The sequence below is a fragment of the Podarcis gaigeae genome, assembly GCF_964106915.1.
Source record: "Podarcis gaigeae genome assembly, chromosome: 4".
Classification (NCBI taxonomy): domain Eukaryota; kingdom Metazoa; phylum Chordata; class Lepidosauria; order Squamata; family Lacertidae; genus Podarcis; species Podarcis gaigeae.
The window spans coordinates 80,900,105-81,822,604 of record NC_139677.1 but is presented as its reverse complement, the minus strand read 5'-3'; the positions used below and the strand labels follow the sequence as shown (position 1 = coordinate 81,822,604).

The following is a 922,500-nucleotide window of genomic DNA, read 5'->3' as shown; positions in this document are numbered from 1 at the left end:
TTGGAATCGGGAGCGAAGCCGGCCTGTTGTATTCGTTACGCCCCCTTTTCTGCATCGCGCTCGCCACCCCCAGCGCCTGCACACCCTCTCTCCGCATCGCCTCGGGGCATTGTGAGCTTTTTGACCTGATAAACGCGCTTGGCTGGCATCAAATAGTCCAGCTTTGACCGGTCCCATTTAAATATGTGAATAAGTCATGAAGCCTGACACAGCTTGGTGAACTTGCAAAAGGGCTGCGTCTCTCCAGAGAAGGAGCGGGACGGGGCTGGGGAGTTGGAGGGGGCGGGTAAACAGGCCAACATCAGCCTCAACACGCTCCAGCTACGGTCCTTGGGCGCAGCGGTACAGCATCTGACTTGCAGGCAGAAGGAGGTCCCGTGTTCATATTCCCGCATTTCCAGGTAGGGCTTAGGGAGATCCTGGACAGCTCAGCTGCCAATCAGTTTTGAGGGCCACTTGCCCTTGGTGGGTGGGGCCAGAAGCAAAAATGGGTGCAAATTTTAGCTTTGCACTCAAGTCTGGTTTCTGCACACAGAGACCCCCTCTAACCTCACCTGGACCAGCAAGAGGAATCAGCGTAGCATTGGTTGACGGTGGCCAGGGTGGGTGGCCAGACCATGCAGGGGGGCACACACCGGGTGGTGGGCAGGGTGCTACCCAGCCCTCACTGCTGATGCAACTGGAGCAACTCCACCTCCAAAGCGGGTCTACACTGAGCAGCCTGCCCACCCATGCAGGGGGGAACCTGGCTGTCCAATGGGGCTCTTTGTGGGCGGAGAGGAGCACTGGGCCATGCTGTGCTGGGAGCGTCTGGTTTGCACTCCCTCGAAAATTGTGTGCCCGGGGCACCAGCCTCCATGCTACGCCCCTGAGGGGAACAATCAGAGTTGAAGGACACATTCCAGTCAAGCAGCAGGGACAGTTTGAGGGTAGCATGGCAGGTGCTGTCACACTGGTGCCACAACAATACTGCAGAATGGAGCAAGAGAGGCAGAAGGAAAATTGAGAGCCCAAAGTCCTCCACTGCAGGCAGAAATGCTCAAGGAGGGCATTGGGCAAGGAGATTCAGGGGTGTGGCCTGGAGAGAGGGGTGGGTCTGGTGTCCCAAGGGGGCTAGACAGAGATGCCTTGAGGGCTGCATTTAGCCTTCAGGTGGTGAGGTGCCCCATCCTCCTCTGTTCAGTGCTTCAGAATGGAGGAGTGAGGCCTCAGGACTACCACTACTCAATCGCAGAATGGTTTGCTCCTTTACTTTGGGTTTACAGTGGTACCTCGGGTTACAGACTCCGTTAACCTCGGGTTAAGAACTTTGCTTCAGGATGAGAACAGAAATCATGTGGCGGTGGTGGCGGCGGCGGCAGCAGGAGGCCTCATTAGCTAAAGTGGTGCTTCAGGTTAAGAACAGTTTCAGGTTAAGAATGACCTCCAGAACGAATTAAGTTCTTAACCCGAGGTACCACTGTACTCTCATAGAACAACCCTCTGATGGAGGCCACTGCTTTACTCTCTGCAAGTGATGCACAGATGGGGAACAGAGGGAAAGAGAGTGAAAAATGGCTTGCCCAACAGGGAGACCAGAGTTCAAATCTCTCCTCATTATCAAGTTCATGAGGTGACCTTGGCTCCGAAAACTCTCCCAGTTTAGCCTGCTTTGCCAGACTATTGTGAGGATGAAATGGAATAATTCCCATGACCCTTCGAGAAAAGGATGATACAAATGGATGGCATCATGATTCGTCCACCTCACAGGGCTGTTGTGAGGATAATGTTGGGGAGAGCCAGGTCTACTGATTTGGGAGGGGTGGTAGAATATAAATGCAATACAAAGAATAAATTACTATGCCTATTATAACATATACAGATAATCAGTATAAATGCTTTCAGATATGCTGCTTCTTGAAATTCAATCTTGAATTTGTTGTTGTTCTCCCCACAGCAAAGGTGGAGAACCCACAGCCGATTTCTGCTGGCCCAGAGGAGAAGAAAAAGAGCTCTGATGATGTGCAAAGTGTACATTTGCAGCTCTTTTCTTTTCAGGAATATCAAAGCCAAGAGGGAAATGTCTCAGCAGAAAGGTGGACTTGTGCACCTTTGTTGTTGTTGTGTTTAGTCGTTTAGTCGTGTCCGACTCTTGGTGACCCCATGGACCAGAGCACACCAGGCACTCCTTTCTTCCACTGCCTCCCGCAGTTTGGTCAAACTCATGCTGGTAGCTTCAAGAACACTGTCCAACCATTTTGTCCTCTGTCGTCCCCTTCTCCTTGTGCCCTCCATCTTTCCCAACATCAAGGTCTTTTCCAGGGAGTCTTCTGCATCAATGCATTTTGCAATTGTATGCATGCAACTTTCAGGATGTGCTTGCTTTTGAACTCATAGAATTGTAGAATTGGAAGGGATCCAAATTGTCATCTAGCTCAACGACCTACAATGCAGGAATCTCAGCTAAAGCATCCATGACAGATGACCACCCAATCCCTGCTTAAAAACCTCCAAGGAAGGACAGTCCACAACCTCCTTGATGGAGGCAAGGCTTGTAATCCAGTTGTGCCTTGACATAGTTTGCATCACTTTGCTTGGGAGGGCATCGTTCTTTTTGCCTTTTGCAGTCTGCAGGGCCTTCAGAAATTTCTCCAGACACTCAGACACCCACTGGGATCTGAAATGGAACCCCCATTGCCCAAGGCTATGTGGTACCTCGGGTTAAGTACTTAATTCGTTCTGGAGGTCCGTTCTTAACCTGAAACTGTTCTTAACCTGAAGCACCACTTTAACTAATAGGGCCTCCCGCTGCTGCCGCTCTTCCGGAGCACAATTTCTGTTCTCATCCTGAAGCAAAGTTCTTAACCCGAGGTACTATTTCTGGGTTAGCGGAGTCTGTAACCTGAAGCGTATATAACCTGAAGCGTCTGTAACCCGAGGTACCACTGTACTGTGACCCCATGGCAAGGCCCCATGACTCACCTGGAGACTCATGTCCCTCATAAGAACAATGGCTAAAGGCATAGAAATAGGCAGAATCAAGCTGCCTGCTATGTCTCAGACCTCTTTTCTCCACAAATACTGAGGGTCCCATGGCCTGCTCCAGACACTTGCAGTGTTGGCCTGCCCATAATGCGCAGATCAGAGCACAAATGCAAGCAACTTTCCTGATCCCATTGGGAATAAACACTGGGATGTTAACCTGTTAAAGGCCCATGGAGATGCACGTCGAGCATTTGTTTCGACAGGGCTTGTGCAGGAGAACATCCCATCAAACCTCTTTCCAAATGTTTACTGTGGCTTGGAGAAAGAGGTTGGGATCCAGTGACATCTAGTGGATCCAGCTGGCTTACATCAGGGGTCAGCAACCTTTTTCAGCCGTGGGCTGGTCCACCATTCCTCAGACCATGTTGTGGGCTGGACATTCTAAAGGTGGCGCCTCTGCAAATTTCATATAATTGCATTTCTTAGGGAGGGATGCATAGATAAATAGAAAAGCGGAAATGGAGTTTTGAAGTGTGGCAATATGACATTTGTTAACTTTTAAATATATTTTCAGTTCACCTTTTTCTTTTTGCAATTAAGCGGTATATCGATTTTATGAAATAAATAAATGGATAAATCAGCACCTGACTGAGTGCATGGTGTGAGATGGAGAGTGAGGGAGTTTGTGTGTGTGTGTAATGGAGTATCCTAGTTTGTGTGTGTGTAATGGAGTATCCTAGAAAAAGACATGTTTGACATCCTGAACAGGTGCACTCCACCCTGCAACCTTTTGTTGCAGTGCCCACTTGGTGCCATTTATCATCTATAAGCATTCAGTGTAGTTACCATTATTGATAATCTTGGTGCCTGAATAGTCAGATACCCCACTAGCAGGAACAGCCTTTCTTGCCACCACCTTCTTATTATTAATAAATAATAATAATAATAATAATAATAATTTATATACTTCCCTTCATCACAAGATTTTAGGGCTGTTTACAAGATAAAAATACAAGATAAAAGCACATATAAATAGTTAGGACAATAACCCCCTCCCTGTTGGCATATACCACATTAACATGCTGTTATAACCTGATTATTCACCTCTGGGATTTTATCCGGAGAGATTCCTTCTCAGGCTAGTCTGTTGTGCTGGTTAATGGGTGATTCCATCGAAGTATGTGAGTTTTTATTGAATTACAAACTTTTTAAAAAATTGCTAGAGATGCACATGCTGCTGAAGCCTCAAGTATATTGGTGTGCATTTCACATTGCCCCTCAGCAAAGCTGATATTGGGGCCTTTCCTAGGGCCTTGCTATTTGCTATTACAACAAGCCTAGGAAAGCCAGCTTTCAGCAGAAGCGAGGCAAGAATTCAGAAAGGCTGCTCTAAAAAGTGTGAAGTTATAGCGCCCCCTGCCAGTTTATTGCCGCTATGTCAGGAGAGTGTTTCCTGGGCCTTTTAAAAAACTTCGCCTTATTATGAAGTTACAAAGCAAAACTTGGAGAACTCAGCTTCTAAGAGCGAACCCAAAAAACACCCGTGATTTTTAAAAGAGAATTTTATTTACATCTCTTTTCTGCATCAAAGCTGCAAGACTTGTAAAAATTAATTTTTAAATCCTTATATTTCAGTTCTGAGGCTGTCATTCCAAGTGGCATTTCAGTGGGACTGGTGCTGAGAACATCCTGGTGGGTTGTGGTACGTGGACCAGATCTGCCTGCTTCACAGGCTGTCACCTTGAATGGTGCTCAGAATCCACCACTGGATTTTGCTCTATGCCAAGTCTATCCCTGCTCACCATAGCAGTATAGGGGGACTAGATGCAAAAGAGGACAACAAGGCTCCTAGCTCTATAAGCACTGGGTAGAAGAGAGAAATTCAGCAGGTGTAGCTTGCAGGACAAGTAGCATCTGAACCTGAAACTCTCTTTTATAGGCAGCTGTTAAACGTGAAGAAGTCATGTCTTAGCCCCGGACTTTTTCCTAGGTTTTGGGGTTCCATGGTAGATGGGTTGATGCAAAAAGGGTTTCAAAAATCACTGGCCTATACTCTTGTGAAACCTCTCCAGGTTTCAGCAGCTATGCCTACTAGTCATGATAGCTATGTTCTGCTTCCAGGTAGGCATAGTGTAGTTGTAGTACGTTTCCGAGCACAATTCAAAGTGTTGGTGCTGACCTCTAAAGCCCTAAACGGCCTCGGCCCAGTATACCTGAAGGAGTGTCTCCACCCCCATCGTTCAGCCCAGGCGCTGAGGTCCAGCTCAGAGAGCCCTCTGGTGGTTCCCTCACTGTGAGACGTGAGGTTACAAGAACCAGGCAGAGGGCCTTCTTGGTAGTGGCGCCTGCCCTGTGGAACGCCCTCCCATCAGATGTCAAGGAAATAAACAAGGAAATAAACAACTATCCGGCTTTTAGAAAACATCTGAAGGCAGCCCTGTTTAGGGAAGCTTTTAATGTTTGATGCTTTATCATGTTTTTAATATTCTGTTGGGAGCCACCCAGAGTGGCTGGGGAAACCCAGCCAGATGGGCGTGGATGGTCGATCAAAACTACATTAACATGAAAACAAAAATGTTACATACAGTACTTGATATTGGTGCTGCTTAAGGGGATTTGGGGTGGGTTTGTGCGCTTAGAGAGGCACCGTGCTCAAGGAGACTTGTGGACCAATTGCACTTCCCCTTCCTGTTTTTGTTTCCTTTGAACCTTGTTATATCAAAGCCTAATTAACCTTCTTGCAGGGTGAAGGTGCTGAGGCGGCTAGCTGCCGCTGCTTGGCAAGCAGCTTTTATCAGTAGCCCACTGAATCCAGCATATATCAGGATTTATCAGCCAAGACAGTGTCAGTTTTATAAGTGAAAACCAAAGAGACAATAAATCATGTGGAGCCCAAGCAATGCCATTCCTTTGATAAAAAGTATCGTGAATGCATTCGGCGGGACACAAAGGCTTGCAAACCAGAGTAGAAACGAGGCGGTGCCTGCAGCAAAATGTTGCAGCGCTGGGTCTCCTAGTCAGGGTTCACAGCACATTGAACTGTGGAACTCCCTCTATCAGGAGGCCACCAAATTGGACAGCTTTAAAAGAGGGTTAGAGAAATTCATGGAGGATAAACCGCTCAATGGCTACTTCCAGGCTGTGTTGTAACTCCACAGTTGGAAACGATATATAATGAATTGAAAAGGATGCTTAAAATAACCTTTGTAAAAAAACAAAACCAGAAGCTTTTCTTTTGGGAATTATAGGGACAGAACCACAAACTTGGCTCTCCAGCTGTTTTTGGACTACAATTCCCACCATCTCTGACCACTGGTCCTATTAGCTAGGGTTGATGGGAGTTGTAGTCCAAAAACAGGTGGAAGGCCAAGTTTGGCCACTACTGATCTAAACTGTATAGACATTTATTTATGTATGCGACTACAGTAGCAAGAATGTTACTCACCCCATAATGGAAAGAAGAAGTCCTAGCAAAGGAAGAATGGATACAAAAACTTATGGAATAATGCAGAAATGAGGAAACTTACCAGAAGAAGAAATCAAGATAACAAACTTTTTTATATAAAAGAATGGAAATGGTTTATTTCATATTTGCAGATAAATTTCAAACACATAAAAACATTGGCAGGATTATTGGAATAACCTGCAGTTTCACAAGGGTATATATTTAAAGTAGATAATTAAATGAGCAAATTAAATGAATTTGGATATGCAGAAGATATTAAAAAATAAATTTAAAAACTGCAGAAAGAGGGGGAAGGAAGTCAAACCTTGACATGTTAAAATGATTGTAAAATTCATGAAATGTATGAATTTGAAAAGTATAAATAATTTTAAAAATAAATAAATAAATAAAAATTTAAAAAAACAACAACTCCACAGTTGGAGGCAATATGCTTCTGAAACTGCAGGAGTGGAGTGTTGCTGCACTCAGGTCTTGATCCCAATGAACTTCTGATGGCAAGAGCTCTTTGAATAAGGTAAAGGTAAAGGTACCCCTGCCCGTACGGGCCAGTCTTGACAGACTCTGGGGTTGTGCGCCCATCTCACTCAAGAGGCCAGGGGCCAGCGCTGTCCGGAGACACTTCCGGGTCACGTGGCCAGCGTGACATCGCTGCTCTGGCGAGCCAGAGCCACACACGGAAACGCCGTTTACCTTCCCGCTGGTAAGCGGTCCCTATTTATCTACTTGCACCCGAGGGTGCTTTCGAACTGCTAGGTTGGCAGGCGCTGGGACCGAGCAGTGGGAGCGCACCCCGCCGCAGGGATTCGAACCGCCGACCTTTCGATCGGCAAGTCCTAGGTGCTGAGGCTTTAACCCACAGCGCCACCTCAAAAAATGGGGCACTCTCCTTCACTGGATGTTTTAAAACAGAGTTTGGATGACAATCTGACCCAGATTCTTTAGTTGTGATTTCTGCATTGCAGGAGATTGGACTAGATGGCCTTTGGGAAGCCTTCCAATTCTACATTGATTCTGTGATGGGCATCAAGTTGGCCACTATGAAAACAGGATGTTGAGCTAGATGGGCCACTGGCCTGATCCTGCACGCTCATCTTATGTGCTTATGTTTAATAGTACAGCTAGCTAGACAGGCTTTGGATCACACCAAACATTTGGATGGATGCCCCAAGTCAGGGTTGAGGAATCAAGGATTATGCCAGGCTTTGCCAACGTGGTGCTTTAGGCCACGACTCCCATCAGCCAGCATGGTTGTGCAGCCTGGCACTATGGCGAGTTGTAAGACAATCCATCTGGAGGGCACCAGCTTGGCAAAGGCTGGATTATGGTCTGTTAACTTCCTGCCCATTTGGCATTTTCACTCAGCTGTTTCAGGCCAGCTTTCTGCTTGGGGGTTATCGGAAGAATAAATAAACACTTGCCCCAGACATCTGCTCCCTGTGCATTTAATTGCTGATGTTCAGTTTCTAAAAGGAGTTGATCTGCCTCACTCCACTTTCAGGCCTTGGGTAGCAAATGAAACGTACGTCTTCTCAGTGTTCTTATATTCCAGCTGGCTCCTGAGCTAAATTCACTTGGTAAAACTGATCCGTTTGGATCGGCTGATGTGGCTCTTGCTTTGGACATTTTGAACGGGAGTTTCCCCCGGTTCCCGTGCCTTAGTGATGAACTGGAAACATGGAATGAATTCTCAAGGTGTCATGGGGCAGAATAAAGAGAGACAATATGGTATGGGTGAACCCCGTGTGGTTATCACTCCAGTGCCATTGATCTTGGCTTTGTGAATCACCCCATCTTTAGCACAAAGTCTGGTTCAAAGTATTATGGAGCTTGTATGATTAGCTATTTGGGGTGGGTAGGTGGAAGTACAGTTGTAGCCAATCCCCAGAAGAGCAACCTTACAATATCTAGTTTCTGCCAGGGCATCTATTTTTAGTGCCAAGACTAATCTGAGCTATAGAAGTAACAGGTCTACAGTGCTTTTGTGCGGGTTCAAGGTGCATTTTGCTCTCTGCTGATTTATTAAATGATGCATAAATATTGGGGGCAGGGGGCAGCTTCCAAATTGCACAGTGTCATTTTCAGATACATTTGAGGCCTGACACCTCTTTTTCCAGGAATCAAGCATTGATAATATATGGATGTGAAAATCTTCACAAACTCCACTGGGACTTCCCAGTTTACAGGCTCCAGAGACGTGTTCACTCAGATCACTTTGGCAGCCACAGCAGCCAACTGGGTTCTGCAGCCTCTGTTATCTCTCTGCGTGGCTCACCTCCTGTGTCCATATGAAAGTCTGCTTTATTTGACAAGTGGGACAGGTGTTTACTGTTCACCGTTCTGATGCATCAGGTATCAGAAAATGCTGAATTAAAAGCACGACAAGGTCTGAAGCTAGAACATCTATTTGCTTACATGCTTCAGCAAAAGCTGTCTCATACTTGACACAGTGCCTGTGGCTAATGGATATTTCACAGGCACCTCCTTGGGGCTGATCCAAGCTTGTACTAAGTGGTATAGTCCTCCCATGTGACAGTGGCCATTAAAAATCAGTTTTAGGAAATCACTGGTATGAAAACCAGTGATTTCACATCCAGCCTGATGTTCCATACAAATGACATTCTGTTTAAATTCTGAAGAAATGCCATCTTGCAGAAGGACTGTACCACATTAGGTTTTGCATGCCTCAACTAACGCTCCTTGCCACCAGAATTCCCTGCCTGTTTTTTGCACTGTTCCTCACCTCTGTGAGCACTTCCAAGTGACTTGTTCATTGAGTAAAACCATCCTGATTTTTTTGCAGGGAGATTGTAGTCAGTGCTGTCTATTTAATGAACACGCATTCTGACCTGTTTGTAGGGAAGCTAAATGATGCTGCATGAATACAGTGTTATACCACACTTTCCAATGCATTTCTTACATCACTTTCCTTATCGCAATTTTTTCGATCTTTTGGGGAAGAAGGTTTGTTGTGCAAGACAGCTCGATCACCTGTAATTGTGACATCTGAATATGCCAGTATGTGATTGAATCTTACCCCAAAACAGAGACTGCCTGGAAGTGCCTTGTGTTATAGTCACTCCATTGATCTCCTTGCTGTTACAGAGTGCTAGAAACATGCAACAAGACTGCAAAAACAAAGGTCCCTTTAATCTTTTGGGATTAGCAAGTTTTTCCTTTATCCTTGTATTCACACCTTCCTTCGCAAACACTAAAAGAGTCTGAAGAAGTGTGCATGCACACAAAAGCTCATACCAATAACTAACTTAGTGGGTCTCTAAGGTGCTACCAGAAGGATTTTTTAAATTTTTTAAAAAAATTTGTTTGGACTAAAAGAATCCTTTAAAGAATTCTCAGTAGAACACAACTGAGGACATTGAATCATTCTTTAACCACTAGGAAGAAGAACATTTCTGGATTCACCTGCTCTGCTTTCTGCCTTGTTTCCTTCAAGCACCAAAATACACGGAAAACATGACAAAGGCACCAAACTGTTACCCTGGATGCCTCCCTTTTATTTAAACCTAATGCACCAATCTAGGGAAAGACAGTGATGTTCTTCTATTACTCTGTTAAAAAAAAAGAGGGGGGGGGAAAGTTTACAAGGCACACTAACAGTTTAATGGGACATTACAGCAATCACTTTCAAGCTTGAGGAGCCTAAGTGGATAGATCCCGTTCAAATTGCCAATCCTTTATTTGTTTATCTGACAATCTGGCTCTTTACAGTATTTGTCTGGGTGTATAGTTTTATGTGAAAGCTTTATACGATTGTCCATTTACCAAGAACACTTCTTCCTTAGACTTCCTGGGGCCCGTGAAGCTACATCAGGCTTTGGCCTAGTCCTGCCACTCTTCTGATGGGGCCTCCCATGCTCCCATAGATAAGTCCTCATCCTTCCAGGAGGTTGTGTACTGAAATGACTCAGATTGTAGCTTAAAGGCTCAGAACCTCACCTTGTTCCCAGTGGTACATAGATTGGTCATTTTAGATTCTTAGAGAGGAAGAAGGTTTTTGAGATGATAATATAGTGCTGCAAGGAGGGACACGGGTGGCGCTGTGGTCTAAACCATGGAGCCTCTTGGGCTTGCTCATCAGAAGGTTGGTGGTTCGAATCCCCATGACGGGGTGAGCTCCCGTTGCTCTGTCCCAGCTTCTGCCACTGCTGAAAGCACACTAGTGCAAGTAGATAAATAGTTGCCACTGTGGTGGGAAAGTGTTATAAGAATTTTAAGGTCATATATATGTGTGTGTGTGTGTGTGTGTGTGTGTGTGTATAAAATGTGTGTGTGTGTGTGTATAAAATGTTCATAACTGCATATATAAACCACACATCTGTAACCCCACAGAAAAAGTCCTGAAACCATTTTGTCCCTCCCAAATTGACCTCAAATATTTCTCTGCAAGGTCGAAGGAAAATGAAAAAGTCTCTCCATTGTCTTTTGTTCACAAATCCTGTCTTAAGGGTATGTGTGTGTGTGAATAGGGTGAGCCTGTGACCTGGCTCAGGAACTAAGTATTTATCATTACAAAAGACTGGCCAGGCTCCCCAGGTAATCCATTCAAGTGACCATTAACAATAACCTGCCAGACAGGAAATAAACAACAAACTCAGATTTCTGTGATGTAGGTAAGATGTATCTGGGGGGGGGTGGTCTTGAGCTACACCCCTTCTGTGATGTATGTATGATGTTTCTGGGGGGTGGTCTTGGACTCCAGGGTGGGCAATTTTAAATGTCTATATAAGGGCGGGCACACCTTTGTTCTGGGTCCTCCTCCTGTGTGTGAGGGGAGCACCCTGTTGCAACAGCTTTAATAAAGATCAGGCTTACTAGCTGCTTTGCTTCTCAATATTCTTTGGTTGGCCTCTGTTTTTTCTCCTACCGATAAGGAACCCACTTAAGGACTCTATACGGGCTCTTGGATACCCCATAAGGGAAGAAGGGGAGATTTTGTTTACAACAAAGGTAAATGGTGTTTTTGTGCTCTCTGGCTTCGTCATGGTGTTCCGTTGTGCCAGAAGCGGTTTAGTCATGCTGGCCACATGACCTGGAAAGCTCTCTGTGGACAAACACCAGCTCCCTTGGCCTGAAAGCAAGTTGAGCACTGCAGCCAATATTCACCTTTGACTGGACTTAACCATCCAGGGGTCCTTTACCTTTACCTTTTTATATATGGTGCAGCAAACACCCCAATTTCAGAGTGGTAAGAGACTGCAGGGGTGCCTGTGCACCTTGGAAAGAAGGTCAATAGAGACTGCGGTGTTTTGGGATATATGGTTTTATTTACACACATATACAAGGGGAGCATATGATAGAAGGGCTCACAGCATTATTACTCCTACCAGTCTTGCTTCCCATTGGGTTTCCAGAGGGATCCCCAAAGCCAGAGCTTTGGATCTAGCACAGACCGAGACATGTCTCTGTGTCTCCAGTGTCTGATCCAGCTAAATCTCCCATACAAAAACCACTAACTCTATAGTTCTTCTGCTTGCAAGATGATGTCATGTTCAGCCTGGTGAGTGGGTGGAGAAATGTTAAGGAATGTGATTAAGGGGTTAATTTCATTAGAGAGGAAAGAGCTGATTCATTCTGACTTATTCCTGAGATGCACCTGGGAGTCTCCCTTATCAGTATTACTGAAAGATTAGGCATGTAACTTTGTGTATAAAAGGGCTCAGATAATCGGATGGGTTGTGGGTCATTTGTTGTTATCTAGAAGAAGCGGATCATTGTGGGACTGTGAGGTTACCTGGACACTCAACTGAGAAGAAGCTCATCTGAGCAGTGGCATAGCGTGGGTTGTCAGCACACGGGGCAAGGCAAGTAATTTGCGCCCCCTAACCCGTGGATTTGCGCCCCCTAACCCTAACCCCCAGATGTTGCGCCCGGTGCGGCCGGCACCCCCCACGCTACACCACTGCATCTGAGAAGACGACTCAGAGATTTGCCAGACTCCAGGATTCAGAGAACTCTAAGCCATTGCAAGACTCTGTGCCGATTGTCTTAGATTTAGAACAAGTGTGTTCAGCAAGGACTTTGAAGTACATAAACCCCTCCAGGACACCAGAGGGAGAAAAGCCTTCCGGTGTCTACACAGTGTGTGTGTGTGTTGTTGTTGTTGTTGTTGTTGTTGTTGTTTTCTTCTTCTTCTTCTTCTTCTTCTTCTTCTTCTTCTTCTTCTTTTATTAAAGTTTTCTTGGTTTACACAGGTATGTGCAATGTCTCTTTTTTCAAGTTACATTTTCCATAGGTCAGTTTCATTTGTTGAGACATTAGGGTTACATTAGGAAGAAAAAGGGGAGAAGACGTGGAGGGGGCCATGCTGGGTCGGGGTGGGGTCGGGAGTCGATATTTCTATTTTGCTTAATGTATGTGTGGGTTTTTGTGGCAGCGACGTTTGTGCAGGTTCTCTTTGCTATTATTCGCTTGTGTTCCTTTGGTGGTGAGAGAAATTGTGGTTGGCCTAGGATGCAGTTGCTTGTTTGTGATTGACTGTGTTGAACTTTGTTTTCGTGTGTGAGTGGGGTGAGTGGGTGTTTTTGAATCAGGTTAGCCATATTGATTCATATGCTGTTGGTGGATTCTTGTTGTTGTCTTGTTGGGCTGTGTATGTGATAAAGGGGAGCCATACCAGGGTAAAGGCGTCTTCTTCTGTTTGTCCCCGTGTCAGTTTCAGTTTATCGGTTAATTTTTCTAGTAGGGCTGTTTCCCATACTATTTGGTACCATTGGTCCATGCTTACTATAGTGTGTGTTTTTATGTGTGCCAAGTGGAACAACTCTGCTTCAAACAACAATTGTTTTGTGTTGGTGAGTTTAACAGCTTTCCTGAGGTTTCTGTGGCACACAGACATACAGAGCAAGAGTTATAGATGTCAAAGATAAACACACACACCCCAACAAGAGAAACTTACGCCCTTCTGGAGAGCACCATCCTTTAGTGGCCAACCCTTGGTTATCCAGATGGAGGTAATTAACTTGACAAAGAGCCTAATCTGACCAGTTCAGCAGTTTCTTCTCCTAAAGGCCAACCAATCAGAGTGTTGTAGAGTTGGAAGGGATCCCAAGGGCCATCTAGTCCAACCCCCTGCAATGCAGAAATCATGGCTAAAGAACCCTTGACAGATGGCCATCCATGCTCTAAGATATAATTTGAAGGAGAGTCCTATAAAAATAGGGGACCTGGGTGGCGCTGTGGGTTAAACCACAGAGCCTAGGGCTCGCTGATCAGAAGCTCGGTGGTTCACATCCCTGCAATGGGGTGAGCTCCCGTTGCTCAGTCCCTGCTCCTACCACCCTAGCAGTTCGAAAGCACATCAAAATTTAAGTAGATAAATAGGTACCACTCCAGCGGGAAGGTAAACAGCATTTCCGTGCACTGCTCTGGTTTCACTAGAAGCGCCTTAGTCATGCTGGCCACATGACCTGGAAGCTGTATGCTGGCTCCCGCAGCCAGTAAACTGAGATAAGCGCCACAACCCCAGAGTTGTCCGCGACTGGACCTAATGGTGAGGGGTCCCTTTACCTTTTACCTATAACAATATATTACTTCACTGACTTCAAAGACTTGTAAGCCAGCCCTGCTGCGTTTGGAGACTGTCCTGCTCTGTCTGCTGAGTGGGGCCCTGGGCAACTACCGTACCCCAAAGTCGTACTATGGTGGCGCCATTCCTTTCCTAGTTAGCTTCTTACCCCTGTTAAACAATTCTTTCCTTTTCAGAGCTGCCAGTCCTTCCAATCATCCCACCTCCATTTAAGACCATCCCACGGAGGGTGTGGGGCCTGGTGCAAATCACATGGTTCAGCCCACCACAGCGGCATAGCAGGGTGGGGTGGGGGACACAGGGGTGGTTGCCCCGGGTGCAAAATTTGTTAGGGGCACGGAACTTCAACAGCTGGTGCTGCCTCCAAACAGCTTCCATCACTGGGCTCTGTTGAAAACAGCTTCTCCATGCAAAACAGGAAGTGGCCTCTCCAGACAACAGAACAACTCTTCCTTTCTTATCTCTGCGGCTATGATCTCAGCAGTTCACCAGTCAAGTAGCATGCATGAAAAGGCATATACTAGTATAAGTGTCTGTATAAATGTGTATGTTAGTGAAAATAACCTTAAAATGCATTATATAAGAGGAAATTGCTTTGCAAAAAAACTCCAACAACAATAGGTGGTGCATTCTGGGCAAAATTGCATGTGGTGTTGTTGTATTCATTATCCAGGGTTTCAGACAGGAATTTCTCTCAGCTGTACCTGGAGATGCCAGGGACTGAGCTTGAGACCTTCTAGGTGCAGAGCCTGTGCTCTGGCACTGAGCTATGGCCTTTCCCCTAAATGCAGAGTAACTTTTCACAATCTCCTATACAGTGGTACCTTGGGTTAAGAACTTAATTCGTTCTGGAGGTCCGTTCTTAACCTGAAACTGTTCATGACCTGAAGTACCACTTTAGCTAATGGGGCCGCCCCGCTGCCGGAGCACGATTTCTGTTCTCATCCTGAAGCAAAGTTCTTAACCCAAGGTAATATTTCTCGGTTAGCGGAGTCTGTAACCTGAAGCATATGTAACCTGAAGCGTATGTAACATGAGGTACCACTGTACTCATATGCACACACACAACTGGTTACAGTTTGTAACCCTGTCCAAAACCTATTTCTTTCCATCAGTTACTATAGTTGACTGCTCTGAACTCTCTGGACCCCAGAAGTCCTTTCTCTCTTGCTGCAATCCAATATCCCTCGTGCGCAATACATGTCTGTCATTTTCTTGCCTTTATCTCACCTGCAAAATCGGCAAGACGGCTCTGTTTTCACATGGTTATTGATTATTAACCAGCTTTGTGAATAGTTACATTTCTTCCTGATATACCACTGCAGGGACTTTAGGGGTGGGGAGGGAAGGAAATCAACCACTAGGAAAGTTCTCTTTCTCCTTTATCTTTTCTCCCTCCTACCCTTTGCGAAGTGCAGTCCTTCCCACATTGTCCTGAAGCGAAAGGGGGGAAATGAAACCATAGGAATATTTTTAAGCATTACTGAAACAGAAGCCTGGCTGCAAACACGGCTAATACCAGTATGTTACTAGCTCTTTCGGCCTTAGTGCCAACGCTGTTCTCCTCCAGCCTTGCACTATCATTCAGTCGTGCCTTGATTTATTTCCAGATAAGTCAATATTTATTTACTTCATTTACCTCCCACCTCCAAGGAGCTCAAGGCAGCATGCATGGCTGTCTTCTTCCCTGTTTTATCCTCACAACAGCCCCATGAGGTAGGTTAGGCTGAGAGTCAGTGACTGGCCCAAGGTCACCCAGTGAGTTTCTGGAATGAGCAGGGATTTGAACCCTGAACTCCCAGATCCTAGTCCAACACCCTAATTATTAATTAATTATATTCGTACAACACCCTTCAGACATAGAGCTCAGGGCAATTTACCTTCCCGCCAGAGTGGTACCTATTTATCTACTTGCACTTGGACGTGCTTTCGAACTGCTAGGTTGGCAGGAGCAGGGACCGAGCAACGGGAGCTCACACCATCACGGGGATTCGAACCGCCGACCTTCTGATCGGCAAGCCCTAGGCTCTGTGGTTTAGACCACAGTGCCACCCATGTCCTTGGGCGGTATAGGAAATAAATAAATAAATAAATAAATAAATAAATAAATAAATAAATAAAATGTGCTCGCCTTCAGGTCTGGAATTTCCACAGGGACAGGGATTCTTGTGGTGATCTCTCCTCATAAGCTTAAAAGCTTAGTGGGTAGGCAGGGAAACTTGTTAAGACTTCACAGCTCCTGTAATGAACGTGGGTTCCTTGACTCTTGCTCCTCCTAGACCAAACTAACCCCTGTTAACCCCTTGCCCTAGAAGAGCCCCTGAGCCGCATTTGGCTCTTTCCACGCCACCCAGTCTGTACCATTAAACTGCTTTAACAAAGTATCGTTTCTGTACTTATAAGGAAGGGCGCCCGCAGTCATGTTTTGAGCAGAAGTCAAGAAACTTGGGAAGTCCAAGAAACCAAGAGTTCAGCGCAGTTTTGAAAGATTCTGTCCACCATCTTGATTCAAAATGGTCTCCAGCTGTATCCAAACATAGACAAATACCTGCTCCTGGATGTCAGGAACCATCATGCAAAATTTGGTTATGATGTCTTAGAAAGTGTTGAAACGCACAGCAATTAGTGAGCAGCTTCCCAAAATATATGGTGGATTAAAATGATGTGGGGATTAGTGGATTTACATAATTATTTTTATATGTTGAGTGTTGTACGTGGCTTAGAAATTTTTCTTTGCTATTATAATGGTATAATTAATATTATAAATCATTAACATGTTTAAATAAATACATAAATAAATTGATTGGGGACACGGTTGACATATCTGCCTAAGCTGGTAGAAAGCAAACCTGACCTACTCTGCATCCACTCTTGACAGTCATCACTTCCTGCATCCCATATTGACAGTCATCACTTCCTGTTGCAGTCATCAAGCGACGGATTTGTAAGCTGGCTTTTGGTGGGCTTCTCCCTTGCATTTTTGAAAGCCAGTGTGGTGTAGTGGTTAAGAGTGATAGACTCGTAATCTGGGGAACTGGGTTTGGGTCTCCGCTCCTTCACATGCAGCTGCTGGGTGACGTTGGGCCAGTCACACTTCTCTGAAGTCTCTCAGCCCCACTCACCTCACAGAGTGTTTGTTGTGGGGGAGGAAGGGAAAGGAGAATGTTAGCCACTTTGAAACTCCTTAGGGTAGTGATAAAGTGGGATATCAAATCCAAAATCATCCTCCTCTTCTTCTTGAAATGCTTTGAAAAATCTGTATTCTGAAGAAAGATATAGAGAGAAGAGGCAGCACAAACAGCTGCTGTGAAGTAGCAGCTATTTCTACAACTTCTACAGAAGACTGTGTCATTTTGATTTACCCAGTGCCTGGATACTGGGCTTAAACACACACACACACACTTTTCCTTCCTAACAGCTTCTGTTGCTCTTAGCTGGCTTAACATTCCCTTATCACCTGTTCATACAGGCAGAATTAAAGAGAATTAGCTGTAAATCATATAAAATTCATGTACTTTTAAAGGAAACTGTTTGTTCTACTAAGAAATGCTCATTAGAGAGAGTGGCTTACATCAGGACACCAGCTAATGGTTCTCCATGGAGAGGAATCAATTTGCACTGCTTTTTATTGCCTTCCCTCTGTTTGCCCGGCTTGGCTTGGTGTGATAGTTGTTGTTGCCGCAAATGTGTCACCGTCAGCTCTGGGTGGATTTACCATTCGGAGAGAACAGCTCAAGTGAAAGTGACTTGGGCTTTTATGGAGTAAGCGGTGTTTACAGGAACTTCACTGCCACGATCACCTGTTGTTTACAATGTATAGGGCAGATGTACCACAGCAATTGGGTGCCCTCATAATGGGAAGCCGGCCCTACCATTGGAAACACATGACAAGTGCATTTTGTCCCCAAAGGCTTATTTGGTATTATAAAAAAAGAGGATTTTATGTGGCCATGTTCTCAGTAATGGTAGCAGACTGTCCCAGTCCTGTAGAACTCAGAAGCAAAATGGTTGCCCCACAAATGGTTTATACCAGTAGTTTCCAAGTGTTGTGGGGCTGCTATCCCCTTGGTTCCACAAATGCACTTCCAGTGCCCTCTTCCACCAGGGCTTTGGCTGATTCATATTCTACAGCCTTTTACATGTGTTTTTGGAAAGGGTTTAGGGTATTGTTTTGCTGTTTTGTTTTACTTCTTTACTTGGTTTTATCCTGTATTTTATTCTGTGAACCGCCGTGCTATCTTATGACCAAGGGTGGTATATAAATAAAATAATAAAAACAGAACAGCAGATTGCATGACCAGCTAAGGAAGATAATAACAGAATGAAATTTAAAACACTAAGAAATAATTGCACATTTCATTAAATTCCAATTAAAACTATTTTGTTTAATTAATTCAACAAAAGGGATGAACTTGATCCAGTGACACGAGCATTTCAAAAACTGATAGTCATTTACACCTTCACTGTCTTCCTGTTGCCTTTTAACACCCTGCTAAGTAAGTAAGGGACGCGGGTGGCGCTGTGGGTTAAACCACAGAGCCTAGGACTTGCCGATCAGAAGGTCAGCAGTTCGAATCCCTGCTACAGGGTGAGCTCCCGTTGCTCGGTCCCAGCTCCTGCCAACCTAGCAGTTCGAAAGCATGTCAAAGTACAAGTAGATAAATAGGTACTGCTCCGGTGGGAAGGTAAACGGCGTTTCCGTGCGCTGCTCTGGTTCGCCAGAAGCAGCTTAGTCATGCTGGTCACATAACCCGGAAGCTGTACGCCAGCTCCCTTGGCCAATAAAGCGAGATGAGCACCACAACCCCAGAGTCGGCCACGACTGGACCTAATGGTCAGGGGTCCCTTTACCTTTTAAGTAATCCTACTGCTCTGGGGGGGGGGGGTATGCCCGTTTTGGGAATCACTGTTTTATATTTAATGAGTGACTTTCACCATCATTTAAACCTTCCACTGTGTCAATACAGTAATGTGGGATGTAACATAAGCAGTCAAGTGCATTTCCTGTTTGACTAGAGTGGGCATGCAGGGGAATGTTGAACTTCCTGTTACACTTGGTCTGGACTCTGGAGCATCCTTCCTTTGCATGTGACCAGGTAGGTGGGTGTGACCCTTCCAGACCCTACAATAGGTCCAGTCACGCAGCCACCTTCCTCTTTTGATGCCTTTTCTTCTCTTGGACTGCCCTGCTGGCTCTCAGCCAGCAGCATGTGGGCTGAGTTCCCATATGGGATGAACTCAAACCCTCTTCTATAACTCTAAGCTAAAGCCTACCTTCAGGGATCCAACTGTGAACTGAATGTGAGTAAACTTCTTATTACTTTCAACAGAAGACTGTGGTGGCTTTATTCTTTTAGGAGGGAATCAAAGGGGTCTTTCAAGGAACAATAGAACTTAAGAGATTCTAAAGAATCTGCAACTAGCTGCCTGCTGTGTAAAGAGGGGAATGTACTCTGCTGTATGAATAAACTCACTAGCATGAGTTAGGAAGGATAATATTTAATCACTATATCCTCTCCTGCTACCCACAACATTCCCACAAAGAAAACCAATCCCAAAAACCCAGGCTGGAATTTTCTTGGGGGAATCAGGTGCTGCTAGCACCCAGGGAGCAACACCAACCCTGTTAAGGTAGGAAGCTGTTGCTTCTACTCCTGTTTGATCTCCCAACCTGAGGCAGGAGAACTCATACTGTATTTTAGACATCCCTAAGATCCCAAGGGTCCGTATAGTTAAAGCTATGGTTTTCCCAGTAGTGATATATGAAAAACTGAGAGAAACTGAACTAGACATGTTCATCCATCCCTACTCATGAGACAAGTATCCCAACCATGGGAATATGAGTGATGAGCTCTGGTCTACAAAATAGGCTCAATGGCCTGGTTATTGGTTACATTAAATGGTATCTTAGAGATAATAGTTGGGATTTAGATTTTAGATCATATTTTGGAAAGTCGTTCTCCAAGACTTTCTTTCTCTGTTGATGGAAAACTTAAAGCCAGGATGGGGGGGGGTGTCACTGATGAGCTAAAGAAAAAGCTATAGCATCTATCTCATTCCTGTTAATAGAATGCATTTTCACTGCCCTTACTATAATTGTTTTACTGCCCTTTATGTTTATTTATCCATAAGGGCTGCTGTTAAATGGCTTGGGAGGGCAATTGCCTAATGGCTCGATATTGAATCAAATGCTCAGTGGCCTTTGGATGATATTGAGAGTATGGGAGGCCCAAATAGGTTCTTGAAGGAAGCTTTTGCCCAGTAAAATTGATCTGCTGGGTTTTTCATCCCAAGGATATAGACCTACCTTTAAGGGAAGAACTCAACTTCCTCCTGTTTTCACACTCCGTGAGATAAATTCTGCTGTTTTAAGTTATTTGTTTCCCACAGTGAAAAAGCAGCATACAATTTAAAAAACAACAACACCTAAAATCATATTAGGTTTGTTAGGGGTGCTACAGTTCCTAGGATTATTTGAGGGAAGGCATGGACACGGGTGGCGCTGTGGGTTAAACCACAGAGCCTAGGACTTGCCAATCAGAAGGTCGGCGGTTCGAATCCCCAAGACGGAGTGAGCTTCCGTTGCTCTGTCCCTGCTCCTGCCAACCTAGCAGTTTGAAAGCACGTCAAAGTGCAAGTAGATAAATAGGTACCGCTCCATCAGGAAGGTAAACGGCGTTTCCGTGCACTGCTCTGGTTCGCCAGAAGTGGCTTAGTCATGCTGGCCACATGACCAGCTGTATGCCGGCTCCCTCGGCCAATAAAGCAAGATGAGCGCTGCAACCCCAGAGTTGGTCACGACCGGAACTAATGGTCAGGGGTCCCTTTACCTTTACCTTTATGTGCTGTGAATATGCTTCAAATTTATGGTGCATATGCAACCATAGCCATCATAACTAGTAGCTATGTATAGCTTCATCCTCCATTAATCTCTCCAATCCTATTTTAAAGCCATCCAAGTTGGTGGCCAACTATGGAGCAAATTCCATAGTTTAACTATGGACTGCACAAACACATTTACCTGTCCTGAATCTTCCAACATTCAGTTTCATTGGATGCCCATGAGTTCTAGCATTCTGAGAAAGGGAGAAGAAACTTTTCTCTATCCACTTTCTCTTCTCCATGCTGTGCATAATTTTATAAACTTCTGTCATGTCACCTCCTACATGCCTTTTCTGTAAACTAAGAAGTCCACCATACTGCGTGGCACAGTCTCTTTGATCATTTTGGTTGTCCTTTTCCAACAGTATCTTAAGAATCCCAGGAAGGAGCAAATTTGGTGCAAACTCCTCTCTGAGAGGCAGCACATTCATGTGGCCATAGACCAGGGATCTTCCATGAGCTTGGTTCTCGGCCTGAAAAGCAAGATGAGCACCGCACCCCATAGTCGCCTTTGACTGGACTTAACCATCCAGGGGTCCTATGCAAAAGACTTTCTATGTGGGACAAGAAGCTACAGTTAGAACTGGATATGGAACAACTGATCGGTTCAAAATTGGGAAAGGAGTACGACAAGGCTGTATATTGTCTCCCTGGTTCTTTAACTTATATGCAGAATTCATCATGCGAAAGGCTGGCCTGGATGAATCCCTAGCCGGAATTAAGATTGCCGGAAGAAATATCAACAACCTCAGATATGCAGATGACACAACCTTGATGGCAGAAAGTGAGGAGTAATTAAAGAACCTTTTAATGAGGGTGAACGAGGAGAGCGCAAAATATGGTCTGAAGCTCAACATCAAAAAAACTAAGATCATGGCCACTGGTCCAATCACCTGCTGGCAAATAGAAGGGGAAGAAATTGAGGCAGTGAGAGATTTTACTTTCTTGGGTTCCATGATCACTGCAGATGGTGACAGAAGCCACGAAATTAAAAGACGTCTGCTTCTTGGGATAAAAGCAATGACAAACCTAGACAGCATCTTAAAAAGCAGAGACATCACCTTACCAACAAAGGTCCGTATAGTGAAAGCTATGGTTTCGCAGTAGTGATGTATGGAAGTGAGAGTTGGACCATAAAGAAGGCTGATCGCCGAAGAATTGATGCTTTTGAATTATGGTGTTAGAGGAGATTCTTGAGAGTCCCATGGACTGCAAGAAGATCAAATCTATCACACTGGAAGGACAGATCCTGAAACCGAGGTTCCAGTACTTTGGCCACGTCATGAGAAGAGAGGACTCCCTGGAAAAGACCCTGATGTTGGGAAAGATTGAGGGCACTAGGAGAAGGGGACAACAGAGGACGAGATGGTTGGACAGTGTTCTCGAAGCTACCAGCATGAGTTTGACCAAACTGCGGGAGGCAGTGGAAGACAGGAGTGCCTGGAATGCTCTGGTCCATGGGGTCACGAAGAGTCAGACACGACTAAACGACTAAACAACAACAATAGTAAAGGTAAAGGTAAAGGTACCCCTGCCCGTACGGGCCAGTCTTGCCAGACTCTAGGGTTGTGCACTCATCTCACTCTATGGGCCGGGAGTCAGTGCTGTCCACAGACACTTCCGGGTCACGTGGCCAGCGTGACAAAGCTGCTCTGGTGAGCCAGCACCAGCACAGCACACGGAATGCCGTTTACCTTCCCGCTGGTAAGCGGTCCCTATTTATCTACTTGCACCCGGGGGTGCTTTCAAACTGATAGGTTGGCAGGCACTGGGACCGAAAGACGGGAGCGCACCCCGCCGCGGGGATTTGAACCGCCGACCATGCGATCGGCAAGTCCTAGAGCTGAGGTTTTACCCACAGCGCCACCCACGACTAAACAACTAAACAACAACAATACATATATGCAATTATATTATGGAGCTGGACAGTGTCCTCCAAGCCCCACTGCCGGTATGTTTATAAAGCATGCTTTTGGGCAAGTGAGGTCTTGCTCCTACTATTGACCTCCCAGCCTTCCACCTTGCCAGTCCCAATGGGGATCAGCCTCTACTGGATGACCAGCCCACTGCCAGCCAAACTAGGATAGAACTTTAGGCCACAGCGTTTCAGCAGCATCTGTTCACACCATCGGTAAATGGCAGAAGTGTTGAGTCATCAAGTGATGCGGCATAAGTGTGTGAACTGTGCTTTGAACAGTGGGAGAAGTTAAGGATCATTGGCCAGGTGCAGAATAACAAATAAAAGGGACTGTACGAGAGGAGAGGTGTGGGAGAAGAGCAATCTGCTCATTGTTTTATCTCTCCTGCCCCTATGTGTATTTCCTCCTAGGTTCTTCAGTTTGGCCAAAGTTACTCCCTTCATTTCTCCTCTTCTGAAGGTGCCAGAAGAAACCAGATGCAATTCTGGGTGCCAGAAGAAACCAGATGCAATGTGGGAACCCGTGAAGCAACGAGATGGGTTTAATTTTCGAGGGAAAGCTGCAATTAGGCAAAGAGTGCAAAGTCAATATGAGTAGTGCATGAGCGAGAGCGCGCAAGCGAGCGAGAGACCAGGGAAGGGAAATGATCTTTGTCCTTTGGGCAGCTTTCCGCCCCCTCATAGCCGCGTCGCCAAGTCAACCAGTCCCAGCTGGGAAGGAGCCGATTACTCATCTCCAGGGGTCAACCTCTTTCAGGCTACCAAACTAGCCCTGGGCTAATCAATGGTTCTCAAGCTAGATGCACTACCACATCCATTATACAATGAGCTCATTCACAGATCCTACAACACATGGATGGTGGGGGTGGGGGGGGGGGAGAAGTAACCTATCGGTCAAATCTTTACCCTGTTGTGCATTCTCTCTCTCTCTCTCTCTCTGCCAGGTGGCTTTTTCACCTGAGAAAGAACACACACCTCATAGATACCTGTGCAAAGATATCACCTGGACAGAGAGATTTGTGCACAATAAAGAGTGGTACATTTGTGTGTACTCAGACATAGGCAAGGGTCCATGAGATGGGTCTGAGTAGGAAGAAATATGCCACTATTTCTTGCACATCTCCCTGTCCAGGTTATGATACCTTTACATGTTGATATGTAGCAGCAGTTTACAGTCGATTCACCTTGCACGCCGCATCAGGCTGTCAGAAAGCTCCTTTCCGGTGGTGATGGTGTATATGGGGAAAGGGAAAGTTGGAAAGTTCCCTGTTGTGTTCTGCAGTTCCCCTGAGTGCATTGCACAGAGGAAGCATGCCAGTGCCACCACTGCTATGGGCATGAAAACACAGGTGCAAAACCACTACATATTTTTCAGATGTTACTTTCCCCAGGTACTGTGGCTTTGAGCAAAGCCTTCCTACGCCCTGCATGTAAGGTGAATAATATTTCTAGACTATCCCTTAGAGCAGAGTTCAGATAAGTGGAGTCTACTCTTTTCTTTCCTCTAGTGGGCCACCACCTGGAACCAAATACCAAATAGTGGCTCAAGAGGTGGAAGCAGTTGCCTACTGTGCTCCATGAGCTATGGATATACTGGGATGGCTTACATAACAGAAATACAAATTAATATCTAAGTTGCTGCAGATTGTTGATTCTAAGTGCCTAATTCAGGATGAGTGTACATTTCTGCAGATGCTGTTGTTAAACAACAGGGAATTAGACACTCTTTCTGATCTACTGCAAATCGTTCTGTGATCTACCAGTAGACATGGGCCCTTCTTCTGCCCACCGCTGCTCTAGTAGAGTATGTGCTTTAGGCACATGCCCCTTTAAGAAAAACGCCATCCATGCTTGTACTCAAAGTCACTACAGGGAAATTGAGGGCAAGTTAAGCAAAACAAGGTTGAGAGTGAATTTGAAAATCCTCACCCTGCGCCAGGGGGAATTGAAGGCAGGCAGAGCTGGATGGGTCAGGTGGGGGGTGGGACCCCAGGGACCATGGCTCTTCCCCCTCCCCAAAAGTGTCCTATTCCAAGAACAAGCTCTCATTATTTGTATGGAAGCAGTAAATTAAAGAGGCTGTTTTTTCAAAGCATCCTAATGTGGGGTAAATCAGCCCAAATGGGTTCCTAAAGGAAGCTTCTGCCCAGCAAAATGGACCTGGTGGGTTTTTAATCCCAAGGATATAGGCGTACTTTTACAAGAAGACTCTCAACTTCCATCTATTTTCACACTCAGTGAGACAAATTCTGTTGTTTTGAGTTGTTTGTTTCAAATATTTCTATCCCACAGTGAAAATTTTCCAGACATTAACAAAAAAACACCTAAAATCAGATTAAAATCTGACCTTCATCCTTGCTTTCATAGTTCTTGCATTGTGTTTTTATACTAAAAGCCTGTAGGTAGGGCTCAAATCACCTTTGGGTTGGTATAGTATTATTAGGTACTCTAGTAGTAATAACACTCAGGGCACAATCTAGCCAAAAATTAAGCACATTTAGTATTTTATGAAAGATTTAACCATGTGCTTAACTTTGCCATTGAAATCCACCGGGTTTTAAAATGCCAAATATTGGCTGAATTATCCCCTTATTATGTAAGTACCAGGCTTTTCCTTTGTTTGAATATTCAGAGTGCTGCACAAATAACACCACTGTGATCCTGTAAGCAGCCTGTAAACTAGGCCAGGGTTGTTATGCCCATTTTGCAGTTGCCAGAAAGGAAGCGATGAGGCTGAGAGAAAACATTTCCTTTTCAGGCAGCATACAGCCCAGTCCTATGCACAATACAGAGGTTACCCCCCCTCAGTAACTATGCATATGATTGCAGAGGGGAGACTGAGCCAAGGCAGAAATCTCTACTGAGACACACAAATTGATTTACTATTAAACCAATCATAAAAATAATAAATAACAATGAATAAGAGAGGTTAACCCAAGGGCAACACGTTTTTAGGCTGGAGACTGGACAGCCCGAATGACCACCCTCTTCCAAAATAATATAATAAATGAAATCAATTTTGGATCATTTTACAAACAGATAATTTGCTAGCCTTTAACGTTATCCAAAATGACAGCAAGCTGCTGTATATAGCAGCAACAACAATAAATACGCAAATATTTGTTAAGCATGTAAGCAAGGAATTGGAGGAGAGCTGGGAGCATGAAGAGTTTTAGGAAGTGTTTCTTTTCTGTTTGCACGCTGAGCCTCCTTGCTGCAGGAACTGAGAAAGTTGATAAGCGACTGGTGGCCTTTTCTAATCTCTGGCTGATAGAATTCACCCAGGTCGACAGGTTTCCCAGGTTGGAGGTTTAAAAAATCCAACAATCCTGGACACTTGTTGATTGAGCTTAAACAAACGTGCGGGAAAGCGGGGCCTGGCCACCTGCCCTGTTCTCCACGACGTGGAGGACGGTCCCCCATACCTTTAAGCCCTCCCTCCCCAAACACTCTCCCAGGTGCTTTCTTGACCACACAGCAGGCGAGCTGCTAAAGGCCAGCCCTTCGAAACGGCTCCACTGGACTCTGCCCAGCGCAGTGTGTGGACTCGTCAACTTGCAACGCAAAAGGCGTCCGGGAAGCACTCAGCACAGTGAGGGCGCGCTTTGCAACCGACTTCAACGGGATGTGGTTTGCGCAATAAGCGATTGGCCGTGGCAAGAGACAACGGCCCTTTTTCTTCCACTCATATACCCACGCAAGCCAGGATGGTAGATCCGGATTCGTTTCCATTTGTAACCCGCTCTGGAATTGCATTTGCAATGAAGAGAGGGTGAGAAAGGTTTTTAACATAATTTATATTTAAATAAAAATTAAAAAGTCAGGAAAACATGGAGCCTGGATTTCTGCAATCCAGTCAATTCAATACCACTTACAGTCATCTTCCAGCCAAAGCAGCATAGAGCCACGCTGCACTTTGCGCCCCGGCAACCAGCACAGGAAATTCGTTTTAAACTAGGAAGCAGCAGTAACTTGTTGGGCACAGTGAACGGCCCGCGGATCGGGCGGAGGAGAAAAGGCTCGGCTGCATAACTGATACTCGCGCGCGCGCACCTATATACTCAGGGTTCTTTCTTTCTTTTTTTTAAAAAAAGAGGCAGTTCGTAACTACCTGAAAGGTTCTGGTGCAGTGCTGTCTGGGCAGGACTCTAGGGGCAAAAGTACAGCGCTCCACTCAGCAGAATAAGAAAGTGGCGCCCCCCACAACTGAGCAGAGCTGGCTTGCCACATTTTGAAATTAAAGAATACACCCCAACTAAAGAGCGCCCGCGCTATGAAGACTATGAAATTCAGAAAATAAAACTCATGCCTCCGATCTGAAACATTCCTGTTTCTAATCCAAAATATGGTTTCAGCTATCCAGGAAGAAAAGCTCTTTGTACATGTTCGAGGACACTCTTGGTTCAGTTACTGTTTCCCTTTTTCCGGGGGGCCCGGCTGTTGCTCCAAGCCAGCAGCAATTATAGCACAACCAAGAGGTGAGTGTCTTGCGAATACAGTGAAGTTTATTGGGGAAGGGGACGTTGCTGTTGCTGTTACTACAATTGCTACTATCACCACGTTGCGCGCGCACTCACACACCTCCAGAAAGTGAAACTCCCAGGTTCTAAGCTGAAGCAAGCGCGGGTTCTTATTGGGAAGGCTCCGCCCAATGGGGGCAGCCAGGCGGGCTCACGCGCCTGCCGGAGAGCCAATGGGAAAGCTTCCCGAGAAGTCCTGGTCCTCGGGGCTCATCAGCCGCGGGCGCAGGTGAGTCGCACCTGTCAAAGGCTTCGCAGCGCAGCCCTGGCCTGTGCGCGGCTCGCCCCGGCGGCTCCTCCAGCCATGAACAGCGAGGACCAGTTTTACGCCTCCAGCCAGCTCTTCAAGGAGCCGTGCGCCTTTCAGAGATCCCAGCCGCAGGATTATACCCAGAGCCCCCCCGCGTGCCTGTACATGGGTAGACAGCCCCAACCGCAGCAGCAGCAGCAGCAGCCCCCGTACCCGAGTGTTTTGGGGGCCTTGGAGCAAGGCAGCCCGCCGGACATTTCCCCCTACGAGGTGCCCCCCATCACCGACGACCCAGGCCTTTCACATCTCCATCACCACCAGCACCACCACTCTCAACTGCCTCACTCGCACCAGGAAGCGCTCCCCTTTGCAGATGGGGCGGACTCTGGGGTGCTAGGGGAGCCCAGAGTGCACTTGCCATTCCCCTGGATGAAATCCACCAAATCCCACGCCTGGAAGGGACAGTGGGCTGGCACGGGTAAGACGCCTTCCCCTCTTTTCTCCTGGCCTCTCTCCTTCTCTCTCGATCCATGCTGAAGCAAGACGCGGCGTCTCGGTCGGGTTTATGCTTTCAACGTGGGCACGGCTCTATGCCTGACTGCCAAGTCGAAGAAATGGGCTTCCAGTCTCTCTTGGGCAAGGGTGGGGGCGAAGGATGGTGATAACGGCAACCAGCACCACCTTTGAAATAACTCGATCCCATAAATGCATTCGCAACACAACCCTATAGGGTGGCCAGGCGGGAAAGAAAACCCCATTTGGAGGTTCTTCCAAAGGGGAGCGTGCAAAAGACTGCAGTCACACTTGGTAAGGAGGTGCCGCTGAAATAAAATGTGCGTTTTATTGTGGTTTTTATGTGCCGGAAGCCGCCCAGAGGGGCTGGGGAATTAATAATAATAGCCACTGAAATATACTTAACCAAGCTGGGCGTTCTACATCCCTCCCCAGGGCAGGCAGGAAATATTTCCTCTTCTGGTTGTTAAATCTTCAGAGAGTCTTGGGACACCCTAAGGACTAACAACAAACTTTCACAATAAATCTGTGAGTCTTGAAGGTGCCACAAGAATTTTGGGAGTTACTGCTACACATCAAACATATAAAGCACATGGCTTCCCTCATAGAACCCTGAAAACTCTAGGCTGTTAAGAGTGCTGGGAATTGTAGCTCTGTAGACAAACTACAGTTCCCAGGATTGTGACTGTGTGTGCTTTAAAAACAGTGATTACTCAGCCTTAATGCAGCAATGCTTCTGGATGCTAAAGGTCTTCCATTTCCTGACTGGAGCTGGGGTCACTTTAATGACAACAGACCCAGACTTGGGAATCCAGGGAGAGATTTATATTTGTATAGCATCTAGCAATCTGTATGTGATGATCTCCTCCTCCTCCTCCTCCTCCTCCTCCTCCTCCTCCTCCTCCTCCTTCTTCTTCTTCATGGCCAGCCTTTAAAGAAACCATTAGGCTGAATCCCTGGTTGCACTTTTCTGATGTAATTAGGAAACAACCAAGAAAGGGAGAGAACTAAGACTAAATCCTGTATTATATGTTTACCTGGAAACACATGAGGCAAGGTGAGGCGACCGCCTCAGGCGGCAGGATCCACAGGGCAGCAGGTCCCAATGTCAACCTTTCTTCCTCACTTGTTCCTGATGTAGATCTTCCCTTGCCTCTTCTTCCCTGGTGTGGAAGGAGGTGCCATTTTGGGGTCCAACTCAGGTGCCAAAATGTATTGGGCCAGCCCTGTCCGGGAAACACTTTTGTTAGATTCAAGTGGGCTTCCTTTTGAGCAGGCATGTATATATAGGATTAAATGAATCCCAGATTCAAATAGAGTATCATTAAGATTAAGGCCACTTGTAAAACAACAACAAAGGTGCCCCATTAACCTGGTCCTGCTACAATAGAAAACCTTACTACAGTGTGTGATGCCTTAGAACTACACAGCAGCCTACCAACAATAATTTATTAGGCAATTAATATTGGGGCAAAAAATTATTTCTGTAATGCCATAATCCTACACAGCAAAGAAGGCAAACACTAAATCAGCTGATCAGTTGAGAGTAAGAACTTAAAGCTGACCTTATCTAAACCGATGCTTGGTTTGCTACTGTTTTGAAAACCAACATATTTGGGAGCTAAAAGTTAGATCCAAAGATGCGAATCACTCCCACACTATGACCACTGTGCGTCAAATTCAGCAGTCCGCAAAAGTGTCTCCCCAGACAAAAGTATTCCCCCTTCATGAGACAGTTTCTCGTTTTTGCTCACAGAGCTCCTGGAAAAAGTGGCAAGAATATGTCTTATTATTAAGACATATTATTAAGTCCGTGAAACTTACTTTTGTCTTATTATTAAGACATACTTGGCGGGGGGGTTTGCCTCAATCTTAATCAAGTCCTTACTGGTTCTTGGGAATTGAGGACAGCATTTCAGCAAAATTTAAAATGGATTGGGTTTTTTCTTTTATGTTCCGATTCTCTTGGGGCAGGTGGAGAAATCAGTGATCTTACTCCACTTTAACCCCGCTAAGACAGCCAAGCCACTATGTCTGGATTTAAAGTAGTCTAGTAATCATTTTAGAAAACTTGCTTTGATAAACATTTCTACGTGTTCTCCAAAAAGGAGAGAAAGAGAAAAAAGAAGTGTAAAGGGAAAATTATTTTCCATTTAAATAATTTTGATTCCAAATGCCTTGGTTTCACTGACTTTGGGCAGGTCGGAGATCTTGCATTTTTATGTAGAAGGCGCGTTTCCTGGTCCGGCGTTTGCTCCAGTTATAACATGATCTAAACCAGAGCGTGCCAACTAATTTCCTCCACTTAGCCTAGTTACCTTCACGGGGAGCAAAGAGAATTGGGAGCGATAAATTGCCAGAAACCATTTCCATAAAGATTTGCAAGCGGAACCCTGGAAAGGCAATCCGCGGAACCGTTCAGCTGTTGCCTCTTGACTTAAGCCAAGTGGAAACTGATTCTGCACTCCAGTAGTAATCGAACCCCACTGACGTCCGTGGAACTTTTGCATTAATGCGCTGAGGATTAGACTCTTGTTGGTGGCGAAATTGTTTCCTTCACAGTGTAATCCTCTGCACGTTTAGTCGGAGGTATTAGTCGGGTGCCTATTCCCAGGAAATTGCAAATAGAAATTGCAGTTTAAACCGATTTATTCTCAGTGTCGCCGACAGGACCAAACCGGATTTAGACGGTTTGTTGTGGACTGGGCCTTATACCGAAACCGATGAGAGGGGCTGCCCGCAACTTATGCGTATCGATATGGAATTAAATTCTATTGATTTTTTACAGGGATTGGTATCATTAGCACATTTACTAGGGAGTAAGCTCCGTTGAACACAATGGGCCTTGCTTCCTAGCTGTCAGGCGTAACCTTGCGCTGTTAATTTTGGCGACAAGTCTTAACTGGCTACAGGATCGGGCTCCAGAGCCCCAGCAGGATGGCTCTGCCCAAGGACTCCTGAAGCGCAACTTGCTCTGCTCGAAGTGCGTAGGGCCCGCCTGCCCCGTTGCACCCTAACAAGTGACACTTTCTGGGCACCAGTTCTACGCACGCGTTTGGGAACAGATTCAGCATAGTTTAAAGCTGCAATCCTCTATTCAGTGACTTCCACTGAATCCAGTGGGGCTTATTTCCAATGTCCATGATCGATCTTCATACGGAATGTACTTCCAAAGGCGATTAGAAGAGATTCAGGAGTCACACTCTGAATCTAAACTTATTGACTTGAGAATAAGGCCCAGATATTTCCACGGAACTCTTAACAATAAAATATGGTACAAAATAAATGTCCCCGCTGGAAAGCATGTCAGTATTTTAGTATGATACAAAAAACCCACAAAAACCCTTGCGTCTATATTTAAAGTTTACACATTGGTAGGAATCCAGAAAGGGAGATCTGACAGCGGGAAGACGCCTTCCTTAGACAGCCTATGGATCCAGGTGACCACCCTTCATCTTACCTCAGAGATGCCCTGTCTGCTTTTGAAGGGACTGTACAGATCCCTCCACAGCTTTGAATTGTGTCTAGTTGGGTTATCTTGAGCCGTACGCACACTGAATAAATAATAAATAATATAAATAATAAATAATATATATTCTGGCACCTCGCTCTTAAATTTGGGAAAGAACCCACGGCTTCTAGTGGAAATCACAGGCGTTCTTAGCCTTTTCTCATTAGAAGAGATCCCTGCGCCATTGCCATTAACTACCTACAACCATTGAGGCATGAGCCCTAAGAACCCCCTTACTTTGAAATAAATATAATTTAAATCCATGAGGTCCCCTTCTCCCATTTATATTGCGTTAGGATCTATGTAAACCCCTACAAAGCTGCAGCCCCGTACAATTAGATGGGAATGCCTGTTGACCGGCGTGGGGCCTGCTTCTGAGTTAACGCATCCATAAACTCGTACATTAAATTCGATTGTAACAACAAAAGTGTTGTTTTGAGCCACTATACAAGTTTCCTCTACCTCCATTGTCTGAGGCAATGTGTCTCTGAATGACAGCTGCTGGGAATCGCTCCTGGGGGTTTTGCTCGCGGGCTTTCCATGGACACCTGGTTGGCCAGAGTGAGCCTTTGGCCCGATCCATCAGAGCTCTCCGGATGTTGTTACAGAATTATTGTGTGTCCTTGCTGTTGCCAACCGCCAGGCCTTGTCTACTTCTCAATTCCAGATTTTCAGAGATGCCTGAGGCGGCAGCCCTATACACACTTTCCTAGGAGTAAGCCCCCTTGAGCTCAGCTTATTTCTGAGTAAACCTGCATAGGGTTGTACTATAAGAGTCTTATGACACAAATAGATGTTTTGTAGCGTTCTGTTCTGAGGCTCATTTTGTCAGATGCGCGCGTGTATAATTTTCTCTCACACTCCCCACTTCTCCAAATATATTACGTTTCATACATCTAATGAAATGAACCCTCGTCAGCGAAAGCTTATGCCTCAATAATTCTGTTGTTCCTGAAGGGAACCACAAGCCTCTCTTATTACATCTCATTTTATTTCTACTATTTTTAATTCCACTCTGATTTCACACGGGTTTACAAATTGGAACGATGTCAATATTTACGGATCTATCCGTTTTGTTAGCTTCCAGCTTTTCTCTCTTTCGTTACCCATCCCCCACTTTCGCTGTTTTCCAGCGACATGATCTGGTCAGTGGCCACAAGAGAAAGTCTATTTGTTACCCCTCTTAAGAACTTTATAGGGATCCCCCTGCCCCCATGTCTGCTATCTGGTGGAACAAAGCCCTTAATGCAATATTTGCAGAAAGGCGTGACCTGGAGCGCGCAAGGCGCAGGGCCGATAACATTGTGCAGCCAGACACAGCTTGTTCCCCCAACTGCCCTTCCTTGATCACCACGGCAAAGAAAACTACAACTTCTTGATCCTCCTCCCTCTCTCCCGTTCCCTCTGGAGAAATGAATAGTAGGTTGGGGAAAGATGGTAATTTAGCATGAGCCTAATAAAATAATCCGGAGTCTGAGCCAAGGACGTTCTCCGGAGTTGAAGCCCAAACCTGACCACCTAGGCTTGAGTCAAGGGGTCAAGACTCTTATAGTGCAATCCTATTCATGTTTACACAGAAGTAAGCGTCATTGAGTTCAATGGGGCAGATCTCCAGGTAAGTGCGTACAGATTTGTTGCGTAAGACTGCAATCCAACAGATTCTTCCTCGGGACCAAGTTTCCTCGATTTCAGTAGGATTTACCACCTCTGTAAAATAGATTGAAGACTTTTCAAAGGAGGTTCTGAATTAAGGCTGCAAGCCCATGTTCACTTACTTAGAAGCAAGCGCTCTCTCCATCTAAACAGCGCTGGGAACAAAAAGCTGTCTGTTTTATCTCCCAAACAGTAACACTAACTCGGAGACAATCGGGTGGGCCCGAAGTCCTTAACTTTTCCATTTTAGACACTCCTCATGAAAAGAAAATACGAGATCTTCCCGAGTGCTCCGCGCCCGGTATGCGCGTAATTCTGCAGTTTCTTTAGACGGTATATACTTAATTACACAACCTTATCCTCAAGAGATTCCTAATGGGAAAGAACGATTTGTGATCTACCCTTCCCCACCGGCTAAAAGGCTGGGATGTGTGTGAGGGGATCTAACAGAGTTGTCGCTATATTAGGCTGAATCAGAGGGATGTTTTCTGGCACCAATTGCCCTCGAAATCTATGGAACTCCTACCCGTTTCAAGCATTTGCACGCTGAGTTTTCGCTCCAAATGCCACTGAAAGCAGCGTAGAAAACCTGGGTGCAGACTTAACCATGTCTACTTAGAAGTAAGTCCCATCAAATTCCCAGGTAAGTGGGGCTAGGATTGCAGCCTAAACAGCCTTCAGCTGGGATCAGTCCAGAGCTCGTTCCAACCCCTGCGCATTGCTAAGGCGGTGTGCACAGTCCTGTTTTACTCCGCATGCAGCGCGCTCCCGCCGCTGGTTCAGGAAGCGGTGTGTGTGAACAGTGTTAGCCACAAACCATATCTCTCCTGTTGTTGCTTGGGAAATACTGCGTTTTGATGCATTTTCCTCCAAAGCAGCTTCCATCCAAATAGAGAAAAGGAACGGACTAGTTGTGTTTTAAGCATGTAATGCGTAGTCAGCGTAAGATAATGCGTAATGACACAGACACAGTATTTTTGCTCAGTGAGACGTGCTAGGCGCTAGATGTGCCCTATGCATTTAACGTGGATATAATTTTGTGCGTTGGGGGGGGGGGAACGTGTGTGTACCTATATCTGCCTCTCTCATAATAATATTTTAAAGCAATTATATCTCTCCTTTCCCACCAAGGGCAGGACCCAAAGACGCACATCAGGTGCACATACTGACTTGTCCAAGCCCAAGAAGATTCTGGATAATTCCCCTTTGTAGTGCAGTCCATATCATATCAAAAAGTGCTTTTCCATTTTTCCTCATTTTCAATACATTCGTCACACAGCATGGGGGACTGCTTTTTGGAGGAGAAACGTGAGCTTCAGATCTCCCTTGGGCATGAGAATCTTGCCACATGGTTCTTTGAATCCAACTCAAGGTCTTGAGGGCGGCTAAAAACTAAGATGAAGCAATATAATCCATATGTCTCACAGTAAAGCTGACACACCAACCAGCCTACAAAGTAGATGTTATTTCAAAGTAGGAGGTGTTTCAAGGTATATTTCGTATACAATAGAAATCATTCTTTTTGTTTTCAGTAGTCCTGTTAAAGCTGAAATGAATGTGCCTATGAAAATTCTATCCTGGAATTGTTAACATTGAGTAGACTCTGGGTGTTGACCAAATATAAAATATTTTATATTTGCTCCATTTGGGAATGCAGTAACCATTTCTCATTTGACAACATTTGATGATTTGGCTGCAGTTGAGGTTCACATTTGATGGCTGACAAAGGACACCCATACAAAAAAATAAGGAATTGCCAATAAGCACGAATTCAAAGGCCCAAACATCACATTTCAAACATAAATTTGAATTCTAAAGTTATCTTTTTTCCATTCAAAACCTGAGTGGCAAAACCGGACTCACTGGAAGCCGTTGTTGAATATTCATTTCAGATCCAGCCCAGCTACTTTTTACTGGATTGAAAATTTGCTTCACTTTCACTGGATCTGGAGATACTTTATAAATGAAAGCAAAATGCAAGTTGTATAGTGCAATCCTTTAAAAAAAAACACAAGTCAGAGTTCTGCGCATTTATTAACGACAGAAGTCAACCCATAAAGTGGTGTGAGCAATTCATTAATGCCCTCATCCAAGAACCAAAATACTGATTTTTCAGGTATACACATTCAATTATTCAGACAATGTGGTTAAGACAGGAAATATCTAGGGCTTCCTTCAGACTTAAGGGTGCAGTCCTGATAAGGAAGTCCCACTGAGTTTGATAGGGCCTGCTCACAAATACCGGTAAGTCTGCTTAGCAGACTACAGCCTTTTAAAATCAACTTAGAAAACATCCCAAATTAAAATAATAATGCCTTTTTGCTTTTTTAAAAAAGTAAATTATTTTATTTACAAAAACCACAGATGACAAGCATTTTCCTAGACAAAATATCTCTGATTATACCTCTTCCAAGATGCTCCCTACTGAGATGTATAAGGTGATATGCAACGTTAGTCATACTCAGAACAGACTCATTGCAATCAATGAATGATATGATTGGGTATCATCCATATTGCACATCTAAAAACGCAGTATACCTCCCCCTTCAAAATCTATAAATTCCTCAACCTATGCATCTCTACTCAAAAACAAGGCCAACTGAGTTAAATAAGACTTGTTCTCGGGAAGAGGGGGTTATTGGGTTGTTGTTGTTTTGATGATGTATTTTGTGGTTTTATATTGTGATTTTATCTTGTGAACCACCCTGAGACCTACAAGTATAGAGTGGTATACAAATAATAATAATAATAATAATAATAATAATAATAATAATATCTCAGCGATCCTTCTGAGCAGACATAAACAGAACTGAATGGGTAATTGAGGCAAACATTCTAACCATTGACTGAAATTTATTTCATGCTTCCTAATAAATATTATATAATGATATGTTGACTGCAAATAAAGAGAGTAAATATTATAGGTAAATAAGTGAATGGCATAACAGATTCATTTATGGCTGTTTAGTCACTCACTTATTTACATATAGTATAATTTAGTGTTTGACAATATCCTTTGAAGATCCTGTGCTTCTTGGCTGCAGGACTGTTCAGGTGCTTTCCAACCATCGTACCAGAGTTCCTAAAATCATAACCCCATTTTGGTTTGCTTTCTTTTTCTTTATCTTTTTCTGGACCATGAGTCTGATCCTTGCTTAACTGAAAACATCTTCAAGAAAATAGTGGGACTAATTTCTACCTAAAATATTTAAAATCAAAGGACTAAACTGTTCATAAATCTAAAAGTACCAGAGATTAGTAGATTTAGCATTGTGGTGTGATATTCTTTTAAAAGCCCTAATATATTGCATATGTTGTGATGGCAACTGAGGTGCTAGTTCTGAACTGCAGGTCCTGTATTGAGCTGGGAGTTTAACTAGAGTTACTTAAAGGACAACTCCTAAAGAATCCTGGTTTAAGGGTGGTGGGAATTATAGCTGTGAGAGGCATAAACTTGAGTTCCCAGGATTCTTATTTTTTGGGTCCCAAAGCTATGCGCTTTGAATGAGCTTTAGATGTATGACGTGCATGTGACTAGCCTTCTCTAACCTGGTGCATCTCCAGACATTTTTGGAGAATATCAGAAACTGCTGGGAGTTGTAATCCAAGACATCTGCAGTCCACTAGGCTTGGTAAAGGCTGAACTAGATGACCCCTGATATACTAACTCCATGATTCTGTGATTTCTTGAGCTGATGTGCATATACAAGAAAGGTAACAAAGACGTCAGTAAGTCATAAGACAAAGCTTTCAACAACAACATGTTGAGCACTCCCAAAAGGTATCAAAGTGGGGGAGACATAGTGATTGACAGAAGGGAACTGGGGGCTAAGGAAGAAGTATCCGAGGGTGGGTGGAAGACGTGATTAACCAGCTGCAGCTTTTCCAGCATTTATCTCCACAGCATGAAAAGTTTTACCTTTATCTGTTCAAAGTGGCAGCTTTGTGTGTGTGTGTGTGTGTGTGTGTGTGTGTGTGTGTGTGTGTCTATGTGAGGAATATAACTGTTAAAAGAATACATGCAAAGCTAGGAAGTTGTGCTCAAGCGCATTGCTATCCTCTGTGGTTTTGGAACATTTCAGACCAAGGACCTGCTTCCAGCTTTGCTCAAGCATGATATGTAGGGGAACCCATGGAGATGCACACTTCCCATCCAAAGCAACTTCAATGATGCAATTCATTCATCAACTAAAGCAGGGTATACCAAACTTCTGTCTCCAGCTGTTTTGGACTACAATTCCCATCATCCCTGACCACTGGTCATTCTAGCTAGGGATGATGGGAATTGCAGTCCAAAAACAGCTGGACAACCAAGTTTGGGAAACCCTGAACTAAAGCAATGGAAGGAAAAGCCAGAGGTATGGAGCATTTTCTGGTGCAAACTGAATCAGGTTGGCCGAGTAGCCTCGGAATTAACGCTCGAAATGTTTGAACGATAGTAAACCACGAGCAAGCAAGGGTTCCCCATAAGAAACGCCTAAAATTAAGATTTGCTGCTGATGCATCCTCCTGATGTCAACTACATTATGCGGCAATCTTAAATACATTTACCTCGCAGCAAGCCCCCACTGAACACAGTGGGACTTACTTCGGAGGAAATGTGCATTGAATTGCAGGATTAGCCACCCCAATTGGAGCTGAAATGAAAAAGCTCACAAAAACCCGAGTCTTTTTGAAATTCTGTTTTCAGCTTTCAGGGATATTTGGAGGGAGAATTTAAGTATTTTCCAACAAAATGCTTTTGCAATTTGTATCGCTATGGGCAGTTGGATCAGCAAAAGTTAGTATCGACGTTCCATTGAAATTGATAGACTTTTGGCTGAATTGACGCTTGCTTGAAGGCAATGACGCTTGCCTAAAGAAAGGGGCCAAACGGCATACAGTATTAAAATAATGTATAGAGTTTTCACGTCTGATGACTGGAAGGACCTTTCAAACAGGATATCATTTTCCATTACACGTAGAAGAGAATTACCGTCCTCCTCACTTCGGTTCCACATTGGGTATGGGGTTACCCTGAGAGGATGTGAACAAGCTCATACATGCTTGCCCGCTCTTTCAAGATCAAGTCAAACTGGATTTCTTGCAAATTAGATTGACTATCAGTCCAATCCTGGACACCCTACTCTGGCAGAAAGTCCAATCGATCTTGGGCGGGGAGGGATAGCTTTGCCATGTTGTTTTATCTGTTCTTGGACCTTACAACAATTCAACTACAGATAAGCAAATAGGATGCTAATATACTTAATTTGGATTTTAAAAAAACAAAACACCACTGGTTTTAACAGAATTTGATATCATAGGAAAGAGCCCTGTGATCTTGAGTTCTATGGAGCTTACTTCTGAGTAGCCAGGTTTACGATTGCATGGCAAGCTTGTTTTCTCCAGAAACAACATCCGAGTCCGTCTTCGGTTCTTGCGGATCTTAGAAGGTAAGCGGAATATTCCTACCTATTGTCTCGGAGGCCAAATTTAGAAGCCTAATGTTACCAGAAGCACCGTCCTAGGGCAGGATCTGGCCGAACTGAAGCACTTTTGAAATCTCGTGCATTGTGGGAGGAGATGAGAAGTCGGTTTCTACGAAAGTTAAGCAGGAAATAAATGCCTATTAAATGGATCTTACCCCCACGTAAGCGTAATATTGTGCAGCCTTACGCATGGGCTTAATTTCACTGTTGAGCCGCGCAGCCCGATCCTGGTGGCTCTCATACGCAGATCCTTTGCATGTTTAAGGTAAAGGTAAAGGTACCCCTGCCCGTACGGGCCAGTCTTGACAGACTCTGGGGTTGTGCGCCCATCTCACTCAAGAGGCCAGGGGCCAGCGCTGTCCGGAGACACTTCCAGGTCACGTGGCCAGCGTGACATCACTGCTCTGGCGAGCCAGAGCCGCACACGGAAACGCCGTTTACCTTCCCGCTGGTAAGCGGTCCCTATTTATCTACTTGCACCCGGAGGTGCTTTCGAACTGCTAGGTTGGCAGGCGCTGGGACCGAGCAGCGGGAGCGCACCCCGCCGCAGGGATTCGAACCGCCGACCTTTCGATCGGCATGTCCTAGGCGCTGAGGCTTTAACCCACAGCGCCACCTGCGTCCCTTTGCATGTTTACTCGGAAGTAAATCCCAGCAAGTTCGGTGACGGGCATGCTCTTTAACGCTCCTGTTGGAGTGCAGCCTTATAAGTGCACAACTTTGGCTGAACAGCCTCTATTGAAAGCGATTCCCACAATACGTATAACATTAGGATACTTAGGTGAAGTGGGGGCTTAATCCCAAGTAAGTATGTGCACAAAATCTTAGAATCGTGGGGCCCTATCCTAAGCCAATTGATTGGTATTAAATTATTTTAAAAGTTAAAAAGATTGGGTTTATTATATATCAAGATTCAATAGATCAACAGTCAATCAAATCCAATTTTAGCTGTTTAAAAGATCCCAGAATAGGGAAATCAAAACGTTTCTTGCGAACCACCACCACCACCGTAAGATTGATGAGACTTTTTGCCAGGGTAAAGTGGATTAGATTGGCAACCGAATTATATGCAAGAAATCCAGTTTAATGATAGTAGAATCCCATGAATGCCACTCTCCATCCCCGTCAAGAAAAAGAAATCCAAACAAACAAGTTTTGAGATGATGTTCTATTTCCACGGCTATATAAACAATATCTTAAAATTAATAAACTGCACACCCGAACTGTGAAGCTAAAGAACTAGAGAAATGCTGGGATCAATTAATCCGTTAGAATAAGGACGAAATCAATGTTACTTAGGCTGTAATCCTCACCCAGTTCCAATGTTGGGAAGTGGCTTAAAGTTTATTGATTTGTTTAGGTAACGTAAAAGCTCTGCTAATATTATTAGTTGATATGGGAGAGGAAATTGCGGGTTATTCATAGCTTTTTTTCTGTGTTGCGAAGTAATTTTCCAATATGCCTGAAAAATGGCAACGGGAATGTGTGTGGAATTATCCTATGACAAAACAATGAAAAATTGGGCATTCTTAAACGTCATTGATTTCAATGAACACAAGCTTCCCTTTTTATGTCCCACGAATTTCATTGATAGGAACTTGGGGGGGGGCATAACACTCCAGATTTTCTAAACATAGCAGTAAAAATAGTATTTACTAGCTATTAGAGTTGAAATGTCAAAATCAGAATCCGTTTGTTTTCGCTTATGGTTTTTGCTGCGCGGTATTTATATTGGCTTTATTGTATAGTTATCTGGAAAACTTGTCCTCCTCTGAGAGGTTTGATAAATATAATTAATTAACTGGATGGCTGAATAAATTGACGGTTGGTGATTTCAGTGTGGGTTGCATTAGAAACTGGAAATACCTTCCTTAGCAAGAACCCGCTCCCCAAATCTTGAAAGGACCTAGAAATCTAGCTGCAGCAAAAATTACTCCAGACGTCTGTCAAGTAGGGAAATATTGCATTCGATATTCTGGGTAATGAGAACAGCTAATTCTTGAAGGTCCTCACCTACATCTCACGGGCGCCCCACGAATTTCTTAACAAGACAAAAACACATCTTAGGGAACCGATCTGTTCACGACTTTGGTATTGATTTGGTTTTATTTACTGTGATGATTTTCGGCTGTAATTTTAAAAAGGAGGCGAAGAGTTGACGTTTAGAAAAGTTTAGCCCCCACCCGCCCCCACGAGACAAATTTTCAAGTATATTGAAAGTTACTTTTTAGTAGTACAGCACAGAAGGACGCAAATGTGCGGGCTGCTTAACTCTTAGTTTTAAAAATGGGCCGTTCCAAGTTTGCGTCTCAGTGCGCAATCCTCTGCGCATTTCACCAGGAGTAACGCCTACTACGCTGTTCCGTGGGGATTATCCCAGACATCAGTATTACAGCCCTTGAGTACTTAATTCAATTTTTGCAGCCCCATCAGGTATTTTTCAACTCCTGGGCTAACTTTGCTCGCAAACGACCCCATCTCCAATTTGCTCTATGCGTGTTAGAGACGATTCAGCCAACCTGAATCTTAGTGTACTGATGGGTTGTATTGTGCTGTGGGCAGAATGCAACCAGCCCAAACTGTAGCCAGAGCCCAAGCCGGTGACAGGCAGAGGCAACACTTTCTAGGTTTATCCCCGTTTTAATTCCGGTTGAGTTTTACAAGAGGGATACTGAGACTAAGAAAAAGGAAGCGGACAGGTAGTGCCCCCTGAACCTCTCCAAAGACTGGTTGCAGGTAAGAAGGCAGACAGGTGGGGGCTGGGTTGGGGTTGATGGGGTGATGCCCCACTTGCCCTAATGGACCAGCTGCTGACATTTCCTTTCCACAAAGAATCCTGGGAATTGTAGTTCACCCCTCACGGAGCTACAATTATCAGCGCCCTTAACCAACTATAGTTCGAAGGGGTTTTTGTGTGTGTGATTTAAATGTGCTTTGAATGTACATTGTTGTGGGCCCTTGTGCAAAACGTTTTGGTTCTTTTGGGAGACGGGCTTCTAATTTAGCTTGGATTTCACAGCGGTATCCAATTACATGCCTTCTGACTGGAAATGAAACATTATGATGCGAAGAAGAAACTTAATTCCGTCTCTTCGGAGTGTATATAAATGACAGGTGAATCTTTATGCGTAATATGGCTTGACATGACAAAGTTGCATTAGAATATTCCAATCCAATCCAAAGAACTTTATTGTACTAGCCATTGGCCATGACAAATCTGAATCAAAAATAAATACAAGCAAAAGGAGAGTCCTGCAAGAAATAATGGTCTCTGTTTAGATCTCTGCGTCTCCCTTACAGTTCACTGCTATATTTTCTGCAGTCTTCTTTTTGATCTTTTTGGAACCCAAAGCAAAATGGACAATTTTATGAGTCACTGAAGGGTTTACATCGTTAAGAAGTCATAGGACCGTCTCTGCCGTGGAGAGTATTAGAATATTGCGAGAATTTAATTTTTTCACTTTAATAACTTCCAGCTTTTTCGAAGAATGTTAAGTTTTTCTACTCAAAGGCTGGAGAGAGAAAGGAGAGGACGAATTACACACACACACACACACACACACACACACACACACACACTGTTGCATATTACAAAATTTTCGTGTATGGTAATTTAATAGCATTTGTGGTTTGGTGAGTCCGGGAGACACCACGCTTTCTGAACACCCTAGATGGCCACCTCAGGAAGAAGCTGCCTTCTACTGAGCCAATTCATTGGTCCAGCTAGCTGAGTATTGTCCACACTGACTGGCAGCGACGCTCCAGGGTTCCGGACAGGAGTCTCTCTCTCAACCCTAACATGCAGATACTAGGAACTGAACGTCGGACCTTACGCCTTAGCTACGGCCCTTCCCCAAAGACCAACCATTATATTCCCATTTCTTTCCGGTATAGTTCAAGTTGCTAATCCCTTTCTGGTCTTCCAAATTCAGAATTCTTGCTGGCTCCTTCCTGGTTTTATTCAGTTTCGGTTCAAACGCTGTCGGTCACGTTTGTGCTCGGTGCAGGAGAATTTTAAGGACCGAATGAGTGCTTTAACATAAAACAGAGAGAGAACCCTATCTACAGTTTTACTGAAACAGAAAACGAAACAAACGATATTTTAAATGGCTTTTCTATCGATTTATTTATTCGGGCTTTTAGGTAACATGCCACAGCAAAGCATGACAATTAAAACATTCCCAGACAGGTTAGCATATTGTTACAGAATTAAAATCCGCAACAAAACGCTTTAAACCGACCGAACCGCGAACCATTCCTCTCAAAGGTTGGGTGATGTTGGCGGTGGAATCAAGGTCTTACCTGTCAGCAAAACTCTTATTTAAGAGTCCGGGCAGATTGCATTTGAAGGGGAAGGCAGGTCCATAGCCTGGGGGTCTGGATCAAGGACGACCTCGGGTTCCCAGTAAGGAAGGCAGTTTCAGAAGAGCATCCGCATCAATGCGTAGGCAGGTACATATGAGAAAAGGAGCCTTCTGTTCATTAGATTTATTTCACGCTTCCTTGTTTCTTTCATGCATCTAGACTGAAGTTTTAACGATAGGCTTTATTTAGAGCAGGGTTTCCCAAACTTTTGTCTCCAGCTGTTTTGGGACTACAACTCCCATCATCCCTAGCTTACAGGACCAGTGGTCAAGGATGATGGGAAATGTAGTCCAAAAACAGCTAGAGACGCAAGTTTGGGAAACCCTGATTTAGAGCAAAAACCGTAGCTCAGAGGTAGGAGTGTTTGCTTTGGATGAAGAAGGTCCGAGGTTAGAATCAGGCTCCTGTCTGGAACCCTGGAAATCCTGAATTTTGAGTTGTTGTGTTGGAAGGGGCCACGTAGATCATATAGTCCAAACCCTTGCGATCATGCAGGGATCTCTTTGCCCAACGTGAGGCTCGAACACAGACCCTGAGATTAAGAAGTCTCATGCTCTACCAACTAAGCTATCTAGTCTGACCCCGTGCGGTGCAGGAATCTCAACCAAATCAACACAGATCAGGTTGCTAGACATTTCCTTGCTATCCTAGGAACAGCTGATTTTGGTTTCTTTGGATTTATAAAACAAAGAAAAGCGCCTTCGCGAAGCCACGAGGATTTTAGATCTATCACCTTTTTAACTCTGTTCTGTGCTTGGTTAACAGTGTTTCCCAAACTTGGGTATCCAATTGTTTTAGGACTATAATTCCCACCATCCCTGACCACTGGTCCTGCTAGCTAGGGATGATGGGAGTTGTAGTCCCAAAACAGCTGGAGACCCAAGTTTGGGAAGCCCTGGCTTAGAAGAAAAGTTAGAACCAGGTCGTCGCCTCCTCAAGGTTCTAGTCCTCACGAGCCACCCACGGCAACGCCCTCCTCGCGGTGCCTCCCTCTGGGTCCATTCTCATTGATCTGTTCCTCTTCCTAGGGGGCTCTTTCGTGGTGGAGCAGGAGGAGAATAAGCGCACGAGGACCGCCTACACGCGGGCGCAGCTGCTGGAGCTGGAGAAGGAGTTCCTCTTCAACAAGTACATCTCGCGGCCTCGCCGGGTGGAGCTGGCCGTCCTGCTGAACTTGACCGAGAGGCACATCAAGATCTGGTTCCAGAACCGGCGGATGAAGTGGAAGAAGGAGGAGGACAAGAAGCGAGGCGCCGGCGGAGGAGGGAGCAGCCAGGAGCCGGAGCAAGACTGCGCCGTGTCGTCGGGGGAACTGGCCGGGAAAGAGGAAGAGGAGCGCTCGGCGCCCAGCCTGCTCCCGGTGGAACTGCTCCCCTCCAGCCCCGACGCCTCGCCCAGGCGGCAGCAGGACGCACGGTGAAGGAAGCCCAGGCTCCGGAGCCTGCGGGAAAGCAGATGTGGCAACCTGTCTTGGACGCCTGTCACCGCCGTCCCACAAGATAAGCCCTCAGAGGTCTCTGGTCCTATCTCGTCCGAAGGGACAATCTGGTGCCCTCAAGGTGTCGCTGTGGACTACAACTCCCATCAACTCTAGCCACCCTGATGCCTTTGAGATGTTCTGGACTGTGAGCCCTAAGTCAACTTGATGCCCTCTAGATGTGGACTGCAACTCCCATCACCACTAGCCGGTATCACCAACATTCCCAGCAAAGGGATGATGGGAGTTGTAGTCCACAACATCTCCAGGGGACCTGCTGTACACTGCAGCATCCCTTGGCAGGGGGCAGGCACAAAAAGAAGGGAACTCTCAGGTGTGGGGACCCGGGACCCTCCAGGTGTTGCTACAACTCCCCAAATCCCTGACCATTTGGTCATACTGGCCGGAGCTCTTGGGATCTGGAGTCAAAGGTTCCCTGCCCCATGACCTAAGGAAAGAGGGGAGGGAGGAAAACATGAGTATTTTCCCCTTCAAGTCTTTAGTGTCTTGTTTCTTTTTATTTTTTAAAAAAGCAGTCTCAATTAAGAAGCCTTTTTTTAACGTGCTTGTTTAAAATGTTTTTGAAAATTGGATATTTAAATGATTGTTCTATATTAATAAATATTCAGACACTGGGGGGAAATTATGTAGGTGTAAGTATAAGGTCATCCTTTAGACTCCTTGCATTAGGATGGACTTGGGAATATCATTCCTTGGTAAACAAGGAAGACACGAAACGTGTTTGGTGACTGGAGTGTGGGGCTCACTGGAGGAAAGACGGACGGAAATGTAGTGAATGAGGAGTACACATAGCGAGATATTTTTTTCAGTCCAGCAGCCTGCAATAACTGTTAAGGGATTGCAGCATTAACAGTGTCTGTACATAGAAAGGTGCTTTCAAGTGATTTAGAATGTTGGCCCATCTATATTATTCAAGCAAGCCTTTCTTGGAGATACCCAGGGACTGAACCTGAAATCTTCTGGATGCAACACAGATGCATGAATGCTTAGTTGAGGCCCTTCCTGTGGGAATGTTCAGGGATGCAGGAGAGGATATATTGCTTGATTATAGCCTTTCCAACTTGTGTAAACAAGTACACAATTTAGCAGAGTAACATTCCCCTTTTTAAACTTGCAGCGGATGCGTTTGCTCAGGCTCGCTAAAGCCTCTATAATAACAGTTCTGGTATTTTCCCCTTATTCCCTCATAAAAGATAAGACACAGTCTTCTATAAAAGTATAAAAAGAGTTTACTCATATTCTGTTCACAATCGGATCTCAGAAGGCAGACTTATCTTAGAAAAGTAACATACACCTGGAAACTCATAGTCTCATAAGGAGACTGTCCCTCTGTCCTCTCTCGGCTGGAAGCCAAGAGGGCATCTTTGGCTAAGCAAATGTTGCTTCTTTGATGCATGTAGTAAAAAAAAGAGAGATGTGGCTGCCCTGCCCTGTGCTTTTGTCGTTACCTGCACAGGTGAGGCCACGCCCACCTCTAGTCACATGCAGAGGAAGTCTGTCACAGCCCAGAAGGAAACAGGAAGTTTACCTGCTGGCCGGACAAACATCCCTCCACATGTGTAAACATGTTCGCTCTAGGAATGTTGTACTTGACTGCTCTTGTGTTTCACATCCCACACTTCCTTCCTCATTCAGCAGTAAAATCAGATGCCATAAACAATACTGGATCCTAAGCATGCCTACCTGAAAGGAAATCTCATTGGGTTTACTTTCCTGCGAGTATGTTCAGGCTACAATCCCATGCCCTCTAACCTGGGAGTCAGCTCCACTCAGTACAATAGGAGACACTTCTGAGTAGTGCTGAAAGGTTTCCAAACATATGCATATTTACTAAGGAAAGGAGTTCCCAGTCTGCAATGGGGCTCAGTCCAGTGTGCTTTATAGCTATACAAGCATACATAGGTCTATCTTGTCCCAAACCCTGTGTTCCACAGCAGCTAATAGAAACCTCAGGCAAGCCCACAAACAGGGCATGTATGCATGTATCTAGCTCACTATTGTCTTCTAATAGCAGAGATTATGGCCACAGTCAGATAGGTTACAGAGGATAAGGTAGGTTGGATGTCTCGTTTTATTAGAAAATCAGAATTTTGGGTTTGTTTTCAAGATGTGAATTTATACAGGACAAGACACTTGGAGCATAGTTCAGCCAAAGTTTAAGCATTTTTTCTTGCCTCATTCAATTACAATAATGGGAGAATCAACATATACTTAAGTCTGCAATCCTTTTGCTCACTTACCTAGGACTAAGTCCCGTTGAAGGCAGTGTGGCTTTCTTCTTAGTAGACAGGCATGGGGCTGCATTGATCTTTGAACTCAAGAGGACTAGGGAATCAACTCCATACAGGGGTAAGCCCTCCTGAGGTTCCAGGGGTTTACATTTGAGTAGGCAGGTATCAGATTATACCGCAGGTATAAGATTTTTCATTCCAGTTTATCCCCCAAATATATAAAGTGAAAGCCAACTCAGATCCAAGCCTGGCTTTTACTTCCTTTCATGTGAAACTTGTGCAGAGCAATTTCTACTGATAAGAAGGCAATTTGTATACATTCCCAGAATGGACAGCTGAGACTCTTGAAAACAGGTTACATAGCAATGTGCCTTGTGTGATATCAGATCATTTCTCCATCCAGCTCAATACTGCCTTACAATGAGTGACAGCACCTCTCCAGGGTTTCAGACAAGGGATTGGCTTGGCACTACCTGGTGATACAAGGGATTGATCCTAGGACAAGGTCCTGTTTTGTGCGCAGAGAACTGACTCAGAGAGTGAAAAATTCAGAGAGATCTTTGATCCAACCAGGTGAGAAACACATCAGAAAGAGTTTCCTTGTTACATGGCTGTGAAGTGGCCTTTATCAAGGGCTGGGTGACTGGGCAGTGGTGTAGCTACAGATCAATCATAGCACTGAAATCCAGAAAGCAAAAGACGGTGGAGGCAACTACAGTGGTACCTTGGGTTACATACGCTTCAAGTTACAGACTCCGCTAACCCAGAAATAGTACCTCGGGTTAAGAACTTTGCTTCAGGATGAGAACAGAAATCATGCTCCGGCGACACGACAGCAGCCCCATTAGCTAAAGTGATGCTTCAGGTTAAAAACAGTTTCAGGTTAAGAACGGACCTCCAGAACGAATTAAGTACTTAACCCGAGGTACAAACAGGCCTGGCATCAGTATCTGGGGCTCTCTGGCCATGCCATGACCCACCAATGTTAACATAACAGCAGTTAGCATATGGAGTTTATATGCAACAGCAGAAGTTGAACTTAGTTATGAATCCTTGTTTGGAGCATGCTTTAACCCTGAAAGCAATCTTTGAGTATGAAAATAAGAAAGCTAAGTTTATTATAGGAAACACCTGACTGATAGAAAAGAGCTTCTAGCTAATTAAGCTGAAGATGCAAAGAACCATGCTTGCTCTTTTATCTCTGTGGTGGGTGGGGGTAGAGACAGAAAGGAGATGTCTCCTCACTTGTGGTAGAATGATGAAGAGCAGGAAATGAGGTAAAGACCACTAGTATCAGTCTAACATCTGAAGAAAGGTCAGCACAGGTTAGGTCAGAAAGATGGTCTAGGAAGTTTGGAGGTTCCCTTCTCTCTCTACTATGCAAAACCCCATCAACCTTAATACAAGCTGAGTCACATCCCAACACTTTCACAGGGTTATAGATGCTCGTTTTGTTATTTTTAATTTACATATATTTTGTCCTTTTCTACAAGTAAATGGAGCAGGGCAGCAGGGCAGCAGAAGCAAAGCCCATTTTATTTTTGGAGTTCTGGAGGTGCTCTGATTTAATGAGTTTAAAATGTACAACCACACATTCCCAGGGTATTTCTTTTTAAAGAGGATTGGGAAACTTTCTAGTTTCTTTTTCTTTTGTTTATCAGGAATGCAGGAGCAGTTGTAAAGTATGGAATGATTGGGTAATCCTTCCACATTCTTCTCTTATCTAGCCAACACTTAGGTGTTAGTCCCACGGGAATCCTTGTTCTCAACACAAAGAGAGTTCATTATGGGATGTGGTTTTTGCAGTGCTGACCAAAACTGGTGACAAATCGCCCTTGTTGCCATAAAGAAGCAGAAACCCAGGTTGTGCATTTTCGGGGATCCCACCTCCTTCCTGCCATTATAGTCCATAAAGTAGATAAGGCTGCTGCCATCCTAAACACGCAAACAGTGCAATCCTATACAGTGGTACCGCAGGTTACAGACGCTTCAGGTTACAGACTCCACTAACCCAGAAATAGTACCTCGAGTTAAGAACTTTGCTTCAGGATGAGAACAGAAATCGTGCTCTGGTGGCGCGGCAGCAGCAGGAGGCCCCATTAGCTAAAGTGGTGCTTCAGGTTAAGAACAGTTTCATCTTAAGAACAGACCTCCAGAACGAATTAAGTTCTTAACCCAAGGTACCACTGTATACACGTCTACCCAAAAGTAGGCCACAGTGAATTCCATAGGGCTTTCTCTTAGATAAGTGTGCCTGAAGTCGCAGCCTCACAGGAGAATAAGCCCCACTGAACACAGCCAGTCTTATTTCCTTGAAAACTAACAGAGGATTGCACTGCAAGCCTAACTATCTTCTTATTTAATTTGGTCTTATGGACTTAGTAATGTAAGAGGAATGGTGCAGGTTTCCTAGCTGATGCCTCCAAACTTCAGCCCCTATTTGTTGACAGGGGAAGACAATATTAATTATTATTAATTAAATAATAATAATAATAATAATAATAATAATAATAATAATAATAATAATGCAGTGGGAGAGCACCTGTCTTGCATGCAGAAGGTCCCTACTAATACTAATACTAATAATACTAATACAAATTTTCATGTCACATTGTCAAGTTTCAGAAGAGGAATTGAAGCTGGTAAGCAATAGATTGAATCATAGAATCACAGAATCATGGAATTGTGGAGTTAAAAGGGACCCTAAGGGCCACCTAGCCCAACCCCCTGCAATGCAGGAATCTGAGCTAAAGCATTCATGAGAAACGGCCATTCACAGAAATTCACAGATTGCGATACCTCCATGCTCAGAACTCCTCAGGAGCAAAATCAAATCTGACAGGAGTTCGCTGGGGGAAAGTATATAACTTGCAGCTGAAGACGTTATTATTAATATCTTGGATGGTTTATTTCGATTTTCTGGCGTTGGAATTGGGTTAAAATTGGAAAGAAATACAGTGGAAATGGGAAAATGCACCTCAAAATCTGAATGTTTGGTTATGCCACTGTCAGGATCAGTACAGACATGCAAGTATGTTCATTGCTGGCAGACAACAGCAATCAAATCCCAAGCCCTGAATAGAATTCACCCATTCCTCAGAATGTCAGCATAGCTGGCTGATATGTTCCTGATTGGTCTTCCTTTTCATAGATGCATGGAAAGGTGACAGGTTTGTGTTTCTTACATTTATATACCACCTTTTCTTCTAAGGAGCAAAAGGTGGGGTACATGGCTCTTCTCATGTCATCCGCACAACAACCCTGTGAGGTAGATTAGGCCAAGAGATGGTAACTGGCCCAAGCTCATCCAGTGAGCTTCATGGCTGAGTGGGGATTTCGAACCCTGGTCTCCCAGGTCCAACAGATCCATGGGAGAAGTGACCAAAACAGCATGCCAGGTATGAAATGTTGTCAAAACCACATTTCATGACTGCTACCAACATCCACTCATGAAAGCTGCGTTCATGTTGGCCACCCATTCATATGTTCCAAACAGACAACTTGATCTTTCCATTGATCCTGTTTAGCTGTGCAAGTGCCTAATAATAATAATAATAATAACAATAATAACAATAATAACAATAATAACAATAATAACAATAACAATAATAACAATAATAACAATAATAACAATAATAATAATAATAATAATAATAATAATAATAATAATAATTTATTTGTACCCCGCCCATCTGGCTGGGTCTCCCCAGCCACTCTGGGCAGCTTCCAACAAACATTAAAAATACATTAAAATGTCACACATTAAAAACTTCCTTGAACAGGGCTGCCTTCAGATGTCTTCTAAATGTCAGGTAGTTGTTTATCTCTTTGACATCTGGTGGGAGGGTGTTCCACAGGACGGGTGCCACTACTGAGAAGGCCCTCTGCCTGGTTCTCTGTAGCTTTGCTTCTCACAGTGAGGGAACCGCCAGAAGGCCCTCAGCGCTGGACCTCAGTGTCCGGGCTGAACGACGGGGATGGAGACACTCCTTCAGGTATACTGGGCTGAGGCCATTTAGGGCTTTAAAGGTCAACACCAACACTTTGAATTGTGCTCGGAAACGTACTGGGATTATGTCTCAAACATGTTTGTTGCTGCACCCCACCCACCTAAACTAGTACTTGGGCTGAAGCCTGCAGGCTGTGAGTTCCGGAAACTTCGGAATTCACAGGCAAGGGTGGTGGAAGGAAAACAATAAGCATCAATTTTCCCACTCACCTGGAAGGAGTTTTCTTGTCCGGCTCCCAAGTAAGAGCCAACACTGCCATCTAGTGACCTTTTCACACCGCAGCCAGAATTTGAATCCTCACTTGCCCTTGCCAACAACCTCTCATGAAAACAAGGGTTATGGAATTCAAACACTATTTTACTGTTGGTTGACTTCCCTTTTGCCTTGTCTTCTTTGTGTCCCCACCCACATTCTGGAATATCACTGATGTGTCAAGTACAAAGCAAGAGTTCAGGCATAATTAAGTGATCCGAGACTTGCTTAAGAACATGAGGAGGTCATTGCTGGTTGGGTCATGTCAGTGTTCACCAAGGTAAAGGTAAAAGTAAAGGACCCCTGGTTAAGTCCAGTCAAAGGTGACTATAGGGTGCAGCGCTCATTTCTCTTCAGGCCAAGGGGGCCGGCATTTGTCCACACACAGTTTTCCAGGCCATGTGGCCAGAGCACACGGAAATAGTGTTTACCTTCCTGCCACAGTGGTAACTAATTATCTACTGTCACTGGTGTGCTTTCAAACTGCTAGGTTGGCAGGAGCTGGGACAGGGCAACAGAAGCTCACCCCATTGTGCAGATTCGAGCCACCAACCTTCCGATCAGCAAGCCCAAAAGGCTCAGTGGTTTAGACCACAGCGCCACCCGCTCCCTAAAGATGTCATGGCGGTAACATCCTTTGAAGACTCCCATAAGCCAGCTTGCACTAGGGCAAGGGATCCTCAGGGCTGGGAGTCAAATGTGGGTCTCCCTATCTGATCCCTGGAGCTGTCCTAAGGTCAAGCACCCTAACCAGGCCACATCCCTCACAGGTGTGGTTTGCCACCTCCTCAGGTGCTTTTGCTTAGCTAGAATGTGTTAGCTGTAATCATGCTGCTTCTTTGCCAAGATGGAAAGTCGGATGTATGTGTGTGTTTTCACGTGTAGAAATCTCTGATTTATGTGTGCCTTCTGCACACGACAGGCATGATAGCGTTCTGAAGTGACACGGGCAGGCTGCTCCGAGTAACCCAGCTGCTCCTACTACTTATCTGCTTATTTTCATTTATGAAGCCACTTCCCATTTTTTTAAAAAAATCACAGAGCAATTTAAAAAGAAAACCATCAACAAGAAAAACATATATAGAAATGCTTTGAATTCTAATGCAGATACAAGCAGCGGTTTAAAACAAACAAACAAAGCCTCCTCTTAAAAGGCTTGTTGCGAAAAGAAAGTCTTCAATAGACTTTGAAAAGACAGAGATGACGCCTGTCTGATATGGTCAGGAGGGAGTTCCAGAGAGTAGGTGGCCACCACATTAAAGGCCTCATTCCTACAGCATAGGCCGCAGATCTCCTGATGAGATGGTATCTGCACATGGCCCTCTCCTGCAGTGTGTTTTGTGAGTCAGTCCCAAGGAAGTTCCCCCTGAATTATAATTTTTAAAAAACTACTGAAGGAATCCATTTGAGGTCCACCAACCTTTTAGGCAAATGCTTGTACCCAAGTTAACCCCAGAACTATTGATGGTTGGCTCGTCTTTCGATTCCCCCTGAAAGGCGAGACAGAACTTGAGTAAACTTGGCTCCCCACGTAATAGAGGTGACACTTTGTCCTTGTTTCCCCTGAGAGAAAAACAGAATGCCTATCAATACCTGCAAAGATGGATGGCTCTTCCAATGAAGGGTCAGCAGCTGTTATTATTTTTAAACAATGCATGCGGCTACTGAGGACACATCACATGCCACTCTGAAAAGTGTGCCTGTAAAGTCCAGAACACTAGAAATTAAGACATGTCTCCGATTTTGATAGAGGGATTCAAATAAATGCCCCATTTTCAGACTGCTTTTCTATATAACAGAATTATATGTGCCAAATTCCAGCTTCCTACCTGATGGAGAAGTATTGTAACTATTTTGGGAAGTAGCCTAGAAGCATCTTTTGCAAGCCTATTATTTGCGTGGCAAGTCATCTCCCCCAATGAAATAAAGACACGGACACAATGATGTAAGGTTAATGGGCATAAAAAGGCCACAACTTTATTGATTACGGAAATTGAAGGTATTGGCCTTAGGCATTGGCTCCTATCGACTACCCAGCATGCTGACAGGGAAGGGCTGAACACAACCGCGGGAGTCCTGTTGAAGTACGCCAACTAGGATCCCACGGGCGTCACCGCTCGGGGGCGTGCCGGGGGCCCTACCTCACAAGGCTTCGGACAAGGCCACGCCCCCCGGAGTCCTCTACCGGACTACCCCTTCACATTGGGGGAAGGTGATGGCGCTTCCTTCCCCCCCTCCATTTGTCTAACATTGCCCCATGCCAATGCCTAACCGCCAATACCGAGAAAGTTGTGACCATTGCTACGAGGTAGGCGAAAAAACCAAAAGGCCGGAAGTTGCGCCAACTTGGAAAAATTCCTACCAGGCCCCTTGCGGCGACCAACCGAAGTCCATAGCAACGCCAAGCCTGCCTAATCTAAGGGTGGGTGGGATAGGAAAACCGCTCCTCAGCTGGGCAAGGGGAAAAAGAGGGCGGTCCCCGGGTGTGCCTGGCCTTAAATAGCCCGGGCCACGCCTCCCCCGCCCGCCGATTGGCGGGCTGGGAGCAGTCACGCCCGGGGATTCCCCCAAGTCTCGCGGGGGCAAGGAAGCCCCCGCGGATGTGGGAGGATCCTGCACGCAACACCCTCTCCGCTGGAAGCGGCGGAAAGGGCTTTGCGTGGCAAGTCACCTCCCCCAATGAAATAAAGACACGGACACAATGATGTAAGGTTAATGGGCATAAAAAGGCCACAACTTTATTGATTATGGAAATTGAAGGTATTGGCCTTAGGCATTGGCTCCTATCGACTACCCGGCATGGTGACCGGGAAGGGTTGAACACAACCGCGGGAGTCCTGTTGAAGTACGCCAACCAGGATCCCACGGGCGTCACCGCTCGGGGGCGTGCCGGGGGCCCTACCTCACAAGGCTTCGGACAAGGCCACGCCCCCCGGAGTCCTAAGGGGGAAAAGAGGGCGGTCCCCGGGCGTGCCTGGCCCTAAATAGCCCGGGCCACGCCTCCCCTGCCCGCCGATTGGCGGGCTGGGAGCAGTCACGCCCGGGGATTCCCCCAAGTCTCGCGGGGGCAAGGAAGCCCCCGCGGATGTGGGAGGATCCTGCACGCAACACCCTCTCCGCTGGAAGGGGCGGAAAGGGCTTTACTATGACACTGTTGGAACAACCTATGGAAAATACCCTAGTTCCTTGCCCTCCTCCATAGCCACAAGTATTTTCACTTCTGGAAATACATTTCCGGTAATGAGAATGGATTCAGCATTTTTTAATGCTGAATCCATTAAAAAATGTCTGAGTCCATGTTTAGTTAGGTTTGCACACCAGAAGAAAGAAATAAAATTGCTCTAACAATATGTGTGTCCTGGTATTTTCTAATGCGTCATTCCAAGCTACAAAGCCCTATGTAATCAATGAGAGTCTTTAGGAGAGTTAAGGAGCAATGTCCAATTTCAAGGTAAGTAAACTGTAGAGTTTCCATTGACTTTTTTTTTAAAAAAAAAGCCCAAACATTTGGATTAGGTCTTCCGAGAGTTTTCAGTAACCACCCTCTTAAGAACTCAGAGGTTAATGGAAAGCTGACACTGTACATTTCAGGGCTGGCTGAGGGTTTCTTCAGATCCTGCTTTATATATAAAAATCGCTCTTCATTTTCTGTCTTTAAAATGGGGGAGGGAAATCAATTACTCATCTTGCAGGGCTGATGTAGGAATAATAGAGAGTGGAGATGATAAAGTATTTTAGGGTTTAAGAGTGCCATGTGAATGATCAACAAATAGTAATGCTGGTACTGTAATAACAAAGTGTTGCAGCTTTTCAGGTACACTGAGACAAAGAACATAAATATTTTGCTAAATTTTGTAGAGTAAATCAGTGGCAGAGATCAGCGTTCCACTCATCGTCAGTTCCTGGCATTTCACACTTTCATGACACTAGACGGCGCTAGTTCTAAGCCTCAAATTATAATTCAAAGCGTAATTACTTCAGAGTAAATATTGCAATCAATGGGACTTGCTTTTGAACAAACACGGCAACAACTGGGAAGCAGGCACCACCAATTTGTGCAGGTTTGTGTCCAGGATTTTATTCACAAATAGAATCACGGGTGGGGGTTGAAATGATCTGGCAGCCTTCTCCACCATTCAGCAGGTTGCAACTCTTCTTCAGAAGCAAAAGCAGCAGCTGTTGTTGTTGTTTAGTCGTTTAGTCGTGTCCGACTCTTTGTGACCCCATGGGCCAGAGCATGCCAGGCACTCATGTCTTCCACTGCCTCCCGCAGTTTGGTCAAACTCATGTTCGTAGCTTCGAGAACACTGTCCAACCATCTCGTCCTCTGTCGTCCCCTTCTCCTTGTGCCTTCCATCTTTCCCAACATCAGGGTCTTCTGCAGGGAGTCTTCTCATGAGGTGGCCAAAGTATTGGAGCCTCGGCTTCACGATCTGTCCTTCCAGTGAGCACTCAGGGCTAATTTCCTTAAGAATGGAGAGGTTTGATCTTGCAGTCCATGGGACTCTCAAGAGTCTCCTCCAGCACCATAATTGAAAAGCATCAATTCTTCGGTGATCAGCGTTCTTTATGGTCCAGCTCTCACTTCCATACATCACAACTGGGAAAACCATAGCTTTAACAAAACAGCAGTACTGGCACACAAAAACCTCCATCTTCCCTTTGCAAGTGTCAGACAGAGGCATTTGCTCAAACATAGATCTGCTACATGGCAGAACACAGTGAAACTCATAGGTGGGGCATCAGTCTTGCATGCAGAAGGTCTCAGGCTCAACTCATGGTATCTCCAGGTATGGCTGGGAATGTCTCAAATGCTGGGCAGCCACTGTCTGTCAGACTAGACAGTACTGAGCTAGATGGACTAATGCCCTGGCTTCCTATGTTCCTGCCCCATGCAGGAAACAGCAAGTTGGGGTGCCTCCCTTCGAGTAGATGTACTCTTACAAGCCACTGCCCTGATTCAAGCAACAAGACTACAGTTGCCATGTTCATCATCCTCATACCTGTCCATACATTGCAAGGAACACTTTCTTGGAGAACTGGCTTTCCCACAGCAAAACACTGTACCTCCGAGGCAAGGCCAACTTCACACCATGATGCAGCAATGCAAGAACACAGGGCTCCAGTATTTGTTTTGCAGCAGGAGCCATTATTCATGGTAGACGGCTGGTGGGAGGTGGTTATGTGCCTGGCATATAACCATGGTCACCCAGTGAGCATCATGGTTGATCAGGGATGTCAGCCCAAGACTTTAACCAAAGCTTAGCATGCTTTGCAAGCTCACTATGCTATGACTGTCACCTGATCCTAATAAAAGAAGTGTTATGCTGTATACCTCTATGCTTTGGAATATGGAGTTTGGGTGGGTGTGTATGTGTGAGCTGCTGTTTGGAGTTAACACACAACTCGGAAGCTTAGCTGAATCATTGTTAGAGGAGCACACTTTACCCTGGATATCATAACACCGAGACTGAGTTTAGAAAATAAGAAAGCTAAGTTTATTAAAGGAAGCACATACTTGATAAGAAAGATCCTAGTTCTATCTAAGTTGGTGATACAAGGAACCAGAGAAACACATCAAGATGTCTCCTTTCCCAAGATAAGGATGAAGAACAGGGTTGAAGGAAATGAAGTCAGCAACCCTCAAAGCAGTGCTTTTTTCTGGAGGGGAGTCAAGGGTAAAGGTAAAGGTAAAGGGACCCCTGACTGTTAATGTTCAGTCGTGGACGACTCTGGGGTTGTGGCACTCAACTCGCTTTACTGGCTGAGGGAGCAAACGTTTGTCCACAGACAGTTTTTCTGAGTCATGTGGCCAGCATGACTAAGCCGCTTCTGGCAAAACCAGAGCAGTGCACGGAAATGCCGTTTACCTTCCCGCCGGAGTGGTACCTATTTATCTACTTGCACCTTGATGTGCTTTCAAACTGCTAGGTTGGCAGGAGCAGGGACCGAGCAACGGGAGCTCACCCCGTCGTGGGGATTCGAACCGCTAACCTTCTGATTGGCACAGTGGCGTAGCGTGGGGGGTGCAGGGGGGCCGGCCGCACCGGGCGCAACATCTGGGGGGGGCGCGCTAATCTAGTGGAAGAGACTCAAGTGCTAAAATCCACGGGTTAGGGGGCGCAAATTACTTGCCTTGCCCCGGGTGCTGACAACCCACGCTACGCCACTCGATTGGCAAGCCCTAGGCTCTGTGGTTTAGACGTCAAGGGTACGCAGTACTAACACTTTGCTTTTTCAAATGTTTAAAGTGTGGCACTTACTGTAACAACTTCATGGTGAGTACTGGCACCTTTTCTCTTTTCTTTTTAAAAAAGCACTGCCTCAAAATATCAGCCTAGCCCCTGAGGGAAGGTCAGCCCAGGTTAAAGGACCACCTAGGAAACTTGGAGGTTCCTCTATGTTCGTTCCCCTGCAGACACATCAGCCTCCAGCGCAAGCTGAGTTGCATGTTGGGCAGGCTGGCTTGCAGCTTATGAACCTCAGCTACACTCCAGCCCAATATTGGCTATGCAATTTTGAAATGGCTTCAGTTTGCTTCCCTTTGTAAAAAAGGCTCCAGGACTCCTGCTGGAAATGTAGCTGGAGGAGTTAAGTGGATCGCCTCAGTGTGACCAATATCACAAGTCATATGCACTGCACAGGAAGTGACTTTTGGTGATCCAATCAATGCAACCCAAAAAAACATTGCAATTGTATGGCCCTCGGGAGAGGAGCTCATTGTTCAAAACTAGATCGAATCAAACTAGCTGAAGAGTGAATGCCACCACCTGTCTCTGCAAAAGAAAACACCACCACACGACTCATGCTAAGCACAGGAAATGAGGAACACCACCCCCCTGCTCCAATTAACGTTGGATTTTGCTATGAAGAGTATATATATACAAGAGTATAAAAAACTCCAGACTTCATGGGGTGGGGGGTGGGGGCATGATTCTGGTTACTTTGTTCCGCTATTAAATCACTTGCTGAATCATTTAACCAGTCAGAACTCCTCAGCTTTCCCTTCACTATCTCTGGTTCCCCACTTATTTCAGCTGCTTCAAAGCCCATTTTAATGGCTCTGTGGTTCCCATTTGGCCATTTCTTGCAAACCGCAACAACCTGTAACCACCTGATAACACATGGGACTTCAGAGGTGGGGCAGGTAGAAGTGCAGCGCTTGTGCAGTTGATCCCACCCAGAAGTCCAACCTTGCTTGTTCACTATCTCCCCTGTGGGCCAACTTTGACAGGTAGGCACAACAACCTACTTGTTAGCCACCTGACATAATTAGGACATCAGATAATGGACAGACAGATGGTTCCTCCACATGTCAAAGTAGGCCGGGGGGGGGGGGAGTAAAGATCTGGCCCACCAGGCCAAAAAGGTCCTGACCCCTCTGTATCAGTATTGTCTACAATGCCTGGCAGTGGCTCTCCAGGATTTCAGACAGAAACATTCCCAATTCCGATTTGGAGATCCCAAAAACCTTCTGTATTCAAAGCATGCACTCTGCCACTGCTTTATGATCCCTCCCCATGACTCATATCTTCCAATGTTACAGCAGCTCCCAGCACTGCCATTTATTGCGGAAAGAGGAGGTAATTTTAAATTGGAAATTAGTAAACCTGCCTTATACTGAGTCAGACTACTGGCCCATCTTGCTCAGTATGGCCTGACTAGAAGCAGCTCCCCAGGGTTTCCGGAAGTGGTTTGTCCCAGCCTTAGCTAGAAATACTGGGAACTGTAGCTTGCAACCTTCTGCATGCAAGGCAAATTAGCTACGGCCCTTCTCATCATCATTATCAGCAAGCAAGTATGATGTTGGGTCAACCCAACCTCAGCCTGACACCCATGTATTGGACCGTGCAATAAGCACAATTTTGGACCATGTCTTGGACTGTGCAATAAGCATAGCCCTGCAGATGGGAGAGGAACCGGTGTTTTATAGGCCAAAAACCCACAATATGGACGGAGGAGGGTGGCAGGGGAGTGTCCGATAGCTGTGTGAGAGAGCATCAGAGCCCTCTTCCAAGGGAACAGGAAGCAGAGTGGAGCGCTGCTCTTTAAAGCAAAGCTACCCTGAGCCCATTCTTTTCCAAATTCCAGCCTTCAAACAAAACCAAATGTCCAGAGTAGCCTGGACCAGTGCTTCCCCTTTGAAGTCAGGAGAGGCAAAGGAAAAGGAAGAAGGCCCAGCCCAAAGGCAAGGACCAGAAGAGCTCACAATGGCCTCTGACATCAAAGAGCACCTGGAGGATGACAAAGGAGCCTAGGATGCTCCCAGGGAACGAGGCCCTTGGGTTTTGTATGCTAAGCATGTTTGCTGCTGCCGTGTGTTCCCGCTCCGATTGCCTGACCTTTCCCCCCTTCGATGTTGCTTCCTCCTGCCCTCTTGCAGCCAGGTCTGTTAAGTGATTGGGTCCTTGCTTGTTGTTGAGCCTGCTTTTTTGCATTGGGGTAAAGGAGCTCCGAGAGTGTGCTAATTGTGCCCGATGATATATATATGCTGTGACACTAATTGTTTCCAGTACTAGGGGTCAATAGATTGTAAATGGCCAGCTGGAGGAAGAAGGGCACTTCTGAAGAAGGGGAAGTCACTTCTGTTAATTAAGAAGAATTGAATGGATGGGTCACTTCCATTGCAGATAGGATTAGGAATTATCTGTAATGGATAACCATCCAGAGCAAGATTAAAGGGCAGGGAGGTGAGGCCTTCTTCTGGACACACACAGAGGCAGGGTCTCCCCAAGAACTGTGTGGCTTTGGAAGTGTGAACACCAGTGCTCTATGCATTTGTTGCTGTCAAAGTGCTAATGTGTTACTTAGGAATGTTTTCAGCTCATAAGGAGTGCATTTCATAAAGAGTTCTATCAGCTTTTTCAATGAATCCACATAATGAGGATGCAAATGTATAATCAATCAATTAATCATTTTATTTGCATGACACCTTTTTAAAGTTAAAACCATGCTGAAGGCGGCTTACAACATATTAAAAAAATTGCACAACTACAAACCCTACCAAAGTACTCATAAACAATAAATGTTACAAAGTACACAACCAAAACAAACAATTTCCACATAACATACAAAAAAAAGCAACAGAAAAAAAACCCTAAACAATACCCGGGCCCAATATTTTGCACCTGAGAATATGCCCCACTGAACTCAATAGACCTTACTCCTGAGTAGAAACATACAGGATTTAGCTGTTAGTACCTTGTAACGGGCTCCTTAAAAACATGTTTACCCAGACTTTTCTGCACTGTGATTCGTAATTTTGATTTTTTGCTTTGTACACTGCTCAAGTTTATTTGTGTATATAATTTTGTTCTGTTTTTACTTAGTTCTTTGGAATCTCATTGAATGTTATTGTTTGTACTTTTATTATTCCCTATGTAAACTTCTTGGAGATCTTTATTAGATTAAGTGATACAATATTTCAAAAGTAAATAAAATGCATGGCATTATTATTCTTACATTAAGAACATAATGGATGAGGCCCGTGGCCCATCTAGTAGTCCAGCATCCTGTTCTCACAGTGGCCAACCAGACGGGAAACCAGCAAGCAGGATTCAAGCACAAGAGCACTCTCCCTTCCTGCAGTTTCCAGCAACTGCTATTCAGAAGTATTGCTGCCTCCAAATGTAGAGCATGGCCATCATGGCTAACAGTCATCAACAGCTACAGATAGGTAGCCGTGTTGGTCTGCCATAGTCAAAACAAAAAAAATTCCTTCCAGTAGCACCTTCCAGTGTATCTGAAGAAGTGTGCATGCACACGAAAGCTCATACCAAGAACTAACTTAGTTGGTCTTTAAGGTGCTACTGGAAGGAATTTTTTTTTGTTTTAGTCATCAACAACCCTCTCTGTGAATTTGTCTAATCCTCTTTTAAAGCCATCTAAGTTGGTGGACAGCACTGCCTCCTGTGGCAGAGAGTTCCATAGTTTAACTGTGAACTGCATGAAAAAGTACTTTCTTTCGTCCTGAATCATTCAGGAAGAAAAACTTTTCTCTGCTTTCTCCACACCATCCTTGCATATTTTCATATAAACATTGGTGTTGTCACCTGTCTCTTACACCGAACATCTACAATGTGAGGACTGTTGGCATTCACAAAGGAATGTTATCAGTCCCGCATGTTGTCTTTGAACTGGAAAAACCACCCACTTGTTTTCTCGGGAGCTGCTCATTCCACTTCTTTGGTTCTGTTTGCAAGACTTTTGTATTTGGGTTTCTGGGTGTTCTACAGGAAGAACTAAATGACCAGAAAGGAACCAGGCCTGCTGTGCCTTTAACAGCAATTTACTGCGCAGAAGCCAGGAGAATGAGCTTTTCACAGCTTCAAGACAAATATATTTGCTAATATTTGCACATCAGGCTGCTCTTTTCATGTCAGCCAGAAACTCTCGCTCTTCTATATTTTGGTTTCTTTTCAATTATTATACTGTTTCACTGATTGTGCCTCCTTTTTTAATACTGCTCCTTTATTTCTTTATATTGAGCTTTTGTATACTGCTTAGAAACATGTAATTATTTAAGCTGTTTTGAAACACCTTTAAATAAATAAAAAATATAATTATGTATCCTGGCATGGGGAGAGCCATGGAAATGGGTTAAGTCGGAGGGTGAAAGGGTATTTATTGATGGATGGATGGATGGATGGATGGAGACGAAATGGGCTGGTGGCAGAGGGATTTCAATCTGCTGCAGTATTGCCTACATGCTGATTGTTTTTTTAAAATACTGGTTATTAAAACATGTACTGATAAAAACCGGTATGTACATTTAAAAAAAAAATCAGCAGCTGGATAATTTTGCAGCATGGAGACAAATATTTTCATCTAATGTCTACAGATCAGCCTCTGCAAAAGATACAAGAGGGTAAAAAAAAAAAAGTTGGCAATTCCATGAAAGTTCAGGAGTGAGGCATTTCCTCCTGCTCCTCTTGTAGGAGAAACTACATCCCCATTTGCCTAGTCTGGAATGAATGTGTACAGCTCTGGGGTTATAACTATGAAACAGTGGACAATAAAGCACATTGGTTCCCAGGCGACACAATAAGGCCAGGAATGGAAACAGGGATCTCGGAAACAGAGAAAGCACATACATATACCCCAAATCTGTTAGTACTCAAAATAGCACTAAAGTGACACTATCTAGAGGGGATGGAGAAGTATCATATGAACCCTAGCAACAACTCAAAAGGGAGCTAGCACAAAGAAGCTCTGATTCGTCACAACACCTGCACATTCCTCGTGCGATAAGCAATTTCTGGACAGATGCACAACCTGCCCTTCTCGTATGGCTCTCAATGGATGCCTATTAGGCTGGCTATGTGTCCTCCTTTGCAGAGGACAGTCCTCTCATTTGAAGGGCTTTCCTGTCCATGTCCAGTTAAAATATACTAATCCATAAAACTGGACATCAGAAGCCTTGGAGTTAGCACCTGTTCATGTCTACTTACATTTCAGTCCTTATTCCTGAATTTGTATCTCCCTCTACAAATTAGCATGTGCAAATGATATGCAAACAGGAATCTTTTTATGATGCATCGCCTCCTTTTCTGGCCATGCTTAAGTAGCCACTGTAATAGCTGCCGGTTCAAAACTGAAGTCCCACATGTTCAAAACGCCTAAGCAGGATGATAAAGCCATAATCCTATGCACCTGTCCTTACTCTAGAGTAAGGCCCATTGGACTCACAGCCAGGCATATATTTCTGAGTAAACAGGCTTAGATCATGCCGCACCTGGAGCTTTAATGAAACCGCTTGCTTTCGATCGATCGTTACCAGACCAATCCTATGCGTGTTTACTTAAGAAGGAAGTCCAAAGGAGTCCGGCAGATCTTGTTCCCTGGCTTTAAGTGTACCTCGGGTTGGAGCTTTGCTTCGTAACCCAGTTTGCCTTAAATCACATTACTGATGAACTTCAGGGTCTCTTCCAACTCTATAGTTCTGAGATTCTTAGGCCCTCATCCTGAAAGGCAGGAGGCATCTGGGGAGCTAAAGGGCCTTGGTGTGAGCTCTCCCCCGCCTTGGAAACCCTGAAAGGGTGCTTCACTTTCCCTCTTAAGAATAACAATAACCAGTGCTTTTTGTGAATCTTTGTACTTTTGTCTACTTACTGTATTTATTTTTCCGGATTTGAACTTTAAAAAGGTGATTTTCTTGAGTCAAAATGAGAGTACCCCCAAACATTTTTTTTTGGGGGGGGGAAGCACTGATAATAACCATAACAATAAGCGAGCGACGCTGCTGAGGATTGGAATGAAATCAAGCAGGAAAATTCCAGGTCGAGTTTTTTTGTTTTGTTTTGTTTTGTTGTTGTTTTTTAATTCCAGGTCAAGTTATGTCCCAGAAGCCTTTTCGCGCCCTGGGCCGATTTTGCGCTCTTCGCGGCCTGCTTCCTCCAGAGCGCACTGGCTGCGGTCTTCCAGAAGCTCTTGCGCCGGCGCTTGCTCTCCGGCTGCGGGGCGGAAGCACGGGTGGCCGCGGCCAGGACCGGGGCGCCCTCGAGCTCCGGCTGCGGAGCCTCCTGCCTCGCCCTCCCCCCGCGAGCCCCGCTGCCAGTGGGACAATGCCGACTTTTGCACCTCTAACCACTAAGCAAACAGACCTTGCGCTTCGCTCCACAATCCAAACACGCTTTATTGACCTGCGTTCCATAGCAACGGGGGCACACGAGACTTCCTCCGTCGCCTGCCTGCCTGGCCAGGCTCCGGGTGTGGCTGCGGCGGCTTCCAGAGCTGCCGAGCAGGCCAGCTTCAGCTGCGCCTGCCCTTGGCGCCCTGCACCGCTATTAGGCGGTTATTAATCCCTTTTTAAAGAGGTGCCGGGGCTCCAGCTTGCCTGGGAGAAACAAATGGGGTTTGTTTTTCCATCCTATATTATGGCCTTTCCTCCCCCGCTTCTCCGCCACAGGTCTCTTTCAAAAGGGACAGAAATTCAACAGGTGAAGGTTTGGCCTCTGGTAGTAATGGGGGAAGTTGCACCTGTTGGATTTCAGCATGTCAGGCGGTAGGAGTGGGGAAGATGTTAATCCTATTGCAGTCGTTTGCTGCCAGGACTGGAATGAAACTCAATAGGGAAAACGTGGCACTCTGCACCTGCCTAGAGGCCGCATTTTCTTGCTCCTTTTTACTCCAGTGCTGAACTGGTATAGATTACTTTACTTGGCAGATCATGCATACTGGGCAACTACAGATAACTAGGTTTAAGTCACAAAGCACATCCTCTGCGATACTATGAAAACATATAAAGTGGTGTTTTTTTAATCAGATCAATTTAACCAGAGGTATTTATTTTATTTATGCTATCCATATACCACTTGGTTAACAAAGTTAATTAAGGAGCATGCCAGTTTCTTAATTTGGAAGAACTAGCCATGTGATCTAGAGCCTGGGTTCAAAACCTTGCTGGGCTCGGACCAGTCGTGATCAGTTTAAGACGGCTTCGCAGGATCATTCTGACAGTGGAATGGCACATAACTGCAAGTGGTGAAATCAAGTGCTCCTTTGAGGATGTAGGGGGTACAAATGTGGAAAAATACAAACTGAACTTGAACATAAGCACCCTACTAAATCAGCAGTCCATGTAGGCCAACATTTCCCCCCTTACACTGGCCAACCAGATGACTATAGGAAGCTGACAAGCAGAACTAAGCTCATGTTCGCCAGCATGGAGGTAATATAACCATCACGACTAGTGACCACTGATAGCTTTATCCTCCATTAATTTGTCTAATCCCTGTTTAAAGTCATTCAAGTTGGTGGCTGTGGCAACATCCTGTTAACTAAGCACAGTGTAGAGAAGTACTTTCTTTTCTCCTGAATCTTCCAATGTTCAGCTTCATTGAATTTCCCCGAATTCTAGTGTTATGGGAAAGGGAGAGAAATATCTCTCCATGTTCTCCACAGCATGCATGATTTAGAAACCTGTCATGACCATCCCCCACCTCACATTTTTTCGAAACTAAAAAACCTCGATAACTTTGCCCCTTCAAAGAGTTTTTCCAGCCCCCAGTAATTCTGCTTTCTCTTTTCTTCACTTTTTCTAGCTCTATAATAACGTTTTTGATGTGTGGTGAGTGACCAGAACTATACACAGTATTCTTTTATTTTTATTTTAAAAACAAAAACAAAAAAAACCCCTTGGATATTACCTGGAATTTTGGGGACCAATTTGGTAATCTCATAATCTCCATTTTTAAAAAACAACCTTGTTCCAAATAGATCCAGTGAAATCAGTACAAATTTAGGCTTGGATTCCCTGTGGATGCTTCTCACATGATAACTGTAGCATCGGGTTGTGACTTGCACATGTGAATGAATCAATCATAGATACAATATCCCAGATAATTATTTTCCTGTCACCCAGTGTTGTATAATTTAGGGTTGCCATATTTCGAAAAGTGAAAATCTGGACACAAAAATTGTTGAGCTTCTTTTGCAAAATCTCAAGATACAAAAAAGAAGTAGTTTTGGAGCTATTTTAAAGGAAATTTGTCACTTCCGACATGGATTGCCATACGTCAAGGTTTTCCTGGACATTTTTGACTGCTGAATCCTGGCTATGTCCAGGAAACTCAAGACATATTGCAGCCCCAGTACAGTGGTAACTCGGGTTACAGACGCTTCAGGTTACAGACTCTGCTGACCCAGAAATAGTACCTCAAGTTAAGAACTTTGCTTCAGGATGAGAATAGAAATCGTGCAGCGGCTGCACAGCGGCAGCGGGAGGCCCCATTAGCTAAAGTGGTGCTTCAGGTTAAGAACAGTTTCAGGTTAAGAACGGACCTCTGGAACGAATTAAGTTCTTAACCCGAGGTAAAGGTAAAGGGACCCCTGAGAGTTAAGTCCAGTCACAAACGATTCTGGGATTGCAACACTCATCTCGCTTTATTGGCCAAGGGGGCCGGCGTACAGCTTCCGGGTCATGTGGACAGCATGACTAAGCCACTTCTGGCGAACCAGAGCAGCGCACAGAAACGCCGTTTACCTTCCCGCCGGAGCGGTACCTATTGATCTACTTGCACTTTGACGTGCTTTCAAACTGCTAGGTTGGCAGGAGGTACCACTGTATAATTTAAGCATGCCTCTTACTCCAGGTTGGCCCCCAAATAATTTACAATTTAAATCCATTGCAGGGTACAATATACTTGTTGTACAATTCAATGTAGGAGCCGGGAAGTGAACTTGGGATGTTCTCCATGCAGTGCAGATGCTGTACCGCTAACTGTGGTCCTGAGTGCCTCATATAAGTTTTCTGCAGATGTAAACCTTGTCTTTTCAAAGCATTTGCTGCTTGAGTACCACCTCCTGTCAAAATGGATTTGCTTCTTTCCAGTTTGCAATGCCACAGAGATGCATAAATCTGAAGAGATGGCCTTCAGTGCCAACTTTGCGATCTCTTGTGCAAGCAATTTGTATCAAGCCATTTCTTTGGAGCATTTCAGCTGCTGCTTATCTCAATCTTCCCCCACGAGCTGTCATGTGCTCCTTTTGATATATCTAGAGTACCAGGAAAACAAAGTGAAATATGCTTTAACCCCCTCCCCCCCCCCATTTTATTTCGCCCACTAATATTTATCATTTGCTCAACAACATTGGTAATAAAAAAACAGGAATGACAAGAACAAACAAACAAACAAACAACAACAACAAAAGGCATTCCAGGCCCAGTTCCCTGAGATAGCAGTGTTTCTCATTTGCAAAGAGGAGTGTCAGTTGCGTGGCACCTACCACAAGCGTGGAAACAAAGTGAAGTCAATCATGGGGGTGGGGGAGTGGGAGAATCAAATCTCCTCCCCTCCCCTGTTGCCGCACAATGTGGGTTGATCACAGTACATTTTGTACAAATGCGCAGGAAACCAAAAGCTGGAGTGTGGTGCTGTGTATAGAGGTCCAGGTGGGACACAGAGCCACAGTGTCCCTGTATCGATTTCACCAATGGACCAGTGGCCTTTCCCCACCAGGGGCTGGTGTGCATGTGTGCCTCCCCTTCAACGAAGGAGAGCAGGACGTATCCAGCTACTCAGTCTTTTCTCCCCAGCGGCTGTCACTGTGCAGTGGCTGGCACTAAACCAGGAGCACTCAACACTCCCCCTCCATTGGGGCCGGAGCCGGTTGTCCCTGGCTGCATCGAGGACACTGGGCTCATGGGTTCTGATCCACTGTGCACACCCCCTGGCTGAGACTGTTGCAACTTCTTCTTGTTGATCTTCCTCTCCTTTGCCCGCCTGTTCTGAAACCAGATTTTCACCTGGGGGAAGAGGAAGACAAAATAAGTTCTAGCAACATAGTGCTATAGACCCATGAGAATGGCTCTCCCATTATCCCACTTGAAGATGCTGGAGATTGAACCTTGGAACAAGGCAGATCCTCTACCCCAAAGCTATGGTCCTTCTGCATTACGTGTTTCCTCAATATGTACTAAGAAGGTACTTTATGGACAACAGCTAAGACTGCATTCCTGTACATGCTTACCTGCGAAGGAGGTCCACAAATACAGTGGGACTTACTTCAAGGAAAGATTCAGAGGATTGGGCTGTTTGAGCAAAAAATCTTCCCGTCCTGCAGAAAAGGACAGGGAGTGGAGAATGTGTAGAAAGAGGGTGGGCTCCTCATAAATTCCTGAGAATCTAAGCTCTCCTTTTCAAAGCAGAAAGATAACATGTTTTTCAGGGGGAAGGAGGGAGCCAACAAACTTGTATTGTCATGGAGATGGAACATAATTTCCATATTGTTAAGTTTGCATCTTCTTAGCAAAACTGATAGGATCCTGAATTATTACATTATCTCTTTTTTTCTTCACACCAAAATGTAAAGATTACAGTCTGGCCCAAGTGATACACTTCTGAGCCCCTTTAATTCAGTGGAAGGGTGTTAAAGAGTGCATTCGGACATACCTAAAACACTTTAGTGTCTGCACTCTGGAATCACACTCATCCCAGTTTGAGGCCTACCATAGGCCTAATTAGGTTCCCCAGGCCAGGTCATTTTTGGGCTAGCCACACCCACATTTCTCAGGCATTAAGTCCAAGCAGGCTAAAGGAAGACTGGGCTCAGGAGAAACTGGTTCTGTAGTGTGGAAGAAGGAGCCAGTTACTCACAGAGCACATTGGCTGATGGGTGTGGTCCTACTCCCACCTTCTCCCAGGGCAGTTTTGCAACTTAAAAAAAAAAAAGATTGAGGTTTACAGTCAATATATATGTTTTCCAAAAAAGCACCCAGTGAACTTCTAGTGAAATAAATAACAGGCACTTTTAAAAATAGAAAATGACAGCACATGATCAATCTGAAGCACAACAGAGGGGTAGACATGACGACTAACCCACTGTTAGAGGATTTAGGCCAAGGGCTCCCAGACTGTGATCCGGGGACCATCAGTAATCTGCAAGCTTCATTCAGGCGGTCTGCAGCATGTCTGTGGATTTGTGGTTGAAGATAAGAGATAGCACACTATTTGCATTAAATGCTTACACTGCTTTTAAACTCAATTTTAACTGCTTCTTTTATTTCTTATGTTGTATCACTTTTTCAATTCTGTGGAATAGCATTCCTGTTGAAATACGACAGTTGCTCACTAGGTGCACATTCTGGAAATAATTAAAAACATTTTTGTTCTGAGGTACTTCCCAGCTGGATAAATGAGTCTTTACCATGAGTGTCCACTTATTAGGGCTTTAAGTCTTGTTTTAAATGTTTTGTTATTGTTGTGCCTTTAATTGTTCTTAATTATATGTAAATCACCTTGAGATAATAGTTTAGAAGGACAGTAGTAAATTAATCAAAATGGAGATAACAATAACGACACTAATACTAAATGCATAGATAAGAAATAAAAGAAGCAATAAAAAATACAATTAAAAATCATACAGCATCTAGCCCAGGGCATTACAATTGCTACCACAGTTAGAAAAAAACATTAAGTGGTCCACCAATACCCTCAATAATTTAATTTTTTTTAAAGTAGTCAGTGGGTAAAAATTAATTGTGGGGGGTGTGTGTGATTGGGAGGCTCAATTCACTGGACTGAAAAGTGTACACACCCTTGTTTTTAGATACATATGTACATAAACTTAAGCATGTTCTTAATTTTCCATGGAAATCAAACAAAGTCAAGTCTAATTCACTTGGACTGAATTGTGCTCCATGTTTATAAACTAATGTGTGAGCCTCCAGAGTTAAAATTTCAAGCAAACCAGGGCAATATTATTTCTTTGACTATGACATGTTCTTCAACAACATCTGTTGAAAAGCTAATAAAATATGATGACATTGTTACCAGGTGTTAAAATATAATATCAGAAGCAGAATTCCAAAATCTGTTGCAAGTCAATGCCTATACTTGGCGGGTATCAAAAGCAGAGAGTGTATGTTCAGCACAGGAAATTGCCTATGTCTCTAGATGGCTTCATTCAATGTAAGGGAGGCCCGTGACACACCTCCTTCCCACTTCAAGGGTCAGCCCTGTAGAAAAGAGCCTTGTTATGTGAACACAAGGAGCTGCCTTATTCTCAGTCAGAATTTTGGTCTGTCTGGTTCAGTATTGTCTATATGTTCACCTTTCCCCATAGTGAGGAAGACCTAAGGTGCCCAAAAGTATGTTAGTTGTGGGATGTGATACATAAGTCAAGTTCAACATTCCTTGTTTTCCTAGAGTGGACATGCGAGGGAATGTTTGGTCCAGTCAGTCGAAAACTTCCTGTTTCCTCCTGGTTGGGATATACTTCCTTTTGCATGTGACTAGAGGTGGGCGTGACCTTACTTGTCCAGGTAACCAAAAGGACAAGGCATGCTGCCACTCTCTCTCTCTCTGACTTCTTTCAGTTGTTGGAGCAGCAGCTTTTTAGCTAGAGAAACTGGAACTATCTTCATATGGGATAGATCCACATGTATATACTTTGTAACTAAGTCTGCCTTCAGGGATCCAACTGTGAACTGAATGGGTGAGTAAACTACTTTAATACACTTTACTCAAGATTGTGGAGTGTTTATTCTTTTAAGAGGGATATAAGGGAACTTACCATGAATCTAATATTGAGAGGTTTAAACAAGCCTGCAACCAACTATCTGCTGTGCTTTTAAAAGGGGAATGTAAAACTCTGCTAAATTATAGAACTTGCTAGCACAAGTTAGGAAGAATATTAATAAACAACATATCCTCTTCTGCCTCCCTGAACATTCCCACATTAGTGACCCCAGTTCTAAGTATAAGATCTGTATTGTGTTGTATGGTTACATTTTACATATATATTTTTTCTGCTGGCATTACACATATCATATTTTTTATTTAATTTTTACAGAGGTTTCTGTCCTGTAAGGATTTGCTGACACTTTCTTAGGGCTACCAATGACTGTATCCATCTTCTTGTCAACCAAAGCATTTGGGATATACCGTATTTTTCGCCCTATAGGACGCACTTTTTCCCCTCAAAAAATGAAGGGGAAATGTGTGTGCGTCCTATGGGGCGAATGCAGGCTTTCGCTGAAGCCTGGAGAGCGAGAGGGGTCCGTGCGCACAGACCCCTCTCGCTCTCCAGGCTTCGCGGACCTCTCCGCAAGCGGGGGGAGCGCTCCCGCTGCTTGCGGAGAGGTGCCTGCATGCGGAAGCCTGGGCGCGCTGAGCTCAGCGCGTCCAAGCTTCGCGGACCTCTCCGCAAGCGGGGGGAGTGCTCCCGCCGCTTGCGGAGAGGTGCCTGCATGCGGAAGCCTGGGCGCACTGAGCTCAGCGCGTCCAAGCTTCGCGGACCTCTCCGCAAGCGGGGGGAGCGCTCCCGCCGCTTGCGGAGAGGTGCCTGCATGCGGAAGCCTGGGCGCACTGAGCTCAGAGTGTCCAGGCTTCGCGGACCTCTCCGCAAGCGGGGGGAGCGCTCCCGTCGCTTGCGGAGAGGTGCCTGCATGCAGAAGCCTGGGCGCACTGAGCTCAGCGCGTCCAGGCTTCGCGGACCTCTCCGCAAGCGGGGGGAGCGCTCCCGCCGCTTGCGGAGTGGTGCCTGCATGCAGAAGCCTGGGCGCACTGAGCTCAGAGCGTCCAGGCTTCGCGGACCTCTCCGCAAGCGGGGGGAGCGCTCCCGCCGCTTGCGGAGAGGTGCCTGCATGCAGAAGCCTGGGCGCACTGAGCTCAGCGCGTACAGGCTTCGCGGACCTCTCCGCAACAACTCTCTTGGACTTTGAGAACGAAGGTGTGTGACTTTTGTAATATCCGCAAAGACTGCAGTTAGGGAGGCTGCCTGGGAAGTCTCTTAAGGTGATCGGAATGGAATAAACAAACTCTCCCTCCTGAGCATGTTGATATATACAAAGCAGCCTCATAACCCAATATGTGAACTGGATATATGAGCGCACATGGAGTTGTCATTTCCGGCTTAAATCTAAAACCCTGTCCAGGTGTGCCAAGATTCCATTGACACTAAAGGGATTTAAGCAAGTTCTCAGTGCTGCAGCTAGGTCATTTCAGACTCTGGACTTAAGGGTCAGAATGCCTCATGAGCATAGACAGAGCATACCTTCTCAGCACTGAATAACCACAATAGATTCTCCACACTTCTGTAGGATCACATTCCACATCAGAGGCGCTTTCCCCATCTCCCATCTTGCATGAAATGGGAAATGAAATAGTAAAGGCAGTGATATGGCCCTCATCGCTTTTAGATTGGCCATATTGTGTTGAAACGTTAATCCAATATTTCATATGTTTCTGGAGCCAAGCCCAGTGGCTTCCTTTGGTGAGCCAGTAGCCACTTGTTTCAAAGTAGTGCTGAAGATCCCTTAAAACTAGGGAAGGGGAACCTGTGTCCCTCCAGATATTGATGCCTGGCCAACAGACAACCCCAAGGATTATGTTCAAGAGATAGCGCCTAAAGCCAAAATTGTGTGTAGTCAAAACACATTAGGTTCAAATGCAGGTGGGATTACCAAACAGTTTTTTCCCCAGACACCCACCCCAATTTTAATGTTTTTTGTAGTTTTTTGCCAAGTGCATAAAGCTGAATGTGCACAAGTTAAATGCATGTAAATTGTGAATAATCTGTGTATCACTATTTGAATGAAAAGCAAGTGCAATTCTCAAGCCATGGACCCCAGAAAGGGGGTGGGGTGGGGAAGATGACAAAGGGACTTGCCCTCTTTGTGCATTTACCTACTATATTTATAAAGCTTCATTGCAATAAAGTATCAGTACACTCTGGAGAAAGCCCAACCAGTGAAAATAGAATACTCAAAAGAAAAAGAAAAATGGTTAATACTGCTTAAAATTACAAACTATAATCTCTACACACACACACATACCTCATTTTTATGTTTTGCCCAGAAATCATATCCTCTAAGGAGAAAGTGATGATACCTCTGGGTTTTGTGTAGTGAGTGAGAGTAACACTGCATATCATATGCTGAAAGGCACTTTTATCTTAAACGACTTCTTAAATTCCATAGCCAACATCTGGCATTATAAATAGGTTCTGGGCCAGTCAGGAACCTTGCTTGCAGTTTTGATTAAAGGCAGCCAACATCTGGCATTATAAATAGGTTCTGGGCCAGTCAGGAACCTTGCTTGCAATTTTGATTAAAGGCATCCAATTCTCTCTCTCTCTCTCTCTCTCTCTCTCTCTCTCTCTCTCTGTGTGTGTGTGTGTGTGTGTGTGTGTTTAATCACCTTGGCCTGATCAGGTCTATCAGATATTAGACCTTGGAACCTTTTCATACAAAAGTCTTCAGTGCAGCCCACAACACTTCCAACACACTCTGCATAAAATTGTGAAGCCACACAATGAGTGCTCGCATGGAATGAGTTCTCAGCCACATACCGTACCTGTTTTGGGAGTTGGCTTTTGGGGTGACAGTGCTACGTTGCACAGCAAAGCAAGTCCATGCGTACATAACAACTTTTTTTGGTTATCATGCTGAATGTTTAAAGAACAAATAACCTGCCAGAACTAAAAGGGTAGCGATGCTTTAAAAAGGGGTGGAGGTGCGGAGGACATCTAATTGGAGTGGATTGAACGGCTTGCCATCAAATTCATGGGGAGTTGACACTGTTCACAAAACATTGTGATGTGGTCTCTGCAGGGTGGTCTGCCGACCAAAATGTGACACCAGGACGCTTGCCCTAGATTGCACCATTCTCTTGGAAACGGATACATTCAGGGAAATCCTATGATTACAACTGATCAAAGGAGCAGAAGTGTTGATTTGTTCAAAATCATTTCCTTTGATTTGAGCTGGCTGACTCTGGAGTGAATCTTTGTACAAAATACTGGAAGTGTAGTGAGTTGTTCAAACCCCCATTCAGCCTTGAAACCCAATAATCTCCACCAGTTAGAACCTCATTGGGTCATTATGAGGATAAAAATGGGAGGTGGGAGAGCTTCGTACAAATGGAAGTGAGATGATATAGCCATGTAAATGAATGCCCCTCACTTCCACTGCCACAGAACTTAGCCTCATACCTACCTAACACTTTCAGCACAAGAACTTGAAAGGATGTTTTCAAAGGAGACACATAAACATACCTTTTAACCTGCATTTCTAAATGCATGCATTTCTAAGTTCATGCAGATGAGAAAGCCATTTTAAAATCAATTGCATGCTTTAAATCAGAGGTGGGGAACCTGTGGGCCTTCAGATGCTGAGGGACTGCAACCCTCTCAGCCCCAGTCAGCATGGTTAGTGGTAAGAGATGATGGGAACTAGGACCACCCCTGCCATTAGGCAGAGTGAGGTAGCTGCCTCAGGCAGCAGATTTTAAGTGTCAGGAAAAGGAAGCAAATTGTTAAGTTTATTTACTATGATTTTGCTCTCCAAGAGGCACTTAAGGGATTTCTTTGCTTCAGATGCTAAAATAACTTAGCTGGCCTGGGGTATTGTATGGCTTCATATTTCTGGAGCAAGAAAAAACACTGAGCTAGCCCTGATGAGAGTTGTAGTACAAAAAATTCTGCACTGAATAGTGTTAGGGTTAGCATTACAGGAGGAAGGGGTATAAAGAGCTGCAGTTTGTTGGAAGTTTTGTTCCTCTTCAATCAGGCCTTTAGCCAATTAATATTCTACGGGCTTTTGAATGTGTTTGTGGGAGCGGGGTTTTTTGTTTTGTTTTGTTTTTGTTCTAACTATTTAGTTGTGCTTTTATCTTGTATTTTTATCTTGTAAACTGCCCTGAGATCTTTGGATAAAGATAGTGATAGTAGTAGTAGTAGTATTTTAGCAAATAAGAAGTATAGCACACACAAAAAAATTAAGATACATTTTAAGGTTAGATTTATATCTCCCATATGAAAGTGAAAGCTGTGGTTTACAATTCCCTTGAGCCAAGCAATTTCTCTCGTTCCTTTGCCACTTAGCGTATACGCAATAAGCAGCCATAGCCAACTCCTGGCTTGCTGGCAAGTATACCTATAGAATAAGGCATCTCTAGACATTAGCTGACATACTTTTATTTAAAAAATGAGGCTTTTAAGAGAGCAGGTGGCACAATGAGTCAGTGCATCTGACTATTAAACAGAAGGTTGGTGGTTTGAGCCCACCCAGGGGTGAATTCCTGCATTGCAGAGGGTTGGACTAGATGACCCTTGGGGTCCCTTCCAACTTTACAGTTCTATGATTCATGGGAGGACCTTGGCCTGACTGCTTAATGGATTGTACTGATAGGTCTTTTTTTATGGACTGAAGCTAAAGCACCATGCCAAAGAGGATTTTCTGGGAGGCTGCAGGGGCCTTGGACATCTTACAGAGCAAAGAAATAGCCAAAGTCGCACCTGTCTCTCTGACAATCCCAGATTGGCTGCCAGTTCAGCTTTCCTCCGAATCGTGATGTAGCGGCTGTAGTGAAACTCCTTCTCCAGCTCCAGCCGCTGGTGATCTGTGTAGACCACGCGGTACTTGTCTTTCGTCCTGGTTTTCACTGAGGAGAGAGATGCATGTCCGTTAAAGGAAGTGCGATTACAGCACCATTTCTTTGGCGCATTCTTTGGACGGTATATTTGGAGAACGTTTGGCTTTAGCAAGAAGCTAGCCCCTGTGAAAAATCCCCATTAGTCTCTAGCAACTGAGGCTTCGGTAGACAGTTGACCAAAGCAAAACAAAACAACATTTCAAAATATCCATGCTTGGCATGTTTATGCAGGAGGGATTCCAATAACCCTGGGCCTTTACGGTTTCCAAAACTTAGGTCTTGCTTATTTCCACCCCATCCCCCAAACACAGCAGGTTAGAAGAGATCCCTCTTCTTCCTGCTAGTTTAAATTATAAGCCCTCAAACGTCTGGCTTCAAGAGGAAGTGATTTTCAAACAATGCAGACTTGTAAAAAGGAGGCAGCTGCTGGGTTTATGGCCCCCAAGCCAAACAGACACAAAAACACAACCGTAAAGCAATGCATTGGGGGGGTGCACCTTGATTTGTGCATCTGTATTATTATTTGGCACTCTGTAATTTGGCCTGTTATGACTTCTACAAACTTCCACTTACTAGGAATGGAGTCCCAAAACTTCAGTAGAATTAAAGGGTGGTATTGCACTAAGTGGAGCAGACCCATTAAAATTAATGGAACAAACTTAGTCATTTTCGTTCATTTCAGTGGGCCTACTTTTGAGTAAAACCTAGTGGAGTGCCGCTTCTCCAAGTAAATGTGTTTGGGAGAATAGCTCTCTGATATGCACAACTCAGATAAACAGGCAATTTAAATTTCAGTGGGAAGTATTTAATGCACGGACTTCATTTTTCAGTTTACTTTCAACATGCTTGAGTTTGGCTAGGTCTTGTCTCTGTGGTTCAATCCAGTGGGAGATTCTCCTGCACTCATAAACCCCCTTGAAATGAACTGAAGCTGCAGGCAAGCATAGTTCATCTCATGTGTGCAGTCTCACTAGATCGTTTACGAAGTATCAAAACAAGCCTAGGTAGTGCGGGGTTTTTTTTTTTGTAAAGGCTTGTTAACAGTTTTACCTTTGTCCCCAAACAGATCACTTAATATTGGAGATCAAAGTATCAGTCATTCAAATTGTGCTTAACTTATATCACAATAATAAACATTTTTAGAACCTGGGAATCAAGTCCCAACCGTTTCATCACTTATACAAATATGTATAAACTCAGGCCTCCCCTTTCCCAGGTCTGATGCTCAACTTTCTGTTAAGCAGTGCTCTCTTAAGTCACAACCAAACTAAAGTTTAGCCATTTTAATTCCCATTTATTTCAAAGGCGTGGGTGGGAGAGTTAAATACATGTTTTGCCCTATTTCCAATGAATTCTATTTCACAGAATTGTAGAGTTGGAAGCGACCTTGAGGATCATCTGCAATGCAGGAATATGCAGCTGCCCCGTATGGGGATGGAACCTGCGATCTTTGTGTTATCAGCACCACACTCTCACCAACTGAGCTACTTCATTGCCTTTTTACACAAACCACCACCAGCAAATTGTGTGTCAGTGTGCAATTTATAAAATATATATAATTCATTACTTGGTCAAGAAGTAATGTGCTATACTGTTTATTTTCTCATTAAACTGCATATCACATATATCACATTTCCCCATAAACTATTCCCTCTTTAGACATGGGCTATCTACTAAGATGGACGCAGGTGGCGCTGTGGGTTAAAGCCTCAGCACCTAGGACTTGCCGATCAAAAGGTCGGCGGTTCGAATCCCTGCGGCGGGGTGCGCTCCCGCTGCTCGGTCCCAGCGCCTGCCAACCTAGCAGTTTGAAAGCACCTCCGGGTGCAAGTAGATAAATAGGGACCGCTTACCAGCGGGAAGGTAAACGGCGTTTCCGTGTGCGGCTCTGGCTCGCCAGAGCAGCGATGTCACGCTGGCCACGTGACCCGGAAGTGTCTCCGGACAGCGCTGGCCCCTGGCCTCTTGAGTGAGATGGGCGCACAACCCCAGAGTCTGTCAAGACTGGCCCGTACGGGCAGGGGTACCTTTACCTTTACCTTTATCTACTAAGATAGGAGGATAAAGTTTTGTGGTATTGTGGTTGGAGTCACAGTTAAATTGGATGTGGGGTGGTGGAGGAGGAGTGTACACCTCTAGTAATGGAAATTTGACACACATAAAATCTGCAGACGCTCCAAGGAGGAAACATTTGGATTTCTCACACATCTGATGTATGATGTGTTGTCCTTAGTTTGCAGGTGTATACATGGGTACAGAGGCGAAAGATGTAAACAATGGGGCCAAAGGTCGTGACATGCAAGAGGCATAATAGTCTGCAACATTTCAGTGCAAAGATCAAGTGCCCATAAAGATAAGTACGTTCACAAAATGGTCATTTCCACAAACACACTACAGTACAATAAATCTATTCACATTTTAAGGAGCCACAAGACTGTTGTTGTTGTTTTTCCTGGAAATGACTAACATGATCACCCTTCTGGAAGCGGTGTTGCCCTGCTCTCCACTAGCCTTTGCAAAACAGAGTGGGCAAAGCAAAGGCTGTTTGTTTGTTTGTATTTAAACTGTGAGGCAGCTGCTTCCTGGAAAAGAAAGTAGCTGTCTGGTCCTTGAAGGCAAAGACCTCTGAAACGGAATCCACAAATTAAAACTTCAGATACACGTACTTTGTTATCTATGTGCAGTCAAATACATATCCCCATTAAATATGACTCCTTTTTGGCAGAGGCTGCCTTGCCATGGTTATCTGTGCCCTGGTAACCTTTAGATTAGACTGTGGCAGTTCAATGTAGGTGAGGCTGCCTTTGAAGGTTGTCCAGAAACAATGGAGATGCACGATAACTACCTGGAATCTTTATGGAATGCTTTCCCCATGAAGGCTTGCCAGGCACCCACTTTGTAGCCTTTTTGGTGTGAGGCTAACAGAGCAATCCAAACCAGGTCTACGCAGAGGTTAAGTCCCATTGAATTCAGTGAGGCTTACTCCTGGGTAAGGGGGGCTAGGAGGGGCGCTAGGATTGCAGCCTAAGACATAAATGCTTACCCAGACATTTGAATCTTATGTATGTTTTAAAGGGTTTCCTCTGTTGTGTTTTATATTTCATTGATTGTACACTACCCATCAGTTTCTTAGTAACATGAAGGGTGCTATAAGAATTGTTAAGTGTCGATTAGGAATATACCACACCAGTTCTTGAACAGCTGCACTGGACCCTAGTTCATTTGCAGGGCAGAATTCACAATGCTGGCATTGATGCTTCAAACTCTTCCTGACTTGGCACCAGGACCTTGAAGGACTTCCTGCCACCATACCAACCTGCCAATAGACGAAGGTCATGATCACGGAAGGGTGTTCTGCAGGTGCCTTCATCAAAGGAGATGAAGTGGATGGAACCAGGAAATACAATCTTCTTGGTGGTGGTACTCCACCTTTGAAATCTCTCTCCAAGGAGAGCCTTTTTAAAACTTGGAATTAAGTCACAACAATTTCCTTCCTTGGCACCTATATTTGGCTGTGTGTGTGTGTGTGTTTTAAAAAAAAAGCCCTAAATTTGCGTTGATTATAAATCACTCTCTTTCCTGTTCTATTTTTATTATTATTTTATAGCTGTAGTTATTTGTATTATGCAATTTAGTTTCATGTTGTTTAAACTGTGCCTTTAAAAAAAAAAAATTGAAAGGTGAGATCTGAGCTTATTAGTAATTATGAAGTGATTTATGTGGCTCCACAACAAGCACTCTTGCTTATCAATAAAAGTCCATGTAAAACAACTGACTTCCTTCCAAAAAACATGGAGGCATCAGTGCCATTCCCAGCAAAAGGACTGAATTGATTTAAATATCCAGGCAGGGACTATCTGGCTGGGAGATCAGCTCTTTTCTCCTGCAGTTTCAAGGGATTGGAAAGCTTTGATTTAAACACTGCCACTTGTAAATGAGATAAACCACAAGAAACAATATCCTATGATTCTATAAGGTGGGTTTTACTCAGAAGGCCTTCAAAAGCCCGCTTAGGAAGGAAGCTTAATTTACACCAGTACAGTATTTCTTATTGCAAGTCATGTGCTGAGATGGCAATAGGAACGGGGCAATCCACAAAGTCAATTTTATGACGAATGTAGGAGCTCTACAGTCATTTAAGCCACGGCTTTTTCAAGCAGAGCTATACACAAACACATTTGGGCCAGAGTAAGAAGGAGTGACTTCTACCTAAATTTCAATTTCCCCTCGTTTGAAGGTTTATCTATAGATCTATCTCGTAATAAAACGTAAATGCAAGAACTTGCCAATTCCAGTACTTTTCTACATTTTTTTTCTCCTCCTAAAAGAACCCTGACTGCCCCATTCGCTGGGGAATTTATTCCCAGGATAGCTGGCCAAACCAGGAGAATAAACTGCGCCATGACAATTTCAAATTCACTGCGCTTCCCAAATTCACTGCGCTTCCCAGGCAGCCCTCCAGCGCGTCTGTTTGCGCCTGGCCTTTGGTCTTTTCTCCCGCTTCTCGTTTAACTGGTTCTCTTCTTAAACAGACCCCCACCCGCACCACAAATAAATAGAGAGATCTGAGCTTCTTCTGCCTGCCTGTAGGTGTTTAATGGCCGGCAGGCTGGCTTTGGTGAGGCTAAACAAAAACAAAAGGGGCAGAAAGGCGCGGCCCCTGCAGCCCCCAGACAAAAGCTTCCCCGCCACGAAGACAAGGCTGATCAGAGGGAGCTCCCTGGAGCCGCTCAATGGAGAACACGAGCGCCGACAATGCGCTACAAGGCGATCTTATCAAAGCGAGGAGCCTCCGGAACGCCCCCGAATCGCAGGCGCAGGCGGGTTGCCTGGAACAAATGGGCGGCAGGCGCTTTCATTCTCCCCTCGCGCTCTGCGCGGCGCATTTGAATGGAGACAGGCAGGTCCCTTCCCCTCCCCACTGCGGGAAAGGAAGAAAGGGGTTCGGAAGAGGTTGGGCCCCTTGAATTCAAATGCATCTGGGGGGTGGGAAGCAGGGAGGGGGCTCCTAATAAAACGCAGAAGACCTAGTCTTCCCAGTTTCAGCCAAATTGCCCCCTCCCTTTGAAAATAAAACAAAAAACACAGTAGATGGGGGAAGGGGCGTCCAAAACAGGACAAAGGAAGCGGTCTTCCACTGGGCCAAAAAAACATTGTTGCATCTAGCTCAGTGCTGAGGACACTGGCTGGCAGCAGTTTCAGGCTCTTTCCCAGATGCTGGGGAGAGGAGCTAGAGCGTTCTGCAGGTCCAAGCTCTGCCTCTGGGAGTTTATAATATGACTCTTCTCCAATTGAGGGAGATGCCAAGCCTGGTGGATCAGGCCAATGGATCCATCAGCCTGTTTTCACAGCAGCCATGCAGGTTGGGCCACCTTGTCCCTGAGAGGGGGCAATGACAATAAAGATATTATTATTATTATTATTACACTTCCCCCTAATCTGAGCAAAGTTGGAAAGGGAGAGAAACATATGGCAACCACTTTTCCCAAGCCACAAAAAATGATCTTCTTTTGTCAAATTATTTAAATTAATTTTCAATTACAAAAGTCCAATATACTCCATATTATATCAATACCAGATAGCAATCCAAATACCAATCAATTACACAATTTATGTGGCCTCCCACCTGCTGTACTTCAAGGTCTGATTCCCTTTAATTCTGCCTCCAGACTAATTTTCAAACCAAATACAATCCACTCTTGATAAAATGACATTCTTCTTTAAAACTTTTTAAAACCACAAGCCCATTCAGACTTGGACTTGGGGTCAGGAAATCTGTTCTCCTAAAATGGCAGAAGCATTTCAAGGCAACCCTGAAAGGCACCCTATAAATATAGTTTGGGGTTTTGTTTTGCATTTATAAGCAATAATCATTTCTAAAGGGTCTGAGCATGTGCAATGCACATTTTCCACATTATTGATAACAGCAGCCTGAGCCAGTGGCGTAGCGTGGGTTGTCAGCACCCGGGGCAAGGCAAGTAATTTGCGCCCCCTAACCCATGGATTTGCGCCCCCTAACCCGTGGATTTGCGTGCCCTAACCCTAACCCCCAGATGTTGCGGCCGGTCCCCCCTGCACCCCCCACGCTACGCCACTGGCCTGAGCTATTGTGGTATCTCAGGTCTGATGGGTTTTTTAATAAGATGGAAGACCCAGATCCAAACCACAACTTTACAGAATTGTTGTCCAGGTTAAAATAATGCAATTATGTGACTATGTTGAGTAAAATCAATCAAGGACCAATTAAGGCTTTTAGGGGAATGAACACCTCAGTTCAAAACTGGAACGCAAACCCAGCCACACTATTCTGTGGATGAGGTCACTCATATCAGATATCATACCATATCAGCCTTCACCAACTTGGTGCCCTCCAGATTTTCTGAATTACAACTTCCATCAACCTGGGAATCCAGAAGATTTGTGAGGCAACAGATTTATGAAGTCTGATACACAGTATATTCACACAAACGTCACTGCCTGCAGTGACTTTCCCCAGCGAATCCCAGGATCTCGCTAACTGAGAGAGAGATTCGGAAGACAAATGATTTAAGACAGAATGAACTCGTAGAATTGCCACTTTTTGTTTATTTGTTTGGGTTGCTGTTGTTTTTAACCCCAAGTCCTTACGCTTTTTTAACACCTGGTGAGTGACACCCCAAACATTTAAGAGACCAGCCGTTTCCCGCAAGTGGGGGAAAACTTTGTCTGCTTGGGAGCAGGGCATGAGCAGGGAAGGAAGACAGCCTTTAAGAACTAGGTAGAGCTTAGAGAAGAGAAAATAATGGCCCTGATCCACTGGAAAGTTTCCCTGGATTGTGTCGGAATGAAGACATGTCAGTTAACCATTTGCAAATATTTTGTCAGACTCTCAAGACAGGAGAAAAATAATAGAAGCTTCTTTCTGATTTGACTGCTATGTATTTAAGTGATCTCTCTCTCTCTCTGGGATTTTTAAGAGTGATTGCCAATGTTAGTTATACTCAGAGTAGACCCATTGAAACCAAAGGACTTAAGTAACTTTAGTCCACCAAAACAAAAAAAATCCTTCCAGGAGCATCTTAAAGACCAACTAAGTTAGTTCTTGGTATGAGCTTTCGTGTGCATGCACACTTCTTCAGATACCACCAATTAGTCCACCAATTTCACCCTAACAGTACAATCCATGTCTACTCAAATTAAGTCCTATTGCATTTGATGGGGCTTACTCCCAGGTAAACCTGATAAAAACTGCAGCCTGATGATTTTGCATTGCATTATGTAAAGGTGCATTTAAAGTGTTTAGTATTGTACTAATTAATGTTATTAGTGTGACAGCACTCTCGCCTTTGGGAACTCCCTGCCTATTGACAGCAGACAGGCAGCTTCACTGTACCTTTTTTCAGTGCCTGCTCAAAACATTTTTGTTTAAGCATCCAGGTTTGTTAAATTTTGGCATGTGTTTTAATCTGGTTTTTAGTTTATCACTAAAACATCGTATTTTTTTGAATTTTTAAATAGCTGGTTTTAACTGTTTCCTCGACTTACATTTTTTATTTTTGTAAACCACTTTGTAGTGGGGTTGTTTTGTGTTCTGGTTTTTACAATCAAAATGCATATACGTTTTAGGAAATAAAGAAATGATAGAGATTCTGTGATCACCACGTGGGACCCACATAAATAATAATGCCTCCTAGAGAGGACTGCAGAAAATCAACCACTGGTTTGCTTGGGGTGAAGATACAGGGTGGGCAGGAGAGAGATTTTCCCTGTTGATCTACTGCGGAGAATTTTGCAATCCACCCAAGGGCCTGTTCCCACTCTCAGCTGCTGCAGCCACCAACACTCCCCCCCTTCCCCCACCCAGGAAAGAGAGAGAGAATGAGAGAGGAATGGCAGATTTCAATATTGACTGCGAAAGTTTCTGTTCCACCTCCCTCTCCTTTCTCTTCTTTTCCGGTGAGGGGCGGTCAGGGAAGGGGAAAGGGGGGAACAATAGCAAGGAAGGTGTATATCAAAGCAAGATAGGTTTAAAGCCCCCTCCTCATGACAGATGAGGGTCTGCCAAAGAGAAGGGAGGAACAATATTAGCATCACAAGTAAGGCGAAGGGGGCGCTTGCAGGACCCTCTGGCCCTCTGTGACCTTTTCCTAGGGTATTAGCATCCGAGGTTGCTTCTAAGGTTGCTATTCTAAGGACACTCACTCAAGAGCAGGTCGCGCTGATCTCGGTGGGACTTTCTTCTTAATAAGGATGGTGAAGGGTGTGCTGTAGGATCAGCCTTCCCCAAGCTGGAGCCCTCCAGCTGTTTCGGCCTATCTAACTCTAGCTGAGATGGATGCTTTAGCTGAGATTGCAGGGGGGTTGGACTAGATGACCCTTGGGGTCCCTTCCAGCTCTACTTTTCTATGATTCTAACTCCACTCAACCCCCAGCCCAGCATCTGCTTGTAGAGCCTCAGAATGGCAAAGGCCAGTGCTGGATTTAGGGTGGTTCCTCTAGCCGAGGGGGCGCAAAATAATAAAAATAACCTCTATTTAGATGGGTACCTATGGAGAAGATCCATTTAAAAAGCAGCTGTACCAAAAGGAATTATTGTGAAAACAAGAAATATTTAGGGTATGTGTGACGAGTTTTGTCCTCACTCAAGGCACTATACTATCAGTCGGCTCTTGCAAAGGCTACTGTAGATGCAGGACCTCCTGCTACAGCCATGATTTCTATTTATTATTTCCAATCTACACTTTCATTAAAAGAATATCATGGTGGTATGGAAAGTATAGTAATGAAACCAGCAAAAAGCACCCACGAAACTTTAATAAATACCAACTGGTTAAGAAGAGAACATTCATACTGCAAAGGCCCTTCTAAAACAATGTAGTTTTCAGAGCAGCTCTGAAAGAAGGGAGGAATGGTTTCTGGCAAACTTCCACTGGTGGGGAGTTCCACAGGCCCTGGCTCAATCTGTAGTGAAGGCCAACCCAACCTCAGAGGTGCAGGGAGCCACCAGAAGTGTCCCATCTGAGCATCTCAGATGACTGAGGTGGAGCATAAGGAATCAGATGGTCCCTAAGGTCCTTTGGGTCTGAGTTGTTTAGGGGCTTGTGAATTAACACTAGTACCTCAAATCTGTTTCCCATTCACCCCCATCACTTCTGTCTCCCTCTCTCATGGGGATAATAACACAGGCATATAAAGTCAGCCAGTACTTATATGTGAGTGTTATTAGTCATTCCCACATTGCAAAAAGTGAGTTCATGGCAGAGTTGAGGTGTATGTTGACCAGGTCTCACTAATGTATTGGAATTCAGATTGTTATATTCTGGTCTAACTAGTTGCACTCAAACACACTTTGGGGTGAGATATCTCTTTACAGCAGGATCCTGTGCATATCTACTCAGAAGAAAGCCCCACTGAGTTTGATGTAGGGTTGCAGTCTCCGTTCATCTCAAGGGCATGGTCCAGTCAAAGGGGAACAATTTCTTGGCTCTCAGTGGGAGAGTCAAGCACAACATAGGATCCTGTTTGGTTTCAGTGGGACTTGCTCACATGTAAGGTGTATAAGGCTGCAAGCAGAAGTTTGCAACAAACCAATAGAGGTAACCTACAGGAATTAAAATTAATGGTACTGGCAAGCACTTCCCTAGGTCCCAAAGGAGAAGGGGGGAACTTTCAAATGTTGTTGGACCACAACTCCCATCAGCTCCAGCCAACATAGCCAACATCTGGCAGGCCACAGGTTCCACATCTCTAAATTAGGAGGTGCAAATAGTCAGATCCTAGATACGTTTACTCTGGAGTAAATAACAAGCAATACAACCTTCCAGGGTTTCAGAGAGGATTTTTTCTCTGAACCTTGGGACACTGAACCTGGAGGGCGGGTTGCATACCAAGAAGATGCTACTTCCCATTGTGTTCAAATGTGCTTACTCTGGAGTATGTACAGTCAGAGGCAATGGGAAGCCCACCAAGACACTCCCCCCCCCCAGCTATGCAGAACAGACTATGGAAAGGAGGAGATCTTTCTTGAGGAAAGGAAGCAGATGGATTGCATATCCGTGGCTGGGTGGACAAGCCCTGGTCGCTGCCCTACGGGGCTGCAGAAAAGGCTGCCCAGACGCGAATCAACTCCTCTCTGCACGGATTATTAGCAGCCCAGCGGCGATGGGCATCTAAAGGTATGCACTGCCCAATGAGTCAGAAATCAGTGCACAACCAACCGCGCGCACCGGCCAATGATTTAAGGATGAAGCCCGGTATCAGCTCGATGGGAAAGCGACCTGCAGGAAGGCCAACGCGCGCGGAGGAGCGCAGGGGACCCCCGTTGCCTCTTATTCTTCTCAATCCAGAAAAAGTGCTAGATCAAGCTGATCCCACGGGATCTTCAGATCAGCCTCTTGCGTACAAGAACGATGCCTTTGCCCGTCAGTTAAGAGGTTAGGAAGCCAAGCGGCCGCGCACAAACTGGATCGCACTTTCCTCTGGCGAGGGGCCGGAGAATCAATCTCTTCACTACAAGCTCATGTAGATTTTATACCACAGGGCCCTCCTGATGCTGTTGGACCAGCTCCCATCAGCCCCAGCCAGCATGCCCAATGGTCAGAGATTAGTAGACTTGTAGTGCAATAGTCACAAGTTCCCCATCTCCAAGCTGGGTCCTAAAACAGTTCTCACAAACTTGGGTCTGGCATGTTCATCTGTAGAAAACGAATCTCTGCCGGGAGAAAACTAGCAGTTCAGGAAGAAGACTAGGCAAAAGTTTCCCAGCATGCTACTCAAGGAATCTGTTTTTCACATGGACGATTATTCCCTCATCCAAAATCTGAAGTAGGTACAACCCAGGCAATAGCCCTTGCATCTCAGTGACAACTATAGACTGCTTCTGAATTCATAGTCTAATGTGGATCCGGGTCATTCAGTGTGCGCCCGTGTCTTTGAAGCTGCAAATACCCTGATTTTAAAAACAAACAAACAAACAACCACCGGAAGTTCTCCTGCGCAAGCCTAGTTGAAAATTCAATGGGAGCAGCAGCGCAAAGCCTTGCCAAACTCGGATTCATTTTAACGCGTCTTGCTCAAGAGAACTTTCCAGTCGTTGAAGCTGGTTCCTTGCGAGTGTCCTCACTTCCCAGTTGGTTTTCTCCTGAGACTGAACCTTCGCTAGAATTAGTGAGCTCATCAGAAGAACATTGGAAGCAAATGGACCTACATTCGCAAGTGAAGTGCACTGCAAGAACGTGGAGACTTCCAGGGCCTCTGGGATTATACAACCAGTTTCCATTAAAGCAAATATTTCAGGGTCAAGGCAAAACAAGAATGCATTAGGTTAAAATAAGAGGTTCAATATTGTTCTGACGTTCCGACCCTACATACATTTTATCTTTTCGTGTGACCAATTCTACCACTCTCTAAACTCTCAATATTTTATCCACGGGATTCTGAATGGATGACTGTATCATGGACTTCAAAACACTGCTCATGGAAATTATATAATTCACCAGCTCAGCCCTAGGATAGAAACCGGATCCTACAGGCATTACTCAAGAGTAAACCCTGGGGATTTTCATGAAACTGCCTTCTGTTTCGGATTAGTAGAAGGATTATAGTTTTAAAAACGATTCCAGTCCGGCTGAATTCCAAAACGTGTGCCTCAAGACGGCCCTAAATAATGTGCCTTACGCTTCAATTCTAAACTTAAATTTATCTGCAAGTAGATTACATTACTTGATTTTCAACCGCTCCTCTTGAGTGCTTTCACTGCGGGGCACCGCTTTCCCTTGTCGGAAACGATGTATATGCGAATTTAGTGGTTTTCTTTTAAATATTGACAATAAGGAACAAAGGTTGTTTTTTTTTTAAAAAAAGGAGTTGCATATTTGCTCTTCAATACCACCACCATCACTGCCCCCCATTTCGCAAATACACCAAAATTTCCAAAGCAAGGCTCCCCGACTCTCTGCGGAGCCGCCAAGCGGGAAGTCCCAGAAAACTCCCTGCTTTCTACGGTCGCGCGTCCCCTGCGCAGGGCAGCAGCCAATGCGTCGCTCAGATCCCTGAAACACACACAGTCAGCAGGTCATCCGGCTTCAAATATCACTAGAGAAGCAACGTCAGCCGAGGCCCTCTCCTGCTCCTGGGCTTTGATCCTTGCTCCCGGAAGGGTGTTCTCAGTTGTCTAATTAACGCCAGCAACTTGACGCGTAAAGAACAGAGGTCCACACATCGGCCTCAGCCATCCGTGGCCGGCTCTCTGTTGTTGTTACACACACACACGAGCTAGATTCTCCAGCGACAATCCCCCACGGAAATCCCCACGCCACCATTATGGTACAATCCGAAGCATATTCACTTTGGTTTAACTCCCACTGAATGCAATGGGACTTGCTTCCTATACAGGCTGCAATCCTTCATAGACGTTGCCCACAGCGGGGACTTACTTCCGAGTGAACATGCCTGTGATTTGCGCTATTAAGTGTGTTTATTAGGATTGCAGCTTTTCAGGGGGTTCCCGAGCTTTTAATTTCTGCCTGGGTCATGCCTCCCGCGTTCATCTATGTCCGCCTATAGATTTGGAACACATTCAAGTCTCCGGGGCGCTGCGCCTCGCCATAGTATCCCATCCTCACAAAAACCCAGCGACGAGAGAGGGGAGATAGCTACCTATTCTGCGAAGCTGGATGGAGACACCGGTCCGGGGACCACCGACAACTAAAACCACAGATCTTCCCGCATCAAGTAATCCTGGCCTCACCTACCCTACGATCAAAGTGACGGTAAGGAATGTCATTAGTACAATAGGCGGAGCGCGTAGAGCGCTCGAAAGAACCCTTACAGAAGCCAAATTATGTATATTAGCGACAAAGGAGCATAAGATCTGCCTTATTCAGAGTCAGACCATTGGTCGCATCTAGCTCAGTGCTGTCTACACTGGCTGGCAGAGGCTCTTCAGGGTTTCAGACACGGGACATGCCGGGGATCGAACCCGGGACATTCTGCATGCAAAGCAGGTGATCTCCCACGGAGCTACGGCCCTTTCCCCGAAAGAAAACGTCGGTGGGAAACCCCCCTGCAGATTGGAAAGGCCTTAGGGGGACAGTTCCTGCCAGCCACAAATTTCAGCTCGGCGGCAGTCCTTGGATTTATATATGGGGCTTGACCTCGCCAGGTTGAGAAGCTCCATGAAAGGGAAAGTCCCATTAATTTGCAACGGGACGGATTTCCCAGGAAATGTGTGCGTGTGTCTCGTGTGTTTCGAATGGCAGTTTTAGTGCCCACATGCTTCAGTTTAACTGGCTCGGGCGATAAAGATGCCTGTCTCCAATCAGATCTGTAGTTTTGTACAGTCTGGAAACTCACCAGCCCAACAGGAATGAATCGCGGAGGAAATAGACCAGGATGGAGAGAGTCTGAGAACCTTTCTGGTGACAGCCCGGCTCATCCAGGCTAAATCTGTGAAATAGTTTAAACGGTATTGAAGAAGCGCAGTTGCAGAGGGGATCGTGAACGCGCAATTTCATTTAGAAGGAAGTGCCCCTGCTTCCCACGGGATTTACTTCCATGTAAATCCTGAGCTGGGATCCTGGCACAAATGTAGGGCATATCAATTCAGACGGGGTGGATCTGAGATTCATGCTCCCCTGAAGGGCAAAACACCCGTAGGTTTTAAGAACTGTAGAGAGTCACGAAGTTCAGTTTTGTGGATTGCAGTTCGTGGATTTGCAGCCTGTTAAGTTTATTTGCCGCCGCATTTACACTCAGATCCGAACCAGAGAATGTGCCGGCTCGCTCTTTGTTCTTTTGCCCACTATTAATGAACTACCTTCCCCAATATTTAATGCACAAATCTGGCTCAATCCTGGCCTTGTCAACTCAGGAGTGAAGTCCCGCTGCTTTCACTGGGATTTTCTCAGTGTAAGCCTTTACCTCGGAGCAAATGCCTTTTAAGGGGAGGCAGAGGTATAATAAATTGACAGGGCGAGGTATTCCCAGCACGTAAAGCGCTACTGACGCCAGCGGACTTACTTCCGATAAAGTTTATATGGAATCTGGAGTAGCGCGCGGCTTTCAAATTTAGCAGGAAATAATCTTCGTTTTTAAACTGTCACGGCCTTAGGCTAGCACAAGAAGCCTATTGATGATTGCATTCGTTTTAATGGTTCGGCTTTACGAGGGAACTGGATACTAAAAGCAAGCAGGCGCGCGCAGGACGGCCCAACCCTCCGGCCTCACAGCGCTGGCGATCGGCTCCACCATCCCTGCAAGACCCGCCAACCCTGGATCCAGACCGAATATATGCATATTTCCAAAAGAAGGCTCCGTAGGATGGCTGTCTCGCTTCAATCCGAGAGAGATCCTCACACCAGGCCGTAGGTCCCCGACCAAACACCCCCGCACCGGGCTCAATTTGATCGAGGTGTGCGCGTCACCTTAACCCTTGAAACGAGCAAGACCAGCCGCGATCCTTTCCAGAGTCCTTGCTTTCTTAACTCTTCCCTCTTTCCCCTCCCACGGCAACCGGGCCCCGGCGCTGGTGCAGAGTGCCGAGCCCCACTGAACAACTTCCGCCCGCTGCGCCTGTAGGTGATGAGGTGACCGGGCTTCCTCCAGGCCTGCGCCCCACAGCCCCTTTCTCCGGACACCCAACGAGCCGCCCTTCCCTGCCCCTCCTCCTTCCTTACCGGGTCCCCCTGCCGTGGGTTTCCTGATCCAGTCGCAGGGGTTCCGCCTCTGGCCGCCGGGAGAAAGGTGCTCGGCGCCGGGCGGCGAGTTGAGCGGCTGCATCAGCCCCCCGGAAGCGGGGACTCCGCAGGGGGGCGCCGGCGGTCCCTGCGCAGGGTGGTGGTGGTGCGGGTGCGGGTGGTAGTCCCCGACGGGGCTGTAAGCCAACCCTGCCGCGCCGGAGGGTCCGTGCACGGCGTTGGCAGCAGCCCCAGGGACGCCCCCCTGCCCGTAGCCGTTCCAGTCATCGCGCAAAGGCGCCCCGTAGGCGCCGGGCCAGGGCGATCCCGGGGACTGCGCGTTGTCCAGCCCGATCCCGGCGGGCACATGGTAGGCGCCGTAGTCCGAGTACTGCGGGGCGCCCACGAAGTTCTGCGCCGCCGCCAAGTTGAGCCCCCCGGCGTGGCGCACCGAGCCCGGGTACATGGAGGCGCCGTCTTTCTCCAACAGGTAACTCACGTACATGGTGGCCGGAGGCGAGGGGCTCTCCTCCACATACTGCTGCGAGGGCGCCGGCGATGGGCTCCTGGCCTCCCTTCCCTGGGGGGGAACCCGGTGCGTTGCGAGGTTCGGCGCCCTCCCTGTGGGCGCAGAGGAGCCGAGAGCGCAGCCGACGCGCGGTGGTCAGGGAGCCACCGGCTCCATCGGCCTGCCAGGCTCGCCGCGCTCGGGACGAGGCTCCGCGCTGTATGTTGACAAGGCGCTCTGAGCAATGGCCAGGCCAGGCCAGCACCCAAGGCAGGTGACGTGGAGAGGTAGCGCGAGGGAGGGGAGAGAGGGAGGGAAGGAGGGAGGGAGGGAGGCACCCGGGTAATATAGCTGCTCCAAGCCCCCAAAGAAGATTTGCATTTAAAAAGATAAGGCAGAGGGCAGCGACCTGATCACAGAGACATATTCGGGCCTTTATTGTTTAAGAGCTTCCTTCTCCCATTGCAACCTGGTGCACTTTAACCTCCAATCACAGGTTCAAAGAATGGGAATCCGAAGAACTTGCAAAAGGGAGAGCGGAGCGAAGGGGCGGGTGGGCGATGGGCGAAGGTGGAAGCGCACCGAAGGTCTGGAAAAAGAGCGCCTCCCAAGAATAAAAATAAATGCTGCGCCTCTCTTTGATGTGAGGTCTTGGAAAGGGCCTAAGAAGTTGGCAACGCTGAGAAGTGCCTTCCAAAGGAAGAAAACAGAAGATCTGTGCTGGCCAAAACAGAGAGAGGTTTCCAGGCCCAGTTACGCAGATTTCAGCCTCATCTAAAGGCAGAAAGTTAAAAGCCTAGGAAGTGGGGACGTTAGGCTGGGAAACAGATTGGCCAGACTCTCTCCATAGGTTCGAAACTACTCCCCCCCCCCTTTTAAGTGTTCCCTTAACGTTTTAAAGCCCGTTTACTCATTAATAACCAATTGCCAGGCTAATCCCGGATAAGGAGGCGGCAGGCACAAAACGCCAACGCCGCGTACGACCCCAAAAGAGAATTCAGAATGTCAAGGGATTATCTTAATTTCTTTAGGGTTTTGCCGATTCCCTTATCAAGGTGCGGACCTGAACACATTTAGGAAAGTCCCGGGTTACACTCACGGAAGAAACACACACACATTGAGGCTCCTTACAGACTACACGTTTTTATTTATTTCATTTTATTTGTTGCTTAAAAGTTACCGAGGGCTGGTCCTATATATTTTTCCTGGTACAAAACTATTGAGATTATATTTGACCAGTCCGTTCCATAGGCTTCCCGCCTCTCTGAACCTGCCCATTACTGAGGATCGTGAAAAGAGTGGCTTTTATTTATATATATATATTAAAGCATCCGAATCCAAGGCAAATTTTTAAAGAAGATCAATTGAGTCTCCAGCCAGCTAGATCAAATGGACGAAAAGAAAGAGGCAGAGAATCGATGTTCTTGGGGCGAAAAGGTAGGAGAGTCAATTGCTAGTCAATTTCATACCATTTAAAACCCAAAGCTTTTTACTTTTAAACTAGGCTGATCTGACTGTATATATTTCAGTCCCATTCTATGGAGAGATGGATCTGTTGTTGCTGCTGCTGCTGTTTTACAGAAGTCCCGAAGAATATAATTCTAACAAAGGACCGTCTGTCAATATACAATGAAACCCGAGCAGAAACTGACCTTCTCAAGACACCGGAGAAGGAAAAAGACGAACTTTAAGTCCATCAATTTGCACACACGAAGGGGGGGGGGATGAAGAACGGAGGGTGGTACTTTCAATCTTCCCAATAAGAGAGAAAAATGTGGGTCACTGCGACTCTGGCCTGATTTATTTTGTTAACCCCATGAACTGATCCGGTTTCGGGCAGCTTCTAAGCCCGATCCAGATCGCAGAGCCTCTGCGGTGAAGATAGGACCAGGCCACTTTGATATGAGCATTCTGCCGCGCGTCGCGGCGCAGACACAAGTCGCCCTTTGAAGATGCGGCAGGCGGCCCCCGCTTCCCCCGGCTCCCCCTCTAAATCCCAGCAGATTCACTCATTGTTTTTATGCTTTAACTTTTCACCTTGAGCCGGGGACAATGCAGGGAGGCGCAGAGTATATTTGCATCCCTTTAATACACACAGCAGCCAAATCTTTTGCTCAAACTGCCGGCGGTGGTGGAAACTTTCCTCCGTTCCCATCGCGGGCCGGCGGACAGGAGCGCCAGCCCCTTCGTCTCCTCCTCGACCCCGGCTAGAACAATCGTCTGCGGGGAACCAGCCGCAGCTGAGATCGCGGAGGTGAAGTCGCCTTAGGGGCAGGGAGGCGGCGAAAGCTGTGCAAAGGGCAGAATCCGGCCAAACCAAAGAAGAAGGGGAAAAAAGGAGGTGTTGTATGCATGCTTGCTTAGAAGTGGGCCTCACTGTAACTACAGGATCGCGCTGTTCTTGCGCCGCCACCTTTCGTTGGCTCTCAGCCTCCGAAGCGTATGTCACAAAATAAACCTAATGCATCTCGATCCTATATGATGCGTGTGTTTATTGGGAATTCCCACGGTGATAATTGACGCCCGGGTACATAGGATAGCAGCCTTGCAGCGCAACCTCACGCGTGTTTGCTCGGAAATAAGTTTGCGCACTCAGCTAATTCCCAGGTAGCGAGGTAAAGGATTCCGGCAAATAATCAAGTATCCGCAGTAATAAGTAGACATAGGATCGCGCGGTCAGTCTGGTAAGGTTTTGTATAGATACAGATGCACTCACATATTACACACACAAACATACACAATTACTATTGCTATTTATTAAACTTGCGTACCGCCCTTCCTCTGTAGATCTCATTTCAGCGGGGGGAATACAAGATAAAAGCACAAAATACATAATTAAAACAAGAACAAAACAAACCAGTAACACCCTCCCACCCCACCCCCCACACCATTAAGTTTAGTGGGAAAATGGGATTAACACTGGTGGCACATCCAGACAAAGTTAATCCAAATTAAAGCCTTGAGCCTCTGTGTATGCTTCGAATCGACATTATTTATTAGCAGTAGTAACGCAGCGCCATCGACCCAGATTCATTCACGTTTAAGTCGCACCTCAATGGGCAGAGATGAGCCCAGATATGCCTCCTCGGAAATAAGGAGAATATTTCTGAGTGGGGAGCCACGTGCTTCAGAATCGCAACATTTCTTATTGATCGTTTGTAGTTCTTATAATAGCAGTTTTATTGTGTGTGTTTTTCATGGCGTAGTGAACTGCTCTGAGCTCCGTGCTCCGGCAGAAAGGCAGCTGCTGAAACCTTTAAATCATAAATAAATAATATTGCACGAATAATTTGGAGGTGCAGGGCCACACGCACGCCTTTCGCTTCTCCCCGAAAACCAAGTAGGTGCATGATATACATGCGCACGAAGTGCTGTAACCCGCCTTGGGGCTTTGTGACTAAGGACAGAATTGTAAGTTTCAGAAATGAAATAAAAGAAACAAACGAATATTGAATGAAGATAATAGAAGGCCACAGTCTCCTCTCCTTATTCTTCCTTGAAAGCCAGCAATGTGCAGGGCCGTGTTTGTAGCTTAAGACCCCCCAGCCAAACCATTAAGATTTTTAAAGCTATATTTTAAAAAACTGTGTATGCTCATACTGTATACAGCTACCCATCATTATAGCTGCCTATCTACACGCGCTGCGCTATCACGCGATCAACTTTGCTAACCTCTCAACTGTCTCTCTTTCCTCTGATTCATCAAATGCAGCTAACAAGCTGAAACAAATGCTCAGTTCAATTTCAAAACAAACAAACAAACGAATATTGAATGAAGATAATAGAAGGCCACAGTCTCCTCTCCTTATTCTAGATCACCTCCATTGATTTTTTGCAGAGCTGCTGCGGAATAAATGAATGGAGAGTTGCAAATAGATTTCCTGAATGAAGAGCGCAAACAAGACATTTAATTCATTGGAGGGATCAAGAGCTGCGAATAAGTGGCCCGATATTCTCATGACGGCAGCTAGAACCTCCGAGGAACTCTGGATTTGAATTTCCATTTGTAAAGCGATTTGCTACTTGACGCTCCTCACTTAGGTCTCGGCCCCTGTTTATCTGCCTGAGGTACAGAGAAAAGTCCATCTTGCTTGGCAGAAGGTCCCAGGTTCGTTCTCCGAGGTCTCCAGGTACGGCTGCAAAGGATTTCATGCCGAAACCTTGGAGAGCTGCTGCCAGTTGATGTGGGCAATTCTGGGCTAAATGGACCCATTGTCTGACTTTTAGGGTATAAGGCAAATTCTCTTGTTCCTCGAAGGGATTGCAGCAGCTGGGATGAACTAACACGATTTCAGGGAAGGAAAGTCCAATCCACATTTATTTATTGCATATCATAGAATTGTAGAGTTGGAAGGGACCCCGAGGGTCACTGAGTCCGACCTCCTGCAATGCAGAAATCTTAGCTAAAGTGTACATGACAGATGGCCACCCAATCTCTGCTTAAAAACCTCCAAGGAAGGACAGTCCACAACCTCCCAAGGGAGACCGCTCCACTGTCGAGCAGCTCTTACTGTCAGAAAGTTCTTCCTGGTGTCTATATCCTACCTTTCTCTCCAGGGAGCTCAAGGCGGTGTGCAGCGTTCTCCCCATTTTATTCTCACAACAACCCTGTGAGGTAGGTTGGGCTGAGAGATGGTGACTGAGCCAAGGTCACTCGCTGTGCGTCCTGGCCCAGTGGGGATTTGAATTCTAACCACTGCTCTGCACTGGCTTTCTGCAATCTCCTCTTATTCCCATCCATAAGAGGAGTCGAGTGTTAAGCAGAGATGAGAGACAGGGATTCTGCTTAATAATGGAAATCATGTCGCTGAGCACACCTTGACAGGAGCATCTACACGATGCATGTCTACCAAGTGAAGCTGGTTTATCTTGCATGGCTTCTCTATAAGAAAAATTTACTATTTGCAAAGACACGGAAGGCATATCAAACACTGCCTCTGAAAACGGGTTTAATAAGCATTTGCCTCTTTCTGGGGGAATTCTTGTCCTGTGTGGCCAGGGGTGTGTTGACAGAGCGCGTTCAGCACAGCTCAGAAAACTACATTTCCCAGGGTTCATGGAGCAGAGGAGCGACTACAACAGCTAAAACAGGTCTAACAACAGAGATGGGGAATTTGTTTTTGTTTTTTAAAATATTTTTATTAGGCATTTAGACAAAACATATTAGCTTACAACGTATCATCCTTAATTCCCCCCTCTTTCCCCCCTAAAACAACCCGCCACCGCCCCCGACTTCCCTCAGTTCCAATCTCTGGTTTCTTTGTAGATGCCATTCTTTGCATGTTACAACATTGTATAAATCCTTAATTTATCTGACTAGTTATTATCAAAAAAGAGCTTGTGAGTGTTTATTCAAAGCCTGCCAGGGAGTCCAGTTCACGTTGTTGCTTCTTTAAATACTTCGTAAAAGGTTCCCATTCATCTTTAAAGTCACAGTTATCCTTGACCTGTAATTTATGTGTCAATTTTGCCAGTTCTGCATAGTCCATCAGTTTCTCTTGCCATTGTTCTTTAGTCAGGGGTTTTTTGGGGGTGGGGTGGGGAATTTGTGGCTCTCCCAAGGTTGTTGGACTGCATTCCCTATGAACCCTGACTATTAGCCACACTGACGATGGCTGATGGGAGTTGGAGTCCAACAACCTCTGGAGGGCCACGGGTTCTCTAGCCCTGTGGTACAGAATTATAGAATCTCAGTTGGAAGGGGCCACAAAGACAATCTAGTCCAACCCCCTGCAATGCAGGGTTCTTTTGCCCAATGTGAGGCTCGAACCCATGACCCAGAGATTAAGAGACTTACATTCTTCCGACTGAGCTATCCCAGCATACATATATAAAATGCATATAAGCCAGCAGTGGAAAGATGAGTTCTCGGAGTCCTCAGCTACATGTTCTTAACCACAGGAACTTGCATGGTGCACCGAAACCACTGCTTGGAGGAGCACGCCGTAACCTTGATGGAAACGCACTGAGAGTCTGAGTATGGAAAACCAAAAGGCAAAGTTCATTACAGGAAACACAAGTTAGGCAGAAAAGACCCTGATTCTAGCCAGGGTGGAGATGCAAAATTAATGCATGTGGAAAGTGGGGCAGGGGAGAAGAGATGGAACTGCCAGCTTCTAAATCTTTTTAATGCAGTATTAGTTTGATCTGTAGCAATAAGCAGGAAATAGCTTTACAATCAAAGAGTTGCAAGGAACCTCCAAAGGTCATCCAGCTCAACCCCTCCCACCGATGTAGGAAATTCATTACTATAAGCATCCAGCCTCTACTTAAGAGCCTTCAGAAGGAGAGTCCACCATTATCTGAGCTAACTTTTTCTACCGTGGAACAGCTTCAACGGTCTGGAAGTTCTTCCTGAAGTTTAGTCTAAATTCTTTCCTTTGTAATTTGAACCCTTTGGTTTGGGTCCTACTCTCTGGCGCAACAGAAAAACAAATGTGCTCCTTCATCTCTGCGCAGCCCTTCAAATATTTGAAGTTGGCTATCGTATCGTCTTTTAATCCTCTCTTCTTCTCCAAGCCAAACATAACCCAGCTTCTTCAACCTTTCATCATAGGACTTGGTCTATGGGACCAGATTATTTGAAAGACCGCCTGCCTCAGCAGGAACCTGCCTCAGCCTTGAGGTACATCTCAGGGGCCTTGCATGTGGGCTGCCATCCTGATCTATCATTGAGATCCAGTGTAGTGCAGTGGTTAGAGTGCTGATCTAGGGCCTGGGGGACCAGAGTTCAAATCCCCACTCAGCCATGAAATTCACTAGATGATCTAGGGCCAGTTGCTCTCTCTCAGTCTAATCAACCTCACAGGGTTGTTGTAAGGATAACATGGGGTGGGGGAGAAGTATGAAGGGCACATAGAAGGAAAGACGAGCTACACATGTAATAAATAAATAAGAAAATAAATATATTAGATTGGCAGGAATCAGAGAGCCAGGGCCTTTTCTATAGTGGCCCCGTGCTGGTGGGATTCCCTCCTGGAAACATTGGCTTCATTTACAAACTGCTTTTTATTATGTGGTGTTGTTTTAACTGCTAGTGTTTCAGTGTCTTCATCTTCCGGATTGTGGGATCCGATGAATTATGGTTTCCATGTGGCAAGGTTCGATCCTGAAAGGCACCCTCCTTCACTGTTTTTGCAGGACTGGAAGGTATCCTTGAACTCTGGCTATGCTTCTTGTTTGCCTGGACGGGAGGACAGAGAGGTGTGTGTGGAAACTAGCCTGCTGTACAAAGGTGAAAACATTTACAACCATCGCTCTGCCCACTTTCTCCTTCGACTCCACCCACCCCTGGCATGTGGCTCTTGGAAGGTTACCCAGGAGGAGATGCAGAAAAGCTTGCCTGCTCCCCGGCTGGTCACTGTGACAAACAGAATGCTGCACTACCCAACCTTAGATCTCAAACCAGCAAAGCAATCATACTTCTTGTGCTTAGGACTGGTGCCCTCAGGGCAGGACTTGGGGGCAGGAGTAAAGGGCCCCACTCAAGAGGATGAGCAGCCTCCCACAAGAATATTAAGAGGGCTCCCCAAACACACACAGTAGGATTGAGACCCAGTGTGGTGCAATGGTTAGCATGTTGGACTAGGACCTAGGAGAGCAGGGTTCAAATCCCCACACACCCATGAAGCTCACTGGGTGACCTTGGGCCAGTCACCATCTTTTAGCCTAACCTACCTCACAGGCTTGTTGAGGAGGAAATGGGGAAGAGGAGAACTATGTAAGCCACGTAAGAGATATTTGGAAAATAAAGGTGGTACAGTGGTACCTTGGTTTACAACCACAATCTGTTCCAGAGGTCTGGTTGTAAGCCAAGGTGTGCTTTTGCCAATGGGGCCTCCCCCCCCCCCATTGGTTGTAATCTAAAAAAAGGGACACACACTCCCCGGTTTGAAACGGTTGTATTCCAAAACGGTTGTAATCCAAAGCAGTTGCAAACCAATTTACCACTGTATATAAATTAAAGAAAGAAAGAAAACAAGGATTGACTGGCTACCAGTTGAAGACATTTGCATTATCACCTGTAAGAGGACGCCCGGCCCCGCACAAGAATATTAATAAAGGCCCCCAAATGCAGCAGGATTGAGAGCAAGTGTGGTCCAGTTGTTGGACTAGGAGCTGGGAGACCAGGGTTCAACGCTCCACTCGGCCATGAAGCTCACTGGGCAACCTTGTGGCCAGTCACTCCCCCTCAGCCTAACCTAGTCGCAGGGTTGTTGGGCCGATTAAATGAAGATCTAAATATAAATGCAATAAGCAGTAAGTGTAATGTAAGATTAACGGCATCGCTGGTTCTTAATATTAGATCCACGGAGTTCTTATCTGCCCTAGCCCAAGTCGTGCCTGGAAAAGACATGGCGCCACCATAAATCAGTCAACCCCCAACTTTACTCGCGAGGAATTCCCGTTGCTTTCAGCTCAGGGAGTTTATAGCGTAAATTCTTGGCCCTTGGGAGAAGGAAGAAGTTAGCATGCCTAGGATCTGGCTGTAGCTAAAGTCCGTGGAAGAAATCATCTCACTTTTTTTAAAAACTGCGATAACAGGACTTGATCCTCTGGAATTAGCCAGCCTAGACAGAAAAAAAAATTACAGGAAGGCCCCCGTTTCTCAGCAAAAGCGCCGAGTTATTTTTCCTTGCTGAAAGTGGGAGGGGGGCTTTAGAGCTTTCTTTTAAAGTCCCCCCAATCAACACTTGCCCCCCTCGCCCCCTCTGCCAGGACTAAAGGCTTACAGCACACCCACGAAAGCCGTGTCATGTAATCGGCTCTGCCGATAAGCGCGAACAAAGCAGATCTATTGGTATGTGTGCATTGGATGAAGCAGCAATAAACTGAAAACAAGGCCATTAAACTGACAGAGATCGGGACGCAGCGTATTGAAAGGGGACAACTGCATGCACGCTTTAGAGCAGCTGCACGTGGGGGTCTCCATTCACTTGTATTTAATAATGCTGCTGCTGCTGACGTCACCATCCTCCTTGTGAATCAAAGATAACTTGGGGGAGAGAAAGAGAGAGAATCCTGTGACTGAAGGAGGGGAGAGAAGATTCGCTGTGGACAATCTGGCGTTCAGTCTCTTGCGCGCGTCTAAAACAGAGGGGTTGTTTTCCGACTATGTTTGCACGGGCCTGGTCTGCACGAGGCTCAAACACTGAAACACACACAGTCAAAACCTCTGTCCTAGTATAAAAGCGGAAACAATGAAATGCACTCTGTTCGTGCTCAGTGATACTTTGCTCTTTCTGTGCATACAGATTCCGCCGTTCGCTGAGTTCTGGTTTATCATCTCAGCCCGAATGTGACCCGACGGTCGTCCGCATCCGAGCCGTTTACACGGAATTAGTAGGATGATCAGAAAGCGAAGTGAAAACCACCTTTACCTTCAGGTACAGTATGTAACTTCGGGAAATGGGTGTAAGGAGGAGGGTTTGCTTCGCTCAACCTTTGGAGTGTTTTCTCATTGGTTTCTGCAGGAGCTGGTGACTTCACCTTAGGCCTGGAAACCTGCCTACTCACACTTACCTCAACGGGGCTTTACTTCTAAGGAGGCGTGTAAAGGAACGCACTCTAAGACTACAAGGATAAGCAAATCTCACTCAAATCAAAGTAGTTCCCTCGCCCCAATACATGTTTAGCAGCGTCTACAGTGGTACCTCGGGTTAAGTACTTAATTCGTTCTGGAGGTCCGTTCTTAACCTGAAACTGTTCTTAACCTGAGGTACCACTTTAGCTAATGGGGCCTCCCGCTGCTGCCGCGCCGCCGGAGCACGATTTCTGTTCTCATCCTGAAGCAAAGTTCTTAACCCGAGGTAATATTTCTGGGTTAGCGGAGTCTGTAACCTGAAGCGTATGTAACCTGAAGCATCTGTAACCCAAGGTACCACTGTATTAATTCCATCATCAACAGGCGCTAACTTCCTGCGAACGACTCTGGAACTCCCTTCCACTGGATACTTGTTTGGACGCGGAAGCGTTAAAAGCCCAGATAGGCAAATGGCAAAGAAATGGATGTAGTTCATTCTTCGCCAACCTGGTGCTCTCTAGACTTTTTTTGTTACATGCAGGGAATGTTATCCAAACACATCCGGAGGGGCGAAGGCTGGTGTGCTTTCTAAATTTATATCTGGCTTCTTTACTGCCTTCGTCTAAATCAAGAAAGAGAGGAAGAGCTTTGGTAGAAAACAGTCTGGTTCTGTGCGTGCTTACTCCGGAGCAAAGCCCATTTGAGGGTTAAGTAATGCTAGGTGCGCGCCTGCAGACTTCGGATATACAATGTCACAAGTATACACATCTATCTGCTGAGAATAAATTCCACTGTACTTGGTGAGACTGAGTAAAATGGGCATAGGATTGCTCCGTAAATCTCTCAGAGGAGCTGTCCAGCTTCCGAATAAACAAGCAGAGGATCGAGCTGCGCGCTTGTTTAGGATTGGGCGCCAAACCTATGAGGATTTCGGTTCTGCGCTTCTGTTGACATTCATGGACTGCCTGGCAAATGTTATTTGTGTAGATCGCTGCTGTCGTCGCCACATTTTGTTAACCCTGCTTCTCCACAAAAATTGCGCCCGGTGCGTAAAAATCGAAGGACAACAGCACCGATGAAAGGCACAACGCAGATCAAGGCGCAAATAAACGTCAGCATTTCAATAAAAATGTCAGCATTTGTATACTCGGGCTGAGTGGATTATACTGGGGGAGCGAGTGGAAACACACGCACGCAAGTACCTTTAGAGTCAGGATTCGGTGTGTGTTTGTTGTTTAGTCGTTTAGTCGTGTCCGACTCTTCCTGACCCCACGGACCAGAGCACGCCAGGCACTCCTGTCTTCCACTGGCTCTCGCAGTTTGGTCAAACTCATGCTGGGAGCTTCGAGAACACTGTCCAACCATCTCGTCCTCTGTCGTCCCCTTCTCCTTGTGCCCTCCATCTTTCCCAACATCAGGGTCTTTTCCAGCGAGTCTTCTCTTCTCATGAGGTGGCCAAAGTACTGGAGCCTCAGCTTCACGATCTGTCCTTCCAGAGAGCACTCAGGCCTGATTTCCTTAAGAATGGATAGGTTTGATCTTCTTGCAGTCCATGGGACTCTCAAGTCTCCTCCAGCACCGTAATTCAAAAGCATGTGTGTGTTTAGGTGTGTGTTACTAGGATTGCACCATCTTGATTTTGTTTCTAGTACCCTAACAGCTATAAACAAGTCTCAGGGGGTTTGGTACATAGGTGCCAACCATAGCTGTCAACGTTTCCCCTTTTTAAAGGGAAATTCCCTTATTCCGAATAGGATTCATCGCAAGGAAAGGGAAAAGTTGACAGCTATGGTGCCAACGCCTAGGGGCCGAGGGGTCTTCAGTCCCCCAATAAAATATTTGAGGGGTCCGTTCGTCCCCCCAGTTGATGGACATTGCCATTCAAATAGTGTCCGCGCACCACGTCATGTGATCGATCATTAGATTGTAAAGTTGGAAGGGACCTCAAGGGCCATCTAGTCCAACCCCCTGCACTGGACTCAAACCCACAACCCTGAGATAAAAAGTCTCATGCTCTACCAACTTGCCCCCCTTCCCAATATTTTATTCAGGTTGGCCTCGCTGCTTTGTTGTATACTTTTCGTTGTTCCCAGGGTTGTTGTTGGTTGTTGGGTTTCGTTTCGGTTTTAATCCAGGGAACGCTTTGTTCACAGCGCTACACGTATATCTGGGCCCTCCCTGCCTTTGCAGATGGCGAGAGGACCTTTGGAGCTGCTCAACGCCTGCCGTTGCCTGGGAGCTACTTGGAATTAAAGAGATATATTCCTCCAGGTAGAAGGACAGAGATCCAGTGCCGCAGAGAGAATGTTGATCCAAAATAACGATGATCCACAAGGGGGGTGTGTGTCTGTTACTATGCGCGCGCTATATATTAGGACTCCCAAGCCAGGTGCAATTGTTCCCCCCCCACACACACACACATACACAAAAAAAGGAAATTAGAGTTGCTGTACCACAGGAAAAGGGTACCACAGGAAAAGAGGAAGGGATTGTTTGTTTACATATTTATGAAATGCTTTTATCCAGCCTTGTTTTCCAGGGACGTCAGGACAGCAGGAATGGTTTCAACACACACGGTCACATCATATATTTAAAGCACATGGCTTCCCTCAAAATATACTGGGAACTGTAGTTTACCGACAGAGCTGCCTCCTCAAATATTTTATGGGGGTGGGCTAGGCAAAGACCCCTCGTCCCCTAGGGGTTGGCTCCTATGCCCATAATATATATCTGCAAGTGAGCTGGAAGAAGAGGAGTCATGATCTGGTGCCTATCCAATGGTACAAAGGGAAGCACTTTTAAATCTCTTCGATCACGCGGGAAGAGCTAGGCTTGCGTACTCAGAAGTAAGCCACACTGCTTTCAATGGGGCTTATTCCTAAGTAAGCAGATAGCGGGTTGCAGGTTAATAGCTCAGTCCTGGCCATGTATTGTGAGAAGTAAATCCTATAGACTTCCTTGCAGACACCTCGGGCCTGTCAATGTCTACTCAGAAGTAAATCCAATAGAATTCAGTGGGGTTTACTCCTGGGTAAGTGTTGTCTCTCCCGTCAAAATCAAAGGCGCGTTGTTATTATTATTTATTGAATTTCTATACAGCCCTATACCCGGAGGTCTCAGGGCGGTTCTATTGGCTAGACCGTAGCTTTTACGTCGTCCTTTGACTTTCTTCTTCTGTTCTCGGTTCGTAGTAGCCAAATCAAATACAACGTAGAACAACCTCCACGGAATATTCAGAATATTAGAGGAATACCTAGTCAAGTCGCATTTAACTGAACTGTTTCAGTCTCCAAACAATTGTGGCACTACGATTCAATTATCCTCGTTTTATCTGGGGCTGGCTTCGCTTTCCGGCGAAATTGTAGTACAGTACTAGGGTTTAAGACTAAAGATTACACATTTGTCTCCAAAGGTACCAAAATCGCCTGAAGAAGTCGTCAAGCGTCGCTTTAAATCAATTGTGGAAAGTGAGATTTTTTGCGCTGGGAATAAGATTAACACGGTAGAGGTCAGATCCGTTCCGGAGAGTACCGTAAATTTTGCAAATGCCTTGACCCCGAAGGCTAGTAGCTCTCGCAGTTTCTCGGATGGCTGACTTTCCTGTCTGCTGTGAAGCTGTTAAATGAGGGAAATCTATTCCCTGAGAAGACCTTTCAGGCAGACGCGATCCAAAAGCCTGAAGTCCAATGTTTTTGAATTTTTAGCTGCCTCTCCCTCATCCAGCGCTGGCTGCCAACCGGCCAAAATCGCCTCCTCGAATCCTGTTGATCTCCGCAGGATTCTCGATCCGGCCGAAGGCTGAACTTGCCATCTGTCGTGGATCCTTTAGCTGAGATTCTTGCATTGCAGGGGGTTGCTCTAGACCCTTCCCAGTGGCGTAGCGTGGGGGGTGCAGGGGGGCCGGCAGCAGCGGGCGCAACATCTGGGGGTTAGGGTTAGGGGGCGCAAATCCACGGGTTAGGGGGCGCAAATCCACGGGTTAGGGGGTGCAAATTACTTGCCTTGCCCCGGGTGCTGACAACCCACGCTACGCCACTGACCCTTCCAACTCTACAGTTGGATGATTCTGTGCCACGGAAACCGTTAAGGCTTTACGAGTACACATTTCCTTACTTATTTAAAGCTTTTATAAACCTGCCACCGTTAGGAAATATTGTGACCCCGTGCAAAGGGAAATATAAACAAAATTCGATATGCAAAGTTAAAACAGGCCAAAAGAATAAAATAAAAACCCTCCTTTAAATGCGCGCCCTTCGCCAACATAGTTGGGCCTGTGTAGAGGTACAACATGGATCCGAGTCGTCTGTTTCTTTGCCTGGATTTTGCGTTTTTATCTGCTCTAGTTGGTCGCGGCGAAGCTAGCATGCACGCAAGAAACTTATACCAGGAGGGCAGCTAATATCTGGCTCCTTCCAGATGTTGTGTACTGCAATATCCCAGCCAGTGACACCAATGGCAAAGGTGATGGCCATTGTAACCCAAAACGTCTGGAGCGCACCCCACATTGGCTACCGACGTTTCTACACATTATGTTGCGTTTATGGCACAGGATCGCCCCTCCCTTTCTGCTGAGCACAGGGGTATTTTTATTGTTGAAATGTACACCCCGCTTTTCAATACCAGTTAGCCTTGGGAGAGGAAATATTGCTTATTTATCAAACAGCAGCACAGCGCAACAGCTGAGTACAAGGATAAATCTCTCCAGGAATCAAACTTGCACTTAAAAAAAAAGTAAAATAAAACAAAGCGTTTAACATGAATTCCCCCCCATTTCACTTTCGTACGTTTCTCTCCGCCCCCACCCTCCAAATAAACTGGGGCATCGCATCTGGCAAGGAAAGGTGAAGCTGTTTGGGTTTTTCTTGCCAGAGAAGCGCTGGGCTTGGTGTGGTGGATTGAACAAGTATGATTACCGGTAATTCCGCAAAGGACAGAGAAGCCATTCTACTGTGAAGTGTCTGTGTTATCGGGGTTATATTCGATAAGGTTGGGGTATGCGCCTGTTTCACTTGGTTTCTGGTGGGATTTGTGGCGAGTGAGGGGAAGAGCACGACCCTCTAGGATTATTCTGCGGCTGCTGGAGGTCTTTCCTACGTCCCGAAAGGTTGAGCTTTCAAACGGCACTTGCGCAGGATCCAGCCTCCCGAGGCAAATCTCTCCGTACAGCTTTTTACGCAGCCCGATCCAAGCAAGTTTCCTCGGGAGTAAGCGCTACTAAAGACAAATTGTGTTCAATAAACCAGCATGGCTTTACCGGGAGCTTTTGCTGGCTGAAATTCTGTTCTCGAAATTCCCTTGAATTTCGAAATCCCCATATAGCCTTCCTCAAACTTAAATCATCCTCGGTCATCCTCGGTAGAGGCTGTGTGCTTGCTTGCATTTATATTCCTGCCTCTTTCGCCAAGGAATTCAAGCTGGCACACATGGTTTCCCCTTCTCATTTAATCCCCACAAACAGCTCTGTGAGGTAGGTTAGGCTGAGAGGCAGTGACTCACTGGTCCAAAGTCACCCCGTGAGCTTCATGACCCAGTGGGGATTTGAACCCTCACCTCCCAGGACCTAGTCCTCCACTCTAACCACTGTGCCATACAGGCTGGTTGCAGTCCCTGCAATGAAGACATCTGGGGACACGAGGCTGGAGAAGGCGCAGTCAGTGGGGTGGGAGGTATGGAGTAGAGAGGCGCCTTCTTCATTCCAAAGCAGGCAGCTACCTAGGTACCAAAGGTCTGGACAAAGCAAGGGTGTCACAGAACTCTTCTTCAGGCTTTGCCGCAAGAACAGCTCTGTGTAACTCCCAGCAGCACATGAGAAAGTGCTACCTGAGAGCTGTTTTAGGCGCCCTGCAAATAGAAGGTCAATTAAACTGGGGAATCTGAATTTCTAGAGCTATTTACTGGAACTTCATGGCTACTAATATTAGGCAGGTGCCTTTGCCTCATTGTTTTCGGCAACAGCTAAAAACATTTTTGGTTCGGCAAATGTATTACATGCAATTTTATTACGTTTATCTGTTGTTTATATTTTAATGCATTTTAAGTCCATTTGTTTTTAACATTTATCCGTACGTTTGCTAAATATTTTATATTTTCTCATAGAAACTTCCTAGTTTCCCCCATATAAATCTTGTCAAATAAATAACTATTAAAAAAAACAAAACCCAAAAACTTGCAAATGCCATTGAACCCAGAGAGGTTTACATCTGATGAAATGTGTTTTGGGAACTGTACGAAACCAGTAACTAAATCCCACGTGCAGCCGAATACTATGGAACTTGTAGACCCAATTGACTTCAGCAAGGGTTTACTCTAAAGTAAGTGTGCTCGACATGGCGGCTGTGGAGCCAGATCCTACCCGCACCTGCAGTCTTCCACACATAGGTGCCAACTTCCTGGGGCCCTGGGTGTCCGAGCACCCACAAACACATTCCCCAGGAAGGGGCCGGGCATCCACAAATTTCGGCGCCAGGGGCCATGCCCATGGCCCCGGGCACCCACGGTCAGTCGCGGGGGCAAGCAGGCACTCCTGCTTCCACATATTATAACGAGGCTTGCACACAAGTCTGGCTACGACCCACAATGGCAGGTCGGAGTCTGCAATGCTTCTGAACACCAGTTTCTGGAAACCGCAGGAGGGAAGAAGGCTCCTGTTCTGGCGTCCTGCTCGCGGGTTTCCCCACGGACATCTACTTGACCACTGTGAGAACGGGATATTGGACTAGATCCAGCTGGTTCCTGCTGTATAAATCAATGCGAATAGGGCTTCAGCTGGCGGCTAAGGGCGTGAGCTGCAAGAAGGAAGCTCCCATTTCAACTCTCACCTCCCTCAGGGGATTTAGTAGATGCAAGGCACTCTGACACGCAGCTCCACCCTGCTACGAATTTGTGGGACAGGAGGAATAATGCTGGTCGAACTTGCAGGGCTGTTGCAAGAGGCGAGGCATACCTCTTGGTTTGGGCTCGGTCTCACCCTTGTGTTTCCCTGCCCTTATGGTCTTGATTTATCAGCTACTTTAAAATGAGGCTGCATTTTAACCTTTATTTTAAATTGGGTTTTTCTCCCTCTCTTTTCCCCCTATTATGTTTTTACAGTGGTACTTCGGGTTACACACGCTTCAGGTTACATACTCCGCTAACCCAGAAATAGTGCTTCAGGTTAAGAACTTTGCTTCAGGATAAGAACAGAAATCGGGCTCTGGCGGCACATTAGCTAAGTGGTGCTTCAGGTTAAGAACAGTTTCAGGTTAAGAACAGACCTCCGGAATGAATTAAGTACTTAACCCGAGGTATCACTGTACTGTGATTTTATTGGTGTTAGCCACCCGGAGCCCGGGGCTCTGGCGGGGGTGGTGGGGTATAAATAAAAGTTATTATTATTATGCGGCATGCAGCATGCTCTGAGCCCTTGAAATGGACTTTGCGACCCACTAAATTCCCCCTCTTCCAAATAAGAGACTCTTGCACACACACTCTTATGCCACCCTGGCACTCCACTTTCTGCTTATAGACCTGTTGTCCTCTCACCCAACCCTAGGCAACTTTAGGGGACCAGGGTTCAAATCCCCACTCCGCCATGAAGCTCACTGGGTGACCTTGGGCCAGTCACTCACTGTCAGCCTTGCCTACCTCGCAGGGTTGTTGTGAGCCTGGAATGGAGAGGGAGAGGAACCACGTGGGCCACCTGGAGCCCCTTGGAGGAAAGATCTTCTATAAAGACCATAAATAAAAACAAGCTGAAGATGCCACTTCACTCCTCTGACCTAGTGAATGTCAAAGTCTTTAGTCTAACCTGGGGCTCTTGCTAAATTTTATTCAGCCCCCCACATCAACACGGCTGTATCTCTGGAATTCAAAGTAAGGTCGTGCTTAGGAGGGAGCGGAAGTTATTTGGGGGCAAAATGCATGAACTGAACAGAGCTGTGGATCTTCCTCCCTCCCCACTCTAATTGTGTATCTCCATTGAGGACCAGGCGCTTGCGAACAACAGCAGGAATGTTTATGGCCTTTTGGCTTCCGGAGCCTCCTGGGTTATGGTTGTCGGGACAACATGGGCCTTACCAGTTAATCTAACATGGGGCCAGATCAAGCTTTGCAAATGAACCTAGGCCAATGCAGAGCAGAAACCCAGGAGAGCTGGAGATGATGGGAGCTGCAATATTAATTACACCTGAACACACTTTCGGTAACCACCTTTCTCTTCGCAAAAGCTAAATGGGAGAGAAAGGGAGGAATTGCTCCATTCTGGTTAAATCACCAGCAGAACCACACATTCCTGGGTGGGGGAATCATTTACTCTCTTGCTTGGGCTCTGGTGAGCAATGTCCCAGGGGAGGTTCGCCAGAGTCCTGGCCTGAGCATAAAATGCAATCGGGGTCATCCAGTGAAACTGAATGTTAGGCAGATTCAGAACAGAGAAAAGGCTAAGAATCCCAAGCATGTTCGTATTCCTGTCTCAGCGACGTCTATGCTGGCTTGGTGATATCCACAGAATGGAAGAGATGGCAGGATCCGTAAGGAGGTGCTCTATGGGGAGCTGGCTTCAGGCACCAGGTCCATGGGCAGACCAGCTCTGCTCTACAAAGATGTCTGGAAACAGCTGGAAACTTCAACCCCGCTATGTGGAAATCTCTTACAGATGACTGCAGAGCCTGGAGACAGGCAGACAGGTTGTGCATCCACAGCAGCGGCCAGAGGAGGAATGACCACTGGGAGGAGCACAGAGAGAAGAAACAATCATTTATTTTATTTTATTTTATTTTCAATATTCATAGATTACGTATTTATCCGTCCATATCGCCTCTGATATAAATTATTTATAAAACATGCTCACCGTTTTAAAATTCAGTAAATAAAATCTTGATAGGAAAAGAAAGACAGAGCAGAAAAATAAAATCTAAAAGCAGAATAAAGCCAGCAGCAGATAACAGTATCTGTGTAGTAGATCTGAAGAGTACTTTAAAAAACCCCACGAAGACTGAGAAGCCTGGAGGAACTTTAAGTAAAGCATTCCCAGCATTGAAATCACCATTTTGCAGGTGCCAGGAGAGCCAGGGTGGGGGTTGCATAATCAGAGGGCCAGCACTGAATACACCTTCGCTCTAGTATATGGTTACCAGATTTTTTTCAATGAATCCAAGGACACTTAAAAATATATATATATGTATGCTTTATAATCCGTAATTACAGTGGTACCTCGGGATAAGTACTTCATTCATTCTGGAGGTCTGTTCTTAACCTGAAGCACCACTTTAGCTAATGGGGCCTCCCGCTGCCACCGCACTACTGGAGCACAATTTCTGTTCTCATCCTGAAGCACTATTTCTGGGTTAGCGGATTTTGTAACCTGAAGCGTATGTAACCCGAGGTACCACTGCACATCTATACATCAGCTGTTTTGCTGTCTTGAGAAGTCCTGTGGAGGAAAGAAGCCCGGGGGGTGGATTTGGAAGCAGAGTTTGAGAATATGACTGTGGGATGTTCACAGAATCACAGATTTGGAAAGGACCTCTATGGGGCAACTAGGCCATGCAATGGAGGTATCTCAACTCAAGCAGTCTCAACTTAAAAGAACATAAGGCTTAGAATCATAGAATCATAGAGTTGGAAGAGACCACAAGGGCCATCGAGTCCAACCTCCTGCCAAGCAGGAAACACCATCAGAGCACTCCTGACATATGGTTGTCAAGCCTCTTCTTAAAGACCTCCAAAGAAGGAGACTCCACCACACTCCTTGGCAGCAAATTCCACTGTCGAACAGCTCTTACTGTCAGGAAGTTCTTCCTAATGTTTAGGTGGAATCTTCTTTCTTGTAGTTTGGATCCATTGCTCCGTGTCCGCTTCTCTGGAGCAGCAGAAAACAACCTTTCTCCCTCCTCTATGTGACATCCTTTTATATATTTGAGCATGGCTATCATATCACCCCTTAACCTCCTCTTCTCCAGGCTAAACATGCCCAGCTCCCTTAGCCGTTCCTCATAAGGCATCGTTTCCAGGCCTTTGACCATTTTGGTTGCCCTCCTCTGGACACGTTCCAGTTTGTCAGTGTCCTTCTTGAACTGTGGTGCCCAGAACTGGACACAGTACTCCAGGTGAGGTCTGACCAGTGCAGAATACAGTGGCACTATTACTTCCCTTGATCTAGATGCTATACTCCTATTGATGCAGCCCAGAATTGCATTGGCTTTTTTAGCTGCCGCGTCACACTGTTGGCTCATGTCAAGTTTGTGGTCAACCAAGACTCCTAGATCATTTTCACATGTACTGCTCTCAAGCCTGGTGTCACCCATCTTGTATTTGTGCATCTCATTTTTTTTGCCCAAGTGCAATACTTTACATTTCTCCCTGTTAAAATTCATCTTGTTTATTTTGGCTTCCCTGCTCCATTTTGATTTCTGCAGTTCCCGGTCATTGGGGACATGCTCTCGTTCACGCTTTCTCTCATGCTCAGCTGCCTGGCTCTGCACCAGCTCCGCCACTGTTCCAGTTGGCTGAGGGGATCAAAGTCATCTCACCCCTCCGCACCTTGCCCAGCAGAGAAACTGTACACCTTGCGCCCCTCCTGGACAACTGCGTGCCGCCCACCTGTGACTCCTGAGCCTCCCCTAATCTCCTGCCCCCTTCCTTTTGACAGATTGGGGGAGGCTTGGGAGTCATGGGTGGGCGGTCATTTCCCGGAAGGAGTGCAAGTGCGATTTCACTGCCAGGCAAGGTGCAAAGCCCTTCTTTCGCACTCTTTAACCCCCACCCACCTCTGCCTGTGCAAAAACTATGTTCCCACCCCTCCAGGAGAGCAGGGTGTCACATTTGCCAGGGACATTTAATGAAATCCAGGGACGTTCTGGGGATGGAATTTTTCCGGGGACAGATTGGCAAATCCAGGGACTGTCCCTGGTAACCCTACTCTAGTACAGTGGTACCTCAGGTTACATACACTTCAGGTTACATACGCTTCAGGTTACAGACTCTGCTAACCCAGAAACAGTGCTTCAGGTTAAGAACTTTGCTTCAGGATGAGAACAGAAATCGTACTCCGGTGGCGCAGTGGCAGCAGGAGGCCCCATTAGCTAAAGTGGTGCTTCAGGTTTAGAAAAGTTTCAGGTTAAGTACAAACCTCCGGAACGAATTAAGTACTTAACCTGAGGTACCACTGTAGCCACTTGCCAAAACAGGCCGGAAGCCAGTACAGATGACAAAGTGTGCCTGGTGTTCTACCGCTGCATCAGCCAGTCCCTGCTTGGCTGCCCTATTTTGGGCTAGCTGCAGTTTCCAGATCTTCTTCAAATGTATAGCATTTTTCAGGAATCCCACAGAGCGTGGGTAACTGTTGCAAGGCTATCTGTGTTGAGATAGGATTGTGATTGGCATATCAGCCTAAGCTGATAGAAGGCGCTCTGAGCTACCGAGGCCACCTGTGTGCCTCCAGCACACTACTGGATCCAAGATCTACCCCCCCCCCGCCCCAATTATAAATGTGATCCTTCAGGGAAGGGAAAACTTCTTCAGCCACCTTCCCTTCTGGGTCACCTTCAGGGGGTGGGGGACAACCGTCAGTAGTGGGTGGGGCCTGAGGCAAAGTGTGTGGAACAGCAAATGCCATTTTTAACTTTTGTACAGTAAGTTAGTTTCTATCCGTACTCCTCTCTCGGCTTCATCTTGTCAAAGAAGAAGCATTATGAGAGATCAAGGATGTTTTCCAGGGATGCAAAAACTAACCAGCCAACTGACAAAACCCCAAGGAGGCTGCTAAGGGTTGGTGAGGACATACTAGCCTGCAGAATGTCCCAAGGGCCCAGGAAGGGTACATTTGAGTCCCACTCCTTTAGGGAAAGGGCACCCCACCCTCCAAAACAGGTTGAATATCACTGAGCAGAGCAGACAAACTGCTCACTCGTAATTTCTATGTCTGGTCAGGAGTCTAGTTCAGGGGTCAACAAACATTTTCAGCAGGGGGCGGTCCACTGTCCCTCAGACCTTGTAGGGAGCCGGACTGTAATTTGAAAATAAAAATAAAAATGAATGAATTCCTATGCCCCACAAATAACCCAGAGGTGCATTTTAAATAAAAGGACACATTCTACTCATATAAAAACACGCTGATTCCCGGATCGTCCATGGGCCGGATTGAGAAGGCGATTGGGCCAGATCCAGCCCCCGGGCCTTAGTTTGCCTACCCATGGTCTAGTTCATATATTTATTGAGAACAGCCATTGCCTCACCTGAATTAGAAGGAAAGGAGAGATAGAGCTTTGCATATTGGTGACACCTCACTCTGCACATGCCAGATGACCTCTCCTGTGGATGGTAAAGAACATGTGGATAACACAGAGCCCTCTGGTGCCCCATTGCATAACAGCCAATGGAAAGAGCTGGAATCTCCCAACTTCACCTTATTCACTAATAATCATAACAACAACAACAACAACAACAACAACAACAATTTTATACCCCTGCCCATCTGGCTGGGTTTCCCCAGCCACTCTGGGTGGCTCCCAACAGAATATTAGAAACATGAAAAAAATCAAACATTAAAAACTTCCCTAAACAGGGCTGCCTTCAGATGTCTTCTAAAAGTCAGATAGTTGTTTCTTTCCTTGACATCTGGTGGGAGGGCGTTCCACAGGGCGGACGCCACTACCGAGAGGCCCTCTGTCTGGTTCCCTGTAACCTCACTTCTCACAGTGAGGGAACTGCCACAAGGCCCACGGCGATCGACCTCAGTGTCCGGGCTGAACGATGGGGGTGGAGACGCTCCTTCAGGTATACTGGGCCAAAGGACTAGCCACCCAAGCAGCTGCAGCACTGCTGAGATGTAGTACCTCCAAAAGCAAGCCCAAGCAGCCTATCCAGAAAGATACGAAGGTCCACTTGGAGGTCTAAGAGAAGCAACAGGGCTGCAACTCCCCTGGTTCCTCTCTCAGCAAAGCCCATCCCCAAAGGCCAGCCAAAGCAGTTTCTGCCTGGAAGCAAAACCTGAAGGCTGTCTGGAACAGACCTAGAAAACCGAAGGGTTGCAAGAAGAGCCCTGTGAGATCGGTTCAAAGACCCATTCAGCCCAACCTTCTGTTCTCACACAGTGGCCAACTAAAGGCCTCTGGGAAGCCCCCAAACAGAAACGCTTCATCCGAGAGTGTCTGGAATATAAGGAGGGACATTTCAGCCCAGCAGCACTGTGAGGGAGGGGTGGTAGTCTTTCCCTACCAGGATTCTTGGCTGTCAAAATCGACTCCTTCCTCACAAGCCAGCTTTCCCACCCACTGAAGGAGGAAATATGAAGTCCTGCAGAAGATTCTGGGGGGTACGGACAACAACCCACCTTAAATTTTGCACTGGAGATAAACCCAAGGCTCAATATCTACAATTAGACTTGTCCCTGTTATTTAGCTACTATTTATATACAGCTTTGTGAGAGAGGATGCACTTTCTAGCTTAAGAACTGCACAAAAAACACCTCTCCAGGCAAGCTGAAGATGGCTTCTCCTTTATCGTAGCAAATATTTTTGCCTTCAGGAAGTCTCACTCAGAAGCGCACGGATGAACACGCACACACAAGCGATTGTGAAATCTATGAAGCCTAACCAGGAGAAGAGATAATAAGAGTGACCTATATATGTCTTATTAGAGATGCGGCCAGATCCTTCCTGTTGACAATAGAAATTCCCAATCATACAAGTTCTAATCAAACCAAGAGGAAGAGTGATTGCTATTTTTTTAAGCCTGGTGAGTAATATCCATCAAAGGCTATAGTCCTGATCCTTGTTATCTTGGAGTAAGTCCCATTGAATTCAATGGAACTAATTTTTGAGTAGAAATATTTCAGATGACGTACTTACAATGTAAGTCCATTGTTTTCAGTGGGTCTACTCTGAGCATGACTAATGTTAGATTTCACCCCGTATAGTTTTCAGCCTCAGGAGCAAAATAAAATAAAATTGCATTGAATTAAAAATAGATGCTACTATTGGTGCCCTCAGAGTTTCCTTCTCAAACCCAAACCTATGGACACCTTCACACATGATATACTCACAATCCAAACAAATTGAGTTTCTAAACTCCTCAACTGGTGGGTGGGTGGGGAGTTTGCATCTGAAATAGTTTCCCCTCTGTACCTTGGCCTCCTGACAGGCATACAATTTATGAGTTACACCTTCTTGATCAAATTAGAATCCCTTTTCAATTTCCAGCACTCACAACTATAGCAAAATGTGTTTTCAATTTAATGGAGTTGCAAACAAAGTTATATTGTAAAAACTTAACAACCTTGTGTTAAGAATATAAGTTTGTAGCCCTCAAGTTATTGAATAAAAACACATGAAGTTAGCCTTTGCCTTCTTTTTTTTTTAAAAAAAATAATTTTTTAATGAAAGGTTTTCTTGGTTTACAGAAGTACGTGCCTTGTCTCTTTTTTCAGGTTGTACAGTCTTTCTTACAAATCAGTTACATTTGTTGTGAGACATTAGTGTTGAGTGCAGTATAAGGTTGAGGAAGAAGACGGGGAAGAGGAAAGGTGGGGTGGTGAGGCTTGTATTCTTTTATATAGTGTATGTGTGGGGTTTTGTGTCCACACCAACAGGGTAGATTCTCTTTCTATTTGTTTATTACATTTTCTTGGTAGCGAGAGGTATTGGGGGCAGGGTGTGGTTGGTTGTCTGTGGTTGTCTGCCATGGGGTTTGGTTGCATTTCATGAGGGGGACTTGTTAGGTCAGGTAAACCAGATTGATTTGTATGCTATCGGTAGATTCTTGTTGCTGTCTTGTTGGGCTGTGTATGTGATAAAGGGGAGCCATACTGGGGTCAAGGCAGGCATCAGTTAGCCTTTATCTTCTTGCATGAAATGCAAGATTCTCGGCAAGACTTAAAGTCCTACAGTTGGATATGAAGATGAAATCGCAACAAGGAAATCAGACCACTGGTGTATTTTAAGAACATTTTTGGTCTTTTTAATATCTCAGAATAACTAGGGTTATCCATGCAAGGCAGTCAGACTACCCTTCCTGCTTTTTAAAGGAAAGGTTTTTGTGTTTCTGGCATGCTTTGCTTTTTTTTTTTACGTAATTTATTGGGCACTTTCTGTGCCAACGCCTGCTAAAAACTTTTCCATTCTGCCAAGCCAATGCAGGCAATTAAGAGCGTACCCCCCATGGGTTACTGATCTCTGTCTTTAACTTTTTTGTTTTTAACTTTGTTTTCTTTCTATGGTTTTAATGTATTTTTTGCTGTTATAAGCCGCTTTGATATATTTTTGTGCCAAAGCGGTATATAAATATTTTTATAAGTAAATAAGTAGCAAGACAGAAGAATGACCACAACATGGCCTGGCACACAGAGGAGGGAAGCTGCCTCACTCCCATCTTCCCTGTTCTGCACATTCTAGACATTGGCTTAGATCCTAAGAAAAGTTTACGTCAGGAGATACAGAGAGCAACCGTGTCTCATCCTGCACACTAGTCCACACCAGTCAATGGGACCTCCCCGTTTGCACAGGGAGGATATTGTGAAGGATGCCCTGCTTAGGTATAGGGATGGGGACATTTATTAAGGGAAGGAGGGTATTTGCATCCTAGGCTCCAAGTTACCCTGGCTATTTCATTTTATTTTTTCACCTGCTGATGCCCAGCAATGGCAGCAAGCTCAGGGGAGCTCTCTGGGGCTGCCTTCCCCTCCCTCTCTCCCTTCCTTTCCCACTTCCCTTGGGGGGTTTTGTTTGCAAGTTCTATGTTTGAACCACTCCCTCAATGCCTTTGGTGGCCTAGGAAGAGGAGAAGAAAAGGAGGGAGCTTGTGGGAAGAGCAGCCTGTGGAATTTATGGCTCCCCCTAAGCACAGGCCAGATAAGAAGTTAAAAAGCATCTTGGGCCTTTTCAAGACGGCTGCCCCCAGGGCTTTGATGTAGATTATGTTGCAGAATAAGCCAATACTTTTATCCTGGGGGACGATATTAGGCTTGTTGAAATACACGCCTCTGGGATCGCAGGGCCTGCTCATCCAGGAGGAGAAGCAAATTGGTTATGGAACTGGCACAGTTGGGCATAAATTAGCGAGCGCAACAAACCTACACTAAAAAGAGAGAGAGAGAGAGCATATTTAATTTATTTGGCCCAGAAGAAGGCATATAATTCAGGAGACAGTGAAGGTGTCTCTTAGTACCTTACCTTCCCGCAAATTTTTGGCTTCTGAAGCTGAATTTATTTATTGCCTATATCCCACGTTCTTAATCCAAGGAGCTCGAGACAGCGTACACAGTTCTCTCCCTCCTCATTAAATCTGCACAACAACCCTGTGATGCAGGTTAGGCTGAGAGGCAGGGACTGGCCCAAGGTCACCCAGTGAGCTTCATTGTTGAGTGGGGATTGGAACCCTGGTCTCCCAGGTCCTAGTCCAACACTCTGACCACTATGCCAAACTCGCCTTCAATGTACATATCTGTTTCTTTAACCACAAAAAAATAATCTACTATAAAGCTCATAAATGTCAGTATGACTTGGGGAAAGGGAACCTTCTTCAAACCAAGGTCCACATTCCCTTCTGGACAACTTTCGAGGGGTCACACACTTATTATGGGCGGGGCTAGGGGCAAAAGTGGGTGGAGCAATGTATATGACTCTTATCTTTTTGTCTTTTTTTTTACAACAGGCTATCCTTGCAAAAGTCAGAGGTTTCTCCATAAAGAGGTTTCCATGCCCTCAGTGCAAATTGCCTTCTCCCAGAAAAACGCAGCTCTCCCCAAGCTGAATTTAGCAAGGGAGCAGATGATAAACAAGTTGGATAGCTAACCAACTTGAAGGAGAAACTTATTGGGTGATCATCAGTGTAACAGTTCAACTCCACCCTGTCCTCAGTCTTCTGTCAAAGAGCTTTAACCAAAAAGGAAAAGAGAGAGAGAGAGAGAGAACGAGCAAGCCCCTTCCCCCAGGGTAGATCTCTCCCTCCCAGAAAGAAGTTCCAGGTTGTTTTCTGCAGTTTATGACACCCTCGGCCTAAGCTCATTTCCCAGGAAGTGAAGCCCCCTGGATTTCAATTGAACTTCCTTTGAAGGATGTTCCACACAAAAGGAGAGCTCACAGCTTGACAGCCAAGCCTGATAAACTCCTCAGGCAGCAACTGAGGCCTGGTTTCCAGGATGAAGCAGAGTGAGGTGGTATTACAGGGGTCCCCAAACTTTTCTTGGGCCCAGAGGCACATCTGGAAATCTAAAAAAATACTCATTTCACAGAAGAAAATTTGTTGATGCTCAGAACCAACTCTCCTGCAAGCAACAGGCAAAAAACACCTCCCACTCCCGAAAAAATAAATAAGACACGGGCCAGAAAAACCACCACCACTAGACAACTCTCCCCTCAACAGGCAACACCCCACAAACCAACAACAACAACAAACCACTTATTTATTTTTTTAAAGGAGACAGTCTTGGAGGGACGTGAATGAGACCTTCGGGGACATTATAGCTGTTTCTCACTACCATAATGATACCTTCCCTGCTCTCAGGGAGAATGAGGGTCTGGGAAAGGAGAGCATCGCTCTGAGGATGGGCACCACAGTTACTTTGGAAGGGACCTACTCCTTTGGGGGACAAAGAGCTGTATCATTTTGTGCTGAGGATACTTCAAGGGGTGGAAGGTAGTTAATCAATAAGGACATAGATAGTTGGGTGTGTGGTGGGCATACAGACCACAGGGTGAATTGTCTGCCTGGTACAAAGGTTAAGGATGTTGCCCATCATCTAGATAGCCTGGTAGATGGTGCTGAGGAGCTGTGAGTGGTCATGGTGCACGCTGGCACCAATGACATGGAACAACATAGTCTTGAGGGTCTGGAAACCAAATTTAGGTTGCTAGATAGGTAGAATGGTGAAAGCCTGGACCTCCAATTAAGGTAGCTTTCCCCCCTGAAATGCTACCAGTTCAGCACTCTGGGACAGCTAGACAGGTGCGGCTTGGTAGTCTCAATGCATGGACCAGGCAATAATGTCAGGAGGAGGGGGTTGTAAGGCACTGGGGGCAAGATTTCTGCATTCTGGTGGTACGGGTGACTAATAATTGTGGTTCACGCATGGCTGTAATCTGGAAAATGGTGTGCTGTTCCAAGTCTCCTATGACTTACTGAAACTAGCAGCAGATAGATCCTTTTGAACAGCTAAAGTCTTGGAAAAGTCACAGTCCCTGACCAAGACATAGAGATGTTCATACTGGTTGCAGAGGCATCCACATGTGTATGGGGGGGTATTTGCAGCCACAATCCCCACACTCTTCTGGACATACTGACTGTATACATCAGGGATGGGGGATGTATACAGTCGGTTCATGGGGGATGTATACAGGAATGGGGGATGTATACAGATACAGATCTCCAGTCTCTGTAAACCTCAGTCAGCATAATCAGTGGTCCTTGATTCCCATGGAATGCTATATGATGTACTTTGCTGCATTGCAAGGGGTGGCTAGATGGCCCTTAGGGTCCCTTCCAACTCTAAGGTTCTGTGATTCTTAGAAGACACACATGCAATTGTGCTAAAGGAAACAGTACCTTGCCCAGGTGAATCCAATGCTGTGCTGGGATTTGAACCCAGGTCAAAATCTGTCATGCTGCCCAGCGCAGCACATAACCTCCATTTACTGCTTGGCATTAACTACAGCATCTTAAAAAGCAGAGACATCACCTTGCCAACAAAGGTCCGTATAGTTAAAGCCATGGTTTTCCCGGTAGTAATGTATGGAAGCGAGAGCTGGACCATAAAGAAGGCTGATCGCTGAAGAATTGATGCTTTTGAATTCTGGTGCTGGAGGAGACTCTTGAGAGTTCCATGGACTGCAAGAAAATCAAACACATCCATTCTTAAGGAAATCAGCCCTGAGTGTTCACTGGAAGGACAGATCACGAAGCTGAGGCTCCAATACTTTGGCCACCTCATGAGAAGAGAAGACTGCCTGGAAAAGACGACAGGAGACGACAGAGGACGAGATGGTTGGACAGTGTTCTTGAAGCTGCCAGCATGAGTCTGACCAAACTGTGGGAGGCAGTGGAAGACAGGAGTGCCTGGTGTGCTCTGGTCCATGGGGTCATGAAGAGTCGGACATGACTAAACGACTAAACAACAAACAACAACATTAACTACAGCTTTGTAGTTTCACCAATTCATTTCACCATTTCACATTCAGAAAACATAAGCCAGTGTTTTACTACTAAGTGCTGGGCAATAAGCAGAATGGTAAACATAGGTGGAGTAACTAAACCTGAGCATTGAAATCTGTGGCCAAAAACACAGACACAACTCATTGGGCGAGATCGGACAAGACATGTGCTTTAAATGTGCCTTAAGTGTGCTTTAAATGTATGATGTCAATGTAACACTTATCATAAGGTGCTCCTCTAGAACCTTCAAACTGGTCTCTAAAATGAAGACATTTGTGGATTTTTCATTAGAGCTATTCAGAGCGGGAGAGGTAGCAGAGTCTATGCACAATTTCACCCTCTGTGTAAATCCCTTTCTCCAAATCTCCAGCAAGCTTTTTGAATTTGGAGGAATTTAAAGAGGAGTTTAGGAGCACCTTTTAAAAATAAAACTTAAAAGGATGAGGTTTAAGAAAAACAGGTTTTGCATCCATTCATGTGTTCCTTGGCATCCTGACCGCGGTCTTTAGCAAGAACATAACCAGTCTCCCCACCCTGCTTTTCATGTTCCACCTACTTTTATACAAATAAGGCGTTTTATCCCTTAAGGTATCTGAGGGATCTGCAAGTAAGAGTAACTTCCCCCAAATATGTGCATGTTATGTGAAGCCAAAGATCACACACACACACACACACACACACACACACACACACACTTTTTTCTTTTAGTACAGCTGCTTAATAGCTAATTTTTAAAGTAAATTGCATTTCCTTGGCTCTTGTAGACAGGGCGCCACAAGTAGGCTAATAAAGTTATAGTCTTAGGGTCTTGTATCTTTTAGACCAGCAGTTTCCCAGCTCAGCCACAAAATTCACTGGGTGAACCTTACCTTCCTCACAAGTTGTGGTGAGGATAGCATACATGAGGCCTCCTGAGTTCCTTGGAGGAATTATAACATTCATGACTTTGCCGCAGCCAAAGCTAGGATTTTTTTTTTAAAAAGAAATTAGCATTGCACATGATTTATGTTTTATTTTTTAAAAAATTAAGAGCAGAATACATTCGTTAATTTCAGAATTTTTATTTTATTTTATTTTATTTAGTTAAACAATTTATATTTAGCTTAATTACAATAGCCTCTAAGTAGCTTATAGAGGTATAACAATATCTTTGGAGTTTCTGTGTGTGTGAATATATGGTACATGCTACTTAGAGGTAGTGTGATGTGGCAGTTAGAGTGCAGGATTAGGACCTGCACAGACATCTGTGGGATGTCCTGGGCTGACATATTACATACCACTTGGTATGAGGACTGAAAGAAAATTTCACACACCAAAAGTCAGTTTGGCAAAGTTTCCTGCTGTATCTCTCTGGTGGTAGCATTCGGAGTTGAAAATATTAAAAACAATTGAATCAAGAAAATACAAAAATATGCATTTCTGAAAGCAAATTCTAGTTAGGAGATTCTGCTTCAGAATCTCTCACCAAATTGGTTCTGTTCTCATTGGAAAGCAAACAAGACACGTTTATTTTCGAGCATTCTGCAAATACCCAGCTACAAAAAAATGAGCTTACAGCTCCACCTAGTGTTTGTAATTGGAAAACCAAACGCAAAGTACCCTCGTAGCAGTGGTTTGCTAATTGGACGGCACCTTATCACCAGAGGTGTGATTCAGCCCAGCCTTGATTCTTTAGAGGTGAGTTGTGATTGAGCCTCTGCTGCTGCCCCAACTTGGAGAAGAAGATGGGTTAAAGCAGGGCTGGGGAGCCTGTAGAGGCTAAAATCCCCACCATCCCTAATCATTGGCCATTCCCCATTGGCGATGGGAGAACAGTACTTCTGCATGCACTGCAGAGCAGTTAAACTATGGAACTCACTCCCACAGGAGAAAGGGGTGGCCACAGAGCTGGATGGCTTTACAAGAGACACATTCAGTGAGAGGGCTATCAATAGTTACTAGCCATGATGGCTGCAGTAATGATTCTGAATATCAGTTATTGGAAGCCACATGAACTCTTGTGCTCTGATCTTCCATGCTGGTTGTGATGGCCTGGGACTTGGGCTCAGACTCGGAACCAGAGGAGCCTCAGTCTGCACCGGATCCTTTGCCTCAGGCGGCGTCTGAACCTAGTCTGGAGCCTGATTCTGAAGAGCCCCAGTCTGCACAGGTTCCCCTGCAACAAGCACCAGCTGGGCCGAGTCAGGGGCCTGAGCCTGCCCTGGCTCCAGATGCGGGGATTACCTCGTTGCCTCCAGCTGGGCCATCACTTACAGCTGCTCCACTACCAGTTGGGTCAGGAGAGGCTGAGGCAGCCTCTGGGTCCAGTAACCCAACGACATCTCCAGAGCTGCAGAGACTGAGGTCTGAGAGAAGGAGAGACCTGAGCACTCGCAGGAGGAGTGCTCGCCTTCGGGCGAGACAAGGAAGTGAGTCACCGGGGGATCAGGACCGGCCGTTACCCCAACAAAGATAAAAGGTTGTCAGACCCCACCCCAGGTTGCGGGAGCAACATTGCTGTATGCCAGATCCTGCCTGAGATCCTGCACCTGTCCTTGCCTGGTTTCCTGCCTCGTGTCCTTCCTTGGCCCTGTCGGACTGATTCCTCGCAGAACCCGTGGATTCGGGACCGGACCTGGACTGCATTACTTGGGTTACCCCCAGGCCCAGCACACTGGTTTCCCAAAGGCCACTGTGAGAACAGGATGCTGGAATAGATGCACATTGGCCTGATCCAGCAAGTTCTTCTTATGTTCTTAATGCAGTCAGTCCCCAATCCCTGGGCTAAGGAGACCTATTGAAATGAGGGCATTTGCCATCCCTAGGACCATCTCTGGACTCAGTACATGCACAAGCAAGCCCCAAATGTCCTGATCTCTTCCAGTGAGCTCTGTGGTTTTCCATTCCTCCAAATGTTTTCCCAAAGAAGTGAATTGCACCTAGAAATAACACAGCACACTGGAAAAAAACCTACATCTTTTTTTTTTTTTTGGAAATAATTTTTATTTGATTTTCCAAGTATAAAATAATAATACAACCATACACATCCACATTTACAGATTCCTCCGAATCTCTGGGCTTCCCACCTCCACTCCACGGCTCCTATTATTAGATCTTTTCCCATAATCTATATTTTATATTACTCCATTGTCTCCATTGTACTTGCTATATTACAAGTGTTATTGCAGTCCTGCTAATATTTTCATCTGCTTACAGTGGTCTCCAAGATAAATTATAAAAAATTTCCCATTCTTTGTTGAAGTTGCTGAAATGGCAAAACTGACCGGAAAGCTCAGGAACCATGAAGACCAAAACAACAACAAAAAAAACCTACATCTTTATTTCAAATATATATCAAGTATATATCTGTATCAATATTTCAGCAGACATTTCATTCAGTAGCGGCAAGCATGGCTACCTGATGATTAAACAGCACATTTTAAAGGACATTTATCTATTAAAAACTGGATACTGCCTTTTAACTACAAAGCTACATAATGTCAAAAACAAAAGCAACACATCAAAATAAAATTACTAAGTCAAAATAAGGATTGAAAAATCCTGAAAAGCTTTAAAAGTCAGAGATGGGGAACCAGCAGCCCTCCAGATGTTGCTGGACTACAACTCCCATCATCCTAGCTGTGCTTTAAGGTTTTAAGCAGGGTTCAGCAAACTTTTTCAGCAGGGGCCAGTCCACTGTCCCTCAGACCTTGACAGGGGCCAGACTATATTTTGAAAAAAAGAACAAATTCCTATCCCCCACAAATAAGCCAGAGATGCATTTTAAATAAAACGACACATTCTACTCATGTAAAAACCCGCTAAATCCTGGATAGTCTGCGGCCCGGATTGAGAAGGCGATTGGGCCGGATCCAGCCCCCGGGCCTTAGTTTGCCTACCCATGGTTTTAAGTCTCTGAGAGGATATCCCAGAGGGGCAACAGGCAGGGCTGGCCCAATACATTTTGGCATGTGAGGTGGACCCCAAAATGGTGCTTCTTATCCACCAGGGAAGAAGGAGAAAAGGGAGGTGTACATCAGGAACAAGGGGGGAAGTTTAAGAGCAGGACCTGCTGTCCCTGTGGATTCTGCCGCCTGAGGCGGTGGCCTCAGCTTGCCACATGGGTGGACCAGCCCTGGCAATAGGATACAGGTAATCTCCCTCTCCATGGGTAAAAAGTCCAGGGCCAGAGAGGGAGCCCACCTTCCTCTGCTGGTGCTTTGATGACACAGTTGAGGAAGAAGAGTTTGGATTTGATATCCCGCTTTATCACTACCTGAAGGAGTCTCAAAGCGGCTAACATTCTCCTTTCCCTTCCTCCCCCACAACAAACACTCTGTGAGGTGAGTGGGGCTGAGAGACTTCAGAGAAGTGTGACTGGCCCAAGGTCACGCAGCAGCTGCATGTGGAGGAGCGGAGACGCGAACCCAGTTCACCAGATTACGAGTCCACCGCTCTTAACCATTACACCACACTGGGAGCAGAGCTTGGGACCCACCAGATCCAGAGTCCCCTCGTTCCCCTGGCATGGCCTCAGAATGGGGACGAAACCATGCCAGTGCTGGCTTGGAGAATTTCCCTCTGACAAGAACCAGAATTACCCAGGAGGAAACTGGCAAGCCAGCCCAGCTTCCGCTGTGGTTTGCACAATCTTGGCAGGGCTTAGATATGGCAGCTCCTCTGTCAAGGATTTCCCATTTCCTAAGATGGTATAGTTGTTCTGACCATGTAACCTGGGTGTAAGCAACACCGATGAGAATGAAATTTCATTTTCTCTTATCTTCATCCTGCCAAGCCACACAAAGTCTATGAAGAAAGCCTTCTGGATCACAGGAAATTCTAATGCCCAATGATGGAAATAAGGTGAAGACCTTACAGAGGAAGCCCCTGCTCACAAAAAAGGGGGTGGAGAGCCCATGGCACTCACCCAAAAATCCAAATATGCCTGATATATATCAGACATATGCTGCTTATGATGTGGCGCAGGGGTCTAAATGTCCCGATCCAAGCTTTTTTGAATTATTAGCACAGCTAAGTGTTAAGATAATGCCGCTATACATTCATGTCTGGAGGCTCTGATGACAAAGAACTTCAACTCTCTACATCTGCTCTAAGCACAACCAAACAACAACGGGAATGTTTGACTTCAGTTACATTTGTGAAAGGAAAGAGTTTCATTTCCTAACCACAGCCCCTGGAGGCTGAAGACACACCAGAGAACCCCTGGTTCAAAACTTTGTGAAAAGTGTGCTCTCGCCTTGACCCAGATTCCTGAAAGGGGAGGCAAATTTCATTCCGAAAGCAAAAGTTGGATCATGGAAATGAGCACGAGAAATTCAGGGGCGGGAGCAGCAAATCTGGCCTCTTTAGCGAAGGCAAAAAAACCCTCTCTTTCGATACATTCAGCTTATATGCCTTTTTATAGAAAATAATGCATCCGTCTTATTTCTCCCTTGCAGCATCTGTATCCAGAGTAGGAATGGTAAACTGAAGTGGTTCAGCTTCTCTTATCCCATGTGAACTGGGATATGTGGCTTTGGACTCGATACGTGTTCAGAAATCCCACTCTTCCCCATTGGATATGCCTATAATTTAGGACGGGAACATAAGAGGTAGCAAATAATGAATTGCTATTATTATTATTATTATTAGTAGTAGTAGTAGTAGTAGTAGTAGTAGGAACAGAAGTAGTAGCAGTAATTACAACTCCACAATACTTTCTGGTATGCACGGTGGTTTACAAATCCCATTTAGTTCACTGAGATGTAGGTAAAATAGTACAGGCAGCAAAGAGGAGTTAATCTCATGCCTGAAGAAAATGCTGGTCTCCCCATGAACTTCCTGTGTGGGATTCCAGTTGTGTTTGGCTGAAGAGGGCTGGTGCAAGGATGGCAAACCCTTTTCAGCCTGAGAGCCACATTCCCTCACAGACCACCTTCTGGGGGCCACATACCAGTGGTGCTTGGAGCCAGAGGTAAAAAGTGTGTGGAGCAACAAATGCGACTCTTACCATTGTTCTATAGCAGGCATCCCCAAACTCGGCCCTCCAGCTGTTTTGGGACTACAATTCCCATCATCCCTGACCACTGGTCCTGTTAGCTGGGGATGATGGGAGTCGTAGTCCCAAAACAGCTGGAGGGCCAAATTTGGGGATGCCTGTGTTACGATATTCCATTCCACCTTAACAGATATGTGGAGTTGTTGTATGTCAAATGTCTGTTTACATTCCAGCACAGCTTGCTGGGAACTTCTGTTGTGTGTATAGCTTTTCTTATCCTCTTTGCTTGGACACGAAGGGGAGAAGACATGTTCTTCCCTTTGTCCTGATGCTGAATAAAATGCCTGTAAATACGCTTTACACAGCCTCTATCTGCCCTTCTGTTGCGAAGAGTTTACTTTGCTGGCTTGCATGCTCAGCTTCTGAAGGTTTCTGAGGCTTGAGTCGCAGTTATATGCTGATCCAAGGACCGGAGATCGCCCGGCTGCGGGCCAGTGGGCTGGAGCCAGCTGGGGGCCTGCCAATTGCCCCCATTTCCTTGGACGCATCCCAACAGCCTGTTCTATAGGCTACATTCCCATCACAGAAAAGCCAGCAGTTTCTAGACCAGCGGTTCTCAACCTGTGGGTCCACAGATGTTGTTGGACTACAACTCCCATCATCCCTGAGCTCTGGCCTTGCTAACTAGGGGTGATGGGAGTTGTAGTTCAACAACATCTGGGGACCCACAGGTTGAGAAAGGCTGTTCTAGACCCTCCACAGTGGAAGCAGATCCATGAGGGCCAATGCAACAACCTCAGCCGGCCCTCAGCCAAACCCCACTGGCCTTCCTCACTTGCAAGCAGTTGGTGGGTGAATGGGGCTGTCACTGGCTCAGACTCCACCTGCTGCTGGTCTCTCTGCTTCCCTACCTCCAGTGCCAGCAGATAGCAGCAGTGGAGGACTCTGGGCTCTCACATTTCAGCGGTGCCCTGTGAGACACTAAAATTTGCCCTCCCCTCCTCTCACGCTCCGTTCTACAGCATTGTTGTGGTGCTCCCTGCAGCACGGCACCCAGTGCAGCTGAACTGGTCACGCTACCTCAGAACCACCTCTGACACCAGACACCATACCCTCTCTAAGCAGACAAGCGAGAGGCACAATCATAGGCAGAAACACTCAAAAGTAGGACATTGAGAAGTTGAGTGAGTGAGGTGGAGGCACAGCCAAAGACAGGCCTGGAAGCTAGACGAAGAGGTGAGGTTTCGCACACCTGTGCAGGAGTCTCACATTTCTGCCGTGCTCTCCTGAAAACACTCAATAATATATTTGCCAAAAATGCTGCACACACACACACTCTCTCTCAACAGCTGAGAAGAACGCCAGAATCATGATGACATTCTGGAGATCTCCCTGGGGGAAAACAACAGACGGTTCTTTCTGAAGATTAGAGCGAGCAGCTGGGGACATCATTCACAGTCCCTTGCCATGGGTGCTATTAATAGGTTTAAAACCACCAACCCCTAAAAAAGAAAAAGCAAAAGGGGGAAAAAGAGAAGAAAAATGTTCTTGTTTGCAAATCTTACTTACTGCTCCTTCTGCCTCAGCCAGCTGGCAGGCCAGGAGGGAAAGCAGCTGTGAAAAGGATGGTCTTTTTCTGGAGTCCAGAGCCCAGCAGGAATACAGCATTAAATATCTGCAAAGACAACAACAAAACCAGAGGGGGGGATACGAAATGATTTCCCAAAGCATTTTCCATGGGAAAGTCAGGGATATGAAAGCAACTGGGATATGAATGTGTCCCAAAATACAAGTACGCCTGGGCTTTTAAAAGATCCTAGGATCAAAAGAACGTCACCTGCAGCCCAGACTCAAGGCGCTTCGTTAAGACAACACCCCAAAGCATGAAAACTGTTAAGTTAATGTGCCTGCTTTAACATCTCCACCATGTTATCGATAAGCTTGTTTGGCCATCTCATATACAGTATTTGAGAATCTCGTGGCACCCGTCTGAAGCGATGCTCTCAAGTAGATCTTGCAAACATTTATGTGGCTTCAGTCCCACATCCATTATCCAAAACACTCCGAAACTGGATATGTTGGTTTAAGTTCTAAGCAGCTCTCCACCACAGCTGGGGCCAGGAAAAGGGGGCAATTCACAAGGGGCAATTCAAGAAGGTGAAATGATGTCCACACTGCATTATCAGTGCATGTATACCAACGGTACAAACAGGGAAAGCAGATTGAGAAGTGTTTGTGTGTGTGTCCCAGAATGTGCAAGACAGGTCAGTTTTTTTGACTCCTCTGTTTCCTTAACTTGCATATCCAGCATTTATGCCTACTTAATTGTTTCTAACAGTAGCCAGTATGTGGAACTAGTGAGATGATCATAGATACTGGTAGTCCTGAAGAATAATAAATTAGAAGCACAGGGAAGGTAGGAAGGGTGAAATGTACCATGGCATCCCTAAATTCTGCCTGGGCAGAATCCTGCCCCTCCCCAGCCCTCGGTATTCATACCCCATGCTTACATTTCTTCTGTAGCATAAAACGGACAGTCCATTTTAAAGCCACTTTGAATTAGCTTGTAGAAGTTTGCATCCACTTGTATTCCAGGGTAAGGATTGACACCTAAAACAGAAAGATGGGAGAAGTGAAGAGTAAAAAAGTGGATGTTGAAAAACAGGCTTGCCACACCCTTCTTCACACAATTCACGACTGCATATACACTACATTTAAAGCAAACAGCTCTCCCCCCGCAAATCTTGGGATCTGCGGTTTACCCCTCCTAGAGCTATAATTCCTAATGCCCCAACAAACTATAGTTCCCAGTATTCTTTGGAGGAAAGTCATGTGCTTAAAATTATGGTGTGCAGTATGCAGCCTAATGCACCCACACCATTGAGTTCATTTCTCCATATTTCCACATCAGTTTTGTTATTTAAAAACAACAACGCATAAAGATTAATCGGCATATTAGTGCCAATTTCTCCTAATGTATACATTTTTGTATCCAATTTCCCCTAACACACACATTTTTGGAAAGCATGCTTCACCTAATATAATGTATTCTGTAAGTTATTTTCCTGCACACTTTACCCTAGTAGAGTGATTCCCAAACCTCCCCACTCCCCAAAGACCACTTGAACACTGCTGAGACTTTGCAGGGGGGGGGGGGGACTTAATGATTTTTCTGCCTATTATAACAATTTTAATGCATGGTGCTGGATGCTATACAATTTTTAATTGGAGGTTTATTGCTTTTATTTCATATGTTGTATTTTATTGAATTCCAATTCAGATGGTAATACAATAAGAAATAATGTAAGAAATAAGAGAAGCAATAAAAATACAATTAAAAATCCACATGCACCATTAATACAGTGGATGTTCTATTTCCAGTCTTCAACCACAAATTCACAAATGTGCTGTGGATGGCTTGAATTAAGATTGTGGACCTGAAGGAGCATCTCCACCCCCATCGTTCTGCCCGGACACTGCGGTTCAGCACCGAGGGCCTTCTGGCAGTTCCCTCACTGTGAGAAGCCAAGTTACAGGGAACCAGGCAGAGGGCCTTCTCGGTAGTGGCACCCGCCCTGTGGAATGCCCTCCCACCAGATGTCAAAGAGAAAAACAACTACCAGACTTTTAGAAGACATCTGAAGCCAGCCCTGTTTAGAGAAGTTTTTAATGTTTAACAGACCATTGTATTTTAATATTTTGTTGGAAGCCGCCCAGAGTGGCTGGGGAAACCCAGCCAGATGGGCGGGGTATAAATAAATTATTATTATTATTATTCCAGTTACAGATAGGTAGCCGTGTTGGTCTGCCATAGTCAAAACAAAAAAATTCCTTCCAGTAGCACCTTAAAGACCAACTAAGTCAGTTCTTGGTATGAGCTTTCGTGTGTGTATCTGAAGAAGTGTGCATGCACACGAAAGCTCATACCAAGAACTGACTTAGTTGGTCTTTAAGGTGCTACTGGAAGGAATTTTTGTTGTTGTTGTTGTTGTTGTTGTTATTATTATTATTATTATTATTATTATTATTATTATTATCATCATCATTATCATTATTACCACTGTCTGTGAACCCCCATCTTAGTATATGCATTTCTGAAAACATTACCGGGCTAGAAAAATTCAGAGAATTTTGAAGGATGGCTGTTTTTGCATATTGCTTTGGAAAGTGCCAATGAGGCAAGTCCACATTTAATGCAAACTGAACCAATTTTTTCTGCCACTCCTTGTTTCTGGGCCCTCCTTAATGCTGAAGTAGGCAACTTAATCCAGAACATACCAAGAGAGAATATTTCCCACAGTAAGATTCCGTAAGACCAGACATCACTCTTAATAGTATAAATCCCTTGAAACAAGCTTTCAGGAGACATCCACTTAACAGGTAAACAAGCCTGTAGGAAGAGGAAAGGGGAGGAAATCATTTCTGCACTGAAACTTCCACACATCAGAGGAAAAAGAAGAAGAAATACTGTGCCAAGTCTAGCAATTAGTATGCACGGATTTCATTTTTAGAGGAATATCTGCTTGGGAACAGGGCGGTTGTGGCCTTTGAGGGAGCACATGCAAAGCATAGTGGAACTAGAGTAGGAACTAGGATTTTCACATGATGTTGCAGAAGCAGCTCTTGTTTGTAACACCTAAAAAACAGATAACCAGGGCTGCTTCAACCTTGATCGATTCCCTATATGAAAAGTTTCTCAAGCATGTCTTCCCACTGTAAAATATCTTTGGGTGTGTGTGTGACAATCTACGCTGAGGATTTAGTATTTACTGCAAGGAAGCACTTTCTGTGTGAAGGTGCCCTCAGACAGATGGCTTTATGCAGCCTCCAGGTTCAAAGACCTCATGCTACTGAATATAAGCTGCTGTTGGACAAGGACAGGAGAAGAAGGCTATTGCCTTCATGTCCTGGTTACAGGCTTACTGGAGGCATCTGCAGGAAACAGGAAATGGGATTTATCGGCAGTTAGTCTATTCCAGCAGGGGTCCCTTTCATAAAGAAGTTAGGAAGAAAGCAGATATGTGTGTTCTAGCAAACCCAGCAAGGGAATTTGTACCTACACAGAGGCTTTGGCGCACAGATTGCCATTCTAGATCACAATTTGTGTGTGCAGTTTCAGCCTCCTGAAGTTGAGGGGGGTGAATAAAGAGGTGTTTTTCCTCCCTCTCATAATACCAGAATCTGGGGTCATCTAAGGAAACTGAATGTTGGAAGGTATCCAGAAAAAGAAAAGGAAGTACTGTATTTCTTCACACAGCATATAGGGTGGTTGGGTTTGTTTGTTTGTTTGTTTGTTTGTTTTTGGCAAAATTGTTTTTATTGATTTTCCAAATTTTAACAAATCAACCACAAATTAGAGCAAATTTAATACAATTTTACAAAAAATTGGCTTCCCACACTCTGCTTTCCATATGTCCATAATTTCCTCTTGTTGCTGCATTGTTTTCTAATTCACATTCCATTCCTTACATTTAACCTTATATTGCAATATTTTTGGAGGGATTATTTTTAACTTATAATTCTTAACCATCAGCTTATTCACTTGCCAATTCCTGCATGTACACACAGCACATAGTTAAGCTGTTAAATTCATTGCCACGGGAGGTCATTAGAGTCACCAAGTTAAATGGCTCTGAAGGAGGATAAAGACAAATTCATGGAGAAGAAGGCTAATGAAGGTTACTAGCCATGATGGCTGTGCACTACTCTCCAGTATAAGAACTGGTGTGTTTCTGAATACCAGTTGCACAAGTGGGGAGATTCCTGCTGGGTATCTGGTTGGCTATTGTAAGAACAAGATGCTGGACTAGATGGGCTTTTGACCTGATCTGACAGGGCTATTTTTATATTCTTATGGTTAGTACTAAAGGTAAAGGGACCCCTGGCCATTAGGTCCAGTCGTGGCCGACTCTGGGGTTGCGGTGCTCATCTCGCTTTATTGGCCAAGGGAGCCGGTGTACAGCTTCCGGGCCATATGGCCAGCATGACTAAGCCACTTCTGGCAAACCAGAGCAGCACACGTGTCAGAGCCACCCGTGGTCCCAGCTCACAAGAGACCAAAGTCCAGTCCAAGTTATATACAAAAGGTTTTATTGAAGAACATTGTTGGCATTACATCCAAGCTCCGTGGCTCCGGATCTGTTACTCTTAGATCGTAGAAGTCCCCTCTGAATCCGTCCCGCCTCTGCACCAGTTTAAGAGGCTTGTACTGCTCCACCTTTTCCTCTCCTTCCTTTTCCGCAGGGTCTTCCTGCCCCCCTGTGTTCCCTCCCTCCGGGACTCCCCAGAGGCTGAGTCCTCTGACGCCTGCTCCCCCCTCCTTCGCGCTTTGGGACCAGGCTCCTCCCCAGGACTCTCCTCACTTCCGCGCGCCTCCACATTTGAACTTGGCGCGCGTACGTTGCCTCTGACCTTCCTTTCGACAGTTACGCTGCTCTCGGTGCTACTCTCCACCCCTCCCGGCAGGACGTCTTGCTCCGAACTCTTTCCCCCCTTTGTTTCCTGTTCTGCTCTTTCTGACACACTGATAACTCCACCCCTTTCACTCCGTTCCGACAGAGGAGCCGGTCCCGATCTCCAACTCCCACTGGGGGTTCCCCCTCCGCTCTCCTGCTTCTGACTGCTTCCCCCTCTATCGCCCCTCGGCCTGGCCAGGGGGGATCCCTTTTGGGAATCCTCCGAATCGCTTGACGGACTCTGAGACAACCTCGGGTCGTTGTCGTCCTCCTCCTCATCACCCTGGGACCCTTCCCCCTCGCTCTCTGTCTCTGAAACCCTGACATCCATCCCCCCCTCGAAGCCCCCCCTTCCCCCCTCCCGCCCATCGGGTGCAGGTTGTGGGAGCTGCAGCTCTTCGGAGGTAGATGCAGGATACAGTTTTTGTACTTCCATGTCCTCTGCTTGCAGTTCGGTGTATGAGTGTTCGAATTCGGGTTCTTCACCCAAAGTGTTCTCTTCTCCCTCTTCCATTGGCACTTTGTCTGGTGCTGCCGGCCAAGGTCCCGTCAGCCATTTCCTGCGCCAGTCTTCCTCTGGTTGCTCGTCCCACCAATAAGAGGGTTCTGTGTCCACCCCTGAGCACGATCCCCTGGGCGGGCTTGATTCTGGCGTTCTCTCCTCGGCGGAAGAAAACCCCCGGAAAGTACTGTCTGAAAGTGTGGGCGTAAAGAGCCAGTCATCAAAGTACTCGGCTGGCATGGGTCTATGCGGGAAAAGGGCATGGAACTCGTCTTTTAGAAGAGGTTCGTCTAAAGCGTAGTCCGGCACCCAACTGTTGGCACTGGCTGGAGTACCCTCTCTGGCTAGAAAGTATTCTACCCCCTCTTCCCCCCATCTCGAGTCCAGGATTTCTGTGACCTCGTTGAGAGGTTCGGCCCTAGGCGCTCTCTCCCTCTCCGGTGACTTAATGTGTGGGTCCGGTACTGTTTCAGACTCCTGAAACCTGTGCGGTGCCTTGTAGGGAGTGAGCACCGACCTATGGAAGACCGGGTGCACTCTGGAACCTTCGGGGAGGGCCAGTCGAAAGGCTACAGGGTTGATTCTAGCCTCCACCTGGTACGGCCCTAACTGCCTGTGCCCTAGTTTCTTCTTGGCCAACGACTTGGCTGGCATCGCTTGGGCCGCTAACCACACCCAGTCCCCCACCTGGATGTCCTCCCCCACTCTCCTGTTTTTGTCTGCCTGCACCTTATATGCTTGCTTGGCTAGCTCCAAATGTCTCCGCAGCTCTTCGTGCACCTCCTGCAGCTCCGCTGCAAACTGGTCGGCCTCTTGCGGCACCCCCTCTCCCGGTGCCACGAACCCCGGAAAGGTTCTGGGATGACGACCGTTGTTCGCGAAGAACGGCGTCACCCCCGTGGACGCGTGCTTCGTGTTGTTATAGGCAAACTCTGCCATCGGCAAGTAGTCCACCCAAGCTGCGGGTCGCTGATTGGCGTAACATCTCAGGTACTGCTGCATGATCGCGTTGACCCTCTCAGCTTGGCCGTTGGTCTGTGGATGTCTCGCCGATGTTAGGTTGATCTTGATGTGCAGGATACCTAGAAGCTTCTGCCAAAAATTGGAAACAAACTGGCGCCCCCTGTCGGACAGGATGGACTGTGGCAGCCCATGCACCCTGAACACGTGATCGATGAAGAGTTTGGCAGTCTGTTCCGCCGTCGCCACCTTTGCGCATGGAATGAAGTGCGCCATCTTGGTGAACAGGTCCACTACCACCAGTACCGCCGTCTTCCCTCTGGAGCTGGGCAGGTCAGTAACGAAGTCCAAGGCTACCCTCTCCCACGGTTGCTGTGGTGTTTCCAGCGGTTCCAGCAGCCCTGCTGGCTTCTGGTGTACTGGCTTGGACCTTTGACAAGTGTCACACCTGGCGACGTAATCCGCTACCTCTCCACGCATCCGTGGCCACCAAAAGTCTCTTGCCACCAGTTCTATTGTCTTCTCCTTGCCGAAATGGCCCGCACTGGGGGCGTCGTGCAACTGCTGCAGAACCTTTGCGCGAAGCTCGTCGCTTGGTACGTAGAGGGCACCTTTGCGAGTTAACAGCCCGTCGCGTAGTTGGAACTCTTCGTCTCTCTGCAAACCTCTGCGCAACTCCTCCATCTTGGATTGCGCGAACTGATCTACTTGCAACGCGCGTCGCACCGCGTCCAGGTCTACTGTGATGGCAGCGCACGCCCACGCCTGCGGCGCGAAAATGTGCTTGGCCACTACTGGCGCCGCTTCATCGAGATATTGCGGTTTCCTGGAGAGCGCATCGGCTATAACGTTGGAATCTCCCGGGATGTACTCTATTCGGAAGTCGAAATCCGCGAAGAATTCCGCCCAGCGCATGTGTCTCTGGCTCTGGAGCTTCGCCGTGCGCCAATACTCTAGGTTCTTGTGGTCCGTGCGGACCTGTACTGTGTGCTTGGCTCCTATGAGGAAGTGTCGCCACGCTTTGAAAGCTGCGTGAATGGCTAACAGCTCCCTGTCCCATATGGTGTAGTTTTGCTCCGCCTTGCTGAGCTTTCGGGAGTAAAAGGCACCGGGTCTCCAGTTCCCTTGCGAATCTTCTTGTAGGAGTACGGCTCCAACCGCTCTGTCTGACGCGTCGGTTTCTACTCGCATGGGCCTGCCTGGATTCACATGCAGCAGCTGCTCCTCGGAGGCGAAAAGGCTTTTAAGCTTCCGAAAAGAGCGCTCCGCCTGTTCCGTCCAAACGAACTTCTTCTTCTTGGAACTCAGAGTGTCCGTGATGGCTGCCGTCTCCTTTGCAAAACCTCTGATGAATTTGCGGTAGAAATTGGCGAAACCGACGAATCTCTGGACTTCCTTCCGATTGCGTGGGCTCTTCCAGTCCAACACCGCGCGGACCTTGACGCTGTCCATGGCCAGCCCCTTGTCGGACAGCTTGTAGCCTAGGAAATCCACCTCCGTCACATCAAACTGGCACTTCTCTAACTTGGCGTAGAGCCTGTTTTCCCGTAGTCTCTGCAGGACTTCCTTTACGTCCCTCTCATGGGCCTCTTCCGTTTCCGAAAAGATCAGGATGTCGTCGAGAAAACACACACATTTCTTGTAGAGGAGTCCCGCTAGCACGTGATGCATAAAGGCTTGGAAGACGTGAGATCCATTTTGGAGGCCAAACGGCATAACTCTGTATTCATACGTGCCCAGAGGCGTGAACATGGCCGTCTTCCACTCATCGCCCTCCCGGATGCGTATGAGGTTATACGCTCCACGCAGATCCAATTTGGTGAAGATCTTCCCCTTCCGCACGGTCGCTAGGAGATCATCAATCTTGGGCATGGGGAAGGCCTTGGGTTTGGTCATACTGTTTATGGTCCGATAGTCCACAATGAGTCTTTTTTGGGGCGTGTCCTTCTTCTTCACAAAGAACACAGGACTGCCCCCCACTGCTTTAGATTCCCGGATGAATCCACGCTTCAAATTGTGCTCTATGAACTCTCTGAGTTCTTGCATCTCGTCCTCAGACATGGAATACAGTTTCGCAGTCGGCAGCTGCGCCCCCGGCAACAGGTCGATGGCACAATCATAAGGTCTGTGGGGCGGCAACTGGTCAGCTTCCTTCTCGCAGAAAACCTCCAGGAACCCTTCGTACTTGCTAGGTACTGCCTGCACCATGCCAAGTCGCAGCTGCTGCTCAGCCCCCTCCTCCTGGCAGGACTGGATGCAATTTTGAGCACAGTACGATGAGAAAAGGTGATCTGGCGTTGGTACCACGCTACAGCAGGACTGTGTCTCTCCAGCCAACTCATGCCTAATACTATAGGCGTGTCAGACAGGTGGGTGACATTGAAGCTAATGACTTCTCAGTGATCTCCAATACGCATCACCATGGGAGGTGTCTGTTGCACAACTTGCCCTCCTAGCAATTTCCTGCCATCCACCGTGACTACGTTCAGAGGCGTTGTGGCGGGCAGAAGCGCTATGCGATGCTGCTTGACGAACTGCATCCCCACGAAATCGGCGTTGCTCCCAGAATCGATCGTGATGGGCACTTCTAGGGTGGTCCCATTCGGCAACTGAAGTGTTGCGGTGAGCTGCACCGCTGGCTTGGGTGGCAAAGGGTCTGTGGGTTGCAAAGACGCTGGGGACTGTTCTATAGATTCGCCTGGCTGAGCCCCAGCAATTATGCTTCCAGCCAGGCATTGTCGTTTCCCTGAGGTTCCTCTTCTTGGATCACTTCTGCTGCTACTGTTGCTAAAGCTGCAGTGTGCTTCTGGAGCCTCTGGGGGCACTCTTTCGCCATGTGCAGTGCACTGTCACAGATGTAACACTTCCTGGTCCCTCTAGGAGGCTTCGCCTTTACTGGACCGGAAGCTGGGGCTCTGGCTGTTGCTTGAGCCTTAGCACCACCAATTTCCATCGGCTCCTCCCCCTGCCTCACCAGCGGCGAGGGATGTGCCTGGCCGAAATCCCTGGGGATGAAAGGAGACGTCCTTGCTGGTGCACGCACCTGACGTTCTTCCTCATTGTGCCAAGGACGTCCCTCGTGTCGTATCCCTATCGCAAGAGCCCTCTGCACCACCTCCTCCAGGGTTTGAGGTCTGTCTCCCCTGGCAAGCTCATCCTTTATGGGACCGCTGAGACCCTCCCAGAACAAATCCCTCACAGGTGTGCAGTCTTTTTCCCAGCGTAACGCAGTCAGTAACGCAAAAAATCTGGAATGGTACTGACGCACAGTGGCTTTGCCTTGCCGCAGTCCAAATATTTCCTTGCGCGCAAGATCCAAATCCACGGTTGACTGAAAGCACGCATCCATCGCTTTAATGAATTCATCAGAATCGCGGCGGGCAGGGCCATCTTCACGCCACAAATTGCGCAACCACGCTCTGGCCTCCCCATGCAAATGAGAAATAATAAATCCCACTTTCTCCTCCTCATCTTTAAAATCATGACGAAGCAAGTGCAGTGCATACAAGACGTCTGCTCTGAAACTGGGGTAGTGCTTCAGGTTCCCATCGAAGTGGGTGACTAGACTGCCCCCCCGCCTTCCAAGTCCAATTCCCTCTGATCTGGACCCTGGGAAACCTTCCCTGCTTGCACACTCCCACCTTGTTTGCAGGTCCTGGCAGCGCTTCTCCATTTCGTCATGCTTCTTCTGAGACGCAAGGACTGCAGCGGTGAGTTCGGAAACTGTAGTTTGCAGCGCTGTCAGCTGATCCTCCGCACTCATGGCTGTCACCGTTTGTGAGCTTTGCAAAAAAAAATTTTGCGTTCTTTGGGAGGGGACTTACTGTCAGAGCCACCCGTGGTCCCAGCTCACAAGAGACCAAAGTCCAGTCCAAGTTATATACAAAAGGTTTTATTGAAGAACATTGTTGGCATTACATCCAAGCTCCGTGGCTCCGGATCTGTTACTCTTAGATCGTAGAAGTCCCCTCTGAATCCGTCCCGCCTCTGCACCAGTTTAAGAGGCTTGTACTGCTCCACCTTTTCCTCTCCTTCCTTTTCCGCAGGGTCTTCCTGCCCCCCTGTGTTCCCTCCCTCTGGGACTCCCCAGAGGCTGAGTCCTCTGATGCCTGCTCCCCCCTCCTTCGCGCTTTGGGACCAGGCTCCTCCCCAGGACTCTCCTCACTTCCGCGCGCCTCCACATTTGAACTTGGCGCGCGTACGTTGCCTCTGACCTTCCTTTCGACAGTTACGCTGCTCTCGGTGCTACTCTCCACCCCTCCCGGCAGGACGTCTTGCTCCGAACTCTTTCCCCCCTTTGTTTCCTGTTCTGCTCTTTCTGACACACTGGTAACTCCACCCCTTTCACTCCGTTCCGACAGAGGAGCCGGTCCCGATCTCCAACTCCCACTGGGGGTTCCCCCTCCGCTCTCCTGCTTCTGACTGCTTCCCCCTCTATCGCCCCTCGGCCTGGCCAGGGGGGCTCCCTTTTGGGAATCCTCCGAATCGCTTGACGGACTCTGAGACAACCTCGGGTCGTTGTCGTCCTCCTCCTCATCACCCTGGGACCCTTCCCCCTCGCTCTCTGTCTCTCTGAAACCCTGACAACACGGAAACGCCGTTTACCTTCCCGCCGGAGCGGTACCTATTTATCTACTTGCACTTTGATGTGCTTTCAAACTGCTAGGTTGGCAGGAGCAGGGATCGAGCAATGGGAGCTCACCCCATCGCAGGGATTCAAACCACTTGATCGGCAAGTCCTAGGCTCTGTGGTTTAACCCACAGCGCCACCCGTGTCCCTATGGTTAGTACTACTGCGTTGTTGTTATTATTAGCATAAAGCTATGAAAAGAGTCTGCCAAAAGCATCTACTTACGTTCCCTCGGACAACGTAGTTTGAATCATTCTCTATGTCCCTCGCAAGTCCAAAGTCGCAGATTTTTGCCACTTTCCCGTGAGTGACTAGAATATTCCTGGCAGCGAGATCCCTGTGAACACACTGTCAAGGGAGAATGGTGTGAGTTTGCTTCACGCCCTGTTTCACAACGGCCAAAGAACAACATTTAAGTCCCTGGTTGTTTCCAAGCCAACAGCTTTCGCAGCTGAAATCATATGCCAAAATAGGGACACTTGGAGAGTTTGTAAACATGTGCTTATATTGCTTAATGGTTTGTCTAGCCCTGCCTATGGACTAGGCTGATGGGAGGTAGAATCCGAACCCTGGAGGGCCCTGTCCCAGGTGTAGACCACATTGAACTAGATAGACCAACGGTCTGGCTTCGTGTAAAGGAGCGTTCTCTGCTCCAATGTTCTCATCTGGAGGCCCCTGTTTCCCTGTTCATGGTCTATGTGGTGCTTCCCCTCTCCAGCACTTGAGGGGCACACATCCTCTTTTTTAAAACAACAACAACCAAAAGTGGGTGAGCCTACGAGCAATAAATCTTAGAAAGAAGGAACCGAAAGATAACGCCGATCAGTTCACTGAAAGTTTTATGTGCTGGAGGGAAATTGTACGAAATACTGTAATACCGATAGTCACATTTCACTTGATGGAAGTTCACAAGGTTTGCACAAAGGAAGATTGTTGGCTGACCCTCCAAAAAGATGAGCGATGCACCATTTATCTCCGACATGCTCTTTTGAGAGTGACGCTGTCTGGGCAAGCACATCTGCTGCTGCTACTGGCTCCTCCTGAAGGGCACTATCCCCCTTGTTTGGCATAAGACTTACATACGCAAAAGGAAGAGTATTTTGACCTGATCCCATGTTAAAGGCAGAAATTCATTTCCCATCCCAATGATATATAAACACTGGGCACCAAAATGCAGAACAGAGTTCAAATGGTTCCCATATAGCATTGCATCATTACTGCAGAATCAAAGAGAGTCTTTAATGACTGCCAAATAGATATACTCTAGCAGAACAATTATTTGTTGCTCCCATGTTGGGGGCTACAGTTACTGAGCTACAGGAAGGGCCACACAGCTCAGTAGCAGAACACATACTCTGCATACAAAAGGTCCCAACCCACAGCCAGGGCCGGATTTAGGTTTGATGAGGCCCTAAGTTACTGAAGGTAATGGGACCCTTTATGTGTCCACCTGTCCTTTGTCAACAACAAATTGTTACTGTTTTTTATGTTGAATATATGCTATATGGTAATTTATGGACCTAACAGGTATCTAAAACCAGTGATATTTTAGGCAGCAGGCTAGCAGGCGGGGCCCATTACACAGCAGTTGGTGTAGACAACACTGAGTTAGGCACATTCCAAGCGATTTAAAGTCTGATTAAATCTTGGAAATCCCACCTAAAGTCACCCGTTTTTGCACCCCATAATCCCATAGTCCTTGTCCAGCAAAACCTCTGTGATGGCCAGGAAATGCTTGCTCTTCTTCCCTTCTTTTTGGAATTACTTTGCCCTTGAGGATTTTTGCTCCCCCCATTCTTTGACATGTCTTAGGCAGACAACAGCAGAAGGACAGGTAAACACCTCCATCTTCCTTCTCTCTCATTCCATCAACGTTCCAACTTCCAACACTCCCTCCCCATTTCCCCACAAACACTGGAGCACCATCACACAGCTGTTCTTGGTTCTACTGGCATCTCATCTCCCTGTCTAGACCTCCTGTCCTCCTGTCTCCTTCCAAGACAAGCCTTCAGAAATTCAGTTTACATTTTGCCTTTTGTTTTACCTCATTTAGAAAACCTTCTTTCTTTGGAAGAGCCCTGGCTTTGTCCTTCTCAGTCCCTCTTGGGGAGCTTACTAGGGCATTCTGCTACCTAGACCAAATGTTAGTCACACTGTGTTCTTGTGTATTTGGTAAAACATGCTAGTTTCTGGGCCAGCTCTGCTGAACTGGCAGCAGCGTTCCTTTGGCAGAGAAGAGCCACGGCAGCAGAGAGAAGAGGTTGCTCTCAATTCCCCTCTAGCCATTTGCGTTCCAGAGAGATGCATCATAAGCAACTATGGCAACCTAAAACATTCTGATGCCTGAAGCAAAGGGCAAGAAAGCACCCTTATACCATGTGAAGAAGCTGATTAGACTGGCGATGGGACAGTAACCTCCTGAGGGCAGCTGTCTTCCTTAGAGGACATAAGGCAGGTTTTATCAACAACATGAAACTGTCCTCCAACATCTTGCCAGCGTTCCCTGCTTCACAGCATCTGCCACCTGAGGCAATCATCTCATTCTGCCTAATGTTGGGGCTGGTCCTAGTATTTACACACACACCAGAAAAATGTATTTCTCTCATAAAAGTCCATTTCTAATTAAGTATTTTATTTTTTTGTAGTTCTGAGCTGGAACATCCAGCTGGAGAGGAGAGGAGGTAATAGGATTTGGACCACTGTATGCATTTTTGTTCTCTTTATCATCTGAACAAATTTTCACACATCATGCTTACTGATTTTGATTCCAGAAACTCCATTCCTTTGGCAACTTGATATGCGAAGGAGAGAAGGTCTTCAAAAGTCAGCACATTGAGGTCCTCTTCATCATCTATTCCCCTGTTCACATATTTCATTCCTTCTACAAGTGAAAAACAATGGCAAGAGCTTTATTTCGCTAAGGCTTGAGTTTCTGTCACTAGTATTGTTTGCCAAATGACTACATTACTTCAGACCATTTTTTTAAACAACCCACAATTACAACCCAAAAGGAGACTTTGATTTCTTACCTTCCTCAGCAAGCAGGGCAATTCTGCACAATTTAGAGGCCAAATCTAAGTCTTTTTTTGCAGATGTGCTTCCAAAGTCATCCTTTGGAATATATGTTCCATTTCTTAGTATATATTCATTTCTGGAAAAGATTTTTTTTTTTAAGAAAAAGGGGTTGCTATAGTAAAAATGACATCCATAAGAATGAACACAAATAATCTGACCCTTATGTTTCCCTCCCCTTATGGTTTTGATCTATGGGCTACTATTAAAATGAGGCAGCATTTTAAATTGTATTTTAACCCATATTTTAAATTATTTTTTTCCCCTCCCCCCATTATGTTTTTATTGTAATTTTACTGGTGTTAGCCACCCTGAGCCCGGCTCTGGCCAGGGAGGGCGGGGTATAAATAAAATTTATTATTATTATTATTATTATTATTATTATTATTATTATTATTACTATTATTTCACCCTAGCAACTTGGCCCTGTGAGTTGTTGTCAGGAGATGCGAACGAGGAACAATGCAGATCAGCTACAACCTCCCTGCACTGCCAGGACTGCTGATCAGAAGGCAGAACCACTGGCCCAATGAGTCAGGTGACGCTAGAGAACCAATCAGCTGCTGGTAGTTAATATAAAGCCTCCATAATTGATACTTACCCTCAGTCTAGGTAACCTGTCGTTCAGGGAAATGATCAGATTCTTCCACTGGACTACTATATGCATGAGTCTGCCTGCTGGGCCTGTGCTACCATTAGGCAGAGTGAGGCAGCTGTCTCAGGTGGCTAATGCTATGGGGAAGACCCCATCACCACCACAGAGGTGTATGCTACAACCACCCGGGATGGGCATGTGGGGAACGCCCCCAAGGGAAGCGTGGTGTGGAGAAAGCCCACTGCATCCCCAGTTTGGGCTTGACCCAGGAAAGGAGCTGTAGTGGTCGGGCATGAGAGAGCTGCCTTGGCAGCTTCCTCGCGTGCCACAGCCCCGCCAAGGAGAGCGGGCGGCACTATTCCCTCCCCCTTTGCTTGGCACACAAGGGCCTCTAACGCATCACTTTGCCCAAGCCACAACTGGCTCAGTGCTCCTTACCTTGAGTTTGTGTACTGTGGGAAATTGTGGTAAAAGCTGAAATTGTGCTGTCGGAAGACGTCAGTCAAGGTCTTGTGGAATCTGTCTCGTTTGCTCCGCAAGTAGTTCAAAAGGTCTCCATAGCAACAGTATTCAAAAATCAAGTAAACTGGTCCTGGAAAGTTTTCAAAAAAATAAAAATCTGTTACTCAGATACCAGAGAGCAAACAGTGAAAAAGGAAGCAACTGGGAGCAACAGGAGCTCACCCCATCACGGGGACTGGAACCACCGACCTTACGATCAGCAAGCCCTAGGCTCTGTGGTTTAGACCACAGCGCCACCCTCATTTGGGACATGGGAAGCTGCTTTCTACTAGATCAGACTAAAGGTCTGTATAGCTATCTAGCCCAGTAGTGTCTACTCTGACTGGCAGTGGCTCTCCAGGGTCTCAGACAGAGGGAAGTTTATCCCAACACCTATTGCCTCATCCTCTTAACTGGAGATGCCAGAAACGGAACCTGGAACCTTCTGCAAGCAATGCAGGTGCTCTGCCACTGATCTATGGTCTCCCGAGTTCCATCAAAGACTCAGCAGATCCCCTAAATGTGAATTTTCATTCCATTGGACAGGAGCTACAGGCACAACAGGCCAATGCTAATTCTACATTTGGGTACTCAACCCAGGCAAAAAGAGGTCACATTGGAGGGTCCAGCATAAGTAGATGGCTTTGCCCACTGGCTGTTCAGCTCCTTACCTGATACGGTACAAGCTCCAAGCAGATTCACAATGTTTTCATGACTGCCAATGCGAGTCATCATCTTGAGTTCAGTCATTAGAGCATCTTTTTCGGAAGAGCTGTATTTGTCTGTAAATGCAACAGCACCAGAAGTGTAGTTATATTTGCCTATACTGGGAAGGGCGGTTAGGTCCATGCAATTTAAGGCTTTAGGATCAGCCTCCTCCAACCTTCATGGATTTGGACTACAACTCCCACCACCCATCACCACTGACCATGCTGACTTGAGGACTGATGGGAGCTGTAGTCCAGCAATGCCTGGAAAGCACCAGGATGAGGGAAACTGCTTTAGATTCTCAATGTACAATGCTAAATCCTAAACTTAAGGTCACTGCATAGGTCAACTTTAGCTGTAGCAGCAGAGGCAGTAATTTGGTGTGGTAGTAGATGGAGATCAATCCAATGCATGGAAAGCAGAATGGGATTCCATTTCCTCCAAGAGCTCAGCCGTATGAGTGGTTACTTGAAAGTGAAGTCAATGGGGCCAAGGGAGGCTGGTGCCCCCTGGGAGTGATGGAGAAGAAGACCAGAGCAGCCAACAGGAAATGAAGCCCAAACCAATGGCTGGTGAAGTCAGAGCCAAAGAGGGGCAGAGGCAACCTGAACCTCCTCCCTGATGAGTTCTACAAAGGCAACACTGAGGCTAATGAGGAGTTGACAGCCAGCTAGTAACATCCCCTGGATTGGTTGGAAGTAAGGAGGAGGTGGGGGCTGGCTGGCTGGCTGAGGGCAGATTGTCCTTAGCGAGGCAATGCCCCATTCACCTTAATGGATCAACCTCCATGGAATGGGACTTACTTGCTGTTCATAGGAATAACTATAAGGAACATTTCCCAGGATTGTGATTGAAATGCAGGTTGCGTATGCAGCCATAATGGCCAGCATAGGTCTGAAAAAATACACCCCTGGCTTCTGTGGGACATGAAGTCAGATATCCAGGGACTTTTGCTTGATGTTCCACAAATCAAAGCCCAAACATAATTCACATTTTAATGGTTTCTTTGCTTCAGTGCTGACATCATCCTCAGAATCAACACCATGTTCTGAAAACTACAAGCAATTTAAACTTTGGACTAGGCAGCTCTTCAGGCAAAGGACTCTTTCAAATAAAGGACTGTTCTCTGATACATGACCACCTACTCACAACTGTGACATGGCAGCATCACACATAACAGTCCTACAGCAAAGAGAGGGAAGACATGCCACCAGAAACTTTGGATTGATCTCCCTCAAACAACAAAATGAGTGTGCACAAACTCGTAGGAGAAACATCAGGGTCTGCAGATGTTTTGAAATGCTAATGGCTACCACTGTCAGAGGCATTGTACCTCTAGAATACCAGTTGCAGGGAATCATAAAAGGGGAGAGCGTTGTTGTGCAGGGGTCTTGCTTTTGGTCTTCTCAGATACATCTGGTTGACCACTATGAGAACAGGACTAGATGGGCCTTTGGCTGGATCCAGTCTGGCTCTTCCTATGTTCTTAAGCGTGATGACCTGGGACTTGGGCTCAGACTCGGAACCAGAGGAGTCTCAGTCTGCACCAGATCCTTTGCCTCAGGCATCATCTGAACCTAGTCTGGGGCCTGATTCTGAAGAGTCCCGGTCTGCACAGGTTCCCCTGCAACAAACACCAGCTGGGCCAAGTCAGGGGCCTGAGTCTGCCCTGGCTCCAGGCGCAGGGATTACCTTGTTGCCTTCAGCTGGGCCATCACTTACAGCTGTTCCACTACCGGTTTGGTCAGGGGAGGCTGAGCAGCCCCTGGGCCTAGTGACCCACCGATGTCTCCCGAGCTGCAGAGACTAAGGTCTGAGAGAAGGAGAGACCTGAGTACTCACAGGAGGAGTGCTCGCCTTTGGGTGAAACAGGGAGGTGAGCCACCAGGGGATCAGGACCAGCCGTTACCCCGACAAAGATAAAAAGCTGTTGGACCCCACCCCAGTTTGTGGGAGCAACAATGCTGATTGCCAGATCCTGCCTGAGATCCTGTACCTGTCCTTCCCTGGTTTCCTGCCTCATGTCCTGCCTTGGCCCTGTCGGACTGACTCCTAGTGGAACCTTTGGATTCTGGACTGGACCTGGACTGCGTTTCTTGGGTTACCCCTGGGACCAGCACATTAAGCACAGTTAAGCACTCATGCAAGGGCTCACTACAGGATTGGGCATCTTTCAGAGTCCGACTCAAGTGCTTTTCTCTCTGTGCCACCACAGCAAGTTGTCAGAAGAGGGAGCTGTTTGCCAGGGATCTGCTCCACTTGGGTGTTGCCAATGCAGCTGGGTCAGAAGTAGATCCTGCAGCTTGCTGACTCAGCAGTTGCCAGGCGATGTAAGGCAGGGCAGCAACAGGAGTTTCACTTGACCTTTCTAAATCCCTAGATTCTGTTTCCTCAGCCTGAGCAATTTGTCTGTACAGAGTAGATGGAACTGATGTCAAACCAAGCGACCAAATGACCCTTGTCACCTTGCCTCGCCTCTTCACTGTGTATGGCGGTTGGGTTGGCCTGCTCTGCCTTGATCGTGCTTCCACACAAGCACCCCAGACACCGAATTGAAGATAGGCTCCCCCCCCAAAAAAAAATCAAGAACAGGTTACAGTCTTTATAGCAGCAGTGTGAAACTTGTGGACCTCCACATGAGAGCCAGTGTGGTGTAGTGGTTAGACTGCTAGGCTAGGACTTAGGAGAGCAGAGTTCAAATCCCCACTCAGCCAGAAAACTCACTGGGTGACCTTGGGTCTGTCACAAACTCTTAGCCGACCTTACTGGGTTGCCGTGAGGATAAAATGGAGAGAGGGAGAAATATATATACCAGTATATATGTTGATGTAGTTGATGGGTATGTTTAGGCTAGAAAAGAGGAGACTGAGAGGAGATATGATAACATCTTCAAATATCTCAAGGGCTGTCACATGGAGGAGGGAGCATGCTTGACTTGAACCAATGGCTTCAAGTTACAAGAAAGGAGATTCCAACTAAACACACGGAAAAACTTTCTGATAGTGAGAATTGTCAGACAGTGGAACAAATTCCCTAGCGAGGTTGTGGACTCTGCTTCCTTGGAGGTTTTTAAGCAGAGGTTGGATGGCCACCTGTCATGGATGCTTTAGCTGAGATTCCTGCATTGCAGGGGGTTGGGCTGGATGACCCTTAGGGTCCCTTCCAACACTAAAATTCTACAATTCTGTGACTCCAGCTCCCATCCTCTCCAGCAAACACAGCCAGTAGTCAGTTATAAAGGAGTCCAAGGATATTTGAAGGGCCACAGATTCCTCATCCCTGCATTACAATATACATGGATAGGCTACCTTTTAGCATCTTGACTGCGACCTGGACAGACACTCCCGTTTCACTAATTCCATATGCCGTGGCATTCACCACTTTCCCAAAAGCACCGGAACCAAGTTCTTGCCCTACAAGAAAAAGGGAAATGAACATGTCCTCCTCATCTTGGAATTTGGTGATGCGCTGGCTAATCTTATGATGAGTGCCACCAGACTCACCAAATTCCAGATTTTCTCTGGGAAACTCCCACTTGAGCTCATACTCGACCTCGCTGAAATCCACGTAGATGTATTCGTTAGAGGAAGATCCAACCATCTGTATCATCTGCAGCTGGCTTTTGTACCTCGATTGCTACAGGGAATGGGAAAAGAGGAATAGTGAAAAGGACATTCAAGGTAACAGAGCAAAGTGAAAAAGACAGACATTGGGACCAGCTGTTACCTTTTTGTAGTTTTGGCAAATTAAGACACACAACACAGCAATGACCGAAAAGCAGAATCCAGCAGTTGCATATAATGCAACATTATTGGACAGGGGATGTTCTCCTGCAATTTGAAGAGAGGTGGATTGTTAAGCACTTCATTGTATCGTTAAAGATAAAATGACTTTGCACATGTGATGAAACATGGTCTTATCTACAAAAGCTCATGCCGCAATAGAGATGTTGGTCTTCAGGGTGCCACAGGACTCATTTCTGAAGTTACAAACATTTAATATATTTTTACATACCATGGAATTTAGCATGGAACCCATGCTTTGCATTATAATGTGGCTCCCACAGAGCAAATAGAAGGATGTTGGAGTCATGCATAGAAACAAGCCAATAGCAACATTAAAACAAACCACCACACAATACCCATAAATGAGACAGATTAAAACCTGTCGTGCTTCCTTTTTTGGTAAGCAGAGTATTATTCTTTAGAGGTCAGTGTGTTCCCAGCTGAACAATCATTTATATTTAAATTTAAGAGATCCAGGTTTAAGTGAGTCCCACCCACCACCACTTCCATGGTATCACTGAGAACCCTTGGTCTAACCACTATCTTCTAGCCTCAGTTTCCCACTTGTAAAATGCAAACTGTGACTTGTCTTAGGGTTTACCATGAAGGCATAGCACAATAAGAAGATTGTGGGGAGACACGATACAACTCAGCAATCCAAAGGTGGCGTTCCCATGGTTCCAGCACATCATGGAATCAGAGGCAAAGGACTTGGGTCTTGAAAACTCAACTGAAGTTCAAAGTCAGGTTAGTAAAAATGCATAGTTTGTTCAAAGTTCCATGGGGGCAGATCTCTTTGGGACTCTAAAATCCAGCTGTTGCATATAAGCAATTCTTGCCAATTGCCTGAGAAAGTGCAAACCTCTCCCCTTTTCCACAACATGTCACAGATGTTATTGGGCTATGGTTCCCATTATCCATTCACTATTCTGGCTGAAGCTAATGGGAGCTGCAATTCGAAAACATCTGGAGGGTACCACGTTGGCTATTCCTCCTTACACAGACTGCCAAATCCATCTTTACAGGCACCTCCGTACAATACCTTTTTCAATTAAGCTTGTTTCACAGTCAAAGCCCACCGAATTGTTGGCACAGCACTCTACGTAAAATCTGTCTTCTACTTCCGATAGATCTAAAGTGCTGTTTACAATCTGGAAACCAAAGGTATTTCCATCATATGTGTTGTTTGATATTCCACCTGCGATTTCTGTGCAACTGTGGGGAGAAGAGAGCCATTTACATTTTTCATTGTTTACCCGAGGCAAGGGCATCATCAGATGTGTGTGCTGCATATATCTTAATATTCTTTCAGTAGCGGTGTAGGAATGGAGAAGCTGATCACTTAGCTTTTTTAGCTCACAGATAATTTGTATTTAACAGATGTGTTTAGATAAACATACTACGGGCTGGAACAAGGGTGGGAAACCATATATGACGCCAGGTATAGCACAGGTAAATGGGGAGCTTGGATGAAAGGGATCTTTGCTGGTGCCGCAAACAGAACTTCTTGCAGAATCTTAAACCACACCACAGCATCTCAGCTGCTTTTAAAAATGCAGCCACTAACATCCATGGAAAGGGCCATCAACATCTTTATTTACTTTGTTTTCTTGTCAGGACACTGTCTCCAGACCCAAGATGCCGCAGGCCTGCTCTCAGCGGTGCAAGAAATCTGAGTTGATGTCTTGTACATTTTTAAAACAGGTTTCCCTGCAAAAGATACAGCAAAACAGCACAGAGCACTTTAGAACAATAATTCCTGAACTTCATCAGAGCAAGTCTCCCTATACTTTGAGCCTCCCCATAAATACATGACCTGCAGGACACGGGTGGCGCTGTGGTCTTAACCACCAAGCTTCTTGGGCTTGCCGATCGTAAGGTTGGCAGTTTGAATCTGCACAACGGGGTGAGCTCCCATTGCTCTATCCCAACTTCTGCCAACCTAGCAGTTCAACAGCATACCAGCACAAGTAGATAAATAGGTACCTCTGCAGCAGGAAGGTGAACAGTGTTTCCATGTGCTCTGGCACTCGTCACCGTGTTCTGTGCACCAGAAGCGGTTTAGTCATGCTAACCACATGACCCAGAAAAGCTGTCTGCAGACAAACGCTGGTTCTCAGCCTGAAAGTGGAGATGAACTCCAAAATGGCCACCATGCTCTCATGATAAAAAAAATGGGAAGATTTTGTGTCCCAAATTTTGGCTTCAAAGTGTTGATGGGTATGCAATGTAAGGCTACGGGTGAGGGTATCTCTATCCCTGAGCCAGGCCTCTCTTGGGCTGCATACACAATGTACATTTAAAGCACATGGCTTCCTCTGAAAATCTTGGGAACTGTAGTTGGTTAAGTATTCACATTTTTGCAGAGCAATTTCCCATAACGCAATGCACTTTTTGTTGTTGTTGTTATTTTTCACACTTTAACCTGCATGATGCATTTTTGTACATACTACGTGGTTGGAGAATTGCATTGCAAAATTCAGAGAAAGTGCAAATTTCAGAGGATGCCTGTGTTTTTGCTTTCAGGAAGTGAGAATAAGGTGGGTTTAGCTTTAAATGCAAACTGAATTGCGTTTGTCTCCCAAACTTCGCAAGAAGAAGAACAAACGAGCAACAGTAGCATGGAGGCAAGCATTTCCAATCTGCTCTCTCCCTCCCTCTTTAAACTCACTTTTCACGTAGAGTTTTAATGTCCTGCTCACAGACAAATCGTCATTTTCTGCGTAGAACACATATTCCCCTGGTTTGTCCTTATGGTCACAGAATTTTGAAGAGATGCTGTTTCACAAAGGAAGGAAGGAAGGAAGGAAGAGTCACCCAAGCATGTATCCATATGCATTTGCAATTTAAAAGGTGGTTGTTGTTTTTAAACCAAACCAGGCAGCTATCAAAGAATGAGAACCCAATATAGCATCATGGCCAAGCTACATTGGTGCCCTCTTCCATGAATAGGAATGGTGCCCTCACCTTGAAGGCATTAGTTCTGGAAAGAGGTTCATCAACTCAGTAGCAGACAGCGTGGTAGGGCAGGGACATTTACCTGACCTCCAAGCAGATGAGTCACTGCTGCTTATCAGAAGGAGAAGGAGGGGAGTACAGTGAATATGCACAAGTAGGAGCACTAGATTGGCTCTGTGGTACATTCGCACTGTGCTGCGCTCCCCTCAACATTGTCCTTTCCCCTCTCCTCCCTGTAAGCAGCAACAACTCATCTGCCAGGAGGTCAGGTACAGTAGGTGACTCCACTCCACCATGCCACCAGCTACTGCCTCAGCTAACAGAAGAAATTCCTTTGGAATCAGTGCCCATTCTACTAAGGTTAGGGGTTTTCTAGTCCAGTGAGAACATCCACACAGTACTTCTGGGGCAAAGATAGGGCAGGGGACCCTAGGATCCTCAATATCTTGGTGGAGTCCAGCTCTCACCAGCCCCAGCCAGCATAAGAACATACAAAGAAACAGGGACAGGTCAACGATGAACCCAGTGAAGCTTAAGCTTCAGGGCCTCTAATCCCAGAGAGGCCCCAGAGGTGACTTTAGTCTACATTGATCAAAAATGTTGGGTCTAGTAGACCCAGTTTGCGTTGCCCGACTCAAATTGATTATTTTTTTGTTGTCTATATTTTAACAACCCCAAAGTTTGAGAGTCAGTAGCACAGATGTTGTTAAGATGTGGTTATCTGCCATGGAGGAAGATAACAGTGCATGCACACGAAAGCTCATACCAAGAACTGACTTAGTTGGTCTTTAAGGTGCTACTGGAAGGATTTTTTATTTTTTTTTTACTATGGCAGACCAACACGGCTACCTATCTGTAAGTGGTTACCCTGACCTTGTTGCTGGTTGTGAAGGGGGCCCCTTGATCGTCCAAGCTTCCGGACCCCATAAATGTAGGTCCGCCACTGCAAAGAGCCCTGCAGGATCAGGCCCAAGGCCCACCTGGTCCAGCCTCTTGCTCTTAGAGGGTGGTCCAATGGTCAGGGTTCCAACAACATATAGGGAACTCTGTGTTCCTCATCAACTGCAGTGGCAATGTCACATAATGAAAGCCCTTTGAAATTGCCCTTACCAGATGCCTTTCTCTGCCATGGAGCGAGCTCTGAAAAACTGGTTCTGCAACCTTCCTGCATTGAAGCAAGGGAAAGTTGGCTTTGGAAGGCACCTGCCAGAGATCACCTCCCTATTACAGCCACGATTCCCAGGGAAGAATGGCTGTATACATAATTGTATACCTGCTACTTCAAAAACAGTGTTTAAGCACACAACAGTACCAGAGGAATCTGCTCCTCTCAACTTTGGAAAAGAAATCTGGCTGTGAAAGGGCTGCCTTGGACAGATGGGCAAAAATAAGACTGCAAAGCATCCTTTAGAAAGGCAACATTTTAAAAACATTCTGCACAAATAACATCTATGCGCTCAGTGACAGGGAAACCCCTCCTTCAGCTACTCAGTGTATCCTGCAACAGCATCATTCATTTCTGCAATGGACCAGAAATAAATCTAAGTATGTTACAGACATCCTGGAAAACAACAACAAACAGGGAGAAAAGTCCCTCTGTTGAAGGTGGTGAGTGATGCTCAAGGACCAATGTGCCAGTGTTTATGTTTTCTTATCCGGCAACTTGGGGCACTGCTACAGAACCTCACCCTGCATCATATTTTATAAATAGCTGTTTTGTACTTTACAGAGGAAGAGAAAGAAGGCATATAATACTACTCAGTTTCAGGGCAGAACAGACAGAACCCAAATACAGATAACATGTTAGTTAATTGTATTAAATATTTCAAAAATGGTACTTAACAAATGTTGCCAGTGATTTAGGAACATAGGAAGCTGTCTTATACCTAGTCAGATCACTGCTCCAATTAGCTCAGCACTGTCTACACGAACTGGCAGCAGCTCTGCAAGGAGTCTTTGGGAAACGGATCTCAGTGACTCATGATTTTCATCTTACATAAGACGGCAATATGGGAACCTCCAAATTCCTCTCCCCTCTCACCCACTAGTCTCAAAACTCTCCCACCCGCCCTCTTCCCTTGCAGTTCAAAATAAAAGTGGCCGATTGAAGCAAGCTCCTTTTTAAAAATAGAAAAGTGTGACTGACCGAAGGGAACTTTACCCTCCCCTGTGCCCTGCAGATGTTTCAGACTACAAAACTCCTCATCCCCAGCCAGGATAGGATGGTGGCAGTTGTCGTCCAACATCTGGAGGTTGCGGAAGGCTGACGTGACATATAATTGGGCTCCGATGTAACAAATGGCTAGCACAGTGGTACCTCAGGTTACATACGCTTCAGGTTACATACGCTTCAGGTTACAGACTCCGCTAACCCAGAAATAGTGCTTCAGGTTAAGAACTTTGCTTCAGGATAAGAACAGAAATTGGGCTCTGGCAGTGTGGCGGCAGCAGGAGGCCCCATTAGCTAAAGTGGTGCTTCAGGTTAAGAACGGACCTCTGGAACGAATTACGTACTTAACCTGAGGTACCACTGTATACATAAAAGGGTAATAAAATATAAGGAATCAAGCAGCATTTATACACGAATTTCAGTTTCATGAGACTGATTCAGTGCAGGAGTTTCAGCCAGCCTGCTTGAAAATAAAGGAAGGCTTGCAATAGACATTGATATGTTTTTGGTTTAATTCTGGGGAAGTGAAAGTGAGCGGAGAGATACCTTCTATTTTACAAAGAGGGAACAGAAAAACCAAAGGGCACTAAGAACATTTTCTGGAAAAGCTTAGAGGAAGTTGTAGGTGGATGGGAGTCATTGTGGTGTGGCTTGAAATCAAAAGCCCCAAAAGGGAGTGCTGTGTGGAAATTTACTTTCCATTTGGCTTCAGGCAGAGCAGAGAACTGGAGAGGGAGAGCGACTATTGATCTGCTTGCTTCTCCCCTCCCTTCCTAGCCACTTCTACCTAGGAGGGAAAAGACATAGGTCCTCTTTTATCCATTGGGAAGAACTGCAGTGGGCAACTGAGTAGGGAAATGGCTTCTCTCCCCCATCCCAGAAGATCTGTGCTTGGAGGTCTCAGAAAATTTGCTTTGCATAGATTCAATCCTTGGCATCTCCAGGGAGGGCTAGGAGAAAACCCCCTTCCTGAAACCCTGTAGGGATTTGGCCAATCATTGTAGACCATGGGGTCTCAAACTGTGGTCCGTGAACCACCCATACTTTGTGAGCTTCACTCAGGTGGTCTGTGCTGTGCCTATGGATTTATAATTGAAGATGGGAGACAGTACAACCATCACAGTGAATATCCGTATTGTTCTTTGAATAGTATTTAGGAAGCTACCCTATACTGAATCAGACCATTGGTCCACCGAGCTCAGCACTGTCTGCACCGACTTTCAGCAGCTCTCCAGGGTTTCAGACAGGACCCAACAGGTAGCCCTACCTGGAGATACTGGAGATTGGACCAGGACCTTTCTGCATCCAAAGAAGATGCTCTACCATGGATATACGCACATTAGTCACAGCTTTAGATCCAGTACAGAGCAAGCACAGCCTTTGTTACAAATCTTTAGGTGCCAGGCAAAAGCGTTTCTATATAACGAGACCTTCGGCTGGTTAAAATTCTTTTAAATGTGTTTGTGGGGGGGGGGGGTTATTGATTTGTTTTTGTTTTATTATGTATTTTGTGTTCTCATTTTGTATTTTTATGTTGTGAACTGTCCTGTGATCTTTGGAAGAAGGGTGGTATAAATAATAATAATAATAATAATAATAATAATAATAATAATAATAATAGCGCCTCCTTGTGGTTGCCTCAGAGTAGCAATCAATGGATGTGTGCTCTTGCATGTACACAAAACGGGTCAATTGATTCTTGGGTGGGTGGGATGGGGGTACTAAAGCAAGATATATACAGCTTGAGACTAGAGTAATGAAAAGATCCTCTCATCCCTTATATGGCCAATTGATCACTGCAAGACTGAAGGCCTCCTGCAGACACCATTGATGGTGGTTTATATATGTCCTGAGTTTTCTGCTGCATTGACTCTGAAGAAACGAAGAAATACAATGTGCAACATGAGATGGTGAGCAGAGAATGGGGGGGGACTGCAGTGCATTTTTGTCTAAAACAAGAACCATTAAGGGTCTTTTTCAATCATCTTTTTATCTAACCAGAGATTGTGGCAATACAAAACATGGGAAACAAATACACAGAACGATTCTAAACCTGTTGACTCAGAAGGGTGCAGAAAATAGTGGCTGCAAGTCTTTACACACAACAGAAGCACATTCAAAGAAAGTTAATTACCTGTAAACATCTGTGTAAGTCTGTATACAAGGAAATGACATTTGGGAAGACATCCATATACATCTAATTGATGGATATGCTATTAGTGTGACTTCAAGGCACAACTTTTCCGCCACATCAGCTTCAAAATCTTCCTTTGCGTTGGTGAAATTGATAAAACCCTTATCTGTTGAAAAATATATCAAAATGATGTTGTGATATTTTTATATAAAATGAAAACATTTTCAGAAATAACTTAATACCCTGCATTTCCCTTCCGCAAAGGAGTTGCTCAAAGCAGCTTACAAATTAAAAAAGGAAGCTAAAAGCAACAATAATCCGATCCTCAAAATACAAATTAACGAAGCAAAAAACTCCAGAAAAAAGCCAAAACCCAAAAACTGACAGTAGCTTATCAGCACATGCGGCAGGAATGGAATCAAAAGCTTGTTTTAAAAGGATGGCTTTCAATTACCAACAGAAAAGGAATGAAGAGGAAGATAAACTGAATTATTGGGGCATATGCAGGGCCCCACCAGAGAAGTGACATCTACACCATACATTTAAAGCATATTTAAAGCACCTTACTACCACCAAAGAATACTGGGAACCATAGTTTGTTGTGGGTGCTGGGAATTGTAGCACTGTTGCGGAAACATACACTTCCCAGGGTTCTTTGGGGCAAGCCATGTGCATTATGTGTATGGCATGGATGTGGTAAGAAAAAGCCCTCTCACGTTTTGCCACCAATCTTGCTTCAAATTGAAATGGCACAGGTAAGAGGGGAGCAAAAGGCAATCTCATCAGATGGGCAGATTCACACAAGAGGAGATGGTCCTTCACACAGCCTGACCCTTGACATTGCTTTAAATGTCAAAATTCACCTTTTGGGGGGGGGAGAGGGGAAGGGAGGAGAGGGGAAGAATCTGTCAATTTTCCTTTCTGTCAGTTTCAGTTCTTCACATTTCCTTATCAATTTGTAATTTATTTAATGAATTTCTCCTAACATGCACATTTGCATGCATTTTTGCAAAGCATATCCCACCCCCCCGGGATAATGCATTTGGGTCCGTCATTGTCCAGATTTGGTCCGTCATTGTCCAGAAACATGTATTTCTAGGTACACTTTGCCCCAGTGTATGCATTTTTGTATATATTACTTGGCTAGAGAACTGGATCAGAAGATTTGGAGAAGTGTGATTTTTGAAGGGTGACTGGGTTTTGGTTCTCATTTTGTTTCAGAAAGTGAGAATTGGATAGATTCACCTTTAAATGTGAACTGTATCGAATTCTGCCCCTCCCCCCGCATCCTTAGCCTTGATGCACAATAATTTTCACCCTGAGAAGAAACAAACACTTAATAGGTCGCAAGATAGGTGCTTAATTCCTCAACAGAATATTAATTCAGTGCCAAGCAAGGTAAAGGTAAAGGTACCCCTGCCCGTACGGGCCAGTCTTGACAGACTCTAGGGTTGTGCGCTCATCTCACTCTAGAGGCTGGGAGCCGGCGCCGTCCGCAGACACTTCTGGGTCACGTGGCCAGTGTGACATCGCTGCTCTGGCGAGCCTGCACCAGCACAGCACACGGAACGCCGTTTACCTTCCCGCTGTAAAGCGGTACCTATTTATGTACTTGCACTTTAAAGGTGCTTTCGAACTGCTAGGTGGGCAGGAGCTGGGACCGAAAGATGGGAGCTCACCCCGCCGTGGGGATTCGAACCGCCGACCATACAATCGGCAAGTCCTAGGCTATGTGGTTTTACCCACAGCACCACCCGCGTCCCACTAGTTCCTTCTTAGAGGACTTGAAATCAGACAAGTATTGCTAAGGCACTAAAAGATTCTCAGCCAATCTGGACCAGCAAATATTTATTCACTGATGCTATTTAACTCTCTGCGGCTGAAATTCTTGTCCTGATTTTTAATGCTGGGATTTTTATATGAGTTTTTTAAAAAAATTAATATTGTATTATTTGCACGCTAGCCAGAAAACACTCTTATTGGTTGACATATAAATGCCATTAACACATAAAATAAAAACAAAATATCCTGGACTATACATCATTCTCATGTTGTAAATTCCATCATAGGAAATGCAGTGAAACAGGCATAAAGGGTGTGGAAGCTGCTATGTGTGTATCTGTGCATTTATTTTATAAACCATCTAAGGCTGCAATAGTAACCTCACCCAGCAGTAAGCCCCATTAAATTCAATGGGATGTAGACATAGTTCAACAGGTAGCAGCTTTCTATGTTCCTATGCAAACATTTTCTATGTCAGACGACTTACCTAAAACTGTAACCAAAGCACTCTTATTTGCAGCAAGGTCTTTGGACGAGCAGTTAAAATGTCTGTGACTCTGTGTTTTCATTGGGAAAACAAATGCATATTGCGTCTTAACCCTCTTGGAGTTCAAATTCTTCCTTCCTTCGAGTGACATGCCCTATTTTTTAAAAAAAATAAAAGTTAGTATTTAAGAGATGGTGACATTCATTTGTGGTGTGGAGCTGTGCAAAGCTTCAGAACTACTGAAATCAATAGGAATTTAGCGAGTCACAACTAATGTAGGTCTCATAAGCTTTTCAGCTGAATCAAAAGTCTGGCTCCAACTCAGTATTTTAAAATATATATTACGACATTAATATGGGGCTTCTTTCAGAACCAGAGTTAGGCAAGAGTCTTCAAAATGCCATTAGCAAGCAGGTATTTTGGTAAGAGGCACTGGGAAGTGTTGGAAGTGTGGGAACTCTCCCTGACTGTGGTCCTGAACCTTTGAGACACTTGGAAAGCAGTAAGATTTCTGAACAGCTACACAGGTACAAGAGATACACAGGGGATTTTGAAGTTAGTATTTTTAATATAAGGCTACAGTAAGTGCTGATAGGAAAATGGGTTCCTCTTGGTACCTGAATCAATTGCTTGTTTTCAGAATACCACTTCATTCCAAAGTTATAATCACCAGATATACCACGACATCTTAAAAGCAATAGCTCTCCTGTTTTAAGAAAGAATTCCTGCATAGAGCTTCCTGGTACACTTAGATCTGAAATATAAAAATAATTCCAATAAAATAACAACACCAGCAAATAATAATAATAATAATAATAATAATAATAATAATAATAATAGTTACTACTACTACTACTACTACTATCCCTTTCCACTTACCAAAGTAGTGCTTAGGGTAGCTAACATCATTCAAAATGCAATAAAATGATCAAGCAGCAACAGAGCAGATAATTAAAACAGAGTCAGCTTAGAATGCCAAAATCAATGGAAAACGCACCTGAACAAAATTATCTGGCCCTACTAATTCAAAACACTAATAGAATTTTGAATGAACACAAATGCAACCTCAGAACTAAACACAGCAAGTGTTAGGCACACACCTCCATCAACTAGTTTCCAAATCCCAAAGTCATCCTAAGTGCACACTTACACACACACTTGGATCCAAGCCGAAGGCAAAGTCTCAGGCTGCTTTTGCTGAAGATAAAGGCAGTGGAAAGTTGAACAGGTTCTAGTGCTTTGTCTTGGTCTGGTGTACATGCCTAGTCGGTAGAGCATGAGGCTCTTAATCTCAGGGTTGTGGGTTAGAGCCTCACATTGGGCATTGCAGCCCAGCATTGCAGCGGGTTGGACTTCATGACCCTCAGGGACCCTTCCAACTCTACAGTTCTATGATTCTATGGAAATAAAATCTGCAGTTCCCAGGGAGGGGCAGAAGAAGGTCTTCATGAGAGTATGGAGGACTGGTTGATGATGATATTTTTTTTCAGTCATCAATGTAAATAATACATTATAAGATTCCAGGAATTCCAGGAACCTGGCTTGAGAGCAGTACATGTGAAAAGGATCTAGGAGTCTTGGTTGACCACAAACTTGACATGAGCCAACAGTGTGACGCGGCAGCTAAAAAAGCCAATGCAATTCTGGGCTGCATCAATAGGAGTATAGCATCTAGATCAAGGGAAGTAATAGTGCCACTGTATTCTGCTCTGGTCAGACCTCACCTGGAGTACTGTGTCCAGTTCTGGGCACCACAGTTCAAGAAGGACACTGAAAAACTGGAACGTGTCCAGAGGAGGGCAACCAAAATGGTCAAAGGCCTGGAAACGATGCCTTATGAGGAATGGCTAAGGGAGCTGGGCATGTTTAGCCTGGAGAAGAGGAGGTTAAGGGGTGATATGATAGCCATGTTCAAATATATAAAAGGATGTCACATAGAGGAGGGAGAAAGGTTGTTTTCTGCTGCTCCAGAGAAGCGGACATGGAGCAATGGATCCAAACTACAAGAAAGAAGGTTCCACCTAAATATTGGAAGAACTTCCTGACAGTAAGAGCTGTTCGACAGTGGAATTTGCTGCCAAGGAGTGTGGTGGAGTCTCCTTCTTTGGAGGTCTTTAAGCAGAGGCTTGACAACCATACGTCAGGAGTGCTCTGATGGTGTTTCCTGCTTGGCAGGGGGTTGGACTCGATGGCCCTTGTGGTCTCTTCCAACTCTACGACTCTATGAGGGAGGGAGGGAGGGAGGGAGGGAGGGAGGGAGGGAGGGAGGGAGGAAGGAAGGAAGGAAGGAAGGAAGGAAGCTAACCAATTCTAGAGTGCTTAGTGTCAATACTTAGACTATAAGTGACTTGGAGGAGGAGGAACCATTTTAAATTGTTGCATATATCAGGGCTCCTTTCCCCTCCAACTCATAGTGTCCTGAAGAAGTGTGCCAAAACATTTAAATAAATACAGTGGTACCTCGGGTTAAGAACTTAATTCGTTCTGGAGGTCCATTCTTAACCTGAAACTGTTCTTAACCTGAGGTACCACTTTAGCTAATGGGGCCTCCCACTGCTGCCACACCACCGCCACACGATTTCTGTTCTCATCCTGAAGCAAAGTTCTTAACCCGAGGTACTATTTCTGGGTTAGTGGAGTCTGTAACCTGAAGCGTCTGTAAACTGAAGCATCTGTAACTCGAGGTACTACTGTAAATTCTTTTGCTTGAACACTTTAAATAAAAGAGATCTTGCACATGTTTTATTGGCACAGAACATAAACACAAACCATTCAACAAAAAACATGACATTATTTTCACAGTTCACATAGAAATACAGGCTGGATGCCAGGGACTGAACCAGGGACCTTCCCCGTGCAAAGAATCTTCTTCTCTTCTTGCCCTTCCCCAATTGAAGAGAAACAATGGCAGGCAACACTTTGCACCAGTAAGGCTGCAATTTCACCCTATCAATTGACAGCGTCACGTTTTATGCCCGTCAAAATCTGTGACTGGAATGGAAGTATAAAAGCTGATTTGGGTGGTGCGTTGGCTATGCTTCGCAAAACCAAGAACTGAGAATCTTATGGGAGGTGAGAGATCAAATCGATTTAACAAGAAAGGATCACAGTTATACCACAATGATCCTTAGACTGCCCAAACTTGTACTTGATTATATTTCTGCAGGCATTTTTCTTCCACTGACAAAAGGAGAAACCCTGTGCAGCAGGGATGGCAAACCTGTAGCCTTCTAGATGTTGCTGGTCTGCAGCATCCCACCATTCTTGATCCCTGACCACACTGGATGAGGTTGAGGGGAGTCAGAGTTCAACAGCAGGTTTCCCATCCCTTCTGTTCATAAGGAATTATTGATGGCAAACCCTCCACAAACCTGTCTAATGAAACATTCCCTCTGCTATGCAAGCGTATGGAAGACCACACTGGGTCTTATTAAAGAAGTGGTACTGTTAGCATGAATAAAGGGGCTAAAGAGTCCAAACCCATAAATACATTTGTATCTTTACCTATTGTATAGAGTTCGGTACAGACTTTTCCAAACTCGTTAACTGCACAACACCACACATGTTGTCGAAAGAGCAATTCGTTGTCTCGTAATTTCAGCTGAGTCTGTTGTATTCCATCTATGTCTTCACTTTGGGCAGCCTTAGAACTTCTGCAGCTATAAAACAGAATGACAAAAGGCCACGTGTTCAAAGCCAATAACACTGCTGTCGTTACGACTCAAGAATGACTCAAGGGGACTCCACATACGGGCTCCTGCTGGCCCAAACTGCAAAAGCCTCCTGCGAAATCTGGAGCAGGTCTTTGGCATTTTGGTGCAGAATGAGATTCTAAGAGAAGGGTGGTTCAAAACAGGTTTCTCTATTTTTCTTCGATCTGTATGCTGCTCACATTTTAGAAGTAGTGAGGCACTTGCTAAAACATTGGTTCCTCTCACTACATATACATATTTGATTTCAGAATGGGGTTTTGCGGGGGGGGGGGGAGGAAAGGGGGCAGGAAGCTTGCAACTTCAGTGGCTGGACATGAAATTCTACAGAACAAAAGGAGAATCAGATTACTTTATTTTCCCTTTTATACAGTCTATCAATCGTGCATGTTTGTGGTGCGTATGCAGTCTTATCTCAGTAGGAAGATGTCCATTCTGAATGTAGAGTTGAAAGGAAAAGAAAAGAAACCATGACAGGTTGGTAGCAAAACAGGTGACCTACCTTTCATCAGGGGTCTTGCAAGAAAACCATTCAAAATTTGGTTTAGGATATCCTTCTGATAGGCAGCTTACAGTAACTTCTCGCTGCTTATTTAGTATAAAATGTGGCTTTCTTGGGCTTTCTATTGAAAATAATGCAAGAATTCCTTATCATTTATTTATTCATGGAAGTATTTTACTTTTATTATTTATAGTCAATCCATCTATCAATCAATTGTTCATTTATCAGAGCACTAGCAGCCTTGTACCCAGTGTTGGTCAGGAACTCTAAGAAGTCCCCCCCCCCCCAAAAAAAAACCCAGTGCAGTTTTTATATCAATGGTTGAAATCAATGCAGTTTGGAATGGTTCAGCCCACCATCTTGTTTCAAAATGGCACCTAGTTATATACAAACTTAGAAGGTGATCTCAAGAACCATCATGGAAAATTTGGTCTTGATGCCTTATGATTCAGCCAAAGCAGAACAAACAAACACATTTCACAAGGGAGAGAGAGAGAGAGAGAGAAAGTGCATTGTTTGTCAATATTTACAAAGCTCTATCAACCAAATTCACACGAATAACGTTTCTGCACTGGCTGTATGCTGAGATGCTGAAGTTATTTAGCTGTTTTCACAAAAGGGCTAGACATTTTGTTCATGTAAAGGGTTCTATTTTGTCTCTCTCTACTCAGATCCTCCTCTTCTTCCTCCTCCTCTCCACAGCCAGCAAAGCACCCTTTCCGGCTGCAGGTAGGGGCTCAGACTCAGAGGCAGAGAGGCTGTGCCTCCGCATCTGAGCCCCACACTGAAAAGGGTGCCTCACTCGCTGGCTGCGGAAGGTAGAGGTCAACTGCTTTTCTCTCAGAGGCAGTGCTGCTGTTACCTGCTGGCTTTTCTCATTGACTTTGTGGGTGCCCAGCCCACACAATTTTATTGTTGTGGGTTCCCAAGCACACATGGCCCCCAAGAGTTGGCTCCTATCCATTAACAAACTACCATTCCCAGAATTCTTGGGGGGAAGCCATGGCTATTAAAGTGGTATAAGAGTGTTTTAAATTCATGTTGTCTATGTAACTCCTCTCTCGCATTTTCTACTCCCCTTCTCCAACAAAGAGACAAACATATATTTGTAAAAGGAATTATAGAGAGGATTGTAGTAGCTTCACAGTCCCCTATATTTTTGAACCATTTTCCCTTTAAAAGCTGTTGGAAATTCTGAAGAAAATTTTCACATAAGAGAGATGATGATGATAATGATAATAATAATAATAATAATAATAATAATAATAATAATAATAATAATAATAATAATATATTATTATTATTTATACCCCACCCATCTGACTGGGTCTCCCCAGCCACTCTGGATGGCTTCCAACCAAATATCAAAAATAATACAGTCAGACATTAAATACTTCCCTAAACAGGGCGTCTTTTAAAAGTAAAATAGTTGTTTATTGCCTTGACTATTCCTTACACCTAGTTTCAATCCCACTTCAACCCCACCCTCAGCAAAACAGGGAATTGTCTTCCCTGCATTTCTTTTTAAATATGAAGAGCAAATGTTGATCAATACTCTTAAACTTCCCATCTGCTCAAAGCAGGAAGCTCAGAAGAGTCACAACACATCAGGCTGATACTTAAGGGGGAATAAATAAAAATCCAGCCACCATTGAAAAATGTAATTGACCCTGAGCAGCTCAGAGCTTTTTCCTGAGAGGGGTGATGTACCCTTGCTTGAAATGAGATGAGTGACGTGGGAAAAATAGCACACAATACCAGAACCGAAAGAGGGAGGGGAAGATATTCAAATAAGGAATGGGAAAATCCCTGCAGGGGGAAGAATCCAACATGTTTTGCTGTTTCAAAGTTAGGCATACATCATACATGGACCCGTTCCTGCCCTATCATCCTTCATCAAGTTGTGATCAAGCCATTCCTTTGTCTCCATGTCATACTTACTTTTTATATGAATTGTAAATGTCACCCTGTAATTATCAGTTTTGGTTTTAATGGACAGCGTGTGGTTTCCAGCCTGGGTTTCTCTAATTTTTGGAAACTTCTTTGAAAAAACATGCCTATGCAACAGGGGGAAAGCATCCATTAAAAAAACAAAAACAAAAAAACAACTTCATGTGAAAGTAAAAGGAAGCAGAACAAATTGACAACAAAAACAACACCAAGCAAGCAGGCAGGCAAGCAAAGCCTGTGGTTGGGACCAGACTAAACCATCATACTAATCATTCTGTGGAGAAAGGCCTTAACCAAATTGGAAAAGGGCCATAGCTCAATGGTAGAAAGTCTGCTTTGCATGAGAAGGTCCCAGGTTCAAGGCTTCTTCGGAGGTTTATCAAAGTACTTATTGCACCGGGATCCTTTTAAATTGCCCTGCAACTCAAATATGTGATGGCTGTTGTCTCATCACAAGAGAGACCGTATGTCTAGATTCAGTAACTATTGTTGAATATTGTAAACTGGACGGGCTGATGTGGCAGCTTCGCTCTGAATGTGTGGTTGCAGGTGCCCACCCCACCTGTTGTTTCTGACTTCTAGCAAATAAGTGAAGAGTGCTAAACCGCCCTATCCTAAGAAAGAACCTCTGTCCAGAATGACAGAAGTGAACCTCTTTCAGTGGAATCTAAAGTGAGTGGGTGGCATTCAAATAAATTTTACTCAGAATTGAAATGTTTGAACATGGCTAAACTACATCCCTTCAGTTCAATGGGTATGCCCCGAGTAAAGCTTAGCTCTTTGTATTTAACTGAGGTGAATTTAATTGGTAGGTTTAAAGATTAAATCTGTGTGTCAATGTAGGAACATATAAGTATTTGAGAAAACACTACACTTTGTGTACTTGTGGCTTTTGACCCAGCTATTCCTTCTGCTGAAGAGGCAAGTCACTGCGAATTGCCTCTTCAGTAGTGAGAACAGTTAAGGCAAAAACGACAAGTAAAGTTCTGGCTGCTCATATAATGTTCCCACAGATGCTCAGCACTTTTCTGAACCAGAGCAAATAATAGGAAATTCTATCACAATCGTCACCCAATGTATCTCTTTGCTTACCTGTTCTCCAAATCCAGAGAGGAATTACAGTTATTCTGGTTCTCTTTAAAAAACCAAAGACAGGTGATGTTCTCTGAAATATTTACTATTGCTTTAATTTCAACATTTTCAAGCACACCAACTTCGAAATCTGTTGCTGCTTCATAGATATTCTTGCTGCTTTGATAATACAGGGAACACTTGTGGTCTTCTTGGGTCTGTATTGCATGAGATGGAAAGACGTATTTTACCACACTGGTCTTTTTTAAGATCTCTGCTTTATTTATTTTATTTAAGGATTTATTCACCACTTTCAAACAAATGTTTCCGAAGCAATGTACACCATCACACACAACACACACTGTATATAATGTATACATAGCAGTCTAGAAACTGATCTTAAAAGCATTTAACATAATGTATACATAGCAGTCTAGAAACTGATCTTAAAAGCATTTAACTACAGTGGTACCTCGGGTTAAGTACTTAATTCGTTCCGGAGGTCCGTACTTAACCTGAAACTGTTCTTAACCTGAAGCACCACTTTAGCTAATGGGGCCTCCTGCTGCCGCCGCACCGCCGGAGCCCAATTTCTGTTCTTATCCTGAAGCAAAGTTCTTAACCTGAAGCACTATTTCTGGGTTAGCGGAGTGTGTAACCTGAAGCGTATGTAACCTGAAGCGTATGTAACCCGAGGTACCACTGTATAATATTTCAAATATAGAAGAGTCACTCTTCAGGGAAAGCCCTATTAGAAACATACATTTGGAAAAGAGCCAATTGCTAGGCCTTAGATAAAGTTCATTAAGAAGCTGATTCCATAGAGCTGGTTCTTCAGATACTGATGGGCTCATAGATGCTAAGGATCTCTTGGCTGGCTGGCTGGCTGGCTTATTTATTTATTTATTTATTTATTTATTTATTTATTTGACATTTCATTCCTAGCTCCTACACAGAATGCCTCCCTGAGTTTCACCTGCCTAAGTGTAAAGAACAAACACAGGTGAACATTCTTTTCTGATATCATTAGATATTAAGAGCTATCCACCTAAGTGGGTAAGAGCTAACGACAGAATACACACTTTGCATGCAGGTTGCAGGTTCTGTCCTGGCATTTTCATTTAAAACTGGGATGGGGAACCTGTGGCCCTCCAGATATTGCTGGACGGCAGCTCCCAATATCCTGGACCATTAGGCCATGTTGACTGGGGCTGATGGGAGTTGGGAGTCTAGCAACATATATCCAGATATGTAGACATTAACATGTGTTTTATTCTGTTTTTAGGTTACTGCTAGTCTTACATAGCTTTGAATATTTAAAAGACCTGCTTTGATGTGCCTTTGGTAGTTGCAATGGTTTTATTTTATTTTTGTAAACCATGATGAAGTTTATTATATGAAATGAAATAATGAAATCTGAAGGGCCAGATTCCTCAAACCTAAATTAGAAGAATATTGTATGTTTCTAACACAGCATACATTTAAAACACATTTAAAGTTCAGCTGGCACCAAAAAACTAGTGAAGCAGGTACCCCCTGAGCATCTCTAGGGAAAGAATCCCACAAACTGCAATCTATCTCCCTTCTGAAGTTGGTGGGAAGGGAGCAAGGTCATTGATGGTGGTCTTCACTAACCACACAGGTTCATATCCTTTTTACCTCATGAGAAGGTGAAGATTCCAATGATTCTGACATTATATTGTTTCGCTTGATTAAAAGGCATGCAATCTCTGGTGCACCAAGGCCAATCACAGCCGTGGATACCAGTGTAAGAATCAGAGCTGAAAGTAAAAAAAAGGGAAATGGAGGCCATTGTTATGAGCAGGAAATTGAGGATAATTGTACAAGGACAATACGATCAATAAAAGAACATCACAAAATGCAGAACCGGCAGAAAGCATTAGCCAAAAGCATAAACACAATCCAGCATAAAATTAATTTTAAAAAAGCAACCTTAAAATAGCAAAGGTACAGCTATTAGTTCTGCTAATCCTGTTGCCCTCCATAAATTAGAGGGCTGTCGAATGTCTGGAACAGGGAGCCTTTCCACCTGTCGAGTTCTCAGTACGATTTGGAACCCTGATCTTCCAGGTATCTAAACTGTCCCCTCTTCTAAGGTGAATTGGAACAGCCACTGCCTTATTCTCCTGACTCCCTTAGAAGGTGGTGGGTTCTCCTTCACTGGAGGTTTTAAAACAGAGGTTGGATGGACATCTGCCAGGGATTCTTCAGTTGCAATTCCTGCCTTGAAGGAGGTTGAACCAGATGATCCTTGGGGTCCCTTCCAGCAATTCTACGGTTCTATTATTAATATTTAGGTGCATTTATAGCCTGCCATTTTACAATGAGAATCACGCACACACACACACACTTAAATCAACATAAACAATCTTGTTTAAAAAGCTTAAAAGAGTAAAAGGTGGGGAAAGCGTAAAACAATTCAAGAGGCGGTATTCTGTAAAGGTTCGCTGCCTGTTCCAGTGTAACCTGCAATGGCATTGAGTCGCTGGTACAAGATCAATGCAATATGACCTGACTGGTGTTGTGAACTGCCCTGTGATCTTTGGGTGAAGGGTGGTATACAAATTTAATAAAGGAGGAAGAGGAGGAGGATAGGCTTGAAGGTGGTGTACTGGTTGGACGAGGACCAGGAATACCAGGATTCAACCCTCCACTCAGTCATAAAACTCATTGGGTAACCTTACGCCAGTCACTACCTCTCTGTCTAACCTACCTCACAGGGTTGGTTTGAGTTAAAAGGCGGGGAGCATGTACACCACATTGAACTCCTGAGACTGAAAGGGAGGTATAGATGTAATGAATAAATAGTTAATGTTTCCCAGAAAATGAAAATAAAGTCGGGCCTGTTTTGTACTCAGTTTGAGGTACAGTATATTTATTTACCCGCAGTACACTTACCTGTGGTTTAAAGCCACATCCTAATCCAAAGGATAAAAATGACACATAAGGAACATGGAAAAGTGAAGTAAAAATAAGGAACTAACCGCAGATAAAGTGCTCTGCATTTGGTTTTGACCGACTCAAACGGGCTTACAGTTCTACTTATTCAAACCTAAAGCATTTTTCTTCTAATGTCAGTCTTGCTCAGAGTAGACTGAAATTAATAGACATGACTAATATTCCTATACCATTAAAGCATATCAAAGCAATTTACAACTTTAAAAGGATAAAAACTATACAATAAAAGCATTCTAAAAAATAAAAACAATTTAAAAGCAAGCAAGTTTGTTGTTGTCATTGTCATTTTAAGAATCAACAAACCATTGTAGAAGATGCACTCTTAATTGCCTGCACAGGCCTGGCAGAATTAAAAAAAAAAGTTTTCAGCAGTTGATTAAAAGCTGGCACAGAAAACATTAATTTTGGTCCATTAATGTCACTCTGAGTATGATTTAGGTGACTACAACCCCAATAAAAGCTCATTCAAACAACCTGGACCATTTTAAATACTCTGCATTCTTGTCAGACCTTCTTGAGATAGCTGGGCAAGGCATAAGGACCAAAACTGAAGCAACAACACAACAACTAAATAGTAATCTAATATAATGGAATGCTTTAAGAGCCTATCATTAGGCTAAGTGAGCCGTCTACCTCAGGCAGTGGATGCTAAGCTATCGTAAGTCCAGTAGCTTTTAGTCCTGGGCTGGAGGTCCAAGAGGCACTGCCTTCCTTCTCCACAGCATTAATGCTTTCCTAGTCGGGTACCTTCAAGCTTTGCTGCCCCACCCCCGACTCTCAAGCTGGGAAGTGCCTTTGCTCTGACCCCCTCAACCTTTCTGAGAGGTGGGTGGAAATTCCTTTTTTAAATGAATGCATTCTGCACACAACCACATCTTGCCCATATCCTCGCCCCCTTTTGTGAAACTCAAAAGTTTGTTTCTGCCTTGCTGTGAAACTCAACTCCTTCTGTTCTCATTTATTCATGGCGATATTCTTCCTTTGCATCTGTTTGGAGCAACTTTCCATACAAACTCTGCCTGCCTCTGACATCTTCTCCATGCTTTTAGGCGCCTGCTGTTTATAGTCGCCTCCATTTCCCCTGATGGCCCACCCACCCTGAGGCAAATTATGCCAGAAAACACAATGATGCCCATTGACCTCATGGTCGGTGTTGCAAACGCCATTTCCATTGTACGCCAGAGCTATTGGGCAAAACAGACTCTGTCTCTTTGGAAATGCCCCTTTAGCTGGCAGAAAGCCAGAGGGCAGGGAAGAGTTGTACACAGGAGGAGTGCAAGTGTGGGTGTAGGATTTGTGTGTGGCTGAAGCAGCGCTAGTGTTGGATCTTAGTAGGAGAGAGTGGACTGATTAAAAGAAGAACGGCTGGGGATTAGGAATAATAACACATAATCCAGAGGGAGGAAGGCAGCACAAACACAGAGGAAGGAAAACACAGAAACAGCTCTGTTTTAGCTCTTCAGCTTCCTTTTCCTATCTGTATTTTTTAATTATGATTTAATTATCTATAAAATGATAACAAGCCACCACTGAAATGAAACAAAAGACTTACAATGAAAATTAGATTTTTTATTTTATTTTAAAAAGAGAATTTTCTTGGGGTGGAGGGGGAGTCCCAAGTAGGGTTAGGAGAGAAATTTGATTCAGTTAGCATATAAAACTGGATTTATCCAATCTACACTTTCTGAGTGCTAATTCTGACCTCTTTGAATCAAGCTGCTTTCACAAAATATGCAAAATATGCAGTTCAACCTATAATCAAACTCACTTTGCATGGTTTCATCATGGAATTTGTTGCAGACATGAGAAGTGAAACACAGCAATCCTTCAAAATTTGCACTTATGTGAATTTTGCAATGCTGTTCTCCAACCAAACTATGTTTCCAAATATACATATATATATACATATATATATATATATATACATATATTAGAGGAAAGTATGCATAAATAGGAACGTAAATGTGTACATTAGTCGAAACCGCATAGATAAATGTGTTTATTAGGTAAATGTCTCACTAAGGTGCTAATGTTCATGAGGATTCTTCATACACACAAGCTGCTGAGAAATGTGGAGAACCAAATTGGACACTGGAAAAATGAGAAATTGAGAGAACCAAAACTGACAGATCCTTCCATCCCTAGACCCAAAACAAAACTACTGGGAAGACAGTATCTAAGGCAGGGGTGGGAAACCTGTAGTCCTCCAGGTGTTGGACTTCAACTCCCAGCAGCCCCCACAAGCAGAATCAATGGTCAGGACTGATGGGAGTTGCAGTTCAGCGATGCCTCTGGAGGGCTACCAGTTCCCCAAACCCTGGCTTAAGTTCATGGGAAGACATCTGGTTAGAAATAACAAAAACAAGAAAGCAGAAATCTTAAAAAAGAGAAGATGAACATGAATCAGGGAATCAGGAGAAGAAGTGTGCAGTTGCAAGTAGATGGTATGGAAATGATCGCGGACAAAACAAATAATAGCACTAAGAAGAATGAGATAATGAGAGAAGATGACTCAGGACAGATCCTTGAGGAGCTTCAGATGGAAAGTGGCGGACCACAGGGAGAAGGATTACCACTGACGATAAAGAAAGTAGACAGTAAGGAAGACAAGAAACTAAGAAAGCATGTTGTCAGTCAACACCCAAGAACAGAATGATCAATGGTATTGAAAGATGTCACAGAAAAGGCTACCGGAAAATTGGTTCTGTGATCTACGAATGCACAAAACTACGCCACATTCCCGGCACTGAGTCTCTGTTTCCAGTATGCAGACTACAGGTGTTGTACTGCCCTGGACAGAAATAAGGGCTCATTTGGCAGAAAGATATATACAGCAACAAGTGCATTTTTCAATTTTGGTACGGCACACAATGATCTTTCAAACCGCGATCGCATGTTGGGGTGGAGTTGAGGAGGCAGTGATAAAGTTGCTATGAAGTTATTCTAGCAGCCAGAGGCAAGAATTTTTTTTTTTTAAAAAGGAGGCCCTGCCTTAGGTTATGAAGTGGCTGCAAAGTTTCAAGACTTTGATGCATGATTTCATTATGCCAGTTTTTAATTCTTCCAGTTTCAGGTTATGGATATTCCTTCCCTCGTCTTGCTGTTGTCATGTGACCTGCAACTAAGCCATGGTTTGCTTTAGGATTAAGTCCAAACTTGATCTCCAAACTACTAACAATGAGCAGTAGGAAAGGTTTGCTCTTGGCTGACTGCTTTTGGTTTGTTTATGGGTAGAGCAGTGGGAGCAAGGGGCCGAGTGAAACCTTTTGCTCTGAGCAACCAAATTCTTGCTCGTTTATTCTTAGTCATGGCTTGGCTTAGCATTCTGTGCAAAATGGGCAGCAGAATACAATGAGGAATAGAATCTTGCAAGGGCAAACAGATGTTTATTGTTGCCTCAACAACAGACTGAGAGATTTTCAATTGGCCATAGCTCCTGATCTAATCATATTTCCTATCTTAACTGTCTACTCTGAATGTGGAATAGTGCTGAACATAGCACTGTCCAATCCCTAGATAAATAAATCTAGGTCAAAGGTTATTCTGAAATTGTTAAGTAAGGTACCTGATGGTGATGTTCAAGCAAAAATTACATATTGGTTGTTGGATTCTGACACATTCCTGACAGTTACGAGATTTGTAGTGGCAACCCAAAAGCTGAGGAGAAACATTGTTGAGGCTAATATGGTAAATTGCAATGATTTAGCACCAAAAAACTGAATGCTTTTAAATGTATTAGCCCTCTTAACCATTTGTATTTTAATATATATCTATTGCTTTGTTCTTTTTTAACCTTTCGTAGATTATATTTATGAGAGAGAGAGAGAGAGAGAGAGAGAGAGAGAGAGATATTCTGGTATACACTATTCTTCAATATTGTATCAATGTATAGTATAGTATAGTATAGTATAGTATAGTATAGTATAGTATAGTATAGTACAGTGGTGCCTCGCAAGACGAAAATAATCTGTTCCGCGAGTCTCTTCGTCTAGCGGTTTTTCCGTCTTGCGAAGCAACCCTATTAGTGGCTTAGCGGCTTAGCGGCTATTAAAGGCTTAGCGGCTTAGCGGCTAAAAGGCTATTAGCGGCTTAGAAAAAGGGGGGGAGAACGAAAAAATCGCAAGACTCGCAAGACATTTTCGTCTTGCGAAGCGCATCGGAAAACCCTTTCGTCTAGCAGGTTTTTCGTCTTGTGAGGCATTCGTCTTGCGGGGCACCACTGTATAGTATTATGTGGTTGATATAACTATGATGGTTAAAATAACCACAACAAACAGAATAATGGTGCAATAGACCTCAAATGCATCATGCTAACGCAGAAAAAGAAGCAGGACATAAATAGTTTAAAATCAAACACACAATCTAAGCAGCACAAGTTGCAAGCTTATGAGTTATGAATATGGGAAATGGAAAAACCAGTTTAAGCCCTCTATGCACAGCAAGCCCAATACTTTTGTATATATTATGTGCTAAATTCAATCTGAAGTCTAGACTAAGCAAGCATGGCATTGTAATCATGGAGTGCTTCATACTGCGGAGCTGATGCAATCCCCATGCTAATTCTGACCTCTTTGAATCAAGACGCTTTCACAAAATATGCAAAATATGCTGTTCAACCCATAATCAAACTCGCTTTGCATGGTTTCATCATGGAATTTGCTGCAGACATGACAGTCTGAAGCCTTTGATCATCTCCGCTGAACTTAATGTAGCTCTCCAGGTCGGCATCCAGCTACACTGTTTTGTTACTTCCTCAAATGCAAATGAAACGTTGGAATCCAGTTTTTTAATGAAAGGGTAGAATTTTAACAAAAGCTATCTCATGCTTCCAGAAGGACTTCATGTACAGCATAAAAACTTATTTTTAACCTTCAGTGGCGTAATGCAAGCTTCGTAGGCTCAATCCACTGTGAGGTTTGCACACACATAAATGGGAGTACAGTACTGCCCTTGAGTACTCATTCACTTCAATGGGACTTGTGCAGCAGAACTTTCAACTAGTACTGCACCTTTCATTTGTTTGTTACAAAAATGCATTGAAATACAGTGTCAACTAGCCCTGAACTTTCAAGACACAAACAAAAACTGTTTGCAGACTCGATCTGGATGCCAAGCTCTAGATTGAGATAAGAAAATTACCATTCCCTCCTCTTTTTAAAATATATTTTTTTTAAAACAGTTCATTGTGCATATGAGCACCTCATAATGCTTGCTTACAAAAGACAAATACAGTGTAACCTCGGGTTATGAACTTAATTTGTTCTGGAGGTCCGTTCTTAACCTGAAACTGTTCTTAACCTGAAGCACCACTTTAGCTAATGGGGCCTCCCGTTGCCACCGTACCACCACTGCACGATTTTGTTCTTAACCTGAGGTACTATTTCTGGGTTAGCGGAGTCTGTAACCTGAAGCATCTGTAACCTGAGGTACCACTGTACCAGCACAATTCTCTGAGAAACAATGGGTGGCAATTTGTACGTAGTGTCCAAAACAGTCTATTTTCAATATAGACTGGTATTTAATATAGGAGTGCTAACTGAAATATACTAACTGAAATAATTCTCAATAACCTTCTCAAATTTTGGATTTCCTTGTCACAATACTTCTAATTTGTATTCTTCCCCTATAATTTTATTCTTAGCATTCCAGTTATGAGCACTGCTGGATATAGACACCTCATCTGTGTGTAAGAGAAGAGATAACAGCAATCAATCTGGTAGAGCGACACATTTATTTTATTTATATTCCACCTCTTGTCTTTCAAGAAGCTCTGGGTTGTATACTTGATATTGCCAGCTGGGTCTGCTTCGCTTCAGCAAAAATGGCATAGTTACATTTCTGAAGTATTTATATCCTGTTTTTTTTCAAATGCCTCAACAAGACTTATAAAAATAAACACTAACAATTGTTATTACTTTTTATTAAATTTGTATACTGCTTTTCATCCGTAGATCTCATAGCATAAAAATGCAAAAGAAAAGCATAAAATACATAATAAAAAACAAGAGAAAAACAAAACCAATAACGCCCTCCCCTCTTTAAAAGAGGATAGGATATTTGCTGTAGTTTTTCTTAAAGTAGCCTGCAAAGTTAAATTGAAGTAAAGCAAAATCTGAAAATGCTTTATGTGTGTTTTTAATAAAAAGGTCAGACTTTAATTCTGAAATCTTTGCAAATGTTGATTGTTAAGTTTGAGATCTAATTTTAAATTAATATCCTCTAAGTTTTAAGGCATATGATTTGGTCTTAGTCACCAACAAGCATCCCTGGCTTAGTCACCACTTCTCCAATACATCACCAGAAGAAAGAATCGACTAGGGCTGTATGGCTCCCACCCATCCTGCCTGATGCCTGCCTCTCTTTCCTGCCCAAGCCCTCCACCCCACCACGTCAACAACTCCAGATAGCTCCAGATGGCCTTATCCATGGCCTTACTCCACCCATCTTAGGTAAAGCCTTTGTTGTTGTTTAGCCGTGTCCGACTCTTCATGACCCCATGGACCAGAACATGCCAGGCACTCCTGTCTTCCACTGCCTCCCGCAGTCTCCTCCAGCACCATAATTCAAAGAGTCTCCTCCAGCACCATAATTCAAAAGCATCAATTCTTCGGCGATCAGCCTTCTTTATGGTCCCGCTCTCACTTCCATACATCACTATTGGGAAAACCATAGCTTTAACTGTATGAAGCTTTGTCGGCAAGGTGATGTCTCTGCTTTTTAAGATGCTGTCTAGGTTTGAGGTAAAGCCTTAGATCCCCCAAATCAGCCCAATGCGGCTCGGGCTCTTGCCAAATCTGATGCACAGCCCTAGAAGCTGCCTCTACAGAAAGGAACTACACCTCCTGCATTTATTGCTTGAAGAGGGTGTCCTTCTCTATCTATCGATCAATTCTCCCCAGAGATGGGGGCACATTACAAGTGCCTTACGATATAGCAGCAGGTTTGTCCGGAAGTGCCTAGGCTTGCACCCTGGGGAGGTCACTTTGGTGATGCTAACCAAATGCCAACAACAATTTCAGCAGTACAATACTTGATCTCAGTAGTGCAGATGCACTAAAGCAGGAATGGGAAACTGAATCCAGGTAGCAGGCTGGATCCTAATCTCTCCCACCCCCATGGGCCAAGCTTGGCAGGTGCGCAGAGCTGCTCACCTGTCAATCACCTGATATCAAAATGGTGTCAGGTAATCCATTTCCCTGTTGTCTTTGTCCATGGAGCTGAGGCTCCAATACTTTGGCCACCTCATGAGATGAGAAGACTCCCTGGAAAAGACCCTGATGTTGGGAAAGATTGAGGGCACAAGAAGAAGGGGGCAACAGAGGACAAGATGGTTGGACAGTGTTCTCGAAGCTACGAACATGAGTTTGACCAAACTGCGGGAGGCAGTGGAAGTCAGGAGTGCCTGGCGTGCTCTGGTCCATGGGGTCATGAAGAGTCAGACACAACTAAATGACTAAACAAGAACAACAATCCATTTCCCCAGGCAGATTGTGAGTACCAACAATGAGATGATACACAGTGTTCGCAAACCCTCTTTCGGCACATTACCTGCCCTACATTTGCCATCCTATATGACATCAGGTGGACGGCAGGTTGACGTGGCTTGGCTGAAGTGGCCTCATGGGTCAAAGAGGGAGAACTGATGGACCTAAATAGGCCCATAGGCTGAAGGTTCCCCACCATTGCACTAAAGTGGAAAAGGAATTGTTTTCAGTCAACAGTGTGAACGGTACATAACCGCAGTACTTAATTGCCGAAGTTACCGCTGTTGTTTAAGAGGGAGGTGCAGATGTCCCATAAAATATTAAAATATTTAACCAACATGGGTATAAGCAATGGCATCTTGGTACCCCTGCACAAAGCTTTGAGGATATTAGGTCACTATCCTAGCCAATGATGCTGTGCCATAGCCTACAATACGCTACCAGCCAAGAAAGTGTGTAGGCGGCGGCAGGACACACACAATGGAGAAATGAAAATGCAGCTCTAATAAGGTTCCAACAACAACTGAAGAAATGATACCATTTGTCATTTTAGTCACCTCCGGACTTCCCCTTCGAAAGGAAAGAATCATTTCTGACCTACGACTGACTTGTCCTTCCCATACGTCAAGCTAGAACATTCAAGATGACAACGTAAGAATGGGATGGGACAGAAGCACCTGATTGTTGGACGAGGAGTCTATATCTTCCAATGTTCTGTCTTACAGTGTAATCCTAATCATGTATACTTGGAGGTAAATCCTATTGAATTCAACAGAGCTTACACCTCCATAAACTGGATTGCAGCTATTGAAAAATAACACAGATTTCTTTTTTCTTTTCTTTTTCCCCAAACCCTTTATTATTTTATTCACATAATATACATTCTTTACAACAAACAACTCCAAAATAAACAGACAACTCCAAAATAAAATCATATGTAGCAAAACCATAAGTCTCATGTTTTCATTTACACTGATCTCCTCTCCGATACCTTTCCTTGATATTTCTTGCTGCTTTCTGCTTTCCTTATAGAATCTTTATGAAAATTTAAATCTCTTAAATCCTATAGAAATCTTTAACAATTTCAATTAATCCCTTCACCTCCCTCCCCCGCAGCCCAGCACTTCCCTCCACCCATGTGCGACCTTCTTTACCTGCTATTACATTTGTTATTGTTGCGTTATTCACTTTATTTGTTATTCCATCCTTAATATATTATTATCCTATCTCCTTGCGCCTTTTAAACTTTTGCATATTAATTTTTAATCTCCAGCACCGACTTTTGAAAAAAACACAGTTTTCGGAGGCTATGATGGGGGTAATTAGCCTCCTTAAGCCCCCCAGGATTGTGGGGGGGACGGCCCTTGCCTGCTGTGCCCTATACCACCCCCGAATTTGTAGGGGTGGGGGCACTAGGCACAAAGCCCTCCTGTGGGATTCCGGCACTCCTGGACGCCGTCCCTGATTCGTGCCACTAGTTGCAAGAATCTTCAAAAGTAACAATTTGGACGAGATAAATTGCACACGCTTCAAGGAAAAAGGGGGAGTAAAGACTGCTGACAGAAGAGATCTCTGATAACAAGACAAGAATAAAATATGAGAAGATACGTCAAGATACAGTACGACAAATGACTGAGGGGGGGGGAAACCTGCCTTCCCTTCCCCTCCCTTTTTAATGTGATTTAACAAGAATCCCCTCCCCTAATGAGTCAGAAATTAAGGACTTAAGCTGTGGATTTAAGGCTGTGTGGAGATAAACTTTCGAACCAAAGCAATGTTTCAAGATGAAGCTGGAAAGCTAAGAGTTTTGGAATGACACAGTTAAAAATGCCGTTGCCATTTTGGGAGGCATTGTTGGAGCTCTTGGGTCTGGGAGGAGAAAGAGAGAAATAGAGTTGTTTACATATCGTGAATCAACTCCTCGGTTGGACTTAAGAGCGACAAATGCCAAATTTACGATGGAAAGAACGATGTTATCTACGAAGGAGATATATGGAAACCCTCTGGACTTAGTGGAGGAACGGGAAATCCACACAGGATTATTATACTTATTATTAAGCTTATCGGCTTAAGGAGACTAACAGAAGAGATCGTAAAGGAAAAAGAGAAATTATATGAACAAGATATGATGTGGAAACACCAAGATAAGACTGGATAGAATTATGAACTTTGTCTGGACTGATTGGGACTGAGTTGGACATTAACGCAGTAAGAAGATGATTTGAATCCCCCTTTGGATCTTGAAGTATGGGAATTTATGCGATGTGATTTAATTTGATGTGATTGGCCAGTCAATAAAAATTATTTAAAAAGAAAAGAAAAGAAAAACAACACAGTTTTCAACTGGCAAGTCTCCTTGCATTGCAATGCTAACCAAATTAGAATGAATTCGGAAAGGCTTACTTCCATGTAAATGGGATTCAGGCTGAAGCTTTAGTATGGGAGTGAAGGCTGGATTAGAGCAATGAGTCGCTGCCATCTCCCAACTTTCTGACAGCATTCTCATGGGTTTACAGAACAGAAGGGTGGGTGGGGCATTAGGAGAGTGGAGACTTAACACAACCTCCTGCTCCCAACTTTGCAAAAGCCATTTGCAACTAATGAGGAGGGCTCTAACCCAGAGTGAGCTCCCCCATGGACCACTTAGACAAGTGAGCGTGGCCAGCTACATCACCTGACACCATCACGCCGCCAGATGAGTAATTTTTCCTTTGCAGGTTTCGAACCCTGTCTTAAGAGGAATTCAGTAGGGCTTGAGGTCACCACTGCCCGGACCAGCTGACTTGCCCATGGAAGCACACTTGTCATTTTATGCATCTGTTTCTTAAAACCTTCCTGCTGAAGGGCAATTCAAATTCAAAACACGCTGGGAATCTTGGCTTGAACAAATGAATATTTATACATTCACTATCATAATTTTGTGCAGCATGGGGATTCCCTGTGGTTGTACCCTCTCCAGAGATGCACATGCGCCACAGACTGCTTGCTATATATAAGCATCTCCAGGTGCAGAAATGGCAGGCCAGAGATCACAAAGATAAAAAGTGGATAGTCATTTATGAGGAAGTAATTAATTATTGCTTGGGCACTTAGAAGCAGAGTCATGGGTCCATCCTCTCCATCTCTGCTGAGACACAAGGTTCCCCACAACAGGCTGCATGCACAAGGCTGGGAAATCAGTGGATCTCACCCCTTTCCTCTCCAAAGGCTGTGCGCTACAATGGGTAAATTCTATCTCCAGTGCTGGAGGCAGTATGCTTCTGACTAAATGCCAATAGCTGGGGACCACAAGCAGGTCCTGCTTTCAGGCTTCCCAAGGCAACTGGTTGTCCACTGTGAGAATAGGATGCTGGAGTAGATGGGCCTGATCCAGCACACTCTTCTTACAGTGCCAAAGCAGCTTTGCTCATGTGTAACAGGAGTTATGCATGTATTTATTTATTTTTTTAAAGTATTTTCTAATACTGCAAATACAGTCTTGGTTGTGGGACCCACTTCTTTTGTTGACTCTATGCTGCTCTGTTGTAAATAAATATTGTAAATAAATGAATAGTGCAGAATTCAGCAGCCAGGTTGCTCACCGGAGCAAGACGGTTTGAGCATATTACAGCGATCCTGGTCCAACTTCACTGGTTACCAATTAGTTTCCGGGCCCAATTCAAAGTGCTGGTTTTGGCCTATAAAGCCTTAAATGGCTCAGGACCACAATACCTCAAGGACCGCCTCTTTCCATATGAACCTACGCAGACCTGAGATCATCTTCTGAGGCCCTCCTTTGTGTGTCACCTCCTTGAGAGGTCCAGAGGGTGGCAACATGAGAGCGGGGCCTTCTCTGCAGTGGCTCCCTGTCTAGGGAATGCTCTCCCCAGGGAAGTTCGCCTGGCACCTTCATTATAACAGTTTTAGGTGCCAGGCAAAAACGTTCCTTTTTAACCAGGCCTTTGGTTGATCTTATTGACATCCAACACCCTTTTAGAATGTGGTTCTTTTTGGGGGTGGGGTTATTGGGTTTTTGGTTTTGGTTTGATTTTATACGTTGTGGTCTTGTTTGTGAACCGCCCTGAAACCTCCAGGCATAGGATGGTATATAAATTGAATAAATGAATAAATAATAGAATAAAAAAGATGTGTTATAGTCATAACCAGTTTCTAAATATTGACCACGAAATTCCTAACCTAGCCAAGTATTTGAGTAGCAACGGTTAAAAAAGAAATTTAACATTTAAAATACATTCCATCCATTACAGCTCCAAAAGACCTATCGCCCTAAACAAGACTACTTTGCTTTCCTTCCAACAACATTGCCAGCTTCATAATTAACTACTTATAATAACACCCAGCAGAGAATGACATGCTAATCCTATCTTTTAAAGAATATATTATGGATATTACATCAAAAGTTCCATTATTGCAATATACCTACACAACATATACTACTACCCTTTTAGAATAACACAAGACCTACATCCTAAATATCATACAACGTGGTGGGTGTGCATTTATCAACGGTTCCATGTTATATCGCACTGGGAACGGAAATCCCCGTACTGTATCAAGGAATTATCTCTGTACCGTACCAAGTTAATCTCAATGGGAATTAACTTCATAGAGCCATGTTGTTTGTTTTGCAAAAGTGTGTGTGTTGGTGGTGTTAATAGTCAGGATCCAACTTGTCTCTGCCTCTGGATGTTTTCTAATTTAGCACAGTTGGCAGCTCTTCAATGCCTAAACATGCTCAGGTATGCTTTTGAGAGTGCAATCATTCTGCTGAATGGGACAGGCAAATTCATGAAGCCAGATGTTGAGTTAAAAGGAAAAATAATTATCCACTCAGTCTCAGACATTTCAGTGACAATAACAAGTTATATCTTAAATGAATCTTGTCTTGTTGACCTACCTGGGCGGCTCCCATTTTCCCTCAGTCCATCACACTGAATGTTGCCACCAGTTAGGAAAAGATCTCACTGTGTTGGCCAAGTGAGTATGCATCCACATTCACAGCACACCCACTCACACACCCATGTACATGTGAGAGTACAACACGGTAGTAACCAACGTTTGCATGTGATGCATAGAGCACATGGGCACACAAGACAACAGCTCATTATACCACAATAACTGCAAAACCTGCTTGGTTTTATTGCTGTCTGGCTTTGAAACCTTCAACTTTGACAACATGCCAAGAAGGTGATATTTTTTTACGAAGACTCTTCAGATTGGTAAGCCGAACAGCTGCTGATCCTGTTCTGTTACTCTTGAGCACCTATATTTCAGCAGCACCAGTGTGCTAGATGATGTGCAGCAAGGGTGGGCAGAAGCGAGATCATGAGTGATTTGCAGGAAATCGGCAAACGTTTATAATTCAGGCACTGTAATAATTGCAACGACCAAAAAGTTTCCCCTTCCCCAAATTAAGGCTGTATACACACCATACATTCAAACCACACAACATCCTTTAAAGACTCCTGGGAATTGTGGTTGGTTAAGGGTGCTGGGTAAGCTACAGTTCCCAGAATTTTGCAAGGGGGAGAGAAGCCATTTGCTTTAAATGTACAGTTTGTGCAGAATTTACTTTATCAAATAAAAGTGGTTTGGGGGCTGGGAAAGACAGATGTTGATTTATGTGTGAAAGGGCTTTTGTGTATACTGATAATTTACGTATTTTATGCTGCTTTTTTGTAGCATTACAGTGGTACCTCGGGTTAAGTACTTAATTCATTCCGGAGGTCCATTCTTAACCTGAAACTGTTCTTAACCTGAAGCACCACTTTAGCTAATAGGGCCTCCTGCTGCAGCAGCGCCGCCGGAGCACGATTTCTGTTCTCATCCTGAAGCAAAGTTCTTAACCTGAAGCACTATTTCTGGGTTAGCGGAGTCTGTAACCTGAAGCGTATATAACCTGAAGCATATGTAACCCGAGATACCACTGTAATTAAGTGTTTTAGATTTGTTGTTAGCTGCCCTGAGCTCGGTTTCCTGAACCGGGAAGGGCAGGGTATAAATAAAAAAATATTTATTATTATTATTATTATTATTATTATTATTATTATTATTATAAATGGTCTGAGCATCTGCTCAGAAGCACCCTATTCCTTAATTCCTAGCTTATGTCATTGTTTGGCACCTGGCTCCAGTTGGTGGATGTCAACTTTCTAGCAAAGCAGACAAACGAAGGAGGTGCCATAGGCTAGGTGCACAACCTAGCAATGAGCTCCTTCTCTGAGAATTTGTTTAACCCACATTAGACAAAGCTGTGGCAGGTAAGAGTGGGGAGCAAAAATCCTGACAATGTGTAGATGGGCCAGAAAGGAGATAAGGAGTTAAAATTATTCAAGAAATACTTCTAAAAGAGTTGGAAACAAAGACCCAAAGAGAGGAGAGAAACTGGATTGAGGAAAAATGAAGGGGCCGTTGTTCCAGGTATAGAGAGCAGCCTACCAGAGGAAGACTGAAGTTCTGCATTGCATAAAGAGAGCTCAGAGCTCAGCTTGCAAGATCACTCCCAACTTTGCACATGAACCAAGTACATGCCAGGAAATTGATTGCTGGCTCAGTTGCACATCAGGCAGGTGGCCTGCCTTTTAAGAGAGGGATGGAGAGCTGGTGGTCCTCCAGATATTGTTGGACTCCAAGTCTCATCAGTCCCCAGCCAGCATGGTCAAGGGTTAGGGTTGGTGGAAGTTGAAGTCCCACAGTATCTGGAGGGTCACAGGTTCCCCATCCATCCCTGTTTTTATAGATATCATGGGTGATTGTCTACTCATTTTACTCAGAGTAAAGCCATCAAAACTAATGAACATGACTAAGCTAGGTCCATTCATTCCAATGGGTATAGTCTGAGTAAAAGTGAGTTGAAGACTGCCCCTCTAAAAACAACACAAGAGTGTTTCTGCATCTATCCATTCATTTATCTCTTCTTAATTTTTAAAATGGGGAATGTTAGTGCAAAACTGCTCCAGAGAGTTGACAGGCTTTCCTGATATTATCATGCGAGGCCAGCCAGCCAGCCAGCCAGCAGCACAACCAATGTCTGCTTTAAACTTGCAAAAGTAGTTTGATCTTGGAGCCCGTTAGGGAGATTTGGACTGATAGCAATCTCTCTGGAAAGCACTTTGCGTATTTTCTCCTGAAGGTTAAGGCTGTAGCCGTATGCACATTTACTGGGATGGAAGCACCATTGTATTCTATGAGATTTACTTCCAGGGAAGTATACACAGATCTGGGTTGAATTTTGATTTAGAACATACAATAAGAGGAGCAAAGACCTCAGTGAAATTATGCTCTAGCTGCACTAATTTTGTTGGGTTCTTAAGTTTGGATGAGATTTTGGTTTGTACTACATGCAAAAGAGATGCTGACCACAGTTCCAAGCATACATGGATAGGAATATTGTACACTGTACTCCATGAAATTTTCTCAGTAAAAATACTTTGGGTTGCATTGTGCAAGGAAGCATCAATCAAACCTCAACACTCTTACCAGAGTTCAGCATATGTGACCTTGTGCAAATGTCCTCTCATGAAAATGAACCAAGCAAACTGAGAGTCCCAAGCCCAGTCCTAAAACAGGCTAAAGTAGATCAGAAGATAAGAGTGTAACAGATCATGTTCCAGCTGCTAAGCCCGTAAGAAATCATATATATATATAGGCATGGCAGAGACATCTTGTCAGCCCTGCAGCCAAGTGCATTGGAACAAATGTTGGAGAGAATGGGCTGGATAAACTAGGAGACCGGAGAGTGTCTGCTTTCTCCCTTGTAACAAAAGACATGTGATATTTTAACTCGGCACTAGAGTTCCACTGGAGTCCATTAGAATTTCACATGGGTTTTCCCCCAAACAGTAATAAGGTTAATAGCAATACATATTAGGTCTTACATCACCCTTCAACAACTGTGTACACACCACACGTTTAAAACACATTTCCCGCCCCTTCAAGGAATCATTTAATTATAGTTTACCCCCCACAATTCCCAGCATCCTTAACAAACTATAGTTCCTAGGTTTCTTTGGGGTAAAAGGCAAAGGTAAAGGTACCCTGGACCGTTAGGTCCAGTCGTGGACGACTCTGGGGTTGCGGCGCTCATCTCACTCTATAGGCCGAGGGAGCCGGCGTTTGTCCACAGACAGCTTCTGGATCAGGTGGCCAGCATGACTAAGCCGCTTCTGGAGAACCAGAGCAGAACAAGGGAACGCCGTTTACCTTCCCACCAGAGTGGTACCTATTTATCTACTTGCACTTTGACGTGCTTTTGAACTGCTAGGTGGGCAGGAGCAGGGACCGAACAATGGGAGTTCACCCTGTCTCGGGGATTCGAACCGCTGACCTTCTGATCGGCAAGCCCTAGGCTCAGTGGTTTAGACCACAGTGTCACCTGCGTCCCTTCTTCGTTGGGTTAAGTCATGTGTTTTAAATGTATGGTGTGGATCTGACCTCTGTGGTGGCAGCTTGCATGTGGAACTCCATGCCCTAAGAACTCTGATTACCTCCCAGTTACAATGAATTCAAATTGTAATACAATTAAAGTCAATAAAAGAAATAAAGGAGTGAAAAATACATTTGAGAATCACTATGAATATTTAATGTGAACATGCCATGGACTACCTGAATGAAGCTCAGGGACCACGGTTTGGGAAGCACTGCCATAGATTGAAAAATCATGTTTCTGATAATGCTCCAAGGCTTGGTTTGGGAACCTGTGTCCCTCTTGATGTTGATGGACTACAATGCCCATCCTCCACAATTATTGGTCATGCTGGCTAGGGCTGATGGAAGCTGGAGTCCAACAATATCGGGAGGGGCATAGTTTCCTCATCCTTGATCTAAGGCTTGCAGCTTCCTGAACATGCACTGTTTGCATCACTTGACAACGCAGCCCAAATCTAAGAGCAGAGGTGCATGACCAGTTTGCCTGCACTGAGTGCTGCAGAGGACACCACAACAAGGACTCAGAATGGACTGGAAGAAGTGCTGAATTTCGGCATTGCTGCTGAAATTTGAAAGTCCCAAGTTGACCACTGCTAATAATGAATCACCACTTCCATTCTTCCTTACGAAAACATGGGTCCCATTTTGAGAGTTTCCACTGCAACTGTGCCAAGAGAAGCTTTTCTAGTGGAAGTCATTGCATTACCTCTTTCGTAAGCCTTTACACATCCATTATGTTGGCAAAACCTTTCTTTCTAGTCAGGGAAAACGGAGAGAAGAGAAAGGTATAGGAGCAGCAAGGAGAATGGAGGGGAAAGAGGAAAGGGGAGGAGGACAAGGAGACAGGAGGGAAAGGAAGTAGAAAAAGAGGGAATGGGGGAAAGAAGAGTTCAGAGAGGGAGGGAATGAATGCGGCAGGTGGGAAAGGAGAGAGGGAACATCTGGATGAGAAGAAGAAAGGAGGAAATGGCATTATTTCAGCTAGAATCCAAAGCAAACAGGAGGCCAGAGCATTCATCCTGGTTCCACTGAAGTCAGTGGTTATGCTTACCAAGCAGCTGCAGCTGGCTTCTGCTGGCCCAGGTGCCTGCCTGATGCATGCTCATAGCTGTGGTGTGCTTCTGTTAGAGCTCAGGGTCTGAAACTGCAGCCTGTGTAGCGTAAACCACTTCTTCAAAAAAAGCGGCGGGGGTGGGGGGGGAAGCATGAACCTGAAATAGCTTCTTTTTTTTCAGGAAGAACCCTGAAGAGGCCTCCTCATAGCTATTATAATAACTAAATATGATAGTTATGATACTCCCATAATTGTCAGGTATCTAAGCAGAGCTTTTATATTCAAATGATACATGTCACTGAATTATCAGAATGAGGCAAACTTTTAATAAAAGTCAGGCTTTAGATAGCTCATGGCAACATCAGCGTTTGTTATCATCACCATGTACTGAAGGATTCCATCCGCAGATAAATTTGGGCTCAAGTCCAAAACCCCACTTAAATCAGGACCCTTGAACTGAAACTAACTTTCTCTCATTGACCAAGCACATTTAAATCCAGATATCCTAGTTTAATTGGATGCTGGACAAGGCTGTAAGAGACGAGTGGAGAACTTCCAGAAATTGCTGGACTAAAACATAAGCTGACTATTCACCATGTTGGCTGAAGCCGATGGCGTCCAACAAAAGAGGAGGCCCTCTGGGTAGTTCCACCTCCCTCAGAAGTTTGAGGAACCAGGGGCCAGGAGAGGGCATTCTCTGTGACAGCGCCTGAGTTGATGCGTCTAGCTTCTTCACTATACAGCTGCCAGCAAATGCAGAAGACACACCTCTTTACCCTGGACTTTGATATCTGAGACATGTTTTTTTGGGGTCCACCATATCCCTGTTATTGCAATCTGTTTTAACTGCTTTGAATTTTAAATTGTTGTAACCCTCCTTAGTACCTGCTGGTGAAGCACAAGTAATAAATTTAACCACAACAACATATGGAGAGTAACAGGTCCTTCTTCCCGTAAGGTGTCGGTCGTCAAGTGCTTAGGATGGATTTATTTTACACACCCAAACTCAGCAGTTTTGCTATCTCCATACCACAGATCTGTTAACACAGGAACACACTACAGACACACACACACATATATAAAAGGGTTGCTTACAGCTGCTTCTCATTAATGTGGCATATCTACGTATGCTTCCAGAAATTGCTCATTGACACTTGTGGTTGTATGAGTTATTGTGGATAACTCACAAAGTATTCTGATAAGGGAAATGAAAGTGTGAATCCACCTGAGATGTGATTAATTTCTACAGCCCTATTCTGGAGGGGAAATGGTTTGAGGACCACAACCTTTGATTGCGCTTATCTGCTGAGCAGAAGTCGATAGTGAAAGGCATTTAACATCCAACCAAAGTAGGTTTCTTGTCTTCTTCTTTTTGGCGCGAACAATATTTCCACTGAACATGTTGCTTGAGTGGAAGTAGCACGCCACTCTGTGGTATGCGTGGATAGGTTTTAAAAGCTGTATGGTTTGCAGAAATATTCTCGCTGTGAAAATTTGTAGCCTGTCTAGCACATGAACTTCTCTTTGGACAGAATTACTCCTTGCTAGAGATTGAAGGCCAAATTAGACAAAGTAATTTGCCACATTGTAAGCAATTGTCTGAATGGCTTTTACAAAGTAAACAAGCACGTCCTGCAACAAAATGTTGAGGCGTGGAGTGCTCCTATTCGCTGTTCAGTCAGTCAGTCATGTCTTCCTCTAGGGATATTCCATACGATTTGCCCGCCCACCTGATTTGTCCTCCGTCCCCAGAGTCACACAGCATTCCAGGGTCACTGAGAATGCTCAGTTCTCATTCCGCTTGCCTTAAGGAAACATTTTTATTTTTCTGAAAATTTTTGGGTTTCTCCAAACCTGCTGCTAACTCTCTCTTGTGTGTAGAGATGGTGTCATTTTGGCTAGATGAGGACTACTGCTTGGAGAAGTGAGATTGTTATTGGTGCATATCAGGGATGTGATTGAACAGCACCCGATAACAGTGGCAGTCTGGAAGTGCTCCCCTGCCAGGTACAGATTTGGATTGGATCCCCAATGCCTGATAGTCACCTAGGTGGTCCTAAGTCACAGCCTATCCTAGAGCACTTCAAGACTGTCACTAATTCTGAGTGGGATTCAACCACACCCTGGCAAATTCAGGCTCCATAATTAAAGCTGATCTGTAGCTCTTGCAGAACAAACACGGTTTCCCAAAAGATCAGACTTCTGTGATAAGGAACATGATGGGGAAAAGAACTTGAAACCGTGGGATAGCACTCGTGTGACATGACAGCTAAAGCTAAAGCTACAGCCACAGTGCAAGCCTTCCTGAGAAACCTGGGAACTAGATTTGGTTACGGGTGAGGGGAATTGTAGCTCTGTGAGAGGTAAACTATAGTTTGCAGGATTCTTGGGGGGGGGGGAGAAATGTGTTTTAAAGGCCTGGTGTGGATGTAACCTGATTCTTACCTATCTGCAAATTGGGATGAATGCTCATTACATAGCCACCGTCTAATATCTACAAACAATTCAGGCTGAACGCTCAAGAAACCCTAGTTGTTTACTCCAACTATCCTTATCAACATTTTTGTAGGCACCTTTTCCTTTTCTATGTGTTTGTATTGCCAAATAACCCCAGGGGATGAAACTGTGGAGCTCAAAAGGGCCAAGCAACCAACAAGAAATCTCAATGGCAATTTGAGCAGGCATGTGAAGAGTATAATGGTTTCAACTCAGCTACAGAGCACGTGGGAATCCAGGATCCTCACCCCACTGAAAGGCAAGCAGGAGAGGAAGCAACTTAGGGAGGCACAGCTGTTAAGAGCCGTAACAAGGGCTTAATCAGCTCAACAAGCCATTAAACCAGGCCAGAGGACTATCAGGTGCACAAACTACAGCCTAGTTGAAAGGGTGACAAAAAAAAAGAACCATTTGTGTGATGTCGTAACCAAGTTGCCAAAATGCCAAATAATATACCCACCACTTAACAGATGCCAGAACCTGTGAAAAGATGAGAGGAAAAGAGATGAAGGAAAGTAACTTGGAATTACAATAATGAGGCATAGTTTCATCAGCTATTTGTAATATTCTTATAATCAAGTAATTGATTTAGGCAACTGGCTTGATTGTTGCCATGCCTTTATTTTGATGAACTTATTGAATGGACAATTCATTCCCTTATTATTATGAATGTGTTTATTGTATTGAGATACTGTGGGTTGTTATATTTTTATCAGTTCTATGGAAAAAGGCCCTGAGCATAATATATAAACATTAAATGTGGTATATAAATAAAATCAACACTGATCTCAGTCATACATACCTTGTATTTTTAGGTGTGCACCCAGGATGTTTTAGAGCTTGTAGAATTACTGATATATTATGCAGGTACACTATACAGGAAGTAGCTTCAGGTTTTAAATCCTGGCTATGCCCATGTGGGGATGGAAAGGTGCTTAACCTTTCTGAAAGTGGTTTCCTTACTCCAAATCACACGCACCAAGTGAATTTCTGTATTTTGCAAAATACAACAGTGAAGGTGCTTAATGAGAAATCCTATCTAGCAGCACAATTTACATTAGCAGCAAATAAACTACACCAAATAAACAGGTTAAACATTTTTGTTTTTACCTATAAAGCCATAAACAACGGAGTCAGTATATCTATAGGAAAGGTGTTGTGTTCATTTTGTATTGCTTTTGAACCTACCTACCTTGCTTTTGTCCTGCTTTAAAAACCCATTTGTGTCTTTTATGTTATGTATGTAAATTGTCTTGAGACATTTTATATGAAGGGCGACTCATAAATTAACAAAAATAGTATGTCCACTCACTAAGCTAACTGAATAAGGCCCTCCTGTTACTGATGCTGTGACCTGCAGATATTTATTTAGAACCTTTTAATCAACGGCACTTCCGAAATTCACTCTTCCATGAATTGTGCAATGCAATTCTCCAGCCAGCAAATGTGCTAAAAACATGTATATTCTTGGGTAAAGTGCATGGGCGTAGTCAAGGGGGGAGCAGGGAGGCAGCTGCACCCCCCATCAAGTAAAACAATAGAAATACAGTACTCTACTGACCAATCATGTCGTTTCTGCCCCACCCCACCTAGCAAAAATCCTGACTACACCCTGTGCATCAAAACGCATTTATTACTAAAAATGAAATCTAAGCACATTGCATTAGGGGGAAGTGCTTTGCAAAAGTGTTATGTGTTAGGGGAAATTGCATACAACTCCATTAGGATAAATTCGCATTAAAATGCCAATTAATTGTGAGAACTTTTAACTGCATGTATACACACATACATCACAAACTGATGTGGAGAACAAAGACTGGAAAAATAAGAAAACGAGAGCAACCAAAGTCGACGCATTTGCCCAGCCCTAATTGTGGCTGCTGCAAAACTGGGGCCCCCACGTGCTCACGGATTAAAGTCGGGGTGAGGAACGTGGGGACCCCTAGCTCCCGCCACCACCGGCCGCAGCCAGCACGCCCAACAGTTAGGGAGAAGGAGACCTGGAGCCCGACAACAGCTGGGAGGCCGCCACTTCCCTACCCTCGGACTAAAGCCCAGCTCAGCACGAAGAGCTTGTCCCGAGGGGGCCGAGTGTTTGGCTATCCTGGGTGAAAGAAACGGCAGAGAAGAGCTTCTGCGGACCCTAACGAGAGCACTGCCCGTGAGAAGTCGCAAAAAGCGGGCTTCGAAGGCCGTGAAATGGGAGCAGTGCCGCTTCTGACGGTAGAAACCTCCTCCGCCTCTCTCTCCCCCGCCTCCTCCCTCGCAAGGGCTGGGCCTCCACACGCGCCTCCGCCTGCTCCAGGCCCGGATTACCCAGCGGGCCCTTGTGCGGCGCAGGCGCACCGAGGAGGCAGCTCAGGAAGAGGAAAATGGAATAAACAACCCCGCCGCCGCTGGACCATCAATCAGCCTGGCCGAGGGCCCAGCTTCCCGCGTCCGCCGCGGGCCCATCCCTCGCCTCGGACTCCTCGGCGGGCTCGCCCGACCCACTTGAGAGAAGCGCCCGCGGCCCTCTCCGCGCGCCCTTGCCCGCCTGCGACGCTCCCCCGCCGACGCCGGAACTCGGGGCTGTGACAGCGGCGACCGGACCCGGGCTGCCGCCGCCGCCCGCCCGCCTGCCTCTCCCCCGATGGTGCTGCGGCCGGCAGCGGCGGTGCCTCCGGAGGCGGCCTCGGCCCTGCCCGCGCTGCTGTAGCGGCCGCCATGAACAGCGGCGGGATCCCTTGCTCCTCCCCGGTGGTGGCGGCTGCCGCGGCGGCGGTGGCGGCTGCGGCGGTGGGGCCGCCCCCCGGGCCGGCGGCCGCGGCGGCTCCCGTCGGGGTGAAGCTGAAGTTCTGCCGCTATTACGCGAAGGACAAGACGTGCTTCTACGGCGAGGAGTGCCAGTTCCTGCACGAGGAGCCCGGCGGAGCTTCGGCCGCCTGCCCTGGGCCTCCGCCCCCTGTGGCCCTCGGCGGGCTCCCGCTCGGGCTCCCTCCGGGCCCCGCTGCCCCGGCCGTGGCCGCCTCGCCCGGGCACGTCGGCGGCTACTCCGGGCATGGGGCAGCGGCGCCCGTGGCGGGGCCTAAGAAACCCCCCGAGCTGTTGGGAGGAGGCGCAGGATGCGGCCACGGCGGAGCAGGCGGCGGAGCGGGGCTGGACGGGCCCCGGCTGGCCAGTGAGTGCGGGGCGACGGGGAGCATCGAGGCGGGGAGGGAGGGAGGGACCGGGAAAGGCTCCAGGTGAGTCTCTGACCCCAGGCCCAGGCCCCACGGCCTTCCCGCGGAGGAGCCAGGGCTGGGCGTTAGGAGGGTGGCTCACCGAGGCCGTTTCCCTGCTTCCCCTGAGGGATTGGAAACCTTCGACGTGTGAGGTAAAATGTGTTGAAAACGGGAGAGGGCGAAGCTATATAATGCTGCTCCTTCGCCCACATGGCAGGTAAAGTAAGGGGGTGTCGCGTGAATCTTGATAATGTGCACAAGCATACATAAACACACACAGAGAGAGATTCTTGGAAAAAAGTGACAAAAAGAGGTGTGATAAGATATATATAATGGTAAGGAGATTTGAACTAAGTATGTTGGTGGGGTGTATGATAGAGAGAACGACTTTAAAAATAAAACCAACTGCCTGTTCAGAAAATCCAGACAGGATTGATAGCTTAGTGCAGCATCCATATGCTCGGAATTCACCAAGTGTATCCTGGGTTTGGGTTAGTAATCCTGGTCTGTCAGTCGTCCCCCCCCCCCCACCTCCGCTTCTGTAATGTAGTTTTCTTTGTGCTGCAATGGAGTGGAGTACTGTTTGAGAATATATGTTGTGAGAACTTGACCTGGCTCCCCCGCCACACTCAAAAGCACCACTAGCTCCTTCTGCAAGTGTTCCAGATGTGATGAAACAAACATTGTCGTAACACCTCAAGTTATTTGATGGGAAGATGCTGCTAATCAGTCAGCACTATGTAAAAATGAATCAACAAAGCTTGTTGGGAGATATTTTGAAGTGTGGCTTGACGACTTGTCATGCTCTTCCTGTCAACAAAGCTGTAGGTTTCTCTGCTCGCTTCGTGTCAACTTGTGCTTACAGCTCTAGATTTGATCAAATGTTTTAATGTGAACTCTCAATCACCTGCAGACGGTTAGAAGAAATGAATAAAAGGTAAATAAAAATGTTCTAGTTCAAATTTTCAGAGGAATAAATAAAAACAAGAGTTCTTTAGTACCCATTTTCTCATGCACACATTAAACAAAAAGCAGCTGGTACAAATTTTCCTTTTTGGTAGAATGTTCAAGATGAAACATTCCAAAGGAAAGAATCTCTGCAAATAATTGACCGTCACTAGCAGTGTACCTGTCTAATTCAAGCCGGGTAGACTGCAGGTATGACCTGCAGTTACTTACAATTGCTAGAATGGTTGCTTATTTTTTAAAAGGGTAGTTTTACATGGATGATTTTCCCACCAAAAAGTGGCATCTTGCAGTGGAAGCCCACATAGAACTTAGGTTTTTGAATCACTCCAGTGCTTGTATGATATAGAGCAGGCTTCCTCAGCCTCAGCCCTCCAGATGTTTTTGGCCTACAACTCCCATGATCCCTAGCTAGCAGGACCAGTGGCCAGGGATGATTGGAATTGTAGTCTCAAAACATCTGGAGGGCCGAGGTTGAGGAAGCCTGATCTAGAGAGCTGGTGTAGAGACTGTGCTATGAAGTTCATGGTTTGAGTGTTGCCTTTGCCATTGAACTCACTAGGTGGCCTTAAGCAAGCCACTCTGCCTCAGTTGTCTCACCAGCAATATGTATGGTAATACTGATCTACCTTACAAAATTGTAGTAAGGATAACAACTAAGATAATGCAAGTGATTCATTTTGAACATTTTAAAAATGATGATTTTTCTTGGGTTGCTGGAAATGGGATAGTAGTATGGCTGCTAAACTGACTTTGAACTCCTTTTTTAGGGTTTGAATACTGATTGATTGCTGCCTTGAGGGGATTACAGAATGGGATTGTGTTGTGGAAAATGTAGTAATGTGAATTGCACCATTCATGCATTCTAGTCTGCTGCCCCATTTTATCCCATAGTTACATATTAGATTCTGCTGACTTGTTTGTGTTACTTCATCTAAATAATAAAGTTTCTAGTTTGCAATCATCAGGTGTCTTCATGGTGATACTCTGCAAATTGGATGCAAAAGTGTTTATCTTAATTGGACATAAGCCACACAGTAAGAGAGTTACAATTTAAGAAAAATTAGTTGCATTTTATTGTATTGGTTTTTAGTAAGCTAAAGCCAGAGGTTTCCAATAATCTACAGATCTGCTGTCCTAGAGGAAGTTTGGATGGGGCAGAGGTATCTTTGGTGACCTCCTCCAGCAATTAGTACTCTGTTGCACCCACCCAATGGAGGTAGTCAGTAGAAACCCCTGAAATCTGGTATTAGGGGGGGATGGGCAGGGCTAAGCCAGAGGATCTACTGGATCCTAAGCCAGGCCTGCTGCTGTCATCTGATAGCAATGGGCTTGATCCAAGCTGCTTCACTGTAGCAGCCTAGAAGCTGCACAACAAAGAGGCATTTCCATTTGCACCATTAAGCCATGCTAATGTCAGCCAGGGGTCTGGATTACAGCCTTTGGTAGGCCACATGAGCCTAGAAACAAGAGCGCTTGCCATCTTTTTGCCGGGCATAGATAAAGCACATGGCAGCAATTGGTCATGTGTTGTCCTGCTGCAAACAAGCCTCTGACCACTAAAGAAAAGCTACTGCTTTCTATATGTTATAGCCCATGCCATGTGATTCAAATGCTCTTTACATTTCACATCGGTAATTGTGTGCTTAATTCCTACAAAATTTGCAGCAGCAGTTGTTACTGCATTACACTGTCTTTTCAGAGATGTTAAGTTGTCTTGTGTCATGATAGCTGCATGATATAAAGAGACTTATTTTACAGGACTACTTTCAAGGTGTCAGCAACCCAAAAGAACATCTTTGAAATGTGCCAATCAGTTTTTTGGAACAAAAAAAAAGAAAAAAGCAGTGCTTGAACTTTGGAGCTGAATTAAGAAAATATTAATATTAAACAGTGCTCTGATGCACCTAAAAATAATAGTACAATACCTGGATCTGGAATGAAATTAATTATAGCTTTTTATGTTTATATTAGTCAGTACAATTATTCAACTTAAATGGATGATTTCAGAAGACTCATCTTTGTATTTATAGACCAACACCTATTAAAATAGTTGCCAAGGGAGAAATAACCTGATTTTTTTTTTGCATGCCACCTAAAAAGCAGCAGTTCTGTATCATACCAGTTTGTTTATGATTTAGTGTCTTTAAGGTTAGTTTTAATGTATATAACATTTTTTTAAAATCAACATGGTTAATGCTGAAATAATAAAAGTTTCTGTTGCTCAAGTGCAGACTGGACATTAATATCTGTTTAATGAGGTTCACTGAGACTTAATCTTATGTACCGTAGATTCTGGCGTATAAGAGGACTTTTTAACCCCAGAAAAGAGGTTAAAAAGTTGGGGGTCGTCTTATACGCTGGGTGTGGGCAGCGGGCTCCACTCTGGGAGGAAGCTTTCTCGCGGTGCAGAGCAGAGCCCGCTGCCCGCTGCTGCTGCCCAGTGTATAAGACTGGGCTTATAAGACGAACCCCCAAATTGCAGCTGCTAATTTGGGGGGTCGTCTAATACGCCCAGTCACCTAATAATCTATGGTAGCATGTTTGAAGTAATTTTTTGGAAGGTGTAACATTTGATACTGAGTGCTTTTAATTACCGAAACCAATATGTAATGCTTATATATTAGACTAGATTGGTACAAAGGAAAAACAAGGAAGCAGGACACATTCATTAAAAGTAATTTTAAAATGGACTAATTTTTGTTGCTTTATGAAAACAAGTTTTATCGCAGCTGCAAGGTATTCAATCATTTTGATTATTCTGGTGCAGTTTGAGAATGTACATTATATGTTCAAGATTGCAACCGTATGTGCAGTTACACTGGAGTAAAGTTTGAGTCTTCTGTATAAATGCACATATGATTGTACAGTTTTTGTACTTCTGATAGAGGTACAGTACCTTAGCAAGTATGTGTGACTGTTCAAGTGTGATTACTTTAGTGATTGATGTATAGTTTCTGTATAAGTACAGTATGCTACATATTTGGTCACTTGACCTAAATATAAGAAAATCTTGAATAGTAAGTTGTGAACGGCTCTTGATCTTCAGATGAATGGCAGTATACAAATTTAATAAATAATAATAAATAATACAATGATGAATGAAAAATATGATAATTTAAATTACTCTAAATGCTGTATGATTTATTTAATGGATAGCAATGCTAGTGACTATAGATTGTAGGTACCACTGAGTTTTCAGAGTAGGAGGTCTTATAATTTGAATGTATATGAAGATTTGCATTTAGAGAAAATCAGTATTAATGTAGAGAAATAAATAGAAGCTGCCTCGTTTTGTTGGGGAAATGGGGAGGAGCAGAAGAAGGGATGATAGAATTAAAACTGGTAGGCAGATGGTAGTGTTTTCAGCTGTATTAACTACTAGAGTAGATGAGTAATAATACTTTAGACAGGTTAGTTCAAATTTTTCATGGGGCTGACTAAGATATCTGATTGCAAAAGATAATTGGAGACTTTTAAGGTTTCTGGGAACAGGAGATAATTTAAACTGGCTAGAGAGGTAAATATTGTGTTTTTACTTCAGTACCAGCAAGAGAGAGTGAGCACACCTGTTAAAATACTAGGGCATTGACTGGATAAAGCGCTGCAAGAAGTAGAGTACTTATTACTCATCCTGCATGGATGAGTATTTGGGTCAGTCCAGCTTATGTGTTTCACTTTCTACTAAAATTGGTAAGGAGTTAACAGCCACATCATTTGTACTCATTTATATGCAGTTAATTTAAAGCATCCTATACCTCTCTTTGTACAAATGTGAGAATAATACAGTAAAGTGATCTAACTGCTCTTATGTTTCTGGCATTTTCCAGCTGCAATTCTTGAGAACTACTGTGACCTAGTTGCTGCTAAGTGGGTCTCTCCCCTACCCCCCAACGAACTGAACAGAAGCTTATAGATATGGAACATATCTCCAGTGTATGGTGGAGAATGACTGCTGCAGCACCATATCATTTAGTTTACCTATCCATATAAAAATCAGTTCATAATATATTTATGTGTTATATAGAATCAACTTTATCTGTACAGTAGAACCTCGACTTACCACCGCATCTACTCGCGAACAATTCGACTCGCGACCGCGGCAAACCTGGAAGTAAATACCGGGTTTGCTGTAATTCGTGCATGTGCAGAAGCGGCTTCTGCCATCTGCACATGCACAGAACGGCGCTGCCGCCAAATGCGCACACGCAGAACAGCGCTTCTACCAGCAACCCAAATCGACTCACAAACGGACCTCCGGAATGGATTCCGTACATGAGTAGAGATTCCACTGTATTATATTTGAATCCTCACTGTTAGCTCCCTACAGCAGTGGTTCAGAAACCCCCAACGCCCCAACCACTTAAACATTGCCAAGGGTGGTCTTGTGCTGATTTTTCTGCTTGTTATTTAGCAATTGTAATGTTCTGTGCTAGATGCTGAAGTTGGTGCCTTGGACCACCTGAATGAAGTTTACTGACCATCTGTGTGCCACAATTTAGAAACCCCATACCCTACAGTTAGGGACACGGGTGGTGCTGTGGGTTAAACCACAGAGCCTAGGACTTGCCGATCAGAAGGTCAGCGGTTCGAATCCCCTTGACGGGGTAAGCTCCCGTGGCTCGGTCCCTGCTCCTGCCAACCTAGCACGTCAAAGTGCAAGTAGATAAACAGGTACCGCTCGGGCGGGAAGGTAAACGGCGTTTCCGTGCGCTGCTCTGGTTCGCCAGAAGCGGCTTAGTCATGCTGGCCACATGACCCGGAAGCTGTATGCCGGCTCCCTTGACCAATAAAGCGAGATGAGTGTCGCAACCCCAGAGTCGGTCACGACTGGACCTAATGGTCAGGGGTCCCTTTACCTTTACCTTTTTGCCCTACAGTTATTAAGTAAAGCTGGTGTTGGGAGAGGCTCATGCTGCAGTTTTGTAATACTTCCGAGTACATGTGCATTGGATTGAACACTTTACATCTTTAGATGAATTCCTTGCACTGCCTTGTCTATGTTTTACTGGCGAGTAGGCCTTCCATGGAACTTTGATATAAGCGGGCCAATAATTGCAGTTACAGATATTTAGCCCTGGGGGTTACGTTCCAGGCCCCACGTGCAAAAGGGAAAATCACGTAAATGGGGAGCACCCTCTGAAAAGACTATAAGCACCAGTTTTTTCTTACTGTACAGCTCTCTCCAATCCAATCCTCTGGGGGGAGGCTGGAGGATGTGCAAAAAAGTGGCTGTGGATGTTGTTGCGCTACCCATGCATCAGCTGTTAGGCAGGGAAGCTGAGCAGCCTAAATAAAGCCCCGCCGTGCCTCTGATCTCTTCAGGGCTGCCTCCAGCCTCACTGACATCCTCTTTGGACGTCCTCATGAGCCAAGAGGGCTCTCCAGCTCTTTCTTGGTACTACTCTATTTCCCAGTGCTGTGCGTATAAGCGGTTGCATGCGAGTGATCCTGCATAAGTGTGGGGATGCCTGTATTTCAACTCGTGACACTGCTTGAGAAAGTGGCTTATTTGTATCCCTTTGTGTTCTTTGACTTCAGTATAATTTTATTTAGTGTGAAACCTTCCCAGTAGCCAGGAATGATTTAATTTTGACTTTCAAAGCACTTCTTAAGAGTGTTAAAGAGGAAAAATGAAATATTTCTTCTGTATAGTTGGTGGGTTACTGTGACACAGAACCTGGTTATGGAGTGAGTAAAAATCGGTGATGTAATGGAAGAGCATGCAGCTCTGGTACTCTTCTCAGAACAGGAATAATGATGTCATCTGCTGGAGTGCCAGGGTCATTAAGGGGCGTTCCTTGCTTTGGCAAGTGAAGGAGATTGTAATGGGTCTAGAAATTTTGTGACATTTGTCTGGAGGTAGTTCGAGAATGAGGGAAATAATCATAGGCTGCTTACTACTTTCTTTTTCTTTGATAGGATTCATGCTTCACACCAGTAATTTAAATGGCAATGCTTCTTTGCAAGATAGTCTTCATTTCTAATTAAAAATTAAAGGTTGCATTTCAGCTAGTGGAATATCTTATGTTAAAGTTAAATGGTTTAACATGTTGACTCTATGCAGTTAGAAATAAGCATTGCTGAGTTACATAGTTTACTTTGGTTCCCAGAAAACTAGGTGCGTAATATAATAATGTAGTGGTCAGTGAGCTTTATTCAGATTGCCTGGGGTGTGTAACATAACAGTTAAAAATTCAAGCATCTAGCATGGTGCATTACAGTTGCTAAAATAGGCAGAAAACCCTTAAGTGGTCCTCCAAGACCCTCACCAATTTTCAAGAAGCCTATGTGGGAGTGGAATTTGGGAACCAGTTTAATAACAGCACAACACAGCTGCCTGTGCCCTTTGGACTCTCCTTGGGAGTGCGACTGTGGGGCTAGCCATAATAAGGTCCTGAACTTCAAAATTTTCCCCCACTCTGCTTTCTGAGATGGATGTTCTAGTGGTGAATGCATAGTTGTCTGAGAGACAGAGGAGGATATGAAAAGAAGCAGAAAAGAAGGTGTGTGCATGTACATGTACATACATTATTGTAAAAAAAATAGAAATGAATTCCATCTTACATTTGTCCCAAGACTGAAATAGCTCAAGACCGCTGGCTTAAGGCCAGTTGGTGTGGGCTTTTGACTACCAAAATATGAGAATTCTCAGCATTTGGAGGTTTACTAGCTGTCTTTTAGATAAATTCATTTTCCAGGTTACTGGTTGTATAGGTTGATCTTGTTTAATATATAGCACTTACCACTCTTGCTCATTTAACATTGCCATATGTTACCCATGTTTGAATGGTAAGGACACATAGAGGACTAGCTCAGTGGCTGCCCACAATGATGGAACTGTTTCCCTGGCATTTCACCAAAGCCAATGTATGTAGATTTTTTTAAACAGCAGAATATATTTTCTAGGGGGCTGGAACTAAGCCAATAGGAAGCTACTTAAAATTACTGCCTATTTTGTTTTATGTGTTCAGTTGCCTATCCGTATAAGCATATTAGTTGTCTTGTGCTTTTAGGATTGGGTGACATACACAATCGTTTAGCATTTAGGAGAAAATGTTTCCCTATTGTTTGTCTTTTTTTCAAAAGGCTATAACTGATATATGCCTTATGCTGTTGAAGTGATTTTAATTTAAGGCATCTAAAAGCAATAATTGTCAACTGTCCTCTAACACAGGCTCTGGTTATTTGTAAAATAAGATATATTGAAGAGCTTTGTTTTCACAGTCATATTGGTGGGGCAAAGAACATAAGATGCAGCATTCTTGCTCAATGTAGTGAGTTAGCACAGTGCTGAGGAACACAAATAGTGCTCTTGATACAAACATATGGTTGAGGTTTCTAGCAGAAATAGGTCAGCCGTAAGCTCCACATAACCAACACTGTCCCTGCTAAACTAAAAACAATTTCCTCTAGTTATATATGCCCTCCTATTTATTAATGCAGATTTTGAGCGCAGATTGCAAGTAACAAGATTTTGTTAATTTTTTTCATGCTTGAAAACTGATGTGCTGAAAATTTTAAGTTGTTGTTAAAAACCCCCTGAAAATTGTGTCTGGTGCACTTTCACTAGATTTCACAGCTCTACCCGTTCAGTTTTTTTTTATAAAAAGTGTGATGTAACCTTTCTACAGAACTGAACATTATTTTTTCTCAATCTAGACGGTTACGGACTTCACTTACACTAAAAGTGATGGAGCCAACAATTTCATTAACTAAAGATTCAAGTAGGGCTTCTTAATAAGAACGTAACATCTGTTGTTTAATCCTTCTTTGGGCCTGTTAGGTTGTTCTGCCATCTTTGTCATGAGATTAGAAGTAGGTTATGGGTTCAAATGGTCCTCACCATAACTCCTCCCCCACATCCAGAAACTGGTATATCAACTGGCAGAGCCTATGGGTATTTTAACACATGTTCTCCTTACCCAGGATAATGAATCTTGGTGATGAGTGAGACTGGGATAACACCTGAACAGGCTCTTTGTTTCCTTCTCCTGCTGTTGCCTTTTGCTGTACTATTCCAGAACAAGCTCCATTGTCTCATTTGTCTCCCTTTCTTTCTTTAAAACCTACTTCTTCAACAGCACTTCAGGTACCTTCAGTAGCAGGTATTTCCTGAACATTATCTCTTCCGTACATCCTGCCGTTAGCTCTTTCTCACTTTCATTTGCTGTGCTTAGTAGTTAAAATTAACATTTCTACTTTTTCAATATGTGGTGAAAAGTGCATTTCTACTTGAGACCCTTAAACACATTTCTGACCCTTTACTTAATTTCATCTGTACCACCTGTCACATGGTGCATGGTTTTCCAGCCCTTGTTTCGCTTATTCATTTCTATTGGTCCCTGCGGCATAGGGACAAGTAGCCCTGGAGGCTTCAGGTTTGCACATGTGTTCCCTTCCTTCACCTGGTTAAAGCAATATTGATGCTGAGGGGGGGGGGTGTGTGTGTGAAAGAGGCATATGTTCAGGCTGCACATTTTGCTAAACAAAACGCAGCACAGTGCTACCTGTGCATATAACTATTGTTGTGGTAGGACATTTGTCATTCGTATCCTGCCCAGTACAGGTGCTTTTCACTCCCAAGTTGGTGAGAAATTGCAAAGTAGTCATCCTTATTTAGTGACCTACCACAGCAGCTTCTTCCTGTTTCACAGAAGTGTGTGTGTGTATTTAGGCAGGCAGAAGTAAAAACATTACATTACATTACACATATAAAAGATCACATGGAGATCATTACAAAAAAAATAAGCTTCACAGCACTATTAGGGCCACTTTTTTTAAGGAAAGGGCTGATTCTGAGAAGTAAAACTTTTTTGCGTCTTAAATTTCTGGGGTCAGGGAAGGGTCTGCAAAGCTGATAGTTTTAAATGATTATTCTTTTTCTTAGTTGCAGGCATGGATGGAGGTGCCCTGGCTGAAGCTAGTCTTACAGACTCCTACTTCAGCACCAGTTTCATCGGAGTTAATGGGTTTGGAAGTCCTGCTGAAGCAAAGTATCCTATGATGCAGGTAATATTTCATTTAGTAAGCAGCTAGGTTAAAATGTACCAAGGATTAAAAATATTTCTGCAGCAAATAAGTTTACTTCTAGCAGTTTTCTGCTAATTTTAGATTTCTCTGGATTGCTGTATTTTATTACTTCACATGGAGCAGCAGTAAGTCAACTCTTCCAACCAATCTAGGAATCAACACAGTGTTTCTAGGACCCCAGTGCAGATGTTGAGTTCACAGAATATCTCCCCTTCTATCCCTTACTGCATGTAAGCAGCAATGGCTCCAATAGGAGATCCTATGTGAGTTTCATCATGGAATCTCCTTCATTTAGGAAATGGGAGAAGTACTGTGCCCCGTGAGGGAATTCTCAAGCCAGATATTGGTTTATGATCACTCTATATGCAGAGGGTTGGGAAAGGAGACATAGTAATTGAAAAAGGCCTTGGTAGGTTGGTTACTTTTGGGGCCTTTTTTATTTGTTTCTCAGAGTGCAAATGATGATGCACCACCTGTACGCACATACTTTCCATCTGGTTCAGTCTGGGCTTTTTTTCTGCCCTTGAGCAGATCTGCAAAAGTGCTAGTTCTCTTACTTAGGAGTACTTCCCTCCCACAAAGAAATTGTCTTGTTGTCTGGTGGTACATAGGGATAATAAGTGCTGGACGTTTGACAGCCTGCTGTGTAGTGGTTAGAGATAGCTTTCTGTAAGAATTTTTTGTGTAATCATGTAGGCACCATCTGGTTTGAGTCCTTACAGCTTTGGATAGTTTTGTTTTGTTTTTTGAAGGGAGTTGGCACTTATCTTGGCTCACACTGCTTCTGGCTATACCCATCCATTCTAACATATTGCAAACATTGGAGAGGCAGCAAGAGGTGGAGTGCAAGGGTTTATCCAGATCAACAGTTTTAAATATCAATTTGCTACTTGTATGTGGTAGGGGAAGGCACAGTTCATGTTGCATCTCAGAATCTATCAGTATTCATATTCTTGCTTTTATATGTGTGTGAGCATGTGCATAATCTTGTAAGGAATTAAACAGTGGGGGGCTTGGGTGTGTTTGGTCTGGACTAAAGCCTTTGTTGTCTCATTTTCTGTAGATTTTCCTTTTCATGTATATAACACGCAGACACCCCACACACTCCAACTAAGCATTTATGGCATTGCACCCATCCTTCAAGCAGCTTGTTAAACTTACCTATTTTTTAATAAAAAATATTAAACCTGGCTTTTAGTTCTCCCTGTTCCTATCATAGAATTGTAAAGGGACCCTGAGGATCATCTAGTCTGTCCCACAGGAGTGCAGGCATCTCAACTAAAGCATCCAGGACAGATGGCCATCCAACCTCTGCTTAAAAACCTCTAAGGAAGGAGAGTCTACAAGCTCCCAAGGGAGTCCCTTCCACTGTTGAACAGCTCTTACTGTCTGAAAATTCTTCCTGACGTTTAGTCGGAATCTCCTTTCTTGTAACTTGAATCCATTGGTTCAGATCCTACCCTCCAGAGCAGGAGAAAAGAAGCTTGCTCCATCATCTATATGACAGTCCTTTATATTTGAAGATAGCTATCATATCTCCTCTCAGTCTCCTCTTTTCCAGGCTAAACATACCCAGCTCCCTCAAACATTCTTCATATAAGGCTTGGTTTCCAGACCCTTAATCATCTTGATTGCCCTCCTCTTCACCCTTTCCTGCTTGTCAATATTCTTCTTAAATTGAGGTGCCCAGAATTGGACACAGTATTCTAGGTGTAATCTATTACTTCCCTTGACTTGGACACTATACTTCTGTTGATGCAGCCTAGAATAGCATTAGTTTTCCATCCACGCAAATAAGATCATGTGGGTTTGAAGGTGCACTTGTGCAGTTGTGCATTTCCAGTGTTTATCCCAGAAAATTTGTGAAAAAAACCAAACACATCTCGCAAAAGCATTCAGTTCCAGGGACAGGGTGCACATGTGTACAGGAAATGTGGAAAGACTTGTTAAAGGACAGTGACAGATAAAAATGAAATGAAAAGTTACGACTGCCAGTGCAAACATACCCTAAAGAAGAGGTCATGAAATCCTCTGAAAGGAGAGGTAAATACAGTTGCATTGAGGATTTTGAATAGGGAGTCAGTTCATAAAAAGTACACAGAAGGATATACTGCATCAAGTAAAAACACCATTTTTGGAGTTTGATGTTACAAAACTGGTACCACACTACATCCTGAGGCTAGGCTAAATCATCTTGGATCATCCATTTAACTAAAGCCATATTTCTTCCTCCCATCACATCACTGGTTCCCTCTGCTAATATAAGGAGAAATGTAGGTTGTTAAGTTGCTGACACAAAGATTCCCAATATGACTTTGGTTTATCCAGATAGCTTTTTGCCTTGTTATTCAGACAGATTTGTCCTTTAGCAGCAGAGACTCGCAGCTTTTTAACAGACCTGTGATAAAGTCTCTAGGGTGTACTATGTCACTAGCTCTGACGTTGGTTCATAGATCTACCCAGTAACATCAGTGAGGTTGCAGATTCACCATTGGTCTGATTTCTGAGACAAATTTATGCTGATTGGCTAATTACTTCATGCTTTCTTGCTTGTTGCTACTTGGTGGATCTGCTTTGCATTAAGGTTGCATCAGGGCAAATGTTTTGTGTTTTGTGTAATTTTGTTCTTAATTTCATGTTTCTGTGCAGACTGAATTTTCAGAATTTTGTTCTCTAAAATATTTGTTCACTCTCTACCTAGATTGTTTACCCTGTATGGTTAAATACAGCGAGGGCTAGAAATCTGATATCACAGCTTACTGTGTTTGAATAGAAAGATAATATAAAGTAGGTGATTGTCAATTCAGTACTAATGTCAGTAATTTTGTTAGTTGAATTGGCATAAGCAATCTGTAGTGTGTAGCAGTAATTTTAGATGATCTCAGTTGGAATGCAGGTTTTATATTGGATTTATGTGCCCATAATAACACTGACCATTTGGTGACTTATTTGGGAGTGTAAGGCCACTTAATTGAAAAGTAATACTTATCAATTTTGTAGCTGAAAAGGGACTGGTGTGAGTTTTCTGTCATAGGTTACAGGATGGTGGGTAGGGGAAGAAAGACAGCAGCAGAGCCATGACCCATAGTGAGAGTGGGTCCTATTTATGTGGTAGTGGCAGGCAGTGCTCCCAGGTGAGACCTTACTGTTTCTGAGAATGAGTGGCAAAGTAAGAAGTTACCTCTTGGACTAAGGGATACAAGGCTAAGAACGCAGGGAAGAGACCACTGTTTCCGGAGAAGCAAAATATTGGGTGTGCTATGAAAGAGTCTGCAGGTAGGATGTGCTTGGGTGTGAAATCGAGGTGTGAAATTGAAAGATACTGGGAGGGTTGGCCTTGTGTGGGTTTTGCAAGTTTTTTTGGCTTTGTAAAGTCTAAAACGAGACATACTGTACACCACGTTGAGACTTCTGGATAGTGCATCCCAAAGTCAGTTGACGTTTTTACAAGTGTCTACTGTACTCCCAAGATTTAAGCATTTTAGAAGTCTTAATTTTAAGTAGTCTTTGCAATAATTTTATTTAGATTTGACTGCTTAATAATACTGAATAGGAGAAATTATGACTTTTTCCTCTACCAAAGAGTGAATCCCAGAAAGATTTGCATCCTTGGAATAATTTGCTCTTTCATATGACATATCTCATTTTCACATGACATATCTCATGTCTCTAATGTGGCCTATTCCATAACATGCCTTTTTCTATGGTCACCTAATGACTGCTGATAGTGTCTGCATTTCAAATAATAATATGATGTTATGGAATAGCAGCCTGGCCCTATTGCATAAGAAGGCACTTTCAGACCCTGAGTCTGCATGCAAGGTGGGGTGGGCAGGATAAGGAAGTATCGTACAGTAGTAGTAGTTGTAACATCATCATCATCATTACTCACCCTGTACCCTAAGGTACCAGGGCAGATGTCAAAAAAAGTTTGATATTTTGGAATGTGTGTGTAAACTTCTGCAAGAAAAGTAGTTGGTAAAACATATATTTGCTGAAACCACCCTGATTCTTTTTCACAAGGGTTGTTCTTCTCTATGAGAAATAATTCTACTTTAATGCTTTCTATCAATTTACCTAGAATCTAAGCTAACTGTCCTGAAATGTTTTGACTTCTCCTGTCTCAGTTTTTTTAGCTGCTTTATGATGGCCATTTCCCAGTTTTCCAGTAAGAAGGTTGATTTTCCTGCCTCATTGTGAACTTTTGTTAGGATATCAGCAATGTTCACACAGATGAGTCCTTGAGCAGTAGGGTGTATGAACATTAGAAGAGTGAGCTGGATCAGGCCCAGCAGCCCATCTAGTCCAGCGTCCTGTTATCACAGGGGCCAAGTGGATGACTGTGGAAAGTCTGAAAGCTGGACCTGAGGAGAACAACGCTCTCCACAGTTGTGATTCTCAGTAACTGACATTATGCTTCCAACTGTGGAGATCGAACCTAGTCATTGGCAAGTAACTGTTGATATCCTTATGCTTCATGAAAGCTGTCCGGTGATGCATTTAGTATTTGTCAGTTAGCTGTAGAACTTCACCTCTGTTTGATTCCATTCTTCAGATGTTAGCCCTGAAAAGATACATTCAGGCATGGGTTTCAGTCAAGCATTTTCAGCAGTGAAGGCTGCTGCAAAGATATAAGCTTCTCTGCAATCACCCTGTTCTCCCTTAGCTTCTGTTTTGTCATCTAACAATCCAACTAGCTCCCTGGCTGTCTTAAATGTTACAGCAAGCCTTCCAAAGTTGAGGAAGAATCGTTTGGGTCTTCCTTTATTTACGTTGTCTGCAAGGATAATCTATACTGTAATCTATAAACTCTGTGAATTAACTAATTTTCACATGCTGGTTATTTTGAATATTTTTAGGTAATTGGGGAGGGGGGAACACATGTATACTGAAGTCCCATTGACCACTGGAACTCTGATTCAGCTCTTCACCTGCAGATTATACCAGTCATTTTCTACATATGTCCAAGCCTTTTTGAGCCAAAGAAACAATAACTTGCTTTTTCTTAAAAAGAGCAGCATTGCTGTATCAACATAGAATTGCGGAATAAACATAGCTCTGTTCAAAGACCAATGATTTGAGAAATTGCTAATTGGTACTTTTCTGGCTCTGTGTTGATTGGATAAAACTGTTAAACTTAATGAGAGCTATATGTGTAGAAAGTTGTTTTAGAGAAAATCAGACCCCTTAAATGTTGGATCTTATATTTTGCCTGTAGCTTCTGAATGATAGGCATTTTTTGAGGTTTTATTGTCTTTAGCCTGAAATCTAAACAGGCCATTATGACCTATTTGGATCCATAGCAACAGTGTGTTGCATCCTGAATCACACAAATTCAGAAGGATCAACATGGAAGTGAGCGGTGTCTGTATGGAAGTTAAGAAAAGGGTTTGTGGTTTAGTTTTTTGATGCAGATTTTTTTTTACAGTATATGCTGACTAGTGGTGAACACTCTTGTCTTTTACTCTGATAGTCGCAAATAGTTCTAACTCTCTTAAAGTCCAGATCTACTTTCATTAGGATTCTAGGCCCCATTTTTCAACTCTGTTTTGATAAGGGAGTGCCCTTGGCTCAATAGAAAGTAACACATACCCCCAACACAATTTCAGGAGTCTCACTTGGCCTTCTGTTGAACCTGTTTTCTTTTTATCTGGGTACAAGCAACCCCTGATTTGTGCGGGGGATGCGTTCTGATTCATCACGCACAACGGTATAGCCCACATAAGCCTGCTTGGCCTCTTCCGCCCCCACCTCCACTTCACCCCCTTTTCCAGCCACTTCCAGGTTACTGTGATGCTTGCATGTGAGGTTGCGCACATATTGAACACCTGTACAGTGGTACCTCGGGTTAAGAACTTAATTCGTTCCGGAGGTCCATTCTTAACCTGAAACTGTTCTTAACCTGAGGTACCACTTTAGCTAATGTTCTTAACCTGAGGTCCCACTTTAGCTCCCACTGCTGCCGCACCACCACTATGCGATTTCTGTTCTCATCCTGAGGTAAAGTTCTTAACCTGAGGTACTATTTCTGGGTTAGCGGAGTCTGTAGCCTGAAGCGTTTGTAACCTGAAGCGTCTGTAACCCGGGGTACCACTGTATATCAATTGTTGCCTGTACTTGTAATGGATTCAGGGAAGTTTAGGATACATATCTGTCTACTGATACATGGGATTTGTTTAGGCAATTTTCACATATTCCTCCTTCTCCCTGTGACCCCTGAAAAACCTCTTCAGTAAATTAGGGGATCCTCCAGAATCGGAAGCAAGAATTAGCAAAACTTTCCCCTCCTCCAGCACGAGCTTCTCTTAGTTTAGAGTCACATCTGTGGAACGAAAACCCTGGATCCAACTTGATGTTTACACAATGTTCTTGGCTAAATGAAAATCAGTGTTTACTTGGTATGACTTTATATTAATTGTTTTAACTAGTAACTAAATGCTTCCTATAGCTTTTTATTTGGACACACCAATTTGTGGAGTCATAGAAAGCTAACACTTTGATTAGCATTATATTTAACCGTATATTTATTCATCCATTTTCAGTGTATGGGCTAAAACTGCACATGATCCCTATTGTTGTATTCACCATGCAATTTTTCTTTTTCTTTTTCTGCAGAGGATGACAAATAGCAGCAGTTCCCCTAGCCTTCTTAATGACAGTGCCAAGCCCTATGCAGGCCACGGTAAGAAGTTGACTTTCTTAACAAAAAAATTTTAATATTTAACAATATGTTTATGTTAATATTTAGCAATATTTATGTTAAGCTATTTTTATGGGGGCAAAGCTTTCAATCTTTAATGTGGTTGCAATATCTTTAGATTCTTATTTTGATTTTATTTAAAGTGTTTGTATCCTGCCTCTTTCAACAAGTGAACTCAGTTTTAATTATCATTAATGCTTATAATCACCATTTTGTTTTGCTTGCTTTCCATATGTTACTCTGCAACATGTGATATTAAAAAAAAGGCAGATTAAATATTTGAACAAAATTCTTGGGAGCAATCTTTGGCCAGTATTCAAAGAGTTACTTGAGATAAACCTAAGGGCTTGGGCATGCACAGAGAAATTGCTGTAGTTAAGAGCATAGGCCCTACCTTCATAAATTACATTTTAGTGCCACATAGTAAAACAATCTGCTAACAAGCAAGACATGTTTCCTAAACAGTCATCCACTTTGGTTGAAAATGGAAAGCTATTTTGGTTCTTGTGACCATCTTTTCTGGATCCATCTCAGTTGGGCCCAGCTGTATGATGTATGGAGGATGGCAGCACGAGAGTGAGCCTTTTCTGTGGTGTCTCACCATTTGTGGAATGCTCTTCCCTGGGAGGCTTACCTGGTGCCTACATTTCATATATTACATATATTCTCTACAACCAGTGCTTTGGCTGATTACCATTCTATGGCCTTTTAAATGTGTTTGTGGGAGGGAGTTTATTAGTTTGTTTCTGTTTTATTATGTATTTTGTGTTATCATTTTGTTTGTTTTATCTTGTGAACCACCCTGTGATCTTTGGATGAATCAATCAGTCAATTAGCCAAGCAAGCAAGCAAGCAAGCAAATATTCCTTTCCCCCTGGGCATTTCATTAAAACAATTTAGGAGGCAGACTGTCGTAGAGTCATGGGCATCCCATAAAATCTGTTTGTATTTTAATGAAATATAATAATCACCTACGCAAGTGTTTATGTTATAGGTGTAGCCAGTTCTGTCTGTAATCCTTTAAGCACCTGTCCATGGGAAACATATGCCATCAAGTAGCTGTATGAATTTACATGCTAACTTTTCTAACAATTCCTACCATCATTGCTAGGAACCGTTAGTTGTGCTTCTTTTCCATATGGAAGTCACTTATAAGTAAACAAGGAAGATTTTAAGGGATGTGTACATTAATTTTGAGAGCTTAAGATTGCCGAGGACATCATGCAGAATTATCTGGTAGTTGAGAAACTTCGACTTAAAGCACACACAACTGTGAATTAATTAACATATGTCAATGCTAAGTTAACTTCTGATTTCAATAGGACTTAAATGCTGATATTGATAAAACATAGCCTCTATACAAGTAATCTACTAAACTAGCCCTTGTATTCCAAAGTCCAAAGAAATTTATAAGCACCACAGTTTTACAGGGCATAGTGATTGTTAACAGAGGGGGAAAGTTAATTCCACTGAACATGCACAGTTCCTTAGGCACATGCCAAATTATTTTCTGGCTCTACTTTGCAGATTTCAAACACTAACAATGTTATTATATTATATTTAAAATATATTATTATTTTATATCTGTATGTGTTTTGTAACCTTTTTTTCCAGATTCTCTTACTTCACCTGGTTCATCCTTGTTCAACGACTTTGCTGCCCTCAGCTTATCTCAAAGGAGAAAAGTAGGTATTGCCAGTTTCTAGATAACAAAAGAGCCACTTGCTTTATTACATACAGCAACTGATAGCTTACACAGTAGCATCAATTATATATATGGCCATATGTAATGCACATTTCTGGGCATGCATTTAAGTTCATTTACACAATTGCTTGTAATTGTCTAGATCGGTGCACTCTAAATTGATCCTCTGCCCCTCACAATACAAGCAATGCCTTTCTACAATGTTCTATTCAGTGCAGTTTTTTTAGAAAAAGAGGTGTCGGAACTCACCATGAATGCCTCCCTTGTTCTCTTATAATGGCAATGGCACTCACCTGAGAGGTGCCGGAACTGAGTTCCAGCTGAATAAAAGCCCTGGTTCTATTGCAATTTGTGGTAAAGACAACATCTTCAAATAGGTGTCTATCAACTTTTATTCCAAACAACTCTTGATAAATCCGCTATTTAAGGAGAAAACATCCTGCAGTAGTCACATTACATAGAGCCATGAAAAATCTGTAAACCATAGACTGAGTAGTTTTTACTCTACCCCCTGCAGAGAATTTTAAAATTGTGATCATTAAATGCCCACCAACTTATCAAAGCAGTCACTTTCCCTTTATTGAACTTCTGGGGGTTTCTGTTGTAAAGTTTTCAAGATTAGTTAGCTTTTCTTTGCTTGTGAAAATTGCAATAAGAAACCAACATTTACAATTTAATATTATGCCATGTCCTCTTTATTGCTTTCCCAAGTAACAATCTTTTATGTGCCACTTCATTAAATGAATGCTGTTCTTTGCTGATATTGAAACTTCTGATCTCAAGACTTCACATTACAAAAAAAAAAAAAGAGTTAAGACATTTTTGTCTTCCCTAGGCAAGGTTTGACAAAGTCTGGGACATTGGCCAAAACTGATTGGTCCCCAAGCACCTTTTCCCTTACTCTTTTCGGCTGTAATATATTAAAGTACAGTAAAAAAAATAAAAAATGGTTCATTCTCAAGGGAACCAAAGTTTAATAGTACAATTAGCAAAAGATTTTTATTGGCTGAATAGAGAATAACAAATAATTTGACTGCTGTCACAAACCGAAGTGACTTTTGGGCTTCTTGTTCTTTGGGTTGATACAGGCAGTAGTTTGTTTTAATGCCCCACTGTCCTATCTGTGTATATATAATTTTGCAGGTTTTTGAAGCATTGCAAAAACAAGTTTGATTTTTAGCAATGACATATGGAGGGAAAATGCAAGTGTATCTGTGCAGGTGGTGATTGCTTTATTATAACTTCAGAGAACACACAAGACCACTAACAGGGTTTTCATCCCATCTAAAAGGATGTGAAGGCATAGTTTGCATAAATAAATCATTCTAAGAGAGAAATACACATGTGCTTGGATAATTGCAATTGCTCAAATAAAAGTCACTGTGATGTGCAAGTCATGATGACTGTGTGTACATCCCTAGGTAGGGGTGCTGACTCATACAAATGAGGTTTTGACTCCTGGCCTTATTGCAAGCCCATCAACAGCCTCACACACTCAAGGAGGTGGTTGGATAATTGCCGCTGAATGTACAAAGCCAGTTTGGGGACCCTGAACAATATACCCCCACACAAGCATTGCACCATTTACTTCATTCGCAAAATAGCTTCTGGGTAATACATTTCAAGATTAGGGCGTTAGGTTGTCAGCGATTTAAATAACACGGATTTATGAACAGTTAACTGTCAGAATGTTATACTAAGATCTGCTGCCACTGAAACAACGGAGATAATTAGCAGGGGTGGACTTTGGTAATATGGCACCATAAGTGAGGACATAATTTGGCGCCTCCCACATCTTGGTTTCCGTTCTGCACATCCTCTAAAGTGCAGTACGTCATAGTTTTGTGTCCTCCTGGCTCGGCTTTCCTGTGTAGGAGAGCTGCACGTACCACCCTAAATCCGGTGCTGTAATTAGCTGCCTGTTAATGTTGTGCACTGTAGAATATAGGAAGTTTTGATTGTTAAGCCCCTCTGTGGTGCATATGGCAGACTCAAGTGTTAAGTGCATTGCAGTTTTTGTTCTGTTACACTCTTGTTTTAATTTTGTAGGAGAAATTTGCTGTTCTGTGCAATTAGGGTGCACTGTTGTGGTTCGGAAGGCCTGAATTTTTTTTAAGATCTGAGGAGCTTTTCTGTAAAAACCGTCTTCTTTCCTTGTGGAAACATTTTGGATGGACGATTTTGCTTGAATCTCTTGTGTCCTAAAAGCTGGGCAAATAAAGCCTACAGTGATGGAATTAGCATTCTTTATAGTAGGAGTAGTGGTGGGTCTTGGTGCTATAAAAGAGGCAAAAAGACATTTTTATTTTAAAAGGGTTATTTGAGATTTAAAACATCACTGCAATAACGTTCTGCTTTTTTGGTTATCTTTGTAATTTGAGACTAGCGTGTACAAGTTTCAAGCAGAAGGAAAATTGAAGTTACTTTAAGTTGTCTTTCTGGTCTGCGGTTTCACAGCAGCCAAAGTTTTTGTGGAAGGATGGCATTCAAGTTTCTTAGTTAATGGCTTCAGTTGCCTGTGCACCTTTACTCATAATTGAGGGATTGGGTCACAGGATTGTGCTATTTGTCTACTAGTCCCTTCTGTCTCGCTCATGTACAGCCAAATTAGTGGTAAGAATGCTCAGTTTTGGTACAAAAGTAGCTACAAATTGTGCTTAAGTGTGTGACATGCGGGATACACACACAAGAAAAAAGCACTTTATATTGTAGCCATTCCCATCCTTTTAATTATTGCTAATGACTGGTATGTATTATAGCTTCATTGAGTTTTCCAGGTGCAGCATATCAAAAGCCAGGGTTTTGGTTGTTCAACCTGTTATGTCTTCAGTTACGTTGCAGATGGAGGAAATACTGGTCACTAAGGATGTGTTGTGAAATTGAATTTGCATTTTTGACTTTGCAATTTGTGTCTCAACATTTTAAAAATGTGGTCTTTTAAAGAATGTTGAGAGAGGCAACTTTAATCTATTGTTCCATCACTTAAAACGAAATATGTCTCAAAGCCTAAGAGTTAAAATTTAACTCTATACTTAAAAATCCACCAGAATTTAACTCTTTTCTCTGACTTCTAATATTTATCTTCACATTTTCAATTATTCTCAACCATTGGGGCCATAGCTGTATAAGACATAAAACAGTGATAGCTAAAATCGTTCCAGGTTTTGCAACTCTTGAGTGAATCGCCCCCACTCCAGTGTCTCATATTGCAAAATGCTGAGCAGCATAACACCATAGCATGGATTAGTAACTAATCAAGACTTGATCAGCATGTTTCCCCCTTTTCACGTTGGTGTTTTACTGCTTCCTCTTTTCAGTTGTGTATATGCCAATTGTACCCCAGAATATAGGTAATACAAGCATGTTAGGGTTCTATCCCCCCTTGGCATGCATGTAGGACTGTTTTTGGAAATGTGTTCAATCATGTCAACCCCCCACGTGCAGTCTGAAGTGGCAAGACCAGGCACATTTTACCCCATCACCTATTTCTTGTGAGAACAAGGTCACAATATTAGCACTATTTATCCAGTTCTGTTGTTGGTTGTTTAGTCATTAACTATGAAGGTTGCTAAATTGGGCCATGTTATCACTTTATCCAGTTTAAGCTGAGTATTGGTTTTTCTACAGTTTTTGGGCTTCCAGCTTAATCATAGCCAATGAGGTTAATCCAAGGCATAATTATTGCTAGTTGAAAATTTTCCCATCTTTCATTGATACATACTTGTTACTGAATAAATATGGACTACGCTGAAATTGCCAAACCCAAGGCAAATCCAGTTTCTCATTTTATCTGTTTCTAAAACCATTAGTCACTGTTGGGACAAAACCAAGAAACAGGTGACCATAATGTGAAAAGATCCATGCAACTGGACACTCAGTTCCCAGTCTCAATCTTGCCAAATATACATTTAATCAGGTTAGGCTCTTCCTGGTTGAATAATAAATGTATCCAGATATTGCAAGGGGGAGGAATGAGCTACCACATTCACTCATTTTCCTGTTTTTCAGATCAAAATTGCACTCCAGGGAGTGTTTACCTTTTCGGATGATTATGCAGCTCTGGATGCTGTGAGTGATTTTGAGCTGAAAAATAAGTAGCAGGGAAAGAGTTAGGCAGTTCTTCTCCAGCCACTACTGACTAAAAATTGATTGAGCCTTGGAAGAGACATATATAATTGAGTCCTTGCTTTGAACAGAGTTGGCTTTATGGAAAAAAATCTTCAGGAGATCTGAATTGCTGCTTAAGTGCTTGCATAGCTGGTAATCTAAACTCTTATCAAGATCTGCATAAAACTAGTTGGACACATACATTGGGTATTGTTAAAGGCATGGTTTCTTGTCAAATTTAGTCATGTTCTTTAAGTTTAGCTTGACAAATGTAGATACGATTTCTTTTGGCACTCACCTGTTTTATTTGCACGAAAGTGTGTATGTATATTTAAAAATCTTATCTTCTGTTTTTTGAAAATGAACTGTTTCAGTCAACATGCTTCATATGCACATGCTTGTCATATAAGCAATGGTGATTTCAGTGTTCTGGAAAAAAACCCATTTAGAACAGGTTGGATGAAATTTCATTATTAGTTTAATATTCCTGTGGATGTTGTCTTCTGACCTTACTTAAATATTCAGAAAACAATTTCATATCTTTTTGCTCTGGGTAATGTTCTTACCTCTTGATGGTTCTTTAATTATCTTTGTTGATACTGAACTTTGTGCAACACACTTCTGAGATTTTACAATGGGTTCATGCAGAGATTGGATGGCCATCTACCATGGATGCTTTAGTTGAGTTTGCTGCATTACAGAGCGTTGGACTAGATGACCCTTGGTGTCTTTTCCAACTCTACAATTCTGTCATTCTCTGTGTGGGGAGAGGTGAACTAAACAAGTAGATATTGAATTCAAACATCCATGAGATCTCTGTTTTGGAATTAATATGTCTTCAATGAGGAGCGTAAGCTAAGGTCTGCTTCCAATCTGTTCCTGTAAAAAAAAAAAGAGAAGTAATTTTATCATGGGTCCATCCTAGGATAACTACATTGCAAGTATTTTGTATGGGTAGTTGTACTCCAGCTTCATTGGAGCATGTGGGGAAGACACCCCTGGTTTAGAATAATTGTGAGACAAGAATTTTCCATGGGTATTTTGAATGGAATATATACTGGAGGAGCAAGCAGTACATCTATATCCAGCTAATTTTCTTGATGAGCCACTTAACTGAGCAATGGACAGTAAACCAGCTGTTCAGCTTCAATTTCTTAAAAACTAGAAAACTTTATTGCTGCATTTAGTAGTAGGCACTGCACCTTAGGGCCAGCTTTAACCCAATGTCTGACTTCTGCTGTAGCTTACTGAATACTGTACTTATTTTGATGAGCAGGAAGCTTCTCTAGTGACATGAGTTTATGGGTCATTAAGTAAGTGCTTGCTTATTATATACAGCTCAGAGTTCATAATTTTATACTGTCTGAAAACTCAGCAGGGCTTTCTTCACTGTCAGCAAGGATACAGCTTGTAAATAAGGATAGGTGCATTTCATAGTAAACCTTTGAGAGCGTATTGTGTGTGTGTGTTTCTGAATTGTTGAGTAATCACTGTTCTTGGAATTACTTTTATTACTTCATATTTACTTTGATAGGCAAGATGATACCTTAATTTTATAAAAACGTCTGGGGTTTGAATGTACACCTTCAAAGCTTAAAATTAAAAGTATTTCATTATCACCTGTGTGTACCAGTAAAAACAGTTGTAATAAGAGATTATATGCCTTTCTTTGTGACCAACTCTTTGCGACTAAATATGTTAACTTGACATGGACAACATTTCAAGGAAAAATTGTCTATCTCCTTTTGAGACATTTATGCCAGAACTTCCAAGGTTTCTCTTTTGAACAGTTGGATTGTATTTAATGAAATCTTACTCAGAATAGACCCACTAAATTTACTGGGCTTAAGTTAGTCAAATCTACTGATTTCAATGGCTTACTCTGCCTATATTTGTTCATTTACAACCCATTATTTCGAAACCCAGTCCTTTCTGTCCTCTGGAATCTGTTCATAAATTCAGGTGTAAGAATTTAGTATCCTGTTTGGAGGTATGTAGTAGGCAAAGCTTTTGGTTTCACCTGACACTACATATTTCAAACAAGTCTTAGTTTATTTGAAGTGATATAGATGTGACTTTTCTAATGAAATGTCAGAAATATTAGGACCAAACTGTACAAGCCAGCTTGTTCTGCAATCCTATTGGATTTTCCTGGGAGTGAGTCCTATTAAATTCCGTGGGACTTACGGTATTTCTGAGTAAATATGCACAGGATTGCACTGCGAGTCAAGGTGGAATCTAATTGGTGTCCCCAGTTGGGAAGTGGAGGGAAAGTGATATTGTCTTCCTACTGCTCCCCATGCCACCCTGTTCTGGAGTGTTTCCCCCATCTCTCTGGCACTGATGTTTTATGGGTGCTGCGGGGGGGATGCCTCCTTTCTTTTACATTAGTAGGGGTATCTGTCTGCAGGATCAAAAGTTCCTCAGTTAAGTGCAAGGGCACCAACTGGAATCCACTCCAAACTATTTTGGCTTGTTGACTCCTCTCAACTTCCTTTTCCAAGCCACGGCAAGTCAAATGACCAGAGTCAGAAATTTTACTTGCAAATTGTTTCCTATTCCACCAAGCAAACCAAATATATGTTCTCATCTAGTTCTAGTTTGAGTTTCAGACTAAGGGATGTTGGGAGTGCCCTGGTTTTTTTCCTTCTTTTCCATAGCCAAGGAAGTATCGACTGGGGATGCTGGAGGAGAGAATAGTTCCGGTGGGATCAAAGGCAAGAAAATCAAAGAACACTATTGGCTGCTTGGCTGACAGGTGTAAAACAGGAGTACCCATCAATATGGTTTGGTGGAACAGAGTCACAGAAAACAATTTACAGGTAAAATTACTTTTTTCTAGTCACTTTAATTAATTTTGGCTACTATTTTTATTTTTTCAAAAATGCTGAAGTTAGATACATATGATGGGCAGAAATTTGGCCGAAATCTTCACAGGTCAAATGTACAAATGACAACAAAAGTGACTATCTAATAAACTACACACTTCTCAACTAATGTTCTGTATCATCTAGTTTGGGTGGCAAGAGTAATCTATTTTAAGAAAACACCTTAGAATTTGAAACTTATTTTCTTTGAAATAGCTGAAATAATTTGAACAGTATTTAGACCCTCCAGATGTTGCTGGACTGCAGCTCCTGTTATCGCTAAGCATAGGCTGTGCTGGCTGGGGCTGTGAAAAGTTGAGAGTCCATCAACATCTGGAGAACCGCAGATGTTTCAGAGAGCAATCGTAGTGCAAAACTATGTTATCTTATTTGTACTCCTTATCCTAGCCCACAGAAGAAAACTCACTCAGCATCTAGTGACTTAAATTGTCTTTGGTTATCTTTGACGCTACTGTGAGTAGGAATAGATGTCTGGCACTTTCTGCCCTGTGATTAGCACCCTAGGGACTTTCGAAGGGCATTATTGCTATATGTTGTGTTGAGGCTCTAGATGGGTACTTGTTCCAGTGGAATAGAGAGGCACACTCAACCTCTAAGAGAAAAACAGACTGAGACAAGAGTAGTTCACAGAATTAGCATGAGACTGGGAAGAATGGTTGCCCAGTGAATACCACCCCCCAACCCCATTTCTTACTACTCTTGTTTGCTTCCGCTGTACATGGGAACAATAGCATTTTTACTGTTCTTTGTGTAAATCATACTAATAGTTTTCTTGTGCAGTGCCAGGTAGTTAATGTAGCTAGTAGGCTATATTGTTGCACAAGTCAGAGGCGTTACAAAGAATGTTTTCCCCTTTAGGACTTGACTTACTCAGTGTTTGCTTTGGCTGATCTTAGGGTTAGAATGACCTGATTTCAGTTAAACTGTGATTTGAAGTTAAGCGTGTCTTTGGTTTCACATCGGAAAAGTCATACAAAGAGAGAGAGAATGAACTCAAGCTGATAAATTTAGTGTTGCTGTTGTGGTGGCAGTGTTTGTCAGTAGTTGAACTTAAGTATCCAAGAAGGAAGAATGGTTTACAGCATTCCATATTGTACATATTGTGGCAGTGTTTGTCAGTAGTTGAACTTAAGTATCCAAGAAGGAAGAATGGTTTACAGCATTCCATATTGTACATTATATAGAGAAGTCATAATGCATGTGCAAAGGGTACATGCTAAGTAGGTTGCCGAACTGAAAGGTTTTGTAGAAAAATGTGGCCTCTTCAAGTTTGCATTGTCCTCCCCCCCGTCTAGCAACCTGTGTTTCTCACTGCGTGTGCGCGCGCGCGCGCACACACACACACACACACACCTATATACACACACAGATTGCAACCTTGGTTATTTTAATATATGAACACCACATTATCTGCTGCTTTTATGGAAATCATGGAAATTTTACTTCTCTATTCCACCGAAGAGCTCAACGTTGTGCGCTCCCCGCGCCCCCCAAAAAGAGTAAGTTTGCCTGAGAGAACGTCACAACTGTTTTTAGTTGCTAGGTTTATGAATATTGAAAAGAGCCAGATTGATGTACATAAACTAAGCATGTTTGCCTTGTTTGTATGGATGTTGTACTTCAGTTCTTGCACATCATGTATGATTTAATGGAATTTGCAGCAATAAATCGCTGCGTTGTGGTATAATACACCACTTGCAGCAACATCTGCAGTAATTGTAGATTTGGCCTGTACATCCTGCAAATCTCTGTTTTATACATGTTGGTCCCTTAACATGTTTCCATTGCAGCTTGTAAAACAAAGATGTAGGGTCTCATTGTTAGAACCCAGAGCCATTGCCAAAGGACCAGGCTTCAGCATCAGCATAGCAGCAGTGCTGTTTCAGTACAGAAGTGGGGATAAAAGTCCCCCCAATGCAAGAATGACTTGACTTAGGAGAATCTCAAGCTGATATGGCTCTTACAGCCATTTAGACTACACTAGGTGGCCTAACTCCTCTCCCTCATGTTCACCTCCATTCTCCTTATCTGCAGCACAAATGAGCCAGGAAAGGGTGTGTGTACATTGTGTGGATTGCAAGATCTGCAGCCAGTGGATGAGAATCCAGCCCACTATCTCACGCTACTGAGCTCTTTTAATTGTCATACTTCTAATTAATTTCACTATATTGTAGAGGTGGTTGATTTGTGGCCAGTCTGTAACCCTCCCGATGATTCTGATACTGGAATTAGCCTTACACTGGGATTCTGAGAATCTTAGTGAGGTGGCAAAGCTGATGTTTATGATGTTTGTTATAATACATTTTGGCCTTATTCTGTAAACGAGACATAAAAGTCATGATCTGAGGCATAATGGGGTCACATTGTGACCATTGTGTTTTGAGTTTTTTAACTATCCATGTTGATCTCTTCTCAATATAAACTATTCTAGAAAGGACCATAACTTGATGTTTCATAAGGTCAGTTAAAAAAGGTCATGCATGTGCCATTAACTAGGTTTTGATCAAGCAGAGTTTGTAATAAGACACATGGTTTCTTGCTGCTCTGTAAATTTAAATAATTTGTTAGTATAAACCTAACATGTACTAAAGTTAAAAAGGACCAAGCAAATTCCAGAAGTGTAGTTGTGTTAGTCTGTTATGATGCCACAATCTCTTGGCCTTCAAGGCACCGTAACATTCTTTGTTGAATCTTGAGAAATTCAGAAAAACACTTCCAGGATATTTCAGTTTTTTCCTGTATTTTAGAGTCTCATTTCAATTAAGCATTCAGATGTGTACATGATGACAGATTTGGCCCTTGTTTGGTAAATTGTTTACTCTTCCATCTAAAGAAGTATGTTGTGACCCTTAGTTGGAATTTGTGAATGTACTAGTTTGTTCCTGAACAGTTACAGCTTTGAGTTTTTCCCTTTTGTTGCTTCCTTAAACAGTAAATGCAATTCTAGAAAAGCAATTTGAATTTATTCTTCTAGACCATGAATGAAGAACCCAAGGTCTGTGGACAGTAAAAGACACTTCCACATCATTTCTGTGTAGCCACTTGCAACCAGCTACAACATGTTATCTGTTAATTTGGTATCTCTCCCTCCTCCCTGGTCCAGCTGCAGCCCATCTTCAGTGAGGATGAGAACGTTGTGCCTTAAGAAGATACGGAAGGTGCTTGCCTTAAGGCTGTGTGTTGTGGGAGGAGCATGCTAGTAATAGACCTGACAATAGTTTTGGGGAAAGGTTTTGTGCCTGAGTTCTGGCAGAAAGGGGAGAAACAATGTCTGTCTGCTTTGAAGAAAATGTGTTCATGTCTGTTTAAGGAAGAGGGAGAATGTTTATTGCTGTGATAGGTGCATACATTGATTTATGTAGAATATATTCATGTATTTGTTGAGATTCCCTCAGGGTCCCTTCCAACTCTGCAATTTTATGATTCAATGTGGAAAAAGGAAATGGGAGTAGTGTAATTTTTAACATGTGTGAAGACAGTTGGCTAATCAGCATTTTTATACTATGTGAACAACTTAGCTTTATATTTTTCATTAAGCTGCATATGTTGTTGTTTAGTTGTGTCCGACTCTTTGCGACCCCATGGACCAGAGCACGCCAGGCACTCCTGTCTTCCACTGCATATATATTCTGCTAAATAAGTAAAAATAAAATTGGCAATTTGGACTTTAAATGCTTGTGTTAACTGTCCTATTTATATCCTGTACTTGAGATTTTATTAATGGTATAAAGATGTAAAATGAGGACCTATGCATTCATTTGAATCAAAGAGATAGTGAACAAAATATTTGTTCTTGATTGAATCAACAGCCAACTTTCCGATTTTTTAATTTATAAAAAAACCAGAGAAGATATTCACTAATTAATTAACCTGATCAAACTAAAATGAAATCTTGTTTATGAACAAAACCCTTGTTTATGAATACTGCTTTTGTCTTAGAAGCCAAGTCTCCTACCTAGAACTCTTTTTTTCTCCTTCGGAAAATTGCCTTGGAAGTGAAGGCTGACCTTAACATTAGCTGTAATACAACCACCTTGAATTTCCTCCCACCACTTTCATGTGTATCTTTGGCAGACTATCTGGTATCCCAGCAGGGTTATCTCTCCCCCTTTATTGAAGAATTATCACACCAATCTAAAAACCATATATAAACAAATCAAAAAGAAAAATTGTGATAGCGCTCATTTAACACGAATGGAAAGAGTAAATACTAAATGACATAAGTACATTGGGTAAGACAGATCCATGAGCACAATCACCAGATTTAAAATACACTCAAGTACAAGTAGGGGTGAAGTGAATTTTAAACTTTATTATTCTGCTAATGAATAAAAATGCTCAATTTAGCTATATCTTGGTCATTTTACTGTTTCCCCTCTAATTATGCTAAGCTTTTGTTAGCTAACTAATGACTAACCGTACTGTGATTAATAGATCTATTATCATTTCTCTGACATCTGGTAGTATTGTATCTTTTACATAGCCCAGTAGAACAACCAGTGGCCCATCGAACTTTTTTGACAGTTTAATGTTGGAAGTGTGGTGCTTAGTTGGTTGATAGGGTCAAAGGATACCCTAAATTTATCAGGCAGCAGGTTTTTTAAAGATAACTCTGTCCAGGCCATCTTAGGCGCTGACGGAAGGCACTCTTTACCACAGACAAAGCTGAACCCAGGAGTATACACAGACCAGGAACATAGTCCTTTAGGGGGAGTGCAGCCCATCCAGAACAGGTCTCTTTGCTCAGGTGAACCACCTAAACCTAGAACTTCTGTTTATTGGCCTGCATCTGTCATGTGATTCTTTCTTTTGCTTTACTAATTCCAGGCACTGGATAGAAGAGGCACTGCCGCTTTCTGCTTTCACAGGAGGAAGTGCCTGTTCTGAAATGATGCTTGCTATGAAATGTGTATGCATCATTTAAAAATCGTGCGATTTCTTCAGAATTACTTTATGACCATGAAAATATATGCAGATTTTATATCTACATGCCTTAAGGGAACTGTTTCTCCCGGTGGCTTAAACAAGTTTGCCCTGTTGTGATGGATTTATTGTGGTTTTTCTCTTGTGTAAGCAGACCTGTTTGTCATATTTAACAGAAAGGCAGCACCTACATGTTCTGAATACTGAATTGATTTAATAGGTGTATGATCAACCAAGACATCTTTAATTGGATGATAGCACTAATTAATATCAATGCAGAGTTTATCCCTCAACTCCAAAAACATGAGGGCAAAGTCAAAAATGCAAGTGAAGAATTTGCCACTTATTTGCTATATGCTAATATAGGAGAGGGGAATTGGGCTGGATCCAGAATTCCCACACTCTTTGTGGGCTGCTTTGATGGATGGGTTGGGCTGCCTACCTGTCAGTCACCTGGTGTCTTCAGGTGATTCAACTTCAAAGGAAGAATCAGAGGTGTGTTCTAAATGCATTTCTGATACTTCCTTTCTTCTTTTGTAGCCATGCCTTGCATTGAAGCTGCAGAAGCAAAGGAAGAATCAGGAGCACCATCTAAATGTGCTCTGGATTCTTCCTGTCTGGTTATAATTTGGTGTTTTTTGAATATGATGTCAGGTGATGGACAGGTCGATGTGGGCCAAATTGAGAGGCCTGGCAGGTACACTTAGGGGGCTTAAGGTTCCCCACCGTTGTGATAATGCTCTACATTTAGTTTGCTTGTTCTATTTGTATTCTGCCTTTGGTCCAAGTTGCCCAGAACAGTGTTTAACTTCTCAACAACCTTGCAAGGATTGTTCTACTGAGAAATTGTAATTTGCTCCAGTAAGCTTTCTGACAGCATCAGGTTTTGAATTAAAATTTCCCAAACACAACTTCAGCTTGTTTAAAAGTATCTAATGTAGAAAATCCTTAGAATTAAAGGGAAATGAACATCTTTAAAAATAAACATGTGGAACAGAGATTAAAATGACTTCGCCAATAAAGTAGTTTTTGTAACTTAAAATAGGAAGCTTTCCTGAGAGCTGCTTACAATCTAGTTCTCTTAAGCATAATTGATTGCTCTAAGAGCTGGCCATTGTTAGCATAATTGATACTTCTAATTCCACTTATAAACTCATAGTATTCCCAGTTTCCTTGCCTCAAAATTTAGCTGAGCAGTGTGTAATGCAAACTTGTAGATTATGAAGGAAGTTGTATGGAAACAGAATTTCAAGTAGGTTTCCTATGACCGGGATTCAAGGAACTGCATATCTCCAGTCAAGGGAGCTGTACCTAGCTCATAGAATGTACAACTCTTTTCTTTGGGCCACAGAAAGCCGTGTCTTATTACAAACTCTATATGGTTTTGAAAGGTTTGCCATGCAGTATGCTGAGAATTGTCAGGTGGGGGGTGGGAACAGTTCTAAAAACCCCATTCAACTTTTGGAATTACCGGTAGTTGTAGTTCTTTGGGTCCTGGCCTACTATGTCTGTTAGTTTTTAATAACCTACTAAAAATGTTTGCGTTCTTAACTTTAAACCCACTAATTTATTCAGTAAACAAATCTATTTTCACACTTAACACATACTCTGTTTTAATTTTTTTTTAAACAGACACCAAATCCCGCGGCAAGCGAGTTTATTCCTAAAGGAGGATCAACCTCCCGACTCAGTAATATGTCACAGTCAAATATATCTGCCTTCTCTCAAGCCTTGTTCTCTCATCCTTCCATGGGAGGTCCTGCAAACGCTGGGCTAGCTCCAGGTAAGCTTAGAGTAATTTATTTGCACTAGCTTATGAATCACAGTAGCACTAGGGAAGCTTATTACATCTAGGAACCGACTCTTCCTAAGCTCTATTTATTTAAAGTCTTACATAGCAGCCGTGCCATCTTCAGGCGTTTGCTATCAGTTTTGTACCTGCACTTTGCACATTTCAGCACCTTAAGTGTAATTCTTGCAGCCGTCAAGGTTTCCTGCGGCATCTTAGCATTACCAGGTTTTAGAAGGAGCTTGTAATCTTTGTTTGCAACCGTTATTTAAGGGGTCTCTCTTAACTAAATTCATTTTCAGAATATTTAGAACTATCATTAACATTTTATCTGAAAAATGGAAGTACAAGATTATCTTGGAGGTATAAAAACACCGACCTACCAGGCAAAGGACAACTCCCCACCTCACCTCCAAAGCCTATGAATAGTTCCCAGCAAAGATAATATGTGAACATGTTTAAAGCCTATAAACCAGAAAGACTAGATCAGGGTAGTCAACATTTTTATACCAACAGCCCACTGGTGCATCTTCCTTGATGGTAAAATTTCCTTACCGCCCACCAGTGCTCGATGGAAGGAGGATTCAGCTTGTGCCGTAGAACCCCCTACCGCCCACCTAGAATCCTGAAACACCCACTAGTGGGCGGTAGGGACCAGGATGACAACCCCTGGACTAGATTATATGCATTCAGGGCTGTTGGAAGGAAGGAAGGAACTTCTAAGTAAAAACGATGGAGAAGAGCAGTGAACCGAGTGTGCGGGAAGCAGGACTCCGCTCTCTATAAAAGATTGACAAGTGAAACATCGCACATTGTTAAAGCAATAATGTGAAGAGAATAGTAAGTGAGCAAGAAGAATCTAAGGTTATGGGACCACCTGTTAACATGGAATAACCTGGCTTTGGGGGCAGAGTTGCTTTCAAAGTAGTACTAGGTACATTAATTTTCTAATTTGTCAGTTTCATCTGCTATATCTTGTTAGATAATATCGTTGGGAAGGAGTCGTTTAACAAGCCCTGTAAGTGGAAGACCCCCACAATCACTTGCGCTTGCACATGACTTTCTTAACTTGTCCCTTGCTCCCCTTCCCCCCAAAAATATATGGCGGGGGGGGCGGGTTGGTTGGAAAAACTCTCAGGGGAGGGGAGATTGTTTCCATCGGACAAACTGAGATGCTTGCACAGATGTGAATGCTGGCCATATCTCAACTTTGAATTCCACCCTTTGTTATCTTGTGAACCACCCTGAGATCTTTTGACGAAGGGTGGTATGTAAATCTAATAAATAAAATAATTTGTTTCCATATGGTCGTGGCTGTAGGTCACATACATGACTGCAGAAACTTTAGCTACCTCAGAGTTTTCAGTACCCAGGTTTGGGGAAGTGGGTGGAGGTGGCTAAACAGGTTTACATTTGCAATGTGCAGTATGCAAACAAGTTCTCTAGATAGCACAGCTCTTAACTCCATGTACCATGGAAATAGCATCTCCGTTTTTCATGCTGCAAAGCAGCTGCCTTATTCTCTAGTGCAGACAAAAACTAGTTTCACTTTCAAGTTTGGGGCAACCAGCGACGTTTATTTTAAAAAGAGGTCTATTGTCAGACCCATCTTAGGGAAGCATCCTTAGCCTGTCTTGCGTGATGGGAAATAATTGAGGGTTGAGGAGGAAAATTAAGCCTCAGAGTTTTATCATAAGTAGTTAACTTGAAAATATGAATCTGCTTTAAATGAAGTCCATTTATCTGCCTAGACCAGTGCTGTCAACTCTGGCAGTCTCTCTCCAGGATGATGCCTAGGACTTTTCCAAAGCCTTTCTGCCCAGAAATGTCATGGGTCTTAAACCTGGATCTTGTTCATACCAAGGTTTTTCTTTAGCAGTGAGCTATGGCTTTTCCTGTGTGCCCCCTCCTTTCTGGGGCAGCCCCTCATGCCTCAAACTGCTTTAAGAAAGGGGCTGAGAAGCTTCTATGAATAGCACACATGGTGCTTTGAATCCTACAGTTTGTTTTTATTTAAGTTTGGAAAAAACACTTAACATCCATAATCATAGTCACAGGAAACATTGTAGTTTTATAGTATGTATGTATGTATGTATGTATGTATGTATGTATGTATAAATAAATAAATAATAGATTGCACATCATATTTTGTTTCAGTGCTGAATAAGTAGTACCTAGTTAATAAATTTGTCTTGACACTTAGTATAGTATGGTTAGTTTGCGTAATCATTGCAACCTGGTGGTGTTTTTTTGTTTTGTTTTTTTAATTCTGTGTAGGTGTCTATATAAATTGTTACAAATTATATGGCACAGACATCAGTATTTTCCTTTCAGATGATTCTAGTTTGGATTAAATAAGGCGTGGGGAATGTTTTTAGCTCCATGGGCCAGATTCTTATAAGGATCTTCCTTGTAGGGCAAATTTGACAGGTGCCAGTCAACTGATACCAGGGAATTTGGTGCTTTGAAGTCCCAGGATTTCAAAGCAGGCAAGGCTGTGAAAGTGAAGGCTTCTTCCTTCCTTTTGCAGGAAAAACCTTTCCTTTAGCAGCGCCTTGCTGTCTGCTACATGCACAGTCAAAATGAGCAGGTTAGGGGGCATGATAGTTGCCTGCAGGTAAACCTCATGTACCCAGACCAAGCAGGATCCCCCCTCAATACATCAGCCAATGCACCATTGGGTGGAGGGGATCATGCTTAGCTCCCTGCAGGTTGCTCTCTTGCATGCCTGGACCAAGCACAATTGCCCTCCTTTCACATCAGGGTGGTTTAAGCCAAGCGGGCAGGTGGTTGCAGTGGAGAAGTAGAGCAGACTCTTCTCCCTTACTCTTCTGCCACTGGTTCTTCTTAAATACAAAGTGCAAGTAACTCCAAATAGTGCTTTTACAAAGGGCTTTTATCACTGCTCATCAATGATGAGCAGGGATTAAATCCTGCTGCTTTGGCTGCGTGATCCTGTTCCTTGCTTGGGAATAGGCCATGTAGGAGGAATAAACCATGTCCTCCCATCCATTAGCTGTCCAGTGGGTGGATGTGGTTTGGAGTAATTGGCCTGACAAGCCAATCTTGGCCCACCAATCGGAAGTTCCCCATCCTTGGTTTAAAGAGTACTGTGGCAGTAACTGACGTTTTTTGTCTGCCATAGCAAAGTGGCACAATTAGATGGAGTTGTAATTGAATAGCTTGAATATGTTGCAAATATTTGCTGTTGCTTTTCTCACCCTTTGGGCAAAAGTTGGTATCTTTGTGGCTAACCATTTCATTTGAATCTTACATGTAAACTGGGAAGTTAAAAAAAACAAACCTTGTCCAGCTGTCCCAAGTCTGTTTTTATCTGCAAGGAAATATACCCCCCACCCCAAGCCTTGGAGTCTGTTATGGCTGCAAATGCCTTTTCACTGCAAGTCTTCTTTTTTCCTTTTATTTTCATAAGGAATGTCATTGTCAGCAGGATCTTCTCCCCTTCATTCCCCTAAAATTACTCCTCACACGTCTCCTGCTCCTAGACGAAGAAGTCATACACCAAACCCAGCAAATTATATGGTGCCTACTAGTGCCTCTACGCCAGTTACTAATGCTGTCTCCCAGCCACCAGCTGCTGGCCAGGTGATTCAGAAGGAAACTGTGGGTGGCACAACCTATTTCTATACTGACACAACTCCAGCACCTGTAACTGGAATGGTGAGAATTCCGTTTTATTTATGAAGGTATTTGTTATAATCCATAAATTAATGCTGGTATTCCATATAGTAATTACCACATTTCAAAGCTTGATTTGCATCTTGGCTGTTAACTGTTGACTGCCACTGTGGCTTCCTTTTCTGTCTTGCAAAGCTTTCCTATTTGCACACAGTTGGAGAAATAATTTATATACTGCCCTTTATCTCAGAATATTATATTATTTATTAACAAACAAATAATAAAACCAGTTTTACAGTATAAACACACAGAAACACATAACATACCAGCAAACTAAACAACCTGCACCCAATAGTTCATGAGGCCATAGACCATTTAATTAGCCAAAGGCCTGTCAAGCAAAGGAATATTTTGGCCTGGCACCTAAATCTTTGTAATGAAAGTATCGGATTAGCCCCCCTGGAGAGAGCATGCTACAAAGAAGGGCTCGGATGATGATCTCAGGGTCCACGGCGGTTCATATGGGGAGAGGTGGTCAGAATAAACCATGGTTTATCAAGATGGGAATGAACCTAGATGAGCCTTGGACTTAAGTCCTTTCCTTTCCTCCACAAGTATGGCTGCAAGTAAGAGTGGAAGCTTCCTATTTCAATTAACTTTCATTTAGCATTCTTTCCAAACCCTAAACTGGTCAATAATTATGGTTTGAAATTGGCTTTTTTCATACAAACCATAGTTTGAATGATATGAAAAAATCCAGAAACAGAAATGAAAGCTTCCAAAGTCTTTCATCTTTGTAGTGGAGGAGTACATGAGTCCGAGGCTTGATGAGTCTCCTTCCTTTCATGATAAACTGATTAAAGAGCAGCATGGGGAGAGTCATAGGTCTGCTGTCAATCACATGCTTTTGCATACGCAGTGTTCTAGGTTCTGTTCCTTACAAGATCTCTGGCTGAGACCTTGTTGCCTGCCGGAGTAGGCACTACTACACCAGAAAGACCAATGATCAGATTCTGAAGAAGGCAGTTCCATGTTCTCAGAAGAATTACCCAGGCGGCTGATGTATGAGCATAGAAATCTAAGAGCCTAGACTAGGTGGCATCAGAGATTCCCTCTATGTGAGATTGTATGTGCAGCTTTGTTGGCTTTTTATTTTAAGGCCATTGCCCCCTAAGAAAACCAGACATGCTCTCTGACATGGCAGAATCTGTTGTATCTTGAACCCTTAGCGCAGGTAACAGCAGTGTTTGGCAAACTTTGTGCATGACTTGGGTAGTTTGCCACCATGATGCTTTCATTGGAATGTTAGATACTTTCTTAAGTATAAGATAAATACAACCTATTCCGCCACCCACTCTTTATAGTCTGTCTGTCTGTCTGTCTGTCTATCTATCTATCTATCTATCTATCTATCTATCTATGTTACCCCACTGCTCAGCTCTGAGAATCTAGGCTAGTGACACTTAAAAGAATTAATGAACAATAACAGCATCAGCTTTAAAAAAAATAATTCAAAAAATACAACACAAAAAGTTGAGTAAGTATCAGTTTAAACTAAAATTCAATGAAGGATTAAAGCCTGGGCTTGGTACCAATAAGTTTCAGCACCATACCTTCTCCATGAATGGGGTGGTGCTACCACTGAAAAGGCTCCCAGGCTGCCACCTGCCTTATCTCCCTAAGCCAGGGGCACTCTGAGAAAGGCTTTTGAGGATGGTTATAGGACATGTGCAGGCTTGGGGTGTGCATTTTATGTAGCCCTTATTACCTAACCAGATTCATATTCCTTATGCTGACCCTGCACACTTTCCATACAAACTTATTTTTCTCCCAGAATTTCAAGTTTGGATTTTGAAAGTAATTAATTCAGATGCTGATGACTTTGCAGCCGCAACCATAAGTATGCACCCATAAGTATGCTCATCCTTTTTTTGATATGGCTTCTGTGGAACCACTTCAGAGGGCTTTTAAAAGATCTCATACCTTTTCAAATCCTAAAAACTGTCTGTTCAAAATTTTATCTTCAATAGGTGTTCCCAAATTACCACATTTATCCTCCAACTGCGCCTCATGTTGCTTACATGCAGCCAAAAGCAAATGCACCTTCCTTCTTCATGGCAGATGAACTCAGACAGGTAAGTTCTTTCTAGTAATATTCTAACAGATTTCCTCCCACCACAAAATTTCTCTACCACCTTCTGCTTGCCTAAAGTTATCTGCAATGCTGTATCATAAAAAAAGAACTTTGTTTCTGGGAAAATTAATGAGATTTAAGTAAGCAGGTGAAACAGGTATATAAAAACAGAATTGATGGTTTTTGGGATATGTGTCCTCTTTGGCTGCAATCTTATGCACACTTGCTTGGGAGTAAAAATACCTCTTATATCTTACCTTTGCCAACCTCACCATGGCAGAAGTCTGTGCAAAAATTATTCTTGTTAGCAGCAGGCCTAACTTTTTAAAGATTTTCCTGCACACACAGTATTGGCAGAACAGATGATGAATCAATTTGAAACAGGGTTGGTTTACTGTATCCTCTCAGATACAGTTGGAATACAACCCCTATCATCCCAGTCTCTTGGTCATGCTGGCTGGGGCTGATGGTATCTTTGCTACAAGGTGACTTTTTCAAAGCCATCCATGCCATGGAAAATGCCTTATTAAAGAAACTTAACCCACTGCCTCTTTACCTTTTCCATATCTGCTTTTTTGAGTTGGCTGCCAAGTATGTTTGTTCAAGTATGTTTGAAACATTAGGGCTCTTCCTGCAGCATTGCAATTTGTCTTCCCTACCTCACTCTGCAAATTTAAAGCACTTTCTGTCATATCAGACTCCATCTGGCGAGACTGAGTTAGAACTCAAAATCATCTCAGTAAAATGGAAACATTTTCAGTAAAAAGTAGAAACTTAATAAGGACAAATGCAAGTCTCTTCTTTACTAGAAACAGATTGCTGCCAAAGAAATGTGGGTCAGTCAAGTAGCAATACAGAAAAGGGCCTTAACCTTAGTTTAAAACAAAGTTTGCCTAAGCATCACTACAAGTCATTGCAAAATAATCACGAGGGATATAAAAAGCGACTTCTGTACTCTGTGCTGTATTCTGATTTGTTGAGACCTTTGGATTACCATGTTCAGTACATAGTTTACTAGCCTGCTTTTTACTCATTAGAAGTCTGATGGAGGACAGGTCAGCCTGGGCTCCTTTGGGAGGAAGGTCAGAACAGAAATTTCATAAACAGAGTTCTGTCCTTCCCCCAGCAGCACACTCACTTTCCTGGATGCAATTCTTCATCGTTTATCATGAATTCAAAGCCACTCCTGATTGCAGTGTGATAGAAGATAGGAGTTGTTAATGTCTGACATTGAGCAGAGAAGATTGAGAGTAGCTTCATTAGTGTTCAGATGAAATGGTGGTTGCCCTGAGAAGGATAGAGACTGGCAATGTATATGGAGGACAAGAAATAAAACTTGAACTGCAGTCTTGGCTAGGCTTTAGAAATACCATTCTACAATGAAAGAATAGCAGAACCTTGGTTCAGATTCCCCAGGATGCAGAGGTCTGTGGTGGAGTTACCTGAAGATCAGGTTTGACAAACTATTTGATGGGGCTGGTTCAGGCGGGTTCAGTAGGTGAACTGACTGAGTGGCTATAGGGTCTCTTAAAGGTTGCTTCCAGCCATGTCCTTAGACAAGGGTAGCTTTAGTTAGGGATTCTGCTTCTATAAGGGGGTTCTGATAGTCCAAGTCCTTTTTCAGGTCTGTTTCTATGGTTTTGTGATTAACCGAAGCAGCATATAAGAAACAGCAAACTAGAATTTCATGTCCTTATTGGTAAGACTGCCAAAATGTATTCCTATAGGAGCTGATCAACAGACACTTAATTACAATGGCTCAGATAGATCAAGCAGATATGCCTGGTAAGTAACTAAAGATCCTGAATTTAAATTGCATTTTTAAGCCGGTCTTTTGCTTGCTGTGTTTGCTACCACAGTTAGATATATGAATAATAAATTTGCATATTAAAGCAAAGCCATCCTGAATGCAGGATTGACTATAATCCAGTGGAGTCTCTGTATTAGGTTCTTTCAAGCTCCTTTTCAATTCAGTAGTGCACAATCCAAACTTTATTTATTTATTTCTTTAAATAATTTGTATAATGCAACCCTGAGGAAATGTTTGTTACATGGATAACACAGTCTGTGAAAATAAGTATTGTACAAAATCTCTCGTGCTTCAGTGGATCTCTTCTGTCTTTTGTTTATTTGTTTTTCTTCTTCAGAAACAAAATGCATCATATTTGAAATTCAAACTGATATATAACAAAAAGTTTTGCAAAATCACATCATAATAACAACACAAAACTAGGTCTACTGCAGACATGGCTGGGATCAATCCTTTGGGGTGGCCTGTCTGAATAAAAACGACTTCAGTTCTTAATGAGTGCCAGTTACTGCACTTGATTTAGATGTGAACTGCTATACTGAATCTCATCAGGGTGCTCCCAAGACAAATTTAACAATGTCTCTGTGCATAAGGCTCTGTCAGGTCTCAGATTTTCCCATTCAGTGCATCAAAGTGTACAATGTCTTCAACAAGGCAGGAATAAAAGCTTGCCTTAAACTGGTAATGTAAAATTAAAACTCCCATAAGTATCTTCTAGTAGAATTTACCCTTAGGGTTTACACACTCAGGTTTTAGATTTTTGATTCTTGTCCTACTCTTCTCCCATTATGACCAACTGGCACCAAGAACACTATTTCCTACCCCATCTATAAAATATGTGAATCAGGATCTTAGTGCAAATACTGAACGCGCTTTTCTTCAGTATTGCAGATTTCTGAATTTTCCAAAGCAAACCTGCGTGTTGTGGTAAAAGTTGTATAGGATTTGCATCAAAGTTTGTTGTCAGAGCTTTGTTACAGTCTTCTAAATGTGTGTGTGTGTGTGTGTGTGTGTCTTGTCATTGAATTGCTTTGTCTATAATAACTCTTTTCTTCATAATTTTAAGTAGTGTCTAATGTATTTCCGTAAACTGGTTTAGCTGTCCCAACAGAAGTTGACAGCTACCACAGCCTTTTCCCTTTGGAGCCACTGCCACCACCCAATCGGATACAGAAAACAAGCAACTTTGGGTATATAACATCATGCTACAAAGCTGTAAATAGCAAAGATGATCTGCCATATTGCCTTCGGAGGATACATGGTGAGGGAAATTACAAGTTCTCATATTTTAAAATTCAATTCTACCAGTACTTAAGCCTCAAAACATTTATGTTTCTTTGTCGCTAAACCTCAAACTGGATTTAAAATCAAATTGCTCCTTTTAAATAATGGAATGGAATTGGGTATGGCTAATAATCCATAAAGCAGGCTATGATCAGATGTGTGTTTCTTGGGTTGTGTCTTTTGCTAGCACTCTAGTACTTTAGAATAAATGTGAAAGCGACATTAAAATAGCCAAAAATCTTTGAAATGTGAAAGATTTTCTTTCTCAGGTTTTCGTCTTGTTAACACAAAGTGCATGGTGCTGGTTGACATGTGGAAAAAAATCCAACACTCAAACATTGTCACATTGCGAGAAGTATTCACCACTAAAGCATTTGGAGAACATTGTAAGTTTCTTATTTTTAAGATGTTAGCCAATCGTATTGGAAGACTTCCCTCAATTGCATAGCTAATTCTCACCTCGGACTTTTTTTGAAAAGCTCTTGTGTTTGCCTATGACTTCCACGCTGGAGGAGAGACTATGATGAGCAGACACTTCAATGATCCTAGTGCTGATGCCTATTTCACAAAAAGGAAGTGGGGTAAGGCCAGCAAATGAGATCTATGTTTTTGTTTTTCCAGTGGACAAAAATTAGGGAACTACAGTTGAATTATTGTAACTTTGCATTGTACATAGCTTTGCTGCAATTTAGGCTTCTTGAAGTGTTCAGAACATAATGTATACATGGCAGTTGTGCTGCTTATTGCAAACTGGTTTTGATGCTGCATTCACATTGGGCTTTCAGTGTAATACTCTATTCCTATAGGTAATACAGTTTGCTGGAGGACATTACTCTCTTAGGGTATGACACCCCCCTCTAGTGATAACAAGCAGGGTCCTAGAAAGTCTTTTGCCTCCAAATGGGTCACCTCTTTTCCTTTACAGCAAAAAATCTAAAGGAAAGGGGAGAGAAAACAAAGAACCCAAAGGGGAAAGTCTGCACTGACAAAAAGGCATGGGGAGGAAGGTATCTTGCACTGAAACCCCCACGTTGCTAGGGGGCAAGAGGAAACAAAGGGGAATGAGAGGCAGTTCAGACATGCTAAAAGAAGATTCTCAGATTTAAGGCAAAAAGAAGGCCAGCAAACAAGCCAGGAAGAAGAAGAAGAAGAAGAAGAAGAAGAAGAAGAAGAAGAAGAAGAAGAAGAAGAAGAAGAAGAAGAAGAAGAAGAAGAAGAGGAGGAGGAGGAGGAGGAGGAGTTGTTGATTTGATATCCCACTTTATCACTACCCTAAGGAGTCACAAAGCAGCTAACGCTCTCCTTTCCCTTCCTCCCCCGCAACAAACACTCTGTGAGGTGAGTGGGGCTGAGAGACTGCAAAGAAGTGTGACTAGGTCACCCAGCAGCTGCATGTGGAGGAGCGGGGACGCGAACCTGGTTCACCAGATTACGAGTCCACTGCTCTTAACCACTACACCACACTGGCAAGCCTCCGAGGAGAGCAAGCCAGACACAGTCATTCCCAACCACTGACTGGGTTGGCCTGTTGAGTGGGGTGGCCCTCCCACCAGATAGGAGGCAAAAGACTTTCTAGGACCCCACCTGTCATCACCAGAGAGAGCTGTCATTCCCTATCAGAGGAACGTCCTCCATCCCAATCCACAAACTAGAATTCACAGTAAGAATTCCCATGAAGACTAAGGTATTCAGTGCATTCGTTTTTTCACCCTAAGGACTTTTGACTGTACAGTGAAAGTTCTCTTCCCTCTTTTTTTTCCATTCACCCCATAAATCTGATCTGAGTTTCTCCCAACCCTTTGGAGCTTGGTGGATTGAGTTCAGTTGATTGCAGTGTGGCTTGGGGTTTTTTTTGGGGGGGGGGGGTCCTAGGTTGTTGGGTCAGGTTAGCCATTTGTATTGGTGGTGTGGTTTTTTTAAAAGAAGCATTTCTACAAAGGGCAAAACTTACGGAACGTAACTGTGTGTGTGTGTGTGTGTGTGTGTGTGTGTGTGTGTGTAGAAACAGGGTTTTGTTGTATTTTTCTCATTTCCTTTAATTTGCATTTGGCAGCACAAGGCTTCGTATTAAGATAGGGCCTCTTAGTACATTGTGCTTTAAACAGCTTCATCACGTTAGTAAAACTGGTATTTGACAGTTAAAGGAAGAGAACTGTGGTTACATGGTGATTTTTCCACATTGTATTCTGCTGTCACCATGTGGTTAGTCTTTTTTTTGCCTTGTCATTTGTTAACACCATCCAGAATTTTATTGTATAGGATGTGGTATATTAAAGTTTTCTGACAAATGAATGAAGGCATAACAGGTTCGGTTTATTTCTGCACTGAACACCTGTGAACCAGGGGCTAGTGGTGCCCCGGTTAACATCCCTTGAATGTGGCAGCCCCTGTTGGTTTGAGCAGGAAGTTGCTTATCTTCAAACCGGAACAAAAACCCAAACCACTAGAGTGGAGGCAGGGGAGAGATGCAGAATTGAAAGCAAACATTTAATGTGATCAGGCTTACTGAAAGAAACAAAATCCATTTTTTAACCAGTCTCTAGACGTACTATTGATTTCATACAACGGACTGAACCAGTTTTCCACAAATCTACAGCAGATTGAAGGCATCAGTGTGTGTTTCCTAAATTGCTGTGTTTTGTAGTTACTAAAAGTATTTCCTCATTCAGTATTGCTTGTGTAAAGATCTTCACTTTTGTCAGGCTAAAAGTAGAAAGCTTATTCCGGAAATGCTGTATTTCTGAATGCACTTGAGAGGCATTTGTATGCACATCTGTGTGACCCATCAAGGTCGGTTAGATTATAATTGTTTGAAGACCCTCACACAAGTATGGCAAACTAAAGGGGGGGGGGAAATACTCCCTGTAGTTAAAAATGCACTTCAAGGGGGTTGTTGCAGGAGAAAGGTCATGGCAAATAGTGTGTTTGCACTGCAAAGTAGCTAAACTGCTCTGGTACCAAACACCAAAGCCGCTCTTCAAACCTGGGGTACTAAAGAGCTATTTGTGGGAAGTGATCCTTGAGTGGAATTCCTCTTGAGGGCAATGTGCATGATACATGCCTTTGAATCACAACTCAGATCTACATTGTATTTGGGCTCCATTATTCACAGTTCTGGCGTTAACAAACACACCCAAACACCATTCCTTTTCTTCAGAACTCGTGTCGTATTAACCTGCTTGGCTATCTTTGAAAAAGATGGGGAGTTTTTGAAAGATAATAGCTATAGTATATTGCCAGAAGTACATTATTTCCTCAGCAAAGTGCTTGATTCATTGAAAGGTTCTTAAAGGGTTACTGTCAAACAACGGTCATGAAACAAAACCCTAGGACGAAAAACGTGAAGCGTTCCAAATCTAATGAGTCATAGTATTTGTTGCTTGTGTATTTGAGCATATGTTTTAAACATGCGATGGAGTTTAGGTTCATTAACTTGGATACCTTTTTTTGTTTTTATATGGAAATACAGAAACAACATTGATTCTGATGTAGTATGAATAAGGGCTTTGGCAGTGTATGTTTGCTTCTTTTGCTGCTTGCTTGGTACATTTGAAGAGCCCTGCTCGCTGTCAGGCCAGTAGCCCATCTAATCCAGTCTGACATAATATATAACTAGAAATGCTTGTGATAGGGTCACAAGCAGGGCATGATGCCAGTAATGCTGCCCCTTTGCTGCCATCCAGCAACTGGTGCTTAGTGGCACACTGCCTCAAACATTAATATTCTGCTAAGCCATCTTTACTAATAGCAATTAATGGGTAAACAAATGTATAATCCACCTTTAAAGCTGCTTAAGCTGGTGGACGGTGCAACATCTTGTGGCAGCCAGTACCAAAAATTAATTATGATACACTAAGGGATTGTAGCTGCTCAATAAATTTCCATCTTTATACAGTCTGTCTTACTTTTAGTACAATTAAAAGTAAAACAAAACGGCAGTTGTAATTGGGTTGGATGGGTTGTTCTTACAATTGCCAGTTGCTTTGAAATAAAGCAGATAATGATTTTAATCAACTAGCATTTTGAAAGAACTTTTGTATTCATTATCCAAACACTTATACAGCTGAAAGTTGTAGATTTCATTCATTTTCTCCCATTCTTCTGATAGGTCAGCATGATGGACCTTTGCCACGGCAACATGCAGGGTTGTTACCAGAATCCCTGATTTGGGCCTACATTGTGCAGCTCAGCTCTGCATTGCGGACCATTCATACAGCAGGATTGGCCTGTCGGGTAATGGACCCCACCAAGATTCTGGTAACTGGAAAAACAAGGTAACATGAAACACGTTTTACCATTGCATTGTTGATACTCCAAGGTGGTGAAGCCAGCTAAATTTCGGGAACATAGATGCAGAGCTTCTCCCCAAGGGCAAGCTTGTTTTGGAGTGAGAAAATAGAAATGGCGCTATTCCCCTAGTTTGTGAAAACTGTAGTCATGAAACCTGTCAAAGTTCAATTGAACAAAGCCAGAGGCTATCGTGCTAGGTGATTTTACATTCATTTTAAAATACTGGATAAGTCTTGTCTGGTTGTAGCTGGTTTTTTCTCGCTGTCCTTGCCCCTTCCTAAAAGTATGTTCTGTGAAATAAAATTTAAAAAGGAGAGAGCTATGATTTTTGTTTGTTAGAAAAAAAAATAATTTGGAAAGAAGGCCACCCAGATAGTCCAGCTTTGCCACTTGCACGTTTATTCTCACAGTCAAAACACTGAGAATGACGGTCCATGTTTACTTCCACATCCTACCCCCTTATCACTCTGATTGGAGGGCCCCCAGAAAATAAATCACCCGTGATTCAAAGCTACACCTGTTCATCAGAATGAAAGATCCCCCATGAACACACTCAGAAATTTAGGGAGTCTCTTATCCGACTCAAGACACCTTGGCAATGCTCTGAGAACCTTTCCTGCATCATCCCAATTTTCCTCATAATTTGGAGTGTGCACAGAGTCAGTGCACCCTCATTCTACCCTCACAGATTGATAAACAATTGGTATTAATTCCAGTTCGTTAGCAAAACTTTGCTGATGTAACTAAAGAAGTCGCAGAGCAAGTCTAACAAGCAGACTAAGGAGTTTTATAATTCTCTTCTCCTGTATAATCCTTCTCCCGTCAAGGTTGCGAGTGAACTGCGTTGGAGTCTTTGATGTGCTAACATTTGATAACAGCCAAAACAATCCCCTGGCCCTCATGGCCCAGTATCAGGTAAGATCACAATATTGTCCCCTTTACTTCATGTTATTTGGTTAGTGAATATTCATCAATGATTGCATTATTTTTATCTTGCTTTTCCCCTTAAGAACATTTGGTGTTGACATGTTTTTCTTTACTCTGTACGTTTGCTTTCTTTGAGAAGTGCAACTGGATGAACTTTATTAAAACAGCCTCCTCTACTGGTAGCATTAAAACATAAAAAAATTGCCTTTGCATATAGGCAAGGACTGCCGTTCATTAGTTGCCATTACAATTTATGCAGCACTAGCAATGCTCTGATGTTGGGAAAGATTGAGGGCACAAGAAAAAGGGGACGACAGAGGACGAGATGGTTCGACAGCGTTCTCGAAGCTACAAACATGAGTCTGACCAAACTGCGGGAGGCAGTGGAAGACAGGAGTGCCTGGCGTGCTCTGGTCCATGGGGTCACGAAGAGTCGGACACGACTAAACGACTAAACAACAACAAAGCAGTGCTTTGCAAAGTTTTGGAAGTCCCTGCCTCTATAATGAACTTACAATTTAAGATAGAGAGTGCGTGGAAAACAGATTAGAGCAAAGTGAGGAATACATTTGAATCAGTGATATCAAACTTGGGTATATTGTGCATAAATTAAAAGAAATGTCTCATCCTTTCTAAAACCCTCTTCAACAACAACCAATAATGGGAGGTGGGAGGAAGACTAGCTGATTCTCAAAACTAAAGAAACACCTTAGCTTTGTCAACAACAATCATACTAACTTCTTCCAGATGGAATGGAGAGCATGCAAGTTTGCCATAAAACCAAGTTTTTTTTTCTTCTTTGTTCTTAACTTTCCACTAAATGAAAAACACCTCAGTCCAGCCGGTAAAGCACAATATATATTGTTAAGTTTACAACTGTTTTACATGTTCACCTTTGTTTGGAAAGGATTCTCTTCACCTGTTGGCAGAAAAGTGGGAGGGCTGTGTAGGTAGGCATACGTACTTTTGACATCAACTTTAGGAAAATAGGGCCAATTGTTCCTGTGAAGTACTGCATTCAATTAGCCAATTGTTTTAAGACTTGAAATTTGAAGTGCTGCTATATGCTTTTGCAATGCATATATTTGTAAATTTATTTTAAAAAAAATATCTGAAAAGAATATTTAGTTTTCCAAGCTATGTATAGTTGCTTGAAGTGTAAGTTAAGGGAGAGGGAGGGAGAAAGGAAACTGGATGTTGAGATTGATGGAGAATAGTGAATTGACCTGCTCACAGCTCTAGTAGCTGATAGTAAGTGTTCTAAAAGGGGAATAACGTTTGTGGGGAGGGACACATGTCCTGAGGTGTCCCTGCCTTGCACTGTACAGTTTTGGGTGGAAAGAAAGAGAAAACGCCATGGTTCTCATTCTCCAAAGGCCTCCTCTTCTTAAAAAACTATTTAAATGCGCAGATTCAGGGCTGGCTGTCGGCACCAAACAAAGCCCTCTAGCTTTGCACAGCACAGCAAAGAAAAAAGTATCAGAACAGAAAAAATGAATTTTCTTCCTCTCTCCCCTCCCCCTCCATAGTTATGCAAATTTGGTAAAGGAGAGAGTTTTAAGTGGAGCTGAACTTGACTATATGGCATCATATTTCTTAAAAGAAACAATGTGATGAAGTGGTTTGTGATAATTTTTTCAGTTTTGAGCATTATGTTAAATTGGTCCCATCTAAGGTATTCTTATCTTTTTTTTTCAATGCTAGGAAAGCTAATGATATTCTACTGACCTTGGTTAGACTTATTTGTTCACTTTTCTTTAGCAAGCAGACTTGATCTCCCTTGGGAAGGTGGTGTTGTCTTTGGCTTGCAATTCTCTGGCAGGAATTCAGAGGGAGAATTTGCAGAAAGCAATGGAACTGGTGACAATCAACTATTCCTCTGATTTGAAGAATCTTATTTTGTAAGTTACTTTGAAATCAACTTATTTTTAAACTAGGTTAAAACTTGCCAGTGACAATTTGCTTACGGTTTTTTCATGCACATTGTAAAATTGGGAGTGGCGGTTCATGGGATGTTCCTACATTGAATGTGTGTGCACAAGATCCTCTCTTCCGTGATTAGTTTGACCTTAGTACGGCACCTATGTGGAAGGATTTCTGTATGACTGTTCAGATATAGAGGGATGGCGGTGAGTGGGGAAGGTGTAGGAACAAAATTAATTTACCCTCCTAATTAGGAACGTTGTGTAGCCGAATCTCTTGAGTTGCTGTTGACTTGTACTGAAATTAGCATGAACTTAAAAAATAATTATTATTGTCCTTAACCTTGAACTTAAGCGTTTTTCAGATCCTGATATATTTGTTGTTAGCTCCTTATGCATTATACTAGTATAGTAAAAGTTGCATTATATCGGAGTTCAAATTCCCATTCTGCCATGAGGCAGTCACAACCTAATCTGCCTTACAATATTGTTGTGAGGATAAAACTTTGGAACCAGGTGTGCTGCCTGAAGTTCTTGGAAGAAGAGCAGGATAAAAGGAAAAATGGAAAACAACTTTGCAGTACATCATCAGCCAGTCACATAAATAGAGCCTCGAATGTCACCTCCTAATGGTGCTACTGTCTTTCACATAGCTATAGTGGTGTTAAACGTTCTGTATATGAAGTAGAGCTTTGTGCCATATTTTCTCTTTTATAGATTAATAAAATTAGCTTTCACAGATGGAACCTCTTTTAAAAGAAACTTATTTCTTTAGTCCTGTTTTTAAAGTAACTTTTAAAAACTGCCTTGTTAGGTATTTGCTGACTGACCAAAACAGGCTTCGAAGTGTAAATGATATCATGCCTATGATTGGTGCAAGATTCTATACTCAGTTGGATGCTGCCCAAATGAGAAATGATGTAATAGAAGAAGACCTTGCAAAGGTAAATGCAAAGATAGTGCACATTCATCTCTATTTTCTTAGGGAAGCTGATATTGCCAACAGGTTCCCAAAGTCTGTAAATGTAGTACGATTGAGACCTGCCATCTTGCCATAGGGTGATGTACCCATCTGCCCCCCCCCCCCATTGCTGTTTAAATGATAAGGCATTTGGGAAGATACTGTGTTACAGATCAGTGGTTTTCCAGCCTCAGAGTCTCCACAAATTTCACTTACCATATTTTTCGCTCTATAGGACGCACTTTTTCCCCTTCAAAAATGAAGGGGAAATGTGTGTGCGTCCTATGGAGCGAAGACACCATAGCCCCGCGGCCATCTCCCGGCTGGAGAGGTAATGTGCGGCTATGGCAGGAGCCTCCATAGCAGCGCGTCACCTCTCCAGCCGGGAGAGCGCGTGCGGGGCTAAAGAAGCCATAGCCCCGTGACCCTCTCCCAGCTGGAGAAGTGACGCGTGACTATGGCAGCAGCCTCTCCGCTGCGCCTTTCTGCTGCTCCCTGACCTCTTTGGGGCTGGTGGTGGGCTTCCCCCCGCCAGCCCCAAAGAGCAGGTCGAATGGAACCTGAAGCCTGGAGAGCGAGAGGGGTCGGTGCACACTGACCCCTCTAGCTCTCCAGGCTTCCAAGGTAGGCGCCTGAACGGCACCTTGTTTTAGAGCGGGAAAACAAGAGGGGGAAAATTCTCCCACTCTCTGCGCAGCACTTCCTGCCGCTTTGCTGAAGGGGTGCTGGGCAGAGAGCGGAATAATTTTTTTCCCTTGTTCTCCCCCCTCTAAAACAAGGTGCGTCCTATTGTCCGGTGCGTCCTATGGTGCGAAAAATACGGTAGATCCATACATATTCACATACCTCATTGGCTAATAATCCTATTTAGTGGAATGGTAAAGCTATTAACTTCTGCCCATTTTAGAAAGTCAATGGTGAGATGCAAGGTATCTCACCTAAGCTGCTAACTGGCTGGCAGTGTTTGAAACTCCCATTTTTCTAGACGCATTTTGAGATAGGGAATTTCATTAGCATGAGCAGTTTCTGAGCTTTGGATACAGTACTGTGCCTAAGATTTAGGTTCAAACTGCAGAGTGGAAGGAAAGGAAGACCTTTTCCTGCCTTCCCACTTCCAGCTACTTGCTTAAGACTAGAGAAGAGACCCTCTTAAGAATATTAGGGGGTGGGCAGGGGAAGGACTAGACCATGTGAAAAGTGAACATAATATTTTAGCTGCAGTTCATTCATTTTCAGCTTCGTATTGTTATTATGAAAAAGCACGCCTAGACATTCCATTGTTGTGCCCATAACCTGGGTTTAAGGTGCCATTTAGCTCCTAGCTTTCATATCTCAGTTTCTAACACTGCCTGCCGAAGGGCACCTTGCCCTGTAGTGGTCTTCAAATAACAGCACTGATTGGAGCTCAAAATGGATCTTGGAGGCATGATGGAAATCGCTGCCCAGTACAGTGATCCAGCCTTCTGAAAAATGAAGGCAAACCTACTACTTAGAACATAAAGATGTGGTAGTATATGAAAGTATACTAGTCCTCCTCTGTTATCCTGTGATTATCAAGCAATGTGTGATTTCCTGAATAGTCTTTTTTAAGATTAAAAATAGATATGGAGGTCTCTCCATTTTGTATGGAGTGCAAAGACTTAAGTTGAACTAAGTTCTCATTAAAATCAACATGACAGACATTATTTAAGTCCCATTGCTTTCAGTGAAATGTAAGTTTTATTCCCCCCCCCCCCCCCGATCTAACTATATGGTTATTTGATTATAATTTATACTTTTAATAGAAGAGCAAAATATAAATAGTGATTGTCAAGCTTTTATTTTTCTCTTGTCATTTAGGAAGTTCAGAATGGAAGATTATTTCGGCTTCTTGCAAAATTGGGAACAATCAATGAGAGGCCAGAGTAAGGAATTCAGCATTTTCTGCATCAGTGTGTTATAAAGAGGCACCACAAAGGGTCTTGAATGTTCGCGCATGATGATGGACTTGCAAAGTATAGAAGCCTCTGAAAGATGGGCTAGGTTACTTTGGTCAGTTTGGTAGCACACTGTCCAGAACTTCTTTGTATGTGAATATGTGTTTACCACTCACTTTTCAGTTGGATAATAGATCCTGGTTTGAGGCTTGTCTGAAGATAGAGAATTATTAGTGCAAGGTGATGTTTCATAAGTTGCAAGATTTCAAACGATTTTAAAACTCCAAACTATTGGTGCATTCTTGGGAAGGTATTTCAGTTTTTTCTCCCAACAGCAGCAAATACTCTCCAAGTGCATACAGTTGCTACAGTGCCAACTCTGGAGACTGGGAACAGTAATTGATAATTGTAGAGATTGCATTCTCCTGGACACTGTAAGTCTGACCTCAATGACTAATGATGCCAAATGTAACCCTAAGCAATAGATTGTTTCATCCAGAGCATTAGGAACTGGTAGGGATTCCCCCTGCCCCCCGCTTAAAAACCTTATTAACCTGGTTTTCAAAATCAGCTAAATTATGATATCAGGAAAGAGATGTGCAGCATAGTTGCTTAAGATGCTTGTAGCACCATGAAAAGTTTGTTTTTAATTTTAAACTCTGGACTGAAGGGTGCATCACACATTCCTCCTTGTGGGGGGAATAACTTGCTAAAAGTAGAAACTTCTTCAGAAAACGCTTAGTCTGAGATGTTTATGAACTTGTACTAAGAAACACAAAACGCTCTGTTTTACAATAGATTTCAGAAGGACCCAACATGGTCAGAAACTGGAGACAGATACCTCCTGAAGCTGTTTAGGGATCATCTTTTTCATCAGGTGACAGAAACGGGCACTCCTTGGATAGACCTCAGTCACATTATCTCTTGTCTTAACAAGGTAAATGAGTGACTGTATTTTACGTTTATTGCAGATAAACTATGTAACTAGTCTGTCTTTCCTCCTCCTGTTATTTTTAATTGGGCTGCAAGCAAGTTGTCTTAAAGCAGATATGGTTCTCAAATTGGTCTTCAGCTGTGTGTGCAGGTGAGTTCACACGGTGTGCATGGTGGCGCTGTTAAAATGCCCTAGGTGTCAGTGGTGCAGATGAGTGCTTCATTGGCTGCATCAGAAGCAATGTTTGCATGTGAGACACACGGGCCTGGCTCAGATATGACACTAAACCCTAGCTTTGTGGTACAGTGATGCATTGCAGGGAATCTTGGACTTGCCTGCTCCCCTCTTCATCTGTGTTTTAAAACTAATTGGCTCTACATCTGTCAAGGACAAATGGTTTGTAGTTTAAACTGTGGTTTATTGAAATATGCTAGGATCAAACCATGGTTTCTGACCACGAATTGTTTCCATAAAAAACATCGTTTAAACCTACTGGTTTGTTTTTGTCAGATGTGACAAACTGTGCTCAGCTTAAAAAGCAAATTATTCCAGTTTGGTGGCTGCACTGGAGGAGGAGAAAGGAGGAAAGGGGAGCATGAGCTCAGAGGTAAACCAGGCTTTCCCCTGTTGTGGTGCTAAACCATGCATCCCCAAACTTGGCCTTCCAGATGTTTTGGGACTGCAACTCCCATCATCCCTGACCACTGGTCCTGTTAGCTAGGGATGATGGGAGTTGTAGTCCCAAAACATCTGGAGTTTGGCCGAGTTTGGGGGTGCCTGTGCTAAATTGTGGTTTAGCTTTACATCTGAACCCTGGCCTCTCTTGTACATATTCAGTGAAAATTCTATTGTTGTGCCTAGTTCAAAGCGGGTAACCTCTTACTATTAAATTCAGAAGCTGATAGGGATCTCTACGTTCAGTTTAGACTTTAAGGAACAAAATGCCTAATGCACGTAGACTAGACCAATCCCTATCTTTTCCCAGTCCTCTTGCCCTAAAGCTATTTGTTGTGTTGTGTTGTGTAGTTTATGAATGATTGCCTGTTTGACTATTCCCACTTGTCGTGTAATCCTGCATATGGAAAACTACTACATGCTGAACGATTTTGAAGGTCCTTTCAGCAAATCCTATAGTTTTAACTGTGCACTGTGTGACAAAGTACTTTTCTTTTGTCCTGAAACTTTTCATTGGATGGCCCTGGGATCTAGTATTATGAGGGGGAGAAAAACATCTCTATCCATTCCCCACTCACACACATAATTTTATACAGCTCTTATCATAACCCCTCCTTACTTACTCCCCCCCCCCCACCAATAAAAAGCTCCAAATAGTGCAATCTTGCCTCATAGGGGAGTTGCTCCAGCCCTTTGATGGTTTTGGTTGCCCTTTTCTGCACCTTTCCCAGGTCCACAGTATACTTTCTGAGGTGTGGTGACCATTATTACACATCATTGAAATTGCAGGTATTCCATAGATCTGGATAATGGCATTATGACATGGGCAGCTTTAATTTCAATCCCTTCCCTAGCAAGCCCTAATTTACCCTTTTCGCAGCTGTCACATCCTGGGTCGATATTTTTATTGAGCTGCCCACCCCTGACCCCACCACATTCCTTCTTGTGCTGCCTCAGAGGGGTTCCCAGCCTCCTGGAGCAGATTTTTAGTGGGCACCCGAGGCTGCAAGGAGACGTTGATCGGAGTTGCAGGCAGAACTCTATATTCAGGATGCTCCCACCACATGAGCACACCCCAAGATCCCAGCCAAAACCATTCGTTTTGTAAATATGGTCTCAAGTCCTACTAATGGAAGTTTTCTGCCCTTTGATTTCAGCTAGATGCTGGTGTGCCAGAAAAAATAAGCCTCATTTCCAGAGATGAGAAGAGTGTACTTGTGGTGACGTATAGTGACCTAAAACGCTGCTTTGAAAATACTTTTCAAGAACTGATTGCAGCCGCGAACGGCCAGTTGTAGTACTTGCTGAAAGCATGCAGGACGTTGCTGAAGAACATAACTAATAGCAAATTGCACTACAGCTGATTGTCGTCATCTCATTTCACATTTTGGGAAACAAAACAGCAGGAGATGTTGCACTTCAGTCAGGTACACTGTTACTTGAAGGGAAGAATGTTTTTGCTTACCCTTGAGCTCTGGCTGCCATTGGAGGCTTTATCTGTGAAGAATTTATTTTAAAATAAGGAACGCATCAGGAGTATGATGTTCCTGCTTTTATTTTTTCCACTCGTATATGCACTAATTTTAATTTTTTAAAGACTTTTCTGATCTCTGATGTTTTGCCACATTGGATACTTACTAAGGGAATCTCTTTGCAAGGACATTTCTGGGATTTTTATTTTATTTTTTGCCACTGAATATACTGCGGAATTTATTTGTTTTGATATTATTTGCACCCCAGAATACTATAAAGGACCAGGTGAATAATTTCATAGAAATTGTGTTCTGTAAATTTACAGTGTAGCTTGTAACCTCTGTAAAACCGTGTCTTATGCCACCCACTGTTAGGTTCACCAATCAAAACCAGAAGATGCATATTTTTTTAAAAAAGGAAGAAAAAAATCAAGTTGGGTATTATAGAAATCTCACATGTAAAATCCCCTTTTATTTGGCTGAAGCTTTGTCTAAGCAAAGCAGCACCATTTTGAGATCTGTAACTTTGAGAGCATATCCCAGTTGCTCTAAACACAACCAGCGCCTTTTAAATAAAATACCTGTTTGTATATTTTACTGCTAGTCAGATGCATTCACATTTATGCAATTTTTAATAGAATTTTTAAAAGGAATTGTGTTACAGACCTGAGGATTCGGGAGTTTATTCATTTAATTTACTTATGGTATCCTTTTTTGTATAAAGTTTTGTTCTTTGAACCACAGCTTTATTATGGTACTTTACACTGGATACAGATACAAAGACACTGTTTGGAAGATTAACTACACACAGCAGTTGTCTGGCATCAAGAGCTTTTGAAGTTTTATAGCCTGATTCTGGAAGAATGGTGGTCTGCTGTGCCTTTGCAGTCACTGCTTAGCCCAAAGTAATATTACTTTTGATAATACTCAACACATGAATATTCAGTCTTCAAGCCTGGGATTTCTTTCCCCGCAATTAACTTTCTGATATTGGACCTGCATTTGTCCGCAAGCTTGGGTATTCAAGGGAATTTGTAGTGGAACACCTACACTTTGATACTGAAGACTGCCAAATACGTATAATTTCCCCCCTTTCTTAAAGCAGTAGTGAAGACTGTATATCTGCATCCTTTTCCCAGCACTGAATGTTTTAATAGCACTGGGTGCTCACCATGAAGACAATGTGGAAACTCTCTCCCAAAGGTGTCAGGACAGACTCAAAGCACTTGCAACTGATGTTACTGGCACCCATTTTATTAATTCTCAATATTTGTAATTTCAGGTGAATTTTTAATAATTCTGTCCAGTTTTATAAGCTTTAATGATGACACTCCTTTAGATTTGCCTCAAGGAAAGCAGTGCTCTTCAGAAGGAAGGCTGTGGAAGACTAGGGACAACTGTTGCGCCTCCAAATGAGAAATTGCAGAGCCTGCGGTTTGGTAGCATAAATAAAATCAGTTGTTTTATCTGGGGAAAAATTTAAACGGAGCATAATGTTTAATATTGAGAAGAGAACAGTTGCCACGCTGTTGTTCTTTTTTTTAATGTCCAAAGGAACAGGGACTTTGAGATACGAACCTGGCAACCAGTCTTTTATCATTGCTCATGTATATGAGGAAGAGCAGCTGTCTTTTTATATGTTTTTGAAAAATCATATTGTAATTCTTTTGTACAAAAAGTAGTACTTGTATTCTAGGAGAAATATTGAATGCTTAATTTATATGCGGGCTGAGGCTTTTTCTTTTCTTTTCCCCACTGTTGTTTTCTTTGAAAATGAAAGGGATCATCTCTTCAGTTGCGGGAACTGGGAACCTTTGACGGATTATTTTGTGGACCAATATTTTGGGAAAAGCAAAAGCAAGGGGGAGGGGGGTGTTTGTAATGCAGGGCCTTCAGTCTCATCCTTGCTGTACCAACATGCCCACCTCTGAAACAGCAAGCTGCATTTTGCTTATTTGTCTCATTCTGTAAGTGTACATTGCTTTAGCCCCAGTAATCTCAGGACTTGGTTTAAGGTTAAAATAATAATAATAATTTTGAAAGAGAGAGCAGAGAGCCAATAAGTTTCCATAAGTAAACGCCACCCAAGAAATTTCTGCTGTTGGGTAATGCATAGAACAATGTGGAATATTGTTTGTTTTTATTTGGTCTGTGTTTTGGAATTTTCTGCTTTGGTGTTTTTTTGGGGAGAGCCCTTCTACTCCAATATAATTCCATTTAGAAGGCTGTCCAGAAACTAGCATGTTCCATTCATTGGAAGAGTTATGTATGTAATCCCTAAAACAGCGCAGCAATGTTTTTCTTAAACAAGGCATACTTTTTTCATGCGGGGAAATGATTCTGACCTTCCTATCTTTACAGCTGAAAGCACAGAAAGGACAACCTTTTGAAATCATGTGATGTTAGTCCATTTTAATTTTCTTACCTGTTCTTAGGTTGCTTGTTTGGGTTTTTGTTTTTGCTACACTGTAAATACTTTATTCGGGGTACATAATGTCTTTCTTTTCCTTCTAATTTTCCCTTGTTCCAGTAAAGTTTTAGACGTGAACAGCTTCCCCTAAAAAGCACCAGTGTTACATTCTGATGTCATGATCCCACTCTGTGTTACCTTTTAATCTTGTTTTTCATTCTTTTCATGTGTACAGCAGTATTTTTAATAAAGAATACCATAAATAACATAGCCTTCTTTGGAGCATGCAAAGGTGTGGGTATTGTGTGCCACTTCTTGTGTAGTTGACTTAAACTATTTTATGGAGTTGTTTTCTTCATATTTTACTCCACCCCACTCTACTGCAGGGTTTGTGGAACAGTGTTTAGCTTGCAAGCATTGTTTATCTGGTGTTCAGATATAGTATACAGCCTTAAGAGAACAGTGATGTGCATTTCTTGCTGATAGGCAAATGGTAGAATTGGCCTGTTCGTTATCAAACCAACTCCAGATGCTGAAGTAGTCCGAACCCTCTGAAAAATGCTTTTTAAATAACTTCCACTTTTGCTTGAGCTCCCATATCAGATTAAGATACATTTGGCAATTTACTTCTTGGAAAATTACGCATGAGTTTTATGTAGTTTTCCATTTTTTATTGATTTGAACTATTAACTGTGTATGTGTGTGTGTATGTATGTATGTGTGTGTATATGTGTATATATATATATATATATATCAAGGCATGGTCAAGACCTTTGTGAGCATGTGGGTTGCAAAAGCATGCTTGCACATCATACTGGCCCATGTGCCAGAGGATAAGGTTTGTCTTCAACTCCTTTCTACAGCTACACATGATGGCAAGCACATCTTTGCTGCTGACAGCTTTGAATTCAAACAATGCCTTGGGCAAGTACAGAATTCTGTGCATGCAACTGCATATAGACCATGGAGAAAAAACTCACCTTTAGAAGGGCCCAATGATCCACAGAATGAAGAAGCATCTCTTTATCACACTACCAGTGACTTAGCTTGAATTCATCCCCTTGAAATAAGGTTGAACTTCTGACAGGCCTTGACAAATACTTTGGCTACTTGAAATTGCTGCTTCAAGCCAAAACCGACCAATTCAGTGAGACACTTCTGCAACATTATGGAACTATTATGAACACAAGCAAACCAATAATCTCTCAAATGGAGCTTGGAAATAAATTTTATTGTGAAACTTAGGAAGCATATGTAAAAATAGACGGTAAAAGTTAAGGCACAAGTAGGAGATATTTACATCCAGTTAAAGATTGCTTTTTAAATTCCAGTTTTTTTAAAAAGGTTCATTAAAAGCATTAGATTTGAATATAAAAAATATTTGTTTTTACAACTACTAATGCCCTACATGAAAATAAACCCAGGAGTTTCACTCCTCAGCTCTTTATAGATCCATTGGCTTTAATAATAGAGTCATGGCTGAATAGTTGGCTGATGTTCCATCTGATGAAAGAGCACAAAGGTTACAGACTTACAGCTTTAGAAACTGAGTGTTCTAAAATTCTCCAGCACCCAAACACTCTTCACTCTATTGGCCTTGATCCAGCTCAGGTTAATTGTGACAAATTGTCATTGAAACCAATGAATCAAGTTTAGGCATAACCAAGTTGGAACAGCAGGACCAACATCAGCTGCTTTTATAGAACAGCTATCATGGTAGCTTACTGGTCAACCAAGGCAATGGTTCTCTACCATAACTACCTGCCCCTTGGCAAAATGAACCTAGCAGCACACTCTTATCACTAAATAAATTCAATAGTTGCAATAGCAGCAGCACAAGATTCAACAGGTATTTCAGACAGTGCAAAGCTGCAGCTGGGTGCAGGTTTTATTGCTGATTAGCTACAGCAGGTTGGCCTGATGCTATGTGCCTCTGCTGTCACTTGCAGATGGGAGTATAAAAGCAGGCTATAGTAATAGATACATAGAGAACTGTGTGTTCTCTCATGGAAAATACTAAGATGCTGTGCCAGGGTGTCCCCAGTATTGCCTCAAGAAAACCTGAATTCTACCTGTGTTTATTGTGCATATTTACTTTGTGCAGTGTATATGTTGCTTCAGCAAGCTACAAGGTAAAGAGCTATGCAGGGAGCTGAGGCTCCAACACCCTCTGTATGGTTTTGAAATGTTTAATAAGGTATTGCAGAGCTACCCTTGCCCCCGATGTATTCATTGTGTCCCCGTTACATCTGCTTGAACTGTTTCTACTTAACACACTCCTTCAAAAGCTGAAATAATTCCACAGCAGCACAAGAGCAAAATTGGTATGTATCTACAAAACTCTGTGGGTTAAATAAAAGTGCAATCTCCCTTAAGCATATACTGTATTTTTCGCTCTATAAGACACACCAGACCACAAGACGCACCTAGTTTTTGGAGGAGGAAAACAAGAAAAAAAATATTCTGAATCTCAGAAGCCAGAACAGCAGGAGGGATTGCTGTGCAGTGAAAGCAGCAATCCCTCTTGCTGCTCTGGCTTCTGGGATAGCTGTGCAGCCTGCATTTGCTCCATAAGACGCAGACACATTTCCCCTTACTTTTTAGGAGGGAAAAAGTGAGTCTTATAGAGCAAAAAATACAGCAACTAAGTAGACCAGAAGCAGCTTCTAGCCTGGTCAGTTTCACCATCCTCCCATAGCATTGCCCGAGACCAGTGTAAGGATCTGTACTTAGGAAGTGAGAGAAATACAGTGCACAGGCTCCCTCCCTGCTGTTCCCCTCACACATTTGAATAGTTACTGGGTTCCTGCCGTTGGGTGGAAGCTAGTGCCACAGCCCAGAAATAGTCTGTACTCTACAGGGGTGCTGTTGGGTCAGTGAGTAGCAGGAAGGAGCGTTCAGTATTTTAAATGGTGATAGTGAAGAGATGCAGCTCAGTGGAGGAGCAGCTGCTTTGAGTAGTTCAAAGTCCTTCCTTGCTACACTGGAGGAGTGGAATAGCGAACCACCGAGTTATAGCTGGGAGGAGAGAAGCCCTGCGTCTGCTTCCCTTCCCAGCCTGTGCTGCCGCGGGTAAATGGCAGAGTCACATCGCTGATGTGGCCGCAGCTGGAACTGTAAACCTTTGGCTTTGCGATGTCACAAAGGACAGACTCCTTGCTTCGGCTGCCAGAGAGGAGGCTACAAGCAAAAGCAGACGTGTGTTAGATTAAAATTATGTATCATTAATATGTTTCCACTATCCTCACCAATGCTATAGAGCATGAACTTGTTTGGAAACTGCATTTAGGATTTCTCATGCCCAAAACAAGACACAGTCTTTTCTATTTTTCCCTTTTAAGCAAGTCTGACCAACTTCCTTACTGTCTATTCACTGCTTAGAATAATTCCTGTTAATACAGCCTTTTCATGGACAAGCCCTTATTCCCTAAACAGGAGCTAGGCAGAGGAAGGCGGCTAACACAACATGGCGGAGGGCAGGAACAAAAATGACGCTCTTGCATCCCTCCATTGTCATGTTGCCATTTTAGTATCCTGATTATATTACGCTGAGTCATGAAAGGGAAGGGGCACTAAGAACAAAATCCACACCCTGCCCCCAGCTCTATAATGTGGTCGTTTTTTGTATATTGCTAACTCAAACACAAGTCAGGAACCAAACTGACCAGTGCTGTGGGAGGAGGTGTAAATTTCCCCCCTTTTGCAATCTTCCACCTGCCCATAAAAACCACCCCATAGAACAAGATATACCCATATGATATCTGATACCTATAGGCCAAACAGCAGATGAATGGAGAGTGGTCTTTCTCAGGAAAATGGCTCACAGGAACAGGGTTAACACCCCCTTTAAGTGACAGATTCAATTAGATTCCTAGCAAATGTCCCCACTTTGTGTCTCGTTGCATCCTGAATAGTCGTTGAAATCACATACCCAAAGAAAGTTTGCTTTTGTTTGCTGCCTGTCCATGTAAAACGCTTCCGTTCTTCTGAAGACAGCACCATCCCACTGTCGGCCTGGTAATCCTGAAAAAGAACACACCTTCGGTAATGCAACTTTGTTCCTTGTGTGTTCAGGTTTACTACAGTTACACATTGACTCTGAATAACCCATCATCTACATGGCCCTAGATTGACTTTTTGGTAAAAGTGCAACCATATAGGGTGTTCAACTGTGCTGTGCAAAATGTGTACCTGTGTATGCAAAGAGTTGACTTTGTACACCAATATTCACATGTAACATTCAATGACCATAAAGTCTGTGTGCACAACAGCTTAGCTGTGCAAATCAACAAGGGTACACCCACAAATATTTGTATATGTTTAGAGACAGTTTGTACTTGTATTAGGGATAATATGTGAATAAGCCTTATGTTAGCTGCAAGAAAAGTGGTGTATGAGCAGTGGTAAAAAAAGTATTTCTGTTCCCCCAAAAGTGATAAATTATCAAATTGATAACTACTACTTAGTTGACACTCTTCGTCCACTGAGACTAAGTAGGACTGCACTTTTTGGTGTTATGGTTTAGCATATCTTTACATATCAGATATTTTCTTGGAGTTCTCTGAGCGTAGACTCAGTTACAAGCTTCAGGGACACAAAAAGGAGACCTGGCTCACAGAAGCAAGTTTTACATACTCCCAATTCTTCTCTGGCTCAGATTAAAATTCCTAGTTTACCTATCCAACCACCTCACTTCTTCTCATTCATCGGCCCTCTTCCTTCCATAAATTAGTCTTGGAGCCCCTTCAAGTCAGTGGTGTTTTTTGCAGGTGTATTCTGCAATGTGTTGGGCTCGTAGCTTCTTTCTGAAATGCTGTAACTTTTCATCCCACAAATGTTTCTTTTTAAAAAATAAATAAATAAATTTTATTTTCAGTTTTTCTTAAAAATATTTTACATCAATAGAAATCCAGTATTACAATACACAAAAATATTCTGTTTCCCCTCACCCCTTTTGTGGTTTCTTATTTTAATTCCTAACACTGCATTTTCTTCGTCTTTCTAATTATTAATTACTCCTTCAAATTTTCTTTGAACTGTTTGGTTTAAATTAATCCTCCTAATGAACTTATGTGTGTACAATGACATTTCAAACAATCTACAAATTTTCCCCAGTCACTGATAAAGTTTTTCATCCCAAAAACGGTCTGGGTGTGTGTGTACATGTCCCCTTTTGGTGTTGCAGAATACACTTGCAAAAAAGCACCAGTTTGGAAGGGTGGTCCTGCCATTGACACAATAATGGCACATTAGTGGTGGATTTACACTGCACTGCCCCCTCCGCTGCATTGGTTATTATGTGCTGCATTATTGCCATCTGGAGGGGGCACTCTTGCACAAGTAAATTGGGCAATAGGGTGGGGAAACAACCCAGAACTTTGGTGGGACAAAAAGTTACAGGATTTCAGAAGGAAGCTATGGGAAATGGCACTGGTTGGGAATGAAGCGGTATGTCCAAACCTAAACCTTTTGCAGGCACAGAGAGCACTGATTGTGTATATCACTTTTGTAAAGAACTATGCAAAAATTCTGGTTTTAGTATGTTGGCTATTTGGCCGTAATAATAAACATTCATTTATTTAACACCACCATGAGCACAAATCATTGTGTATGCACAATAAAAATGACATCAGGAGGTGCCCACTCCATGTTGTGATGGGAGCAGATGGGGCAGTACCCCCAGCTACAATAAAAAAAATTAAAGAACCATTTTTTTGTTCACTGCTAATACAGCAGCAGAGAAGGCCACCATAGCTCCTGGGAGTTATAGTTTTTCCAAGGGCTACTGCAAGCTCCATAGTCCTACCTCCTTTAATCTGCTGCTCCTATTGAAAGAGGTTTGGGGAGGTAGGCGAGTGATTGATTTCAAAAAGTCAGAAGACCTAAGTGATATATTCCCAACTTTTTCCCAAGTCAGTTTGTGGTTTGGGGAGCTTGCCCATCAACTGCCCTGAGGTTCAGGTGGAAGGATTGGATAGAAATGAATGAGTAATTAGACTAGTTCCACTGTCACACTCTACTGCGACGAACGGAGAAAAAGCCAGCCGTGGTGGGGAGTGTGCACTGCATCCCTCCTAGAGGTCCCTGCAACATACAAACACTCTCTCCACACAGGTATATCATATCCAGCACATTATTTATCATTTGGCTAATTAACTGTCTGGAAAAAAAATCAATGCTACTTTTAAACATGTTACTCTCGCCGTGTACATCAGCAGGACAATACCAACTTGCACAGCAAAATGAGTCACTCTTCCCACAACATCAGCCCATCCTGAAGGAAGATGACCACAAAGGATCTGTTGTATTCCTCTTTAGCTCAGCAACACAAGGCTGAATCTAAAATGGCATACACCACACATTTTAGTAGGTTGATTGTGACTTACATCACATCCAAGTTTGCTTTTGGGCGAAAGTTCCTCAAAGGTCTTGACTTTCATTCTGAACGCATTAATGTATCTCCTTGAAAAGCAAACAAGAAGAAAAAGCTTGTTAGATGATCTCAAAACATACCCAATACAGTGGTACCTCGGGTTAAGTACTTAATTCGTTCCGGAGGTCCGTACTTAACCTGAAACTGTTTTTAACCTGAAGCACCACTTTAGCTAATGGGGCCTCCTGCTGCTGCTGCGCCGCTGGAACACAATTTCTGTTCTCATCCTGAAGTAAAGTTCTTAACCTGAAGCACTATTTCTGGGTTAGCGGAGTCTGTAACCTGAAGCGTATGTAACCTGAAGCGTATGTAGCCCGAGGTACCACCGTATGTACATTGAGCTGCTCTGTTTTATATTCTTCCTACCTGTGAACATCTGAACAAGGGTGAGACACTCTAACTTTATGGGCGCGATTTAACTAAGTTGTTGCATGAGCAGAATGAGATCCAGTTGTGTAACAGGACTTTGCCCCGTCTTTCCCCTCACATCCCCTAAGTCTGTTCTGGATGGTTGGGCAAGCTTTAGAGGGCATGCATGAAATCCATACTGCTAGTCATTACTTTGCTATATACATAAAATACCTTGGTATTCCATCATACCCAGTGTTTTCGATGCTTGTGTAATTCAAGGCTGGTACTGAATGATTTCCTCTCTCGTGAGGATGAGGGGAAGTTGGAGAGGAATGGTCAAATTCAGGATCCACTGATAATATAGTATTCAGAGGGATATAGTCTTTGCCATCCTACATAAACAGAAGTATAAAAATTATCAAACAGATAGGAATAGTGTGAAAACAATGCCAAGCATTGGAGTCCACAAGCTCCCTAGGGAGTCCATTCCACTGTCAAACAACCATGACCTCCCTGAAACACCATAAACATGGTGCACACTGCATTTTGCTGCTTGCCTGCTTTACGTTTGCTTGAAGTAGATCTCCCAATCTCTCCACCAGCTCTGAGAATCTTGGCCTTTCCTTTGGATCCCCTTGCCAGCAATCCAGCATGATCTGATATCTGCCAAAGGCAAAAGACAGGGTATCATGAGCACTACTTCTATGACTCACACTTGAACAGCCGACTTCAGATCTGGGAGCCACCCTTAACCCAAACATGCAACATGGGATCCATTTCAAAATTATTTTCTATAGACGTCCACCTCCCTCTCTCTCCTCTCCTACTTTCTAACTTAAACTCTCTCTGATTTTATGCGCTTCAAACAAAATACAGAAATGATGAAAGTGCTACCGATACCCCCAGAGTTCAGAGCATTTGTGTTCAGAACCATCAGTGCCATGCAGTAGAGAACACATCAAACCTCTTGTGGTATTTCAGGCATTTCTACAGTGTTAAGCTACAGAGTTAACTGTTGCAGTTTTAATTATTTTTCAGAGGATTTAGTTTCTGAGGATAGTGAGGAAGAAGTCAATACAGTGATGATGAAACTCCTGCTTTTTCATTCTTCCTCTTTCCACATGTGAACGATGAACAAATACTTAAACTCCTCACAAGGCTCCATAGCTTGGTTGCTCGCTTGCCAGACTAATCTCAGGGCTAGAAAAATCTCTGTTGCATTGAAATCTTAAAGCTTCTCTACTGCAGTGTAAGCCCATTATCTCTTGCCCTCCAAGCACCAGTTACGCCATCACTCACATCAGCCTTTCATGTGTTTGAAAGGTTATCAAGCTGCTTCATCGACCTTCTCTGGCATAAGCCAAACACCAGGAGCCCTCAGCAGCCTGCATCACAGATCTCTGCCCCCAATCTCTGATAACCTCTGCTGCTCTTCACTGATTCCTCTCTCAGTTGTTATCCACACACCCACCCCAAAGCACACAGGCCTCACAATGGCCAAACCAGAAAGTTTCATTCTGTAGTTTTGCCATCATAGGACTATTAGTAAATGCGGTGGCTGAACAGAGTGATGCTGAAGCATCAAAAGGGGAACGGGATGTCGTACATCTCATGTGGTATTTCTTGAGAATCCTTGCTTTTATTTACCAACCTCCCCACCCCACTTAAAATAGGATTAATAGTGTGTGGGCAATGCCTGGTAGATTCTCAGATGCAGGGCTTAGGAATTTGTTTGTATAACAAAGGAGGTTCAGTTGGCTTCAGACAGGAATTTTAACCCATACTTTAGGGGGTAGTAGTCATGCATGTGCTACGCATTTGAGATGCTGGGGAAGTTCTTCAAGCTCAGACTAGAAACCTAACTTGGGAGGCCTGTAAAAATCCCTTGCAAAAGAAGAGGTGAGTTTTACAAGCCCCAAATGTCTTCTCCTACATAGATGAAAGCCCCAACAGGAGAAGACATCCCAGCTCCACCCAACTTCACACAGGTATGTTTCTGTCATTTGCCTCACCTGTCCCTGCTGCCTTCCCCATACCCAAAGGTCGCTCCCATTTTTCCTACCACACACACACATATTCCCCTGTCCTACCAGTAGGGAGCAGCAACAGTAGGAAAAAATGGTAGGTCTTTCCCCCCATCCTCTAACAGCATGGCAGGCAAGGAGGATTATTAGAGTTGTGGTTCTTCCAAGGGCTTCTGCAAATGCACCTGGATTTAAATTAATCTGGAGCCTGTATTCACTGGGATTCCTAATACCACTGATCCTAACAGGCTGAAGGGCCTCTTTTGGTGTCATCATATTGCATTGCCATCCATTTAGATTTTTCTGGGAATATCCTGCATACAGGAGTCTGGTTTCATCAGCGGTTGGGAACCTCTAGTCCATGGGCTTCAAGATCAGCCCAGCAAGTCGTTTTTGGGGCACCACACCCATCTTTCCTAGCCTGGCGTCATATATGGCATCAAGCATGGGAAAGTTCAAGAGGCAGCTGCTGCAGGGCAAGGCAAAATGTAGCACTTCTCGAATTTGTCACTTTTTTCTTTTGCTCTGAACAGAGAAATGAAAAAATCACAGAATTTTGACTGCAAAAGAAGAAGGGGAAGTGCATTCTGAGTGCACTCCCAATTCTTCCTTTAAAGCCACTGCTTGAATTCAAGCTGATGATGCAAAGGAACAAACCATCCTTTGCAGCCATGGCTTGAATTCAATCCAGTTGCAAAGGAAGAATTGAGAATGCAACTGCAGATTGAAGCCACAATCACCTGATGTTATGTGATACCAGGTGAATGGAGAATGTGTGGCCTCACCTGTCAAAGTAGTCTGTGGGGGCTGGCCACTTCCAGACCTGGCCCTCTGGTTGAATCCAATTTCCTAGCCCCGACTTACAGGATCACCACCTCAAAATCGTTTTGATGTCCCTTTCTGATATCATGTTCTCCGTGAATGTGTCTCCATAGGAATTACACAAAATCATTCTGATTGTGAGACGTGCATAGGAACTAGTATACATCCTAAATTGTGTGTGTGTGGCCCTCCATCCTGTCTGGAGCTTAGGGGAGATGAAGGCCAAAACATACGAAAGACCGCAGCTTAGGCACCCCTGCCTTAAATCCCAAAACCCAAAGAGCAGATCTTAAGGATAAGTTCCTTTAAGGAAAAAGCTAGCAGAAGGCCTAACTAAAGCCAAAGCCAAATTATGTTTTTAAGGAAAGTAGAAAAAAATGATTCAGGAAGGGGTGACTTAAGAGTAGAGAATGTGGTGCTTAACCTTTTCACCACCTATCATTTCTCTGTTCCAGTTTCTCCCCCTTAAAACTAGGTTAACTATCTGCCTACAGCAGGGGTGGCTAAGCGGTGGCTCTCTAGATATTGTTGGACTACAACTCCCATCATCCCTTGCTGGCTGGGGTTGATGGAGGTGGAATTCAACATCTGGATGGCCACAGATTAGCCACCCCAAATGAGTATTTGTGAGGGTATGAAGAAGAAGAAGAAGAAGAAGAAGAAGAAGAAGAAGAAGAAGAAGAGGAGGAGGAGGAGGAGGAGGAGGAGGAGGAGTTTGGATTTGATATCCCACTTTATCACTACCCTAAGGAGTCTCAAAGAGGCTAACATTCTCCTTTCCCTTCCTCCTCCACAACAAACACTCTGTGAGGTGAGTGGGGCTGAGAGACTTCAAAGAAGTGTGACTGGCCCAAGGTCACCCAGCAGCTGCATGTGGAGGAGCGGAGACGCGAACCCGGTTCACCAGATTACGAGACTACCGCTCTTAACCACTACACCACACTGGCTCTCAAATGAAGACATTTGAAACCCTATGGCACGAAAAGCAACGGGGGAAAGGGTGATATCAAGCATAGAAGTAACAGGCTGGGAAGGTTTATGCACCTCTTTCCCAAATCCTGAGAGCCAGTATGGTGTAGTGGTTAAGAGCGGTAGTCTCATAATCTGGGGAACCGGGTTCGCGTCTCCGCTCCTCCACATGCAGCTGCTGGGTGGCCTTGGGCTAGTCACACTTCTCTGAAGTCTCTCAGCCCCTCACCTCACAGAGTGTTTGTTGTGGGGGAGGAAGGGAAAGGAGAATGTTAGCCGCTTTGAGACTCCTTAGGGTAGTGATAAAGCGGGATATCAAATCCAATCCAAACTCTTTTTCTTCTAAATTCCCAAAGCACTTTTATCCTAGTGAAGGTTGGTGGCATTTTGTTACATGTGCGCACTGTTTGGTTTGTCCCAAAGTAATGCATGCCAAAAATGATACTGTCCAAAGCACTCGTACATCTCTGGGGTTGCAAAATCTGGGGCTTTCATTCTTATGCCTTCTTTTAACTTGTTGAAAAAGTCTTCATCTATCTGAACACCTGGATAAGGAGATGCACCTAAAAGAGAAGAATTAAAAAAAAACACACTCTGAAATTGGAATGGAGAGAATAACAAAGGAAACCAAAGACACTTCTGACATGTGAACCTTTACAACATTTGCATCCTGTTAGAGACTGAGCGTTTTCTAAATTGAGTTGCTAACCTGTGTGGCCTTCCAGAAGTTTTGGACTCCAATTCCCATCAGCCCCAGTCAGCATGGGACCTGGTAGCCCATCAACATCAAGAGGCCACAAGCCAGCCACCTTGCTGCTCCAAAGTAAGCCTGAGATCTATTTTGCTTCCCACCACTCTTCTGTTTTGTTTGGGTGATGGGCAATGAGTTCTGATGTAACGTAGGGGCATACTATTTTCTATATTCTTTTCCTTTAGCTTAGCTTTTCAATTGTTCATCCTTTCTCAGGGTAGTAAGAGTTAATTATGAGGCAAGAGCAATCCCAGCAACAAGTACTAAACAACCAGAAGACTGTTTGTCTAAGGAACTGCATGCATGGACCAATTTCCTCTGCTGTTGTGTCTGTCTCTTCTACCATTCTTCTTTGATGAATGAAATTGCTGCTTCCTTTGCAGGACAGATTTTGTATCCTGCATTTTTTAAAAAAGATTATTATTATTATTATTGTCTTGCTCAGCATTTCCATCCTAGATGGCATGCTCACCCAAAGATGATAATTTCAGTCTGTTTGCCTGTGAGCCCCATGGATTAGTATGAGGAGGAAGCAGCTGTGAATGGCAATGGCTTGGCACTGTGAGATCCAAGAGCTGATTGTGGTTGTACTGCTGAAAGTTGCTTGTTTGTTTATTATTAAATTTGTATCTCACCCTTCCTCCCAAAGGAGCCCTGGGTGGCAAACAACAAGTGATAAAACAATAAGAACATCTTAGAACGTTTTGAAAAAACAATTCCAGTACAGATGCAGACTGGGAAAGATCTCACAGACTTTATTGCTATTATGGCCTGCAGAGAAAAGTGCAGGGATGGGTAAGGTCTATCTAAAGAAATATTACCCAGATAGATAGATTATCTGACAACAATTTTAAAACCTCTCCTTTCATGTGTTCCCGTCATTGTTGAGACACATGGTTCATAGTTTATTTGCTATTTACACATAATTGCCATATTTTGTGTAGCATAATAAATACTGATTAACAGACTAATACAGTACCATGGTTCTGATGTGAACAACAGTGAAGTCACTAGATCCTGAAAAACACAAGGACCTCCTCTTGCCCACCCACACATTGAACAAAGTGGTTTTTTTCTCCCCTTTTCCAGTCAATACCCCAGTACTGCATCATAACCAGCCTCAGAATCTTCCATGCTGAAAGAGCAGCCTGCAGTGTGGCAAGGGAGGAGACAAGTTGCCTCTTAGAAGCCACACAGATAACAGGGGCTTACTGCATCATTGCCATTCCAAGGCCTCCTAGTCACTGTGTTTCTGCTTTTCTGGGTTCTGTAAAATGGGGTTAAGCATGTAGCAGGTGATTTTAGATTGCACAATATAGAAAAGTAGGGACTGGGAGAGAAGGTAGGACAATTTTGATGGGCCCTTTAACTGCCTGCTAGTTGCTGCCATTCAGGTAAAGAAAATATTCTGAGGTCTTGAGCTCTTGCTTTCTACAGTGGTACCTCTGGTTCTGAGCCCTCGGGTTATGTTTTTTTTTTGGGTTATGAACGTTTTTAACCTGGAAGTGTGTGTTCCGAGTTCTCAGAGGCCTCGCTGCTGCCCGGAGCCAGGCCCCAACATCCGCAGGGCCTACGGAGGCTCCGTGATCGGCCTCCAGCCGCGAGAGCTTTCTGAGGCCTTCACAACTGCCCAGAGCCAGGCCCGACATCCTCATGATGCCCAGCAGGTCGCATCCCAGCCCCAAAGTTAGGTAAGGAGCACTGGGCTGAAAAGCCCTTTGCCAACCCTTGCCCCACCCCCAGCTGTAGCAAGGTGGGTGGCACCTCGCCAGGTAAGCCCACCTACCCTGTGGGAGGGGGGAGTGGAAGATTTTGGGATTCTGCAAAGGATTTTGGGATTTGTTTATGTGAGTCTGCCCTGTGCCTTTGTCTCTGTTTTGCTCCTTCGTTTGGGGGACTTCTGGGGGACTCTGCCTTCTGTCATTGTTTTTGGGATCGTGTGGAGCCCAGTTCAGCTACTGGCTGATTGTGTGACTGCAGAAATGGATAAAAGCCCCCCAGCCAAACAATGACTATCATCAGTGCATGTAAGAAAAAATTAAATGTTAATTTTTTAATCTACAATACTGTCTTATTTATTTTATAGTACAGTACAATGATTATTGCCTTCATTTTATGGATCAATGGTCTTGTTAGACAGTAAAATTCATGTTAAATTGCTGTTTTAGGGGGTGTTTTTCATCGTCTGGAAGGGATCAATCCACTTTTCCATTACTTTCAGTGGGAAAGTGCGCTTCAGGTTAAGAACAGACTTCTGGAACCAATTAAGTACTTAACCTGAGGTACCACTGTATATTCAAAACACATTGGTTTAACTTCTACTAAAATGTAAGCAGATCATAGCAAGCCCATTTCTGATATATAATATTTAAGCTGCAATCCTTAACACACTTAGGTAGGAGTAAGTCACATTGAACTTGTTGAAGATTACTTCAGAGTAGCATGTACAGGATTGCACTATTAACGATGAATTGGGTACTGTATCCAATTGATTTTGTTTTCAGAGATCTTAGGATAGAATCAATTCACCTTTTTTTTAAAGAACAACTTACCTAGAGAAAATATTTCCCACAACAGTACTCCGTATGACCAAACATCACTTTTGGTACTATAGATTTTATCAAATATAGATTCTGGTGCCATCCATTTGAGGGGGAGACGTGCCTGCAACAAAATAAAAGGGCCTTACTTTTCAAGCAAAATGAAATTAGCTGTAGATAGCAATGTAAGTGTTTTACAGAGCTAGAATTATTGTTTTAGGCTGCACATGGAAGTTGCCTTCTGCTCACAGAAGGGCCAGAGTGGTGTTGTGCTAGAAAAATGAGATTAAATCCAGAGATGCAGTTTGTCTTGCACATACAGTACTCCACTCTGACTTTAGAGATCTGCCAGTTTCAAGCCAGCCATCACAAATATAAGACTAGAAACTTGGTTTTCAAAAGCTGAGAGTCTCAGGAAGCTTGGTTGGGTGCCTAGTACCAATTATGTTCTTTTTCCCTGCACTTCTACAAAAGCTAAATACAGACAGCCCTGGATGCAGATAAGTCGGTATGCTGTGATTTCCCCAGTATTAAAGAAATGTGCTTTGCATATGCCTAAAGTTCCTTAATGCTGCTCATATATTCTTCCAGAACATTAAGATCTTTTTTTCAAAGGGGAAGAAAAGGTTTTGTTTTTTTTAAATTGGGTTTTATAAACAAGAATAATGTTATGCAAATAAATATACCAAGTTTTCTCATGTCATTTGTATACCACAAAAATAGCATAATAAATGTTGAAAAATATCTACAACATATGTTTCATTATTAGTGACCAATGTATAAATTCTTGGTTTATGACTTGGTTCAAACCAGGCATGGCCAAACATGGCCCTCCACCTGTTTTGGGACTAGAGTTCCCATCATCTCTGACTACTGGTCCTGTTAGCTAGGGATGATGGGAGTTGTAGTCCCAAAACAGCTGAAGGGCCAAATTTGGCCATGCCTGGTTAAACAATTTGGAAAAAGAAGAGGGGGGAAGAGAGGAGTGGGGTGAGGTGGTTATGCCTCTATTATTCTACTTAGTGTGTGAGAGGGGTTGTGCCAGCGTTACTTGTGTGGGTTCTCTTACTATTCACTTGTTGCATTTCCTTGATGGTGAGAGAGGTTGGAGGGTGGCTTAGGGTGTGGTTGGTTGTCTTTGGTTGGCTGCAGTGAGAATTGTTTCTGTGTGTGAGCAGGGTATGAGTGTGTATTTTTGAATCAGGTTAGCCAAATTGATTCGTATGCTGTTGGGGGATTCTTGTTGTCTTGTTGGGCTGTGTATGTGATAAAGGGGAGCCATACCAGGGTGAAGGCATCTTCTTCTATTTGTCCCCGTGTCAGTTTCAGTTTATTGGTTAGTTTTTCTAATAAGGATGTTTCCCATGCTATTTGGGAAGAAAAGATATTTCACACATTCCAGGGCTGAGTCCTAATAGTGCCAACAAATTCTTGAGCTAAACCAAAAGATTCTTGGGGTAAATTATGATGAGCCATAGCTCAAATTAAGCCCCACTGCACCCCCAGTGAAGAAACGCAAACTTCTATTTCTTTTGCAAATAAAGTTTAAGCCTTTTTACTGGCGGGCCTAGCAAGGTTAGCCAAGAAACAAATATCAACATGTAAACTATTCAAAAAACAGAGCTGGCGGACATTTCCGAGCATTGTTGTGGAGGATGCAAACTGTCACAGTGCATACAACTCATCTGGACCGCTCATCTTCACATAAAAAATGTACAATCACTTTCAGGGGCCTTTTAGAGTGCAGAGAATGTAAACATTTAGAAAACTTCTCCATGAGCTGTTCAAAATGATAAACAATGGGGCACATAAGAAGCATGCTGACTTACATCGCCTTTTCTCACATAATCAGGATTCTTATAAATATCTCTTGCAAGGCCAAAATCACAGATCTTCACAACATTGTTTTCAGACAAAAGGACATTTCTGGCTGCTAAGTCACGATGGATGCACTACAAGAAAACATTAAACAATCTCATTGCTGATCCCGATAGGATTCCAAAACACAAAGCTGAATCTTTTCCATGTCCTTTTAAAAAGCATTAATATACATGCTCATGTATTTAATAGCTCAGTTTACATTGAACTACCATAATGAAATGCAAACGTGCTTTCCAAAGAAACACTTCAGAATCTAAACATGTGTACCTTTAATCTGTTGAGTTCTACCAAGGGAGAAGTCAGACTGCTTTAGGCTTTGCAGGTAATGCATTTGGGAATACATAATAAAATCCAAAATCAATTAGGACTTTGTATAGACTTAGATAAGCAGCTATTTTTCCTACCATATGAGAATTTATAGTGGAGTCCACCTTAGCCAGTCCTGTTTTCAGAGAACCAAACTGAACTGAACAGAAATCTGGACCAAAACTTTAATTTTTCCCAAACCAGAAACTTGTATTTGTAGAAACACATTTATTTTCAAAAGGAGAGCTGAGATTTGAAGATGTTGTGAACATTAAATCATGTTTCTAGAGATGAAGTACTATGACTGCTGGGTTGGGGTATTGTTTAGGGGGTTTTGGTGGTGGTGGTGGGGTTGCTGTTAATGATATGAATTGTTTATATCTTTATTTTTAGAACTTTTTATGACTTATGTCAAAATGGTTCAGTTTGGTTGTGTACTTTAGATGTGTTTTAGTCAGCTATGACTACTTTTATTATGTTTGTGATTATGCAAATATTTTTGTTGTAAGCCGCCTTCAGCACACTGTTTACTATGGAAAGGCGCCATGCAAATAAAATGCTGATGATGACATGCAACAGTCACTGAAAAATGTCCCACGCAGTGACCCTAACCATGTCGAAAGGTGGTCATCTGTAGCCTCTGACTACACCATTACTCCTAGCAGTGACATCGATGGAAATCCAAAGGAGAAGGGCCATGTGCCCTCTTTTACAGAAAACGGTTGTCTAGATGAAGGGCTACCCAGTTCACATTCCATTTAAAGATGAAGAACTGTAAGCAGCCAGTGCCAGGACAGCAAACTAAGAAGGGGCGTGCACATCTGTCTGGCAAGAGGAACTACACTTCTATTTAAATTATAGTATTTTTTTGCAACTGGACACCTTCATCTGCCCCAGCTGCAACAAAACATGTCTCTCCCATATTGGCGTCTACAACCACAGCAAGCACTGCAACCTTCCAATAGTTTGACACCACTCTCAAAGGCACACTCCTCCATTGTCTCCCGAGGCAGGCGGATGCCAACAACAGTTTCCATCTGATAAACTGGCATTTGCGCATTTCTCACAAAGGCATATCCTCTTTTCTCTCCCTCTCTTTATTTGGTGATGTGGTAAGTGGCCCCGCTAGTGGTGACAAGGCATACTTAAGCATGTTGTCAGAGGCTGCAGATGACCATATTCCTGCGTGTTTATTAGTAGCTATTTATGTGGTTCCTGATCACCTGGATCTAACCCCAGGCAGAGGAATAACTGCAATGGAAGAACAAGCCTTTTGTTTCTAGTTTGCTGTGTACACTATGAAGACATGAATAAACATGCATTTATTTATAGAGAGAGCCTCAAAAAGAAAACTGTCCTTCCTTCCTTTAGGAGTTCTGGGGAACAAAATTGCCATTGAATCACAGAAACCAGTTTGTCTTCCCCATGATGCAATTTCCCTGATGTAGTTAGTCGCAAGGAAGATGAGGAACTGCTGGTTACTTCAGCAGCCTTGCCCTATGCTTCCGTTGTGCAGCCAGTTTCCCAGGGTGCAGGGAAAACCCCTCTTTCTCAATAAAGTTTCAGGGAGTAACACAAACATTTTGTATTTAACAAAACAGAAACATGATTCTTAGAGGCATTGTTACATCACAAACTTAAACTGGTATAAGAACTACCTTTGGTAGTGCTGTGAAAGGGGTTTGGAATCTATGTATTCATTTAGGTCAGGTGGCTAGGGTAGGCCGTATGCTAGGTGGCTAACAACCAGCAGTTAAAATTGTGTAAAACACTTAATGTAATATATATATATATATATAAGTGGTGAACATATGCTTCTAATGTATATATGTCTTTAGGGTCACTGGCTCTCCACACACCCCAATAAGGACTCTGTCTTAACAGACAGCCAACAATTTAAAAGATGGATTTTACAAAGGTGACAGAAAAGCTGGACTTGTGGAATTTCTGTCTGTCATACTAGAGGGCAATATGGGGATAACATTCCCAGCCTATTATACAGTAGGCTGTTGGAAGCATAATGCATGGAAAACATTATCCCATTATTATTAATCTTCCGGAGGAGAAATGCACAGGAGGTAAACTAACCTTTTGAGATGATAAGAACTCCATCCCCCTGGCCACCTGAAAACTGTAAGAAATTAGATCTTCCATGGTGAGGGGCCACTTGTAAAATTCATCAGAATCTGAAATCAATTCAGCGCATACGAGGTTAACATGACTTTGTGCTGCCCGCAGTACAATGGAGTGCCTGAAACTTAGTTTACTAGTGAGAACAAAAAACAATTATTGGGAGGTGGTGAGCACTTCCCCAAGGTTAAGGAAGAGACCATAGAAACAGTCACACATCTTCCTGTCCAATTGAGTAACGTTGTAAATAAGCTTATTTTAAACCATCTTTTCTTGGATCAGAGTATCTCCCAAGGATGTTTATGAGGGTGATAAACGGGGAAAGAAAATGTCAAAGATGCAGATCGCGTGGTAAAAATATCCACAGGCTGCATAGAAAAAGGAAGGAATTAATACATACCCTCCTCTTCCTCTTCCACATCACTTAAACTTTTATCTTCCTGAAATCCAGAGCTTGCTAAGCTCTCTCGACTTGGGACACTCTCCAGCCTTTTTTTCTTACCACCAATGGGCTCCACATCCTTCTCCTCTGTCACCAGCTCTCCTTGAATGGAGGCATCCTTTAGACAAAAAGAGGGGGGTGGGAGAGGGGAAAATTGGCACAAGATGGAACAGAAGATATTCCAGCCAAAGTTAAGCACTTCTGAGCCCAACTGATTTCAGCAGGAAAGTTAAGCATGTGCTTTTATCCCTCCTGTTATCCCTCCTGTTATAAATGTAATCTAAAAGTGCTTAACTTTAGCTAGATTGTACCCAATGGATTTTGAGGTCTTTCCATTCAATTCCTTTTTTAATGTGCTGGTGAGGTCCTGGGACACCACCACTGGAAAATACTGTCCCTTAGAAAATGATTAAAGCAAGGGAGTGGAACCATACATCATGTAGCCAGTTTCTCCTCCTAGAAATATACTTTAAATTTTACCTTTTGCAATAGGCTATTTTCTGCACACACCTCACTGTCCCTCATCCAGGCCAACCAAAGGCACTATCAGAGTTCAAGGCCACATTCCAGCCAGGCAGAAATACTCAAGGGGAGTGTGAAGTAGGGGGGTGGGGGGTGGAGCTTGGGGAAAGGAGAGTCCTATCTATCTTTTTCACTTTTTTCACTTTGATTTAAATTTCGTGGAGCCAGGAGCAGATGGATAGAATTGCTTTGGCAGCCAGATCTGGCCCATGGGCAAAGGGCTGGTGGGCATCTGGAGTTGTATTCCTGCTCCACATTTTTGAGTTAATGGTCTTGTCCAATGGCTTCAGCACTGCGCCTGTGCAAGGATGGGAAGTCCCAGGGTCATGTTGCATAGAATTGCACTTAGGCTGACCCAGAGATTACATATCCTTCCTTACATATCCAAAATACATCGCTGTTGAACCCTGCAATGAAATCTTGCAGTGGGGAAGGTACAACCTTGTAAAATTCTTGAGTTACTGCATTGCTGCAACAACCTGATTATTTTTCTATATCTGTACATTAAAGCAACTCAAAGGGCATTTGCACACCTGTTCCTATTTGTACTGTGCAGCAAAATAAAATTAATGTGATTATTTCAGTGGACGGTGAACTGAAGAAATAAAATACAGCATTTGGGACATTACCTTGTTGGAAGAAAAGAAATTCCTTTTGCTCTTAAGGTAGCTTGATAAATTTCCATATTTGCAATATTCAACTATAACCATTAGTGGCCCTGTGAACAAGATGATAAACGTTTTGGTGGGGGGAAATGACAATTTATAACCTCTGTGCCTTTTGTGTCATTGTTCAAGTGCCTGTTTCAGCAATACAGCATAATTACTTAAATCAGAATGCATTTGAAAGAAATCCATAATATTTCCCCTGAAGTCCCTACTCTCGTCTTTGTTTCACACTGATTTCTAGGAAAGTTTGATCTGTGTGTGATTTAATTCAGGCCTGCATCTCAAAAATGTATTTTCACACAGTTGTATCAAGTCATGGTTTAACTCTTGAAGTTAAAACAAGGACAAAGCTCAGCAGATCTCAGCATTAAGAACCATCTTTCCAGCCTGTGATAAATACAAAAAAGTAAAGCTATATTTTAAATAAAAATAAATAAAATAGCAAACCAGAACACCATGTTTTTGTCATAGTTGTCCATACCTCCATTTTTTGTGCAAGCGCCCAGCAGATTCACAACATTCAGATGATGACCAATATGTGTCAAGATCTTCAGCTCAGTCATCAGAGCTTTATACTCACTGGCAGTGGCTCCTTCTGCAAGGCCAAGCAAAATGGTTTACTTATTACTTAGGGCACTTCTTACCTGGATATTTCTTGCCCCGGCTCCTGTCACTACTTGTTGATCACCAGCTGCATTCTGTTGGTTGTGAGGACGCTTTCAGCAAACCTGAACCCTAGGCAGGAACAGCACTATAAGTCCAGAAGCCTGTAACTGCACCGTTTGGGCTGTGGGCTGCCTACACGAACCTTCCGCAAACTGGTATCCTGCAGATGTTCTGGGTGACAACCCCAGTTTCCCCTGACCGCTGATTGTGCTAGCTGGAGCTGACAAGGGCTGTATTCCAAAATGGGCACCAGTTTGAGGAAGGCCAGTCAACACCAACTTGGCTTTCAGGCAGCAGCCTTGCTCCACTCTGAATGGAGGATCTAAGAACTGAACCTGTGAGCTTCCGCCTGCAAAGATGGCTCTCTACCATTGTGGCTATGGTCCCTGGCTCAAATGGCAACAGGATTTCAGCTTTACTGCAGATGCAGGACAGCTGAAAATGGGTGCCCACACAGTCTGGACACTACAAAGTGAAAGCAGAATTGTTCTACACCATACGTACCTTTCAGCATTTTTACAGCAACTACTTTGTACGTGGGTGATTTTTTAATTCCAAAAGCGGCTGCTTGTACTACTTTCCCATAAGCACCTCGCCCAAGGGTCTTTCCTGCATCAAAAACAAATCACAGTTGCTGCTTAGAGAGACATCATCAGATAAACTCATAGTATTAAACTTTTCATTATGTTTAAAGTTCTGACTGTGTGAGAATACATGGAGAGCTCCTGAATTTATATGCAACAAATTATACCACTTTCACAGACCTATGCTCAAAGCAATTCACAATATAAATGTAACCCTAAGTAGTCAAACAAATGATGGAAGTGTGAGCACAGCTGCAAAAGGGGGAGACTATCACATCTGGCCGGTTCTGATCCAGAGCCTTTCAATAGTAATTATTGTGTTTTGGGCTGTGTACACATCATAGATTTAAAGTACATTTTCCCCTCCCAAAGAATCCTGGGAACTGTTGTTGTTTAGGATTCTGGGAAGTGTAGCTCTGTGAGATGTTACCCACAATTCCCACGATTCTTTGGCATGGAGAAAGTGCTTTAAATGTATGGCATGTCTGCATTCTTAGGAATAACAGAAATTGAGCCACGTCAGCTAAGATATATTAACTTGTTAGAACTGGTCTGTAAAATCCAGGGGAGTAACCTGCAATAGTTGGGATACAAGACAACAAATATTTATCACATTTAAGCTTATGCTTCAAATTTAGCCCACTGTCAAGCCCTAAGAATGACACTGTAGCGATGGCTATGCTGCCTCAAGGCAGTGGCTGTATTAACAATCAAAATGTTCCAAAACTGCTGCAAAGTACTGGCATGAAGCACTCTGCTGCTGCTGAAAAACGCCACAAGGCACAACAGTAACCACCAGTGCCAGCTGTTGTTTCATTCCTTCATTTCTTCTGCAAGGATTGGAATGGCCTTCAGTACTTGTCTGGCACTCTGTTATGTCATCCGTCTCTTGGTCAGAGATGGCCTAAGATATTTTGCTAGCTAGGGCAAGAAATTAAATGGTTGTAAAAGTACAGTGCTAAGCCAAATAATGGAATGTTTGCTGCCCTTTAAGCATGCCTCCCATAATCTACTATTCCCACTGATATTTGCAAGTATTGGGATGGGGGACAAATTCCAGCTGGGATCTCGGCAAGAGCAAAGGATTAAAGCTACATCCTTCCATTCCATGATTCTAATTCCCCCCAGCTACTTATTTTTAAAAAGACATCAGCTGCCTAAGGGCAAACTAGATGGCAACATCATACTTAGTTTGGGCATTAGACCATTTCTCCCTGCCTAAGGGTTGCACCAATCAGATCCCAGTTGGTCCTTTCACTTTTCCGTTCTGCTGTCTCCCTGCTTCATTAATTTCCCTTCTTTCCCCTGATTGGACAGGGTTGCTCGGGTTTTACCACATATCAGGGGAAGACGTGTGGTAAAATGTGTGTTCATCTGATCATCTGTCCACCTGGATTCACAGAATCATGAGGACATCAGTAAAGTGAAGGAGACAGAGGGCACTGAAACCTGTTGCTTGTGTTGCAGGAGCCTGATTCTGTCATGGAGCCCTTAGGACCCCCGTGCAGACCAGGCATCCATCTGTTGTAAACCTAACTCCTGGAAGCTCGTTGTTTTCTGAGAATTTGGCATTTGTTTTGATCAATAATAGTCCATTTACTTAGGACATTGGAATAAGCAACTTGTAAACTCTCTCTGTACTCAGTAAAACACCACAGGGGTATTGTTGTATTCGGACACTGGCATGTTTTCCAGATATCTTTTCCATCTGAACAATCTCTGTTTCATGGAAAACTCATAAAACCCCCCACTTTAAAAATCCTCTGATATTCTGGTTTCAGTTACATTATGTTTTAGTGCCAAGCATTGGCTCCTAAGAACTTGTAGAGAGTATTTGGATATTTGAATTCTTGGACCAAATTCTCCTCACTTTACAAGCCACAGAAAATCCCTCCAGCAGCTTCAGAAGATAATGGATACAGAGAAGCGTTATTAGGAATGTAAGGTGCAATTTAGGTCCCACTGAAATCTATTTCCCCCGTCGCCCCATTTTCACCTGGCACAGCAGTATTGAAAGTGGGATCATCTGTATATCTGCCCCAATACCAGCATGAATACAAATTGTCACGAATACACAATAAAGAGGACATCTGGAAGGACAATTGAAAAGCAGAGCAAGGGAAAATCAAAGGCATAAGGTCTCGCCTTAGCCTATAATAGATAATCCTAATATTTAACTCAATCTCTTAGGGGTTATGTTACTACTACACAGGCTGGTTTTTCCCCACCCCACACCTCCAGGTTCACTTAGGGTAACTGAGATCATGAAAAAGCCACTCTGAGTCAGGGGAAATGTTGTGTGAGCAGACTTTTGGACTCCAACAACTGCACTCTTGGAGGGAGCCACACAAACAAACATAGAATTGCCCTTTTTTTCTTAAAACAAGTTGTCATTCTTTCAATGCCGTCAGTGCTTGTTATGCCACAATTAAAGATCCAAATAAAATAAAAATCCTAGGTGGGGTAAAGGACCGCCCTAGGTTGGGTAGTACACTAAGTGATTCCACCCTGGCTACAGGGCTGTACAAATTCAGGGAGTCTGTTTTCTGCTTGACACAAAGCTGTTTCCTGATTGAATAACTGAATGGTTAGAGCACACTGACATTTTAAAAAAGGCCTAAGTGGGGGCGTGATCTGCCATACTGTTTGCAGCTTAATGGGTATCATATGATATGCTTACAGCCACCATAAGCAATGGTAGCATAGAACCCTTTGCATATGTTTCTTCATACAGAGACTGTAACAATAGTCATTTGTTTTCTAAACATTTGCAATTTGATATCTGTTGGAGAGAGCCAAATTCTGATACAGTATATATTCACACTAGGCTAATGGCCAGCTCACATCCTGAAGCTCCTCACACCTTGTGTAGAGACCAGCATATGTAAGCCTAGCTAAAGGTAAAGGGACCCCTGACCATTAGGTCCAGTCGTGGCTGACTCTGGGGTTGCGGCGCTCATCTCGCTTTATTGGCCATATTAGTCATGTGGCCAGCATGACTAAGCCGCTTCTGGCGAACCAGAGCAGCGCACGCAAATGCCGTTTACCTTTCCCCCAGAGAAAGGTACTTTGCACTTTGACATGCTTTCAAACTGCTAGGTTGGCAAGAGCTGGGACCGAGCAACAGGAACTCACCCCATCACAGGGATTTGAACCGCTGACGTTCTGTTCGGCAAGCCCTAGGCTCTGTGGTTTAACCCACAGTGCCACCCGCATCTAGTTACCATTAAAATCTACTTTACATCTGAATGGATGCCATCAAGATAATGAGGGAAAACTTTGAGACAGGAGGCAGACAAGGATGGCCAGTTTTAGTCATTGCCCACTAGGATTGTATTCCTTCAACTTTTATTAAGCAAATAAGCAAAGTGGGAAATAGGCAGGAAACTCTGAAATAAATCCAACGGAACAATAAAACCATTGGAATTATAGGAATTGCTCATCTTAAAGCCCCCCTCCCTTCTCCATTAGATGACATTGGATTAAAAGCCTTAGATTCTCAATGTTTAGTCAGCTCTCCTAGCTCCAACAAAAATTTACTCAGAACTCTCAAAGCTCCAATGAAAATTCTACTCAGTGCCCTCCAGGAATCCAAAAACCATGCTGCCTGAAGGACAGGTATACCTTTCTTTCCCCTTCTCCATTTCTTAACTTGCTTTCACTGTGGTTTCCATGGCAAAATTGCCACACTTACTTTCCAGTAGGCTTATGGGGATAGTTAGATTTTTCACTCTTTAGATCAAAGTGTGTATGCATTGTAGGATTTGCTACCTGCTTTATTTTTGCTGTCTGAAGCAGCCTTTATATATATTCTGTCACTTTCATTTCATATAATAAACCAAGCTTTATTTATTCCTTTTGTGTAATAACTTCTTGTGGGCATAAGGTTACTAGATACTTCACAAATGATAAAAAATGAAAAATAATTAAAAAATGAAAACGTATGAGATTTTACAGAGATAATGGGCAAGTTGGAGAAAGAATGACCGATTAAAATTTATCACTAATCACCTAGCAAAAGGAAGATGGCCAGCCCTGTTAACACTTACTCCCAGGTAGAGACAAGCAGTATTGCCTTCAGTCAAGTCCTTATGACTTTCCTTGCAATCTGAGACAGTTTCCAGATGGGAGAACTTCTCCTATATAATAAAACTGCAGATGGCCAACATTATGCTAGTGCTAGTTATGTATATTTCTCATCCAACGAAAATGATTGGCCGATGATTCAGGACAGACAAAAAGAAGTTACTTCTTCACACAACACCTAATTAGTTTATGAAATTCACCACCACAGGATGTGGGGATGGGATGGCCAGTAGCTTTAAACAGGGATTCAACAAATTCACAGTCTATAAGTAACAATGGACACTTAAAAAGCCAAGGTTGCTATGTTGATCCTTAAGCAGGGGTGGTGGTGAGGAAGAGTCAACACTCACAATTGGCCAATACCTTTATCAGGATCAACTGAAATGTCACTAAACCATAAGCAAAATTTCAAATGCTCCAAAATGCTTCATTAGGCCAGGTGCTACTAAGAGCCGAAAGTGGGGTGGGGTGACAGGGAAAATAGTAATGGTGGGAGGGAGTACAAAAATTAGGTTGGATGTCCTAGCAATGAGGTCTGCATTTAGACCCGTTTCCAAGATGGAGACTGGAGGTTGAATTAGACTTTTCTAGGTGCTGCAGGTGGAGAAAGAAATTCAATTCAGTTCACATTTAAAGGTGACCCACCCAATTTGCACTTTCCAAAACAATATGCAAGCCAAACAAAGACATCCTTCAAAATTTGCATTTCTCCAAATTTAGCAGTTCAGTTCTCCAGACAAGCGATGTGTACAAAAATGCATACCTGAGGGTAAAGCATGCACAAAAAGCATACATTCATGGCAACAATGCATTGCAAAATGCTTTGCAAAAATATGTATACTTGGCAAACTTGCGTATTAGGAGAAATTTGTACTTAAATGTTGATGAATTTTCACAGAAGTTTTTTTTTTTTTTAATTGCAAACTGGAAATGTGGAGAACTGAATTTAAGATTGGAAAGATGAGAAATGAGAGAAACTAAAATTGACATATTCACACCCATCCCTAGGAATTCCGACATGTTTTCCTGCAGGTATCAGGTTACATAACTAACTTTTTTAGGATAAAGGAACAATAGCTGATCCCATTTTTAAAAAACATATAGCCTGGCTGTTACCCAGATCCATCTTATGCCTTAAGCAAAACACACACACGCTCCTCATTAGACAAAAGGCAGAAATATGAAGAAACAAAGCAATCTTTAGATTAGCAAATATATATGAGGAAAATTCAGATTAAAATTAAAATTTAGAGGCAGTATGCCATTAAATAGCAATTGCTAGAGAGAGCTGTTGCCTTCAGTTCTGCTTCTTGGTTTCTGAGAGGCATCTGGTTGGCCCCTGTGAGAAACAGCATACTGGAATAGTTGAAACATTAATCCAATCCATCAGGACTCTACTTGTCTTCTTATCCCCATCTCCACTTGATAGGAAGAGGCCAGGCCTGCCTTGCAACCAGCAAGTAGCTTTTCCAGCTACTTTGTTGAAGAGTTTGTTGAAGAGACATGAATTCAAGTTTGAGCTTTGGTATCTGAAGTACAAAGGAATGGTTAACAGCGTGTCAAGGCATATGCATCCCAAGTAGCACAAGTGGGTAGGGGATGTGATTATTTGAGAAGCTTTTGGTGAACTGAATGTATTAGAGAAGGCCATTGCTTTGGCTCTTCTAGGCTCAAATCTTTAGGACTTTGAAGGTTAAAGCTGCCACTACTGGAGTGCTTGCTGGGGCCACATAGTCTGGCTGGTTCTGTTGTGGCATTGCAGAGCTTCCCTTGCCATAACCAGGAAGAAACTGTCAAGGAAGAAGATGGGAGCTGTAACAAGGAGGAAACTGCATGGAAGACAGCTACTGACAGAAAAAAGAGTAGAATTTTGAAGCACTGTGACTAAGAAATCACTTTTATTATCTGTCCAATGAGAGTGATTCTCAGGATATACCAGATGGGAAAGGAAGACTCTCAACCCCTTCAAGGACAGAGATGATTCAGCCACTGAGTGCAGGAAGGAGGAGGACAAGGGTGGTGGTGCTTGGGGACTTCCTACTGAGAGGTACAGAGGCAGCTGTGTGCCAACCGGACCTTTTTGTTCATGAAGCACGCTGTCTGTCTGGCACACAGATCCAGGATATGAAGGACAGGTCACTAAGACTTTTCAGGCTCACTGATGATTATCCCTTCTTACTAATCCACAAGGAGACAAATGGCGCCACAAGACACAACTATGAACCTAGCACATCTGACTCTGAAGCTCTGGAGAGGAAGGTGAAGTACCTTGGGGCTCAGGTAGTGTTCTTGCCAAGTATTCCTGTAAAAGACAGAGGACTAAAAAGAAAGAGACTAGTATTTCATCTGTGCAGATAGTGTCGACAGGAGAGGGTTGGTTTCTGAGAACACAGTACAAACTTCCTTAACAAAGTACTACAGGCAGGAAATGGGCTGCACCTCATGAGGACTGGAGAAAAATGTGTTTGGCAGAAGCAGGACAAACTTGATCAAGAGGGCTTTAAACGAAATCCGTGGGGAATGGAGACAATAGCCCAAAGGTAAATTCAAAGATAAGCACTAAAGATAGAGACTTGGGAGGTACAGGGGAGGCTGGGGAAGCTGTGGCTGGTGCCAGGCAAACTCCACAGGAGAGACATTGAAGTAAAATATCCATGGGTTTCAGTGTGCAGAGGATGGGAAATAAACAAAATGAACTTGAACTCCTAGTACAGGAAGGTGAATACAGCTTGATAGATAAAACTGAGCCTTGGTGGGGTAACTCCCAAAACTGGAATGAAGCAACTGAAGGCTCTGAAACAGAAAGGGAACATCAACGAAGTGCACCCCTGCACATAAATTAAAAACACTGTGAATAGAACATGGATAAAAAGAAATGAAGAAATTAAAATAATGTTGTGATAGGACTCTAAGATATAATGTTGAACCAAGGGGAGGTTGTGGATGACCCTTTCCTGAAACAAATTGTAGAAGTTCCCAACCAGTGCCTAATGTCCCCTTGTGATAGAGAGGGTGGTGGCCTCTCAGCAGCATTCAGTACTATCGACCATGGTATACTACAGCAGTGACTCTGTGGAATGATAGTTGGAGGCACAGTAATACAGTTATTCCACCTTTATTTCTACTTCTGTAATGAGTTGGATGCCGGAGAACAAACTGAGAGTGAATCCCTCCCCAACCAAGGCACTGTGGATTGGTGGTTCATGAGTCCAGGAATTGGGGAAACTGCCTGCTCTAGAAGGGGGTTGCCCTCCCATTGATGGAGTTGATTCATAACTTTTGGTCTAGACTTGTCACTGGAGACCCTGTTGTTTTTAGTGGCTGACAGTGTCTTTGGTCAACTTGCCTCACGAGCCATGTTCATCCCTGGATACAGATAACCTGGCCATGTTAATGCATGCTCTGTAACATGCCATATCTGAAGATGTCCTTGAAGATAACTTCAAAACTGAAGCTGCTAAACTCTTAAGTGGAGCACTGAACTGCAGCCATAGGACACTGATTCTTAAGAAACCGCACAGGCTTCCAGTAAGTTTCTGAACTGCATTCAAGATGTTGGTGTTGACCTATAAAGCCCTAAATGAAGAAGCACTTCTTTTAGAGCTCCTCCTCAGTATCCCATCTTTGGATGTTCCACACTATGGGGTATGTAAGAGGGGCCCTTCTCTGTAATGTTGTACCACTTGAGGAATGCCCTCCACTCTCAGATGCAAATCTTGTTTTAATTTCAGTGCCAGGTTAACATCTGGTCATTTTTAATCAAGCTTTGAGTAATAATTAATCCCACTACTTAAGTTGTAGTGACTGCCACTTCTCTTTTAAGATTATGGATTGTTTTATTGTTTATCCACTCCTGATCTCCTATTCACAAACTGCCATAGTTTTAGAACCATAGTATATGAAACTGTTCTAGGGTATTCATTCTAGGGTATTAATAAACTGTAGTTCTGTGAATAATTCTTGTTCTTTTTTATTGAATTTATACCTCACTCTTCCTCCAAAGGAGGGTTAGGAATCTCTATTAAAGAATTCTCAGTATCCTTGCCAAATTATAATTCCTCATGTTCTTTGAGAGAAGCTATGACCATTAAAAGGGTATAAAATCCAACATTTCATTCAAGGCATTTACATACCTCACTTAATCATTAGCATTTCTACAACCACCAGTATAAGAAGTTGTAAATATAGGCCCTAAGGACATTTCATCAGTCATGTGAATCAATGGATGAGAGGAGCACAAGATGATTTAGGCAGAAGCTAGCTCTATGCAGACTTTTAGGATCCATGGTTAATGAACATTGGGAGAAGGAAGGAGATCTTGCTCACATACCCTGCTCACAACTTCCATGTGTTCACCTCTGGAGGTCTGAATAGAATCTATGCTCATATGTAGACTCTATTGAGAACTTCACATCAATGCATGGAGGGTGGGAATAGGGACAATCCACTGGCTACTTCACATGGTATTTCACACAGCTCACTTGGTAGACGCTTAATCTCAAAGTTGTGAGTTTGAGCCCCATGTTGGGCAAAAGATTCCTGCATTGCAGGGGGTTGGACTAGATGACCCTCATGGTCCCTTCCAACTCCACAATTCTGAATCCATGATTCTGTGATTCATCATCTGGGAATGAATGGCTGGAAGTCAGGCTCACCCCGCTCACCCTCAGCCCCGGGCAGTTACTGAACTAAGACTAGGCTACAATCCTAAATACGCATTCCTGGGAGTATGTCCCAGTGAGCTCATCAGTGGAACTTATTTGAGTAAGGTGCTGTTAGCAACGTTACAAATTAATACACTTGTCTGATTCACAATTTATAGCTATGCATTACAATTAATAGGCCTGATAAAGAAAAGGTGGAAAGTGTAGAAAGAAAATATGTGTGAGACTAAAAAAAAACTTCCAACTACTAAACAAGAACACGTCGTATTTACAAGATAATAGCAATACGAGCTGCCAAGGTCAATGAGAGGTTGGACTGACTTCCACGTAACTGGGACTTGTGCGGGAGATGATTTAGCAAACAGGCTGCACCCAGCCAACTTTTCAGAATCTGGTTTTCATTCATGATCACAGCATTCTTTCCTTGTTTATGCCATTCCCCCACCCCCCTCCACACACACATTTACACTGCTCCCACTCCAGATTTGTGCCTCAGCTCTTACATGCAAGATAGAACTTAAGGAACTGAATTAACTAGTTCATGCCAAGAAGAGGAATTCCATATTGCATGCTCCAAGTACCTGGTTTGCCAACAAGTGTAGGCTGGACAGGGAGCTATAGTCAAGGAGGGGTCCCTGGCAAGTACATCTCTCTGGTACACAGGCATGTGTTAGAAAACACGTTTGCTCTCTTCACACTTTGCATGGCTGAGATGTACAATTTAAAAACATGTTGGGCTACAGTCTAACAGGAACATGCTTACTTACGAGCAAGACAAAGAGGTCTGCCTCCACGGTCAGAGGCAGTATGCTTTTGAATATCAGCTGCTGCTGTAAACAGAGGGAGGAGAAAGTCCTCTTGCGCTCAGGTCCTGCTTGCAGGCTTCCTATAGGCATCGGGTTGGTCACTGTAAGAACAGGTTGCTGGATTTGATGGGCCTGGATGTTCTTATGTTAACACCCATCAAATTGAATGGGACTTACTTCCTTATAAAAAGTCCAGTCGTGGCTGACTCTGTGGTTGCGGCACTCATCTTGCTTTATTGGCCGAGGGAACCGGTGTACAGCTTCCGGGTCATGTGGCCAGCATGACTAAGCCGCTTCTGGCAAACCAGAGCAGCACACGGAAACGCCGTTTACCTTCCCGCCAGAGCGGTACCTATTTATCTATTTGCATAGTACTTTTGAACTGCTAGGTGGGCAGGAGCAGGGACCGAGCAACAGGAGCTCACCCTGTCGCGGGGATTCAAACCGCCGACCTGGGACACCAAATATGACAGGTGGGCAGGGCCACCCACCTGCCTGCCACTTGATGTCATAGTGACATCACTGTCTGGACTGATTCCCTTTTACATTTGGAGGCCAGGGCACAGGTTTGTCTAACTGCTTCCAGGATTTTTAGTCCATGGGTGTCTGATACCCAGGAGGAAACTGATAGTAATTCCTGCTACACAACAATTCTTCAACACTTCTGAATGCATCCCTTGGAGGAAAATAGTTAACCTACAAATCGGACGCTCAGTTTAGTTCTGCCCCCTCAAAGGGATGAATTGTGCAGATGCTGTGATCCCTACATCTGGATTCTAAATACGTCTGCAGAGGCCAGATAGCAACAACTGAACTGAGAGTTATTTTTAAAGCAATTCCATTTCAGAACCAGAGGGCAACAGTAACAATTAAGGGGCATAATCTTGTTTTCCGAAATAAAAACAGTACCCATTAACAGGAAAAAAAATAGTTGATAAATAAAAGCTGCTTTGCAGCATTAATCTGCAGTTAATGCAAGGATATAAGAAGGCCTGCTATATCATGCCAATGGCCCATCTACTCCAACATCCTGTTCTCAGAGTTGCCCAGCAGATGCTATGGAATGCCCACAAGCAGGACTTGAGTGCAACAGAACTCTGCACACCTGCAGTTCTCAGCAACTGGTGATCAAAGACGTATTGCCTCTGGCAGTGGAGAGAAAACATAGACATCATGGTTAGTAGCCACAAATAGCCTTATCCTCCATGAGCTGCAGTCGAGCAACATCTGGAGGGCACTAGGTTGGGGAAGGCTGGTTGAAACCCACATTTTGTTATTACCAACCCAGAATCACATGCAATAGTAGAGAAAGAAGCACAGGATTACCCAGTTTGAGCCTTTCCCGGGCGAACTCCCATTTGCTGGCCTCATAAGGAAGTCGTTCACATTGTTCATCTAAGGGGACTTCTTCAGGATCCATTATGATTGATAAATAATCTGTCTTTATTTCAGAAGAATAAGGCTGGAAAATAATGTTAAAGATCCCCAAGTCACTACAAAATGCACGGCCATCCTGAGGAAGTTCTCCTGGCTTTGGTCAGGAAGGCGTTTGGTTAATTGGATAGGACTGCTGCACCTCTTGCCATACGGACACACATTTCATGCTCCAACGTACAATCTGTTAAAGATGCTTCATTTTAACATGGCCATGTATTTTTTTCATTCTGGTGATATTTCCACCACCTTCTCTCAATATATATACTGTATTGTATGCTTGATTTCGTCAATTAAATCCATATGAAGACCTCCTCAAATAATTGCCATGTGATAGAGATTCCAGTCTGTACTTTCAGTTGAGTGTATTTTCAGAAAAATTACTAACTACAACCTCTAAAAATAGCTTTGGCAGACAACTGTACAAAAGAAAATACTGGCATATGCAACAGATGAGTTCAGCTGTCAATGCTTGTTGCTTAAAAAAAGACGCCAAGTGCGGTTTGAAAGTTGTGCAAGACTGAGATGTAATCTGCAAAGTATTCACCAGTAACATTTTGTGTACACATTTTTCAAATGTTCAAGAATTCATATTTCCCTGTAGGCTCTTGCCTACGCAATATTATTTCCCCATAGTGATGCCTAGCAAGTAATTTAGACTCATTAGGCTGTTAGAAGGATTAAGGCTGCAATCCGACGCAGAACAAGCCTTCTCAAACTTGGAGAGATTTACTTCTGAGTACATGTGCATTGGGTCAGCCTGCCTATCTATGATTCAGGGACAAAGGGAACAGTTTTCCCCCTGTGTTAATGGGACAACTTGAATTGTCTTTCAAAGCAGCTAAAATTAGTGCATATAAGCTGTTATCTAGCTAAGAATCTCCCTCAAGCCAACACAAATCAGCATTGAAGATTTATCTTACTTTCAGTAAAAATGAAGCATAATTTGAAGTAACATATTTATAACATTGATAGTTTTGAAATTATTTCACCCCCATAAGCCAGGCTTTGGATAAAGGGACACTGTCAGGTCCATCCACTGTCAGGTGGCTGTTTCCAGTGGAATGCCATGTCAGTCTGGATTTCTACCTGTGATGAAGTATGACAACTGGCAGAAATCCACTACGACGTCTTTCAAAAACAGAAAGGAGAGCAGTTGTGTGGCCACAGAAACAGTTAAGGGTATTGTTGCATCTTAAGACAGGGGTTGGCAACCTTTTGAGAGCAACGGGCACATTTAGAATTTTGAGAGAGTGCTGGGGGTGCCAGTCCCAAAATAGCTGTTATTGGGGGGGGGGGACATAACACAAAAAGGCATATCCCATTTGGAAAACCAGAAGAGCCTTAAGTGCCAGTGCCTTTGGCCTCACCTTTTTTAGCTTACGGATGAAGAGCGTTAACAGAAGCCAGAAGAGTGTTGCTGCCACGCAAGTGCATGTCAGTGTTATCAGCTCCAGGTTTGAGCTCTCTGAAATTCCTGAAAAAAATAAAATCACAATTAAAATGTAATACTCCGATATACCACAGTTGTTACTAACTCCTATCATGACATTTATCTGAAACAGAGAAACAGCACAGTGGATTTTGCTACACTAGTTGTATGTGGGAGAGTGATAGTCTGGGAAGACTTATTGAACCATACACACAACCAATTTTCATTGGGTATTATAACAACATGGGGCCTTTGAAACGTGACCTGAGCCATGTGAAGGCCTCTATTCTGTGAGCAAATCCTGTGTCGCTGGGATAACATTTAAAAGATCCAACCACAGGAGCTGATCACATAGTTTTTTTCACTTAGCTTTCTCTTAACATTGCCTGCATATACGCTATAACTATAAAGCACATTCAAAGCACCCCCAAAGAATCCTGGGAACTGTAGCTTACCCCATCAGAGCTACCATTCCCAGCACCCATAACAAACTACAGTTCTCAAGATTTATGGTGAGTGAGTGTGTGTGTGTGTGTGTGTGTGTGTTTTGTTAGGGTGTGTTTTAAAGATATAGCATACACAGCCATAGTTTGTTTGTTTTACAAATTTATTGAAAATTTAAAAAACAGTTACCAAATATAAAGTGTTGTTTGTCTTCTAAGACAACTACATGCACAGATACTAAGTCTTGTATGCAGTCATTCACATGGCATCAAAACAAACTTGAAAACTCTTTTACATTGTAGATCATCCACAGGGTATACCTTGGATATACCAAAGGAATAGTTGAGGGATTGTAGATGCCCAGGGGAAAAAACTCCCAGGACTGGTTCCCAGACTCTGATAATTCCTTTCTTTTACAAACCATTCTCTCCCTTTTGAAAAGCTCAGAGCAAACACAGAAAAGTAGGTGCCTATCATCTGTTCTAGCTATGCATCTCATTGTTATTAAAACAATGAATATTAATCATCAAATGGAGATGTAATCACAGACCTCTGTGCTAGCCAGTCATTTACAAGTATGTGCCTCTCACCTGTCCGGGTATATCTAATCAGCAATTGATTACATTATATCTTAATATCACTCAAGATCCATTCTGATGATCATATCCACTCCCAGCCAATGCTCAAGGTCCATTTGCAAAACCATTTCACTGCAAGGGTGGCTTAAGCTGGCCAGATTTCTAAGGCTGTGACAGCATAACCATACTAGTTTCCATTTTCTAAAGGGAAAAATGTTCCCCTTTTCTTTTTGCTGCAAGGCTTACGGTGCAGACTCCAATATGGAATCAGTGACAGTCATTACACCACAACAGAAGCCTCCTTACTTCACTCCCACTTCCTCCCCAGATGTAGCTGCTTGACAGCCTGAGTGGCCCGTAAACACTTGAAAGGAATTTCCTAATTCCTGCCAGGCTGCCCCATAGGGTGTGAAGCATCACTATATCTGTCCTCAGACTAATTAATCGTTCAACACTTGAGAGAGCTTAGTCCAAAATTTTCCTTCCTTTGCATGAGGCTTAGAGAGGTCAGATTTTCTGATTGGCTGCTATAAAGCCTGGCATTGTCTAGCATGTTAGATACGGATCAGCCCAATACTCAGTAGGGTTTGGCTATCCCTTCTGCCTACCAGACTGCTTTGCTCTGTTAAAGGCAGGACCCCGGAAATTCAAGAGAGCTCCCACTCCCATTTAGAACTGGCTGACCATGTTTCCTGTTTTCTTCCTGCTTCTTTGTTCTTGGACTAATGTGCTTAGGAGCAATGGATTTCAGCCATCTCCCATCTGAGCCCACCATTTAAATCCTTTGAAGTAACTTAAAAGAGAAAGACTCTTCGAATAACATGAGATTCCTACCAGGTATCTTATTATCAGTCAAGCAGAGTAGAAATACATTTGAGCAAGTGTCATGGAGCCAGCCAGCAATAAATCACACAAAGTAAGTGAAGTTAACTATTTATCAGAAGAAACAAGGTCTGCTCAGGAGTGCCAGGCCTATTGAGCACAGCAACTCTTCTTGGTAGGTCTCCCCCCTCTGAGGCACTTGTGGAGACTGAGGGTTCCCGTCTTCCCATAGCTGTCTAAGTCTCCTCCTTTCCTGGGTCCTTCCCAAGCAATCAGAGGCTACAGCAGCGTGCCTGTCTTTGCTTCTCCCTTTTCATACTTCTCCTGGTCCTGGGAGACCGGGGGGGGGGGGGGGGAGAGGAGCTTGTTACAGCAGGATGGGGAGACATCCTGGCTTCTTCACCAGTCTGACTCATCTCTGCCTCTTAGCCTCCCTTTCTCTCCTGCCTCTTATTCTGGACTTTTCTCTGCCACAGACTCTTCATGCTCACTCTTCAGCTTCCAACACTTCCTCCTCTGAGTATCCTCCCTCTTCTCCTTCTGACCACTCATCATTTTCTCACCACCAATCTCTGGGCTCTGAGTCTTCTTCCATTAGGGTTCCCCCGCTGGTGCCTCTCACCATTCCTCTGTGTCTAGCCAGTCCATGACATCAATAAATCTTACCTTTTTTGTTTTTATGCTTTTAAGACAGATTTTTAACTACCTTCTTTTCTCTGAATTTATTTAAAATCAGTTCATTTTTCTCTCAATCTGCACTGCTATGTCTTTTGGTTTGACCTTGATATATTATCAGTTTGCTGTACTTGCACGACTGACACTCAAATGATTTGAGGGTTTTGGTAAGATAATGGAATCATCCCTGGTGGCTTGGGGGCAGAAAATCACTCGGACCCATGCTTTCTAGGCACAGGACAAGCGGAAGTGTGGGTGAGATCTGCCCATCTCAAAAACAACAGCAGCCCTTTCCTAAGTGGTTCTGCTAGGCTAAAGCCTGAAAGCATCTCAGAAAAACATATGGATCAATATATGAAGGAAATACGGTGAAGGGGAATGGATCAGCTCAAACAACCAAAGGAGCCTAAATCTGGAAAATATTAGAAGCCAATGAACGCGCTGCACCGGAATATTAGCATAAAAATATTCCCTCCATGCATTTCCTGCAATCACCATAAATATTTCTAAAACAAAATACAACTTCAGTTCTTAGAAGCAAAACACAAGTTTCAGCTTGTGTCCTAAAAATACTTCTGTAAAAACTCCTTCCATGCCTCTTACTCCAAGTTTCTCTTCAAATGTCATTCCAGTTTAGGACTTAATAAGAGCATGCAGCAAAAAAGAAATGGCTGGCAGAACTAGTTTGGAACATGATTTCTCAGGTTCTTTTCTTGCTGCTCAGGCATCCCAGCTCAGCATCAGTCTTGGCAGAGGAAAGAGGGATGATTAATGTCTTCCTTGTGGGGTCCTTGGCTAGCCTGAAGGCCCGTGATGCTTGTTTTTAAGTGAGTCTTCAAACCACTGCTCACATTCTGGATATCTTTCAGCTTTTAGTCGCTACATCTCCAAGACAGGATCTCGGCAAAGTAATAACCTGAGCCTTATTTGTTGCCAGATATTTAAATTAAATCCCATTTTCCTCTCATAAAGAGCAGGAACATAATAATTCCTGAGTGTTTATTAAGGGAGGTAGCAGCCGACATTAATTCCCAGCCATGTAAACAGCCTTTTTCTGAGCCAGCCTACTGTTCCATATAAATCACAAGCATCTAATAGGGAGACTGCTAACACATCACAAAAAAGCATCACCAAGGGAAAGAGATACAGATTTGCATAACATTCTGTAAGTCTATGTAAATGTAGAAACAATATACTATAATTTAAATGGAAATACAATACCCCTCACTATAGATGACCTGTGTGCCTGTTTGGTCTGCTATCCAGGTGCAAAGCCTTGATGGGCAACTTCCAAGGCCCTTGCTCTCGCTCCCTTCTTAAACCAGATTTGGACTAGACTTGGGATGTAATCTGATAGTAACATGACTGTTCATTCAGCTTTCTTGAGATCAAGATTGCAGCTGGGAGGTGCTACGTGATCTGGCCCTGACTCTTGATGTCTTCTATGCTTATGGTAAAAAAAAATATTGTCTGCTACTTATGCTGTTTTTAATGTGCATTTTATATTGGACTTCCTTTAATAATGTTTTCTTTTGAAATGTTTAAGGTTTTTTTTAAACTTTGCTGTGTTAAATGTGCATTCTGTAGTTGACCTTTTGTAATGTTTTATTTTGAAATCTTTAACACAATATTTTAGTTTCCTGTAAACTATGTGTGTTATTCTGAATTGTTTTATTTGATGCTTTAATGTAGGTTGTAAGCCACTTTGAGGGTTTTTTCTTAAAAAGGTAAAGCGTTATAGAAATGAAATGAAGAATCATATTGAACACCTACCAGTTTGCTACAGTTTCCATTTCATAATGTTGTTCTTTCAGTTTCCTGAGCTTCCTCTCCAGTGAGTTTTACAATCCATTTTGAAATGTTCAAGTCAATTTGCATAACAAGGTGCCAATTTATGAAATGAATTGGGTTGCCTAAAGTTACTTGGGTTGCACGGATGAGACTCTTACCTTTGTACAGTGAGCTACATTCCACCCACATAAAAGTCAGAGGCTTCTACACATGTACACATATATCTCCAACCTCTAGGCAAGTAAGAATCATAGAATCATAGAATTGTAGAGTTGGAAGGGATTCCAAGGGTGATCTAGTCCAAGACCCTGGAATTCAAGAATCACAACTAAAGCATAAATGACAGGTGGCCATCCAACCTCTGCTTAAAAATCTCCAAGGAAGGAGAGAAACTCATGGGAGTCTGTTCCACTCTCTAGCAGCTCTTACCATCAGAAAGTTCTTCCTAAGGTTTAGTTGGAATCTCCTTTCTTGTAATTTAAACCCATTGGTTCAGGCCCTATCCTGTGGAGCAGAAGAAAACAAGCTTGCTCCATCTTCCATTTGACAAACCTTGAGATAGTGGAAGATGGCTTTCATATCTCCTCTCAGTCTCCTCTTTTCCAGGCTAAACATACCCAATTCCCACAACCGCTCCTCATAAGGTTTAGTTGCCAGGCCTGTTATCATCCTGATCGCCCCCTTCCGCACATGTTCCAGCTTGTCAATATCCTCCCTAAGCTGTGGTGTCCAGAGCTGGACACAGTACTCCAGGTGGAATCTGACCAAGGAAGAATAGTGTGGTACTATTACTTCATTTGATTGGGACACTATACTCCTGTTGATACAGTCGAGAATAGTATTAGCTTTTTGTTGCTGCATCACACTGTTGACTCATGTTAAGCTTGTGGTCTACAAAGAGCCTTAGATCCGTTTCACATGTACTACTGGGTGTCCTCCATCTTATATTTGTGCAGCTAGTTCTTTCTGCCCGTGTAGAACCAGTTACCTCATTCAGCCCACATTTTACCAGCTTCCTTGTGAGAATATAATTGGGGACTTTTCAAAAGCCTTGCTGAAATCAAGATACACTATGTCCACAGCATTCCCCCGATCCACCAAGTTTGTAATTCCATCGAAAAAAGAAATCAGATTGGTCTGGGATGACTTACTTTTGAGAAAGTTTATAAAGTTGTTGAATAACAGTGAGCCCAAGACAGAACCCTGAGGCACCCCACTTGTAACATTTTCCCAGGATAACAAAGGAATTCACTGCCTCTGAAGATCCATTGAGCAATGTCTTGCTTCCTTTACACTTCTGGATGAAAATATTGCTACGCACAAGACCTTTGTGTGGCTGCTAAATGAACCATTTTGCTACTGTTCAGTTGTATAATTGTAATATTTTGTGATTTTATCGTGTATGTTTTTTAAATCTCGTTTAAATTTATTTGACAACTTACTTTAATGGGAAAATGGTTAATAAATTTACAAAATATATTAACATGTGTAACAGCAATTATACCGCCTCCTAAGATAATTGCTAGACAAGGGTGTTCACAGTGCAATCTTCTACTCAAATGTAAGTCCCATTGAATTCAACAAGGCCTATTTCCAAGTAAGTGAGGTTATAAAAAGTTCAACTGAGTCCTACCTTTCATTCATCTCTTCTTGATACAAAAATAGCACCTAGTTCTATCAGCAGAGAGACTAAATAATTTTTAAAGGAAATAAGGAGGGCAGACAGTTTCCTTCCTGCTTGAATCACAAACTGTTTTTCAAATCTGTCAAACAGGGACAACCCACTGATGTAATTTCCCTGAAACTACTGGGATTACTCCTGTGTGAATTGTGCATGCACTGATCTCACAGTCAAATACATTGTACTTTGTTGTACACTGCTCTGCCATCTTCCAATGAAGTGTGGACGTGAAACGTTGATGATTACCTTTTGTTGGGGGGGGGAGAACCTCAGTTTGCTATGTATTTTTATTGATTTAGGGTAGCAGCTGCTCCTCCCTGCCCCCCCCCGGCCATGTCCATGCTGACCCATCCCCTCCACCCTCTTCCAGTCTTTTTTTGTTCTCTAGTTTGACTTTTTGTTGATAGGGTTGTGCTGATATAACCTGATAACATTCAATTAAAAACATTAACAGAAAAGAAATTGGGGTGTTCCCAGGACAGAGCTCTTATCAAGGGCTCAAACTGATGCCAAATTGAGTTGAGGGGCCTTTGCCCATCACTTTACAGGGCTGCCACCAACTCCTCCCCTTTGCATCTGCTATTAGATATACTAAAATGTACCCTGTGTCCTCCTGACACCCCCACCTTTGCATTTCTCTATTCCTACACCATGGGTTGCTGTTGGCAGGGACATGGAAATAGAAAACGGGATGTGGTCAGGAAATAAGGTAAGTTTTACTATGTGTTTTAGAATGGTAAAATTATACATAGAATGGTCGTTTTCAGCAACGGCCTCATGTTTCCTAAGATGTGTAATGTACCTTCCATAGAATCATAGAATTGTAGAGTTGGAAGGGACCCCAACTCAACAATTCTATTATTCTATGAAAGGCACATTATACATTTGTTTTGTTTTATTAATTTAATCCATTTATGAATTGTTTCCCATAAAATAGCATGGTTAATATTGTAGATCTTTAATTTTGCTGGAAGTACCTTCTAGACAGGGAACATCTACCTTTCATCAATGAGCATCATGTAAACTGCATCCTTAAAACAGGGATGAGAAACCTGTTTTGTCCACTCACTCCAATTTTGTTAGTGTGCAACTCCCATAATCCCTGATAAGGCCATCCTGCCTGGGACTGATAAGATTGATAAACCTCTGAGGGGAAGCACCACCAGTTCCCTATGCCTGAGTTAGAACCTTGGTGGAAATCCGAGGGACTATCTGGGTTCTTTAGCCACTGTTGCTCAATAGTGTAGCCCAAATCTTTTGAGGAAGAGAGAGATCTCACTGTAACTGGAGCACACAATTAGACTGTAAGATTTACTGACACAATATGTTATTGAAGATGAAAACTCAGCAGGATTTTTAAAAGAAGAGTTAAATACCATTAAGACAAGAGCAAAATAACTCTTAAATGTACCATCAGTTGGGCAAATCTTAAGCTGGATCAGACAGCTCAGTCTACACTGAAATCAAAGACACAAAAATGACAAATATATCTCATCCTGGCCTCTAGCAGACTGGAACAGGAAATGAAACAGATCGACGTCTTGAAGGAGGCTAAATATACTCACCCTCCTTCTACCCTGACCCTACGTTTGTTGGGTTGCAGCAAAGCTTATTTTCAGGTCAGTATAAACACATTCTGATCTAGCATTTCCCTTTGGCTTCCTTTGTGACCTAGTGCATTTCCTTTAGTTAAGGCTTTGTTTGAAAAATAGTGCAGACAGTCAACAAGCCACTTTACCTGTTCCTCCAGGAAGAGCAAGATCTCCTCCATGAAAAGCAACGGGGACTTCTGAGCAGATCAAAGAGGAAAAACAAATCAAATAAGACACAGGCAATGCTTTACCTTGTATGGTGACGTAAGCTGAACTCTGCACTGTTCCTTTTAGGTTGGTAGCAACACATTGGTAGTGTCCAGCATCATCCTCTTGCACTCTTTCAATCAGTAGACTCTGGCTTCCTGGCCCTAACATTATACCTGTGGAGTGAGGAGTATTTGAAATGAATTATAATAGTGCACAAAGAGGAAGGGTTGTCTGTGTAACAGAATCATCTTCTGTAGGAAGCAACCCCAAAAGAAAGCATATTCTAAGCATTCTCTTGTGATATTACCTGCTTTCTAGCCTTTTTCTATAGTTAGAAATGAAAGAGGTTTATTTCATGGGCAGTAATAACTTGGAAGTCAATGGCTTGAAAGCTTCTGGTGGGTGGTGACTGGTGATACACTCACCGGCTTTGAGGCGGGGATGGGGGAAGGCTGAAGAAAAATGGAAGGTAGTTAACAAAGGAGACAGAAGTCTGAGGATGCTTCCAGACTGCACAGGTTAGTGAGGACCACTTGCTTTGTAATATTCTCCCATATATACAGAACTCCCTGTGCACCTTTTGGACTGTATCTGTAGGTTCCCCTCTCTGTGTCAGATAACTGGGGTAAAATAAATGTTGTTTACTTTTTATAATACATGGAAGATGGATCTTCCTCAGGAGGTTGTGAACTCTCCTTCCTTGGAGGTTTCTCAGCAGAGGTTGGATGGCCATCTGTCATGGATGCTTTAGCAGGGGGTTGGATAGTAAGATGACCTTTCCACCAGTAAGACAGTGGGGCCACAGGAAGGAAGCAAGGTCAGAAGGGGGCCATGGTCGAAAAAATGTTGAGAAACATTGGTATAGATTGCACCCTGTGCCTTGTGGAGCTGGGTTGACGCTGCCTGATGCTGCCAAGGGGCTCTGAGCCACTCAGCAGCACCAAACGGCCCCACTCCACTAGGCGCTGGGATGGATTGCACCCCGCGCTTTGCAGAGTCAGGCCCAGGCTGGGCCCAGCATTGGCAGCAGCACTGGCAGCACCACCAAGCAGCTCGAGCTCTCACAGCCCTACCCACTGTCACCCTGCCACTGCGCTTACCTAAGCTGGGGGTTCTGGATCGCGGGCTCTACTGGTCAAAACGGGAGCCTCAGCGATCGCCCTCTCCTGCCAGAAACAAACCAGGACTGCTCCAAGAAAACACACGTGGAGCTCTAGGCCCTGGTCGACCACCCCCTAACCCGCTTTTGATTGGCCAAGCAGATAGCTAGCCAATCAGGATTTTTTAATTCACTTTTCACTTCCCTCTGTGGTGCCCTAGTCTTGTGCTGTGGCCCCCCATTTACACAATTTTCACCAGTGGCCCCATTTGAATATCATGGTGGCCCCTAGGAGGCCATACGCCCCCCCCCCAATTGGGAAACGTTAGTCTAGAGGAGCCCTGAGATTTTGCAACTGGAATCTCAGCCTACGTTGTTTCCTTTGAGCAAGCTGCAGCTACTTTGCGATCAGCACACTCTCTGTATGGGTGCGTCTGAGGCTGTCCCTTTCCTGCCCAACGAATTTAGTAAATAAATAGATTTTACACACCAGGAAACTGACCTTGTAGTGGCTCCCCCTGGAGCTTCTCACTGCCTGGGAAAATGGGGTGGGAGAATGGTACAATTGTAAATGTTCTTATATGAGGAGACTGACCTTAAGTAGTTGCTTACGCTATTAAATAGCTAAAAATAGGTGTGTGGGTGTGTGGCACTGGTCATCATGGAGGAAATATGCTATGAGAAGACTCTTCCAGATGTTGCTGCTTTCTCCTCTTTCCTCAATCATAATCATAATGCAATTGCAAGACAGACATAGCTGTCATTTATAGTACAGTAGTACCTCGGGTTACATACGCTTCAGGTTACATACGCTTCAGGTTACAGACTCCGCTAACCCAGAAATAGTGCTTCAAGTTAAGAACTTTGATTTAGGATGAGAACAGAAATCGTGTTCCAGCGGCATGGCAACAGCGGGAGGCCCCATTAGCTAAAGTGGTGCTTCAAGTTAAGAACAGTTTCAGGTTAAGTACGGACCTCCAGAATGAATTAAGTACTTAACCCGAGGTACCACTGTATGAGGATGTTTTACAATGCAGTAGCAAACACACTCCCCATAATACATATTGCTCTTACTGTTTGTTTCCATAAATACTCCCATATAAAGCCCAATGCACATTGCTGATATTCTACAAATAATAATCATATATTGTTGACATAATAGTTTGCAATGCTGCTGATAAAGCATTCTAAGCTTGAGAAGTGAATATGGTATCATAGAGCTGGAACCTCAACGGTTATCTAATCCAACCCTCTGCCAATGCAGGAAATCTGTGACCCTGGTAGTTGTCCATCTGTTTAAAAACCTCTACCCCCCTTTTTCGATGGTTGCTGTCTTACTGTATTTGAATTATAACATTAATAATTCTTATATTTATTGGATGACAGGCAGTCTAGAAATATTTTAAATAAAATAAATGACAGGGATGCAGTCTTTAGTCATGCCCAGAAATCTTTGGACTGTACATTTCAGTGTTAAGTGGGGATTTCCCCCCCTCAGTAAAAAAAAAACTCAACCCCCCCCCCCGCTCATAGAAAACTTGCATCTGAGGGAAAATACAGGCTATAATGCTTGTCACTGAGCTACTAGTTCTCCATGAGGAGGGATTTTCTTGCTGGGGAGGGTGAGCCTTCAATCTAGCAATACTCCACATTTTTCAATGTCAAATCATACTTTCTAGTGGGTAGATCGGTCTCCAAACTCTGGCACAGTGTTATAGGCAGGGGGAGGCAACGTGGTGCCCCTCAGGCAGTATGCTTGAGGATAACTGTCAGACTTATAGAGGCAGTCAAGTTTCTTTTATATGCTGGCGGTCAGGTTTCTTTTATTGGGAGGGTCTTTGGACACTTGCCTGCCAAGAACACATTAGATCTAAGCATTCTTGAAGTACATTTAAGGCACTTCCAGATGGCAGGTCTTCCAGTGATTGCAGGGTGCCAACAGAGGAAGTGCATGAGGAAGTTGCTCATAACTTGTTCTCTGCAAGCCACCCTGGAAAATGTTCTTTGAAGGGTGGGATTAACAAAAAAAATCTGCCATATAAAAACAAACAAGATGTATAGCATGGCGTTTGGAACAGCGATGGCTGGCTTGGTGCTATTGTCACTGCGCTGATCAAAGCTGGATCTGCCAGGAGGAAGAGGGAAGCAGATGATTCAGATGGCTTATTTTGGATGCAATCAAGGAGCATCAAATGGTCTGTACTCAGTCTATTGTACTTTTAGCTTGGGCCTGTATGAGAGTGCAATTTGGATCTTCTACATAAGCACCAAAATATTTTGGCTGACTCCGTTGTTGAAATGAACTACCAGTGGTCCAAACAGGAATAAGTGCAGCATCTGTCTAACCACTGGTTATCACTCGCAAAGGCACTTAAGTTGCTGTGAGGAGCAACAGGCATCAAGTTCTAAGAGTGGATAAGCCTAGAGATGTGAATTGCAAAGCAGGCCCCATGTTACTGTGTCATCTAGAAATAAATTATGGCGAGTACTGCACTCACCTGGCTCTTGCTGTAGCTGTGCGTTGTTTTTGAACCAGGATATCTGAGGTTCTGGCACACCATGAACAAGGCACTCCAGACTAACAGAGTGACTGCTGTTGACAACCTGATCAGTGAGGTTCCGCAGCAGGTACGGTGCTTCCTGAGCTATAAAACACATTGACACATCAGTTAGCATGTTTCTAGAGCCGTGACCTCCTCCTTAAAAAAAACTAAAATAAAAATAAAAATTGCTTGCCCTATACAAGCTATAGCTTTTTCAGCTGTTTGATACTTATTTCTGTTATATTTCTGTTATATATATATATATATGCGTGCACAGTGTACATCTAAGCAGTTGCTGCAGTAGCTCAAGAGAATGAGAGTTTCAAAATAGATCAAGTGGTAAGTGGTGCCTGTTGAATTTGTCCATGTTGTTTCTCTGGGTACATGGAAAATAATATCCGGAATAGACCTTGGTTCTGTAGACAGTATCACTCCATAATCAATCACTACTAACAAGAGGCAGCACAATACAAATCAAGCAAGCTGGTTGGTGCTTTTATATAAAATTTGATGCAACTTCTCTACAAAGTAGAATGCAAGCTTTTCCTTCCAGTTTGAAATGTGTTACAACTCTGGAAATATTTGCTAGCATCATCAACCCAAAGCACAATAGAGTACTGTCTGTCTGTATTGTGGATGTGGTTTGGATTATTATTATTTAGACTGCATACATACTATACATTTAAAGCAAGTTTAAAGCATATTACTTCTTCCATAGAACCCTGACAACTGTAGTTTACACTCTCAGAGTTATAATTCCAAGTACCCTTAACAAAACTACAGTTCCCAGAAGTCTTGTGGAGGGCAACATTTAAATAAATTGCATAAGCTATAATATAATATAATGTAATATAATGTAATATAATATAATATAATATAATATAATATAATATAATATAATATAATATAATATAATATAATATAATATAATATAATATAATATAATATAGACAGCCATCACTTGAAAACTAAACAGTACAAGCAGGCATGGGGTGAGAGGCCTTTGGTTAGTTCAACATCAAATAGCCAACAAAAGAACAAGTGAACATTATAACATGGCAACAGGTCAATCTGAAGTCTTCAGTGTTTGTTTATTGAACTTTGGAAATTCTGCAGCTTGTGAACCTCTCAGAGTAGCTTTACCATTTTTCATTCCTTTTAGTAACATTTGGTTACTAAATGTGTTTTAATGATAGGCTGCCCAGCACATTTAGACATATAATTCAAGTGCCTTAATTCCACACATGAACCAAGTATAGAATCAAATTGTTTTCAGTGTTATCTCTGCATAATATGGTTTTGTTCTCCACATGCAGATTACCCAGTCAGTCACCATGTGAGATGTTTTAAGGCAGCAACCTCATAAAATATAAGTATGAAAAAGAGACTAATCTAATTAATTAGCTTTCCATCTTCCAGCCACTCCTCTCATCCTTTGTGGTTTTCTTTCTTCCTAAGCAGTTTCGAACAGCCATCTAGCAAATATATTTCTCTATGATTGATATTTCTTGTGCCAATTGTGACACAAACCATTTCCACTCAAATGTCCTGTTCCTGTTAATTGATTTAACTACAGATCTCATGAAGATAACTCACTGCACATGTGATCCTGAAAAATCCTATAGGATCCTGGAGTTCTCTTTTTTTAGTTCATTTTTCGGGTGTCCCTACCAGAAATCTTTTAGACAATGTTCACTGTGATAATAAAGAATGCTTATTGGTAGTATAAGATGTTGGTAAGATTCTTTTCATTTTGGCAATAATATGCTCCTGTGTGATGTGATCAAGGTCAGAACTGTGCTCACTTGGCTACACAATGGCTTTTCCTCTCTTTGTAGGAAAGCTGGACTCCTACAAAGATCTGATGAGGCTTTCTATCATTAATTATGACAGACCAATTATTTGAAAGAATAACCATTTTTGTAAGCTTCCTTCTGTCTTTTTATATACAGCCTGTTAAAAACATAACATAAAAAATCATTTCTAAAAATAATCCCAGTAACTGAACATAATTTCTGCCAAATATTGTAGTACTGATCCTGTATCGAGCTAGATTATAAACTGCTTGGTGCAGCATAACCAGGAAACTAGTATGAAGTGTAGTTACAGAGCACTTCTTCACAAATGATCAAGATACCCTCCCACGTTTTCTCATTATTTTCTTTTTTTGCAATGGATTGTGGAAGTTTATATTCTGTTGCCCATTTATTTAATTTCTGTTTCTGCCAAAGTACTATCTATAAAGGCATGATACTTGAAAATGTGTTTGCCAAGAGAAAAAGATGAATGAATCTAACCACATATGGTATGTAAGTTTTGTGTTCCATGGGTTTCTACAGAAAACAGCAGAACCAAGACACTTGAGACAGTGAAACTATAAAAAAAAGATGTCACAAAGTCTGTATGTTATTTCTGATTAATTTTAATTTGTTTATAGCCATACACATGTTTTCAATATTGAAAAACGCTTTCTTGCTTAAAGATAAGGTTGCATCACTTTTCACATACTTTCTATTAGGCTATTGCCATAATTAGCTGATTTGGAAATGCTTGATTAAGGCAAGAAATAATTCTTTCCCTTACTCCTACTTCTGTGTTTTATGAATGTAACAGACTGGGATTTTCACAAGCACTTCTAACTAGCTTAGATTCTTTTCATTTGACCTTAGGGTAGAAACCTCTTTTCGATTTCACTTGCAACCATTTAGCCAATTTTGCATACAATTGACAGGGAACTTCTGTATGAATTTCAGTACAGGAGAAGTTCATGGTGGACTGTATCCTTTAACTACAGAAACATGAATGGAATTGCAGAGGGAGTAGAAATTCCTCTGCTACCGTCAAATTGGTGGATCTAGGCCTTCAGTAGCAAGAAGAAAATTAACCCTGAGACAGAAAAAAAACCCTCACATAAATATGACCAACAAAGAAAACATTAAACATATCTTGGCTCCTTTTTGCACAGCTCATTTCATTTAACAATTGAATCTCTTTATGAGGCAACTTATATTATCAGCTGAATGACTGATAAGTCAGCAAACACACATCAGAACTTTTAATATGCACTTAAAGAAATACAAATGTAATTAAAAATTATTCTCCACATCATATATGGGAATTATAAATCATCCAACAAAGAACAAAATCCATCCCTTTTCAGTGCAACTGCAGTAATCAGTATCAGCAGTGGTATCTATGCATCAGTTACAATGCAAACAGAGACTCCTCTAACCCCTTTTTCTTACACATTATTATTGAGGTTCTTTCATACATTCCAACATGGGTGGTGATGCAGTAACAATCATTCAAACTATTGCAGCACATGGTTGTTGAAGCTTTGGCCAACTCCTAGTTATGGAATTGCCAGGATACCTTCCTTTCCTTAGGATTTGCTATAAACCTTTATTTGTTTCCACAGGTGAGTATTGTGCTCTAACCTTTCCATTAGACTGTAAATCAGGCTTATATGCTTGCTATTCCAATTCATCCTGTGTAGCTGGCCCACAATCAGTGCTTGGTGGATTGAATCCAACGGTCAGCAGCTTCTTTCGCTTCTTCAAACTCCTAAACTATAGTTTTCAGGGTACTGCAAATTCATAAAGTCCTGTCATTGCAGCCTACTTCTTGCCATAAAATATTTTCTGACATATAACTTCTATAGAGATGAGGCTCTCTCCTCCTGTTTTCCTCCAAGAATGCACAGTAAAATACACTTGCTGTCACTGGAATGCAGTTACCAATAATCGGATTGGCTTTGTAACCGTATTAAAAACAGCAGCAGAAAGTTGCTTTGCCAGAATGCATATTGTTTCTGGAAGCTATCATGGTAATATTGAAAAAAGATCTACTGTATACAAAAAGGCTATAGGTGAAATTTCAAGATAGGAACAATCATTCTTTTCTTTACCCTGACAACTTCCAGGTAGCTAATTGTTTTCAAATCATTTTAGGCTCCACATAACTGGCATGATGGGGAAATGCTATTGTTTACCAGTTCACACTTGACAAAAGCAATTCCCACGTGAACGACAAGCTTGGCTGGGGGACACGGTCCTGCTACCTTGAAGGAGGAAATGGGTGGGTGAGTTCTCAGGCACCAGAAATTGTCATGTTGTCACCCTCTGTTTTAATAGCAAAGCCACTTTTGTTCCCATTTTTGCTGTCGTTATTGTGATCCCCACATGCTTGGCTAAAAGAATTCTATATAATAATTAATCATAAATGAACGCCCCTCCAAATATAATAGATACGCAATGTAAAAAAATAAAATTATCAGATCTATTAAAAATAGTAACTTCTTTCTTATACAGATTTTATAATACACAGAAACACCTTGAAATAAAATCACAAAATAGAAAGACAAGGAATGCTTAAAAGTAACAAAAATTACTTTTAATTCTTCATCAGTAGTTTAGTCATTTTTAAATCCCCATGTTAAATCCTATTATCATTTGCATATGAAAAGCAATGGTGTGTGCATGTGTATAAATAATATATATCTCCTAAAAGCCTTAATTTTAAATTTAGATTTGGACAAATACATTAAACATTTTTCTGTGATGACTGGAATCTCATCAATAGGGGTAAATGTGGTGATTCTCCTTTATAAAGATAGCTACAACAACTATACCATAATGAGTCAGGAAAGAGTTTTCCCACTGATGTCAACACACCTTTAACAGTAGCACTGTGATTTATTTGAAAGGGAACCAAAGGGAGGGCACTGGGAAAGCTACCACAGTTTATTTGTTCAAAGAAAGAGGGTCCAACTCTAGTGGGTTTAAATATTCTAATCCATGCAAACAATACAAGAGGGCTGTGCCTTATTTCAACATTTTTATTTCTTATTCTGCATCCTCAGAGCCTTCCCTGAGAATTGTTGGTTTTCTTTTTTAAAAAGATTAATATATTTAGTGTAGAAAAATGAATTCAAATAAATAAGCATAAGAACTTGCTCAGCAGGCAATATTTATAAATCCACAAAGAGCAGATTAAAGTAAAAAATACTGTAGTCCAGTCAATCTCTCGAACTGAGCCGTGCTTATTCTGCACTTTAAAGTTAAGTTATAAAATGTCCAATGTTGACCCAAGCCAGCAGTTTTTCTATTTTTTTAAAAAAGTGTTTTCAGTTTATGCAGCTTTGACACTTAGGAGGAGGTCGAATATCAAAGCCGAGGAGAAGGTAGTCCAAAGTTTTTCATTAGCACTTGGTGGGAGACTGCAAAGAACAATACAACATAACACACAAAATTCAGTTCAGGGGATGGGGAAGTCTTCCAAATCCCAACTCCATATCTTTGTCAAAGCAGAACATATCTTCCTGAGCCAAATGCAAGCCCAGGTTTGGGGGTTTGTTGTTTACTTTCTCTCTCTTTTTGGTTCATTTTTGCATGGCTACTCCTCCTATGTCCAAACCTCCCATTTTTTGGAAGTGTACAGCAGTAATCAATCGAGATTATATGAGAGAACTTTCACTTTTTAGTGAGTCCTTTAATGGTTTATGTTGTGTTGTGTTGTACAATCATTCCTTGCGCTCTTAAATTTGCGGATCCGTGAGAAAACAGCCTTTTTGTTACAGTGCTCACCTCTGACTGTAACGTCTTTCTCTTGAAGCACTTCTTCTCCAGTGTATATGTTCCTTGCTCGGCAGGTGTACGTGCCTGAATGTTCAAGCGAAACATTCTTGATGCTGAGAGTGAGACCAATGGAATACTCCTTAGTGGCTGCCTTTTTTATTCTTGTTTGGTTGTTAACTGTCCTTGGTAATAACCAGGCAATGTCTTTGTACAGAAATTTGTTGGCTAAACAGGACAACACCAAGGTTTCTCCTTCAATTGGTGCTTTCTTTAAGTTAATATGGAATCCATTTGGCACATCTGTCAAAAAAACAAAACATACTTTTTATTCATAGGGCACAGTCCATCTTCTCTCACACAAACTCATCTGAAGCTAACTCTTGCTCTTCCTACCAAGGAAACAATGAAAGAGTCCATGTTTCTGAGCTTCTCAAAGGAGTGAGGGCATTTATAGAGAGTTCAAACTCATTTTCAGATTTCTCTTTTATAATAAAAACTGGCGTCTAATCATATATGCATAAAATTTCCTTTATAGCCTCTGTATAACTTTAGATTACCCCTTTCAGTTGCCTGATCAATATTTATGCCTGCATTTGATTAGGTGAGCATTTGAAATAGATTCTAGTTTACATTCCCAATGCTTAAATTATTATAAGGATCTTAGTATAAGTAGCAATTGCACTGAGCTAAATTCTGAGCTACATAATATATAGCCTAATGTGAAAGCTACATCTTCCTGTACATGGATGGGGAACCTCTGGGCCTCCAGATATGCTGGACTACAATTCCCATCATCCCTGGCCATTAGCCATGCTGGTTGGGGCTGATGGGAACTGGAGTCCAACAACATTTGCCGGGTTACAGGTTCCCTTTCCCATATATGTAATGTTACTTAGCTAATGAACAAACAAAGTTATTGCACACAAAGATCAAGCAAAAGCTAAGTGACATATCTATGTCTAATCCTGACACGATGTGCACTTTATTTATTATAATTATTTATTACATTTGTATCAGCCTTCATCCAGAGATCACAGGACAGTTGATAAAGTAACTATCATAATGTTAAAAATACTGTCCAGTTTAAAGAGATAATTTTATATACAGGCTATTTTGAGACAAAAGAAACAAACTGATTTTGAAGAAGACACTAAATTTCTTCTTTAAAAGACTCCTGATTTATAACCACCTCATAGAATTTGTTAAAGCCTGAGAAAAGCAGGATAGCGGGTGGCTGGAATGATGTAAAAGAGTTTTATTTACTGTAGTGATTTGAAACTTCCTGTGGAAATAGCTCCCAGGTTTCCTGATGGAAGATTTTGTTTATCTTTGCCAAGCACCATCAGGAATCTCAAAATAAAATGCCTTTAGTGACACTGGTCAGCCAGGAGATAAGGCTTTGCTGTTCCTGTCTCACCCTCAGTAATTGCAAACACACCCATGGCCCTGCTGTGTGCCAGCAAAACAACCACAAAAAATAGGGGAAGGATCAGGCTTATATTGGATCTAGTGCTTCTACCCTGTGGTCAGAATGTACACATGTCCCAGGACATATTCATCTGGTCCATTCTACAGGCCCTAGAAGGCTTTTTTTTTTTTTTGCCCCAGATATGTTCCTGTCCCCTTCCTGCCATTCTCTGATGAAGCCAGTCTTCAAATGAGAACAAACTTGAAAGCTGTTGAAAAGCTAACAACTTCTAGCAATCAGTCTAGCCCTGAAGTATCTATTTTGAATATACTGAAAGGAAATCCTTTTTAGCATCCTGGCCTTTTGTTCACAGCCATCAGCATTTTGTACTGGCATTAGTTTAAAGGTGGTGTTTTTTGTGGGGTTTTTTCTCCCTCAGCAAGAGCAGTTGACTGCAAGGAGAAAAGGGTAAGCTTGTTATAACAACTTGTTAGAACGGATTCACCCAAGTGCTTTTCTCATGCTACAAAGTAATTTCTTAGTTCAGCCCATAATAGATCCACATCAGTATGTTCATGGATACGAGTCCAGCATGCATTTGGTTTCTTGCAGGGCATGTGAGACCAAGGCTCACTTCGGAGTCCCACACCTTGCTGTGAACATACATGACAGAGCTACAAGTGAACCAGCCCTGTTGAAGGTATTTTGTAATAATATCTTAAGGGGAAGAAGAAAATAGCTCACAAGTCACAGGTGGCGGCTGGTAACGAACAGAAAATTCCCAGCCGGTAATAATTTCAGAATAAGGATTAATCTATTAGCACCCTATAATTTTTGTTATTTTCATTCACTATAGTTATCCCCTCCAAACAGAAATGGGTCAAAATGTAGTCGATCAATAGCTGTATGATTTAATATCACATTAATTGTATCTCACCTGTTACAAAATAACTAATATTTCTTTCGTCACTTCCCACTTTATTGGAAGCTATGCAACTGTAGATTCCGGATGACCTGGATTCAGCCACACTCAACATGCTAGCAGTCTGTTGGGGAAAATAATAGTTTTAGTTCTTATCCGTTTTTAATAATTATTTTTCAGTGATCCTCCTGACTACTGACACTGACACGATTCAGTTGTTCCATTAATTCAGTGAAAAGCAGTGCAGCAACTAGGAGGTGCCACCATCATATAAAGCCAAGGAAATAATGGAATCATAACAGGAAGGCAGCTTACCCAGGAGACCTTTATATTTCCAGAATCATTATATTCTGAACATTTAGGATTTAACATGGATTTATCTCATTCTCATGATGTACTGATGACAGGTTACAATAAATTAGGTGTGGCACTGTGAGCTGTACCCCACAGGATGCCCAGAGGTCACTCAGCCAGCCAAGGGAGTTGGCAAGAATAATACTGGAAAATGTAGATACATGTATGCAACAGAGTAGAAGTTAATTCTTAACTTTTGAAAAAGATATTACTATTTTGTATCCTGGCTTTAACATGTTAGATGCAATCATGGTCAGCAGCAAAAATCAGCCAAGTCAGGCACTGGCCAAGGGCCAAGGAGATCAGAAGACTCACATAGGTCTGATCCTGATGAAGTGTACATTTGGTTCCACTCACCAGCCACCCTCCTCCCACTGGTAGCCTGGGAGCAACATGTTGGACATGAAGGCATCACTCATGCAGACTATAAATCACTTGTGTGGAGCCCTAAGATGCTGTTACCCCCACCTCTCTGTTTCCTACAACAGCAGAGTTTGGAAGCAGCTTATTGCACCTGAGGCTGTGAGGGTTTATCCACACTTTATCTTGTCTCACTGCAGTGTGTATTAAGAATCACACACCCACGGTACACATAGTTATATAGTTAATTCAGATGGCGTTTTGCTTTGTGTGTTTTTAAAAAACAAAATGACATGCCAAGTATATACCAAATTTTCTATAACAGGGATGGGTAACCTGTGACCCTCTAAGATAGTGCTGGCTTGCAACTTCCATCATGTCAGACATGGCCATGCTGGCTGAGGCTGATAGGAATCAGAGTCCAACACCATTACAGATTAGCCACCACTGTTCTATAACACTACTTAGAGGGTAGTGTAAGAAGGAGATTCTGAGGACAAATCTCATATTGTCTGAAAACAGGAAGGGCATGGGAATGAGAACAGACACCCATTCTTAAATGAAGCTCTTGTATAATCTTGCTAACACTCAAATACTAAGATGTGGCATACTTCAAACTGGTATTCCGGCTATTTCCTCAAGGATAGATCTCATTCTTGCTCTGAAGGTTTGCTTACAAAGCAAATGTTTCCCTTGTTTGTGATTAGCCACAGATAAGATGAGCAAGTAGCTAACAATGGGAGCAATTATTTTGTAACATAAAACTCTCAACATCACACCTAAGAGAATCAATCTTTCATGTACTTGTATCTGGGCAAGTTTTTTAAATGACAGTTGGTTGACATTTTAAAATACATTCTGGAATTCTGAATGCAGATTTCATTATTAGCCGTGCTGATATTTCCACTGGTCTGGGAATTCAGCGTTCCCCTCTTGCCATCTCAGAAAACAGCAGTACTTTTTGTGTAAAAAGAAACAGTTGTGGCTATAAGCAGTAGAACAGTGGAGGGCATACAAATGGGAGAGGACAGCTCCAGGATTTTTTTCAGAGAGGTAGCAATGAAAGCATGTCCTGGGGTGCCAAGATAATTGGAAGAAGCTCCATGTTTTGGCAAAATGAATGAGGTGACAATGAGACTTTCCGATGTTATTTGTTAAAGATTAGCATGTAGGAAGTCAGAGAATGAGGAAAATAATTGAGCTACTTTACACTAGAAGTTCAAATGGCAACACTTATTTGCAAGATTGTTAGCATTTCTAATTGAAGCTAAATGAATAATTTGACTACAGTTGCCCATGCATTAGCAGCCTCAAGACTGGATTACTGTAATGCTCTTTATGTGGGGCTACCCTGGAGGCTGCAGCTAATACAGAACATGGCAATAAGGATGGTTGTAAGAATAAACTATTACCAGCATATAACACCTTATCTGGGGGATCTACACTGGCTGATCTGCTACTAGTCCATATAAGACTTGATGCAGCTCAGGGCCAGGTTACTTAAGAGACTGCCTTACCCCTTACCAGTTAGTCATTGTGTTTGTAGGAAGGTTACCCACCTAAGTCCCTAAAATATCAGAACTGATCCACAGTAACTTGGAGAAGGGTTTCCAGTGTGGCTATACCCATTTTGTATAACAGCATCCCTGTTAAGGCACAACAGATTTTCACCATTCTGGAAACAATATACATTTTTCTTTCAATAGGTTTTCCAGCTGGGTGAAATGATCTATACATTATGTGTTCGTACTGCATTGTTTTAAATTAAGTGTCTTTTTTGCACTGTTTTTAAAGCTATTTTTAATTGTTTTCACATATATAGTCTTGAGACTCATCTAGACGTTTCAAAAAAATAATAAAATAAATGAATAATAAATACATTTCAGCTAGCTGAAGAACTTCTGTTAAAGGTCATCATGTTTTTCCAACTGAACCTACACAGTCAGAAGTAAGCACCACTGAGGACTGCAGCCCCTGATAAACTGAGTATTATTTCCATAAAATGAATCAGCTCAGGTGCCTGTATTTTTGGATTCTCCTTTGGGCATGGCTTTGGAGACTGTAACAATGATCTCCTGCATGTCAAAATTTACAATACACCACTGGCTATAAGCCTGATAGTGCAGTATATCCCATCCCAATGGGATTTCACTTCCAGCATTTAGGCTGCATACACACAACACTGAAAGCACATTATTTTCCCCACAAGAATTCTAGGAACTATAGTTTGTTAAGGGTGCTGAGCATTATGGCTCTGTGATGAGAAATTACAGATGCCGTGATTATTTGGGGGAAATAATGTGCTTTCAATGTATGGTGTGTACACACAGCCATAAAGGAGAAGCAATGTTAATTTATAGCACAAAAAGACCAAACATACCCTGGCATGCTGGAACCATTCTGCACTGCTGTGATATAAACAAAGAAGACTCTTGCCTACACAAGTCTCATTCCAATATGGTAAGACACATACTGAAAAGCCAAATACCTGAGCAGTCATAGACATTTATTCAGGTTTTATTGTCACCTTCTGACTTGTTTCTTGCATAGACTCACAGAGAAATTTGACCCGTTGTCAGGGTTTCAGGGACAGAGAGCGAGGGGGAGGGGTCCCAGGGTGACGAGGAAGAGGACGACGATGACCCGAGGTTGTCAGTGAGTCCGTCAAGTGAATCCGAGGATTCCCAAAAGGGAGCCCCCCTGGTCAGGCCAAGGGGCAGTAGAGAGGGAAGCAGTCAGAAGCAGGGGAACGAAGAGGGAATCCCCAGTGGGGGTTGGAGATCGGGACCGGCCTCTCCGTCGGAACGGAGTGAAGGGGGTGGAGTTACCAGTGTGTCAGAAAGAGCAGAACAGGGAGCAGAGAGGGGAAGGAGTTCGGAGCAGAACATCCTGCCGGAAGGGGAGGAGTGTAGTACCGAGAGTAGCGTAACGGTCGAAAGGAAGGTCAGAGGCAACGTACGCGCGCCAAGTTCAAATGTGGAGGCACGCGGAAATGAGGAGAGCCCTGAGGAGGAGCCTGGTCCCAAAGCACGAAGGAGGGGGGAGCAGGCATCAGAAGACTCAGCCTCGGGGGAGTCCCGGAGGGAGGGAGCACAGGGGGGCAGGAAGACCCTGCGGAAAAGGAAGGAGAGGAAAAGGTGGAGCAGTACAAGCCTCTTAAGCTGGTGCAGGGGCGGGACTGACTCAGAGGGGACTTCTAACATCTAAGGGTAACAGATGCTGAGCCATGGAGCTTGGATGTAACGACAACAATGTTCTTCAATAAAACCTTTTGTATATAACTTGGACTGGATTTTGGTCTCTTGTGAGCTGGGACCTCGGGTGGCTCTGACACCCGTGTTTTTACATGTTAGGATTAAATTGGATTTTGCTTAACTTCGTCTGCAACACTAACGTCTAACAAACTTTGGTTAGAAGATGAATTTGATATCTCTTCTATCCCACATTAACAATAGCCAAACTTGACACAAATAGTCTCAAAGGGGAACCAAACTTGCCAAATCACTTCTGATCAAAGGGAAATTTCCATAGTAACACTCAGGCTGGCAAGCCTCCCACCTTTACCTTTGCCAAAACATTTTAAATGTCAGAGCGAATTCAAAACTATGAAAGCTTTTTCTTTGGGTTGTTTCAATAGAATCACTCATGTCAGAAAAAAACAGTTAGTCACTGCCATCTTTGTATCATCCCTCCTCCAATGTTCAGATATGCCAGTTGAATGAATCTCTACTGCTCTACATAAAAGTATGTTAACTTTATCAGAAATATGTTCAAGGATAGTTTTAAGAACTGATGAACCTGAAACAAAAGTAGAAAATCCCACTAGGGCTTGCAACAAATGTATGATTTGGCACCTGATTTGGGGGAAGTCCGTTCTGTCATTTCTGTTTAATGCAGAATTAGGTTCCCTGATATCTGTAGTTTCTTCTCAGGGGTGGATCACTTGGGAGAGGACTTCCGCCTCCCCTTTTCCTTCCGTGACTCCATCTGTTTCAGCTCTCTCTGCCACTATCAACTTTCTACACTCTTTCTTCTGCTCTAGGCTTCTCTACCAACATGGAATTAGGCCACATGAAGAAAAGCAGAAGTCCACATGCAGATCTTTGGCAATGGACCCCTGGCCCTGCTTTAGACTATTGATTTACTGTATTGTTTCACCTTATGTGTAACTATTCTTCCCCAAAACACTATCATTTGCTCAAAAAAGCACTTGAGTCAGCTAAGTCAAGATAAGTTTGAACATGCTTCTCCTCTTTATAATTGTCCTCTAGACACATAGAACAATATAATACACTACCAGGAAGCACCAAAAGAGGAAGCACAAGTGAATACAAAATGGACCATATGCAAATCACTGCCGTGGATATTTCTGGAGCATATGTGTCTTCTGCTGGCTGTCGCTGTGTCTCTGTGTGAAAATACTCTGTAGTATTTTCCAGAATTGCCTCACCCTGGATAAAATTTCAGATTGTGTTGCAACCATCCCCAACTGTCTCTTTTGTAAAATAATATTCTCAAACCTTCAGATATCCTCATGACTCTTATCTGAACCCTTTCCAAATTTTTGTGACTACCAAAGTAGCATTGCAACTATTAGCAAATTAACTTAAAAACCAGATACGTGGGAAGTGGTGCAGAATGGTGTGCCTTGGAATTCAAAGTTGTTTGGTAAGGTTTGCAGTACTGGTGGGATTTGATATCATGTAATAGTTTGTTCAATTTGAGACATAATGTTTGTCCTATCCGGTCCCAGACAGCATCAAAATGAGAATTTAAGCATAAGAAGAGGCTTCTGCTGCTAATTATTAACAGCCCCTTACTGAGTCACCAAAGGCACACTACCTTATGGGACCAATCTGCTATTTGCACGGAGAGCATGGCCAATATCCACAAGAACTGTGAACAGAATATGTACTTCGGTAATGTGGCTATGACACTGCAACAGAAATAAGCTGGGATTTGATTTCTGAAGCCTCTTTTCAGCTGTGAAGAGACTTCCAACAACTGTCCCAGCTGTGAAGAGACTTCCAGCATTTAAAAACAGTTCATAGTACGAATACCCAAGGTTGAAGTACTTTATCTTTAAAATTACCATACCTTATTCTTTCCCTCTATTATTGCTGTTTTCTGTGTGATGGTTTCGATTCTGTTTCCTGTAGTGCTCCCAGGTTTCAAGATGAAAGGTCTCTCTGGATTGGAGCAAAATTCATACCTATGATGGGAGCAATGAGAGTTTAGTAAGAGTGAAGTAGGACATCAAATTGGTAAGTCATTACAGATAATGGGTTGCAGTTGGGGCCCATTGCACAGGCTTAATTATGAGACATCCACAGCTAAACTTCTTAAAACATTGGTTAGTTATACACTGTAGTATAGATTTAAGTTCAAGATTTGAATTTTATGGTTTATGATACAATCTGAATTTTATCCCTCACACAAATCTGAGCATGTTTGAGGTAGAGTGTAATATGTGCATTATGTGCCTTATGTAACCTAAAGACATGTGCAGTATGCACACACATACATTACACAGTGGGAATGCCACTTACACAAGGGTTCAGTTTCGAGGGTCTGTGCGTCAAGACAAAATTGTACAAAATCAGGAACCCCCAGAACCAACTCCCCTTGATGTGGAGGGCTGCTTACCGGGATCTGGGAAGGTTGCAGGAGGGCCCTGAGAGCTTTGCAGGCCCCTCTTGTGACCTTCCCAGAGCTCTCACATCTCCTTCCCAAAGGTTGGTAAGGAAGGCACCACCATGATTATTGGGCTTTGAAAAGGTGGCACAAGGGCTTGGGGATGCTGTCAGAGCCCTCTCACTCATTTCCCAAAGCCCAGTAAGCAAAAAAACCCCACTGGGGTTGCGGGTGGGGAAAAATGAATAAACCCCCACCCCACGCATAAGGTTGTGAGAGTGTAAGTAAGTTGCGGACTTAATGTATGGTATTTAAATGATTTTTACTTGATTAGTATAACTATACATTGTATAACTTTGCATAACTCTGGGCTGCTCTCTGCCACAGACTCTTCCTACTCACTAAACCCTGTTACCTCTTCAGCTTCTGACACCTCCTCCTCCTCCTAGTCTTCTCCCTTTGACCACTCATTAAGTTTTCCAGGTACAAGTCATTAACATGTGAAACATATGGACAATAGTTGGGTTTCATTTACCAAAGAAGGGTTTTGAAGCTCAAGTAAGAAATGTTTAAAATATGAAGTCTCTAGTTTCTTTATCTGATTTACAGTTGCAATCAAAATTATTCAACTCCCATCAGGTTTATTATCAAAATTTACCGACTTTCAGCTGTTTGCAATTGAAATAGCAACACAATGGATGCTTAAAAATTCAGCTGAAATTGCAACTTATACTGGATTCTCCAGTTTCACTATTTTTCAACCCTTTCATTGCAAGCATCTTTATTACTTAGTAGAGAAGCCTTTTGCTGCTATGACCTGCTGCAAACAAGATGCATAGCCAGACAGCAGATTCCGGCAGCATTCCTGAGGAATCTTAGCCCATTCCTCATGAGCAACGTCTCCAGTTCAAGAATATTGGGTCTGGTGCTGCAACTGCCTTCTTCAAATCCCACCAGAGATTTCCTATGGGGTTCAAGTCGGGTGACTGATGGCCACTGTAGAACCTTCCAGGACTTCTTCTGCAACCAAGCCTTAGGGGAATTTAAGGTATGCTTGGGATCATTGTCATGTTGGAAGGTCCAATGAAGCCCAAGCGTCAGCTTCCTCACAGACAACATGATGTTTCCTCCTAGGATTTCCTGAAACTTCAATGAATCCATCCTGCCTTTCATACACTTCAAGTTTCCAGTGCCAGAGGATGCATAGCAGCCCCACAGCATCACCAAGCCACCACCACGCTTCACTGTAGGCAGAGTGTTCTTTTCAGCATATGCTTCATTCTTCTTCCTCCAGATGTAATGCTGATCCATGGAGCTGAAAAGTTTCAATTTTGTTTCATCGCTCCACAGAATAGAACCCCAAAACTTCTGTGGCTTATTTATATGATTTTGAGCATATTGGAGTCAACTTTTCTTGTGATTTTGGGTCAGTAGTGGTGTAGAGTTCTGGCATGGAAATCTGTGTTTAGTACGGCCTTAATGTGCTGACTGAAACCTCAGTGCCTGCTACCCCCAAGTCTTGCTGCAGCTTTTTTGCAGTTATTTGAGGACTTTCCCCAGCTTGCCTTCTCAGAAATCTGGTTGCTGCTGCAGATAACTTCTTTTTTTTTGCCCAGTCCAGGCAGTGTAACCAGTGTTACTTTAAGTTCGAACTTGCGAACTATGCTTCCAATGGTGTCTCTAGGAACAAAGATAGTGCCTTCACTATCTTTTTGTATCCTGCTCCTTGTTTGTGAAGGGTGATGATATCTTCCTCTTACCTTTTGGAACCATTCTCTTGACTTAACCATATTTCTAACATGCAGCCAAATTTAACACTCAGCAAACCCAGCTCAGGTATTTCATGTGTTCCAGCTCAAGCGCACCTGGTGCAACTAACGAAGCCCTTGATTAGTTGCATCAGGTGTGCTTGAGACAACAGCTGTTGTATTTGTGCAGTTGTGAGGGGTTGAATAATTTTGACTGCAACTGTATATCCCATTCTATTGCATAGGCTCAGAGTGGCATACAGCAGCTTTTCTAAATGTTAATAGTTTGTCTCCAAGGGGGCTTACAATCTAAGGATCTATCCAAAACCTTATTTAAACTCTGTCATGTTACAGATGGCCTGTTTGATTTCTGGTCAAGTGTGAGAGTAGAATCCAAATTGGCAGGACTGTATTGGGACCTGGACAAATGTGTAGAGTTAACAACCAGATCTTTCAGTATAACTGTCTATGTCTCATAAAAACATCTGTTAGTATTAAGACAGATTCTCCCTTCCAATGCAGACTCTTTTCTTAACATGAAAAACTTGCTTACATTACTCTTTCTTTTGTTCCTTGGTTTCAAAAACTAAATAACAACATGAGAATAGCTCTGTTCAGGCATTCATCATAGTCAGTTTTAAGTAAAGGAGATGGTTAGACAGTGTTCTTGAAGCTACAAACATAAAGGAGATGGTTGGACAGTGTTCTCAAAGCTACGAACATGAGTTTCACCATGCTGTGGGAGGCAGTGGAAGACAGGAGTGCCTGGCATTCTCTGGTCCACGGGGTCACTAAGAGTCGGACACGACTAAACAACAACAACAACAAAAAGGTAAAGGACCCCTGGACGGTTAAGTGCAATCAAAGGCAACTATAGTGGTATCTCGGGTTAAGTATTTAATTTGTTCCGGAGGTCCGTTCTTAACCTGAAACTGTTCTTAACCTGAAGCACCACTTTAGCTAATGGGGCCTCCCGCTGCTGCCGCACCGCCGGAGCACTATTTCTGTTCTTATCCTGAAGCAAAGTTCTTAACCCAAGGTACTATTTCTGGATTAGTGGAGTCTGTAACCTGAAGCGTATGTAACCTGAAGTGTATGTAACCCAAGGTACCACTGTATAGGACACGGTGCTCATCTCGCTTTCAGGCCGAGGGAGCCAGCATTTGTCCACAGACAGCTTTATGGGTCATGTGGCCAGCATGACTAAACCGCTTCTGGCACAATGGAACACCACGACAGAAACCAGAGTACATGGAAATGCCGTTTACCTTCCCTCCACAGTGGTACCTATTTATCTATTCACACTGGCATGCTTTCAAACTGCTAGGTTGGCAGAAGCTGGGACAGAGCAACAGGAGCTCACCCCATTGAGTGGATTTGAGCCACCAACCTTCTGATCAGCAAGCCCAAGAGGTTCAGTGGTTTAGATCACAGCACCACCTGCATCCCCAGTCTTAAGTAAACATATGAGGGGGCCTGTGGGAATAAGCACATAAGCTATGCCTGTCATCATTCTTGTCTGCTAAACACTGGATGCAAGCATCTGAAGATGGCCAAAGTCTTCTGTTTTTTATATATACTAAGTTTGGAATAAAGCCTCAACAAATTGTGAAAATATGGAAATTTATGTCAAAACATTTTAAATGTCTTCAATCTTGTAGAGCGGAAGAAGAATGCCAGAAAGTATTGTTGATTATGAAATTTCAAGAGTGGGCGGGAATGCTGGTTATGTTACATAATGTCCTGGCTCTTAATCACCCTTTATGGAACTAATTTATTGTCTTAAACCTAATTTGATGCATATGGTAATAAGTCTATTGGAATGCTTGTTACACTGCGTTCATCTCTTTACATTCTTTTGGAGAGAGATTATTGTTTTGTTTAAAGCTAGGTGTTCACAGTTCCGCTTTGAATGGAACAGCTTTGACTTTGGATCAAATGTTTTACTTCTCAAGACCTGGGTGCAAGCTTCTTCAAAACAAATGAATCAAATTCCTGCATTAGTAAGTTACTTTCATATGTAAATCATTGCCTTCAGAAAAGTAGGATTTAAAACCACAAGTTTGTGATCAAATAGCTAGCATTGATCAAAGAAGTACCAATCCTTTCCTACGGCATTAACTTCCTCAGTCCTTTATGTGACTGAATGAAAACAGCACCTGATCGTTTCATGTAAGATGTATCATAACCATTATATGCAACATCCATTTGGATAGCAGGGAACTTGACATAGAACCCAGCAAAACAAGTGAACAAGGTTACTACAGTAGCACTACTTGACCGAATGTGCTCTTGAACTGCTGAACTCTTAGCAAAACCTCCCAAATAACTTTTAAAAATGACATTCTACCTTTCCCCCCTAAATAAATTTGTTTAATTATTTTAAAACCCTAATTCTTCAACTGACCCCATGTTTAATCAAGGTTTAAAATCCTGATTAAACATCTGGTTGGGGGGGTCGGGTGAGGGGGGGGGAAAGGCCTTCTGCTTCTCTCTCCTCACTGCCAGACCATCCAATTTCGGCAGGCCAGATAGCTCCAGGTGGACTTGATCTGAACCAGGGTGAACTGAGGCTGCTTCAACTCAATTCAAATCCCAAGTCAACCCAAATAGGCCTGATTTGGTTCAGGATCTGGAATTTGGCCAGATCCAGTGCACAGCCCTAATTTCAGTTACTATTATATAAAATTGTCATTTTGATGCTTTTTTTATGCTGTTATTTTAATGCTGTTTTAGTTCACCGTATATTACAGTTTCATGCTTTTATTTTGTAAGTCATCTTGAGAAGGTTGTTACCTCTAAAGGGAATATAAAAGTACAGGCAATCCTTTGTTTTGCACAGGGGTTATGTTCCATATCCCTGTGCATGTTGGCGTGGCCCACATAAAGTATTCCACCTTGCCCCACCCCCGTTTTGCCTGCCCCCATTCCATCCTGATGTTTTAGTGGTGTTTTAGGGTCACTTCTGGGTTTGGCACTTTGCACATATGCACGATCGCACATCAATTGGGTGCAAGCAAATCAATCGTTGCCTGTATTTTAAATTTTTTAAATGGCATTTCTTTCCCCACTTCTCCAAGATTCTATGAAAATGGTACAATTTCCCTTATTTCTTTATTTCAGTGTTTTCCACTAAAACAAAGATGAGGAACCTGTGGCTCTCCAGATGTTGCTAACCAACAACTTCCATGATTCTAGACATCTTGACTGGAGCTAATGAGACTTGGAGTTCAACAACAGTTGGGGGGGGCACAGGTTCCCCATCACTGCACTAAAACTACCGAAAGCATGAGCAGTTTGAAATAATGTCCACCCGCATCTGGTAACTATTTCATTATTACAGTCATTCATTGCATTTATAAGCCACAAGATAATCTACAGATTTCTCTGTGATAGACTGATCCAGGGTCAGTTTGTGATACATAAAAGAGCACAAATTGTTTTTAAAAGCTTGTTTCACAAAGAATTACATCAGTTCAGTTACTGAAAACTGTGGCTTGAACTAATTAATTCACAATGATCACTAAACAGAGGAAGAGTACACACTTTGCAATCATTAGATCTCCATGTCAATTGCAGTAATTATCTATCAGAGGAAAGTATACCCAGGAGACTGTACTAACTTAAACGGACCAAAGGTCTGATTCAGATATAAGACACCTTCATATGTTCAAATTAGCTAAAATGCCTCAAAGAACATCTTTAATGCATTAGAAAATTCAGAGTATGTTGCTATTAAGGAAGAGGTGCTGATGTAACTGGGGAAAGCTCCCAGAACAGTTGCGCATGAATGCATGTACTTTCTAAATTGTATCCACTCAATGCAGAACTTCACCATTGATTACAATACACTTCTGATAAAAACACATCCAATCAATTAAAAACAAACAGTGAAAAGCTTAAGTGCAATGGTTTGAACCAAGCAGAAGGCAAACAGATAATGTAGGACCAAAATTAAGCTCCTTTAAGCGCCTTTAATTTCATCAGGAGAGAGTTGAACACGTTACTATCGCTGTACAAATCTATAATAATCCTACACACTGAGTGCATCGTTTACAAATTATGGGTTGTTTTTTAAAAAATGCCCATTTATTTCTTATCCACAAGAAATCCCATAAAATCCCATAAAACAAATCTAATCATCTATATCAAAATACAAAATACTAATTAAAAATACTAAAAATAGAAGCTGGATCCAAACAGCTACTTTCAGTTACCCAGAGTGTTGATCTGCCCAAGGCTGACCTTTCCGCCCCTTTTAAAATTCTGGTTGCAGGGAGTAGAACTGGATAACATACAATGAATGGTAACAAAAATAGGTGACAACGACAACAAGAAGGCTGCTTACTATAATGCATAACATAAGAAGACAATGAAATCTCAATAATATTAATATAACTTACACTTAAGAACAAAATAAAGATTTGACATAATAGGAATTTTGTTTTTTAATAAATATTTTTTTGCAAGGTGGGCAAGTTTTCCTTTCCCATCACATTGCTGGGTTCAAAAAAGGTCAAGACATGCTTTAATGACAATCTGTGGTCTTTGATATATTAGAAATGGAACTGAAAGCTGATGGAAGCTGTGATTAACCAGGAGAGAATAGCCAAGTGGGAGAGCATGGCAGGGACAGAAACACCTCATCTTCAAAGGAGCTCAAATGTGTAGGAGATGTGATCTAGGATGGCCATTTATAAATTACAAAGAATGTGGAAATGCATCACACCCAAAATGGTCAAAAGAGGACACCCATTTGCATACAAGGTTGTATGCACAGTTACAATCACAGAATTAGAATTTAAATTCTAATTTAAATAAAAATGCAATCCATCTCACTATAGTGAGGAAAACTGTGCCAAGGTAATCTGTGTATCTGTTCAGTCTGTTGTCCAGGTACTAATAACTATTCGGCAGCTTCAAGGCCCCACTCTCCCTTCTTATAGTTCTTTATCTTTAAACTGCACTTTGACTGGCAGGTCTTAAAACAGTAAGATATATGATGACAGTGTGGACTGAGGACATGGATCTTATAGGTCTACAGTCAGTTATTCATAAACTAGCCAGGCTCTGTCCAAGTAGGATCCTCCCCAGAACATTCTGCTGGCACACAGAGAAAGAGTTAGGGTCAGAAGCTGGGAGCTTCCTCACATCCCAATCCTTTCACAGCTGAGAGCCAAGCTAAAGTTGTCACATCATAAGGCAAACAAGGTCTGCACTCCCTGTCAAATCATTGCAAAAAGGGTGTGGGTGTGTGAATTCCCTAAGCCTACTCATGGAGATCATAGACATTTTGGCACTTCAGGCAAACCACAAAATGGTGACCAAGAAAAAAAAGGGGAGAATGACGATCTGCATCAGGAACAAAGGGGGAGAATAAAAATCTACACCGGGTACAAATGGGTGAGTGAAGCTCTAACCTGGGAATGAGTGGGGGTGGGGGATCAAATCAATCACACCCAGGGGTGAAACATGGCTTTATTTCCCCTGGGTTGAAGACCCAGTTTAGCAACCCCCCACACACATTTGCGTACATACACACAGAGGCCGGGACCTTAATGGCACCCCTCTAGAGGCTTTGCCCAGGGCAAAAAATGTGGCAATCTCCGTACCATAGTTGCAGCACAACTGAAGTGGGAATCAAAGGGTACGCAGGGGTGGGTGGGTTTGCTCTGAATCACACTGGGCAAGTGCAGACCCTAGAATACCCCCGATGGCAGCCCCTACCATTTCCTCCCTAGGGGTGGGAGGAGGCAAACAGCGCCTCCTATTTGCCAAGAGGCCGCTCTTGAGGTGGCAATGGCAGGGTGGCTAAAGCCAAGGAGACGGCAGATCTAGCCTCCAAGGAGTGGTGGCATGAGTGGGTGAGGTATTCCTTGGAGGATAGATCTGCTGCCCTGGTGGATCCTGCTACCCGAGGCAGTCACCTCACCTTGCCTCATGGGTGAGCCTGCTCCGATTACAGCTAAGGAAATATTTGAACCAATGTCTTTCTTGTTCATAGCTCAGTAGCCTTGCCACTGCACTGCACCAGCTTTCATATCCACGTGTTCAAATTTTAATATTGTTATTTCCAATTCAGTCTTCTGAGGTTGTTGTTCTGACCTTGCATAAGTGGTAGGAGGTGCAAAGTCCCTTGATTTTTTAATATATAGTGCTTTGTGACAGAAAGCAAGTATTTGTGTCAAGTGCAGTTATGTGGGAAATGAGAGATTTCTGTAAATGTATAAAATCCACCATGACTTGTTCCGGTTTCACTATGAATCACATGGAAATATTGCAAAAATCCATTCATTGTGCATTGTGATACTTAACATTGTCAATCATGGCAATTAATTATCCATGTATGATAAATGGGTCATCCTGTTTGCTAATCAGAAGCACGTATTAGCTCACAGGGATGACTTGTGGCTGGAAAGTATCCAATAAAAAGGAGCAGTGCAACAAATGGTGAATATTCAAAAACATTTAAGGATTTTTTAAAAATCCATGTCAATAGCAGTAATTGGTCATATTATTACCCTACACAACCTGGAAATTGTGTACTGTAGACACAGTGGACACAACATATGCATATCAGTTCACAGAGTTTAGTTAAAAATATGAATCACAAATCTCGCTCTTACTTTGCTATGCACGCAAACTTGCACCTTTTGTGTACATGCTTAGGGATCTGAGGGCCAAAATTAGAGAAACAAGCTATCACTTTGGGAAACTATTAGTCATTAATCCCAATTTAGATTTCCACAGATTTTCAAGAAAGGGGAAGGAACGGTCAGAGCTGCTAATCTGACACTCTGATTCCCCCTTCCCACCCAAGGCACTTGCTGTGTAGTAGTTTTGGACATTTCCAAAGAAGGATCCAATATATGATGTACACATTTACTGTGTGTTGGTGTTACATAGCTGTATATGTATTCCATATGTCACTGAACCTTAAAAGTGCTTAGGACACCGATGAGCTATTGAGAAGAACTGGAGGACAGAGGGAGGATGGGGGGAGAAAGACGGCAAGACTCTAAAGGATACATCATACTCTTAAGGAAGTAGATTGTGCCATGTTTGAAGATGCAAAGATAATCACTGTGCTGGGAACCGTCTTATATACAGGAGGAAGCCAAACAACAAGAGGAAAGCAGTGTATGCTCCTAATTTCGCACAGGAAGCTCCCAGCACCTCCTGCTTAAGTTAGATAAGAAAACTCCCATGGCCTATTCTGGACAAGGCCACTGTTATCACCCTTAGCTTCACACTGTCCTCTCCCTACTCCACAGTTTGCTCCCTTAATGAGATCTTACCTCCATTTGCTTGCAGCTTGCCAAGCACAATAGCATGATATATTTATAACTATGGAGAGGGAAGTTTTCCAAGCTAAGAGTTTACTACATGTCACCTTGTCAATTCAAAATAAAAAACAGCTGCTTGATTGAAATGAGTAGCTTTATTACCACTAAGTCATAGATTCAAATTACTGAATGGGTTTGGATCACAGGGAAATGTATAACTGCTGCCTCCAATCTAGTCTCATTATATACCTCCTAATTTATCAGAACAAAATTTCAAAAAAAGGAAGAGTCCTGGTCTATACAATGCTATTGGGGTAATTCCTTTTTGGGTAATCTTTGGCTGCATTTGCACACAATGCTAAGCCAATGTATGCGCTTTGTAGAAACTATACCTCAAGGACTACCTCTTCCACCTGGACCCTGAAATCATCCTCTGAGGCCCTTCTTTATGCGCCTCCTCCATGAGAGGTCTGGATGGTGGCAGCACAAGAATGGACCTTTCCTGCAGTGGCTCCCCATTTGTGGAGGTTCGGCTGGGCCTTCATTATACACCTTTAGGCACCAGGCAAAAATGTTCCTCTTCTTCCAGGCCCTAAGCTAACTGAAATCCAATGCCTTTTAATACATTTTTGTTCTTATTTTTATTATGTATTTTGTGGCTTTTATACTGTGATTTTATGTTGTGAATTGCCCTAAGATATATGGGTATAGGGTGATATACAGATTTAATTAATTACCTTAATAATATCAGACTGTGGGAGGTTAGACAACCTAAAATACGAAAATAAATATAAGATGTTCCCCACAACGAAGGGCACTTGATACGTTTAGAAAAAAGCACAGCTATATATCAAACATGGAAAGAAAGTTACAGATAGGTAGCCGTGTTGGTCTGCCATAGTCAAAACAAAAAAAAATTCCTTCCAGTAGCACCTTAAAGACCAACTAAGTCAGTTCTTGGTATGAGCTTTCGTGTGCATGCACACTTCTTCAGATACACTGAGTGTATCTGAAGAAGTGTGCATGCACACGAAAGCTCATACCAAGAACTGACTTAGTTGGTCTTTAAGGTGCTACTGGAAGGAATTTTTTTTGTTATGGAAAGAAAGCTAGAAGAGTTCCTTTCCACAGTATTTTAGTCTGCCCCACTTGCAGACTATTGCTTTAATTTTTTCATAACTTTTAATTTCAATTCAATTTGAATCAAAAATTACAAGGACATAGTTGGCACTCCTGCCAGTGAGTGACCTTGGAATGGCCCAAGTTGTCAGTTCACATGTGCCATGTCAGAGGACCTATTTTGCCAGAACTGTACAGTGAGTATTTCTGAGAGCAGACTGCTTTGGAAAACCACTTTCTACCAAAGTATCAGTGCAATTTTTCAGTACTCCCTCTGAAATTACACAGTTTATGTGAGCAGAACTGCATATACAGTTGTTCACACATAGTAGCCACCTGCACCAGCTTTAATACATTGCGGCACTGGCAGTCAAACCAAGTCACCTTGGCAGTGTTCCAGTAAAGGTCTGCTCCTCCTTTAACCCTACGCAAGACACTGCAACCTCTCAGGGCTCATTGTAGCTGTTATGCTCCTTTGCTTCCTGAATTAATGACCTACTGATTACTCAGTACCCTGATGTCTGGTGCTTCAATGGACTCCACCATGCAGCTAAATACAGTCTCCTGCAGTTTCCCAGAAACTGCTAGGTCGTTTATACACTTTTGTTCATGGATGATCATTATATGCAACCAGCTACGTAAATGCTAAAGTTTAATTGGTGGAGGAGGAATGAAGAATTCTAGTCCTTTCTTCAATCACACTCACCTATGATTGCATTTTATTGCACCCTTCTGCAAATGAGCTCACAGTGCCTTGCATGGTTCCCCATCCCCCTTTTTATGCTCCCCTTTTAATGCTCACAACAACCCTGTGAGGTAGTTCAGGCTGGAAGATGCTCATAGGCCCAAAGTCATTCAGTGGCTGAATGGGGATTTGAGCATGAGTCTTCCTAGTCCTGTGCCCTCTGACACTCTAACCAAGCTATGATGCACTTCAAGATATATACCAAAAATGTGTATAAAAATGTGTATTTTATAACATGCATACAAAAATGTGTATTTTTTTTTAAAGTTTAAAATAACATGCATTTTCATGTGGCTAACCCCCCCCCCAAACCCTAGAAGTTACAGAAATTGGATGCAATACATATGAATGAACACAGGCAAAACTGATAGGAACCAGAAATAGACTGATCTATTCATCCCTAAGTCAAACATATCAGAACATATATCAAAAGGAGAGAAGTTGAAAGGGGGGAGATTCTGGCGGTGGTCCCAGAAGCAAACTGCTTGCTGTCACGTGATGAGGAACAGCCCACACCATTGGCCCCGGCATCCCATGATGTAATGTCTCTGCAAATGGTGATCACCCTTTTTCTGTAGTAAAATACTGTACTGGGTTACTTTAGCTGCCAAAATTTAACCAGTATTTGTATGCAGTACAGACCCTCAGTCTACTCTCTCCACAGCAAGAAACACTCTTTCTATGAAATGCTTACTATACAAAAATGGGTTTGATGCTGAGCTTCCCCATGCAAATCCATAAAGATGGACTCATTGGGTAAGACCTGCTTTGAGAGAATTCCATCCCCCTTTTGCTTTGTCTCTAGTCTTGTAGTTAAGATATGTATTCCTTCTGAATACAATAGTTACATTTAACTATAGTGGTTGTTATGAACTAGTATATTATCACCCATGGAACTAAGCCACTTAAGATAACGGCTATACGAGTAATAGCAACTTGTGGCAATGAATCCCATACACTGATTTCCATACACTAATCTTACACTACACTATCTCCTTTGTGTGTTTTGAACCTTCTACCAATCAATTTTATTGAACAATTCCATTATATTGTATTCTAAGAGGACAATGGCTCTATTTCCTCTTACTACATGATCCGTAAATCATTTTTCTGATGCCCAACCTTCTTAACATTTTCTTTAACCTGTAAGAAACTAGGAAGTTGAAATACAAACACAAAAAAGAATGATATTGAAACATAAAATTGAAAACAAGAGGTTAAAAGAAGCAAGCAGACATTTTACAGTTAAGTGCTAGTTTTCCTTATCAGGTGAAAAGCTGTATCCCTTGGAAAAATGTACAAGTGCTATTCAATTATGTGCTAGGAGAGGCTAGTATATTCTCCATTCATAGGGTTCAGCCAAAATAACAGCCAAAACAACGCACTTAGAACCCAAGGCAAAACTTTGACATGCCATTCATCCATGCCATTTCCATGTTTTTTTAATTTTTGAAAAGTCCACAGAAGAGAGAAATTACTCTGCCTTGAAACTGCTTTAAATATGTGTCCCATTCCAGGAAAAATGAAGAGTATGGTTTTTAATATTAAGCACACAAATAATTTCAAGGTCCAGGGAGGGAAACTGATTTTTCCTTACAATTAACACATCTGCTGTGAAAACACCAGTGACCATTTGATGCTGCCCCAAGTTCTGCTTTTCTACAGAAAGCTCCCATATTCTTCAGAAAGATTTCGCCAATAAAAGTAATTATGAAAGTTTGGGTCCTAATCAAGCTGCAAAACTGCTTGCAAGGTGATTTGTGGGCTCCCTCTGAAACTGTTTCCAGTTTTAAAAGGTAATTTGAGCCACCCAGAGAACCATCTATTGCACACACCTCCTGGAGCTATGGAGATAATGAAGCATTTTAATGTACAATCTCCCAGAGAGTGGCAGCATGACATCAAGTCTATTCATGTCATGGAGAATTACAGCATTTACATTGTGCATGGCAGCAGAACAAGGACCCCACACAGTAATCCACTCCTTTAGGTCACATGAATTACCCTTTAAAAACTGAAAAAGACTCAGAAGCAGGACTGCAGATTTCAAAGTGGACACTGGATCTGATCTGGTCATTGCCCAAAGTGGTGCAGATCAGAACCAGAGTTCACTGGATTCCATTTCCATTTCCACCCCTATCCCTAACCTGTGCTTTTGCAGAGAATCTAAGCAGGCCATTCAAACAATTTCTCCACAGCATTTAGCTATCTTTGCTACATTTTCCCCATCCAGATTGAATCAACCCATCAGTGACTCTAGAAAAAACAACAGCAAGAGAATTTATCCTTCTATGCCTTTATGTTTTATGCTTCATCATCATTTATTAGACTTGGGAAAGGATGATTATTTAAAGCACATAGTGATAGAACTTGGTTAATAAAGACCTTGGTTCAATGGAGACACATAAAGAAGCCTTTGACAAAAGTTTCAAGCATATTAGTTGGAAATAATTGGTCGCTGTATGAACTGTGACAAGAACAAGCAATGCAAATTATCATCACTATGTACAGAGAGGTCAATGCTAGTTCCAGTTCTCCAGGGTTATTATTAACAAGAGGCAAATTGCAATGTTTGGAAAGGGCCACGGTCTCCTTGCTTCCTGTTTCATAGAATGAAAGTTGCTGTTCATTAGAAGCTACCAAAATCTGATTCAGAATAAAAGGCCAGGGCATATAATTACTTGCTTTATCTTACCATTTGTTTAGTCTGAATAAATGCAAAGAATATATTAGCTGATTTGTTTTACCTTTTCCTATTTGTCTGAATGGAGAGGGCAGAAATCTCCTTTTTTTTTCTTTCCACAAACTTTTTTATTTTTTGCATACCGTATACTTTGTCCCATCTCTATAAAACACACGTTTCTTTTTAAGCTATATGTCAACTGTAGGACTTGGTTCTACCTTACATGATGGTTCATTCACTGCACACTAAAGAAGTTTAAATTTGAATTACATGAATACCCAACTAAAAGGCTCCTTTACACTACAAAAGTGGCATAAAGACCCTCGCACCTTGATCTACAGTGCATTCACTTGGAAATAAATCCCATTTATTTCAAAATAACTTATTGTCTTGGGGTCCATGGCAGATGGGGCAGGAATGGCAGGATCCTTCAGGGGAAGATGAGGACAGTGGAATAGGAAGTGGGGAGAGTTCAGGCAGTGATGGGAAGGAGGGTTCTACCCTGTTGTTGAAAGATGTACATGAGGAAAGAGAAGCTGGTGGAGTCAGTCCCAACCCATCGCTAGAGAACTGCCTCCAGAGAGTGAGCTCCACAAAGTAGCTGAAGAGGCGGTTGAAAGATCAGCAGAGCCGGTTGAGGTGGAGAATCAGAGGCTGCACTCCATTACCAAAGATGTGCAGTCATCTGCATGAACAGACCCAGTACAGTATCCTCTTTCCCACACCCAGAATCACTAACCTGCAAACTCAAGTCTTCTGTCTTATGATGGTAACCACACAGATGATCTTATAACTGCCTATGGATTTTTGAACTGTGTAGCTTGTATTGTGAACTGATGCTGAGACCCTGTGCTAACCTCTTAAAGAAAGCTTTCCAGTTTTTTTGAGCCAAGAGTTTGAGTACTGTGTCCAAGAGTGGGAGCCAATACACTAATGTCATAGTAGCCTTGTGGGCAAATTGCATAAAGCAAAAGCCAATGAAAATCACTGATGTGGTGTTCCATCATCCCAGACAACACTTCATTATCCTTTACTATTGACCATGAGGGCTGGGATGGATGAGAGCTGGAATGTAGCACCCAGAGGGCACCATGTAGAACAGGGTTCAGCACACTTTTTCAGCAGGGGGCCAGTCCACTGTCCCTCAGACCTTGTGGGGGGGTCAGACTATATTTTGGGGGGGGATGAACAAATGCAAATGAACCTATGCCCCACAAATAACCCAGAGATGCATTTTAAATAAAAGCACAAATTCTACTCATGTAAAAACACCAGGCAGGCCCCACAAATAACCCAGAGATGCATTTCAAATGAAAGGACACATTCTATTCATGTAAAAGCATGCTGATTCCCAGACCGTCTGAGGGCCCAATTTAGAAGGTGATTGGGCCGGATCAGGCCCCCGGGCCTTAGTTTGCCTACCCATGATGTAGAATATCCCTGTTATTCATGTTGGTAGGGCCATTGACTACATATAATAAAATCATAGAACTGTAGTTGAAAGGGACCCTGAGGATCACATAGTTCAACACCCTGCAGTACAGGAATCTCAACTAAAGCATCTATGATAGATGGCCATCCAACCTCTACTTAAAAACCTCAAATGAATGAGAGCACACCACCTTCTAAGGGAGTCTGTTCCACTGTCAAACAACCCTTACTGTCAAATTTTTTCTTGACGTTTAGTTGGAATCTCCTTTCTGGCCTTCCAGTGGAACCCTCCCTAAGGAACACCTGTCCATCAGACATCAAACAGATAAACAACTATTTGACTTTTAGAAGACATCTGAAGGCAGTCCTGTATAGGGAAGTTTTTAATATTTGATGCTTTATTGTGTTTTTATATTTTGCTGGAAACCAACCAGAGTGGCTGGGGCAACCCAGTAAGATAAGCAACATAAAGATAACAATATTATTATTATTATTATTATTATTATTATTATTCCTTTCGTTTGGGTCCACAGCAGGAGAAAACAAGCCTGTTCCATCTTCCATGTGACAGCCCTTTATATATTTGAAGATGGTTATATATCTCTGCTCGGTCTCTTCTTATCTAGGATAAACATACCCAATCCCTCAACCTTCCTCATACAGCTTGTGACTAGGGAAAGGATGCCAAAGGTGTGTCCAGTGAGTGTGCTGGATTTTCAGGCACCAATAGGACCAGACTATTACCATTATTTCATATAAACATCTACATTATTAGTGCACCAGATTTACATATGCTCTTACCTTTAACTAAACCAAGATTTGGAACCATCACCCTACAGGGTTGGCATGGTGAAAGCAGACACACACACACACACACACACACACACACACACACAAACAAATGATCTTCCATGTTTGCAGACACTCACAATTAAATTTGGGCAGGTCAATTATTTCTAAACACACACAATTAACACTTGTTCTTGTAATTTTGCATGCTTCATTAGTATTCTAAACTACATTGCCTCTCAACAACTACCCAAGCACATACTAATGATTCTGCCATTCAGTCTTTTCTTTAATGCCACTTTAAAATAAGTAGTAAAGATTTGTAATTAAACCGGCAGACTATGTTCATATTGAAGGTGTTAGGAATTTGACCATTTAGTCATAGCAAAGTAGTAATGCTGCTAAAACTTCAGCTGTATCTACAGTTCTAATACTTTATTAAACCAAATCCAAATGAAATAAATGGAGTTCCACAAGTACATTTACTGGACAGAGCTGTTGTTCATTTTGTTTGTGCATATGCAGGACATCTTTCTCACTGATTTTGCTGAAAGGGTAATCAAGGTAGTCTCTGGACCAAATTAGATGATCACAAAATATACAGCATGCAGCTACAAATTACATTTTTCTCCTGTAATTAAAAGTGGGAGAGGGGGGAAAGGTCCTACTTGAACTAATGGGAATTTTCCCCTAAGGCTCCTAGCTACACAGAAGAAGGGGTTATTATTTTGATTGCGCTGTGGAGGGAAAAGATAAGCTTGTCCACCCCATGTGCTTCCTTCCTGATAACAGTTAGCCTCCCTGTTCAAGTAGTCAAGTAAAGAAAAAAAGGCAAATGTGTGGCTGCATGCTATGAAGATTTAGTTTGGCCCTCTGTGGGAAAGTAGATGGAGGGACTGAAAGTTCTTTACTGATTTTGAACCCAGTTGGTATCTATATAAGATGTGAACTGATTTCATATCTGTTTTGTTCCTGTTTTACATTTGGTTTGTTTGTTTGTTTGTGTAGTTTTTCAAATTGTTCTTATAAAAGCAAATGTTTTCACTGTTTTTATTTCTGCAATTGTTCTCTATATGATTTTATTGTACTGTAAACTGCTTCAGGATGCCTGACGGGAAGCAATTCATAAATTAAATAAATAACACTATTACAGAAAATGGATGTTGTGGATGACAAGCGGTTCCACATGACTGATAAAACATCTGCACAGGATTCTCCACATAGATCGATGCTTGCTTGAAGATATCACCAATCAATCTGGTGATAATATTGTAACTGCAAATCAACTTAATGAACCCTTTGCATAGCTACTAAATTTTTCATTAGGAAGCAATTGTTATAACAGATAGAAAAAAGTTGTTCTAGCATGAATCCCCCTGCTAATCTATTTGTTTTTTGTAGGACATGCTTCCTAAAAAGAACATTTTGGAAATGGAGTTGATGCAAAGCATTTTTTTCTAGATCTTATGCGAGATAAACAGGTCAGTGTTCAGATCACTGGTAATCTCACATAGGCTGATTTTATTCGTTTTCCTGAGAATCCAAGTCTAGCTGGGCTCTGGCTGATGTCATTCAGGGCAAGAGAGTGACTTTGGGAAACAGAAAGCTCTTTCAAATACTTCTGCAGAAGTGAAGACCACACCTTTATTATCTCAGGACAAACATGTGAGGAAAGTTCATCTGTTGTGAAAACATGAAACTACAGCTAGTGCCTTTGAGAACATGCCCTTCTGATGAAAAAATAAATAAACTACAAGAAAATATCATAATAAGGACAGGCAAAAAGGAGGAAATGTTTCATCCTTTTGATCTTCATCCCACACCAGGGCTTTCAGCCTCAATGGATTTGTCTCTGAGAACAGCCACCCCCACCCCACCCCCACCCTGTCTGGGTTGCAAAGCACCCAATTTGAATAGACACTGAAGTGACAGCTGTCCAATCCCTATGAAAGTTGTGAAATCCTAAAGGTGTATGCAAGTGTTCCCACCTATTTATCCTGAAGCCTCTACAGGAATAATATGTGGCTTGGGAAGATTCTTGCCAAGACCTGTTTCTTTCCCGGGTTCAAGCTGGTGAAGAGTTCACCCCTCTATGATAGTATCATAGAGAAACCCAGTCAGATGAGCGGGGTATAAATATTATGATGATGATGATGATGATGATGATGTCAGGACCAGAAGGAGTGTCAGAGTACATGTTTCTTTCCCTTTTAGCCTCTGAAGCAATCTCAGGGATGAAAGAGATCCTCCCACATGGTTCCTGAAACTGTGAAGGGGTAGTCCCCTTATCATTTCAAAGGATCATATGGGTTTGGCTCCTTCCTTGCCTTGCTCAACACCGATCTGCCCCAGCCAGTATGGTAAATGGTCTGGAATGATTAGAGCTGTAGTTCAACAACATCTGGTTGGCCACAGGTTAGCCACCCTTGCTCTAAATGGAGGTGCTAAGCCATATTTAGTCCTCTGCCTCTCCAGAGAGCTCAGAGTATAGAGTGGAAATGTGTTGGTTCCTTCACATCCCAGGAGTGTGTCCACTTATGCATCATCAAAAAGAAGGAATTTGCATAAAATGTACAATAATTTAAATAAAAATACAATGCTTCCAATCATAGTGGAAAAGGTTGGAACCCATGTGCTTGCTCAGTCTGCTGACCAGGTTCTAACTGCTGATAGGCAACTTCAAGAACCTGTACTTTAAACCAGACTTTGACTGGACAACCCTTCGAATAGAGGACACATTCAAACAAGACTGTCCTCTGTAAAGTATGAGACATTGCCACCCTCCATCCCAAAAACAGCTTTACACAGGGCTGCTTAAGGGATAAATCTAACCTATCTATCATCAAACCATCAGAGTACTAGGTTGTTGAAGCCAGCTTCCTCCAGCAAGCCTCCAAGCTACCCAGTGCAGTTGGGCTATACCAGGGACTTCCCTTCTATTCTGTCAGGGAACATCCTACATATGCAAACTATAAATGCCAATGCCATTAATTCAAAGTACGATTTGTAGCTTTATAACCACAAATTGCATAACATGAGTTATAAATATTGAAGGAGACTTCAGACAACAACATAGAAGGCTAATGGCAGGGTATTGCAAACAAGAAACTAAAATGATCTACCTTGCTGAGGAATTTGTCTGTTGACAAGGTTGCCAGGTCCACTTTATTGTAGGTTGAGGATTACCATAAACTATGCAAGTTAGGATTTGCTTACTTCCCACTTGATGAAGATTAGAACCAGGAATTGAAGATACTTCTTCATAGATCTGAGGTTTCACTGTAAAATAAAACCAGCAACACACACAAAAAATCAAATTGCTGAAACAACATGTACCTTATTATCTTTAAAGGTAAACAAGAAAGACCCTCAGCTCTTAGGAACTAATGCTGTTGCCAGGCTGAAGTTATTCCAATTAAGACTACAATCCTTATTATTGAGTTATTGGGTTGCCTTTGTTTTTGTTTTTATTATGTATTTTCTGTTTTTTTATATTGTTATTTTATGTTGTGAACCGCCCTGAGATCTACAGGTATAGGACAGTATGCAAATTTAATAAATAATAAAATAATAATAAATAAGTCATTAATATAAATTGTGTTGTCAACTTACCATTTATTCTCAGAGTGACTGTCAAGTTTTTATGCAAGTTCCATTGCTGAGTGCTCAGCAATATAGTGTACTTTCCTGCATCTTCTTCAGCAACATGTTTTATGATTAGTGAATAACCTTTAATTATATACCGGGCACACATTTCAGCAGCAGGTAACCCATCCTTCAACCTATTAAAAGACAACCAGAATTCATAATTCTGCAACTATTTATGTATATTCCACAGGAAGCATCAGTCAAATATAATCTGTGCTCAAGAAGCAAATTGGGTCCCAAAGCTTATAAATGTTTTAAAACAGTAACGTGTTTTGGGGTGGGGGTGTTAATTACATCTTACAAGGAAAGGGTGGCTGTTGATGATTAACATTCTTCCCACACACCTCCTTAGTAACGTTTGGAAATATATATGTGTAATGCAAAGTTGTTGCATGCTGTATTTCTCCAGTCTCTAAAGGACGGCTAATAAATGAAGAGCAGTGGCAGGGAAACTAATTGCTCTCAAACTGTGAAAGAAGTCCATCTATACACTTTGCATATTCCAGAGAACACAACAAAACACACAGTGTAGATGAAATGCAAGTGTTAAAATATATGTGCAGCTATGCTAAAAAAAACCTCCAAAAATAATTGTGAACTAGTACTCTACATGCATGTAAGGAATTGTCCTATTCAGCTTGTAACACAGCATTTAACAGGAATGAATTCAACCACAGCTGCTGACATTTACAATTATTTAAACAAAAACAAAGATGAAAATGAGATCAAAACTGATAACATTGTTTTCTATTAAGATTATACCAAAGCACTCCGTGAAAGACTTCTTAAGATAGTGTGCAGAAGTTGTATAAAACAAGTTTAGAAAGAATGGGTCACCAAAAATAATTATGTCATCTCTTAAGGCCAAACTAAATGTGACATTAAATGTGTGTTGCTATCTGCCTGTCCCTTGCCACAGTGAAATACCAGCCTTTGTGGGGAGTGGGTTCCTGTGGTGGGATTGTGACAACTTTTATTACGAAGACAAATGACCTTACAATTAAAATGCTAATGGCAGGTGAAAGGCCTCCAAGGTTGCTTTTCAGGTTAAGATGGGTGAATCCAACACAGGGTCTGCCAGAGATTCATTTGAATCCAAGCTTGAACCTTAAACATTGCACGTGTTTGACTCATGCGCGATTGCGTAAACATGCAGCACCAGGAAATAATGAAATAAATTGGTTTAAATTGCAAAAAGGGCAAAAATGACCCCCAAAGAGTGGAGAAACTGCAAAAAGGATGCAAAAGAGTGGGAAAATGGCCAGCAAGCCAAGGAACCTTTGCAACTGCAATCCCATGAGCCTTTGCACCAAACTTTGACTTCTGTGGATGGTTGGAGTTTGTAGTTTCCGCATCATCCTCCAGCAATGAGGAAGACCAAGAGCCCCCACTGCCACCATTCATGCCATTCTGGTAAATGCTGCTGGTTTTTTAAAGGGGTTTTTAAGGGTTTCCAAAGGTTTAGAAGGTGTTTGCAGGCTTTTTAGATTGTGTTCCCCACTATATGCAATTTCACACTTATGTGCAGTACCCGAGAACATAACTCCCACCTAAGTGGGGAGGTGCCTGTATATTATACTGAATGCCACAGGATTTACTTTTGAATAAGCACACTTAATACAGTAACTGCAGTAACTCCCTGCCTTTGCCCCAAGACAAATATGCACTGAGGTTGCCATATTTCAAAAAGCTTAAATATGCTGAGCTTTTTGGGGGGCCAAAGTTGTTGGCATTCAGCGATTTCTATCCAGACACTATTTCCGATGGCCGGCTGTGTCCGGGAAATATGGCAACCCTAAGTGAAATAAACATGGCTACTTTGTAAGCTTTGAAAATATGCATATTAACAGTAACAAATAATTTATCCCAAGTTCATTTCAGGGCATGTTTATTCATCTTTTTATTTGGAGGTGCAATGTATAATCCTGAGCAAGCATGTTATATTTCCAAATAAGTAGCTTCTTTCTCTATGCAGAAAAAAAGTGTAATCCTACCATACAACCTCTGGTGCAGGAAACGCTTTCACTTTCATAGAAAGTCGATAGGACTTCTTGCCAGATATAACGTCCAGTACATTTTTTCTTCTATATTTCAAACTGATGAATGGTTTATCTTAAAAAAATAAATCAAATAATATTATGTGTTTAAGATAATAGTCTGGACAAGTATAACTGAAGCCACTTGATCACACAGATATAACACAAACTGGGACAGCAACCCTGGTCTTTTACACAAAAGTCATCCATCACTAAGTATTCAATTCATTGCCTTGGAATATGAATATCATACATTCTGCACAAACATAATGTTTCTTACCATAAATATGAACAGTTGTTTTAACTGTTCTCACAGATAGGCCACTTGTCACATTGCAGGTATACTCTCCTTTATCAATATCACGGACTTTATCAACAACAATAATACTGTAGAATAGATTGGGTTCATCGTTCCTTGGTATAATGCTTTTAGTTATGGTCCCTCTTTTGCTTGCCTAGACAGGAGAAAAATGTTTACATGGAAAAAAGGTATTAACACACAACTTCTACCTCACAGGGTTGTTGTGAGGGTAACATGGTGAAGGAGAGAGTCATTTATGCCACCTTGTGCTGCTTGGAGGAAAGGTGGGATATAAATATAATGATAAATAAATATAAAATAAAATAAGCTGCTGTTTGTGGTTTAATCAAGTAATGCAAATTTAACACTTTACAAAGCCCCATTGTGTTGTGTGTTTCACAATTTCAAACAGAGTCTACTTCGCTGCAGTTCAGAAGACCACACAACTACCGTATTTTTCTGTGTATAAGACTAGGTTTTTTCCCTTAAAAATAATGTAACAAATTAGGGGGCATCTTATACGCAGATATATCTCCCCCCATTTTCTTAAATCTGAGTCCCCCAAAATAGGGAGTGTCCTATACATAGGGGCATCTTATAGACAGAAAAATATGGTACTTCATATAGAAAATTAATTTCTGAAAGGGGCCCACATATCTATGAAAGAGAAAGATACTATATAGTATTTGTTATTGATGTCTAGCTATTAATTACACTAGTATTAACCTCATCTGATATACTAGCAACCAATTCCAATATTTGTAAATTTTAATAGCTGCTTCTCTCCAGGAATAACAGGAAACTGCAATGCTCACAAACAGCACAAAGAAGATGATGGACTCATAATCTGAGCATGGTGGTAAAGGATAGCAATCAGGCTGAGAGTTATTGGGAGTCAGCAGCCAGTATATTGGGTTTGACTGTGGCTATTCAGATCTTTGTGCAGCCATGAAGCTCAATAAGTAAGGCTTGGATATTCTCTCTAAATCTAAAAAGAGAGGATGGATAGAGGAACATAAAATGAGATTGTGATATTCTTGAAACATATGAATTGGCACCAGACACAGAGGATGTACTGTGGGCATCAGGTGCTTTTGGCATTAGAGGCTAGTAATTAAGTGACAATTTGACACTCTTTTCTTATGCTAAATCAATACTGTGGTAGGGAAGGTCCTGTTGGAAGTTAACTATGAACTGCTACCTTCCTCTAGCAGAGGGGTAGCCAATGTGGTGTCCTCCAGATGTTGCTGGACTCACAATTCCAATCAGCCCTAGCCAACATGACCAATGGTTAGGGGTGATAGTTGTTGTGCTCCAACAATATCTGTAGATTCAGTGGCTACTAAAATAACTATCATGACTTTAATATTCTTGCACAGAAATCAGATGGGTGAGCAGTTCCCATGTGTTTTTCACCAATGGCAAAGCTTAGCAAGGTTTACTTTGGATTCCTGACAAATACTTTTAAGTGGCAGCTGTTTGTGTGGATGCTCCTGAAATGGTGAGGTGTTTAAGCTCACAACTGCTGTTTAAAAATAATTGTTCACATAAAAAGTGAAATCTTGGACATATGAATTGTACTATTTTCTCTAAGGTTGAGTTGAAAAAGTGTCTGTTACTTCAAGAAAGATGGCAAAAATGTTTTCTTTAAAAAGAATGCTCTTAGTTGGTAATAAGTACCAACATCATGAAATCTAGTAAGTTTCATTCATTCATTCATCGGTTGTTATGAAATCAACATAAATGCATTGTGTAAAGCTTGCTTGGTCATTCGAGCAGGAAACTTTCTAGAAAAAGAGGTGCCAGAACTCCTCATGAACACCTCCTTCATTCTCTTAGAATGGCAATGGCACCATCCAAGAGGTGCTGGAACATAGTTCCAGTGAGTTCCAGCTGAAAAAAGCCCTGATCACGCCAAGGGAATGTAAAATATAGGAAGTTCCTCTTTTTTTGGAATTATATTTTTAGAAAAGAGCAAGAGTACCCACCTCACCAGGATAACTCCATGTGATCTGCACTCTTGTGTTCCAGGCGGTAGTGATTGTACAGTTGAGGACAAGCTTGTCTCCTTTTAATAACTTGACTGGTCTTGAGGCATTTAACCGGACACTATGGATTTCATTGTCTACACAATACATCAAGAAAGAAAAGTGAATCTGATGATTAATCAATTAAATAACTGGAAATTACCGACTGAGGAAACCAAAAGATACTTACTCATCCTGAATGTCAGGTATTTTGTGCTGTATTCATGGCCATTAATACTTGTTTCACAGCTGAGAAGGCCGATGAATTTATATGTTGCATTTGGTATTATAAAGCCCTTTGTACTATCCCAGATTATTGTCTTCCCATCAGGAATGATGTTAACTCCTGGCATCTAAAAACGAAATGAATTCATTACTTCTTTTTATTGTTAGGTGCTTCCCCCCGAAACTAATGAATGGTTAATTTATAAAAGGAATTTTAAAAGTTCCTGAACATAACTAAACACCTATATGAATATATTTACTCAAAGGGCTTCCAATAGCACTTTTGTCTCATAACATAAAAAAGGTGTAGAATGTGACTATTTCATGTTTCCCCCCGAAAAAATTTCATAATTCATAATTTTGCAATAGCAAATGGGATTGCTCAGGCTTTATTGCTATGCCACTGACTTCCTGTTGACCAAATGGTACTGTCAGAGAATGTTCTTCATTTGCAGATGCATGATCATCACATACCAGGACACTATTTTTGCCTCTAAATTGGCAATTGGGGAATTTTCTAATGTTGACAGCGGGTCATTCCAGAGAAGAAATAAACCTTGTAGTATGGGAATTTGCAAACACACACACACACACACACACACAGAGAGAGAGAGAGAGAGAGAGAGAGAGAGAGAGAGAGAGAGAGAGAGAGTTTTGACATGAAAACATTTCAAGAAGGAAATCCATCCTACTGTAATATATGGTGGCATGTATATTTGTCAGGCATGTCTGTGACATCACAGCATGACTTCAAAGTCACAAATGAGCACATGTGGCTTAGTATGCCCTAATGTTCCAAATTCCAGTGGCTTCTCTATGTAGAGCTAACTACAGAGGTTGGCAAGGCCTGCAAATGGCCTCAGAGAGAAGCAATATCCACCACTTGCTCAACTGTCTGTAAACTGGGCGTAGCCAACATTGTGCCCTCCAGATACTGTGGACTACAACTTCCATCATCCTTAATGGTTGGTCAGCTGGGGCTGATGAAAGCTGAAGTCTGTAACACCTAGAGGGAAACACATTGGCTATCCCTGCTATAGACTGTTATCTTCTCATGGCTTTGATTGAGCCAGAAATGGAAGCATCATAGAATCATACAGTTGGAAGGGACCCCGAGGGTCATCTAGTCCAACTCCCTGCAAATCAGGAATCTCAATGCATGGTTCCTTATCTAATTTGAAACCATACCGGACCCTGCTTGGCTTTGCAAATGTGCTAGCAGTTTTATTGCTGCACTACTGAACATGCTTATGCAAGATCTTAACTTACCCAGGCATGGCAAAGGTCAAGACTGCACCTAAGCACAGGAGACCAAAGTGAGGAAGCAAAAAGACACCACAAATTGTGCAGGAAGAGTATGCCAGCTTTCCACAAAACAAGGTGCTAGAGTAGGAGGGCATTGAGGTTGAGTGCCTTCTAGCTGCCTCTCTGCCCAAGTGAGTACCTGCTGTGTGCATACCAGCTATGTATTGAGTCATGCCACCCACATGAGGAAGCAACGTGGCAGCAGGAAAGGCTGTATGCCGGGCAAGCCTTTGTGTAGTTTGTGCTGTAGAACCAAGGCAGCAGCAGAGGCTGCACACCAAGGCACCCACGGAGGTGAGTCACTTCTGAATCTCCAGGGCACACACCATAAGAAATTTTATGCTCATAATGTTAATGAGGGGGAAAACTATGGTATTATTTTCAGCAACAGGCGCAGAAAGAGAGTTCAAAATGCTTATATACAGAGTGCATGGGGCAAGGGGCTAAAGATCATCTTTACACTCCTACCTCCCCTTTCACCGTAAATTTAAGAAATCTCTCATGTATGGAAACTAAAGATTGATTGCTGCTATACACAGTACAAGGGAACCTGTGACCCCCTTTTTAAAAGTCTAAAATCCATACACTATTGAAGCATAACAAAGATTTAAACAGATAGTATTCAGATACCTTACAAGTAATCTATTTAGAAGGCACTGAAGTGATGGAACCTGTCTTTACATTGGCTCTTTTGACTATTGCTGTTTTAAAAGGCAGTAAAACATTATTTGTTTTATTTTATTTGTTTTATTTTATTTATTTCATAAAAATTATATACCACTTGACCGTTAAAACCCCCTCAAAGTGCTTCACAAAAAGAATAAAACTATCAGTAAAAACCATAAAAGCAACTATTTACTGTAAGTCATTCAAAACATAAAACCAACAATAAACTAACAACAGATTAAAGCATATAACCCCCATTCTACACATCTGGGTAGGCTTGTCTAAACAAGAATGTTCATGTCAATAGCCAGGGAGTTCCAGAATATAGGTGCTAGCACACTAAAAGAACCCAATTATCTCAGGAGTGGAGGAGCAACTGGGATATAATGAAGGGACTATACAAGTTTAATTAATAATAATTATAATAGTGCAGCACCCAGCACTTAATCTGGTTGGGCTGCACCAGTTGTGGGCCAACTATGCTCCATGGTATGAAAAGAGGAGGATCTTAGCATCCATTGCTAGGGTAAAAATATATACACATAGGGGTGTTGGGACTGGTCACTGAGCTTGGAACTTTTGACTTAGACACTTCTGAATCAAAACCTAGAAATGTGCACTGATTGTGACAGTGAAGACTGCTAAGTATACTATTTCTTCTTTCATAAATTCAGTGATCATGGATCACAAAGCTCAGAGCTGCAAAGCAAGTCACCTCCCTTCATTCTATGTTATTTCCCTGACAGAAAAAAAAGTTTTAATAGAATGAACAACAATCACAGCTAAGACTAAAGTGACACAGTGGAATATACTTCCTTATCTTTACAGCATCTCTGCTAAGAAGCCATAATCACAATTTAAATGATGGGAGGAGTGTGTCCTGTACATACAAATACTTTCTGCCACTTTATAGCCTGCTGACTGACTTTCTAAAGTGTCTTGAATTCTAGAGAGCCTATTGTGCTTACTGTTGCCAGATATAAACATTTCCCTTTTGATCCTTCGACTGATTCATCATTGCATATACAGACAATGACAATAAGAGGCATGCACAGCCCACTGTTTCAGGATATTCTGTCGAAGATAAAGTTTCCACCAAAGTCATGAATGTCTGCAGGAGGATTGGGAGGCCTTCATTTTATAGCGCAATTGTTAATGCTGACTTAGCACTGGTGGTAGATGCATTGGGAGGAAACGTTCCCTTTGATTTAATATGTACATCTTTAGGAACACTGGATCCATGAAGCTCAACATTATCTACCCTGACTAGCAGCAGCTCTCCAGGGTTTCAGGCAGGGGAGATTCCAAGCCCTATCTAGGCCCTTCTGCACACAAGGCCTTTCTGAGCCTATACCCTTCTCTATACAAGGCAGATTCTCTGCCATTGAGATACAGCCCTTTCCCTTTATTTATCTAGCTGGGCTGGAGAACCTGTGGTGCTCCAGACTTTGTTATACTCCAAACACCCACAATCTCTGACCACTGGCAAGGTTGGCTGGGGCCGATGGAAATTGAACTGGGATGCAAACAGGATTTTAAGGATCCAGTACAATGTATGTGGTTTGGTCCTTCTCTCTACCTGCAAAGGAGGATGCCAATTTGCATAAAGTTTGTATGTGCTTTGTGCCACATGCAAATTTATGCAAATCTGCATTTTGAGGGGACAGAAGTCACACACAAGTAATAAGATGCTTGAAAGACAGAAGGTAAACAGATGAAACATCACCATAACTGCACTTCCATATTAGGAAACGTTTAGTCTATTCAATTTCTGTCTGCCACATAACTGTTAAGACATAAAAACCATATTTCTCCTACAATGTAAGTCCCAAATTGTGCAAAGTTCTCAGGTTTCATGAGCTGGAAACCAGTTATGTTACTGCAGGACTTTCCACCACCAGTGCAAGAACAGGAATGATATTTCAGATTGGGGGGTGGGCGGAAAGATTTACAGCAACCAAGATTCAGGAGAGATGCCCGTGCTTGGTTAAATTCAAGATTACATTGTTATATAGCACACAGCACATTCCTATTATAAGAGCATTTGCTGTGGTTATTTATTTATACTTCATAACTATAGCAATGTTATCAGCATTGGACAGTCTCCCTTTTCTTTTGTTTTCCTGAGCAAAAAGGCTTTGAATCTTTCACACAAATATACCTACTTAAATGTTTATCTCAGCAGCAACAATCTACATCCCAAGTTGCTAGCACAATCAACTTAACAGCCATTACAGTTGTATTTCTCTAAAAAAGAACCAACACAAACTGGCTCACAACAATGGACTGCATTGCAGTTTAAATAATTCACACTCTCTCTACCACAGTTTTTACTTGCAACACAGAAGGACTAATGAAGGACTTTATTGGCATTAAAAAAAAAATTTAATCTTTACATTCTCAGAAAAAATATTATGAGTTGTAGCCAATGCTCACTAGTAGACAGAAAGAAAATAATAGGCAAGGCTAACTTAGATACAACAATTTCAGTGGGTTTACTTGGAGTTTGTATGTACTTTGTTGGATACAACCCAACATTTTTTGCATGAAATGACTTATCTGCTAAGCAAAGGATTGTTGCTCAGACAACTAAGAGGAATTCATGCTCTTGGTAGCTGAGGTTTAGAGCTATCTTTGCTGCAACTTTTTGCTTTGTGTGGACATCACAGTTACACTAAAATCCTGCATTTCTCAATTGTTTTCTCTGGAAAACAACCACTTCCTTACCAGAGCAAAGCAAAGAATGGCATCAAAATAAACCAGGAAGTCCTTTTTCCATTGTCTAAATTGATAGAAAAAGTAGCCACATATGCACCAGAGAAATCCATGACTTCAGAATGGAAATTGTATTAAGAAGGGACTTCCTGGTTTAGTTTGAAACCATTTCTTGGCCTTCCACAGTGCATTTGTCAGCCTAGTTTTGCCAAAGCATTCCATCAATCACAACTGTGATTTCACACATTGGCTAAAAATACTGCAAGGTGGGAATAGGGTCATTTGTCATGAAGCAATCATTGTATGTGTGCACATTTTGCTTCATAATTATTGTTATATATTAGAGAATTAACTTTAAAAATAAATAAAGTTCATTATCTAAGAAAGTGGTTCCCAATTAGGGGTCCAGGGACCCCTGAGGGACTGCAGAATGCACCCAGGAAGTCTGCGGCCCCATCCCTTGCCTTCCCCAACTATATTCTTTTCATTTTTGCATGGTAATATCACAAATTTTATGGTCCATTTTGAAATCGCAATGCAATAACAATTTTGACGTGGCAATACGCAGGAATATATTGCTCCTCACATGAGGGAGAGTATTGTGATTTATGTTGAAAACCAGATATCACTCAACCCTAATCTGTTTTTTAGTATACTTAAAATCCTTTGCTTATTAGGGGCTACCTCACATTTTGTTCAAAAAATTGCTTTGTGGAGGTAACTACCATAGAGTTATCAAAATTTTCAGAAGTAGGGGGTCCATGGCTTGGCTTTTGAAAAACGGCGTCCTCAGTAATTAGCTAATTAGAAACCACTGATCTAAGACCCACCCCCACTGAATCTGGATCCAGTACAGCAGTACCATCTGTATAAACACACCCTTTTTGTTGGGGGTTGAGTCCCAAAACATCTCAAGGGCTACAACTTCGAAAGGATGCATGCAAGCCAGCTGAAATCACTGGGTAAGCACTTCAGCACACTTAACATAATTTTAATAACTGAACCACCTATCTGTAAACTAAACCTCAATATATTTCATTGGCTTTTTGCTTGGTTTACTGAGTTGAAAAGCATTCAAACTTACTTTGCTTAATTTTTCTTAATTACCATACAGCTATGGAAACCCCCCATATAGATATTTCTGTGTGGTAAGGTGGGCAGTGCAATTTTTTTGTGACAAACTGAGAAGAAAATTTTTGAGGAGGCAGGGAGGGTTTAATGTGGGGGTGTAAAATCAACAAAAAGAAAGTTATTGGTTGAAAATTGTTAGCTAATGTGTCATGAGGTAAATATGAAGCTGCAGTTGATCCAAAAGTGGTCAGAATAAAAAGAGCAAGCTTATCCTGTTATTCAAAACAAGTACACAAAGCTTTTTAAAAAATATTTTGTCAAATAGCTTAAGAAACTCCCATGCTCTGCTCTGTGCTTTCACAGTTTCACTTGCTGGACCGCAAACAACTTGCTAGACTACAAAGAACACTATGAGAAGTATGTAATTTCTTAGGCATGTCTTCAGAAACTCTCTAGAACACGAAAAATATAAAAATAGCTCTCAGATGTTGAGACATGTGGTTGTGGGTAGTAGGTGTGATTGTATGCTATTCAACAGTGGATGTGTTTGGAGGAAAAATAAAATACACTTTTAAAAACTTTGTTATATATCCAGACTGATGGCTCCATCAGAAGTGAGGGACTGAAGTACAGACAGTGGGAGGATGGAGAAGTCATGGGTGCTAGAGAGCATTCAGTCATAGAATGAAATGGAAGCAGATGGAGCTGTGTCATGCAGTTACTTCAGCAGAAGGCTGACAGGAAGATGAATGTTAAGCCCAGACAACAAGATAACTTGCTTTTGTTTAGTGTAATAAGAGTTCAAATTGATTCCAGCGCATTTACATTTGACTATTTCCCCCCAGGTCTTCTGTTAGAACTATATTCGGTAAACTGTTGCAGTTGGATTATTGTGAAACAAATGGACTCCCCCTCTGGCTGAATGGCTGTTGTTCATTTATTTCCTCCTCTAGAGGGGTGTGGCAATCGAAAACACCCCATGAAATATCACCACAGAAATTGGTTCTTGCTCGCCTCTTTTTGATGCCTTAATACAATTTTCTGCTGTCCTCCTTGAGTCTGTCTACATTCTGCACAGCCAATTATTTTGCTTCTATTTGACACTAGTTCTTTCAATGGACGTAGAAACATTCACTATACTTCTATAAATAAAAACATTACTAAGCTGCATAAATTAGCCTTCCCCAGTCTGGTCCTCTCCTTATGTTTTGGCACTCAACACATGGGGATCAATGGAAGTTGTAGTCCAAAATATGTGGAGGGCACCAGGTTGGAGAAAGTTAGCATAAACACTGTATAACAGATGTAGGAAGCAATCCAGTTTTACTTAGCAAAATCCAAATACCATTTTTAATGTAACAGGAATATCTGGTACTGTAACTCTGCACGGGATGATAAGTTCTTCTCCATAAAAAACACGTATCATATCTGGCAGATCTCTGTTGAGCTTTACAAATGGACTGTGTGTGTCTGCAAAAAGAATAACAGAAAAATTAAGTCACAACAAATGACTTCAGTACACAAATGCAAACAAGACCATTATCCAGTAGAGAGTCATGGACACTTACACCCATTGAATTGTGGTTCATGTTGTTAAATCAGTATGGGACATATCTGCCAGCCAGAAAAATGGGCTAGCTTGAGGAATTTAGGTCAGTGTGTGAAACTGTGTAGCTGGAGCTATGCATAGACCTGAACAAGCCACATATTCAGTGGGAAGTGTTTAATGGTTGCAAACTCTTCACCACACAAGGTCACAATTTTGCACATTCCCTCCCCCGCCCCCACATCTGAGCAACAATGTTCATAACTAGGACTCATTTCAATATATTGAAGCCTTACAGCCAAAGGTTTTGAAATCCACCATATGCATCTCTACTTAATTTCTTTCATTGAGTTTATCTACTTTGGGAACTATATTTGCAAAACTATTTTTTTCTGAAAATCTATTCTGTGCTTTGCTATCCTATTCATCTATCTTCTGCCATATAGAGTATCTCACAATGCAATACTATACATGGGAAGCCTACCCAGTCAGTCAATTTTATTATGTCTTTGAGGTTTACAGCTACTGATTTTATTTCTATTTCTATGTCCATTTGTTTCTAATGTTCTACTTTATCAGTATTGTTAATGAATATTTTCTATTGTTTTATGTAAACCTCTTAGAAGTTTTGCTGACTTCAGTGGGGCTTACTCCCAGGTTAGTGGGTATAGGATTGCTGCCTTAGGTTGCTAATTGCTCTGCAGCTATTGTGACTGCCAAGGACTTCTTTGTTTGTTTGTTTTAAGAAGAAGGAGGACAAAAAAATTGCCTAAGTATCAAAACAGACTAACAACATTTCCTTTGCAATATGATCCAAGGAAAGATGAAAAGTTATCCTGCTTCTACAGTTGTAAAAGAAACACTTTTTTTTCTGTGCAGGGGCTACAGTTATAAAGGGGGGGTCACCAGCTCTTCATATCGCCAGTGAAATGCTACTTGTTACTACTCCTTTGAGACTCATTCATCCTTGTCACAAAATTAAAAGCTATTCTCCAAAACCAGCAAACTTTGCAGAGCAGTTTCCTGTATGTATAACCTGCAGGCCATTTTAAGTATGAGGAAGAGCTGCCCTAAAGATTGACCGTAGTGTCTGCAGACACAGTGTCACCACTGGCTGATGCCAATAATGTACTAGTGGGGGGAGGGGAGTCATCTTGAGCCTTGCATCCCTTTTAAAGAGAGTGACAGGAAACCAGTACAATATGTAAAGAACATTCTAACTTTAACGGATACATTCATGTCACCAGTTCCACACTTGAGGTGACAGTCATAGGCCACTGAATGACATTGTCTTTCTCTGACAATACTAATAACTGTATATATTCAAAAGTAATTTTCCTTCCGCTTACAAATCACAGCTACACATTTAAACACAAACAACCTTCCAGATAATCCCATGTTAATATATCTGTAGCCTTCTTTATTACCAAATAAAAATAAAAATAACAAAGTACTGTACTCAAAAACTTTGAGGGGAAGAACAACAGGGGCAATTTTGAAGAGATGCAACACATTTTTCTTTTCTTTTTTCTTCTGGATTTTTAAAAAATTCCAATGGGAGTGAAATAAATTACACCAGCTCCAGACTTTGCCACCAGTTCTGGAGTCAGATCATGTGTGCTTTGAATCCTGTAGACCTCTAGCCTTTGCCTACATACCTCCACCATGCATTGATTTTGCCCTCTCCAGAATTGGAGCTCTGACACTGGGCAGGCATGGGCTGTGGAGCTTTCCATACTCTCACAGAAGAGGCATACAAGGTCAGAATTCCCTCTCCAAGGGCAGGCCCCTCTCTCCACCCTTGGACAGGCAGACCCAAAGAATCCTATGGCCCTTGAGACAACCTCCAAAGAACCATAAGTTTGCAGACTGTTTATTAATTTTGTGTGCTTTTTAGTACAAATAAATCACTTTGTTGCTCACAGGTTACTGACCCTCCCACTTCCCAGGTGAGTAAATTAGTATATGTTGTTCACTAAATCAGAGTAGTAGGAGAAAAAGCAAAGAGGCAAGAAACTGAACTGTAAGAAACTGGAGATAAAAAGAAAGTAAGATAGGGAGCATTTTGACGGATAATAGATCTTCCAATTAAGTAACTATTAGATTTTCAGGCTCTAGGCAGAGGATTGTCATAGTCCCTATCATAAACTTTCAGGTATATCAGCCAGTTCAGCACTCTTCTTGACATCATCAGGGAGTTCCACTCTTGTTGTGAGCCCAGGGCCCTGTTTGCAGCCTAAAGCCTTCCAAATGTTTTCCTACCTTTGATTAAAAGGAATATGCATCACATTTTCTAGGACAGCAACTTTTTAATTATTTGTCTGAAGGCTTTTCATAACCTTTATTTAATTTCACTTTCCTTTCCATCTTAAAACATGGCTATAAGGGATATAAAATATTAACCCCACGGGTAAATTATTTCATTTAGAAGGAGATAGAACTCAAACTTGTATAGAAAAGAAAGGAAATTCTCAATGTTCGAACTTGGATGTTACAATTAAGAACTCTGCCTCCTATATAATATTAACTAAAGAGTTTTATTTTATATATATTAAGGTAAACAGTTATTGTACTGTATGCAAGAGGGAGGGATGTGGTTAAGTGCATCTATGGCATTAATTAAGCTAAGTCTGTGCTATTTTGAAAGGGAAGTGTGGTAAGTTGAACAAGTACAGATGAGTTTAGATAAGTATCTTTTGGCACTTTGAGGGTGATTGGCTTTCCTGAGCCTTGCCATTCACAGGATGACTGTTGAACTTGGGTGCAGGATACAGTGCACCATTGAGGCTAACCTGCCTTACCTTGCCAGAGTTGTGGGACACGAGGAAGAGGAGCTCAGGAAGGCTGACCTATTCATCTGAATGGGTGCGATTCAAGGAAAAGGGTAATGACTACTTATGCCCCTCCCACTGAGGAAAGGTGGCTCACCCAATTCAAGTAATCCTATGGGATTAAGAGTTCGTATGAGTTAAGCGTTAGGGATGCGGGTGGCGCTGTGGGTAAAACCTCAGCGCCTAGGACTTGCCGATCACATGGTCGGCGGTTCAAATCCCCGCGGCGGGGTGCGCTCCTGTCGTTCGGTCCCAGCGCCTACCAACCTAGCAGTTCGAAAGCACCCCCGGGTGCAAGTAGGTAAATAGGGACCGCTTACCAGCGGGAAGGTAAACGGCGTTCCGTGTGCTGCGCTGGCTCTCCAGATGCAGCTTGTCACGCTGGCCACGTGACCCGGAAGTGTCTGCGGAGAGCGCTGGCTCCCGGCCTATAGAGTGAGATGAGCGCACAACCCTAGAGTCTGGCAAGACTGGCCCGTACAGGCAGGGGTACCTTTACCTTTACCTTTATGAGTTAAGAGTTAGTATCCTAAACCTAGCCTTTAAAAGTTAGTTTCGAGCCACCATAATGAAATGAATGAAATGAAATGTGGCCCTAGTTGAAACCCATTTATCTGGAGTCTTGTCTCATTATTTCTAATTGTAAAACTGCTTGTAAAATTCAGCTGTGTCCTCAGGCCATGCAAACTTTTGTAACAAAGATTTCAAAGTGGATTTGGTTCACATGAAAGGTGCAAAATTAATATTCCGTTTTAAAGTCTTTATTAATCAGATGGGCATGCTGTAGGCAGTCAAGAATCTTTATTTTATGTTACTCATTAATCAAATATTAATATTCATTTTTATTAAGATGCTGGGGGAGAGGACACCCCCAAAATATGTATGAGAGAAATATGCAAGTGAATCTATGAAATGTAGCCAACATCCATGATTCTGAAATGGTACACTATCATCCACGGAAAGAGAAATACATGAACACCCTCTTATGCACCCTGTGAAAGATCACATATTTCTCTTTCCCACTGGTGACAGTAGGAAAACCAAGCAGTCACAATAATCAGAATTGTGGCCAAGCACTATAACAGGTTAATGGATGTGACTCAAGCACTAACCTGATAGTAAAAAATAAATTTCCTAAAAGTCAATTACATTGTTCTTTGACATTCCAGTGCTTTTTCTGGCAATGGGGTGGCATTTCACACCTTTTGCCTAAAAACGCACACACCTAGCAACAATAAGGATATTACTCAATATATATATTTGATACTGTAAGATATGGTTCATGCCATATTCTAATCATTTAATAGACACATTTCTGGTCCGCTTCCTTTCAGATAAAGCATGCAAAATTCCACATGCCCCAAGTCTTTCCTGTTCTTTGTTTTTTCTTAGGCTGGTAGATAAAATGTTAACTCTATTTTCCATTTTGAATTGCATTCCCATGGTAGCCAAACTACATTTGACATAGGAGATCTGTGACTGAATCTCCCAATGCCTTTTTCAAATCTGAAAACATCTGAAGGGGATCCAACTTGGTCTGGGGGCAGTGGTACTGTGGAAGATGATATAGAACCCTTCCACCCACACATACACATTCATTTCAAGTCTGTTCTAGAACAGGGGTGGCTACCCTTTTGCAGGCCAAGCACTGCACTGATCCATGGCTAACCCTCCAACAGTCACATGTCAAAGTGGGTATAAACAAAATGTATAAGTGGGTGTGGTGAAGGTGTAAAGTAGGCATGGCAAATTTTATTTTGAAAAGGAGAAATAGGGGTGGGCAGAGGGGGAAAATCACAGCATATCATAGGATCACACCACAAGGGCCCACAGGAGTGGCCAATTCCCACCCCCCTTTATTTAAAATTGGGGGGGGGGGAATTGTGTAGTACACAAAAGGCTGAGGCATCAAGGCATGACAGTGGAGGACCCACTGGAGCAGTGAATATACATAGAAATAGAAAGAGTCTTTGTGGGTCACAGAAAAACTTTTTGTTGGGCAGCCCACAGGTCAACCACCCGTTCAAAAAGCAAATAAAACCAGAAAAGCCTGGAAATCCGATTACAAATCTCCTGGTTCATGTCTGTTTTGGCCCCACAACTTCAAACACATTGCAACACAACAACCCCAAGTGGTTTCAATGTACCCAGATGTTCCATTGATGATAACATGCTCATTTAGATGTAGATCCCTTTGCTTAAGTAATAATGCAAATTTAGCATTTCAGAGAAGTATTTTTTTAATAAGAAGGAAAAGATAATTGGGATCTTACCATTAATAAATACATATATTGTTGATACTGTCTTCTTCTTCACAGCACTTGAAGATGTATACTTGCAGCTATAATATCCTGTATCACTTGCTTGAGCTTTGTTCAAAGTCAGGCTACTACAGAACTGTTTGCTGTTCCTTCCACAACTATATGGAATTATATTCAGTCGTTCGCTGTCCTTGCTTAGACTTTCAGGCAGAGACCATGAATGAGCCACTTCCCCACTGCAAATGCAGATAAGAAAGCAAAAGCATAAACAAACAAAACAATTATGCTTGGCTACCATTATATGGCACCAATTCCCAAGCCTTAATCATATGGCATCTAGTAATTTCTGGTGCTCCCCTTAATATTGTTTTCTAAAAGCAACATCATAAATAAAAACAAAAGAAAATGAAGAACTATTAAATAGCTGCTTTCCATGCAGAAGACGCCAGGTTCAATCCCCAGCATCTCCAGCTAAGACTGGGAGAGGCCTCTGTTGGAAATCTTGGAATCATAGAATTGTACAGTTGGAAAAGTCTCTGAGGGTCATTTAGTCCAACTCCCTGCAATACAGGAATCTCAACACTCAGTCCCCCATTCAATTTGAAAAGAACCGCTGAAAATCAGTGCAGAGCCAGGCATAGGCAAACTTGGCCCTCCAGATGTTCTGGGACTACAATTCCCATCATCTCTGTCCACTGGTCCTGTTAGCTAGGGATCATGGGAGTTGTAGTCCCAAAACATCTGGAGGGCTGAGTTTGCCTATGCCTGGTGCAGACAATACTGAGCTAAATAGACCAATGAGTCTGACTCGGTATAAGGAAGCTTTCCATATTTCTTCCAACAATAATTCCTTCTTGCAACCAACTAGAAAAACAAACTAGAAAGAAAACCTATTAACCACAGACCAAATTCATAAAAGGTGCACCCTGGTTGGTTACCTGCACATGATGCTTAAAGTATCTCCTTCTTGTATGACATGCTGTGTTCCTGTTATATTTAGCTTTGGACCTTTCCAACTGGACCCCGAACTAGAGCCTAGAAAACAAGGAAAATCCAGATTATTAAAACTGGTGGAAAAACTGATGGGCTTTGTATCTATTCAAATTAATATGTTTTTATCTAAAAGGGCTTAAGTGTTTTCACACAGAGCCAAATTAGCTGGGATGCCATACATGCAATTGCTTGAATGGCTTTGTAAAAGTAAACTGCAGGCACAGTGGATCTGGACCTGCAAATTAGTAGCAATCAGCCACCTGATTAGCTATATTGTATATTCACCTGATATTCTATTGTTCTGATCAGTTGAAAGGATGTGACAAAATCTGCCTCATTAAGTGGTCGAATGTTACAGATTACTGTTAACTGTAATCTATATTTCAGTAAATTTACAATTTTTTGGCATGGTAATGACCATCTCTGTTCACCCAGAATTTATTTATTTCTTCATTACAAAAATATACCACCTTTATCTTCCAAGGGTCTAAGGTGCTGTACATGGTTCAAGAGATAATACTATGCAGATTAATGTCAAAACATAAACATTCATTCAGGCACAACACCTCAAGCAGCCACAGGTGAGAACTAGGACCTACAGGTGAGAACTAAGTGCAAGGTGGCGACAGGGGGACAAAGTTCCCTCGAAGGAACTTGTGTCCCGCACCAGAGGCTCTACCCTCCTCTAACACCCCATACACTATGTATCTATATCTATATTCACTCTGGTTACAGATAGGTAGCCGTGTTGGTCTGCCATAGTCAAAACAAAAAAAATTCCTTCCAGTAGCACCTTAAAGACCAACTAAGTTAGTTCTTGGTATGAGCTTTCGTGTGCATGCACACGAAAGCTCATACCAAGAACTAACTTAATTGGTCTTTAAGGTGCTACTGGAAGGAATTTTTTTTTTGTTTTGACTATATTCACTCTGGTAAATACAATGCCATTATTGACAATACTTTTAAGTGCTCTCTTAAGCAACTTTCTTTTTAAGAGGGCTTGTGGAGCAAACTTGTCAGTCATACTAACTCAACATTCATTATTTCATTTTATTCTACATTCAGATTTATAAATCCTCATGATAATCAAACTAATTTATTATGTACAGTAACTTGCAAAGTTACTCATCCAGTATGCAGCAGATATACATTTTTATTTTATGAGACATGGAAAAAAAATAAAGTCATGAAACTCTCAGATGTTAAGACAGCTTTGAAGAATATGTCAGACTGAAATGCACATGGGACAAAATCCTTAAGTTATTCAGTGTAGGGCTTGATTTTTAAAAGTCCACTACAATCAATACAGTGTTTAGATTCATTTTACACAGCTTATAATCAGGCTGCTTATGGTTTAACCTGAATGTTTGCGTCAATAATGACTGCAGGAATTCACCCAAGAAAAGCCTATCTCTCTCAAACAATAGGTAATGGGGTTAATCTTCCTATGAAGGCAGAATCAGTGAGGTATCAAGAGAAGCAGCAGAAGGGTTGGAACGGAGCAGGGTAGGGATGGGACATAGAAAAGAGAAAAGCAATAAGATAACATGTTGAGTACAAAAGCTTCCCCTTCTGCTCACTAATCATTCTTAAACCTGGTTGGCAAGGAAAGCTAAACCATAGCTTAGCTATGTTCAAGCTTCAGGATCAAGCTTTTCCTCTCTTCTTTTCTTCTTCAGCACGACCACAGGAGAATAGAAATATAATGCCATTGTTGACAAATAACTCTTAAGCACTTCTCTAAAGCACTTTAATCCCATTTAATTTATTCCTTAGCCACGTGTTCCAGGAGCGTAAAGGGTGGATTGCAAGTTCCTCCACCCACCCCTCTGGCTTCTAAAGCAAGCAACTGGATGATATGCAATACAGTCCACAAGAGGGAGAGCATCTAGCTGGCCAATATCAGGCTGGCAGCACTGGGTTTGAGACTACAGTACTGTATTACAAAGCTCCTCTGGAGAAACCCCTGGAGAAATCAGAAGACTGAATCCGTGCCTTCTGCAAGTGATTCTCCCCCTTGCAGGCTGAGCTCAAGTTGCAGTACGGTAGGAGCACAACTATATCCAGTTAAGCTGATTGAGCACAGCCGCTATGGTTTGCAATGCAGATGTACCAGCATTACGACAGAGGCAGATTTAGGGGAACATGATCTGTTCGGTTGCACTGGGTGCAAAGCCTTGGGGAGACACAGGAGCTGACACAACTATGATGTAACGGAAGCCAAGAGCTGGGGGGGGGGGCAAATTTTGAAATCCCAAGGTCTGCCACTGATAATGAAGGAGATTGTGTGTAAAAGTGTGAGAGAGGAGAAGGGCTTAGGGTACAGTCTTTAGGACAGGAATAGAAGCAGGCAAAAGCGATATGAAGTTGGGTGTGTAAGAAGGAGGAAGGGGGAGGTGTATGCTTGACAGTGAGAAGGACCTGAGAATGATATGGACGTGCCAGAGAGACGGGGCTGGAAAAAGAGCACAGAGTGTGGGTGGAACATAGCAAACAAACAAGGCAAATGCTCATTTGAATATTTTTATTTATTTAATTTATTCCATTTATAAATCGCTTCCTATAAAACCTCTGTAAACGATTAACAATATTACAATATCCTGACATGTATTTAAAGCTGTCCGGCATAATTTTGCCACAGTGTTGACAAAAGTGTTCACTTTTTAATTTAATTTAATTTAATTTAATTTAATTTAATTTAATTTAATTTAATGTTGTTGTTGTTGTTGTGATTAAAAGAAAATATGACAGGAAAGAAGGGCCAATGGAGCTGTGTGTACTTTAGATAAATAGCAGATTTGGATTCCTGTGTAATGAAGGCAAAGCAGCTTCTAAAAGGGGAGGTGCCTTTCTGTAAAGTGTGTTTGTGAGCCATAGCGCAATCTTCCCAGGTATCTGAATGTGAGTTAATTATTCAGCCAAGGCTAAATAGGTTCTCCTTGGCAGATCTCTTTTGCATGGAGCAGCACACACCAATTGCTAAGTGCCATTGATTTTCCCCATCCAATGGGTCAAGGTATTTTAAAGTTACTTTTACATCTTTGACTAACTAGAGCAAGATCCTTTGAAATTTGACATACACATTACTACCACCACGGTCACTTCCAGATAACTTCTTTATTGATCATTCATTCTGATTTGTTTGCCCAAGTTTGCAGGGAGGTTAAACAAGGCCAGTTGTTTACTGAGCATTCACTTGGATTTGTTGGGAGGAAAATTATACAATGTTGCAATTGTTATCCCACACATTCAAAGGTATTTCCCCATCACTTTCCTTATCACAAAAGGTCTGAGAAGCGAGTTTGTTGCACAAGAAAATCAAATCAACTTTAACTGCACAATGACTGAATCCCATCCCCAAACACTGAAAGTCTGGAGGTGCCCATGTCCTTTAAAAACAGAGTCAAACACCTGTATACACAGACACAGAAATATATAGCCACACATATTTTAAATTATTTACACCTGAATCCCGTACGTTCAATAAAGCTTACTTCCATACAGTAGCAAGGGGCAGCAGTGTGCACCTGACCTGGCAGCAGAGTCAGAATAATAGCTTGAATTCACACACTTTAGTCTGAACATGGATGTTAAAATAAAATGTAAATTTGGAAATAAATACACCTGCTGGCTGATTGTGATGAATTTTGCTACAATATATCAATTCAAGAAAGCCCTTAAAATGGGCTTTGATTCATTCTTAATTAATACAGAATTGACTTTAAAACATATACAAGCGTTCTCAACACATTAGAGGTTGAATTCAGCCTGAAACACTTCAGAGAGCTGTAGCTGCTTCCCCACCCCCTACACTTATAAAGAGTCAACACTCAAATATACTCTATTTTATATCTGCATTAATTTGTGATCATGATCTTTCACTGAAGCTATCCACTCATTATCATTGGGAAACTAGGGGAAGGGGCTTTGTAGCATTGATTTATTCTATCACAATTCACTGACATAGACAATAGGTGGGAAGGGACTAACAAGTACAGTATGATCAGAACTTAGTACCAACTAGGAGAAAAGGCTGTAGACTGTAGTCTCCAACCATGTAGTAAACAAAGAATTGTAAACAAAGCACTACCATCCCATTTCCCCAGGTTGGTAGACAGTTTCCAAAGAATGAATGACTCCCAACTTGAATGGTTCCATCAGAACAAAACTGGGGGCAGAGGTCTAGGACCCTACTCAGGAGGGCCCCCAAATGCCACAAGGAAGGAAAGTTATACACATTACCATATAAATAGGCTTCCTAAATGACATACAAAGTTTAAAATCACACAACTGCACCACTGCTTAGCTTGCCTCATGGTTGGACCTACAAAAAGACCAGTGTCTTGTGGCAGTTAAAAGTTTCTTGGTGTGCTTAGAATTCATACTGCAACCACACAACAAATAGCAACTCATTTCTACCTAGGACAGGGGTCTGCAACCTTTAAGAAAAAAAGAGCCACTTGGACCCATTTCCGAAGGAAAAAAAAACTGGGAGCCGCAAAACTCGTCATTATAAAAATAACTTTTTTGTCACTTTTTATTATTATTTCTTTGTTTGACCCCTCAGAATTACTCCTCCTCATAGAAATAAACGTTAAATTAACAAGTTACCTTTTTGTGTGTGTGTGTTCTTCACTCCCCTTCAAAACAGTGACCAGCTTACAATGTAGCGGGCGGGCGGGCGGGCAGGTGACGTCGGGACGGTGTGTGACTAACGCACACACTGCCCCCATGCGACGTCAAAGCCAGTACAGCGCCCACCACAGTGGGGAGTGTTGGGGCGCACAATGCGCCTCCTCCCCTCGCTAGTATGCGCCCCGGAGCCGCGGCAAAGGTGTAAAAGAGCCACATGCGGCTCCGGAGCCGCGGGTTGCAGACCCCTGACCTAGGAGGATTACCATATTTTGCTTATTGCTTAGTAATCTGAAAAGATGGGTACATAACTATATTGAAGCCACAGACTTCTGGCTCTTCACTTAACTGATGCACCATGTTACTGCCTCAGGCAACTATTCATCTCTCCATAGGGAAGCCCAGTCAATTTTTAAAAACCATTTAGAACAGACACCCCATTAATACACTGAGTAACCTTTACTGAAGTCATTAATGAGAATAATGTATTTATCTTTTCAAACTGCAGTAGACACAGAGCTTAAAACCTAATGAATCTAAGATTTCTTCAGTGGGCAATGAAGATCTCTATTACAAATCATTTCCACGAAGTTTTTAAGGCTCATTAAACATGCCGTACATTATTTTTTTACGATTACCTGCTAGCCAAAGTGAGCAATTCAATCAAACCAGCGCTACTGGAGTATATATTGTATACATTAAGAAATGCTTCTTACATAGGTAGGAGGGTGATCAACATTTCTTAATAGGAATCTCTAATTTCCACCATTCTAAGTTTTTTTCTCGCAACAAGGCTCATTTATTTTAAATATCAGGATGAGAGCTAGTATACAGAAGTCAGTGGGAGTATACAGGAATGCTCAAAAGGTAATAAACATCCCACTGAATGGCTTAATATTATGCAGTTAGTTGCATTCTTAGCTGATGTGATTTGCTCTTGCTGAATGGTAAGATCACCCAGTGAAGCTTGGAGAGAGAGGGGAGAGGTGGGTGGCAGGACTGCAACCTGGTTAAATAAAATGCAATTGATTAATCATATGAAGTTCTGCAGATGATTTGAAAAAAATCTGTTGATTAAATCAGAGCCAGCCCAAAACACTTTGGCACCTTAGATGAGCCACAAAATGGCTCCCCTTTCCTCACTAGGGAAGAGTGAAGATTGACAACAGGAACAAAGGGGCAATAAAAATATGCACTGGGATCTGCTGATCCTGTGGATCCTGTCACCTGAGGCAGTCACCTCACCTTGCCTCATGAGTGGGTCGGCCCTGGATTAAATATAAAGCCTGCATTTCAAGTGAGATTAGAATGCTGGGGAACTGTCCTTGTGGTGATGGTATGAATGCAGCTCATAAATACATATCCAAAGTGATGGGCAAGTATTTTGTCATTTTGCTATTTTACATTGTTTTAACTGGTTTATTACACTTTTATTGTTTATTTATTATTAATATGCTAACAGGCTGTATATAAATAATAATAGAAATGATGCATGTATAGTCTATAATCTGACACAGTGCTTCCTTTTAGGGAGAAATCCAAAATTCAAAATCAGTTGGAGGTTTGGAATAAGCAAATCTCCAGCTGAAGTCTTTCCTCCCGGCTTAGCCACAGATACACTGTGTAAGTCTTCCATCACAACTCAGCTGAGGACAGGGTAAGTCCCATAAAAGGTGTTATGTACTGAGTTGAATAGGATCCAAAAGGCAGCAGTCTGATTGGTCCTAGAACAATAGGGTCCAGAATGCAGCAGTCTGATTGGTCCACAGGAGCCACCCAATCCAGCTCCAGGTGGAAGTGAATCCGCAACCTGATTGGCCTACAGGTGAATCCCGGAAGTAGCCAATCACTTGAGGCCCATTGTGTAAATAATGTATATAAAGCAGACATTCTGGGGGAACTTCCATTCCTCCTCACCACTATGAGCTGAATAAAGAGCATGAAATCCACTCTCGACTCCGAGTATATTTCACTGGCGACAAGGATGGGATCCCACTGAGCTGACCGCCACACACAGCACCACAACACTGCCACCTGCCACACCGCTGCCTCGCACCGTGCATCCAGGCTTCAGCCCCAGGTCCCAAGGAGCTCAGAATGGCAACCGACAGCAGCCTCTCGCTCGACTCTGAGTATATTTCAAAAGGGATGTTCTGGGGTGTGTGGTGGGGATGTGATAGGGCAGGAGGAGATGTACCCAATTCCAAACTCCTTTCAGCTCAGTCATGTGATCTAGCAACCCAGCAAAAGTTACATTGGCAAAATGGGAGTTTGGAATAGGAGTAAATTGCACTGGCAGTACTTACCCTGACGTAAATTATGCTGGCTTCCTATACTATGGATTGTTCTGTTAAGCTCATCTGACTGCAGTTCAAGCAGCAGCTGAAACATGGCTGCATGAAGACATAGGGCATAATTACACTATAACCCTGTCAAATTTATATCACTTCAATTGGCATGGCTTCACTTCCCTCAAAGAATCCTAGGAATTATTAAAAATATAGGAAGCTTAAGGAGGCTGCTTTATTGGTACAAATAGCTCAGTACTGTCAGTGGTTCCCAAACTTTTTCTCTCTCCCATGGATCACTTGAACGTTTCTGATTTTTTGCCCTGTTGTAGCAATTGTAAGGCACTGTACTAGATCATGAATGATTTTAAATTGTATTTTTACAGACATGATGCAGACCACTTGAATGAAGTTTGTGGTCCACTGGTAGTCCACAGTCTATGGCTTGGGAGTCCCTGACATACACTGACTGGCAGAAGTTTTCTAGATTTCCGAGAGCAGGCATTCCCAGCTCTGTGTGGAGATGCTGGGAATCGGACATGGCACCTTCCACATGGAAAGCAAACGCTCTACCACTGAGCTGAAGCACTTGATTGACAAAGTAATGCGAATTCTCAAGTGACACAGAGATCCCTAGACACATGCACCCTCTAAGAAAGAAGAAGGAAGAGGAAATGACAGTCAGCCCCATTGAATTCTGTGGGGCAAATACACTCACCATTGTCTGACTTTCTATAGAGGAAGTGACAAAACCTCCACAATTCTTAAAAATATTATTTGTAGGAATATTTCTGGTCTTCTCTATATTTCCTTAGTTTAAAGAAACAAACCTTTTCATTGTACTCTGAAGATAAGGTCTGTCAACCGAAGCCTTAGTTGTGCTTTTATACCCTCAGCTCCTTCAGTCTCACTTACTTTCTTTACTACCATAGTCTGTCCATAAATACATTAATCAATATGAGCAAATGTGTAGTATCCAGCACCTCACATAAAATGTGCAAAACAGTCAAGGATGGTTTTGAAAGGTCACTGATACTATACCAGTACCTATGGTGTGAACACAGCATAGTTATCCACTACTGCCTCATCAGCAGCAGCTGCTGGTCTTCATAGCATGCAGTGCCACAGGAAGCTATTTGCTGTTGAGTATTTGCTGTCATTCAAGAAAGTGTACAAATACAAACCCCAGCTCTTGCCACTAATTAAAATTCTAAAGTAAACTGAACACTTATGAGTACCAGTTTTATGTCCTTTGGCCTGCTTATTGCATTTCCTAGCTACTGCAATTACAGAAAAGTCTTCCGAGTGTAGGAGTATCATGGAAAGGATATTTGAGTGTTCCACTGACTCCTATGCACACTTCCAGATCCAGCATAAACTGGTCTTATTTCCCCCAATATTTTGTTCTCATACAATGGTGCTTACATGGTCTGTGTACTGTGTAATTGCCTCTCAAGTAGTAAACTTCTACATGTAGTAAACCAGCCTGCTCAGTTTGCTAAGAGAGCCCTGGACTTCTGCCCCAAAGCCCTGCCCTGATGATATTACTGCTCTTATATCTTTGTGACCTTTGCTTCTCTAGATCCACCACCCTCTTCTGTTCCTCCAAATTAATTTGACTTTATTACTACATAAATGAGGATGCTACTTAAATAGTAAATATTCATTTTAAGGGACAGTAGAGCAACCCCAAGCAATCTACCCTTCCATTGTGTTAGGCAGATTTACTCTTCTGTTTAGCAGCAAATGACAAAATCTCCATCTCTGATCCGCTTGCCTAGCACAGGAATCCACAGTGGTTGTTGAACACAAACTTCCACTTGAGATGCCCTGACTAATGCTATGGAGAGGAGCTGCAACATAAATAAGAGTACTCAGACACTTGAAATACATAGGAAAAAACAAGCCTGGTACTTGGAAAAAGAAGTTTTTCAAATAACACTTGATGACACTAAGGACAAGATTGGGAAATCTGAAAAAGTGTATCAGTGCCAACCCTATATAATATTGTTGGAAATACAGTGGTACCTCAGGTTAAGAACTTAATTCGTTCTGGAGGTCCGTTCTTACTTAACCTGAAACTGTTCTTAACCTGAGGGACCACTTTAGCTAATAGGGCCTCCTGCTGCTGCCACCACACGATTTCTGTTCTCATCCTGAAGCAAAGTTCTTAACCTGAGGTACTATTTCTGGGTTAGCGGAGGCTGTAACCTGAAGCGTCTGTAACCCGAGGTACCACTGTAAGTCCACTGGAACTTGTTCTAAGGAAATGTACAGATAATTGCAGCCTAAATCCTGTTTCACCCAAATCGTCTTCCTGAACTGGTTTAAAATGTTGGTTTAACTCTTGGAAACACTCAGTACATTGTCCTGAATGTAAGTTCTATCACTTTATTTCGATTGTTCTTAGAATTGTGCAACCCACAGAAAACCTTCTGAACTTCTATAAATCTGATCCAATGTCTTTATGCAGTTTGGATCCAAGAAAGGAAACTCAGTACAAGTTCTTATGGTGAACTTAGTGTGATGCTCACAAATATGCTCACCATTAGCAACTGTGCATGTTGTTATACGTTGCCTCTAAACACAATGCCTGGCAGCAAGTCTGGATTGGCCACTAAATATATATTCAGTTCACAACCAATTGCATATTCTTGATAAAACTGAATATCCATATTTCTAATGGCCACTAGTCACAATGGTTATGTTCTGCTTCCTCTGTTGGAGGCAGTATGCCTTTAAATGCTAGGAATCCCAAGTGGGGTGAGTGCTATTGCCTATGGAAAGTCTGAAAGCAAGATCTGAGTGCAACTGTTTGCCCATTGTGTGAATGGGGTGCAGGACTAGACAGGTCATTGGCCTGATCCAGTAGGTTCATGTGTTCTTAAACACTTATTTATCACATATTAAGATTTTGCTTGCTAATAATAATCTCAACAATGCAGAACACTACAGACTTAAGTGTGGTGCCTGTTTTATGTTCTGTTCACTCTTTGCTTCTATAACACTGAATCATTTTAGCATATATATATATATATGGATTTCAGCAACTTTTGTCAATCAGACATAGAATAGCACTGTGTATGATCACCCACCCATTAACTGTCACAAGCATATGAAGGAGCCACAAGCTGCTTATTGGATAAAAATCAAGCAGAAGAAATGTTCACTAGATATGAGACTAAGGACAGTTTTCGTAAGTGATGCTTATTTGTGTTTCCAACACCTCTAACTCATACATAGATCCTACATCCTGTTTAAAATGATCTGATTCCCTTCCCACATTAATAGCCTTCACCAGCAACATGCTCCAAACTACAGCCATTTTCATATATGACATTAAGTAGCATCTTTGAACTTTTCTTACACTATTTATGCCAATGTGAATTTTGCCCATGCCAGATACAAATCAGAAGTGAGTTTTTTCAATTCAATGTACATCCTAGCCAATGTAAGTTTTATTGAAGCAAAAGAACTGAAGACACAATTTAACTGTGTGTGCGCACGCGCAAGCACACACAAATATGTCACTTGTGAAAACACACTTACTATTGCCCTGGCTCTCAGATAAGTGTGCACATGACAGTAGACTTTATCCCAGTTTCTTGGAAGCAAGCTCCATTTCAACCAGTGAAATACTTCTGTTGAGCTGGGTTGCATATCTGAATACCGAAAAATACCATATAAATGCTACCACTCTCTTAATCGCTTTATTTGTAAGAAAACCGCTCTGATGTCAGTGCTCCCTGCTCCCCAAAAAGCAGCCTGATTTCCAAGTTTAAACTTAAAAGGAAAGCGGTGCTGTCAGCAGCATATTTCTAATCCAAACCGAATCAGTGATGATGAGATTCCGCAGGTCGGTTTCTCAGCCACATTGCCAATCTCCACATAACTGCAAAATGCAATTGTCAAGTACTTTAAAATGAAGATAGCTTTAATGTATAGGTTAACCGGGAGTTAGTCCTTTTAGAGCACCCAGGACAGTTCCTCCCTTCAAGACACTAGGCTTAGAATTAAGGAAACACTTCGCTGGGTTGGCACAGAAGAGGAAAAAACTCATCACCCTTTTAATTCAGCGTCAAGTCCCACGACAATCACATACATGCAGAAACTCCTGCGTGCATAAAATTCTAGCCCTGGTACTCCTTTTTTTATAGACAACAGCCCATGCCTGGATGGCGCCGACCCTTAGCTTCCAGCATCCCAGCCCATGTCAGGAAAGAAAACGAATGTCACTTTCTACGGGAAGAGCTTTGGATTCTCCAGACTCCCAGCCAGTTCTGCTTTGTTTTGTTCACCTGGCATTTTCCTACCAATAAGAAGCTCTCGGACTTGGTGCCACACCAGGCATTTTAGCTCCGCGTCTTTGAAAGGCGGATGGTCAGAATGCGAATTCTTTTCCCAGCCGCAGCGCAAGGCTGGGAGCATCAGAGCAGAAGTTACAAGCTGCTCCTACTATATCCACATTAAGAGGGAGAGAAGGGCGGGGTGGGCATGCACTAGTGGAATACTGGAGAGGGCTATTAATTTCTTTAAGAAGGGAGCACCCTTCGAAAAATCCACGTGGAAAGCCCAAGCAGCTGGTTGCAGAGAGGGGTATATGGAAGGGCCGCTCGCCCACTGGGAGGGGGTGGAACGCGCATCCCCATACAAATGGTGCGGCTGGGGAAAGCCCATAGGAACCTTCCTGGAGAAGCCTCGGTGCCGAGAGGCTGACCTGATCCCAGAGGACTGGAGCGTTCATTCCGACCCCATTCCGCGTGGCCAATTTTGGAAGCGATTACTTTTTCCAGATTACAACTAGGCGGCGGCGGCGGCAAATACGGAGCAGCCTGGCCTGACAATCAAAATCCAAGAAGCTGGTTCTGGGGGAAAACCCTTGTTCAGATGAAGGAGGATGCCCTTCCTGACAGGTTTCCAACGCCCCGCTCTTGTTTCTGCGATGGCAATGATGACCCGTCGCTTAAAAACCGAGCGCATTTTAGAGAAGCGAGCGCAAGGTGCCGCAAGGTAAGCGCGCCCGCGCGCTGCGCTACACCAGCCTTGGAGGGAGCCGGAACAGGGACACGCTGGCTGGATCCTGGCAGACCCCGAGGGCCCCTTTCTCTTGTGCGTTGTCCTAAAGCCCGATTCCTCTCAGATCCCCGTCCGCAGGATCCAGAAAGGCGTAAAGGATGGAGCGGCGCCCGTGCGCCCAGGGAAGAGAAAGACTTGCCGGTCCGCCGCCAGCAGCACTTACCTGCCAGAAGGAGCCAGCAGTTCAGCAGTCCGCCCAGCACGGCTCCAGAAAGCCCCCAACCAAACATGCCGCCCATCCGAAGCACGCCGATCGCTGCAAGGAGGAAACTAACTGCTCCGAAGTGAGTCCTGCTCCCTCTCTCGCCCAAGGTCCGGCAAACCCCGGCGCCGCGGAATAGGAACTTTCCCTCCTCTCGCTCTCCCCTTCCCTCCTCCGCAGACAGAGCGGATCGAAAGCAAAAGGTAGTATCCGAAGGGCGCTCAGCTTGCCGGGCTCGGCCCTTTTATAACCTCCCCAGCCCATATCCTCCCTCCCAATCACGCCTCCACCCCCCACGTCACTTGCCCCCACACGTCCGTCTCTCCCCCCCCCCCCCATTACAGCAATACCTTCGGCCGACCCCGCTTCCTGCCTGGGGTGAGATAGTTAAGATTGGCCGGCAGATTTCTGAAGGGGAACGAGGAGCACGACTTCTCGTCTTTGGCACGCTCCACTCCAGATCGGATTCCATTGCGCGGGGAGGGGGCGGGGAGGTGTTAAGCACCCTGGTTGTACTTGCTGTGCCAAACTGATCCCGCCGTGCGGGTGGGTTGATAGAAAATCGCAGGGATTTATTGGCAGCTCCGTCCAAGAACGGCGCCACTCTTAAGCAGTGGACTTCGCAGAAAGTGGATATGGCTTTTTGTACAATGCTTCTGGAAATCGTCTTTAAAGACTGTCCTTTTTCATAGTCTTCCCTGGATTCCCACAAAACTGGAAGTGTTCAGGTTTTGTACTGAACGTAGGAATAATTGCGAAACGCACAACGCAGTGGAAGCCGGGGGGGGGGTGAACCAGGTGAAAAGCCCGTTTAAATTTGTTTGGGGGACTAGTTAAAAGCGTAAGAAAATCCCTCTTGGAACTGACCAAAAGTCAATCGACCCGAAGAGCTTGCTCCTCACAGCGGCCATTCAGATGTCTCCAGGATACCCCATCAGCAGGTCCTCCCTAACGACTACTGTGTCTTGCTTTGAAAAGTGGAGGTTCTATGTAATCAGCGTGGTAGATCTTTTGCTGCAGTTTTAGATCTGCACGCAAACGGAAAGCACGCAAACGACATAAAACTGGAAGGTATCCGTCCTATCTTATCAACCGTTCCTCTTGAGCTGCTACATGGATTGCCCAATCTGCCACCCAACTGAATCCGAGACCAAAACTTCTTTTTATCTATCTCAAAAGACCGAGGTTCCTCAACCCCCTAAGTGATGCAACTACATCAGCATTTGAGGAAACTTCCTCCTCCAGGATGTTTCATCCCGGAGATCAATATCGCTCTCTGTGACTTCGTACCTAGGCGTGTGGTTCCCAATAGCTTCTGAGGCTAGGGCAAGATCATCACGATCCTCTGTAGGCGGAGTCTGGGGTCCCCTCTTGCAAGCAGCAACCGCAGCCTTAGGTTTCTAAGAACTCGTTCACGAACACATGCAACATGAGACGGTTCAGAAGCGTCCCCGGGAGCAGCTAACACGACTAACAGCAACGCTTAGATTTAACTAGCTAAAGTCGATCATCGTAGACGATGGGCAGCTTGCAATCACAGTTACTACCTCTGCCCTGCCTAATTATAGCTATAATCTGTTATAGGTTTATGGACTAGCACAGTAAATGCTATTCTAAGAAGTCGGCTATCTCTAAACTTAAATTACAAAATTTGTTTGGTGTACCAAAATACTCTTTCCTCCATATACCCCCTCTTCATTATTTTATTGCAATGTGGAAAAGATAAAGGATAAATACAAAAGCAATTGGAGGAAAAATTTCTTCTATAAGGGGTGTTCAAAGTTTTCTTATTTTTTTGCTCATCTTTGAGCAAGGATATTTTTTTTAATGTGCTATGCTATAGTAACAGATGCTTATAATGATCTATGAACATGTACCACTTTGAGGGTGCTTCCAGGCTATTACTGTTTTTTGCATTGCATTCAAATTTAGGTCATGCAGTTATAGTTGATTTGGAGTGCTTGCACAACAAATGCGCTTCCCCAAATGCGCTTGCAGTATGAGAAGTGATGGGAAAATGCACTGGAAAGCATGAGAACACTTGCTTCTATATGACATCATCTAGCCTCCCTACAAACTAAAAAGATAAATAAATAGCCAACTCTGTCTAGTCTCCTTGCAAAGAAATCAGAATGAATGTTCTATAAGCAGGTGGCCTGGAAGCACCCTGAGGAGTGGGAAGCAGCTAGTTGCATTTGCAAAGCTACCTAAACAAAACAGCAACATGTAATTGGCATTTTATACTATTGGCATTAGATGATCGGATGTGACCTCTCAGTAGCTAATACTTTCTTTGTTCCAATCACATGTCATCATGACAAGTGTAAGCTACGCTCAGTTTCCTTTTTTTAAAAAAATAAAAATTATTAAATATTTTATTAGTACAGTAAAAGAGAAAACAGAATAAACAGAAAGCAAAACAAAAAAAAAAAAGAAACGGATATAAAATTAACATCTTATAGTAGCCATATTTTCTTCGCTTTTTGGACTTCCTCACATCTCTCGCTCCTGCGTTCCAAATTTATACAACTTTAACCAGCAACTTATCACCTTATTTCTATTCTTATTCTATAAATTTCCAATATTTTGTCCCTAACTTTGAATATTTTTATCTAAGTCTTAAATACCTAATTTTGACATGATATTTATTCAAAATTTATTTTTCTCTTAAAATTCACTCATTCTCATATTCTTTTCAACTAACTTAATGGTGCCATGTTATTTTCAATCTCTCATCCTTCTTAGCACTCATATAATTTACAGTGTTTTTGTAAATAGTCCTTGAATTTCTTCCAATCCTCTTCCACTGCTTCCTCTCCCAGGTCTCGGATTCTGCCGGTCATTTCTGCTAGTTCCATATAGTCCATCAGTTGCATCTGCCATTCTTCCAGCGTGGGCAAATCTTGGGTTTTCCAGAAGCTACGCTCAGTTTCCAACAATGTAAAAACACACTCAGAACAAAATGATCCATTCTAGAAGCACTTCCTGTGCTTTTGCATAGCTCTTGTTCATTTTAGTAGGGTTTGCTCAGCAGAATTTCTTGATGTCTTGTACCCTTGATACTATGGATGATATTGAACTAAGGTCTCATCCGCACTTTGCTTGTCTCATGCCTAGAAAAAAAAGGTTATGTGCAAAAAGTATTGGAAGACTCCTACCCTGAATTCTGTTTTCTCAAGCTTGAGCAGCAGATTTTCACAGAAATTCCTGATTATTCTAATTTTAGATTATTGCATTTGCATGCTATTTCTTCAATATTGACAGTTATTTACTTCAAATACCAGCACTGAATGCTTTATTACAGGCATATTTGCCATGATCATGCTGAATTACGTATATTGTAATCTTGAGGTGGCATATATGGCTATTTGTTCTAGTGATATAAGGATTGCTAAACTTGTTATTGTTGCAACAAGACAGTGATGTGGCCTTGAAAGAGTGGTATTTTACAAAATTGCAAATATATTGAAAATATCTCTGCCCTGAAGAACACATGGCCGCAACAATTGTACACAAATAACAACACATGAGCAGGATGTCTTGATGCAGATTTCTCAATATATATTATTAAATATTAGTTAATGTATTCCCACACAACACACCTGCTAGGTAAGCAAACATCATTATCCTAATTTACAGAGAAGGAAATGAAAGCACACGGAAATTAAGCAATTGGGCTAACATCACAGGAAGTTAGTGACGAAGCCAAAAACAGCCCAGATCTCTTGAGTCCCACAAAACCATATTGAATCAGGATTTTTTTTTTTAAAAAAAAAATGATTCAGCTTTCCAGTTTTAAAAGCATTGGTTGGAGTGTTTCCTGAAGACGTGAAAAACTCTTATTAAAATATAAAAAACAACAACCCTTCTCATCATTGTAGGACTGGCTGATGGTCCTACATCTTAGATTCATATCCTGTCCTTGATACTGGCCAATAACAAATATCTCAGAGGAAAAGAACAAGAAGCCACAGGGTTCATTTTTATTGATGTGAATGTTATATAAGGATCCTATTCTCTATTTTCAAAATTCCCAAACATCATTATTATTATTATGGAACAGCTGGGAAAATGTGATTTCTATAAAGCCTTAAGTTTACTTCTTTCCCATCACATAAGCAAATCCAAATGCTTTTCCTTGTTTTAATAATGAGAGATAAGGCCCCGTCTCCCAAAAGGAATTAAAGATGGGAAGGAACAGCAGTAGAGGATAAGCCCTAATCTGATCTTTAGATGAATTTCCCAAGCCAAAACTCTACTTCACCAACCCTACTTCCTTTCAGGTTCCATGACTTCCCATGTGATAAAGATCCAGGAGTTGCTACAACTCTCTCACAGGTCATTGCAGAGGACCCAAGCCTACTGAAATTTCAGTTGAAACATCATCCACCACAAGAAACAGGTCCATGCAGAACAATGAACAAGAAAAGGCTCATATTCAGAAACTGAAAAAGTTAGGAGAGCATAGAACAAGTCACATTCTTTTTTAAAAAAATATTTATTAAATATTTTCTTAATACAATAGAAAAAACAAACAAAATAACATATAATTTTCCAATAACCATATTTTCTTCACTTCTTTGGACTTCCTCGCATCTCTCGTTCCTGCGTTCCAAGTTTTTCGAGCTTTACCCAGCAATTTATCACCTTGTTTCAATTCTTATATTATAATTTTCCAATATTGTGTCCCTAATTTTAGATAATTTTACCCAAACCTTAAAAGCTTAATTTTAGCATAATATTTATCCAAAATTTATCCTTTTTTATATTTTCATTTATCTTCATATTCCTTTTAACTAGCTTAATGGTGCCATATTGTTAATAATCTTACATCTTTCTTAACACTCATACAATTTACAATATTTTTGTAAATAATCCTTAAATTTCTTCCAGTCCTCCTCCATGGCCTCTTCTCCCAGGTCTCGGATTCTGCCAGTCATTTCTGCTAGCTCCATATAGTCTATCAGTTGCATCTGCCATTCTTCCAGTGTGGGCAAATCTTGGGTTTTCCAGTGCTTGGCGACAAGTATCCTTGCTGCTGTTGTTGCATACATAAAAAATGTTCGGTCCTTCTTTAACACCCTCTGGCCGACGATGCCCAAAAGAAAGGCCTCTGGTTTCTTAGGGAAGGTACACTTAAATACCTTTTTCAACTCGTTATATATCATTTCCCAGAAAGCCTTAACTCTAGGGCAGGTCCACCAGAGGTGAAAGAACGTTCCTTCAGTTTCTTTACATTTCCAACATTTATCATCAGACAAATGGTATATTTTTGCAAGCTTGACTGGAGTCATGTACCACCTATATATCATTTTCATAATATTTTCTTTCAAGGCATTACATGCCGTGAATTTCAAACCGGTGGTCCATAACCTTTCCCAGTCAGCAAACATGATATTGTACCCAATGTCCTGTGCCCATTTTATCATAGCCGATTTGACCGTTTCATCTTGTGTATTCCATTTTAGCAGCAAATTATACATTCTTGAAAGTACCTTAGTCTTAGGTTCTAACAATTCCGTTTCTAACTTTGATTTTTCCACCTGGAATCCTATCTTTTTATCCAACTTGAAAACCTCTTTGATCTGAGCATAATGTAACCAATCTCGCACTTTATCTTTTAATTTCTCCAAACTCTGCAACCTCCAATTATCTCCATCTTTTTCTATTATTTCCCAATATTTCGGCCATTTGGCCTCCATATTGAGTCTTTTCCGGGCCTTAGCTTCCATTGGTGATAGCCACCTTGGGGTCTTATTTTCCAATAAGTCTTTATATTTTATCCAGACGTTGAACACTGCTTTCCTGACAATATGGTTCTTGAAAGCCTTATGACTTTTGACCTTGTCATACCACAAATATGCATGCCATCCATAAGCATTGTTAAAACCATCCAGATCCAAAACCTCAGTGTTTTCAAGAAGCAGCCAGTCTTTCAACCAGCAGAAAGCTGCTGATTCATTTAAGTCTGGCAGGGCAAAGCCCCCTCTTTCTTTAGCATCAGTTAGTATCTTAAACTTAATTCTGGGCTTTTTGCCCTGCCAGACAAATTTGGAAATATCTCTTTGCCACCTCCCAAAACACTCCATTTTATCCACAATCTGTAAAGTCTGGAACAAAAACAGCATTTTTGGCAATACATTCATCTTTATAGCAGCAATTCGTCCTGACAAGGAAAGTTTCAATCTTGACCAAACTTCTAAATCCCTTTTAATTTCAGACCAACACTTTTCATAGTTATCCTTAAATAGACTCATATTCTTCGCTGTTATGTTTACCCCTAGGTATCTTACTTTTTTAACCACGTTTAACTCTGTCTCTTTCTGAAACCTTTCTGATTCTGAAGGTGTTAAATTTTTTTCCAATACCTTGGTTTTCTGCTTGTTGAGTTTAAATCCCGCCACCCGACCAAACTCCTGAATCAATTGTAATACCCTTTTCGTACTAGATTCTGGCTCCTATAGGGTCAAAACTAGGTCATCTGCAAAAGCTTTAAGTTTATACTGTTTTGCTCCCACCTGAATTTCTTCCACCAACCGGTCTCCTCTAATCATATTCAAGAGCACCTCCAGGACCGAACAAGTCACATTCTTACCCACCTTTTCATGACAGGTCGAATGAACCAGGAGGTAGCAGAACAGTTTCCCTCTAGGCAAACATAAAGCAGATGTATCACAAATTCAGGTTTGTTACCAGCACCTGTTGATGTAGGACAAGCACATGATGAGGACCAAACTACTCCACCCATTTATTTTTCAAATAAAAAGCAGTTGTGGCCCACCTGATATATATTGCACTCCTGATTGAAGACTCACACCAGTTTCCTGCTAAAAATAGTGCCCTTCCCTGCTGTTTGCAGTGAAGGGCATGCACCTTCAGGAACAAGTAGCAAGAGGGGCAACAGGATATGTTCAGCAGCAGACTGGCATAGGGCCTGATGAATCTTAGTTGGCAATGCATTCCACAAGATGGTTACTACAACAGAAAACTCCCTCGTAGCCAGCCACTGGGCACCATGGGGTTGGATGAGCTGGAGTGGTAGGTCAGATGATGACCAGAACAGGGAGATATACAGAAGATGGTACTCAAGTCCCATGCCATTTAGGGTTTTAAATGTTAGCCCCAGTACAGTCATAAATATACTTCAGGTTGAGCGCTTTCGGGTTGCGCTCTGTGGTGACCCAGAAGTAACAGAGCTTGTTACTTCTGGGTTTCGCCGCTTGCGCATGCGCAGACGGTCAAAATGACGTCACGCGCATGCGCAGAAGTGGAGAAACGCGATTTGCGCATATGCGCTGTCGCATCTTACATTCTGTTCAGGATGCGAACGGGGCTCCGGAACAGATCCCGTTCGCATCCCGAGGTACCACTGTATCTTGATTTGAGTTCATGCAGAGAAAAACAAAATTGATGTAAAATATTGTGCAGCAACCTGCACAAATAAAATAAAATATGTGTAATATAGTTAAAATGCTTATAGTTAAAATACAGCCAAAATCCTGACCCGGTTGGAACATTTTGTACCATTTTGCTGTGGCATAAATGCTTTTCAATGGCAGCCTCACATGAAGCATCCTGCAGTAATTTAAACCGGAGTTGACTTATGGATAACCACAGCAATTCAAATGTGTTAGCAGTGGTCATAGCTGGTAAATAAGCTGAAGCTAGAAAAAGGCCCCTCACTTCCACATTGAGTAACAGTGTCAGATCACCAAGCAGAACCAATAAGGCTATATTTTTATCTTTCTCACAGTGCAAGTCACCCACTATGGCAATCAAGGCAATTTCAATATCACCACCCCAAACCAGGCCAAAAGCCAGACCGGATGGGAGCTACATAATCAGTTTCATCCACAACCTCACTACCACACATTCACATACCTTGCCCAGTTATGAAACGGAGCGATAATATAGCCAGAAGGGTCTGATTAAGATGTTTTCAATAAAGTCTGTACCACTGCCACTTACAGGTAGATACCCCTCTCTAAAAGAGGTATCTACTACGTCATATTCAGGTATATTGGATCCAGTACACTGGAAGTACTGATTCAACAAGCAAAGATGGACAAGGTCACAGGTGGTCAACAAGGTGATTCCTTCTGCGTCATGAAAATAAATAAAAACAGTATAAAACAAAACACAGTGATCCAATAAAACAGTCTAACTGGAGTCTCCATAGATTCATAGGATTGTAGAGCTGGAAGGGACTCCAATGGTCATCTAGTCCAAACCCCTGGTTCAGCCCATATGCATCTTCTCTCCAATACTCCAAATATTATCTAAATTCAACCATGTATTAGTTTCTAACATTAACTAACTAGCAGTTATGGGTGCCCTTGCACCCCCAAACTCTGTTATCCTAGATCTAGATCTATAACAATAGACATGACCACCCACATGACCCAGGTCTCAATTATGCATTCCAGGTTAATGGGTTGATCTGAAACTTAAGTTTTGAATAACAGCTGATTTCCCTTTCACTGATCTGGCATAAAGCAGCAAGGTGTTGAGAACCAATGGGAAATATGAAGAGCAAGCCTCTTGTCAGGGAACCACAAATAGATGAAAGACCAAATTAAGTACAGTATTAGCTGTTATAGATAGATAGATAGTTATCTATAATTGTAGCTATTTGAAAACCTAAGTAAATTCTGGACTTGTCTTTCCCATGGAATAATAGACAATTTGACCTTGAACAGAGGCAGGTGTGGAATGAGTGGCTCAGGGAGAACAAGGGCAGCTAAAGCAAAAGCCAAACAAACTGTACAACTTGTTCAAACAACTTTGACTCATCAACGTAGATCATCGGTCCCAGCTGTGCTGGAAGCACAGAGGGGGGAAGTGGAACAGCCTGCAGTAGAAGATATGGCAACAGGAGGATCTGAAGGAGTTCTGAAACAAATTTTGGAGCAACTTGCAATTTTAAATCAAAAAGTGGATAACCAATCAACAAAAATTGACCAAGCTACATCCTCGATTAGTAAATTAACTGATCAGGTTTCCCAGCACACTCAGGCAATCGAAAATTTGCAAGGAGCAACGGCTGAAAATCACAAACTAGCTGAGGAAGCCAACCAAAAAGCAGAGCAAGCAAACAAGAAGGTTGATGAGATCAAGGGAGAAGTGAAGCCTCTGCAAAGACAGATAGGGGAACAACAAGCCTATCTGTCAATGGTTGAACTGAAAAATCGGGAGAATAATCTCAGGCTGAGAGCCATCCCAGAACTTGAACAAGAAGATTTGAGTGGTTATTTGACATCTGAATTTTTTAAGTTCTGGGGCATAGAAGAAGATAAGGATTTTAAAATTGTAACTGCATTCAGACTGGGAAGATTGGTAAAGAAAGACAAATCCAGAGACTGTTTGATTATTTTGAGATCAAGGGAAGAAAGAGATAAGATACTAGGCCTGCATTTTAGAAAATCACTGGAGATACAAGGTAAAAAGGCTGAAATTTACAGAGACATACCGAAACAACTATTGGACCTTAGAGCCACCTATTTAGAATTGTCTAAATTGTTGAGATACAACGCAATCCCTTATAGGTGGGAGTTCCCACAAGGACTATCTTTTACCTACAAGGGGAAGAAAGTCAGAATTAAAACAACAGAAGACCAGCAAAAGTTCCTGCACGACCACGGGGAAGACCTTCAAAAAGGAGCAACAGCATCTTGGCCACCACCACTACCTGGACAAACACCACCTGGAGCTGGACCTACGTTTCCACCTCCGGGATCAGAGGAAAAAGAAGACACCCCATTGTAGTATCAACAAATTAATCCAGGATGTCTCTGCAGCTACTCAGTTGGAATATAAATGGTGGAAATTCCCCGGAAAAAAGAAGAAAAGTATTTCATATCTTGAAAAAGGAACAATTGGACATTATTTGTTTGCAAGAAACTCATGTGACTAGGCTCCATAGGAAAGTGTTAATTAACAAAAGATTAGGCCAGGAATTTATTTCATCAGACAAAGTTAAGAAAAGAGGAGTGGTGATATATGCAAAGGAGAGCCTGTCACCGAAATTTTTATTTAAAGATGAACAAGGAAGAATTCTGGCGATTGAAATTCAGACACAAGGAGAAAAATTTTTGATACTAGGAATATATGCACCAAACGAGGGGAAATCAGAATTTTTCAAGAAGCTGCATGAGACTTTGCTGGACTATTTGGACTATTCCAACATCATTATGATGGGAGATATGAACGGGGTCGTATCAACAAATATGGACAAGTCACATAATCAAAACATAACAAAAGACGGCAGGCTACCTAAAACTTTTTTTGAATTAACTGACAATATGGATTTGATTGACATATGGAGGATAAAGAATCCCCTAGGTAAAGAAGGAACCTTCTTTTCTGAGGCTCACCTGACCTGTCATGGACACGAATCGACCAGATATGGACAACTAGAGGACTGGCACCCAAGACTAGAAAAGTGGAAATCTGCCCAAGAACCTGCTCCGACCATAATGCCTTGAAAGTGGAACTGAGACTTAATTTAACCGGCTCTTTTAGATGGAAAATGAACGACACCTTATTAAGAGATCAGGAGATTGTGAAGAAGGCCCAAAAAACTTTAAAAGACTATTTTGAGATAAACTTAAATACTACGGTGGAAAAAAGAACAATCTGGGACGCAAGTAAAGCAGTTATGAGAGGGTTTCTGATACAACAAAATACGATTAAGAAAAGACTCTGGAATGAAAAGAAGGATAAGATATTGGAGAAAATAAGAGAAGGAGAGAAAAAACTAAGATCTAGGCCAAAGTCGAAGGAGGTGCTGAGAGAAGTGAAATTCTACCAAGCACAATATTCGAAATTGATAAATCAAGAGGTGGAATGGAAAATCAAGCAAATGAAGCAAAGATCATTTGAATCAGCAAATAAATGTGGGAAACTGCTAGCATGGCAGTTAAAAAAGAGACAAAAATTAAATACAGTTACAAATCTAGAGACTGAAGGGAGAATTGTTCAGAAACCAGAAGAAATTAGAAAGTGTTTCCAGAGATACTTTAAAGAACTTTACGCACAGGGGCCACAGAAAGAGTTTGAGGTGGATCAGTTTTTAAAAATTAATGGATTACCAAAATTACCTCAGGAAAAGAGAACAATCCTGAACTGTAAAATAACACAACAAGAGATTGAAGGTGCCATCCAGAACTTACAATTAGGCAAATCTCCAGGCCCTGATGGATTAACCTCCAAATACTACAAGATTTTGAAAGATTATTTGATACAACCTTTGATGGAGGTCTGCAACCAGATTATGGAGGGGAAGAAGGCACCGGAAACGTGGAAAGAAGCTTTCATCACATTGATACCTAAATCAGAGACTGAAAAGACCCAACTCAAGAACTACCGTCCCATCTCACTCCTAAATGTGGATTATAAAATTTTTGCGGACATTCTGGCAAGTAGGTTTAAGGAAGTACTTAATGGAGTGATCCATAAGGACCAGACGGGCTTTCTCCCTGGCAGACATTTGTTTGACAACACCAGAAACATCATCGACATTTTGGAATTCCTACAAACAAATATCAATACGAGAGCGGTGTTAATTTTTATTGATGCGGAGAAAGCCTTTGATAATATTTCCTGGATGTTTATGAAGAAAAATTTGGAAGGGATGGGAGTGGGACGGGGGTTTGAAAATGGAATAGAAGCAATTTATACAGAGCAAAAAGCTAAATTGATAGTGAACAATGTGGTGACAGAGGAGTTTAAAATTGAAAAAGGGACACGGCAGGGGTGCCCCCTATCCCCTCTTTTATTTATCTCAGTCCTGGAGGTGCTTTTGAACATGATCAGGGAGGACCGGTTGGTACAAGGAATTCAGGTCGGAGTGAAACAATACAAACTGAAAGCATTTGCAGATGATTTGGTTTTAACATTACAGGAGCCAGTACCCAGTACAAAAAAAGTTTTAGAATTGATACACGAATTTGGTCGGGTGGCGGGATTTAAGTTGAATAAGCAAAAAACTAAGGTTTTGGTTAAAAATTTGACTTCTGCAGAAACAGAGGAGTTTCAGAAAGAGACAGAATTAAATGTGGCTAAAAAGGTGAAATACCTAGGGGTCCATCTGACCTCAAAAAATTTGAATCTGTTTAAAGATAATTATGAAAAATGTTAGTCGGAAATCAAAAGAGATTTGGAAATTTGGTCAAGACTGAAACTTTCCTTGTTGGGCCGAATCGCAGCTATAAAAATGAATGTATTGCCGAAAATGTTATTTCTGTTCCAGGCCCTACAGATCGTGGACAAAGTGGAATGTTTTGGAAAGTGGCAAAAGGATATTTCTAAGTTTGTCTGGCAGGGCAAAAAGCCCCGAATAAAGTTTAAAATATTAACTGATTCGAAAGAAAGAGGGGGGTTTGCCCTGCCGGACTTGAGGATATATTATGAGTCTGCAGCCTTTTGCTGGTTGAAAGATTGGTTTCTTTTGGAGAACACTGATGTCCTGGATCTGGAAGGGTTTGATAATGCGTTTGGTTGGCATGCATATCTGTGGTACGACAAGGTTAAGGTTCATAGATTGCTCAAAAACCATATTGTCAGAAGAGCATTATTTATGGTCTGGACAAAATACAAAGACTTATTAGAGGGTAAGACCCCGAGGTGGCTATCACCGGTGGAGGCTAAGGCCCGAAAAAGACTTAACATGGAGGCCTACTGGCCGAAATATTGGGAAATAATTGAAAAAACTGGAGACAATTGGAGGCTGCAGAGCTTGGAAAAATTAAAAAATAAGGTGCGAGATTGGCTACATTATGCCCAAATTCAAGAGGTTTTTAAAATGGATAAAAAGGTTGGGTTCCAGGTGGAAAATCGAAACTAGAGACGGAACTGTTAGAACCAAAAACTAAGGTACTTTCGAGAATGTATAACTTGCTGCTAAAGTGGAATACACAGGATGAGATAGTTAAATCCGCCATGATAAAATGGGCACAGGACATTGGGCATAATATCATGTTTGAGGACTGGGAAAAGCTATGGAACACCGGAATGAAATTCACGGCATGTAATGCCTTGAAGGAAAACATTATGAAAATGGTATACCGGTGGTACATGACCCCAGTCAAGCTTGCTAAGATATATCACCTGTCTGACAATAAATGCTGGAAATGTAAGGAGGCGGAAGGGACATTCTTTCACCTCTGGTGGACTTGTCCAAAAGTGAAGGCCTTCTGGGAGGCGATTTATAACGAGTTAAAAAAGGTATTTAGGTATACCTTTCTTAAGAAACCGGAGGCCTTTCTTCTGGGCATTGTGGACCAGAAAGTGTTAAAGAAGGATAGAAATTTCTTTATGTACGCTACTACAGCAGCAAGAATTCTCATCGCTAAGTATTGGAAGACTCAAGAACTACCTACATTGGAGGAATGGCAGACGCAGTTGATGGACTACATGGAACTGGCCGAGATGACTGGCAGAATCCGAGACTTGGGAGAAGAAACAATGCAAGAGGATTGGAAAAAATTTAAGGACTATTTGCAAAAACACCATAAGCTGTATGAATGTTAAGAAAATGCACGATTAAGGGAACTCTAGCTTCAGCAACTTGATTAGGTAAAATGAAAATTAAGATACAAGAAATAAGAGGTGGAATAGGAAATAACTTTATTATGTTAAATTTAAGTTCATAGAAATTGGGATACAAATACTGTGAATTTAGAAACATGATAAATCGAAAGATACAGTAAGTTATGAAATAAGGTAATAAATTGCTGATATTTGTATAACAAAGAATGCAGGGTTTGGAGGATGTGGGGAAGTCCAGTTGGTTTGTTAAAAACATTAAGGAAAGTTGGATATTTCATATTCTTTTTTTTTTCTTTCTGTTTTCTTTTTTTTCCTGTATTCTGTATATCTTTGACTACAAGAAAAGAAACTTAATAAAAATATTTATAAAAAAAAGAAAAGAAAACCTAACTAAAGCTTCCAATCGCTTTCCTATGGCTGCACTGGAGGAGTGGGGAGACACACATGAGCGTAAGACCCATACACTGAATGCTAAGCCATAGTTTACATTCAAACCAGGTCAGTGTGTGTTTAACCTTTGCCAAAAGATTGAAATATGCCCATTTGCATATTTCATCTGTATGATGAATTTCCAGTATATGTGGCTCATTAACTACTTAGTAGAAGTGACATTCAGCCACTCAGACTGAAAAATAGTAATATTTGTATCTGATTTGTTATATTATTAGTTATTAGTTTTAGTTGTGTTGTTCCATTTAAAATTACAATAAAATTGTAAAATAAAGAAATAAGCCCATGTGTTCATGCAGAAAACAACAAAGCATTTTTTCACCCAAATACTGTTATGTTCATAAAGTGAGGAGTGGGGAGTTAACTACAGACAATCCTTGTTTTGCACGGGGGTTATGTTCCAGGCCTCTGCACATGTTGGCAGAACACATGTAAGCCCACCCCACCCCTTTTTGTGACATCTTTATGATGTTTTGGGGCTACTTCCGGGTTTGGCACCGTGCATGCGTGCACGATCACACATCATTTGGACACGCCTATATCAGCCTTGCCTGTATTACAAAAGTAATACTGGCTCATTATAGAAATCTCTGGTTTTTGAAAACAGTTGCTTAGAATCTGCTATTTAGTTATCCACATATTAATATGATTTTATACTGGAAACTGAAATATCTATTTTAAGCTTGCTGTTCCTTTCCCAATGTTTAACTTCCTTTGAAAATATAAAGCAGAATCTTATGATGACAGGAAGAGTTTAACTTCTTATTGTGCATTCAGTTCAAAGTGGGAAGTATAACTGTACTTTAATAAACCAACTGAGTCAGAAAGTCCCTTGTGTTTTCCAAGCCCAGGAAACCAAGATCCAGCAGATCATTATCCAAGACAGAAATGAGAGGGGTGTCTACTGACTTTTTCAGTTTTAGTCTGGTTTTTCTCCAAGCTTATATGACCTTTTATGGAGGAACAAAACTCTGCTCAGAGGGATAAAGATAAAATCAATCGCAATGACATCACAATGAATAGTGGGGGCAAATATTTCTCCTATGGTGGCCATGTGTCCCACATTAACAGAGGACATTCCTCCATTTGAATGGTTTTCAGAGGACAGTTGTTTATTTGAAGGTGTCCTTTGTTTGTTTGTTTGTTTGTTTGTTTGTTTGTTTGACTGGCTGTCTGCTCCAAGTCCAGTTTAACAATAAAGTACCCTTAGAAGCAAGAGAAAGGGCCTGAAGTTGTCCACCAGTTGTTAGAACCTAGATAGCAAGCTTAAGTAGGAAATTGTAATAATAATAATAATAATAATAATAATAATAATAATAATAATAATAATTTTTTATTTATACCCCGCCCTCCCCAGCCAAGGCCGGGCTCAGAGCGGCTTACAAGCAATAATAAAAACAAGATGAATGATTACAACTTAAAAACAAAAATAAAATACAACATTAAAATAATGGAACATTAAAATATTAAAATGTAGCCTCATCGCAGGAGGAGAAGGAAAAGAAAGAAAGAGGAAAAAAAAGAGAGAGAGAGAGAGGGAGAGAATCAAATTGGCTCCAAGCCAAAGGCCAGGCGGAACAACTCTGTCTTACAGGCCCTGCGGAAAGAAATCAGATCCTGCAGGGCCCTGGTCTCATGAGGCAGAGCGTTCCACCAGGCCAGAGCCAGAGTTGAAAAGGCCCTGGCTCTGGTTGAAGCCAATCTAACTTCTTTAGGGCCTGGGACCACTAGGGTGTTGTTATTTATGGACCTTAAGGCTCTCCGTGGGGCATACCAGGAGAGGCGGTCCCGGAGGTACGAGGGTCCTAGGCCGTGAAGGGCTTTAAAGGTCAAAAGCAGCACCTTAAATCTGACCCTGTACTCCACCGGGAGCCAGTGCAGCTTGAAAAGCACTGGGTGAATATGCTCCCATGGCAGAGACCCCGTGATGGCTGAAGTAGTCCTTCAACACACTTATATAGTGATAAATAAGCAAAGTCCTTCTTCCATGTACATTCATATAGGATTAGGTTGTTAGATATACTTTCTTCAAATCACTGCCCTCAATGGTAAAAGAGTAAAGCATTTTCAGAAAAAATAGGATATAAAATGAATGCTGATGCTGCTTCCCGTTCCTTTTCCAGAATCAGAAAGCCAGGTTTCCCGGGGTGTGTCCTGATTAGCAATAAAAAGGGAAAAGTGTGATCCAAGTTAATTTTCCAGCCCTAAAAGGAAATGGTGTTTCCTGTATTATACAAAACTGGTGCCAATAAGACTGACACAAGAATCTATTGTCTTTTTAACAAAGCTATGGTAAGAAATGATGTCTGTGAAAATAGGCCACTGCAGGCAACAAGGAACTTTTTAGAGTGTGAGAGATTGAGTGAGTGTGCGTGCGTGCACATGCACACAAGTTCCAAGGATCAAAAGTGGAGAATACACCTTAATCCTGAGTAACCAATGTGGTGTCTTTCAGATATTGTTGGGATTACAACTCCTATCATCCTTGACCACTGGCTATGCCCGTTGGGGCTGATGAGAGTTGTAGACAACATTATCTGGAGAGGATAATCTGCCCTAGTCTAAAGCTGAAGCAGCCACTAATATAGTCATACAGTGGACGCTTGGGTTGCAAACATGATCTGTGCGGGAGGCACGTTCGCAACCCGCAGCATTTGCAACCTGCAGCACCATGTCTGCGCACACACGAGTCATGATTCGACGCTTCTGTGCATGCGCCGAAACCCAGAAGTAACCTGTTCCGGTACTTCCGGGTTTGGCGTGGTACGCAACCTGAAGCATCTGTAACCTGAGGTATGACTGTACTCCCAATGCTCTAAAATAAACATTAACAGTACAATCGCATACATACCTGCTCAGAAATACATAAACCTATAAAGTTCTGAAACATACTCCCAGGTAAGTGCATACAGGCACCTCCCTGCTTGTGCAGGATCAGCATGCATACACCCACTCTTTTTGACGCTGAAAGGGTGTGGGGCAGGAGCAGAGCAGAGCAGGGGTGGAATGGGACAGAGTAGTGGTGGAATGGGACAGAACGGGACTGCAACCCAATTTCACCTTTAGGGTTTGACTTCACCGTCTAAAAACCATTTCCCACATTGTAAGTGAAAAAATAACAGTTGGTTCTCTGATAAATGTACCTACATGTTTCCAAACACCTGTAAAATTCACACTTTAGGTGAACATAATAGGCCAGATTTAAGGAATGGGTATCATCAGCAGAAGCCTACACAAAGACCTCTCCTAGAGCAACAGTGATCCCCGCAATGCTACCCCCACATGCCCCCTCCCTGCTGGTTTGGGGGGGGGGTCAGAACAGCCTACAGAACAATGTGCAGTGAAGGAGAGGGAGGATTGAAATGCTTGCACTGACAGACCCAGTGTGTGCCAGCTGTGAAAAAGGCAAATTCCACGCTAGGCATCATTAGGAAAGGAATTGAAAATGAACTATTGATATCATAATGCCACTATAGAACTCTACGGTGCAAACACATTTGGAAACCTGTGTACAGTACTGGTCACCTTGCCTCAAAAAAGATATTGTAGAAATGGGGAAAAAAGTTCAGAAAAGGGCAACCAAAATGATCAAGAGGATGGAGTGCCTCCCCTGTGCAGAAAGGCTGCAGTGTTTGGGACTTCATAGTTTAGACTAGAAAAGGTGAGTAAGAGGCAACATGATATAAGTTTACAAAATTATGCACGGCATGAAGTGGATAGAGAAAGCTCTTCTCTATCTAGTTTAACATTAGAACTCATGGATATTCAAGAAGCAGAAAGTTGGAAAATCCAGGACACTTCTGGAGAACTTCTTCACTCACTGCAAAGTTAAAGTATGGAACTTGCTCCCATAGGAGGCAGTGATGGCCAATAACTTAGATGGCTTTAAAAGATGACTGTATAAATTCATGGCAAAGACTACCATTGGCTAATAGACACTATGGGTACTCTCTGTCTCCACAGCTGGAGGCAGGAATGCTTCCAAATAACAGTTGCTGGAGACCATGAAGGGGAGAGAGCTCTTGCGCTCAGATCCTGCTTGAGGGTTTCGCAAAGGCATCTGGTTTTTTTTCCTGGTGCTGCTGCTGCATCACACTGCTGACTCATGTCTAAGACCCCTTGATCCTTTTCACATGTACCACTGGCAAGCCAGGTGTCTCCCATCTTATACTGGTGCAGCTGGTTCTTCCTGTCTAAGTGTAGAACCTTACATTTGTCCCCACTGAAATTCATTTTGTTAGCTTGTGCTATCTGCATATTTGATTAGCATTCCCTCAACTCCTTAATCCAAGTCGTTTATAAAGACACTGAAAACAACAGATCCAGGGCATAATTCTGTTGCACTCCACATTTCACTTTTTCCCAAGATAACAAGGAGCCATTAGTGAATTACTTAATAATACTAATGGATTATTTTAAACATGTGCCAAAAACAAAGATGTAGCCCTGAGCTGCTCAAACATGGCATTAAGGCTGCTGATTTATTATTATTATTATTATTATTATTATTATTATTATTATTATTATTATTATTTCTATGCTGCTTTATATTTTAAAGAAAAAATATCCTAGCAGTTGATAACACATTAAAACATCATATAAAACAATCCAAAATAAGACAAATTCAGGCTTCAAGAAAAATATTCCAGATTTTGCTTTCCCCATATTTATTTGCCTACTTAATTAAAATAGCTACCCCATATCAGAATAACTCTAGGAAGCTAGGACCAGGACCTGGGCGATCAGGGCCCAAATCCCCACTCAGCCACAAAGGCCACCGGGCTACCCTGGGCCAGTCACAGGCTCTTAACCTACCTCACAGGGTTGCCGCAGGCACCAATGGAGGGGGTGAACCATGTACTCCTTGGAGAAAAAGATGGGATATAAATGCACTGAATAAGCTCTTCTGCTCACCAGCTTAAGAAAGATGGAGACAGTCTTAAAGAAAATCTCCTATCTATATTCATAGATCTAGATCATTCCCTGAAACAGAACTCCATAAGAAATCAAAACTGACTATGATAACAACCCATACAAAAAAAAGGTGAAATGGCAAATAAGTAAGCAAGCAACAACACCTTTGGGTACAATTCACCATTTGATGCATGGAACATACCATTTTGAACACAACAACAATCACTCATTGTGGGTAACTGGTATATTCTAAGTTTGGTACAAAGGGAATCTTGGTGTTCTAGTACAATGTTTTAAGGCTAATAATCTAATAAATAAGTTTACAATATCATAGTAAAAAAATAATGCATGTTTCTAAGCTCCACATCCATGTAATTAAAAAATGTAACATATTACCTAATCATTTTTTTTGTTATATGAGTTTACAGCTGGAATATGCTAATTAAGGCAATTTAACTGCTTGATTCATTGTGCACACCCTTATTTACTGTGTTATTCTAATTTGCAAGCCGTTGTTATATTAACAATAGTTTTAGAAGTTTAATGTTGTTTGTTGTATCTTGTGTTTGCTGGCCAATCTACAAGTAAACTATTATTTTCGTCTCTTATTTCCAAAATGCAATGCAACATGACCCTGGCAGATCATGTGGGGAGAAGAATTGCAGTTCCTCAGAACTGACAAGAACATTGTGTTAACTAAGTAGATTATTTGCTGGAAATGGTAAACATGGTACAGTTTAGAATTGGGAAAAATGTTGAATGCAGCAGAAATTAGGAATTGCATTCCTACAAAAAATACCACTGGGCCAATGAGATTGCACCATGCTAGTGAAGAGGTGTGGGATGATGAGTGGGTGCATTAAGTCCCTCTTCATGAGACAGACACATTTTTTAAAAATGAAGCGAAACTTCAGCCTCTGTTATAGTTAGTCATGAAGCACGTGGCATTTTTGTGGGCATGATGCAAAGAAAAACTGAGAAAAAGACATGCAGTTTCTCCCTCTCTAACGCAACCCCATCTGTGTTTTCTTTTTAAATGGTGCAATATAAGATTTACTTTAAAGCTTATGATCAGTACAGTTGGTGGAGAGGGAAAGCATAGGAGGCAGAGGAAAGATTTGTCAAGATGCTGTAGCCATGAGGCAAATGTCTATGCCAATAATGCAATTATATATGTATTTATTTACTGTATTTATTTATTTATTTATTTATTTATTTATTTATTTATTTACCATCCTTCGTCCCAGGATCACAGGGCGGTTTAAAATATAAAAACAAAAAAATACACAACATAGTAACCAAAACAATAACATTCCCTGGCGCCTAAAGATATGCCTGCAAGATGACCTTATGGTAGCAATATCTAGCTGAATCGTTCTGGAAATCTCCCTCATTTCACCACAACATATGTAACTTCTTGCCTGATAAAGAGTTCTAGAGAACTTGGAAGCTTGTCATATCTTGGGGACTTTTTGGTTGCTCCTAATAATGAATTACCCAACAGCAGAATCTAGAAGAAACAGATGTTGTAGAGTTAGCCAGGCTGTACAGACGTAGATCTGAACGGCATCTGGATATATAAGTCACTTTAAGCTTTCTAAAGGAAGATATATGTGGCAACCAGATCATTCTTTGCTTTCATTTATTCTGCCCATAAGCAATGGATCTAAACTTTATGAAGGCACTTTGCAGTACAGTGGTACCTCAGGTTACATACGCTTCAGGTTACATACGCTTCAGGTTACAGACTCCGCTAACCCAGAAATAGTACCTCCGGTTAAGAACTTTGCTTCAGGATGAGAACAGAAATTGTGCTCCGGCGGCACAGCAGCAGCAGTAGATCCCATTAGCTAAAGTGGTGCTTCAGGTTAAGAACAGTTTCAGGTTAAGCACGGTTAAGTACGGATCTCTGGAACGAATTAAATACTTAACCCGAGGTACCACTGTATGTATAAAAGGTTTACTTTAAAGTATTCTACTTTTTGCATTAGTAGAAAAAATTAAAAATACAGTAGGTGCAGTACTGGTAATGAATGTGATGTCATGGATACAACAGTGAAATCAAGAAGTGGAACCACATAAATTAAAACAAAGAACAGTAGAGTGGTACCTCTGGATGCGAACGGGATCCGTTCCAGACCCCCATTCGCACCCTAAAGCGAACGCAACCCGCATCTGCAGGTTGCGATTCGCCGCTTCCACACATGCATGCGACGTCATTTTGAGCGTTTGCGCATGTGCGCTCTGTTACTTCCGGGTCGCCACAGAGCGCAACCCGAAAATACTCATCCTGAAGCTACTTCATCCCGAGGTATGTATTTAGACTTGCAACTCCTATTTTAAGGCAGGAGTGCTACATTGGTTTCCTGATGCTGAGAGAAATATCTTTCCCGCACTGGTGGAGGAAGAGGAGTGTGGGGGGAGCCCTCTGCCCCCGGCAGCGCATCCCAGTGGGGTTCCATCGCGGCTGCTCCCCCGCCCGCGCTGGGCGCCCCACCCCCACAGGCGGGGCGCCATGCCCCTGCGGGCAGCACGCACGCACGCACGCCCCGCCCCTGCCTGCACTCCGCCCCCCCCCCGGTGCCGGAGCATGAAGTTCCGCCACTGCTTCACCCTTCAGAACCTTCCACTTCACTATGTTCTACATCTGAGTTCTACCTCATCTCACTGTCATTGTAAATTCATGGGAATATGTCAAGCATTTTCTTGGTACATCATAAATAGCTAGGACTGTGAAGTTACAGTGCCCGGCAATATAACAAGATACTGCACTGTATGCATGTTGCAGCAGCGGATCATTATTAATTTGGGTCTTTATGGTTCTTGAGAATTTTGATATACTGTTTCAAATACGTTTCAAAGCTTTCAGAACCATGTAATAATAGATTATATCCTTTCTGAGAATACCGGTACTTGTTTAAATAGTTCTATTGGACAACAGTTCTCAAATCATAGAGTTCTCTTCTCATTGCTGAAGTAGAGAACCACCAAAAACATTGCCTAGTTTGGGCTTGTAGAAAGGATTGGCCATTTTACCTAGATTATTCTGATTAATTCTCTGACAAAACCCTATGCTCTCTTCATAGTCTAACATGTCTAGAAGAAATCTAACCCTAACTCACATACCCCTTTTAGGGAGATGCTAAAGATGGAAGTCTGTAAAATATGAGTAACATTAGACTGGAAGATTAAGCTTGCAGTCCTATACCTATTGACAGGGGCGCCGACTTATAAAAAATATTGGGGGGGCCCATACCGGGGTCCTCGCCACAAGATCCTGACTGCGGGGCGCAATTCGGGAGGGCTCGGCTGGCCGGGCCCAGGCCCGCGGGGCTCCTCCGCGCTCCCCTCCCCCGGCCGGGCGGCGCCTGCAAAGGCTGCGGGTTCCGCTGCACCTCCGTCTCTCTTTCCACTGGTAGCGAGAGCGGGTGGGAGGAGGCCACCCGGGAGCCGGAACCGGGCACCAAATAAGGAGAGCGGGGCGGGCCTGGATCCTGGCCTTGTTTGGCGCTTCCCCTCGGCCGGCGGCCCAGCCAAACCCGCGGCGGCGGCGAGGCGATGCCCGCGCAGGGGGGCGCCCACCCCTCGGCCCCCGCCCGGCGCTGCCGCCCCAGCACCTGCCCGCTCCTCCCAAGGGGCCTCCTCTCCCTCCTGCCTCTTCGCAGCCGTAATATAATTTTCTTGAATTATTGGGGGGGCAGAGCCCCCCCAAACGAATTTTTGAGGGGGCTCGGGCCCCCTCAGGCCCCATGGAGTCGGCGCCTATGCCTATTGACCTAACATAAAGATCCACTAAACTCAGTGGGACTCTTCTAACATGGTGGGAACATTGCTGCCTTCCCAGCTGCCCACACTATTGGCAGGTACAGCTGTCGTCTCAGCAGTGACAGAGCCCACTGCACAACCTGGAGGAGAGACACATTTGCCTGTTATACTAGGCAATCACTGTTTCTTTAAAAGTATTATCTGGGTATTGGTGAAGATGTGTCAGTGAATATTGATGTGAATGGTTAGAACACCCCTCAGCAAGTCTACATTTTCCTTCTTTCACATGCAAAATACCCTTAAACAAAGATTAGATCATTTAAAGTATTCTCTCACATTGGTTTTCTTAAAAAAAAAATCACCAGAGTCAAAACAAAAACACTGACCATATGTGTTTCAGGATGTGAGCTGAGAAATGAGAATAAAGAAATGTGCACTCTTGCACAACTTAACAGTGGTTTGCCTCAGCATGCTCTTTAAAAACAGTGGGATATCTAGTCTCAGCTTTTATCCAATAACATTTAGAAAATACCCCAAACACCCTTCCAGTAGACCTCAAAGAATCCGCAGGAGACTAATAGTTGGCTCTATATTTTCCAAAAAAACAGCACTGTCTTATTGAAGAAGAAAGGATGATAGCATTATGTAGTTTACTTTGGCTTTTTGGTGTAGCTTTTTAGTATGGGAAAGAACAAAATAGAAGTGACCCATGCACGTTGATGTACAGAGAAGTATTATTTAAACATATTGTTTTAAAATGAGGACACATTTACTGCCCTGTCTTGTTCTCTGTAATATAAGCAGAGATTTGCACCCTAAAAGCTCAAGATGCTCAGTCCTTTATCATTTACCTAATTTCCCACATCCACCTTAATATACATCTTCTGCTACACATGTGTCCATGTTAGAAGAACAAGGCTCCACAGATATACTCTTCTGTAACTACTGCATGCCATATACAGTGGTACCTTGGTTTATGAACTTAATCTGTTCCGGAAGTCCGTTCTTAAACCAAAGCATTCTTAAACCAAGGTGTGCTTTCCCATAGCAGCAGGGGACTCAATTTACAAATGGAACACACTCAACAGGAAGAGGGGAAAACAAAACAAACAAAAAAACCCAAACAGGAAGCGAAACATGTTCTTATTCCAAGGCAAAGTTCACAAACAAAAACACCTACTTCTGGGTTTGCAGAGTTCTTAATCCAAATTGTTCATGAACTAATTGTTCATGAACCAAGGTAATAATGTCTGAAAAGCAATAAATCTCCTACCTGGGTAGAAACTGTAAAATATTTTTCATTTGTAAAAAACTGATGGCATTTGTCATGAAGGTTTTATCTTCTATTTATCACATTCATGTCACTTCTGCTCACTCTTCTTCAGGCTCTATCAATTCTTATCTGTCCTCAATAGGACTTGTAACTTGTTTGCTTCATTATCCCTTCTTTTGGCTAAATCACTCCACTTAAATGCACCAGAATGAACACCATCTTTACTCATGAATGCTGCATAACCTCTATATTCAACAGCATCTATCTATCAGAGAAATCATACATGTTTTCTGAGACCAGGATGTAAGCTGCACTGTGTTCAATAAGGCTTAAACTAATACACTTGTTTAGGATCCATGCCTAAACCCTTTTTCTTAAAGTAAGAGGCACACCTGTAGGCTCCGTGTCCCACATTTTGATCAAAAGACAAAACCACATTTTTTTTCTAGTAATTATGGCATAGTGTCTGGAACTCTGTGTACAGTACTACATTTCATATTTTTATCTCTTATGGAAGTATCCCAGTTTTAACATCCCCTCCAATAAATGAGTCAGCAAGAATCAAGTGTCTGTATAACTATGATTATTTCTAAACTGCAATTCATTTAGTTTAGTTATTAGAATACTTCAAAATATACAATAGTGTTGAACTTTAAAAGTTTTAAATATTTTAATCTGTATTTCTTTCATTGCTGTTAAAGCCTTTGGCTCAGGTACATTAAGGTATCTGGAATCATTTTGGAAATCAGGAATGAAACCTACAAAAATTATAAGCAACCACATTATTAGTTAATGTCTCTTAAATTGCTGTCATTGAATTATTAAATGTTACTTGTTAGTGAAAGTTACTAGTCAAAATTATTTTAAAAACATTTTCACAATGAAAATAAGTATCTGAATAATTAAAACAGATTGTGTGAATTTGAAGCAAATGGGCATTTACTAAGGGTATACATTGGCTTTGGGTGTACCACAAATTATGAGGCAAATTAGGGTGATTTGAGGGAAATTACCATGTTCCCAAGTCAGATTGCAAAGTGTCTTGAGGCAGATGAAGGACTCCTTAAGCTTCTGAGTAGTTCTGTGGCTTATGCTTCTAAAGAAAAAAACCATGTCTGTTTTTTCCTCATGAGAAATGAAATCAAGCTGATTTGGGAAACACCCTGAGAAAATGAGTAATCTTTTGTTTCGACAGACAGATCCAGCTGTTAAATCACAATACAGTGGTGCCTCGGGTTACAGTCACTTCAGGTTACAGACTCCGCTAACCCAGAAATAGAACCTCGGGTTAAGAACTTTGCTTCAGGATGAGAACAGAAATCGTGTGCCAGCGGCGTGGCAGGCCCCATTAGCTAAAGTGGTACCTCAGGTTAAGAACAGTTTTAGGTTAAGAACGGACCTCCAGAACGAATTAAGTTCTTAACCTGAGGTACCACTGTAATTATTTTCCCAGGGCACTCATAGTGATCTGAGGGAGGAATGAAAAACTTACCTGGCTACATGTCTGTTTCTATGCAAGTTCATGAAGAAGTCTCCATTGTATCTCCAAAAATCTATGGAGAGGAGGAACAGAAGCCCACCCCATAGCAACAAGCCTTGGTGGTAAAAGAGTCATTGCCAAGGAGTGACATTTCCTCTACCCCATGTATCTAAAGGATATGATTCTTATTGTACCCACCCCAAAATGATAAAGTCTGCCCTTTGGGGAGAACAATTGAAGCTATCGGTCTGAAATTTGGCAAGCTTCATTTCCTCAGAAGAGGTGGCCATGCCTGAACATTGTACCCAATTCTGGCAGAAAAATCAAATTGTTACAGACTTTTCCTTCATTGTACACTGCTTCAAATATATTTGTTGGGAAATAGTTTATAAATTGTTAAATAAATAAATAAATAATCAAACTTTATAAATTGCCCTGCATAAAAGCCCCTTGATATATCTGCCTATAATCTGGCCAACTTAATCTACCCTGGAGGGATTTCTGAGCCTGGAAAATGCATGTGCTTCATCCAAAATGGAGGAAGTTATAACCAGTTTTAGATTTGCCACTATTATGTTCCAGAAGCACAGACTGGAGAAAGCAGACAGGACTCGGAAACAGATTGGGATTCTTAAAAGTGCACATATACAGGTTGAATATGAATATTGGGAGCATTTACTATATTTTATATAAAAAAATGAAAACACAAACAATTTTACTAATTGACAGAAAATAGTGACACAAAATGTAAGTCAACTGTCTAAGGAGAATAAGAGATTACCACATTAGTCTTACATATTTAGCACAGTATGAGCCTGACTTAGCTTAAGAAAAAAATGAGCTGCTGGTTTCCATGTAATTAAGAATGAATATTGAAAATAAACAATGAATGTGTATCTTCAAAACCTTTGCAGTTGTCAGATGCTTTGAAGGTGATCCAGGGTAGAAAGCCAGCATTGACTGTGTGGGATTGGATGAGGATGGACTGGCAGAGATGAATGGAAAACTAGGAAAAGATCCACTGCTAATGTGAATTTCAAGTTTTCTTTTCAGCCTAACACCAGATGTAAAGAATTTAAAGTACATTACGACAAAGAAATGCAACAACATTGCCAGACAGGTAGTGGATTCAGTATCTATGAATGATGTTGTCTTAACAGTCCCTGAGCATCAGGCTGCATAACAGAGCCAATGTGTGTATTTCTGACCTTTATTGGCAATAAATATATTACTGCATTTTATTTTATTTTCTACAATATGAAAAAACGTAACAGTTCAATGAAATTAATTTCATTAAGGCCCCAAAAGGTCTTCATACTTTGTGTTACCAGGGTCCTCATTTGAGGAAGACTCATGGTTCAGGCTTAGGTAAGGCACGACACCCACATATTGTTACTATTTTGCATATCATCTTGTTTAATGCATTGTTCCCCAGGACCTCAGTTATATATATATTCCTTCATGGTCAAACTAAACAGGACACATCTTTTTCTTTTGCTGAAAGAGAATCAGAAAGATGACATTTGAATCAGGGCTGTGGCCCTGGAGGGAGATTTAATTCTATCTGCCCACCTTTTCTGCAACCTTGACTGAAGCTGTTACGAGGAAAACATAATATGAGTGCTTTATGTTTCCCACCATAAGGAGAACAGCAGCTTTACAAGGGCAATTAAGATTAGGCCATGGTGCAGGTTGGGAGAGAAGGATTAGACCTCTTTCCCCAGCACCAGAGTCCCACAGAGATGTTTTAGCAACAAAACAAACACCAGGGACACAGTGCCTCTCCCATGTCATATTTAGTTTGGCCCTAAAATACTGTGTTTCATGTACTTTTCTATCTACACATATTCTAGATCTAAATGTTTCTGATCTACAACATTGTTACATTCATAGAATACAATTAAAAGACCTGTATAATCTAATGTGGTGCTGAAACAGCAGCAGCATTCTCAGCAGGCACAGTTAGCATTGTCAAAGGTCAAGCACACTTAGCCACTGAGCACCCTCTGGTGATCATTTGCAAATATTACACTCCCAGTATTTTGGTTTCAAGGCAGGTGTCTTGGTGGAGTGAACTTCATTTGTTCCTGGTTCCTCTCTGATGCACAGAATCTGCTTTGTGCAAATATGCTGTCTGTGCGGTGTGGCAATAACACAGGTTCCCCGGACGTTTCACCGTCTATTGATCCCTGTGCCACCACTTTATTTCTCGCTGCCCCCACCCAGGCCCTACCTGGTAAAATACGGAGTCCAGTCAGGGTTAAATTGGAACATAAACTTCTGTTTATTTATTGCAGTTTAACAAGCGTGTGGTTTCATAAATGGTCTCAGTCAATTACAAGCATGGGCTGCCTATCCAGGCCTATAACTTCCGCTACCTGCTCTCACTCACTAAACTACCCCTCAGATATTTACTTGTCTTCCTAGCTCCTAACTGTTCCTGACTCAGCTTATTTCACTACACAAACTCAACCTACCCCCAGACTCTATCCCAATTCACTCCCACTCCAACCAACCACCCAACTCCCAACGAACTCCCCCCTTCGCCCCTCCCAGAGCTGGTTTTATAGTCCCTCTGACTCCACCTCCCTGGGTTCTGATTGGGTACCTATTTAACTGTTTTAACTATTTCACCTCCAGCACTCTCATATGTTAACGTCAAATGCGGAACCTTGTCTTAAATGAAATAATTAACTTATAATCATTTACATACGATATATTAGTCAGACTATGAACACAGGAGATCAGGATTCAAATCCTCACTCAGCCACTAGCTATAACTCACCTTAGCCCAGTTGCTTTCTCTCTATCTAACCTACGTCACCTTATTGTGAGGATACAATGAGTAGTAGATATATACCACTTCTTGAAGGAAGCTTCTTGAAAGGAGGGGTATAAGAAATAAATAAAACTTTTGATTGAAGAAAAAATGAATCCAGACTTAATCATGCTTAGAGTAGACTCATTGAAATTAATGGAATTGTTCCACTAATTCAATGAATCTACCTGAAGCATAAATATGACTAAGGCTGCAACCCCATCTCTACTCTGCAACTGTATTTGAAATACCATTTCCAGTTCTAGCTGCCTCACCTCAAAAAGGATGATGTAGAATTGAAAAAGGTTTAAAAATGGAAACTAATGATAAAGCGACTGGAGAAACTCCCCTATGAACAAAGGATGAAGTGTTTGGAACATCTTAAGTTTCAAGAAAAGGTGAGAAAGAGGTAACATGATAGAAGTTTTTAAAAATATGCATGGCACAATGAAAGTGGATTAGTTTTTTTCTTTCTCTTTCATAACACTAGAACTTGTGGACATCCAATGAAGCTGAATGTGGACAATTCAGAACAGACAAAAGGAAGTACTTATTTACGCAATGCATATTTAAACTATAGAATTTGCCCTCACATGAGGCAGCGAGGGCAACCAACTTGGATGGCTTTTAAACATGGATTACACAAATTCATGAACACTAAGCTACCAATGGCTATTGACCACAATGACTATTGTTCTACCACCATTATGCTTCTGAATACCAGTTGCTGTAAACTGCAGGAAAGGAGAGTGGTTGGCCACTGTTAGAACAGGAAGCTGGACTAAATGAGCCACTGGCCTGATCCAGCAGGGCTATTATATTCAGCATTCTTATCTGGGAATATACCACAATGAATTCAATAAAGCTTGCATCTGAGTAGAAATGGTTAGGATTGCATTGCAAATCTGGATCGAATCCAATATAGCAGTAAATGAAGAATAAAGCTGCAAGTTGTTGAATGAGGTAAAAACATCAGAACTGAATAAGATGCTACAGGTAGCATCAATGAATAGTGATTGAATAGATTTAAATTACAAGAAAAGAGATTCCGACTAACCATTAGGAATACCTTTCTGACAGTAAGAGCAGTTTGACAGAGGAATGGACTACCTCAAAAGGTGGTGGAATCTCATTCACTGAAGGTTTATAAACAGAGCATGGATGACCATCTGTCGGGATTCTTTACTTGTGATTCCTGCATTGTAGGGGGTTGGATAGTATGAAATTTGGGGCCCCTTCCAACTCTACAATTCTATGAAAATGTAATTTTTTAAAAAAGAAAAGGCTATATGACGTATAATTAAAATATGTTATCACAGACTATGTCATGGAAACTTACATTTCTCATTATACTGTGAGGTATTCTGACATCATTAACGTTTTATTTAGCATTATTATTGGTAACACTAGAATTATCAATATATTGAAAGATGAAAAACCTGGTAACAGTAACTAAATGAAACAATCTGTGGCAATATTTTAGCAGTAGCCTTTTTTCACTCCAGTGTTTTTAAAAATACTTTCACCAGTTTCAGGAAAGGGTGGGTTCGAGTAGGGGTTTCCTGAGGCTTTCAGAACACGATTTTAACGTAGCAGTGTGTTAAAAGGGGTCCCCAGAGAGTCTTGTTTTGGAACACACTGACGCCTACACATTATTATCTTTGCTACGTTCTGCAGTGTTGGGTGAAATGTATTTTTAATCGCGAGCAAAACATGCCTGTGTTTATCTAAAATTCAGAAAAGGCTAAATAATTTAAAACAAAATCACTTTTCAAATAATTACATGTACAATGAGCACTGAAACATAAAAGTCTAGTGCAAGTTAACAATAAAGGGTTGGTTAAGGATCAAAGAAAATATGTTTATTTTATTTCATGAATGCAAATAAAAAGTACTTTCGCTTTAACAAGTTCATGAATGGCTGTTGACAAATTCTTGGTATAAGAAATCTTTCCTCAACAGGATAAAGCTTTTTCCCGTAGAGGTTTATATATGTAGAACAGGGTGTTCACTGACATTATAAAGGTATAACTATAATCACAATACACTTTTATTACTATTGTTATGTGACAACAACACCGTGAAGATGATCTCTTTTTATTAGGTTATGTATATTCATAGGTGAAGAACTTTAAAAAACTTGATTATAAGCAGACCTATGGAAATGAATTAACCATTTCTAGATGAATAGCTGTGTTACTCTGTTACAGCAAAAACAGAGCAAAGGGTTTATGACACCAGTTTTATTGAAAATCATGCCCTACATACTTAACAGTTTACTTAAGGTTGTGGTCCTATGTAAATAAGCCTCATTGAACACAGTGGACTTTTATCTTCTGAGTATGCTTTCATAGGACTGAGTGACAAGCAATTTGAAACACTGAATAACAACAATGAATAATAGCAGTATATCCAGAGGGAACCCTAGTCCTCAACACTGCCCATGACCACTGAATCTCCTTTCATATTGAGCTACTATCAAAACCAGATAATTCTACCTGCCCAGTGGCCATTATTTTTGCTGAGATCATATTGTTATTATAAAGATATAGAAAGTAAAGGTAAAGGAACCCCTGACCATTAGGTCCAGTCGTGACCGACTCTGGGGTTGCGGCACTCATCTCGCTTTATTGGCCGAGGGAGCCAGCATCCAGCTTCTGGGTCATGTGGCCAGCATGACTAAGCCGCTTCTGGCGAACCAGAGCAGCACACGGAAACACAGTTTACCTTCCTGCCAGAGCAGTACCTATTTATCTACTTGCACTTTGACGTGCTTTCGAACTGCTAGATGGGCAGGAGCTGGGACAGAGCAACAGGAGCTCACCCCGTCGCAGGGATTTGAACCGCCGACCTTCTGATCGGCAAGTCCTAGACTCTGTGGTTTAACCCACAGCACCACCCACATCCCTGTATTAGTTTCTAACATTAACTAACTAGCAGTTATGGGTGCCCTTGCACCCCCCAAACTCCATTATCCTAGATCTGTAACAATAGACATGACCACCCACACGACCCAGGTCTCAATTATGCATTCCAGGTTAATGGGTTGATCTGACACTTAAGTTTTGAATAACGGCTGATTTCCGTTTCATTGATCTGGTATAAAGCAGTAAGGTGTTGCGAACCAATGGGAAATATGTAGGGCAAGCCCCTTGCCAGGGAACCACAAATAGATGAAAGACCAAATTAAGTACAGTATTAGCTGTTATAGATAGATTTAAAAAAAGGTAAAGGGACCCCTGACCATTAGGTCCAGTTGTGACCAACTCCAGGGTTGCGGCGCTCATCTCGCTTTATTGGCCAAGGGAGCCGGCGTACAGCTTCCGGGTCATGTGGCCAGCATGACTAAGCCGCTTCTGGTGAACCAGAGCAGCGCACAGAAAGGCCGTTTACCTTCCCACCGGAGCGGTACCTATTTATCTACTTGCACTTTGACGTGCTTTCAAACTATATAGATAGTTATCTATAATTGTAGCTATTTGAAAACACAAGTAAAGCTACCCTCAGTTATGCTCAAGAAGTCTAAGTTGGCAGTAGCCCCACTCCCAAATGGAGTTTCAAATAGGTGAGTTACAATGCCATAATTTACCTTGGTGTAAATTATATTGGCTTTTGATAGTTTGGATTGATCTGCCCATTGGACTACATTCAATGATGTTTTCTCCCAGACATGTATGCCTACCCTTTTACATAAGTTAAACCCCACTGAACACGGTGGGGCTTACTCCTGAGTAAACACGAATAGGATTGTTTTCTTAATATATTGTTCTATGCTCTTTAAAGGAAGGATGAGAAATAAATTGTAAATTTCACAGATTGGTTGAAACAAAGGAGCAAACATCTTATTCTATTTATGTCTAGAAGTTTATCCTAGTGTGGAAGTCTGCCTTTAAAGGAAAACCAAATCTTTACTACAAGGCTACATTCCTTTCTGTTATGCAGCCTAAACATGAAGATGATGTCAGTAATGTACGTGTAGTGATGGTGTCCAGTCTATATCCTACAAGAAAAACTTTGAAATGTAAATGTTTCATCTCTATAGTCATTTCCTCATCAACAAACCAAAACACTCAATAAATAAATATATTTAGTGACGAGCCTGATTTTTTTCTAGAAGTTTCACTAAACAGGAACATGCAGTTGTTTCTTTTTGTTCATCCTACATCACATCGGTTGGAAAAAAACCCACTTACCTATATCAAATTATAAGAACCTTTGTAGTTACTATTATCTTGAAAAATACAAACTAAAACATATAGACAAAAATGTTAAATTACTTCCTGCTTTGTACTTGTTTTTCTGGATCCTTCAGACAAATAAAATTGAATGAAGTGTCAAATATTATTAGAACATATTTTTTGATAATATACCATACTGGAGCTGGAGAAAATGTGCCTAGTAGCTATATGGGAAGAAGCACAGCAGCCACAGAAGGGGCAGTGATAGTGGGTGACCCATAATGGCAAAAACACTGGTGTCGCATTGCCTTTCCCAAATCTGTCCTTTGAATACTGACTAGGAGCATGGTGCTAATGGCATCACTTTAAAATTCCCTTTGCAGTAGAGACAGGCCTCATTTTTTCCTTTGCTGCTTTAGCTTCCCACACATTCAGCTCTGGGGCTACTGCCACAATAGCCATATATTCAATTCTGGCTCTTCCTGCAGCAAAGTTGCGTACCCTCACTAGCTAATGTCCCTTGTCCTTCCTGGCATACTTATTGAACCAATTTTGTTGTGTAAGCTCTTGTTGGAAAGGACAACCTTTGAAACACATCCTTAAGTTGGTAATGAAATTCTTTTTTTGTCATTTTTAAGACTTTTTTTTTAAAAAGGTTGTAAACATTTTTGGGATGTATTGTAATTATGTGTGTGTAATAAATTATTTTCATTTATTAAGAGTTTCATTTACTTCTTTACTCCTCCATTGTAATTACATTTGTTTATTTACTCATACAACCACTTTTGTAAAAGCCCACCCTGGACCCACTTGTTTGTGACAACAACCCTGAAGTCGTAAATACCGTAATCCCTTTTTGGAAGGGTTGCAACACAGCAGTTGCAGGAATTCTTGCATGAAGTCAATTATCTTGACCCATTTCAAATAGGTACCAGTATCTGAAGAAGTGTGCATGCACACGAAAGCTTAAACTGTACCCAGAACAAGCTTAGTTGGTCTCTAAGGTGCTACTGGACAATATATATATATATATATATATATATATGGGTTTTGGTGTCCTCGGGTGTCTTCCCGTGTAAAAGTTGGGGTGTCTAGGCGACGTTTCGACGAGGTCTCACTCGTCATCTTCAGGCTGGTGCTTTCGGCTTCTTGTTACTGGAACAGAGCGGGATCTCAATGTTTGAGTTCCTATAAATACTGTAGAGGGGGTGTGGTGTCTAGCCTCCAATGTTCTGGGCAGAGAGGAAGTTCCCAGGCTAGTGTGCCTTTTCTTCTTTTGTTCCTTAATTACTTGAGAGATACCTTGAGTGATTTCTTGAGTGATATCCTGAGTACCACTTAGGTGGGTCATTAGGTGTGGATTAGTTGCTAAAGTCTTTGTGTCTTGACCTCTTGAACTTTGTGAAGAGTTTTCCTGAGAAGATGGCTGTATTGCACTTAGTTGTGCTTTGGCTTGGCTTCGTGTATAGGGGCGAGCTGTGGTTTTGTGGCTTGTGTCAGCCAGATCTGTGTAGGGATTGCAGGGGGGTGCAGCATCCGGAGGTGCCACCATGGACTGGCTACTGGATGGTGTCAGTAATTCATCTGTGGAGAGGGTCTGGGTTTGGGTCTGGTGTGGTTGATTGGTGTTGGCGTTCTGTGTGCCTCTGGATCTGGTGTCAGTTTTTGTGGGGAGGGCTAATTTCCAGATGTCTGGCAAGCGGGATGTGTCGTCACGCTTGTTCATGTTGTGAGGGTGTTTCTCTATCTCGATGGCTTCCATGATTATTCTCTTGTGGTGATGTTCCGTGTTAAAGAGCAATTTGGAATCTGCAAAATTAATTTCGTGTCCTGTTTCTTTCATGTGTTGGAAAAGAGAGGAAGTTTTTTCTTCTTTTTTGACGGCATTCTTGTGTTCTGCGATACGTGCATTTATTCGTCTGTTTGTTTGTCCAATGTACGTGGCTGGGCAGACTTTGCAGGGTATTTCATAGATCCCTTGGTTTTCCAACTGGATTTTATCCTTGGGGTTTCTGAGGATATTGGCTATTTTTTGGTTGGTGCAAAAGGCTGTTTTGATATTGTGTTTATGGAGGATTTTGCTAATTTTATCTGTAGTGCCCTTGATATAAGGAAGGAGGGCCATGCCATTGTTTTCTTCTGTGTCTTGGTTTTTGGGGGGTGTTTCCTTTTGGATTAGCTTCGTAATCCTGTTTTGCTGGTATCCATTGGCAATTAACACATTTGAGAGATTCTGTAACTCAGTTGTCAAGTGGTCTTTGTCAGCCAGGCGTTTGGTTCTGGAGATGAGAGTCTTGGCTACGGAGTTTATTTGTGCAGGGTGGTGGTGTGATTGTGCATGTAAGTAGCGGTTGGTGTGTGTTTTTTTCTGGTAGATAGTGTGTCCTAGGGAGCCATCAGGTTTTTTGTAGATTAGGACGTCAAGGAAGGGAAGTTGGTTGTTGGCTTCTATTTCCATGGTGAATTGTATTTTGGGGTGTAAGTTGTTGAGATGTGTGAGGAAGCTATCCAGTTTTTCCTTCCCGTGTGGCCAAATTACAAAGGTGTCGTCAACATATCTGAGCCAAAGTTTGGGTTTGTGTTCTGACTTGTCTAAAGCATTGGTTTCAAAGTGTTCCATGTACAGGTTTGCGATGACCGGTGAGAGGGGTGATCCCATAGGTGCTCCTTCTATCTGTTTGTATCTTTGTCCATTGTGGATGAAGTACGTGTTGGTTAGGCAGTGGTTGGTCAGGTCCAAGATGTATTCGGGGGGATTGTATTTGTTTTGAATAGCTGTCAAGGCTTCATTAATGGGCACTTGTGTGAAGAGAGATACAACATCGAAGCTCACAAGTAGGTCATTAGGATGTAGGTTTTGCTTCTTTATTGTTTCTATGAACTGGAAGGAGTTTGGTACGTGTGAAGAGATGGATTCTGCATAGGGCTGAAGTTGCTTGGCGAGAAATTTAGCGAGATTTTGTAGAGGTGAGCCTATGGAGCTGACTATTGGTCTGAGTGGTGTTCCTTCTTTGTGTATCTTGGGGAGGCCGTAGAGTTTGGGGCATCTGGATGATTTTTCTCTGGGGATGATTCTTAGCTGGATTTCTTCACTGATAGGAGAGGCTTTTATTTTGGATTTGGTGGTTTTTTCCAGATAGGTGGTGGGATCTGTTTTTATAGGTTTGTAGGCAGGATCTTGGAGTAGCTTTGATAGTTTTGCTTGGTAGTCCGATGTGTTCATCACCACTGTGGCATTACCTTTGTCTGCTGGGAGAATGATTATGTTGTTGTCTTTCCTCAGGTTGGTGAGTGCTTTCTGTTCTTCTTTGTGTAAATTGCTTCTGGGTGGTTTGCTGGAGCAGAGGATGTTGGTGACTTCAAGTCTGATTTTATTGGCTTCATCTGGGTTGAATTTGGTTAGGCTAGCTTTAGACAAGTCAGAACACAAACCCAAACTTTGGCTCAGATATGTTGACGACACCTTTGTAATTTGGCCACACGGGAAGGAAAAACTGGATAGCTTCCTCACACATCTCAACAACTTACACCCCAAAATACAATTCACCATGGAAATAGAAGCCAACAACCAACTTCCCTTCCTTGACGTCCTAATCTACAAAAAACCTGATGGCTCCCTAGGACACACTATCTACCAGAAAAAAACACACACCAACCGCTACTTACATGCACAATCACACCACCACCCTGCACAAATAAACTCCGTAGCCAAGACTCTCATCTCCAGAACCAAACGCCTGGCTGACAAAGACCACTTGACAACTGAGTTACAGAATCTCTCAAATGTGTTAATTGCCAATGGATACCAGCAAAACAGGATTACGAAGCTAATCCAAAAGGAAACACCCCCCAAAAACCAAGACACAGAAGAAAACAATGGCATGGCCCTCCTTCCTTATATCAAGGGCACTACAGATAAAATTAGCAAAATCCTCCATAAACACAATATCAAAACAGCCTTTTGCACCAACCAAAAAATAGCCAATATCCTCAGAAACCCCAAGGATAAAATCCAGTTGGAAAACCAAGGGATCTATGAAATACCCTGCAAAGTCTGCCCAGCCACGTACATTGGACAAACAAACAGACGAATAAATGCACGTATCGCAGAACACAAGAATGCCGTCAAAAAAGAAGAAAAAACTTCCTCTCTTTTCCAACACATGAAAGAAACAGGACACGAAATTAATTTTGCAGATTCCAAATTGCTCTTTAACACGGAACATCACCACAAGAGAATAATCATGGAAGCCATCGAGATAGAGAAACACCCTCACAACATGAACAAGCGTGACGACACATCCCGCTTGCCAGACATCTGGAAATTAGCCCTCCCCACAAAAACTGACACCAGATCCAGAGGCACACAGAACGCCAACACCAATCAACCACACCAGACCCAAACCCAGACCCTCTCCACAGATGAATTACTGACACCATCCAGTAGCCAGTCCATGGTGGCACCTCCGGATGCTGCACCCCCCTGCAATCCCTACACAGATCTGGCTGACACAAGCCACAAAACCACAGCTCGCCCCTATACACGAAGCCAAGCCAAAGCACAACTAAGTGCAATACAGCCATCTTCTCAGGAAAACTCTTCACAAAGTTCAAGAGGTCAAGACACAAAGACTTTAGCAACTAATCCACACCTAATGACCCACCTAAGTGGTACTCAGGATATCACTCAAGAAATCACTCAAGGTATCTCTCAAGTAATTAAGGAACAAAAGAAGAAAAGGCACACTAGCCTGGGAACTTCCTCTCTGCCCAGAACATTGGAGGCTAGACACCACACCCCCTCTACAGTATTTATAGGAACTCAAACATTGAGATCCCGCTCTGTTCCAGTAACAAGAAGCCGAAAGCACCAGCCTGAAGATGACGAGTGAGACCTCGTCGAAACGTCGCCTAGACACCCCAACTTTTACACGGGAAGACACCCGAGGACACCAAAACCTGCATTCCTGTACCCGTGAAAATCTACGAAAGCATATATATATATATATATATATAGGCATGTGGGCCTCCCTATTCCTCATGTTCACAATTGAAGGCAATTTAGGTGGTGCAGCAAGTTTTAGTGCACATTGATTTAATGAATAAATGAATTTAATCTTTTCAATTTTTTAGTGAATAAGCATAGGCATAGCCAGGATTTTTGTTAGTGGAGGCAGGCTTTTGTTAGGTGGGCAGAACCTCAGATTTGTATTGGTTTTGATTGATTTAGGGGGGGCAGCTGCCCACTGCCCCCCCTTAGCTACGCCCATGTGAATAAAAATTCTTTTCTTTCTTTTTAAAAAATCTGTCATTAAATAAACTGTTATTAACCAAAAAGAATGAAAACATGCATAAAACAGAAACATACATTCCCCTGATCCACGCAAACTTGTTTGAAAAGGAGCTATACTTACAAGCTGAGTGAGCGTAGCTGAAAGTCAAGCAGATGCCATGAGATCATGGGGAAGAGGTTATTTAATAACTGTTTGAGAATGTGTTCCACTTCCAACTGTGTCCCCTACAAATTTGGAGTATAGAATATTATCAGTCAAACAATCACAAAAGGTTCTGCCATTGGATTCATTTCTCAATTATACAGGAAAGAATGTAAAGGAGATAAAAGGTGAAGAGATTTAGATTTCTGAACATATTCTAGGAACTATAATCAATAGACATGTCTGGACTTTGAGGGCACAAGATGTTGGTCATAATATTATGTTTGTTGACTGGGAACAGTTGTGGACCACCGGTATGAAATTCACGGCATGTAATGCCTTAAGAGAGAATATTATGAAAATGATATATAGGTGGTACATGACCCCAGTCAAACTTGCAAAAATCTATCATTTGCCCGATAATAAATGTTGTGACGTGGGGTTTGTGATTTCAGCTCTCTTGACATAATATGCTGGAGACAGTTCTCTAGTAACACTTCTTTATTAAAGCAAACAAGACTCAGACTTGAGGAGGGGAGAGCTACATTTATAGGGACAGGGAACAAGCTAGAAAGGATACATTTTGGAGGGAACAATCTCAGGCAATCACAGTCCTGCCTTTTGGAGGAAACCAATAAGACAGAGGATCCAAATACAGCAGCTTAAATGAACCAATAGTAGCTGTACCCTCTGGAACCAAAAGGCAGTTACTTTACCCTAATGCAATACAGACAATAATAATACAGATATAAAATCCTTTGACTCAATACACAACAATAAATGTTGGAAATGTAAAGAAACTGAAGGGACATTCTTTCACCTTTGGTGGACGTGCCCAAGGATTAAGGCTTTCTGGGAGATGATATATAATGAACTGAAAAAGGTATTTAAGTATACCTTCTTGAAGAAACCAGAGGCCTTTCTCCTGGGTATGGTCGGCCAATTGGTGTCAAAGAAGGACAGAACCTTTTTTATGTACGCCACAGCAGCAGCAAGAGTACTCATTGCAAAGCATTGGAAGACACAAGATCTACCCACCTTGGAAGAATGGCAGATGCAAGTAATAGATTATATGGAAATGGCTGAAATGACCGGCAGAATTCGAGATCAAGCAGAAGAGCAGGTGGAAGAGGACTGGAAGAAGTTTAAAGTCTACCTACAAAAACACTGTAAAATTTTTGAGTGTTGAGGACATTGAAAAGGAAAAGAAGGGGTTCTAGTGTCTAAGTTAATAAGACTACAAAGGGAGGGACTAAGAATGAAAATGAATAAAGAATGATCTTGCTGAACTAATTATTACATAGAATACAAGATCGGGAGGCGGGTGGAAGTAAGGAAAATAAGGTTTTGAAGGGTATAATTGGAAAGTGAGCTTTTTTTTCTATGCTAAAATTTCTTTTTTCTCTTTTTTTTGGTCTATGTTCTTTTTTTCTTTAGTAATGTTTGTGGATTTTTATATTGGAATGGAAATTTGCTTTTTTGTTCTTTGTGTGTGTGTGTAAAACTCAATAAAATATTATATTAAAAAAAAAAAAGACATGTCTGGACTTTGAGAGTATTGAACCAGTAGTGGAATCATCTTATTAAACAGAGGTTCTTCTTTGTGGAGGCAGATGCACTGTGTGCACACTAATGTCATTTATTTCTGAGGCTCATAATTCTGAATCAAATTTCCACCTGCTCAGGCTGGGTCACGCCAAATTTGATTAGGCAGAATAATACCTGCCCCCTTAAAAACGTCAAAAATTATTTACATTCTACTGTCTCTCAAGTGCATTTAACTCCCCCCTCTGGGGGAACTCACAGGAACTCCGTCCCGGCACCTCTCAGGTGAGCACCATTACCATTCTCGGAGAACAAAGGAGTTGTTCATTGCGAGTTGGGGCACCTCTTTTTGTAGAAAAATAGCACTGGGCCTAAGCATGACCTTTAATATAGCAAAAGAAGTGGCTTTGTGCCAGAGGATACCTGGGTGGGCCCTTTCCCCTCACCTGAGAGCAATAATAGAGTGGTGTGTGAGCAGAAGCAAGAGGGAGAGCCATGCTTGTTTTCTGCTCTCATCCAACCAAGGCTGTGTGACTATGGGACAAGCAAGGCATTGTGGGGTGTCAATGCTAAGCGCCCCTGCATGGTAGGCTCAGGTTATGTGTGTAAAATGAACCATATATCATAAAAACACCACAGTCTCCACTGAACAGAGATTGAGGTGGCATGCAACTGTGTCGTTGTTTTTTGGCAGCCCAGGTTTGAACACGTTACTGAAGTAGGACGCTTAAGAGTGGCCAGTAGAAAGAATATCCGCTTTATTGATTTTTACAGTGTATTGGTATTATACAAAACTTGTTACTCGCTTTTCATTGTGAAAGCACCTCCAAGCAGGATACAATACCAAGATGGTAACACAGCAAAATCAAACAATTAAAGCAAACAAGCCAGAACGCGTTGACTTAAGCAGCCACTTGCAAAGAGCAGCTGAACCCTTTCTGAGGTGTTCCAAGGTTGCGCTGAGGTATTTTTTTGTCCGAGTTTTCACTGGCGCCAACACGTTATTTTCAATTATAGGGCTATAACGCTTTCTTGGTCGCTTAAGCGTTTTTAAAGGGCTGTTACTCGTCTCTGAACCGCTGCTTTTGTTTCTCAGCTTAAAATAAAAAAGTAAGCTTAAAAAAATGCCTCACACGTCGCCTTTATTTCGTTTTACTGGTGTTCTGCTGTCGCGCTCCGTACCGGGGCGCTTCAGACAGTTGTAATGTTATTATCAGCTAGGGGAGTATTGAACCTTTGACGCTGAGGGAAGAGCTGCGGGCGAAAGAAGGGAAACACCGCGCGCCGCTCCCCTCACGCTCCCTCGACACGACGCCGAGAGGCGGGAGCCGTCCTCTCTTTCGGCGCCAGGACGAGCCGTTTACCTCGCCGGCCTTCGCTCGTTCCCGCCCGAGCTTTAACACTTCTCGCGAGAGCCATCCTGTGCGCACGCACGCGCGACGTCACTGCCCTCGCTCGTAGCTGGCGGAAGGAAGAGGGAGCGAGTGACGGTGCAAAGATGGTAAGCGGCATTCAGTCAAGGAACGTGGTCTTGGGGCCGGGTCACCCCGGGGGCGTCAGGCGAATTGGCGTCACGATAGCCGGGCGGGGGAATCCGGAGGGGGGGGGTCCTCTCTCTATCTCTATCCGCCTCACGAACATAAGAAGCTGCCTTAATGCCGAGTCAGAGCCGTTGGTCCACGCAGCTCGGTATTGTCCGCACTGACTGGCAGCGGCTCCCCGGGGTTTCAGGTTACGGTCCCTCCTAGGCCCACCTGGAAGTGCCGGGGACTGAACTCGGAGCTTTCTGCGTGCGAAGGGGGTGCCCTCCTCACTCAGCTGCGACCCTCCCTCTCTCTCGAGTCGCGGCCGGGCTGAGGCTGGCCTGGGGGATCCTAGTGAGAGATGCCCCCCCCCCGCGCACACTTCGCATTGAAGCCCCCTCTCTTTCCCTCCCGAAATGCGTTGTCTGGAAGGGGTTCCCGCCTGCTGAATTCCCCGGGCGTCCAGACGTGTCCATTCTTTATGACAATAAAGAATCTATCTATCTATCTATCTTCACCGTGAAGAGGGAGCTGGGAATTCATGGCCTGGACGCTGCTATAAGTGGATGTGGCAGTGCCGGATTTACTTGTAAACTAAAGAAGCTATAGCTTAGGGGCCCCACTCTCTTGGGGCCCCAAAAAAAATTAAAGGAAAAAAAAGCTAGATGTACATTTCCAAAATAAAAAATAAAAATAAAACCTACATACAGCAATAGTGTTTTGTGTTGGGTAGGCTCCTATGATCTAAGTAGTGGGCCCCACATATAGCATGTATTCAACACAAAAAACCGACAATTTGTTGTTGACAAAGGACAGCTAGACATATAAAGGGCCCCATTACCTTCAGTAGTTTAGGGCCTCATCAAACCTAAATCCAGCCCTGGATGTGCCCTTTGAGATTTATTTATTTTTAAAACATTGGTTCCAGTTTCTCTTTTGCTTCTCTCTGTCCAGATTTCCCTTTTTATCACAGTTACTCAGCAACCTCACTTATTTGTATTTACTGGAGTAATGCTCTTGAGTAGGATTGTAGCCTTTTTCTTTATGTGTGGGCGGGGGGGGGGGGGGCTTTAATACATAAATGTAGCTGGTGAAACTTCTCCCACCAAGTCACTCTGTGCCAAAAAAGCATCACTTGCTAAATTTCTGTATGGTTTTTCCTGAGATGGAGAGGTGTAATTTTTTTCTTCGCTAGTCATATTTCTGCACAGTAGGCTTTTGTCAAAAGCACAGAGGAAGAAAAAAGATCAGCTGGTGTCAGATACATCTGGCATCCTCCTTTGTATTCCCCATGAACTACAGGTGGCGAATTCTATACAATAGAGTACAGATATTGACTTTTCCAGCACCAGGCTGTCAGTGAGGTGTAGTGGAGAATATAGCAAACATCCATATAATTTAAATTCATAGCAAGAAGAAATGGTAAACAGAACAGCCACAGGTAGAAACATTCCAATTAAAGATAAAAAGGAATTGCATTGTGGGGTAATTGCATTGTGGGGTTATCATATACATGTTGTTGCTTGGGTTCACCATTGGTGTAATGGGTAGAAAGAGTTGTCACAATTGATGTAGAAAGTACAGGGCTGAAATGCACTATCAACACCTGGCTATCACCTGGCACTATCAACATAACTTAAGGGATGGTGTAATATTTTTAAGGGGGGGAAATTAACCCACTCCAGAGCAACAAAATACATTTCCTCTGTTATGGGCCTACTCTTCATTTGCCAGTGTTGCTGGGTCACTGTCTACTGGCTATTCCAAAGATTTTGCAGGCTTACTTTGCAAACATCTCACTTCCACAGGGAAGCAATAGAACAGTTGTGTCAGTGTCGCTGTCGGAGGGATTTCCTGCAGTTCAGTCCTTTTATTTACTTAATCTATCCAATTTCAGACCCTGTGCTGTGATAATTCAGCTTGCTTTTAATTTATGCACTCCAAATATTTGCAAAATGGAGGTGTATGTTTGTGTAAAGGAAGCGCCTGGAGATTCCAGCCAGGATTGTGTGTGGTGCAAAAAACTATACAGACTTATTGCAAGAGACACAAACAATGTACAACTAAAATAAACAAGAAAAGCTGATGGTGGGAAAGGAAACAGAAATGCTGCTTATACTTGCTGGAATCCTGACTTCTAGTCCAGTCTCCTGTCCGGTAGCCCATATTGCGTCAGTTTGTATGTCTGTTCATAAATCAGTCTGTTATGTATCCCCTCACCTTTTTTGTGGACTTTTTTTTCCTGGTTTTTGTCTACTGCGGTGTATTATTAATAGTAAATAACTGCTCACAACTGCATGTAAAGTTCCAAAAATGTGTTAGAGTCTGATCTCTTTCATAGAGAAGAAATTGATATGCTGGACAGAACAATGGAGAATAATAGTGTTCTCTCTGTGTTACAAATATTAACTAAGCTGATTTTAGGCCCACTATTTCTGTTGCTTTATTTTTCTTATCTCTGCAGAATTAACATTGTAACACATTTATTTCTTAAGCACATTCTTGAAATCAAGAGGCAAGCAGAGTACCCAATATAAAAGGCCTGACAGTGCTCATTTTTCTCTTCCCACCTGCTTTGTACAATTGATGGAAGAATGCCTTTTTCCAAACCAGGTGGGCAGACTGGCACCTGGGGATTAGTAGGAAAGTGCTTACATTTTCATTAGCAACAGTCTGGTTGACCTAGGTTTGCTATATTAGAATTGCTTTTGGAGAGTTTGGTCAGAAGACCACTTCAAGAGCATCAGAGTGAGATTTAGAACATGAAGAACAAAGCAGTGTTCAGCAAATTAGAATACTTACATGCAAGACACCTGAGAGATTGTATTTGGGTTTAAACTCTTTTACATACCATGAGCAGCAAGTAAGTGTTATTGGGGACCACCATGATGAAGCCATTTATAGACAGTTTGAGAATAAATCACAGTGGATTATAGTAATAATTTTATTATTTATGCCCCGCCCATCTGGCTGGGTATATTCCCCAAACTGAAATTTGTGTCCATATTTGGTAGATGAAGTAACTTTGGGAGTCAGCACGCATGTATTGCTTTATTTTCTACAGGTCTTGTCTGCCTTCTAAAGTAGCCTAAATTTTGATTGGTGTGATCTCTAGTTAACAAAGTTACTAAATTAGACCCCATGGGTGGGATTCATCTAAGAAGCCCCGTGCAAGGTCTTCTGCTTGCACAGAGGGATTTTGCCTTTCTCTCCATGCCCCCTAGCATTGGCGCTGGGAGAGTTGGGAGCACCCCCAGAACAGTGCAGTTGGGAATCATTCTGTCCAGCAAGCTGAAACGCTTGCACAGAGGGAACATTTATAGTAGCGCAAAATTGAATTCCACCTCTTGAAAACAAATGTATCTAGCAGCAGTCATTTTGAAAGCATTCTTGAGTTGTACATTCCTAATAGTAACTTATCTCCGTTTCAGAATACCAGAGCATTTGGATCTCAACTGAAGGACTGTGTTCCAGTTTCTGATTTTTCAGCTGCTGGAGCATTTGAAAGCTGCGATGTGATAAATAGAGGGTAAGCACTAGAAAGCCATTGAAATACTTTGGTGAATTCCTTGTGTGCCTTGATGACGGAGATCCAAAGTGTGTTAGAAATGGTTTTTCTCTGCCTCCTGGATGAATTGTGTCCTTGGTCTGCTTTTCTTCAAGTGGGTTGTGCAGAGGTGGCTTGGTCAAGACTGTTGAGAGGAGAGAGGAAAAAGAAGCTCTCACTTCCCCACTCGCAAATGAATCCCATCAGTCTGCAGCAGTGCTTACCTGGGAAGGTGGTGAGCCCCAAATAGGCTATCTCCACCTCTTCTATCCATCTTGGATGAAGGACTGCAGTAAGAGAAGTCCCCACCCTGCACCTCTGACTTCAAAAGGAAAGGGAGCTCATCTCTCCCACGTGGGCTGGGCAGTTCCTTAGATACAAAACATTTGTTTACTAAATATTTGCATGAGGTGATCTTCCAAAGTTACACCCAGTTATTTGTCTTCATAAATTTATTGACAGTAGGAGCCTTAAATATACATTCTTTCCACAGAATTGTGGAACTAAAACTGGATCCATCCAAGATTTTGTGTCCGTCTCCAGAGCGCTTCCTGCTTGCCTGAAGTGGAGGAGCCAGTTCAGCCTCTTGAACTGGGTGGAAAGCTCTTTGCCTTCCTTCCTCCAGAAGCAGACAGAACTGCAGTTTCCCAGCAGCCTGCCTCATGGAATGAAGGGACCACGTGAATGTCAGAGCTCCTACATAGCGGGAACAGGGTGAACTTGGTTTGGCCTAGTTTGAAGGTGGAATTTAGAAACTGATCCCATTCCCCTGAGACTCTCGGCAGAATCATTTCCATAGGTTAGGCTTGACAAGAAGAGAACTCTCTTCTGTCAAAACAGACCAGTGGCAGCATTAATCCGTAAACAGACCCTGTGTTGCAATATAGACAAGCTGAACAAAATAACAACACGATGGCAATGGCCAATAATAATGGCACTAAACACTATTTATAGACTAATACAAATGATCAGAAATTGCAACCAAAGTCTCTAAATCTTCTTAACCAGTTGCGGTAGAATAATTCAAAAGTTCGATATATGCATAATCTGTCACCAAATGTCACCGGAACAGAGTTTCCGGATAGCCAATCTGTTTCGTTCAATGTCTGGCTGATGAAGAATTGATCAAGATTGAATTATTCTTCCGTGACTGGTTAAGAAGATTTAGAGACTTTGATTGCAATTTCTGATCATTTGTATTAGTCTATAAATAGTGTTTAGTGCCATTGTTATTGACCATCGTGTTGTGTTTTTTGTTCAGTGGCAGCATTAGGCATGCAGCGCTTCTGCATATATGTGGGCAATCATTCCACTAAATACGTAGGCAAGGCACTAGGACTAGTTAAAATAAACCATAGCTCTTTCTTTGAGATGTTTCGTGAAATGACAGCCAACATGTTGAGCTATATATTTGCTATCAAATGTAATTGATAGGATGGACAATAATGTCCTAAGTAATCTTTTTTTACATTGCCCCTGTGATTTCCTCACATGTGGCATTAAACAAATCTGAATTTATATATTTAAACCTGCAATATTCCTTACAGTTTTGGCAATTTAAAATGTATACCCTGTACAATTTCTCCAAGCTAATATCTCATTTATTTAATGGATATTTTGCAACCACAGAAAGAATACAGGCAGAAGAAGGCAGTCATTTATACTATCTGCATCCAGGGAGCTCATCCCTGATTATCAGTTAAATAAATCTTGCTCTGCTCCCCTGTATGTTGTAGGTATTTTAAGAACCTTCTCTGGGGACACCGCTTGTTTATACTGGACTTTTGTCAGGCTTGTTGGACACCACCAAAACACCATGCAAGGAGCATGCATGCTTCTGTGGCGACACTGCAGAGTAAACACTACAGTGGTGATCAAGTTTTATTTCAGAAAAATTGTCCGCCATTGTTTATTACTTTTAATGAAAATATGCTGTGCCTTTCTAACTCAAGGGACCTTCCAGAATTGTCATAAAGATACACAGACAAATAAGACCACCTGAAAAACAGATAAACAAAAAAGCATTGGAAGCTTTAAAATAGGAGACAGGAAAAAATACAAAAGTGGATGATCTTCTCGTGGATAAGCTTCAAGGTCCTTGCATAATGCTACAACCGTTTCTTGTTGAACTATTCAATTTCCCCTGTAATGTCATCTCAGGATATTTCTGAGCCGAAGATCCATTATGTGATTTTTCCTTAAGATGCCAAAGTGGACTTTGAATGCATGATGAATTCTGAGTCCTTGGATGGGTAAATGGGTACATTAAATGTAAATCTGAACATAAAAGGGCCGCTTACCCCTGTAAATTTTTTATTTTTCCTTTGAGATGTGAATTCCAATTTGCAATTATACTTACACAATATCTGACCAGTAACTTATTCAGTAGGTCAATAAACAACTGTGTAATGCATATTATTTCTGAGCATTTTAAGTTGTTTTTCTCTTGTTTTTACACTTGTTTTAATGTTTTTAAGTCACTTTGACTTCATCTTTCTGGAAAAAGCAACCAAATAATACATGAATAAGGCCAGATCGAAGATAAATTGGGCTCAATCAAAGCGTAGTATATCCTGTATTGCCCTATATACAGTTAACTTAGAGAAAGGTTCTTATTCATTACAGAATTTTCTAGGTGCTCAGTCAGAAGATTTTAAAATCAGATGGTTGCTAGTCATTATGGACAGGTTTGTTACATATCAAATAGCTTCAAATGGACTCGTTTTTGACTCAGAACAGTGTCAACTACCAGAAGTTTTTTAAAAAACAACTAAGTGAACTGTACAGTTTTAAGCTTCAATAATTTGCATTTCTGAAAATATAAATGTTCATCTTACTCTGGGTTTGTTCTATTTGTTTTTTTGTAATTTATATTCTGACTCAGATCCCTGAAAAAGAATGCAAAAATCATTGCTAAGGCTGACACGTAGTTGTACTCAGGTTGAGTGTGGTGACTGTTCATTTTGTTTTGCCTGTAAAATAAGAAAGGTAAAAAGTTTTATTATACATTAAACTAAAGCCAAAGTTGACAACTCACTCCTCTGCACACGAACTGACCCAGGCCCTATGATCATCATCCGAGGCCCTTCTTCATGTGCCCCCTACATGAGAGGTTCGGAGGGTGGCAAAGTGAAAACAGGCCTTTTTGGTGGTGTCTCACCATTTGTTGAAAGCTCTCCCTGAAGAGGCTCGCCTGGCACCTTCATTGCATATATTTAGGTGCCAGGCAAAAACATTTCTGGCCTTTTAAATGTGTTTATTGGATGTGGGGTGCTACTGGTTTGTTTTTGTTTTTATTATTATGTATTTTATGATTTATTTTGTATTTTTATTTTTTGAAGTGCCCAGCAAGCCTTGAATGAAGGGTGTTATACAAATTAAATAAATAAAAAAATAATAGCCCCACTGTAGATGGGGAGACTCACTTCCAAGAGAATATGCAAACAGGCATTAGACTTTACAGTATTTGTTTCCTGCACACACATAGCTGGTATCATTACGTCCACCCTACTAAAGAAGAGAAAATAGTTCTTTTATGTATTCTATGTCATTAATTCCACAAACCTTTACCTGGAATTGCTATCCAAAATATTTTGTGAATGATACTTTGAGATAAAACTTGCAGTACTAATACTGTACATTGTTTTTATAGCTTTACAAATGTGAAGAGTGAACTTTTCCCTGTTCATCCTTTGGAACTATCAGAGAAAAATGTAAGTACACTTCAACTTTTTAGACCGTGGACTGTAAACAGCGCAAGTGGTATACAGTTGCCCCATATCTTACGCCAGGGGTAATGTGTATATGTGAAAACCATGTGCACCCAAAACTGTGTTGCCATTGGATTTGCCCCACAGCTAGCTGTTGAGGGTAAGGTAGCTGGTGAGAAGAAGAGAAAAAGAGAACTCCTGTCAATCCTAGAGCCAGAGCGCTAAGTGGGCCTTGCCTGGGAAACAAGGACGAGAGCTTAAAATCTCTTTTTGTGCTGAATCTGCTTGGAGTTACTTGGCGGAAAAACAGTTCGATACACTCTTGGCCTTGCTTCTCAGGCAAGGCCTGCTTGGTGTGCTGGCTCTGGGAATGTTAGGGATGCTCTCAGGGGACAGTCCATCTTCCTGTGGGATTTATTGCCCATGCATAGTTAAAATCATGCAAGTTAAATATGTGTGTGACGTGGCCATACTATACACTTTTTCAGTTAACAGTGGATAAAAAGGTAAAGGTAAAGGGACCCGTGACAGTTAGGTCCACTCGTGACCGACTCTGGGGTTGCAGAGCTCAACTCAATTTATTGGCCAAGGGAGCCGGCGTACAGCTTCCGGGTCATGTGGCCAGCATGACTAACTCGCTTCTGGCAAACCAGAGCAGCGCACAGAAATGCCGTTTACCTTCCCGCCTGAGCGGTACCTATTTATCTACTTGCACTTTGACGTGCTTTCGAACTGCTGGGTTGGCAGGAGCAGGGACCGAGCAATGGGAGCTCACCCCGTCGTGGGGATTCGAACCTCCAACATTCTGATTGGCAATTCCTAGGCTCTGTGGTGTAACCCACAGTGCCACCCACGTCCCTAACAGTGGATAGAAAACTTTTAATTTTACAGGACAGATACTTTTCTAACACTTTGCTCCAGCTGAGTTTAGGGGGCGAAACTGAAACCTAAAGGCTGCGCTCCCAAAGCTACTTTCATAGGAGTAAACCCAGTTGGGATTGGTGGGACTTCTGATCAATGTATGGGATTATATTTTCAGTTGGCGGTCTTCCCTATTGGAAAGCTTTCAACCCATCTTGAAAGGGCAGATCCAAGCTGGTTGAACAGTGCATGATGAGCAGTACAGAAGGGTGGCATAGGAGGTGGCACAGAAATAATGTGGTTATTGTAGTTCATAAATTGATGTATATTAACAGAGGGTCTTGAAAAGAGATTTGAAGGGGGAAAAGAAATTCATATTGGCAGCATGAGGAGCAAAATGTTAGCAGCCACAATGATGAATGTGGGAGAGAGAGACAGTGGGGTTGATATGTGACTCAATAAGGAAAGGAAGAAAGGAAAGTTGAAACAGGGAGATGTCATGAGGCAGAAGCATAGAGGCTGTCTGCCTTTATCCTCAAATCTCCACAATGGCTCAAACATGCATTAATATTTTCTTCTTGTTTACACACTCTGTTCAACAGTGGAGCCTGGAAGAAGCAAAATAATCTTTTTAAATGCTTTTACTTACCACCCTTTTTGTCAGTGTAACTTATGGTGGGTTGTTAGGTCACATGAATGAGCTGAATGGAGTTCAGAATATGGGTCAGTCTCCTCCTTCCCCATCCTGCCATTTCCCAGGAACAGCCCCTTTTCAGGACTTACCTCAGCCTCAGGCGGGATAGAGAATTTAGGCCAGCATATCTCCAGCTGAGCCAGGATGAGTCAGACCTGCTCATTCCAAACTCCTCTCATTTCATTGAATCTTGGGTTTGGAATGCTCCCACAATGGGCTTGGATAGTCAGATGGATGGAACACTCAAGCATCTATAAGATGGCAAATAAACACACACCCATCCCTCACACACACCCTTCTGTAATTTGTCAGATGTTAGCATTCCTTCAATACTGAAAGTAATTCATTTAACATTAACATGAATGGGATTTGGGTTATTTGGCAGTATTTTACTTTCACCATGAGGTGGAGTCAGATGTACTCTGCTTGCCAGAAACAGCATGTTGTGGTGGATTGATAAGGGTGCGTATAAATTCCAGTTTTTCTTTGAATGGGTAGAAGTATTTAAAGTAAGCTAGGAAAATACATTTATGTGAAGCATTATAAACATTTTTTAACAAGGGAAGTCACATTTCCCCAATTGTTCTAGAACACAAGTATATTCTTAACACTTTGTTTTGTAGTTTACCTTGAATCAAGATAAGATGAATTTTTCTACTCTAAGAAATATTCAAGGGCTGCATGCACCGCTGAAGCTGCAAATGGAATTCAAAGCAGTGAAGCAGGTATGCTTTTTCATTTGTTTTCAGTAATTTGTTTTGCCCAGCATAATGTTTTAAAAGCACCTGATAAAATAGCATTAGCTTCTTACTGGTTTTAATGATTAAGACTTAAAACCACTGTAACATCAGTGATTCATTTGAACTGAGAAAGCCCCGGAGTTGAACCCTTTGAACCGGGGGGAGTGGAGATAAAGGGGAAGATCTGAGTCATTTTTCTCATAATCATCTTGTCACATAGGACTGTCACCTGATTAAATTAATCTTGCATCACAATCCTGTGTATGTTTACTTGGATGTAAGCCCCAATAAGAGGTTTATTTTCAGGTAAGAACACATAGGATTGCACCACTAGTTAATTAACCATTATCAGTTTATTCAATTAAGTCTACATAAATAGGTATATTATAAACTAGCACCATTGAACTCAACAGGTCCTTCTTTTCTGTAGACACATATAAGATTGTACTTATGATCAAGCAAGGCTTCATGTTGCAACTATAACAGACCTGGATAGCTCAGCTGGTTAGAGCATGGTGCTGATAATACCAATGTTGTGGGTTTGATCCCCGTATGGGACAACTGCATATTCCTGCATTGCAGGGGGTTGGAATAGATTATCTTCAAGGTCCCTCATTTGGGTAGTAATTACGCATGCACAGTTTATTTGTTGAACGAAATCTCCCTGACCAACTGTTGTACTTTATAGGCCCAGCGTCTTCCTTTCCTTAATAGTTCTAACCTGTCCCTGGATATCTTGAAAGGCAACTATGACTGCATTGGTTTTGAGGATATTCTGAACGGTAAGGAAAATTCCAAAAAATTGGGAGAAATCTAGTATTTTAAAGCTACAGGGAAGAAAATGGATCGTAAAGATCACAAGACATCTCTAAACCTCAGGCCCTGTTCAAAGGTTGCTGCATCAATATGAAAACCACTTTTCACATGCTGGGGTCCCACTATGTAGCTATGTGCTACACATGACTGTTGCAACTGTGTTACTGGGAAACAACTGCATTTTTTTGTGCATTTATATCCCACTATACTTTTTTCATGGAATCCCAAGACTACATATATGTGGCTTCCAATCTAAGCATTAAGCAGACCCAGACCTACTTAGCTTCAGCAAGATGGTGGCCTGTGTGCCTTCACACTGTACTATGGGATCCTCATGACCGGCCTGTAGCCTTCCCATAGGTAGCAGTGTCTGGTTGGCTGCTGTGAGGAAACAGGAGACACTCAATAGGCCTTCTGATACAGAAGGGCTTTTCTTACATGGGTGAGCCCAAGCAAGTGCCTATGCTTCGCATGAGTTCTCCACTGCTGATAAAAGGTTTAGTTAGAATTTATCACCTGTTGCCAAGGGAGAAAACACTGGCATCCGTCCAGGCCCTTTTCCCCAACCCTCCTACGCGAACAGTTAATTAGAGGTGTGCTGATCTGTTTTCAGTTCATGTGGGGTGCAGGGGGTTGAGTGGAGCAAATAGCGAGCCTTCTGCTGTACTTAGTTAAAAGTTGTATCTTGCATGATGATACTTGTTCTGTCAAAGTTGTGGATTACTAAAATATTAAACCTGTTTTCCAGATCCGGCACAGAGTGAAGTAATGGGAGATCCTCATCTTTTGGTTGAACACAAACTTGGTTTATTATAATGCACACATACTCCATCCTTCTGTTCATGAAAATGTTTCTTGCCTGTGTCCCTGTAGGTTCAAGTAAACCATATTAAACGATAGCCGTACAGCGCTTGTTTTGATACACACAATCTCTCACCTACCTTGATAAAAAGGCACATTAAATGCTTAAATATATTACTTTTGTTCTGTGTTTACTGTCAGTAGAAATGTCTTGTAATTGGGTATTTTTTAAAATTGGGAAATACATCTCTATTCAGGGCAATTACTGTTTCATATCTGCAACTGTGGAACTGTAGACATTAAAAAGTCTATAGAAAAAGGACATTTTAGATTGAATGTTCTTGTAAAAGAACCTTTTGCCATATATAACCCATGTATTTGCTGTTTAATCTTTCTTTCCTTGTGCTTGATGACTTGACATGCCATCTTTTAAAAACAATGAATAAAATTTTCTATAAATGCTGTGACTTTTCAAAATATTTAGTCATATCTCCGAAGTTCCTCACCTCAAGCAGCACCTGCTTCCATTACTGAGCCATTCCCTTTCACCTTAGCCTAGATCTGTTTACTCTGTTCACAACCAGAATTTACACCGGCCTAACTAGCTGGGATCCTCTACTTCCAACACCACTGCCCTGCCAGCTGAAATGCCACCCACCCTTCACAGATGGCACCCTTCCTCACTCATGTACAGAACACACAGGTCAACATACAGTGTTGACATCCATGTTGAGGTGCTGTCCTTTATTCCTTATGCACACAATAGGCAAGCAAGCTGCCAGGCAAACCAATCGGCACCAGTCTCTGTGTGCTCCATTACAGAAGAGCTGTAGCTTAGCAGTAGAACATTTGCTTTGCGTGCCGAAGGTGCCCGGTTCAGTCCCTGCCATCTCAAGGCAGACATGAGAGAGAACCACTGACAGACAGCGTAGGCAGCTTCCTTCCTCTCCCTTAATTCCAGTGCCCAACAAAGTGGTGTTACTGGTTATACTTCTAAAGTTGTTTCCACTGCATCTTGCTTATAACGCACCCATTTATCTACTCAAGTCTTCCCCATTTTTCCGAGGGGTCTGATTCATATGTGGTGTGCCTAGAGTTGTGAAGCCAGGTTTTAGAATTGTGAAGCCAGGTTTGATCCCCGTTCAACCACCACATTCACCTTGAGTCAGTCATTCTGCTCTCAGCCTAACCTCCCTTCAATAGAAAAGGTGGGTACTGTACTGGGTGTGCCAACTTGGGCTTCTTGGAGGAAATGTAATATACCAGCTAACAGTCCTATTCCCAGTGGTTGCCCTAGAGCAGAGCTTTCCAAACTCTTTGTTTTGTGACACATTAGTGTGTTGGCTGCAGTGTCCGGATGCGTCATGCAAATGCTCCATACGCTCCTCCTGGGGCTGGAAAAGGGTCAGTTTAACCTCTGGTTTGCTAGTAAAGCTGAATTCCTGTGTCATGAAATGATGCATGTCTAACAAGTTTGGAACACTCTGCCTCTAGAGCATGCTGCTCTGTAATAACGACATTCCCTCATCCTAAAGCCGTAATAATCAAAGGTTCTTGTAAGGAAAAGCAGCAAATGACAGGTCTCTTGAAAGCCAAGGGGAACCTTGGGACCAAATGGCAAAATGGGTGGACACCAGTGTACAGTAGGCTATGCAAGTCAGGTTTCCCCACAAACATCCACCCTCCATTTGGTTAAGCAAGAGGCAGTATCCCAATTCAAGGATTCCCTCCTGTGAAACAAAAGCACTTGAGGCTGGTGTGGAGTCTCAATGACTGAGTAGAGAAGCCTTGGGGGTTGTGTGGCTGTATTCCTCCCTCAGGCCTGAGAATTGCCACTCACGATTTATGTGGTGATGCTGTTTCATGACTACCTTCTGTTCTTTTTGCTTAACGCGAAATCAAAGTTTGGTTCCACAGGAATAAATGTTCCTCATGGAGACAACTTTGCCTCAGTGAAGGAGATGAATTCTTATCTTGGTTGGAAGCAATCGGTATGCATTCCTAAATACTTATGATGCTTTTGGACTTACCCAGTTTTAGTGTTTGAGCTGCCAGATACTTGACGATCCTCTTGCCTCGTGAAAGTGCAACACGTTTTGTGGGGTAGCCCGCAGGAAAGATAAAAGATGGAAAAGCTGTAGGATCTCATGTTCTTGAATTGCTTATTCACGACATGGAAATTTGAGCTAGTAAATTCCCAAGACTTCTTTGTCCTCCCTTTTTTTTTAAAGAATATTTCACTGCAATGAGAGAACTTCTCTTGGATAAAATATTTCAGTGTACGCTGGGAAGTATGAATTTTTTTTGCCTCATGTTAGCTTCAACTGTGGGCTAGTGTTTGCCAAAGCAAGAACATTTTTAAATGACAGCAGGGCTGTTGAGTTCATGAAAATGAACCTCCCATGCAAATGGTGTAACGTGTAAAGGGTACTGATTGTCTTAACTGAAGAAATAACCTTGTGGAAACCTCAAGGCTTTTAGAGGTCTTGCTTTGACAAAGTACATATTTATTTCTTACACTTCTCACATCCTAGGATGCAGCTCAAAGTCAAATTCTGAATTAGTCAGGTGTTTCCAGTTGAAAATTTAGTTGCATTATTCCCCCCCCCCAATATACAGAAAGTAAAAATACATTCAATAAATAATTTTTTTTAATAAACTTGTAATACCAAGAGTGTTCACAGCAATCAACCAACAACAAAAATATCCTTCCACATGCAACTGAAAGTTGGAAAACTAAAAACAAAGGCCAGAAAATCCAACCATGAAGGCCGAAATTCCTGAGTTTTGGTAGCACGGGCACCAGGCAAACCTCTGGTACCAAAGTAAATGAAGAATTACCAATCCCAGAACTCTCTAGCTCCTCTTTCTTAATCACCAGTAGGTTCTTGGGAATGCTTTTCCGCCTCTTGCTCTGGTTGGAAAATTAAAACCTTCTGAGCTTCTAATCATGTTACCTAATGATTATAGCTTTTGTGCAGTCAGGTGGCATGCTTCTGAATATCAGTTGCTGAAATCTACAAGAGAGGAGTGTACTATTGCACTCAGAACCTGCTTGTGCCTATATCCCATAGGCATCTGGTTGGCCACTGTGATGCTGTGCTAGATAGGCCACCAGTCTAATCTGTTGTTACTATGTCATGGTTCAGCATCATGGCACTAAAAGATTTTAGTAAAAACAACCAGCTTACAAGTTCAGGTTCGGTTGTAATCACAAGCACCTGCATGTGATAACACCACACTGATCTGTGATATTCTATCGTGATCTTTGACCCTAAACAAGTTGCTCTTTGCTTGTCCATTTCAAAACCAGACAACTAAATGTCATTCTTTCTTGACTTCTGAGATGTAAATTCTAAAAATGGATTTACTGGCATGTAAATTAAGGTATAATGTAATTGTTTCCCCTCTTAATCTACACTAATTTTGCTTAAACTGACTCATTTTTTAGATAAACTTGTTCTATCATAAGCAGCTTGAATTGCCATGTTTCTTTCTAGTGACTTGATTGCAGGTGTAATAATTGTTTTAAGAAGCACTGATACAAATGTTGTTCAAAAAATGTTTTATTTATCTCAATATTTTCATTCATTGTACATTATACACACAAATAAAAGTCAGTCAAGGAAAGTAGTGCAAATATTGTCATGATTATTGCAAAACACACACTCCCAAGGCAGCTCAGTTTTAGAGCCAGAATCAGTGCAAAGATTAACTTGGGCAACCATTGTATAAAAACTTCGAGTTCCATAAAGTTTTGAGTGTCTGCACACTACAGATACAGATCGGTTTAAGGTTGCATTCTTATGCACCAATACTTGTGAATAAGTCTCACTGAAGTCAATGTGCCTTACTTCTGAGAAGACAAATATTCATAGGATTGCTAAATCATTTGGTTTCCTTAAGAAATCCTGAGGGCTAGTTTTATGAAGAACAATACAGATCTGAATATGCTCAGCATATTTTAATTCCCAAGATTCTTTGCAGTAAGCTACTACAATTACACTAGTCTAAAAGCAATTGCTTGTTCTTATGCTCTTTTTATAAATCTCCCCCCATAAGCAGACATTTTCTGATCTTTAGCCAAATGATCAGTTCCTTATCTAGATGCATTAGCTGTAGCCTCCTGCCAACCTAGTGCTTTCCAGATGTTTCAAGCGACAACTCCCATCAGCCTCAGCAAGCATGGCCAGTCGTTCAGGGGTGATGGGAGCTGGAATACAAAGCACCTGGGGGCACCAACTTGGAGAAGGCCATTTCAGATAAAACACTTTCTTGTTCACTCTGTGCGCTATCAGATCAAGATAACAGAACTTCTCATGAACTTTCACTTTGAGTTAATGTGAAGCCAACTCCAGGCCCAGACTCCTTGGCTGGAGGGCGGCTTTTGCTAACAGCAATAAGACAGCCTCTCGCAAAAGGAGGAAAGTGAAAGTTCTCTGGTCAGTGAATTGCTATTACCATTTCCACCCAAGCAGCTATTAACTTTGACAAAGCAACTTTGTCCTGAGTAATTAGTGCCAGAAGTTATTACAGAGCCTGTCTTAAGCCACAACAGTCAGCCTCAATGCAGTATCTCTCCAGAAGGTTGCAGTCTTGCTGCTGCTGGTGGTGGTTCGGAGAAAATACAGTCCTTTCTTTTGTTCCATAGCTGTCTGTGGCAGCTTTTGCCAACCTGTTCTCCACATGTGCTGGAGCTGAGGATGAAGAGTTGTAGTCTAAAACATCTACAGGACACCAAGTGGGCAAAGTAAAAGGGCAATCTAAAGGTTACCCTAAAGCAAGGTGGTCCAACAACTCAGACCAGGTTACAGGTAGGTAGCTGTGTTGGTCTGCCATAGTTGAAACAAATAAACAAAAATCCTCCCAGTAGCACCTTAGAGACCAACTAAGTTTGTTATTGGTATGAGCTTTCGTGTGCATCTGAAGAAGTGTGCATGCATACCAAAGCTCATACCAATAACAAACTTAGTTGGTCTCTAAGGTGCTACTGGACAATATATATATATATGCAGGTTTTGGTGTCCTCGGGTGTCTTCCCGTGTAAAAGTTGGGGTGTCTAGTTGGGGTGTTCAAGATGACGAGTGAGACCTCGTCGAAACGTCGCTTAGACACCCCAACTTTTACACGGGAAGACACCCGAGGACACCAAAACCTGCATATATATATATATATATATATATTTGCTTTCGTAGATTTTCACGGGTACAGGAATGCAGGTTTTGGTGTCCTCGGGTGTCTTCCCGTGTAAAAGTTGGGGTGTCTAGGCGACGTTTCGACGAGGTCTCACTCGTCATCTTCAGGCTGGTGCTTTCGGCTTCTTGTTACTGGAACAGAGCGGGATCTCAATGTTTGAGTTCCTATAAATACTGTAGAGGGGGTGTGGTGTCTAGCCTCCAATGTTCTGGGCAGAGAGGAAGTTCCCAGGCTAGTGTGCCTTTTCTTCTTTTGTTCCTTAATTACTTGAGAGATACCTTGAGTGATTTCTTGAGTGATATCCTGAGTACCACTTAGGTGGGTCATTAGGTGTGGATTAGTTGCTAAAGTCTTTGTGTCTTGACCTCTTGAACTTTGTGAAGAGTTTTCCTGAGAAGATGGCTGTATTGCACTTAGTTGTGCTTTGGCTTGGCTTCGTGTATAGGGGCGAGCTGTGGTTTTGTGGCTTGTGTCAGCCAGATCTGTGTAGGGATTGCAGGGGGGTGCAGCATCCGGAGGTGCCACCATGGATTGGCTACTGGATGGTGTCAGTAATTCATCTGTGGAGAGGGTCTGGGTTTGGGTCTGGTGTGGTTGATTGGTGTTGGCGTTCTGTGTGCCTCTGGATCTGGTGTCAGTTTTTGTGGGGAGGGCTAATTTCCAGATGTCTGGCAAGCGGGATGTGTCGTCACGCTTGTTCATGTTGTGAGGGTGTTTCTCTATCTCGATGGCTTCCATGATTATTCTCTTGTGGTGATGTTCCGTGTTAAAGAGCAATTTGGAATCTGCAAAATTAATTTCGTGTCCTGTTTCTTTCATGTGTTGGAAAAGAGAGGAAGTTTTTTCTTCTTTTTTGACGGCATTCTTGTGTTCTGCGATACGTGCATTTATTCGTCTGTTTGTTTGTCCAATGTACGTGGCTGGGCAGACTTTGCAGGGTATTTCATAGATCCCTTGGTTGTGACACAAGCCACAAAACCACAGCTCGCCCCTATACACGAAGCCAAGCCAAAGCACAACTAAGTGCAATACAGCCATCTTCTCAGGAAAACTCTTCACAAAGTTCAAGAGGTCAAGACACAAAGACTTTAGCAACTAATCCACACCTAATGACCCACCTAAGTGGTACTCAGGATATCACTCAAGAAATCACTCAAGGTATCTCTCAAGTAATTAAGGAACAAAAGAAGAAAAGGCACACTAGCCTGGGAACTTCCTCTCTGCCCAGAACATTGGAGGCTAGACACCACACCCCCTCTACAGTATTTATAGGAACTCAAACATTGAGATCCCGCTCTGTTCCAGTAACAAGAAGCCGAAAGCACCAGCCTGAAGATGACGAGTGAGACCTCGTCGAAACGTCGCCTAGACACCCCAACTTTTACACGGGAAGACACCCGAGGACACCAAAACCATATATATATATATATATATAGGCATGTGGGCCTCCCTATTCCTCATGTTCACAATTGAAGGCAATTTAGGTGGTGCAGCAAGTTTTAGTGCACATTGATTTAATGAATAAATGAATTTAATCTTTTCAATTTTTTAGTGAATAAGCATAGGCATTGTTTGTTTCAACTCAGACCAAGTGGGCCACAAGAGCATTTCATCACAGAACCTGAGGGCCACGCACTGTATTAAATTTCCATATCGTCAATCAAAGTGGTGCCCATAAAATGAATTACTGCTAGATGAGACCTTCCCCTGCCCACAAGTTCTCCACGCAACTAGGGGGACTCAAAAGCCAGGAGCAGCATTTTGCTTCACGCTGTGTGGAAGAATCAGCCTGGCCCTCTCCCCAATATCTCTCTGGCACATGTACTTGGAAAAGAGAAGTCGGCCACTTGGTTCATGCCAAGCTTTGGAAACACTCAGATGCAAGAGGAAGTAAGATTCTCACTGCTTCTGAGCATCTCCATAGTCCAGTAGGAAGCGAGGCCACAGCTTGCCTCCCCTGACACTTAGGTAGACAGGTCCAGTTAGTGGACATCGTAAATAATGGTCGACTACCAAAGTAGCTACATTTGGAAAGCTTCCTCCTTGCTCCCCCACCTTCCAAACTCCTGTTTCTTATAGCTACTGTACAAATCCTACCCTCCATCCAACAAATGTACTATGGCGGCCCAGGCTAGCCACATACACAAATTAAGAAATACAGAGATGTGGAAGAGGGGGCAATTGGGTACATTGGGCTGAGGAAAGAGTGCCCTGTCCGCTGCTCATTTCCCACGCTCCCAAAGCTCCCAAAATGCTATTTACAGTGTAGTAAATTATGACACCCAAACAATCTGCAACCTTCACGATTGGGGTGGGTAGCAGACATTACATAGGAGATAACATCAGTCAGTCTCCTGACTTTTAAAAAATGGAATTTGCTAGATAAGGCTGCAGTATAAGTGAAGGAAGAGGGTAGGAAAATATGTTATTATTACTAATTGGATTTATAGCCAAGCTTTCAACCCAAAGGTTCCCCAAATTAATGAATGTTAGTTCATTAAAATAAAGCACAGCAATATCATGGACACAACCCCCCCCCCCCAAAGAACATAAAACATCATTCCAACAGCACACATTGTATAAACCACCTGAATGGATGAGTCCCCAGATATTTTTTTTCGCACAGGGAGATACGCAACTGGGGGAAATAAATTCTGAGTGGACAAACTGCAGGAAAAAGAATTGCTGCCCACCCCACCACCTGCTGTTTCCTCACTCCTGACGGCAGTCAGGGTTCATTAAAAACCCTTTCAGAGACATATCATAATCTTCCCACGGACATCTAATTTGATCTATGGGGGAGAGGGGTGTATGGATCACAGAGACTGAGAGGGAGCATTATAAGTCACCAAGGAACTCTCATAAAACCATCAGCATGAAAGCACCTCAGCACTTCATGATACCGCAAAGCAATATATGGCAAGAGGGGAAATAACATCCTAAATGTTAGTGATATGAAAAACTCGCCAGGTGTTGCTAACAACATATTTTATGCTGGGGGGGGGAGGAGAGATGCCATTGAATGGCATTCTCTATACATACTGTCATTATAGAGCATATAAACCCAAGTGGCAGAAGCAGTTTTATCATCTCAATCCCTAATATTAATTTGCTCTGTGGCCCTGAGACAAGTTTGATATTAAAAGGTTGCCCACCCAGAGGTGGAAGGTGAAGTTGGCAAAGAGTACCTGCCTCAGAGCGGCGGAGAAGATTAATGATTTACATATTTGCCAAGCACCCCGAAGATGAAAAGTGCGGTGCAAGTACAAAATTACACTTTACAGCACATTAACTGTGAACTAATTAGATGCACAGCTCTGGTTCCATCACAGGAGCTCAAAAGAGTTGTAAAAAGAAATGAGGAAGATTCTCCAGACCAGATGGGAGAAAAATGTTAAAGGGCTCAAGGAGAGACAAAATTAAGATTCTTGATTTTGAAAACGTTATTGACAAGGCTTTCTTTCCAGCAAGAAGATGAGTAAGTTTTTTGCGGGTTTAGGGCCATCTCCACTTAGGGGGAAACTGTCCACCATCGGAATGTGGTCCAAAAGTGTGGGGAGGGGGCAGCACTTCTCTCTCTCTCTCTCTCTCTCTCTCTCTCTCCCCTTCTCTTCATTCAACCATCATTCATCTTCTCACTCACAAAAACACGCATTCCTCCACTTGCAAACACAGAAGTTCCCCCTTCTTGGCTGGCACACACACACACACACACACACACACACACACACATGCACAGGCTTCCACCTCCCCATTCACCCCCATCTAGCCAGCCAGCCTGTTCTGCTCCTGCCTTTCTCTGTGTTGTAACTATTTCACTGGCAGAACCACTCCAGCCATCACAGGAGAGTGCAATCAGCACTGCCAGAGGTTTGAAAAAGGGCCAGCATTCCTACACACACACAACCAAACCACAGAGTGTGGGCCAAGAATGGAGTCCCAAAGCAGCACTCTATATCTGTGGCACACTATGCCTGACCCACACACAAGCAGGAATACCTGCCTGCTGTCGTCCCCGCCCCCTGTAATGGTGGTGGCGGCAGGTATGGCAGACTCTGGGGTTCCACATCGAGAAGTGGAAGGGTCATGTGAGACCCAGACAGGTAGCCCACTTGTGCCTTAGAAAGTGTGCTTGGGATGGGAGCTTTAAATCCAGTTATTTCAAAAGAGCTTTAAGCACACCCAATCCTGTGTTGAACTGCAGCCCAAAACATTACGTAGTGTCTACCCTGCAGGCAGCTACATTTTGCATTGCAGGCTTCACAGGTTCAACATGCTTATCCTGAACTGCAAGGTCTTGCTCTTCGTTTTCATGTGAACCAACCCTATCAAATGAATCAATTGAAACACTATCTAATAATTCAACAAGTCAATCCTTAAACAAAATATACAATTACATTAGGGTCTTTTTTTTTAAAGTTTACAACAAATCCTCTTTTATCCACCATAGAAAGTGCTGTTGGGGGGGGGGGACAGCATACAGTAAACATTACTGATTAATCCTCACTTTTGTATACCTAAGTGCATTGGTAGGCTAGGCTAATGAGGGATTTGGTTCACATTTAAAAGCGAATCTTCCTAATTCCTGAAAATATATGAACCAAATACTTTCATCCTTTGAAATTCAGACTTCTTTGAATTTTGCACTGCAGATCTCTAATCAAGCAATTCATACAAATTAGGTAAAGTGTGCACAAAAATGCATTATATTAGTGGATACTACTTGCAAAAACATTGCGTACAACAATGTGCGTGTAGGAGAAATTTGTACTAAAATGCTGACCTTTTTTTAAAATGAAAGAATTTGCAAACTGATGTTGAAATTGAAAGATTTGCCCATTCTTAGGCCCAACAGAGCAATTTAAGGAAAATAGCGCAAGATAAATCACAGTGGCATTTTATACAGTTGTATGCATCATAAAGTAGGTTAACTTATGGAAGTTTGTGGAATTGGCTGCCCCTTCCTCTCCTCTCCTCTGCCACCGTGAAAGCCTCTGCAGAGGTTTGGTGGCCCTTCCTGAACAACGAGGGGCAGGGTGAGGGGAGCTGTTGGGTGGAAGAACAGAATGGAACCTTTCCTTCCATAAACCTCTTTAACTTAGGATCCAAGCCCAATTCCAGTTGATTCTCCAGCTCTCCCAATAGCCCTTAGCATCCCATCCTACACGATTCAGGAGGGAGACATAACCTTCCAGAGTGGCTTGTTTCAGGGGGAGGGATTCAGGTGGCTACAGAGGTGGAACAGGAGATGGGAGCCTTTTTTCCATTATGTTCCTTAAGTTAACTTACCTTAGATTCCAAGCAAAGATTGCCAATCATTATTATAGACTGTTTGCAATCAAGGTACCTGCCTGTCCTCTGTGTAAAGAAGAATCAGGTTTGTTCAGAATTATTTTAAAAATAATTGGCTCAGTTTCTGTATTTTCTTAAGCTTGTCTGGCCACAGGGCTTGCTTGCAGATGTGGTCACACAAAAATTGGAGAAGCTATGTAGGACCTCCACAGCTTATCCAGCAATTGCTCAAACAGGGTTTGTTGACAGTACTTCACCCATCCTGTGATTCTTAAGTCCCTCTGCAACACAAACACGACCTTCCTGTTGCAAGAGTAGATAATTCTATTTACATATCAATATACAGTCATACCTTGGTTTTCAAACACCTTGGTACTTGTACGTTTTGGCTCCTGAACGATCGATACCCAGAAGTGAGTGTTCCAGTTTTTGAACTTTTTTTGGAAGCCGAACATCTGATGCAGCTTCCGCTATTGTTTCCAGTGCGCCTGCGCAATCGGAAGCCAATTGGAAGCCACACCTTGGTTTCCAAATGTTTTGGAAATCGAACGGGCTTCCGGAATGCATTGTGTTCGAAAACCAAGCTGCGACTGTATAATAGTTCAACCCTGTAGGTAAGTTCTACTGAACCCAATGGGCTTATTTCTCAATAGCCACACATAAGATTGCACTGCATGCAAAATAAGTGCATCATTTCCTTGCTGAGGGAGTAGCGTCGCTGCTGCCCCTCTGTCCACTTCCTGCAAGCAGGTATGCATCACAGACTTACTTGTGTACACAAGAAAGTCTGGTTAATACAGGAGTCACAGAATTCCAAAACTCAAAGGCCAGGGCATTTCAAAATGATGAGAGAACGGAAATGTGTCTTAACATGGTGACGCCTTGCCCTTTCCAGTAAGCAGGAGTGACAACCAATCTGAGTTCAGGTGAGCAGCAGCACCACACTATCTGTTACTGATTGCACTGAAACATGAACAGCCATGCGCAGGTGCACCAAGACATCAAGGGCCTGATCCCAGTTCTGACATCACTCCTGTTTCAGCCTATTGCCTTTGAAACAGCTCAACCAAGGCAGTGCTTTGGGTGCTTCCAGACAATCTGTTTTCTGAGCATTCATTCCTGATCTGTTTGCTACATTAGCTATTTAGTGAGCATTCACCCTGATTTGTTCGTGGAGATGCTAGACAATGTTGTGTCCAGCAACCCTATCCTTTCCAGTCCATTTCCCCATCACTTTCCTTACTGAGAAAAAGCCTGATGTTTTGAGAAAGCAGGTTTGTTGCGCAAGACCTCCCAAACAACTCTCATTGCGAATTTGCCAGTTTGTGATTGAATCCCACCCCAGCATAGCAACAGACTGAAAGCACCATTCACGACTCTCTTCCCTGCTACCGCTTTGCGCAGCATCCTATGCACCATCAAGGACAGCAGCAAACCTGGGATGGTCAATTCTTGTAGAGATCTAAGAACGGACACATCAGATCCTTCTTTAGCTGTGCCAATAGAGTCAACAGGTATGGCCATGATAGAAGAACAGGAGAGGAGGGCTAGCCTTTAGACAAATTCTCTGTTCAGCTGTCAGCATTCTCCCCAAGGGAGTCGTCTTCATTTATAAGTAGTGCAAAGTGATATTCATGCCAAGTGGCATACAGAAACCAGCTGGGAGAAAGAGATAAGACGTTTTAAAGAGGAGATACGGAACACACTGTACTAAGTCAACTGAAAATGTACAGAAATCATAAAGCTGTCATACACTGCAATGAAAAAGGTCCATGTGGCGTATTCAGTAAGGTTGTGACAATACCTCCCTGTATGCAACCTGAAATGGATAGTCTTCTTAACCTTTTGAAGGAAACACCTGTCACGCCAGCTTTAAGATTAAGAGCAAAGACAGGTGGAACATTCTAACAGCAGCTAAAGCAGTTTGAAAGCAACCTTGCCAGCGCAAAATAGCTTCTCCTTTATCCCAGGACGTGTGTAGAAAAACAACACTTCTGCAATTTTTCAGCATGGTTCAGTTTGAGCTGGGGAAAAGCTGGCCAAGGAGAATTCCTATTGGTGAAAATCCATGGCATTTACCTACGCACCTCCCCTTTGCCAATCTCTAGAACATGAAACACAAAGGAAAGCAAATGATGGACAGCTGAACCAGCATTTTACTTGTTAGTACAGTCGTACCTTGGAAGCCAAACGCCTTGGCTCCCGAACAAATCGGCTCCCAATTGATCGAAACTCGGAAGTAAGCATTCCGGTTTTCAAACAGTTTTCAGAAGCCGAACATCCGGCATTGCTTCCGATTGGCTGCAAGACGTTCCTGCAGCCAATGGGAAGCCGTGCTTTGGTTTTCAAACGGTTCCTTGAGTCGGACAGACCCCCGGAATGCATTCTGTTCGAAAACCAAGGTACCACTGTACACATGTTTAAGGCAAGTTCCATACTGCAAGGAGAAGGACGCACTGTGACCACTATTTTAAATGTTATGTCTGTGTCCATCCTAACACTTTAGGTATGTGCCAAAGTCAAGGCACTGTTGGGAAATCAGCATAGCAGGAAATATTTAGCCTGAGTTTCGCATTATTTTTCACTAATTTCAAGCAAATACTCTTGTCCTGACAGGTAGACTTTTGTCAGCGATACACGCCTTCCTGACCATTCTTTTACTGATCTATATTACATTTGTACTCAGCCCATCTTCCGAGTAGCTCAGATGGGATTATTCCCTTTTAACACTTACAAACACCCTGGAATGAAGTTTTGACTGGGAAAAGTCTTGTACTGAGAAAAAAATGTGGCGTTGGTTGGTCTCCTTTGTTCAAGTCAAAGGGTGATATTTAACTACCTATTGAAATGGATGAGTCTCACTTAGTCATGTTCATTTCAATGGGCCAACTGTTTAAAGGCTAGTCGAACACCACCTAAATACTTTACCAGTACTTTACAGTACTCAATACACTCGTACCTTGGTTCTCGAATGGCTTAGTTGTCGAACAAATCGGCTCCCGAATGCTGCAAACCTGGAAGTAAGTGTTCCAGTTTGCGAACATTTCTCGGAAGCCAAATGCCAGACGCGGCTTCTGCTTGAGTGCAGGAAATTCCAGCAGCCAATCAGAAGCCGCACCTTGGTTTTTGAACGGTTCCGGGACTCCCGGAACAGATTACCGTATTTTTCGCTCTATAAGACGCACTTTGTCCCTCCTAAAAAGTAAGGGGAAATGTGTGTGCATCTTATGGAGCGAATGCAGGTTGCGCAGCTATCCCAGAAGCCAGAACAGCGAGAGGGATTGCTGCGCAGCGATCCCTCTTGCTGTTCTGGCTTCTGGGATTCAGAATTTTTTTTTTCTTGCTTTCTTTCTCCAAAAACTAGGTGCGTCTTATGGTCTGCTGCGTCTTATAGAGCAAAAAAATACGCTAGGTTTGAGAGCCAAGATACCACCGTACTTAATTATTTAACTGATATTTCATTAAAAGAATTTCATTCATAAAAGGGTAAGAGTGAGAGAAAAAAGAAAGGAAAAAAGTCAGTGAGAATGAAAAAAAAAAAAAAGAAAAAATACTGTTACCAGAGCTCAATACTTGATAATATACGAGGTAGTGATGCTGGAGATTTTTATAATGCATCTAAGGATGCACTGGCGGAAGGGTGGTAGCTCAACAGAGGAGCACTTGTTTCATATGCAGTTCTCTGGGTCATTTTGGGCCAGTCGCTGTCTCTAACTCTAAACCTACCTCGCAGGGTTACTGAAAGGGGGAAGGGGAGAACCACGTAGACCACCTGGAGTTCCTTAGAGGAAAAGGTGGGCTATAAATGCAATGTAATAAATAGCTTTGCTTTTGGCATTAACCAGAGGAGTAATATGTATACAACCTCAGCGTAATCAGCGGAATTATGCAAAGGCCAGCTGAGAAGAGGAAGCAGAAGCCTGGAAACCAGCCCACAGTGGCAGCATAAAGACTATTGAACGTGACAAGTCCAAGAGTCCCCATCACGACCTCTAAGCAGGCGATGCAAGCAAATATAGCTCCTGTCAAAACGAGAAAACACAAAAAATTAAAATAAAACACTTGTGCTATTCTCCATTTATTTGAAACATTTCTCAACCGCCTTTTCTCAGAAGATTCCAGGGTGGCATTCCAGAGTGTTACTTAAACTATTCATGCAACTTATTAATAGGGTTAACCTTTTTATTTTATTTTTTAAAGCCCCAAATAATAAATAACAATGTAAAATAAAACTGACAAATCCACCCAACACCTCCTAACTCCCTTTGTAATTTATGACATGACAACCGCGAACTATCCTTTCGCAACTTCAACTCACCTTGTTCATTAGGAAGAACTAATTTGGACAACATGGATCGAAGGACTGGAATGGGCATAGCAAGTAGCAGGGAAGGCACTCTCACTGTAAAAGACACAAGCCAGCAATATAATGAATAGGAGACCGAAATAGATGAAGCTGTACTGTAAAATACAACAAAGCAAAAGGAAACAGCCAAGATATTTTAATAGTCATATAGGCTTGTCTCCAACTAAGTCATACTCAGAGAAATAGCTGCATTTAAAATAGATGCATTTAAGTTACTCAAGTCTATTTCAATGGGCTTTCAATGGTTTGGTAAGGATTAATGTGAACCTAACCTGAAACAATATGCAAACCGAAATGCAAATGTATTTCAAAATTCATACTTTTCTGAATTTTGTGGTGCAGTTCTCAAACCAAGGAATGTCTATAAAATTGCATATATTCTTGGAAATAATGTAGTCCAGAAATTATTCTTCATGGTTGTGAGCACCACTTGTTTTCAAAACATCTACATAACTAGTATTCTTACCAAAAGTTCTGAATTTTCACCGGTCTGGTACTGAACTCACCTAAAAACATCAGCAACGTAGTGGTGGCAAAGGCAGCCATGATGGCTCCTCCTACGTAAGAGAAGATCCCGAGATAAACAAGGTAAAAGTCCTTTAGGTACTTGACAAGGACAAGGATTCCTAAAAAGCCAATCAGAGAGACAGCAGTAGATGCAGCCGAGCCGTATCCTATGTAGATGGCATTCCAGCAGAGCGGGGCGTTCAGTTCATAGATGGTGTAAAGAGAAAGCGCGCCGATCATTGTGAACAAGTAAGTCATGAATGTACAAAGCAGCAATGTGATCAGAGTCCGCTTCCTACAGGAAGAATTCCGAAATAAGTCATAAACTCCAGAAAAGGTTCCCTTGAGCTTTTCTTTCAGAGACTTTGGCTCAACCTCAGATACCCGGACCGTGTCATCCAAGAAACACATAACATACAAAATGTTGACCACCTGAAGCAGTGACATCATCACGTATGTCCAGGTAAAGCCCAAAGCTTTTAAAATGTAGCCTGAAGACAGTCCTCCCAATCCAGAAAACACTCCAAGGATGAAGTCGATCACTGCTATTCGGATGGTATTCTGCTTCTCATTCTCGCAAAGGTCAGCGATGAAGGCAAAGGCACCGCCCAGGAAGGTTGCTATGCTTCCAAACAGCCCAGTAACGAAGGCCGAAATGAATAGGAGAGAGAGGGGCAGCGAGAAATAGGATATAGCGCAGAGGAAGATGCTGCTCACGAGACTGCCCACCATAGGAAGAACCAGCGATACTTTGCGCCCCCAGCGTTCTCCATTTGCTACGACGACAAAGGCTACCAAAATGCTGAGGGCACCCGCACACAGGTCTGTTTTCAAGATAAAAATAGACATCTTTTCTTGGACTTCCTGGAAGAAGAAAATAAACAGATTTAATATAAAGTAGCGGGGAGAGGCCTGTCAATCCGTAAATGCAAACCTGTGTAATAACTGGTTGTTAATGGCTTGCGATAACATGGAGGCAAGGGTGGAACCAGTGTGTCGTGGAATGCCCTCCCTGCTGAAATACCAAGGTGCCATCAGTATTGGCATTCCACTAGCTCTTGAAGACACACCTGAACTTGAACTTGATCCTACTGTTTTTTTTCAGTTGTTTCAATTGTCATGCTTTCTAACTTTTTTTTTCTTCCAAAAATGACCCCATAATTTTTGGATCTTATTGATATCGATGCTGCATTTTATGTTGTATTCTATGCTGTTTTAAAGTCACATTTTAATCAATGTTTTATATTTGCTGTTAGCTGTCCTGAGCCCAGTTTTGAAACTGGGAAGGGTGGGGTATAAATAAAAAAAATATTATTATTATTATTTATTATAACTGGCTTGTGGCATATTTTAATTAAAGATGTTTTAATGCTACGGTGGAATTGTTAATGTATTTTAATTACGTATGGATTTTACAATTGGTTTTATAGTTGCAAACCACTTACAAGCCATTTTGGTATATGAGCAGTACATAAATTATTATTATTTAAAACATCATCGTCTTTCCCTCTTTCATACCTCAACATGCATGCATGTAGGAGAAAGTGTGCAGAGGGAAGGCCAAATTTTGATCAGCCCGAGGAACCACAGACACAAAAGAACCCTGAAGTACATTTTTAGGTCACATTCACACCATACATTTCAAATACAAGGTTTTCCCGGAAGAATCATTGGAACTGTAGTTCACCCTCACAGAGCTACAATTCCCAGCACCCTTAACAAGCTACAGTTCCCAGGATTCTTTGGAGGAAGGTGTGTGCTTTAAATGGCGTGGATATGATTTTAACACACTTACAGCAGCATAAGCTTTTGTGGACTGGATTTTACATCACCCAGTTTGTGAAATGCCAGTCGAAGCTGTACCTGTATCTGTGTATCTATTTACAGACGGGAGAAGAATTATAAATCACCAGGTTGAAATGCCACAAAATGCAAGGTGCCCATTACATTTCTGTGCAAAGCTCAAATGTATCAAGGTCACAGAGAAAGCACCGACAAGCAAAGAAAGCACAGAGGTTATCTCGCACACACTTGAACTTTGCGTAGAAATGTTGCAGACTATGCCTCTTGCATTTTGTGACCTTTGGGCCCTTCTGTAAACGATTCTCTCTCCTTGAGAGTGGCAAAAAAACACTTGCCGACTGAAGATGCGCTTGATGTGTCTGCTCTGAGAGACAGAGTAGGACCTTGGGGCAGATGTTCAGGGCCCCCTCACTCAGCAGACTCAACAGGGGGCCCCACCCGAAGCCGCAGGACTGTTGTTTCCTATGATCGTGTTGTTGTTTTTCTATTTGAAGACTTTCTTAACACAAAAGGACCTTTAACTTCCTCTGGGCAAGATGATAACATGGCAATGCTCTGTCTAGATGGAGTAGCAGCAGAAGGCCCAACACTGAGCAAATGTTGCAAGAATCCCAGCTGGTACAAAATGACCCTAGTGCTTGACTTTGTGTGCAATCCAGAGGAAAAAAACCATGAGCCTTGAATGCACTTATTTAAAGAAGTCAATAGGACTTTGCCACGTCAGCTTGGGTTGCACACAGCCATGTTTTCACATGAGGTACATGCTGATCACTCCAGATAATGAGGGAGAGTTACCAAAACATATGCTGTATATAAATTAAACACAGCACTCCACTACTTAAGTCAGGAGCACAAGAAAGTAAATGAGAAGCACCTGGATTAAAAGCAGCTTAGTTTCAGCAAAGCCAATGAAGTATTGCACTGTGACGCTATCTGAAGATTTGGCCCACAAGTCTACAATCTGAAGATACAAGTTTCACTCTTGGGCACAGTTTGTGAAGCAAATAAATAGAACTTACAACAAAAACTTAAACAGGGAGGAGTCGTCAACTTATATAAAGATTAAATTAAGGGATAGAGCATTGTGAGGCAAAACAAGATGCAAGGAAGGGAGCACTGCTGGTAAACCCTATTATTAATGAAAGCATTTTCCACAATCTGCAACCAGTCTAGCAAGCAGAATGCCTGCATTGCATACTAAACAGTGTACAGTGGTACCTTAGCTATAGAACAAATTGGCTCTCAAACGCCGCAAACCCAGAAGTGAGTGTTCTAGTTTGCGAACGTTTTTTGGAAGCTGAACGTCCGATACGGTTCCCGATTGAGTGCAGGGAGCTCCTGCAGCCAATTGGAAGCTGCGCCCTGGTTTTCGAACGGACTCCCGGAACGGATTAAGTTCGAGAACCAAAGCACCACTGTATCAGTGTAAGATCCCCCACTTTAGCTATAAAGATATTTGTTCAAGCAGGCCAGCCACCAGGAAGCACCAGTCTGGTCTAATGAATTCAGAGCTTCTTTGTAATTACACATAAATCCAGTTCTAACACAGTACAAAAGATATTTGAATGCAAATTGCTAGGAAGCCTTCTTAAAAATACCCCTTTAAAATCCTTGATCCTAAACCATCCCTAAAACTAGTGACGAACACTGACCATTTTCAAGTTCCTAAGGCAATCAGTGAGTTGGAGATACACAACTTCTCTGTTTTTAAAGTTCAGCCGCCTTGGATGGGGTAGCCCTCCTCCTGAAAAATCAGGTTGCGGTCTGGCAGTACTCCTGAATAAAGATGTCTAAAGAGTACTGTGGCCAGGGCTGCTTTTGTCCAGCTTAGGTTGGTGCACCATCAGCAACCATTCTTTGAAAAGCTCTGACAAAAGTGTCACATCCAGGTTGGATTACTGCCATGTGCTCTCAGTGGGAATACATTTGAAGAGTCCACACAAAGTTCAGTTGGTGCGCCTACTGAAACACCCTCTTAAAGCTGCCAGAGCCCCGTTCTTTTTTTGCACCTGGTCCTCCCAGCTCTGACTGTTCTAGCAGCTGACAATTCACTGACTGTCATTTAATTCAAGTGACGTTTTCTTTGCAACGCTCTCTCCCAGTGGGCACAACCCAAACATCTGCATTTTAAATTTTTCATTAAAGTTTGTGGAACTTAAGAGCATAAATCTCTCACAGCGATAGAGACTAGCAGTCCAATCCTACCAATTTTCACTCACGAGTTTACCCAGTGTAAACTCAGATGTTTACACCAAACCCATTGAGTTCAGTAAAGATTACTCCCAAGAAAATGAGAGTAGGAGCTTTCTGGATAGAAATCAGTAGACCAGTGTTTCCCAACCTTGTGCCTCCAGATGTTTTTGGCCTACAACTCCCATCATCCCTGACCACTGGTCTTGCTAGCTAGGGATGATGGGAGTTGTAGGCCAAAAACATCTGGAGGCACAAGGTTGGGAAACACTGCAGTAGACTTGTGCTGTCCATTTAACTATGCCTGGTATGCACCCGAGAAGAACTTTGAGCTTACCTTTTGCTTCAAGAAAGTTGGATCACTTTGGTTCACATGGCAATGAGAAGCATTGTCATTATCGAAGGTGGAATTGGTGGTCTCCTCCCAGAGCTTCCGATACACATACTGCTGCATCAACGGCATGGAATATAAAAACATGAACAAGGCAACCACAGGTTCCACTACCATAAATTTCTTCATGCTTGAATCTGAGTTTTAATTCTGTTTCAGAAAGAAAAGAATGTATTAGTCTTCTTGAAAGGACATCAAACTGCCTCATCAAACTGGGAAGGTACCTGCACACCTGCAGTCCCACAACAGGTGATGAGTCAAGCAATAAAAAACACTGCAACCCTGATGGTTTGGAGCGCTGTTACCAGAAGGGGTGGATCCTCTGTAATTCCTTGTTAAATTATGAAAGAGCCATTTAACATGCTCTGACTCACATTTGCTCTAACCTACACTGCTAAGATGGGGTTTTCAAATGAGTTTAGCACAAGGGAGTTATATTTTTTAATAACTTCTACTGGGTTTGGGGGTATATGGAATGTATTACCTCTGGTGGCAGACACATCACGCTCCTTCTGAGGTAGTTTATCACCTTTGGTCCCCACCCTGCACTCAGCTCTTACCTGACTTCCAGAAGTTGTCAGCGTGCAATAGGGGTCGCTCCCCAGGAAATGGCTCCGACTGGCCGGCTAATCCAGATGAGGGCAGCTGATGGCTTTCAAACCCTCGGTGAGTTATGGACTTCCACTGCATGTGAAGACAGGCTCCAGCGGATTGAGCAGACAAGAGTAATAGTCAGTCTAACAGTCAAGAAGGTACGTGGTTTCTGCTCATGCTGTAGGGGGAAGTGAGGGGGCAGATGGGGCTCATCAACCTGGGAAGGTACCCTAGCTAGGATAAGGAAAACTCTGGCCCTAAACTTCCACTGCCTTGTGCGGTATCTTTGGGAAAATAAAAGGAGTCCCTAAGATGGTTGGATGGCCTTGTACACCTCCTCCTTGCAACTCCTGCAGCCAAACTGGGGCCAAACTGCTTTCCTTTGGGCCATATCACTGAGGCCGAGAGGAGGGTCTTGTCATCTGGGCAGCACACGACCTCCATACACAATGCCCAGGCTTGTGCCTCAGGGAGGTCACTCTGGTGCAGCAAATGCAAGTTTGACTTCACCGCTGGAGGTGCACTCCATTGTCTCTCAAAACAGACACATGCCAACAACCTACTGTGTCATTTTATCCATTTTCCTGCTTTGCAATTTTGGTTTGTGTTTTTCTGTCTTGAGAAACATAATTAGACAATGCAACCAATGCTTTTTTTCCCTGGCAGTACACAACGGTACACAGTATTGCCACCTTTTTCGCAAGAGAAGGAGGCAGGAGGCCTCTTGGACCCCGTCAGAGCACTGCGCCTCCTTCCCTAAGCTGGGAAAATGCTTCCAGGGCTTGGGGAAGGAGGCGTGAGCCCATGTCCCGGCAAAATCGTGGATGGTATGACCCTGTGGCGATAATAGGCATGCACAGTCAGGTATTAAGAGTACAGAACAAGGTATAGAGTTGCAGCAAGTTCTTTAATTATCATGCATAATGTAATAACTACATACCAATATTTTAATGACGTTCCAGTAAAACATACAACTGTTTTACATGTATTTGTTTTTTCTGACTCCCAAGGAAGTTTTCCATCCAGGGCAACCGCCCAGAGTATCAGCACCTTTCCCCCCTAGAAATAAAGCACTTTAAGAACAACTGCAGTACTGGTTGAGTGACCTGGTTAAAAGAGGGGACAGGGCTCCCGAATCTTTAAAAGTTGTGTTTCAGCATGTATGCCTTTTATGAAAAATTATGGCCTTTTCCAGATGGCCTGTTTATTCAGCATTCATCCTGATTTGCTTGCAGGACAGTTAAAAGACAATGAATTATAAGGCAATGGAGAACTCATACAGCTACTGTCACCCCAGGGAGAGTTACTCTGTCTGGTCTTTAACTGCAATAAAGATTGATTGAGGGTTTTTTGTTATCTATCACAGCTTCCCAATGAATTTGGTGTGGGCTAGAGACTTGTTTCAGAGCACAAAAACCCAGTTCCTCGTTCATATTTATAGAAGCAGTTACTGGTGTGTACGTGTGTGCACACACATTCTACTCCTGAGAGGGTCTTTCAGAAAAATAAAGTGTTGGGCCAAACACAATGCCAGGACTTCTCATAGAAGGCAGCTGTCCAGCAGCAAATGTGTATGTTTTTTCCTCCCAGGATGCAAGCTCTAGTTTCTTATTCCTCTGGATCGGCCTGAGAGACACCACAATTTAACGTGCATTGTACAAAGACAAAACTTTGGGATACACGCCTTATTCCAAGGCAGGAATTATGCTAATACCAAGATTATACTCCATTGGAAAAAGCACAGGCTCTTACAGTCTAAGGCCCAGAACTGCTTAGCAGTACTTTACTGGTCCACACTCAAAGACATGTTACTATTTCTGCCTCAAGTGTCTTAGAGTCACCTAATCAGCTAGAAAGGGGAGCTTTTAAGCCACAATATGCTCCAAAGCTAAGCATTTAGGAACACTGGAAACACTAGGTGCTTCAGTTTCAGAAGAATGGTGTGCAATTTATGTTATGTTCATTGGAACTTCTAGGGAAACACAAGTCACTCTGAAAGATATTGGACCACTCCAAATCATTTGCCCACGTATGTGCACAGACTATGGTAAAAAGAAAAGGTAAAGGGACCCCTGACCATTAGGTCCATTCGTTGCCAACTCTGGGGTTGCGGCGCTCATCTTGCTTTATTGGCCGAGGGAGCCGGCATACAGCTTCCGGGTCATGTGGCCAGCATGACTAAGTCACTTCTGGCAAAACCAGAGCAGCGCACGGAAACGCTGTTTACCTTTATGCCGGAGGTATTTATCTACTTGCCTATTTATCTACTTGCACTTTGATGTGCTTTCGAACCTAGCTAAAAGGCAACACCTGCGCATCTGCATCGATTGTTGCAATGTGTCCCTAATTATTATTATTGTAAAAGAATACAAGAATAATAATTAGGAATACAATAATAACTATAAGATTAATGTGTAATCTTAGAATGTTGTACAACCTTAGAAGGGGCATGGCTGTGACAATTGCCACTGCAACTCCTTTCTGGAAAACAAACCTGGGAATATGCATTTTAGAAAAAGAATGACTATCACTGTTTTAATTAAACAAAGCTTGGTCAGCTTCATTCGGACTTCATCCAGGAAAACAAGGAAGGTGAAGTAAAGCTCAACTGTTTCTTAAGGTCATGTGTATCTCTCACATGACACTGCAAACAAAACAAAACCCACCAAAACAAAAATCGCACTCGTCAGTTATTTAGCCTTTGCGCAACTGTCTGCTTGGCGACTCGAAAAACCTCAAATGCCTGCCTTTTTGAGCCACAGGTCATCAAACTGCAGAGCGGTACCCGTTCACCTGCAGCAACCTTGCAAGTCACTCCCTGCGCGTCAGATTGTCCGAAACTTGTGCCTATTTGTTTTCTCCTCCCCTCCAGTCAGTTGTAAGTGGGGGCGGAGGGGGAATGTTATTTTATTCCCCCCCCCAAGCATCTTGTCGCCTGCAGCCTAGTTTATACAGTATTGCAAAGTGGCTCGACTTCGGCTGCCGTGCAAACGAACGAACGGCCGCGCGCTCTGTGCAAGTAAGAAGATGTACTGTGTTGTGAATCTAAGTTTGGCGTCACTGAGGGGCAGTATTTCAATATGAGTAGGAAAATGAGGGTACCCCTAAACATTTTTTAAAGGAAAAAAGCACGGCGGTATTTGAAAGCAAACAATGTGGCGCAGGCAAGTAGCTCCCCAAATTTCTCCCCATAACCCGGAGTTTATTGTGCACGCGTTTGCCCCTCTGCTCCCGATAACGCGCGCGCCCGCAGCACCGGGGAATGACGGCGGCGCTCGCGCAGGCGCGGGTGCGGGTGCACGCAAACTGCGCTCCAGCGCCGCCCTACTCGCCATTCGCTTACCTCCGGCCGCACGCAGCCCCACCTCTCCCGCTTCCCCAGCTCCTACTACGCTTCCATGGCCCGTTGCAGGAGAAGGAGCGCCGCCTCTCCATTAGGGAGACAAGCGCTACCTGCCCTCGGCTCCCCGCGCGCTCCTCGCCCGGCTCACGCGAGGCCCTGTTTATTGGCTCCCAATGCTTGAGAGAGAAGCCCTCACGCAAGGACAGCGACGATTGGCCCGTCGGCGCGTCACTCGAATCCGCAGGAGCCCGCCTCGCGCCCGGGTCTTGTTCCGCGCATGCCCGGTCTGTGGAGGCGGCCGCGCGGCTTTGGTAAAGTCTGGGCTTGGCTGGCTTGGGGCGGCGAGAGTCCAAAGGCTGCGCGAGGAGGCCCGAGAGATCTTAGCGCATGGGCGCTCCTGGCGTTATGCAATAGGCTATCTCTCCCACCTCGTTTCCACAGTCTCTAATTCCTACCTACTGAGCAATTCAGGAGGAGAGGGAATAGATAGTTGCCCCAAAGTAACCTCAGACAACATGAGCTGTCGCAAGGCAGTTCGCAATCATGCAGTAAAAACAGCTAAAGTAGGGGTTTGTTTTTTTTTAAATAGTGGTCTCTGTATTACTATTATTATTATTATTATTATTATTATTATTATTATTATTATTTAATTTGTCTACCTCATTTGTAGATCACAGGGCTGGCTGGTGGGCCCCCCTGCTGGCGTCTTTATTTTCTTGGATCGACTCAACGGGTTTACTCCCAGATGGTTGGACTGAGGCAATAGTTATTCCAATCTATAAAAAAGGACCTATGCCAGACCCGGCGAGTTATAGACCAATCAGTCTTCTGCCTATACCCAGCAAACTATATGCCAAACATCTTTATATTAAGCTAACTAGCTGGCTTGAAACTGAAGCTATTCTAGCGGAAGAGCAAGCGGGTTTCAGGCAAGGCAGGTCCACCATAGATCATTGCTTCACCCTAGCCTATTTAATTGATAAATATGCCAAAAAATCCCGTGGGGTGCTATATGCAGCCTTTATCGATCTAAAGGCTGCTTTCGATTCAATTCCACGTGCAAGACTCTGGGATAAATTGAGCACATCAAGTATAGACAAAAGACTATTATTTTTGATCAGCTGTTTATATAAAGACACGGTGCTGCATGTAAGAACTTCGTCAAATGGCCATCTTATAGGACCAGTTCCTGTCTGCAAGGGGGTCAAGCAAGGTTGCATCTTGGCCCCAGTTTTATTCAACTTTTACATCAATGATATGGTTAATTGTTTGTCATCTCCGGACTTCCACGCCCCCAAACTGGCTGACAAATCAATATCAGTACTTTTGTATGCTGATGATGCGATACTCCTATCTCGAACAAGAATAGGCTTAAATAGGCTCATAGGTGAATTTTCAGCATACTGCAGGAGAGAGCAACTGGTAATAAACTATCAGAAAACCAAAATTATGGTTTTTGCAAGGAAACACAGACAGTACAGCTGGAGGATGGATAACCAGACAATTGAACAGGTTAAAGCCTTCAAATATCTGGGTATCGTTTTCCAGTCGACCGGGTCCTGGGATGTCCATCAAAAATGTGCCAAAGAAAAAGCAGCTCAAAGTATTAAGATGCTGTCTCGCTTCTTTTATACGAAGGGGGGCAGATATATCCCAGCAGCCTTTGAAGTTTTTCAAGCAAAACCTCTGGCGCAGTTACTGTATGGGGCACAAATCTGGACGGGGAACCACTGCTCCAGTCTTGAAACTGTTCAGTCTAAATTCCTAAGGCAGATATTCGGCGTCCCCTCCTGTGTTCCAAACGCAGCATTACGACTCGAGGCCTGCCTTCCATCTGTAGAAACTCAGACCTGGCAAAGAACACTCAACTACTGGCTTCGTCTTAATCTAAATCCACCTGGTCTACTGCCTCTAGTAATGCAGGACCCCCACAAAAGCAAGTGGTTCAAAACTGTGCATCAAAAACTTCTTACATGCGGTCTGCATTCACAGTCCCTACTATCAATGGGCCTCATTAAAGCAAAGAGTCTAATAGGCCAGCGCCTGAAAGACATTGAACGGCAAAACAACCTGACTATCTTAAAGAAACTGTGCCCATGGTATACCTACTTTCCCCCTTCTCATTTTGACTCTCCAGCTTCATATTTGTTTAAATTAACCATCCCAAAATACAGACGTGCCTTTACATTGGCTAGATGGGATGTTCTCCCTTCTGCCGTACTCGAAGGTCGCTACCAAAAGACTCCATTTGAAAAACGACTCTGCCCATGTGGAGATGGTAACACGGAAACAGTGTCCCACGTCTTCCTATCCTGCCCCCTTTACAAAGACCTAAGGAATGAGATTATTACTCCACTCATTCTCTCCAACCCCGGCCGTTCACCAGACATCACACTGTATTTCCTCTTATCTGATACGGATAGTCAGATAACAGAGAAGGTCGCGAGGTACATCGAAAGAGCTATGAAATTGAGGGCCACCATCTGAGTGACAGACTTGTTCATCTGACGGACCTCCTTTTGCTTGTTCTTTTCTCCCTTTTATCCTTATTTCTATTTTTAATTCTTGTATAGCTGTGGCCTGTTGGCTTTGCTAATAAAGTTTCGATCGATCGATCGATCACAGGGCAGTTCACAAGATAAAAACACAAAATGCAAACTAAAAAGAACACACACAAACCAATAACTCCTCCTCCTCCTTGTAACCTGGTGTTAAGCTGGATAGCTCACCTTCTATGTTGGTACCAAAAACTTGAACTCTGCCCTCTAGCAGTTTGACAGCCAGTATAGATCTCACAGACAATATTATTATTTTGGAATGCCATCCCATAATATGTCAAACAGAAAAACAACTATTTGCCTTTTAGAAGACATCTGAAGGTAGCCCTATTCAGGGAAGTTTTAAATGGTTGGTGTTTTACTGCATTTTTAATATTCTGTTAGGATCCGTCCAGAGGGGCTGTGGCAACCCAGTCTGATGGGCAGCATATAAATGATAAAATTATTACTGTGTTATATGCTGGTTATATGCCCCCCCCCACAAGCAGCCTGCCAGCGGAAGTGTCCAGAGTGCATTCAAGTAATCCAACCTTAAAGCTATGACTTTATGCACAACTGTGGTCAAGCTATCAATCCAGAAAAGGCTGTAGCTGTCTTACCAAACAAAGCTTGGTAAAGGCACTCCTTGTCTGCCTTAGGCCTCTAGCCATTTCTAGAATGACAAGCATGAGATTAATACAAATACATTTCACATGCTCATGCAAGCTGAAACAAAGACAACTTTGTGGTGTCTCAAAGGCGGTTTATCCCATAGAATTTTCAGTCTGTTTTATTTCTTGGAAGTAGCAACTTGACATGATCCAAAAATCCTCATTTGTTTTAGAAAGAAAATCCTCAGAATAAATTACACATGGAACTACATACGTGCAGATATTTTTTAAAAAAATAATAGAGCTGTTGGGGGGGGTTGTTCTAATGGATCAGTAATATAGAAGCAGCTGTAAAATATGAGAAAAGAAGATTCATAGAGATGCATCTAGCATCTTCATTGTATAGCTTCTTGCCTATGCTGATTGTGCACCTCTTATTATGCCATAATGAATTTGAGTTTTTAAGGTGCCACAAGTCTCTGTTGTTTTTACTAACCCAGCTATGCCTCTAGTAACTTATTCTGAGTGACGTATCCTCATGGCTACAGGAATACAACTGGATTTGCTTCTGCTGCCTTGATGGTAAAAGCATATTTAACTTGGGGAATGATCATCATTTTGTTCTAGAAAGAATAATATATTTTTAAAGTAGAAATAATGAAATAAGCATTTTGGTGAATTTGTATGTGTGGGGCTGGCTGATGAGTAAAATATTTTTAAGAGAGAAAATGTGGCTACCTGCACCACTGAAAAGAGTGCTAAAAATGTGTTTATAGAGCAGAGGGAGAAAGCTTTCCTGCTGAATGCCACTTTGCTTGCTCCTGCTGTTTCATCTGTTTTGAGATATACAGGTGGTCAATTTTCCATAGCTGCTTGCTAATTATTCTGCTGCTATTCAGCCATTTGAAGTTGGTTCTTCACACTCTATTTCCCATTGCAATACATATGTTTACTTTAAAGTGTTCTTCAGGCTGCATAAAAAGTATGAAAATATATTGTAAGCATGGGCCACAGTCCTGATATAATAACTGTATTATTGTACTATTGTGTGCCCAGCAGTTCCTTTGTTTGTGAGTGTGGTTGCCTTTGCAAAATATAGGCTTCCTCTTGCCATGCCACAGCACAGATATACTGCCTGGCAAATGGCTAATGAAACTCAGAGGTAAAGGCTGCTACTCAAAGCCAATCAACGAAGTCCATTTGCAGGAGTACAGCATACAGGTCTTTAAATGTACCAGAGGCAGCCACCTGGATTGTATCCATGAAGCCTTGTCATCTTGCATTTTTGTGCATGCCAGTACCAACACTGCAGTAAACCTGAGCTTCTTCTTGTGACCTAAGTGGTGTTCATGCTTGTCTCCTGTTTTTGTTTTGCTCTGTTATAAAAACCACTGTTGGTAAGCAGAATCCGATTCAGTGATTGATGGCTTGCATGCTTTACATCTTGTATAGTACTTTGTGCATATTCTCACTTCCTTTGTAAGAGGTTCCAGGGGCAGATACCATGAGTTCTGTTTCCTTTCAGGATGTCAGCACTGAAATCTTATGCCTTTGGTTCTCAAAATGGCACCCATGGTATTACTGTATTATGGAAAGCCCCTCCCACGAGGTATGGCTGGCCAGTGGCGTAGCGTGGGGGGTGCAGGGGGGGCCGGCCGCACCGGGCGCAACATCTGGGGGTTAGGGTTAGGGGGCGCAAATCCACGGGTTAGGGGGTGCAAATCCAAGGGTTAGGGGTGCAAATTACTTGCCTTGCCCCGGGTGCTGACAACCCACGCTACGCCACTGCGGCTGGCACAAGCACTTTACAACTTGTTTAATACACACTTTGCCCTGGTCTTTGGAAGAGAAGTATGCATTTATACGTGTCCTCCTTGCAAATGTTAGCAGTAAGGCGTTTTATTCTTTTATTGTTGCTGCTTTATTAGGGATTACTTTTGCAGTTGTCTTGGTAACTGTTTAACCTGGCTTGGGACCTTAGAAATCAATCAAACAAACATTGCTGCTATTACATGACATTCAAAGTAAGCCACCTGAGGTTGTGGTCCCACTCTACCTAGTGATAGGGCTGGCCCTGTCTATCTTGCTGGGTTGCTTTGAAGATTTAATGGGGTCACCCCAAGTATGCTGCACTAAACTCATTGGAGGAGATACAGGTGAGATAGAAAATTCACTTTGAGGGAGACAAACCTCCTGATGAATTGGGCAGAACACAGAATGAGATAGCAGTGCTGTTTCCCCTTCTGAAGTAACTCCTTGGAGCCTGCTTCTCTTTAATTTACAGTACTTTCTTTTTTACAATGAGTTCTATCTTTCCTTTCCCCATTTCCAGCCACCACCTCATCCACTGTATTTTCTGACCTGTCATTTCCTTGTGATGCAGTGGAACTCTCCTAAAGAACAAGGCATTTATTTTTCACTGGTGTTTTTGATAATTTTATCTAATAGGTCTTGTGGGAGGGGGGCAGAGACTAGAGAGGACTGCTATCACATGACTCTTACTCATATGATCATATGAGGGCAAGCTCCCTCCATCCCCCCTCAACCTTTGTCTCTCTTGCTGAGGTAAGCAAATAAATGCTTTCCCTCTTTGTATTTCTACACTAGGCTAGAATTACTGGTTGTCTGCATAAGATGCTACTCGAGGGAAAGTGTGATGGTGCCATCTGATCAGGACTTTGGAGCAGATGTTCAGTGCCCCACACGGCAGAACAAGTAGGAGGGCTCCCAAATGTATCAGGACTGACTTACCACATTTTGGTGTTGAATCATTCACACAATGATTCCAAGCACATTTCAAAGTGTTGGTGCTGACCTTTAAAGCCCTAAACAGCCTCGATCCTGTATACCTGAAGGAGTGTCTTCACCCCCATCGTTCTGCCCGGACACTGAGGTCCAGCTCTGAGGGCCTTCTGGTGGTTCCCTCACTGCGAGAAGCGAAGTAACAGAGAAACAGGCAGAGGGCCTTCTCGGTAGTGGCACCTGCCCTGTGGAACGCCCTCCCACCAGATGCCAAAGAGAAAAACAACTACCAGAGTTTTAGGAGACATCTGAAGGCAGCCCTGTTTGGGGAAGCTTTTAATATCTGAAGGACTATTGTATTTTAATATTTTGTTGGTTGCCTCCCAGAGTAACTGGGGAAACCTAGCCAGATGGGCGGGGTATAAATAATAAATTATTATTTTTATTATTATTATTACTATTACTATTATTATTATTATTAATTATTAATTATTATTAGCATCTTAGGAATGTGTGAAAGCAGAGAGGAAGTTGAACAGTTCTCACAATGGAGGGATGTGGGAGGAAAGTCCCCAAGGATGTATACTGGGACTGGTGTCTTTAAGCTAGTTCACAAATGATCAGGAGTCAGGGAGCAAGCAGTGACTTAGCCAAGTTTGCTGAAGAGACCAAATGTTCAGGGTGATAAAAACAAAAACAGGATTGCGAGGAGCCCCAAAACGACTTCTCGAAACCGAATCTCCTTGGAAATGTGCTCTCTCTCTCTCTGTGTGTGTGTGTCAAGGCAGAACCGCAAACCACTGAGTAGGCTGAATTTGTACAACGAAAGAAAAAAAAAAACAAGGAAAAAGGAAGTGGAAATCAAATGTGGCAAGCAAGACAAACTACTTACATTGGCTGGAGCAGGAGGAGAAATAGAGCATAGATTCACAAGTTCATTTTGGCCACCCACATTCCTCCATGACACCATTCTTGGCCTTGTGTGCACACCTACAGTTGAAGGAGCTGTGTGAACTAGTTGTCCATCTTAACAATATTCATCACACCTTTCTGATAACGAGAATTATTGCAAAGTGTATCAGGGTGCTGATGAGAACACACTGATGAAGTGCATGTGTGAAACAGCTGTTACATGTACCTGCAGAGACCTCCCTGGCACCCAAGGTCTCCCTCTGCCCCCACCCCAAAAAAACCTGGCTTGAAAAAAGCATTCTCTTCTGTTCTATTGAATATGTCACAGGATATGTGTGGCGTTTAGTAGTTTTTTCCACTTTGCAAATGGGCTCACAGCCCAAAAAGGTTGGAGATTCTGCCTTATAGTATCGTAGTTAATTATAATCATAAATATATATAATGGCCCACATGTCTGTGAGTCTGCCTGAACCACTGGGAGGCAATAGACTGAGAGGAAAGGTAATGGTGAGGCATCTAATCATAAGCCTGCATTTTTTATCAAAGCTTATATATTGCAATCAAGGCTTGTATTTAAAAATGAGCTTAAAAAAAGGATTTTCAAATGTTTCATGCCAGGCAGAAAGAACCTTGGCAAGAGGTTTTTCTCCTAAGACAAGGGGGCCCCATTGATTTATAGTAGAAAAACAATTCTCAAAGTCATAAAAAAGGGAGAATTACATATGCTGCCCCAAGGCTGAAAAAACACAATTAAAGGCAAGGGTAAATAGTAAAATAATACCAATGTGCCTCTCAGTAAAATGAGCCAGATCTTCTTTCCAAGGTTGAAAGGCCAAGAGCAGTGAAAAAGGCAACTGGCTTGGCTAGAAGAAAAGAGAGCATTTTTGGGAAATTTTCTAAAGCTGTTGGGAAGAGCTAATGGGAGAAGCATCTAGCTGGCTGGGAAAGGAGGGGGAAAGGGGGGAGGTGTAAACTGAAGAGGCTTCTTTTTAAAAGCTGTTTTTTACTGAGTTCCTTTTTACTTTACAAAGGCTTTATTCTTTTAAAAGGCTACCTATGATAAGTGAATGAAATATATTAGCTTAAATATATTGGCTTAAATGTAATTATGCAAAGGATTTAAGGAATGCTAGATTCTTATTTCATATGGTTGTAAGAGTTGTATTTATCCTGAAATTAAGTCAGCCACCAGCCTAGCCCCCCTGCTAGACAGAAGACGCCATCCAAGCACTCTTGATATATATGGTTGTCAGGCATTTGTTTAGAAACTTTCAAATGAAGGAAATCTTTCAATATTGATGTGAAACTCAAGATCCTTGACATCTGTTGAACATAAAAATGTAAGATTAAACATTTGTTTTAGAAGGCAATAGGGCAAGGAGGGCAAGAGGTGAGCTGGTAATTAAGATTCCATGTAAGATATATTATTACTTATTTGTCACATATATAGCTCTTTGTCTCCCTTATAAGGGCAAGGAAGTGGGTGTATCTTTTGTGGGTGTATCTTTTGTGATTGGTTCTACCAAACAGCCAATAGGAATTTCAACCAGGCTGATTGGACAGAGGCAGCCACAGGAGGAGCAAAGGGGGCTGGATTAAGGGAATATAAGTGCTGGCCAGGATGGCAAGAGGCCAGGCCAGAGCTTGGTAACCATATACCACTGAGCCTCTCATTTATTTGTCTGACAAATAAATTATTATTTTAATTTCTCTATTGCTGCGTTGAATATTTCATTCCAGCTAAGCGTTAACCACAAGCAGGGTGCTACAATGGGGCAATATGGAGTCCTCAACATAGGGGTTTATGATTGCTTTAAGAAGTCAATCCTGCCTGTGTTGCATAAACCACCAATATTTTGTTACACACCACCCCCAATCTCCACGGCAGTGCAAGATTCCAGGAAGTTTCAAGCACACTTTAGTCTGAGTCTGTGTTTCCTTTGGAAAACGAGGCACAACAGAGACTGTGGTGTCTTTAGGATATGTGGTTTATTTACACATATATACAACCTGAGCCTATGATGGTGGGGCTTACAGCATTATGATCCAAGAGGGTTCCGTTTTCCTATTTCTGAAACCTTGGATTCAAACTGACAGCCCACGTTGTGCCCTGACTACCCTTTTCCCCAGCCTGTTGCCACTTGCAAACTGCAACTAATTTCCCTCCAGTTTACATCATCTTCAACTGCAATCCTGAAACTCCTTCCTGGAAACTCTTACATTTTCTCCTGCCCATAGCTCAGAGTGGGGCCATTTGCTGGCTGGCACGTAGTCTTAGTTTTCCTTATGGCTTTCTTAATGGGTCACCACCCTTAGCTTCATCCTCTTTTAATGGCCCACATCCCCAGGTGATTACTTCCTCAGGAAGGCAGCCTGCTTTATATATCAACATGACTTATATTTTGACATTTGTTTGGTCCAGGGGTTAAAAGATCTGGCGCACTCATAACAATACCAATTCTCCTCTTCTCAAACCTATTCGCTTGCCTAGCAACCACTGTTATCACCACACTTTAAGGCAGGCCTGTCCAAAGTTTTGGGGGCCTAATACGGCCCGCCGGTTGATTTAATCCGGCCCCCGTGGCAGTATATATCCTGGGGTAAAATCCCCCTAAAACGCTCAGCAACTTCAATCCTTAAAAAAAGCTCAGTAACTTTGGAAGGCCCCAGTGGCGTAGCGTGGGGGGTGCAGGGGGGCCCGGCCGCACCGGGCGCAACATCTGGGGGTTAGGGGGCACAAATCCACGGGTTAGGGGGTGCAAATCCACGGGTTAGGGGGTGCAAATTACTTGCCTTGCCCCGGGTGCTGACAACCCACGCTACGCCACTGGAAGGCCCTCACACATGTTCACTTCATCAAATCTGGCCCTCTTTGAAAAAAGTTTGGGCACCCCTGCTTTAAGGGAATGGGCAAAGACGCATACCTAACAGGCCTCAAAGCAAAGGATCAAAAACAAATGGGAGCATACAGACATGACCCACAGCCAACATATTTCCATACACATTTCCATAATATTTGGTGGGTCTTTTAGTAGCATTTACGAAGCATGTGAAGAATTGGTGAAATGCACACAAAAGGAAAATAAAATGGTGACAACTGATTGGCTCACTGTCTAAAACTGCAGGCAGGCTGGCTTTGTGGATGTCTTGCTTACAATCATATTTGTGCTTAGGGGTGCAAAATGTGTTCTTGGAAGACAAAAGAGCTGACTGATGCCAGATGAGGTGACTTAACTTGCTCACAACCCCATTACACATTCCCTTTTCAATAGTGAGCATGTCACTACAATGTGAAACCGCATTTGGCTCCCAGCAGGGGGGATGGGTTGCAGGTGGAGGGAGAAACCCCTTGTTTCAGCAAGGTGAAGACTAATGGATGCTTTCAAATCCCCCAGGAGCACATCAAGCACCAATTAGGTAATGCATGCAACTACAATATTGTCTCCATTATAGTTTCAATTTACTTGTCACAAGTTCTCTTAACAGCTGGTGTCTTGTTAGGGAGCTACTCCTGTACAGTCATTGGGGGAGGGGGGATCACAGTGACATATTGTTTGGAGACTGCTGGCAGGTTATTGCCAGCTTGTGTCAGCAGCTTCAGTCCCACTCCAAACAGTGAAAAGAAAGCACAGCAACTGAATCAATGCGGGTAGAAACTGGCTACCCAAAAAATTCTCTTACATGCATTTTTATGTGTGAAAAAAATAAAATAAAATAAAATAATCACTCCAGTAGTGATATATGGATTATCTGGAGAGTGAAATAGGGCCTAGCAAGAGCAGAGAGCAAACGGAGGTGGTCTGAAAGTGAGCAGAGGAGGTGATCTGATGGTGAGGTAATCTTTAAGGTCTGAGAGTAAGTGCTAGTTGTTGTTTTTCACACTGGGGTTTTTAGGAGTTGTTGGAGTTCCTGGCTTTACTCGTTTTTGCATTTGCACACAGTTCCTAGGATCTGAACCCTCACATAAGTTGTGGGTTTACTGTACTGTACTTTACAGTTAAAGGTAAAGGTAAAGGTACCCCTGCCCGTACGGGCCAGTCTTGACAGACTCTGGGGTTGTGCGCCCATCTCACTTAAGAGGCCAGAGGCCAGCGCTGTCCGGAGACACTTCCGGGTCACGTGGCCAGCGTGACAAAGCTGCATCTGGCGAGCCAGAGCTGCACACGGAAACGCCGTTTACCTTCCCGCTTGTAAGCGGTCCCTATTTATCTACTTGCACCCGGAGGTGCTTTCGAACAGCTAGGTTGGCAGGCGCTGGGACCGAGCAGCGGGAGCGCACCCCGCCGCAGGGATTTGAACCGCCGACCTTTCAATCGGCAAGTCCTAGGCGCTGAGGCTTTAACCCACAGCGCCACCTGCGTCCACTTTACAGTTACATATCAATATAAACAGTAAACATTCTCTGAGCGTAGTCTGGATCCAAAATGGCACCACCTCTGCAAGTGAAAGAGAGGTGTCAGCAGGCTAGAGGTTGGGGAGCTACAATATTAGCAAAAGTACACAATATATTTATGGAGGGGGGAAAATGAGGCTCTTCTTATGTTCTTACATGGCTCCTCCACATATAGAATAATAGTTCACTGTGTAGTTACAAATGCTTGCCATATACATTCAAATCTCGAAAAGTAATCACTAGCCACAGATGCTGTGCAGTTCTTAAATGCTAGTGTACACTTTGAACTAAGCCTGCCTGCTATTTTCCTTGAGCCTTCTTTGTTTATATACTGGTTAAGCTTTAAATGTGTAGCTACGCACTAAGCTTTTAAAATCCATAATTTACAAAACCAGTCTCCCCAGGTGTCGGTAAAGCCAAGAATATGTTGTGATCTATTGAGAAATGGATTCTAATTGCCATGTTTGTCTCGGAAGCGCTCCAAAACAGATAGAGCAACAAACAGCTCTTCATCATGTGTCTATTAAAGCCATTGCATCACCGAAACTTATTAACTTGTACCAAGGTATGTGTAACTCAGAAGCAAGTCACACTGCGTTCATAGGGACGTCCTATCTAGTAAACGTTCTAGTTTGGGGTTGTTGTTTCTTACGCCTTTTATTCTTCTTAATGTCTTTAGGCTCTGCCCTTCACCATGAGGAAGAAGATTTGCATGTTTTGATTTGAATGTCATCTGTTTTCCTGCAGTGATCCGAGTATAACTGGTGGAACCGCTAACATTTGAAGCGTGCCTAAGTGGGTGAATTAAATTTCTATTAGATGCACTCCTTTTCCCCTTGCCCTTCAGGCGCGGGCTGGGAGCCGTGTTGCAACACACGGCATATGGAACTGTCATTTAGGATGGACTGGTTTATCATTAAAGGCTGCGCCAGTTGAACATTTGATTTCCTTATCATAATGCCCTACTCCATCCTCTCCTTTCATGCCTGGATGTAGCTTTCTCTAGCAATCTTCAGGCAAGCCTGGGCAGGGATGAAATGGAGAAAGCCCTCCGTATCCTTTGCCTGCTCTTCCTTTGAAGTTTCCACCCCGATACAGGCGCTTTCATCCAAGCTTCTCTCAGTGCAGTTGTCAGCTATCATTTGCACACTAGAGCTTGACAGGGTGATAGCAAAAGAGATTCATGGCCCCTTTTATTTTCAGACAGAATAATCTGTCAGCTTGCCTGCTTAGGGACAGGGGCTCTTTCTTCTTTTCCTTTCCTTTCCTTTCCTCTCCTCTCCTCTTTTTTCCTCTTTCTTTCTTTCTTTCTTTCTTTCTTTCTTTCTACCCCACCTTTTCCTCTGGTGGGGATCAGGGCTGGATACATGGGGTTCTTACTTCTGGCAGTTCTCACACTGCGAGAAGTGAAGCTACAGGGAACCAGGCAGAGGGCCTTCTTGGTTGTGGCACCCACCCTATGGAACGCGCTTCCACCAGAAGTTAAGGAGATAAGTAATTATATACCAGTAACATTTAGGAAACATCTGAAGGCAGCCCTGTATGGGGAAGCTTTTTAAGGTGTAATGTTTACTATGTTTTTCTATATGCTGGAAGCCGCCTAGAGTCATAGCTGTCAACTTACAGATTTGAAAATAAGGGACCTGCAGCCTCACCTGTTCCAGGCACTCCAGTCTTCCTGTTCTCCTGCAGTCTGGTCAAACTCATGCTGGTAGCTTCGAGAACACTGTCCAACCAACTTTGTAACCAGAGGTTCAACTGAATAGAATCTGAATCACATGCACCACAAGGCCTATGAAGCCTCAACTTAAGATGGCTCCCCAGCCTGGCTTTGCACTGCAAAGTTTGCAGCAGCATGTGCAACGAAATGGCGTCCAGCATTCAAAAAAACCCTCAGCTTGCATTAACTAGCCACACACAAGGCATGCAAGCTCCACCCCCCAGTCATTCTTAGACTTCTTAAGGGACATCATTTAAGGGACATTTAAGGGACATCCATCAATAAGGGACAGCAGCGGGATATGGCGTTGGAATAAGGGACTGTCCCTTCAAATAAGGGACACTTGACAGCTATGCCTAGAGTGGCTGGGGCAATTCAATCAGGTGGGCAGGGTACAAATTAACAACAACAATGCCTTTTATTCCTGCTATGTCTGCCTAAAGGAGAACAGCAGCAAAGCTTTGCAGGGACATCACCAGGTAAGGGGCGTAGGCCCACAACACAAATGTGCGTTTGCTAATTTTTATTCTGGAGTTCCAGGGCAGTGTAATGGTTAGAGTGCTGGACTAGGAATATGGTCTGTGAAATAGGCTACCCTGACCATTAGGCAAAATGAGGCAGCAGCCTCAGGTATCTGATTTTGGGGTGTCACAAAAGGAAAACATGTTATTTGATTTATTGTATTTTTTTATAGCCAAGAAGAGGGGAAAGGTGTGTCATAAATGTGGAGAAAAAACTTAAAACACAATGCAGAGTTCCAAAAAAAAATAGACCAGAGGCAATTGTACTTCATTCAGCAGAGCTTTACTTGCTACTGAAGGCAAATAAGCATAATGGTCACAAACCCAGTACATTCAGGATTGGCACAGTCCATAAAAATCAAGTTGCAGCACTTATAAAGAACCCATAAACTTATAACAATACTAAACCTTAACGCTAAGCATACTATGAACACCACACCAGAAGGAAGAGGGATAGAAAGAGAAATTAAAACCTAGGCTCCTTCTGGCCTACAGTGGTACCTCGCAAGACAAATGCCTCGCAAGACGAAAAACGCGCAAGACGAAAGAGTTTTCCATTTTTTGAGTCGTTCCGCAAGACGAATTTCCTTAAACGGCCTCAGTCCAGTATACCTGAAGGAGCGTCTCCATCCCCACCATTCTGCCCGGATGCTGAGGTCCAGCGCCGAGGGCCTTCTGGCGGTTCCCTCATTGCGAGAAGCAAAGCTACAGGGAACCAGGCAGAGGGCCTTCTCGGTAGTGGCGCCCGCCCTGTGGAACGCCCTTCCAGCAGATGTCAAAGCGATAAACAACTACCTGACATTCAGAAGACATCTTAAGGCAGCCCTGTTCAGGGAAGTTTTTAACGTGTGATATTTTACTGTATTTTTGGTTTTTATGGAAGCCGCCCAGAGTGGCTGGGGAGGCCCAGCCAGATGGGCGGGGTATAAATAATAAATTATTATTATTATTATTATTATTATTATTATTATTATTAGGGCTTGCTTCGCAAGACAAAACGTCTTGCGAGTTCTTGCGAGTTTGTTTCCTTTTTCTTAAAGCCGCTAAGCCGTTAATAGCTGCTAAGCCGTTAATAGCCGCTAATAGCTGCTAAGCCGCTAATAGCCGTGCTTTGCAAGATGAAAAAACCGCAAGACGAAGAGACTCGCGGAACGGATTAATTTCGTCTTGCGAGGCACCACTGTATATTTATAGTCAACATGACCTTAATTGGAAGAGATTAGAGAACCATTTCAAGCCAGCTGTACTCAGCTTCTGTGAAGGTATAACCCAAACAACCATGACCCTTCTGTCTGCTTCTCTTACACAGAGAAGCTTCTAGTAGCTTCTTGGATCCTCTTGTATTAATCAGAATAGGAAAAATCTCTACACATCAGATCAATACTTTCTGCACTAAGAAATGCAAACCAACAAGGGGCCTGTTGGATTTTCTACTTCAGGTGCCAAAGTCACTGAGGTACTATATTTTTTGACTGGCGGTGGGGGGGGGGAGGTCTGAAAAACCAATTTTTGCTCATTACCCTAGAATGCAAAATAGCTACCCTGTTGTGCTCCCTGTTATTCAGGTGCTCCTGAAATAACAGTAGGAAAGCCTGTGGGCCTTGTTGCCAGCAAATCGGAAATAGGCTTATTTCTTAATTTTAAAATCACTTGGGGGGGGCAGCTTAAACTTTTTTATGTGATGAGTGAATGCTACGGCTTATTGGCAACTGGTGGTTCAGTTGCTTCCAGGCCCATTTCAAAGTGCTGGTAATTCCTTTTTAAGGTCTATATGGCCTGGGCCCAAGTTACCTCAGAGACTCAGAGACCACCTCCCTCCCTTTATTGGTCACCTCTCTGTCAGATGAGGAGGTGATTGGCCATTCCACCTGCCATCCAGGGCTTTTTTCCCCAGCCAGAGCTCAGTTCCTGCACCTCTCAGGTGGGCGCCATTGCCATTCCAAAAGAACAAGAGAGGCGGTCATGGGTGAGTTCCAGTAATTCTTTTTTCCCCCTAAAGAAATTAGTACTGAGCTTAACCTGACAAATATTTACCTCAGTGAGGGACCCAGTAGTCTTATTCCATATTAAGTGTGTGTGTGGGACCACAGCTTTAGAGAAATAAGATCAAGCTGTGTGTGGGTAAGGAATTGTCAGTGGTGGAGAATCTGTCAATTTTGGGTTTCTCTCCATTTCTTAATTTCAGGCTGCCTCCTTACAGCACCACATTACTGTGACATTAATCCTAATACTTGCATGACGCTATTTTGTGTAATATATGTGTTTTTAAAGGAAGTTTCTGCCATATAATGTACTTTGTGCATTGTTCTCCTCAACATAATCATAATTATTATTATTTGTATACTGCCCTTCACCCAAAGATCACACAGCAGTTCATAACATTAAAAATACAAAATTTGTATATAATTTTTGTATACATGTTGGGAATTATATTATATAACTCCTGTGATGTAATATGACAACGTTTACCCATGTAATATAAGAATGTTAACAAATAAATAAAATGCAAATTCAAAAAACAAAACAAAATGAGAACACAAAATACATAATAAAACAAAAACAAACCAAGAACAACCACCCCCCTCACAAAATAATTCATTTCTATGTACCCTTTGGAACTCCCTCCCATTAGACATCAGAAAGGAAACACCTCTGTTGCCTTTCCAGCACCTTTTGGAGACCCCCCCCCAACAAGTGTTTTATGTGGAAATTTTTATCCCAGTCTGTGTTGTATTTGAAATTGTTATTATATATGCTCTCATTGCTGATGTTTTTATTGCTAAACTGTTTCGAGATGTGTTATAGGAAGCGATTCATAAATGGAAATAAATAATTCAGTTACACATTTTTTGGTTGGAAAATTGCACTGCAAATACTCAGAGAACTGTAAATTTTGAATGACAGCTGTTTTTTACTATGTATTGGTTTGGGAAGTGCAGATTAGCTGAACAAATTTCTCCCCCATCCTTGATGGTGACACCCACCCACCTTGTTAAAAAAAGAAGCCTTGCTGATCTCCATCTTTTGCTACACTTTGATGGCAAAGTACATCTGTTTTAAAATGCACTTTGATGTGATCAGTTCTCACTTTAATGGTAGAATCATAGAGTTAGAAGGAACCCTGAGGATCATCTAGTCCAACGCCCTGCAATGCAGGAATATGCAGATGTCTCATACAGGGATCGAACCTGCAACCTTGGCATAATCCAATGGTTATTTTACTGGTACATTTTACCAAACTGTTGTTTGGTTTTGTGCTGTTTTTAATCTTACGATTGGATTTCTAAGTATTTTCACGGCGCCTTTTGAATGTTCTTCCTTTGTGAGTCGCCTTGAGGATTTCAGCGGAAAGGCCACAGCTACATCTGGCAAACAAATAAAGGAGGACGACACGTGCTTCCGAATTATGTAGGATGCCTCATCAGGCAGAATTATTTAGCAGGATCACTAATCACATTTGCCCCGCAAAATGTGTAAATTATTCAGAGACATTATTCCACCGCTGCTTCATAAACATTTTATAGCTCCACCTCAGGCCTTTGCCTTCACATTTGCATAGATTCCAATGGAGAAAATTGGAATTGTGGGCCACCAAGCCATTAGCAGCTAGATTGTAAAATATGTTCTCTGGGATTTCTGACTGGCCATTCTCCTATATGCTTTTAATAACTCTGCTGGGGTGGTGAAATAGGGCCAGATGTGTTCTTGGGGGTGGAAATGAGCTAATGTACGATGTGATGTAACTCTTGTTCCTTCCCGAATTGAGATTCTTCTGGAAAAAAGAAAAAGGAATTGCGAGCCGCATTTAGATGAACCGTTTTTCGTAAACATCCCCAGATTCTGCATGGAACACAAAGGACATGAATCACATCACAGCAGGCGCTCTAGCTGGGGAAGTGGCCCTTAGGAAGATTGCTTCCGTAACTCAGGCTTCATAATGAATGAGAACGGCTCTTAGAGGATCTGTAGGAAACTGATAGTGGCTTATTTAGCTCTGGTCTCACTGAAAAGGAGAAAAAATGTGGAGTGGAGGGGCGGAGCATTCCCTCGGCTTAAAAGAAGAAGAAAAAAGTGTGATTCTTCAAGCCACATTTGGATCCTGTTCTTGTTTTCATACCCCTTCCCGTACACCCCAAATTCCCTGTACAGCAAGGGTGACAGGGTTTTTGAAAAAAAAGGTTTACAGTGTTTGCATAAGAGCAGAGAAAGCAGTATATGGATGCTTTGGGAACCAGAAGTGAAAAGCAGAGCTTGAAAATAAAAGAGAAAAAGAACGCAGCATCACAATCCCAGCAAACTGATTCACTTCAGAGATCACATGGAAGATTTTGTGCAGATATGTTCAGAAAGTGTCTGGAGCTACAGATGCCCAAGGCCTTTGGAGTAATAAAAACAGTAACACGTCCATAAATAAGCAGCGTTGTTTGCAGGAACTACTTATTTTTTTTACCTTACAGGGTAGCTACAACAATAGTGACACATTTTTTGTACCTTCACAGACCCAGGAACTAGTTATGGTAAGAGGCCAAGTCCAATGTGCAATTTCAAAAGCAGCTGGGGTGCCAACTTGAATAAAATACGGGGGGGGGGCACGTAAGCCCTGCCCTGCATAAATGATCACAAGATGCGGCACAAACACACCATTTGAATGTCAATGCCCATCAACTCAGGGGCTGGCTCCCTCAAATATTTTTATGGGGGTGGGGAGCTGAAGGGACCTCGGTCCCTAGGAGTTGGCTCCTATTTACCCTACAAAAGGGGTTTTTAGCCTATGGCAGGGATACCAAATTAACCATACAGAAGTTTGAGCAACACCTACCTATATTTGCACATACAGTGGTACCTCAAGTTACAGATGCTTCAGGTTACAGACGCTTCAGGTTACAGACTCCGCCAGAAATACTACCTCGGGTTAAGAACTTTGCTTCAGGATGAGAACAGAAATTGCGCAGCGGCAGCGGGAGGCCCCATTAGCTAAAGTGGTACCTCAGGTTAAGAACGGACCTCCAGAACAAATTAAGTTCTTAACCCGAGGTACCACTCTAGTTCATTCTTCTTCCAGGTTTCCAGGGCTTTTTTTTCCAGCTGGAACTCACCAGAACAGTTCTGGCATTGCCTATATAAGAGAACAAGGGAGGCGTTCATGGTGAGTTCCAGCACCTCTTTTTTCTAGAAAAATAGCACTGCAGGTTTCTCTCTTGCTGGGATTGTGAGAATGGAAACAGAGAAGATCAGGAAACAAAGGGTAATGCTTACAGCAGGCAGGAAATAATGACCTTGGGAAAAGAACAAGGTAAGAGCAGAACAGCACTGAAACCCCGTCCCTTCATTCACTGGAAGGCCTGCTCTAATTTCTGAGATATTACATTCTCTAATCACTTTCTTGTAAGATCTTGAAAGCTGGAGTTTGTGCTTAACAAAAGTGACAGTGCTTAGGATTCTGCACTTTCTGGTGGAATCTGTGCAATCCTCATTACGCAGCGTTACATCAGAGAAGCAGAGAGACGGAGGCTGTCAATTGGCTCAGAATATTTGTAATTTTTATTATTATTATTACATCTCTTCCAATGAGCTTAAGATGGCACACATGGTTCTCCTTCTCTGCTTTTTATCGACATGAGGTAAGTTAAGCTGAGAATCGGTGACGGGTCCAAGGTTACACAATGAACTTCATGGCTGAGTGGAGATTCGGACCCTGGTCTCCTGGGTTTTAGTTTGATACTCTTAACAACTATTCCGCACTGGCATATGAGCCGGGTTTTGTTTTAATCAGTATGATTGCCATATTTTGAAAAGCAAAAAGGAGGACACATTTGCCAACTTCAACTTTTAACTATGTATCACTATGACGACTCTACCCATAAAAAAGAGGACGTGTCCTGGAAAAAGAGGATATATGGCAATCTGCTGGAGAACCTTGAGTCAGGATGCTTCCAGGCGGTTGTAGTTTTGGATTAATACTCCTTAAGCAATATAGAATCATGGAATCTTAAGACTGTAGAGTTGGAAGATACCATGAGGGTCATCTAGTCCAACCTCTTGCAATGCAGATTTTATTTGCCCAACATGGGTCTCGAACTCACAACCCCGAGCATAAGAATCTTATGCTCTACCAACAAGCAAGCATTTTGCAGTATCCAGATGATGTCATTGGCATCAAAATGCCAACTCGTATACCCACTTAACCCAGGTCAACACTTTTTTGGGGAGGGGGCAGAGAAATCCAGAAAGGTTAAAAAAAAAAATCCCTGATTCCCATGCCCTGTTTGCAGCATTTGACTTGAACCATTTGCAGTATTAACCCCCATTTGCAAGTGCCCTCATTAGAACTCTTCTCTAGGAGATAGAAGCAGCCTGGCCCCCTCTTTTCTGTTCCCTTTCCCTATTGCAAAAGCAGCTCCTCCTGACCAAAGCTGTACAAATTCCCTTGATCCTGTGCAGTTCTCCCATGTAGAGCAGACAGTAGGGAGGATCCAGCTTTGCATCAGCATATTTCCTTCCCACCCTTTGTGCCACAGTTCTAGCAGTTCAGCTTTTCACATTCTTCATCACCTTTGATGAAGTGTCTTCCATTTCCCTCTGATTTTCTGTTACAAACTTCCAGATTTAATTCCTTGCGCCTAAACTTCCTTTGATGATGCTACTTCTTTGATTCAGCGGGATGCATTGTTCTTTCTGACCGTCAACAATGCAACACCCAAAAATTCATTTTGAAAAGGTGCCAAGTGAGTTTCTGAGAAGTTACTCGACAAACAAACTTTTGGATAAAATAAGACACATTGACTGCTATTTCTCTCTTCCTTCCGAAGACATTTCACAACCCATTCCGTGGGATTCCTACATTTTCCTCCACTCCCAGCCTGTACTCCAGGAATATCTTATCTCTGGTCCACATCCCTTATAGAACTTGGGCTTGTTTGGATAACGGCTTTGCATTTTTATGCTGTGTGACGTATGGTATGTACCAGAAGCTGAAAAGGGCTACCTGCTGTTCTGCATGTTACGTGCATGCTGTGCTGGAGGAAAAAGAATATAGGAAGTCCTTCCTCCTGGCTCAGGGCATCAGAACACTGCTGGATTCCTCCCCAGTATTTCTCCAGGCCTGACCACTCTGCCTGCTTGCACATACAGTAACACATGCACAGTGGTGGACAGCACGTATCCCCTGAAGTACAAGCACAGGATGTGTTGACCTAGCCAAGGCAATGTTTGTTATGTAAACAGGGGGTGGGGAGAGAAAGAGAACAGTGGTGTCGATTATGACTGCATATTAACAGGCGTCCATAACATTATGCTTTCCAGAATCTGCCTGCCAGAGGTTAATGCCCTTGCAAGGTTTTTGGACACCTCTAGATCTTAGCACTTTTCCTGGAGAACACATTCCTGATCTAAGGCTTGATTTGGGGGCAGAGTTGTAAGGTGGTGAGGGTTGCTGCCAACCAACTAGCATTTCCTTGGCCCAACATTAAGATCATGTCCAACTAGGATTAGATCACAAAAGTCCTATTTTGCCAAGCTTTGTCCATGATCCACCATATTCTACCTGTTCGTTCAACCATAAAATGCCAGATTTTTGTCCTAGCTGCTCTGGCCCTTATTCTCCAGCTCTTTTTCATTATTTTGTGCATAGACCATCCTAGAACAAAGTTCTCCTGGCAGCTTACAAAATAGCAATAAAATGGTAACAATAAAAAATAATGCATTTTGGAATGCAAGGGGAGGAGAATAGTAAAATGGAGTTAAAAGCTTTGCCAATTTGCTACCAAGCCAAGTTTAAAGTTTTCTTTTTTAAATTACTAGTTTACAAAGCCCGAAACAACTTGGAACCAGATTAGCATAAGAGGTTTTTCCGATGGTCACATAACAGGAAGTGACATCACAGGAAGAAGTGGACCTAAAAACTTCTCATAGGTTCATGGATTTCCATGTGGCCATTCTCAGGTGCTGTAGTGTCCAATGGAAATTTCTTTTAAAGAGGAATTTAAACGTTTTAAATAAGTAGAAGTTAAAACAAATTATTGTAAAAGCCTGGGGAAATTTACCCGTTGCTGTAAAGAAAACAACATGGGCTCCATACGGGCCTCTCCAAGGAGGGTTATTCCATTACTGGAGGCAGGGGGCAGTATGGGAAAGTAATAACTCATGTCCAGTAACATCTGCCACACATTTCCTGGCAGGGACACCAAGAGAAAGGTCTCCCAAGTAGAGCTCAGTGTCTGAGGAGGTACAGATGGAAAGAGGTGATTCTTCAGCCCTTTCTTGTTAGGAGAAAGGGCTAACAAATCCCACTTTCCAAGAAATCCAGGAATTGCAGCTCTGCCAGATATGCTTTAAATGTATAGTACAGAGGCGACATATGACTGCCCCAAACCTTTTGCAGGCACAGTTTTGAAAATAGGATCGCGTCTAACTGCTCTCAGTATCATCATGGGCACAATAAAAAGAAAGTCTGGGGGAGCTATCAGATATGTCACATTTTTACATGGCTAGAACAGGAAAGCACTTGGAAGCCACTTAGAGGTATTAGCCAAATGGGTACCACTCAACCTCACTATTGGCTTCCCCAGCTCTGCCTTTCATCACCCTTTTGTTGTCATGCTGCTAAACCCAGAGCCTTCCATGGACCAGAGTCCCCTTTGCCCAAAGGCACAAAGTGTTATCTTCAGTTGTCAAATATATATTCCAAGTATGTTCACCCTCTCTTACGTCTAGGTCTCCCAGATGCTGATAGACTGCAAGTCCCATCATCCCCAAAGAGCTTGGCCAATGGCCAGGGATAATAGTGGTACCTCAAGTTAAGAATTTAATTTGTTCTGGAGGTCTGTTCTTAACCTGAAACTTTTCTTAACCTGAGGTACCACTTTAGCTAATGGTGTCTCTCACTGCCGCTGTGCCGCTGCCATGCGATTTCTGTTCTCATCCTGAACCAAAGTTCTTAACCCGAGGTACTATTTCTTGGTTAATGGAATCTGTAACCTGAAGCGTCTGTAACCCAAGGTACCACTAGTCCAAAAACATCTGGGGGTTACGTTGATACAGAGACAAGAGAAAGCTGGTAAACCTTTGGACCAGAAAGATGATGAAATGCAAGATGCACTGTCAATACTTTATAGGCCATCTTCAAACTTATATGACATAAATGCATTTACTATGGTCATTATGTGCATATTGTCTACTTCTGTGCTTTGCGGAAACATTTCACAGACAGTAGCTCTTCATAGCTTTTTGGCCCACTCTTTGCATTCTCTCTCTCTCTCTTTGTATTATGAACATAACAGTTCTGCATGTGACAACGTGCTGCAGTCAATCTGTTCATCTTTCAAGGTGCCATAAAATCATTTTTTATCTGGACAATAGTATCTTGCTGTTAAGCGCCATCTTTTGAAAACCCAATGTAAGTGCAACTTGGTTACTTTTCAAAATCTCAATGCCTATTTTTGTCTCTGCTAATAAAAAGAAAATGATGGAAACGGAGATTAAGGCTTTTGTTTTCTCTTAATGTGGTTGATTCATCTTTGCTTCTGAAATGCTTTTCATACTGCTAGCAAACAATGCACTCTGATAAGAATTCCTTCTAAAAAAAAATAGGGATGGCCAACTATATTAATTTCACATTTAATAGTTTGCAAACCTAGATTTGTTCAGTGCTTAGCCTTACTACTGTGTTTGTTAAAGCTCCTTTGCTTTTGAAGAAGCTAACACTCCAGCCTGAATGTGCTCAGTCCCTGATGTATGTCTTGGTTGGAGGTACCAGAATCCACAACACATGGCACAACAGTGCAGTCTGGTTTATAGGGCTAACTGGTGGGGCATACAACTTCCATCATCCCTGCAACATTGCTAGTGATCAGGGATGATGGGAGTTGTAATCCCAACAACATCTGGATGGCAGCTAATTGGCTGCTCCTGCTTTTGAGATATGTGCAGATTAATGCCCTTTAAATAACCAACCCACATCTCTGTTCCCATTTACAATTGAATTTTATTCAGCTTCAGTATATTTTCATATGGTGTGGGGAATCCATAGGCTGTTTACCACATGAAGAGACATGACTCATTTTCAGGAACGTGAAGCAATTTTCATTTAAAATTTCATTAGGAAAACCCAATTAAATATGTCTAGATGCTGTTATCCTGTAAAAAAAATTAATATTCAGAATACAGACTAGCTCCTTTTCTGAATATGACTAATGCCAATTAAGTAGATGAAGTGGGGGCAATCATGCCATTACATCTGAACAAGAAAGCCTTGAGGGCTGACATATCAACAATCACTTCTCATGTACGGAGCAGGTGTCACTAATAGTGAACGCCATATATGGCTAATATAACCTATCAAAAATGGTTGATTTTTTTGTTGTTTATTGCTTGGAGACTTCTATAAACCTCCAGGGGGGCGCCTGACAGATAGCTAGCTCCAAGCAATTTTGCAGGGTCTCATGTTTCATTCGGAGACTGCTCAAGACATTTTGATGCTTGAGGCAGAAGATTCAAATAGTACTCCCTCAAATGGTGGTTATCATAATCACCATCAAAATAACTGACAATCTGATGTCCTTTAATGGTACCCAGGATTTAGCACCTGAGGTAGGATACCTCCAGTTGCCTAATTCAGTAGAGTTAGCCCTCCTTGCATTGGCTTGTTTATACATCCAAAGAGCAAGAGTGAAAAGGGTGAAAATGGTTATTATATGGGAGGTTTATGACTGGATCTTCCCATGTAATTTTCTTCTTCTAAAAACAGCCGAATGCATTCAGGAATGGGTATCTAACCCTTTCTACATACAGCATGCAGGCCATCTCTGAGCCCTGCAGGTGCATTTAAATGAATAGAATTATATGGCAGCAGGAATGGAGATCTGAGCCCTCCAGGTGTGGCTGGGTTCCAACTCCCATCAGCCCCTGCCAGCTTGGTCAATGGTCATGGGTGATGAGAGCTGTAGTCCAACAACATCTGGAGGTCCACAGGTTCCCAGCCCATGTTGGGGAGATCAAACGGCAGGTGTCTTTATTGACTTCCAATAAAGTCAGCATTTTTGGGCTACTGGCTGTTTTCAAGGGCTTCCCTAATGATCTTTTTTGTACTTTAGCAAACCTTGGGGGTTTCCCTGAACCTGCTGATAGTACTTATTTCTGGGTGGATGGTGCTGTTTGTCTACATAATTAAAGGCACTCAACTCTGAACATCAGAAATAAAGGTAGTGTCGGTCTTAAGCATCTACATATACGTTTTCTCACCAAAACTCCTACTCATGAGGCTTATTCTGGCAAAATTACACAAAGACATACTTCAACTCCTGTGTAAAATCCCTATATGCATTTTTATTCTCTTGCAGGATCACCTTCAGAATGAACGTGTACTCAAGCACCACATTCCAAAGAAAAAGTAGCTGTGTTTCTTCTTGCAGCAAGAACAGATTCTTGTGGCACCTTAAAGACCAAAAAAATTGCTTTAGCATGATATTTATGCCACAATAGGTTTATAGGTCTTTAAACTGTCATGGCTCTCTGTCTCAAGCAGTACACTGGATGAAGCCCAGTTTCTCTATAATCTAATGGTAGAACCCCACCACAACCAATAGCAAAAAAACTCCACCAGGCACTATTAGCATACCAAATATCTTTGATTCTTTTCCTGGGTGCTCCAAGCTAGCTTTTGCCTTTTCTGCTGATTCTGCAGCAAAGCAGGAGATGTATAAAATAATGGCTTGATGGTAGCATCATTGGCAGTGGAAGGGGCTAGCACTCCAACATCAGCAAAAGATTGTTGCTGAGGACCATCCAAACCTCCGATAGGGATCCAAGGAAGGAGAGTACTAGGGGCAGCCAGCCAAACTGACAGAGTGGCAGCTTATCAAATGCTGGCAAAAGACATGGGAAATTAGTCATGGATGTTGAGCTGGTAGCCCCTGCTGTGCTGAAGCAGACCAAAAAAAAGCACATGGCTGTCCTGGCCTCTTCCTGCATCTCATTTTGACTCCTTCCCTGGAAATGCTAATGACAGGCTTATTACTCATTATTATATAGAGTGTCGGTAAATGGCCTTTTCTTTTCTGTTTAGCTTTTTAAAAGAGGGGAAAACGAGCCATAATATAAAGCAATACAAGTGCAAAATGGTTTCAAATAAGCGTGTACAACAATGTCTTATAAATAGTAAGGTAACAAATGGCTTTTTCAAGTATGAAATGTGACACTTGTTATATGAATAATATTTCCAAAATGTTGTCTAAAAGATTTTTTAAAATGATTTATTGTGGTGTTCTTTTTATTTATTACAAAACAAAATATGTTTACAGAATTCACTGTTTTGTTCTGTGGTTGTTGCAAACTCACTAGGATAAAGCAGTATCACACATATAAAGGAGTGGCCAAATTTGTCAATTTCTCCTAATATGCACATTTTGTATGCAATATGCACTTTTTGCAAGCCATTTCCTCTAATACACTGCACATAGCATTTGCATTTCTTTATATATTACATGGCTGAAGAACTGCATTGCAACATTCAGAGGTGGGTAATTTTCAAATGATGGCTGCCTTTTGGTTCACATATTGTTCAGAAAGTGCAAATTTGCCTTTATAGTGAACCAAATCAAATTTATCACCATTCCTACCTGTTTATAGTAACATAACCACCGTAATAAAATTAACTAACATCAGAAATAGCAGCACAGAAATGTCACTGGGGGAATATTTCAGCTTCGGAGGACGCTGCAGCTACCCTTCAGGAGGCCATCCTTGAACAAAGGAACTTCAGGGGGAGACTGCAATGTGAAAACCATTTAATACACTAAATGGTTCAGTGCTGCATTTGCTAATTGGCTTACCAATGCTAGGATGTATGTGTTGTCAACTCCTGTTTCTTTTGAATGACCACTGCTAATAAGGTAATTATAATGGTCTGTGTTTTCTGAATATTCTTTCCTTCTTCCCTCAGTGTTACAATCTTCCTCCTCCAAACATCATATATATATATAGTGTTGGGGTGTGTGTGCATGCATGTATTTGGGGTGTGTGTGCATGCATGGGTCAGAGGAATGTGCCACAACGTAGGCACCGGCAGATATTCCTTGTCGACCTCCCTGCTGCTACTCCCGGCAGATAAGCAGGCGAGGTCTCGGCGATTCTTCCCAGATGTGTGAGAAGAACACACCGTTTCTTCTCTCTCCCCTTTGGTATCCCCAGGGAGGGGAAAGAAGCAGACAGAGATCTATTTACATCCTTTATTTCTGTCTCTTACATCAGTACAGAGAAACATGTCTGCACTCCACAACAGTAAGATTAAACTCCACCCATGTACTTCCAGTACGGGTCATATGACACACACACTGAGCTAACATCCGGTGCTCAGTACAGAGAATGGACTGCCCCTTTGTTCCCATGGCAACAGTCACAAACATCCTGTCTGGCTTTCCAGCCACCAGCAGCTGACTGAGCTGCTATAGCCTTTGCTTGCTGCTGCATTGGTGCTTTATGGTAACAGTACTTGCAGTTCACAATAAGACTTCATGCATCTGATGGACTAATATACGAAAGCTTACATCATAAATTTGTTAGTCTGTAAATGTGCCACAGGGCTCTGTTGTTTTTGCTGCAAGAGACTAACACTGATAACAACACAAACAACGTAACAGGCTGGCCTTTAATTTCTCATAATATGTTTCGTTTATATGTTACGTTGGTCTATAGAACCATATATTTTGATATATATGTTGAATCACATTTAAAAAGAATTTTATAGTTACATACAGCCTGTTACGTTGTTTGTGTTGCTATCAGTTTTGTATTTACGTGACAAAGGGTTTAGTTGTGTTTTGCAAGAGACTAACACAGCTACCTTTCTGGAAATTGACCTATTCTTACATCTTCTAACAGCAGCCTGATCAAGAGCAGAAATCAAGAGCTGAAGGTTTTCACAGCATGATGACAATCATTATTACCTGCAGATCAAGTAGCTCTTCTGAGGCATGAAACCCGGATCCTAAAAGGTGGGTAACTCTATTTTCTTAATAATGAAACAAAGAAAAGATAGCTTATTTTGTGGTGTGATGGGAGTGCAAAGGAGATCATGGGTGATCCTATTAACCTTCTGACTGGCTTCTACATAGTACAGCATATGATAAGCAAACTCAGTTCCCCTTGTTTGATACACTAATAGCAACTTTTCACCTGTAGTCTACTGGAATTCACAAGGGGTCTTGATTCAGATCAGGACCATAGTAAGGACAAATTAAATCCCCTTTCCCCTCACATTGTGGTCCTGATCTGGATTTGCTTTAGAAAATCGAACTCAAGCACACACAGCAAGCTACGAATTTTAATGTAGAAATCCAGGTGAAAATGGAAGGTTATATTCCATGATACACACCTTGCCTATAAAACTTCTCATGTTGAAATAGGAAATATAACTAGTTTAGATACCTGAGCTCTGGTGTGGAATTTAACTTAACCCTGGTAAAGAAAATTTATTCAGATTTGATTTGTAGGATTTTTTTGCAGGGGGTTGTGATTATTCCAGATCTATTTCTTGTTGAATAATGTTTAGTTTTTAATGTTCTTCTAAGCGGCAATATTTTTTTTTAAAAAAACTAAAATCAAATAAAATTCCACATACTAACTTTATCACCTAAAAATGTCATCAAAATTGCTCAGCATGCCCCTTCTACTGGCACCCCATCTCTGAACCAGGAGAGAGCCCTTTGTTGGCCAGATGGCATTAATTTTAATGTGGTTTCCCATCCATGTCCTGTATAAATTGAGATGACAAGATTAAATTAAGAAGTCTGCTCTGGCATTGGCACGTTTGCTAACAGTGGTAGAGAAAGCCCTCCTCTGCTAATAAATCATGTGGATTCTAAGGAGAAATTTCAGCACATATTTTAGTAACTTCATCAATGCTGCTTTTAATCGGTAGTTAAGCATTGCAGAACGAAGGTGTCCCTCCCCCCCCTTTCGCCAAAGCTCTGCTTCCTAAACATAAGAGCTGCTGGATCAGACCCATGACCCATCTAGTCCAGCATCCTTATTCCACAGTAGCCAACCAGATGCAAAACCACAAGTAGGACCCAAGCACAGTAGCAACTGTTACTCAGAAGCATGACTGCCTCTGACCATTTATTCAAAGAAACAAAACAGCTCAGTCCTAGGGTCACAGCAACCCTTCCAATCAGGTCTTGCCCCAGTGAAGCAGTTGTGAGGACTGAAGGTCTTCACCTTCCCACTGCTCTCTTAAGGCTCCTCCTCCACTTCTTTCCCCAGTAGCCTAAGGCTCTGTCATCTTGTCTCTCTTTGCTCTGCCCTCTTCATTCCTCTCCATGTTCTGGGAGACCAAGGGGTAGGGGAGGTGGCCGCAGCAGGAGGGGGAATCTCCCTAGATTCTTCAGCAGCCTGCCTCGTTTCTATCTCCTGGCCCCACTCCTCTACTGCTCCTGATTCTGGACTGTTCTCTGCCACAGTCTTTTAACAGTATACAGACGAGAAAAACTGGGAAGCTGAATTGGGGACAGGTGAAGTAGAGTTGTGAAGGAACACTCTACTTGGGTCTCAATTTAGTAAGGAGAGGGGAGAACTTCTTGAGAGAGAAGAATCCCAAACCAGTTTGGATGGGTGTGGTGATCCCCTGGTCTGTTATACTAATAGAGGAGTCCCAGGCATATTGGAAGTTGGGAAACTGACAGAAAGTACCACCTTATTTAAGAACCTAAGTATTAAGACTTAAGCTGTAACAACTATACAATTAGGTTTAAGGAATTGACGTCAAAAAAGAAGTTGTACGTTGATTAGAAGTCTGTAACACACACTGAATTTACCATATACAGTGGTACCTCGGGTTAAGTACTTAATTCGTTCCAGAGGTCCGTTCTTAACCTGAAACTGTTCTTAACCTGAAGCACCACTTTAGCTAATGGGGCATCCTGCTGCCGCCGTGCCGCCAGAGCACGATTTCTATTCTCATCCTGAAGCAAAGTTCTTAACCCAAGGTACTATTTCTGGGTTAGCGGAGTCTGTAACCTGAAGCATATGTAACCTGAGGTACCACTGCATATAGTTTACTGTTTTCTCAAATAAATCTATCTCCTGACACATCTTTTGTTTTACAGGTTTGGTGAAAAATAAATCCTTTTTTCTATTTACCGGTAACTTCCCTAAGTCTCCAAGTACTGTAGTTTCTCTTCAGAAAAATTAAAATTAGCCAGTAGTTAAGAGGGGATTCACCAAACTGCATCCCTGGAAACCTAGTGGGGGGGCAAGATCTGCCTGTGTTAATACTTTGAGTCCCCCTCCCCTATCCTAGACTCAGATGGTATATATGTGTAAATAAAACCATATATCCTAAAGACACCACAGTCTTGACCTTCATTCCAAGGAAACTGAGCTCTGGGGAAGTTCTCACTGCTTGGAGACTGGAGTGCAGGCAATAACAGCAAGCAGGAGAAGCATAGCATGGCATGACCAGGGAGCCAACAGTGAGGAGAAGCCACAACTGTCTGATCTCCTTTTGCAACTGGGTGCTTTAAATGTCTATGACTCTTCCTCTGCATGGAATCAGGCAACCTGGCTTAGTACGCCACAGCCTGTTACTCTGGCACTCCCTTTCAAACCATTTATGGTTTAACCAGGGCTTTTTTTTTTCATTTGGAACTCACCAGAACTCAGTTTGGCACCTCTCAGGTGTGAGCCATTGTTATTTTAAGAGAACAAGGCAGACATTCATGTTGAGTTCTGGCACCTCTTTTTCTAGAAAAATAGCACTGTAAAACGTTTCTCAGTAGGGATGCTTGAGTATTTTGTTCAATCTGCATTTTTAAGCAAGTCAGCCTGATTTGCATTTCCTGGACTAATATGTAGATTGGAATGCAGTGATCCTTCAGTTTTACACTTCACTGAATTTTGTGATATCATTCTCAGTTCAACAAGCAAAGCAAGATGCATATTTCAGTTTAAATGTACATACAAAAAGGTCTTTTCAGATAAAACACAATGTGTATGTGATAAAAAGAAGGCACTGAATGGTGCAGAAACGGGATGGAGCAGACTTATGAATGAACGCATGCAAAGCTGACAGGAATTGAAAATAGATTGATCCTTCCATCCCTAGTTCAATGGTCACCTTTTCGACAAAGCTTTCAAAACAGGCAACAAAGCAATGCAAGAAAATTGTTTTAAAAGGTTAAAGCAGAAAGAAAAACAAGAAGCAATGAGATTAAAGTGATCCAGCCCAAAACTATTTTCGCCTGGATTTGAAAGGACAACAAAGCAAATGCCGGTTGTATGTCCCTAGGGAGGGTACATCCCACAAGCAAGGTGCCATCACAGAAAAAGGCCCTTTTCTGATTCCCCACCTGGTTCACTTCTGAAGGCAATGGTTCCTGGAGCAGAATCTCTCATGCACATCTTAATGATGGGGCAGGTCACCATTAACCACCTCTGATCCTAAAAAGGATGCATGGTGTTGATAACGCCAAAGTTGGAGGTTCGATCCCTTTATGGGACAGCTGCATATTCCTGCATTGCAGGAGATTGGAATAACAACAACAACAACAACAACAACAACAACAACAACAACAACAACAACTTTTATTTATACCCCACCTTCCCTAGCCAAGGCCGGGCTTAGGGCTAACAAGCAATAATAAAAACAAGTTGAATGAATACAACTTAAAAGCAAGATTAAAATACAACATTGACATATTAAAATGCAGCCTCTTCACAGGAGGAGAAAGGAAAAAGAAAGAGGGGGGGGGGATCAAATTGGCTCCAAGCCAAAGGCCAGGCGGAACAACTCTGTCTTACAGGCCCTGCGGAAAGAAATCAGATCCTGCAGGGCCCTGGTCTCATGAGGCAGAGCATTGCACCAGGCCGGAGCCAGTGTTGAAAAGGCCCTGGCTCTGGTTGAAGCTAATCTAACTTCCTTAGGGCCCAGGACCACTAGGGTGTTGCTATTTATGGACCTTAAGGTCCTCTGTGGGGTATACCAGGAGAGGTACTAGGGTCCTATATGATCCTAAGGGTCCCTTCCAACTTTATGATATGATCTCTGCAATGTTACAGTAAGGTAATACAATATGTTATGACCCTGACGTTGTGGCTAGCATACCCCTGCCATTGTAAGCACTGGCTTGCCCACTCAGCAAGTCTTAGGACTAGGCCATTAAGTTTCCATTTGCAAGACAGCCTTTGAAGACACTTCAATGATCTCCTGCATTCAGGATGGACTGATTAAAAGGAACAACAACACTGAGTCCAGTGCCTTCACCCAGAACAGTATCCACTTCTTTCATTCTACCAGGAGTAAAACCATTAGCATTTTATCTTAGCTGATGATGGGGCCTGCTGCTGCATCCCTTACTCATAGCTTGTAGTAATTATTTAATTACTCACATGAATAGTTCTATTTAGGCACTTGCAAAATTAGCAAGTATAACCAAATGCCAGCCTCATGAGTGAGCTGACATTTGTACATAGCCACTCATGTTGCTGTAGCAGCACTCTATGAAGGTTAGAATCCCCTGTTCCCAATGGAAAGAGCATCTTCTCTCACTCACTGATGTTGGCAGAGAGGCATTGCCCCAAATGGCCTTGTTAGCTGTCGTTACTCAGACACCCATATAATCAGACAAACAAGTTACATGGCTCCAGCAAACCACTGCTGTGATAAAAGACAGCATGGAGCGAAAAAAATGAATCTCCAAGCAATCACTTTTTAAAGCAAAACTGTTTGCTGTCACTCTCAGTTCCAGCAGCACTAATTTCAAAAGCAGCTGGGCCCATCATGCTGCTCCATTTAATAAAGTCATATGATTTCACGGGTTTCTCAGGCACAATCCCTTAAGCATACAGGACATTTCTTCTAGCTGAATTTGAATGACAATTTGTCTGATAGATGAGTTCATGTTCTGCAGCAATAGAGTCCTGAAAGATCCCAGATTTGCATTATACGAGGTGTAAATTTGTTCTAGGTCCTTTATTTCCCCTTCTCCTTACACTACCCCCTTATCATATGTCAGAAGAAAGAACCAGGCGTTTCTTCCTTTGGAGCCAGAGGCTGCATACATGCTATACCTTCAAAGCACATTTGAAGCTCATTTCCTTCAAAGAATTCTGGGCACTCTAGTTTATCCCCCACCTCCCCCAGAGTTACAATTCCCAGCAATCCTTAATAAACTATAGTGCCCAGAATCCTTTGAGGGAAAGAATGTGCTTTAAAGGTATACAGTGGTACCTCGGGTTAAGTACTTAATTCGTTCTGGAGGTCCATTCTTAACCTGAAACTGTTCTTAACCTGAAGCACCACTTTAGCTAATGGGGCCTCCCGCTGCTGCCGCGCCGCTGGAGCCCAATTTCTGTTCTTATCCCGAAGCAAAGTTCTTAACCTGAAGCACTATTTCTGGGTTAGTGGAGTGTGTAACCTGAAGCGTATATAACCTGAGGTACCACTGTATACATGGGCATAGGATTTTTGTTTGGGGGGGCAGAACCATCATGATTGGTCAGTTAGTTAAGTATTTCTATAGCTTTACTTGATCTAGAGGGGCAGCTGCCTCCCCCCTTACGCTCATGGGTATATAGCAGGGGTCGGCAAAGTTTACCTTGCCTGGGCCGGTTCACTCCAGCGGATATCCCTCCGTCAGCTGGATTGTGCGCACGCCTGTGGTTTCCGGCGTCTGCGCAGGCGCGATTTCTGGCACTGCGAAAGCGAGTCCCCACGCTGTGCTGCGCTGGTTTAGTGCAGCGTGTGGGGACTCGCCGAGCGGGTAGCTCAGTTCAAGGGCGGCTTGTGGGCCGGTTAAACGACCCCCGTGGGCCGCTTGTGGCCCATGGGCCTTCAGTTGCCGCCCCTGGTATATAGTGTGTACACAGCCTTAAACTGCAGTTCTAACCCCTGCAGCAAGTCTCACTGAATTCAATAGAATGTTTGTATGAATATGCATGGTTAGGATTGCGCTGTTAAATGCTCTACCGGTGAGCTATTGGCTCTCTCAGTTTTTGGCAACAAGACCATGCCCTGCCCAATGTTTTTTTTCTAGAACCCTCTAAGTGTCCCTATTTTCAAGCGACAGTCCTGGATTTACAGAAGCCATCCTGGTTTTTTATTTGATTCTGCATTGTCCTGCTTTTGAACGTCCCTATTTTCATTTGAGAAATGTTGGAGGATATTTTAGGACATCTCTATTTTTATCGGAGAAATGTTGGAGGGTATGGAGTTATGTGATTCCTGAACCAAGGAGATAAGTAACTATACAACCTTTGGAAGACATCTGAAGGCAGCCCTGTATCATTTTATTATGTTTTTACTTACAGTACTTTGAAATATTATTATTACTGAATAGGACAGCCCTATTTTCATCAGAGAAATGTTGGAGGGTATGGGGCAATCACCATGAAGTTTTATTCTGTTGCTTTCCTCATCAGTGGGCTTATTCTATTGAGCTTATCTGAAAAAAATCGGCATCTTCAATCTGGATTAAAAAGGAACACATTTTGCTTTCAGAATTAATTTTGACAAGGCTTTCCCTTTGTGGTCCAAGCCATTCCGTCAACTAAGGCTTTATCAGGGCTTTCCAACCGTTCCTATTATTTCCCTGTAGCAGATTTGCTATAGCAGAATAAATATTAACCTGGAAGGAAGGCGTTTCACTCTAGGCTCGCATACAATTTCCCACACTGAATATATTGAACTGTGTTGTCCAACAGTAGCATTTGCTTTGACAGTTATTTGGGGGGCTGCTACACACACACACACACACACACACACACCATTCTAAAGGAACAAAGCCTTTTCAGCATTTACATAGCATTTGATTAGGTGTGATGGGAGCACTGATTGCCCTCTGGATTGCAAAGCTGAACTTGGTGATCAAAAGCATTAATGCCATAGATGATAATCGGTTGCTAAAGTGCTGTGCTGGAGAGGTGACTCTCAGCCTCAAAGGCAGCACAGGGCTCGCTCTCTCATTCTCTCTCTCTCTCTCTCTCTCCCTCCCTCCCTCTCCTCCCCCCCCCCCCCAGTTTGGTGGGCTTGGAGGTATTTGGATCAGTTTGAGAATAAAGAGCCTCTCTGTGATGATTTGGCTACGTAAGGGATTTTGACCGGGATCCTTTATAGCAAGGAGACTGTGAACAATTGCATTCCCCATAGAGCCCCATCATTAAAGATTCAGTGATGCTTTTAGGGGTGACTGGCGCTCCTGCCACCAGCTAAAGATTAATGACTTGTGTGTAGGATGGCTTAAACAGATGCTTTTGTTACCTAGGCAATACCCCAGCTGGATGGAATGTATCTTGCAAGCTCCGTCTGCTAGGATGAGTTTTTGAGAGCCAAGGCTGGTCCTGAGATAATGCCCCTTTCCATTCAAAATAGCTGATTCTGCAAATTTTGGGACTTCAGGCTGATGTGAGACCTTTCTTGACAAACTCAGCATCAATGGAAAAAGGTCCTCCCATAATAGGTGCTTAGAAAGTTATTTCTGTGGCAGGTAAATCAAAGCACGATTCTTAAATGGGCAAAGCCAACACAACTACAAAGGAAATAAAATTAAATAAATAAATAAATATAAATAGTCCAGTAGTCCGTTAGAGACCAACTAAGTTTGTTCCGGGTGTAAGCTTTCGTGTGCAAGCTTATACCCAGAACTTAGTTGGTCTCGAAGGTGCTACTGGACAATTTTTAATTTTATTTATTTATTTTGACTGCATCAGACCAACATGGCTACCTACTTGAATCCACAACTACAGAGGGACATGTATTGGAATAGAAAACCTACTGTGCTCAGGTCCTGCTTTCCGACTTCCCATGTGAGAAGAGAATGGAGAGCTAGATGAGACTTTGACCGAATACATTAGGGCTCTTCTCCTATTCTATTCTATTCTACTGGATTAAGGCAGCAGTTTAACATTTAATCAACTGTTCAGCTGTAAATGTCAGTTTGTTTCAATGCAGCAAGAAATGCAGATGTTTGTGCTGTCACTGGAATACCAGGCCACAACAGAGGAGGCCTGCTTACAAAATCTGAAATGCTTCTTCCTTGTTGCAGAAACTCCTGCCTACAGGCTTGCTATTAAAAAGCTGTTTGGGGCATTCAACTTTAGTGATAAACAAAGGCAAAGGCATTTAGTTCCATTCAGTTCTGTGTGCTTTGCTCTAAGTCATAACTTTTCTTTGCATAACTCCCCTAACAATCATGAGATTCTTTGCCCCAAATCAAGACACTAGATGAGTAGGCATGCTGCTTACTACAGTACTAGAGGGGCAGCCATACTACAAGCAAAATTATTATTATTTCTATTTATATAGTCACTTATCAATAAATATTCCCTGGGTAGTCTATAGCAAGATATTAAAAATGCAATATACATTAGTAATTAAAAACAATTGAGGAAGAATAAAGAGGAGAGAAAAAAACTTCAATGTATAATGGCAGCATAATATAGTTTGCAACTATTAATACTGGTAGGGCAGAAGGCAGGGAGACTAACTGTAGGTGGTGCCAGAGCCAATGATAGACAGAGCCAACTAATTATAGTTTTGTCCCCTCCCGCCTCCCTGAAGAATTGTACAAGTAGGAAATCACTGAAATTAAGGAGGAGGAGCTGACAGGTAGCACCACCTACTGGACTGGATGTAAATAAAAAGGCAGCCAAGTGGGGGCTGGCTGAGGGCAGCCTGGGGTTGGTGGGGCAGTGCCCTATTTGGCCTAATGTACTAGGCAGCACTAAGGACGCAGGTGTGGTTTAACCCACAGCGCCTAGGACTTGCTGATCAGAAGGTCGGCGGTTCAAATCCCCGCAATGGGGTGAGCTCCCGTTGCTCGGTCCCTGCTCCTGCCAACCTAGCAGTTCGAAAGCACGTCAAAGTGCAAGTAGATAAATAGGTACTGCTCCAGCGGGAAGTAAATGGCGTTTCCATGTGCTCCTCTGGTTTGCCAGAAGCGGCTTAGTCATGCTGGGCACATGACCCAGAAGCTGTACGCCAGCTCCCTCGGCCAATAAAGCGAGATGAGCGCCGCAACCCCAGAGTTGGTCACGACTGAACCTAATGGTCAGGGGTCCCTTTACCTTTTACCAGGCAGCACTAGCCTGATGGTCCATCAGAGCTCAGATGATACATTTTATAAGTCAGGTTTCCTGATTTTAAATACATTTCCTAGAAGAAAGTTTCATTGATGGAGTGGGGGTTGTTAAGGAATGCAGTTAATGGGTTAACTCTTCACGAGTCAGCAGAGATGGCTCATTCACCACAATGCACCTGCAGGCATCTTGTGACTATCTTATGTGTTATTGGGCAGATTTGGCGAGTAACTTTGTGTTTAAAAGAGCTCATGTTAGACCCTACTGTGTGGCTTGTGTTAGGAGATTGTAGGAATCCATTTGGATCCCTTCCAATCGGGATTCAGGCCTCACCATGGGACTGAAACTGCCTTGGTCGCGCTGGTTGATGATCTCCGGCGGGCTAGGGACAAAGGTGAGAGCTGTTTCCTAGTTCTGCTGGATCTCTCAGTGGCCTTTGACACCATCGACCATAACATCCTTCTGGACCGTCTAGAGGGGCTGGGAGCTGGGGGCACTGTCATACAGTGGTTCCGCTCCTTCCTCCTGGGCCGTGTCCAGAAAGTGGTAGTGGGGGATGAGTGTTCAGACCCCTGGGCTCTCACTTGTGGGGTGCCTCAGGGTTCTGTCCTCTCCCCCATGCTTTTTAATATCTATATGAAGCCGCTGGGAGAGATCATCAGGGGGTTTGGACTGGGTGTTCATCAGTATGCAGATGACACCCAGCTCTACCTCTCCTTTAAATCAGAACCAGTGAAGGCGGTGAAGGTCCTGTGTGAGTGCCTGGAGGCGGTTGGAGGTTGGATGGCGGCTAACAGATTGAGGTTGAATCCTGACAAGACAGAAGTACTGTTTTTGGGGGACAGGAGGCGGGCAGGTGTGGAGGATTCCCTGGTCCTGAATGGAGTAACTGTGCCCCTGAAGGACCAGGTGCGCAGCCTGGGAGTCATTTTGGACTCACAGCTGTCCATGGAGGCGCAGATTAACTCTGTGTCCAGGGCAGCTGTCTACCAGCTCCACCTGGTACGCAGGCTAAGACCCTACCTCCCCGCGGACTGTCTCGCCAGAGTGGTGCATGCTCTAGTTATCTCACGCTTGGACTACTGCAACGCGCTCTACGTGGGGCTACCTTTGAAGGTGACCCGGAAACTGCAATTAATCCAGAATACGGCAGCTAGACTGGTGACTGGGAGTGGCCGCCGGGACCACATAACACCGGTTCTGAGAGATCTGCATTGGCTCCCAGTACGTTTCCGAGCACGATTCAAAGTGTTGGTGCTGACCTTTAAAGCCCTAAACGGCCTCGGTCCTGTATACCTGAAGGAGCGTCTCCACCCCCATCGTTCAGCCCGGACTCTGAGATCCAGCGCCGAGGGCCTTCTGGCGGTTCCCTCATTGCGAGAAGTGAGGCTACAGGGAACCAGACAGAGGGCCTTCTCGGTAGCGGCGCCCGCACTGTGGAACGCCCTCCCATCAGATGTCAAAGAGATAAAGAATTACCTGACGTTCAGAAGACATCTTAAGGCAGCCCTGTTCAGGGAAGTTTTTAATATGTAATGCTGTACGGTTTTTAACACTGATTGGGAGCCGCCCAGAGTGGCTGGGGAAAACTCAGCCAGATGGGCGGGGTATAAATAATAAATTATTATTATTATTATTATTATTATTATTATTATTATTATTATTATCCTTGAAGACTATCTGCTGGAAATGTGGCTTCCAGTGAAGTAATTTTGAAAAAGTTCTCTGAGAAAAAAGTTGAAAAATTCCCAGACTTTCGAACTCAGAGAACTCTAGCAGTTGCAGGGCTTTGCAAGCAACTCAGCTTAGGACGTCTCTGTGGACTTTAACACAGTAAGGACTTGGAAGCAAAGAACATTCTCTGGGCTCAGAGAGAGACATGATAACTTGTAACATCTATTATTTGCATGTATATATAGTGGTGTATGTTGGTGTTGGTGCTGGAGGAGAAGATCAAACCTATCCATCCTTAAGGAAATCAGCCTTAAGTGCTCACTGGAAGGACAGATCCTGAAGCTGAGGCTCCAATACTTTGGCCACCTCATGAGAAGAGAAGACTCCCTGGAAAAGACCCTGATGTTGGGAAAGATGGAGGGCACAAGGAGAAGGGGACGACAGAGGACGAGATGGTTGGACAGTGTTCTCAAAGCTACCAGCATGAGTTTGACCAAGTGGAAGGCAGGAGTGCCTGGCGTGCTCTGGTCCATGGGGTCACGAAGAGTCGGACCCGACTAAACGACTAAACAACAACAATAAAATGTTGGTGTTGGCCTAGCATAGACAACTCTGCAAAAGTCTGCTTTCTGTGGTGAGCTTTTGGGATGAATACACTCAACACCCCAACAAGGGTGTGACTTCTTAATATAATTTATCAAACTGTTCAATAAATTGAGTATTGGGTAGCTACAACACAGCCCATTTCAGAGGTGCACATTTCCCTTTGCCGGCCTTGAAATGGGGAAAGGAAAGGGTTCAAAAAGCTCCAACGCTATGCTGCTATAGAATCGTAGAATTGTAGAGTTGGAAATGACCCTAAGGGTTATCTAGTCCAATCCTCTGCAATGCAAAAATCTCAACTAAAGCATTCAAGACCATCCAACCTCTGCTTACAGATCTCCAATTAAGGAGAGTTCACAACCTCCGGAGGGAGACGGTTCCACTGTCCAGCAGCTCTTACTGTCAGAAAGTTCTTCCTGATCTTTAGTCGGAATCTCCTTTATCGGAACTTGAAGTCATCGGTTCGAGTCCTACCCTCCAGAGCAGGACAAAACACAGCGACTGACAGAGACAGTATCCAACACCAGCACTGAAAATCATGGTTTGGATCCCGTCTTCCTGTCCTGGAGGTTCACAAGGCAGCCATTCTCCCCTCATTTCCTTTTGCAGCCGAAGCCCATGCTCATCGGAGCCTCCAACCAGCAACACAGCTCCTTCCTGCGCCACCGCCAAGTTCATGGACGGACTCCGTCTCCAACTTCGAGGGGACGAGGCAGCGGCTGCCAGCGCAACGGTGCCTCCTTTCCGCCGGCAGAGGGCGCCGCGGCTCACGGTTTGGCCGCCGCAGTGGGAACGGCAGAGCGGGCTGAGAGCGGAGGCGCTGGGAGGCAGCGGGCGCCGCTGGGTGGCCGCTCCCTGCGCCGCTTATATAGCTCCACATCCCTTTGCGCGCGGCGCTGTCACCAGTCGGGGCGGGGGAGCCGGAGCTGCGCGAGTGCCGCGGCTCGGAGTGCGAAGACTGGCGAGGGGGGGAGGCGGCTCTTTGTCCTGCCAAGGGAGGAACAGGAGGCAGCTCCTCCGCGGAACCAGGTAGGTCCCTTCTCCAGCATCCTTCCCTCCTCGCTTAACGCGCACACTTTGGGTACCAACCCGCCAGAGATGCTCGCTGCAGCATCCTTTCAGGGAGGTGATGCTCAGCAGCCGCGCGTTGGACTTAACGGCGGGGTGGGGTGCGGGCAGAGGACGGGGCGGCTTCGTGGGTCCCTGTGCCCACTTGCGCGCGTGGGGGGGGGGGGGAGAAGAGATGTCGGGAAAGGCTGTGATGGGTCAGGTTCACTCGAAGGCTCTGGGCGGTCTGCTGGCTTCCCTCGGAGAAACCTCCCCCGCCCGCCCGCCCGCCCCCGCGGCAGCCTCTCAATATTATTTCCTCCTGCGCAAGTTTTTAAGCCTGCTGGCCCTCTTTTCCCTCCTTCTTCTCCCCAGTCACCTGCTCCTAACACGAGGAGGTGCCTTCAGGACTCCCAAGCCAAAGCGGCTGGTTCTCAGCGTAGGACCCAAACAAGCCCTCTCCTCTCCCCATCCCTCCCTCCCTCCCTCTCCAACATATACACTCCCGGGCAGGCAAAGGCTAAATTAGCCGAATAGACATAACAACAGCAGCAGCAGCAGCACCAAAACAACCTCATGCCTGGCTTTTTGCGGACAGATTGACTCTTGGCAGTGATCACCCATCCCCGACTCCGCTTCCCTTTCCCCGACAGCTGTTCAGATGGGATAGGAAAGAGGAGGTGCCTTGCTTTCTTTCACGCCGGCGTATTATCTGCTCACCCACCCAGCGACCCCAGTCTTAGGGGGCAAAAGAGACTCTTCTCCTTCTCATTCTACCCCCGCCCCATGTTGCCGGCAATAACAGGCAGCCTCTTTCGGTATCTCCCTAGCAGGAGAACAAAAAGTGGTCGGTGGGCTCTGCCTCGTGGAAGCGCTGCGTTCAGTTTCCTTCTTAGGCTGGACAGCCCCCTGCGCCCAACGATCCGCCTAGGCAGCGTGGAGGTGCTGGTGAATCCAACCACCATAGATGGTGGCATTGTCTGCGCAGGATACTTAACTTGTAGTGCTGCTGTGTATTTGAGCTGACTGGCAGAGGTAGCCAACGTGGTGCCCCCTCTATATGTTGGACCATCCAGCATCATGAGTAATGGTCAGAGAAAATAGGAGTGGGAGTTCACCAACATCTGGAGGGTGCCTGCTGTAAGGCTTTATCCCCTTCCGATTATATACAGGACTACCTATGGCTTGTAAATTGGTTTATGATATTTAATGCAGTCTATTGTTGACATGCGTCACTATTCCTGTTTTCGATGGAGAACTGCAGTTGAGTGCATTAGCCACATGATGGAAAAGATGCTTAATAACTGACTTTTTTTAGAGAGAGAGTGACAGGGAGAATAATCTAGGAAAATGTATTTATCCTGCAGTGATGTAGAATTCCCTGTGCACATTCTACCTTATTCATATGAACTCACTAGATGGCTTAGGCAAGCGACTATCTCTGGCTTCAGCATTCAACTCCCATCTGCCATAGGGGGCGTGGGATGCTAATATGCCCTGACCTATCTTAAAGGGTTGTTGTCAGGATTACTGAGATGATGTCACACAAAGCGCTTTGAATACTTAAGTGCTATATAAATGCTAATTATTATGATTGGAAATGCTGGAAAGATGAAAATACCTGATAACTACCTGTGAGTATTCTACCCTGCTGCCACCACCATTGTGAGAGCCACAGATTGGGACAGCTGCTCCATGCAGCTGCTGCCCAGTCTTGGGAAGGGAAAGAATAAATTGTGCTCTACATTCTGTACACACACTTTTTAAAGAGAGAGAAATGTATGGGGATTATGTCAGTGTAAGAAGGATCTAATGTATGAGAGCAGTCCATGGAACACAGAAGTAAAACCAAGTCTAAAACGGCAATCCCACGAACTCTTACCTAAGAGTCCCATTGAATTCAGTGGGAATTACCTCTGAGTACATCTGCGTAGGATTGCATTGTGTAACTCTCTCAGCACTAAACTACATCGTCTTCATTTTCTAGAGTATTGCTGCCACTAATGTAATCTTGAAAACAACTCTACTCAGTAGTTATTAGCATTTAATGGGTGTGGAATTGAGATGGGGAGATAGCAACAGCTGAGGGCTAAAACAGGACTTAATTCCAAGTCTCTCAGCTTCAGCTTAAGGTAGAATCCCCTAAATAAAATGTTTTAAGAACTGTTTGTTTTTGTTCCCTTAAGTCTAAACTTTGTTCAGGGTTATGAAGCTGGCTGGCTATAAAGGCAGGGTTTCTTTTGTTTTGAAACCTCAATTGGTAATATTTCTAAAGGTTAGTTTGTGTGTGTGTGTGTGTGTGTGTGTGTGCGCGCACATCCCCCTCACTTGATTTCTCTTGAGAAATTTCATGCTTGAGAAGAAGCTGGAGCTGATGAGTAGAGCATACATTTTGCATGTTCATGGTCCCCAATTTCAATCTCAGGCATCTCCAGGTAGGGCTGGGAGAGAACCCTGCCTGAAACCCTGGAGATCTGCTGCCTCTCAGAGTAGACAGAACTCAGCTAGATGATGGACCATTGATCTGATTCCATATAGGGTAGCTTTGTACATTCCTTGATTGCTGTATGCGGTGATGGCAGCTGAATGTGTGAATGAATGCCATGAGTACAATTGTGTTGGATGCTATATCAAAGAGCTGCCTGTGGAAATTGAAAGCTTACCAGCATGAGTAGATAAATAGGTAACACTGTGGCGGGAAGGTAAATGGCGTTTCTGTGCACTTTGGCTTCCGTCACTGTGTCCTGTTGTGCCAGAAGTGGTTTAGTCGTGCTGGCCACATGACCTGGAAAGCTGTCTGTGGACAAACGCCGGCTCCCTCTGCCTGAAGCGAGATGAGCAGCGCAACCCATAGTCGCCTTTGATGGACTAAACCGTCCAGGGGTCCTTTATGTTACCTTACCCTATTAGATGGTACATGCAAGCTATCGGTAGATGTTGAAATGAGCCAACCCTGATATGGAAATGATTCCAATCATTGTCACACATGGCATGCTTTTAATATCCCCTGTGCTATTTGTTTGTGGGGTTGTGATGTTGTCTAGGCTTTGCACATTCTCTCACATGAGCATGCAATGTGTTAGCTGTATTCAGAGCAGTAGTGATCCAGCGTTGCAGGGGGAGTTGAAGACCCACTGGGATAGCTCAGAGACTCCTAATCTCGGGGTCATGGGTTCAAGCCCCATGTTGGGCAAAAAGATTCCTGCATTGCAGGGGGTTGGACTAGATGATCCTTGTGGTCCCTTCCAAATTTACAATCCTATGGTTCTTCTATTTGTGCAGCAGGGTCCCGTCTCTAGAGTCCTAGAGCCATCAATCAGCATGAAAGGGGAGCTTTTTAGACACTTCTCACCCTTTATGCTGGCTGGAGCCAATGAAAAATGAAATGAGGTGAGTCAGCCATTGAGGATTGGCTGCTAGGGTCACTCTGGAGAAGGTATGTGGGATAAACACTGAGGAAGAGTTGTTTTGTATCTACAAAGTTAATCATTTTGCCACTCTGAAAATGCTAGGTGCTTCAATTTCAGGAGAATGGTGTGCCAGTTCTGTTACATACAATGGAACTTCAAGGAAAACTCAATTTAAGGCAGTCCAAAAGAAGATATTGGAAGCGCTCCAAATCATTTGTCCACATACATGCACAGAAAATAGATCTAGCTGAAAGGCAGCGCACTGAGACCTGCATTTATTGTTGCAATGCATCCTTAATTATTATTATTGTACTGTCTTAGACGATCCTCATGGCCCTTTCCAACTCTACAATTCTATGCTCAACTTACTTCAATGTAAATTTGCAAACCTTTTACTGGTGCCATATTGTTTATAAAGGTAAAGGTAAAGGGACCCCTGACCATTAGGTCCAGTCGCGGACAACTCTGGGGTTGTGGCACTCATCTTGCTTTACTGGCCGAGGGAGCTGGCATTTGTCCACAGACAGCTTCGGGGTCATGTGGCCAGCATGACTAAGTCGCTTCTGGCGAACCAGAGCAGAGCACGGAAACACTGTTTACCTTCCCGCCGGAGCAGTAGCTATTTATCTACTTGCACTTTGACGTGCTTTCGAACTGCTAGATTGGCAGGAGCAGGGACCAAGCAACAGGGGCTCACCCCGTTGCAGGGATTCGAACCGCTGACCTTCTGATCGGCAAGCCCTAAGCTCTGTGGTTTAACCCACAGCACCACCCGCGTCCCTCCATATTGTTTATAAAACCAGGCAATTAGTAACTTTTATCACTGGAAACAAAATCTACAGCTTTAAGGGGGGGGGGAATTACATTTATACCCCACCCTTTTCTCCAGGATGCTCAAGGTGCCATACATGGTTGTCCCCCTCCTCATTTAAACACTGCAACATCCCTGTGAGATAAGTTAGATTGAGGGGCAGTGTGACTGGCCCAGATCACCCAGTGTGTTTCATGGCTGAGTAGGGAGTCAAACCCTGGTCGGCCAGGTTTGTTATTAATTGATTAATTAATTTTATATACCATCCGTCATCAAGAGATCACAGGGTGGTTTACAACATAAAACACAAAATATGTCATATAATAATAGTAAAAGGGTGTGGGAAAGGCAACCACCCTGCTTTAAAGGGATACAGATTAACAGTTAGCTTCCTGGTTAAAGAGGAATGTTTTTGCCTCGTGCCTATATTTATATGTATTGAAGGTGTCAGGTGAGCTTCCCTGCAGAGAGCATTCCAGAAATTGGGAGCCACCACAGAAAAGGCCCCTTCTTGTGTTATCACTCTCTGGGGCTCCATTGAGGGGACCCTTTGACCACTGCACCACACTGTCTAGGGAATAAGTCCCATAGAGCACAATGGAACATGCTTAGAAGAAACCGCATGTAGGCTTGCACTGAAATTGGCAATGTCAGAGACAGCTCTGGTGATAAGGGAGATCTGGTCTCTCTCTGTCACTGTCTCAACTCACTGCTGCTGGATCCTTCAATGCACTGGCCCAACTGATGTCAGAGCTCTAGGGATGGAAGAGGTCATGTTGAGGATTTGCTGGGGGAGGATCAGGAAGATACTTGGATCTGAAAGATCCAAAGCCACCCTGGTTCCCAAACTGGGGAGAAATATAGGTGACCCCAGGAGCTCATCGATACTCTCTCTTGAAGTTTCCGCGCATTGTTCCCAATGGGAAGAAAATGGCTAGTGAATAAATATGAAGAAATGCAAGACTTTTTCTCCACCCTCACTTCAGCTCAAGCTCAGCAGGGCATTGGCAATGGCAACTGAACCACCTTCAGATTCCTACCACCACCTCCACTTGAGGGCTGCAGCCTAACATAGACACCTTGCTGTGATTCTTCCTTGTGGATGATTCAAATAGGATCCAGAGGGCTGTTGTGGACTCTGTTTGTATCTTCAGTCCTAGCACATGTGGCAGAGTAATAAACAGGGGCTTTAAAGTACCTGCAGATCACAGTTCTTCCCTCACCAGTGATTAATGGGGAAGCATCTTGCCCTCAATTATGTGCTTCTAAGTTAGATGTTATGCATCACTTCTGGGGTGGTATGATCTTCAGCACCTCCCGTTCTTGAAAGTGAAAAGCCCTTGATTGTTTTACCTAGTTTTCATTATAGAGGCTATAGCACCCTAATTAATAAACTGAAGTGTGTGTGAGAGAGAGAGTGTAAAACAAGATTGTAGCACAATATTATTGTAATAATTAACAGGGAAAACGTTGCAAGCTGAATCTTAGATCATGCATTGATCAAAGTAGCAGTGTATCAAATTGGAGCAGTGCAAGCTCACAGACTACTAATTACATGGCAGCAAAGTTGAAGTCCTTGTTCGAGCAGTTCCCTTTGAAGTCAGGAAGGGGAACATGATGTTTAAGAAACGGAAGCCTCGGGGTCCCTATTCTTAAGTGTCTCTCTGAACTGGATCCTTAGTGTGAAACCTATGGGAGGGCAAAGGTGCCTTTAAACCTCCTTCATGAATCTCTCGTTATGGGAATGGCCAAGAGCTGGATCATCTCTACATAAATGAGGGCAGACTTAGATTATCATTTCCACCCAGGCAGTTACAACAAAAGAACTTGACAAGTGCAAGACCAGCCAGTTTTGAATGCTCAGCATTTATTTGTGTGTGCGTGCCAGCATCACAGCAAACACACTTTCTTTTTGCTCAATCCATTATGCAATAGCCTTTCTGGTCTCCAGAATCTGAGGCAAGCTATGAGCCAGATATTACGTAACAAATCAAAGCAGCTTCCTCTGACCCCAGGGGATGTTTTGGCAGCTAGGAGCAGCAGGAGCCTAGAGATGCAGGGCAGGCTGGGGAGGGAAGTTCATAGGGGAGCTACAAAGCAGACTCAGCAGATTGTCCCTGCAGGAGGGAAGTGCTGGCTGGGTGCAGTTTGTCTTGGTGGATTGAAGCACAGCGGAAGACTGGTGTGGCCATCTACACATTGCCAGGAAAGAGGGAATGCATCACATAGAAAGGGGGGGGGGGGGAGAGGACGCAGACTCGCATAAGATTGGCAGGTGGTAATTTATTTATCTTTTTACAATTCCTTTTACAGTGGCACCTCAGGTTAAGTACTTAATTCATTCCAGAGGTCCGTTCTTAACCTGAAACTGTTCTTAACCTGAAGCACCACTTTAGCTAATGGGGCCTCCTGCTGCCGCTGCTCCGCCGGAGCCCAATTTCTGTTCTTATCCTGAAGCAAAGTTCTTAACCTGAAGCACTATTTCTGGGTTAGCGGAGTGTGTAACCTGAAGTGTATGTAACCTTAGGTACCACTGTAATCGAAACTTTTCAACATACAATATAATAAAAAACAAATCAAACTAATCTAAATATAAGAAAAAAGCAACAACGAAAAGAGATAAAGGAAGAAAAAGGGGGCAAATAAAAAAAATACAGAGCCCTCTCCCAAAGGTAGATCTTAACCCTTGTCTCACACAGAAGAGAGTGGACTCCCTCCTCCAGCTGTCAGCTGGGCCCTTCCCTTTCTTCTCCCAGCCTCCCACTCCATCCAGTTCCCCATCCCTGTCCTAAGGGTACGATTCTTTGCTTAGGGTTTAGGTTGTATTTAGGTTTGTTTAGGTCGTGAGGCTGGGGAGCTTGGCTGTAACTTTGTGGTGGGACCATAGCTCAGTTGAAGAGCATATTGCATACAGAAGGTCTCAGGTTCAGTCCCTAGTATCTCCAGGATCTGATACCAAGTGGTGACAAAGAAATGTGCCTGAGATCTTGGAGAGCTGCTACCATTCAGAGTAGGCAATGCTGAGCCACATGTACTGATCATATGACCTCTCTTTCCTAGGGTTCTCTGTGGAGAGACCAGCCACACAGTCCTCAAAGCCATCCCTTAAAACATGGACAAACGTGCATTCTAGTGCAGGAGAAAGGGAACTCAGAGCCCCTAATCAATTAAAGGCAAAATGGCATAGCGCTAGCCTCTGTTCAGTAATTTAAAATATATGCCTGGTGGGATGCTTCTGTGCTGGAACTGTATAATGAGAGCAGGAGAGCGCACTGTCTCCACAGACATGTTCATGAAAATAAATACATCAGAATTCAAAATACATCAGGATGCATTATAGGACAGAGTGCCCAGCAACACATAGCCTACTTAGTATTTCACTCTCAGTCAGCAGTTTAACATTTGCAAACACGAGCCTGAGAGCACTTGCCTGACCACCTTACATTGTGATACTAAGATATATTCATTATTATCATTTACTGCATTTATACCCAAATTTTATCCCATCCAGAAATCAGCGTAGCTCCCAGGAAGTTTCCTTCCCATCCAGCATTAACCAGATCCTGACCTAGTGGTACATCATCATCATGTCATAGAATCGTAGAATTGTAAAGTTGGAAGGAATCCCAGGGGTCATCTAGTTGAGGCATAGGCAAACTTGGCTCTGCAGATGTTTTGGGACTACAATTCCCATCATCCCTGACCACTGGTCCTGTTAGCTAGGGATAATGGGAGTTGTAGTGCCAAAACAGCTGGAGAACCAAGTTTGGGAAATATTATGCCTATGCCTGATCTAGTTCTTCCCCCTACAATGCAGGAATCTCAACCCTGAAAATGCCCTTAGGGTAGGGTTATCTAATGTGCCCTCTAGCTCTTTTGGACTCCAACTCCCATGAGCCTCAGCGTACATAGGCTGTACTCTGGGAGTTGCAGCCCACAACATCTGCCATCTTTGGCTTAGGGGCAGAAAGACATAGGGACATAGGAAGCTGTCTTATACTGAGTCAGACAATTGATCAGTCTAGCTCTGTATTGCCTACACTGACTGGCAGCAGCGCTCTGGAGTTTTCAGACAAGGACTTTTCCCCAGTCCTACCTGGAGATGTTTAGGGGACCTAAGGACACTATGTCAGATTCGTAGAGGATAAGTCTATCATGCCTGCTATTCATAATGGCTTTATGTACTATTTCCAATAGTATTTCCAATTGTTCTGTTCCATTGGTGGAGGGAGTATGACTCTGAATACCAGTTTCTGGGGAGCACAAGTGGGGAGAGTGCTGATCAGAACATGACTGCTTGTTGAAAAGGTAGCAGAGTGAAGACTTACCTGTTTGGGAATAGCCTGCAAGAAAAGATTAGCATCTTGGTCTTTTCCCAAAGTCCTCGATTCAAGGCAGAACAGTGAATATCTAGGATGTGGCAGGTACACGAATGCCCTCTTGCTTTCCTTAGGCTGTCGTGCTTTGTAAGACACGTTTGTTGCGAGCCAAAAGCTTATCAGCAAAATATGCTTTCCGTTTAGAGAATGCCATTCCCACAGTGCCAATTGATTTGTGTTGCAGACAGAGAGAGACTGGTACTGCTGCATGTAATTGGAACATCATCAACAAAAAGAGATGATAGAAAAATGGTGTCATTTTTTAAATGTATTGGATCATGGCGCTCTCCCCATACATGGATTTGGGTCAAGGGTTTAGTACTACTTCTGTATCTTTGTGTAATTAGCTGATAAAACAACCAAAAGATTAATGGCTTTTTGCTGCTGTTGCAGCTAAGGACAGATACTACAAACAGACATGTGATAACACTGTAACAGTCAATCCAGCTAATTATTGCTGGATTACAGTAGAAATCCTATCGATGTACTGATGAGACTCACATTAGGCTCAACAAATTAAGCATGATGATAATTATGCATGAAATATTACAATGAAATGATAAGGGTCTGGGTTGTGATTCCAAAAGTATTACTGATATTGTTAGTTACTCAAAAGCAGGACTTGCTTGCTTCTCCCTCCACCTCTTTCTAAACCATGGATGTTTGTTCAGGTAGTGTTGGCTGTAGTGCTGAAAATGTCAATTATTTAATAGTTCAATAACATTCTGTATTGTGTTGTTGCTGGTGGCTGTGCAGAAAGCTTCAGTGTCTGCAGAATGCATTTCATATTGCTCTTACCAGCTTAAAGGTAGAACTGTTTTCTGAGAATTAATACGGTCTATTATTCTTTTGGAGATTCTCATGCATGATTGCATGTAGTCTCTTGATTTGCAGGGCAGATCTGATTGGAACGCTAGTCCAGCACTGGCATTCAAAGAGGAATAAATAGAACTTGACACCTAACCCCCTCCCCTTTCTAAAACCAATTTTGATAGCGGTTGGGGTGTCCTGCTTTACAGAAGACAGTCCTCTATTTGAAGGAGTCCTCTATCTAAAGACCTATCCATTTTAAACCAAAATAACCAGAAGAAGGGAGGGCAAGAGGGATCTTAGCATTACTTATCCAGAGCTAGCACCCGGATAGCAGACTGAACAGGAAAACAGAACACCTGGTCATCATATTCCTCATGGTGAGGTGCACTGTAGTTGTTGTTTTTAAAGTATAGTAATGAGTTCTAAATTTGCATCTATAATATACACTAGCATATGAAAAAGTATGCAAATCTGTGCTTCATTTGCTCACTTTTTTGGTGATACCCAAGTGGTCACCGTGGTCTTACATTACTACAATCACAGATTTGTTACCTTAGGACAGCAATGTATTTTTTAAATGAAAAGGTTCCCTGGTTAGAATCCAGGCAGCTGCTCTGTAACAGGTTAACCTCCCATTTTACAGCTTGGATGCCCACCTGAAAGAATAATACTTATCAATGCTTGTATCTCCTCTCTGGGGGTACTCAAAATATGGTCCATGGGCTGAAACCCAGTAGCTGAGACCATACCACCCGTCTCTTAAGTCCTGCCAATGGGCTTTTTGTTCTATGGGAGAACTTTTCTGGGAGCATCCTCCATTCTCTTTGGCTCAGACTAGTAGTTTCAGGTTTCCATAGGTCTTCCACGCTAGAAGGCACAGATTAGAACAGAGGAACAGGATAATCACGTGACCAGTCTCCTGCCCAGGTGCCAACACTTGATAAGCAATGCTGAGATTCCTCTCATTTGCCCATTCTTCACCAGGATTTTGGAAAGGCACTTGGGTGGTAGGTTCAAATCTAGTAGTGATTAGCAGGGTCGTGCAGGCAGGACGGTGTTCTTCACCTGGATCCCCAGTGTTACTAGTGGTTACCCAGAGAGGAGAGGTGAGGTGGCAGATTGCTCAGTGTGGCATGGGCGCAGTACTGGAACCAATCTAATGTGCCTGCTTGTGTCTGCGCACTGCACCAAGCTCCTTTCTCTATGTTGGTAACCAGCAGCGATGCTCAGTGCTGGGAAGGCAAGTGAGGAATGATGCCCTGCCTGCAACATCCCACTACTTCTGTTCAAATCCCAGTTCCTTCTGTACCAGATCGAATCCTGCCCAATAGAAAAAGTGGTTCAAAATCGCTTGAAAGTGAAATGGGTTCATCCCTTTGCACCTTAAAAGTGTTATAATATTTTAAATAATAATAATTTATTATTTATACCCCACCCATCTGGCTGGGTTTCCACAGCCACTCTGGGTGGCTCTCAACAGAATATTAAAAACACAATAAAACATCAAACATTCAAAACTTCCCTAAACAGGGCGGCCTTCAGATGTCTTCTAAATGTCAGGTAGTTGCTTATTTCCTTGACATCTAATGGGAGGGCGTTCCACAGGGTGGGCGCCACTACCAAGAAGGCCCTCTGCCTGGTTCCCTGCAACCTCAGTTCTCACAGTGAGGGAATTGCCAGAAGGCCTTTGGAGCTGGACCTCAGTGTCCGGGCTGAACAATGGGGGTGGAGATGCTTGTTCAGGTATACTGGGCTGAGGCTGTTTAGGGCTTCCTATTGTTTATCTGTTTAGGGTAAACAGTAGGTTGCCAATCCTTTGACCAACTTTAAAAAGCCTGCTTTTGGACTTCCAGTCTCTGTAAGTGAGCCAGCATTGCAGATTCTCCGTAGGTTTCTATGTTTACAGACAAGATTCAGGGCTGTGACGTTACAAGTTGTTTTGGAAAGGAGTATTTCCTCATATTAGAAATTCACATTTGACCTTGGCTGAGATGATACATAATGCATGAGAACATTTTGAGTCAATTTTCCGCAATTAATCATGAATAAGCCAATTCCATGATGGGACCAAAAAGAAAGAAAGGATGTCAGATTGCATTTGTTTGCAAATGCATTGGCTTCATGTTGTTAGCATGATGTGTGTGTCAGCTTAAAAATAATAATATTTATCAGTATTTATCTCTGCATTTAAAAGTGAAATGTGCATAGGAAATCGATCCTTTTTTAGGACATGTTAATTGATTGGTATAATCTGCCTTTCACCAATGGTTTGTGGGCATGCTTCCTATCCCCATTCTTCTCTGATGTTGTAAACTATTGCCCGTATTTCATTTAAAGCCTGTCTTTTCCTCCATCTGAAGCTTCAGATCTCTCACACACCTTCAATAACACTCTCATCCCCCAGTCATCTTCCTTAATATTGCTCATGGAAGATTTCAGAGATCACTCTCTTTCACAATTGCAAAGAAGGTGAATCAAAAACACTTCCTACAGATATTCCTGGTCAGCTGAACAAAATCATGCTGCCCTCCGCCCCCACTGTATCCCAGACAGAGATGAGATTTGTATCTTACAACTTCAACTACTTATTTGAGTAAGACAGAATTGTTATTTTGCAGGCCATGCAAAATATTATCATTTTGTCATTGCTGCATTTATTTAGGTGAACAAATAGCACCCCCCCCAACAGCTGAGGAGAGATCCCTTCAAACCATAAATCCACCACTCAGTCCCCTCAAGATAATTATTTTTGAATTTGCTCCAATTTTATGATTCCCTTGGTCATCAGCAACATAGCTTTGCAGCCATAATTAGATCTATAAACCACTTTCCTTTCTTTTAACCAACTATGCACTGCTCTGGATGCTTTATTTTTTAAAAAAAAAACACCTCTCAGCTTAAGAAAAGCTTTGTTCTGGACTGCTTCATTTATGTATTAGCTGCAGTAGAAGCAGCTAAATAAATAAATATGATATATACTGATAATTAACTCCTTTAATGATGTTAATACTGGAAAGTTAAGCTGCTCTCACTTCTTTTATCATCAATGCTTTTCTCTTAATGGGATTTCCTTTCTGCTGCCAGAAGACATTGAGCTATATTTTGAAAATTCCTTAATAGCAGCCTTTTGCACCTTTCTTCATTGCCTAGCCCTTTGAAACCAATATACGTGTATTATGTTTTTATTCACCTCTAATCTTCAAAGCTAACCTGAATTTAGTTCTATAAAAGAATAGGAGCCATATCCTCTGGCATCCCATTATTCCTTTTTCCTGAGCTGTGAGGAATGTTCTAGGGATCCAAACCCCTCTTAAGCATTAAGTGCGTCTAGCAGTGAAGCTGCTGGGATTTGTCACTGAAGGTCTTTTTTATAGTTTGTCTAAAGGAAATCCATTATGCACATTTTTCCTTGTATGCCCTATTCCAATGGGCTCCAACCTGCATCCAGGATGCAGTGGCAAAACGGTGAATTCCATGTTAGGGATCATTACGAAAGGGACTGAGACGAAAACTGTTGATATAATAATGTATACTTATTGACAGTGAAACCACCCTTGGAATATGGCATACAGCTCTGGCATACAGTCAGTGTGGTGTAGTGGTTAAGAGCGGTTGTCTCGTAATCTGGGGAACCGGGTTCGCGTCTCCGCTCCTCCACATGCAGCTGCTGGGTGACCTTGGGCCAGTCACACTTCTTTGAAGTCTCTCAGCCCCACTCACCTCACAGAGTGTTTGTTGTGGGGAAGAAGGGAAAGGAGAATGTTAGCCGTTTTGAGACTCCTGAAGGAGAGTGAAAGGCAGGATATCAAATCCAAACTCTTCTTCTTCTTCTTCTTCATCTCACCTTGAAAAGGATATTGTGGAGGTGGACAAAGGTTCAGGAAAGAGCAACCAGATGCTTGTAGGGAACCCAACCTGCTCCTTGCAACATTATACTCAGTGTTTTGTTCCCCTGGAAGTACTCAGGGGACACAGTGCCGGGACAGACACACACACACACACACACACACACACACACAAATGTTAAAAGTGTGGTACTTACTATAACAACTTCATGGTGAGTACCGACAACCTTTTTCTTTTTAAAAAAGCACTAAATAGTTTTTACATGCTATCCACTCTACTGTACTGGCTCTCAGTTTTGTCTGAGATTGAACATAAGAAGAGCCTGCTGGATCAGGCCAATGGCCCATCTAGTCCAGGATCCTGTTCTCACATTGACTACCTAGATACCTCTGGGGCAGGCATCTCCAAACTTGGCCCGCCAGCTGTTTTGGGACTACAACTCCCACCATCCCTAGCTAACAGGACCAGTGGTCAGGGATGATGGGAACTGTAGTCCCAAAACAGCTGGCGGGCCGAGTTTGGAGATGCCTGCTCTGGGGAAACCAACAAGCAGGACTTGGGCACAAGACCACTCTCCCCTCTTGTGGCTTCCAGTAGCTGGTACTCAGAAGCACTACTGTTTTGGACTGTGGAGGCAGAGCATAGCCATCATGACTAGTAGCCACTGATAGCCTTTTGTCCAATTCTCTTTTAAAGCCATCCCATTTGGTGGCCATCACTGCCTCCTGCGAAAGAGAGTTCCATAGTTTAACGATGCACTACATGAGGAAGGACTTTCTTTTATCCACCCTGAATTTTCCAACACTCAGCTTCACTGAGTTCCAGTATTCTGAGAGAGGGAGAAGAACTTTCCTCCAATGTTATATTTCACTTTGTCCTCCTCGCCCACCCTCCAAAGTATGGTTGTGATGCCACAGGTACAACTCTTCTACCAGCCTTGCCATTTGAAAGCCAGCACCCCATCATTACCTGAGGAACCAAAAGCATGAATCAAAGGCAACCTTCTTCCGTGTGCATTCTTCCAAGGGTGGTTTATAGGAGCCTCCTCACAATCCTAATTTGTATCTTTTATTATGCATTCATGAAACTGTACTAATACATTTAACAGAGGTGATGATTACCTTTTCTCAGACCATTCATCTTATAACTGTCCAGCATTTAACTACCCCTTTGGGTAATAATACACAACAATTGCAAGAAGCTTTTCACTGCCCCAAAGGTTGGGGTTAGGCAGAAGAAGAGATGTGATGCTATTCTGCTCACAGACTACCATTTTAAAAGAACATTGTTGCTAATACAACAGCAGGTACATTGAATGGGACTGTCACTTAGGTTCTTATTTACAGTTTTCACCTTTCTTTTGAGCCAGCTGTCTTCGATACAATCAAACCTACTCCTGAGGCAGTTTCCCTCCCCTCCCCCAGTCTAAAAATAATTCACAATTGTGCATCTATTATATACTCTGTGATATAGATTTTTAAAAATGTAAGTTTGGCTATCATATAAAAAGATAACGGATGGTACAAACATGTTTTGTTTGTTTTTCTAATGTAGAAGCAAAACTTCTACAGCAAGGGCAAAAAATATTTTTAGGATTTGTTAACACAGAAAGAAAGAGTGGCCATTAAACAAGATGTTTCCCTTGTCTCGCTGATCAGTGTCAATGCTAGGCATAGTCAAAACAAAAAAATTCCTTCCAGTAGCACCTTAAAGACCAACTAAGTCAGTTCTTGGTATGAGCTTTCGTGTGCATGCACACTTCTTCAGATACACTGAAACAGAAGTTTCCAGACCCTTCTATATAGTGAGAAGGTGGGGAGGGGTATTACTCAGTCTGGAAACTTCTGTTTCAGTGTATCTGAAGAAGTGTGCATGCACACGAAAGCTCATACCAAGAACTGACTTAGTTGGTCTTTAAGGTGCTACTGGAAGGAATTTTTTTTGTTTTGACTATGGCAGACCAACACGGCTACCTATCTGTAAATGCTAGGCATAGTTTCACATTATTGTTGTTGTTATTGTTGTTGTTATTAAGCTACCTTGAAGAATGTAGTGGGGTGGCTATATAAATGTAGTGAATAAATACATAAACATAAACTCTATTCTATACAGGGATGGGGAATCTGTGACCAGCCAGGTGTTGCAAGGCTACAACTTCCATCATCCCTACCATTGACTATGCTGGCTGGGGCTGATGGGAGTTGAAGTTCAACAACATCTGAAGAGCCACAGGTTCACCAGCTTTATTCTGAGATTAAAGCAGGTGTTCCTTGTGTTCCTTGTGTGTATGAGAGGAGTAGTAGCAGTGGGAATGGGTAGAACCTGGCTGCAGAAGGGCCAGGCATGCACCTCACCTCTGGTCTACTTTGAGCCTCCAACCACCCCACTTTTTAATTTTGATGGACTGGTCTATAGAGGTTTCCAGGGTTGGTCCAGGTAAATGAGCTCCCTCTGAATCAAAAAAGTGGACTGTTGTTTTATTTTAAATTGTTAAGCTGTTGGATGTGTGAGTTAGGTGTGGGACCATGCACAAGAACAAAGAAAGAACAGAGGACATTTCACAGATGTGGGGTTCGTGGACAAAGAAGGTCACCTCTCCAGTCATGGCTACATAAAATAGAGCACATGGTTTGTAAGCTCATGTAGATTGATACATAATGCTGAGTCAAGGTTTGAATTTAGAAATCATGGTTTGCAATTATGTCTGTATACAACCTAAGGATTGCAGGGGCTTGGTTGGACTAGATGACCCTTTGGGTCCCTTCCCATTCTACCATTCTGGGATTCTGTGTATTGCAACCCCCATGAAGGCTGCTGCAAAATGAAATCACAGCTTCCCTCACACATGAACAACCACACTGCAATTTCATTTTGCTACCACAGTAGAATCTGATATAAACACAAGTCTCCCCGGAAGCTATAAATTGCACAGCAGTTGCCTCACTACAGCTCAGTGTTGTTAAGTTTCACAGACCATTTTCAAAATCAGATGCCACTTATTATTTTATCTGGAAAGCACCTAAATCATCAGTGTTCATATAGATATCACATAAAGCCATATCATGGGAGAGGTCCAATGAGCTTATTTTAGTCATTTCGTTGTAATTCAGATTTTCCATTTGGGTTCATATTAATCAAAAGCAGAACCAATCATTTTTACTTGGCATTTTGGTAGCAGAGATTCAGCTTCCTCATGACACCAGTTTTGAGATGGCTAGTCCCATGTTGGTCATCTTTATGCTGCGGGTTGGATGGGAGTCAAGGCATTAAACATAAACCCCACTGCAGGGTCGATAGATGCCACGCTATAGTTATTCATTATCCAGTCTGCCTTAAGATCAAAGCCCCACTTGGAATCATAAAAATGCATGATCAAGACACTAGATTTTATATCCCAGAGTGGATAGCAATGTGGTTACTCTTGGTTTAAGATCATGAGTTATGGGAAACAACAATAATCAATTTGTTGAGTTAAGGCATTCCACACAACTGTCAGAAAAGGAGGAACTGGAAGTCCTGTAAAGGTGGAAACTGACTTGTATTTTTCTTTTTCAATGCACATTACTGAAAATGATGCAAACCATCAAGCCCTGTCAGTTTTCCTGCAAATGAATTAGGTGTACAATACTTATTTCAGACCTGTAATGATTTCATATTGAGATAACTCACTCTATACTGTTTGCATGATCCACTTAAAGAACACTTGGTCATATCTTGATTTCCCCCTAAAACAGACCTGCATCACCCTAGCTCACTTTCACTGCAGGGAAAGTTCATCTGTACCAATAGTCTCCCTCAGTCTTTTCAGACCTGTTTTTTAGTCCAAATATGCAATTCCTTCCTTCTTCTTTTCTTTTTTCGGTATGGTGGTCATGCTCATGTTGTGATCCACCTTACATCAGACCTAATTGTTGTTTCTGGCCTATGGTCTTCATATACTTAGTTTTTTTACCTGAAATTAGTCTGTGAGCCTCTTAGGCGTGGCTAAGGAACAGATGTGCCTCCTGAGAGTGTTGGACCACAGCTCCCACCAGGCCCAGGAATTATAGGAATTGTGATCCAGCGGTATCTGGAGGGCTGTAGGTTCCCTGTCCTCATCTTAGCAGGCATTGTTGGAAGCATAGACTGTTTTTTTAAGCGTTGTTGACTATGACAGTATGAACATAAGATGGACTATGAACTCCTGTCAATGGCAAGACAAAGCAAAATAAAGCAAAAAGTGAAACCAACCCATTTGACATGCTGAAAAAATATATACTGAGCTCGTTCCAAGTATATATTTCTAGGATAATAGCAGGTCAATTTATATCTCGATTTTCCATTACTGTGCAAGATTACTAACAAAAGAGGGAAATACTGTTATTTTACCCTGGGGGCGGTGAGGGAAAACTGTGTTTTGTAAGCCCTGAATGGCTTTGGATAGTAGTAGTTTGCACACCTAAAAAGAAGAAAAAGTGCAACCATCTGTTTCATTTTGTGAAAGTCTTGTTTTTCTGAAACAGAAACCAAGGAGGCACAGCCTTTAAAGCTTGGATATGAACATAACTAGTGTAAATCTTTAAGCTCTTGAGCTGTTGACATTCGACCACTGTAGCCACTAGCTCTTCCAGTTTTAAAACTAGTTTCTGTAAAGCTCCCAGCCATTCTGTGCAAAGCATTTTCTCTTTTTCTCATACTCATGAGATCGTGCTCAGACTGACTCCTGCTCCTTACAGCTTCCTTCGTTCACTGTAAGGTCAGCTGCTCTCTTATAGCAAAGTGTGAATGCATATCTTCATTACACATCTTTAGGCACCAGGTGAAAACATTCATTTTCTCCCATGCCTTTGGCTAATTAAACACACAATGGCCTTTTAAAGGGGCGTTGCATTGCTTTGCTTGCTACTTTGTTATGCATTTTTGTGTTTTTATATTGTAAATGATGAAGGGTGGTATAGAAATAAAATAAATAAATATCTGTGGAAGCGGTGGTGTCTTAGGGCAGCCCAACAATCTAGAGCAAGGTGTGAGGAACATGTTGGAATCCCATCAGCCCCAGCCAGCATGGCTAATGCTCAGGGATGATGGGAGTTTTAGTCCACCAATGTCTCAAGGACTACAGCTCCCCCTTCTCTGGTTTAGAGCATTTGGGGCGGGGTGCATGGTGTGGTCATCTCCAGCGGTCCTCATCCACTGATTCCCTTTAGGTACCCAGTTGGTGATGAGCAAATAGTGTCTTCATCTGGTTTCCATGTGTGCCTTTAAGCTTCTTCAAGAGGTTTGGTCATGAACACGGCATGGGGTCTCAGCATTGCCACCCAACTGGCTTGCCAACCTTGTGGGCATTTTATTGCAGTTTCTTTGTTGGCTATCCAGCTGCTCCATATATTGCTCTTTCCTTAGCTGTCTCTCTCGGCTTATAACTTCTTAGGAACCAGACCTTATATATACACACCATAGCTTAGGTGTGCTGGTCTACCTCTTGCAACTTGGCTCTAAAAATCCTGAAATCATTTGCACCTGTCTAGCCACTACAGCCATTTTGGCACCTTGTATAATCATTTTAAACCTGTACAAAAGGAATGTAAAACACTTAAAACAATCTATTACTTCATGTTCTTGTAGCACACAGGTGTTGAGACCCGAGAGAGCCAAACACATCCTTTTTAAGTATCTTGTTATTGTCCTTCCTGTTTCCCAGTCAAGTCTGAAAACAAAAAAACCAAAACCACACTGCAAACATCCAGAATACATCTTCAAAGGGAAAACACTTCATAGCTTCAGAGAGGCCCACAGCAAGGTGAGCTATGCATTATGCAGCCAAACATTGCCTAGAAAGGATCAATCTCTAAATGAGATTCTTTGATTTGTTAACAGTTCAGCTCCAGATTGTTCTAAGGCAGGGATGTCCAATAGGTCGATCATGATCTACTGGTAATTCCCCAGGAGGTTTTGGTAGATCATGGTCGATCGCTGGGTCCCTTTCCTTAGCATTGGTAAAATAGAATCTGGCCCCGTCCCATCCTCCATTGTTGCACAATCTGCAGAACGGAGTTTACTCAGTGAGGTTGTTTGTTTCTCCAGCAATCTGTTGGTTAGCGGCTGTTCCCTGTAAGGCTTTCCTCCTCCCTAAAAAACATTCAACAACTTTGACCTGAACCCTCCAAAAGGGGGTAGATCTTACCAGTTTTTAATTCTGTGATTAGATTGCAGTCTCTTGGGAGTTAGCCCACCCCTGTTCTAAGGAAAAGAGCTCCCAACTAATTTCCCCCTCCACCTCTAAATCCTGAAACATTTTGCAGCAACTTGCATTTTATAAAGTCCGCATTGATAATGTCTGAACTTGAATCTTGGAATGGCAGTTCGCAAACTCTTGAGAGCAAAGCATTCCAGTGTAAAGGTGCCTCTCTTCGCCTCTCAGGCTTCTTCAGTATATGGCAGCTTCCAATGTGCATTTGGTTTGGGAAATGTGAACTAGGTGGGTTCCCATTAAAATGCAAACTGAAATTAATCTCCTCCCCAACTTTAGTGGTATGTACAGGTCCTCTCCCCTTCCCTGAATGTTCAACTCTAATTTTTTTAACCTCCCTCTGGAGGTTGTAGACTCTCTTTCCTTGGAGGTTTTTAAACAGAGGTTGGATGGCCATCTGTCATGGATGCTTTAACTTGGATTCCTGCATTGCAGAGGGTTGGACTTGATGACCCTTGGGGTCCCTTCTAACTGTACAATTCTGTGATTCTAAAAAGCCACTAATGCAGGCAGTGTTTAGGCCAATTAGTATTAAACATAGGAACTTAAGAAGATAACCTGGCGGGTCAGAACAATGACCCATTTAATTCAGCATCCTTTTCTCACAGTGGCCAACCTGTGTGAAACCCACAAGCAGGGTTCAAACACAAGAGCACTCTCCTCTCCTGTGATTTTCTGCAACTGGGATTGAGAAGCATTACTGCCTCCAACCATGGAGGCAGAGCGTAGCCATCACAGGCAGCAGCAATCATTAGCCACTGAAATCTGTGTCTGCCTTCTGGCAAATGAGCACAAAGGCACTAAAATAACTGGCACGAGGATGGAGGGAGGTAACAGGAAAGAGCAGGTAGGCCTCATCCACACCTTCATGACTACCATCTTCCCCATTCTGGTGCAGTTCAAACTGGACTGAGCTGCCATTTGCTCATTAGAGGGAGAAATATATGCCTTAAAATATTCCAGAGTTATCTCTCCAGTACTTTTAATAAACACTTCTGTCATTTACCAAGTAGCATCTTGTATACGTACTCATAAATTTGCATCCCACCATGAACTGTTAAAAACTCATTATAGATAACAGGGCTTTCTTTTCCACTTGACACTCATTTTCAAAGGTAAATTATGTATGAGGATGTCAAGTGAAAATGGGTCTATTGCTGTTCCAGGGTCTGCACTTTAGATGTTCACAATAAAATTACAGCAAGGGAGTTGGTATTCTGATCGCATTTTGACAGAAAACAGCATGTCTGTTTGCTGGGTTGAGAAATGTTCCTTTCACTGTCAGCGAGAGAGAGAGAGTTTTGAAAACATTTTCGAAGTTTAAATTTTGGAGATCCCTGATTTTGGATGCTTGCCAGTTTTTTGCCAGTTGATGAAAGCATTTCAGTTCAGGCACTCTGTGTTCGTTTGCAGATGGTTGGACACATATTGCTCCTGTTGTGTCTGATTTGCAAGCCCAGCTGTTTCTCCTCCTACATCTTCCTTTGTGGCATTGGTTAAACCAGGTTTTTCATACATTTCTGCTGTGTTGTTGCTGGCTCGACTACTGAGGATTGTTTACATTTGTACAGGAGAAATGCCAAGTCCTTCCAGAGGAAAACTAATGCTGATTCTGTGTGATATCCGAAGGTCCCGGAATGTATGTTAGGACATTTCCCCACCTGCTTGTTTCTTAAAGTCAGCAAGGGAATGTCTTACAGGACATTCTGCCACACTGGGTGCTGAGCCTAGGTGGCGCTGCAGCGCACCACAACTATGACATAGTGAATTATTATTATTATTTATTGAATTTATATACCACCCTATACTTGGAGGTCTCAGGGCGGTTCACAGAGAGGCAGGGGGTGCCAGAATTTGGCCTTGCACAGGCCGCTGCTGAAACAAAGTCCGCCCCTGAAATGAATCCTGCAAACCACAGAAGCCAATTCCTAGGGGCCAAGGTCACTTCGGCCCTCTAAAAAGATATTTGAGAAGGCCGGCCCCCCAAAAAGTTGGTGGGTATTTCCATTTAAATGGTTTGCATACACCACATCTTGTGAGACATGTGGGACATGGCTTATCCCTCCTAATATTTTATTCAAGTTGGCACCCCAAGAACTGTAGTTTGTTAAGGGTGCCGGGAACTGTAGCTCTTTTGGAGGGGGGACTGTAGTTCCTAGGATTCCCATGATGGGGCCTGAAGGGATCCGAATGGTCTGCATCTTCCAGGCGTGCCTGGAGCTGTTCAGCGACCACCCGCTCAATCACCTTGCCCAGGAATAAAAGATTTTGGTTGAACAGTTGCTCTAACTCCACTTAAAGCAATCCTGTGGCCTTCCAGATGTTGCTGGGACTCCAACTCCCATCAGCCCCAGCCAACATGCCCAATGGTCAGGAATGATGGGAATGATGGGAATTGTAGTCCATCTGCAACTGGAAGGCCACACCTTCCTAATCCCTGATTTCAGAAAAACAAGGGTGGGACAATAATTAATGGGTTTAAATCACATGAAAGCGAAGTTTATTTCATAGAATCATAGAATCATAGAATCATAGAGTTGGAAGAGACCACAAGGGCCATCGAGTCCAACCCCCTGCCAAGCAGGAAACACCATCAGAGCACTCCTGACATATGGTTGTCAAGCCTCTGCTTAAAGACCTCCAAAGAAGGAGACTCCACCACACTCCTTGGCAGCAAATTCCACTGTCAAACAGCTCTTACTGTCAGGAAGTTCTTCCTAATGTTTAGGTGGAATCTTCTTTCTTGTAGTTTGCATCCATTGCTCCGTGTCCGCTTCTCTGGAGCAGCAGAAAACAACCTTTCTCCCTCCTCTATGTGACATCCTTTTATATAGAGGAGGGAGAAAGGTTGTTTTCTGCTGCTCCAGAGAAGTGGACACGGATACCTGGGAGAAATGCCCCAGGACAAAGAACGGTTTGACAGAAGATAGAACAGAAGTCTGTCAATGACCATGAATCATGGTGGCTTTTATGGAATTTGCATATCCAGAGGCAGAGCGCCACCATGACATTTGCTGGGGAGAATAGATTAAGGCTGTTGCCTTCATACCCTTTTATGACTTTCTCAGATGCATTTGATTGGCTGCTATGGAAAACATAATACAATACAATTTGGTCTGATCTAGCAGGCTCTTCTCATATTGCAGTGCCTGGAAAGTTTGTGGATGTTATTTCTTGGAGGCTTTCAAAGGCTTCTCAGGTAGTTGGGGCTGTATCCTTATGGGCTTTTGTAGAAATGGTTCCCACCTCTAAAAGGAATCATCTTAAAAACAAGTAAAGCCAGTGTGCAGAATGCTTACCTCTGAAGACTACCACCATGTCAACAAGATGCATTCTTTAGAGTCAGCAGGAAGACACAAACACGGAGCATGCAGCTCATTGTTCAAAGTGACAGTTATGCATTCATTGCTGGCTTTGCAGTTCAAACTGTAAATGTGACTACTATTTTAAGATCTGAGGACTCTTTACTTACCTCTTAGGTATACTTGCAGCGCATGCCATCATTTGGTGGACGTGTGCCATGCTTGTATAAAGGAGAGTTTGGTGGCCACATCCAAACTTTGGAATAGCCTCCTTAGAGAGGCTTCACTGGTGTCAATAGTGTGTGTGTGTGTGTGTGTGTGTGTGTGTGTGTGTGTGTAACTCTCTACATGCAAAAATCCCCCAAACCGTGTATACAAAAATTGAACAGGGAAGAGGATACAAGTCATAAAACAAAGTTAAGAATATAAAACCAAGAATAATTAAAAGCCACTGAAATAAGGTGGAAGGTTATGTGAAAAGGCTTGGTGGGAGGGGAAGAAATATGTCCATCAAGTGTCAAAAACATAACATTGGAGCTATCTTCATATTTAGAAGAAGAAAATTCCTGAGAAATGGTGCCACAATGCTAAAAGAATGTGCAAGGGTTGCATTACAATGTTGGGGGATATTTTCTTGTTTGCCCAGGCATTCTTCAGGCATCTTGGTCTATATTCTGTTTGGTTTCTGTTGTTGTTTTATGGTGAATTATGTTTTGGTCTTCTTAACTGGTGGTGTTGTTATTGTACACCACAGTGGAATATAGGTCGCCTTAGAAGTTTTCTTTAAATGAATTAATGAATGGGTATTGCACTTGCATTAAAATTCAGTGAGTGGGAAATACCATGCATGCACATTCAGCATTCACTCTTTGGTGCCTCTTCAGTTCCCATGTGGCTGAAGGCACGCAGGGTTTACCATTAGTGTAGCATTTGGCTAAAATGAGCATTGTGGTGTGTCCATGAAACCTTGCTGTACTGAACTCTGGTACAACATGCTTCCTGGCCCATGTGCAGTTATAGTGTAAGTCCTGTTATCTTCTTTCAGTCTTGTTTATGTCATTGCCTCTGCCAGTGGCCAATGGAGACATTAGCTAACATATCTTATAATAGCTTTGCAGGCAGGGGCTTTCATTACAGCCAGCAATGGAATTTGATTTTGCTTTAACAAAACAGACAAATGCCCAGAGATTAGTCCTGCAGAGACACATGATAGAGGTTTATACTTGCTCTATATATGACAATCAGCTAAATTTACCAAAGGACAACAGAGTGCAGTAGCGAACATCATATTCCTTCCTTGGAAGAATGTCATACTTTTTATATACACCTATGCGATATATTTGTCTGGCGCTAAGTGCAGCTGAATGGATACTTCCTTGTTTGGCCTGGATGCGGGTGGCGCTGTGGGTTAAACCACAGAGCCTAGGGCTTGCCGATCAGAAGGTTGGCGGTTTGAATCCCCGTGATGGGGTGAGCTCCCGATTCTTGGTCCCTGCTCCTGCCAACGTAGCAGTTCGAAAGCACATCAAGTGCAAGTAGATAAATACCTTCCAGCGGGAAGGTAAACGGCGTTTCCGTGCACTGCTCTGGTTCACCAGAAGTGGCTTAGTCATGCTGGCCACATGACCCGGAAGCTGTACGCCGGCTCCCTTGGCCAATAAAACGAGATGAGCACCGCAACCCCAGAGTCGTCTGTGACTGGACTTAATTTTTACCTAAGTGCAGCTAAATGCATACTTCCTTGTTTGGCCTGCCCTGAGAAACACAGGGACTTGTGCTGAGAGCCAACAAACCAGACATGGTCCTCAGGGATTGGCTGAGGTCAGTCAATATCATTTTTTCAGATCCTGGATATAGTGAAATGGGCGCAAACAGAGCTTAATGGACAATGCAAGAAGGGGTGGAGAGATTGGAGAATCGATTCCAGAAGTTCGGCACTTTGCGTCCAACAATGGAACATCCAACAAGGGAGCTGGGCAGTAGGATTCATAAAGAGGGTCAAAAGCAGGCACATATATGTAGTGAGTGAGAAGCTCTGGTCATACACCTTCCCTGATATACTCCTGCTCATTCATAAGAATGACACCAAGCCAGGGGTGCCAACTTGAATGAAATATTGTGGGGACCCATATCAACCCTGCCTCACAGACTCGATCACACGGCACGGTGCGCGCACACCATTGAATGGCAATACCCATCCATTTTGTGGGGACCCAGCCCCCTCAAATATTTTATTGCGGGGCTTGAAGCCCCCATGGCCCCTAGGAGTCGGATCCTATGCACCGAGCTATGTAGTCAGCACACTACTTCTCATAGAAGATAAAATGTGTTTTGTTTCTTTTTAACAGATGACAATAAAACCACAGAATGTAGGTTAGATCAGCATCTGCCTGCATCTGTTTACTTTGGACTGGTGCCACTGTATATAGAAAACCTCTGAAGCCTAATTGGTGAGCTTTTGTCTGTATGGAGAATTGAAAATTTTCATTGATGAATTTTGTGTGTGTGTGTGAAAAAGAAAGCGGGGGAGAGAGAGATTTATTGAAGTGGTTTTTTTAAAAGAATGTTGTTGGCTGTCTCTCAAGAGACACAACTTTTATTCATAATGAATATCTGAAATAAAATTCCTAACTAAAAATGCATATCAGGACTATGATGATGATGATGATGATAAAGATCTCTCTGGAAGCCAGCGGTATTAACCTTCCAGTGTATTGTAAGTGCCCTTTTCTATGAGAACTGGAGGCTTGAAGGTGAAGTCCTGTCAGAAGACTAAGGCAGAAGTCAAAAGTTCATGGTACCCAGGGTACCTATGGAACCCTGGAGAGCTCCAAAGGTCCTAATATGGCAGCTTTGCAAAGTGTTGCCTCTGCCAGTGGCTAGTTCCAGTTGAAGCCTTATATACTGGACTGTAGTGCACTAAGTCCCACCTCCCCAGAAGAGCTTTTGCCTCTTAAATCTTATCCTGAGTCTTTAGCTCCTGCAGAGCTGGGGAGAAAGGATTACTGTGGGGAGACACCTTCTCTGAATCAAGCAGCATCTTGAAGATGATCTTGGCAGTTTTTTTTCTCCTACTCCACTGAGACTGTCACACAGCACATGGTCTGTGTAGTGGGCAATAACAGTAAGCGCATTTTATTTCATTTATTTTTAAAAAATACAGTGGTACCTCGGGTTAAGTACTTAATTCGTTCCGGAGGTCTGTACTTAACCTGAAACAGTTCTTAACCTGAAGCACCACTTTAGCTAATGGGGCCTCCTACTGCTGCTGCGCCGCTGGAGCACGATTTCTGTTTTCACCCTGAAGCAAAGTTCTTAACCTGAAGCACTATTTCTGGGTTAGCAGAGTCTGTATCCTGAAGTGCATGTAACCTGAAGCATATGTAACCCGAGGTACCACTGCAAACTTTGCTGTGTATTGTGGAATGAATACAAGGAGGGCCAGAAATGGAGCATAACAACGTTAGAGAGGACATTATTATTATTAATGGCTTGTATAAGGCAAATCATTACAAACCTGATTATATATTGTTGTTAGTGAGGAAATAGATGACAACTACAGGAGCATTTCTGTAGTTTGCCTTCCCCAATGTTTAATATTCTGTCATAAGAAATTAAGCAAGATGGCTTTGAACTTGAGTGTTGTGTAACACATACAGAATTGTGCCATAAAACGTAGTAAATAAAACATAATGAACAATAACCGTGTATCTAGTTGTCAGGTGAGGAGTGTGTCTCCCAGGAATTGGTGGAAGATGTGGCTGTAATTAATGACCTCTGAGGATGAAGAGCAGGTTAATTAAATTTTCAGATGGCACTAAATCAGGGGATAGTGCATGAACATTAGTAATTCAAGAATGTTCGCCTGCCCAACAGATGTATTTATGTTGAAGGGAGAGTGGGAAGTGTGTAAATAAATAGCTTTCTTTTTCAACAGTACTTAGTGTTCTGTCACGCAGAGGGCAAAACCCAGGTATACAGTGTAGGTGGAACATTATACTTACATTGCCGCAAGTGCTTTTCAATGTGAGTGTGGTTTCTAACACATGCTATTTTTTATTTACAGTCTTGGGCTTTCTGTTTAACAGATCTTTTTATATATATATATATAAATATTTATTAAGATTTTTATAAGAGAAAAGCATAAGTAACAAACAACATTGCTTATATCACACACAAAATTTCATAACTTGTTTGGACTTCCTCACGTCTCCTGCTCCCACTTACATTGTTAAAAAGTTTTTCCAAGCAAATTATCATCTTGTTTACAATCTTATGTCCACTCGTTTAAATATAATCTAATAGTTCTCCCAAAGGGTTTGTCTTTTAATCTCACTTATCATCTAATTCCAATCTAGTTTAGTGGTGGCCAATTATTTATGATCAAGCATCCTTCTTAACATTCAATCAAATTACAATATTTTTGTAAGTAAATTTTAAATTTCTTCCAATCTTCTTCAATCCTTTCTTCTCCCAGGTCTCGGATTCTGCCGGTCATCTCTGCCAGTTGCATATAGTCTATCAGCTGCATCTGCCATTCTTCCAGTGTGGGTAGATCTTGAGTCTTCCAATTCTTGGCAATGAGTATCCTTGCTGCTGTTGTTGCATACATAAAAAATGTTCGGTCCTTCTTTAACACCTTCTGGCCGACAATACCCAGGAGGAAGGCCTCTGGTTTCTTAGTGAAGGTATACTTAAATACCTTTTTCAACTCATTATATATCATTTCCCAGAAGGCCTTCACTTTAGGGCAAGTCCACCAGAGGTGAAAGAATGTTCCTTCATTTTCTTTACATTTCCAACATTTATTATCAGACGAATGGTATATTTTGGCAAGTTTAACTGGGGTCATGTACCATCTGTATATCATTTTCATTACATTTTCCTTCAAAGCATTACATGCAGTGAAGTTCAGCCCAGTGGTCCACAACCTTTCCCAGTCCTCAAACATAATGTTATGCCCACCTGTTTAACAGATCTTATCCCTCTCTCAATCCCATTATTACTGCCCATTTCCCACCCTATCTTCCCAGTGACCCCAGTACTCCAGTTATTCAGACATTTACACACAACAAATAAAGGAGAAAAATGCACATCTGTGTATATGTGTGAAGGTAAGATCAATGCTTGAATGTGGAGACAGCATGCATCTGATATATTTATAGCTGTTTTTGTGGTGCTTGTATATTGATCAACTGATGCATTCTTGTGAGTCTTATTTGGAAAAGGAGAATGTAAATAAATTGGAAGGTGAAGTTGCATCATTTATGATAGCATATCATTAAGACTCACACAGCTCCAGAAAGAAAGCTCAAATACATAAAACTTCCCAGGTGCATCTTGGCTGAGTGCCATCTTTTCCTTTACTGCTGGGTCCCAGTTTTGCAGAGTATCTGCACTTAATTATTTTCATTTAGTTGCATTTCTCTACACTGTCTTATCTTAGATTAATTAGGGAGATAACCAATTGTTTAAAAATACATTTTTGATAACTTTCAACCAGGCCAAAACCTAAATCTGCTGAGATATCCATCCCTGACCAGCGTAGCTCTAGCCACCAAGAGCCAGATCAAATTTTAAAAGGGTTTTAGAACACTTCTTTTTTATAATAATAATTTATTTCCATATAGAAAGTTACATTTGTTACTCCATAGTTATATTCCAATTCAAAAAACTAGTGACTGCCTGCTCACCCAGTGTTGATGTTTATAACCCAATTTAGATTTTAAGGTTCCTTTTTATCTAATTTCATCCTCTCCAAAATATTTCTTAATATATTCTGCTATTTTCTTACGCTTCAAACCCCACTGTGGTCTTTGCATATGGGAAAAAACTTTTTTTAATATAAAGGGTTTCCAGTCTTCTTTAAAAGATTCTATATTTGTATCTTTTATCAATGCTGTCAATTTTGCCATCTCTTGCATATTCCAAGATTTTCATCAGCGATTCTTCCTTTGAGGGTGTTCTCTCCTCCTTCCATTTTTGTGCATGGAGAATTCTTGCCACTGTAGCCACATACATAAATACCGTTGAGGCTTTCTGTGGGATTTCGCTGTTTTAGAAAACTTCTGACAAGGAAGCGCCGTAATTCAGTGGCAGAGCATCTACTTAGAATGCGGAAGGTCCCAGATTCAGTCGTTGGCATCTCCAGAGAGGGCTGAGAAACACCTCCGTTGGAAACCCTAGTGAGCTGCTGCCAGTCAGTGAACACAATACTAAGCTAGATGAGTCACTGGTCTATATAAGCCCGGGGTCGGCAAGGTTTACCTCACCTGTGCCCGTTCACTCCAATGGAGATCTTTCCGTGGGCTGGATTGTGCACATGCCTGCGATTTCTGTCGTCTGCGCAGATGCAATTTCCGGCACTGGGGAAGCGAGTCCTCACGCCACGCTGCGCCAGTTTAGCGCAACACGCGGGAACTCGCCGAGTGGGCGGCTCGGTTCAGGGACGGCTCGTGGGCCAGTTAAATAACCCCCATGGGCCACTTGTGGCCCATGGGCCTTAGGTTGCCTTGTTGTTGTTGTTTAGTCATTTAGTCATGTCCAACTCTTCGTGACCCCATGGACCAGAGCACGCCAGGCACTCCTGTCTTCCCCTGCCTCCCGCAGTTTGGTCAAACTCATGCTGGTAGCTTCGAGAACACTATCCAACCATCTCGTCCTCTGTCGTCCCCTTCTCCTTGTGCCCTCCATCTTTCCCAACATCAGGGTCTTTTCCAGGGAGTCTTCTCTTCTCATGAGGTGGCCATAGTATTGGAGCCTCAGCTTCACGATCTATCCTTCCAATAATCACTCAGGGCTGATTTCCTTAAGAATGGATAGGTTTGATCTACTTGCAGTCCATGGGACTCTCAAGAGTCTCCTCCAGCACCAGAATTGAAAAGCATCAATTCTTCGGCGATCAGCCTTCTTTATGGTCCAGCTCTCACTTCCATACATCACTACTGGAAAAACCATAGCCTACCCTTAATATAAGCAGCTTCCTATGTCCCCATGAATTCCCACGAGAAGTGGCTACTTCACAGCTGTAGGGTGTATTTCCCTATGGGAAGCCATTCCATTCCTCCCACACACCTTTTGTATCCTATCCCCATTCATTAAAGATGCCCCATTAATCATGGTGGATCTACATAAAGGCAACAGACACCACAAGGTTTCATTTCAGAATAAATCTTGCTAATCAATACTCTACTCCTTAGATTACCCCACTCAATATCTCTCTGTGCCAGAGGACATTAACTTACATATTTACCTACTCTGCCGTTCGTTATAGGTCATGTATGTGACAATGAAACTGATGGTTTTTATTTGCTCGTGCATGGGTTTTCACCAGTGCAAAGAGCATTCAGGAGGTTTGGGAAAGGGCAACCGAAATAATCAGAGGATGGAGCGACTCCTGGATGAGGAAAGGTTGCAGCATTTGGGATTTTTTTAATTCAGAGAAAAGGCGAGGAAGAGAAGACATGATAGAAGATTATAAAATTATGTCTGGCATGGAGAAAGTGGATAGAGAAAGGTTTTTCCTCCCTTCCTCATAACACTGGAACTCATGGGCATCCAATGAAGCTGAATGTTGAAAGACTCAGGACAGATAGAAGAAAGCATTTCTTCACACAGTGCATAGTTAAACTACAGAATTTTACTGCAAAATAAAGGGGAAGATTCCCAAAGCCCACGAAGATTGGACATAGTCAGTGGCTGCAGAATGCTGACTGATTGTTGGAAGAAAACATTGAAAACCCATGGATAATATAGCGGAATGTCTGGAACAGCAGCACTCCACAATGGCCACATCCTTTTGCAGGACTCGCTTGTTCAACCTAATACCAATTGACATGCTGTTGCACTCAATGCTGCTGTAGAAAGCCAGGGTGGGATTAAGGCAGCAGAAATCCTCATGAAGTATTAAGCTTTAATAGGAAGGCAGGAGCCTGACATACCATTTCAGGCCCCTGAAGCAGAGTATTGCATTATTATTCCTTTGGAAATACATCTGAAAATGAATCTGTACTTGGTTATGCAAATTAACAGAACATTGGGGCTCCACCATGTGGAGCTTCAAAATGAAGATTTGGAGGGGTTGTTTTTTTTAAGCACTCACATAACCACCATGCAAAACATCCGCTGCAGCTGCTTGCTTTTGCGGAGCAGTGGTTCATTCGTGGATGGTTCTGCATGCATCTATTGAATCATAATTGTTATTCTGCACAGAAATATCCAGCTGATTGAATCGCAGTAGAAAGAGCAGTAATGTGGAGAGCAGGCTCCAGGTTTTCCCTATAGTGACATTCTGCTAAGGAAGGGGACGCTCCCAGAGTGCAGGCCTGAAAAGCTCAGCTGCTGAAGGTCTTTGTTAATTGCTAGTCTCTCGAGGCTTTATTGCCAAGTGATCTGAAGTGCTCCCAGAGCAAGCAGGCCAGAGAACAAAACATTTGATTTGCCACCAGTGTAAAACTCTTGCTTCAGTTAAGCCACCTTTGCTATACAGCTTGCTTTTGTTGTTCTATGCCTTCACTTCTCTTGATATTTCATCTAAATGTATAGGGCTCCATGGTAAAAAGTGGAGAAAGTTTCTTACAGAAGCTGAAGCAATATTTATTTTTTTATTATTATCAGGGCAGCTTTAGCGTCTCTCCAGGTAGGAGGAATTTATGCTTAATTAGCAAGGGGATGGGATTCTGGTTTCTAGAACATATGAACATGCAATCTATACTTGGTTTAATAAACAAATGGCAGTCAGTGAAATTGGCGGCACTAGCAGAAGCCAACACTACTGTTTCCCTTTTATTTTTGATGAGGAGAGAAAACAGGAGCTTGTATTTTTAGCAAGTGTAGTATTAAGGCTGCTGAAAGAAGCCCACAGGCTAGATCTTTTACAAGGCTACTGGATAACCATGGTCTAAATAAAAAAAGATATCTTTCCAGGCTTTTTTACTGTTTGAATATTTGTGCTGTTAATATTTGGATAGTATTTATGGCAAATCATGAAATTTGCGGCGCAAACTGTTCAAATGATGGTATCAGACATCACGGTGTCTTGTTGAGAGATGCATGTCTGTTCAGATCTATGGTTAAATTAGAGGGGAAATGTCTAAAAGAAATGGGAGTGGGACGGGCTTTTGAGAATGGGATTGATGCAATATATTCAGAGCAAAAGGCTAAACTGATAGTTAACAATGTGGTTACAGAAGAGTTTAAAATTGAAAAAAGGAACACGACAAGGCTGCTTAAAGCTTAAAACTTAAAGCTTTTGCAGATGACCTAGTCTTGACCCTGCAGGAGCCAGAATCTAGTACGAAAAGAATACTACAACTGATTCAAGACTTTGGTCGGGTGGCGGGATTCAAATTAAATAAACAGAAAACCAAGGAGTTGGGAAAAAATTTGACAGATACAGAGTCAGAACGGTTTCAGAGAGAGACAGAACTAACTGTGGTTAAAAAAGTAAAGTACCTAGGGGTAAACATAACAGCAAAAAATCTGAGTCTATTTAAGGATAACTATGAAAAATGTTGGTCTGAAATTAAGAGAGACTTGGACAGTTGGACAAAATTGAAGCTTTCTTTGCTAGGCCGAATTGCTGCTATTAAGATGAATGTATTGCCAAAAATGTTGTTTTTGTTTCAAACATTACAGATTGTGGACAAGACGGAGTGCTTCCGGAAGTGGCAGAGAGATATCTCTAAGTTCGTCTGGCAGGGCAAAAAGCCCAGAATTAAGTTTAAGATATTAACTGATGCGAAAGAAAGAGGAGGCTTTGCCCTGCCAGACTTAAAGTTGTACTCTGAAGCCGCAGCTTTCTGCTGGCTAAAAGACTGGCTACTTCTCGAAGACACTGATGTACTGGACCTGGAAGGTTTTAACAATGCTTTTGGTTGGCATGCATACTTATGGTATGATAAGGTTAAGATCAATAAGGCCTTTAAGAACCATATTGTCAGGAAAGCAGTGTTTAATGTCTGGACAAAATACAAAGACTTATTGGAAAACAAAACTCCAAGGTGGCTTTCACCTCTGGAAGCTAAGGCCCGAAAAAGACCCAATATGGAGGCCAAATGGCCAAAATATTGGGAAATATTAGAAAAAGATGGAGACAATTGGAAATTGCAGAGTTTGGAGAAAATGAAGGATAAAGTGCGAGACTGGTTACACTACGCTCAGATTAAAGAAGTCTTTAAAAATGACAAAAAGTTAGGGTTCCAGGTGGAGAAATTGAAGTTGGAAACAGAATTGTTAGAACCAAAGACTAAGGTACTCTCAAGAATGTATAACTTGCTGTTAAAATGGAACACACAAGATGAAATGGTTAAATCAGCTATGATAAAGTGGGCACAGGACATTGGGTATAATATCATGTTTGAGGACTGGGAAAGGTTGTGGACCACTGGGTTGAACTTCACTGCATGTAATGCTTTGAAGGAAAATGTAATGAAAATGATATATAGATGGTACATGACCCCAGTTAAACTTGCCAAGATATACCATTTGTCTGATAATAAATGTTGGAAATGTAAAGAAAATGAAGGAACATTCTTTCACCTCTGGTGGACCTGCCCTAGGGTGAAGGCCTTCTGGGAAATGATATATAATGAGCTGAAAAAGGTATTTAAGTATACCTTCACTAAGAAACCAGAGGCCTTCCTTTTGGGCATTGTCGGCCAGAAGGTGTTAAAGAAGGACCGAACATTTTTCATGTACGCAACAATGGCAGCAAGGATACTCATCGCTAAGAATTGGAAAACTCAAGATCTACCCATGCTGGAAGAGTGGCAGATGCAACTGATGGACTATATGGAACTAGCCGAGATGACTGGCAGAATCCGAGACCTGGGAGAGGAGAGGGTCGAAGAAGATTGGAAGAAATTCAAGACTTATTTAAAAAAATATTGTAATTTGGTTGAATGTTAAGAAAGGATGCTAGATCATAAATAATTGTGCACCACTAAACTAGATGGAATTAAGATGATAAGTAAGTTTGAGGAAAAATTATAAACCTATTGGAGAACTAACAGATTATATTTAAATGAACCTGACACAAGAGTGTAAACAAGATGATAAATTGCGGGCAAGAATTGACAATGATGCAAATGGGAGCGGGAGGTGTGAGGGAGTCCAAAGATGTTAAGAAAGTATGTTATGATATATGTTATACTGTTTCTTATCTTTGCATTTTTATTTAAAAATCTTAATAAAATATTTATAAAAAAATAAAAATAAATTAGAAGGGAAATGATCTGATCCTGAGCTGAGCAGGGGGTTAGATGAGATGACCTGCCAATTATTATTATTTATTTATTGAATTTATAAATTTTGTGATAAAGTTCTATGCATACAGGGGAACAAGGTTCCCCTGATTTTTCTTTAAAATATTGAATCTGGCAAATAGATATGAAATAGCTTAAGGCTATCAAAAGTAACAAAGAGTCATGTGTTACTTTAAAACTAAGGTTGGAATCTGGAAACCACAGACAGTGCAAAGGTGAAATACAAAGCAGTCTATTGCCTTATCCAAAGCCATACTGCACTGAAGCTGGGGAGGTGGAAGGGTGTGTGGAGGGATGTGTGGTGGTTGTTTTGGTTTTTTTTATAAAAAAATCATAATTTTTATTAAAGATTTTCTTGGTTTACAAAAGTACGTGCATTACCTCTTTTTCAGATTGTAGAGACTTTTTTTACAGATCAGTTACATTTGATGTAAGACATTGTTGTACTGTATACAGAATAAAGATGGGGAAGAAGAAGAAGAAAAGGGGGGGGAGAGGGTGTTGGGGTGGTAAAACAGATGTTTTTACTTAGTGTGTGTTGGGGGTAGGTTATGTGAGTGCAGATCCTTCAAGTCCCTATTTTCAAGGGACGTCCCTGATTTAGAGAAGCTGTCCTGCTTTCTTTTCCTAGAATGCCCTGCTTTTCCTTAGGATGTCCCTATTGTCATCAGAGAAATTTTGGATGGTATGGCGTTATCCAACCCCCAAACCGTCTGAAGGCAATCCTGTAAAGAGAAGTTTTTTTAAAAAGTTTATTGTTTTATTATTGCTTTTGTATATGTTGGAAGCTGCCCAGAGTGCTAGGGCAACCCCATAAGATGTGTGGGGTATAAATAGTAAAATTATCATTATGGAATGGGATGTCCCTATTTTCATCGGAGAAATGTTGGAGGGTATGTCTGCCTCACTTGGGTAGCTTCTCTTTCTATTTTTTATATTTTATATTTTCTTGATAATGAGAGAGGTTGGGGCAGGGCATGGTTGGTTGTCTTTAGTTGGCTGCAGTAAGATTTGTTTGTATGTGTGAAAGGGGGGGGTGTTGTTGGGTCACGTTCGCCATATTGATTTGTATGCTATCGGTAGGTTCTTGTTGTTGTCCTGTTGGGCTGTGTATGTAATAAAGGGGAGCCAAACCCGGGTGGAGGAATGCGTTGTTGATTAAAATGGTGCAAAGTGTGAAATGGTGCAGAGTGCGAGTAGTGGAAGAGAGGAAGGACATGTCGGCCCAGGGTTCTTCCCTCTGCTCTTGCACTCTGCTCAAAGCAGGAAAAGAAAGCTGTCATGGCATTCTGCAACCTACCTGGACAGTTGAAGCCAGAGTATTCAGATGAGGAAAAGAATCCCCTCCTTACTCGTGTGCCTAGTCATTGTCAGAACCTGCCATCTACCAGGTGGGAGTTTTCTTGGAAGAGGAAAGGAAGACTCCCAGACCATACTCCCCCTAACTGGCTCCCCCTAGTTGAGGACTCAATAATGTCCAGGCCTTGGAACCTTCCGGACTTGCCACATGCCTGGGCTCTTTCTGTGCTACAGAACATCCATGACCATCTCCTGGAGCTCAAGAACAAATATGGCAATGATCTCAGATGAATCCCAGCATGAGATGGTAGAACATGAGGCCTCTCTTCACCCAACCTCGCTCCTAAGGGCAAAAACTGACTAAAGTGTTTCCAATCCCAGGGCCTCCTATGATGGACCAGGATAGGTAGCACTGCAAGGTCTGTAATAAGACCTTGTAGGTGATTGGCTGCTGCTGCTGCAACATCTTTTGTTCCTTGGACTATGCCTCAAATCCTCTGTTGTTTCAGCAATCCCATTCAGGACTTTGATTCCAATGCTGGCTTACTTTCCTAGATGGAAGCCCTCCACCCCAATCTCACTCCAGGCCTACCTTTTCTGCATATCCTCCAACATGTTGAGGTGAAAGACTGGGATGTGTGTCTTCCAGGCTGTGCTGCTGCTTGAGTCATGTAGGAGTCAAAATGGCTGCGGTGCTCACACGTGAAAAAAACAGAATGTCCCAGTTTGCTGGGACAGTTGAGGGATATGTTCCTGTGCCAGGGAAATGTGACCCTTTCAGCTCCCCACCTGCACTCAAAATCTCAATGAAAGCATGAGAAGGAAGTGTGATTGAATGTAGGGGCATCCATAGTGGCTGCTGCAGACATAAGAGGGAATGGGAACTCTGCTTCTCTTAACCCATTTGGACTGGATTTTTATTTAAAAAGGTTAAAGTACCCCTGCCCGTATGGGCCAGTTGTGTCCGACTCTAGGGTTGTGTGCCCATCTCACTTAAGAGGCCGGGAGCCAGCGCTGTCCGGAGACACTTCCGGGTCACGTCGCCAGCGTGACAAAGCTGCTCTGGCGAGCCGGCACCAGCGCAGCACACGGAAACGCCGTTTACCTTCCTGCTATAAAGCGGTACCTATTTATCTACTTGCACTTAGGGGTGCTTTCAAACTGCTAGGTGGGCAGGAGCTGGGACTGAAAGATGGGAGCTCACCCCGCCGTGGGAATTCGAACCGCCGACCATGCGATCGACAAGCCCTAGGCACGGAGGTTTTACCCACAGCGCCACCCGCGTCCTCTAATATTAATAACATACAAATCTGATTATTAATAACATACAAATCTGATTTCCATAATCTAAACTGTGTATACTCAATATAGTCAGTAATTCTATGACCATTTCTTAGCAGTAAATCAATAGGGCCATACAAGGTATAAGAACATCAGCAATACAGTACCCAGAGCTTGGCTTTCACTTAGTTTTCCAGAAATTGGAAATCTGGGTATTGCTGATGTCTTTACAAATCCTTTATGGCTCTATTGATTGACTACCAAGAAATTGTGCAAGGTTTGTGCACACTTTCTTCTCTGTGGCAGTATCGGAGTGCTCACCTAATTAATTTTGGTTCCATCCTCATGGCAGTAAGGTAGCATTTACCAGCATGTCTCATTGCACTCTTAAGTCTGAACAAAGGAGAAGTCATCTTCAAAAATCCATTGCAATTTGCTCTTAGGTCAATCCCCGCCTGTACTGTGAGCAGCATGGGGATTATAGCACTTCGCAAGCTATTCATTGCTTTGCACAGTTAGGTCTAGCAGTCATCAAGCCAGGAGTTTTGTAGCTCAAGAACTGACACCCTACTGTCTGTGCCACTGGAACAGCAGGTTGGAGAAGAGAACTGAAGGCAGTTCAAAAGGGTACACTAGCAAAACACAAAACCTGATCTGCTCTTCAGATTCAAGTGGTACTAGGTAGCCATCCCATAGCACACAATAAAGCTCCCAGATTTGCTGCAGTGATCTGGATAATGTTGCTGAGGCTATGTATCTCTCCCTGCATGATCCAGGTACTTGCTGGCACTAGAACCTGAGCTTCTGACATTCAGCATGCAGTCAGAATGGAGTGATTGTTCATTCTATCATTGGTTGCTAAATAATGTGCAGAGCACCATTTTCTGCTGGGGATCATGGGGTTTGTAATCACTCCACTGTAGAGTATTTCCTCATTGGTGGTTCAATTATGCGAAGAGCATCATTTTCTGCTGGAGACCATGGGGCTTGTAGTCAGTCTCCTATGGAGCATTCTGCCACCTGCCACTGCTTCTCCTTCTCCAAGGGATCCCCCCACTCTGGGGAGAGGAGGAGATAATTGGGGTGGCAGGGAAGTGGGCTGAGGTCCCTCCTGATCTCCTTCCTTGCATAGGAAGGAGAGAAGTAGGAGGGAAGAAGGACAGACCCATCTGGGTTTTGAGAGCATCCCTTGCTTGCAGAGATCAGGTGGGTTTGAAAGGCAAGCAAGAGTGGCATGGTGCCATCCCTAACATGTAGTAGAATTGTTAATGGCTGAGGCCATTTGTGGCTAAGACATTACAGTACTGTACTGTTTGTCCTTTATGCTAATCAAGGTGTTGCGAGTAGAGCAAAGAGGACAATTGCTAGGAATGAATGAAAGAATGTCTCTATCGAGCAGAATGAATCTGTCTAGCAATATTCCAGCAGGGAGCCTTGCAGGCAAAACATCTGATTGTGCCGTAAGAGCGGTATGTTTTACTCTTGAATCTGGTGAAGTGTGAAGTGTAGGTTGTGGTAAAATTCAAATGTTTTCACATCAATCACTTGGAATCTAATTGTCTTTGGCGCTACATGTTCTGCTTAGTACTGCCTTTAGCAAATAAATAGAAGAAGAGAGAGAGAAGCCTTAGGGGAAGCCTCTTCTCCCCCCCCCCCCCCGGAAACTCAGAGGTTGTTCATTTTGCTTAAACCATTAATTCTGCTCAGATGTGTGTGTATATAATCCATCAATTTCATAGCCTGCCAGATAGCTATTGCTACCTGAAGAAACATAACCACATTGTGGTTTTGTGCTCTGAATGCATTTCTTAACAGCAGCTATCCCTGATATTTCTCTCTGTGTCTCCAAATATGTATAATAAATGAGTCTATATTTTATTATTAAGCAGGCAGGTTAAAAAAAACACGAACACCTTGCGTTGCTGCATCAAAATAGCTTTGATTGCTAACTCTGTTTTTTTTGTTTTTTGTGTGTGTGCATATAATTTTCTCATACATTTTCTCAAATCTGAAAGGCATTTAGGATGAACATAGTGCATAGTACAATGAGGTGTGCTAGTACATGCTGGAAAAAATAAATTGAAAATAGCCTTATCAGCCCTGTTTTAGAGCTGATTGTAGGATAACCAGCCTCAAATAACCAAAATGCTTAAGCCCTATTAATGCATGAAGAGGTTAATGCCATCGAGTAAGCTGTCCTGCCAGGCTTAGCTAGGTCACATCCACTCACCTTAGGAGGAAGCAAGTCAAACCTATTGTTCCCTCAGTCTGCCATGTGAATGTTGGTGTGTAAAGAGATATGAGCTGGTTGCTCCAAGCTCAGTCCGCATGCTTCAACACCTCCCCACCCGCCATCCTTATGTTGGCAACTTTCACCACTGTGGAACTAGCCTATTTTTTGCTGTCTGTGTTTTCCGACTGCTGTATGGAAAAGCACATGAACCTGACCTTTAAGGAGTTTGTAAGTAAACTATTTTAAACTTTCCAAATGTCTTGTCTTTTTCTATTCTAGGGAAAGAGGAGAGCTTTGAAAGGAACTTAAAAGGGGATATTTTAAAGGTCTAACAGCTTATATTTCCACACTTTACTTCATTGCATGTTTTGTGATTTTAGATCTCTGCCAGGGTTCTTTTACCAAAGCGTACTTGCCACAAACCTGGAAACTGACACCCATTGAATTCTCCTTTTATACCTATTTTTTCCTTGCCAAGCAACAAAGATTGCATGCATGGAGGATGCTGCCTTGTCTGGCGGCAGTTGCATCTAGGGATGCAAGAAGGCATAATTTCCCATTCTGTCCTGTGTTCATCACACACAGCACTGTTTCCGTACCACTGCAGTTTATCTGCCACCCAAACCCCACATTATTTGTCTTGTTGTCCGCTGTGGTGAAATTAAGTAACTTCTGCAATTTATGTAATTAATTATGAAAATTACATTGTTCTTAAATTGTTCAACCCTATTCATTTCAGTGCAAATGAAATGCAATTTCAATTGGGAGGGACAGTAATCAAATACCAGCTGCACTGGCTCCCGGTGGAGTACAGGATCAGGTTTAAGGTGCTGGTTTTAACCTTTAAAGCCCTATACGGCCTAGGACCCTCGTACCTACGGGACCGTCTCTCCTGGTATGCCCCACAGAGGAACCTACGGTCTGCAAATAAAAACATCCTGAAGGTCCCAGGCCTCAGAGAGGTTAGGCTGGCCAGGGCTTTCTCGGCTGCGGCTCCAATCTGTTGGAACGCTCAGTCACAAGAGTCTAGGGCCCTGCGGGACCTGACATCTTTCCGCAGGGCCTGCAAGACAGAGCTGTTCCACCAGGCCTTTGGTCAGGGCGCAGCCTGACTCCCTCCCCTGGCAACCTGCACAGAATTTTGCTTAACGGTTGCCATCAATTTGATTTTAATTAATTTTTATAATTGAAATTCTTTTAGAATGTTGGATTATTTGATTGTTTGATTATTTGATTGTTGTTAGCCGCCTGGAGCCTGGCTTCAGCTGGGGAGGGCGGGATATAAATAAAAAATTATTATTATTATTATTATTATTATTATTATTATTATTATTATTATTATTTACTGTTTGAGGACTGAAAGCAACAGTGGCTACTGATCATATTGGCTGGATTGATTTCCATTGCTGGGTACAAAACTCCTAGTAGGTATATATGCAGACATTTTAGATAGCAGTTGGTAGTGGAATAATGGAGGTAACGCATGTGGCAACAACCACCTGTATCTACAGATACCATTTGAGGCAACTGGTTCCCAGAGGCAGTTGCAAGAAGCACCTATTTGGTTGTGTAGAAATGTAGATGCTGTATAATGTGAGGGGAAGAAAACTTTGAAATTTTAAAAGTGACAGTGTCTGGCGGAGATACTTTTGCAAAGAGTTTTACTACTCACTCTGCAGTAATTAAGGTTATTTCCATAGCAACCTTATCAGTTCAGCAGCAGAATGTTGAGATTTTGTGTGCACAATAGTGAGAGTGTTTTTCTAATTTTAGCACATTCATTGTGGGCCCCTGTTCAGCGAAAACTTGGCATCTTCATGCACTTGTGAGATGATGAAATAAAACTCTGTTTTGTTGCAGGGGTTCCCCTTCTTATACTGCAGTAGTTAAGATCAAAATCTCATGCTTTTTCCAAAGTGTTTTCAAGTGTCATTAAGTTAGTGATACCTCAGGTGGACAAAGAGCTTTGTGTTTAAAGTTGGTTGCAGTGCTCAAATTTACCTTGTGATTTCTGCTAGAGAAAGGCCCTTCTTTTCCAGTTTCTCATAATTTGGGGGAATGCCACTCCTGTCCTTTAGCAGGAGTGAATTTGCTGCACACCCTTTCTAGGGAGAATACATGTTGATCTCTTCCACAAAGGATCATCACATGGGCACGAGTGACCAATAGGAGGGAAGCATTCCAGCTGCTGTTGAAGTCTGCTCTGCTCTGTACTCTCTACTTCCCTCTTCTATTTTTCAGTGCCCTCTCTCCCTCTACAGTGTGGTGTTTTATTAGTTGCTCTTTCTTGGGGGCTGAGTAGGAATTTTGTGGGATGCCATGGAATGCAGCTATTTACATGCCCATGGGAGTAGAAGAGTGTGTCTCTCTTATATGCCAATTCAAACCCACCTGCCAGTACTTAACATAACATGGCAGATCTTCTGTTGTTATATTTGAACTTGTTGCCTTGTTGCCACCCAACTCATGATGAGTTGATATACCCACATCCCCTTACCTTCCGTTACTTGACTCTCAACCTTTAACTGTTCTTAAATTGTACATGTAATTGGAGAGATGGATTCCCCCTCCCCCAGACACCTTCATTGTTTAACTAACTGGGTCATCCTTTTCTCTGAAAAGAGTTGGGTGCATTATCAGTGTCTTAAAGAAGTGCCCCTTTTAAAATAAAAAAGTACAGAAATATGGCAAGATGGGAGTACAAGGCCAATGTAGCATGCACGGAATAGATCTGCAGCATAATTTTTGTTGCTAAGGAATTCTGGAGATACAAGAATAGCTAATGTATTCATAAAAAGCCATGAAATGTAGTGGATTGTAAATAATGTATGGTCTTCAGTGAGTGGAAAGCAAAGTACTTTAAAAGTATGGGGGCCCAAAAGGACAGTTATTTCATTTTGCTGCAAATATTTTTTGGGATGTGACGGTACAATTCAGCAGCAGGATGTAAAAGGCTTTTATTTCTCTTTTAATAGGGTGCCTTAGTTAATTTGGTTGTCATGGTCTCTAGAGATTCTGTTGTCATTCTCTCTCTCTCTCTCTCTCTCTCTCTCTCTCAATTCCTTGGACAAGATAAAATAAATGTTTTGACTTACTTGTGTTTATCAGCAGTATTTTTTTTTAAGAAATCTTGGTTTGTCACTTACTACCATGGTTTAAACTTAAGCCTGCTGCTAGGAATTGGTTGATGTGTGAATTGTAATAAATTTAAATGTTAAAAAAGGTTAATTAAATCTGGAGCCTTTATGTCTTTTTACCATGGAAGCTTTAGATTTGTTAGCATTTCAGCCATGTTTTAAGGTAAAAATTATTCTGTACACATGGCATTGCTATGTAACTGATTATGGTGTGAAATTCTATTGCTATTGTTCCAACCTGAAAGTGCAGAGGTGGGGGGTGGGAAGAAGATGCTTAAATGTAGAAAGGGCAGCAGAATCTCATCTCAATGGCCTCAGGCATCTCCACACCACGGACTGGTTCACACATGCTTCTTAATCATTTGACCAATACAGCATCTAGTGATAACTCACATGTATGTGTGGGACATCAGAGACCATAGGTAGAACTTTTGTATTGGCCCCTCTCAGGCATTATAAAAATGAAACTGTGTTGGTTGGTACAGAGTCATCCACACTAACCACAGTTCCTCGACTCCACCTTGCTGCATTCCACTGTACCTGAGGGAAACTTGTGAGCTTACAAACATTCCAGCCAAGCAGACAGGACCATGGACAGCTCCAAGTAGAACTAGCTGAAACCAACTCTGCAGTACAGGAGGCTAGGATGTTGCTTCAACAAAAATCTGAAGCCAACTAGGTTTTAAGGAAGCTAGAGGGAGGGTAAAAAGGTACAGTGGTACCTTGGGTTACAGACGCTTCAGGTTACAGACACTTCAGGTTACAGACTTCGCTAACCCAGAAATAGTACCTTGGGTTAAGAACTTTGCTTCAGGATGAGAACAGAAATCGTGCAGCGGCGGCACGGCAGCAGCAGGAGGCCCCATTAGATAAAGTGGTACCTCAGGTTAAGGACAGTTTCAGGTTAAGAATGGACCTCCAGAACGAATTAAGTTCTTAACCCGAGGTACCACTGTAAAGGTAAAGGACCCCTGACAGTTAAGTCCAGTTGTGAACGACTCTGGGGTTGCGGCGCTCATCTCGTTTACTGGCCGAGAGAGCCAACGTTTGTCCACAGACAGTTTTTACAGGTCATGTCGCCAACATGACTAAGCCGCTTCTGGCAAAACCAAAGCAGCACATGGAAACGCCGTTTACCTTTCCGCCGGAGCAGTACCTATTTATCTACTTGCACTTTGATGTGCTTTTGAACTGCTAGGTTGGCAGGAGCTGGGACCAAGCAACGGGAGCTCACCCCATCATGGAGATTCGAACCGCCAATCTTGCGATTAGGAAGCCCTAGGCTCCGTGGTTTGGACCAGAGTGCCACCCACGTCCCTTACAGGGAGGGTAGGTGGGGTCAAAAAAGAGAAAAGCATGGAAGAGTGAGCAGTAGGCTGTGTTGGCCTCTGGGTTTCTTCTCTCACAGAAATCCCTGGCTGTGAAGTTTATTTGGGGATGCCTCCTGCACACAGTTCCTTCCTTCTGTCCCCAGATCCTTCTCTGGTCATATGGGTCTGATTTCTGGTTACCAGAAGTTCATTCCTTTCCCAGGAGTCTCCTCTACCTCACCTTGCATGCTGATATTTACCTATTGCTTCTCAGTAGCTTTGGTTTGCCTACATACTTATCATAACTCAGCAGCTTAATTTGGTCTTGGTTTATATCAGGGATAGGGAACATGGACTCCAACCCCCATGATACCCACCTGCCTACGAAGGAATGAGGGGAGTAGAAAGAAATCATAAATGAAAACAGAACTGGAAGAGTCTGCTGGATCAGGCCAGTGACACATCTAATTCAGCATCCTATTCTCACAGTGGCCATGCAGATGTCTACAGGGAACCCTCATGCAGAACCCAGGCACGATAGCACTCTCCTCTCCTGTGGTTTTCAGCAGCTAGTATTCAAATGCATTACTGCCTCTGACTGTGGAAGCAGAGCAGAGCCACCCTGGCTAGCAGTCACCAAAAGCCTTATCTTCCATGAATTTGTTGAATCCTCCTTTAAAGCCATCCCAGTTGGTAGCCATCACAGCCTTACGGGGAGGGGTAATTCCACATGTTAACTATGCACTGCATAGAAGTCCTTTCTTTTATGCACCCTTAATTTTGCAACATTCAGCTTCTTTAAATGTCCACAGGTTCTAGTGTTATATGGGAAGGGAGAAAAACTCTCCCCTATCCACTTTCTCCATGCCATGCATAATTTTATAAACTACTATCATGTGAAACAAAGCGAAACAAAAGAGGCCAGCTGAATTTTTAATGGAAAGGAGCTCCAAGCATAAAGAGCCAAAAGGGAGAAAGTACTGATATGAGAAATAGCTCAAGGGAGCAGAGGTTTAATAAGATCAGTGTTAGAAAAGGCTGAAATGAAATTTGAGGTGCAAGAAAGTGAGACAAATTCATGATGGATGGCTGATAGTCATTGTGGCTCTGCTACTTACCACAAGTATCATAGGAAGTATGCTGTGGAATACCAGTTCCTGTGGAGCATGTGTGGAGAGTTTTGTTGTTCTCAGAACCTGCTTAAGGGCTTCTCATGAGGATGCTGGATTAGACAAGGCTTTGGTCTGATTTGGGAGGGCTCTTCTTATTTTTTAGTTCAAGTAAAAGTTTACTAAGATCAGGGGCACCATCTGGAAGGGCCAATCCCCCCCCCCCATTTTAAGGAGCGAGTCAGCTCCCAAGTGTTCTGCAGCCTGCAGTGGGCCCTGCCGGTCTTTCCCAGATCTTCCCATGCCTTCCCACAGCCGTGGCGGGCCTTACCAGGCCTCCCCGTGGCCATGGCAGGCCTCGTTGGCCCCATCTGGCCTACCTGTGGCCATAGCAGGTCTCACAGGGCCTTCCTGCAGCCACAGCAGGCTCCCTGTTACCACAGTGGGCACTGTCTGGCCTCCATGTGGTCACAGCGGCCCTCACAGCCTCCTCTGGCCAAGTGATATCACACATGCACACTGGTTCCCCCCAAGTTGTGCGGAACCCAGTGCCTGTGACTAAGGTTGTGATTGTAGAAGAGGGAAGTTGTTCTCTTGAGACTGTTCCATGGTCTTGGTTGCATAACATGACAAATGTGACAAAATGCACATTTATTATCTATGGGGGCTTACTTCCTCTGGAGCGCATGTACTTAGTGTAATTAACTTGTCTGGCTAGTGAAGATTAATATATATGCCTGAAAAGTCTCTCTTTCTACATGGTAGAGAGAATCTGATGAAGAAGGCTGAGCGCCAACACAGCCCTACAATAAGCAGGTGTCTCTGAATGATTCATTTGGTGTTGTGCTCACTTGCGATACAATAGGATAGAGACTTGGGGAATTTTGGCACTTCTTTTGGCTTCTTTTATGTGCAAAGCTTTCCGTCAGTTAAGATAAGATTAATATGTTGTGCTTTTTAGTTTCCTTCCCTCCTTATTGGACCAGTGTTCCAGAAAAAAACTCCTTAATGTATCATGAACAACAACGCTTTGGATGCACGGTGTCCAAAAACTACTTGTTATAAAGCATAGTGGTTCCTTTCTTACATGGGACAGGGACATAACTGGTGCATGTGATTCTTGGTTTAATAAAATCTAGCAAATAGCAATCAAATATTTTTGCTTGTCCTTTAAAAAATCAGAAAAAATACAAAACAGGCAATAGGCAGCGTTCATTTCACATTTCAAGTTATAAATAGCATGAGAAAATCTAAGATGAGCAAAGATTGCTATTCCAGAGCTATTTGTGTGTTTTTTTTTCTTTCCCCCTTCTTTTAATATTACAAAACAATACTGAACTTAGAAGCAACTGTCTTCTATGCACTGTTTTCAAACTGCAACAAACTGGCTACTATCTTTAATTGAGGTTGAACTGTTGCCCATACAAAACAACCAGAAAAAAATCAGCAAATACTTGTTTTGCTACTTTGCCACTACCTGCAATTAAGCTGCTGTTAATAATATGACATCTCCTCTATATTTTGTCTTAAATGTATTTTTGAGAGACTACTTGCAAAGGGCTCCAGAGATATAGAGGCTGGAGAAACACCACCATATTATGTAGTCTGCTTTATGTACATAATGCGTTCTGGATAGAATTGAGAAAAATAGTGGGCAGGATGGGTGGGGAAGGAAGCCAAGGCTGTAAACTGTTAAGCTCAGGAGGAATTGAAAGGGGGCAGAGCAAACCCATGAAAACAGAACAGAACAATGAAACCTGCTTGTCCCTAGTTTTGAAAAGGTTGTATTATTGGAATTAATTAGCATGGCTAAGCTAAGACCATTCATTTCAGGGGGGCTACTCTAAGTAAAACTTAGTTAAATACCCCCTATGCAGTCTAATGAGGAATCTGAGAGCCTTAGGATGCCTTATTCTGAGACCTGCAAGAAAGACCCTAGTAACTGCTCCCTCATCATCTGATTTTGAGGCTGTGAGTGCCATTGCCTATGTAGTCAAAACAGAACAAGTCCCACACAAGAGGGAGGGAGATGTCAGCAGGCAGGGAGGAGCCTAAGGCTGAAAGAACTACAAAGAGCACCTTAGGGAACTAGAAGGCCTAAGGGTGGGGAACCCAAAAAATGAGGACTTGAGAGTACTCAGTCACTATTGCTTGTTATGGTGGGAGATGTAAAACTATGGAAAAGGGGAAAGGAGTGGAGTAGCTGGATTCCTGAAATGCACTAGTCCACACTGTAGCATTTTGTTGCAGGTCTCAGTTGTAAATAATAGATTTTGATGTTGCCATCTCTATCTCTTCAGTCAAGATAACAAACATAGGAACCTGCCATATCCATCTAGCTTAGCACTGTCTACACCATTTTTCCCCAAACTTGGGTCTCCAGTTGTTTTTGGACTACAATTCCCATCCTCCCTGGCCACTGGTCCTGCTAGCTAGGGATAATGGGAGTTGTAGTCCAAAAACAGCTGGAGAACCAAGTTTGGGAAATACTGGTCTACACCTCCTGGTAGTAGCCAGCCCTGCCTGAAGATGTCAGGGATAGAACCTTCCACAAGTGGGTAGATGTTCTATCTCTGAGCTATCACCTTTCTGCTGAAGGCAGTTATGGGCTGATGTACCCTATGTTTACACCTTACTAAATATTTTTGCCTCTTGTGTACACTTAACTACACAAAAGCAGTTCTCCTGTGATTAAATGGCAGCTCTTTTTCATAGCCTCCAATTCTGCTTCTGAGTGGCCCAATAATATAACAAACCTTAATCACCAGTCAGAAGATTTTGCTACATTTTTAATGCATCCATGAGAGTGTTAGCAGGACTTGCAGCCTCATTATTTTGGAGTTTATGTGATTTGCTTTGCTTTACCCAGTCAGTCTGAGCGAGTTGGAGCTGTTAACGCATAGATATATTTTTTGGCCTGTCTCTGTGTGAGATTCCTTTGCTCACTGCACACACACACACACAAAGAAAATGGCTGGGTACATTTAAGGTTTATAGGATTGTGGAGGATCTATTGAAGATTAAAGAGGACAGGAAAGTCAAATGAACACTGTATTAACTTTTGCTTGATAAAGGGATTTGTATAGCAGTCTGCTGCAAAAGATAAGACAAATGGGATAGCAGATGACCAGCTGAAAAATTTGAGAGTGATATTCATTGCTATATGTAAGAATTGAGAATATGATCTTGATTTACTTTCATTTTAGCTCTTTATAGTAAATTCAATTTATTTAGTATCAGAACGAATACAGCAAGAAAGCCACTGCCTCCGGCAAATAATTTCTCTCTAACAATTTTCCTTGTTAAAGCACTACATATAAAAAAGCTTTTATAGGTCAATTGATATAAGGCTGCTCCTTCATTTTAGACCTTTATTATCCCATTGATTTGATGCTTAAGATGAAGTGAAAGGGAAATACCATCTTACTGAATATAGTATCTTTCATCCCAGTTGTTCCTCTAGTACAGGGATAGGGAATCTGTGGTCCTCCAGATTTCATTGTTCTCCAAACCTCATCAGCCCCAACCAGCATGGGCATTGCTAAGGGATGATGGAAAGTGAAAAACTCACTATCCTGCTCTGGTGCTTCTCAAACAATGAAAGGATCTTTTTGTTATCCACTGAGATTTCATGAGGCACAGCCTCCACTGGGGATGCAACCCATGCCAAACAGAAGACAGCCATTTGAGAATGAAGGTGGTACTAGATACCAGTTTTATTGGAATGCTTAAGAACTCTGAACTAACCTATAATTAGGGTAACAGGTTTAATATATATAGTGGTACCCCTGGTTATGAACTGAATCTGTTCAAGAGGTCCGTTTGTAACTGGAAATGGTTCTTATCCTGAGGTGCGCTTTCGCTAATGGCACTGCATGCGCACCTCTGGCAAGCGATTTCTGCTCACTTCCTGGGGCACAGTTCGCTACCAGGAGCAGCTACTTCCAGGTTAGCGGAGCTCGTAATGCGAAGTGTGCATAACCAGAAGCATTCATAAACAGAGGTACCAGTGTGCGTGTGTGCATTCTTTTGAATTGCCTGTTTTTAACAGTCTAAGTAAATCCAAGATGGAGTAATCAAGTAAGAAATAAAAACCTTGAGCAGACTCTTTGGGTTGTAACTAAGTTTTACTTAGAGTAGTCCTGTTGGAGTCAGTGAACTTACTCATTAATTTCTGTGTGTCTACTCTTAGTAGGATTAGCATTTGACACAACCCTTTCATTCTGCTTTTAGATTATCACAGCACACCACTCTTAGCCAGGTAGACAGATATGTAGATTGCCCAATTCTAAGTTTTAGAACAAGTATTAGCCACAGTCCTCTCAAACATGTTGATTCCTGTGCCATAAATTCACAGCCCAGGGGCTGCTTTGCATGTTGTTCTCCTATTTCATCTAAGTACAGAGATGTCTGTAGCAGGGGAAATAGCTGGCAACATTTAATAACAGCAGGTAACTGGCAACAGAGGCAAAATATTTAGGACCTGGGACAGCTCCAGAGTACTGAAGGCTTCAGAGGTCTGAACCCTTAAGGCTGGTGATTTCCCAAGCTCAGCCTGACAACTGGGAATCAGAAGGATTTTAAAAGAGCAATGTTTTGGCTTAAAGTTATGCATTCTAATGTCACTGAGTGGACCTGTAGATCTTCCCTGCCATCAAATGCTGGGACTTAAAACAGAACATAAGCCTAAAGTTTAATCCCCCTCATACAGTGCTGACAATTTGGAGGTGCCCCTCAATTTCTTAATGTGATTTCTTTACTCATCAGTTCATGGAGATTGGTTGGGAACTAATGCAGGAGAAAATTTTGGCACAGCACTGGTTACTCTCTGCCAGCCTAACCAACCTTACAGGTTGCTGTGCAAACAGCAGGGGTTGAGGGAGAATGTGCTGTCGGGAGCTCTTTGGAGGAAGTTTATGAAAATACAACAGTGCAATTGCAATCATACAATAAGTGCCACTACTAAAAATATTCCACTTTTAAAAACATTGCTTGGAATTGGCTGCAAGGGTCACCCAATAAATCTTCTAAAAACAAATCAAAACTCCATTCAGATTCGTTTCCCAAACTGTAAACCGGTCAGTTTGAGTTAATATTGTTATGCCACGCTATTTAGAAATGAGCTCTCGTGAAAAATCAATTAAAATAATTCAAGGAAATTAAAGTGCTGACAAGTTAATAACAACTCTTCAGGTTGTTAAATAGGATTGGCATGGATTAGCATCAGAAGGTAGGCAAGAATTTTCCATTTTACCAACTGCAATGACAGCTTTGTGGATTGAACCACATCCAAGCATTCAGATATGGTCTATTACAACCACCAGTGAGTGAGTGATGTTTAATCCCATAAGACATATTTCTGTTGAGGACTGTTACTTTCTTTATCATCATGTGAGCTCGGTCACAGATATTATAGATTGCATTTTATCTCGGCTTGTGTCTGTTTGAGCCCTCAGCAGTTATCCAGTTTATCCAACTTCCATTTGTTCTGGTTTAATCCATTTAACTCCATAGATTTTGTTTTGTATGGTGATTATTTAATATCCATCCTGGTGTGAAGAAAACATGTTTATAGAAGTTTGAGTTGCTTGTTCTTAGATTTATTTCATTTCCCTTCTAAAATGATTAGATCACTAGACTTCAGCTGGTGGGGGTTGCAGCCTGATCCAAGTTGGGTCGCAACAGGAGTGGTGCCACTGTGCAACTATATGGTAAAAGATTAAGAAATGGGTCCCCAAATTCTTTTGTTTGTTTGTTTGTTAAAAGTGGGTCCTGGGTCCAAAAAGGTTGATTTAGAACAATAATATGCAGACATTTTGAATTCCAGCTTGTTCCTGTGATATAAAGCAAAAGCTAATACTGCACTGTAAATTTAGGAAGATCCTGACATTGCCAATGACTAGCTGGAAGCCCCTTGGTGGAAGAATGTGTGGCTGTTGCCAGGAAGAGAATATGCCGGTAATTGGATGGAGCACCAGAATAAATTACCTTTATTCTATATTCCTTCCAGCTCTATGATTTGACATGTCTGGGGACTAATTTGACATAAATCTGAGAAGACACCACCCAAAGTGAAGTTCACTGCAACTCTAGCCACCATAGACATAGAATTACCCCATTCTAAGATGACATTCCATAATCCAGAACAGCTGCACCTGCCTTGTCCTTCAAATGCTTCCTTTAGAGACAGGGAGAAAAACACACATTTGCTTTGATTTCCATGTCCTCAGGTTCTCCTGTCCCATTAGAGCTAGCGTACTGCGGTGACTAGGCTAGGACCTAAGAGATCAGGGTTCAGATTCCTAGCTGGCCATGAAGCTTACTGTGTGTGGCTGAGGGCCAGTCACTGTCTCTGACTGATCCATAGCTCATGGGAGTATAATGTACACTGCCCTGAGCTCCTGGGAAGAAGTGGGGGATATGGCTAAGAGTAGGCAGATAAGTCCATGTCACTTTTACATGTGTGAACTACAAAGTCTATTCTATCACATTTCCATATTAAACATATTTTCCCCATCCTAAAAAAATCTGCATAGAATTATTATTACAAAATCCTGCTCTATTCTGGAGCCCATCTAGAATCTCAATCTATTTTTTTTTTATGTCTAGAGGAGTGCAGAAAATTAATCTACTTACACTGGATTGAGTTTGGCCAGAGCCACCCATAATTAGTGACATCACACCTGAGAACCTGCTCTGTATTCTAGAAGGTTTTAGCTTATCAAGTTAAAGAGTGGGTAACATGTGGTCCTACTGATGTTGCTGGACTCCCATCATCCCAGACCATTGGGATGGCTGGATAGGGCTAATGGGGGCTGAAGGACCAAAAAGTTTCCATTCCTGAAGTACCCAGAGCTGGACCACCCCCATAAATCATGAAGGGGACCCAAAGGTTCTTGAGATAAGTCAAGCTCTGATTCTCAAAAGATGAAGTGAACTGCCTGAAGAATGGCAACTATATTCTACCTAAGAGACTTGCTGGCTTATCTGTCTATATAAAGGCACACATTTTGAGGAAGTGGGGTGGGGGGATGCAAGTCAATATTTCTGTTCACATTGCAGAATGAGCAATGTAGGGGCAGCCTGCCAGCATTTGACACAGCTGCTTCCAGGGATCAAAACTGCTCAATGTTGTTTTTGTTTAGGTCAAAAGAGAATGTAGTTAATTGACTTATGGCAAGGAACTTGTCATTCACAGGGCATCAGAACTATAGGCCTACAAAGTGAATGTGTATTAATTCTCTGCCAGTAGAAAATTATGGGAAAGCGCCTGGCTTAATTACATAACTTGCCCCTCTATAATTTGCTAATGTGGAGGTTTGGTCCTAAAGCCAGTTACTCTAGAACAGCATCTTCACAGCCAGTGAGGTTATGGTGGGCAAACCAGGAATAGGAACCAGTGTCACTTCACATATTGTTGGACTTCTCCTCTCACCAGTTTCAGCCGGTATGGCCAATGAGTTGGCTTTGGAATCTGAGATTGGTGGATTTCCCCCCTGTTACTCTCCAAAGAGCTCTCTCTACCTGCACCCCCTCCCCATCCAGGCATTTTCTTTGTGACAAGCTTGGAGAAAAAGGTTTCATTTTCAGCAAACACATGAATTGGAGGTTTTTCCAATCTTCTGAGCACCCTGAAGACTTCAAAGAACCATGCTTCAGTTTCAGGCACTTTGGGAGTATCCCATTTCTGTTCAGACAAGCCCAAATCTGCCTGAAACATTCAAATCCAATGTGTATACCTAAGAGAAAAAAATCATAGGGACATTGATGCTTGTGTTTCTGTCTGGTGTAAGATGGGGGTGTATTTATAGGTCACTTCACAGCATGGGATGTGTGATACCAAAGATACTTCTGAAAGAAAAAAAATGACCTTTCCATGCTGGACTAGCAAACCATGAATGCTCATTATTGAATTGCTTATAATTCTTGGATCTTTGGCAAAATGCATGTCAAGCACCTACCCATAGAGACTCGGCCTTTGCTCGCTACTAGCTTGAAACATCAGAAGTGAACGTTTAATCCTGGGCTCTGAACCCAGGGAAGAGAAATATAATATATTATAATAATAATTTATTATTTATACCTCGCCCACCTGGCTGAGTTTCCCCAGCCACTCTGGGCGGCTCCCAATTGAGTGTTAAAAACAATACAGCATTAAATATTAAAAACCTAAACCTGTGGCTCTCCAAATGTTGTAATCCTCTAGCCTCCATCACATACCTATCAACTGCTGTGCTTTGAGTGGGATGTCCCAGAATTACAGAAGCTATCCTGGTCTCTGATTGGATCCCAGGATGTTTTGTTTTGGCTCTCATGAGAATGCAACCCCAAAAGACGTCCTGATTTTCCTCTGCAGGATTTTGGAGGGTATGCCATCAGCCCAGGCTAGCAGGGCCAATGATCAGGGATGATGTGTGCTGTACATCTGGAGAGCAACAGGTCCCCATCACTGCTGTAAACCAACTCTTATTATGTGCATAAGTGATAAAGAATTTGATAGTACATACTTCTGGATTATGGTATTTTGAGATAGCTGCTAATAGCTTATGGATTGGTTAGTGTCAAACATCAGTGTAGGTGAACCTTAATCAGATTCGTTTCCTGGAGAGGCAGGCCAGAGCTGTTGAATTTTGCTGCATCTTCCAGGAGTTCCCCATTTATTTCCCTTACAATTAGAAATAACTGATGTAAGTGTGCTTGTGTGCGCGCACACACACACACATACACACGAGTGGCTGGGGAAACCCAGCCAGATGGGCGGGGTATAAATTATTATTATTATTATTATTATTATTATTATTATTATTAAACATCTCCCAACATTCTGTCCAGTGATGGCAGCAAGCTTTATAATGACTTCTGCCATGGAACTGTGGCACAATGTCTGCCACAACTCAAAGACCAGAAAACAGACAGTACTACAAATTGGTGCAGGTATGCCCTCCCTTATCAATAGGGAAAAGATATCAACATCAACGACTCCCATGCTTAGTCAGAGAGAGAGGCTCTTTGGTCCTCTCCTCTGTTCACTACAGATGGGAGGTTGATTGTCCAATCATGGCCACCAGTGAAATGTGGGCATGATTTAGTGGATGGGTCCAATGCAGGAGAGGCCGAGCCAGTGCACCCAGGAGCTGAGCAGGAAACGCAAACACTCTTGTTGAGCTTTCTGGATTTTTGAGTGGATATTACTGAGATCTTTCACAGGCATCATAGCTTGTGAGCACACTACAGCCTACAGATGTCATGTTGGCGACACCCGAAGATGCCATCCATTGGTATTTATTAGCTTTTCTTCAGGTGAGCATGCTTAGAATTATAATGTTTTATTTTAATTTTTTTTGCTTCAGTAAAGTGAAGCTACAGTGCACCACTTATCTTCCAGTGTGAGCCACTATGGTGTAGTGGTTAAGAGCGGTAGACTCGTAATCTGGTGAACCGGGTTTGCATTTCTGCTCCTCCACATGCAGCTGCTGGGTGACCTTGGGCCAGTCACACTTCTTTGAAGTCTCTCAGTCCCACTCACTTCACAGAGTGTTTGTTGTGGGGGAGAAAGAGAAAGGAGATTGTTGGCCGCTTTGAGACTGCTTAGGGTAGTGATAAAGCGGGATATCAAATCCAAACTCCTCCTCCTCCTCCTCTCCTTCTTCTACAGTGGCAAATTTTTGTGGACTGTGTGGGAAAGTTTTCCCCTCACTCTTTATGAATATTGCAAGGACATACTGGTTTAATTTAAGACCTGAACAAAGTCTCTACAACCACAGTATCTTAGCGTACATAACATCTTCCCTGAACTTGGCAGGTAATTATTGGTATAACTAAATAGATAATTACATATTTCAAACTACAAGGCAACAGAGAGCTCATTTCTTTCTATGCAGCTAGCTAAGCAGTGCTCTTAAAAAAAAAAGACTCACTGTGTCTCACTGAAACTTGGCAATGGTCTGTTTTGTGTCATTTTAATTAGCTGTTGTTGTGTGAAATATGGGAACTGGGAAATGGTTATAAATCCTGAAATCCCAGATCACATAGTAGGTACATAGTTCAGTCATGCCTCGTTCCTAATATTAGTTCAAATGTTTCTGGCGTTGTATTAGAGGAAACTGATTATAATGAGAGAAAGAAACCAGAAGGGAAATAAAAAGCAGTGTGACCCAAAGGTTTACAATATAGATAAATGCTGTATGATAGAATGGCGGTCTTTGATGCATCTAATTTAAAGAATGCCTTTCCACTGTCTGTTCTATTAGTGTTTTTAGAAAACTAGACACTGTGTGTCTGTGTCTCAGTGTTCAGAATTCTTTTTTTTTCATGTAAGTGATTTCATTTTTTAAAAGGACATTTTTGTTATTCACCATGCCACCAAAAATTAATCTTCACCTTTGGTAATATAAACACTGCACAGTTTCTTATTATTCCTGTTTTCCACCTACCAAGGCACCTCTGTTTTGCTTAAGGATGGAGGCAGGCCTGGATGACAGCTGCTTTTTATATTTACAGAAATGGGAAATGAGCCACTATATGCTTCTCCTTACCCAACAGGCCTTGGTGCAACCTGAAACCTGCATAGCACCCAACAAGGTTCATTGAGATCCAAGGGATTGTGGGAACATATGTTGTTGGGTGGCCACATAACCCATAAAGAAGCGACCACTTACACAAAACAAAGGCTTTTCCTGGGGTAGAGGGGGAATGGGAAAAGGCTCTCCTATAAGTTTGTTCTTAGTCCAAGGCACTGGTTAGCTTCTGTTCCTTGGACAAACTAGAGTGTGATGGAATGCTGGCTTTTAGAGAGAGCAGGGGGAAAACATAAGGACACAAGACTAGGCTTGCTGGATCACACCAAAGGCTCATTTCATCCAGCATCCATGTTCTCACAGTGGCCAACCAGGTGCCTCTGGGAAGTCTGGAAGCAGGATCTGTAATAATAATAAAAAAATTACTATTGTTTGGAGAGCTGTAGCATAACACTGTGCTTGAAATAACTTAGCAAGTCTGCCTTTCTTCTGGAGCAGCAATATTTCAGAGGACAAAGAGGAGTGAAATGCAGGAAGAGTAATGGAGCAGGTAGGTTGCCAGGTGAATTATTGGCAATGCAGGAAAGAAGCAGAGAAGAGGAATGGACACAGGCTGAGAAGCACAGGCCTGCTGTCTTGCTTATTTTGGACAGACATTATTTCCTACAGGGAGCATCTGTGCTATGAGAATCTTACAGAAGAGACAGAAAAGAACATGTTGGGACCTATGTTAAGTAGAGAACTTGTACCAAAGACTATTATTTTATTTTATTTTTGAAAGAAACATTTCCTGTACAATTTCTGGAGGTACCAGGAAACCAGAGCCAAACATACAGTTGGTTTTTTTAATGCACCAGAAGCTCTTCACTTTAAGTGTGCTAAATTCAATTTCAGTCTCTTTGGAAGCATCTTAATGCAGCAGTTTTAATACAGCTTTTAATGGTGAGAAGAAACCACCCTAATTGCTCAGGCAGGGCAGAAATCTTTTTAAAACAACAGCAACTTGTTGTGTTTGTTAAAACACAAATTTTAATCAAATTAAAGTACAGGCAACTCCTCATTTACCTGGGTGCTACGTTCCAAGGCACTGCACATTTAAGTGAAATTGCATTTATTGCGAACACCATTGAAAAAGCCTGCAAACACTCTCTAAACCGCTGGAAACCCTTAAAAACCCTTTAAAAACCAAAAAGCCACCAAACTCCACCACAATAGCTCCCTCCAAACCTTCTTGCTCAAACTCCAACTCTCCATAGGCCTCAAAAGTTGGTGAAAAGGCTCATGGGATTGCTAGGCCCTATATTTTTGCCATTTTTGCACTCTTTTAGAGCTAGTTTTGCCCCTTTTATGTCACTTCTAGGTTTGTGGCGATGCACAGTTGCACATGCCTCAAATACTTATAAATGTGGGGTTGCCTGTATGCAATACTCAGATTAGCCCTCATTGCCAAAAGCTAGCCCAGTCTTACATTTTTTGTGGGAAATCCTAAGATTTCAATGAGTTTCCAGGACTTTTTAGTGTAGCTGCTGTTACCATCCAGTGGGCCCCACAAATGCCAGGCCACAAAGTGGCCTGGCAACGATGCCCAACACAAGCTGGGGTATGTATTCCAACTGGCACATGGGCTAGTGCATCCTACTGTATCATCTTAGATAAGAATCATTCATCTTTCTAGTCCACATTGGTTTTTTTTGTTCATACAATTTTAAACATTTTTGCTTTTATCTGATTGGAGGCATAATATTCACAAAGAGCTAATTAATAACTGATTTTCTCTCATGAAACAAACCAGTTTATGTAGCTGAAATTTTTTGGGCACAAGGTGTTGGGCACAACTGTTAAAAAAATTAATTTGTCAACAGAATATAAAGTGTGGCCTTCACCTCTAGTCTCCAGAGTAAGCTAATACTCCAGTAAATTTGCTGCCTTGTTTGCATGTGCGGCTTACTTGAGAGTAAATTATACTTAACTTAGTGAAACCTACTTCAGAGTAAGTATGCGAAAGTAGAAGACTGTGCTGCAGATCATATATGTACAAATATGTACATAAATCTTGTAACAAATTACCAGTGTTTTTAATGATTTGCAATCATTACCGTGAATAAGCTAAGATTACCAGTAATTATTCAGGAAATAATAGGAAAACCTCTGTCCAAGTCAAATAAACAGGCCAGATTAAGATTCTGCACTCACATATAGGTGTAAATGTAGATTTAGTGGCATCAGTTAAATTATTCTTGATATTCACTTGCATAAATGGAATCTCAATCAGAGAGGTCTGTTTCTAATCAAGCTTAATAGTTCCCCAGTGAACCTTTATAATCTCTTAAACTCTACTCTGCTGTAGGGAATCAACTGCATTATCAAAATCACAAAAGTTCTCAGAATATATTAATATAGTCCTATCTAATAGCTTCTTGCACTGTCTAAATAAAATACTTAAAAGATGACACTCCAACATTTCCCAATAAGAAATTGGGACATTCCCCCCCCCCACACTGACGCCGCTTGCTGACTCAACCCCCCCCCCCCACTATCCTGCCACCACCATTCACTCACCCACACATTCCTCCTAATACACTTTTTTGTTGCAAACAATCTTGTTCTTCACTCTTGTATAGGTTTCTGTGCGTAGGTTCCCCTAACATTCCCACTTTTATACACATTATGGGTGGCTTGGAGAACTGCACTGCAAAATTTGGAGAAACATGACTCTCAAAGCATTCTGTGGTTTCAGGAAGTACAAATTAGGTAGGTTTTCATTAAACTGTGTATTGAACCAAAATTCTCCCCCATCCCTAGTATGTACACCCACCCACAAACACACACACACACTCCTGACAAAGAGGAAAAAAAGCAGATCTGTTAGCTGATGAATATTTTTCCAGCTCCTAACCAATTAATTAACCAATTAAATTGACATATGTTTACCTACTTCAAGGACTGGGTGTATTTCTATTTCAAGGGAGCAGCAGTGCCGAACACACCGCACCAGGGAGGATTGTAGGGTGTGTTGTTGGTCCTTCCCCCACTGTCACAAAACCAGCAGAGTCACAGCAAGACTAATTGGACAGGGAAGGAGCCTGCCCTTGAATGAGAAGTTACGTTCAAGGTTCATCCGCACTGAACTTTTGCCACACACTTTCTAGGTACAGGTCCACACTCTGTGCTCTCTCCCTGTCCCCCCAGGGCTTTCCCCAATGTGTCATGCCTTGCTGTACTGCTTTCCTTTGCTCATGCTCACTTAGTGAATGTGGTATATCATCTACCACAATGATAAAAAGTAATACTTAGGACTGAAATATGCTAAATTGCAGGGATATTTTCCCCGAGGTGTTGTTAATCCATGGAAGCTGCAATCTGGACTGGAAGCTTGCGCATGGTAGTGGGTGGGGCTTGCCCACTTGAAGTCACCTGGAAGCAGCAATGTGGCCAATAGGAGGTCAGCGCCACCATACCACTCTGTCAACCTCTACTAGCCCCTCCTAGGCACGCTGTGGTTTGTCCACTCACTTCCCACTGTAGCCTCTGAGATGTGATCAGCAGGTTTAGGATTAGATCTGGAGGACAGTCTGCAGCTCTGTGGAATTTGGGACAAGGGGAGATTCAGATGCTTCCAGCACGCACACGCAAACACACACACCATAGCGCTGGGTGATATATCAATATATTATCTAAAACTGGTTTGAAGTCTATACTTGATTGGGAGCTGCCCAGAGTGGCTGGGGAAACTCAGCCAGATGGGCAGGGTATAAATAATAAATTATTATTATTATTATTATTATTATTATTATTATTATTATTATTATTATTATCATCATCGTGAAAGTGGTTTCATAATTTCTGACCAGGCAATATAGTGTGAATTATGATGTTTGTGTGTGTGACGTACAAAAATTACAATGTGGGGAAAAACTGTGAAGCCAGCCAATGCCTCTACGTAGCTCTATCCTTATTTCAGGCATTATGGTATATCAGTATATCGCAATGTTTAGCTGGTGATACATCACAGTGTTGAAAGCCAGATACTGCCCAGCCGTAGCACACAAATGCACACACCACTTCACATACAGAAGAACTTACGCACGGGACTATTTGGATTCTTGTGCCTATGGTAATTGGTAGTATAGAAGCTAGTGCTGGACATAGACTAAGGAGAAAGGGTTTATCTCCCTGCTCACCTCCAAGGCTTACTAGGTAACTTCACCTGCCTCTGAGCCTAACCTACCTTTGATTATTGTGTGAATAAAGAGTTGGTGGACTACTCTGCCTTGAGCTTCTTGGAAGGTAATAATGAAACAGTACGACTCTAAATCTCCAATAATTTTTACACCAGTAAAGAAGGAAGATAATTACTCCTTGAAAAGTAAGAAGAAGCATCCTATTGCCCTGCTAGAAAACCCCAAACTGAGCTGTGAAAATGCTTCGTATTAGAATTATTACTGTATTGAACCCTTCCCTGCTTTCATCTGTAAGGTGGCTTTAGAGCTCCTGGATTCAGTTTCTTTTCTTTATAGACTTTCCATATATATATATATATATATATATGCTTTCGTAGATTTTCACGGGTACAGGAATGCAGGTTTTGGTGTCCTCGGGTGTCTTCCCGTGTAAAAGTTGGGGTGTCTAGGCGACGTTTCGACGAGGTCTCACTCGTCATCTTCAGGCTGGTGCTTTCGGCTTCTTGTTACTGGAACAGAGCGGGATCTCAATGTTTGAGTTCCTATAAATACTGTAGAGGGGGTGTGGTGTCTAGCCTCCAATGTTCTGGGCAGAGAGGAAGTTCCCAGGCTAGTGTGCCTTTTCTTCTTTTGTTCCTTAATTACTTGAGAGATACCTTGAGTGATTTCTTGAGTGATATCCTGAGTACCACTTAGGTGGGTCATTAGGTGTGGATTAGTTGCTAAAGTCTTTGTGTCTTGACCTCTTGAACTTTGTGAAGAGTTTTCCTGAGAAGATGGCTGTATTGCACTTAGTTGTGCTTTGGCTTGGCTTCGTGTATAGGGGCGAGCTGTGGTTTTGTGGCTTGTGTCAGCCAGATCTGTGTAGGGATTGCAGGGGGGTGCAGCATCCGGAGGTGCCACCATGGATTGGCTACTGGATGGTGTCAGTAATTCATCTGTGGAGAGGGTCTGGGTTTGGGTCTGGTGTGGTTGATTGGTGTTGGCGTTCTGTGTGCCTCTGGATCTGGTGTCAGTTTTTGTGGGGAGGGCTAATTTCCAGATGTCTGGCAAGCGGGATGTGTCGTCACGCTTGTTCATGTTGTGAGGGTGTTTCTCTATCTCGATGGCTTCCATGATTATTCTCTTGTGGTGATGTTCCGTGTTAAAGAGCAATTTGGAATCTGCAAAATTAATTTCGTGTCCTGTTTCTTTCATGTGTTGGAAAAGAGAGGAAGTTTTTTCTTCTTTTTTGACGGCATTCTTGTGTTCTGCGATACGTGCATTTATTCGTCTGTTTGTTTGTCCAATGTACGTGGCTGGGCAGACTTTGCAGGGTATTTCATAGATCCCTTGGTTTTCCAACTGGATTTTATCCTTGGGGTTTCTGAGGATATTGGCTATTTTTTGGTTGGTGCAAAAGGCTGTTTTGATATTGTGTTTATGGAGGATTTTGCTAATTTTATCTGTAGTGCCCTTGATATAAGGAAGGAGGGCCATGCCATTGTTTTCTTCTGTGTCTTGGTTTTTGGGGGGTGTTTCCTTTTGGATTAGCTTCGTAATCCTGTTTTGCTGGTATCCATTGGCAATTAACACATTTGAGAGATTCTGTAACTCAGTTGTCAAGTGGTCTTTGTCAGCCAGGCGTTTGGTTCTGGAGATGAGAGTCTTGGCTACGGAGTTTATTTGTGCAGGGTGGTGGTGTGATTGTGCATGTAAGTAGCGGTTGGTGTGTGTTTTTTTCTGGTAGATAGTGTGTCCTAGGGAGCCATCAGGTTTTTTGTAGATTAGGACGTCAAGGAAGGGAAGTTGGTTGTTGGTTTCTATTTCCATAGTGAATTGTATTTTGGGGTGTAAGTTGTTGAGATGTGTGAGGAAGCTATCCAGTTTTTCCTTCCCGTGTGGCCAAATTACAAAGGTGTCGTCAACATATCTGAGCCAAAGTTTGGGTTTGTGTTCTGACTTGTCTAAAGCATTGGTTTCAAAGTGTTCCATGTACAGGTTTGCGATGACCGGTGAGAGGGGTGATCCCATAGGTGCTCCTTCTATCTGTTTGTATCTTTGTCCATTGTGGATGAAGTACGTGTTGGTTAGGCAGTGGTTGGTCAGGTCCAAGATGTATTCGGGGGGATTGTATTTGTTTTGAATAGCTGTCAAGGCTTCATTAATGGGCACTTGTGTGAAGAGAGATACAACATCGAAGCTCACAAGTAGGTCATTAGGATGTAGGTTTTGTTTCTTTATTGTTTCTATGAACTGGAAGGAGTTTGGTACGTGTGAAGAGATGGATTCTGCATAGGGCTGAAGTTGCTTGGCGAGAAATTTAGCGAGATTTTGTAGAGGTGAGCCTATGGAGCTGACTATTGGTCTGAGTGGTGTTCCTTCTTTGTGTATCTTGGGGAGGCCGTAGAGTTTGGGGCATCTGGATGATTTTTTTCTGGGGATGATTCTTAGCTGGATTTCTTCACTGATAGGAGAGGCTTTTATTTTGGATTTGGTGGTTTTTTCCAGATAGGTGGTGGGATCTGTTTTTATAGGTTTGTAGGCAGGATCTTGGAGTAGCTTTGATAGTTTTGCTTGGTAGTCCGATGTGTTCATCACCACTGTGGCATTACCTTTGTCTGCTGGGAGAATGATTATGTTGTTGTCTTTCCTCAGGTTGGTGAGTGCTTTCTGTTCTTCTTTGTGTAAATTGCTTCTGGGTGGTTTGCTGGAGCAGAGGATGTTGGTGACTTCAAGTCTGATTTTATTGGCTTCATCTGGGTTGAATTTGGTTAGGCTAGCTTCGACTCCGCATATGATGTTTTCCGTGGGGATGCGTCTCGGGGCGACTGCAAAGTTGAAACCTTTGGAGAGTACTTTGGTTTCAGTTGTGGTGAGGATCCTGTCTGATATGTTATGTACTGTTTGTTTCATGGGTTGCTGTGGAGGGTGGCCGGGCTTCTGGCGTTTCTCTAGTTTGTGGAGTTTGTTGGTGTGTGTGTCTGTCTTATGTGAGGTCTCCGTTTCAGCTCTCCAGACGGCTAGTTGTTTGCATTTGTCCCAGAGTGCAGGGTGGATTTTGTTACAGAGTTTGAGGTGAAGAGTGAGTAGATCTTTGTTGGTTTGGTCTAGTAGGTATCTTTTCTTGTGTAGTTCGTTTCTGATTAGGGATAGTTCAGTTCGTTTCAGGATCCTTTCGGTGGCTGGGGTTTTAGAATGGAATTTAAGTTGGAAGCATGTGGGAATTAATTTGTTGTCTCGGCAGTTGCGTAGGAACAAGAGATCACATAAGATGGTGGCTCTTCGGACTTCTAGTTTCTCGTAGGTTCTTGTCAGCTGGAAGGTTTCCTCCCCGTAGAGGTAAGATATTTGCTTTCGTAGATTTTCACGGGTACAGGAATGCAGGTTTTGGTGTCCTCGGGTGTCTTCCCGTGTAAAAGTTGGGGTGTCTAGGCGACGTTTCGACGAGGTCTCACTCGTCATCTTCAGGCTGGTGCTTTCGGCTTCTTGTTACTGGAACATCCCGCTTGCCAGACATCTGGAAATTAGCCCTCCCCACAAAAACTGACACCAGATCCAGAGGCACACAGAACGCCAACACCAATCAACCACACCAGACCCAAACCCAGACCCTCTCCACAGATGAATTACTGACACCATCCAGTAGCCAATCCATGGTGGCACCTCCGGATGCTGCACCCCCCTGCAATCCCTACACAGATCTGGCTGACACAAGCCACAAAACCACAGCTCGCCCCTATACACGAAGCCAAGCCAAAGCACAACTAAGTGCAATACAGCCATCTTCTCAGGAAAACTCTTCACAAAGTTCAAGAGGTCAAGACACAAAGACTTTAGCAACTAATCCACACCTAATGACCCACCTAAGTGGTACTCAGGATATCACTCAAGAAATCACTCAAGGTATCTCTCAAGTAATTAAGGAACAAAAGAAGAAAAGGCACACTAGCCTGGGAACTTCCTCTCTGCCCAGAACATTGGAGGCTAGACACCACACCCCCTCTACAGTATTTATAGGAACTCAAACATTGAGATCCCGCTCTGTTCCAGTAACAAGAAGCCGAAAGCACCAGCCTGAAGATGACGAGTGAGACCTCGTCGAAACGTCGCCTAGACACCCCAACTTTTACACGGGAAGACACCCGAGGACACCAAAACCTGCATATATATATATATATATATATATATATATATATATATGGCAGCCAACCAATTCTCATTGTTTCAGAGAGACTGTTGTTTCCTTTGGCGTTAATAAATCTAAAGCTTCAGCTAAGACATTTCTATAGCGCAGTTTGCTTTTGATCCACATAAAAAGATAGCGGCTGGCAGAACGGCGGTGGATGTGCTCATTCCTCAGCTGGCTTTTGACACTGCCTCTCTGGTTTTTTTTTTCTGCTCCCAATTTACAGTATAATCAGGAAACAGTGAAGGGGAAAGCTAAGAAGGGGAGCATGCGGTGCATCCACAGTGAAAACACTCTGCTAAACTCCATTACCTTTTCTGCTGCCTTCCTCATCTCTTAATTTCCCCCTATTCACAGACAACTTCTTCTCGACCCCCTTCTGCAGAAAGGGTGGTAATTAGTTTCGGAAAGCAAGTCTGCCAGATAGGCTTCTATTTCCAGAACGAGGAATTTAGCAGGCATCCGTCTGTTATAGAATGGGCAGGAAAAAATAGTCACAATGGCTACGTGCTACCTACTTCCAGGATCAGAGGCTGTGAGCTATTGCTTGAAGGCCAGCCCCATGAGCATTTGATTGGCCACTGTGAGAAAATGGACCTTAGAGCCCTTTTGCTCTCACCCAGCAGGGCTCTTTTTATGTTCTTAAAATATCTGCAATGGTCACCTACACACTGAACCTCATGGGTGGTCTAATAAGAAAGGAGAGATTTCCACTGTCCTCTGAAAATCTTTTATAATGTAAGGATTGCACAAGAATGTGAGTGGAACCATCTCACTCATTGCTCATGGTACCAAGGCTGAGGGTACATTGAGAATGGTCGGGCAGTGCCCCATTTGCCCTAATGGATGGCCTGCCCCATGATCCATATCTGCATTTGAGTCTGGAAGATCAATTTCAATTTTGCTATCTGCTTATAAAAGCAGTTCATTGTAAAGCTGATTTCTTACCACTAAAACCCTACGGTAAGCGAAGTATAACTGAATAAATAAGCAACAGCTGACCCCTTTATGACCGCTTTTCAGTTTATTTTCTGTTGTTCATTTCTGCATCAATCCCTTGGTAATCAGCGATACTGTCATTATACAGCTTTGAGTTTTTATATCTTTCTGCTGAAAGCATCAGTGTGTCTTAAGGAAACAAAATGATCATTGCTTTCTTCAGCTGAAATGGAACAAAGTGACCGCTTATTTTCAAGCTGCCATTCTCAATTTAGAGGATGATTCTGCTGAATCAAGAGTGCCCCTTGGGTTCCTTTTGTTTAAAGAACTATAATGAGAATTCTAGTAATAAATATTACAATTGCTTTGCAATAGTGAAAGCAGCTCCTCACCTCCCTCTCTAGTCTTCATCTTGGGTCTTGGATAGAGGTCATATCTACACCATACATTTAAAGCACATTGCTTCCCCCCAAAGAATCCTGGGAATTGTAGTTTATCCCCAACAGAGCTGCATTCCAGACATTCTACATAAACTACAGTTCCCAGGATTCTTTGGGAGATGCCATGTGCTTTAAATGTGCTGTGTAAACCAGAGTTCTTTCCCAGTCATCTTTGTCCCTTTATCTAAGATCACATTCATTAAACGTGTAGATTTCAGAGGCTGTTTGTTTATCTAAAGGGGAACAGAACTACAGTATGGTGCAGGTCACTGGGATTTGTTGCACATCACTGCTTTTTAAGTGAGGAATTTGTTCTGAAATTGACCTAGGGACTAATTGATACTGAAATTATCCTAGGGACTAATATATACTGGTGAGGTATAACGTTATAAATGTCTTATAAAAATGTGACAGCGGGGGCGCTGCACAGCAGTCAATGCAAAATTGCATTGAGAGCTATGTAATGTTTTATTTTTCTTAGCATTTTTTTATATAAATATTTATTAATTTTTTTAAAATATAGGTGCAAAGATAATAAACAATATAACATATATCATAACATAGTTTCATAACTTCTTTGGACTCCCTCACGTCTCCCGCTCCCACTTGCATCATTACAAACTTTTGCCAGCAATTTATCATCTTGTTTACAATCTTACTTCCCGTTCATTTGAATATAATCTAATGATTCTCCAAAAGGTTTATATTTTCCTCAGTCACACTTATCGTCCTAATTCCATCTAATTTAGTGGTGCTCAATTATTTATGATCTAGCATCCTTCTTAACATTCGACCAAATTACAGTATTTTTGTAAATAAATCTTGAATTTCTTCCAGTCTTCTTCAACCCTCTCTTCTCCCAAGTCTCGGATTCTGCCGGTCATCTCGGCCAGTTCCATATAGTCTATCAGTTGCATCTGCGATTCTTCCAGTGTGGGTAAATCTTGAGTTTTCCAATGCTTGGCGATGAGTATCCTTGCTGCTGTTGTTGCATACAGGAAAAAAGTTCTGTCCTTCTTTATCACCCTCTGGCCGACAATACCCAAGAGGAAGGCCTCTGGTTTCTTAGGGAAGGTATACTTAAATACCTTTTTCAACTCATTATATATCATTTCCCAGAAGGCCTTCACTCTAGGACACGTCCACCAGAGGTGAAAGAATGTTCCTTCATTTCCTTTACATTTCCAGCATTTGTTATCAGACAAATGATATATTTTGGCAAGTTTAACTGGGGTCATGTACCATCCATATATCATTTTCATTACATTTTCCTTCAAAGCATTACATGCAGTGAAGTTCAACCCAGTGGTCCACAACCTTTCCCAGTCCTCAAACATGATATTATACCCAATATCCTGCGCCCACTTTATCATAGCCGATTTAACCATTTCATCTTGTGTATTCCATTTTAACAGCAAGTTATACATTCTTGAAAGTACCTTAGTCTTAGGTTCTAACAGTTCTGTTTCCAATTTCGATTTCTCCACCTGGAACCCTAACTTTTTGTCATTTTTAAAGACTTCTTTAATCTGAGCGTAGTGTAACCAGTCTCGCACTTTATCCTTCATTTTCTCCAAACTCTGCAATTTCCAATTGTCTCCCATCTTTTTCTAATATTTCCCAATATTTTGGCCATTTGGCCTCCATATTGGGTCTTTTTCGGGCCTTAGCTTCCAGAGGTGAAAGCCACCTTGGCGTTTTCTTTATATTTTGTCCAGACATTAAACAGTGCTTTTCTGACAATATGGTTCTTAAAGGCCTTATTGCTCTTAACCTTGTCATACCATAAGTATGCATGCCAACCAAAAGCATTGTTAAAACCTTCCAGATCCAGTACGTCAGTGTCTTCGAGAAGTAGCCAATCTTTTAGCCAGCAGAAAGCTGCGGCCTCATAGTACAACTTTAGGTCTGGCAGGGCAAAGCCTCCTCTTTCTTTCGCATCAGTTAATATCTTAAACTTAATTCTGGGCTTTTTGCCCTGCCAGACGAACTTAGAGATGTCTCTCTGCCACTTCCGGAAGCACTCCGTCTTGTCCACAATCTGTAGTGTTTGGAACAGAAACAACATTTTTGGCAATACATTCATCTTGATAGCAGCAATTCGGCCTAACAAAGAAAGTTTCAATTTTGTCCAACTGTCTAAGTGATTGAGCGGGTGGTCGCTGAACAGCTCCAGGCACGCCTGGAAGATGCAGACCATTTGGATCCCTTCAGGCCACATCATGGGAATCCTAGGAACTACAGCCCCCCCCCCTAAAAGAGCTACAGTTCCCGGCACCCTTAACAAACTACAGTTCTTGGGGTGCCAACTTGAATAAAATATTAGGAGGGATAAGCCATGTCCCACATGTCTCACAAGATGTGGTGTATGCAAACCATTTAAATGGAAATACCCACCAACTTTTTGGGGGGCCGGCCTTCTCAAATATCTTTTTAGAGGGCCGAAGTGACCTTGGCCCCTAGGAATTGGCTTCTGTGGTTTGCAGGATTCATTTCAGGGGCGGACTTTGTTTCAGCAGCGGCCTGTGCAAGGCCAAATTCTGGCACCCCCTGCCTCTCTGTGAACCGCCCTGAGACCTCCAAGTATAGGGTGGCATATAAATTCAATAAATAATAATAATAATTCACTATGTCATAGTTGTGGTGCGCTGCAGCGCCCCCTAGGCTCAGCACCCAGTGTGGCAGAATGTCCTGTAAGACATTCCCTTGCTGACTTTAAGAAACAAGCAGGTGGGGAAATGTCCTAACATACATTCCGGGACCTTCGGATATATATATATATATATATATATATATATATATATATATATATATATTTATATTTATATTTATATTTATATTTATATTTATATTTATATTTATATAAATATATATTAAGATTTTTTGTGAAAGAAAAACATAAGTAATAAACAACATTGCTTATATCATAACAAAATTTCATAACTTGTTTAGACTTCCTCACGTCTCCTACTCCCACTTACATTGTTGAAAAGTTTTTTCAAGCAAATTATCATCTTGTTTACAATCTTATATCCACTCATTTAAATATAATCTAATAGTTCTCCCAAAGGGTTTGTCTTTTCCTTAATCTCACTTATCATCAAATTCCAGTCTAATTTAGTGGTGGCCAATTATTTATGATCAAGCATCCTTCTTAACATTCAATCAAGTTACAATATTTTTGTAAGTAAATCTTAAATTTCTTCCAATCTTCTTCAATCCTTTCTTCTCCCAGGTCTCGGATTCTGCCGGTCATCTCTGCCAGTTGCATATAGTCTATCAGCTGCATCTGCCATTCTTCCAGTGTGGGTAGATCTTGAGTCTTCCAATTCTTGGCAATGAGTATCCTTGCTGCCGTTGTTGCGTACATAAAAAATGTTCGGTCCTTCTTTAACACCTTCTGGCCGACAATACCCAGGAGGAAGGCCTCTGGTTTCTTAGTGAAGGTATACTTAAATACCTTTTTCAACTCGTTATATATCATTTCCCAGAAGGCCTTCACTTTAGGGCAGGTCCACCAGAGGTGAAAGAATGTTCCTTCATTTCCTTTAACTTAAACTTAATTCTGGGCTTTTTGCCCTGCCAGACAAATTTAGAGATATCTCTCTGCCACTTCCGGAAGCACTCCGTCTTGTCCACAATTTGCAATGTTTGAAACAAAAACAACATCTTTGGCAATACATTCATCTTAATAGCAGCAATTCGGCCTAACAAAGAAAGCTTCAATTTTGTCCAACTGTCCAAGTCTCTCTTAATTTCAGACCAGCATTTTTCATAGTTGTCCTTAAATAGACTCAGATTTTTTGCTGTTATGTTTACCCCTAGGTACTTTACTTTTTTAACCACATTTAATTCTGTCTCTCTCTGAAACCGTTCTGACTCTGTATCTGTCAAGTTTTTTCCAATACCTTGGTTTTTTGTTTATTTAATTTAAATCCCGCCACCCGACCAAAGTCTTGAATCAATTGTAATACTCTTTTCGTACTAGATTCTGGCTCCTGCAGGGTCAACACTAGGTCATCTGCAAAAGCTTTAAGTTTATATTGTTTCGCTCCGACCTGAATTCCTTCCACCAACCGGTCCCCTCTAATCATATTCAAGAGCACCTCCAGAACCGAAATAAATAGCAAAGGGGAAATAGGGCAGCCTTGTCGTGTTCCTTTTTCAATTTTAAACTCTTCATTAACCACATTGTTAACTATCAGTTTGGCCTTTTGTTCTGAATATATTGCATCAATCCCGTTCTCAAAACCCCATCCCACTCCCATTTCTTTTAAATTTCCCTTCATAAATTTCCAGGAAATGTTGTCAAAGGCCTTCTCCGCATCTATAAAAATTATCACTGCTTTTGTATTTATGTCTGTTTGCAAAAGTTCCAAGATGTCAATAATGTTCCTTGTATTAGCAAACAGATGTCTACCTGGGAGAAAGCCTGCCTGGTCCTTGTGAATTACTTCATTTAATACTTTTTTAAGTCTACTTGCCAAAATGTCTGCAAATATTTTGTAATCCACATTTAAAAGAGAGATGGGACGATAGTTCTTAAGTTGTGTCTTTTCAGCTTCCGATTTTGGTATCAATGTGATAAAAGCTTCCTTCCACGATTCCGGCGCCTTCTTCCCCTCCATAATTTCATTGCTAACATCCATCAATGGTTGTATCAGATAGTCTTTTAATGTCTTATAATACTTGGAGGTCAGCCCATCTGGCCCTGGGGATTTGCCCAATTGCATGTTCTGAATGGCTTGTTCGATCTCTTGTCGTGTTATTTTGCAATTCAGGATTGATCTATTTCCTTGTGACAATTTTGGTAATCCATTTTTTCCCAAAAATTGTTTAATCTCAACCTCGTCTTGTGGCCCTTGAGTATATAATTTTTTGAAATATCTCTGGAAACACTTTCTAATATCCACAGGGTTCTGAATATTTCTTCCTTCAATCTCTAAATTTGTAACTGTATTTTGTTTTTGTCTCCTCTTCAGCTGCCAAGCTAGCAGTTTCCCACATTTATTTGCCGATTCAAATTTTTTTTGTTTCATTAATTTGATCTTCCATTCTATCTCCTGGTTTATCAATTTAGAATATTGTGCTTGATAAAGTTTGATTTCTCTCAGAGTCGGCTGTGACTTCGGATTTAATCTTAACTTGTTCTCTAATTCTTTAATTTTCTCCAGAATCTTATCTTTCCTCTCATTTTGTGTCCTTTACAGCATTCTGTTGTATCAAGAACCCCCTCTTCACGGCCTTGCTTGCGTCCCAGATAATTCTTTTTTCCACCGTAGTGTTCATGTTTATCTCAAAGTAGTCCTTCAAAGCTTTTTGGGCCTTCTTAGTAATCTCCTGATCTCTAAACAAATTGTCATTCATCTTCCATCTAAAGGAACCGGTTGGTAGTAGTGTCATGTCCATCTTTACTGCATTATGGTCGGAGCAGGTCTTTGGGCAGATTTCCACCTTTCTGGCCTTGGGTGCCAGACCTCTAGATATCCATATTTGGTCGATTCTTGTCCAGGTCAGTTGGGCTTCAGAGAAAAATGTTCCCTCTCTTCCCAAGGGGTTCTTTGTTCTCCAGATGTCAATCAGGTCCATATTGTCTGTCATTTCAAAAAAAGTCTTTGGTAGTCTGCCGTCTTTTGTAACATTTTGGCTTTGTGACTTATCCATGTTAGTTGATACGACCCCATTCATGTCTCCCATCATGATGATGTTGTTGTAGTCCAGATAGTCCAGCATAATCTCATGCAACTTCTTGTAAAATTCCGATTTCCCCTCGTTTGGTGCATAGATTCCTAATATCAAAAGCTTCTCTCCTTGATGCTGTATCTCAATTGCCAAAATTCTTCCATGTTCATCTTTAAATAAAAATTTAGGTGACAGGCTCTCTTTTGCATATATCACCACACCTCTCTTCTTTACTCTGTCCGAAGAAATAAATTCCTGGCCAAGTCTTTTATTTATTAACACTTTTCTATGGAGCCTAGTCACATGTGTTTCTTGTAGGCAAATAATGTCCAATTGTTCTTTATTTAATATGTGAAATACTTTCCTCCTTTTTTCCGGGATGTTACAGCCATTTATATTCCAGCTCAAGAGTTGCAGAGACATCCTGAATAAATCTGGTTATTTTCCTAGGGGTGGTATCTTGTTCGCTGGATCTTCAGGTTCCAAGGGTGCCGGTACCGCCGGTGCTCCAGGCCCAGAGGGTAATTCAATTCCTTTTTGAAGGTCCTCTCCGTATGCAGTCAGAAATTTGTCTCTATCTTCCAGTGTTCTAATTTTAACCTTCTTCCCTCTGAAGGTAAAGGATAGTCCTTAGGGAAATTCCCACCTAAAGATAATTGAGTTGCTCCTCAGCAATCTAACCAATTCCAAATAGTCGGATCTAAGGTCCAACAGTTGTTTAGGAATATCTTTGTAAATTTCAATTCTTCTGTCCAAAATGTCCAGTGACTTTTCGTAGTGTAGGCCCAAAATCTTATCCCTTTTCTCCTTTGATCTCAATGTTATCAAACAGTCTCTGGGCTTCTCTTTCTTTGCAAGTCTTCCAAGCCTAAAAGCTGATACAATTTTAAAGTCCTTTCCCTCTAAATTCCAAAACTTGGAGAATTCTTTAGTCAAAAACTCAGCTAAGTTGCCTTCTTCCGCTTCTGGTATTAACCTTATCCTTAAGTTACTCTCCCGGTTCCGCAGTTCTATCATGGAGAGATAGGTCTGATGTTCACCTACTTGTTTACAGAGTGGTCTTACCTCTTGTTTTAAATTTTCAAGTTTTTGGCTAGTATCCTCAGCTAATTTCCGATTTTCTACTGTGGCCTCCGTCAACTGCCCAATTGTTTGTACGTTCTGAGCTACTTGTCCAGTTAATCTATTTAGACATTCTGTATTTTGATCAATTTTAGCAGCTTGCTCATCAGCTTTCTTGTCCAAAGATTCCACTCTCTTGTCCAGAGATTCAAATTTTTCATAAATTTTCTCTAAAATAGAAGCAGTTGCTCCTGAGGCCATATCTTCTAATTGTAGCTGCTCAGTTTCTCCCTCCCCTGCCCGTGGCAGAGAGGCAGCTTCTTCCTCTGAAGGCAAAGTAGGTACAGATGATCTACGTGTCTGCGAGGCTGAGGTTAAAGTTGTTAAAGTTGTTTGTCTAGCTCTTCCCCTCTTTCTTGCGCCACTCATTCCAGGGTTATCTAAAAGTCAAGGTCAAGCTGAGTTGTTCCCATGAGAAAGCTGCAGCCCAGAGAAAAACAGTCAAACAGGAGGTCGGGAAAAGGAAAGTAAAATGATGTCACTGCTGTAAATCCCAAATCCTCTAGGGCAGTGTTTCCCAACCTTGTGCCTCTAGCAGTTTTTGAACTACAACTCCCATCATCCCTGACTAGCAAGACCAGTGGCAAGGGATGATGGGAATTGTAGTCCAAAAACAGCTGGAGGCACAAGGTTGGGAAACACTGCTCTAGGGGGAGCTTAGAATGTCTTTAGGGAAGAATCCCATTCTGATAAAATTATTAAAATCAAATTTAATGTCCAAGAACCTTCAATAGCAGGTTTTAAGCAGAGTTAGTGTTGTCAGCCACAATGTTTCAGACAGTGCAAACTGGTGTTTCAAATGGTGTTTTCAAAGTAGCAAGTCCAAACCCCTCAGATTGTTGCAAGTTTTAATACACAATAGCCAGATCTGCAAACTGACAGCTCAGTTGCTCAGGCAGCTCCAGCCCCTGGGTTTCTCACTCAAATTGTAGTCCCAATAGAAGAAAGGTATCACAATGCTAATAAAAGTCAAAAAATCAAATGCTTAAAGTCCTTATTTTGTTTGAAGAAAAGTTCAGTGGGTGCTCAGATCAGTTAGGTTGAGAGTTCTTTCTATGCATCCACTCCTCCAGCTCTTTGCTTTGAAGTTCAGTGGCAGCAGAAGACGGACTTCCTGTTTTTACGTCGCTCCGCTTTCAGCCAAATTCAGTATTTTTAGTCTCAGATTTTTGTAAAGTCCTTCCTTACTCACGGGTTGTTGCTTTTCCGAATCAGAAGTTTCCAGGAAAAGAGGTCAGCGCTCACCGGCAGCAGCAGCGCGGCTTCACTCCGCAGATTGCGAAACGACTCACAGCGCCGCTACCCCCTCCACGTTCCGGAGCCCCTTACGGGGTTCCTTCAGCGTTTTGGAGGCCGCTTCTGGCGCCCGCCGAGTCTCAAGACCACAGGCTCTTGCTGCCTGTGGGTTGCCAAAGTGGGTCTCCGCTTCGCTGTAGCGGACGACCCTGTTTCCGCGGAGCTTCCTCCTCACAGAGTATGGAGGACCGCCATTACCGTTCGCGCCGCCTCCGGAAGTCTTAGCATTTTTCTTAGCATTTTTTAAAATCATTGTAGATCCAGCCCTAGCCTATTGAGACACTGCTCTGGTTAAAGACTAATGCTAAAGCATGGCCTCATGTGCTTTAAAAAAAGTTAAAAAAAAATCTTTATGTTTTAAATTTTGGAGGCTTAATTTATGTTTTCAATTTTGTATATTGTATATCCTATCATTGTAAGCTTCTTTGAGACCTACATAGTAGACAGTGGGATATCACTTTTTAAATAAATTAAATGAAAGGAGGCTGTCAGAAGCTTTTGCTTTATAACTATCCACAGTTCTCTGTAGTGTCCAAGTTTGGGAAACTCTGCTTTGTTCTTACTATTGTTAATTAAAACAAACCAGGTTCAAATCACGTTTGCATATCCTGGTTTGCTGACTCACTACAGTTTCACATTACATTTGAACTAGGCCAGTGTTTGAAAAGTACAGGTTCTGCAGGTTTATGTAGCACAGAGATTAGAGTTTGAGATTCTGTGTATCCTTAGGCTGAAACAAAACTGTTTCTCTAGACTATTCATCTGCCTCTGTTTGGGCTCTTTGTTTAGGCTTGAATCCAGGAACAGAGCAATCAGAGGCCTCCAGTAATTGTAGCTCATCCTTAAGGTCAACACAGACAATTGCCTATTGCTCTTGGTGCCTATTTCTGGTACAGCATGTCCTTACAGTAAAACTGGCAAATGACACCAACATGTTGGTCCTGCTTCAGTGGACTGATTAAATGCTTTAAGTAGTTTGATACCATTAATACACTCCCCAGGCCTTGTCAGCTGCAAGAATGATTATTGCCGTAGGGAGTTCAGAAATTGTACGGCAGGAAATTATAATAATAGGGGAAAGAAAATTGTTTTACGATAGATGCACTAATGTATCTCTGTGTTCTGCATAATACTGTAAGGTTGCGTACACACTATACTTTCCTTGCTCTGAGAATTCTGGGCCCTGTAGTTTGTTAAAGGTTGCTGAGAATTGTAATTGTCTGAGGGGTAAACTACAGGGCCCAGAATTCTTTGAGGGGGCAAAGGTGCTTCATATATGCTTTAAAGGTACATAACAGAAATCATTGTCTTTAAGAACACATGTGGAGTCTTTGCATAACACTGCAATACAAAATATTAAAGGTATATTCTCCAGTGGGGCAAGGGGGAATGTAAATTCTAAATCAAAGAAACCTAGATTTTTGCAATCTGAATTCTTTGTATAAATTAAATATATTTGCAAAAGGTACGATTCAGGCAAATGAAAGCATTTTTAGCATTTTATGCTAAAGCATTTTATGCTTTGAAGTCAATGGATTTTACAAATGTTTAACCTTTTCTGGATCCTGCCCAAATAATGTAATTAATTCTGCTTCTAAGGGTTGATTTGCACAACTAGATTGGTATTCTAAGATGGACTAGATATGTGCTATGTTTAATGACAGGGTCATGTAATTGCTCCATCGTGCATATTGACCTCACCACTGCAGAGTAGCCTGTTGTGACTTGGACCACAGACACTGATAGTAAATTTGGAATGTGTTGTGTGATGTGATAAAGTGATTCCATGAGCCCTTTTCTGAACCAGCCAAAAATAAGCTCATTAGGACTATTAAGACCTACCTAGACTGAAAAATGTAAAAGGGAATACCCCTAATACCATTTTAAAGTTATCTCTCCAGCCAAGGTGACTAGGAATTAGCTATATTGATTTTACTAATTTAAAAGCTTAGATTTTCAGAATACCATGCATCATCCTCCAAACCAGAATCTGTGATTTACAAAGCAGTGATTATCGGTTATTTATTATAAAATGAACCTTTGCATTACCTTTCTTTTTGGCTACATGTCAAATGTGATAGTTGTCCACATTTCCCCCTTTCTCCTTTCTGTACTCCTCCTGCACACTTGTCCCATGTCAAATTAGACTGAGGGAGACCTGAAATTTAGCTGAGGGTCACAAGTTGCTTACCTTGAGCTAGAACAACGTGCACACAATCAGGCTTCCTGGCATGCATTTTCTACTGGACCAGCAATCATGGGAGCAAAAACAGGTAGGTGTATAAGATAATTGGACAAAACACCTATCTAGCCCAGCATCCAGTTTCATGCAGTGGCCAACCAGGTGCCAATGGGAATCCCACAAGCAGGAGATGGGGATCAAGGAGACCTCACCTGCAGCCATAACCTCCTGGCAGCAGAATTGCTTCCTCTGACGTAGAGTTTGAGTGCAAGGTGGCAGTGAGGTTGGGGCTGCCAACAAGGCCAGTCTGGATTCCTACTGTCTAAAACTTGCCACCCCCTCAACCCACCCCCTCAATATCCCAGTAAGCAGCAATGGCCCTTCTGCTTCCTGTTCTCACAGTGAGGCATTGGGGGGATGCCTGTGAGAAGCAGGACCTGAGCACAAGAGCATTCTCCCCTCCTGCCATTTCCAGAAACTGGTACTCAGAAGTGTATTACCGCCTCTAATAGAGGGGCCAGGAAAGAAGGCAGTGGATTCAGCCTTGTCTCTCATAATGAAGCAGAGAATTGGTGTTGACAGAACTGACATCATTGGTCAGCTTAATTGCATGCTTAACTGGACCATGGAAATTGTTGACACTGGTTTGTGTGGGACTCTTCCACATAAGCATGCGTAGGAGGATCACAGGTGCACGCTTTAAACTTTTTTGCATTTCATTTGGGGAACCAAATTAGCAGGGGATCAGCATTGTCACAGTGAAGCCCCCTAGCTGACAGCCTGAACTCCCTTATTCCCATGGAGTTATTCTGGGCGCAGTAGACTAATGGACAAATGCTAATAATGTACCTAGAAAACCAGCAAAGACTTGCAGTATATGAAACATGCTGAGCAAACGCGGTGTGGTTTTGTCCCCTCCCCACAGTTATGCCATGATGAGTGGCAGGTCCACAAATTTAGACCAATTGCTTTGTGGAAATGTATGCACATTTAAAACGGGCTCCCCGCAATCCTTGTTTACCTGGTAAATGCGCACAGGGCTCATCCCCAAAGTGAGCGTGCTTTGTCTTGGTCAGCACAGAAACCCCTCTGTGCCATATTGTTGGCCATAGTGATGGTGCAGGCATGTGCTTTTGAACAGAAAGATGATAAAAGATAACAAAACCCAGAAAAGGTGATTGGATTCTGCCTGCGGCGAGTTGCTTTTGGTTACTTTGCTACAGCTTTGTTATGGTTGATTACAGCATAACCCTCTTTGCCTAATAGAGTTCTGAAATTGCTGCAAAAATAATCGCTGGGCTTTGTTAAATCTGAAATAATGTCCACCTGGTGGAAAGACCTGTAATGCCAAATTATAGGCCAGATGCAGTGATTGCAGGAGGGGTGTGGGTTTGAAACAGAAAGTGTGTCACAGCTTGAGCTTCAAACAGTGCTGTTTGCCATTCTGTTCCTCTCCCACCATCAGAAGGAGACTCCCTGGTGGATTAGCCACATAACTGTGCTAATGTTCCAGAATCCCCAGTCCCGCTTTTTGCAGGATGGAGGGCCATGACAAACGCCATATGCTCAGCTATGCTTGTCTTTGTCTTTGCTTTGTTAGTTATACTTGCATGAATAAGGCAAGGGCATAAGATCACCATGGAATGAGGTGAAGAAAGGGGAGTTGGGGAGAGATCTTCTGGTCTGCTTCTGAAAAGCGTGTTGGCTTCACAGATAAAATAATAAGTGCCACCCCTGGGGCAAGAAGGGCTGCAGGCACACAATACATTTAAAGCACATCACTTCATCCAAAGAATCCTGGGAACTGTACAAAGCTATGACTCCTAGCACCCTTGACAAACTAGCACCTAGGATTCCTTGGGGAAAGCCATATGCTTTAAAAATATTCTGTGTACGTCAGGACTGCCATGCATCCGGGACACTTCCTGGAATTCCTCATGTCTGGGCAGAATGGCGTCTGGGCAGATTTTTTTCCAACCCCCCCCCCCCACCGCCCAAGCTACAAAGCTCAAAAACTTTGTCCTGATTTTCACTATTGGGAATATGGCACCCCTAGTGTATGCACTCATCGTGGTGTTACAGGAGTGGACAGCTACAGAGCTTTTTTTTCAGAGCAGCAGTAATTACGTCATCTGCAGGAGCATCAGCCTGACAGGCCCTCCTTGCTCTGGCAATTGTGGTCAAGAGGCTCTCAGCGCCTTTTCTTTGACTGGGTTTCTGCTTCAGACTGTTTAAATCATGGCAGTTCTTTGCCAGATTGTTTGCATTTCTAACTCTGGAGCTTTATTCTGCATTTCAGCTGGTTGAAAAGTCTTTGTTTAAAACTCAGGGTGCTTGGGAAGTTGAACCTGTGCAATGAAAATTCATACACCACTAAGTTCAGCAAATCTTGGTTCCAGGTAATTATTCAGAGGATTGCAGTCATGCTGCAAACAGTTTAGTCTTGAGGGTGCCACAGGACTCCTCCTGGGAAGACAAGCCCTTCTTCCTCATTTTTTGTAGTAAAATGTATTTACACACCTGCCAGCATTTATGGGTTCTCATTGAGGGCATGGCTGTGGACCTGTGGCTGGGGGGGGGGTCATGGCTATGGGGGCTATAATGATGCCCCTCAAAAATTATCACTACACTGCTGCAAGAAGCTAAAGAAAGCCATTTCAGCGTCAAGATTGTCAGCTTCCAAGCAACACATTGTTCCTGGGTTTGTTTTTGTTAAGGTTCTTTTTTAAAGAGGTAGCCAGTCCAGAACATCTGAACTTCACAGTCCACCAAATGTGATGCTTTCTCCTGAAGATCTGTTGTTGGAATGCAAACAAAACTAACAATCCCACGGTCTGAATTAAAAGTAATACGAGAAACAAAAACCACACAGCAAGGAATTTTGTTGCCCAAAGTGTCATACAGCACATTTAAAGCTTTGCGTTACCTATTTGCACAGGACAGCACAAATCATAGCTATCTGACATTTCTTTAGGTGCTGAACCAGCATGATTTTAGCTGACTGTCTCCTCTGGCCATCTGGTGAAATGGCATGGAAGGATTTTTCAGGGGCTAATTATTTCCCAGAGATTAATACCATTGGCGGGTTCTCTGTGGCACAGTGCATTTGTGGGGTGCAGTGCTGTTAGGGAGAAAAAAATAATTGTGATGGCTGTGATGCTGTGTCCTGGCGTGCTGCCATGACATCACCATCTGTGTACAACATTTTTAGATCACACACTTGACACACGTCTCTGAGGATGTCTTTCCATATCTAGAGCTAGGATCTTCAGATACTGTTTTACACACTGCCAACGGCTTGGCTCCTTTTCAGAATTTAACAACCTGTTTAACAACCTGAAGGAACACAAGAAGCTGCCTTGTACTGAACCAGACCATTGGTCTGTCTCAGTTAGCTCAGCATTTTCTGCCCTGACTGGTACTGGCTCTCCAGGGGATCCTCTTCTACCTCTATCTGGAGATGCCAGAGATTGAACCTGGAACCTCTCTGCATGTCACGCAGTATTTCTGCCGCTCAGCTGATAAGTGCAGGAGTTTGTGTGGCTGCCTTCAGGGCTGCAGTCAAGCTAAGGCCAGTAGTAAAGGCAACAACTCACCGGTGCCAGTGAAGTTAACTCTTTATCCAGGGAAACAAAAAGATACAGATCAGCCTAGCGGTCTCAGCAACCCAGTAGGTCTTGCCGTATGGAGCAGTTGCCAGGACTGAGGCTCCCTGCCTTCCACTCATAGCTGTCAAGTGTCCCTTATTTGGTGGGACAGTCCCTTATCCTAGTGCCATGTCCCGCTGCTGTCCCTTATTGATCAGGCTTCGTTTGGCTGTTGGCTGGGCTTTCTGCCTTTGGCTCAGAGGGGCTCAGAAGTTGAACATACCTGTGCCCGAAAAATCCCTTATTTTGGCTGCTGATCCCTTATTTTCAAGGCTGCTGGTCCCTTATTTTCAAATCTGTAAGTTGACAGCTATGCTTCCACCCCTCTCTAAGTCTTGTTTGGAAGCAACCTTGGTAACTTCCCTACAACTGGGAACCCTGTCTTATCAGGGTTCCTGTTCACAAATATTTTAAGCTTGTTCAGCTGTTCAGACTTAAAATTCCAATTCAGATCTTTACACTCAAGGGGGCAAAGATCAGAAGTGTATCTTGAGGCCAGGGCTTGTATGTGCACCTATGTGTTCTTTTCTAGCTTAAGGCTTCAGACATTTCACATAACTCTTGAACAGGACAACAGCCTGAACCTAAAGTGGATTCAATAGGACTTGCTAGTAACTGTGCTTAGTATGACAGCCTTATTCTTAAAGTATCGGCAATGCATTTCTTTTGATCTTGGCTGGTTGTTGCTACTTCAAGGTCTTTCGATACCTAAGGTTTCTACAAAGCAGTCAGGTATAGCAAACTCCTGCAGTTTTCTTCTCTGTTAAAACAGATGCCTTGCTTAACTTAGTGTAAAAATGGGACATTCACACAGAGAAGCTGACCACCAGTAACCTATATTATACTTTTGACAAAATAAAGATCTGCTCTATTGAAGATTGTGGAGAGCTGGAGATGGAAGGAGAGCAATCAGGTACTTTGGGAAAGAAGAGGCACAAACCGCTCACTGAGTCCTTGGCCTTGTAGGGACTTGGGTCAAGTTCCATAGCCAGCACTGTCCCACTTGGTTAGATTGCAGACTGCCTTGGACTGGTTGGATGCAGAAGAATGGCGGGAGGAACCAGCCAAGGAACCCCTAAGAGAAGAAGGCTCAGAGTTTGGGGACTGGTGGTGGGATGACAATGAGTGGTTAAAGGGAGAAGAGGGAGAAGACTGGGAGGAGAAGGTGCTGGAAGCTGAAGAGGCAACAGGGTTTAATAAGCAGGGAGAGTCTTACTAAAGACTGGTAGGCCTCCCCTTTACCTGCTTGTGATTGGCCAAGCAGATAGCCAGCCAAGCAGGATTTTTTTAAAAAAACGATTTCGCTCCTTTTCTTCTCACTTCCCTCTGTGGCTCCCTAGCCTCATGTTAAAGGTAAAGGTAAAGGTACCCCTGCCCGTACGGGCCAGTCTTGACAGACTCTGGGGTTGTGCGCCCATCTCACTCAAGAGGCCAGGGGCCAGCGCTGTCCGGAGACACTTCCGGGTCACGTGGCCAGTGTGACATCGCTGCTCTGGCGAGCCAGAGCCGCACACGGAAACGCCGTTTACCTTCCCGCTGGTAAGCGGTCCCTATTTATCTACTTGCACCCGGAGGTGCTTTCGAACTGCTAGGTTGGCAGGCGCTGGGACCAAGCAGCGGAAGCGCACCCCGCCGCAGGGATTCGAACCGCCGACCTTTTGATCGGCAAGTCCTAGGCGCTGAGGCTTTAACCCACAGCGCCACCTGCGTCCCTGCCTCATGTTATGGCCCCCCATTTATGTAATTTTCACCTGGGGCCCCCTTGAAATATCCTAGGGCCCCCAGGGGCCATGTGGCCCCCCAGTTGGAAAACACTGCTCTAACCTACAGTCTTTGTCACTGATCACATGAGCAGCTGTGCACAGAGATGTGGATTCCTAATTCCAGCCCCGGCAACTGCTGATGGTCACATAACGAGGGTGTATTGCCTTGTGAATATGGAAGGTTTTCTCCAACAGCACTCTTACTCAGAGTAGACTCACTGAAATTAATGGACATGAATAACTTAGTCCATCAGTTTCAATAACTCAACTGTAACTAAGTTGAATACAGCCTACAGTACTTTTCAACAAATTCCATTGCTGAACTGCAAAGATATTATCTCTGACTTGCGTCCCATCACAGAATAATAAAAGAATTTCCAGAACAGTTGCTTGGGGAATATGTGAAATGTTTCTTGAGATCACAGCCATTTTGTACCGACTCTTCTATTCATTTGCATTTGTCTTCTTTGTTCTTGAAAAAAATTACCATATAATAATGAATTCAATTTGCAGAAAAGGGAAGAGTTGGGTTTCTGTTTCCTTTTTGGTGGGGGAGGGGGGCAGTGGTTTCTGACATGAAGATAACGCTTCTGGTTCTAAAAGATAAGACTGGCTGATGAGCAATGGCTTTTTTTGACCCTCTTGATTCATAAATGCCTGCTCGAAAGATGTTAAGCTCTGTAATTGACAAGGCTGTGTCAGAATAGTGGAGACAGTAAGTTAAATGATTACACCCTTAATCTCTAACAGCTAAACAGATCAGACATGTTATGTAAAAAATATTTTTTCTTTTTGGCAGTGCAGTGGTTGGCTCGTCTAGAAAGTTCTGATGCCAACAAGGTTAGGTAGAGGACATGTCTCTCTGGAGGCCATGGTGCATGCAAGCAGACATGTTTACCATCACAACATAACAAAGGTAGCTTTGTATGGCAAGGAGTTTACAGTCTGTTGCGCCGGTAGTTTCACTTAATGGCATAGCACTGCCCAACAACAACATCTCTGAGTGGGATTAATTAATGAGTGGAAAGGAGGCCTAGCAAGAAGTGAGAAGGAATTTGGCAGACAGCTGGTGTCGCGTTGTGGCCAAGAGGGTGGACTGAGAAGTCCCCCGTTCACGTCTCACTGAAGACCTGAACTCATTAGGTAGCCTTGGGGAAGCACCTCTAACTGCTGTGTGTGTTTGTGTGTGTGTGTGTGTGTGTGTGTGCATGCATGCATGCATGCATTTGTACTAGCCATTATAAAGTTGTTGTCAGGCATGATGACACGTGTCTTTGGCTTCCTCAATATTTGTTGGAAGGAGGCCAGGTCCCCTCAATGTTGAGGGGGCGGAAGAGGTTGAGCGTGGCACAGTGCTCGGGTCCTCCAGAATGCTTGGCCTCCTCCCAACAGTGTGACGACACACAGGTTTGCCATCACACACACATGATGCACATGATGTCACACACGTGTCATGTGCATGACATCACACATGCATGATGTGCACCTGGCCCCCTCAATCTTGGGGGCAACTTGGTACCTCTAATTGTCATCGAGATCACTGATATAAAGTATGTGAAGTGCACTGAAATATGCAATAATGCTAAATCTTTATGATCATTGTTCTTGCCTGAGTAATTATACATTTTCCCTTTATATATGTGCATATTGTGACACTCATTTTCAAAGGTAAATTATGTATGAGGATGTCAAGTGAAAATGGGTCTATTGCTGTTCCAGGGTCTGCACTTTAGATGTTCACAATAAAATTACAGCAAGGGAGTTGGTATTCTGATCGCATTTTGACAGAAAACAGCATGTCTGTTTGCTGGGTTGAGAAATGTTCCTTTCACTGTCAGCGAGAGAGAGAGAGTTTTGAAAACATTTTCGAAGTTTAAATTTTGGAGATCCCTGATTTTGGATGCTTGCCAGTTTTTGCCAGTTGATGAAAGCATTTCAGTTCAGGCACTCTGTGTTCGTTTGCAGATGGTTGGACACATATTGCTCCTGTTGTGTCTGATTTGCAAGCCCAGCTGTTTCTCCTCCTACATCTTCCTTTGTGGCATTGGTTAAACCAGGTTTTTCATACATTTCTGCTGTGTTGTTGCTGGCTCGACTACTGAGGATTGTTTACATTTGTACAGGAGAAATGCCAAGTCCTTCCAGAGGAAAACTAATGCTGATTCTGTGTGATATCCGAAGGTCCCGGAATGTATGTTAGGACATTTCCCCACCTGCTTGTTTCTTAAAGTCAGCAAGGGAATGTCTTACAGGACATTCTGCCACACTGGGTGCTGAGCCTAGGGGGCGCTGCAGCGCACCACAACTATGACATAGTGAATTATTATTATTATTTATTGAATTTATATACCACCCTATACTTGGAGGTCTCAGGGCGGTTCACAGAGAGGCAGGGGGTGCCAGAATTTGGCCTTGCACAGGCCGCTGCTGAAACAAAGTCCACCCCTGAAATGAATCCTGCAAACCACAGAAGCCAATTCCTAGGGGCCAAGGTCACTTTGGCCCTCTAAAAAGATATTTGAGAAGGCCGGCCCCCCAAAAAGTTGGTGGGTATTTCCATTTAAATGGTTTGCATACACCACATCTTGTGAGACATGTGGGGCATGGCTTATCCCTCCTAATATTTTATTCAAGTTGGCACCCCAAGAACTGTAGTTTGTTAAGGGTGCTGGGAACTGTAGCTCTTTTAGGGGGGGACTGTAGTTCCTAGGATTCCCATGATGGGGCCTGAAGGGATCCAAATGGTCTGCATCTTCCAGGCGTGCCTGGAGCTGTTCAGCGACCACCCGCTCAATCACCTTGCCCAGGAATAAAAGATTTTGGTTGAACAGTTGCTCTAACTCCACTTAAAGCAATCCTGTGGCCTTCCAGATGTTGCTGGGACTCCAACTCCCATCAGCCCCAGCCAACATGCCCAATGGTCAGGAATGATGGGAATGATGGGAATTGTAGTCCATCTGCAACTGGAAGGCCACACCTTCCTAATCCCTGATTTCAGAAAAACAAGGGTGGGACAATAATTAATGGGTTTAAATCACATGAAAGCGAAGTTTATTTCATAGAATCATAGAATCATAGAATCATAGAGTTGGAAGAGACCACAAGGGCCATCGAGTCCAACCCCCTGCCAAGCAGGAAACACCATCAGAGCACTCCTGACATATGGTTGTCAAGCCTCTGCTTAAAGACCTCCAAAGAAGGAGACTCCACCACACTCCTTGGCAGCAAATTCCACTGTCGAACAGCTCTTACTGTCAGGAAGTTCTTCCTAATGTTTAGGTGGAATCTTCTTTCTTGTAGTTTGCATCCATTGCTCGGTGTCCGCTTCTCTGGAGCAGCAGAAAACAACCTTTCTCCCTCCTCTATGTGACATCCTTTTATATATTTGAACATGGCTATCATATCACCCCTTAACCTCCTCTTCTCCAGGCTAAACATGCCCAGCTCCCTTAGCCGTTCCTCATAAGGCATCGTTTCCAGGCCTTTGACCATTTTGGTTGCCCTCCTCTGGACACGTTCCAGTTTGTCAGTGTCCTTCTTGAACTGTGGTACCCAGAACTGGACACAGTACTCCAGGTGAGGTCTGACCAGAGCAGAATACAGTGGCACTATTACTTCCCTTGATCTAGATGCTATATTCCTATTGATGCAGCCCAGAATTGCATTGGCTTTTTTAGAGTTCTGTACAAAATATTACCACCGATTGCTGTAATTGCAGCTGAAAGGTGTAATTGTATTTTTGTCTTTTTGTAATATGAGGAGTTGGAAACATGATAAATTGTTATATATGCAAATGATGCATAAGATGAGAGTATACCCAGAATGCATGGTTAATAAAGATTGATCCTAAGAAGGAATAATATTGCACATTTAGCAATGAAGGACATTCACATTATTCAATTGCAATTTGAAATGATTTTAGGTCTCCTGTTTGGGGATTGATGGGGTTTTATTTGGGCTCAGCATTTTATTATTAGGTTTAAATACAGTGTGAGCTACCTTAAGCTGCAAAAGAGGTGGGGTAAAGATATTTAAAATAAATTACGAATAGATAACAATCCTCTCAAAGCACAGGACCTCCAAAGTGCTATATATTTCAATGAAAGAGAGAGTGCTTAAAGGCAACAGATGCTGGATAGCTCAGTCAGTAGAGAATAAGGCTCTTAATTTCAGGGTTGTGGGTTCAAGTCCCATGCTAGGGGAAAGATTCCTGCATTGCAGAGGGCTGGACTAGATGACCCTTATGGTCCGTTCCAATTCTACAATTCTTTGAACCTGGTGATCATCCCTGAATATTGCAAGAGCAAATTCTATAGTTCAACTATGTGTAGCTGTGTGAAAAAGAACTTCCTTTCATTGCTTCAATAATTTCCAAGATTGAGCTGCATTGGATGTCAGGATGCTGTCAGTGGCTCCCGCCTGGTTGCCCAGGAAAGAATAAAGACAAGGAAAAGTTTCTTACTGTCCTTTTTTATTTCAGTCTTTACAGAGAGAGGTTATAGAACCCAGCCTCCTGGATAATGGTGTTTTCCTGAATGAATCTCCACACCCCCATCTCTCCCACTTCCTCATTTGTCATTCTCATAATCTCCTCTATGGGTGCTGCTATGTGCCCTCTGTCTTTGAGCTCTTTACTCTCCTACTTTTAAGGCTTGCTGGGTTCTGGGAGGTGGAGGGTCTGGAATGCTTTCTAATGACATTGTGCCAGCCGGGTGTTGTTCTGGTTCTCCCATGATTTTCCAACTTTCCCCCTCATTTGCCTCTGAGCTGCGACCTCCCTCATACCCCTGTTATAAATCTATACTGTCTTCCTCTTCCTCTTCCCTGGAAGGGTCAGGTTGGGGAGGCGGTCTCCACCATTCCTCCTCTGCCTAGTCCCTGACATCGGATAGCCTTGGATTGAAAAACTTCCCTTTCTCCATACCATGTGTAATCTAGTTGCACAGAGTTGCATAACTTAGTGGAAGCAGACGTCTACTCATGCAATGGATTTCTGCTCCCCCTCTCGCCAGGCAGCTCCCAACATGAAATCTTCTCCAGAGGATTCTCCAGCCCTCCAAAGCAAATTTTGGGGGGTGCAGGAGGATTGTAGAGGGAGGGAAATAAATCCGTTCCTGTAGAACAGGCACCAATGGATTTCACCCTATATTTTTAAGTAGTGCCTTGACACATATAAGTGAATAACACTGAAGAAATGGCTGCAGATACACAGGGACAGTGCAAAATGTAGTGCAAGACACATTCTGGACAGAGTAGCCTCTGTGGTGCAAAGGCAATATGTTTCCAATGAGCTCTTAACTCCAGCTAAATTTGTTCTTGCTATTTTGAAAGCTAAGCTTGCATGGCAGATTCTGGTTAATAAAGATAATGCAGTGCAGGAGATAGACTTCATATTACCTCAAGTTCAGTCTCTATAATTTTCCCAAGGGTTAAGATAAAAGACTTCTCCATTACTTGTCCTGGGAATACAACACCACAAAGTAAGGTGGGAAGGAAAGAAGATGAAAGCTCAAACACGATTAGATATACATGTACTACAGAGGAAGTAATTAAAACCCTGGATAGAAGAATTTACAAGATTTCAGGAACACATAAAATGCCCTCCACCGCTAGTAACATCCGGCGTATGCGTTTCTTCCTTTATAGCAATGTGTTCTTAGTTATTTGCCTTAGAAAAATATTCATATTCAACCTCCTTTGCCTACATTATGGTAATGAAAACCCTGTTCCTTAAAAAAAATGTTATCAGTGGCATAAGCTCACACTTGGGTTGCTAGATCTGAGCACAAAATTATCACATTTTGCTCCATTGTTATTGGGTTGTATTCAGTGCCCAGTGCTTGTGATCACATAATGAGAATTCCCTGCCCCTTCTTGACCAAAGCAGCTTCTTCTGAATTTGGGGAAAACTTCTGGAAAGACTTGACATGCAGTGGAATGGAGGAACTGGGAGAAATAGATCAGATACAGCTTGTGTTAATCTGGTGATTGAATCAATGTTAGTGCATAGTGCGCTCAAAAACAGTCAATGTGCCAACATTCACTCAAGTCCGATCAAGGTTCAGTTTTGCTCAGTTGCAACCCAGTAGAGTAGGGAGTGAAGCTCGCATGAAACGAAAAAAACCACAGACTAAACATAACTGAAACAAACACTTGGTTTATTGATATACAGAGCATGATATGAAACAGAATTATCAATGATATAGAAGTTAAATGGCTATGTTGGGAAACACTTAACTGTGTTTCCCCGCCTATTGTGTAGAGTTTTCTCTGCATTCCACTGGGTTGCTACTGAGCAAAAGCGGAACTTGTTTGGAATCCAATGACTGTTGATGCATTTGCTGTTTTTTTGGCATGGTTTGCACTAATGTTGATTTGATCATTGCCCCTTCTTCCTTCCTAGCAGGAAGAAGGGAAGAGAAAGAAGAAAATAAAAAGAGGGTGTTTGTGTTGGCTTGGGTTATTTTTATAACATGCATTGAGATTTGGTGCCTGTAAAAGGTCTCAATGTATACTCCTCAAAAATCCACAATGCATGAGAGGCTCTTTTTCAGTTCAGTTCCTGCTTGCATGGGCTCAGCATCTCTTACAACAAACATGCCCTTTCAGACATATCCACATTTTCCTGTATACTAGGACTGAACGCTATCTCTCCTTTCCATTCTGAACAAAGGAGAGGTACAAAGAATTTCTCTCCATGAATGAGTGAGTGCAATGCTGGGTGATGTAGGCACCTTTTTCCATTGATAGGAGGGCTGAGTTGGGGGTGGGGGCAGGGGACATGCCCATACCTTTTCGTGATCCTCTCCCCGCCCTTTTAGATGTGGCAGCCATTTTGTGTCGTGCCACACCCTTCGCCGTAGCCATTTTGTGAATAGTGTCCATAGCACTGCCTCAAAATTCCAAATGTGTCTAGTGACCCCAAAACGTTGGCGGCTCCTGATGTATGGAGTCCAAATTCTATGCTGAATCTCAGAATACATACTTATTTTATATTGGCATATTGTGGGCATGTCCTATGCTCACTGTATGACCAAGAGGATTCCATCCCCTTTTGCAAAATCTGTCCTTTGGCAGCTAGGGCTACTCACACGATCCATTTTTGTCCCACAGGGAGGAAAGGCTCACAATATTAAGCCATTTTCAGCTCAAAGCCAGGATCCTTGAACTGTATTTACCTGTGTTGAGTCAGCCTTTTCAAACTGCATTGGTTAGAGTCTCTGCAACATCATCACGAGCAGCACTGGAAATGAAAGACTTATGTCAGTGAACGTTATGGATATTGACTGGGAGACAAGCACCTGCAAACTCATTCAGCACGTAAAGCATTGAATCAGCCCTGAGTCAACTAGATAGCAGTTTTCCAGCACAGTTGTTGTGGCATGCCTTATCTAGAGTATACATGTTTGTACAGTCAATAATAGATGCCACATTATCATAATTCCCTAAATACATTGTTTACAATGGTTACTTCAATGCTTTTGAAAAATCAGATAAAGCTATACTACGCAACTGCAAGATAGCTTTGGGTGTCTAGTTTTCAGCAATGTTTTAGTGTTTGTGAGTAGCATACAATAGGTAAGGTACTAAGAAGATGCAAGAAGAAGAAGCCTAAAGAAAGTTTTACGATGCTTCTTTTGTTCACGGACCAGTTAGGTAAAGGTAAAGGGACCCCTGCCCATTAGTCCAGTCGCGGACGACTCTGGGGTTGCAGCGCTCATCTCTCTTTATGGGCCGAGGGAGCCAGCGTCCAGCTTCCAGGTCATGTGGCCAGCATAACTAAGCCACTTCTGGCGAACCAGAGCAGCGCACGGAAATGCCGTTTACCTTCCTGCCGGAGCGGTACCTATTTATCTACTTGCACTTTGACGTGCTTTCGAACTTCTAGGTTAGCAGGAGCTGGGACTGAGCAACGGGAGCTCACCCTGTCACAGGGATTCGAACCGGCGACCTTCTGATTGGCAAGCCCTAGGCTCTGTGATTTAACCCACAGCACCACCCGCATCATGGACCAGTTAATATGCTGTAAATTGGGTACCTTGTTAACTTGTCACCACTAGGTTGCCTTCCTGTGGTGGGACAACCAAAGATGATCTCTGAGGCCTGATAGGCATAAATATAGGGAAGAGCAGGACTGGTGAAAGAAAGCTGCATGGATCACATGACCTAAGCTGCTCTCAGGAGGACACTGTCCCATCACCATTATTGAAGTAAGAGTCAGCTGGCAGTCTGAGCAACTTCTGTACGTGGAATGGCGGTGCTACCTTGACCTTTGACTCAAACAGTAAAAATGTCCTAATGAAGAGGTGATTCCTTAGGTACCATAGTCATCTGGAGTTTGGGGGTACATTGCCAGCAATATGCTGATGACACACAGCTCTACTTCTCCTTTACATCTGCAGCTGAGGCAGTGGATGTGTTGGACCATTGCCTTTCCTTGGTAATGGACTGGATGAGAGCCAACAAACCTAAGCTCAATTCAGATAAGACTGAGGCACTGCCAGTGGGTAGTTCCCAAGTCCAGATGGATGGGAGGTAGCCTGCTCTTGAACGGGTTACACTCCCTCTGGAGGAGTGGGCACACAGCTTGAGGGTCCTTCTGGATCCTTTGCTGTCATTTGAGGTTCAGGTGGCCTTAGTGGTGCAGAGTGCCTTCCATCAGCTGCACCCCAGTGGCTCAGCTGTGCCCCTATCTGGACAGGGTCCAGGATCCAAAGTTCCATAATCAAGCATCAGTATTGAGCTTCAGCGGGCATCAGGCATTCTAAATACTGGCATACCTTTCCAGAACAGCAAAAAAAATCTATTTTCTTGATTTGTTCCTGACTCATCCATAGCTGGTGAAAATTATTAAGGGCTGGCATGGTATGTTCATATCTCACAGCCCCAATTAACCATTTTACTACTCTCTTCTGGACTAAATGATGTTTCTGGACCATTTTCAAGGGCAGCCTAACATATTATGTACTCCAGCAATTCAGATGGAAGGTTACTTGGGTGTGTGCTCAGCGAAAGCAAGACTATCCCCACCCAGGTACGGTTGTGGCTGCTGTGTCAGCCTCAGTCTCGGAGGCCGGCTGTACCTCTAGTGACAAAAATATACCTTGACATGTAATAAATTATTAGTTTAACACTGCAAACTTGCACTGGGTATTACGACTGTTTGAAGAGGCATTAAAAAGTGTGTTTTTTTCTGAAGAAAATAGTTGATTTAGTATGCTCCCCTTCACATTTCTGATTAGAGATCCATTTTCATTTTAAACACTTCTTTGCCAGCAAATGTTACTGCAGAAATACTCTATGAGATAAGTGAAGAAGAATTAAGCAACAATTGGGATTCATCATTGTTTTGCTTTGAGTCAGATCATCTGGCCCTGTTGCCTAATCCTTTTCCTTTAGTCTTTCCCTAAATGTGCTTGAATTGATGTTGGCACCTCAGAATCAGCGTACATGAGAAAAGTCATTGAAAGTAATGAAAGGAAATAGCTTGTCTGAGTAGAACACACTTAGCTCCATCTATTCTTATTGTGTTGCCTTGCGCATTTCTGCTGTTGCATCTGCCTTGTTTACCTCACCTGGCTTCGTTTAAACTGGAGAGCCAGAATTGAATCTGGGAGCTCCTGTATGCCAGACTTGTGGTTTAGCACTGAGCTATGCCCCATCACTATAAAGATCATATAAAGATTGTATGTAGTTGCAAAGTTTTGAAATATATCTTTATACCACTTGCCATTACAAATAGGTCTCAAAGAAGTTTGCAAAGGCTGGGTACTTCTCCTTCTCCTTCTTATTGCTGTATTAATATTCATTTGTATACAGCCTTTCATCTGCAGATCTCAAGGTGATTTGCAACATAAAAATACAATAAGAAGCCACAAAACATGAGAACAGCAAGAACAAAAACCACAGACCAATAACCCTCTCCCCCCATTACCAACTTAAAATACATCTACCTCATTAATTTTCTCAATTCAGATTGAAGCTGGTTTGGAGAGAAACCAGTCTGAATTGTTTTGGATCCAAAATTATAAACATAGAGTTGCATCTCTATTATGTGATATAGGCTAACTATTTCTTTCTCTCTCTCTTACAGGTTCTATGGACAGTCATTCAGAGTGACCCTAATGAATGTCTTTTGCATTTTTTAAAACCCATCTCTTTTTGTGGGGGATTCTTGGATCAACACTCTGTCCCTATAATGACTGAAACATCCGAAGGATGTGATTGACAAGAGGCTTGTGCAGTCTGCAAAGGATTCCCCCCCCCCCATTGATCAGTTTTGTACCTTGACTCCCCCAAAGAGAAGTATGCTCAGTGGCCCACACGGTTAGAGAAGAGTTGCCTCTCACTTGGGCAGTGAGAGAACTGGCATTTTGAAGATGAGTGCCCCGCTGGTTCCCAATAAGTCATGTTACAATTTATTGCAGGACAACAGAAACGAGATGAAGAATAACAATGAACGTATGGTGACCGTTGGAGACACGAATGCCAACCAAATCACATCAGAGGTTAGAACCTCTGGAGGGGAATTAAGGACAAATGATCTGTCAAGAGAAACTAGATGCCGGAATACAGGTGAGACAGAAAATAACACACAGTTAGATTCAGAGAGGAACAGACTTCAGGGCACTACTACTGGCCTATCAGAGTTTAGGCTGCATTCCACCACCAGCAGGGAATTGCATAAGGATTACAGGACTGATGGGGTGAAGGACTCTTCAAAACTACTCCCTATTAGCCGGGGACATAGTTTGTCCAATCTGAGGATGAATACAAATGAGACCTTTTCAGTGGTTCTTTCAAAAAGTGATGCTGATCTCATTCAGCACATTTCAAAGGAGAGAGCACCTAGAAGGATTGAGCCAGAAGGGATAAAGCGCCTTTCCTTGGGGAGATCAAGGAAACTGATGGCTAAAACGGAAGCTTTTGGGAAAGAATTTGTAGGTCGTGTATCAGGCAAGCGGTTGCTTTCCGCATCCTTGGATTCCATTGACACCTCGCACCATTTGATTGGAGACACCGAGAGATCTCGTAAAACATCCACAGACCACTTTTTAGGCGTGGTGTTTCGTCCAACTGATAGCGCCTCCGAGGGAAACATTGTCCGTTATTCTAAGCCACCATCTACCTCAGAAACAAAGAAAACAAATGTTGCAGCAACACAACCAGGTGCGGACAACCTTACAAATTTCAACAAACAAAGCACACCACACCCTGCTCACATAGATCTACATTTAACTGTAAAATCCAGTGAAATTTGGAGCAGATCAGAAGCACAAGTAGATCACCAGGGTGATAAGAGAGGAAAGGCGGAGTTGAAAAGCCCTCTGTATTCTCAGTCTAAGAGTATGTGTCAGCAAAAAATTGACAGGAGTACGCCGGTTGAATTTCTCGGATATCAGATGGAGGAAAATAATGTTGCAGGGCAGAATAAAAAGGATTATGGGTCTGAAGTATACAAGGAGAAATCACATCAGTTGCAGGAAGCTTGTCGCAAAGGAGAGAATCCATATTTAAATGAGGACTTTGACTCTGCCAGTGACAGGCTGGTAAGTAATAGTAATAACTCCCCAGGTTTAAGAAAGGGAGGTAGTCTTAGTGACAGCAGGTCGATGAACCAACTGAGTGAGTGTATAGCTGAAAAAGAAGAGGATTCTGCACTGCCTTTTGCTGGTGACAGCAAACACAGTGGCAAGCTGACACCTACAAGGAATAAAAACCTACATGATACTGATGCAACTTGCATTCAAGCAGCTGGTGGGCATATGCCTTTTATGCATAACACAAATCTGCCAGACTGCAAACTTCTAAACAGTAATGAAAGCAAACTAGTCAAAGGGAATAGTGATGTTGCGATGCTCATCTCTGATCAACCAAACGTGTTTAGTGCAGAGAATGCGTCAGATGATCATTCTAACATCCAGGGCTGTGGTTTAGATGCTACAAGTGTTTCAGTTCTGAGCAAGAAGACGGTCATTCTAAAGAGAAATCTTTCAAGCGACACTCCGGAGAGCTGTAAAATATCAGGAAGAACGGATACCTTTTTATGTGCCCCAACGCCTTTGCGCCCTGTGGCGGCTGTGAATGTCAGTAATCACACCACAGCATCAAGCAGTGGCTTGAAGGATCTCTATACACTTCATGTTGACAAGCTGCCATCCTCTGCGGTCCTACCTCCCATTGATGACACACAGTTGCTAAGCCTATCCCCTAAAGTGCCTAACAAGACTCCCTGTAACAGTGGCATCCCCAAACCCATCCTCATCCATGCTAAGGGCTCCCATCTGCCCAAGGACGATGGGGAGAGCAACGGCATAGAGAAGCTGGAAGACAAGCCTGAGATAAAACCAGACATCCCCAAGCCCAAACATGTGAGGCCTAAGATCATCACTTACATCAGAAGAAATCCCCAGGCAATAAGCCACCTTGACCATGCATTTGCCCCAGCTGGATTACCCTATGTGGCACCTCCTTGCAGCATGCCAATGGCCACAGAGCAGAAGGCTTCGAGCGATGGAGATATTAAAGCAGGCACCGTTCTCTATGACAAGTTTAAACCTGACTTGCAGAAGCCTCGGATTTACAGTTCTGGACTCGTGGTGTCTGGCATTAAATCCCCAAGCCATCATTTTGGTCAAATGGGTGAAAAGTTTATCCAGGAGGTAAGGCACACAGGATGGTTTTTGTATGTAGCACCTGGTTGTAGCACAAAGTGCATAAACACATGAGGGTCATCTGTCAGAAGCTGGAGTAAGATGTAGGTCAGTGATGAACAACACGGTGTCAGTGAAGTTAACTCTTAATTCAAAGAAACCAAAACAGCACAGGGCCAGTGATCCCAGCAACTCTTCCCAGTAGGCCTTGCCCTAATGAGGTTGGGAAGTTCTGAGAAGTTCTGTACAGACATCCAGTCCTGTTCAGTACAAGAGGAACCACAGGGTCAGACATTGGGTGTATGATTGCGATAAGCTCTGTATAGTTGGCCCCAGTTAGTAACCTAGCAGCTGCATTTGGGAAGTCTTTCAGGGACAACCCCATCTGAAACACATTGCAGTAGTCGTAAGGAATCATAGCATTGAGCCACAAACATGGCATGTTTAGAATAAATCATTTTTAAAATATATATATATATATATTTAAAAATCCTTTCACAAATATGACTTTAAAAGAGCATTTGCTCCACATAAATTTTCCGTTTTTATTTTCTGCTTAACAATGTATTCCCTTTTTCCTGTGCCATCTGAAAAAGATAAGAAGCAAGCACCCCCCCCCTACCTTGCATAGATAAATCAAGGTGGTTAAAAAATGCATTAACCAGGTATTTGCAGAATTCTTCTTTCCTTTTTAAAAAGCATTTGTTATTGCTGAATGGACATGTCCTATTAAAGCACAGTGTATATAATGAAGTCTCCAATTAACATGAGAAGTAGCTGGGACGCATTGTAGCTGTCCAGTCGCTGTGCTATTTATTTATTTTAATGGGAAGAGGTTTTACCAAAGTGAAATAGGCTAGTTTCATTAATGACTTCTGGAGAAAAAGCATACCTTTCTAAAAATGTAAGGAAGTAACATGCTGAAATACATTGCGATGGTTAAAAACAGCATTTCAGATAGTTTACAGAAGTTCTAACTTTATTTACATATAATTAACTTTCAGAAGGCTGAAATTATTTGGTGAACTATGCGAGCAGGAAGTAAAGATTATGCAGATGTAAAGCCTAGATCCTGTGTTCCATATGCTTTCCTACATATTTTACACCAAGATTACAGGGATGGAAAAAAAATACCAAACGATTTTCATTCATAGAAGCATGATACAACTCTTGGAGCACTGTAGCCACAAGGATCAAAGGATTTATAGCTGTCATTAAATTGCATTGTGTAAATGTATATAAATAATTGAAAATGCAGTGACATGACACAAGAATGTGTTGTAAATTAGCAGCAAAGTTAATCAAGCAGCCTAGGTAGTTTTGCATATTCAGCTTTTGGCAATTTTTATGATTAATTTCTAAAATAAATCTGGCTTTGCCTTCCAAGCTGTTTTGTTTTGTTTTTGAAAAATCAAAATCTTAAAAGCAAAGTGCAAAATAACAGCCAGATGCTAGTTTGTAGCTTAAATCACCAACCGGATTCCCCTTCAAGGATGCTTTAAATTGTGTGTTGGCAAACTGAACAACCGTTCAGGAACCTTTCTTAATCCTGAATATTCCTCAGCACTGTTGTTTTTACGCAATTCCTGATCACAGGTGCATTTGTCTTTTTTGCTTGTTTGCTTTCTTAAAATTGCTGCCCTGCCCTTTTCGCACATGTTCAAAAGCAACCTTGCAAAAACCTGCTGGGGTTCTTGTCTTCCAGGAGCTGCCTGCAGGACACTTCCAGGTGTAACCATTCGCCAGGATTATAGGAAAGTCAGAGCTGGGCTGACAAGGTGAACGAGCATGTTCGCTGTCATCTCTCTCTCTCTCTCTCTCTCTCTCTCTCCTTCCATATGGCAGCCACCTGCCAGCATCTACTGAAATAGAGTAGAAATATCAGAGATTGTATGGTGCAGTTTATATTTCCCTGGGCAAGTTCCAGAGCTATGCAGGATTCCGCCCTGCAGTGGTGGCCTTTGTTAATTTAACTGACAAATTCAAGTTGCCCAATGAAAGCTCATTTGGAGTTCTTGCACAACAAACCCGCTCCCCCCAAATGTGGACCTCCTGCAATAAGAAAAATGATGGAGAAATGCAGCAAAAAGTACTTTAAAGCAACCTTGTCGAGCATCTCTGCAAACAAATCAAAGTGAATGCTCCTTAAATAGCCAATATTGCCTAATCGCCTTGCTAAGAAATCAGGATTGATGCTTAAGAGCAGGTCACCCAGAAGTGCCCTTAGTGAGCAATTTCCCTTTGGGAGAAATAGAGCAACTGCTGAGCAGGCAGAGTTATTTTCTGCAGGGCTGGGGGACATTTTTCATCCTGAGGACCACTTTCCCTTCTGGGCAGTCTTCCGGGGGCCACATGCCACTGGGGGGTGGGGCCGGAGGCAAAAGTGAGTGTAGTGATGAATATGAATGTTACTATTATTTATTAATTTGTGAACTGCCTTCCGCAGCCTTAAAAACAGCTAAAATAAGGTTAAAACAACAACAACCAAACTCTACAGGAACAACTGAGTACAATATGGGTTTTAAAAAGAAACAAAATAAGCACCTACGGCAGAGGCCTTTTCATCTAGCTGCAAAAGCTTGTCAAAACAAAAATGCTTCCAATTGCTTTCAGAAAGATCAGCAAGTTCAGTGACACATGTCAGTCAGACAAAAACACTTGAGCGTATAAAACAATGCTGGTGCGACCTGGGGAAAGAGGGTACATCCTGGGGGAAACCCCAAGGGCCCAAGATTCCCTACCCCTAGATTATGGGGGGGAGCAGTATTTACACACAAGGGGATCAGTTTAATATTTGATGCCGCTACTAAAATCATGTTGATAAATACATTAAATACTTACTATTAATCACTTTAAAAAGATCAGTTGATGTCAGTGGGAGGGATATTGACTGCAATTCTATACTGTCATCCCTTGGGTTACAGCTGCTTCAGGTTGAGTTTTTTTGGGTTGCGGACCGCTGAAACCCGGAAGTACCGGAAAAAGCTTACTTCGTTTCGGTGGTAGTGCATGCGCTGAAGTGCTAAATCGCGCTTTGCGCATGTGCAGAAGTGCTGATTTGCAGACGCAGTTTGCGAACGTGCATCCCGCACGAATGACATTCGCAGCTCGAGCTTCCACTGTACGTACTTACCTGGATGTAAGTCCCATTGAACTCAATGGAGCTTACTTATGAGCAGATATATATAAAATTGCAGCGTTAGGCTGCATGTTTAATTATCCCACTGAAACCAAGGAAGTATAAATGTGTCACACTTTGGCCAGATTGTGCCCAGTGCTCCCCCCCCCCCCTTTTTAAGAAAAAAGGGTCCCAGTGCTCACCATGAAGTTATTACAGCAAGTGCCACACTTTTAACATGGGGGGAGGGAGGGAGATGCCAGTACTGTGTACCCTTGAGTACCCCCCAGAAAAATGCACAACTTGTGCCCATTACTTGGAGGTAGGCATAATTGAAAGCAATGATTTATTTAGAAATAAAATTTAGACTGCAGCACGATTTCTAAATGGTAAACAGCAAATCACAATGCAATCGTCCATATAAAACTTGTAACACTAAAACCAGAATAAAACTCTGCGAAAGTTATCAAGTCCAGCATTAAGAGCTGGCAAAAGCTTCAGCAAACAAGATATGTCTTTAGAATATATCTAAAACACATAACAGATGACACTTCCTGCACAGCACAGGGAAGATAGTTCCAAGTATAAGCACAGCGACGGAAAATGCTCATTTCCAATGAATTTGTGATAGGATTACATATGTGAATCATGGCCTGCATATAAAGCATTGCAGGGCCAGTATCTTGTTGTGGAAATTTCATTTTTTATTGCTTGGTTGGGACAGGGGCAAGCACAGGGAGGGATCCATTAATCACTCACACAACCACCATCACCACCACAAATCCATTCACGATAACATACATAAATTTAGGAAGATTAATTCTTTTGTCTACATTGATACATTTATATTTAAATTGTTACTAGATACCACCTTTTAATTCATTTCTCATTAATCAGAGCATCTGAGTGTCCAATACATTAGTGTCCAGTTACTTTCCCTGCTAAATGTTTTCCAATTCCTCTCTGTAAAACAAAAGACAATGAGCACGTATAAAAGCAGACTCCACTAGCTTACTGTCTAATCAAGAACAAAGGTGATTAAAATGCCCTGCTGAGTGGTGGAATCCTGTACATAAGGAACTGCTCGGAAATACAGTGGTACCTCGGGTTAAGAACTTAATTCGTTCTGGAGGTCTGTTCTTAACCTGAAACTGTTCTTAACCTGAGGTACCACTTTAGCTAATGGGGCCTCCTGCTGCCGCTGCACTGTGGGACCATGATTTCTGTTCTCATCCTGAAGCAAAGTTCTTAACCTGAGGTACTATTTCTGGGTTAGCGGAGTCTGTAACCTGAAGCGTCTGTAACCTGAGGTACCACTGTAAGCCTGTGGCGCTTCGTCCCACGCAAATGTGTGTAGGATTGTAGCGATTCCCTTTGCATCAGGACTTTTTTTCCAGCTGGAACTCACCAGAACTCAGTTTCACCACCTCTCAGGTGGGCGCCACTGCCATTCTAAGAGAATGAGGGAGGTGTTCATGGTGAGAAAAATAGCACTGCTTTGCCTGTTTGTTCACAAGGAAGCCCCACTCAGTGGGACTTATGGTACTCTCAGTCCTAAGTGTTCCAGAAATTCTATATCCAGTTGAACTTAATGAGGCTTTGTTGTTATTAACATGCCCTCCAGCATTCCTCAGATGAAAACAGGGACATTTCTCACTCCCGCACCAACTGACCCCCCCATCTTTGTCCCCCCTCCTGCAGAGCATTTCCTATTAGAAGAAAAGAAATGGGACACAGCACACACACCCTCCACCGTCCCAAGAAAGCCCCTTAATCCTGATTTTATTTTACTCTTTGGTAAATTTGCAAAAAGAAAAACGCACAGCAATAAATACATTTTAGAAAGGCACAGGATTAGACGCGGATGCACAAAGCATTTCTATTTTTAAAAAATCAAGACTTCTTGGGCCCTTCCGCTCCCCCTTTCATCCCTCCCAGGGCGGTCTTGCTATCTCCCTGCCCCTCAGAGCTGGTACACCACACAGGGCTGAGCCTTGGTGGCAGCGGCCATTCCTCCTCCTTGCCTACTCTCCAGCACCTACTACAAGCTCCCCACAGGAGGAGGCCAGCTGTGGCAGCCATGGAGAGGCAATGGGTTACACCCTCACTGCTGCTGTCCCTTGTCTTCACTTGGCAGTGCTAGCAGGCAGAATAGGGACATTCTAGGATCAAATCAGAAACTGGGACAGCTTTCGGGTTTCCGCGACTGCCCCTGGAAAATCGGGACACTTAGTTCAGTGGTACCTTGGAAATCGAACTGAATCCATTCCAGAAGTCTGCTCGACTTCCAAAACATTTGGAAACCAAGGCGTGGTTTCCGATTGGCTACAGGAAGTTCCTGCAGCCAATCAGAAGCCGCGTTGGGCGTTTGGGTTCCAAAGAACATTTGCAAACCGGAACACTCACTTTCCAGGTTTGCAGTGTTCAGGAGCCAATGCGTTCATCTCACAAGGTGTTCGACTTCCAAGGTACGACAGTACTGCATATATTAATCACCTTTTACATGTGTCTCAAGGTGTTTTGCAGACATACCATAAAAAGCTGAAATGGGTTTATTTTTTTAAGTACAAAAACAAAAGACAATAGGATTGCACTGTAGGTAACCTTTGTGTGTATTCAGCCTTACCAAATAATTTTCAAGCAATCATAATCGAACGCCACCATTTGATGTTCTGTTGTGAAAGGTAGCCTATCACTTTTTATTCAGAGAGTGCTGCATTTTCCACCTCTACATACCAAACCAATGCTGGAAAGCAGTGATCTCGGTTCTTATAAGCAGTTATGCAAACGCCATATATTTTGTTTCTCAAGATACCTTTCTTGCCGTAACTTTTTTTGTATTTATATTTGTGCAGGTTGGGGAAAGGCCTGTGAAAGGAGAATTTTGTCCTCCACCATACACTCACTATGAGGTGCCTCCAAGCTTTTATCGCTCTGCAATGATACTTAAGCCTCAGTTAGGACTGGGAGCAGTTTCCAGATTACCGTCTGCAAAAAGCAGGATTTTGATTACAAGCCAGAGGTCTTCAGCAAGCTGCATCCATCCGCAAGGGCCAATAGCCAGTTCTCCTCCACTTTTTCATCCAGATAATTCAGGTAACCATCTTCACTGTCTGTCTTTTAATTACGGTGGTCAGTTTATTTTCTTTTAAAAAAGCGGGGTGGGGGTGGGGAGATATCAAAATGAACAGAGCTGGGGCCTGTTCCTAGCATGGTCTAATCATAGCGATTAAGTCTAATAACAGTGATTAAAGTTATTTGCTCAATTTGCGTATAAAACTTCTATCTTGCACATTAATTAATGGATCCACTTCCAGTGTGGGAAGTGTATCCATACAGTCAAATGGTTACTGCAGAGAAATGCCCTCACTGAAGGGCAAAATTTGTTGGGAATACACAGTGATCTTACTAATTAATTTTTATAAAATATGTGCCAAAATGAACAATATTTGTAAACAGGTTGTGAAGTTATCCAGTGGCCATGGGTACCTGAGTCTCCACTCAAAACTAAGTTAATTGTGGAATTACAGTACTTTAACTCATGCCATCATTTTTATTCTTAACACAAAATTCAACTTTGTGTTTCTTTTTTTAAGGAAACATGAAAACTATGCCAAATGTATACCAGTTTTGGAACTGAGGGCAAAGATAAGTACTTTTAGGGTCCCCAGAATGTTAACCCAGAATCCCTACTTCTGAAAAGGTTTTTTTTTCTCCTTTTTTGCATGTATTTGGGATAATAATAGCTGCACTGTCCTGCTTCTTCAGCAAATAGGGCTTCTTTACTATGTAATCCCAACCATTCAGGGACTTCATAGTGAGCCTGATGTTATCATAAGCCTGAATAGTTTGCAATTCCATAATTCCCTGGAAAAGGGCATGCAGGACTTAAATCTCTGGCTACCTAATTACATTTAAAGATTTTTAAAGGATTTCTTGAGGATGGAAGCCTCTTTGTTGCCGAGATTTCCACAACCTTCAAAACAAAACAAAATTAAATAAAGCAGCAGCAGCAGCAGCAGCAATTTTCACCCTCCATTTGGAGGCACTGTGCATTTCTAAAATAATGTGTCTGACTCCATTCTGTTAACAAGATAAAATTCCATCAATATGTCCAGTATTGGAAGACTGCACTGTATTGTAAATAATTATATAATTTTTTGCCTATACTGATGGTTGATCTCACCATCTTTGGGAGCTCTGTGTTTGATTGATTTTAAGTTACACAGTACTTTTTGTGGAGTGATTGCTAAGGCCAGTACATTTTTCTGGGGGGGACGCAGGGGTACGCATACCCCTAAACAATTATTTATCTGTTTATTTATTTCAACTGCATCAGACCAATATGGCTACCTACCTGAATCTACCCCTAAACATTTTGTGAATCTTTGTACTTTTGCCCATTTGCTGTATTTATTTCCCCCCGATTTGAACTATTAAATGGTGATTTTCTTGAGTAAGAGGTTTAAAGACTGTCTCAAGGCAAATCTAAAAAAATGTAGTATACAGTGGTACCTCAGGTTAAGTACTTAATTTGTTCTGGAGGTCTGTACTTAACAACAGAAGCAGACTAAGAATCATAGAAATGTAGAGTTGGAAGGGGCCATGAGGGTCATCTAGTCCAGCCCCCTGCACTGCAAGAATCTTTCACCCAATTTGGGGCTCAAGCCCACAACCCTGGGATTAAGAGTCTCATGCTCTACTGACTGAGCTACCCAGCCTATGCCCAGAGTATTCTGTTTGTGACTACTTGATTGCCTGAAAGTACTTAATTATAGTCCCAGGCCTTTTCCCAAGACTGAAGAATTTACCTTAAGCATAGTGCTTTACCAACAAGACTAGCAGGCAAAGTTACCAATTACTTCCACCTGATCTTGCCTGATCTTGACTTTCAACTCTAAGCCTCAGCATCTAGACATTTGCAGTATATGCTGAACCACTAACACAGTTTTAAAAAGACTTCATCTTGCTGCAATACCTGGGGCAGACCCAATGTGCCGCCAGAAAGTTTTATCTTCACTTGATGCAGAAAGCTCTTAATTCTTCCACAGCATGGCATACGGGGGCTCTCAAGGAAAGCTAACAGTGTTTGCCCTGAAAGCAGCTGATGCTGATATCCCAGTGCCTCTGTTTTCAGAGAACCACCAAAGCAAGACATTAAAAAGGTTTATTGGTTTCAAGCTGCTGTAGCCTTTGTTGGATGACTGGTTTTTTATAATGTGTTACGGTAGGGGGGAGAGAAAATGGATAATGGCATCTTTGTCAGTGGTCAGCATTTAGATAGATCCCCTGGGTGGCCCCTGCAAGTAGAAATGCTCAGCTGAAGTATCTTTACCTTTAAATGAATGAACCAAGACAAATTTCAGAGGTAAGGAGGTAATTCTCTCTTTCTAATACAAATGTACATACCCAAGTACAGTGGTACCTCAGGTTACATACGCTTCAGGTTACAGACTCCGCTAACCCAGAAATAGTACCTCGGGTTAAGAACTTTGCTTCAGGATGAGAACAGAAATTGTTATTCAGTGGTAGCAGGAGGCCCCATTAGCTAAAGTGGTGCTTCAGGTTAAGAACAGTTTCAGGTTAAGAACAGACCTCTGGAACGAATTAAGTACTTAACCCGAGGTACCACTGTAACATGCTCCACTCCACTTGCCCTGGTCTAGGAAGAGAATTTTTTCCAATAAATATATACATATGGGTACACCCAACCCCCAACCCCCTCCTTCTGCATTATGATGCTCATCCCATCTCCCTGAATTGATGGAACTAAATAATTTAAATAGATGCCATGGGAGACTGCTGTTCTACCTGCAGTTTCATAGGCAGTATACCTCTGAATACCAGTTGCTGGGAAATGCAGTTTTATGCAGAATTCACATTTATCTGAGTTTCACAATATGCTTACCAACCTTCCCACCCCCACCCCCGGATAAAAATGTATATATTAGGGGAAAGTGGGTATAAAATGTGTATATTAGTGAAAATATAAAAATGCATTTTATTAAAATAAATTGCTCGCAAATATGTGTAATAGGCCAAACTGTATACAAGTTGCACATATAATAGTTTAAATATGCACTAATGTGCACCTTTTTAAAAGGCACTCATGTACGGTCATATCCAGAATCAGTGGACTCCCCAAGTCCCGAACCTGGGAGCCACTCAGCTACAAACCTGATTTATATATCTCTAGCTGTTACTGCTGAAACTCAGTTCTTTCCCATGGAGCAGCCATCATCATGTCTACTTTAACCCTTCATCATCTCCCTGCATGATTTGCTGTATTTGCTGTGCCACGGCGAACGCATCCACTACGGCAGTTTTCAGATGTCCTTATAACTCCAGTTAGATCTGTCTTTTGTCAGCCAATCTCTACTTGGAAACACTTTAAAGTCCTCTAACAGGGGACAGCGAAAGCATCAAAGAGACTGATTCTTGTAGAGCACAGACAATGTTTAATTCTGAAACTGCCTTCAGGCAGCTACGAAATGGAGCATTTCTTCTTGCTTATTTTGACAGATCAACTGAAATTAATACCGGAGATTAAAATAACATTGTCTGGATCTCTGATCCTTGAAGAAAAGTTGCTGGTAGCTGTAGTCAGTCACCCCACTGCTGTTCAGTGAATACTAACAAACTTTGGATAAAACCATCATGTTTGCATAGAAGCACTTGTCCACGGGAGGCAGTGGAGCAAGTTAGAAGAAGAGTCAAGAGCAAACAACAATCAGAAGCCAAGGGTAGGAGTCAGAATTGAAGAACAAGGCTTTGAAGAACGCAAGACACTCCAGAGCTCAAGCAAAGCACCACTGAGACTTGGAACCTACCTATATTCCATCCTGCCCATGTGAAGCCAATGACCATCCTGGTGGGTGGAGCCAGACCAGAGCACTGAAAGACTCTGGTTGTACATTTCACCACATGGGGCATTGGCCAATAGGTCCTGACACACTGTAATAAAGTGGCAGGAAGCAAAAGACGGATTCTATTATCTCGGCTGTGTAGTCGACTGTAAGCCATTCAGTTTAACCTGCCTGAAGGCGAGTTAAAGTATTACACTTTCAACAATTGCTCCACCTTGATGGTGTTCCTGGTGTAACATTTTAAAACTCTTTATGGTGTCATAAGGACAGCTCCTTATCCTTAGGTGTGGTGGTGCTTGAGTACGGCTGCTCCATGACTTGGGAAACTCTGAAATGTTTCACCCTCTACGGGGATTGTTATTTGGCACCATGGGGAAAGTCCTTTTTAGTATGCTGCATGAAAAAGGTTGTGATGTTTAAATACGGCTATCCTGTATCTAAAGCAAGCTTTCCTGTGCTGAAAGCCTTCCTATTAGAACCTATGATTTTCTGGAAATCCTTCAAAATGGAGATTATACCCCTGTTGAGCAAGTAATTAGGAAATTCTAAATAATAAAGACATCAGACAGAAGATGGATGTGCTATAACTCTTCGTTAGAAGACAGTATTAAATTTTACCATTACACTTAATTTGCTGCTGAAAAATGTATTTCCCTGCAGGAGGATGGCACCCTGCCATTAAGTTTCTTTCACATTTGCTCTGACAGCCTAGCTGTAATGTCAGTGCCCCCCATTGAATATAATCCTATCTGTGTTACGCTTGGATTTTCTATCAGTAGTCCCAGTTAGTGCTGATTATCATAAATACGGTCGTGTACTGGATTCTCCATCCCATCAGAGCGATGAAGGTGACTTGAGTGGCCTGACCACGGCCAGCCCCACAGCACAACAAGGACGTTGGCTCCTGAAAACAAAAGGGTTGTCCCAGCCACTGGAGTGATGGCAAAGGAAGCCCTGGCACCAAGGAGAAGGAATATTGCAACTCAGCCACCTAAGGCAAGGGAGAAGCAGTGGTCTCATGAGAGGCCAGGAGGCCTAAGAGAGCATACCACACAATATATTAAGGAAGGGGCATTGTCTGAAGTTATTTGCAGCCAGCATTTCTGAATCCAATCAGAGTAAAGCAGGGGAGAGGAGGATCAGGGTGACTTTCTAACCTTCTTCCCTGCACGGCTGAGGCCCCTACAAAGCACCCACCTGGGGTGTGTGGGATATCTTTAACCGTTAATATCATTCTTTTCATTTTCATGTTTAAAACCTACAAAAACCAACCAAAGTTATTGTAGTACCTTATATGTTTCAGCTGGAATAGATCAGTTAGCAGAGCATGAAACCCTTAATCTCAGGGTCGTAGGTTTGAGCCCCACATTGGGTGAAAGATTCTTGCATTGCAGGGGGTTTGCAGTGTTTCCCAACCTTGTGCCTCCAGATGTTTTTGGCCTACAACTCCCATCATCCCTAGCTAGCAAGACCAGTGGTCAGGGATGATGGGAGTTGTAGGCCAAAAACATCTGGAGGCACAAGGTTGGGAAACACTGGACTAGAGGACCCTTGTGATCCATTCCAGCTCTACTGAAAAACGCCTGCTCAGCTCTAGTCTAGTGCTTTTAACTCCACTGGTAGTGGTGGTGGTGGTGTGTTTAAAAGATGCCAACTTGAAAAAGGCCAAAAGAATTGCCTGCTTTAGATCCTAAGACTGTTCGTTTCCAATAAACACAGCCCTGCAATGCAATTTTTGCTTCCTGACGTTTTCATATAACATTTTTAATTTCCACCCCCAGTTGATCTCAAAAAAGGCCCGAATCCAAATGCTACGAAATCAAACCTTCCGAAGCCATGTCAGTCTGGACTTCGCCCTCCTGGTTATTCCCGCTTGCCGGCCGCTAAACTAGCAGCCTTTGGCTTTGTCAGGAGCTCCAGTGTCTCATCAATCTCAAGTAACCAGTCGAATGACAGCGTCCAGAGTGATCAGAGCAGGACAGCCAATCGTAAGTCAGGGAACATTATTCCCACTCTAGATATGAGCAAGGTTCATTGCAGGGGGGGGGGGGCCAGGAGAGAAGAGGATGAAAGAGAAAATTTAATCTCTACTAGGATGTTTCTAATGGTTGCTTTTTCCTCAATGCACATTTCTGCTGGTACGGAATCTTCTTTGCCTACCTTTGAATGTTATGAAAATAATGATGGATGAATAATTTCGGATGACAAATTGCTTGGATGGGTTTTACTGCTTCAAAAAAAAAAAGGCATCTTGCACAGTTCTGCGTTTTCTTTTTTTACCTGTTTGATGAATTATCCCTCTTCCAAGCTGATGTAAGTAAATAAGTGCAAGTAGGTGTCCTGCATCAGCACACAGCAGTTATGAAATACACGCACTTCAGGGGAAGATTATGTGAAGTAAGCAGTCTATTCTTTCTCGTTTGCTCTTGTTCCGTATCTCTCTTCAACGGGGCGAGCCAATCTCGGTTCAAGAAGCTAATGAAACCATGCTAGGGATTTTTAAAAGGATCAGAATTTTGCTGTTCCTCCCCTCTCCCTTAGCTATGGTCTCCTTTTCAGCTGTGGGGGAAAAATCCTTGGCTGAAATGTCACCTCAAATCCTATTTTCTGTTGCTAATGTTAATTTTATTAAGTACGAAAGAACCGCATGATGCAGACCGTGCTCCTTATGGGATGTATATGCATGTGCCGTGCGCCAGAAGCACAAGCGGGGATTGGAGGATTTTAATTTTTTTCCTAATGCCAGTTCCTCTCTTTGAAGACCAGCTTCAGCGTGAACCGTGTCAATTTCAAAGCAACTGTTATCACTCTCGAAGTGGTTCAAATTGAAGGTGCCAGCTTCCATGAAGTGCCAGAGGCTTTTGGATGCTGTAGAGACCTAAATCTTTCAGTGTTTATGCTAATTTTAAAATAATTACAATAAATAAAACAAAACCAGGCTACAGCCGATCCTAACGACTTCCTTACGCTTGCATAGTAGGTTCGGTAAACCGGAGCAGCAGCAGTGTGGGATATTGAGTTTAGCGGCTGCAACTACAAAGATAATGTTATATATGTAGATGCCTTGATCTTGGTGCTCTGTCGTACACTGTAGGATGCATGGGAAAGGTTTAAAGAGACAGGGCGGAAAACGTACATCCACAGCACAGAGCCCACATAAATGAGATATCTCAAGCCCAGAGTAGAATTGCACAGAGGGACGAACACTTGCATTCCCAGTGGCGAAAAATATTTTAGTGGAAATAAACTGTTAACCATTCTTACATCATTGTTAAATTTATTAAATTTGTGTGCTGCCCTTCATCCGGAGATCACAAGGCAGAAATTCAAAATGAGAACACAAAATGCATAATAAAAACAAGAACAAACCAATAGCCCCCCTCTCAAAAACACATTTAGGAGGACATAGAATGTTAATCAACCAAAGGCCTGGTTGAAGAGGAAGGTTTTAGCTTGGTGCCTAAAGCTATTTAATGAAGGCGTCAAGTGAGCGTCCCAGGAGAGAACATTTCTCCAGTGGGGAGCCACCACAGAAAAGGCCCATTCTCGTGTTGCCATCCTCCAGACCTCCTGTGGAGAAGGAACATGAAGAAGAGCTTCAAATGATGATCGCAGGATCCGGGTCAGTTCATAGGAGAGGTGAACCTTGAGGTATTGCAGTCCTGAGCCATTTAAGGCTTTATAAGTCAAAACCAGCACTTTGAAGTGGGCCCAGAAACTGACTGGCAGCCAGTGTAATTGGGTCAGGATTGGCATTATATGCTCAAACTGGCTTGCCCTGGTGAGCAAGCTGGCTGCTGAATTCTGCACCGGCTGAAGTTTCCAAACCGTCTTTCGAGGCAGCCCCATGGATGACACATTGCAGTAATCTGACCTAGAGATTACCAGGAATTAGGCTATCCCTGTCCAGATCCCTGCCACAGAGGCCACCTATGCCTCAAGCAACAGCAAAGGAACCAGAAATACTTACCCACTCTTACACAACAATACAGTGGTAGCTCTAGTTGCGGGCTTAATCCGTTTCGGGGTGCCATTCGCACTCCGAAAAGTCTGCAACTAGAGCGCCTCTTCCGCACATGTGCATGGCGCAATTGAGCGCTTCTGCACATGCGTGAAGCAGGGGATTGCTTTTGCACATGCGTACATGGCAAACCCAGAAGTAAACCCTTCCGGGTTGGCCACGTTCGTAAGATGAAAGTCCGTAACGAGAGCGGAACGCAACTAGAGGTACCACTGTACATTCAGAATATGCCAAAAATGGCTTGCAAGTGGGAAGGTTTGTGTCTTAAGACAGTTGGCATTGGTAAAGGGCTGCTTGAGAGGCTGTCCCATCATTTACAGTACAATCCAACACATGTTTGCTTAGAATAAAGTCCCATTGAATTCAGTTGATCCACTGGGAAAACACAGTCGGTATCATAATTCTGTGTCATCAAAAGGTTTTCATGACCCCTCAAGACACCTGAAATGTGGGGTCACAAAAATTGGGTCACACTCACTTTTACACTTCTCTCAATCCCCGAGGACTGAGCATGGATTAATTCGGTGCTAAGTCCAAAAAGAGGGAAATAAAGATGAGTCATCTCAGGGATATAGGATTACAGACTTTAAAAAAAATAAATTGATTTTTTTGTTGATACACCAAGAAGAAGAAGAGGAAGATAGGATTACAGGTTTGAGTGAGTGATCCTAACTCCACCGCTCCCTAGCTTTCTGTTAGTGACACTTCCACCTGCCTACCCGTTTGGCGAGTGGAAGGGAAGGCTCTGAGCCAGCAGAGTGGTGCTGGCATCCTTTAATGTGCACAAACTGCTGGGAGCAGGACAGAAAGCTTTCGTGTTTAGGGTTTGTTTTTTTTACTGCTACATTTGTTTAGGTTGTGATTTCTAGGCTTTGGTTATATTGCAATTTGCAGCCAAGCTGACTTTAGGCTTTTACTGAGCTTTTATTGTTGTACTGTATTAGGTAAATTTTATTGATTATTGTGCTTTTTTTGTGCCACTTGGGTATTTTTAAGTAGAAAAGTGGCTAATAAATCAATTGCCTTTCCCAGTTTTCTCAGGAAGCTTTTGCTCTAAAGAAGATGATGCCTAGCAATGGTCTATCCTTTGCACGCTGCTAGATATTTGTTGATTTAGGGCAAAACTAAATATTGCATTATTCTCACTTTTTGTGGGTTTTTTAATGCTTAAACTGGCCACTTGTAAGCTGAAGAAAAATCAGCTGCAGAGCTGTAATCGAGAACGCGCTTTCAATCATGCATGCTCTGAAAATGCCCCCATTAGCCCCTGAAGGTGTTTTTTTTTTTGCAGAAGCAAAGAGTGCGCAAGGGAAGATTTTCTGGATCTGACCCAAGCTGCTTTTACTTCAAAATGAGTAACTGCTGCTTCTGGATGAAGCACAAGGGTACCCCCACGTAGAGGGCATTTCAGTAAACCGATTTTGAAGTTGCCAGTGCCATTATGGCGTAAGCATTCATGGGCTAGAGTAGAGAAATAGGCCCTACATCACAAAAGCTTATGCCGCAATACATTTGTTAGCGTTAACATGCCCGAAAAAACTCTTTTGAGAAAGCTGAGTTTGGGCTCTGTAACCACCTTAAGGGTGCTGGATGATCTGATGTGGACTTTGGCAACCTGCTGCGGTGTTTTATATTGCGACCCTCCACCCATGCTCCTGTAAACTTGCAGATAAACTCAAACATTGCAAAAAAGCCAATGAGCTTCCAGCGACCTTCCAAAGGAAAGCAAATACTGTGCTCTTGGAACATGCCGTGTCTTAGGGAAATGGGGAAGCATCACAGTAACAGGAGCCTTTGCTTGGAAAAGAAAACCGTGTCAACTTGGAAGGGCTTCACATCCTGTTTAAATCAGGCCGTCTGTTCATATGTCAGGAATCCTTCTGCACACTTAGGATTCTAATACATGCAGGAAATTTTCCTCTCACATGCCAAATTTGTGGCAGGGCCAAAAATAGACCTTGGCAGTTCAGGTGTCTCTAGAGACTGTGCTATTGCCTCACCTCCCTGCTAGACTGATTTTTCTGAACAGGGAATGTATGTCAGGGAATTGTGGAACAAAACCCACATCTTTTGCACACCTAAAAATACTTTCCTGTCAGAACTACAGCATGGCCTTGGGTTTTTTGTATTCTGACAGCGATGCATCTTGCATTCGACTGTGTATCTTATATAAGTGCATCAAATGACACCATATGTGATATTAGCATATTAGTGAACTGAATTCTTTTTTCAAATCACTTGGCTTTCATTGAATAAGGCCAATGAAAACAACAGAGGGGTAAGGCAATAGAATGCATGACAATAAATGTGTTCTGAATAAAACATATATTGTTTAATTGCTGCTCTTGAATAATTGTGTTATGGAGAGGTTCTCATTCACATTGACTTCTGCTCTTTGTGGCTTACAGAAAATCTGAATCTGAATATTCTGTGCACTAGTCATTTTAACGCCTTCACCTCTGAGGTGCTAATTACTTAAATTTTGGGGATAGCTAAAGATGCCCAGGCATTTGGATGAGTTTGATGCAATGAAACCAGTTACTGTCTGATTTATTGCCTGTTTGCTTGCTTTATTTAATATTTATTGACATTTATAGCCTGCCCTTTATCATGCAGTCCCAGGGTGGGTTACATACAGTTCAAAACAAGTAAGGGATATAACACATACACATTACTAGGCCAAAACCAAATCAACAGCAACCAGAAACAGCGTCAACACTGTAAATGAAAGGGAGATTCTGATCTTGTCCCCCACCTCAAGGCCTATGCAAAAAGATGCATCTTGTCCTGATGTCAAAATGCTCTTTGAAGAGAAGTGCATTCCACAATCTGGGGTCATCACAGAAAAAGGCCCTGTTATGTTCTGCTGCCCCACAAAGTTCATAAGACAGCAGAGCTTATCAGCAAGGCCTCACCTCCAGATCTTAACACCTGGGCAAGTCTGCATGGGAGGGGGCATTCCTTCTGATATTTGCAACCCAAGTCATTTAGGGCTTTGTATGTCAATGTAAGCACCAGCTGTGATTTCAGTAGTAATTTCTGTTTGATGTTTTACATTTTCTTTAATGTGATGGTTATTGTGATCTGGTTTTTTAACATTACTTTTAGATAATTTTTTTATTCTATTACATTCAAAAAGAAAGAAAAGTGTGAATAAGAAGAGAGGGGAAGAAGAAAGCTTACAAAGTTTTTACTATATTAACAAAAAAGAATTATATACGGAGAAGCAATATCTGTCACTTTTTAATGCCAATATATTGCAACCTGTTTCAAGTTCAGTTTTATGTTGAAATCCACCCTAGAGTCATTAAATGATAAAAGGGTGGATTTATAAATGGAATATATAAAATTGATAGTCATGTAACAAAATGGCAAATGCTAATTCCAGTAGAATATTTATTTCTTATCCCTTCTGTGCGATGCTGGCAAAATGTGACTTTACTCACTAAAGCACTCAGGTATATAAAGAATCCAAAAAATCTCAATGGTGTGTAGACTTTGCCTTGCTTCTTGTTTGGAATATATGGCGGACAATTTAATTGGTGGGTTTCTGGATGAAACATTGGCTCTGGATCCATTCCAGTCCGGCTTCCGCTCTGGTCATGGGACCGAGATGGCTCTGGTCGCCCTAACAGATGATCTCTGCAGGCAGCTGGATCGAGGCGGGTCGGGGCTGCTGATTCTTTTAGACCTGTCAGCAGCCTTCGACATGGTCGATCATGAACCTGGTGGTTCTGGAGCACCAACTCACTGATGTGGGGATCCAGGGCACAGTCCTTCAATGGCTGCACTCGTTTCTCTCTGTTTGGGGATAGAGGGTGGCGCTTGGGGGGGAACTGTCGTCGCACCACTCCTTGGTGTGTGGAGTGTCGCATGGTGCAATACTCTCCCCGATGCTTTTTCATCATCTTTATGCGCCCCTTCGCCCAGCTTGTCCGGAGTTTTGGTTTGGGCTGCCATCAGTATGCTGATGACACCCAACTCTATCTGTTAATGGATGGCCATCCTGACTCGGCCCCAGACACACTGATCAGATGCTTGGATGCTATGGCTGGATGGTTACGTGGGAGGCAGTTGAAGTTAAATCCTTCGAAGACAGAGGTCCTTTGGCTGGTTTGGGACGATATGGGGTTGGGGGGGCAACTCCCATCTCTTGCGGGGACGCAATTAGTGCCAGCACCGGCTGTTAAGAGTTTGGGTGTAATCTTTGACACCTCCCTTTCCATGGAGGCGCAGATTGCAGCTATAACAAAGGCAGCATTTTTTCATCTCCGCCAGGCTAAGCATTTGGCTCCTTACCGCTCTTGACCTGACCTAGCCACTGTGGTCCACACAACGGTCACCTCCAGACTTGATTATTGTAACTCACTCTACGTGGGGCTGCCCTTGAGACTGACCCAGAAACTTCAGCAGGTGCAGAATGCTGCGGCGAGACTCCTTACGGGGTCCTCGCCGCGGGATCACATTCACCCAGTCCTATACCAGCTGCACTGGCTCCCGGTAGAGTACAGGATCAGGTTTAAGGTTCTGGTTTTAACCTTTAAAGCCCTATACGGCCTAGGACCCTCGTACTTACAGGACCGCCTCTCCTGGTATGTCCCACGGAGGACCTTAAAATAAATACATTGGAGGACCTCAAATAAATAAAATCAATACATTGGAGGTCCCGGGCCACAGAGAGGTTAGGCTGGCCTCAACCAGAGCCAGGGCTTTTTCGGCTGTGGCCCCGATCTGGTGGAATTTTCTGTCACAAGAGACATGGGCCCTGTGGGACTTGACATCTTCCCGCTGGGCCTGCAAGACCAGGCCTTTGGCCAAGGCACAGTCTGACCCCCTCCTTTGGTGATCCTCGTAGAACTCTGGCCCAGTGGTTGCCATTTGATTTTGAAATGATTTTAGAATATTGATTTTAGAATGCTGTGTTACTTTTATTGCTGAGCCCGGCTTCGGCTGGGGAGGGCAGGATATAAATAAAATTATTATTTTATTATTTTTATTATTAATATAGAAAAGCTTTTGCAATCTAGAATGGAGAGATATGTGAACAAAGTCCATAGCCTCTGAATGTATCCACCTGGCTGTATGTAGTTGAACATCTGGGGCTGTGTGAAGGCAATTTTTGTTTAAGCTAATCAGCAGTTCAACAGCATAGGCTAGATTCAGCCCCTTCCCACTTCCCCAATCACCTCCTGCTTTTGTTCAATAAGGACCTCATGTTAAGGAAACCTTCTATACTGATGAAAGGTAAGGATACAATCTTCCTTCTCTCACAGAGACCACCCAGACTGAGTCAAGGGTAATTTGTTATCTTCAGATGGATTGCCCACCTGTATATATCTATGGTGGATGATTAATCAGTGTTTATATTGGTACGATAAATTACTCCCCCCTCAATGATCCATATTGTATATATGACAGCGAGGTCAAAGCATTTCTAAGTAAAAGAGAAAGGCAACCCAAATGATCAGTGGGCGGCGGGAGGGGGGACCACTTTGCCAATGCAGAAAAGCTGAACCGCTTGAGGATTTTTAGCTTTTAGGACAAGAATAATATTTTTATTTTTAAAAAGTATTAGATATATTCATGGAAGTAGATATAGGTCAGGGCTGAGGAACATGTGGTCTTCTGGATGGTGCTGGACTGTAAATCCCACTTAAAATACAATGTGCTAGACCAGATTTTTGAGAGGCACCTAAATTCATGTGAACCAATGGGACCCCTCTTTCATCTGTGGACCTCCAGCACAGAAATGCAGATGGAAAAACAGATATTGCCTGAGGAAGAACACTCGATACATAAATAAAATGATAGTGCTGTTTTTATGCCTTCCCCCAGGTGTTGAGTTAGACACAGCCAATACTGCATATCCAATGGTTTGGCCCTGTGGATTTTTAGCCTGCAGTAAATGTTTAAATGCATTGTCATGGAAGAAAACAAACTGTTAATAATATTGCTTTTTCATGCAAGCATGGTTTTCATAATTGGGAAAAATGTGAAAGCAATTCCAATTTCAAAAAAGTAGGTAACATCGCTGCAGATCCAGTGTGCTTAACTGTGCAATTAATAAATCTCAGAGGCTGATTTCCCCCCTAATTTTTGCAGCAGATACCATAGATCAGTGATAGCTAAGGGCCTGAGGGCAGTATTTGTTCTTGGTCCACCATCCAGAGGCCACATGCCACCAGAGGCCAGCAAAAAAAAAGCATGGCCAAAGTAGATGTGGTCACACCTCCCCCCCCCTTTACACGCTCCCCTCAGAGGTGAGCAGAGCTCACTCATCCTTTCTAAAGATAGGCAGATCTGTTTTTCATGAAATAGTTTACTTATAAGGTTTCATGGGCAGCAAAACTTAGTTTATTTCTAAAGTGGTGAAATTATTGGTATAGGAACTTCTCGGGGAGACTGGGAGTGAACAAAGGCTTGATTACTTGTTTTCTCCCAAGCTGTGGGGACGTGGGCATAGCTAAGCCTGGCAGGACAGTTTACTCTATGGTATTAACCCCTTCTTGTGTTAATTCGACTTAAGCATGTTGGTTAAATGAGGCTGGGTTATCCCTGTAGAATATGTGCTTTCATGCACCCATTTCTTGGCTGAGAGAACTGCAGAATTCAGAAAGGTGTGGATTTTGAAGGATGGCTGTCCTTTGTTTTACATACTGCTTTGTTTATTTATGTTATTATTACATCTATTGGGTAGGTTCACCTTGAAATGTGAACTGAATCTAATTTATCCCCTATCCCTAAACTCCACTTTTCAATTTCCCTTCATGTACAAATCAAATGACTTTCTGATATAATAATAATAATAATAATAATAATAATAATAATAATAATAATGCCATATTGTGAGTTCATACACGTTGAGAGCAAAGCCCTGTAACTTTGCAGTCTCTAGTCACTCAGTCTCATACTGTTCAAAATGGATTAGTTGTGCCTTATATACTGGCAGTATAAAGCATGGAAGGTGAACAGAAAAGTGATGATTTGAAGAACGTTCATACAGTGCTGTTGAAAAAAGAATATTAAAAAAATCAGATAAGATTAGGAAAAGAGGGATAATTTAACATGGGGGGGGGGCGAGAAAAGTCTTTAAAGCAGCACTGATCTTTGATCCCATTATGATTTTGCCAAAGAAACCACACCAAAAATACAGCAAAAAGAAAAAGAAAAAAGATCAAGCTCTTTCCCAAACTGTGGGTTAAGCTGGGATCTTTCCCACGATCATTTTGCAACTTTGGCCTGGGCAAGATGAAATTTAGGTCAGCTCTGTACACTCCCCAGGTGGTCTGAAGGCGACCAGCACGAAAATGGAAGAAGCAAACTGCCACAAGTCAGTTAGCTGTGAATGGGAAATTGAGAGATGGCCGCTTAAACAATTACTCCTCCAGGCTTGCTCTCTGACAGTCTCTGGGGACTCACCCCAGACTGCATGTTGCCATAAACATCTCGCCTCTTGTGAGCACTGTGCGTCGCGCATGAGGCACACAGTCTTTTGATTTTTGGTTTTTCCATTTAATGTAGGCTTTAATCTCAAAGTGGTAGGAAAATGACATGTCCGTGCCCACTGACAAACTCAAAAGTGAATACAATGCGAGGGAAATTGCATGTAATTTTCCTCCTGGGTGGTAGTTATCAGAAAGTGTTGGGAACTGACACATGAGACACCCAAAGTAGCACCGCCTTCAGTTGCTAACAACCATTTACGCTGCTCCCCTGGATACAGTGATGGAAAAAATGCAAGTTGCCTTCCATGTAGTTAGCCTTAAGGCGTACCTGTGGTGTCAGTATCATTAGAAGATAATTTTGCGGTGGTTAGGCTTGTGTGCACGATCCAAACATGACCCCATTTTCTTGATATGCAAGAATGAGAAAATTAACCCAGGCTGCATAGTGTGAACAGCCTTGGAGATTTTTAATTTGCACAGTGTGACTCTTTGCACGTGACTTTTTACATGTTCTCAACTCGCAATTGAGAGGGAAGGAGGGGGGAATAGTGCACTGTTTTATATAAACAAATTCCCCAGTGTCTAAGTACAAGTTTAGATTTGAAGAGAGTACTATCAGCTCTTATGTGGACAGATTAGTAACTTAACTTAGAGATTTATATTCTAGCATTTGGTAGGTATTGGGTATGTAGGAACGTAGAGCAGAACCAGATCTATGGTTTAGTGTGTGTGTGTGTGTGTGTGTGTGTGTGTGTGTTTCACAAGTATTGTGCAGTGTCCGTGTTGTTCCATAGAATAAATCACTGGATTATTTTTTTTACTGTCCTTGCTTTTGGGCAGGTGAAACATGGGAAAATTCTGTGTAAGGGAGATGTTGATGTTTCTGTAACTTGTTTCAGGCTTGTTATTTACTGAAGCTGGGAAATACTCCTAGGAAATTCAGGTCCATTCCCCACAATCCATCATGGTTACAGGCTATGATACAGATTCCCAGCTTCCTCCATTTGAACATGCCTGAAATTTAAGAACAGCTTGGAGACACCCTTATCTTCAGACACTAGGTGGATGACAACCAGGGAGGAGGGTCTTTTCAGTGGTGGCCCCCTTTTGTGGAGGCAGGGCAGCACTATTATCTTTCAGATGATGTTAGCAGTCTTCAACTATTATGGAAATGGGGGTGTTGTCGCATTAGGGAGAGGTAGTGGGGATGAGTTGTGGTGTAGTGGTTAAGAAGTGGTAGTCTCGTAATCTGGGGAACTGGGTTTGTGTCTCCGCTCCTCCACATGCAGCTGCTGGGTGACCTTGGGCCAGTCACACTTCTCTGAAGTCTCTCAGCCCCACTCACCTCACAGAGTGTTTGTTGTGGGGGAGGAAGGGAAAGGAGAATGTTAGCCGCTTTGAGACTCCTTAGGGTAGTGATAAAACGGGATATCAAATCCAAACTCTTCATCCTCTTCATTCAAACTTCATCCTTATCCGTCACCATTTTAAAAGCCTTCCACAAGGCAACTGTCTATAGTAAGAAGCTTCTTCTGCCCATGGAGGCTCCTCATGTGTTTTGAAACTCTTACTTTCCAGGCTAGAATAACAGCAAAATCCTATGCATGTTGCCTGTGAAGTTTGGCCTACTGTCTTTAATGGGGCTTATTCACAGTAAGTGTGCATAAGATTATAGTGAAGAAATGTTTATTCACCTGGTGTTTGTGTGTGTGTGCACTGATTTAATGTGCAATTTGCAAATTGGGTGCTGTTAGCCAATTGTATTGCTGCCTTTGACTTTTCATTTGCTTTTGAGATTTTTCTAGTTTAGGGAACAATTGGATCGAGTAGAGTTGTCCCTCCGCATAGACTTGTTGGCCTCTATCTGCGGATTGGTGTTAGCATCACTCTGCTCTCCCTTCCGCCTATTGAGCAGGCAGGCAGAAGAGGCACCTGCGGGGTCCCCACTGTGAGCAGCCAGTGGGAATGCCGAAAATGGAGCAGGGAGAGGCAGAGCCATCGCAGAATCTGTTGAATCCCAAACTGGTCCCACTGCCATTGCAAAATGGCACTGGCCAACTCCAGATTCTGTTGGTACACTAGCTTTAGGCTCCGACAGTGATCTGCCTTCCTTCTGTGGTAAGCTGAGCTCTGTCCTATTGCAATAGTATCTAATAAACTCCAGGTCCCTAACTGGATCTGCTGAAGCTTGCTGCAATTCTCTTGGTTCCATGTTTTATTTAAAAGCTGTTCCCTCACCTGGGTAATGAAGAGGTGGTGTAGAAGGAAATTCTTACAACAATTCCACCTTGGCCAGCATGGGCTACAGGTTTGGAGATGCGGTGGGGGGGTTAATAGTTCACCCTTAATCTCAATTTTATGTTTTTATCTATCAGCCACCTTCATGATTTGATGAAGGGTGAAGTAAAAGTAAGTGATCGAGGAAATAAATAATCTGTAATTCTTGTTCTTTGTCCTGATTTGTATCCAATTTTATGCTGTTCCCCTTGCTATGTTGTTCTTATCTGTGTTGGTTTATTGTTTGATATGCCTGGCTTTGTTTTATTGAAAGGTATTGTGGTTACTTTTAACTGTAGATTGGCATAAATCAAATTTCTTGCAGAGAGCTGAAAGCAATTGTTGTTGTTGTTGTGCATACAAGGGGCAATAGCAAAGAGCAGTGTGCAGTTTAAAGCTCATGTAGCATATTCTAAGGTGGCAAAGAAATCTTAGAGGGCCGCAACCATACTATATAATGTCAATTCTTACTAGATCAGGCATTGGCAAACTCAGCCCTCCAGATGTTTGGGACTACAACTCCCATCATCCCTAGCTAACAGGACCAGTGATCAGGGATGATGGGAAATGTAGTCTCAAAACACCTGGAGGGCCGAGTTTGCCTATGCCTGTACTAGATGATAAACATAGGAATAATGAATGCATGGGGGTGGCAAGCTCCACCCCAACCTACAAGCATTTATTATTACATCTGTAGAGTTGCCCAGCGTTAGGGTCTTTGTGGAATTTCTAATGAATGTGTATGAGTCAGGGGTGGCATCTGCTTCCCTAGGCATGTTAATTACATTGAGTAGTAGCCACAATTAGTCATGCTCAGAGTAAACCCATTGGAATTAATGCCCACAACTAACTTAGATCCATTAATTTCAGTGGGCCTACTTTAGGTAGAACACATTTGGATACAACCCTGTTCCTGCTTTGAATGCTTGAATGAGGCTAACTGCGTTCCCACCCATCCATTTGCCTCTTTCACATCTTACATATACACATAAATCAGGAGCAAACTGAGAAAGATGGTCTAAAGCAGCCCCAAATCTATATCATCACAGTATGGAGTACAGTTTTTGCAGTAGATCCAGAAAGGAATTAGTTTAAGACCTTGGTGGCGTGAGCTGAGTCCTCCTTTCAAAAACTGTTGAAGAATCATTTCTCATATGAAACTCTTGGACTACTTACAGTTTGCATTAAAAATGCGCCCGACATGTGTCCTCCTTACTGCTGAGTGACCAGCCTAACATGAGCTTGCGGGCTTTGCCCTCCAGTGAAGATTTAATAACAATCACCACAAGCATTAATTTGTACACTGCACCCTGCTGAAGAAAAGTGGATATGCAGTAACTCTGTTTTCTTCGCAGCAAGGACAAAGCCTTCCTTACTCGGCAAATGTAATTACTTCCTTGCTTTTTCACTTTTCTGTAATAAGTAATGAGATTCTTATTTTATGTTGCTCTTTTGCAAGGAGTATTTTCCTGTAAGCAGCTTATCTCTCACTGAAAGTCTTGTATTGAGTCAACAGTACAGACCCAGTATTCGTGCAAAGATGGACAGTGCTGTTTTATAGTTTGATTGAAGGTGCTTACCCCAATGAAAGGACAACTGTGAGCCTGAATATTATTTTTAGAAACTTGGAAGTGCCTTGAGGGTAAATTATTCTTCCTCTCTTGATAGTTCCAATGTTGACTGAGTGCATTATATATAAAGGCCAAGTGTCTAAGGAATTTTAACTTTTCCACAATTGTGCTCTTTGTCAAATCTTTTTTTACTTGCAGAGTAGACTTGAAAAGTAGACTTCCAAATTCTCATATTGTATGTGAAACCAATATTAATGGAACGTAGTTGTTTTGAAAAACTCCCATTGTGACAGGGAATTTCATTAGCACGAGCAGTTTCTGAGCTCTGGATGCAGTACTGCATCTAAGATTTCAGATTAAAACTGCAGAGTGGAAGGAAATGAGGACCTTTTTCTGCTTCCCCACTTCCAGCTACTCTCTGAAGACTGGAGGAGAGACCCTCTTAAGAATATTAGGGGGGTGGGCAGGGGAAGGACTAGACCATGTGAAAAGTGAACATAATATTTTAGCGGCAGTTCATTCATTTTCAGCTTTGTATTCTTGTTATTAAAAAAGTGGGCCTAGACATTCCATTGTTGTGCCCATAACCTAGGTTTAAGGTGCCATTTAGCTGCTAGCTTTTATATCTGTTTCTAACACTGTTTTTGAGTTCTTTTAAATCAGGGATGAGGGACCTGTGCCCTTCCAAATGTGGTTAGAAACCAGCTCCCCATCAGCCCCAGCCAACATGGCCAATGGATGGCAGTCAGAGTCCACAACATCTGGAGGGACATACATTCCCCATCCCTGCTCTAAATGATTTGTCCTTGTAGTCAAATTTAGGTCTTCCATTCCATGAGCATGGAAGATAACTGCATCAGACAACTTTTGTAAATGTGGTCTTCCATTACTAGCAAATAAGGTCTGGTTGAGAGGGCCCTTAGAATGGAGCTCACTGAAGGATCTCCAGGTAGGAGTGGGAATGTCCCATCTGAAATCACAGAGAGCTGCTGCCAGTCAGTGTAGACAATACTGAGCTAAGTGGACTAATGGCCTGACTTGGTATAAGCAACTTTCTACATTTTCTACACTTCCTAAGTGCTTCCCACTATGATGAAAAGTACTGTATTCCTAATTAGATGATAGTAATTCTTTCTAAACATGCATTTATACTATTCATATGTAGGGAGCGGCTGGCGTTGTGGTCTAAACCACTGAGCCTCTTGGGCTTCCTGATCGGAAGGTTGGTTGTTCGATTCTGCGTGGTGGAGTGAGCTCCCGTTGCTTTGTCCCAGCTCCTGCCAACCTAGCAGTTTGAAAGCACACCAGTGTGAGTAGATAAATAGGTACTGCTGTGGCGGGAAGGTAAACTGCATTTCTGTGCACTCTGGGACTCGTCACGGTCCTCCACGCGCCAGAAGCGGTTTAGTCCTGCTGGCCACATGACCCGGAAAGCTGTCTGCAGACAAATGCTGGCCCTCTCTGGCTGAAGCAAGATGAGCGCCACCACCCCATGGTCAACTTTGATTGGACTTAACCGTCCAGGGTCCTTTACCTTTACCTTTTTTTTTTTTTTTTACTATACATATAAATTAGCATGTGAAATTCTTATGGAAATTTGCTGATGCCTCTTATTTGCTGATGCTTTTCCTTTCTTTTGACAAATGCATAAGCGGCTACCCTAACCTCTGTGCTGCATAGGATGGAGCCATAGGATAGATGCACCAAACCGCTTGCAGTGTGAAAATGAGCCCTTTGTCACACAGTTCTAGATTTTAACCATGAAATATCTGGGTGGCTGGTGAGTTCTAGTGTTCTGAATGCAATATAACGGCTTGGCAAAACTCTGTTCCTCCCAAAGAGCTGCTAGATGTGTCATTGAGCCTGGAGCAAGAGCAAATATCACCTATGATTTACAGGGTGTTAGGCATGGTATCCACAATTGGGTTTCCCTTTCACAATGTTTCTTCACTGTGGCTTTTACAACAGGTGTGCTAGAGATGAGCCCATATCCCCAACCGGCCCATTCATCCCTAGTCACTGACCCTGACAGACCATCTGTGCTTTCTTTTACATCTCACTCCCCAACACTTCCATGTGATTCATGGCAGAGAAACAAACTAGTTTATTTTTACTCACGACTACAAAATCTCTTCATAGTGTGACGAGAGAGGAGAGAAATAAATTCCATTGCAAATTGGTAGCTTCGGGCTTGAATACAATATGCAGGCTTGTTTGTGTTTTTGTGTAGCACCTCAAGTTCCTGTCCCACATTTATTTCCCTGGTTCCTCACACCTCAGGACATGTATGGATTCAAATCACCCAATGGAATGACACGCAGTGTAGAATAACTAAAACTAAGCACTGCCAATGCAAAATATCACCCCTACCTTTGCACAAGCAGTGACTATTTTAGGTATGTCTGATATGTGCGTGACTGCGCATGTGTGCATTGCGCCAAATCCTGAAGTAACCCAAAAACATCACAAAAAGGGGTGGAACGAGGTGCGACGGGGGTGGAACAGGGTATCTGTAGGCTGTTTCAAATATACGCAATTTCACTTAAACATATGATGCCTTGGAACGAAACATCCACGTAAATTGGGAGTGCCCTGTATTCAGTTTGTGGCCTTGGGCTAGAGTGGCCCAGAGACACAGATTTGCAAATAATTTGCATGTGCAAACTTATGTATATCTATGCCAATTTAAAATGTAACAGCTAAAGTTGTTGATGGGCAACTTCAAGGGCTTCCAAATATAGGACCGTCCACTGTAAAGCAGGACATATGGCCACATTATCTTGTTTCCATCGGTCTTGTTTCCAGGGTTTCCTTTGTGGCTTATCTCTAACACCTGGTGTTCAAAGACAGAGGCAGGGTGGCTGGCTGTGCTGTTGTGCTCAGGTTCTGCATCTCTTGTGGCAAGTGCTCAGACAGGACAGCTGAATCAAGCCAGTGGCCCATCTTAGCCCAGCATCGTGGAGGCGGGCAGGGATGATACCTTGAATAAAATATTGGTGGGGCCAGTTAAGCCCCAACCATGTAATCGAGCGCATGACACGGCAAACACATACCATTTCACTGGCAATGCCTACTAACTTGGAGGCTTGGCCCCCTCAAATATTTTATCGGGAGGCTGAAGGGACCTTGGTCCTTAGGAATTGGCTCCTATGGGCCAGCCATATGTCTGTGGGGAAGCTGCAAGCAGGTCCTGGGCACAACAGTTCTTGTCACAAGAGCAAGAGTCATCTCATGTTAATTTGTGCACATGGAACACGGGCATGCAATATCAGTTTCTGTACTATTTATTTATTTATTGAAAGCTATGATTTTATTTAGAGCTTTTTTCAGTCCAAAGGTTCTGTCCAAGTAAGGGGAGTGGCAGCAGTGAAATAGGGGGTTAAACCATTTCCTCTCTTTTGTATTTTTTGGGGGGTGGGGAGGTTGACAGTGGTTTTCAGGGAGGGAGTTTTTGGTTCCTTTTCAGCTCCCCCACTCACTCTCACACACACACCTAGAATTTGGAAGAGCTGCCTAATCAGAATTACCGTAGAAGGAAAAACTGGCCCATGAAAACTTATACATCTCTTGGCTTTCATATTGACCTCAAACAACAATCTACATGTTGCCTGAAATAATTTTAAAGGTCAGGCCTCAAGAGGCATGCACTTATTGAATTGGAAATTGTATTTGTAATATAGCTGTGTACTATGAAAGGTTAAGACAATAATGACATAAAGTCAAATTTGAAGAACAGAACACAAGCACACAAAGGCTGTTTCTATATTAAACATTCCCATCACTACCTTGGGCAGCCTAAGTACATTTGCTCTGAAATAAATCTTATAGATTTCAGTTAAGTCTACTTCCAACAGAATCTGCGTAGTATTGTGGCCTAGGACACAAATAATTGACAATTAAAAACAGTAATATATTTGATGAATTGTAGCTGTGTAAATGGTTTCATTTATACTTTTCCTTCTGCTCAGCTGGTTAGGTTTGATCGCAGCACCTATCTCTATGGGGTGCTGAACTTGTGGGGGAACTTATGGAGCGTACTACAACTCCCAACATCCATGTGTTGTGGTCCTCCTTCATGAATTACTTCCCTGCATGAAAAGAAAGCGACTTGTGAAGGCGCCACTCTCATGGAAGCCACATATGAAGAAGAGGAGCAGCACTGCACAAGATCGGATCCTCCCACTAAGATCTCATTGCGTGTGGTGCTTCTTCGGTGAATAGGAAGGAGAGGAGAGGAGAGGCCTGGCAAGGAGGACAATGCAGCCTTCTCCCATGAAGATGCAGCCACATGGTAGGGCTCTTTCCTTTTCATGGTTTCTCCTCCTTCTCACTCATGCCCTCTTCTTCTTCCTGCTTCACGTCCCAATACACACCCTGTAGCAATCCGGGGCTGTCTCAATCCAGCTCAAACAAGGCCCTCTGAATAGGCCTGATTTCGCTTGGGATTTGGGCCCTGGCCAAATCTGGTTCACGGCCCTAGCAGCAACTCCATACACAACTGTCGGGAGAGCAGCAGCTAGGCATGAAGCCAGCAGTGGCACAGAGAGGGGCTATAGCCCCTCTTCCAGAGAAGCCTGTCAGGGTAAATAGAAGCCAATTTCTGGACTCCCAACTCCCATCAACCCCAACCAGCAGGCTAGATAGTCTGGGATGATGGGAGCTGTAGTCCAGCTACATCTCGAGGACCAAATATTAGCCTCCCCTCTTGAGTATTATCCTTTTCAGCAGGAAAACAAAGGTTTTGGTTTTTAATACTTCTGAAATTGTAAGGTTTTTTTATAAAAAAGTTATCAGCTGTATTGTTTGTATTAGCAGTTGTGTTCATATTCTTTGTGAGACAATTTGGGGTCTTCATTTTGACTGAAAGGTGGCATCTATAAAAGCAGTAATGTAGCATCGCAGGGTCTCTATACCCTGACATTGCAGACAACAAAGGTATTAGCTTCCACACTGGAGTGGAAGAAGGTACTCTAGGGCACATGGGGGCCATAGCCAGATTAGGGTTGTGCCCTCTGAGATGCCTAGTGGACAGGTCTCCTGGATAGACCTTCACCCTGGAGAACACACTGTTTGTGTCAATGGCTAAGCTGGCAATAGAAAGTGAAATTACATTTAGAAGCTGCTTCTTTGTTGGGAGGCAAATAGCAGTGCCCAGAATGTTTGGAGAGGTGCATAGACATCTTGAGACCCTCTTCTGGGAATCAGCTGATCTCTTACATTTTATTCTTATTTTTATTATGTATTTTGTGTTTTTATATTGTAATCTTACGTTGTGAACCATCCTGAGATCTATGGGTATAGGGCGGTATAGAAATTTAATTCAACAACAACCATATAGAAAGGAAACTGCTGCAGTGCCATTCTGCAGAAGTAAATGCCAAAGCTGATGCCCATAGCAGAAGTATGCATTTGAACCAGTGCATTTTGAATTCAAGAACCAGGTGGGTTATTTGCAGACAGCAATTTATTCAGTAATAAAAATAAATTATCCGGACAATTATATTGTTAATAATCTTGTGTTTAACTGTAATTTATGTTTTCGGTTTCTGGTGAAACTCATAGAAAGGTTCACATTCTCATACTTGAAACATGCACAGGATCAGTTTGCAAAATTCCAGTGGATATATTTCTATTCTCTCCCATCTGTTCCATACAGATGATTGAAAAGGGGTGCAATTCATTCCCTTTGAAGTCATCTGCAAAGCCTGCCTTGATTTCAAAAGAGCTTGATTGCATCCTTATTGTTTTCATTCAGTCGTAAACAAGTAGGCTTAGGGGCAGATTGTAGAAATGGAGCATTTCTTGTTGGTGGAAAAATCTCCAGAAGCTAAATTCTGGAAGCGGGGAGAGCATGACTGCTCGCATTCAGATTTTGAGTCATGGTTTATGTAGGTCATGTGCTGCCTTGTTAAAACATAAATGTCTTGTAAGAGCACTTGAAAAATCATAGCCTGGGGCATGACCCTCAGTGGCAAAGGAAGTTGAGATGCTGCCTTATACACCATTGGTCCATCTAGCTTAATATTGACTGCACTGACTGGCAGTGGCTCTCCAGCAATTCAGACAATGGTCTCCCCCAGCCTTATCTGGAGATGCCAGGGATTGAACATAGAACCTTTTGCATGCAAAGCAAATGCTCTACCACTGAGCTATGGCCTTTCCCCTCAAATACACCTGAAACTCTCAGATAGCTATATTAAGAGCAGCTGTTATTGACCAGGTGCCCTCTGTATGTTTTGGACCACTCCTTCCATAATCCCTGTCTATTAGCCATGCTGGCTGGGACTGATGGGAGTTTGGTCTTTTATTTTAATAATAATAACTGGCCACCATTCGGAAATACAGAATGCAAGGTTAAAACAATAAGAATACATTAAATCTGCCTGTAAAACCAACTGGAGCAGTATCTAACTTTATTACCCAGAAAATGCCTGATTAAATAACTTGTCTAAGGAAGCTGAAAAGAACAAATTGTTGCTACCCTCCTGATTTCAAGGGGACTGTATGCCAAAGTGTGGATTGTGGTCCAATACATCTAGAGCAGGAGTGTCAAACTTCAATTTATCGGGGGCCGCATCAGCAGTTTGGTCACCCTCAAAGGGCCGGTTGTATCTGTAGGACTATGTGTCTACCGCCGCTGCTCGGCTTCCTCCAGCCTAGCTTCCCCTGGCGCATGGGTTTTGCTTTCGTGCTCTCTTTATTATTTTTTTGCAGCAGCGACCTTGCTCAGTCAGCACCTGTCGCGCGTGGGTTGCTTGGAGGGGGGCGCGCACAGAGCGACCCACGCGGCTTTCCGAGCCAACCCTCCTCCAGCCCACCTTAACAAGGGCCTAGGCTTGCTAACTTTGCGGCTAGACCTCGGTGTTTGTACACACTGCAGAAAATGTGCAGGACTTTAAAGGTGCAGCGACCCTCCCGCATCCAGCCTGCCTTTCTGGGAGGAGAGGAGGAGGAGGAGGAGGCGGCGGCGTGTGAGTCACTCGTGCAAGAGGGAAGAGCGAGCGATGGCCCGGGATCAGGCCTCTCCGATCAGGGCCAAAGGTGAACCGAGGGAGGGAGGGAGAGAAGGATCCCTAGCCTCATGCGCAGCGGCGGCTCTTACACGCGTGAACCCCGCGATGGCGCAGCCAGTGTCGTGTGCTTTGCTCCGTCCAAGCGGGCAAAGCGAGGGTCGAGAGCCGGGAAGCAGTCTGCATTTCCTAGAAGCAAGCACCGCAATAGGTACTGCGAGCCAGACAGGCCTTGACAGCGGAGGGCGGGCTCAATTCGGGGCTTAGCGAGGAGGAGAGGGAGAAACCCGAAAGGGCACCGCGCAGCTGGGTTGGGATGCAAATCAAGCGCGTGAAAGGGTTGCCTTTTGCAGAGCTGGACAGGCGCGGAAGGAGCGTTCCTGCCTTTGTCATTGATAAAAGGGCTTGCGGGGGAAGGGGGCGGCCCTTACGGACACCAGGAATTGCTGGCTACATGGGCCACATGACGAGGTCTGGCGGGCCGGATTCGGCCCGCAGGCCTTGTGTTGGACACCCGTGATCTAGAGGGACCTGGTTGGGGGAGGTTGATTGAGAAAGAGGGTGGTGTTCAACTCAGGCTGTAGATGCACCTTACATTTAAAGCAGTCGTGTACCACTTTAAGCAGCCAATGGCTAGCCTGAAAGAATCCTGGGAGCTGTAGTTTGTTAAGGGTGCTGAGAGTTTTGAGGATATCACTATTCCCTCTCACAGAGTTACAGCTCCCAGAGTTCCCTGGGAAAAGGGATTGATTGTTAAACCACTCTGAGAATTCTAAGTCTGTGATACCAATGGGGTCTGTTAACAACTCTCAGCACCCTGAAACTACAGTTCCCAAGATTTTTTAAAGGGAGGGAGTCATTACTGTATTGGAGTATGAGACTACTTTAAATGTATAGTGCAGAATAGACCCATTAATGGACCTAACGTAGTCCTGTTCATTAACTTAAATGGGTTTACTCTGAGTAAAATTTCACAGTGTCTCTGTGATCATTAAAGCAGGGAGTTTTCAAAGCAGATTTTCCCACCCACACAAAAAGTGCAGAGAACCCAAAGCGTGCTTTGCTTCTTGCTTCCCTCCTGCATCAATGTCAGTCCTTCCCGAGAAGTAGTTCTTAGCGACTGTTCAGTGATAATTTGTTCCTGAATCTGCCTTAGCTCAGTGAATAGCAGGCACAAAAGGAGGATATGTACAAGGATGCAACCAATTGTTACCTGAAGATGCAAGAGAAGAAGGGGAGGTTCCAGCCCCCAAAAGAGGGTGTTTTTTGTGGTTAATTTGGACTATTTCTTTTAAGTACAGAAACTGAGGGCATTCTGCCTTGACATAATTTGTGTCCATGCTGTCCCTGAAATTACCTGCCATACAAGTGCTTAATAATTGTCTAACCCGTCCCCTTTTCAAACCGCACACTATTAACTAACAACTGCACAACATTTTTCAGACTTCACATGTTCTGCTAGCTGCACACTAAACACACACACACCTTGGAGTAAAGTATATTAAGATTACTGTATTTTTTGCTCTATAAGACTCACTTTTTTCCTCCTAAAAAGTAAGGGGGAATGTGTGTGTGTCTTATGGAGTGAATGCAGGCTGCACAGCTATCCCAGAAGCCAGAACAGCAAGAGGGATTGCTGCTTTCACTGCACAGTGATCCCTCTTGCTGTTCTGGCTTCTGAGATTCAGAATATTTTTTTTCTTGGTTTTTCTCTTCCAAAAACTAGGTGCGTCTTGTGGTCTGGTGTATCTTATAGAGCAAAAAATACGGTAATTAGTGCATTGTTGAAGTATTCCGAAATATGGAAGAGTATCAGAAAACCAGAAATTTTAAGTTAGGTCATTGTGATGATTTCCAGTAGTTTGCAGAAACACATGTCTGCTTGCTAACCGATTTCTTGTTTACAACTTTCAGTTTCATCTCTTTTTTAAAAACATGAGTCAACTCTGCATACTGTGAGGGAAAATAAAACATTCAATTTGCTACAGGTGGTGGCAGAGTTCTGTTGCTTGGCAACCTTAAATTTTGCATGGTAGATTTCTCAAACTCACTGTTCAGGCCTATAAATACCCAGCAAAGGGGGCTGGGATAGGGAAACACCTACTATTGATTTATCTCCTTGGTAGGGTTTCTTCTGGGGGTGGAAAACCACCTACTATAAACATATCTCCTTGATATGTTTTTTAAGGGCTTGTTTTTGTGCAAAACCTTGCAACAAAATGTTTCATCATGTGCCATACATTGTTTGTTTATTGTCGTTTGTTTGTTTGTTTGTTTACTTATTCAAAGCATTAAATATATACCCCTTAATTTGTTTCATTTCTAGGCAGTGTACTTAACAACAATCCAGATAAAATGGGACAATCAAACGAAAAGAATTTATCATAAAACCAAACGCTACCTTAAAAATTCCCATTGGAAGAAGTCTTGGTCATTCACCAAAAATTCAGCAAGGAGGGTCCCTGTCTAATCTCACTTGGGAGGGAAAATCATAGCTAGCTATACCCTTTAGTAGGATATTCCATTTCACCAACATGGTGGTTCTCTCCCCACCCCCAAGCCCCATCACTAAGGATTTCATGCCCATTCAGTGTGTTTAGTCTTTATCGAGCTGTTTATGACTTTCTGGACTTCTTCGAACTTTGAGGCTCCCCAAGCCTGCTCCTCCCTTCCCTTGCTGTGCCACGATGGTTCCATTGTGGTCCACACTCTGAGAAGTCTTAGCTTTTAGTATACAGGTGGCTCCCCCTTACATGGAGTTACGTTCTTGGCCCCTGTGCACATAAGTGAATTTGTAAAGTGGGTAGCACCTTTTAAACGCCCTCTCTGCCATTCTCTCTTCAATCCTTACCAAAAATACTGTATCCCCAAAATACCCACAATTAGAATTGAAGCTCTGAGGGCTGCTGGAGGATGCGCAGGAAAGCTACCCTGGGCACCAGCTGCACCTCTGGTTTCTTCAGGGCTTCCTCCGCCCTCCCTGATATCCTCTTCAGGCTCCAGGGAGGGTCTTGCCATGAGGACCCTCCAGCTCTAATTGAATTATTTATTTATGTCTGACACTACACATATACCTGGTCATGCGGGGGGAATACCTGTATAGAATAGCATCTGAGATATGCTCAGCTTTTGTGATTGTTGCCATTGACGTGCATACAATTTTTGGACTGAAAGATGTCCCTGAGCTTCATAACTCTTTAAGTGGAAAATTGTAAACCTCAGCGATCCAATCCACCTCCCATTCACCAACTTATCCTATGACACATGACCTATGACTGGTAAATAACCACTGGCCAATTGTAGCCCTCCTTAGCATCACAGACTTCAATCCAAGCTAGCGATCCAAGGAATCTTTTAAGGCTGAGTCATCTGGTGTCAAGTGATTGATGGGTATGAGGCCCCACCCACCTCTCAAAATGCCCTGCCGGGGGTCCAGGATTCTGTTTCCCACTCCTAAAGCAAATAGGCAAATAAACAGCCCCTTCTTACACAGCTTAACATGCTTGCCACCATGACACTTTGTTGGTGGGGCTGAGGTGCTTCAATGGCTGGGGCTCCCCTTGTGATGATAGATGTTGGGAGGGGAGCTAAATTTGACTGGGAAGCCAGCATGGAGAGCAGAGATACCCACCCCTTTCTCCCAGTCTAGATCTCTCACCCTCATGCTGACTATTACTTTGTGGAGGGAGAAATACACGCATCTGTCATGGAAAAAGGATTAAGCACCCTCCTCCAGTCCCCTAATCAAATTAACAGCCCCTCAGCTTTATTTAGTTTTTTAAAATGGTCATGAGATCAATAACAGGTCTCCCAGCACAACATACAGTCTTTAAGTTAATATATTTTGCAGCTTGAAATTGGATTACTAATGACCTACCTCACAAAGCTTGACTTGAGATAGAGTGTATGAAATCAAGACTGAGAAAAGCCTTTGAGCACTAAATAAACTATTGTTAAATTCACTTGATAACAAAATGTAGAGCTGAGTGTCACCATTATCTGATGGCATCTGTCTCCCAGAGGCTTCATATAAATATTAAACACGGTAGAATGACAAGTGGACCTTATAAGACTGTTCCCAAGGCAGTTCTTAGTTACCAAGCTAATTTCAAGGTGTTACAGTTAGTATATAAAGCCCTTAACAACTTGGGACCAGTTTACAAGATCACCTTACCTCACAAAGGCCAACTTCACCTATTTGATTGGCGAAATTGGCACTACTACAGGTGCCACATAATATCCATTCCACATTTGTCACAACTTGATCATTTAGTGTGGCAGCACTTACACTTTGCAACTCCCTGCCTATTGAGATCAAGCAGGCCCCTTCACTGTACTCTTTTCGGCAGCTGCTAAAAACATACTTGTTTGGACAAGCCTACCCAGATGCTTAGAAAGTTGAGGTAATTTTATGCTGGTTTAGTAATTTAATTTAAAGCATGGTTGCAAATTCATCTTGATATTAATGTTTTATCTTTTGTAAAGCACTTTGAGGGTTCGTTACTTGTTTTTGTTTTTACAATCAAGCAGTGTATAAGTTTTATGAAATAAACAAATAGTTCCCATTAGCTTTCAGGTCTATCTTTTGAATGCAATTAAAGAAAAAGTGACCCAGGGACTCCTGGGTCTAGCAGTCCAGCAGTCTTCTGGCCCAACCAGCACATTCTTAGGTGACATTTAAAGTCTCACAGTAAGCACTACTCTCCACTTCCCCATGACAGGGCAGACATCTGACACCAGGCATGAAAAATATTTCTCCATCTATATCTATATATCTATATCTATATCTATATCTATGTTGTTGTTGTTTAGTTGTGTCCGACTTTTTGTGACCCCATGGACCAGAGCACGCCAGGCACTCCTGTCTTCCACTGCCTCCCGCAGTTTGGTCAAACTCATGCTGCTGGCTTCGAGAACAGTGTCCAACCATCTCGTCCTCTGTCGTCCCCTTCTCCTTGTGCCCTCCATCTTTCCCAACATCAGGGTCTTTTCCAGGGAGTCTTCTCTTCTCATGAGGTGGCCAAGCTATTGGAGTCACAGCTACACGATCTGTCCTTCCAGTGAGCACTCAGGGCTGACTTCCTTAAGAATAGAGAGGTTTGATCTTCTTGCAGTCCATGGGACTCTCAAGAGTCTCCTCCAGCACCATAATTCAAAATCTATATCTATCTATAGCTATATGGTTAGGTCGTGCTGAGAAAGTTAGCCACCAGTTTCACCATGACCTGTGGTAGGGCAGATACTCAGTATTTATGGTTCTTATTAATGTAGTGCTTAGTTTCAAATATATTACCGGTACTTAACTTTATTTTTGTGATGTGTGAAAAAATCTGTACCACCATCATTAAGAAAAATAATGGGTGAACAGATGAGTTTTAAGCAGTCTCCTAAATGCCAGTACTGTAGTGCCTGCCTGATGTTCATTAGAGTGCATTCCAAGGAGCAGGTGCCAACACACTAAAGACCCTGGTCTTAGTAGACATAAGACAAAATTCTTGGGCACAGGACACTACTAAGAGTTTCTTTCCCAATGATCAAAGTTACCAGGCAGGGGTATACAAGGCAAGGTGTTCCCAAAGGTACATTTTTGCATTGTATTGGATATCAGGGACTGCTTGGGGTAGCATTTAAAAACTTTTTATAAATAAATGCATTTTGACTTTCTTCTTTTAGAAAAGAAAAAAAACAAGGCCCAGCAAATGCCTAGTTAACATTGGCTGTTTGAATTTTTGCCTTCAAGCTTAACTTCTGGGGTTTTGACACTTGGCTTCCCTAGACTTTTGGTTAGTGGATGCAAGGTTTTGAAATATTCATTTCACATTTGGATATCTTTGATCTACATTTTCTTTTAAGCAACAGCGAATGCCAGCTTTCTAGTCTTAATTAAGGATGTATGGGCAGAGATCATCTGTGTTAACAAGGCATATAGTCTGCTTGTCAGATTACAGTTGAATTCAGCAGAAAGGTTTTGCCATTTAATTCTATGAAATATGCAAGTTAAAAACATTCAAAAGATAGAAGGTTAAAGGAGAAGCTTCCCAGCGTGAACTGCGCAATCTGCAAAAAATATTTCTTCCTTAATTACCATGCACCAGAGAGCACATTAGAGCCTTCCATTTTCTTCCCCTAGTTGGGGGCCATTTACAGAGCTCTGCATTCAGCTTCAGTTGCTGGAACTAAATACACTTGTCAGTAGAGATGTTGCCAAAGTTTGTAATTACCTAATTCAGAATATGAATTGGTCCGTCTTGTGATGCTTAGATGTATTATGAGTTAAGCATCACTTCCTGAAAATAAGTTGTTCTCCGGCAGAGCATGCAAAATAACATTCTGCACGTGTCTGGTGGCTGGCATTCAGGCTAGCTAGGGCATCTTGCAGCAGACACATCCCCAGGTTCATAATCTCAATATAGCTCTAATTGATGATTCTGAAGCTACAGCCCCCTTCACACATTAAATGTGCACAGGGGCAAGGCCTGCTGAAAGGGGTTGCAAGGGGCTCATGCCTTTAGCCTAGTCTCTGATGTGGCAAAGCTCATCCTGTCTCCTACCCAACATTGTCCATGAGCTGGAGGAAGGTTGGAATGTGCTAAGCTTGCCAAAGAGGCACACTCTACAAGGAGCTGGGAAGGGGTGTGAAGGCATGTGCTAGGCAAGCATACAGGGGCCCCAGTCTACCTCTATGGCCACATTTGCACCATACATTTAAGAACATAAGAATATGGTTTCTGGATCTTTTGTTCTGGGTGGGTCTGCTGCTTAGCTTATTTTTTTAGTTGTTCTGCTAATAGTGTTTTATAAGAGGTGATTGTTTTGTAAATGGGTCCAGATGGGACTTCAGTCAGTCCCAGCAGGAACTCTTTTTACTTTTGTTGATGAGCATCTCCTCTGTTTGGGTCAAGTTCCTCAATTGTTTTTTGGTTCCATCCTTCCTTTATTGCACCCAGGTATGTTGTTTTGGGAGGGCGAGCCATCAATGCAACTATTTCCAGGTGACAACATGATAAGGTACATGTGTGTTGAACTATCAATGCATATGTGTTTATTTTATGAATTAAAAAGAGAACTCTGAGGGAGGAACATTCTTCCCCCGTTTCTTACAGAAAGCTTGTAATTACTGAACCAGTTCTTCTGTATGAAGCTGAGAAGAATTCATCCATAAACTAAACATGATGCTAAAAATTCTAGTTAGTATGCAAGGGATTGAGTGAGGGAGCTTTGAAATGGCTCAGAAATATGCTTTGGCAAATATGCTCTATTTCCCCCCTTTGTTTCAAAATTTCCACCCTAGTTGGTATGTTGTGACTTCAGCCAGAATATTGTTAACAAACAGAATTGTGGATTTCAGTGCATCCGCATAGGTCTCCCCAGGGAACTGTCAATTTTACCAAGGTGTCTGTATAAATAGTGGGAATTATGAAAATGCAACTGCACTGTTGCATTTAGGATGAGACAGGTGAGGAGAATTGGGAGGGGAGAGCCTGTAGGCCCTGTGGACAGCCAGAGCTTGCCTTGCCACCCTCTGGGAGGGGGAGGGGCACTGCCCCACTTTTACCATGGCGGCGCTCAGATTCTTGGAGATGGTGGTGTCTTTATGATATATGGTTTATTTACACATATATACAACCCGAGCCTAAGGTGGAAGAGCTCACAGCATTAACATCCCAAAATGTCTTGCTTCTCCCATAGTCACAGCCTTAGATTCCAGCAGAAATCAAGCATGGCTCTGTCTCTCTAGCTTCCACCTGCAGCCTGCTCCCAGCTCACATACACTCTGGCTTTTGTCCTTCTAAGTGCCAGGCAGGTGTGGAGGGGGAAGGCCTGCCCATTTGCCCAGAGGGCATCATCACTCCTTTTGTTATACTAATGGTGGTCCTTAGGTGGCAACTATGGTCATTCTCTCAAATAAATTTGCCTGGCAAAAGACTTGCCCACACTTCTGCTTGTCCCAGGCCTAAAAAGCACAGTGCTGAGTGGTTTTCTGCTCTTTACCGGCTCTTCAGCTTGAGAGTTGGAACAAACGTACTGTTTGCTCTGATTGAGCACTAAAGAACAGTTTTCCCTGGGAGAACAAAAGGAAGTGTGGATAAGCCCTATATTTCCCATTATATTTTAATCCTTGCCAGATGGATCCAGGAATTAGAAGGGACCTGGGCAACATGCAAGTTAACGCCCCAAAACTCACAACAATATCTTTATTCAGCCGAATAACAGTACAGGCTTAGCAGTGGACACAGCGCTCAGGAGACATGATTCAGGGTTTCAGGAGCTGGTGCAACGAGTTCAGAACTAGAAGCAAGCAACAAAGATGTCCCAGAATTTCCTCACGCCTCCTGCCAAGCTTTTAAAGAAGAGGCATGGCATGCTCATTTACAAGACTCTCTCACATTGTGGGAATTTCAAACCTGGAAGCACACACTTGGTTCGGGGCATGGGTCTGCTCCCATCTGGGAAGGCTGCACCCTCATGTTCAGCCTTCTGTTCAATGGCTGCCACCTCCTGTTCACTCTGCCGTCAGCTGAGCAAAGCTCTTCCAGCCTCCGCTGAGTCTCTCTGGTCTGCAGGAGTGTGGGGAGGCCCAGCATCCCTCCTTCCCCTCCCAAAGTGACTGATGTCAAGGTGGAAAAGGGAGAGCTCTGTCTCCTCCAAACCACATTTTCACAATTCAGCACCTGCCATTTGATCCTCCTCCTCCATCTGGTCCCGCCAATCTGATCCTGACCTGACAGTATTGTTGGACTCACGATAGCTGGGCCCAGGATTAAAGAAAAGCAAGGTTGTTCAACCTGGTGCCCTCCAGATGTTATTGGACTCCCATCAGCCCCAGGCAGCATTGCCAGCGATGGGAGTTGTAGTCCAACAAATATCTAGTGGGCGCCATGTTCAGTAAGGCTACTATAAGCGTCTCCTATGGTCACACAACACTGGAAGTGTTCTTTAATTACACTATTATTATTTGGTTGTGTCTAAAGGGCTTTAAGAGACTTTCACACTGAAGGTTGCAGGGATATTATTAAAGCATCATGGCAGAAACGCATCATTGATATTATCCTATGATCTGAATTAGATTTTTTAAATCTCAAGTTTCTCAAATAGCACAAAAGAAAACAAATAAGATACGGTTGAATTATGATCATAATCTTAAACTAAATTGAATCCCATCTCAACGTGGCAGTAATCTCTTCCACAACTTACTTTGTGAGGCTTACTAGTGAAGGATGACCCCATTTTATTGACCCAGTTATATTCTTATTATATTGAGTGACTTGCAGTTCCCACAACAGGAGAATTGGAGGTTAAGGAAAGCTTATTGCCTTAGAAAGGCTCACGAGCTCTGTGCCTGCCTTTTGATGTGAGCATGTTTCATTTTCTTTTTAATGCTTATATTAAGCTGCTAATAAATTCTCTCATGTCGAGGCAAGGTATTTGGTTAGATTGGGATTTTCCTCAAATGTTTTCACTGCAAAGGTTTGTGAGAATAGAATCAAGAGCAAGAAAGCAGTCTGCTGCTAATTTTTTTAAACGTATAGCATGTCTAAACATACTTTCAATGCATTACGATGAAGAATTTGGTCAGAAAGGTAACACCTGCTGTCTTGGGTTGTTTGCTACATGCGCCATCAAGTCTCCACAGCAATCTGGCAAAGAGCCTAAACAGTCTTGTTTCTCTCTGGGTAACTGCTGGCTCTCTCTGTTTTTGCACTACTCTAGCAATAGAAATCTGCGAATTAGAAGCAGCAGTTTGATAACTCTTCTTAAGTATTCCGTAAAATATGTGAGATAACAGAATGATAGTAGAAATCTCAAAGAACTTCAACTAGAGATTCCCAGTTACTATGTGAATGAATGATCGCTGATAATCTGGATCACAGCTGAACGGTGATTTGTCAACTACTGCAGGCCAATCATTTTGGAGGAAGGAGATAGTTGTATTGGGCTACTTCCAGAGTACCATATAAGCCATACCTTAAGAACTTTCACTCTGAAGTACACACAGTAATCCTACAAGGGTAAAAACCTATGAAGTTGCCTTATCAGATCATTGAACTATCCAGCCTAGTATTGTCAACACTGACTGGCAGCAACTTCCTAGGATTTCAGACAGGGAGTGTCTTCCAGCCCCAGGGAAGATGCTCACCCGCCCCACTCCCCATTATAAACAAAAGGCATTAAATGCTGAGCTTCCTTCAGAGACAGAGAGGAACTTATTCCTCACTTGTCCGGAGGCTCTTTCTTGAAAGCATCTTTTAAGCTGTTCCCAAAGATGATGGTGGAAAGAGATACAACATCTGGAAACAGGATCATTAATGCGAAACCGGAACCCTGTCCTCGAAGAGAGCAGGGATTTCCCATCATTGAGCAGCTACCCTTTTTGTATCCATTTGCTTAATCAATATGTATTGACAGCATTTAGGTTCACATTTCCATGATCTAATTGGAGAATTAGATTTACTCTGTGGGGTATCCACCTGTTTTTAGTTCTTAGCATGTCAGGTTTCTACCATGCAGTTTGTCCAATCAAGGCATGAGGACAATAATAATAACTGTACCGCAACAATTAGGCCAAACAGAGCTCTGAGGAGAATTGTGAAAATTCCATGTTCCTAATGCTTCTAGAGCCACTTACAGAGGAAATGAGAGTTTTTCATTATAAAAATCTTTATTTTTATTTTTCAGCAATCTGTTTAAACCAGGGGTGCAAAATCTGTGAATCCCTCTTTCCTCGGAACTCTGGGAATTGTAGCTCTGAAATAGTTTGAATAGCCAAATAAGACTGGTTCATGTGATGCAAAATTCCTGTAAAGGAAACAATTTCTATGTAGGAATTAGACTGCAACCCGGAATACCTGATCATAAATGGCAACTGTACTCACATTTATTTGCTGTACCCAGGTACGTGTTCTGGAAAGCAGTCTATAGTCCACTGTGAGAGCCTGGCAAAACACAGCCCATTTCACAAAAGAAACCTTTCAGCAACCATTCTATTTTTCTACCTACACCTTTTTTTCATACGTTCCTTCCTGGCAGGTAACCAAGTTTACTTGCCTACTAATAACTTATTCTTCTTGTGCTGTATGTTTATATCCAGGTTGCTAGGAAGATTATTTCCTAGTTACATGCTTAACTAGGAAGAAAATGCTTATAAAGTGCTGTGTGGTGCATGTAGCAGCAGGATGCTTCAGAGCTAGGAGCAAGAGGCTGAAATAATGATAGCGGCTACAGCTTTGGATGGCATTTTTTTGCACGAGATACTTGGGATTCTAATATACACACTGTTTTATGTTGTGCCTTTATTTTCATTAATGTTTGAAAATGCTTCTGCGGACAGTAAGGAAAGCATTCAACTGAAGAAATGTAAGTGGCATGTATATATTCATTATGAAGTAGATGTTTTGCAAATCTTTAAACTCCCCCTCACTCCATCTGTTACATTATAAAAGTCTGCCTACAATTGCACAAAAATCCAAGTGAATGAAGCTTTACATTCTAAACTTCTTAGAAGCATATCACATAATCATAGAGTTGGAAGAGACGCTGAGGCTCATCTAGTCTAAACCCCCTGCAAGGCAAACTTGCGACCTTGGCATTATCAGAACCATGCTCTAACCATATGATAAAATAGAAATTAAGTGTTGCCTTAACTGGCGGGTAGCCTTCCAGATGTTTTTGTTGGACTACAACTCTCAGCATCCCTGACTGTTGACCATGTTGGCTGGGGCTGATGGGAGTTGGAGTCCAACAGCATATGGAAAGGACCACATGGCTACCCCTGCCTTAGCTGATAGCTATGTAATGATGAGGGTTGCACAAGCAGCATTCAGTTTATGATCAGGGAAGCTGACAGCATAAGCCTATCTGTGTTCACTCAGATGTCACACTAATTTAAATGGGACTTACTTCCAAATAAAAGTGTGCTATGGGGCTTACTCCTGCCAACCTAGCAGTTCAAAAGCACGTCAAAGTGCAAGTAGATAAATAGGTACCGCTCTGGCGGGAAGGTAAACGGCGTTTCCATGCGTTGCTCTGGTTGGCCAGAAGTGGCTTAGTCATGCTGGCCACATGACTCGGAAGCTGTACGCTGGCTCCCTCGGCCAATAAAGCGAGATGAGCGTCGCAACCCCAGAGTCAGTCACGACTGGACCTAATGGTCAGGGGTCCCTTTACCTTTACCTATGGGGCTTACACCTGTGTAACGATTATTATTTACTGAACATTTTTTTAAAATACTGAACATTAAAATATAAAAGCCGTGTTTAAAAGGAGAGGAGAGGAGAAAAGAAGCAAAACCATATAAAAAGGAAAACAATGTAACAACTGATCTCATATGATGACAGTGCTAGTTGTGGACAGAACTTAACAATACTATTACTAACACTAAACTGGGAAGAAAAATAATTTTGATATATTAAGTGGTATATAAAAGCATTTTAAATGAATTTTTTAAAAAATGCAAAAGATTGCCCTGTCAATATTTTTAGGCCCTCAAAGCATATGCCTTTAGGTGACGGAACTTTCTGTTCCCAAGTTTTTTGCTTAAAGTTTGCCCAGATTTACCTTGAATTTTGCAGTATCAAAGAGGAAGCAAGAAATCTGAAATCAGGGAACATGATATTCCTGCTGAAACATGTTTTTAAGCTGTGTCTTCCATGGAAACCACATTCCATGGAAGACAGAGTGGCAAAACCCAGCAGTAAGGTAGTAAGTGGACTTGAAGGCCAGAAACCTAATATTGGTAGGCTGAAATTCCTGCCTGAAAGTAGTGATGCAAATTATAGCCTGATGGAATAACTGGCTCATGACATCAGGGTTTGACACTGTAGCTGCTGCATAATAGCTGGGTACAGAAATGACTATAGTTGTTTTCAAGAATATGTCAATGGAATGGTCACATTTTCCTTTCTCACTGGGAAATACAGACGTTTCCTTAGTAACTCATGTTGAAAGGTGTTGTTGTTTAGTCGTTTAGTCATGTCCGACTCTTCATGACCCCATGGACCAGAGCACACCAGGCACTTCTGTCCTTCCAGTGAGCACTCAGGGCTGATTTCCTTAAGAATGGAGAGGTTTGATCTTCTTGCAGTCCATGGGACTCTCAAGAGTCTCCTCCAGCACCATAATTCAAAAGCATAAATTCTGCGGCAATCAGCCTTCTTTATGGTCCAGCTCTCAGTTCCATACATCACTACTGGGAAAACCATAGCTTTTACTATACGGACCTTTGTTGGCAAGGTGATGTCTCTACTTTGACATGAGACATGTTGAAGGGTAATAAATGGTTAAACATAACTCTGCTTTCGGTAGACTTATTAGGCAAAGGTTAGTGATGGGGTTACTTTCTGTATTTTACAGGAATCTTACCTTTGAGTGTCTGCAGGTTGATAGACTTGTGCATTTCAATTCCTGTTTCAGAAAATAAGCTTTAACGATCACTATTGTATCTCTGGCCTTGCCTAATTTTCCAGATTGTTGGTAAGGGTTTCTAAGTGTACCAAGAGGCTAACAGCAAAGAGGACCGTAACTAAGCAGGAAGATAATATTATAGCCATATCTATTGTTTGGAAACATATTCACTCAATACGATGTGCATCACTGACCCAGCAAAAGCCGCACTTGGCTGAAGGGAAAGATGTGATTTTTGCTGATTCCCACTTTCTCCTATTGCAGGGGTGAGAAACCTTTTGAGCCTGAGGGCTGTATTCTCTCATGACCAACTTTCTGGAGGCCACATGCCGGGGTGGGCAGGGCCAGAAGTAAAAGTGGGTGGAGCAAGAGAATGGATGTTACTCTTACCTTGGCACAGTAGACAATATTCCAGTTGTGCGAAAGTCAGAGGTACACACACACAAACAACCCCCACCACCATCCAGACAATAGAGGCCTTATTGCAGGTTCAAATAGTTCAGAGTACTGACAGCCCTGGAGAGATGCATTTAGCACCCAGGTCTGAAGTTTCCCACCTCTGCCCTATAGCGCCTTATGCCCCTGCCCCTGCTTCCACTCCAGAGGGTTGGGAAACAGTCCAGAACAGCGTTGAAGATAATGGTGGAGGTTTCCAAAGGGATATTGAATCAGATGCTAATCACAGTCCTCCTGCTGGTGCCTTGGCTGGGTAAGAGCCTTTGTTGCATTTAATTCTAAAATCTATTCATTACAGGGTCAACAATAGTAGTACACAGAGATGTAATAAAATAATAAATGATAAAACAAATGAATACAATAACATACTCCCCATTTCATCAGAGTTTTTCATTCCTGTTGATTGCTTTCTTTCCCTTGCAGTTTAATTACTAGGGAGTCAGGAGACTGACTCTGTTCTCTTTGTAGTTAACAGCTATTGACATTCCTAGCATCCCTGAATGGGCCTAGTCTCTGCTTATGAAACGCAGCGACACGATTTCCAGGCGTTTGCATGTCAGTAGGGATATTGGAAACAAAACCTGATAAACACTGTGACGCATTGAATCAAATGAGGGAATTTGTTTGAATAGGGGCTCCTAATTTTGCAGCTGAGGACAAATCAATATTACAGTTGCTGACAGCAAATTTTTGTTAATTAACCAGTGGAAATTTTCTTTACAGCAAAGAATGTTGATTGCCAGCTATTTCAAATGTGAGCTAGGTATTGTCAGATTAACACATATGCTGCGTGCAATTTTGGGGGGAGTATGATACATATAATGCATTTTATTTGATGTTCCAATGCATCTTCTGCAGTTTGGAGGCTGGGCCCAATGAGGAGAGGGCAAAGCTGAGTTGTGCTTTGCCTCTTAGGGACACAGGAACTGCCTGATATAGAGTCTGACCATTGCACCTTATAGCTCAATATTGTCTGCACTGACTGCCAGCTGCTCTCCAGGGTTTCTATCAGGAGTCTTTCCAAGCCCTACCTGGAGATTCCAAGGATTGAACCTGGGACTGATGTCCCTTCTACTGACCTATAGCTCTCTTCCTGTACTCTAGGGGCAGGGAACCTGTGACCCTCCAGGTATTGCTGGACTACAAGTTAAACACATAGTAAGAGGCACAGTGAGACTTAGCTTTGAAGTGTTTTGCTCTCCTCTTCAAGCCATTGGCCAGAGTTCAGCCCAACCCAGAAGAGCCTGCTGACTGGCGAGTTCTATTGGCTAGCCTGGAGCATAAATCAGCCAGATTTGGAGGGCAGGCTCAACTTCCGATGTGTCTAGGAAGACAGGCTGTGCAAGACAAGCAATTTAGGGTGAGCACACAAAGGAGGAAACGATTTAATTTTTTCATGACTTTGAAAACAGGGCAGAAGGCATATTGTTTGAAGTTAAAATGGGTCAGGGGATGCTGTTGTTCAAAAACAAGACAATCCAGTTTTTTAAAGGAATGGGTGGCAACCCTAACTACAACTCCCATCATCCTTGCCTGTTGGTGATGATGGCTGGGACTGATGAGAGACTGAATTCAGCAGCATTTTGAGAGCTGCAGCTTCTGCATCTCTGCTTTATACTTTCCAGATCCTCCCCCCCCCCCCCTCCATCTTTGCTGACGTTTATAAAGCAACAGGCACCGGCTCTTCCGCTGAGATGTGCTGGGTAATCAGTCTCTTTGAACAGCTGAAACCAAAACTATTCCTCCTCGTAAGCATTTGCCTTTTACCTTTACCTTCATTAAAATTTATCTCTGCCATCTTATTGCGCAACCGCCCTGCTTGATTAGATCCTTCCGGAATTCCTCAGTCCTCACTTGTATTCTCTGACCCAAATTATTTTTGTGTCATCAGCACATTCTATCTCAATCGTTCCTATTTTATGCTCAAGATTATTGCGGAATTCATTGGCCAACTCTAATATTCAGAGCACCCACATATTCGCTTCTTTTCATCATGGCAAAAGACCATTTAATCCCCCCTGGTGTTTCTTTTCTCAGTTTTTAATCCACAAGAGGCCTCTCCATTTCAGTGTAAAATTACTTGTTTTCATTAATACTCCCCTGTGTGTGACCTCCTCAATAGCTTTATGCAAATCCAAGTAAATTACATGCCTTCGTAACCCATTTTTAAAAGTTCTACTATTGGTGTTCTGTCGAGCTTTTGATGTAAAGTTTGCTCTGCCATTCTTCAGGCCTACACTGGAAGTTTATTTAATCAAATCATTTGTTGAACTTTCTTAATTACCCTCCTAGACTATAGTGGAGGATGTTGCTTATCTAGGCCTTAGTAGTGTTTTTCTTTTTTCTTTTAGTGTTTTGCCTTTGGTTTATTTATACTTTGATTTGTTTGACGTCGTGGGGACCCTGGAGATCTTGAATGTGTTTTAGTAACTCATGGGGGAAAGCCTAGAATATTTCACCCTCTCTCTAAATGTGGTTTTAAAAGTACAACCTGGTATTCGAAATCCCCCATGCGCCAGGTGGCATGGGTCCGACTGGCATGGGTCCAATTGCAACCACATGGGGGTCTCTGGATGCTAGTTTGGTGACTGGCTGTCCCTCCAGCTTTCTTAAGCAGGTAAACACAAGAGCTTATTTATTGCATTTATATCCTACTTTTTTCTTCAAGGAGTCCATGGTTCACCCCCCTCCCAAATTAATCTCTACAACAACCCTGTGAGGTAGGTTAAGAGGCTGTGACTAAGGTCACCCAGTGAGCTGCATGACTGTGTGGTGATTTGAACCCAGACCCTCCAGGTCCTAGTCCAACACTCTAACCACTACAGCACACTGGCTTCCTAGAGTACTTCTGCGATGTGGCAGCTCTACAAATTAAGTCAGTAAATAAATATGGGGAAAGCAGAATGTCCCTTAGTGAAGGATCTTAAATATTTTCCTGGCACTTTGAATTTGTTTTATTCTGGATTGTTTTATTGGATGTTTTAATGTGTTGTCAACCACTTGGATATTTTTTTCTTAAAAATATACAGCGGTACAGAAATGAAATGAATAATAATAATATTAAGTCTCATTGAAAGAAAAATATGGTGCCTAAACATTCCATGGTGGCGACTGTAAACTAGGTTTAAGGTGCCATTTGACGATTAGCTTATCTGAGTTTCTAACACTGGTAAGCCTAAGCCTCTAACAAGGACCACACACTCAAAATAGCAATTGCAAGAAATTAAATGGTTTGTTGAAATGCAGTGTTGGCAAAATAGAGGAATAATAATGGTGGCAACTCAACTCGAGGCTTTCTTGGATGAGACTGGTTATTCAGATACTTTCCAAACTCAGGTCAGGCTGGGTTTTGGTCACTTGGGTGGATGACCTGCACCAGGAACTAGATAATGGGGAATGTATCCCTGTTAGTTCTGCTGTACTGCTCAGCAGCTTTAATACCATCATCAGCTACGGTTTCCTCCTGGGATTCTTGCTGCTATGGGACTTGCAGGCACTATTTTTGGCGACTCCAGTCCTATCTTAAAGGTTCCCAGAAGATGGTGCTGGGTAACTACTGTTTGTGCTCCTCAGGCTACTGTTTTGTCCCTCGTTCTGTATTTAACACCTACATAAAATTGCTAGGAGATTTCATCCAGAGTTCTGGAATATGGTGCTTTCAATATGGCGATGGCACTGAGTTCTCTCTCATTTGCAGCTGGTAGTCAATAAAGCTATGGAGATCTTGAACCTGTGTCTGGGCACCGTTATGGATTAGATGTAGGCTAGAAATCTCAGGTTTACTCGAGTCAGAAGTATTCATTTGAAATGGTGATCGGGGATTGGAAATACTGCCTGCTGCTCTGTCCCCGAAGGACTAGTTTGGGGGAGGGGTGCTCCTGAATACAACATTGCTTTTGGATGGCCAGGTGACTGTTGTAGCTAGGAATAACTTTTGTTCCATTTCAGTTGGGACACCAACTGCATCTTTCCCCAGAGAAAACAGATCTGGCCACTGTTCCAAGGATGGAGAAGCTGTTGTTGGTTTTCCATCAGTCCTGGCCACTATGATCAGAGGTGGTGGGACATGCAACCCAACAGCATTTGAGGGGGCCACAGGTTCCCCATCACACCAATATTAGATTACATCCATATCATTCACAGTGTGCTTATCTGCATGTGGAACCTGGATCGCATGGGACACTGCCCCTTAGCCAGTCAGTGTCTCTGCAGCCAAAGGTTATACAGAGCAAAACATTTGCGCCACTGCTCCTATCCATTTTAGATCCTCAAGACTACCCTAAGATTTGCTGAATCCAGCAGGGTCAGATTAACATGCCATACAGCTTAATGTATAAACTATTTTTTTATTCATGAAGAATTATCCCCTCTGGTTTTGATGAATATTGTCTTCTTTTGCTGACATTCTTCAGCTATTCCTATTCAGCATCCTCATTTAACCTCTGAAATTTTTTCAGTAGCCAGAATCTTACATTATCTTACAAAAAAGCCCTAATGAGCATGAAAATAGTAAATGAAAGCATGAACATAATAAAATTCCAACGCTCTTCCAGCTGCTTTCTGTCTTTCATCATTGTCATCATCATCATTATTATTATGATCATTTTCATCTTCTTATTTCTAAGTAACTATGAACTTGCCAATTCTTGGTTTATCTGTGCACAGTGGGAAGGTAATTCTGTCGTTTGCTGTGAACTCTTTTACAAAATAAAAAATAAATAAAATGAATATAATTAAAGCTAATGCACATATGGTAACAGAATGAATAATACATGTAAAGTAAATACTTGGCAAAATTCAATAAATAATTACCCAGCGGAACATGTGCATTAGATGAGGCTGCTTTATACTGAGTCAGACTGTTGGTCCATCCACCTCAGAATTTTGTTCTCTCATTTAGAAGGCTGGTCAGCTGGGTGATTTCAATGAGTTTTTATCATAAGCATGGAAAACAATCTTTATGGGGAATCTCAGTACAGTCGTACCTTGAAAGTCAAATGGAATCCATTCCGGGAGGCCGTTCAGCTTCCAAACCTTTCAGCTTCCAAAGTACAGCTTCTGATTGGCTGCAAGAACGTCCTGCAGCCAATCAGAAGCCGTGCCAGACGTTTGGCTTCCGAAAATCATTCAAAAACCGGAACAACCACTTCCGGGTTTTGATCGTTCGGGAGCCAAAACATTTGAGTTCAAAGGCGTGCAGCTTCCGAGGTTCCACTGCACACATATATGATGTACAAAGAGGTTAACTTTCCTCCTATGCATCTACCAGGGGTATGCACCAGCACCAGCATTTGTCTTGTATCTGTTTCATAAGAGCCCAAATGGTTTTGGAGCTGCTCCTTGTCTTTCCAGTCCAACTAGCTATTCAAAACCAAATGTTTTCTTTTGAAAACAAAGTACAGCTTCCCCTCCCCACCACAATAGGGAATCTAAAAACAGCTATAACTTTCCCCCTTTTCCCATGGGAAACTGAATGCAAATTGGAGGCATGGTCAACCGTTCTGAGGGGGATGAAGCCTGTTGAATTTCAGAATGAAAGCTGCAGTGGTTCTCTCACTAGGGCAGACTTTATAGCTTTTGGGATATCATTAAGGGGTGGGATGGTGGAAGAAAGACCATAGATTCCCAGAAAATGCTAGGGTGGTGGAAAATTTCACTCCCTCAACTTAGGAGCCCCTTACTCTTAAGGACTGGGTTTCTGCCCATCACTGAGTTTTTGAGTGATAGCCTCTCCAACCTTGTGGAGAGAGAGATTTCAATATATAAAAGAAGGATATAAATGTTAATCTAGATAGATAGGTGGGTTTTTTAATCTCAAGATGTAGTCTTCCATTAAAGTAAATGGCACTGCGGGGTGTGAATTGCACCCATAATAACTGGTTGCTTTGTTTACAGCTGAACTCACTTTCAGATGAAAGGGAAAGATGTTACTGTTCTTTTAGGACCGAAATGAAATCACTTTTATAATAATAAGAAGAATTTTATTATTTATGCCCTGCCCATCTGGCTGGGTTTCCCCAGACACTCTGGGCGGCTCACAGCTTATATCAGAACATTCTAAAACATCAAACATTAAAAACTTCCTGACACAGAGCTGCCTTCAGATGTCTTCTAAAAGTCAGATTGTTGTTTATTTCTTTGACATCTGATGGGAGGGTGTTCCACAGGGTGGGCGCCACTACCAAGAAGGCTCTCTGCCTGGTTCCCCGTAAACTCAATTCTTGCAGTGAGAGAACCTCCAGAAGACCCTCACTGGAGGACCTCAGTGTCTGCGCTGAGCGACGGGGGAGGATATGCTCCTCCAAGTTATTGATAAAACACATCCACAGAAAGTTTGCTTGGCAGCTTTTGCTTTGAAGTAAAGCCCTGGAAGTTGGAGGTCGAAACCTGCTTCCCATACCAAGGTGTTTTGTTTCCAGTTCTATTGAATTTTATTTATTTATTATGCATCTTCAAAGAGAGGATTTTGAACTTCTGAACCGGCTTGCTGTAGATAAAAAGTGTTACCACTGTCAGGTGACAGCCACTTCAAATCTGACTCATCAGCCATCGCACATTCTGATTTACTTATGGTTCACAGAGGTTTCTTTACATCTAAAGCTGTAATGCGAGGGATGGCAACCTTGTATTGTTGAATTACAACTTCCATCACCCTGACCAAATCCAAATATTTCTTGCTTAGCACCATTGCCAGCCATTCAACTCTACAATAAAAAGTGGAACATGACAGAGAACACAAATTAAACAAATTGCCATATTTTTCACTCTATAAGACGCACCAGACCACAAGACGCACCTAGTTTTTGGAGGAGGAAAACAAGAAAAAATATATTCTGAATCTCAGAAGCCAGAACAGCAAGAGGGATCGCTGTGCAGTGAAAGCAGCAATCCCTCTTGCTATTCTGGCTTCTGGGATAGCTGCACAGCCTGCATTCGCTCCATAAGACGCTCACACATTTTCCCTTACTTTTTAGGAGGGAAAAAGTGAGTCTTATAGAGCAAAAAATACGGTAATTAGATAGTCAGTTGCAATATCCAATACATATCCGTTCACTTTTAATAATAACAAAAACATCTGGAAGATCCATTTATACTTTTAACTCAACAGACAACATAGTTGACAGTCCCCCTATTGTCTGTCATTATTAACCCACCTCTTCTGCTTTATTGTCATGTTAATTACTCTGCCTCATTTTTCCATGTAGCTGCATTTATGGCTGCCAGCTAAAGGAGACTTTTGGACTGAACCAAAATTTGAACTCATTAGTGTTATTCAGAAGCACAGCAAAGGTTTTATAGGCGACTGGCCGCAGTCCTTAACTTTGAGCACTGTCCATTTCCATGCACTGGCCACAACTGTGCTTCTGCTCCCTTACAGCAGGCCTTTTCGCTGCATTTCCTGAGGACAATCGTGCTGATATCCCACCTAAGGACTTGTCACCTTGCATCTGTCTTCTAACTGGCTTTTGGAAAGCCAGCATAATAGATGTGCCTCTCTTATTCCACTCCCTGAGCTCCTCATTACTAGTAAAAATGCCACCAAATTGGAAAGAATTCAGAGAAGAGCTTCAGAACTGATTAAGAAGCTGGAAGGATTAACTTGCAGTATACAGGGAGATGAAAAGCCCTAAATATGTTTGGCTCAACTAAAAAGCGGGGGGGGGGGGGAGGGGACACACACACAAGGAAGGGGTGGGGGGTGGGAGAGCATAATGATTGCCTGCTAGCATTTGATGGCTATAAATATCAGTGAGGCAGGAATGATTTAGAGAGGTGCCAGGTGGTATTAACTATGTTTAGTGGTTTTACAGGATAAAACGTAAAAGGAAGTGTAGATTGAATATCGGGGAAAGAAAAGCTCGGAGAAAGAGAAGCATCTTATCATTGAGCCACATTTCACTGTGTGTTCAGCTCCAAAGGGGAACACATAAAAGCCCATTTGGGGGATTTTTGAAATCTGAATAAGAACAGAAATCTACCAGGAGAGTGAATAATCTCAAGATCTTTAAAAGATCTCTGCTGGTCGCTATCTTTTCAAGCAGGAGTGGAGAGCCTGTAGCTCTCCAGATGTTACAACTCCCATCATCCCTGACTATCAACAGCTGTGGCTGGGACCAATGGGAGTTGTAGGGCAGCAACATAGGGAGAGTTCCAGCCTGCCCCCCACAATTTTAAAAGTCGTCTTATTCAGAGTACACTTACCTGCACTGGAGGCTAGTCCATTAGGGGAAATGGGGCACTGCTCAGTCAACCTCAGTCTGCCCTCAGCCAATCCCTCATCTGATGGCCTTTTCACTTGCAACCAATCAGAGGGTTGAGCTCTGACTCCATCTACTGTTGGTCTCCCTGACTTCTGCCATAGTTGTCCCAATGGGCACTAGACGAATAGCTGGATGAATAGCTCAGTTGGTAGAGCATGAGACTCTTAATGTCAGGGTCATGGGTTCAAGCCCCAGGTTGGGCAAAAGATTCCTGCACTGCAGAGGGTTGGATTAGATGATCCTCATCGTCCTTTCCAACTCTACGATTCTATGGAATCTTGCATCTTTCATGGCACCCATACATGGCTTTGGCTGCAGTTAATCTAAAATTGAAGGGAAGGCTTCCTTACAGCTGCACCGGAAGAGCTAAACCATGGTTTAATGGTTTAAACCATGGTTTACTTCCTGATGTACCTGTGCTTTACGGAGACTGAACTCATCAGGGTTCAGTCTTAGGACCTATTTTCACTGCATGCACTCACCCCTGGAACTGGGAAGTATCTCTGAGCGGGGGCCTCACCCTTTCCTATCACTAAAGGTAAAGGGACCCCTGACCATTAGGTCCAGTCGTGGCCGACTCTGGGGTTGCAGCACTCATCTCGCTTTATTGGCCGAGGGAGCCAGCGTACAGCTTTCGGGTCATGTGGCCAGCATGACTAAGCCGCTTCTGGCGAACCAGAGCAGCACACGGAAATGCCGTTTACCTTCCCGCCAGAGTGGTACCTACTTGTACTTTGATGTGCTTTCGAACTACTAGTGAGTATCAAAAAGGGTCTGCCTGCCTTTCTAGGCAAGTATCAGCCACGGCATTAACCACACAAGCTTTCTTGGTGCTACTGAATTCTAGCCAGGGCTTCTGTTGGTTTGGTTTTTTAAAAAATTACACAGTCTGAAAGTCATTTTGAATGGATTGCCTTTTGTAACACCATAGAACCAAATACTGTTGTGTGCAGATTTTTTGTGTATTAAATACCTTTAACACTTGATCATTAATTTACATTGGTTCATATTCGAGTTTTACTCAGATTTAACTCATTGAACTTAATGAGCATGACTATGTTAGGCCCGTTTTGATGGATCTACTCTTAGTAAAACTTGGTTGAATGCCACCCATTAGTATTAAACATTCCTTGTCCAAAGCATAGAAAACTGTTGGCATTAGAAGTCTTCCATTTAATTTCTATAAGTCTTGCGACTCTGTTCCTGTGAATTTCTGTTTCACTTTCCCCTTTTTATTTATGCCTCTTTGTGGTGGGTACATTTCTATTTGCTGCCACAGCATGCTATTCCTAACTGCTGGCCTGCAGACGATGGGATTGACATGTTCTAGTTACCACTAAACTACAATTTTATCAGCTTTTATATTAGCGTTGACTGAAAAGCAGGCATCCATCTTAATCTTTTCATCTTTTCTCTCTCTCCTGCCCCCGTTCAAATCAGCGTACTCCTTTGCATTTTTAGAAGATGTGCTTCACTGATTCCAGATGTTTCCGTGCATTCTGCAAATCACATAATGATAGTCATGCATCATTTATTTTGCATAACATTGCAGCTCTTCGGGGTGAATGTCTGGATGTGTGCTTCTAATGTATACTCTTTACCTCTGGAGATTATCGGAAACCAATTTCCTGACAACAAAGAAGAAGAAGGGGGACTCATTCTGGTTTGCACATTTCCATTTGCTGGGTTTACCCTTGAGAAATCCTTCACACACTTTAAACAGCAGTGTTAAACAAAGTCAGTGAGCTATCAAAAATGGGATAGCAGCAAACTTGTGCTCTCTGCTCATTAGTGTGAATCGTGGCTTTCCAAGCAGAATTATGGATCTTTAAATATTTTAGATGGTGGGTTAAAAAAGAAAAGAAAAGAAAAGAATGGATTTTAAGTCCTGATATTACTAGTTAGGAAAAATTGTTTTGTGGTACATAAATATAGATGGGTTAAATTTTAAAATGAGCAAATGTTCATTGTTTTAAATGGGGGGAGGATATGGAGGGTGCCTTGTAAACCTAGAGATTACATTGCAGTGACTAAAGTTCATGAGAAGTTCCTGGTTGGAAGCAACTCCACTTTCAGAAAAGTTTGCAAAACTTGGGTCTTTTTAGTTAAGTAAAAAGGCAAGGGGGAAATGACAGGTGTGTATAAAATTATGCACCGTTTGGAGAAAGTGGATAAGCTGAAGTCCCCTCCCTTTCTGTCATAATACTAGGAGCAGCTCCATTCAATCTAGCTGAATGTTTGAGGATTCAGGACAGAGGAAATGAAATACTTGTTCACATAAGGTGTAGTTAGTTTATGGAATTTGCTGCCACAAGATGTAGTGATGGCCACCAACTTGGAAGGCTTTAAAGGAGGATCAAATATATTTGTGGATAAAGCTGTCAGCGGTGACTGGCTATCAGGGCTGCAGTCAGATGCATCTTATCACAAAGTAGCAGAGCCAGTTGTCAGTGAAGCTAACTTTTCATTCAAGGAAACAAACCTACAACTCAGCAATACTTTACAGCAGATCTTGCCCCTATGGAGCAGTTGCCAGGACTGATGGTCCCTGCCTTCCACCCTCTTTACGGCTCCTCCTCTCCCAGATGTTTCCCAACCAGTCTCAGAACATGTCTGCGCACCTTTGGCTTCTGTTCTGCTCTCCTCATTACTCCACATTCTTGGAGACCAGGGCAGATGAGAGCTGGTCACAGCAGGAGAGGGAGGCTCCCTGGATTCTTCAGTAGCTTCTTTACCTCCCTTTTCTGCTTCAGCCTCGGCGTCTGAACTGCTCCCTGTCACAGGCTCTTCCTGCTCACTAAACCCAGTTGCCCCTTCGGCATCCAGCCCCTCTTCCCAATCTTCTCACTCTGACCGCTCCCCTGTGTCCCACCACCAGTCCCCTGGCTTTGAGCCTTCCTCCTTTAAGGTCTCCCTTGGGGTTCCCCAGCTGGTGCCTCTCACCACTCCTCTTTGGCCAGCAAGTCCCTGACCCTAACTATGGTGACTATGTTTTATCTCCACTGTTGGAGGCAGTATGCCTCTGAATAGCAGGTGCTAGGAATCACAAGTGGAGGGAGTACTGTTACACTCAGCTCCTGCTTGCAAGCCTCCTCTAGGCATCTGGTTGGGCACTATGAAAACATGATGCTGGACTAGATGGTTCTTCAGTCTGATCCAGCAAGGCTCTCCTTATGTTCTTAGAAATGTCCCCATAGCTTTGAACTCATTCCAGATCCTGTCAACCAGCAGAACGTACTGCTGCAGTTTGGCCTGTCCATCTATTTAGCCTATGGCAGGAGACTTGGAAGCCACACTCACATTTCCCTTCAGTGTTTTGGAGCATGTGGCATTCCATTGCCCTGGAAAGTTGCAGATAAATTGAAAACATGGACTGCTTCCCAGCTGCTACCTCTGCCACCAGGTAAGCCCACAGCTGGGAGTGTAAGTGGGGAGGCTACTACCAGCATGGAGGTTCACATCTAACCCAAAGGCAGCCCTGCATTTGGTATCTTTTTACACATTATGCAAAAGACAACCCACCAAACATACAGTCATCTGGGATGGTGGCTCCCTAGCAATGCTAATTGTGTGGAAGCCATACTTGTCATAATCTTACTTTATGCTTTAGGTATACACTTAAAACTCATTAGGTGGATACCTAAAGAATGTATTGTGTGAAATGGCTCTTAGGCAAACCAGTACTCGCTCTTTCCTTTCTTTGGTGTGGGATAACAATACTAGCCTGCCCTGCAGAGCTATTGAGGAACGACTGGCAAATTGTGTGCCTACTAGTGCTTTGTATACTTGAAATGCCATACATTTTTCAGCTGTCACGGCTTTTCATTGCTGCAAGAAGTTCTCTTAGTTCTAAATATAAAACATTTTTTACTGTCATTCAGCGCTATCTCAGAATGTAGTACAGACAGGTCCAAGTATAGGCCTTCTCTTCCATTTTCTGTCTTGCTAATCTATAGCTTTCTTGCCATTAATCTAGAGGTATTATGCTGAAAAACCTTTCAAGGCATTATTTCTTTGCCCCAAGTCAATGAACTGTGGTATAGTTCACTGAATGTTTTACGACACTAAGTTCCCCCGCCTCTAAAGCTATAATTTTTAAAGCAAATGCTTCAGGTTCCCATAGAACATCATTTTGTAATCCTTACATTATAATTTCATGCTGACACTTACTAATTTTTGATGGATTGCACTCAGCATTGGATTAATAATAGACTACCGCACAGCAGTTTCCTGGGACACTTCAACCATCACATTAGAGCTTGCAATAAGTTCAACTAGTCCTCATGGTTGCAGAGATATTGCAGACATCTTGTAGACAGTGTTGTCATCAACACATACCATTCTTTCCTCTCTCTCATTCCTGCCCTCATGTTGCATAGGTCGCCTCACAAAAAGACTGTTAGTATTTTTTGCATCAGGGAGTCCAGCTGTTTAAGTGGATTAAAGTGCTCTGTCATCCTAGTGAAAGAATAATTGTATTTTATTAGTAGGAGAAATCAATAAGAAATAGAGAATAGAAGGCATAATAAACCGTATATTTTATTTTTAAAAAATTATAACCAAGAAATTTAGCTTGCAATATTTTGCTTTCACTCTGAAAAGAAAACACTGTGTCCTTCCGAAAGAAAACCTTTCCTTCCTCTGCAAAACAGACTGTCTGATTACACATCCTTGGCTGACAACCACAACCTCTTCCAGGAGCAGACCTATCAAAGTAAGTGACCCTGAATGAGAGCATTTTAGGATGACTGCCAAGGATAGTACTCATGCACCTAAGTGCTTATCAACGTATGTAATATTTATTTATTTATTGGTTCAGGTGAATAAAGAGTTTGCTGCTTTCATTTATCACACCCACGTTTTAACAGCACAAATTGTTTCTTCAGTGCTCCCATTCATGGGAACTTGCTCTGGCATAATGGAAGCTGCCTACATCTGCACAATGTTCTTTTCAAAATACTGTTGAGTCATTATAATTGCATTTTCATCCATTCAGTTTATTTTTTGCTTTGAAGAGAATTAGTATGCATTTGTAAGAAGGCTATTTTAAAGGGTGGGACGATGACCCACTGTGGTAATTACATGTGAGTTTATTCTAATGAGTTTATTCTATGTACAGTGGTACCTCTGGATACGAACGGGATCCGTTCTGGAGCCCCGTTCACATCCAGAAGCAAACGTAACTAGTGACGGCACGTCTGCACACACGCGCGTCGCTTTTCGTCATTTTGAGCGTCTGCGCATGCACGTGACGTCATTTTGAGCGTCTGCGCATGCGCAAGTGGCGAAACCCAGAAGTAACGCGCTCCGTTACTTCCGGGTTGCCGCGGAGCACAACTCAAATGCGCTCAACATAAAGTATATTCAACCCTAGGTATAACTGTACATTTTCCTGTGAGTAAGAACCACTGGACTATGGGACTTCTCCAGGAACATTCATGGGATCAAGTTTTAATGGGAAAACAGTCAGAAAGGGTGGGAAGAATTTAAAATGTTGCGCTTTTTGTGTGTGTTTTGTTTTAAAGAAGGTTGAGAAAGGATCCTCTAACAGTTAACTTGATGGTCTGGGTGAAAGGTTTTACTGAAAATTGGAAACCTGTGTTGTTTGTTGAGGAAATGTTGCAGCTTTTTGTTGGGACATTTTAGTTTAGAGAGAAGGTGAGAAAGGAGTGACCGAACAGAAGTTTATAAAATCATGCATTTCATAGTGACAGTAGATAGAGAACAGTTTTCCACCTTCTCTCATAACACCCAGACCTTACTGATGTCCCATGATGCTGAATGTTGGAAGATTCAGGAAAGATAAAAGAAAGGACTTCTTTGTCTAGTTAAATTATGGAACTCACCCCCATGGGAGACCGTGATGGCCACCAACTTGGATGGCTTCAAAAGAGGATGAGACAGATTCATGGAGGTTAAGACTATCAGTGGCTACGAGCCACAGTGGGTATGTTCTGCCTCCACAGTCAGAGGCAGTAATGATCCTGAATACCGGTTGCTGGATAGGGGTTAATGGGAGTTGGGAATCTAACAATGTCTGATGGGCCATAAGTTACCAGTTACTGTCCAATCATACAGACTCATTGATTTCCATGGGATGTAAGACCTGTTTAGCCATTAGGTGAAGTGGGTTGAGCAAGATGACCCTCATGGTCCCTTCCAACTCTATTATTCCATGCTCAAGGCCATGCCTGCTCTCCCCACCCATGAATCCTAGAGCGGCATTTGCACATATCCTACAGGCTTTCATTTTCCAAGGTCTGAATCCATGCATACACAAGCTTACACACTTTTGGGTGTAGTGGCATAGATAATGTACAAGCATATTTCAGTTAACACATGAAGGCTGGGGGAGTGGTGAGCAGGCACAACCCCTGATCTGGTCTCTCCACACCTTCATTTGTACCCAGATAGCACTTTAATAATAATAATAATAATAATAATAATAATAATAATAATAATAATAATAATTTATTTATATCCCATAAGGGGAGGGAAACATAAGGGTCAGACTGAGTCCAAACCAAAGGCCAGACGGAACAGCTCTGTCTTGCAGGCCCTGTGGAAAGATGTCAAGTCCCGCAGGGCCCTAGTCTCTTGTGACAGAGTATTCCACCAAGTCGGGGCCAGAGTGTCCAGAGCTCCTCGCTTTATCTATGTTTTTGAGTAACAAGTTTCCTCATAGCTTGTGCACCTGAGCATTTTCAAAATTCCAGCTGCATGGTGTCACTACTTAGGATGCTCACTCAGCACCAGTCACAATCCATCAAACTCAGTGGTGCAGGGCAAACTTTTAAATCCCAATGGAGCTTCTTTCATCCCCAGCTGCAGAATTCTCCTCAACCATAGCAGAGTTTCTGAACAACTTTGGGTGACCAAAGAAATGATATGGAAAGCAGTTAGGAGTGGGCTCTGCCAGCTGTTATTTAAACCTGTGGCCCGAGGTGCCATTTGACAAGTTCAAGACACAGCCAGGAGTTAACTATAACTATAACTAATTTTTCACTATGCAGGAGGGATGAGTACTGCATCCTCATACTTGCTGCAAGCAGGCTTCACTTAAATCACTGAGACTTGCTTTCAGGTAATGATGGATTGCACTGGGATGTTGAGTTTCTCCATGCTGTTGTCCTGTCAAAAATTGCACACACATGTCCCGGCCTGCTGTTTACCCTCCTATTAGTCCCTTTGCTCCCCCCTGGTTCTTTTTGCTACTGTGCTAAGTTAAACTAAGTTTTGACTTAGAATGTCATCCAAGTGGGACTTTTAATAGCCCTGTCTCCTCACTAGCCATGAGCTGCAGCCAATAACAAGCCTTGGTTTGGTTTGTTAGCTCCTGGTTGGCTACAACCTTGGCTTAGTTCACCACAGTGCAGCAGCAAAATAAGAACAAAAACAGGGAGAAGTAAATCACCTGCAAATTCCTCTCCACAAACCCTTATGTTTACATGGTCTCACTGAGCCACAGTTTAGTCCTAATTGTGGGAAGATGGGTGTGTTGCACACCTTTGCATGTTGCACGCACACAGCAAATGTATTCGCAATGTCCATTTTCTTCTTAGGCTTTGGGTGATGCTGTCCGGCTCTCCTGCAGGGGATCAGGGCTGTCAGTAGCTTAGGAAAATTCACTCCTTTTTGACCAGAACAACTGAAGGGAAGGGTATTACTTTTTTCCATGCTTGATTTTATCTATACCTACACTTATCTTTCGGTTCCTCTTAAATCTCCTTACCTAAGGCTTAGTTATGGCATTGTTTTACATCACTGTTATCATTTTCTATCAATCTATTGAAATTTATTATCATAATTTAAAATTCTTGTGCTGAATACAGTGCATTTCAATCTTCTCATACTGGTTCATTGAAGTCTGCTAAACTATATTCTGTGTGTGTGTGTGTGTGTGTGTGTGTGTGTGTCTGTGTGTCTGTGTCTGTGTCTGTGTGTCTGTGTGTGTGTGTCTATTATCTAGAATGCCAGACGGAAACCCAAAGGCAGAACAAGAACCTCTGTTAGTTTAACTGGATTCTGAACAATCCATCCAGCAAAGAACAGACAGTGTTCGGGTGATTGCCTCTTGGGAGAATAAGCCAATATATGTATGAGTATCATGAAATTGCATGCAGTCACTTTGCTCCTCCTTTTGCCAAAGTGGAAAAGCAATACACGAAGCCACAGTTTAACTTCCTGTGCCCAATCCAGGAACTATGGTTAATGGTTTTCAAACAAGCCAGGATAGGGAAGCCAACGTTCAGCCACAGTTTCAAATTTAGACTTGATTTGAAGCCATTAATTACCCTATATGCAGTGTAACAACATGGTTTTGTCCAAATACTTGTTGAAATACAACTCCCATCAGCCCCAGCCTGTATGGTTAATGGCCAGGGATGATGGGAATTGTACTTCAGCAACATTTGGCTGACATCGTGACAGTTGCTTCTGAACTATAGTTTCCTGGTTGGGGCTGCAATTCCAGCCCCACTTATTTGGGAGTAAGCCCCATTCAACTCAATGGGACTTAACTTCTGGGTGGACAAGGTTAAGAGTGCACTGTGGTTCCCCTGCTCACATGAAGGGAAGCACAGCTTGTGCACATCTCAGCCTTCTGAACTGCGATTTGATCACCTGAACATGATTCCTCAATATTTTATAGACAAGTACGGTAACCATCTATTTTTGCCTTAACTGTGATAGGACTAATTTCCAAAGCTCCATGGGCTTTTCAAAGCAGAACGTTTATTCAGATGCCAAGGGGCTGAATTGTGCCTTAAGGATCCTGAAGGGACTGTTTGCTGAGCTGCCGTTGCCTGTGTCAAATCCATCCATGTGCGGTTTCTGCCACCAAGATTATTGTCCCAGATTGCTTTTCTAACCTTGTCACCCTTCTCTTAGAGTCCCTTCAATTGGTTTCCCTTTCAAGTCACTCTCCGATGCCCTGCAGCTGACCTCAACTTTAAGGCCTCTCCTACTTAAGCTACTATCAAACCGTGCCATCAGGCCTGCCATATTAACTCCCCTTCTAATTCCAGCATTTACTGCCCATTAGTTTCCTGCAAAGTGGCTCCCCCATCCTAAATTGTTCTGGCTTAGGTTTGAAACAAATCCCTTAGAAAAGGCATTATAAAAATGCACACACCAAACCTTCTCCTGTGTGTTGCCTTTTTGTCTGACAGCTTTAACTTATTTTTTATCTTTATTCAACTGCTACCCTTATTTGTATGAAATCCATCCTAGATAGCTGGATTAAAGTACAGATAAAAACTTTTGCCAAACTGTGCTCTTTCCTCCTTTGCCTCTTGTCATATCCAGCCCTCAATGTGTTTTGTATCAAATTCTTCACAGACAGAATCTTCATCATCTTCCCCTGTTACTGTGTTTAATATTACTCTCAAATGTGGTACAACCCGAAGATTACTTCCTACATATAGTGTAGAAATTCCATTTAAAAAGATGACAGGCTTGGCAACTTCTTAGGGAGACACGAATCCACAGTTTTCAATAAATGAACCTGACACTGTTGAAACCATGAGCTGATCCACATTAGTTGTTGTTTTTTTAAAAAAAGCAATACTACCATTTCTTGCCTTCTTCACTCAGCCCCTACTTCTGTCCTTTTATTCTGGGATCTCTCAAACGAGCTTCATACCAACTTTTCTGAGTTGCTGCATTTTGCTACCTCTCTTCATCTCCTGTGGTGAAGAGAGCCAGTGTGGTGTAGTGGTTAAGAGCAGTGGATTCGTAATCTGGTGAACCAGGTTCGCATCCCCGCTCCTCCACATGCAGCTGCTGGGTGACTTTGGGCCAGTCACACTTCTCTGAAGTCTCTCAGCCTCACTCACCTCACAGAGTGTTTGTTGTGGAGGAGGAAGGGAAAGGAGATTGTTAGACGCTTTGACACTCCTTAGGGTAGTGATAAAGTGGGATATCAAATCCAAACTCCTCCTCCTCCTCTTCTTCTTCTTCTTCTTCATCTTCGTCTTCTTATTCTATTAACATTGAGATTAACAGTAGTAGTTTTGTTCCTGCAGAACCGGTATGCCCCCCCCTTTCTCCCACCATTCTCCCCTGCCCAATAAAACCATAAGGAATTATGGTGCACAATTTTTATTTTTTAAAAAATGGAAAATAATAAAAAGGAAGAACATACATACGTCCATAAAGCCACAAGTTCTTAAAAGAAAATTTATGCCACCATATTCTTAATTTCCAATTACTTACCTTTCCCGACAGACTTCCGCCTTCCTCAATGCAGGTCTGTCTTATCTTTTTTATTATTAAAGATTCTCTTGATTTACAAAAGTGTGCGCAATGCCTCTCTCTCGTATTCCCCCCACCCATGTAACTTTTTTACAAATCAGTTTCATTTGTTGAGACATTAGGAAGAAAAGGGGGAAAGAGGTGGAGGGGGGGAAGATGTGTGGGGTCGGGTGGCGATGTGTCTGTTTTACTTACTATATGTAGGGTTTGGTGTCAGCATTGTTTGTGCAGGTTCTTTGCTGTTCACTTGTGTTCCTTTGGTGGTGAGAGAGGTTGGGGTTTGTGTAGGGTGTACCACAGTCATTCTGAGGAAATGCATTCCGGTTGGTGAGGGAGGGAAACATCAATTCTCAGGAGCCACCCTGGCTTCCCCTAAGATGAACCTTCATCATGACACTATGGTTTACTGCAACAAAAAAGAAATCATAAAGTGTGTTTTTTAAAATATATAATAAAATTAAACCTCCACCACTTGCCAACAGAAGTATTCAAGCCCCTTGAAACCTATCAAAAAGTTTCACTCCCTCAGAAATCACCTATATTTGGGAAGAAATTACCTCCCCCTAAAATAATTGACCTGAAAACTCAAAACAGGCTGAGGGCAGTATGACACAACTACCACCTGGGTATATACACACACAACATGTGGCATGTGCACATTTAGGGGAGTGAGACCAGTTTGACCAGAGCTCCTTGGGCACTGCGGGAGGTGCTGCACCCTCCAACGGAAGTGAGAGGCGGGGGGAGGGCGGAATTTGGTGTCGCACAGGTTGCCACTGAAATTTGAGACACTCAAGCCCCGCAATCGAGAGTCTGGTTTGCAACCATGAGCTTTCATTTAGGAAAAAGAAAAGCCACCTTGCAGGCAATGCACTAATTGAGCTTATATTTACACAGCCGTTCGTCCCGACAAGCAATATTAAGAACTGCTTTGCAAATAATTACAAATCCTAATTTATTGACAGTGTGCGTTAGTTGAGAATATGATGCTTGAGCAAAAGTGGTGAACGTCAAAGCAGGAAGTAAATGAGTATCAAGTATATATATATCAAATATATATATATATATATATATATATATATATATGAAAACTGAAAGAAGCAATTGTTTCACTTCAATGGAGCCTTGTTCAAGTGACATATATAACACCAGGCTCATTATTTTTAATGGGGGGGGGGAGGGAAACATAACTATGATGGAATTTAATGACACAAATGTAGACCTAATAAGGATTAGTGAAAAACCACTTAAGAGGAAAGATTAAGGGAATTTAACACATTCACATCTTTTGGAAGAAAAAACGCACAAGAGGATAATATAGAAATCCTCTAATGTAATACTGTATAGAGGGTATGTATTAGGGGGTGGTAATGCTTAAAATATGTATGTTATAGTGAAGAATGTTAGTGAAATGTATTGGATTAGAAGTGCGATTCTCTGGAGAACTAAGGGAGCAATCCTATGACAAGATTTGTCAGATGAGCATTTTAGGATGCAGTGGATCTCTTGCTTACGCAGACTTCCTTTTGTCCTGTGTTTCTAGGCACAGGTCTGGACTTCAAAACTCCATCTCTGAGTGCTTCTTCACAGCAACCGCACGTTGGCTCTAAGTCCATGTTGAGGATCATTAAGAAAGAGAAAGGAAATGGCCAGTGTCATAATGCCTTCATACAAATCTATGATACAACCATACTTGGAATAATACAGTGGTACTTCGGGTTAACAAACTTGATTCATTCCGGAGGTCCATTCTTAACCTGTTCTTAACCTGAGGTACCACTTTAGCTAGTGGGGCCTCCCACTGATGCCACACGATTTCTGTTCTCATCCTGAAGCAAAGTTCTTAACCCGAGGTACTATTTCTTGGTTAGCTAAGCCTGTAACCTGAAGCGTCTGTAACCCAAGGTACTACTGTACTGTGTACCATTCTGGGCATGTGAGCTCAAATAGGATATTGTAGAGTGGGAGTAGATGCAGAAAAGGGCAATTGGAGCAACTCACCTATAGGAAAAGGTGAGTAATGAAGCTGAATGATGGAAGATTCAGGATGGACAAAAGTCCATTTGCTACCATAAGATGTAGTGATGACCAATTTGGCTTTAAAGGGGGATTCATGGGAAATGCTATCAATGCTACTTGTCCTGGTAGATATACTGTATGATGTGTCTCACATCTGAGGCACCATGTCTCAGAACGCCAATTGCTGAAGAACAAGGTTGCCCACAGGAAAAAGGATGCTGAACTATATTTTTATTTATTCTGATGTCTCTTTATAATTTTCCTAGGTTTCCCCTCTTCTACTCTATGGGGCGTCAGATGTGAGTAGAAATTAGGGAAGTAGGGAATGGTGGCAGTTTGAGTGACAGCGGAATAAAGAGTCGAGTAGCAGAAACAGAATGGCCCAAACACACTCTTTATTTTTAATTTAAGCCTGAAATCATAACTCAATTGACAGTAGTATGTCCTTCCAAGTTTACATGAATAAGATTAGGCTGCATATGTTTCCTAATGTCCATCCAGTGCCTTTAATGCTGAGAGCTCTATATGAGTCCTCCACAGCTGAAAAATGAAACTGTGCAGAGGAAAGCTAAATAATTTACACATCTTGAATATTGGAGCGGTAAGTTATTCCTTAAAGGCCTGCATTTCATAACTTCTTTTTCATGCCTGAATTAATTTCTTCTCATAAAACCAAGAGGCTGCCACGATGCACGCAACCCATTTAAGTCTGGAGTGGTTTTAAACAATTTAGAGTAGTGTGTCAGTAGCCTGGATGTACCTACCCAGCATATCTCTCTCTCTCTCTCTCTCTCTCTCTCTCTCTCACACACACACACACACACACACACAAACAAACAAACACACACACACACACACATATGTTGGGCCAGTTTATGCCATCACTTCAGGCTATAGGCTGAAAGTTTGACTATTCCAAACACACACTAAAGGTGTTTTTTCTCACATGGTGGAATAGATAGAGGAGTGACAGATGAACTGTTATTCAGGTGGCGACCATTTTAGGCACATCCAATTGACACATGGGTCCCTTTGGACCTGAAGAAGGCAGAATGGGGGTGTGATTGAATGGAACCTCATGAAGGGAACCACACAAGCAATGATTGCCGCCTGTATTGTGGTTCAGCTGAGATGTTGTGAGCCACTTTGGGCATGATTTTGTGGGAACGTGGCATGCAAATAAACATGATGATGATGAAATGCCATTCTGTGGGCAGAGGCTGGTGGAGCCCAATTTAGCTGGGCAGAGGGTCACCCCCACTAAATCCAGCCCAGTACAAGGGGTATGGGTGGGTGTGGACTGTAGCCTCATCCTGCTTTTTAAAAAGTGATCCATATGCCCACAACATACCATCGTACACAGCACCACGAAGCTAGAAATTGTACCTGTCAAAAATAGGAAAATCTCTAAATGTTCAGTTTACAGGGATTCATGGTGTTGCTGCCTCTGTTTTTAAATAGCTTAATCTGATTTCCTATGCTGGCCTGAGCAGTGTTTTAGACTGCCAATTCAGTTTTTATTTGGTAACTGTAAAAATCTTACTTTACTTGTATTTTATGTTTTTTTAATCATTATATGAGCTATCTTGGGGTGGCTTAGTCTGAAAGCTTTATAGAAATATGAGAAATCACACTGTTGTCATCCTATATCATAGGTTTATGAGGGTTTGCTCCTGTGACAGTTCTGTATGTCAAAATCTCATTGAATCCCCTGTAAGTACAACTCTTGGAGTACTACTTTTAGGTTTTTGCTTTTTCCTTAAAGGTGCTGACTCTCCCCCCTCCCCCTGCCAGATTTATCCATATTACAGACAGCAGCTGACCCATTTTTGGAAAGTAATGGGGTAGGAAATAAGTGGGAGGAGAAGCTTCAATAACGTTAAAACAGTCTTTAGAGAAGACATGCCATATAATTCTGTTTGGAGCAATAGTAACTATTAATACCGATGTAATGCATACTCCCAGTTCATCTTTTCTGTGTCAGTGTGTCCCCAAAGATTACCAGGCAATCTCTCTGACAAATAAAGTCATTTCTAGGTTAAACTTTTCTCTTACTCTCTTTTCCTTCATCTGTGGTTTCCCCATACATTGTGAAAAGTCTCTGTCATCTCCTAACACCCTAAATAGTTTCAATCCCACTGCATATTGCAGTTTCATGTGTATTCCTGCAGACCAGCATTTGCCAACCTTGGCTACAACTTCCACTATGATTTAGCTCCCCATATGATTTAGAACCTCCACAGGCCAGGTCAGTGGGTGGGGTGACACAGGGGGCAGGGCCAGTGGGCCCAATCTCTCCTTCACACACTTGGGTTTGAATGGCAAGCCCACCAGTGGACCTCTTGTGCAGTCCCTATGTAGGAATCAATTTAATCTTCCTTGTTGCTTACATTGGGTGCTGTGAACTGACCTTTGAATATCACTTCTTCAGTGGGACACAGGACAGTAAACTGTGTGGGTTAGTCAGTGGGATTGATTAGAATTACTATAAAAGATATCCACCCAACATTCTTAACTTCCTTAGTTAGTATAGAAGACTGTCAAAGGCTTGAAGGATCCTAGATATATGGAACAATAGGCTCAGCCACTCAACAGTCTGGGCAATTGGTAAGTACTGTGAAACTAATGAGGTCAGTGAGGATAGCTGTTCCGTTTACACTGATTGTTGATATAAGTGTTTTGTGTACCATTCAAGTTATACAAACTAAAATAGAACATGATTGCACACTCACAATACCGACATACACACAAAGAGAAAGAATTTAATATTTCACATTCCTAAGACTGAAATGGTCTTCTTTGCATGCGGGTGTGCCTATGTCTAGAGGTGTTGTGAGAAATCTGGAAGACATCTCAAGAAATAATGCACCCTTGCTAGGGGAATCAGGTTGGGAAACAAGTTCCACTTCAAATGGGTCATCTATCCCATGAACTTCTGCTTATATGTACCCCTTACAGCTTGAGAAGGGGAGACTTTGAACATAGGGATCAGAGGCTGCTGTTTAGCTTCGAAGGCTGTATATTGGAAAGCAACTGTATTACTTTACAGCCATAGAGTAATAGCATTGTAGAGTTGGAAGGGACTACAAGGGTCATCTAGTCCAGCCGCCTACAATGCAGGGATCTTTCACCCAATATGGAGCTTAAACCCATGACCCTGAGATTAAGTGTTTCATGCTCTGCCGACTGAGTTATGCATGCCTCATATGTTATTTTTACTTGTTTGTGAACCACACCATTGCAGGCTCATGAAATGAAGACTAAGTCTGTAATCCTGTTAATACTTACCTGCATACCCACAGATCAAATATACAGCATATCAGGTAATTAGTTGTGAAGCACCCTGAGATCAGTGGATGGGGACGCCGCATACAAATTGTAACAACAACAACAAATGTCATTGCTAGCAAGGGCCAATTTGTAAAATAACAGTCTCTTATCAAACTGGAGCACTGCTGCTTTGGTTCACAGAACATGTGTAACTGTAGCAGCAGAGAACTTTTACAATAATTGTCAAAATGTTGCACCATAACACATCGTAATGTGTGTCTTTCTTTTCCCATGCTAATATAAGCAAGAAAAACCCAACAACCATCAAACACATTTTGTAACTCTTTTCCTGAGGTAATGTAATTTTGTAATTCTCTTTAAAGTCCCACTGCAAGCATTTGAATTAAGATAGTATTTCGGTTGTCATACTTTGGGAATCAAATATTTTCCTTATCCCTTTGAAAATGCTAATGCTTACACAGTAATAATGCAATTTCTCTGAATCTTTATTTTGCAGAAGGCGTGTGAAAACCCATTATAAATTTCTCTAGTGTCATTTGAATTTTTGCTTCAGAAATGGGGAGCAATGTAATGCAGGACTCAAACAAATACGTCCTAAATGAAGTGGAAATTCTAAGCTTTAAGATTTCTACCTCACTTTTCCTTCAAAGAGCTCAAGGTGTCATATATGACTTCCCCTTTAAACAAGGTGGGAAATGGGTAATGTAGAGATATGAATGAACCGTTTGCTTATGCACAGTGCCCCTTTGATCTTCCATTTGCCAGAAAGCCTCTAATTAACAGCTAAACCTCAGGACCTTTTTCCATGACAACTTTAATTTCTATACCCACTTTTGGTATGAAGATTCCACCACACCCAATACCTCAAGCCTGGAGTGGTGCAGCCCAGACCCAGGTTTGCTGTCTCTTTTGCTGTTTGAGATAATGAAGCCTCTGCACTGCTACTGAGCAACAAATCATTTCCTTTAATTGTGGCTATTAGTGTAAACATACCAATGGGAATGGCCAATGGCAATTAGACACACGGTGGGCCAAAGTAGATGTGACATTAATTATATGATTGCAATTATATATTATAATTATATGATTGCTCTGAACAGTATTGGGCCTGTGGAGAAGGGAAAGGAGAGGGTGTCTTCAATCCTGCCCTACAGTAAAATGGGATTCTTAAGTCTATAATGGCAGAGACCAAGAGTGGCCTTAAGCCAAGTGGAGAACATTTAGTCCTCCAGATGTTGCTGAACCACAACTCCCATCAGCCTCAGCAAGCATTGCCAATGGTCAGGGATGATGGGAGCTGAAGTTTTAGCAACATCTGGAAGATCAGAAGTTCTCCACACCTGCCCTAAGTCCACGGTTTAAGAGCGGGCTGAGAATGCCCTAAGGGTTGTGATCTTGTGGATAATACCAGTGTCTGAATTTAAGGCTCCCACTACCATTTACCTCCCCTCTCAGACTGGAACCCCCTTCCTTGTCTTACTCCTTCCCAACTCTTAGAAGATAATGCTTTTCCCGTCAGCCATTTCTTCTTAAATGGCTGTTTTCTGCTTATCTGCAAAATATTCAGTACATTCTTCATGATTTCCACTTGCAGCACTACTGAAATATAACATCAAAGGCATCTTTCAGTGTAGTTCTTTTAGCATTGCTGTTCTGCTCTGTCCCAAGGCTTTTATGTTTCTCTGATTCCAACAAATATCTTCCCAATACATAGAATGTCCAAGAATATATGAGCAGAGCAGCCTTTGTGGTACTGCTTTCCAAGCATTTATCTAATGTTTTCCCTCCCAGGCTAATGAAAAATGGTTTGGGAGAAATAAAGTGCTAATATTAACAAGCAACTGTCACAGTCTGTATATTTTCAGCACCCTTTCCTAACACTAAATTAGAGCAATTGGCACTCTCAGGAGTAACAGCCTGGAGGCAGACAAACCAGGAGTTCAGTAGAAGTTCATACAGGGTCTGCAGAAATCTGAAACCAAGAAATAATTTCCCCAAACTAATGAGACAGGCCAGAATCAACAGTTATATAAGGTTAGATGGGTTCCTATTGGCTCTTTGTTTCACCAGATTTTCTTTGGCCAGAAAGTTGCTGTAATCCTCCAGTAATGGTGCTGTCAGGTTAACAGGAAAAAGGATTTAGAGCCCATTGCCAGATTGCCCCCAAAATGTCTTACATTAAGTTATAGACACCTACGTAAAAGAAACTTTGTTTAACTATGGGCTTATGAAATGCCCACATTGCTTTAATGCTGGAAAAGTCAAATTCAAAGATGGCTGGTAAGTGGCAAAATCTTCTTAGTGATAAGAGAAATTCAAATTAATGTTGTGGTATGGTATGGGGTTTTTATATACTGCTTTCTAGCCCAAGCCGCCCCCCCCCCCGAATTAATAAACCCTGAAATCCTAAATGAGGTTGAAATTTTGGGGCACTGGAGACAGATGAATAGTACTGCTGAATCAGCCCTGTCTGTTTTCTCAAAGTGGCTAAGCAGATGCCAATGGGAATCCCACAACCAGGACATGAGCACAATAGCTCTCTCCACTTCTGTTCCCTGGAGATTAGTATTCAGAGACATTACTACTTCTGACACAGAAGGTAATACAGTCATTGTGATGGGTAGCCTTTGATAGTCTTGTCCTCCATGAACTTGCCCAGACCTGTTTTAAAGCCATGCAAATCAGTGGCTATCCCCATATCACACTATGCGCTACATGAAGATTTTGTCTGCCCTGAATTGTCCCGACATTCAGATTTATTAGGTTGTAAAGCAGAATTTATTAGGTTGCTACTAACATGAGTTTGACCAAATCGCGGGAGGCAGTGGAAGACAGGAGTGCCTGGCATGCTCTGGTCCATGTGGTCACAAAGAGTCGGACATGACTAAACAACAACAATAGCAGAAAGAAATCTCTCTCTCTTTATTTTCTCCACACTCTGCAGTTTTATATACCTCCATAACATTCCCATTTATTACTCACCTTTTTTCTGTCTCTGCACACATACACACATATAGCATACAGCTATTATGTTCAGTGAATCTGTCTAATCCCTTTTGAAAGCTGCCTGTGTTGGTGGCCTTCACTACATCACATGGTCGTAAATTACATAGCACTGAATTTATATTAAATAATTTTTAATTGTTGGTGAGAGGTGTCGTGCTCCTCAAATTTTTTTTGCATTTCTCGTTTGCTTGCACTTTGGGTTGCGTTTGCGTGCAACTTGGTTTTCGTCTTTTCTTCTTTTTATTTTGGCAAGGCTTCCATTACCTGAAGGAAACCTCCTTGCTCCTAATGGTTTTGTTTATTCTGCTGGTGGACCACATTTGCATTCTCTTGGATTTGGTGATGCACCTTTCCTGATCATAAAATTGATCAGAGTTGGAAGTGACCTTGAGGGTCATCTAGTCCAACATCCTGCAATGCAGATATCTCAACTAAAACATCCATGACAGACGGCCATGCAACTTCTGCTTGAAAACCTCCAAGGAAGGAGTGTCGGTCCCGAGGGAGCCCATTCCACTGTTGAGCAGCTCTTGCCATTAGAAAGTTCTTCCAGATGTTTAGTAAGAATCTCCTTTCTTGTAACTTGAAGCCATTGGTTTGAGTCCTACCCTCCAAAGCAGGGGAAAGAAAGCTTGCTACATCTTCCATCTGACAGCCCTTTAAGATGTCTCCTCTTTTTAGGCCAAACATACCCAACTATCTTGACTGTTCTTCATAAGGCTTGGTTTCCAGTCCCTCCTTCCTTCGTTCCTTCCCATAAATATATTCTACCAATACTAGTAGCTGCAATCACTGCTGATTGTGATTGTCTCACTTATTTCAGTTTATAATGAATTTAGATAACAAAATATAGCTAGCCTACAGTAGCAGCTTGTAGATTGCTCCTGCACAATAAATGCTGAGTTGATTTCTTTCTGGGGAGTTGATATTCATCATTAGGAAAAAAAGATTGAAATCCATATTCTGTTTGTACTTTGGAGCTGGGTTACATTTCCTCCAGAAAATGTCTACCTGCTCAGTATAATTGTGTATGCTCTAACTGATAAAATAACCTCCAGTAATACTATTCACAAATGCAATGATACTTTAAAAAAAAAAAAAAGTAATGACAGACTGTGAATGTGGCACAAACTATATATTTGTGCCTCTGCTAAAACAACATATAAATGTATAAAAATCAATGTGCTTGGTTGTTCTATGGTCATATATGAGGTGTAATTGATATATATATATATTTAATTCAAAGAATTCACCCCAACATTGTGTTCAAGAAGCATAAGTGAATTTTTGTGCTTGTTAATCTTAACATCTGCTATAATTAAAAATTATTATGTGAACCTGCTATTTCATACAAGTATGGCATTAAACCGAAAGCAATAAAAATGCTAAATTAAACTTGATGACTGCATGCAGTGAGAAGAACTTATCATTTCTGAAAAGAAAATTGATTTAAATGTTCACATTTTCCTTTGAATTAAATTAAAATAATTTTGCCAATCCTGGTTATTTTACATGAAGGGAAAGGGAAGAGCACACCATCCTGTTTCCAGTCTGTTGTATGTCTTCATCCATTAATCAGTTCTGTCCTGTTTCCATGTTAATTTTCACATTTTTAAAAACACACACATGAAAATTGTTGCATTTTAAATATATATTTTGTCTCAATATACACATTTTAAAACATATTTTGAGCTGGGAACTGTACCGGGACATTTCAGAAGGGCAGAAGCTGCTGAATAACTGCATTCCTATCTTCAATTTAGCCCAGAAAGAGCAGGATTAAGAATTTGAACCCAGGTTTCTCCAGTCCTAGTAAAATACTCCAGACCTTTCTGCACTTACCATTTATAATGGTCTAGTTGCTGGGGTGTGTGTGTGTTTTCAGATGTTTTGGTGTTCTGCTGCATGACATCTTTATTCAGCTAGTATTCTGGAGTACTTAAAAAAAGCTTTTTCTTCTACCACCAAAAATCCAACTTTTGTGAAAGCTCCAGAATGGATCCACAATATTTTAATTTGTGTTGCTGGCCTCCCCACCTTCTGCCCCACTGGTCTCAGTAGCAACAGAAACCACTGTGCTTGTTACCATCTCTGAAATCATAGGCTTGGAGCCATAGTCTCTTGTGCAGGCAGAAGCCACTTACATCTACACAAGGGTGTGCTCTCCACTTTCTGTGAATCTCTCCTCCTCCTGCATTTCATGCTGTATCCCAAACCATTTTGAGGGTCCTCTGATCATCAGGAGTGGCCTTTCAGCAGGTGCAAGTGACTGCCGTAGGGACAAGGAGATGGAAGAGCCTTGTTGTGCAAACAGAATTCCATGCACACATGTCTTGATCCAAGCCACTGGTTCTTGCTATTAGCTGCTACAACGAGGAATTAATTGGTGTCTTCTTCTTTCAGCTTGGTGGCTACTTTTTACCCCAATGCAATTTTCCTACAAATATCACAGGGACTTTACAACCAGAGCTAAACTGCACCCTTGTGACTGTGGTGAGAACCTTAACATTGCGATATGCACACCTCAGCCTTCGAAGAATGAGATTCCAGGGCTCTTAGCGCATACCTTGTGTTCAGTTTCCTTGGAAGGAAAGTCATTGGAGGCTTGTGATGTCTTCGTGATATATGATTTTGTTTACACATATATACATGGGCTGAGTGTAGGTTAGAAAATTCATCGTTAGGTTTCTACGGGGACTGCCAAAGCCACTGTTTTGAATTCTTACAGAGAGCAAAACAAGACTTTATGTGCTTCCAGCTCAGTTCCAAGATGAACTGAGTCCCAATTCCTTCCAGAATAGCCCCCCTCCCAAGGCTGCTGGATCAGGCCTTTGGCCCATTTAGTCTAGTATCCTGCTATCACAATGGCCAACCAGATGCCTGTAGGAAGTCCACAAGCAGGCCCTGAGAGGAATAGCTCTCTATCCTCCTGCAGTTTCCAGCAACTGGTATTCAGAAGCATACTCATTCATTGAGAGATATCTGCTTCAGAAAGTAGGGTCATTCATCACTCTGCAAGGACCATCAGGGTAATGTCTGGCAGTTCGGCTTGTTCCATTAGCCCTCCCCTGACTAAACCTCAGTCTTACAACCAAGATCCATAGGGCTGTAGAGGACAGTACAACCCCCCCCCCCCCGCATTTAAAGTGGTATGAGTGTGTATATTTACATCTACATATATATTTTTAACATGTCTTAGAAATGCATTTGCTCTTGGGGCCTTTTGAGTGAGTGTAAAGAAGGCTGATCGGTGAAGAATTGATGCTTTTGAATTATGGTGCTGGAGGAGACTCTTGAGGGTCCCATGGACTGCAAGAAGATCAAACATATCCATTCTGAAGGAAATCAGCCCTGGGTGCTCACTGGAAGGACAGATCCTGAAGCTGAGGCTCCAATACTTTGGCCACCTCCTGAGAAGAGAAGACTGCCTGGAAAAGACCCTGATGTTGGGAAAGATGGAGGGCACAAGGAGAAGGGGACGACAGAGGACAAGATGGTTGGACAGTGTTCTCGAAGCTACGAACATGAGTTTGACCAAACTGCGGGAGGCAGTGGAAGACAGGAGTGCCTGGCGTGCTCTGGTCCATGGGGTCACGAAGAGTCGGACATGACGAAACGACTAAACAACAACAGCAACAGCTACATAAAGCTAAGATAAATGCATTGATGAAACCAAGTGTAGAGACTTTGGGGACTAAGCAAAACTCTTGCAGTTCTCTTCCTTTTGAGAAAGAGCCAGGTAAAAGGATGTTACCGGTATTTCCTGGTTGCCAGGGTCAAGATCCTGCCAGCTAACCACTGGAGCTATTAAACAGGGTAAGATCGGACTGTAGGAAACGTCTGCATATTATCAGTCTTTGAGGCATAAGCAGAACCTGATGCAAAATTGTTGTAAATGTTCTACACATTCTGGCCAAATAGCCCTGGTAAGAAGTTGCTGACCTGCTTTGTATTTCTCTAGGAGTCTCCAGGCAGCAAACTGTGAACTGCAAGAATTATTGCTTCTCAGGAAATGAACTTGTTAAGTGTAACTGGCTTCTAAATGATAAGATGCTGCAATAAACTAGCCTTTATCAGTCCAGCAAGAGCAGAGAAAGGCAGAGTTAAATGTGTCTCACCCTTGAAATCAATGGGACTGATTTCCACATAATCTGATTAGTCCTGGCGTGTGTGTAACTTACTAGCTCCTGTAAAGCTGATAACAATGAAATACCTTAACACAGTTAGAAATGTTTTAGAAGTGTGTGCAACAAACAAAAGCATGACAATGAGATAGATAAGAATTAGAGAAATTTGGTCAATGCAAACCATTGTTCAAAATGTCACTTTAACTCATTAGAATAAGGCCCCAATCCTTCTTACTTTGAAGTTAGTTCTTTTTTACATCCTCCAAGTCAACATGCACAGAATCAGGCTGTATGTTAGGCACTTAATTCTGATGAATGTGCAATGCCTCACTTAATTTGACATAACACTTAATGATGTAGAACACCTCTATAATAAATAAGACAGATGATAGGTTGCAGTCTGTGCATTCTTACTTGAGAGTAAGGCCCGTTGTACTCACTGGTACTTCCTTCTGAGTAGCCATGTATAAGTGCACAATGTTAATTTGTTGAGTATTTTGAACTGACTTTAGCCCTGTGTGTGAAGGCTGAGACTGAGTAGGGAGGTTTGTTTGATTGTCTATGGACAACATGTGTGTCAGGCTCATATTTTGTTAAACAAACTGCGGCTTAGCATAATCTGCGATCTGAGCCAAAGTCTGGAGCTGAGTGGCTTTGCTTCAGAGCAGCCACCTCTAGCCATTTATTTACTCATTTTACATACAGTGGTACCTCGGGTTACATACGCTTCAGGTTACATACGCTTCAGGTTACAGACTCCACTAACCCAGAAATATTACCTCGGGTTAAGAACTTTGCTTCAGGTTGAGAACAGAAATTGTGCTCTGGCAGTGCGGCAGCAGCAGGAGGCCCCATTAGCTAAAGTGGTGCTTCAGGTTAAGAACATTTTCAGGTTAAGAACGGACCTCCGGAACGAATTAAGTACTTAACCCGAGGTACCACTGTATACGCATTCCATCTTCCTTGCCATTCGAAGTGGCTTGTGGAAAGAAAAATCCAAAGAACAACCAGAATTCACAGCCAATTGAAACAGGGATCAAAAGCAGCATAGTAAGATAGGCTAGGTATTTTTCTAGAAAGACCAATATGAAGGACTATGACAAAACATTCGCTTTGCATGCAAAAAGTCCCAGGTTCAACCCCTGGCAGGTGCAAGTTAGACTGAAATCTGAAATCCTGGAATGCTGCTACTGGTTAGTATATAGATCAGGGTTTCCCAAACTTGAGTCTGTAGCTGGTTTTGGACTACAACACCCATCATCCCGAGCTAGCAGGGCCAGTGGTCGGGGATGATGGTAGTCCCAAAACAGCTGCAGACCCAAGTTTGGGAAACTTTGGACTGAGCTAGATGCTCCAGTGATCTCTCTCAGTACAATACAACTGGTGGATCTCTCTCAAAACCAGTTTTGAGAAGGACTGCTGAGAAGGATCAGTGTTTTTCATCTCTTTAGAAGCAAGTAGTGGGAGAAGGAGCCCATCTTAACTATATTATTAGGCAGGGAGATTGGAAGCCTTGCTGGGGAGAGACGTTCTCCAAGAGATCCACTGCCAAAGTAATTGCTGCTGCTGCCATGACTACTGCTAGATCTTTTCTGATGGTTTCAAGGGGAAATACAGCTGCAGACATGTCTTTACATTCTATGTTTATAGCTGATTCATCCAAATAGCTGGTGATTTTGACCATGGGTTCTTTTGTGCTCCATCCCTCATGCTGGGAAAAAAAAATCAGTATTCAAAACATAATTGTAGATTCTGTTTCTCTTATATTTTGAAATTAATATACATAACTGTTTAGAAATCTGACAGTTAAATTTAGCTCACCCTTGCATCTCTATTGAATTCTTATGATGTCGAATCCCACTCGTGCAGCGGAGGAGAAAGAGGCGGGGAAATGCCTAGTGCTTAGACACCAGTTCTTGTAGGAGGACTGGGGAAACTCAAGTTCAAATCCCCACTTGGACATGAAACTCAGTCAGTGACCTTAAGCCACCATTGTTTATAACCTAACCTACTTCACAGGGTTGTTGTGAGAATATAATAGGAGGGAAGCATGTATGCTGCTCTGAAATAAATGGAATAAAGAGAACAATAGACTGGTAAGTCCTGCAATCCATCATTCCCTGATCCTTTATATTGCAGAAACAGAAGTAAGCCATGTCTCAAAACAGTAAAAATGTACCTCTTCATTCTGGGCTCAAGAATAGTGCAGGCACAGCAATAGAAATAATGGGTATCATACCAAATGGTACATTTTCCAGAAGCTCAGCCAGTTGTGTGTTTTTTAATATTTAGTTCAGCAGATGAAACACTTTTTACTACCTTCTGTTTAACAAAAATTCTTCATGACAGTGCCGTCTTTCAGTCTTACCATGTGGTCTGTCATTGAGTGTTGGCAGAATCGCTGGTGACATTCAACCGATGAATCATATAACGAAGCACCAGCTGAATTATTATTTCAGGAAAGATTATTAGGGATGGCGCAGCTGAATAGCTGATCTGAACCTGACCGGCATGGGCATCAGTGATGGGTTTTATTTTATTATTTAACTTTTATGGCTAAATTGTGTTATTCCTATTATTATACATCTTAGTAAAAGGCATTAAGAATGATTGTGGATTTTTTATTTTTGCTTTTGGTAAGGTAAAGGTAAAGGTACCCCTGCCCTTCGGGCCAGTCTTGCCAGACTCTAGGGTTGTGCGCTCATCTCACTCTATAGGCCGGGAGCCAGCGCTGTCCGCAGACACTTCCAGGTCACGTGGCCAGCGTGACAAGCTGCATCTGGCGAGCCAGCGCAGCACACGGAACGCCGTTTACCTTCCCGCTGGTAAGTGGTCCCTATTTATCTACTTGCACCCGGGAGTGCTTTCGAACTGCTAGATTGGCAGGCACTGGGACTGAACGACGGGAGCGCACCCCGCCACGGGGATTCGAACCACCGACCTTTCAATCGGCAAGTCCTAGGAGCTGAGGTTTTACCCGCAGCGCCACCCGCGTCCCTCTTGCTTTTGGTAAGCAGGCAATATATAAAGAAGAAAGCATGGCTGTATAATGGGCCATCAAATTCTGTTCTGCGTTGCTGTGTGTGGTGGTCAGCTCAGCGGGATCCCATCCTTGTCACCAATGAAATATACTCGGAGTCGAGAGTGGATTTCATGCTCTTTATTCAGCTCATAGTGGTGAGGAGGAATGGAAGTTCCCCCAGAATGTCTGCTTTATATACATTATTTACACAATGGGCCCCACGTGATTGGCTAATTCTGGGATTCTCCTGTAGGCCAATCAGGTTGCAGATTCACTTCCACCTGGAGCTGGATTGGGTGGCTCCTGTGGACCAATCAGACTGCTGCATTCTGAATCCTATTGTTCTAGGACCAATCAGACTGCGTATTCTGAATCCTATTCAACTCAGTACATAACACCGATTCAAAACAGTAAAGGGAGAGAACGATGAACATTTAAGCAAATTATTGTGCTTTCAGTATTGATTTAATTAATTCCTAGTTGTAATAACAATGGTTTAACCCCTAAATCCCCACCCCCTAATGAATCGAAGCCTAATGCTACAATCCTATGCATTTCTGCTTGGAAGAAAGCACCATGGAGCTTCATTCTGAGTAATTATGTTTGGGATTGTGCTGTGCAAGATGTACTCTTTGCATGAAGGGCAAAGGATGGCGACCAGACCACTTTATTTGGAGCAAACTCTAAACAAACATTGTGCTTTCAAACACAGCCCCACCTAAAGCACATTATAGCAGTTCACTTGGAAGTGAATATGTATGAATATTTTGACCAGATCACTTTGATGAATCCTTCACTGTTTTATCTCAGTTCAACGCTTTATATCATTTTTGTAACTTTTTAAATGTGGGTTGAGTGTTTTCTTAAAGTTATTTTTGGTAAACCACAATGTGGAAAGCCCTGAGGGCCTTGTGTGGCAGGCTCAAATTTCAAAGTTAAACACATGGGTTCGATAGTTTACTAAGCCTCAGTGGAACTGGGAATCGTTTATCACAGTTTCTTACTGTTTGGAACAAGGGTAGTTTTCCTTTGTACCTCTAGCCTCTTTCTATGTTCTTTTCTGCCACCTGAGAAAATTAAACAGCTTTGTTCTTCCTGACAAACCCCTAAACACACCTAGTAGCCAGGTCCACCAGCCTATCAAATTCTCTCTTTACCATCCTCACTTTCTCCTGATTGGCCAGTCCTCCTCCCTGCCATGATTGGCTCAGGGTCTCCAGGCTGATGACCCAGTGGTCTGTCCATCACACATGCACCCCAAAAGACCCTGACTTGCCCCCAGCTGCCATCTTTTTGCCTTATCACCCTTGAAACACTGAGGAGTGGGGGCATATGACTTTGGACTTCTCATTCTGCCAAGAACCTTGGTCTCCACCTGCAGGGAGAGAGGTCCACAGTCCAGCTGCCCTCCCCAGTAGCTTAGGGTGTCTCCCTTATTACTCTTATTACTGCACATCCTGACAGTTCGATTTTAAATGCAGTTGAACAGTTTTCCTTTGCCTGTGATAGGATTACTTTGGAGTTGGCACTTTGAGGATTCTGTCTTTGCTGGTTGGAATGCCTTTGAGGTATTTTGCAACCTGTCAGAATTATGACAGCGATCCTAATGGCAGATCTGTGAGAGAATGTTCTTTGTCCTTAACTGTATGTCGAAGGAAGGGAGAGAAAAGATACAGTGTGCTCTTTAACTATTAAAGAATAAGTGCCACAAATCTGCTGGTCCTCTACTGCTTCCTAAAGCACAGGGCATGTAATTCTTCAAAACTAGTCCAGACTACACAATATTGTTCCAACATGTGCACTGGGTTATGTGCTACTTTTTAATTGTGTTTCTTCAAAGTGCTGAGTGCTTAATTTATTTTTAAATGTTTTTGATCCGTTCTCAAGAGTCTGTCTTCAAAAGAGACCTCCATTACTCAAACTGTATCTAAAAAGAAAGAGGCCAAATGACTTGAATTCCTATTATTAATTCATATTTCATTAATGTAGCTTCACAAAATACATTTTTTCCCTTACAAATGTCTTAAGAAAGACTGGAGGGATTTACTAACTAGAAGATGGAAACTGACATACTAGAGGGAATGTGTTAAACTGGAAGGGGGAGAAAAAAACCTAAATTCCCAAAATTAAAAGGTCTTCTTGGGGAAAGTAGGCCATTTGGCATACAAGATGAAAAGATATATAATGAATCACCAGCAGCAACAGTCTTTGTGTGTAATTTTCATTCATGCTGTGTTATCTACCCACTCTTCATGCTAGATTGCTAAATAGCATGAAAACTATACCCTGATGCAGATGATAGACAATGACTTTCTGCCAAGGGGCCATCAGCCAGTAAAGGTCAGGAGGGCTAAGACTCATTGGGGGTGGGGAGTGGGGAGAGAGACCAAGAATAGTTACCAAAAAATTCCCCATTTTAAGTTTCATTCTTGATTTTTTGGCTTCATGCCTGCAATGCGGTCTCCCCAGTTCCAGTCTGACACTCTAATCACTACACAACCATGTCTCTCCAATAGCTTTGAAGAAGGGATGACACTCAGTGCTTGAATAACCATAATTCATCTCCCCACGACCACCATATCTGGGGGAATCTCTCACTGGTTGTCTTGGGGCTATTCTCATAATAGAATTGGGGCTGCTTAAGCATAAGCTGTTTCTTGGAAAGAAGGTTTGACTGTTGAACCACTCTGGAAATTGCAGCTCTTTGACGTGAAGAAGGGCCTCGTAAGAACTCTTAGCATCCTTCACAAACGACAGTTCCCAGGATTCGTTGGAGCATGACTGCATATACACTATACCTTTAAAGCACATTCTTTCTCTCAAGGAATTCTGGACACTGCAGTTTACACCGCACAGACATACCATTTCCCCCCTCAAAATATTCTGGGCACTGAAGTTTGTGCCCAGAATGTTTTGAAGGGGGAAATGTGCTTTAAAAGTATAGCGTGTACGCAACCATGCTTAAAGTGAGATAACAGTGCTTTAAATGTATAGTACGGAAGCTCCCTTCCGTCAGATGTCTGCACTGTATGCAGGGGTGGTGCATCCCATTTCACCGCTTGAGGTGGAACAGGAATGTCCAACTTCCCTGCTGCCATGCCCCCTTGCCATCCTGCCAGAAGCTCCTCTTTTCATATCATGCGCTCTATGAGATCTCACAAGGTTTCTTCAAAATATCTCATGAGATATTGTTGGAAACTGGTGCCACTGCAGGCACCACTTCTCCACTGGCAGCAAAGGCGATGAGGCGGGTGGTGGGGTGAGGTGGGCACTGCTTCTTGAGTGTCTACCACTCAAGGCAGGTGCCTCCCTCCATCCCATCAATAACCCCACTTCCCATTCACATGAACCCATACATCTTGAGTTTAAATGCTCTATTAAAAAGGTGTTGACGGATCTGAAATCCCAGCAAACATTCTGCCATTAAAATATCTGCATTTTAGTCCCAAAGTAAAATGAGACCAGTGTATATGTTATGTTTAGAAAGTTCTTGAAGCTGAGTTTTGAACAGTGCCCTGCCATCAATATTTTGAAAAAAGAAAAACCTAGACATTGTTTAGAAACCAAACTGGCTTTCTTTAAGTGTCCAGGGAATTGAGGATTGTTATGTTGAGATTACACAGAGCAACAGTCAATTCCCCACTGAAATGATTGTTCAGCCATGTGACTCCCTGCTTCTTTTCTCTCTTCGCTTTAAAGGTTAAGTTTGTTTTTAAACTCGTCCTTACAGAACATTCTCTGTAATCATGGGAATACATAGCCTTAGCCTATCCTTGTGTTTATGCGATTTTGAAGAGTGCTTTTTGTTTGAAGGGTTTTTGTGCGTGTGTGTGTGGCAGCAGGTGAAATAAGTTCAGGAACAATGTTGATGTCACTTTGGATTACTGCTTCCAGCTCAGCCTTTGTGGTGGCACAAGCGGTTAAAAAAAATAAAACTCTAAAATATTTGGAGCTGAAATGCTTGCGGCGGGGTCAAGACTGCCAGCCAAATATCAGGGGAAAGGGTGTGGTGTGGCAAGAGTTGGTGGGGTGGGTGTGTTGGCACTGGCAGAGGAAGGTGTGTGTGGGGGGGTGCAGCTCGCTCTGGGTGCCATCCCTGGGAGGGCGACATTGCTGCACACCCACCCACGCTCGCCGCGCCCCCAGACACTTGCCGCGGGAAGGTAGCGCAGCCCCTCCCCCACGCTCGTTGCATGGGTGGCAGGAGGCTAGCGGCGCCCCTCCCCAGACACCGTGCAGGAGGCTAGCAGAGCCCCTCCCCCAATGCTTGACATGCGGGTGGCAGGAGGCTAGCTCCGCCCCCATGCCGCTCCGGGTGCCGGAGCAGGTAGCTGCGCCTCTGTGTGTTGGCACCAGTGGAGAGAACTTTTCAAGCCTGCAGTTAGCAGTTTGCAAGGAGGAAAGTAATAAATGGAGACATTTGTGGAGTTAAGAGAAGCAACTGTATCTGATAATTAGGAAAGGATCGGAATACTTTAATTGTACGGCCCATCCCAAACTGTGATGCATGACTAACAGCATGGTCCTAGGCATGTATGTGCAAAAGTGCCACTGAGTTCAGTGAGCCTGAATCCTAAACCAAGTAACCGGCGAGTTACAACCTAAGGAAAGTCCTGCTAGTTCAGGCCAAAGGGTTATCTGGTCCAGCATCCTATTATCACAGAGGCCAACCGGATGCATATGGGAAGCTCACAAAGAGCACACTCGTTCAACAGCACTCTCTCGCTTGTGTTGCCCAGCAAATAATATTCATGTACGTACAGGGCCCTGCCAGGGAAGAAGGGGTGAGTGAAAATCACTGGGCGCTGACCAAAAAATAATCTGAGTAAGGTCAGGTTCAGAGATGGTGAAATAGGTAGGCTAAATTTCTGGACATGTTAGTTTCTTGAATAAGTTCTGAGTTCAGTTTAACCTGAGGCAAAGCACTTCAGGGGATTTAAAATAATAATAATTACCACTGTAATGGGATAACTCTGATTGGATCCTGAATAAGCTGTGATTGAATCCTAACGCAGGCCTCCACAGCTTATTATCCGTATGAATAAGCTGTGATTTCCCCCACATAGTGTGTTTTAAATCGAAATCTTTTCATCCGCTGTGCTAAATATAACATCTAGGATTATTATTAGCATAAACAATGCAGCAATATTTTAGTAATATCAGTGGGGGGGGGGGTTCCATGCTGAAGATTACTGATAAGTCCTACTGAATCAGCAGCTTTCCCTGCTTGTTATAAAGAGGATTCTGAGGTGTTGATCCGCCATGTCAAATGTCGGACATAAGGAAATACTAAACATGCACCTCAGAATCTTACACATTCATGATAAGTTTCCTACAAATTATTTTGATTGAATATATAGGTCCAGATATTATGATGTGAAATCTCAATGAGTGAGTTGTACAAATTATCTCCCCAATCTTTTCCCTGCTTGCTGCATGTTTCCCTGCTTAATGTGCTTTTATTATTGGATTAGTCATACTCTGCCTGGTGTCCTCTAGATGTTGTTGGTTTACAGCTCCTGTCATCAACATTGGCCATGCTGACTGAGGCTGATGGAAGTTGTGGTCCAAAATATTTGGAGGGTACCAGGTGGGAGTAAGGCTGCACTTGATGTAAACCAGGGGTGATGAACCTTTTTGTCCCAGCAGTCCAGATCTGCACTCCAGAGGGTCAACTTTGACAAGTAGGTGGAAGCACTGTCAATCATCAGGTGATTGACAGGTGGGTTATCCCACTCACCTGTCAAGGTTGGCCCTCAGGAGTGGGGAGGGGAAATACTGCCCAAGGAAGATGGAACTCGCAGTGTGTGTCACCTGACACACAGAGAATTCAGTTCTTCTCTCTGCAACCATGTTCCAACTCTGAGGTCACATATGACCCTTGAAAGGGCAATCAGCTTGCTGAAGGAAGTAAAAATATCTCTGTGTTGCTTCCTGGCGTGTGAAGTATGTCCATACTGTTTTTGCTTAGCTAAGCATAAATATTTGTCGTTACATAATAGTAAGAGCTGTTTGACAGTGGAACAGTCTTCCTTGGGAGGTTGTAGACTCTCATTCCTTGGAGGTTTTTAAACAGAGCTTGGATGGCCAGCTGTCGTGGATGCTTCAGTTTTGATTCCTGTGTTGCAGGGGGTTGGACTAGATGATCCTTGGGGTCCTTTCCAAATCTACAATTCTATAATTTAGGCTTTTTTCTATGTTAGAATGATTGGAGCAGAATTCCAGGCCCTCTCCTCTTTATTTATTTACTGTGGTACCTTGGGTTACAGATGCTTCGGGTTACAGACTCCACTAACCCAGAATGGGGCGGGACGCAGGTGGCGCTGTGGGTTAAAGCCTCAGCACCTAGGACTTGCCGATCGAAAGGTCGGCGGTTCGAATCCCTGCGGCGGGGTGCGCTCCCGCTGCTCGGTCCCAGCGCCTGCCAACCTAGCAGTTCGAAAGCACCTCCGGGTACAAGTAGATAAATAGGGACCGCTTACCAGCGGGAAGGTAAACGGCGTTTCCGTGTGCGGCTCTGGCTCGCCAGAGCAGCGATGTCACGCTGGCCACGTGACCTGGAAGTGTCTCCGGACAGCGCTGGCCCCCGGCCTCTTGAGTGAGATGGGCGCACAACCCCAGAGTCTGTCAAGACTGGCCCGTACGGGCAGGGGTACCTTTACCTTTACCTTAACCCAGAAATAGTACCTTGGGTTAAGAACTTTGCTTCAGGATGAGAACAGAAATTGCACAGTGGCGGCAGCGGGAGGCTCCATTAGCTAAAATGGTACCTCAGGTTAAGAACAGTTTCAGGTTAAGAACGGACCTCCAGAACGAATTAAGTTTTTAACCCGAGGTACCACTGCTTTAAGGAGCTCAAGGCCAGATACACTATCTACTCATGTCCCTACCTCAAATGTTTCAACTCTGTGAGGTACCTTTGGGTGATGAAATAGCGACTGGCCCGAGATCACCCAATGAGCTCCATGGCTGAGCAAAGAATTGAACCTGGGTCTTCTGCATTCTAGTCAGACACTCTAACCACAATGCCACACTGGTTCTCTGACCTCTGTATAAATTTCAAGTGTTTGAAGGAAGTTCAAATGGATTAAACACTTCAAGGTTATCTGGAGACTGTGGCCTACGTGAGAGAAGATTCCCATTCCTTTTTCTGGGCTTCTTGGGCTTTTGCTTGTGTCCTGCTGGTAGGCTTCTCATAGCTCCCTGCTTGGCCACTGTGAGAATCAGGTGCTGGGCTGTAAACTTCGGTCTGATGCAGCAGGGCTCATCTTACATTCTTAAGCTTCTATGTCAGCCAGACTCTTTCTAAAAAAACCAACCAACCAACCAACCAACCAACCAACCAAAAAACCCCCCCAAAGCTTTACCTTTTCCCAGATCACAGGCTGTAAGTTTTCTAATACTTCTATAAGTGACAATTCTCCTTGTTTCTGTGTCACAGTAACATTCCACTCCATTTTTTTTAATGTGCTTGATCTGAGTGTTCAAGCTTTAAGTTTGTTAAATGCTGCTGTTTTGTTGACAAATGCTTACCTGTTTCAAAGCTCCAACACTACTGCTTGCCGATGCTCAAGGAATGCCCTGAATTTTGGGGTGGGTGGGTGTAAAGAGTGTAAAGGATTAAAGCAATCAAACAAAGATCAAAGAGGTCTCAATAATGAGTCACACAAGACAAGAAGGTGGTTAAGATCAAAGGAAGTGTTTCATCTTTCCTCTTCAGCTGCAGCCTTACCTGCACTCCTGCATTTGTTTGTGTGTATATGCATGTGGTTTGTTTTGTTTTTTTAAAGACTAACTATAATGTACAGTTAAGGATTTCAAAATAGCAAAAGACCTCCTTGCTCACATCATTTTTGAGGCAGTGGCCAAAATGAAAAGAAAAGAGCTACACATAAAGGTTGCTTGGAAGATATTGTTGTCTTGCAATGTCTCTTTCTTTTTCTCTTTCCCATCCCTTTCTGACCCCAACACTCATCATTTGATAACGTTTGTGTATGTCTACTGGCCAGTGAATGTGCCAAACACAAGGCATTTTGCTTTTTTAAAAGAAAAAAAGAAATCACTTATTGAGTTGATATATTGATTTGCTTGAAATAGTACTTGTGGATATTGTGGAGGTGTAATCCTGGGAAATGTAAAGGACGCAGCTGCAAAAGTAATTGTTCTGGTGATTGCGGCAGGTAATGAAAAAGGAGGTGATGCCCTGGGCACTATCTCATTCTCCTCCCCCTCCCTCTCTCAATCTTCAGTCTCTCTCTCTCTCTCTCTCTCTCTCTCTCTCTCTCTCTGGTGTGTGTGTGTGTGTGTGTGTGTGTGTGAATGTTGCAAAGCTTTTATAGTTTTGTGGAGGCAGAGTGCTCTGCAGTGTAAAGAGAGAGAGAAGCAAGAATGACAGAAGTTAGGCTATGAGATTAATGGGGCAATCTCCTCCCTTGCATTTCTTATGTTCCCTGTTTTTATGCTATTCAGCTGGGGAGGGGCTGGCTGCTCCTTTGTGTGCAGCCTGGCATGTGCGAGGGCCCAAGTTCAATCCCTGGGATCTTCATTTCAAAAGGGAGCACGCCTAGGGGGAACTGCTGCCTGAGAACTTGAAGATCTCTGAGAATTGGAACAGGCAGTTTGGGTCTTGGTGGACTTGGGATGAGGTAGCTTCTTCTACCGTGAAGTTCACAGTTCATCGCTGTGCACTGATTTTCCCACCGAATGGCTTGCCTTGTATAATGCCGACGGCATGTGGTACCACAAAGGAGGCTGACAGTTTTCTGCTGATACTGACAAAAGTCAGGATATGGTGAATAGGGTAAAGGTAAAGGTACCCCTGACCATTAGGTGCAGTCGTGACCGAATCTGGGGTTGCGGCGCTCATCTCGCTTTATTGGCCGAGGGAGCCAGCATACAGCTTCCGGGTCATGTGGCCAGCATGACTAAGCTGCTTCTGGCAAACCAGAGCAGCGCACGGAAACACCGTTTACTTTCCCACCGGAGCGGTACCTATTTATCTACTTGCACTTTGACGTGCTTTCAAACTGCTAAGTTGGCAGGAGCAGGGACCGAGCCACGGGAGCTCACCCCGTCGCGGAGATTCGAACTGCCGACATTCTGACCGGCAAGTCCTAGGCTCTGTGGTTTAACCCACAGCGCCACCCACGTCCCTTGGTGAATAGGGTAGCTGAAGCCAAAGACAATATCATTATCACCACTAAGTTCATAGAGTCACAGAGTTGGAAGGGACTTCAAAAGTTGTTTTGTCCAACCCCCTACTGACTACCTGAAATCCACTTCTACAGCATCCCATCCAGTCCCTGCTCAAGATCCAGTGTTGGTGAGAAGATTATGAATAATATAAAGGCATTGAGAAGTAAATCTTAACTCATAAAACACTGTGCAGCCTGGCACCCTTTTATTTTGTCTGCAGTACATTGAAATCTGACTCTAAGAGACATCCATCGTACTAGTACAAAACCATTTGGTTGACCTGATTTCCTTTCCTTTCCTTTTCTTCTAGTTGTGGCCTTTGAATAGCTAGGGAAATACCAATGCAGTTTTCTCCTTCTAGCTGTAATGGCTAATGATGTGTTATCAGATGTAATAAGCAATACCCTCACCTGCATTATCTTTTTTAGTTTTTCGACATTGGTTATATGTTTTGTATCTTTGTAGTTTCAATACATGATGTTGTAAAAGCAAAAACAACCAGTGCTCGCTCCCAATTTTGGAGGGTCCCCCATCAGGAACCCCTTCCTTCAGTAGGTCTACTGCATCACTGCCATTATCACTGCCAAATATCATAAGCGCTGTCACATGGAAGATGGAACAAGCTTGTTTTCTCCTGCTGTGGAGGGTAGGACTCAAACCAATGGCTTTCAGTTACAAGAAAGGAGATCTCTACTAAACATCAGGAAGAACTTTCTGAAAGTAAGAACTGTTCAACAGTGGAACCAACTTCCTTGGGAGGTTGTGGACTGTCCTTCCTTGGAGGTTTTTAAGCAGAGCTTGCATGGCCATCTGTCATGGCTGCTTTAGCTGAGATTCTTGCATTGCAGGGGGCTGGCTAGATGACCCTTTCAACTCAACAGTTCTATGAACTTTTAACTTGCATTTAACTTGTGTGCATTCAGCTTTATGCGCTTGGCAATTTTTAAAAACTTAAAACTTAAAAGAGGGCAAAAAGAGAGCAGACATCTGGGAAAAAAGGACTTTGGCAATTCTGCCCGCCATTGAACCCAGTGTGTTTTGACTGTACACAATTTTGATTCCCTGAACGTAACCTCCACAAAAGTTGTCACTTTACTGTTCTACCTTTTCACTGCTGGGCCAGAGCAAGAGGCAGGTGAAACAGCAGGTTGCTATTGGTGAGAGGAAGAACAGGTCCAAGGGGGTGGGTCTTAAGACTGGGTGACAGAAGTGCGTGTCAGGAGTGGGTCAGCAATAAATCACATAGAGTAAGTGAAGTTAGGTCTTTATTAAAAGAAACAAAGTCTGCTCAGGAGTGCCAGGCCTAATGAGCACAGCAACTCTTTTCAGTAGAGCTTGTCCCTAGGAGGCAGTTGCAGAGGCTAAAGGCCCCTGCCTTCCCACAACTCACTAAGTCCCACCCCGAGTTCTGCCCCAGAAATTGGAGATTCTGCTGGTGCACCTGTCTATGCTCCTCCTCTTCATACCTCTTTTGGTTTTTTGGAGACCAGCGGGGAGAGGAGTTTGTTGCAGCAGGTGGGGGAGACACCCTGACTTCTTCACCAGCCTGTCTCATCTCTGCCTCTTGTTTCCCTCCTCTCCAGCCTCTGCTTCCTCTGTTGCCTCTGTTTTTGAACTGCTCCTTGCTCACTAAACCCTGTTATCTCTTCAGCTTCCAACACCTCCTCCTCCTAGTCTTCTCCCTCTTCTCCTTCTGACCACTTGTCATCTCCCCACCACTAATTCCCGGGTCCTGAGCCTTCTTCCCTTGGGGGTTCCTCAGCTGGTGCCTCCCACCATGCCTCTGTGTGCAGCCAGTCCATGAGAGCGGGGTGTAAACTCTTGACAGGTGCCTGACCATGATGAGCTTTGAACCAGAGACTTACCTTTTTAGCAACACTACACCAACTTTCAAGAGTACTGGAGTCTGTACTTTTTACCTGTCTGACAAGTGCCAAGGCACCATTAAGCTGAGCATCAGTGTGGAATATGTCACCCTGCACCAGAACTACTGGTGTCTGTCTAATTAAGATGACAATCTCACATCATATAGAAGCAGAGCAAACTGACACCTCAGATGTCATAACATGGAGGCCTCCAGTTCCAGCTGCGATTTTCCATTTGTCTTCATCTTCCTGACACTTTCCTCTGACTTTAATGATAAGATGTGGCCTTTCATCCTTTCATGGTCTTATTATTTGACCATTGTGGCAGAAAGGTTTCATTCCCTTAACTTAACTGGTAATATTTCATAGACTACATTCTTTGCAGAGGTTCGTGCTACTTTCCTTCTCCATGACCCTTTAAGTCAGTACAGTTGCTCTTGTTTGGAACAAGGCATTGCTGATTTCAAGGAGAGTGAATAGCAGCCTCTTGCCTCAAATAACCTTTGGATTGATCCCTGCTGTTTCTGATTTCATCCTTCCCCTGAAGCTTTTTTAATGGGGCGGGGGGGGGGGGTGTCAGGCAAAGTAGTCATGCCATCATCCTCAAGCCGCTCTTCGGAGAAGAGCAGGTAGATGCATGTAAAACTCAATGCAATATTGAATTGCAAAGTAATCCAAACTCTGTTTAGCTTTTCTGATTTTTATCTTCTCAGCTTTATATCATATTCAACTTGCATTTGTTATTTACTTTGATGCAGGGATTAAAGAGAACAACATTCATTGTATTGCAGAAATACAATTTGTTCGTACTGAGCCCAAAAGGCGGGGCACTTTTCATCAGCTACAAAAAGCAGCTTCCGATTTCAGTGTGGTCTAAAACAGGTGTGGAGGTATGGAAGTGTTCACTCATTCAGAGTGAGAACAGAGAGCACACACACACACACACACCGCTATTCTTTACCAGCCCTGTGAAATCATCACATTGCCAATCGGATTGGGACAGTTGTGTGGCATCACAGCACTGACTACCTGATGCCTCATTGACTGGGATCCTGAACGGACCCCTATTTATGGTGCTGAACCAGCTTTTGATGATAGCTGGGATAACTGGGATAGCAGGCTTGTTGGTTTTGAATGTCTTATGTAGATTTTTTTTCCAATTTCATTGTTCTGTATGGGACAATGACAATAAAGATTATTGTATTGTATTGTATTGTATTGTATTGTATTGTATTGTATTGTATTGTATTGTATTGTATCATAGCAAACAAGTAGTGAAACACGGTAAAAACGATGGGAGCAAGAGGGGAGGTATTTCCATTAAAGAGATTCAGTCGGATAGGTTTGGAAATGATGGGAATTTGCCCTGAAGGGCACTAGGATGCCAATGAAATTCCAAAAGACTGGCATGAAATGACTCTTCTTATCTCACAACAACACAGGCTTCCTTTTATATTATGTAGTCAGTATGTAGTCTGGCTTTCCTAGATGGCTGGAAAATGATCAAATAGCACTTATGAAATGTGGCATTTCCGACAACCACAATAAGCATCAGCCCGTTCCACCACTGCGGCCACCACCCTGTTCTCTTTCATCATGTTTTGGCGCTGTTGATCAACAAACATGTACCTGCCACCTGCAATCCCAATCAAGCCATTCACTCACAAACGGCTGTTCTTTGTGTGCCTTTCTTGCGGTGGCATCCATTGATTTTAATGATGTGACCTTTATATTGTAACTTCAGGTGTTGTTCTTCTTTTTTTCTATTAGAGTTTCAAAAATAGCTCTGTAGAATAAAACACCCTTTTTTGCTATTTTGATAGGAAAGCACTACATGCTGTAAAAGAATTGGTCCTTGAATACCTGAGATTATAGGGTAAATTCTCTCACACACTCACTCACTCTCTGCAGGATAAATTTCAAACCTTGGAAATGGTGTTTCATAATGAAAACAACTTTGGTAGCATGGTAGATTTGTTCTCTTAGTCAGCCATGTTATTCTAGGAAGAGGGATGTTGTATGATCACATTGAGAAGACAGGATGATGGGGAAATTCTGTTTTTTTAATGATCCATGAGGTCCCATAAATTGCTGTCAGTAAGTCATGCTTAGACTCTGTTCCCTTTCATGCACAATCTGCAAATGAAAATGGCCCAGTATATTCTTTACGATACAGAACAAACGCATAAAGTTTAGCCACCCTGCAAAATGTTATTTGAAGGGGATATAAATCCACCTGTCAATCAATTAATAGAATAAAAATAAAAGCTAACTATCTGCAGTCTACCAGTATTAAGCAAGACTCCTAAAATAAATAGCTTTATGTCATGCCATTGCACAATTGGCCATGCTCATTAGAGATGTCTGTCCTTTTTCTAAAACATCAAAGACTGCTTGTTATTAGAGTCACGTCTCATGCTTTGAAGCCCCATTGATCCGGTCCCATATGGCAAACCTTATATTCGTGCAATTTGAATGCAGATATTTTGGTCTCTAATCCTTCACCGCACTAAGCAAAGGAGCAAATCTGCTGGTGCATCTACACGCATGCTTGAATTGGCATGTCTGCTTAAGTGCTACACCAGGTATTAAATCATTAAAAACAATTCTGGCAGCTAGCCTATAATAGTACATGTACTTGTGCCCATCTGATTATCTTCCTTTCAACATGACCCTTTCATTTTCTAACTACTTGCCCTAAAGGAAAGCCACTTCAAGAGATGTCTATAAATTAGCATGTACAGCAATGTCTGCTCCACTACCCAATCCCTTATCAAATTTGTTGTGTTGGCTAAAAATGCTATTTGTGGGGTGTGGGGGAAACCCCAGTCTTAAAATTCACATGTAATTTAATTCACGAGAGCACCAGTATTTCTGGCCATTGTGAAATATACATAGGTGCCACAATAAATGTTCTTAGAAATGTACACATCCCCCCCATGCTTGTTCTTTACAATTTACAGTGTGATTATGCTATGCATGTTTATAGAGTCATATCCCACTATGTTCAGTGCAGCTTACTCTAATGTACATGTGCCTAGGACTGCAACCTTAACCTATCAAGGTTGCATAGGTTATAACAAGGAAATGAAGCATTCAGTATTAAACCTCAATAGATCAAAGAGCAGGCCTTTGACCCTTGTGAATCCTGTCCTCCCCATATATTGACATCTTAAGTGGCATCTCTGGGATAAATCCAAAGATGATCCTGCTGTTGCTGATAGATTGTAGAGTTGGTCTCTTTTTCACATCCTTTCAAAATATTTTTGCAGAATTCAAATGGTAACAACTAGAGATTTGAGAAATATAAAATGAAAGAGCCCGATTTGTATTTATTCTGTGTTTAATAAATATACATTAAAAGGAATCTGAATTAACTGATTGCAAAATATTTTTTTTCTTTCCTTTTTTTAAAAAATTCAAATTTACTTAGCTTCACATACACTCTTTGCATTCCAGGCACAGGTAGCTGTGTCTTTTAAGAATTGGCAAACTGAAACTCTGTTCCCAGATTACAGCGAGAGTAGATACTAGCAATGTGCATGTATCTCTAGCTGCGTGTTTTGTAATATCCTAATCTGTTTCTGATTTGCTCTGCGCTCTCTCCACTTCGAGCTGTGTGCCATGTTCCAAGCTGCTCTGTATGAAAAGAAGCTATAAGTGTCTCCCATTCACTGTCATGGGGAATCTAAAAAGGACTAGAACTTTTTATCCTTTTGGCCAGATGAAATTTACCGACAAAGGCGCCCCGCCCAAACAGATTAAGCCTGCCAAATTGTGAGAAGATAATCCAGGCGTTTAGATGCAGTGCATCTTTAAAGGTTTTCTGATTACCCAAAGGAAAAGTCTGTAACTTTTTGATATTCTGCAATATTTGGATGCAAATTTCACACATATTCATCCCATCAAAATTTCAGAACGATAGCTTCAGTGATTCTCCTTCAAGGACAGACTTACCATTTTGGGTACAACAGGAATCCTAGCAGGGGGAGTTGATGGGAAACAGGTCATGAACCCCTGGGGGAAGACCAGGGTGAGAGCGATGTCATCCCATCCATGGTCCTGTCATTGGTGGAGGGATGGCAGAAAGTGCATGAGCTCCTCCACCAGCAGCAGCCAAACAACAACAAAATGTTATCCAAAATACAAATCAACTTTTACCCTGAATGAGCTAATTTTAATGGCTTTTTACAGAAGAAAAACATTACAAATAATTGAAAATCAAAAAAAGGAAAGGAAGTATCTCAAAAACATTTCTTGTTTTAATCCCTTGTGGCAGTTTGAATTACACAAGGTATCCCAAAGAATACTAACAATTTTCATCTTACACTAAGCCTGTTTGGTCAAGACTGGAACTTTGAGCCTTTCCTCTCCTCCTTTGCAAGCTTGATTTGATTTGATCTGTTTGTCAATGAAATAACAAAGCAATTAGACTGTCTAGGTTTGGCAAATGTTGTCAGGATAATGGCTGACCTCTAGTGGCCAGAGAAAAGAACTAATAGTTAATTGATAAGGCCTGATGGTGATAAACTAAAAACAATATTATACTATATGATTTGCTTTTTGGTTTGTGTTTTAAAGGCAGCTCAATGAATTTAATTGAAAGTATTAGAATGTATTTTCTATCACAATTGACTATGCACACTAATTAACACCTTAGAGAAGATGAATTGATAAAGTGTGAGTCTTAGTTATTCCATGCTAATAAAAGGGCTTTAGCAGTGAACGTTGCCAGTTCGTGAATGATAGTTACCAGAGCAGGGCCTGGGATTAGGCCTTCTGGTTAAGTAGATGGAGCCCAAAACATCTCTGATGGGATAGACCCCAGTAGATTTTGACAGATCTGAGGGCAAAGCCCACTGACTTTAGGGTGGGGCTGTGACCGGTCTGGGAGTGGAACTAAGCAAAAAAACCTTTCTTCTTCTTTGGTGATCACTCGTAGCCAAGTAAGATTGTCTTCCATGAACACGGTCTTAACAGTGCGTCCATAAGTGACTGTGGAGGCCAATTCTGGATCTACACATCCTTCCACAGTGGGGACACAGGTTTCCGGGTGGGAGTTGGTCATGGTGAGGGTTTGCCAAACGTGCATTCCTACTAGCACATTTCTCCCTTTTGTCCTATGTTCAAGCATCTTAAAAGTCCATGATATCTTTGGTAAAGGCTGTTCTCCAATTGGAGTGCTTGTGGGCCAGTGTTTCCCAATTGTTGATGTTTATACTACATTTTTTTTAATTTGCCTTGAGAGAGTCTTTAAACCTCTTTTGTTGACCACCAGCATTACACTTTCCATTTTTAAGTTCGGAATAGAGTACAGTGGTAAGAACTTAATTCGTTCTGGAGGTCCATTCTTAACCTGAAACTGTTCTTAACCTGAAGCACCACCGCTAATAGGGCCTCCCGCTGCTTCCGCGCTGCCGGAGCACGATTTCTGTTCTCATCCTGAAGCAAAGTTCTTAATCCGAGGTACTATTTCTGGGTTAGCGGAGTCTGTAACCTAAAGCATATGTAACTTGAAGTGTATGTAACCCGAGGTACCACTGTAGTTGCTTAAGTTTAGAAGACAATAATCAGGCATCTAGCAACATGACCAGTCCAGCGAAATTTAGGTTAAGAATCATTGCTTCAACACTGGTGATCTTTGCTTCATCTAGTACACTAGCATTAGTTTGCCTGTCTTTCCAGGTGATGTGTAAAAGTTTTCAGAGACACTGTTGATAGAATATTTTGAGGAGTTGGAGATGGCGTTTATAAGTGGTCCATGTTTCACAAGCATACAGTAAGGTTGGTAGTACAATAGCTTTGTAAACAAGCATTTTTGTTTCCCTGTGGAAGTCCTGGTCCTCAAACACTCTGCACTTCAATTGGGAGAAAGCTGCACTCGCAGAACTCAGATGATGCCCAGATTTTGGCATCAGTGTCAGCTCTTGTGGAAAGATAATGACCCAGGTAGGAGAAGAGATAGACACTTTCCAGCATTACACCAGCATTACACCATTGGATTTGTGGTACAGCAGAGGGGTTGTTTTGTGCTTGTTGGTGCAGCACTGGTTTTTTGGATGTTAAGCTATAGGCCAAGCTTTTTGTAAGCTCGTTGAAGATATTTAGGATGGTTTGGAGGTCATCATCTGAATGTGCACACACTACGTTGTCATCAGCAAACTGAAGCTCTGTGATGGAAGTTATGGTAACCTTACTCTTTGCTTTCAGCGTACTTAATCTCACTGTCATGATCAAACCAGTCCTGCTGTTTCTTGGTTTGGTATCCAACAGTTTGTTCACAGGCTGCAATAATGGATGTTTTTAGCTTGGTTCAATGTTCCTCAGTGTTACTGGGGAACTCAGAAAGCAGATGGTGCTTAAGACATGTTTGGAAGCAATCCCACTTAATACGATCTTGAAGGGCTTGAGTGTTATTTTGCACCTTGGTTTCCTTCCTTGAATCCTGTGTTGAGGTATAACCTTGATAGCCATCGTGGAACGTATTAATCGGTGATCTGTCCAGCAGTCCTCAGCATTCATCATAGCTCTGGTAAGGAACACATCATGGCAATCTTCAGCTCAGAAAATTACATAGTCTAAGATGTGCAGTGGTTTGACCAAGGGTACCTGTTTTAAATGTATTTTTTTATTGAAAGAGTGTATTGGTAATACTAAGTTTGTGCATTGCACATATAGTCAAAAGTAAGATTCCATTCTGGTTGCTTTGCCAGTTCCTTCTTTCCCAATAGTCCCAGACCACAGATCAAAATCTCGCCCAACTCTTGCATTAAAATCATCCAAGAGGATAAAAACTTTATATTCACTTATATTCATGTGCAGCTTAAAATTATCCAAGGGGAAATGAACTAGCCTTGCCCATTGCTTTACTGAAAAGTAGCCCCAAGACCAAAATTTAAATTTAAAAAGTGTTATGTCTTTCAAATGAAAATTTTAGAACTTTGCCACAATTGTAAAGTTCTGTGTGAATAGAGCTGCACATGAACAGGAATTTCCCCTTTTTTAAAATGTCAGGTGAAGCGCCCCATCTCACATCCCTGTTATATACAGAGTTTCCTCAAAGACAGAAGTGGCATAGACAAACACAATCTGACTTTTTTTTTTTTACTCAGTTCTCCCCTTCTAGACCCTGTGCTCAACCCATTACCTCTACTCGGGGAAACACCTCTGCTACTGAAGGTCCCAGGTTCAATCCCCAGTATCTCCAAGTAAGTTTGGGAGAGATTACTGCTTTAAATCCTGTAGAGCTGCTGTCAGTCAGTGTAGACAGTATGGAGCTGCTTGGACCAATGGTCTGACTCAGTATAAGGCAGCTTCCTATGTTCCTGTGAAACATACCGTATTTTTTGCTCTATAACACACACCTGACCATAACACGCACATTGTTTTTAGAGGAGGAAAACAAGGGAAAAAACATTCTGAATGAAAGAGTGGATGTATCATTTTTGGGCTTCATGCTGTGGCCACAGACATGTGATCTGATGGTGAATTTGGGGTGACCCAATGCAAAGATCCTGAGAATCCCTGTGGATCCATGCTCTGTAACCACGTTTTTGCACCATTGCAGCCCCAGGCAACAGTGGGTGCGTGATTTTTTTGGTGCAGGCTGTAGCCATGGACATGCTATGTGATCTGATGTTGAATTTGGGGTGACCCAATGCAAAGATCCTGAGAATCCCTGTGGATCTATGCTTTTTAACCACGTTTTTGCACCATTGCAGCCCCATGCAACAGTGGGTGCGTGATTTTGGGGGGGCAGGCTGTAGCCATGGACATGCTATGTGATCTGATGGTGAATTTGGGGTAACCCAATGCAAGGATCCTGAGAATCCCTGTGGATCCATGCTTTTTAAGCACATTTTTGCACCATTGCAGCCCCAGGCAACAGTGGGTGCGTGATTTTTTTGGTGCAGGCTGTAGCCATGGACATGCTATGTGATCTGATGGTGAATTTGGGGTGACCCAATGCAAAGATCCTGAGGATCCATGTGGATCCATGCTTTTAAAGCACATTTTTGCACCATTGCAGCCCCAGGCAACAGTGGGTGCGTGATTTTGGGGGGGCAGGCTGTAGCCATGGACATGCTATGTGATCTGATGGTGAATTTGGGGTGACCCAATGCAAAGATCCTGAGGATCTATGCTTTGTAACCACATTTTAAGTGGGGAGGGAAGGAAAAACACAGAAGGGACAAGGAGCAGGAGAGGGGTGTGCAGAGAAGCAGCTGGCTAAGAATGCAGGAGAGGGGTAGGGAGGAAAGGAAGGCAAAAGTTTTCCCCCACCCAAGCCAGCTAGCCAGCCATCTCTCTCTCTCTCTCTCTCTCTCTCTCTCTCTCTCTCTCTCCCTCCCTCCCTCCCTCCCTCCCTCCCCCCCCCTCTCCCTCTCCCCCAGCAGCACCGGAGCTTGCCTGGAGGGGAGGGGCTTTCCCTGCTCTTTGTTCCGTTTCAGCAAACACAGCAAGGAAACAGAGGAGGGTGGGCAGTAAGACCCTGAGGCAGAATGCAGGAAAGCAGCCGCTTCCTCTTTTCAAGTTTCGCTTCTCCGTGCAGCGTGCAGCCCCGCGATTTGATTTTTGCTTGATTTTTCGGCTCCAGGGACCACACATTTGCTCTATAACACGCACAGACATTTCCCCTTCCTTTTTAGGAGAAAAAATCTGCGTGTTATAGAGCGAAATTTACGGTATATGCCTGCCAGCTTCCTCTTCCTCCTTAGTCTCAGGGTTGCCCATGTAGAACTCAGCAGAAAGGAAGATGGAGAAAACAATTCTGCCTCTGGCGCCACCTAGTGTTGGGCTCCCTGCCTTCTGCCCTATCAGCCCCGAGGAAAAGCAGCCACCACTTGGCTCCAGTGTATCAACCACACAGAGACTACATTTGCCTGATGCATTTCAGTGTTTGGGAAAGTTCTGTAAATATAAATGGGGAAATGAGACGGGGAGCTTCCTCTGAAAACAAAGAGTTCTCCTGGACTCTCCTGGACTTATCCGGCAGAGCCCCTGCAGAACTTTATGTGAGGGTAACTGCAACAAACCACTCTGTCAGTGTTTTCTTTTTTAAAGTCATGAAGCATTTATGGTAACAGTTTCACACAGTAGTTAAGAAGAGGATAAATTGCTCACACGCTAACTGAAAGCAATACAGAAAAGAACAGCTGGAAAAGTAAATACTGTGGACATCTGGCTGAGCCTTCCTGGGACTCAGGAACTAGAGCGCCTTGAAACATTCTTGATGAAACCCCAATTGCTTTTTGCTAAAATTGGAAACTTTTCCAGATGTAGCAGAAGCTGCTGCAGCAGCCAAATCTTTATCTTGCTATTCCTGCATTCCCTAGGATACAAAAAGATTTGCTGAAAATGCGAAAGTATTTGGCTAGCAGTTGTCATGTCTGCATAATTGCTGTTGCAAAGTGGGTTTATTGTGGCATGCCTTCTCACTGCCTGGGGGTGGGGAACCTGTGATTGCCCCCTGATGTTGTTGGAATACAGTTCCCATCATCGCTGACCCTTGGCTATGCTGGCTGGGGATGATGGAGGATGCAGTCCAACAACATCTAAATGGCCACAGTTTCCCCACCTCTGAGCTACACTCTACTTCATCAGTTGCTTGGCAAGAGACTAAGAAAGTAATATGCCTACTGTATGTAGATATAAAGCGAGGCATCCTGGAATAAATGCAAGCGAGAAAGGGAGAGCTGAAGGTGGCTTAAGAGACAGCCTGATAGCTGGAGTAGGCAAAACAAAGATATAATCTGTAGGTGTTTGTTGGAGCTTCAAAGAAGAATACTAAATTGCTGCACTTGAATACAATTCATGGCCAAATTACACTGTATGGTGAAAGGATTCCTCAGTCTCAGGATAAGAATTCTCACTGTTTCTTCTTATCATTTTAGTATCAAGCTGGAGCCCTCTTCAGAGATCAGGAGCAAATGTATATGGGTTTAAAGCAGGGAGCGTTGGGGTCTTCAGCAGGGCTTTTTTTTCAGCTAGAGCATGCCCAGAACTCAATCCTGGCACCTCTCAGGTGGGCACCATTGCCACTCTAAGAGAAGAATGAGGGAGGTGTTCATGGTGAGTTGCAGCACTTCTTTTTCTAGAAAAAGAGCCCTGGTCCTCAGGGTCGCTGCATTCATCTTCAGAGCTTCCCACGGTGGGAGGAAGTATCTGAAGGGGGAATCTCTGTGTGTTTGGGTGAATGAACTTAAAATCCTCTTTGTGATTAGGAACTTTGCCTTCACAAGGCAGAGTAAGTGTGTCCAGCCTCAACGTCTGAACATAAATGAGATATGCATTCAACAAGCATTTTAAAAATAATAATAATAGTGGGCATGCTGGTGGTGGTATGATAGGGATTAGGACCTTGGCAGGAGGTTTAAAAAGTTTAAACCCTCCCTTCCCCTCCATAGACCTGATCCTGATCCTGTGCCATTTGCTTTAGAAGAAAATCTTCCATTGGCACAAATGGAAGCTTTCCAATGCAAAGAGCGGAGGAAGGGTGTGTGTGATCCAGACTGAGACCCCAGCAGAGTGCAAAGGACCAAAGCTGTCTTTACCCACTAGGGCTGCCACATGTCCGGGTTTTTCCAGACACATCTGGGAATCGGGATGCAACCCTATTACCCACCCGTCCAGATTGGGTCCCGTGGGTGTGCATACATGTGTGTTTATGTATGAATAGTGTCTTGCCCAGCTTGTGCCTCAGGGCTCATCTACACCCCCATTTGCCCTGCCACTTCTCCCTGGGGAAGTCCTCGGTTTAGCGCTGAATCGGAACAAACAGCGGCTGGGTTTTCCATGGATTGTCATTTGTTCTGATCTAGTGCTTGCTAAGCAGTGGGTTTTCTGGGGGAAAGTGGTGGGCCCAGACCCATGCATTCTAAGCACAAGACAAGCGGAACTGTAGACGAGCCCTTAGTTTGTCAAAAATACCAAACTTGAATGAAAAGCGCTGAAAGGGACATCTAAATAGGTGAGTGAATTCTGCTGAACCGAGGCTTAATTCCATGTCTGGGAGCCTTTCTTCCAGCAGGAGGGCCTTGGAGTTCTGCACCAAGCAAAGACCTTCTTGCTTTCCCAAGCCTTTTAATCAAATCTGTTTTGTCCATGCTGATTGTTTTTACTCTTCTCTCTTTTGCTTTGTTGCCTTTACTATATTGGTTTGGAGTATTACATTATTTTTGTTGTGTTCCTGATGTTTTTGTAAGCTGGACTGGGAATTTGAAGGGCAGGGTAGAAACCTCCATAAATAATAAGCAAAGATGATAGATAGATAGATAGATAGATAGATAGATAGATAGATGATAGATAGATAGATGATATATTGAACAGAGGGTTCACGGGAGACAATGTAAAGCAACATTGTGCAAGAGTTCCGTGCGTGCATTAGAGCACCGGCCTTCAACTGGTGGGTCGTGACCCACTGTCACAGCCTGATCCAAGGTGGGTTGCAACTGGAGTATCACCACCCTGCAAATCATGGAATTGTAGAGTTAGAAGGTACCCTGAAAATCATCTAGCCTACCCCCTGCAATGCAGAAATATGCAGCTTTCCCATATGGGGTTCAAACCTGCAACATTAGCATTATCAGCACCATGCTGTAACCAAACAAGTTATCCAGCTGATCCTAATATAAAGGCCTCCCCAAATGCATGTTTGGCTTAAAAGTGGGTCCTGAAAAGGTTGAAAATATCTGCATTAGCAGTTTCTTGGAGCTTTGGAGCATGGAGGGAGTATAGTGGAGATGCAATGTGGTTAAAAGTTGGGAACCAGTTCAGATCTCACCTCTGCCATGAATTCAGTCATGAATTCACTAAGTTATCTTAAATATGCTGTTATTTTCTCGACCCCCATCCATATAAGGTTGTCATAAGCCAGGGCCGAGACACCTGTGGCCCTCCATATGTTGTGTTCCAACCCGCATCAGTCCCAGCCAGCGTGGCCCATGGTCAGGGAGGATAGAAGCTGGAGTCCAATAACATATGGAATACCACATTTAAAGAACACAACCTCCCCCAACGAATATCCTGGGAACTGTAGTTTAAAGGTGCTGGAAATTGTAGCTCTGTGAGGGCAAACTGCAGTTCCCAGGATGAGGAGGGAGCTATGTGCTTTAAATGGACATGATGTGTACACAACCAATATGTGTCAAATGCTCTGAAAAGGAGGGTGTACTTCCAGGTTTATGGGGTGGCTTTTCTGCAAGTCTGTAAAATGTATAAAAAGGCACAGCCTCCATAAAAGAAGCACAAGCGCGCGCACACACACACACACAACCTGGCAAACAGTTACCTAGTAGCATTTGATGAATATTTTACAAAACAATTTATTCCTTTCCTATCTAAATTCATGAATTACTCATTGCATTGCACATCTTCTCCCCTCCAGGCAGACAGCAGTAGTTGCCACAAACTGTTTAAGAAATGAAAGCTGTTTCAAGATAAAGGTGGATTTCATTAATTAATTACTACTGTAATACTATACCTCAAGCAATAGCAGTGGAGGTGGAGGTACTCTAACCTGAGACTGTGCACAACATCAAGAGTGGGGTAAAGATCTCTTCTTATCTAGACTGCTTCTTATTATTATCATTTGTATATTTCCTTAGCAATTTAAGACATGGCTGTCAAATAACTGCAAAGACTTCTCAGCACTTCATATGATTGATAGGATTGAGTTTCTCGGTTTTGGAAAAATCAGAGTAGGCAGACACCAAATTGACTTTCCATCAGACTCTCCTGTTCTAAGGATTAGTGGAACAATAGCGTGAGAGTGAATCATGCAGGAGCCAGTGTCAACCAGAACGTCTGACACGGAGAGGGGAGACCTGGGTTCGAATCGCCACTCAGATGTGAAGCTCTAGCCCTGATCTACCTCACAAGGTCGTTGTGGTTATGAAACCATATGACTCCCTTTGCTGTGCCTTGGGCTTGTTAGGAGAACATGCAGGAGAAAAATGCCATTTTTGCAGGAAAACTTCTGAATCAGACTGGCTGACATGGGTGTGCTTGTTACTGCACTAGCAGGAGCAGTGAGAGTGAGGAAAAAGCTGTGGTGAGGAGGAAAATGGGACCCATAGCATCAAATCTTTGGTACATGAGCATTTAAAGTGCAACCATAGTGCTTTAAATGTATGGTTTGAATGTGGCCTGAGTTTGAATCCCCGTTCAATCAGTTGGTTAGAGCATGGTGTCAATAATGCCAAGGTCGCAGCTTCGATCTCCATATGGGATGGCTGCATATTCCTGCATTGGCTTGGATTAGATGATCCTCATGGTCACTTCCAACTCCTCAGTCCTATGCTGCTCATTTGCCAGCAACCTTTTCATAATATGGGAGCTCCTTGGAGGAATGGCACAATGCACATAAAATGAATAAAAGTGTTTGCCTTTTTTTATATATTTGCCCTGTTATCTTTAACAATACAGTGGTACCTCGGGTTACATACGCTTCAGGTTACATACTCTTCAGGTTACAGACTCTGCTAACCCAGAAATATTACCTCGGGTTAAGAACTTTGCTTCAGGATGAGAACAGAAATCGTGTTCTGGCGGCGCGGCGGCAGCAGGAGGCCCCATTAGCTAAAGTGGTGCTTCAGGTTAAGAACAGTTTCAGGTTAAGAACGGACCTCCAGAACGAATTAAGTACTTAACCCGAGGTACCACTGTACTACCAGCTCAAATGTTTCCAGAGGCCTATATTGGGGCCTCAGACTATGGTTTATAATAGGATGATCATATCTATTAATGCAGATATGCTCAATTAAGAAACTTTATCTACACCAGAGCCTTCATACAAACAGTATCTGAGGACTGGGGCATCACTTCTGTGTTTTGTAGCAGGCAAAATTCTGTTTTCTCCTTTCTCAGTTCCTGGGTTTGGCATAGTTGATTAAACACAGCTCTTGATATAAAAGGAAAGGGCCTTTTTAAAGGTTAAAAATAGAACAATTTGTACTTCTTTAACAGTTCTTTATGCTTTCTATTCCACCACACTTGATCGCACCCACAATTTCTTGCATTGTTGTGAAAGGCGACTGTGAGATTGCACAAAATCAGAAACTTTGCTGCTTGAATAGGCCAGTGTGCTTAATATATTAATACGTTTTTCATTGATAATCTCCTCAAGGTCTTAAGTGCTAGACAGTCAATAGTCTTCTCAAGGACTTAACTACTGAAATTTTTATAGAGCTGAAATTAATAGGATATTTCTACTTAATACCATACCACAATTTTTACATGCGATAAATGGGCAAATGCATTTATCAGCCAATGTCCTAATTAAGAAAAATAGCTTGAGTAAGGAGCCATGTAATTATACAGGCGCCTCTTCATAATGTTAGTACCTTGTTTTCCAAAGGCGATAGATTAAGAAACTAAATTACTTACTGGAGAAACTGAATTGCTTTTTAACTAATAAATGCTAAAACAACCCAGCAAAAAACCTCCTAAAATCTCAGCCGCCGCAAGCACCCTTAACTACCATTAGATTGAGCTAATAACTGGACTGATTTATTAATTCCTAATCTACATTTTAATATTAATATTATCATGAAAGCAATGAATCCAGGGGCCACAGTCCAGCACAGTTAGGCATGAATAAAGCCATTATTTTTAATGGGCTTATAACACATGGCAGCTCCGTGTTGGATTGAGGCCCCTATGTTTTGAATGAATGAAATGAAATGAAATTATTCCCCCACAAAATGCATGGAATCTGAAGTTCTAAAGCTTGCATTGTAACATATTGCAGCTCCCCTGAATCTTGAATGCAGATTCTAGAAAAGTTGTTGTTGTTTAGTCGTGTCTGACTCTTTGTGACCGATGAACCAGAGCACGCCAGGCACTCCTGTCTTCTACTGCCTCCCGCAGTTTGGTCAAACTCATGCTGGCAGCTTCAAGAACACTGTCCAACCATCTCATCCTCTTTCGTCCCCTTCTCCTTGTGCCCTCCATCTTTATTTCATGATAAAGGTAGGTCTCTCGCCCACCTTAAATCAAGTGTGGGGACTCCTCAACTTTGACAGTGGAACCATCCACCAGTCAAATTTAGCCTGCAGAGGTGGAGGAGGTTGAGCAGTGGGCTTGCAGTGCATCCCAAACATTAGATGCTTGATTGCTACATTAGCCAGAAGGGAATTTAAAATCAGCCTAACCAAGCAGCTAAAGCATCCCAGCTTGGCTCTCGTTCATCTAAAGCCTAAATGATAGCCAGCTCACCATCTGTCTATCTGATCCACTCATGCCACAGAAATTCCAGCAGCACTATAGCTGCTCTGTTTTGTTCTGGCTAGATAAATTGCATTAATATTCGCAGGTTTTATTGACAGAGTGGAGCAGATCTGTAAAGACATCCTACAGGTGGGGATCTGTATCTCCTCTCCACATTCCCCACAGGGCAAAGCATCACCCAGCAGGACTGAAGACTCCGCTGATGAGCTGATGAGCAGAGACTTTCAGTCCTGCTCTCTTTGGGGACCTGCTTCACCAGTGCATTCTCTGCAGGGAAACATGCTGGTGAAGCAGCACCAAGCAGGATTATCTCTGCTGATCAGGGGATGCATCAATTCTGCTCCCTGCAAAGATGTGAGCTGGATCAAACCACTACCACCCCATCAGTTGAAGAGCAGGAGTTGAAATCCTGCTGCTTTGGCCATGTGTTAGTTCCTTCCAGGTGATGTGTTGCACACAGCCAATGCAGAATGAACACATAGCACCCATCAACTGACATCACCTGCCCATCAGATTGGTATCCGCTGATTGACAGGTAGGTCTGTCTTTGGGACCTTGCAGATCAAACTCACACCCTGGTGGGTCAAGAGTAGCCCATAGGTCAGAGGTTCCTCACCCCTGGCCCTATAGATATGAAGGGTTGTAGCTCAGCAACAGGCTTTTGTGAAGAAGGACCCAGGTTCAATCTTTGGTGTCTCCAAATAGAGCTAGAAAAGAACTCCATCTGAGCCACTGGAAAGCCACTGTTGGAGGGTGTAGACTGGGGTGGGGAAACTTTTGCAGCCAGTGTGGGATGGGTCTTCCTCTCCACCAACCCCCCATGAGTCATTTTGACAGGTGGTTGTGACCACGCACCCTGTAAATCACCAGAGGTCACCATTATATCAGGTGAAGTATTTCCCTTTGCCTGGGCAATTTGAAATCAAATCACATGGGCAAAAGCACAAGGGGTTGCAGGCAGCTCTCATCAGCTGTTTGTTGGTACCCTACTTTACGCATCATTACCTGCCCCACACCTGGACTCATAAATGGCATCAGGAGTAGGGCAGATGGGTGTGGCATGGTGCAGTGGACTAATGGACTGACCGAATGAATGAATGAATGAAATGCTGTCCAATTGGACCCATGAAGTTTCCTGCCGCTGGTGGTGGTGTTGTTGTTTAGTCGTTTAGTCGTGTCCGACTCTTCGTGACCCCATGGACCAGAGCACACCAGGCACTCCTGTCTTCCACTGCCTCCTGCAGTTTGATCAAACTCATGCTGGTAGCTTCGAGAACACTGTCCAACCATCTCGTCCTCTGTCGTCCCCTTCTCCTTGTGCCCTCCATCTTTCCCAACATCAGGGTCTTTCCCAGGGAGTCTTCTCTTCTCATGACGTGGCCAAAGTATGGGAGCCTCAGCTTCAGGATCTGTCCTTCCAGTGAGCACTCAGGGCTGATTTCCGTAAGAATGGATAGGTTTGATTTTCTTGCAGTCCATGGGACTCTCAATAGTCTCCTCCAGCACCAGAATTCAAAAGCATCAATTCTTCAGCGATCAGCCTTCTTTACGGTCCAGCTCTCACTTCCATACATCACTACTGGGAAAACCATAGCTTTAACTATATGGACCTTTGTTGGCAAGGTGATGTCTCTGCTTTTTACGATGCTGCCTAGGTTTTTCATCACTTTTCTCCCAAGAAGCAGGCATCTTTTAATTTCATGACTGCTGTCACCATCTGCAGTGATCATGGAGCCCAAGAAAGTAAAATCTCTCACTGCCTCCATTTCTTCCCCTTCTATTTGCCAGGAGGGACCAGTGGCCATGATCTTCGTTTTTTTTGATGTTGAGCTTCAGACCATATTTTGCGCTCTCCTCTTTCACCCTCATTAAAAGGTCCTTTAATTCCTCCTCACTTTCTGCCATCAAGGTTGTGTCATCTGAAAAGGTAAAGATAAAGGACCCCTGGACAGTTAAGTCCAGTCGAATTCGACCAAGGGGTGCAGCGATCAAATCTGCTTTCAGGCTGAGGGAGCCAGCGTTTGTCCACAGACAGCTTTCTGGGTCTTGTGGCCAGCATGACTAAACCACTTCTGATGCAACAGGACACCGGGACAGAAGCCAGAATGCACGGGAACGCTATTTACCTTCTCACCGCAGTGGTACCTATTTATCTACTCGTGCTGGTATGCTTTCGAACTGCTAGGTTGGCAGGAGCTGGGACAGAGCAATAGGAGCTCACCCCATCACACGGATTCGAACTGCTGACCTTGTGATCGGCAAGCCCAAGAGGCTTGGTGGTTTAGACCACAGCGCCACCTGTATGGTGTGTATGCAGTAACAGAAAGAGATGTGGAGCATCCCTGGAAAAAGCAGCTACCATTTGCTATCTTTATTCAAAGCTGGGCAGTAGCCATGCAGACTGTGTGGCCCACACTGTTTCCACAGTGGCCTTTGTTAGTTCTGTAGGCCAGCAGAGCATTAGCCTGAGCTGAGGCTTTCTCTCAGGGCGCTGCACAATAGGGATTGGAAGCGCTGAACATGCAGCATCCCCTCAAATCTGAGCTGTGCCTCTACATGCCTTTAGGGGAAGCATGATTCTTTAATGATGTTCTTTAAAGGCAACAGCAGGAACGGGTATTTGTTGGGGATATACAATTTCAACAAATGGCTTTCCTTGCGATAAGCGTGTGGGCTCTGGTTGGGGAGGAGCTCCTTAAGGAGAAGATGTGGTGTCTATTATATCTTTTCATGGGCACATCTCTCCTATTAAAACCAGGATTGCACCATCAAAGTAGGCACCTTGCCATACAAAGCAGATGGCTGCTGATGTATAGCGTGTTGGAGAACCGACATATGCAGGAATTTGGGTCCCGTCCAGGAATGTCAAAATGACAGCCAAAGCAGTTTCTGTGCTTTGATTGCTCCCATACACTTTTGAAACTGGGTTACTTGGAGAGTTTCAGAACTGGCTCTTTTTTAGGGGGTGGGATGCGGCATTTCAGTGCACCTGCTTTGCTCCTTGCGCTATACCAGGGTGGGCTGCAATTTAACTCCTGCTCTGAGAGCCATCGTTTTTTGGGGAATGTTAATACAAGACTTGCTATGTTGCCCCTAGTTGTCACAAACTGGCTGGATGCAGAGGGGTGATGGGAGACATCAGCTGGGGAGCCCCCCCCTAGGGTTTTGTGGTGGGACAACAATGAGTGGTCAGAGGGAGAAGAGGGAGAAGACTGGGGGGAGGAGGAGGAGGAGGAGGCATCGGAAGCTGAAGAGGCAACAGGGTTTAGTGAGCAGAAAGAGTCTGTGGCAGAGAGCAGACCAGACTTAGAGGTAGGAGAGGAGAAGGATGCAGGAGACAGAGATGAAGCAGGCTGCTGAAGAAGCCAGGGAATCTCCCCTTCCTGCTGTGACTAGCTCCCCTCCCTCTTGGGCTCTCAGAACCAGAAGAGGTATGTAGAGAGCGGAGCAATGAGAGACAAGACGACGGAGCCGTAGGCTACTGGGAAAGGAACCTCAGGGAGTGGTGGGACTCCGTCCGCGCAACTGCCTCATTATGGCAAGACCTATTGGGGAGAGTTGCTGTGACCACTAGGCCTAAGCTGTTTTCATTTCTTGAATAAAGAGTTAACTGACTCCAGGTGTTTTATTGCTGATGTTCGCTGACTCCTGCTCTTGACACTGGTGTAGCTGAGAATCTATAGGTCTCACTCTGACAGCACTTTCTTGCCTTCTTTCCACTATCCAAGCTGCTGAAAGTACTGTACTGTTGATATCAGGATAAACAATTCCCCAACATTTTTATATGGGGGTGGATTTTCATAAGGGAGGGGTGACTGACTGTATGGTGTGTATGCCCTATTTGCTGGTTTTACCTCTACTCCTGCAACCTGGAATCCATTAAAATGATGGGCTTAAGTTGCTTTTTGGAAAAGTACATTGTCTTGAATATCCTCAAAGTAGAATACTTAGAAATAGGGTAGAAATATAAAAGATGAATATGAAAATATATTCTCCCCCAGTAGTAAGAAAACATCTGTTGTATGCACTAAGATTAATGTCATTGTCTTACTGTTAATAATAAACACTGGCTCATTTTATTAAGAGGTGGTGGGTTTAAGCTAGCTTGTCTGAATACAAAAATACAAGAACCTTTTGCTTAAATTTGATACAATTTGTTGCATACTCTTGCTTTAAAATAATAGCAATTTTGATGTAGGTATTTTACGTATTTTATTCCTGCGTCCCTCTTACAGTGGACTTAATTTTATAAAATCATGAAATAATCTTGAAAACATTGCACTCTTCTGAGAAATTCTTCAGAGGCCTCATCTGTATGCTTATCAGACTTCCAGGATGCTGCGCAGGTGTTTGCTTGAAAATGTACATCCGTTTGCAATAATCATAAAGTGTGAACTCTGACTTGAAGAAATCAGTCACTGATATTAGCTGCCTGCGGAATAAAATGATCAGTCGGCTTTATCTCCCTCTCTGGGTCTGTGTTTCCAGAAAAAGATAGATTGGGCTGGTACCATTTCTTACTACTCTTTTTGCAAACTCTTTTCTGTCCCTGATCCTCTTCTGTTATATCTCTAAATTCAAGATAGCCACATGACATGATGAAGCTTCTTGATTGCTGGCTGATAAACTCAAAGGCTAAATATTGAGTGTTGATTACAAAGGCACAGTCTAGTAACCTTAAAGGCTGATTGTCCAAAAATGAATACTATTGTCCCAATCTAAAAACCTCTCTGCACTCCACCACACACATGGAACCCTTGCAAGCATTCCAGCCCATTCATTTCAGTGATGGGAATCAACTTTTGCAAGTAGACTAAACTTGCATTTAGTATGGTGCGTCCATTCACCTGACCTTCGGTCTGTTGGTGTTACAGCTACTTCTCGGGAGGTTAGAGGCTGTTTCAAGCAGCATGTATTGCAAACCATATTGCCAGGAATTATGGGATACATATTTAATACTATGCTGCAGGCTGTGTTCATTTTTTCCCTCCAACAGGGAAATGTAAACAATGGTGTTTTGCATGAAATATTTCCCCTTACAGTATTGGCATAGGATTTGTGTCTTTTAGTTTTAAGCTGTATCATGTTATTATTCTGAGCAACAGAAACTTAATTCACTGTTATTGTGACACCCTATCTGCCCACTCACCCCCTGCCAGCCCCCATTTCATTTTGTATTGTTGTGGTCCTTGGAAAAGTCATTTATGGAACTGATGGCAATGTTTCCTGACTGAGTAGCTACTGTCTACAACATAGGTTTCACCCTCAAACAAATTTTGCCAGTTTGATTTTAAGCAGGACAAAATTTGGGAGACTAGGATTATGATGAGCCTGCATGGTATAGTTGTTAGACTAGCTCCTAATTCAGATTGTGTTGAAAGTTATAGAGAACCATAGAAATGTAGAGTTGGGACAGGCCCTGAGGGTCATCCAGTCTAACCCCCTGCAATGTAAGAATCTAATGTGGGGCTCAAACCCATGACTCTGAGATTAAGACTCTTGTGCTCTACCGATTGAGCAATCTTGGGATACCAGAGTTTAAATTCCAGCCATGAAGTTCACTCGGTGACTTTGGGCCAATCACTGTCTCTCAGCCTTACCTACCTCAGAGGATTGTTGTTGTTAGGAGGAAATGGGGAGAGGAAGAACCATGTAAGCCACACATTATTGGAGGAAACATGACGTGTATATGTAATACCGAATAAAACAAATGTACAAACAATTTAACCGCTATATTCAGTTCTGCATTCTCCTCACTGAGGAAAGGTTGCAGCACCTGGGACCTTTTCATTTAGGGAAAAGACAACTAAGAGGTGACATGACACAATATTATAGAATGGCATGGAGGAAAAACTTTTCTTTGTGCATTTTCTCCCTTTCATGACAATACAGTTTGGATATCCAAGGAAAGTAAATCTTCACAGTACATAGTTAGATGCTGGAACTCACTCCCACTGGAGGCAGTAAGGGCCACCAGCCTAGATGGCTTTAAAAGAGGATTAGATGGCTTCATAGAGGAGAGAGCTATTTAAGTCTACTAGCCTCAGTGGCTTCACTCAGCTTCCATAGTCAAAGGCGTTGCTTCTGAAATGCCAGCAGCTGGGAACACAGGAAGGGAGAGTCCTTTGTGCTCAGACCCTTGTTTCAGGTTTCCCACAGGCATCGGGTTGGACACTGCTGAGAACAGGATGCTGGACTGAGATGGGCCATTGGCCTGATTCAGCAGGCTCTTCCTTTGTTCTTTATGTTCTTAGCCCACAATTTCAAAAACCTTCTTTGTCAGATACGGAATTGTTTTTAAAGTTTCCTCTCTTCTGAGGGTATTCTCCTTGACTCATGTTGTCTGTCTGCAGAACCAAAACGTATGCACTAAGAAGATCAGTTTGCATATAGTGGGCATTTCCTAGTACAATATTGTTTGGTGCAGAAAGAGGTCGTATTTGGGGCTGCCTTTCCGCCTTCCTACGATAATGCTACAATTAGTCACTACATCTGCTGTATTTCAAATGCTAACAGTATTTATTCAAAGCTGCATTTCATACTAAATAACTTTAAAGGCATTCCCCCCCCCCCCCCGCGTTGGTAATGAAAGAGCCTTCTCAGAAGAGATTATGTAACTTCCCCTGACACCTCATACTTCAAACAGAAGAATGACTTCCACGCTGGAAGCCAGCCAGATTTGTAAATTGAAGTGTTCTCTGTATAATAAATTTCACATAAGAGAATAACAGATAAGCACATGAATTTTCAATAAAAAAGACATTTCACATATTCTACTGGGCAAATAATAATAAAACATTTTCTTCTTGAAGGCAACTTCTTCCCTAATTTGAATTTTAAGCTAAATTGGCCAGAGAGGGGGAGAGAGATTCCATAGGCAAGCTGTCCAAATGAGCTTAGTAATCACAACACCATGAATAATAAATAGCATTAAGATTATGTGGATAGTTCATTTGAAATGAGATTTATTTACTTATTTTGTTAACAATGTATTTATACCACCCTTCATATAAATTCTAAGCCTGTTTGCAGCAGTAAAATGTAACTTAAGAAAGAAGTGCGTTGAAGCAAGATCAATTAAAAGCACTTCTAAATAAACAAATAAATAAATGTAGTATCCTATGACACTTTTGTCACATTAGCAGAAGTGGGCACAAATTTGCATAAGACAATACATAGACTATGCTAACTTCATTCAGAGTAAAATGAGGGGGGAGGGGAGATTTTGGAGAAGAATTAGTGGAGCACCTCTGGGAACAAATCTAAATTAGAACACGAGAAAATGTTTTAAAGATAGCACATTGTTGGTACATGTGCCCAGTCAGGTTATATAGAATTAATACATCCAATCTTTGCTGGCAGTAATGCCGCTTACCTAGCTCTCTAGTACACATGTGGTGTGTAAAAGTGCATTAATCTCACATCCTATATGCTGCAGTACTTGACTGGTGTTTTGTGTCAGGCTGGGTTGCGGAATGTGGCATGCATATTACATAGAGGCCTGCCATAGAATCTAAGAGGTGACTTGAGACTGCATGTCTTAATTACTGTTTGCTAATTGTGATCTGTTCTTTGCAATTCTGCAACAAAACATCTTTGCTTACATAGAATAATAATCATTCCTGCTCATCGGCCTGTGGTTTTCCTGTTCTCTTTTGACTACAGCAGGTTGCTTTTCTTTTGAATTTTTAATGTTGCTTTATTATTTGAGAAAAGGCCCAATATGTTTGTAGGAATCCATTCCGGCTTCGGATGTGCTGCTTTCAGCTGGGACCCACACACGTAAACAGCAAACTTTATGATGGTGTGTGTAGTTATAGCCAAGACACACACGTCTCTCACACACCTGCCTCGGCTGGAAATGTGTTTTCTTTCTTGCTCTAAAATGGATATATATTTATAATAAAATTTAAAGTTTGCAGCGCCAAACCGAGGCAATGTTTTCCTGCAACCAAATCCACATGTATGGATAGGGTGACTGCTTCTCTAAAAGGCACAGGCATATAAATAGCACTGCATTGTGTTCTTTTAAATATGATGAGAGTAAGCACAATACAGTAGTTTTTCTGTGGAATTCTGTACAGTATATTACTTGCCTTATACCTCTCCCCCCTCATTCTGTTGCGAGCACTGAAGCCACAAAACACTGTAATCTCTCAGTCTACTTAAGCATCCCATTTACTCCCAGCGCTGGCCTTTTTTAGAAAATGTTTTAAAAGCACTGATTTCCATGCATATTCGAAGAGCACAGCAGGGATTATTTTCTGGGGTGGGAAACAGCTGAAGAGAATATACAGGGGTTGCAAAGCCTGATAATTTGTGATTAGATATGAGAATGAGATCAATATGAATGTGCTGATTGAAAGAGATTGTACTGGAAAACGATAATAAAAAAAAACACATAATGCAAGGTTCCATTCTGAGAGAATGGCAGTTTGCACTTGTTTCCTAGTAATATAGTAGGAAACTGAAATCACAGGCAGAGAAATGGATATGTTTCCCTTTCTTGCAGCAAACATAAGCCAGTTTGCTTTTCAATCAAAAGCACAGCTACTATTCTACTGAAAGAGGCCCTTCCCTAGGCAAGATGAGGATGCAGGAATGCTTGCACACTCTCAATGAAACTACAGCAGTCTTCCCTCAACCTGGTACCTTCCAGGTGTTTTGTACATAATAAAGCATCACAAATACAGCATATTTTTTTAAAATAATTAGAAAACCACCAATAAAACAATTGCAATCTATAAAACACTAGTAACAAAGTAGCAACTAAAAAAAAGCTAAACATCTCAATTACAGCAAAAGTCATATTATGTGATTAACAAATCAATAGGGCATGTATAATCTATACAACAACATTACCAAAATAGCAACTAATAATAATAATAAAAAGCTGTCAAGTTCACACACTCTCTCTCCCCACAGTTCATAATCTTTCGCTCATTTCAGTTCATTGAAAGACATATAAATACATATAATGCCCATTGTTATGCCAACTCAGATACTGTGCTGGCTGATGTCTTTGGGCAGTGGGCTCTCAGGCCCCCTTACCAGTGGTAAGGTTAAGTGCTTTCTTTCCTGGCACTACCGCTCTGATCAAAGTTGGAGCATCTCCTCCTTCTCCAATGACTGCTTTAAAAAAAAGTAGACCTGTTCACATCTCATCTATGTTAGTTCTCAGAAGACCAAGTAGAAAAAAATGAAGCCTTTAGTAAATAAGCCTTTTACCATTCCACTTTGTAAAAGGTAAAGGGACCCCTGACCGTTAGGTCCAATTGCGGATGACTCTGGGGTTGCGGTGCTCATCTCACTTCCGGGTCATGTGGCCAGCATGACTAAGCCGCTTTTGGCAAACCAGAGCAGCGCACGGAAATGCCGTTTACCTTCCCGCCAGAGCGGTACCTTTTTATCTACTTGCACTTTGATGTGCTTTCAAACTGCTAGGTGGGCAGGAGCAGGGACCGAGCAACAGGAGCTCACTCCGTCGCAGGGATTCGAACTGCCAACCTTCTGATCGGCAAGCCCTAGGCTCTGTAGTTTAACCCACAGCACCACCCACATCCCATTCCTCTTTGTACATAGCTGCATACACACCATACATTTGAAGTGCATCTGAAGCACACACACACCGCTCAAGAATCCTGGGAAATGTAGTTTGCGCCTCACAGATCTATAATTCCCAGCACCCTTAAACTACTGTCTCCAGGATTCTTGGTGTATGTGTGCATGTGTGCATGTTTTAAATGTATGGTATGTATGTAGCCTTCCCGCGGAGTTGATTGAAAACGATGCAGTACATCCACTCCAAAGGAAGTACAATTTAACTTCATAATTACCCAAGTATTTTGGAGCAGCAAACTTTTAAAAATTTTTGGTGAAGGTTTGAAACTGCAAATACAGATCTAGCAATTTGTATCTATTTTTTATGAAGTTCTAATTAGTGTGGCTTTGGCTTCCCGCAGGTTCAAACTTTGGAAATGAGGAGCAAACCATTCCTAAGGCAGCTGAGCCTTCTAAAGAAACACTCAAGGGGGCCAGTAGGACTCCACCACAGGCATCAAACAACGCAGCAGCTGCCCGTAGGAGTTTACTTCCAGCGCCGAAGACTGCCGCAACACCTGCTGGTGAGCTTTTCAAGCATGCATATCGGAGTCCGTATAATGTACATATACATATATGTGCATGTTCCTAAAATGTGTGTTATGTCTTGGTCCTCATTTTCTGGCACTTAGAATTCTTCCACCTGCAGGGCACCAGGCTCTGCTCTGAGTTATGGGTGGTGACCAAATCCTTTCTCATTTTGTAAACAGCTGCTACTGTTTAATGCATCCTTTCCTCCTGAATGCATGGTCCTTTTTGGATGTATTAATTTCCCTGAAAATTCCCTGTGAAGCATTTGCACCAGTCTATCTTCTGGTCATTGGTCATTTTGCTTGTCATTCACACCAGTCTACCTTCTGGCCATTTGGCATTTTGCTTTCCCTTGGGGTTATTATTATTGATTTAATACATTTATATCCCACTTTTCCTCCAAGGAGCTCAAGGTGACGTACATAGTTCTCCTCCTCCTTGTTTTATATTCACAACAACCTTGTGAGGTGGTTAGGCTCAGAATGAGTGACTGGCCTAAGGTGAACTTCACGGCTGAGTAGGGATTTGAACCCTGGTCTCCCAGGTCTTGAGGGATGCGGGTGGCGCTGTGGGTTAAACCACAGAGCCTAGGACTTGCCGATCAGAAGGTTGGCGGTTCGAATCCCCGCAACGAGGTGAGCTCCCCTTGCTTGGTCCCTGCTCCTGCCAACCTAGCAGTTCGAAAGCACGTCAAAGTACAAGTAGATAAATAGGTACCGCTCTGGCGGGAAGGTAAATGGCGTTTCCGTGCACTGCTCTGGTTCGCCAGAAGCGGCTTAGTCATAATGGCTACATGACCTGGAAGCTGTACGCCAGCTCCCTCTGCCAATAAAGCGAGATGAGCGCCACAACCCCAGAGTCAGCCATGACTGGACCTAATGGTCAGGGGTCCCTTTACCTTTACCTTTTACTCCCAGGTCTTGGTCCAACACTCTAATCACACTAGCTCAGATATAAATAGGGCTAATATATGGCTTGCATCCACCATTCCTTTTGATAATGCAAACCAGCCATTTATCTTTAAAGTAAAGTTACCCCTGCCCGTACTGGCCAGTCTTGTCCGACTCAGGGGTTACGTGCTCATCTCTCTCTAGAGGCTGTGAGTCGGCGCCGTCCGAAGACACTTCCGGGTCACGTGGCCAGCGTGACGAAGCTGCAGCTGGCGAGCCAGCACCAGCGCAGCACACGGAAACGCCGTTTACCTTCCCGCTATAAAGCGGTCCCTATTTATCTACTTGCCCTTAAGAGTGCTTTCGAACTGCTAGGTGGGCAGGAGCTGGGACCGAACGACGATTTAACAGTAATGTAATTAGCATTGTGAGGACTGCCCATAGCTCAGTGGTAGAGCATCTGCTCTGTGTGCTGATGGTCCCAGGTCCAATCCCCATCATCTCCTGGTAGAACTGGGAATGGTCCCGTTGCTGGATCAGGCCAGTGGCCCAACTAGTCCAGCATCCTGTTCTCACAGTGGCCAACCAGATACCTGTGGGAAACCCTCGAGCAGGATCTGTGCACAAGAGCACTCTCTCCTACTGCGGCTTCCAACAATTGGCATTCAGAAGCGTTGCTGCTTCTGACGAAGGAGGCAGAGCTTAGCCATCATAGCAAGCCATGGATAGCTCTCTGCTCCATGAAGTTGCCCAAGCCTCTTTTAAAGCCATACAGGCTGGTGGCCATCACTATGGGAGCAAGTTCCATAGTTTCACTAAGTGCTGCATGAAGAAATTCTTTCCTTTGTCTGCCTTGAATCTTCCAACATCCACCACTGTTGTGGTGCTATAAGAGAAGGAGAAAAAGTTGCTTGTCTTCTTCTAAACTAAGAAGTCCCAAACACGGCGACCTCTTGATCATTTGGGTTGCCCTTTTCTGAACCTTTCTCAACTATCTAATATAATTTTTGAGGCAAGGCGACCAGAACTATATACAGTATTCCAAATGTAGTCGTGCCATAGATTTTTACAGCTGCATTACAATGTTGGCAGCTTTATTTTCATTTCCTGACAATCTGGAGAGCTGCTACCAGTCCATGTAGACAGTACTGATCCCAATGGACCAGTGGTCCTCCTCAATATAAGCCAGCTTCGCCTGATGCTGTTTTATCTCTCTTATACACGCTCTATCACGCTTATTCCTGTCAATTTTTCACATTACTTAAGGTGAGAAAGCACAAGTAGGTGGTTTGGGAATCATTATTTTTTATTAAATTAAGAGAGAAGGGGTAAAAAGGCTAAAGATGAGCTGGAGAAAGGAGGAAGACAGCATAGTGTTTCTTTCACAGCAGAGCTCTCTGGTCCAAGACAACAAATGTTGTCTAACCACTGCTATTTGTTTTCATGTCAGGTCTGATATTTAATTGTGACACTTATCTAAGCACAGGTTAAAAAGCCAAGAGCGCAGCCAGCAGTGACATCAAGCCTGCTGTTGAAAGGAGAGGAAGTTTTGAATTCTTCTAGATAGATGATGTATTGCATTAGAGAAATGGCTGGTTATACCGGGATTTGGCTTTGGGCAAACATGCATTGTCATTGTAGCTTTATCTCCACCAGTAGTCATCAGGGGGCAATAATGGAACAAGGCAAGGCAGGGGAGAAAGAAGACCTCACTTCAAAATATTTCAAGAACTCATTAAGGAATAATCTGCCCCTTCCTCCTTTCGGCCCCTGCTGGCTGCCCTTGCAGCTGTCAGCCACTGACAACAGTCCGTTTTTTCTGACAACAGAAAAAAAATGATAAATACCCATTCTGGGGGAGGTGTTAAGTGAGGCTGCCAGTCTCATTTTTCTGAAAACCATAAATGCTAGTAAGAAACTTGCCAACATTCTTCTGGTGGAAATCAAAACATCAAGCAGCCCCCAGTAAGAAGCAGGTGAAGCCTGGAAATAAGGATCTGGAATCAGCTCCACAATTTTGGTACCTAAAAAATACATAGCTTTAGAAAAATATGAAACTATAAACTGGGGTTAGATAGGGGAGAAATTTGATTCAGTTCACATTCAAAGGGGAACCTACCTAATTCGCAGTTTCCAAAACAACTGAACCGAAATACACCAATCCTTCAAAATTCTCACTGCTCTGAATTTTGTAATGCAGTTGCAAAATGCCCAGTGATCTGCTAGGATAAAGTGTGCATACAAAATCATGTATTAGGAAAAATACCATACAAAATGCATTATATTAGGGAAGATTTTAATTTGCAAAAATGTGTATATTGGGACTAATTTGTACTAAATTTGTACTAATTTGTGCTAACTAAAAAGATGGTGAATTTTTATGAAGACTTTTTTTAAAGAACACCTCAAACTGATGTGGGGATGTGGAGGACTTCAGACTGGAATAATGAGAAACTAAGAGAAACTGAAACGGACGTCCCTACCATAGGCCTGCATGGCAGGAGGTTCACATACCTGCCACACGTTAAAAAAAGACATGAGGAGGGCACATGGACTAGCCTCATCTCTCTTCCACACGAGGGGGGACCCTGGCCCAACCAGTCCTGCCTCATATGGAAGAGCATACATCAGCAAATATGCAGAGCCCTTCACACCCTGGCCAACCATACAGATGGAAAAGAGGAATGGTTGCTGCAGATGTCAGTGGTGAGGTTGGGGCCACAACCCCTTTCATGCATTATTTCAAAGCATGGGGAGAGTCATCAGAACACCACCACCATCTTAGAATGCACCTAGCTCAGGCTCAGCAAATCAGCACATCTTTGTACAATTGTTTGGGGTTATCTGTCCTTATAAGTAATGATGGGAAGTTGTTGGCTGAGTTGAATGCATTGAGCTGCCTCCATCTATCCCAGTATGGCCTACTCTGACTGGCAGAGTCTCTGGCAGAGGTTTTTGCCAACCAGATACCAACTTGAGATTGTGCAAACAGTTTAACCTGAGACTTCCTGCCTCTGGGCTCTGATCCATCAGCTTCATGGGAGAGCATATGAGCCGTGAAAAGCACTGAGGTCGGGTTGAGATCTTTCTCCTCCCATTTCATAGAGGAAAAGATTGATCAAATCAGTCTAAATATGAGGTAGAATAGCTTCTTCTAATTACTATTTTAAAATTGTTTTCTGATGGAAAGAAATTAATAGGGAGAACAAAGGAAGCTGATTCATGCAGGATCCATTTATTTGTACATCTTGGCCAATATTGTCTGGTCTGACTGGCAGCAGCTCTCCAGGATCTCAGGCAGAGCTCTTTCCCTTGCTATCTGATCCTTTTTAAGCTGGAGAATCCAGGGAGAGAGTCAGTGTGGTGTAGTGGTTAGGAGCTGTAGACTCGTAATCTGGTGAACTGGGTTCGCGTCTCCGTTCCTCCACATGCAGCTGCTGGGTGACCTTGGGCCAGTCACACTTCTCTGAAGTCTCTCAGCCCCACTCACCTCACAGAGTGTTTGTTGTGGGGGAGGAAGGGAAAGGAGAATGTTAGCCACTTTGAGACTCCTGAAGGGGAGTGAAAGGCGGGATATCAAATCCAAACTCTTCTTCTTCTTCTTGTCACTGAGCTGTGATCGCTCCCCCACAACACCTGAGGGCATATCCAGATGAATGAATCCTACTTTTTATTGATTTAAAGAAGCCAATGCTGAAGTAGAGAGAAATGGATGCATTTATGTTGTCATATCACGAGCCTCAGTCCATTACGTATGTGTATACACCATGACCACCCTCATTGTGTGAAGGAGGTGTTTATTATTTATAGTATTTATTTATGCACTTTAAAGACTACCCTATAAATGGATATATCTGGGTGGCATGCAAAGATTAAAAGAATATTACAATGAGACAGAATCAATACTGTACCATTATAAAATCACAAATCATGTTAAAGCAGAAGACAGGAAAAGAAGCTTTGCAGCAGCTCATTGATTTGAAATGGAGGACCAAGGAGTAAAATCCACAGATTTAAAACCAGGGGTGTATTGACTCCCAAGCTAACAGGGCTAAAGCCCGGGACTGTTTTGCACCCAGCCTCTAATGTCTCGATCAGGTGCTTCATGCGGTGCACATACCACCAGTCAGCTGTTGGGTGGGACAGCACCCACAGAGGGCAAGGGAGAGGCAGCAGAAGCCAGCACTGTGAGGAAGGGAGACGAGAGCCAGCCAATGAGAGTGCTGGTGGTGACCTCTGCTAGGCAATCAGCTCTGTGGGAAGAAGCCAAGCCAATCTCAGCTCAGCACAAGCAGCAAGTATGGGTGAGAGCCTCAAGATGCCCATCACCCCATTAGTTCTTCTGCCCAGCAGAGAGGGCAGGATTCCTGGAGCTTGTCATCACTGTGATTCTCTGGTAGGAAAGAGTGGACTGGCAGACCCCACATCACATTCCCACAAAATGTCATCTCTTGGACTATAGTAATTCACCATTTTAAGGTGGAGACAGACATAATCTAAAAAGAGGACCAAGCATGAAGAAGAAGAAGAAGAAGAAGAAGAAGAAGAAGAAGAAGAGGAGGAGGAGGAGGAGGAAGAAGAGGAGGAGTTTGGATTTGATATCCCGCTTTATCAGTACCCGAAGGAGTCTCAAAGCGGCTAACATTCTCCTTTTCCTTCCTCCCCCACAACAAACACTCTGTGAGGTGAGTGGGGCTGAGAGACTTCAGAGAAGTGTGACTGGCCCAAGGTCACCCAGCAGCTGCGTGTGGAGGAGCGGGGAAGCAAACCCGGTTCCCCAGATTACAAGTCCACCGCTCTTAACTACTACACCACACTGGCCAACTTTCTTCCACCTTCACAAGCTGAGCTCCACACACAGTAGTGGACGGTGTGGTAAAGGAGAGGCGCTCACCTGACCTCCTGGCTGGTGAGTCACTGCTGCTTTCCAGTAGGGGGAGGGGGCAAGGTGGCAGGGAGGGTAGCACCATGCAAATGCACTGGTAGGAGCACTGGATTGGCTCAGCCAGTGAATTTGCACTGCACCAACCTGGCAGCTGCCTCACCCTTCCTTATCCCAGTAAGCAGCAAGAGTCACGTATCTTCAGACCAGCACGCTGTCCACTACTGTACATGATCAATAGGGAAGTACCAGTAAACTCAGGGAAACAACAACAGTGTTATTGTTTGAACCCCACCCATCTGGCTGGGTTGCTCCAGCCACTGTGGGCAGCTTCCAACAGATATAAAAATGTAATAAAACATCAGACATTAAAACTTACCTGTACAGGGCTCCTTCAGATGTCTTCTAAAATTGTATAGTGCTTTATTTCCTTGACATCTGATGGGAGGCCGTTCCACAGGGCAGATATCGCTACTGAGAAGGTCCTCTGTCTGGCTCCCTGTAACTTCACTTCTCACAGTAAGGGAACCACCAGAAGGCCCTCAGAGCTGGATCTCAGTGTCCAGGCTGAACAATGGAGGTCTCCTGAAGTACAAGAAAACTTGAGGATAAAACATTAAGGGAAGAAAGGGAGCCCCCCTAACAGGTCAGTGAAAACTGAGCGTCCTCAGAGGTCATGGAATGCTGACTGCTGAGGGGGAAACAGGATCTAATGGAGTATTCTTGAATAGGGCATGGGTGGCTGTTGGGAACCCTGAACAGGAATACACCACACTGCAATATTTTTTGGCAAGTCCCAGTTGTTACAGATAATAATAATAATAAAGAAATATTAAAAGTGCAGAATTGCGGTGACTACGACCAGTGGCTGCCACAAATAAACAGAAATGGCTTTTGAGAGATTGACTCCAGAAAGGAAAAAGTATGTTTGAGCTGGGCCAATGCTCTAGAATATTACATCTCTCTTCCCTCATTATTCCCCATGGTGTATGGAATGAATAGCAGTGGGTGAACTGCCTTGCATGCCATTTAGCTTCAAATAGGAAACATCTGAAAGGAAGGGTTTCACCATAGCACTTGAAATGCATGCATAGCGGAGGAAAGTGCATCATTTTAACAAGGTGTAAGTGGGAAATTCATTTGCAAAGGAACAGCTTCAAGCATCCTAATGAGAGGAATGCAACCCTGCAAAGTTCCATTTGAAATATGTCATGTGTTGGGTTTTCCTAGAAGAGGACTGTTCCTCCTATACAATCTCATTTAAAAGGGAAATATAAATCCCGGGTAGATAGCAGATCTAGTATTTTCATGAGATCTGCTTGTCATCTAAATTAGGCAACGGGGTACCGATAATCTTTAATTAACACAACTAGTATCTCACCGTTTTGCTGCACCACAGCAATTCAGACCGTCAGAAACAAAACAAAAGAGAGAGAGAGAAGACATGCGCCTAGCATGGGACAACAACATTAGAAAATAATTGCCATGCAAATTGCGTTGATGACAGGAGTTGATTGCTTTTCTTCCACTCTATGAAATGAGTAAATTTAATTAGATTTCACTGTATTACACCATCCACTTATGCATATTTGGAACTTTCTCAATTTTGCATACTTTGCTGGCATGTCAAAGATTAAACAGAAAAAGATTACAGAGGAAGAGGAGGGAGGGAAGATAAGAGATTGGGGGGGCAGAGTGAGAAAGCATGGGATTTGTCCTTTCATACTCTGGTGAAATAATTGTGCTGCATGAGGAAATGTTGTGAGACATGTTTTATTTATAGAAAGTTGGTAGTTTTCAAGAGAGAAGGCAAATATTGGTCAAGAGCTTTGGAAACTAAGGTACTCTTACTTGCTTATTTAAAATATGCTATCTCAGAGAATGATCTAGATGTGGGAACTAGTCTTGTCACTGGTGCGAAGGTAATGGTCACAAATAATTGGGAAAAGAACATACTTCCTATTGAATCTGAATGGATCAAAATGGTTTGTTCCATTGTGTCAATGATCAAATCAACCTACTATAAAAGAATATAGTATAGAATCTGCCCAGTAGGTTTATGGAGAGAGGGGTGTTTTTTTTTAAATAAAGCTCAGGAATAATGTTTAATGACAATTATCTGCATTGCCAAATCATGCCCTGAACTGGATCAGAGGGGTGGTTTGCACCACATTGGAACCTTCTAAGGGAGAAAATAATTTTCAATCCTAACCCTGTCTATTCAGAAGTAAATCCAAAGGGAAGTAATCCGAGGTAACTGGGGCTAGGATTGCAGCCTTAGCAAGGGGAAGAAAAGCTGGAGCAATGATCCACTGCCTCCTCTTAACCTTCCAATGGCTCTCTTGGGCAAAAGAAGAGTATGTCAGCTGCCCACAATCACCACTCACCAACCCCCACAAAGATACATGGCCTTTTTGCAAGCATGTGATCTAAAACTTAAAATCAGGTCTACTTTGACTCTTACGTACATATATAGCCTTTTTAATAAAAAGACAAAAAAAGTACAGGAAAATAAGTTACTTTCGGTTGGTTGGTAAAGGACAAAAATAATTACTAGCAAAAGAGTCAAAGTCAAGAAATAGAAAAGAACAAAAAATGAATCTTCCTAGGCTGACAAATATACAGTTCGGTCCTTGTTTGCTTACTTATTCATGTTATTTCCATCTTGTCGAGTAATTCTCTAGTGAGAACTGGATTGTTCTTTTCTCATAACCTTTTCATATTTCTAGCTTATCTCATCTTGTCTCAAACAGTGTGTGCAGTAATGGCTCATTACTTAGGAAGGGCATGACTGCTCGCGAGCATTGGGGTGATGGTAGGAAGGCAAAAAAGTTAAAATTATTTATCTTTCTCTGCAGAAGGCAAAACAAGTCTCTCCCCCCCCCCCCATTAGTAGGTAGCATGCAAACTCCATTAATAATGTTTCTGAGGGTGGTTTCATTCAAACTTATATCAGGTAGCCACACAGTGGCCATTTTTTGACATACGTAATCGGCTTACTATACTAATACTATACTATATACCCATAAAAAACCAAAGAAGAGGCCTCTGCCGGATCAGGTCAAACGTCCATCTAGTCCAGCCTCCTGCTCTCACTATTAACCTTCAGACATCTTTTGAATACCCTTCTTATGGCAACACACCCATTCAGCAACATTATAAACTCCTTGGCTACAACTTTGCAGACAGTTTGGCTGCTGAAATTCCACCGAATCCAACCCCTAATGGTCCTTGGGATGGCAGCTTGGACTTAACCAGAACTCACATTTTGACATGCATAGTAGTGGGTTATATTGCGCCATGTGCTCTTTCAGACATTATGAAAGTTTTGAGAAGCCAGCAGCAGTTGTTGTTGTTGTTATTATTATTATTATTATTATTATTATTATTATTATTATTATACCACCCTATACCCAGAAGTCTCAGGGCAGTTCACAGAATAAAATATTTAATGAAATAAGTTAATTATCCAAATACAGAATTGCAAAAAAATATGCTTGTTTCTCTTCCAGTTACAAAGCATTAGAGCCACAGATTTCATTATTAGCATTCTCTTTATTTAAAGTCACTGAAGATACATATCACATAGATGGCGAGTTTTTAATGTATTGTGACAGTAGCTCCAGGTTCATATACCCTGCAGTAAAATACGCCTGATCTATTTGTCATTTTTCCCTGTACATGCACAAGAAGGATGTAAAAATGTATTATTTGAGCATCATTTATCTTTCATCTGAAATGATTGCCCAATTTGACCTTGGTTTCCGCCTCCCCCCTCCCATTACTGCCCATTGTTATGTAGCCTGAAAGTAAATAGGTTTTAAATGCCTAAGTTAAACAACAGACAATGTGTCCTTAAAAATGCTCAATGACTTGTCAACCTGTTTCTAAACCTATCTACCTAGAAGTAATGTGGAATCTGTTTCACAGATTCCACATTTGCTAAAGCCCTCTTTATGCATCATACCTGTGTTTATGAGTGTGTGTGTCACATGTGTGCATGCATGGAACGCAGGTCTTGGTGCAATCATATCTAATGGTCCTGCCGCAACTTCCACATGACCTGCCGCACTTCCCTTCCCTGTCACATGTACAATTGAACATTCATATGGCACATGAAAAGTGTTAATGTAATTGCAGTCAGGCAGAAAATGAAGGCCCTTTCACACAGCTATGCTTCCCATTCAGTCACATGCAAAACAAACATCCGTTGTCTTAACCTTTTCAACAGGCTCCAAGAAAGAAGTACAGAAAGATCAAGAGGCCAACAGACCCACAGTTTCATCCCCTAAGAGACTGGTTGTATCATCCACCAAGCTCCACTCACCAGGTATGTATAAACCAAACACACTTGTTTTTAAGGACTGTTTGAACTTTGCCAATATTTAACGTGCATCAATATTGTGTGTCGGCAAAAACTTGTGCCATTGAAAGGAAGCATACACCAAAAGCTGTTCTATTCGAAACAAGTCAATTTCAAGCCAAACAAGTTTTCAAGCCAAATTTCAGCAGGCACATAGACACCTGCTGGCACCGTACTAATGACCCATGAGTTTGGTAGTCCTGGTCAGGTAAGTGAGTCCCTCCCAAACCCAGAGAATGCAGTTCTGACATCTCATTAGTACAGTGGTACCTCGGGTTACATATGCTTCAGGTTACATACGCTACAGGTTACAGACTCCGCTAACCCAGAGATAGTACCTCGGGTTAAGAACTTTGCTTCAGGATAAGAACAGAAATCGGGCTCTGGCGGCGCAGCCTCAGCAGGAGGCCCCATTAGCTAAAGTGGTGCTTCAGGTTAAGAACAGTTTCAGGTTAAGAACGGACCTCCGGAATGAATTAAGTACTTAACCCGAGGTACCACTGTAAAAGGAATGGGAACCAAATTATCAAGAGGTGAACTTGCTTGGATACCCCTCTGACTTTTCTGCTGGTGATGCGAGGAGCAAGTTGTTGATGTGCTGGTTCACTTCTGGTTTTGACTCTCAGGTCAGTAAGGGAGCTTAAAATGGCTCTGAATTTCCATGGAGTTTGCATCTCAACATGATATATGACTGTTGATTTGGTTCTCTGATGGAATGGGCGAGAGGAAGAGGGTTCTTTACACTGATTTGTACATGAACAGAAAATCTATAGATGATAAATGGCCATCTGTCAGGGATTCTTTAGCTATGTTTCCTGCATTGCAGACGGGTGGACTAGACAAGGGTGCCAACTTAAATAAAATGTTGGGGGAGGCAGGTAAGTCCCTCTCCACATAATAAATAATAGATCACAAGACCATTTGAATGGCAATGCCCATCAAATTTAGAGGGACCTTGGCCCCTAGGAGTTGGCTCCTATGGGACTAGATGACCCTTGGGGTCCCTTCCAGCTCTAGAATTGTATGATTCTCTGAAATAATAAACTTCAAACTTGCAGCTTGTGCAGCAGGCAAACTCTGTTATGCCACTTGGCAAGCAAATGATGTCCAGTTAAGTCTTTGAATGGAATAAGCCATTGTTGTTAACTGTTTAAAATAAGGCAAACTATTTGAAACACATGATTATACATAAACAATTAACAACTCTTAACAGTGGCGGCGGTGGCAGCAACAAACCCCTCATAGCAGTAATGGGTCATTACATTCCTACAAAATTTCAGTTATTTCTACAGCTACCTTCAGAGGACAAATATAATCCTGATATATTGGCACCTGTGCGCCAGATACATGACTGCACCTAGCATTTTCCTTCTGCTCAGTGTCAACAGACCCACCGCTGAATTGCGGAAATTGTATTCTAAATTGTTCCATAATTGGAAAGCCAATAGGTGGGGAGGGGTGGGCCAGAGCAGCTGTCTCCACAGGAAGAAACGAGACAAATGCACCAAGCTTTGTGCATACGTGATTCTGTCGGGCTGCAATGTTTAGCTACTAATCAGTTAGATTAATTGAGTGGAACATTTCTGATAGGTTATAAAAAAATGACCCCAATAAATCAAATTTAAATTACATTTTTATATAAGAGCTTACAAAAGCCATCAGGAGTGGGGGGGGGGTTGTGTAGGCACTATCAAAGAAAAGCTATACCTCTTTCTTTCTTGCATTGAAGGCTGTGCTCTTCTAAGGACTAGGTGAAGTGTAACACTGATTGCATATAGGCAATTAATGTGCATTAAAAAAAAGTACATTGCTACTGTATGGATCAGGACCAGGACCGTGATATGTGGGTGGGGGTTGTGTTTTCCTGACAAAAATCTCTCTCTCTCTCTCTCTCTCTCTCTCTCACACACACACACACACACACACACACAAACGTAAACACCCCTACTATTAGTTCTGCAAGGGAAGATTCCATTGAGTTGATTATTATTGATTTTATTGGAATTTGTAGTGATTTTATTGTGTTTTTAATTATTTTTATTGGGCCATGCAGTGGGTTTTAAGGAAACTTTTCCATGTGCTATGGGTCTGATAGCTGTGTGTGTGCAAACACAATCACACACACGCATCCTGTAGTGGCTATTTATTTATTATTATTTTTAAAAGAAACGTGCAAGTTGATTGCTTATTTGTAAACTGCTTTGAGGTCTTTTATTCAATTATGTGGTGCATACATGTTTTAAATAGTTTTTTTAATGTAGTTTGATCCTATGATAATCCATAATGCAGAATATATGTGCATAATCTAAAACAACAACAACCCGGAAAGTATATCCTTTTATTCAGAGCTATTTTTATTAAAATGCAAAACCTAAACTGACTTTTATCAGTTAAAATTTAGACAATTAACAAATCAAAAGTTTATTTTGACAGCCCTTTGGGGGTTGCAGAATTTGACATGGAGTACCAGAAGATGTTTAATACTGGAAATATTTTTATTAGCCTTTTCAATAGCACTTAGCGGCCATAAGCCATTATCAAATTCCACATGCTTCAGTGCCATTTATCTCAGCAGGACTCAGGCATCCATAACCTTGCCCTAGATGGTGACTTATTACTTAAAATTAATAGGATTTTTTTGAACCCACAGTCTCACCTGACCCCAAAAGACACTTTTTGAAATAGAATTGCATCCTTTCGTAGGCTTGAACCCTTTGTTTAGCTTTTTTCCAATCTTTCAAAAAAGTGAAAACAAATTATCCTCAATTTAGTGGGAGTTAAAATGATTTCAAGGAGACATCCATTCAGTCTTTTAAAAAAATGGTACTTGAATCTTCATAATAACCTTCAGGCACTGTGTTTTCTCCTCATGTGTTCTTGCAGAGGGTTGAAGGTTATATGGGTTTACATACGTATCTTTACATATTTGCTGCATTGTGATGTATTGAGACTCTTTCAGCCTTAGAGTAGACTAGCCTTTCCCAACCTGGTGCCCTTCAGACATTTTGCATTACAGTGGTACCTTGGGTTAAGAACTTAATTTGTTCTGGAGGTCCGTTCTTAACCTGAAACTGTTCTTAACCTGAAGCACCACTTTAGCTAATGGGACCTGCCGCTGCACGTTCTCATCCTGAAGCAAAGTTCTTAACCCGAGGTACTATTTCTGGGTTAGTGGAGTCTGTAACCTGAAGCGTCTGCAACCCGAGGTACCACTGTATAGCTCCTATCTTCATAAGCACACAAGAAGAGCCTGCTGGATTAGGCCAATGGCCCATCTAGACCTGCATCCTCTTTCACACAGTAGCCAAATGAATGCCTGTGAGAAGCCCAAAAGCAGGACCGGAACACAATATCATTCTCTCCCCACCTACGACTCCCAGCACCTAGTAATGAGAGACTTACTGCCCCGAACAGTGGAGGAAGAATCTAGCAATCACAACTAGTGTCCACTTATCCTCCATGAATTTGTCTAATCCTCTTTTAAAGCAATCCAGATTGGTGGCCATCACTACCTCTTGTGGGAATGAGTTCCATGGTTTAACTATGTGTTGAGTGAAGAAGCACTTTCTCTTATCTGGGATAGAATTGAAGGGTTTGAAGGGACCCAAGGGTCATCTAGTCTAACCCCCTGTAATGCAGGAATCCCAGCTACAACATCATCCAGGACGGATGGCTGTCTAACCTCTGCTTAAAAACCTCCAAGGAAAAAAGAGTCCACAACCTCCCAAGGGAGACTGTTCCACTGTCGAACAGCTCTTACTGTCAGAAATATTTTTTTCTGTATGTTTAATCAGAATCTCATTTGGATAATAATCTGGCCATTTAGCTAGCCAGATACCACCATCTTGATCACCTTGTCCAAGAATGAGATATTCGTTACCAGGCAGTAGTTATCTAAAACCTCAGGGTATTAGGAGGGCCTTTCTGAATCTGTCCCAACACCAACTTAACTTTATTTAAGTCCCATTGTGTTTAAATAAATAAATGTGTCTATTCAAAGCATGCCAAAGCCTGGATCCAACCATCGGAAAGGCTTTTCAGTGTTTTCTTTCTCCTCTCCGGTAGACATACTGCTTGTATTATTTTATCCTAAAAATCCAAACCTTTCTGTTCAAGTGAATGAAAATATTTTATAGCAGTCATGTCTGTACCCATTAATATGTCTCATTCTGCTTCTCCGTAACACCCCAGAATTTCACAGCTGTTAAAGGAGCGTGGCAGAAAGGAATTTGGAATTCGTCCCGGCATCAGGAGTGCATTTTCTGTCCTCTGTGAAAACAGCAGAATGGGGACAGAATATGCATACTGAGTTGTTCTTTTAGCCCCAGGTGAATAGAGGAGTTCAGGTTTATCCCTAAGGACAAAAACCACTGTTTAAATTACAAGGACATTTCAGAGTATTTGGAAGGACAACTTAAAGGCTTGCACTTCAAATACTGTAAGGCTGTGGGGAATTGGCGAAGACGATGGACAAAATTTCAGGGAATTTTCCTTAATTAAATCCCAGCCAATTTAGCTGTGGAGTCCTCGAGGAAGTCACTGTGAAGCAGCCTCACTGACCTTGCTATTATACAACTTTTGTTGTCGAGTGAATTCTAAGCATTTCAGAGACGAAACATGTGTCTCTCCAAGCCCTGCTGTGGTTTCTTTTATCCATAATCATAGGGAAGATGGGCAGCTTGATCCTAGAGGGATTCAGCGGCAGGTACAGCAGAGATTTGGAGCAGCTATAAGTAATATCCAAAGTATGGCAAAGGCGGCATAGAAATAATTGGCCCGTATGCTAACACAAGCCACCCTGACCTCCCACTTAACTCTCTGAACAGAAAACAATTTCTTAAATGCCAAAAATCCGCAACGGCAGCTTTGAACTGGCACTCCAAATCTACCGCGTCCTCGCCTTTACAAAAATACGCCAATTACTCTGGTCACTTTTAAATGTAGTAGCAAGTCAAGCTACTCACCTTAATAAACCATACAGTGCAGGAAACCCAGTCATTGTCACACACTGTCCTTATCCTGACTTTGTTATTATTATTATTATTATTATTATTTACATTTGTATACCACCCTTCATCCATAGATCTCAAGGCAGTTCACAGCATAAAACTACAAAATAAAAAAACAAATGTAGTAGACATGAGTAGATAAAACAAAGCACCATAGCATGATGACTAAACTCAGGACTGTGGTTTGTTTAACCTGAACAAGCCAGGATCGCTAGCTAGCCCTTAGCCATATAGCTACTTGTGGCTTGCAAATCATGGCTTCTTAGGGTGAAACAAACCACAGTTGGGTAACAAATCCATCTGAGGATAACAAATCCATCTGACATATGAAGCAAGAGCAATCTGGCTATGTGCATGAGTACACAATTCATGCACAGTATGTTTTATTAAGCCACACCTCTTGGCTTAGTACTATGTGCAAACGCAGCCACTGCCTCCCCTTTCCCCCCATTTGTCCTTTCTGTCTGGAACTCTTGCTTGGCACATCTGTGCTGCACAAAGGCAATACCATTGTAGGCAGCAGCTGCAACACAGACAGTGTTGCAGTGAAAAAATGTCTATAAGGAGCATCTTCAGCTGAATATTATTTAAAAGGTTGCATTCATTGCGCAAGGCTGTAATGTTTAGATCAACCCCGAAGGAACGATATGATGCCTTACAATGTTGCAAAAATCTTCATCCACTGATCTCTCTGAAGATCTGCTGTGGAATCCATAGCTGTATATAGCCTTAAGCCTAGAGATGTCAGAGACTGTGATGACAACAGAAATAGGAGTGGGAATTGCCTATGTTCACTTATTTGTCCCATATCCGGAATTGAAACCAATCCATCAAATGTATTTGGAATTTGCTGTTGTTGATCAGTCCGCAAATGATATATACAAATGTGTAATTGATGACTCCCCCCCCCCCCATTTGCAGTTTGTTTGCTCTGCATTGTGATGAATGGTGTGGAATCACTTAATTAATTAATTAATTAACTAATTATGTAAAATCTAACCATAGCAGACAGTGGGGCAAAAATGTAGTTTTCATGAAGGTGAACTGCAGCAGAACAGAAATAACACTGCATACAGCAAATATAGAACAGAACAGAACAGAACAGAAATCTATGCTTTTTCACATCTCTAGTCAAGCATACATATTGGTGTTTAAAATGTCACTGGGAAGAAGATTTTCCATTCCTTAGACTGTTTTCCCATTCACCCTTTCTAGATAAATTTGTTGCAAGTGCTCTTCAGCACCTGCAGTTTGTAAGAGGCTTGTGGCAGATCATTGGGCCACAGGAGATTCTGTTTGAAGGTGGAGGTCAGCTGTGTAAAAAACAATTATGTAGAAAGGTGGTAGAAATATCTAGGGCAGCTGGGAGGTCTAGCTGGAATTACTGCCAAACTGTGTACTGTTTCACAATAATTGTGTTTCTTGGCCTGTCAGACTGCATAGTGTGACTTGTATGTATTAGCTGGATCTCTTTTTAAAAAGAAATAAAACCCAAGTGCTTTTATCTTGCTGTGTTGCTAGAAATGAGGTCAGTGAATTCCTTGAGATTTGAAGCCTTGTGATAAAATTCTATTTATTCTTCTGGACAGTTATGTGAAACACAAACCCACTCATTTGCAGTCTCCATTGAAGATTCAGCATCAATACGCTAAAGGGTTATTTAATTATTTCAGGCTTGACTACACCCCCCCCTTTATTTTCTGTGTAAATGTCATTGCATGGCTTTTGGAGTGTCCATTTGGGGTAACTAATAGTAAAATTTCTCAAAATCATGATAAAACATGTCTTGATAAACCATGGCTTATCATGACAGCAATAAGCTGAGGTAAGCCTCAGACCTGCCCTCTTCTGGCACAAACAGGAGGAGGACTACAGAAACTATCTTCTCTCTTTTTGTTATTTAACCACAGCTTTTCATTTTGTCGGAATGTGGAAAAACTGCAGTCCATCTGAACTATGGTTTGTTAAAGCAAGCCAACTTCAAACCACAGTTTAAGAAGTTCACTTGTTTTGACAGACCACAGTTAAGGTAAACTGTGGTTAATAAAAAATGTGGAGTGTCTGATGGGATAGTGGGGCTTACTTGACCTCCCAGGAAAGTGATAAAAACCTTCCACTGTGAGGCCTTGGAAATACATAACTCTTTTCATAGATCAGCCTTCCCCAACCTAGTGCTTGAGGAGGAGATAAGCAATGGCAGCCTGGGTAGGAGACAACACTGACAAAAACTTGCCTATCTCATAAAGGAACAAGTGGTGCATCAGCTCCCAAATAGTCCGCACCAACCTGGTACCCTCAATATGTTTTTGGACTGCAACTCCCACCATCCTTAAATATTGGCCATTGTGTCTGGGACTGATGGGAGTTGTAGTCCAAAACATCTTGAGGGTGCCAGGTTTGGGCAGACTGATGCACAGACTGTACCCTTTTTCTGATCCCCTTGTGAGATAGGCAAGACAGTGGTGATAACCCAACCCCAGTTGCTATTGCATCTCTCTCTCCCCCCAACACAGTGACAGCATCAGGAGCTACCACCACTCCATGGGTAATAAGTAGATCCTTTAAAAAATATGTGCGTGTGTCATAGTTAAACTTAAGCATTGCACTTTCACAGTGACATCTTTCATGCCACATAAGGGGAATTCTTGTGGGGCGACTTAGCTGTCACTTGTTAGTGAAAGAATGGCAGGATGGATGTGTCTTGCCTGTGTAGCATAGTTGATTTAAAACATGAATGCATGGATATTTTAAGTTCTACTCTTGAATAATAACCTGAGAAAAAGCACATTCCTTATTCAGCGTCTCTTAGGCATCCCGGAGCTGAGTTTTCTTTCCCAATGCCAGCTCTATGAAATTATCCATGGCATTGCAAGACAGCTTGAATCCTTTTGTTCTTATATAGCTTCAGATGTGTCAAATGGATTCTGCTGCTCAAAAGAGACCATGAAAAAATACTGTCATGGGCTAAAGCGTCCTGCGATGCTGACAGTTGTTGGGAGACCCCCACTACCGTCACAGAGCTACAGTTCCCAGAGTTCCCTGGGAAGAAAGATTAACTGTCAAAGCACTCTGGGAATTGCAGCTTAACAACTCACAGCATCCTTAACAAACTACAGCTCCCAAGTTTCTTTGCTGGAAGCCATGGCTGTTTATTTAAAAAGTGGTATTCTACTGCTTTTAACATATAGTGCACATGAGGCTTTGGTTGGAGACAATCGTTCTTCCCTCTAGAGCCAGCCCAGGACATTTTGCTGCCTGAGGTGAAGGACAAGATGGCTCCAGGGCCGGTCCACCCATGAGACAAGGTGAGGCAACCACCTCAGGTGACAAGATCTGCAGGGCCAGTGAATCCCGATGTAGATCCTTATTCCCCCTTTGTTCCTGGTGTCAATCTTCACTCCTTCCCTTCTTCCTTCACGGGGAAGCAGTGCCATTTTGTGGGTCACCTCAGGTGCCAGAATGTCTTGGGCTGGCCCTGGGTGGCTCTCTCCTACTATTCCATGTTCATACCTCAACTGGACTAGCAGTAGAATCTTACTTCAACAATGGTAACCGTATAGCATCTTCCATCACACCTGAGGGCAGCAGGTTACCTTTTTTTAAAAAAAAACCTTTATTGAAATTCATAGACATCATACAGTATCTTAAATCCACACATGCAAAGAAAAAAACAACCTTACATAATTTTTTCAGTTAAATATTAAATTACTCTTTCCACATATTTTCTAACTAAACTAAGTTACCTTAGTGGCAGGCCAAGTCATGTGGTACACAGAGCTCTGTCTTCTTTTGATATATACCCATTTATATTTGTGGTTTTATCAAAGTGGTTTACAACCTGCCTTAAAGCATTAAATGCAACATTACAGAATATCAAAATAAAATGCTAGAAAGGAATGTCAAGTATGAAACGCATATTTAAACCAGCGTAAATAACAGAAAAACAAAATGTTCTCTTACAAATAAGAATAAAACACAAAAATACCACAAAACTCCAAATAATAATAATAATAATAATAATAATAATAATAATAATAATTTATTATTTATACCCCGCCCATCTGGCTGAGTTTCCCCAGCCACTCTGGGCGGCTCCCAATCAGTGTTAAAAACAGTACAGCATTACATATTAAAAACTTCCCTGAACAGGGCTGCCTTAAGATGTCTTCTGAATGTCAGGTAATTCTTTATCTCTTTGACATCTGATGGGAGGGCGTTCCACAGGGCGGGCGCCACTACCGAGAAGGCCCTCTGTCTGGTTCCCTGTAGCCTCACTTCTCGCAATGAGGGAACTGGCAGAAGGCCCTCGGCGCTGGATCTCAGTGTCCGGGCTGAATGATGGGGGTGGAGACGCTCCTTCAGGTATACAGGACCGAGGCCGTTTAGAGCTTTAAAGGTCAGCACCAACACTTTGAATCGTGCTCGGAAACGTACTGGGAGCCAGTGCAGATCTCTCAGAACCGGTGTTATGTGGTCCCGACGGCCACTCCCAGTCACCAGTCTAGCTGCCGCATTCTGGATTAATTGCAGTTTCCGGGTCACCTTCAAAGGTAGCCCCACGTAGAGCGCGTTGCAGTAGTCCAAGCGTGAGATAACCAGAGCATGCACCACTCTGGCGAGACAGTCCGTGGGGAGGTAGGGTCTTAGCCTGCGTACCAGGTGGAGCTGGTAGACAGCTGCCCTGGACACAGAGTTAACCTGCGCCTCCATGGACAGCTGTGAGTCCAAAATGACTCCCAGGCTGCGCACCTGGTCCTTCAGGGGCACAGTTACCCCATTCAGGACCAGGGAATCCTCCACACCTGCCCGCCTCTTGTCCCCCAAAAACAGTACTTCTGTCTTGTCAGGATTCAACCTCAATCTGTTAGCCGCCATCCAACCTCCAGCCGCCTCCAGGCACTCACACAGGACCTTCACCGCCTTCACTGGTTCTGATTTAAAGGAGAGGTAGAGCTGGGTGTCATCTGCATACTGATGAACACGCAGTCCAAACCCCCTGATGATCTCTCCCAGCGGCTTCATATAGATATTAAAAAGCATGGGGGAGAGGACAGAACCCTGAGGCACCCCACAAGTGAGAGCCCAGGGGTCTGAACACTCACCCCCCACCACCACTTTCTGGACACGGCCCAGGAGGAAGGAGCGGAACCACTGTATGACAGTGCCCCCAGCTCCCAGCCCCTCTAGACGGTCCAGAAGGATGTTATGGTCGATGGTGTCAAAGGCCGCTGAGAGATCCAGCAGAACTAGGAAACAGCTCTCACCTTTGTCCCTAGCCCGCCGGAGATCATCAACCAGCGCGACCAAGGCAGTTTCAGTCCCATGGTGAGGTCTGAATCCCGATTGGAAGGGATCTACATATACAGCATCTCTGCAGGCAGCTGGATCAAGGCGGGTCAGGGCTGCTGATTCTTCTAGATCTGTCAGCAGCCTTCGACATGGTCGATCACAAACTCCTGGACCAACGCCTTGCCGACGTGGGGATCCAGGGCATAGTCCTTCAGTGGCTGCACTCGTTCCTTCTGGTCGGGGACAGAGGGTGGTGCTTGAGGGGGAATTGTCATCGCGCCACTCCTTGGTGTGTGGAGTGTTGCATGGTGCGATTCCCCGATGCTTTTTAACATCTTGATGCGCCCCCTCGCCCAGCTTGTCCGGAGTTTTGGTTTGGGCTGCCATCAGTATGCTGATGACACCCAACTCTATCTGTTAATGGATGGCCATCCTGACTCGGCCCCAGACACACTGATCAGATGTTTGGATGCTGTGGCTGGATGGTTACGTGGGAGCCGGTTGAAGTTAAATCCTTCGAAGACAGAGGTCCTTTGGCTGGGTCGGGATGATATGGGATTGGGGGGGGGCAACTCCCATCTCTTGCGGGGGTGCAATTAGTGCCAGCACCGTCCGTTAAGAGTTTGGGTGTAATCTTCGACACCTCCCTTTCCATGGAGGCGCAGATTGCAGCTATAACAAAGGCAGCATTTTTCCATCTCCGCCAAGCTAAGCAGTTGGCTCCTTACCTCTCTCGCCCTGACCTAGCCACTGTGATCCACGCGACGGTCACCTCCAGACTGGATTATTGTAACTCACTCTACATGGGGCTGCCCTTGAGACTGACCCAGAAACTCCAGTGGGTGCAGAATGCTGTAGCAATACTCCTTACGGGGTCCTCGCTGCGAGATCACATTCACCTGGTGCTATACCACCTGCACTGGCTCCCAGTGGAGTACAGGATCAGGTTTAAGGTGCTGGTTTTAACCTTTAAAGCCCTATACGGCCTAGGACCCTCATACCTAGAGTACCGCCTCTCCTGGTATGTCCCACAGAGGAACTTACGATCTTCAAACAAAAACATCTTGGAGGTCCCAGGTCACAGAGAGGTTAGGCTGGCCTCAACCAGAGCCAGAGCTTTTTCAGCTGTGGCTCCGATCTGGTGGAACGCTCTGCCACAAGAGACTAGGGCCCTGCGGGACTTGACACCTTTCCGCAGGGCCTGCAAGACAGAGTTGTTCCACCAGGCACAGCCTCACCCCCTCCTTTGGCAATCTTCACAGAACTCTAGCCCAATGGTTGCCATTAATTTGATTTGAATTAATTTTATAATGAAATGATTTTAGAATGTTGTATTATTTTATTGTTGTTAGCCACCCTGAGCCTGGCTTTGGTTGGGGAGGGCGGGATATAAATAAAAAATTATTATTGTTATTATTATTATTATCATTGGCAACTAAACAAAATAACTAATATGGAAGCTGCGACCTCACTTCACTCCCCCGCCAAGTAATATCTCCCAAATTTGTCCTTAGCAGTCTTCCACATAACATACCTCACTCTCAAGCCTTCCCACCAGAAAATGTTGGTTTGTCTAACTACACGTATAAAACAGTAATCTGAGAGAATGAAACACTATTCAGTAGTGACTAGAAGATCCATAAAACTATTAAGTCGTATACTTACAGCCATGCCATGCCATACTGGAACCCTCCCCCTGAGCATAAAGTTTTGTTTTTATGGGCTGGTGCTTTTATTTTGTACTGTGAGCAAATTCTTTAAAACACACAAAAAAGAACAACCATAGAGGCAAGTCTCAAGAGTCTTATAACTGTGAAAAGCTGTGTCCGTACATATAAAGTAACTGATTACAGCCTTGGGTATTCTTTATTGCTTCTTGCAGGACACCCTAAACAAAGGTCACCCGTTCCAAGGAATGGATTTTCCACCAAGCCTGACTTGCAGACTCGAGAGGCTGAGCGGCAGCTCATCCAGCAAATGAAGGAGAAGTGTGATGAACAGGCCAGGAAATTCAGCTGCATCCAAGAGGAACTTAAGAGAACAGGCTGCGGCTTTGATGTCTTTGTTATCACAACACAGCATTTCTTTCAGAAAGTAAGGTTTCTTTTTTGCTATCCACGTTCTAAATGTTCTTGGTGGTACCTAAACCCATGCAATATTATTTCCCTCTTTTCCAGTGGCTTCTGGTTAGCGTAGGTGGTAGAGGGGATGTCATGTCGATCCCGATGCAAAACCTAGGCTTTGCCAGCCCTGTTTTGTCGGGGGGGGGGGGAGTGTGGAGATAGTGTTTAAACAAGGAACAATATCGAGCAGGGCAACCTCAGCCATTGCCATCCATCTTGCACCAGGATTGCAGTCTTCAGTACAAGGGAGGTACATGCCACAGTGTCAACAATTTGTGTGGAAATGACGGCGCTTAATGGTTACCTTGTTTGAAGCAGGAGAAAATGCAAGGTGGTGGCTGTGTGTTGGCAGCTGTGTCTGCAGCCTTTGTTGCTTTGCATTAGGAATGCTAGATCCCAAGATTACCAGCGAAGGAGAAACATGTGTCCCCTATACAGAGGACAGAAACAGATTTGGAGAGGGTGCAGGGGAGTGTGGGGGCGGGGTGGAGCTGGAGGGAGTCCCATTGTGTTAGTGGGAGTCATTGCACTGGTTCTACTAGTGTAGCAGCTTAATTTAATCAGCCCAATGTTCTTGACAATGCCACATCTGGGATAGTAGAACGCCATCTCCCTTTTATGATTGTGCACTTAAGACTGTTATATTGCAACGCTTACATGTTATATAGACATGTAGATGAGTCCTCCCCATTCTCATGCCCGCTGGATGTTTTGGACTAAAACTCCCATCTGCTTCAGGCAGCATGGCCAGTTTTCAGTCATAATGGGATTTGTAGTCCAAAACATCTGGACTGCAATATAGAACAATTGCCTTTAATACTCCTGGGTGAGAAGTGCTGCCCTGGGTTTTTCTAATGGAGATGATTCACATGTTACACAATTCCGATAGGTAGAAACGAAATGTGAGTCATCTCCATTAGAAGAAACCTAGGGCAGCAGTTCTGACCCGAGAGTATATGAAAAGAGTTTTGCTTTAGTGCATGCTTTTTCGAGACTCAAAAACTGAAAGCAAGAAAAAGACTGTAAACCAGCCTTTCTCAACCTGTGGGTCCCCAGATGTTGTTGAACTACAACTCCCATCACCCCTAGCTAGCAAGGCCAGAGGGATGATGGGAGTTGTAGGCCAACAACATCTGGAGACCCACAGGTTGAGAACTGCTGCAACGTTTTACAGTATTTCTATAAGCAGGCAATGGGCAGTCTAGAACTTAAATAAATAATTAAATTTTCAGGCAGGTTCAATGAATTCAGGTAAGAATAGTATCTAATCTGTCCCATGCAGGTGCAGATAACTTGAAAGCATTGAGATGGTAGCTATCCAGATCCCAGTTTGGGTTATTGAGGACGGAGAGGACCACATCAACAAGCTGTAGGGCAGGTGTGGAACCTTTGTTGCTCTGAACAAAAAAATTCCTTCCAGTAGCACCTTAAAGACCAACTAAGTTAGTTCTTGGTATGAGCTTTCGTGTGCATGCACACTTCTTCAGATACACGTATCTGAAGAAGTGTGCATGCACACGAAAGCTCATACCAAGAAGTAACTTAGTTGGTCTTTAAGGTGCTACTGGAAGGAATTTTTTTGTTTTGACCATGGCAGACCAACACGGCTACCTATCTGTAACTTTGTTGCTCTGGTTGCTGCTGAACTACAGCTCCCATCATCCTTGGCCATTGACTATTCTTTATGGGATTGATGGGACTTGTAGTTCAGCAACATCTGGAAGGCCAAATGTTCCCCACACTTGCTCTAAGGCCAGGTAAGATGGGACAGAAGCCAGCAACGCGCTTGGGTTTCCCCAGAGCTACTTCCTACCATGGAACTGGGACTTAAATGTTTTATCTAAAAAACACCAGAATGGCTCGGCTCATTCTGGCTATACATAGTCTTTGAACCACACACACATCAGTGATGTACTGTGCTAAAAGGGAATGAGATCAGTCAAGTAAACAAATGTTCCATAGCTGGATCCCCATACAAAGCAGAAGAATTAGGGTGGTGCATATTATAGTCTTAATTTGTCGCTTCCTTTAGAATCCATTTATAAGCAGCATGCCAACTTTATTGTTTGCATTTGATTTATAGCAGTGATGTAAGTACTTCAAGAGAGGAAAGCAGAGGAAATGGCTGTGAAACAAAACAAAGAGCTAAAATTCAGAATGATCTATATGTGCAAAATCCTTGGCCAGCCACTTAACAAATTCTACAAACGGGGATCTTGCTATTATCTTGTGCATTGAAACTGGGGGGAAATGAAAGCAGTGGTTTGGCACAGGCAGTTAGTCACTTATACAGTGAGTGATTGCCACGCTCATGGACTGATGTCTGTTAATTAGTTATTAATTAGCAAACTAATGAGCAAGGGTCAAACTTTGACCTTGGATAGGCATTTGTAGCAACTATTGACATATTGTTGGGAACATCGCACTTGACTGCTTTGTGCGCTGGCCTTGGTGCTGAAGATGCTGGCTCTGGGTGACGGTTGTCTCCCAAGCATTAAAATGAATTGGTCAATTCATGTAGCAAGACACTGGGAAATCTCTAATATCAGTTACTGCCAACCTAGGGCAAGTTACACCAGTCAAATAATCAATGAAGAAATACTCTGGCCCAATTTCAAGCAACAAAATTAAATCTGAAATCTCTGTGTTACAAGGGGCAATAGTGACATCTGCTGGGGAAATAACATAAAATTGCATGATAGGTAAAGCAGAGGGTGCTTCCTACATTGGTTCTAAGAGAATAATTTGGTTGCTTTTAACTGGTCGGTTTTAACGAGAGTTGAATGAAAGGAAACTTTCAAGCTTCACAGGACGTTTCTTTATTTCAAAATGAAAGGTAAGATCCACTGGATTCAAAATTTCAGTTCTAGTTATTGTTGCAGGTTTTTGCTTCCACTATACAGAACACTGTGTAACCTTTTAATGTCGTTCAAATGTCATTGTCACCGGTGAGTGTGCACATGACAGTGCTTGGAAAGCTTATTTTAAAAAGGAATTAGTTCTAGTTTACCACCTCTATAAAGGAACTAATTCTGTTCCAGTTCAATTCATAATTAATTCACATAGTCCAAGGTTTTTGGGTTTTTTCAGGATTCAGAATTTTGCAAACTGCTCTGTCAAAATAAACAATCTACCTAAGAAGACTACAAAAACATCAAAACACACACAGAATGTTGTGAATATACATAACTAACACATATTTAAAGCTCTGGTAGCTAGGGAGTATCTTGAAATGGCAAAAAATGAGCCATCTGAGTTTTGCATTTAAAAATGGAGGTTATACATCCAAAAGAAATACAGATACTAATAAGACGGCAACTTTATTATTAATATATTTTCTCTCCAATAATAGATCTTGCCTGAACACGACAAAATATTTTCGAACACATTTCTAGCTGTATTGTCATGTGCACCAATTACCTTGAAATAGACTGGTGGTGCAGCTAAGGGTTGGAGCCCAGAACCTCACAGCCCTAAAAGAAGCTCAGTATGAATATGGTTGAGTAATAAAGCATTAAATCTCTTGTTCGGCCTTAGAGCATGACAGTATGAATCCATGTATGTATTGCCTCTCAAGAGCCCAAGGGCTTGATTTGGAAAACCAGGAGCAGATACAGAAGCTAAGGGCTTATCCACACTTACCTGGCATGGCCTGCAATTTAAAGCTGGGTGTCTGACTGCCCCCCTTTTTTGCCCCATTATTCTTTAATGTTCAGTGTCTCCTCTGATTCAGCTTTAAATATTGGGTTTTCGCGGGGGAAGTTTGGGGGAGGAGACACGCAGAGCGTTAAAGCATGGACCTCAGCCTTCAAAGAATGAGAAACAAGGTGAGTGTGGATAAGCTTGGTAATTACCCTACAACTTTGCCTGGTTAAGTATTGGTGCCCTTTTCAGGTGCAACAGGGGAAGGAATATGTAGAATTTGCCCTTGTGTTTGGCAGGCAAAGAAAAACCTCTGGACTGGCCAGGTGAAATTGCTAGCACTTGGACCTCCTGCCTTGGCCTTATCAGAAGAGCAATACCTACTGGACTTCAAACTCCTTCTTCATAGAATCATAGAGTTGGAAGAGACCACAAGGGTCATCAAGTCCAACCCCCTGCCAAGCAGGAAACACCATCAGAGCACTCCTGACATATGGTTGTCAAGCCTCTGCTTAAAGACCTCCAAAGAAGGAGACTCCACCACACTCCTTGGCAGCAAATTCCACTGTCGAACAGCTCTTACTGTCAGGAAGTTCTTCCTAATGTTTCATGGTTCTTATGTCCATCTTCTCCCTTTGCCTCCAGGCCTAGATTCAGAAATGGCTACCCACAGAGTCCTGATCAAGTCCTGACACTGGCATACATTTAGGCATGCAATCTGAATGAATGGAAATACCAAAATATCATATAAACACACACACACACACGTTTTCTTGGCTTCAGTTATGGGGTTAGCAGTATGCCCCAAAGCAGAAGTGTCATGCTTAGTATGTGTTAAGTGAGTGTGAGTATAATTCCTTTTCTTGCCAGCATCCCACCATCCAGGTCCTTATTAGGTCCAATTTCAGTCACGAACTTTTCCATGCAGGTAAGGACACATATGACCTGACTGTAAATTTCTGAATTTTTGAAAGCCAGCAAGTATAGATTTGACTGTAGGCTTGTGGCCTTGTCCTGCTGTGTACAGACAGTTGCTGCTGCTGGCATAGGAAGCATTAAATAAGAGGCATGGATTCAGTTCAAAGACAGGCTGGAATCATAGACTTGGGCTTGTTTACATGTGTATACTCAGAGCTCAGAAACAGATGGGAATCTGAAAATATTGCACCCTTTTACCATCACAGAATGCAAAATGGGTCCGCAAGGAAGATGGAAGAGAGCTAACACACCCTAAGCCATATAATGTCTATGTCACAGCATCCTTTTTTTCTCCTCCACCTCTCTGAACACCTGGTGGTCAATTCCAAATTGGAGCTAATTAGCCCTTAATTAGCACTGATTACATTTTTACCTTTTCAGCTTGCAAGCTCTGGAAGCTGCTAACTTGTCCAATTAGGCTGAACAGAGGCACCCCCCTGCTGGCTGAGAGCAAGGACACACACACACACACACACACACTTTCCGCAAAGCAATTTACTTGCTGATTCATTCCAAATACGGCAGCAGAGGAGCAGGTGCTAGGATTTGGTCATCATATGTATTCCTCATCCGGTCTTGCATAGTTTCTGCACTGAGCGAAATGCTAGCTTCGGATTCCGGGAAAATGTTGTTCCATGTGCTAAATCATGTAATGTGTGCGTAAAAGAATGGTTCCCCTATTTCTTCTCAGTGAGGCCCCATCTGTGCTCTCCATTTAAAGCATAACACTTTAAAATCATGCCTCCCTCCTAAGGATTCTGAAAACTGGAGTTTGTTATGGATGCTGAAGGTTGTTGGGAGAGCCCGATTCCCCTTGGCCTGAGTTCCAGTTCCCAGAGTTCCCTGGCTTGGCTGTTAAACCGTAGCCCCGTGAGAGAGATAGGGCTCTCCTAACAACTCACAGCACCCTTAACAAACTCACTTCCCAGGATTCTTTGTTGGGAAGCCATGACTGTTTAAAATGTGATGATGATTATTTGAACATATAATGTAGATGGGACCTAATAGGGTGGATATTCAGTTACAGTGGTACCTCGGGTTACATACGCTTCAGGTTACATACGCTTCAGGTTACAGACTCCGCTAACCCAGAAGTAGTGCTTCAGGTTAAGAACTTTGCTTCAGGATGAGAATAGAAATCATGCTCTGGCTGCGCGGCAGCAGTGGGAGGCCCCATTAGCTAAAGTGGTGCTTCAGGTTAAGAACAGTTTCAGGTTAAGTATGGACCTCAGGAATGAATTAAGTACTTAACCAGAGGTACCACTGTACATTGCAACCATAGACTAGTTTGGGACAAAATGTAGATGGGAACCTACTGGGAAATCTCTGGGTGATTTGCAGTAGATTGACAAGGACTCCTTACCTTTGTCCCTGGTGAGTGGCAATTATGGCCTGGCATGGACTCCTGGTTTCCTGCACATCCAGTACATGGCTTTTTCCCCCTGTCTGATGTACAACTGTTCAATAATAGCAACAAAAAAATTACTTATTCCACCTAAATCAGGCTGCTGCAATGGAAAAAAAGCTGGCCAGGAATGGATTTTGGATTTTTGTGTGATAGGACTGTAAGCTCAGTTCGGGGGGGTGGGGGATCCTGGGTTCAGAATGCACTCAGAGGCACTCTGTTCATTAATGCGTAGATGACAGGGACCTGCTATCATAAAGATTGAGCAAACATTGGTCAGCCAATAGTTTGCAGTGCACAGTGATTATCACACACATGTAACATCTGGAGACTTTTCTTGCCTTCCTTTGTTTTTCTAGGATTGGGGACTGAAAAATAATGTGTCTGCGGCAAATATTATTTCCTTTAATTAGGTTTTTTTGTCAATAAATAATTACATAACTGACATCCCAAAACATCAGCTTAAAACCATTAAAGTGACATATTACAGAAATGGTGCTATTCAGCCTGGCCCTTTATTTATGGAAAGCTGATTTTTTGTTTGTCTCTTGGGTTCAGGATGAAACACAATGCTTTTTTAAAAACAAATAATCTGATGGTGCTATTCACAAATGCTCTGCTAAAATATATTGTTGCAGTACAGATTGCCTGACTGTCTTGGCAGTTTTTAAGCCATAATAAGCAGCTTTCTGTTTTCAGGAGATGCAGTTAGAATATAAAATAGTTTAACTTCACTGAAATGTATGTGAATGCCATGTTTTAAATTTAAAGTTATGTGTTCCTTTTAAACTCGTGTGGCTGCATCAATAACAAAATAACAAAAAACAAAACCACCAATCCTCTGCACTGATGTACAGTGGTACCTCGGGTTACATACGCTTCAGGTTACAGACTCCGCTAATCCAGAAATAGTACCTTGGGTTAAGAACTTTGCTACATGATGAGAACAGAAATCGTTCTCCGGCGGCGCGGCAGCAGCAGGAGGCCCCTTTAGCTAAAGTAGTGCTTCAGGTTAAGAACAGTTTCAGGTTAAGAATGGACCTCCAGAACGAATGAAGTACTTAACCCGAGGTACCACTGCAAATCCAGCTGGAAGGGACCACGAGGGTCATCTAGTCCAACCCTCTGCAATGCAGGAATCTTTGGCCCAATGTGGGGCTTGAACCCACGACCTTGAGATTAAACGTCTCATGCTCTACCAACTCACACAGGAGAGATAGGGTGTGTCTATGTGGGAGGAGTCTTGCCTTTCATTTCCAAAATGAACTACATCTTGAACCAAAGCTCAATAAAAATGCAGAAGTTTTCAGTCACTGTAAATGCATCACTCCGTGATTGTATCTTCCCTGACAGAAAACGAGAGGTTATCCACACAAACCCTTTGATTGGTTTCTTTCTGCACTGCAGATAACGTCATTTAGCGTTATGTGAAACATCATTACTTACTGTCCCATTTCCCATTGCAGTTTACTCCTCCGAAATAACATTAGCATGCTTAATTAAATTACAGGGAGAAGGGAATTGGAGGTTGCCTGCTCTGCAATTTGATTATGGTCTGACATTGTAGCTCTAGTCATGTAAGGCACGACACAGCGGCTATTCTGATAACCTGCTGATGAAAAAAGTCTAAATGTAAGCTAGGGACAACATAGCTCAGTTGCAAACAAAGGTTGAGTGGTCTAGGGTTGGTGTGTGTTACTATTTAAGTAGCAGCGTCCCTGCCTCCAGCGCCCAAGAGCCACCCCAAGCAGCATGAAAGGCGAGCTTGTTAGTCACTGATAATAATAATTCTCATTTTTTGTGCTGATTGCAGCCAATCAGAGTGAAAGGAGATGAGGACTGGGTCCCAGGGTCACTCTCATTGCAGCTGCCCCTCTCAGATTGTCACCAGTTAATGTGTCCAGTGGGTTTCAAGAGTATTTAAGCCTAATTTCCTCTACATTAAGGGCATGATTTAGTCAGGAATGAATGGAAGACTTTGTATTCCAGTTTTTATTTTTTCTGGTTCATACTGAGTTGAGAGAGGAACAAAATGGCTATGTTCACCATCTCTGCCCCCTTTTTATTTCTCACTCTCCTATGTGTCTCACAGCGGCCTTACAGTGAGTGACAGCTAGTCCATTAAGGCAAATGGGGCAGTGTCCCAGCCACGTCAGCCAATCCCACCTGCCTGCCTGTCTACTCACAAGCAGCCCAGGAGGTGGCACTCCTTATCAGCCGCCTCCTCCTTCGTCACAGTGTTTCCCTGTCAGCAAGAAGGAAGATGGGGACAAAACCAGAATCAGGACTCTGCTTGCTATTGACTATGGTGGCACCTGCTGTCGCTCCTCCTGCCTTCTGCCCTACCAATCCTTATGGCCACAGCTGCAGGGGGGGAAAATGAAGCATACAATATACAAATTTTGAAACCTAGATTAAAACGTCACAAATCGATCAAAGGGTCGTAGCCAGTATAGCATGGATGACGATAATTTTGATTTCTGCTTGGGCAACAGAACTCCCCTTCCTTCTTCCTCTCCCCCTTATGGCCCCCTAAATCTGTCCTGAGGGTTTCCCCAACCCTTTGGAGCAGATTTGGGAAAGTTGCAGGGTGTGCACAGCAGGAGGAAAAGGAGGGAAAGTTCCAAAATCCTTGCACTAACGGAGCAAGTGCATTGGATTCCACCCGTCAGAAGATCATTCAATGAGCAAATGCCTCCCTCCCCATCCACCAAGGAGTTCTCTGTAGGCTTAGGTGGATTCATCCATTTCTTACCCCCAATATCTGTGACTTTGGTGCAGCTGAGAGGTTGTTGTTCAGTGAGGTCTGCTGAACACACTATATTATTTGTTTGGTGCATTGCTATCCCACTTTTTTTTCGCAGGGGAGATCAAGGGTGCCCCACAGAGGACTTTAAGGTCAATAAATAGCAACACCCTAGAGGTCCCGAGCCCTAAGGAAGTCAGATTAGCCTTAACCAGAGCCAGGGCCTTTTCAACACTGATGGAATGCTCTGTCTCATGCGACCAGGGCCCTGCAGGATCTGATTTCTTTCCGCAGGGCCTGTAAGACAGATTTGTTCCTCCTGGCCTTTGGCTTGGAATCAACTTGATCCTCTCCCCCTCTTTCCTTTCTCCTTTCTCCTTCTGTGATGGAACTCCTATTTGGAGACTTCCCTGGCTTTTTCTGGCCCACATAGGACCAGTCTGGATAGCTGGCCTTGGTGAAGACTTGACGTTTTCATCCCTCCAAAAGTTTTTGATTTGAGTTTCTACTGAAATGAGGCTGCATTTTAATGTTGTATTTTAATCTTGTTTTTAAGTTGTATTTTAATCAATTGTTTTTATACCTGGTGTTAGCCGCCCTGAGCCTGGTCTTGGCTGGGGAGGGCGGGGTATTAATAAAATTTATTATTATTATTATTATTATTATTATTATTATTATTATTATTTACATGGTTCTCCCCCCCCCCCATTTAATCCCCACAACAACCCTGCGAGGGAGGGAGGGAAGGAGGGCAAAGAGACCATGGCTGGCCTAAGGTCACCCAGTTAGTTTCATGGCTGAGTGGGAATTTGCAGCCTGGTTTTCTCTTTCTACTTTGTTCCCCTCCTTTTTAGCATTTCATTATTAGGTCACCGCCGTTGTCAAAATATTTCCAAGGATGAGGACCCTTATTATGGATAAGGATCCCATTTGCTACGGCATCACAAAAGGTTCTGACACAAGCTTGTCTCTTCCACTGCAGGAGAGTGGTTGTGACAGGCAAGGAATTAAGCGAAGTTTATAATTTGATAAGCTGAGCCCCCCATGCAGCTGGTGTCACAGATGATACCTTTGTTATTGGAGAGGAAATTGAGTTCACCTGCAATATTCAAATAGATGACACTTTCAGAATGGAGTTTTAGGAATGCGCTTTGCAGTTGCCTAGACGTTTTTGTCATCTAAACTGCTGTGTTTTTGTTTGTTTTACTAAATGAAATGAAAACAGTAACAACATGCGAAGTGGCTGGTGGATTTCCCCCACAGTATCTTACAGTGCCAGTAAATTCTGGCCTTTGCCACAATGGCCTCATTATTTGTGGGCATGTGATAAAGCTTTAGCTTTTAATTCTTCAGGGTTACTAGCAGACTTTCTCACTATATAGAAAAAGCCTTTTCTAATAGCAATAAAAATCCATAAAAAGAAAATCTTATTAATTAAACAACTATAATCCTGGGCATGTTTAGAGGCATGTGGCCCTGCAGCAAAGGAATGCAATTCTTCCTCCTTGCTGCAAAGGACCTTGGGTAAGTGAACCTGGCAAATGCAGCATGGCCCCACTAGGTTGGGGTTCACCCAATGCCCCTGCCAAGCCAAAAGGATCCAATGCCAAAACAGCGTTGGGTGACAAAGAGTGCCCTTAACCCAACAATGCCACTGGTTTTAAGCCCACTAGATCTTAACTTTTCTTTCCTGCCCAAGCTGAGAACCAGTTAAACCAATACAAAACAGCACCCCCAAGGACAGGACTCCCAGCACTATGGAGTAGGCAAAAAAAATGGAGTCCAATCAGGCACTCTCTTCAAAATTCTTACTCAGCAGGCAACAAGCAAAGCCCATATCCCATAAGGAAGAAAGGAAGAAGCTGCAAAGAGAAGAGTGGAGTGTTGGGGTGCAGTGGTGTAGCGTGGGTTGTCAGCACCCGGGGCAAGGCAAGTAATTTGCGCCCCCTAACCCGTGGATTTGCGCCCCTAATCCTAACCCCCAGATGTTGCGCCCGGTGCGCCCGACCCCCCCCTGCACCCCCCACGCTACGCCACTGTTGGGGTGTGGGTGGGTGGTGGGTGGAGCCAGTTTCTTACAAAGTGTGGCTTCCTCTCCATCCCGATTGGCCTGATGGTCCACCTGACCATTCCTCAGCTCTTCCCCAGGGCAAAACCATTTTGAGTCTTTTTTCCCAGGGGAGTTGGGGTGTGGCAAATTCACCCCCACTCAAGGCAAAAATAACTTTCTGGATCCCCAGCCAATTCAGGGATGGGGAACCTGTGCCCCCCCCCCCAGATGTTGCTGGACTGCAGCTCTCATCATTTCTCTGTCGCTGCATCAATGAAATATGTAATGAAAGCTATCGAGGTTCAGTCTTACACAGACCTCCAAGAAAGTTGGGGGGGGGGGATATCAGAAAGGCTCTTGATGTACCAGCTATTAGTTAACTCATTGTAAGCTGTTATGCTCCAGGTCATATACATGTCCATCTTCCCTATTTTTCTGGAGAGAGAGAAAATATTTTTCATGTCTGTCTTTCTTATTGCAAAGGCTTGGTTCTGACCTCCTTCTCTCACCATTTTACCAAAATGAAGCATGAACAAATGGTCTCAGTGCTATAATAGTGCCGATTAATTTCAATCAATTAATATGAAGCATGATAACGTCTCACTATTGCAAATAATAACCAAGAAGTAAGAGAATATTTGAGATAACAAGCCATGTGGATCTGCATAACCAAATTTTCACTATATTATTGTGATTATGATTATGATTGGCTGAAATCCTATGTGCATGTACTTGGGAGGAGGTCCCATTGAACTCAATGGGACTTACCATATTTTTCGCTCTATAACACGCACCCGACCATAACACGCATGTAGTTTTTAGAGAAGGAAAATCCGTAGGCATGCCACCCATAGGCATTTCCTCCATAACACGCACAGACATTTCCCCTTACTTTCTAGGAGGAAAAAAGTGAGTGTTATGGTGCAAAAAATATGGTATTTCTAAGGAGGTATGCATAGGATTGTTCCATAAATTTGTTAGTTTAATCAACTCAAAATTACCCCAGGCTTAACAAAGTCGTTTGCCTCTTCAGATTTCAGTTTTAAAACTCTCTCTAGATTACATATTCAGACTGATAACAGATTGTTTATTTGTCTAACGTTAAAAAACTTTAAACATTGCAATTCACATCATACAATAACACACACACACCAAAAACCAACAATTATTGCTGCAGTCATGAAGCAACCATGGCCTCACCGTCTCATGATCCTTCTCTACCAAAGGCCTGGTCAACAAAGTAAGTATATAAGGCAGATTTTTAGCTCAAACCTCTTCACAGAAACACAATAAAATATATTCACCGGGTTTTATTATTCATTTATTAAACAAATTTATAGGCTACTTCGTTGTATAAAGCCATTGAAGCAGTGTAACCTGAATTAAAAGTACCTGTTTTCTGTGCTGTGTCAGATGGATAAGCTATGCTCATAATCTAAAACAAAAGAAATATAAGAGTCAAAACGGCATTCTGAGCGTACCTCGTGAAAGGGCCCATAACTCTTCCAGGTCAGTTCTAATCCCATTCAGTGAGTGAGATCTGTATTAGTGTGTCAGTCTCCCCCATAGTCTTCACACAATGAAGCTGTGATTGCTACAGAGTCTGTATGTCAGCCTCATGGGCTCATAGCTCACCCTGTAAAGCTGTAAGTGACCTTTTAAAAATTGCTTGTGCCAGAGACTAAATTCTGCATGTGCAGTGTGAAAAGAGTGACATTGTTTTAGACTGTTAATTTTAAGAAAATGGCACTCGTGTTGAGCATATCTGTGTCTAGTGTGTCAGCATAGCCCAGGGGAACAGGAGTAATGGACAGAGGGCAGGAAGGGAGTTCAAAACAGCTGTATATATACATTACCTTACTTCATTACAGTATGCAGTGTGTCAGGCAGCGCATAACCAATAATCAGAAATGCCTAGTTCAAGAAATCTAATTCGCTGGAAATCCACATCTCCCACATGCCATACATGCACTCTTTTATTTCCAAGGCCTGACAAGCCTGTAGATTAAAAAGTGAAATTGATTGTTATAATAAAAAGAATAGCAAAGCTAACAAAAAAATATTTTCCAATTACAAGCCCTCCCATTCTTTTCATACAAGAGCATAATTAATCAAATGGTGCTTCCTGGTATAACTGCCCCTTGTAACAGCAAAGAGAGAGCCCAGTGTGTCTGGTCAAAGAAAAAATATGGTTATATGCTCGCCACTTTCCAGAACAAAGGAATAAGACCAGGGTTGAAGGGTTTTGTTTCCTTTGACTGAGAGAGAGGGAGAGAACACACATATCAAAGAAATTAGGAACGGGGAGAAATCCTGTCAGTTCACATTTTAATGCAAACCTGCTTAATTTGCACAATATGCAAAGTGAAACATAGCTATCATTAAAAATGCTCACTTCTCTGAATTTTGTGATGCCTCTCTCGAGCCCCTACAAAATATACAGTCAAACCTCGGTTGTCAAACGTAATCCGTTCCAGGAGACCGTTCAACTTTGGAAACGCTTGACAACCAAGGCACGGCTTCTGATTGGTTACAAGAGCTTCTTGCACTCAAGCGGAATCTATGCCAGACGTTCGAGTTCCGAGGAGCGTTCAAAAACCAGAGCATTTACTTCCAGGTTTTTGGCGTTCAGGAACCGAAACGTTTGGAGATGGAGCTGTGCGAGAACCGAGGTTTGACTGTATATACAAATATATATATATGGAACTATGGAACGTGCTCTCACAGAAGGCAGCGATGGCCACCAATTTGGGTGACTTGAAAAGGGGCGGTAGACAAATTCATTCAGGTAAAGGCTGTCAATGGCCACTAGCCATGATGGCTGTGCTCTGAATGACAGTTGCTGGAAACCACAAGAGGGGAAAGTGCTCTTGTGCTCAGGTCAGGTTTGCGGGTTTCCCACAGGAATCTGGTCGGCCACTTCGAGAAAAGGATGCTAGACTAGAGGGGCCATTGGCCTGGTCCAGCAGACTCTTTTTTGTTCTTATGTTAAAATGCATTATATTTGGGGAAATTGCTTTTTAAAATTGCAAATTTTAGGGGAAATGCAAACAAAAATGTGCAGAAATTTTCATGTCTTAAAAATAAGTTTGCAGGCAGATGCAGAAATGGGAAAAACTGAAGGCTGGAAAAAGGTGAAACTCAGGGAAATGGACATTTATATATTTGTCCATCCCTAAAGGAAGATAGCAGTTCGAAAGCACGTCAAAGTGCAAGTAGATAAATAGGTACCGCTCCAGCAGGAAGGTAAACGGTGTTTCCGTGCGCTGCTCTGGTTCGCCAGAAGTGGCTTAGTCATGCTGGCCACATGACCTGGAAGCTGTACGCCGGCTCCCTCGGCCTATAGAGCGAGATGAGCCGCAACCCCAGAGTCGGTCACAACTGGACCTAATGGTGAGGGGTCCCTTTACCCTTTACAGTGGTGCCTCGCAAGACAAAATTAATTCGTTCCGCGAGTTGTGTCGTCTTGCGATTTTTTCGTCTTGCGGAGCGCGGATTCGCTGGGTATTAACGGCTTTAAGAAAAAGGAAGCAAACTCGCAAGACGTTTCCGTCTTGCGAAGCAAGCCCATAGGGAAAATCGTCTTGTGAAGCAACGCAAAAAACGAAAAACCCTTTCGTCTTGCGCGTTTTTCGTCATGTGAGGCATTCGTCTTGTGAGGCACCACTGTACCCTAAAGGAAGATATACGTTATCTTTGTAATACTTGCTTTGTTTACTCACATAAACTCCTAAAAATTAGGTATCAGGTCCAACATTCCCATTGTTGAAGCCCCCAAGGCTACAAAAATCCAGATAAACTGTTTTCTGCCTTTCATTCACTACATTCAATATGCAAAACTAACCCCACCTGCTGCTCTGCCCTCTTAGTAGGTAGAGGGTGTCACATTTCAATGGCTAGAGCATGAGATCAATATATTAGGAAGGCGTACCAAATCATCAAAGAATGTTAAGTCTGCAATGCACACCTACCTGGGAGCAAATCCCATTGAATTGTGACTTGTTTCTGATTAGATTACACTGCAGATACTCGTTAGTTGTCCATCCACAAGACACCCAACTAACAATATTGCTTTAATAATCCATCTCTACATTCTTATTATTTTCACTGTAAAAATAAAGAAGTTTCCGTATTGCCTGCGCTGCAGACATAAACCTTTCATGACTCAGAGCCTGAGACTATATTGCACAGTTAAGAAAATGGCACCCATTATGGCCTTAGAACCACAAATGAACTTTTGTCTTTGTTCATATGGGCAGGATTTTTATATCACTGTTTTTCATTCTCAAATGGCTTAACACAAGCTGGGCAGGAGGGTTCAGAGGTGACGAGACTCAGTATGAAAACGGTTCATTAAAGTGCCACTTGTCTTAGCAGTGCTATCGGTAAAAGCCATTGTTGCATCAGAGAACATTGCATCAGGATTGTTAGTCATCCATTTCCAGAAACCTAGAGAATCGCATGGCAGAAAACCATGTGGCTGCACAATTCCCATACATCCTTTAGACGTATGGAATTGCACTGCAGAAGAGCTTCTTCCGTTCCATTTAGGTGCATGTGAAAGGGACCACGTAAAAAAGTGTACTGAGTATTTTGTGGACAAGGCCTCTTTTTGTGAATGTTATTCAGGGATTATGGGGTTTTGTAGACATGTTCCGAAGTGTGATTAGGGGACCAAAGCTGATTATGAATATTTTCTGCTGCTTAAGGAAAGGTTGACCTGGTCACAGCTCTGCCAGAGCAGTGGTTATGAACAATTTACATGGAGAGGTTTTCCTCTCGTTTACACTCTGCTATATATATTGCATTATATATACACACTGAGTTGAGTAAGTAACAATGTAAGGCTCTGAATGGATGGTTGGAAATAAACTGTACAGTGGTACCTCGGGTTACAGACACTTCAGGTTACAGACTCCGCTAACCCAGAAGTAGTACCTTGGGTTAAGAACTTTACCTCAGGATGAGTCCAGGAATCATGTGGTGGCGGCAGGAGGCCCCATTAGCTAAAGTGGTACCTCTGGTTAAGAACAGTTTCAGGTTAAGAACGGACCTCCGGAACGAATTAAGCTCTTAACCAGAGGTACCACTGTACTGGGTTAAGTGATACAGACTTGGCCTCATTAATTTGAATGAGGCTTAAGCTAGGGATGCCCAAGGACTTTGTTTATTTATTCCTTTTGCAAATTCTGACATTATTTGACCTGATCTGTACCTCTTGGACTAATGGATGCATCAGAATACAGTTAACCTTTGGGTTTTTCACTTCTGCAAAACTTGCAACGCAAGTCTTGGTGCAAAGTATGTACTATAATCAGTTTTTTGTTTTTGTTTAGAAATGTATACTTTGCAACAAAATGCATTTAGAAATGTGATATTTTTGTTTTTAAAAGTATGCATTTAGATGTAAATGTGCAGTTTATTTTTTTAAATTGAAGATTGATGCAGAGATGAAACACAACAGACTTCTGAATGATACAGAACTGACAGAGACCTAAAATAAACTATTCCGCCCTGAACTTTAGACATTTATAGCTGAGCACATGATTATAGCTTTGAAGTGCAACATCCTTTGAACTGTGTGTCTATATGCTTGTGTAGCCAAAGACAGATCCTATTATCAGATCAGATGGGGCAGACCATTTTGGGATTCAGGACAGCAGAGAACACAGTCTAAAAGTTTGACTTATGAGACACAGTTCACTGAGAATTTTATAGAAGATGTGCAAGTTCTATAGGATAAAATGAGATCAGCTGAAGAGTAGGCAGAAAACAAGTCAGCATATGTGTAGAGCAGGGAAGGATAATAATAATTCTGATGCTTAGTGGCCAGAGTAAATCATTTATTTACATGAATGACCTCAGTAAGCTTAGTAACAACTCTGTCAGGTAGGTCATTGCTATTGTCTTACTATTAAAGATACTGGTGCCAAAAGATAATGGTTTGCCAAAGCAATTAGTGCCTGCACAATTAACAGCAAAACAATTCTTAGATTGCAATCTGACCTTTCAACAGTTATAGTGGAATCCCCAGTTGGTGTTAACCATGGTTCATGATGGTACCAATCTAATGCTAAACCATAGTCAAGTCCAAACAGAAGAAGGGAAAAGGAGAATAATGGAGACAGGATCATGTGTTCCTGGGTCTGTGTTCCAGTTTCCAAACTATAGGCTGCAGAGAGCTACTACTATCTCTACAGCAGGCCATAGAGACAAAAATTGAAACAATGGAGAAAAAGATAGAGGGGTAAATACGGTCAGGGTAAATTTGACAGTAGAATGAGGAAGGAAGGAAGGAAGGAAGGAAGGAAGGAAGGAGCGAGCAAGTGATTCAGCAGAGATGTCAAACACACAGGCAGCAATGCCAATCTGATGACTAGAAGAAGTGGACCAAAACTGAGGCTTTAGTGTCTTGTATTAGAGAAAGAAACAAAATCAGCAGAGTAAATCGGAAGGGGGTACATCATGCATTTTAAAACCCCGGGGATCTGTGGTGAAATGATGCAATTAAAGTGCAATCCTAATCATTTGCATTGCAGTGTCATATAACACTGCTGCAAAGCCAAGCCTTTTCAAGCGAGGCTTTAATTATGCCTGCATGCTAATGTGCTTCACAACCTGGTCATAAGCTGTTATGGACTCCATTATGTATTTAACGTAGCCATAAAGAAATAAAGCATGTCTAGGTAGACATGGAAAAAGGAAAATCTAATTAGTTGAAATCCACACAAAATATTGCAGAGACTATTTTGGAGGGGGAAGGGAGGAGGTGACCTGCACCTCTGATAGCTTGGAAAGGGAGCCTCCCGTGGGCTTCCTGGTTAACATGGTTCCAGGCTGCTTCCTCCGTTCTTCATAGAACCTTGTGCCACTACCACCTTTGATCCTCTGAAACCACCAGATCTTCTAAAAGGGCCTGTAGGTCCTGACCATCAAGTGATTAAGACACTCTGATCTTTTTAAAAGGGGTTTGAAACAGTGACAAGGGAAAATAATAGAATCTCATAATTGTAGGATTGGAAGGGACCCTGAGGATTAATCTAGTCCAACACCCTGCAATGCAAGAATATTGCCCACAGCCATTCCTGGGTGGGCTTGAACACCAACCTGGTTGAGAGCCAGGACACACTGACCCATTGTGCCATAATTTGGCTCAGTTTGCATTTGAAGGTAAGCCTACAAAATTCATTCTTCCCCAAACTGCACACTAACACGCAGTCATCACTGGAAACACTCAGTTCTCTAAATTTTGCATTGCTGTTCTCCAGTACAAAAAAATGCATATACTGCAGTAATGTCCGTGAGAATGCATATATTAATGAAAACAGCATGCAAAAAGGCATCATATGAGTGAAATGTTGTGCAGAAATGTGTGCATCAGGTAAAATTCCCTACAAAAATGTGTCTGTTTAAAAGAGCTTTAAAAGAACTTAAAGGAAAAAAACCACAAACTGATATGGGAACACAGAGGACTGAATTTAAGATTGGCTTGTCCTGAGTTAGACCACTGGTCCATTCTATTTCAGTATTGTTAACACTGACTGGAAGCAGCTTTCCAGGGCTTCAGACAGGGAAAAATCTCAGTCCTACCTAGAAGTGCCAGGGATTGAATCTGGAACCTTCTTTGTTCCCCTACTGACCCATGGCCCTTCTCTCCCTCTTAGAACTTTGACCCATTACCAATTTTTAACAACCATGGTTCATTGCCGCTCCCCATATATCTAAATGTGTATTACGGTCCATCCAAAACCATCAACAATTGCATTTACAACATTCAGAAAAGTGTGAAGACTGGGAAAGGGCTGGTTCAATGGGCTGAGTCAATTTTCTCCTAGTCCCTATTAGTGAATAATGCAAAACTTAGGAGCTTTTACAGTGTATCTTCACATCATTCTGTAAGCTTATGGAAGGCTGCGTTCATGGCAGTTTATTCTGTTTCCCCAACTTTCCCTAACTGTTCATTTCTGCATAATGTTTGAGCTGTCACATGACATAAAAACCACTTCTGGAAATACAGCAGACTCTAGTGATAGTTTAGCACTCATTTCCATGTTATCTGCAAACGGATTTCTTTCTGGAAGCAGATAACTTAGAAATAGATTGGTAAACTTGCACTATATTCTGTTGCATTTCCTGAAGTAGCTTCTACATCATGTGAAAGCTCAAATATAATGCATAAATTAAGAGTTATGGAAATATTGGGAAAACAGCATGAACTGCTGTGTGATAGCAGCTCTGCTTATGTTAATATTTTAATAATTTGCTGCTAGTGGAGGTGGACTTTTTTCTTATCCTTTGGATTCCCTGGGAAACTCAACAAATCTGCTGCAGCTGGCACTGGTAATGGAAAATACAGCTGAATGGGACACAGCTGTGGGAAGCCTGAGGCAGGACCATCTGCAAAAGCAAGTCTAGAGTGAGAGACTAGGGCGATGTCCACTGCTTCCAGTAACTCTTCTCATCGTGAGACTTTTGTGGGTGAGCTAAGAGTTTGTTTGAACCCTGGGTAAGAACCTGGAGGCTGAGAGGGAGGGTGTGTCAGAAGGAAGATTCATTTATATCTATTAGTAAATTTGTCCTGGTGTAATATTTTTATATGTAGCTGTATATTTTTGTAACGTTTTGCGTATGTTGTATGTTGCTGCTTCAGTTTTCTGTACGCCGCCGCTTTCCGAGATATTTATTAATATATTAATTAAGCAGTATAGAAATTAAATAATTCATCAGATGGTCAAAGTGAGGCCACTGATCTATCAAACTAAGCGTTATTAGATGCAGAGTCGCTTGTTACCTAAAAGGTCTCCAAGCGATTTACGTTGAAACATAAATACATAGTACCATGGAGAAAAAGAAAGAGTTGTATTGTCTGCTCTGGAAACAGCACTGTGGGGGCTCAGAGGTTTTCGCCAGCCCTGCTATCAGGCAAACCTGGTGATGCCAGGGATGGAACAGGAGAACTTTCGTACTTGACGTATGTCCTCTGCCATGGAACGGTGGCCTCTCATATGTACTGCTATGCTTTGTATGCTTTCTCTGTTGAATTCATAGCCTCCTTTTCTGTTTTGTGTTGCATTCTCAATTATACTAGCTCTCATGCCTTACCCTGAGCCAGTTCATTGGTCCAACTAGGTCAGTTGTGCCTCAAGTGACTGGTTGTGGCTTCCCCAGGCCGGGGGAGGGGGGAGAGAGAATGCTCAGCCCTGCACAAAGGTGCCAGGGGTTCAACCTGGGACCCTCTGCATGCGAAGGAGATGCTCCACCACTCGGCTGCAGCCCGTTCTCTCCCAGCCACTCAGCCAGCTGACATTCTCCTGCTGCAGGCAAGGATGGAGGCAGCAGATTGGGCAGTGATGCAGGAGTAGGCTGGGCTAGGCAGGGGGACGTGTGGTGACCGCTGACTTTTTGCAGGGAGGAGCTGCTGGGTGTCCTCAGAGGATGATGAAACTGATCAAATATTCCGTTGGCTTCTCTCTATTGATCTGCCTCCTTCTGCGGAGGAGTCCAGTGGCAAAAAACCGTCCCTCCCTCTCTCCCATTTCCCTGCCAGGATTCAGATATGCTGTTCTCTTCTTTGCTCCGCCTCCTCCTGCATTCCTGAAGTTAATAAGAGGAAAACCCAGGTAGCTGGAGAGGAATCACACACACAGGCGCACAAGTTGTGTCAGTTGTCAGCAATCCATCTTCTTCCTTTCCTTCTCGTCCTTTTTTTTTTAAAGACATTTCTTGCTGCTTAGGAATTAAACACCCTGACATTCTGAATGAAGCTGGCCGCTTTTCCAGCCAGCCTGCCAGAATGGGCCAGTGCTGCTGCAAGCTTTATTATTGCCTCCAGTGCCTGGACAAAACGGTACTCTGCCTCTTCCTTTTTTTTCCTACTTAATCCAAAGGGCTGTGACGACTAGCCTTGTGTTCTCTCTTATTCTTCCTCTAGCTAATGTTGAGAATGTTGCTTTGCAAGCTGCAGCTGACTGGGAAGGAGGGAGGGAGGGAGGGAAATGGGGAGAGGGACTGTGATGATGTCCATCTTTTTTATATAATGTGCTGACTTCTCATTCGCTAGCACCAAACAAAACCATCAGATTCACCTAAGACTGCAGTGCCTTGCATCATTTCACCCTGCAGTCTAAAACTGAAGGACTTAGGTTTTTATGAAGCAGTAACCTACTGGGGACCTACTGGATTTGGAGCTGATTTGATTTGTTGTTTCGCTTTTGTGTTCTGTTAATGTTACCTGTGGAATGCAGATTGGATTGTAGCTTGCATTTTGAGATGTGTGTTTTGCTTGCATGGCAAATATCTGTCTTCTCTTGGCAGCCTCTGCTTTTCATTTGTTAAATTTTATTTTTTGTGCTGCGCTCTTCTCCTGTGTCAAGGGAATGTGGGGTGGAATTGATCTTTTGCATGTTGAATTGAAATGTGTCATGGATTGTCACTACAGAGTTCACATCAGTATCTACAGGTAGCTGAATGAATCTGAGTTATTTCTAACACACAGCTTGTCATTATTTACCACTGTGAGCGTTAATTTGGAATTGTGAGCTCACAGATGGAACCAGGTGGAAAATGTGCACCAGCTTTTGATTTGCCTAATAGGAAAGACATTGGCAGAAATACTCAGCTTGGTAGATTTTTGTTTGAGGCTGGGACGATCTTGCTAATCCACTGAAAAACAAACTGAAGCTCCCTCTTCTTGATCTGATTATTGGGTTAAAGTATAGCTTGCGGTGTGTTGCCATCCGTGTGAAGGAAAATGTATGGCTTAATAAAGAACCCGGCAAACTGTGCACTCTTGGGGAAACAGTGGTGATAAGTTGGGCTTGTGAACTTCAATCTAAAAAGAACAGTGGGGGCAGGGAACAAGGTGACTGGCTATCTACTGCAGGGGCAGTTTTTAAGATGTTTTATGGGAAAGACAGATGGCAGATCATTTTTAATCCCAGATGCAATAAAATGAAGCTATTGCCTTCCTGGAGAATCAGATGAAATATTTATTAAAGGAGCTATGTGGCTTCCCCCAGTATGCTAAGAAAAGGGAGCCTTTGCTCCAGAGGCATTCCAAATAGTGCAGCCATGACTAAGCAGCACATCCCCTCCCAAACCTGATTAGATTTTGTCAGAGAGGGAGAGAGAATGTTTGAGCCAAAACAGAGTCTGCTGTACTTGGAACAAGGAGACCTGGGTTCAGCCATGAACTCTCTGGGAGGCCTCGTCGTTTGTAATGTGTGCATATTAATGACCATAGGGATGTTGTGGGGCTGAAAGAGATAATTACTGTAAACCACTGCAAAGTGCTTGTGGAATAATTAACAGTAATAAATGCAGAGAGTTCAGACTTGGAGAGGGGATGTGACATTGCAGGCATGCTCGATACATGTTTGTCATTTGGAGCATAGAGCATCACAGGGTAACATAAGGCAGGTTCAGATGACCAGAAGTGGGGTTCAAAGCCATTGAGACCACTTCCTCTTGCAATTATAGCACTGTATGGGACGTGGGTGGCGCTTTGGGTTACACCACAGAGCCTAGGACTTGCCGATCAGAAGGTCGGCGGTTCGAATCCCCACAACAGGGTGAGCTGCCGTTGCTCGGTCCCTGCTCCTGCCAACCTAGCAGTTCAAAAGCACGTCAAAGTGCAAGTTTGGGAAGGTGCTCCGGCGGGAAGGTAAACGGCGTTTCCGTGCGCTGCTCTGGTTTGACAAAATCGGCTTAGTCATGCTGGCCACATGACCCAGGAGCTGTACGCCAGCTCCCTCAGCCAATAAAGCAAGATGAGCGCCGCAACCCCAGAGTCGGCCAAGACTGGACCTAATGGTCGGGGGTCCCTTTACCTTTACCTTTACTATGAGGAGCTTTCAAGGAGCTTCCACATACTAGCTCTCCATCATCCGAATCCACCATTAGTGGGGTCCTGATGGAGGTAAAATGTCCTTTGTTACAATCTCATCCTGGGGCCCTTATGCCAGAGTCATTGGCATTGTCCTGCTGGATCAGACAGTTTTTAGCCTTCTTTTTTGATGCCTCTGAAGCAAGGCACAAAGAGATGGCTGCTCCCAACAATTTATACCCACTTGGAAATTTATTGTCCCTGTCATGGAGGCTGCATTTAGCAAGTAGCAACCAATGATTTGTCTAGTCCTTTTACAAACCAGTTAGTTTTATCACAGTCACCGCCACTTGTGATACTAAACTACCATGACTGTAAGTGTGGTTGGAAAGAGAACTAGCACCAACACCCAACATCCTCAAGCAGGGACCATTGCTGCTGCCAGCCCTGATTCCCCACAACAGACAGCTGGGTAATTGATAGGGCCGGTCCTATCCTGCCACAGAAGGAGGCAACTGCCTCAGGTGGCAGATGCAGAAAGGTGGTGAGCAGGCAGAGCCATGCTTCTTGTCCTGCACTTCCTAAGCTAACTTGCTGGTCTCAGGTGAGGTAGAGGATGTTGAAGTAAGACCCACTTGCCAATCTGGTCTGTTAGAATTGGGGGACCAACATCTTGTCCATTGTCCTAGGCAGCAAAATGTGTTGAGCTGGCCATAGTACTGTCTCATTATTGTGGGTAATTACAGCCCTCCAGGAGATGGGAATACCTACTGCTAGATTTAAGACAGCCTTCTAGATCTTGGACTACAAGTCTCATCACATTGGCTCTGTTGGCGGAAGCTGATGGGACAATGTATGATGGGACAATGTATGAAAGTCATCACATTGAATTAGGAATTTCTAAGGTCAATATGTGGTTGATGCTGTGGGTTAAGCCACAGAGCCTAGGACTTGCTGATCAGAAGGTTGGCGGTTCGAATCCCTGTGACGGGGTGAGCTCCCATTGCTTGGTCCCTGCTCCTGCCAACCTAGCAGTTAGAAAGCAGGTCAATGTGCATGTAGATAAATAGGTACTGCTCCGGCAGAAAGTAAATGGTGTTTCCATGCGCTGCTCTGGTTCTCCATTAGCAGCTTAGTTATGCTGGCCACATGACCCGGAAGCTGTACGCCGGCTCCCTCAGCCAGTAAAGCAAGATGAGCGCCGCAACCCCAGAGTCATCCGCGACTAGACCTAATGGTCAGGGGGGCCTTTACCTTTACCTTTTTAAGGTCAAGACTAGCACTTAGAAATCTCACATTTTATGGCTCTTTGGCCAACCTGACTGTGAGCATAAAAACTAAAAGATTTTAAAAACAGCCAATCTGTATTGTATGGTTCAGAGCATATTGTTTGAATCAAGACATGTTGGTGTTGTGAAGGCTCGGAACAAAAGTGGTTTCTTTGTTTGCCGATACATTTTAATGAAAGCTTATTATATATGACAACTGTCAATTTAACAGTCTCAGGCCTTTTTGTTTGAGACTTTTATAATATCATGTGTGAGGTTCAAGGTATATTAACATTGCATTCATGGGAGGAAATATTCAAGGGCATTTGCTCATTTTCAAATGAAAGTAACATCTCTGATCTGTGGGTTTTATTTACTGAGACAGAAATCCACAAACAACACCATGATGATGAAGAAGGCTTTTTCATTTCATATCAGCGCAACATTTGCATCACATATATCTACAGCCCACACTTATAAGATAATGGAACATGTCAGGGAATTGTAATATGCTTCACCTCTAAGGTATCCTGAGGTTTGATATGAAGATTAGCTGACACCGAACCTTTCCACTTTTTCAGAGAAAGCAAGGTCAGGCATCTAATCCTATTCATCATCGGCTCTTTGTCAAAAAGCATTATGAAGTGTTGGAAAACAAATATTTGTGGCAAAGAGGGGGGGAGCCTACCAATAATTGTGAAGGACATTTCCAGAATGGTTAGCACTGTGTTTTGGGTACAGATAGACCCCAGGTTCCCATCTCTGCTTCTGGTTTGTTATTCAGATGGGCATTTCCATATTCCTGCTTGGCCACAAGATACCAGTAATTTATCTCTGTAGATCATACTTACCTGGATGCAGCTGTACTTCACAAATGTTCATTCTTGCTTCTGACCTTTCACTGCAGTCTGAACTGCTCTGGGAAGCAGAGCATGTCTTGTGTCTTTTCCCCTTTTCCACCAAACGTCCTTTGGCCTTTTTCAGATAAGCAAAGGAAATGGCCTCAAGCGTATTGTTTATCAAGAGGAAATAGAGATGGAGAATTGGGAGTAACTATATTTTCATTAATATTATCACAGTATTCTTAAAGAACAGTGAAGTGTGGGCTGTTGGGTGGCCAAGCCATGTGTAGTGGGAATGCGTTATTAATTCACCCTAAATAGAGCCAAGGTTAAAAACCGTCCTTCGAGTCCTTGTTCAGTATGCAGACACTTAGCAAGAAATGATTGACTCTTTTTGCCTTCACCAACTTGGTGCAGTCCAGATGTTTTAGACTACAACTCCGATCAGCACCAGCCAGCATGTCCCTAGTCCAAAACATCTGGAAGCCACCAGGTTGGCAAATGGCGATTTAGATAACCAGGTTTTAACCATAGGGCCTGAGTAAGGTATAATAAAGTTTTGACATCAATGAATAACTGAATGAATAACAGTAGTATGGTTGTTTCTGGGATACACAGGAGCCTGATAAAGTGAGGGAAACTAACAGCAGTCTGAGATTCTTTGCCTTTGTCAAGGTAACATTGCTTATTCAAGATAACATCAGTGAGTCAGCAATCCCAGATAAACAAGTTCTAGAACACAAGGCTGAACTAAGATAACTGTGAATTTCTTTTTTTTAAAGATTTTATAAGATTTTTACAGTTTTATATTCAATCAAACAACACAATATAACATTTGTCATATAAAAGGAAAAGAAAACGCCCCCTCCCCATGACTTCCCTCAACTTCCCCTTTTGGTTCTTTAAATATTTACTACTTCTACTTAATTATTATCTTATTTTTATAATCTTATATTTTAATACTCTTATTTTCTTATCAGTTTTATACCACTAAAGTGTACTGTTATGCCATTCTCATAGCTTCTCACTTTGTATTGGTGAATGCTGTTTTCTGAATTTTGGGTCTTCCAAAATGGCTGTTGCCACTTTAATGAGCTTCAAACTAAACATGGCTTTAGTGCCTTCACCATCCCAGTCAGCATTTTCTTTTTTCACTTAAGGCAGTTCACAGACTCCAATGTGATGTTGGTGCAAGGAAGAAGACCATCTTAACTTTTTCTCCTCCACCACCGTCTCCCTCCACCCACCCAAACGGCTTCTGAATTCCCTTTATACAGTCTATTCAGAAAGACCCTAAGACTGCAATCCTAAGCACCCTTATTTGGCAGCAAGCCCACTGAACACAGTGAGTCTTACTTCTGAGTAAACGCTTCTCATAAATTACATGTTCATTAAATACTGTCACTGACAGAGTTATTAGGTTTTCATTCCTCCTTAAGAACTTGGCCATTGAGTCATTCCTATAGTTCATAGTTGGCAATATGCTGCCACTCTTTGAATAATGGATGCAGAGTCATCACCGGCCACCATCTTTTCCCAGATGTCAGCATCTAGCACAGTATTTCTAAATCCTTTCCATGACTGGACCCCACATTTTCCAATAGGATGTGACATAACATCTAAATTTCCAAATATTCCAACATCCTCTCTTTATGCATTGCCAACTCATTGACTGATTCTTTTTCACTGCTTTTTTTATTGTGCTTCTTCTAGTCGCAACTTGAAAAGGCATTGCTGCTTTCTTACCCACAGATGTCTTTAAAGCTTCCTGATCTTTTTCTTCTTCTAATCAGTGGTGACCTCGCCCAGCATGGTACAGCTCTTTCTTCCATCCTTCACAAGATAAGGAATAGCAGTGCAATATACAAAAGTGGGTCTATGTTCTTTTGTGGTGATGCTCCTGGTATCTATTATACTAAATCACACTCTGGTGGGTTCTCTTTCAGCATCTTCTGGTGATTTATACCTCTCTTGTGAAACATCTCCCACTAAAATCATTACGTTCTAACAAGCATTTTTCAGTATGGTCGAGACAAATGTGTTTTATGTGTCTGATCTCTCCCGTCATTTGAAGTTCTCTGTTCTGAAATATATAAATAGTGAAAAGAACAAACAGATACAATTTTGAGTGTGTGTATTATTTTATGGATGTCTAGTTGTACTACTATGCAGTGTGCATTGCAAGTCGTTTATGTGTGCTATGGACATAATCAACATGCAAACAAATGATGTTTTGTATATGCTGAATATTGTATTTTGTGGAGTAGAGCACAATCAAATGAGTTGATGGACTCAAGCACAATCAAATGAGCTGCTGGCTCCAGTTTTCCTATTTTGGAAATGTTCCAGTTTGAGGATTAGATGATAACACCAGTCTCTTCTAGCCTATACATCTTTCAGTTACAGAAATGCCATTTAAGTCAGGCATAATGCTTCAATCTGCAGAAAACCGGAATTGATGTTTGCTCTGATTCAGCTTTAAAGAGCGGGTTTTTGCAGGGAAAGCTCCAGGCAAAACAAACAAACAAACAAATGCTCAGACACAGAGCATTTAGGTGTGGCCCTCTGCCCAGAAAGAGTGGGGCAAAATCCATACTTACGGCTGCAGTTCCAAACTCATTCACTAGGGACACAGTTGACATTCTCCCAAGTAAACATTCATAGGATGGCGTTACATGGAAGCCATGACAAATGAGCCTTTGAGCACACTGTCCAAAAAAAAAAAAACTTTGTAAGTGTAATATTACAGTTCAAAATTATGGTTGTGCATATGCTGTTTTTTAAAGTACCTTCAATAACCGTTGACAATAGATTTAAGCAGTTCACTGCACGAGGTTTTGTAAATAAAGGTGTGCAAACTCTTAGGTGGGAACTTTGTTCATTCTTGCTCTGCTCTTTGTTTTAACAGAACGAAAGCGCCCTTGTGAAGGAAAAAGAGCTCTCAGCAGAGCTTGCAAACATCAAAGATGAAGTTGGTAAGTAGGACATTAAATAAGCAATCTTTAAAATGTCCTTTTCTGCTTACAGATGTTTGGTAAAATGGTTTATTTCTTCTTCCTGTCATGCTAGGCAATCTCTGTGGATCTAATAAGCTCATTGCAGGTTTTTATGGCTTGTCAGGGGAACAATAATTTCACCTCTTTGTTGTTGCAGAGACAGGTTCATAACTATACACAGTGGAACTCATCATGCATTATCTTTACTGTTTGCAGATGGCAACCTGTAAATCTACATTGCCTGCTTTTGAATTGCATTCTGTGTCTGCCATAGAGACTGGGTATGAAGCTCAGGTCACCCTTAGATTGATAAGTTAAAAGAGTCACAAATGGCGTAGTTACCTACAAGCTTTGTTACCTAGGAATTTGGAACATGTCAGGCCCAGAAACACTACCCATCATGGTCAGGCAATAGCTCATATAACCCGTCCTAGGACCTTATGGTAAAGCAGGGCTGACCCAGCCATTAGGCAGAATGAAGCCATTGCCTCAGGTGACGGAAACCCCTGTGAGGCACCCTAGTGTCCACCACTAGCGGAGAAGTGGCGCCGGCAACAATGTCCTGGAATCTTGTAAGATCTTTGAGTGTGAGAGATACTGCTTTTCTGCCAGCAATAGAGGCAAGCAGCAGTGGTGAAATGGGATACACAGGCCCAGGGGTGAAGGGCAGATAGTCAATTTAAAAAATCATCATCATCAACTACATTTTACTCAGAGTAGGCTCATTGAAGTTAATGGGCATAAGTTAGTCATGGTCATTCATTTAAGTGGATTTACTCAGAGTAAAGCTAGTTGACTGCAACCTAATATTTTTACATATCCTTACACTCAGCCTAATGATGGAACTGGCCCATAACAATCCCAACTTACAGAGTCAAACGAATGAATGAAGCTTCACTTGGGCTGATAAACTGTGGAAGAATCATTGTGGTTGCTCCTTTTAAGGAGAAAGGGCTTGGATACAGAAGCCCACCTGCCGTTTGGGCTTCCCCATTGCCTCTCTTCCATTCAAAGGGGACAGAAATGACATTCCACTGATGGCATTTTCTTTTCCTCGCATTATAAACAGAAATGCACTTTGATTGGCCTTCACCCATAGGTTGGATGCAAAGGGAAATAGCATCAGCTTAGTGCTGGGAAAACATTGTGACAGCAAGTGCTGCGATTTAACCTGCAGCCGCTTCTCAGTCCAGTAAATGTCATTTCCTATGAAAATCACACCCAGCCTGTAAGCCAAAAGTGAAACTTCCATGGAAATAAAAGAATATCTTGGCAGTCGCTTGATAGCTGCTCTGGTCACTGGTGGGGTTTCCTGTAGCTGTTGAGCTTTTCATGGGCGCTTTTGGAGTCATGCACTTGTTCTTGGCTGAGATTTTTAATTCTCTCCACTTCATTAAGCTCTTGAGCAGGGTTGTATTGAACAGTCTGGCATTGGCAGCTAGCAAATATTTAAATTGCAGAGTCAACTGCTAGGCTGGTGGCTGTAGTTACCTTTCCATTCTACGAAGTAGCGATAAAGCATCTCGTTCAATAACGAAAGGCACACCAAACATGTAACATAATCCAGGGGGTTGTTTGCATACTTAATTTCATGTTTATAACCATTTGCATATTATTTTCTTGAACGTGACAGATGCAGAACTACAGATGGTAGGCATACTGCACTTATTTGGTGACCTTAAATATGAAAACTATGAGCTGGCTCTTGGGTAATCACGATGCGCAGATATTTAAATGATACGAGTTGGAAGGGCTTCATTTCTACATGAGTCTTTGTTTCCTTCTTTTAACACAGAACAATCACATGTCCAGCTTTATGTCTGCATTCATGGGGGCTGGATACCCACTTTGTCCTTTTAGTTAAATGTAGTGTCCTAGAAGTATCTTGCATGCCACTTGCATGCCATAAAAGTGTCTTAGAAGCAACAAATTCTGGTTTGTGTGCAGATCTCCCATGCTAGACTGGGTGGTTCTCTGTAATTTAGGAATGAATGCCAGGCCTCTGTGCATTGGTCAGCTTTCTGTTCAAGTGTTCCCTTGCATTATTATTTTTTAAGTGAGACATGCAACAACATTTTGAAGGATGAAGTGTTCCTGTTCAGAGTTCCAGCCATACCATTTTCCAAGATGCTCCATTCCATTTCCTTTCTTCCATTTTTCATTCTCCCTAGAAAGTCAACAATCCATGGCTATGCTCATGCTCATTCCTCATTGGGTTGTTTTGAAGCTCCTCCACATTCATCTTTTTAAAAAGACAGAGTTCTGCAAACTTTGAGGTTTTCCTGAGCCAGTTGATACCTCCCTCTTGTATGTGGATGGTCCAATTTTGGCTCCACTAAAATCCTTATTCATGCCTAGGATGACTTAAGATTTGCACATGAGAAATGCTTTTGCAGAAACTGGCAAAAAAAAATAAATCTTACATATGTGCAATATAGTAGCATCTATTCTTTCTGTAAAGTCTCTGTGTTGGTCATTGGTTTGCATACTTCAGTGAGTATCTTTGGATTATCACATCCTACCATGTGCCAGTCTCATTAGAATGATAGTTGAAAGACAGGTTTCATTACAGGATCAATTTAAAGCTTGAGTGGGTTTCAATTATGATGAATCCCCAGTTCTGAGTTTGAGCTGGGTTTTGCTTGGATTCAGATAGTTCTGTGCCACAGTGGAAGGCAATATAGTAGGTAGCACTAAGTGGCCATGCAGCAAAATTACAAAATAATTCAAAATGAGTATGGAAACTGAAAACAAATGTTAAAAATTGAAACTTGAAAAAATGACCAGGCAGAGCAGATACTATTAGTTCTCGTTGATGGGCAAGATTTGTGTGGTATAATGCTCAGAGTGTCTAAGAATGAAGGAACCCAGATTCAAATCCCCACTCAACCCTGAAGCTCATTAGGCAAGCCACTGGCCTGGTGAAAACAGAACACAAAACCATGGTTTAGCATTGCATGTACAAGATGTGGTCTTGAGATTCATGTGCTTTCCATTCTTCCTCTGCCACATATTGTTCACTAGGATCATTTGTTTGTTTGCTTCCTGCTATGTACAGTGGTACCTCGGGTTACATACGCTTCAGGTTACAGACTCCGTTAACCCAGAAATAGTACCTCGGGTTAAGAACTTTCCTTCAGGATGAGAACAGAAATCGTGTTCCGGCAGTGCAGCAGCAGCAGGAGGCCCCATTAGCTAAAGTGGTGCTTCAGGTTAAGAACAGTTTCAGGTTAAGTACGGACCTCCGGAACGAATTAAGTACTTAACCTGAGGTACCACTGTATTGGACTCCTAACAATTCTCAGCATTCTTAACAAACTACAGCTCCGAGGATTCTTTGGGGGAAGCCATGACTGTTAGAGTGGTATAAGAGTGCTTTAAATGTATGGTGTGGATCAGTGCTTTTCTTCTAGAAAGAAAGGTGTTGGTACTCACCATGAAGTTGTTACAGTAAGTGCCATTTTTTTAACCAGTGCTTTTGTACACCCAGGGGGAAAAAGCACTGGTGTGGATGTGACCTAACATAGCTGTCAACGTTTCCCCTTTTTTTAAGGGAAATTACCTTATTCCGAATAGGATTCCTCGCAAGAAAAGTGAAAAGTTGACAGCTATGCCAAGTAAGACAGTGCTAGACCAGATGACATGATAGCAACATTCATTCTGTTTGCTTAGACCTGGCAAATGACAGCACAGTTCGAAAGAAGGAGTCCAAATTGCTGTCGTGGTGGGTCGCTTCTAGGTTCAGCAGCAGCAATTCCAGGAGTCACTATTTTAATTTCCCACAATGCCCCAGAGTGACATGATGTCAGGGGCATTGTGGGAAATTTCAGGGGCAGTTCCCAGAAGTAGTAACTGTTTAAAACAAGGGTCCAGGCATCAGAGGTGAGCCTCGCTGGGCCCAGCAGCTATGTCTGAGCAGGTCGCAGATTCAGCAGGCCTATAGGTTAGCTGGTCAACGTCTACCCTGCCAGGGGGGTGAGGTATTGCATTCTGTTTAAATTCCAGTACAGTTGTACCTTGGTTTTCGAACACCTTGTGAGTCAAACGTTTTGACTCCTGAATGCCGCAAACCTGGAAGTGAGTGTTCCGGTTTGCGAACTATTTTTGGAACCCAAATGTCCAATGGGGCTTCTGCACTTTGGTTTTTGAACATTTTGGAAGTCAAATGGACTTCCAGAACAGATTCTGTTTGACTTCCAAGGTACGACTGTAGTTTCTTCTAAATTTGCATCTCTGCATATAAATTAGCATATGTCATTTGGATGCAACTCTCCTTTTTTGGTGATGCAAAGGGGGACCTTTTTGGACAATATGTAGGTGGTTGCCCTACTAGGATGCCCCATCTTGACACTGAGCCTGCAAAAAGTTTGAGAGAGCAAACAGAACACAAGAGAACCAAATGCATTTAGCAGGAGAGTCACTGAGCAGCGATGCTTTACAAAATAATTCAAAAGGTGCAGGGGGGAACCTATGTCTCGCTGCTTGACATCACTGCACAAGTCAGTAGCCATAACAATGACAGACCCAAATTGAAAAGGATGCCAGACAAGTGCAGCCAATCTTCATATCTCCATTCCTAGATCATTAGGCTGAGAACAGTTAAATGAAATGCTTTTTTGGATTTTTTTTTTAAATTGTGTTGGTACTCACACATCAAGCACAAAATGGCTGCTGTGGACAGCAGAAAAAGGAAGTGCCAGCACTCCATACTGTGACCAAAAAAGCCCTGGTAATATATGTGTGTATTTGCGTGTGTGTGTGTGTGTGTACACACACACACACACACACACACACACACACACACATGCCACCCCAAACCCTGAGTGGTGTGATATTCCAGGGCCCAGGCACTTACCCCGGGTTTGTGTTTCCTTTGGAAATGAAGCACAATGGAGGTTGTGGTGTCTTTATGATATATGCTTTATTTACACATATTTACAGCCCAAGCCTACGACTGAGGAGCTCAAAGCATTGCACTCCCAGAGGGTCCCGTTTCTCCCATTACTGCAGGCTCTGATTCAAACTGTCAGCCCACATTGCCCTCTGACTTCCCCTCTCCAGCTTGCCGCGTTTAACAGACTGACACCTTTTCCCTTCAATCATGCCACAGCAAACTGAAATCCTAAACCAACTGCTCTCCTTTTGTACAATATCTCAGGGCTCAAGGATGGGCTTCCCCCATTTGCTGGTGGGCATAGAGTCTTTGTTTTGCTAATAGCCCATCTCCCTGTCTTTGTCCCCTACTAATCTTCTTCTCCCGGGCAATTTCTTAGGCACAGAAAAAGTGGTTTGGCCTGTATTTTGACACTTTGCTATATCCAGCATCTGGCAACCCATCTTAATACTCCAAGGATTGATTAAACTCTGACACCCATTAGACCCAGGAATTTAGGGGGACCCAGAAACACACAAATGCATAACAATAGATAAAGATCCTCAGAATGCTGAATTCTGCACTGTACAAAAATTTATACTTTTTTAGAACATGCTAAACCCTACCTGTGCAACTCTCTTAGGTTTTCACCCTAGTTATGATCCCTGGATGATAGGAGAGATCTTTCTGCAATGATTCACATGCTTCCTGACAGCATTCCCCATTGTTCTGCTGTGCTGTAGTCTCTCCTCCTCTCTCCTTCCCTTTACAAGATAAAGAGGGACTGGAGCATTCCTATACAATTGAAACGCAGCTGTTTCCTCTCTCTCATATTTTCCCCATCTTTAAATTTCCTGTTGATGTTTCAACCTGAGAGATCAGGGTGGTGGTTGTTTTCTTTTTTAAAAAAAGGTAGGAATCTAAGGCTCCATCCAGCTAAGTGGCATATCTCAGTAGTAGTAACCCTACAGTTCAAAACACCTAGTTAATTCAACAAAATGCATGGGGTTTTGCTGGTGCAACGGACTTCTGTGCATGCAACAGATCTTCCTCTTCCTCTCCACCCCCATCGTTCTGCCCGGACGCTGAGGTCCAGCGCCGAAGGCCTTTTGGCGGTTCCCTCACTGCGAGAAGCAAAGCTACAGGGAACCAGGCAGAGGGCCTTCTCGGTAGTGGCACCCGCCTTGTGGAACGCCCTCCCACCAGATGTCAAAGAGATAAACAACTACTTGACATTTAGAAGGGAAGTTTTTAATGTGTGACATTTTAATGTATTTTTAATCTTTGTTGGAAGCCGCCCAGAGTGGCTGGGGAAACCCAGCCAGATGGGTGGGGTACAAATAAATTATTGTTGTTGTTGTTGTTGTTATCCTGTCCCCTTCAGCCCTCCATGCACCCTCAGAATCCACACCAGAGCAGATTTGGAGGGAATGTGAGGGAGAAGAGAAAATAAAATATAACTAAAGATTGAACTTCTGCCTTTGAAACTCCCTGATGAAAGACCCGAGACATCCAAAACTCATTGGGTATTAAACTCCCCCCCCCCCATACCTCTGGGCTTCCTGCTCTGCTCACTCCTCCCCCTTGCATTTGCCTCAGTTTCTCTTTTTTGCTGCATTAAAGTGAAAGTATGGGCATCTTTTCAAAACGTAATAACTTTTGTTTGCTTTTGCATGTAGCTGTTGATTCTTTTTCTCTATACAGCTGTTATACTAAAACTTTTTACTGCACAAGTGTTTTATAATTCTTACCACATTTAGCTATCCCCACATACCTGTGTACTAACCTGAATGTTGCTCAAGGCAACCCATTGAGCTTCATGGCCAACATGCAGTGCTCCCTTTCTCCTCAAAATCCCATCTCTCAGCAAGGTTTATCCTCCAGGAGGGTCCTGGAATTCAGTGTGGGCCCTTCCTTGCCATCCCAGGGCAGCTGGCAAAATCAGGGCATTTCTTAACCCTCGTGCTCCACCATACGTAGCCCATGGGCCAGGTTCAGTGTTGTGGGTCTGAAATTCTTCAGGCCAAGCAGAATTTCTGTAGTGGAGATGCAGGAAGTTGGTTCCGCTCTAGCTCCTCTGTCACATCTCAACGAACGGTTCTTCTCTCTGCAGCCCTCAACGCAGCAAGATATGAGAAATTACAAAAAGAGAAGGAGGAGCTGGAAAAGAAGTTTGAGGGCAAGTTGAGGGTGCTCAGTTGGGAGCAGCAGAAGGAGCTCCGTGCTCTCGAAGAGCGGCTGCAGTTACAGTACAGTGCCGAAATAGAGCAATTGCAAGAGGATCACAAAGAACAGCTCATCAGGATCAAGAGCCAGCACCAAGAGCAGGTCAGTCATGCTCTGGGAGTTGTATGTCCTCTTGGCAGTGACTGTGACTACAGTGTGTGATAAAGTCAAATCTAGGCACCTCCCTGATTTGATTGTTGGCTTCCCTTAGAGTAGCTTCCCTTCCTCCTGCCATCAACATCCATCACGTACACCAGGAGTGGGGAACCTTTTTCTGCTGGAGGGCCAAATTCCCTTCTTTGCAGACTTCTGAGGGCCACATTCCAGGGGTGGGTGGGGCCAGAGGCAGAAGTGGGTGGGGCACTTAATAGCACTGGGGAAATCTGCATTTGAATTTTGACATTTATTGAGAACTGTTTTGAGCAAGGTCCACCATGGGAAAATGGCATATAAACTAGGGATGGGGAATGTGTTCTCCCCCAGATGTTGTAGTAGTTCTTGGGCTGATGAGAGCATGGCCAATGGTCTGGGAAGATGGAAGTTGTAGTCCAACAAATCTGGAGATGTTCCCCATCCTCTGGTTCCCCATCTCTGAACTAAACTCTGGTGCCCCTGAGATGCTTCCACACTGGGGCGAAGCAGGACCTCTCCCCCAGTGTTGCTCCCCAGCATCTGGTATTCATTCACCATTACACTGTCTCTGAAACTAGAGATCGCATATAGACATCATGGCTCATAGACCTTGCTAGCCTTGCCCTCCATGAATTTGTCTAACCTCCTTTTGGAGCCATCTACGCTAGCTTTATCTGTACTGCTTTGCTCTTTGAACAGGTGGAAGACATTACAACAACTCAGGAAGCAGTGGTGATGGAGATGGAAAACAGTCAAGCAGTTGCTATTGCAGTGCTTCAGGATGAATATGAGCGCAAAGTTCAAGGTAATACTCTGTTCTCCTGGACTTAGAGATATGAACTCGTGAAGAAGTCTGCTTAGCAAAGCAGGATACGGATAATCGTATGTTCTTAAGGACCATGTTGATACTGTACGCATTCCTTCAACAGGTGAGTCCTTGCTCCAGGAGCCATCACTGAATGGAGTTTGCCAGGTGTCCAGTAGGAGCAGGGCCTTCTCCAGAGGGGTCAGCCAGCCCCCCCATATACTGTCCAATGTCAGGTTATAACTTGGCTTTATCTGATCCTGCTGTGTTTTGACTGGATTCAGCTGACATCTACTCATTGTTATGCTATCAAGATTGTATATTTCCTATTGGGTGTGGATTTTCTTTATTCTATCCTTTGTTTTCCTGCAGCTTTATAGTTTAATGTTTTATCTGTAAGCTGCTTTGGGTCACATCTGATAAGAGAAAGTGCACAAATAAAATAAAGGAGCATGCTATGGGCATAGCTGTCAACTTTCCCTTTTTCTTGCAAGGAATCCTATTCAGAATAAGGGAATTTCCCTTTTTAAAAAGGGAAACGTTAACAGCTATGGCTATGGGGGGGGGGAGCTTCACTGTGCTGCCACCCTCCTGACAGTGGGTGCAGTCATGTAGAGGTTGGGACAGGACACTATATGTTCCTGAAGACAAGCATTTGAGCAGCTGCAAACTTTTCAGATATTTTTGTTGCTTGCTTTCAAACATAATGTAAGTTCTGATCTGTTTTGAATACAAAATTGAAAGTTCACTTCCTCTTAAGTGCCTTAACTGCAGTGAACTAGAGGCATTAAGCTTCATTCTGATCAGTCTCCCCTCCCCTGTACATTGCATATCCCTGCCCTCCACCCCCAATTAAAGTTTTGCTATGATTCCATAGATGCACTTTCCTGGAGTAAACACCATTGAAGTAAGTGGGACTATCTTCATTACTCTGGTCCCAACCCGCCCCTGCTTTGAAGTCATACTATGAATGGTTTGGGCACTAACCTATCAGTCAGAACACTGCAGTCCCTCTGATATTTAAATGTTTAATTTTATTTTTTCCTGCTTACATTGTGGTCAGTTTGTTATTCCTGATTCTGCATTGCCCTGTGCCCCTCCAGCCCAGATGTGTAGCAGTCACTCCCATCAGCCCCTCTCCAGATCCCTTTAAATTGCTGGTGCCAGAAATTGAACCCATGACCTTCTGCATGCAAGGCTTCTGTGTTGTCACTGAGCTATGGCCCCTGCTATCACTGACTAAGGAAGATGCCAAGCTGCTAAGGCGTCTTTGTGACTAGTTGGTTTATTGTGACAACAGCCTTCTTCTCTGCCTGGTAGACCTGCCATCTCCTTAAGGTGGACAGGGCAGAGTTAAAGGCAGGGAAGACGCCCCACAAAAGGAACTGAGGAGGGAACTTCAGTCTATCACAACAGGTGCAGAGGAAGTTCCAGAGCAGGAGTTTTAAAGGCGGGGTTTAAAGTCAGAAGTTGGCATTCATGAGTAACGTGCATATCTATCTGAGAAAATGTAATCCTGCTGATTAAATGTCTGCTAAACTTCTCATTATTCAGGCAGCATAGCCACGGTTTATATTAACATTTTACAAGTGGCAATCCACTAGGGCTGGGGGTTGTTTAGCGAGTTTTGTTGGCAGGGGGTTGTTGCTGTTGGCTTTTTCCCCTGTATCTTTATTTAAATCTTGTGATTTATGTAGAAATTGTTTAGTTTGGTCGTGCATTTTTAAATTGATTTGTTTATTGTTTATCACAACTTTTGTTACGTTACAGCGATGCACATTTTTCATGTTGTAAGCCGCCTTGAGCATGGTTTGAACCGTGGAAAGGCGGCAAACAAATAAAATTCTGCATGTATGCGTATGGCAGGCATTTTACAGTTGATCTCTATCATGGAATTGGATTATCACTATATTCATGAACAATTCCCACCCACCCACTGCCCCTTTGTCTAAGACGTTTTGGGTTATATTTTACAGTGAAGGAACCCCAGAAATGCTGCTTTTGGACCATGTGAGAGTTCCTTGCAGGCCTAGGGCCCCCTCTCCTGGATGAAATTGTCACTGAAACAGCCGATTGGTGAATAGGTTTTATTTATGGAGTCGCTGTTTCAGAGCAATTAGTTGGGCTATTAAATTTTAACACGCTCTCCATACCAGTTCCTTGGGCTATTAAACCATAGATTACTACAGGGCCAACTAAAATTTCATATCCATAATAAAATTGGTTGAAGAAGAACTTCCCATAGTCCCTGCCATGCAGCCTTTGGAATGGGCACACAACAGAGACTTCTCCTAAATTTAGTGTGAATTGAGGGTTGTTCAGGCAGCAGCTGTACATAACAAGAGCTGTTTCTGTAATTACTATAGCTTTATTTAAAAAGTAGGGATCCACATCTTGTCATCCCCCATCCAAGCAGGCAAGAGGCATCTTTCCCATTCAAGGACAAATTCCAGTCAGGCAAAAACAGTCATGGAGGGTGGAGAGCAAGGCCAGGGGGGCACATTTGGCCCCCTGGGACTGAGGTTGTGCAGCCCTATCTTATATATATAGTCTTCTGTATTTCCCCCCACATCTGGCCACTCTATTGCTAGAGCCAGTGCCTGATTCTCCTGCTAGTTCTTTCTGCTGGATCTTCCACACCATACATGTCAAGTGCTGTGATACCACTTTAAACACTCAAAGCTTCTCCCCAAAGATTTCTGGGAGTCGTAGTTTGTTAGGGGTACTGAGAGTTGTTAGGAGGGTTTTATTTCCTTCACAAAGCTACTATTCTCAGACTGATTTGAGCTCTTCACAAGGTGCTCTGGGAATTGCAGCTCTGTAACAGGAATATAATGGGACGCGGGTGGCGCTGTGGGTTAAACCACAGAGCCTAGGGTTTGCCGATCAGGAGATCAGCGGTTCGAATCCCCGCGACGGGGTGAGCTCCCGTTGCTCGGTCCCTGCTCCTGCCAACCTAGCAGTTCGAAAGCACGTCAAAGTGCAAGTAGATAAATAGGTACTGCTCCGGTGGGAAGGTAAATGGCGTTTCCATGCTCTGTTCTGGTTCTCCAGAAGCAGCTTAGTTATGCTGGCCACATGACCCGGAAGTGAGATGAACGCCGCAACCCCAGAGTCATCCACGACTAGACCTAATGGTCAGTGGTCCCTTTACCTTTAATGGGAATATAAGGGTCTCCTAACAACTCTCAGTGCCCTTAACAAACTGTATCTCCCAAGATTCCATGGGGGGGGGGAGCCATGGCTCTTTAATGTCCTTTAAATGTATGGTGTGTTGTGGCCTAAACAATAAATCAGCCTGGAGGCAAAGCCACATCAACTCACAGAGTAAGACAGACCATATATGCACATTGTAGTTCAGACTAGAACAGCACACAGTCTCGTATTTAAACGCCAAAAAAGTTTGGACTTCACTTGGCCTGGACATCGTAGGGGGCTGAGCAAGGCACGTGGCAGTTGGACTGCAGTGAAGCTAAGACTGAAGGACTGTAGCTGACATTGGGTGTGTTGATACAGCACCAATGGCCTCATTTCCAGTCGGTCGGATTTCCACTATTTACTGGGAGGTAGAGGAGCAAGGTGGCAGTGAGGTCAGTGCGGCACAAACCCACCAGTGGGAGTGTAAAATTGGCTCTGCCGTTGTGTTTGCACCATGCCTTGTCCCGCCCTCTCTACCTTCCAATAAGCATCCATGTCGCGATTGGGTGGCAGTCAGATAAACTGCAGTGCCCCCACCCATGTCATCCACTACAGTGGTGCCTCGCAAGACGAAATTAATCTGTTCCGTGAGTCTCTTCGTCTTGCGGTTTTTTCGTCTTGCGAAGCACGGCTATTAGCAGCTTAGCAGCTATTAACGGCTTAGCGGCTTTAAGAAAAAGGAAACAAACTCGCAAGACGTTTCGTCTTGCGAAGCAAGCCCGTAGGGAAATTCGTCTTGCGGAACGACTCAAAAAACGGAAAACTCTTTCGTCTTGCTCGTTTTTCGTCTTGCGAGGCATTTGTCTTGCGAGGTACCACTGTACTGCCCAAGGATTGTGAGTAATGGATGTTTCACAATGGCTCAATGTGGCATTTTTTTAATTCCTTCCCAGAACTAAAGTCTGCACATGAGCTGGAAAAAAGAGAACTGGAAGAGAATTTTGAGAAGCTACGTCTGTCACTCCAGGTTAGTATCACTTTTGAAATACAAAACCTTATCATTTGTCAAAAGGATCTACTTAAAGCACATCCAACACACAATGCTTCCCCTCAACAAATCCTGGGAGGTATAGTTTCCCCCTTACAGAGCTACAATTCCCAGCACCCTTAACAAACCACATTTCTGTGGAGTCTTTGAGGGAAGTCACATGCTTCAAATGTGTACTGGGGTGTGCTGTAAATGTATGGTGTGGATCTGCCCTAGCAGCCATGGCTTTCCCCAAAGAATCCTGGGAGCTGTAGTTTGTTAAGGGTGCTGTGAGTTGTTAGGAGACCCATATTCCCCTTGCAGAGCTGCAGTTCCCAGTTTAACAGTCAATCCATCTTTCCAGGGTTCTTTGAGAATTGTAGTTCTGTGAGGGAGATAGGAGTCTCCAAACAACTCTCAGCATGCTTAGCAAACTACAGCCCCCATGATTCTTTGGGGGAAGCCCTGACTGTTAAAGTGGTAAGTGCACTTTAAATGTATAGTGTGGGTGTGGCCTTAGTCATGACTAATTTTATTCCCGCCAATTCAGTAGGACTTGTGGCTGGCTGGCTTTCTCTGCATCAGGGCCACCGCCTAAATGGTTTGTCTTGCATCGAGTAAAAGCGTCACAGGCAACTGTGTTTGCACTTGATTACAGGACCAGGTTGACACCCTCACTTTTCAGAGCCAGTCTCTGAAGGACAAGGCAAAACGATTTGAAGAGGCATTAAAGAAAAACACTGAAGAGCAACTAGAGGTAACATGAGATTTGCTTTTATGGAACTTAGTGTGACTCATAAGAACAAGAGAGTTCCCCTTCCATCGCTACTCTTACTTCCAGTAAACGTCTTCAGAAAGTGTTCTGCAGATCCTGGCCCATCATGGACTGCCTCACGCTCAGCCCCATGAGGGAAGGCTGAGGTTTTCACACAGCTGGAATAACCTGGCCTAGGGGTGACTTTTGGCCCAGTCGTTTTACCTTCCTTTTCTGTTTAACCTGCTTTAGTTAGATTTTGAAATTAAGGGAGAGGGATTGCGTTTGTTCTTCAGCTATTGGGGTCTCTAAAACTGGGAGGGCTCCTCATACTGAAGGTTCTGGAAGCCTCCAGAAAGCCTTCCTCCTAGAGTGGATGAGGAGAGTCTGCCAACTCTCCTGGGTACCATAAGTCCTCTGCTTCTTTTTCTTGACTGTCAATTCTCCTTCGCCTCAGATTGCAATGGCTCCATACCAGCATTTAGAGGAAGACATGAGTAGCCTGAAGCAGGTCTTGGAAATGAAGAATCTACTCATTCATCAACAGGAGAAGAGGATCATAGAGCTAGAGAGGCTGGTGAGCCCTTGGTTTTGTCTCTCTTTAGAAAGCAATACACAAGGGAGTGAAAAGGCACAAAGGCTTGTGCATCCATTAGAGGAGGGACAAGGAAACCTGTGGCTCTCCAAATGTTGTTGGACTCCATGTCCCATCAGCCTCAACCAGATTGGTCAATGGTCAGGGATGATGGGAGTTGTAGTCCAGTAACTTCTGGAGGGCAAGTTCCCTGTTCCTGCATTAGAATCACAAGCTAGGACAATCTGTTTAAGCAGGCAACTCTGGTTTGGAATGTGGTCATTTTAGAGATGCAAACTGGGAAGGGGGAAGGAATTATTATTATTATTATTATTAAAAATTTGTATACCACCCTTCATCCATAATCTCAGGGCAGTTCACACGATAAAAATTAAGAAGCAATACAGAAATTAAGATGTTCCTATATGGTATATTTGAAATGGGAAGGAATCTTACTTTTTAAATCTCCATTTCACCTCTTACTCTTTCCCTCTGTTCAAAGCCACTCTTGGCTAAGAGACAGTGGGATTTGGGGAGGCAGGAACTCCATTTTATAATGTGATAGCCCAGTGCGAGACAATAGCTACAGTAAATATTACAGCATGTTAACATCAAGTCAGGGGTAAAATTAATCCCTGCGTGCATTCTAGAATTTCCATTTCCAGATCACACAACAAAATACTGCACTGTAGAATGGCTCTATTCAGGGAGCCAGCCAGTCATGACCTCTCCCAGGAAACTCCATTCAATCCCACCCACCTGTGATTCCAGATTTCTTTTCCCCAACCAATCAGCATTTATTGCCTGCTGAGCATGCTCATTGGCCCCTTTTAGGGCTTTGGCCCCATCCCCACTGGTTCCATCCTGACCCGCTGCCAGCATGTGGCCCCTGACAAATCGCCCCAGAGGGAATGTAGTCCTTTGACCAAGAAAAAGAAAAGGTCTGAGGTGACAAAAGTGTAGGGAAAGAAGAATAGCAGTTAAACCCTTGCTAAAGCAGGTACATGCATAGATTGTTTCTTGGCTAGGCACTCTTAATTAAAACCAGGTGTGTTTCTCCCAAGTGGAGAAACACAGCAACGTCCTCTGGGATCAGGCTGGTTATCACGCAGGTGAGCTCCTGTGTGTTTACAACCCATCAGTACAATCTGTGCTGCCACTTCTGCTGCAATGAATTGGTACAATACTACTTTATTTATTTATTTATTTATTTATTTACTGCTGCAATTGCTACATATATTTTAAGCTGCCCCTCCTATCATTGCAGGCTGAAAAGAACTTAATATTAGAAGAAAAAATTCAGGTGCTTCAGCAGCAAAATGAGGATCTCAGAGTCAGGATTGATCAGAACACTGTGGTGACAAGGTCTGTTTAGATGTTTGCTCCCGAGCTTGGCATTTCAAGCAGCTTTCAATTCACTTCTGTGTGTGTGTGTGTGTGTGTGTGTGTGTGTGTGCTCACTCTGTTGGTGTCTACTTGCAGCAGCCTGGTACCATTCAGATGTTCTGGGCTACAGTTCCCATCAGCCCTGACCTTTAGCCATGCAAGCAGGGGCTGATGGGAAATCTAGTCCAAAAAAAGGAGGGGTGGGGCTGCTTTGTAGAATCATAGCAATGCAAGGAACTTGTTAAACTTACTTATTTCTGAAGTACCAGAAGGCTATGCACACTTATTTGGGAATAAGGCTCATTAAATTCAGTGGAACGTAACTTCCAAACAAACATTCACAGGATTGCATTGATGGAGACTGGGCTGTGAACCAGGAAATGCCTGATTCAAATCAGGACTGCCTTGGACTCACTAGGGGTACAGTCTTATGTAAAGCAACTCCAACTGAATTCAGCAAGGCTTATTACCAAGCAAATGGGCAGAGGGCTGCATCCTAAGTGGTCTTCCTGAAACCACTGTTTCTCAGACTCTGCTCTCGTTGATACTGGTACTGGTCTCCCTTACAGGGTTGCTAGGATTCCTGAAAAAATCCATATGGAATGATTCCTACACACTACGGATGCAATTCTATGTACACTTTTGGGGGGATGAGCCCCACTTTACACAGTGGGACTTGCTTCTAAGTAAGCGTGCTTAGGGTTGTGCTAAATAGTATTGCGTGTTGTTATTAACCCACTGCCTCATACACAGAGTCCTCCATAAACAAAGCTTTCCTCCTTAGGAGTTGGCAATGCTCCCCCTTTACCTCGGATCAGGGCTGACTCGGAAGTTTAATTTGCGAGCAGTTGATCTTCAACATCTACGCTGAAAACCTCTGGGTATCGGAGTAGCCGTTATATTGAAACCTGTAGCTGTACACTTCCAAGTTATGACACTTTGCAGAAGGATGGATTTCTCTGCAAAACATTAGCACTGTACACAGAACGCCACGCTTAAGAGCACTGTGGGCGCTTGTCAGTTTGGGGGTCTGAGCCTGGCTTATCATGCAGTCTTCAACCACGTACCACATTGATTTTATGGGTGCTTTTGTCCGTTTTGTGGCTGTTTCTCGTGCAAACCTGCAGCATGTTGATACAGAATTCTTGTTTTTAGGGTAGTGCGCGTAGAGCACGTGACATTGCACAGAATTCATAAATTCACAGAGAACCTGAGGAGGGGAGAAATGCAGAAGGAGCACCACATTCGTAGCAAAAATACAACAGATTCCTGCAGTACCTGAAGGAGCCACGGCGTTGCTTGGGGCATGGGCTTGCGTAGGCTAAATCCCACTTTGCTAGGTGCCCCAGTTAGAAAATGTAATCATGTGGGATGGAGAGACAAAGGAAAGAGACCTACCCATCTGTCTCCCCCATCAGGGATAGCACAGTAACCAAACCAACCAGTTGTGCAAACACATGTATCAGAAATCACTGGATCTATGCAGTGACAGCAGCTGCAACCCCCCCCCCCCCCGGCAACAGGAAGTATTGCTGCTGTGTTTTCTGAAGCCCCACTGCAGTTGCTGAACTCGGTGATATCTGAGGATCTGCCTTTCTCCAGCTTCCCGTCTGCCTCAGCAGGAACTGGTCCCCAGAGAGCCAGTCCTGTGGCTGAGTACAACGCAGCACCTGCTGGTTCCCCCCTGCCCTCATGTGGCCGGGGAGGCCTATGCCTTATCCGTCCCCTTGATTCAAAGCTCATCTCTGCTGTAACCTGACCCTTTCTTTCTTCTGTTGGCGTCAGCCTCGGATGACGCAGCGAAAAGACAATCCCAGCACTGTATGCAGGAGAGAGGGAGGGTAACAGTCAGAGGGCTATTTATTTTTTGCTTCTGCTTGCCAAAGCAAATTGTCCTTGGGCACATGCTGGTATCGGTATTATTTAAAAAAAGAGAGAAAGGGTAAAAAAAACCACTTGTCAGCAAAGGCACATCCCTGCTCCAAAGGCTCTTGGAAGAGACTGCCACTTGACTGTGTTAACTCCCAGTTCTCCTCCTCCAGCAAACTATCGGTTGCTTACTGTCTCGGGAGCAGGGATGCTGTCTGACAAGCTCTTGTATCACGGAGCATCACCTTGCAACTCTCTATCTCAGTGAAGGCAAAGGCTCTGGTGTCTGGATGTCACTAGTGGAAATGATTTTTCTGGCTTTTAAGAGAGGTGAACATAGGAAGTTGCCTTTCACTGTGTTTCACCATTAAGGCATCCCTCATCCTCGTGTCCATTACTCTGTTTAGCAGGGGCTCTCGGGGGGGGGGGGGGTCCCATTCCTGCCTCCAGAGAGCCTTTTAAGTGGCTGTGCAGGGGATTGCACCTGGGGCCTTTTGCATGCAAAGCATGTTTTCTACCAATGAACTATGTCCCCTTCTGTTAAGAAATGCCCAGTTTTGCCCTGCACCTGTGCTTCTGAACCCATTTCTGCTTGTCTTCTAGAATGGCTCGGGGCTAGTTCACCAGTGCATGACTGTGACTCCAGTTCTCCACACTTGATTGGCAGATGAATGTGTGAACTAATTCTGTTGTGGGGGAGGGGAATACCGGACTGCATCCAGCTGTGGCCTGGAGGACTATTGGAACCATAGAAGCATGCATGAATGGAGAGGGAAGAGCATTTTTTCCTGATACCCCTCTTCCACCCAAGAAATCTGCTCCAGATGGTTGGGGAACTCTTCAGAACAGTATGGGAGGTAGTGTAGCAGGCTGCAGGGAAACGGGAATTTGCAAAAATCCGCTCCCTCCCCCTTCCATCCATGGAGGACGTTGCTGGAGCAAGAAGCCTCCATGAATGGAAGAATGCAACTGAATACAACCCATTGTGCTTGAGGAAATACTAAGTGATGAAAATTTTGTCTGAAAGTGGTCCATTCATGATGGCCCATTCATCTCTCATTCACTTGATGGCGAAACGTTCAAGGGGCATGGACATGTGAATGAACCAGTCTAAAGACAAGTGACACAGACTGAGGAAAATCTTTGATTCCTGGGTGGTGGGGTTCTTTTCCATTCACTGAAGGTCCCATTTATATTAGGCCATGCAACAGCAGACTTTATTTTCTTGGCACTTTCCAAGGAGTGGGATGGTAAGTATCCAAATCATGTAGGCAAAGAGTTTTCAACAAGATGTGAGGACTGTTTACAGGCACTGTTGGCCTCCCATTGTCCCTTTTGTCCGACGGCCACGTTGGTTGGAGCTGAGGGGAGCCCAGTGACACCTGGAGAGCACCTGGTTCCCAATCCTTAGTTTACAAAATGGATCCAACGGGGACTTGCCACAATTCTGAAATTTTGATTTTGACTTGACAGTGCCTTGTTTCCCTCTCCAGGCAGTTATCTGAAGAAAATGCCAATCTCCAGGAATACGTTGAAAAAGAATCCAAGGAAAAGAAGAGGCTAAGTAGGACTAATGAAGAGCTGCTGTGGAAGCTTCAGACGTCGGACCCCATGAGCCCAGTTAAGCTGTCGCCAACATCACCCACCCATATTTATCGGTCGTCTTCAGGACCTCCCACACCAGCTAAAGTCAGCACTGTGCCAAGATGACAGCCCCATGCAGCTGTATCAGATGACTTGTCCCCGACAATGTCCCAGCCTACTGAATGTTCTCGTCTAAGAAAGTATTAACCACAGTAGAAGTAGATCCCTGGGATCCGTGACTCTACCAACATGCTCTCTAGATGCATAGCTGTATTTGACTAGGCAGTGCCCTCTGGTGGGTTCCTGCGTCGGGAGTCCCTAGGACTTGCTACACTGATGCCATAGAATAGCAGGATCCCAGCTGACGCATGGGGACATCTCCCAGGGTTAGAGGCAAAAGCAAGGGAAAACTCTTCTTATTGTTCACTCCCGAGTGAACTTTTCGCTGCAGTATTTCAGGTTAGTCGCCAGTTCGAGTTTTGAATAGCTCTGTGCGTTGAGTGGCTGCTGATACGTGTGGATGCCCTCAGGCATCCATGCCCATAATGTGAGGCACATGTCAGGCACACATGCACACCTTCTGCATATGTAGCTGAAGCTGTTCCGAAATGCATTTTTTTATATTAATGGATTCTACAAAAAGTGCTGATATATTTTCATGAGTCAGCAGTTTTCTAACTTGTGCCTAAGAGTTATACTGAAATTAAATGCTTCTTCTTTCCTTTTTTTTGGTCAAAGCTTCCCAGGAATATTTCTACCCAAACGAGAAGAAAGTTACAAAAACACAGAAGCACCTTCCAAGTGACCACTGAGTGGTACGTTTTCTAAAGCAAATACCAGCGACTTGATTTCTTAACTAGTTAACTGCCTTCGAAAATAATTGCTTTTCTAATCAGTGCCAGACACGGCACTCGCTTCCCAGGTAACAATCAGAACACTCACCACTGCTGTAAATATGGAAGAGGCAAGCAGGCCTCCATTGTTGCAGTCCTATGTTTATTTATAAAGATGACTCCATTTTACCCCAGCAGTAAGTGCTTTTCCATGATGTTTTCAAAGTCTGAATTAATAGCAAGGCTAAATGTACAATACCCTGTGCCTCCCAACTCCTTTTTAAGAAGGGGTGGGGGAGTGACCACAGAAGCATAGAGTGAATGGGTGATTTCAGTTAGCGTACTTCAGTAGAGAGGCAAATGTGTGATAAGCAACAAAAAAGAGCCCTGAGGGATTAGGCCCATCTAGTCCAGTATCCTGTTATCACAGTGATGTACCAGTTGCCTGTAGGAAGGACCTGGGTACCACAGTGCTCTCCCAACCCACAATTTTCAGTAGGCAGACTGTCTCTGTTGGTCTTCACCCACGGTTTGTCCTCTTCTGTTGATGACAGAACTGGGCTCTTTCTTCTACACAGGGGTGACTCACCTGTGCAGTGGACCCAAGTAGCAGCTTGAGGCAGCAATATTTTTAAGTGAGTGTGCAATCTGAGAGCTGCTCCTACCTCCCTCCTACAGCAACGTGGCCAAGAGTGTGCTATCGCTCTCCTCCGCCACGTTGCCTAGGATCCAAGGAGCACATCTCTCAGATCCAGAACTCACATCATCTCAGGCTCGTCATGTTCATAGAATAGCAATCAACACTGCACACTTGGCATTTTATCAGCACTCAATGGCATGTTTATGTGTTTTGGTACTGGCCAAACTGCTGGATTGTTCTATCTCTTTGCCTTCTTTCCAGCCATCTCGACCCTGCTACCCAATGTGTATTTAGTAGCAGCACGATATTGGATGTCAGGCCTGCTAGAACGTAGGCTGGTTCCCTAGAGAGTAGCATAGCAGTCACAATAGCATTAGACCTTGAAACGGTTTCTAAAGATGAGCTAGACAAAGAGGACACAGCCAGTGTCCCTTCTTGTCTTTGGTGTGATAGGGGTTGGGTTCCAGCGTGTGTGTCAAAGAGTTGTTATAGACTTAGACTGTGAAAGCGTTGAACGTAGCGTTGGACAGATGTGGAGCATGAATCATCTAAGCAAAGAAATGTTTTTAGATAGCCATGTGATACTTTGGTTCTCGAGTGGAGGCCCAGGGCGCAACTCATTTGCAAATCCCTCTGCATCGTTTAAATACAGGGCAGTTCAGAGTGCCAAAAGGACACCCAGGAGAAGAGAGGGAGGGAGTTAGTGTACAAAGCTCACAGAGGACCTCCCTGACTGGCAAACGCCTGTCTGCCTGATGTCCACACAAGTGCTTCGTTCAGCGAGTCTGCTTGGTGCTTGTGTCGATGACTTGCCTGTGATGCAGGCCTTAGGCATCAGCTGTGCTTGCCGAGACAGCCAGCACCATCCAATAGCCACAGATCTGTGGCCCAATTCCATGATGTACAGAGTAACAAGGTTGATTTCTTTCTTTCTTTTTTAGAGAAATTTATTTTTGTAGCTACCTTGCATGATACTGTGATACCAAGTACATCTTCTTAGATTAGCTCATGCCACGTTCGTTAACTTATCACAAACAACAGGACTAGATTTCGCATAATGGGCAACTTGCAAACTCAAGAGTAGGATAGTTGCAACAATGACCCACTGATATAATTTTAGCCAGTTTCCTTACCACACTTGCTTGAGACACAGACAGCACCTGTTTCCTTGTTATGTCGCAAACCTTCTACTGTCAAGCTCAAGTAAGCAATGTTATACCACAGCGTTGATAAATTTGCATTTTCCTTGCATTGCTCTGTAAGTTATGTATTACTCTCCACTTATAAGCTAGCGAAGCCACACTGTGGGTGGGTGGGCGGGTCTGGGTTGTCCGTCAGTTCCTCTGTTTATGCTTCTTCCTTCCTCTGTTCATCTGCCACCTCCATTTTCAATGAATGCTTCCAAATACGATTTGAGATTTTGGCTTCTGCTGGCCTACACAAGATAGCAAGTCAATGCTAATATCAGACTAGAGTTCTCTCTCCTCCATTAACTTTGTACAGATCAGTTGTCCCTGCATCCAGATGGGAAAGGTGTAGGATTCTATTCTCCTCCTTCTTCTTCAAAATGGCAACCTAGGGCTACTCTACTTTAACCTAATATTCAGTTGCTTGGAAGCATTTCACTTATTCGGCCCTTCAAAACCAGAGGCCGTCCACAGAGGGAAAAGAATCTTTTCATGATTTTGCATTATGTAAACTTAAAGGTAACCAACTATGGCTGGCATCTGAAAAGTAACTTGCTTTCTTAAGCACTCTATCTGGCAAGCCAGTTCTGCAACCAAGGCATCCTTTAAAAGCAGTTTCTGATGTCATATACAAGGCTACTACTACAAGGTGGAGGGAACTATCTCACTGGGTCACCCGAAACCTTTTGACTTTCCTAAAGTTGCATCCCTGCCTCTGCCATCAGCTCCCCCATCACTCCAAAAAATATGATGATAGACATGAGATACGGGGAGAGAGTGCAACACGCTCTATTCTAGTGCTGCAGGCAAGCGGGTGCAGATCTGGGAGTTGTGAAACGCTCCCAGTTCAGTTTCCTGTATACCCTTTTTTTTTTACAGCCCTCAGCCACATCTGACACACACAAACACACACTGAGCCCTTACGCTGCCTTCCCAAAGCCAGATACGTGAGCCACTGAGCTAGGACCCCGCCAGAGCCTTGCACCTCTTTCCCAAAGCCCAGCCTCTCACTTAGCCAGCTTTGGGAAGGCACCGCAAGGGCTGGAGGCAGCCCACGAAACAAGGCAGTATGCAGCCCACAGGTTCCATGTCAAAGTCCTCTTGTGGCCCGCTTGGTATGAAAAGCTGGGCTGCCCTGCTGTATACAAACGATCCCAAGTAGGAGCAGATTGGACTGGGGCAGTGGCGGGGGAGGTGCATAACATCATTACAACCACTGCATCCCGTGGGCTTCTCTCCTTGAAGGCCAGATGCTTTTTGCATGTGAAGCCATAAAATTCACCCCCCCAAATGCAGAACTTAATGACTGCGAATCTAATTGTGGATAACCATGTTCACACTTACGTACTAGGCAATTACGCAAAGCACTCAGGTGATGGGGCAAAGCTGGCTAAGTATCACGAAGAAAGCAACCAGAGATTGTAGCAGCGCTATAACTGATGGCGGCCTGGCAAGGAATAGTAACATGGGTCTTGAATAATGTTTTAACACCCTGCCTTAGAAGCAGCCAACAAGCAAACTGTGGCTACCAAATGTAACTTGCATTCTAGGGAAACAAGAAACATGTGGAAGGCATTTTTCTAATTGTCCAAATTTCAGGTGTGAAACCTGTTTTACCTATTTACTTGCGGCCAAGGCCAAAAAAATTAGGTCAGCTCACTCAGGGAAATTGTCCTTTCCTCCCATCTACCCACTTGACTAACTGTGGTGACGGCAAGACATTGTTTGGGCAACTTGTGCCAAAATTCCCTTATGGAAAAGATGGGAAATGCCATCTCAATCTGTCCTGCTGCATATTATTCCACGCAGGTTCAGAGGAAGATTCAAGGAGGATTCAACTGCTGAGATGCCAGCCCTAGGAACATCCAGGAACACAGCCCACACTACTATCATAACATGGCACCATTCTGTAGAATACCAGTTCCTTTTCATGCAGGGCATGCATGCATCCAACAGAGCAGCTTTGGACTGTACACATAAAGCAGGAGAGGAATCAAGAGCAGCTTGCACTGCTTCTGTTTGTGCTTCCCACTGACTGTGCAGAGTGAGAAAATTAGCATCTTTCCTACTTTATAGTGAGATTGCATGCCCAGCTATGGATGCAGCCCACAACCGGCTCTTACCAGAGCAGGGCAGATGTGTGACCTCTCCTCTGTGGCATACCCAAAGCAGCCCTGCATTCTGTCAGACAGCAGCATGGTGTCCTCCAGATGTTTTGAACTACAACTCCCATTGTGCCGGACACCACTATGCTAGCTGTGGCTTATGAAGGTTGTAGGCCACCATCTGAGGGGCACCATGGGGCTATGCCTGAGCTAAGCAAATGGATAGTAACCATACTGCCCGCTGCCCCAAATAGGACTGTGCATTCAAAGGCATCTTTGCTTTCTAAAGCATCAGAGGAATATGACAGTCAAGAAAAAACTGACCCAAGTAGTATCGTTGAAAGGAGTTGATCATCCAGGAAGTCCCTTGGGCTTTGGCTCTCACACTTCTTCTCACTTCACTTTCATGTCTTGTCTGAAGACCAGTGATGCATCCGCCTCCTCCTAGCCCCCATGTTGTGTTTGGGGATGCCATGCAACTCTGGGTTTTGGACAACATGCCGAAGAGGTGTGATACAATGAGTAAATTGTGCCTCCCTGTTCAAATACTTGTCTTTCCCAGAAGCCCTCCCAAGTCTTCCTGGGAAATCCATTCACAGGCCCCTGCTACCTTAGGAATGTCAAAGGACCAACAAAACCACTTGCTAGAGAAGCCAACAGGAGAAGTAAGAGATTGATTAAGACTCCCCCCTTTTGTGACTTCTGAAACATTTTTCAGAACTCTCATTTGCACACATCACATTTCTGCCCAATAAATCAGCAGGTACATGAACAGTAAAGATCTTCTTTGGAATAAATATGAATAACCAAAATCAGGTATTTTACGTCTGTGTACTGATTGCATTTGTGTCCCATGGACACATGGTGGATGTTAGAAGACCATCCCCTCCCTAACACAGCAGGAGTTTGTGGTCTGACTTAATTACGTGGCTATTTGAATTACAGGAAAAAAAGTTTGTATTATTTGAGTTACAGTGTACAGGTGATATATTCATGATAATAAATACATGCTCCTTAGTCTTTGGTGTGCTATGATGCTTCTTTACGGGTCTATCGGTAACAGGATTTAGCAAGAGATGGGTGTTGTTGTTTTACAAAAGTAAAGCAAACAACTGAAGACTTGTGTATAAAGGAATCACTCAGGATCTTTGTTCTCTCAACCTTACAAATTTTGCTCAGTACTTGCTATTTAAATTTAAAGGTAACTGATCAAATTTAAAGGCCTTGATCAAACTGTGCATGTAAACCCTGTCCCATAAACTGTCATTGTGCCAACTCCCTATGAACAGATCATTTTATTACAAACTTGTATGTGCCTACACAACAAGTAATGGAGCAATCCTAACAATTGTCAATTTCCTTCCTTTCCCCTGTGTAATGCAACTTTTCTGTGCTGCAAACTATTGCATTTCACATTTTCCTGCACCCCTTATTATCATGGTTGACCTGTTGCCGTTGAAGGCAAGAGAGATAGCAGAATAAGAGACCATTTGCAATAGGCTAGCCTTTTCTCCCCTCTGGCCGCTGGCATGCAGAGTTAGTCTCATGGGAGATGGAGATGGAAATATCTGAGGAACGTTGCAGTAGAGAAGGCTGCTAGGCACTGAGAAATTAAGACACACGGCTATCTTTTTTGGACGCAATTATGGTAACATCTAGTACCATGCTGGGGGCTCATGAGTGACTATGAGTGTCTCTCACAGTGGCTACGGGAAGCTTTAAAGTATCCATTTCAATTAAGTGCAAGAGAATACTGTTAGGTGGGGTGTGTGTGGGTGTGTGTGGGTGGGTGTGTGTGGGGGTGTGTGTGTGGGTGTGGGTGTGGGTGTGTATGTGAGAGAGAGAGAGAGAATGAGAGAGTGAGAACACTGGTTAGATCAGACTGCTAAAAGAGAATACTTACTGCAGCCTTAGAAAGTCCTGCTGAACTCACACAGCATTATTGCTGGGCAGCTATGCATGAGGTTGCACTGTTCATGTTGTCATGAAACACTATGCTGAAAAGCAAAAGGTGCATTTCCACAAGCTTGATTCTTTCACCGAAGAGCAATTACATGCAACTGGTCTGCTGGAATGAACAAATACATTGGAAAAGGAAGGGTGAAACTAACATAATTTATTTGCATTTCTGGGAAACGTTTAATGCTGTATCACATATTAACAAACTGATCTCCAAAGTCAAAAACGACATCAAGAGGGAGACATTATTTACAGTGCCACCTGGCAGAAACGTCTCTGGGAAGCAGAGGTGGTGCTCTAGATAAACGTTTCGCATTTAAAAAACAAAGTTTTATATTCAGGAGGGGAGGGGAGGGGAGGGGAGAGCAGAGCCAAAATCTAAACAAGAACCAAACCAGAAACTCCACTGAAACAGGAGCAGGAGAAAACCCAGTGGGGATTACAGTCAGCATCAGGGGTCGAATAATTGTATCACAACAGTAAGAAATTCTGAGGAAATCATTAGAAAAATAGAACAGCCAACCAAAAAGTATATATTTATATATTACTCAATAAAAATATGCACAGATTCTTTCATGGCTTCTTGGTTATTAAGAGATGTATTCCTGAAGAAACCCCACGTTCCATTAGATTTGTAATGTACAATCGAAAATGGTGTCACACCCATTCTTTGTGCTCCTGAGACCAGACGTACATTGAAAGGCACAACGTAAAGACAGGAAATCCTCCACTTTGTCACCAGGCACACACGTTACAACCCTTCCAACATTTGGGAAACACAGACATGACCACATGCAATTTGTGTAAGATTCCTCAGTGGCTGCATTCATAATGGTAACTCAGGGTTTGCTTTAAACATGGTTTGTTGAAGATACCAGTATCAGTTTCACAGACCAGCAGGTAGTAACCATGGCTTGTTTCACCTTATGCAAGTTTCGTTTTTCAACTGTTCTTGCTTTCTACATCTTTCTATAGGAAAGAAGCAAGGATTAGGCAAGGACTCTGGGTTCAGATGTAAGGGAAATGTATAAGCCAGCTTCAAACCATATAGTGGTAAACTCAATTTTACTTGGAGTACAACCACTTAAATTAATGAACATGAGTTACTTAGGTACTTTAATTTCCATAGACATACTCTAAGTAATACCTAGTTGAATACCACCCATGGTTTCATATTCTTATTTGTTGAGCCCGAACCCTAATTAGTTGGCAGGGGTGAGCTTGGATGTAAAAACAAACCATAGTTAAGCTAAACAAACCATGGCTTAACGCTATGTGAAAACCAGGCCACTGTCTAAGAGTTTCATTATCTCGGCATAACATTTTTTATTGGGACTTGTGCCAAGAGGAGGAGGATATAAACCCTGAGGAAATATATGGATTGTTACTAACAGGCATTGTTCCTGCAACATTTGGCCTTTGCTTTGGAAGTACAACATACCAAGGACTAGCACATGAAAGCACCTGTTAAAGATGTACACACGTAACAAATGCCAGACAACCTTTGTAATGGATGCATCTTCTGAGATGGATTCATGAAGTTGTATGGACAAACAGCTAAATGATGGTGCTGAAGTCCCATGGAGGGGGGGCAGTATGTGCCTATAACACATACAGCCCAGTCCTCACACTTGATACATCAGCACATAAACGCTAACCTGTGGGTATTCTGGCACCCTCTGCACTTAAAAGACATAAGTAACTCTTCCCAACATTTGCAAATTAAAAAAACATAACCTTTTAGAACGAACTCCAAAGTAGCACTGAATAGTAATACTTTTACAGGACAGTTCAAAATGCAGCAACTTCAAGTGTGTACAAATGATATGCATGAACACCATTGGCTTCAACGGAAACTAATGAACATGCAATTGGGTTACATTCAAAAAGCATAAAATATTCACTTTGCTATCGCCAGAACTTGTGAAGCCTGGTCAAGTTTACACTAAGGTTAATTTGTAAAATGTTCAAACAGAAATTGTCAGCCATCTCATGCTCTCTTGTGCAATCTATACAAATGCAATGGGGTGTTATATGCATGGATACCCTGGCGGAATGCATGCACAGTTGCCTGTGCTGTATTAGGAATTCAATATACAACAGATGTGGATTGGAATAGAATTTGGGTGCACACCCACATCTGCTATTGCCAATGCAATCTTGATGAGCATTGCATAATCTGGGTAAGAATGCATTTCCTCCCTCCATCTTACAGCACAGATTGAAATGTGCAACCCCAGCTACAAAGGCCACTATGCAAGGGTTACTGCCACATATTACTAACAACAGACAACACAATGATACACACTAGTCTCTGGATTAGACCTTGCAATCGGCAAAAATTTCTAGAATTTTTAACTCCCTTCCTCGGTGTCAATTTTACTTAACTAGTAATATGAACCCCTAATGTTCCAGATCTATAAACTGTGAGCCTCTGCTATACAAATGTTAGGTTTGATTGGACATCACATCTCATAGCCCATTAGCTGAAGTACTTGAGAACACTTCACCATAGGTCACCACCTCTTAATTTCAATGTAACACTGTAATGATACGAGACTGCAGGGCAAATCAACACTGAACAGGTGCTAGGACTACAATGTAGACTGTAGGCCAAGGAACATCAAGCTGTGAATGAGAGGATCCTGGAGACCAAAGATCCAACAAAAGTAATGAAAGTTGGTTTTCCAGTTAATTGTTCATCTTTGGCCCACAAAATTGGTTATTTTCTTTCTCTAATAATGAGCAATATTAGAAAAGCATAGACACTGGGTAGATTCATGTTACCATGCTTTACATCAATCACTAATTGCCCGTTTTTCTGATCCTTTGCAGCTTCAATCATTTATGGAGTGGGCAATTTCTCTCTCTCTCTCTCTCTCTCTCCCTCCCTCCCTCCCTCCCTCCCTCCCTCCCATTATATACATTAGTGTCCAAAATTGTGGGAACCTTTCGGGAAAAGTGTATTTCCGAGGTTTGATGACTCATAACACCTGATTGGCTCTCTAAACCCTCATGCTCACTGGCAACATTCAAATGAAGGAAAGCGACTGCATATCAACCTAAGCAAGTTGTGCTTCCTTTTTCTGCTTATTTGGCTATAACTTTTGATAGAATACAGATAATTGAACAAACCTTGTTGCATTACATTGTTCATTAAACTATCTTTCCACTGATATATAATTTTATGATATTAATCCAAAATAAAGTGGTGTTACGAGTCATCAAACCTCAGAAATACACTTTTTCCTAAAGGTTTCCACAATTTTGGCCACTAGTGTATATAATGGTTGGGAGAGAGAGAGAGAGAGAAATTGCCCATTCCATAAATGATTGAAGCTGCAAAAGATCAGAAAAATGGGCAATTAGTGATTGTATGTAAAGCACTGTAACATGAATCTACCCAGTGTCTATGTTTTTCTAATACTGGTTATTTTCTCTCTCTAATAATTAGCAACTTTGTGGGCAAAAGGTGAACAATTAACTGGAAAACCAACTTTCATTACTTTTTGTTGGATCTTTGGTCTCCATGATCCACCATGTGAACTTTTACAGCTGGAATGAAGCCACAGGTCTAAACGTACTGCCGTGCTCTTCCAAAGTTCCTTCTATATGGGCGATTTTAACCAAATCCCCAGCTGTGTTCCTGTGCCATGGTTGGGTGTGATCCTAGCCTAGGGTTTCAAATTCTATGCACACCCAACTAGAAGGAAGTCCTGCTGAACTCACTTAAAACCATCTTCCAAGTGAAACATGCATGAGGTCAGGGTACACATTAGGCATATTCACTCTTGCTGACTTAAGGGTTTGCACAAACGTCCCCTTCCATACTGGGCTTGTGCCCTTCAGGGAGAAAAATGATCTAACAGAGACAGTGAAAATGAGACAATTCCTGAAGGAAGTGGTGGTGGCTTCCATTGATTCCAGAGGCTACTTTGGACAGGCTGTTCTGTTATAGAACCATATAGAATTGTAGAGTTGGAAGGGACCTTGATGGTCATTTTGCCCAACCTCCTGCAATGAAGTGAAAGACCTCATACAAAGTAAGATACCTGTTCGGTCTTTTTCCTTTGAGTGTTAACACAGAAGGCAATGCTTCAGAATACAGCTTTATATACAACAAAGTGTCCCAGCAGCTGTACAAAACCACCTTCTTATTTAAACATAACAAAAATAAAAAGTTTCCCACTTATTTACAAAGACGAGCTCCAGTAAATGCTGGCCTGTTCTTTACAATAGCAAGCCTACAGCAGCAGCAGCAGCAGCAATCAGGTTTTCACCAAACTCAAGCTTTGCATGTATTTACATTTAGGCTTCAGGGATGAGGGCAACACAGCCTATCTAATCTTCCATCCCCACCCCAAGTGGCAAAATCCTACACCAATAAGCAGAAGTTTACATTCCACGTCCTGAGCACCCCCCCATCTTCAACCATGAAAGGGCCTGGCAGTGGCAACAGTACAGGGGTAAGCACAGCAGAGAGATTTAGCAGTCCCTGTTGGTACTAGCGAAATCGTCCAACAGGAATAGGTGGAATTGTCCAGGCACCACATCTCCTCTCTGTTACACACCATAGGAAGAGGGACCGAGTATAAGCTCACCTAGTGCCAATATTTATGCAAGTGCAGCCTACCTGGTTCCAGTTTCAGCACTACTGAGAACAAGGGTGGGGGATCTGTAGTCCTGCAACACCTGGAGGTACACAATTCCCACCATCCCTAACCATTGGCTGGGGTTGGTGGGAGTTGGAGTCCAACAGCATCCCACCACCTGAATTGAAGCAAGCAGATGAGGAAGAGAGCCACTAGCCTAGAAAATTGAATTTTATTTTTTTAAAGGAAGTAGCATATGACATCACACATACACTCAGCACTCCTTTAAGCATGGTCAGGATTCCAACCTCTAATCATTTCCCTGGGGTGGGGGATTTGCATGAATCCCATGTTAGACACGCACACGAATTGCTGATATACAGTACAAAACTTAATGCTCCTTTTGTGAGATGTTTACCCTGTTTTTCCCTCCTGTTCGGAGAAATAAATACATAAAATCAGTTCTAAAATAAGCTACCGAATGACAAAACTACAGCTACGCTAGATCATAAAAGTTTACTGCTAAAAACTTGCTGCATTAGAACTGTTATCAATGTCTAGACTTTGGCGCTCAGAACACAGGAAGCCACTTCCCAGAGTTAAGGACCCAGTACCTGCCACAGGTACTAACTTCATATCCAGCTCATGTGGAATATGCAGCAAGGGAAGTTTGTTAGAGAGAAGACGCCTCCTAAGGTTAAGTTGGGGTCCCTGTCACATAGGTCTTTAAAGATGATGACCAGAACCTTGATTTGAACTAGAAACCTAACTTCCAGCAAAGTCAGACTGTTAGCCTGATAACTGGCAGTGCCTTGAGAACAGTTTCAGAGCCTTTTTCAAGGGCAGCTTCACATTAGAGTACATTTTACAAATCGATCCAAGGGACTACAGAACAGTCTTTGCCAGTCTGGCCCCCTCCAACTGCAGCTGATGGAGGTTGTGGTCCCAAACATCTGGAAGGTGCTAGGTTGGCAAAGGTGACAACAGATGAACCGAGGACACGGAATTCCACATGGACAAAGCCTACATAGAAGCGATTTCTATGTGGGAGTACGCAACAGACAACTGGCAAGCAACTGATAACTGGGGATCTGAGCTGAAGCTGCAACTAAGCCACAATCTCTGTAACATGGGACTGTGAACGTCCTAATTAGATAAGCTGGAAGTTCCAAGACAGCATGTAGTAGAAGAATGAGCCTTTTAAAAAGGCACAGAGATGTAATTGGCCGATCCATTGGAACAAATCTGAAAGAATTAATGCAAAAGCTGAGGTGAGGGAACTGCAGACACATAGGCTTTTGCAGACCCTGGACCGGAGTGGACGGCTGTTTGTGCAGAGTTCCAGGATCTATGAGAACAGGTAGGCAGAGCTCTACACACGAAGGCTTCCGCCCATCAGACATGTGGAAGGGCTAAGAGGAACCACAAAATGGTTCCTGTTGGATCAGGCAAGCAGGCTGCCTGTTCTGTCCTCACCATGGCCAATCACTGCTATAAAAACCAGAAAGGCACAGGGCACCTTAGCCCGTCAGAGAGGACTAAGCTACCGTCTGCAAACGGCCTTTCGAGAATACTGGAGCCATGATATCTTTGAGTGTAATATTGCAAGCCGCCGTGTGATCTTCGGATGAAGGGCGGTATAGAAATTTAATTTAAAAAATAACCAGATGCCTATGGGAAGCCTATAAATAGGACTCAAGTACAACAGCCCTTTTCCCACCTGTGATTCCCAGCGACTGTTTCTCTGAGAGCAGAGGCAGGGCGGAGCCACCATGGCTAGCTGCCACTGCAAACCACATTCTCCGTGAATTTGCCTAATTCTCTTGCACAACCATCCAAGTCAGTGGCTGTCGCTGTATCACTCCCATAAGATTAGAGATGGGAAGGCTTGGGGGGGGGGACCAGAAAAATGAGGGGGGGGACACACCAGGTTTCCCCCCCCTTTTTCCCCCCCAAAGCCATTTTCCCCCAGAAAAATGGCTTTGGGGAAAAACCCTGGGTTTCCCCCCAATTTTTCCGTTTTTTTTCCAGGCCTTCCCATCTCTAATCTTATGGGAGTGAACTTCATGGTTTCAAAGATGTGCTGTGTGAAGAAGTACCGTCTTTGGTCTGTCCTGAATCTTACAACGTCCCGCTTGATTGCATGTCTGTGAATTCTATTATAATGAGAGGAGAAAACCTTTCACAGGAGATGAATCTTTTGTACACTGCCCAGGAATCAGTCATGCTCACCTCAAGGGCCACTTGTGGCCTTTTGTTTACCAGCTAATCAAGTCTTCCATGTGCCATAATGCAGGTCATCTTCATACTGCCCCTCCCAAACAGCCTTCCCCAAGTTGGTGCCCTCCAGGTACTGCAACTTCCAACAGCACAGGCCTTCTGTACCCATGACCTCAAGGGATGTTGCAGGGCCAAGTGATAGCAGTGAAGAAGTGCCAAACCAAAACAGCAGAACCTGGGGGGCACCCCCAAAGGAACATTTCCCCCCTCGGGAATCCCTCACATAAAAATAGGATCAACCCTCCCGAAAAATAAAGATTTCCCCTTCTTCTAAGTTCACACCCTTTGCCTCAAAGGCAAAGATATGAAGCGGCTAAACATAAATATCAAATAAAAAATAAAATCAGGTTTCCAAGAGAACAGCAATGAAAAAATAATAATATTAATAAAATAATAATAATAACAATAATAACAATAATAATAAGCCACAATATTTACAATGGATTATTTTCTACATCAAGGATCTGCATGAACTTGATGTTTCTTTTGGAAACCCACTTTTTCTTCCTTTTCTTTTTACAAAGAGGTGGCTCTCTGTCTATGCCATCCTTTGGCAACCCTCTGGCCTTCCAGAGGTTTTGGACAACAACTCCCTTGCGCCCCAGCCAGCTGGCCCCAGGTTACCAAGGGGTAGTCTATGCATAGGTACAAAAAAAGCCAACCTTTTTCCACACCCGCACTCAACAGGAAGGCTGACAGATGGCTTTAGAAGCACAAGAAGCTTCTGCTAGTTATTAGGACGCATCGCTCAAGCTGCATGCCTGTACCAACACTCTTTGGAAACAGCACAAAATCCTATCTGGAGTTCAGCATGGCTAAGGTGGCATCTCAAAGAGTTCATTGCACAAAAGCAGCACTCAGCAGGTAAACTGCCATACAGCTGCATGGGCAAGAACTTGTCTATTGAGCACAGTAAATTATCACTGCACACTCCCTTTTGCTTCTGAGTGTTGCATGCTTCTCCCTCTTCTCTAGAGAAAAGCTGGCCCTCGCAGGACAGGTGAAAAGCCACTATAGTTTTTACTTCAAAGACGACACATTTGTCCGAAATCTTCCATGAACTAATGCTGTTTCTTACCCTGCACCAGAAGAACCAAGTTTAGCAGAAGCTCCCTCCCCACAAAAATAAGTTATTTAAAAATGTAACAGTGTTGGGAGCTGGACCCAGCAGACCAGGGTTCAAATCCCATCTCCAAAATGGATTAATTCAAGGTTGCATACGTTGCTTTCTCTCAGCTTCAAGGAACACTGCAGACCCCCCTCACAAACTTGCGATGAAGAGGAGCAAGATGAGAAAGGGAAAGCACTAAACTCTGGCCAGTAACTCCTAATTTTGCAGATTTATATACCCTGGGGACAAACAAGCAACCACTTTTCTACACAGAATTATACCATGAGCTAGAAGCTTTTCTCGTAAAAGCAGCAGGGTCTGTTAGCTGCCTAAACGAAGTATTTTGTGTCACAACAGATAGAATTCAGCCTGCAAGCCACTACCCTACAGAAGACTGTTGCAACGTTGCATTTCAAAGCGCAGGAGTTGCCTGCATAAAATAAGTCAAGTACAATGATTAAATAACACCACCAAGTCCTTTTCTCAATCAGATCAGTTCTGCAAGGGGCAGGGTGTTTTGCTAACACACAGGTGGTTGGGCCGGGTTGGGGTGTTGTTTTCATTTAGGCAAGGCCCCTTGGTTTTTGTGGTCCAACACAGGTGACTTTGGAGACAGTATGAAGTCTGCTTCACTTGAATCCAAGGACAGTACCTGGGGAATTACTTTGCAGGGCCTCTGTAAGGCTTGGTCTCATAGCAGCATTGGAAGTGAACTGGCACACTGATAAGCTGTTATCTTTCAATATACTTATGACAAGGGAGGGGAAGCTGCCAGCATCAGATAACAGTGTTGTTGGAAGTGTGCCAGAGGCCTGGCTTTTTCCTTGTGATCCCTTATAACTGTACTACCAAGGTAAAAGCAAGCTGCAAGGGGCAGCAGTGGGACATGGAAGCCCACCTGATACTCCACAGAACAAAATACTTCAGGGTCCCAGAGAGGAAAGCACCCTTCCCCGTAGAGGATGCTCTCAGGTGTCCTTTAGCGGAACCAGGCTGCCAATCATTTGCAACTGTCCACGTTGTTGTCCGTACTTCGTTCTGTATCCATCGGTGCTGAGTAAGACGCCTCCACACTGTGCCACATGCCGTAGGTAAAATAAATAAGCAGACCTGGAGGGAGGGAGGTAAAGGAGCACAGCATTGGAGAGAGCATGAAGTCATCTGACAGCACACAAACCAAAGCGTTACGCCTTTTTAATCTCTCCCACTGAAAATGCCTGATGTCTTCCAATCAGCAATACCACCACCTGGTTATGCCACAGATAAGGTCAGAACCAAGCCCAGCCCTGTCCCCTGGCAGGATGCAGCAACTTGCAGTAGGCAGAATAACGGAGGGTGGGAAATAGATGAAGGCAGAAACTGGTGTCTGAATGGTGCTACAAGACTTCTGGAAGGACTGGCCCTATAGTAGTGGGAAGGGGGCATTTGGACTCTGTTTCAGGAACCAATAAAATCTTGTAGCACTGTTCACAACTTCCTTCTGTTTAGAATATGTATATTTTTTTTAAAGAATTCCATCATTCTGCATGGTCAGAAGCCCAGTTGCAAACTCACCTATCACCATCCAGATAGCAAATCGTATCCACGTGCCAACATCCAGCTGCATCATGAGATAAACATTCACAAAGATGCTCAAGATTGGAAGGATGGGAAGAAAGGGGACCTGGAAAAAGAACAGAAACCAGGTTGTTGTGCCTCTGGATGGCATTTTGGGACAAGCCAGTTCCCAACAACACATTATCGATGTGTGGTTGCACAATCCATTTGTGATGACTGAGCCTCCTATATCAAATTGCCAATGGAGGGGCATATGAGAATATCATTTGCTTTCAGCTGGTACCTAAAACTGGCCCTGTAAAAAATTCATTAGCAATTTAAAAGAGCAATAACATCATCCAGGAAGTTCCTCTGGAAATGGAATTCATGTCTGCTGTTAGTTTAATTTTGCCTTCCAGATGCTGTTGGAGCATTTGGCTTTACTATTTTATTTCACATCACCTGGGTCCTTTGCTTTAAAAAATAAAAATGTAAAAGCCATGTATAACTTTTAAAACTAGTACTTAGCTGGGGGAGGAGTATTTGGGGTACTCTCTCTTTTTAGAGAGAGAGAAAAGCAAAGGATACTTAAAAATCCCCACCCATCCCCTTTTCAGGGTTAAAAGTCTGTAGGAAGAAAGAAGGCTGAAATACAAGTTTGGTGGGGCTTTTCCCCCTTTTTTGCAGCTCAGTGAGAAGAGAGAACAAGAGCTCCTTTCCAGAGGCTGCATCTCAAAGTGTGGAGCTGGTGCTTTTGGAGATTACGCTGAGATTGCCAAAAAAAGAAATGCAGCCTTGCATACCCTCTGCCTGGCCGCTATTAAACATAAATAGACAGATTGCCAGATGAGAAGCAAAAAGAAAGGAATATTGGGAGTGCTGAAGGTCAAGCTGGAGGTGCACATAGCCAATCTGCGTGGGAAAGTTTGCTCTGCGCCTCCTCTCCCCCTGCCCATGCCTTGCTAATTCCTGCCCTTCTAGAAAAAGCAGGTTAACCTCCATTAATCTCTCTTTCCATGCATGGAGCCAACAGAGACTCCGACTGCTTCCCCCACCCAGAACCACCCCAGCCCATTCCTTGCAGACGACTTGCCTTAAACGAGAGCTTGGTTTTACTTTCAGGTTGTCTCCAGATAACCACTGTGAAGAAGAAGCAGAGGAGGAAAACGGCCACAAGCAGAGCAATAGCCCACGGGCTCCCGTTCTTCAGAGCATCTTTGCCAAGGACAGTCCAGCTACAGAAGGTGACAATCAGAACACCTGGCAACAAGACACATGGAACAAATGTTTGTCGCGCTGATTCGGTGGTGAGAGGGAAAGACTGAATACAAAAGCAACGGTAATTTTAAAATCAAGCCAAGAACGTAAAGTTCGTAGCAAATGCAGCGGGGCGTTGCAAGGTTCTGGAGTTTTGATCCTAAATCTGTGCATGCACAAAAATTCTGGGGCAAGTCTGCCCCTGTTCCTATATGTTTTAGCAATAGACGCTGCAAGTTGGTGGACAGGTCAAATCCATTTTCGACTTGGCTCTCCACCAGTACGATCTTATGTCCCAATCCAACAAAAGGGACACAGGGAGCTGACTCATTCCAAGTCAGATCAATAGTCCACCTAGCTCAGGGTTCTCTGCTCAGACTGGCAGCAGCTCTCCAGGCAGCTCTATGTGGAGAAACCCGGGACCTTCTGCATGTACAGTGGTACCTCGGGTTACAGACGCTTCAGATTGCAGACTTCGCTAACCCAGTAATATTACCTCGGGTTAAGAACTTTGCTTCAGGATGAGAACAGAAATTGTGCAGTGGCAGCACAGCAGCAGCAAGAGGCCCCATTAGCTAAAGTGGTGCTTCGTTAAAAACAGATCTCCAGAACAAATTCAGTTCTTAACCCAAGGTACCACTGTAAATCAGATGCTCTATCACAGCACTATATAGCCTACAGGCTTCTATATGCACAGCCAACACAGATGCCAGTTCACTTCTGGCTGCTCATTCAAAACCATATTCTGTTGCTCTTCCAAGCCCTGAGGATTAATCTTCTGATATAGACTGGGGTGCACAAAATTAGATGCAACTAGAGTTCACAGGCCGTAAGTGTGCAGACTCTCTTAACCATCCCCAAAGCTGGTGTCCTGTTGGACCAGAATACTTCACCAGCTTCAACTCCCATCAGCCAGCATTGTCAGTGGTCAGTTGTTGTACAAGTAGATCTGGAGGGTACCGGAAAATTCTAACGGAGAATTAGGTCTTGGCAAAGGATCTAAAACAGTGGTTCTCAACCTGTGGGTCCCAAGATGTTGTTGGACTACAACTCCCATCATCCCTGAGCTCTGGCCTTGCTAGCTAGGGGTGATGGGAGTTGTAGTCCAACAACATCTGGGGACCCACAAGTTGAGAAAGGCTGATCTAAAAAGTGACAGCTCCTGATATTTAAACAAACCCATACACTACGCTTTATGGGAGTTTTGCAAATCAACCTTACAAAATGAAGCTGCAGCTGCATGCGTTACAGAGAACTAACCACATTATCAATGTCACATGTTGGGAGAAAGGCCAGAGGAGAAGAAATTAACAACTGCGCACATGAAGCCAACTCTTACCTATGATGCAGGAGGAGACATTTACTACGGACCCAGAGAGTTTGGAAGGATCAGTATTTTGGGGGCGGAAAACAGCTTTTAAGGAGAACTTCTCTCCCTTTTCAGGCAGAAACGCAGTCTGAGATTCACTGGTGCTCACGGACTCGTTGTTGTCTGCCTCATCATTTGTACTAGCCATCTGGTACGCCAAGTTCGGCTGCTCCGGTTGGTACCTAAGAGAAAAAAAGAATTGGACCACATTAAGCACCATCCTATCACCTGTAACTATAAGAGAGTCTCACCTAATATGTTTTCTTCCCAAACTGATTCCCGGGCATTGGAAACAATGACTCTGAAGGAGAGGGTTGCTAAATACTACTTAAATCTTCTAAGCCAGTGGCTGTCTAGAATATTGCTTAGTATCCCCAGCAGGAAAGAGCACGGCCAGTGAGTCACACCTACAAGGATTGGGCCAAGGGTGAATGTGGCACTGGGGGGATGGGGGAGACAAAAAGGTGACACATCCCTGAACTAGTCTGATGAAGAGTTCAGGACAGCTCTGAAGCTTGCACACTATATTATGATGTTTTGGTTGGTCTAAAAATACAAACACACCATTGTCCCAATTTTGGAATTTTAAAATAAATAGCATCTGGAACAGTTGAGAACCATCTTCTCTGCACCGTAACACAGAAATGTTGTGCCGTACCTTAGCACCAACACGCAGGCAGCCACTAAGGAGTAAGCAAGAAGCGTCCCAATGGACATAAGGTCTACAAGATCCTTCAGGTCCAAGAGAAAGGCCATGACAGCTGGTGGGAGACAAAGAAGAGACAGATAATGCAGTGGGGTAAATCCATTTCATATATAAGACTAGTTAGCCATGACAGTTCACTCCTTATTCACACTTTCATTCCAAGCAACCCAATAGAAAGACAGGAGTCCCGTGCCTTGTGCTGCATTTAAAGAAGTGTTAAAGGCGTAAGAGAAGGCAGTGGAGACAACCACAACTGCTCTTCTCCCTGCCCTAAGACCCTGCTCCTAAAGCAGGGGGCATTTTGTATCTGTGGAAGCACCTTGTGACTTTTAGAAGCCTGATTTTCCACACAAATAAATATGAATACCAAGGCCAGCATTAAAAAAAAGAGCAATTAAACCCCGGAAGAGATTTGCTCGTCCTGTTTTCACAAACAGCAGCAGTCTGTTGAAGGCTGCTTATTAAACAGAGGCTCTGCTTGGCAGAGGAAACAGCAAAAAAAACAGTAAGAGCACATGTGGGTATGTTTTAATCCTGGTCCAATTCTTTGCATGATGCAACAGACAAAGGAACTGCCTAAAGCAATTCCAAGATGAGATGCAATCGCAACACTAAACTCTAGAAAGTACAAGGCATTCTCCTTGCCTAACACTTAAGTGCTTTATTTGAGGAACTAATGAGAATGTGCCGAGGACTGGGGTGTTAGCTCGATCTGCTCATTTTAAAACAGGATTAGCTACTCAGTCCTTTCTTCACGGATCTTGGGGTCTCACCTGCAATAGCTCCTGAGGTTATTGTAGCCACCATCGGAGTCTTTGTCTTCTCATTAACACGAGCCAAGAACTTGAACAGTAGTCCATCTTCTGCCATAGCGTAAATAACTCTTGGCATGGGAAACATGGAGCCAAGGAGACTAGAAAGAGACAAGCGCATCACCTAAGCTCATCTTGCATTCACGAGGCAAACCATCACTGCAAAAACAATCTAGCAATAGAGTCTTTATCTCTACTTTAAGGAAAATTACTTTCTCTAGGAAACCAACACCAGCACCTAAAGAAGGGATTTGTAATTTATCGAGCAATGGAAGACAAAGGAAAAGTTTTGCCATCTTGCAGTTGCGAGAGCTAGATGTTTCTCCTTCCTTCCCATTCCCAAGGGCCACAGGATGCACAAACCAGCTTTAGAAATATCAGGTATCCCAACTTATTCTAAGCCTAGTTAGCCAGCCATATAAGCTCCTACAAAGAAATGGTTCATTTTTGACTCCATAGCAAGGCTGGTGTTAGGTCACTGCCCTCTAGCTCAGAACTGTCTATGCCAGTGTTCCTCAGCCTTGGGTCACCATATATTTAATCTTAGCCAATGGCCAGGGATGATGAGAACTGTAGTTCAGCAACGTCTGGGAAGTCAAGGTGGAAGAACATTAATCCATGTTGGCCACCAGAAGATCTCAAAAGTTTTCAGGCGGGGTTCTTCCCCAGCACTGCTGGGAGATAACAAGGACAGAGTATCTTGCAGGCAAAGGAAGCACTCCTGTATCACTGAGCTACAACCCTTCACCTATCATGGAAGGGATTTTTAAAAAGCCTCTCTCTCTCTGTCTCTCCCCCTCGCCACAATCTGCATCTATGATATTGTGAAATGAGGCGAACACAAGCAATCTCAAAGGGTCTTTGTATTCTGGGCATTTATGTCTTAGAACAACAGGGCAGGTGAACACAAACCCCACTGAGCAAGTAGCAAAGGAAGTCCCAGCATCTTACCTTGTGGATAGGGCACAGAGTGAACCGACAGCCACTGCATAGTTTGCACCATCCCATCCCACATACTTAAAAGCAACAGGCAGGGGGCTGTTTTTATCTAACATGTAGTAAGGCATCATGAGGGTAAGAGCAGCCGACACACCGAAGTATGCAACAAAGCAAATCAGAAGCGATGCAACGATTCCTATTGGAATTGCTTTCTGGGGATTTTTCACTTCCTCACCTACGAAAAGAAAACAGCCACAAAGACTGAAAATGTTATTACAGAAACAATGAATGGGATCAATCCTTTCTTTTAGCCGTTATCTTCCCCTTGCAACCCGATGAAATAATTGGGGGGGGGGGAAGCTGAACCTATATTCTCCCTCAATTCAAGGGGTGCCAAGAAGCTTCAATTGCAGGGAGTTTTTGAAGGGGCTGTTTACTTGTTAAGATGCCATTTCCTCTCTTGTTCTTTAAAATATTATTTTGCAGAGTCAATTTTTTAGCTTTATTTTAGTTGTGTATATATAGTGCATTGTATTGCTTTACCTATCAAAGTGTCCCAAACTGTTTTACAGTAACAAAATACACAATCTATGAGAAATTCAATATGAAAAAAAATATTTTCCAGGACATTTTCTCCACCCTACAACTTTTGTTGATATTTATCAACTATGGGAGCTAAACATTTTTTATTTTTTTAATGGAACCTAAGATCTTCGAAGGCACACATAGGAAAAATTTAGCCTTGTGGGATCTACTTTGGGTGCTGCTGTTTTTTACCATAAGCAGCTGGTGCCGGGTGCAAAACAAGGGTGGTGATGTTGGGGGGCAGAGGGAGAAGAGGGACAGTTGCAAAATGGTGTCTCTAATGATTAAGGCAATTAACTAAGGCAGTATAAATCTACTGAGGTGCAGTAGATCAGCATGAAGACATGGCCAATGGCAATCAATTTATGCTCCTATTTTGCAAGTGGGGTTCATGGAAGCTGAGAGAGAAATGATTAGTACAGGGCCAGATTCTAAAGACCAGCTTTCCACACCACCCCCATCAATTTTCACTTGCTATTGTGAAACAACAGAGAGCTGGAAATCCTTGGCAATCTTCAATAAATTGCCAAAAGATATATTGGTAAATCCAAATTTACCTTCTGCCCACCCCCATTTTAAGGGAACACAATAATTTAAAAAAGCATTTCAGTGAACTCATTCACCTGCAGGTCATACGATGCTCAACAGCAACAATCTACTGTGCATTTTATTAAAAAATAAGGTTTTATTAAAGCTTTTTTCATAATACAATAAGATAAAGGAAACTAATCTAAACAAAAATAAAACCAGAGAAAGAAAGTGAGAATAAAATGCAGAGTCCTCTCTCAAAGGAAGCTCTTAACCCTTGTCTCAGACTGTGCAAAATTCAACTGATTAGATGGCATGGTCTACTATGAATGCTGTGCTATGCACATGTACCTGGGAGTGTCCTACTGAATTCTATGGGGATTACTCCTGAGTAGACATGTACCGGATGGCATTGCACAACGATAATCAAGCAAGGCTGAAACAAATAAGAATGACTGCAATCTGGAACTCCTTGAGGTGACTGCTATTGCGCTTGTCACACAGATGTACTGAATCCTTTCTCCCCCAAACTAATTTGATGAGAAAGAAATTTAATGAACTCTTCTTCAGATATGCATGTAACCTATTAAGAAATTAAACAGAAACCTTATTTCCTTCAGTACCTAAAATAGTGTAATCGTACTGACATTTTGCAATATGTGCATTTAATTCAGTTGATGGAACTGCCTTTTTAAAAAATGACAACCATATTGCATGATATCTAAATATAGAAGCAAGTGGGTTTTTACATACTGCAGAAGAGGGGTTATGATCAGATTAAGAGATTAACGCTTCATAGGCATCTAGAATACAGCTCAAAAAAGTATAATTGGCTATAATTCTGCACCTGGAGATAAACTCATCAGAGGTCAAGTTAATCATGCATAACTTAGTAAGTTCTGATCATCTCCATTACAAAAGACCAGACACAGGACATGCAGGACGTTTGTGTCACAAGGAGGCATTCATGCAAACATGAGATCACATACAGCATGAAGGTCATACTTTACCATTCGATTCCGCTGAACCCACAGACTAACCCTTAACATCTAATGTGGATCTACAGGACTTTGCTAGTTTTAAATCCACCTAACATTATAGACTTGTAAGGCTAAATCTCCTCCCGGAAAAGGAGTCTGCATTGAGCGCCTGTTGAATCTTGAACTGTGTGAGTGGTTCACTTTTACTGCATTCTTATGATGAAGAAAGAACACAGTGGAAACATTGAACTGGTGTATGCTGTCAAAATCACCCAACACTTCACTCTTCTTCTGTTCCTGCCTTGCTGCTGAGAAACAAGCCATAGCCTGGCTTGTCGTGTTGTCCATACCTGGACTTGTGGTTTGCTCCTCTCCCATAAAACCACAAATGGTATCCTGCTCATTCACATTAAGCCACAATTTATTTCAACTATAGTTTAATGTGATGTGTGAACCAAGTCACAGTGGTCTAAACTGCACAAGGAAGTTGGCAGAACTGAAACAAAAGTCAACCTTGACTAGAAGGAAGGAAGAGGAAGAGTGACAGGAAGACAGACTAGAGCCTTGGGGTGTAAGAAAAGGTCAAACTTAAAATATTTTAGGCATTTTTTTGTCATTTAGCCCTTAACTTATCAACTCTCCATGGCAGCTGCATGATATAATAGGTGAACTTTACCCAGTAGTTTGACGCAGAAGAGCCGCTGAAATCAATGGACCAATATTAGACATATCCATCTGTTTAAATGGTCTACTCTGAAATTGGCTACAGCTCAGTACAATTAAATTAACTGAAATTGTACTCAAGAGATACTTAGCCATGAAAACCAGGCAGGTTGCTAGCTTTATGGAAAGAGATTCCATGTGTGTACCAAAAAGTATATTTTCTTGAACAAAAGAATATATAGCCCAGACAAACTTTGGTGTATCCTGGCCTATGCCTTGCAGAAGAGGCTTCAGCACTGTAGGTGCTCTGAAGAAGCGGTACACATCTTCTGACTGGCAAGACAATGCTGATGTTTACAGGTTTTTTGATTTATGGCTTATTGTGGTTTGCCATGGAAGAGCACTATGCTGCCATCTGCTCCCAAACCATAATCTCTGTTTTGGATGCAGCAGGAAGTCACAACTTCCTGATATATTTATCCCGCTTGCACCAGGGAAGGTGGGATCAGGCAGAAAGAACTAGCACAGTGCTTGTTCCACAGTAAACCATGGTAAGCAATTGTTTTAAGCCATGCTTATTGTTGTGTGCAAGCATGGCTGGAGTGTTTAAAGCCACGACCACAGGAAGACAGCCGATTTGGAGAACAGAATCAAAAAACTGTTTGCTTGTTTCACAAATTTAATGTAAACATTTTTTTAAAAAAAAATCCCTTTCCCCAAACACTGAGTGGGTGAACAAGAAGTGACTGTTCTTTCTTAAGTTACCACCTTCTGATCTTTAAAAGGGCTCCCTTGTACAGAAAGTACATTTAGTAAACAAAAGCAATTAGTTAAAAGACAATCTATCAACTAGAAGTTCTTCAGCTAAAACAAAAAAATTCCTTCCAGTAGCACCTTAAAGACCAACTAAGTTAGTTCTTGGTATGAGCTTTCGTGTGCATGCACACTTCTTCAGATACCAAAAGCTCGAAAGCTCATACCAAGAACTAACTTAGTTGGTCTTTAAGGTGCTACTGGAAGGAATTTTTTTGTTTTGACTATGGCAGACCAATACGGCTACCTATCTGTAACAAGTTCTTCAGCTATTACTTTCATTCCTCTTTGCAGGACTGCCGCAGCTTATAGGTGTCCACACACAACTTTGCTAATGAGGGAAGAACTGCCACGTTTTCCTTTGGCCCCCATTCCCCAATCTTTGTGCTCTCATGATCAACAACATACAAAGAAGGCTGAACTGTGGGCAGAATTCATAATGAAGTACAGTGTTTATTCACTGTGAGTCCTGGGTCCTTACCTGTGGTGGCAATGCAGTCAAATCCCACAAATGCATAAAAGCATGTTGCTGCCCCCGAAAGAACTCCAGATAATCCATAGGGCATAAACCCACCAACACCATGTTCTGGAATGGTTTCACTAAAAACAGGCAACAAGAGATGTAGGTTATTCCTCTCAACACGACTAGTAGATTCAAAGGACAGTTTGCAACACTGATGATTTCAAGAGGAAGAATTGCCTCCAACAAGACATGCAGTTGACACATCAATGGTCCATCTATAGTAGAGATGTATGCTTCTTTTACACCAGTTTTAGTTCCAGGTGAGGATTACTGCCCTCGTGTCTTGATCTGGGCTTCCCACAGGTGTCTGACTGGCCACTATAGGAAACAGGATAGTAGATCGGACACGCTTTTGGGTCCAATCCAGCACAGCTTAACTGTTGTGGCGTCCCTCAATGAATCTTGAGAACTGTAGATTAGTAGAGACACTTAAGAGAGCTGGTGTAGTGTAGTGGTTAAGAGCGGTGGACTCGTAATCTGGTGAACCAGGTTCGCGTCTCCGCTCCTCCACATGCAGCTGCTGGGTGACCTTGGGCCAGTCACACTTCTTTGAAGTCTCTCAGCCTCACTCACCTCACAGAGTGTTTGTTGTGGGGGAGGAAGGGAAAGGAGAATGTTAGCCGCTTTGAGACTCCTTTGGGTAGTGATAAAGCGGGATATCAAATCCAAACTCCTCTTCTTCTTAGATCTGTATTCTGCCCACTCCAACCCCTGTCCAAAGCACAGTTCCCAAAATCCCTTGGGGCTAAGGCACTGACTATTAACGTTTAAGACATTTAACAAACTTTGGGGGTTCTGTACCCTGCTAAAAGCACAAAACCTATAGATCTGAGATCATCACAAACCACAGCACACGAAGGCTATAATACTCCCAGTGGACACAGGAAATTATATTAAAATCAGTGGGACTTACTTCCAAGTAGAAACAGATAGGGTTGAGTAACACATTTTGTTATTATCTGGAGATTTTTTAAAATTTATTATTATCAACAACCACCACCACCACCACAAAACAGTTAGGCTAATTTGCAAAACCATTCAGAAGCTTTTTTTCAAAAAGAATTTTTGATTTCCTATTGTTAAATCTAGCAAAACTTTGTAAGTCACAGAGAAGATTTGAAACATCTGACTGCTTCTTCAGAGGTTTTGGCCAAAGGATGCAGAGCTTAAATTCACAAAGAGCAGTGCAAGAAAATCAAAAGGACACCTCAGAAGTTCTTCACTTGGACCAGCCTCCCCCAACCTGGTGTCCTCCAGATGTTTTGGACTAGAACAGTCCCAGCCAGCACAGCTGGGGCTGATGGGAGTTGTAGGGCAGCAGGTTGGGGAAAGCTGGCTTGGACCCTAATTCTGTACTGAATGTGTCAATAATTTTGGCCTGGCAAGGCCTTCACTACGACGCCCAAAATAATCATATGCAGTTGCCAGAGCGTTTGTTCCTAGTTCATTTTGTTCCAAGTAGGCTCAATGTTTTACTATTTTTCTTTGTGCGTTCAATAGCAGAGTACTTTGGCTCTGTGCTGCATAGAACAATCTATACGCAAACTGTTTGTGTTGAACAATTCTGCCCCGCAAAAACGGAATTGTGGCTCCTTAAAGACTAGCAAGTTGGTTGAAAGTGCCAACTCCAATTAAGCAATGACCACATAATTGTATTCCACCCTCAGTCACTTGACAGGGACAGAGAAACTTTCCCCCATAATTTCCCCAGCAATGACTCGTCATAGCCACATGCTGGCCGTGGGCAGGGCCAAAGTCAATGGCGAGTGGAGCAACACCTTTTCCTGCCATCCCATTCTGGTTCAACCATGGTTCTGAACCAATCACTTACAGAGACTAGCCCTTGCACGAAATCCATATGGGGAAACGTTCTGTCTCCTGGATGGACCCATTTCTTTTCAAAAGCTCCATCCCTCATCTAATTTAAAAGGCCTATATTTTGTTTCCAAACGTCACAGACATGCTTAATTAACTCAAGCATAGCCAAGAGGCATTGTTACGTAAATCTAGCAACAACTCCTAAATCCAGTTATGCAAGGCTGGGTGATGAATGCCCAACAGATGTACTTAGAAGGACTCTACTGCACAGCCCAGAATGAAATTGCAAAGCATCTCTATACGGCTGTCACCACTATTCCTAAGCAAAGGAAATGTTTCCCTAAAAGACGAAAGTGGAGGAAAGTGCAAGTAGCAGGCGTGAAAGGAAGGTGGCATTACATCACCAACCTCTCAAGATATTTATTTATAGAAGGATTTGTGGACTGCCTCCGGAAATATAATAATAAATAATAATAATAATAGAATTTATATACCACCCTATACCTGCAGATCTCAGGGTGGTTTACAGAATAAAATCAAAATATAAAACCACAACATCCATAACCAAAATAAAAACAGCCACCCAATAACTCCCCCCCCCCCAAAAAAAACATTTTTAAAGAGCATAGGGTGTCAATCAAATCAACCAAAGGCCTGGTTAAAAAGGAACATTTTTGCCTGGCGCCTAAAGGTGTATAATGAAGGCGCCAGTCGAACTTCTCTAGGGAGAGCGTTCCACAGACAGGGGGAGCCACTGCAGAAAAGGCCCATTCTCGTATTGCCACCCTCTGGACCTCTCAAGGAGGAGGCACACAAAGAAGGGCCTCAGAAGATGTACAGAATATATACAACAGTAGAACTAAAAACAACAATCGCAGCAATATATTCAAACATTTAAAACATGGGCCAGTTAACACACATGAAGAGCAGTGCTATATAAAAGCAGCATTGCAGATCAGACCCTGCTCCTGGCAGTCAAACTCTGCAGAGAAGCTCTGATCCTAGGAAACAGGGCAGGGGCCGGTGTCCTGAGCCAGGGCAGACAAAAGGCACTCTGTGTGCCCTAGCACGGTTGAGAAGAACCCTCACAGTGTTTCATAGGAGATGGTAAGAGGAGGAGTCCTCTGCTACTGGAAATATCGAGGCAGACTCATAGATTTAATTTCTGAAGGATTCTAGCAAATAAGCCTACAAAGATGTGTTACTGCATGTTAAAATAAAATTGAACCTACTTGTGTGAAGGATCCGTGATGTTTTCTGGGATCTGCCAGTGTTTAATCGATCCCTTCACAAACCCCGAAACTATCACAAAGCCCAAGACAAGGACGTTGATACAGGTGAACACTTTGTTAACCATTGCAGATTCTTTCACACCAAAAGTTAGAAGTCCTAGAAAATGTACAGTGGATAATTAGACAAGCTCTATCAACAGCAAAGGTATTTTGTCTCTGGGAAGATCAGCGCTTTCATGGGTGCACAATTTGCCATGCTGCTAACCCGTTACATTATTTCTAGCACAGTGAGTTGCCCCAAGGCTCGATTCAGACATTACAAGCAAATACAGTCTTGCAGTCATAAACATGCTGAGCTCACATGCTCCCTCTTCCTCCTGTTTGCTTTGGTTCTTCTCATCTCTTCCTCCTCATTTGCAATAACCATCCTTCCCCACAGAAATTACGGAGGAAAGGGGCATACAAATTCCACCCTTGGTTTTTTTGCCCAGGCTTTCCGTGACCTGCACAATCAGAACCTGATCTGTATGTCTGAATCCCCTAATCCCCGTTTTATTGGATTTAGGCTGCGTTATTAATGCTATTGTTTCTTTAAAAGAACTGTACACCACTTAAATACTGTGAAAATATTAAGCGGCTTATAAATGGTTACAAACAAATCAATAAAATCTCCTGAGAGGTTCGAGAAACAGAAACAATCTACAGAGTTTTTAACAATTAAATATGGGACTTTAGAGAAATGTTGGGTTAGTTTGGTCTCCCTTTTAGGGCCAATTCAATTGAAGTGAAGAAGTCAACCAGTTTGCCCATTCAGTGTATTAGAAAGTACTCTGAATGGACAAATCATTTGACTTCTTCACCCATTGTGGTATGCTATGAATACGCCCATATTGAAGGCAACATTGCAACTCCAAGGCAGCTTTCTCTAACCTGGTACAGGAGTGGCTCAACCTGTGGATGGAGCCATAGCAAGTGTTTCCAAGCCAGTGGTGCTTTTGCCACTTAACAAGAGAGGATGGGGCAAGGCAGTGGCTGCTTGGGTGCACCAGCGGGAGCATCAAATTGTCTCCTCCAGGGCATCTCTTCAGTCCTGGCCACGTCCCTCCTGGAAAATGGCAGCAATGCTACTGCCTGGAAGCTACTGCTGTAACTCCCCCACAGAGAATTTTCCCGCCCTCCAGATTTTTTTACATAAAAATCCCATCAGCCCCAGCCAGCATAACTAGTGGACAGGGATGGTTCTAACTGCAGTCAAACAACACCTGGAGGGCACTAGGTTGGGGAACGCTGTGAATGGCCACAAACTAGAGGGCCTACACAAGAAGCTTCAGGCATAAAAAACAAACTTTGGAGGCTTTTATTTTCCACAATAGCAATCCACTCACAAGTTCAACCGGGCCACTGTTCCACAAATGCCAAAATATACCAGGGAGAAAATTAGTTTGTGCAGTTTCATATCCAGCACATTTTGCATGCGTCTTCAAGGCTGGGTGGTTTCTCCTTTTTTAAAAGAATAAATTCTGCGCTCACTAAATAAATAAAGTCCATACAGCTTTTCAATGTTTTGACTCTTGTAAGATAAACAGCCATCCACCAGCATGATGGCAGCCCTGTCTTCTTTCCCCACATCTTCCTGGCTGGAGCTCTAAAGGAATTGGCAGACTGTTGAAGTTAACAAATCCAAGTTCTTCTGCAGCGTTTGAAGACTTCCAGCTTGCCTCCTCCTCTACGGTAATAAGCATTGTTGCTGCCTGACACCCGTTTCCACTAAAGCGCCTACTGCGCCTTCTTTTATCAAAGCAATTTCAAAGGGAAGGTGGCTGCTGCAGTCCTAACTCTGCTAGCTTTCCAATAGGTCAATCTGACACTTGAGGCAAACAAAGCAGCTTTGAAAACAAGGCTAGGGTGTTTGCTCTTCCTGGGATTGCCAACAAAGAGAATGCAGAAGGACAACAAATTCTTAGTCCAGAAAAACTTCCCAAACCAGCTTTCTCTCTCTGTCTTACCTGTTAAGATCAGGATAATGAAAACAGAAAAGACGTCTGGATATTTTGCTAGAATACCAGGAGCATTCATGGACATATACTGTTGGAAGAACATTCCAATATGCTTGCCTATGAGTTCGTCAAACGTTGCGCTCCATGCTCGGGCCACACTTGATGTCCCTGTCAGAGAATAAAAATTGGGAGTTGCTTAGTTGCTTATTTAATACCACACCATATCCATTGATTTCAGGGTAATTTGTTAAACATAAAAAACCACAATTGGTTATGTGGTGCAATTGTAAATCAAAGAAATTAACAGTGGAAGATTTGGGGCTGTGATTTATATGCCGGAACAACACAGGGACTGTTGTCAATCCTCACATGGATTCTTCAAGATGATAATCCAAGGCATTAGGGTCGGGGATTGGAAATCGTTGGCAACTATCCCCCCCCCCCCCGATAAACATTTATTATTATTATTCACAAACAGAAAGAAAATGAAAGACATAGTTACAATTCATAAACCATATTTTACCAAACCTGAACTCATATATACTAATAAACAACTATATTTTGCACCCATGTGGCTTTCCTCCACCAAAACTTGACATTCTTTACTGCACACTTTTATTTACATTGTGCCCTTATACTGACCATTTTTTTCTATTAATAATTTTACCTTGATTTAGTTTCTCTTTACATACTTGTTCTAAGTATATCTAAGTATAAGTTTTCTTTAGAACAGTGCTTCTTCATATAATCTTCAAAACATTGCCATTCCTTCCTTAGACTCTGATTAGACTGATTTCTTATGGCTGCCGTTAGTTTGGCTAATCCTAGAAATTCATATACCGTATTTTTTTGCTCTATAAGACTCACCTTTTCCCTCCTAAAAAGTAAGGGGAAATGTGTGTGCATCTTATGGAGCGAATGCAGGCTGTGCAGCTATCCCAGAAGCCAGAACAGCAAGAGGGATTGCTGCTTTCACTGTGCAGCGATCCCCTCTTGCTGTTCTGGCTTCTGAGATTCAGAATATTTTTTTCTTGTTTTCCTCCTCCAAAAACTAAGTGCGTCTTGTGGTCTGGTGCATCTTATAGAGCGAAAAATATGGTAGTTTATTTATCCAATCTTCCTTTGTGGGGATAGTCTCCCCTGTCCAGTTTCTAGCAAGTAATAGTCTGGCTACGGCTGTGGCATATAAGAATAATCTTTTCTTATCCTGTTGTATATCTTTGCCTAAAATGCCTAATAAATATGCCTCCAGCTTCTTTTCTATCGAAATCTTAAACATCTTTTTTAATTCCTCGTGAATATACCCCCCAGAAGGTCTTTACTTTCTCACAGCCCCACCATGCGTGTCCCATTCCTATGCCCATCCCTCAAGGCTGCCACATACACTTGCTTCCATGAATATACAATAAGCAATGGGGGAAGCTCTTTCCATCAAAATTACCTTTACTGGCTATGCAAATACTCATGGTTAGACATATATAGTCGTTGATTTATTGGCAAATCCATTCAAAGACTTCTAGCGGATGAGTTCCACATGCTTAGCCCTCATTGACTTAATTCAATTCTCTATCCTCTGCTTTGGAATCTATTGAACAGAACCTTGTACTCTGTTCTGTCTCCACCCAAAACGTTCAGCCCAGACACTGAGGACCAGCGCCGAGGACCTTCCCTCACTCCGAGAAGTGAGGTTGCAGGGAACCAGGCAGAGGGCCTTCTCAGTAGTGGCACCCGCCCTGTGGAACGCCCTCCCATCAGATGTCAAGGAAATGAACAGCTATCTGACTTTTAGAAGACATCTGAAGGCAGCCCTGTTTAGGGAAGTTTTTAATGTTTGATGATTTATCGTGTTTTTAATATTCTGTTGGAAGCCACCCAGAGGCTATAAATAATAAATAATTATTATTATTCCAATTCTGTAACAAACAGTATACTCCATTAAAATGTTTACAGCACCGGGGGAAAGCGAGATAGCTAAGGCATCTTACCACAAGCCCATCTAACCTTGGTCAAGAAATGTTCTTCTCAAGAGCAGCATAGTATACAGGGGCCAGGGGCTACTGAGAAAACTCAAGAGGTGTGGTCCACAGAAGTGTGGTGAGAAAGGGTAGTAGGGGCAACAGATTCCACAGAACAAATTCATCTCTCCAATATGGTCTCCCCATTTCAAAAGTTAACAGGGACGGAGTGTGAGCAGACCAGATAGAAACAACAGCCATGCTGCAAAGCCCATGGGGAAAAGTTTGCCTTTCATCGCAACACAACTGCACAGATAGTTTTACATAGGCTGGAGCATTAGAAAGCAGTCTCAGGATCCAGGAATTTAGTACCGGAGAGAGGAAAGCAAGAAAAGCTGGTTGCACAAGGAAGCAAGGCAAGACTGACCACTTCTTCTCAAACCGGTGCTGTCCCACCTTAACTGTGGCCCAAATTACTGACTTCAGGCAACTGCTATAGCCATGTGAGCATCAGTTACTCCCATTGGGCTAATGCACTCAGGTCTACCTGTTGGCTTCTATTCCCACCATCCCTGAGCATTGGCAATGCTTACTGGGGCTGATGGGAATGGGGTTGTCAAACAATTCTTTATTTTATTTTATTTTATTTTATTATATTCCTGCATTGCAGGGGTTGGACTAAATGACCCTTGGTATCCCTTCCAACTCTACAATTCTATGACTTCATTTTTTTTTATACTGCTTGATTGTAGGGGGGACCTCAAAGCATAAGGGGGGACAATTGGGAGGGATTGTAGGGGGGGACCTCAATATCTAGGGGGCACCATTTTGGAGGAAGTGATTCAAGAAGCTGTCAGGTTGCTCAGTTCTATAACCCAGATGACCACATGAACGCTATAGGCTGGGACTAAGATAGATTATGCGCAGTATTAAAAATGAAGACATTTCACCCTTCAGTATACTGTTTGTGAATATTCCCTGACCACTCGTAGAATGCACTTATATCCAGTTCTTAAGCTACTAAACAAAGCTTTGAGGAACTGCCTAAAAGGAGGAAGTTATGGAGAGGGCCAATTCTCTGATCAACAAGAGTTGTGTTTTGCAACATTTATAAACACCTACAAAAGCAAGGAAATTCCTTAAAATGATGTGCATGAAAACCAAGGAGATGTAAATAAATAGGGAGCTTTTGAAGTTCAAGATACATTCCCTCCACACCCTTCCCTACACCACCACTCCTATTCTCTCCTTAAACAAATTCTATCCTTAGAATGAATTCATGCTGTGCTTCAGCAAGTATTTAAAGAAATACAAGCAAAACATTAATATCTATCCTCCCACCTTAACACACACACACACACACACACACACACACACAGCTAAATGCCTTCTCCTTGCAACAAAAACTGCCCACTGGAAGACTGTACTAAATAGCTTGGATATCATCAAAGACCAACATTGTTCAGCTACATTCCAGGAACTGCCAAGCAAAAACCTGCTTTGAGCGGATTTCAAACCACAGTCGCTATAATGATGCAGAAGTCTCTGAAGGTGCTCCTGGTTAAGTGATGTAATGTCAACATGTTAAATTAATCTTGCTGTCTGGGCATAAAAAAATAAGTTGTTCTAAATGAATATGAGGCAATAAACACCCCATTTCCCTAGGGACACTACTACAAGGAAAGCCAATTCCTCAATGTTCAACAAAATAAATTTATCAAATTGCATGAACTATACAAATATTTGGTCTAATAAAAATCAACAGAGCTTCACTGATGTATTAGAGACAATCTACACTACCAGAATAATTATGGGATACTGCTTTATTGGGACTGTGCCATTTCGGCCTGCAGATTGGGGCGGGGTGCGGGGTTTATCACATTCTTATTTGCTGCCTCCATGTTAAAGATTCTATGCAAGCTTCCAAAACACACATACACAAAACCCCTAGTACATCAATGGAAAAGGCCTAGCTCCCTCCTGAATGCGCCAGTTTCCTACGCACTAGAATTTTTATATAAAAATGCATTTAAGCATGCAATGTCCTCCTACTAACCGGGCCTCAATTTTCACTCACCCTATTCATTCTAAAGCCCTATTAGTTCATTCAAAAGTATGTACAGGGGATGCATGTGCTGGCAGCCACTCCCCAATGCTCCAGTACACCCCAGGCACACCCCAAACCCTTCCTGTGTAAAGCTCTGAAGGGGCTTGCAAGCATGGCCACACAACCTCCCTTCAGCATCAAGGGTGGAGCAGACATACACCTGCTCCCTTCTACCTTGTTTAAGGCCTCATGCATTCAAAAGAACACATGAATAGCCTAATTAACTTCCTATAGAACTTTGCGTTCAGCCGCCTTAAACTTGAGTCGTATACAGACATTATACTCACAAGTGAACAGAACATATGAGACGCGTCTGCCTAGCACCAGCACCCCTGTCGTCCTACGTAAGTTGGAAGGAAACCATGTAGGCTCCAAGTAGCGCAGCATTCTCCAGGCAGTCTCCATGACAACAAGAGGCTCCCTGCTGCAGACAGCCGTCCTCCACCTGATGAAGAGGATGCTCGTCCACCATCTCTCCCCCCCTTGCACGTCCTACTGAAGAGCATAATGCCCAAATAAGGCTTCTAGGACTCATCAACCTACATTCTTTATGTACATGAACTTTCCTTGAGCATAGTGCCTTCCAGATGTGATGCTGGGATTCCCAACTCCCATCATTCCCAACCACTGGCTAGACTAGCTGGGGACGATGGGACATGTTAGTCCAACATCACCTGGAGGGCAACAAGTTGGGGAAGGCTGGCGTGCATCACGTCGCTGCGACGTTCCCTAGGTTCCTCACAAGAGCTGGTCAATAGGTGGTGACTCAAGTCAGTTTCTGCACTACTCCGCTGAGTCCTGTCTTCCCTTAAAAACAGCACCTACTGACTTCCAGAGAAGTCTCAACTGCATCCACACAAGACAGGTGGGGTGAGATGTATTTACCTTAGAACCCACCCAGACCAGAATGTGGGCACTTAAAACATAAAAGTGTATGTAATTGCTCCTGAACAGGAAGTTGTTAGAGACAACATTCTTATAGTTCTCGCTTCCTGGCCTAACGTATTGCCTGATCTCTTTTTACATATGCTTTCATTATCCCTTTCATCTCACTTCCTCTCTGCCTGCCTCAGAGCCCCCCCTCCCCATTTTGCCACCAACACCCTCAATCTGACACACACAGCGAACTCCACCCAACAGTTCCCTGCTCTTATTATTCCACTCACTCTTCTATCAAGGTTATATTTTATCTTTCACAAGTTATTTCCTCCATAATAAAGCACACAGACACATTGCCCTCCCTGCAGTCTTCCTATCAGGGCCCTGGCTCTGCATTCTGAAGGTGGGTGAGGCAAGAACTTGCAGCTGCCAGACGCAAGGCCTTCGCAGCCCTTGCTCTCCAGCCTGATGATGGAAGGGAAGATGGTATAAAAATGTAATAAACGGGTTCAAAATCTCTACATGTTTTTACATAGAGCTGAAAGGCACCCCCAGCTTTAGTTACGTTGCAGAAAATGAAACACTGGCAATTTCTGTGTTTTCTGGCTTGATTTTAACTACTATCCTACTTTTCTTTTTCTTTTTTGTAAGCAGCTTCGAGTTTCAGAAAAGCAGCATGGCAACATTTTAAGCAATCAATCAATCAATCAATCAATCAATCAGATGTATGCATAGTGATGAATGTTCGTTCACATGTGCTCTGTCCCCTTATCAGGTGGTCCCTTTGTGGATTCTGAGAGCACCAATTTTCTAACTAAGAGGAAAAGAGGAATTGTTTCAGATTATATCTCCCCAACTCTTCAAATTGCTGGTCAGGAGGGAAAACAAGAGCTTGCTTCTGTGAAATCAATCCAACAGAGGAACCCAAACACAAATCTCCTTTTTGCTGGAACAGTAACTAAAGCTAACAGGGGGATTTCCACAGAAAGATTGGAGCAACAAGAAACTATGGCCCAATCTAAACACCTGTAAGCCTACTTAAATGGGTTTAGATTACACCCTTGTTATTTTCCTAGTGAGAGTGCTCCTTCACTCACTATCCGAGCCTGAGTCTGTTACAGAATCCTCCTTATCCAAATATATTGCGCATTTCCTATTACAACATAGTAACTTGCACAAAGCGCTTTGAACTCTCGAAAAGGAAACTGCAGCTATAAACAGGGTATGAAATAGTTTTTCACAGATCCTGCTGTGCATTTTGCACAGTATAATTGAAGCAACAGCACAAAAAATTACCCACCGATGACATAGGAGAGAATTAGGTTCCATCCCGTGATGAAGGCCAGCAGCTCGCCGACCGTCACATAGCTATAGAGATAAGCTGATCCAGTCTTTGGGACTCTGGCACCAAATTCCCCATAGCAAAGTCCAGCCAGCACAGAAGCCAGAGCAGCAATCAGGAAAGAGATGACAATGGCAGGTCCTGCGTTTTCTCGAGCCACTGCCCCAGCAAGAACGTAGACTCCTGCCCCAAGCGTACTGCCTACGCCAAGGGCAACCAAGTCAAAGGTGTTGAGGCATCGTGACAGCCGGCTGGCCTCACTTGTGCAGTCCACCACTTTCCGACGAACCAGCTGCTGTCCAAAACTAACAAGTCCGTTGTAGGCCATCTTCTTGATGAAACCTGGAAGGGTGGGGAGAGGGAAGGAGAGAGAACGTGCAAACAAATCACTTATAAGTACAGTGGTATCTCAGGTTACAGATGCTTCAGGTTACAGACTCCGCTAACCCAGAAATAGTACCTCGGGTTAAGAACTCTGCTTCAGGATGGGAACATAAATTGTGCTCCGGCAGCACGGTGGCAGCGGGAGGCCCCATTAGCTAAAGTGGTGCTTCAGGTTAAGAACAGTTTCAGGTTAAGAACAGACCTCCAGAATAAATTAAGTTCGTAACCCAACATACCACTGTATTCGAACCTTCAAAGTGGTAAAGGGACCCCTGACCGTTAGGGTTCAGTCGCAAATGACTATGGGGTTGTGGTGCTCATCTCGCTTTATTGGCCAAGGGAGCCGGCGTACAGCTTCCACGTCATGTGGCCAGCATGAATAAGCCGCTTCTGGCGAACCAGAGCAGCGCACGGAAATGCTGTTTACCTTCCCGCTGGAGCGGTACCTATTTATCTACTTGAACTTTGACGTGCTTTTGAACTGCTAGGTGGGCAGGAGCTGGGACCGAGCAATGGGAGCTCACCCTGTCACGGGGGTTTGAACCGCCGACCTTCCAATCGGCAAGCCCTAGGCTCTGTGGTTTAGACCACAGCACCACCCACGTCTCCTTCAAAGTGGTATTATGCAGAAATAGCTTTGTCCATACACCATCATGCATAAAACAGGATATGCACAACCACAGAAGTCAGTCCATTGGTCCATTTAGCTCAGTCACTCAGCCACTGACTGGCAGTAGCTCTCCGGGGCTCCCAGTCCCATCTGGAGATGCCAGAGACTGAACCAGGCCACATTCTGCACAAACTCCAGTTTCCAGATTACTTTCACAGGCAGAAAGTGCATCACAATCACCCAAACATGAAGTTACCAGAGCATAAGTCACCATGGCTAGGCTATCTCTGTCCAGCAACACCCATAGCTACTCCATGCCACTCGAGGTCACCTGGGCCTCCAGGGACAAAGCTGGATCAAGGAGTATCCCCTGACTAAACTACCTGGTCTTTCAGGGGGAATGTAGCCCCATCCAGAACAAGTTGCCTATTCAATTCCCAGGCCCAAGTACCACCCAGGCACCGGACCTCTGCCTTGTCAGGATTCAGCCTCAGTGACGAAAGAGAAAAATTTATGGCTTTCAAACAAAATTGCGTTTGATGTTTTGCTTTCCATCACATTGAGAAGCATGCTTTTTTGCCAAATAGTAACCAGTCTCACTTCTGGGAAGCTCTGGGCACTTAGCCCACAACCCAACACATCTAGCTCTGTGCTGAACTGCGGTCCTTGTCTTCAGACAAATGATCTTGCTTAGTTAGGGTCAGGCAATGCTCTGTAACTTATGTGCACACACAAACCAGCTGTAGAAAGCTGCTACCTGGACAAAGGATTATATTGGGAGACAGTATGCTTCTGAGTACCAGTCACTGCAGGAGGGGAAGAGTGTTCTGGAGCTCACGTCCTGCTTGCTGGTTTCCCACTGGTGTCTAAATTGCTCTTCCAACCTAAAAGTTTGAATGCCTAGTAATTTTCAGAAGCAGAAGAAGAGTAGGAGCAAGATTTAGAGAGGACTAGAGTGGATTTTCTGTGCTTTGCATAGCCTTTTGGCCTTCCCCATGTCTAGTAGAAGAATGCTAATATGGAAATATGTGGATTTAATTAAGCTTTTCTTCTTGCAGAATTTGGGTTATGTTAGTGCCTTTAAAAAATGCAGACATCAAATAGTGAGATCAGGAAGGGTGAGGCTAGACTGCCAGTTCTGAGTCCCAGTGACATCGTAGGACTTTGAGGCTTGTTGATTATTCCTTCATTCAAAACAAGCACAAATCCTAACTTTTCATCTTCTTTTCTAGCAACAGCAGATATTTTTTGCAGGGGGAAGGAATCTGACCTTCAACAAAGATAAATGATTTTTTTTGTTTAATGTAGATTCCTCAGTGAAGAGGTGACTAACTTTTTTCCGAGTTAGCAAATTCCCCCCTGCATGCTTCCCTCTTACAATCAAGAATGGAGAAGCAATTGTTTTTCCAAGAAGTGGGTTACTTTGAAATGCTGCTTATTTAAAACAAGCTGTTCCTGCATATGCAGGGGTCAGATATTCCAACCATGTGGACCAGATAGATAGATAGATAGATAGAGATTAGATATAGCATATCCATTTATTGAATCCAGAAAGTCCATTTGATTGGCTCATTAACATGCCCCCACGGCTACAAGCTCAGCCTGTTCTGCCTAGCCAGATGAATATCTGGTGATATTCATCACCAGAATGTAGCTGTATGGGTTGAATAGCTTCAGCCAGCCATATATATACATATACATCAGGGGGTGCGGGTGGCGCTGTGGTCTAAACCACTGAGCCTCTTGGGCTTGCCGATCAGAAGGTCGGCAGCTCAAATCTGCACAATGAGGTGAGCTCCCATTGCTCTGTCCCAGCTCCTGCCAACCTAGCAGTTCAAAAGCATGCCAGTGCAAATAGATAAAAAGGTACTGCTGCGATGGGAAGGTAAAAGGCGTTTCCGTGTGCTCTGGCTTCATCACGGTGTTCCGTTGCACCAGAAGCGGTTTAGTCATGCTGGTCACATGACCTGGAAAGCTGTCTGTGGACAAACACCAGTTCCCTCGGCCTGAAAGTGAGGTGAACGCCACAACCCCATGGTCGCCTTTGACTGGACTTAACCTCCCAGGGGCCCTTTACCTTTAACCTTTTTTACATTTACATGAAACCAACAGAATCAAGGAACGTTATCTCTGCAATGTCCTACAGGCTTAAATTCACTAGCATGTAAAATTCCTGTGGGAACATTCTGTTTATATGTATTTCACATTTCCTGAGGTACTTGCACTATGCTGAATGACACTGTACGTACAATAGATACTACTGTTTTCTTCAATACCTATGGGCATCTTTTGCCTCTCCCTCTCTCCAGTTAGAATGCTCAGCATTCATCCTTCCCTCCCTTCAGGTTTAAGCCAACCATTTATAACTCGTAAATTTTTTTTTATTAAAGTTTTTCCAGGAAAACTCCAATCATATCAATTTACACATCACATATTTTAGCTTATTGGACCTCCCTCAACTTCTCTGACAATCATTCGTAGTTCAAATCCTATCTTCACATTCCTTAATTTTAATATTGCCATTGAATACTATATTTCTGTCCTTATTTGCTTTCTAGCAATATTCCTTATATTTTCACAAAGCTTCTTTAAAGCACACTAGCGTTGTACAGTCCTCACATACAGTTTTCAAATACTCCGTAAATTTTCCCCAGTCCTCAAAAAACCTGTGATCCTTTTGGAATCTGATTTTCCCAGTTAATTTATCCAGTTCCGCATAGTCTGTTAATTTTGTCCTCCATTCTTCCAAAGTCGGCACTTCTTCTTGTTTCCACTTTTGGGAACCATTTCAGACCACTTTTGCCAACCATTTATAACTATTCTGACCACATTTTTCTTTAAACAGGACCTCCCCAGCAGTTCTGCAGCGATTGCAACAAACCGCTCAAATTGCATCATCACCGAATGCCTCTTTCCTGCAGTGCTGGCAAATAGGCTTGAGTGACAGGCTGTGTGTGTGTGCTGCGCACATGTACCCACGCACCTTACATTTTAACGGTATTTCAGTAAGTGACAATATCAGAACTGAACAGCTTGTCAATAGAAAGCATTGCCATAGCAGCATCACCCACACACTTATTCGCCTTCAGACACTAATGTCAGTCATTTTATTTTTTAAAAAAGTGGGTGGGTATTGAGCCCAGAGTGGGTACTGACTCTTGCGATATATGTACACCTATTAATGAAAAGGCAATGCAACTTACGTCGCTTGCATAACAGCTAAAATTATTGAATGGGGGGAGGGAATTCTTCAATAACCAAATGAGAAATACTGCTTATAATCAAACTTTCATAATTTTCACAAGAGCAAAAGCACATTCACCATGCTGTTCTACAAAGGATCACAACAGTCAGGACCTAACAGCTACATTCACAATATATACATAAGAGTAGATGTGGCTGTGGAGCTAGACTACAAATCCCATCTTCCCTGACTATTGGTAATACTGTGGGGGGCTGATGGGAGTTGGAGTCCCATAAGACCTGGCAGGCCAAAAGTACCCCACGCCTGATTTGTGGCTTTAATCTGCTGAAGATGCTCAAGATCCTGGCTTCAAAAGGCCCTGCAGAAAGGAGATGATCATATGCAGTATATTCCTTAATTAAAATCACATTTACAAATCCTATACAAAAAAGAACTGAAGCTTTAAAAATGCTGGAGTCAGAAAGGAATATTATCATCTGTTGAAAAAGTGACTCATAACTGCTGCCTCACTCATACATAATTGAATGTGCACTGGTAGCTAATCGTTCTAGTAGAAAATTAGGAATGTATATTCACAGAACCATAGATTTGGAAGGGACCCTGAGGATCATCTAGTCCAACCCCCTGCAATGCAGGAATATGCAGCTGTCCCACACAGGAATTGAGCGTTATCAGCACCACACTCTAACCAAATTAACTATCATCTTTCAGATAGTTACCAATTATTCTGTATGAAGAAAAACAAGTTTAAGTTTAGCAGACTCAGCAGGCACCTGCGGCCAATACCAGCTCTAAGATACATTCCCAGAGGACACACTTTTTCAAACACCTGTTTATTGCAATCACATTTCATGTGTAAAAATGCACTATATAAAGAGGCCCTCAGAAAAAACAAGTACTGAGAATACCAATTCATATCTCCGATATTTAGTGATTAGTGTCTTCAGGCTACACATTCTAAAACTATAGTGAAATCTGGGGGATCGTTCTGGAACAGATGGTTTCGGAATTTAATCTGAGACTCTTAATTTGTACCACTTCTGTGGGTTATAAAGAAAATCTAAAAGGTGGAGACTCCAAGCTGGCTGTATAACTCCCAGATTATCCTTTTCTAGGAAGTGGTCTTTAATCTACACCATCGCAAAGAAGTGTACTTTCAATAAAATCCCTGCCACGTTTGATACATAGTGCATATCGTTCTTAGCTAAATACAGCGGTGCCCCGCAAGACAAACGCCTCGCAAGACGGAAAACCCGCTAGACGAAAGGGTTTTCCGTTTTGGAGGTGCTTCGCAAAACGAATTTCCCTATGGGCTTGCTTAGCAAGACGAAAATGTCTTGCAAGTTCCTGCGGTTTTTTTCCCCTTCCCCACCCCCCTTTTGCTAAGCCGCTAAGCCGCTTATCAGCTGATCCGCTGATAAGCCGCTTAACAGCTGATCGCTAAAAGCCGCTAAACCGCTAATAGCGCTAATCCGCTAAGCTGTCAATGGGCTTGCTTTGCAAGACGAAAAAACCGCTATACGAAGTGCCTCACGGAACGGGTTAATTTCGTCTTGTGAGGCACCACTGTAAGCCGAAGATTGTGCATCTGAATAAGGCTGATGTCTTTAATGCATAGGAGGTGGTTTCATTTTCTTTGTGGTCTGCAATTTTCTAAAAGAGAAAGAAAGCAAAGGCAGGCACAGTCTGTGGGGCTGATTCAGAAGGCTCGGTAAAAGTGGAAAGAATTCTCCCTCAAAATGGAATGTTCAGGTCTTCTAGCAACAAAGGTCCTATGCATCCTGCTTTCTAGACATAATGAGTGTATATATTTGTGAGCGTGCAATAGAGGGACATAAAACACAAGTATCCACAGCCTAGCAATTTTCACTTTCCTTCTTAAAACCTTGGAAATGCAAGGTTTCTCTCTCTCCGGCTACCCCCGCTCTTCTTTAAATACATTTAAAATTATATTTCTAGAGCACGATCAATGTACACAGAGCTTGGCAGTTTCCTAACACTTCTTCTGGAAGGAGGAGGGAAGATTTACAGTTTACAGTCTCCCAACCCAGCAGTTTCGTCTCTGTACCCCCAAGCACTTCAGATTTCCTCCCCACTAGATAGGGGCACAGCTTACTTGCAGAGTTCCTCTAGGGTTCCTAGGCCCTCTCTGGGCCACATAACTGTGACAAAGATTCCTGCCACCACCACCACCAGATTAGGAGGGAAACTGGAGTTTATTATGCTCGCCAGAAGAAAACAGCACACTTGCCATGGAAACTGCAGAACCTCATCACTTAAGGGATGGGAAGTTTAATGCAAACTTAGAAAAGGCAACGCAACCAACATTTACTGTGGCAAAACCCCCAAGGTGCAGAGAATGAGGCCTACTTCCCACTGAGGTGTTAAACCTGGTCTGCATCACTTCAGACACGCTGGTGGGGTCCAAACATTTGACCGTTCTTCCAGAATTGTTGAGTGTTTTATGGGCACATAGAAACGTAGCATGTCTAGAGAAATAGGGGAAAGGAAAAGTATTGTGTAGGTTAACATTCATTCATGAAGGCTCCCTGCCATTGAAATGTTACTGCCCAGATGAAGGTTTACTACCTCAGAGAGAACTAGGCCCGAGTTTTGAGGGGGGGGGGGGAGAGACACGGCAGCATAAAAGTATCAGGTCATGCTGTAATATCACCATGGAAACCAAGAATGCAAGTCCCACAAGCATCTCCTGCAAGCTGACTTAACGGGCAGGGCTCTACTGGACAATACGATTATAAAGAATGTGCTGCGCTTAATAGGCTAGGGGTTTTATTGGAAGAACTTAGGCTGGCTAATAATCATCTGGAAAAGAGGCTAAATTCCACAGGGATGTTTTTAAAGGAACTTGCAAGAACTCTTTAAAAGGTACTGGAATGGATAGGCCACACAACCAATACTACCAAGCCAACAGGAGGCATTTATACTCAGACCAGCAGCACCCCTCTCTTAGCTAATTTTTTTATGTTTCCTAGTAATGAGGAAATGTTCCTAATTTTTGCACAATTGGGCATCCGTTGGGCTATCAGCATATCCAGGGGACCACATACCTTATACACAATATTTAAAAAAATCCACATTAATCAGCTCAGTGAGGAGAAGGTTCCACAGCCGTGGTGCCACCACTGAAAAGCCTCTGCCAAAGGATCTCACACCAGACAACTTATTCAGGACAGGGACTATAAAAAAAGCCTCACTAACTGGTTGTAATGTAGAGGCAGGTTGATACAAGAAAAGGTGCTCTCTCATTTGGGTCTCAGGTTCTTCAGGGCTTTAGATGCCAACCTAGAACTGGGTTCAGAAGTCAACAGGCGAACAGCTAAGCTGTTTAAGAATTAGTGCCACAGGTAATTCCACAGTGATCAACTTAACCTTTGCAAGGTTCTTTGCATATCATTTTGTTTTTAGCGAATATTATTTGTACACCAATTACAATAAATTGACTGACAGGTAAGACAGCTCAAAGTGTTCTGTGGGGATGGGGCAGTTTGGGATCTAACCTGCTGACCATATCCACTTCCTTTCCATATTTTAAAATCAAGATGGGTGGGGCTGTCACACACAAATTATGCACAGTGTGCAAAAAGCAGAAAAAGAAGGTTTTTCTTTCTATCTCATGCAATAAAGCTGAATGTCAGAAGATTCAGAACATGTAAAATAGTACTATAATAGTAATGCATAGTGAAACAGTGGAATTTGCTACCACAAAATGTAGTGGCAGCACCAACTTATGACAGTTTTAATTTAAGGAGGGGTAGACACATTCATGGGACACAGGTGGCGCTGTGGGTTAAAGCCTCAGAGCCTAGGACTTGCCGATCGAAAGGTTGGCGGTTCGAATCCCTGCGGCGGGGTGCGCTCCCGCTGCTCGGTCCCAGCGCCTGCCAACCTAGCAGTTCGAAAGCACCTCCGGGTGCAAGTAGATAAATAGGGACCGCTTACCAGCGGGAAGGTAAACGGCGTTTCCGTGTGCGGCTCTGGCTCGCCAGAGCAGCGATGTCACGCTGGCCACGTGACCCGGAAGTGTCTCCGGACAGCGCTGGCCCCTGGCCTCTTGAGTGAGATGGGCGCACAACCCCAGAGTCTGTCAAGACTGGCCCGTACGGGCAGGGGTACCTTTACCTTTTTACCTTTAGACACATTCATGGAGCACAGGATGAACACCAGATGCTGGGAAAGATGAGAATGCTACTGTGCTCATTTTCTGCATGCAGGCTTCCCATAGGTATCTGATCAGCCACTTAGGATGCTCTATTAGATGCCTTTGCATCTTTTTACATTCTTAGGGCTGCAGCCTTAAATTAGTTCTACTAAATGTCCTACTTCCATTTTAACATCTTCAAATTCAAAACAATGAACTCCAATGTTTGTTTTTTGATTTATTCCGTCCTGGAAGATTATAAATTGGCTTGCTCTTGCTATGATTTTAAGTCTTTTATCCTACAACCACATGCGTTCATGCCTGCCTGCGTTACAAGTCACTTGCATGAACACGTCTATAATCAAAGACAGTTTCTTAAGTCATGCATCACACTGTTTTGTATTTGCTTTGAAACTTCGTATTCCTTGGACCTCGTGCATTATCCAAACAAAATTACTTTACCCAGGACAGTGTGTTTGTTTGACAGTACTACCTAAGGAACAACCAGTTTTTGTTAAAGCTCCTCCTGCAATGGAGACGATAGCATTATTTTCCTGTGTATCAATAACTTTTGATAGCAAACAATAGGAGTACTAAGAACCGGATTGTGACACATGGCAGACTGAAATTGTCTATGAAGTCATACAAACATAGGAGGCTGCCTTATACAGAGTCAGAGCAGTAGCTTAATATTGCCTGCACTAACAGACAGCAGCTCTTCAGGGTTTTCAGATGTCCAGGATTAAGCCTAGGGGATTTTGCATGCAATGTAGATGTTCAATTACTGAACCGCAACCCTTCCACATATGTAAAAGCTGCACTACTGCTTTAAGTTATGCATTTCTCTCTGAGAAATCTTCCTGTCCATTATTTCCTTTATTGTGCTTTTGCCGATATAGGAAAACCATCTTGAGCAAGCTTACTCTCTATTGAAAATCAACAAGTGTGGCTTCAGTGGAACTGCTGGAAGTTGGCAGCAGCAGCTAGTCAAACATCTGCTCTGAAAGACTTTGAAAGCCACTGGAAGAAATTTGGAGAGCCACAGGCCCTTTGAAACAGGTTAGAGATCTAGAAATGTAACTTTTGTACTGATCCGGGGAGAAAACACTCTTCCTGCCAAGATGCGGGACATGTGCACAATCTGTAACTCAGAGCTGTGTTTTGATCAGAGACATAGTATATAGGCTACAACTGTTTGTCTCCCTTTCACTTCCAATGCTTTAAAAGTGCCACTCCTTTAACTGCAGAAGATACTGCGACATGCAGAGTCACTTTGGCAGTGCTAGGAAAGTGCTCTCCACCTGCTAGCATAAGAAAGGCTACTGCCCTGTTATCATCTGGAGCAACTGGCAAAATGCTGCACTGCCACCCTCCCAACTGCCGTATCACTACTGCTTAAAAGGACCAGGCAGTGAGGAGGTTGGGGTAGTGCAGCTGAATGGGTGGGGTGTGGCGAGTTCAGAGCTCTGCAAGTGCACCAGTGGAGCCAAACAGGCACTCTCACACAGCCCCAACCTCCCCACCACTATATCCTAGTAAGCAACAGCGATTATGCTGTCAGAACAGAAAACGAGAAATGCCTCTGAAGTCTCAGGAGCCCAATACAGAGCAAGACTACAGAAGCTGCAAAAGCCCTTCTTTAAACAACATGATAAAGGTATTTCTGGGCAACTGAGCTGTTAGGTTGTACTGTACTGTTAGCCTGCAGCTGCTCCTACAAATAAAAAAATGTGTTTTATCTGGGCTGTTGAATTGTTTTAATGGATTAGCTTTGGATACAGTATTATCTTATTATTTCTCCAATAGACAATTAATATTATTTATGTCATGTTGATTTCTTTGGTTGCTGCTATGACAAATAATGCAATTAGTACATTTTGCCCCCCCCCCCAGTCAGGTTACTGACTGTTGGTCTACAGATAATATCCAACTCCCCAAAGTCCAGAGAAAAAGATTGGGGGTGTGGGGTAGGGAGAGGCTGTGAGCAGGGCATTCCCTGCAGATCTCAAGGCACAAACCTCAAAATAGGAGAGTGGAGGCTGCCGACAATCAGGACTTCAAAGTGTGATATTGGTTGATTGACAGGTGGGTGGCTCCACCAGGGGGTAGATAAAAGTAGCAGGCCCACTAACCAGAAAAGGTTCTCCACCCCTTCCCTAGATCCACGGTAGAAATTATGTGAGATCTGCCTTTTCCCTATTCTTAAAGCAAGTTTTACAGCACTTACTCAAGGGGGAGGGAGCACGTATTGCCCAAGCAAGGACTTTCACAACTCAGGTATCAAGGACTGAGGATTCTCAAGAATGCTGCTCTTCTCCCAGCAGAAAATGAGAGGATCTTTACCTAAAAGGTCACCAGTTGCAAGTTCAACTTTTTGAGAAAGGAGAAGACTGTGCTTATCTGTATTTGTACAAATGCAGTGATCCCACCGAACAAACTTTGCTTCCCAGTACCTAGACTGAAGCAAGCTGTTTCAAGTAAGTCACCCCCAGCACAAAGCAAACTAAATCTCTGCATAAAATACAAACTCTTACCTACGCATCGCAGCACTGTATGGAACCCACCTTAAGTCATTCCAAATGTGGCTGTTTTCCTGCAAGAATCTCCCAGCCCCACTAGCTCTAGCTCCCCACTAATGAGGTTCCCTGTTTACTGGTTATAGAGAAAACAAGGATCTACAGAAAAATGTATTTGCACCTTGATGAGTTTTCTAACACACAAAAGGTCTCCAGTTTGAAACCTGGTATTAACACAGGGCCATAAAGCAAGGCAACATGGTTGACTCTGGCGGCAGATCTGGACCCTAGGAATGCGCCACTCAACTTTGCTGCTGCCCCCTCACACGCCATAGTAGCAGTGGGGTGCACCCAAGGAGAAGGAGAGGGGAACGGGAGCAACAGGCCATGCCCGCAGGAACAGTGTTCAAAATTCATCAGGCGCATTTTGCACCTGGCTGTTGGCCACTTGTGACCAAGTGAAAATGCCCGGGCGTCAAGATGGTGCCTGCTATCTCCCCCATCTGGAAAGCATGCCTAGGGATCTTTGGATCTTGGCTGTTTTCACACACTAACAACACATCCTTTAGAATGCTATCCGTTATATTTTTTCTGCACAATCAGAAAAAATTTCAGGAACTCAAAAGTCGTATTAAAAAATATGACTTTCGAGCCCTCTGGCCCAAAAACGAGGCATTCCATTCTGGCAACTGTAACCATGGTTTAAGGGGCCAATCGGCAGCTAGCTCATATATCTGAGTTTCTAACACTGCACAAGAGCAGTGGGGCACATCCGTGGTGGCGGAGGCACTGCTGGGCACCAGGAGCGGGGGTTGCCTCAAGCAACAAAGCACCCTGGGCTGGTTCTGCATCAACATGTAGATATTTATAGGGAGGCCCATAGTTCAACTCTAGAGCACATGAGTTGCATGCAGAATGTCCTAGGTTCGTCTACATAGGGCTAGGAAAGACACCTGCCTGGAACCCAGCTGCCCATCAGTATAGACTAGCCTGCTGGCTAAGGCTGATGGGAGTTGTAGTCTGAAACATCTGGAGGGCACCAGTTTGGGGAAGGCTAGTGTAGACAATCCCAGGCTAGCTAGACCCACCATCTGCCTCAGTGTGCATCAGCTTCCTACATCCTTATGCATGCTGGCATAATAGTAAGTGGCAGTGAGATGCAGACTCTCGGTTTTAACCCTTTACCTATCACCAAGTTTGTTTCCAACAGCTGAAACACTATAATGGGAAGGAAAACAAACCCAAACAAAAGCATGAAAGAAAAGAAAATTAAAGGCTGAATTGGGAGGTCACTGTAATGGCAGGACAGGACCCAGAGTTCCAACAGGCTGCACTGACGCAGGAAAAGTTAATGAGACAAGTAAGCAGAGTAGGGAAAGAGTCTCTGTCACAGAAGGCTAATCAGCTTATTAGGAGGAGAGCCAAAACTACATTCTCAATATACCTGGTCACTGTTAATTCTCAGCAAACAAAGACATAACTAGACTGAAAGGGTTATTGCATGACCCAACACTGTACAGGTTGATGCGCATTTCCTGCCAGAATGCCTCATCAAGATTTCCTATTTTATCATATCTTCTTGTTTTAGTTCCCCCACACCTTCTTCCTTGGAGCAGTTTTAGAAGACCCATGCCAACATCAAAGAAACAAAACACACCTGAGGCCAGTTGCTCCTCAGGCAAACACACAGCTGACAGTATGGTGAACAGCCCCATTTGTGTGTGACCATTGTAACGAATGAATCGCCTTACATTCTGAAATGAATACTGGAGATTTCAGATACTCCTGTGAGCCCCACAACCTAGTAGCTCATGTGCTATGTTGCTCATCGGAACAGATTATTCTAATGAGTGAGAAAACATTGTTTGAATTGGTTCCTAAGAAAGCATCTGCAGGCAAAATGTCTCAAAAGGCAAGTGGAAACAAAGCTGTTCTCATATAATTACACCATAATTATTTTATAATCATTATAAAAAGAATCATAATTGCAGAAGTAATAAAAAAGGAGGGAAGCTTTCATTAATTTGAAGCAGTTCACACACTTAACACTGCTTTTATTTATTATCTCAGCATCAGGTGAGGTCATTCCAGGAGTTGCGAAATTTTGGTACCAGCTAGTATTGTGGGCATGGTACAGATTTAACAAACTATGGTTTGTTGTTACATGCCTTGGGCTTGTATGAACTCCCCATCACACACAGATGAAGAAAAGAGATTTAAGATTTCCGTTCCTGATTAACTAGAAATTGTAATCTGCAATTGTGTCCAATCATTGTGAAGTTTGTCAGGTTCAGACACAATGCTAAATTGCATCTAAACAGAATCAAAAGCTTCTGATCTCTTCCTTGTGACCACACTGGAGGAAGGAGGAAGAACATAAACATAAGGCTAGTTCTCATAAAACAAGGCTATGGCAATGTTACAACCCAACCAGTTCACTGTGGCCAAAGGAGAAGGAATGTTGAACAGGCCAAGTATGTATGTGAAACATTGGATACCTGTTACTAAAACATTCCAAACGCTAGCACTGCTTTGTTATTTGTATCCAGTGACTCTGGGCTTCAACAAAGGATGCAAAGTTTAGCAGCAAACCAAGAAGAGGAACAACTTTAAACATTGCTTCAGATTGCAACGCAAACTCAACGCAAGTTAATGTTTTATCAATATTTTTTTATTTAAAAAAACTAGAATACCTGTAATTGAAAACAAGTCTGTTTTAAAAACTGGACAACTTAAAAGATACACAACGATATTAAGATACAAACAGAAAAGGAGCATGTGCTTTTCATTGCGGACACGGTCCCGTCATTCCCCAGAATTTTCAGTTTAAAGGAAACTGCAGAATATAGCATACCCTTGCTGAAGACCTGAAGAATCACACTGGGTTTCTGATATGCAATCCTGACCTAGAAAGGGCAATATTCTGATGACGTGGCTGCTTATGACCCAATTCCCACAAGCCAAGAGTGTCATTCAGCCGCTTAGAAGTAACTGAGGCAAAGTTCTCCTCTGGCTTCCACTTGTTTAGCGGTGTTGCAGCTCGGGTATCAGATTATCTAGGCAGCTTTTGGTCTGGCAGTAGAGCGCTATGGGTTACTTGCCAGACTTCGGAATTCGAATCCAAGCACCATAAGTAACTTTGCAAAAATGAAAGCTGCATAAGTATTGGCTTTCTAATGCCACCCTGTTAGTGCAAACCTGCCAAAGAGTTTCGAAGGGATTTGATGTGGGCTTGTTCCTTTTATCTTGGAGTAACTGTGATTCTTGAAAGTACAGTACATTCACTCTTAAAAATAAATAATGTGGCATATTTCCACTATAGTAACTGGCAACAACAGCTAGCTTAAAAAGCCATCAGACATCAAGGGTGATTAACAATCCCTTGATACTATCCTAATGTGATTTCCTGCCCCTAACAGCAGCAATTTCCCTTAGAAACTTAAGCAAACAAACTGGATCCGTGCATTCCAAATCACATTCAAAATTTCCACTGCAGTTTAGAGGCAGTAGGCAAGGGAAAGCCACTGAAACCAACTTTATGGCTTTAAATGCTGGGCAAACACAAGCACTCTGCCTTGCCTTATCTGGGCTTCATTACATCTGCTTGTGTTCTAGTTTTCAGGTTTCTTTAAAAGCAGCAAAGAATCTAGCACCTAGGAGGAATATTTGATTACACACCCCAAAAAAGGGAATAACAGATACCCAAAAGCAGAGAATTCAGCACATGAGTCTGAGCAGCATATCCTACACATCTTATGCCTTGGATTTATTTAGCCCTGCCTCTCTGCTCCGTTGCTATTATTGGCAAGGAAGGCCAAGAAGGTTCTTTACCGTAAATAACTGGCTCACTACTTCTAACGTAATCCGTAGGTGAATTGCATCAGAAGGATATCTCGAGCCAAAGTATGAGAGATGCTAATACTGTAGTCCTGGGGCAGTCCCCTCCATAAACACTTAAGACCAAAGACGGAAATGCAATGTAGTAATGTCTCGCCCCTCCCGCAACAACACACACACACACACACACACACACACACGTGTGAACCAAAAAAAGCGCCATTTAAGGCAAGACGCTTTTCATTCCCAAAGCCAAATTAGATCAGCCCATCATATGCCTGCGGTGCGCAGTTGGGGAAGGGGAGAGTTTGTCCACCCTCTGGAAATCGCAATGTGGGAAGGGGATGGTGGAATTGGGGGGGGGGGGAGGGAGAGAAACGAAAAGGCGATATGAACACCCCCACCCCAGCCGCATGATCCCCGATTCGACCTACCTAGGCAGGGCGTCCCTTCCGACTTCTTCTACGCCGTGACTTACACTATAAATATTGCATCATGCACCACGCTGCTCGCAAAATGGATTCCTCGCGTAGCATGTGGCTGAGGTCCGGAGCACATGTTCGCCCAGTGAGAAGGCGGCCGGGCCGGGCGGAAAAGCCTGCCAGCCAGCGCGATCTTGTTCAGAGAAAGAGATGTGGGCGAACCGGACCCGCGTGTTCCCGGGGCTTCCCCCACCCACCCCCGATTCCCCACCTCTCCGGATGAGCCTTCCAACTAAAGGGACATCCTAGCAAGGCGATCTAGCCAACTCTGCATGTATAGAGGCTGGAGGAGAAAGAAAGGGCAGAGGCGCTGGGGGAGAAACCGCTGCCTGGGGGTCACCCCGGTTACTCACCCCGCCTGCGCCCGGTCAAGTTCCTGGTGAAACGGTGACAGCAGCAGCAGCTGGTGGTGGAAAAGGGAGAGAGAGAAGAAAGGGAAAGGAGCGCGCGGCGGCGGCGGTGGCGGCCGAGGAATGCGTGAAGCCGAGTTGCGCGCTCGCCGGCTGCCGCGATCTCAGGAGCGGGCCGAAAAGGTGCTGCCGGTGGCGGCGGCTCGTCTCTACGCGTCGAGGCGGCTCCTCCTCCTCGGTAGTGAATGGAAGCAGCCGCAGGGCGGGGAATAAGGCGCGGAGGGGAGGGACTCCGAGCGGCTCACAGCCGGCGTCGCCTCCTTCGCCCTTTCTCCACCCCCTCCGGCGGTTTTATTATAGCAAGGGAAGGAGGCAGGGAGGACGCCGCCGAGCGGGAAGCGGGCCGTCTGAAGAGAAGGGCATTGAGGGACGACAGGAGCGTCCGCGGGCTGAGGCGGTCAAGCCAGGCGCAGTAGCCCAGGGCTGCCGCCGCCGCCGCCGCCTCTGCCCGTCCCAGTGTTGGCACGTTTGGAAAGGCGCCCGGGGCACCGCTCGGCGCGTCCCAGGAGGCTGAGCGCGCGCGCGCCTCTCCCGCTCCACACTCAGCATTCCCGCCCAAAGGGTGTGTTCCGAGGGCAGGGCTGTGAAGCGCGCCAGCTGCGTCTCGGCTTCCTTCCTCTCTCCGTCTGGCTGTACCCTCCACTCCCCCGCCACACGCACGCAGCTTACCTTTCCTCCCCCGCCCCGGGCGAGGAGGAGGCAAGTTCAAAGCGTCACCGCGTGTGTGTCATTATCTCCCGCGTCACTGGAAAGGTTCCGAGAGATAAGGGGAGGGGAGGAGGGGGCAGCTGTAGAGAAAGAGCGCGAGAGGGACGGAAGGGGCACGAGAGGGCGGGGGGGGGGGAGAGAGAAGGGGACGGACCCCGGACCAAGCCGCCTCTGCTTTGCGCTCGTCAAGGCAGGAAGGGAGCAACGGGCAATGGCATGCCACACTAGGCTTGCTTGTTTGGGGTGTTCAGCCTGGACGGGTCTGTGCCGTCTAATGCCGTTTTTGTTTGCTTTGTGAATGGCCGCTGCTAACAATGTGGATTTTTTGGTATTTCGTTTTCTTCTTGCTCCTTTACAATTCTTTGCCCAACCGCAACCACATAGACATATCAAAACAGACAAACACGTGCACATGTATGTACGCACCAGCAACTCAGGATAACACTACATGCATCTGATGAAGCGATCTACAGTCTCATACTCTCCAACATTTCTTCGGTGAAAATAGGGACGTCCTAAGGGAAAGCGGGACATTCTGGGATCAGATCAGAAACAGGGGCAGCTTCTATAAATCCGGGACTGTCCCTGGAAAAATAGCGAGAATTGAAGAGTCTGCAATCTAAGGACCACCTCTCCCCATATGAACCGACCTGGATCCTTTTTTGCAGTGACTCCCCACTTGTGGGATGCTCAGGGCCAGATTTAGGTTTGATGAGGCCCTAAGCTACTGAAGGTATATGTCCAGCTGTCCTTTGTCAACAACAAATTGGCACTGTTTTTTATGTTGAATATAGGCTATATGGTAATTTACTTACCAGTACGTACATCATAGGAGCCTACACACCACAAAACACTGTTGCTGTATGTAGGTTTTATTTGTATTTTATCTTATATTTTAGAAGTGTGCATCCAGTTTTTTCCTTAAATTTTTTTTTTGGGGGGGGGGGCCAAGAGAGTGGGGCCCGAAGCTATAGCTTGTTTAGCTTATACGTAAATCCAGCATGGGATGCTCTCCCCAAGGAGGCTCACTAGGCAAAAATCTTCCTCTTCTCCCAGGTCTTTGGCTAATTAAATAACACATGACCTTTTAAACTGATGGGGAGGAGCATTGTTTATGTTTGTTATGGTATGTTATGGTATTCTATTGTTATGGTATTCTATTGTAAACTACCCTGTGATCCTCAGATGGAGGGTGGTATAAAGGTAAAGGGACCCCTGACCATTAGGTCCAGTCGCGGCCGACTCGGGTTGCGGCGCTCATCTTGCTTTATTGGCCGAGGGAGCCGGCGTACAGCTTCCAGGTCAAGTGGCCAGCATGACTAACCCGCTTCTGGAGAATCAGAGCAGCGCACAGAAACGCCGTTTACCTTCCCGCCGGAGCAGTACTTATTTATCTACTTGCACTTTGACGTGCTTTCAAACTAATGGGAGCTCACCCCGTCGCTGGGATTCAAACCTCCAACCTTCTGATCAGCAAGTCCTAGGCTCTGTGGTTTAACGCACAGCGCCACCCGTGTCCCTAGATGGAGGGTGGTAAAGACATTTAATAAATTATTTTCATTATTAGAAATCAAAAATTGACAGATAGAGCCACCTAACAGTTCAAATGTAACACTGAGGGTCTAATTAAAACATGTAACTTGTCACTAAAATTGTTCTCTACCAGATTTAACAGTACAATCCGTTTCTATTTATAAGTACCGTAAGTCCTGTTGAATTCAATGGGGCTTACTCCTAGTTAGGGGGTTGGGACTGCTACCTAAGTCATGAGTCATTGTGGTTTTATAGACTCTGCCTGAAACAGCTTGCAAGAAGAGACTGTCTTTATTGATCTTACGCAAGCTGCTCTGGGACACCTTTTATGGAGGAGGATAAAATGCTTTAAATGGATATATTAGAATAGCTATTCTTCAGCTGACCTTCAAGATTACTGTGTGCTGCAAGGGTAATTGTGCCCTTTAGCGTAGCTTTCCCCAACCTTGGGTCCTCAAGTGTTACCACAACCCATATCATCCCCAGCCATCATGGCCAATTGTTGGTGGTGATGGGACCTGCAGTTTAGAAAAATCTGGGGGGGCCAAGGTGCGTGAGTCTTTTAAAAAGCAGGCATCAATTTCACAAATGACAATGACACTTCTAATTCTGAGCAGCCTTAGTTGAAAGTCTTAAGAAGTTCAAATAGCTCTACTTTCAAGTAAGCATGTTTACCATTGTAAACATGCTATGCCATCCAGTCAAGTGCATGTTTCTCAACAGTAAATCCCACCAAGTTCAATGGGCTTGGTTTCCATGAGTAAGTCATAGGCTTTCATCCGTAGTCTTCAATATACCACTTTTTTTTGCTGTTTTTACATAATATTGTAAAATAAGTTTCTCTTTCTTTTTTTGAGTATTTGTTTTTTTATAAGGTTGCTACTCATGTAAAACCTGCTTTGTGGCTAAAGTGGGATTAAAAATAAATGGTTCCTGTTATTGTTCTTTTCAAAAATGTAAACATACAACTACCAATCTATGCAATAATGGCATGTATTTCCACAAATTGTAATGAAAAAAACAAGGGAGAAACAGTACACCACAAATGTCTGTCAACCTTATACCACTTTAACTGTCATGGTTTTTCCTCCGCCCCCAAAAAAATAAAGAAGAGGAGGAGAATTGCAGTTGGTGAGTTGCAGAAAACTTTCTGTTTGAGAATCCTTGGTCCCTTCTCAAAGAACTAGGATTCTCAGGGTTCCCTGAGTAGATGGAATGCCTTAATCAGTTTAAATTTGCACTGTCCATAAGCCCAGGGAGCTTCCATATCTTCCCAGAGTGGCTACACATTGAATTTATAACCACATTTCTCAACATTAACATAAACCGGGGTAGGGAAGCTGTCGCCTTCCAGATGTTGTTGGACTACAGCTCCCATTATCTCTGCCCATTGGCCACACTGGAAGATGGGACTTGGAGTTCAACAGTAACTAGAGGATTGCAAGTTACCTAGAGCAATGGTAACCATGGCTTTCCTGGTGCTGTTGGGAGTACAGCTCCCATTATCATTGTCTGCCATTGGAGATACTGTCGCCAAACCCTGTTAGTAAATAACAAAGTCTGCTTCCATTTCGAGCAATGTAAATATGGACTGCATTTTATACATTTTTGCCTGTGCCCTTAAAAACTCTTGTTAATCCAAAAGTTAATATATTCTTAATCGCCTAAGGCAGGCTAAGAGAAAAAATATAATATGCTTAGATTAATGTAGAACTTTAATTCATTTTGAATACACCACATAGCACACCCTTTTCTTAATCTGCAATCTCATCGGATCAGCTCAAAGTCAAAAAAGGAACAACGCCGTGCGATTTATATTCTTTTACAAGTCATTTCTTTCCCACTTGCCCTCCTTATTTATTATATCACTTTTCCCATAGCCCTTTTTCAGTTGCAATGAGAAGAGATTAAGACACAAATAACAGAAATATGTTTCCTCCATTTAGAATGTACTAACTTTTGATTGAAACGCCTACCTGCCTTTTAGAAACGCATTACAGTTTTGCTGGGAAATACTAGTGGAGTTATGCATGTTTTTATCATTTTAAACACAGTTACAAATGAAAAGGACCTTTTGATTCTCTTCCGCACCCCCCCTTGAAAAATAGTGGTTTTGAAAAACTTCCCAGCTGATCTGCCCACTGTGAAATAGCTAATTCAGATTCAGAAAGGTTTGAAGCTCCAGAGCCTCAGGTGTGCTCTGATACACAGCTGGGACTCTTCTATACTGTATACGACTGTTAAACTCAAAGGAGAGTTTCAGGTGCGCATCAGAAACTTTATCTGAATGCAGACTGTTGGATCACAGCACCCTGGCTATCGGACTTACATTTAATTGCATGCAGTTTCCACTGGTTTCAGGATTAGTTAATTTTTCTATTATCCTGAAACATCAGGAAGGCCTTGCTGTTTGCTGACGGAGCACCGTTTAGAGAAATTCGTGTTTTCCATGGCTGGCCCCTTGAACTATTATCGTCATACGTTGCGGAGACTGCCGAAGTTAAACCAATTCTCTCCATAATTGTTAAGCTAATAATAAAAGCATGCCTGATTCTGCCAGGTTTGGAATGATTGACTTTTGTCTGTTTCTGAGGGATTACATTATACAACTTCAAATGAATCATGTATACATCAAATATATATGTGGAAAGGATGGGGGGGGGGGAGTTGCGCCCACGCTCCCACATCAAAAAGCCTTCCTTCTCCACAGAAATAGAACTATCATTACAGTCATTATCTTTTAGAAGTAAAGCATTACAGAAAGGTAGGAGATGGAAAGCTGTCAGCTCTCAGTTTAATAGCTGGCTCTTTTTTCCCTCAAGTAAAGTGGAACTTGCACAACACACTCCTTTGCTCGTGACCAACAAGCATATTCAGCACACATTTAAAGCACATCACTTCCTCCAAATGAAGCCAGGGAACTGTAGTTTGTCAAAGGTGCTGATAATTGTAGCTCTGGGGGCAGAAAGAAACTAAAGTTCCCAGGAATCTTTAGAGGAGGCCATGTGCTTTAAATGTATGGTGTGGGTCTGCCCCCAATTTTTGTTGTCTTCATTGTCGTTTTTTAACACCTCTCTTAGCTATTTCTGTGGAACACTCTTACCTTCACCCAGATGCTCTCACTTGTAGATCCTCCATAGCAAATAGAAGCCAATCCGGTATTTATGGAGCTCTCTTTAACTTCGCTTCTGTAAGAGATAGCCTCCTTGTTGCATGCTGGGCACTTTTCTAACCTGATTCAGCTGCCCCACAAGTATGCAATGTACAATCTAACGTTTTATGTTCCCCCTTCTCCACTGTACACTTGTGTGCGTCAGTAGTGACCTTGACCCCGGCTTGCTACAAGTCTGAGTGTGTGGCCAGCCCGGCCATTGCAGAATGTTTGTCACGATCAACCAATTGGAAAGGGCTATAAGAACAAAATACTGAAGGAGGGTGGAAGGGGGGAAGTAAGTATGTCCATTGTTGGCTTGGAAAAACATCAAGGTCAGCACTGACACCTGGCAAGGCCCACTGCTGATGTCAGCCTCGGGGCCTCCCTTCAAAGGGGGGGTGGAGAAAACAGTCTGCCCTGGCATTCTGAACAGCTCCAAGAGCTTCGTCTCGCCACACTTTTATGGTGCCTTCTTGACCTAACAATGTTTTGGAGCATCAAAAGGATGTCTAAAGAGTTTCTCGAGCACTATCACTGCAGCAAGATAAGCCCTCCATGGCTCACTGACGGCAAGGAAGAATGGATGGATGATCAATCTGATTCTTTCCCATGCGGGTTTCATGTGTTGACAAAAACAGCTCCATGTTGTACTGTTGGTGGGTGGGTAGATTTGTCTATTTAACAGGGAAAATTCTAATAATAATTTTTTAAAAGCCAACCAGATTTTGCAAATAATAAATAAACAAATTGTTTTTAAATGCCCCCAGGAAGTGACGCGACATAGAATCATATAAAGAGTTGGAAGGGACCCAAGGGTCATCTAGCCCAAGCCCTTGCAATGCAGGAATCTCAGCTAAAGCATCCATGGCAGATGGCCCTCAAACCTCTGCTTAAAGCCCTCCAAGGAAGGAGAGTCCACCACCTCTCATGGGAGTCTGTTCCTCTGCCGAACAGCTCTTACTGTCAGAAAGTTTTTCCCGAATGTTGAGTCAGAATCTCCTTTCTTGTAACTTGAAGCCTTTGGTTTGAGTCCTACCCTCCAAAGCAGGAGAAAACAAGCATGCTCCCTCTTCCATGTGTCAGCCCTTAAGAGATTTGAAGATGGCTATCATATCTCCTCTCAGTCTCCTCTTTTCCAGGCTAACCATACCCAGCTCTTTCAAGCGCTCCTCATAAGGCTTAGTTATGCCTCGGCCCAGTATACCTGAAGGAACGTCTCCACCCCCATCGTTCAGCCCGGATACTGAGGCCCAGCGCCAAGGGCCTTCTGGCGGTTCCCTCACTGTGAGAAGTGACGTTACAGGGAACCAGGCAGAGGGCCTTTTCGGTAGTGGCACCCGCCCTGTGGAACACCCTCCCATCAGATGTCAAGGAAATAAACAGCTATCTGACTTTTAGAAGACATCTGAAGGCAGCCCTGTTTAGGGAAGTTTTTAATGACTGTTTTAATGTAGGGTATTTTTAATATTTTGTTGGAAGCCGCCAAGAGTGGCTGGGGAAACCCAGCCAGGTGGGCGGGATATAAATATTATTATTATTATTATTATTATTATTATTATTATTATTATTATTATAGTTTCCAGACCCTTGATGATCTTGTTTGCCCTCCTCTGCACATGTTCCAGCTTGTAAACATCCTTCTTAAAATGTGGTGCTCAGAATTGGGCACAGTATTCCAGGTGTGGTCTGTCTAAGGCAGAATAGAGTGGTACTATTACTTCCCTTGATCTGGATGCTATACTTCTGTTGCAGTTCCTTCCCGGGGAACTGTGCAGAGAAAAAGTTGTACCTGTCAGGGAACTAGCTGGCAAAAGAGAGAAAAGAGAGAGTAGTGCTAAGTCATATGATAGACATATGATAAACAATTAACACAGGGGTCAGCAAAAATTTTTAGCCGCAGGCTAAACACCAGAGCCGTTTTCCCCATAGGCTTAGTGGTGCATTGCACCAGGCCACCGGCCCCTCAGGGGCGCCCCAGCAAGTGGGGGCTTTGCCGGCGGCCTCCCTTTTCCCTGCATGCCCGGCAGCTGCGCCCTGTCAACCAAAAGGCTGGCGGGCATGCAGCTTCCCTCCCAAGCCTCTGCAGGGATCACTCTCCCTTAGTGGCATGGGGGAGAGTTGCGCCCCCCCCCACTCCCCGGATGGCTGGCAGTGCACAGCTATGGCCATTCCAACACTATCCATGGTAATTCTGAGGCACTGTGTGGATATTGGCACCCCAACGCCACATCTACTAAAGATGGCCCTGCAGACCACTGTCCCTCAGGCCTTGTGGCGGGCCAGAGAAGCGGCACCAGGGGGAGGGAAGCTGGAAGAAGAGGGGGGAAAGTAGTCCTCCTCCCCAACCCCAGCTGCTGCCCTTACCTTCCCTGGGGCTGCCACCGCTGCCGTTGCTGCTTCTTGTAGATAGGCAGAGCAAGTTCATCCGCTCCACTCTCTGGCCCACAGGAGGACCAAGGCGGTGGCGGTGGGGGGAAGATAAGTGACACAAAAGGGCTAGCTCCGGAGAGGGGCTGCTTAAAATGGCGCTCAGCCAGCTCAGCCTAGCATCTTTCCTCCTCTAGGCAGGGCAGGGAGAAGCCAGGAGGAGGGAGGGAGGAGCCACCGCTGTGGTGTGTCTGTGTGGGGAATGGAATGGTGCAGAAAAAAATGGCACACCTGAACGAACAGAATCCCCACACCGATCCACAGACAGTCCTCGAGCCGGATCCTGAAGGCAATTGGGCCTGATCCGGCCTGTGGGCCTTAGTTTGCCGACCCCTGAATTAACATTTCTGTGCGTACCATACTTTGGGGGTGGGATTTAACATTGCTCTAGGGCAATCATTATGTCAGCACAAGCATTTGTGGTTGCCAGATGTAATGACCAAATTCAATGATATTTGGAATCCATTCTTACAAATACTGTAATAGGTTAAGATCTGGTGAAGTACAATAACAACCTTATAAAATAGACAGTTTTGGGTCGTCCCCCCCTCACCCCTTTGTTTTCCCTTTTGCACAGGTTCTGTTTTTCTTTTTCTTTTTCTCTTTTTTGTTTGCGTCTCACCATGTTTGGTGCACATGTAGTTATGTATTTTAAAACTTTCAAATAAATATGTTACAACAACGGAAAAACCACCTAGCTGTCTTTTAAAAGTACAAATTTTCCTTTGAAAAAATCTACCCACAAACAGGGTAATACAGAGCTGATGTTGTTAATAGCAATTATTAGACCCCTGAGTTCAGTGCTCTCCATGTGATCTTTGTCATGTGCCTTTGCTAACATGTGACAGAAAGGTACTGCTGACCCCTGGCACTGCCCATAGCCCTTTCGTCCTTCTCAAAGATCTTGGCTAGGCACCCACTGTGCTCTTGAATTTTGCTCTCTTCTTGAGAGCGGTCCAGCGAGCAGTTCTTGGAAGCCTTGGCTTTTGCATAATTGCACCTTGTGACCGCCCTAGTGAAGGCTTGCTGTGGCTTGGGGCGCTTGTTTTATTTGGATTTACCTTGATGCTGAGGATCTCCACTCCCAACATGCTGCTGAAAGATCATTAGATGAAATAGAGATATCTCATCACATTCTCTTTTTCTCTGGGTCTCTTGCCAGCTTCCCTCAATTCCCCCACCTTTCCCAAGAATGCTGAAACATCACCGTGTAGCTGCCCTTGGCTCGCTGCCTCTTCTCTTTCAATATCTCTCTCCACCCTTCCCTTGTGGGAGAAGCCTTTAGTAATTTGCCTTGCAATCTTCCTTTTATTTTCCTTTGTTCGTAAAAACTCTTTCTTCTGGAAAAGCTCCGGCACTGACCTCCGTTACACCCTCTAGGGTACCTTACAAGGGCACTCTGCTCCCTACACCAAAATCCTGAACATCATTCAAGTTGAGCTCCTCTACCTTTTGTAAAATGTGCTATTGTGCGGGAGGCGGGGGGGGGGGCTTGTTTACAAAGCTATTGTACTACCAACCTTACTGTATGCTTGTGAAAGATGGACCACTTATAAACGCCATCTCCAACTCCTCGAAATATTCCACCATCGGTGTCTCTGAAAAATTTTACACATCACTTGGGAAGACAGGCGAACTAATAGCACTGTACTGGAAGAAGCAAAGATCACCAGTGTTGAAGCAGTGATTCTTCAACATCAACTTCGTTGGACTGGTCATGTTGTGCAGATGCCTGATGATCGTCTTCCAAAGCAACTACTCTATTCCGAACTTAAAAATGGAAAGCATAACGCTGGTGGTAAACAAAAGAGGTTTAAAGACAGTCGCAAGGCAAATCTTTAAAAATGTAGTATAAACACTGACAACTGGGAAACACTGGCCTGCAAGCGCTCAAGCTGGAGAACAGCCTTTACCAAAGGTGTCATGGGCTTTGAAGACTCTCAAACTCAGGATGCAAGGGAGAAACATGCTAAGAGGAAGGCACGCCTGGCAAATCCACACCGTGATCAACTCCCACCCGGGAACCAATGTCCCCACTGCGGAAGGACGTGTGGATCCAGAATTGGCCCCACAGTCACCTACGGACTCATTGTTAAAACCGTGTTTATGGAAGACGATCTTACTCGGCTACGAGTGATCGCCAAAGAAAGAAGAAGAAAAAGCCCTCCGATGCAATAAAGCTAGGGCTGTAGAGGAAAGAAGTTCCCTAGCCCTAGAGCATGGGTAGCCAATATTGTGGGCCCTCCCCAGATGTCAGATCCAGTTGGCATGGCCAATATTCAGGAATGCTGGGAGTCCAAAAGCCTAAAAAGTGTACCACATTGGCTATTCCTGCACTTGAGGACACACACCCTTGTCATTCAAGTTTCAGTGATGAGCATTGAAATGTAGGTTTCAGGAGAGAGAGAGAGAGAGAGAGAGAGAGAGAGAGAGAGAGAGAGAGAGACACGCCCCCCCATTTTTTATTACAGTTTTCACAATACAGTGGTACCTTGGGTTAAAGATGCTTCAGGTTACAGACTCCACTAACCCATAAATAGTACCTCGGGTTAAGAACTTTGCTTCAGGATGAGAACAGGAATCGCGCGGCAGCTGCGGGAAGCCCCATTAGCTAAAGTGGTGCCTCGGGTTAAGAACAGTTTCAAGTTAAGAATGGACCTCCATAACTAATTAGGTTCTTAACCTGAGGTACCACTGTACAATAAAAGAGAATAAAAAAGACAAAAAAGGAGAGGGGAGGGGAAACAAGAAGAGAAAAAGAAAAGAAGAAGAAAAAAGAACAGAACATAATATTACAATAAAAAAATATTATTTATACCCCACCCATCTGGCTGCGCTTCCCCACTCCATCAAAGATAATGCCAATAATGATAGTAACACTCATGATAAAACATAAAATTGTATGTTCCTCTATCATAACTATGCCTGAATCTTCTGTCTGCATACAAAGAAGTGGGTTTTCCCAGCTCTCACCCAGGAAAGCAGCTCCCTTCCTCAGCCTCACACCCTGAGGAAAACCCATTCTGGCCTGACTCTCGCACAGCTCCCTCTCTTCCATCCATCCCCTCAGAGAGAGACACAAGTCCCGACTAAGCACAGTCGCGTGGCTTGTAGCTGTCTGCCGCAGGTATACACTGAGCAGGCATGTTTGCCTCCATGTAACATGGAAGGGCAGCTCAAGCCCTCAATCTAGCCATATGCACTCGCTGCCTTCAGGACTCTCTCTGGAGCCAAAAGCATCTGGGTCTCCTGCAGGAACTGAAACCCACAGAGAAAGAATAAATTCTGCATAAAGCAGATGATTCCAAAAGAAACATTCCAATATCTTGGCTCTGCTGGCAGGCAGTTAAGGCACTGTGGAGATCAGATTGAGCACCCGGCACAAGGGAACGGATCCCACTGCTAACAGAAACAGCTTGGCGGGAGACAATAATGCATACCATGCATTTGTGGCAACAAAGGACAATTAGATTGGATCCAAAGATCATTCCTCTCTTATGTTAATAAATAAGGTCTTGCTTATTATTCATACCCTCACATCTCCCATGCATGTCCTGCCTTTCTTTCGTCCTTTGCAATCTCTTGCCTTAATTGTTCCCTTCCTTCTGCAGTCCTCCGCAATTATGAATAGTTATTAGACTTTATTTTCTGATAGTCTAAATCGGTGTGATGTATTTATGAAATTAACACTTAAATAGTTATTCAAATGGCAAAGTAGCTGTTTGGCATATTGATTTAAAACAAGTCTCAAAGATGAAGATAAAAATGCCCTCATGCACTTGCCCTTTTAAGAGAAAATGTGTTATTTGTTCATTAATTCAGCATCATATCTATTCAGGTTACAAGCACAGTTACATGCACAAGATTTTAATGTGTAGTCAGTATCTTCCTCCTGCAAATATTGTCATTGTCCCCATTTCAGAGATAAACAGCTGAGGGTCAGCTTTATCAGTATGCCTGAGGCCACTTAATATAAATGTGATTGGACTGGAATTTGACCCTGAGAGGAGAGGGTGGAGAAATTCTGTTGTCCAGCCAAAAGTCCTTGTGCTAACACAAGAACTTTACTAGATGCTTCCCCAAATATGTCTCTGGGTTAAAAAAGAGCCCCTGTCTTAATCTGTTCACTTCCACCTTTGCTCAATGCATATTTTTGTAAATAAACCCCAGAATTATAACCCCAATCCAAAGATCTCTCCTGCTCCTGAAACTTCTCACCTCTCAAGAACATTTGGGCCAGTAAGAAGAAAATCAGTGACAACAACAGTAACTATCACAACAATGGCTGCCCCACTGTTGGAGCTGGGTATAAACAAATAATTTGACCAGGACAGTAAAACATAAGTCAGGTTACTTCCAGACCGTCCTTATATTGGGGAGGGATTGAATCACATACTGGCAATTTCAGTTTCCACAATTAAAGTAGATTTGGAACTATTGCACATCAGACTTGTTTCCCCTGCAAAACCAGACTCCTTTTTTTTTATAGAAGGAAAGCAATGAGAAAATGCACTGGAAAGTATGGGATAACATTTGCTTGACACAACGATGTCTGACCTTCCCACAAGCCAATCAATAAATAGCCGTCCTCTAACCGCCCTGAAAACTTTGTGCAGACAGATCAGGATGAACGCTCAAGAAATAGGTTGTGGCAACCTCAGAAATCTCCTTTTGCAGCTGCTCATTGCACCTGCCTCTTAATTGTGTCTCTTTCCTGGGAGCTTTCAGATTGCCAAGGGCGAGAGAAATGCAGAAGCGCACACGCTGCAACTTTGCACCACAGGTGCACTTCAGGCTTCACAACTGACAGAGCTCCCCTCCAGGCATGTTACTCATCACGTTCCACAGTTGCTCTGACCTGCAGCGTGATGTCAGCACAGGTAAGAACTGCTATACAGAAGGACATGCTTAGGGGGGGATTATGCCAAGGGCTTTTGGGAAGCTTGGATCTTAAACCAGCACATGCCAGTTCCATAAAGAAAATTGGATACAGAAACTAATGGAGTATGCAGAAATGGTGAAACCTACCGGAATAATAAGAAATCAAGGCAACAAACTTTTTAGAAAAGAATGGAAGTGGTTTATTGAGTATTTACAAACAAGCTGTAAACAGATCAAGACATTGGCAGAATTATTGTAAAAACCTGCCATTTTAAATACAGTTGTTTCTTGGTCCTCAAACGCCTTGATACTCGTACGTTTTGGCTCCCAAACACCAGAAAACCAGAAGTAAGTGTTCCGGTTTTCGAACATTTTTTGGAAGCCGAACATCCAACACGGCTTCCACTTGAGTGCAGGAAATTCCTGCAGCCAATTGGAAGCTGTGTCTTGGTTTTCAAATGTTTTCAGAAGTCAAACGATCACGTTTGAGAATGGACAAAAATAAATGTAAGGAACTGCAGAAAGGGGGAAAGGAATTGAAATTGAAAATTGAAAATGTTAAAACTATGGTTAAATTATTGTTGTAATGTATATAAATGAAAAGGGGACGCGGGTGGTGCTGTGGGTTAAACCAAAGAGCCTAGGGATTGTCGATCAGAAGGTTGGCGGTTCGAATCCCTGGGACAAGGTGAACTCCCATTGCTCGGTCCCAGCTCCTGCCAACCTAGCAGTTCGAAAGCACATCAAAGTCCAAGTACCTGTAGATAAATAGGTACCGCTTATACAATTATATATTTTTTTTAAATGAAATATTGGAAAGCTGTTGTCAGTCAGTGTGGTCTGACTCAGTATGGCAGCTTCCTCTGCTGCTATAGCTGGTTGGTAGCTGATGCACACATTTATCCGAGAGAGATGGATTGTGTTCCGAAGTCTGAGGCATTTATGCCAAGGAAAGTTCAGTGCAAGTTTCAATAAACCAGGGCCCTGATCTTCCCAATGTGGGCATTTAGCGCCAGTTCTGAAGGAACCTCACATCTTTTGCTTGCAGTGCTTGTGCTCACCCCATCTGATTCCTCTGTGTCTCCCGGCTGCTTCTTTTGTTCCAGAACGTGCTGTCTCCAATGAGAATCGGCAGTGTAATAATAAAACCCCTCACTCTGTGCTCTATTCATTACGAACCTATTAGGGTGGTACATCTCTAAGAAATCTATCCGTTATGTAACTGGCAACGTTCTTAAGTGAGTCAGCCTGTGAATCATGGGAGACGCAATGGGGAGCCATGCCACAGTTTTCTCTGCATTCCACCAATACAGACTCTCTCCCTTCTGCCCCCAGCTCCCACCCACCCACCGTCTCCTCCTCCTATCAAGTGAGTGTGTGTGCCTACTTGATTTTTCTCCCCACACACTCTTTTTCATTATTTTTTAAAAATCATTTTTCCTAGTGATTGGAGTAGCTTCTTGTTCTGCATCTGAGTGCAATCTGTAATGCATGTTGATGTTACAGATTGTCAACTGGGTGTGGGGCAGAGGAGGCCTAAGCTCCATTCTGTGATAACAACAGGAAACAGAAGGACAACCTATTGCACACCCTATTTTGTATGTAGGTAAAATAGAGACACTTGGTTGGAGTGAGAGACACTGGGGGAGGGTCATTGCTCAATGACAGGGCATCGGCCTTGGATGTGCGGCGTAATGGCTAGAGGGTTGGACTATTGTAGCACCCTGCTTGTGGTTAATGCTTAGCTGGAATGAAATATTCAACGCAGCAATAGAGAAATTAAAATAATAATTTATTTGTCAGACAAATAAATGATAGGCACAGTGGTATATGGTTACCAAAGCTCTGCCCCTTCCAGCCCTGATGGCCAGCACTTATATTTCCTCAGCCCAGCCCCCTTACTCCTCCTTTGGCTGCCTCTGTCCAATCAGCCTGGTTGAAATTCCTATTGGCTGTTTGCTAGAACCAATCATAAAAGATACACCCATTTCCTATTACCTTTTATGGGAGACAAAGAGCTATATTTCCTTCTATCCATAAATGGCAGACAAGTAGCCATATATCTTACATTTGCCTCGACAAGGCACCTTAATTACCAGATCACCTTTTTTCCCTGTTGCCCCTGCATTCCAAAACAAATGGCTAAAACAAATGGCCTGTGGTATTAAATTCTATCTAAACAGAGATCTTGGGTTCACATTCTCACACACCATCAATGAAATAAGAATCTAACATTTCTTACTTTCTAAATCCTTTGCCTAATTACATTAAGCCAACAAATCTCATACATAACATAGATAGCTTTTTAGAAGAAAAGGCCTTTGCAAAGTAAAAAGGAACTCAGTAAAAAACAGCTTCAAAATAAGCCTCTTCCGTTTACACCCACCTTTCCCAGCCAGCTGCATTTCCCACTAGCTCTTCCCAAAATTTATTGCCCTTTAACTCTCTCAGTATACCTTAAACCTTAGGAAAATATGGCTAGAGTCTGATGGGAGGCACATGGTATTATTTTCTGTTAAACAATAAATCTTACTATTTACCAACTCTTAATTAGTGTTTTTGCAGCTTGATTGTATTCTGTAATATGTAGGGTCGGTGTAACATTTGCTCCCAGCCTGTAATTCCCTTTTCAACTTTGAGAAGCTTGTCTCCTGCTACTGCTATAAATCAGGGGGGGGGCCTTGTTCAGGAGAGCAGGAAGATAAACAACTGCCAAAGTACTTAGCCAGCTGGTTTCTGCCTGGCATGAAACATACAAACATTTGCAAATATATCTTTAAGCTCATTTTAAAATACAGGCCTTGATCAGATGCCTCACTATGACTCATGCGACCAGGGTTCAAATCCCCACTCAGCCATGAAGCTCTCTGGGTGGCCTTGGACCAGTCACCGTCTCTTAGCCTAACCTCACAGGGTTTTTTGTGAGGCTGAAATGGGGAGGAGGAGAATCGTGTTAATAATATTAAATAATAAAATTTTATTTATATCCCGCCCTTCCCAGCTGAAGCCGGGCTCAGAGCGGCTCACAACATTAAAATGATACAACATTCTAAAATCATTTCATTTTAAAATCAATTCAAGTCAGATTAGGCTAGAGTCCTGTGAGGATTGCCACAGGAGGGGGTCAGGCTGTGCCCTGGCCAAAGGCCTGGTGGAACAACTCTGTCTTGCAGGCCCTGTGGAAAGATGTCAAATCCCGCAGGGCCCTAGTCTCTTGTGACAGAGCGTTCCACCAGATCGGAGCCACAGCTGAAAAAGCTCTGGCTCTGGTTGAGGCCAGCTTAACCTCTCTGTGGCCCGGGACCTCCGAGATGTTTTTGTTTTTGTTTGAAGACCGTAAGGTCCTCCGTGGGACATACCAGGAGAGGCGGTACTCTAGGTATGAGGGTCCTAGGCCGTATAGGGCTTTAAAGGTTAAAACCAGCACTTTAAACCTGATCTTGTACTCCACCGGGAGCCAGTGCAGCTGGTATAGCACTGGGTGAATGTGATCTCGCAGCGAGGACCCCGTAAGGAGTCTCGCCGCGGCATTCTGCATCCGCTGGAGTTTCTGGGTCAGTCTCAAGGGCAGCCCCACATAGAGTGAGTTACAATAATCCAGTGTGGAGGTGACCGTTGCGTGGATCACAGTGGCTAGGTCAGGGCGAGAGAGGTAAGGAGCCAACTGCTTAGCTTGGCGGAGATGAAAAAATGCCACCATCTTGAGCTCCTTGGAAGAGAAAGATGGTATAAAAATGATAAGTAAATAAAGCATAAGGCCCTAGGTTCAATCCCTGGCATCTCCAGGTTGGGCTGGGAGAGAGGTCCAGTCTCTAATCCTGAAGAGCTGCTGCCAGTCAGTGCAGACAATACTGAGCATCGTAGACCAGCAGTCGGTATAAAGGCCGCTTCCTATGTTCCTGTCCTGGGATAAATAGGATGTGCAGGCATTTCAGAAATGAGGGTCATCACTCAGGTGTGGGCTATAAAAGCAGGGTGTTACTTCACAGAGGACAGTGCTTTGTTCTGAAATGGCAGAAGATGGTTCATTGGAGTAAATGGGGTGCTGCTCTACCTCCCACATTCTGCCAACATCCAGTCCAGAGGGTGGCGCTACTGGCCACCCTCCTCCTCCTTAGATTTGGTGTTGCCCTTCTAGGACTCGGCGGGAAGGAGGACAGAGGCCAAGCTAAAATTACTTGTCTCTGTCTGTTGCTGGCTGCACCTGCCATTGGCTCCTTCAGCTGTTGGCTTCGCCACCTTCTGCCCCACCTCCCCCAAGGGGCAGGAGCCACCACTATTTCAAAGGGTTGTCGGAAGACCCTCTTCTATCTGAAGAGGTCCAAAGCAAGAGGCAATTGTGCATCTGAATATCAGTTTCTGGAAACTGCAGCTTACACAGCTGCAATCTGAGTACTGGTCCTTCTGAAGCCAAAACAACACCAGCCATGAAAAAGAGGGAGGTATTAGCAGGCTTGAGGGAGCCCCAAAGTTTGCAGAAGTGCAGACATTTATTTATTTTTAAAGTCCTAGAAGGGAAAGCCAAACAAACTTCAGAACAGCCCAAAGAGAATAGGGGCATGTTCAGTAAATGGAGAATGCCATGGGACGGCATGGCTGGAAGCCTAAGCAGAAGAACTCCATGCGGCAACATTTTGTTGCAGCTGGTCCTCATAATCATTGTCATGGAGTACTCAGCCACATTTACCCCCTTCCACCTCCGAACTCCCTCCTTCTCACCGATATTATTTGTGAGTTTCAGGCTTGTACTACTAGTAGCAGTAATAATTCTAGACTCTCTTCACCACTTCTTAGGGTATTTCATCTTTGAACCAGACTTGGGCCAGGTAGTTCTTCAAACAGAGGACTGCCCTCTCTAAAGTAGACTACCCTACATTGTTACCCTGCCTGAAGGAGAAAGTGAAAAGGAGCCGTTAATCATCAGCAAAGAACATCTCCTTTCATACTTGCAAGGCTGTTTCTGAGGAAACATGTGAGAACAGACTTTCCCCCTCTGTTGTAGTCTGCAACTTTCCGCAAATCATTCTTCGCTCCTTGTAAATTACTGTTCCCTCAGGAGATGGTGGAAGCTTCACCTGTCACTGTGCTGTGGTAATATCCACCCTGTTAAGGTAGCCTAGCCCTGGGGAGGAGGTGTAGGCCAGACTCAGGAGGCTCTGCTTTTTCTCCCAGTGGTTTCTGTTCTAGGGTAATCATTATTACAAAGGTTTTGAGACAGCCGATTTTCAGTAGAGAGGCGCTTGCCACACAATCTCCTCCTCCGGTTGTTTTTAACAGCTGCTGTCCTTTTTCTACAGCTCTCCTGTGGTTCTGGGCTCATGTTGAGCATTTGGTTCAGTAAAGCAAAAGACATTCTGGCAGCAGATGCCATGTGGCATGACTAGGGTGCCCTAGCCACATCCGCTGTTTGTTTGCCATTAGCATCAATGCCTGAAAACCCGGAAAATGTGTTTGTTGTATGTTTTATTTATCTGCTTTAAAAATATATCTGCAGGAACATATATGCCCGTTTCCCAGTCTGATGAAACAGACTATTGGCAACAGATATTCCTGTACAGTACTAACAAGCCAATGAATTAAGAAAATATTGGGTAGTGTTTAACTAAGCTTTACTCAGAGTAAAGCCATTGAAATTTATAGAACTAATTTAGTCATATCTGTTAATTTTAATGGGTGAGTGAAGCGTAGTTTAATACCACCCAATTGGTACATTCACCTCACTTTGAGAAGTAAGAAGTTCCAGGGACACAGGCCTGGTTTCCTTTGGAAGGAAATCACTAGATTCTTCCAGCATTTTGTGATATTTTGAGTTCATTTACAAACTGAACATAGTTGAGGCACAGTTTAAATACACTTCAACTTATAGCCAAAGTCCATTGGTCCCACATCAGATTTCAATATCTCAGTTCTAGCTTTAAGGTAACAAGCAAATTAGGCAGCTGTGCAAGTTCAGCCGTTGGGCAAGAATGCCAGGGCAGGCAGTGTTCTCCACCACCACTTTTTTGATATATTATTAATATGTTGTTGTTCCCCCCTATGGTCCCAGGGTGGGTTACAACATTAAATCACAACATTTAAAACAGTTTAAAACAACTTACAATCGCAAAAATAAAGGGATCTTAAATATATACACCTCAAGCGTCAAAAGCCAGGTTAAACAGGAGTGTCTTCAGCATTGACTGGAAACTGTATAACATGTGGTATAACCAGCCTCATATAATGAACATGCTTAAGTCTGACTGATGCATGAAGCGGTTAAGACCACAGGATTTACTGTCCTTCTAGGCTTAGCTCACCTTGGGGGGAAATAGACAATCAGACCTGTTGTCTGTAGCTCCACCTGTTTACCAGAGAAATTCAAAGTGTGAGGAAGTCTCAGCTGGTTGCTACAGCTGTAAGTTCCTAAATTATTGGTATAAGAACTCAAGAGTGGCTTGTAAGAGCCACGCGGTCTGAGATGGTTGCTTCTGTTCCATCAGGACTCTGTTGCTTCTCAAGTCAATTTCCTGTTGTTGTTTCCTGTGCTGGCAGATGGGCCTTCTTGGTAGTTCTGCCGTCCTTCAGGGGTGTGTGGGGAGGTCTGGGAGAGGTCTGTGGTGGCCTCTAAGTGGAGGGTGCAGCAGCTGCGAGAAAGGCAAATTCCATGCTCGGGATCATCAGGAAAGGAATTGAAAATAAAACGGCCAATATCATAATGCAGTTATACCAATCAATGATGTGACTGCATTTGGAATACTGTGTACAGTTCAGGTCACCTCACCGCAAATGGATATTATAGACAGAGGCCGGGGAGCAGGTTCAGGGTGTTCACCTATCCAACTATGGAATGCATGGCATATATACATGTAACAATGCCCCATTGCTATTGTAGTGGTATCAAATGCAAGAGTAGCTTCCCATCCTTCTGCCCCCTTGTGGCAGAGCAAGCCGATCAGGCGCCAGGGGGCGGGGCCAGCCGCCCACAGGGGCACCGCAGGGCCTCCAAGGAGTCTGCCAGCCTCCTCCCACTCAGCCGCCCTACAGCTGAGGCAGTGTGTGGACTGTTTGGGGCAGGAGAGACGCGTGGCTAAGTGCCGCCCACCATTTTGTCATCCCCCTCAGTGAGGGCACCCAGGGTGAACTGCACCCCCCTTGCTATGCCCCTGCCCGTGGCACAAAGGTGTGCGTATTTTTTTGCCCTTCCTCCTCGCCTCACACTCTGGATGTTTCAAGTACAGTGGACGCTCGGGTTGCGAACGTGATCCGTGCGGGAGGCACGTTTGCAACCCACAGCATTCGCAACCGTCAGCGCCGCGTCTGCGCATACGTGGGTTGCGATTCGGCGCGTCTGCGCATGCAAGAGCACTGAAACCCAGAAGTAACCCATTCTGGTACTTCCGGGTTCGGCGTGGTGCACAACCCGAAAACGCACGACCTGTAGTGTCTGTAACCCGAGGTATGAGTGTACTTGGGTCATGTAAAATATAGTCAATTGTAATGTGGCCATTGCAGTAAAGTGATTCCCACACCTCCACCAGGGTGTGTGTGTGCACGTGCGCACCAAAAAAATCAGAAAAGGTTCAGCATCTAAAATGATCAAGGCGGTGGGAAAGGGTACAATGTTTGGGGCTTTTTTTGTTTAGCAAAAAGCAAAGTAAGATGCAAAAGGATAGAGGTGCATAAAATTTTGCATGACATGTGCGGGGAGTCTGCCTCCAGCCTTACTCATTCTGTACCCTTAAACCTGACACTGGAGGCAGACAATAGTGATTCCTGCCCCCGTCCCATCAAAGGCTTGAAGGTGGCACGGCGGATGAATCAGTGCTTGTTCACTCATCTCACTGTTGCCTGTGCTCACATGTTTTGCAAGGTTTCGGAGTGCTTGGGAAAAAATAACAGCTGCAAATTTTGTTTGACCAGAAATGAAAGTGGAACAAAAGAACTAAATGTGTCTGCCATGGCAATGAATGATGGCTCTGCCGTATGACTCTCAAGTCTCTTGAAAACCATTGTCTGACTCCAGTCTGAGTCACAGTAATCTCTGGTGAGATTGTTTTGTGTTTTTTGGTTTTCAGGAGTGCGGTGGCTTGACTCTCTGTGCTTCATTTTGCACAGGAACCTGGAACTGAACGAAGGGCTCCCTGGGTTTAAAATGAAGGGGCGCTAAGCTAGGGCACCCATTTTGTATCACAGAGTTGGAAGGTACCCCAAGGGAAATCTAGTCCAACCCCCCAGCAATGCAGGAATCTCAGCTAAAGTGTGCACGGCAGACGGCTGGGTATGTTTAGCCTGGTAAAGAGGAGGCTGAGAAAGGATATGGTAGCCATCATCACATATCTCAGGGACTTTCACATGGAAGAGGGAACAAGCTTGCTTTCTCTTGGTCTGGAGGCTAGGACCTGAACCAATGTATTCAAATTACAAGAAAGGAGATTCCAACCAAACATCAGAAAGAACTTTCTGACAGCAAGAGCTGTAAGACAGTGGAATGGACTCCTTGAGAATGTGGTGGATTCTCCTTCACTGGAGATTTTTAAGCAAAGGTTGGATGGTCCCCTGTCATGGCTGCTTTAGCTGAGATTCTTGCATTGCAAGGCGTTGGACTAGGTGACCTTTGGCATCCCTTCTATGACAACAGGAGTGTTAGTTTCACCTGCAATTGTTTCCATGCTGCTAATGGAATCATAGCTCCAGGTGTCTCTAAGGTAAAAGGTAAAGGACCCCTGGGCGGTTAAGTCCAGTCAAAAACAACTATGGGGTTGCAGCGCTCATCTTGCTTTCAGGCTGAGGGAGCCAGTGTTTGTCCACAGACAGCTTTCTGGGTTATGTGGCTAGCATGACTACACCGCTTCTGGCGCAACGGAACATCGTGACGGAAACCAGAGTGCACAGAAATGCCATTTACCTTCCCGCTACAGTGGTACCTATTTATCTACTTGGACTGGCATGCTTTTGAAATGCTAGGTTGGTACGAGCTGGGACCGAGCAATGGAGTTCACCCTGTTGTGGGGATTCGAACCGCCGACCTTTTGATCAGCAAGCCCAAGAGGCTCAGTGGTTTAGACCACAGTGCCACCCGCGTCTGTAACCTTGTGAGGGTTTGATGATCCTTAGGAGGAGAAGCACTCCCCTTTCTGCTCTGTGATCCTCACAGGCATGCGGTGCAACCTGGGAGCTGCGCTGGGTGGCGAAAACATTGGAGAAGGGCCATCACTCAGTGGCAGAATGCATAAGGTCCCAAGTTCAATCCTTGGGTAGGGCTAGAATGTCTCTGCCTTGAAAGCCTGGAGAGCCACTGCCAGTCAGGGTAAACAAGACTGAGCCACATGAACCAATTGTCTGGCTCTGTCTGAGGCATCCTTCTATGTTCCTGACATTCTCCGCTAGGCTGGCCTGCCAAGATTTATGCCCGGCTGGGGGCAGGGCATGGGGTGAGTGACAGCACTAAATAACCCTGTCTGTCTACATGTTACCATTTACTGCACGCCCCCTGCTGGCAGAGGTTTTTTGGGGGGGCAGATGTTATATACAGAATTTATATCCTGTTCTTCATCAAATGTTTTCATTTCCAGATCAGGGAACGAAGGTAACAAAAATAAACAGAGAAAAACAAAAATGTCCCTATTTTCATTGGAGACATGTTGGAGAGTATGGAGTTATCCAACCCCCGAGCAGTCTGAAGGCAATCCTATATAGGGAAGTTTTTCTAATGTTTAATGTTTTATTATGTTTTTATATACGTTGGAAGCTGCCCAGAGTGCTTTGGGCAACCCAATAAGATGTGTGGGATATAAATAGTAAAATTATCATTATGGAATGGGATGTCCCTATTTTCATCGGAGAAATGTTGGAGGGTATGAGATTGAAACAGACTAAACAACCGATGATCTTAGCAACAGTTCCCACTCACTCCCTCTGTGTCTCTCACACGAAGAGGGTCCCACTCCATGCCAGCAGACTCCTGTGCTATGGCTTTTGAGGAACTCAACATCTTTCACACCCCCACTGTCCAACCCATCCAGGCTCTCAACCTTAGTTGTTGCCCACAAACATCCACTGCAATAATAATAATAATAAAAATCTCCCATCCCTTATCCACAACAGCAACAGAGGGAAATCAAATAAATAAATAACAAAACCCACAAAGGAAAAGGGGGTGGCAAAAAGTCACAGCTGCTGTTTCTCTCTTTCCCAACCCTGAGGAAATTCACAGGCCTCAAGGTCAGTTGGGTTGCCACGTAGAGAGACACACAGATGAATTTGCAGACCTCCCCCATCTCCCTATCAGCTGGCTCAAACAACATTCATGGTTCTCCAGGGTGTTTGAAGTCGTGGATACCCAATGTTAGTTAGGCACAATCCATATCTGTCCTTGACGAAGTGCCGCCATTTGAGGTGTGTTCCCTCAAACCAGCTTACATCCGATTTGGAAATGCAGGCCACATACGCTTCACGGTTAAGCTGAGGTATGTGCACCAAGGAAAGAACAATGGCAAGGGAAACTTATGGAATATGCAGAACTGGCAAAATTAACAAATAAATTACATGAAAAGGATAACAAAGACTTTAAAAGAGAATGGGAACCATTTACAACATATATGAAGAGGCAACATAAAGAATTGGACTCACTGGCAGGGTTTGAATAAACAAACACAATTGTATACAGTTGTATCTCTGGTTATGAACTTAATTCATTCTGGAGGTCCGTTCTTAACCTAAAACTGTTCTTAACCTGAGGTACCACTTTAGCTAATGGGGCCTCCCGCTGCCGCCGCGCGATTTCTGTTCTCATCCTGAGGTAAAGATCTTAACCCGAGGTGTTAAGAGCCTGTGACCTGAAGTGTTTGTAACCAGAGGTGTAAGACTATATGTATTGGGAAAATTTTGGGAAACAACACGCAGGGTGAGTAATATGGAAATAAAACAAAATGGGAGCATGAAGGAAGTCCAGGGGAGGAGCGGGTAATATGAAAATTGTTAGAGAAATATTGTTACAGGATGTACATATGGAAAAACCAATAATATTTTTTTTTAAGCATTTGAGACCACTGTTGCACATGTGCATGCAAGGTAACAGACACATGAATAGGAGTTTTGGGGTGCGGGTGGGTTAATGTCCAGGTGCTAGGAAACCAAACAGGTAATGTGCATTGGGTGAAGACATCCCTGCCCTCCCTCTAGTGTGTGTACAGCAATGAGCAAATGTGACTTGAAATGCCAGGAGGGGGGCACACACAACCTTGCTGTGTTTTAAACCCCCAATGTACTTCTGCTTCCACTGAATCTTAGGATACCTTTCCACAGTTATATTCATAGGCCCATCCCATATGTTGTCTTTGTGCAATCCTACCCCACTGTACTCTGGGAATGGGATCTTCAGGGCTACCAACAGGCCAGGGGTGGTGATGGGAGCCTGGCCTATGTGGCTTGAACAGCAGCCTGATATGCTGAAATCAACAGCTGAAGTTTTTTCATGACATGGAGATTCCCCTTGTCCTGGACTGGGTTATCTGCTCTTGTCCCTAAACACTGGCAACTTGAAACCAGTTTTTTTAATTCTGGGGGAAATGAGGGGTATTACATTCACAAGCGCCATCCCCAACTCCCCAAAATGATAGTAAAATTTCCCCTTCTGGCCTCCTGATACATTCAAGCACTGCCTCCACAAGTCTGCAGTCCAAACCATATTTACTAGGGGCTTAAGTTAGCCCTCCTAGGTAGGGAGAAGTCCCATGGATACAGTGGGACTTAACAGGCGAAGGATTATACTATAAGGAACCAAGATGTAAGAGACTTCCCCCTCCCTGAACTAGGTGAATCCCAGCACAACGATTTTTCTAAAGCTCAAGAGGAACGGAATTTAAGTTATGACAGGTATATCCTGAGCCTGAAGGGGAATCCGTTAGGGAGATTTATTGCAGCACTCATGAAACAGGCAATGCTACTTTTGTGTAATTGGAAGGAGTCAATGTAATTGTCTGCCACGAAAATTAATCATCTTCCACAGGGGGGATTTTGGAGAGCATATTCTGCCCTCCAGGTAGTTTCCAAACACAAAGGAAGCAGCTGCCTCCAAATACCTTGGACATGTTCCCACCTCTTTATTCCAACCAGAAGACAAGGAATGGCATTCTGCATTGCTGAACTTTCAAAAGCATCTTCAAAGCCAGGCCCCACATAGGGAATTTTATACCAGCCAGTCTTTAGGTTTACAAAGGTGTGATTGATGACGGCCAGGAAAATGTCTTCAGCTGGAATATTCCATCTCTTGCAATAAGAATGGCTTCACAACATGGAGTTTTGCAAACTTTTAGTTTCCAAAAGAACAAAATCCTGCTGGTTTTGGATCGTTCTTACTCCAGATTTGCATTTTGTACACCAAATGATTGAGAAGACCACGAAGACTTTTTGTTGACTTAACGTTTCCAGGGCTCAGTTTCCTCCCATTACGTTCAAAATATGTTGAATGGTCATGCTGTTCTTTGCCTGATTACAATACAACAGTTTTCTTTTTAGTAATGTGCATATTAGGTTTCATGCTGGATAGTTCATGGTGTGCCTAAACTACTTTGGCAGATAAAAGCCGGTTCTCTCCCTCTGTAATACAGCAGCAACTGTGGAACTTGATTGCATTAAACCAGCAAGTCTTATAGAGAATGGCCTCATTAGATGTACATTATGGACTCATTCCCGGAGCCCCATTGATTCTCTGCTGCAAAACGGCAGGAGCCCCATGGGACGAGGTCAGTGGTCATGATGATACGATTGGAAAAAATTCATTTCTCATAAAAGAAAGAAAAATAGTTGTGTTTTTTACTTTTTGGGAAAGCAGGCCATAGAGTGACTTGGAAGTGGTGGGGGTGGGTCTTCTTGATCTGCCTTGAGATGTTTCTTTCATGGCATGATTCATTTTGGGACTGTGAGATCATGACCGAAATCTCCTCAGTGTTCAGGGTATACACAGCTGATGGACTCCTGACCTCTCTCTCACACACACACACATCACCAGATTTTTTGTTGTGTGCATGCATACACACATTTAATGATATATCTCATTTGGGCTATGTTTTCTTGTGTGTGGTCCCACTTGCATAGTGAACCTGTGGAATGCCCTGCTACAAGACGTGGTGTTGGCTATTAACTCAGATAGTTATTAAACTGGATTAGACAAATTAATGAAAGATATGATTATCAAAGACTTCAAGTCACAATGGTCACATGCTACCTCTAGGAAACAGCAGGGAGAGGAGAGGGCTGTTGTTTTTATGCCTTCCTTGCGGACTTCCCAAAGGCATCAGGTTGGCCATTATCGGAAGCAGGGTACTAAACTACACAGGTCCTTGGTCGAATCTAGAGGGTTCTTTGTGCTTATAAAGAGCAAGGCCAGTCCTACCATGAGCTACGTCTCAAGCAGCAGATTGAAAGGCACAGCAGAAAGACAAATGTGCTCAAACAAATGTGCCCCCTTGCCAGCCACTGCCATGGCACTTGAGCACTTAACTACTAGCAGCTGCCTAGCTAGGGACTTGGGTGAAATGTTACTATACTTGCGATGGTTTCTCTGAGACAGAGCAAGTTGCAACCACCAGCGCTGCAGTGGCAGGAGTCCTGGCTTGTTTCAGGCAGCAAAATGGCTCGAGCTGGCCTTGATTAAAAATCTTGGAACCAGAACACTTGCATTACCTTCAAATAGATAAGTCACCATCTGCCGGCCTCAGTTCCCTATTTGCAAAAAAGATGATACAGGGCCTATCCTACAGAAGAGACGAGGCATGTAAGTCGCAGAATCCGAAGCATCACACGGATTACTTGTAACAGGCTCTCAACGGGCCTCCTCGAGCAAATTAGCTAGCGGCATTGGATAGCATTCCTAACATCCCTGCTTCAGAAAAAATAAGCAAGCACAATGCACATGCCTCTCTTTTATTGCTTTATGTTGGCTTTGCTCTCTGCTTTGCCTCAATCCCATTTCCTGTTTGTCAGCCAAATGCTACAAATGGAGAGTTGGTACATCCCCAATTGACACTTCATGGTGCAATTCAGCTTGTCCAAGATTAGCTACTGCCGATACTTATTGCCAAGTGAATGACTGCCCATCCCTCCCCTGGTTCCAGCTTGTCTGGGTACATATTACCATCTCATTATTCTGAGGTTTGAGGGCACTTATCAAGTCATCGGCAGTTTGAACATTTCTCCATCCAGCACCTTAAGCATCAGCAATATTCTTTCAATGACCCCTATGGATTAGGATGGAAACTTACTTGGAGCATGGGCCTGCCAAACTCTCCCATCAAACAAACATAGCAGACCAAGTAGGTATGAGGTTGCTCCCAGGTCATGTGCCATGGACCATGTCAGAAGCTGTAGTCCTTATAAGGTACATGTGGCAAACCTGGGGAAGGAGGAGGATCCGTGGGGGAAGGGTAGGTGATGGTAATTTAGTGGTCTTCAGTTTCCAACAATTAGTGAGGCTGGTTGCTTGCTGAAAAGACTACTGGAGACCATTCTACCTACTCACCTCCAAGCAGCCTGGTAACACACAAACATAATCTGCAGCATTCCTATGACCCCACTCAACTTTTTGGAGTACTGATATACTGATCATAGAGCAGACATGGCCAAACTTGGCCCTCCAGCTGTTTTGGGACTACAGTTCCCATCATCCCTGGCCACTGGTCCTGCTAGGGATTATGGGAGTTGTAGTCCCAAAACAGCTGGAGGGCCAAGTTTGGCCATGCCTGTCATAGAAAAAGAGTAGAGCCAAAGCACAGCTCTTTGTCAAAGGCAGCTGGGCTCCTTCCACCCCCTGTACCAGATTTCAGGATTCCACAACCAGGCCAGAGATGTCCCACCTCCCACAGTTCATTGAAAAGGTGTAACTTGACATGCAGATATCCCTTGGTTCGAGGTTTTTATGGTTTCTATAGGGGAATGGGAGGGAAGAGAAGGGCTGCAAACTTTAATTGGCAGATCACACCCTCAAAAATATACAATATGCCCTTCTTTCTGTCCTACCAACTGAAGTTTGCCCTTGCTGTTTATCAACCAAAGGTTGATTAAACAACGCAAGCAAAACTAATTGGTAGACGTTAGAGGAAGGTCTGCTGTATATTTTTTAGACCATTTTGGCTCTGGTGGTAGTAGAGTAGGAAATGGTAAGGTGTTTATTCCCCCCCTCCCCAAACAGTTGATGGTATGTTTGTTTATTCAATTCTCTCTGAGTTCAGTTTCTCAAAAATGCAGCATGCAAGTGTAAAGACCCAATTAACGACAGATAATGAATCAGCTAAATGTTCTTTAATCAGTCAGTAGTCCTAGAGGGAAAACAGGCCTCATTTCCACTTTAACACATCATTTTGTAAATGTGTAAAGACCAGTATTCTATCCAATAGTTGCTGCAAAATTTTCTCACCAACTTGTTGGATTATGTGCATTTGTTTTACATGTTTGGATCTCTACTACTCCTATGTGGTCTTCTTTCCCGACAGTTTCAAATAAATCCCCAGAACTCAATTTGAAGTCATTCTAAAAATGAAGTGTACTGCCAGAGTTTTCAGGTACAATTAAAGTGAAACTGAACAAGTGTAGATAGCACCCAACTGAGTTGCTGTTAACGATGCTGGGACCAAACTAAAGGCATTGGATAAGATGAGGTTGCATTGCTAACAGTCTCTTCAAAATAAAAGCTTCGGGAGTAAACTGCTGCTGTTTTGAAACAGAAATGGCAAGGGGATCAATAGCGAACAGGGTTGCCAATAGCTGAATGCACACATTTTTTAAATTAACCGTTAGGTTTTTGAATGCTAAAATACTAAGATTTCTCATGCTCATGCAGTTTCATAAGTTAAGTTCTAACAGTGTTTTAAATATTAACATTGGTTACCCAATCAATTCATTGACTCCAGGAGTGGGTAAACGTGAGTTTGTGGATTTATAAAGTCCTGCACAGCTGAGGCCAAGCATATCCAAAATGCCTCCATCCCTGTTCCGAAGAAAGTTTACAATCTTCCTCGGATTTCAACCCAAGTATTAATTTAAAAAGAAATTCAGGAAGGGATATTTCCATTGTACATGTTCTTCATGACTTTAAAACACTGATGCCCAATACAGATCAGGTCATAGCTTTCAAATCACAACCAAGTGCACTACAATATTCTTCTTTTATTTAGTTTAGAGAAGAATCTATCAGTACAGGTTGCAGAAAGAAAATGTTTAGTGCTATTTACAATTTGTTTTAAAACTCTGCTCTATACAAATTTAATTTTGATCATTATGAACAATATCTTTGTAGGCCTACTGCATATAAAGCATTTTGTCAAAGCAATAACATTGAATAAAATAACCTGATTACATTTAAATGAAGTTGATCATTCAGAAAACACAGAACGTTTGTAAGGGCCATGGACTCAAGTACAGAACACAAATGTCAACCTGCAATTTTTTCTTAAAAGCCTAGAGCTATTTATATGGATTATTGTTGTATTATTCTACACTCCAATCTATATTTAAGTTCTATAGTTATGTTTTTATAAGATTTTTATTAAATATATTCTACACATTTGTAATTTCAACTAGGAAGAATTTCTCCCTAGCAGAAAAATATAAAATCTTTTATATTTTTTTACAGGTTTAGATGAAACTAACTCATGCTTTAGTGCTGTGCAATTTTTTTTAGCATATCAATTTTTAAATTATATGAAGAAAACAAATGGCATCCTTTCTAAATATGTATGCTTTAAAAACCAGTTTTTGATTTCCAATACAATTGCAAGCACTAACACCAAATGCACATAAAATAAACAAACAAAATCTCATCATATGGCAGAGGTTTTTCTTTTCTTTTTTCTTTTTTCATTTTTCCTTTTAATTATTTGTTTGAAGTCACTAATGAGTAAGCATGACACTGGACACTAAGGTACGGATGAATAAGAATGATTGAAAAACATCAATTGCTGATATTCAAAGACATAAAATTGATTAGTAAATGAGGTCTTCTAATATTTATGCACATTAATAAAAGCCTATGAACTACAGGAAATTGCCCCTCCCATATTAAGGCTAGGAAATGCACTCTCTGCACTTATTTGTGCTGTCTGAACAAGCACTCAACTAATGTACGAGAAGAGTGCATATCAATGAAAAAAATCAGTTTCAACAGCCCTCTACAGAGTGCTTTAAAATTACAGGCACATAGTTTGTTGCAGTGAAAATATATATATGTCTATAGTCAGACAATTTTAGTTAGTATTTTGTGCCAGCTTGGCCACCAAGGTTGACTTAGGTAGAATTTACTTCTTAGTAGTTATTCCCCCCCCCCCTTTCAGTTGGCCATTACTGAATTTAAAGAATAAGACTGCTGATAGTATTTTCCAGTGCTGATTCATTTCTCTGTGTTTGAAATACTTAAGAGCTTTTGATGATGAGGTCTATATATTGTCAACCATTTTAGTGCAAATTGCATCTAGAAATCTTGATTGGTTAAAGTTCAGGTTAAGGATGATCTTATGGCAGCAATATGATTCCTGTTGAGAATAGTTAACCTTTCCTTGGAGAGAGAATGCATTGGAGAAGTGGAGAAGTGATGTATTAATAAGCTTGTTCAACAACCTAAAACGTAGAAATAAAAAAGTGTTCATTGTTCTAGAAAAAAAAAGTGACAGCGTTCATGTAATATTTCAGTTCAATGGATTCAGACAGGCTTGTCCTAAGGGTGTTTGAAGCAATGTTGGTCTCCTCTAGTCCAGCGGCATGAAAGACGAAAACTATTATACATCACAAGTAGTAGATACAGCAGAGCTTTTACAGGATCACACAGCAATTGCTCTCTCCAGTTTTTTCACGATTCCTCTGACCTGCAGAACAGAGAAAATGTTTTCAAGATAATTCGTGCTAAATATTACTCTCTGTGTGCAACACAAAGGAGCAGAATAATTCTGAATGAGAATTACGAGCTTTGGTCACATGCCCTTAAAAGGGAAGTTACATTTTCAAGTGTAAATATAAATTCACGTGTTCTAAGAACCACACAAAAACCTTTAGATTTCTCCTCAGCACAACATTTTAATAAGTCACAAAGAGACTGCAACCAAAGTGCAGATACTTTGAATATGTGTCCATTGAGTCCAAGTTAGAAGCATCAGCTTACCTTGAGAGTTTGGCTCTGGCAACGTCTCTCTAGCCACCAAATGCATCACTGTCGTCTTGCCAAAAGGAAGTTTTAATGCTGTGTGTGGGGAGAGAGAATTACTTGTTAATACTCTTCTTCATCTCTATAGATACAGCAATATACAATATCCAAACTGCTTGTTTTCCAAAAGTGCAAGCTTTCACCATTTGATTTATTTCTTGTCACTTTAATTAGTCACTTCAGCTGGAGCTCTCAGAACAGCAGCTTACAAATATCAGTTGCAGAAAGGGAGAATAAAATATTGTCCCCAGTCCTTTGTTGCCCCAATATTTGAAACAGTCAATACAAACCTAAATTTAAGTATTTGTTTGGCTTGTTTCTGATAATAAAGGAAGCCATGTTTGTTAAACCAATTATTTGTCAGCCTAGGAACAGGGAAACTTGGGTTTAAAACTCCACTCAGTCACGAAGCTAACTGGGTGACTCCACTCAGCCTAGCCTACCTTTTTTGTGAGGATTGGTCACAGGCGAGAGAACCTTACATGCAACCTCAAGCTCCTTGGAAGTAGAATGGGATGGAACTGGGATAACATAGCTGGTTTTAAATTCTCCTTGACTTATCAGCATTTTTCATACCATAACACCATCAACATATTTATATGTACTAAAATGCATTTTTTTTAGAAATGTGTATAAAAATATGGCTAAAATTCAGAGCAAGCATGAAATGCTCAAGTAGAATCTAGCAGATTTGTATATACCATCACAGATTTCAGTACAACTTCAGCACGCTTCCTCTGAAGTTCCCTGCTCCAGTAGAAATTCTTCATGCTTACTTGTTATAGAATCATAAAATCACAAAGTTGGAAAGGAACCCAGAGGGTCATCTATTCCAACCCCCTATAATGCAGGGATCTTTTTGTTCAACATCTGGGCTTGAACCCATGACCCTAAGGGTCTCATGTTCTATTGTCTGAGCTAGATGCAAAGACAGACAATGAGGAAGTTCATCTGAAGGAATGTGAGCGGTGTAAATAAATCTTTATGATTTGCCAGACCCCTGCTAAGGATAAGAAAAATCCTCTGACAAGCCTTTATTCTTCAGTGCTGAATAATCCTGGCCAACCACTTTGTGCTTACTATTTTGGGATATTTGCAGTCACACATTTGAAATTATCCAATACTGCAAATTGGCACACAGTCAAACTAGTTAGTGGGAGATTTGACCTGTTAGGAAAGCTAATCTCAGCAAGCCAGAACAATTTTTTCTAGTGTACATGGATGAAAACTTCCAAGTATGCACACTCACACCCAAGTTCAATTTATATTCCATCTGAAATTTTATCATGAATACAAATACTGCAGTAAAACACAGTATTCAAAAAGTTGACAATAACTATGAGTGTAGTTCACAATAAAGTAAAAACCAGGTAGAAGTGCATGCCACAAGGGGGCACAATTGAACTGCTTTTCTACTCCAAGGGAGGCCATTCCAGTCTTTTATAACTAATCATTTGGAACCTCATGGCTATGCTAGACACAGCAAGAAAGCTTCCCCTTATTCTGGTTCTCAATCTGCCCAGCCACAGTGCTAAGATTTAGGTCACTGTTATGCAATTCGCATAATATTTAGAATACAGATTCTAAGGACTGTATGCAGTACAGGAGGCATATGAAGACTGAAATCAAATCACTTTTCCAATTAAGAGAGGACTGCTATTAACTACTGGTAATTAGTACCATCATTTCCAAGATGATATTTACTGCAGTAATACCTGAAGAGAAATTTAAAATGTGATACACCGCAGACCACTGAATGATAACCCCTTTAAATATACTGAACCTTTGAATTTTTAAGAGTTACAACCTAGTACTCAATTGCATGTGTAATGGAACACATAATTGCAACTTTAATTAAAAACATTGGTGGGACCGTGCTCAAAGCTGAGAACTTATTAAGTACCACTGATTTTAATAAGAGCCTTTGCTGAATTCCCCAAGTAAAAACCACCCAAAGTGCTTTAACTGGGGATCATGCCGTCTGTTTACTAAGAACAAACTTTTATTTTTGTATTGTATTTATATATTGCCTTTCTGCCAAGAAACCCAATGCCATTTTAAAACAATGGCCCTAATATAGGGTATGAAATGTAGTGTGTTAAGGGTCCTCTTCTTGGGCCATCTGATGGTCTTTTTAGAAGCTGATATCACAAGTTCCTAAGACTGGACCTCTTTGCTTCTGCCTTGCCTGGGGCACATTGGTCATTCTTAAGCTGCTCCATGTGTTCCCTCAGGTATATATGTTCCTGTCATAGGCTTCCTTGCTTCACTAACTATGCTAGGAAGTCCATTTCTTGCATTTTATAAATCAGACAAAGATCACCCACAGAACCACTGTCTCCAACTGAATTTATTTCATTACCTCCTAATGTCACGTTACCATGAAGAAACCGTCCTTGATAAATAAGTCGCAGAATATTTGGACTGCTTACTTGCTCTTCTTCCCAGTCTGAAAAAAGTAGCAAAAAGATTTGTCAAGTGCATTCACTGTCTTGTTTATCTTTTAAGTCTCCATTTATACCCTGCCTTATTAAACTACACAACACACTGCATAAACATAATTACAGGTATGAGAGCTTTTATTCCTTGCTATAAAGCAGTCAAGGTTTCCCTTCAATTCTAAAAAGGGGCAGTGGGACCAGTTGGAAAAGGAATAGATAAGGTAGGCACTTCAGCCAATATCAGCTAACAACAACAATTCCATTTAAAGATTTAATTGCTATAATAGTAACAAACCACTATTACGAAAAAAAAATCCAGAACCACAGCAAGGCAATACCTTTATTAGGTCAACCAAACTGTCACAAAACAGTGAGTAAGCTCTCAAGTTCTCCAGTATGCTTCATCTTGTTGGAGGTTAAACAAAACTTGGGTGGGAGAGGGGAAAAGCTGGTTGATGGAGCCATGGAGCCTGTATTTAGTCACCAGGTCATACGTCACTATAAACCATAGGTAAAAGCAAGCAATTGTTTTAAGTTAAGTGCTTTGCTCTTTCCTTCGGGACATCAGGGAAGAAACAAACCACAAGTGCTGCTTCCCACATTCTTCTTTCTTCTTCTTTTTTGGCGATCACTCATAGCCGAGTTATATTGTCTTCCATGAACACAGTCTTAACAGTATGTCTGTAAGTGACTGTGAAGGCCAATTATGGATCCACATGTCCTTCCACAGTAGGGACATAGGTTTCCAGGTGGGAGTTGGTCATGGTGAGGGTTTGCCAAACGTGCCTTACTCTTAGCACGTTTCTCCCTTTCGTTCTGAGTTCGAGCATCTTCAAAGTCCATGACATCTTTGGTAAATAGTATTCTCCAATTGGAGAGCTCACAGGCCAGTGTTTCCCAATTGCCATTGTTTATACTATTTTTTAAAGATTTGCCTTGAGAGTCTTTAAACCTCGTTTGTTTACCACCAGCATTATGTTTTCCATTTTTAAGTTTGGAATAGAGTAGTTGCTTTGGAAAACAATAATCAGGCATCCAAACAACATGACCAATCCAAACGAAGGTGATGTTGAAGAATCATTGCTTTGACACTGGTGATCTTTGCTTCTTGAAGTATACTGGCATTAGTTCGCCTGTCTTCCCAAGTGATGCGTAAAATTTTTTGGAGACACTGTTGATGGAATATTTTGAGAGTGGTGCCCTCCAGAAGAATTGGACGATTACAACTCTCATCACCTCCAACTATTGGTCATGCTGGTGAGAACTGATGAGAGTTGTAAGTTCCAATCATCTGGAGGGCACATGGTTGTCAAAGGCTGCTCTAGTAGGTACCATGCAGATTTCAGGCTGCACCCAGGACCTCTCTGGCATAAAGAAATGTACCATGGTTGTGTCCTGAGTTTTTGAAAATATAAAACCTAGTTGCTACCCAAAGCTTAATGAGAACAATTAATCAATAGCTCAGTAACGTAACCCAGTCCTACTTGTTTTATTAGACTGTGAGATTTATTACACAAATATTCAGCTGTATAATCCACATATAAACTCCCAAAATAACACTGAATTTACAAAAATGGGAACCATGTCAAGTATGTTGAAACCACATACCTAAACATTTGTAAATACATCACCTTGTTTCTGTCTACGGTGTTAGCTACCCACTCAGTTTGGTGTCATTCTACACATTTGGTTAACATCTCCTCTGCACTTTTATTTACAAAGGCGTTAGAAACTGGGAGGCCTAGTAAAGAATTGTGCAGCACTCAACTTGTCATTTTGCTCCAGGTTGACAAGGAAGTGTTGAGGAGCACTCTCTGGGTGGGTATGACCCAACCAGCAGCCACATTTCTTTCAAACAGCAGCACTATCTAGCTCACCAACAAGAATATCACGGGCGACTTTATCAAAAGGCTTGCTGAAATCCAAATATACTACATCCACAGCATGTCCATGATCAACCAAGCCAGTTAACTCTCTATCAAAGATGGAGATAAGGTTAGTCTGGCAGGACTTTTTGCAATCACAGCTTCCACCCACCCCCAAATGCACACTGACTGGCAGCTTAATAATCTGTTCTAGAACCTTTCCAGGTACTGATGTCAAGCTGACCAATAACCAGTTGCCTAGGCATTCTTTTTGGAGACACAGACATTTGCCTGCCTCCAGCCTTGTAGTATTTCACTTGTTCTCAAAACACTGAGGATGGGGTTCAGTTGTCCCTCCTGCCCCTTTCCTTCCTGCACTTGCTTTGTCATTCTTGTTCCTCCATCCCAGGTCATCCCACCTTCTCTTTCTCTTTCTCTTTCTCATTTCTTAGTTGCTTCTTTATCCCCCCAGTTCCTCGTATGTTTTTATCATTTTTTGTATCTCCATTCAAATTGGGGCCAGCTTCCGAGATCTTTTGTTTTCTTGTCGGTGATAACCTCTCATCAAGTTTCTTGCCTTGCTGCTCCAGACAAGAACACCTTGATAAATTCTGCATTTCTATCCGTATGCTAGACATTTGTACCCTGACCTGATGCTTCTTTCAAAAATCTTGCCCAAGCACAAATAAATATTTTAAATTAAATAATGAAAAAATAAAAATAAAAAACCCAGTGACACCAGTTGTATCTCCCTTTTATCAAAGTCATGTGAGGCAGACTGGCTGAACAAGAAGGGGCTCAAGGTCAGCCATGGAAAGAATGACATCTAATAAACTGAAGCTCAGTCCAGATAAGACAAAGGAGCTTTTGGTAGGCTATTCATCTGACAAAGGTGGCAGCAGTTCAGCCTGTTCTGAAAGGAGCTGCACTCTGCTTAAGGGATCAAATTTGCAGTTTCCAAGTAACATTTTCACTCCAAGCTGAGATTTCAAAATGCACAATTGCCAAACATTTAGCTCCATTAGAAAATTGAAGCTTTTAAAAAGGATATTGGGAGGGGTTGTGGGGGAGTAATCTAGACTGCTTCATATTAGAAAATGTCTAAGCTGCAGGGGAGGGGTCTCATACTGGCCTGTGGCATGCCTGTGAACTCTTCCACAGAATTCAAATTGTAATATTGTAATGTACAATATAATAAATTATAAGAAGCAACAAAAATCCAATTAAAATCATATAGAATCTAGCATAGCTCATTAAAATTGCTACAACAGGCAGGAAAAAAATTAAATGACCAAGACCCTCAGCAATATTCAAGTGATACAGGGTGTGTGTGTTAGAAACCATTGGTCTAAGTAATGTACAAATATACATATAAAAGTTAGCATAGAAGTCTGTAAGCACATCAAATACAAGAGTGTGGCACTTTTGGTTTCACCCTTTGAGCTATTACCAGCCCAGTAATATTCAGTGATATTCTGCATTAGAAAATAAAGATATTCTTTACCACCACCATCCCATGTTGAGTCCCACCCCCCATGTAGAGGGGGGAAGCCGGGTTCACTTGTCCCAGGCCTCAGAGGGCTAAGCAGGCATAGGGCTCTGTCAGGGGCCTGCTGGACTTACACCGTTTGAGTTTATAACTTTATTCTAACAAGACTCCTGCCCTGGGTCTCAGACAAGCTCTGCACAGGGCTGATCCCATCTGAATACAAGGTGTGGGGGAACTCGTCTGTAATACTTACCCATTGGCCAGTTATCATATACATGCTTTGCAATGTCTGCTGCTGAGTCATTGGGTGAAAACAAAAATTCTTTCGTTTTTCCGCTTACCAAAATGAGGCGCAAATTTATCTGAAAGAGAAAGCAAATAATTAGGAAGGAATGTCAAAATTACAGAACTGAATTTTTATGATTAATGTGGATAAAACTGTCATTATTTTAGGCCAGTTGTCAAATAAAAGAAAAACAAATGCCACATAGAAAACATAAACCGAGTCACTTTTTGGCTGTGGTACGAAAAAATAGCAAAGACATCAAGTAAAAACTTCTTGGTTACATATAGACAAGTGACTAAAAAAAGACTATTGTTTTATGGGGGATGGGAGGGAACTTCCATTCCCATCCTGCACATGCTCTTTTTAGAGGTAAGAAAAAAGCCTCACCCCACCCCTGCTTTACTACCAAACCAGCAAATAGGGTTTAGCAAGCACCCCCCTCTGGTTTTGGCTCCAAGAATATTAATAAATATAATGTAAAGGGAAAATGAACCCGATTTGAGGCAAAAGCCAATCAATATTTTAAAAAATAATTTATTACTTTGTGTACTCTAACCATCTTGCTGTGTTAGTGTCTTCTTTCTTGCAGACAACAAAGTGTTATTTTTAGAGAGCATTTTGAGATTTGCACCAGTACAATTTAAAAAAACACAATTACTAACATTTTTGCAGAGTTAGCAACATAGGCACAGCATGCCATTAGAAGGCTTCATACAACAAGAGCTTTTAAAAAACCAAGATATTTGATATTGATCTTCCTGAGACATCATACCTTGCAGTAAACAAGCTCCTTCAAAGGATTTTAAAACTGAGGTTTTATTTTTGGTTATACTGTACAATAAATATATGTCTAACATATGATATAAATAAAGTATTTAGTCCTTTATTAGGAGCAGCTGCTTCTCTGCATAGGAATAACATCTGTTTAAACATGTTGAGAATGTAGTATCATGGCCCTAGACATATTTCAAAACTAAAATAAGAGGTCCAGTTTTATTTGCCCTCCCCCATCTTATTTATACTGTATATATTTAACATGCTGCCATTCTCAGTCAAACACACATTGGAGCAGCTTGAAAAATTATTCTATGGTTAATAACTATGGTTTATTAGTTATTATCAAACTGTGGTTAAGAAGAATCTCACTTTCATAATTGTTTATCTTAGATTTATCGTGGCTTGTCTGGAATCCAGCAGTGTTACTTATATGAATAGTATTTTGAACTAATTCATTGTATCAGTTTGACTTATAAATATGGTAGTCACATTTTCCTGAAACATGCTCCTGATTTCTCAGTGACTTTGTGCTTGTTTACTCAGGTCCAATTTCAGACACTAGGTTACAAACTGGGTTTGCAGATCCAAGAATCAATCTACTATTTGACTTTGCACATGTAACTTTCAAGGACTATCAGATTTCATTAGAGACCAGATTCCCACCTTAAAATTAACTTTGAAATATGTGATTACAAGTGGTGATTCAGAAGTGCAAACGAATCTTGTGCTTGCAGCTTCCATGCATAGTGAGCAGATCAACACTGCCACACTGACCCTTTTGGTTTTCATGGAAGGTACAAGGAAGAGCCGACTGCACTATCCTGACAGCAATGGCTTCAAGTAACTTGCTGTAACTCACACAAAAGTTAATGAGTTTGTATGTTGTGGTCTAATGGAATGCTATCACAGAAATACTGAACAATTCTGAAATAGAGCCATTCAGACTGGTTCCTGCATTGATTATTACTACATTAACATTTGTAAATTAAAAATAAATAAATCATGCAATTATTTCAGTATAATGCCAGCGAACATATTTACCATTCCCACAGTAACTGTTTTAAATATAATTTAAAAAAACCACATGTGCATAAGGACTCTTCGGGATACTAAACCTCTTTGGAACCTTTGTGTGACAGATTATGTAGCAGAGATAGAGAGTAGAGGGAAGAGGAGAAGAGATTGGATGGCCATATGAAGCTGCCTTAAACAAAAATCAGACCACTGGTTCATCTACCCAAATGCTTTGGCTACATGGACTTGTAGCAGCTCCCAGAATCCCGGTCGTCTTTCCCATCACTGCCTGCAACCTGATCCTGGAGATGCTTTAAGAGCTTTTTTGTGCAGAGTATGTGAGTGCTCTACCACTGAGCTACTCCCAGCCCCAAATACAGTGTTCTGATGCATTTGAAACAGAAAGCAACAGCACACACACCCAGTCTAAGCTCTTGCTCACACAGAGAGTTTACAACTTACAAACATTTAGGGACACTGATATGAATTGCACTTTTCATACTGAAAATACTCAAAAGCAGGGTCTCCAGCTGCTGTTGTTGGACTACAAATCCCATCATTTCTAGCTAGCAGGACTTGTGGTCAGGGATGATGGGAATTATTGTCCAAAAACAGCTGGAGACCCAAGTTTGAGAAACCTTGCTCTAAAGAATACCTAGATGTCATTGTTACAAGGAAAAGAAAGAGATACTGAACTTTCAGGGCTGAAATACATTCCCCCCTACATGGATAACCTGTGGGAGGAAAGCATTTGTGCACTGTTACCTGGAATACAGTGCTTTTTTTTTTTGCCAGAAATGTAGTCAGAAAACCAGTGTTGTACACCAGCCTTGTATGCAAGCTATAGCCTAGTACCCATATGAGACAAGGGGTGCCAAGCAGGTGAGTGAGCCATTGAATGTGCCCAACAGAGAAACCAGGCAGGCAGCCAGAAGAGGGAAGCCCCCTCTTGCCTCACCCAGCCCAGGAATGTAATTGCCATAGCTCTGTCCCTCCTCTGCCAATTCACATGGGGGAAAAGGCAGGCTAGTAATTTTGTGGGAGAGGGGTACTTGCAAAGCTGGTGTAGACAGAGGTATCTAAACATAAGAAAGTCTGGAGTGCTCTCCATGGAAACATGGTGAGAAATAGACACTTATCACCACATAACTTGTGAACTTCAAAAAGAAAAGCAAAACCTTTTACACTTGTTGGGCATGGATTACCTGGTGGGCATTTGCTTGTACTGTGAAATTTGAAACAGCCTGTGCTAGACGTATTTTTATTTGGAAGGATGTACAAAAAGGGCTGTCAGAGACTTCCATTCTTGAAAGAAAAGATCTGTTTTTATGTTGGTTGTAACCAGAACAATACCCTAGTGATCACACACTTACATCTCAAGGAATGTAAAGTTCATGCAAGATTAACAATGCTGTGGACTGCTTCATGAATTATGGGTCATCATGAATTATTTCCCCCTCCTACTACAACCATTATCTGTTTAGAACATACCCACACCGACATATATGAATTGCAAATTGTGTGTTTCACCACCAGAAGGACATGCGAAAATATAAGTTTTAATGTGGTTCACAATCCATTTCTGTATTTCTTCAGAATCACAATGAACTGTGCTATTATTTATTTATTCTTTTGTTCCTGCTTAAAATTCTCAAGAGCAAAACAATATCTTCATGACATACCTCTTGGGCTTTAAAAGTATTTCGTCTTTTAGTACTAATGTGGCAAGCTGGGAAACCACAAATACTTAATGAAACTAAGGGGAATACTCTTGAAGGGAAATGACCAACAATAAGACACAACAGGTTCAATTAACATTTATAAGGAGGGGAGGAATCTCATTTAGCCTATATAGTAAATTCTCTGTCAACACCTTCTAGAAGAAGCAATCCAAAGTCAGCAGGTTCAAGAACTCCCCTATTTACTATGACTCTGTTTTTCCACCTCTTTCTCCCACTTCCTCAGCCCACACAACTTTCTTATTTCTGTTCTGGTTTCAAGCTGAGATGTCCCCTTGGTCAAGAAGGGCTACAATCAGTGGCGTAGCGTGGGGGTGCAGGGGGGGCCGGCCGCACCGGATGCAACATCTGGGGGTTAGGGTTAGGGGGCGCAAATCCACGGGTTAGGGGGTGCAAATTACTTGCCTTGCCCCGGGTGCTGACAACCCACGCTACGCCACTGGCTACACTATCTGGTATTTACATGTGAAGTGAGCTTATGTTGCCAACAAGGGCTAGAAACATGACTAGCTAACCCTGGTGAAAATGCATTGGTATAGCAGCAGCCAATCATTTTTAGGTCAGGCTGTCCAGCTTCATGCTACACTCAATTTATCTTCTGGAAAACCAGTTTTAGCCATTTAAAATCCAAGACACTTTGTAAACCAGTTTTTCATAACTCCTGACATAGGGATATACATAACCTTTTTGCTGGAGAAGAAATGTCCAGGAAGAATCCTATCATTAAAATTATGAATATAGCCAAGATGTTGCTGGAGACAGACAAGGCAATGGGACTAGGAATATTTAAGTAAGTATTTCCTTGTCAAAAATCATATAGAAAACTATGGTAGTTCAAATCCAATATATATAGTCATGCAGTCCTTTGATTTGATTTTAAATGGGGTGGGTTGTGGGAAGGCAAGCTGGAGATCATGCTTTTTCATAGAAAGCTTCACATTTGAAATCTGCTTCTTCAAAGGTCTGGTGTACCCAAAGTCTCATATGCTGTTTGAATCAGCATAGCCTAAATGATACTGGCTGGATAACAAAGATGATGTGGAAGTTATACAGACTGCATATAGTGAAAGATGCAAAAACAAACTTTCTACTTGAAGTCAAGGAATATTGGATTCATTTTATTGGGAATCAAAATAACAAATAATTTATCTGATTTATTAGTTATAATTTGAGGAATTTCAAACCATTAAGCCACTGAACAAAAAGTAGGATTAGGCTTGAGAGTAAAGTATCTTTTGTATCAAAAATCATTTTCCATGCCCAACTTAAACGTCTGTAGTGGTGGTTTGCTCTAGCAGAAGTAAGCAACCCAGACATGAATGAAACACAGACCAAGAAGGCTCTCTTTTTCTTAATTAGTTGGTTGTGTTAAATATAGCTCATAGTAAACATTCTGGCACATGTAGCATAGAGGATCAAGGGTACTAATGCTGCCCATTTCCCTGGAGCAAAGCTCTGTGTTAATGAACTCTGACGTAGCTTTGCACAGCTGTTCACAGAGCATTACGTCCATCTTTCTCTCAGAACAAAAGGTTGGTAAACAGCAAGTTGACTTATGTGAGTACTATACCCACATTGGATTTGCCATATACAGTACATGAGTTTTACTAACCAGCATTTCTAATGATGCAATCAAAAGCTTGGGTCAAGCATAAATTTAGCCAAATAGCTACAACACTGTGTTGTGAACTTCAGTGTCAAGCTGGAACCTGAATCCGCGGCAGCCCATATCCAGGGAGATTGCTCCATATATTGCAACACATTATTCAGCCCCAAACAGCACAAAGACCTACAGGACCGCCTCTCCTGGTATGCCGCGCAGAGGATCTTAAGGTCCACAAATAACAACACTTTGGAGGTCCAGAGCTGCAAGGTGGTTAGATTGGTCTCAACTAGGGCCAGGGCTTTTTCAGTACTGGCCCTGACTTGGTGGAAAGCTCTGTCACAAGAGACCAGGGCCCTGCGGGACTTGGCATCTTTCCGCAGGGCCTGCAAGATGGAGCTGTTCTGCCTGGCCTTTGGTTTGGACTCAGTCTGACCCTTATGTTTCCCTTCCCTTATGGTTTTGATTTATGGGCTACTACTAAAATGAGGCTGCATTTTAAATTGTATTTTAACCCGTATTTTAATTAACTGTTTTTTTGTGTGTGTTTTTGTTTTGTTTTTCCCCTATTACTTTTTATTGTAATTTTATTGGTGTTAGCCACTCTAAGCCCGGTTCTGGCCAGGGAGGGTGGGGTATAAATAAAAATTGTTTTATTCTTATTCTTATTATTGAGGTAAGCGTTTAGGAACTAGCTGCCTTATACAGACTCAGCACATCTACCTCAATATTGTTCATACTGACTGGCAGCAGCTCTGCAAATAATTTGAAACAATGGCTCCATAACCAAAAGGATGAAACCTTACAACAAAGGTCCTCCTGACAAAAGTTTCCACTTCTTATTCTTCAGGAATTACATTAGTGGTGCTGCCTGAATATTAATGGGGCAGGAGAGATATGCTACTATAGTGCTCGTTAGAAAAACAACAACGAAAACCAAGTTTCCCCACCCAAATTCTGTTTTGTGAATTTTGACAGAAACATCCTCTAAGTATTCAGCAAATAGTTCGTATTCAAGAAATATTTTATCAACAGCATGCATTGACCATCTGACAGCTGCACGCAGCATCAGCCAGCATAGTTTAAAATCTGACATACAATATTGTACATTTTCACTGATTCATTCAAGACAGCTTTTTTTGAATCTCTGCCAAATTTCAATTCTGAAATTTTGAGGTTCAAACTGACCTCAAAATCCATATATATGGATGTTAAAAGGTGCTAGGTTCCAAAAATCTTGTTTCTTTTCGGGGGGGAGTGTAACCCCACTACTTTTCACACACTTCTGTTCATAATGTCAGTCTTATTCAAAATTACACATATGCCATTTCTCAGAAAACTGTGGCACACCCAAACCAAGTTACATTTAGAATTTTACACCCACATCCCCTTTGCAGCAAGAAATGCAACAGATACAACATGTATTCAGTATACAAGGAATAGCTGCTCTAAATGCACATGAAACTGAAAATAGGCTATTATTTTCAAAATGGTCTGTCACATACTACACAAAGCTGTAAGGAGATCTGGTGCTTTTAAAGGAAAGAAGGGTACATTTGTTATACAAGCATTTGCTATCAACCAACCTATTGTCTTGAGTTTTCCAAGGCTTCAGCAGCTATTTAACAGAATATGGCCAATTTGTATCAACCTGTGACAAGTGATGCTGTCACTCAGTGGTGCCACAGAGAGCTAGGATATCTAATTTATTATTAATGTCTCATTTATTTATTAGTATTGTAGAATCAAAGAATTCTCATGCACATGCACAAAAGATTCTATAAAGTATCACTATTTAACTTACAGGCTGCCCTCCATCCAAAGTTCTCAAAGCAGTTTACAAACAAACACAATTAAAATTATAGGATTATCACACTTCTCAAGTTAACATAAGTACAACAGCAGACATAACACTCCCATCACAGCAGTCTCTTAAACCAACACCAATAAAGGCCTGGGTGAACAAATGTGTTTTAACTTAGTGTCAATAGTCCAATAGTCATAGAGCCATCCATGCCTCCAGAAGGGATTCCATAGTTGGGGAGGCACTACAAATAAGGCCCAAACATGCCAGTGAGTCCTTGAGAAAGGCCCTCTCCACTGATCTCAGAGTCTCGATTGGCTAATGGAGGGAAAGATGGTCCACCAAATACTTGGATCCTAAGCTATTTAGGGCCTTACACAGCATCCTTAATATCTTAAATTGGGTCTGGTAATGTATGGGCAGCCTGTGCAGATCTTTGAATCCCACAAAAATGTTCTAATAAGTATTCTAATAGCAACGTTCTACAATAGCTAAAGTTTCGAGGACCATCTTCTAAGGCAACCGCACACAGACTGCAATGCAGTAATTAACACACAAGTTTACCAGAGCATACAGCTCTGTGGCCTGACTATCTCTTTCTAGGAACAGTAGCTAGCAAACCAATCCAAGTTAGAAGCAACTTGGGCCTCCAATGACAATACTGGATCCATGAGCATACCCAAGGTACAGACATGCTCCTCCAGAGACAGGGAGATTCTGCCTAGAGCAGGCTAGTTACTCAATTCCCAAGACACATGAATCAGCTACCACCAACACCTTCAACTTGTGAGGATTCAATTTCAGTTTGCTGGCCCTCATCCAGCCCGTCACTGCTTCCAGACAACAGCTCAGCATCATCACAGCTTCAATCTGTTTCAGGTGGTATGGAGAAGTAGAGGTAGGTATCATCCACATAAGTATGATGAGCCCACCCTGTACTATGGCAGTTGGTCCTGTGGCTTAGCCCTACTCCAGTACTCCACTTCAGGGGTAGCCAACTCCCAAGAGACTGCGATCTATTCACAGAGTTTAAGACTGGCAGTGATCTACCCCCTTTTAGGGGGTGCAGGTCAAAGTTTTTGAGTTTTTTTAGGAAGGAAAGACCTGTTATGGGGGGTTCAGGTCAAACTTGTTGAGCTTCTTTTAGGGAGGAGGGAAGGCCCATTTTTTGGGGGGGGGGTGAAGGGCCAAAATGTTGAGATTTTTTTAGGGGAGCCAAAATTGTTCAGCTTCTTTGGGGGGAGCCACTGATCTACCAGTGATCTACCACAGATGTCCAGTGATCTACTGGTAGATAACGATCTACCTGTTGGATGTGCCTGCTATACTGTATCAGAGAACACATGAAAATTGTACCCTGAACGGTTCACTAAATAAACTTTTCCCCCTTCAGTGCTGGCATCATCAAAAGCAGCCCCATATTATGAAAATCACAGGCTTTATTTAACATGGGCCCCAGGCCAGAGTCTTATTAGTCTATTTGGTAAATCCTGTCATGAGCAAAACTGCCTCAATCTCCACTGTTGGAAGAATGAAATCTATGTATAGGATCAAAGAGACATTGTACACTGATATATTTATATTTTAACTACAGAAGCATTTTTGGGAGACAGAGCAGGGCGGGGGGAGTACCTGCACAATTAAGATGTGGGCACACTACAGATCTCTGCTTGGAGCCTTGGAAGCCATTACTAAAGTAGGAAACACCAGGTTAAGTGGGCCAATGAGCTGACTCCATATAACACAGCTTCAAATGTTCCATTAAATTGATTTTATTAGAACAGCAGTAAAGCATTATGGAATAGCAATGTACTTTTAAAGCTCAGACTTTTTTAAAAAATACAAGACATTTACTAGAAGAAAATGAAAGAAATTGAGCCAAAAAACTTAATATTCAAGATAGGGTTATTTATCCCATGATTGTACAAGTGCTCAGCTACTGGACAGCAGATTACAAGACTCAAAACTCTAGGCATAGATCTTTAAAGGACTAGCCTCCCAACAACTGATCCCCAACTGAGGTGTAAGTAGGCTTTCTAGGATCTCTTAACTCATTCAAATTAGTTGCCCTCAAGCTGTTTCATATGAATTCTGGACCAAGATAGTCTAGCTTTACCTGCTGTTCACAACCCTGAACTAAATAAGATGCACAACAATTTTTCAAGACTCCAGGGCACTCAAGAAGAAATGTGATATCATGACATAGTGCTTGGACTGAAGTGAGTAGGGGAGCAGATACAAAAATCACTCTAAGATGACAAGGGCCTTCAATGCTGCTATGCCATTTATCTTCCCCAAATGCTAGCTCATTTGAAGATTACTGAAGCAGGAACATTACAGAGAGTTTCCCATAAGACTTCTGATAATTTCAGATTTTGTAATGGTAACAAACTATATTGTAACAATGAACAGAGGTTTTCCTCTGTCTAAACCTAAGAATGTTTGTAATATCTGCCTCAGCAGTAACAGTTCATAACTTAATTAGTTTTTGATGCATGCACTAAGCCAAGAGCCTTCACCTTCCTCCCTAAATGCGTCACAGAAATCACTCAGGGGCTATTTACACTGCAGAGGAAAGAACAATTATGATTATCTACTGCAGTCTAGACCACAGAAGCCTCAGAGTAATGCAATATACATACATACATACATACATATACATGCATGCATATACTTATGCATTATCACAATGCTACCTGAGATTGCAGCTAAACCTGGCTAACCTCCACTTAGAATTCATACATCAGGTGAGATAATACTGAAGTGATCATTGACATATTTCCAAAGTGCAGGACCTTCTACTAGGATGACCATTGTGTAGATTTTTTGTGTATTGGACAGACAGGTAGAGAGAGAGAGACATTCAATTAAAACAAGTACTGTGAGATTGTGAAGACTAATTAATGTGCCCCTTACTAGTACTGAATCACAAAACAAACACTCCTGTATCTCTGGATATTATCAAAAAGCCTATATTGTCAGGCAGATTCAATGAGGAAGATGCCAACAATTTTCAAATGGAATATAAAATGAACCAAACCCAGACTTGCCTAATAATGTGATATGTAAAAACTGGAACTGGTCAGGGGTGCACATGTAATTCAGATTGTGAGCAATCATATGGAATGTATTCAAGAAGCACAAATGGAACTAGCAACAAAATTTTGCAATGTGGGCTGTGCCTGTTCAGGGTTCTAGCCAGCCAACTGTGCCCTCTTTCAGAATACTCCAGTCCTCATCTCCCACCCCCAAGCAGACACTCAATGTTCTATAGCCACTAAGTATGCTCAGTGTTTACTGGGATGTTTGGGGGATGCTGTCCCTATTACATGAGGAAGAACGTTACATGAGGAAGAACTTTGTGACAGTAAGAGCCGTTGGACAGTGGACTCTCCTTCTCTGGAGATTTTAAAGCAGAGGTTTTGGTTGGTCATCTGTCATGGATGCTTTAGTTGAGATTCCTGCATTGCAGGGGATTGGACTAGATGGCCTTTGGGGGTACCTTCCAACTTTTATGATTCTATGATTCCATCTGCCTCCCCACACACACAAAAAAACATTTTTTCTGCATTTTGGAAAACTCCAGGGGGTTCCTCCAGGTACAGTGGTACCTCCAGTTGCAGACAGCATCTGTTCCAGAGCTCCAGCTGGATCCCGAGGTTTCCACAACCGGAGGGATCGCTTCTGCGCATGCGTGCATGGTAGTAGAGCGCTACTGCGCATGTGGCGAAACCTGGAAAAATACTTATGGGTTTGCCGTGGTCACATCCTGAAGGATACGCAACCAGAGGTACCACTATATTCACAAATCCTTCCTATTGCTTCTCAGTAGTGTCTAGATGTCTACTATTTTGTCAATACTCACTCTTAGGAGCAATTTTGTTACAACAAAAACATATGCTGCAACTTGTTACATGCACTAACAGAACCTTTTGTGCATTACATTACTTAACTTTGAAACTGCTGTGGTCTAGACTAGGGTTTAATTAAGCCTTGTTTGCACGAGGAAAAATGTTGTGCATGTGGGGAAGAAAGAAGTCAAAAGAGAGTATGCAAATATGGTCTTCTCTACATGCCGCTCTTCAGCAACAACAGCCACCATAGCTGTGTAGTAAGTGTGAGGGCAGGGAAAAGTAGTTTGGCCCAGCCTTTAATGCCACCAACCTCACCAGCTCCAGGCTTGAGACAGATAGAGGGGCTCTAGCCCCGCTGTATACAGTGCTACAGAGTCACAGCATGTGGTTCATCGGTCCCTGAATACCTAAACAGGACAGAAGAAGCACAGAGCATCAAACTGCAAATCTGTGGCCTAGCTAACATACTGATCTAATCCCAGAATAGCAGGCTCTTCTGTACCACCTCAACCCTTCCCATGACATTGGAAACACATCTCTACCACTGACTAGAAAGTTTTCTACATACTTTTAGCAATTTTAATACCCATTTTCCAGTCCAGAAGACTTAAAAAGCGGGGAAAGCAGGCAAGGGAAAATAGCCGAACATATTAAAGAAGCATTTGGTATATATTGCTATAGCTTCCTGTTTTAATTTTTCAAGTTGTGTAACAGAACAAGCTTCACACTAACATAGGCCTCCAGTCTTTTTATAAAATGGAGATTTGTACAGCAACAGCAGCACTATGCAACTGTGTGCAACGAGGAAAACTGAATGGGGTATTGTAACAGCAGTATGGCTTGTTTTCCAGAGAGAAAAAAGCTACTTCTGGTAAATATCAGCCACATCATTGTTAAGAGTCATTTATTAAGTCACAAGACCCTGAATTCACAAGCTAGCTTCTTCTCCATTTCAATTTATTTAAGTTTCTGAATCTCTTCCTGCACAAACTTGTCAAATGTATTACTGACTGAGCCTATATAATTGAGGAAATGTAGCTTGCACATTTAAAAAAATGATGATAAAACTATAAACAACTTAATCAGAAAAAATTAAGTAGTGTACATAATATAGGCACAAATTAAGAGTAAACATCCAGCTAAAAAAATGGTAAGGCACAACACTTTAGTCTAAAGTATGGAGATAAAACATATGCCTCTAGTACTCGAGTTGGATAATCAATTTGAACCACTATTAGTCTGGGTCACACATAGTGCTACACAATAGTTTATCATTATGGCTGAAGCCTGTGCAGCAGTTTGTATAGCTTGTTTACAGCCAACAAACCATGATCTGAAGTCATGGTTTGTTGTTTGCTTACAAACCTTGGTTTGTTTTAACTATGGCCTGCTGTTTCATGTGAACACAGTACTCTTCATTAACTATGGCTTATTTGACAACTCCACCCCAGACACTCACCTAACTACAAACAGCAGCTGGAAAACAGAACAAAAGTTTGGAAAAACAAGTCACAGTTTGCTAGATCATCTGTGGGAGAACTTATGATTAACAGATAGTTTTGTTAAACAAACCATGGGTTAGTATTACAGGCAAAGACCAATTTATGTGAGTCCAATGATGTATGACTGCAACTGTGTGCACTGCACAGAACCCAGGAGTGACTTTTAAATTGGCTAAAATGGCCCTAAAAGAGCCCAGAAAAGGTAAAAAAAAAAGTGTGGACACATGAGCCTTTGCAGCTGCAATCCCAGAAGCCCTTGCACCGACTGTTGAAACCTGTGGAGAGCTGGAGTTTGAGCAAGGAGGTTTGGAGAGAGCAATTGTGGTGGAGTGTGGCATCTGATAAGTGCTTTTGGTTTATTAAAGGGTTTTTCAAGAGCTTCCAGAAGTTTAGAGGGTGTTTTCAGGCTTTTCCAATGGTGTTTCACCTGTGTTAATAGGGAGTTGCCTGCATTTGCTAACCAGAGGAAGTGTTACACTTGAGTAGAGAGATTTCCTGGGAAGTACCAAGCTAACTTCAAAGGGGCAGTATCAAATACTATCTAACTACATGAGACATGAAAAAATTGAAAGGAGATTCAAGTAGCCAAAGCTTGAAGAACTATGGCAAAACCCCCTAGAAGACATTGATTAGGATAATTTTAGGGACAATGACCCACAATAAGATAATGCTGACTATAGTCCGAGAACATTTACCATCCTCCATTGCTCAGTAATGCCCAACAAAATACAATGCACAAATTGCACCTTTTGGAGCACACCATGAACAATAATTTATGCTACACTGTGGTGTAGGGAAGTTAGACCAGGACAACAGCCTGGTTCAGAAGGAAATTTCTTGGCTCAAGAAACTCTTGGAGCACATAATTTGGCCCAAAATAGTATATTAAACATAGAAAAGGAATGATAAATTGCTGAGGATGATACACACATGACCCCATTGTGTTGATCTTAAGATTACTAAAAAAAATTAAAGGCTTTTCAGTATAACTCTGTCAGTGAAATTGTAGTTATTAATATTCAGACAGAGCATAACAGAATGTTTTAAGTGTTGGAACACAGTTCGGTTTTCTTAGCTTATTCATTTGAAGTCAGTTTCCTAGACCCCAGGCAAAAGAAATCTGGGTCAGAAAGCACAAAGTGTACAGCTAGCTACTCCAACAGAACAAACAGCTACAAGCAAAAAAGCTGCAAAAGGGTCTTTATCAAAACATTTTAAATAAATGCAGTCAAGCATGTTAGAAATTCTTAGAACTCCAACAGGTTAAGTTATAGTCTCTTCAGAAGGTTCATACAAGTTTAACAGTTTTAGCAGGTGTTGGGTTTTTTAAAAATACTTTATCTGCACCTCTTGTTATATCCATTCCTCACATACAAGATCTATTCCCACATCCACTCTGCTGAAAAAACAGCTTGCTGCTATGTTTTTAGAGGGGGGATATGTGGCAAGTGATTTTTCTGTCCTCACTAGGATAGCTCAGTTAGTAGAGCATGAGACTCTTAATCTTAGGGTTGTGGGTTCCAGCCCTACGTTGGGCAAAAGATTCCTGCATTGCAGGGGTTTGGACTAGATGACCCTTGTGATCCTTTCCAACTCTACAATTTTATGGTTCTGTTATTCCTCCCTCCTTATCACAGTCAGTAACTATGTTCTTGAATAGGTGTATCTGAAGAAGTGTGCATGCACACGAAAGCTCATACCAAGAACTGACTTAGTTGGTCTTTAAGGTGCTACTGGAAGGAATTTTTTTTGTTTTGACTATGGCAGACCAACACGGCTACCTATCTGTAACTATGTTCTTGAAATAGAAGAGCTCAAGGAAGAGAGAGAAGGGCTGTTGAACCATGGTTCTCAACTATATGCTCAAACTACATGAGGTTGCATTCTTCCTTCATATGGTATAGAACTATCAAGTGCTACAAGATATGATGACTATATGCCAGTTCCAGGATCAGAGCCAAGTATGTCTGCATATAAGTCACTACAGAACAACTGTGGGAGACAACATTCATGTCTTGGGGCTTCCCATAGACATCTGGTTGACCACTCTGGGAAACAGGATGCTGAAGAAGACATGGTACAATGGTACCTTGGGTTACAAACACTTCAAGTTACAGACTCCGCTAACCCGGAAGTAGTACCTTGGGTTAAAAACTTTACCTCAGGATGAGAACAGAAATCGTGTGGCGGTGATGCGGCGGCAGCAGTGGGAGGCCCCATTAGCTAAAGTGGTACCTCAGGTCCCAGATTCAATCAGTGACACCTCCATTTTTTAATAAAAAGACTCAAAGGTGTTGGGAAAGGCTTCTGCTTAAGACTTTTGCAAGCTGCTGTCGGCAGAAGTGAGAAAGGTGAGCATCATTAGCTCAAAGCAGCCAACCTGGCAGACTTAATTATGTCTCTGAGTTGCAGCCCCTCCTCCCCCATTCCAAACAGTAACTTTCTGCTTCATAATTGTCAACTGCTTCAGGGCTACCCTTAGAAGCATTAAAAGGAGTGTTATAGGCCATCTAATGCAACCCCTTGCCCTCTGCAGGAAATTCAAAGCTAGAGAATTCCCAACAGATGGCTACCCGGACTCTGCTTGAAGAACTCCTGCAAGGGAGAGCAACCACTATCTCATGTAATTAGTTCCATTATTTAACTGCTCACCATTAAGAAGTTTCTCCAAATGTCCATTATTGAATTTCAGTCTTGAACTGCAGTCCTGACCCCTCAATCAACTACTTAGGCAAGGTTGCACATAGTTCCCTTTATCAGAGAAGACAAAATAGGAGTTGGGCAGTTCTGCCTTCACTGAATAAACTCTCTCCAAACCATTTGGCTGCATTTTTTGATTGTCTTGTGAATTTTCCTGCAAGGTTGATTGGGTGGAGGGGCTTTAAGCATCACAGACAAATGGGAAATGAAACACTGTGACGAAAATATAACAAGGCGGCTTATGGGGACATAAGTGGATGTGAAGGAGGAAATGCTTTATTGAGAATGCTTCTTTTTATATTAGTGTTCAGAGTTGGGGGTGGGATTGCTTCCTATATGTGAGAATAAAATATTTTAGCTTTTCAATTATTACTGTTTTTCCACCCCAGATATAGCCATTATTTGAATTAGACATATTCAATTATGAAGTTATTTCACAGCCAACAACAAATTTACAAATTTTCTTGCATAATATTGTTCATCTATTTCCAAATACAGTTATTAAGCAGAATCAAGCACCCAGTGGTTTCTTTGTACCTCTTTACCTATTCAGGTTTTTTAAAGAAAATTTCTCTCAAAGCTCAGTATATTCAAAATATGGTGCTGGGCCTTTGGCAACTTCCATGTTCCAAACGATCTTTAACCAGCATCAACCAAGCACTTTACATTGCCTTATTTGCCTTACATTGCCTTATTTCTGAGGTTTTGTTTTTTCACTCACCATCATGCAAAAAGCAATCGAAAATCCATCTGAATTTCCAGTCTAAGTTGGAAAACACAATTTCAAGACTGCTTCCTGTTCTGTTAGAGTAATCATTCAAACTACAAGGTTCTAGACAACAATATAGAACAAGCACTGCCAGGTTACACGGCAAACAATTCCAATTCCTAGTCAGATTATTCTTACATCATTGTTTATAGCTGAAGTAAAGAAGTCCAGAATATAAGGTCTAGTATGACCACAGTTTTGACAGTTCAGTGTTTACTGTTAAAGAAATGCTCTCAACTTCCATGTTTCCAAGATTTGATCAAACAGAGATCTCAACAGATAACTTGATCGAAATCTTTTAAGGTACTGTTCTGTAAAACTTGAGAGGCCCCTTTTTAGAAAGTGACATTAGTGGCATTAAAATTTAAGATCTCTATTATTGAAGCTATATTGAAGCTATTTTCAGGTTACCTTGCAAAACAGATTCTTTCAGTTCAAGCCCCAATGACTCCAACAATAATTAAACCATGAATTTAAGATTTCTCAATAATTCTGCAAAGAAAAGCACTTGAGCAAGGCATTGACACTAATCAAAATTTACACACAAGCACAACCCAGCCAAAATTAGGAGTTTATTATCTCAATAATTTCAGTTACATTTATTTCAAAAAGAGTTAACATACATTACAGTGATGTCCAAACTTTTTTCAAAGAGGGCCAGACTTGATGAAGTGAAGGGCCATGAGGGCTGACCAAAGGGCCAACCAAAGTTATTGAGCTTTTCTTTGGAATGAAGTTGTTGAGGTGTGTTTTTTTTTAGGATTTCACCTCTGGATATAAAGTGCCACAGGGGCCAGATTAAACCAACCGGCGGGCCTGATTAGACCCCCAAAACCGACTTTGGACATGCCTGATATACAAGCTTAACTCTTAAATGAATTGGGCTTTGGCTGGATTGCATCTTGCTTCATTTCCGGTTAGCAAATGTTTCAGTACATACAGCCAACACAACTATATAGTAAGTTTGAGTGTGTTAGTGTGTGAACACACCCAACCAACAAAAGCTGGCCTGGTTCACATGACACCTTAATTCAAAATATGGTTTACTGTGACCATGCGAATGTGCAGGCTCCTGGAGAAGTTCCCAGTTCCTGTACCAAAGTTTGGCTTAGTGTGCTGTCTGAACCCAGGGCTTGTAGTTAGTAAGTAAAGAGATCAACTACAAGCCTGGGTTTGGACAACATGCTAAAGCATTGGGGTGGTGGGGAAGACTGCTGCAAGCAATATGTCGTGTAAATTAAGCCACATTACATCTGATTCACTTTAGCTCATTATTCAGGTACCTAAAGAGTACATCTGATCTCATGAGAGCCAGAAAGTCCTCTCAACATCATACAGAGTGCAGCAGTATTTATACACTGATTATGAATCAAGGCAATCAAGAGTCACGTGGCTTGATTTCCACAAGTCTTAAATAAAAAACAAGCGTAATTCTGATCCACATAAAATCTTATCTGCTCCACTAGCCTTAAGAGAAAAATTGGTGTGCTGTGCCAGCTTGCATAAACAACTACAATAGCTGCCGTCCAACAGTAATAAAGGTCTGGGTTTTTAGAACATTTCATTATGCATATACTTATGTATTATAGTGCACAATTATTCAAAGAATTGTAGAGTTGGAGGGGCTCACAAGGATCATCTAGTCCAACCCCCTGCAATGAAGGAATCTTTCACCCAAAGTGGAACTGGAACCCATGACCCGAGATTTAGAGTCTCATGCTCTAGCGATTGAGCTATCCCAGCTTGCTCTTCAGGAAAGATGAAAAATACAAATACAAGAAAAAATCACTATCAGATTAAAAGGGATCTATGACAACCAAGATGAACCATAAAAGTTCATGTTGCTTCAGGACAGAGGATTTAATGACATGTGGTCTGTCTGTCTGTCTCTCCTCTCACTCTTTAAAAAATCTACTTCTAAAACCAACTGAGCAATCATATACTTTTTATTCACACATTTTACAGACTTTGTTCTCTCAGGGCCAAGCACAAAAGGAATAACCTGCAGGCAAGGCATGCTTTCGTCCCACTTACCAAAGCGCGCTCACCACAGGGGGAAAACTGAAAGCAGAAAAGGGCAATGTCACTTCTATATGGCATTAGGAAGGTCAAAATACAGATAGCAGTAGCTACATGGTTCTGAACAATTAGATGTCTCAAGAAGGCTACAAAAAAGCAGTTCCAGCCACAGTCTTCTTTAACAGTAAGCCTTGAAAAATAAGAGCAATACCCCTGTAGATCATTTATTACTTTGCCACAGCCATAGGACAATTTTGATTCCAGAGCTGTATTCTTTCTCATAAGGTTCAATGGCTGAGATCATGATTCTACATAGACAAACCACTGATGTTAGTGCAACTTACTTCCAAAACATGTTTTAAGACTGCAACATTAGCGTTTTAGGTTTACCATCCCACACATATACTAGTGTCAAGGAACGGCTGGTGAAATATCCTATTTACTCATTTGGAAAGAAAATTTCTTGTCCCTAGCAAGACGCTGACCTTTCACAATTATTTGTTGACTGTTCATTAATGTCAGTGCAGCTAGCTCTAATGGAGGTAACTTGCTGAACAGTTACAAAGTACAAACCATATTGCCATATTTAAGCAAAATTTTCAGTGCAGTCTTCCCCACTAATAAAAAGGTATTCGATGCTTATATGAAGCTTTTAAAAAGTTCCAACACACTTGATGAAAAGCAAAGATGAAAGGTTACAATGCCAACAGAAATATTCCATGTAAAATCAGTAGAAACAAATGGAACTGTAGAACATACTTTGACTACTACAGAGATACAGTGTAATCAAACAATGAATAACAACAGAACATTTCAAGGGAATATGCTTGTTTATTGAAGATTAATCAATAATACAACATACACAGGGGTTATATTCCAGGGATCGTGCATAAAGCCAAAATTGTGTTTAGTCAAAACACATTGGGTACAATGATGGGTAGGATGGCCAAACTCGTTTCCCCCACTTTTTTTAAAAAAAAAGTTTTTGGCCAAATGTGTACAGCTGAATGTGCAAATGTTAAATACTCGTAAGTTGCAGGCTTACTGTACTATGTTCCTTTTTGGAAACTTTGCTAGCTATGTTTGGTCTGGAAATGCAAGTTCTCAAACACTGAATACTTGTTTAAGTCCTGTCAAAACAAAGGACACCACTCTATGTTTGATAGCATCTATTCTACAGGGCCATCCATGCCACCATTCATTATGTTAGTTAGAAGGAGACAAAGGCTAGCCACATATCTAGGCAAGTTCAGGCATAGACTTCCCAAGACTGTTCCTGGAGAAGCTAAAATTACATAGGTCTTAGACCTCATGAACTTCTCTCTTTCTTCTCCCAGGGTTTTTTTAAAAAGCAGATTTCCCACAAATTCAGTCAGAAACTTTTTAAAAAGCCAAATGCACACAAATTGTTTTTTCTCTTTCCTTACATCCTATTTTAGTGGCCATTTCTCCATAGCAGTTATTATCTACTATACAGTAACTAACAGGTCAATCCAATGGCCTTGCAACAATATAAATCCTAACTCAGTGACAATTACACCAGTGCAAAGGTCACGGGATCATTCTGAAAGTTATTATCTATTCCTGCTGCTTCATCAAACTCATGCTGCTATAACTGGTAGCTGTCAGTTTTCACCAAGACTGGGGGGGTTAAGCAGAACTCAGCTGGTGGCTTAAAGTAGTCCATGTTACGCTGCAGTCAGTAGGGACTGCATGGCAGATTTTCAGTACAGTGGTACCGCGGGTTAAGAACTTAATTCGTTCCAGAGGTCCGTTCTTGACCTGAAACGGTTCTTAACCCGAGGTGTGCTTTCGCTAATGGGGCCTTCTGCTGCCGCTGCGCTGTTGGTACGCAATTTCCGTTCTTATCCTGGGGCAAAGTTCTTAACCTGGAGCAACCACTTCCTGGTTAGCAGAGTTTGTAACCCGAAGTGTCTGTAACCCAAGGTACCATTGTACTGCCTTCTGTTAGCTCACAGAGGAAACAATGCGACTCCTGACACCATACGGTATTAAGTGTTTGGTTATTTGTGGCCTCAGGGGTGAGGGGTATATATATGGGTTAAAAAAGAAAAAGAAAAGCAGGATAGCTGCTGCCACCTCTGTTGCTGCTAAAAAATCCCAGTATAGTGCCAGACACAGACCATGGTTTGTGCTTGTCCTAGCTAACAAGGAACTCTGAAAACTGTCTCCAGCACTTACAGTTTTCTGCCCCAAGTGTCTTCTGGCTCAGTCCTTCAGCCCTGGTTCTGCTAGGTTCATACAGTAATGTTTCACTGTTAGTTCTCTCTCAGTTTAGAAAAATATAACTTGATAGACCCCAACTCTTTCTTCAGGGCCTGCAGGGTTCTCATCCTTCCTTCTCCAGCCCAATTTCTCTCAATTTACAAGCGTCCCTTGCACCTAAATTTATACTCTAAGGTTGGGAAACTCACTGAAACAAAATTGCTACAGAAGGACTGTAGCCAATAAGCAAGATCAGCAAAAAAATGTTATTTTTTGCATGTGTAGAAATGCCTTATGCTTGTGCAAAAAGAGCAGAAGTATCCAACCCTAAAAAGAAGTAAACTATGGTAAAATGGAAAGTTGTTTGAAACTACTGTGAAATAAGCATTTTTCTACTCAATGTATCTAGATTTAATTCCAACTATTCAAATCTAAATCGCAATCTATGATGAAAAAATAGCCTTCACAAATTTATAAAAGTATCATTTCTCACCACTTAGCTATACAAAATGCTTTACAGAAAGGTTCCACATTTACAGATGATTTAGCAGCACAGACGGTGAAACACTTAATTCTTGAATTTTGAACTGATCAATTTTTATACTCTAAATTTGAGGTTTAATGGCATGCCTCTTCTAGTACCCAGCTGGTATATTAGCCTCTGCCTACTCGTAGCTTAATCTGCCAGCTTCATTTGAATTTAGGTGGCAAACCAAAGCTGTTTCTAAAGCCAGCCTTCTGGTTCCAAGTAATAACAAATTAGTAGTGTACATTTAATCAGGTCCATGGCTGCTCACACAGGTAAATATTATCAGAAACTTCCTTCATTTTACTCACATATAGAAAACTGACATAAAGTGATTTTCTCTAGGGTCAAGGTCGGAAAATTAAATGTTTGTCACTAATATGAAAATCTGCATTGATATTAATTATAGGTAATGAAGGGGACTGTTTTAAAAAGTTTAATGCAGAGCTTTATTTTGCATGAATATTCATCAGTATTTTGTGATATAAAAACAAAACCTGGACCTCTAATAAAATCTGTTACCAAAATTTGTCTGTGTTCTTCCCAACTAACTAAAACTCTCAAATCTGATATACCTATATAACCCAAGACACCTTGATTACTAGGAAAATCTAAAAATGAAAAATTCATATTCAACCCTCAATAAAAGATAACTTAGGGGTTACTCAAGAGCAAAGTTTCTCATACACATAACTTAATATAATGAAAGTGCCTCTATTGCCTAGATTTCTATATTTTGGCCAGCTTCATCTGGATAGCTTCATCCAAGCTCCACTCTACCCCAAACCAAAGCCCATCTAAAGTAGCCTGCTTAACCAATGAACAGTACACATATGCCATTTCTTTGAATATTCCTTCCGACCCAGCCAGAAGGGGACCAATTACAGAGTTTCACTCAATCAAGCCTTGTCTAGAATGGCTCTCTTTGGTCTCATTGCCTCCACTTCCCACAGATACCACTACTGATTTAAAATCACCCAGTGACACCCTCATTGCTGAATTACACCATATCCACTTGACAACCCCACCCACAACTCCCCTCTTATTACATTATCAATTACACAAGATAGCTCTTCCTTCAACTTCTGCACACTGTAACTGTTTAATAAAGTAGGGATGTTTTGCTCAATGGGTGAAGTATGGATGGGGAAATGGGTGGCTGAGAAATGTGCTATTGCTCCTTAAAACAGTTACAATTCCAAGACAGAGCAAAGTTAAAGAGGTGGGGCTGGTGGGAGATGTGAAAAGGCAATAATGGATACAGCAGCTGAGAAGAACAGTGGTAGGAAAAGGTTAAGAAACTCTTGGCGACAATGAATTTTGAGAGCCTTTGATAGGGAAACAGGTGGCAATGTGGAAATGCTGGGCTGTTGCAAAGAGTTGGTGAAGAACTCTGAGATTTCCTCACTCTTACAGTTGGCCAGTGGTAAGGGAAATAATAACACAGTGAGGAAATGCCAGTCACAGGGTGCCACAAAGGAGTTCAGAATATTGGTCGGGCTATGAGGAGTCAGTAAGAAATAAGACAAACTTTGCTTGATCATCTATCTGTGAAGCAACTTGAAAATTAATTGTGGATTTGTTTGTTTTTTAAAGTATGATTTAATAACCAGTGACTGACTCGAGGTCACCTGGTAAATTTCTGAAATATGGATCTGAAATAGCTGGTCTCTCCTGCCCTAACCAAACATTAACCATTACACCACACTGGATTTCAAAAGCATTGCTAACCACATACATAAGCATATCTAGTTTATCCAAATTAACTATAGCTTTGATATTTAGGCTACTTTGCAAACTACAGCAGACCAGCAATTCCAGTAGCTTTATCATAGTTTGACAGTAATTTGCTTAAAGTTTTAGGGAAGAAGAGCAAAAGAAGTGGGTGTAAGAAAGTAAAATTGATAACATATAATGCTAAGCGAGCAAAGTAGTGGCAAATATCAAATCCCTCTCTTATCATATGAGAGAAAATTATGACCGAGAGGAAATCATTGTTATAGCACTGAGCACTGTTTTGTAACTAGCCAAGTAAAAAATCAGAGGACCTTCCATATGAGAAAAAGCTCAAGCACTTCAAGCTTTTTAGCTTAAAAAAGATACAATGGATGGCATGAGTTTATAAATTCACAGAGAATTCTCCCAATCTCAGGGTCACCAAATCAAATTGATGGGCAAAAGGAAAGATACTAAAAATGGAAGCACTTCAAACAACAACAACAAATTACTGTAGCTATGGAATTCACTACCAAGATTTGTGCCACTAGCCTTGAAGGGTTTAAAAGTGGCTGAGAAACCCTTGAAGGATAGGTCTAAACAGAAACTAAGTTATGGGGCAGTATGCCATTAAGAACAAATTTCCCTTCAGCGACAGCAGGGGAGGAATACTGCTTTCATGCACTGGCTTCCCAGAAGCATTTGGTAGGCCATAGTGAAAAACAGGATGCTGGATTAGATGGACTTTGGTTTCATTTTCAAATAAGTGATAAATAATATAGTCACTTCCTATAAAACCATTACATTTATTATTTCAATTCATCTTTTAATGCTTCCTCTTCAATGAGTCCAAAAAACAACACTATGCCAAAAATAATTAGTGCTGGGTACAATAACTGAAATTGACAAAGATGCAATTTCAATCTTCATATGCAAGCGTTTGTATTCTAGGTACTTTTCTATGAAATCTTTAAATTTCAACATTGCAGCACTTTTAAGTACTAATAGACAATATGAACAATCTCAAACCATGCATTCTATCCCTAAATCTGCCCCCAAACCTTTACAAATACTGTAACAGCCCAGATATAAAGGATTTTCTTGCCACATATGAACTACATAGCATACATCCAGCTACCATATCAACTTAGCAGCTGGTCATAGTTCTGCTCATTTCGCTCTGAAGGTGAGTGAGGCTTACAGATTACTGATGCTCAGCTTAAAATATTATATATCAAAACTAATTACTGGGAAAAGGGGAGGTAGCTACAGATGATACCTATGTTTATAGCACCCCACTCACATTTTAAGTATCTTCCAAATTAATAGTTAATTCATCAAGACCACTGAAATAAAGATTTCCTCCTATTGCCTATCTTTGACACCAATAAATTAACACCCAACACTTCTCTAGACACAACAGTACTGCAGATAAAACCATAATTTGCATGGTATTTGGGTAAAGGTGCTGGCAGCTTCCTTTTAGTGGTTGGAAGCATGCCTCCATTGAGAAAATGTAACTGTCTTTCAGTATAAATGTGCAGACACAATAATGAAGTTCAGGGAACTTCAAATGGAATCAATTCAAGTTTTGTTAGGCTCCTATCTTTTATCAACATCCTCTTGCTACATCAACAATACACCATATATTAGGTATGTCTGGAATTTAGTTTACAGCAATCACGATATGTAAATAAAATGTAAATGATAGAGGATTACGTTAATCACTGTAGGACTAATGTTTTGAAATATTTAGCTAAATAAATGACTGCAGTTGAAGGAGGAAGTCAAACATGACTGAAAATAAAGATCAAAGATTTCAGCATACCAAAGCCATGCCCACTTATTTTTAAGCAAAATTATTAAGTCCATCACTGCAATTACATATTAAATGAGGGGATAGAGTAGTAGAAGTGTGAAGCACCATCCACCACAATTTGATTAGATCAACTTATTTGGTGCCCTACAACAACCTCTGACATCACATCATGGGGAAGCGACAAAAGCACTGTGGCAAAACATCTGCTTTATGTGCAGAAGGTCACAGGTTCAATCTCCAGCATCTCCAGGTACAGCTGAGATGGAATTCTGCCTGAAATCTACTGCCCATCAGTTTAGACAAAACTAAGCTAGATGGACCAAGTCTGACTTAGTGTAAGGCAGTTTCCTATGTTCTGTAATGGTCATGTATGTGTGTGCATGTGTTGATTGGGTCATCCATATAACCTTTATGATCTCAAGTTGCTTTACCTCCTTTTATATGGGGCGGAAAACCTGTTAGTATACATGATAAGAATTTCCCTGTTTTCTTTCACATATCTGTACTCTTACCCAAGCCTGAAAATATGTAAGTTTCAAAAACTGTTTTAACAATTGCTTTACATTTCCTCATATGATAAAAGCAATGAGATTTTATAAGACAGGAGCTCTCTGAATGTGATGTAACCTTGGTTATGACACTTCTTTCCACTGCAACTAACAGGGAAAGACTATCACCTGCATTCCAACCATTCATTGGCTGAAACTATGGAAATGTAAACTACTAAATTTCCAAGCTTCAAAGAGAAAGCCTAGAAGCAATCACTTCCAGTTGTGGCATTTGAACTTCTAATTTCAATATGAGCTTGTGTAATGAGAGTAATATTTGAATTAGTATTCTATTTCAAAGGTTCTTTCTAAGCGCTTTCTAAACAATTTTCCTATATTTTACAGTCTGGCTTTCCAAATAAGTATACTTGCATGTGCATCTCTGAAGAATTACAAAAGTTGCGAAACCCCCAAAAAAACTGCTTCAAAAACCAGAAAGCATTTTTAAGTTTGAGAACCAGGAAGTGCAACAGCTTAAAAAAGGCAATTTGTTGTTCTCATACCAATGACCAAACTGACCACCAACCTATTTATTAAGATACAAAGTCCATACCGAAAGCTCAGAGCCTTCAGCAGAAGTCAACAAAACAGTTGAAGTCAACAAAACAGAATTAATGTTTGTTCCAAAACTAGATTTTACTGACAATGATGTATCAGCAAACCCATATGGCATTGAGTCCACATTAAGTACATATAAGTTCCATTGATTTCAATGGAAGTTAAATTTAAGCTTATGCTTAACTTTCCCAATGTTATCAGTATATGTCCACGGTCAAACAAATCCCATTTATGTCAATGAGAATTACTTCCAGGTAAGTGTGTACTAGACTGCAGCCTAAAAGGTTCTTTTTCTTGACTGGATCATAGCTACAGCTTTTAGTGATTATTTTATTGTTGTTTTATTACTGAATACATTTTTTAAAATGCTTTGAAGCTGAACAGATATCAGAAGCAAATCAATCAGAGCTAAGAATCTGCTACAAGCCCAAAAGAAAAGCATCAAATAAAAGGATTAGCACATGAGAATCAACAATATGCTTTATATTGTTTGTGATTTCCCCTCCCCAATATTTTGCCAAAGTTACTTGGAACAAAATGCTTTATTAAGCATTATTTAACGTTATTAAAGTAGTGCCTTTGTCACAAATTACTGTTTTCCTGTTATGCAGAGCCAAAAACAACCATGTTAATGCCAAGCATAGACTGTGGCCCTGAAAGCTTAATTAGACACATATACAGAGCATGAATGGCACATTAGGGCTCAGAAACCATAACCGTTTATCTTTAAATGGCATGACATATATATTTAGGACATATGAGAAAATTCACTCATGCATAGGAAAAAACATATATGCAGTACATAAAGGGACAATCAAGTTAACTTTATCTCCATTTCAAAATAATTCACAGATCCAGACTTGTTTGTTCTTAGTATACATTGTAGGCAGTCCCCTCTCAAATCTATATTCTTTCCTCTTTCTCTCGATTTCAAAACAGTCCAGATAGGTTACTGGCATGACACTTTACTGAAATAGGGTGTCCGATATCAATTCAAAAAAGGGCCTGGCATAAGAAGTGCTGGAGTGTAGAGAACTCTTGTCCCCAAGATACAATGTCTAATGATGGCCTTCTGGAACTGTTAAAGAATATTAACCCATTTCAGCCAAGTAGTAAAAAAGAATGAAGGGAAGTTGAAAGAAAATGGCAGGATTTAAAACTAGCTTTAAGTGCAGAACCACTGATAAAAAAGTAGTTTCATTTCATGTTGTATCCCATTTTTTCCCTTGCTGGAATCTAAAACATTTTAAAAAGTCAAATACAGTAATGAAACTGATAATTCACTCTAGTACAACAGAGATGGTTCTCACTCTCACATCTATCTTGTTCCAAAAGGGCACCTCAGTTCCCCACTATAATTCTGAAAACAAAGTCAACGTGAACTTACCATATCAGATGGAACACTGCTAGACATCTTGATATTACCCTGATGGTTTCAAAAAGTACAGAATAATATTTCTTTTTTAGAAAAAAGCCAGCCAGCCAAGACGATCTTCCAGCTAACCAATCTTTGGTGTGCGTCTGTTAAGTTCTGAGATTTATTTTCGCCTAAACTACGGCAAGGAAACTGTGGATCGAGGGGATCAAAATCCAAAGAGGAACTGGTGTTGAAAGGCTCGATCGGAAACACCAGGGAAACCAGAGATGGCAGCAGATCCTTGTCGTCAGCAGCACAAACACCAACACCAGCGGTGCCAGGTAGACCAGAAAGAAATACACAAGGGCATGAATTGTGTACAGGCTTTTTCTCTCTTCCCCCTCTCGCTCTTCCTCTCCAGCCTAGACCAATAATGAATGACGAGGATGATTCAGAGGATAGTTCTGCGCCCGAGTCACCTCCTCATTAAAACGAGCGACAGGCAGGCAGGCACTCCAAGCAGAGAGAGAAGTAAGGCGACCTTCCTCTTTCCCTGGAGCCGAAGTTGTTGGGGGTGGTTTTTTATTTTATTTTTTTCGTTTCCACCCACCGATTCTCTCCAAGTGAAGGAAGGCTGAGGGAGAGACTGGGGCGGGCTCTTCTCGGTCCTCTCGGTTCCCTTTAGACGTTTATTCTTTTTTTTTGCAAAAAAAAACAACCAGAACAAAACACCCGAACGGGGAAGGAGGGCGGAGGTGGGGGGAAAGGAGGGGGGCGTCAAAAGAAACGACACTCTCCCCCCTCAAACTGCAGCGGCGGCGGCAGCTCAAGGGGGGATTTAAACTGCAGTCGCCTCTTCTAGCAGCAGCAGCAGCAGCGCTCGCCGCCCCCTCCGCCTCTCCTTCCTCAGGTCTCTGTTCTCCTCATCGCCGCCGCCGTCGCCGCTCCTCTCTCTTTCCTGACCCTTCGCCGCCTCTTCCTCGCCGTCCTCCAGGGGCTCCCTCGGCAGCAGGCGGTTAACGGAAACCCCCCTCAGCTGACGCGGCGGGGCTGCTCGCCCTTCTCTTTCCTCCCTCGGAAGCCGGCGCTTCTGAGGAAAAGAGGGGCGAAGAGCGAAACAGTTCGCCTTCTCTTTTCCACCCCTCCCCGCCCCTCAGAGAGAGCCGCTCTCGGCTACCCTTCGCCGCCCGCCGCCGCCGCTCCCGCAGCCGCCTCTTGTCATCTTCCTTTCAAACCAACATGGCGTCTGCGCCGAGCTGAGAAAAGGGGACACGGCAGGGGAAAGACGGACCTGGCAGCGCCCCCATCCCCCACTCCCCCCCTTCTCCGCACACACAGACACACTCCGGCTCCGCCCCTTGTTCTTTTGCGGAGCCGCGTCAGAGCGCGGCTCCGCGCAGGCGCCGCGCGCAGGGAATCATGGGGGCTGTAGTTCGAAAAGGCGCAGCCAGGGTCTCCTCCTCCTCCACCACCACCCCCCCTCCCCTCACAAAAAGCGGCGGTGTGACGCAGAGCTTTTTCGCTTTGGCAGCTGCTTGTTGTTATAGCAGCCCCGCCTCCAGCAACTGTTGCTAAGGGGACGGGGAACTACCCGCTGCTGAAGAGGCAAGGGGGCCTGTGGCGCTGCTGGAGGAGGGGGTTTCGCACGGCTGGCTCGTGACTTGGCGCTTTCCCTTTCTCCTCGCACCCGAAGCGGTCCCCCCCCCCAATATGTATGCCAGACCCCCCCCCCCCATACTGTACTTCAGTTTAAGCCAGGTTTAAATAAATGTGCCGCCGGACTCTAGATGGAACTGGTTCTTGGGCTGTCATTTATAAAGGAGGGGAGATCAACGACTGTGGAAACCAAACTGAGAAGAAATGGAGCAAAGATCATCATCACACGCACTGAAAGTACAAAGCAGTGGCAGGAACGAAACGTCACACCGACATATCTTCGTGTATTTGCTTTTAGAAATGGCCCTTTTGGAGGGCACCAGAAGCTGCTGGACATTATTACATAGCTGTAAGCGCGCCAAGGATATATTTGATATGAACCCCGATTTTTGGTAAGTGACATAACGCTATTGGTATCCAATCTCTTCCTGTGTCATTAAAATCAGCTCAAGTTTCAGGTGCAGGTAAGTCCGAGGCCAACCATTCTTCATCCTGAATATAGTATGTTCTATTTTTGGGTGTGGATCTAAAAATCAAGATCATCCAGGAAGTAGGACAAATATTTGTCATTCAAAAATTAGTACTATCGCCTCGTTTAATAGATTTGAAGGTCCTGCACGCATAGGTTTTGACTTTGCTTGCTGTGACTACTTAAAGAAAAAGAAAAAACTGGCCGAACGAGGAAACTGTCAACAAAGCAAAGGGCCTTCAGTTGAGTATTCATAGCCATGAGAGAGCCATATATAATGAGCTGGATCCCACACCCAGACTAAGGTATATGGAGAACAAAGTGTCCTTTCTTGACCTAGTAATAGTCCTTTCCATTTCCAACAGGAATTAGGCACCTTTGACCTTCCAGATCTTGTGGCCTCCAGTTTGATCACCCACAGCCAGCATAGCAAATGGTCAGGGATGTTAAGTGTGATAGGTACTGAAAAGCAAATGAGCAGCAGAGGAAGTAGTAGGGGATGTGGATTTCTCCTTAACCAGGCACACCCCGGTTGGGAAAAACACTGATGACAAGGGAAAAGCAGATTGGCTTTGGGTGTATTTTTCGATATCTGGATTATCCCTGGATAGGGAAGATCTGAAAAGAAGTGAGATAGGGGCTGGTGGTGGAGACTGTCGTGTGGGCAATGGTTAAAAACTTCAGGGACAAAGAGCATTAAACACACAGTAACTGCTGCTGTGAACAAGCCCAGACTTGTAGCCCATCTGAAGGGACACAGGCTCCCCATGCCTGATTTGCAATTTTGTATTGTGCTTTTGTGTGTTCAAAGTCCTTCTCAGGCATTAAGCCTGTGAGGTAGATGAGCTTTATTCTCCTCATAGTGCAGGGTGTGGGGTAAGGCTTGAATGACAGCGACTTCCCTTGGGTGTTGTGAAGGGATGGCTCAGAGCCAGACCATAGCTCTCTTGCCCCTTTCCTCCCCCTTTAAAAAAACTTCTTTAAAATAATTGTTTACCTTTGCTTACAGGACAACAAGCTTCAGTCAGTGACAAGGCTGGGCATGGCAAACCCAAGACCAGCAGAGGGCCCACTGTCCTAACAGCGCTCCCATTTTCACATTTCAACAAAGTATCTGAAAGGGTCATATGTAGCCTAAGAGAAATCTCAGTTTGCATGCCCCACGTCTTCCAGGTTGGATGTCCCCACTGTGGGTGATCTGTCCAAGGGCTCCAAAATCCTGGAGCCAGGACTGAGTAGGAAAACCATATTCCTGGGGTTACACTAGATTGGTCTCAATTAGACAACTGGCCTGTGAGGGCAAGCTACAACATTTAAAACACAACTTTAACATTAAAATACAATATTTCACAATATTACAAAAAAAAGTTTAAGGCGACTTAAAATTGCAAAATTAAGGTGGATCCTAAAAATATACACCTCAAGTCACGGTAAAGAGATGTATCTTCAGCATTCGCCAAGGGCTGTATAATGATGGTGCCAAACACACTATTCTAATCATTCTAATCCTCTGAGCTCCTTTTTCTATTCCAAAAGCTCTCTTTCTGATCTATGGGTTTTGCGACTGAGCTACAGCTTCATGCAGGACCCTCAATTATTGCTCTCCTCAAGCCTTGAGGCAGCAGGATTAAAATCTGCTCAAATGAGACTTGAATCTACGCCTCCTGTTCCTAGTTGCATTGACCCCACATTAGCTACAAAGCTTTGTGCACGGTTACCTGCTGTGCGCTTGCTGTTATCTTTTCCATCCGTCCCTCATTCATGTGCCTCTCTGCCTCTGCAAGTATTGGTCCTCCTCAGAGGGCAGTGGCGCTGTCAGGACAGGACATCGGGGCAGAGGTCCAGGGCCCTGCTCAGCCGAGCTGGAGGACTTCCAAATTCAGCACAGGGCTGGCTGATCACATTTTGAAGCAAGTGAACTGCTGTCTAAAGAGGAAGCTCCATTAAATCCAGAGTCACAACCCAATTGCACCACTGCCAGAGAGACAGCAACGCAGGAGTGTGGTGTGTGCAGCATTATAGAAACAGCGTCTTCGCACAAAGGCACCGTTCCCATAGCAGGACTCAGAACCTTCTCCTGGGATGCCGTGGGTTCTCCCTGCTGGCATTTCGTTATAGCACGGTGTCAGCTAGTACTGTGGAAAGAGCTGTAGTCTCTTCTCTACTCAGTGGTTGTTTGTTTGGCCACCTTTGGAGGCTGGTTGGTGCTGTCCATGCATGTGTAACTCTATCATATAGAATCATAGGACTGTAGAATTGGAAGGGACCATGAGGATCTTGTAGTTCAACCTCCTGCAATTTAGGAATCTTTCACTCAACATGGGGCTTGAACCCATGACCTTGAGGTTAAGAGTCTCATGCTCTACCAACTGAGCTATCTGGGGGCCAACAGGCTGCAGAGTTTCCAGTGACACTGCGTGAACACTTCCTATTATTGCTGCATTAGCTTTTGTTTTAACAGGTACTGTTTACTCTGCTGCCCAGAGAGCATAGGATCTTGACTGCTCTATCCTCGCATTAGCCCTGCCAAAGCTGCACTTGCAAAACAGCGCTATATGATCTGCCCATCTGACTTTTTACCACACAATGTAGTTTTTTAACCAACGTACATTAGAGTAGTCCTATTGAAACCATTATTATTGGCCTCAGTTCATAGGCACCAACTCTAAGGGGCCCAGATCCCAATAAAATATTTGAGGGGCAGTCGCCCCACATTGAGAACAATTGGGGCAGAGGAGGCTGAGCGTGAAGCTGAACATGGCACAGCTTCAGTGGCTGACGATTCCTCCTCCTCCTCTTACCACAGAGAGGAAGGAGTGGGGAAGCAGCCCTGGGCTGGTGGCGGCAGAAAGAGGAGGAGGTGGAGACTGAGTACCAGAGAGGAGGAGCCGTCAGCCACTGAAGCCATACTGCCGCCATATTTGGCTCCACTCCCTGGCACCTCCCGGCATCCCCGTGTCACACACACGTAATGTGTGTGCCATCACCCCCCTCCCAATCTTCTACTAGGTTGGCACCTCTGCTTCAATTAAAGTTTTGCAGACACAGTTTTCTTCCCCTCAACAGTGGTTGAAAGTCCAGCATAGCTTTTTCTGCTCAGGCTTGGACAGTGTTCTTTTGGAGGAGTGTCCACTGTAGACTTACCTTATCCTTTGCAAGATAGAAAGTGACACACACTAAAAATTGAATCACACACATATTATATTGGAACTGGAGCTACGATTTCCATATTCCTTCATACCCTTCCTACAACCCTGGCTGAATGAAAATCATTTACAAATTCTGCTGTTTAACTGGTCGAAGAGGTCATATGACGAATGGACAACATTTTTCATTGTCCAGAAAAACTCCTTGCAACTATTAGGCCGTGGCCTCCATGTTAACCGGACAATAGTTTAGTGTTCTCTGGGATATGGGAACACCACCATTTTCATTCCTGTACATTTATTACTATAGATGGTTGGCACAATCAACAAAGACTTTCCCAAGATGAATGGTGTTACTATAAGAAACACTGAATAAACCCTTTTGCTTTCCTGAACACCCTGCTTTCTTTTCATTTTGCTTTGTTAAAGGGCAAGAAATCCAGCAAAGGGGAAGATTAGCATAGGATGTGGAGAGCAGTCACACAAACATACATTTGTTTGATGGAAGAATCTATAACTAAACAATCATAACTACCATGCTCTGATTATTCTGGTATATTTTTTTTCCTCTTGAAGATACCGGCATTGATGCAATAGGAAAATCCCATAAATCAGATTTTCATTCTGGGTTGTGCTTATGGGTGTAGTAGTTTTATGTGTACATATAAACACATCCCTAAGCCCCACAGGAAGCGTTAAAAAAAGAAAGAGGGAAACGTCATCTGATTGCCTCGAAGTCAAAAAGCAGTTAATAGAGGCTGCTGCAATATCTACTTGTATGTTTCTTAATAACAATATTTGAGCTGGCTGGGATTTCTAATAGCTCTTACTAGCAGTAGCCCATCTCTAAAATTTATTCGTGAAGCTTAATTATGAGCCGTGTTGATTCAAAATTAAACAAAAGATCAATTCTGTGCACACCCGCCTATGTCAGCATTCTTTTCTCGCTGATAGTATATCTGAATGTCGCAGAGGATCCTCCCACACAAACCAGCATAAATATTTTCCTGTGCCAAATGCCTGGGTTGGATTCCCTTTGATTATTAGTCTGCACATGTTTTCTTCAGCGATAACGCAAATCCTGTGTTTTGCTAACTTTGCTGTGTTTGTATGGTTCCTCTGTTTGACAACCTATTTGTTAGACACTCTGCGCTACCCTTGCAGATATCTCGCAAAAAGACACACAAACAAAAAATCCCGACAAAAGAAATGCTGCAAATAGTAAATTGCAACTATTTGCATCTGACATGAATGGGGGTGCGAAAGTCCTAGCACCCTAACCGACATAAAAACAGACGTTCCCTGCTGCTGCCTACTGGAAGAAGCATCAAGTGCCTAACCCCTTGCACAGGAGACCTGTAGATACAGGTGCAAAATTTGATAAAATTTCAAGGATGCCACACATGCACCACAGAATATTCAATTGGCTGCACAAACTGCAGGAGTCAGCAAAGTCCTCTGTGGGCACCTATGGGCCCCTGGAACCATGTTGGTGACTCCTGCCCTAGTAGACTGGATATGGGAGAGGGCTATGGAGACACCGGGCATTCCTGCAAATGGGTACTACATCTGTCATGGCTGGGGACCCAGGCACCAAAGATGCATTGCATACATTGGGGGGGGGGATCCAAGGACTCCCTCTACCCTGCACCCTTCTCAGCACAAACCGAAACTGCTTTGCCACCCACCAGTAAGTAGCACAAAGCAAGGGGAAGGTAGAGAAGGGGGATCTAAGCCACCCTGAGGGCAGTGTGGGATGCACACAGATGCTGTCCTGCTAATGCCGCTGGGCCTGTGATGTTTTGCTACCTGAGGCAAAGCAACAAATGGTGTGTTTTCCACTGCTTCCCACTGCCAAACCGTGGTGCCTTGCTCATACTAATAACAAACTTAGTTGGTCTCTAAGGTGCTACTGGACTATATATCTATATCTATATCTATATCTATCTCTCTCTCTCTCTCTCTCTCTCTCTCTATATATATATACATATCTACTGCGTCAGACCAACACGGCTACCTACCTAAATCTGGATAACATCCTGATTGAAAAGAGAGGGAAATAGGACACTGGGCATTTTTTCTGGCTTGAGGCAGAACAGCAACTAGCACCCACAAATCCCACACAGCAAAATGCATAGTTCCCTAGGGTGATCAATATTTTTTTTTTTTTTTTGGCACTTAAGGCTGAAAAATCCCTCTCCCCCTTCTCCCCCTCCTTGGCAATAATAAATAAATAAATAACCTTTTGCTATCTTCTTTTAACACCCCAACTGACCCCATTTCTTTGCTCTGTCTGTGTGGCATGGATGTATTGCTGAATCCCCCTAACAAGAAAACCTGGAAAACGAATGGAAAAAAGATTTGTGTCTGAATATACCCTGAAACTGAACTGGTAAAATACATCAAGAAATTGTCATGATTAGACCTCTTTTCCACTCTCTTGATTTCAGCAGCAAAGCAACTTCATAGACTGTTCTGTTGCCCAATCTGTCATAATGAAAAGACAAACCCATGTTTCACTTAAAATTCAATGCCCAGGGCAAAGCAAACAAACAAATGGTCTCTTGTGGAAATGCCATACGTAAACAGCAGGTCTACAGATCTGGATTTATTAAGTAATGATAAGTATTTCTGTGTTTCATTCTTGTATTGTTTCTGGAAGTGTGAAATAGGTAGGTTTGCCGTTCGATGAAAGCTGAGCTGAATTTTTCCCTCCTCTCCCTTAATGGTAACTCACTTGGAGTTTGGCTTGAGTGGGGAAAACTTTGTTGCCTCCATTAGAATGGTCTGTGCATCTGTTTCAAAATAGCTCTTTTGCAGCAGGTATTGTATTTTTGACTCTCCTTAAAGCTGTGTTGAGTCTGACAACATCGTTCTTAATGTGTGGTGATGATAACAAAACAAGAATAATAATTTATAGGCACCAACCTTTTTTGTTCTGCTAGGATTTTTATTGGTGGCAGTCTCCAAGTATTATTAATGACTTACCCTTCTTTTAAAAACCCATTAGCAGATGTTTACCTCTTCATCTGGGATTTTAAGGGACCATTTGAACAAGCTCTGCTTTAACTGCTTGAACTTCCTCCCTCCTCCCCAGAAGATTAATGCTCTCACATCTCATATTAAGCAGCTGAACTCCAGCTAGCTTCATAATGTGCACACATTATTTCTAAGCATTCAGATCTCTCTGTTGGAAGGGTGGTCTGGTCTTCAACCAGTTTAAAGAACTTTAAGAGAGGAAAGCAGGAGAGGCCTTGAAGTTGTCCATCAACAGATGGCATATGGACTGCAGACTGAATAGGAGCACATGACCTGGGTCTCAGACCTCCACCCTATGGTGAGATGTATTGGGTTGTATCCAGTGAAATTAGAACCACTAAAATTAATGTATCCAATTACCCATCATGTCCATTAGTTTCAGTAGATCTGCTCTGAGTTGGACTAACATGGAGCCAATGTATTTCTCTTTATAGTAATTTTTCTAAGTTTGCATCTGCACATGTAAATTATCATACATAAATTTTATTCTAATCTGTTTCCTTCTTTGTCCTCCTCTGGGGACGGATTTCCCTTTTTCTTTTTTTGGGCTGATGCATAAATAGCCATTCTACTCGTTTTAGGCATCAGGAAATGTTTTATTTGCCCATCCAATTGTATGCCGAGAAACTGTAGTGTGGTCACCTCTTCTTTCAAAGAAAAACAGGCAAACTAGAAACCCTTTTATTTGTTTTCTGGCAATAGGTACGCTTCTTTTTTTCAAAGAGCTAATTACGTATGCAATTAATTGCTAATTGCTTGTGCAGTTATATTTCAGACTGTTTCATTATTAAACGTTTGATGTTTATGTTGCTCCTAATATGAGATGCTAATCTCTCTGATAATCCCTCTCACCAATTCCCAGACTCCATGCTCAGCGCATAACGAATGAAGATTCAACTACTACTTATGAATATTTTTAATTGATATTGAATGTTTAAAAAATCCGCTCAGGTTTTACAGATCAAAGTTTGCTGTTTCTGGGCCACAATCGGTATGCTGCCCTTTATTGTTCAGAGAAGCTGTGGAGGCTCCTAGCACAGTCAAGGACTTGAAACCCTGCCGAATGCTTTGGCAGAACAATTAGAAAATAAAGCTTACAAATCATCTCTTTTCTTCGCTCTGTTTTAACGGCAAAAAGGCTTTGGGGGACCAGACATCAAGCTAGAGCTGGTTTCTATGAATGCTTGTGCAAAGTGGCCCTGTTCTTCCAAAGGTGTGTTTCCATGACTTTTGAATCCGTCCCAGCAAAAAATGAACTACTACTGTCTAGTAAACTCTTCTCTGGGCTGAGTAATCAGTAGTTTTCATCAGTAACAACAAAAAGACACATATAGCACTGTTTTTCTTACCTCACTTCACACAAGATGTGCAAAATCTGCAACCTTCCAGGAAAGAAAGGAAATTAATGGTGTATTAAAATAGTCATCTTAGAATAGTCCTACTAAGGAAACTGTGATTCTTTTTCTTTCCTTTTTCTTTTAAAGCTAATAAGCAGGGACAAACCACTTCTTTATAGACTGGCTGGTCCCTTAGGCTCAAACTATGTGAGATCTTTATCATATGCCCCCCCCATTTTTATTTTCTACTTAAAAGACCCACCCAAGTGGAGATTTTCAATTGGAGACCAATGTGTAAACTGGGGAGCATCTTAATCTTTCCCTTTCTATAGGTTTTCCACCTCCAAACTGGACCTGCAAGATCGTATGCAAATCTAGTTTTGGTTGACTCACCCCCCCCCCAATATATTTTAATGATGGTCTTTATTATTGGTGAATAGCTGCCTCACAGAGCCTGTTGGCCCCAGAAAGGTGGGATATAAATTTTTGTTTAATAAGGAGTGGGGGGAAAGGAATAAAAAGGTTCAGGGGTCTCACCACCAAGGTACTAAATTACCTGGTTTATTGTGCTTTTTAATTGCCATCAATTGGAAGGTGCCATTTGAATCTTCATCCTCAACTATCAAAATGAGCCATCTATGCTTCCAGGTCAAGTCTCCCCAGCCCTCAACATATATCAGGATAAAATTGGTCAGCTGTCACTTGCACAATACTGAAATGACGTGTTCCTGACAGCAAGGAATGAAATGTTGGCAACAGCCTCTCCTCAACCCAGAGTAGCTTCTAGCATTGCAGCTGAAAGCCTCCATCCATTTCCAGCAGTGTGTCATGCAAATGCCAGATGTAAAGAAAAAGCTCATTAAATTAGTGGTCATTAATGCACAGGAGGAAGGCCAGTAATGCTGACAAACCCTGGGATTACTTCTTTTTCTCCTTAGGGCTTAAAAAAGAAATCACTCCTGATTGCATCTGAGCCCAGATAAGAATTTCAGTATCACTTTAACAACCGAAATACGAACATTTCTCAAGTATGGTATGTTTTTACATTTGTGCCCGATATATTAAACAACCTGCCTGATGTTGCAGACCATTTGACAGTGGTACGTTTTGCTATGAATGCACAGCCCATCCTGCAACATTAATTAGGCGAATCTTGTCTCTGCAGAGCTAGCCCATCCATGAGAGTTCTTGGTTCAAATGAAAACCCAGAGGCATTATTTGTGATGCTTCTGTAAATAGATTTTGGTTCTGTAATCACAAAATAGCTAAGGGGACTGTGCAAGGTAAGTAACATTCATTAACGAAGTGTGAATTGTCAGGTCAAGGAAAGCAGCAAGTGAAAAGAAATGGAAAATACAAAGGATCACCAAGGAAACTGGTGACATCATTCACTGTACCTCTCCCAGCGTACATGTGCCATATTCATAAGCAATGAATCTTCCATTATCCCTGACTCCCAATTATTATCCAAACTATTTGTGTAGCCAGTTCTGTGTCAATGTAACCTTGCATAAAAACAGGACTCCTGGTTTCTAAAAACTCTATTATTTTGTGGCTGTTCCCTAAAGCTGTCAAATCTAAAAAGAACTGAAACTATCCATTTGTTGGGGGAGAGTCTTTAAAGAAACTTCCAACTTGAATTTGTTTTGCAATCTATGTCTATCTCTATTATTCCAATTAATTCTCCTTTCTTCCCGTCCCCCTCATTGTCAAATATTAATACTGCTCATTAAATGTGTTAAAATTATGACAACAAAGATGTAAACACACTGAACATGCCTGTGTTTAACATTATTACCTTAACATGAAGATTTAAGCTTTGGATACCACCATCAAAATTATTTTATTTATTTATGTGATGAATTACCTTCCCTTCTCCCTCAGTTCCCAGGGCAGCTTACAACAATTAAAAATGCAACATTGGACACAGTTTAAAACAGCTCACAGCCGCAAAAATAGGGTGGGACCTAAAAATATGACAGAGCAAAGGCACTTAGAATCATAGCATTGTAGAATTGTAGAGATGAAAGGGACCACAAGGGTCACCTGCATTGTGGGAATCTTTTGCCCAAGTGGCGCTCAAACCAACGATCCTGAGATTAAGAGCCTTATGCTCTACCGAGTGTGGTTGTCACAAGGAGCCCTGTAGACGCATGCAAAACTACAGGTGGGCTGACAGGTGGGAGTTTGGGCAGGCTGTCCTGACAGTCCCTTTGAAAAGCATCCCTCTTGACTCAGTTTTCAAAAGCGAAACCTGAAAAGCTTTGAGCCGCTAAGTCAGAAGTTGCTTTCTGTAAATGAGCAAAAACCTGTGTGAAGCTCCACCCCAACTCTACTGGTGGACCTCTCTTATATGAGATGTACTGATGCTAATTCAGGCTGAATGGCCTAAGTTAGAGAGTTAGAGGCCGTTCATACAGCTATGACGCTTTCCACCTATTGATGCCTAGAACAAACTGCCTCCATCAGATAATCAACAACAGCCGCCTGCTCCGAGCTGCTCCCTCTGGACCTGCTCCGAGCTTACCATACCTTATTTTGTTTTCCCTTCAAGTCAGGCTCTGCCGAGGGAATTCTTATGACTGCCACCAGCAACACGCCATGACTCAACCCGACAGCACTTCCTATAAACATTGTCACTCTTTCCATACAAACAGACACGGTGTATCTGTGTCTGCGTGTGAACTTGAAACACAAGCGGAGTCATGTAGCAAAACGGGGGGGAAATAACGCATGGCCTCAGAAGTGCGGATGAAGCTATGCAAGAGATGTGGGGTTGGAGTTAATTAGCCCTTGAACTGTCAGGCCTGATTACTTCCAGCTGGCTCTGACATTTCCAAGATTAATTAGGGAGTTAGCTGTCACATTTCACAAAAGGACCACCATCGCACAAGCAACTTCTACCTGCCTTCTGCGCTCAATGCCGCGACTCCGGGAGATAATTGTGGAGTCTGCGCAGGGAGCCTTCCAGGGTTGTTGCATTGCTTCCTGGATAAAACATCTCCATTTTTAAGAGTGCAACCATATCCACGTTCACTCAGGGGTTAGTCCTGTTGCATTCAGCAGATCTTATAGAAAGGAAGCATACATAGGATTGCAGCCTTATGCAGTGTCAGCAGTCGGAAATGTGGGAGGAAGGACAGGATGTGCAAGGAACATAAGGAGAAATGGTGCCTCAGACCAGGGGATTGGCTGGATGAAGAGGAGCGGTGGCAGGCATCAGCCAGGGAACCCCCAAGGGAAACCCTCAAGGCTCTGAGGCAGGGGATTGGTGGTGGGACACAGAGGAGCGGTAAGAGGGAGAAAATTGGGAGGAGATGTCAGCAGCTGAAGGGGCAACAGTGTTTAGTGAGCAGGAAGAGCCTGTGACATGCAGCGTTTCAGACTCCGAAGCTGGAGCAGAGGAGGGGTGTCCAGAGGAGTCTCCCTCTTCTGCTATGACAAGCTCCCCTCTTCCCTACTTTCAAAGAACATGCAGAATAACAAGGAGGGCAGAACAGAGGTGCACAGATGTAGTTTGAGGCTGCTTGGGAAATCTCCAGGAGAGGCGGAGCCATAGAAAGAGTAGAAGGCGGAGACCTTCAGTCCTGGCAACTGCTCCATAGGGGCAAGACCTACTGGGAAGGGTTGTGGAGGCCACTAGGAAGAGTTGCATTTTGTTCCCTTGAATGAAGGGTTAACTTCACTGGCATCAGAGATTCTCTTCCTTTCTTGCTGACCTGTGTCTGACTCCAGCCCTGACAGGTACTTAAGGCTGGGTGTGGGCCATTGCTCCAACAGTCCAGCTTGGAAGGCACGCCTAGGGAGGGGCACCAGCTACCTAGCCACCAGAAGAGTGTGTGTGTGTGTGTGTGTGTGTGTGTGTGTTTTTAGTGCACCTCCGAAGTTGCTGTAAATTCGTGCTTCGTCAATAAAGAATTAAACTACTGTCCATTTGTCCTCCTTGGGCTGCGTGTGCTCAGGACATACAGTGGAAAGTGTTGTGTGCAGAATGCGTGGATAGGGATCTAGTCACTAGCCAGTAGCATTGAAGCCTCCAAAATGGTCCATGAAGTTGTTTTAGTTCATTTGAAGTGGCAGTGATTCACCCTGACTGGTACATCGTTACAGAAAGGCATTTGATGAAATGATTTGATATGGGCTCATTTAGCCAAGTAGGTGCAATGAGGCGAGAGATCGGAGGAAAAGGGAGAAGGAGAAGAAGAAGAAGAAGAAGAAGAAGAAGAAGAAGAAGAAGAAGAAGAAGAAGAAACTATATAACAGATACATTAAAGATCATGAGTGGGGAACCTCAGGCCTGGGGGACAAATGCAACCTGTCAGGTCTCCCACTCTGGCCCTCAGAATTCTTCCCACACATATCTCAGGTGTTTTCGCCTGGCACAAATGTGTATTTGAACTCTGATAATGCACCTTTCCTTCCTGGATGGAGGACAGGGAGGGATGAGGTTGATTATGTGTAGAAACTGGCCCGTTGCACAAAGGTAAAATGTACATTTGTTGTTCTGCCGGTTTCTGCCTCTGGTGCTATTCGCCAGTGGCATGTTGGCCCCGCAAAGTTTTGCAGAAGTGAATGTGGTCCTTGGGTTGAAAGGGGTTCCCTGTCTCTGGCACAGTTCCTCCAGATGCGTTAGTAAATTCCAGCAGCGTGCACAACTAAAAATGCAGGAAGATACAAAATAGGTGTCTCAAAAGAAGGCATCTCTTCCTGTAGGCTTAAACTCCGAGGATGCCTGCTGTCTTGCAAGCTGCAGACAGGATAACAGTGCAGGTGGGTATGGACTGCAGAGGTTTGAAATGTGTGCTGAATCCACACTCTTCCTTCCAAACAGCCATGTGGACATGCATTTTCAATGACAAAGGACTTTGAGTAATCCAGGGATTTGGATAATGAGTTGGGATAGGGTGAAGGTCTGTTCTTTAGAAATCATAACCAAATTTTTAGAAAGGTGTCATATTTGTCTCTGGACTTGTAAACAGCTAGCATTAATAGTTACGCTTGGGAAGAAATTGTTTAAATGTACCATTTCATTTTTTAAAAAATATATTAAGTTATAGCATCTTTTAATTGTGTCCTGTTTTTAAACTGGCCTGACTCATCCCAACTCCTAGAGATTGGGATGGACAAAGTTTTAAAAAGAGTTAAATAGTAGAATGACACACAGGACAGATTTGTATTGGCCCCTGTTCATTTAGCATTCAGATATTTATTCATTTAGCCATTTGCACTTTTCAAAGGAAAAACAGCCCATTTTAAGCACATTTATCAGAGTATTTTCCAGGGTGTTCAGTGAGGGTTTATTCACAGGTTAGTGTGCTCAGGGGGGGCGGTGCTGCCAGATCCTGCGCATGCTCACTTACATGCATAACTAACCGTGTTTTCATCCCAGATTAGTGCACACAGGATTGCAGATTTTCAGTTTAATTGGGAGCAAATGCCCTTGGCTCTTACTCTACAGTGTGTGAGAGAGAGGTTGCAGGAGTGGGTGTCTTATGCAATGGAAGGGGACAGAACGAGACCGCATCACCCTCTTTACTCAGTTTGCCACGTGACATGATGCTCGCGGCCAACATCGACTTTATGCAAACTTGTCCGTCTGCACCCAGGATTACAGCGGCTCTGGCATTTCAAAGGAGCTATGCTTATTGCGGTTGCTGCCAAGCATCTGGTAGACTTTTAGCACACACCTGGTCACGAGCGTCCACAGGGATTTTTCTGGATGTTTCGGGAAGCAAAAAGTAAAACACTGAAAGAAGGGAGCAGGATAATTTTTCACTTTTTAAAAATGAGAAGTAGAGCGCTTGTCCATTTTGACTCATCTCACAAGTTCTGCAAATGCTAGAAACCTGCACCTGGGTTTTACCTCCTGAACAGTCTTCTTCCGATTGCCTGAAACACACAACAAATGCTGTGAGTTGCATCACCTATTTTACCCAAGGAATTAAGGGAAAAATGTTCCGATTTTGCATCCCTTTTAGATCACCTCCCCCCCCCCCCAGCTGTTGTGGGAAGAAAATAAGCTTTTGACGGATAAAATGTGTGCCAACTGTATCTCTGGAAATTACATATATAGCTCATCTGTGTAAGCTTCTTAAATAGACAAAAGGGTTCCTGATTAATGAACACTAGACATTGTCTGGTTCACTGCATGGTAGTATCAGTCTAAAAGCAAACATAAATTAAGTACAGCAATGCCTTCCACCTCCCACAGCCTGATTCTAATGCTGGCTAGCTAATACGCTTCATGTTCTTTGGAAACATGAGTATAGCTCCTGGTTATCTGTTTTTGTTTTTTTAAATTATCCTTGTCCATTTAACTAAAAAAAGAAAGAGGGGCTGCGCTGTGCAACTTTGATTTAAAGAAGCATTTTGAAAATGGATCTTGTCTCACAGCTTGCTTATAAAACTGTGCGCACATTGCCATTTATTCTGGACCCAGTGTGTGGCCAACACTGGTGTTAGCCACTGTCTATATATATCCTGTAGTTCCTTGAGGGGGAAAAAACCTGCTGTTTGATGTGTTTTCCATCTGATCTGAAAACATGAGCCACATTCCCTATGCAGTTAAGCAGATGTATGTACATTTGAGACACCCGTTGCGCATGTGCAGAAAACAACTTCGTAGATAAGAATGCAGGGGATCCAGACAGATAATGTGCATTGGGTGGAGGCATCCCTGCCCTATCTGTGGTGCGCTCAGCAACAGGGAAATGCAACTTTTAAATGCCATGGCAGGGGGACGGGACAATCCCACTGTGTTTAAAGCTGCTAATATGAACACAGCCATAACACACTCTTGTGTAAGGTTACCAGATTTTTTTCAATGAATCCGGGGACACTTTTCAACTTTAGTCGGAATGAATGGATTTTGTCAGGGGGCTGATTTGTAAACCTGGGGACTGTCCCCAGGAAACGGGGACGTCTGGTAACCTTATGATAAACTATTCTGCAGTGCATTTTTAAAAGCCTAAATCTTTACATCATGAAATTTTATATTAAGCTTTGTGCGGTGTATATGTGTATTAGGTTTTACTGTGCTGGTTATCGCAAGCTGCAATGTTTTTCAAGTGATTGACAAGGCACACATTTTTGTTCTGGATTAAAGTTGGAGACACGACTCACAGAAATGCATGTATTTTGTTCATCAGCAGTACTTGAGGGAGAACCTCTCCCTACATTTGCTTGCCTGGGTCTTGAGATCTACGGAAAAGGCCCTCTGCAAGGTTCCACCAATGGCTACAGCCTTTGTGGCAACAGGGGATAGCATGTTCTCTGAGGTGGCACCCTGCCTGGGGAACTCCTTCCCTACAGAGATATGGCCGTCTCCCTCATGAATGATTTTCTGAGGCCAGCTTAAGACATCCCCTCTTCCCAATCACTTGGAATGGCCAATCTTTTGTGGGCAATGACAACGCAGGCTACATCAAAGAATTTGAAGCACCCTTCCCTTGGAATAATGTCATTATTCATATATTGGCAAGTGGGGGTGGAAAACACATCATGGGGCAGCCCTGCTCTGAGAACTGTCAACTGTCCAATGTTTTAGCTTAGCTTCTCAGCACAATCCAGGCTTCCTAGTGGCACATGGGTTGGATACTACTGCCCTTACTGCCTCATACATTTGTAACCTGGTTCTTGCACAAACCAAGTTGTTCATGTCGGACTTGTGCTACGACCGAGCTCATCCTCCGGAATCGCCCTCCGACATGATTAACGACCTGAGCCTTTGATGACATCACATCCGTCTCCCGTCTCCCCTGAGACTTCCAACAGTATGGAATCTCTGGAGAGTCTTGTGACTCCAAGCACTGCACAGTGGCAGCACACAGAAACCAACAGTTCACAGGTCATAGAAGCCAACTCCTAGAGGCAGAGATCCCTTCAGCCCCTCCAATAAAATATTTTAGGGGGGTTGCCCCCCTCAGTTGATGGGCATTACCATTCAAATGGTGTCTGCGCACCACCTTGTGATCGATTATCTGCCGCCCACCACCACTTAGTAACTGTTAATTACTGTACATGAACAAATGAACTAGAATGGCCCCACGTTTCCCGGGGACATTTAATGAAATCCAGGGACATTCTGGGGGAGGAATTTGTCTGGGGACATATTTGCAAATCTGGGGACTGTCCCCGGGAAACGGGGATGTCTGGTCACCCTACTCTTGTGGCCACTGTGAGAACAGGGTGCTGGACCAGATGGGCCATTCACCCGATCCAGCAGAGCTCTTCTTCTGTTCATCTGTTCAATGCATGTGATTTCGCATCTGGTTTGGCTCTTGGAGCTTGTTGTTCCAAGGGACTGGAATGGTGTTGGTAGTGATTTGTGTCTTTCCCCTGAGGGTTTTCCAGGTTAGCCAGCAAAAACTGCCTTGATCCTGTCTGGGCTGCTGCTTTGGTTGGGTAGCCGAGCTGATACTGGAAATATGTAAAGAACGTCTCTTCTAATTTGCTTTAGGAATGTTTCTTCATTTTTCTGAATGAAGAGAAACCTGTTCCTAGACCAATATAAATCATGAACGCGGTGCTCAAAAGTAAACGGAGTTGCCCCTTAAACATATACAAGGCACAATTGCAATCAATCATTGTGCATATGTTTCTTTCTTTCTTTTGATCAGCAACTAGAAAGAGCATTAAATGTTCACAATGCCAAAATATGTCAGGGGAGTTTGCAAAAAAGCAGAAGTATTTACACCTGAATAAATTATCAAGGGACGTATCGTAACAATTGCTGTAGAAAGACTCATATAATTTGTTTGCAACGTTCCAGGAACCTAACACAAAGTGCTTAGTATTGTGTTGCTGAGTCTCTGCCTTCCCTGTTCAACACAGAGTATCATACCCTCCAACATTTCTCTGATGAAAATAGGGATGTCCTATTTAGTTGTGGTTGTGGTTGTTTTATACTCTGCCCATCTGACTGGGTTGCTGATCTGAGCTACACTTCTTTTATTACTGATGAAGAGTAATCTATGAAAGCTCATGTGCCAATAAATGTGTTGTTTCTTTAAGGTTCCAGAAGACTCTGTGTTGATCACATCCACACCAGACATTTAAATCAGCATCACATCACTTTAATTATCATGGCCCTCCCCAAACTGGCTGTCAGTTTCCTCCTCCTTAGCTTCAGTGTTGCCTTTGCAGAACTCCACATCAGGAAGGGTCCAAAACCTAGAATTAGGCCATGTTCTCGCCATAAATTTGAAGCACAGTGATATACCAGTTTAAACAGCCCCCAAACAATTCTGGGAGCTGTACTTTGTTAAGGGAGCTGAGAGACCCCTATTCCCCTCATAGTTACAATTCCCAGAGTGCTTTAACAATCGATCCTTCTTCCCAGGTAACTCTGTGAATTGTAGCTGAGGGGAATATGAGTATCCTAATAACTCTCACCCCCCTCAACACACTACAGATCCCAGGATTCTTTGGGGGAAACCATGGCACTGAAAGTGGTATAAGAGTGCTTTAAATGTACAATGCAGATGTGACTTTGGATCCACACACACAAACATATATGTATATTAATTTCAACATCATTTATTATTATTATTATTATTATTATTATTATTATTATTATTATTAAATAATGAAATTCAGAATTCACCTGAGCATTTAGGAAGGGTTGTGAGAAGTGGTCCCGAGCCACAGAAGACAGGAGACCAAACACACACAAAATCCTTCCTGTGCTTTTTCCATCTGCTTCTGCGTTTTACGATGTGCTTGTGCTGATGCCATCTGCTGGCGAAAACAACAGAGAGTAGGGGAAGCTTGTTTTCAAAGTCGTCTTTTTTTCTTTCTTTTTTTACAGAAATAGGCATGGTTCACTTTTAAATATAGCCTAATGATAAGTAAAATCCTTATTGCAATTCTGGGAGCTGTAAGCCTCCGGTTATTTCTCTTCTATACGCGGAAAGTTTAATTAAATACACACTCGGCTGTTTATATTTTCCTCTCCCTTGAAATGAGCACAGAAGCTCTTATGTCAAAGCAGTGGGCGGAGGGGGAAGGAAGCAAATGCTGATATCTAGAAGCAGAACGGCTTGACTGGGTTTGCTCTACAGCGCTGCAAGCCATCCCCGCATGATGCGCACAGGGATGTCATTCCAAATACATTTCCAACCGTGTGTCACATGGAAGACTATATGGGAAGGTTTGGCTGTGCACAGGCTTCCCTAAGAACCTAAAAAGAGCCTGCCGGATCAGGCCAATGGCCCATCTGGTCCAGCATCCTGTTCTCACCGTGGTCAGCCAGATGCCTGAGGAAAGCCCACAGGCAGAACCAGAGTGCAACAGCCCTCTGCTTTCTTGCAGTTTCCAGCCACTGGTCTTCAGCAGCAATTGTGGCAGAGAGAAGTCCAGGGTGGAAACTGAAGCAGGAGAGGTGGGAGGCCAAGAAGTGGAGATGAGTCAGGTTGGTGAAGAAGCCAGGGTGTCTCCCCCTCCTGCTACAATAAGCTTCTCTTCCTCACTGACTCCCAGAACTAGGAGAGGCATAAAATGGGAAGAGCAAAGACAGACATGCAGGCACAGTCTCTGATTGCTGGGGGGGGGGGAGAGCCCTGGAGAGGAGGAGACATAGCCAGTTGTGGGGAAGTGGGGAGGGACCTTTAGTCTCGGCAACTGCCTCATGGGGGCAAGACCTCAGTGCTCATTAGGCCTGACAATCTTGTGCAGATCCGGTTTTGTAAATAAAGAGTTAACTCCAGCTTGCTCAGTGTGATTTACTGCTGGCTTAGTCCTGTCCGCCACTCACAGGAGCATAAGACACTGAGAGCATAAGACACTGGGAGACCAAGCAGAAGTAGTTACAGATAGGTAGCCGTGTTGGTCTGCCATAGTCAAAACAAAAAAAATTCCTTCCAGTAGCACCTTAAAGACCAACTAAGTTAGTTCTTGGTATGAGCTTTCGTGTGCATGCACACTGTGTATCTGAAGAAGTGTGCATGCACACGAAAGCTCATACCAAGAACTAACTTAGTTGGTCTTTAAGGTGCTACTGGAAGGAAATTTTTTTGTTTCAAGCAGAAGTAGTTAACAGTAGTTAACGCAAGTGGTTAACAGGCAAGGGGTGTAAGCTCTGGTATGCTGGTATGCTGTATGCTGAATACAGAATGTATGCTGGCAGAATGACATGCTCACTGCCTCTTTAAGATGTGCTGGTAACAATCTTTCTCCCACAAACTTCATTCCAGTTCTGAGATGTCAGCAACAATCGCTTTTCTGTAGAATATGCTGCAACTTCCCCATGTTGGGTAAACGTTACAAGTCATAAGTGACAAGTTGTGCAGAGAAATAGCCTCTGTATGCAAAAGGTTGTCTCAGAAGCTCAGTGAGTTTACACGTTTTTACACGGGAACAAAAGCTGCTTTGCGGTGACTCCCCCTTCACCCCCAAACCGAAATTTAAATTGGGACAAGCCAGTCACATGAGGCCTAAGACCACGTGCTGAAATCAGCATGGGCTGGGATGTGGGGCTTTCCATTGCAATTGCCAGTTTTCAAGCCATTGTAGTGGGAGTGCCAAGCAGCCAAAGCCATGTGCTGATTCCAGATACCCTGGACTGAACCCAGCAGGGGCTGACCTTTTCCAATCTCTGTCACATGCTGAGTGTGAATCTGTGAGAAGTTCACAAAGGCATCGTTCTGAACAAAGCACTCCAAGGAAAGCAGATTGCATGCAGTAACAGCTTGTATCATATCCGTAAGGGAAGAGAGGGAAGGGAAAAGCCATAGCTCAGTGTGGCAGAACACATGCTCTGCATTCAGAAGGCCCAAGGTTCAAGCCTTGGCATTGCCAGGTAAGCGTGGGAAACTCTGCTTTCTGAAACCCAAGAGAGCTGCTGCCAGTCAGTGTAGACAATACTGTAGTATTATATAGATAGATATCGAGGGGCAGACGAGGCTCATCAACCTGGAAAGGTAGCCGATCTAGGGGAAGGAAAACTCTAATCCGAAACTTCCATGGACATACCGCTTGACTGTAACATACACACACACACCTCCCTCAAAGTGTTTACAAAAAGAATAAAACAATGAAATTATCAGCCAAAACCAGTTAAAAACAACCATTGACAACATTCAGAAAAATGATTAAAGTCAACAATAAGCTGAAAATCATATCATGTCAACATTCTCAGTATCTGCATAGGCTTGCTTAAACAAAAAATGTTTTAAAGTAATGTGCGCTAAGTTCCCTTCTAGAGGTCTCAGAGCGATTACTAATGGATGGGCCAAATTTCATCTGAACAAATCCGGTGACTTCCAGTATTTGAAACTTGAGAAACTGAGGCCCTTATTTGAAGTTAATTAAGCAAGCAAGGGTTTTCGGACCATGGCGGCAGAGTAGGACTTCATTCCTCTGAACATTTACCTGGGTGGAGCTTCCTAGATCTTACTTCCAAACAAACACGCATAACAATGCGCAAACATGCAAAATAACGCGCTGCACCAATGGAGACTGAATGACTTGACTTGCCAAGAAGGAGTTTTTAAAATGCCAACTTTTCTCTATCATCCTACACAAAGAAATTTCCCAGTAAGACATCAGACGTTGGAGCATTATGGTCACACGCCATCCCAACATCATGTTCACTGGTATTAGTAAAGCTGTGGGGCCTAATTCCCCAGGCAGTCAGGAAGACTCAACACAAGAGTCCCTTTCTTATTTCTTTTCCCCAATGGCCTCCTTTCCTCCTGTCTTTTTTAACTTACATGGATGAAGCTGCGAATTCTCAGGTAGCTAAGAACAACATTTCATTACAAGGGGTTTCTTTTCTTTCAGCTTCTTTTGTACCACCTAAAGTGACAATGAATTAGATTTTCTGAATTTCAAGCTTTTTAAAGTGTGTGGGGTTGTTGTTGTTGTTGTTTTAAAAATGCTGTTGATAATGGAAACTACTTAACAGAAGAAGGGGGAAAGCTACTGAAATGTTCTTATGCAACACAGATGGGCAACCTGTGACTCAGGAGCCCCCCATGCGGTTTCCACCTCCTCCTGAAGCCACCATTCTTCCATCCCATCAGAGTTCACTCCTTCTCGTTCATTTCCCCCTTCTTTTTCCTGACTCCTGAAAACGTGTTTGATTGTATTTAAATATTCATAAACCGCACTTTCGTATAAAATATCACAAGGCAGTATGAAGACTAAAAAACACCACTTTACAATAAATATGTCAAACACATCACAAAAATGGGCCCTGTAGCTTGCTAAGGGTTGCTGGGAACTGCAACTCTGTGAGGGGTGAACTGCAGGGGCCAGAATTCTTTTGAGGGAAAGAAGGTGCTTCAAATGTGCTTTGAAGGCACAGTGTGTACATGTCAGGGACCGACTGGAGGGGGAGGAGTTCCCCAGAAAAAGCACAGAGGGAAAGAATTTGGATCCTGGTGGTGAGAAACTGGCCGCATCTCAGAGCAGGGAACGTAGCTGTCAACTTTCAGATTTGAAAATATGGGATCAGCAGCCTCGAAAATAAGGGATCAGCAGCCTCACCTGTCCTGGGGACAGTCTATGGGATATCTAACAATCCAGGATAGCAGCGGGAAGCAGCGGGAAACGGAGCTGGAATAAGGGAATTTCCCGCCAAAAAAGGGAAGGTTGACAGCTATGGTAGGGGATGAGCTGGGAAATACTGGAAGCTGGGAGCTTGAGGGGTAGTAAAGAGGCAGAATCAGACAGGGTCCCTTGGAGCTCACCATAGACAGAGGGAGGGACTAGGGAGTGAAGGGGGAGCTATAAGCCAGTCTGGTTAATGGCTTCACCAAGAAATGAACAACCTTTAGAAGTCTCCATGTGTTCTTTGTCCTGCTTTCCTTAATAAAGAAACTAACTGCAAGTTAGCCAAGTGTTTCACTCTTTTTCTCTCATCTCTGAATGACCTGCTCCCCTTGTTGGCTCCCTGACAGAACGCTATAAGCCTTGACCAAATTATACAGTTGTTAGAAGACGTTTTACAAATGAGCAGGGATAGCTCCTGCCAAACCTATAATGGCTAGGAGTTTGACAGGGCAGGGTCTGCCACATGGAAATCTCAGTTTCTGGTAAATGCCAGCTGAACCTCATGTGGAAGGAATGGCAAGCCAGCAGTGGGGTAACCTGAGTCCCCCTATATCAACCTACTACGACAGAAGAAGAAATGTTTTATATACTGTTGTCTTTTACGAGAAGTTGAGCCTGTCACACCTGTCTCATTATATTGTCTGTTTTATGCACGAATTAGATCAAAGCCATTGTTGGTTTCAAGCAAATTGTTGAACGAGTTAATTGGACAATTAATTTCTGAAACAGAACGAAGACCTCACAAAAGGCAATGAGGAGGAGATTGGAGAAACACTGAATTGGAAGCCTCCATTTGAAAGCTGCCCAGGAGGGATGCAGTCATTGCGGTGGCGGCCCCCACCTCCATGGTGTCCCATGTCCCCATGGCAGGGCATGTGCGCCCGCCCCAGTCACTAAGAGGCATGGGGCCCATAGGCCAGTGCCTACTCTTGTCTATTTGGTAATCCAGCACTGCAGGGATGGAAGAATCTGGCAGTTCTGCTTGCTTTTGGTTTTACATTTTTCCACTCCCTAGTTCAGGACTCTGCATTTCTACATCAGTTTGCAAATTTACCTGCAATTTCATGCAAATTTCTCCTGGTATAGACATTTTTTGTATGACATTTCTCCTGAATGTAATGCATCTTGAACGCTATTTTCACATATAGCTTTATCCTGATATAAGCATTTTTGTACAAGTTTGTCATTGCATTGCAATATTCAGAGAAAAGCAAATTTCCCTCGGCTGCAATCGAACAGGAGCAGGAACCTGGAGGGACTGGGGCAAGCTCATCTAATTTCTTTTGGTTTGCCTCAATAGGTACGTTGTCCTGAGGAATGTTCATCCGTCTGGTTGGGCCTGGAGAATGTTTTAGCTCCATGCATTTTCTTTTCTTTTGTTTCTTATTTCATTTATACCCTGCCTTTCCTCCAAAGAGCTCAAGGTGGTACACACACAGTTGCCCCCTTCCCCATTTTCCCCTCACAGCAACTGTGAAGTAGGTTAGGCTGAGAGACCATGACTGGCCCAAGGTCACCCTGTGAGCTAGATGGCTGAGTGGGGATTTGAACCTTGGCCTCCCCTAGTTCAACACTTTAACCTGCCAAACAGTGAGCTGACAGTAAATCACACCATTCAAAATAGTAGTTAACTTTTTATTAGCAAAAACACAATCTCCACAGACTTGGCTGAGTGTCAGGCCTAATGAGCACAACAGCTCTTCCCTGTGGGTCTTGCCCCATGAAATCAGTTGCTGAAGTCACAGCCTCTCCACAGCCTTCTAAGTCCCCTCCTCTCCAGGGCTTTCCCCAGGCAATCAGAGACTTTGCCTACATGCAGCCTGTCGCTGCTCCGCCCATTTCAGTCCTCTTCCGGTTCCGGGAGACAGTGGGGAAGGTAGCTTGTCACAGCAGGAGGGGGAGACACCTGTGAATCTTCACCAGCTGGACTCATCTCTGCCCCTTGGCCCCCCTCTTCCCACTTACCAGCTTTGGCTTCTGCCTCTGATTCTGGACTTCTCTCTGCCCCAGACTCTACCAACTCATTAACCCCTGTTACCCCTTCAGCTCCTGACACCTCCTCTTCCCATTCTTTCCCCTCTTCTTCCTCTGACCACTAATGGTTGTCCTACCACCAATCCTCAGGCTCTGAGCCTTGTTCCCTTGATGGCTCCCCAGCTGATTCCTCCTACCATTCCTCTGCATCCAACTAGTCCATGACATAACCTCGGTACCACACTGGCTCTCAACACAAATGACCCCAGATTCAATCCCTGGTTTCTCCAGGTACAGCTGGGAAAATCCCCTGCTTGAGGCTCTGGAGGGTCACTGCCAGGCACTGCTGCTGAGTCTGACAATACTGGTCTCAGTAGACCAAGTCTGGAAGCTTCTTATGTTCTGGAAGCTTCTTACGTCCCTCCGTGTGTTTATGTATGCATATGTTTTATGTTTTATGGTAAGAGAGCTTCTACTTCTCAAGCAAAAATTGTTGATTCAGATGATCCATAATGGCTTGATGGATTTTACTGGACTAAAACAGGCATATGAATTCCAGGAAGTGTCTCTCTTTATGCTGTCAATGTCTCTACTTCAGGCTGTCATTATGTCCTTTCTGAAGCAAGGGTTTTGAAAAAATTATTATTTTCACGTCAGTTGCACATCCATTTAGGAAAGAAAAGTAGAAATCAAAGTATCTAACTTCAAAACACTTGTACAAAAGGCTCTTGTCCTTTTTTATTATTTGTAATGTATACCATGCACAAAACCTATGCCCAAATGTAACTCCTTCTTTTTTTTTTTGCTCACTGGGAAGAAATAACAACACTCCAATGGCCCTAATCCAGCTTTGTCATGTTCCGTTTTGTATGTGACTAGTGGGGTTGGATGGGAATGTATTTGATTTGTGTACTTTAACCTGAATTTTGGCAATCCTCTAAAACATTATATATATGCTTTAAACATATAATGTTTAAAAATATGGAAGGGCCATGGCTCAGTGATAGAGAATCTGCCTTGTGGCATCTCCAGGTAGGGTTCGGAGATACACCCTGTCTGAAACCCAGGGGAGCAGCTGCCAGTCAGAGTGGACAATATGGAGCTAGAGGGACTGGCTTGGTATAAGGCAGCTCCCCACGTTCCAGACAAAAATACCAAATACAACAATGAAATAAACACTAGCATAAATAAGCAGCAAGAGAAGAACAACTGCTGTAGCTGCTACCCAGAAGGTTGTTCCAATGCTAATCCTACTCAGTGTAAACCCATTGAAATTAATGAATTTAGCGTTGCATTCAATAAAGTGCTAAGGCAACTGTTGTGTCAGCGCAAGGATTTCTCTTTGCACCGTGGGAAGTTCTCCCCCTCTCTTCCCCACTGTGTGACCCCTAAATATGTTCTTCTTCCCTCCCCCACCCCAACCCTCTAGATTTGGGGACTGTGCAGGGTACGTGGAAGGGAAGGAGAGAGTGGGTAAGTCCCACTGCATTTGAAGTAATCCTTCAGCAGGCACAATCATTAAGTTGGAGATTGTCCTTTGGTACATTCATTTCAGTGTGTCTAAGTGTGAGGCAGACGGAGCTCGTAAACCTGGGAAGGCAGCCCATGTAGGAGAAGGAAAACTCTGGTTCTAAACCTCCACTGCCTTTTCTGGGAGAAGAAAAGGCTAAGGAGCAAACCCTACTGTTATGTACTGAGTTGAATAGGATCCAAAATGCAGCAGTCTAATTAGTGCACAAGAGCCACCCAATCCAGCTCCAGGTGGAAGTAAATCTGCAACCTGATTGGCCTGCAGGAGAATCCCGGAAGTAGCCAATCACGTGAGGCCCATTGTGTAAATAATGTATATAAAGCAGACATTCTGGGGGAACTTCCATTCCTCCTCACCACTATGAGCTGAATAAAGAGCATGAAATCCACTTTCGACTCTAAGTATATTTCACCTACACAAATCTGGAGTGCGTCCCTAAGATGGTGCCTTGTACACCTCCTTTGGGAAACTCCTGAAGCCAAGTTGGTGCCAAACACATTGCTCTGCTTTCCTTTGGACCACACTGGCGAGGCTGAGGCGGGCAGCCCAGGACCTCCGTACACACTGCCCAGGCTTCTGCCCTGGGGACGACACCTTGGTGCTGCCTACACAGTGGTTTGACTTCACCCCCAGAGGCGAACTCCATTGTCTCTTGAGACAGACAGGCCCAGTTCATGTTGCTGGTGCTGCTACAAAGCCCTGTATGACCATTTAACCCGTCATGTAGCCAACTCATCAGGAGTTGTAGAATGTACGATGTAGAAATCAGGCTTCTGGTGTGCCAACACCCAGCCTTTGAAGCTCTCTCACATTATACGTGAGACAGGTCCCATCTCTATTGCCATATTGGTTGCTGTTGAAAAATACCTTTCTTTTTCAACAAGGCTTTCAAGCAGAGATCTTTATCCCCATTTGTTTTTATATATGGGATTGTTTCTCATATATATATATATATATATATATATATATATATATATATATATGTTGCTGAGGTTTTTTTTTAAAAAATCAATAAATCAATTTGAGATAGCAAGCCCTCCACAAATGGAATGAAATGAACTTTTTTTTAAAAAAAAAAAAAGAATGTTATTCGGTACATTTTTCCATGCGCCTTAAAATCATCAGAGAACAAGGTCGCTTCCAGGCAACCTGATTAATGAGAATTCAGCCTGTTTTGTTTGCAGAGGGATTAGGCTGCATCTGGCTCTTTAATGAGCATTCACTTTGATTTGTTTTGTGGGGAGGCTAGGCGACAGTGCATCAAAATAAGTGTTATTCCTCTTTTTCCAGTGCTTCTCCCTACCCTATCACTTTCCTTGTCTGAAAAAGTCTGACCTTTGAGGAGAAGTGGATTTGCTACACGAGAACTCCAAATCAACTTCAATTGTGCAGCCTGGTATGTGACTGAATCCTACCCAAAAACAGCAGCAATGCCTCAAGACAGACAAACGTCTCTAAGAAGGATGGATGTGGCCACAGAGAAAGGCCTGTTCCTCGTAGCCAGCAGCCAATCCGCTGAAGAGCACCACATACCCGGGTGACTTTCATAGGATACACATAACTCTGACCCGTTCCAGCCATTAGGTGGAATTAAGCAGCTGCCTCAGGCAGCTTACTTACATTGGGGTCACATCCACATTGTATATTTAAGGCCTGCCATGGCTTCCCCCAAGGAATCCTGGGAACTGTAGCCTGTTAAGGGGGCTGAGATCTGTTAGGAGACCCTTTGCAGAGCCATCATTCCCATCATCCTTTGCAGTTCCCAGGATTCTTTGGGTGAAGCCATGGCTGTTAAAGTGGTGTAAGAGGGCTTCAAATGGTGTGGTGTGGGTGTGCCGTGAAAGGGCAGCAAACGGTTAGATAGTTAATATATTGTTGTATTTTTTGCTTGTGGGATTTTCTACCTCAGATGCCAAAAGAATTCAAGCGCTCCTAGGGGACTCTGGTAGAGGTGACATTCGCTGTTCTGCCCCAGCCAGCCAAATGGCTCAGACCCTGTTTCCTTCCTCTTTCCTCAGAGAAGTGACTAGTTATGAAGCCTGCAATTTCCACATTTAAACCTCCTGACACCCCTTTTGGGATCTGTTGACACTGAAACCAGAATGCATACCACAATATGGCACCCCCTATGGTTAATAAGGACAACACAAATAAATGCAAAGTAATGCCATTGCATCACAAGAGAATTAGCTTACTTCTTAAAAAGATGTGGCTAGAAGACTTAAACCAATACTATATTCACACTCCCATTTGCTCTGTGTCCAGTACACTCCCAATTCTGGTGTTGGAAGTGGTGAGCACATGACATTAGCCACAATCCATATCTATCCTGTCGTTTCTTATGAAATATTGCATTTGAATGCATTCCCCTTCCAACCAATTCCCTCAGTCTCAACTGAGCAAAAGAGTGTGTGGCAGATGCTGAGAAAAGATGTGGGAAGGGAAATGGACACAATTCGGTGATTTTAATAAATGAGTGCAGTTTGGGGGGTGTTTGGGAAAAGGTAGAGTTCTCAAGAGCCACTAGTTATGCTCTAACTTGTACTGTATGGATTGCTGAGACCTGCAGGTGGGGAAAGCTAGAGGGGGTCTTTGGCCTGATCCAGGAGGTTCTTATGTTCCTAGGTTTTCTTAACTGATATGGGTGGTGGCAAAGGTGCCAACTCCTAGGGGTTGAGGTCCCTTTGACCCCCCTAAAATATTTGAGGTGGCACCCCCAAGTTGATGGGCATTGCTATTCAAATGCTGTGCATGTGCAATTATGTGGGGCATACCTGGGCCCCCCAATATTTTATTCAAGTTGGCACCAGTCCCAGGTTATTTAGGGTTTCAGAGATGAGACCCACAGGTCAAATGGCAGCTAGCAGAGTTCTTTTAATGTGCATTCCCATCCGACATGCTTCTCATGTTGAAATGGGAGTAGCTGAGCATCGTGATGTTGAATCACATCAGCTCTGCATATGGATATATCCCTTTGGTGGATAAGGCAGGTCATGCAGCTGGAGGGAGCCTCAGAGACCCCTGCCTGAGACAGGAAATTCAGAACTGGAGCATCTCTAACAGATGGCTGTCTGTTTATTTATTTCTCAGATTTCTTACCCACCTTTCAACACAACGTCCCAGGGCAAGTTACGATGATAAAATATACAATTATAGAGCAAGTGAAATATTTACAACCATAGAACGAGAAAAGTGAGAAAACAATCAAAGAGTTCCATATATGAAAGCAATACAAACATTGAAAAGCAATTCCATGTATAAGAGAGGTTTAAAAACTAGTTTCATTACAGATGCCAGCTAGGATAAAGATCCTGGCCTTTGTTCATCCTCTGTTTGAAGACCTCTGTAATGACTCTCGCAGTAAAGATCACCCTCTGAAAATGAGCAACCGTCAGACCGTCCCAATTAAATAGCTACTTTTCTAGGGAACTATGCTTTGAATTGAAAAATCCCATTTCCAAGCAGTGCGCCTCATTAAACCTATTCCGCGAGTCCCATAAAGTAATGAGGAGAAATGCATTCTTTTGGTCACATGTGAAATCTTTTGGTCCTTAGAATCGACATCATTGCCTGCCAGCTCACTTCCCCATCCGAATGGGAAGATAATATGTTATTTAATCAGGGCGGCCTCCCCTGTGCTGAATAAAACAAACAGCGAGGGATCCCCAAAACAGATCTACAGAGTAAAGAGGCAGCTTATAGCTATTGTGACTGCTCCACTGAATTATCATTTACAGTGGTATAAGAAAGAGGAAATCATGGATCAGTTTTTAAGCAGAAAACACAAGCAAAGGAAGATTGCTCAGTTCCTATATTCCTCGAAGCCTGTATTTCTTAAGAAGCGTACAATGTAATCAAATGAGTAGCAGAAACAACATGGGCTATGGAACAACACCGGATTGGAAAGAAGCTGGTCAATGAGGTTTCGTCTTCCTTGAATACAGCGGCGGAGTAAGCCGATTGGGCACCTGGGACTCCTAGGAGTCTGCCTGCTTGCCTCCTCCCCCTCAGCCGCCCTACAGCTGAGGGGGAGGCGGCAGGCGGACCGTTTGGGGTAGCGTGGAGCCTGCAGGTGCCCAAGCCACTGTGTCTCTCCCAGGAGAGACACGTGGCTCAGGTGTGCTGCAGGCCCCGCAGTGAGTGTCACCCAGCATTTTGTCACTGTGCTGGGCCAGGGGGTAACCCGAGCAACGTAGTACAGGTCCGGTCCTGAATCCAAGGGTTCTGCAAGGAATCAGTCCGACAGGGCCAAGGAAGGACACGAGGCAGGAAACTAGGCAAGGTCAGGCACAGGGTCTCAGGCAGGTTCTAGCAAGCAGCAATATTGCTCCCACAGCCTGGGGTCTGACAGCCTTTTATCTTTGTCGGGGTAACGGCTGGTCCTGATCCCCCGGTGACTCACCTCCCTGTCTCGCCCGAAGGCGAACATTCCTCCTGCAAATACTCAGGTCTCTCCTTCCCTCAGACCTTAGTCTCTGCAGCTCTGGAGATGTCATTGGGTTACTAGACCCAGGAACTGCCTCAGCCTCTCCTGACCCAACCGGTAGTGGAGCAGCTGTAAGTGATGGCCCAGCTGAAGGCAACAAGGTAATCCCTGCATCTGGAGCCAGGGCAGGCTCAGGCCCCTGACTCAGCCCAGCTGGTGCTTGTTGCAGGGGAACCTGTGCAGACTGGGACTCTTCAGAATCAGGCCCCAGACTAGGTTCAGATGCCGCCTGAGGCAAAGGATCCGGTGAGGACTGAGACTCCTCTGGTTCTGAGTCCGAGCCCAAGTCCCAGGCCATCACAGTCACCACCACCCCTCGGTGGTGACACCCAGGGCGTACCGCCGCCCCCGCCCCCCTTCCTCCGCCCCTGCTAGAATACATTTGATTCTGTATACTGTCCCATGAAATGCTGTTGGAATTGCATATAAATCTTATGGTGTGTATGGAGCCTAGACAAGGGTGGGTGGTGAGTGTATTTGTGTATGTAAACTGATAATAATGTTTCGTGCAGACTCCCTTGGAAGGTTGTGGGTTCTCCTTTACTGGAGGCTTTCAAACAGGTTGGATGGCCATATGCCATGAATGCTTTAGCTGAGATTCCTGCATTGCAGGGGGTTGGACTAGATGACCCTTAGGGTCCCTTCCAACTCTATGATCCTATGCATCTGACGATGTGTGCACAAAAGCTTATGCCACTCTTTAGGGAGGGAAGGGCATTTGCCCCACCCTTAAGTTCCAGATCACACATGACTATGAACCAGGAGTATCTATATTATTATGGCTATTAAAAAGTAAGCACAAGAAATGCACTGGGTGTTGGATAGAAGAGCCGGGGGTGGAATCTCACACCCAGGGGCCAAATGTGACCCTCCAGGCCTATCTATACGAACCTTGGGATTCTCCCCAAGTCTCACCCGTCAATATCCCTGCTCTGTGGCCTCTTCAAGTGCTTTGGCCTAGATGAATGTGTTCTTGAGCTATAATAATGCCTCCTGCTTGCCTGTATGGGGAGCTGCATGTGTAGAAACCTCTGCTTTGGGCAGAGTTGGGGCATAGCCTACTCTACCAAAGGAAGAGTTGCATTCCTCTACGATTCTATCCCTTGCTCCACCCTCTTTTTTTTTTTTTTTTTTTTACCTCCATCTCCGCCTACTCAGAGGTTTGCTCAGAAAGGAATGTGGGACTTGGACTGGAAAATATTCCCCACGCCTGATTGCAAGAGATTGCACATGTCCCAGTATGGGAGATGAACAACCGTGTCTTTGTTGTTGCTGCTATTACATTTATATCCAAGGAGCTCAAGGCCATGTGCCAAGTTCTCCCTGTTTCAACCTAACACCATCCCTGTGAGGTAGGTTAGGATGAGAGGCAGGGACTGGCCCAAAGTCACCCAGTGAGCATCATGGCCATGTGGGGAGTTGAACCACAGCTGTCAATGTTGCCCTTTTTTAAAGGGAAATTCCCTTATTCTGAATGGGATTCCTCGCAAGAAAAGGAAAAAGTTGACAGCTATGAGTTGAACCCTGGCTTCCCAGGTCCTAGTCCTAACCAGGCCCAGACAGAGGGGGGGCCATATGGGCCACTTGTCCCAGGCCTCCGATTCCAAAGGGGGCCTCAGTCAGCATATTCACAATCACAGGAGATCCACTGTCTTTATATGCAGGTACGGTTCAAGCCTTGAAATAAAATTATTTGTCAGCATAACTTTTGTGGAAATTATTTATATACAGTGGTACCTCTGGTTACATACTTTATTCGTTCCAGAGGTCCATTCTTAACCTGAAACTGTTCTTAACCTGAAGCACCACTTTAGCTAATGGGGCCTCCCACTGCCGTGCAATTTCTGTTCTCATCCTGAAGCAAAGTACTTAACCCGAGTTACTATTTCTTGGTTAGCGGAGTCTGTAACCTGAAGCGTATGTAACCTGAAATGTATGTAACCTGAGGTACCACTGTACTTACTTATTTATAAGACTTCAGTTATCCCCAGGGTAAAAAAAAGGGGGGGCACATTATCTACCTGGCCCGGGCCTCTGCCTGGCTCTGCAAGGCCCTGGTCCTAACCCTATATTCTTTCACATATGTTGAGTCTTGGACATATGTCTGTGTCTGCCTAGTGACTAAAAGATAAAAGCAGCAGGAAACTGCTAATCTCCTCCCGTTAAATGAACTTGGCGAGGCCGTGAAGAAGAAAACATGTCGCTAGAACTGACATGACTCTGCTTTCGTTGCCAGAAGGGAGTTCAGGTGCCGCGGGCTTTTCCCATGGGACACACGTTGACCACCAACCAGACTCAGGTTGAAATTAGAGGCCAAGAGCGAAAAGTAAATATGGCTAAATTACAGCTCACCAAACCAGCTTCATGAGACACGAGAACAACAGGAGAAGGAAATGAGTCAGCCCAGAAGTTGCCAGTGGGCGAAAGCTACCAGCCTAGATCATCTGGTGCTGCCTGGATACTTACGCAGTTGAGTAAAGAGGCCTTACCTCCTCGTCTGACAGGGCTCCCTACTACGTGCTGAATGCAGTTTTTCAACACGGGATCGCCCAGGATTGTTTTTGGGCTCCCTGTTTCGCTGAGGACAGGGAAATCTAGAAACCATGTTACAGGACCAGCCTGCTTTGCAGCACAACCCACAAGACATTTACAGTGTTTTGTATACCTGTTTGTTTGTCAATATGCAAGTTGAGCAGGTAGCAAACACATTAGTTCAGCTAGCTCTAAACAGGGGCGCCGACTTATAAAAAATATTGGGGGGGGGCCCATACCGACTTATAAAAAATATTGGGGGGGCCCAAGACCTCCAAACCGCTGCTGCTGGGGGAACGAAAGGAGCGAGCCCCGGGCTGCCCCGACCTTAAGTGAACCTGTGAGGGCCCGCCCTTTGCGGCAGCCGATTGGCTGCCGCCGTGGGCTGTGAATATTAATGAGCTAGGGGGAATCCCCGCTTCTCACGGGCTGACGCCAGCCCCACGAAGATTGTTGATGGGTCGAGAGCCCGCAACCCCGCCCCCTCTCTAGATCGGGAGTGGCTTTGTTTTAACTCATTACTGAATGTATTTTAAAAGGTAACTATCGTCAAACAAGGAAAATAAAAAATACCAACATAATTTTGTGATTTTACAAAGCATAATATAACTAATAATTTTCTTAAATTATTGGGGGGGCGGAGCCCCCCCAAACGAATTTTTGAGGGGGCTCGGGCCCCCTCAGGCCCCATGGAGTCGGCGCCTATGGCTCTAAAGCAGCACCTTTCCAAACCCAAAACTCAGAACCTTTATGATTTTGCAAGTTTTTAAAAGCGCTTTCTCTCTCTTTCTGGCCAAATTCAAACCCCCTTTTTGAAGGAACCGTAAACCCCAGCAACAAAGTGTTACAGGGCAGAAGTTGCCAAGTTCAGCCCCTTGTTTTTGGCCTACAACTCCCATCATCCCTAGCTAGCAAGGCCAGAGCTCAGGGATGATGGGAGTTGTAGTCCAACAACATCTGGGGACCCAAGGATGAGAAACACTGAGTTAAAAGGACACAAACTGGAATATATTCATAGGGTTGGAATGGTAGAACTGGATAATATTTATAAAATCAAAAGGCTCATCATTTTAACTCTATACTGGAAGAAAGAAGTGTTACCTAGCGCTTTTTCTGTCAAAGAATGCCTTGGAAAGTGACTTTAAAGAGGCCCTCCAGTCAACAATCATCTTCCATTCTGAAGAATGATATTTACCTAAATAAATCCATCTGAACATTTGTCTAGCTGCTTGCCCTTAATGCATATTCCACCACACCCCTTAGCAACCTGCCCCACTTCTTCTCTACTCTGTGTTTCCTAACCTCCAGTCTAAAACTCCCAGGCAGCATCCTTTGCTTAGCCCTCTCTCCCCTTCCTCTGTTGCCTTCCTGTGTCAATGTTTAGATTGTAAACTCCTCAGGGCAGGGGCCTGTCCTGTTGCACACTGTAAAATGTTGCACACATTAATTGCATTAATTTTATCATCATCATCATAATCATTGAATACTGCTAGTAGTACTAGAACAAGAAAATATTGCTATAAGGCGGTTGTATATGCATTGTAGACTGTGAAAAGCTCCATTTGTGTGACAAAACCATTGATAGGAACACATCCCCTCCAACATTTCTCCAAGGAAAACGGGAATGTCCTGTTTCGTCCCCTCTAACAGTTCTGCAATGAAAATAGGTACATCCAAAGGAAAAGTAAGACAGTCAGGATCAAATCAGAAACTGGGATGACTTCTGTAATTCCAGGACTGTCCCTGGGAAATCAGGACACTTGGAGGGTATGTGAACATATGCAGGGGAGGAGAGTAAGACTGCAGCCACAGGGTCTGCCTCCAACCTCCATGTGCTCATCCAGAGGTATGAATATATGCTACATGCGTTTATGTCATGACCAGCTCTATGATGTCTGCTCTCAGAGGTCGCTTGTCCAAAGAGAACACGGATCCAAGATGTCAGAGACCAGGGTAAAGTGGTACATCTCCCGCATTCACCAAAAACTGGATAGTGAAGGTGCCAGCTGCCCCTCTGCATCTGGGGGCTGCCACAGAGAAGGCCCTCTCCTCATCCTCCAGATCTCCTGAGGGAAGTGGCTCTACCAAGAAGGCCCCCTCTGCTCATCTGAACACGAGAGAGTTGGTAGCTTGCCCCCATATTTGTGCCCCATTCCAGCCAGACCCAGGTAGGCAGAATTATATTAAAAGATTATTCATTCGCTAGAGTTAGATTCCACTTTTCCTCAGTGGAGTTCAAAGCAGTGTACCTCACTCTCCCCACTGCATTTAATCCTCACAACAACCCTGTGAGGTGGGTTGAAAGAGGACAACTGCCTCAAGGTCACCCAGTGTGGATCTGAACCTGATCTTCTTGACCACTATATCTCACCAGCTCAAGCTTTAGCACCATGGTTTTAGCATAGGAATAATACTCCCTATATGCCCACTTGACCCCTTTAATCCAAGGAATCGGCACTGTTATAGGTACCAGATAATACCCATTCTGCACTTATAAGAAATCAATATTTTAGTGCGGCCGCACCTTGGAACTCCGGGCCTACTGACATCAGGCAGACGCCTTCACTGTAATCTTTTTGGTGCCTGCTAAAAGCATTTTGAATTTAGACAAGCCTACCCAGATGTGTAGAATGCCGATGTATGTTTTAATCTGTTTTTAGTTTATTGCTGATCTCATCTTTTGAACGTTTAAGGGAATTATTTTTTACTCGTGGCTTTATTGTTTTATTCTCTGGGTAAACTGCTTTGAGGTTGTTGTTTACAATTTTACAGCTTAAACCTTAAGAAATAAATAAAATGCAAGAAATTATTAAGAAATAAATGAACAAAATAAATAAGGTGATGCCCTCCAAAGGTTGTCAGGTTACAAATCCCAGCATTCCCAGTATTGTCGTCATGTTAGCTGGGGCTTCTGGAAATCAGAGTTCAGCATCATGTGAGAGATCCATCATTGGCTACCTCTGCTTTAGCATCATACCTTAAAGGGCCTAAAGATACTAGGTGCTGGGTGGCAACCATTAGTCACCAGGCCCTGACTGCAGAATGGCAATCGAAAAGAAAAAAGTTAGCAGCTCAAGATATTAGCGATCTCATTTTACAGATGGGGAGCTCAGGCAGAAAGCTAGTCGCTTGCTCACAGACACAGCTGCATCGGCATGCGGGACTCAGCCAATGCTTGATCCTTTGGATCCTGCTGCTGACTCAATTAATAAAAGCAGCTCTCTGAGAAGAACACTGGCAAATGTCCTGTCCTTTGATGTGCCACAATCAAAATGAAGAGGTCATAAAAGCGATGCTTCGGTTTCACTTGTTTCAAAAGCCCTCAGGCGAATAACTGCGACATTCTATCAGGTAAAGGCATTCGAGGAAGGAAACACAATAAAAGCTAGAAGATTACAAAGATTGGGTCAGCAGGTAAACAGTTATGTTTCTGACTCTTTCAAAATGTCACAACCTGAGAACTGAAACCCTGCAGATCATTAACACTGGAAACAGGGAAAAGGTGCTTTCTGATAGAATATCTGATATGAACCGCATATTGCAATGCACTTCAGTGGTTTTATGTGGATGTTGAACTGGATGGAGAGAGAAAATGGAGCCCTCCTGAATTTTACTGCTTAACTGCTCTGGGGCAGTGCAACACTCACCATTTGGACCTGACCATTGATGTAGGAATAAAAGCAGCAAACTGCAGTGTTTCATTGACTGAGCTTGTTGAGGGCTGGAATATCCAGCTCCTGGCAGCCATCGATGAGATTGCACCTAAGCGCCCTCTGCGACCCCGCAGAAACCGGGCTCCCTGGTTTACCGAGGAGCTCCGGAAAATGAAGTGGGACCTCAGACGGCTAGAGCGAGTATGGCGGGGTGCCCGTGACGGAGCCTCAAGAAAATCTTGTAGGGCTTTTATGAAAACCTACGAGATGGCGGTGAAGGCTGCTAAGAAGTCTTACTTCTCGGCCTCCATTGCATCCGCTAGCTCTCGCCCGGCGCAATTATTTAGCATAATCAGGTCTTTAACGTCCCTTGAGGGACAGCCAAATTTAAATAACAATTTGACACACAGCTGTGAGGCATTTGCGAGCTTTTTTGCGGAGAAGGTCTTGTTGCTCCGCCATGACCTCCCTGCCAATTTGGATACAATAAAGGAACTGGAGGCCCCTCGACTGTCCTCGGGTCCAGTATTGGACCACTTCGACCGGATATCCCCAGCCGATGTGGACAGACTCCTCCGAGCTGGAAAGCCCACCATCTGTCCTCTCGACCCGTGCCCGTCTTGGCTGATTAGAGCGTGTCCAGACGAGGTGTGGCCCTCCTGGGGGATATCATCTATTTGTCCCTTGGCACGGGGACATTCCCAGGGGAACTGAAGGAGGCAGTGGTGCGCCCGCTCTTAAAGAAAACATCATTAGATCCTTTAGCTCTATCCAATTACCGCCTGGTTTGGAATCTTCTGTTCCTGGGTAAGGTGATTGAGAGAGCGGTTGCTGAACAGCTTGGTGGGTTTCTGGATGAAACATTGGCTCTGGATCCATTCCAGTCCGGCTTCTGCGCTGGTCATGGGACCGAGACGGCCCTGGTTGCCCTAACAGATGATCTTCGTAGACAGCTGGATCGAGGCGGGTTGGGGCCGCTGATTCTTCTAGATCTGTCAGCAGCTTTCGACATGGTCGATCATGAACTTCTGGAGCACCGCCTTGCCGACGTGGGGATCCAGGGCACAGTCCTTCAATGGCTGCGCTTGTTTCTCTCTGGTCGGGGACAGAGGGTGGCGCTTGGGGGGGGAATTGTCATCGCGCCACTCCTTGGTGTGTGGAATACCTCAGGGTGCGATACTCTCCCCGATGCTTTTCAACATTTTTATGCGCCCCTCGCCCAGCTTGTCTGGAGTTTTGGGCTGGGTTGCCATCAGTATGCCGATGACACCCAACTCTATCTGTTGATGGATGGCCATCCTGACTCGGCCCCAGACACACTGACCAGATGTTTGGAAGCTGTGGCTGGATGGTTACGTGGGAGCCGGTTGAAGCTAAATCCTTCGAAGACAGAGGTCCTATGTCTGGGACGGGACAATATGGGATTGGGGGGGCAACTCCCATCTCTTGCGGGGGCGCAATTAGTGCCAGCACCGTCCGTTAAGAGTTTGGGTGAAATCTTCGACACCTCCCTTTCCATGGAGGCACAGATTGCAGCTATAACAAAGGCGGCATTTTTCCATCTCCGCCAAGCTAAGCAGTTGGCTCTTTACCTCTCTCGCCCTGACCTAGCCACTGTGATCCACGCGACGGTCACCTCCAGACTGCATTATTGTAATTCGCTCTACGTGGGGCTGCCCTTGAGACTGACCCAGAAACTCCAGCGGGTGCAGAATGCTGCAGCGAGACTCCTTACGGGGTCCTCGCTGCAAGATCACATTCACCCGGTGCTGTACCAGCTGCACTGGCTCCCGATGGAGTACAGGATCAGGTTTAAGGTGCTGGTTTTAACCTTTAAAGCCCTATACAGCCTAGGACCCTCGTACCTACAGGACCGCCTCTCCTGGTATGCCCCACAGAGAAACTTACGGTCTTCAAATAAAAACATCTTGAAGGTCCCAGGCCACAGAGAAGTTAGGCTGGCCTCAACTAGAGCCAGGGCTTTTTCGGCTGTGGCTCCGATCTGGTGGAACACTCTGTCACAAGAGACTAGGGCCCTGCGGGACTTGACATCTTTCCTGGCCTTTGGCCAGGGCACAGCCTGACTCCCTCCCTCGGCAATCTTCGTGGAGCTCTGGCCCAAAGGTTGCCAGTGGCTTGAATTAATTAATTTTATAATGAATGATTTTAGAGTGTTGTTTGTGCTGTACTTTTGTACTGTTTTATTGTTGTTAGCCGCCCTGAGGCCCGGCTTTGGCTGGGGAGGGCGGGATATAAATAAAAATTATTATTATTATTATTATTATTATTATTATTATTATTATTATTTACAACCCTGATCCAGAATGTACTCCCAATTTATACTGGACTTTCCAGGCACAAACTACCTCCCTCTGGGTGCTATTTGCAGCAAAAAAAATTAGGGGAGCCATTTCCCCCACTCCTGATCTGGACAAAGAGCTCATTCAGTTAGCACATTCCAGAGTGGGGTCTTGCACATCTCCCTTTCCTTTAAAATAAAAGTGGACAGCTAACCTATCATTTCTAAGAAGTGTTAATAATATTAACAGGTAGTCTGGCCCTTACACAAGCAATCCAGAAGGAGCCCGTGGTTGATGTATCAAAAGCTGCTGAGAAATCCAGAAGAATCAGCAACTTCCAGTGGGGGTGCCATGTTAGTTTCTTGCAGCAAACACAACAGAGTCTTAACACCTTACAGCAGTGACATAGCATGGGTTGCCAGTGCCCGGGGCTGCACTGGGGTGGGGGAGAGGGAAACAGACGAATTACGAATGTGAATTCAACGGCCTAACAGTGTCTGTGTCACCTAGGAGATCGCAGTCACAGAGATAAGAAAACAAGAGTAATTGTCTGGCGAGGTCACTTCCTGGTTTGCATGGAGAAGCAGTTTTCAATGGAGCCCAGGGACTGAAACGTGCAGCTGTATTGAGGCAGCACCAAGTGTTGGAATTTCACACCCCTAACCATTTTGCGCCCATGGCATCCGCCCCTGTGTGCCCCCCCATGATATGCCACTGCCTTCAAGAGTAACAAATGTATTATGTCATAAACATTTGAGGACTACAGACTACTTCATCGGCCACACAAAGTGTCCTCCTGAGTTGCAGGTAGTTGCTTTATTCAAAACCGCTTAATATTTTAAAAACGCTCTCCCTACAAATAGATGGAGAGAAAGTGTGTGTGTGTGTGTGTGTGTTTGGGGCAGAGGATGTGCAAACAGTGAGGTCAGAAGAAAAAGAAAGGCAGAAAGGCACAGATAACGATAGTTGCATTATTAAGAGTGGCCATTCACGAAGCAGAGTTGTGTTGACGTCCCGGCATCAATTAAGAAAATGTAGCATAATAAAAATCCATTGTGCCGATTAAGCCCACAAGTGATCGTACCAAACCTCTTGATGAATTGCAATTCAGTGATTTCATGTTAGCATCCCTTCCTCAGTCCTTCACCCAACAGGGATCAGGGTGACCAACGTAACTTCAGAAGGCAGGCCAGAAACTGGGTTGAAAACTGGTGCCTCCAAGAGGATAAGCGCCATATGGAAGTCAGCATGTATGAATCAGGATGCAAGACTTTATTGCCCATGATTAACTAGCCAGGAGTGTACCTGCACCATTGTTCAGATACCTGCAATTCTTTTTTTACCACAGGTGGAATGCCGCAGTCCTGATGCTTCAGCATGTGGAATGATGAGAGCACACCTGCCCAGGGTGGTTTGGGTATCATGTGAGAAAGCAAAGGATAAGCCCTGCAAGCAACACAAGCAAGACAAACCTGTAGCACCTAATTGCGGTTAAGCTGTTTGACAGAGGGGATGTTCATAGATATGTCATTAGGCAGCGGCAGCTATGCCAATGGCTCACATGTTTTTTTGTTATTTTGACACCTGCTCGTTTGCATACATCATGCAGCTTGGCTAAGTTGCATCCAGCTGAAAGCGACTTCCTTGCATCTATTTTTGAAATCTGCAAATGCGACTGCTCTTTGTTATTTGGTAAGCAAAGAGTGCCAAAAAAAGAAGAAAAAAGAAAGCGAAACTCGTGGAAAAGAGCCAACTCGTGTGATGAAGAAGCTGAGGGGGTTTGCTGCTAATGAAACACAGGAAGCTCAAAACATTACGATGCAAGATCTTTGGGATCAATAAATGGTTGTCCCTGGTTCACCAACTCTGCACAGTGGCCAATCAGAGACCACGAGCAAGACCTGAAGCCAAAGCTCACTTTCGTGGTTGCTCTCCAGCAACAGGTATTATACTGCCTCTGTAACTTGAAGATCTGTACTCTAGTAACCATTGATTCACCTGTCCTCCATGAAGCCTATGATAAAAATCACTGCATAAGCAAATTTCAGCAGCCGTCACCAGTTTTTATCATTACAGCACTATAATCACTATGACAGGTGATGTTATCTTTGCCAAGAATCTTGTCCCACGTGGTAACATGCAACCATTATCTAGCTATCCATCGGTTCATCCAACCACCCTGCTCTTAATCACAACTGGTCTCAGGACAGGATACAATGCAAATTAAACTCAACCAAACAATAACAATAAAAAAACGCTGCTTCGCAACATGAGCAGGCAAACTGCAGAGAAATTTAAAAAATCCTCTAAACTACAACACCATAAAAACAACAGACCAAGCTACATATTTTCAGTTTTAAAAAAGAAAAGAATATTCAGTCACTAAAATCCATTTTTGGATATGGGGTGGTTTATACATTTTTTAAAATAATAAATAAAACCCATGTACAGTGGTACCTCGGGTTAAGTACCTAATTTGTTCCGGAGATCCGTTCTTAACCTGAAACTGTTCTTAACTTGAAGCACCACTTTAGCTAATGGGGCCTCTGGCTGCCGCTGTGCCACCAGAGCACGATTTCTGTTCTCATCCTGAAGCAAAGTTCTTAACCCAAGGTACTATTTCTGGGTTAGCGGAGTCTGTAACCTGAAGCGTCTGTAACCTGAAGCGTAAGTAACCTGAAGCTTATGTAACCCGAGGTACCACTGTATAAGCATGCATCTTAGAGTAGGATGGGCAATGGGGGAGAGGAGCAGCCCGTAGATCTGCAAACCTTTTTCTGGAAAAGTTTCTTTACCCAATTTGACACCTGCTTTTTCATAGGCAGAAATCCAGCAGATAAACCCTTTGATTCTGTAAATAATGCTAGTGGCACATGTCCAGGATATTTTGGGTAATGTGTGAGACAGCAAGACAGAGGACAAGCCGCTACCACTTTAGATGCACACAAGTCACCTTAACGCAATCCTATTCTTGAGAATAGGGCACAAGAAGGGGACGACAGAGGACGAGATGGTTGGACAGTGTTCTTGAAGCTACCAGCATGAGTTTGACCAAACTACGGGAGGCAGTGGAAGACAGGAGTGCCTGGCGTGCTCTGGTCCGTGGGGTCACGAAGAGTCAGACACGACTAAACAACAACAACATTCTTGAGAAGCTTCATCTGTTGACATTCTCTCTGTTATGTAGATGCTAATGTTATGGGAGCTCTTCCAGAAGGAGAACTAAGAACTCTAATGGCTAACTGTCCAGCCTGTGGGATTAACTCTAACATGACAGAAGTTCTGCAAAAAGCTCTATGGTAGGCAGAAAGTAATCAAATGCAACTTCTTCATCAAATGTCTGTTGAACACAGCATTGATTAAACTACATCTGTGAAAGTTACCAACTTTCAATGCCTTTAATGGCTGGATGGGAGGGAGTTGTTGTTGTTGTTGTATCTTTATGCCACCCATCTGACTGGGTTGCCCCAGCCACTCTGAGCAGCTCCCAAAATATTAAAAACATGTTGCAGACACACAACAATTGCCCCCTGTTTTGTGAACATCTTGCAACTGCTGAATGCAAGAGACGCCCATGCAGTTAGGAAGTTGAAAACCTAGATAGGAATGGAGGCAAATTAGGAGACTGTCAGAGCAGAAGATAAACCATGACAAATATGTAAATATCATTTAGCCTAGAAGGTTTTTTAAAAAACAACAACAACCACCCATACAGTTTTTAAATGAATACTTGTTAATGCCACCTGGCCATAACATGTATCTGAAATCTCAGAGGTACCCCATGTAATTACAATATGGTTTTGGGGACTCAAGTAAGATGTTTCACCCATTTTGCAATTATTCTACTTTTGTGGTGATGGTGATGCTTTTGGCTAATAGTTTCGTCATGAAGAATTGGCTTGTGCTGACATATAAGGAGTTAGTGTAATCCCACAAGATAATGTCATGTGTTTGTTGAGTCAAAGGTTGAGGATCCAAATAATCCACTGGTTTTTGGGTGTGGTTCATATCCCCAAATGGCATGTTATATCCACCACATCTCAACCAGAGACCAAAACATCAATTATCCCTTTCTGGTTTTACTATTACTCCCAGTAAATGAACATTTTCTGCTGTTGTGTCTTGCTGAAAGAGACCCTTGAAAGCTCTCCCAACACAACTCCACAGTGGGCCTTGTTAAGGGACAAGGTTTCTTTCTTTCTTTCTTTCTTTCTTTCTTTCTTTCTTTCTTTCTTTGAAACATTTACACCCTGCCATTCCTGAAACAATATTCAAAGCAATGAATAGCTTTGAAAATCATATACAAAACACTATAAAAAACAAGCAGCAGATTAATTTCAAATGCCAAGCAGTATAGCAACGGATATTTATTTATTACATTACAGAACCATTTATTACATCAGGCATAGGCAAACTCCGCCCTCCAGATGTTTGGGACTACAATTCCCATCATCCCTAGCTAACACGACCAGTAGTCAGGGATGATGGGAATTGTAGTCCCAAACATCTGGAGGGCCAGTTTGCCTATGCCTGTATTATATGTTTCTTCCCCTGCCCATTTTATTCTCACAACAACCCTGTGAGGTAGCTTAGGATGAGAGATAGTGACTGGCCGGCCCAAGGTCACCCAGTGAGCTTCATGACGGAGCACGTGTTGAATCCTGGTGTCCCAGGTTCAAGACAGACTCTCTAACTCAGGGGTCAGCAAACTTTTTCAGCAGGGGGCCGGTCCACTGTCCCTCAGACCTTGTGGAGGGCCGGATTATATGGGGGGGGTGAACGAATTCCTATGCCCCACAAATAACCCAGAGATGCATTTTAAATAAAAGGACACATTCTACTCATATAAAAACACGCTGATTCCCGGACCGTTCGCAGGCCAGATTTAGAAGACGATTGGGCTGGATCTGGCCTCCGGGCCTTAATTTGCCTACCCATGCTCTAACCACTACAGCCACACTGGCTCTCACAAAACATCTTCTTGCATTAGGGTTCCTTAGAAGACTGTAACCACAGTAAAATATCTAACAAGTCAGCCAAACACAAGATTCACACAGTTTCCTCTAGAGTAGCCTTTTCCAACCTTGGACCTCCATATGTTCTTGGGCTACAACTCCCGTCAGCCCCAGCCAGCATGACGCAATGGTCAGGGACGATGGGAATTGTAGTACAGCAAGTGCCGGGGGCCCAAGGCTGGGAAAAGCTGCTCTAGAGTTTACATTCTATAGCCTGGGGTAGCTGATGTGGTGAACTCCAAGCATTGCTGAACTCCCAACAGCCAGCATGGACAATAGTCAGGCGTGATCAGAGTTGTAGGCTAGGCATCATCAGCCTATGGCCAGGATTGGCGCCAACTCCAGACCCATTCTCCCTGCTCCAAATTGGGGGGCACCCTCCAAATGACTGTGCCCCAACCTGAGAGCCATGAGAGCACAGATGAGGTGCCCAATTGCCCACCTGTCTCCCTCTCTCCTGGGGTGCCCTCTTCTCCTCTCCAGCAGCATCAGCCTGGACCTGGTGCCCTACAAGCCCAGCCACACCCCAGAGGGAACTTGACCACCATTTGCCAAGTGAGGAGAGGAGGGGGCAGTGTATAGGCTGGGCACCATCACCCAGCGAGTCCCCCTGTTCAGGCTCTCAGCACCGGCCCCAGCCTGGGCAGCACAGCCCCGGAGCCCTGCAGCCAGGGCCTTGGAAGCACCAGTGAGGGAGATGGCGGCACAGCCTTCACTGACTGAGGGGCCTTATCCTGAGCTGCACTTGCTTGCCTCCAGCCTCTCTCTCTCCCTCCGGCCTTCCCGCGACCTTCCGGCAAGGGGTGGGGCAGCGGCCCCCCAATATTTTATTCAAGTTGGCTCCACTGATGGGGTGCATTGGAACCAGTGATATTATGCAAGAAAAGGAGGAAAATAGTACAGGTGGCACGTTCAGTATACAGTGGTACCTCAGGTTACATACACTTCAGGTTACATATGCTTCAGGTTAAAGACTCCGCTAACACAGAAATAGAAGAACTTTGCTTCAGGATGAGAACAGAAATCGTGCTCCGGTGGCGTGGCAGCAGCAGGAAACCCCATTAGGTAAAGTGGTGCTTCAGGTTAAGAACGGTTTCAGGTTAAGTACGGACCTCCAGAACGAATTAAGTAGTTAACCTGAGGTACCACTGTAGTAACCCTGCTAGCAAACTGCAAGTGTATGTGCTCAATACATTCAATACAAAAAAAATATGTCTTCAGTATTTATATTCTATATTTTAAAGGTAAATATGACATCCACATCAGGAAGCGAACTGCAAAAATTGCAGGCAAACTCCGCCATTATAAAATGGTCTTTGCAGTGCTGTAAATTAGGCAGTCCGCTTTGAAGGTTCTTTATCACAAGCCACGTTGGAGCAAACTCCACAGTTGAGTTCCACACTGTGTTGGTTTTTAACCAACAATAACACAGCGAGAAGCTACTGAAGTTTGCAAAAGGCTACCCGCTCACAGGAACACATCTGCCCAGTAATGACATTTTTCAACCCCATGCAGACAGTCGTCTTTTAAAAAATTGTCCTCACAAACCTGTCAAAAGTTAGAGCTTTCTGTGAAAATATATTCCCCCTCATCCCCAAATGAATCTTCATAGTTTGTTGGCTGCTGGATGCCATGAAGAAATCCCGTCACAGCCCTAAGGTGATTTTTCTAGACAGGTTTCCCTTCCAGTATTCTGACAGAAAAATTATTATTTACAGTTCAGCGCACAACACTTTTGCTTTAGAAATTGAGGGGCTCGATTACATTTCATTGTAGTGAGGCTGTTGATTAGTTTCAAGGAATTTGGAGAATCAAGACCAGGTAACAGCTGTTACCAAACATAATGAGAATGGAAACTCTGAATAGAGATGGGCAGAAATTCACATACCTAAGATGCATTTCCCAAACCCATGTGTGAAGGAAAATGTGGCTGTCCAGTTATTAAATTCTCAGGGAAGAAAATACAAAAGTCCTAAGCAGGGGTTTAATTGACACACATTATAACACATTTATGCTCTGCAAGTTGCACCATTGTGGTGTTATGTTAGTTACAAGACATGTTGTGTGTCAAACACATTTCAGTTAATATTTCATCACATTTTCTCCATGCTAAGAACCTCCAAGAGGAGAATAAACTTAGAACATTTATATTCTTCTTTATTGGACGGGGGGAGGGGAGAGTACAGTGGTACCTCGGGTTAAGAACTTAATTCGTTCTGAAGGTCTGTTCATAACCTGAAACTGTTCTTAACCTAAAGACCACTTTAGCTAATGGGGCCTCCTGTTGCCACCGCACCACCACTGTGCGATTTCTGTTCTCATCCTGAAGTACTTAACCCGAGGTACTATTTCTGGGTTAGCAGAGTCTGTAACCTGAAACGTCTGTAACCTGAAGCATCTGTAACCCGAGGTACCACTGTATGTGTTTTTGACTAACGTAACACGTTCAAGCATCATAAGTTTTTCTGTTCTAAGCTCAGCAGATTTTCTTCCTAACATAAAATTTATTGTCATTTCACCAAATGAGAAAGAAAAAGTATCAATACAATAAAGTGTCACAAACCTATTCTCTATTTTCTTGTAGAGGTCTTTAACCAAAATTAGAGAAATTCTGCGTCATCTTGCATGTCACACTGCTGGTTTTTCCTCACATGTGTAAAATGCCATTTTGAAAAACTGCTGTCAGATCATGCAACTTTGGAAAATCAAGTTTAAAAGGATATACAGTGCTACGTTGGGTTACATACATTTCAGTTTACAGACGCTTCAGGTTACAGACTCCGCTAACCCAGAAATAGTACCTTGGGTTAAGAATTTTGCTTCAGGATGAGAACTGAAATCATGCTCTGGCGGCGCGGCGGCAGCAGCAGGAGGCCCCATTAGCTAAAGTGGTGCTTTAGGTTAAGAACAGTTTCAGGTTAAGAACGGACCTCCGGAACGAATTAAGTACTTAACCCGAGGTACCACTGTAGAATATCTGAAAATGGAAATTAAGTCTGTAGGTTAGCATTTTCATGGAATTACCAACACTGTCACACCACTGTAGGTTCCCTATACTGGTGTAGGAGGACAAACAGAACAACATTCTGTGTTTACTCAGAGGTAAGCCCCACTAGGTTCAATGAAACTTACTCCCTAGATAAGTATGTAAAGCCTCAGGAATGATCTTAACCCCACCCAGTGAGCACAAGGCGGGAACAGCATCACTTTGCAAGTCAGCTATTGTTCTGAATAGCTGTAACTCCATCTTTTCTTTTTTGTCTCAAAACATTTTGGCATAAGGATGCGGGGTGGGGGGAGGAAGACTGTTCGGAAAATACAATCACTTATTATAAAAACCTGAGGGTAGCAGGAGGAGAGCCCTGCTGCCGTATCTCGTTAGGAAAGTTGGTTTTATTAGCAAGGGCAGGTTGTGAATGGGGCCCTGTGTTCCCTGGGCCTGGAATCTGGAAGGACGAACAGAGTTTATATATTCTGCGATGAAATCATAGCTTGCAACAGCGCACGACACAGCGCAGTTCAAAGGCTCGCCTTCAAGGAGCCCAGCCAACATATGGAAAAGCTTTGCAGATGGAGGAAAGTGATTGTTGAAAAGAGACAAACGCTTCTTTCATTGAGAGATAATTCGCTGCGGAATGGGGAGCGTGCAGCTAAGCAGCTCAGTCCCCTTAAAACTCGATAGGATGGAATGGGGTCTACTTGCTTTGCCCCCAAACACATAATCTGGCTCAATCAGTTTTCAGGTACAAACTTCTGGAGCAGCAGAATCTTCCAACCAGCTTGAACATTTCAGGACATCCCAGGGGCCTCCAAGTGGGCCGTGTGGTTTGCGGTGGTGAGGAAGGGGTGGAGAGGTGGGAAAAGTTCTCCACACATGGCTGGGATTCCTAGAAGGAAATACAGAACAACCTCTTGTTCCAAGCCCCAAAAACATCACCGGGAGAGGGAATTTTGCTTCCCTCCTTCTGCCGGCAAGAGCAGAGGGCACCACGCAAGTCCTGGGCCTGGCCTATGTGATCGGGGCTGGGGGATTGTGTGGGCTGATCAGGAAGCCAGCACAGCTGCAATCTTCTGGGCCAATTGTGTCAAGGCAGGATTTTTGCGGCCGGCAAAAAGTGACAGCAGATTGATTAGGAAATAAGAGGAGGGACACAATGCAGTCATTTAAAGAAAGAGAGCTCAAATCTCACTCCGCCTAATGGCAAATACAATTCTGTGTAAGCAAGGCTGGGCGCACTGTTACAGAAAAAAATAGGGGTTTGGCTTTTGCGGCCCAACTCCTTAAAGGACTGAGTCCCCTAAGTCCATGATCGGTCAGAGATGAATGGGTGGAGGCAAGATCCATAGAAAGCAAGGCAGATCTTTATTTTTCTGCTGCAACAGAGTTCCCTCCTCTCCCTGCAAGGAGGCAGGAGAGACCCAGAACAAAGGTGTGCAAGCCCCTATAAAGACTTTTGAAATTGCCCACCCTGTAACCCAAGACCACCTGCATCATACATACATCACAGAAGCATCATATATACATCACAGAAGAAGGCGGTCTCCAGCAGAAATGTTAGTGTCGCTTCTCTCCTGTCTGCCAGGATACCTGATAATGCCTTACTGATTGCATTTTCTGGTAGCCCTTTGAGATGGCAAATACTTAAGTTCCTGAATCTCTTACACATACTGATAGTTTGTTCAGCTTAACAGATACTTGCCAGACTGGATTTGCTTGGAGGTGTGAGCCCCTACAGTCCAAAGACAATTGGAAAGCTTTTCCTTGCAGAGAAATATTTGAGGTCAATTTGAGAGAGTCAAAATGACTTCAAGATAGCTCTCCTGCTTCAGGATTGCTCTCCTGTACTATTTCAGGCACATGGTTTATATACTTATGCATGTATGTTTTGCCTTGTATATTTATGGACATTTATTCTATCTTTATTCTATATTTGAGATGTTAGAATTCTTATAACAATACACACCATAAAGCATATTTAAAGCATATCCTCCACAAAGATTCCTGGGAATTGTAGTTCAAGGGTGCTGGAAACTGTAGCTCCGCAGCAGATATTCTTGTGAGGGGGCTGTAAATGTGTGTTAGATGTTTGGAGCAGGATCCAGCTAATTAGCCCCACCAATGGAGGACCATGCAAGGACTTCCACTAGCATAATCAGGCTCCCCCACTTCCCTTGCACTCCCCATCCCCAAAATTGCTCGGGGGGGGGGATACAGTCCACAAAAAACCCCTGGAATTCACTTAAAGGACATTTGCACCAGGAAACACACCCTCCAGCATCCTGAGGAAAACTCTTAATCCCGATTTGATGCCCCCTGTATGCCCCTCAGAGCCAGCATGTCACATGGAGGTGGACCTTGGTGGTGACTGTTATGTACTGAAGTACTCACCCTGGGCCAGCAGGAGGATACTGTAGATAGTTTTCACTCAGGTCTGCATATGCAAATAAGGAATTGAAATTGACGTTCAGTGATTGGATAGTTACAGAAAGTTGTAACTGTTGCTTTGCAGTTGAGCTCTATATAAGCAGGTTGGCTGAACCCTTCAGTTCAGTTCTGTTCTGGCCTGTGAATAAACAAGAGTTGTCTGAAGAATCACTGTGTCGTCTGATATGTTCACCCACAACTTAACAGGGACAGCCTCTCCTCCTTCTCCCCTGCTCTCCAGTACCCACTAGCAGCTGCCTAGGGAGAAGGCCAACGGTGGCGGCCATGGAGAGTCAATGGGACACTCCCCTCACAGCTTCCACCGCTCGGGACAAGCACCGGCTGGTCCTCCTTCCTGAGCTCAGCAGCACCAGCAATGGCGGGGGCAACAGGGACACTCGAGGATCAAATCAGAAGCTTTCATAATTCTGGGACTGTCCTTAAGATGGTTGGATGGTGCCTTATACCCCTCCTTCTGGCAACTCCTGCAGCCAAGCTGGTGCCAAATGTACTATTCTGCTTTCTTTTGGCTCACATGATTGAGACCGAGGTGGGGTGGGTCTTAACTTCTGGGCAGCCCAGGACCTCCGTGCACCCTGCCCTGGTTTGTGCCCCAGGGAGGTCACTTCAGTGCTGGCTTTCACAATACAGCCAGAAGCTCTACGATGGATCCTAGTAACATATATAAGCTGAAAGTGTCTTTCTCCCGCCTCCAAAGCAGTAAAACCTGCTTCAGTGCAACCGTCTCTGGCTTGGCACATGTCTTAAAAGATTGGCAGGTACCAGGTTTGTGTGTCACGCATTTCCATGGCAACTCTACACAGTTAAAGAAGGATGTCTGCAAAGATGCATCCCTGTGGCCTTTTTTGTCAGGACTGAGCACAAACCAACAAAATAGTTGTGGTTTTCTCATGTTTCAGGCTGGGAAGAATCCATTCATTTTCCTGAATGGCAAGGAACAAAGCGCCAAAAGTTTCCCCCTTCATCTTTTGGAAACGTCCTGCTGATAACCTATAAATACACATGGGCATTACGTTATATTACTACAGGCCATGCAAATGTGAATCATTGCGCACTGCGCACCATATTAAAGCCCGCTAGAGTCATAGGTTCTAATTAAGCAAATGAACATGCTGTGTCAAAAGGAGTCAGGGGTGATTAGTAAGCAGCACTGCGGAAAATATTTACCTGCTGGTTCACACTTCTGCAGCTGGAGCAAATTTTAGGAATCTTAGGGGAGCAGAAGTAGATGTGAAGCTCAACAGTGGCCTTCCCTCTCTCTCAGAGTTCTTCCCCCTCTCCTCATAACATCCAGGCAGATGTGCCTCTGTCAGTCATCATGTGTGTTTCTCTCTCCCCTGCTGTCCATCGCTGGATGCTTCTCCGTGTGAGGTTGTCCTTGGGCCTGGTCTGAAGTTCCAGACTGCTGATGGGGGCAGACCATGGGCAGCAGGTGATACTTCTGCTAAAACATCTCCACAAGCTGCCCATACACGACTAGGCACAATCAGGCCCATTCTACGTAGTCATGCTCTACGATGAATACTAAGGGGGAAGTAACTCAATCATGAACGATGCCCCCCATGCTGGCACTCGGCACCATTGCAAACCCGGAGCCCCAAGAGGGCGTCAGTGAGGGCGGAGGAAGCCCCAAAGAGACCAGAGGCGCAGAGGGGCTTTGTTTATGCTGCTCAGCCTCCCCACCTAACAGCTGACATGTGTGGTAGCGCAGCAGCTGCTTTCCCCTCAAGTCCTCCAGCCTCCTGACGGCCCCAGAGCTTCAGTTCTAGTTGTGGATATTTTGGGATACAGTATTTTGGGTCTGGACTGAAGAGAGAGTGGCTGAGACAGCGTTTAAAGGGTGCTTTCTTTACACGATTTCGCTTATGTGTGCAGGGGCCTGGAACATAACCGCTGTGTAAGTGGGGAGTTGCCTGTATATTAAAAAAAGCAGCAGTGTGTATCAATAAGTAGCCGTGTCTGTTCTTATTGGAAGTCTGAGAAGCACACCTAGCTCCCTGTTACAGCAGCTTCTAAGCTTGTTCTTCGATCCTCCTTTGTCTTGCATAGGCTGGACATCCTCTCAGCATTCCCACTCACATATGACATTTCACAGCCCTTTTTTTAAAAACGCATTTGTCATAAAATGCAAGAGTTACTACACGCACCAGTCTTATGTACTGGGACCTGCTGAATCTCAGTTTTATCTAGACATTAGGGTTCTTGAATTCATGGCTCTGTGAACAGCAATCGAGACAATCTGTTCTTTGTTTTATTACTAGCATTTTGTATTAGAGACAGCTTTCAGCCATAAATGGAGCTGGCTTGGAATGACCTTGGGAAGCTTCAGGTCTCACAGTCTGGTTCCAGCTCCACAGAACAATTAAACAGGCTTGCATGGATGCAGCAAGTACTACATATGCACACATATTCATGTATTATTATTAATTAATTAATTAATTAATCAATCAATCAATCAATCAATCAGGGTGCCCCTATTTTTGTCGAAGAAATGTTGGAGGGTATGTGGTCACCCAGTCAGCTTCATGGCTGGTGTCCCAAGTCCCAGCCCAGGACTTTAGCTACTGCGTCTGCTGGCTACTGCAGGGTTCTCCTGCCTGGTTTTCTACAATTCAGTACATCCAAAACATCCACTGAAGATTCATCACTGCCATTCTGTGATTCAGCAGCAGCTGAACAATAAAAGCCTTTTAACGGGGCCCAGCACCCATGCGCTAATAGTGCCTTCATACCTGAGCTCTTGTTTCACATCCTCTCCACTCCAGAGTCATAATTTTTTAATCCACTTCCCCGCTTCCTGTTGACTTGCTTGCTATTGCTCAAGGATCGATTCAGGAAGCTTATTATGACAGGTATAACAAGTTCCTTGGCTCAGAGCTACCTGCGGGTAACAGCAGTGCTCCGGGAGGCTGATTATTATAATGAGCACCCGTGGAAGACTTTGGCAGCCGCACAACCTTTCAAAAATGGAACTGCAAAGGAACCCAGAAATTAACAATGTCCCGGCCCACTGAAAGGACTTTTGTATGCCGGGCACTGTTCCCTTAATCCATGTGCTAACAAGCAGCCCCACAGCAGCTGAAGTATTACTGACATAATTATACAGCCTCAAAGTGTACATTTGTATAGATTGCATCCTCCCCACATTTTGACTTACACGGCCAGCTCAAAACTTTTTGCCGCCTGAGGCAACTCCAGACACTGGTCACCTCTACAAGGTACATTGAAAACATGTGGCTACCTCCCCCCTCCAAAAAAAAATAATAATCCTAGGAACTGTACTAAGAGTGCTAGCAATTGTAGCTTTGTGAAGAGTAAACTGCCCTTCCCATGATTCTTTGAGAGGGAATCAGTGTGCTATGAATGTGTGGTGTGGATGTGACCACAGATTTCAGCCTGACTGGCTACGGAATCTTACTCCAACAAAGGCAATAGGGCGGTGTCTTACCCCACACCTGAGGGCAGCTTTTGGGATGCAGAGCAGCCCTACTGCACACAGAGCCCCTATTCCTTCCAACACCTTGCTTCCATCCCCTATTCGCAGTCCCTATTTGCTGCTTGAGGCAGCTGCCTCACTCTGCCTAATGATAGGACCGGCCCTGCTGATACACAAATATTATTGCAATCATTACTACTACTTCCCCATGTAGCACATAGAAATCAGAGGCATAGTGAAGTGTCTTTAGTGGGCTACCTTACTAAAGGATTTTGCCACATATGTTTGTGTGTGTGTACGTGCGCTCATGACACTCCTGATTGGAATGAAAGGGGAAGAAGTGAAGTCATAGTGTGGATACAGAGCTTTCTTTTTCTTTTTTAAAAGTGTGACTTACCTAGGGGGATACTAACAGAACCAATGCCTTTTTCTAAAGCCATGATGAAAGAAAAAGGAGCCAGTTTGAGTCAGTATCATGTTGGCTGCTGTTACATCATACAAGTTGTGCTCGATTTCATCATGCGCCATACTCCCATTGCTCTGGAGGATGTGATGCATCTTTCAGCTGGTGAAGCCAGAACACAAACAACGGAGCAGGCAATAGATAACATTTCATTAAGAAAGATAAATGCCTCGTTCAGAGCAACTTGCTTTGACTGAGACTTTGACTGCGCCAGAAATAGTAATCGGCACCATCGCCCAGGACTCAGCTACATTAGTAAAGGAACAGCGTTGTGAATGCATTATAAACATGCAACATCAGATGGCGCTGGAGAGTAAAAAAATAAATATCTACATGATTTTCCACAGTGTTTTTTTTCTTTTGTTATAACGATTTAATTTCTGACTTATTTATAGTGGGTTTTCCCCCTGTGTGTAGATCCACCCCTAGTTGCTTCTGCTTCTGGGTGGTGGTGCTGAGCTTAGGTCTCAACATGAGCACGAAGGCCACAACTTTGCAGGAATTGCACTGGGAGCCGCACCACAGGGGGCGCCCAAACAATGCTGTAGAACAGAACACAAGGGGCGGGGGGCACCAAATTTTAGCATTATACAGAACACTGCTGAAATCTGAGAGTCCAAAGTCCACCACTGATCTCACTCACTATTGTCCATACTGACTGATAATAGCTGCTCAGGGTTTCAGTCAGGAGTCTTACCTGGAGATGCCTGAGAATTGAACCCGGGATCTTTTGTGCGCAAGGCAAGTGCTTTACCACTGAGCTACACAGCCCTTTCCCAAAGAGGGCAGTGGGCAGATGAATGCACTCACCAGAGGCAACCATAGTTCTGTCACATCCGTTTCAAGTTTCTGAAAAGCCGTTTTCCGTACACACCCGTTGTTGTAGAGAAAGTGGCAGAACAGAAGCATCAGTAGTGCCTGTGTTTGGAGAGCAATATCTCCCAAAAGCAGAAGGGAGAGAGAGGATGTGCAGAGGAAGAGGAGTGGCTGAATCTCTCTGCAAGGAACTGAGTCTAAGGCCCTTCTCTCCGCTTGGGAGGAAAAGGGCTTCCCTGTCATTTATATCCTCAGAAGGGCCAATTATGGCGCCATATTCCGTATAGCTGTCAACCACCCAGAAGGAATGGCCTATCTGTCAAATAACGGGGCCAAGTGAGTGTCCTATTGGGCAGAATTACAGCTTGCTTGGGAACATGGAGCTTATTGTTAAGTCTGCTGCGTGCTTCCGAGGGCAGTCGCCTCCTCCGTTCCACTCTAAAGAAAGGGAGCCTCCGGGACAATTTAAGTGCTATCTTGTAATCATAAAGTACACCACTTCTCCACTATGAAATAATATTGCTTTATACTCCCACACTCCCGTAACCAGTAAAAAAATTGCAGGACTGCTTCCCTCAGGATCGCCCTTTTTGGACATGTTTGAGCATCCAGCGGGCATACCTGAATGCCCCCAAAGGGCTTGGGATCTTCCCAGAGTCCTTTGCTGCCTGCAGAATTCTGACACCAGAGACTTTGAGACTTCTGTGCCTCCTGCGTCCTTCTCCTCAGGGTGGCCTGAGCCCTTTCTACCTGCCAAAGAGTGATCTGTGTCGAAGGAGGACAGTTGTGAAGGCCTCTAGCCCTTTTGCACAGGCAATAACATCACCAGAGGCTTAAATGCCCAAAATTGCAACTGATCAACAGGGAGGCGGGGATGGGGACCGACAGATTTATGGATATGCAGAAGACATCCCACTAATCTGCTTTCTTGGGACCGATTCCAAATCAGACTTGGTAGTGGGAATTCAGCCAACTCTATGTGAGAGCAGCTTCACACATCCCAGTCTGTCAATTTACCTGAGAAAATAGTCTGTTCTTCCCTCAGGGGTTTTTTTTGGGGTGAAAGGCAGTTGCACCCTACACTGCAAACCTCCTTTGTGAAGTAAAAGAAACCCACCAAGAACACTTTGAAAACAGAGTGTCCTGACAAAGAAGCGCATATAAATATAGAATATAAGTGTGTCTGTGTGTTTACTCTCCACACCCTAATCTCCAAGCAGTGAGGGGCTCCAGAGGTCTCCATTGTTTTTTAAATGTTTAAGTTTTATTATGCTTTTATATATGTTGAAAGCCACCCTGAGTAGCTGGGGCAACCCAGTCAGAAGTGGGGGGGGGGGGATATAAATAATAAAATCATTGTTATGATGGGATAGGACGTGCCTATTTTTATCAGAGAAATGTTGGAGGGCACAGCATCTTGCCAAAACAGACAATGTAGGCACACTGGTCGTCTGGGAAGGCCTAGCTAGGCCTGCCCATGAGGTGAGGTGAAGCCACTGGCAGAGAAGCATCAACCAGTGGCAGAGGAACCCTCTCCATCAGCCAGGGCGGTACGCCAAGGAGTAGGGTGAACAGCCCAGCAGCCCGACTGGACTGCACCCGCGCGACAGCCTGTATGGTTGTGAGTCTGCACGTGAGTCTGTACAGACACCGTACATGTGTGGCAGCCTGATCAGACCGTGCATGCACGACAGCTCATACGGAGGCCACGCAAGCGGTGCCCATACTGACTGCACGTGTGCCCTTCGTCGCTCCACAGCTGGGGGTAGGCAGCAGCCCATCTTGTAAAAACAAACAAACCCAGTCGCACCCGGGGCGGCCCGCCCCCTCCACCCACCCCCCTCGTACGCGACTGACATCAACACCATTTTCTGGCAGGGTCTCGCCAAAATCTCGCTGGAGATCTCTTGGAATGTGCAAAATCTCGTGGGATTTCAACAAGATCTCATGAGATCTCACTAGAAATTGGTGCGGGTGCCAATTCTCCAACAGCAGAGCAGGAGGTGAAACAGTGGGGGGCGGGGGGTAGCCAGGGCAGCACATCTCATTTTGCCTCAGGTGGCGAAACAGGACGCACCACCCCCGTCACCTGGTCACAGTCCTCCGCATTATGGTGTTAAGATGTCTTGTACTCATTGTGATGTTCTCATTAAATCAGCAGCTAGGCATATGTATTAGCACGTGCCAATCTGTGCTCTCTTTTGTTCTGTTTCCAGGTGATTCGTCTCCTCATTTTAGCATTGCAAAAGTGGCCACGCCTACCGTTGTTGCAAATTATCTGCCATAGGGGCAGAACTTTGCAAAGTGTCAGCAGTGCTGCTGCAGATATCCCCTAGCTGGAATGGTTAAATCTGTACTGAACTGCCAAAGGAGAAGTTTCCGGTTCAGAGCTGGTGTCCCTTACAGACGGGCAGGGGAAGTGTATGACAGACAACCCTGTGATTGGTGCTTCCACAGCAGAATACGATACAGTGTCTGGAATATCATCTAAGAGGGCTGGGAGCAGAGCTTATTTTTTTTTAAGGAAAGGATGCCTTTCTGGATAGGTGTTGAGTGCAATTGCAGAGTCCAGCTGACCTATAGAATAAAATTGATATCCTCCCAATCTGTGATTTTAGAGCAGTGGTGAAGAACATTTGACGCTGCAGGTGTCGCTGAACTACAACTTCCACCAGTCACAGGAAAGCGCGGCCAATTGCCAGGGATGCTGGGAGTTGTAGTTTGACAACATCTGCAGGACCAAAGGTTCCCCACACTTGTTTTAGAGTGACGTAACAGCCACTCCAGGGCGCTGTGTGTTAAACCACAGAGCCCAGGACCTACCGATCAGAAGGTTGGTGGTTCGAATCCCCATGACGGGGTGAGCTCCCGTTGCTCGGTCTCAGCTCCTGCCAACCTAGCAGTTCGAAAGCACATCAAAGTGCAAGTAGATAAATAGGTACCGCTCTGGCGGGAAGGTAAACGGCATTTCCGTGCGCTGCTCTGGTTCGCCAGAAGCGGCTTAGTCATGCTGGCCACATGACCCGGAAGCTGTACACCGGCTCCCTCGGTCAATAAAGCGAGATGAGCGCCCCAACCCCAGAGTCGGCCATGACTGGACCTAATGATCAGGGGTCCCTTTACCTTTACCTAACAGCCACTCCATTTGGGGGCAGTAAATCAGTGGCCTTATCTCCCTTGCACAGGAATCCCTGGAGTCTCTTGCCACTCAGAGATCGGGGTGCATGTAAGATTATACATGCTGCGTATGATAACCACAAGTGCCTCATTGTCAAAGGGCAAACTACAGAGTTTGAGAGGCTGAGTGTGTAAATAAGTGTGCAAGAGGGAGAGAGACTGAGGCGATCCCTCTGCAAGCACAAACTCAGTAGCTCGGCTGCCGCATCAAGAGAGGCAGGCTGAGTCACTCCTTCTCAGCCAATGGCCGCCTCTCTCCTCCTCCTGAATGTATATTTGGCTCAATAGGTGGGAGAGATAACAACTCCTGCAAGTAAGCAGCTTGCCTTTGCATTCTGCAGGTGTAGAAAAAAAGAGCACTTTACCAGCTTCTCTGCCTTTAAACTCTGATGCCCTCTTCATACAGGATCAGAACTACAGGCAGAAAGAAATGCGATGGAGAACGCACATCCTCCAAGTGCCCCTTTTTTCCAGGGACAGCCCCAGAATTAGGAAAGCCATCCCGGCTTATGATTTCATCCCGGAATGTCCTTATCCCCCCCCCCCCCCGCCAGTGCCATTGCTGCAGTGCTCAGGGAAGAGGATGAGCCAGCGCTTGTCCCGAGCGGCTGTGGCTGCAGGGCAGCATCCCATAGTCTCTCCATGGCTGCTGCTGCTGCTGCTGCTGCAGGCCTCGTCCCTTGGGCAGCTCATAGCAGCTGATGGAGAGCGAGAGAGTGGGGGGCGGGGAGGCTGCTGCTGCTGAGGCCCAGCCTCACATGATGCCCTGGCTCTGAGGTGCAGGCAGATGGCAGGGCTGCCCCGGCTGGGAAGAAAGGGGGAACAGAGCGGAGCACAAGGAGTCTTGTTTTGGTTTTTGGTTTTTAAATGCTTCGTGCATCTGTATCTTTGTGCATCTTGCCACTTTGCCAAAAATGATTTTTCTGCATGTATTTTTCTTTTTGCAAAACTACCAAATAATGAAATACAGTGATACCTTGGGTTACAGACGCTTCAGGTTACAGACTCCGCTAACCCAAAAATAGTACCTCAGGTTAAGAACTTTGCTTCAGGATCAGAACAGAAATCGTGCGGCAGCAGCGGGAGGCCCCATTAGCTAAAGTGGTACCTCAGGTTAAGAACAGTTTCAGGTTAAGAACGGACCTCCGGAA

At 43.1% G+C, this 922,500-nt stretch overlaps 10 protein-coding genes and 5 long non-coding RNA genes across 35 annotated transcripts in view; 8 read left to right on the top strand and 7 right to left on the bottom strand.

The window, feature by feature from the left end:
* Nucleotides 1–157,424, top strand: part of LOC310843965 — a 350,168-nt gene extending 192,744 nt beyond the window's left edge. The window contains exon 3 of the long non-coding RNA XR_014563833.1: nt 157,391–157,424. This is a non-coding gene — a long non-coding RNA (uncharacterized lncRNA). The remainder of the gene's footprint in view (nt 1–157,390) is intronic.
* PDX1 (pancreatic and duodenal homeobox 1) lies at nt 27,542–45,317 on the top strand. The gene is made up of 2 exons (XM_083737361.1): nt 27,542–28,021; nt 44,082–45,317. Exons 1-2 carry the CDS (start codon nt 27,598–27,600, stop codon nt 44,471–44,473), a joined length of 816 nt encoding a protein of 271 aa, XP_083593487.1. The 5' UTR covers nt 27,542–27,597; the 3' UTR covers nt 44,474–45,317.
* LOC310843917 lies at nt 65,711–66,350 on the top strand. Its single transcript, XR_014563779.1, has 2 exons — nt 65,711–65,855; nt 66,100–66,350. It is a non-coding gene; the product is annotated as an uncharacterized lncRNA (long non-coding RNA).
* CDX2 (caudal type homeobox 2) lies at nt 66,441–90,181 on the bottom strand. Its single transcript, XM_083737356.1, has 3 exons — nt 89,575–90,181; nt 74,784–74,929; nt 66,441–67,290 (listed from the first exon to the last, which is right to left on the bottom strand). Exons 1-3 carry the CDS (start codon nt 90,077–90,079, stop codon nt 67,087–67,089), a joined length of 855 nt encoding a protein of 284 aa, XP_083593482.1. The 5' UTR covers nt 90,080–90,181; the 3' UTR covers nt 66,441–67,086.
* Nucleotides 121,684–182,706, bottom strand: FLT3 (fms related receptor tyrosine kinase 3). Of its 2 annotated transcripts, none has more exons than XM_083736293.1 (24): nt 182,618–182,706; nt 164,336–164,457; nt 162,698–162,894; nt 161,597–161,712; nt 159,656–159,776; nt 158,948–159,102; nt 156,061–156,197; nt 155,444–155,597; nt 153,175–153,340; nt 148,584–148,690; nt 147,514–147,622; nt 146,955–147,127; nt 145,854–145,957; nt 145,631–145,763; nt 145,436–145,540; nt 142,091–142,201; nt 141,357–141,510; nt 140,281–140,402; nt 140,008–140,132; nt 137,477–137,599; nt 128,983–129,094; nt 127,215–127,314; nt 126,270–126,379; nt 121,684–124,291 (listed from the first exon to the last, which is right to left on the bottom strand). In XM_083736293.1, the coding sequence occupies exons 1-24, from the start codon at nt 182,670–182,672 to the stop codon at nt 124,260–124,262; spliced, it is 2,943 nt and encodes a 980-aa protein (XP_083592419.1). In that variant the 5' UTR covers nt 182,673–182,706; the 3' UTR covers nt 121,684–124,259. The 2 variants fall into 2 exon arrangements, with proteins under 2 accessions (XP_083592419.1, XP_083592418.1); XM_083736292.1 differs by having other exon boundaries at nt 126,274–126,379; nt 182,618–182,680.
* A 4,237-nt stretch (nt 182,707–186,943) lies between these two features.
* On the top strand, nt 186,944–245,070 carry PAN3 (poly(A) specific ribonuclease subunit PAN3). 2 transcript variants are annotated; one of them, XM_083736385.1, is made up of 19 exons: nt 186,944–188,276; nt 198,176–198,297; nt 204,934–205,000; nt 206,633–206,703; nt 213,491–213,652; nt 220,274–220,424; nt 223,864–224,111; nt 226,100–226,204; nt 227,931–227,988; nt 229,113–229,274; nt 229,567–229,683; nt 229,777–229,878; nt 233,406–233,571; nt 234,415–234,502; nt 236,276–236,415; nt 237,251–237,380; nt 239,237–239,301; nt 240,112–240,250; nt 242,080–245,070. In XM_083736385.1, the coding sequence occupies exons 1-19, from the start codon at nt 187,823–187,825 to the stop codon at nt 242,218–242,220; spliced, it is 2,688 nt and encodes an 895-aa protein (XP_083592511.1). In that variant the 5' UTR covers nt 186,944–187,822; the 3' UTR covers nt 242,221–245,070. The 2 variants fall into 2 exon arrangements, with proteins under 2 accessions (XP_083592511.1, XP_083592512.1); XM_083736386.1 differs by lacking the exon at nt 213,491–213,652 and having other exon boundaries at nt 186,947–188,276.
* LOC310844044 lies at nt 188,732–198,036 on the top strand. Its single transcript, XR_014563911.1, has 2 exons — nt 188,732–193,804; nt 194,166–198,036. It is a non-coding gene; the product is annotated as an uncharacterized lncRNA (long non-coding RNA).
* Nucleotides 228,176–230,472, bottom strand: LOC310844010. The gene is made up of 2 exons (XR_014563878.1): nt 228,826–230,472; nt 228,176–228,757 (listed from the first exon to the last, which is right to left on the bottom strand). It is a non-coding gene; the product is annotated as an uncharacterized lncRNA (long non-coding RNA).
* A 2,380-nt stretch (nt 245,071–247,450) lies between the features above and the next one.
* Nucleotides 247,451–394,464, bottom strand: FLT1 (fms related receptor tyrosine kinase 1). 7 transcript variants are annotated; one of them, XM_083736108.1, is made up of 33 exons: nt 394,399–394,464; nt 391,469–391,572; nt 373,888–374,050; nt 360,228–360,327; nt 341,376–341,472; nt 340,450–340,673; nt 335,145–335,269; nt 328,008–328,170; nt 327,779–327,915; nt 325,770–325,944; nt 325,448–325,565; nt 323,418–323,587; nt 322,928–323,084; nt 303,468–303,582; nt 297,672–297,780; nt 295,336–295,626; nt 289,706–289,852; nt 286,150–286,281; nt 278,254–278,360; nt 276,776–276,911; nt 265,814–265,918; nt 265,125–265,238; nt 264,605–264,693; nt 263,412–263,571; nt 262,970–263,067; nt 260,524–260,646; nt 258,707–258,818; nt 255,867–255,966; nt 252,146–252,251; nt 251,838–251,980; nt 251,191–251,266; nt 248,736–248,827; nt 247,451–247,984 (listed from the first exon to the last, which is right to left on the bottom strand). In XM_083736108.1, the coding sequence occupies exons 5-33, from the start codon at nt 341,381–341,383 to the stop codon at nt 247,783–247,785; spliced, it is 3,834 nt and encodes a 1,277-aa protein (XP_083592234.1). In that variant the 5' UTR covers nt 341,384–341,472; nt 360,228–360,327; nt 373,888–374,050; nt 391,469–391,572; nt 394,399–394,464; the 3' UTR covers nt 247,451–247,782. The 7 variants fall into 7 exon arrangements, with proteins under 7 accessions (XP_083592234.1, XP_083592231.1, XP_083592232.1 ...); XM_083736105.1 differs by lacking the exon at nt 394,399–394,464 and adding an exon at nt 394,269–394,397; XM_083736106.1 differs by lacking the exon at nt 394,399–394,464 and having other exon boundaries at nt 360,228–360,276.
* Nucleotides 303,532–311,368, top strand: LOC310843937. The gene is made up of 3 exons (XR_014563799.1): nt 303,532–303,634; nt 307,640–307,755; nt 308,876–311,368. It is a non-coding gene; the product is annotated as an uncharacterized lncRNA (long non-coding RNA).
* On the top strand, nt 394,435–406,188 carry POMP (proteasome maturation protein). The gene is made up of 6 exons (XM_083737612.1): nt 394,435–394,535; nt 397,989–398,086; nt 401,757–401,817; nt 403,993–404,094; nt 404,798–404,891; nt 405,674–406,188. Exons 1-6 carry the CDS (start codon nt 394,533–394,535, stop codon nt 405,739–405,741), a joined length of 426 nt encoding a protein of 141 aa, XP_083593738.1. The 5' UTR covers nt 394,435–394,532; the 3' UTR covers nt 405,742–406,188.
* A 3,086-nt stretch (nt 406,189–409,274) lies between these two features.
* Nucleotides 409,275–429,622, bottom strand: SLC46A3 (solute carrier family 46 member 3). 5 transcript variants are annotated; one of them, XM_083736973.1, is made up of 8 exons: nt 429,409–429,622; nt 426,032–426,172; nt 425,418–425,621; nt 421,087–421,951; nt 420,533–420,616; nt 420,080–420,236; nt 412,484–417,873; nt 409,275–410,716 (listed from the first exon to the last, which is right to left on the bottom strand). In XM_083736973.1, exons 3-7 carry the CDS (start codon nt 425,598–425,600, stop codon nt 417,786–417,788), a joined length of 1,377 nt encoding a protein of 458 aa, XP_083593099.1. In that variant the 5' UTR covers nt 425,601–425,621; nt 426,032–426,172; nt 429,409–429,622; the 3' UTR covers nt 409,275–410,716; nt 412,484–417,785. The 5 variants fall into 5 exon arrangements, with proteins under 5 accessions (XP_083593099.1, XP_083593098.1, XP_083593096.1 ...); XM_083736972.1 differs by having other exon boundaries at nt 426,032–426,243; nt 429,409–429,585; XM_083736970.1 differs by having other exon boundaries at nt 425,418–427,124; nt 429,409–429,590.
* Nucleotides 429,623–444,332: 14,710 nt separating this feature from the next.
* On the top strand, nt 444,333–753,269 carry MTUS2 (microtubule associated scaffold protein 2). Of its 3 annotated transcripts, XM_083736063.1 has the most exons (16): nt 444,333–444,810; nt 456,723–456,832; nt 559,689–562,257; nt 568,222–568,462; nt 574,014–574,220; nt 678,644–678,805; nt 688,816–688,914; nt 701,128–701,339; nt 729,032–729,098; nt 736,106–736,320; nt 737,050–737,155; nt 741,247–741,320; nt 741,979–742,077; nt 742,532–742,651; nt 743,916–744,013; nt 747,397–753,269. In XM_083736063.1, exons 3-16 carry the CDS (start codon nt 559,975–559,977, stop codon nt 747,611–747,613), a joined length of 4,200 nt encoding a protein of 1,399 aa, XP_083592189.1. In that variant the 5' UTR covers nt 444,333–444,810; nt 456,723–456,832; nt 559,689–559,974; the 3' UTR covers nt 747,614–753,269. The 3 variants fall into 3 exon arrangements, with proteins under 3 accessions (XP_083592189.1, XP_083592190.1, XP_083592188.1); XM_083736064.1 differs by lacking the exon at nt 444,333–444,810 and having other exon boundaries at nt 456,664–456,832; XM_083736062.1 differs by lacking the exons at nt 444,333–444,810; nt 456,723–456,832 and adding an exon at nt 469,037–469,217.
* Nucleotides 753,270–754,353: 1,084 nt separating this feature from the next.
* Nucleotides 754,354–805,331, bottom strand: SLC7A1 (solute carrier family 7 member 1). Of its 5 annotated transcripts, XM_083736768.1 has the most exons (13): nt 799,782–799,976; nt 797,964–798,015; nt 784,194–784,577; nt 777,962–778,120; nt 775,956–776,112; nt 772,864–772,982; nt 768,826–769,048; nt 767,836–767,975; nt 767,015–767,117; nt 766,327–766,538; nt 764,824–764,990; nt 763,749–763,857; nt 754,354–763,304 (listed from the first exon to the last, which is right to left on the bottom strand). In XM_083736768.1, exons 3-13 carry the CDS (start codon nt 784,561–784,563, stop codon nt 763,195–763,197), a joined length of 1,869 nt encoding a protein of 622 aa, XP_083592894.1. In that variant the 5' UTR covers nt 784,564–784,577; nt 797,964–798,015; nt 799,782–799,976; the 3' UTR covers nt 754,354–763,194. The 5 variants fall into 5 exon arrangements, with proteins under 5 accessions (XP_083592894.1, XP_083592891.1, XP_083592890.1 ...); XM_083736765.1 differs by lacking the exons at nt 797,964–798,015; nt 799,782–799,976 and adding an exon at nt 805,183–805,331; XM_083736764.1 differs by lacking the exon at nt 797,964–798,015 and having other exon boundaries at nt 799,782–800,546.
* A 22,467-nt stretch (nt 805,332–827,798) lies between these two features.
* UBL3 (ubiquitin like 3) lies at nt 827,799–864,793 on the bottom strand. 3 transcript variants are annotated; one of them, XM_083737562.1, is made up of 6 exons: nt 863,350–864,682; nt 854,585–854,611; nt 836,756–836,864; nt 833,070–833,156; nt 830,666–830,743; nt 827,799–830,372 (listed from the first exon to the last, which is right to left on the bottom strand). In XM_083737562.1, exons 1-6 carry the CDS (start codon nt 863,374–863,376, stop codon nt 830,320–830,322), a joined length of 381 nt encoding a protein of 126 aa, XP_083593688.1. In that variant the 5' UTR covers nt 863,377–864,682; the 3' UTR covers nt 827,799–830,319. The 3 variants fall into 3 exon arrangements, with proteins under 3 accessions (XP_083593688.1, XP_083593689.1, XP_083593690.1); XM_083737563.1 differs by lacking the exon at nt 854,585–854,611 and having other exon boundaries at nt 863,350–864,793; XM_083737564.1 differs by lacking the exons at nt 854,585–854,611; nt 863,350–864,682 and adding an exon at nt 852,503–852,523.
* Between the last annotated feature and the right edge of the window lie 57,707 nt (nt 864,794–922,500).

Excerpts from the sequence above, each read along its gene's own strand:
- SLC7A1 (XM_083736765.1), bottom strand. The coding sequence starts at position 784,563 with ATGGCCTACAACGGACTTGTTAGTTTTGGACAGCAGCTGGTTCGTCGG. Across the intron at positions 767,118-767,835 it reads AACCTCAGGAGCTATTGCAG|CTGTCATGGCCTTTCTCTTG; the intron begins GTGAGACCCCAA and ends GTCTCCCACCAG. Across the intron at positions 763,305-763,748 it reads TGCTATCTGGATGGTGATAG|GTCTGCTTATTTATTTTACC; the intron begins GTGAGTTTGCAA and ends CCCTCCCTCCAG.
- POMP (XM_083737612.1), top strand. Across the intron at positions 398,087-401,756 it reads TGCGATGTGATAAATAGAGG|CTTTACAAATGTGAAGAGTG; the intron begins GTAAGCACTAGA and ends TTGTTTTTATAG. Across the intron at positions 404,095-404,797 it reads AATTCAAAGCAGTGAAGCAG|GCCCAGCGTCTTCCTTTCCT; the intron begins GTATGCTTTTTC and ends TGTACTTTATAG.
- PDX1 (XM_083737361.1), top strand. The coding sequence starts at position 27,598 with ATGAACAGCGAGGACCAGTTTTACGCCTCCAGCCAGCTCTTCAAGGAG. Across the intron at positions 28,022-44,081 it reads GGGACAGTGGGCTGGCACGG|GGGGCTCTTTCGTGGTGGAG; the intron begins GTAAGACGCCTT and ends TCCTCTTCCTAG.
- PAN3 (XM_083736385.1), top strand. The coding sequence starts at position 187,823 with ATGAACAGCGGCGGGATCCCTTGCTCCTCCCCGGTGGTGGCGGCTGCC. Across the intron at positions 220,425-223,863 it reads AAACGCTGGGCTAGCTCCAG|GAATGTCATTGTCAGCAGGA; the intron begins GTAAGCTTAGAG and ends TATTTTCATAAG. Across the intron at positions 236,416-237,250 it reads GATTTGAAGAATCTTATTTT|GTATTTGCTGACTGACCAAA; the intron begins GTAAGTTACTTT and ends CTGCCTTGTTAG.
- MTUS2 (XM_083736063.1), top strand. The coding sequence starts at position 559,975 with ATGAGTGCCCCGCTGGTTCCCAATAAGTCATGTTACAATTTATTGCAG. Across the intron at positions 678,806-688,815 it reads GACTGCCGCAACACCTGCTG|GCTCCAAGAAAGAAGTACAG; the intron begins GTGAGCTTTTCA and ends CCTTTTCAACAG. Across the intron at positions 741,321-741,978 it reads AGCTACGTCTGTCACTCCAG|GACCAGGTTGACACCCTCAC; the intron begins GTTAGTATCACT and ends ACTTGATTACAG.
- FLT1 (XM_083736104.1), bottom strand. The coding sequence starts at position 353,665 with ATGGGCGGCATGTTTGGTTGGGGGCTTTCTGGAGCCGTGCTGGGCGGA. Across the intron at positions 276,912-278,253 it reads TCATCCGTAAGCTAAAAAAG|CCTTATTCTTCTGAAATAAA; the intron begins GTGAGGCCAAAG and ends ATTATTTTCCAG. Across the intron at positions 263,068-263,411 it reads TGTGGAAGAGGAAGAGGAGG|ATTCTGATGAATTTTACAAG; the intron begins GTATGTATTAAT and ends AATTGATTTCAG.
- FLT3 (XM_083736292.1), bottom strand. The coding sequence starts at position 182,672 with ATGAGCATGCATCAGGCAGGCACCTGGGCCAGCAGAAGCCAGCTGCAG. Across the intron at positions 145,958-146,954 it reads AACAAGCTTAATTGAAAAAG|GAGAACATCCCCTGTCCAAT; the intron begins GTATTGTACGGA and ends TTCAAATTGCAG. Across the intron at positions 145,764-145,853 it reads TTTGCCAAAACTACAAAAAG|CAATCGAGGTACAAAAGCCA; the intron begins GTAACAGCTGGT and ends CATTCCCTGTAG.
- SLC46A3 (XM_083736973.1), bottom strand. The coding sequence starts at position 425,600 with ATGAAGAAATTTATGGTAGTGGAACCTGTGGTTGCCTTGTTCATGTTT. Across the intron at positions 420,617-421,086 it reads TACGTTGCTGATGTTTTTAG|TGAGAGTGCCTTCCCTGCTA; the intron begins GTGAGTTCAGTA and ends TGTCTTTTACAG. Across the intron at positions 417,874-420,079 it reads ATTCCGCTGATTACGCTGAG|CTGGTTTCTGTATGCCACTT; the intron begins GTTGTATACATA and ends TCTTTCTCCCAG.
- CDX2 (XM_083737356.1), bottom strand. The coding sequence starts at position 90,079 with ATGTACGTGAGTTACCTGTTGGAGAAAGACGGCGCCTCCATGTACCCG. Across the intron at positions 74,930-89,574 it reads ACCCACGGCAGGGGGACCCG|TGAAAACCAGGACGAAAGAC; the intron begins GTAAGGAAGGAG and ends CTCTCTCCTCAG. Across the intron at positions 67,291-74,783 it reads TGGGATTGTCAGAGAGACAG|GTGAAAATCTGGTTTCAGAA; the intron begins GTGCGACTTTGG and ends CTCTTCCCCCAG.
- UBL3 (XM_083737562.1), bottom strand. The coding sequence starts at position 863,376 with ATGTCTAGCAGTGTTCCATCTGATATG. Across the intron at positions 854,612-863,349 it reads GCAGTGTTCCATCTGATATG|TTTTCCCCCTGTGGTGAGCG; the intron begins GTAAGTTCACGT and ends TTCTGCTTTCAG. Across the intron at positions 830,744-833,069 it reads TGGTAACGTGACATTAGGAG|CATTAAAACTTCCTTTTGGC; the intron begins GTAATGAAATAA and ends CCCCACACACAG.